Below are 1,153,433 nucleotides of genomic sequence, written 5' to 3' on the forward strand. Positions count from 1 at the left end.
CCACACACTCTTTATTGCAAATATGCAACCACCATTTTGGGCAAAATCAGTCATAGATGATATAGAAATGAACGAACATGTCTGTAATCTAAGATAACTAGTTATATACACTAAAATTTTAATTTCTTATAATTTTCATATAAAATTTTACTCTTTTATTGATTTTTTCAAACATTTTAAAACATAAAATTAACACAAAACATTATAAAAAAGGCTGGATTCTGCCTGTAGGTCATAATTAGTTAATTCTGATTTATAATGATCACAAAATTAAATCATATATATGGAAACATATACTATATAGGATGAATTTTAAATCTCTACCTTATTTAGTTCAACTAAAAAGGTTACAAGAGGTAATTGAAATTCATTCATTCCACAAATATAAGAGCTCATTAGTGAGCTCTTACTGGGTACCAAACACATAATACAGATAGATTCTCTGCCTCATGGAAGTTAGAGTCCAGTTTGTGAAAGAGGCATTGATTAATAACTCATGCAAATAAATTTATAATTCCCAGGAACTACAATGTCTGGTTTAAATAAAAATTAAATAAAACTATGGTTTTCAACATGTTTTTATTTATAAAATGAAGATTGTAATTGTCAATAAAATGTTCTGATATAGGAAGTTGAGCAAGCTGAATAACAAATATTTAGATTAATAACTCAAAGATAAAGACCAAACTAGATTCAGCCAATGGAAAAAGTACCTGATTACTCTGTTTTAATACCTTGACATTTTAATTGATTGAGTTTCAAAATGGTTTCATATTTGATCCCATAGTTCCTACAGATTACTGCAATTAAGATGCAAAGACACAGCCTCTCTAAGTCTTCTCAGGCTAGGCTAGTTTTTCTCTAAATTGGAAACTGGCAAATGACTTAGGAGTCATAAAATATTTTATATGTGCAAAACACCACTGATATAAAAAATGATAACAGTATGTAGGTGTATTTACCATATTCATTAAATACTGTGATAATTGCTTGACATATATTATCACATTTAATTCTCACAGAGCTGTGTGAATGAAATACTATTTTGCCTATTTCAAATTTGAGGTATAAAGTTTCAGAGGTAAAGGTGTGAATCCAGATCTTTGTAAGGCTCAAACATGAGCTCTACACCAATAATGGGTGCTTACCACATGTAAAAATAGAACAAATAATAGAGATATTGCCTGATCAGGCAGTGGTGCAGTGGCTAGAGCATCGGACTGGGACGCAGAGAACCCAGGTTTGAAATCCTAAGGTCGACACTTGGGCATGGTTGACATCTGGTTTAAGCACAGCTCACCAGCTTGAACTGAAGGTCACTGGCTTGAGCAAGGTCACTCGCTCTGCTGTAGCCCCCAGGTCAAGGCACATATGAGAAAGCAGTCACTGAATAACTAAAGTGCCTCAACAAAGAACTAAAGCTTCTCATCTGTCTGTCCCTCTCTCTGTCTCTCTCTGTCTCTGTCACACACACACACACACAAAATAATAGATATCAATTTTAATGAAAGAATAATGCTAATAGTAATAATGATATTAATAGTATGCAATATTTGCTGAACAGTGATGCTGTGCCAAACACTTTTTAAAGAGCTTTTCCCAAATTGTAAGATTTAGTCTCTAAATCTCTAATGAAGGCATTATTATTAACATCATTTTATAGACAAGAAATCTAAGGAAGACAAAAAATGAAATAACTTATCAAAATATAAACAACTGATAAGTAATAGCACCAGGATTGGAACCCAAGAAGCCTCTTTCCAGGGCTAACTTACATGTGTAAGTCAGGTCCACTGCCCAGGCCATACAGGTTATATGCTGCACACTCCTGAAAATGCCATTCATTGATTGCAATGGACTTCGCATAATATGGCGAAGACAGTAGCCATTACCTATAGGTACTGAAGAGCCATTGAAGGACTCTGTGGTTTGAAAAGAATATGTGTTTTGGGAGAAGATAGACTCCAGGAGCTTCTTACCAATATCATAGTCCTAATCACCAAAAAAAAAAAAAAAAAAAAAAAAGCAAAAGCCTGAACTGTGGAGGTAGCAGAAGTAGAAAGAAAATGGATTTTGACTTTATTAATCTGAATCTGAATAGGCAAATGGAAAGGAATATGCAGAATTGGGTGCATAGATGCACACGTGTCCCAGGGTAAGAGTTGAGGCTGGACAGACTGATATGTTTACCCAGAAGCAGGCAGTGACAGCGTGGCTTTTGGTAAATAATCCAGAAATGGCAAACAATGAAAAATACAAGTTTGAAGGTGGAAGCATGCAGAAGAGGTACAGTTTAGATGTAAGTAAAGGACGAGTTATTTTTTTATTGACTTTATTAGGGTGTCACTAATTAACAAAATTATACAAGTTTTAGGTACACAATTCTAAAGCACATCATCTATACACTACATTGTATTCACCACCCCTAATCAAGTCTCCGTTCATCATCATTTATCTCCTGTACTTCCCGTTCACCTAACCCCTCTCCCAGCAATCACCACACTGTTGTCCCTGTCTATGAATTTTTCTCTCCTTTTTTGTTCAATCCCTCCACCCCACCAGACAGTCCCACACCCCCACCAACACCTCCAACAGCTGTCAACCTGTCTCTACTTTGTTTGTTAGTTCATTTTTCTCATTAGATTTCACATATGAATGAGATTATATGGTGCTTGTCTTTCTCTGGCTGGCTTATTTCACTTGGCATAACGCTTTCTAGGTTCATCCATGCTATCTATTTTTTTTACAGCCAAGTAATATTCCACTGTGTAAATGTACTATAATTTTTTATCCATTTATCTTCTCATGGAAACGTGGCCTGCTTCCAAATATTGGCTATTGTAAATAACGCTGAAATGAACATGGGGTGCCACAGAAATCTTGAAAATGAAGAACAAAGTTGGGCGATCATGCTATCTGATATCAAACTATACTACAAGGCCATAGTAATCAAAACAGTATGGTACTGGCATGAAAACAGACATATAGCTCAATGGAACAGAATAGAGAGCCTGAAAATAAACCTACAACTTTACAGTCAATTAATATTTGACAAAGAGATAACATATAACAGGATAAAGATAGTTTGTCTAGTCAGTAAATGTATTGGGAAAGTTGGATGGATACATGCAAAAAGGATGAAACTAGACCTCCTTCTTACACCATACACAAGAATAAACTCTAAATAGGTCAAAGACTTAAATGTTAGACTTGAAACCATAAAAATTCTAGAAAAAAATAGGCAGCTAAATCTCAGACATTTCTCATAGCAATATTTTTTCTGACACATCTCAGGCAAGAGAAACAAACAACAACAAAAATAAGCAAATGGGACTCCATCAAATTAAAAAGTTTTGTACAGTAAAGGAAACTATCAGCAAAATAAAAAGACAACTCACCAAATGGGAAAACAATTAGCCACTGATACACTTGATAAGGGGTTAATATTCAAAATTTATAAGGAATTTATAAAACTCAACACCAAAAAACAAACAATCCAGTTAAAAAGTGGACAAAGGACTTAAATAGACACCTCTTCAAAGAGACATACAGATGTCCAATAGACATATGAAAATATGTTCAATGTCACTAGTCATCAGAAAAATGCAAGTTAAAACCACAATGTGATGTCACCTCACACCTGCCAAAATGGCTATCATCAATAAATCAACCAACAAGTGTTGTTGTGAGGATGTGGAGAAAAGGAAAAGGTCATGCATTGTTGGTGGGAATGCAGATTGGAGAAGCCACTGTGGAAAGCAGTATAGAGTACCTAAAAAAATTAAAAATGGAATTGTTTTCTGGCTCAGTAATTCTACTTCTGGGAATTTATCCAAAGAAATCTGAAACACTAATTTGAAAGAATATAGGAAAAGTTATCTTTGAAAGGACTAATAGATATAGTTATAGAGGTATAAAGAAAATCAAAACAAAATGATGACATGTAAAAATCAAAAACTGCACGGAAGGTATGTAAATCAGAGTAGAGCCACTCAAGAATGGGTCAGTGGGAGATAATTTAAGATTACAAGTCACAGAAGTTTTAGTGAAGTCAAACAATTACAGCCTAAATAAAAACATCAGTGCATTCCTTTTTTATTTTTTACCTTTTTTTTTTTTTTTTTAGTGAAAGAGACAGAGAGAGGGACAGATAGGGACAGACAGGATGGAAGAAAGATGAGAAGCATCAATTTTTTGTTGTAGCACCTTAGTTCTTCATTGATTGTTTTCTCATATGTGTCTTGACCAAGGGAGGGGGTTACAGCTTAGCCAGTAACCCTTGCTCAAGCAGGCAACCTTTGGCTCAACCTTTGGTTTCAAGCCAGTAACCTTTGGGTTCAAGCCAGTGACCACGAGGTCATGTCTATGATTTCATTCTCAAGTCAGCAACCATATACTCAAGTTGGTAAGCCTGCGCTCAAGACAATGACCTCAGGGTTTTGAACCTGGGTCCTCTGTGTTCCAGGCTAATGCTCTATCCACTGTGCCACCATCTGGTTAGGTCATCAGTGCATTCTTTAATAATGACATATATAAGATTCTCAGAGATGTCAACAAGTAGTTTTTGAGCATCCATAATCCTCCTGTCACTGTATTAGGTGTTACAGATATGACAGTAAAGAAATTCACAGTCTACTAGGAAAAATGGATGTGAAAAGGCATGTATTACCAGTATAAGTGCTATAGTAAGAGAAAACATGAGGTTTTTCTAGAGAATCCCATTTGAGGGACACATATCTTAGTCTGGTGTAGTAGGGTACAGGTGAGGGAATACATTCAGGGTGTTGGTGGTGAGTAATTTATGCACTGAAGATTACATTTCAGTTTCCCAAATGTCACACCAAAGATGTCCACATTCTATTAATCAGAACTGGTGAATATGTTTCCTTATATGACAAAAAGAATTTTGCAAAGATAAAATAAGAACTTTAGGATGGGAAGACTACCCTGGACTATTCAAGTTGGCCAAGTATAATCACAAGTGTCCTTATAAGAGAGGGTGGGCAGAGTAAGAAAAGTAGATCTTATGACAGTAGTAGCAGAGTCAGAGAAAGATCTGAAGACATAATTCTTCTAGCTTGAAAATAAAAAAAATAAAATAATGAGAGAGATCACAAGCAAAGCAGTATAAGCAGCCTCTAAAGGCTGTAACAGGTGTGAGAACAGATTCTTCCCTAGTGCCTCCAAAGAAATGCAGCTGTGATGACGCCACAATTTTAGCTCAGTAACATACATTTCAAACTTTTGACCTTCATGACCATAAGATAATAAGTGGGTGTTGTTCTAAGCCAGTAAATTTGTGATAATTTTTTATAGCAGCAATGGAAAACCAATGTACCAAAAATGAGGCAATAGGGTGAGGTAGTTCTGCACAAAGCAAATAATACCCACTAAAGAACAGAGGTGTGAGTTTACATTTAACATTCTGAGCAATAATTCTAAGTTTGGTTATAACATCATGGTATTTCCCAACCTGTGGACCAACACTGCTGAAATACTGTCTGAATCACTTTCCTGTCTAAATCCTCCTGCAGGAATTGTCCAAACTTGGTCACCTATAAATGTTGCCCACAGACCTAAAACTGTGGTAACACTAGAAAAAAACTGCATTATTCATGTAATCTACACTTAATTACTCCTTTTTGCCACTTTATGGTTATCTCCTTTTCTCTGGATGGACCCACTGTAAACCTTCAGTACACTGTATCTTCTACTCTGAGAGAGCATGTATTATATTGTGTGACAGAAAATTGAAACAAGCATAAACCCAAGTTTCTATAAGATTATTTGAAATATATAAACACAATCTTCACTCACTACTTTTTATTGATCTAACTTAACTCTTATTCTTAACCCAGTGGTTCTCAAAGTTTTTGAAGTTGGAGCACATTTAAAATCCTACTAATAACTGTTGGCACACTATATACAAATTTCTGAGAAATATGTTATAATAATTAAGTCAAATATTAAAGAAAAAATACAAAATCCAAGCGTTTTATGGTAATTAAATGAAATAAATACAACAAAATTAAATTTATTCTGAAATTAAAAACATTTTTATGTTACCATTTTTGAGTTATGCTTTTTAGAATTTGTAAAAAAGAGGGGTTAAATAAAAAGTAACATAAAAATTATCTTTTTATATATATAGCTACATTCTTAGTAAGATTTAGTAAATTTGGCAGGTCCCGACACGAATGTGTTAAGTTTTTTCATTCCTGTGTTTATGAGAAACATGAGCCTGATGTGTCCTAGCGATTTCTTCAATGTTTGGACATATATTTGAAAGGCAAACTCTCATTTCCTTGTCAACACATTGAAGAATTCCTCTCTTTTTACTCTTAATTGTGTTCAAGGTAGAAAAGCCTAATTCACATAAATAAGACGTTGAAAATTGTAGGAAAATGTTCAAAGCTTTTTAGATATTGCCACATATTCTTTTATAGAAATCCAAAAGGTTTCAAGAGACAATTTGTTATGTTTAATCATCAATCCAAGATCGGTGGATAAAGCTGCCAGTTCTTCTTCTTCTGTTAATGTTAAACCAAAATCACTTGAATGAGTTTCTAACCCAATCATATTGTTCAGTGTTAAGTGGTGGAAAATGCTATAAATTAAATTTTGCCCATCAACCCAGAATCAGATTCTTCAATATCACACTTCTTTTTGAGAAATCTATCCATTTTATTTTGGTGTATTTATCTAAAAATAATAGAATGATGTGTTAATAATAAATATAATAATGATGTGTTAACAAAAAGAGCAGTATTTTCATAGTGAAATGGTATAATAGAGTAACTATATATATTTTTATATCTGGGTACATGCCGTGAACCAGCACAGCTAGTAATTCCAGATCCCGAGTAGGAATAGTGCGGAATTAAGAAATTACAAGATCTGGAGGACCCTGTAATTGCTGCTAGCAAGAACAAAGCATACCCAAAAACTGCATCTTGCTTTATTTATAGGGCAAAGTGAGGCCATTAGCAAATCTTAACTTTACACCAAACAAAGGATAGAAGAAACTTGCCTCTAGTCTTTCTGGAGAACATGGGGGGTAGTGTAAACAATTCAGCACCACAATTTAACAGCCTTTTACAACCTAATCAGGCAAGTGAGGTGGGTGATTGGGCAGACTCAGCTTACAGCCAATTCCCCACACCTCTGTCCCCCAAAAATCTAAACTTCAAAAACTCTGTTGGTTTTTCGGTCCCCAACAGGCACATATTTCTCTGGAATACCATAGGGCGCACCTGGAAATCTTCTAGGGTACATTAGTGCGCCCTGGCACACACTTAACTAAAAAACTACTGACTTAACTAAATAAAAAAAAATACACTATTATATTGAACACATTATAAATATGCATTTATTTCCTCTTTTGTAAACAATTACTTCTATATCAAGATAAGCTGTTAACTCTCAGGTTGTTCACTGTAAAAAGGATGCTATGTGCACGTTTAATTACTAAATAACAGATAATTTATACAGATTGCTTTCAAACATTTTCCAAGTACAGTAGTGTGAAGGAAAAAAATAATCTTGTACTTATATAACTGTTCAGTGTACATTATGTTCAGGTTAAGTTTAAAATTGTTCAAAAGAAAGGGAAAGAATATTCCTTAAAAATGAGAGATTAGACATAAAAAAATCCATATTGGGATTATGTTGAAATAATAAGAGCAAGTACAAATTATATTAAGTTAAATAACTCTTACGATAGCTAAACTATGAAGAAAAGAGGTAATGAACTGTTCTCTCAAGCAATAAAGAGCATTTATAAGTAGAAAATTATGGAGAAAACATGTATTTGAGCATTTCTTAAAGTGTGTTTCACAGAACACATATCCCATACATAGTCCACACAACAAAGATATAAGTAGTTTTATTATAAATTATCACTTCTTAATACTTATAAATGCTCAGGTATATTATTTATAAAATACTAATATAGTATTTCCCTCTAATGTGCATTAGTACATTAATCACTCTGAAAAATCCTGCAGTAAGGAGAAAATTAAATTGGATTAACCTAATGTTTCCTTAACTATTTGACCTTTGACTAATCCCACCCATTAAAATCCTCTTTAACTATTGTCATATGGAAATATTTAGGGAAACCTTATACTAGAGCAAGGGTGAGTGAAGTTTTTCTGTAAAGGGTCAAATAGGAATAACTTTAGGCTTTGCAGCCCATATGGTCTCCGTAAAAATGAACTCAACTCTACTTTTGTGGCATGAAAATAGGCATAAATGTTATGTAAATGAAGGGGTGTAGCCATGACCCAATTTATTTACAAAAACACACCAGACTAGATTTAGTCCATAGGCTGAAGGTGAGCAATGCCTGAATTAGAGGCATAATCTTTCTCCCAGAAACAGAAGCTGAAAAGTCACCATCTTTATCTATTAGGGTTTTTCTTTTCTTTTAATATATTTTTTAAGATTTTATTTATTCATTTTAGAGAGGAGAGGAGAGAGAGAAAAGGTGGGAGGTGCCTTGACCAGGCAAGCCCATGATTTCAAATTGGCAACCTCAGCGTTTCAGGTCAACGTTTTATGAACCGAGCCACCACAGGTCAGGCAGGGTTTGCTTTATTATTATTATTATTACTACTATTATTATTATTATTATTATCATTATTATTATTATCATCATCAAGTGAAAGGTGGGGAGGCAAGGAAGCAGAGAGACAGACTCCAGCATGGACCCTGACCAGGATCCAGCTGGCAAGCCTCCTATGGGGCAATGCTCTGCCCACCTTGGGCTGTTCCTCTGTTGCTTGGCAACAGAGTTATTTTAGCACCTGAGGTGAGGCCATGGTACCATCCTCAGCGTTAGGGGCCAACTTGCCTGAATGAGTCGTGGCTGCAGAAGGGGGACCTTAAAGGGGGGGGGGGGGTAAGGGGTGTGCTGGAAAAGCAGATGGTCACTTCTTCTGTGTGCTCTGACTGGGAATTGAACCTGGGACTTCCATACACCGGGCTGACGCTCTACCACTGAGCCAAGCCACCAGGGCTGGGTTTGTTTTCAAGTGTCCTTCAGGGAGCAATGGTCATGAGGAATTTCTTTAATCTTTATTGTGATGTGAAAAGACATATCCAGTGATGGTCTGGTCTTAACATATAAAGGAAAGACACCTTATGTTTTAAACTCAAAATGAGTAGACATTTATTAAGTAAGCCGGGATAAGTGGACGGATTTAAAACAGCTATATGCTTGCAAGCCAATGCAAAGAATTAAGTTAAATATGTAACTCAAAAATTGAATTAAGGTTAAAAGACACTTCTTAGGGTTTTGACTTTATTTGGTTAGCAATTGCAAAATGTAAAGTTATTTTCATAAAGTAATATATTATTCTAGGCAATTGACTAAATATAAGAAGCAAAATGAAATTATCTCACTACATATATCTAGTGATAACTATCCTACCAAAATTCCCTTTAAGACAATATTATCATCTAAATAATTTCAGATTACTAATGCAACAAAAAGTGATGTAACATTTCATCTTTTTTTCCCATTACAGTCCTTTCCTTGCTCTCATTCTGTTATTTAGAAGCTCAAATAACCTATCAAATTAGTAAAAATATTAGCAAGTATATCCTAGCTCCCAACATTAGTTTTGATCATTAAGCTTATTTCTTCAATTTTCTGGAGGTTCAAAAGACCTTTGGCAGTTTCATTGAATAATCTTTTATTTTCCTCCATAAATGTTATTTCCCTAATCTAGTAATTAATTTTTTTTAAAAAAAAAAGGTTTCTCAGTGAATGTTGCTTGCTTTCTTTTTGTGTTGTGGTTCTACCATTTGCTGATTTTTACCCCCCAAAATGAGGTTATTATTATTAATAACTAACATTTAATTAGATTGTTTGATCTTTGGTTAAACAAGTTTGCAGATTTTCATTAACATACCTACAAAGATCAGCCTTACTATTTTAATGAATATTGATATCTTTATTTAATGACAAAGCTTTTATTCTCTGGCCACTGAATTACTAGGCAGTGATTACAAGAAAACATGTGATACACACTAAACAGAAATCCTTGATTTTTTACAGAAATTTAATTTCTGATAAAGGATTTAGGTCAATAGCTTGTATTGTGTGATCATAACTACATCAAGACAGAGCTTAATAAACAGAAGATTTTCTAATTACTCAGAGTTGAGGCATAAATGTTAATAGCTAAATTTATACAGAATTGATTTTTTAAGCTTTAATTTCCACAGAACTCAGTTTCCCAATGAACTGTTCATTGTCAACAGACTCTTTGTCTTGGCATGCAAGGCTTTCCTTAAAGGCCCAAATGTACCATTCTATTGCCAACCCTTCCCCTTATGCCCTCCACCCTCACCACCACTGCCGGTAAGCCATTTTATGGGAGAGTACCAACATGCCAACTAACTGATTGCTACTTACATATACCATCTGTTCATGTTTCTATGACATTGCAATGCTTTCACACTTACCTAATTGACCAATTCCACCTCATCTACAGTTAATGGCTATCCTTAATGATTCTGCCCAAGTTTTATTTCTTCTGTTCATTCATTTTTTCAAAAGCATACTGACCATCTCCTATGTGCCAGGTATAGCTTAAGAACTGAAGAAAAAATGGTAAACAAGACAGTGCCTACTTGCAGGAAGCTTACCTCTAGAAAAGGAAGCAGAATAAACTAATACATAAACAAGCAAGATAATTGTGAAAATAACCATGAAGGAAGTAAACAGGGTGATGTGAGGAGGATAAATGTGGAGAAGAGTAACTTCAGCTATATAATGGTAGGGGAAGGACTTTGAAGAAGTCACATCCCAACCGAGACTTGAGGATGAGATAAGACCAGGATGTGAATCCCAGGAACCAGAAGGCTCTTGGCATGTTCATGAATTAAAAGAAGACCAATGTGACTGGAGCATAAAACCATGGGCTAAGGTGACAGTGCATGAGCTCTCACCCCCAAATTTCTCTCTCCCATCCCCTTAAAGTCAGCAGATCGGAAGCCCCTTTCATACCAGAACATATTATGATGTTATTAGTATCTGCGTCCAAATCAGCTTTAAGTTCTTTGAGGTAAGTTACCATATATTAAACATCTTTATATTCCTACCACATACACATGCCAAGTACAAAGTATGTGTTCAACAAATATTTGCTCACTATTAATGTCTATACTTATATTCTTGATCCTCATCATTCTGAATGCCTGCAATGATTCATTTTTAGCATTTATTCATTCTTTTTTTTAAGTGAGAAGAAGGGAGATAGTGAGTCAGACTCTTGCATGTGCCCCCACCAGGATACATTCACCAACCACATCTGGGGCCAATGCTCTTATTTTTAGCACCTGAGACTGCCACACTCAGACCAGCCATGCTATCCTCAGTGCCTGGGACCACGCTTGAACCAATCAAGCCACTGGTTGTGGGAGGGGAAGAGGCAGAAAAGGGGAGGGAGAAGCAGATGTTCGTTTCTCATGTGTGCCCTAACCAGGAATCAAACCTGGGACATCCATATGCCAGATTGATGCTCCATCCACTGAGCCACCAGCCAGGGCCCATTTATCTATACTTATTCACACTGTTACCTACTTTTTTTTTTTTTTTTTTGTATTTTTCCGAAGCTAGAAGCGGGGAGAGACAGACAGACTCCCGCATACGCCCAACCGGGATCCACCCGGCACACCCACCAGGGGGTCACGCTCTGCCCACCAGGGGGCGATGCTCTGCCCCTCCAGGGCGTTGCTCTGCCGCAACCAGAGCCACTCTAGCGCCTGGGGCAGAGGCCGAGGAGCCATCCCCAGCGCCCGGGCCATCTTTGCTCCAATGGAGCCTCAGCTGCAGGAGGGGAAGAGAGAGACAGAGAGGAAGGAGAGGGGGAAGGGTGGAGAAGCAGATGGGTGCTTCTCCTGTGTGCCCTGGCCGGGAATCAAACCCGGGACTTCTGCACACCAGGCCAATGCTCTACCACTGAGCCAACCAGCCAGGGCCTTGTTACCTCCTTATTAACTCAATGTATGAATCACTTCATATCTTTCCAATACTTAAAAAAAAAAAAACTTTCAGCCCCATCACCCCTCTAGCCAGGACCTCACAGTTTACTTTATAAAAATTCCTTAAAAGAGGTATTCACTAGTTGTTTCTACTTCTTCATTTCCCCCTCTGCTCACTGTAATTTAGCTTTATTGTTTGGTTTTTTGTTTTGTTATGTTTTTTAGGTCTTCAGCACTGACAGAGCTGATTGATACGTGTATGAACTCAGGAGTCAAACTGTGCATTTGACTATTTTGAATATTTATTTTGTTTTATAATGTGGGGCAGGTAACTAAACCTCAGCAGTCTCCTTTGTAACAGTGGGTAATAATAACATCTGTTCCATGGTTTGTTACATGAATTAAATGAGCAACTACATGTAAAGTAGCTGGCAAAGTTGTCTTACCCTTTCCATTCATTGTTGGATTACTCACCATGCTGAGCCTTTCACAGCTCTCCCTGGGTCTTGAAATTATTCCTACCCATGGCTTCCCTATCACCCCTGTCTCAGTTTCATGAACCCCTTTCCTAAGCCTCTTCTAATGTCAATGCCCACCAGGGCTCTCTCCCTTTTTTACTCTATACACTTAATTTAAATCTGTCAGTTTCAGTTACTATCAAAATATTAATGAACCCTAAATCATTATCTTTTTTCTAAGTTTTAGACTTCCATATACTCCTCCTTCTAAATTGTCTCCATCTAACTTTTCAGCAGCATCCCCAATTCAATACCTATACCCTTGAAATCGGTTCTTCTCTTCCACTGCACCTCCTCTACCCCTGCTGCTAGGAATGGCATGTCGGTTCTCCAGGTAGTGTACCTAGTTCAGACACATTAGATGATTCCTAGGCTTTTCTCTTCCCCCTCTCTTTTTCCCTTTAACCCATCTTCTCTGGCCCCCTTCCAGGTCTCCCTGAATGTTTTCTCTGTTGCCCATTTCCACTACAGCATCTTAGAGCAGGTTCCTAGCAATCTCTCATCTGTACCAAACCTCCTAGCTGATCTCCACACCTTCAGGTTCACAAACTTCCCTTCATCTGTACACAGCAGCCAACAAGATCTTTTTATAACGCAAATCCGATCATGCCATTGCCCTGCTTAAACCCCTGCAATGACTCCCTAAAGCTTTCAGGATTCAGTTCAAGCTCGTCAGTTTAACTCAAAGCCCTCTGCCTGAGCCAGATCAGTGCCCTTAACAGCTCCCTCCCCGCCAGTTCAGGAGGCTGCTCTTGCCCTATCAAAATCTGCTGCAGCTGCATTCTGGCTGCTCAGGAAATTCTTCCAAGCTCCACATCCCACCCAGGTCACAGCTTTGAGCCTCTGTTCTCATGTGAGTTATTGGTTTAAGTCCCTGCCTCCCATCTGAACACTGCCTGGTTACCTCCTTAGTTGTCGGCTCTCCTGGCTTTCAATTTCTCATTTCCCTCCAGAATGTGGTCTTAATAGCCCCTTGTGTCCCACTGCACACTGTAGCCCAGAGGCAAGGGACATTCCAGTCCCTACCTGACTCAGGCTCCACTGACACGACCCTCTAGTCCATGGGTAGTCAACCTTTTTATACCTACCACCCACTTTTGTATCTCTGTTAGTAGTAAAATTTTTCTAACCACCCACCGGTTCCACAGTAATGATGATTTATAAAGTAGGGAAATAACTTTACTTTATAAAATTTATAAAGCAGAGTTATAGCAAGTTAAAGCATATAATAATAATTACTTACTTTATGTTGGATTTTCGCTAAATTTGGCAGAATAAATCTTTATAAAACAAATTTCCATAGTTAAATCTATCTTTTTATTTATACTTTGGTTGCTCCACTACCGCCTACCATGGAAGCTGGAATGCCCACTAGTGGGCGGTAGGGACCAGGTTGACTACCACTGCTCTAGTCTCACACAGCATTCAGATTCTACCTGCCTGGGGGAAGGCAATGGTCTATCTCTGCAAACACATTATCCCTATAATCCATCCACATGAAATATTCACTGGTCCCTAAATAGTTCACACTGTGGCACATCTTTGACCCTTCACACAAACTATATTCCCTCTGCCTGGACTACTCCCACTACCTACCCATGTCACATTGCCCAAAATATACACCCTCTAGCTTACTCAAGACAGCCCCAAAGACTCAAGACCAAGAGGACTTTGGTAATATCCACCCAGCTCTTAACTAAAAATCTCTCTTCTGTCCTCTAAATCTCTCTATACAAACCTAACAGTACCTGTTGTTTAAAAGTTCTATTTCCTTTTGTCCCCTATTAAACTGTCATCCCCTTGAGGTCAGGGAACTGGTATCAGTCTTTGTACCTCAGTGCCTAGTATAATGCTTAATATATTTGATATCTAATAAATTAACATTTTAATGAATGAATTAGCAAATTAATATTATAGTCCTGAATAAATCGAATAAATGTCATTTTGAAACATTTATTAAGGTGACCAACCATCCTCCTTTAGGAAGGACAGTCCTTCTTTTGTAAGTTCTGACCTCCCTCAAAATGTGTCCTCCTTTTTGATATTAGAAGACTAATCTGTAAATGTCCATATTCGATCGATGCAGAGTCGATCCATTGCGGGTGATGTGACGTATTTGTATTTGACATGATGATTAGTCAAGGATCAGTACAGTGCTGTGAGACACGATTATGAGACACATGTGGTCCACAGGAGAGACCTTGAGAGCACACGATATACCAAATGCACAAATGGCTTTGTGTACTTCTTACTGAAACATGGCACTGCACATATGGCATTGTAGACTCATGATTATTTTTTTCTCAGTGAATATTCAATCATAAACAGGTAGGCACAATTCACATTTTATTAATTCATTATCTATTTAATAATTTTCAAATATGTATAATTTTATTTATAAGTATTTTCCCAAAATTTGAGTTTTAAAGTGGAAAGTTAATCTCAAACCTCATACTATTCTTGCATTTTGATTAAATAGTTGCATAAAACAGACAATTTTTAATTAGAAAATTATAAATACACCCCAATATCACTCCAAATTAGTGTTTTGTTTGATATTTAGTTTTCTTAATTTAGCTTCTGGAAAATTCACCTACCATGATATAACATTTTCAGTTCCTGACGTGCTTGCATCATTCACATAGCTCTATATTTTATTTTTAATTTTAAATTTCATTTAAGGGATGAAAAAATCAAAAAAGAGAAAATGCCATTTCAATGATAAATTGAAAAGAAATTTCTATTCCACATATCAAAGAAAGATACCATTGTTTTCTGCAATATTCACAGTGGAGAATTTTGTATTGCAGTTGGGGCAGAGCAGCGATAACAAAACACTTGACCACCAACAAACATAAGCAATCATTAGATGCATCAGCTTCCAGTTGTAAAGTAACAAGTTTTTTTAAAACTTCAAATTATTCTGAAGATGAAAAACAGTTGACTGTAATGGAGGGAACATTTCCATTTCATACCATAATTCACAAAGTTTTTGTAGTATGGATTGTACAACTAAATTAATGAAAGTTTCACAATACAAAATTTTTATGTGCCAGGATAAATGTGAGGCTATTTTGAAATCAGTATTTAAAAATTACTGTCATGAAATATTTACAGAGGACTTGGAAACTGCAGCATTTGTAATAATTTTATCTGATGCATTAAATCATAATGAAATTACATTATATTCAATAACAGTGAGATATTTTAATGTTACCAAGGGCATTCAAGTAAATAATTTAAATTTAGAATTCATTGAGGACAAAATTTCTGAAATTTTGTCAAACCATCTATACAGAGTAATAAATAAAAACAATTTGAAATCCAAAGTTGTTGCACTAACGGCTGATAATACAAATACAAATTTTGGTGGGCAAAGACACAAAGGGGTGAATAATGTATATGTAAAATTACAAGAGTTACTCTAAAAAAATACTATGAATAGGTTGTAATGCACATATGTTGTCAAATGCAATCAACACAGCATCATGTGCCATGCTAATTGATGTAGAAAAAATAATAACTACATTTTATTTGCATTTTAGTCATTCTATTGTTCATGTTGCTATTTTAAAACAATTTTGTGACGAAGCAAATGTTGAATACAAAAAATTTTTATGATACTCAAAAGTTAGATGGCTTGCTCTAACACCTGCTATAAAGTGTGTTATACAATTATTTGAGCCTCTCCATTCATATTTTTTAAGTTTAGACAAATATCCTAAAATCTTGGAATTCTTTTTAATAATAAAATCTGAGATATTAATGTATTTTATACATAACAAGCATCTGTTTTTCACAAAACAATTAAAAAGATTGAAGGTGAACACATTTCAGCTATGGAAGTTAGTCTTATTTTGAGTGACTTTATCCCTCAATATAAATCTCATTTTAAAGAAAATTTTCTTCCTTTAATTATAAAAAGAAAATTGTCAGACATAGAGGAATCAAATCCAGGCATAACAGAAGAGTTTATCAAAGAAGTGCAGAATTTTTACCAGACACGTTTTCAATATATCAAAGAATGGTCTGAAACAAACATCACAGGAAATAACAGTTTTCAATGGTGTTTTTTTACTTAATTGCAAGTATATTGGACAAATATTGAATCTTGTCTTGAGTTTACTAAAGAAATGCCACACATCAAAATAGACCATTGTCTCTTTGAAGAAATTAAAAGACTGAATGTATATTTAAATTCTGAAAAATTCATACAATGGGAAAAAGAACACATCAAAATTGATAAAAGATGGGTGGAAATATTCAGCCATTTCAAAAATGAACATATTTCATGTGAAAATATATTTATTCTTGTTCAATTTACATTGTGATGCCCTGGAACTAATGCAGCAGTTGAAAGAGTTTTTTCAATTGCTAATGATTTTTGGACAAGTGAGAAATCGAGATTGAATGTTATACTCTAGCTGCAGCACTTGCCGTAAAATTTAATATGAAGGATATTTCTTTATTTTTTTTATAAATCTTTATTAATTTTAATGGGGTGACATCAATAAATCAGGGTACATATATTCAAAGAAAACATCTCCAGGTTATCTTGCCATTCAATTATGTTGTATGCACATCACCCAAAGTCAGATTGTCCTCCATCACCTTCTATCTGGTTTTCTTTGTGTCCCTCACCCTCCCTCTTCTCCTCTCCCTCCCTCTCCTCCCCACCCCCGTAACCACCACACTCTTGTCCATGTCTCTTAGTCTTGTTTTTATGTCTCACCTATGTATGGAATCATACAGTTCTTAGTTTTTTTAGATTTACTTATTTCACTCAGTATGTTATCAAGATCTCACCATTTTGTTGTAAATGATCCGATGTCATCATTTCTTATGGCTGAGTAGTATTCCATAGTGTATATATATTACATCTTCTTTATCCAGTCACCTATTGAAGGGATTTTTGGTTGTTTCCATGTCTTGGCCACTGTGATCCGATGTCATCATTTCTTATGGCTGAGTAGTATTCCATAGTGTATATGTGCCACATCTTCTTTATCCAGTCATCTACTGAAGGGCTTTTTGGTTGTTTCCATGTCTTGGCCACTGTGAACAATGCTGCAATGATCATGGGGCTGCATGTGTCTTTACGTATCAATGTCTCTGAGTTTTGAGGGTATATACCCAGTAGAGGGATTGCTGAGTCATATGGTAGTTCCATTTTCAGTTTTTTGAGGAACAACCATACTTTCTTCCATAATGGTTGTATTACTTTACATTCCCACCAACAATGAATGAGGGTTCCTTTTTTTCCACAACCTTTCCAATACTTGCTATTACCTGTCTAGTTGATAATAGCTAATCTAACAGGTGTGAGGTGGTATCTCATTGTAGTTTTGATTTGCATTTCTCTAATAACTAATGAAGATGAGCATCTTTTCATATATCTATTGGCCATTTGTATTTCTTCCTGGGAGAAGTGTCTGTTCATGTCCTCTTCCCATTTTTTTTATTGGATTGTTTGTTTCTTTGTTGTTGAGTTTTATGAGTTCTTTGTATATTTTGGATATTAGCCCTTATCTGAGCTGTTGTTTGAAAATATCATCTCCCATTTAGTTGGCTGTCTGTTTATTTTGTTGTCAGTTTCTCTTGCTGAGCAAAAACTTCTTAGTCTGATGTAGTCCCATTCATTTATCTTTGCCTTCACTTCTCTTGTCTTTGGAGTCAAATTCATGAAATGCTCTTTAAAACCAAGGTCCATGAGCTTAGTACCTATGTTTTCTTCTATGTAGAGTGTGTCCATAAAGTCATGGTGCACTTCTGACAGGTCACAGGAAAGCAACAAAAGACGATAGAAATGTGAAATCTGCACTAAATAAAAGAAAAATTATCCCAGTTTCATACCTATTCAGTGCAGTTCAATGTGGGTTCATGCACACATTTTTTAGGGCTCCTTTGGTAGCTATCCCGTATAGCCTCTACAGACTCGTCATTGACTGATGGCCTACCAGAATGGGGTTTCTCCACCAAACTGCCAGTTTCCTTCAACTGCTTATCCCACCGAGTAATGTTATTCCTATGTGGTGGCTCTTCATTATAAGCGTGCCAATATTCACGTTGCACTTTGGTCACAGATTCAAATTTAGCGAGCCACAGAACACACTGAACTTTCCTCTGTACCATCCACATTTCGACTGGCATGGCCATGGGCTGCTCCACTGTTTACACAGTGTTACATCATCATCTGTGCATGCACACATGCTGCTACATCATCCTACAGAAACTGGGAGGGTTTTCCTTTTATTTGGTGCAGATTTCACATTTCTATCGTCTTTTGTTGCTTTCCTATGACTGGTCAAAAGTGCACCACGACTTTACGGACACACTGTACTTTATTGTTTCAGGTCTTATATTTAGGTCTTTAATCCATTTTGAATTAATTTTAGTACAAGGGGACAAACTGTAGTCGAGTTTAGTTCTTTTGCATGTGCCTTTCCAGTTTTTCCAGCACCAGTTTTTCCAGTGTGTTTTTGGCCCCTTTATCGAAAATTCTTTGACCACGTATATGTGGTTTTATTTCTGGACTTTCTATTCTGTTCCATTGGTCTTAGTGTCTACTTTTCTGCCAATACCATGCTGTTTTGATTGTTGTGGCTCTATAATATAATTTGAAGTCAGATATTGTAATGCCCCCAGCTTCGTCTTTTTCCTTAGGATTGCTTTGGCTATTCAGGGTTTTATATCCATATAAATCTGATGATTTTTTGTTCCATTTCTTTAAAAAATGTCATTGAAATTTTGATGGGAATTGCATTAAATTTGTATATTACTTTGGGTAATATGGTCATTTTGATTATATTTATTCTTCCTAGCCAAGAACAAGGAATATTTTTCCATTTCATTGTATCTTTTTCAATTTCCCTTAACAATGCTTTGTACTTTTCGTTATATAGGTCCCTTACATTCTTTGTAAAGTTTATTCCTAGGTATTTTTGTTGCTGTTGTTGCAATCTTGAAGTGGATTTTTTTTTAGTTCGTTTTCTAATGTTTTGTTGTTGACATATAGAAAGGCTATGGACTTTTGTATATTAATTTTGTATCCTGCAACCTTACTGTATTGGCTTATTGTTTCTAGTAGTCTTTTTGTGGAGTCTTTGGGGGTTTCAATGTATAGGATCATATCATCTGCAAAAAGTGAAACTTTTACTTCTTCTTCTCTGATTTGGATGCCTTTTATTTCTTTATCTTGTCTGATGGCTCGGGCTAGAACTTCTAGCACCACGTTAAATGAGAGTGGAGAGAGTGGACAACCCTGTCTTGTTCCTGATTTAAGAGGGAAAGTCCTCAGTTTTATACCATTTAATATGACGTTAGCTGATGGTTTATCACATTGAAATATTTTCTTTCTATACCCATTTTGTTGAGTGTTTTAAACATAAAGTTGTGTTGTATTTTATCAAATGCTTTTTCTACATCTATTGATAAGATCATGTCGTTTTTGTTCTTTGTTTTGTTGATATGGTGTATTATGTTAACCATTTTACGTATGTTAAACCATCCTTGAAATTCTGGGATAAATCCCACTTGATCATGATGTATTATTTTTTTAATATGTTGTTGTATTCGATTTGCTAGTATTTTGTTTAGTATTTTAGCATCTGTATTCATTAGAGATATTGGTCTGTAGTTTTCTTTTTCTGTGCCATCCTTGCCAGGTTTTGATATGAGGGTTATGTTGGCCTCATAAAATGTGTTTGGAAGTATTGCTTCTTCTTCAATTTTTTGGAAGACTTTGAGTAGAATAGGAACCAAGTCTTCTTTGAATGTTTGATAGAATTCACTAGTGTAACCGTCTGGGCCTGGGCTTTTATTTTTGGGGAGGTTTTTAATAGTTTTTTCTATTTCTTCCCTGCTAATTGGTCTGTTCAGGCTTTCTGCTTCTTCATGACTCAGTCTAGGAAGGTTGTATTGTTCTAGGAATTTATCCATTTATTCTAGATTGTTGAATTTGGTGGCATATAGTTTTTCATAGTATTCTACAATAATTCTTTGAATATCTACAGTGTCTGTGGTGATTTCTCCTCTTTCATTTTGTATTTTGTTTATATGAGTCCTTTCTCTTTTTTCCATGGTGAGTCTTGCCAAGGGTTTGTCAATTTTGTTGATCTTTTCAAAGAACCAGCTCCTTGTTTTATTAATTTTTTCTATAGTTTTTCTGTTCTCTATTTCATTTATTTCTGTTCTAATTTTTATTATTTCTTTTCCTTGGCTGGTTTTGGGTTTTCTTTGTTCTTCTTTCTCTAGTTCCTTAAGGTGTTAAGTTAAGTGGTTTATTTGGGCTCCCTCTTGTTTGTTCATATAGGCCTGAAGTGATACGAACTTCCGTCTTATTACTGCTTTTGCTGCAACCCAGAGATTCTGATATGTCGTATTGTCAGTTTCATTTGTCTGTATATATCTTTTGATCTCTGCATTTATTTCTTCTTTGACACAATCATTTTTTAAAAGCATGTTGTTTAGTTTCCACATTTTTGTAGGGTTTTTTCCTCTTTCTTGCAGTTTAATTCTAGTTTCAAGGCTTTATGATCAGAAAATACAATTTCAATTTTTCTGAATTTGCTGAAGTTATTTTTGTGGCCCAACATATGCTCAATTTTGAGAATGTTCCATGTACACTAGAGAAAAATGTATACTCTGTCACTTTGGGATGAAATGTCCTGTAGATGTCTATCATATTCAATTGCTCTAGTGTTTTGTTTAAGGCCAATATTTCTTTATTGATTTTCTGATTGGATGAACAATCTAAAGCTGTCAGCAGTATATTGAGGTCTCCAAGTATGATTGTACATTTGTCAGTTTTTGTTTTTAGATCAATCAGTAGCTGTCTTATATATTTTGGTGCTCCTTGGTTTGGTGCATATATATTAAGAATTGTTATGTCTTCTTGATTCAGTGTCCCCTTAATCATTATGAAATGACCATTTTTGTCTCTGATTACTTTTGCTGTCTTGTAATCAGCTTTATTAGATATGAGTATTGCTACACCTGCTTTTTTTGGATGTTATTTGCTTGAAGTATTGTTTTCCAGCCTTTCACTTTGAATTTGTTTTTATCCTTGTTTAAATGTGTTTCTTCTAGGCAGCATACAGTTGGATTTTCTTTTTTAATCCATTCTGCTACTCTGTATCTCTTTATTGGTGAGGTTAATCCATTTACATTTAATGTAATTATTGACATTTTAGGGTTTCTTATTACCATTTTATAAATTGCTTTCTGTTAGTTTTGAATCTTGTTTGATTCTTCTCTTTTGTTTTTCTATCATTTGTTTTTGTTTGGTTGTAATCCATACTTCTTTCCTCTGTTATTACCTTTTTTAAGTCATGTGCTTCTGTGGTTTTTTCAGGGGTGGTTACCATTAAGCAATGAAAAAGTACCTACCATGTTCATTGTAGTACACTATGTTATGAGTACTTCTGTACTCCATCATCCTTTGCTACTGCTAATCTCTGTCCTCTCCCCTTTTTTTGTTGTTGTCACAGTTTAAATTTAGTTCTATTGTGTTCTTGGTGGAGCTTTTACATGTGGTTTTGTTTTGTTTTATTCTTTGTACCTGATTGGAAAACCCCCTTCAGTATTTCCTGAAGTGAGGGTTTTCTAATGATAAATTTCCTCATCTTTTCTGTATCTGTGAATGTTTTTATTTCTCCTTCATATTTGAAGGATAACTTTGATGGGTGTAGTATTCTTGGCTGGAAGTTTTTCTCTTTCAGAACTTTAAATATAGGGGTCCACTTTCTTCTAGCTTATAGTTTTTGCTGAGAAATCCTATGATAATCTAATAGTCCTTCCTTTATATGTTGTATTCTTTTTTTCCCTGGCTGCCTTGAGAATTTTTTCTTTGTCATTGGTTTGTGCCAATTTCATTATGATGTGGCTTCGAGTAGGTTTGTTGGGGTTAAGAAAACTTGGTGCTCTGTTTGCTTCTTGAATTTGAGGCTTTAGTTCTTTCCACAGGCTAGGGAAGTTCTCATCTATTATTTGTTTGAATATGTTCTCCATTCCATTTTCTCTCTTCTTCTTCTGATATACCTATTATTATTATGTTAGTCCTTTTGATGGAGTCAGACAATTCCTGTAGGGCTTTCTTTTTTTTTTTTTTAACTTTTTGAGTCTCTCTCTCTTCTTCTCTCTGTTGTGCCCCAAGTTGCTTGTCTTCTATGTCACTAATCCTATCTTCTATCTGGCCTATTCTATTAGCTAAGCTTGTTACCTCATTTTTCAGTTCATGAATTGAGTTTTTTATCTCTGTTTGTTTTCATAGTTTCAATTTCCTTGGTGATATATTCTTTGTGTTCATTGAGTTGTCTTTTGAGCTCCCTAAATTGCCTTTCTGTGTTTTCTTGTATATCTTTGAATATTTTTAGGATTTCTATTTAAAATTCTCTGTCATTTAACTCCAAGGTTTCCAATCTATTAAATTTTTTCCATAGACTTTTTTCTCATCTATCTGTGCTACATCTCTGTCTTTTGTATCCATGATATTTGATTTCCTTTTCCTTAATGGCATCTAAGAGTGGTTTTGTTAATAACACTAATGAAAATTAATAAAGAATAAAAAGTAAAAAATATATATAAAGTAAAAAAATTATTTTTTTCCTTTTTTCTCTTCCTCTTTGAGAAAATATCATGAAAAATTGTGAATTATATTGTGCTAAATGGAACAAAAACTACCTATAATGGAGGGCCTGAGTTGGGGAGAAGTAATAAAGGGGTAAAAAAGAATATAGGGACCCACAAAATGCAAAAAAGAAGAAAATTTGGATCAAGAATAAAATTACTTGCTTGTAAATGATGGTTGACTGAGAGATATAATGAAAGGGATAAGAGGGAAACAAGAAAAAAAATACTATTGTATTAAGTGGAACAAAAACTAGACAGAATGGAGAGTCAGGGTTGGGGGGAATCTATTGAGTTAAAACAAGAAGTAAAAAGCACTCAAAATGCCACAAAGAAAAAATTTGAGTCCCAAATAAAATAATTTGTCCGTGAGTGAGGATTGAGTGAGAGGAAAAGTAAAGAAAAAAAGAAGAAACTAAGAGAGAGGGAGGAAAAAGAAAAAGGGGAAAAAGAAAAAAAGAAAAAGAGAGTAAGGGTTTTGGAGTGTAACCCTCATATAGAGAAAGGAAGAAGAAAAGAAAAAAAGGGAAATGTAACACTTATGGGTAATGTAGTTCAAGATGAAGAGAAAAGAATAAGAGGAGCAGAGAAGAAAAGGACCAAGGTGGAAGAAAAATAAATAAATAAATAAAGATAAGAAGATGAAGGAAACAAAAAAAGTGGAAAAAGTTATAAAGTCTGTGGATTTTTCTTGACTTTGAGAGGTTATCTTCTTCCTCTTTCTTTCCTCTCCTTTTTCCTGGTTGGTGACTCTGTACCCCAGGCTCACTTAGGTAGAGATTTGCAGTTGATGAGTCTCTATGGCGATGTCATATATTAGGATTCAGTCTCATTGGTAGTCGGGTCTTGTTAGCATTTGCAGGCTCCAACAATGGGAGAGTCCGTTTTCCCAGAGCCTTTCTACTAGTCTCTCCTTCCTGAATTAGTAGCCTGATGATCCAGCTATGAGGTTGCTGCTGCCATTGCCTGGAGAGTACGACGCTCAAAGAGCTGGCAAATCCCCACTCTATCCCCACTCAGTGCAGGGCTCTGTGTAAAGCTCTGTGAGTCAGAGCCGCCAGTGTAATTAGGCAGGGCTGGGAGCCAATTGCTGTGAAAGTGTCTTTCTATGAGCCTACAGGCATGTCCAGTATGCCACAGCAACTCTGTGGGACCACTGTCCCCAGGCTTTTTGCACTTTGTAACCTGTTTTGGCTGGGAAGAAGATGCCCTAGTTGCTGCCTGCAGAACATGAGGTCTTAAAAGCTGCCAAGTCCCCCTTTATAACGTGCAGCCCTGAGTATGAAAGCTCTGCCAATCAGAGCCACCAGGTTAAGCAGGTAGGGGGCATGTTGACTTCTGTTCAGTTCCCCAGGTATATCTAGTTAAATTTGCCTTAGCGTTCATGGGGTTGTTTCCTGCATGCTTCTTCCTTGTTAAAAAGCCTACAGCCTAGCCTGTCTAACTTCTGAAGTGTTCTCTGAGGTTTGTTCCGTGGGAATGTGTTTTTCACCCTGTATCAGCTGATAGGAAGTTGCCCCTGCCCCTATGTGCAGAGCAAGAGGCACTAAAAAATATCATGTCTTTTGTCTTTAGATCACTGATCTGAGAGAGACCTTGTCAATTAGAGCTGCGTAAGTCAGTTGGGAGGTGAGCAGACTGTGGGTTAAGCTAATTTCAGTGATTGGATCCACAGATCTGCTCCAGCGACAGACTGCAAGCTGCTTGCACGCCCCACCCCCCAACACTTTCATATTTTTTCTTTCCCAGGAATGTGCTTTGTTAGCCTGGCGGAGGTGCCCCACCTGCGTGAAGAAGTTTGGGCGTAGGGAAGTTTGCTTTCATGCACTCCCCACATGCTGTTGGGGTAGCAGGGACCACACCGAGACTCTGGTTGTAGCCCACGCAGAGGCCTCTGTCTGACCCTGCCCTTCTGTCCAGGAACACAGGCGCCCACTTCCAGGGTGCTAGGAGGAACCTCTCACACAATATCCATGCTCACCAACCAGGGTATCAGCGGCAATGGCAACCGCCACTCGCCTGCCTTTGCCAGGGTCTAGCACGGGCATTAGCTCTCATGGGCTGAGTCACCACAGGCACACTCTTTCCTCGGCTTGGACGTCTGTGCCCCAGCCCGGTTTTCTCTGTGCTCCCAGCCCCCACTCTCTCTCAGTTCCAAGTGAAAGCAGCCTTTGCTCAGGTTAGTGAGGAAGGTGGAGTGTTTGGTTCACTGTCTTATTTCCTTCAAGGTTGATTATATATTTAGTCAATTTTTCGCTCGATCATACCTTTGTGTTCAGCGTGTGGGACTTCCAAATGCTCCAAGGATAGATTTTTTTCTGTCACTGGTTGTAGAACTTGTTGAAATTTTGGGGAGAGGTATCAGGAGCGCTCCTCACAGCACCATTTCTCTGATGTCACTCCATGAACAATACTTCTTTAGATATTTTCAATATATTGTTACAAGATGATACATTGACAAAACATTTATTCAATGGAAAAGTTTTTCTTTTTTCTTACAATTATTATAAAAATTAATAGGCATATAAGCACAATTACAATCTAAAATATTATAAATGTTTTTATTATGCATTTATATTATAGTATATTATTGTTGCAATAAATAAAATGTTTCTTTTATTTACATTGTTTATTTCAATTTATTTTTGTACTCCTTTTCATTTTAAAAAATTTCATCACCTTAATGTACTGGAAATTTCACATCACAATGATCTGTAAACAGTTCCAAGTTTGTGTTGATATTAGCATTTTTAAACTAGACATATTCCAAAATATCTCTAAGAACTACGTGACAGGCTTCTACTTTTAACATAGACTTCTAATGTATTGACTCCTTTAAAAAATAGATCAGTGCCCATCAATTTCTTTCTACAGAAGGTTTGCATGATGAGGAAGGGAGTCTCAGCAGAGGTTGCCTATGTACAAAGTTATGTCGTGTGTTTGATGTGGATAAATTCCCACCAGGGAATAAAATAAGATATCCTCATTCTTTCTCATTGTGCATTTGCATGGCTTTTAGGAAAGACATTTGCATTGCAACTTTCTGAGCAACTTAGCTCCTGTGGTGTTTTTAATTATGTCATTTATACCTGACACTATAATCCCTATGACTAAATGTGATATTACCAAACATAGATAGTTATTGGATATATTTTTTAAATTGGTAAAGACAAATGTGTTGTTGGGCAGATAAAATATATTATGCTCACTTGGTTAAAGATGGCACTGCCCACGAGGAGGCCGTCGCCCAGGTGATATTAATGTGTGTTGGGGGTGGGCTAAAGGCAGGCAGAATCCTTGTAGCCTGGGGCTTGGTTTTGGGATTAAGCCTTCCCCATCCTTTTTGATGTGGGCGGTACAATCCAATCATGCCTCAGAGAAGTGACTTTGTATTAGAGACTTCCCTATTTTGTATATTGGATTAAAGTTTATGAAGCTACACTATAAAATGGGGGCAAAACGGGAGCTTGCTCTCTTGGTTCCTGAGATTATCATTAGAGGAGAAAGCAGAGCAGAGAGAGGCCACGTGGAAGAGGCCAGGAGAAGCAGCCAAGATGGCGGAGTGTTGAATGAGGGGCCAGTTTGTGCAGAGTTTGTGCAGGGAGAAGGAAGGAGATGGGGAACAGAGGTGAATAAGTCTGGTGAGCTAGAAACCTTTGATTCTAGAAAACTCGGATAAGTCAGTAGCATTGTGAGCACTGAATATGAGTGGGTTTTGGAGCCCAGTGCATGTTTTTTACTTGCCCGCTGGGTGCAAGCTAGAATTAAAGATGGTGGCCCACCTGCTTTTGGCTCCGTTGTTTCTTTACCGACTGTCCGAATCCAATGCGAACCTGCATGGGCCAGGCTGCTGTGATAGTGGCTGTGGCTTCTGGCTTTACATGTGTGAAATATAGAATGCTGATATTATTTTGTGGATATAGCACTTCATTGTTCTAAGCTCTAATGCACACATACATGCACATCTTTAACTATATTTATATAGTATGTGATGTATAACATTAATAATAGCCAACATTACGAAGTGCTCACTATGAGACAGGAATTGCTCTGAGAACTTTATGTGCATTTTAACATTTAGACTATACAACAATCTTAAGGAACAGGTAATATTATTATCCCCTTTTTTCAGCTGAGGAAACGGAAACTGAAAAGGACAAACGGCCTGAAGTCATGCAGCTAGTGAGTCCTAAAACCAGAATAGAAATCCAGGCGGTCTAATTTCAGAGCTCTGCTTTTAATCTCTTTACTATCTTGTCTTTGTACAAAACATATCATAATGTACAACAAAGGTTTGCATGATTCTACCAAGAAAAGTGTTTAAAAAATGGAAATGATCTCCTTCCCATAAATGGAACTATATGTATGAAATAAAACTAAGTAGGATTCATGTACTTTAGATCATAACTACCAATTTATCTCTTCTCTCTCTCATCAAACAGTGATTAACCTTCTACCTCTAACATATAGTAAAGATCCTGGTGCCCCAAAAAATTGAATAATAGCAATAAGAATATATACTATATGACCAGTAACCACCATCATGGCCATTCACATGCAGGTTCTCATTAGATTCAGGTAGATGGTAAAGAAACAGTGGAGCCAAAAAATGGTGGGCCATTCCTTTATTCAAGTCTCACACAGGCCAGAGAGCAAACACACAGGGAAAAAACTTCCCTTTCATTTAGGGCTCCCAAAGCCACTGACACATTCTCCGGTTCCACAACCAGGAGACTCTTCTCTGGTTTCTCCTAGAATCAAAGGCCCCACCACTCTCAACAGAGCTCACAAAAGCCCCTCAGCTCTGGTTCTATACCTTCTTTCTTCTCTCTGCACAAACTGCAAAAAAGTGGCTTCTCTCTCCTCCAGCAAACATTAGCAATACAATGGCTCTTCCCAAGCAAGAAGGTAATTTGCAATTTCAGAGATCACATACCTGGCACTGTCCAGCACCATTTTTTTTATTAATTTATTGTGTTTACATAGATTCTAGTGTCCCCCCAAATTCTTTCTCCCCTCTCCCATGTTACCCAGGACATCTTCCCTGCCCCCTTCCCATAACGCCCTCCCCCCTTCCCTCCAGGATTTGCTTTTCTGCTCTCATCCCATCCTATCAACCTATCATCCCCTTTCCCTCTGTCCACTTTCATTCTGGATCTTTTGATCCCGCCTCTGTCTCTATTCCACTCCTCAGTTCATATTGTTTGTAGGATTCCTCAGATGAGTGAGGTCATATGATATTTTTCTTTCTCTGCCCGGCTTACTTCACTTAACATAATAGTTTCCAGGTCCATCCATGTTGTTGCAAAAAATAATATTTCCTTCTTTTTCATGGCTCCATAGTATTCCATAGTATATATGTACCACTGCTTTTTAATCCAATCGTCCACTGACGGCACTTGTGCTGTTTCCAGATCTCGGCTATTGTAAACAATACTGCCATATACATAGGGGTGCATTTCTCCTTTTGACTCGTTAATGTGGTGTTCTTGGGATATATTCCCAAAAGTGGGATGGTTGGGTCAAAAGGCAGTTACATTTTTTAATTTTTTGAGGAATCTCCATACTGTTTTACACAGTGGCTGGACCAGTCTGCATTTTCACCAGCAGTGCAGGAGGGTTCCCTTTTCTCCACATCCTCACCAGCACTTATTCTGTGTTGTTTTATTGATGAGTGCCATTCTGACTGGTGTGAGGTAATATCTCATTGTGGCTTTAATTTGCATTTCCTAATGATTAGTGACATTGTAAAGCCAGTAGCCACGGCAACCATCGCAGCCACCTGGGCCATGCAGGTTCACATTGGATTCAGACAGACGGTAATGAAACAACAGAGACAAGATCTGATGGGCCATTACCTTTAATCCTAGCTTGCACCTGGCGGGCAAGTAAAAACACACACTGGGCTCCAAAACCCACTCATTCAGTGCTCACAAAGCTATTGACTTATCCGAGTTTCCTAGAATCAAAGTTTCTATTTCACCAGCCTTATTCACCTCTGTTCCCCATCTCCTTCTCTCTGCACAAACTCTGCACAAACTGGCTTCTTCTTCAGCACTCTGCCATCTTGGCTGCTTCTCTTGGCCTCCTCCATGTGACCTTTCTCTGCTCTCCTCCAGCATGGGCTTCTCCTAGAATGTAATCACTCTTCTCCCCAGAACAACGTGATCTCTCTTCCTTTTAAAACCTTTTGGCGCAAAAGCCCTCTCCCACACATATTAACATAATCACGCCCATCCCAAGCAATCACCTAGGCGACGGGCTTTCACATGGGCAGCACCATCTTTAACAAAGTGAACATAATATATTTTATCTGCCCAACAGACATTGAGCATTTTTTCATAAGCCTATTGGCCATCTGTATGTCCTCTTTGGAGAAGCGTCTATTCATTTCTTTTGACCATTTCTTCATTGGATTGTTTGTCTTCCTGGTGTTGAGTTTTACAAGTTCTTTATAAATTTTGGTTATTAACCCCTTATCAGATGTATTGTCGAATATGTTCTCCCATTGTGTGGTTTGCCTTTTTATTTTGTTCATATTGTCTTTAGCTGTGCAAAAGCTTTTTAGTTTATTTGTTTATCCTGCCTTTTATTTCACTTGCCCAGCGCCATTTTTTAACACTAAAAGTGAGCAAACTCAAAAAATACAAATTTTACAAACTCATTTGCCCAACACATACCAATGAAGATAGGATTTGACCAATAAATGTTAAAACTACAGATTAAGGACTGCAATAAACGATTTATTTTCAGAATTTCATTTAAGCCTCGATAATTGTAGTATGAAGTAGAAAGTATCACTCCATTTTACCAAAGTATTCTGTGGTTCACAGAAGTGAAGTAACTTCCCCAAGGTAACGGAGTTGGTAGGTGATAAACCTCACATTCAAACCCAGGTCTGCATGACTACAAATCTCAGTGCTGTTGAGGTTTTAAGCACCTTGAACTATACATCTTATTACTAAAAACAGACCAAATATTGGGTTGGATTTGCCTGTTCTGTGTTGTCTGGGCACTTTGCGTTTTTATTAATCCTCTTTTTCTAGCTGCAGGATTATGAAACATCAGCAGTGTCAGCTATACATATCACCTGTACCAGGTAAACAAACTCAAGAACACTGTTTTGCTCCAAGTCTTCTTTTGTAGTGCCATTTTCTTTTTCAATTGCTAATGGATATCCTCACACGGGACAGGATATTGAACTCTAATGTTGCTATGGAAGAAGTAATTGCGAGTTAATCAAGTTTCAAGATGACCCTTGCAGAGCCCTAACATTTCTATTTCCATATGAGCAGTGCTACATACGAACTCAATGAAACAGGTTGAGTTTAACAGAATTTTAGAGAAGCCTATGGGTCAAATAAGTTTGCAAATATGATGTATATGTTTGCTCGCTAATAGTTTGCATTGGTGTGGGGGACAGGTTGTAAGCAGTCCGGGTTATTATAGCCTGAGGCTTAGTTTTAAGATTAAGCTTTTCCCCACACCCTTGACTGATTGCATGATAGGGGCTTGTGCATTTTCATGAGGAATCCCATTATGCCTCCGAGAAGTGACTTTGAATCAGAGACTTCCTTGTTTGTATATTGGATTAAAGGTTTTGATTTCTACACCATAAAATGGGGCAGAGGAGCCCATGCCGGAGCCGGAGCAGGGCAGAAGAAGGCGACGTAGAGAAAAGGAGAGGCAGCCAAGATGGCAGAGTGCTGAGGGAGAAGCCAGTTTGTGCAGAGAGAAGGAGATGGGAAACAGAGGTGAATAAGGCTAGTGAGGTAGAAATCTTTGATTCTAGGAAACTCGAATAAGTCAGTGGCTTTGGGAGCCCTGAATGGAAAGGGAAGTGTTTTCCCACTGTCCAAGCTAGGATTAAAGGTAATGGCCCACCAGTTCATGGCTTCCTTGTTTCATTACCGTCTGTCTGAATTAAATGTGAACCTGCATGGGCCAGGCGGCTATGATGGTGGCCGTAACTACTGGCCATACAAAGCCCAAACAAAATTAATGAGTCAATACATTTTTCAAAATAAAAGTTAAAAAATGAAAAGATATTGTGAAAAAAACTCCCAAAATATCTATATTTGATGCTAACATATAGCTAAAGACACATTTAATGAAGAGTAAGGAAAAAAATATATATTTTATATTGAGCAAAAAGTAAGGCTAGAAAGAGTAAAAAAAATAATCATATAACAAAGCACCTCACCATAGTAGGCACTCAATAAATATTTATTGAATAAATGAATGAGGTTTACATTTACATCTTTAAAATAGGCTACCTTCCACTACAGATAACTCTTGTGAAATGTTCTCAAACTTATTATAAATAACTATAAAATTTAGCTTATATCCTTAAAACATAAATTTTTTAAAAATACAAATTTTACTATATTAACAATAACATGGAGTTAATTTGAATTTCTTTTGGTACTTAAGTTACCATAGGTATTGATTGACACTGTATGAGGAAGAAAGTGTCATTGGTCAAAATGCCTTTCCTGCAGTTCCTTAGTAGTCACTCATACAGATTCATATTGATACAAATTAACTTCCTAATGCTGAAATTTTCAATTGAAATAACTTGGCCTTATTTCCAGATCTAAATGTATCTACTTGAAATATTTTTTGAATTCCTTTGCAATAACTGTCCTAAACAGAAATCTTAGTTTATTCTGGCTCTGAGTCAATCTTGCAAAATTTCATTTCTGTTTACTTGGGTTTTTGAGAAAGTTCCAAATTTGTCTCCAGTCTTCGAAAGGAGATGAATGAAACTAAAATTGCATTTACTGTTATTTTTTACTCTCATGTTCGTGCTCAAATACAACTCTAATTTCTCTGCTAATTTTCATTTAAAAATTACCAAATTAATTTATTTTATCACTTGCTAAAACAGGGTTTATTCACAGCCAACATAACATTATTCCCATCCTTTTATTAAACAATAAAATCATTATGAAAAGATAAGATTACTGTTTTCCCAGGTATAGCTATAAAAATCCTTGTGCATTCCCAAGCATTTTGGAATAACCTAAAAGTTAAATTCTTTTAAGAGTTGAAGAAATTGAGGCTGGGAACAGGTAGACTCATTCAAAAATATGTGGCTCACGAGTGCCCAACCTGGACTGAGAACCAAGTCCAGTCCCAGCTCTGATCTCTTCTCACGACTGTGAAGCCTGTAAGACTTTTCAGATTATTTTACTGCTGATCAGATCAGCAAAGTTTATATGGAATGCTGAAAAGTCAACTATTTAGCTCATTCTTTCTAATACTGTACACTATGATATCTCGATCTTTCTCAAAAGAGAAATAGGAGCAAATAAACCTCAAAAATCATTATGTGCCGTAAATATGGTGAAAAGTACAAACTGTATATCTTGAGAAAATACATAGCAAATAGAAGATAGGATGATAAGCTCTGTAGAAGTAGATGACAGACCCCGAAAGGGATAGATAAAAATTTGCCCACTATTACATTTTCAGTACATCACACTTAACTCCTCCAAAGTTTCTGTGTTCACAAGCAAAAGACTAAAGGCATCTGTGAATTTTTAGTAGTCTAGGCAAATACTTCACTTCAAAAATACAACATGTCAACTATTGTCCTACAAAGATATAAAATGCTTTAAATTACTTGAAAGAAGATGTTTCACACAAGACAAACTAAAGTTATAATAATTTGCTTATGCCCCCTATTCTTTCTGATTATTAGTTTATAAAGGCATGGTCATCTGCATGAGAAATAAATATGTACCTGGCGTAATGCAATAGCTATGTTTCAGAAAATTCATGAATGAAGCAAATTTTTGTAAATCATGTCTTATTTTAAAACGCATTGCAAGCTTCCTATTTAAAGGGAATCTGCAGTAACTCTTACAAAGAACAATACAGAGTAATCACCCTATTACAGAACTACCAAAGAGAAAAGCCATCTGGCTGTCTTAGGCAGGCCCTCAGAAGTAGCCAGCACTATGATGGAGTGAGCTCTCAGAGAGATCTGATCCTTATTTTGAAGGTCTAGAACAGTTCTTGGCCCGGGCTACACTTTATAATCAGTTGGACAGCTTACAAGAAATAACAGGGCTCAGGCAGGCTATATCTCAGACTAATTAAATAAAAACCTCGGGGCATCAGTATTGATAATAGTAACGAGAGCAGTTTCACTGGAATGCAACTACCAAGACATAAAAAAAAGTGGATTCACATAGAAAGGAAAATTAGATAGAGCAAATACAAGCAACTCTTTCAAGGGGTTTTGTCTAAAGGGAATAAATGAAGTAATCACAAGAAGTAGATTCACAAATAAGAAACAATTTTATTTGTTCGGGTATCAGAGAAAGAAGAGGCATTGCTGGTGGGCTTGCCTCAAATAAGCAAAAGAGAATCAGAGGCAGAGCAAGGAAAGAGGAGATGGACTTACATCGGAGTGGAACAACTCATCCCCAGGGGAGAGGCAGGCAGACTGTGAGAGCACAGTTGCAGAAAGAGGGCAAGTTCTGGAGGAACAAGCGCATGGAAGTTCCCTCTGATAGATTCTATTTTTCTCAGTGAAAAAGGAAATAAGGTTAACAAGTGAGAGGAAAGAATGAGGATGGAATTTTGCAGATCTGTAGTCAAGAGAGATGTAAAATAATCATGCAACTAAATGAATGAAATGCCTAGAGAAATGTCACCACATTGCTCTTTTATACCAGAAAATCAATGCCATTCAAAAATGAAATGCATTATGCTCACATGCTTTGATCTTAGTGAGTCCATATGAGGTCCTAATGACCATCACTTCCTCTTATAAAAGTGTGAAACCACCTTCCTCTGGTTCATTCTCATCTTGTCAGAGATCAATAAAACTTGCCACTCTAGTTTGCAAAACATTTCTTCCCCTTTTTAAAACTCAGAATGATATTTGCTTATCTCCAGTTTGCCGATTTCTAGTCCCTAGAATTGCTTAATAATAAAATCACTGGAAATTGCTCAGCAATTTCATTTCTGAACACTCTCAAGATTCCTCAGTATAATTCCATTTAATCAGTACATGTGAACTCATTTAAAAATACTAAGCATTCCATCTTTCCACCCTGAGCATAATTCAGCATGGTGAGAATTCCCTAACTTATTCTGTATTCTATTCTGTTGGCTTGGCCTGTTACATACCCAGTAAATTCTGTATACCCACTTATTTCTGATTACTTAACTTATCTGATAGTCTGCAAGCATTTGTAAGTATTTCTCAAAATTAAGTTAGACAAATGTATTCATATCAAATGAACGAAAAATAGGAGGTGACCTTTGAACTTCTGGTAAACTAGAAGCATTTTGGAGATTAAGAACCACTTAGGTTCAGGGGAAATAAAATCATATTATTCTTTTCCTCTAATAATACTGTCACTCCCTTAGTTCAGGATTCTTTTTTTTTTCTTTTTTTTTTTTTTTTCTGAAGCTGGAAACTGGGGAGAGACAGACAGACTCCCGCATGCGCCCGACCGGGATCCACCCCGCACGCCCACCAGGGGGCGATGCTCCGCCCACCAGGGGGCGATGCTCAGCCCCTCTGGGGCGTCGCTCTGCCATGACCAGAGCCACTCTAGCGCCTGGGGCAGAGGCCAAAGACATCCCCAGCGCCTGGGCCATCCCCGCTCCAATGGAGCCGCGGCTGCGGGAGGGGAAGAGAGAGACAGAGAGGAAGGAGAGGGGGAGGGGTGGAGAAGCAGATGGGTGCTTCTCCTGTGTGCCCTGGCTGGGAATTGAACCTGGGACTTCTGCATGCCAGGCCAACGCTCTACCACTGAGCCAACTGGCCAGGGCCTAGTTCAGGATTCTTATTCTCAGTTCTTGATTGATTTTACTAAATTTTCAAAAATTCCCATCATTTCTTATCTCTTTACTCTTCCAATTTAAGTATTGCTTCCAAACACCAGCTTTCACGAAGTACTGTTCTGTTGATTTCATGGTGATGTGAAAAGCTCATAACACTTGATCCCCCAGACCTTGGTTCGGGTCCTGCTCTGGGTTGTGGGTTAGTTGCATCTCTTTGAAGTATAACTATCCTTAACTATAAAGTGGAGATAATAAAAGGATTGCACACATAAAACTAGGCTGTCTCTCCCAAAGCTGAAAACATACTAAGTGTTCCAAAAATACTGTACGTAGTTTGTTTCTTTCTTTCTCTCTCCTGTTTGCAAGTGGCTTCACTTATCCAATAAGGCAAAGTTCAAATTAACATTTTTGACCTGTGGTGGCACAGTGGATAAAGCGTCGACCTGGAATGCTGAGGTCGCCGGTTCAAAACCCTGGGCTTGCCTGGTCAAGGCACATATGGGAGTTGATGCTTCCTGCTCCTCCCCCTGTTCTCTCTCTCTATCTCTCTCTCTCTCTCCCCTCTCTCTCTCTAATAAAAAAAAATGAATAAATAAACAAATTAACTTTTTTTTTTCTGGTAAATGCAAACAATGATTTATACCACTTTTGACTACTTTTCATATTCTACTCATGGGTACTTATGGGTGTATGTTACTTGTTCATATCATACTCTATTTTTTTAGTTATTTTACATATTAAGTTTTCATTAATTCCCAGATGAAGTTACAGAAATAGGAAAATATAAAGATAAGAGAGATAAAAATTTATAGATAAGGTTTAGGTATTTATATATATAGACACAGATATACATATGGGTTTATATATAGGACTTTTATATACAATTTTACATCTATATCCATACAATTTTATTTTATGTACAGCAGCTGGCTATAGAAGGCAAGAAAACAGAGTCTGTCAAACCAGACACACAGGACCTTAAGCCCTCAGTCAGGAGATTTCTAACTTTAAATTCTGTAAACCTTCATTTCTTTGCCTGAAAAATTCCCATGCAGATTTGTATTTAAGAAGAACACTATTTGCTAAATTCTGGACTTGACCAGGCTGTGGCGCAGTGGATAGAACATTGGACTGAGATGAGGAGGACCCAGGTTTGAGACCCTGAAGTCGCCAGTTTGAGCACAGGCTCAACTGGTTTGAGAAGGCTCATCAGCTTGAGCCCAAGGTCACTGGCTTGAGCAAGGGGTCACTCTGTCTGCTGTAGCCTCCCGGTCAAGGCACATAAGGGAAAGCAATCAATGAACAACTAAGGTTCTGCAACGAAGAATTGATGCTTCTCATCTCTCTCCCTTCCTGTCTGTCCCTCTCTCTGTCTCTGTCACACACACAAAAAAGTTTCCAGTAAATTCTTGTTTTCTTATTACTATTTGCACACCTTATTTTTTCTGCAATGCCAGACATTTTGAATAGCAACAATACATAAAGGCCTGCTCAGCTGGATATTGTGATGATTCCATCTTGTTAATAATAGTGACTAAATTGGCAGAGTTGATGTTTTCTCATTTTAAAAGATGCCATCTTTTGACCAAGTTTTATAACATCTGTGGTTTGGCTGCAAAAGGATTACACCAATGAATAAAAATTTTTTCTAACTCACACATCAAGTGAAATAGTACACAATACTATATTGCTGAAATAATCCATTGGCAACCCATGCAGAGAATTTGGTACTCCAACACATAAGTTATTGAGAAAAGTAAGAAGACTTCTGCACATAAAATCCAGCTTCTAGGACATAGGTCTTTATATTATTCTGTTCTCTCCTTCCTTCTCTCTCTTTCCGTTCACATACTAGCTCTGATTTGATGTATGTATATTTGCTGCTTCTATTTACAATGTATTACTATTACTATATACATAAGTATCTACTATTGCTCTTTAGATCATCAAATTTACCTTGGGAGACTTTCATGATAGATTTTCCTGTATTTTCTCCTTTTTTCTAAATGCAATATAGAGCAGAGCCTAATAAAATTTAGCAACTTCTTTTCTTTACATCTTCTGCTTTATCTTTTTATCAAGAATATTTTTGCTAAACCCAAATAATAGAAGTATATCTAATTCATGTCACTGAGGCTGACTGTGAAGGAATTTCAAGACCAGGAAAATAAAACAAAGATTATTGACCTGACAGAGAGACTAGAAGAATTAAAAGCTGCACTATCTCTAGAAAAATTACCTCTAAAATTGATTACTGGAAGTAAATCAATGCCCTAGCCTTTTTTACATGTTGGCATAATAATGAAAAGAAATCGGTTTATTTATTTATTTGAGTGATATTCAACCTAATAACATTTCAGTGAGTGAATAAAGAAAACTAAAGAAGAAAAGCCTAGCGTGTCTTAAAGGAAGTAGTTAAATTTTGGAAAAGGTGTTTTTTCCCTCTTTAGAGGAAGGTTTATATTCTCAAAATTGATAAAGAATTGTTTTCACATGTACCCTACTTACTCGCAGTTCACAATATTTTGGATCAATAAATATACTTAACCTAGAGTTTTCAGAAACTAGGAGTACATAGTTTTTGTTCTTGGTGTTTTTTCTTTTTAAAAAAAAATATTTGTGTTTTTCTTTAAATACAACTAAAAAGCCACTTTATGTAATATTTTAAAAAATCATATTTTGTATAATAGATACATCCCAGAATGCACAATTTTTACTTCTTGACCTCTGAAAAGATATTTCACCTCAACCAGTCTTAATTTTCTCATCAATAAAATAATAATTATAAAACCCACATTAGAGATTATTGTAAGATTTAAAATATGTATTTTATGAAAAGCACCTGATAAAAATTTTGAGAATAGACCATTAGTTTTGCACTTGGACTCCAAAGTAGTGTATTAATTTTCTTTCTTTTTGTGTGTATGCATGAATGTTTTCAAAATTATTTCCAAGAGCTTTTAAAGTTTTTCTTTTAAAAAATTTAACTCTTTCCTACCTAAGAACGTTTAAAAAGGGGGAGCAGGACTCATAATAGTTTTGCCTTTGAATAAAATGAACCATTTGCCTAATCCATGAAAATTCTAATGAAATATTGTCATATAAAGGGGAAAATGGAAACTCTAAAAATAATAATAACAACAAGCATGTGCTTGCTAAACCAAATGCTTCATTTGAATTATAGCATAAATGCTAGATACCCATTAAAGAATTGCTTTTTCAACCTTTTTTGTTGCAATTTTAAAACTTGCACGTATTATGAAATATACTTAATGTTTCCTTGTTAGTGATTAGCATTTCTGGTACTGAAACCAAAGCCCTGAGTCCAGGACCAAGCTCTTGACAACAGTGTTGTCAAGATCAACATGAGGAAGGTATAAATAACTCCTAAAAGTAATACTTCAAGTGGGCACAGCAAAAAGAAAAGAAGAGGAAAGCATTTCTTCCATAAACCTTTAAAAGAGAACACTATAACTTACACCTATTCACAGATTTTTTTCTACTTGTTTATACAACTAATCGTAAGTCCGCTCTGTTAACCAAAGGTCATTGGCACCAATTAAATGGCAACAATTTGGGATGCAGTGAAGAAGGAAACATTCAGTGCAAAACATCTCAACTATATATAATACAGCAAGGCTGTGAGGCGGCCCTGGGGCGAGGCCCCTCTCCAGCTACACAGTCTGCTCTGCTCCTTGCTGCTCTGCTTTGCACTGCGCTGGCCTGTTCTGCTAGGCTTTCGTCTGTTCTGTTCTGGGCCAGTCTGCTCTGGCCTGTGCTGATCTGCTCCATTCTGCTCCCCTGACACACCTTCAGTGTTTCAGCTCAGCCAGGGAGTGGTAGTCTTTGGGGAAAAGGGAAAGTGTGCTCCCAAAGCCAAATGGAAAGCTGGCTTATGTGGACAGAAATCTCTGCCTCCGGTCTCTCATTGGTCTGACCTTATGCAAATGAGAACTCTAAATCCTTGCTGTTTGATTCATCAGAATAAAGCCACTTTGGTTGGTCAGAGCTGTGCAGCTCCATTTAGATGGAGAAATTCTCAGTCCACTGGTTGAAATAAGATTTCAGGAACTCCTTCATATGGGCTAGCTCAGATGGCAGAAACACAGTGTGGGCAGGCAGTTCAATGCAGAGGCAGGTAGTTAGTACAAGCTTTTCTTAAAGTGCAGTTTGTATAAGAGATCTCTGTATAGACGTGTCTGCTAGTCTCTGGTTTTTTTAAATTTGAGCCTGGTTATTCACTGGGAGCCAATCTTAGTCAGTGTCTTCCTTCTCAGCATTCACACTTCCAACACCCATCTCTTTAACCAAAATTTTCTGCCCATGACCATGTATTCAGTCCTATGTAACCTCAGATTCAAAGAAGATATCAGATACCAAAATGACTATTTGATGATAAAAATTGGGAGAGGGATATACATTTCATATTCAATCTTTAACATAAAACTATTCCTCAGAATTTCAAATGCCCCACTATAGAAAGATGCAATTCTTTAAATGAAGATATCTAAATCTAAAATATTCTATTAAAGAGTAGTTGGGTTCAAAGGCTATTCAAACTCTATAGCCTGTGACATAAATTCAAATATAATGATTTTTCATGAATCAACACAATGATTATCAGCAAAATAAAATAAAAACTTTTATTAGTAAGGCCCTGGCCGGTTGGCTCAGCGGTAGAGCGTCAGCCTGGCGTGCGGGGGACCAGGGTTCGATTCCCGGCCAGGGCACATAGGAGAAGCGCCCATTTGTTTCTCCACCCCCCCTCCTTCCTCTCTGTCTCTCTCTTCCCCTCCCGCAGCCAAGGCTCCATTGGAGCAGGGATGGCTCAGGCGCTGGGGATGGCTCCTTGGCCTTTGCCCCAGGCGCTAGAGTGGCTCTCGTCGCGGTGGAGCGACCCCTGGGAGGGGCAGAGCATCGCCCCTGGTGGGCGTGCCAGGTGGATCCCAGTCGGGCGCATGCGGGAGTCTGTCTGACTGTCTCTCCCCGTTTCCAGCTTCAGAGAAATACAAAAAAAAAAAAATTTTATTAGTAAATAAAAAAGTATTAAATTTAGCACTATAAAATTAAAAGCAAAATAAACTTGAGAAATAAGCCATAGGCACTTTGTTTATTAAAATGTAAGCAGGGTAAAGAATGTTAAATAGTAAGCTTGCTAGAAAAGTGAGTTTTTATTTTGAACAACTCTAAACTTACAAACCATGGACACTTAAGTGACATCAGATAATATTTGAGCCTGTCTAGCTAAGCATGCAAATCAGTAAATTGTGTATATAATGGATGATTAGGTGAGTACAATTGGAGTCTGTGCTTGCAATCCAAATTTACATGCTTAATCATCATACTTGTATTGAGAATGGTTTTCACACACATATCTCAATTTTAAAGGTTTCATGCATATACATTTTTATGCCTCTTGTTTCTATTTCTGATACAAATAATCCCCTTGTATATGTTCCTTTGAAGCTAATCTCATTTTCTTATAATATACATCATATAAAACCATTAAGCTGCTGGATGGACTAAGCATTCATTGTCTGTCTTTTTCTTTTTCTTTTTTTTTCTCTTTTTTTTGGGGGGTGGGGGTTATGTCTAAGAACCCTGCATCAGATCTGGGACAACTGTAGAGGAGAGTGAGGAACACTATCACACTTTAAACCAGTGGTTTCAAACCTTTTGAAGTCGGGGCGCATTTAAAATCCTATGAATAATTGTAGGCACACTATATACAAATTTCTGAGAAATATGTTATAATAATTAAGTCAAATATTAAAGAAAAAATATAAAGTCCAAGCGTGCTTTTATGGTAATTAAATGAAATAAATATGACAAAATTAAATTTATTCTGATATTAAAAAACATTTTAATGTTACATTTCTGAGCTATACTTTTTAGAATTTGTTAAAAAGAGGGGTTAAAAATTTTTAAAAACAACAAAAAAGTTATCTTTTTATATATAGATAGATACATTCTTAGTAAGATTTAGTAAAGTTGGCAGGTCCCAGAGTGAATTTGTTAAGTTTTTTCATTCTTGTGTTTATGAGAAACATAAATAATATAATGATGTGTTAATAATAATTATAATAATGATGTGTTAACAAAAAGAGTGGTATTTTCATAATGGTATAATAGAATAACTATATTTATTTTTATATCTGGGCACATGCCGCGAACCAGTGCAACTAGTAATTCCAGGTCCCGAGTGAAAACAACTGAGGACTTAAGAAAATATGTGGAATTAAGAAAATACACTGAAAGAAGTAAAAGATAGGGTCGAAAGAGCCCTGTAATTGCTGCTGGCAAGAACAAAGCATGCCCAAAAACCACATCTTGCTTATTTATAGGGCAAAGTGAGCCATTAGCAAACCAATGGTCTCTGATTATGTTTCCAAGGCAACCTAAGAATTTTACCAAGTGCAGAAAACCCCCACCATACATATCATCTTAATTTTACACTAAACAAAGGATAGAAGAAACTTGCCTCTAGTATTTTCAGGGAACATGGGGGGTAGTGTAAACAATCGAGCACCACAGCTTAACAGCCTTTTGCAACCCAATCAGGCAAGTGAGGTGGGGCTTGGGCAGACTGTCAGCTTACAGCCAATTCCCCACACCTCTGTCCCCCAAAAATCTAAACTCCAAACACCCTGTTGGTTTTTTGGTCCACAACAGGCACATATTTCTCTGAAATACCATAGGGCACACCTGGAAATCTTCTAGGGCGCACCAGTGCGTCCTGACAAACACTTTGAGAACCACTGCTTTAAACTCTTACTTCAACACAGCTAATTCCTAAATTCACACATTGCATATCTATTTCCAGTTGGAACGTGGCCCATAAAAGTCATTCAACATCATTGTACAGAGGGGGAAACAGGTTCCATAAAGCTACATGTTTTTCAAAAGCCACTGCTTTCCCACAACTTTCAGATGTACCCTAAAGATGATATGCTTTGTTTATTCATACGAAAGATCTAACATGGATTTCAGTTCAGCCCTTTGCAAGCTTCAACCTGACTTCCACTCCTCTTGGTTGGACATTTCTATTTGGATGGCTCTCTTGTACTCAGCAAAATGCTTCCTCTTTTTTCTTAAAACTATTCACCACTCAGGAATGACTCTTCTCTTTGATAACCTCATCTGATTATCAGCAAGCCCTTTCCATTAATTCTTCTTTGCATCTGTCCCTCTTTTTAATCATTAGTTTCCTCCCATCATATCTAGCCCTTTGAACGTCCTATTAGATTTACTGTAAAAGCAACTCCCTAGTCTCATTGCCTCACATCCTGTCCTCTGCGATCCATCCATACAAACCACACCATATGATTCATTTGAAACTGTATTGATTATGAATCTGCATCTGTCCATTGCTTAACATACGATAAAATTAACCAAATAGCAAGCATCAAGGGTATAACATGGTGCCAGGTGCTCCGCTAAGTACTTCACATCACTTGCCTCATAAAAATCAGTTGGAGATATACCCCTGCTAACTTTATTTTATAAGTGAAGACATAAGTTTTGAAACATTGATTAATTTCCCCAAGTTCACATCATTAATGGATCTAGTAGTATTCATACACAAGAGATGTGATTTTAGAACTTAAACTATTAACTACTATCCTAAAGATATGCCAGAATGTCTCCTGTGAACCTTGGGTAGCAGAAGAGAAAGCCACTGGGAAGGGACAAGGAAAAAAGTGGGGACAACATGAAAAGGCATCTTCAATCCTCCAGAGTTCACATTTACAAGAGAAGTAACTGGAGAACCATGAGTTGTGTTAAGAGTTTTCTGTCTTTTACCTCTATATTTCCTTTCACTTAAATAAGCAATGGTTTCTAAGATCTGATATAATAGAAGCAGGATAATAGGTTTCCAAAGGAACAGCAGTTTGGCTTGTGAAAAATTTAACAAAATGTTATAATTAATAAATGGAGCCATCAAAGCACATACACACAAAAAGTTTGTTTCCTCTTCTTTTGTAAAAGACATCCAAATACAATGAAACAGACTTTTAATGGCTTTCTTTCTTGAATATTTTTTGTATACTTCATTTGGTAATCAGTCAAGGAAGGAACACAATTACTTTTAACTATGGACAGAAGGATAATGTAAAAATTGCATTTCATAATTCTATTTGGAGATGTAATTTGTGTCAAAACTAAAGCCCATCACATAGACTGATAGACTTTGGAAAATCTAAAGGAAGAGTAAAAACAGCATATAGAGATGTTTTAGTTTTATACTATGTATATTTGACACCAGCCAAGAAGTTTGAAACCTATGTGGTGCATGGTGAGCCATTGCAATCCTGAAAATGTCCCTGTATCCTCTCCACAGTTCATTCAAGACACTGGAGGGCTGGGTGATTAGGGTCAACAGTGGAATCCAAGAGCTCCCTACATAAATTTTATTGAAGGCAGGTTTAGAATCAACTCAGCATCAGTCAGGATCCAGACAGTTTTGGGCATCAAGGACACAGGACTACCTTGACTTCTTCAAGATACTGCGTAGGAGTGAGTGAACACTGTCTTCATATTCTTGTAAGCCCTACACACACACACACACACACACACACACACACACACACACACACACACAAATAATGTGATTGGAAAATGTCTATCAGTTGGCTATGGAAGTGTAGAGACCCTTATTCAAAGCTCCAGCAAGACTGCAGAGCTGATTGAGGTCATTCTTCAAAAAGAAATCAGGCCTGACCAGGTGGTGGTGCAGTGGATAGAGCATCAGACTGGGACACGGAAGACCCAGGTTCAAAACCCCAAGGTTGCCGGCTTGAGCATGGGCTCATCCGGCCTCAGCATGGGCTCACCAGCTTGAGCAAAGGGTTGCTGGCTTGAGCATGGGATCATAGACATGACCCCATAATTGCTGGCTTGAGCCCAAAGGCTCATTGGCTTGAAGCCTAAGATCGCTGGCTTGAACCCAAGGTTGCTGACTTGAGCAAGAGGTCACTCAATCTGCTGTAGCCCCCATCAAGGCACATATGAGAAAGCAATCACTGAACAACTAAGGAATTGCAACAGAGAATTGATGCTTCTTATCTCTCTCCCTTCCTGTCTATCTGTCCCTATCTGTCCCTCTCTCTGATTCTCTCTCTTTCTGTCAAAAAAGAAAAAAGAATTAGCCTGACCAGGTGGTGGTGCAGTGGATAGAACATCAAACTGGGACATAGAGGATCTAGGTTTGAAACTCTAAAGTCACCAGCTCGAGCGCAGGCTCATCTGGTTTGAGCAAAGTTTACCAGCTTGAGCCCAAGGTCACTGGCTTGAGCAAGGGGTCACTCAGTCTGCAGTAGCCCTCTGGTCAAGGCACATATGAGAAAGTAATTGATGAAGAACTAAGGTGCTGCAACAAAGAATTGATGCTTCTCATCCCTCTCCCTTCCTGTCTATCTGTCCCTATCTGTCCCTCTCTTTGTCTCTCTCTGTCTCTGGCAAACACACACACACACACACACACACACACACACACATCAGGGCACTGTTTGGAAAGGGGAATGACTGGTGGGCAGGAAAAAGCTCAATGGTGGCCGTGGATGGTTGGCTCAGTGGTAAAGGGTTGGCCCAGTATGTGGATGTCCTGATTCTTAGTCAGGGCACACAGAAAAATTGATCATCTGCTTCTCCATCCCCCTCCCTCCCTTTATCTCTCTCTCTCTCTCTCTCTATCTCTCTCTCTCTCTCTCTCTCTCTCCCCCTCCCACAGCCATGGCTTGATTGGTTGGAGTATGTTGACCCCTGGCACTGAGAGAAGCTTTATGGAACCTCCTCCTCAGGCACTAAAAATAGCTCAGTTGTGAGAGACCACAGATGGACAGAGTATCAGCCCCAGATGGGGGTTGCCTGTCCAGATGCATGCAGGAATCTATCTCTCTATTTCTACTTCTCTCACTCGGAAAAGGAAAAAAAAAACTCAAGGGTAAACTGATATAACAGAAGTTACAGAATTGTAAATTTATTCTTTTCAGAAGCAAGTATTTAAGATTATTTTATTTGGTAAGGAGAAAACCATGGAATCTTTTCATTACAGTTTTCCAACTATCCATACAATTGTTAAGAAGAGACTGATCAATTGTTCTCCATCTGAATAGGAGTTGAACAGAGTTCAGCTAAATGAACTCTGGTTCAGATTAAACAAAATATAAGCAAGATTATTTGCTCATCAGGCAAAATTCTATGGTGATAAGGAGGATAAACAATAAACAGGGCTAAGCTTAACTTTTTATCCACTGCATTTTTTAAATATGCAGAATCCAGATCTTGAAAGTCCACTGTAGATTACCTAAAACAAACTCATCATTTTATAGGTTAGGAAACTGAGATCCAGAGAATTATAATGACTTGCCCAAGGTCACATTACTACTCAAAAACACATCTACCACCCAGATTTTCTGATTCATTGTAAAATTACTATTCTTCACTCTTTTCTTAGACCTCATATGTCTTGTTTGATTTTACTGATTAAATATATTTCTAGAATTTGCTTTTGATTCTATTATCTATAATTTTATGATTTGCAGTAACTTTTTCCCCAACATGTCTGTTTTAAACTGCAATATTTCTGAAAATCATTTGCCATTAATCATAACATGCTCCTCTAAGAAATCAAACAAAATGCTGGCAATCAAACTAGGACACAATCCTTTCTTAGTACTTAGGATTTTTATTTTATACTTAGTGAAAGAGCTCTTGCAGACTCATTATACATGGGTTTTTATCATGCATTATTCTTGTTCACAGGTTAAAAGGAAAACATACACAGAATTTATTTTAATAGTTTTATAAATCTTCTGCAAAGAAAAAAATAAAAGCCCTGTTTGTTTGTCTCAATAACTAGAGCATTGACCCAGTATGCAGAAGTCCCAGGTTTGATCCTGGTCAGGGTACACATGAAAAGTGAAAATCTGTTTCTTTCCCCCTCCCTCACTCCCTTTCCGCTCTCACAGCCAGTGGTTCAACTGATTCAAGCGTCGGCCTCAGACAGGGATTACTGGGTAGATCCCAGTAGGGGCGCATGTGGGGTAATCTGTCTCTCTATCTCCCCTCCTCTCACCTAAAGATAAATAAATAAATAGTTAGATGATAGATAGATAGATAGATAGATAGATAGATAGATAGATAGATGATAGATAGATAGATAGATAGATAGATCACTACATATGTAGACTCCAACTTTCCTGAATTAACATTTCATCTCAGAGCCATTAATACCATATTACCCAATATCAACTTCCTTGCTTCAAGAGCACTGGTGATGCAGCATTTCTTAAAATTGTGCTTAGCCTCTTCTGTCATGCAACTGACATGTATTCTGCACTTACATTCCTTCCTCAAATAGTCCAGATGGGTGTTGGTCAAATAAGTTTGTAAATAATGATATATATGTTTGCTTGCTTATAGTTTGCATTGGATGTCAGGGGACAGGCTGTAAGCAGGTAGGATTCTTATAGCCTAAGGCTTAGTTTTAAGACTAAACTTTTCCCACCCTTTTTGACATGAGGTGGTTCACTCTCATGAGGAATCCCATTGTGCCTCAGATGGGTGACTTTGTATCAGAGACTTCCTTGTTTGTATATTGGATTAAAGGTTTTGATTTCTACACTATAAAATGGGGCAGACCGGGAGCTTGCTCTCTCTCAGTTCCTGAGATTAGCATTAGAGAGGAGAGAAGAGAAGGCCACGTGGAGGAGGCCAGGAGAAGCAGCCAAGATGGTAGAGTGCTGAGGGAGAAGCCAGTTTGTGCAGAGTTTGTGCAGAGAGAAGGAAGGAGATGGGGAACAGAGGTGAATAAGTCTGGTAAGCTAGAAACTTTTGATTCTAGGAAACTCGGATAAGTCGGTAGCTTTCTGAGCACTGAATGAGTGGGTTTTGGAGCCCAGTGTGTGTTTTTACTTGCCCGCTGGGTGCAAGCTAGGATTAAAGCTAATGGCCTACCAGTTCTTGGCTCCATTGTTTCATTTCCATCTGTCCAAATCTAATGTGAACCTGCACTGGCCAGGCGGCTGTGATGATGGCCGTGAATACTGGCCATACAATGGGTTATGACAAAAATGTCAAGAGGTAGCCATTGTCCAGCCATGCCACCAAGAATAACAATTTACTACACATGTACAAACAATGACACTGTTGTAAGGTACCAAAAAGCTGCAAAATTAATATTGCTATTCTAGGAGGAAAAGGTCAGGCTTTCCTGTCCTTTCTTTGAAAAATGGAGGAAAAAGAATGTAGAAGTCTCCTGATTTACAAGGACAACTAGGGTCATTTGGTTTTAAAGTTCTCTGAAAGGATTAAGGTTATCTTTAATCTTCCCTTTTGCTTTCAATAAGAGACAGAATTTACCTACCACCCTACACTGATCTTGGCTCTCTCTCCCTTCCTGGAATCTAAGATTAACATGTATCTCTAGGCAAAAGAGGAGAGATAGATACTAAAAGGATTTGTGAATGTCTTTGATTGTATTACCTTGAAAGTTCTAACATTCTTTGTAAATCCCCTAAACAAATGTTAATCTTGTTAATGATTGTGTCATGCTGTCATGCCCCCCCCCCAACCTGTATGTAGTCAAAGGGTATATAACTAGCTTCTGAAATATACTCAGGGCGCACAATTTGGGTCTGCTCTGCCTTGTGTCAGCCATGTGCGGCTGGCATATATAACAAATCTCTTTCTTCAATAAAACTCTTCAAACTACATCAGGACTTGGTGTTTCTACATACACCCAATGAAGGTACAGTGCCTTTCAGAATCTGGGGTACGGTACTTTATAACAACACCACCCTTACAACTGCCATCTGGTCAACAGCAATTGTAAAACTACATGGAGTACAGTATAACATATATTCTAATGTTAAATGTGAAGAAAAGGGCAGGGTCTGGAGAAGAGGTGGCATGTTGTTGGGCAGATAAAATATATTATGCTAACTTTGTTAAAGATGGCACTGCCCACGTGGAAGCCCGTCACCCAGGTGATATTAATGTGTGTTGGGCGCAGGCTATGGGCAGGCAGGATCATTGTAGCCTGGGGCTTGGTTTTAAGACTCAGTCTTTCCCACCCTTTTTGATGTGGGGTGGTGCAATCCTATTATGCCTCAAATAAGTGACTTTGTATCAGAGACTTCCTTGTATGTATATCAGATTAAAGGTTTTGGTTTCTGCACTGTAAAGTGGGGCAGATCAGGAGCTTGGTCTCTCTGTTCCTGAGATTAGCATTAGAGAGGAGAGCAGAGAAAGGCCACGTGGAGGAGGCCAGAAGAAGCAGCCAAGATGGTGGAGTGCTGAGTGAGAAGCCAGTTTGTGCAGAGTTTGTGCAGGGGAAGGAGATGGGGAACAGAGGTGAATAAGACTGGTGAGCTAGAAACCTTTGATTCTAGGAAACGCGGATAAGTCAGTAGCTTTGTGAGCGCTGAATGAGTGGGTTTTGGAGCCCAGTGTGTGTTTTTACTTGCCTGCCGGTTGCAAGCTAGGATAAAGATGATGGCCCACCAGTTCTTGGCTCTGTTGTTTCATTACCATCTGTCCAAATCTAATGCGAACCTGCATGGGCCAGGCAGCTGTGATGGTGACCATGGCTACAGGTTTTACACATGTGCTATATCTGTCCATAAAGGTAGCAAGAAGCCCCTGAAGTGGGTCAAGAAGCAAGCCAAGGATATGGATGAGGAAAATACAGCACCTGCGCAAAAGCAAAAAGACGGAAGAAACTGAAGGAGCTAAAAGCGAAGGCCAAGGGGAAGGGCCCCTGGCCAGGGTGGAATTAAGAAACTTGGCAAAAAGAGAGCTGTGCCTTGAGCCTGGAGCAATGGTGATCCTTACTTCCATTCCTGTTTTAATATCTGCACTCCTGTCATAACATCTGTTGCTACCTATAGCTAGAATAAAGTGTTGTCTCGGATCCTGTTGTTCACTTAAGAATAAGCTTTTGTAAAATAATAATAATTATGCAGTGGCTCATCTCTTTAGTTCTTCTCACTCAACCTTAACTGTGAGGTCAGGGTAAACCCAGCCCAGAATCCTGCCACAGTGTGTTTCAGTCTTTGTTCTAACCTAAACTCTGCACCACCTGGAATTAAACCAACTCATTTGAAATGTCCCCCCAAAAAGTAAAAAAGTATGTTCATTAGAACATGAATGTTACAATGATATTGTTGGGCAGATAATATGTATTATGCTCACTTTGTTAAAGTGGCACTGCCCACGTGGAGGCCGTTGTCCAGGTGATATTAATGTGTGTCTCTGGGCAGGCAGAATCCTTGTAGCCTGGGGCTTGGTTTTGGGATTAAGCCTTTCCCACCCTTTTTTGATGTGGGGTGGTACAATCCAATCATGCCTCAGAGAAGTGTCTCTATTAGAGAATTCCCTGTTTTGTATATTGGATTAGAGGTTGTGAAGCTACAATATAAAATGGGGGCGAACGAGAGCTTGGGCTCCTGGTTCCTGAGATTATCATTAGAGGAGAGCAGAAAGAGGCCATGTGGCCAGGAGAAGCAGCCAAGATGGCGGAGTATTGAGTGAAAGGCCAGTTTGTGTAGAGTTTGTATCTGGGATAAGGAAGGAGATGGGGAACTGAGGAGAATAAGGCTGGTGAGCTAGAAACCTTTGATTCTAGGAAACTCGGATAAACCAGTAGCTTTGTGAGCACTGAATGTGATTGGGTTTTGGAGCCCAGTGTGTGTTTTTACTTGCCTGCCGGGTGCAAGCTAGGATTAAAGACTATGGCCCACCAGTTTGTGGCTCCATTGTTTCTTTACCGACTGTCCGAATCCAATGCGAACCTGCATGAGCCGGGCTGCCGTGTTGGTGGCCCTGGCCATGGCTCCTGGCTTTACAGAAATATATATACTCTTTTTTGTATTTTAGTCCCTTAAATGAATATGAGGTGATAGCTTCCACATTATTATAAAATTTGCTAAGCTTTTTTATATCATTACATATCTGTAAATGATGTGTATTGAGCAGATAAAATATATTATGCTCACTTTGTTAAAGATGGCACTGCCCGTGTGGAAGCCTGTCACCCAGGTGATATTAATGTGTGTTGGGGGTGGGCTGTGGGCAGGCAGAATTCTTGTAGCCTGGGGCTTGGTTTTAGGACTAAGCCTTTCCCATCCTTTTTGATGTGGGGTGATGCAATCCCATCATGCCCCAGATAAGTGACTTTGTATTAGAGACTTCCCTATTTTGTATATTGGATTAAAGGTTTTGATTTCTACCCTATAAAATGGGGGCAGAACAGGAGCTTGCGCTCTGGGTTCCTGAGATTAGCATTAGAGAGCAGAGCAGAGAAAGCCACATGGAGGAGGCCTGGAGAAGCAGCCAAGATGGTGGAGTGCTGAGGGAGAAGCCAGTTTGTGCAGAGTTTGTGCAGGGAGAAGGGAGGAGATGGGGAACAGAGGTGAATAAGTCTGGTGAGCTAGAAACCTTTGATTTTAGGAAACTCGGATAAGTCAATAGCTTTGTGAGCTTTTGAATGTGAATGAGTTTTGGAGCCCAGTGTGTGTTTTTACTTGCCCGCTGGGTGCAAGCTAGGATTAAAGATGTTGGCCCACTAGTTTTTGGCTCTGTTGTTTCTTTACCGACTGTCCGAATCCAATGCGAACCAGCATGGGCCAGGCTGCTGTGATGGTAGCTTTGGATACTGGCTTTATAATGTGTTATTATGCAGGTAGAGTAAGCTTCCTCTGGTTACCTCGAGCTGACATTCATGAGGAGACTGGGCAGGTATCTGTGCTATTCTCACTTCTAGGCTGTGCCACGGGAGATGCTGTTATACATACACTAGCCTTGGCTGAAGTGGCTCAAAAAGTTGATTTCCAATTTTCTGAGAAATTTAGAATTTTCAAAATTAACTAATTTTCCTCTTCCTTTTTTTTTTTTGGCTCAAAAATTTTTATGGAGGTCATATTGAGAAATTAGCATTCTCTGGCAGAATGAACCTAGATTATTTGACAAACACAAATGAAGTTTAAGCCACAAGGATGAGCACAGTTCTGCCAGCTCCCTAAGAAAACCCTAGCATGTCCACAGTGTGGCCATGGAGCAGTGTGGGCAGCGTCACCTGGGAGATTGTTAGTAACGCAGACCCCCACTCACCCCAGACACACAGAACCAGAACCTTCATGTTACCAACATCCCTAGGGAGAACCAGGCACATCACGGTTCAAGAAGCAATGGCCTATAACACCAATTTTCAACCAGCATGCCATGGGACACTGTTGCGCCACAAGAACTTTTAAAACATGCAACTCTGGACGATTTAGCCAGGGACACTAACCAATTTTCCCTTAGATTGTCAAATTAAAAAAGAAATTACAACAACCAACACCACAATAGCCATGCAGTGTGAATGAATCAAAATTTTAACTTTTTTTTTTTTTTTTGGTCAGGTGGACAAAAAAAATACATTTTTTTGGTGTGCCACAGAATTTTAGTTCACGTCTGCCATGAGATGAAAAAGATTGAAAATCGCTGGCCTAAAAGATGGGCTGTCCAGTTAAAGCTGAGCACATACTTTCCAGGAACTTGGGTCACTATGAGCATTTTATTGCCACAGCTGATGGAAGCAGCTCCCAGGCATTTCAGTCTGACTGCTAGTTCCTAGCAGAGGCTGGTGTGACTGTCTAAACCAAGGATTCTTGAACAGGAGTTCAGGGATTGCTTTCAGGAGCCTATAAATCTAAGATGGTGTGTTTAAAAATTGCAGTATAGGTACGTATATTTTCATAGAGAAAAAAGAATCCATGCTCTTCCCAGAATTTGAAAAGGGATTTCAATGAATGAACAATCAATCAACCAACCAATAGTTAAGAACCACTAGTACTCTTAAGTACATCATTTCTATCCACCATCTATTATAAAGTTGTTGATATAAAATTTTTAGTAACAAAAATTATCTTATTCCACTACTCAGCCATAAGAAATGATGACATCGGAACATTTACAGCAAAATGGTGGGATCTTGATAACATGATACGAAGCGAAATAAGTAAATCAGAAAAAACCAGGAACTGCATTATTCCATACGTAGGTGGGACATAAAAGTGAAACTAAGAGACATTGATAAGAGTGTGGTGGTTGGGGGGGGGGAATGGGAGAGGGAAAGGGGGAGGGGGAGGGGCACAAAGAAAACAAGATAGAAGGTGACAGAGGACAATCTGACTTTGGGTGATGGGTATGCAACATAATTGAACGACAAGATAACCTGGACTTGTTATCTTTGAATATATGTATCCTGATTTATTGATGTCACCCCATTAAAAAAAATAAAATTATTATAAAAAAAAAGGGAACAAATACAATATTTAAAATAAAGAACAAGTAAATTGAAATCAAAAAAAAAATTATCTTATTCCACTCAGAAGTTGGCTCATTATATGATTACTAATTCCCTAAAACCAGTTTTGTGCTGTGACATAGCTTTTTGCAGAAAACAACAACAGAAAACACACAGATGAGATAAGATCATCTTACTTATCTGTAAGAGGAACTCACTCCCCTCTTGTTGTTCTCTATCCCTTCATCCTCTATGTCACTCTTCATTCTTTTTTTTTTTTTCAGAGACAGAGAGAGAGATAGATAGGAACATAAAGATAGGAACGAAAAGATGAGAAGCATCAATCATTAGTTTTTTGTTCTGCATTGCGACACCTTAGTTGTTCATTGATTGCTTTCTCATATGTGCCTTGACCGCAGGCCTTCAGTAGACTGAGTAACCTCTTGCTTGAGCCAGTGACCTTGGGTTTAAGCTGGTGAGTTTTTCCTCAAACCAGATAAACCCACGCTCAAGCTGGCGACCTTGGGGTCTCGAACCTGGGTCCTCCGCATCCCAGTCCAACGCTCCATCCACTGCGCCACCACCTGGTCAGGCTGTCACCCTTCATTCTTAAAGTACTATTGATGCTATTCCTCTCTCAGTGTTGGCTCCCCTGTGATCTTCCTGAAGTGTGTCAGGGCTACATTGTTCTGCATCTAACCTTTCCATTTTGTCCTCTGTCAATATCTAAATTTCATTCAAGAAACAGCAATGAGGCCTGACCAGGTGGTGGCGCAGTGGATAGAGCGTCGGACTGGGATGCGGAAGGACCCAGGTTTGAGACCCCGAGGTTGCCAGCTTGAGCGCAGGCTCATCTGGTTTGAGCAAAAGCTCACCAGCTTGGACTCAAGGTCACTGGCTCAAGCAAGGGGTTACTCGGTCTGCTGAAGGTCCATGGTCAAGGCACATATGAGAAAGCAATCAATGAACAATTAAGGTGTCACAACGAAAAACTGATGATTGATGCTTCTCATCTCTCTTCGTTCCCATCTGTCTGTCCCTATCTATGTATCTCTCTGACTCTCTCTGTCTCTGTAAAAAAAAAAAAAAAAAAAAAAAAGGAAAAGAAAAAAAGAAAGGTCAGGATTGGCTTTGGCTGGCTATCATAATGTGCATCATCCTCTACCCTTTGCTCAGGTACCCACAAAAGGGTTGGTATCCTTTAATACCTTTGAAATCATCAAAAGAAATCAAAGAAACCACTTCCAATCCTATCTTTATATCCAGAAGCCCATTGATCAGTGTAGGTAAAGAGATGGCACATCAAGGGGGAATGGCATTTAGAAAGCATGATTTGATCCATACAGCTGAGTAATCACAACCAGCTCAAATCCTATCTGAGCTGGGCAATCAATCTATAGTCCTGTCAGCTCTGAAACATCTCATTCATAAAGCAAAGGTAAGAAATCACCTCTAGTTGCCATTAATTATCAAGGGCATTTGCTTTAAGGAAGTACTTCACCTAAGCAGTGATCCATGTACAGAATTTTACAATTAAGAGAACAATATAGTTCCAGAAATTCTAAGCCATCCAATATCTAACAAGAAGGCTGAACTCTAGTTTTTCTACTAAATGGCTAGGAAATTTTGTCCCAAACTCTTTGCCATTTGAAATTCAGTTTCTTTATCTAAAAAATGAAAGAGTCACATTCATATTAGATTGGTCAAAATCCAGAACACCAACACTACCAAATACTGACAAGGATGTGAAGCAACAGAAACTCTCATTTATTGCTGGTGAAAATGTAAAATGGTGCCATTATTTCAGAAGACAGTTTGGCAATTTCTTTCAAAACTAAATATATTCTTAAAATCCAGTAATAATGTTCCTTGGAATTAAACAAAGGAATTGGGAAGCTTGTGGTCACAGAAAATTCTGTACATGTATGTTTATAGCAGCTTTATCATAATTACCAAAAGTTGGAAGCAACCAAGATGTCCTTCAGAAGGTGAATAGGTGAATCAACTGTGGTGCATCCAGATGACAATAGAACCATGAAAAGACACAGAGGAAACATAAAAGCGTATTTCTAAGTCAAAAAAGCCAATTTCAGAAGGATACATATAATTCCAACTATATGATGCTCTGGAAAATGGAAAACAATAAAGACAACTAAATAATCAGTGGTGGCCAGAGGTTAAGGGATGAGAAATGAATAGGCAAAGTGCAGAGGACTTTCAGGACAAAGACAACTCTCTGTATGGTGTCATAATAATGGATATATGTCATTATATTTTCCCCTAAACCCACAGAATGTCCAAGTCCAAGAGCGAATCCCAAGGTAAATTTTGGACTTTGGGTGGTTATGATGTACCAATAGAGTTTCGTCCTTCATACAAAATTCTGGTGAGTGATGTTGATAATTGTAAGGCCAGAACCCGCCATCGTGGCCATTCACATGCAGGTTTGCATTAAATTCGGACAGACGGTAATGAAACAACAGAGCCAAGAACTGGCGGGCCATCATCTTTATCCTAGCTTGCACCCGGCAGGAAAGTAATAGACACAGTGGAAAAACACTTTGCTTTCCATTCAGGGCTCCCAAAGCCACTGACTTATCCAAGTTTCCTAGAATCAAAGGTTTCTAGCTCACCAGACTTATTCACCTCTGTTCCCCATCAACTTCCTTCTCCCTGCACAAACTGCACAAACTGGCTTCTCCCTCAGCACTCTACCATCTTGGCTGCTTCTCCTGGCCTCCTCCACATGGCCTTTCTCTGCTCTCCTATCTAATACTAATCTCAGGAACCGAGAGAGCAAACTTCGGTCTGCTCCCAATTTATAGTGTGGAAATCAAAACCTTTAATCCAATATACAAATAAGGAAGCCTCTAATACAAAGTCACCCAACTGAGGCACAATGGGATTCCTCATGAGAGTGCACCACCCTACATCAAAAAGGGTGGGAAAGGCTTAGTCCTAAAACCAAGCCCCAAGCTACAAGGATCCTGCCTGCCCACAGCCCGCCCCCAAAACACATTAATAAATCACACCCATCCCAAGAAGGGCAACTAATATCACCTGGGCAACAGGCTTCCACATGGGCAGCACCATCTTTAACAAAGTGATTATATTTTATCTGCCCAACAATAATGGAGGAGGCTATGCAGATATGAGAGCATGGAGCATATGAGAAATCAATGTACCTTCCTTTCAATTTCATTGTAAACCTAAAACTTCTCTAAAAATATATATTTTTTAAAAAGGGTTCAGTGAGCTACTCTCAAAAGAAACAGGTTGGAGTAGAGGTTAAAATCTTGACCTCTGTGATCAGAGAGATTGGGTTCAAATTCAAACTCTGACACTCACCACCTCTTGAGCTTGATCAAACTACTCAACTACTCTAAGCCTCACTTTTTTCATTTGTACAATGGGGGTGATGATTGTTCTGATCTTAGGAGGTGTATATATATATATATATAATGTAATATAATTCAATAATAAGCTCATAATTTTAAAGAAATATTTTAGTTTCTAGTTATTGAAAAACATTTTCACTTACTCTGATAACTGTTCTCCCTACTTGTGTTACTATTAATATTAACTAAGATAATAGGTCAAAGTACTTTAGAAATTGTGCATTACTATATGGATATGTTATTGATATTATTTCGCCCCTCTTACTTTTAGAGATACAAAATAAAAACAATCCCAATAATAATGGTTTCATTCAAAATATCAAATTGAGTAATCTGAACTTAAAATAAACAAATACCCAAGCAAATTTGATTGTACAGACATTTTTCAAGTCTCTAAAAACCAATTTCTAAAAATAAGTACAATAATACCAGAAATGACCATTAAAATAGTAGAATGACTCATATATTTAAATTATGTTGGCCCAAAACACTATTAACTGACATGGAGCTTGTTTTCTATTTTCAGTAGTATTAAGATGAATCAAACTATTTTTATTAGGTGTAAATTTTAATCAGAGCTGCTAAATCACAGGTAAAATGATGCCAAACCAAATGAACTTTATCTCAATTCCAGGAAACCTGAATTGATTAACAATGAGGGGAAATAGAGCTAAAGAAATATCTCATCTTATGATATTTGCCCCCTTTTTCCTAATGATTGAGCTTCTTTCTCCCAGTTGTCTTGTACTTATCATTCTTTTATTTTTCCTCTTCAAGCATTTAGGTAATATACACATCAAAAAAAGGGGGTGTGGTGGGGCTGGTTGTTTAGAAAACAGCACATCAAACCAAACACCTGTATGAAGCTGCTGATTTCACCAAATCTACATATTATTTGATTGGTAATGCTTTACAGCTGCTGAAACTACCTCTTCCATGATTGAAATTTTTTTAAGTGATTCATTACAAATAGAAATTTATTAGGACAGTTGAAAATAACTTCTTTGTTTGGTGACATTTATATTCTCAAAAATCCTGTTGATAAGGCACGAGAAAAGGAGGATTGGTAAAAATAAGTTATACTTAAGTATTTTTTTAAACTACTAAAGAAGCACTTCACAAAAATGATGTTGACCTGTCACTTATACCTCCTTTTCTCTGTGGATATGCCTCCATTTTGCAGGGGAGATATACATATTGGCATGTATTGAAACAGTCTGAATCAAATTATCATCTAGTTGAAATGGGGATATAGCAAGGGAATGTCTCCATGACTCAAAATTCCACAGAGAGGAACCGCAGTGTCAAACTTGTGATGTGGTGTCAAAATGAAATATGCTTTGAATTTTATTAAAAGTAGGGAGCATATTTCACTGCTCATTCAAGTGTCATCCTAGAACTAGGTGAGTGTTGCCAATATAAGTAGATGGGGATCAACACTTTTTTGATACTCTTGCTACCAAGTGCCTATAAAATGTTTATACCTATAATTGTGTCAAATTATGCTAATTGAGTACTGAGAAGACACTATAAGTTGAAGTAGTCAAAAAGTCATTCCTCAGAATCTAATGGGCTCTCATGTTAGGCACTTGGAGGACCATTTTTCTCTTTACCAAGTAGCGTCAAAGTACAATGTCATAAAGTATCATTTGCTCTTAATTTAATTTTTAAAAGTAAGTATGAGGAAAGCAAATTCATTTAAACTCTTGGTTGTACAAATATAGGGTATTAAAGGCTTTAATTTCACTGGCCCAGTATACTAGTATCCATTATAAATATTTCTTTTATAGAGTGTTTTTATATAAAAGATACTTCAAATGCAGCTCGAGGTCTTTAATAACAACATCCTACTAGTAGATGTTAAAACATCAGATGTGACCCTGGCCAGTTGGCTCAATGGTAGAGTGTCAGCCTGGCGTGCAGGAGTTCCGGGTTCAATTCCCGGCCAGGGCACACAGGAGAAGCACCCATCTGCTTCTCCACCCCTCCCCCTCTCCTTCCTCTCTGTCTCTCTCTTCCCCTCCTGCAGCCGAGGCTCCATTGGAGCAAAGATGGCCCAGGCACTGAGGATGGCTCTGTGGCCTCTGCCTCAGGCGCTAGAATGACTCTGGATGCAACAGAGCGATGCCCCAGATGGGCAGAGCATCGCCCCCTGGTGGGCATGCCGGATGGATCCCGATAGGGCGCATGCGGGAGTCTGTCTGACTGCCTCCCTGTTTCCAGCTTCGGAAAAATGCAAAAAAGAAAAAAAATTTAGAAAAAAACAAAAACATCAGATGTGATTATGAGTCAGGAAGAAAATGAAATAAAATATTGGTTCCTAGGAGAGTTCACCCGCCAGCCCCCCGCCCCCCCCAACTCCTCTGAGGTCAAAACGAATAAGGATTTTTTCAAATGTCATTATAGGTGACACAATTTCAATGACTTCCCAATTTACTTTAGAATATTCTGCTTTCAGGAATACAGAGGACAATCCTTGAGTTCCCAAATTCTGACCATATTCTATTAAAATTGTTTTTCTACTCTTCTGTTAAACTGTATTTAATCCTTTGTGTCAATATGCTGAGGAAGATAGTACAGATACATCTGAACTTTGCCTGAAACTTCTTTAATCTTATTTTAAACTCTCGCTCATGTAACACAGCTTCAGTAATCTGATTTCAACACCCCATCTCCCAAAGAGAAAAAGCTAAGATTTCCAGGTTCAGAGACCAGTGTGAAACTGGTTCTCCTCAATTAAAATATATTTAATTCTAACTGCAGACTCTCTACAGTGCCTCCTGGAGGCCTTTCAAGTCCTTTGAATTTTAATGGTGGTAAAGAGGTCTTTTGTACTGGCTAAAGGGGTCCGAGAGCTGAGGGGATTGGTAATAGCATATGGCACAGGTGGTCACAGAGAATTTTCATCTGGTGTGGAAAACATCAACCCTCTTACAAGGCAGCGTATGCTGCAAAGAAACATTTGCCCAAAACCTTTGTTCCCTGGGCTGGCTATGCGTACAACTTAGCAACCAATTTAAAATGCTGTTGTATTTCCAAGGCCCTAATGATGTGGGATTCAGCTATGGGAGAAACCTACTGATAGTGCTTGTTCTGTCATATTCCCTGCACTTTTATACAGCACAAACGGAGGAATAAATCTCTCCAGAAATGTTTGTTTGCAGGCCTGAGAAGCTATTCCTAACTCTTGTCTTTTCTCACCCAGTTCCAAGAGCAGCACTCTCCAGTGTGAAGTAGTTCTGAACTATCCTGCCTGTAAACAAAAAACCCCACAGTTTTCCATCATTCTTCGCCATTTCCATTCAGGGTCCCTACTCTCAGTTAAAATAAAAGTCACTTTATCTCAGAGCCCTTTGGTGTACTCCTAATATTTGTGCATGAGAAATTATGACTTGCAACAGCAGCGATGTTTTCATGCCTAAGGAGATCTGCTGGCAGATGGAAAGCAAGTTGGAGCTCTGAAGGTCTGAACTGACAATTAAAACATCTAGCCCAGATTGATGGTGATTACTGTCTACCAGCTATCCAAAGGCTTTATGACCCAAGCTGACAGTGGCAGTCCATGTTATGGCAACAAAACCAAATCACAGTTGAAGTGCATACTTGATAAAAAGTCTTTCACAGTGTGGTGGGATTCAGATAATTTAACAACCAGTGCTCGGTCCTAATGACCATTTTAAGTATAAAATATATATGCCAAAAAGTAGTTTATTATTTCATGCATTTAATACTTAAATAAGAATAAAAGGGGTACACAAAACTAGATTATATGAGTTTTAAATTAATGAAAAACATTACTAATATCTGACAAAAAAACAATAAAATTGTTATTTAAGATTTCCATATTGCTTCTTTATCAGCATCCTCACTAGCAATTTTTTTTTCACCTGTGAACGGAATGAACATTACTACAGGCACTTAGAATACGCTGTTGCGCAGATGAATGTTAAAAAGAGTAAGTAATGTAAAGTTGTGATTTCTACATTGGACGGCTGCCGAGGCACCCACCTTAGAGAGCACCCTGAATACAAGTGCCATTTTAACAACCAGTTCGCCGAACTAAACAAAAAATTAAGTATCAGTTCTGCCAAATCAGTGCAAACTGGCTGAATCCCACCACTGGTCTTTCATTTATACAGAAAACTTCAGCAATTAGTTTCTTTGTAACAAAGAGTAAGAAATTGCATTGTACTAGTATCATCTGCAAAAAAAAAAAAAAGAAAAAAGAAAGTAGAATGATTTTTAAAATACCTTAGCCATCCAGAGCAAAAATAAAAATGATTATCATTATTATGCATAATATAGTGAATTGCTGAGGTACCCTATACAGAAGCTAAATTAAAAATATATCATTCATACTATATTTTTAAAAGTCATCAATTCATTCAATGTCTCAATATACCGTATTTTTTGCTCCATAAGATGCACCTGACCATAAGACACACGTAGGGTTTAAAGAAGGAAAATAAGAAAAAAAAAACATTCTGAACCAAATGGTGCATAAAATATTTAATAAAATACCATATTTTTTGCTCCATAAGAAGCACTTTTGGGGGGAAGAGGTGCATCTTATGGGGCAAAAGATACGGTAGGTTAGGGTCCCTTTTCCTGGAAACATTCTAGACAATGGAAGAGACCATTTGGCTATCAGTCTTACAAATCCTACTACTAGAACAGAGTCTCTATAGGGCAGCAACGGCCATCCTAGCCAACCCAGCCCTTTCTGCAATGCTCATCTTCTCCCTGTTAGAACCAGGCAGCAAAATATAATTGAAATAATTGGAGTTATTTTAGCAGATGGAAAACTTCGGCTGTGAACTGATCTTTCTATAAATTAATCTTTACAGCCATCTAGAAAGTAAAGAAACACTTTTTAAAAACTTAATGATGGGGTATTGTGTAGTACTCCAGTCTGCTGGGAACTACCAGTGTCACATGTAAAAACCTACTCAAAACACAAACTGATGTCAAGAGGAAGAGAAAGGGAGGCCTGCCAAGGGAGGCAAAGAGAGACCTCCTGAATCTCCTTCTTCCTCAGCTTTTATTGGTCAGAAGCAGAACAGAGGTGACAGGATTACAAGGGAGGGAGGCCAAGTGACAAGGGGAAAGAATGACTAATGGACTTTTTGCTGACATGGAGAAAGGGCTAATTTGGTCAGAACATTCTTTTTATTTTGCTAATTAACAAGCACAAAGGAAGAGCCAATCCAGAACCTCTAGGCTAATTTTTTAAAGCCCATTCACATGCATTCCTTTGTGTCTGCACAAAGGTCACTCATTCACACTTTCTTGGTGTTTGCATTCAAGAAACACTCACTCCAGGCTTTTAACTAAAGTTCCCCAATCCAAGTCATAGAGGGTTCAAGGTTAAATGGGTGATTCCCTACAGTATTGTAATGCTGCTGGCTTCTGCCAGGCAGGTCCACATTGGATCCTTGCAGACAGTAGAGGAACTGTGGAGCCAGAAAGCATTGGGCCATTTCCATTTAATAGAGTCTTGCATTGGCCAGAAGAGAAAACAGATAAGGAAATACCACTTCTCAGGTAAACAAATAGCAACAATGGCCCCTCACAGCGATGGACAGGCAACCCACAGTCCACCATTTGCAATCTGCCATGCCGACAGCAAGCACTCATAGCCTTACATAGACTATATGGGTCGCAGCGACCAGCATTACATCTGGCATAGTTGATAGGATGCTGCTCCTTCTTTGAAGCCCATTTTGGTTCCTGTGGTTGCCAGCTCTCAGCATGAAGCTGAATCTTGAGTTTCTGAACCTGCAGTTGTTTCTCTAACAATTGTCACTGCCAACATTCAGCTTCTAAGGCAAACTGCAACTCATGAACCCATAATTCTTTCTCTGGGGACCGTTCCAGTTCTAGGCACCACTGGTGTTCAGCATACATCTCACACTGCAGCTCTCAAAAACGGTCAGCCTCTTTTTCCAGCAACTGTTATAGTTCCTGCCACTTTCAGTGTTCAATCTACAGCTCATCCTGAAGGTCTTGAACTCAGGCAGCCTCTTGCATAGAGCTCACAGTTTCTGCTCACAGGGCTGTAAAAAACACCCAGCCCAAGCCCCCAAAAGAGCAACTGCGGGGAACAGCCACTCTTTTATCCCACCTTTCAAGGGTGTCAGTGGCTCCATAATAAGCTGATTCGAATCCTGCCAACTACACCAGGTGTCATACCAGTGGCTCTGCCTCATATGATCTATGTAAGGCTACTGGTGCTTGCCTGTGGCATTGCATTTTGCAGGTGGCAGATTGCAGATTGCCTTTATGCCACTGTGAAGGGCCATTTTTGTTGTTTGTTTACCTGAGAAGCAGTTTTCCCTGCCTGTTTGTTTGCCAGCCATTGTGAGACTCTATTAAACGAAAGTGGCCTGACACTTTCTGGCTCCACAGTTCCTCTACCGTCTGCTCAAATCCAATGTGGACCTGCCTGGCTGTGGCCACCAGCATTACATCTGAGATTGTACACACGTGGTGCTGCCCCACGCTCACACACTAATCAAGCAAAGTGCTTACAGCTGGTAAACCAGTGAGCAAGCCTAACAGAGCTGTTTTCCCAACAGGTACCTAAAAAAGAACACAGGAAAACCAATGGTCAAGTTAGAACAATTTGAACAACAACAAAAAATTATAAGTAACCAAAAAAAGAAAAGAAAAGGTCCAAGTCTTACTATCATCTTGCCTTGCCTAGGTCAGCAGACTGGGCCTCATCCTTCTGCTCAGCAAATCACTTCATTGTCTGCAAGGAGGTTGCAGCCACTCTAAGCTTTACCAGCCCAGATGATGTGGTTCAACAGAACAAAGAAAGAGGCAGCAGTAAGACAAAGAATAGAAATACTGTAATGCCGGTGGCCAGAGGCAGATTAAGGTCGGTTGAGGCCCCAGGCACAGAAGAAAATATTGGACCCCTTGTTGTTAGAAAAAAAGTGTAAAGTTGAGGTTTGTGGGGCCCTTCAGAAGTCAGGGCCCAGGGTGCACACCGGGTACTGTTAAATCCGCCTCTGCTGGTCGCCAAGGCCAGGCAGGTCCACATTGAATTCCGGCAGACAGTAGAGAAACTGCGGAGCTGGAAAGCGTTGGGCCATTCGGGCCATTCAGTTTAATAAAGCCTCACAATGGCGGACAAGCACACAGGCAGAGAAAAACCTCTTCTCAGACAAAAAAAACATCAAAGATGGCCCCTCACTGTGGCAGACAGGCAAGCTGCCATCTGCAATCCTCCATCCACACTCCCCTGAGCACCTATAGCCTTATACAGGCTATAAACACATGGCACAGCCACATACGTACCACTCAGGCAAAGGGTTTGCAGCCAGCAAACCAGCGATCAAGCCTACCACAGCTGCCCACACAGTGGAAGATGTGCATATACTCCACTGTCAGCACGTTGGTGATTCACAGGTGATTTGTATACACAGATACAACCAACATCGGATTGAAAACAGCATTTTTTTTTCAGTTACAGTTTACATACCAATATTATTTTGTATTAGTTTCAAGTGGACAGCATAGTGGCTAGACAATACTATATTTTACAAAGTTATAAAACAGTTTAATCCACAGTTAGTAATTGGAATAGAAAAATTATGGCTGAATATGTAAAAATACAATTGATTTTTTTAAAATTTGCATATAAATTGACCTGCACACTTCAAACCTATGTTATTCAATGGTCAACTATAAATTTTTTTAATTAAAAAGATACCAGATTATAACAGAAAGCATAAAATAAATATTCATTAGTTTATATTAATATAAATAAATGGTTGAATAAATAAACAAACAAATAAATATGGGAGAAGACACAAATCTCCATGTAGAAAAATTCCAAATAATTTGTGTAGCAACACCACCTTCAAGGAAATGTATGTAGCGTAACTCCCCACTTTGTAAGTGTGGGCTGCTCATAGTGACTTCCTTCCAAGGTACCGTGTGGAAAGGGTAAAAGAGAAGCTTGTAAACAGTACCTCTGCCAGGTGATCAAGGTCAACATCAACAGTGATAACCGCATGGATAGTATATACTCAATATCATGCGATGAAATGCCACTTTGCCTCCGTAGTGTTTCTCCCAAAAGCCCATAACCCCAGTCTAATCATGAGAAGACATCTGACAAATTCTTATTGAGGAGCATTCTGCAAACTACCTGATCAGTACTCCTCAAAATAGTCCAGATCATTAAAAACAAGGGAAATGTGAGAAACTGTCACAGCCAAAAGGAACCTAAGGAGACATCATGCCTAACTGTGGTGTGGCAACCTGATGGAATCCTGGAACAAAAAAAGGACATTAGGCCAAAACCTAAGAAAATATGAATCAAGTATGGACTTTAGTTAATAATGTATCAATATTTAATCATTAATTGCCATATTAAGGTAAAAATATAATGATAGGGGCCCCTGGGTGTAGGATCTATAAGAACTCTGTAATACCATCACAATTTTTCTGTATATCTAAAACTGTTCTGAAGTTTAATCTCTACATTCCATGGAATGTGTCTGTGGCTTACTTCCATCATAACTCTGACTCTGTCTCACCTAAGCCAGCTTGCTTTCTTAGCAGATTCATGCTCATACATACACATATACAGATATTACGCTCTCGGAGTCATTAGTACGGTGTACCATATTTCTCGTTCTGTCCCCTTTGAAACTAAGCATAATCCTATTATTCACTCTGTCTAGTAAAATGTGAGAGGAAGGCAAATCATCACTTTTAGGCACAAGATGTAATAGCTAGTATTAGATTCACTGCATTCCCTTCCTCCTGCCACAACAGTAGTAGAAACAGTTGAGATAGAAACTCCCTAACCTGGGTTGCTGAGTGACTACAGTGAACAGAGTTCCCTGCCACCTTGCATTGGGAGAGACGTGAACTTTGGTGTATTTAGCCACTGAAAATTCGAGATTGTTACTACAGCATAGCTTGGCCATCATAGCAGATACACATATAGACATGTTAGCTATCACTTGATAACCCAGCAACCCTCAAAAATTCACATCAAAAAGCTTATTCTGTTGAGTGTGTGCATTTATCACAATGTGCTTATATTATGTGAGGAAAACAGCATTTTTTTTGGCAGAATTAGAAGAGTGTTAGGAATGAGTCTCTTGTTATTGGCTTGCCACCAATTTAGAATTTTTAAAACTTTTTAGTAAATGTTTTACATCGTAACCATGGAGATTGATCTTCAGTTAAGACGAGGGAACGCTGTTCCTGTTGTAGTTGGTACTGGATTTCGCCAGTAGATTAAAGGTTAAATTCACTGTGTCTGGAGATAATTTGGGAATTCGCTCTCTTTTTCAAACCACTCTTAACCTTGGTTCTTTTTCCCTTAATAAGAAATGACAAGTAAAATGGCTAATATTTTCTAAGAGAAAATAAATGTTTCACAAAAAAGAAAAACGTAAAAATTTTGAAAACACATCCAGCAATAAAGCAGTGAGAAGATTCATTTTTATAACACAATTTTAAGAAAAACAATCTTACATGATTCTTATAAATAGTTACGTATTCCTTCCACAGTGAGCAACACTAAAAAAACTAAAAACTGTTGTAGGGAAACAGACTAATGATCCTCTCAAGGAGGGATAAAACCACCTTAATGCACTTGATTGTGCAGTACTCTGGGGTATCAAAAAAAGATAATTCCTTCATTTCCCCTCTCAGAGCTCAGTTTATGCAGGCGCTTTAGGGTTTTAAAACTTCAGGGCTCTTAACTATACGCCAGTCACAGCCATATGTTTTCACCTTCAATGATGTCTTCCGGTACCAAGTTCCAAAATTGAAATTTGTTTTGTTTAAAATACATTTGCTCATTTAGAGGCATTAACAGACTTCTCTATCTTCATAAGCATACAAACATCACCAGGCCTGGGGAGTTGAATCACTGTCATGCAAACTGCACTGTCTTAAAAATAGAATATAGGGTCTGCCATAATCCTTTCTAAAAGACTATTTTTTTGTTTTTGTTTGTTTGTTATATTTTTCAGAGACAGAGTCAGAGAGAGAGATAGATAGGGACAGACAGACAGGAACGAAGAGAGATGAGAAGCATCAATCATTAGTTTTTCGTTGGGACACCTTAGTTGTTCATTGATTGCTTTCTCATATGTGCCTTGACCGGGGGGCTACAGCAGACCAAGTCACCCCTTGCTTGAGCCAGCAACCTTGGGCTCATGCTGGTGAGTTTTACTCAAACCAGATGAGCCCGTGCTCAAGCTGGCGAGCTCGGGGTCTCGAACCTGGGTCCTCCACATCCCAGTCGGACGTTCTATCCACTCAGTCGGACGTTCTATCCACTGCGCCATCGCCTGGTCAGGCTCTAAAAGACTATTTAAAAAGACTTAAGTTTTCATGAACATGATCTATCTCAAAGGCCAAATCAAAAGGTACTACACATATGACAGCTTTTCCACAAAAATATGTTTTATAAAATGTTTTATACTTTATATATGTGTATTCATATATACTATTCTATATCACTCTACTTCACTCATCAACTTCATGTGAATGAGTCTTACAAGGTATTTTGGTTTGCCTCTATACCAGTAGATTTATCACCTAATATTTACTTGAAATAGTGGAAGAAACTGCGAAACTGTTTGTTTATCACAAATACTAGTTCTACCATATCATCATGTCTGATATTGGATAAAGATTGAAAATGGAACAGAAAATTTCCCGAGGGAAGAAGAAAATTTTCAATAGAGTCAGATAAAGAATTGATATCTTTAAAAAAATATATTACTTCTTAGTACATTTATACATAAACATACACAACACAAATAATTTTTAATAAAATTATAAAGAAAAGTGAACTTTGGATAGTGAGTTATGGAAATATGGTTTTTAATGCTTTAAAAAAAAGTCCTCTAAGGAAGAAGGTAAGTTAATGAACAATCGTAATAGAAGGAAAACATGTTGAAAATGTAATCAAAATACTCAAAAGTTTAATCATTTACAAATAAAATTTATTTTCTTCAGTATCTCTTTTAAAATAACCAAATAGTGTTTCTGTTTCTCCACAAAAATCCATTTTAAATTAAATGCATAACCTAAGAATCCCACTGAGCTCATCTCTGCTTTTGAAAACTGTCAAGTGTACTTTAAAGAGTTTGGGTCTTGATGCTGTCGTTTGGTTTATAATCTGCAACAACACACTTCTCTTTATTACTTACCGGAAAAGCATTTTCTGCAATGAGTCACTGACACTTATTCCTCTACTCATCATTTCTGCAGCATTCAGGTACAGACTCCATGGTGTCCTCTCCTCAGATGCCAACAGAATGGCAATGGGCCAGCCACATGAACTGATGAGAGGACTTCCAGAGAGCAGAGAGCAAGTTAACATGAAAAGATGGCTCATTGAAAATACAGGGCCACCCTGAGAAGAAATTAGAAACTAGGAAGTATCACTGTCTATAGACTCCAGATACCTAGCCTCTGGATTTTTGTAAAACAGAGCAAAACCTGTGTTAGCCTGTGAGATTCATGTAGAATGAGGAAGCAAATATCTTAACATTCATTGTCTCAATAATTACTGGTGTTACGGGAACCCTGTCATGCATTTTAATGTTTTAAGAAAAAATAAAATAAAAGGCCCTGGTCAGTTAGCTCCATCAGTTCAGAGGTGTCACAAAACAGGGTGCAGGTTTAATCCCCGGTCAGGGCACACACAGGAAAGCAACCAAAGAATGCACAAATGAGTGGAACAACAAATGAATGCTTCCCTTCCCCATTCCCTCTCTCTACCATCTTCTGCCTTTCTCTCTCTGTCTCTCTAAAAAAAAAAAAATTAAGCCCTGGCTGGATAGTTTGGTTGGTTGGAGCATCCTCTTCCTGGAGTGCAGAGGTTGCCGATTTGATTCCCAGTCAGGGCACATACAAGAGGAGCTTGTTGTTTCTGTCTCCCCCCCTCTCTCTCCTTGCTTCTCTCTCTCTGGAAAAAAAAAAATACCCTGAACAAACTATTGGAAATGAGTCCATAATTGTTAAAAATGTAATGCTTTCCAATACTTTAAGACTATACTGGCTAATTTTGTCAACCTGACTGGGCCTCAGACTGCCCAGGTCACTGTTCACACAGTCCTGGATGTGCCTGTGAAGGTGTTTTTGGATGAGACTAACATTTGAATTGGTAGACGGAGCAAAGCCGATTGCCCTCCCCAGTGTGGGTGGACCACATCTATCAGTTGAAGGCCTTAATAGAACAAACATGCTGACCCTTCCACTAGTAACAAAATTCTTTTTTGTTGCCTTCAGACTCAAACTAAACCATCAGCATTTCTTGAGTCTCAGACCTCCAACCATTGGAATAGAAGTACACCATTGGCTCTCTCACCTGAGTCACCAAAATGCCAACTTACCCTGCAGATCTTGGAACTTGCCAGCATTCATAATTGTGTAAACCAATTTCTTCTTTTTTTTTTTTTTTCCTGTATTTTTCTGAAGCTGGAAACGGGGAGAGACAGTCCGACAGACTCCCGCATGCGCCCGACCGGGATCCACCCGGCATGCCCACCAGGGGGCAACGCTCTGCCCACCAGGGGGCGATGCTCTGCCCCTCCGGGGCGTTGCTCTGTTGTGACCAGAGCCACTCTAGCACCTGGGGCAGAGGCCGAGGAGCCATCTCCAGCGCCAGGGCCATCCTTGCTCCAGTGGAGCTTTGGCTGCGGGAGGGTGAGAGAGAGACAGAGAGGAATAAGAGGGGGAAGGGTGGAGAAGCAGATGGGCGCTTCTCCTGTGTGCCCTGGCTGGGAATCGAACCCGGGACTTCTGCACGCCAGGCCGACGCTCTACCACTGAGCAAACCGGCCAGGGCCACCAATTTCTTATAATATGTATTACTGGTTCTGTTTCTCTGGGACTTCCTGACAGATACAGACACATTTGCATAGGAGAAAGGTTTGGCTTACTTTGTTTTGTAGATTTGTTGGGTAGTGTCTGCATGTAAATGGATATAATGTTGTTTGACTGAGTTGGCCAGGCAATTTAGAAAAAGGTAATCATCCACCACTTGGTTTTAGTCAATGGATTAGTCAGTTTAAAGGCCAAACAAGCTGTGCTCAGAGACAACCTCAGAAGATACGTTTTAATATACAAATTCTTGCAGAGATTTTAACACAGATTGAAAAGTTTCCAATTTCTCAATTTATATTTAACCAGTAATATTTATTACTGAGCTTCTTTTGTTTCACATCATGAGTTTATTAAGGGAATTTATATGAGGCTCATCTCAGTTTCTGAGCTTGTTATTCTTTTGAATTATCTATAAGTCTACAAAGAGTAACTTAGTAGCATTCCTGATAAAAGTGGATGACCATCAAGAAGAGAAATTAAACCATCCAAGAGTGACTAAAGGAGTAATTCTGTCTGGATGAACATGTTATTCCCAACATACATATAGTTATTCTAAGCTCTAATTAAGACATTGTTTTCCTGGACTCCTTGACCAGGCACAAGGAATCTTGAATTAGGCCCAGCCTTACAAACTCTATAAGCAATAATATTAAGAAAGCACACCTGAGAAGAGAGGAGAGGATTAACCATAAATAGTGTTTAAAATTTAATATAAGAACATACATTTATCAAAAGTTTTATTGAGGAAGATCTGAAGATTTCAAAAAATAAGAAAACCATGGGGAATAAAAAGTGATCAGAAAAACTGCATGTAGAATATTGTATACTTAGTATTTATAAAATAAGGAATTTCTAATAACTGAAGTACATGGAAATATTATGCGCTGCACAAAAGGACCATGAAAGGCAACGTTTAGGTACCTAAAGTTTCCTATACAGTGGAGCTGGCAGAATATCAGAGGCAAAAACGATCTGACACTTAATCTGTTAGCTGCTTTCAGAAGAATCTTTGTTCAGTGGCTAAATGGATTTTACCGATTGTTGGCCTCTGAGGATGTGAATAGCGCCATGTCAACAAAGAATACGTACACTTGCTGCAAAACAGGAAAGACCGAGGGGGGAGTGTCTTAGTACAAGAGGAAGAAAACCTTTTCTTATCCTGATAAATATAACTTAAATCATAATAATTATAGGATTCTACGGTTGTAACCTCCTTTGGGAATATTTCTACAAGTTTCCATAACTACCTGATGCAGGTCTTTAACATGGTTATAACTTTCTCTGAATTTATGATTTCTCAGAATATTTTCTACCCTTGACCTAGGGATTATCAATTGCAATAATATTAATTTCATAATGAGCCTCCTTCAGTTCCAGATTTTTCATAGTTGCAAAGTGGCCTGTGTACTTTAAAGAGACCAACATGACTCTTGAAAACTTTACAACCTCTACAAAGAATATTTAGTGTTTTTATTGCACTCATTTATTTTTTTATTTAAAAATATGAATAAAATTATTTGATGGGCTTTTACTTTCTCAATTAATAGTCCATTTCATCTATTCATAGCGACTTTTACTTCAGTTCTGATTTGCCATTCCAAGACTTCAAAGGCTATTGTTCAATAGAAAAACAGATAATAGAGGTATATGATGGTAAGAGAAAATCAGGAAGAGAATTGGGCTAGAGCAGCAGTTCTCAACCTGTGGGTCCCAACCCCAGCGGGGGTTGAACGGACCAAAACACAGGGGTCGCCTAAAGCCATTGGAAATACATATTTTATTTAAAAATGTATTGTATAATAAATATGTATTTTCCAATAGCTTTAGGCGACTCCTGTGTTTTGGTCACCTAAAGCCATCGGAAATACATAAATGTATAAATAAAAATGTATTGTATAATAAATATGTATTTTCCAATGGCTTTAGGCGACCCCTGTGTTTTGGTCGTTCGACCCCCGCCTGGGTCGCGACCCACAGGTGGAGAACCGCTGGGCTAGAGGGAACTTTATCATCAGTTTTCTTTGCCATAAGGATTAAATTAAAATTTTAAGAAGTGGGTAGGAAGGGTTAGGTTTAAAGAATAAAATTCTATCTCGGCCATCAAGTATGTAAATTACTAAGCCCTTCGATATCATAGTTTCAACATGTGAAAAATAGAGAGAATAGAACCAATCTTATATATTTTATGTAAAACGCTAAGCACAAGCTCCTACCATGTAATGATCCCTCAAAAACAAAACAGTAGAAAGAGGTCTTTGCTTCCTGGTATTATCTCCATGGCTCATAGTGTTAGTCTCCTCTATCCAGGCCCTCAGCAAATGTAGTAAACCTTCAAGATGTTTACACTCTATTTTCTGGAACCTGTGAATATGTTTACATTACATGATCAAAGGAGTATTGCAAAAGGAAAATAAGGTTATAGATCATATTGGTTTTCAGTCTGCAAACTCCTGGGGTTCACAGTCTAGTGAGAGAAACAGACACATAAAAAATTATATGTATTAGTAAAATAAACAAGTGATCTCAAGAATAGAGCTCAAATTATACTTCATATTATACTCATCTTCCTGGACCAATAACATCTGCCACTGTCCAGGGTTACAATTAACTTGCCTCCTTGTGCATTCCACAAGCTTGCACTGTTCTCATGCTACAGTATCATAGTTCTTGTCATAGGATCATAGTACCCAGGATGATTTTGCACCAAGTATTTGAGAATCTTCAATACTAACTGGATTGTAAAAATGCAGGTTGTTAAAAGGTGTTGTTTATTTAAATATGAAACTGAGAGGATGACTCCTCCTTGACATACACATACATACATATACCTCCTTGCAAAGACCTTAAAATTTGGAATGTTAAAATTACTGTAGCAGGAAAAATGGTAACTTTCTGATAGAGAAACCCAGCAGACACAATCTTAACCAAGTGATCCTGGTCAGCATCACTACTAATAAGACTTAGCTGTCTCTTGTACTGTCCATATGACTTACAGATCACATTCGTGGTATTCTTGCCAAAAATGCATAACTTTCATCTAATAATAAGACAACAGCCAAACCCAATTCCAGAGACATTTTACAAAATAGCTGACCAGTACCCTGGAAAAATGTCAAGGTATTGAAAGACAAGACTGAGACTCTGTCGCAGATTGGAAATAACTAAGAAGAAATAACTAAATGCAATGTATATTCTAGGATCGGATCCTGGGGGAAAAAACAAAAGACACCAAGGAAAAAAACTGATGAAATTTGAATACATTTGAGTTTGAGGAGATTTAAATAAACTGTAATTGATTTAATAGTATTATAGAAGTTTTAACTTCTACTTATGATAATTGTGCTAAGTTTTAATATTAAGAAAAGCTGGGTGAAATGTATGTGTGAGCTTCTGGTACAATTTTTTCAAATTTGTGTAAGTCTAAAATTGTTTCAAAATAAAATAAAAAATAAAAAATCATCTATCATAACAAGGGTTAGATACTCCCAGGTAGACTTCAATGCAAAGCTGTTCTCCCTTTTATCGTGATATTCATGTGAGAGCATCTTAAAAGCTTCCATCCTAAGTGGCCAACTCGGGACAAGTGAGAAGCTCAGTCATGAGGCTGGCAAAATGTTTTGATTGAGTGGACTGGAGAAAGCTGGGAACTGAATTGAGACAGGACTACTAATTGCACTCAGACCACCTGCCTGGTTCGGATACAAGCCAGTGACCTGAACATGACGGGCCATTACCAGCCCTCCGCTGGCATTCTGAAATGACTATAGAGGAGACAAGTTTTGGAGTGACGAGATTTTCAAATGGCATGAGAACAGCAGAGGAGTAATGACTTTTCATGAGCCTTCTGAGACACCTCACATACACACATATATAGAGTCACCAGGAGCTATGATGCATGAATTAACAGGGCCTACTGACCCAAAATAAAATAAAAAATTTCCCCTAAAAGTTGTGAGATGCAACACAATGTATTACAAAAAAAAACCCCAAAACTCTAAATAGAACTTTTCATCACATTTCTTAAGAGTATAGAAGAAAAAAATTTGGCCCTGGCCAGTTGGCTCAGTGGTAGAGCGTCGGCCTGGCGTGCAGGAGTCCCGGGTTTGATTCCCAGCCAGGGCACACAGGAGAAGCACCCATCTGCTTCTCCGCCCCTCCCCCTCTCCTTCCTCTCTGTCTCTCTCTTCCCCTCCCACAGCGAGGCTCCATTGGAGCAAGGATGGCCCGGGCGCTGGGGATGGCTCCTTGGCCTCTGCCCCAGGCGCTTAGAGTGGCTCTGGTTGCAACAGGGCTACCCCCGGAGGGGCAGAGCATCGCCCCCTGGTGGGCGTGCCGGGTGGATCCCGGTCGGGCGCATGCGGGAGTCTATCTCTCCCTGTTCCTGTTTCCAGTTTCAGAAAAATACGAAAAAAAAAAAAAAAGAAAAAAATTTTAATACAATTATTTCTTCATTTGCTCTTTTTCTGTCAAGTATGCAACTGGTTTTCCTTTCTTCTGAAGCAATCCGTACTATGACGAGTGAAAGCAGAGAAATGAACAGAGCTACGAGGGTGTCAGCCACAACTGAATACACACGTTTATTAAAATAACTCCCACCAGAAACCTTAGGAGCCTCACGAAGTCCCAGTCTTTTTATACACTAACTCTATTATGAACTGAAATGTCCTTTTCTTTTATTTTAAATTATTGTCATCGTCCCCTGGGCATGTGCCAGCCGGTGATTTGCACTGGGTCAGATGATAATACACTAGTCACTAGTAAATGTGGTGTTTTAATGGCTATAATAGCTATATAATAAAAAAAATTAAATCAAATGTCATATGCATAAGGTACATTTTTGGACGTGAATAATAATGAGTTATAGCAGGCTAAATATTATAAAGCGAAATGTATTCCTCCGCAGTTGAGAGCATTTGTGGGAACCAGTCAGATCAGCAGAGGAAGCTCTGGAGGCAGCGGGGGACAAGCAACGGTGCTGGTTTCCTCCAACAAACCCGGTCCTCTTCCCAGTTCTTCCTGCTCTGGGCTTTACAATGATTCATTCTAAATTTCACTCGGCAGATCAGCGGTTTTTACTGGGTGTGCCGCATGAACTTTTAAAACATATATTACCTTACTATTTAGTCAAGGGCACTGACTGACCTCATTTCCCTTAGATTGTAAAAAAAAAAAAAATGACAACAGCCAACAGAACAATAGTGGTGCAATGTGGATGAATCAAAATTATACCGATTTTTGTTGTCGGATCAGAAAAAAAAAAAAACAAAAAAAAAACCAAACAACATTTTTGGTGGGCTGCAGAATTGTAGTCATTAGTTTCTGTGCACCATGAGAGACAAAGGTTGAAAAGCGCTGCTGTGGAGCCTGGTGCTGTCCCTTTCCCCTCCTCCGGCCCAACCAAAACCCTAGACCCCAGACCCATAATATTAATACGCATGTGACTTCACACTGCTGGCTGAATATAACACACTGGGGTAAACAGCAGGGAGGGGCTAAACGGAAAACTCATTTGTTAGTCTTCCTACTTGGAGGTTGTTATTTTTTAAATTACTGATATTGGACACTGTAGGAGTGCCCTTTTTCATACACACTGAAGCACTCCACTGGCCCCAGGAGTCACTAAGACTAGTGGATTTTAATAGTTATAGATCCTAAATGGAAGGTTAGAAATTGTTTCTTTTCATTACAATTACAACAAGGAATTAACCCCAAGGGTATCCACTTAATTTCATAATATATAGACTGGAACGCTAATGTGGCTCTTCTACAGTGTAATAAAGAGGCAACTGGCCCTTCTCTCCCCAGGGTGGGTTTTTGTAAATGTATCACAGAAAAATGTAAAACGAAGAGGATTTGAAGTGAACAAGCTCCGTAGTGTCAGCAGCTCCCGCGCCGGCGAGCGGTCTCACAGGCACTGAGTGCGGCTTTCCGCTCCGGTTGGACCGCGGTCCCGGCCCTCGGAATCGCTTCACTGACACCAGGCAAATGGAAAAGGCGAAGAGGAATGATTTACAATTAAACCCAGAAAGTCACAAGGACGGGACAGCGCGGCGGGGGGGGGGGGGGGGGTAGGGGGGGACGGACAGTGGGGGGGAAACTTGGAGATGAACTCCGGTTCCGAGGTAGGGTGAGCCCGATTCCGGTAACGGCACTTTAACCCTCTGTTCTGCGGTGACCTCGGCTCCACTGTATGGGAACTCCCTCCCGACTTGCTGGAACCTGAAGCAACCCCAAGGGTTAGAATTTTTCATCTTCAGGCTCCAAGCATCTGAAGCCACTTCCCGGCTGAGATTTGAAATCTTGGATCCCTGCTGATTAGCCCTCGCAGTTAAAGGCAGTTTTATTCCCCCAACGTTTGCTTGTTTGCTCGTTTTATGATGTTTGACCACGGCTCTCTGAGGCGAATGGGAGGAAAACCACTACTTCAGAAAGAAGAGCTTTAAACGGAAGTGGGACAGAGACCGTGTGAGAGGCAAATGGCAATGCAATAAAAGCACAACCCAAGAGTGGAAAATGTTCTTCTCTTATTTTATGCATTTCTGAATGTATTGTCACAGTTGGCCCACTATGGGCTTCCAGCCAGCCATAACCTGGGACTCACTTCTCCCTTTCCCACTGAAAGTGTCAACTCCGTAGAAATCTGCAAATTTGTCAGCCAACTAGACATAAAAGGATAAGCCAGAGAGAAGAAACTGCAGATCACTCAACTCATTTGTTTACATCTATCATGCAGATCACATTTTCAGAGACAGATAAAAATGTCTAGGAAAGGGCCTCTGGTTTCAATGAAAAGCACCCCTTTACAAATCAAAATCCCCTGCTTCCCTCTTGAGACAAGAAAGGGAGCTTGAAGCAGATGTAAGAGATGCCAGGGGAGCCCCAGTGTTGAGAAGTCACTACAGAGGACCAAGGGAGGAGACACTGATCACAAGAGAAAGTTGAGCGACCTTGTGGCTGGCTCAGAGCTACAGAGACCATTTCTAGGCAAGTTCAGTATCATTCGAAAACCTACGAGGAGTAGAAAGAGGGGAGAGGAAGGCATGTTCCCTAGAAAGCAAACAGGGAGAATTCCACCAGAAAACCAAAGAGATAGTGTACATGGTTTCACAGGTGATTCTCAGTTGAGCCAAGCGGCCAAGACTTTGTAAATATAATGCTCACAGAAATCAGGGGATATTTCAAAATTAATATGAAGCTACAAAATATCCCCTAATTTTTATGAGCAGTATATAAACCATGGACTCAGTGTCAAGAATGATGTGAGTAATGCATATGTTGATCAGTGGTCACAAACTTTTCTATCCCCACATTTTCTCATTCTCCATTTATCTCCTTAAAACTGCGTCTCTATAGGCTGTTTCCTGGATATATCAAATGTTGACTTATTAAAAGAGTGCATCTCAAAATAGTTCCTTAAGCGGTTTTCCCCAATGACTTTAATTGTGTTTGTTCTGGGCTCATAAACTTGGGGAACTAGAAGCATTTAAAACACACACACAAGTGTGGTATTCAGATGTTTTGGTTTTTCTAAGCTCAATGCACTCTAATTGGCTCATTCCTTTTAAAAAATATTTAATTAAAAGGAATAAGCTCACCTATGTAGAAATTTCCCATTTCTTTATTTACCTTAAATCTTTCCATGCAAGAAACTTAGTGTTCTTTGTTTTGTTTTGTACTAGATAAAATTAGGATACAAAGCAATTCTCTAATTAGAATTACATGGGATATATGCCTTACAAGTTTGATTTTCTGAATTTCCCCTTGACATTTTCAAATTGAATATCATGTTCAATATCAATCTAACCAATAAAAAGCAATTTAATTTTTATAATGAACCAAGAGAATATCTAAATTTGGCATATCAGTCTTTGTCTCTTGAACTATTTCAAGAGAGACTTTAGTTAAAATGACTTACAATAATAAATTTCATATCCTTCAAGTAATATAAGACCATTGCCTGCTGATGTATTATAACTATTTAGAGTTAAAATTTATTCACATCAAATCACACCCAGTAAAGTATCTGAAGTACCTACTATGATTTGTTCTGTTTATAACACTGTTTGCTTTATAAGTGTTATCTTCTCAAAGATTATAAGCTTTTCAATATCAAATACAGCATTGTATTGATATTTCAATATCTATAACAATGTTAATGGTGATTTTGATTGCACAAATACTTTTTGGTAATATAATACTTTTTAAAGAATATAAATGCTTAGTATAACATAAACAAAATAGGCAAATTTATTTATAATAAATTGCCTCCCTCAACAACACAGGCTATTTCAAAAATAGAATCTAAACACACCAAAAAAGTAAGTAAAATCTTTCTTCTTGTCTATGTTTTAAAGATCACACCAGTAGATGTCCAACAGAAAACAAAAGTCATATCTCTGAAGCTGAACTGCTGTGAAAATCAGAAACATTCCCTCCAACTCTTTAATTCTGGCCCTAACCAACTTGAGCTTTTCCCCAAAATGACCAATGACCCTGGAGACAGTGGTCCAAAATGGAATGCTTTCATTTCTATCATAAAACTATTTTTTCTCCCATGTTTCCCCTTTTGGTGAAAGTGGTAAATAATTTTCTCAGACCACAGGGATTTGGGGGGCATGTTAAGTTGAAATGTTATTAGGCTTGCATTTGGATGTATCAGGCAACCATATAGATAAAAGGGTTTAGGCAACCAGAATGGAGAGATAAAGTAGGAAGTCACCAATATAGAGATGGGATTTATACCATGAAATGACCTATGCAGTGAATATAGATGCAGAAGAGAAGAAGTGTGAGAGCTCAGCTGCAGAACATTCCAAAATCTAGATAAGATGAGAGGAAGCTATCAAAGGGCATGAGAAGTTGCAAGCAGTGAGGTGGGCAGAAATCCTGACTGGTGTGGTATCCTGTATTTCTAGTGAAGCTGGTATTCCAGGAAGGAGAGCAGTCAGCTCTGTCAGCTGCTACTTATGGGTCAGGTTTAGATAGTTGACCACTGGCTCTGTGAACATTATGATTATCAGTGAACTGGATAGGAGCTGCTGCAGTGAATACTGAGGGTGAAAACATGATTGGAGTAGCTCCAAAAGTGAAGTGGCAAAGACAAAGAGAAAAAATTGTATAAAATGTCCAATGAAAGGGAGTGAGTAATTGAAAACATAACTGGAAAGTATTGTTTAAGATAGACAAAATAACAATATGCTTATATCAATATATCAATATGCAATGTATCTAACCATTAGAAAGTGACATTTAGGTTTTGCAGTAGAGCAAAAAAAATTACGATGTGATTGCCCTGAGTAGAAAAGAGTGAAATCCAGTTGACAAGTGAGGGAGACAAGCAGGGGGAGTTCATCGATAGAACCAGGAGGGAGGGCAGAGTCCATGAGGTGGATAGATGGGTGGCAGCAGATGGAAATTTCTCATCCGATGGTTTATGTTTTCATATTATTCTGCCACCACTCAACAAACCTTCCTTGACCACTCAATGTAAGTCACTTTCCTTTTCATAAGGTCCCATACAACCTTATTTTACTATTATTATAGCACTTAACTGCTTTCATTAACATTTTTTGTTGTATAATTTGTTTACCTGATTACATTTCCCAAATAAGAACATAAACTTTATTTCTCTTTTTAATTGCTATATTCTTAATTTACACAACTGAAAGGCAAAGAATACAAATAGAAGTTTAATATATAATTGCTGAATGAATAAATCAATTATAGTTTCAGAAACAAGCATTTCCTATGATCCAAATGATTTCAAGTGTCATATTACTAGTCCCAAGTATTTTTTCTAGACTTATTTATCTAGGTAGCAAAGTCTGTGGATACTTGTGCCTATACTACTTGCTCTATTGAAAATGTACACTACTGAGAATTTTGCAATAATGAATTAGATCACGCATGGGCACAGTATAAGTTGCAGACTAAGAGCATTATAGAAGAGCAGGTATCTCCAGCACAAAACTTTCAGCTGGTCTCACTGAGGCACTGACTGGACATGAAAGGAGGGTGTGGAAAAGAAAAAGATTGGTCAGAAAATAGAGAAAAGCCCAGGAACTCAAAACCATTAAATAGGAGAAAATTATCCCTAAATGTTTATCTAGCACTTGATATTTGCTTTCCATAATTTTTATTAGTACTCTACCAAATCACTTCAAGGTCAGTTAATATTTGTTGGACTCATTTTTATAGAGCTGTAAACTGAAACGCTGAGAGATTAAGTGCTCTGCACAAAGGAAGTTATCTGCAGTTACTGAAAAGAACTCACAAGCATGCTTCCTGCTTTTCTTAACCCGCTTAAGCCCACTATCTGTCCGAGAGCCATAGAGTGACAGGAGTCAATGGTTGGATGATCACTTGAAGCTAGCAGCACTAGTTGACCACTATATATATATTTTTTCTGATACTGATTTTACTTCTAGCAAAGCTGACTTGCATTGACCTGAATCGAGACGTTTTATGAGGAAAAAATAGTGTACCCATAAATACCACGTCTAAATCTTGCTCAGAGTGTGCATGCTCTGGTTGAGCAATGCCAAACAAAGCATTTAGACAGTGCTCAGCAGGCCCTGGTTCAACCCTGGTATTTATAATGATAAGCATAGAGAATCCATGAAATTATCCATGGCTAGGCACCTTGGATATTTTCCCAAGTTATTTTTCAAAGGTTAATTGGTCACCTTTGCCAAATAGAAATTTTAAAAGGTAGAAAAATTAAGGATTTGAGAAATAGGGACAGAGATATTCTGGGGGTGGGGGGAGAGAAAAGGAAAGTTTAATAGAACATGAGAGAGTTTTGATAAATGAAAAATGCAAGATGAAATTTAAGAGTTTGCCCTTTCTGTTTAGTTTTCTCTAATTTTTAAGAGTGGAAGAAGCTTTGTTTTGAAAAGTAGATCGTTCTTCTTCCAAAATTGTGTTTCCAAATGAGAAAGAACATTCCATTCTCTTCTAAGTCTCCAATGAAGGAGAATTTCACACCCCAGTTCCAAACCACATATTAGAATAATAATATTCTGCCTGAGGTGTAGAATGACTTCCATAATCCGCCTCTTTGTTCATCACACAGACTTTTGCAAATATAGAGTACAAAGTGATATTGTTTGATTATGTTCCCCCAAAATGAGGTAAGTGTCATTAGTTAAGCGGGAAGGAATGGAAGGCCAATGTACAAAACCCATATATGTGTAAGGAAAATCCAGGGTGTGTTCATTCTTTTGTACTTCCTTCCTCTCTTCCTTCCCTCTTTCTTTTTTTTTTAATTAATTTTTTTATGGTGTATACGAACAATCTTGAAACTTCTATAAGAATCAGATTGTGGCCTGACCAGGCGGTGGCGCAGTGGATAAAGCATCGGACTGGGATGCGGAAGGACCCAGGTTTGAGACCCCAAGGTTGCCAGCTTGAGCGCAGGCTCATCTGGTTTGAGCAAAAGCTCACCAGCTTGGACCCAAGGTCTCTGGCTCGAGCAAGGGGTTACTCAGTCTGCTGAAGGCCCGTGGTCAAGGTACATATGAGAAAGCAATCAATGAACAACTAAGGTGTCACAACAAAAAACTGATGATTGATGCTTCTGCTTCTCATCTCTCTTTGTTCCTGTCTGTCTGTCCCTATCTATCCCTCTCTCTGACTCTCTCTCTGTCCCTGTAAAAAAAAAAAAAAAAAAAAAAAAGAATCAGATTGTAAACTGGCCGCCCTCCAACTATTGTAGAGAAGAATGGGGTCTTTGTTGATAAATCATTGTCTCTCCAGGCTTGGTCTCTTCTGTGGCTGTGATCATCTTAACTGCTTTCTCTTGACCTAGGAAGCTACTTCATTTTCTATTTCTCGGGTTCTATCCTAAACTAGCATCCAAATTTTAGGAAAAAGTTGTAGACAAAGCTGTATCCAGTAAGCAATAATTTTTAGAAATAATAATCAGCAAAGCCTTCCAAATTAGAAGTATCAAGTAAATTTTCATTTATATTGTTTGAAATAATATACAACTATTTAATTTTAATTACAGAGGGTACTCAATACATGTGGGAATGCTTTGGATAGCCAACATTAAATGAAAAGAATAGGTTGCCAAATTGCATAATTATATAATTATAGTTACATAGAAATTAGAAAGTTTAAATACAATTGTTTACAAATTAATTGAAATAGTCATCTTCATTTGTTTTCTTTATATTTCAGATTTTCTGTGAATGTACACTGAATTTATATTTAAATTTTTAGCTTAAAAGAGATTTGTGATATATAAGTCCCCATATTTATTCAATTGTTTCCTTTTCTTTTAAGATATTTCTAGCTTTTTGGAATAGATATTTGTGGGTAAAAAATTGTTTTTGGATTAGGCCAAGTTTCTGTTCTCTGAGACAGTTGATAAGGGCAGGGGTTTAGGAGAAAGAGTTATATAATCAGTATTTTATTAAAACTGTCTGGGATTTTGTAGATTATCTGTTTGAAACTTCACACTTTATCATTTTAAAAACTGAGAAGAAAAAAGTTAGTAAAGTACAAAGAACAGATATGTGGGTGGGTTCCAATAAGCATGTTGTGAGTTTAATGAAACTTCTGTAGGCAAAATTATTTCAGAGGATCTGGAAACAACTAATATAGCTAGATAGTAGAATACTTCTGTCTTTTTAACTCACTCCCCTGCTCTATTCTGTTCTAGTGACTTCTGCACTTTACATTTTAAAAAGCTTATTTCTCTGGAGACTCTGCAAAGCAATGTTTATAAAACCCAGAGATAGTGCTGAAGATATTTATTGGAACTGCCGGAGCTCTAGGAACAATGTGTATAATCAGTGCTGTGGAACCCCCTCTGTGCTGAGGCTCCTCTTCCCCTATCATCTGGGTATGAGGACTGCTGGCTGTTTACTCCCAGTCCCGCTCTGTGAATTGCCCTTAACGAAAGCCACCCACTCAAGTTACACCCCCACCCACATATGGCAGCCTGCACCCAATGACTGGATATCAGGGTTATAAAGACGCTGTCATTTTGCCTTGATTTAAAACAATTCCAAAGGTCATTTCAGTTCCAGATCTCCCAACTGGATCAGACATGTCTCTCACAGGCGGTCACCTTCTCCCTGTCCCCAACTTGCTTCCTTCGCGCCTCAGTAAACCTCCTACTAGCAGATCTCAAAGTCTGTTTTGCAGGCAACACGACTGTTCCAGCTCAATGCAACCGTGCCAGCACAGTGCAGCTCTACACACACAATACAGCTATACAAGCGCCTAAGAAGTCCATCACAAAACTTTTAGTTCGTAGTTCATTCTGACTGGAATTCTGTTGTTTGCAACTTCTTGTTGATGCTAAACAAAAACAAGGGCGTAGTTTTGGATTTAGAAACCTTCTCCTCCCAATAGCAAAATTAGGTAGAGACATGAACAATTGTCTATTGAATTTGATCAATTTAGGCAACTTATCTTGCTTGACAAGTCCATTCCTTAAATAATAAGAACTCTTTACACTCATTAATTTTCTTATTTCTTTGTAGCAATTATAAGCCTATATGATAGGTAAATTAATCTGAGGGCCATTTTTATCTTTGCTGTTCTGAGTGTGATTACTGTACCAGCAGCACGGCATCACTGGAGGGCTCATTAGAAAGCAAAATGCCTGACCTGTGGTGGCACAGTGGATAAAGTGTTAACCTGGAACACTCAGGTTGCAGGTTTGAAACCCTGGGCTTGCCTGGTTAAGGCACATGTGGGAGTTGGTGCTTCCTGCTCCTACCTCCTTTTTCCTCTCTCTGTCTCTCCTCTCTAAAACGAATAAAGTCTTTTTTTGTGTGTGTGTGACAGAGACAGAGTCACAGAGAGGGACAGATAAGGACAGACAGACAGGAAGGGAGAGAGATGAGAAACATCAATTCTTTGTTGCGACACCTTAGTTCATTGATTGCTTTTGCATATGTGCCTTGACCTGGGGACTACAGCAGACCGAGTGACCCCTTGCTCAAGCCAGCGACCTTGGGTCCAAGCTGGTGAGCTTTGCTCAAACCAGATGAGCCCGCACTCAAGCTGGCGACTTCGAAGTCTCGAAACTGGGTCCTCACATCCCAGTCTGACGCTCTTTCCACTGCTCCACCGCCTGGTCAGGCTAAAATGAATAAAGTCTTTAAAAAAAAATCTCCAGTGTCACCGTGGACCTCCTGACTCAGAATCTGCATTTGCTCAGGATTGTCAAAACGACTTGTGTGCACATGAAAGATTGACAAGCTGTTCTCAAATTACATGGTTCATTACGACTGGGCATAGTCAGAGGGAAAACAGGCAGTGCAGTCAGAAGAATTCAGTGTGAGTTCCAGCTCTGCCTCCATCTTGCTGAGCATCTTGGGCATCTACTTGCTCTCCTTTAAAAGTCCTCCTGATAATATGTACCTTAGAGGATTTTTATTTACTTTTACTCAAATAACTTCAACTGAGCATCTGTATAATGGGCCAAAGACTGTTTAAAAGTCTTGACTATTATGAAAAACAAGACAGATTCAAGTCCTGCCTGTTAGACATTTCACAAGCATGTATTGAGCAAAGACCACATGCTAGAATTACAGCAATAAAAACAATAGATATTTCTGATAGCCCACAGTTGAAGACAGGACAAACACTGAGTTATCACACACAAAAATTGTCAGTATTACAATGGAGAAGTATAGCTGCAGTAAGACCTTATATAACCTTATATATGGGGAATTCATCTAGGTTAGGAGAGAAAGTTCTCAAAATCTCTCCATCTTCAGTTTACTTCCTGGCTAATGAGAGTGTACAGACAAATAAATATGCAATTCCAGCACCATGGTAGGAGGGAGGTCAACAGTGATGTGTGGGTACGCAGGAGCAGAGGATAGGGATGAGATGGGTGGAACTGAGGGGAGGTCTCCCAGAAAAATGTCATTTCCTGAGACAACATGTGAGTAGAATTGATTCTGAAAAACATGGAGATTAGAGTGACACAAAAAGGGAGAAGAGTGTGAACTAACTTAGGGTTTTAAAAAAGAGAAGTGCCATAATCAACAACACATTTCTAAAATCTCTCTTTTATATTAGTGATAAATTAGATTGATATTGAACTCTGTAAATGCCTGCCACCTGTTCTTTTAAGTCTCCCACTTGTTTCCTTTCTACCTGCTTCTGACTTCATCTCAGAGCCCCACTCTGGGCAAGACACTCACTTCAGTGTTAAGCATGTTTTTTATCCAGGTGTTTTGACATCTGGGGCTTGGCTGACTCCACAGGAACTGCCCCTCCCAGGGACTACCAATTTCTAGAGATCATAAACAATTCCTCTTTCATGTGCAAGAAAAGCATCTAGAGCCTATACCCCCACCACCTCCTTTATTAGGCTCTTTCATTCACTGCCCTACTGCCTTAGCCACCCAGGACCAGTACTACTAAAGGCAATTCCTATGCCCCAGAGCCTGCTGAAACTATTCATACGAGCCAATCCCAACCCTGCTTACCCTGTCTTGACCATTCCTTTCCACTAAGATAATAATGAAAGTTCTTGCCCACGTGTCCCCCTCATTTCCCCTGCCACCTGACTAACGCTGGTGCTTCCCAGTATAGCCCTATATGATGTGATGCACCTGCTCCTCTCAGGAACTGTGAGTGACAAACTATCTTTTCAATGACAATTGTCTCCTGATCTGTTGTCCCCATCACACATAAATACAAGTAAAACCTACATTTTAAAGGTTACCTCATTTAGCTGTTATAACATTCCTCTAAGGTAGAGTCCAACTTCCCCTTTTTTTAAAAAAAAAATTTTTTTTATTTATTCATTTTAGAGAGGAGAGAGAGAGAGAGAGAGAGAGAGAGAGACGGGGAGGAGCAGGAACCATCAACTCCCATATGTGCCTTGACCAGGCAAGCCCAGGGTTTCGAACTGGCGACCTCAGCATTTCCAGGTCAACGCTTTATCCACTGCGCCACCACAGGTCAGGCTTCCCCATTTTTTTTAAGATGACAAAGTTGAGACCTTTATATTGGTTAAGCCAATATAATGTGGTGGGAAGAATATAAGATTTCTAGTAAAATAGATTGACCATGATTCAAATCCCACCCAGTTTGAGTCTGGCAGTCATAAGCAACCTGGAGAATTGCAGTTGCTCTATACATAAAAGTTTATTGCCCATTCTCACAAACCCTCTGTGAGTCTAGACATTCTCCAGGGCAGTTCACTTCCCAGCAGTGAATCATGGACCCATCCAGGTCCTATTTTGTAGCTCTACCACCTGAATACATGACTTTCAGGGTCTCTAAGATAAGCAAAGAGAAAGCAGAAAGAATTCATAACTAATCATGAATATCCTATCTAGAGGTGACGCATGTCACATCTACCCCCAGGCCATTGACCACAACTCATCTACAAAATACAGGGGAGTAGGCCCTGGCCAGTTGGCTCAGCGGTAGAGCATCGGCCTGGCGTGCGGGGGACCCGGGTTCGACTCCCGGCCAGGGCACACAGGAGAAGCGCCCATTTGCTTCTCCACCCCCCCTCCTTCCTCTCTGTCTCTCTCTTCCCCTCCCGCAGCCAAGGTTCCATCGGAGCAAAGATGGCCCGGGCGCTGGGGATGGCTCCTTGGCCTCTGCCCCAGGCGCTATAGTGGCTCTGGTCGCTGCAGAGCGACGCCCCGGAGGGGCAGAGCATCGCCCCCTGGTGGGCAGAGCTTCGCCCCTGGTGGGTGTGCCGGGTGGATCCTGGTCAGGCGCATGCGGGAGTCTGTCTGACTGTCTCTCCCCATTTCCAGCTTCATAAAAATACAAAAAAAAAAAAAATACAGGGGAGTACATGGCTATTTGGTAAGTTTTACTGTCTGTAACACACACTTCCACCACTTTCAAACTTGAGCAATACCCTTACCTGCCATTAGCTTATTATGGTGTCCCAAATGCAGAGTCAATAGCTATTGTATTGAAAGATAAGTTGTGAATTATTTTTTTCATTTTAAACATGGATACAATCAGAGCTTAATATGTCATTCCCTTTATAGCCACTCAAGCACTCTAATATACTGTATTTTCATTGGTTCAATAACCTCCTTACTTTTTTATATTCACAATATAAATTAGTAAAATTAAAATATACTTTATTCCCATTACCACTTCCAAATTTGTTTTTTGGCTTCTTATATGCTTTTTATTTAGAATCATAATTTTTTCAAAGGTTTATGTTCTAGGATCAGAATCACACACAGAAATTTGCCTCAATATTCAAATTGGTCTAAGGGAACATAAAGTCTTTTGTTGGACACCACAGAAATTAAATTTACCTATTTTTTCATTTTTAACTATTTTATTTCCCTTTCTATCAGTTGCTCCTTCCTATTCCATTTTTAAAGTTTCTGTATATTTCAGGTGCCTCCTAGCAGATGATCTAATTGGCTTAGTTAATCATTTTCCAGCACTTGTTTGGGACTTAGTTGTCATATGAGTCCCTTTATAGATCACAACTAAGTCTATATATGGTTGCCTTGGTCAGACATATAGTCCTAATACAGTCTTCTATAGCTACAGATGCTGAAGGTCATATGACAGCAGGTGCTCTTTAACTCAGTATACTTCAAGGAGATAACTTTGGGTGAGGCAAAGTCTCACAATTTCATGGATTCTTCTCCAAAATAGCATTATAAATAATTTTTTTCATAAACAGAGCTACATTTATTATTCTCAGTTTACTCATTCTTCGTATTCTAGAGAGTAGGAAAACATTGAACCATAGGATTAGCCACCCATGACATAGTTAACATATGGGTTCTTCAAGACAAAGAAAAATATGTGAAAAACACATCTTCTAGTCGTTCTATTTCTGTCATGCATAGGATTTTTTTTAGTGGTACTGACAGCCTTCTACAGATTTTCACTGACTGTTGTAGTATTGGACTTTGTTAATTTACATTTTGAATTATTATAGAAATGGTACTGTTACCATGACAAAAATGCAAACTGAGTTGTTATCTCAAACACATAGGTCACCCAGTGAGCACAACAGAAAGCTATGATAATTGTAAATTTAAACAAGAAGAGAAAACAGATCAATTCTGAGCAAAGGGCATGACTAATCTATAAGTAACCTTTATACCATGGAGCATTATGTAAAATATTAAAGAATTTTTTACAGGGTAAAAAAGAATTGAAACAAAACTAAAATTTATCTCACAAATTCAATTTTTAATAAACATAACAAAGACCCATTAAAGAAGAAAACCTATCTGTTCATTGGGATTTGGACGCTTCCGTGCAGCATTAGTTGTGATTGGTGGGGGGAATATTGGAAGCAACCTGTGTCCATCAAGGAGAGAGTAGATAAATCAGATATACAACGTGGAGCATTTAGAAACACACATGTGGCAATTAGAAACAACAGATGAAATTCTACCATAGCAACATGGATGTATCCTTTTAAAAAGAAAAAAGAAAAACAGAATGAGATATACATCATCTGATCATTTACATAAGTTAAAAAAACAGCTATATACAGAACAATTAAACACTATATGAAAGAACATGTTGCACATCAAAATAACTGCCTGTGGTAATGGAACTAACACCCTTCAGTAAAATATCCAGGGACAAAAGAATTTTCTGAGTCTCATTCAAACCACCCCATGTGTCAGTTTTGAAGGCTCAGACCGTGGAAGGTAAGATTCTTAAACTAAGACTTTGGAACACCCACCATTCTGGCAGCCTCTGCTCTGAGGGGGAGGGGGGAATGGACAGGGTAGAGATAAAAGGAAATATAGAGTTGAAACAAACAAATAAGAGATAATCTTCCACACTGTACTGATGCCAATTTGTCTGCCAAGAACTAAGGAGTAGGATTAAACAGCATCTGAGATCCGAGAGAGTGAGAGACAAAAATAGTACTCTCTGGTCATGACAAAATGTTTAGCTTGACTATATATTTTTATTTTATATGAAGTTTTTGCTTTGTCTATAATAATAGCCCATCTGACCATCAATAGTTCCAAAAAATGTAGACCGAAGCACCTAGGGAAAGTACTACAGTTCAGAATCAAGCCTTAGCCATTAGCAGTTAGTTGTTTAACCCCTAGCACAAATCAATCAAAAAGCAATAGACTCAAAACTACTAAACATAGAGATGTGGATTAATCATCAACAGTACATCCATCACTTGGTTAGGTTTGGGATTCTGCAAGCCACAAAAATTATGTTCCAATGAGTAGGATATGACAAGTAGGCAGGAAAATAAAAGGCAGTGATGATACTGAGTATTACAGGTGTTCAAAAGTCAGGTCCCAAACCTTCACACAATTGAAAATAATATTCCCTTTCATAAAGGTTCAGGGCATTAGGTGCTGGTGAGCAACTTTTCTACAATAGCTAAGGGAAAGTTGTAAGGACCTAAGTAATAGGAAATAGCCAAGACTGATTTGGAAGCTTCCCATCATGTGTAACAAAGTACATTCTATTTTGGGGGATTGTCTCCAGGTGGAGCATTGGCTTATGAAGGTAAGCTCTACTTGACATGATTTATTGAATGGCCCACTGACACAATTCTGCACAATGGAACAATGGACAAGTTGCATGGCTTTCCAAAGGAGCCATATACGTACAAGATGAGAAATGGAAACAAGTCACAGCCTTCCTACAGTCACATATCCAATATTTAATCTCTAAATTATTATAACCAACATTTGCATTCCTGCAGAAAGAGTGACACATGGCTTAATGTTCCTCTTGCTTCCTAGGAATGGAGTTTCCCCAAGAGCTCAGTGAAAGGAGGCTTAGCTAGTCATATATCTGGAAACTCTCATTAATTCTGGCAGTATTGATGTGTATTACCATCCTACAGTGAAACTAGAAAAATTATGGGAAAAAATTTAGAAGTAAACCAATGACTATGTCTCAGTATATTCTCATTGAAGTAGTTCTGTTTTGGCATCATTCCTCTAAGACCAGGAGTGACATTCAACATTATAAAACAGCCAGTGTGACACAGACACAAACTTCCTAAAAGTCAACTAGAGGTATACCACGCCCACCGGCACAGCACAGCCAAAAGCCATACTGGGGTAACCCCCAAATACTAGAGACCATTTTTCTACTTTGTACTGGAGTAGGTCCAAAAAGCTAGTTTCAGCTGCCAGAAGCATCTCAAAAATGTGTTGAAGATCCCTATACAGTCCCTGCTGCAGTTCCATATTACAGGGATTCCCAAGCCTCTGCTCACCGTTGGCTATCAACATGCATAAGGGCAGAGCAGTCACTCAAATAACATCTTGCCTTTGGATTTATTCAGAGAGAGAGAGATACTCACTCCACCCCACACGTGAACAAGACACATGATCCAAGTGCTCACCCCAACCTAGTGCCCTTTTCCAATGATGCTGAGAGGCACTGGGGCAGAGACAGGCAGCCCTGCGCTGAGTTCCACCTTCATCAGGTCCTGGTTCCTTCTTCCTCCACCCAAAAGGCCCTACTCCATGAACAGAAAGCCAGGCTCTACCAGAATCATGGGAGATGTGGAAACCCAGAGCCACTTTCCAAGTATGAGGAAGCTTACGAAAGAAATTACAGAAGCATCTCTGGCCCCTGGCTGATCTCACTAGAACTTTCTACACCTGAAAGAACCAACAAGCCAACATCAACAAGTTCCCAGTAGTACTTTTTATTGCAAAGAAATATAGATGCCATTCTTTCCACATTGCTGAGCAACTCCTGTTATTTGTTGAAACACTGAACCAATACTTAAAGTATCCATCCACATTTATGAAATCATATGTACTGTACAGAGAATGCTATCCTGTCACTATTCACGAATATAAATTTTCTGACCACTTCTATATTTGAGGAAACTCTTATATATGCATTTAGAGACAGATATAGTATCTAGCTGTAAACACAGGCTCATATCCTGGCTGGTCCACTTAGTGAGTCAGTTTCTTAATCTCTTCAGCGTTCAGTCTCTTCATCAATAACATTAAGGCAACATTACAGGATTCTTAAGGGTATCAAATGATTTTTACATAAAAAATCCATAACAATAGAATATGTCTCCACAGTCTAACCAAATTGGTCAGACGATTCTGTTAACCAAAATCATCAGATTTTTCTAGAGTTCTACAGATAGTTGGGGGTTTTTTTAAATAAAATTTGAAATTTAACTTGTTATTGTGATTTATTCAACTGATATTTTTGTTGAGAGATAACTATGTGCCAGACCCCAGGCCGGCAATTGAGAATACAAAATAGAATGAGATAAAGTCTCTACAATCATAAAGATCACAAATAAGTGCAGGAGGCAAACGTACACACATAGTGCAATGCAAAGAGGGGTTTTATATGGGGAAGAAATAAAAAAGGGATTAATCCCTATCATGGAACCAAATTGATATATGCCCCACACACACCTCTGAATAGTAGTATTGTGGGGTCAAAACTTGTATGATATGTAACCAGACTCATCATACTTATAAGCCTTCATTCCAATGATGGCAGAAGCAAACACTGGATCTCCCTATTTCAAGGGAACTTAAACCTTTCTTTTTCAATCTCATTTGGATAGTTAAATTCCAGGGTTTTGCCAATATCCTTTTCCTACCCTAAGGGACTTATGAATTGTGCTGTCATTAGAGAAGGGACATCTGGCCCTTGCTTGGTGTCTGAACAGCAACCAGCGTTTCACTGCAGTGAAGTGTGTTATGCTGATACCTGTCTAAGGTCTGATTTCTTAGCATGGAGGTGGTGGCTTTCAGATAACTCAGTCTTCTCTGCCCATAGCCTCTAGCTTTCACCTTGGCACTAACATGCACAATGACACTTTGATTCAGCACCTACTTTGGGCTATCCAATCCATGGCTCCCAAGTGAAGCTGTGGCAACCACCTAGAGGATGTGCTATTTTGTAATTCTCAAATAACATTCCATGCTCCAATTTTTAGAACTTTAAGAATTTTCCTGGATTTCCTTTATGTATTTGAAGGAGACTTGGAGACTTGGGCTAGCTCAAAACTGGGTTCTTCTATAAACATAACACCATAACTTCTGCTTTATTGACGATGCTTCTTTTTAGGCAATTATCTCCATCCAGAGTTCTAGGCAAGACATGAGAACCAAGCTCCCTATGATCAGGGATTTCTAAAACCATCTGGGGCCCGGTTCCACCGAGGCCCGGAACCAGCCCCAGCTCGGGCCTCAGTAATCTTGCTTTTCTCTCACTTTCTCTCCAGGCTCCTCCTCACCGATTTTCTTCTTTCCAGTATATTAGAAAATTATCTTTGTGTTACAATCTTTATGTTCTGTAGTCTTTCTGTAGTCTGTGGCTTATAGTAAATCTTTCTTCCTTCAGCCCTCTAACTTCCTAATATTTTAAGTGAATAATTAATATTTAAAGCAAAGAGTTCTCTTTCTCTTCTAACAAATCTAGGTATTGCGAGTTAACATCTTGGTTTTTCAAAACTATTGTCTCTGAAATTAGCTTCAAGAGCATGTTTGGGAACTCTGAAACTGAACATTGTCTCCTTTGTTCTTGGCTGGGTTCTGCCCTTCTCCTGAAGGAGTAGGCGTCATGACTCAACAGGCAGGACGAGGGAGCCAATGAACTAACAAGAATAAAAATTCAGAAGAGAAAGTTTCCAAATTATGTCTTCTTTTCCCCAAATTTTAAGAAAATGAAATTAATTTCAAAAGTTTGGGTAACAATATACCATTGGGTACATCCATTCTCTAATATACCTTTGCCATCTCATGACCTACATCAAGTCCCAAAAATATAAGAGCAGAAATGTTCACAGACAGGTGAAACTGTATCAGTCTGACTCAGAGGGTGAGTGAACCTTCCAACTTCAAAAGAAAGCTTTGCTGCTGTCTGCAATAAACAAGATTGCTCTGTAGAGAGGTGAAAGGAAGGACAATGGCAAAAGCTGACATAAATGGCAGAAACTGTGGATTTAAAAAAATATTCCCATATGACAATTTATGAACTGAACATCCAAAATCACACAAGTACAGTTTCCACTATCAACTTTAGATGTTAAGAACCATTGTTCGAGCTTTCTACAATTAGCTTGTGTTTTTCTGTTCTCTTATTTGATCCTCTCCGTAAAATAAAGTCATAGCAACCCAGTTCCACTTGAGGCACCTAAAGCTCACTGACCTAAAGCCAAATTAGGGCAGTGATAAGAATTCAATTCAGACCTCCAAACTCCACTCCGGAAGGGCCATTTCCATTCTTCATCCTTATAAGAATTGCTCCTTAATTTCTTTATTTTCTTAAAATCACTTCTAATTTATATCCCATGGTTTATGATTATTTTCTTTTAATGTTTATTCTTCCCCAATATTGATAGACTACAATTATACTAACTCCTACAGGCTCCTCCCAGCATGGCTGTATATGACATGGCTTGCTTACCCTGAATGTCAAGGCACTAAGTTGTCTCACCTTTATGTTTGGTCTGTCCTCTGAGATCACTTGGAATTTTAAAGAACCTTCACTCTTTATAAGGTGCCTCAAGGGCTCTGCCTATTTTTTACCTAAAGAAGATTTTGCCTTTATCACTTTTCAACTCTCACTCGAAGGATCTAATGTCTCAAGTCTTCCACTGACAAGGTCATTCTTTCTAGGACGCTCCTTTCTAAAGAATGCAGTATGCATGGGTCAGATCACACCACCCATCTTCTTAGCAAAATATAGTATCAGCTGTTTGAACTTAGCAAATTAATAGTAACTTATCTATAATCATTAACTTCTGCTATACAATAACCCGAAATGTAATGGTTTAAAACAACAGTTTACTTAGCGCACAATACTGCAGGTCAGCAATTTGAGCTATGCATAGCTGGGTAGTTCTGGTCTTGGCTAGGTCTAATCAATGGACCTGTGGTCAGCTGCCAGGTCAGTTAGAAACCAGTTGGTCTAGGATGACCTCAGCTGGAATAGCTGTCTAGACTTGTTCACATAGCAATTGTTCAAAGTTTCAAGAGAGCAGAGGGAAGCTTGGAACTGGCACATTATCCTTTCTGTCACATTGTTTTGGCCAAAGCAAATTCTAAGTCCAGACAACATTCACAGGTTGGGTAAAGAAACTCCATCTCCTGATGGGAGATGCTGCAAACTCACATTGCAGCAATGAGCTGATTTTTATATCAATTACCAACATATCTAAGGCTAAAATTGGTGAAACAATAAATTTTATTAAGATTTTTGTTTTGTTTTGTTTTGTTTTTAGTGAAAGGAGGGGAAGCAGAGACAGACTTCTGCATGTGCCCCAACTGGGATTTGCCCATAAAGCCCACTAGAGGGTGATGCCCTGCCCATCTGGGGCCCTTCCTCCATTGCAACTGGAGACATTTTTTAATGCCTGAGGCAGAGGCCATGGAGCCATCCTCAGTGCCCAAGGCCAACGTGTGGTAATCGAACTATGGCTGCAGGAGGGGAAGAGAGAAAGAAGCAAGAGGGGGAAGGGTGGAGAAACAGATGGTCACTTCTCGTATTTGCCCTGACCAGGAATTGAACCTGGGACTTCCACACACTGGGCCAACACTATATGGCTGAGCTAACTGGCCAGAGCCTTATTAAGTTTTACTACATAACCCACTCTGCTAGGCACCCTTATATAAATAAATATTAAACCATTTCCCAATCAATGCATTTCCTTGGCAATATATATATATATATTATATATATATATATTTAATTCAAGTTAGTTTAATTCCATTAATTTTGTCAACACTACTCAGGTGCCTAATGGTAAGCACTGATCTAGTCATGGAGCTATATATAGGCACATGAAAAAATCACTAACATTAAGAAGCTTGCGGTACAGTGGAAGAAACAAATAGATAAATATATGCAATGATAGAGAGGGTACCATGAAGTATCTATCACTCTGAAAAATGATAGATATAGAGGGTACCATGAAGTATCTATCACTCCTGAAGAATCTTATGGAATGTCAGGTATCAGACAAATCCAGAAGGATGAGAACTACTGCATTCTGTGTGTGTGAGCAGATAACACTGAATTCATAGCTCCCAACCTTGTCAGAAGGTGAAGAAATACTTCACTGACGGACCTGGGTTTCTATGAATAGCATGTTTTTATAGCAGGGACTTTCAATAATGTGGCATTGAACTGGGTCAATCCACTAATCCCCTTCCATTACTTGGCATGTAATGAGTATAGGTAAATGTTGGTCTTTTATTCTGTGTCTGATTATCAGATAGTCAACATTGTTCTCTGTCTCCCCACCACTCCTCACCCTCACCACTCAATGTATGTTTAACATTCATGTTTCTATATTTTTAGCATTTAGCATCCTAAGGCTATTTCATCCTCAATACTGAGATGTAGATTCCACTTCAGTTGCCTCAGCAGTTAAATATTTGTCTTATATTTGATGTCCATTCATACATTCATTCACACAATGTGATTTACCAAGCACTGGCTATGGCCTAGAATTACTATACAATGGTCAACAAGATAATTACAGCCTCTATCCTCATAACTCTTATAATCTGTAAAGAGAGACTAATATTAAAGCAGAAATTACATAAATGATTTTTAATTATGTTTATATATCCTATAAAGAAAAATACAAGGCAGTATGAGAATAAAACAAACAAACAAAGGAAAAACCACACATTAATTAGTTACCTGACATGAGCAAGCACTGACCCCTAAAGGGAATGGAAGGGATGCAGGAGAAATGCCCCAGGCTGAGGACACAGGGTGCTCTGGGGCTGGGTGTGACAGAGCCTGGCATGTTGGAGAAGCAGACAGAGGCCAGAGTGGCCAGACCTGAGTGAAGAGGCAGCTCACAGGCAAGCGGGCAGAGGGGAGAAGTAGCCAGTCTGCAAGAACAGGTCTGGTACTCTGCATAAAGGTAATTTTCCAAAGCTGTGTCAAAGCTAGAATAAATGTGACTTCACAGTTAACCCAAATTCACAGTTTTCTATTTTATTTGCAGTTGATCATTCAAAGAATACCTAACTTCTTAATCCACAGGTTCACCTTCAATTCTGACTAGTCTTGGTTTCTTGAATATTTATGCAAAACAGAGTAGAATTAACTTTGATTCAACCAGTCAGGAACTAAGTAGAGTTTCTAGGATATAAAAAGTATTATAGGCTTCTAGGGACTGAAACAGCTCCCAGAGCACAAAATAAAGGGTGGCAGAAGCGCAGAGCTAGAACCTGGTTCACTCTGCTTTCTCCCTGAAGATGTTCAAGCTAAAAGTGATGCCTGATGTCCTTACCCCGAGGGTCTAAGGAGGTTAGGCTGGCCCTGGGCATTCCAAAGATTTCCCCCAATCCCCTTTTCTGTGTTACTTTCCAAAGCCTTTCTTTATCTCTAATATTCTGTTTTAAATTCTTCTGAAATTAGAAGTTGGAATAAATGTGCCTCATATGCAAATATTTGACTGTTTCTGTGTGCAAAATGTAGTTGAAAAGCAAAGCTATAAAAAGAAAAACTTAAAAACCCAAACTATGTGCCCACATTGATTGAAAAAAACGTATGGGACTATGAGTTTGGGGCCGCAGGAGAGTTGCTCACGAAAGGCAAATCTGAAGGGGAGATTAAACTACTTCTTCTCTGAAACTCACATTTTTAAACAGCTTGAGATTTATCTCTTTTTTTTCCAAAGAATTAGCATGCAACCATTGTCCTTTGCTGCATTTCTCCTGAGCTGCTCCTTCCCTAAACCAGCAGTACAACTATTCCATTTTAGACTCATGGCCATTGTGGCTTTCCCTACTACCATGACACCCAACCCAATCCTTTACATCAGTGGTCCCCAACCCCCGGGGCTGTGGACTGGTACTGGTCCGTGGGCCATTTGGTACCAGTCCACAGAGAAAAAAATAAATAACTTATATTATTTCTGTTTTCTTTATATTTAATTCTGAACGATGTTTTATTTTTTAAAATGACCAGATTCCCTCTGTTACATCCGTCTAAGACTCACTTTTGACGCTTGTCTCAGTCACGTGATACATTTATCCGTCCCACCCTAAAGGCCAGTCCTTGAAAATATTTTCTGACATTAAACAGGCCCGCGGCCCAAAAAAGGTTGGGGACCACTGCTTTACATAATTCAGCATCCTTTTTCTGTTCTTACTCAGTGTGTGACATTTTGTTCCACACTGTTCAACTCACCTGAGTTTAAAAAACACCAAACTCAACTTTGAGGTCAAAACATGTCAACACAATAAATTAAAAATTTTAAAAAAATTTTTTTTAAAGGAACACCTTCTGGTCTGGTGACACCGACTACATCACGCAAAGGAAAGTCACAAACATATCATAAAAGAAAAGTTTCTGGATCACTCTTGTTTCCAGAAAGTCCCTGCATCTGGGAGTGCGCATCAATTTTCAGAGTTGAAACATAATGTTGAATGAAAATTCTTTGCATTTTAGGAGCTCAGTTTCTACCCAGGGTTCTGTTATCTTAAAACTTTAGTTAAAAATTTCCCGGAGGTGACTGCATTTTCTTAGTCCCCGGGGAAGCTACTGCGAATGACTTCTCAGTGCCTTTTCTGAGAGAAGCCCAGTTCATTTTTTTGCAGCCTAAGTGTTGCACAGTTAAATGCATGCCAGGGGCACTCAGATTCAAAGAAAAAAAAAATCTAAATGGAGAGTTTTAAAATGAAGAGACAGAGAAAGTTTAACTTAAAGAGGTAAGAGTGAAAACAAAGCTTCGAGTTCCCATCTCACCCTAAGCAGTAGGACACTAGGTAAACCCTTCCGGTGTCCCACGCTAATACCACTCCTTGTCATTCTTTCGGAGATGAAATGAATTCGCTCATGTTCTGATTCTGTTTAATGAACTAATGGAGATTCATTGATTTATGCAGTCAATTATAAATGTGGGCAGCAGCCAAATAGACAAGTTACTTGAAGGGGGAAAAAACTCCTCAGGTCACTGAAATGGCAATTAGCAAGTATTGTGAGGAGAAGGAGGGGAGGAGGGGAGAGGAGGAGGGAAAAATCCTGAGGAGGCAAATTGCCTTTAATTATCCTTAAACATTTTCTTCTCTTCTTTTGATGCCATAAAACCCCCTGCAGTTCCAAAATAAAATAAGCCTGAGTTTTGTTTTGCTCTGTTAAATAGGAACATAATAGCCACTGTGCAAACATGTTCTTAATCAAAGGTATTAGACTCCTGGCTGCTCTCCTCCTTTTGAAATTGCCTAGGTTCATTATTATCAAGGGGAAGAGAAGTCTAGTCACCATTTAGTTCCCATCTTAGTAAATTAAAATATTAATTACAAAATACGTTATTTTTATCTTATATCTTAAGCTATTAGTTACTGTGGCTAGGAAAAAAAAAAAAGAGGACTCACTTTGTGCGGAGTAATTTTCCTAACAAAGCCTTCAATAGTTACTTTCTAGTTCCTGGAAATCAAATCAGTACATGAAATGCTGCGTTCTGAGAGCCGTCTGAATAAATTAGATAGCAATTTCATTTATTTATTTATTTATTTTGTCTCAGAGATAAGTGTGCAATTACAGTTGCCGTGTCCACACACTCAGGGCACGCTGCCGCTCAGACAAGGCCGTTTTGCGGCCAATCCCAGGCAGAGTGGAGAGGAGAAGAAAGAACATTTCCTTTTCATTTCTGCTGCACAATGCAGCAATCGATCTTATGCCCGTAGACACAAATGCTCAATCTCTGGGAAAGAGGCAAATAAAGCCACAGAATAGACATTAGAGCCTACTAAACCCTCTTTGTCTACCTCTTCAAAGACTCAAATTATTGGCAAAGTATTGAGGTGACAGTAGAAAATCCTAAGAAAACACAAGCCCGCGGCCAGCAAACCCACAAAGCGTATGCAGATTACCTGGTCCTGCAGTGCCTGAAGTCATCACAAAATAAACCAAAGCTGGGCCTCTTTTCCAGGTGAGAACTAGATACAGCATTCATGCTCTTCAGGGCTTATTTGGAGAGGATCTAAAGGCCACCATCCTCCTTGCAAAATATTTTCTCCTTTCCCTACTATCTGCATGGTTCCTGAGATTAGATTTCCCCCCTTACATTTGGGAGAATATTCTGTGTAAGAGGTCACAATTTAATTTCAGAAACAGCTGGAGAGATAAGACTTGACAGCCGATACCATTTATTAAGTGCCCACTATGTACTTAATACTTTACATATATTAGTTTCTTGAATTGTTACAATAATCTTAAATTGGAGACAGTTTTTATAGCACCATGTTCCTCAAGTGAAAACTGAGGCTTAGAAAGATTAAGTCACTTGAACAATTGGCAAGTGATACAAGGAAGATCTATATGCAGGTGCCTAGTTGTAAAGCCTTTGCTCTTACTGTGCTGGCCAGCTTCTGAAAGTATGTGTTGGGGTCCAAAAAACAGAGTGCTGGGCATTGAATAGCAAAAGGGATGCAGCAAAGGGAGGTGAAGGGGCATCAGAGAGAAGAGAGAACTAGCCCTACATATGCCCATTCAAGGAAGGGAGGGGCCCTTTTGCCAGATAGCCAGATGGAAGTGTTGATGCTCGGCCTGCTCTTCCCTCCCAATAAACAGCATCCAAACCAACCTACTTCGCGCATATGTCCCACTGAATTGCAGAAACCCACAGTCCCTTCGGGTGAGCCCAGCAGTTGTAATTCTTTCACAAATGCTTTTCTGTGTCCTTGGTCAATTTTAGTCATATGTCCCTCCTCTTGCAAAGGGGCAAGCTCACTCGTCTCAACACATCAAAGACACTGGGAAGCAGGAGAGTGAGCTCAGGACAGTGCAAGTAGTGGGGCAGGGCAGGGCTGTGTAGTTCAAGGCAAGTTACTTATTTCTCTGGCCCTAGATTTCTCATCAGAAACTTGGGGTCAATAATGGTTCCTCCTTTACAGGATCGCAGGGACTAGCAGATAGAAAATGTTGAATGGATGTTAGCTATTGATTGTAGTAAGTAATAAACCATCAATTGCTTTAACTGGGCAGGATAGCATTTCTCAACCACATACTGTAAAACAATTCCCGAGTGAAATGAGTTTGGAAAATATTAACTACTTAATCGGATCTTACAGATGCACAACGTAACTTGGCATATAAAAGACTCCCACTAAACTGCAGTCAGGAAACCTATTTCAATATGTTGAGCATGGTCATCCCTTGGAGTACACCTGAGAGATGAGCATAACAAAGGATTCTGTCTGGGAATATGAGCTTGGACAAAGTAATGTGAACACCAGTGCATTTAACTGCACCGGTTCTATTGTACTTGTTAAAGATTCATACTTGTAACCAAAACCACTTTTGGAGATTCAAAACTCAGCGTGCCACCAAGAAGTCTTGATCAATTTGCTCATCTCTTTAGTTCAATTTCTACATCCATGTTGATGAGTCTTTCTTACCAAAGATAGGGATCAGTTTTATTTGTTTTTGAATGTCTAACATCTATTTCAAAGCCCAAAACCTTGCTGGTGCTGAGAATATTTGTAGAATGAAAGAGTGAAGGCTCAACTTGGAACCAGACAGCACAAAATGGTGGATCCAGTGAAAACTTATCACCTACTGGATTTAATCCTATAAACTTTTATTGAGTCCAAATAGCAGAAAATCAAGCCCTAGTTTCCCCACTGGCCTTAGTCATTGGCTGGGGGCTGCCCCCAAAGAGCGGGACTTAAGGTCAAATGCTACAGCAAAGGCAAACCCCTAACAAAGTATCAGCTAACTCCTAATTCGCAGCTAAATGTTTCTTTTTTGAAGTGAGGATCAGCAGAGCACCTCTGTGGTTGCCACAATGATCCTCTTCCATGTGCCTAACTCAGAAGGCTCAGAGATAAACAAGGCTTAAGGTTTACATTAAACTGTAATGTGATAGGGAAATAAACCATTTACTTAAATTAGTCTAAGAACAGAAGTATGTGGATAGTTCTCTAAGAGAAAGAAAATCTGCTACAGGGTGATTGATTAACCATGTCTACGGTGGACAAAGAGGAAACAGTAAGTATCCAGACACACGTATTTTCCATCTCTGGCCTACCCCATCCCTCCTGTCAACTCAAATCTCCCTCAAGGTACAGCTGAAGTCTCATAGTTTCCATAACTATCTTGAATACATTTAAGTCCTCACTCAACATCTTCGATTGGTTCTTGGAAACAGACTTTAAGGGAATCAACATATAACAAAACCAATTTTACTATTGGCTAATTAATAAAGACAAGACTTAAAGTCTTGCCCTGGCCGGTTTGCTCAGCGGTAGAGCGTCGGCCTAGCGTGCGGAGGACCTGGGTTCGATTCCCGGCCAGGGCACACAGGAGAAGCGCCCATTTGCTTCTCCACCCCTCCGCCGTGCTTTCCTCTCTGTCTCTCTCTTCCCCTCCCGCAGCCAAGGCTCCATTGGAGCAAAGATGGCCCAGGCACTGGGGATGGCTCTGTGACCTCTGCCCCAGGCTCTAGAGTGGCTCTGGTTGCAACATGGCGACGCCCAGGATGGGCAGAGCATCACCCCCTGGTGGGCAGAGCGTGGCCCCCTGGTGGGCGTGCCGGGTGGATCCCGGTCGGGCGCATGCAGGAGTCTGACTGTCTCTCCCTGTTTCCAGCTTCAGAAAAATGGAAAAAAAAAAAAAGACTTAAAGTCCTACAACACATTTCTGGTCACAGAAACATCACCAAAAAAGACCCAAAACACTTCTAATACTAAATACTGACATAAATGTAAGCTATATGTACATTTAGGAAGGCTTAATGAAAACAAGTAAGATAATTCTTTTCCAATCGGCTTATTCCAGTTCAAGGTCCTGTGTGGCCAGAGTCTATCTTGGCAGCTCGGGGCACAAGGTGGAACCCCACCTTGGACAGGCCGCCCTTCCATCACAGGCTAGAAACCCACACTCAGCTGGGACTATATAGCTAATGCCAATTCACCCCACATGCTCATGTTTGGGCTAAGGGAGGAGACCAGAGTCCTCAAAGAAAACTCACACAGAATGGCGAGTACAAACAAACTCCCACAGACAGTGGCCGTGGTTGGGCACTGATGATTTTTTTCTCTTCAATATTAAAACAAAATGACCTTGAACCAAACAATGTTATTCGAGAATGTGCTATATACTTCCACCCATTAAAGATCTGTTCTTTTATAGCCAGCTACAACACCTACAACCTTCTTATAACTTATCACAAAATTTACATTTTCTGTATTATTATCCTCCAGTTGTTTCCTTCTTCTACACAGTTTGGCATCATATTTTCTTACGCTTCCCTTTTTTAATAACCCCACACTCCTTAACACACCGCAGAGAAATTAGTATTTGGTCAATGTTTATATTGGTATATGGATTAATTGGCTAGACTCACGGTTTGATAGGAAATCAGAAACCTTGTTGTACGAATCCACATGTATCATTTATTTCCTTTAGCTTTAAAGCTCCGAAGGAAAGAAGTGAGCGTCGTTCTCAGTTAGGATGTATCTGTGTTTATATCCTTATGTTTCTGCTGCATATATTCCTTTCATTGGCCCTAGCTCCCACTGGCAGATTATAGAGTGTCTAAGAGGGAAAGTGGGGGCTTCAGGAACATTTCGATAATCTCCATCAGTACCATTCCACCATCCTCTGAAGTGTCTTACTTTAATTTTATAATTTAATATAAATTTCTCTACAAGCACAACTTCAAACATTCTGGCCACCAATTCCATTTCCAGCAATGCTGTCAACCCTGAGCCTCACAAACCAAAATTCCAAAGCAGTTTCTGCTCTCTTTCCCTGAAATTCATGCAGCTAATAGAATATAACCTCAAATTCTATTTTCTCTTTCAAAATTCCCTAGGGACTGACATAGTCAGCCCTCACTCCTGTAAACTCTCCACTTCTGTTTTGGTTCCCATCTCTCGTTTCTCCAAGGGTCAACTTTCCCGTTCTCTATAGCAAGAAACAAAAAGGGAAAATACAGCATTGGGACGAGTCACATTTTTTTCTATAAAGCAGTTTGCTTTCTACACATCTGCCTTTATTTACCAGAGTGGCGGAGGGAGATATATGATTCTAACTTTACTTGAAGTTGACTTTACTCATTCAAATTATCTTTTTTATATTTTAGCTAACACTACCAGTTTGTCAGTTCATAACATACACAACATTTAAAGTAAACAGTCGCTTTCAGGGAAATCTCTTGAAACCCCAACCAAAAATTAGTCTTCTTCACATTCCATATGTTTACATGGTCACAATGACCATCCTTACTTTAAAGCTCACTTAAAGAATGTCAGAGGTAGGTGATTTGCCGGAGGTCACAGTGAATCCGGGTGAGTCAGGAATAGAAGCCAGCTGTTTGGACTAACTGCCCTGTGCTCTAATTACCTCAAGATCATTTAGTCCCACACACCCCATTATTATAGAGACACTTTTCCCAGAGCCCTGTCCAATTCATCTTTTAAAACAAAGCTGGCGCATGCTCAAATCACCCTTATTACTTCTCAGTTTGATTCTGACTCATTGCAAAGTCCTCTTACCAAAACCAAGTATAGCCAGTTGGTTATTTTCAGATGAAATAATCTATTTAGCAAATTGAGAGGTGATTTTCCTTTTTCAATATAAAATATCACTGTAAATGTTAAAGATTCTGCAAAATTACAGGTGCAGAAATTTTTCTCCACTTCATAACATGCTACTGTGAGCACAGTGAGTGTTCCCTATGTGCCAGGCACTGTGTTAACAAAAACACAGTTCCTGGCGGGAAGTTTACCATTTATTGTGGAAGACAAGCAACTAAGCAGGCAACACAGTGTAAGTCCCATCATGGAGGGAAGTACAAGTGCTAAAGAAGGTCATAGAGAGCGTGTTTCATCTCAGCCTGGAGGACCACGAGGACTGCTTCCTAGCTGAGTTCTTGGGACAGATGCTAGCCAGGAGGTACGAGTTGAATTGTGACCCCCTAAAAAAGATACATTGAAGTCTTAACTCCCAATACCTCAAAATGTGAACTTATTTGGTAATACAGTCCTTACAGAGATAATCAAATTAAAGTGAGGTCTTTAGGGTGGACCCTTACCCAGTGTGACTTATATCCCTATCAAATGGAAAACTCAGGCACAGCATCAGACTAGCAGAGAGGGAGGGATAGAAAGTCACACGAAAAGAACACCACGTGAGGTAGACAATTTCAGTGATGCATCTAGAAACCAAGAAATGCTGAAGATGTACAAAAAGCCACCAGAAGCCTCGAAGAGGTAAAGAATTCCCCTCCAGGTGTCAGAGGGAGCAGGGCCCTGCTAAAACCTTGATCTTAGACTTCTAGCCCCCAGAGCTGTGAGACAATAATACATCCTGTTTTTGTAAGCCTCCCAATTTGTAGTACTTTGTAATAGCAGCCCTACAAAACTAACATACCAGGACAAAAAGAAAACAAAGGGTCATTCTAGGTAAGGAAAATCTAGAAACAAATGCCTAGAGATAGAAACATTCCCGTGGCTGGTTTGAGCTCAGTATGGTGCAAACCCAACAGTGGGGGTGACAGGAGTCACGGAGCAGCCCTTGAATACTTCATGTAAATATTTAGTCTACCCTTTGCTCTCAAGGAACGTATGGAGGGAGAAGTTTTTGGATACTGTATGGTCTGTACATCTGCTGATAAGCCTTAAACCTTGCATTTCCTCTCCAGTCAGCAGCTTGAAGCATCAAAGCTTCTGTTTCAGCACCACATCAAAACTCAGGAAGCTTTAAAGTTCATCCAAACACCCAGCTCTCGCTGAAAGAAGACGCCGGGACTCTGGAGACAAGCAATGAACTGTCTCAAAGATTCCTCTGAAAATAAATATCTGTTAAGTGGACCTTTATTTACATCCTGGAATGGCTCTTCCTGTTCCAGGTCTGCTCCAGCCAGAAACACAAGAAGCTACGTCATTTTCATGGAAGGGTGGGCTGCACCCCACCCCAGGCCACATGACAAGCGAGGCAAAACCCTGGTGCTCAGGCCTCAGCCAGCCCTGCTGCCTTCTGCTCTGTAAAGAGGTGTCTTAGGTCACCATCCTGGGCCATGCAAACACATTCCCTTGGGAATGAGCTAAAATTAGCAGTTTCAATTCCTCTTTGAAATATCCCCACACTAAAGGTATTTTTAGCAGACATTTCATAGAGTCTAGTTTAATGCATTTCCTGCCAGACACTTGAACAGAAAAAAGTTCATATGATCCACAGGATTGGGGAAGTCTGGTCGGGGAGGCAAAGCTTAGAAGTGAGACAGCTCAATGGAACTGAGAAAAGGAATGGAAAGGAGGAGACGCCTTCAGGAAGGTGTGCAAACGGTCAAGGGCTTCCTTCTCTTCTTTGATGTAGTTGAATGTCACTTTAATGAGGGAGTTGCCTTGTGGAAACACAACAGAGAACGTATGCCAATAAAGCATCAAATGCCTGCATTTTACAGTTTGGTTACCGAGTCTGTGTTTAGAGTAGAAGTGTCCCATTTCAACCTCTTTGTGCAGATTAAATTCTCATGTGAGAGGTTTGAAGGCTGGAGGAGAAAGGGGTGGGGGCAGGAAACTGAGCTTTCCTCCCTCCACACACACGTTGGGTTTGAATTTTGACAGGTTTTGGTTGTAGTTGGTTGTGCTTGCTTTGTTTTCTCTGCATTGATGCTAAGGAAATTTAAATGCAGGTTCATTGGTAGGTAAAGTACCCAACTGTACAACATCCAAACAACAGAGCATTTTCCTTTAAGTATGACAATAATTTTTTAATCATAGTAACCTGCATTTACCTGCCCTAATACCTGGGAATAGGATGTTTTTTCCTTCCTTCCTTTTATGAGTCTTTGCCCATAATTTAGTAAAGAGCTTGGCTACCCCCACATTATTATAACTTAGTGTCATATCCTCCCCCAAGCTAACAACAGTGCCTTAATCATCTTTGAATTTCCAACTCCATAGAATAAATATACCATTAATTTTTCCCAAAGTAATGAATACCTTACATGTCGGACAAGCACAACACTGCAGAGCCAAATCTACATGCCAGCTATCACTGCATGTCCTGAGAGGTGTACCACACTCTGCATGTGACTGCTGAGGGCGCGAAGGGCACAGGTATGGCACCCACAGAGCGCTCCCCTGTAGTCCAGCCCCGGGCTTCCCACCTTGCACTCTCTGTAGGTCTTCCTCATGTGGAACCACTCCTTAGAACACAGAAAATAACTCATTAGATAGGCAATTTAGAAGATATTATTTTAAAACATTGGAGCTATTGCCCTGGCCGGATAGCTCGGTTGGTTAGAGCATTGTCTTAAAGCATAGAGGTTGCAGGTTTGATTCCTAGTCAGGGCATCTACAGGAACAGATCTATGCTCCTGTCTCTCTCTCTCTCTCATTAAAATCAATTAAAAAACAAACAAACACGGGAGCCACAACCCTATATTATTCTATATTATACAGATGTTGTATACATACACTTATATAAACTATGCGTGTTAAACATAATTTCTACTCATTTAAATTTGTTCTTTGCAAAATGCAGTAAACTCCTTTATAATTATAGTAGCTTGATTTAAAAGTTTGTCATAAAAATTCAAAGCATTAATTGACTTTCCCATCCACCCGCTTAAAACCCTCCTCATCTCTAGGAGATGGGAGGCAAGACATTGTCTTCATTGCCTGATGAGAAAAGAGAGCACGAGTCAATGGCTGGGTTTAAAAAGTAGTGCACTGGAACCACTTGGGAGTGAATATAGCAGGTTTCAGCACAAGGCTGGTCCATCTTGACTTTCATTCAAAAAGGGTTTTATTAGGGAAGTAGAGCAATACCTCTACTAATGAGGAAGCTATGCTCAAACAACACACTTTATCGTCAAAACCTTTTCGCCATAGCTTGAAATATATGAGGCATTAGGAATATATTCTAGTATGTCTGTAGGAGATCCAGTTATGATCTGATCATGTCATCAACACTAACTGAAATGATATTACATGTCTTTGAAAATAAAATAATGATGATTAAAGAAGGGAGTAAAATCTAGGTTTGGGGAGATCTGAAAACAGAAAAGTTGTAAAATAGGCATCCAGGTATTAGAAGAAACAAGCACAGAAAGTGAGTATATATATGGCCTAATATCCTCTCTGAAGACCTCCAGCCTTGACCTAGAATCTGGAAATGAGTCACCAATTCTTTCTAATGAGAGATTAAAAAGAAAGACTGAGTATATTTGATTAAGAATTAAAATAGAACTTCTATAAATTAAGAATACAACTAGTGCTAAGCCTTTTTATTTTTTTCCTTTAAAAGTTAGCAGTCATAGCCCATAGCAGTCAGCGCCCATCTGTTTCTCCACCCCTCCATCTCCTTCCTCTCTGTCTCTCTCTTCTCTTCCCACAGCCAAGGCTCCATTGGAGCAAAGTTGGCCCGGGGGCTGAAGATGGCTCCGTGACCTCTGCCTCAGGCGTAGAATGGCCTTAGTTGCAACAGAGGAACGCCCCAGATGGGCAGAGCATCACCCCCTGGTGGGCATGCCAGGTGGATCCCAGTTGGGCACATGCAGGAGTCTCTCTGACTGCCTCCCTGTTTCCAACTTCAGAAAAATACAAAAAAAAAAAGTTAGCAGTCATCAAAGGGGAGACATCATGAGGCAGGTTTGTTAAGCCCAGTTATTCAACAGAGACAGTGCGGGACAGTGGAAAAGAAAGACAGGTCTGGGCCCTGACGTGCCAGACTGAGAATCCCACTAACTGTGTAAACTTGGCTAAATTACCTCACCCACTAAAGTCTCAGTCATCTTCATCAATAAAATAAGTGCAATATATTTACCTAACCAGGTGGTTTGAAGATTTAAAATTATGTGAGTAAAATACTTAGCATGGTGCCAGGCACATACCAAGTGTTCAATAGAAAAGAGCTATTATTAGAGGTAAAATATTAAATTATGTTTACCATCAGCACAGCCTTGTAGAAAATGAGACTCAGTAGTATTCATGCCCAAAAGCAATTGGTCCCCTATTGAAAGAATTTCAAATGTCAGCAAACAAGAGAGGAGGAAGTCCTATTTTTATGTAACAGAAAAAGACATGTAAAGGTAAGTGACTGAAAGATTAAAACTACATTAAAATGTAATGTCATTCTATCACCAGATGTAAATATTGATACTAGACTCTTTCCAATTTTTTATTTTACAAGATAGCAAAAACAGGGAAACAATAGAAGTAAGGGGAAAAGAAATGGGAGGCAACAATTGTTACAACATTATAAAGACTGTATTCCAGTTTCTTAAAAGTTCATGATAATACAGCCACAATGCTAGATAAAATATAAGAGTTTTTTAATGTATTACTAAACAGACACGATATTAAGGTATTTGTGAAACTAAAAACAAAGTAACAGGACCCTAGAGTGAAATGGAATCCAAATTTGGCTTTTGTCGCAAGTTTCTGCCAAGCTTTGGAATTCTTAGGCTTATTGCTTGGCAGATGCAGTGTGAGCAGCAGGCAGAAGATAAAATAAGAGATAGTTCAAGGTGGAAGATCTAGAAAATGATGCCTGCACTGAATCCCAATGGTCTCAATCCTCAACACAAGAGTAAACTTGAAATAAAAATATGCCATTATAGTATTAGTTAGCAAAGGGAACTTCTTGCCATGACCTTTGTGCTGGGAGGAAACCAAAAATTTTTTCTGACAGTTTGTAAATGCAACTAGCCCACATAGAGATTACCAATCTAAATTTGTTACCTATATAATCATAAAACAAATAAATAAAAGTCAGTAATTTAATTTGATATAAAGTGATCCACAGTAGGTAGTTCCAACAGGAACAACCAGAAAAAATATATAAATTATTGCTAAAGGAATTAAAATTCAATCTGGTTCTTAAGGTATAAGGCATAAGGAAAATAGATCACTCACAGAAAACAAACAAAAGAAAAATCACAAAACATACCTGGAAAAAAGGTACCATGATTAGGAATCAGGAGAAACAACAAAAATAAGATATAATAGGCTCATAAGAGCTTCAGAGATTGACAGTCTTATACAGATATAAAATGAATAACATTGGTCCATTTGAATTTTAAAAAATGAAAATGGATTAGTGAATGAGAGATTAAAAATAATGATCAAGCATATTTAAAAAAAGAATCAAAATAGAATATCTATAAATAAAAAATACAAATATTTAAGTTAAAGGAACCAATGGATGGGTTAAGCAAAAGAATAGAGAACACTAAAGAGAGAGTTAGTGAACTGGAAAATAAAAAAAACAAATCTATCCAGAATGCACACTAAAGGAACAAAGTAATAAAAAATATAGACACAGATGGTCAGAAATGAACATGAAACAATTTAATCAAAGGTCCAGATGGAATTAATAAAGAAAATAGGAAAGAGATCATATTTGAAGAGACAATAACTGAGAAATTTCCAGAATTGATGAAGCAACACTAATGACCAGATACAGAAAGTTCAAAAAATCCCAAACAGAAAATTAAAAGGACATGACACCTAGATAGGTTAGAAAAACTGTACAGTCCAGAGTAAAAAAGAATAGTATAAATTCAGCCAGAGAAAAATGGCAGCTCATCTTCATAAAAACAAGGCAATTCAACTCATGGCTGACTTCTTTGTGTCACCCATAGAAGCCTGAGACAGTGAAATAATATCTTCAATGTTTTGAGAGAAAATAACTTTCAACATAGAGCTTTATCTATTTTACAGTATGGAAGCAATCCTTCAGGAACTGGGGAGCAGGGGAGAAAAATGTTATTAGAAAAACAAAAACTGATGCTTTCACTAAAAAAAGACCTTCACTAAGGGAAACTGCAAAGGATCATCTTCAGGCAAAAGGAAACTAGCCAAGAAGCAAGAAAAAATAAGGACTTGAACATTTCTTATGTGCCTCTTCAAATACTCTTGGTCCTACCTTTGATTTCAGGCACAGTGGCACCAGTCCATTGTAGGCAGACTTGAATCAGTCTCACAGCTCAGCCTGACTACACTGCACCTTCCGCTTCCTGCCCTAGCAGTTCTTGCTTATAATCAACCCAGGACTAGCAAGTAATTAATGCCTCAAAGGATACCAGAACTTTTAATCCAGGGGAACTGGGAACGAATGAATAATGCCCAGATCCCTACCCTTGCCACACAGACACACACACACTACATCTTACCCAAAGTGGACAGTCCGAGACTCATTTACTGCTATGGTCCTTACAGATTACACACACAATCACTTCTAATAGTGGTTAACTCAACAACTTATCTTTGTACTGACTTCCCTGTTTCACTCCACCAAACTTCAGGTAGCATATTCCCAGATAAACGACTTGCTTAAAACTTTGTCTTACACTGTGCTTTCTAAGGAACTCAGGCTAATACAACAATATCTAAAACAATGATAACGATTAATTTGCTGGAGGTGGGGACACCAAGGGACAAAGTAGGTTGAAAATATTTCAAAACAAAAGCATGTAAATTGGAATCTAGTTGAGAGTTCATCCTTTCTAAGGTCCTTTTGTTGCATGAGCAATGGGTAAAATAACTTTAGACTTAGCTAATTATACATTTTGAAATAACTGTGAAACCACTAAAGTATTAGACATAAACCATACAATTCTTAAAGAAGGAAGAAATATTGCAGGAAGGGAAGGAGGGTTGGAAACTCAGCTAATACAAAATAAGGCAAAAAAGGAGCAAGAAAAAATAACAAGTGGATACATGTCATTATATATTTGCCCAAAACGATAGAACGTATGATACCAAGAAGGAAAGGTAATATAAACTGTGGTTCTGGGGTGATTATGTTGTGCCAATGCAGGTTCATCAATTGTAGCAAATGCACCACTCAGGTTGGGGATTTTGGTAAGAAGAAGACCATGTCTGGTATATGGGGATAGAGAGTAAAGGGGAAATCTTATCTTCCTTTTGATTTTGCTATGAACCTAAATTGCTCAAAAAAATAATAAATTCTTAATTATTTGAAAGGAACATAAAAAAAGGATCAAATAGAAAGCACAAAATTAAAAAGTTGAAACAATTCAAACATATCCATATAAACTGCTTGAGCTTTCAAAATAAAAGAAAAATATTAGATGGATTAAAACAAAATCCAGAGATATTTTGCTTAACAAAAGATACCTTTAAAACATAAGGATACATAATGTAAACAGTTAATAAGGGAAATAAGAAAACCAAGTCTGGAATAAGCTAAATCATATGCTCAAAGTCACAGGTTTCTAGAGCTTTTTTTCTGATCCCGGCATCAAGTTGTTTTCCATTACCTCATGCCAATTACTGAGGATGCGGTCACTGTCTTACTCATCTTCATTGTAGCTACTATCGAGCATAGTAACAGAGCAACGTCTGCTGAATTCATGCAGTCAAAACTGTGCAAGTGTGAGTTTATCAGAAACATGTTGAATATTCTCAAAGAGAATGACGTTTCATGTAATGTATGAAGATTGATTTGTTCTGATACTTTTAATATAATAAATGAGCTGTATTTCTCCTTAGAGGAAAAAATCAAGGCATAGCTCAACCTAGGAAACATCTACATGTGTGGTCATTTGTAAGATGACAGGCATGACCATAACATTGGGCTTTTATTTATTTATTTATTCTATGTAAATGTAGTCATCTAATCTTGCAGATACTGAGTAGGCATATGGATACAATGACAAATAAAAGGAACAAAATTCTTGCCATTCGGGAAATTTCAGGCTAGTTGTATAGCAAAACTCCAAAGGGTTTTAAATTTTAGTTAAATGGTTTAAGTTTTTTTCCTTTTAGAAATTTCTTGACTGCAAAGTATTAGTCCAGCTAATCTTATTATTTGAATAATCTTAGGCACATCATCCACACGTAGAGAGCACTTGCTGCTCTGAGGCACATGTTTCTTATCTCAAAGTTTGAGACTAGTTCCAACTTCTCATTGTGGCAAGTATCTAAGATAATGTGCCAGGCATAGCGATGTTCAATAAATGCCAGTTTTCTCCAGAACCGACTCGTTACTGCCATGTCCCAGTTGAATATGTACCCTGTCCTCTTTGTATATATGAAGTATCATGCAGCCCAGGAATCAGGTTTCAAAAAAAAAAGGGAGCCATTTAGATGCAGCAAGACTATTATTTATTAGAAAGAGGTTTACTGAGACCCAAACAAGAATGTAATGTATGTATATTTATTCATACTTTGCATCTATTACACAGAAGATGGACTAGCAACACTGATTTGAATAATCTACTGGCATTTACTTGTAATAATGATCCCATTATGTTCTGATTAGTTAACACATATAATTTAGGGTATTGCCTTCCACCCCCCAAAAAAGCATATGATGTAATGAAAACTTAAAAGGCACTGTTTTTTACTGTAATCTCCAAGTTCACTCGTTAACCAAGCAGATAGAGTAATGCATTACTGGATATGCTGCATAAAGCAAAAGGCTCTGAAATTAATAGAGACCTGGTTGCCACAGAAGATGACTACACCTAATGGCCTATTAAAAAATGATTAATATACGTCCCAGGGGGCAGCAAAAAGAAGGGCCATGACTGTGCATAAAAATGAAGAATTATTTTGACCTATCATGGCGACGCAAAGGGCTAGTCCAAGTTGCATAGCATTGACTATGGGAAGAGGCTAGAAGCATTAGCTGGCTCTATGAGCTTCTAAAAAACAATATTTTATAAGGGAAAAAGGCAGAGTTTACTAGAACAAGCTTTACATTTAGTCTTGCTGCAGTGGCTCAATCTTTCAGTGTTAAGTGCTATTTTGCCTTTGATTTGCCAAGCCAGTGTGCTATAAGTCACGTGCACACTAGGAGCATTAAACAGGGCCTTTGGGAAAAATACCAAACTCCTGAGGATGTTGGGATGAAAGATGCTTTGTAATTGCAAGAATTTATTATTAATTATTATTATTCAAACTCTCATTTTCCAATATTTCCCATTTTAGATGAACAACATAAAGCCCCACTTCTGTCTTCTAAAAAACAAACTAAAGATGCTTGAAATATTATAAAGCTTTGTGTCTTTACTATTCTGTATTCAGGCCATATATGAATAGATTATTTTTTTCTTCTCAGCAGCTATAAGATGAGCCATTAAATCTCTCACATCGTTTGGATGCCTTAGTTGTTGAATAAAACATTTTTTAAAACTTAGATTCTTTTTTTTTCACTGTTTCTCTCAAAACACTCCCACTCTAGCTCCTGCCTGAGTATTACTTATTATTTCTTCTTATTACTGTTACCTGCTAAGTACTGTCAGTCAAATAATGAACATTTCCAGAAACCATATGCATTAGAAAAAGTTGTAGAAGTGACAAGAAAATTGATTATGACAATTATAAAATTTAAAAACATACCTGTTAAACATCTTCTTTGAAATAAATGACTAAAGACAGTTAAATAAATTAATTTCTAACTAAGCCATTTGGAGACAAATCTCATCTGTTTTAAGCATTAATGAGGTTGGGGAGGGAGAAAGAAACTTTCTTCCACCCTCAAGGTTCTTCTGGCTGGTCTAGTAATCAAATAGACATGAGATACATTAGCAAGAGAAAGAACCAAATTTAATATATATACATATGTATGGGGACCCCCGCATATATGAGAGAATCAGAGACCCCACACTCAAGAGAGGTTCAAATATAGAAAGGGAGGTTGAGATATATGAGACATTCTGAGCTAGGGATGAGGTCACACGCCTTGGGGGCTTCACAGGGTCTTTGCAGGATGATAAGACGAGCAGATGCTTCGGAAATAATAGTTTGCCCTGCCATTGAGGGGGGAGGCGTTTGAAAAGGTTGTTGCCGATAATCTTTTATTATGGGCAGAAGTTTCTCTTGAGCCTGTGGCTTATTACCTTTAGCTCAAAACAATCTGCATATCACAGAAGCACATCTTGGGGTGGCTTATTCTGAACCCTCGTGACAAAAAGTCACTAAATCCAAAGTTTATTCAATTACAAAAACATTGCACATAATCATGAGAAAATGGGAAGACTAAGACTGGGGATTTCTTGAAAAGACCAAAATGCCAGGTTTGTAGATGCTTCCTTCTACTGACTGACCCTGGTGATTTCTATCTTTGTCCGGCAAACAAAATTCGCATGTTTATGTCTTCACAGGGAAAAGAGGACTATACTTTACTTAGTGCTTACTATATGCTAGATACGTGATATATTTATCTAATTTAATCTTTACAACAATCTTAGAAAGCAGCTATTATTATTAGCCCCATTTCACAAATGCTCATAACAAAACTAAAAAACATTAGGTAATTCACCCAAAGTCACAGGGCTAATAAATGATAAAGTTGATTTCACAGACAGATGTGATTGAGGCCAAACTTAAGCTCTTTCCACTACTTTTTATTCATTTATTTATTTTGTTGAACACCTACTATGCTTCTGGTTGTATGCTGGGAATGCAAATCCTTCTAAGAGAATAGTGAGTGCCTTGGAGAGTACAGAGCTCCATCCTGAGAAGTCTGCTATCAGCACGGAGTATAGAGAGGGAGGGTTGGTCAGAACAGATGTCAGAAAATGTAACACCAAACCAGGTCTTTAAACAGGAGCAGGTGAAGCCAGAGAAGCCAAGAGGTAAAGGATTTACAGAGAGATAGAGCAGCGTGGGAAAAGACAGATTAGCCTGAAAATTCCAAATTAGGAGAAATTTCTAGAATACAAGGTTCAAAGAGGGTGTAAGGAGTTGGGAGAGAGTTTACAGGTTGGGTTAAGTTGGTGACCAAAAGTTATTTATTTTGTAAGATGGGAACATGAAAAAGTTCTCAATGTCTTTTCCACATAAAGAGGTAAATTTGGCAATCTGCACGAAAAAAGCAAATAAAATCAAAAGAAGAAAAGACACTAACAGAAGGGTAGTTTCCAGAGAGAAAAGGGGCTGGGGGCAGGATGAAGAGAGTAAAGGGGGTCAAATGCACGGAGACAGAGGGAGACCAGACTTTAGGTGGTGAGCACACAATAGAACGTACAGATGAAGTTTTATAGAATTGTGCACTCTAAACTCATATAAGGTTATTAACCAATGTCATTCTAATAACTTTAATAAATAAAATGGAGCACTATCTATACGTGGAGCATGGTGCACACTGATGTTCTCATAGTGAAACTGGGCCTACCTACTCTGCATTTACAGTCTGCACCCCTATTCTTGGTACCAGTGTACCCTGACATTTTAGCAAGGGTTGGGTTGTCTTTGGGGGAGTCACTTAGAACATATGACTACCTTCCTGGAACCAGGGCCTATACATACAGATGGTGCACAGTGTAGCATTCCTAGTTCTAGCTTCTAACTCACTTCCACTAAAGGGTGCATAGAGCAATTCCATCTCAGCGTAACACTAGCTACTCTGCAATATTCAGGGGTCCCCAAACTTTTTACACAGGGGGCCAGTTCACTGTCCCTCAGACCGTTGGAGGGCCGCCACATACAGTGCTCCTCTCACTGACCACCAATGAAAGAGATGCCCCTTCCGGAAGTGTGGCGGGGGCCGGATAAATGGCCTCAGGGGGCTGCATGCAGCCCGCGGACCTTAGTTTGGGGACCCCTGCGTCTAGATAGTCCAGAGTAGCCTGTGGGACTTCCTCCTTGTCGTTTGGTTTAACCTGTGCATTGGCAGGTGATGAGAGGAAAGGATGAGGTGAAGTATCTTAGTTAGGATGCTTTGAATGTAACCCTAGCTTGGACAAAACCACAGACAGATTGACCCAAGTTTCACCAGACTATACGGGATCCTCATGAGCAGCTTCACACATCATGACTGCCAGCCTCTGCCGAGATTCCCAGGAGCCTGACCAGGTGAGACAGGCGCTGGATAGATTTCATGTTAATGAGCTGCAGCCTCTGGTTTGAAAAAAGCACTGAGTAGTAAGCATCATTCTGGGGCTGGGTGGCAAGAAGATACAGAATTAGCTTTGTTTTCACTTTCCATTTTATTTTAGCATCTTCTGCTGTGCAGATAAATCCAAACGTGCAGATTAGCATCACAAATTGCCCCCACAATATAGTCATAATCATGTGACTATCAAAAATGGGACACCAGTCACATTCAATGCATGCTACCTAGGCAAGCAAGGATTGTGAAATGAAACTTGAAATAACCGTTAGACCCTCAGTGGCTCCCTGGGAAGACTTTTCCATTTCCTGTCTCTCTCCGTCTCCATCTCTACATCCTTTACCCCTCTCTGCCTACTCTCCCTTTCTCCCACACTGTCTTGTCTTTTCTCTGTCCCTTAACTCTCTCTCTCTCTCATTGTATGTCCTATTTCTCCAGAGTTCTGCAACAATCCTATAAGATGTATCAAAGTTTACATCATAGGAATAATGCCTCCATTTGCTAGATAGGTGTCAGTAGGTTCTTGATCAACTTAGGACACATGCTCTCAAAATTAAACTATTTATAACCATAGAATGAGCCTCAGACATAATTTCCTTTTAAGGCTTTCTAAGAAATCAAGGGAAATAATCTACTACAATGTATTTTGGTGTCTAAAGATAAGGATGTTGAAGACCAAATCAATTACAGAGCCTTTCCACTTCTCTCAAGAATCTTTCTTCATGCCCCATTCTCGTTTGCTTTCTTTGGAGCAGAGGAAGTTAACGAGCTGCCAAGTGCAGATACTGTTTCCCACACATGGCAGAGAACTTCCTGGAGCAGCACACATGCCATATTTTAAAAAATAATAATAAAATTTTTTCTGAAACTTGCCTCCTAAATTTATGAATGAACCTATTATATACATCTAATCCTGTACTTTCTTAAAAACTGATTTGTAATGCACTATTTTATTCCCCTTAAATAATTTAAAATCCCAAAGATACCGTTTTCAGCAAAGCCTTAGCATACACACATCAGTATGTGCTGTATATATTAGATTGCACTTACTTTTCATATTCAGTCACAGGTACATTTTGATATTTCGATCTTTTCTGCATTGGTTTAAGAGAGCTATTTGTTACCACAGAGTCATCTCACCAGTGAATACTTATAAGCAGTTTTATTTCTCATTTAGGATTTGAGCGTTGTCTCTTACAATACCTAAAAAAGGCGTTGTTGATTTGCTATTTTAGCTTTTGATAGAGAGCATGTTTATGGCATGGCTGTGGGAGGTTTTTCCTTTAATAATTTACAAAATTACCTGCAGTAAAATCTTCACCTGTTCTTTGTTTTCTTAGCACCACAAAATTGGAATTGCATATAAAACCTTTCCTCCAGCAGATTTATGTCTACCACAAAAAGAAAATCTCCACTTAAATTTTTATGAATCATCAAAATTACGGTCTCCTTTAGCAAAATAATACAAAGGAGACTTTTGCTGGGTGAAGAGAATTTCCAATATTTGAGGACATCATTCTTTATCTCTTGTTTAATCTTTATTTTCCTGTGGCAGCTTCTTCTCGGTTTCATCGATTCTCCTGTTTGTATGTGCAATGTGCTAATTTGTCTTTCATTACAGAAAGTTCCAAGTGCCAACCACAGAGGCTAACCCCAGCCAGAGGACCGGCTCCCAGGCGGCTGTGCTTTTCACAGTTTAATTTGAAGTTGTTCCATAACAGGGCTGATAGCTGGTTGTTTCTTGCTTTTTCCTGGGACTGACCACCCCCATCCTTGAAGAGGGCAGCAGTCCCCACCTGGTGGTCCTTGCACATGGAAACAAGGAAGTACAAATGCTATCCTTCGCTTGATTTGGACTCACATTTCTCTTTATTGAATTATGCAGTTTATTAAAAGGTTTATAAATCATCTACAGAGTAGTTATCAATTAATTACCAGCAGACATTTAGAGGATGTCACACAGTGGTAGCTGTTATACCCAGGGATGAGATATATGTCACATAAAAGAGGCAGCCTCCTTGAAATTATATTGTCAGGACTGCTTTTTTTCCTATAGAATATTATACATCTAATGCCATGGTTCTCAACCTTTCTAATGCCGTGACACCGCAATATAGTTCCTCATGTTGCGGTGACCCCAAACCAAAAAATAATTTTGGTGGCTACTTCATAACTGTAATTTTGCTACAGATATCATTCGGAATGTAAATACCTGATATGCATTATGTATTTTCCGATAGCTTTAGGTGACCCCGCCAGGGTCGCGACCCATAGGTTGAGAACCACTGTTCTAATGTAAAAATTGAGTTAAAAACTTATTAGGAGATAAGAATGATATGTTCCAAATGATGGAAGGTAGGCATATCCACATTTCCAGTAAGCTCAGGAGGAATTTTTGAGAATGTTAGCAACATTTCTTAAATTCTTAGGACACTTTAGCCTTAGGTGGGTTGGGGTTTTGTATTTCTGCGAGCAAATAGGTAGCTCATTTAAAGCTCTGACTCCATCTGATTCAACCCAGAGATTCATCCAGAGCCACCTGCAGGTCCTGCTCAGGCCAGGAGAGAGGATGTTTGTTCTGCCACATAGGAGCAGTCCGAAAGCAGAAAGTTTTGCACCTGCACACTGAACGCAGGGGCCAGAGAAGGCAGAGTAGAGTAGATAATGGGGAAAGATAAATGGTGACAGGGATCTAACATATGACTGATAGAGAAGAGAAGAAAGGAGATCTTCTGGGTCCCAAAACAGTATGAGCAACAATGAGGTGTGGCAGGCCGGTGGGAAAGAGAAGCAGAGAGATCACTCAGCTGGCCCTGGCGTGAGAAAGCTGCCCCAAGATTTTAAAAGATTACACTACTCTGTACTGGTCCTGAGGACTGCCAAGACTCAGCCTCCAAGGAAGTGCTCTATGCCTGGCATAGAGCATATTTTTGTTTGTTTGTCTATTTGTTTGTTTGTTTGAGAACATAAGGTGGTGGTTGTTGTTTGTTTGTCTTAACTTACCAGGGATAAGAACTATCTTCCTTCCTGGTTGAATATAATGAAGGAGTGGCAATAGCTAAAATTTTTATTGACTTTTAGAGAGAGAGGAAGGGGAAGAAAGAAGGATGTCACTTTGTTGTTCTACTTATTTATACAATCATTAGTTGATTCTTGTATGTGCCCTGATCAGGGTTCGAACCCACAACCTTGTCATATCAAGACGATGTTCATACCAACTGAGCTACCTGGCCAGGGCTACATTAGCTCTGTGTGTGTGTGTGTGTGTGTGTGTGTGTGTGTGTGTGTGTGTGTGTCAGGAACAGAAAGAGACAAAGAGAGGGACAGATAGGGACAGACAGACAGGAAGGGAGAGAGATGAGAAGCATCAATTCTTTGTTGCGGCACCTTAGTTGTTCATTGATTGCTTTCTCATATGTGCCTTGACCATGGGCCTTCAGCAGACAGAGTGACCCCTTGCTCAAGCCAGCGACCTTGGTATCAAGCTGGTGCTGGTGAGCCTTGCTCAAACCAGATGAGCCTGCACTCAAGCTGGCGACCTCAGGATTTCGAACCTGGGTCCTCCACGTCCCAGTCTGATGCTCTATCCACTGTGCCACTGCCTAGTCAGGCTGCATTAGCTATTTTTGGGCAATCTAAAATATCAGAAAACCAAAGTCATGACTTTAGGACATTGTTCTACGCTGATTTTTAGAAAAATTATTTCCAAATAGCAGAAGTTAGTGAAATATTTTCATTTAGCTATTCTTTAAATAAATTTAAACAAAGCCCAAGTCAAAATTGTACCCTAATACAATGCTGCCATAAATATAGAAGTTATTCTAGTCATGCTTTCAGCATTCAGTTTTGAGTTCATCCCTGGGGAGTCACGACCAGGAAGCATAAACAGAAAGCACAGCCCCTGCACTCAGAAGCTCCAGAGTAAAGAGAGAGGCAGGAATGAAAAGGAATAATTGAGATCCAGGTGATAAGTGATCTACCCAAGCAGCATAAGAAGTGATATGAACACCAAGAGGCACCAGTGCCTAGTTCCACAAGCCAAAACTTGGCAAGGAACAGAGTGTCACCACTGAGCTTTGACAGTTCGAAATGTAGAAAGAGTAGGAACACGACACCCCAGACACACAGGTCACATAGCATAGTAAACCCCCCAGGTCTATCCTCTTTTCCTGAAACCGGGATTGCGAAAGGCCCGTCCAATGACGAACTGAGTTGGTCTCCTCTGGCTCACATCTGAGGATGACTGGGACACTGAGGAGGTCCAGGCTTTCTCTTCTAAGGACCAAGATTTTCTCTGGAGAAAAAAAGAACAACCCTCACAGACTTTAGCTTAAGAGTAAATATTAAAAGTACTAGGGAAGTAAAAATACCATAGATTTTCCACAAAAAGCTTTTCATGCATGGCTTAATTCGCCCTATTAGAATTTTGGTCATTTGCTGATGTCAAAAATAGTTTAAATGAAAATTCAACTAGGTACTTATGATTATTTTTTAAATGAACCATGATTGACTTATTAAATACAAAAGATCAGTAAACGTGAGGATGAAGTCAATCCGCTGCACGGAGCGTTCCGAAGGTAAGGGCGGTAGGTGTGCAGTGCTCGGTTACACAGTCAGGTTAGGGGTCAAATGACAATAACCCCTGATATTCAAGTTGTCACATTTATTCTAGTCTTAGGGCCTTAAAAAGTCTTGGAAGATGGAAAGGTATGATGATGTACCCAAAGCGTCTGGATCATCAGTGACAAAATTCCCAAAGCGTCCATATTCCTAAATTTATCTATCATTTGAGCCTCTTTTCTGAGGTATAGCCACTGTCAAAAGATTATGCCAAGCTTTTCCTCCTGCAAAATTTTAAATATAATATTGACCTAAGAAATTTTTTTATACTGAGCAAAGACGAAGCTTATCCACTAACCTAATTTATTTTTTCTTCTGCATACAGTGTTTGACGTTTTTTGCCAATTGGATCCATAGCACGGAATTACCTGAAATAGGCCCTATTACTCAGAGCATGGCGCTGTTCCCTAGAAAAAAGCTCATAACCACTCACCTATAACATTAAACAAAGACTTGGAACATGGGAGGAAATTACTGCTTATGTTAGAATGGAAAAAATAATTGATCAAAGTATTAAATTAGAAGAAATCAGAAAAAGGCATAGCTCAAGTAGATAATGAATTGAAATTATTTGGGCAACCAAAATAACCCATAAATTCTTGGCAGCATTAATTATTCAGATTTATGTCTCACTTTGAGTTTTTTGAATAATTATCAAAATTGTACTTATTTTAGTTCATATATTTATGGTTAGTATTAATTATAAATACCAAAGCTTTAATTTTAACAAATTTTAAATATCATTTTTGGTTTCAAGGTTGAAAAGTAAACACATTATCAGTACATAAACAATCCCTACTTCTTTATTCGATACTTAAAAAACATATTTATTTTAGAATTAAATTCAAAGCCACTAAAGATTGTTTTTATCTCTAAGATATTATAAAGGTAACATCTTGTGTAGTACTAACTAAACAATGGAATTATTCTTCATGTTTGATTATTATGACTTTTCATTCTTAATAACACATTGTATTCTTTGCACTCTTTATAATGACTATAATCTGAAGAGTTAGTTGCTATCATTGAAATTTGTGAGAGCAAATTCATTAATATGCTTTACACTATAAGGAAAATATGTAAAAAAATCCCTTGTACACATGTAAAGTTATATGGTCCCTGTATTAGTTCCTAAGGCTGCCATAACAAATGAACACAAACTTTGTGGCTTAAAGTAACAGAAATTTATTCTCTTACAGTTCTAAAGTGCACAAGTCTGAAATCAAGGTGTCAGAATGCATGCACCCTTTGAAGGCTCTAGAGGAGAAAGAATCCTTCCTTGCCTCTTCCAGCTTCTGGTAGCTCTAGGCATTCCTTGGCTTGTGGGTGCATCACTCCAATATTTGCCCATAGCCTTTATCTCTGCACATCTCTCCTCTGTGTGCCCCTTAGAAGGACAATTATCATTGGATTTAGGGCCTATCCAGATACTCCTGGATGGTTTCATCTAGAGATCCTTTAACTTAATTATACCTGCAAAGACCCTTTTTCCAAATAAAATTATATTCACAGGTTTATGGGGTTAGAGCACAGACACATATTTTGGGAACCACTATTCAACCTGCTACAGTCACTTTCCAAAGTTTTCTACTCATACATTCACCTCCATTAAATGGTTATTCTGCACTGTTACTGCAGGACAGGGACAAGGACACACTTGAGATACTAATCCGATGTCAAAGTCCCAATTGCAGTAACCATGTGACTGGGAGGAAAGAGCTCCAGGAAAAACAAACTTATTGTAGAGTCCAAAAAGCAATGGACAGGCGCACTTAAGGTAAAGATGGGCACGTGTCAAGGAAGCTATAGAACCAGGATGTGACTACCCACCATGACTCGCTTTTACTTAGGAATTTTCATGTTCAGACCCCCCAATGTGGTTCTTTCAGTCTCTGAGTTTCTAGGGCCTGCCGTGCTGGCCTCCCCTGAGCTTGTCAGGTTTAGTATGTAACTTTTTTTTTTTTGGCCTGAGAGTTCAACAGTTTTCACTCGTGTAGATTACCACTAAAAGACTTTATTAAATTTATTTTATAGCCCAGCACACTTTGAAGAAGGCACTCATCTCTAAGGACTGACATCTAAGATGTAGAGCAGGGATGGGTAGCCCTGTATGCCCACATCATGCTACCAAAGATTTTACTTGATCTCTTTCCTCCTGAGCACTGAGCCAATCCCAGCTAAAGCTGACAGATCAGCAAGCTCCCCAACTCAAGAATTCATCCTGGTTCTAAAAAAACAAGTTTCAGTGTGCATGGGACAGGCGCCACATTGCCCCTCACCCTGTAGGCACAGCATCTGTCTCATCCCTATATCAACATAGGCTTAGTATTTATAAGAAATTTTAGACAGAGGTCCTCTGTGATAAAGAACTTGACCAGCTTTGTCTCTAGTTCCTGACAGGTTATCTCTAAATCCTTGGAATTCAGTGGTGGGCAAACTCATTAGTCAACAGAGCCAAATATCCATAGTACAAGGATTGAAATTTTTTGAGAGCCAAATTTTTTAAACTTAAACTATTTATATATAAGTAGGTATATTCCTTATTGAGGTAGCGCCCGCATGTGGTATTTTGTGGAAGAGCCACACTCAACAGGCCAAAGAGCTGCATGTGGCTCAGGAGCTGCAGTTTGCTGACCAGGGGTCTAAGTGATAAGAGGGTCTTTGTTATTCGTATGGACCTGACTACACTGAGTTTATGCAAATAAGATAGATGATTCTTGGTGGATCCTAGATAGTTTGTGCCTACAAGATGACTCAGGATGGGGCTGGCCATACCAGAAAGACCAACCATGTGATTAGAGGATTGTGGCTTTGAACCATGTGTTATTAGCCAAACCACTGGGGAGAGGAAGGCTACTGGAGGTTGAGTTCAACCACATAACCATTGATTTTTGTGTTTTGTAATGAGACCCTATTAGAAACTCTGGACACCAAAGTTTGAGTGACCTTCCCTGGTGGACAGTCGCTGCTATTGTCACACATGAATGTGCCAGGAGAGTAACGCACCCTGACTCTGCAGGGACAGGGGAGCAGGAGCTTCACATCTGGGGCCCTCCTAGACCTCCTGCTGTGCATCTGACCCTTTACCTGGTCCTGATTTCCATATCATAAAACTGCAATTGTATATGTACTGCTTTCCTGTGTTCTATGAATTCTTCTATCAAATTATCAAACTGAGGGGCTAGTGAGAAGCCCTTGAATTTGTAGAGAGTTGGTTAGTCCTCACTCAGCTTGCAGATAGAGGGCAGTCCTATGGTGACCCATGCCCCTAAGCTGTGAAGCTTGGCCCAACTCCAGGTAGTTTGTATCAGAGATCATTTTTGCCCCAAATTTGCTCCTTGTACCAAGGCTTTCATACATCGTGTTAGCTTCCTACTGCTGCTGCAAATTACCAAAAACACATATCATCATCTTAGCTTTGGAACATAGAAGATTGTCGTGCGTCACAGTTCCTCTGGAGGCTCCACGGAGTGACCAGTTTTGTTGTCCTTTCCAGCTTGTAGAGGATACCTGCATTCCTTGTCTCATGACACCACATAATGTTGCCATGCCTCTTGTTCTTCCTCTGCTTCTATTGTCACTTCACCTTCTTTCACTCTGACCTCTTACAAGACCCTTGTAATTACGTTGAGTCGACCCAGCTAATCCAAACTAACCTCTCCTTCTCAGGATCCTTACCTTCATCACACCTGCAACGTCTCCTTTGCTTTCATAGGTTTAGGGTATTAAGACATGGGCATATTTGGGGACCATTACTCTGTCTACTGACATAAGGCTTTTGGCAACAAAAGAAGACTCAAATCAATAGCCTCTACTGCGTATTTGTTCAAAGGTAAAGACACACTTTGAAATCGTTTCAAAAGGCACAGGTAAATTTTGCTAAATATAATTGGTTTCTGTCTGTCTACATGGGTCTTTCTTGTTAAAATTTAATTATTATCACCCTTAGGGTTGTCTTTCTTTAATTTTCTTTTTATTTCCTCTTACATACCTATTATTATTAACCCAGATGCCTTACACTAGAGTTTATATCTGAAAACGGATAATAAGATTCTAAATTCTATTGCTAAATTTATCATACTCCTTCTCAAAATGGTTTCTGACCCTAACGCTCTCATTTTTCTCAACAGCAGTATAGCAGATGAGCAATTGCAGGTTAGAGTAAGACAATGAGCAGAGGACGAATTGTGCCTGAGTTACAAGTATTAGCTTCCTCTTTAACTAGAATGTTTTTGGAGAAGGTTCTAGGTTCAGTTTCTTCATCTATATGATGGCAATAATAGCTTTGTTGAAATCATATTGGTAACTAGATTGCTGTAAAGATCACATCCAGCACCGTGCCATGCACAAAGTAGATTTTTAACAATCAATTGCCCTTCTTTGCTTTACCTCCACCACCTTCGCACACCTGAAGTGGGGCCACTGGTTCTTATGAGACTCAATTCACATGAGATCATGACCTTCCGCCTTAGCTGTATATTCTACATACTTACTTTGCTGAACTTCGGCAAGTAGGTCTACTCCCAGTGTCAACATTGACTTTTATATGCCACGTGGGTGTGTGTTACCTAGCTGGTGATAGGGGCAGGAACTATAATATGAGAGGACAGGAGTTTTCCTGACCTCCACTCTTTTCTTCCAACTTTATCTCCTCCTACTCTGCAGCCAGTATGACTTCCTGAAGGTCACCTGAAATCTCCACAAGAAAAGAAACAATGTCTGTCCTGCTGACCCATCTCCCCAGCACAAGGTGGAGAGTGGGGCACATACATCTCCCTCCATAAACACCTGATAAATTAATTGAGTGAACAAATGCCCTTTCCCTCTTATTTTTTCCTTTTACTCTGCCCTTCATTCTATAGTGCTATCACTCCTCTCTGGACTATGGTAATATCACTGGGGGACAAAATTTTTGTTGCATCCACAAAAACACTTGTTCTTATCTAATTCAAATGTGCTGATCTCAAATCTGAATTAGATTTTCTCTGTAAGCTACAGTGTTTTGGCAATTCAATATTTTAGGTTTTCATCTTATTATAAAATTTTTAACATTTAGTTTAACATAATGAAGTAGAATGTCTTCTTGGGCATCATCTTTGTGAAAATATAATAATTTATATAATGCAGTAAATACACTAATACACTAAACGATATGATTGCATCAAAATTTGTCTACAATTTCTAAATAGAACATATTAAAACACTTATTTAATCATAAAATTTGCACAAAACTTATTTAAATTCTACTCAGGCAAAAATTTGCGTTTGTAGCTCTTGCGTTTGTGTACTTGTTGAGGACAATCTCGTTTGATGCTCCAGCAATAGTCTGCTCATCAGTAACAGCTCCAAGAGTTTCGGGAAACTTATCAAGGTGACTGTTCAGGAAGTGAATCTTAACACTCATGTTACATCCAATGTCACAGAAAGCCAACAGCATCCTTTGAACCAGAAGTTCATAGTCTTCTGCTTTTTTGTTGCCAAGGAAATTCTTTGTAACTGCCACAGAAAACTGCCATACTGCTTTCTCCTCCTTATTCATCTTCCTGGAAAATTCTTCATCACATATGAGGGTTCGAATTTGAGGTCCATCGAACACACCTGCTTTTATCTTCTCAAAAGACAAGGAAGAAAAAGCAGAAATAATATGTTGAAAGCATTCACTTTCTCTATTCAAAGCCTGAACATACTGCTTCATTAAGCCAAGTTTGATGTGAAGTGGGGGAAAAATGATCCTGTCTCAATTAACAGGTTCTTTCACAATATTTTGCATCCCTACTTCCAGAGCTTCATGTTTTGGCCACTCCTTCTGTGTCCAGTGTTTCTCCCGAGCTCGGCTGTCCCACAAACCCAGAAAGCAAGGGTACTTCGTGAAACCTCTCTGTTGTCCTAGCAAGAAATTGACCATTTTAAGATCCACACAAATGATCCAGTTATGCTCCTCATACTTCAGAAAGTCGAGGACAATTTTTATGTCGTTATAATCTCACAGATGAGTTGAATAACCAATTGGAACCACTGCATAAACATTACCATTGTGTAGGAGAATACATTTCAGACTCCATTTAGAGCTGTCAAAGAGCCACCATTCTGATGGATTGTAAGTGGTAACACCTAGCTGGCTGAGAAGACTACTGGTATCATGACAGTAAACAAAGTGTTTGTCTTTGGAAAAAAGTTCACAAAAATTTGTTCACACTTCCTGAAATGGGATACTTTAGCTGACCTGTGAAGTACATTCTTTTCTTGAAGCCTGGAGGCTAATAATTCAGCTGCTTTCTCTGAGAGGCCCAAATCTCTTACTAAGTCATTCAATTTGCGTTCTCTAAGCTGCTGAGGGGTTAATGACTGCTTGGCATCAGAAGAAGACCCTTCAGATTCTATAACTGTTTCCTCATACATCTTATCAAAATACACTTGATCACCATGTTCACTTTCTTCGTCCTTAGAAAAAATAAAACCATTGAAAATTGGAACCGGGAGTGTCTCAGAGTGTGGGATAGGTCATATTGCTGAAGGAATATTAGGATATGTGATCATATGCTGTTTTTCCTTGCCAATGCCCTTTGTATGGATCAGACAGAAATAACAGTCACTGCTGTGGTACTTAGGTTCATGCCAAACCATGGGAATACCAAAAGGCATTCCTTTGCATTTTCCTTTTGTCCAGTCACGAAGCTTTCCTCACAATTATGACACACAATATGAGGAGCCCAATTCTTGCCTTGATCGCCAAGGGGAACTTGAAAATAGGCAATATACGCACGTGTCACAAATGATGAAATATTGCTCCTTTGACATTGAAGTGTGTAACAGCCACATATATAACGGAAGGTGTCAGGACTATTCTTACATATACACCTACTCAAAGAAGCCATGATTCAATATAAAACAAAATAAGAGGATGTTTTTATCAGATAATAATTTTTTACATTTAAAAACAACTACAGCCTGACCAGGTGGTGATGCAGTGGATAGAGCATCGGACTGGAATGCAGAGGACCCAGGTTAGAGACTAAGGTCACCAGCTTGAGCACAGGCACATCTGATTTGAGCAAAGCTCACCAGCTTGGACTCAAGGTCGCTGGCTCGAGCAAGGGGTTAATTGGTCTGCTGAAGGCCCACAGTCAAGGCACATATGAGAAAGCAATCAATGAACAACTAAGGTGTTGCAACGAAAAACTGATGATTGGTGCTTCTCATCTCTCTCCATTCCCGTCTGTCTGTCCCTATCTATCCCTCTTTCTGACTCTCTCTCTGTTTTTGTAAAAAACAAAAAACTACAATTATGTAAAAGTAATGTTTGTAAAACATTAACTGTCTTGTGGTTATGTTCAATCCAAGAGTCATTGCCCTTTAACTCCAATTTAAAAACCAATGCATGTCATTAATTGTAACAAAAAGAAATTAAAATTGCATAAAACCTGGAGCATGAACCAAAAAAGGAATTTCAGATTTGGAATCAGCAATGCAGAAATATATAGAAACAGTTCTAAAACCTCAGGCAACAGAAAATGAAAAAAAAAAATTAGTTCCCCAGTGTCATTTAAGGACCAGCCCAACTACAACCCAGATCTTGCTGTTGTCATAGGATTTCCTGACCACTCCACAATACCTGTTCTCACCTGCTTCTAAAGTATTCCAACATTCCCACTGATTTGGGACTTATATCTGGTACTATATTCTCCATAACGATTTCACCTCTATTAAATATTAATCAGAAGTCCTTTGAAAAGGGGGGTGAGTAGGTAGGGCAAAATGGGTGATGGTGATCAAAGACAAGGTGATGAATGGAAAGTACACTTTTGGTGATGAGCACGCTATAGTGTGTACAGATATTGACTTATAGTGCTGTACACCAGAAACATGCTATAATGTTATTACCCAATGTTTCCTCAAAACATAAAGAACAAAAGGTCTTTGAGGGAAAACAATGTATCCCATGCTTCTTCTACTAGTCCTTAGCCTCAATAAATAATGGGCATTTGATGAGTGCTTCTGGAACTGACCTTCCCTTGCTCCAATAAAACATGCTGCCCAAGAACCTTAAGAAATATACCCATGATTATGTTTATATTTACAGCTAGTTTTAATGAAATTGCTCTTTTAATCAATGTGGGGCATTGATATGCAGAACTGACTAAATAAAATTCAATTGCAACTAACCTTTGTAGTTTGCAACCATTGAATGATAGATGTTGGGGGCCACCATAAAGGTTGCTGGGCCACTGAAAACCCTGCCACCCCTCATTTTACAGCCGTTCCTGCCTTACACTTGGGGCTTCTCATTGTTTCCTTCATATAGTAATCACTCCGAGGTGCACGCAGGGACTGGATAGTTATAGCAAACAGCGAACAGTGTTAATGGGAGTCGTGAAGGAACTTCATTATTCTCCCAATTTCCAAAGGCAAAAGTGTATTACATTAATAGTTCTCCTTTGTTTTCATGCATGCTCATAGCTGAAAGTGAAGCGCTGCCCAGTCCCCAGTGTGTCCGCTCAGGTGTCACACGATATACCTCTCCACCTTTCCTACGGAAGAGCTATTTTCCCCCGAGGCTGCTTGTCTGTACAGACCGTGGCCAGAATGCCATGGACTGCAAAAACAGAATAGATCATGTGTTATTTCACATTTAGTCTTTTTTTTTTTTTTTTTTTTTACTTAGAGCATTTCCCTGAATAATTTCTATTCTGCTGGGCTGGTGGCTCTTGCTGAATTTTCTAAGGGTGTGACTTTTTTATTAGCATATTTTTATCAATTTTAGTAGTATTCTCAGAATCTCTGAAATTCTGAAAATAATACACCTGCAACTTTACAATACCATGACTGGGCAAATTAACATTGCATCATCAAAGAACGGAAATGGCTGGGTTGTTCGTCCTGCTAGGTGACTAGGGCCAGTGCCTCTGTGTCACTCACTACTTCCGCCGTGCGGGTAAGGAGTTGACAGCTACACTGCTGCTTCTCACTGTATGAGCCTGTGGAACCAGGTTCTCAGGCTGTCAGCTATGTGACCTTAGGCAAAACAAACTCTGAGTGTAGTTGGTGCAAGTGTCAAGTGGAACTCTGTTGTTAGAAATGTTTTGAGAATTACTAGAGGAAATTGCTAAAGTAATAGAAATTTATAGAAATAAAATTTTCCCTTAAATTCAAAATACTATCAAGAGTCATAATGTTGGCCCTGGCTAGTTCAGCAGTAGAGCATCCACGTGGCATGTGGAAGTCCCAGGTTTGATCCCCCGTCAGGGCACGCAGGAGAAGCAACCATCTGCTTCTCCACCCCTCCGCCCCCTCCATTCCCACAGCCATGGCTCAAGAATGGTTCAAGCAAAGTTGGCCCCAGGCACAGAGCTTGGTCCATGGCCTGTATCAGGCACTAAAATCACTAGGTTGCTGAGCTACAGAGCAGAAGCCCAGAAGGGCAGAGCATCACCTGGTAGAGGGCTACCAGGTGGATCCTGGTCAAGGAGCATGCAGGAGTCTGTCTCTGCCTACTCGCCTGCCTCTAACTTAATTAAAAAAGTCATAGTTAAGTATACAAAACCAGTTAAAAGCAAAATGTTTTTTATGGAAAAGAGAAAGAGAAGAAGGAAAGCTGAAAGGGAGGGAGAGGGAAGGATAAGAGAGAGGAAGAGACAAATGGAGAAAGAGGAAAATTAATTTTGAGATATTTTTTTTTTCTTTTGCATTTCCCTGAAGTTGGAAATGGGAGGCGGTCAGACAGACTCCCGCATGCGCCCGACCGGGATCCACCCAGCATGCCCACCAGTGGGCGATGCTCTGCCCATTTGGGGCATGGCTCTGCTTCAACCAGAGCCATTCTAGCGCCTGAGGCAGAGGCCATAGAGCCATCCCCAGCGCCCGGGCCATCTTTGCTCCAATGGAGCCTCGGCTGCGGGAGGGGAAGAGAGAGACAGAGAGGAAGGAGAGGGGGAGGGGTGGAGAAGCAGATGGGTGCTTCTCCTGTGTGCTCTGGCCAGGAATTGAACCCGGGACTCCCGCATGCCAGGCCGACACTCCACCACTAAGCCAACTGGCCAGGGCCTGAGACCTTTAAACAAAGTTAATTCTGGCTATTGAGAGTGTGTATCAATTGTTTTTATTTTTACTTCTCTCTGCTCATGTTTTTGTATAACAACATATATCTTATAAGCAAATATATATATGTATACAATACATATAGTATTGTATACATATATATACAATGGTTGGATATAAATAATTTAGCAACCAGTTCTCTGTCCTAATAACTGTTTTAAGTATAAAAAAATTAATATACTGAAAGGTAGTTTATTATTTTATGCATTTAATCCTTAAATAAGAACAAGAAAAGAAGTACAACAAAACTAGATTATAAGAGTTTTAAAATATTAATGAAAAAATATTAAATAATACCTGACAAAAATAATAAAACTATTTTTTGAGATATTTCTGTATTGCCTTTTGATTGGCTTCCCCACTTGCAATTTTTTTTTCACCTATGGATGGAATGAACATTACTACCAGCGCTTAGAATATGCTGCTGTGCAAATGAACATTAAAAAAGAGTAAGGAATGTAAATTTTTGATTTTCACATTGGGCGGCTGCCCAAGCGCCCACCTTAGAGAGTACCCTGATTCCAAGTGTCATTTTAACAACCAGCTCACCACACTCAACAAAAATTAGGTATTTTGTACCAGTTCTGCTGAAGTGGTACAAACCAACTAAACCCCACCACTGTGAGTGTGTATATATATTATATATGAGATCCTGGCCGGTTGGCTCAGTGGATAGAGTGTCAGCCTGGCATCTGGACATCCCTGGTTCAATTCACAGTCGAGGAGCACAAGAGAAGCGACCACCTGCTTCTCCCCATCCCTTCCCGCTTCTCTCTCTCTTCCCCTCTCACAGCCAGTGGCTCAGTTGGTTCAAGCGTCTGCCCCACACAGGGTTGCCGTTTGGATCCTGGTCAGGGTGCATGTGGGATTCTGTCTCACTATCTCCTCTCCTCTCACTTTAAAAAAAAAAAAAAGATTCTGTCTTCTTGAAATCCTGTCCTAAGAGAGAAAGCCATCAGAAAAGCATAGCGCTGATGGGGAACCACAGAATTGCAGGCAAAAGATGGTTGGGAGAGCATCACAAAAGATAAATTATATGTCAAGGAAATTTTTCTCAGATCACTATTTATTTGACATAAGTAATAATTAGCATCATGTTTATGTAAGATAATATTAAAGATTGAGAATAATAGCAAACAAATCCATAAAATACCAGAATCTTTTTATAAGTTATAGCAGGCTATACTTATGTACAATAACAAGCCATTAGAAAATCTCAGTTACCTAAAATACAAATTTTTGTAGCAACCAATTTATACTTCTTATGCCTTTCACTTTTTTTACCCAGTCCCCAAACCCTCTGGCAACCATCAGTCTGTTCTCTGTATATTTAAATCTGTTTTAATTTTCTTCATTTATTTGTTATATTCCACATGTAAGTGGAATATAAATCATATGACATTTCCTTTTTTATGACTGACTTACTTCATTTAGCATAATACCCTCTGGGTTCATCGATGCTATCACAAAAGCTAAGATTTCATTCTTTTTATGGCTGAGTAATATTCCATTGTACATATGTACTGCAGCTTTTGTATCTTCTCGTCTCTTGATGGAAACTTGGGATGTAAAGTACAGCTTAGAGAATGCAGTCAATAATACTGTAATAACTATGTATGGGGCCGGTGGGCACTGAAGATATCAGGGGGAACACTGTAAAGTATAGGATTATCTAACCACTATGCTATATACTCCTGAAACTAATGTAAAATAATACTGAATATAAACTGTATTTGAAAATAAAATTTAAAAATAAAAATCCAGAAAATAGTAAATATAATAATAAATTATTTTCTCCTTCAGATAATTCTCCTGAGCAGCCAATCATCCATGTGATGACCAAGTGAGCTAGGCTGTTTCAATCACAGGACTTACCCATCTCAACCCATTGCCTCCACTTTCAACAAAAACGAGAGAGGGAGGAGGAGGGAGAGAGAGCTAGAATACTCATGCAAATATTCACTGTCTCACTTCAGAAGGAACACACATGACTTTTAGTCATATGCCTTCACCCAACTGCAAGGAGCTGGTAAGAATAGTTTTCAGTGATCCTAGGAAGAGACTCTCCATTGAAAAACACTAGTAATGTCTACCGCAATCTACCATATGTATTTGTAATTTACAGACATAAGACAGCTACTGCTTGTTAATATTTTCCATTAAAAAATGTGTTTACCAGGAGTATAATAAAAGGAAAACCTGAAATGTTTACCAGAATCCATGACTGGTCCTTAAACCAGTAATCTGTCACAGGAATCAGATTTCTCAGTTTCTAAAGTTACTTAGCAAAGTCAACTCAACCTCATAGGCTTTGGTTTCTTAATTTTTAAATAGGGCATTGGAGTAGATAACATCAATAAATGGACCTTCTACATCTCCATTTCATAATTTTTGCCTCAGTGGTCCTGGGAACTGTAGAAGTCCTACAAAAGAGACAGCCCAAGGACTTTGTTCTATCCTTTACTGCCATCTCGCAGTCGGTCCTGCCAGCACCAGGCGTCCAGAATTGACCTGCAGGATGCTGCTTATTCTATTCCAGGACTGAAGATGCTGAGGTCACAGCTGCCTGGGTTTCTTGCTGAGCTACAGTAAGTGATTGAATGTCAAAGAAAAAGTTAGTGTCTGACTCCTAACACAGAAAATGGTGCACTAAATTTTGTCATTTTCCCCACTGTTTTATTATCCTTACCTGTTGAGAGAAAAGTGATTAAGCAGCGAGTGTTAGCTTTACTTGCAGAGTTAGGAGAAACAGTGCATGCTGGCGGAACGGCTCCTGCTCTATGATTAGCTAATGAAGCAGAGGGGAGAGTGTATGAGAAGAAATCATGACAGCAGCCTGAACCAAGGCATAGGGAGAGCTAATACATTCTTACAGGGAGGAGGGGCAGACTTACCATGGTAGAGTTTCATGAAACATGTAATTTACATCTTTTTTTTTTTCCTTTTTCTTGTTTGCAACCTCTGAACTCAAGGGTCAAACCTTGCACCATGAAACACAAATACACATAGCCTGACTGTGGCCATTCTGCACACTGCCTTAGTCTGATTTCCAGTAGCAGGGTTGCAAAGTGGGACCCACTGCAGGACTTATTAATAGTGCATCCAGCCTGACCTGTGGTGACACAGTGGGTAAAGCATAGACCTAGAATGCTGAGGTCACTGGTTCAAAACTCTGGGCTTGCCTGGTCAAAGCACATATGAGAGTTGATGCTTCCTGCTCCTCCCCCCTTCTCTCTCTCTCTCTCTCCCTCCCCCTTTTCTCTCTAAAAATGCATCAATAAGTTGAAAATATATATTGTAGGGCATTTAGTCTCATTGTGCTCTGCTTATGCTTTTCTAAGCGAGTTAAATAGATTCCATTCCCATGTCTACATGCCGACGTTTCAGACCACACTACATTAATGTGGTCAAAATAGAATGATCCAACCTGGGTGATATTAGAGCAAAAGCAAGCCCATTCTAAATAAGTATTACATTATGTTTTGAGTTCAGCAGTTGTGGTTTCTGTGGAGTGAGCAAGCAAGCACGTTAGTATATAGGAGAGATTCAATATCACACACACTTAGTTATGATGGGCCAGAGGGAGGAAGGAAAAATGAAAGAGAGCTTTGAAGGCTATAAGGGAAAGTATTTGGCAAATCCAGGAGGGGAAACACTCTAGACATAGGGAGAGGAAAGCATAAAGGCATGCAATTAGAAGAAAATTGAGGTGTCTCCAGAATGGAGGAGAGCAGGAACTTAATGAAGGGCAGAAAATTGAATTGAGTGGTAAGAAGATTAGTATGGGAGGAGAGTGAATAATGAGTGGAGAGATCAGGATGCCAAGAATAACCAGAATGACTGCAAGAGAGTGCAGAAGAGTCTTTCTGCTTTGCTCACACGATGGTTTGTGTGGTGTTACTTCCCAGCATGCACAGTTGGAAGTACTGGTTTTCAAATTTCTTCTCTTCCTGTTCTTTCTGGGAAGTTATAAGCATCTAAACACTGTGACTAGTGTTTTGTAACAGGTATTTTCGTCATTTGAACTTCTGATTAGACTTTAACAAGTTGCCAGGAATTCCTAAACTTGAGAAGCATTTGCCATCATGATCTGGGAAAGATGGTCAGGCTACCTGTTTGATTCATTTATTCAATTATTTACTGAGATAATCAATTTCATCAACTGCCTGGGTTGATTTGAACCTCTTTGCTTATTAGTCACAACTCCAAAAATGTGCTTGGCTTTGTTTATCATGTATTAAGAGACCCGGGTTTTTGGCAGGATATTTAACTTTGGAATAAACAAATAAACAACTTAAGAAAGTTAATGACCTGGATGATAAATGTATTTCTGAAAGTATGGTCAACTATGTACAGATAATATCCATGAAAAGCAACCTTACTTGTTTAATTAAATTAATAAAGAGAAAATATCTTCAACTTCTCTTTTCCTCTCTCAGAAACAGAATTAGCCAACAAGTCCTGTAATCCTTCCTCTGTAATCTCTCAAATAAGCCTGTCTTTTGATTCCTACTCATCTGACTCTTACCTAAGATCCAAACCACTTCAAAATCTCAAGACGAGAATCCTCACGTCCGGCACCCATGTGTCACTGGAATAAGGACTACACACCATGCTGGAAGCACATGTGTGGTGTGCCTCTTCTCAGAGACTCACAAAGGCCTACCTAGAATAGAACACAAGTCTTTCTCACAGTGTCCTAAGTATCCCACCATCTGCCCTCAGTCTCTTCACCAAACTGATTGTCCCCAGTCCCTTCACATCTCCCTGTTTCTCTCAACCATTCTGTGCCTTAGTTTCTTCATTTGAGAAAGGAATAATTAGTACCTCTTCACAGAGTTATCAAAAGATTAAATGTCTGGCACATGGTAAGCATTATCTGTACTAATATTGTAATTATTATTACTTATAGCCAAGTAATGTAAGACCAGCTTTTTTTTTTTTTTTTTTTTTTTGTTTGTTTTTTTTTTCATTTTTTTCTGAAGCTGGAAACAGGGAGAGACAGTCAGACAGACTCCCGCATGCGCCCCACCGGGATCCACCCGGCACGCCCACCAGGGGCGGTGCTCTGCCCCCCAGGGGGCGATGCTCTGCCCATCCTGGGCGTCGCCATATTGCGACCAGAGCCACTCTAGCGCCTGAGGCAGAGGCCACAGAGCCATGCCCAGCGCCCGGGCCATCTTTGCTCCAATGGAGCCTTGGCTGCGGGAGGGGAAGAGAGAGACAGAGAGGAAGGCGCGGTGGAGGGGTGGAGAAGCAAATGGGCGCTTCTCCTATGTGCCCTGGCCGGGAATCGAACCCGGGTCCTCCGCACGCTAGGCCGACGCTCTACCGCTGAGCCAACCGGCCAGGGCAAGACCAGCTTTGAATATGTGAAAATATTAATATATAGAGAATACATGTATTTCCCCACCCCAATTCTCAACTACATTTTCAGCTAGTGTTCCAAGCCTCATTTGCTGAGGTGTTTCCTATGACGGGGCTCTGGTTAGGCATTTTTCACATTGTTTTCTAATTTAACCCACTTCACATAAATCCCGAGAGAATATCTAGTTTTAATCAACCCCAAAGAGAATTCTTTTGGTGGAGCAAGTAACTTGCTCCATTCGCTTGATCTTGGAACAAATCAAGTACCATGAGTAAGTGGACTACATAGCGTTGGAGGAGTATTCTAGCCTAGGAGTTAGTTTTATCGAGCAATGCAATCTATTCAAAACATGCTCTTTTAAAGCTGTATCGCATGAAGTATGGATTTGGAATCACAGCTCCAAAGGGGTCCTCGAGAAGGTTTTTAGTAGAGCTTCTAATCTAAAACAGAAGCACCTGTGTAGAGGAAAATCTCTTCTGTTTTTAAATATCATCCAAAAAGATTTCAAACCATCTCTCATAACCCACTGCACGATTTGTGTCTCAGAATATCCAACATAGCTGCACTGTATCCTTCAAGGTATACTTCCTAGTTTTCTATTTTTCATAGAAATGAAACCCTGTAGCACCCTCTGATATAATACTAATTCTATGACTATTTTAAGCACCTGTTTTTCTTAGATTAAATAAATAACATTTTCTTTGGATTTGCCGCAATCTAACTATCTCTGTGCCTCCTCACTGAACTTGCCCAGAAATATCTTGCCTAAATTTGTGAAAGCCAAAACAAAGAACTCTGGTTTCACTATTGATAAATTTGATAAGAATAGCAACTCAGGTTCCTTAGACATTTTACTGTGACACTGAAATTGCCTATTTTACTGAGCAGTTCTCCCTGCTAATAATTTATATATGTTTGATATGAGTAAACTTGAATATATTTTAATAATCTAATTGGTTATTGTTTCATTCTTTTTTCATTATTTCTATGAATAGTTTTATGTTTTCACATGATCTAATAATATTTACACTGTCTTTTCCTTCATTGCTGTTCTGATAGCAAATTTTTCTATATCCAAATCTCATACTCTACACTTTTTAACTTTAAAAATTTGTTTCTATATTTAATGCTTTAATTTTAAAGATTTTGTTTTGTTTGTTTGCTTTGTTGGTTTATTGTATGTCATCTCAGAAGGGCTCAGTCTATTTTTCCCCCCCAAAAAAGTAAAAATATTTCCTTAATTTTACAACATTTAGTTTTATACATTAAAGGTATCATGTAGACCAAGGCTCAGCTTTAGGAAACCTGCTTTCACTTGGTTTCTGGGCCCATTTTATATTAGTTGTAGATAGGTTACATTAATGATTGATTTAACAAGTGATATTTTATTTGTGTTTAGTTCTCAAGAAATTTCAAAAAGTCTCATCACGTGTGGACTCTCATGAACAAATGAACTAGCAAGCAACAGAAACATACTCACACAGAGCAGGCTGACGGCTGGGGGAGGGTGTTGAGTGAGGGAGGTGGAGGGGACTGAAAAAGGACAGCAAGTCCTCATGGACACAGGCAACAGAGCGGGGGTGGCTGGGGTGGGCGAGGTGGAGGAGGGTGTAGGGGATAAATGGTGGGGACGAAGACTTGACTTGGGGGGGTGAACACACAATATGATGTACAGAAAATGTACTGAGGAATTGGACACCTAAAACCTGTATAATTATGTTAATCAGTGTCACATCAATGAAATTCAATTTTTTTAAAAAAAAGTTCTGAGTATTAGATAATAGAACCCCTGGGTATTCTGAGTGGTCTAGGGACACAGATTTAGGACATGTCAACTTTTTACTGTTTGTTCATATAAGCAGGCCCTCTCTAAAACAGAAGCAAACTAGAGATTTCCTAATGTCATTCGAGGTGTAAACCCACATGAGAGCCAGCCTGAGGTTACGACTCCTCAGAGAGACCCCTGTGACCTGTCTTCCGGTTCCCATGCTTTTACACCATGAAAACCCAAGGTCAGATTTCCCAGGGTCAGAAAAACCTCTTTTTTTTAAAGTGAGAGGAGGGGAGATAGTGAGATAGACTCCCGCATGTGGCCCGACCGGGATCCAACTGGCAACTCCCGTCTGAGGCCAATGCTCCAATCAACAGAGCTATCCTCAGTGCCCGGGCCCATGCTCAAACCAGTCAAGCCACTGGCTGTGAGAGGGGATGAAAGAGAGAAGGGGGAGAGAGAGGAAAGGAGAAGCAGAAGGGCATCTCTCCTGAGTGCCCTGACCGAGGATTGAACCCAGGACGTCTGCATGCTGGGCCAATCTACCGGCCCAGCCAGCGCCTCAGGAAAACCTCTTGAGGAAAGAGGGAACAGTTCTTTTCAGTGTTCTGCTTACCTTAGTTGCTCTCTAAAGTTTCTATCTTTCTCTTAGTTTTTCGGTTTATTTTCTGACTTTCTCATCCATGCATTTTAAAAGACATTTAAAAATATTGTGTTTAGCGTTTTTGAGTGTATTCAGTGGGAGGACCAGTCGGGATATCTAGGCCTCCATTGCCAGAAAAAGATGTTCATTACTTTATATGATCCATATATACAGATATTTAATGTGTATACATCAAGAACTGTGTATCTTGTATGTGTATGCATACTCTTAGAATGCATCAAGAACTCTGCTAGAAAGTAGGGATACTGTGAAGAAAATATCCATCAGATTGTAGATCATAGTGTCTAGAAGTCAGAGAATCTTCAGAGACAGGATGGTGGGCAGAATTCAGAGATATGAAGGCACAGGAAGGATGCGATTTAGAATGAGCCTCCGAGTGATCCTGCTGTACTAGATAGCCGAGGGAGGCAGGAGTAGGAAGCACATGGCAATAGCTTGACTTGGAGGGGCCAAATCATAGAGAACTTCAAGTGGCAAGAATGAAAATTTGATTTTGCTGTCAATGGGAAACAAAAGTATATTAAAAAAGGGAGCAAAATCTCAGAAAAAAAATACACCTGGTCTTAATACAGTAACTACTGGAGAGTGGAGTGAGGACCAGGACATTGGACGAGCAGGTCTGGTATCACAGAGCCTATGCTAAGGCAGTGGACACAGAAATGGAGAAGACAAGCTGTACTGAAAACATCACTTCAAATAATGTGTTTAAGGACCTAGCATAGTGCCTGGTAAATAATAGACACTGAATAATCACTAGTTTTACTTTTCTTTTCCTTCATGGAAAAGGAATTAAACAAAGACTCAGTGAATTGTTGCATATAGACAGTGAAGAATGGAAAGGGCAGTGGGACCTCTGTTTCAGTTGAATTCATTTTATTGTGAGTAGTTATTTTTCTATCCATCCCCCACAAATGATCAGCTTAGTTTTCCTTTTTTTTTTTTTTTTTTTTTTTTTTTTCCATTTTTCTGAAGCTGGAAACAGGGAGAGACAGTCAGACAGACTCCCGCATGCACCCGACCGGGATCCACCCGGCACGCCCACCAGGGGCTATGCTCTGCCCACCAGGGGGCGATGCTCTGCCCATCCTGGGCGTCGCCATGTTGCGACCAGAGCCACTCTAGAGCCTGAGGCAGAGGCCACAGAGCCATCCCCAGCGCCCGGGCCATCTTTGCTCCAATGGAGCCTTGGCTGTGGGAGGGGAAGAGAGAGACAGAGAGGAAAGCGCGGCGGAGGGGTAGAGAAGCAAATGGGCGCTTCTCCTGTGTGCCCTGGCCGGGAATCGAACCCGGGTCCTCCGCACGCTAGTTATTAACATTTTTTACTCCTAAAATTAGAGTCCATTACACAGCAATGATTATTGATTCTAATACAAAGGATCCTAAGATTTAAAATATTTTAAAAGTGCAAAACCAAACAAGGCCAAGAGAATAATATTTTGTAAATGCCTCAAATATTTGAATGTAGAGAGATCACAAAATCTATCAACAACTGACATAACTTAAATTTTTTTAAAAAAATTATTACTTATTTTAATTATACTGCTCACAAAATTAGGGGATATTTAAAAATAAATATGAAGCTATAAAATATTTCCTAATTTTTGTGAGCAGTCTAGTTTACTTCCAATATTTGTATTGGCTTCAGCTGTAAAACACAGAGGTCAGACAATTCTGCACTTCATAAAGTGCTCCCCGATATCTCCAGTACCCACCTGGCACCATACAATATTCCCCATGCTGTTCTTCACCTCCCTGTGCTATTCCGTACCTACTAAACTATGCTTCTTAATCCTTTTACCTCTTTCACGCAGTCCATTCTCTGTGTCAACCTGGCTGGGCCACGATGCCAAAATGTTGTCAAGTATTGTGGATGTTTCTGTGAGGGTGTATTTGGATGGGATTAACATTTAAATTAGTGGACTTTGAGTAAAACAAATTGCTCTCCATGATGTAGGTGGGCCTCATCCAATCAGTTGAAGGTCTGAATAGATCCAAAGATAGACCTTCTCTGAGAGGGATCACATTCCTCAGCCTGACAGTGCTCAGACTAAATTCATTGTCAGCTCTCCCGGATTTCCGGTTGTCGGCCTACCTTGCAGGTTTGGGACTTGCCATCCTCCATAACATTGTGAGCCATTCCTTAAAATAAATGTCTATCTATCTATATCTGTATCTGTATATGTATCTGTATCTGTATCTGTACACATCCTCTTGGCTCTGTGTCTGTGGAGAAAGTTGACTAATACAACAAATATCAAAGCGTTAAATTTATTTATGAAAATCTGCCCCTTACCTAGACCATTCGTTTAGGGCAAAGTTTATACTAGTTTTCTGATGATCAAACTCAACTCTGTGATAAAACAGCCTTCTCTCAGTTTTCATAGGTGATCAAAATCCTCGAGGATATTCTACTTCATTTTCAAACACCTCTTTTCACCTCATGAAAGTAAATCCTCCTTACAGAATTCTGCTCAACCCCGGCCCAGGAACATTTAAACTGCATCAACGTGTTACTGTTAAATATTCATATTTCCACTGCCATGCGGTACTGCATTTTAATACCGATCGCATTTTTCAAAAAGAGAAGAGTTTGAACTTGCCAAAGCAGACTGCATCCTTGAAACTTCCAAACTTCTGTCAAACTCCCCTCAGCTCTTTATTTTCTCTAGCACATTCTCAACTTTCTGCTCTCAAGGGCGCTGTTTGTATATATTATATATTCGTCAAGGTGCGTCAATATGAGCTCATTCAGTTTCACTTGAAGTTCAAAGACGGACTGATTAAATTTGAACTAAGTCTTTTTAAAATAGGTAACTCTTTTATTTCATAGAAGAAGAATTCTACTCTAGTGTTAGAAAGAATATAATTATCTTGTTCAAGATACTGAAGCTTTCAAAAACAATGCAATATTATCTTTGGTAGAAAGAGGGTAATCAGAAATTCAAAGCAGCTTTTTCTGATAGTTATTTACATTGTTAAGAAGTAACTGTACTTCCCTTGCACACAGACATTTGCCATGGCCACAGGACAGAGGACGTCCATGAAAGCTCCTGTTTGCCTCCTTTGATGGAAAAGAAACAAGGGAGAAAATATGATGTCTCTGTGCAGATGAGGGAAGGTGATGGGCAGTCTGAGCAGTAGATGCTGCTACAATAGCACAGCAACGACAGCGGCAAGCTATTGTCTCAAGAAGCTGCAAGTGGCAGAGAAGACTGACATCAGAGTCTCTCCAGCATGTGGGTCTAGTCACTTTAGTTGGGTTGGGTCCAAAAGGAGGATGATCTTTACCCAGAATTGGGCACAGTAGATAAGGACCCCTGGACTGTCAAATCCAGCTTTGCCTATTAGTAAGCTAATTCAAATTTACCTGAATTGAAGGGCTATCCAATTTCCTGTTGCACTATAACTTTAATTCGGCAGTTCCCCTTATCTTACAGCCAGCATCGATTAAGGAATCTGAATGTGAAAGTCAAAGTTGCGTTATATGCTGAGGCCGTGCATCAGTGCTGAAGTGACATCCCTATTCTCAGTGTGAGCTCGGAGCGAGCACTAATTAAAATTATAAGCTAGAGAGAACATGCATTGAAGAAAAGAAGCCGTCCCTAACCAATAATTCCAGGGCTAAATCACACTTGATTTGCTAACATATAGAAGTGTCCAGGAACTGTGATCTACAAATGTTTTGAATATGGTTCTAATCAGTCTGCAGAACAATAATCAAGGAGGCATATAATTAGAACAGGCTCCTCCAATGAGCAGCATATAACATTGTCTCACCTTGAAACAATGCGGAGCCTCCTGTCTCAAAAGTAAAAATTCAAACAGAGAGAGGTTTCTCATTTGCATGCACCTGAACGGACCTCTTATGTTCTGGGCAGTTCTGAAGTCCTGGACTTCAGACGTGTCCCAGTAAAGTTTCATTGAGCCTCCTGCTCTTTCTGCCTTCTTCTTTTACTCTGACCCTTGTCATATCTGCTACATACATGAGCGTGGGAAGGATTCTGGCCTGAGATGGCCTTCATGATAGCTCCAAACCCCAGTGGGCGATTTGCAATCAATAATAAAAAATAGCAGACATCGGGTAGGAATGGCATGGGAAAGCCTGAACAGAAAGAAACCCGTTTTGAACACTTGTCATTTGAGCTTTTCAATGGATCACTGCATTTATTCCAAAGAAGAGATCAATGCAGCTGACTCCAAAACAGCAATGTAGTACAAATATACCTAGTCTGTGTTGGTGATATTCCAACCTATCTCTCCATAGCTCCCAATCTGTTCCAAGCTAAGCCTTCCTTTCCCTCCACCATTCTCTTCTTTCCAACTGGAAACATGCCAAGTTCATCCCTGACCCAGAGCCCCTTTCCCTGCTGCTCTTGACGCTTGGGACGTTCTCCTGCAGGTCTTCCAACAAACACCTCTTCACTATTCAGGGCTCCAACTCAGACCGCTTTCTTCATGGAGGCTTTTCCCAACCTCCTAGACCAGCCCTGTCACTGCAATATTCGGGATATTTTCCCCTTCAGCATCGGAAGTAAACTGCCTGCAGTTGGTCCCTGCTCTCTATTTACCAACTGCAGGACAGGAGGCGGGATACTCTGCGTTTCCATCCTCATCAATAAAACAATGATCGTGAAGGCAGCTGTAGGATCTACCTCCTGGGTTTGTTCTGAGAATAACACAAAGCAATCTACATAAAGTACTTAGCACACAGCCTGCTACAAACTCAGGACTGTTTGTTACCATCTTCTTTACGGTATTTACTGGCGGCTGCAGTCACCTTTCTGTATGTATAAAGGTGTGTTAGGAGGCTATAAATCGTGTTTCTTACTATGCCTTCATCAGCTAAAAAGGTACCTGGCACTCCATAAATTACTGTTGACTAGAGATTGAGTGATTTAAAACCTCCTATTAATTATACTGCCCTTTCAGCTTTAGAAGAAACTAATACTGGATCAGCCTTAGTTCTGCTACTCTTAGCTCTGATATGAAACTAGTTATTTAACCTATGCAAGTTTTATTTGTGAGAGAGAAAAACTGCTCCAAGGCTGGATAAATAATTTATAATATAGTGAAAATGGAACATTATACAACAATGAAAAGGAATGAGTGACATCTGCCTATGCCTGCATGAATGAATTTCACAAGTATAATGTTGAAGAAAAGAAACACATAGAAAATATTACATATTGAAAACATTCCATTTTACACAGTTCAAAAATAGGCAAGGTTAAACTACAGTGTTAGAAGTCAAGTTGCGTTAGTCTTGGGGGTTTAGTGACTGGAGGAGGACAGACACAAGGGGCTCTATACTTATTTCCCCATTCTGCGGACAAGTGACATTGATATGATAATTTAGTGAAAATTCAGCAAACATTACCCTTATAATTTATATACTTCAAGAAAATTATAATAAAAAATAACTTCCTTGTATGGTTATAAGAATTAAATGAAATAATATAAATTAAGCACAGGCTAGTGTAAATAAGGCACTTAAGAAAAACTAAACACCAATTCCCTTTCCTTCTTCCAACATGAACTAAAAGCAGCCCGTGCTTCTAGAACACAAGGGGCACTCGCGGCCCCTCTCGGGCCTCAATCTGTCTCCCAGACTGCTGGTCCACCACACTGCAGCAGACACGCTGTTACTCCAGTCCCACTAAACTTCTCATTCACAGCACCTCCAGTCTCTTCATGCCTGTTTGCTTTTTGCAATTTTTTTTCCACCTAGATTCTGCTTCAGCACTTTGCTCTTCCAGCAAACTTCTTACCCTTCAGAACCTCACTCCAACACAACTCCTCAACACAGCCACAGTGTTCCTTTCAGTCAGCCACGCTCTCCTTCGTGATCTCACAAAGGTTAAGCCTTTAACTGATCAGGCTGCAGCTATCCTTTCCAATCGGTTTTGGTTTCAAGCCATGTCCATTTTATCATAACAATGTTTTTAGGAACTAAGGCTCCCAGTTCCCCGCTCACGGGAGTTTCAGCAAGTTACTTCGCCTTAAGTCTGTCTCCTGCCTCTGAAAGGCAGGTAATAATAGTTTTAATGCTATAGAATTGTTCCAAGACTTAGAATGTTTTCAATGTAATTATGTCCATGAAGGGTTTAAATACAGAACTTAGCAAATAGTAGGTAACATATGTTAGCCATTACCATTATTAAGTCAAGGGCAAGAACATCCTTTATTTCTGTGTTCCATCACCTACTTCTATATATAAAATACATAGTAGATAGTCAGCCAATATTTGTTTAAGAAAGATAAACAAACAAGTAAAGCAAGAGACTTGCCCACTGCTATTTAGGAAAGAACAAACAAGAGGGCAAAGAGGAAAAAAAAAAAAAGATAAAGTAGAGAAATGAAAAAACTAAGTGACACACTTCTCTGCATAAGATAGTTTTTAATTAGCTAAATTAATATTCCAAAGGAGACTCAGAGGCCTGCTCCCCTTTGCTCTCATTAACCTAGATCGCTGCAGGAAGCCGAGCCTTCCCCAGAGTCACCCATCCCTTCTAGGGGAGCCTGGCGGCTGTGGGCACATTCTTCCTAAGAGTTACTGATATATCCTATATCCGGGCCACATGGCTTGAGGCAGATAATGACAATCCACTTGAAGTCCTGATGACTGATTATTTTTCTGCAACTTCAAGTTACGAGATGTTTATGCCACTCAAAATATCTTCCTAAAGAAAAAAAGCCACCATCCATTGAGTGCCTATCACGTGCAACGCTGTGCTAAGGCACTTTACATACATTACTTCTAATCCGCACGGCAACCCTTGGCAAGGTAGGCTGATTCCAATTTTACGGAGGAGAAAATAATTTGAGAGAGGTTAAGTAATTGTCTGCAAGAGAGCAAAGGCTTAAACCTATGTCTATATGAACCTAAAGTTTCCATAATAAAACCTCTACTTCATTAAATTATTGATATGAGTATCTTTTATGAAATGAACATTAAAGTTGGGATAAATATATAAGAATTACAAGGAGGACTCAAATACTGGAGAATCTTTTTCAAAGTCACCATCATTTCTATGGCCATAACTCTTGTTGATCGTTGAAAAGAGAAAAAAATTTTAAAAGAAACAGAGGGATTTTTTTTTGTTTGATTCTTAAAGCATGTGAAGGGCAGAAGGAAATTCAAAAGTGGAATTAGGAAAGATTTAAATATAAACAAGCTTATATTCCAATAAAAATGAAAAGTTAGGACTAAAAAAAATTTTATGAGATACTTTTAAAAAGTGTACGAAGCCAGAAGACAATGAGATGAAAGAGGAAATCCAGGCTAAAATACAGGGTGGGGCGAAGTAGGCTTATAGTTCTGAGTGTGTGACACAGTTTATTCCCGTCTTTAGTGACAATTGTATTACTTTCCATATGAACAACTGTAAGCCTACCTTTGACCTGTCCTATATATACCCCAGGAAGAAAAAAAGACTCAAATCTATGAAATAAAAAATGATGACACATTCAAGTAGATATAATTAAGACCTAAAATGGCTTTTAAAAGTCAAATAATATTTTTTAAAAAGAAGTGAAAAGAAAAACAAAAAGGTTGAAGAGGGCCCTGGCCAGTTGGCTCAGTGGTAGAGCATCGGCCTGGCATGCAGCAGTCCTGGGTTCGATTCCCAGCCAGGGCACACAGGAGAAGCGCCCATCTGCTTCTCCACCCCTCCCCCTCTCCTTCCTCTCTGTCTCTCTCTTCCCCTCCTGCAGCGCAGGCTCCATTGGAGCAAAGATGGCCCGGGTGCTGAGGATGGTTCTGTGGCCTCTGTCTCAGGCGCTAGAATGGCTCTGGATGCAACAGAGCGACGCCCCAGAGGGGCAGAGCATCACCCCCTGGTGGGCATGCCGTGTGGATCCCAGTCGGGCGCATGCGGGAGTCTGTCTGACTGCCTCCCGTTTCCAGCTTCGGAAAAATGCAAAAAAAAAAAAAAAAGGTTGAAGAGGAAAGAAATGGAAGAGATGAAGAGGTTAAGGGAAGCAGGCAGGGGCCAAGACAGAGCACTTACAAGGCCTGACTCAGATGGTCCTCAGGAATCCTCAGGTGTGGTGGCCCGGAGAAGGGACGGTGTCCGTCTTGGGCAGCAGCCACCAGACAGACTCATATTCCTTATGTACTCTTCCTTTCCTCTGTGACCCCGGGGCTAGCTGCATAATGAGCAGTTCCCTCGAAAATCAGTGCATGTGGCTTTCTGATGCTGGCTGACTGCTGCAGAGCTCTTGGGGGGGGTTCAGGGGGGGTCTACTGGGCAGGCTGTCCCCGGAAACAGAATTATACAGTGCTCCAGTGCTTGGGGTCCAGCATGAAGCTACGTTACAACTACCAGCCACCACTTTGTAGCTGGCTAAGTGGGAGCACTTTGGTACAGATTCCTTACAATTCTGAGAATTAATGCAGTAAGTCACCTAAGTCAGAATAAGGCTTGCTTTAGTAGACTACATGTACAACAACTTAGCTCACAGGGAACCCTTAACCACCTTGCCTTTCCAAGCTCGCCCTTAACTCCAGGACTCTGTAGGTCTTTTTTTTGGAAAAAAACCAAAAAGCAATACTGTTGTAGTTAAAATCCTTGTTAATTCAAAGGAAATAGTCTCTAGACAAATGTTAAAGACAAGACTAGATTATGAACTTGAAAAGCCCTAAATACTGAAACCCACACACACATCATTTAAATTTAAAACAGTATTACCTTTTAAAGTAATTTAAGGAATCCAAATTTTTCAACTTTTCACATGACTTTTTCACTGTTCTTAGCTCAGTTGTGAAAAAACAAAAACGCGCACACCAGAAAATTGTTCATTATTTTGTGATTGTTGGTCACACTGCTGACTGGGTAAACCAGTTATTTGGTCAACTGACACTAGAAATTCAACATTCTGAATCAAAGTCTTTTTTTTCTCTCTCTGCTACAACTACCTCATGACAGACTACCTTTTGTTTATGTTCTTTCCAAATCAGTCACCATTAAACTTTACATTCCACTCCACCCAGCTAAATGGGCCACTTCTGCTAAGATCTGAGGTAAATAGATTAGCTTTACCAAAGGTGTCTTCTTCTGAAACAAATTGATTTCTTTAATAACTAGTTCTTGACTTGATTTTGCTTTAGAGCTCTATAGACTCAAAAACAAACAAACAAACCCTACCAGTCAAGAGCCCATGAAATACAGTACAGGGAATATTCTTGGAACTCCAAGTAAAACCAGAGGTGGCATATTGGTTAAATACTCAAATTCTGGAGCTAAACACACATCATGCTAGTGTGGGTCTAGCCACTCAACAGCTGTGAAACCTTGAGCAAATTATTATTTTTTGCCTGACCAGATGGTTGCACAGTGGATAGAGCGTTGGACTGGGATGCAGAGGACCTAGGTTTGAGACCCCAAGGTCACCAGCTTGAGCGCGGGCTCATCTAGTTTGAGCAAAGCTCACCAGCTTGGACCCAAGCGCACTGGCTCAAGCAAGAGGTTACTCAGTCTGCTGTAGCCCCACAGTCAAGGCACATATGAGAAAGCAAGCAATGAACAACTAAAGTGCTGCAATGAAAAACTGATGATTGATGCTTCTCATCTCTCCGTTCCTGTCTGTCTGTCCCTGTCTATCCATTTCTCTGACTCTGTCTCTGAAACACAATTTTTTTTCTAACTTTTTGCAACAGTGGATGAGCACCCCGCTGAGGGTACTGTTGAGAGGATCATGTGTAGTAGCGAACGTAAAATGTGGTAGAGCCTGGTACATGTGAAGCACCTGCTAAATGGTAAAGACCTAGCCCTTTTATTCTTGTTGCAATACGTAAAATTAGTAAATGGGACAAAATCATCTCGTCTGCACCATCTTTAAAGAATTACCTTGTGTAGCTCCTTTATTATAGTGTTAAAAACACTTACTGTTTGCTACTGCCATGTTTTGGTTTGAAAGCCATCTATTTATTACGATTGATATTTCAGCAGAAAAACATTTAATGAATCTTTCATCTAATCAGTATCTCTGATACACATCATTATTGTTCCTGGGTCGTCTGTGTAGTAGCTGTCAGCCTTTCTATGAGAGTGTCAAGAGATCAGTCATTTTTTTGGCCTAATAAAATTCAACAAGAAAGCCATGGTGCTGTGACTGCCAAAATGGTTTTTAAAAGCTCAGTTGTTCTGACATATAATTTAAAAATGCTTATGTAAAAACATTCAATAAACTATTCAAAAATTGATCATTCATCACTAGTTCCTATGTTCACTCAACACTGGTTTGCTTGAGATTATGTCTTTTAACATTTGTAAGAGATTTTGGTCATACAGTTTTGTGAGCACGTAATAGAGAAATATGTGAGAGATTCATGGGGCAGAAATTTTTTTTCTAGAGCAGGTAAAGATATTGTTGAGCTCAACTGTATTGGGTTACCTGTTTTGTTATTTCTTATTCCAAACAATGATCTATTAAGTTAAAACCCAGTATAACCAACAATGCATTAATTCAGAAAAATTTTACCAGTGAAAATGTGCTTTATAAATTGAACTGACTTCTGAAGACTTTTTTTCCCTGAGAAACTGCACACTTAGTAAACAATACCGTCAGGGGGTGGAAGAAGACTCCACAGATGCCTTAAGAGATGAGGGTGGTCCGCTGCCAATTTTTGAAAAACACTTACAGTACACTTAATTAGCCTAATTACATGGTGCACTTACAGCTTATTATTAATGCCCTTTGACAGTTATGTTACCCTGGCCTTGAAGCATGATGGCCACAGTGCCTTGAACTGAACTTGGATAATGTCCAGGAGTTTCCGTCAGTCCCATACAATAAAAAGCATCAGTGATATGCACAATGTGCCGTTTGGTTAAAAATGTGGTATCTTTAAACATTCACGTTTTTTTGTTTTTTTTTTTTTTTTTGCTTGGTGCATTTAGTTAACATAATGTTTCTATGATCATTGGGAGATTCAAAGTGACATAACAAAAAATTTCCACTCCCTACCATTCAAATGATAATGAAGGTAGTCCCGTAGTAATCTCCACACCCAGAACCATTCACTCACCCTTCAGCTCTGCTTTCACTTGCTATTTAAAGACTGTTTAAAATCAACTTGAAGCTCACTAGCAGGAAGTATGGGATAAGGCATTTTCACCAAAAAGCACCCTAATTTTATTATCTTGTGAACCAATCATCATCTATATTCAGCATGTCAGTTACCTTCTAATACTGATATCTGAGATTTAATGCAACAATTTCATGGAAAGAAATAATCTGGAACACAGGTAGTTTTATTTGTAAAACATTGCAGGAAAAACTGTCTTTAAAGAAAATTTCAGCATCAATGAAACACGAAGAGCTGTTGTCTTTACAAAAATTCAACTTGTATGCATTCTTTCAAGTTTTCTACTTAGATTATAACCACAATAAAATTTTTAGTGAGTAACGTTTGTTTTTTTTGTTGTTTTTTTACAAAACACTCTACCCATGAGAGCATCATAAAGATCAGTTTGAAGCCTGAGGTTCAAAGTTGATTTGATGGAAAAGTACATGTCTCCTTTTCATTTAAATACATACATAGAGTGGGCATTGTGAAAACACTGTTATAACAAGTGCACAGAAATATCTTTTGAAAGGCAATAAATTTGTGCATGATGCTTTTGTTTTGGAGGGGAGAATAGTGATGGTGATTTTGTCAAATAATTGTCCCTTTACTTTATAATCAGTTGTTGGACTGGTTAAAATACTATATGTAACTACTCTCAAATAAATGTGAGTTGGAGCTTACAGTATATTTAAGTAATTCAGAAGTTTGTCTGAATTCTCTTCCACATAAATGACTTTAAAACCCATAAAATGAATATATACAGATGATGCAAAAGTATACACTATACTTTTCTTTTGTAAATAGAACCAACACAAGCCCGTATGTTAAAATAAGTCCATCTGGACTAACCTGTATCAAGCTACATCTAAAACAAATGGAAATTAGCATTCCTTATTACTAACAGGCCAGTACAGTAACTGTTCCTGGGAAGAGGTACAATAAATGTGACTTTATAAAAGTTCACAGTTGTGTCTATCACAAAGAGAAACAATCAAGGATGTAGGAATTGTATATTCAGGTGAGTCTGTGAAGACCCAGAGGACCTACTGGGCTAGTAAGTAGGGTAATGCATCAGTCAGTAGACTAATAATGTTAAACTTAGAAATTAACTTGTACTAGAAGGAAGCCTAGATGGAATTTAGGCAACAGTTATAGATTTTGAAAAAGAAATCCATTTTAAAAACAATTTTTTCTTCTGGTGGCAAAGATGAATTTATTCCCTAATATAAAGACTCAGAATAAATTACTTTATCTAAAGAGAACATTAACCATTTAGGTACTATGTACTTGCTCGCATCACAGTTTTGAGAACTGCTTCAAGAGAAAGAACATTCATCAAAAAATCAACGCTTTTTTTTTTTTAACTCATTCATTACAAAACCAACCCAACACTACTTAGTTTGTATACTGGAAAGTACGTATCATGGCAACACCGTACAGTTACAGGCTTTGAAAGGGAAAAAAAAAGTTATAAACTAGAAAATTTAAATGTCTGATTACATAATATCCCCTTCTAGCAAATAAAATTTTGTAAGTGGCTGAAGAATTTTAGTCAAAGAAATATGAATACCTTTCTCAGATAATTAAATCTGCTTAAATATGAATATAATTTCTTATAGTCAATCTCTAACTTGTTAGGTTTTAGCTACATGTGAGTATGCTCCTCCATAGCTACCCTACTATTAAATACTGATACTATAGTATCTAGTGTCTACCTTACTATATCCACATTTAGATATATAAACATATGCTTGAAAATATTTTCTCGTTACTTTTAAAAAATTCAACAGGGATTACTAAGTATGTCCACATAAAATAAAGTTATCTCTAAGTTGGTGGAAACCACTAGGCTGAGAACAGTTTGGTATAAACGCTTATAATGCAGACAGGAAATATCTATTTGTTGAGATTCAATTTAATGAGTTTTGAACCTTTCCATGATAACAAATATTGTCATTTACAGCTCCCTATAGGGATACTTATAATCCTCAAACTGTAGAAGTTATGTTTGGGGAATTTCTTCTCAATATTGCTAAAAGATCAATTTTTTTAATGATGCTCATTTGATTGTAGAATTTCCAGCCCTTCTTCTTTTCATTGTTATTTTTTTAAGTTCCAGTGCAATCCAACGAACAAAAATACTTTCAATATTATTTCCTTGTTGAAACTTATCTGCCAAATTTTGAGCATAGGTAATCAGAATATAAATATATGATATTCCTTTTAGCATATAAAATTATTAGGCAACTTAACTGTATTCTTTCACAAAACCATGGGTTGTATTATGAAGGACCTAAATATATCTAAGAGGGAGGATTGAAAAAGACCAGTGTGTTAAAGCCAATTATGTATCATACATAAAAGTGCACATGTTCGCTACTTGAAAAAAATTCACATTTATTTACTGTCAAACCGTGTTAAACTTTACACTGGATATTAGTGATGGGCTCATTATTAACAGGTTTACACAAAGGGATGAGGGGGAAGCAGAATTTTGCTGAAACAATTTACATTTTCATTAGAACTTTATCATAAAATAAATTAATTACTAAATATAGGCAAAAGGAATATGGAAGAGTAATATCTGTTTTATTTTATTTTAAAAAAAGAAGAGGCACCTTTTGTTCACTAGAAAGCTTGTGAGAAGTGCCCAGTGTCCTCTCTGCCCTCTGTTCAAGAATAAACAGGGGTGACACAATCTTTTCTAGATTTCACCACGTTTGTGCAAGGCATGGTGTAACCGGCTTCAGAGAATTTCTCCCATCAAACATGTTCTTTTGGCAATAAGAAATTTAAATGTAAGAAAACTAACTTGTCAAAGCAGAACACTGTATGTAGTGGAAAATAAGTGAAAATGGGTAGAACTTACCATGACAAAGTGTAAGAAAACACATTTCATAACATGTGCAACCAAGAGCTTTCACAATATTTTCTTCAAACTCTTTAAAATTATTTTAAGGACAATTCTATTTCAGTTGGACACAAATGTATTTATTTTACCCTAGCAATAGAACAAAATAGAATTTCTTTAGCCATTTTTCATGAGAATAGTTCACTGTACAGTTGAGGAAACATACGAAATAAGGCCTGTGGCTTGATTGCTAGTGGTTAAACATGTTTTCAATCTTTGCCTTAATGTAAAAGATTTGCAGTGAACTGCAAACTGATGCAGAATATCTCTCCTGCTTTTCCAAGTCTTGTCAGGAACAGTAAGGTACAGTAAATTTGTCCCACAGGATTTTAAAGCCTACGTCTTGTATATAATACAATGCAGGCCTACAAAAATGGTGCAGCCATATTTACAAATTTAGTTCGCAAACTGCTGCAGTAAAATGGCTGGAAAGTTTTGTTTTGCTTGTTTCACAATTTCTCTAAACAGCAGCAGAATCTTAAAATACCTGGTTGGCATCTCTTTACTTTGTAACAAATAATTCATTTTAGTATACTCTGTGTATATACAAAGTTTTTTGTATGTTTTATAAAAATTCACAGAACTGCAAGGTTCAGTCATCTCTTGTACACTGGAGGAACCACAGGTCATCAGAGCCGTCCTTCGAGCAGAGTGTGAGGGAGCTGCATCGGGCCAATGGAGTCTCTCTGTATTAACACCTGCAGGCGGCCCTGGAATTCCTTAGCTGCACTGCACTATTAAAGACTTGTCACGAGCTGCATCTGTCCTTCTCTAACGTCTCCTTCGGGAATGCACCCCTCTTTGTTAATGGGGATTATGTACCCGTCACTGTTCCCCCTGCTGATCTGGTAGCACATCTGAAGCTGCCGGCCAGCTCCCAGATTCGGCATGCTCTTATAGTAAATGTCCTCGTTCTCGCTCCTCCTGGAGGGAGACAGGTCTTCTTCCATGTCGGGGCTGCTCTCCTGATACGGAGAGTCTCTAAGGTTGGGCATGCTTGTGTAAAGAGAGTCTCTGTTGGGGGACTGCAGGTGGTCTACCTCGGCTGTCAGCTGGGAGACATAGCTGTCAGTCCCCTCGGGCTTCACTTTCTTCTGGGGTTGGTACAGAAGGGAGTGAGTCCGCTGAGGAATGAGCGGGGCCTCGAGTTCTTTGTGGTGGAGCTCCAGCTCCAGCCCTGGGTTGTCACCGTGCATTAAAGATGACGCGTCAGCCACGATCGCGTCATCTTCACTGCTGCTCCCTCCGATCACAGGCTTGACTGGGAGTGTGAGCTCCAGGTTGTGAGTCTTGCTGCTGCCCCGGAGGTTGTTGTGCACTAGTTCTGAAATGATCATTTTCTCAAAAGCGGTATCATTCAGACTTAGTCCACAGTCCACGACTTGCACACTCTCGTTATAGTCCCCTTTGCGCAGTGAGTAGCTGTTGTTAAAGTTACCATTTAGCGGTAGAGTATCCATGGCACTTGTATCCCTGGCATTGTTCAGTGAATGTCCTGCAACAGAAAACGGGGTTTCCATTATTGCTTCAGTTCCTTCGGAAACAGTCATTCATTCTTTTGCACAAAACTTTTTAATGTCGTTCAGGACAAAGTTGTATTTGAAAGCTAACACTTGGAAAGTGCCAGGCTTTCCCGCATTCCCAACTGTAAACAGTTGCAGCCCCTTTGCTAATATGAAAAAGTGTGAAAGAATCATACTGTTTTCCAGGGAGGGAAGATGGCATCGGAATATTACTTGATCAATTTTGGGGAGACTTGTAGTTAATTGATTTTGGGTCAAATCTTTGACACTCTTACCAAAAAAGACTTCACTCCATGCCCTTGCATAGTTAATGCAAAGCAATTCATTACTGACAATTACATTTTAAAGTACGAGACTATGATTTATAAAAATAAAATTAACAGAATTTGTCCTAAACAACACTAAATTAAAAAAGGAATAAGTTCACATACAAAAACCAAAGGCAAATGTACAACATAAACCCACATAAGTGGCAAGCAACTTGTTAAACAACATCTAACATTTCCTTTTTCTGGAGATGGAATAAAATAAAAGAATGAAAATATGGACAGATACAAAGAATTCATGTTAAACAAAGACAGCCATCTCTCACACCGACTGGACCAGGGGCCACAAGCACCAGCCAACAACACGACAGACAGCAGGTGGAATGACTCACTTTGGACAACTCACATCATGTCTGTCTGCTCAGGCTATCTGGCCTAAGAGTAGCTGATATATAAAAGAAAGTAAAATGATTTATTGTAACATGATGAAGAATTTCTAAGCTTCTCAGCAAGTTAGTCAGAGCAAGGGTTCAACAAATTAGATTACCAGCAATAGCAGCCTTTTACTTTTTTTTCATTTAATGTTTTTTTGACATATTTTTTGATGCTAATACTCTCATAGCAATGGCCCCAGGCTCCTAATGGTCACAGTGTTTGCCTGCAGCCCTGCAGTCCGCATCAGTCACAGTGACAGCACCGAATGAACCAGCAGTCTACTGTACGAGACTGGCCCACAGATGCCATGGGCATGGAGGTTAAACGCAGAAATGTTAGAGATTTCTTAAGTATGGGTTACAGAAATTAAACCAAGGATAAATATTAACTATGAAATGGGAAAAGGGTGTCAGCCTTGGCTAATATATTTTTATCTCTAAAGAAATGAAAGATTGGATAAGTCTGCTGAAGATATGAAAAGAGGTTTAGGAAGAAAAAAATATGGTAACATGCTCTCTTTGAATCAGAGTTGTATTTTCTACAGACACATAAACATGTAAACTGAGACGTCACAGTGCTTTTCAAGCAAATGAAAAAAAATAAGAGAAAATTAAGTGGTCTGCACGATGGAAAGTTAGGTTATTCATTCTAAAATCCTAGGGGGGGGGATCACTTGTCTACAGAGAGGTCTGGAAAAAAAAGAATGAAATGATGTTATTGAAATGAAACTGACCACTGTGAGGCTGCTGCATTGTATGCAAGGCTTGGAGGAGTTTAGGAAAAAAATTTAATTCTTGGAAAAAAAGGAAATTTCCCTTTTTAGTGCTCACTCCACTCTTAAAACTGCAGATTATCCTAGAAAACTCAATTTCATGACCAATAAATATATGATAATTGTTTGATAAATTATCATTAGTAGAAAATGAGAAAATGGAGGGGTCATATTTGTTGGTCACTCATGTTATTTTTAAACCTCTGATCCAATGTCTACATTTGAAAAACTGACAATTCAATTAATATCATGCTCCACATATAAGAAAATGAAGTGATAATCGTTATTTGTGAGGCCTCATCAATTCGGATTGCACCACAATCTCCACTTGGAAGATCCACCACCAGAACACACTTGGTGTTTTAGGTTAAGGTGACACATGGGTCACTTGCTAGCATTTGTTTCCTCTGTAGAGGTTCAATCTTGTCTCCCCCTCCCCTTTTTTGTGTTTTGTTGCTTAACATCAAAATATATACTGGATAATCCAGAAGGTGTTTTCTATGATAGACTGCAGATTTAAGCACCTCTTTGACTGGTTTTGAAGAGGCAACTTTTTCTGCCCGAGTCCAGGTAATTCCCTTGAAGACTTTCCACAGCCTGTAGCAAGATTACTGTGGGAATGCAGAAATGATAAGTCAATTATTAAGCATTCTGGGTGACAGAACGTCAGGCTTTAAAGAGCAAATTATTTCAGCATTGCGTATACTTAAGTATGGACAGCCTTCGCTACAGACCTCTATCACTGACAAAAGGCAGTACGGATAGATGAACTGTTTGAATTTGGTAACATTCTAGTTGCAAATTGTGAACCACTTGCCCGCTGAGTCTACTTCATGACTGCTAGTTATGTTTTAATTGTGCCGGTTAAAAATCATGCTGAAAAAATTTACATTTGATAGGCAAAGTTAAGTTTTACTCCCATACTTGTCTCTCTGTAGGTTGCTAGAGGGAAGCATAAGGAAAGTAAGAAAAACAAGAGAATGAAAAGAGACGCTGCAGTTACATTAAAAAAGAATTTTAAGGAATAAAACACAAAGAAACAAAGTTCTGTGTTAAATTTGGTGGCAAATATCAATCACAAATATAGTTATATGCTAACAGTAATTAGGTGATAACTTTTACCAAAATCTTAAAAATTCTGCTAACTATATATGACTAAAAAACCCTAAGCTATTAGAACACAGCAATACAGGATTGGTTAGTGATAATCTCTCCCCCTCCCCCAATTAAGAAAAACAAAACTACAGGTATAAACTGACTAATATGAACTTATTTTTAAAGTTATTTTAAGAAAAGAAAACTACTATAAAAAGCTGCACTATACTATAGTTTGGTTACATTAATAATGCTTGATGCCGTTTTCTCTGCCTAGGCATCCAAATTATCTTTATTAGCTAATTCATTCCAAAAGTAAATTCTGCCGGCAAGCTTTAGAGTCAACTGAACAGTATATTACATAGATAGGATACCTCTAAATGATATAAATCTTGAAGATGGGCTCTCGGACCAGGTGATGTCAATCCTGTAATAATATATTAAGATTTATGCCACCTGTGTCAAAAACATGGATAATTATTGGTAAATACTATCACGACTGAATTTTTACTATAATATAGTGCAGTTTTAGAAGCCTGGCATGGTCAATACCATTCTTTTTTAATTGAGAGACTAAGGGTGTAATAATAAATACATGGCAACCTGAGTATTCTAGAAAAAGGGCAAAGATCAGAGCTCTGTTGAGCAGCAAAGAAAGGTAGTTTTATTGGTAAGTATAAGCACACCTGGTGAGTTAAACACAGGAGCTGAAGGGGCATTACACACAACTGTCTCAGCGAGCAATGTGTTATAGGGGTTGTTAGTGCCGTGGGGTCGGAGAAGAGGGTTTGTTAGTAGGTAATTGCCAGTCATTCCTAAAGCACAGAAGAAAAAAGAAAAAAGAAAAGAAAAGAAAAGAAAAGTCCATCAGTTATCTTATTTTAGTGTTACAGTTGCAGTACAGTACTTTTTGTATTCATCAAGGGTAGTGGGCAAGTTGGCAACGGAAACTCTGCTGAAATTTTCTGACTGTATTTGAACTACTAATTTGAAGGAGAAAGGGTAGAGGGAAGTTAAATTTCAGTAATTCACAGGTGCTTTCTAAGTCCCCCAAGTAAACACCTGCTGAGGATGACATTTACTAATTTATACAAAATCACTGTTAAACAAAAATGGCAATTAAATGCACAGAGATCAACATTATGTTTCAAGATGACACTACTTAATATTAAAAACCTAACCACTGAGGCCCAGAAGAGGGAATCTCAAACTTTCCAAATTTACAGGTGTGGGATTATCCCTCAAGACAACATCTGTGTTAATACCAACTTTGATACAAGCAGGAGGAAAAACAACTTCAAACAGATAAAAAGTATGACACATTGCACAAAGCTTCTCTTAGTAAATGCAAGAGCACACATGCTGAGGAAGAAAAAGCTGTCTATAATGAATTATTAGACATTCACAAATTTTACATAACAAAAATTTTATTTGCCAGGTTTCAAAAATGAATCATTGAATAATTTATTTTCTTTTTGATAATCATTGTAACAAAATTAGGTTAAATAACAGAGCGATGGAATAAACACACATATCACTTACTCTAACAGACAAATTACAAACCTTTCAATACCTATCAAACATATTTTGCATAGCAAATGTAATCTGACTAAAAATATTTGTAAATTCAACTTGGTTTTGACTCCTTTATTCATTTTAAATCAACTCCTATCAAAATAATGTCAACAATGAAAAATGTCATTGTGATAAAATATAATGTATTGCTAATCAGTACAACAAAACTGAAATTACCTGGATAAATGACCTTTCCACAGATACACACAATAACATGATTTTTCCATACCAAATTGAAATTTTAATAATCTTGCATTCAGAAATATGTGTACATGTACTTGTGTCTTTATCTTGCTAAAATATTGTATATGCCGCTTTTTGTAAGAAAGAATTATATTGATAATATGATAAATTTAAAGTTGTAATTGTAAAACATGAAAAACAGTAATTCAAAGAGAAAAAAATTATTTTAAAGTCTCATGTTTTTTTGTTTATGAAAATTTACTATAAATGTTTTTGACACTTTAAAAGAAAAATAAAACATTTTGAACGTAAGAATTTTCACTACAAAAGTGGCACTGTTTAAATGAGAATAAGTTATTCTAACTGTATTAATGTTTTAAGAAGAAAACTTTCATAAATATCTGTTAAAGGATAAATTTGTACTCACTAGGAAAACATTTTAATCTGTGGCAAAGCATATTTTCAGTCATTACTTTTTCTTGCCTTAGTCTTAATGTGGCGTTTATAATTATACTTTTTTGCATTACATTATTTTAAAAAAGGAATTTATATGTACTCTAATAAAAGATAAAAGTTGACTCAATAGGTTTAAGAGCTTGTGATATAAACCCATTTGAGAGAAAAATACCCCATTTTCTCTAGAATTATTGTCAATTGGCAAAAGGTACAAAATTTATATTGTAAACTCAAATTTTCCTAGTAACTGACCTTGATTAAGTGTTGAAGTGCTATTGATGTCACCTGAGATAAAAGAAGATTCAGATTGTTTTCTCACAGTGTCATTCCACATCCTTCTTATACGACTCTATCAACATAAAATAGCAAGACATATGTTATGTTAGTTTCCCCGAGCTTACCTTATTAAAGACACACAAAGATTTACCCTAACAATCTGTGTAGGCTTATTTGTTGGGCTTTTAAAAGAAAATGTGTGCTGATTCTGATCTAAGACTAAGAAAGTCTAGACTGCTCTGGTGCTTTTCTTCTAAGGGGTATTTAATCATCTACTCTTCAAAAGTTTTCTTTTATTGCCTTTTTGTTAAATGTGGAGATGACTGCTTATTCAATAAATGTTTAGAGTACTCACAATGAGTACTGTGCTGTATAAAAGTTTAGGATATAAAATGATTATGAAATACTTTTCAAAGAAGTATACTTCTCACAAATTGGACGTTCACACCTAAAAAAAAAAAAACACCTTGAAGAAATATTTAAATTAAAACCAGAATACTAAAAAAGCAAGTATGTGCTATCTAGACAATTAGTGTATCTGAACAGAACCTGTCTCCATAGGCTTTCTATAAAGAAGGTTAATTAAAGATGCTGTCAGCGTCTTTGTTACCTGCGTGCCAGAAGAATACCGAGCACTGGTTCTGGTGGTCGATGCCTTCACCGAACTGTGCGGGCTCTCGGTTGGGAGGCCGCCGCAGCAATACGAATGTCTGAAGCACTTGCCATATTCTTTTCGTACCTGCATTGAACAACCAGGAGGCCAAAGAATTAATATAAACATACTTACTTCTCCCGTTCTCTCACTAAATAAGCAGTGGAGACAACTGAGAAGTTTCTCATCTGTCCATGGAGAAAATAAACTGACCTTACAAAGTCAAGTTTAATTGAAACTGCTGTAATCAGAAAAATATCTCTGTCCACTGAACTGGCTAGTAAAATTTTGAAAATATGGTATATTATGTAGTAATGTTTTATAACCTATTATGCAAATGTTACTAATTCATTAGTAATATTTTAAAAGCCTTGTTTTACCTCTAAACTTAGTAACCCCAATTTTTATTTCATGCTAAGAAAATAGGACAAAAATTCTCTTGCGTAATTACATTTAACCATTCGTAATTCAGTCATTAAGTTTTAAATGCTTCATGTCCTTGTAGGTAGGTCAATACACAACTTTCTTTTTCTGGTTTGCGTAATTTTGTGGGTAACCTCTTTTTAATGATAAGATTATTTTGGCACAAGAATAAAGAAAAAAGTACTTTGATAATATGCCATTAATTAGGATGGAATGTTTTCTTCATTCTCTGATGTGTCTAGCTTTAACATTTAGTGTAGAGTCTAAGATGCCTATTCACTTCATTAGCACACAAGGGAACTATTTATGCAATTTTCATTCACATTAATGAGTTACCCATGTAATTTCCACTTTCCCTGAAGCTGGATATATGAATAGACAAAAATGTTATTAGACCTAAAAGAAAGTTTCAAGTAAATGACAAAAAGTGAAGTCCAAAGACTCACAAAATAATGGAGCACCTGGTGCGGTGGTAGAAGATTTTGAGGACTGGAGGAGAGTGCTGGAATCTCTGCAACTGCATTGGCATATAACCGTGATGGTGAAACTTTTTATAAAAGCAGCCCACTTTTGCAGTGCTAGTCAACTTGGGCGGGAGGGACCAGGTAGACCAGCACTGCAAAAGTGGGCGGTTTTTATAAAAAGGTTCACCATCACAGGCATGTAAACATGCACTGTTGTGGCTTAGAGCCAGACTTTGAAATTATAAGACACACAGGAGGAGATGTTGCATAAGAAATTATATTTTTGAGTAGGTGAGAAAAAACACTGAAAGGCTTCTCTTCCTCCTCCAGTTCTGTGCTCAGTACCTGCCCGCAAAAATCATGCTTTTGATATTATTCCTTAAAAAATTAGATCAAGTCACTAGATGACCTTTTAAATCTAAGTGCACTTGCATTTTCCTTCTCTTAGCTTTATTAAATTATACTTATTAGAATAAATAACAATGGGATTGATCTTCCAAAGCATTTTCTTTGCCTAATATGCTTACTGAAGTAGTTAGAACCATAATTTTAACTAAATTATTTTATACCATGTTCTTAAAATTCATCCTGACAGTACCCAATAGGATGTATCCAGATTAAGTAGAACATGTCCAAAAGAAGTGTTACATGATGTTTTAAAATGTAATTGTAATTAAAAAGCATAGCAAAATCTCTGTTCAATTAATATATATAACTATAAGAAAATAATGGCAAAATTTAGGTTTTATGCCAAAATGATTTCGCAGAAATGTTGACCATATACAGGTATACAAAATGCTCGTTTATAAAGTATGAAATATACAAAAACCAAAGTAATAGCTAAGGTTATACTGAATAATGTTTAGAAAGTTAAAATTCTGTATTTTTAAGTAACATGATACCTTACAAAAAAAGTCTGCACATTTAATGGCTATTAACAGCTCCAAAATGCTGTATGACCAAGACAACAGCAATCAGAATGGTATTTTATCCAAATAATACCCTCCGGTGTTGGTTTTGCCTAATGCCTATATTGCTGTGAATGTACATTATTTGTCAGTACCGCACATTCCACTGTCATTATCGCAAAATTACAGCTTATTCAAAACTGACGGAAGTAACAACACTATCATCTTGTCAAGGCTGAAAATATAATAGTTTTCACTTTCACAGTTCTATTTTTCTGTTCAATTTAAGTGACCAACTAGTAATAACAGAATAAAGAGACTATGTTGGGTATGCAGACAGAAAAAAGGATGATATCTAGTGAAAGGCTAGGGAATTTTAAACTTAAACGGTGCTAAACTATTCTCACTGGTTTATATAGTTAAAGTTTTTCATCTTCACACAAACATTAATTTTGAATCATTTTTGCTGACTCCACTTAATATAAAATTGGGACTAATAAAATGTGAAATATTAAATTATTAGATTTCAGATCTATTAAAATTACTCAAAAGGCAACATTAATATTAATTTTTTGTATGTCTGGTGCTTTTAAATTAAGGGCATTTTTCCTTAAACTCAATTTTGGACTACTACATTCCTTTAATCAGGCAAATAACAAGATTATTTAACCTTTTCTTTATCTTATATATCCTTTCTACAAAAGCACTTTTATAGACCCCCCCACTAGCAAAGAAGAAATTTTAATATAAATACCTAGTTTATAACATTCCCAAAGTGAGATCCAAAAATAATTGCTATTAATATCTTTTATATGAGATGCCTGAATTTCCAGACATATATTACAATTAATTTATAAATAATAATATAATGCTATTTAACAATATGCCAGTTGCAATTTAAAATCTTCTTTATTTTATCTATTCTTTCCAATAAAAGAACAAGCAAGCATAACCCCATAGTGCTTTCACTTACTTTCTTCTGGAGAGCACAGTGAAAGATGAAGATGAACACTCCCTGGAAAGCATTAAAGATGGTGAAGAGATAAGCCATCACAATCGTCTCCTCATTAATAAAAAGCAACCCAAATGACCAGGTGAGGCCAAGAAGACACAGAAGAGCGAAAGCACCAAGCACCCAAGACCTGAAAAAATAAAATGGATTTTATTAATAGGTTCCATGCAAAAAGAACACATTATCACACTTAATATCAACATATCAGTAGTAGCAGCTGACTTTCTCTATGTTCACATTCAAATTCAACAGCATTTTGGCTTTAACCTTTCACTGATTAAAGAAAGAATCATCGGCATTTAGTACTGCAGCCTCCAGTGAAAACAGCAACAGCAGGTAAGACCTTTTTTTTTTTTTACTCCAGAATAAACAAGGTATCAAGACTATATTAAAATACAAGGTGAAAACATTCCCAGGACTTTCTTGACTTTTATGTGCATTCTGATATAAGAAATTAGGAGTCTTTGATTAATTTACTCCTATATTTTTATTCCTGTGGTGCCCCCATGACACTGAATAATGTGACACATATAGAAAGGTTAAATGGCAGATAATCAGCACCTCAACTTCAGATTCTGATCAACTCATCTTAGGTGAACCTAAGGTTGTATTAACTAAAGCATGGAGAAGCTTGGCTGAAATGGGACAAAAACATGAGGACAACTTCAAAATGAAGTAATTTTGGAGAGATTTCATCATGAATAGCTTAAGGAGAAAAGAACTGTAGAAAATAAGACAGAATGAGAAGGATTTCAAGTCAGTGCATTCCATGTCTAACTAATGATCTTACTTGATAAATGGCTTATTATCTTCATAGCTAGAAAGCATTATAAGCAGAAAAGAGAAACAAAATTATTAGACAGAATTAAAATAGAAAGTAATAAGAAAGCATTTATATATTTTATAACTTAGTCAAAATTAAGAAAGTCAAAATGCAGAGGCAAGCAATTAAAAAATAAAGGCATATTATCATTTTAAAATACTATAGCAAATTAGGTATTCCAAAATAATTATAAAAATTAATGGCAATTCATGATACTGACAGATTTGTAAAAAAATATAAATCATGCCATAAATTTGTTAATGTAGGGTTCTACCTTACCCAGGTAAGTCCGTATTATAGTAGCCATCACAAACACGGTAATTACTGGTGTAGATGAGAAGACAGAAAGAGGAAAGGGAAGAAAAGAGAGAGATGCTAAAGATTAGCTCTCTCTCTTACCATGCAACATGCAATGAAGCTGGCACTAACCTATCTAACATCTAATTTTTTTAAAAAATTACCCTTACTATATAGATCTGCCATTTTTTACATTAAAATTATTTTTGCAACCCCATTTTAACCAACTTGCATACCTCATTAAAATTTAAAGTAATGCTCATATTAAAAAAATAATTGGAAATGCTTCTATAGGATGACTTATGAGTCAATAGCTATCAATTGTTTGTAAACTGGATAGCATCTGTCCATTGACAGGATATTGCAGTTTTTATTCAACGTTGAAATAAAATAAAATATTTAATTATCATGAAAACAACAGGTAATTCTCCAAGTTAACAACAGAAATAGAGCATATTCTCTTAGGAGAGCAAGATTAGAAGTAGAAACAGCTCAGGATCCTTAAATCAAAAAAGTCATTTAACAAAACAAACGTAATATAATCTTATCAGCCATGCAAACAGAAACATCATTTTGAACTGCATTTTAAATTCAAATGAAACTGCTACAGTGATATGGAATTTCCATAAAGCTACTGAAATAATTTCTTGGCTCTAGATCAAGACAGAAATTATTATCTAATTTTTGACCAATGTCTGTGACATGGTCACAGTGAGACTCAACCTTGATCAGTAAAACCTCATTCTGAATAATTTCTACAGCTGACAGAAGTTATTCATGTATTCCCTGTGGAGAATATCTTTCACTTAGTTTGTCAAGCACTAATATTAAAATATAAAATACTTACTTAATGTTTTCCAACCTGCTAGAATCGGGTTTCAAAGTATTTGAGTGCTTCACCATTTTGCACAGTGTGATCACCAGGAAAATAATATTTAGCTGTTATACCAAAAAGGAAAAAAAAAGAATCAGACCACTACAAGCAAAGAATAAAAAAGTTTTTGAAAATTTATTTAATGAGCAAATACAGTTAAATATCAATGACACTATATAGTAGGCGATAATTCAGTATTAGTTTATATATGCAATGATCAAGTTAAATCTAAATAATAAAATACTCTGGCTATGTATGATAGATTTTTTAATATATCTTTTGACATGAAATTGCAACCTCATTAAATCAGTATCATGTAGTGATGATTAAATAAATTAGACACCTAAATTAGTTTCTTTAGCTAGAGGTACTCCAGGGCCTAAAAGGCAGCTAACAGAAACACTGAAGTAAATTCCTTAGAAAAGGCATTTATATCATATGGTTTATAATGAAGGATTGCTGGATTTGAGACCCTAAGACTTAGCTGAGAGTCTAACTTTTGATTCTGGCTGAATACATGAGGTATCTGCACAATCTGTTTGTAAGGTAACTGTGAGGATCAAATGAAATAAAACATACAAAAAATGTTAGCTACCATATGTAAATTAAGGTAAACTTAAATACACACACACATATATTTGCCATTTAACTATTAAAAGCCATCAGTTTGGCCCTGGCCGGTTGGCTCAGTGGTAGAGCGTCGGCCTGGCGTGCAGGAGTCCTGGGTTCGATTCCCGGCCAGGGCACGCAGGAGAGGCGCCCATCTGCTTCTCCACCCCTCCCCCTCTCCTTCCTCTCTGTCTCTCTCTTCCCTTCCTGCAGCCGAGGCTCCATTGGAGCCAAGTTTGCCCGGGCGCTGAGGATGGCTCTGTGGCCTCTGCCTCAGGCTCTAGAATGGCTCTGATTGCGGCAGAGCATCGCCACCTGGTGAGCGTGCCGGGTGGATCCCGGTCGGGCACATGCGGGACTCTGTCTGACTGCCTCCCCGTTTCCAGCTTCAGAAAAATACAAAATAAATAAATAAATAAATGCCATCAGTTCTTTTTCCCCTAGTCTCTATGTTGTATGGAAATAAGTTACTTTCTGAAGAAAGACTGTTCTAAGTCCCTCTAAAACATTCAGCCATGCAAAACTTCAAGGAGCAGACCAAAGCAAACTGGGGAAGATGAACGCTGACAGGACAAGGTCTGGCAGATGAACAAGAATGAACCCAGAAGAAGAGTTCATGAGGAGAGGTGAGGGTTTGTCATTTACATTTGCTTCTATAGTCAACCCGGCAGAATGCTGGATCGAGGAAAGGCAGTTCCAGTTTTTGGAAGTAAAAATAGAACTAAATTAGACTGGTCCTGGATTTTTTGACATTCTATTTGCTTCGGATTATTACTTGAAAAAATGGAAAAACAAAATTATTTTGTGATCTTCATCTGATTTAAAGACAGTGCAAGCCCAACTGGTATATTCAGAAGACGATCCATTGAATGTGGGATGAAAGCAATGTTTCTTGATGGTAATCAACATAACTTTGTTACAATAACACGATCATTTTGACTGTCATAATATCATGTGACAAAATGATAACATTGTTTAGCCATTCATGACTACTTGATTTTATATTAGAAAAATGATATAAGCCAAAAAATATGTTTTCCAAGTCCTTCCCTAATGAGTTTAGGAATGCAGCAAAGGCTTAATCTGGGCTGTTTATCAATCACTCCCATTCACTGTGCCTTACTTCTCTTAGATGTAGAATTTCTTCTTAGGGGATAAAATGAGGTTAATGGGCATAATTTGTTAATGGGCATAATAAGTGCTGGCAGAAAGAAAGCATTCTATACTAATTACTTGAAAACAAAAGAAACTCTGTTTACAACAGTACTTAAAATACTGGTGTAGACAAATAGTAAATACATTTATAAAAACACTTTTCTAGTTTTACATTCTGAGAACACATTTGGTCAAAACAGAAATAAATGGTTACATTTTCCAGAATATTACACTGCGATACCTTTTATTCACAGATATTTACTTGACTGCTCCATACAAGAATGTGCTTACTGTATTGTGGGGAGGACACAATTTCTGCCTTTGAGAAACTAGAGAAATTCTTCTGGTAGGAGAATAAATATTCAATTTGGTTTTTAAAAAAATTACAACACAGCACCTCTAATTTTTTTAAAGTCAAAAGCAACAGTATTCTTATTATTTATTTTGTATAACAGTAACTCTTAACTAGTAAATTTAAGGAATGGCTAAAAACAAGAACTCTAAATATCCTAAAAATGAACAAAATAAAACCCATGTCAACAGAAAAAATGACAACACTCTTAGATAAAAAAAAAGGCTGCTTCATAGATTCAGTGTTAAAATTCTTTAAATCTCTTCACCCTTCTTTTTCAATGTCCTAATGGAACTATTTATTTCTTTTATTCCAAATTTATGAACCTAGCGTTGCCACCTGACCCTCCTCTCTCTTAAACAATTTCCTGAAGCACAGAAAGCCACAATTTGGTGTTCATTATTCTCTAAGCATATTAACTATCACCTGAGGAATAAAATAGTAATAGTAGTAGTAGTTCATCCCAGGAAAAAAAAGTTATTATACACTACAATGCATAAACTGTAACCAAACAAAGAACGTGATGCAGGCCCTGGTTGGGGGGGTCAGCTGGTTGGAGCACTGTTGTGACTCACCAAGGGTTTGATTCCCAGTCAGGACACACACGAAGAGCAACCAGTGAATGCATGGGTAAGTGGAAAACAGTTCTTTCTCTTCCCCTACCCACTTCCCCTCTCTTTCAAATCAGTAATTTTCTTTTTTAAAAAAGGATGTAAATGTGAAAAAATATGTGGATATATAAAGTATTATGCTGTGAAAAGAAAATAAGTAAAAAATATAAAATTTTGGAGGTGAACCCATCCAAGCGTATTTTTCAATGAAGAAAACCAGGTAAAAATCAGGAACTCATTTTCCAATAAAAATAAAATCTACTACATAAAAAGAGAATTAAAGTTATCAAGTATAATTCAAAGACATTTCCGTCTTGAGACTGAGGACTAAGCAAGTACAATGCCCCACAGAAAATGTATTTCATTTATTCTGTAAAAAGTAGACCGTTAGATATATTTTCCCTTCCTCTCTCTTTATCCTACTGAGATTAATATTATATACACGTGTTTAGTGTTTTTTTCCTAGTTATAAATACAATAGAGTCACAATACATAAAGTTCAGGAATTATGAGGGGTATAGCAATAGCAACCTATAGTCTCATCTCTAGAGCGAGTAGCAAGCAGTAGTTCCCCATACCCCTTCTATTCCTTTGTTGTTCTCTTAAAATATAACTGGCCTGTCATTTCATTAATCTGTGATGTTAAGTTATCTTGCCCAAGATTACTTAGCTACTATAATGTCAGTGCCGATATTCAGTGTACTGTGGTCTGGCTCCATAGACAATAGTCTTTCCACATAAAATTAACCAATTTATTCTGAGGGGGGGGGAAAAAAACAACTCAGCCTTCAAACAAAACAAAGATATATTAGTTTTATATTTTAAAAAGAATTTCACTGCTATAAAGAGTAATCCAATTTACAAATCACTCAGGCGATGAATAATAAATTAGTTAATGTATAAAATACAGCCTCAAAGAAATCCTAAATAACACAAGATATGGTTGTCAGATGGCTTCCACCTGATGGACTTGCTGAAATAACTAATTCTCCATTTCCTTTGTCAAACACGACCATCCCATTATCAGCTAATGGCTAGAAGGCCCACACACGTCTACTCCCACTAGCCAAATTATATGCTTAACAGTTAGCTGTGTTTTCTCAAACCGTTTGTGTTATATTCACATAGTTCAATATCACACAAAGCCATAAAAGCTGAGTGCAAATATAAGGGCTATTGTTTCTCACATATTTATTATCAAATCTTTCTAAAGAATATTTTAAAAGAGAGTCACTTTAAAACCAACTAAAAATAATACGAAAATAATCATAATGCCTCAGAAAGATATTTGACTCAGATGGTTTCAGTGTCTGTGAATTCTCCAATTTAAAGAAACTGTAGATAAAATTAAAGCCAATGCACTAATATTTGGGTACCAAGAAACATATAGTTAAATGCAACACTGTTAGCCTTTGAAATATGATTTAAAGATATAAAAATGTTGAGGTAATTGTATCTTTTATAGGACAAAATACCACCATTTTAAGTCAAAGTTATTATGAAAGAAGGCATGCTAAGACATATAATGTAAATAACACAAGGTGGCCAAAAAAAGGTAAGATAATTTTCCCAAACTCCACATTTAGGAAAACTTACATATTTGTCTTATTCAGACAAATGAAAAAATATTTATCATTTAAGTACTGAACATTTTAATATGTTATTACCAATTTATGTGACAGTAAAATATTTTCTGGAATTTAACAGAACATATACTGAAAGTGTAAACAAAGTGTAAACACAAAGTTTAAATGTTAATTTAGAGTGCTTTTATTTTTCCAATGCTTTAAAAATATAAATGCTAATTTTTATTTTCAAAGAATAAATATTGTTGCTATGATCTTTTCAGGAGATAATATACTCTAATAAGAATGATATTTTGTAGAGTAAAATATTTCAACAGATTCTCCCCTCCCTCTCTTCTAATCCTTTCTTGTTCTCTTAAAATTCAATTAAAAATCTGAACCAACAGACAAAAAAAGACATCTCTGATTAAATCAATCATCCAAAATACCCACTTGAAGACTAAATGTGTTCATTTCAAATAAGTACTGGCTGCAATTCTGAGTTCTCTCTCCTTTGCATTTTTCCCATGACATAAAGGCTCTTTTTAGCCATAGACTTTTGTGCTTTTGTTTCCCCCAGCTCAAGTAATTTCTTTATCCTCATTTTTATTTTGTCCAATTTATTTTCCTGCATTTGGTATGCATTTAAAAAATAAGCCACAACATCAAACAAGGACTCTTCCCCGTTTCTCTTCAATGCCAGTGCAGTCGCTTTTCACCCTCTTGTTCCTTTTTTTCTTTCTAACATAAATACTGAGTTTAAACACAGTATTTTGGGACAGGTTGAGAGGTGTTATACATCAGTGAGAAAGGAAAAAGATGAGTTATAGCTATGTACACAAAGATTTGTCTAAACTGGGTAGGTATGTGTCATTACTCAGTCATTCACATAGCCCCCAGGAAGTACTGGTTAAATAGGACTCTGTTACATGTTGTATGTCAACTCACCAGCCTAAATGCCCACAATGGTGATGGTGATTAATTTTGGAAATGAGGCAACTCATTCAGGAATTAATCAGTTTAACTCTGCTCTGTGTGTGTATATATGTGTATACGTGAACTTGCCTGTGCATGTGTACACAGGTAAACAAGTATATAAACTTCTCTGCAGAAGTCTATGTAAAAGAGTGACAGCATATTCAGAAGGAAAATATTTTCTTATTTACCTAAAAAAGAGTAAATCACAAAATGGGGAATCCTTTCTCTCCCAGTGACAAACAATACTCTTTGACCTCTCCCAAAATAACAACTTTATAAATACTGCTTAATCTTCCAGTATAATTTGCTGATAAAATTCATCATTACTTAATGATATGGTACAGCTAATCATCACCCATATTCATCATGAGAAATTCAAAAACAGGAAAAGGTGCCACAGATGATAGGAATGCACAGTCTGTGTTACAGTCATCAACCTGCTCAATTGAATCACATCCGCCTGAGCTTTAGCAGCTTAAAATTTATTCCACAGCTTGCAGTGCTGACATGGATATGATAAGACAGAAGAACAGAAACACCACTCTGAAGTAACCTAACTGAACTGCACATGTTCTGACCCTTTCTGTCCTCCCTGGAGCTTTTGCTACCTGGCAAATGCAACTCTAAAACTGCACTTGTATCTCCAGATCTTTGCTGTTAGCCAAGCAGAAACCGATTTCTCCCAGGGACTCACAGCCAGAGAGGTGTTCTCTGAAGAAGACTTCTAAATGAGTGTGTGAGCTGAACTCTTACTGAACTGAATTAATTATTAACGATGCAGATGGAGCTGTCCAAATGATAAGAATAGCTCCTGAGGTGTCATGATCCAAGCTTTCATTAAACCATTTCAGGCATACTAATGGTTTCCCACTGCTCATTACTTACAAGCACTTTTCTCATCGATATAATAACTCTAGTGGCCTGTAGGCGAGACATTCAATAGAAATACAGAAGTAGGAAGTTTTATCTTCTGTAGCATGTTATTTTTCTTCATAGGACATTATTAAAGATGCACACTTATTTAATACCACCAAGTTAAACGGTTTCAATTCAGAAAATTTGGAAATGAAAAACTTGTTCTAAGAGTATTCCTTAAAAAGTGTAGTTAGTATACTATAGAATTTATATTATTGAGATTTGTATTTGATTTGACTATTAAATATCCTGTATTACCAGGAGGATATATGCAGGTAAATATATTAATATTCAACAAACATGTATTCTACAATCGTATCATACATATCTCGATTTAGGTTATATGCAAGCTGATGTCTTATACTCTATTCCACTCTTTGGCTCTGTGCTGGGACGATTAGAGGGCAAAGCAATTGCAAGAAAGGAATTACTCTCAGGATCTTTACTGTTATTGCTACCTGCTGTTTTGTTTTGTTTTAAGTTGGGAACACTGTTCCCAAAAGCCCTCCACATCTCAACTTACATGATTTGGTAGAGGATAATGATGACAGTGTAAATGGGCACTATAATACAATGTCCTTTACCCTTTTCCTACTGGAAACTGAGCATATGTGAACATTAACTTCTTCTGCCAAATGAAATGTTTTTTAGTACTTTAAAGCCAGTATTTCTCTTTAGAGATAGAAAATAAAACTGCAGTACAAAAGAAGTAAACACATGATACTTTTATAGACCAAATAGCTCTAAAACGGCGTTTATAATTTTCAAAATTTCAGTATGTTTGACCAAGTGCTGAAGGGAAAAAAAAGCCTGTGGCTTTAAGGATCATACCCCTATTTGCCTTATAATTTGCGAAAGGCTCAGGCTGTGTTAACCAAGAACAAAAACTGGGACAATCACCGGGACTGAATAATTGCAGTGTGGAAGCAGCTTTCCTTGGAACACTTGAGAGTGTTTGACTGGTTTGATTCATACGGCATTCATCTCAAATTTTCATTTTGCTTTGTATAAGTATGTAAAAAAGTCATTTTCATGACAAACGTACATCTACTTAAAGTAGTTTTAAATTTCCTTGCACTACTGAAACCCATAATTTTGTGAAACACTAGTTAACCATAGAAATATCTTAATAGGCCAATTTGTGTCTATTTTTAAAGAGAAAAGAACACTTAAATAGTAATAAAAAGATGTAGGCAATACTTAAACTTGTTTATATTTCTCTTTCAATCTTATAACAATCAGCAACACCTATTTCTAACAACTTAAAGCTATAACAAAGTGAAAAATATATAAATACAAATATTTTAGGTACATATTTAAATTTTAACTATATTTCAAATATTTGACTAACAATTACAAAGTTTAAAAAATGACTTATTGTCAATATACTTACATCAAATTTATTTTAAAATAAGTTATTTGTTATTTTAAGCCTTAGAAAAGTAATTTTATTTCTAATGAGACTAAATATCTATGATTTATCATTCATTTATTAATCTAAGCTTAATATACATTACTGACAATGACATACCTTACAAAGTGGTCCTGCCGATATTTAAAGCACGTACCTGGCACTATACATACTTATTACAATATTACTGTCTATATTCCCTGTGCTGTAATTTATATCCCTGTGACTGTTCTGTAACTACCAGTCTGTACTTCTTAATCCCTTTACCTTTTTCATCCCCAAAGTCTCTCCCCTCTGGCAATCAATTTGTTCTTTGAAACTAATACAAAAGAATACTGAATGCAAAACACAATTTGAAAAAACAATTTTTTTAAATCTATCCTGAAAGAAACTTAGGGTATGCACATTTATTTAAAAGTACTAAATTACTGTGTGGGAATTAAGATACTAAATATTAAGTAATGTTCTTTTCACTTAATTCATAAATGCATACAGGATTGGTACAGTACTGATATTATAGATTATGGAGACATAACTTTTTGAATTAAAATTCTTAGCAAAAGAACTCAACTACTCAAAAACAAAATATGCTATACATGTCAGTTATTCCGTTCTCATTATCATACTCGTTTCAAAACATGCAATCCCAACATAACATATACGAGTAGATTTTCAGAGATTATGACATGATGTTTTTATTGAACTAAATTAAAAATGAGGAAAAGTACTTTTTAGAGAAGAATTTTCAGAAACAGTACTAATTAGCAGCAAGGGTATAAACTCTCAATAATAGCATAATACTTAAAATATACCACTTAATTTGACCCCATAAGCTAGACATGTTTATAACCTTTGAATAGATAACAATAAAACAAACTATCCCCTTTTTAATAGTACTGCTAAAGCAGCAAGCTAAAATGAAAGTAAAAAGAGTCTGCTACCAGAAGAGTCTGCTTACCAGAATAATGAAGGTAGCAGGTCCAATGAAACTCCATATAAAATAGTTATCAACATGAAGCCAGCAACTATTATGAAAAGAAAACAGTATGTATTAAAGTAGCTCCAATGGAGCCTCAATATCACAAGGAAAATAGAAATTTAAAATTTTAACAAACAAAACTATCTTTACATTTGCCTTTTAAAATTCATTCATCTTGGGCAAGAACAATTTTATTAATTCTGAATTGGCTTTGACTAAAAAAGTAGTAATTTATTTACTTCAACATACTGGTTTTCATTTCAGGTTTTAAGTTTGATAAAAACATAGTTATGTTTGTATGAGGGAATAATAAACCGATCACATCCCAATCCTTAGTTGTTATGGTCTCAGACTTGACTAAGAAAAACTTGAAACTCAATACTCCAAAATATCTCATGATTTAAAAATTTTTATCTTCAACTTTTGCTTTTCAAATATATCTGTGAACTAAAATGGTTAACCCTATGACACATAACTAACAAAAAAAAATGTTTATGTTATGACTGTTGCCAAACTGTATAGCATAAATCTAATACCTCCACTGGGAATGGATGAATACTAGAAAAATAAAATCAGGGCAGAGACTCATACATTATTAGAGTAAATGATGCATGAACTTATTAAGACAGATTTTACTTAGTGGTTCATATAACTCTGAATCCCTGCTGAATTTCTTTTATTTGTCTTTCATCATCTGTACAGTCAAAAGCTTTCTTTAGTCCAAAGAATCTTTATATAACTAATTTTATCAAAGGAAAAAAATAAACAGAATTGGATGGCAAATTCATGCCTCTAGCAAATAAAATCTTTAGAAACATGGCGGTGTCTACCTTCTGTCACTTTCCATAAATATCTGTATTTTTACAAATGAAAGACAGGGACTGATTTTAATCCTCTCAAACTGCCTGATAAAATATTATCAAAGTAAAAACATATGGGAAGGAATACACTAGTGTCACAATTCAGAATGAGAGCTAGCTAGAGGCTGGGCCTCACAAAGAGACCTAATGAAGCACTAGCTCAAAACTGAATAGTTAAACCTGTCAGATGCTTTAAGTTCAGATGAATTTTTACTTAATATCTTTCTAAGGCCAAAAAGTTATTTACTTTTTCAATTTGTTTCAGGTCAATCTTTTGTGTTAAAAAGAAAGTCTATAATTTAGAATCTGCCTCGCAGGAGTACAAATCCTCTGAACCTAGAAAATTATAAAAGACTTGATTGTAATTTGTGCACGGCATGCCCATTCTCTTACCAATAAAGCTTTCAGAGGCTATTTCAGTCTGTCAGGGAATGTCACTGACAGCTAACAAGCTTTAAAAAATTATTCACTTGAAAAACACTCAGGTCACTTGCAATTACTTACACTTTTTTGGTTCCATAGCTCTTGTAGTCAATAGCAGCTGAAACGCCAACCACTGTAGCAGGAAACAAGTAACCAGCAACATAGTAGTATTTCTTCCTTGAATATTCACTTTCAAAAACTTCAACTAACATTAGGTAGAGCTGCACACCTTCTAAGCACATCCAAGCAAAAGCAGCCAAGAAGAAGAAGTGTAGAAGTCCTGCAAATATTGGGCATGCAATCTATAAAGGAAAAAAGCAAAAAAAAACACAAAAGAGAACACATGAAATGTCAACAGCCCGCTCCAAAACTGTAAAAACAGTCACTGATGGTGCTCATTATTGTCTTTAAAACACACTATTATTTAAATACTGCTCTGTAAGAAATTGTTTGTTAAAAGAACTGCCGAATTTTAAGATTTTAATGCCTATAGTATAATGCCAGGTGTGGTAGAAAGTTCATCACTTTAAGACATTACTATTTGCAGTGAATTTTTTTTATTTCAAGAAATAAAACATATCTTAATTTCGCTTCTAGAATTATCCATCATGAAATCTGAATATTCTACTTGCACGTGATCTGTTTCATAAGTCTTTAGAACAGTTGTTTTCAAATATATTGTTTTTGTACCAGATTTTTAAAAATTTGCTTTAATAAGAAAAAAACCTCAACTCTAATTACCTAACATTATTGTCCTCTCCTACGTGGAGCATTCTTAAATTTATCACAGTGCAGATGAATACAGGGTGAAAAATTAACTAATTATTAAGTTCTGTTTCCAACACAGAAACTTCATGAATAAAGCATTCAGAATATGAAGAAATTACCATTGGTCTGAGTAACTATGTGAGAAAATTAAAATGTAAAAACAGGATCTTTCCATTTCAGTATCTCCAGCATTCTTTTTTTTTTTTAATTTTTATTTATTCATTTTTAGAGAAGAGAGGGAGAGACAGAGAGAGAGAGAGAGGAGAGACAGAGAGAGAGAGGGGGGAAGAGCTGGAAGCATCAACTCCCATATGTGCCTTGACCGGGCAAGCCCAGGGTTTCGAACCGGCAACCTCAACATTTCCAGGTCGACGCTTTATCCACTGCGCCACCACAGGTCAGGCCTCCAGCATTCTTCTAATCAAATTATGTGTCTGAAATAACAACTTAGAAAAATGCAACTGACCCTTAATACAAAAAATGAATTAACTCACAATTTTACTTAATGATTGGGCTATTACAAATTAGCTTGCAATATTGCCATGCCAATTAAATTGTTAAAAGGTCAAATATTAATATCAGCATATGAGTGGATTGACACTTGTTATAATAATTTTCAGCGGTCCAAGGTCAATAAACTGAAGGGGTGCTTACCTTGTACTCTGTCTTCTCAATGCCTATTAGATAAATAAATTCAGCAATGAAAAGGTTGATACAAAGATTCTTGTGAATAGTATTACGGTCACTCTGCAGACCACGGAAAAAGCAGAAGGTGAAGATGCAGACAGCCAGGCAAACAAGGGAAATGACAATTCCCACCCAGGTGATGACTGTAAGAAGTAATTCGTGAACTCCATCTTTGTACTGAAAATAGAAAACATATAAGGGACATTAATATTCCTGCATTATATCAACTAATGATAAGACAGCTTTCATGTATGATGGTTCATCTTTTAATACTAAACTCTCTGAATCTTCATGTGTGTTCAAACAAGGCTCAATAATAAACATAAATTTTGATCACAGAACAGTTCAATATTATCAATTTTTATAACCAAAGAATGAGCTATGGAAGTGGAAGATCTTACTAGAAAGTAATACAAGAGTCCAATTATTTCAAAATGACTGAAATACCTACATAAACATACAGAAAATATATAAAAGAATAAAGGATATTTAGTTATGATTAAAATAATTGGTATTTAAATGACTTTCCAGGCTAACACAGTCAAATTTTAAGTTTGAACTGTCTCTTTGGATTTTCATATTATATTTGTATAGTAAGAGTCAAGTACACAACAGATCTGAGAGCTTTTGTGCTGTTTCCTAAAATAGTTTTATGTACTGGCTACCATTCTCTGATTTACAAAAATAAATACTAAGAAACATTCTAGAAACCATTCTGACCTTTCAAAATCTGCAGTTTTCCAGCGTGCAAAATGATTAGGCAACTTAAGGTAAAAGTTGTAAAATGAGACTTGAATATTCAAGACGAGGAGGGTATATTCAACTTCAGATCTATTGCTAACCATCTCTGCCAAACACCTGCCCTAAAAGGAACTTGAACCAGGTCTGTATAGCTTATGATTTTGAGAAGTAACAATAAATACAGTGTCAAAGTGGCCTGAGTAGAAACAAATAGAGATCCATATTACATTGTTTGCTATTTAGTTACAATTAGCACCCAAAGAAGGGACTATTACACAAGGTGTTTTGAATCTCTGAGGTTTTTCTCTGCTACTAGTTAGAAATGCAAATACTTACTGCAGTTTCCCTGTGGGCCATGAGAATTGCAAAATTGGTCAGGTGGCTGCATGCACATGTTGTACGAGTTTTGTTAGTGTCAACGAGCTTGCAGCCCTGGGTAGACCAATATCCCATCATAGTTCTCTCTGAGTAGTTCCAGAAGGAGCAATTTGCATTGAAATAATTGTCAGGCTGGGAAATAAAATGACAAGATAAAATTAGGGTTTTATACTCTAAGATGGCAATAGCAATTGTTTAATATGTGTAAAAGGTAATTTGGATTAAACTTTGCATGTTTCAGACTATAAAGTTTTTTATCAGAAAAACTGTAGACTGTGTTAAACAAGGCAGATACCTAACTTAAAAGGGGCTTTGCAGTCCAAGACACTTTCAAGTGCACTCTAACTCACCAACGACCCATTTCACGCAATTATAATTTCCACAGCATGATTTCACATATTGATAGCACATTAGAATCATTTATTTTCCTTTCCTGACAAAATGAGACTCATGAATTTGTTCTAAGGAAATTCTACAGGGACCAAGTGTTTTACCATCCATTTCCCAGGTTGGTTCAGTTTTGTTCTCACTGACACGTTGGCAACATCAGAACTCTTAAAAGAGAATCAGCTGCAGCAGCTATAAGACAACACACAAATTTTGCCAATTCTTTTGCCAATTCTGGAGAACCACTTGGCTATTTGTGGACCCTTAATTACTTTATGCTTAACAGCCAAACTTCTGTAGTTTTCCACAACACAGTGTAAATCTTTAACTACCAAATTGCATGCTAAGTCATATCTCTAATCCCTGACATCTAAAAACACAATGCTTGATATCAACTGTGTCAACTATGATCAGTGAAACCAAAAAAGATCCGCCACACTAAAAAGGGAGAGTCCTAACAGTTAATACTTGGCTATTCTGCAGCTAAGGTAAGGTTAATTTTCATTCTAAAACAAATTATAGTCATTTGCATTTTCCTCTTGATTACTTTATTGGCTTTCTTTAAGAATACACTTAAGTTCTGCCCCAGCCAGTTGGTTCAGCAGTAGAGCGTCAGCCCAGCGTGTGGAAGTCCCGAGTTCGATTCCTCACCAGGGCACACAGGAAAAGCACCTGTCTGCTTCTCCACTCTTGCCCCTCTCCTTTCTATCTCTCTCTTGCCCTCCCACAGCCAAGGCTCCATAGGAGCAAAGTTGACCCAGGCACTGAGGATGGCTCCATGGCCTCCACCTCAGGCACTAGAATGGCTCTGGTTGCAGCAGAGCAACGCCTCAGATGGGCAGAGCATCACCTCCTTGTGGGCATGCCAGGTAGATCCCATTTGGGCACAGGTGGGAGTCTGTCTGTTGCCCCCCACTTCTCTCTTCGGGAAAAAAATAATAATACACTTAAGTTCTAATAATCTTCTAATAATTGCCTGGTCTGTGTTGTGCAGTGGATAAAGCGTCAACCTGGAACACTGAGGTCACCAGTTCGAAACCCTGGGCTTACCCAGTCAAGACACATATGGGAGTTGATGCTTCTTGCTCCTCTCCCTCCCCCTTCTCTCTCTCCTCTCTAAAATGAATCGATTTTTTAAAAATCTTAAAAAAATAAAATTAAATTTAAAAAGTTCTAATAATCACAACCTCACTGAATATAAAGTATGTTCAGAGTCTTAAAAACTTGTGCCTCTGACTTAGTCCAACATTTGAAATTCAAATGGAAAGATCCTTTCTTTCCATTCTGCCACCCCCATTCCCCTTTCCCTAGCCCTATCTCTAGCAAGTCAACTCTGCTTTCCTTCCTCACTGGTTTTATAACCCCCCACCACTTCATTAACACACATAACTCACATCAATGTGTGGCAGGGTAAAAAGCACAGGATCTGTCAAGTATACTCGGCTGGATTCTTTATTGATTGAAACTGAAATGACATGGGAATTCACGGCAATGGTGCTATTACGACCAATAAAGTCAGCACCCAGTTTTATGGTGGCATTTTCTGTGCTGAGGAACTGTCCCAGACTCCGGTAAATGATGAATACCAACTTTGCAAGCCCTAGGAAAGTAAAAATAGTCAAATGACTTTACAGGAACTATGTGTCTGAATAAAAAGAAAGATACATTAAAATAAGAATAAAAGGAAAAAGTCCTTATGAATCTTTATTTAAATTGAGTTTATTGGGCGAAAGTCAAGTATTACTATAAATCTGCTTTTAATGTTAAGCTGTATTTATTACATTAGGAGTCATATACTCAGCATTTTAGAACACAGGTTTAACTGAAAAAATGATTCCATCTTACCATTCCTGCTGTTCTGTTTGACAGTGTTTGCAGAGAGCTGGATTGAACTGCCTGCGCCTTTGATGCCTAGAGGAAATTTGAAGTCTTGGACCTGTCCTTCTGTACTGAGCACTGCAACTTCCAGAACTGGATGAGGCAAAGGAACAAAGGAGGAGGAATAAAAGGGCATTCATTCTTTAAACTACAAAGAGCAAATGATAATTGCATGAAAACCATTATTTCTTTTTATCTACTTAAAAAACTTCACTGTTAGATTTCAACAAAACATGAACTAAATTGCTCTAAGAAGTTCTTAAGCCTTAACCACTCTAAAAAAATTCATATAATCATTTTATATATTTCATATATACAGCATTATATAAACATTTTCTTTATAGCTTTATATTTTTGTCCTGAACTAATTCCAGACATTTAAACTATGTCTATGAAAGTGTATGAATTCGTAATTCAAAACTTTCAGTTTCATATAAGTCATTAAAAGGATTTCAAAATGATTTTTTTTGGCTCCTTATGTAAATAACTTTTCAGTGGCCATTTACTTGTCAATGGTAAAACTATGAAGAATAAATTTCAATGTCTTTATTGCATGTATACATCTATTTATATGTACACGATACATTTTACTATGTAAGACTACAAAGGTCAGTTTTGCAAGCAATAGATTTTTCTCTAATTTCTAAAAGTAGTAAGAACAGAACAGCTTATTTATGAGTAAATGCCTGGCATAATGTTAAAACTCCCCATTAATTCTCACTAGTAACCATCAATCTTTACATATTTAAGTTGGGCAAAATAGGCCCCATGTGCCAAATCTGGCCTGCCACCTGTTTTCGGAAATAAAGTTATATTGGAACACAGCCATGCTTACTTACTTACATATTGTCTTATGGCTGCTTTGGAGATATAATGCCAGTTAAATATTTGTAACTCAAACCACATGTACTGAAAAGACTAAAGTATATAACTATTTGGGGTTTGACAGTAAAAGTTAAATAGCTAACCAAGGGTAACACATACTCAATAATTCAATGGAGTATATCCTTGAATAGTTATTTGTATACTTAAACAAATATCAATATATGTTTGTGTGTGTGTGTGTGTGTACATGCATACACAACACAATTAATTCACCCACTTTCTTTTTACCAAAATGAGCTTATTTCATTATAGAAAAACGCTTGGATACTAACTTACTTTTTATCTTTCACAACTTTGTTTTGTAAAATACATATAAATTTTGTTGAAAATACGAAATCATAACACTGGGAGATATTTTTAAATTGATTTGAGAGAGATAGATAAACATCAATTTGTTGTTTGGTTTATTTAAACATTCACTGGTTGATGCCTGTATGTGCCCTGACCAGGAGTGGAACCCATAACCTTGGCATATCAGGACAAAACTCGAACTAACTGAACTAACCAGCCAGAGTAGTGATATTTTTATAAGCTAACAGATCACATGTCAAGCACCTAAAATACAAGTTTATAATGAAGAGTTATATAACTCCTAGAATTCCATAAGCTGCAGGCGCTGGTTGAGATACTTCTTTTATCAATCTGTGCTTAGAAAGATTAAGCTGGAGAATGCTCTCTTGTCCTCCTATCAGATTCCACGTGGGGAGGGGGAAAGAAGAGTGACAAAAATATGCATCTAATATATACCTCTCTCTTCTCTTCACTGAAAGGCACTCTAAATTATTATTAAAACAAGACGAAAGACAGGGTAAAAGAAAAAAATCCTTTGAGATTCATAAAATGTTCCAAATACAGATATACATGTACTAAGAGTTAATTTCATTCAAGACATATTTACTTATTTAGTAAAATCACATCTACTACATATATAAGTGTAAGAGTATTTAATAAAATATACACACTAAGTACAACATCCTAAACAAATTGAATTTAACTCAAAAAGGTTTACAGGAGTTAACAATGCATTACAAAATATACAGCTATAACTCACAAAATTAAGAAATTAAAGCAGAAAGAATTCAACAAGTTTCCATACCCATTCAATATAAGTAATAGACAAAATAATTTGAATAAAAAGAAAATTCCTTGCTCAGATAAAGGTCTAGTTAGATAAGGGTTATTTTTCCAAACTTACAGCAAAAAATAGTGAAAAACTCCAGAAGCATTCCTTGGAAAGTCAGGATGATTCCTATCATATATTTTATTTAGCATTATATTAAAAGACCAGTTAATACAGTAATTCAAGAAAAACAAGATATAAAGACTGGAAGGAAAAAGCAAACTGTTACTACTTGCAGAAAATATAATTAACAACACAGTGTCTTAAGGAAGACTCTATACTATGAGAAGTAAACAAATTTAGCGAGGCTACCATTAGCAAAGTCAATGGTGTTCCAATAGACCAACGAACAAACAATTAAAAAATGTAATTTTCACATGATGCAGTGTGTAGAATTACTGAGTTTCACGCCCAAACATATACCCCAATAAATTCAATTAAAAATAAATTAAAAATTAAGACTTTATAATTCAAAAGAATTAAGTTTAATAAAATTTAATTTTATTTACAATAAAAGCCAATAGTGTAAGTTATCAAGAAATAAACCTAATAAAGAAAGTACAAGCTATTATTGGGAAAAAAACTTTACTAATAAAAGTTTTTAATTAAATGGGAAGAACTTTATTAAAAGACCTAATAACAAACGGAGGATTATATTATGGTCTTATTTGAGAGAACACAACAAGTAAATCTGTGAGACACTTATTTTAAAATCAATCTATAAACTCAGTCTAACTGATTAAAAATTCCAACAAGATTTTTGAATATATTTAAGTTAATAAACAAATTTAAAAATTTATATGGGGGAAGACATGCCAAAAAACAGCCAAGGCAATTAATTCCTTAAGGAGCAGAACTGAAAGATCTCACCAGATATTATTATTACTGAAACAAAAGCAAGAAGGTATAACCCATACTCCTTACATGTACATAAACTTGATACATGACAGATGTCATTATAAACCACTGAGGAAAGGAAATTATTATGTAACTAATAGTACTGAACAACTAATTATTCTTATGGAAAAGAAAAATCAAATTAGTCCCCTCCCTCACATCATAAACTAAAATAAGTTCCAGGTAGATTAAAGACATAATTTAAAAATGGCAAAGTTTTATCATTGCCAAAAAAAAAAAAAAGATCTTTATAACTGCAAAGTAGAGAAAATTTTCTTGGGTAGGAACCAAGGAGGAAAAATACTTAAGTAAAATACCAAACGCACCATAAATTTTATTTCATTAGTCTACAAATCAAAAGATATTATAAACAGTAAAAGAGAGAAGGCACAAATAAAAAAAAAAAGCAAATTATATAATACTCAAGGATTGGTGTCCAGAATGTATTATCCATTGAGAAATACGTGAACAAGAAAAATTTGTAGACAACAAATTTACAGGAGATAAAACTAAACACCCAATAACTGTATTAAATTGTCAAAGAACTACAACTACAACAATAATGTGATCAAGTCAAACCCATTAAAATGACAAATTTATGTCAATTATAAAGTGTTAGCAAAGACAGTGACTGGAAATAATGTTATTACACGTGATACTGTAAAATGGTAAAAACAATATTAGAAAGGAATTTGGCAGTATTTAGCAAAGTTGAAGATAGGCATCCTCTGTCACTCAAAAATTCTATTTCTAAGTATGTGTGTGCATGTGTGTCAAGAAGCCATATATATATATATATGAACAAAAACTTTCACTGCACTTTTCTTTAGGGTATCAGAAAAACAAAAAGCATAAACCACTAAAATAACTATCATTGGCACAAATAAGTAACTGTGAAGTCTTCTTAGATCAGATGAATGAATTGGAGATGCACAATGTATAATTATGAACATCATCATGGTAGAGAAAAATTATACAATTACAGTTGTAGTGTGAAGTCATTAACTTTACAACATAAAAATTGTTAAATGTACATTACCTGTATAACAACAAAAAAATGTTTAAGCATACTAATGCTAACAAATAATTTAAGGATGATGGCTACTCTTGTCTTGATTTGACCAGGAAGGAGTCGTCCCAGGAGATTTATGCATTATCTAAAACTATTTCTTTCCCCCCAAGACTGAATGAATATGGTAAAATACTAAAATGAGGCTCAGCTGGGTAACTGGAGCACAGATGTTTATGATATCCTCAATTTCTGTATGCTTGAAATAATGCATGCCTTGTTCAATAGATTTCCTGAGAGTGAATACACTTGATTCATAGAAGAGCCACCCAGAGCCTCACTCACAGCCAAAGCTGTATATAGGATTTTAATATATTTCTCTGTCCTTCTATTTTTCAAATTCATCAGAGAGAACTTGCTGCAATGAGATGAAAGGGGAAGTAAAGTACAACATACAGGGAAAACTGTAACTTCTGCCAGGAGACTCACCACATTCTAGGCTCCGTCAACTTGAGTCCCAGAGTAAAAAGAAATTGGAGTCGAGACTGTGATGACAGGAAGCAGAGCCAAAGCCAAGCCTCAATGGTGATGCAGCATGAAGAAGTTTAAATCTTTGTTGTTGTGAGTTGCTGTGACTTTGGGGTATTTGTCACTACAACATAACTAAGCTTAAATGAATAGATACAATCATGTCTGACTGCTAAGCCTACTGGGAAAATAAATGATAGGGAATTTTATACTGGATGAATTAGGCAGATAATATCTAAACCTCCTAATCCAGGGGTCCCCAAACTACGGCCCGAGGGCCGCATGCGGCCCCCTGAGGCCATTTATCCGGCCCCCACCGCACTTCCGGAAGGGGCACCTCTTTCATTGGTGGTCAGTGAGAGGAGCATAGTTCCTATTGAAATACTGGTCAGTTTGTTTACTTGTTCTTTATTTTAAATATTGTATTTGTTCCCATTTTGTTTTTTTACTTTAAAATAAAATATGTGCAGTGTGCATAGGGATTTGTTCATAGTTTTTTTATAGTCCGGCCCTCCAGTGGTCTGAGGGACAGTGAACTGGCCCCCTGTGTAAAAAGTTTGGGGACCCCTGACCTAATCAATCATAAGCTCACAAAGAAAAACAACCAAACATATTCTTGAATATGATGCAATAAAAAGTTCTTAGGGGGAGAAAATGAAACCTGACCCGATCAAGCCTCCTGATCTAATTATCAGTATATATCAATCATGGTTAAATGATTATCATGACGATGAAATAAACCAAACAGAGAATGTGGGATATTCTACAATACAAATTATTCACTTAATTTCTTCAACAAAAATGAAAAAGATTTAAAAAAATAAGCTGTAGGGAGAAATGGCTTTTAATTAAGAGAGACTCAAACAATGTATCAATCAAAAGTATGACAAGAACTTGTTTGTGCCCTGCTTAGTTTTTAAAGTGTGACAATGACCTGTTTTTTTTAAATATAGTATATTTATTAAAGTATTCAGTAATAATAACACAATATTAGGATTTAAAATAATACAATGGCAAGAAGAGTAAGTGAAACAGAATTAGTTTAGATGTTGAAGCTGGGAAATAACTTATCAAAATTAAAAACTCCGCTGCTCTCAAGACATTGTTAAAAATTTTTTTTAAAAAGTTACACATTGATAGAGCATCAGCCCAGTGTGTGGGAAAAGCATTTGATAAAATACAGCACATATTTATGATCAAAACTTTCAGCAAAGTGGGAATACAGGGAACATACCTCAACATGATAAAGGCCATCTATGACAAACCCACAGCCAACATCATACTCATTGGGCAAAAATTAAAAGCAATCCCCTTAAGATCAGGAATAAGGCAGGGGTGCCCCCTTTCACCACTCTTATTCAACATAGTCCTGGAAGTCCTAGCCACAGCAATCGGACAAGAAGAAGAAATAAAAGGCATCCAAATTGGAAAAGAAGAAGTAAAACTCTCATTATTTGCAAATGATATGATACTGTATATAGAAAACCCTAAAGTCTCAGTCAAAAAACTACTGGACCTGATAAATTAATTCAGCAAGGTGGCAGGATATAAAATTAAACCTCAGAAATCAGAGGCATTTCTATACACCAACAATGATTGTCAGAAAGAGAAATTAAGGAAACAATCCTCTTCATTACTGCAACCAAAAAAATACAGTACCTAGGAGTAAATTTAACCAAGGAGATTAAAGATTTCTACTTGGAAACTATAAAACATTGATAAAAGAAATCAAGGAAGATACAAACAAGTGGAAGCATATACCGTGCTCATGGTTATAGGAAGAATAAACATCATTAAAATGTCTATATTGCCCAAAGCAATTTATAAATTCGATGTAATACCAATTAAAATACCAATGACTTACTTCAAAGATAAAGGAAAAATATTCCAAAAATTTATACGGAACCAAAAAAGAACATGAATAGCTTCAGCAATCCTGAAAAGGAAGAATAAAGTGGGAGGTATCACTTCCTGATATCAAGTTATACTACAAGGCCATTGTACTTAAAATAGCCTGGTACTGGCATAAGAACAGGCATATAGATCAATGGAACAGAACAGAGAACCCAGAAATAAACCCACAGCTCTATGGTCAACTGATATTTGACAAAGGAGGTAACAGCATACAATGGACCAAAGACAGCCTCTTTAATAAATGGTGTTGGGAAAATTGGACAGCTACCTGCAAAAAAATGAAACTAGACCACCAACTTACACCAATCACAAAAATAAACTCAAAATGGATAAAAGACTTAAATGTAAGCCATAAAACCATAAGCATCTTAGAAGAAACATAGGCAGTAAGCTCTTCAACAATATATTGGAGAGCAGCAATATTATTTGCTGATTTATCTCCATGGGGAAGTGAAACAAAAGACAGGATAAACAAATGGGACTATATCAAACTAAACTAAACTAAAAAGCTTTTGCACATCTAAAGACAATACGGACAGAATAAAAAGACAAACTACACAATGGGAGAACATATTCGCCAATATGTCTGATAGGGGTTAATAACCAAAATTTATAACTTGTAAAACTCAACACCAGGAAGACAAACAATCCAATCAAAAAATGGGAAAAAGAAATGAATAGACACTTCTCCAAAGAGGACATACAGATGGCCAATAGGCATATGAAAAAATGCTCAACATCACTAATCATTAGAGAAATGTAAATTAAAACCACAATGAAATATCACCTCACACCAGTCAGAATGGCGCTCATCAACAAAACAACACAGAATAAGTGCTGGCGAGGATGTGGAGAAAAGGGAACCCTCCTGCACTGCTGGTGGGAATGCAGACTGGTGCAGCCACTGTGGAAAACAGTATGGAGATTCCTCAAAAAATTAAAAATCGAACTGCCTTTTGACCCACCCATCCCACTTTTAGGAATATACCCCAAGAACACCATAGCATTGTTTCTTTTTTTTTTTTCTTTTTTTTCTTTTATTTATTTATTTATTTTCATTTTTCTGAAGCTGGAAACAGGGAGAGACAGTCCGACAGACTCCTGCATGCGCCCAACCGGGATCCACCCGGCACGCCCACCAGGGGCACGCTCTGCCCACCAGGGGGCGATGCTCTGCCCATCCTGGGTGTCACCATGTTGCGACCAGAGCCACTCTAGCGCCTGAGGCAGAGGCCACAGAGCCATCCCCAGCGCCCGGGCCATCTTTGCTCCAATGGAGCCTTGGCTGCGGGAGGGGAAGAGAGAGACAGAGAGGAAAGCGCGGCGGAGGGGTGGAGAAGCAAATGGGCGCTTCTCCTATGTGCCCTGGCCGGGAATCGAACCCGGGTCCTCCGCACGCTAGGCCGACGCTCTACTGCTGAGCCAACCGGCCAGGGCCTCCATAGCATTGTTTCAAAAGGAGAAATGCACCCCCATGTTTATGGCAGCATTGTTCATAATAGTGAAGATCTGGAAACAGCCCCAGTGTCCATCAGAGGATGAGTGGATTAAAAGCTTTGGTACATATATACTATGGAATACTACTCAGCCATAAGAAATGACGACATCGGATCATTTACAATAACATGGATGGACCTTGATAACATTATACTGAGTGAAATAAGTAAGTCAGAAAAAACTAAGAACTGTATGATTGCATACGTAGGTGGGACATAAAAGTGAGACTCAGAGACAGGGACAGGAGGGTGGTGATTATGGGGGGGGAGGGGGGCACAAAGAAAACCAGATAGAAGATGATGGAAGACAATTTGACTTTGGGTGATGGGTATGCCACATAATCAAACGTCAAAATAACCTGGAGATGTTTTCTCTGAACATATGTACCCTGATTTATCAATGTCACCCCGTTAAAATTAATTTTTTAAAAAAAGTTACATATTGATAGAGCACTGGCCCGGCGTGTGGAAGTCCCGGGTTCGATTCCCGGCCAGGGCACACAGGAGAAGTGCCCATCTGCTTCTCCTCCCTTCCCCCTCTCCTTCTCTCTATCTCTCTCTTCCCTTCCCACAGTCAAGGCTACACTGGAGCAAAGTTGGCCCAGGCGCTGAGGATGGCTCCACGGCCTCTGCCTCAGGTGTTAGAATGGCTCTGGCCACTATGGAGCATCGCCCAAGATGGGTAGACCATTGTCCCCTGGTGGGCACGCTGGCTGGATCCCTGTAGGGTGCATGCGGGAGTCTGTCTGACTGCCTCCCCACTTCTAACTTCGGAAAAAAGACAAGAAGTCACATCCTGAGGGAAAACAATCTGAGTACACATACTTGACAAAAGATTTTTCTCAGCAATCCTGTAACTTGTAACTAAAAAGACAAACAACCCAATTAAAGAATGGGCTAAATATATGAACCAGACACTTCAAAGATAGATATATGAAAAGTTAAACAGTTATCAACAAAATGTAACTTAGCGATCACACAAATGCAAAATAAAATAAAAAGATAAGCCACTATAAATCACTAGGATAAAATTAAAAAGACATTTGAGAAGACAATCCTAAATGTTAGTGAGAATGTGGTGGAGCAACTGAAACTCTCTTTGCTGTTAGAATGTAAAATGGTACAACCACCTGGAGAAAAATGTAGCTTTAATATCAAGTAAAAAACCGGAAACAATCTAAATGACTAATATGTGAGTTAACAGTGGTTATGTCCTTCTAATTGAATACTACTCTGCAATAAAAGGGATTAAACTACTGATGCTCACACAAATATGGATCAATTTCAAAAACATTGTTCTGAGTAAAACAATCAAGATAAAAAAAATGTATATATTGGCCCTGACCGGTTGGCTCAGTGGTAGAGCGTCGGCCTAGCGTGCGGAGGACCCGGGTTCGATTCCCAGCCAGGGCACACAGGAGAAGCACCCATTTGCTTCTCCACCCCTCCGCTGCGCTTTCCTCTCTGTCTCTCTCTTCCCCTCCCGCAGCCAAGGCTCCATTGGAGCAAAAGATGGCCTGGGCGCTGGGGATGGCTCTGTGGCCTCTGCCCCAGGTGCTAGAGTGGCTCTGGTCGCAACATGGCCATGCCCAGGATGGGCAGAGCATCGCCCCTTGGTGGGCGTGCCGGGTGGATCCCGGTCGGGCGCATGCGGGAGTCTGACTGTCTCTCCCTGTTTACAGCTTCAGAAAAAAAAAAAAAAAAGAAAAAAAAATGTATATATTATATGATTCCATTCAACTGAAGGTCTAGAAAAACAAAATTAAACTAGTGACAAAAAACAGAGCAATGGTTGCCTGGACCTGGGGGTACAAGAAGACTGCAAAGGAGTACATGGAATCTTTCTGAGGTGATAAGAGATGCTGATCATGTTATTGGTTATATGGGTGTACATTCACCAAAACTCATCAAACTGTACATTTACATCAGCTGTTCTGGCTGTACCAAAATTGTACCTCAAAGTTGATTTTTTGATGCTAAACCGGATATAATTATAGCAGATATAATTATACCATTTTTATGAGGTTATGCATAAGGGTAAACCATACAATAAAGGAAATTAAAGATACACGGAGAAATCACTAAAGCGAAACACCAAATTGCCCTAATAACTAAAACACATTGTAACCACATTCTAAATTTAAGTGCATCAAGAAAGTGAGGACATAAAAAAATAATGGGCCACTTTAGTTTCTCCATCTAAAATGGGAACAAGACTAGAAAAAAGTTGGTTGTATTTCTCAGACTAATCATGTATAATATATGTCACAAAATTGTTTACATCTGAGATAAAAAGATATGATCTATGTTAGAATATGTAAAATAACTTTCACATTGATAATTCTTGGATAATCAGCATATGCATGTGATAAGTTCAGGGCCTTATTTTTGAGAAGTTAATAAAAATGTGTTCATTCTACACTCTGTAAGAATCCTCACCCATAATGTTATTTTTGAAATTATAAATAAAAAAAGTTTAAAAAGTATGAAGAATAATCCTTTTGAACTCTAAAATATACAGGTATTGTGGAAAATATATTCCTGGACATTTAAATTTTCCATCTATGTCTCAAACTGAAATAAAAATATCTTGAATATATAATAAAAGTTGTTCTGCATAAAGTGAGGCTAATGGGAGCATAGACTATCAACCCGGCCTGTCAAATTTTCTTGGATTCTTGAACGGAGGATAAGAAAAAACTTTAGAGTTTTGTTGTTGTTGCTGTTATTGTTTAAAAAATAGCCTTTACCTGACTTAGATAATAAACTGAGGTCATAACATGCCACTTCAGATAACACTTTCTATGACTCATCCTCTAAGATGATCAAGTCTATACTACTTTATCCTTACAAGGCATATCACTGGAAACATGTAAGAACAGTTGTTTAAGGTCTGTCGTCTGTCTCAGGAATTTCATTAGACTACTGAGTACATTAACCTCAAAAAATAAAAGGATCAGACAGAAAGGGGAAGCTTTGTTCATTTACTACTACTAAGGCTACGGTAGAGTATCATATCCCTTATAACTTATCTCCCAGATCATGATAGGCCAAATTTTTTTGACTTCATTTAATTTGAAGTTATTGAGTTATTAATCATTCTAAAACTTTACTGTAAATAAAAACATGACTTTAATAATACTTTATTTCTTTGTAAAAAATCATTTATTTAAATAAAGCTTTACATTTAAATCCAAGTTTCATAATCTGATTGGCCTTTTCTTCTATATATCTTACTTTTTTATATTCTTAAATATAAAGTCCCATGATTTAGGCTGACACAATTAGATAATGAAGTATGGCAACCCACATAGCAAGACTTCATTCAGGATCTGCTGCTCTAGATGTATTCTTTTTGTGAGAATAGTAAACAATCCTGTCTGGGGTTTTTTTACATTTATTTTTGGAAAACTTTCTTACTTTATTAAGGGATACTATAAAACTTAATCTAAACTCAAACTCACTGAATAATTTGCAATTTTAAATCAGTCAAGACTAAATTAATATAATTTTTCTGTACTTAGTGTACTTCTTTCAAATATCATCACAAGTTAATTTCTGTCTCTTGTTGCCAGCCTAAAATTCTAACTTATGCTTCAAAACTATCGGCAGCTATTTCACAATCTATAAAGCATGGATATTCTGCATTATGAAAGATGTAGTTCACTGACCACATTTTCACCTGAAGGCAGTTGTGTCTAATATAAACATGTGGCTCAAATTCTGTGGGCCCAAAATATCTGACTGGGAGAACACATTCCAGAAAGTAATTTAAATTCATTAGGAACATATTATATCAAATGGAAAAGCATTTGCCATAGTTCAGAGCAAGCACTTTCATTACTTAAGCAATCTATATTCAGGCATTTAAGTACCCTAACACATTTTACCTTTAATGATTTTTTTAGTTGGAAAAAAACCCACATGAAACCAACTTTAAAAGATACAGGGTAGATTTTGTTTTCTGCATTAATGTTATGAAATGTGACCAATACTAACTCATTAACAAAATAATTCGACAAAAGAGAAGTTTGGCACTGGGAAATAATAGATTCAGAATGGAAACATCATTCTCTTAAACATCTATCTTTTAAATCAAAATTAAATTTGACAACAGATTTACTTACCAATATTTTCTGTGGGCATTGAAACTCTGGTTGGTTCTACCAGATTGTCAGCCAAAACAAAAGCTCCTTCTTCCAACGTATCCAATAACATTGTTGCAGTATGTGCTTGTTCCGAAGAATTCATGTGCTTCCATGATTCCAAAGCTTCAGGTCTCAGAAGGTTGTCCACTGTGTCAACAATTGCCTGCATCCATTAGAAAACCATCATTAGTTTTGACTGCTTCTAGTATCAAGGTGAATTTCAACTGCTGGTGAAAATTATGTTTATCTGTCTTGATGATTTACTCATAATTCAAGATGGAAGAACACCTGGACAACATATAGCTGGTCAACTTGTATTGTATCTGACCATTTCAAAGCAGGACTAACTGAAGGTTAGTAGACTACTATATATAATTACAAAGAGTAAGTGTGAAAAGATAGCTTTCCTGCTTATCTAATCATCTCCGTTGTTGAAAAGAAATACAACCAGCTTCAGATCTTAACCTGAAGTATTACTGTTCCATGCACACTCACTCCTACTTTCAGTCTCAAGTCTTGAATGTTCTAAATAGGTAACATGGATGCCCAAGGAGTAGCCTAATAGTTATGTTTGAAGAGTAAAACATTCTGTTTTTTGGAAAGTGAACCAAACTTTAATAACTAAAATTGTGCCTTATAACACTGTCTACTTATTACCACTGGGGAATAAAACCAAGATGATTTCAAACTTTATAAATTATCTTTGAACGTTTTCACTCTTTCAATTCCCTGTCCAGCTAAAAAGCATGTGAGAGTATACCTCAATTTATAAAGAATGATGTTTTTAAAGGAATCAAAAAAACAATCAAAATATTTAAAGCCTATACTAATAACTTAAAAACAAAGGCAGAATAAAGTCTTCATAAATATCCAAGTTGTAAATATTCACATATGTAGGTTTAATCTTATTATGCAAAATAACATTAAATAAAAATACAATGCAGTCAGTTAAGCAATTGAACGAGGCTCTTGCAATAATATGTAGATACTATAGCTGTATACTAACTATGGCTTATTAGATAGCTGAAGACACTAAGTTTATTTATTCTATCCCATTTACCTAGTCATAATGTGTCATTTCCCATGTCTAAATAAATGGTTTTGCTCCCATGTATAAATGGTAATCACAAAGAGAAGAACATACATTGTATAAAGAACAACAAAAATCGCTAGTTTGAGGTACTATATTAAAATGAGCAGGGGGGAAAAGCTGTTTGAGGCGACTGTCAGAATAAAATTAATTAGCTTAATTCATCCTAATATCCTCTTTCTGTCTACCTTGTGAGCCACCACGACCTTCCTGGCAGGTAAAGATACTTCCAAGTGGTGTTAAAGGCTTTTTTCTTTCTTTAATGGGAGACAGAATAGTCAAAATGCTCACACTGATGCTGCTGCAGCCATTAACTAGAGTGGAACAGAAATTGGTCTGTTGAGGCCAGATTCATTAGTCACCAAGAAATACAGACTGGAACCTCTAATCTAAGTAACAAATGGATCCTCTGTCACAAAGCAAGAAACTGCTTCATTTGCATAGTGCAAGCCAACTTCTGATTTTCATTTAAGGAGTTTTGTTAGTCTTATCTGAACAGAGAAACTCATTTGTGACCTACTGAACATGACTCTGGTCAGAAATTAAGGTCATAATGAAATTTACTATGTATACACATAACTCATTAATGATATGGCTTTATTAATTTGAAACACTCCTTATTTATTACCATCTATACTCTTCTAGTGGAATCAAAATAATCATTAGCCTAATCATATTGCTAAAGTAGTTTCTTTCCCAGTCAAAGGAAAAAAAAGGCTATTCTTTTTCCACTGAGATATATGTCCTGGGCAGCAAACCAATTATTACATTTCACACATTAACTATTAGCTTTAAGGTCAACTGAAAATATCAGTGTGACAAATTCTATACTCTTTGGCAGTTATTTCTTTGCCTCATTAGAAACGATAAAAAGGGACTTTCAGAATATTACCACATAAAATCAGACTTTCCCACCACTTTTTCTTGTAAAGTTCTGAGATCTCACAATAATCTATTACTAACTAGTGAGATGCCATTCTTTTTTCTAGACCTTGCCAACCAATATTGGTAAGCCACAGCTTTCAAATAAGCTCTGTTCTATAAAATCACTAAGTTCTTTTGTTGTTGTTTTTTTGTCACATGCATAAGAATTCTTCAAGGTTTAATTTACTAGTGAGATGGTCCCCAAATGAGTAAGATTAAAAAGTAACTAGCCCTCTAAAGAACGTTTAAAATTTAGACTGAAACAAAATGCAATGTGGTGTTATTGTTCTGACTTAGCACACAAAACTAGCACGGCATAATTCCACTGCTAGCCTCCCTCAGCATGCTTCCTATTATTTGGATATACCAGGGAGAAAAACCAGCTGGAACACATGAGGATTCTCAGCCTAATAGTGGTTTTCTGTTCTTATCAGACTGATAAAAACCAACATATAACATGTATCAATAAACTGTCACATTATTTACATTTCATTTCTAGTAACCCTTCTGTTTCTAGAAATGACTCCCAAAATTTTCATGAGAAAGCCTATTTTATTTAATAGTATACCACAGATAAGAAAGCAGTGACTTTTTCATGCATATACGTTATGACTATACAGTCTTTGATATGATAAACTGCCAAAGAAATATCATAGCTGTGTTACTCAAGTTGTTTTTTAATCCACATAGATGACAAGAGGAAACAAAGAGACTATAGGATTACTTTCCAATTCAGAGGATATTTCATTAAAATTCTTGTATGTTTGGATAAATGGAAAAACATCAAAAATTATAAAAATAAATTATTTGCTGATTCTGAGAGTAATATACCTGTGAAAAGCCAACATTTGTACAGCTGATATGGGGCACATTATATAATTATCAAAGACTGAAATACATTGGATCATGCAGCAAGATGACAGAGCGTGGCAGGTAGCTGAAGGAGGGAGAAAGCAGGGTGACAGCACAGGAGAGATACCTTAAGGTAAGCCCTGCATGTCTTCTCTCGTTTTTGGAGCTTTTTAGCAAAAGAAAAGAAAATCAGAAGTTAGATTTCATCTGTCGAAAATGAGGAACAAAGAAATCCTCAAAAATTACGCTCAGGTGTTCCTGAGCCCAGAGTTTATTAGGTATCGTACACGGTCCTCTGGATTTTCGTGGGTTTGCCCTGGCTGCCAAAATTGTGTATTTAGTTTTTAGCTCTATTTTGCTAAATATACTAATCCAAAGTACCTTGATAAAACTAAAGGCAAAAATATGGTCAAAAGGGGGGGGGTGCCTATTTTTTTCACTCTGTAAAAGCACATTAGCCACAGGTTTTGCATTCATGCTGAATCTCACCTGAGCACGTATTTTACAGCATGGTTAAACTAGCCACCAAGTATTCATCACAGTACAGAAACCTAACAGCAGTACTACACTACACTCCCTGAGGGGACACTTGTCCTTTTCACAAAACCTGTCATTAGAAACAGTATTTCAGTGACTGACACTCCTGTCTGCGTCAGAGTTGTGTTGAAACCCTAAGTGTTGGCTGTACTAGTGTACAAAGTATGAGCACTGCACAACACAATCTCTACACAGAATCTCTCCAAGTGCAGATAATGCATTCTAAAGTGAGACTAATGACCAAAACAGGCAGATGACCTCTGCCACCAACTAAAGTCACTCTCAGGCTTTAAACTTTTCTGTTGTTGTTGTTAAACCCATATTGCTTCTCTCCTCAACTGTACTTCTTTCTTGGGACAGGAATCCAAATAGAAGTTTTGTTTCTAAGTGTATGTCAGAGGGGCCAGAGGTTTGGCAGTCAACTGGTATTAGAAGCCAGAGCTGCTGTACAAAATGCCTCACTGAACAGAAAATTCCTACTTACCTTGTTATAACTCCGTCCAGCTGAATCCTTTTCACTAGGTTTCAGTTCCTGCAGCTGTGCATCAAGAATGTCCACCAACTGCTCCATCAATCTCACGGAAGAGCTCACGTCCCCGGCAAACACCGGCCCTTTGGTGTGCTTAGCCAGTTCATTGGCAAGACTAGCGGCGTTTTCTCCACTTCTGATCTGAAATGCCAAATTTATTATTATCTCAGTAACATTTCTTGTTCCGTTTTGTGGCATCTTGGTTTTCTCCTAAGTGTCTTTGTTGTGATGAAAAATACATTTGCAAATGTGTCAAAATCTGCAACTAATTGAGACCAGTAACTTTCTTTACATTGTAGATGATTAAAGGTTCTTAAATCCTCAACACACACAAGAAATTCTTAACCAGACATTTAAAACAAGGGGAGGGGGGGCAGAAATCCTTTGCAAAAGTTTTCAGACAGTTCTCTCATTCACTGTAACCATCCTAAAATGGTATTTAAAAATCCTGTTTATTTATTCCAATGATCCAGAAATTTAAATCAGAATGTAATCAGTATGATAACTGAGGGTTATTATCTACTGCTTGTACTTCAGAAAGGTAGATGAGAAAGGAGAAACCAAAATGTCACTGCATCCCACTGTACTATTAAATCTTTTTACTTGTATTCCACTGTAAATATTTTCACTTATTCTATCATAATCATATGTGATATAAACATCTGCTTGCGTTCTGTGGATTCAGTTGCAAACACAGTATTTGATTTATTAGGCCAATGCACTATTTGTCTTACAAACATCAAAAGAAACAGAACTAAATATGATTGAAATTAAGCAAGTATGTACTCATTAAAAAGCTTAACAAAGAAAACAGCATGCCCCAAAACATATGTAACTTTGAATAAATAGTTTACAGACAAAACTATGCATAATTTTTTTTAACTTTTATACTGAACAAAGAGTAATGAAGCTGGTTTTAACAAACAAAGCTGAATTATTTATGTTAGAAGTTAAAGCCCTTAATCACCAATGTGTATCACATTAAAAGGTTCCAACCAACCTTCTGAGCCAGCTGATTCACCCAGTGTGAGGTACAGTTGCTGAGATCGGGGCCCCTAGGGTTCCATGTTCCAGTGGAGACCATGCAGAGATACGAGGCAGTTCCTACAACAGATGTAGAAGACAGCAATGAAATTGAAACCGTTTTTCTGCCTGCACTCGGGAAATCAGCAATGATCATCCTAGCCTGCGTGTTAAATTTTGAATACAGGCTAATGGAAGCAGTGTGACAATCAATGACAAAAAGTAGGGTAAAATGCAGATTATGAACAGAAAATCTAAAGTCAGCATAGAAATAGAAGGCATAAAAACAAACAACAAAAGCCCTTACTGTAATTTATTCTTGGGACTCATCCAAAACAATACTTGTGATAAGAAAGAGGACTGGAAGGAAGGCTTACTAGAGCCCATGGGCAAAAACCTCAGGTGGAACCTAGGTCTCTAAGAGGACCTGACCTTAAGTGATTTTTACAATCCAAAAACCTTTAAATTGTCTCCAGATGTCGCATTACTGAAGCAACAAGAATAATAAAGTTTGTTATTGTAAATACCTCCTTCCTCAAGAAAATCAGTTCACTGTAATTCAGAATCCACCTGAAGTAAAATTTCAAATGTATATATAGTTTATTTTACAGAAAATACCTCTTGTTCCCTTGGGACATGGTCGTTCAACCATCATTCCCCCTTGTGTCTGAGGCCACTTTATCTCCCTCGTCTCTAATGCTTCGCAGAATCTCTCCGGCAGGGGGAAAATATTTGTCACAGGGGGGATTCTGGTTGTAGAAACTGCTGGAGGCGGTTTTGTCCCTTTACTTCCTTCCTGTGACCCAGCTACAGTTGTGCTCAGGGGGCCTTTCTGTGAAGGAGTGCTTGTGGTTGAGACCGTGGTTTTGAACAGCTCAGCTGAAGAAGTTATTGTCACAGCTGTGGTAGGCACTATGGAGAAAAGATGAGTATGTTCATCTCAAAAACACACTCTTGTTCACACACAGGCTCACACGTGAATGGGTACATGCACGCACGCACAAAAGCCCACCCTTCCAATTATCCCAAACCAACAAAATGAGCATGACTGAGAACATCAGTAGTTCTTAATTTTTGGGAGAAAAAATTAATCTCTTCAAGTATTTCATTTTATTCATATTGTTGGCAAAGAGAAGGCAATTTAGGCTTTATTATAGATTTTGCTGTATGACTTTGTGTTGGGTTTACATCTCAATGAAATAGTTGATAATATATAGTGTAAGTATAATTTCACCACAGTTTTGCGTAAAGTTTCAATGTGCAAACCGAATGCATTATGTCACTACCAAATAACTTAGAAAAATTTTCTTGTATAAATTCACATTCTATAAACCATCAAATTCAAAGTATCCACAAAAGTCTGAAGATTACATATAATTAGGACAATAGAAAATTTAAAGTCACCCACTCTGCAACCTGCAAGAAAATATATACTGTGACATCTTTGAACCCAGCAGCCATTCTTGCCTGAGAGCTTTTTGAGCATGCCTGACTAGATCCAAACAGAAGATAAGTTGGGCATGCTTGTGCTGTTTTAGTGAGAGAGCATCTGATGCTTCAGCTTCTTTACTTTTGAAAACAGAGGTATGGAAAAACAGCTAGTTCTGGTAAAAGGTTGTGATGCAATCTCTTATGAAGAGAACAGGTTAGATCAAATCATGCCTAATTCAAAAACAACCCTGACTGACCCTTAACAAAGTATAAAAGAAACTACAGTTACATATTTAAAAATAGAAATATACAAAGAAGTGTTTAAAAGGTTACTTTCTGAATTGCAACTTTACTTTTGGCTGTTAAATCCAGAGGATTAAATAATTAACAAGCTTTGTTTCCTTCAGTAATTACCATTTAATTAGTTTAAACAACAATAAAAAGTCTGTCAGTAAAACTTGAATACTATCATTTAAAATCTATTATATGATCACGCTCAAGTTTTATCAACATTTATAGTTACTGTCTCTTAAAACTTTATACATATGATGCCTTAAATTTAAATTAAGTAAAGATAATTAAAAATAATTTTTTGAATAATTTTATAAAAATTAATTTATTTCATTCTTTATCTATACAGCAGAAACAAACTAGATCATTAAAACTTATTAGAAAACCAGTTCCTATTATTAAGCTCAGTCCATTAACAGCTGTTTATACAATTCAGACACTACTGACAGAGTATACAAAGTTTATCAGAAAAACTGGTCTCCTGACCTTTAGTAGTGACAAACTTTCTTGTTATTGGTAAGTGCACTACAGATTTTCTACAACTCTTTCCTTTCTAAACCAAGAGAAACTTCTTAAACACGTGTTTTATTTCCAGGGCATAATTTATTGATCATATGAGAGATGCCTGTGTACATTAGTCAAACATCATGCCCAGCCAGCTGCTGCAGAAAGCTATTCAAAACCGTCTCTCTTTTCCTGTAAAGCATTCGCCTGACATCTTGTTAAACCTCTGTAATTTTCTTTTGATTACAATGCAGCCAGGCTTTCAGTGCTTTCTCAATTAACATTTGTCAAAAGCATCACAATCTTTTGCAGAAGTGTCAAATCACTGCTGCTGATTCCAGTTCTAAAGAGGATTGGAGAATTGGAGCAAAAAAAGAACAGGGCAGAGCAACGTGGTTTCGAGCTGCACTATCTTCCGCATCTCTTGACAGTGTACTGTACTAATTAGGCTGTATTTAGTCACTGAAAATTGCAGTAACAATACTACAATTAGTGATGTTAGGTAAGCATCAGTAAAGATTGATAACTGAGTGAAGGTAGGTAATAAAATGACCTCTATTAAATGTATACAATTTCATGCAACGTTCCAGCTTCCATGTGTTTTTTGATTAATTTTCATACCTTTTTACCTTTAGTTCATCAACAGAAGTTCAAAGGGAATCAACACATTATACAAAGACAAATCACTGAAATAATGGAACGTAAGGAAAACAAACATGAAAGTAAACTTTACGTGCAAAAATTAAATCTTTCTGGAGAACAACTATGATTCCTGGGATTTTGCAAGGCCGTAAGTTTAGCAACTTCAAGGAAAGCAATATTTTGTAAGATTAAAGTTAGAAATGTGAAGGCATTTCTAAAGATTAGTATTTCTTTCCATAGATGAAGACAGGGCATCTGATAATGAGAAAAGCTGACACTTACTCAGCATTGATGTACCAGACACTATGCCAGTCAGCACTGAAGGATCATCAGATCACCTTATTTAATACATACCACAGCCCTGGGAATTAACTCCCTTTTAAAGATGAGAAAACGGAACCATAAAGAAGGTTAAGCAATTGGTTCAAGGTCACTTGACCATACTCTTAAATGCTAAAATCTTACCTTTCTAGGTAAAAGAGTATCATAGACTCTGGAGAAGTATGGCACCCTACAAAACAACCTGCCCTTATTTTGGAGCATTTTACTGACATTGTTCTGTGTAAATGTCTAAAAGAAGAAAAGATGTGGGAAGGATAGTATAAGATACTAGAGCAATAAACTATTAAGTTTCATATTGAAATTTATGTGGCAAGAAGTTCAAAATCCTAGAATATTCTATAAATGGAAATAGAAAACAAGACAACCCACAGAAGAATTACATTCCAAATGTAAATCCTACGATACAGAGCTTTATCCCAGTTATCAGCATGCCATGTCAAGCACCTAGATTAACTGATTGAGCATTCTGTCTACTGTTATCACTAGAGTACAGAGACCTAGAAACCATGCTAATAAAATGCTAATAAACATATTTAACAGAACCCATAAAGATTTTGACAGACAGAATGGTTCAATTTACTATGGTAGTGTTTACTAATGACTTGCTATTTATTACCAGTTTTTTCCTGCCTGAAGAGATTTAAGGACAACATCCATCCATTTACACTAAGGGTAGTATTTCCATCAGGTTCAAGAACTAACCCATTATTCACTGAATGAACTCCAGCTAGACTCTCGCCTGGTAATGCAAAAGTGCATTTTTATTAAATTTATTCTTATTTAATGTTTAAAAATATTGGCCATCTATTATTGAGAGCATTCATTATTAGTGGGACAATGTTTCAAGAAATATGTATTCTATGTTAAAACACTTCCTAAAAAAATTAATGATTTTCATGATAAAAAACTTCCCTCATATTAGCAGAGTAACATACTTCATAATTAATTATTCAGGAGCTGTCAAAACCCAAGACATAATATTTTTTTCAATAACATTTGAAATATAAATTTACAGGCAGATTATGTAAACATAAAGCAATTCAGATTAAGAAACAGAAGAGTTAAAACAAGAATGAAATGGGTTTTTCCCAAACCCACTTTAGGGAGGAAGAAGGTGAAAGAAAAAACAGACCTAGTGTAGGGGAATGGAGCAAATGAACTATAAAGAATCACAAAAAACTAAAATTCAAAGAAAAAAATTATTTGAAAACCTTGATCAGGCAAAAAAAAATAATGTATTTGTGCTGCTAGAAATAAAAAGGCTTGGATTTATAAATGGGAAAAAGTATTGAAGCTAATACACTTTGAAGCAGCCCACAGTGAAAAGCAAAAGGAAAGAATAATTTTACAGCACAATGTACACCTTGGCAACACACAGGGTAGCAAATCCAGTACTTTAAGACTGTGAACTTCAGCCAACCTAGTCAATCACTGCTTTGTACAACAGGCAAAGACCTGATCTCTAACGCACTCTCCCGTCAGTTTCTTGGATCTTGCTTCGGGAAAGCTGACAGTGGCTTATTGGTTGGACCTAAATTTATGGGCCAGCACTGTTTTGCAAGGCCCCGTCTAGATATCAGCACACACCTTGGATGAGAGAAACTGGAGTCTCTCTAAAAGCACACAAGAAGATAAATTATGAGGAAAAAGACAAAGAGAATAGAATTCAAACAGCAGCAAGAAAAATTTAGGTCAGATACAAGTTTTTACCATGAAAGATTTAATAAAGGGCCAATATGAATTTTCACTTTCTGGGAATATTTAAGAATGGCTATTTTGGATTAGAAAACACAGTTGTAGGAATACAGTTACCAAATGTGTCTTAAATTTCTCATTTTCAAAGAGTAACTGTTCTTTCTAATAATCACCCAAATTACCAAAGACTTTTTCATCTAAAATGGATCAGATTATTCACTAGAATATAAGCCATATGTGGAAATAACATTACTCATCCTATGTTTACTGAGTACTGCTGTGAGAAGTAGATGGAGCAATAGGTCTTTATTCATAATTCTTTGGGTACTGCCTGATGATAAATTTGCATTAAAAAATTTTTTTTTCTTATTTTTTAATGAAGGGGAAGAGACTGACTACCATCCAAAAGAAATGGAACAGCTGTAAGCGTAATAGAAGTTACAAAAATGTTACCACAGGTATCGATACAATGTCATCAAATGTTGGTAATTTCTGACATTTGCCTTTTAATAAACCTATAAGATAAAGGAGAAGCATGGTACTAGCTTTTAGGAAAACAAATGAGATATAGAAAACATCCAAAATTGCTAGCTTCAAGGAAAAAAAAAAGAAATGTCTAAATTTAAAAATAAGCAATTCTTACACTATCAATAAAGATATTTATGCCCTAAAGGTAAAGACTTAATTGTTGAAAATGTAACAATAGGACATAACTGCCACAGATTTGAGCAAAAAAAATTCTAGAGGTACATGAATTAGAGAAAAAGGGGTCTTGCATTAAGACCAAGCCATTATTGCTCTTATGAACAAAAATCACATCACATTATTTTGGTGTTCTATGACTCAAATTAAAAATTCAACTACAAAAGGCTCTGACTTCTGCTTTTCATTGTGGGCTGCTTCAAAGTATATTATGAGGTTCCAATCCCAGGACAATATTCAGAGCTTAGTAACCGCATGGTGATTGCCAGGAGGGGAAGAGGTAGAGGGGAGTATGGGGCGTACAAGATGATGGACTTGACGTGGCGAGGGGAACACACAATATGGTGTACAGATGACGTGTTGTAGAATTGGGCAAGAGAAACCAGTATAATTATGTTAACTAGTGTCTCCCTAATAAATTCAATAAAATACACACATACACAAAAAATATATCTTAAAACATGTGGGTACATCTAGTTATGATTAAGTGTATGGACGTATACTGCTTTAATAGTAGGAAAAAAATATTCACTTCTGTTCTACCTTGTTGAAGAGATTGACTTAATCACTCCAAAGAACATTCTGGTTCCTAAAATATTGAAGTCACTCAATAATGCGAGAATCCCAATTAACTCAGTAAATTGAAATATTAATTCAGATCTTTAATACACAAATATGGATCAAATAGAGAGAAGATTTATAATTAGTGCCGGCTCTATAATAACATAATAGGTATTCTTTTATCATCTGTATGAGGTAATCTTGTTTTAATAAAATATTCATTTAATTTACCCTCCACAATTATTTCCCAAAGAATTAAATTCACCTAATAAACTAAAACATATTTCCAAAGATTTAGCATTAGTTCCTCAAGCATTAGTTCCTCAAGTAATGATCTTCCATAAAGTTACTTAAAAAGAACGCATGCTAAAAGAAAGAAGAAAGGAAAGGAACAGTCCAAGCTTAACAGTCACAGAGAAAAGGGAGGAAGGGAGGAAGGGAGGGAGGGAGGGAGGGAGGGAGGAAGGGGAGGGAGGGGAGGGAGGGAGGAAGGGGAGGGAGGGGAGGGAGAAGAAAGAAAGATGGAAGCAGATACATCTTCATAAACCATCACTAAGAATCACTTTAGTCCATGGATGACAGTTAAAGTCACAGAAATATTAACTTAAAACCATTACTAACTTATCAGGAAATAAAAATGTGTAGTTTCATATGATGATCTAGGGAAGATTTGGGTGACTACCTCCCAGGCACATGGAGCAGAAGCCAAAACTTCAAACTACTTATTACACCTGGTGATAAATATCAGGCCTTGCTATTCTCCTGGGACTTCCTACCACATATTCCTCTTACCACTGGCACCAAGAAGGTAAAAGAGTGCACATGGATTGTAATCAACTCAGAAGTCAGGTAGAATAAAAAAAATTTAAAAAAAAAAAAAGCTAACAGGTTGTAGCTGGTACAACAATGGTACAATTTCTGAAGCCAACATTTAAGTGAAGAAATTCAGGGGGGGGAATGGACTAACTTAAGCTAATATTATCCTTTGAGCTTTGACTATAAAAAGGGGAAGAAACTCAACAGGAAAACAAATTAGTAAGCCTTTTACAAGTATGCTGTTCACAAAAGACGTAACACATTTAGCAAGCAAACATTCTTACCTTGGGCAGGATCAGGTGGACCAAACTCCAGAGAGTACCGTAAAATGAAGTTATTGTTCCACACGTACAGCTGGTTATCTCTGGGGTTGTAATCCACTGCAGCAATATACTGGTACTTGTTGGGGAAGGGGACATCTACATATTCTCCTCGGTTTAATCGGGTATTGTAAATGTAATCAATTGTATTCTTGCCTGTTTCACTCTCATTGTCTTGATAAACTGACCTGACCACATAGAGGACTCCGCAGATCATAAAAGCATTTGATGCAGCACGTTTGTCATACACAGTCTCCCATGTTGCTTCAAATCGAAGAGTGTATGGATTCAGTTGGCTAATAACTATCATTCCATTGTTCTGCTCAGTGGCATAAATGACCCATAAGCCATTTTCATCAACTGCTAGGTCGATATCAGTCTTTCCTCCCCATCTGTACGGTGAGGTATCATGATAGTTGGCATAGTTAATTATGGCCTCTCCACTCTTAATTCTAGTCCTCAAGTCAAATTTCACAATATTCCTTGTTCTTTCTTTGTTAAAGAAGACAGCACCATCATATACCACAAATCCAGTACCATCTACTCGATTTGGAAGTTTATATGTTGTTGTTTGGCGACTGTTTTGGAAATCTTCTAAAGAAGCATATTCTATTAAAGTATCAGTACGATAGGGAGTCCAGGGCATGAAATAAATTTTATCTGCAGCCTGAAGAGGGTCCTTGCACCAAGCACCTGCCTTTTGCTCAGCTTCATATATACATGGTGAGTCCACAATTGCTTTCAAGGTCCCAGGGCACACAAAAACTAACAGTCACAGAGAAAAAAACAAGAATTAAGCCAAGTTAAAAACAAATTACATAGGTGAACACAAGTTTTAAGGATCATAAGTCAAAAAAGAAAAAAAATTATTTTATTAACATTCTATTTCACCAAAATTTACCCCTAATACTAATACTACACACTATCCCCCCATTCCTCAAGTTACCATAATCAACACACCAGCACACAAAGTGGGCTGGGGTTTTATTTTCACAAATATAAGCCTAAAAGTTTAAGATCTTTCATAATTGAGCTGAGAATTTACATCTTTGCTATGAGATTTTACCTGATAATTTGGTAATTTATGCTTTAAAACTTTGAGCATTGTGCATAACAGTGGACAAAGTATTTTCTTATAATCTAAACTTTGTAACCTCCCTTCCCTAGCCCACTTATGAGCCCCCAAAACCCAAAAGCAAAAGACCAAAATAAAGCAAAGAGAACAACAACAACCAAAAAAAACCCCCAATGTGAAGGCTTATTCAGAACTTTTACAGAAGCTAGACTGAAAACAAAGGAGCTTCAATTGGAGAAAACAATCAGAAAATGCAATTAGGAGCAGAGGAAAAGTAAATACAGGAAAGCAGGGATGAAGCGGCCGGGAGACCCTGGAACCAGGGCATGCTATGGAGAGGGTTCTGGAAACCAGGCAAGAGGACACTTTCATAGTAAAATATCCAAGGGTGTCGGAAAGAAGAGATAAAGGGTGAAAAAGAAACAGAGAAAGGACAGTTTCACCCCACCCCCTCCGCCGACTTCAGAATTTTTAGCCCATCACACCAGATTTAGCAGTCATATAATTTCAATGTCAACAGTCGACTTCTTTAGGAGGTGCATTTATGAGAGCCTGCTGGTTGTTTTAATGTAAGGAGTGTTGTGGGGGAGGGGAGGGAGGAGGTAACATCCATAAGGCACAGAACAGGGAGCTGGGGTTCAGACTGAACACGTTATTTACCTTTTTGCTCCACTTCTATTTTAAGCATCGGAAGAAAAATAAAAAGAGTGCAAGGAAAAAAGAAAAAAGATTAAAATAAATTGACTATTAGTCTAGACTGAATTCGTAATAGATGCTAAAATATAGGAAGAATAAGAGTTGTACTACTTTGGATCAAGAGAAACACACAACAGGAAAACCTAGCAGGAGAAAGATTCTAAAGTTACATAAAAAAAAAAACATGGATCAATCATTTTAATAAATTAAGGAGGCATGCTGGCATGTTGCTTCACTTAGTGTACCTAATAAATAACGACACTCTTTACGAATGCATGGTATACATACTCTTGACTTTCCAAAGTCACTCGGCATCGTTATCTAGTTCTACGTTATTTATTTATTTATGCTCTAGACACAAGTGCACGCACAGGTGTGTACCATCCCATTTATCTTATCGTATGAACTCATTATTACATTGACTAAAATTAGGTTAAGCATAACAGCAGCAAAATGTATTTATAAAAAGGAAAACTCTGTCTTGGAGCTTAGGTTAAATTTAATGAATATTAATATGGCAACATTTTAACATTTCTTCACATATGTTCATGTAACAAGAAATATATATAACTATGCATGTACATGTTTCAATTGTTTTCTCTTATTTTCTATTTCTACTAAAATGCATCTTAATCATTAAAAAATACAATGCCTCCTTCACAGGAATACATATATTTCCCCCACCTACCCCAATAGGGATTTTGAAGGGTGGAGTAAGGTAGTGCCTTTCTTCCCCACTAATAATTAGTAAATTTAAGTATAAAAATTATATATACTTTATAGTATAAAATTCTTATTAAACTATGACATATCTTAAGCTTGTAATAATATGATTATTTAAAAAAGTAAGCAAAAATACATACAAGGAAAAAGCAAGCACAGTAGGCAAGGAGAAAAAGGAAGAAAGAATTATGGTTAGCTTATTATGACATTGTCAACCATCATCAATTTACACAGAAAGCAAGCTAGCATGCAACAACATTCATACCAAGCATTCAAAGCAAATACCTTGACTCCACAGACCCCCAGAAAAGGTAAATGCTTTCATAAAACAAACCTGATGAGTACAAGTTACATGTGAAAAAAATCCTCCCTCCAAGAAGTTCAAAGACATGTATTATGTGGTTAAGGAAGGGTGCTACGTGAGATTCTCGCTGCTAAGTAGTATTCTAGTAATTACAAACCATAAAGCCCTATTTAAGATTGTACGTAGACTTTCAAGTATGTTGCCTGAATTTCATAAAGTGTCCAGATTAATGCCTATGCTGCTGCTTCTTTGCTTATTAAAATGCATTAGAGTGTGCTACTACTGTATCTCCAAACTGATTACTCAAAGATACTGTAGTTGCACATTTCATTAAAATATCTTGGCTTAATATTTTAAATTGTATAATAATTCATCAGGATTAAATACTGACCTCCTGAAATACCTTAGGGAGAAACATCACACAGATATTTTTTGCCATAAAAATAGCATGTTCTTTTCACACTGAGTCACCACCTCCCCCTATCCAACTTGATGTATTTAACTACTTTCAGGAAACATACTTGCTCTATAAGGTGTAATTCTGACTGCATCCGGTAAAAAGAAGAAATTAAGTGTTACTGACATGAAATAGTTTTTATAAACCACTAGTCCTAAAATTACTCCTAGTGAAGAGCAATATTATACCTGCTTAGAATCAATAACGGAAGGGCGTGGTGGGAAAATGAGGATAAGAGAAATCATTAGTGTTGTGATTGCTCAGACTCTATACAGAGCTATGTTCTTTTAGGAAATGATGATTGTATTGAAATAAAATCAATAAAACATAAAGGATGAGAATAATATACTTTAAAAGATGTTATATACTTAAAACAGAAATAAAAGAAATTCAATAAATGATGCAGAAAGTATATTTTGTTTTCCATTAATTGAAAGTAGCTGGGTTTTATCATTTGATAAATTAAAATGATAGTGCAGTTATTGAGCAAAATATTAAATAGGGAAGTCTTCATTTATGATTTGACTGGTAAACATACTAAAAAATAAACAAATAAAATTGTACCTAATTTATAATATTGATGAAAACTGAGAATATCTAAATATAAAGGTAAAAAAATAACTAAATAAAACCTTTGGTGATTAATAAATCAAATAATATATGGATATTTTAAACAAATGTCGTTACATTATGATTTTTATGAAAACCCAAAGGATAGGTATGTCAAATCAGCCAATTATAATTCCTCAACCCAGAAGAATATAAAGGCATAATAAAACTAATGAAATTAGCATTCTTCATCACATGCCAAATATATACTGCAACTTGTCCTAAGAGATTGTATGAATTAATTCATAGCAAAGTTTACAATTCCACAGACCAAACAAACATAAATGCATGACCCACTAACACCAGCAGAGGACTACACGGCTATGCAAGACAAGAAACTGACCCGAACAAATGAAAGCCTATATACTCTGTATCTGAAGTGACACACTATTTCATTTTGAATAATTTCATGTTTACTCATTAATAATGATATAATCAAACAGTAAGTTATTTTTATCAAATAACACTTGAAGCTAAAAGTATAATTTTTATAATTAAAGATAACTTAAAAATAGAGTACAAAAATCAAAACCAAATTCTGCCCATAGAATATAAATTTTCCATCTGATTTTTCTCCTTTATCCTACCAAATCCTTATGAAATCTTTTAAACATATGTATTCAACTACTAACACTTCCATTAGTGATAAAGGATGTCCTGTGTATGTGTGTATCATCTATCTATCTATCTATCTATCTATCTATCTATCTATCTATCTATCTATCTTTTTTGTACTTTTTCCTAAGAGAGAAGCAGGGGTTGGGGTGGGGTGGCAGGCAGACAGACTCCCGCATGAACCCGACCAGGATCCACCCGGCATGCCCACCAAGGGATGATGCTCTGTTCATCTGGGGCGTTGCTCCACTGCAATCAGAGCCACTCTAACATCTGAGGTGGAGGCCATGGAGCCATCCTCAACACTTGGGCCAACTTTGCTCCAAAGGAGCCTTGACTGCAGGAGAAGGAGGAGAGGGGGAAGGGTGGAGAAGCAGACGGGTGCTCCTCCTGTGTGCGTTGACCAGAAGTCAAACCTGAGACTTCCACATGCTAGGCCAATGCTCTATACAGCTGAGCCAACCAGCCAGGGCCATATCTATATTTTGACACAGACATTATTCTGGGAGAGAATATATGTTGGACTTAACACAAGTAAAACAAACAGCACTTCTAATGAACTCTGTTGAGTAAATTGATTATAAAATTTTTAGACATCATGAAAAATTTCTAAATATTTTTTAAAAGAGGAGAAGAGTTTGGGATATATAAGCTCCTAGAGAATTTGCTCTGGATAGAAACTGGCATAAAGCAAGATGGTAAGGGAAACATAGTAAGTATACTATTACCAGATGGTGACAATTTTTTATCAACTAAGTACAGTGTAAGGGGTATGCAAATATTACAAGTATAATAACACTATTAAAACAAGGGGAAAGTTAAAAGCTACGGGCTTAAAATAAAAGCAAGTGTTAAGGGATGGGTATTATTAACAGAACCATAAAAAACAAAAGAATTGGGGGAAAAAGGGAAAAGAGACAAAAAAAAAAAAAACCTAGCCCTATGTAAGATCAGAACATTCTAAAAAGATTCTTTGCGTTATATTTTAACATTAATAAAAATCGTGCAACTGATAGTGTGTCACTACTGAACAGTATACAGAAATTATAATTATGTCAATTCTTTAGCAAGAAGTAGTTAAAAAAAAAAAGCCAGACTTATTTCTGCCTTGTGCAAACATCTAGAAAGGTAACAGCAAATTAATTCCTGAGTTTTTTTTAAAGAACAAAAACTAAAAAGAACAAGATACTTCTCTGAGTATAGCTATTTGCAAGTTTAGTGCACAATGTACAATACTTCTGGAGAACTGAAAAAGTAAAAATTTTGAAAGTTAGACGTTCCAGAAGATATCCACATTTTCCTTTCTTAAACAGAGCAAGAAATAACTTAAGAGTCTGAAAATAATATTTGCTTAACACTGCTCTTGGTCTATAGACTAGTTCCAGGAACAGGCTCCAGAAAGACACAATTCTTGGCAGCTCTGACTGATTCCACTGTTGGGGAATGGATGCTGTATTCCTTTTCTAATTTGAGGACAGAAACCATGCTACATTCAAGTAAAAGTGACTTTATGGGACAAAATTTTGGTTAGCTCAAAAGAATACAATGTTCCTCTAGTGGCACAGGAGAATGAAAATCTAAGCCACCAACACTACACATGGGGAGAAGATATAAAGATCAGTGCACTCAGTAGGCTTCCAATCCTACAAATGGTATAGAAAATACTGAAAACATAAAGCATCCATTTCACAGTAACACAGGAACACAGAGCAGGAATGAAAAAAGAAAAGATCATCTGTGTTTGGCCTTTAACTGATATCCAACACAAAGCCAATTTCTCAAACTGTGGGCAGAAAAGAGAGAGACGGCACCTGCACACGATGTGTAAGAATGCATTACTACCGTATTGGACATAGTACATCCATTGGAATTTGGCCCTTTGGTCATTGAAATATTAATGGTTTGTGCATATGCATCTATCAGAACTAGTGATCTAGTTTTTGAGGTTCTGGAAAATATAATTTCATTATTTAGTTTGAATCCATTTTATTTTTTTAGGAGGGAAAAGTATCAAAATTATCTCAAATCAATAAAATTGCTGCTAAAGAACTTTTCTTTTGAATGCCTACAAACTGAGGTGACAGAACACATTTTATTTTCAAAAAAAGTAAAGAGACAAGAACATCACAAAACTAACTGGCTTATGAAAATTAAGTAATTATTTAGTTGTCTAAAATGTTCAGTGTAAGTACAGAATGCAGTTCAGAAGTGAGAATGTTGACATTAGGAGGGAAACGACACAGAACTCGAACAGGAGCTGAAGCCTGCTTCTGAAATTTCCAATTGAATTCTAAATAGCCCTTTATGGTTCTCACTCAAAATGGACATTAGGCCAAATTGAAAATAGAAATAAGTACAAGGTTTTGTTATGGCTATTTTATTCAGGGTTAAGATTCCATCACTGAAATCTGGTGGAGAAACAGTCCCTGGAGGACAAAGGAACGAAGGGGAGAGCCCTGGCCTCAGCTACTGCAATGGCAGCTTCTCCCAGGCACTCGAGTTACCACGGCAGCAGGTAGCCATTCAAGGAGCTCATGATCAAAAAACCAAAGTCAGTTCCTTCTTTACAAAACTGTGAGCCAAACCAATTTGTCAGCAACTGGTATCGGGCAAAAGTACAGATTTCTATCTGCCCTATTGAATAGCTAATTCAAGTTTGTTTTCTGGAAAAACACTAGCCTTAAAAGCCAAACACTTAAGAACACAGACAGACGCTTGGCCAGCATCACACCATGGCTTCCTTCCACACTTCATGAAGCTAATTGGAGGCCTGAGTCTGTCAGTGCTCTGCATGCATAATGGTTTGTAGGCCATAAACATATGCTTCTTTCACATGTGTAGTCTTTCAGCATCAACGAGGAATGCTGGAGAGAGTGAAAAATGTCAATTTCATACTTACTGTAAGGGACACATTCATACTGGACTTCAAGATATTTGTATGTTCCAGGACATGGATCAGGAAATACATCTGACCCAGTAACTACTATACACTGTGTTCGATTGTTGCACCTGGGGAAAAAAAATCAAAATTGTATGACGTTATAATTTATTTGCATGTTCCTACTAAATAAATGTAATAGAGAACAGACTCATTTTTTTCTCAAGCAATTAGTGCCACAAAACAAAAAAATTCAACTGAATATCAGGTTGCTCTTCATTATTAAAAAGTTACAAAAGGCATATTCTCTTTGTTTTATTTTAGGTTTTTTTGTATTGTAGGTTACCACATTTTAACTTGAAGTAGAAAGAAAACAGCTAACATTTTTAACTGGAATTTTTAACATATTTAACATGTACTGAAAGAAAAATAAAATTTAAGAATTAAAATTACAACAAAAAAATGGTGCCATGACTGAAGAGAAACATACAATCACAAATTGAATAGCTTGAAAGTATGGTTTGACAATATATTAAAACAAAGAAGGAGACAGGTTTTTAAGTTTATCCTCTAAATCTAGTTTTGTGTCAAGCTTTTTGTTGCAGGCACTTCCCATAGTCTTAAATCCCACATGCCATAGAACTTTTCCAGGCTAGGGCCTGCATAAATGATAGAACACTTTCAGACCATTTAGCACAGTGTCTGACACATATTAGCTAAACAGTGTTTTTACTCTTTCTATTTGATAGGTAAATGTGCTTATACTATTAATACGATATGACTGTGAACCGCAGTTCTTCCAAGTTAAGATTTCATGAAATACAACATTAAAAAGAATGTCACTGACATGATGCCTAGAATGTCGTATTTATCACTATTGGAAATATATTTGTGTTGTCAGTTATTAGAACTAAGTTAGAATTCTAGGTGAGATGATACTTGAAGTTGTATGAATTTATCCAAATGATCTTTTTTTATGCAAGCTTTGTACAGGCAAGAACTATCCTTTATAAGTAATTTTTTCAGGCTTTTATTACATTTTCCTGACAATGTATAAATTAAGAAGGCAAAGCCAATAGAACAAGAGTATTATAACAAAAGTTATTTAACAACTTGAATACCAGATATTCTATAGTGCATAAAATAACCGGATTGTACAATAGTTAATAACAAATGAAAAAGCAGCCCGGTTTTTAGCACAGCAATTAACTAAAGGGCAGTGGAAAGAGAGTTATGTCAGGCATCTTAGAGCCATTTCAGTGGACAAGGTATAATAAAAAACAAAACTCTTAAATATTAAATGAATTATAACTAATATTGTGTAAATACTAAACTAATGATGACTTCACATGAGTAAGCTCGAATAGTCTACGACCTAATTTTTAAAAACATACCATACAGAATAATTTCAATTAGCATGGGTGATGGAAATGGTGCCCTGTCGCATTCTTATACAACATCATGTTTTACTCATTGTTTTGTGTTTCACATAAATTGGTTCAATCACTTGAGGAAATTGCCAATGCTTCTCACTTTAGTGTAAATAAATTATTTTAACATGAGTCACAGAACCAATTTTATAAAACCGAAAATTCTGAACAGTCGAGCAGACAGGTTTAGGATTTCTCAGGTTAGTATCTAATGTTTCAATGAATGCTTTTCATCTTCTCCTTTGTTAAATTTTACAGCAAAAAGAGCTCATCGCTTTTTCGAAAGTTTCTTTATCACCCAGGAACTCTCAACAATTAACCTGTTCCCCATAAAATACTGAAGTTCTTTTACTGTCTTCCTTGTAACTAACTATTCATACCTACAAGGATCCTCCCTTTATATCACCCTCACACCTTTCAGAAACAAAGTAATTTAAACTCATGTAAGTTAGTTATCCCTTTTATATACTCAGTATACATTTTATAACCCAACAATGTTAACTCTGTCATACCGAAAATGGTTTTAAACATATCTAAAAGATATCCATGATAGAAATGCCATAAAATAATTCCATTTGTTAGTAAACTTTTCATATTCATCATCATCAGATGTGAAGGTGATCTGGCTGCGACATCTGTCTCCCCGTTGATCGCCAGGGTTGATTCGGCTGATGGACTGGCTAGGCGGGTGTCCCCTTCCTCCCTCACTGCTCCACCTGCGTCCCTCCCGAAGCTGCATGCTCAGTCGAAGAGGACGACCTTCCCGAAGAGAGGAGAGGACCGTTCTTTGGTCAAGAGTATACGAGTAGCTGTGCACCCCTGCTAGAACCTCCAAAGAAGTCTCATCATCACCATTCCCCTTGCCACAGAAGCCTTCTCTCAAACCATCAAACCAAGAACAAGGTGAGAGATAAAGGGAACTGTATTCAAGGTTGAAATGTACAAAAAGCATTAAGGACTTTGGACCAAGGGGAGGAAGGATGCAGCTCAAAAGATATGGGAATTTATATGTTTTTTCAAAAATAAAAGGTACACTGAAGACTACCCAATTTTTTCCCACTAGAAGTTCTGAAGAGTAACTATGGCTTTAATATTTCTTTTATTTTACATTTTTCAATGTCACACTATGTTTACAAGAAGTATACAAGGGATAAGATATTCCTGCTTTCATTATACTTTAAAAGACCGACACCATTTATATGAAAAAAATAATTGCTCGTTTATTTTCTGATCTTTGCAGCATTAGTAGTAACCTTACCAAATTACAGGTTCAAATAATGGTCAAAAGCAATTACCATAATTAATAATCACATTGCACAAAACACATTAAGACAGCAAATAATGGTAATTCTTCAATTATATTCTTAAGTAAAATTAAAGGTAAGGAAACTTACTAGGGTGGCTGCAAGTAAAATTATGTATACAGTATTTCTAGAATGCAATGCCTTTTAAGATGTCAAAAATGTTCATTTTATATAACATAAATTTAAAAAACTGATCTTGAGGAAAACAGAAGATACTCAGGAGCTATAATAGTAAAGGGTCAGTAAGAAATAAAATACATAAGTATATTAGATTTGATACCAGTACCTTGTACCATGGGAAAGAAAACCAAAAGCATTTAGAGGACCAAATAATAGAAATAAAAAATACAGGCTATGTACATTCAATTATGAATGAAAGGAAACACTCATGTGAGCTGTAAGAAGGAAAATCTGAAAACTTCTTAACCAATACACTGTTGATAAGGTTGTTAAATTGGAAACTATCATTTAAAAAGATAGGGGCCCTGGCCGGTTGGCTCAGCGGTAGAGCGTCAGCCTAGCGTGCGGAGGACCCGGGTTCGATTCCCGGCCAGGGCACACAGGAGAAGCGCCCATTTGCTTCTCCACCCCTCCGCCGCGCCCTCCTCTCTGTCTCTCTCTTCCCCTCCCGCAGCCAAGGCTCCACTGGAGCAAAGATGGCCCGGGCGCTGGGGATGGCTCTGTGGCCTCTGCCTCAGGCGCTAGAGTGGCTCTGGTCGCAACATGGCGACGCCCAGGATGAACAGAGCATCGCCCCCTGGTGGGCAGAGCGTCGCCCCTGGTGGGCATGCCGGGTGGTCCCGGTCGGGCGCATGCGGGAGTCTGTCTGACTGTCTCTCCCCGTTTCCAGCTTCAGAAAAATGAAAAATGAAAAATAAATAAATAAATAAATAAATAAAAAGATAGGGAAAGACCATGGCCTGTTTGCTCAGTGGTAGAGCATCGGCCTGGTGTGTGGAAGTCCTGGGTTCGATTCCTGGGCAGGGCACACAGGAGAAGCGCCCATCTGCTTCTCCACCCTTCCCTTTCTCCTTTCTTTTTCTCTCTCTCTCTCCTGCAGCCAAGGCTCCGCTGGAGCAAAGTTGGCCCAGGCACTGAAGATGGCTCCATGGCCACCGCCTCAGGTGCTAGAATTGCTCTGATTACAACTGAACAATGGCCCAGATGGGCAGAGCATCACCCCCTAATGGGCATGCCGGGTGGATCCTGGTCAGGCTCATGCAGGAGTCTTGTCTCTCCACCTCTGCGCTTCTTACTTAGGGGTAGGGGGTGGGGGGGAGAAGATAGGGAAAGAAAAAGCAATTACCTGCAAAAGCCAAGTAAATTCCCACCAACTGCTCTGTTTTAACTGTTCATTGTAACAAAAACAAAGAGGCACAACTAAGCCAATAAAGAAAGGCATTCATTTGTTTGTATTCTCAGCCATGGGCACAATTCCTGGCATACTTTTCTCCCTTTTTCCCCAAGAAAAAAGATATCTTTATTAGTAAAGCTATGGTTGTACTAACGAAGTATAGGTATATTTTAGTAATATCATGTGAATTATGTTGAAATCTATACTTTTCTCAAACGTTAAGCATTAAAAGTATGAATGAGAACAAGGCAGAAGAGAAAACAATAGTTTTAAACATAGGCAGCCCTTTTGATTAGGACTTGAAATACAATTATTGTTTATCATAAAGAAAATGAATTCTAGATATACTTCAAACACTACAACTTTTTAAAATATTGACCCTATTTGATATCATATTTGTAAAGATGCACGGATGAGTTAGGGTATGTAAGCACTGGTTCTGGAACTGTGGTTGGTCCTCAGAGCAGGAGCAGCAGCATAACTGGGAATTTGTTGGAAATGCATTCACAGGCCCAACTCAAGACCAACAGCCCCAGAATCGGGAGACTGTACCCAGAAATCTGCCTTTTAACTATATCTGCAGATGATTCTGATGAACAAAAACCACTGGGTTAGAGAAAGGTGTAGGCACATTAGTAAAGTATAAATATGTATAGAAACTCATACTTTTGCTCTACAAATTTTAATAAAATACAAGTGAAACACAATCATTAAGTGATAGATACAACTTATGCAGCAACTACATAATTAAGTTTACAATGTTAATATGACTTCTTCTATTTTAAAATCGTAAGAATCAAAGGTTTTAGTTTTTCTAATTTTGAGCAGGCAGTCTAGTTACTTATTAATTCCTAATGCAAGAGGTCTATCTATGTAAGTACAATTTCTAGGGGCATGCACATATCATATGGAAGTCCATTTCTTAACAACAGGGGGAAAATATAATCTTTTCCTAAAAATCTGCTGCCTAATCAAACTTTCTAACACTAAATAAACCTGGAAATAAATATTCATTGACAATCTGTAAAAATAAACTCTGTTCCCTGGGCAAACACTGTTAAAAATAACAATAACAAAAACAGATCACTATAGTCATTGCAAATTTTTTCTATATTTAACTTTTGACTTATTTAGTCAAATAAATTTAAACAGTGGCTCAACTATAGGAAGAAATAATATAATTGTTTTTCAGAAGAACTCAAGAGAAATAAGGGCAGCCCTTATAAATAATGTCCAAGCAACTTCTAGAGTTTAATGTATTATTTAACACCTAGTAAATAAATGTAAAAGTACATACATATTTAGTCTCCAATTCTAAGTATTTAATCATTCTTATATTCTAATCACATTTCAAAAACTGCTAAAAGTTGGCATATATAGACAAAAGGCTTATCATTATTTCATATCACTGGGTTAAGAGCACTATCAAAAATATCACCTACATATTATTTCTACACATTATTTTAGATTTCAACTTTCTATCATATTAAATACTTCCTCTTGTTACTAATCTGAAATATACAGAGTAAAACATTCATCCTGAGAATTCCATATGTAACTAAATTAAATCCAATAATAAATGCTTTGTGACCTTATCAAGTTAAAATACCAGAATAAAACTATTATTTCTGACATTAATATTCATAACTTACATTTTAATCATAAAACCCATCAACTACAACAAAGAAAATCCTTAATCCTGCTTTATAGGCCATAAAACTGTTTAAATAGTACAAAAAGACTGAATTTTTAAAATTACTTTTGAAATTCATTCCATAAGTCTTTCTACTCTAAATAAGAAAAAAAAAAAATTCCATCATGAAGGCAGATGTACATCTCAAAAACTGAAGAAAATATAACCAAACAATTTTGGAGATTAATAGTTACTAACTGACTTCCTATGCACAAAGGAATAGAAATATATTTACTTATTAGCAAAATTTAGAGTATGTTATTTAAAGTCAGTGATATTGTCCAGGTTTGTGCAAAATATATAAGGAAAAAGTACTTCAAGGAATATCTATGGAATCTCTCAATCATCACAATTAGGAGATGGTAAAAAGTTAAAATGTAATATTAAAATACTATACTGCAGTTTATCTTTCAGATATAATCAGTGTCCTCGGGTGTCAATATTAACTTTTAAGAAAGGCAACCACACATTTTATGAAAATAAGATAAATATTGCCAAGAAAAACATGTAATTAATGAAAAGACATTTTATAAATTTATAAAATCATTAATTTGCATATTCATATATGAAATTTACTTAGAAATTACCATGCATAGAGTAACAGCAGTACAGTATTTTAAAGGAACATTATTTTTATTTTGGGAACAGTAATGCTTCATCACTAATGAAATACATATTAATGCAAACAAACTTAATATGCTGCTTTTCCTTAACCTTTTAATACTCTAAGTGAAAGGAACAATGCACATGTTATTATTATCTGAGAATAAATTGTACAAAAATCAACAATGTAGCATATCACTTAACTGTACAGAAGCAAAACCATTTGCTAATTGGGAAGATTAGTTTTTAAAAGCAGAGGCTGTAGAATCAAAAAGAAATGGGCTTTAGAATCAGAAAGTTCCATCCAGCACGGCTGCTTACTTAATTGTGAGTCCATAGGAAATGTATCAAACCTTTCAACCTTAGCTTTCTCGTCTGTAAAACATAATACCTTCCCCTTCAGAAGTTTCTCGTTCAAGTTACATAGAATAATGCAGGCCAACTCTTTGCACAATCCCTTAACAGATATGAATTGTCAAAAATAAAAAATCAGTAATCACAATAACTACTCCTTTGTAGAAGATGGACACAGATTTGCAAACCTTAAAGGGGCAGAGTATTTTTATTCTCCTGTGGTTCCTACACTGTGCATGATTTCCTGTGCTCAACTTTAAAAACAGGCCGAACTATTAGTGTAAATATGTTTATTTTCCAACTTTAATCTTAAATTGTATGATACTCAACAAACTGATTTTACTTTTCTTTTGATTATCTTATGCTCATTATTACACTTTACTAAGTGCAAAGTATGGAGATGAGATTCCATGTGTAATCTTTTGTGAGAGGTGTTTTAATCAATAGTCTTGTTCTGCTGATTAAGCAGGGGCTTCTGTTCTGGCAAGATAACATTAGTTTCCCTAGTCATGCTCCGAAAACCAATGGGTATCTTCAGCAGATCATTAGATATGCTACAATAAAGCTTTGGTACATTCTCTTTTTTTCCTTAAATTACTTCTTCACTGTCCCATCACTCCTCGTCTCGACGGCACCACATTATTATTGCATCTCCCCTAAAACTGGCACTAAAGCTATGTCTTCAGGCCATAGGATGCCATTTTCAATTGAAGCTTCTGCTTGAAAATATAAATTAAGAAAATTTCATTATCTCCTGCCAGGGGCCATTATTCACCACAGTTCTAAGGAAGATTAAAAATTCAAAATCTACCAACTTGAACAAATACTACAGCATTCAACAGAAGAGCTCAGTATATATTCATGACAGAAACTAAAAATTAATGTTTGCTGAAATTTGGATTCATCGTCTAGAATTAGTCCAATTCTTTATTGAGTCTGTATGTTCAATGAAGACAGCTTCAATCATTTTAGTGGCATCTGTTATTTTTAAAAATCAATTATAAAGTGCTATCCATAATAAGTCTGTTTCTTTCCTGAGTTACATTCTGTCTTGGTTAAAACTCACCTTTTGGAGATGAAAGAAATGTTTTTCAAGGTACTTGGTTAGGGTATCATATGACGACACTCTTCCAAAGTGCCAAAAATAAGGCGGGACGGACATTGACAGGAGTGCCCTGAAAAGGTTTAAAGCACATCCACAGGGGAGTAATATCTTCTAACTGAACAGAACATGCATGGTTGAGTTACTGCACTACAAATCCATTCTTACCAATTATAGAGAAATGATATTCATTCTGAAGCCTCAATTAAAAAATTGTTATTAAAATTTCATTATTAAATAAATTGTTGTTAAAATGATAAGTAAATTTATTTTATTCAACTACACACTAAAAATTTTTAGGAACACTACCACAAAGAGTAAAAAAGAAAAAGAAAGAAAACACGGGTACTATAAATTCTTATCTAACATGATTACATGCATGACATGTAATCGGAATTCAGTAATTATCATTTAAATAAATGAAATAATAATGAAGAGTTAACTTGGTTATTTCTGCTTGTAAATAAGCACAATTAGTAGAAAATAAATATCAGACATCCAATTCTGCTTCAATCAGCTATACTTGATTCTCAGAGAATTCTGCCAATTTGGACATAGTTTGGTATCATGAAAGTTAATAATATAACACTTGGGAGGTAGATTTACTTAAGAACAAGAAGAAAAAGTATCACTGGCTTCCAACCACTTCTTTATAAAAACATTAGTGATTCCAAATGAACTAGGATCACAGTAGTGCAGGCATCAGAACTCGATTTTTTTTTTTGTTCAAATTAGAATAAATTTTTATACACATAGCAGATGACGTTAGAACATGAAAGTCCCAATCAAATTTGATTTACTTAAGCAAAGTAATCAAATAAACCAGGGGGATATGAAAATACAGGTAACAATTATCCCCACAGATTAAAGAGGAAAATTGAGTTGAATGTTAAATCAAACCTTTTTTTCATTGTTAATAAAAAAAGAGTATGGGATATTAAATGCCTTTTCTTTAAACTATCCAAACTTCTGTAGAGCTAAGGAAAGTAGAACCTGCTTCCTTTAAATATTTATTAATGATGTGTAAGCCTAATTGCAAGGTAAACATAACATTAGGAAGCTAAATGGTGTGTAATTAATATGGTAAAAAAAAGAAGAGTTCTATAGTAATGTTCCCATTTGTCATGTAACTATGCTCTCATAATTTATTTGAGAAAGTGTGTATTCTAGAAGATTTCTATCCATCATAAAGTATTTAATTCTGTAGGCATGTTAGGATATTGAACTCTCTAAGCATTACAGACTATTGTGTTATTTAAAGTATTTTAAAATAACTGAAATAAAGTTGAATTATTGAAATAAAGTTACCACTTTAGTATTATCTCTAGGAAAATACTACATCTCTAGAAAAATTTGTTTGAATATGGATACATGTATGGGTGTATAATTTGGAAAATATAATTTCTATTCCATTTCCTCTATACTGGTGTTCTTTAAAAATTTTAAATATAATCTTGGTTTCTAAAAATTAAAACTATAATTAAATCTTTGCAACTTTTTTTTAAAGGTATAGAAAAAGCTGATTTATTATTTAAATAACTATAAGCAAAATTATAAAATATCTTTCTGTACTATCAATATTAAACATAACCCTGTATGACTGAAAAAGCGTATACATAACAAATAGAAAGCCAAATAAATATAAGGTAACCTACAGCAAGTTAATAAGTGTTTAAGATTATGCCCAGAAGATTGTCATTCTGTTTTTCAATATGTTGAAAACAGGAGTAACATAAAAGTGACACCTTCCATAATCATTTGTGTCAGAATAAAATATTGTGTAAGGAATAATAACCACAAAGTGTGCATACTATAATATTTCTAGCTAAATTTGCATCTTAAAACTTAAAAATATCCTCAAAAATTCCACATTAATTACCAAAATAAGCATTTTGAAATGGCAATGCTGATCTGCTAAGGACAGTTTTCTATGTTTTAGAAACCTTTGAAATTTCTTGCCATTTTTAGTGGACCTGAGGGTCAGTTTAATGCAAATTAGGCTTAACTCACTCAGAGTCTTATTAATCCAGCACAAAATCTCTTATTTGCAAAAATGCACATTCAACATAAATGCACTTGCTTTTATTAGCAAAATAAGAACTATTTATTTACAAAGCATGCCACTGAGACTGTTTTATTTACAGGGTCATCAGGTCTAAATGCTTAAAGAAAGAAAAAAATAATAATTTAAGTGGGGAAGAAACTATAAAATATTGAAATACTTTAAAAATATCACTTGTGTCCAAATTTTTAAGAACTCTGCTTTTAATAATTTAAAAGAAATTATTCTGACCTGTATCAATTAGGAGCAATAATTTTAAAAAATGTTATCCTACTATAGTTTTCACTTGCAGAAACTATCACATTTTTAACAAGGGAAATAGGAAATCGCTATGGGATGCCCTAGTTAGATTAAATTAGCAAGAAACTTGTTACCAGAACATATAAAAGACATAGTGTAATAAGACATGACCTTGCAGAGTCTTGGAGCAATCTGTGATGTTTTTTGTTCCTCTAACCCTTGCTAATTATCTGCAAAGTAACAGACCCTTTTGTCGTGGGTTATTTTTCTTCAAATTGTGAGTGGATTTTTGGTTTCTAAATATTTAATTAATCTTGTTATGATATGAGAACTGTACACGCCAAGCATTTTGATTTTCACACTCTGTTCCTTCTAATTACTCTCAGATTTAGATTGGTCATTCCACATCTTTTCCTTTTGTAATTATTTACTTCTTAAAGATCATTTAGTGAAGAAATATTTTCACCTTTCTGGCTCTTCTTTTCCACAAATGACTGTTCTGGACCGTTCATTACCCGTTCAGAGGATTAGAGTTTGAAATAATGCAAAGAAGAGCCTATAACTAAAAGGAATTTTAGAGGGCAAAACGGAGTAAACTAGATTTTTGTTGCTGCTATTTTAAATTCACCTTACAGATTACTTCCTTGGTTTGGACATGACTTTGATAAACAGAAAAATTATGCCATAAATATTTTTTCTGCCCCACCAAGATGTGTAATGGGTGTCATTTCATAAGTATTATAAATCTCTGCATATTCACAACACAAATTTCTACTCTAATTGACAGCTAATATCATTTCTGCTTTTACAGACTGCACTTTGATTACATCACTACAACCCACGTTCACAGAACTTCCTATACAAATCAAACTGAAAGCATAGAAACAAAATCACTCAGACTTCTAGTAATATAGCTTTAAATTTTTTTCATCTATAAAATAACAAGAAAAAGTTTAACTCTTTGTTGAAATATTTGACTGGAGAAATTTTTACTTTTTATTAAAATGACTAAATTCTGTGCCTGTGTTCCTTCTTTTTTTTTTTAAACAAGAGATAAATAAGCCTATTTTTTTCTTTACCCAAAGTGAATTATTCTTATTGTAAGTTTTAGTTTAAAGTATTCTATTTTCCTCCTCCAACTTGTAAAATATTTTGGTAGTAAAATGTGACACAGTTTATAAACAAATGTATAAAGATGCCTTGGTAAAAGGAGATGCCAACAGGAAAGCAGTATTTTAATATGATGGATTAATAAGTTAATACCAGAAGACAGAGAAATGTGTACAAAATTTCTCCAAAGGCTCAAAGTGAAAACAAAGTGCTATGTAATCATTCTGAAAGTCAGAAATCTTTTGCTATTAATTATCTAGTTTTAATTTTGTGCCCTATAAAGAAGAGTTATTTATTGTTTCCGTTATTTTGTTCTTTCTAACCTAAAAAGATGCAAATGAACTAAATTCTCACAGAAATTGCTGTGTACACCTCCTGAACTACTTCTTCCTTAATACAAAGGGGCATCAGAAGGACCGTAAGTCTCTGAGGTGGAACACAGCAGAGGTCAGGACACTAAGGCTAACTGTGTGAGGAACGGCAGTTTCACAACTCATACTGGTGCTTCCTATGCAAGTCGCAGAGAAGCAACGCCTTGCTATGGACCTGGGTGTGAGGGAAGCGGGAAGCGCACGTTTGCCGGAAGCATCAGCTAAGGAAAATGAACAGGGAAAGGCAGCACATACACTATGCTGGACAAACAGTATTAAATTCTTCCCTGGTTATCCAAACCCGAAGTGATGTTTCTGTCCTTTCTCTATGGCAGTAACTGTAGATTTCTATGCTATATACACTTATTATAAATTACATATATAATTATTTTGACAATTACATATTGTCTTTGTATATTTTACATTTTAGTTATTTCATCAAGTATTTTCCATATTTAGAAGAAAGCTATAAACTCCATTTTCTTTCTATTCTTTTCCAAATATCCCCAAAGACTGCTGGTGTATGAGGATTCATTCCTACAATGCACTTAAATCTTTTTGTAATTAAAATAATTTTTAATTTGTATTTAATTTATTGGAGTGACATTAGCTAATAAAATTATACAGGTTTCAGATGCACAATTCCACAATACAATATTCTTAGCTGTTTCTAGGACTCTAGTTCTAACACTCCAGTTGAATACTGTTAGGCTTCTTTTAAAGCTTTTGGAATGCCTGGTCCTGTTTACAGCAAAAATTACTCTCTTAGTGAATACTTTCTAAATTGGACTTCTCATTCTTCTATACTTTATTAAGGTTTTATCATTGATAGAATAATTCAAAAGGTCCTGTTGATGCATACTAGTTGCAATTTCCCTAATAAAATTGCATATATATTATATAGATGTTTACCTAACTCTTCTGTAAGATAAGAAGTGAAAAATAATAAAGGCAAAAAGCGGGAACCACAGGCCGTTGGGATAGTTTTAGCAGAAAAGCAGATGTGGAAGGCTAAAAACAATCCTTAATACCCAGAATCTGAACATAAATAATCAAATCCGTCAGACTTATAAAGAGGTGGATACTTTGTGGATCATTCCTTTCAAAATTAATGGAGTCTCACCTGACCAAAAAATATATGGCAAATTTCACTAGCTTACTTCTGATAAATCAGAACTAATCTTTAATCATGACAAAATATTCATCATCTAATCCTTTTATCAAATTGACTATCACTGCAGGAGTCTCATGTGTTTGCACAATTAAAAACCTCATGTGAGCTGTATATAATAAGGCATTACATTTGATGCAAATCCTTTTCTATTGAAATAAGTGCCAGGCTGACAGCAGGAAGTAGCTGATAAGAAAGCAACAAGGCACTGCTGATGGCATTCTTGATAACTGAACACCTTCTCATAAGCATTCAGTCTACAGCATATTACTCAAAGTGCTCTTTAAAAAAAGTATAAAGCAGATCAAGGGAAGTGTCCTCTTGCTGCATCTCAGTCACAAAGGCAAGAAAAGAAATTATCTAAAAACAGATAGATGATAGATATGGAGAAAAAGAGGGAAGGAGGGAATAATTTATTATCCCTTCTGGCACTAGAAACAGTAATATAAGACATTATCAGTAATATAAGACATATCCTTGGTGTAGAAATACCTGGTTATGAAAGCAGAGTCATATTCTAATTATACCATATACAAACAATACCTATGCAGAAAGAAAAATAAAAAATGGATATAAAACTATGTATTACTATTCTCTGCTATAAAAAGAACTCCATATTGTTTTAGAGTTAATATAAAGGGCATAAAACCCTAGTGTTATTTTCCATATTGACATTATCCATTTAAAATCAATTTTGAACGTATATTTTATAGAATTAATCCATACTTTTAAGAAATATAAATAACACAATCTTTGAAAAATCTTTTCTTCCTTAGCCTAAGTACAAGAAGAGACTTCACAATGCCCCGGCAGAAGAAGAAAGCTGATGAGATGCTATGCGCAATAAAAAGTCTGAAAGGGTGAGGACAGAAGTGGAATAATTCCCTTATCAGACCTGTGCTCAGTATTTCCTCAACATGTAGCACATTTCGCATGAGGCCATTGCTTATCCTTTTCCCTTCTCCCATCAATTATTGCAAATTTATTGTGCGACCTCAGAGATCCGACATCATTAGTCTGTACATATCTCATATTTTTCACCAGTTTAAAATATCTTTGAGGGGTTAGCACCTGTTTTCAGCATCTCTGAGCCACATGCAGTGCATTATGCTGTACCTTACATAAAATGTATTAAGTCCATTAACATCAGTCTATAGACTTAAAATATTTTTATCAGTTGTTCATATAAGTAAGTGTAGAGTATTTGGCACATTAGTTTGTACATCTTACAACTCAATAATTATTTGGTAGCACAAACCAGCGAATAAAAAATAAAGATAAAGTTTTCAGAAGTTAAACAGAATTCCATAACAATAGTATATAAATCAAATCAAAACTCTTCCGATTCATGCAGTCTATGTGAGCTTTCTAAAAACTACAATGAAAGCAGAAAGCTTCTATTCCATATTATATTCCTAGCCTGAATTAGCTTCATATCAATAACTTGTCTGAAAGGCTCAGTTCACCATGACCTATAAAAGGTTAGACTCAAAGGCTTTAAATACCGCTAACACCATGTACAGGCTTGGAAGTGCAGGGCTTTGTGCTGTGAAGCAGCAACCCTGCTTTGCTGAAAGCTAACACGCAACACGCACTCTTAGGCTACGGACATAAACAGGGTAAGCATATTAAATAATGAATGGCTAGGAAAACATCTTTATCATTGCAGTTTAAAGATACAATACACACTTGATTACATTATATTATAATAAAATCTATTAAGCTACTTAAAAATCTTACAGGTCTTACAAAAGTCACAGCTAAATAGAGATTGTTGGAAGTGAATAAAATATTTGAAGTTACATATTTTATAGCTAGAGAGTTTTAGAAGTATTTTCATTTGCAAAAAGCATTCTATACTTCAAGTACTATATTTGCACATAAAATTACCTATTTTACGTTAGATAACACAGTAAATTTATTAACTATATTTGATAGGTCATTATGAAGAAAAAGAAACACTAGGAGATCTTGCTACCTCTTATCTCTGACCCTCAACTTTTCCATTTCAGCAACCTCATTAATGTCAAAATGCCATTAGAATGTCTGCCCACTTCGAAATCTCTACAGCCTGAGCAAAGCAAAATCTTTTTCAGGAATGCTTTCCTTTTTTTTACAGCTAAAAAGCTTACGAAGGCCACAAAGGTCAGAATATTGCCTTTATTAGAGAAAAAAGACTACATGACAAAGATAAACTTGAGGATGTAAAATACTATTTTTAGACCTGAATTGGGCATTTCTTTTTCCTTTAAAACTAATTTAAGGGTTAAAAATGTTTAAAATTGCCAGATTCTTGTAATGTATGTAACCAATACCACTGACAGAACCCTTTATAGTTAATAGTACTGTGTTCCTTAGCTTGGGTAAAGCGGGAAGTGGACTTTGATGCAAAAATCTCAAAAATCTCATCCACTGCTTTCAGTACTATCTGCGAAGCCATGAGAAAGCTGGATCGGGTACAGTGAGAGAGAAGTCCAATGTGGTTGCAACAAAGGCCCAGCAAATTCCTCAGGGAGAGAGTTCTCAAATTGGGAAAGCCCTTCAGAGAAGTCTCAAAAAGCAGCAAAGGATGCGGAGGCCAAGCCTTTGTACTCAGGCATTTGATGAGGGCTGCCTCTGGGGAGCAGAGTTTAAGATCTCTTCAGCCCCTGGCAGCCCCTGGGCGGGACCCACTGCGAGCCTATTAGCAGACAACTCCCTTGGCAGTTGGGGGAATGGGGATGAGTGGCCTGATCCGATCGAACGGGGAGATCTGAAGGGTATACCCCAACATCCACTGCACAGCACTGTAACAGTTCTTTTAGTACTACTACGCATTTTCATGATTTTTATTGTATTTTATCTTCTCGAACACACTGACACGTCAATCCTGTTTACTAAGCGATATTCAATGGGTTTCCTATCGAGCAAGCAACCTTAACAGGCAGCTTTTAATTGGCCCACATAGGAAACCACATTACTATTAATTCCACAGCTACAGCATAAAATAAAGCCATTGCTTCTCTAACTCTAGAGCAATTAGACCTCTGGGCTATTTGGCTAACTCTGCTTCATGATACCCAATGCAGTTAATTATATTTTTTGATGTTAATAGTCTCTGTCAGTCTCAAGCATAACTTCTCTTTGATGAATATTTAAATTATATTTGAATAAAAAATAATCTTGGTTACATTTCATATTCAGTAATCATCACAGCTTAATAAAGGTCTACTTGTCAAGAGTTGAAATAAATGGCAATGCACATATAAAGGTTCTAAATCAACTTATCAGATAATATATTTGTAATTACCATTATCTCTCGAACATATATGTTTATACATTTTAAAAGGTATCTTCTCATTCACATAAAAACTCATAATTAAATTTCAAAAGTTACTTATAAACATTCTTTACAATTACATATACAGAGTTCCATGAATTAACGATGAGAACATCTTAGCACTGGGTCATAAGATAATTTAAAGTAGAAAAAAAAGTTACCAAATTATAAAAGGTCCTAGAAAAATCAGCATACATTCTCTTGCCTCCTCCAACTATATTGCTTTGGCAAGCTCAAAGAGTAATAAGGAAAAAAAAACTTTGATGTACTAACAGATTTTTTTAATTTTAGATCTTTTAGAAACCAAACCCACTGATATCATTTCTAAAAAGAATATAAAATAGTATTTTTCTCCACAAGGATGATGATTCATGGGAGTTGGGAGTGAGGCTGAAAGAAACTTCTCAAAATGGAGAATGATAAAAATGAGAGGAAAGTATAAAAGCAAAACCCATTAGTATTTCTTAAAACTTTAACACCTCATTCAGTTTAAAACTCCTTTCATCTACTATAGCATAATAAGAAGGGTTCAAACCAAAAAACTATTTAACATAAACTGTGAAAATGATTTGTCTAGCTCAACTATATTATTGAATAAATGTTTTATTATCTTATCTACTTAATGCCCCTTAATTATATTAAATTTTAAATCATCAATCTTTCTTCTCCAAAATCTTCTAGATTTTTAGACTACGAAGGAGATACGATGAAATAAAATTTAAAAGATGTAATGAAGTGTCCTGAAATGCACACATTAACTTATGAATATCTATTAGAACACTGTGCCAATTTGCTGAAATTACTAAGTTTTCTGGGGTCAAAAACTTAAAATTTAGGGGTAATACTTTAAGGGAAAAAATGAGAAAATTACAAGTAGAAAATCAGATCCCAAAGTGAGTATTTTTTAGAAAAAATAGACAAATCACAACAAACAAAACATTTTTTAAAGCCTACAACTATCACAAGAAACAAAACCCAGAAACCTGAATTAATGTTTTAATAAATTTAATTGCCTGACATTCATTACACTATGTAATTTGTTTACATTTTTTTTACTCCATAATCTATGATTGTCTTTTCATCTAACAATTTTGTAGTGTCACTATCTATAATTTTGCTTTTCCTCTAGAAAATGTGTTTATCATTGATGTTTGGGATACACAAAACATGTCACAGGTGCTGATGTTTGTTGCCCTGCTGTGATAGTCATTAAACAGGGGAATGAGATGGTGCATTTATAATTCTGAGCACCACATTTGGGATGTTCTCTATGTATCTACTGAATGTACTCCACCAAGAACATACAGAAAAAAAACTTCTGTTTTGATTAGTTATCTATGAGAAACAAATGGCCATTTACTGTTTTACACATTTAATGACTGAAAGAATTTTTTACAGACCAGCTGCTGGCCTCATGCATTTCAAACATTATTTCTCCACATATTTCAGGTACCACAGGACACACTGATATTGTAATATGATACCTGGCCTTGCACAGTTAGGTCATGATCAGTAATGAGGTATAATGAGTAATAGGAGGATTTCTAGAGGCCATTTTTTTTTTCACCAGAATAGCTAGTAATAACTAAACTGTGCATGTGTTCCTGCAAACCACATAAAAATATCCCACTAAACTCAAAATGAGTTTACTACCAGCTGAACCTCCCCTTAACAGAACCCCAAAATGCCCTTGGTAACTCCTAGTGACCGACCATAAATGAGGGGAAGTGTAACAAAATAGAGGTCAAAGAATGAAATTAAAACTTTAAAAGATTGCTCTTACATATCACAATTCAACAAATTTTACAAAAGCACATTGTTAGGGACCTAACAATGCCTTGGATAGGGCCTACACAAGAGAAGGGCTCAGACATTTCAGATGTATTAGCTTCACGGAAAATCCATCTATAGAAACAGAGTAGTATTTTCACAAATTACGGTGAGTTTAATAACGATGATCCATCTGCAGTCTGGAAAAAAGAACAGGAAGACCAGTGCTGTAATCTCATGCCAATTTACATAGAATGACTCACTTCAGACACTCTTAAAGGCCATGAGTTTAGGTGAGTTCTAAAACTATCTTTATTGGCGGCATGTAACATGTGAAGAAATACTGGGAAAACTGTGACATATATTAGTCCAATGACATACTTCATTGATTTATGTGAAATAAACAAATATTAAGATTATAGAATCACTCTTTTGTATCTATTTTTCCTAGAAATATCTGAGAGATACTACCTCTAAAATTAACTGTAGAACAGCAAACAGTATTGAAAACTTTAACTACATGGCTATAAAATATTTTATAAAAACTACATAACAAATTAAACCAAACAGGTGTTAAAAATCTGTATGACAGATAAATATGTATTAGTAAAATGCTATTTAAAAAACGTAATTATCTACAATAATTTTATGAGGACGTATAAAAATTAGAGTATCAATACTGGTGTTTTGTTATTGTTGCTGTGGTTAATATGGTATAGGGCTGCACTATCATTATGTGATATATGAAAAAAATATTAAGCCCAAAATAAATGAAAGTTTAAGTTGTTTTTAAATAATTTAATGTTTTTTTCCTTCATTTAATAAAATTAGTTAGCAGGATACATTATAAACAATACTGACTCACAATTCTGCTTTTGATGTGGCAAACTGCTTTGCCTCTTAAATTTCAAGTAAGAAAATAAAATAAGGTTTGTAATAAATCAGTGACTAAGAAATCGGTGACTAAGGATATTTTCTCCACCAAATAACATAATTTTTTAACTTAGAAACGTTAATAAAATAAAATAAATAAATAAAGGTATTTTGTTAAGGGAAATAAGTCAGAGACAAATGCCATATGATTCTATATCTTTGTGAAATCTAAGTAACAAAAAAATAATGAAGAAACAAAGCTGAAATAGACCCATAGATACAAAGAACATATTGATGTTGCCGGTGGGGAGGGGGTTGGGAGGACTGCATGAAAAAAGTCCAAGAGATTAAGAAGTATTGATTGGTAGTTACAAAACAGTTACAGGGAGGTAAAGTACAACATAGGAAATCTAGTCAATAATACTATAATAACTCTGTATGATGCCAGGTGGGTACTTGAAATATTCGAGGATCACTATGTAAAGTATATGATTGTCTAACCATATACACTTAAAACTAATACAAGATAATACTGAATGTACACTGTAACTGAGAAATTAAAATTAAAAAAGGTAAGATTGGAAAATTCTCAACTTTACTCAAAATTATATATATATATATTTAGATTTTATTTATTTATTTTAGGGGGCAGGGGAGAGAAAGGGGAGGAGCAGGAAGCATCAACTCCCATATGTGCCTTGACCAGGCAAGCCTGGGGTTTTGAACCGGTGACTTCAGTGTTCCAGGTTGATGCTTTATCCCACTGCGCCACCACAAGTCAGGCTATTTTGTTATTATTTACTACATAGTGAAATATATTAAATAAATAGCATATTTCCAGATAGTGAGATTATACCAAAGCTTCAATGAATACATGTATTAATTAATATGACAAAATCAAGTTGCACTACAAATAAAAAATAATCCCGAATTCTTAAATGAACTTACAATTCATAATTTGTCCTTCATTTTTTTTTTATACTGTCAAAAGGTATGCATTATATTATATTTCAGTAGCATTTGGTTATAAGGATTTGGGGCAGGGGGAGAGAAGCAAAATCCAAAGGAAAAATAATGATATGCTTTGATTTAAATTTCTAAAATTTCACTTCTATTCTCTACAACTGTAATTAAACATGTGTTTATATTTGTTTGAAGTATAGTCTCTTTTAAAAACAGGACGATCGTAAGTCATATTTCTTTTCTTTATTATACAGGTTCCAGGTGCCTAATTTTATAACACATCTCTACACTGTATTGTGTGTTCAACCTCAGTTCAAGTCTTCGTCCATCACCATTTATGCCCTCCATGTCCTCCTCCATCTCTCCCCCACATGCCTCAGCCCTGCCACCCAAGCATTCCCCACACTGTTGTTTGTGGAAATGAGGGGTTTTTGTCCATTTTTTGCTCAAACCCTCCATCTGCTTTCACCCAGCCCTCTCCCCTGACAGCTATCCGTTTGCACTCTATGTATGAGTCTATTTTGCTTGTAAAGTTCATATTGTTCATTAGATTCCACATAGGAGTAAAATCAATGTTACTTGTCTTTCTTTGAGTGGGTATGCCCTGTTTCTACGCTGACAGTAGTGTAGTATAACATCAGAAAGCTGATGCGCACTAAAAATAAATCATATGTGGGCCCAAAACAAAACACTCAAATGAATATTTGAAATGAGTTTCCTGTAAACAGGCTTAATGTGTTTCTACTTATTTAACATTTGATTGTGTGATACATTTTAGTAATAAAACACTGAATTGGACTTTATTTCTGTCAAATAACATATTTAATTTAAATTTACTTTGTAAATAGAAAACAATATTTTGTGTGTAGTAGGGAATGTTCTAAGTGACTAAAAAACTACAAGGTATATGATAATATATGTACTATTGAAATATCATTGTAACACTCATCTCTCAAATGAGAAAACTAGAATAAATAAGACTAGGAAAACCACTAGAAAAGATTTTATTTTCATTTTAAAAGATTTAATTCTCATTTTAAAAGGAGAAACAAAGGCCCTGTAGGGCAGAATCTTTAATGTGACCTTATTTCTTTCTTCTACATTTGCTAATTTAAGCAGGGTTGTAAAGGCTATTTAGATGATTTGTCTTCTAATCCATTTTATAATTTATTAGTCTTTCTTGCACACTAAATGTGACTGTTTAATATGGTTCATGTTTATTATTGCCAGTAGGTCTCCCTTTCTATAATGAGTGCTTTATTTCAAACGTCCATCAGCAAGTGACATGCAAAGTATGTATCCAATTAGATATACTAATTAGAGCTTTAATGATCATTTATTACTGTACAAAGATTCTAGAGTCTATATCAGTAGCCTCCCAACACTAGGCTACAGAGAAATGCTTGTAATTCCAGTTAGTAGCCTTATAACAATTCAACCAAGAGTAAAAGAATTAGTGGAAATACATCACCTAACAGAAAATAACCTAAGTACATCACACAGAGATGATGAGATAGTAACATGTGAGTTATTCATTTTTCCCAAGATAAATTTCGTCTTCATTTACAAATGGTTGATAAACCTGACACCAAAGATAGATAAATGCACTTGGTGATATAGAGCATAAAGGCAGAAATGTAGTTTCTCCTAAATAGCAGGCCTATCTCCTATGAGAATGAATAGGTACAAGAAATAAATATTCTAAACAAGAGAGATGTATCCCTGACCAGTAAGCATTTGAATAAAATACTACAAAACATCAAATCAGGTGAAAATACAGATTAGTCAAATATTTTCTGCTTTAAGAAAAAGTCATTTGTAAGAAAGGAATGCAAACATCTTAGAAAGATAGGTCTGAAGTTTACTATAACCTATAAAAAAAATCAGAAAAAAAGTTAATTAAATTAAAAAAAAAAAAACCTCTTTCAGCTGTGACTGAAAACTCTTACAGCTCTGACTTGGATACAAAGCTTCTTTATGAAGAGTGAAAGACCAATATAAAATTTGAGAGGGCTGTATGTCAAGAAGAGCATACCCACACAGAAATCCATAATCATGAAGTCTGCCAGAAAGCACTGGCAGAACTGGGACTGCATTTTCATGGATTTTCATGGTTAAATTCTAAGAAGCTCCCAATATTCATCACCAAAAGGCTTTGTGTGTATGTATCTCCTTTCTTTAAATACTTTACATATTAGTATACTTAAAAATAACAGAAGTATATTTTAAAAACCTAGACAGCAATGTTTAACAATTATTATTTAAGAATAAATTTTCATACCACTAAGATATTAATTAATTAATTAATGAGGTTATAGATATGGACTGTCTGATGTTTAAGACCCTGTGTCAAATATTTCAACCTCTTTAATAAAGGTCCACAAAATAAAAAGAGGGATATCATGTTGCTACTCTTTCCCAAAGATTTTTTTAATGAGGACAAGCATACACAGTAGCCCCCACTTATATGCAGTTTCGCTTTCTGGGTTTCAGTTACCTGTTCTCAACCACAGTCCAAAAATAGTAAATGAAAAATTCCAGACATAAACAACTCTTCAGTTTTAAATTGTGTGCCATTCTGAGCAGCGTGATAAAATCTCCCACAGTCCCACTCGGCCCCATCCGGAAGAAGAACCATTCCTTTGCCCGAGTATCGATGCTGTACACACCTGTTAGTCATTTAGTATCTAGGCCAACTGCCATGGTATCACAGTGCTGTGCTTAGGTAACTATTACGTTAGTTAGTAATGGCCCCAAAGCACAAGAGTAGTGATGCTGGTGATTCAGATATGCCAGAGAGAAGCCATAAAGTGTTTCCTTTAAGTGAAGAGGTGAAAGCTCTTGACTTTTAATGAGAAGAGAAGGAAAAAATATCATATGCTGAGGTTGTTATGGTAAGAACAAATCTTCTATCTGTGAAATTATGAAGAAAGAAAAAAGAAATCTGTGACAGTTTTACTGTCACATCTCAAACTGCCAGAGTACAGCCACCGTGTGTGGTGAGTGCTCAGTTAAGATTAAATTTGCAGGTGGCAGACATGAACACAAAATGTATTCCAACGGATGGCAGGCAGCATGTTGCTCCAGGAAGCACTGAGCATTTATTCAGCAAGGGATCCCCTGAATGGAGCAACTGCAAGCTATTTCAAGTAAGGGGTTAGTATATAGAGATTCAGGAACAGGTATGGATTTTATCATCTCATTCATCCCAAGAAGAAGGCTGCATACAGTACAGTAAGATATTTTGAGAGAGAAGACCACATTCACTTTTATTACAGTATATTGCTATAACTGTTCTATTTTATTATGTTAGTTAATTTCTTATTGTGCCAAATTTATAAATTAGATGTTATCATAAGAATGTATAGGGGTAGACATGAGAAGGTTTACAGTTATTCATATAGAAAATAATAAATAATAATATAAGAATAAACTGTGTTTCATGTACTCACAACTGTAAACCAACTTCTGCCCACCCCTGTATGCAGAGGGAAAAACATACCACATACAGTACTCAGTACTATCTGCAGTTTCAGAGAACTGGGAACTCTGGAATGCATCCCTGTGAATCAGGGGAGACTACTGTATGTGCTGCAGTGTGAACAAAGTATACTAATTACAATGACAGTTGATTCCCCAAGTGTAATGAAAGGGAGTCCCAAGTTCCTCAGAAGCTTTGTTAATGTTATTTACTAATTCACTTACAACAGAAACCTCCGTTTTCCACCCTCCCCCATAAAGGGTCCCTAGTTATGTGACTTGCCTAGGAGGGCGGCATGAAGGGAGGCGGAGACGCAGAGGGAATGTTCATTCTGCTTATTCAAAACTAAGGCATGCATGATTCTTTCTGCCTTACTTCTAACTGCATGCTGGAGTACGCACTCCGTGTTCCAGTCTCACGCTCCGTCTATTGTAATATAAAGAACCACAGGAGAGAAGAAGTAATACACACACACCCCTATAGACAATAATGCATTTTTTCAAATTCTCATGCACACAGGAAACTGTAACCACTTGAGCTACTATTGGGTTAACAATGTAAAATAAAATAAAATAATTATATTTGGAGACAATAGGGTAGGACGTTGATAGATTTATAAATAGGAAATTCAAGGATAGAAAAGTTACTGAATATACTGAGTATAGGACGAGAACAGATTAATTTGGTTCCTATATATCGGAGCTCACCTCCATCATTCCAAACTTTGCAGAAAAGATCTAGGCTCTAAAGTTTTGGCACTTACTTAGCTTAATGTAACTAAATTGTATGCGAGTTCTAGAGGCTAGATTTAAAAATCCCTGAATTGTGCCCCTACTTTATAAATCTAGATGTATAATATATTTATCTATTCCCTGGTTCTGTGTGACTGTGAGACTCCCTAATTCTTCCAGTCTGTGCGAGGTTGACTGCAACTTCTTGATTTTTACCCTGAAAAACGGTGTCTTGAAAATTGGAACATATTTTTTTATTTGAGGTATCTCAGCAGAATAAAAATTTCTTCAAAATAAACAAAAGAAAAAAGAAATGTGTGTCTCTTATACTTTATTGCTGGCTTTTGAAACATTATTCTCCTGTGTCTATTTTCTGGATGGCAACTTCACCTTTGACCCCAAAAGCAGGTGTTCTCTAGAGCTATTGCATGCTCAAACAACATTACCTCTGTGGGTAGTATCTGTTCACCTGCAACTACCAACTCTACGTTTATGTTTGCTTCATCTATATGTCCTTCCACCACTCCTAAAGTGCTAAATCTGTAAAACAATGCCTTGATGAACTATTTTATATTTTATATGCCACCCTATTCCCAAATACACTTAGAGGAGCTTAATGGGTAGTATAGCAAACAAAAATAAATATACTCACTTTTATTAATAAGAACCCTAATATAGTTTCGCTATGAGGTTCTAGCCAGTTGCTGTCTATATGTGAGGAAAAAGAAAAAAGTTGGATAAAAGCGTTTAAGGAGCCAGGCTAGTTCTCTAAGTCTAAGACACTCCTTTATTTACCTTGGGCTATTTCAATACCAAATAAACAAACCTATCTTCAAATCACTTACACAAAATATACCTTTCCTACCAGAGAGAAAAACTGAGGTATGTATTCTTACTGTCTTCTTGAGAGCAATACATTCTCCTTTTAGAGCCTCTTTGTATTGACAGTATGAGTTAAAGCCTCTAACACTGAAACTGCCCCTGCACATTGAACTTACACTGAATGCTGAAAACAGAAATAAACATTTCCTTTCAGGTCTCTAGGCAAAAACACTAAAAACTTAAGGACACGCTATAGAGCAGTGTCTTAGACGGCAAACTACCTCGAAGAGAATGTACCTGTTCTGCGAGTGAAGAACACGAAGAAAAGGGACAGTTATAAGCAATGCCACATGAGGGTCTCAGGTCCACTTCAGCACATCACTGTCGGATACTGACTACATTGTACCCAAGCGCTGCAAAGAAACAGTATTGTAGGGCAATTCCTAACTTACTTATTTATCAAGCACCTCAGAGTCGTAGTCAGGTTATTTTTGTCTTTAATAAGTTGGCTCAGCGGTAGAGCGTGGGCCTGGCGTGAGGAGGACCCCGGTTCAATTCCCAGTCAGAGCACATAGGAGAAGCGCCCATTTGCTTCTCCACCCCCAACCCCTCCTTCCTCTGTCTCTCTCTTCCCCTCCCGCAGCCAAGGCTCCATTTGAGCAAAGATGGCCCGGGCGCTGGGGATGGCTCCTTGGCCTCTGCCCCAGGCGCTAGAGTGGCTCTGGTCGCGGCAGAGCGACGCCCTGGAGGGGCAGAGCATCGCCCGCTCCCTGGTGGGCAGAGCCTCCCTGGTGGGCGTGCCGGGTGGATCCGGGTCCGGCGCATGCGGGAGTCTGTCTGACTGTCTCTCCCCGTTTCCAGCTTCAGAAAAATACCCAAAAAAATAATAAATAAAAAAAAAATAAAAGTTCAAGCTGTTACAACAGTTCATATATTTTAAGTTATCCCACTACTATTGTCTTCAAAGAGTGCTAAAACATTAACTCTGATGGTGATTATTTTCTAAAGTATTATCATTTTAGAAAGGAATTTCATTTCTCACTTTTCAAATTGAGCCATTTGGTGTACTTAGAAGACAAGTACACTATCAGTTATTGGGAGAGCCTTGGTTTCATGCTTTGAATGATCAGGAAATAGAAAACGAAGAATGATTAACAATATGTGTACCATCACCACATTCAGAATTACAAGAGTATTTATTTACTTGCTTCTCAACTGTTGAAGTGATAGAAAATTCTGTGCCAATCTCTATCATTACAGGAAGAAAATGGGACTTTCAAACAATAGAAAAATTCTAGAGATTAAGTTTTCCACAGCTACATTTCCTACATTAAAAAAAAGTCTCTATTGGCACAATTGAATATCACAGTTTTGATGATTACAAGTGAAAAAATTTTCCAAATTATTAGAAGTTTGGTAAACATAACACTTTATTTATACTAAAAGCTTTTTATACATTAAAAAAGGAATAAGTATTGTACACTTAAAAATTATTCAGTAATAATTCAGCTGCAAAAATATTATCTACCTATTTTTCTCATAGCTATTTGTACTATTTGATAGTCAAATATGGCAGACAGCATTAAAGGTTTATATTCTACATACACAGAATGTAGTAATTATAAGCTACCATTATGAATCTCATTTTTTAGTCATCTTAACATTACCTTCCTTGTCAACAGTGTTCATGTGTAAATTGTCACTGTGGTGATTAAATAATTACAAGCCTCCAAGTATAATACAACAATATAACAATGGTGTTTCTATAGCCAGTTTTAGAATTAACCCCTTATGTACACTAATACATAAAAATTGTTAGAAATTTTGATAACAAAGGGATAGAAAACAATGGCATGTTTTCACAGAATTTAAGTACCTCAAAACTCTGGTTCCTTTTAAAAAATTATCAAAAATGCAACCCTGCTTTTATAACATAATGAAACAACACCAAAAAAACACTTGGTGCATCGGCCTGGCATGTGAAAGTCCCAGGTTCGATACCTGGTCAGGGCACACAGGAGAAGCACCCATCTGCTTCTCCACCCCTCCCCCTCTCCTTCCTCTCTGTCTCTCTCTTCCCCTCCAGCAGCCAAGGCTGGAGCAAAGTTGGCCCAGGCACTGAGGATGGCTCCATGTCCTTTGCCTCAGGCACTACAATGGCTCCGTTGCAAAGCCCTTGATGGGCAGAGCATCACCCCCATGGTGGGCATGCCGGGTGGATCCCAGTCAGGCGCATGTGGGACTATGTCTCTCTGCCTCCCCACTTCTCACTTCAGGAAAAAAAATTTTTTTTTAAAAACTTGGTATCCATCTTGCATATTTCCTATAATATATAATTATATTTATATGTACAAGTATGATAAGACTTAGGTGTTTTACTAGATACTCAAAGGTGTATTAAAACATATAACCATGCAGACAAAGGTAAATGACATACAATGTACAATTCCTCAAGGCCAATTCTTCTAAATTCATTTTTTCTTTCTACCAGCCCCCATAGCTTCTTGCTCGTTAGTCTTGTAAAAACAGGAAATTATACAGAATTCTTCAATACCTATTCTCTATGTACTACCTCTAAATGCTCAAATCCTATCACTTCCATTGAACTGTGAGATCAACATGTAAAGAATCAATAAATGGTTAATTATTAATGGTTGCCTTTATTGTCTCTCGAGCATGGGCAATTCCCAAATTTTGAAATAGTATGTGCAAATCATTCTATTATAATTTTACTGTAGGACCAAATCTATTTTCCAAAGAAGATAAGTTAATGTTTTATGGTTTGCTTCTCTGGCCAGATTTCAAATTGTCCATAAGGTACTTCAGTTTTAAAATTTAAAAACCTCTATAAAGTACCACTTATAAAAATAAGGTTTAGCCTTTTGTTTATTAGCTACCCTTTCAGAAATAAAAACAAAAACATTTGATGAAAATTCTTCACAAGTATTATACATGGTCTCTAGTTTCTTAAAAACACCTTGATCAGGCCCTGGCCAGTGTGCTCAGTGGTAGAGCATCAGCCTGGAGTGTGGGAAGTCCCGAGTTCAATTTCAGATCAGGGCACACAGGAGAGGACACCATCTGCTTCTCCACCCTTCCTCTCTCCCTTTTTTCTATCTCTCCCTTCTCCTCCTGTAGCCATGGCTCAATTGGAGCAAGTTGGCCCCAGAGCAAGTTGCCCCTGGGCACTGAGGATGGCTCCTAGGGTCTTGCCTCAGGCGCTAAAAGCAACAGAGCAACTGCCAAGCAACAGAGCAACTGCTCCACATGGGCAGAACATTGCCGCACAGGGGGCTTGCCAGATGGATCATGGTAAGGGTGCATACAGGAGTCTGTCTCTCTGCCTCCTACTTATCACTTAAAAAACAACAACAACAAAAAGAAACACCCTGATCAGTATCAACATTTAAAAGCTACTTACTATAATTGTACTATTGATAAAAAATATGCTAATACATACTTTCTGTGAAATTAAATTTTACAGCAATTCATTACCCATTCTTTAATGGCATGGATTTTTAAAAAATCATTTTTTCATTTTTCCTTCATTGCTTCTTAGAACCTTTTGATGTTTTAGGTGTTCCCACACTGACCAGACTTGTCTGAAAATTTTACTATTCTACTTTGGGGCAGACTAGTAAAAAAGCTAGAAAATTAGACAAAATATTGTATCCAGAGGGGAATAAGAAGCAGAAGAGAGTGAAGGCTTTCCACAGAGAGATGAAGGGTTTTCTGGCCCTGGCTGGTTATCTACATCAGTTAGCACAACCTCCCGAATCATCAAAGTTGTGGGTTTGATCCGTGGTCAAACCACATACGAGTAGCAACCAATGAATGCACAACTAAGTGAAACAACAAATGAATGCTTCTCTCCCCCAACCCCAATCAATCAATCAGTAAGTAAATAAAATTTAAAAAATAATGAACGGTTTTCCTAGTATAAAAAATAAAAGGCAATAATGTATAATAAATTCTGTGATACTTCATTTTTGGGGGGGGTCGGGGAGGAGGAAAGAGATAGGAAGGGAAAGAGATGAGAAGCATCAACTCGCTTCTTCAGTTGTTCATTGGTTGCTTCTTATAAGTGCCTTGACTGGGGGCCTCAAACCAATCCACTGACCTTTGGGCTCAAGCCAGCAACTGTGGGATCATGTCCACAATCCTGCATTCAAGCTGGGCTCAAGCCAATGACCTCAGTCCTTTGAACCTGGGACCTCAGCATCCCAAGTTGATTCTCTATCTACTGCACCACCACCAGTCAGGCAATTTTTTAAAAATATATATTTTTTTCATATTATTATTTTTTAAAAGATTTTACTCATTCATTTTAGAGAGGAAAGAGGAAAGAGAAAAGAGACAGGTGAAGAGAGTAGCAGGAAGCATCAACTCATAACTGCTTCTCGTCTGTGCCTTGACCGGGCAAGCCCATTGTTTAGAATTGGTGACCTCAGCATTCCAGGTCAATGCTCTATCCACTGTGCCACCACAGGTCAGGCTGTGATACTTAAGGTTTTCTTCAGAGAGTCTCTATATTCCAAATAACTGTGACTGCAGGATATCAACTGCACTATTCAATCAGAACTAACCATGATTTTAATACATATGAGAAAATTCTAATTAAAATGATAAGAGTACCAAATTTAGGTGGGAAAAAAAGATACCAAGAGTGCCAAAATTTAGGAAAAAAAATTCAAGAGTTAGAGAGTTAGATGCTCTCTGTTAAGGGAGAAGACAGACAACACCTGTTGTCAGCGGTTATTTGTATTCTCTCTCTATGAGAGACAGTTACTGTCAACTTAAGAGATATGATGTGTATAAAGTTTATTAGACACTTTCCAAAAAATGTTTAAAACACAAAATTAACCTATGGTTTATTATCCAAATAAATGTGTATACACTGTGTGTGTGTGTGTGTGTGTGTGTGTGTGTGTAGAGAGAGAGAATGTGCACATATTATATGCTTTCTTAACTTGCAATGTCGTTTTAATTTTCTTTTTGTTAATTTTTTTAAAGACTTTATTTATTTTTTAGATAGAGAAGATGGGGGGAGCAGGAAGCATCAACTCATAGTAGTTGCTTCTGGTATGTGCCTTGACTGAGCAAGCCCAGGCTTTAAAACCAGCAACCTTAGCATTACAGGTCAACATCTTATCCACTGCACCACCACAGGTCAGGACTCCATTTTTTTTAAAGCTAAAATAAGGAGAATGAACAGACAAGCCACAGACTGGGAAGAAATATTTTCAAAAACCTTACCTGATAAAGGATTGTTATCTAAAATATATAAAAAAACTCTTAAAATACAACAATAAGAAAACAAACCACCAATTAAAAATTGGGCAATAGACCTGAACAGACACCTCAACAATGAAGATATACAAATGTCACACAAGCATACAGAAAACTGCTCAACGTTGTATGACTTTAGGAGATTGGGAATTAAAACGAGATACCTTTACGAAACCAAATCTGAAACACTTGCAACAAATGCTGGTGAGGATGTGCAGTAACATAAACTCTCATTCTTTGCTAGCAGGCATGTAAACTAGGGCAGTAACTCAGAGAGGCAGTTTGGCAGTTTCTTACAAAACTAAATAAATTCTTACCATATAATCCAGTATTCATGCTCCCTGGTATTTACCCAAATGAAATGAAAATTTATGTGCACACAAAAACCTGACCAAATGTTAATGGTGGCTTTATTCATAATCACTAAAATTTTCAAGCAACCAAGATGTTCTTCAGTGTGTGAACAGACAAACTAGTACATCCGGACTATGGAATCTCATTTAATGCTAAAAAGAAATGAGCTATTAAGCCATGAAGAGACATGGAGGAAGCTTAAATGCTTATTCCTAAACAAAAGAAGCTGATCTGAAAAGGCTACATAGTATATGCTTCCAAATGTATGACATTCTAGAAAAGGCAAAACAATGAGACAATGTAAGTATCAGCGTCCTTGTCAGGTTAACAGGGAGGAGGGGATGAATAGGTAGGGTACAGAGAATTTTAGGCAGCGAAACTATTCTACATGTGATAGTAGACCCCCAACCTCGTCCACATTTCCACTTTCCACAGATTCAGTTTCCTGCAGTCAACTGTGGTCCAAAAACATTAAACAAAGAATTCCAAAAACAAACAATTGGTAAGTTTTAAACAAGTTTTAAACTCCATTCCACTCTGAGTAGTGTGATGAGTCTCATGCAGTCCTGCTCCACTCCACCCAGGACATGAGTCATCCTTTTTCTAGCATATACACACTGCATATACTACCTAACTTAGTAGCCTCTCAGCTATCAGATCGACTGCCATGGCATCTCAGGGCTTATGTTCCAATAACCCTTATTTTATTTACTAAAGCACAAGAGTAGTGATGCTGGCAATTCAGATACACCAAAAAAAGGTATAAAATGCCTTCTTTAGGCCCTGGCCGGTTGGCTCAGCGGTAGAACGTCGGCCTGGCATGCGGGGGGCCCGGGTTCAATTCCCGGCCAGGGCACATAGGAGAAGCGCCCATTTGCTTCTCCACCCCCCCCCTCCTTCCTCTCTGTCTCTCTCTTCCCCTCCCGCAGCCAAGGCTCCATTGGAGCAAAGATGGCCCGGGCGCTGGGGATGGCTCCTTGGCCTCTGCCCCAGGCGCTAGAGTGGCTCTGGTCGCGGCAGAGCTACGCCCCGGAGGGGCAGAGCATCGCCCCTTGGTGGGCAGAGCGTCGCCCCCTGGTGGGTGTGCCGGGTGGATCCCGGTCGGGCGCATGCGGGAGTCCGTCTGACTGTGTCTCCCCGTTTCCAGCTTCAGAAAAATACAAAAAAACAAACAAACAAACAAAATGCTTCCTTTAAATGAAAAGATAAAGATATATATATGGAAAAACATAGTACATATAAGGTTCAGTATTGTCCAGGTTTCAGGCATCCACTGGAAATCTTGGAAGGTATCCCTCTTGAATAAGGGGAAATACTGTACAACAATGGTGAATACATGTCATAAATTTGTCAAAACCAATCCTGTACAATACCTAGAGTGAACCCTAAGGTAAACTATGGATTTTGGGTGGTAATGATATGTCACTGTGGCTTCATCTATTTTAAAAAGAAACTACTGTGGTTTTTGTGTTGACAGTTGGGGAGGTTGTACACATGTAGGGATGGGATATGACAGTTCTGTACTCTCTGCTATTTTTGCTATAAATAATAAAGTTTACTAATTAAAAAAATTAAGGTACAATTATTATCAGACCTAGACATCTAAACATTCTTGATGTTACAAAAGTATTTCAAAATTCTGAAGACCTAAAAACCAAGATCACATCTGAAGTATCAGATGATGTTTTAAAATCAAAAGAGACCCTGGCTGGTTGGCTCAGCGGTAGAGTGTCGCAACAGCCTGTGGATGTCCCAGGTTCAATTCCTGGTCAGGGCACACAGGAGAGGTGACCATTTGCTTCTCAACCCATCCCCTTCTCTTTTCTCTCTTTCTCTCTCTTCTCCTCCCACAGTCATGGCTCGATTAAAGTGAGTTGGCCCTGGGTGCTAAGGATGGTTGTGTGGGCTCTGCCTCACGTGCTAAGAACAGCACAGTTGCTGAGCAACAGAGCAACACACCAGATGGGCAGAACTAGCCCAGATGGGGCTTGCTGGATGGATCCAGGTTAAGGCGCATGTGGGAGTCTGTCTCTGACTTCCTTCCCCTCAATGAATTTAAAAAAAGATATGTTATATATTCTCTCTGATATGTTAATTTCTATATGTGATAAATATTTAAATGCTAAAAACTTAAAGAGTAGAAATCAACATTAGTAGGTTAAACCCTAACTCAATTTAATAAACAGGCTGAAATATGGCCTGCTCCCATCCACACTGGAATAATAATTTTACCAATTTAGACATAATAGCTAAAACGGGACAGTAACACATGAATATTTACCTTTGAGTCATAATTTTGAAGGCATCTGGGAGGTAGCAGTCTGTATTCTCCATTTGAAATGGATCAGCATCACAAATCTTGTCATCTGTCCGACCATAGTTAGCGCTCTCGATCATGATGACATCACTGCCGGGACATCGCAGATCTATAGAATAACCTTCACAGGACAATTCTCGCCTAACTAACCCAAATGGTAAAGCTGCTCTGCTGAAACCTTTAGAAAAATAAAATAACATAACATAACATAAAATTAGCTTATTTATGAAGTATATTAAAGAAGGCATTTTCAAGTAATATAATTCAGGTCTATATTCGAGAGATGTCACACAAATTGTTTATTAAGTTATTGATTCATACATTTATTTAAATCCTTGGTTCTGTACTATGCGTTGAGAGTTTACTAGGTGTGTGTGTGTGTGTGTGTGTGTGTGTGTGTGTATACCTAGCTAAACTATTCACCTTTATATGACAATTTAAAATTACTGAGCAAAATACTTTCTGGATAATCTAGTCATAATCAAAAACAAAGTGGCTCTTTTTGAGCTAATTAAAGAAAACGACAAATTTAATCAATAGACATAAATATGGACAAGTTGTACAAATACAGACTGTAATAACTAATCAGGAAATTTTTCATTTATGCAATGGAATACTCTGCTGTACAATGGCCTTACATTGTCATTTAATGTAGATATATTAATTCCTGTTAGTAGCATTTTATCTTAAAAATACTTTCATCCTACCAGTTTCTCCCCAAATAGCTAAGACACTATGACAGTAACATACTGTGGCAACAATAACTTATTTCAATTTATACACACTTTACTTAAAGTAACTGACAAGAGTCAGCAGATGGGCATTCAAAGGAGCAAAAACTGTTCCAAGAAAGTCCAGCAAGATGAAACACCATGAAGGGTGAAAGTTCTCTAAAATTCAGTTCTGTCAATCTACAGAGTGGAGGTTAAAAAAGAAAAACCTGTGATGTTACTTTTCCTACCTGTGTGACTCTAACATGAGATAATGTACACGTAAGTGCTTAATTTAAACTCCTTTATGAATTTATGTAGATTATGCACTAAGCAGAGTATAGAGAACCACTGTTCATGAATACTATAAAAACCGATTCCCAAATGAAATAGAAGATTAAAATTTCAAGTTTAACCATTTTTAAACCATTAAGCACAGGAGGAAAGGGCAATGGCAGAAAACGTCGAGAACAGCCAAGAAGACCTTTGTGTAGGAGAAGCACACCTTCACTAGGCTGGTGTGCTTGCCTCCTCTAGGTTAACGACCACATCCGAAACTCCTACATTGTGTCTGAAATGCCTATATTGTCTCCATTTGTTTCACTTCAGTTGCTAACCTATTGCCATCTATAGCATTCCAGATACAAATTACTAGCAATAATTTCAGGATTTTTTTTCTTATCTCTATTCTTTAATTACTCTGCATCACAGGAATTATTCCTTATATTCCTTTTCATTGGAAAACACTGACCTTCAGAAGTAAACTGTTCTAAGATATAAATTTCCAAGTTGAAGAGGTGGGTTGTATCCAGGTCAATCCAAAGCCAAACTCATGTTCTCTGTAACTTTCACTGCAGAATGCCTCTCGCTAATTCAGTGAAATAGAAAGCCACCTGGATAAATGTGCATCCTCTTGCTAAGATGCAAATAATTCTCCAAAAGGATTACTGGGTTACACATTAGTATGATTTGAAAAATAAGCAATTCTCTAACTTGGCTGACCTCTCAATTTTATCTACCAGGGAAACTAAAGTTATAGTATAATTGGGGAAGGGGGGACACACTTTAGAGCACAAAACCTTAGGGGATTGTGGCAAACCCAGCTTTGGTAGATTTTCACTACGAAGTTTTACATCTTCAGGGATTATTAAAAGTATGTGGGGAGGTACACCATCAGCGAAGGACAAGTAAAGAAACTGAGCTGGGAAAATGTCGAGACAAACAGCAAAGAGGCCAACCTTTCAAATATATTACTGCTTTCTTCCATTTCCAGACAGTGAACTGTACTGCCTTTACAAATAATCTGCCTTAAATTAGAATTACTATATTTGCTTTGATTGAAATATTTTCAGAATTTCAGAAAGAACACTTATTTCTGTACCAAAAGCTGTGTGGAAATTCAAGCAAGTGACCTCATAGAAAACTTTGAAGCAAAGCATAGTTTAAATAAAAATATTGCAAGTAATATTAATTTTTAAAAATCAGTATCTCCACTAAGTAAATCTTATAAAAAAAAAAAAAGTAAAACAAATTTATTTACTCCTAAGCATTTATTTGCTCCCTTTTTGGTATACAGTAAAGATTTATAGTATACTATACTATGCTGAGTCACAGGGAAGAAATCATCACAAGTATGGCTACTAATTCCTAATCACACTTTCTTCCTTTGAACATGAAGTAATTCTTAAACATTTAAATTGGGTATTTTTAAGAACACTTTTTATAAACAACTTGCCAAGACTGCACGATTGATTCTAAAAGATAAGTTTGCATCAGAGTCATCTGGTAAGTGCTTTCAAAAAGACACATCTTCAAGCCCTAATTCAGACCTATTCAATCAGAATCTCTGGGTTAGATGAAGCTCAGATATCTGTGTTTGGGGAGGGAAAAGTGAATTTATTTGCAGCACACTGACATGTAACAGCTAAGATGTGCCAAGAATCTCCCCAAGCCCTTTATAAAATAGTTTTCATTTCTGTATTGAGATTATATAACCTATTTCCCCTTCATTCTCTAAGAGTTTTATTTTAATCTTTGGATATATTCTTAATAGCCACTCTGAAAGTTCCTCTGCTAAATCTGACATCTGCATGCACGTCAGAGGAAGTTTCTATCGAATGCTTCTTTCTCCTGAGTATGGGTCAACTTCCCTGTTTCTCGGCGTATCTTCTGGTGTTTTGTTGTTTAAAACAAGATACTTGAAATGATATATTGTTAGCAACACTTGATTCAGATCCCTTTCCCCTGAGAATTGCTGTTCTTGTGATATTTCTTTTTAAGTATAATGGCTGGGTTTAAATCTGCAGAAGTGATCTCCCCCACAGTGTGCAGCTCCTATATCTCTCCTTATTGTTGTTATCACTGCTGTTATTTTAATTCTTATTTTCTCGCGTGGCTTCTTAGGGCCCTCCCTGTCTCTGCATACCATAGTGATCAGTCAATGACTGAACAGAGATTTTTCACAAAAATCATGAATGCATAATAACGTCTCTAGCCTCTGCTGACTCATCTGAGTGTTTGTTAGGGAGAGGGTTCAGAATCCAAGACATTTTCAAGTCAGCCTGGGTTATCTTTCTCCTCGACATGTGCAGCTTCCAGTTCTCAAGAAGTAGAGAGAACTCTTGGCTTTTTCATTTCCAGTGTTTCCTAGTTATGTTTCCAACTGGCACTCTGGTCTCCTGACCTGGGACCACAACCTTAGGCGGAATTCTGAGTTCTCCTCATCTGTTGTTCACAGTACTTTTTACTGATGCACTGCTGGGCATGGGTTTCCACCCTCCACTCCAAATCAAGCCAGCCTTCCCTGGCAGCAAAGTCACTGAACTTCAAGGCCAGCCTTACCCTAGTGAAAGGATCAGATGATATAAATAGCCAGAGTTGGGGTGGGAGGGGGATAAGAGCAGCTCCAGGCTAAAAGGCTTTAAACTTTCATTGTTCACACCAGAACTTCTACCAACTTTTCATAATTAAATGCTTCCCATTTCTTAGCTGATTTCCAGAGCTCTAAAATGGTGGTTGTTGACAATTCTGTCCAGTTTTATACTTGTTTGGGAAGGAGAGGATCTGCCACTGTCATCTCCCCCTTTCACCAGAAATTCTTCGAAAGCCTTTACAAATAATGACTACAAATCCTCAAAACAACTGCAAGAGACAGGTATTGTTATTTCCACAATTTTACAAAGGAAGAAACTGAGGCACAGAAAAATTACACGTTCCATGATCACATATCCAATAAGAATGACACCGAGGTTTGAAACCCTGTAATTCAGTTCCGAGGTTCATGATCTTAAATGTTATTTTAATGCTTCTCCAAATGGTAATGACAATTAGCAGCAGCAGGTCTGGGGGCTCCTGTTGTAGAGCACACAGTTAGGGTGAACTCTGTGCTTCTGGTCTTAGTGGAAGAAAGACAGACTAGGAAATAAGGTGTCCCGTGGTCAAGTGTTTCAATGAAATTGCTCTGTCAACATAATGAACATAAAGAAATTTCTGAATTAAAAAGTCTTTGAATCACACTATTACTATGACATTTGTTCTAAGCTATATTTTCAACCTAGTTCTAGTTCAACAAAGAAAAAAAATAAGCATCCCAAAGTAAAATGTAATCCAATCCATCTTGCAACCCTGACAATCGAAGAAAAACTGGTGGGAGGCCCTGGGAGAAAAGAATCAATACTGCAGCCTTGTGCTGTGCACATGTGAATACTGTCAAATAGTGGTGCTTAGAACAAAATGGACTGTTTTGCTCCATTTTCTCCACTCTGAACAAATGATTTTGAAAACATTATTTTCCCCCATGCTATAAAATGCCAAGCAATCCCTCTCTGTGCTTTAGGCTAGTGATTGGAATAAATCCCTCCCAGCGTCGGGGGTAGTGACTGAGGACTGCGATCATTCACATTCAGGGAATCACTCCCTAATAAACAGACGCACTGCTACCAGATGGGAATTTGTGAGACCAGAACTGGAATGCTATCACTGGATTTTTGCATCATTTATGAGTATTTTTGTAAGGAAATGTGCAACTCGGCAATAAATAGTACATGCTGCTATTAGCTTAGACTTGTGATGCACTTAAAGCACTTGACTGGGAACATTTTGCTTTTCCAACATTATCTCCATTCAGTCTGTTTTTTGCACATTTTTGTAAAACTGTGTATTTCTACAAAAGTCTTATTAAGCTATAATGTAAAACCTTTAACTTTCCTGGTACTGCTTCTTAATTACTTTGAACTAAACCCTGTCATGGCTGCTACTGCTCATGCTATCTGGGGTTCCAGTAAGCACCCTGACTTCTGATTACCAGGGACCTCTATGGGACTGGGACTGTGACTTCAAGCTCTAATGAAACATTAACTCGGGCCAAAGTCTATTACCAGTGCTAGCATCTGAAATCTCGAACTTATTCCTGTTTATATATGTTAATGAGGTTTCTTCCTAAAATGGAAATTTTAAAAATTCTTAATAAGGAGGAGACATGATTTCAAACAAGCTGAATTCTAGCTTACAAGCTTCCAGAAAACTTGTTTCCATTTCATTATAATTTAGATAAAGAGAATATGAAAACAGGACATGAAAGATAAATTATTTCACTAATAGTTCAACTATTTAATTTATCTCTGAATATTCACGAGCTCAACAAAACAAATATTCTTTTAAAAAAAATCCAGGATGTATAATAAAACTTTTCATTGTATACCAAATTTTTCTTTGTATACAGCATGTTAAAACCTTACTTCCTGTAAGTTTATAGCTGTCCCGCTCCTGTTTTACTTCCTCTATTAGTCCATTTAAGAAATAACTTGGCCCTGGCCGGTTGGCTCAGTGGTGGAGTGTCGGCCTGGCGTGCAGGACTCCCAGGTTCGATTCCCAGCCAGGGCACACTGGAAAAGCGCCCATCTGCTTCTCCGCCCCTCCCCCTCTCCTTCCTCTCTGTCTCTCTCTTCCCCTCCCGCAGCTGGGGCTCCATTGGAGCAAAGATGGCCCGGGCACTGAGGATGGCTCTGTGGCCTCTGCCTCAGGTTTTAGGATGGCTCTGGATGCAACAGAGCAACGCCCCAGAGGGGCAGAGCATCGCCCCCTGGTGAGCATGCCGGGTGGATCCCGGTCGGGCGCATGCGGAAGTCTGTCTGACTGCCTCCCTGTTTCCAGCTTCGGAAAAATGGAAAAAAAAAAAAAAAAAAAAGGGAAATAACTTTATCAAACCTAAAACATCTAAACCTTTTTATTCATTAACATATAATCCTTTTAACCTGTCAGTATTATGTGAAGAGCCTAAATTATGACAGTAGAGGGAGGAGCTACTTTCACCTTTGAACTTGTTTTCATACCAAGAATGAAGATAAAAGAACGCGGTGTTATTTTCCAGCTTAAGCACACTGACCTTGAAAATGTAGGAGTCTGAGTGTGAGTAAACTTGGTTATGAGCATGACACACCAATCCAATACTTACAGAAATATAGAGTTCTTGTGAAAGAAAGTGTTCAATTTAAGCTCGTGTAACGACACAGTAATAAACTCACCATCTTTAAGTGATATGCTTTAGCTTCTGTGTCCTTTTGATTTTCAAGCTGTTTCTTTTTATTTTGGGATATTTTTTAAATTATGAAGCATTTCAAACAAATTGTTTTCTAAGAAGAATATTTAGCTTTAAGCAAAAGTCAATTTATATATGAAATACTGTTATTTAAATTGGAATACACCAAAAATTACTAATAAATGCTTGAAAAATGAATGCATAATTAAATCCAGTTACAGAAACTATAAGAGTTTTCTTTGAGACTCACTGAATAACAAAACACTGGACATATTTTACCACTCAAAAAGTAAAAAATTTCCTTTTAGAATGCCATTAGTAGTTAGGTTCAAATATTACTACTTCTGTAACCCCCTTGCTATTTTAAGGAGAAAATATACATTATGAGTCCTTCAAGACATTTTGAGATTAAATTCCTTATTAGAAAGAAATTAATCTGTCCACTACAGAACTGGTAAACTGGTTAATAATTTAAAAGTGCCATTAAAATAATTTAAAAGTTATAAATACAGAATACTTAATTCCGTCAACCTAAACAGAACAGTAAATTTTATATTAACCCACACTATCACCTTCACTACTCAGTAACTATATATATGTTTAAAGTGTTCCCTCTGCCCAGAATGTTTTACGCACTTTTCTCTTACATGATAATTACTCTCCAAAATCCAGGTCAAGGTTTCCCTAATAATGTGGAAAGTAGAACCTGAGCTCAGGTTTAAGCCATGTATTTTCTTCCGATAAATATTTATTGAGCACCTACTATGTGGCTGGAGGTACTATTCTAGACAGAGGGCATGAAGTAATATTAAATAAATGGATGGATGGATGAGTAACTTAGGTGTAACTTAATGAACTTAAGAGTAACAAGAGTAACTTAAGTGTAACTTAATGAACTTAAGTTCATTAACAACTATGATCCCCTCTATCAAAAAGACATGCTCTAACATTCTCTTCGCATATATTTCTCCCCTACTGAACTCTGAGCTGCTCAATAGAAAGAAATGAGTCCTATTTTACTTATGTATTCTTTGTTTTCAACACAATGCTTGGCACACAGTAGGTATGTAAATTTTACTTAATTTTATTTTATGCTTTATTTGATCCTTTAATTATGTAGACAAGCATTCATTTGTTGTTCCGGTTAGTTGTGCGTTCATTAGTTTTTTCTCGTATGTGCCCAGACTGAGGATCAAACCTGTAATCTTGGCATTTCAGGGAGACATTCCAACCAACTGACCTAACTGGCCAGGGCAAGAATACTCTTTATATGTATTGTTTTTTATAACTAGTTAAAACCAGTTTAACCTTAAGAGGATGCTATCAGAAATGCAATTTCTGCTTTATTCAGTTGGCTCAGTGGACCGCACTAACATGATGTGCCAGAGGCCGTGGGTTCCACCCTTGATCAGGGCACACAGGAGAAGCAATCAATGAGTACACAATTAAATGGAACTAAATGAAACGAGTTGATGCTTTTCTTTCTCTCTCTTTCTCTCTCTCTCAAATCCATGGAAACATTTTTTAAGAAAAAAATGAGAAATTTCAATTCAGTCACATTGTGCTATCAAATTAAAATTCTTAACTAATTCTGTATAATTTATTTACTGACAACAAAAAAACCCCTAGATTTTAATCACAAAGTAACAAAACAATTTTATCCTATCCTCAGGAATAACAATTTATTTCTACCTCCATGATGATCATTTAAAATAAACTCACAATTTTATTAAGGCCCTTCTGTTACCAGACATTCCATTAGCTCTCCTGACCACACCCAACCTGTTGATCTTTGGCTCTGCTGACTAATGAGTTTGCCAACCACTGACCTAAACAATGCTTAAAATGTTATTCTAAATAATGCTACATATATGAAAATTTTAACCTAAATCTAGGCTGTCACTACTAACATGTAAGACTCTTCCTTTACTGAAGGTTACTTTTTATCTCATGAACAGTTGTAAAGGTAAATTTCTAAAACATACACAGAACAACTCACCAAGTAAATAATATATTTTAAAAATTACTTTAGTGAACATTGTACTATGCTAACATTTCTCAATGGTCCTGGACCAAAAACTGTAAAGTGACAAACTGAGTGAAACCAAATACGGTGTGAACACATTTTGTGAATTTCACTTCAAAATAAGCAAAATCACCACCAAACAAAAAACAGTATTTCTAACGTTCTCTCTTACAAACATCTCTGGCAGCCCACCTAGATATTTACTGCTCTTTATTCATCCATTTGTATTTACATATTTAGCTCATTCTGATTTCTCCATCACTCTCTGAAGTAAGCCATGGAAACTAACAATCTTCAAGTTCAAGGCGATTCCACCACTTCCACAAACTCGAAAGCCCCTTCAGTGGAGAAAGCCCTCCCTGAAGCACAGTGGTGACTTATAAAAGCACTCTACTAACTGTAATACGATGAGTTAAAAACACAAACCACCTCCCAAAGTGATATAAAGGTTACCAAATAATTCCTTAAATGACAATATAGTGACTTTGACCTTTTCAAGTAGTTTTGGTGTTAACTATTTTTGTGTTCTGAGGTTTCAATATTTAATATTAAACACAAGGTTCTAAAGAACACACTCAACTATTTTCAAACCCATGTCGCCGGAACATTCAGGGAGAGAGGCAGGGAGGGATAGAGAGATCATTCAATGGGACACTGTAAAGTTATACAATGTTGCCTTATAAAAAGAAGTAATACTACTTTTCTTCAGATTTGAAATTATATCCTTTCTTGTATTTCACATCAAGCTGAACATCAAGGGAACTAAGGAGCAGCATGGTGGCAAATCCAGGTGCAAAAGCCCTACCTCTCCAGAGACACCCATTGTCATTCTACTTTTTCTGTACAGACACCGAGACTGCAGAGGCCACAGAGCAGTTCCAACTTCTGGTTTCAGACATTCTAACAATGACAGCCGACCCTTGAATAACACAGGTTTCAACTGCACAGGTCCACGTACATGTGGATGTCTTTTCAATACATGCTATAAAATATGTTTTTCTCTTCCTTATGATTGTCTTAATAACATTTTCTTTTCTCTAGCTTACTTTTTTAAGAATACCGTATATAATATATATAAATGCAAAATACATGTTAGCTGACTGCTTATGTTATTGGTAAGACTTTCAGTCAAGAGTAGGCTTTTAGTAGTTAAGTTTTGGGAGAGTCACAAGTTATATCGACTTTAGCCTGTGTGGGGATCACACATCTAACCCCCATGTTGTTCAAGGGTCAACTGTATAAGATGTAAGAAAAAGACTGGAAGGAACCCTATTTGAGCAGGTGTTGCAATGCCCTAGCATACTACTCTAGCGACCCTTCCCTGGTACTTCAAATTAAAATCTGCGTCAATATTTATATTGAGAAGACCAACACAATCTACATTAAAAATGTTTAAAAAGTAGAGCAGAAGTAGAGAAAATTTTACCCGAAATACAAGAAACTACAATCCTGGGATTCAGTTACTGTGTGATCAACTTCTTAGAGTACTCAGATGAGTTCAATTTAACTGTCATGTACCCTCAAATACTCCCCCCCCCCGAAGTGAGAAATGGGGAGGCAGTCAGACAGACTCCCACATGTACCTGACCAGGATCCACTCGGCATGCCCACCAGGGGGCAATGCTCTGCCCATCTGGGCCATTGCTCTGTTGCAACCAGAGCCATTCTAGCGCCTGAGGCGAGGCCATGGAGTCATCCTCAGTGCCCAGGCCAACTTTGCTCCAGTGGATCCTTGGCTACAGGAGGGGAAGAGAGAGAGAGAGGGAAAGGCGGGGGGTAAGGGTGGAAAAGCAGATGGGTGCTTCTCTTGGGTGCCCTGACCAAGAATCGAATCCGGGACTTCCACACACTGGGCTGATGCTCTACCACTGAGCCAACTGATGAAGGCCCAACCTTAAATACTTTTATCTTCACTTTTATAAAGCTGAATGTTACCAGATTTTTAAAGAAGCCTTTACTATTCAAAGCAAAATGAAATACAGAAGGATTGTCAAGAGTCTCAAAAATAAGCACTTCTTACATGAGAATAAAAGTTAAGGTGAATCGCATTGAAAATAACAACAGACATTTTTTAGTAAATTACATCTCCCAAAATAAATTGTCTAAACAAATAATATAAAGATTAAGTACTTTATTTGAGAACTGGCTACCAATCATGATAACAGTTTCAAAGTAGGTAAAGAAAAAGAACAGAAAAAGGAAATAAATATAAGTAGAAAATAAACATATACAAATTCTATTTAATTAGCAAGGACAAAAAAAAAAGCCAAAATTTAAGGCTTAGTGAAATGTTCTTCTATCAAATTACCAAAGATTTGTTTGTGTACTATAAAACAGACAGCCTTATACATTTCTGAGTCTACGAACTGGTACAATCTTTCTGAAAAGAACCTTACCAAATTCCTTTTATAAGAATATTTTTAAATAATCCAAAAATGTAAGTCTTTACTAAAAATATTAATAATTAAAAAATGAGACAAAGTGAAGGGCCAAGCTAGAAAATGTGTTTAAAAAACCAATACCGCCCTGGCCGGTTGGCTCAGCGGTAGAGCGTCGGCCTAGCGTGCGGAGGACCCGGGTTCAATTCCTGGCCAGGGCACACAGGAGAAGCGCCCATTTGCTTCTCCACCCCTCCGCCGCGCCTTCCTCTCTGTCTCTCTCTTCCCCTCCTGCAGCCAAGGCTCCATTGGAGCAAAGATGGCCCGGGCGCTGGGGATGGCTCTGTGGCCTCTGCCTCAGGCGCTAGAGTGGCTCTGGTCACAACATGGCGACACCCAGGATGGGCAGAGCTTCGCCCCTGGTGGGCGTGCTCAGTGGATCCCGGTCGGGCGCATGCGGGAGTCTGTCTGACTGTCTCTCCCTGTTTCCAGCTTCAGAAAAATGCAAAAAAAAACAAAAACAAAAACAAAAAAAACCCCAATACCATAGGATTTCACTTTTATGTGGAATTTAAAAATCAATATAAACAAATAAAACAGAAACAGATTCCTAGATATAGAGAACGGATGATTAGCAGAGGGGAGGCAGGTTGGTGGACTAGATGAAAAAAGTGAAGGTATTAAGAAGCATAGGTTGGTTGTTACAGAACAGTCATGGGGATGTAAAGTACAGAACAGATAACACAGTCAATAATAGCATAATAACTATGTATGGCACCAGGTATGTACTGGAAATAGCAGGGAGGACACTTTGTAAAGTATATGATCGTCTAATCACTATATATTTTATATACCTGAAACTAGTACAAAGTAATATTGAATGTAAACTGTAAATGAAAAAATAAATTGGTAATAGAGTATATGACATTAATAAAATTATATAGTAAATATAGTATTATAAACAATGTTGTAATAAATACTACTTAGTGATTTTGGTATATGTTTCCAGAAAATTATGCAAAATAATTATAAATGACTTTAATATACATATGAAAGGGGAAGGGAAGGGAAGGGAAGGGAAGGGAAGGGAAGGGAAGGGAAGGGAAAGGAAAAGAAAAAAGCCAGCCAGCTTGGAAGTGGAAACCCTTTGTGGCAGAGCAGTGGCCAGCTAATCAAAACCACTGGACTCAGAAATCAAGGATCAGGGAACTGATGAAAACTAGCCAGCATGAGGTACCTAGAGGCAGAACTTGGGTTAAAATGAGTGGTGAACAAAAAGGCACTCAACCTAGAGAATTAACAGAAATCCTGTTCCTCTTTATACAAACAATCTAAAAATATACCATCTTTCACCCTGAGAACTGAAGTGTTTCTTTTACCTGCTTGGTTCTAAGCAACTGGACTCTATACTGATAGGGAGATCCTGGTGGTATTTCCAAAGACTGCATATATTCCTATTCCCTACACCACAATTCATTCCCTTATTGCATCTGAGATATATTTTCCTTGGATAATCTGTGCCAAAACCCATACATTCAATAAAGAAGTATTTTGCTCAAACAGGGGTCTGTCTCCTACAAACTCAATCCAGGCTTCTTCCCAGTATATCCCATGGTTGCCACTTTGCTGACATTAATGTGTTAACCCTTATAAACTGAAAGGTCGATTAGTGATCTATTTTTAGGAAATTAACTATTCATATAAAAGAAGCAAATGGTACCTGTGATACCAAAGTGCTACGTAGAAAATTCCATTTATTTGCTCCCTATAATTCATTAAAATGTACCACATTAATCTGTTACACCATGGAATTGAGTCTTAAATAATTTATTCATAGTCTAAAACCTAGTATAGGTATTCCTGCCTTGGTAAGTTTCTTCATGCCATTCTCCTCATTCTGAATTCTCTCCATTATGCTCTGCTCCCTGACCCCGCTTCATTTAGAGGTCATGAGCTCCCTCCTCCTCTTAAAATCTTCAGTAGCAGAAGATACAGTGTAAAACTATTGGGAAGCTAACTTAAAAGGCAGGCTTGATTCAGAGATGAGACAGTAACTTTTGCACTTCCACAACTATGTGCCTAAGACAACCAAAAGCACAATAACAAATGTTAGGTTTTCAAAGAAAAGTATTAAAAGAGGGGTCACTGTGGGTTATGGTAGTGCCCGACATGTACTCTTACACTGACTCTAACTGAAAAGGCAAAGAGGAGACCAGCACGTCTATATTCCTAAGGATGCCCCAAGAATGTAGAAACAAAGAATCACTCCTATTTTTTAGTGAGATGTTCTCTCCATCTCTCTGGTCTTGAGACTTTTGGTTTCTAGTTTCTGTTCTACTCTGCAACAGTTTTCTGGCAAGCTTGTCAACAAAATTAACTTGCAGAAAAGTATCCACTTACTTCCCACAGGCTGGCTAATTTGCTTGCTTGCTTCCTGTGTGCTTTAAAACCTAGTTGTTGACTGCACATACATCTTGAAAGTCTTGGTCTTCTGGGACAAGAAGGCTATTTCTAGGAACTTCTGAACCATACGCTATTTTGCAAATGTACACTGTTCAGCACAGATCTAGATTTGAACTTAGGTACACCTCTGTTTCCCAGCTGAGTGATGTTGTTCAGAGTTAAAACTCTGAACCTCAGTTTCCCTATTTGTAAAATTGAAAAAATAATAACTTGTATATCTCATAAGAATTTGTAAGAATAAAAAACATTACTACATTGTAGTCTTCTAGGATAGTGCTTGGCAACGGTTAAGTGCTCAATTTTGTCAGCATGCTTTCCTTAACAAATGGTGCATGTGACAACTGGGTATTAGTTCTGGATTTCACCTCCAGGGAACTGAGGAAACAGCCTAACTGGTATATTACCAACCAGATATAGCTGAATAACTCATTATATGTAGATAATGTACAGATTATGAAACCATAACTGTAAGTCATTAGAAATCAGCTAGTCTCTATTGGTCCCTTCTCTCTTCCCTGTACTTTGAGGGCACAAAATACACTTGCCAACTGTGTGTGTGTCTATGTGCAAAAGGCAGGAATAAATATTTACTCTTTGTTTTTATACCCAGCTTCTAGTACAATACCTGGTTATAGTGAGCACTTAACTTGATGCTAATTTTACAGCTCAGAAAATGAAGGCTGTGGCGACTTATACAAGATCATATTGATAACAAAAGAATCAGAAGACAGGCTCTAATGCCCCTCTATATCACGGTACCCTGTCAAGTCCTAGCCGTAGTTAAGTTTTGAGATTCCAGGCCACTTCACTTCAACCCCCTTTCAGTCTATTTTACCATGCAATCCTAGGCATCTAAATTAAATCCATCAAATGCACATTTAAAGAGACAAATAGTTTTTTCATAGATTTGCAATAGGTTATATTAAAACTTATTTTGTAAACTATTATTTTTGAACATATAATTTTCTCATCTAGTTACACATTTGTGTATTATAAAAGGGGCAATTTTATTTGAAATTTGGATGGGCAAAATGTCAGTCACCCAAAAGTTAATTTAAAAAAAAACAACATTTTAATGATGAAAACCTCATTATATGTAACATTATTACAATTTTTTTCTCTGAACATTCAGATGTCAATATTTTTGATTACCCAAACCAAATGACCAAAGACTATAAAAACCTCTGCACATGTCAAAGGAAATAGACTACAAGGTTCTATATCTTGGTCATTTGCCTTGGCGACCTTTGCTTTCACTGTCTAGATAAAGTTAGTATGGTGAATAAATTAATCACCCAACTAAAATTCCATTTCATTATTTCTGACGAAAAAGCTTGCCTACACATTATTTTGTAATTAAGCATATATTGGACGTTTATATGGGTATGGCCTCTGCGGATATCAACAAACAAAACAACAAAAAAACCACATACACACAAAAGACAGATCATTCTACACAGAGAGTCACAGATAAAGTTTTCCTAAACCGTTGAAGCTTTAGAAGGACCCGTTGGGGTGTACTTGCTGAAAATGGAAAACAGCTGAGTATATTTTTATGTGGGGGTTGTCATTTTACCAAGGTCCCTTTATCTAAGTCTCACATTTCACTAACGATTTTACCTTAACCAAATAATCAGATGTACTCACTATTTCTAAATATTCTTACTATTCACTTTTTCACACTCAATGTGCTATATATGTTATACGGTCTGCAAAAATAAGAGACACTGTGGTATCAAAAATCTAGTAACTTCAATAACAAAAATAATGTAATTAGCGTTAATAAGCAACTCCACTATTATCTTAGGTACAACTGGGAATTCTTTTCATCATATCTTCCCGTTAACTATCATGCTATAATATGAACTCATGTGCTTTCTGACAAAAGATGAAAAAGGTAATCTGCATAAGGGTACACAGAGTTCTATTCTGTTCACAACTATAATCACAGCACCTAAAAAAATTGGGTACCTAATAAGTATACATTAACACACCAATACAACTTATCATATGTCCAAATGTTATTAAATCAAATTTTAATTACCTTACTTTTATTGCATTATTTCCATTGTCTAGTTCATTTATTTTTCTCACTGAAAGATTTATTGAATAGTCACCATGTGCTAAGCAAAACAGTATAATGGAATGAATTCTACAGTTTCAACTTTTCAGCAGCTCAGTCTTAAAAGTATGAAATGAGAGCACATCATATAGTGAGAGAAAGGTGAATAATCTCAAAAGAGATAGAACACTATCTTGACAGGAAAGATGTCAAGGAAGGCTTTTCAGGGAAGTCAACATTTTAAAACCTCCAGTATCGAGAATACGCAGACTCAAGCAGGTAAGGATCTGACCAGATATGAAATGACAGGACGACCTCAAGGTCATTTTTTAATCTACTGCCATTATTTCATTCTAAGAACTTACACTTTAAAAATATACTACAGCCTGGGCCAGATAGCTTGATTGGTTAGAGATCGTCCCGAAGCACAGAGGTTACCGGTTCTATCCTCAGTCAGGGCACAAACAAGAAGAGAAGTTTCTGTCTCTCCCTTGCTCTTTCCTTGCCTCTCTCTAAAATCAATAAAATAAACCTTTAAAAGTATATATAAATATATACTGCATTATATAAAATGCATATTTTTGAAAGTATTCTATGAAAATTTTTTCTCACTATAGTTTTTGTTTTATCAGCAAGGATAGCCTTAATTCAGTCACTCAGTATTTCATGTGTATTTAGTTGAGTACTTTGCAAAGGTATCAAAAGCTAGTCTAGTATTTCCAAAATACTAAAGTGAAATTTCATGGGCTAAGGAACTCAGTGAAACTCAATTATGAGCTATATAAAGACTGCCCAACTGCCTGACCTGTGGTGCTGCAGTGGACAAAGCACAGACGTGGAATGCTCAGGTTGCCAGTTCGAAACCCTGGGCTCACCCAGTCAAGGCACATAGGGGAGTTGATGCTTCCTGCTCCCTCCTCCTTCTTGCTTTCTCTCTCTCTAAAATGAATAGTCTTAAAAAATATTTTTTCTAAAAAAGGTGTCAAATTAATTTGTTTATAAAAAGATGAGTTTCTGACTCACTCTAACAGCCTCCACTCTCATCATTTTGTGAATGGCTTTTCTAGAATTCTCCCATAATTCACCATCTTCATACCTGGACTATGTCTTGTACTCGGGCTGAACAACCACTCTGTCACCTTTATCGTTCTCAAAACAGATCCAATCCTAGCAGACTTAATTAGTTTGACAGCTCTCCCTACCTAAGTATGGCAAAAAATGTCTCTTGACTTTCTAGCTACATCTAAGGTGTCCAGGCTCATTTCTCTCAATTCTGCATCCCAAATGAATCTAATCATACATAGCTCTCAAGAATATATTCTAATGTCATGAAGTATTTTCTAAGCCTGACAATCAGAATGAATCATTTGTTCTTGATGCTCTCACTACTTTTAAACAGGCCTAAATTATCACACTTAGTAATTAGAAATACTCACAATTTATATAGATACTATTCTCTCAGGATATCAAGACTTGAAGTATTCTTATTTATCTTTTTATTCCTTAAAGTACCTGTATGTGATCAATTTTTTTTAATCGCAATCTAAAAACAATCTAAGCAATTAAAATTTCATATGAAGCTACTGATGCTGGGAGAAACATGGAGTAAATCATCCTAGTATTTCTTTATATGTATTATTATATTAGGTATTTTTAACATCCCACAGGCATAATACTCTGTACCAAAACAAAGTATATCTATTATGTCCACATACAACTTTCATAAAATTATTGATATATATAATGTATTCTATTTGCTATTCTCTTTCATTTAAGTTCTGTTCATACTCACTAAATACTGCCTTCACAAACTGATATTGGGTGGCATCTACAATTTGAAAAGCACTGATCTAGTCAAAATCCTAAAATAAAGAAATGAGAATCCAGGATGATTATGGGAGTTCCCCAAAGTTCCTGAAGTAATGTCAGACTTCATATTATAAGTCACTGGTCATACCACATAGGCAACTTATTCTGCACAGTCTCAATATGCATTTTGCATATTCTTCCAAATGGTTCAGTATGAAATCAGAAGCTTTCCATGAATACTTCAAATGCTGCCCTGGACAAAGTCATGATTCTATTTCAATAATATTTAATATAACAATAATAATCCCTATTAAATAGCAACAATATATACTCAGAATGTCTAGCTTTGGCTAATTACACTAGAGGGCACTTTTCAATATCTCTAGACTTCAACACTAAGTGCATCTTTCTCAGAAAGTGTGTCACATTCCTGGAATTTCAGAGGTATGGTCTTTTAATCCATTACCAGTTTTCTACCAAGGGATTACTGTCTTGTTTTCCTCACATTAATTATATATAGAATCCTCGGGCAGAAATTCTGACAGAAAGAATGTAAACGAGCTAAGCAGATGCTATTTTAATTAAAACGAGTACAAATAATTCATCTTGAACAGAAATTCAGTTAAGGTTTAAAATTATTTTTATTTGTCAGTTTTTGTTGTTTAAATAAAAACTCCATGTTAAAAAGCTTGTTACATTTGATTATTAATAATACAGAATATGTAGGCAACTTAGAGCATCATCTGCAAAGTTAAGAAATATCTAAGCCTGACCAGGCAGTGGCACAGTGGATAAAGCATCGAACTGGGACACAGAGGGCCCAAGTTCGATACCCAAAGGTCACTGGCTTGGGCGCAGGCTCATCCAGCTTGAGCACGGGCTCACTAACAATACCCTACAGTTGCTAGCTTAAGCCCAAAGGCCACTGGCTTGAAGCCCAAGGTTGCTGGCTTAAGCCCAAGGTCTTGCCATGGAATCACAGACATGATCCCATGGTCGCTGGCTTGAGCAAGGGGTCACTTGCTTTCTGTAGCCCCCAGGGGTAAAGCAATCAATGGACAGCTAAGGAGCCACAACGAATAATTGATGCTTCTCATCTCTCTCCTTTACTGTCAGTCCCTCTATCTTGTCTCTCTCTTGGTCTCTGTCACAAAAATGTATCTAAGAAATAATTGGGGAGAGAAAACAGGAAATATAAATACAAAATTATCTGATGGTTTAACTCACTCTAAAATGCTGCACTTTTGATTTCTGGTAAAGAATTATCTGATCCGTACAAAATTTAAAAGACAATGTGGGTAATATAAAAGATAAAATTATGCAGATAATTGTTAAAAATATGCATTTTATATCTAAAATGATACATTGTGATACAAACTTTTAAATTGCTTTCAACAAAAAAGGGAAAATGCACTTGTTGCAGCCATGCTTCTCTGAAGATGCCCACAGGGTCAAAGCTAAGTGTTTTTACTAAGTGTTCAGTTCACTGTTACCTGAAATGACCTGCACTGACTTTCACAGAGCTAAGGGTAATCCTCACTTGTTCCTGTTTAAGCGTAACGTCTGGGTGGAACTGTTTCAGTGTACATCTCAGGGTATTGAAATGGGGGGGGGGGGGGTTACGGAAATCCCAATCCTTAATTAAATCACAGAATTAGGTTTTGAAGTAGTAAATAATAAATCACAATGAATCCTCAATCTGGTAGTCAAGGAAACTACTTTGCCTCTTCCATAATGGCTGTGATCCGCCATCCTGCCCTTTCTGAAACCACGCCTTCCCGTGCCTTCTAGTCAGAGACTGAGAGAGTAGCTTTTCTATTCCTCTCAGTCAATCATGTAACATGCATTGAGCTTGACTGAACAGGGCCATGCAGCCACACAAAGCTGAATTCAAGGTCTTTCTCTTTCTATCTGGAGACAGTAATTAACTAGCAAGCGGCAGTACGTTCCTATCAAGCTTCAGCTAAGAGAACCAAGGCACCTTGGCAGTCCTCAGCAGCTGTGTTTATAGGAAGTTTTTACTAATTAGAACCAGTAACCATTAACATCTCAACATAAAACCTCATTTTTAAAAAATCCCTTTTGAATATAAAGATGAAATGAAGTTTAAAAGAGATACAAAGACAAATATTTACATTAAAACATTAATTTAACATGTATAAACCAGTATTTTAAGTAAAACAGTACAATCAGTGCCAAAATATATTGTTATTGACTCCAAATGGTTTACTTAACTTTCCCCTCTTTCTTTAATTTTTTTTATATTGGTCATTTTACAATAATAACAATTATAAAATAAAATCCTGAAACAAATTGGTGACTTTGTCTCTAGTTCCATACACTGATTTCATTATGTTTTGTTATTTTGATTTCCTTAACTATATTCCACTAAAAATAAAATTCTGCTCTTTTAATTCTATGATTCAATATATTTATTCTTTTCTGTTTTATTCACTTGAACTCAATACTGGGATACACACTGGCCACGTTTCTCTAGAACTGATGACTTACCTAGTTATAAAGATAACACTGATTAATAAGAGTTTGAGTGTTGTATGAAATAACGTATACACAGTGTTTAGCTCTATTCAATACATACAGGGCAGGACAAAAGTAGGTATACAGTTTTGAGTACATAAAACAGAGTTTATTCTAGTATTACTTCTTAATTATTGTAAATTTTCTATATGAACTATAAATCTACATTACGTCCTAATAAGTCCATCATAAACTGAAAATATCCTAAGCCAACAATGCACTTCATACACATTACCTACTAAATGAACATCACAGCTTAGCCTACCCTACCTTATTCATGCTCAGAATGCTTCCATCTGCCTACAGTTGGCAGCACTATCTCACTGCCACTGCCCAGCCTCACAAGAGTGTACTGTACCACAGAGCTAGCCCAGGAAAAGAGCAAACTCAAAGTAGTTTCTACTGAATGTGAATTCTTTTCCCACCATTGTAAAGTCAAAAAATCCTAAATCAAATCATTTTAAGACATGGACTATTTTATTTTCGAAGTAGTAACTGCAACGTGTCCTTGAAAATGGGATGAGCAGAAGGATATTTACATTTCTTCAAAACATCTATGTCAAAGCTTCATTACTCATACAAATAGGTGTGAAAACAACAGGATCCCAAATGTTCCTATTGACCCCACTATGTTAATTTTTTTTGAAAAAAAATTTTTTTTTCTTCATTTTTCTGAAGCTGGAAACAGGAAGAGACAGTCAGACAGACTCCCGCATGCGCCCGACCGGGATCCATCCGGCACGCCCACCAGGGGCGATGCTCTGCCCACCAGGGGGCGATGCTCTGCCCACCAGGGGGTGGTGCTCTGCCCATCCTGGGCGTCGCCATGTTGCGACCAGAGCCACTCTAGCGCCTGGGGCAGAGGCCACAGAGCCATGCCCATCCTGGGCGTCGCCATGTTGCGACCAGAGCCACTCTAGCGCCTGGGGCAGAGGCCACAGAGCCATCCCCAGCACCCGGGCCATCTTTGCTCCAATGGAGCCTTGGCTGTGGGAGGGGAAGAGAGAGACAGAGAGGAAAGCGCGGCGGAGGGGTGGAGAAGCAAATGGGCGCTTCTCCTGTGTGCCCTGGCCGGGAATCAAACCCGGGTCCTCCGCACGCTAGGCTGACGCTCTACCGCTGAGCCAACCGGCCAGGGCCCCACTATGTTAATTTGACACTTCCAGTGAATATCTGTATCTAATTTTCTTGTCCAAACAATAACTCAAAAACAAAATTACCTGTTGTAGTACCTTAGTAATCAAGTAGTATTAGAATGTTATACTTTTTCTTTTTTTAATTCTCTGCTTAAGTTCTCATATAAAATACACCATCGGAAAATAAAATGGGTGAGTGCTCATGCTACAGCTATAAAAACCCTTTCTCTCCCAATGAAACACACTATACCTTAGCTGGGGAAGTTAATTATGTGCTTTGGTTTCACAAACCAACTGCTGTTGCCAGCTGCATTCCAAATAAGAGTAAACAGAGACAGTTTGAGCTGTCAACAGAAGACTGAAAGTAGAAAAAAACGCTGTCAATAAAATATAAGTACAACATTTAAAACTCTGAAAACTAAGAGAGGTGACAAGTTTTGGACTATATTGTATGGTCAATACATCTTTGCCACTAACAAATCATGTCAAATAAGAATAATCTACAAGAAGACAGCTCACAAAAAAAAAATGTATTTGTGGAGAAGTAACGTTTTATGTGACTGAAGGTTAAAACATGTTTTCTCAACACGGATTTCACCAAAGAATGTAAAGCCCTACATAAAATGGTTGAGGGTGATATCTTTCCAATTCTGTTAATCTATTCTAGATGCACTGGACAGGAGTTGAAGCGTTCCATGAAATAGATGTGGTAGGTCTTAATTATCCACCAGAACTAGGTGAAAGGTACTACACATACTAGAGCATTTTGTGAGATGTAAAAACAGACTCCATATTTTTCAGTCTAAAAGATGTCATGGAAACAAAAGGCATTTAGTCTCTCCTTCAGGGTTATCTTCTAACCATAAAGTTAACCGTTTTATGTTTATAGTGTTTCTAATTTTTAAACTATGTTCACGGTTACTATGTCATTATCCATATAAACAACTCTATTTGGACATACTTAGCAGAAAGCTTGATTTTATTACTAGGAAAAAATGTTTTTTACTGTAATATTATAGAAAAAATTAACTCTCACTGTGATAAATACCAAGAGCCACAGGGGTCCCCAAACTTTTTACACAGGAGGCCAGCTCACTGTCCCTCAGACCGTGGGAGGATCGCCACATATAGTGCTCCTCTCACTGATCACCAAGAAAGAGGTGCCCCCTTTCGCATGCAGGCCATAGTTTGGGGACGCCTGGCCCTAAAATCTATGGGGAACATTTTATTAGTAGTATATTTGGCTAAAATCCTTCAGTAAGTTTGCTAGAAAGCAGTACCTCTTAGTTGAATAGTAGTTGAAAGGAGTCAACTCTAGAAACCACCAAGGGTTACTGGGGTGGGGTTATCGCCCTGGCCTATTTAGCACCAACCTGGTTCCTGCATATTTAATCAACATTCTCATTCTAATGAGAACAACATGGCACAAATCATCACTTTTCCATCTTCACATTTTTCCTCAGATACCAAAATCAGAAAATACATTTTGCAAATTCTACATAACCTTGAATTGGCTTAAGCTCAGCAGTTCCTTCGAGTCAAGTTTACTTGCAAATTTTAAACAACCTAATAGCTTCTCCATCTACTTATGTATGGTGGCATACCAGAAATGCAGGGAAGTCAGTTAAAAGAAGAAAAGAGGGAGGGAGTAAATCTCTACGCAGTTTTTGCCTTAAAGGAAAGAAAATGGGTAGTGGAAAAAAAGAAACAAAAATGAGTCAATCAAACACTCACTGACCAGCACTTAGGTGATTTAGCAGAATCTGTGAAGCAGATATAGTACAGTACGAGATTAAGACAAAACACTGTCCACCCTGAATAGTTTTCCGGTCAGAAAAGAAAAGAAACAAGTTCATAAGAATATCTATAAATATAAATATATTTTATATATTTTATATATATTCTTATATATAAAATATATAAAATATATTTATATTTATATATGTGTGTGTGTTTATATTTAATTATGTGGCACTGATTATATGGTATAACAAATAGTTGTAAAGAAAGACGAATGAGAAATGAAGCTGGGGAAAAAGATGTTATGAAGAAGGGAAGACCTCAGATATACAACACAGAGAAGACAACCAAGAGGAACAGGTGGGTTCCTGTTCTAAAAGGTGGTCGTTTTCTCTCTCTCTCTCCCTCCCCCCCCTCTCTCTCTATATATATATACTGTATTTAATAGTTTCTAAAAGCACAAGTGATTTGAGAAAAAAATTGTAAATATTAACATAGGGTTGGTTAATAATAAAAAAAAGTACATAGAAATCAATGGCTTACCAAGAAAGTTCTTTCACTCATTACTTTCAGCCCTGGATCCATCAGATCCCCATACCAGTTCATTACAGTATTACAGTTTCACACTTTTAACTTATAAACCTAGTTATCCCATAAGATGCGAGTCATGGTATACTAGTATTTCAAATAAATATAAAAAAAAATGGTGTCAGAGGTTTGGAGTGGGGGTTGGGCGGTAATACCACTAAAATGTGAAAGACTGTAAAATGCTATTGTATTACTGGTTAAAGTAAAAATTTGAGGGGGTAAGACTAAGGTGTCTTAAAATTGTTTTCTACAAAACACTCTAAGTTAAGAAGGACTTAAGGCTGATTTAATTTTCCATCTCTGAACAAATTAGAGAAGGTAATTTCTTGTCTTTTAAGGATACAGGGAACATCAAACTACTTAACAAATTAACTCCCCTGGTGATATGTAATGCCTGAGTAACATGCTGGAAAGCATTCCAACGAGGGTGCCCATCAAATGATCACTCTTCAAAAGGGGCAAAACATCAGAGTATCCCTTTAGACACAGTGAGGTAACTTGAAGAATCATTTTTTCCTTTGTTAAAATTAGCAACCAAACAACTCTCAGCATATTTATAGGGCTTGTTTCTGTTACCATGCTAGTAATTAAAACTGGAAATCAAATTCAATTGTTTTATATTTGAGTTTCTCTAACACTTGATATTTTACCAGTTATGAAGAAGAGTCATTATAAGAACTCCCTTGTACTTCATTACAGATTTACGTTGGACAAATGCATTTTAAATATTTTATTCTAGCTTGAGTAATTAACCAGGTTACAAAGCTTTTAAAAAAGGACTTAGGAATATCTAATTCTCTGGATGAAGAAATGATAGCTCAGATCTAAGTGTCTGCCCAAGGATAAAACTTTGTGGCAGAGAAAGACTGAAACAAATTACTTACTTTCAACTGTGATGACTCTAAGTTTCTTAAAACCTTTACTCCTAAGGGTTTTTAGAATTTTCCAGTTTGCTCAATTATAACCCTGTGTTTTAAGAATAGTTCAGTTTCTTCATATAGTATGTTATAATCACACTGACTCTGAATCTGTTCACCTGCATGTGCATTTCTAATCTCACATTGCCACTTTCAGTCTGGTCCTGCACTGGAAATAGCTCAATAGTCTCAAAGCCAATCAGAGGGACTGATCACTCCTTGACGGGAGGAAGGCATAGGTAAAAGAGTGAAGTACAGATATTATTTTCATATTGACTTCATTGGTCGGCTAACATATTTGTTTTAATTAAATAGTTTTAAATGTGTCTTCTTTCAGAATGTATGTATATGTTTTCTATCTGCTAATTTTTTATATGAATTAAGTGTACCAGAATCCAATAGAATCAAAATGCTACCATGTTATATAATGTACACAGTTTTAAGAAAACAGCACTTCCTGGTGTGTTCAAAACACAGGACTATAAACCACATAGGCCTGTATTTATTTCAAGTTCCCGTTATGCTATTTACTCTAGCATTTAGCCATTTATGTAACATTGAGCTGTTTCATAATTATAAAGTAGTTGAAAAGGAAAACCTGTTAACTAAAAGGGACACATTACAACATCTTTCTCTGGTACTATCAAGTTTAAATTTCGTTTTTGAAGACAAACCAGTTCGAAAGTGACTATCTGCTAGTGTGTCAGTATTATTCCAGAAAAGTAATAAATACATGTCCTTTGCAGTGAGAAAAGGACCATCATAATGAAATTCAGAAAAGTATGAAGCTAACAGATTTATTTAGTGCCGTGTAAAAAAGATTTTTCATTATTTACAACTTTCCAAAAAAGCATAATTTTAAAATGCATGCTTTAATCAAAAGTATAAATCTTCTAAAAACTGTTTTTACACTAAATCAAGAAATGTTAAAGCAAATCACTTAAAAAAAATCAAACTTTCTATCAATTCCTCTTGTACTTCTTCAACATCCAATCATACATAGATAGGTTATGTCCACAACATAAATATCTTCCAAACATACAATGTAAATAACACATACATAGCAACATATTTCAAAGTTTGCTATATTTTTATCTCTTTTGAAACATTTTCCAAAAATTTTAAGTCATCGGTATTCAATGAATTGGGTAAAGTAACAGTTGTTTATTTACAAGTAAATTATTTTAAGAATGTCAAATAAATTAACAAACAGATTTCTAATCTCTGTTATAAGAATTTCTACATACATATAATGTGTGACCTATAACAAGTACATAAGCTGGGTACCTAACGAGAAACTCAATCTTGTTAGGTTATATTAGGAGGAAAAGCAAGGTAGGCATCATACTAGTTGTCATGTGCCTAAGTAATGGGCACTGAAAATAAATCTATTCACTGGGAAAACTATGACATCTCTAAATCTCTACAGAAACTTAACAGAGAATAAAACTCCCCCCAAAATTGCAGTACAATTTTAGGAACAGAAACTGAACATGCTTTTTCATTAAATCATACACGGCTCAAATACAGTAAACAAATGTAAAATAACAGAATTTTATAAATATTCTTAGTCTGCGTTTTAAATCTGTAAATACCATTTACAGAGATTTTTTTTCTTTCTTTCAAATATAACTGAACTGCCTTTGTCAAGCCTAACTCGTGACTAACAGCAGTTAAACATTTAAACAGCTTTGATTGCTGTTAAGCAGATAAGCCGTACTCAGTAACTTTAAAAGGACAAAGCCAGCAGCAAAACTTCTTTTAAGATCTATCCTAACCTTTTTCTCAAAAATGCCAAGTGTTTTTTTTTAAATGGTCTCAGTGCTTTGCAAATATTAATTTCTTTAATCTTCCAACAGTGCTATTATAATCTTCATTTTAAATAAAAGTAAAACACGGCATAAAGTGATTAAGAGACTCAAGGTCACAAACAGGAGAGCACTCTTGTTTAAGACTGAACAGGCCGAGATTCACACTCAACTTCTGACCCTAGCCTATGCTCTTAAGCACTATGTCATGCCACATTAGTCATCTCAATTGAAGCAATACATTTTGATAAAGAGAGATAACAGCAAACATTCGTTTAGTTTGAAAGCCAATCCGAAGAAAATATCCCACTTTATGTCATTTTAAAGTGGGAATATCTATCATAACAAAATGTTACTTTGCTGACTCTCAAAAAAAAAATAACTTACAGCAGATCTGCAAATAAACTTTCATTATAAAGTTGATGGGGAAAAAAATCAATTCCCTGCCTGGGCACTGTCTGTGTGGAGCTCGCACGTGCTCCCCAACTCTGTGGATTCTCTCTGGGCACTCTGGGTTCCTCCACATCTCAGAGACGTGCACGGAAGGTGGATCGGCGTGTCTACACTGTCCGGTCTGAGCGAGAGGGGGTGTAAGTGTGCCCAGCAATGGAAGGGCGTCCAGTGCAGGTCCTGTCCCTCCTACCACCCTGAGCTGCCAGTGACAGACCCCAGCCACCCACAGCCCTGAACTGGAATAAACATATTGGAAAGTAACTACTTGCTTTTATTCATCTTTCTTAAATGTATGTTTAGCTCACATTTATTTCAATGTTCAGTAGAAGTGTTTGGGGTTTTTACTGAGATGTTTGGTGATGTTTCTGTGCGGTGAAATATGCTATAGAACTTATTCATGTTTATATCAATTATTCTATGCTAAAATTGGTTTCATTAAATGCTTTCACTTAAAGTCACAATTTCCAAGTAGCTATTGAAGATGTTATTATTTACATTCAATATTGTATTTTAAAAATTACTATATTAAAAAGAGTGATTAGGGAGGCAGAAATAGTTAAGACTCACTACTGTAGTATGAGGTTAAGATGAGCACCCAGAGAACCTGTTTCAGAAAAGGAATCAATCTACTCTGAGTTCTACTACAGAAGAGACTGAGATGTTGAGAGAGATGATAGAGATAGATAGGTAGGTAGATAGATAGATACATACATACATACATACATACAGATAGATCTCCAGCATCAGTCCATAGCTTGGAAACTAAGGCTGAAAGTTTTTTAAGCTTAGCTTTATTAGTAGAGTTAGCCGTATAAAAACCAAAGGCAGGGGAAAACAGTAAAAATCAAGGATTGTTCTCAGTAAGAAAATTTGAGTTACCCTTACTCAGCCACATTTAGCCTAAGCAAACATCAAGTCATGAACAATTTCTCAAGTCAGTAATGAAGGAGTTGGATTAAATCATCTCCAAAGTCCTTTTAACTTATACGGTCTTTAACTTAGTCACTCAAATTCAACAAGCATTTATTTATACTCAGGTAACTCGACTTGTTATTACATGAATAGGTCTTTAAGACTAAATCAGGGATTTCGCTCATAGTCTGAAATGGTCTAACAGAATTAACGGGGAAAAGTAATTTTTTAAAAGTAATATTATATAGTACATTTCAATGAATGTAAAAGAGCACACATATTTTCCACTTTAGTATAATTAAGAGTTTTACAGTAAAAAAATGCATACTAAATAATAAAGACAGACAACCTTAAAAATAAATGTTGGCATTCTGAAATAGTATTTCATGGTAGGATATATACAAAGTTATGATAGAAGTAAATGAAAAAGATCAATATACAAGAATTTGCTTTAAAAATATTTTAGGAACATATTCAAAGCATAAGATAAAACCAAACTGAATCTCACTTTTGGCCAGGTATTAATTTTTTTTAATTGCACTTATATAAGTCAGATGTGGAAAGCATTTTGATAGGTTGGCTTTTTGTCAATACAATGACAATACAATGTCCTCAGGTTATGGTAGTCTCCACAAATGATGTTCTGAGCTTATAATGCTCACTCCCATAAAAACTGAAAAAAGTTGAGACGTGTTAGTATCATACTTACAGACTACGTTGGCAAACTAGTTTGTGCACGACGGAAGAACATGCAGTACAGTGCACAGTACATTTATGTCCTTTTTCTGTGGCTTAAGTTGTGTTTTTCTCTTTTAGATTATGATTTTACAACTGTGTTAGGATAGGTAAGAGAGTTAGGCTAGGGTGTTTCAACTACACCAAATTTCAGGTTATGTCAATGGCGAAGGAACAGAACTGGGTTGTAACCAAGGACCTCCTGTATTCAAAAACTTTGCTTAAATATGCCAACTTTTTTAAAATGTCAACTTTTTAAACAACCTTAACTGTTCCATTAAAGACACTCCCAAAATGTGGAAATGTCTCAAGGTCTAGATTCTTATTTAAATAAATAAAGACTATTCCATCAGAACCTAATATGCAGTATTCTCCTTTACGTACTTTAAAAAGTTGAATTACTGTAACAAATGCATAACTGATTTATGGAGAAAGAGTTCAAGTAAAGGACAAATTGTTAACTGTGCTCTTAAAAAAGGCAGGGTGGAGCCTGACCAGGTGGTGGCACAGTGAACAGAGCATGTAGGACTGGGATGCAGAGAAGACCCAGGTTTGAAACCCAGAGGTCACTGGCTTGAGCGCCGGCTCACCAGCTTGAGAAAGGGTCGCCCGCTTGAGCGTGGGGTCAGACATAAACCCATGTTTCCTTGCTTGAGCCCAAAGATCGCTGGCACCCAAGGTCTCTGGCTTGAGCAAGGGGTCACCTGCACTGCTGTAGACGCCCCCTCCCCCATCAAGGCACATGTGAGAAAGCAAATCAATGAAGAACTAAGGAGCCCCAACAAAGAATTGATGTTTCTCATCTCTCTCCCTTTCTGCCTCTCTGTCCCTATATGTCCCTCTCTCTGTCTCTATCTCACACACACACAAAAAATTTTTTTTAATTTAAAAAAAGGGAGGGTGGAAGAAAATGTTCCTTTAGAACTTTTTAAAAACCGTAATTTAAAATGCAAATGCTAGACACAGGCAATACTCTCTATTTCACATCAGCAGGCAAGTCACACAACAAACCATAAGTGCCCATCCAAAAAAAACAAACAAACAACAAAGGGCAGGCAAGTTATTTATCAAGCCACATATAAAAGGCAAACCTTTTTCCATGTAAACATGTAAGAGGGCTCTGCACTCAAATACTAGAGAATAAAATTTAACTGTTGTTCCAAGTTTACAAAGTACATCAAGAATCTAATAACACAGTGCAGTATTAAATAGATTCAAATATATCAAGGCTCAAATCCTACATAACAATGCAATTAAAAGTCTATTGAACATAACATATTCATAACATTTCCGTCACTCAAAAGCATTATAAAGATGCTTTAATAAACTTTACTTAATAATCCTGTATTTTGAAACATTAGCCCATACCTTTATAAATAGCCACTTACGCCAGCCAGTTTCTCAAACAAACTGCAGAAGGCACAAATTATTAGGGTGGTGGGCTGGCAGTTGGACTGTTGTTCACTCTGCCTGTCATATGCTTTAATGCAATTCTGATTTGCCTTTGTTCTGACAGTAGCAAACAGCTGCTTGTAAATGAGCTACCTTCCCTGGGCTACCTCACCTTATTCCTCACTTTTGTTAGAGGAAGTCACTTGCTGCAGGGATTTTAGGAAGACAGGTGTGCAGCCTATTGAATTAAGAGTTTATAACATAAGACAGCCAGGTATTTTTCTTTTGGTAGCATGAGCAAATCAAAACAAAAAGTTTTTACTCATTGAGCAAGTCAGATATTTCCCCTTTAATACTAATTTTGAAAGCCTAGACTGTATCACAAAAGCAAATGACTTTTCCATACAAATTCTCTTCTATAAATCTACATTGCAGTTGTATAAAAGACAAGATTTAATTACAAAATAATATTTATAAGCACATGTTAAATAAATATTTTATACTAAGAAGTGGCAAACTTGCTGTTCTACAATCAAAGAGTTCATATTTGGGAGACAGCAACTGGAGAAATGTTTTGGGAAAATTTAAGGATAACTTCTAGTTTTTTCTTGACTTGAAATTTCAAAAAAAATTTAGTTTAGAACTAATTTCATTAAGAGTAAAAAGGCAGGAATCTCCAGGATCAAAAATTGCACAATTTCATTCTATGTTGATTGTTACCTTTAATGAACCTTACCCAATATAAATCTAGACTGAAACTTATTATTAAAGTGTTTGATCAATATTCCACCATTGCTCCAAAAGGTATAATTGACACTATAAAGCATGGCTCACCTTTAATTTTCAGCCTGACCTATGATCTTCAGAAGGACTTAAAGCTACATTATGACAATCTCATACAATTAAGTTGTTTCCACAGAGAGGCATGCCCAAAGTGGAATGGCAAGTTTTCAATGCCATGGATGAACACAAAGAGGGCAAGTTGGAGCAGCTGCCCTTCCAAAATGAATCAGGATTCTGCAGTTTTGAAAGTTTATAAGTGAGAAAAGATCCAGGAAACAAACTCTTTACACATTGTTAGGACAAAACCACCGAAAGCTCAAACAGAAATCTACAGTTGATTATTCACAACTATAATTTCTCACTATATTCCATTTTTTTACCTACATCTAAAATTAGTGAGTTCTATACATTTTTCTCTTCTTCATATACAACCATAAAAGGAATGTGATCCTATAGTAAGTTTTATTAATGGATAACTAAAGCAAAACTGAAATTCTACTCAGTAACACTGGCACTTTCAGTGTGTTCATTGGTAAGAATTAGGTATTTCCATTATGGGGGTGGGGCAAATAATCATAATTATCTCAATTTTTCCTTCCCTACTCAAAGATCTCGATTTTAGTCATTGAATATAGTATCCAAGTTTTCAAATCTTTCTAGCCTCCTTCTATCTAATATACTCAGCATATTTTACCAGGTATTGCTTTTGCATGGAAGTCATTTGACGCCTCAGAATACTTTACTACTTGAAATAACCTCCTTTGTACCACTTGTAAAGGCTACTTCCCTTTTCTCTGATTTTTAGGCATAACTCTGATCTGCCATTTATGCTGTTCAATGGTTTTTTCTACATTTCAGTCTGAACAAGTCAAAGCACATACACGAAGTATCACATTTAGAGACATTAATGATTAAGTAATTTACCTGATTTATATATGATTATCCAGTATTAATGGGTATTCAGATAATAAAACTAAAAGAAGGCTAATGGTAATCCTTTTTAACAGCCTTCATTTTTGCAGAGATGTAAATACTTCAGTAATTCACTATTAAGAGCACAGGACAGATGATTTTCAGCTTCATTTATATTCAGAGGCAAGCAAATCACTAAAACTCTTCCATCCCGCCCCTTCCCTTCCAGCAAGTTAACAGCAGGTGGCCTGTTCTTACCATCTTTGAAATAGGTAGGTGGCTTAAAATGCCTTTATGTTTCAGTCAAGACCCTGTATTAAAAATAAACATGAGCTTTAACTTCATCATTTTCTCTATAATAGATACAGTAATACAGAACAAATACAGTACTTAGTGTGTTCCTTTTTTTAATCTACATTCCACATAATGATTTCACACCATAAATTTGCTCATTTTAATCCTGCACGTTCTCAAGTATTTAAGCTAATAAAGCCGACAAAATAATCTAGTAAAAATTTGTGCTTCTGATCTTACATTTTATCTATTTTTGCACAGTACAAACTTGTCAGCATTCCTTGATATGAGAAACACTAAAGCACATTTTTAACACCACCGTAGTAAGAAACCCTGAGTATGTTGGCTATGTACTAGCCCTAAGAAATCTAGAATATATCTAAGTATATACGTATAAAAATATCTTAGTGTCTTCAGTTGGCAATGACTTTACAGAAATAAAAGTACAAATTAAAATAATTTCCAAGGACATGTGATTCCTTGAATGAACATAGTTCAGTCAACACCAATATTTAATACAGTGTGAATAAAGGAGCCTTTGTGAGAGAAATATGTCAATATAAAAAGGTCAGAGAACATGCAAATAAATAATAGCACTACCAGAGCTTTCAAAAGAAAAATATAAAAAAATTTTAAATCACATACTTTAAAAGTAAGAATCTTGTGTGGGCAGGAAGGTGATTCTACCACTTACAGAAAGCTATGGCCTAACAAGTTTTTCATTAGTATTGTGGTTTTATTCATTTCCTTTGAGATTAGAAAATAGGTAGGGAGCAAACCAATCAACATCCTCATCTTAAAAAAAAAAAATCACCTGACCAGTGGTAGCACAGTGGATAAAGCATCAACCTGGAACTCTGAGGTCCCCGGTTCAAAATCCTGGGCTTGCCCAGTAAAGGCACATATGGGAGTTGATGCTTCCTGCTCCTCCCCCTTTCTCTCTTTCTTCTCTAAAATGAATAGTTTTAAAAACAGAGATTCAAAATTTAATTTCTAAACAATTTAAATTCATCAGTTCTAGTGACAAATTAATAAAGTCAATGAAAATGATGACCTATTAAACACTGACTTGAAAAAATACAGTTTTTTCATTTTCCACCAATGACATAGTCATTTATACATATTTACACTTAAGTTCCTAGTCCATCTGACCAGATTAAAAAAATATGTATTGTCTTAGAAAAAAAAACAGGGAATATTATCACCTACTAATGCTTTAACTAGAATAATACTTTTAACTAGGTAAAGGTGTAGTTTTTCTTAAATAGTTATCAATGAGTACCAACCAATATAAATGCAAAAATTTTCATGATCAGAAAAATGGGAAAAAATATATGTCTTTGTTTGTTTTGACTATGCTAAAATATAAATGAAAAAAAGTACAGCTACAAATCATTTTTTCTAAGTGAGAGTGAGCAAGAGAGAAACAGAGGAAGGGAGAGAGATGAGAAACATCAATTCACAGTTGTGGTGCCTTAGTTGCTTATTGATTGCATTATCATATGTGCCTTGACTGAGGGTGGATTGGGGGCTGGACCCTTGATGAAGCCAGCAACCTTGGGCTCAAGCCAGCGACCATGGATGGAATCATGTCTATGATCCCGCACTCAAGCCCGGTGAGCCCGCTCTAGAGCCGGATGAGCCCGCGCTCATGCCGGCGACCTCGGAGTTTTGAACCTAGGTCCTCTGCTTCCCAGGCTGAAGCTCTATCCACTGAGCCTCCACCTGGTCAGGCTACAAATCATTGTTTTAACTGTATTTACACCAATAAGAACCAGTACCTTGGTCATTTCATAATATTCACTGTATGTAAATAAATGTAAAAATGCTTTCTTAGTACCAGTTGTTTTGACAAATGAACCCTTTAAGTAGTGAGAGTTTTTTTCATGCTTGCTGACACCGGGAGTGAATTTTTTTCAAAAAATAAAATTAGTTCCAGTTACCATTTTATTAACTTAAAATCATGTTTGTTTGATAACCAATTTATGTAAACAAGAAGAACATACATTTGCCTTTTTTTAAAGTTGCCTTACACATGTACGATCGTATTCTGGATGGTCAGGAGGCACGAAGGACGTACATGAACGTTGGTACTACTCAAAGGGTTAATAGATAGTTTATATTTATATACTTGAAAATATTTTCGTGGCCCATGATTTTCAAATATGCTAAGATTAGATTAGCATTATGGGTACTTTTCAAAATGTGAAGCTATTATCTGAAATTGATTAAAAGTCTCCATTTCAACCTCTGTTTTATCTGAAAACAGATTCTTTTAATTAAAAATAATACCTTATGAAGTTTTATGTTGTGTTAATATATCCCAAACATATCAATATATAGTTCAAGAAAGAATAAGTGAGTATTTAGTTTTTCTTTTAGAGCATTTCAAGTATAAACAAGACACAACCACTGGCTATTACTTGTTTTCAGACAAGTAGATGTGTAAATAAGATCTAAGAAATCCAACTGTTTCAATTTAGATAATAGGTGTAAATAAAAGTTTTTGTACAAGTCTTCAGTTTCAACAAATGTTAAGTTATGAGAAAAATGTATTTTTAATAAATTAACCACATTTCATTCTCCTTTTATAAAGAGCCTCATGAATATGTATAAAAATTTTATGTGCAGATACACACACCAATATGTATGAAATTAACTCTGAATAATTGTCTGGCAAAAGCCAAGTCTTTCATTTTATACAAATCTTATGGAGCATTACTAATTTTCTGTGGTTGTCTCATTAGGAGAAATGTGCATTTCCTACTTGTTCAACTTTGACATGGTACAGCACCGAACAGTTTTCAAGATATGTAGCCATTAAACATAGTATTTGACAAGGTAGATAGATCAAATTACCACTAAGTTGTCGGACAGTGATAGAGATACTTAAGTGAATATGAAAGAATTCAAAATTTAATCTGACCTCATGAAGACTCAATTCAAATCTCCCTTGGGGAAAACAATCTAGATGTTTACCTGAATAAACTGCATCTGAATATTTTAATGGATGTTATCCAATTTTAAGTCACATTATTTTTACATTTTATAAACACTTAATAAATAAGTTTGATGATCAATTTGACATTTATCCGTCCTCTATACACAACAATGAGAAATTGTACTTCTTTATAAATTACAAAGAGTGTAGTTGAAGTATTCAAACTATACCTATACGTTAGTACTTTCTTATTATGATATTTTTATATGTATACTCAGGTATATTTAGCATGGCTGAAAGTCATTATACACAGTGATCTAATAACAGGGGTGGCCAATATTGTTGATTGTGTGGGAAAAGAAACAGCAAGATTATAGTCTCCATTAAAAAAATAATAAACTGCCTGACCTGTGGTGGCGCAGTGGATAAAGTGTTGACCTGGATCACTGAGGTCACCGGTTCAAAACCCTGCACTTTTCTGGTCAAGGCACATATAAGAGTTGATGCTTCCTGCTCCTCCCCCACCCCACCCCCTCTCCTCTCTAAAATGAATAAATCAAAAAATAAATAATAAAAAAATGATCTGTATGTATCCTTATACTGCAGTTTAAAGTAAGATAGTTCAATGGTCTTCCAATCTTTTTTTTTTTTCAATCAGAAAACTCTGATCAGGTCCTGGATTTTTCCATTTATCTACTATATTTGAAAATAGATGAAAACAATAGGTGATAAGGAAAGGGGGAAAACTGGGCACGTGGGAAAAAACGTAGTCCTCTTCTATCTCAGGCAAAAACACCAACATTCATCCATGTTGTACAAACCAGAAACTCAGGACAATACCAGCTTTCCCATCTCCAAGTCTGACTGTTTTTAATGTTTTAAGTATCTCGCTAATTCATTCCCTTTTCTCTGTCTCTACTTTTAACAAGATAATCTCCTTACTGACCCCGAATTCTACTACTCTCATTACACCCTTTGAGATCCCTCCTCATATGTTTTAGTTCTGCTCATCCCATTAGCAATCTCTTATCCTCACAGCCATCATGACCTTTCCAAAGGAGCTTTTCAGGCCAGCCTCCTGGTTACCACCAGCTCTTAGCATAAAGACGAAAATCCTGAACACAGACTACAGGGTACCATTTGCTTTGAACACAAGTTCTCTGGGCCCACCAGCTATATTTTACTTCCATTAGTCAAATATGCCAGGCACCCTTCAGATCTTTACACCAGGATATCCTAACCCATCATGTTTGGTCCAGTATCTCCCCATTATACACTGTTATACACTCCAACTCTTCTTTTTCTTGATTCAATGAGGTGCTGGTTAAACAAAAAAAGAATTCACAGCCACCTGTAACTAACATTCTAAGGCAAATGATAGGTTCCCACCTTTTCCAAAAAAGGATGTAAAATAAACAGATTCACATTACAGCAAGTACTGATGAGGAGATGAGAGAGAAGTTGAAGTGGTGTCCGCGTAGTTGTTGTGGGAGAGGGGGTTTTTAATTGGGCAGGTAGCTCCTCTGAGATAAGAACATTTACATTCTAACCTAAAAAAGAAAAAAGTAACTGTGAGGAGGGGATGAAAAAATGATTCTGAGCAATGAAACTCCTGATTTAAAGGTTCTCAGATGTTCACAGGAACTAAAATAAGATGAATACGCCTGAAGCCAAGGGAGCACAGAGCAGAGTGGCTGCACGGCAAGTTGGAGGGAATCTTACCAATTGAAGCCACCGAAGGGTTTTTAATAGAACAAGAAAGTAATCTGATTTCTATTCCACAGCCTGACCTGCGGTGGCGCAGTGGGGAAAGCACTGACCTGCAACACTAAGGTCACTGATTGGAAACCCTGGGCTTTCTCATCAAGGCACGTATGAGAGCTGATGCTTCCTGCTCCTCCCCCCTTCTCTCTCCCTTTCTCTCTCTCCTCTCTCTCTCCCTCTCTCTCTCTCTCTCCTAAAATGAATCAATAAAGTCTTTTAAAAATTTTTGTATTTTGCAGAGTTCACTGTTGCTAAGCTGTGGAGAGTAAACGAAGAAAGAGAGGAGACGAGGAGACGAGTGGCCACTGAAACCAGTGAACATTGCAGAACCCATCTCATGTGTAACTGACTTAGCTAGTGCATGGCTCCCCGCATTGCAACTAACTGTAAATTAGGCCTTGTCTGCTTTTTCTTCAACAATTTCACCAGTGTCTGAAATACAGCAGTGACGCAAATGAATATAATCAATGAAATCCTTAAAGTATAAAACAAACAAAAGCCAGTAAGCTTCTCTCTCTCTCTTATCTATCCAAAGAGAAATTTTATTTTTTAATAGTTTTTAAACTTTTCAATTACAGTTGAAATACAATATTACATTAGTTGCAGGTATACAACATAGTAATTAGACATTCATAACTTCCAAAGGGAAACTCCCATAAGTTTAGTACCCCTCTGACAACATGAGTAGTTATTACAATGTTATCGACTTTATTCCCTATGCTGTCTTTTACCATCCCCATGACAATGTTTATCACTGCCGATTTGTACTTAATCCCTTCTCACCCAGTCCATCCAAACCCCTCCTGTCTAGCAACCATCAATTTGTTCTCTATCTATGAGTTTGTTTCAGAGCTTTATTATTAAGCAAGTTTCAAGGGTATAATATTTTGTGTCTTTGTGAAATATCACGTTTATCTGGGAATTGTTACACAGCTTTTATCTGATTCTCCGAGGAAGACCACAGTGCTCCAAAATTTTAAGAACTGGTAAGGCCTCCACCTGACCATAAATCTAGAAGGTAGACTGTCATAGGACATAGAGATAACAATCTGAAGTACACAGAGAATAAAAGAACCTGAATTCTTCACAGATGGATAAGTTAACTCCTAATAGTCACTCCAATTAAATGATGTCATACATGTTAAAATTTTTAAAAACATTACTCATTCTTGACTTTGCAATTAAATATTTGGTTTTCCTTATAACTGTATTTCATTTAGGTGCTTAGCATTTAGCAATTCCAATGGAAGAAAAGCAGTGTACCCAATCATACTTTGTTTGTTTGTGGGTTAAGATTCTGCATTGATCAGATATTGTTTTGCACAATTATTTAAATAGTTTTCAAGTGTAGAATTAAATATAAAACTCACTCAGTAGCCTCAATGGTGATTTCTTACATGTAATAGAGCTGCCTCCTACTATCTCACTTAAGTAAGATACAAAAAAGCTTAGAGATAAAAAAGCTATCTCGCGCTGGTGGATGTGCATATAGGAAAGGAAATCAGAATACTCCAGGGAAGGAGTTTGGTTTGTTTTTATACCACCTAAAAAAAGCGCTCCTCTTTTCCTTGGGCTCAGGAAAAATGCTACCTTGTCCATCAGTAAAGCAAAACACCATTATATCCAGGCTATTTTGTTGTTGTTGTTATCTTTGGAAAGTAGACATTTTAAAAAACAGTGGGATCTTAGTAATCATCAACCACTAATCGTAATAGTCACTTATTGCCAAACCAAGGAAGAGACATAAGGATTTTGTCTTAAGGAGATATGAAAATACAGTAATTTGTAAAACAAAATCAACTGGCTACTACATATTAGATAACTGGAAATATTTTACAAGGTTATTTTTCTCTCCTCTATCCTCTCCAAAAGGAAGTTGCTACTTAAATTTACTTAAACAAAAAAAACTACTTAAATTAATGGAGTTTTTGTTGATAGCCAGTTTTAAAAGTAGCCACTATTCTTATGTAACAGATCTCAATTTCTTCTGCCTAGAAACATAATGCAGTTCTTAAGTAAGTTTGTGTAATTTATCTGTAACCATAAACAGCAATTTATATTCTAGCAATAAAAGTATTTTCTTGTCACTTATAATTCTGTATTATGAGCTCACCCTTCATTAATGTTTTTAAGACTCAAATAAAGCATTTTCTTGCCACGTATAATTCTGTATTATGAGCTCACCCTTGGTTAATGTTTAAGATTTCATTTCAAACTATACACAGGTCTTGAAAGCAACTATTGTCAGGCAAAATCCCAAATATCAGTAAGTTGTTATTTTCTTTTGTGTAAGATATGCAAGCAGGTTGATAACTCAATCAGGAAGATGTGCTCGCAGAAGTGGCCCTTAAGTGGGAAAAGGACGCAGGGGTACAGAATGTCACATCAACAAAGCATAGTTTTAGTAAGAACTTCTAATAATTTTCTTGAATATTAATAAGTAACCTACCATTTCTTTAAAATAACTTTTGAGTGCCATGGTAACAAGGGAAATTAAAACTGAAGTGCAGTCTTATTTCTTTAAAAAATGTTTTTGAAGAAATAGTACTTGTTTATCTCTACATACTTTAAAAAAAAAAAAGAGGAAGAAGCAGCAGCCAGGTATATAGTAAGTTGTATGCGTTCACTGACCCAATAGCCACTGAATACACTAACGTGTGCTGAGCGCTGTTCCATGAAACAAAACTTGAGGAAACAAAACAAAATGACAAGTCTCTGTCTTCACAGAGCTTACAATGGAGAGACATACAAATGAAGTGTTTACAGACGCTAAAACTGCTCAGAAAATAAATAGGATGATGTAACTCAGGAGATGCTTTCCATAAGATGGTTAGGAAAAGCCTCCCTGGGGGGTGACGTTAATTAGAGCCGAGACCAAAAGGATGAGAACAAAACCAGTGATGTGACGAGCTGAGGAATGAGTTCCAGACACGAGAAAATATCTGGCATGTTCCAGAAAGAGAAAGAAGGCACGTTCATAAAGCATTACCATTTCTTTCCTATTGCTCCAAGACCAGCATGCCTCCACAATAAGAACATGGACGCAGGAGCAAGGCAGTCTGGATGGACTCTCAGCTGGACTAACGTAAACACTATGTGATCTTGGCCGGTAAGTTACTAAAAACATGTTAACCCCTTTTTCCTCATGTACATAGTGAGCACTACTGTAAGAAATCTTTAGCAAACAAAATATACTCAATAAACTGATCCTTCCAAAACCAGTGTCATTTTTCTTTCGGAACTTTAATTAATACTAACTCTTTTTCTTCTAGATTTCACAATCTATATAGAACATTTAAATAAAATTCAAACAAAATATTCAATGTCCCTTAGAAAAATTAACTTTTCATGGAAAGGTGAGGAACTTCTCCCTGGGAGTCGTCAGCAGGGCACACAGCAAAGGATGCCTACAGAGACCACCTCAGGTTCCTGGTTTCTCTTTTTTTTTGGGGGGGGGGACGATCAAAAGCTCTTGACCCAAAAGTAGTAGTTAAAACTACCAATCCCACAACTGAGAAAATACAGCAAGTTAGGAATGATCAGATTACTTGCTAGACCAGGCAGGCTCCTCATGTACAGTGCTCAAAGGAAAGTGATCTCTGCACACTGGAGCGAGGAGGGAGGGAAAATCATAATCTTTAAAGTAGGAACTATATGGACGTTTCATATTCCCAAACAGAAGTAACCAAAACGCTGCAACACAGTAAAGCTGTTATAAGGCTTCCAGTTTTCATACTTCACATTTATCTTTGTATCAGTAGAAGTGTAATTAGAAAAATTAGATATCACTTCCTCACCAACTCTTAACTATTTCAATATATTTTTGCTAATAAAAACTGAAAGACTGGCATGGACATACCGAAAAAACTAATGACCAGTGTCACAACTGGTTTTGCTTTAAAGATTTTACTTATTGACTTTACAGAGAGAGGAGAGGGAGGGGAGGAGAGTGAGAAGTATCAATTTATAGCTGCTTCACTTCAGTTGTTCACTGATTGCTTGTCATCTGTGCCTTGACCAGGCAAGCCCAGGCTTGGAACCAGTGCCCTGAGCATTCTAGGTGGACGCTGTATCCACCGTGCCACCACAGGCCAGACACAACTGGTTTTGTCTATTAGTTAAAATTACATCTTACGAAAATAAATAATTTAAGGTCACGGTTTCAGAAATCTAGATGGGAAGCTGAAAGACAATGGAACACGTTAGCTAACTTAGTATCCCTTTTAAATAGTGAAGGCTGTCCATTGAGAGTGAACGGTGAACAGAGAAAAGGGGCGGGGCCGCTGGCACACAGGGCGAACCTGCTCTCTGTGAAGCAGTCCATGGGAGCTTCCACAGTTTTAGAAATCAAGTAAAACAGAAAACCAACTCCAAGGTGATGGGAAAACCCATTTTCCTACTTATCTTTAAATATACATTTTTATAATGATTGAAATTTTCATATTAACAAAGATGCAAAGGAGGCTGTCGAATTAAACAGAAACAGAATTATAATCTGTTTCTTAATTTTACCATTAAGTCATTGGTCAATTCACTGCTCAGTTCATTCTCTGCTGCAATATTCTGCATAAGTCGATGATTGCTATTTGGAGGAAAAAGACAAAGAATTCTATGCACTGTCTCAATGCTGTAGGAAACACATTCAATTTCTTCTGAATTAGAGGCAGGTCCTCACTAAACATGTACACATTTGCCAAGTGATATGCTGCCTTCAGATACATCCTTTGGCAATTTTTTTGCTTAGACAGTTCTGAGACTCACACAGAGGGTCTTATTGTTAGAAGGATATAGGCATTAAACCATCAAATATATGTGACAATTTGCCGTTTAGAAACGTTTATGACTGTTGCCATAACATTGTTAACCCATATCTATGGTAAGTAAGTATGTGGTAAAGTATAAAATTAAAAGACCAAAATGATGAAAATGTAAGTTTCTATAGTTTTTAGTGACTTATAATAAAGAAAAATTCAATACCAGCATTTTAGCTCTTCCTCCACAATATATTTTAATGTAATTATTTTTAACTTTCCTATAAATACTTAAAACTGTTGAAAAATAAAATATCTGCTGTTATCCAGATAAATTTAATTCATGGTACTAAGGAACTACAAGAGGCTAGGGGTGATTTAATACTTGTGACAGATAATTCAATATGTTTGGAACAAATGTATTGACTCCTAATCTTTTCAGACATCTTCATTATTTTATTTTACAACTGATGTACTATATATAACTCAACTATACATCTTTTTGGGTGAGAAAACATGCTCGTTGATTCTGTAGCAGGCTTGCAATGTATGTACGATACCTGGTTTCCTGGGTTTTCCCCCTTAATCACCCCAAATGTAAGCAATTAAATCTCACATGGCAATAAACCAAATTTAAATAACAGCAAGAGACTGAGGTTGCCCCGTCCCCTCCCTTAATCCATCTTTTAAGCTGCTCGCTACAACCCACTCAGAAAATTGGGAATTGTCACAGGAGAGCGTCCTGCTGTTTAGGGCAGTGTCACATGGCTCAGATTGGGGAGGGGTGGTGTAAGACAGTGAAGGAAAAAGATTGTCAAACCTGGTTTTGGTATAATTTTTCAATTTCTAGAGGAGACTCCCTTCCAGGACCATTATTTAAAACCTGAAGTTCCTCAGACAGCAGGCAACACTTAGGAGGCAACACAAAAATGCTATGACTGAGGAACTGGGTTCCACCCAATGTTTACTGTGGTTTGGTGACCCCAAAAGCTGACAATGCAACATGAAGGCCAACATGAGCGAATCCTTACACAGGATAAAGATGATCAATAGTCCGGAAAACAAACAAACTGATTTCTGATTTATGTTCTGACACCAGCAGCTCTAGCGGCTGATTACCAACAAATCATCTAAATCCCCTGCACTGCCTGACCAGGTAGTGGCGCGGTGGATAGAGTGTCGGAGTGAGATGTGGAGGACCCAGGTTTGAGAATCTGAGGTCGCCAGCTTGAACGAGGGCTCATCTAGTTTGAGCAAAGCTCACCAGCTTGAACCCAAGGTCACTGGCTCAAGCAAGGGGTCACTCGGTCTGCTGTAGCCGCCCCCCCCCCAGTCAAGGCACATATGAGAAAGCAGTCAATGAACAACTAAAGTACTGCAATGAAGAATTGATGCTTCTCATCTCTCTTCCTTTCTGTCTGTCTGTCCCTATTTGTCCCTCTCTCTGACTGTCACAAAAAATAAATAGATAAATAAACACCCTGCACTGCTGACCCCCAAAAGATGAAGAGTATTTTGCCTATGTAAAAGCTATACAGAATAACGTCTTTAAGAAAGTATTAACCTCACACTAAAGATCATATTCATAGCCTTCCAATGTTTACTCATTTTTCTTTGTGATTTAGTAAAGTACTTAGAAACCAGCATAATTTTATTTGGTTTCATGAGCAATTTTTTTTTCTAAATCAATGTCTGTCATTTTTTTTTTAACAATACTGTGAATAGGGTTCATTCATTTATTCATTCCTTTAATATTGAATACTTATATATTATTTCCTCTATGTCATATACACTGTTCTAGTTGCCTAAAATACATTGGTACATGTGAAAAAGAGGTGAAACTGCTCAGTCAAATATAAGGGTTACAAGAAGTTAATATTTCTCCTCTTTCTCTAGAGTTTATAAAAAGTAAATCCAGCTCTGGTCAACGCCCCCCACCCCCCAAAAAAAGGCCTACTCACTTTCCATCAATATACAGCAATCTGTTGCGAAACTCATATTAATTCATCTATTCAGCATTCATCAAATATTTATTCATTTAAAAATATAACTTGTGCCTTGTATCTTCCTGAGGTCTGGGAATAAATACTGGCAAAAAAACATGGTCCCTCCCCTCACGAAGCTACATAAAACTAGCTTTGAATCAAGATCTATTTGTTATATGAAAAGTAGTTACGGCCCTGTCCAGTTGGCTCAGTGGTAGAGCGTCGGCCTGGCATACAGGAGTCCCGGGTTCAATTCCCAGCCAGGGCACACAGGAGAAGCGCCCATCTGCTTCTCCACCCCTCCCCCTCTCCTTCCTCTCTTGTCTCTCTCTTCCCCTCCTGCAGCCGAGGCTCCATTGGAGCAAAGATGGCCCGGGTGCTGGGGATGGCTATATGGCCTCTGCCTCAGGCACTAGTATGGCTCTGGTTGCAACAGAGCAACTCCCCAGATGGGCAGAGCATCGCCCCCTGGTGGGCGTGCCGGGTGGATGCCGGTCGGGCGCATGCGGGAGTCTGTCTGCCTCCCCGTTTACAACTTCAGAAAAATACAAAAAAAAAAAAAGTAGTTACATAGTTACTGTCAGAAAAGACTACTGAAGTCCAGAGAAAGATAAATCAAGTGGATAGAGCACATTCAAAAATTAGCGGTAACAGATTAAAAAGGACACAAGAATTGCTAAAAGGTGTTGGATCTTTAAGGTCATTTGCCTTTATTTCCTGGCAAATTTATCAATAGAGATCATGTAAAAACCACACGTTTAAAAAGATACCTACTTTTCAAAATTGAAAAAGTGCTTTCACTCATCCATCTTAGCCTTTTTGTACTTTAAGTCCTTGATAAATAACAATATGACGAATCCACATTATTAATTTTTTTCTCTTAATTTATAAAGTCTGCTAGTTTTAACTTTGGCAAGTGAAATAAAATCCAGGGTAAATACAAGAACTTTTTAAAAATAAGTTATCTTCTATACTATGATGACAAAAAGTATATAGAAAATATACTTTTTATATTTCTGTATGTAAATATACATATAGACTGATGTAAGTCAAGCAAAAATGACTCATGATGGAAAACAATATTAAATATCAAGACATGGATGTGATACTAACAGAATCAATAAAAAATAAATTTCTCTGGGTATAATACTGCATAGTAATACCTCTTTTTTTGACAGAGAGAGGGACAGATAGGGACAGACAGGAAGGGAGAGAGATGAGAAAGATCCATTCTTCGTTGCAGCTCCTTAGTTATTCATTGATTGCTTTCTCATATGTGCCTTGACCGGGGTGGGGGGTGCCTAGAGCAGAGCAGAGTGACTCCTTGCTCAAGCCAGCGACTTTGGGGCTTTAAACCAGCGACCATAGGGTCATGTCTATGATCCCACACTCAAGCCAGTGACTCCCACACTCAAGCCAGATGAGCCTATGCTCAAGCCAGGGACCTCAGGGTTTCAAACCAGGGTCCTCTGAGTCCCAGTCCGATGCTCTGCGCCACCGTCTGGTCAGGCGCAACACCTTTAGTCAAACATACAGAACCTGCCCTGACAGTCTTACATTTATCAAGTGCTAAGTGAGTTCCTTAACCTGACTTGGTATTCCTGAAAAGAAGATAATCTTTGCAAAACCTGCTATGGTACTATATACAATACTTTGACACTTTATCATCCTACAAGTAAAATATGCACGTTTTAAAATTAATGAGGATATTTACTGAAAATGACTTCAGCAACTGGAAGACAACTGTATACTTAATAACAATCACCTATCACATGCTAAAATTGGTATTATAAGGCAAAATATAAAAATAATAGAATACAAAGTATAGTAAGGCAAGCAGATTTTTAAAGTTATAAATAAATAGTTGGCTCTCGTAAACAACTTTATTTCACAGGTTAGAATTTGCTCAGAGATTGGCCCCCTTCCAATCTAATGTCTTATCTGTTAAGATGAAGAAATTGGAGCAGAAAAATTAACTCGTCCAAGATCCAAAATATTAGTTGCCTAGATTTTTCCCCAAAGCACCTTTTGCATCACATTACCATAAGAAGTTTGTCCCAGTTAACATGGACCCTAAGTGACTGAAATCATACAGTATATGATTATAAAATTTGCTAGAGATATTGCATATTTAACACATTAATGTGTAAACCAAAAGTGTTTAAAATTAATAGCATGTTATTTGTTATTTAAAATATATAAAATCAAACAGGTGGGTATATATATATATATATATGTATGTATGTATTTTTAAAAATATCACTTGTGATGTTCTGAGAAAATGTTACTTTCTGGATGTCAGGGTTTCAAATCCTTTTTTGTTTTCTTCTTCCTAATTTTCTCTTACATTTGCTTAAGATTCAATAGTCATTGAATTCCTCTTACTTTTTAAAAGCGTTACACAGTATCAGAGCCTAAATGATCAAAATAATGTTAATTTTATTTTGTGACCATTTTATACTTATAATTAATTATGCAAAGATAAAACATTTCAAAAATATATAGCAGAAACAAAAATCCTGTTGAATTGACATAAATAACTTAAACACATTCCTTTTATAAAAATAAAAGAACATTTATACAATGATGTCAGAATTAAAGTGACCAGTGTTTTAAAATAATTTGATTCTCGTTACTGAAAAACTAAAATTCAGGTCACTATATTTTACTTTACTATCTAAAATGGTGTCCATAATTTACAACTTTATTGGGAGCATTTCTCAATCCTTACTAAAAATTTGAGTGTTTAAACATAATTGCTTAAACTTTGGAGAGTTAATTGCAGAGAAGAATATCTCAAAATTGTATTCAGTCCACATGTTCAAACATGTAGAAAAAATAAACAGTGATTCGTATCATATGACTATAATCACCATACCATGTCAAACTACAAACTCCATCCATAGCAGACTAAAAATAAGCCATATCCAATAAAATAGATGAATAAGCTCTTGATTTACAAACAGCACTTATCCATTACATTACATCTATGGGGAGGGGTGTTAAATGTGTCCACAGCTTAATTTCATGTGCTTTTAAAGTTTTATAAATTATTTTTTCAAGTCTTTGTACACTTGCCTATCATCTTTAAAGGGTACTAAAGTTTCACTGGTCTTTATCTAAATAATCATCCCCAATTTTGATCATGTCAGAAATAAGAACATTAAGTCAAATACGGACCCTCTTCCCATCTACAGAGGTGAGGATGTATTATGCTTTGGAAGACAACAGAGATTAAGGAATATACTGTTCTATGTCTTAGCCCTAAATATATTCATAGTACATACATTTGTTACTGCACTAAGACGAAGTTTAAGAAAATAGGTTAAATGATATTTTTTCTTAAGTTTTAGTTCATCCTACCAACCACAGACAAAAAAAAAATTCACATAGTAAGAACTCAATAAATATCACATTTGCTGAATGAAATAATGAATGACTACAAATAAATCAAGTCAAGAAGTGACTCAATGGTATTAATTGTATGTCCTAAGTGTTATTAGGTCTGGCTTTCTCCAATCCAAAGGGTCATTATATATAATTTCAAAGTTTCTACATGAGGCCTCATTTAAACCAACATCTCTATTATCCCAGGAGCATAATGGTAAATGTCAGTGGCTACGATAATTGCTTATTCCTCAGAAAGTTACAGTATTATAATATTTTAAGTGTCATCCCCTCTGATTTCCAGTTTCATCTCTCTAAATCCAATCTTTATCTTTATATTGCCTTATTGCCCCATCCCAAACTATTTTTTAATTTCTCTTTTGAGAGAAAATGTTTTACCATTCTGATACATTTTCAAGGGCCAGTCTCAAAATAGCAGCAACAGTAAAAATTTAGATGACAACAGTGAGAATGTAACAGATTAACTGCTGTATGAACACAGAAAAATTTTTCTCTAGTCCATACATCATTAGATTACTGGTCTTCATAGCCAATGATATTCTATCTGAAAATGTCAAAAAATGGTTCTTTCAAATTTTACTCATTAATTAACTTATTTAAATGCTGTCATATACCAAGTACCCTCAAATTTAAACTTTAACAATACAGTATATTCAAATCACAATATAATCTTCCAACAGTAAGTTTGGAGCAAACCCTCTCTGCATGGAAGCTGTCTGTCAATGGGTGATAAATTCAAGGGAAGGTTTCCATCAGAAGGAACCATGTGTGGGATGATAGAGGCTTTTCCACTCATTTGTGGACAAATGCTAAAACATGTAGTCAATGCAGCGAAAAAGTAAGGCTTGTAAGTTGTCTGGCACCAGACAAAAAGCATATATGGAACGCCTTATATATGGAAAGTGTATATCTTACACTTTCTCAACAGGTTGTCTGTTGTCAAACAGACATAGCCAAAGTGTGCATAGCACATGTACACTTATGAACCTTTTGTAAAGCCATTATCTTTTTACAAATGTGCATTGCTTAAATTATGGTTGGTTAAATCTTAGGCACCACAGTATGTCTAGAAATATTCAAAAACTAAAAATTAAAATGGATTTTCACTACTGTACAAGTTAAAGAGCACCAATAATGCTGTATCAATCATGAGGATAAATGAACCTCATTTCTGCATTTATTATTGATTGTGCTGAAGTTTTCTCAAGTACAAATTGAGAAAATAATACAAACCCTACTGAGCTGCTGGGGGCCTCACCCAAGTAGATAAACAGAAAACCTTGAGGACAGTCCTTGATATCTAGTATGGGTCTGACAAAATGCAGCCATTGTTTTTAGATTTAAATTAAAAGGACAAATTAGGGACCGACATTAAAAACTAGTTATTTCTGTACACTTACAATAAACATCTTCCAAACTTTATTCATGTTTTTGTTTAAAGATTATAAAGCAAGCCTTGTGTTAAATGCTGAGTAAGGCCATATGGAATATGAATATTAAATATCTAATTCTTAGATTTAAGAAAAAAACTCAGTAAGTATGCCCCACTGACAAGGTTGTCTAAGCCTAAGCTTTACTACCAGTTAACTGTTTTCAGTGATAATGATTTCATTAAATTGACCACATAATTATCCATCAAATCCATTCCTCTTTCTATTTTTCTCATCTTAGTAACTCATGATCCACTTTGACTCCCCACAGTCATTCACCATGTCTAATTACAAATCACCATTTCTGCTAGTACCAAGTTTATCCTAATTGAAAATGGTCTGTCTACACTACTGCCGAGAGGCAAAGCTAATCTGATCAGAAGCTCCTACCAGCAACCCAACTGAATGAAAGACATGGTTCTTCAAGTCAAGAGCAGCCAGTTCATGATCATGAGAGCAATGAATGATGTGACTCCACACAAAAAGAGGAGTAAGGCCTTGACTTTCTTTCTCTAGAACAGTGGTTCTCAAACTTTTTGAAGTTGGGGCGCATTTAAAATCCTACAAATAATTGTAGGCGCACAATATACAAACTTCTGAGAAATATGTTATAATAAGTCAAATGTTATAGAAAAAAATATAAAGTCCAAGCATGCTTTTATGGTAATTAAATGAAATAAATGACAAAATTAAACTTATTCTGACATTTAAAAAAATTTTTTATCTTATATTTTGTTATGCTTTTTAGAATTTGTAAAAAAGAGGGGTTAAAAAAATAAACTGACAAAAAGTTATCTTTATATATATATATATATATATATATATATATATTCTTAGTAAGATTAAGTAAATTTGGCAGGTCCTGGCACAAATGTTAAGTTTTTTCATTTTTGTGTTTATGAGAAACATGAGCCTGATGTATGCTAGCGATTTCTTCAATGTTTGTGCATATATTTGAAAGGCAAACTCTCATTTTCTCGTCAATACATTGAAGAATTCCTATCTTTTTACTCTTTAATTGTGTTGAGGGTAGAAAATCCTAATTCAAATAAATAGGATGTTGAAAATTGTAGTAAAATGTTTAAAGCTTTTTCAGATATTACCGCATATTCTTCTTTTATAGAAATCCGAAAGGCTTCAAGAGACAATTCCTTATGTTTAATCATCAATCCAAAACCCCCACCATACATATCATCTTAACTTTACACCAAACAAAGGATAGAAGAAACTTGCCTCCAGTCTTTCCGGGAACATGGGGGGCGGTGTAAACAATCCAGCACCCCAGTTTAACAGCCTTTTGCAACCTAATCAGGCAAGTGAGGTGAGGGATGGGCAGACTGTCAGTTACAGCCAATTCTCCACACCTCTGCCCCTCCCTCCAAATTTAAACTCCAAAACTCCTATTGGTTTTTTGGTCCCCAACAGACACATTTCTCTGGAATACTGTAGGGCGCAACTGGAAATCTTCTCGGGCGCACACTTTGAGAACCACTGCTCTAGAATATGAATTGGGAAACATGGTGTGATTCCAGAATTAGAGCAGGAGACGAAGCAGACAGCGTGGAACAAGGTTGGGTGGCGTACACTGGAAGTCATCCTCAGATAACACTGTGTGGGAGTAGAAATTCTGAGTAAGGCAAGGGGGAAAAGATAAAAAACAGAACAAACAGAGAAAAAGCCAGTTTCTTGAAGAAGAGCCGGCAGAGGAACCCATGGCAAGTACACAGAGTTCCAGAAACTCCTGCTACTCCAGATCTTGGATCTGTGCGGGATATGACCAGTTTCCCTCCATCTTCCAAACTCCACAAGGGCCAGCCAGGCACTATCACTGCCTCTGGATCCCGGGGAGAGTTCAGTTTATTGTATTCCTAAGTATTCACTCCCCTCCATTCCTCACCACCAACCAACTTCAAAATTCATTCTTTCCTTCATCAGTGATTTACCAAATTCCATCAATTCTACTTCTAAATTCTACTCCTCAAATCTCATTCATTCCTTCCTTTTTATGTAATCTCGCTGCAATTTTTTCCAGTCTCATTCTTTCTTACCTAGATTACTTCAATAATCTTATTTAAGAAAAAGGGTAGAAATGGGCAAACCACAAGATTAATTCAGCCCACAGGTAATATTCCATTTGCCCCCTCAGTATTTGAATTTGTTTTCTGAATTACTTGTCACCATTTCAAATTATGGAGATATAACATTCAAAGCCAATTTCTGACTTTTCTTGGGGAAAAATACATCAGATCAAATGAAAATGTACTCACATTAACAAAGTATCAAGATACTGACAAATTAATCCCCTGAAGTTGAGTAGCATCTGTCCACTTCAGACAGGCATGCATTTTCCAGTCCTGTTTCATTTCTTTACACTTTGCTTTATATGTTTTATGCCCATAGCTTGTCCCCACAGGAACTTCTTCCATGTTCTCTCTGCATTCAACACTATACCCTCCATTCAACCCAAATAAATACCTCTAGAATAAAGAATCTCTAGTCACCTTTGATTATTATTCAACGATGATCCCCTACATGATAAAACTTTAACTTTCACATGATCTGGCCCATACTCTCTAACCTGTGCTATCTCTTGTCCTTGCCTTGCAAAAATACTGAACCACTTGCAATTCACGTTTTCAGTGGAAATATTTTGCACACTCAAGTCTCTCTCCTAGAATGCTTTGTTCTTCGTTAGCTGGCCAATCCCTACCCACTCAGGTGTCTCTGGCAGAAAGCCTTCCTTCACATACCCAGTCTGAGCAGGGTGTGTCACTTCTGCAGCTCTCTCTACATTCCTTGTGTCATAAGATACTGTCATTATTGTAAATTCAGTTCATTAAAGGCGGGAACACTGGTTTTAGCACAAAGCATAATGCTGGCACACCAGACGTGTTCAATTATTACTGATAATTTAATCATTATTTAAATATCTCTTTTCTAAGCATCAACAGTTCTAATAGTAGGCATTTCTCCGACAGTATATGAAAATGCAGACTCAAGTTAAATAATTCACAAAAGTTCACCTAGCTGTTATGTAAGCATCAGAATCTAAACCAACAGACACTGGACCAAAACTTGTGGCCCCTGAATATAATCCCTTTCTCGCTCCCACGATAAATTCTGGTATAAATGTAGAGTAATTTCACTACAAGCTATGTCAGTGAAAGGAAACAGAGAACAGGTCAATACAAAAGACAGTAATATCTAATCCTAAATCAAAGCAGACAGGATAAAATTCTGTGAAACGTTCAGCAATATCACTGAAATATGATTGGCTGTTGAAATGCCATGACAACTTTCATAGTCCTACGCAAACTAGGAGAAACGCCATAAAAATCTTCATATTTTGACCACTTAACTCTCCATTATCTTAACATTCTGGAAAAAAATAATTAGAAAAAAAGAAAGAATAGAATAGAAAATTCAATGCTCACATAATAGGCAAAAGATAGATCATAATCTCTTTAAGAAAAATATTTATGTCCATGGCCATTTGGCTCAGCAGTAGAGCATCAGCCCAGCATGTAGAAAGTCCTGGGTTCGATTCCCTGGTCAGGGCACACAGGAGAAGTGCCCATCGGCTCTCTCCACCCTTCCCTCTCTCCTTCCTCTCTATCTCTTTCTTCCTCTCCCGCAACCAAGGCTCCATTGGATTAAAGTTGGCCCGGGTGCTGAGGATGGCTCCATGGCCTCTGCCTCAGATGCTAGAATGTCTCCAGCTGCAACTGAACAACGCCTCAGATGAGAAGAGCATTGCCCCCTGGTGGGCATGCTGGGTGGATCCTGGTCAGGCCTACACAGCAGTCTGTCCGACCTGCCCCCCCCCCCACTTCTAACTTCAGAAAAATACAAAAAAAAATGTATATGACACTCAAGGAAACATAATTAACAACTAATCAAAGAATAATTTTAATTCAAGTTACTAAATTTCAAGAAAAATAACTTATAAATGCTTCAAGCACAAATTAACTTAAGCAGTTCTTAACAACAGCTTGTGATATAAATTTGTAAAGCATAAAAATTTCTAAATTGTTTTCAAATATCACGGTACTGTATTACACAAGAATTTCTTTTAAAAAAGTAACAAGAAAAAACAATTATATTACATGGTGGTATATCTTTTCAGTAAGATCAAAAACCCTTTAGAAATAAAAAAGATTATCTTTAATATTCTTTTTTTTAATAAATTTTTATTATAATGGGGTGACATCAATAAATCAGGGTACATATATTCAAAGAAAACATTTCCAGGTTATCTTATCATTTAGTTCTGTTGCATACCCATCACCCAAAGAGAGATCGTCCTCCGTCACCCTCTATCCAGTTTTCTTTGTACCCCTCCCTCTCCCCTTCCCCTATCTTTAATATTCTTTTAACACTTGGTTAGCTTTCATTTTACATTCTTTGAAAACTTCACTGCTGATCCACATAGGTTGCAAGAGACTCAAACATAAAGCCTAATTAAATGTTCTTGCTGTCTTAAAAACACCAAACTCACTTTTTTGCCCTCAACCATTATCTCAGAGCCAACAAAATACTGACAAGTATTGTTTTCAGTACATTTGGGAGCAAAACCCTTGAGAGCAATAATCTTTTTCACACAGATGGATATAGATGTTTTCAGTGATCTGTATGGCATCTTCTTGCCACATAAGCACCTGCAGTGTTGCACTGTCCTGCTAGGCATTCCTAAAAACACTTGGGTAAGCTGTTTACTAAAAAAAACTAGACATTGGATGAGATGAGGGATAATTAACAAATAAAACTATTCCTGGCACTTTCTCGACATTAGAACAGAACCAAGCTCCAAGCCGGCACCTGGTGAAGGGAACTGCTAGATGTGATAATTCCAATTTACACATTCAGCACAACATTCTGTCTGCCTGTCAATTTGAAACAGTTTCCTATTCAGTGATAACAGATACCCCAAAAGAATGCAGTGTCAAAATGCTGACATGAATTTTTTATGCACCAACCAGACCCTCTCTCCTCTGGACCAGCTGCACCTGCCTTCTTCACTCCTGCAATGGACTGACAGCTGGGTACTTTCTCAAACTGTACCAACACCCACCAAAAAATAATCAAAATTATAGGAAAACTTAAAGTATCATATCCTCATACAGCATAAATACCAACAAAATTTTCTTAAGCACAGTTAAGGAAAGAAAAATCTAATGAACGTATAAAAAAGTTTACTGAATCAGTTGAATTTCATTTATATAGTCTGGCATTTCTCAGCTGCCAAAACCATTAGGTATACATAATTCTACTAAATACAGAATTTACTTATTTCTTTTTTCTAAATTGATAGAAATAGAGCTAGATAAAGCAAGAAAGAGAGGAATAGACACACAAACTTTAAAGCTATATTGTTTTATTATCCAGTACTTCCGTATGATCATATTTTGAAGACTGCTATAAAAAAGCAATTAAGTCCTAATGTTATATTCAGGAAATTATGAATTTTCTATTTCATTATTTTCTTCAAACTTAAATGACAAATATCTAAACCATACTTATAAAGTATTACTGTTATTTCTTCCACATATATACAAGATTATATTCATAAATATCTCTCCCTATAATAAACTATACCCTCTCCTTCGAAGGAGTCACCTGAATGATGATTCATTTGTTCTAATAACACAGCCATGGCTCAACCATTTCTGGAACTCTCCTCTTATATTTACTCTATGAAATTGCAATACATTCTTTTCAGTCATTTTCAGGGATGTCAAACTTTCATATCAAGAATGGACTGACTTCCTAAAATAAACATACATCATTCAGGAATGAAGTTGATGAAATAATGCTTCAATCTGAAACATCCTTGTTATAAAACAAGAGATTATGATGAAGTATTAAATGTGGGGCTCAGAAACTAGCACATTTGAAACCTCAAATCAAAGCTGGGCAAGTCAAGGAAAACTTAAATATATTAGTTTTTAACTCTTTGTCCTAAGTCAAACGCTTTCATCTTCAAACTTAATGAATGCAGGTTTCCTCCACTATCTGAAAGTAGAGCAGACCTATGAAACATTTCATAAGCCAAAATGGTGTAAAGGGAAGACACAGTTATTTATTTGGATCATTTTTTGACTGTTCCCAGACACAAAACTCACCGCACGCACAAAATCTTTATTTTGTTCATCACGATCAAAACATTTAATTATGGCCTGACCAGGCAGTGGCGCAGTGGATAGAGTGTCGGACTGGGATGAGGAGGACCCAGGTTTGAGACCCCGAGGTCGCCAGCTTGAGTGCAGGCTCATCTGGTTTGAGCAAAGCTCACCAGCTTGGACCCAAGGTCGCTGGTTTGAGCAAGGGGTAACTCAGTCTGCTGAAGGCCCACGGTGCAATCAATGAACAACTAAGTGCCACAACAAAAAAATGATGATTGATGCTTCTCATCTCTCTCTGTTCCTGTCTGTCTGTCCCTATCTATCCCTCTCTCTGACTCTCGCTCTGTCTCCGTAAAAAACAAACATTTAGTTATGTCCACATTATATTAAGCGAAACACCCTTATTCTTTAATAAGGTGTTTCCTTATTATTGTATTATTTCCTAATACAATACATTAGGACACCTCTTGCTAACAGATACACAAAATAGAACAAGGTAAAGTACAGATGCTCACAGACATATGATGCTGAGTGTAGTTCCCAGAAGGGGTCTGGTGAGGCCAGCATAAGCTGCCTGTAAATGGTGTGCTGCGAAACAAACACTAAACACTATTTTGTTTTTTCCTTTTTTTCCCAAAAAAGTGAAAATCCTTTGGGGATTTTTTTTAGTGAAAACCAGTACATACTAAGATAGGTCTTTTAGCCTGACCTGTGTTGGCACAGTGGATAAAGTGTGGACCTGGAACGCTGAGGTCGCAGGTTCAAAACCCAGCACTTGTCTGGTCAAGGCACATATGGGAGTTGATGCTTCCTGCTCCTCTCCCCTTTCTCTCTCTCTCTCTCTCTCTCTCTCTCACTCACTCTCTCTCTCTTCCTCTCTTTCTCTCTCCTCTTTAAAATGAAGTTTTTAAAAAAATTTAAGATAGGTCTTTTATAAAACCAAAGTGATGTAACGAGAACTTTCAAATAGCAAGGGATACCTGTATAAGAATATTTTCTCTAGTTGCACTGTGCATTTACCTTTATTTCTACTAAATATAGAATCTGTCAATACTTTTCTAAGAGAGGCAGACATAGCACGTTAAATCAGAATCCATTTGCAAATCCTAAGAAGAATAAAAAGTTTTGACTGCTGGTATATACATGGACACACATATACACATAGATAAATATATATATGTATATATACACACACATATGTGCATTCATAAATATGTACATATACAGACACATATACAATTAAAAGACATATGAAGATTCCCTAGCAAAGCCATCAATTTTTATATAAGTGCTTTGATGGGATAGCTCAATGGTAGAGCATCGGCTAGCCATGTTGATGTCCCGGGTTCGATTCCCAATCAGGGCACACAGGAGAAGCAACCATCTGCTTCTCCACCTCTACTCCTCTCCCTTCTCTCTATATATATCTCCTTTCTTCTCCCACAGTCATGGCTCAGCTGGAGCAAGTTGGCCCAGGGCACTGAGGATGGGTTCATGGCCTCACCTCAGGCGGTTAAATAGCCTGGTTGCTGAGCAACAGAGTAACGGCCCCAGATGGGCTTGCTGGGTGGACCCGGGCAGGTGCATGCGGGAAATCTGTCTCCCTGCCTCCCTGCTTCTCACTTAAGGAAAAATAATTTATATAAGCTATAAACATTTTAATACTAATAGTCATTAAGAATATATTAACCAGGCCCTGGTCGTTTGGCTCAGTGGTAGAGCATCGGCCTGGCGTGCAGAAGTCCCGGGTTTGATTCTCGGCCAGGGCACACAGGAGAAGCGCCCATCTGCTTCTCCACCCCTCCCCCTCTCCTTCCTCTCTGTCTCTCTCTTCCCCTCCCGCAGCTGAGGCTCCACAGGAGCAAAAATGGCCCAGGCGCTGGGGATGGCTCCTAGGCCTCTGCCCCAGGCGCTAGAGTGGTTCTGGTCGCAACAAAGCGATGCCCCGGAGGGGCAGAGCATCGCCCCCTGGTGGGCGTGCAACAAAGCGATGCCCCGGAGGGGCAGAGCATCGCCCCCTGGTGGGCGTGCCGGGTGGATCCCGGGCGGGCGCATGCGGAAGTCTATCTCTCCCCGTTTCCAGCTTCAGAAAAATACAGAAAAAAAAAAAAAAGAATATATTAACCAAAAAAGTAATATATTTTCAAAAGTAACATAAGTCTATGTAAAATACTGTTAAAAATAAAACTCCATTATCTATAAGGATAAAATTTCCTCTTCTTATAGCTAAGCTACAATCAGAGAATTCTCTATTAAAAGAAATTCCAAAGAATCTTCTAAATGATTAGACATGTTCATTACTCATATTTAACTAATGTCTTCATAATTACTTATCTTCTAAAATATGTCCTCAAAGCATAGAAAGCAAATGGCACCATCAACTGGGTTCATCATTGGATTTCAAAAAGGAAGCTCCATTAGGGAATAAAAGCCTACATGAGCTGACTTAGTTGTTGCCAGTTATCACTATCCAGACAATTAAAAGAACTCGAAATATCATTGCAAGAACTAGGGTTGCGGTCAGTAATTAGGGTTTGCTACCTCTAAGTCTTGAAATATACTTAAAGTCTACTCAGCTGTTAATCCCAGAGACTCCATTCCTATCAGGTGTCTACTTCACACACAGAGTCTGTTTTTGATATTCACAAACTTATCACATTGTTTTTAGGTAATCATCAGAGAAACTGCCACACCATCAATGAACATTTAAAATATTGCTTTGGTACCAACACTCCATGAATACATTTCTCAATTAATTAATATATTTTTCTGACTGCCAATGCACTATGAAAAATACAGAAAAAAGTAGAACACCATCGCTGACCACAAAGAATTCACTAAAACATATAAAGAAAGAAGAGGTGATCCCTCCACCAAAAAAAAAAAAAAAAGTGTTACATGAACAAAGAAAATTAACGAACTATTTTGTGACCATTATGGTAGCCACTAGCCACCTGTGAATACTTAAATTTAAATTAACATTAAATAAAATAATGTACTTTTTCAGTCACATTAGCCCTAGTTCAAGTGTTCAATAATCACTTGTGGCCAGTGATTTACTCTTTTGGACTGTGTTGCTATAAAAATGCAGAAGATTCCTGTTTATATGAGAAAAAGCCTCCTGAAAGTTCTTATTTTTGAAAAGTATACTAAAGAACAAATAGAACTGAGGTGGAATGATGAATTTTTATAAGGAACAATTAGTAAAATTGTCCTGCTTTGGCAGGAGTTATGGGAGGAACATCCCACTTCAAAGTCAAATTTCGGGTCATAGAATTTTGAGGATTTCGTTTTACTCAGTGAACAACTGGTCATAGAATTGACAAGATTAAAGGAAATAATGCATATATAAATATATAAAGACAATGACTGACATATAACAGATGTTCAAACACTTAAGAGGAGGGGTCAAGGGAGAGAAGGGAGGGAAAGAATGAAGAGAACTGGGGAGAAGAACGGAGGGGTGCTGAGGAGATAAGACAACAGAGCTGCTGGCTCTTAACTTCTTTCACTAAACTAGACTAGTATTAAAGAGCTATGAGACTCCAGTAAAATGTTATGGTTAAGTCTCACAACAGTCTATGGATGCCAGCAAAGACTTTTTATTTAATGCTTTACTCCTATACATAGGCAAGTAAGGCACCAATGTAGCATTTAGCACTAAGTCATAAAGTTGGCTTCAGTCTGGAAAAGGAGTTCAAAATTACTATGCGCCCTTATAGTGGGGAGAAAGAATATTTAGAAAGGGCCAATTAAATACTGCATTGTTTACCGACTATAGCACATCAACCACATCGTGTGTCCTTGCACTTCTTGGTATCTATTATTTCAAATCTCTAAATAAACCTCTAATCTGTGTTCAACAAAACACATTCCAAAATACAAAAGAGACGCTAGTCATTCAAGTTATTTGTATTTCTCCTCTAAGCATTTGTATCTGAAGCTGTCAAACTATACATAAAGTATTCTATGAAGTGATTAAAACATTATTTAGGCAGGTTTCGCTGTGATACATACCTTTATTGTTTTATTGTTTTCCTACAACATGCAATTTTAAAATACAATTCACATATTTGTATGTATCAGTAATACTATAGAAGTAATCTTTCCAAAGGACCAAAATATTATTTAAAATTAAACTTAATTTTTTTAAAAACAAAATTATTAGAGATATTTGCTTGGACCTTGTCAGAAGGGTTTCAATTTTACATCATTACATTTTAACTTGCCTAATCAGATGAACAAAGGTACTTTATGTAAAATGATTCTTTTAGTTGCCTTAGCTACAAATCCCTGCAGGATACTATAATTGAAATCTACTCACGTAAGTTAGGAATAATTAGGGCCCCAAATTAAGCCAAACACAAAGTTAATTCAAATAGTCAGCTGCTGTCATTTAAATGGTTACGGAGTTTTATTGTTGCTTAACATTTCTGAATGCTTTTAAATGTACTTTGTTCTTCTCATCTGTATTTAGTACTTTAGTACAAATAGAAATGAGATCAAGAAGCAACGATTCATCAGCCTTTAGAGTCTAAAGTTTAGACTGAAGTCACACCTATATCCAGTTTTTGTCACTCTAGGTTTTCCACTCAATCTTTGCTCCTAGTCAATTAACAGCACAGTTAAAAGAATGGAATGACAGCTCTCAAAGGCAAGCTTTCTGGTAAATAAAAGCAGGATCCCAGAACTGACACTGAGTGCCATTAATGCAACAAAAGTAAGAGCTTTTAAAAGCTAACAAGGATAGTCTCTATTTGCTTAAAGTCTAAAACAAAGCAAAGGATTAAAGGAGCTTCCCTTAGAAAGCAAACAGGGGGAAAGATAAGGTCTAGTTGAATTCATACCTGAAAAAGGGGCCATGAATGCATGCCTTTAGCTATTTTAATGATAGATGCTAACCAGTGTGAACTGATAAAAGTATCATAAAATTTAAAACTACTGTTGCAATATTTCATTTTTCAGTGTTCTGAGAGTAAATCACGCTGAGCATTGTTTGCACTCTTCAAAGAGAAATTGTAATTTTTTAAAAAAATATATGCTTATGGCTGTATAATATCTGAGTATTATTTGAAAGTTGCAGACTTAGCAAGATTGGTTTTATGTTTTATATATTTCAAAATAAAGTCAATCTTAATATAGTCTTTAATTTGAAATATAATGATGTTAAAAACTTTTAAATAAATGGGCTTTTTAAATCATCACCACCATTAAATTAAACAATAATAAGCAATATATTTTAAAGCATTATCGTAAATATTCTTGTATGGCAACCAGATGAGGCAGGAAAAGACACCAATGACCTGAGACTACAGATTCAGTCCTACAGAAAGAAAAATGGAGTGGCAGCAAGTTGAGCTGGACAGAGGGACAGTCTTTGCAGGCCTTAGTTTCTTGACCTGTAAATTTAAAACTTCTACATGACTAATCTCCAGGTTGTGATTCTCAGTCTAAAATTCTTCAATTCTACGAAAAATAAAAAATAATTTGACCTCTATGATATCTATACAGAATTCTCTTAACATTTTTTAAATGGGTTAAGGTTAACATAATATCCACTTTGCATTACATGATCTTATCATTTTACTTCAAAAATTAAAAAGATTGGTGTAAAATACTATTAAAAATAATGTTTCCATGTAACACAAAATAAAAGTAGGACAGATCAATAGGGAATATTAAGGAGAAGGGTCAGGCTGCACTGTTCCTCAGGGATTTTTCAAAACAAATCATCAGATAAATGGTCAAGAGAAAGCATATAAATTAGGATTAAGAGGGTAACAAACTATAAAAATGTGCAGTCAAGTTTCAAGGTAGCTTAGTTCCTTCTCAAAACAAATTAGAAAACTACATTTCAACTGTGTTCTTAAGGTTAGAAACAAACCTCGATTTGCAATGGTAAAAATCATTGCCATGCAACATTTAATATTCTGGACTGAATATTTTCCTAAGACAAACTCCTTGAATCAGATGTCCTCTCACAGACCAGCCACATCAGCATCACCCGGGAGCTTATTAGAAATGCGGGCTCTCAAGGCCCATCCTAGATCACTGAATCAGAATCTACACTTTAACAAGATTCCCAAGTGCATTATATGTGCATTAAATTTTAAGGAGCACTGTTCTAGATAAATAAGATTAAAAACATCCAGCATGACCTCCTATAAATTCCTTCTTCTGTACACATCTCTCTCTGAACTTCCTCTCCCAATATCCTAATTTCCATTCTCCTTTCCTCTACGTGACTTTCTCTCCTTTTACCAGATCATATTTCTTTTCTTTCTGCCTAGAAACAAATTATTTGGGTATCTGACATCTCTAGTACAAAAATAAAATAAAAAAGAAAACTATAGGAAATACTTTCCTTCAACAGAATACACTGACCCTCCACCACTTGTCTCCTTCATTTTACATACCAACTTCGGAATCATCCGCCACCATTACCTCATCACAGCCTTCTGCCATATAAAAGTATGTATTTTGAAATCCAACAGACAGTTCTCACCCCACCACCACCAGCAAAGCTCCTCCATCCATCCCTTCTATTTATTGTGTTTGACTAAAGTTTATGAAGTCCTGAATGCTTACTAACGTAGGCCTCTAATCAAGACCTCAATTTAGCATTAGACATATCTCCCTCCCGATTTAGATTTACTACAAAGAAAAAAAGATCAGAAAGGGAGAGAGAACTAATAATACAGACTCAACACCCACCAATTAGCTACAAAGAGACAAGTACAAAGCAGTGATAAAAAAATGCTCCATAAATAACCAGCAAAATAAATGTTAATCTGCTTCAGATTAAACCCATGTGCAAAACAAAACTGCTTTATCTGAATCCCTCTATTTTTCCCAGAAAATTTTTATGCCTCTCCCTCTCTAACTTTATTAAATACAAACTTTATTAAATAGAATTAATGCAAAAAAACACATTTAGTACAGACCACTATTACTGAAATCAGAAGAACAATGACATGTTTATTTATCATTCAAGCTGTATAGTTACAAATTGTGTTCACATCTTTTTCTTTCATTTTCTTTGTTTTAAACCACTGTCCACTATCCACTTTTTCTGGGTACATCATTAACTTACCTACTTTGTTAATTTTTCTTAAAATCTGATTCATACCCCAAAATTTAATATTAATCCACTTCATTTTAAATTTACTGAGACCTTCATTCTCACCTTTTAACAAAGTTAATTCACAATGGATTAAAAACATAAATGAAAACATGTTAGAGCTACAGGGAAATGCAAGTGAATAAATATTTAACAAATCTCAACATGGATTTTTAACCATAAAAATAATAAAAGATCTCACAAAAGAAAATAGCTATCCATCAAAAAGTATGGAAAGAATAAGGAGTAAATAAAGCAAATGAAAGCAAATATTGACAACTGTTAAACTTTGATTACTGTTATTTTACAAAATCCTCTTTTCTCTTTGAAATTTTCATTAAGAATTAAGCAGTATTAATGAAATGAAAAGAAAAATATATTTTGTTAATAAAAATGACCTAAGGATATCATCAGAGTTTTTAAAAGTAAGAAAAAGCTGTAACAACATAAACAGAAAAATTGGTAATGGTAGTTAACAAAAAATTCACATTAATATATATTATAACTGACCAATAAATAAATCCAAAAAAATTGGTTTTGGCCTCACAATTAGTCCCAAATTACAAATTTACTTTATAATCAGACACCTTTTTTCACATATAAAAGTGTCAGTTCTTTTGAAAATCAGAAATCAATGCTGGTCAGGTATACAGATTGATACTTGCACATCACACACTGGTAATCAAAATGAACATGGTCTAACCCTTCAGAAAAAACAGTTTGGAATCTGTACATGTGCCTGATATAACCAATGAGAATTCTAGAGTTCTAGTCTCAGGAAATACCAGATATAAAACAAGAGACTTATATTTATTCTACATATTCTTGAAAGAAATTAAGTTCAAATGGCCAATGAGAGAAGATTATATCATTTTTGAAATATCAATGCCAAGTTACAATGCAGTCTTCATTAAAATCAATTATCTAAATATATAATGACATGATAATACAACTTATGATAATTAATATGGAGTAATCAGAATATAAAAGTATATGGAGATGAACAACCCGATTTTGTTTTATACATCGTAATTGTATTTTATCCTTAGTATCAAGAATGTTATGCGAGAAACAAAAAAGAAAAGTTGTGGTTATATCAAGTTCCTAGAATTATGAACAACTTTAAATTCTCACCCTAATTTTTCTTATTTTTTTATCTTTTCTCATGAGAATGTTACACATTCAAAATCAAGGGGGGGGAGAGCTTTTAAGAAAAATAAGCCCTCAAAGCAAGAATAATGGCAGACATAAAAGTCAAACTCAGTCGAGTCCCATGCTGATAAGGAGGGATTATAACTGTTTTTGCTTCCTGCGCAAATATGGAATTCCCTTCTCAGCCTTACATTTTAGCCAAGAGATCCCAGGGCTGGAGCGAGGTATTCTCCTGGAATCACTTCTGTCAAGTTGACAAAAGGAGTTCAAGAACAGGGTTGAAAGATGTCCTGAGATATTCACTAATCCACACTGATGTCTAATACATGTAGACTGCATGGCTGTCAGATGTCATTCTCTGTCACACAGGAGGTGACAAGAAAATAAAAGAGTACCATAGGGTACCAGGCATGTGTTTCAGAACACTCCTTAATAATATGGCAGATCAGTCAGTTCTTCGAGACAAACTAGTTCAACATTAACACTCAGAGGTGCTCAATCTACTACCTTATTCTCTAATACCACTACCTAAATATCTAGTACATATAAAAGAGAAAATGTGTAAGAATTCAAAAAATTAAGCATGAGATCCACCAAATCTATAAATATTAAGTGAGTAATTAACACAATTATCGTTCAGTAAAATTAAGGTGCTTTACACACGCTTCCTACGCTTTTAATTAAGCTACTTTTATTACACTATTGATTCTTTCAAAATATAACAATGACTGTGATAAATGCCAATAGAGATGTAAAATCAATATTTCAAACATTTCTCTTGTATGGACAAGTTTATACTTCTTTTCGCAAATTATTTTTCATAGTGACAGATTTATTTATTAAAAATTTGATGTAGTCTTTTCTGGCAGAAAACAAAGGTTTACAAAAATTTAACAGTCAAACAACACAACGTTATTGAAGTCTGCTTGGTGACTGTGGCATGTGAGAACTCTGATTTACAACACTTTACCACCAGTCGTAGGCCTATTGGTGAATCAACTGAGATTGTGAATGAACAAACTCTTTTATCACTGGAAAAGCAGCATGAGAGGGTGAGATAAAATAGAAAGTGAAAGGAAAATGTAAAGGAAAGACACCAACAATCAGGCACTTAATCTTCATATTAAATATGGCATATTCTGACACTACATGTTGATAAAAAAAAAAAAAAAATGACCGAAGTTCCAAATTAACTTTTCAAAAAATGCCAGTATGTCCCATTTAGTCTTTTTTTTTTTCAATTTGATTCACATTCAGAAAAAATATACCTTGCTTTTGAATCCTGGTATTAGTAACACAAAGCATTTGGTATTTACAAAATAAGCAACATCATATAATTTGTAAATGGCAAATGTCATCACAACCTATGGAGAAGAAAGCTGCCGCAATCAAATGACATGCCACTCACATAATACAATATTTAAGTGTCCTAAGAGCAACATAGTTAGGTGTTCTCTTAAAGAAACCATCTAAGGCCCTCAGCAGTAGAGCATCAGCCCAGTGTGTGGAAGTCCTGGGTTTGATTCCTGGTCAGGGCACACAGGAGAAGCGCCCGTCAGTTTCTCCACCCCTCCCCCTCCCTTTCCTCTCTGTCTCTTCCCTCCCGCAGCCATGGCTCCATTGGAACAAAGTTGGCCCGGGCGCTGAGGATGGCTCCGTGGCCTCCGCCTCAGGTGCTAGAATGTCACAGACTGCAGCGGTGCAACTTCCCAGATGAGCAGAGCATCACCCCCTGGTGGGCATGCCGGGTGGACCCCAGTCAGGCACACGCAGGAGTCTGTCTCTCTGCCTCCCAGTTTCTCACTTAGGAAAAATACAAAAATACAAAAAAAAGAATATCTAACACTGATCTGCAATAAAAATATAAAGAAAATTACTTTTTAAAAATACATTGTTTTGCCTGCCCTGTGGTGGTGCAGTGGATAAAGCGCCGACCTGGAAAGCTGAGGTCGCTGGTTCCAAACCCTGGGCCTGCCTCGTCAAGGCACATATGAGAGTTAATGCTTCCTGCTCCTGCTTCTGCTCCTGCCCTCACCCTTGTCTCACTCTCTTTCTTTCTCTGTTTTTTTTTCCTTTATAAGTACACTATCGAAAAATAGTAACAAAATAATCCTTTTCTGAAGCCTAAAATTATACCCAAGGAGCTTCAACAGAGAAATAGAGCTACAGTATATGAAAAGGTATAGATAGTAACTCTCAGGGGACAACTTCTGAATCACAATGAATTAAACCATATCTTTTTTCAAAACAAAATTTTTTTTAAAAAATGCTGCTTTATATCCACACCCACACAACCCTAACACCTCACCCCATCTACCCATACTCACGTGATACTACAATGTTTCTTAACTACGAAGCTGAGTAACACCATTGTCATCCCAGAAATCTGTCAGAAATACAAACGCTTTGGGCCTGCCTCACACCCTCTAGGTCAGGAGTCTCAAACTCAACTCAGCATGTGGGCCGCAGAGCAAGATCACAGCCATTCGGCGGGCCTGCACTAGGTCTACAAAAGGCAACTGTTACGCAACACTTTTCTCACTGCAGTTGAAAACAAAAAAAAATCAGTACAAGCACAATCGTACATGCAGTTTACTCAGTGTCACAAAACGACCAGAAACTGTAGTTCACATCACAACTGCTGTTAACTAAGCTAATATCTAGCTAGGATGCTAGAGAAATGAAAAATACAAGTAGGCCCCTAGGCTTACTTAATTTTATCCAAAATATTTTGAACTTCGTGGATTAGTCTGCGGGCCGCACAAAATTGTCCGGCAGGCCGCGAGTTTGAGACCCCTGCTCTAGGTGGTGATTCTGCTACTCCTACGGTTTGACAACCACTGTAATCATTTAATTCATAACCATGCACTGCCATGCTCACCACTGTCTTTACTTGGCTTCTGCAGTTCCCATTGTGATTCAGTTCAAGCACCATCATCACTTCCTGACATACACCCACCCAACTCAACTACCCAAGGCACTTAACACCTTGTTTTTACAGTTGTTACAGTTCCTTCTCTAAGGACTATAATCACGACCTTCTTCAAAGATTTATGCTTTTTATATGATGAATAGAGATTGAATGCTTATACAGTACAAGCCAGACATTATTCTAGAAACTTGAACACATCGATTAACCAAAAAAAAAAAGAAAAAGAAAAAGAAAAAGATCCCCATGAAGCGGAAATGCTAACATACTGTGCATACTGTGTATGTGTGTGTAAATATGTATTTTGTATATTTCACTACATGTGTATTAATAAAAGAACGATAGAAAAAAGTATAACTGTATATAGATCTGAATTACTTTAATCCTTCTGAAGTTTAATCAGGGAGAACAAACCTATTCCTTCCACTGAATTATAGACCACTCTGAAGAAAATATTTATATGCCAAAAAGTATTTCTAATTCATATTTAAACCCTAGATCTACTTTTTTCTGCCACATGACTAGTGAAAATACTCCCACAATCAAACATCCTTTTTTAGTAAGATATCATTTACACAAAAGTCATTGTAAAATGTGCTTAGACTTTAAAAATACATTAAAACCTGGTATGAACTATTTCTACAGCTATGTTCTAAAATTGTCTTGTACATTAAATAAATATGTATAGCTGTACCTAGAACATCTGGCATTTATACCTGGCATAATATTTTTCTTTGAAATAAGAATAAGCAAAAATGTAATTTGAGTCAATTAACTATGATTTTGACTAAAGAAATCTAATTATATACACACTCCATAAAAAATTCAACCTGAAATCCGTATCCCTGACTTTGTTGAAGAATTGCTATTATTTGTAACTTGTCACTTGAGCAAGTCTTCATATGTCTGACTTATACTTTCCAGGGCTCTATTATATACCATAATTTAATTCTCTAGGACACAAAAATTCAATTTACTTTCCTACTTACTGATACATGATTCCACAGTGGGTTAGTATGCTTATAAAAATCAGCCAAAAGAATCAAAGCACACTAGTTTCTCAACAAAACTGATTTCTTAAGGGCTTGAGGTTAGTTCTCTAGGAATAAAATCAGTCCTAAGAAAAACTTACAAAATATTTTGAAGTCTGGTCTTTTATGATTTTTATTTGAAAATCCTAAACACAATTTTGAAAAATAAATAGGGAGGAGATACTATAAGAATAAATAAAATATTGTTCCTGTTTTTAAAAAATAAGTAAATTTTAGATTCCTAAATACTAATTTAAGCCTGGCCAGGTGGTAAGACAGTGGATAGAGCATTGGCCTGGGATGCTGAGGGCCCAGGTTTGAAATCCCAAAGTCGCCAGCTTGAGTGTGGGGTTGCTGGCTTAAGTGTGGGATCAGACATGACCCCATGGTCGCTGGCTTGAGCCCAAAGGTCACTGGCTTGAGCAAGGGGATCACTCACTCTACTGGAGCCCCCCAGTGAAGGCACATATGAGAAAGCAATCAATGAACAACTAAGATGAATCGATTCTTCTCATCTCTCTACCTTCCAGCCTGTCTGTCCCCCTCTCTGTCTTCTGTCTGTCTCTCTCACTTAAAAAAAAAAAAAATTTTTTTTAAAAGACAGAGAAAGAAATGAGCTAATTAAACCTTTATCCATGTAATCAGCATTTACCACAGCGGAACTTATAAAAACACTTAGTGATTTGCTCTTATCTGCACACAAACATGACATATTTCTAATGTTCAAGTGAATATAGAACAAGTAAGTCCTTCTTGCAAATGCTGAAATTTACCTCTCATGTTTAGATGTTAAAGCAAATCCAAAATTATGTTAAGCCTTTAAAATCATATACTGAAGTAAACATGGGAAAAGAAAGCTCTAAAAAGGCAGGCAAAGTTCACGGCCAAATACAATACAAGACTTTATTTTTTGTTTTATTTGGTAGTTTTAGAACTGACCACACTCACAAAGCAGATAAAACTAAAGATGAAGTGAAAGAGTTGGCACAAAATACCTTCAGTTTTACTAAAATAAATTTAGTTAGTAACTGTAAAACAACCAAAATAAAGCTTTCACTTATTTCTCTCAGGACTATTTTAAATAATCATATTTAAAATTTTATGTAAATTATAAAATCAGACCTCTAGCACTTTTTATACTATAGAGCTGGTTAATGAAAATAATTCATGATTTGATATAAAAAAATTTTGATTAATAGCTATTTCTTAAAAATCTAATGTCCGCTTTGCACTGCAAAGCCAGAAAACAGGCTAAACCAGGCTGAAACACATGGTAATGAGAGGTCCTCCCTACCCGCTGCAGACCCCAACTGGCCTGTGATACACTCAAGTTACTTTGCCTGCTTGGTCACAACAGGTATCTGTGGTTTCTACCACTACACATAAGACAATGAGCTCAAGAGTGCATTTTTGAATCCTAATAAGCACCTGGCTCAACTTAGTCAATCTGTAAATAAGGAGGGAGGAAATCACCTAGAAACCTTAATCTGAGCAAACCCCTAAAGGTCTAAGTCAGGGGTCCCCAAACTTTTTACACAAGGGGCCAATTCACTGTCCCTCAGACCATTGGAGGGCCGGACTATTAAAAAAACTATGAACAAATCCCTATGCACACTGCACATATCTTAAAGTAAAAAAACAAAACGGGAACAAATACAATATTTAAAATAAAGAACAAGTTAATTTAAATCAACAAACTGACCAGTATTTCAATGGGAACTATGCTCCTCTCACTGACCACCAATGAAAGAGGTGCCTTTTCCGGAAGTGCGGCGGGGGCGGATAAATGGCTAGAGGGGGCAGCATGCAGCCCACGGGCCATAGTTTGGGGACCCCTGGTCTAAGTAGTGATACAAAAGTGCTCATCTCCGTAAAAGATTTGAAAAGGTAACAATCATTGTAAGGGCCCTGAAGGTATTCTAGTGGTTGAATCATTAAATTTCTATCTTCTTTCCTGTGCTCTCACTCCTAACTTGGATTGGTTTTCTCTATAGGTGTTCACAGAGCATTACCTGCTTTCTGGCAATAAAGGGCTATCATGTCATGTAAAACTTTTCTAAGACAAACCATGTGATGCCGGATCAATGTTCAAACAGTGCATTAACGGCGCATACTCCCCAAAACTACGGCATGTGTCTGTCTGTCCCAGGTTCTTTTTACCCAGAGGAGGAAATGACTTCCAAAGTGACAACTCCTGGCCTGATGAGCCAAAAATGAAATTTCTCTTAAGAGCAGATATGAATCCTGACCTGATAGGTGACACCAGAAATAAAACTGCAGTATCTCATGAGAAAGTCTCTGTTTGCTTGCCCCCTGGTAAGCTACTGTGCCAGCAAACTTGTCTCTATCTTGATTGGAAAGTGTTTCATTATGTGGACTAATGGTCAACGGGGTTCACACAGGCAATCTTTCTTAAATGTATAAAACAACTCTGATATAACAGCAGGATTTCAGTTAGTTACACACACACACACACACACACACACAAACAAAGCAAAATTATAGATAACACAAGATTTTTGTAACGATCCAAGCCAGAGTCTTATTATTAAACTCAGTTTCTGCTATTGCTTATCATTACAGTAGTCTTCATTCAGACATATTATATTTTAATGTCAGACTTGATGTATTTTCAATTCTGACTCAAAGAGCAGTATCTTCTGAAAGTAAAATATTAATTCATTTGTAACTTTCTGGTGACTTATATCCAAGTAAACATTATTTACTTTATGAATATAGAAATTCTGCTTTTAAAATATTCCTAAAATGTGTTTGTGTGAACCGTTTTATTAAGTTATGTCAGCATATTGAAAGTAGAGAACTTTGAAGGCAAGGAGGAAATAATAAAACAATTCTGGAACAAGAAATTCAAATAAAATTATTTTGGTAAATTAAAATATTAACATTTTGAAGCATGTTACAAAGACACTGGAAAAGCAAGCTTGCTTCTTTCTATTAGGTCGCAATCTGCCTACTCTTTTTCTCCACCTATCATTTTATTAATAGGTATAAAGGTGGTCATTTAAAAATACATAAAGCCAAATTTAAAAGTCTAAAACATTTTCTTCAAGACTGTTTTACATGCATTTCTCAGAGATTTTGTATTCTTTACTGACTTTATGAAATTAATATATTTTCATGCCAAATACAACTACCACTATTAATTAGCTATAAACAATTATTAAGCCTCAACAGTGTGTGTAATTCTTTAAAAGTCAAGTCTGTCACCAGAAAAATATAGGTAACATTAAGATGGAAGCACTATCAAAAATGTTTCCAGAGGCTATGGAAAATTTTATTTGGTAGTTTTAGAACTATGACCACACTCAAGAAGCAGACAAAACTAAGGATGAAGTGAAACAGCTGCCACAAAATGCCTTCATTTTTACTAGAACAAATAGTAACTGTAAAACAGATAACTAAAAACAAAGCTTTTGTTTCTCTCAGTTTATTTAATCATATTTATAAATTTATATAAAATATAAATTCAGACTTCTAGCACTTTCTATAATATAGAGCTGGGAAAAGAAAATAATTCAACATTCAGAAAATCATTTTAACACCTATTTCTAAAATAATAAGATTAATACTCTCCAGCCACTTCCATGTAAGATTGCCTAGTTTCAGTCTCCTGAATATAAAAAAGAAAATGTAAATTGCTCCTTACCTTCTGTATTCGGTAAGAAGCTGATTATAATGATAAACCACAGACTTCGCATTCTGCAACCAGAAGACACCATTATTGATCCCTTTAAATATTTTCTTTGTATTCCTTAATGAATCTAGTTATAAATGCCCAGCTTCATCGAACCCAGGAGTCTGCGTCATTGATCCTCATATCTGAAAAACAAACAAATCCATCATTTACTCTATGGTCCTGGTACATTACAAACAAAATGCAGAAATAATAATAACAATAACTCTCCCTCCTCCCTTCTTCCCTCTCTCCCTTTCCAAAGTACAAAACATAAATTAAAAAAAGTATATATTTTGGTTCTATGTCTGATATGGAAACTGTGCCTATACGCTGAATAAGGGAGCCTCACATCTTAAAAATGATTAAAACCCAAATTATATTTACAGACAACCATAATATATGAACTCACATCATAGTTATATAAATTCCTACTGATGAATTTTTCTTTGAAAAGCTTAGAAAAAGTCACTCTAGAATAACTAATCCGTCACTCTATGCCAAATAATAATCTTTTTATCAAATTACAGTTTGACTCTTGAACAACACAAGTTTTTAACTGTGACAGTCCACTTAATATCAATAAATACCAGTACTGTTTTTGATCCGTGGGAGTCCACGGATACCAAGGTCCAACCAAATGCACAGATCTACGCCATTTTATACAGGGAACCTGAGACTCTTTAATTTTGGTATCCACATGTGGTAGAGGGGAGGTGTTCTGGAACTAAATCCCATAGACACCAAAGGAGAACTTTAAGTTTTGGGGAAGTCAAAGTTATATACAAATTTTTCAACTGTGTAGGCTGGTACCCCACCCCCACACTGTGCAAGGGTCACTTGTTATACCTTTAATACAGACAATCTCTAACACAATTTTAGAAATAAATGGTCTTCTTTGGTTTGTTTCTAGTAATGGTAACAGCACATTATCTCCCATTTCAACGGAGTCGAGATATAACAAAACAGTTTATTTTTTATACAAGGGTGCCCAGTTTCTAACATATGGCTGTACTTTATATAAATTATGCCATTTCATAAACACCACAATTCCAACACCACAGATCAAATTATTATTTCTCTGATTTCCATTATTCATAGAGAAAAGCAGTTTAATATAGTCTCTTAACTATTTCATTTTAAAGTTTAAGATATTCATACAATGGTTCTTCTTACAGCAAGGTACAACTTAAGATCAAACCTACATTTTTGAGTAGGTTGGTCCCTCCACTGGACCCAAACCATGATGATTTTTATCTCCAAGGTTGCATCTCTTTTTAAAAAAATGGGGGAGTGGTGGCAGAAATAAAAAACTCTGAGCCATATCTAATTTTGACCAGTACTTAAGGATCCAGTTCTTCAACTGGAGAAAACACAAAATTTCAGGCACATGGCCCTGGCTGGTTTGCTCAGTGGTAGAGCATCGGCCTGGCGTGTGGAAGTCCTGGGTTCGATTCCCAGTCAGGCATACAGAAGAAGAGACTATTTGCTTCTCTACACCCCTCCCTCCTCTCTTTTCCTCCCTCCTTCTCTCTCTTCTCCTCCCGCAGCCATGACTTTTTGAGCAAGTTGGTCCCAGGTGCTGAGGATGGCTCCATGGCCTCACCTAAGGCACTAAAAAGAGCTCTGTTGCCAAAAAACAAAGCAACTGCCCCAGATGAACAGAGCATCACCCTGTAGGGAGCTGGCCGGGTGGATCTCGGTCAGGGGTTACAAGAGTCTCTCAGCCTCCCTGACACCCCACTTCTCACTTAATTAAAAAAATTAGGTAAAAAATTTCAGGCATATGACTTAATCAGAATTTCCCGGTTGCTAGGATCACAAGACGAGATCATTTACTGGGTTCTACTTAAGTTCACTTCTAGGGTAAGCATGAGGAATCACTGAATAAATAACAGCCTTATAATACACATAAGATGCAGGCAGTTCCCAAATATATCCAGCTTCCTGGTCCAGCTTCTGCGAGTAAAGAAATCACTAATTTTTCTTGAAAGGAACATCTTAACTATTTCTTCATATTAACTTCCTATTATTTTCTTCTATGTAAATACTCTTTAGCAAGTTTTCTTAAACTGTTCTTAAACCATAGTAAATAAAAGTGTTTAAAAGTGGGGCAGTGAGGAAAATGACTCCCCATTCTAAGGGTGTGTCTATAATTCAAACAAAATGAAGTCTCACTTAACTTAGATGTTGTCACTAATGCATGAAGAAAATTTAGAAAACAAAATTTTCCCAGATAACTTTGAGTTCTCTATTTTACATCATCTGAGCTACTCTGCATCTGCTAGTTCCATGTATCATATAATGATTCTATTAGCAGTTTAGTACATTTTACTAGTTCCCTACAAGGTAACTTCGGTGGAAACGTAGTCAGTTTCTAAATGGTTTGGAACACTTACCACAATATAAGGTCACTATCTGGCTTTACCAACAAACACACAAAAAGAATGTAAGAAATTAATTTGAAGCTATTATCTAGTGTTTAAATATAAAGATCCATAAAATCACAGATAAAACTAAGATATTTCTGTACTGAGAAGTTTGTTTTATCATGCCTATAGTTTCAGAGATGAAACTACTTCCCCATATATGTCTCCATAATTCATGATCAAACCATTTGTTTTTAGCTCTCTGAAACCTCTGAAGAGAACTCAGTATCATGAAGAGGACAGTCAGAATTCGTATTACCCAGTTCTGAGACCACCTCAGATGCTTCTCTATCCAAAGGAGTAAGACAAAAACAAAGGAGAGAGCATGTTTCTACCTGTGAATGCCAAAAACACAAAGAACAGAATGATACATCAGAAATCCATGTGATGGAGACACACAGCACAGAACCCTGCCCAACGGGCTAGCTCACTCTCCCTATTTTTCGCTCTGAGCTTCCAAAGACTATTCAAAAGACAAAACCAACAGTAAACCTGCAGTTTGCAACTGCTATGGCAAAGTCCCTGCCTTAAACCTGCAAGCTCTTTTATGGAAAGCATAAACAGAAATGAGATAATTCCATGGCCTGTCACATCGAAAAGTCTCATCAGTGAACAATTTCTTATACCCTATAAACTGTTCGACGATCTGAGGAAGCCAGCAGAATTATTTTAATGTGTGAATGAGGTACTTTCATTACTATATGTAAAAGAACTGGTAAGTGAGGCCCTGGCCGGTTGGCTCAGCGGTAGAGCGTCTGCCTAGCGTGCGGAGGACCCGGGTTCGATTCCCGGCCAGGGCACACAGGAGAAGCGCCCATTTCCTTCTCCACCCCTCCGCCGCGCTTTCCTCTCTGTCTCTCTCTTCCCCTCCCGCAGCCAAGGCTCCATTGGAGCAAAGATGGCCCGGGCGCTGGGGATGGCTCTGTGGCCTCTACCTCAGGCGCTAGAGTGGCTCTGGTCGCAACATGGCGACGCCCAGGATGGGCAGAGCATCGCCCCCTGGTGGGCAGAGCGTCGCCCCTGGTGGGCGTGCCGGGTGGATCCCGGTCGGGCGCATGCGGGAGTCTGTCTGACTGTCTCTCCCTGTTTCCAGCTTCAGAAAAAAGAAAAAAAAAAAAAAAAAAAAAGAACTGGTAAGTGAGCCTTTGGAATGTGCTTGAATCAAGCAAAGAATTCTGACTGTCCAAGTTTTGGTTGTAATGGGTACTTTCATTTCAATGAACTAATGCATACAGGCTGCTGGCCCGCATGCACAACTCCTGAACACATTGCCACTTTCTTAAAGCTATCCAAGATCAGCCTGTCTTCAGTCATTTGCTCTTTGAAAGAGTCCTTGTTTGTGGGAAGAAAGGGAAGGAAGAAATCAGATACTGATGACTGCCTTGTAGGAAACAGCTGCCAAGATAGGAAACCTCTGTTAGTGAGGGAAAAAAGGAGGAGGAAACCACACAACCAATACCTCTTTCGCAGTCCCGGGCCAGGACAGAGTATTTTATGAACAGATTTTAGCTATATTAAAATTTCAGTGTATTCTTAAGGTTTGAATGTTAAACCTAATTTTAAAAGTATGCTCCAGACGATTATAAGATAGTATAAATGATTGTTTCTGACAGACAGAAACAGGTTCTGAAATGTTAAAAAAAAAAAAAAAAAATCATGGCTTCCTTTACACCAAGCTGAAGTCTGTCCAATACTAAAAAAAGAATATCAAATTTATTTTTCTCATTCTACAACCTATATCCAATCACTTTCACATCAAATAAATTATTTTCAAAAACTCACGTTTTAAATGCAATTTTGAAAACTAAGTCAAAAGATTTTACTGCTGTGACCCAAATTAAAAACAACCTTTCATTAAAAATGTTAATGAAAATTGAAATACTTAGCAAACCACAATCAACTGAGGATAAAGTGAATAAATAATCAACTATGGTGAAACTAATCCCCAAAAAAGCACTGCTCCTAAATCAACCCAGAGCCTAAGGACACTCCCAGGCACACAGGCAGCTGCGCTCTCCCTTCCAACACTGCAACTACGCAGAGAGAAATTCAGTAAAAGCTTCTCACAATGCAAAACAGAACAAGAAACAAAACCAAAGAGGGCTATTAAATTTTCTTTCAACAAACAGAAAAGATTAATTGAGTCCCCATATTAACAACCAGGTTGTCTTTAGATTTTTAGAAAACCTTTCTCCCCCCCCCCCCCAAGAACTAGAAACGGGAATGGGGAGTGCGAAGACACAGTGCATGGATGGAAACCTCCTAATGTTAAATAACAGTTCATTTCTTAGTAAAAACAGAAACAGAACATTTCTACTTAAACTATAAATATGATTTTTTTAAAAAAATCAAAGCCAATTCTAACGTGCAACCTCTTCCTACATTTTCTCTCATCTTGTTTCTCTCTAAACCACATGCCACTGTCGGTATACCAAACCTGCCAAGATTTTTTTGGGGGGTGGATATCCTATTACTCTGGCATGTGAAAAGTTAATTAATGCATCATTACTCCTAAACCTTCCAAAGCTAAACAGTGATTTCCAGGAATATGCCTCAGCACTGTTTATATCCTAATAGTTTTCAATGTTTTATACACTACTTACGATGTGTAGCTAGCCGCAGTCTTTCAGACAGTAGCCTGCTTATACCTAGGTGGACAAGAGTAGGTTTATAGTTGTATGTGAAACAGTTTATTCTTGTACTGTTTATTATTGTATTCTTTTCCAAATGAACAACTGTACGCCTATTTTTGCCCCACCCTGTGTGTATTAGCTGCATTAAAAAACCTGTACCTTACATTGTGCACAAAATTAGAAAAACACCACTAACAGTCCTGTATTTATGTGACATTACCAGAAAATCACATTTCACCTTGTATGTGATGCCTATTTAGCAAAAACAGAAGAAGAAAAAACCCATTTGCTGATAAGCATCAATGAAAGAAGTTGACTATAATGTTTCAAATTAGTAGGAGGAAAAGATAATTTTAAACTGTCTAAAACTGGTTAACTAAGGTTGATACTCTATTAAGAGCAAAGCCACTGTAGATCTTTATCTTTGATTTCTACTGGTAGACACTGAACTGCTGTGAACACTGCATAGTAAACACAAAACAACTAGAAGCCTGAGGAGAGCAGGTGAGGACCATGAACCTACCACAGTCAGCCCTCCTTGTTTTATGCACTAATGCAGTGTAAAATTTAACATTTATGTTTCAGGTAGGCCTAAAATTCTGTGCACTAAATGTATGTTGACTCTAAATGAAAGCTAAAGATAGATGTACAAAGTCAGTCTTTCTGATCTTATTTGTGCTATAAAATTATAATCATTATGGGACAAAATTTACTAGCAAAAGAAAGCTTCTTTTCTGTATTTCACCAAAACGAAAACAAAAACCAATCCCGCTCTACCCCTCCTCCCAAGCATTAGAAAAGTAAAAATAAATTAGTTACATTTCAATTTAGCTAACCCTCATTCCCTGTTCATTTTTCAGAAATAGCTATGTGCGGTCCTAAAAGGTTAGAATTTCTCCTCCTGGTTAACACCAGAGAAAACATCAACACCCTTGGGAGTTTTCTTTCAGTAGGTTGTCTAAGTAAAACCCTTGCTATCGCTAATCAGAAAGCCTTTCTTAGCTCCAGGCGTTCCACGTACTTGACGTTTATTTTCTTTCCCTCACAAGGATAAGGCTGGGGACAGAATGCTGATAGAGATTTTAAACCCACATGGCCAACCACTAGTTGCCACCCACTTTCTGTTTCATTTCAGTGGACCCTGGTAACCAAATCTAGAGTAATTTTAATTAAACTAGTTATGCTGAAGTCCTCTTAACATTCATCACTGATACTATCCTTCATTGAAATTTCTTCATTCTGAAGGAAGAAATTCTCCTATGACGGGGCTTAGAGGAGGCGCAGAAGGGAGTTCAGGAATGCTCCTAGGAAATGGCACCTGCTATCTGCAGTAGTATCTCTCTAGGAGTCATGCTGAGCACGCAGAGAGGCTTGCGGCTGTGGACACTTGGAGGCTCAGTGCAGGGCAGTCTGCCACTATCTTCATTAACGTCCTTCCAGTTGAAATAATAAAAACAAATGGCTGTCATTTTCAAACCAGTGTAGGTAATATTTTATGACTGAACACAAACTTGCACATGAAGTCTCCAAAAAAAAGAAAAAGCTACATATGCCCCATTCAAAATATTACCTTATATATCATGAAAATTTGATGGCTTTCCCAATTTTTCTAACCAAAAATTCATAAATCTATTTGTCACTTTATATTTATTGTTAAAATTATAACACATCCATAACATAAGAAGTTAGTCTTTCCCTGTGTGGGGGAAAGGGAGCTAAATGGCAGTTCTCTCCAACGTTAGTGCACACTGACCCTAACTCCACAGTCCAGAATTCTCAGGCAATTTTTTTTAGTTGAATAGAAATTATGGGCACTATGGCAAGATATACTTCCTCAGTACCTATTATGTGTGAAATGCTATATTAGACACATATAACTAATCCTTATTAGGTCAATAACCTAAAGGTCAGAAATATGAGGTTCAGAAACAAAAAGTAACACCACTAGTAGATGGCAGAGTTTGAATTCCAATCAAAGCTAATTATAGTAATCCCCTTTATCCAAGAGGGATATGTTCCAAGACCCCAGTGGGTACCCGACACTTGGATAGTACTGGACCCTAACAGACTACGTTTTTCCTATACAGAACATACATTCCTATGATAAAGCTTAATTTATAAATTATAAATTTATGTGAATGTGGTCTCTCAAAAAACTTCATTGTACTATCGTCACCCCTTTTCTTGTGATTATCTGATATGAAATAAAAATACATTATTCATCTCAGAACTTATTTCAACTAAGCACTGATTTCACCTAATGACTGAATTAATATTGGCTTAGGCAAATTAAAAAAAAAACAAACCAATGTTGTTCATGAGATGCAATCTTATGCTTGTTTCACTGCACTGAATCCTTCGTTCATAAATCATTGTTAGTAGCCATTCCCTGAATCGATATTCAGATTCCCTCTTGGTCTATATATATAACCACTAAATGAAATAATAATGACTCAGGATCTGTTGTATGTATTAGATCATCAATATGACCATCAGAGATTTCTTAGAAGTAATGAGGTAATCTGAGTAAAATGTCATACGATCTTAAAAATAAATATAAAAAATTAACTAAAAAAAAAACAGTAAGAAGTTGAAGAAATTTTAAGCATATAGCACATTGCCTTTTGTAATCAATATATGATATAATTCATATGCAAACTATGTCAACATACAATGTCATCTAAACTTGCAATTCCAACTTCTAAAATAAAGTAGATAATATTAACACTACAATTACATGTATGTCAATTTAAGTCAATGATTCCATCTTGAGTAATCTTAAGGAAGTAGCCCTAAAGGGGCTACAGCAATGTATCTCACTAAGGGCTTACCTCTTCTATCAAAATGTCTCTGTAGCCTGACCAGGCATTGGCACAGTGGATAGAGCATCGGACTGGGATGCGGAGGACCCAGGTTCGAGACCCCGAGGTCGCCAGCTTGAGCTTGGGCTCATCTGGTTTGAGCAAAAGCTCACCAGCTTGGACCCAAGGCCCCTGGCCCAAGCAAGGGGTTACTCGGTCTGCTGAAAGCCCACAGTCAAGGCACATATGAGAAAGCAATCAAAGCGTCGACCTGGAAATGCTGAGGTCGCCGGTTCAAAACCCTGGGCTTGCCTGGTCAAGGCACATATGGGAGTTGATGCTTCCAGCTCCTCCCCACCTTCTCTCTCTGTCTCTCCTCTCTCTCTCCCTCTCTGTCTCTCTCTCCCTTTCTCTCTCCTCTCTAAAATGAATTAAAAAAAAAAAGAAAGCAATCGTTAAACTAAGGTGTCGCAACAAAAAACTAATGATTGATGCTTTTCACCTCTCCATTCCTGTCTTGTCTGTCCCTCTCTCTGACTCTCTCTCTCTGTCAAAAAAAAAAGAAAAAGAAAAAGAATGTCTCTGCAACTATTCTAATAATTCCATTTTTTAAAGTACATCTAAAGAAGTTGCTACTTACAGATTATTACATTGGTAGCCATAATATAATGACCTGAGACTTGTATAGCTCACATATTTTCACTCTCTGCCTTTGTGGGAAAACTACACATGATCAAAAGCAAGATGACATCCAAAAAGATGACATCTTTTTCCAGAAAGAGCAAATTCCTGTGTCTTAGCCAGGGTTATTCTCCATCAAGGCCTACATTCCATATCATATATGTATCTGCATCTATAAGCAACACTCAAATAACAGCATTTTATTAAGTTGAAGAAAAGAGGAACATACAAATTATGTCTGAAAATTAGCTTAACTAACAACCTGAGAGAGAAAGATGCAGTCCTGGCCGTATAGCTCGGTTGGAGCATCATCCCAAAGCACAGAGGTGGTCAGTCGACTCCCAGTCAGCGCACAGCACACACAGGAACAGACTGATGTTCCTGTTTCTCTTTCCCCCACTTCCTCTCTCTCTATAATCAATAAAATAAACAATAAAAAAGAAATAAAGATGTAGTCTTAAGTGAATGGACAGAACAGACTCTACTACAAGTATTACACTGAGATTGTGTGTGGCTGGTGGGGCTGATTTTTCTAAAATGCATTAGGAGGTTTAGATTGGAAGGCAAGAGAAATATTTATGGACACAACTATAATAAATAGTAATGAACTAAGTCATTTTGAATGGCTGTTAAAAAAATTAAAAACAAAAACTTTTTAGTTCATTAAAAACTCAAAATATATCAAGTTTCACATGTTAGTGCTTCTTAACAACATAATCATGGAGTAGAGAGGTATGTGGTTTTTAGGAAAGAGGTTTTCAACTTTAAATTATAATTTTATAATCTCTATTAAAATTTCAATAACATTAAAGAATAAAAAAGTGATGTTTAATAAAAAGGTAAGTTATTACAAAGCTGAGGAAAACTAACTAGAAGCTTGAATTACTTGCCAAGACTCTTATTGGTAAAAGACTAATGCATTTTTTGCAATATTTCAACTTTTTTTTTTAATTTTCCAATTCAGAAAACTGAGGAAGATCTATCCCCTGTTGCTATTTTACATATAAACAAAAGCAAAAACTGTACTTTAAGAAGAATAACTACCAATAATAACTCCATGACTCTTAAGTCACTTAAGCTAAAAACAATTAGTATTCCATTATGATTGGAAAGATTAGAAGCAAAGAATTATGTTGATTAGTATTACAGAGCAGTAAATATTTTTCTACCAAGAACCAAATAGTAAATATTTTAGGCTTTAAGCACCACACAGTCTCTGTCACAACTATACAATCTGCCATTGTAATATGAAGTCCGCCATAGACCATGGGTAATGAATGAGCATGGCTGGGTGCCAATAAACTTTACTCCACAAACAGCCGGCCAGCCAGTTTGCCAACCCTGCTATAGATGAACAGGCACAAGATAAAGAGAAACTGAATGCAGTTCAGTCTAGTAATGAACTAACAAATAACTATCCATGTCTGCCAAAATAATCAAACCAACTTTAGTCAGTTATTTTAAGAAATTAATTTAAATGTTAATGTAAAGGTAAATTAACCATGCTGAAATGAGAAAAATAAAACAAAGCAGCATTATACTGACCAAAACAAATTAGTGTTTCAGTATGTGTGTAACAGAGAGCCATATGGACAGCGTACAGTGTTTGGGGAAAAACTCCAGAAAAGAAAATAAAGGACATTACCACAGTAACCTATCTTACTACTTTGTTTGGCAGGAGAGAATGTAAAACCAATCAAAACAGTGAGTAATGGGAGACTGAAAAGTAATGAGGTTTGGACAAGACTCCCTGAGGTATTTTACCATTAGTATGATGGTTTCAAATACCTGTTGGTAAAAGTGGCTTCAAACTCCAGAAATATCTGTCACCACTGCTACTCACCCATACGAAATACTGGATATATCCCAGTTCCACACTGTATTCAACAAAAAACCACTGACTTCTAATTTGTTGAATTGCTCTATAAAGCTAAAAATTCTACAACGCCCAAATCACCTAACTTATTCCAAAAATTGAAGTCACAATAAATGTACAAATTTCTTTTAGAACAAAAGTTATTTATAGAGCTTTCCAATTCTTTGTTGCTAGGCTCTCCCCAATCAAAATACTTTGTTACTATTATAGTATACATTTTTATCGTCTGAAATCTAATGTTTCTTAAAATTGAATAGTCATGCTGTAACATACCAAAGAATAACTCTTCTAAGGTATAATTTAATAGTTATCACCTTAGATTTCATGAAGGCTAAACTTTTCTGTTAATATTATACATAAGACCCAAGAGTAGAGAAGGCCACAAATTTTTAATAAGAGCATTATATTATTGTATTAATAATCTAAGTGTTTTACTGAAAGTGAAGTGGATTAGGGCAAATGAAATTTTAAAATGTCCTTTCCATTTTACAGATAACACAAAATGACTTTTTCATGTCTCTAGCGATAAGGATAAATTTGCCACACATATTTAAATGGTGCCTTCACACACATGCACACCCCCACCCCACTCATGAATTAATAATTCAGTGACATTAATACAAGAAGATAAATGATAAAAAGGTTAAAGCATATGAGCCAACCATAAACACATCCTTCTTTCAGCACAGTTAATATTTCTCTGCCAATTATAGCTAAAACTTTTTAACAGTTTTTAACTAGCAGTTTTATAATCTAAGTAGCAGCTTATGCACACACAATTTCACACAATTCAGGCTTAATAAATCTCCTACTGGTACTAAACAATCCTTCTAGAGGATTAAAGTGCAACATCTGTTAACATTAATAATATTTTATATAGCCTTATGTATTGAAGAAGACTCCACTCTATTACTAGTCTCCTAAAAAACCTTCTAGACCAATATACTGATTAAGTATAAATTATACATATATCCTTCAATTGATGGCTTAGAATAACGAAGAAACACATTAGTGTGAAATGATAAAAGAAAAAAAATCACATCTACTATAAAGGAACAGATTTTCTTCGAAACACACTTACTAAATGTGTATGAGTTTGCGTGCTGATATCAACACCCATAAATGAAATTAGCTCAGTGTCTAATAGTTTTTAAAACTAACAATCCCCTAGAGCATGATTTATTGTAAGTTTGGGTAAAATATAGCCCTGTTAATATAAAAGGAACTTCATTTTAAAGTGGTACAAATTCACTTGTTTTATTGACTTTTTTCTGAAAGGTCCTAATCTTCTCATTCCTTTCATTCCCTCTCCCTTGTCCTACACTCCTGCAAAAATCTCATAGCTAATTTCTCACCCTCCATCCAGCTTGCCAACCTCCGTTAGCCTAAATCTTCCTAATTGCACTCTAAAACCATAAAAATGTGTAAAACTGGAACCAATCCTAGAGATCATTTTATTTGTAAGACAAAAGAAACACTTGGGTTTGTGAGTTGAAAAAAGCAGATATCTGAACTGCTGATTTTAAAATGTTGCCCTAAGTATACTATTGTTATATCTCGCTGTAATTATCACAACAAATGTAGAACCTCTATTTTAACAATCAGGAAATTACAATGGGGGGAGCTGGAGGGGTATCAGTAAATGGAAAAAGTTTTAAAATGCAGTAAAAAGTAAAACTGGGGAAAGAATCCAAATAGATCCAACTTTTAAAATATTGACTCCAACCCTCTTGCTTCTGTCAAATATATTTGCTCTGAATATGCCTTGGAGATGAACTTTTAATCCAGACAGGTGTTTTTGCCCAGCCTTTCTACCTACCGAGAGTCTTGCCAGGTTTGAAACCACCCATGCTATATAGAGCTAGCCCGACCACTGAAGTGTGGACAGGGTAGGGAAAGCCCTCTCCCTCAGCAAACTTTTATGGTCATGACCTGTATCATTTGTCTGATAGTTGTTATTGGGTTATGACTCCTCAACTTAGTTTTTAAACATTTTAATTTCTTTGGTCAAAGTTGCAATATTTTTCTTCAAAACAAACAAAAAAAACTTCCACAATACACACTCTGTTTAAGGCACTGAGGTTGGTATTACAGGAAATACAAGGATGCAGAAGACAAGGAAATGAACCAACAGCACAAATAACTTTGCATATTATTTCAAGTGACTAAGAGAACAAGTGTTCCGTATGGACCATGACTTTTGTCCTTTGCTTCAATCTGGATTTTCATGAATAATGTAACATCATCCCAGTGAATAGACAATAAATCAACAAAATTTCTGGATGATTATTGTAATTTTTAATAAATTTTCAGATTACATCTAGACTTGAGAATGACCATCCTTTATTTCCTTTCCTTCCTCTGTACATACTCAGGTGTTTCGATATCATGACCATAAGAGGCTTCCCCTCACCTCTGTGGCTTTCTTGGCATAGTTATGCTGTTCCTTCTGCCTAAAATCCCCACTGCCACTTGTTCCTTGGCCAACTATGAATTCTTTTCCAAACCTCGTTTAGGCCCATCACTTGACTCTCTGTCTTACCCCCTTCCCTTTCCTAAATTTCCAACACACACACTGCCATTGTTCCAAAGGACAATGTGCCCACAACTATCAAAAAGTATCAGAAGTACCATTTTCAAATTATTGTTCGGTAAACTGAACACAGAACCCATGGCTTTCACATCCATAATCGCAGTGCCAGGCACCTCTGCTTGCCTAGCAAAACGCACATAGAAAATGTTTTTTGATAAAAAAGAAGGAAGGTTAAGTAAATAGGGAGGAGAGAGAGAGGAAAGGGTGAATGAATAGACTGAACGATGGAAAGTTACAAACATCAATAATGGAAAAATAAAGAAAAGTAAATCAAAGTCAAAAGACTGAAGTGTAAAAGTGTAAAACGAAAACAGACTTAGAGATCTCCTAAAACAGGATATTCAAGAAAATTTTTTTTGCCTATTTGGGATTACTTTTTAATTAAAAGCTTGATTAAATACAAAGAATGTCAACTTAAAAGGCAATATAAACAACCTGGGCTGGCTGACTCAGTAGTAGAGTGTTGGCCCAGCATGCAGAAGCCCCGTGTTAGATTCCCAGTCAGGGCTCACAGAAGCGCCCATCTGCCTTTCCACCCAACCCCTCTTGCTTTTCTCTCCCTCCCTCCCTCCCTCCTTCCCTCCCTCCCTCCCTCTCTCTCTCTCTCTCTCTCTCTCCCCCCCCCCCCAAAGCCATGGTTCGACTGGTTCAACTGGTTGATTGGTTCGAGCAAGCTGGGCTCCATGGCCTCCACATGAGGTACTAAGAAGAGTTTGGTTGCTGAGCAACAGAGCAACACCCCAGATGGGCAGGGCATAACACCCTAGTGGGGTCCTGGTCAGGCCATGTGGGAACCTATTTCTGCCTCCCCTTCTGTCACTGAAAATGAATGAATGAATGAATATATAGAAATGGTTATTTTTTTAGAAAGTTCATCAGTTGGGCATAAAATACCTTATTGTTTTTATCATTTATAGAAGTCAAATTAACTGCTCTCAAGGGAGTTTTAAAAACCACTGAGCATCAGCCCTGGCCAGTTGGCTCAGTGGTAAAGCATTTGCCCAGCATGTGGAAGTCCTGGGTTCAATTCCCAGCCAGGGCACACAGGAGAAGCACCCATCTGCTTCTCTACCCTTCCCCTCTCCTTCCTCTCTATCTCTCTGTCTCCTATAGCCAAGGCTCTATGGGAGCAAAATTGGCCCGGGTGCTGATGAAAGCTCCATGGCCTCTGCCTCAGGTGCCGGAATGGCTCCAGTTGCAGTGGAGCAATGGCCCAGATGGGTAGAGCATTGCCCCCTGGTGAGTGTGCCAGCTGGATCCCATTTGGGCACATGCGGGAATCTGCCTGCCTCCCCCGCTTCTAACTTTGGAAAAATACAAAAATAAATAATAAATAAAAACCACTGCACCTCCTCAGTGTTTCTGTAAGAGTGAAGCAGCAGAACTGAGTGGGCAAAGCAACCACAATAACTCAAGTCCAACCAAATTCTAGTAGAATAATCCCTTGATGAAGTTCTCCTTCAAAACACTTGAAAATTTACTAGTGTCTACAAAAACAATTTATAATTTAAAATAGTGAAAATAACTTAAAACTCAAGTATTATAAAATGTGAAATTATATATAACTTTAAACCTGATAAATGTGCTTTTAAATAAAAAACATGATGGGGAAAATAAACAAATTTGACATTTATTTTTAAAGTACACTAAAAATGCAAGACAATTTTTAAATTTTTATTGAATTTACTAAAGTGACAATGGTTAAAATTATATAGGCTGCAGGTGTACAATCCTAGAATACACCATCTCTATACTGCACTGCTTATTCACCATCCGCTACAAAAACTTTGCTAAGGTAGGCTTCCACATCTACACATCTTCCTAGCAATACTCTGAATTTGTATAAATACAATTTGCAATCGTGTCATCCCTTTTACAAGTGAAATATATTAAACAGAGGGCAATATTTGGGTGTAATACCCTTTTATCACCATTCAGAACAAAGAACTAAAAAATTAAAATCCACAATTCTTTTCTCCTCCAAAATAATGGGACTGACGTTAGCATTCCAGCGCCAATCTTGAGTTTGGGTCTCACCTGTATGTTAAAAAAAAGTAAATTTCACACTAGGGACAAAACTTCATCCATCTGATATTACCAATAATGCATGCAGCAAGGTAGGTATTGTAGTTTCATGGTGTGTGTGTGTGTGTGTGTGTGTGTGTGTGTGTGTGTGTGTCTTTAGTATTTATGACTTACTGAGGCTGTTGAAAAACCATTACTACGTCTAAATCCTAACTCTACCTTTCCTCAGACCAGCATTTGCAGCAATTTAATCAACTTTAATATACAAATTAAACAATGTAGACAATGAAACTAAGCAGCTTGTCTACAGAAAGATATCTGATTATTAAGCATAAAATTTAACAGGTTTAATAATTAGACTCTGTAAATGGTATAATATATGTGTCTGTCCTAATTTTGGAAGACACACTCCTCACGTAACACCTGTCAAACTAAATATAAGAAATTGTGCTAACATTTCACTAAATTAAAATCTTAAAACCCTATAGCTAGAATGTACACATTTAGATTTTATTAATACTTTAAATCAAATTTTAGTGTCACTAGAAAACATAAGGCAAATAACTACCTCACCTCACTAAGAAAACTATCATTTCATAATTAAAAGGTAAGAATAACCCACCTGTGGTATCTACCATTGAAGAATGGCTCCTTGCATATTAGAAAATGTCTCTGAGCTAAAATCTGGGCCACTTTTGCTACAAGTTTATATGAGATATTAAATGCTAGTGTTTCAATTTGCTAAGTTGACCTAGTAGTATTTGTTAAAATCTTTCACCAAAACTTGACACATTTTACCTGATGACCATTAAAAAATGTCTTTTTAAAACATTTTTACTATCTTTGCATGGTTTCCGTAACAAATAAAATAAAATTTGCACTACATCAACAACCAACCACATTTAGTTTAACCTCCCTTTATTTCCTGTTGATCACCTTATGCTAATCTATGTTTTATACATGACTGATCCACTGAGGGGGGGGGGGGGAGAAGTTAGCCTTCACACCAGGAAGTGTGTTACAGTCTCTTCTACTGACTTCTTTTTAAACCTGGTAATACATGAGAAGATTCTAGTCTTTGAGATGGTTTGGGGGCAGGGATATGGAGGTGCTATTGTAGGTCAGGGAGAAAAATTACAAAAAGAAAATAATACTTGCATGTGTTCCATATTGTAATTCAATCAGTAATCAAACTATAAAAGTAAAATGAGGAAAACTTTTCTTTTTACTTTATCACACAGTAAAAGAGGAAGCAGAATACAGACTTTTTCATGTGCATAGGTACACACCAATGCTTCCTGTTTTCAGTATCAGAGCATCATTTCTGACAAAGGCCAGTCAGGTCAGTCACTGATTTATCATCTAAAGACAGCAACAATGATAAAAAAAAAAAACAACCCTGTATTGGAAAAATAATATAGAAAATCCTTAGCATAATTGAGAACAGGAGAATAATCTCCCAATCAAAAATTATAAATAAAAATGAAGCAACCTTGAGTGAAAATGAATGACAAATGACATGTTCAGCTTAAATATGTAAACCAGTATGAGCCATATTTAATCCACATCAGTAATGGTAAGTAAGCATTTACTGAGAGCCTTCCATACGCAGCTCTATTAAGCAATATGGTAAGTGCATATTATACAGAAGCAAGAAAACTTTTGGAGTAGCATAGAAAATATCAGTACTAACTTCCATTATTACCTTTATCATTCCTACATTTACAGGAGGAATCTGAAATTGGTTCGACTCTAGCAAAAGTTATTGTGATCTTCATTATCAACAATAACTTTATTCAAAAATATACTGAGAACCTACTCTGAGTTAACCACTGATAATAGATACTAGATAGGTGCTTTTAGTTATTCTCAGCCTTGTCACCCATAATTAACTACACAGAAAGGATCACCTGCAAAACTCAAAAGTTATGCCCGGTCTAAACTGAAAAGCTGTTGAGAAATAATTTCATTGTTCTTACAATGAACATGAAGTAACGAGAAAATTTCTTATTACCAACAGAATAAATATGTAAGTTCATGACAGCAAGAGAGAAAACCACCATAAATTGCAATAATTTTTTTTGTCTTTGATGGCATCGACATGCCTAACCTTTTTGAAAACAGGCAGGCTGGTCTCTAAGGAAGTCTAAGAATATTAATTTAGTTGGTTAAGAAGGAGCTTTTAAGAATGTTACTAAAATGACCCCAAATACAGAAAATATATCTCAGTAGAACTAATCCTGACAAAGGTATTCTTTCACAAAATAAATATTTCTCCCTAACCAGAATATTATAACTGTTAGTCTTGATTAGCTTATACGAAACTTCAGATAAAATACAAAAAAGCAAATTCAAAACCTAAATCTTACAACCTGCCATGAAGTGTAGAGAAAAGGTTGTGGAAATACAAGGTCGATAGAGTGAATTCAAAACGAGTAGTATGGGAAATAAAGGGACCCCATATATGTAAACATCAAGGCAGAGGGAGATTCTGTCAGATGAAGGCTTTTCTGGAAGACAGGATAGAGAAGACACTGGGGGAAAAACGGCAGAAAATGGTGCCTTAAGAAGAAAGCGTGGAAGATAGGGATTGCACCTAATAAAATTTAATCAGCATTTGGAAAAAATATATACCATTTAAACATACACAGAATATTTTTAGAAACATCTATTAAACATCTATATTTTTTCCACAAATATCACATTAAAAATATCAACTTGAAGCAATTTTGGGCGCAGCTGTGTCTTCGGTCTTCTGATGTAACTAACGCATACAACTCAAAGTATGTCAGAAACACGGGCTCATCCCTCTTTTTCTTTCAAGCAGGCTAAGGGCAAGACTCAATGACTCGGCTGGAATCTGGCTCTCATTCCTAGTTCTTCTCTACCCCACACTCAGTCAGTTACTAAACTCTACCCCATCATCATAAAACCTTTCCCATCGGTTTGCTGCCAGAGTCTCTCACCTGGACTGTCCCCCAGGTCTCCTACGGAGGTTTCTATTTCCTCCAGAATTTCCCCACTCAAGTTCATTGGTGACACCACCTTGAGAGTTAGCAATGAAATACAACATTTTTTCAATAAAAAACATTAACATCTTTTAGGGCCTACATGATAAAATATAATCTTAGCAGAGCACTCTTTAATAACATATCCCAAACTAATACCCAAGTTTTATCTCCTTCGACCTTCTGTGCAATTCCTATCTTCCACGTTTTCTTCTTAAGGCACCATTTTCTGCCGTTTTTCCCCCAGTGTCTTCTCTATCCTGTCTTCCAGAAAAAGTCTTCATCTGACAAAATCTCCCTCTGCCTTGATGTTTACATATATGGGGTCCCTTTATTTCCCATACTACTCGTTTTGAATTCACTCTATTGACCTTGTATTTCCACAACCTTTTCTCTACACTTCATGGCAGGTCATTATAGTATCCCTTGTATTAAAAGTATTTGCCAAAATGTCTGTTTCCCTCAGGAGATTGTAAGTACCTAGAGAGCACAATACAATGGATGTTGATCTAAAATGACTACAATTAAAGCCCAGAAGTTAATGGAGAACTAGATGATATGTGCTTATAGATAAAACTGTTCTTGTAAAGGGTAAAATACAATATTTTAAAATACAGACTTCAATACCACCAATGCAAGCAAATGCATACTTTTGGTCAAGCAATTTTGGCAAACTCGGTGCTTGAAGTTCTGTCAATTTTCAAAAACCATATGTGCCGCCATAATAAGCTCTGTGGCATTGTAGGAAACCAAAATTAACATCTCTAAAGTAAAACTCAAAGCATCATACATGCTGTGAATTAGAAAAGTAAATAAATCCAAGCCCTCACCTGTCATTTATATACATGTGACATTGTTGGGAACGGCTGCTCTGAACTACAAAAGCATAATGTATTTTAAGAAGACGTACCCATGTATGAAATAACAGATTTTTTAAAAGGTAATTTGGGCATGACTTTTATTTTAATTAGACTCTCAAAAAAAATTCCTTTATATACTAAAATTCTCTAGTACTGTGCATCCTAATACAACTTAATTTATCCAAACTGGGAATGACAGGCAGGACAATGGCAAACATTGAACCCCTCTGGCTTACTGGTAACTTCAGGCCTTGAGAAAACTACAAACTGCGCAACACAGAAGGGTGACAAGACTGCCAAAAATTAAGATTTACTTCATGCATATACACCTTTGTGGTCTTAATTGTATCCTATAAATGTTCCTATAATGAAAAGCTGACTTGAGAAGTTTTAGTTGGGTTAATACATACTTGAATATAAGTTAAATCCAAAGATGGATCTGTCAGCTAAAAAAACAAACACACCATTAATTATTAGCACGATATTGTGAAAGATAAAGACAAAACTCTGATTACTATATTTAGAACTAAGAAGAATTTTCCATTTCGAAAATTTGTAATATACACACCAAAGACAGTGCTGTTCTAGATGTATTGACCAATTGATCTTCTATGCTTGGGTACACTCAATAAAATTCAAAGTCCATATAAAGACAGCTTACTACTATAAATGGAGCTTTTATCTTCCACTGAATTGTTAAAGTATTTTTCAATTTATCCATAAATCTTGCAGCAACAACAAAACATGGACTGAAGTCTTATCTTTACAGCTGTTTCTATACAATCCTAACAGGTCGTTTCAAAATGTTTTAACCTGGATATTAAACACTTCAATTTCATCAGTTTCTGACTACATGTTAAAATGTGAAAGAGTGAAGCTTTAATATGAAATTAACATTCAAAAAGATTAAGTGAAGCATTAAAAATTCATAGTATAGGGGTGATATTGTCTAAAAATTAACCTTTATAAATAGTGTTTGTGAAAATTTGAACAAGAAAAATTTATATACTGTTTCCTGAAATCCTTCCTAACGGTTTTAGTTTGATTTTCCAAGAACTACAATTATTGATACATGTTATACTTCTCTATCTATAAGCCTCTTCTCATATGGGTGCTTAGTCATTTTACTTTAAAAATCTTTTGTGCAATAAAAATAAATGCAAACAAATTAAAATAAACACCACAAAAGTTTGTCTTAGAGTCTAACAAAAAAAAAAGGAGCTAAGAAGAAAAAAAAAATCAATCGATACTTAAGTCCTATATATAATGCAATATTTGTAAGTGTAGGCAACAGAGCCTAATCTTCCACCAGAAAACTGAAATCAAGATAATAAAAGAACTAATACATATATTTGCCTTACCATGTTTTGGTTGAAACAAATCTAAATAAAACAAAGTAGGATGGCTGGCCAACCATAGGCATCGAGTGTTCTATGTAGTTGCCTATACAAATTACTTTTATGTAGAAATTAGCTTTTTCTATTAAAATCATGTTATTCATAACATCAATTTAATTATAGGATAGCAGTATATATACTATCCTCAATCTGCCATTTAAGATGCTTCAATAAAAAATTCTACATTTTACTTGAGAAAAAAGTACATAAAATAAAGTTTCTAGTTTTTAGGTTGGACTCAGGTATAAAAAGATCACTCATGCTACATGCTATAACAAATAATTGATTGTATTAAACATTAAAACCATCTTTTATAAAAGTTGAATAATGCTCAACATGAAGGTATGGCAAATAACCCTTTTTAAAAAAATTATGGAGAGCTTACTATATATTATGTCATATACAAACACTCTGAAGAACACCACCGTATGATTCCACATTCAATAAAAAACTATACATTGATAGTAAGACCTAAATTTATATCTTGGCTCCTTTTAGGTCAAACAGCAGCTTATTTGGTAAGTCAAACAAAAAATATGGCTTAATTCTTTTTAAAAAGAGAAATAAAGCCTCAGTCAGCAATTCAGAAATGAGTAATATCAAATTATTAAAATATCTGAAGAAAACATATTATCAGAGGAAATATTAAAAATTTTTAAACAATTTACAAAATACTGAAAAGGTGTTAAGAATCGCACAAACATCTGATATTATCAATTTAATAAATACATGAGTTTGTGATGACTTATTCTTTATAAACAGGCAAAATCAATTTTAATAAAGGTAACAAATTAAAGCTATATTTAAGTTTATTTTCAATTAAAAGTTAACGCTGTGATTTAATTACAACCTTGTGAATTTGCTCCTCTTGATTTTTACAGCATTAGCAGGCAATATAAAGCAATGAGGCTATTAAGTATATATAACCTTAAGAGGTTCTAATATCCTTAAAATACTTAAGCAATGGTTATATTACAGGCTACTCTATTTAGTATTGTTCTAACATGTTCTAATTCTTACTCTCCAATTTCTTTTAGGAGTGCTCTTAAACTATTAAGAATCAATTTTAAGTGTTTTAGAGAAGTACAACTCTAGAAAATGAGTTCTAAGATATTTAAGATTTGTTCCTGGATTTTTCAATCATGCAATAATATTAACAGACTAATAATTGTTTTAAAGGAAGCACTCTCATTTAATAAAACCAACTGTAGTTTTCCAGGCTGAAATGTCAGAAGAATATATGTACTTCCTCACATTTTAATAACACAATACAAGGAAATTAGTAAAAAAATCAAAACACATGGAGGTGTGAACAGTAACTACATTAAAATAGGCAAAGTACAGAAGTTATGTTTAACCACCAAGTTCAATATAATTGTCACTTTTATATTTTATAAGCAATGATCAACCCCAAATTTTTTATGAATACAAAGATAGAAAAGTGCTTTTAGAATGTATCCTTAAAATACCTTAATGTGTTGCAGCTCCTATCTGAATCCCACATGGCAAAGGGCTAAATTATAAATTTTCTTGAAGTGTAATTCAAATAACTTCAAATGTCCAGATATTTATATTTGCTTTAGCAAATAGATATCGTGGGCCAGTAATTACTACAGAGAGATAATTAAGCATTTGTCATGATGTTCTGACAAGTAGTAAAATGCTTGGTGCTAAGCCATTTCCTTGAACCTAAACTAATTTTTAATTTAAGGCCTGATACATAGTAACAACCTTTTTGCTTTGACTTTTGTCAAAACAAAAATGTCCCTTGAATCAATAATATGATTTAATAAGCATTAAAATTTTTTAAAAATATTCAATAATTAAATGGGTTCTATAACCCTTAAATCTAAATTTAAAAAAGCAGTGTTACTAATCATATTTACACTAAAATATAGAAACCATACAAATAAGATAAAACTGTAAGTAGACAGCATCAGTAGTATTATTTTCCATTTCAGATACAATTATATATAAACTATGGAAGAAATTTGTGATACCTTATAATTTATTATTTTTTTTAAATGAACAGAAATTTGTTACTCCTCAGTGCAGCTTGGAATTAGCATCATCATGTAAATGCCACAAAAATCACACTAAAATGTATGTAACAAAGTAGTCTTTTTAAACCTTTGTTGGATTTCAGTTTGAAGAATGAGACAGAAAGCTTATCTTTGAAGTATAAAAAACCCTAATATAACTTATCTATTTTTATAATGACAATGACAACATTAGTGGTAATAAGGCCATTTAAATCCTTTATATTCTGACATGCAGATTCACACTTTTGCTTCCCAGATTCTTCATATAGGTAGGTACACAGAAATTTCTGAATAAATGCTTTCCAGGCACATATTCTACCTTTCATTTAAAATACCATGTTAAAATATTAGACTCTTGATTCAAAGAGTATAAAATGTATCCAGTCTTTTTTATATTTTAATAGTAACTTCATTTTTATAAAATTTTTATTTAAAAAGATTATTTCAAATTTATATTCATAATACATTAACCCTATCTGAAAATAATTTTTCATATTATACTCAATTTCTTTTTTAATCTGCTCAAAGAGATGCAGGAACAACGAATGCATACGCATATACTGTTAATATAACAAATTAGTAGATACAGTTTTTCAAGAATATTCAATAAAAATTTAATTGAGAACACAAAGAATGTCAGGATTATTTTAAACTAAAAAGCAGTTGCCAATTACTTCCTTGTTATAAATATCCCCAATATAATAACAATATTTGTACAATAATTTAATTAGCTTTTCCATAACACATTTTCTTTGCAATGGATTTAGGTCTCACTAGTTTACAAACCACTCAGTAGTCCACCTTCAAATTTAAGAAAGAAGCAGCAGCACTTACCCTAGCTGTGCCTTTCCAAGAACCTCACAGAAGTTATGCACTCCGTGACAGTTCCTGTTCCTCACACAACAATTTTCCTGGAATGAGCTCTCCAGTAACCCTTACCTCACTGTGAAGAAAAGTGTGGTATTTGAGGAAAAGGGCAATGAACTGTAATACTGGATCCATTTCCTGGTGCCTTTTGTATTCAGCACCAACTACAAGAAACCTCTTTTTATATTAAGACAATGAAGTCAAGTTGGCAGCACATGATGCCTATCAAAAATTCTATGGAAAAGGAGCATTTATATACTTTTGTGAAACATACCATTACAATCCTATTGAAGTATAATTGCTGTTGCAAACATTCTTATACTGATATGAAAATGCTCTGCATAAACACAGCACAGACTTATTAAGATAATATACGACCATGCTGAGAGGGTAAGACTTCTATAAAAGCCCATGCCAGCACGGTCAATCTCTCTGTTATACAAGTTTCCTTAGAGGGTTATTCTGTACAACAATAACAAACTGTTCACATTAGCAAAGATTAGCTAATAAAATAGAAAGTCCACAACAAATTTCATTAAGAAATAAAAGCCTTTTAAAATACAAAAAATATATATATTTTGTCATATCATTCCTCAGTAAACTAAGGGAAAAATGAATCTTTTCATATTTGTATAGGTGGAAAAATCTTTTTTTCCAACAAGCAATTTCTGAAATAACATTATTATACCAATATGTAAGAACAAAAATTTAAAGATTAATTTTTATTAGAATTTAATCAAAGTCTATCCTTAAATTTCCCAGCACAATTAAGAATATGCATTTAATGTGAAAAAAATTGCTCATTACAAAGATACAAATTCTCCTAAAGGCGTTTTTTCGTTGGTTATCAGAGCACCTAATCGCAAAACTCTCTCCAGTATTTGATCATCCAGCTTATAATTTCTTAGAAATACAGTTGACACTGTGTTCATACACAGAATTCAGTTATTAATCAAGTACTGTCTATCATCCCTGCATTAGCCTTTTCTTCTGTTAGTCTGCAATTTTCTAAACCACTACATATTACTGCCAGTCTTTACTGGCAGTTTCCCTGTTTAAGTGTCGCTGCACTGATCAGTCCATATTGCAAGTAAAAGTCATTAATCCAAAGTGATCATTTTTATTTTGAGAAAAGAACATATGCAACTCATATAATTTGATCTACTAATTAAATGTAGAGGAATATAATTTACTACTTACTGTTTAGTGATCATTTTATAATGTTTTACATAATCTGGAAAATTATCTTTAAAATTTGGATCTCTCATAACAATTCTTAGATATTTAAGCAAGGCATGGTTCTGTGGCCACCCTCCCAGAGCTTCAGCTAATCATTAAAAAAAAAGAAGCAGAATCTCAAAATGAATCAGATTCATTACCTACCTTATCTTTCAAGTTATTTTTACTCATTAAGAAAAAAGTAAAATCCATATTTGTTAATCTGTGAATACGGGAAATGATAAATACCTGCCTTTAGTATACTGAATTTCACTTATAATTGGCTAATTGCAAAATGCTCTACATCCTTAGGATATTTTTTTCTCAAAAAAATAAAAAGTATGTTACTAAAACATTAATTTTCAAATGAGAAATTACCAATTTACACTGCCTGGATAATTTTATGTCGTATACAAGCTCCCTCTGCAGGTAATAACAAGGGTTAGCAAAAGTATCCGAAACACGCAGGCAGTTTCCTGCATAAAGTTGCAGGTCACTGTTGTATGAAAGTACTATTATCTAACACTGTCCCCTCCTCCTCACCAATTATCTGATTAAAATACCTGTGCCTGAGAAAGTGTGGTTCAAAATAACTGCTCTTGTCCTTCGTCTTGGTTCAGAATGCAGCTGCAGCCGGCAGAATACACAAACTTTTCAATCACCCAGGAGTTATTATCACAAGGTGTATTTCAAGGAAAAGAAAACATTGCCTTGCTTACACAGCAGCAACCTAAAATGATAGACCACCCAAAAAAAGCTGCCCAACCCGTTCATCTTATTCGTCTTCTGACTGCAAAGTGAACCATCAAAGGTGACGTATTAGGATTAATTTACAGTGAAAGACAAAAGACCAGTTTTAAATGAATGCAGTAACAACTTCATTTTATTATTTAGGATAATTTTAAAATTTAAAGCTAGAGATATTTATTTCTGAAAAGTAGATATATTTTCATTTATTCAAAAAAAATTTGATTGGGTTTGCAAAACGTTCTTTACCCACCATAATATTATTCTCAGAATCTTAATTTCTGTTCACACACTCTCCAGTGTCCTATTCCCTTCCCCAAGTATACAGCTATATACTGCTCGCAAATATTAGGTGATATTTCAAAATGATTATGAGGCAATAAAAATATCTCCTAATTTTTGTGAGAAGTGTAGTATTAGGTGCATCTCTGCCAAGGAAATAAAAATAAAATTATTAAGGATGACAAGGTCTGGAGCAATGTGTAACCAAAAATTGTTGCTGACAATGTTTGATGCCCCTCTCCCTTTTTTAAGATTTCCCCTTGCAGAAATTTAAGGCATATTCAATTTGACTTACCTATAAATGAACTGAATACAAAATAAGTAAAAAAACAAACCCTAATATCCTGATTAAAAAGATGAAAATCATAAAACATGCTAACTTTCATGCTAAAACAGAGAGAAACCATACAGAAATATCAGGTATATATTTTTTCACTTACAGAATAGTTAAGGGAAAAGGCAACTTAAACAAGCATTGTTCTTAGTGAGTTTTTTGCTTAGAAGAAAAAAAATGTTCACTTATATTTTTAAACAAGGCCTTCCCCTAGACCTAGTTTGAAATCAATAATATGAAAAGTGGCTTCCATCAAGAATTAGGGTTTCACACACAGTATTCACAGCAGAAAAACAAAGGGCGGGAAGCAATGCCCCTATTACAGATCGCAAGGAGGAGCACCCAATATCCAAATAGCATCTTTCTCATGACAAACAGAACTTTGAGAAGGACAAGAACAGTAATATTTCTTTAGTAAAAGTATGTCTAGGACATCATAATTTCAGTATAGTTTTTATTTGTTGATGCATACAAAGTAAATTAAAGTTTTAGAAGTATGTCCATCATTTTAAAGCTGGGAAACAAGATATATAACATGCATCAGTTCTGCATTTAATGCATTAAGCTGTTGTCTAATTCCATGAAAATATGTACAGTCCCTGGGATACAAATGCTTAAGCTTACATCACCACTCAAGTTAATGTTTCCCAGTCTTGGATGTTAACTACCAGAAAGCCAGAGATTTTATGAATGAAAACACACAACAAGCATCCTGAGATACATATTTTTTTAAAAAAGTGGATAAAATACTATACAAAAAATATGTTCCATAACTTCTAAGCCATAACCACAGTAATAACCAGTAAAAAATGGTAAGCTTTTAATGCAGAGGAATAAAATCTGCACGTGGATGCTACCAACGGAATCAAGAACTAATTCCTAATAGAAGTACACTGCTTCAAAGTAAAGACAAAGAATATCATTTCAACGTGATTTTTATATAAATTGTAAATGAGAACTAATTAAAGAAATATAATCTACATAAAACAAGTATCAACTAAAGACTACATCTAAAATCTTGTAATGATTCATTCATAAGAATGAGGACTGATATCACAGTATTTAATTTTAAAAACAAATGATTAAAACTAGAACTCATTATAAAACAAAACAGACCAAATTCTCTTTTGCTGTCTCTATAGATAGATACTATTTACTATCCTCTAGGGTGAGAAAGCATTAGTCAAAAGCAAGGTCACCTAGCCTGTCCCCAGCAGACAAGAGCCATTTTTGATAGTAACAGGGGTTAGATTATTTTGTCATCTAAATCCAGAGCAATCTATTTGAGGTGCGGACCAACGTAAAATAACTACAAAAGGATGCAAAGTGTGGGTAGAAAAGCATTTCACAGTCCAAAGGTAGGAAATACCTTTGAGAACAAAGAGTGATTAACTCATATCATTTGCAAAATCAGGTTAGAAACAGATATCTTAATCACACATATTTCACAGTTTAAACTTGCATTTGTACCAATTTTTAGCCAATAACTGTCAAAGATTGATACATACAAAGGAAGAGAATATAAATTGCATGCATACGTATGTACATGAGTCTATACATCTAATTTGACCAAGAAAGGAGTTAAAAAGTATTATGTAAAAACTTAAAAGAGGCATAACTAAACCTTATCTTAATTAGGAGCCTTATGAAGCATTCTTCTTCACTACTACAATGGCTGAAGTTATCCCCCCCCCCCCCGAAAAAGATAGAGGGTAGAATCTGGTTTTGTTCTAACAAAATAATCATGATTGAATTGATCTCATCTAAGGTTAACTGTCTTTCCAACTTCTCCCATCTCTCACAGCTAAGAATAGTTCATTATATGTTTCTTTTTTCTACTCTCAGACAAAAAACTATTTTTGAAGTTATTTAATGCACCTTCAAACAGAATTAAGATTTGGTCAGTGTTTCAGGAAGTTAACTTCTGTTTTTTAATATTAGAAAATAATTCTATATTTATTCAGGTACTGACTGTCCTATAAAAAAAAAAAAAAGTCTCCCAAAGATTTTTCCAGCTGTAAAAGTAGGCTTCTTTTAAGGCAACTAATTTCACTACTGAAATTCAGAGATTAAGATGTAATCCCAGTGTGTGAATTCTAATGTTTTTAATGTTCTCCTCAGATTGGAAAAATCAATGACAAACCAACAAGGGCTCGTTTTGCTCAGCATTCGTTTTCTTGTCAGGTAGTGATTAATGCTGTGTGCTCTGTAGAGGGAGACATCACATCCGGGCTAAAACAGACCTAAATTTTACCCTCAGGCAGAAATCTGATTTAAACATCTCTATTTAAAGTGACATTTGTCCTCCAGTTTCAACAGGTTTCCCCCAGAAATTCCAGGAAGTTGACTTCATGACCTAAAAACAGCCGGGTGGCTGTGAGCAAGAGTTGTGCCTGTTCTGCACTTCAGGAAATCTGGGTGCCAGGAGGAATCAAGGTGTAGGTAATAAAACAGGTGCCCAGCTATCTGCTATGATCAATCCCATGCCACTTTACTGCCACAGGAATTTAAGATTTAGAGTTCCATATATTTCGAGGGTCAATAGTAAAAATTTTTATGCGTTTTCCTGCTGATAACCTAGCTATCCCTACAGATGGATTAGGCTTCTTTTGATTCATAAAATCACATCTAATATTTCACTACACTGATTACAAATTCTAGAAATCCACAAAAGCAACTACTAGAAAACAAGCCTCTAAAACAAATGAGAATATGCAAGCGGAAATAATTTCTTCTACATCATGCCATAGATCCCATAAAAACAAAAATGGAAAAAGAAAAAAAAATGTGCACACACCTAAAGTCATCAGTTAATAGCACACATGGCGTATATTAAAACAAGCGCCAAAATCCTTACACTGTGAATCACAGTAACTTCTGATATTATTAAGCTATTTAGAAACTGCTAGCAAGTTCTTACTAAACAAGGTAATCTCATTTCTGTTGCATTTCAACTTAAATTGATTTTTTTTTTTAGCCATTCTGGTAATTGATGGGATGTTCCTTCCCACCACACAATCCTCTATGAAGACAAACTCTATGACTTCATAAAACTGCATTTTTGTTGTCATTAAACAAATTATATTTCAACTTGCTCTGTGCTTCCAAAGCAATCAATAGCATGGTGCTGTAAGCTGCACTTTGCTTGCAGGTGTTAAGCGCTTCACTCCTTCAACTAATCTACCTCTTTAAAAGATCATTTTTATTTGCAAAACATGGGAGGCTCTTTCCTAAGAAATAGCTTTTTAAAAAAAAGTTGGATAAAAATATATTGTAAAAAATCTGTAAATTATTGCCTACATTGAGTCCATCAGATAAATGAGTTAAATTTTTTTAAGTATCTTTTAAACGATTAGGACCTTTTTTTGACACAATGATCCACTTTAAAAAATTCCTACTTACACCAAAATAGCATTAGAAGATTTTCATAATTTATAATATATATTTATACTGAACTCAAAATACCACACTGAAGAGCTAAATAAAATTTAAGAATTACACACCCTAGTTACAGTTACTCCTTTAAAAATGATCACACTAGGGCAAGAAACATGATTATTTTAGGATTCTATTTCCCTAATTTCAATAATTAACTATCTTTAAGTTCAATAACCCATTTTCTTAACCTTTTTTAGAAGTATTAAAACAATAATAATCACTATTTGACCAATCCTTAGTAAAAGGATTTCAGAAAACAAGTCTCAATTTTTCTGATAACATCAGATCTAATTACAGTAATCTAGGTGATTAAATACTTTTCAACCTTTCAACCTTTAATCAAGAATTATTTGAAGAGATGAATATTTGGGTGGGGCTATAGACTAATTAGTGTTATATAAGAGAAGTTAAGCTTTGGTTTTAATCTGTCTTTAAAATAGAAATGTTTTAATCTTTCTTGAAAATAGTTACAAAACAGTTATCTATTCAGGTAATGTGAACTAATATTTATACAAATTACCTTAGGAACTGATTATGACCAAAACATAAACAGGATTTCAAGTCCTGAAGATCTACTAGCAGCTAAAGATGCTATTGTTAACCCTCAATCAAAATTATCAATTTGTACAGTTTTTAGATAGGCATTTTTGCAAATAACTAAAGGGATTTTACTTTATAATTATGCATTTTATTTCTAAAATGTACTAGCCTGAAAATAACCCCCCTCTAATTTTACTTAAACCTTTTCTGCAGAAAAGCAGACAGACGTTAAATGTGGATCTCTTCAAGACAAAAATCAGATACAGTGAACATCAAGAGGCAAAGTGTACAGTCTTTAAAGAAACTTTTTATGAAAATAGCAATCCTATCACAGTAAATTCTTCAAATTTCCAAAACAGTATTTCATTTCTACTCCAAGTACAATTGATCTGTGCTCTAAGTATCAGAAATTTGGCAAGTGGCATGGATTCTTATTAAAATAGAAACAGATTTCTCTTAGGTACAAGTGTGTTTAGCCCACACCTTAGAATAAATTGTAATGCTCTTTATCTCACACGACACCTGTCAATAAATTGTTATTTGAACATTTATTTGTAAAAGTCAGGTCAAATAAATATTGTGAAAGAAAATAGAGCAGTATTTTATTTCTATGATGTACAGATTGCTAACTACCTCCTGACCTTCCCAACATCTAAATCTTAGCTCCTATATTCCATATTACTTGACATTAAAATACTATATATTTTAAAGTGTTTTACAAAACACAGAAAGCTTCAATAATGATAAAATAGAGATATAACCCTAAGTAAACCTTGGTTTTAAAGCTCTCTTCTTGCTAATTTTAAGAAAGGAAACGCCCAGAAACTTGGTGTTAATGTTTCTGCTGATTGTGAAAATTGCAGCAATAAAAACTCCAACTGCTCGTCTTAAATTAAGACTTGTAGTACTCCATGTGAGATCTGTATGTTTATATTAGTTTTTATAACATTTGGAAGTTTTGTTGTCTGCTTTGATGTTAGTCCATTAATAAAAGAGTCAAAAGCCTGGAAAAAAAATAAATTTATTGGAAATTCTCAAGTCAAAACCTGAAGTAATTGGTTTGTTCCACCCCACATGATTCGATATTCTGATTTCCCCAACTACCTGCTCCCAGAGCTATCTGCATTTCTAAATTCGTTTTCTGTTGCCAACACATAGTAACCCACAGTGATTGAAAATGGCAGCTGGAGTGCTTCTAACAACACATTAATTTTTCTCTAAGTAGTCAAATTTTGTCATCTAAATGTTGAAAAACCTTCTTTTCACTGCATTTTACACCTTTAAAGATTTGCCGAACTCAGGATCACCATCATGTAGGATGAAGAACAGTGTTTTCAAGACAATTTTTAGATTATCACTAATAGCTCTGAAGGATAATGTGTTTTCTTTATAGCACTGCATTCAAACCAAACTAATTAAACAGCAACTTAAGTGCAATAATAGCAATGACATCAATGTAAGCTTTTTTACCTCGAATAGCCTTAGACAACTGAAAGGGCCAGATAAATAAACTGCCATGAAATGATTTCAGGGTAATAGTGTACAATTTGAATACCACTAAAAAAAAAATTTTTTTTTTATTTTCTTAATCTGAAAAATTATCATCCTATTAACCTGATGCTCCAAATTTTATGCAATTCATGTTTTTACTCAAAAATCTGTTTACTAGAGTTAACTTTCACTATTAAAATGAAAACAAGGAGTTCTGAACATTAATTTTAAGGAAGCCCTCCTCCAATTAAGGCATATCAATTCATGTTCGGTATCAACCATCAAAGGTAAAACTATAAAAAATATAAACTTACAAATTTTCAAAAACTTCCTTGAGATTCATTTTCATATTAACCAGGAATTAGGAAATCTTATGCTAAATAAATAAAACCATTACTTCCCCTAAAGCTGAAGGGGAAAAAAAAGTTCTCTCTTGAACCATCTGCTCGCCATAAAATGACCCAAGTACTTGTTCGTACTTGTTTCTTCACTTATGGATACTGAGTTGTTAAAAGAAATCCAAAGAATGAATCTTTCCACAAATTTAAAAAAGCATTAGCTAACACACTATAAATATTAAGAACAATAAACTAACTGTAAGATCAGTTTTAGCACTCACTCTGAAAAGTGCAAAATTTGAGACAAAATATTCACACAGAATTCTACTAAAGCAATTCACAAAATTTGAGTATTACTTAAATCCTTTTTCAAAGTTACATTTGCAATAGAAGTTGCATTACCGAAGTTCGTGTTGAGTTTATAATATTCAAAACCCTCCACTAATTTTTTCCCCATTAAGTGTATTAAAAATAAAGTTTTCTAGGTGAAAAATTAGTGTTTTTATCAGAGAATTTCTATTATTTTATACATAAAAAGCCTTTCCCCATTTTATTAATATAACAAAGTGTAAGTTGGAAGGAAAAAGTTTCTCTTCCACTGAAGAAACCCCAAAAGACGGGCAACAGTGACTATCATAAAATAAAAGGTCACCCTTTTTCTAGGAACAAACCATTTATCAATAGAAAATAATTGTCTTGCCATTTGCAAGGGCTCCACAGCAATGGACGACGTTTTTCGCTCACATAATTACAAAACAGTAAAAGTTCAGAAACACAGCCTGAATCCACCTCCCTATTTTTACCCTTTACAATTCTCATTGCCCTTTGGGCCTCTGCTTGGAAGCAAATGGAAGACAGGCTGAAGTTTTCTCAATTGAGCTGAAGCTAAGAAACCTTTGATATGCTAATAGTCCCCTTCAAACGGTAAGAATTCACACTTGCATTAATTCAAACAATTTGTGCAGAATGATGTGAAATGGCACCTCTTTTAGAGGCAAGCAACAAAAGGAGAGAATCAGAATGTCTGAAGAAACTAAACAACAGAACATTTGTTCTGCAGTATTCTATCATGCATAAATTTATTGGAAGGTGGAGAAAGGGACAACAAAAAGTTCCATAACACACCTGAAGAGATGTAGATTTTCTTTCTAAAGGGTTTCTCAAGTATGAGAGAGATAGTAAATTTAAAAGTTACAAAGTTACCTTTTACCTAGGACAAAAGAGTCCCATCACATGGAACGTTGCCAAAGACACCACACAAACCAATCTATTTTTCTGCTATGGATGCATATTGTCTCCTTAGTGCACATCTTCGAAGGGTCGCTCAAGATCAACCTTAATTTAGTAAAAGACATCCCAACAGGCAATTATTTACCAAACGGATGTGACTTTTCTTCATTGTGCAACTCGAGTTGAGCAAAGAGCACACTCGGTGGGACCCGTTCCAGACACAAACACTTACAAGGAAATGAATGAACCAACCACGTCCGTTAAAGCTACGTCTCTGGAAAGAGAAGAGAGAAGTGCACTTAGTGTAAAGACTGCAGAAGAAAATTTACGAATTTGGAGTGGGGGCGGGGAGGAGAGCGCCTCAGAACCTGGCCTTTGTAACGGGAACCATATGGTTGGTGGCTGCGGCTCAGACGCTCCCAGGCTACTTGGAGAAGCTGCTGAGCAGCCTGACACCTTTCAAGAAACAGGAGGAAAACATTTCCTCGGTCTGAATCCGAGACAACACAGTTTGCATCAGGAAAAACGGAATGAAGGGGCCAAGGGAGTGGGAAAGGATGAGGAAGTTGGTGTCCACAAAAGATGGGAAAGAAGCTGGACACCGCAGGATCTGTCCCTCCAACTACGCTTTTAGAGGACAGTGTGAAGAGGATGAAAAATTCACGAAAGACATACGTTCCTTAGTCTCCGCTCAGCGACACTTTGGCACAAAGTAAAACAATCAGAGATTTCTCCTAACCCAAGCCCCGTAGTTCGACGGAAAGAACAAACTTTGCTGATCCCAAGCGAAGAAGTCTTGCAAGCGTGTCTCCCCACTGCTGGGGCGCTTTTGTCGCTACGCTTGCCCTCACCTCTCCTCCAAAAGAGGGTCCGGTTGCCCCAGCCAATCAAGAAGCCCATGCTCGGTTAGCCCCGGGGTCTCCCCTCTCCTTGCGCTCCTCCCACGCCTCCTTCTCCCCGCCGCTCCCCATCCGGTACCCCCTCCTATCAGCCAGGCTTCCCGAGGCACCCAGTCGCACCGCCACCCCAGGAACCCGCCGCCCTTAACTTCTCCCACAGGCCCAGTGCGGCCCGCTGCTGCCCTCTCACTGCGGGTCCGGGAGGCTCTCTGCCCTCCCCAGCGCCCGCGGGTGCCCGGCCCCGTCACCCTCCCGCCCCGCGGGGCCGCCCCTAATCGTTGCCAGCTCCAGCGCCCGCCTGGCCACATCTGGCTGCGCTTTGCTGTCATCCTCGCCTCTCCACACCACCTAACCGCCAACAAGGAGAAACAACAATCCGAAACAACTCAGCATATCCCTCCCCCACCGTCCACTTCCCTGAACTCGTTCCCAGCGCTTGGCCTCCCGGCTCCACTTCCAGCCCGGGACGGGTCTCCAGGCGGGCGGGGAGGTGGGGGGCTGGGCGTGCACCCCGACCTGAGCAGCCCGACCTTGGGCGAGCCTCCTATCCCCCCCGACCCTGACGCGCTTTGTAAAGGTGAACAGAACCTTTCCACCCAAGCTTCCCGAAAATGAAAACATGCACAACGCAACCCTACTCCCCTCTCCCCTGGCGCCCCCAGCAACTAGACTGAAGAAGCCTGGAGAACGTTACGACAGTTCCCTGAAAAAAAAGAGAAGCAGGCTGGGCCGGACTGGGAGTTCTGTGTATCGATTTCCGAGGACAGGCGGCGGGTGAATGGGGAGGAGGCGGCGAGCAGCCCAAAAGCTCGGGTCACCCCTTCGGCCTGGTGGAACATAAACAGCGGAGCCCCACTCGCCCGCGTCTCCCCCTACCTCCAGCATGCACCCCCGGGCAGGACGCGCAAAGAAAACAGGTCTCCGAGGCCCCGCACAGAGGCACATTGTTCGCTCCTGCGGCTCTTACCTCGGTTTGCGAGCGCGCCCGGGGGCGGGCCGTCTGGTGCGGGGGCCGCGCGGGGAGAGGCGCAGAGCGCTACGGCGACCCCGGCCGGCCAGGACTGAGGCCGGCCGTGAGCGGGTCGCCGGCCGCGGAGACTGCAGCGCCGCCGCGGTTCGGAGCGTCCTCCTGCTCGGCCGCCGCCTCCTCCTCCAAGCAAGCAGCCAGCGCCGGGCGGCTCCAGGGGTTAGGTCAACATTTTCCCGCAGTTTCCCACACGCCGCTTCGCGAGAGGGGTCTCTGGCACACACGCACACACCCCTAGGTCGCACGCTCCCTTGGAAAAATAAAAAAAATCGGGAATCAGAGCGTAAGGGGTGGCGCAGGCGAGAGCCCGACAGAGGTGCGCAGACTTGGAAGTCCCCTCCGAGCGGCAGCCGCGGGAGGGGCTCGCAGACGCTGGCGGCGCTAGGCCAACTCAGTTTGTCCCGCGAAGCCCCTCAGCCCGCAGTCCGCGCCGGCCCCACTGGCATCCCTGGCGCCGACCCAGCGGCCTGGGGCGAGAGACAGCAGCTCCCTTTCTCACATTTCGGGTCTCCGGGCCGGGGCTGAGCAGTGGCCGCTGCCCCACGAAAGGTTGAAGGAGAGGACTTGGGCTCGGGGAAGCAGGGAGGTGCACGGAAGAGCCACGCCACGCACAGCAACGCAAGGGAGATGCCCCCCAACAATCCCAAGGAATTCTCTGGTAAGATCCCGATTTCGCTCCGGCACTCTGCGTGTGTGTAAGAGCGGAGAAAGAGGGAGAGAGGGAACGAGAGAGGGAGAGAGACGGGGGAGTGCGAAGTCCTGACACAGACTCTCTGCGAGGTCTGAACTGGAGTCACCTCCAGCTGCCTCCTCCTCCCCAAACCCCCACCTACACCCCCACCCTCAGTCCAGCCAGGCATATAAACATATTAGCGCGTACAGCGGCAAAGGACAAATCTCTCCCACCTGATTTTTCCAGCAAGGGGTTCAGGCAAACTCAAAAGAAGATTACAGGCAGCTAAGTACAAAACGTGGAGCAGATAATCTATAACTCATTGCCGCCCAATGGCCATTTTCCACTCCATTTGAGCAGCTGCGGCGGCGGTGCGCCCAAGCAGGGGGAGGGGAGCGAAAAGGGACACTTACGGGCTCGAGCTGTTCGGCTGGCGGTAGCCAAGCAGCCGCCCTGGAAGAGGCCGGCCCCGGCTCCGCCGGCTGGGCGGCCGCAGGGCTGTCCAGGCGGCGACGGCGGCGGCGAGGGACGCGCGAACACACGGCGGCGGTACGCGCCCCGGAGGCGGCCTGCGGTGGCCAGCGCCCCTCCCCTTTAGCTCGGCACACCCCCCACCCCCCACCTCAATCCCGGGGCGCCGCATTCAGCCTCCCCAACCCCGTCAACACACCCGATCGACCCCTGCTCCCCACCGCCACCTCCAAACTCCACTCACTGAGCGCTCGATCCTCCGCGCGCTCCGCCGCCGCGCGCTCTGCATCCTGTCCACACACACGCACTTTAAACATTTATTTTATTTCTGGAATGGGGTGAAGGATATTGGGGAGAGCACGGCAGAACCCGGCACTCTGACTTCGGAGGCGGGACGCTGGCAGGCGGCTCACCGCCCCCTCCCCTCTTTCCTCCAGGCCAGGAGATTTCTCCTTGCCTGAACTTGGAAAAGGCACCCAGGATGCGTCTTTTACCCACCCTGTCTCCAGGTTTTCTCTTTTCTCCACGCAGCGAGCCCGAGGCCCCGAAACTTTTAGTTTCCGCAGCCCTCCTTTTGTGTGACTGCTCCGAGGAGAAAGAACGTCTGTTTGCAGCGGCTGCCTCAGTCCGGCTGCGGCGCGCGGGGGACGCTCCAGGGTTAAAGTGTCTTTGATACCTGAGATTTCCGGCGCGCTCGTTAATGAAAGTTACATTTTTTAAAATTGCGATGACTTTTTCTTTGTAGTTACAGAGAGCTAGCCATAGTTTGAATTTATTGACTATATTTCACAAGAGCGTTTTGTTTGTTTTTGATTAAACTCACCAGGATAAGCAAAGGCAGGAAAGGGGACTACAAGGCTCTGTACTCGCAAGTGCATTCTTTCGTGCCGTTAGGTCTGTTTCCCTAACTTCCTCACAAGAAACTGCTTTTGCTCTTGTCCTCTGACCACACTTCCTTGCAATCTCTGTTGGTAGTGTCAGCAAGCAGCCGGGCAGCGCCAACGATGCATCCAAGGTGAAGAGAACAGACCAACGAGGCAAATAGTGCTTGAAACATATTTGAAAGCCAGTTAAGTGTCCTCTGCATCCGAGCAAAATCAAACCTGGATTTTTTTTTTAATTACAAAATTTCTGAGCTGAAAGTGACAGAGTTTTCAGATGTATTTCTGAATCACTGATAACATTAATGAAAGCAACCGTCAATTAAAAAAGCACGTTTGCACTGGTTTTCAAGAAAAACTGTATCTCCAAGATTTAAATCTCTAGTCAATAAGACGAAACTTGAGCTTCTTTTCTTTCAGACACAATATGTACTTTTTGTTGCTAAGGCTATGTTGCAGTCATCATACTTCAGAAATCATTTCAAACAACAGTGTTATTAAAATGTCAACAGCAGATTGTTCAAAACACATGAAGACTCTAAATACCTATCAGTATTTTGTCACAAAGCCAGATACTTGTAGTGCTAAAGTAAATCCAGCTACTGGTCGAGTTTTTTCTTAACTTGTCAAAAATCATAAGTTAAAAGTACATAAGTGCAAATAACTGAAGCATATTCTTTGGGTTGATTCATTATAATTCTCAAATTAAAACGAGAATCCTTGATCAAATTTCTTTCTACTTAATGTATTAACATTTTAATATTCTCACCATCTCAAATTTTAAGAGAAACCACTTAGAGTGTTTGTGCTATAAACTACATAAACACTTCCATTTGGAATTTCTTAGATAAATAATTGAAATCCTATAGATGCAGGATATAAACTAGTCTGGAAAAAAACCACACTTATGCAGAGCTGGTATGAAACATTATTATGTATTTAAGTTTTTTTACATCTGTCAAAATGTATACACACCACAGATCCACCTAGGAAAGTTAAATCAGGCTACTTCACTTGAACAAAAGGCAGAAATACAGTCTTCCCAAACCTCAGTGGTCATTTATATCATGGTCTCCTTTGGACTTTCAAATTGTTTTATTTAAGATTGTAAACAAAAATATGTCAAACTAATAATAATTTGCATTTACCAAAAGATTTTAGCCTTTTCCTTTGTTTATCTTTGAAGGTTTTTCACTCATCTGGGCGTGATACACAAGAAGCCCCAATGAGTGCATAGATCAGTCTAATCCTGCTTTCTTTGAGGAGGCAAAACTTGGTCTGAAGTTTTTATTTAGTGAGCTTAGTAAGTAATCAATAGAAATTTTTGCCTGAATTAAGCTGGCCATATGTTGGCTTATTTACTTATTTATTTAAGTCTCTCAGAAAGAATCTCTGGAAGAACCCACTGTCCACAATTCACAAGTCTGACATTTTTAATGCTCTGGACATGAGAGAGTCACTTTCCACTCTGTTTCTAAAGGGATTACATCACAAGAAAAGAAGGATGCATGGGAGGGGGAAGAAGTTGTCAGAAGTGGGTTAAAACTATTGGGATTGAAAAATGCCTCATACAAGTTTTTAATTTTAGTTCAATGGGATGTGTATTTTTTAGAGTTCAAAAGGTTCAACACCTTTTTCTAAGAATATAATAAGCTTGCTGAGTTTTTAAAATTACATCTAAATGTCTTCCTTCTCTAGGATAATGTTTTAAATATTAAAGAATTTTTAACTTTTTCCTTGTACTTTACACATAATAATGCTTCAACTTTCCTGTACCCACAAAGAACTGAAATAGAACTTTAATTGCATTGATATATTCAAGATTAAGCTGTTAGCCACAAACCTGCCATTACAAAGGAACACTTAAATGACATACATCCAGAAAACATAATTTGCCTGACATTTCATGACAATTCAAAACATAATTTATATCAATACAGGTGTTAAGGTAGAAAAAATAAAATGAGGAGCTTAATAATGTCTACAGATGTTAGTAAGTTAAGGGGAGTTGGAGTACATTATACATTCCCTACAATGCAATCAATTTAACTACTCAAACTATATTATTATTTAAGTAATGGTAAAATCATTGACTTATTCATAATACTTGCTAATTGTTTGTAAAAATAAATTCTATAAAGGACAAAGGAAACACCCATTTCCATTTGTTTTATGTTAAATCAACATCCAACCACTCATGGTGATTTCATTCAAAGAAAACAGAAGGAACTCATTAGTTTATGTGGTTAGAGAGATTGATGGGCTTCAAACATTTTAACCATACATGTTTTTTCCAACTGTAGTAACTCATGTTTTTAATTTAAGCAACTTTAAGAAACTGAAGATTATTTTATTCATTGGGTTCACATATTTCTGATACAGAAATTATGCTAATTTTTAAAGTTATATACCATTCAGGCATTTTTGTTTAGAGGAAAGTGATGAAGTACTTGTAAAAATCGTGTATGAACAAGTTTGGTTACCAAATTAAAGAATCTGAAGAAGTATGAAAGTGGGCCTGGTTATAAAATATTGGGATTATTAGAAGTAGGTAGTCACAATGAGTAACTTCCTCACTGTCCCACTCTGGTACTGGGGTGGACTGGAATGGGAGGGAGAGAAGATTCAGTACTTGATAGTGGGCCAGAACTTGCAAGAACTATCAGTGAAGGTAGGTTGTATTTATTATGGAGGATATGTTTTAGTCTGTGATGAGAGCTCTGTGAGAGTTTAAACTAAAACAACACGTGCAACTGTTCTAGCTTCTGATACAGAAATAAATATAAAATTAGCTAGATTTCACCCTAAATTTAATCAGTTGCCTCTTCTTCATCATTACTGTTCAGTGATGCTTAGTGCTGAAACTTCTTTTGCCTACTCTAGAAAATATTTTCAAGCTCTAGAGAAGATCAAAGCAATATGTGAATACCAAACTCAACCAGAACTGGTTGAAAGTTGCTAGCTTTGTTTTTCATTTTAGTTTTGCCATGCATGTAGGCTGTAAAGAAATCAAAACTCATTTTCCACGAGAGCAGAAACATATGAAAGCATTTGGCAAAGCCAATAAGTTTTTAACTATTCTTCTGGCTCTCCTCAGGCAGACTAAATCTTTGTCCAAGAAGGACAAACTCTTGCTAAAATATAGAGATGCAATCTTCAAAAATAATGATACTTTATGGTATAAAAATGATTATGGTGTACTGTGCTTAATGATATTAATTAGAAGTCTATCATCATATATCTATTTGTAAGTAGCTATCATCTTTATGATTAATACTTTATAAAAATATTCAGCTATAGCTTTAACTGTATAGCCAGGTGGTTAGAGCTTCGTCCTGAAGCATAAAGGTTGCGGGTTCAATCACCAGTGCAAGTGCATAGAGAACAGATCAATTTTCCTCTTTCTCTCTCTCCCTTCCTGTCTCGCTAAAACCAATAAACAAAATTTTTTATAAAATAAAAATATTCAGCTATATTCTGTGCATCTAAGTGTTTATATACATATATATAATACTATAATACATATATAAATATATACATGTATAAATATACATATATAAAATAAAGATATATACATATTATAAAAGATTATAAAATGTTTTAGAGTATTATTATTATGATACTCAAAAATAAGCAAAAATTATTTTAAATCTTTATAATCATTGTTACACTGAGTCTTATGCAACTCAGAGTTCATCTTTCTTTTGCATAGATTGTTCCCATAACTCCTGTTAATCTCTATACCTTGAGGATCTTCTATAATTGGGTCTTATAGATCATCTTCTGTCAATGTTTCTGTCAAACCAAGAAGTATAACTATAATAACACTTATTAAAATACTATCTATAACTTCTTATAATAATCATTTTATTCATCATAAATGCTCAAAACCAAGTGACTTATTAAAGTTCATAGTTCATTGTAGTACAGCAAAACTTGCAAAAGGTTTTTTAGAATCAAGAAACAAACTCACAAATGTCCTCTTTGTGGGTGAGGAAGTGAGTCAAAGATATAATTATATAACACTTCTAATATTCTCATTATAATACATAAAGTTTTTATAATGAGATAATATAAAAATAATTTAATATAAAATCTTAGTGTTTTCTAAAGAAAAAAAATGTTTTGTTTCAGTTTTGAAAATATTTTATAGTCTAACATTGTGTAACATGAGATGTTTTACCTTAAATATAGTTCATCCTGATTATATAATATAGCTGTTACTAACATTTTTTATTCTTTTCTATAATTAATATAATAGTTATTTTAATTCCACATATATGCTTTATTTTAAAAAGGCCTATACTTGTGTATATTTTAGTAAAAATAAATTTGTCTAAGCATGTGAAAAGAACAGCAATTTGCAAAGATTTTTCTTCTAAACCTAGCTCTCATCATAGTTTTCTCATAAGATAATAGAATGTTGCTATCCTTATTTTCAAGAATAATTTAAATCTTTATAATTTAGTTTGCAACATATTGTAACCCTTTATAATGCATTCTTAAGGTCACTATGAAATCAATCCCTTAGGTCCTAGACCAAACAATGATGTAATAGTGATATGTTTTTGTGATAAGTAAAAGTACTTTAGAAAAGAGTATGTTTTCTTGAAAATTAGCATATCCAAATTTAGAATCCTACTAAAATGTCATTTAAATTACAAAGAAGTACTAAAACGATTTGGTAATATAAATTTTGTTGGGTGATACCCAATAAAAAAAATTTTGCTTTAGGTTAAAAAATAAAAATATGTAAATAACCTCTCCAGCTATTCTACATTAAAAAATAGTTGTAGAACCATCACCTGGATAATCTGTTCTTTGAATGATTTTGTTTAAGTGATGGCGATCTGTTGCACTGAACCGTCCACCCTCTTATCCAACTGTCCTGGTTACGACAATTACGTAACTACACTATAACTACAAAGGGTTATTAATGCATTAAAAGAGTGCTCCCCTTCATTATGGGAATGTAATTTATGATACCAATTTAATTAGTACTATATCCTTACTACCTGAATTAATGACCCACATTCAAACCACATAGATTCCATTGTTCAGACAATGTAGAACATATTGAAAGAAAAATGAATTTCCTGTTTATTACCTGATGATAATTGAAACATATTTATTATAATACTGGGTCCCTGCTATATAAAAGGTGGCATGTCTCAAAGAAAGAGATCATGGAAATAACATGAAAAATATTTATAGTTTGTGAAAATAAAATTAGAGAAAAGTTGAATAAGAATGCTAGCTATACAATGTAAATGTTCAAGAAATCCAAGAATATAAACTATTTTTTACATAATATGTATCCTCAGTAGACTACCATTTATCATTTAAAAATATACATATGGATAATCAAATAAAGAATCTGAAAAATATTTTTAAAAGTGAACTTTGACATTTTCTATAATTACTCAATACTTTCCAGTGCCCTATTGCAAAATGATTTAAAATATGATATATATAAATCAAAAATATTTCATGCAGGTATAGATTTGAGATGATAATATTGACTTATTTGTTTATATTGAATATTTCTATATGTGGGAAATCATGTAATGTCAGAAATAGATACTAGGTTGAACATTTATAAAACTATCTTTAACTAGTTAGGTATATTTATAGCTTATCAAAATCTGGAGGTAAAATATGACACCTTATAACTGAGGGAAGTCTATCTTTGCTTCAATTTTCCAGTTAATGAAAGAAGTGTTTAAATACTCTGTAGTTAGATTATTAACTTCTACAAAACTGAAACAGATGTGAGTCTTAGTATGCCATTAAATTTATGATTTACATAGAACCCTTACATAGAGCTGAGCAGAGGCCAATGATTCTAATTTGCTCTAGATTTACAATAACCTGATCTGGTTTTTGTAAGTATTGAAACACTTTAAACAAAATTAGAAAGCAGTTGTGCTTTGTGTGATTAAAGATGCAATTCCCTTTGGAGTAATGAGAAAAGTTAGAACATGTTTCTTTCTTTATGGATGTTTCTATTATAAACACGAGTGCTACACATTATATATTTTTGTTATTATGATTTCCTTGTTTTTAATTATAAAATAAACCAATTGAATTTCACTAGAGTCTCAATTTGAAACTATGCCAAAATTTAGCTAAAGAATGTGTTGAGCTCCATAAAAATCCTTAAAATTTTTCCCAGGGTCTTAAGGTCTTGTTATAAAAATACTAGTTCACCGTAATTTTCTAGAGCAAAATATCTTTCTAATTAAGACCTACACTGCACAAAAGACTTGAGTGCTAAATACATTTCAAGCCATAGAAAACAATATATATAAAATTATTCAGGACTAATTATTATGGGTTTATATAAATTTCACATTGAAAAAATGTTTATTTTATTTCATTACACAAATAATAACATTTACAGCACTGTTATTTAAACCTCCTTCTACTTGGTTGGTGAATTATAACCCACTAGTTTCTAAAAATCAAATCTGTAAAAAGTCTTTATTTTTTTTAAACACTGAATCCTGTTTCAGTGTTTAAAATCGGTTCAAAATCAGTGTTTTAATCTGACCAATTAAAAATTGGTCAGAAATATTTATATAGATACTATTCTAAGCATTTGTGTGTAATTTACATATATGGAGAATAAGTACAAGCAAAAGTACTAATTCATTAAAAGTTTATCTCTCATAAAACCTTTATTAGCCCTTGAAGTCTTTGCCACTTCATATAAAATGATTTATCTTTTGAATAACAAGGTTCCATTAATCTGTTTGACAAAGGAATTTTTAAATGATTTAAATAATTTATTTGAATGAATTATTTAAATTATGTAAAATCTATATATATGCACATGTATATGTATATATCTGTGTCTATATATTTGCGTTCTGGCACAATATCACAGAAGAAATACAAAACAGAACTCAGAATACATTGTCCTTGACACCACCGGCAGGACTTGGTATTGCTGCTGATGTGTTCTTTGATCACCCACTGATTGTCCGGGACCCCTGTTAGAGAGCCATTAATGCTACTTTTGGCATAACAGGATGATTTAATGTCAAAGGAACGTGCACATTATTTTCTAAACTCATTTTTAATTTTGCATTTTTACTGAGATCGTAGGCTGAAATATTTTTCAAAATGTAAGGCTAATAAAGGCAATTATTCAGTCTCATAGGAAACCTGCTTTCCTCAATTCAGTGCTCTAGGTACTACTGGAAAATGGTAAACATATTTTCTCCCCAGATAAATAAATCGTCTGTGGAAACAAAGGGCAAATACACTTGGAAAATAAAAAATATGCACAAAAATTCATAAGCAAATACACAAAACTAATTAGGACATATAGATTTATACAATATGTTTAATATGCATGGCATTTGGAATTTTAACTATATATATATATTTATTTGCAGACTAGTTCTTTTCAAAATTTTCTCTCAAATAGGTCATATTGTTCTTCTTTTTCCCATGAAGATCCATTTTTATTTATAAAGACAATAAAAATGATTTTAAAATTCCCCAACTTTGATGAAATTACAGAATAAGTTTTGATTATGACAGATTGTCATCAATTTTCTTTTTAAACATGCTACATATTATATCTATGCATAGATGTGTGTGTGTATATATATACATACATATATATTAGTTTTTACCTTCTAGTTGCCTTTCTTTTGGAAACTAGATCCTACTTTTCCTTCAGGGTACTATTTCCCTCTCCATTATATATTGTATTTAGCTTTGGTGGGTTCATTCAGGTTCCTTTTTAATTTTGAGACTCATATTTTCAACAAATTCTTTTTAGCTTTAATTTTTCCAAGAAGGGTCTAATTTTATGCATATCAAAATTTCAATCTGTCTGTGGCATTTGCATTATACCATTTTATACCCATTACCCACAATATTCAAACTTTATTAAGGATGTATGAGAGGCCCTCAGCAATTTAGTACAACTTTTAAAAGTCCTTGATATACCAAAGTAGCATCATGAACTCTTGGGAAGACAATAGTCTTTAAAAAGATACCAAAAACTCCTTTCTGGAACTTTCTTTCTGGAAGCTCCTCCCTCCCTGGACACATTCTTGTATCTAAAAGTACAAATGGCCCCCCAAATACCTATAATTTGCATAATACAAGAAGTGATATTACACTGTTCCGAATGGAATGCACCAATGAGACAGAAAATTTTTGAAACGCTTCATCTTCTCTCAAAGTTTTGAAGAACGGAGACCTCTTTAATGCCTACAAAGGGCCTGAGCTATAGTTGGTTGTTCAAAAGTATTTATGGAAAAAATAAATTAGAATCTTACCATCATGAATACTATTAAAACGTAGTTCAATTATAAGGCTACCTGTTATCCAAATATTGTAACACTGTTTTGCTGGTACGGATATTACAAATCAAATAACCTAGAAATCTTATACAAATGTACTTAGCACAAGTGTACAAACACACACATAAATTGACTTATTAAATTTGTTTAGTCAAATTATTGAAATTTTTTCATAGGTTACATGTAAATATTTTAATATCCTCACAAATCAGTGATTACAATGAAACTTTGAGTGCTTTCCGAAATTAATTTAATAATGTTAGTGTATGTGTTTTTAAGTAACAAGAAATACAAATATAGACAAGTTGTTCAAGGAGTTTCTAAAACTATTACTTTATTGAGAGTGTGTATGTGTGTGCGTGTCAGGGAGATGGGAAATAGCTCAAGGAAGGCAGAAATTAATTTGAGTTTTTGAATTCAGAGAAATGGAAAAGTGACTGACCCATTTTACATAGAACAGCCCTTCTCCCTTCTTCTTTTCCTACCCCAACTTACATAAGATAAAGATGCGTCTAGGGAACCTCAGAAATTAGAATCAAGGGGGCACATGAAGCGTTTCAAGGGTTATATTTTGTACCCTGGTACTTTGGTTTTATTCAAAGGCAAAACATCTGACATTTTATACATTATGGTAAAAAGTATCATACTTTTCATCTTAGCTCATTTATCATTCACTAAGCACTCAAAGACTAGAACCCTACATCCAAGAGCCAGAAAGCATTTTAACCAAGTTTTTCCTGCCACATCACCAGCAAGTTTTAATTATATTTTCTTAAAGAGTAAATTAATCAAAATTTCCAAAGGAAGATGTTCTCATTTCTTCTTGATATCTTAAATGCTTTCTTTCGTTTGTTCCTTTTGTTTTTTATTAAAAAATTTTTTTTACAAAATATATTAGTATAGCACTTTACTATCTAAGGAAATCATATAAATATAATTTTGATGACATGGAATTTCTCCATGTTGAAGTACTATTAAATGAACATTGGTTATTATAACACTTATTACAAATCATTGTATGTATTGACTCATTCCTCCCCCACTAGACAATAAGCTCCTTAAAATCTCACTAAACATCATATGCCCTGCTCTTACCATAGGACACAACAGATGTCACAAACTGCTGGCCTGTATAAAATCTAGCCAACAAATGTAATTCACTGGCCCCATAGATGTTGGGTCACACAGGGTTTGGGGTTTTTTTTTTTTTAATTCAGTGTTTGTCAACTTTTAAAAATTAGGTTTCCATCAAAATTGAGGTTTCCAGATTCTGGGGAAATAAAGGAAAGATATGCAACATTTCGCATATATCACCTCATAACATCGTTCAGCAGGAGAGACATTTCCTTTTAAACAAAACATGCACTTTTGGACTCACCTACATTTGCCACCATGCCCTATTTATTACCTCTTCAAAACCAAGACAATTCATCTTATGTAATGAATCATCCAATTTGTGATGTTTCATGTTCCACGAAACAGTGGCATTAATAGAAAGTGAAATATATCTTTCCCTATATCTATTTAAGTGGGAAATTGGTAAATAAGAGGACTATGTAATTCACCCAACTCCCAATTGTCCTTCACTATTGTTTAAACCAGGCGTAGTCAACCTTTTTATACCTACTGCCCACTTTTGTATCTGTTAGTAGTAAAATATTCTAACTGCTCACCCGTTCCACAGTAATGGTGATTTATAAAGTAGGGAAGTAACTTTACTTTATAAAATTTATAAAGCAGAGTTACAGCAAGTTAAAGCATATAATAATAATTACTTACTAAGTACTTTATGTCGGATTTTTGCTGTTTGGCAGAATAAATCTTTATAAAACAACTTGCTATAGTTAAATCTATCTTTTTATTTATACTTTGGTTGCTCCACTACTGCCCACCATGAAAGTTGGAACGCCCACTGGTGGGCGGTAGGGACCAGGTTGACCACCACTGCTCTAGTGTATCTAAAAGACTCGAATATACTGTTCATTTTTGCACTTCCTACATAGCTCAATCATTAAGTTATAGTATCCCCCTTATTCTTAATGGCTTAGTCCTGTCTCTACGAACATTCACATTTACCAGCATTCCCTTTTTTGACACCACTTTCCACTGACATTTACTCTTTCACTTTCTTCTCTTTCTGTCAGTATCTCCTCATGGAAAGGAAACCTGACAGTAACGAATCATGATTTTGATTATGTATCATGTAATACATGATTTTGTATTTCTTAATATCCCATAAGTATAGTTCACCAAGGCAGGACAAAGAAAGGCTCAGTTTTTTTTCTGCCTAACAAACACCTTATTAAGGATGAATACATATAGTTTAAAAATGTGTTAGTTAAACAAATAGTTAAGACATGCTTATGTGGCAGAAACAGCTAAACACAAAATGTTTTAAGGCAAATAAGCCTTTACTAGAAATTACTAAAAGTCTCAGATATATTCAAAAATATCCTTTTTGTTTATTGTGGATTTTTTGCAGGAGAGAGACAGGAAGAGAAAGAAAGGAGAAGCATCAACTCTAGTTGTGTTACTTTAGTTGTTCATTGACTACTTCTCATTAAAAATATTCTTTGTTAAGATTATACTTTTTCTAAGTGAGAGGAAGGGAGACAGTGTATCCTGATTGGGATCCACCCAGCATCCCCTGTCTGGAGCCAATGCTTGGACCAGCTGAGCTATCCCCAGTGTGTGAGGCTGAGGCTTGGACCAATGAGCTATCCTCAGTGCCCGGGGCTGATGCTCGAATGCTGAAAACAATCAAGCCACTGGCTGCGAGAGGAAAAATGGGAGAGGAAGGGGAGCAAGAGGGGAGAGAAACAGATGGTCACTTCTCCTGTGTGCCCTGACAAGGGATCAAACACGGGATGTCTGCATGCCGGGCCAAGGATCTATTCACTGAGCCAAATGGGGCAAGATTATACTTTTCAAAGGGGAATATTTACTTAGAATTGAGATTATTGACTGAAACTGAGTTAGAAACTTTTCTTTTTTTTCTTTTTCTTTTTTTTTTTTTTTTACAGAGACAGAAAGAGAGTCAGAGAGAGGGATAGATAGGGACAGACAGACAGGAATGGAGAGAGATGAGAAGCTTCAATCATCAGTTTTTCATTGCGACACCCTAGTTGTTTATTGATTGCCCTCTCATATGTGCCTTGACTGCGGGCCTTCAGCAAACTGAGTAACCCCTTGCTTGAGCCAGTGACCTTGGGTCCAAGCTGATGAGCTTTGCTCAAACCAGATGAGCCTGCGCTCAAGCTGGTGGCCTCGGGGTCTCGAACCTGGGTCCTTCCGCATCCCAGTCCGACACCCTATCCACTGCACCACTGCCTGGTCAGGCCAGAAACTTTTTTTTTACTATCCCAAATTTATGTTACATTTCTTATTTGTATTATTATCATTATTTCCTTTATTTATTTATTTTATTCAGTGAAAGGAGGGAAGAGATAGACTCCCACATGTGCCCGGACCGGGATCCACCTGGCAAGCCCACTAGGGGGCAATGCTCTGTCTGGGGCATTGCTCCTTTCCTCAACAACTGAGCTCTTAGCACCTGAGGCCGAGGCTGGAGCCATCCTCAGTGCCTAGGGCCAATTTGCTCTAATTGAGCCATGGCTGTAGGAGGGTAAGAGAGAGAGAGAGAGAAGCAAGAGGGGGAGGGATGGAGAAGCAGATGTGTGCTTTTCCTGTGTGCTCTGATTGGGAATCTAACCTGGGACATCCACATGCTGGGCCGATGCTCTACAACTGAGCCAACTGGCCAGGGCCTTATTATTATTCTTAATTTGAGATATTTTATATTTTCATATACAAACTTTTAATATGATTATAGGTCAAAGTATTTTTTCATGGAAGAAAATCTATTTTATATAAACATGCCAAATAGATATATGATCATAATGAATTACTCCATAAAGTGAGAATCACCTATATTAAACATGCTAGTTTAAATATTTTTGTTATATTGTTTGAAAAATATCCTTTATATCAGTTAAAAATAATGAGTGATACATAATTTCTGAAAAGACAATTTGTGTTCATTGTAGTAGTCTTATTGAGATACTGCTCTCCTCTATTTAATAGTTTTATAAGACTTTCACTAACTGTTCTTTTCAGAACACACAAATATCTGCCTACCTTTTTATTAAAGAATTATCCAAGCAGCTTTACCATTAAAACTTTATTAGCAAATTATATCTGTCAACTGTTGGGATAGATTCTATTTAACAGAAAACATCACATAATTTCCTGTATAATTTATAAACTGATATTGGCATATATGATTGAATCCCCTTCAGATTAAAAGTTTTCCCTCCCTTCCTCCCTCCCTTCCTTTCCTTCTCTCCCTCCTTCCCTCTCTTCCTTTCCTTCCCTCCCTCCCTTCCCTCCCTCCCTCCCTCCCTCCCTCGCTCCCTTCCTCCCTTCCTTCCTTTTCTTTCTCCACTAAGCAAGGCTATTCTAAATGAAAAAATTAAAATTGAGATCCTAGACATCATAGTATTTATTTTTCAAAAGTAGTGCCTTTTCTTCCTTTGCACTTTTTCTGCCAAATTGTAAGATAAAAAAAATATATTGAATACATAAAAATGGATAATGCATTTGGCCAATTAAACTTAGTTTATGTCTATATAAAAATATGGAACATTTTTTCTATTATTTTTGTCTCCTCACAGAATATATGTATATTGAGAAGTAAAATGTCTTATCTTGATGCGTAATAAGCATCCAATGAAGCTATACCTAGCTGAAATCATTTATATTCACTTCTTACTTAAAATTCTGCAATTTGGTACCGTCAAGAATTTGGTAAATACCATTTTAAATCACTTTGCTCTGCAAAAGTTTTTGAAGCACCACCATTGAAGCACTTGAAATATTCTTTCAAAAAAGCCTCAACTGTTACTTTTTAAAAATTAAAATTATATTGAAGATTAATCTTTTATTTTTCCTTACCTTGAAAAAGATCTGTTGTAAAAGTCCTGAAAAGGCCCACATAAACCTGGATAAAGCATCGACCTGGAATGCTGAGCTCACCAGTTTGAAACCTTGGGCTTGCCCAGTCTAAGCTTAGACAAGAAGCAAGTACTATCTGCTCCTACCCCACCTTTCTCTCTCTCTCTCTCTCTCTCTCTCTCTCTCTCTCTCTCTCTCTCCTCTCTAAAATTAATAAATAAAACCATTTAAAAATAAAAAGATGCTTAATTTTTCCCCCCAGCATAGCAATACAACTTAAAAGCTTAGAATTTGGTCCAGACCACCTGAGTTTGGATCTAAACTCCACCATTTTTAAGCTGCGTGTCCTTAAGCAAGTTATGGAAGTTTATCTTTAAATTAACTGTTTCTTTCTTTCCTCATTTATAAAATGAGAATAATAATTACACTTATTTTAAAGTGTTGTGGTAAGGCTTATATGAACTAATACAGGTAGTAACTGGCATATAAGTCTTCAAATATTTGCTTTTATTTTGGTATCATTAATAAAACAGTTGATGATTTTTCAGAATGCTGTTACATAAATGCCCAATATTGCACAAGCTAATGTAGAATGATTCTGAATATTACTTATTGAAATTATTCAAAATTATACCAAAGAAATTTTGAATTACATTTTGAAATATATAGCTTTATATTGACTACATAAAAATTTACTATCACACGTGTGCCAGTGTTGTTGCTGGTATTTCTTAGTGTTTTATTTTAAGTTAGCAATTGGATGAAAGCATTCACTCTTAGTTATATTCATAGCTTATGATTTTCATTCTTTTTTTAGTCAAAAGTGCTTAGTTTTTCCCTGGCCAGATAACTCAGCGGTCAGAGAATCATCAAGATACACCAAGGTTGCAGGTTTGATCCTCTGTCAGGGCACATACAAGAGTCAACCAATGGATGCATAAATAAGTGGAACAACAAATGGATATTTCCCTCTCTCTTTATCCTGTCCTTTCCCTCTCTCTAAAATCAATAAGTAAAATTTTTTATTAAAAGTGCTTAGTTTTTTTTATGTCCATAGCATTAGAAGACTATCTGTAAAACTTATTACATTCTGAAAGAGCTAAACAATTAAAGACAGTTAACTTTTATTTATTAATTTTAACTCTTATTTAACTTTTCTTTATTATTTTTAACCCTTCATATTCCAAAGAGAATTTCAGGGGATTTACAAACAAATGGGAATAAAAGTAATAAGAGTTACTAAGAATGGCAAGACAAAGAGAAAAGGGCTGAAAATGGAAAAGCAGGGTAAATCCGTACTGGGAATGCATGCCAGCCTGTAGTCTGAGCAACACAAAGAGAAAGGCTATGAGGATCCCCAGTACCCAGCAAATGCATGAGCTAATGATGAGACCAGAGAGAACTCTGACTAAATAGTGAAGCTAGTCTGTTACTGTCCTCCAAGCCCTTCTCTCTTTGTGGTCTATTCTTTACCCTGTCTTCTCCGTTATTGAAGTTGATACAGTCCAGTTTTGCCTCTGGTACAAAAATATCCATGTTTCTCTTCTCGGAGGTTCTAACAACAAAACCTGCCCAAAAGCTAATTGAACATTTCTTCTAAGCTAAATGACTGGGGGGGGGGGTTCCATACATACTTCTAGTGACTCATTCTAGCAGATTCTTAATGGGAAAGAAGGCATCAAAATCTCTGGGAGGATTTGGGGTATTGTGGGGAAAGATCCAGGTGATTTTGGTAGAGTGTTCCCCATTTCCATTGCCAACTCCTAGAAAACAGTTCCTTAAAGAAAATGATACATTATAAGTCAATTTAATGATTTAACCTTTTTTGGCAGGGAAAAATATAACTTCAGAGGAGAGATAATGGCCTCCATGGGTATAATTAAGATATACTACTAGTTAGCTAATAGCTGGATTCCAACGCAGGGAATGGTTCACAATTTTTTTTTTCATTTTTCCGAAGCTGGAAATGGGGAGGCAGTCAGACAGACTCCCACATGCGCCCGACCGGGATCCACCCCGGCATGCCCACCAGGGGGCAATTGTTCTGCCCCTCTGGGGCATCTCTCTGTTGCATTCAGAGCCATTCTAGCGCCTGAGGCAGAGGCCACAGAGCCATCCCCAGTGCCCAGGCCATCTTTGCTCCAATGGAGCCTCGGTTGCAGGAGGGGAAGAGAGAGACAGAGAGGAAGGAGAGGGGGAGGGGTAGAGAAGCAGATGGGCGCTTCTCCTGTGTCCCCTGGCCGGGAATCGAACCCGGGACTCTTGCACGCCAGGCCGACGCTCTACCGCTAAGCCAACCGGCCAGGGCACACAATTTTTTTAACTATGGGGGTCGTCGGGTTACAACACAGTTCTATTCCTATGACAGTGACGTAACCTGAATTCTGGTGTAAGTCAAAACATGCCCTAGCCTAAGCCACTTACCTATCCTAACACAGTTGTAAAATCGTATTTTAGAACATAAAAACACAACTAAGCCACAAAAAAAGAATACTGCCTATTCTTCCACCAGGCACAAACTAATTCGCCCACATAGCCCATAAGTACGACAGTAACGGCATAAGCCGAAACACTCACGTCTCATTCTTTTAAAGTTTTTATGGGAGTGAGTGTCATAAATTCGAAACATGGTATGTGGAGACTGTCGTTACCCGAGGACCCCCTGAATATCCTTTTTATTGTAGACCACAGGATGAATTTTAGTGTCAGGAATTATTCCTCCATTAATATATTATACCAATGAAATAATAAAGTGGACTTCTCAGGTTATTTGGGGATAGGTCTTGGATTTGTGTATTTGTTTGTTTGTTTGTTTTTACTGGATTTTGTTCAAGAGGAAGAAGGAAGCAAGAGAGGGGATGAACACTAAGCCAGCATCATCTATGTATCAGATAGCATGAGGACATTTTAATATTACTTTATTTGAGGGTTGGCATTCAGCTGGCATGTCCTGGCAAGGCTTGCTGTTAATTTATGACCAGCATCTGTTCTGAACTATTGGTGCCCAAGCCCAACCATTTACACATTACTAAATATTTTTGTGTTACTCCTCCTATATTTTATCTTCAAAATAAACTTCCAGGGAGTTGAGAACGCTGGAAGCTGGAGGCAGAGACACTATTCAGAGACCTCTGGCCCTGACTTGGCCTGCTCCTCCTGATCCTGCCTACAGGAGGTATTTGTTTGGTTTTGTTTTGCTTGTGCTAATTTGGTTCCAGAACTGGGAAAGCCCAATGCGCATAGCATTTTTTTTTTCTTACATGGAAGTAACCAGGCCATATGTATAAATTTACCTAGAGTTTGAGTTTAAAAAACTGTGTTTTTCAACACTGGCAGTAGTGTCCCTGGCAGCTGTGTGACCCGTAGGGAACCAGAGAAAGAGAAAAGCCAAGCCAGGGTACACGGTGTCTGTATGCACCTGCTCCTTATACAAATGTCCACCTGGATCCAGACGGAATCCACTTTGCTATTCTTGGCTAAATGCACTGGGAAATGGCAGGTGTGTGTGGAATAGCTTCCTGCCCATCTATAACCAACTGAAATGCCTTACGTAAGTCCCCTGATAAGTGAGGAAATCGTGACAAAGACAGGTTAACTTGGGTAAGGTGCCTAATGGCACGAGAAGCATTAGAAGATGTGTCTTTGAGACTCTTAAACCTACATATCTTGTTTCAACTATCTTTTAGCTAAAACAAAACAAAACAAAACCTTAACCTCTGAAAACAATCTTAATGGCAGAACAATATATTAAAAAGAAATGTGTATATCTACTCTGATTACAGCAACATAAAGGCCAGGAGGAGTTCACTACTCACTACTTTTAGCAGCTCCTAAAAGTACCGCCAGAAAATTCAGTGTTGTGCTCCTCAGGGTAGCTCTGGAAAACACTGACTTACAAAATGCTGCCACCCTCAGACCCATTCTGTGTTGTTCACCTTGGTAAATAATTCATTCAACAAACATTCTGCGAAGCTGCTGCGTGCCAGACTCTAGGAATACATAGATAAACAACCAGTCTCTGCCATCAAGAGGCTCTGAGTCGGGGTGGGGGGTGGGGCGCAGAAGATAAATAAATCAAACCAAAAAACCCACTGATACTGAGACTTTTTGTAACAATTCTTACAACTGTAGGAGACAGGCATGTTTAGCCCTTTAAATAGATAAGGAAACTAGAGAAGGGATGTCATGCTTCTCTTGAGTGACAGACTACAGAAAGATTAGCATCTTGGTCTCAGGGATGCCAAAGCTCAGACTCTTTCTTCTGTGAGATGCAGCCTGCAATTTGTTTAAATCTTTGACAAAGTAAGCACATTTTTACCACAGATTTCAATTTAAAATGCAAATCACTTAAACAGGAAAGGGGGAAAAGCTCAGAGAAACCTACAGGTTAAATCGTTAAAATCATTATCATAATAATACCACCTTACACAGCCACTATTATTACACACCTATTATCTCTTCCCTTCTTACCACTTTGTGAGGAATTGAAGAGTAGATAGATAGTATTATTGGGATTTCACAGAAGGGAAAATATATCTTGGCTAATCATGGAAGGGGAGAAATTCATCAGCCTAAGGAAAAAAATAACCTTTTCTTGCAGTAACTATCCCTAATTAATTATGTGATACTGTGGCCAAGTCTGCTCACCTTCTCAGGCAACAATTTGCTCATTAGTAGTAGTTGAGGTTTTCAGAGCTTTTGTCCTCAAATTAAGTGTCTTGGTTTTGATGTGATCAATCTGCCAGCCAGTATTTAGCTTGGTCCGGAATAGAATCTACCCGCTATGGCATAGTTTTCTAGGATTTCACACTGCTCGTTGATAGTAAGCTGTGGGGAAACTTTCTAGTTTCATGGGCATAGAGTTCAGTCATGAAAACAAACAATTTAATTTTAAATCCAATCTATTTTTGAGTTATAATTAGGCTATGCCAATGAAAAGGTAGGTAAAGAGCCGTTGCTGGTTAGAAGCTATGAACATACATGTAGATTTGGAACCTGCAGTGGAGAAACCCTGGAGACAAAGCTGGATGGATGTGTTCTGAGAGACAAGTGAGCGCACCACAGGACTGCATTACAACGTTCCTGACAGAGGACTGCTTTTCCAGAGCGGGTCACAAAATTATCAGGGCAGCAACATATCTTAGTGCTGGGGACTTTCGTGTTGGAGTACCTGCAGAAACTTTCATTCCTCAAACGCAAACCACGGACAATTCCTTGACCGGCTTTGCTGATCATTTCATTTACCAGAAGGCAGAGTAAGCAGTTAAGGGCACTCCTAACCCTGGACCCAATTTTGACAGAAACCAGTAGGTAAAATGGTAATGATTGGAACCTGGGGGAAAAGCAACCATGCACTCTTAGAGTTTGATTTAAGCAGTGTTCTGCCTATGCAAACACAAATGATTCTAATGAGCAAGAAAATGTGGAGAAAACTAAAGAGACCAGTGTGCTGCGCAGGGACCTACCAATGGGCTCTGAATTTAAAGTGGCATGTGCGAAGGGCGGTAAAGGGGACGCACAATCAAGCTCCAATGCGGGAAGGTAGCACAGACCTAGAAAAATAACATCAGCAAGACAAAGGCACACGCTGAGGCTTGTGAAAGATGCTAAAGAGAACTGAAAATGATTTCCTTAGCATGAAATGAGGAAGAAGATCAATACAGAAATAGTCTCATTTTTTAAAGCAGAAGACATAAAATTCATTCACGAAAAAAAGAGAAAGCAAAGCATCTTTACTCCTTTGTTTCTTCCCTGTTGGTTCATTAATATAACTGCTCACACGTTATCCCTTCAGAGAAGACCCTATCCACCCTCTCTAAAGTAATTCTGACATTCTCTAATCCTTAAACTTTTCATTCTTCAAATCACTGACTGCCGTTATTTTATATACTTAAGATGTTCTTTTCCCTATATTAAGATATAAGCATTCTGAGTACAGGGAATTTTATTTGGTAGTGCATCTCTAGACCTTGTGTGCACCAATTGAATATTTGTTGAATGAATGAATGAAGTCAAGACCATTAGGCCTTGGTTAAAAATTGAAAGCCGCCCTGGCCGGTTGGCTCAGCGGTAGAGCGTTGGCCTAGCGTGCGGAGGACCCGGGTTCGATTCCTGGCCAGGGCACACAGGAGAAGCGCCCATTTGCTTCTCCACCCCTCCGCCGCGCTTTCCTCTCTGTCTCTCTCTTCCCCTCCCGCAGCCAAGGCTCCATTGGAGCAAAGATGGCCCGGGCGCTGGGGATGGCTCTGTGGCCTCTGCCCCAGGTGCTAGAGTGGCTCTGGTCGCAACATGGCGACGCCCAGGATGGGCAGAGCATCGCCCCCTGGTGGGCAGAGCTTCGCACCTGGTGGGCGTGCCGGGTGGATCCCGGTCGGGCGCATGCGGGAGTCTGTCTGACTGTCTCTCCCTGTTTCCAGCTTCAGAAAAATGAAAAAAAAAAAAAAAAATTGAAAGCCAAAATATGTCAATATAGGTAACAGTGAGGACCTAGTAGGTGTCATGCACTAAGTATTTATATGCATTCACTCAGTTAATCATCATAGCAACCCTATAAAGCATGCATTATTATCTGGTTAAATCATTTGTCCCAGATCATACAACTAGAGAAGTATAGAGCTAGGATTTTGGCCAGAATAGTTAAGTCCATAGTTTCAGCACTTCCCCTATATGCTAACCTGGGAGAACTGGACTGTTCTAGCTATCAATATATCTCTTGACCTCTATGAATTACTACCGGGGCATTCTAAATGTGACTGAAGTATATATGTCTGATTACCTTTGAAAAGTGGAGAAGAGAGGATACAAGAAGAACGATCTATGTTAAAAAACTAGGAGAGTCTGCAAAATCAGATCTATGAAACTGATGTTGCTTAAGGAGAAGGGGGATGCCTAATTATATTTATAAAAGACTACCTTGTACACATTTAAAAAAATGGTTATTAGAAAAAGTATAAGAACAATAAGAATAAACTATTCAACTCAATCTCATAGATTCTTTTCTATAAAGTTAATAAACCAGCATATCAGGGCAATAGATATGATATCTGGATTCTAGCAACTCATTTAATAAGATCTTTCTTTTTCACCTTAAGGGCCAGATGTAGAGATATAGGTTTAGGGACAATACTATTATGTGTTTTCATAACTGGCTGAATGATTGTATCTAATGGCAATTTTAATGATTCTATGTTAGCTTGAAGGAAGGTTTTTCAAGTGGCATACCACAGACCTTTGCCCTTGGCCCTGTGTGATGTGAACATATTTAGCAATGACTGATATATATTAACTCTAAGAAGGCATGCTTATCAAAATTGGTTACATGCTATAGGTGAGGAAATAAATATATTGGATTGTAAGTGTAAGGTTGGTGGATAATGGGGAAAGGTCATGTGGGTAACTCAGGCCCTGGGAACTTTGGCTAGGATCGCCCACAACCAAGCGTGCCAAAAGAAACTTCCCAGGAACCCTTTGGAAAAGAGCGACACCTTCGTCAGCCAGTGAGATTTCACCACGTCATATTAACTTGACCACCCTAGAAACCCTTTAAATATCCCCCACGTGGGTCACTCCTTGCGACTTCTCTGACCCCTGACCCCCGGGACCAGAGAACATCGTCTGGGCAGCGGGTACTCAATAAAGCCTTTACTATTCCACACTTTGTGGCTCCGGCCCCTTCCTTCTTTCTCACTGGGGAAAAATACCTTACATTTTGGTGCTGAAAACCCAGGAGGAGTTGAAGTCCACAAGGATCGCTCCTCTCCCTGTCGCCTCTGAGAAAGAACCAGGATCTCTGACCTTCCACCCACTTCGGCGCACCGTGCAGTAAATCCCCTGCCTCCAAACTCCCCTCAGTTCTTTCCGCTGAGACTCCCTGTCTGAAACTGTAGCTATGTCAGGGACCTCTTTCTTTTCTTTTCTTTTTTTTTTTAAACATTTTATTTTTATTTTTTTTAATTTTATTTATTCATTTTTAGAGAGGAGAGAGAGAGGGAGAGAGAGAGGGAGAGAGACAGAGAGAGAGAGACAGAGAGAAAGGAGGGGGGAGGAGCTAGAAGCATCAACTCCCATATGTGCCTTGACCAGGCAAGCCCAGGGTTTTGAACCGGTGACCTCAGCATTTCCAGGTCGACGCTTTATCCACTGCGCCACCACAGGTCAGGTCACAGGGACCTCTTTCCATCCGAGTGCGTATATGCCCGTGGAGATGTCCCGAGCACATCCACTTTACCTTATCCATCTGTGGCCAGAGCTTGAGTTTTGGGATGCCAGTTCTCAACTCTGACCACTCCGAGAACTGAGGGTGGCTGTGGGGGCACAGGAATCTCCCTCCCTAAAGAAGAAACTGTTCTTCTTCTACTCTGTGGCCAGGCCACAGAATCCACTGAATTAGCCTCCTGAAGGGACTTTCGATTTTAACACCCTCACCAATTTAACTATCGCCAAAAAGCTGGGAACTGATTGGAGACATTCATGGCTTCTAATTATTTGCACGCCTGTCTTTAATCTCTGTGCTGCCTATTCCACCATGCAGGCCCTTTTTTTGACCAGAGAAACCTCACCTAAAACCTCCATTCCTGATTTTTCCTTCTCTGCGGACTCCCAACTCTCTCCCCCTCCTGCCTGACCCCAGGGGGCGCCCCTCTCTCAGGACTTCTCTCTAGTCCCTCTGAGGACTCCTCCAAGAGCCTCCTCCCCTCCCTTCACAAGATCCTGTTTCTCATTCACCTGCAAATACCAGTCTCTCTTTCTCCTCCCCTGCTGGCCAGGGCCCCTCCCTTCTTCACTGTGTTCTTAAGTCCCTCCTCTGTCAGGCCATTCTACACCTACTATTGGCTGTTACAATGGTTTGCAGGATGCCCAACCTCAATTTTCTTACAGGAAGTTCTGGCCCTGTCCTGCCTCTAGCTCCAGCGTTTCCTACTGAATCTGGGTGCTGGGCTCCCCATGAGCCCCCCACCTCTTGTTCTCAACCCCCAAACCCCTAGTCGGCACCTGTTAACACAACATTTAAAGTTTTTAATAGTCCCAACTAGTAAAAACAGGCCAAGGCTGTTCGCCAGGACTGCATGCAACAGAAGGTAACTCTCCAAACCCAGACTCTTGTGACAGCCCTGAGGCTGGCAAAGCAACAGCGGCAAGACACAAGAGGTGCCCGACTCAAGTCCAAGCCACAAAAAACGATCTCCACTAGCAGCTTGCTTTAAGTGTGGCAAGCAGGACCACAGTGCCCGGCAGGGCCCTTGCCTTGGCTGCCCACTGAGCCCTGCCCTGACTGCAAACAGCCCGGTCACTGGCGGAGCGATTGCCCCTTTGGGCAGCAGGCTTTTCCTCAGCGCCTCTACGTGGAGGACAAGTTGCCCGAATGGTAGGCCAATCCAGCCAGGTGAGTGCATCATTCAAACTCCTAGGACACGGCCTGGACTTGGAGAACCCAGGGTATGCTGCAACGAGTGGGTAAGTCCATCTCATTTCTTGTGGACATGGAGGCTGCCTTTTCTGTTTTGCCATCACACTCTGGACCTCTAGTTCCGTCACAGGTCTCGGTTATGGGAATGGATGGGACCCTTTCCTTTCCCCTTTTTACAGCACTCCTGACATGCAGTTTTGCCTCAAGCTTGCCTCCTTACAGGACCACTGGCAGTTGGAACCACTGGACTCCATCCATCTCCAGCTCACCAAAAGGCTGGACCCTGCAGATCCCCCTATTACTTCTCTTTTTAAAAAAAATCCTTACAGGACCGCATCCGTGAAGTTTCTGTAGTCACGGCCAAACAGAGGTTCCTCCTGACACCCCTCAAAGCCACCACCTTCCAATCTCCCCCTCCCCACGACGCCCCTAATCAGCAGGAAGTCGCCAGACAAATAAACGGTGCCCCTTTTCTATTTAACACAAAAGGTCAGAATGTAAGGTTGGTGGATAATGGAGAAAGGTCACGTGGGTAACTCAGGCCCGTGAACTTTGGCTAGAACTGCCCACAACCAAGCGCGCCAAAAGAAACTTCCCAATAGCCCTTTGGAAAAGAGCAACACCTCCCAGCCAGTGAGATTTCACCACATCATATTAACTCAACCACCCTAGAGACCCTTTAAATATCCCCCACGTGGGTCACCCCTTGCAACTTCTCTGACCTCTGAACCCCAGGACCAGAGAACATCGTCTGGGCAGCGCAGTACTCAATAAAGCCTTTACTATTTCACACTTTGTGGGTCCGGCCCCTTCCTTCTTTCTCAGCAGGGAAAAATACGTTACAGTAAGATTGGGATCTAAGAGTGAAACATGGACAAAATCTTAACAATATATGATTAGGTTGGAACAATTGTGAGGTCCTGCCTTGGGACTGTAACACCAACTGCCTTCCTTGATTTGAGGGATGTGTGATGTAGCAACAGTACTCCTGGAAAAGATAAGTCACTTTATTTTGCAGTGAATCAGTGGTATGATATGGTTACAAGGAGGAGGAAGAGGAGGAGATGAGAAGCAGAAGAAGAATGAGGCAGAAATGTATGCAGGGATAGGAGAAGAAGGGCAGGCGAGGAAGGGAGAAGGAGCAGGGGGAGGGGGAGAAGGAGAGGGACCGGAAGAGGGTGCGAGAGAAGAAAAAATCATTTAGGTTGCATTGATATGTTTAGAATTGCACAGAGTAATGGAGGACATTATCTGACTCTATTTTGAATTGTTGTGTTACCATGTTCAGTTCTGAGAGCAACGTTTTAAGGAAGATATGAATGGGAAGATTACAAAGCTTTCAGTATTGAGCAGCCTGCAGGAGAAGGGAACTGAACACCCTCTCATATGAGAAAAGGCTGAAAGAGTTGAGGAACTTCAGCCAGAATGTTGTTATAATGAATAGCTATATCTGAATAGTATAAACATAATAATACTAATTTTAATTATTATTCAGTATTTACTATTTGTTAACAAGGTGTTAAACATTTTACATTAATTAATACTAGCCACAAATGCAAGAAGTGGGTTCTAGAGATCAGAAAATTGATGCTGAAAGAGATTAAGTAACATGTTCAAGGCAGTAAAAGCTGGCAAGTGATAATGCTTGACTTTGGGCTCAGGCCTGTCTTCTCCAGTGCCTGCCCAGATATCCCTTACAGCAGACTTCCCTCACTAGAAGTAAACAATTATGCTCTGTGTGTGTGTGTATGTTTGTTTTTAAGTGCGGTTACCTTGGGTACTGCGAATATGGCTATTTCCTTCTTTTACTTACTTCTTTCAACTTACCAAATCTTCTTGACTAAGACAATAAAAGTCTCATCTATATTTTCTGAAGTAAAAAAAGAAAAAAAAACCACTATGTGGAAAAGGAATCAGCTTTATTCCCAGTGGCCCAAAGACACTGAATTATGATGCTGCAGGGTATAAAGAGGCAGATTTCCATTTAAAAACAGAACCACTTGGAGTAGGAATTTTTCTCTCGGTAAAAGAAATATTGAGCTAGCTGTTCTGGGAGATGCTAGCCAAGTTTGGGAACACTTAAATTTTGTTGTTCTATGCGGTCAACATTATTATGTGAAGAATCCACGATGTTAGAAATATGAGCCAGGAAGAAATAACCCAAGGACTAGGTGATTGGTTAGCATATCACTTCGAACTGAGCCCTTTCAGTCTGCTTAAGGGCCTTCTTTTATAAGTACCTTTGATAAAAATATTTGTATAAAGAATACATGAATGTATACATTTAGAACGGAAAAGGAGACCATGGATACCATTTAGTTTTTGTAACAGCCTTTGTACAAAGTAAGCACAGATAGCAAAGACTGTACTGAAAGAGGTCATGCTCATTTGTTTATCCAAGTTTCAGGGTCCTGCTGGCTGTTGATATCTGAGCACAGGATAAGTGGTCCCTCTAGGAAGTGTCATTTGGGCAAGACCTCTACTCACACACTCTGCCTCGCTGCTTCCATTCCAGGCTTGTGGAAACATCCCACATTTTTAATGAAAACTGGGAGTTCTGTTGGCTAAACTGAAAACTCACAAAAAACAACAACAAAAAATCAGGAACCATGTCATCTTTTAATCTTCTTGTATTATATAATGCTTGATATAATATACACAAAACAAATATTTATTGAATCAATCAGTTTGGCAAGTTTTCTTTTGTTATCTACGTAGGTTGGAAAGAGTGCCTTTGATTTCAAAGCTAACAGCTGAGTTTATCTCTAAGGATAGCTATTATTTGTTATTGTTTTTCTAGAGTTAGGTTTCCTATCCATGAGTAGATACCTACTGCTTCAGGCTTGAATTCTTTTTCATTTAAAGTAAACATGGATGGACCTGGGAAGTATTTATGCTAAGTGAAATAAGCCAGGCAGAGAAAGAAAAATATCATATGACCTCACTCATTTGAGGAATCCAATGAACAATGTGAACTGAGGAACGGAATAGAGACTGAGGCGGGATCAAAGGGACCAGAGGGAAAGTGGATAGAGGGAAAAGGGGTAATAGGATGGGATAATCCTGAAGGAAAGGGTGGAGGGCATTGTAGGAAGCGGGTAAGGGGGATGTTGAGGGGAACACGGGGGAGGGAGGATACATTCGGGGGACACTAGAATCCATGTAAACACAATAAATTAAAATTAATAAAAAATTAAGAGCTGTATGATTTTTCTTTTCAGGGTGTAAAGACGTCAATATTTGCCAAGTGATAAGTACATAATTTGAGTTTATAATATGAAGGATTATAGTAGAATTTGAGACATTGTATCCTTCTCTTTTAAAGTGAGCTCTCAGTCCACTTTTCCCTGTGATCCTAACACAATATGTATCAATAGGAATAGGGCCAGCCCACACGATAACTACAGGAAGTGAATGTGTCTGCCAGTCCTTTCCCAGAGTGGGAGGCAGTATGAAGGGGACACCCTGGTGCTGAAACACTTGCCAGCTACACATGTAGTGAACAAACTGGATAGGCTTCCTTCATTTTTACTATTACAGCTATTAAAGAGTCTTATTTTTGTAGCTTCTCAGAAGACAGACATTGTAATATAAAATAGATATGGACTTTCAATAAGAAAATATTTAAAAGACATGGTCAAAGTAAAAAAATCACCACTTTATTTCAAAAATATATAATTAGATTTATTATTCATAAAATGCTGATATTGGACTGAAGAGTGAGAAATGAGAAATAGTAGACAAAAAGCTGAAATAAGATGTATCGGCTAAGCCAGGGGTCCCCAAACTACGGCCCGCGGGCCACATGCGGCCCCCTGAGGCCATTTATCCGGCCCCCTCCGCGCTTCTGGAAGGGGCACCTCTTTCATTGGTGGTCAGTGAGAGGAGCATAGTTCCTATTGAAATATTGGTCAGTTTGTTGATTTAAATTTACTTGTTCTTTATTTTAAATATTGTATTTGTTCCTGTTTTGTTTTTTTACTTTAAAATAAGATATATGCAGTGTGCATAGGAATTTGTTCATAGTTTTTTTTTATAGTCCGGCCCTCCAACGGTCTGAGGGACAGTGAACTAGCCCCCTGTGTAAAAAGTTTGGGGACCCCTGGGCTGAGCTGTCAAAACATGATCATTAATAAAAAAGATAGTCAAATAAAAATAAAACATGTCCATTGTTCTTAAGATCATCATAAGGACATATTAAAAATATCAACTTCAAAAAATATATATATCAACTTCTAGCCCACATTCCTGTAGATTCTTATTCAACAGATATTGTCTTGGACTTGAAAATCTGTTAATTTAAAAATGCAGCCCAAAAGTCTGACGCACAGCATGGTTGTGGAACCATGGACTATATACTAGGGGTAAGAAGAGAGTACAGAGTAGACTTTATTGTCAACAAATTCACAGTCAAGCGGCATGACTAGGAATGCTTGATTTCGAATGATGAAAGCTGATGGTTATTGGTATATTTTAAGCAAGAAAAGCAAAACCTAAACTAAGGTAGTGATAGTGGGAACAGAGATAAAGCAGATACTTGAGAGACATTTTATGGGTAGATTTGACAGATGGTATTGTTTCCTCTGAGAACTCTCTCCCTGGCTTGTAGATGGTGCTCCTCATCCTATATCTTTACACGGTCTTCCTCTGTGTGTCTGTCCTCATCTCTTTTCTTCTTCTAAAAAGTTTTTTTACTCCTTTTCAAATACAGTTTACATTCAGTATTATTTTGTGTTAGTTTCAGGTTGTCCTGATCTCTTCTTATGAGGTCACCAGTTATATTGGGATCACCACTATGACCTCATTTAACCTTAGTAACTTCTTTAAACACTATCTGCAACTAAGTCATATTCTGAGGTTTAGGAGGTTAGACTTCAACACAGGTGGTGGGGACTCAACTCAGCCCATAACACCTAACTACTAAATAAATTAAAATGGACCAGCCAGATCCTTAACATAGCATAAAATACTCCACAATTGCTATATTCTTCCTTTAAATTTCTGTGCCTTCCTCTTTAGTTCAGGTTATGGAAAATCACAGGTAGAAAGTAACTGGAAAATAATATTACATCCAGGAAAAACTTCTTGTTAGAATCCCTCTACATACCAGAAGTTTAATTGTCTAAATACTAGTGGTTCTAAACCTTGTCATAAGAAATAATTTCAGGTAATCCTTCTTACTTTGACCTGCCTCAGAAATAAATCAGAGGGTAGAGGTACATTCTGGGTAAGGCAGGGCTTGAAAAGAACTCACCCAGGGACTCTTTCCAATTCCCTTCCCTTGTGGGTGAAAAAGGTATTAAAGCTATTATTCATCCGTTGCCTTCTATAACTATCAGCATGCAGGGAAACCATCTCAGAATTTAATTTTCTTTATAAAAGTGTACTTATCAGGACTGTTTTGGTTGCAAGTTACAGAAGCAACTCAAATAAGCAAAGGCAATTTACTGGTTCATGGACCCTTAGAAAGTTTAATAACTAGAATTAAGGCTCAGAATCAGCCTTCCTTGGGATCCATCAACCAATAAATTCTCACTTTGCCTGAGAGTCTGTTCCGTAATTCCAGTTTTAAAATGACTAGGACAGACTATAATAGAAACTATGAGGTGTTTTTATTTCACATTTACAAAATAGATTTTAAAAACCCTGGAAGTATCTGACAATATTAAGTGCTAACAAGAATGCAGCACTACTGGAACATTTATCTTTATGCTCCTGGGAGGGGTGTAAAATTGATATTTTAAAGTATCACAGTTAGGGATTATCTGATAAATTTGAAATTTTTCATACTATATGACCCAGCATTTTGATTTTCAAGCATATATTCTAGAGCAGTTTCTCAAACTTACACAACTGACATTTTAGTTCAAATAATCCTTTATTGTGGGCTGCCCTGTGTCTTATATGATGTTCAGGACATCCCTGCCCTCTCCCAACTAGAAACCAGTAGCACTTCCCAAGTTATGAAACCAAAAACCTTTCCTCACATTGAGAAATATTTTGGCCTCATTTGAGGTTAAAAACCACTTGCCTCAGAGAAACTTCTATCCATATCAATTGATACATGTTCAAAATGTTCATAGCAGCATAGTATGTAATAGTAGAAAACAAAGACAAAAGACTGGAAGCAACCCCAATATCCATCAGTGTTAAAGAAGACAAATTATGTCAGAGAATGTAATACTATAAAACAGTGTAAACAAATGAATTATATTGATGTGCTGCAAATGGTTGAACTTCAGAACTTAATGTTGAATGAAAAAGTTACAAGTATATTTTCATTTACCTGTTATTGCAAACATGTAAACCAAATAATATGTGTAGAGATTCAAATACATGAGACAAAATTACAAGGAAAAGCAAGGGATAGAGAAAATTTAGGATATTTAGCTTTGATTAAAGAACGTTAAGGAATTTTAAAAGGATACCCAGAGAACTTGAAGGGTCACAGAGGATTAGGATGTTTATGATTTGTCATTTCTTACTATGTATTAGCAATTTTATTTTTAGCTACTAAATATTGAAAAACATTTTCCCTCTAAAAATGGGAAGCAGATATTTTAACTTTATAAATCATGTAAAGCGATTCAATAACACTTTTTATTTATTGCATCATTTTGATTTGCATATTTGAACTGATGTAAAATGGTAATAAATCATTTCAGAACCCACTTTGGATATTGCTTAGGAAAGTTTGGAGGTTAAAAAAAACAACCTATCAACCACTCTTCAAGAAAGACATCCTGTCTCTAATGCAACAGCTACTAACTGATAACATATTTGGCTGTTTTAAAAGCAGGACTTTTTTTTTAAACAGGATAATCTATTGGCAGTAATCAGTGCATTGAGTGAACTCCCTCTTGTAAAAAGCCCATCAACTGTTTTTTGCTAATTAAGATGAATATTATTGTTGTGAAATGAACCAAAAAGTTTGTTTGAAACCAGAAATCCCAAAAGAGGTCTATAATCTATAGGCATAATTGCATGCAAATTTAATTGAAGGAAAAGAAGAGGACTGTTTTTATCTTTGTTTTTCTCAAAATCTTCAAACTAATCAATCTGTTGGCCAATTAATAATGCTTTAATATTATATATTATCATCTAACCTAAAAATTGACATTGGATATATTGAAAAATGTTGAAGAACTTTAAAAGATAAGTGGCAAAATAACTATTGGTTTTTGTTAACTCCAATATGGATTTTTTGTCATTAATGAAATAAAACATTTTTATCAATGTTCTCAGAAATAAAATATAATGTTGATTGAAGACTAGATGCTGTGACTATTTATGGAAATTTGCATTCAATCTTTGTTCATTAAGTACAGCCAGAACTAGGAGTGAAATATCTATTTTGTTGAAATGCAGATTCATTACATTGAGAAATTTGCTTTATTTAAATAATTGACATTTATTACTAATCTATTTTAAAAACTTGGTAATGCTGAAAATTTATTGTTTTAAAGTTCAGCTTTAATAGATACATGTCAAAAAGTATATATCTACATTTCAATTCAGTTCACGTAGTAAATTCAAACTGGCTGCATACTTAAATTTGCACACTTACAAATCCAAAAGGAAAAGTTTGAACGAGCAGATGTTTTATTTACCCAATAATTTGGTATATTAATCTTGCTTATGGACAGGAGGTTAACTTTGTTTATTTGCTTTCTAAACTGTCATGATATGTTAGTTTTACCAAAGATGGTATAGAGTGGATAAAAAAATTATAAATTTTGATCCTCCAATATATCAGATTTGAATCCGGGCAGCATAAAATTATTAGAAATATACATTTTCATATACAAATACATGTAGGAATTTTGCTCCCCACTCTTTAAAAAGGCTGATGCTTGATTTTCTCTCACACATAATATACAGTATTATCTCATTCAAAGCAAAGTGAGAAAATTCAGGTTAAATTTTAAGGTACATTTTAAAAATAACAATATGGAAAGAATATTATCAAAATATATAATGCATATACAATCTGTTATGCAATATAATTTGGATGAGACTCGATATAAGTGAATTTGGCAAATGAGTGAAACTTACCCTTTTATTCATTAAAACCTTTTTCATGCTAACAACTCCAAATCTCACAGTATTAACTTCTTCTCTATATGGTAAGTTTAAGGGTATATCATTTTATTGCAAAATTCTAGAGCTACAAAGGAATTTAGATCTCATCAAAAATCATCCAGTATAACTGCATGATTTAACACATCAGGAATTTTAAACCCAAGTATATGAAATAGCTTACTCAAATCATACAGCTAGTCTTTGGTCCCTCAATTTTCACTTCTAGGGAAGAGGTGCAAATAGCTTTTAATGTTTTAGCGAATTCCTTTCTGGTTCCTCTAAGCTTTTATAGTGTCCCTTTTAGTTTGTGAGCTAGACAATCATACAACCAGTTCTGGGAGTGAAAATTTGGGAAGCATTAATATGAATAATAATAGATGCTCCACTTTTATTATAACAATACACCTTCTATCATGTGTTCGGTACTATCAAATATAGAAGGGTGCTTATTAGAGTCCGGGCCGGTATCTCAGTTACTTAGAGCATCGTCCAGATACGCCAAGGTGGTCAGTGTACACAAAAGAATTATCCAATGAATGTATAAAAAAGTGGAACAACAAATCGATGTTTCTCTCTCTATTTCTCTCTTTCCCTAAAATCAATAAATAAAATTAAAAAAAGAAAAGTGCTTGTTAGAGCACTTTCCCCATTCTCTGGGTATCTTCTAAAATTATCAGCTTGTTTTCCAGATTAGGTTGCTGAACACATGAGATATAAATACAATTTATACTTTTGTGATAAATCTTCACCCTTTAATAAATTATTCTTGAAAAGAAAACTTTAATCTCAAAAATGATCTATTAGTTGCACATTTATGTTTACTATTAACTTTTGGTTTATTAACATTATTTAATGATTTGTTAACATTATTTAAGTTAAAAGCAAGTCTTGAGCTAATGTTTCTTTATACTTGTCTAGTAGCCTATTATCCTTTAATTTCTTTTAATTTTGGATCTTAAAATAATTCTGCACATTAAAGTTACAAAGATGACAATTGTTTATAGATGGGTAAATTTTACAGTAAATGTTAGATCAAAGTTTTCTGTTATTATTGAGTAGCTTGATCTATGAATTTAAAGTGTGAGTTTATTTTTAAAGTTTTACCTTCATGCGTTATATAGACTTTATCTAGCTAGACCTTTTGTTCTTCTGAAAAAAATGTTTATAAATAACATATTCTTATATATTGAAAACCAATATGAAGTTGCAGCCTTTTTATTTTAGTTTTTAAAGGGTTTTTTTTCACAAGTATGCCCAAATTCTAGTAGTATTGGGGTAAAATTAATAAAAGTAGTTTCTTTACCCTCACTTTAAACTTTTCATTTTTTTAATCCAATTTTTATTTTATATTTTTAGTTTCTTCTGAGATTAGGTGAGTTTTTTTAAATTGTACAAGATCATTTTGATTATGAAATTGGTACAAAGAAGTATTTCTTCAATTTTTTATGTACATATTTCAATAATAAATATACTGTTTTAAAAAGCATATTACTAAAAAATGCTTTTGTTTTGATTATAAGATTAATACATATTTAGTATAAGAAATGTAGAAAGTGAAAAGGAGTGAAGGCTAGTAAATTACCTTTATTTCTAGTGTTTTTCTAAGCCCACCATATGATCCCAATACTCTGTTTCCTCAATACACAAGCACACATGCACACAACAAATGTCTGAATTCTGTGCCCTTGATTTTGCACTTAACATAGCACTTTTTGATGATTGGTTTATTTCAAAGTGATTTTTTTTTTACAGTGAAAAATTCCTTTTTATATATGGAATACAATAACTACATAAATATCACTGGGGGGAAAGGCTTCATAGGAGACAGTGATAACTTATAAACAATATCATTTCACATTGACTTTTCCCACTCAATTAGATTTTTACTGTTATTTGAGTTGTAAAAAGGTGAAGTATTAAAAACTAAAATTAAATATTACGTTTTTAAGTCATAAAGCATAAAGACAACAAAACTATGTGTTTAGATGAAATCATACAGTATAGGTAAATTGCCTAGAACTTATGATATATGTTCCTAATAAACAAATACTTTTAAATTCACAGAGGCTGCAAAGCCTTGGCCAAATATATACCTGATAAATTACAATCAGTTTTTATGTAACAGTAAAAATTCCAAAGGACTCTTATTCATGCACTCCCTCTCAGTATATATCAGAGATGTGTTTTTTCTTTCTGCTCATAGACTGTAAACCACATTTATTTCTATATATGTGTATATTTTAAAATAAATTATTCCAGGCAACAAAATGTTGAATACACTATGTTCAACTGCAATCCACCAGAGAAAGCAAAACCTTATATTCCCTCAGAAGAGCCTCTAGCATATTTGCTGAGAATTTTGAAATGCTTATAAAATTTAAATGTAACATCTATTTATTTCAAGAGTATAAGCTACCTTGTAATTATCAGATCATTCAACACATTTAATAATGATATTCCATTTTTATTATAACAATTTACTTTTTTCTCATTTGTGTTTAGTACTATCAAATATAGAAAGAGCTCTTTACTTACCATTCTGGGAAGGATGAAATTTGTCATTGTGCCATAAATACCCTGGAAAGCAAAGAAAATATCATTTATTATACCTCCATCCACAGGGATCCCAACTGCCAAATATAATATATCAGCAGCAAAACAAAAAGGAAATAAATCTATTGCAGAAAACACAAATTAGTGTTTACAAAATCTTGAATGTGTATTACATGCCTTTGGACAGAGCAACTTCAGGATTAAGCAATTGTTGTGATAAGTACTTTCAAGACTAAAACATTTTATTTTCTACAAAACAAATATAGAATTAAGAGAATATTGTCAATAGTTTTTTTCCCCTTTTCCCCTTTAGCTCTATTGACTTTTACTTTGATACACATGGGTCAGCTGTACAGAAGCAAAAAACTCAGAAGGAAAATTGAGGGGCAGTCTACTTTCCTGAAGTCAACATAATGACAATTACATCCATTGATGTGTAAGTAAATTTTCGGCTTGAAATCTTGAACTAAAATGATGTAAAAGTTGAGAAACAAAATCAGGAGTCCAAGCTCCCACGTTACCACACTAAATAAATAATAGTAAGGAACCATTTGTTTTCTTATTATTTACTGTTGATTATAAAAGTTTTTAATTGTATCACATGATAAGAATTAGAATAAAATTGTATTTTGAAATGGGATTTGTTATTGAACTATTTGTTTAAACATTTCCTAAATTAACATTTACTTTCACACTTAATAATTAGTACAAAATAAGCTCAATAGTTCTAATATAAAGAAACATTGTCAGAATGTAAGAAAATGTACTTATATTCTGATAGTTATTAAGTATTGTTCATTTTCTGTTTCTTTATTATTTTTTATGTATCATACATTTAATTTAGAAAAAAAGCACACTGATTTTATCTCCATCTGCCCAAATTAGATGATGGCTAACAAAATTCTAATAGACAACATATACAGAAAGGAAACTTTCTTGAATTTTTTTGGATGATGACATTTCAGATTCTTCAATATTATTTACAGTGAAGTATTTTGAATAAATATTATGTGTTAATATAACTTAAAATCATTATTTATAAAAAAGATAATATTTCTGCAAATGAAAAGTAACTAAAGTTTCAAACTACAAATATTGATGTTCACAAATTTACTGACTTTTGGCTGGAGAATAAAATTAAGATTTGAAGGATCTTCTACTTAAGATTTTCACATAAAGAATGTCTTATATTTTAGACATTTTACTCTTATAAAAACATTTGAATAGTAAATATGGAAGTCAGAAGTTCTGAACTAATTTAAGAAGTCTCTCCAAGAGCATAGTTTCTTTTAAGGAAACTTTTTCATAGTTAATCATAAATAGTATTATATTTTAAAGTTTTGTATTTATTGAAATTTCAATGAAACATTTTAATGAAAATAATTTAAACTCTGAAATATTTTATTGTATGTGGGTTTTATTCCTAAAGAATTATTAATACAACTTTTTATATTACAACTCATATTTATAATTTCTAAATGGCTAAAAAAGTTATCAAAGTATTTTTAAGCACCAGCTCCTGAAGAGGGCAGCACGTTCTAGATATTATTGAATTCCAAGCTATAATATGACAGCTTTGGCTTTAGTACACTTTTTAGAAAAAACTTGATGGAAAAAAATTGGATATTTTTTATAGGTGTCTACTCCCATGATACAATAAATGAGCAGAAATTCTAGGCAGCTACAGACCAAGGTCAAAACTGTATTTGATTATTAAAAGAGAACATTCAAATTAGACACCTAAAGCAATATATTTAGAAAGGTTACAACAAAATCCTAGTAAGATGACTTTCCATGAGGAATGTGTTTTATCTTAATACCATAGATAACTTTTCCTATTGGCAGTGCATTTACTGTGAAAACTATTAAGGGGGTAGATTTAATTATCTTACTTCTTGCACATTTCATCTCAATTGCTATGGCAACATTCAGTTGCCTCAGCAGCAATGCGCACTTTAGTCGGCTATTTCCCCCTCATTTCTCTATGAGCCAAAACTGTGTAGTCACATTTACAACCAAGTCCTGATGAATCTGATACACTTCTTATATTTTAATGGGAAATGTGCCTTCACCCACACATACAAATATTTTCAGAGAGGCTTGTAGCTATTGAACAAATGAAAGACTTGATAAGAATACGCATTTGGACTTGCCTACTTCATTGTTTTTTTTTTTCTTCCTTTGCTATTTCTGCCACCTTTCTTCTATGTTCTTCTATGAGAAGTTTTTTACTAATTCGAAACACACTCCAACAAATCATGACCATGGATCATCTGACCTCAGTTGGCAGGCCAATGAGTAAAAGAAACAACCCAGGACATTCAAATATCAACCCTCAATGAACCTAGTGAAGTTTTACCTTATATCTGAACATAGTTTGGGTTGGCACATCAAAAAGGCTTTTTCTATTTCTTGGAAGCAGTAAGAGAAAGAAGGATAATTGATATAGGAGGACTACTATAGAGTATCGAACTTAAATGGAGTGCTAGGCATGAACATAATTTGGCCACGCCTCAGTAATACAATTTTTATGAGAAAGGCACGATTCATTAAATTGTTGATGTCACTTGGGTGAATATTAACCATCTTCATTGTTGGACAAATGATCACTTTAGCATTTTTCAAAAGACCAGAGAAGCTTTTATGGGCATATAAGAAATATTTAAACTGTCTTTAGGTCTGATTTAAAATGTTAGCAAATTATATTATCATAAATGTTTGAAATTTTGCAAATAGTAACTATATTTTAATTTGGTCCTATATAATAAAAATTTTTTAAATTATAAGAAGCAGTGATCTAACTAACATTATCCTAACAATTTTAGTGTATATAATAAACATTTTATCCTGAAGTTGTATAATTCTCTGGTGAGAAATTTTACACCAGTGGTTGACAGTAATATTTGAGCATGTTCTTTCAATCATCATTTGGTAGTTCTAGTGAAATTTTCATTAATGTAGACAGCCTAAAAGGTGCCTTCTGCAGGTGGGTTTACCAGTATGATGCTTTAATAAGCAATTTCTAGATTGCATCTTATATATTACAAATGACTAAATAGAGCATTCAATCAAAATTTAACCAAGCATAAAATGATTATTTAAAATACAAGTCATATGTATTTTTTAACTTTAATTGAATCATGTATTATCAGACTATGTTCAAAATATGGTTATTGAGCCTTGGCTGTATAGCTCAGTTGGTTAGAGCATCATCCTGATACATAAATGTTGTGGGTTTGATCCCTGATCAGGACACATACAAGTACAGATCAATGCTTTTCTCTCTCTCTCTCTCATACTCTCTCCCTCCCTCTTTTTCTCTATAAAATCAATCAATATTAAAAATGTGGTTATTGAAAAGCTAATTTCTCATTAATGATGATGTTTGGAAGCCATATCCTTAGGAGTATTCTTATGTAAAGGAGACAGTAGTGTTTTAGAAAACCAAGACAAATGGTAGAAGTCCAGATAAGTGGATTCCAGCTCTATGTAAAGAAAAGCTTAAAACAATTTGAAGTGCTTAAACAATGGCACAAGTTAGAAAGCAGTAAGTTCCTTGTCTATGCTTATTCCACGAACGGTTTGCATATGAACTCTTTATTTTCTGTTGCTTGCATTCTGGGACATTATAGAAAATATAGTAGAACCACTCCACAAATTTAGATCTGGAAGTTAAGATGAGTCACTTCTTAATGAATTTTTCAAGTGCTTTATGTTGGGATGGGAACTTAGCCATGATCCGCCAACATCATATTAAACAGCAAGTTTGCAAATCCTATTCTGGAGAAACAGACTGAATGAGAAAACCAAACAGTTCTTAGTGAAGAGTTATCTAAAACCTCCAAGGAAACATGTAAATCGGTCCTAACTGGTATTCTTTCAAGAACCTCAGTAGATTCCAGGGAGTGACTAGAGGAGAGGAATGAGTTCCCCTTTCAGTCCTGACCTGGCTCTTCTACCTGGAGCCCGGATGTGGCCAGACAGCGCATGCACCAATGCCTCGCTCTCTGGATGAAGGGAAGATTTTGGCACTATCCTCAAACTCTGTATTCACTTAAGAAATATTAATTGCTCAATTAAGAGTCCAGAGTTTTTCTTCTGTACCCAGAGAAATTAAAAGCCAAAGGGAAAATTGCACATCATGTGGGAATGCTCATCTTCAGCAAGATTGCTAAGTAAGATAAAGGAAAGTCGTAACCAATTTGAAGATTATGTATATGTGTGAAAATTGCTGATTCTTCAGGCAAAGCAGTGTGCACTTTTTGTGTTCTAGTTTATGTTAGTTGGAAATAGTCTTTTTAGTTGTATGGTTTTGAAGTTTCCTTGTGTGGTTTCACTCTCGCTTTACATTGAAGGAATCAAGGGGCTCACAAAAGGTCTTGCATGATATCTACCCTTAATGTACTCCAGTGCTGTTCTGAGCATGTCTTTTGAAGAGTGGCTGTCTACCAAGAGCATCTGTTTCTATCTAAAGAACTGATGGTTTCACAATAACAGGAAAAACTAACCTTTACTTTTATTTTCAAAGAATAGGGGATGTTGTATATTTCCTTAAATATTTTATCTCCCCTGCCCCTTCAGGTTTACGTTAAATCAACCTTTACGTTAATTTATGTTGTTTAAAATTCCACCTGCTGAGATTTTGCTGGCAAATGGTCTTGAAACTTGTTTCCAAAACGCTCACCCACAAAAGCTTTTACTAGCCAGTTCCATTTGGCTGGCTGTGCTCCAACACGGTCTCTGGTGAACACAAACATTAGCTACAGAGAAACAGAAACTTCCATGGCACCCTGGAGGAACTTTTTGATCCAAAAGACACTACTAGTAAACTAAAGTGTCATTGCAAATTCATGAACGTTTCCTTATGTCATGAATAGCAGCCGTAGGAGGAAAGGGCTACATTTGTGCAATGGGTGTTCCATGTGTGCAAACCTAGTCCCCAACAAGAGATCAAAGACTGTCTTCAATCAATAAGTATTTATTCAGTGCCTACCATGTCTAAATGTAAGGAGTCAGAAAAGCACAAATAAGAGCTATTTTAAAATTCTGGTATTTGTTGAATCAATGAGGAAAGTCATTGCTGGTCTGTAAAAACACAATGCCTATATGATTATGAAATTGCCATGAAACAAAGCACAATATATCTTGTGTTTGTCTTGCTCTATCAGTTGAAATGTGCAATCCACTTTATGCCACAAAAGTTTTAATATGTTTTAATGTCACTTCCTTTAAGTATTTTAAAAACAACAACCAAAAAACCCACAAAACACAAATCACATAGCTTTATCCTATAATACTGTCCTGCACATCTACCCAGTTGCTCTTCTTGCCTGCTGACCTTAAGGTATCTCTACTGAAACATCGTTGCTCTGATTAGAGTTTAATGAAGGTAGGGAAAGTGTATTCTTGTTTGCATTCTGGCCAGTGCTACAGGGTCTGGTAAACAATTGTAAGCATTTGAAAATGATTATTCAATAAATATTGAATGAATAATAAATAAGAATGATATGTTATTGACCTAAATGCAAGGAGTATTCAGTAAGTTTATTGCAGCTTGGAATGGTCGTAGTTTGGTGGAAGATACGGGAATTTTCACTGAACTTGCAAGAATGAATGGGACTTAAATAGTAGGCAGGAAGGAAATATGTCTAGTGGAGTTAAGAACATGAGCAAAGTGATTGCTTTGGATGCAAAAATGTTAATGAAAAGATTTAATTCTTCTTGATAGAACTATAGTTTGCATTATGGGTGAGTGATTTTATTTGGTTTAGATTAATAGACACTGTAGAACAGTGTTTCTCAAACTTCAATTTGCATACTTGGGATCTTGTTAAACTGCAGACTCTTGAAGGTCTGGATTGAGTTGTGAGATTATCTATTTCTAATAAGTTCCCAGGTGATGTTGGTGCTCGTGTGATACTCTGAATTGCAAGACTGTAGGATCCTTAAGGCTGGACAAAGTAATTTGGCCTTGATACAGCAGGCATTTGAGGAGAACTTTATGTTCTCAGGCAGTTACAGATGATGAAAACTGCATTTGGGAAGATTAGTGTGTCAACCTTATGAAAAGTATACTAAAGAAGGATAATGTGGATATAGAAAAAACAGCTAGGAGGTTGTCTTACAATTTATCTGAATATTTCACCAACCTGATCTCAATTACTTGTTGATTGATTAGTTTGTGTAGACATGGTCAGTACTAAAGCACTTTCTCTGTGGAATAATTGTGGATCCAATGACTCTTTGAAAACAAGTCAAGTTTAGGTAAAACACATGGGAACCCACAAATGTTCTTCCCCTATTTTCCATCTGGAAAAACCATATTCATTTTTTCAAAGACTTGAAATGTTAACTCTTCTGTTCTTGTCTTACTATAGAATTGTAATTAGTATGCCTTCATCTCAAACTCTGATCTCATTAGATTATAATGTTAATAATAATAATAATTAGCAATAGTTGTATAACTTGTGTTTTTTGAGTGCTTATTAGTAGTGCCAGGCAAATTGCTAAGTTTTGTAATTAAATTCTTATAACAATGCTATGAAGAACACTGCTATTATCATCTCCATTTTCATAGATGAAAAAAAAAAGAATACTTGCATGCCCTAATATGGTGTTAGCTACATACCAATAAATATATTTATTCTGAGAATGATCAATCAAAATATGTTCTAAGCAATTGCTGATTTCTTAGTGTAGCTTCTATTTTTGCTTCAGATGTTGGTCTTTGTTTCTTGATTTCCCATAATTATAATAATAGCTAGGAATTATGAGTGTTTCCTATATCCCAGGTATGTACTACTTTAAGCAATTTACATGAGTTTTCTCATTTAATGCTGATGTAATACTATGATTTGAGTGTTATTACCATTATTTTACATATAAAGAAAATAAGCCACAAAGAGATAAAATAATTTGTCTGTGTTTTTATAGGTATAGAGCAGAATGTGTTACTTGTCTACCTTATCCTTAGTAATATGGAACTGTGAGTGTTTTCTCAAGTGGACACTATGAATTTCTTCAAATCATATTCGTGAAAAGCTAATTTCCTTGCAAATTAAGAAAGATTCCATAAAGTGTATGAAGACTCATTGTTATTTTTTTGCTTCTGTCAGCACACCACAATGCTTGACCAGCAGGAATTCCCTGTGGACTGGCAGACATTTAGACATGAAGCAGTCTTTCCAATGAAAGGCCAGCAAAGTTCAGCTGCCTTGGGCCCCCATATGCTTCATCTCTCCAGTTACAGTCCATTTCCTTCATACCACAACTTAATTTCCTAGAAGAATAGAGTCCCCCAAATGGAAAGGCATATCCAAAAGATAGTATCCTTTGAAATGTCTTTGCCTTTAGGAAAGATGGCCAGTTTCTGTGATCTTTTGCTAGCAAGAAGAATTATAATGATGATCTTCCAGATATTTTCAGTGCCAGATATAATAAAAATTATTTCTTGATTGACCAACTAAACTGGAGATCAAATACAGGTAAAATATTTTTATTTATTCCACTCTGTCAGTTTAATATCCTAACCTAAAATTTTAATATTTAAATTCCACATTGTCAAGCTTTATATTGAAATGTTATAATTTCTGAAATTATACACATTCATATTTTGTTTTAAAAATATTATCCAGTTTTTCGAAATACACTAATATACTTTTGGACAAATCACCTTGATAGCACATTCAAGCCTCACTCCATAATATTATTTGCTGTTCTAATGTTGGCTGTCTGTTGCACACCCAGACATCTATAACATTGAATAGACTCAGTGAGATCTCTAATGCCATTCTAGGATTCTCTTAATCTTGGTCTGCATGGCCTATGCTTGCTAGAATTCACTTTAAGTTCATGCAGCCAGGGTTACACTGTAATCTATTATTTGGCATGCTATTTGAAAGTAATTTTATTATATCGATGCAAGTAAACATAAAATGTTACTTGTGCACATACCAATTTTACTAAGTTTTTTTTTTTGTCCCTAGGGAAATACCATAATCTTCTGTTTAGATAATATTCATTGATATTTTAATACTTGTTATAGCTATTTGGCTTCTTCTTAATAAATTACATAAAAAGGCCATTAATTAAAAAAAAAAAAAAAAAAAAAAAACAAGCCAGAAAACTGTAGTACCAAATCTCTGAGAGGTCTTGTTTTTATTGTAACTTCCACAAAATATAATTGCTTTTTCTCATTATTATTCCACTTAATTTTAAAGGGGTTTAGGGAAGATATCTCTGCATTTTTGTACCATAGATTATATTATAAAAATTCATTAAGTATCAAAACCATTTTAATAAATTAATCTGCAAGCCATTTCCAGATTATTACAAAATTTCATGGAAGATACTAATTGAAAAATGTTTAATTATTTTCTTATTTTGAAACAATTTAAATCCCAAAAATATTGCAATTACAGCAAAAAATTATATTTTTCCGGAATTATTTGGGAGTAGTTTTCTAACATCATGTCCCATTACTCCTGAATATTCTAACATTTTTCCTACAAACAAGGACATTTTTCTTTATAACTAAAGTGCAACTATCAAAATCAGAAAATTGATTCATCACTACCATATAATCTTTAGACGACATTCAAATTTTGCTACTTGTTTCAAAAATGTCCTTTATGGCAAAAGATCTAGTTTAGAATCAAGCATTGGGTTTAGTTATGCCTCTTTTGTATCTTTCTGTCTGAAAGATTTCCTCGGTTTTCTCGTGATTTTCATGGATTTAACATTATTGAAGGTTACAAATTAATTATTTTGTAAGATGTTCTTTGTTTTAGATTTGTCTTCTACTTATTCATTCTTAGATTCAGGTTATCTGTCTTTGGCAGGAAAATAGTAAAAGTGATTCAGTGTTCATCTGAACGCATCCTATCTGTTGGACGTTACCTGTGATGTTAATAATGATCTCATAATCACTGTAAAATTGTTTGTTTTTTCCCTTTTTTTATAAGCATAGTGTGGGGAAGTACATTAACTTACAACTTATTTCTTCACTTATTCCAATATGGATTCATGAATATCTATTTTATCCAAAGAATACATTATTCACTTTGATGTTCAAGTAGTCTCAGATATGGCCAGAGTACTCCCCTTTCATCTGACTTTTTCTTTCTTTGACATATCCCTGGCACTGATTGAGTACTTCCATTCTTTTGGCACAATAAGATATTCTAGCTCATTTTGTATTTTTCATGCCTCAGCTCTGGAATGAGCTATTTTCCCAAGGAATCTAAGTTTTTTACTTGAGAATAGTATTTAGAAGCCAAAAATTGGGAGGCTAGTGTGCCCATTTTTTGGCAGTGTGGCACTGTGCTCAAGATCTGAAACCAAGAAATACATGTATGAAAACTTCATCTACCTCTTCACCTAATCAATAAAATATATACCTCTATCTCTATCATCTTTATAGATCTCTATATACCAGGAGTTCACAGGGATACTTTTATGTTCAAATCAATGCCACAGGATCCATTGTAATTTCTCTCTTTTCATATTTGTAACTACTTTCTCCAATAATAAAAATCTTATTTCCCAATTATCTTTAATATATTTACTTATTCGATCAATCTCCTTGGTATAACCAATGTCCTATTGCTGCTAAACACTCTAATCTCTCCACATGGATGTTCTTCTCATCCTCCTTGAACTCCATCACCACTCTATAAAGTCACCAAAGCCTTCCCATCCCACACCATCTATAGAGGCTTCCTTACTTGTTCCCACCTAATGGGTTAAGGCCTAAATTGTTCAGGAAAGATAATAAATAGGAAGAGGGAAAGGAAGATTAAAAAAATAGAAGAATAAGAGAATAAAAAGAACTTAAGATATTTTTAAAATAGCTTACTTGTCTGCTGTGTGTGGGTTTCAGTGTTTTACTGCCTTCATATTTAATTGAAAATTTCTTTTTATTTGAGAAACTAAAAGAAAATAATAAGTCTATTTTAACTAACTAGACTTCACATATTTGACAAATATTTATTGAGTGCCTAGTCTGTTCCATGTAATAAATTTTAGTAAAAACCCAATTAACTGCAGTTCTCAATTAATCAATATATTTTACTTACTTGCTTTTCAGGGAAATTGGCCAATTATAAGAAATCACATCCAAATTGAAGATTTATTCAAAACAGTGTCAGTCATAAAGCCTGTATGAATTTTACCATAACTCTCATGACTTATATATACTATATAATAAGAAATGATATTCAGAATTATGAGACTAAAAAAGAATATGAAACTCAATTACAATAGAAATATTTCCAAGCTCACTACAGACAATTTAGAAATCTCATTAACAAATATAGTTTTATTCAGTTATCCATAAAGTTATATTCCCCAAACATTTCCAGTTTATTTGTTTAACAAATATTTAACAATCCTCTATATGTGTCAAGTATTGTTTAAGAAAATAAAAATACATCAAATGAAGCTTACCATTTACTGAGGGGGAAAAAGATACAATAAATAGGCAACATGTGGTATGCCAGGTTATTATTAGCACTAATAAAAATAAAGAAAGGTGATAGTAGGTAATCTGTTTTAGACAAATAGTTTGTATATTTTCTTCTTGTCATCTATTTGTCATTTATCTAGTGAGAATCTCTTTCTCAGCATAAGAAATGTATTATTCTCATTTTTTTTCTGTTTATTTTTTTTAGTATGTTTCGGTCAAACTAATAAACTCTTAGCTGCAGCTAAATCATTTTCTAAAGACTGAAAAGATATCAACTGAGATGGTAAATTGAGGATGGGAGAAGGGGAAAAAGGAATTAGTTGGGAAAGGAGTTCAAGTAGATTTTAAAATTAAGAAAGAAACATATTGCTAGAGTCTTCTACATGAGTTACAGTAGCTTCATAATTTTTAAAACTGTTTTTATATAAACTATTTTCATAGTAGCTGCATTCTACTTCAAACATTATGCTGATAGAGCTCATATATCCTTGAACAAGAATGAATGGAAAGTGAAATGATTGAGATAGACAAAATCTATAAATCTTCCTATTGTTCATTAGCCACTTTCCAGATAAATGTTTCACTAACTCCACAAATGGTGATTCTATTTAAATAATTTAAATTGTGGATATGGTCCAAAAGTCTTCTAATATTCTGAAGCAAAATTTGGTATTTTATTCCTTAGCTCAATGGATATCTGTCTACTCTAATGATACCATTATAAATTTAAAGAATTGATATTATCAGTAAAAAGGAAAGAAGAATAAGAATATAAAAGTGGTAAATTCTAAGATAGATTAGTCAGTAATATCCATCTGAAAAAGAGTATTGGACAGGAATTTTAATACTTGGCTTGAAATCCTCCTAGTTATTGTTATACAACTTTAGGCAAAAAACTCTTCTTTTTTATCTTCCGTCTGGTAAAATGAAGATGATGATAGTCTGTGTCTAAAGTCACCATTTAAAAACAAGATCCTAAAATTAAGCAAAAAAAAACCCAATAAAAAAAATCTACCAGCCTTCTATGTTCTACATACACTCTTTGTCTCTCATTACATACACATGCACAGTATTAAAGGAAAAGTTGTTTTTCAGTCAAATAAGAAAACATGTTGCATATGCAACTATAAAAAGTCCTTTTCACTAAATTACCATGAAATAACTAAATTTCAATTCACAAATTTTAAGAAGAGTGGGAGAAATAGCTACAGTGCATTTCTCCTTTGATACTTATTATTTGGAAAGTGTTCACAAAAGAGAACTACATCTTAATCATTTAGATTGTGCATTTGTTTAAAAAGAACATTTTAAGTATTGAGGGGAACACTGTGTGAAGTATGTGATTGTTTAGCCAGTAAGCTGTACATCCAAAGCCAATACATTTTTAAAAAATGAATTAAAAGATCATTTTTATGAAGATATTGCTGGTAATTCTACATTATTTCTTAAATAAATAAGATTTAAAGTACAAATTTAAATTAGTTTACTCATTCCTAGCTAGAAGAGTAGCCAAAATAACGATTATACTTCTAAATTATTGGAAAAAATCAAACAATATCTTTTATTAACTATAATAATGCTTTTACTTTCATATAGTACATTTATTCAAGTAGAGAGGGCTTTACACAATAGCATATGGTTTTTCTAGTTTATTCTCAAAAGCATTTTATAAAATATAGATTAATTACTTGTTTCTTTTGCTCACTTTGTCTTCATAATATTTAGCATCTTATTTATTTATTTATTTTAGGGAGAGAGAGTGAGGGATAGACAGGGACAGACAGACAGGAAGGGAGAGAGATGAGAAGCATCAATTCTTCCTTGCAGGACCTTAGTTGTTCATTGATTGCTTCCTCATATGTTCCTTGATGGGGGGGATGGGGGGTTGCAGCAGAGTGACTGACCCCATGCTCAAGCCAGTGACCTTCAAGTCAGCAAACATGGGTCATGCCTATAATTCCATGCTCAAGCTCAAGCCAGAGACCTTGGTGTTTTGAACCTGGGTCCTCAATGTCCCAGGCTGATGCTCTATCTACTGTGCCACTGCCTGTTTAGGCTATTTAGCATCTTATACTTTCAACTTTTAAATATGCCGTTTTAATATACATATACCAATTTAGAATACATATTATACACATACTTGCAAAGGCACAATGTCCACTTACAGTTGATATTCTAGAAATCAAAATCAAAATGAAAAACTCTCCACAACATAATCAGAATATATAACAAGTAACTCTGAACTGTAGTATCACTATGCACTATATTATTATACAATAGGTTGCATTTTATTTCATCCTTACCAAGCAGTACCTGACTCTATTAAAAATTTTCTCTGACATACTGACATACTTTTATACCCCTCTTTTAACTGATGAGCATAGTAGTGTTCTTTTGGTCTAAGGCCATTTTATAAGGTAAACAAAGTCACACAAATATTTATTAAAACCTCAACTACAAAACTAGCCAAGCACGCTATAGATAGCAAATTTGAATATAAACAACTCAGGTTGTTTATAAACTCCCTGATACAATATACAAACCTGGTAGCCTAGAGACCACAAGACAAAGGATATACCACAGAGGTATTTGATGCCCAAGAAGAATCATTGTTGTTCCCATCTTACAATTAAGGAGGCTGATGCTTAAGAAAGAATAAATTACTTTTCTAAAATACACAGCTTTTGCTTTTAAGAGAGAGAGATCAAGAGAGATATGAATGTACACTTTAAGTACAATACATTTGCTTTAAAAATTTCCCTTCTTGGTTTCTCCTGGCTATATAGGTTATAGAGTATGGCGGATTAAAGAATGGAGGATTTTTAAGTCAGAAGTTAAAATCTGAGCCTAAACTACAGGATATAAGAAATGCCTATTTTATAAAGTCATAGTAGATTGCATATAAAAATCATTTTAAAAAATGGGAAAAGAGACAGAGATATGCTTATGGACTTGGTGAATTTTATATTGCTAAAAAAGTTGAACTATTTTTGTTAGTATTATAAAATATTCTTATCCTAGCCTCACACTGTCTTTTATTGCCCAATCATCAAGGATTACCAGGAAGTGATGCCTCTAGTTATTAAAAAAAAAAAAAAAGGCTTTCATATTTATTATCTTCTGCAATGCTTCTTTCCTCTCCACTCCTGGCAAAATGACTAAGGTACTGGAGTACGTTAGCTTGTTCTCAAATTATTTCCTGTGCTGTCCTTGGAACAGATGAGGTGCAATGGCTATTGGGGATAACATTTAAAAATTCATGAAATATTATCAACTCTCAAATAGCCCACAAAAATAACCTTCCACCATAATTTAATGAGCTTTGATTTGAACTAGAAGCATAGATAGTTTATTAAGAATACACAGCGGGGGTGGGGGTAGGGGAAGGAACCTAAATAGGGATCTTTGGTTGTCCCGTTATGCTCTTCTGCTCTAATTTTCCCATGTCGTAGATACTCCGTTGTATTAAGCTAAGCACCTTGAGACATGATCTTGGAGTGGCATTTGGTGCACTGCTGTAAGGCAAGAAGAGACCATCTTCAGCCCTGGAGTAGAGAACACTAAGCTCTTTCTTAGTTCCTTTGCATGTGCTGCCTTTTCAATAAGGTACTTAAATACAGTTGTTGGTTTCTTTGTAAAATTTTCACCCACAATAGTAACATTTTATCTTTATGGTTCTCCTGGACAGGGAGGGTTTAGTTGTTACAAGTTTTCAGGAGTCAATTTGGGTTCAAAACCAGACTCAATCTGTATTTGAAATCTCTGCCACTTAACCCCTGGGACTGGGCGAACTGCTTCAGATCTCTATCAGTTTCTCATTCAGAAGGGGGGTTTATGTTAGTTCCTATTTCGCCCAATTTAGAAGTATTTTAAAGGGATAACATAAACAGTGTTTAGAACATCACCAAACATGCTCAGTATTTTAATTGATATTGATTTCTCATGAAATTTTGAGCACATCTTAAATTAAGATTTAGAAACGCAATTGCTTTCATGTGTTCATAAACTGCTTAAACAGCCATCAGAATCTTAGGTTAATTTCCTTAAGAACCAATTCATCACACTCTCTTCATTGATCTTATTCCTACTTGATATCCTAAATATATCCTTAACTCCCCACTTCCTAACATGTATGTACCATCTCAGTTTTCCCAGAATAAACACACTCCATCGTCACTTACATCTATCTTCATCCTTTCCCTCCCCTCAGTGTTGTAATGTCTTTCATCATTTTCCATATCACTTACTGATAACTGCTATATTACCAAAAGAGACAGACATCAGTTGCTAACAGAGGAGCAATGCTGGGTGCTTTTCAAAGTACAGAGAAAGTCTGCCCTAAAATTAAAGCTGGCAAACTAGAGAGGCACATACAAAAACATCTACAGTACCACTCATACAGGGTTACAACAAAAAATTGCATGTGGATATTACACACGGAAGAGGGAAATTAGTGCTAGGAGAAAAAAAGTGAAATGTGAATTATAAGTCATTGTAGGTTAATAGACTGTTAGCTCTGATTTTCACTTTTTCTCATAGAACCTTTTAATTACTGCATTTCTAATGCACTTACATTTGCCAGTGGTTCCCTTTTTATTCTTCTAATAGTAGTTCCTAAGGTACATCTTATAAATTGCCCCTTTCCTTTTTCTCTGCCTCTTCTCTTTAAACAATTCTGAGAAAGAAAAAAAAGCAAACTGTAATTTTAAGTAACTCTTTTGGATTAGTTCATATGCTCCTTTAAAAAAAAAAGAAAGAAAGAAAGAAAAGAAAGAAAACCCTCCAACTGTCATTAGCACTGTGCTTTCCTGCCCCCATTCTTACACATGCCAATTTATCAGCAGTGGCCATTACATCTGGCTGCCTTTTTTCTATTAAGGAACCAACTCTAGACAAACAAGCCCTCTCCATTCATTCCCAACATTCTTTACTTCTTTAACTTGTTCTAATTCCAGGTTTCCTCTAAGGACCCTCGATTTCAAAACCCTTCATTAGGCTGGCCGAAGTACTTCAACCTTTCTGTTTCCTTGTACTCCGTAAAAGGCTAGCATTCTCCCCAAACTCATTTGTTCAGCTTTGTCTCTTAACTTCCATACCACTCACATCACTTTTTTTGGAAGGACAGCCTCCCGCCCTTTAAGTTCTCTAATTCCTCTCGCCCTTTTCTTTAAGTGCTTCTGGAAATCTCACCTATAGATTGAGTAGAAGAGATGTGTTACTACGGAACTTGCCAAACAATTTCAGAGATGACTATAAGTCTTACATTTGGTAATAAAAGGCAATAAATCACAATTCAGAAATTCTTGAAAAGTAGTTATTTTGGGGACAGACAAAAATAATCTGGTAAGAATGACTTCATGGCTAATAATTAGATGTAAGAAGAACAGATTTTTTTTTCCTGTAAAGATAGAAATATTCATTCATTCATTCATTTAATATCATAAATTTCTTCGGTCCCTCACTATGCTAAAACCTGGAATGATAATAACAATTCTTGAGGCAAAAAAATTCCTTTTGGGAAATGTTTATTTTTGAAATAGTTATATTTTGTTGCATTCTTTGCTTCTATTCTTTACATGATGCTATTTAAAGGTGAAAGGTACAAGTAAACATCAAACACTTTTTTGTTTTGTATTTTTTTCCCCAAAATTAGAAGTGGGGAGGCAGACAGACTCCTGCATGCGCTTGACCAGGATCCATCAGGCATGCCCACCAGGGGGCGATGCTCTGCCCATCTAGGGTGTTGCTCCTTTGCAGCTGGAGCCATTCTAGCGCCTGAGGCGGAGGTCATGGAAGCATCCTCAGCACCTGGGCCAACTTTGCTCCAATTGAGCCTTGGCTGCAGGAGGGGAAGAGAGAGACAGAGAGGAAGGAGAGGGGGAGGAGTGGAGAAGCAGATGGGCACTTCTCCTGTGTGCCCTGGCTGGGAATCAAACCCAGGACTTCCACATGCCAGGCCGACACTCTACAGCTGATCCAACCAGCCAGGTCCAGCATCAAACACTTTTAAGTGCTGAATTCAATGCTGTCTCCCTAAAGATCTTCAATCATAGTACTTTAAAGTATGATAAATAAAGAGATAGACTTGAAAAGTGAGCTGTTTTCATCTCTCTATTCTGTTCCCAGCTTTTCCACTAATAGTCGTGTGTTGGATAACAAACCTTTAATGAGTAATGTTGTTTATGATACCTAAGGTAACAAATTTTAAGTAACTAATTATGTTTCATATGTTTTTACAGATATGGTTAACATCAACATTTCTTTATTTTTTTTAGAGAAAGAGAGACAGACACAGATAGGAAGAGAGAGAGATGAGAAGCATCAATTCATAGTTGCATCACTTTTGTTGTTCATTGATTGCTTCTCATATGTGCCTTGACTGAGGGACTCCAGCTGAACCAGTGACCCCCTGCGCAAGCCAGCAACCATGGGCTTTAAGCCAGTGACCTACGGGCTCAAGCCAGAGACCATGGGGTCATGTCTATGATCCTGTGCTTAAGCTGGATGAGCCTGAACTCAAGTCGGTGACCTTAGGTTTCAAACCTGGGTCTTCCATGTCCCAGGTTGATGCTCTATCCACTGGGCCACCACCTAGTCAGGCAACATTTTTTTATACTCAATGAAATAGGTGGGGAAAATATTATTCCTAGTTTAATAGAAAAAAAAATAAAGAGCACAGCTGGTAGAAAAAGGGAAGAATGAAGTTAAAATACAGGTTTTCCAAATCCCAGCCCAATTTTTTTCATTATAATATATACTTTTGCCTTTGAAAAATGCACATGTTAATGTAAACCCCAAACAGTAAAGCATCAGTCTTTTGTCATACAAATAGTAAAATATAAATATATACCAACCACATTCACAGCTTAGCTTATGTTTTATATATTTAATAGATAATAAAATATATGTAAACAAATTAAATTTTTATCAAAATTCTTGGCAAAATTTGCACTTTCCTTTTTTTGTGTTCAAGTAATTTGATAAAATTTTAATATATATTTTATATTACAGTAGGAAAAGCATATATACTTATATTCCAAAGTGAAGTGAATTTTGAAATTCTGAAGCATGGCTTCAACATCAAAGATATTCAAATAATCACTACACTGATAACTTTAACTTGATTGAATATTGCAGCCCTCTTGGTTAGAAATATCTAAATGTTATCTTCAGTTGCTACCTCTTACTTAGAAAAATATAGCGTCTGAGGGGAATTTAGTCAGGGACTATTAGTATGGGAGCTTTTAGAGAAAAAGCGAATGAGTTTGTATAAAATTTACATGTACCTTTAAATTTTAAGTGCTAAAGATCCCAAGTCTTGTAAGAAGTAAAGGTGATAGTGAAATTTAATTGACTATATCTAATTACGTTGTTCCGAGTAGGATTATCACTGTGTGAAAGTTGATGTCAGGGTATGGATCCTGAAATATAACAACTACATCTCCCTGAACTAAGTTTCAGTATCTCAGACCCAAAAATCTGTTTTAAGAGTAAGATGAATCTAAATTCAAAAGAAAGCATAACATTATATTTGTATGCTTTCCTTTTCCTTATAATATACCTGGTTTTAAATTGCTGGTGCCTTTTTTTCCCATTTTGGAAAGCTATTTTGGCCTCATTCTTCAACTTCATTTTACTCTAATATTCTTGGCTCTTATTCTGTAACCTGTCACTTTTCTTAGAAGTCTCTTGTCTTGTCTTCACCTCAGATTAGCCTCTAGCCTATAATACACAAAAGAGGTGTAAGACTTTTCAGTGTAATAAAAACATAACACTCCAGTTTATAGTGTATACACACACACACACACACACACACACACACACACACACACAGAGTTTTCCATATGCAGCTTTTCTCTCTGTGGTAATAGAAACCTTTAACCACGTCTCTCTCCATTCTGTTTGGTAATCCATCACTCCGCTTTTCCACACTCAACGTGCAGGTTGTGACCCCCCTTCTCTATTACTCTCTTTGAGATCTAAACTTCTTTCATCTCCTTTGTTATATTGCATCCTTCTCTCCTCTCAAAAGCTCTCTCACTTCTGTTCATAGCACCTGATCTTCTAGATGTATCATCTAGGGAGGGGATATAGAGGAGAAAGCCCATCAAATGGTTTAACTTCCAAATATTAACTGTGAATTTCCACCAAAGCTCTAAGTGGCAAGTCTGTAGAGTACAAACAGTAAGCACTGTGGGGGCTTAAAACCTTTGAGTCACGTGTGTGTGTATGGCCAGACTCCATATCCATGTCTGAATAATCTTGCCCTTTTCTCCACTCTGTTAGGCTTTTTCTTCAATGCTATTGTTCAGGCCAAAAGGCACTGAAGCTGTAAGAGAAATATTGCCAAGCCAAAATGTTTGACTTAGCTTTACAAAGATAACCAAAAGTAAAAAGTTGGTTTTAAGCCATATTGGGTTAATAGCTACTACTCAACAGTCAAAGAGTAAGTTGCGGCCCTGGCTGGTTTGCTCAGTGGTAGAGCGTCGGCCTGGCGTGCAGGAGTCCCAGGTTCGATTCCCGACCAGGGCACACAGGAGAAGCGCCCATCTGCTTCTCCACCCCTCCCCCTCTCCTTCCTCTCTGTCTCTCTCTTCCCCTCCCGCAGCCGAGGCTCCACTGGAGCAAAGTTGGTCCAGGTGCTGAGGATGGCTCTGTGACCTCTGCCTCAGGTGCTAGAATGGCTCTGGTCTCAACAGAGCAACGCCCCGGATGGGCAGAGCATCGCCCCCTGGTGGGCGTGCCAGGTGGATCCCAGTCGGGCGCATGCGGGAGTCTGTCTGACTGCCTCCCTGTTTCTGGCTTCGGAAAAAAAATACACACACACAAAAAGAGTAAGTTGCTACTGCAGAGATGGCTACTAAAGAGACTAGAATTCGTATCTAAGAATGCCCAAAATGCGTTGTGCTTTTTTCTAATTCAAGCAAACCTTTCAAAATGAATATAGAGCCAGTAGGGCTATCTACTCAGCAGGCATTTAAAACCCCTGTTTAATGGATGGAAATAGAATAATAAGAATTTTGTCAGAGAATCATTTGGAAGAAAAACACACGAACTACCATATTTTTCACTCCATAAGATGCACTTTCCCCCCCAGAAGTACAGGGGGAAATACCTGTGCATCTTATGCAGCGAATGTTCATTTTTTTAAGCTGCTGTGGGTTCCCGGACACGTAGAAGAGCATTTGAACATTAAAGTCTCTTCTCACTTGTTAATAACAGTGCTAATGGTTGTTAATACTGTTGTTGAGTTTACATTGTTGAAATTATTGTGGTATATTTTTTTAAATATTTTAACACACTATTTGGTTCAGAAAAATTTTTTCTTATTTTCTTCCTTAAAACCCTAGGTGCATCTTATGGTCAGGTGTGTCTTATGGAGAGAAAAATATGGTAACACTCTTTTCTTTAAAGTAACTTCATCCAAGAGTTTAAAGTAACTTCATCCAAGAGTTCTCCTGTAGCATTGTAGAGATCTGTTTGGCATGCTATAGAGTGAGCCTAAGCTTGATACCTGTAGGGCCTCTTCCACGGTGAGTATCTCTGGCTTCATTGACCTTCTTTGTTTTTTAGTCAGTCAATATGTATCAATCATCATTAACAAGTTAGGGTCATTTTCTACTTTTCTCAGCCTTCCACATTGTAGTGCTGGGGTAGAAAGATTAGTTTTCATTATGTCCTGATATAAATAGTTAATAAAACTTTGTTCTGGCTCCTTCTCCCTGGTCCAGGTCAGGACATTTTCTTGAGTGAGTTGATGGCTTTGTATCTATGGTAGAGCAAATGGGTTGATGGGCTCTAGTAAACCATTAATAATTGATTGAGTACTTGTCACGCGCAAGCACTATTGAAGATGCTTACATGAATGATTTCATTTTTATCCCCCCAACACATCTATCTGTTTTTCAAAGGTGAAGAAACGAAGATATTCAGTTAACTAATTTGCTTACGGTCATGTAGCAAGTGGTGGAACCAGAGGCCTCCAATTTGACTTCAGAGGCTGCGCTCTAGACAGCCAAGGTTGCCCTAGGATAACTGAGTTAATTGAGTCACGTCTTGTTATGTGGGGTTGTGGTTTTGTTTTGTTTTGTTTTCTGTCTGCCAGGCTTGCTTCATTGGATTGGTTCATGCTGAATAGATTGCTTTGTCTACAGTTGTCAGCACAAAAGGTCTTTTTTCAAAGCTCTTTCTCTTGGCCTGATTATTCCCAAAGCAAAAGCACCAGCACTATCAGGAGGGCACCAGGCCACTGGTCCCTGGGGCAGCAGGCCTAGAGAAGCACCTGGTAGAATGAGTGACAACAGAAATGCCCAAGTCCTGCCAGCTAGTGCTCTAACACCAGGTTAATTGTTGCAAAATAGAGAAATATAGAGAAATGGTCACTTAGGTCAGCAGGTTAAGGGTCCCAGGTAAAGAGCACAAAGTTTAGGGCCTAAGGTGAGGCCAAAGAAAATGAGGTCAGAAACACAGGTGTCACAATGTCAGACTGCATCAGGAAAAGACAGGTAGAAAAATCACACCACATCTCAGGCTAACTGTGTAGAATGAGGAAAACTGAAATGTCCAGATCTGTCACAGAAAGACTCCACTGAACCAGGTGGGGTGTCTTCTGAGGCTATCCCTAACCACCAAGTCAACTGCTCTGTGCCTGGCCTATCTGCTTTTCTGTAAGGTCTTGATGGTGAATACCATGTGTTCTATCTCTCAGTTTTGGCTATAGGTGGATAAATCTCTAGACATTTGTGGAAAAGTTCCATTTCCCCCTCTGCTGATTCATTGACTTTCCTTGTGTTGCACTGTCCCTATTGATGGAGACTCAGATTGAGACTCAAGAGCTCTTCAATATTTTTTTAGTGTAATACTAGAAATTTCCATACTAGGATAAGGGTTAGCTCAGAGAATCTATCACTCTTTCAGTCCTGAGAATTAGGACCCAGGTATGGGTAACCCTGGCGGCTATATTGCTTATTAGTTAGCTCAACATTCAATCTTGACCTAAATCCAGGTCCAGCCAAATTGTGTCACACCATCAAGACATACTTGGGCAACGCTGATGCATTTTCCACACTGCAGGATGCACAGAGTTTATTTTTTTACATCATTATTTACCTAAATTTAGAGCTGGGGTTGCTGTGATCTTATTTACCAGATTGTTTCAAATTTTGCATTCTAACCTAGGTTTCAGTTGTTTTCAAGTCTTTAGTTATAGTCAATGTATCAAAGGATAGATTGATAATTTCAGCCATATTTTAATGGGTAAATATATATTGAGTTGGGGAATTTGGATGTCTTCTAGTTGTGCAACTAGAGATAGAGATAGAAACAGATATACATTGTTTTAACTTTGAAGGCCAGACCTTGCCAGGATGACTCTAGAGGCCCTATTGGTTGTTTAGTCCAATTAGTTAAGTTGTCTTTGTGTACCCAGATCACACTGACAGTATTATAAGGTTCTTGAGGAGCTGAAAAATGAGAGTATTCCATGAACTTGAAGTACATAAATATATGAATATATCTGAGCCACAGAAATATTTCCTCTTTCATGGTTCAGTTTTATAAGTTAGAAAAACTGGGCTCCATCAATAAGACAGAAGTTATCAGTTGGAGCCCTGGGGAGAGGTGAAATAGAGGGAGTCTTCCTAGGTCTATAAATATGATGAGGCAACCCTTAGAAGTGGGTGGGCAAGAATGTTCATATAAAACTCCAGCTGCTACTTCTATCTTTATTCCTGACCCACTTGTGCTCAGGGACCACTTATATAGTCTATTCATGATAACCAGAGTCCAGAATAGCAAAGAAGCAACTAGAAATCAAATTGAGGTTACATAGAAATCTGGACCTAAGAGAGAACCAAAGTTGCAAACTGAATATGGCCTGTTAGACCTATGTCAAGGAAGAGCACATTCTTGTCCAACGATGAGTTGTTGGTGACATTAGGTTCAGCAGAGCCTTGAGGAAGGAAATAAATCATAGGAATCCAATTGATAAGAATGGTACAAGAGAAGGGAGACCTCATTCCTTTATTGTAGATAAGGAATGATGCTAGTGCAAAGCATTCCATACTTACTACTGAGGGAAGATAACTCTTACCTGCCTCTTGCCCTTCTCTGCAACTGCCTCCATGAGTCATTGCCTAAGTTCAATAAGTTGAGCCCTTTCAGCACAAAATTTTTAATTCATCATAATCCCAAAATGCCCTTATCTGTCAATTTGGTGTGCATAGTGGAATGACCACAACATGGCGTCAAATTGGTATCAGTTCAGATCCTGGTTTTGACACTTAGTATCTCTTTTGCTTTCTAGGGCAGTTTACTCATTTCTTTGTAAACTTCAGTGTCTTTGTTGTAAAGTGAATAAAATGGAACCAATCTCACATAGATGATTAAAGAATTTAAGAGGTAATACATACCTACTATATTGTGTCACATGTGGAAGTCATCATTACATGGTAGCTGTGTTTATTATTTTCCTGGACCAATATCTGTATTAGTCTCTTGTGGCTGTTACAACAAACTATTATAAATTAGAGAAATTTATTCTCTCACAATTCTGAAAGTGATAAATCCAAATAATGGACTTACATATAAAAAAGGCAAGCTGTCAGTAGGGTCTAAAGAATCTGAAGGAGAATCTGTTTCCAGCCTCTCTCCTAGCTTCAGTAGCGCCAGCAACCTTGGTATTCCTTGATTTGTGGACACCTAACTACAATCTCTGTCTCTGCTTCATAGCCCTTCCCTTCTGTATCTCTGTTACTATTAAAAACATACGTCATCAGATTTAGGGATCACCCTAATTCAAAATGATCTATCAGGAGATCTTTAACTTAATTATATGCAAAGATCTTATTCTAAATAAGGTCACATTCAGAGGTTCCAAGTAGACCTACTTACTTGGGAAACATTGTTCAATCCACTACAAACCATGTGACTAGCTAAACTGTATCCCCCAAAATTCCTGTGTTGAAAAACTCAGAATGTTACTGTATTTAGATACAGGGTCTTTAAAGAGGTAATTAAATTAAAATAAGGCCATTGGTGTCAGCCCTAACCTAGTTTGATGTGTGTGTGTGTTTAATTTTTAAAAATGTTTATTTTATTGATTTTAGAGAGGGAAAAGGAGAGACAGGAACACTGATCTGATCCTGTCTGTGCCCTGACTGCTTTGAGTCAATGCTCTAACCAACTGAGCTATCCAACCAGGGCACTTGTGTGATTTTTGTAAAACAGAATTTCTTGGGGGGCCATTGGTTAATAAAATTATATAGGTTTCAAGGATGTAATTCTGTAATACGTACATCATATGTATATTGTATACATATGATGTGTTCCCCACACAAATCAGCTTTCCCTCCATCATCATTTATCCTCCACTTTATCCTCTCCTACCTCCCCCACCCCTTTTCCCTCTGGTAATCACCACACTGTTGTCTCTGAGATTTTCCCTTCACATTTTTTGCCCTGCCCTCCACCGTCTCCCTGACTAGTGTTTTTCAAGGAAGAGGAAATTTAGACACAAAGAAAGACACTAGGAATGGATATACTGTGTGAGTTTATAGTGAAAAAGTGACTATCTGCAGGCCATGGAGAGAGGCCTCAGAAGAAATCAAACCTGCCGACACTTTGATCTTGGACTTGCAGCCTCCAGACCTGAGAAAAATAAGTTTTTATTGTTTAAGCCTGTGGTAGTTTGTTATGGCCATGCTAGCAAAATAATACAATGCATATTACTGACTAGCTTTGCTGTCTTTAGCTTCCTTGGGTGTTGAACAGTTGGCGCATGGCATCCGGCTCCTCAGTGTGGTCATGAACCCCTGGCTTAAAGTGACCAAACACTGTGAAGAGGTTGCACTGTCCCTCCTGCTCAGATCTGCTTAGTACACCCACAGTGTCACTTCACTGAAACTGTTTGATTTTGTAGTTAAGTGAAATACAGTGAAATATTAGCATATGCCCGACAACTGAAATTCTAGTGTCTCAGACCATCATAACGAATATTATGGTTATATGACATCTAGATGGTAGAGGATATAGCTTCACAAGCACTAGAATTTTTTTCAAATAAAAATCCTTATAATATGCTTTTCTTATGATCTACCTTTTCATTTTGCAATCTACCCCATTTGAACTTAAGATCCATTCTGTTTTTTTTTTTGTTTTTTTTTTTTTTTTACAGAGACAGAGATAGACAGGGACAGACAGACAGGAACAGAGAGAGATGAGAAGCATCAATCATCAGTTTCTCGTTGCGCATTGCGACTTCTTAGTTGTTCATTGATTGCTTTCTCACATGTGCCTTGACCGTGGGCCTTCAGCAGACCGAGTAACCCCTTGCTGGAGCCAGCGACCTTGGGTCCAAGCTGGCAAGCTCTTTGCTCAAGCCAGCTGAGCCCGCGCGCGACCTCAGAGTCTCGAACCTGGGTACTTCCGCATCCCAGTCCGACGCTCTATCCACTGCGCCACCGCCTGGTCAGGCTGGAGATCCATTCTGTTTGTTAGTCACCTGTTTGACCACCCTCCATGAGCTAATGTTAAAAGATAGCTGTCCTAAGCATGGAACTTTGCACTTTTAATATCAGGGCTTCACAAAAACCTTAAACTCTTAAGTGTTCGCTTTTTAAACTAGTTTAAGATGAGCATAACTGTTATTTTAGTTCATTGTTTTATTGCTTTTGTAAAGAGCTCTGGGATTTTTATGAAGGGGTTAAGCTTATAGTGTAGTTTTAATCACCATTTTAGTTATTATTATCTCTGCTGTTAAAAATAGTATATCTGGGAGTGACATCAGAGAAATGGCACCGTGAGGACTGCTCCCAATAACTCTCCCCAAAATTTCAACAAGTTCTACAACCAGAGACAGAAGCATCTGGAAGTCCAACACACTGAACAAGAAGGTATGATTGAGCGAAAAGTTGGTTAAATATATAATCAACTCTGAAGGAAATAAGATGGAGAACGGAACACTCTGCCTTCCTCACTAACCTGAGCAAGGGCTGCTTTCACTTGGAACTGAGAGAGAGTGGGGGCTGCAGGCACAAAGGGAGCCGGGCTGGGCACAGCCGTTCAAGCTGAGAAAGTGTGCCAATGGCGACTCAGGCAACTAGAGCTAAGGCCCGCACTGGACCCGGCAAAGGCAGGCGATCAGTGGCTGCCATTACCCCCCCCCCCATATCCTGGTCAGCGAGCACAGATAGTGTGCGAGAGGTTCCTCCTAGCACCCCAGGCGTGGGCGTCTGTGTTCCTGGACAGAGGGGCAGGGTCATATATTTCTGTGTGGGCTGTGACCAGGGTTGCGGTGTGGTCTCTGCTCCCCCAGCAACAGTGTGCAGAGAGTGTGCGAAAGCGAACTTCCCTACACCTGGACTTCTTCGGGCGGGCGGGGTGCCTCACCCAGCCATTCAGGCTAACATCTCGGGGAAGAAAAAAATACGAAAGTGCTAGGGAGAGGGGCGTGCAGGCAGCTTGCAGAATGTTTCTGGAGCAGATCTGCAGATCCAATCGCTGAAATTAGCTTAACCCACAGTCTGATCACCGTCCAACTGGCTTACGCGGCTCTAGTTGACAAGGTCTCTCTCAGATCAGCCATCTAAGACAAGAGACATGATATTTTTTAGTGCCTCTTCCTCTGCATGTAGAGGTGGGGGCAACTTCCTGTCAGCTGATACAGGGTGAAAAACACATTGCCATGGAACAAACCTCAGAGAACACTGCAGAAGTTAGACAGGCTAGGCTGTAGGCTTTTTAACAAGCAAGAAGCCTGCAGAAAGCAACCCCATGGAACACTAAGGCAAATTTAACTAGATATACCTGGAGAACTGAACAGAAATTAACATGTCCCCCTACCTGCTTAAGCTGGTGGCTCTGATTGGCAGAGCTTTCATACTCAGGGCTTTGCACTAAAAAGAGGGACTTGGCAGCTTTTAAAACCTCCTGTTCTGCAGGCAGCAACTAGGGCATCTTTTTCACAGCCAATACAAGTTACAAAGTGTGAAAAGCCTAGGGAGAGTGGTCCCACAGAGTGCTGAGGCATACTGGACACGCCTGGAGGCTCACAGAAAGATACCTTCACAGCATTTGGCTCCCAGCCCTGCCTGATTACGCTGGCGGCTCTGACTGACAGAGCCTTACCCAGAGCCCTGAGCTGAATGGGGATAGAGTGGGGATCTGCCAGCTCTTTGAGCCTCTTAATCTCTAGGCAGTGGCAGCAGCAACCTCATAGCTGGATCATCAGGCTTCTAATTCAGGAAGGAGAGGCTAGGAGAGAGGCTCTGAGAAAACGGACTCTCCCATTGTTGGAGCCTGTAAATGCTAACAAGCCCAGACTACCAACAAGACTGAAGCCTAATATATGACATCGCCATAGAGACACATCAACTGCAAATCTCTACCTAAGTGTGCCACAGGAGCAGAGCCTGGAGTACAGAGCCACTGACCAGAAAGAGAGAGAAGAAAGAAAAAGAAAGAAGAGAACCTCTCAAAATCAAGAAAAATCCACAGTCTTTAACAGTCTTTATAATTTTTTTCACTTTTTTTGTTTCTTTCATCTTCTTATCTTTATTTATTTATTTTTTTCTTCTTCCACTTTGGTCCTTTTCTTCTCTGCTCATCTTATTCTTTTCTCTTCATCTTGAACTACATTACCCATAAGTGATACATTTCCCTTTTTTTTTCTTTTCTTTTTTCTTTCTCTCTATGAGGATTACACTCCAAAACCCTTAACACTCCTTTTTTTTTCTTTTTTCCCTTTTTCTTTTTTATCCCTCTCTCTTAGTTTCTCCTTTTCTCCTTTACTTTTCCTCTCATTGGATCCTCACTCACGAACAAATTATTTTATTTTGAAGTCAAATTTTTTCTTTGTGGCATTTTGCATGCTTTTCACTTCGCTTTTTAACTAATCAGCATTCTCTCCAACCCCGGCTCTTTATTCTATGTAGTTTCTGTTCCACTTAATACAATAGTATTTATTTTTCTTGTTTCCCTCTTATCCCTTTCACTATATCTCTCAGTCAACTATCATTTACAAGTAAATTACTTTATTCTTGATCCAAATTTTTTCCTTTTTTGCATTTTGTGGGTCCCTACCTCTTTTGCCCCTTTATCACTTCTCCCCAGCTCAGGCCCTCCATTATAGGTAATTTTTGTTCCATTTAGCACAATATAAGTCTCATTTTTTCATGGTATTTTCTCAAAGAGGGAAAGAAAAAAGGAAAAAAAAGATATAGTAATTTTTTAATTATTTTTTTATTGTCTTGTATTTTTTAACATTTTATTCTTTATTAATTCTCATTAGTCATATTAACAAAACCACCCTCAGAAGCCATTAAGGAAAAGGAAATAGAATATCATGGACACAAAAGACAGATATGGGCCTGACCTGTGGTGGCGCAGTGGATAAAGCGTCGACCTGGAAATGCTGAGGTTGCCGGTTTGAAACCCTGGGCTTGCCTGGTCAAGGCACATATGGGAGTTGATGCTTCCAGCTCCTCCCCCCTTCTCTCTCTCTGTCCTCTCTCTCTCTCTCTCTCTCTCTCCCTCTCCTCTCTAAAAATAAATAAATTTTAAAAAAACTTAAAAAAAAAATTAAAAAAAAAAAACAAAAAACAAAAGACAGATATGTAGCACAGATAGATGAGGAAAAATCTATTGAAAAAAATTTAACAGCCTGACCTGTGGTGGCGCAGTGGATAAAGCGTCGACCTGGAACACTGAGGTCGCCGGTTCGAAACCGTGGGCTTGCCCAGTCAAGGCACATATGGGAGTTGATGCTTCCTGCTCCTCCCCCTTCTCTCTCTCTGTCTCTCTCTCTCACTCCTCTCTCTCTAAAAAATCAATAAATAAAAAAAAATATTTAAATAAAAAAAAAAATTTAACAGATTGGAAACCTTGGAATTAAATGACAGAGAATTTAAAATACAAATCCTAAAAACACTCAGAGATATACAAAAAAACACAGAAAGGCAATTTAGGGAGCTCAAAAACAACTCAATGAACACAAAGAATATATTTCCAAGGAAACTGAAACTCTGAAAACAAATCAAACAGAGATGAAAAACTCAATTCATGAACTGAAAAATGAGGTGACAAGCTTATCTAATAGAACACGCTAGATAGAAGAAAGGATTAGTGACATAGAAGACAGGCAACTTGAGGCACAACAGAGAGAAGAAGAGAGAGACTCAAGAATTAAAAAAAATGAGAAAGCCCTACAGGAATTGTCTGACTCCATCAAAAAGAGTACCATAAGAATAATAGGTATATCAGAAGGAGAAGAGAGAGAAAATGGAATGGAGAACATATTCAAACAAATAATAGATGAGAACTTCCCAAGCCTGTGGAAAGAACTAAAGCCTCGAATTCAGGAAGCAAACAGAACACTAAGTTATCTTAACCTCAATAAACGTACTCGAAGGCACATCATAATAAAATTGGCACAAACCAATGACAAAGGAAAAATTCTCAAGGCAGCCAGGGAAAAGAAGAATACAACATATAAAGGAAGGCCTATTAGATTATCATCAGATTTCTCAGCAGAAACTCTATGAGCTAGAAGAGAGTGGACCCCAATATTTAAAGTTCTGAAAGAGAGGAACTTCCAGCCAAGGATACTATACTCATCAAAGCTATCCTTCAAATATGAAGGAGAAATAAAAACATTCACAGATACAGAAAAGATGAGAGAATTTATCATCAGAAAACCCCCACTTCAGGAAATACTAAAGGAGGTTTTCCAACCAGATAAAAAGAACAAAACAAAATAAAACTACAAGTAAAAGCTCCACCAAGAACACAATAAAACTGAATTTAAACTGTGACAACAAAAACAAAAAAAGGGGAGAGGATGAAGATTAACTGTAGCAAAGGACAATGGAGTGCAGAAGCACTCATAAGATAGTGTACTAAAATGAACATAGTAAATACCCTTTTATTACTTAATGGTAACCACCCCTGAAAAAACCACCACAGAAGCACAACTTAAAAAAAGTAGTAACAGAAGAAAGAAGTATGGTTAAAACCAAACAAAAACAAATGATAGAAAAACAAAAGAGAAGAATCAATCAAGATACAAAACTAATAGAAAGCAATATATAAAATGGCAATAGGGAACCCTCAAGTGTCAATAATTACACTAAATGTAAACAGATTAAACTCACCAATAAAAAGACACAGAGTAGCAGAATGAATTAAAAAAGAAAATCCAACTGTGTGCTGCCTACAAGAAATACATCTAAGCAACAAGTATAAAAACAAATTCAAAGTGAAAGGCTGGAAAACAATACTCCAAGCAAATAACATCCAAAGAAAGCAGGTATAGCAATACTCATATCTAACAATGCAGACTATAAGACAACAAAAGTAATCAGAGACAAAAATGGTCATTTCTTAATGATTAAGGGGACACTGAATCAGGAAGACATAACACTTCTTAATATACATGCACCAAACCAGGGAGCACCAAAATATACAAGACAGCTACTGACTGACCTAAAAACAAAAACTGACAAAAATACAATCATACTTGGAGACCTCAATACACTGCTGATGGCTCTAGATCGTTCATCCAAACAGAAAATCAGTAAAGAAATATTGGCTTTAAATGAAACACTAGAGCACCTGGATATAATAGATGTCTACAGGACACTTCATCCCAAAGCGACAGAGTATACATTTTTCTCTAGTGTACATGAACATTCTCAAGAATTGATCATATGTTGGGCCACAAAAATAACATCAGCAAATTCAGAAAAATTAAAATTATACCAAGCATATTTTCTGATCATAAAGCCTTGAAACTAGTATTCAACTGCAAAAAAGAGGTAAAAAAACCCCCACAAAAATGTGGAAATTAAACAACATACCTTTAAAAAATGAGTGGGTCAAAGAAGAAATAAGCACAGAGATCAAAAGATATATACAGACAAATGAAAATGACAATATGACATATCAGAATCTCTGAGGTGCAGCAAAAGCAGTAATAAGAGGGAAGTTTATATCACTTCAGGCCTATATGAACAAACAAGAGAGAGCCCAAGTAAACGACTTAACTTCACACCTTAAGGAACTAGAAAAAGAAGAACAAAGACAACCCAGAACCAGCCGAAGAAAGGAAATAATAAAAATCAGAGCAGGCCTGACCTGTGGTGGCGCAGTGGATAAAGCGTCGACCTGGAAATGCTGAGGTCGCCGGTTCGAAACCCTGGGCTTGCCTGGTCAAGGCACATATGGGAGTTGATGCTTCCAGCTCCTCCCCCCGTCTCTCTCTCCTCTCTCTCTCTCTCTCTCTCTCTCTCTCCTTCTCTCTCTCCTCTCTAAAATGAATAAAAAAAAAAAATCAGAGCAGAAATAAATGAAATGGAGAACAGAAAAACTAGAGAAAAATTAATAAAACAAGGAGCTGTTTCTTTGAAAAGATCAACAAAATTGACAAACACTTGGTAAGACTCACCAAGGAAAAAAGAGAAGGACTCATATAAACAAAATCCAAAATGAAAGAGGAGAAATCACCACAGATATCAAAGATATACAAAGAATTATTATAGAATACTATGAAAAACTATATGCCACCAAATTCAACAATCTAGAAGAAATGGATAAATTCCTAGAACAATATACAACCTTCCTAGACTGAGTCATGAAGAAGCAGAAAGCCTAAAGAGACCAATAAGCAGGGAATAAATAAGAAAAACTATTAAAAACTTCCCCAAAAATAAAAGTCCAGGCCCAGATGGCTATACTAGCAAATTCTATCAAACATTCAAAGAAGACTTGGTTCCTATTCTACTCAAAGTCTTCCAAAAAATTGAAGAAGAAGCAATACTTCCTTTTTTTTTTTTTTAAATAAATTTTTATTAATGGTAATGGGATGACATTAATAAATCAGGGTACATATATTCAAAGAAAACATGTCTAGGTTATTTTGTCATTAAATTATGTTGCGTACCCCTCGCCCAAAGTCAGATTGTCCTCCGCCACCCTCTATCTAGTTCTCTGTGCCCCTCCCCCTCCCCCTAACTCTCTCCCTCCCTCCCTCCCATGTCCTCCCTCCCCCCACCCCTGGTAACCACCACACTCTTGTCCATGTCTCTTAGTCTCATTTTTATGTTCCACCAATGTATGGAATCATGTAGTTCTTGTTTTTTTCTGATTTACTTATTTCACTCCTTATAATGTTATCAAGATCCCACCATTTTGCTGTAAATGATCTGATGTCATCATTTCTTATGGCTGAGTAGTATTCCATAGTGTATATGTGCCACATCTTCTTTATCCAGTCTTCTATTGAAGGGCTTTTGGGTTGTTTCCATGTCTTGGCCACTGTGAACAGTGCTTCAATGAACATGGGGCTACATGTGTCTTCACGTATCAATATTTCTGAGGTTTTGGGGTATATACCCAGTAGAGGGATTGCTGGGTCATAAGGTAGTTCTATTTGCAGTTTTTTGAGGAACCACCATACTTTCCTCCATAATGGTTGTACTACTTTACAGTCCCACCAACAGTGAATGAGGGTTCCTTTTTCTCCACAGCCTCTCCAACATTTGCTATTACCCGTCTTGTTGATAATAGCTAATCTAACAGGGGTGAGGTGGTATCTCATTGTAGTTTTGATTTGCATTTCTCTAATAACTAATGAAGCTGAGCATCTTTTCATATATCTGTTGGCCATTTGTATCTCTTCCTGGGAGAAGTGTCTGTTCATGTCCTCTTCCCATTTTTTTATGGGATTGTTTGTTTGTTGTTGAGTTTTATGAGTTCTTTGTAAATTTTGGATATTAGGCCCTTATCTGAGCTGTTGTTTGACAATATCATTTCCCATTTAGTTGGCTGTCTGTTTATTTTTATATCAGTTTCTCTTGCTGTGCAAAAACTTCTTAGTCTGATGTAGTCCCATTCATTTATGTTTGCCTTCACTTCTCTTGCCATTGGAGTCAAGTTCATAAAATGTTCTTTAAAACCCAGGTCCATGATTTTAGTACCTATGTCTTCTTATATGTACTTTATTGTTTCAGATCTTATATTTAGGTCTTTGATCCATTTTGAATTAATTTTAGTACACGGGGACAGGCTATAGTCGAGTTTCATTCTTTTGCATGTGGCTTTCCAGTTTTCCCAACACCATTTGTTGAAGAGGCTTTCTTTTCTCCATTGTATGTTGTTGGCCCCTTTATCAAAGATTATTTGACCATATATATGTGGTTTTATTTCTGGGCTTTCTATTCTGTTCCATTGGTCTGAGTGTCTATTTTTTTGCCAATACCATGCTGTTTTGATTATCGTGGCCCTATAATATAGTTTAAAGTCAGGTATTGTAATGCCCCCAGCTTCATTCTTTTTCCTTAGGATTGTTTTGGCTATTCGGGGTTTTTTATACTTCCATATAAATCTGATGATTTTTTGTTCCATTTCTTTAAAAAATCTCATAGGGATTTTGATGGGAATTGCATTAAATTTGTATATTGCTTTGGGTAATATGGCCATTTTAATTATATTTATTCTTCCTATCCAAGAACAAGGAATATTTTTCCATCTCATTGTATCTTTTTCGATTTCCCTTAACAATGCTTTGTAATTTTCATTATATAGGTCCTTTACATTCTTTGTTATGTTTATTCCTAGGTATTTTATTTTTTTTGTTGCAATCGTGAAGGGGATTATTTTTTTGAGTTCGTTTTCTAATATTTCATTGTTGGCATATAGAAAGGCTATGGACTTTTGTATGTTAATTTTGTATCCTGCGACCTTACTGTATTGGTTTACTGTTTCTAATAATCTTTTTGTGGAGTCCTTCGGGTTTTCGATGTATAGGATCATATCATCAGCAAAAAGTGATACCTTTACTTCTTCTTTTCCGTTATGGATGCCTTTTATTTCTTTGTCTTGTCTGATTGCTCTGGCCAGAACTTCTAGCACCACGTTAAATAAGAGTGGAGAGAGTGGACAACCCTGTCTTGTTCCTGATTTAAGGTAGAAAGTCCTCAGTTTTATGCCGTTTAATATGATGTTGGCTGAAGGTTTATCATATATGGCCTTTATCATGTTGAGATATTTTCCTTCTATACCCATTTTGTTGAGAGTCTTAAACATAAAATTGTGTTGTATTTTATCAAAAGCCTTTTCTGCATCTATTGATAAGATCATGTGGTTTTTGTTCTTTGTTTTGTTGATATGGTGTATTACGTTAACCGTTTTGCGTATGTTGAACCATCCTTGAGATTCTGGGATGAATCCCACTTGATCATGATGTATTATTTTTTTAATAAGTTGTTGTATTCGGTTTGCCAGTATTTTGTTTAGTATTTTAGCATCTGTATTCATTAGAGATATTGGTCTGTAGTTTTCTTTCTTTGTGCCATCCTTGCCAGGTTTTGGTATGAGGGTTATGTTGGCCTCATAAAATGTGTTTGGAAGTATTGCTTCTTCTTCAATTTTTTGGAAGACTTTGAGTAGAATAGGAACCAAGTCTTCTTTGAATGTTTGATAGAATTCACTAGTATAACCGTCTGGGCCTGGACTTTTATTTTTGGGGAGGTTTTTAATAGTTTTTTCTATTTCCTCCCTGCTGATTGATCTGTTTAGGCTTTCTGCTTCTTCATGACTCAGTCTAGGAAGGTTGTATTGTTCTAGGAATTTATCCATTTCTTCTAGATTGTTGTATTTGGTGGCATATAATTTTTCATAGTATTCTACAATAATTCTTTGTATATCTATGATGTCTGTGGTGATCTCTCCTCTTTCATTTTGGATTTTATTTATTTGAGTCCTGTGCCTTTTTTCTTTGGTGAGTCTTGCCAAGGGTTTGTCAATTTTGTTGATCTTTTCAAAGAACCAGCTCCTTGTTTTATTGATTTTTTCTATAGTTTTTCTGTTCTCTATTTCATTTATTTCTGCTCTGGTTTTTATTATCTCCTTTCTTTGGCTGGTTTTGGGTTGTCTTTGTTAGAAGCAATACTTCCAAACACATTTTATGAGGCCAACATAACCCTCATATCGAAACCGGCAAGGACAGCACAAAAAAAAAGAAAAATGCAGACCAATATCTCTAATGAATACAGATGCTAAAATACTAAACAAAATACTAGCAAATCGAATACAACAACATATTAAAAAAATAATATATCATGTCAAGTGGGATTCATCCCAGAATCTCAAGGATGGTTCAACATATGTAAAACAGTCAATGTAATATACCATATCAACAAAACAAAGAATAAATACCACATGATCCTATCAATAGATCCAGAAAAGGCATTTGATAAAATACAACACAATTATATGTTTAAAGCACTCAACATAATGGGGATAGAAGGAAAATATCTCAACATGATAAAGGCCATTTATGATAAACCATCAGCTAACATCATATTAAATGGCATAAAACTGAGGACTTTCCCCCTTAAATAAGAACAAGACAGGGTTTTCCACTCTCTCCACTCTTATTTCACATGGTGCTAGAAGTTCTAGCCTGAGCAATCAGACAAGATAAAGAAATAAAAGGCATCCATATCAGAAAAGAAGAAGTAAAGGTTTCACTTTTTGCAGATGATATGATCCTATACATTGAAAACCACAAAGACCCCACAAAAAGATTACTAGAAACAATAAACCAATACAGTAAGGTCGCAGGATACAAAATTAATATACAAAAATCCATAGCCTTTCTATATGCCAACAATGAAACATTAGAAAACAATGTTTCCTAATCCCCCCCAAAATAATCCCCTTCACGGTTGCAACAACAACAAAAATACCTAGGAATAAACATAACAAAGAATGTAAAGGACCTATATAATGAAAACTACAAAGCATTGTTAAGGGAAATCGAAAAAGATACAATAAAATGGAAAAAATATTCCTTGCTCTTGGATAGAAAGAATAAATATAATCAAAATGACCATATTACCCAAAGCAATATGCAAATTTAATGCAATTCCCATCAAAATTCCAATGACATTTTTTAAAGAAATGGAACTATAAAAAATCCCAAATAGGCCCTGGCCGGTTGGCTCAGTGGTAGAGCCTCGGGCCAGCGTGCAGAGGACCCGGGTTTGATTCCCGGCCAGGGCACATAGGAGAAGCGCCCATTTGCTTCTCCACCCCTCTGCCGCGCTTTCCTCTCTGTCTCTCTCTTCCCCTCCCGCAGCCAAGGCTCCATTGGAGCAAAGATGGCCCGGGCACTGGGGATGGCTCTGTGGCCTCTGCCTCAGGCGCTAGAGTGGCTCTGGTCGCAATATGGCGACGTCCAGGATGGGCAGAGCATCGCCCCCTGGTGGGCAGAGCGTCGCCCCATGGTGTGCGTGCCAGGTGGATCCCGGTCGGGCGCATGCGGGAGTCTGTCTGACTGTCTCTCCCCGTTTCCAGCTTCAGAAAAATGAAAAAACAAACAAACAAAAAAACAACAAATCCCAAATAGCCAAAGCAATCCTAAAGAAAAAGAATAAAGCTGGGGGTATTACAATACCTGACTTCAAATTATATTATAGAGCCACAACAATCAAAACAGCATGGTATTGGCAGAAAAATAGACACTGAGACCAATGGAACAGAATAGAAAGTCCAGAAATAAAACCACATATATATGGTCAAATAATTTTTGATAAAGGGGCCAACAACACACAATGGAGAAAAGAAAGCCTCTTCAACAAATGGTGCTGGGAAAACTGGAAAGCCACATTTAAAGAATAAAACTCGACTACAGTTCGTCCCCTTCTACTAAAATTAATTCACAATGGACCAAAGACCTAAATATAAGACCTGAAACAATAAAGTATATAGAAGAAAACATAGGTACTAAACTCATGGACCTTGGTTTTAAAGAGCATTTTATGAATTTGACTCCAAAGGCAAGATAAGTGAAGGCAAAGATAAATGAATGGGACCACATCAGACTAAAAAGTTTTTGCACAGCAAGAGAAACTGACAACAAAATAAACAGACAGCCAACTGAATAGGAAATGATATTTTCAAACAACAGCTCAGATAAGGGCCTAATATCCAAAATATACAAAGAACTCATAAAACTTAACAACAAACAAACAAACAATCCAATAAAAAATGGGAAGAGGACATTAACAGACACTTCTCCCAGGAAGAAATACAAATGGCCAATAGATATATGAAAGATGCTTATCTTCATTAGTTATTAGAGAAATGCAAATCAAAACTACAATGAGATACCACCTCACACCTGTTAGATTGGCTATTATCAACAAGACAGGTTATTACCAAGTGTTGGAGAAGCTGTGGAAAAAAAGGAACCCTCATCCACTGTTGATGGGAATGTAAAGTAATACAACCATTATGGAAGAAAGTATGGTTGTTCCTCAAAAACCTAAAAATAGAACTACCATATGACCCAGCAATCCCTCTTCTGTGTATATACCCCCACAGCTAAAAAACATTGGTACGTAAAGACACATGCAGCCCCATGTTCATTGCAGCATTATTCACAGTGGCCAAGACATGGAAACAACCAAAAAGCCCTTCAGTAGATGAATTGATAAAGATGTGGTACATATATACTATGGCATACTACTCAGCCATAAGAAATGATGACATTGGATCATTTACAACAAAATGGTGGGATCTTGATAACATTATACTGAGTGAAATAAGTAAATCTGAAAAAACTAAGAACTGCATGATTTTATACATAGGTGGGACATAAAAACGAGACTAAGAGACATGGACAAGAGTGTGGTGGTTACTGGGGGCAGGGGGGAGGTGAGAGAGGGAGAGAGGCGAGGGGAGGGGCACAAAGAATACTAGATAGAAGGTGACAGAGGACAATTTGACTTTGGGTGACTGGTATGCAACATGATTGAATGTCAAGATAACCTGGAGATGTTTTCTTTGAACACATGTACCCTGATTTATTAATGTCACCCCATTAAAATTAATAAAAATGTATAAAAAATTATAGTATATCTGTAAGCCTATGATGGCATTCATGTAATATACATAAGCAATTAACAATATATATTAATAATGATATTGGCAAACTCTAAGATAGAAAGCAAGAACGATAGAGTTAAAGAGCATATATAGTTCTCTCAAACTTTTCTCTGACAAGGATTATATATTTTAAATACATTTATTGCTGAGATATTTATCTGACGTATTTCTTATGACTGGCATATCTAGAGATTTTAGGGCGATACATCAACTAGTGCTCTGTGGGTGGATCTCACTTTGTTCTCTCTGAACAATAGTTGGCAGCAGGTAACATTCCTTTCCTCTGTTTCTACCCTGACTGGCTCCAAGATCAAGATAATGGATATGTGATCCACCATTCACTTCTTTTTGAAAAACACATGGATTTCTCACAGTTACTGTAATGACATGTTTCTTCACTATGTTAACAGCAATAACCAGTTTACTGAGAAAAGCAAGGCACACAGAGACTGGTAATATTCTAGTCTCTGGCTAACACATGAATACTGAAACAATTCTTGGTAGCATCATGATTTAAGTGCTTTGAACAGATTGTCTTGGTCTACAGACTGTAAGCTCCACAGGGGTTGAGTCTCTCTCTATTGCCATTGTAGCACAAGTGCTCAGCACAGTGCCAGGCACCCAGGAGGAGATCAGTTAATAATTTTAATGGGTAAATTAATGAATGAGCAAGCTGAACGTGTATCATTACTCTTCACTGGAAAAAATATATTTGCCGCTTAGTCAAGAGTGATAAATGGTACTGAACTCCATCTGGCAAAATTGAAACAAAACCAAAACACACATAGGTTGTTTCCTCAAGGCTCAAGCAAAGAATTATCAAGATGTAGAGAGAAAAGCAAACACACACATGCACATATCAGCAAAATAAGGAAGTAACAACAATTACTATATATATTACAAAGCATAAAGCAGTTCAAATGGAATATATAAGCATGGTATATATGCTGTATGAAAAAAAAAGGATAGGATTTTTGAAATCTTACTTAGGAAGTCTCTAGACTCGCAGGCGTCCCCAAACTACGGCCCGCCGCCGCGGGCCACATGCGACCCACCTGAGGCCATTTATCTGGCCCTCGCCGCACTTCCTGTACGGGCACCTCTTTTACTGGTGGTCAGTGAGAGAAGCACTGTATGTGGAGACCCTCCAACAGTCTGAGGGACAGTGAATTGGCTCCCTGTGTAAAAAGTTTGGGTACCCCTGCGAGAGGAAATGCAAAATCAAATGGAGTTTATTGTGAAAAGTCTTTGGAGAGAATAAGATTTGAAACAGATTTTGAAGAAGCTGAGAGTTCTTGTTTAGTAAAGAGAAGTGAGAAATTGATAAATTAGAATGCCACTGTAGGAACTTGAAGAGCCTAATGGAATTAAGGGACAAAATTATGTGAAAAAAAAAAACTTTAATGAATTCATGCAACCTAGAAACATTTAAACAGGAAAACTTGAAATAGTATATGTACAAATGTTCCAAGAATGTATTAAACATAATACTCTGGTTCGTTTCTGTAAATAATATCCTTGTGTCTTAGTTGGAGGGAGGCTGGTTCAGATAATGGCTTTCTGAAGTCAAATTGTTGTACTTGCCTACACAAGCCTAGTTAATAATCCTTCAAAATTAAACCACCTGTAAACAAGATGTTGAGGAAGTAGTAATGAATAAACTATTTTACTGCACCTCAGGGAAATACACTCATAATTTTACCCTACCTGAATCAAGGCAAGGTAATTGTGATACCTTTGACAGGTTTTCTATAAAATTACAGGCTTTGTCTGTATACAGTAGATGAAGTATAAAATCAAGTTGATCAATAATGTTGAGTAAAGAATAAAACAACAAAAGAAAACTTTTCCTTCAATTACCTGAATCATAAAGGTAAGAGTGGGTTTTATAAAGAGTACAATTTCTAGGTCAGTGGTTCTCTTTGTGTTTGAAGCAAAATAAGCAATATCTGTTGACTAAATAAATAGCATGTTTTGCACCAATTTCTTTGAATAAGTGTTATGAATATTAGTAAAGCAAAATTTAATTTACAAATATTTCTGACCGCCAATATAGCACAAATGGCCACCTCTGTAGATGTGGGATCAGTTTTCAAAGAAAAGAGGTTGGTTAAAGCACTGCAAAACATCTCAAAAAGTGTTTGTACAATGTGCCTGATTTGGGCTATTGTATGCTTTAAAAAAACAAACTAAAAGTGCAATTCTTTAACATTTTCTGGTATATATAGCTCTTCTAACTTGAAAAATTCAGCAACCACCGAGCTAGACAATTGCTTGGATCTGTGTGAACAGTTGTAACTTTCTAGGATCACAGGATTAAAGAGCATCACAGTGGATTTGACATCTCTGGCTGTCTTTGTGATTGATGCTCGTCCTGGACACCAAAGCACGGTGATACTATCCGCATCGGTCATTAAGGACAGCTGAAATTTCACACATATTGCCACAACTGGACAACATGTCTGAATAATAGTAGTAATGAAGCAGCAGCATGGCCATTAAGTTTAATCCTGTAAATTTAGCCATTTATCATATATTACAAAATCTAGAGTATATGGCTAGTATGATGGATATTAATGATGGCGCTGGCTTGATTTAAATACTTTATTGTTCAGAAGTGTAAATTAAGTGTGATTTATTTTCTTTTCCTCAAAATCACCTTAGTTAGGATAGGGAATATTAACTGTCATAAATTACTTAAGTGAGAAAAAAATTATTTAGCTTATGTCATAACATTTAAATTACAACAGAATTAAAGAGGGAAATATAAAAATTATAAATTGCAAAGAAAATAAAAATAAGAAAGAAATACACAGGTCATCAATTCACTAGTTCAGATGAATCATTTTCTTAGTTAGAAAGCACAGTTAACAAGGGATCATCTCTAAAAATGCTTGAAATGTGGCATCACAAGAGGTAGTTCTTTTCATTTATTTGATTTTTACACAGTCAGATAATTTTGAGATAAACAGTCCTGCAGAAAATACTAAATATGCTAGATACAGCATCTAAGTTAAAAATAACTAAAAATAGAAACCTATACTTGGCAGAACAAAAAAATTGTTTCTGTGACATTAAAGATCTCTGACAAATGGCAAAATAAGTTAAAAAATAAATACAGAGAAGCTTAGCCATAGGATTGAAACTAGTTAAAAAAACAACAACAAAATTCTGATTACCATAAGTGATTTCCAAAATAATGATGATTAGAAGATTTGTAAAAATTGTACAATCCAGCTCAATTAGTGAATTATTACATTATAGAAGCCACTTTTTGCTTACATTTGTTACCCAGCATCTAACAAATACAGACGCAATGCGACATATACCTTTTGGGATATTTACCAGTCTTAACCATTTTCATTGATGATTAGTCCCATACATAAAGTGGGTACTAGGTCTGGTAATTGAATGGGGTGAGCCTTTCCTATCATCATAGCAGATTAACTGAGGGCAGAAGAAGGAGAAATATTTGCCCCACAATAGATGGATATGATCCTATCTTTAGCAAATGCAGAACTGGAGTTAATTAAGTGCTGGAATAGGAAGGGGATGCAAAGCCAGTGCAGGGTCATATTTGGGCATGTGCATGTGCTGAAGCAGAGAAAGTGACTTGAGACAGAAAAAATGAGAGAAAGAGAGGGAGGAAGGGACAGGGAGAATAAGGGGTAAGAGCAAGGAAGGGAGGAGTGACAGCAAAAGAAAAATCAATGCCCAGCAAGAGACAGCCCCCATGAAATGTTCTTGTTCTATGTGAACTGGTTATGGCTCCACGTGAGGTTTAACGGGAGTTCCCAACCTTGATTGATATCTGTGAGTTTTCCCTCTAGTTTTAAATTTTTATTTATTTATTTTAGAGAGTGAGGAGAGAGGGGGAGAGAGAGAGAAAGAGAGAGAGAAGAGAGGAGGAGAAGGAAGCATCAACTCCCATATGTGCCTTGACCAGGCAAGCCCAGGGTTTCAAACTGGTGACCTCAGCATTCCAAGACAACACTTTATCCACTGCCCCACCACAGGCCAGGCCCTTCTAGTTTTTATAGTACACTTTTATTGTGCTTAAGTATTAGGCTGTTAAATATAGAACATGGAGTAAAGAAAAAATTCTGCAGAAATTAGGGGAAGAGTTCAATATTAAGACCCATAACATCTCTCTTCTTTTAGGTTTCTCTATTTGTTGATTTATTATAACAGGATACCTGCATTTATAGACTCTATATGTGTTGAGATGTAATAACGAGGTCAAGTGTACTGAGTAACTTCTTTTAAGTCATATGGTTTAAGAATATGATTTCCAAACACATACTCTTCCTACTAGGTTTGCTTAGTCAAAACTTAAAGATTTTGAGTCATTCAGCCAAAATCAGGCTACAAATTCCTTACTCTATAAAATGTGTTTTTGCCTAATGAGCATGATTTGATATAATTTGTACTTATGGTAGAAACAAAGAAGTTAAAACAAAAACTGTAATGACATACCATATTCTGTCTACAAAACTGAAAAATCTCAGAGTTGATGAGAGTTAGAAAAATGGGCCAACTTATACTTGGCTCTCTGAATTATAACTGGAAATATACTGATATTTATTCATTTAACAAATATTTGTTGAATGTATTCTAGATGTTCGATACTATTATGGGCACTGAAATTAAGCAGTGAACAGAACAGTCAAAAATATCTGCCTATCTTGAACTTACGTTTTTCAAAATACTTAAAAATGTACATATTCTTTTAGCTAGGTGTTGCGCTTTTTAGATATATGTATACATATTTTTTTCACACAATAGCATGTTATACAACCATTAAACAGAGTGTTTTTAAAGAATATGTTAGGTTAAAAATTGGGTTAGTCTGACCTGTGGTAGTACAGTGGATAAAGTATCGACCTGGAATGCTGAGGTCACCATTTTGAAACCCTGGGCTTGCCTAGTCAAGGCACATACAAGAATCAACTAGTATGAGTTGATGCTTCCTGCTCCTCCCCACCTACTTGCTCTCTCTCTCTCTAAAATCAATAAATAAAATCTGTTTAAAAATTAGGTTAGCCTGACGAGATGATGGCGCAGTGGATACACTGTCTGACTGGGACACAGAGGACCCAGGTTCGAAACTCTGAGGTTGCCGGTTTGAGTGTGGGCTCATCCAGCTTGAGCGCGGGCTCACCAGCTTGAGTGCATGGTTGCTGGCTTGAGTGTAGGATTATAGACATGACCCCATGGTTGCTGTCTTGAACCCATGCTTGCTGGCTTGAGCAAGGGTCACTCACTCTGCAGTAGTTTCCCCCCCACCCCATCAAGGCACATATGAGAAAGCAGTCAGTGAACAACTAAAGAGCTGCAACGAAAAATTGATGCTTCTCATCTCTCTCCCTTCCTGTTTGTCCCATCTGTCCCTCTCTCTGTCTCTGTCAAAAAAAAAAAAAAAAAAAAAAAAAAAAAAGAATTGGGCTAAAAAAGGAATAACTACAGTAGATTATCATCCTCATGAAAAATGCATAAATACCAACACACACATACAGTATATATATATATTTAAAGTCAAAAGACCTATATGCTAAAACATTAAAGGTAGTTACTACTGTGTGATGGGATAATAGCTTGCTTTTTTCTTATCTGTCTCCATATTTCTAAACTTTCTGTAATAAATCTGTATAATTTAGTATCTTTTGCTTCAAGTGTAAAATTCATGTTATTTCACATTTTCACATATTTAAAATTGAGAATTATAAGCTGAATGCATGGCAGGAACCTTGGAAACTCAGTGGAATCAGTAAATGTGTCAATGTCAAAAAGAAAATCCCCATACTTCAGGCAAAGGAGTACATTTTCGTGCAATTGTCACTCTGAATATTTGACATTAATGATGCCTAGAGGATAATTAACACTTTTGTTACTTCAGCGGAGTTATTTGTGTCAAAAATCCCACATGGATTTTAACTTAAATTTGGATTTCTATGTGTTGTTTAAGATGTCCTTTGAAAAAGGGAGCACAGTGTGCATAGAAAATAGTTCTATTTATGGCAGTGGATCCCTGACAATAGTTTTGAGATGCATCGACATTTAAGCCTGAATTCCTGTGTCCAAGGTTGGTACTATATGCATTTTCATTAAGGAAATAAAGTAATAAAGAATAGGAAAACTGAAAGTGTTTTGATACAGCCACACAATATGAAATTAAACTCTTAGTCCAAAAGGTGTTAATTAAAAAGTTCAAGTTTTAGGGTACAGTATATTAAACTTCTATTGTCTTTACCCCGTTGGTATCTATAGATCTCATTTCTGGTGAAACAGGACCTGCTCCTCTAAAAAAATTTTTTTCTTTCCTTGAGGAACCATTTCTCAGCCCATGTAATCTAAATAGGTTTGACCCACACACCAAATGCCAGAGCTTTGCTGTACAACACAGTAGTAGCTATTTATTTTAAATCTAAATTACCTAAAATAAAAGTTAGTTCCTCAGTTGCACCAGGCAGATTTCAAATGATCAAAAGCCACACACTTGACTTGTGGCTGCCATACTGGACAGTGCAGATTATAGAACATTTGCATCATCACAAGAAGTTCCCTTGAATTGTGCAGTGGTTTTTAGGTAACTTCATAAATTGCATGTGACCAGCCATGATGACAAGTCCAGGGAAGGACACATGACCCAATCAGGTTAGTGAGGGCCAGATCCAGGACTTCATAAGAGTTGAGGTTAAAAAAAAAAAAAAAAAAAAGAAGCCCTCACGAGTCTATTAAAATAGAAGAGAGGGTATGAAAACCAGAGCCACTGCAGTTTCTACAGGACAGCCTGCTGTCTATGGAGACTGCACGGAGGAGGAAGTGCCCTCAGATGGGGGAAACCTGATCATGGCGATGGTTTTCGAGTCCATGAACCAAGTGTGCCTGAGGACTTTGCAGATTTTTAAATTAGGAAAGTCAATAGTTTTCCTTTTTGCTCAGGATAAATTGGGCATGTTCTCTTGTTTAGCTGTTATAAGTACGGGGTGTTGACTGAACTATAGAAGTGAAGGTGAATTAACTGAAAAGCAGCGTGGTTGTCTCTTTGATGCCACCACAAAGACTCAAAAGTGACATCAAGGATATGAAAAATAAAAGATCTTGAGTCAAACTCAGCAATTCAAAGAAAAGAGTGATGTGTAATTATGTAGATAAATGAATGCTATTGTTATTTAGCAAAAAGAAATTGTGTGTGTAAATTTGATGTGGTTTATTTTCTAAAAAGCTGTTACCAAATAAGTGGGAGTACGTTGCTATAATTGATAGTCTCTTAGGATCTATGAGTATGATATATATATTTATGTTAATATATAAAACTTAGGGAGGACACTAAATGCTTTCCCATGTTCATCAGCTCATACAGTCTGCAGATTTGGTTTATGGATGCATAGGTTTTATGTGATCTTTTCTTATACTACTTGAAGTGGCTTGTGGTTGATTTTGGCATAGTCTACTTCCAACTTATAACTTATAATCTTTTTATATTGAATAAAGTACTCTTGATGATGATGTAGCTGAAAATTTATATAACTTAATACTAAAATTTTGGCATGGCATATTTAATTTTATATTTCTTTTCTCTTGTTTCCCATCCTCAATTTTGTAGCTACTATCAACTGTTTGGCAGGTCAGAGAAATGACTTAAAAAGGACTAGAATGAATAGGTGAAGATAATATAGAAACCTAGCTTGTTAACATTAAATAAAAAAATATTTAGCCCTGGCTAGATAGCATGGTTGGTTAGAACACTGTCCCAAAGCACAGAAGTTGCCAGTTCTCTCCCCGATCAGGGCACATACAGAAACAGATAGATGTTCTTTCTCTCTCTCCCTTCCTCTTTCTCTAATATCAATAAAATAAACATTTAAAAATATTTAAATTTCAGTGTAGTCCCTTTCAAATATTTTTTTTAAATGTCTGTAATACAGCTAGGACAATCTGCCCTAAGTTGAGTTCAGTTGACTTCTCCACTTTCACTCTGATAGCCCTAGCAGCAATTTGTTTGCCTACTCTTCCATTTCAGTTCCTAATAAAACATAGCTAACCAGAATGAAAATGCTGACAAAATAGATGAGTTTCTAAAAATGGCAGGGGGTGGGGTGGGGTAATTGGATGGTTTTCTAATGCAGTTCACAAATCATGTTTTTGTTTTTGTTTTACTTTATATTATATCCCTTAAATAGACTGTCTAGGAAGATAGCCTGGTTAGAAGAAGATAGCCCATTTTCAGAAAAGTTCCCTCAGGCCTCATCAGTGGGAAATGTTCAAAAAAAACACTCTGAGTCAACATGCTGACAATGATCAGAAAAAAAAGGCAAACTCCACTAGCCTTTGGGCTGTATACAAGGGACCATCACATCCCAGACTTAGGGTATGATATACGCTGCACCTGGAGAAGTACATTCAGGTTGGGTAACTCAATTCCAGATATATGTGGAAGATTGGAGAGAGAGTTAAGATTTAAAAAATAATAATAATGAAGTTACTAGGGAGGTGAAGTTAGGATGGGGCTTGGAAAGAAAGATTAAAAGCACCTAAGTAACTTTTAAGATTTGATAGAGTAAGAGCCAGCAAATATTTAAAAATAGCAAATATAGAGACAGAGAAATTATTAGGAGTGGTAAAAGACCACAGAAAAAGAAGCAAAACTGAGAAAGCCAAAATTCCGGCTATGTATATGGGAAAAGGAAAACAACCAGAAAATGGTAACTTTTGAAATATTCTCTAAAGGAGGCCATAGGGAAGCTCTAACTGATTGTAAATTTACTACTAAATGTAATGACAGCCCCGGGTGTTGGAAGAAGATGATTGTAGGAATGATGGTGAACCATATGACTGGAGATGTGCTTTTCTACTTAGTATTTATAGAAATCTATTATAATGTGAAAATCCAAATCTATGTTGAACAAGGGCATATTCCTTGTCATGCCATGAGGTTTAAACCCGACTTTTAAAGAACCCATTATTACACAGTTTGCCCCGGATCTCTGACTATCTTAGGGGAGAAAACAGTTTTTAATCTGCAGTTTTCCCAAAGCAATTCAATTAAAAATAATAAAAAATCTGAAATCCTGCCCACAAGGGTTAATAACTACAGAGGTGTCCAACAGATATTCAATCACAAAAATTTAAATGCTCTTTTCATTAAGCCTCTTGTGTCTTTTTCCACAGCTAAACCAAGATAATTGTTTTAGGCTAATTTCTGAGGCTATTTAATAACACTTCCTGCTAGACTTCTTGTGTAAACTCAGCAAGGGGAAGCATCCAGAGTAATAGAAAAATACTTGTGTTCATTTTACAGCTCAAATTCATACTTTTCTTTACAAAAGAGATCCTGCTGTTTGAGTTAGGCAACTGCTACACCAACTGCATTGGGGAAGATTGGATTAGGAGGCAAAGCTGACTACGCAGTAAAGTCGCCACTCTCTAGCAGGATTTTTATGTAAATTCCATTACAGTTCATACTTTTGCACATAATGAAAGGGATACAAAACATTTCAAGGTTTCCAAGTCAGCAAAATAATGAACAGGATAGCTTGTAAATATCCTTAATGCATTTTTAACATTTGGTCACCCTAAAAATGGGCATTGTATTTCTTCTTTCACATAGATATGATAGTTTAAATAGAGTCCATCACAATTCAAATTTCACTAAGTGGCAACTTTTGCATTTTGTTCCCTTAAGAAAATATGGACAATCTTTTTCTCCCAAAATGCCATTCCTTCAGATCGAAAAAGGAAGCACATATACCATATAGACTAAGGGTAGTGGTAGAGGAATATGCTTTTGCAATTAGCTAGCCACAAAATTAAAATTATGTAGATCGAGATATAATTATTCCTTTTTATAATTTGTGATGACATGTATGAGTAAAAATGTGTTTTCAAAAGGCTAGCCTCTAGAGACAATATGTTTTCAGATTTTCAAATGGATCTTTCTTAGCAATAGTCAATGACTATAACAGAAACAATTGAGAAAAATATTTTGTAGCACAGTATATAAAATGCATTCTTTATCTCCTTTCTGCTATTGTCATTTTAGTTTCACATACTATCCTGTGTTTGAAGATGGAATTCCCATTATAGTGTCAGTGGAGAATCCAGGCATCACATAAAGGAAACCCAAGACTTTGTCAAAAATGACACAATTCTCCAAGTGAAGAAGGAATGTGAACAAAGTATGCATTTCAAATATAAATATTCTGGTGATCCATTATCTCATTAGCATAGTTGAACTTTTCAGGAAGGTATGCTCATCTTTATTCTGGATGACTAATATACATGCAATATTCCCTTTGGTATAGTTAATAATTTCTGTCAAAATAGGCAGCCTATTGACATTTCTTCTCACTGCCAAAACAAACAAGATCAGTTATATAAACTGAGTCTCACTGGTAAACGAATTTTGATGGTGAAATGTCAAACATGATGCATGACCTTTGACTTGTGTTGGCTTTTTGGAAGCTATGCAGTGAGTGCCTCTCTCCAAAGGAGAGAAGCTCAGACTTGGGTTCCTATGGACCTATGTGGAATCATGTATGACTGGCTTGTGACATATTTTAGAATACGTCACTCTCATGAGCCCTCAAATGCACACAAGTGTTCTAGAAACAAGTACTCCAAGACTTGTTTTGGAAACTTCTGATGATTTAGAGAAATAACCTGATGAAAAAATGGACACAATGTTAACGACCAATGCTAAATAGAGGCAAAAAGCTCATATGTACTACTCAGATGTAACAATATTGAGTTCTTACTCAGGCTTATACTCATTGCTTTACATGCATTATCCCATATAAACTTCACACAATCTTATGAAGTAGGTCTACTATTGTCTCCAATTCACAGATGGGAAGACTGAGAATCAAAACAATTTTTTTCTGAAGATCAGATATTATGTAGTGGAGTTGGATTTGAAACTATGTTCAGCATTCTTAACTGTTTTAAATATATCCTCCCCTTCCATCTTTCCCATCACAACCACCACCACCACTAACAGCAACAAAAAGTAATTTGCCTTCTATATAGTGATATAAATTGATATGAGATATAACTGATTTTTTACTGAGTTATAATAGACATATAACATTATATTAGTTATAGGTATACAATATAATGATTCGATATCTGCATACTATGTGAAATGTTCATCCCAATAAATCTAGTTAACATCTATCAGCATACATAGCTATAAAATTTTTATTCTTGTAATGAGAAGCTTTAAGATCTACTCTCTGAGCAGCTTTCATTTATGCAATACAGTATTGTTAACAATAGGCACCATGTGGTACATTACATCACCATGACATTTATTTTATAACTGTAAGTTTTTATTTTTGACCCCTTTCACCTTTTATCTACTCTCTCCCAACCCTCTACATTGATTTTTGTGGCTTTATCTTGTTATGTTGCTTTTGATGGTTTTTAACCTGGTTTAATCTAATTTTGTCATAATCGGTGGTAGTGTGCAGCTTTTTGTGTGACCTAGACAATTCACAGTTAATTATCCTGGTTTATATTCCTCTAAGAGAGTTCTCTTCAAAAATGCTGATCATCCAGGGAAGAGAAGATAGAGATTTTCCTTACTTTATAGTTCTACACTTTTTTATTCCTCAAATAGGTATTCCTATATGATTTTGACAGTTACAAAATATACTTTCTGGGAATATAATTGTACTATTAATGACAGTAATATTAGCCAACTCATGTCAGACCCTGTGCTAAATACTTCAGGCATAGGATCCCATTCAGCACTCACAACACTGTGGAGTAAGGATTACTGTGACCATTTCAAGAAGAATGGAATGGAGCCCAAATAACCTAAGAAACTTGCTTAAGGTTATGCAAAGTCTATAATAGAACTGAGCTAACACAGATCTTTCTGCTTCCCAACCTTGCTCTTTCCTTCACCACACTGCCTGCCATACCCAGGAAAATGGACTGTTTCAAGCTACTTTCTTTAAGACTAGAATAACCTTTTAAAATGTGACTGTTAGAAGATCAAGAGTGAAGATCATTAGTATTAGATACAACAGCACAAATGCTCGTCTTTCTTTCTTTCTTTTCTTTTCTTTCTTTCTTTCTTTCTTTCTTTCTTTCTTTCTTTCTTTCTTTTTCTTTTTTCTTTCTTTCTTTCTCTTTCTTTTCCTTTATTTTCTTTTCTTCTTTCTTTCATATTTATTCCTATCACTTGCATCTATCTCTCTTCTGTCTGTTAATGTCCCATTTTCATGTGAAATGATGTTATACATTTCAATACCTTGAACAATAAGCAAAGAAAAGAAACGCAATGTCTCTAACTTTAGCACTGTCACACTTACAGGTGCCTGTGGGGACAGGAAACTTTGCCTTCCCTGACTAGTTTGGCATCATTACCTCAGCTATTAATTTTAACACCAGGTTCTACTAATGTGGACAGTGGACCAAAGAACTCTGCTTCCTTTGACTTCTGTTCCTCGTTATGTTCTGTGCTCTTGGTCTCATGAAGAGACAATGAAAGGGAAAGCAGGGAAGGGAGGAGATATTTCCCCCAGCACTTGGCAATTTAACATGTATGCAGATCTCTGTTTGTCTCCGTGTCCTTTGGAAGGTAAGCGGGTAGTAGCATGTGGAGAGTCGCATGCATATCATGTCACATTACATGCTCAGCCTACTCTTCCTCAATGTTTAACATAACTTTCATATTCATTCAAGAGAAAAACCTTCTTTTCTTATGTCCAGCCAACTGAAAAGATTCACAAGGATGATTTTAAAAGGTTGAAAGGCAACTTTAAGCACAAGATTTTACAAGATGCACACATAGAGAGCAACCCTCCCAGTGGTAAAACGCACTATTGGAGTTGTTGCTCTTTCTTTTGTTTAGATCTGATGTCTTGATAAAATGTTTGTTCAAAGCTCCTACATATTGTATCACTCAAGAATATATGTGTCTCTTTAGAATTAAAAAAAGAAAAACCCATCTGTTTGTGAACAAATCTGTACTTTTGAGTGGCCTGCTTGCTTGAAAATTTATAGTACTTATTTTACCAAAAAAAAAAAAAGATTTTACTAAATTAGCTTCCTCTAGAAAATAAATCTGGATATGATCAGGATATGATCAGGAGCAGCCAGAGCAAGAAGCAGTAAAATCCAAAAATAATATTACAAACAGCTTAAGTCACTTAACTTTATGTAAATCTACTGAGGAGGGAAAAAAAGAGAGTTGAGAAAAATAGACTGAACAAAGCAGGTTAAAAATTGGGAGGAGAGAACTCTTGCATCAAAGAAAAAGAAACAATAGGAATTATAAGCTATTCTTCTTTTACTGGAAAGAAATGATTAAGATTTATACCTATGATACATTAAGTAGTAGCAACTAGAAAAGAAAAACAAAACCTGCTCAAACCTGCACTTGGGTGGAGGTGGAGTAGCTAGCTACCTGCCACAATTATATAAAACAATTTCAAGTTATTGTTACAGGATTATTTCTGAAATAAGAAAATACTCAAGGATGCAACCTACTTCTTAGAATTTTTTCTCCTCAATCAATAAGTAGTAACATTTCAGAACATAGCAATTGCCACATTCATTAACTTCTAGTCTGAATTAGAATTTTCCAAAACCTCTTTGGAGTTTTATACCTGATTTCTGTTTCATACTGTATAAAAATGTAACAGAAATGATGCATATTTTTTACTCTACTATTACTTTTTAATTTCTAGGTAATAATTACTTCTCAGATCTCAAGCAAACACAAAGGTGTTTTACCCCGAAATTACAAAAATTTGCTTAAGGTGAAATGATTAGTAAATATTTAAAAACAAAGCAATATCTAAAGTCACTTATTTTTAAGAAGTTTGATACTACAGAATACTTATTTTACCTAATAATAAGTTAACCCTTTATCCCTTATTGTCTGAGATAATACCAATTTATGTCTCTTGCTCTGACACAATTATTAATAGCATCCCTTTTACTCTCTAAGGTACGCAAGCTAGGTAAAAACTATAGTTACTTCTGCGTAATATCAAGGCAGCACGGCATCAAAAGATCTGAGGCTTTTGAGAGAAGCGAGCTGGAGTCTGCATATTTCCATCACCTACTGTGTAAACGTGGGTAATTATTACCTGCTCCAGGACCAGTTTTGTCAGCAGCAGCATATGGACAATAATAGCTCAAGGACTTGTTGGGATAACATGAATGCAGTCGCATTATGTGTGAGTACATGCACAAACGAGGAGAATAAGATCACCTTATAAGATTGTTGTGCAGCTTACTGAAGATGATGAATTTATGCACAGTGTTGTCCAGCACACGGTAGATACATGAAAAGTCAAACTCATTATCATCATTATCATTCACCATTAGTGGCTGTTTGTAAATATTACAGTTAATTGCTTCTTTCCTGCTAGCCTCATCTGATGTCACCTCCATGGAAGATGTTGAGAACTTGGCCTTCTACCCATAATGATCAGGAATTATGAGCACTTTGCTAGCACTTGTAGTCTGTTTTGAACACTAGCTGGACAGCATTTGGTTCAGATACTGGGGAAACACACTGATTTTTTGATTTAAGAACAACTGTTTTGGACTGCATCTCCAATGTCTCCTCCACGCAGACAACTCTGGCTCTTGAACAATCTGGGGTGATCCCAGAATGTCCCCTCCTGAGAGGAAATTTCTTTGAAATCTCCATCTGATTCTTAAGAATTCAAGCGGTTTTCATTTTATTTCATTGTATATCTGTATTTGTTTTGAATTTTAAAATGCTTTAAGGTTCTGAGATGGGGAGTGTGTGTACTGGGGCTTATCTTCCTCTCGATACCCTCCCGCCAGCTTCCAGGCCACATATACCGGCTCCACTCTGAGAAAGAGCAGAGACATTCCAGCTAGATACAGCTGGCTTAGAAGCAAGTTTTGCATTTCATGTATGTACTTTGTGACCTTTGGCATATTACTTAATGCATCTGAACCTCAATCTTCTGGTCTTAAAAATGGAGAGACTACAAATACTACCAGATTGGTTCATAAAGTAACGTGATAATGTCTGTAAGACCACTATGTCACATATTAGGAATTTGTTCTGTGTCAGTTATTTTGCATATCATGTTAGTTGAAACCATCAGTGATATCTATTCAGATCACATTGCTGAGGACTAGCTTGCATTTATTTCTGTTGGGACACAGAGCCCAAAAACATATAAAATAGATGACATCTGGCTTACCACATAAAATTGTCTGTGCAATGCAACACATAATCTCATGCAACTTTCCAGGTTCTCTCTTCCAGGTTCCTATAGTAACTGAACCTTGAGTGACAATAGCTTATTAATGACCTGACTTGACTGGGCATACATGAGGTTTGGAATCCAGTTGCCATATAGGAACCACATGGTTGAAATCTCTTTGGCCTTTTGAAAGAGCTTTAGTGAAGTGAAAACACAAATAATATTCTGAGGCACAGGATTCAATCAGCCAAAGACTTCATTCTCTAGTTGGCTGACACGTAGGTGTCCTTCAGGATGTCACTCAGACATAACTTCTTTTGGGAAATGTTCCTAAAAGACACAGTGATTTCCTCTACCACAACACTTCTTTACAAACCACAGAAAATTCACATTCATTTATATACCTGCTTCTGTAACCTTTGAATCTCTAGAGTAGCAGTTCTCAAAGTAAAATAAGCAGACCTCTCAGGGTCCCTGAGACCCGCTTGTGGGATTTGCAAAGTCAAATCTATTTTCAAAATAACGCTAAGACATTATTTGTCTTTTTCACTCTGTTGACATTTGCACGGATGACGGAAAGCATTGGCGTATAAAACTGCTATCACCTTGAGTCTTGAAGGCACAGGCATAAAACCATATTGTAGTGTTGTAGTCATTATACTCTTAATCACCTCAGACTTTCAGTGAAACAAAAACAAAAAAAATACAAAACAAAGAACGAACAAAAATAACACCCTAATTTCAATTAAGAATGTCCTTTAAAAAACAATGAAAATTAGTATTCTTTTTATAAAATCCAAATCCCTGAATGCATGTCTTTAATATTCTGTGTGACAAAATGGGATGTAATTAAAAAGCACTTCCACTGTATACTAAAGTATAATTGTCTTGAAGAAAGGCACTTGTGAGATAAATGCTTGAGTTGCAAGCTGAAATAGCTGCTCTTTTTATGGAATACCATTTTTACTTTAAAAAGCAACTGACAAACTGTGGTTACTCAGACATGAGTATTTCACAGATAGTTTCAAAAAATGAATCAAAGAAAGCAAGTCTCTTCAAGGAAAACAACCAAGAGTGTGCATTGCCAGTGGAAAAATTCAAACATTCAGGCAACATTATCACCTAAAAACTAATTTGTATCTGCCACTGTGAGCTTGGCAACTTCCAACTTTAGAAGTTTTCCTGATAAGCTTGGTGGTGATATTAACAATGACAATTAAGAAAATGTGCATAATTCAGTGAAACAATATTTTCCAGATGACCAGTGTATTATGTTATAAGATCATGTAAGTAATGAAATGGAAGATTAAACTAATGTATTTTTTTTTGTATTTTTCTGAAGCTGGAAACGGGGAGGCAGTCAGAGAGACTCCCGCATGCGCCCGACTGGGATCCACCCGGCACGCCCACCAGGGGGTGATGCTCTGCCTCTCTGGGGCGTAGCTCTGTTGCAACCAGAGCCATTCTAGTGCCTGAGGCGGAGGCCATAGAACCATCCTCAGCACCTGGGCCAACTTTGCTCCAATGGAGCCTTGGCTGTGGGAGGGGAAGAGAGAGGCAGAGAGAAAGGAGAGGGAGAGGGGTGGAGAAGCAGATGGGTGCTTCTCCTGTGTGCCCTGGCCGGGAATCAAACCTGGGAGTCCTGTACGCCAGGCCGACGCTCTACCACTGAGCTAACCGGCCAGGGCCCCAATGTATTTTAATGCTACAATTTTTAAATGTCTTTGATATAATTTCAGATTTCACTTTGCAACTAACATTTAATAAAGTATTATTTGTTAAATTTGGTTTAGTATTACAGAAGAATATCACATTTATCTAAAAAAACTATTAAAATATTTATTTTTTCAACTAATATCTATGCAAAGTTGATTTTCTTTATATACTTCAAACAAAATTTATTGCAACATATTGATATAGAAGTAGATATGAAAATTCAGCTGTCCTCTCAATCCAGATATTATAAAAATTTGCAGAAAGTGTAAATAATATCACTTTTAAGACTATATTTTGTTTTCAAAAAATAGTTATTTTCATAAAAATATGTTTTTAGGCTAATATACAAAGGATTTATTATTTCTATTTTTAATTAAATAAATAATATTAACATTTAAAAAATTTTTAAGGTGATAAACACTGAGAGCTATTATCCACATAGATGAAAGCTTCTGGGATCCTCAATAATTTTTGAGAATGAAAAGGGGTCCTGAGACCAAGAATTTTAAGAACCACTGCTATGAATGGCAATGCCATTTTTCCTTCTAACTAGAGTGCCTGGTACTGACTAAATGCTTCATACATGTTTATTTAATAGATTGGTGGATAGTGTGTAACTGAATATTGTATATCAGAAGAATATTATGCTAGAATAGAAAATACTTTTATATGCAATATGTGAGGAATCAATTAAAACGTAATTTAATCTTTCCCCTTACCATTGTTTCTTGCTTCATAATGTCTACTCCAAATCTGAGATAAAGGATGGGAGAACTCTTTGGTCACAATTAATCTCTCAATTAAATCACTCCAGAAAAATCTGTTGGGAACATTCAACTTGTCAGGCACTAGGTGAGGTCTCAGTGGTGATAAGGGGAGCGGGAAATAGGCTATTTCTCTTAAAGTGTATTATCTGACAGCCAAATCAAATCATTTGCTTGTTTAATTATCAGTTTATATATTTTACAACAATTTGTTTGGGATAGGATAGTTTTAACACATTTTGAAGATTTTTACAGGTTTTGTTTGACTGTTTTTTCTTTTCAATCATTATGTTTAAAGGCATATTTAGTATCCACCTCTGTTCCAGTTTTCTGTAACAAAAGTTTGAATGCCCATTAGTCACAGAGGGATGTGGAGGGGAAATTGTGATAGGCAGAAAACAGGGACCTGAGGGGACAAAGTAAGTGGAGACCGAGAGAGTCTCAGTTTAATTTATAACTTAAAGTCTCATAAAAAGAAGAATCAAGTCATAAGTTTTAAAGTATTTCTAAACCTTAAGGTTTCTTCTATCTTTTTATATTTCTATTTTGCTTCTTTGGAGACCAAGTCAACTCTGTTCTCACCAAAGAAAAAAACAAAATAGGGTAAACACGTGAGTTGATGGATGTGTTAATTAACTTGGGCAGAATCCTTTCACAATGTAGATGAACCTTAAATCACCACATTAAATATCTTACAGCTTTATTTGTCAGTTATAACTCAATAAAGGTAAAGGAGACAAAGTTAACTCTTAAAAGATAGTATCCTCCATGAACAGACACTTCTCCCAGGAAGAAATACAAATGGCCAACAGATATATGAAAAGATGCTCATCTTCATTAGTTATTAGAGAAATGCAAATCAAAACTGCAATGAGATACCACCTCGCACCTGTTAGATTAGCTATTATTATTAACAAGACAGGTAATAGCAAATGTTGGAGAGGCTGTGGAGAAAAAGGAACCCTCATCCACTGTTGGTGAGAATGTAAAGTAGTACAACCATTATGGAGGAAAGTATGGTGGTTCCTCAAAAAACTGCAAATAGAACTACCTTATGACCCAGCAATCCCTCTACTGGGTATATACCCCAAAACCTCAGAAACATTGATACATAAAGACACATGCAGCCCCATGTTCATTGCAGCATTGTTCACAGTGGCCAGGACATGGAAACAACCAAAAAGCCCATCATTAGATGACTGGATAAAGAAGATATGGCACATATACACTATGGAATACTACTCAGCCATAAGAAATGATGACATCGGATCATTTACAGCAAAATGGTGGGATCTTGATAACATTATATGAAGTGAAATAAGTAAATCAGAAAAAACCAGGAACTGCATTATTCCATACTTAGGTGGGACATAAAAGTGAAACTAAGAGACATTGATAAGAGTGTGGTGGTTACGGGGGGAGGGGGGAGAGGGAGAGGGACAAAGAAAACTAGATAGAAGGTGACAGAGGACAATTTGACTTTGGGTGATGGGTATGCAACATAATTGAAAGACAAGATAACCTGGACTTGTTATCTTTGAATATATGTATCCTGATTTATTGATGTTGCCCCATTAAAAAAAATAAAATTATTAAAAAAAAAAGAATACTAACTGAATCAAAATGAAATAAAATATTATTCTAAAAAAAAAAGATAGTATCCTCTTGCTAACTCTGAATGAGGAAAGGTAGAAACAGTTTGGAATACATGGTACATTTTTTAGTACCACGAATGGAGGAGATAATAAATCTCTTGACAAGAAGGGAGCAGCTCCGAGTTCTGCTGATGTAGTTAATAAGCTGGACCCAAGAACTAAAGTTCCCTAAGTATCCATATATGCTGTTTTATCCATTGTGAAGAGGCCTTCCCCCAATTCATTTTAACATTTTTGAAATAGGGATGGATTGTTCAATCAAAGATGTATCATAACTTCATTAACAGTTTCACATTTTCTTTGTATTATATAAAATATTGGGGCTTCTTCTTATTAATAGTATCTTACAGTCAGTGGAATATGGTAACTGGGAAAAGAAATGAAACTTGATTCTACAGTTAGATGGTGATAGCATATTCAGGACAGTGGTCTCAAAAGCCTTGACTTGAATCAGCTCTATTTTTTATTTCAGACTTCTTGGAAAATAATAGACTCATCTAATGAGAAATAAACTGATTTCATTCAAGGCAAAGTAAGCAAGTTTAAGTTTACTTGTTTGCTAAGAACTTCAGAGTTGGTATAAAGTATAAACAAGTCCAATGAGGGGGAAACACGAGATGCTTACTTAATGTATAAATAAGGTGTGGCCACAAGACAGAGAGCTCTATATAAGGAGTGCATCCTAATTTTTATGCTTCGAAATATTAAATATTTCCTCAGTTTACAATCTAGTATCTTCTATCTATCTATCTATCTATCTATCTATCTATCTATCTATCTATCATCTATCTATCTATTTAAATGCAAACAACAGCATGTAATTTTCCTTTGCATTACTTCTCTCTTCTGAAGTGCTAAGGAAAATAAATGTGTGTAAAAACATTTATGTACACATCACTATCTATACATTGGTTAAACAACCAAAAGAACTGCAGAGGCCCATATGAAAATTAAGAGCATCCCCACTTCTTCAGTCAAGACAGTCATGCTGTTCTGGTTGTTCATACACATAAAGGAAACAAAATTGCTTTAAATAATCAAAATACACAAAGGCACATTTTTCTGAGTGATTGGAAATAACCCTGACAAATGCTCACATTTGGTAAATTATGAGCTAGCCAAGTTATGTTTGCATAAATATAATGTAAAACATTTTTTAAAAATTTAGTAAGCATATAAAGCAAGGCATTCTCTTGGCAATGAATTTCTTTGACAGATAAACCAACAAACATGCAGGGCAAGTTTATGAGGGTGCCTTCCTGAGTGCTCGAGAAAGGAGAGAGAGAGAGAGAGAGAGAGAGAGAGAACTTGTGTGTATATTTGATCTATCTGGATATATACACACATACATATAGACAAATAAAAATTCTGCACAGATGGAGATGTTCTTCCAACTAAAAAAAATTAGAAAACGTTAGACATATCACCTAGCTACTTATATGTTGAACATAAAAAACCCAGGCTATATGTAATTGAATGCTATGTTAATATGGCACACAAATAATTCATATTCCCCTATATAACTCTTTGGTCACACAGAGATTACTTATTAGGTAAACACATAATTATACTTCCATCCAACCATCTAGATACCACATCTCAGCTATGCACTTAGACATCTGTATGTAGTTGGGAGAGGATTTGTGGGTGGTTCATAAATAAAGTATTTGTATACGGCAAAAAAATAATTTTTACTCACAAGCAAATATAGCACTATTGGTTACCAGATTGCTTTGAATAGGTCTGAGCACTGAGCACTACAACATGTGGATACATCAAAGCAACAGCCAAGGAAAGATAGAATTCATTTAGAATTTTCTGGAAGAGCTTGCTTCTTAAGCTCAGCATAAGGTAGGGAGACAGACTTCACTGTGTTTGCTACCTGGATAGCAAAGCTTTCTGAAAAGTCTGTAGACTTTAAAAATCACCAGCAGTTGAAGAACTCTCCTTTTACACAACAGGGATGTTAACAGGACCTTTTCAAATGGGCCTGTAGCAAAAAAATAAAAAATAAAAATAAATAAATAATAATAATAATCACACACATCTCTGAGGGTAAATTGTATTCAAAAAGAGAAAATAGGGCCCTGGCCGGTTGGCTCAGTGGTAGAGCGTTGGCCTGGCGTGCAGAAGTCCCGGGTTCGATTCCCGGCCAGGGCACACAAGAGAAGTGCCCATCTGCTTCTCCACCCCTCCCCCTCTCCTTCCTCTCTATCTCTCTCTTCCCCTTCTGCAGCGAGGCTCCATTGGAGCAAGGATGGCCCGGGCGCTGGGGATGGCTCCTTGGCTTCTGCCCCAGGTGCTAGAGTGGCTCTGGTTGCGACAGAGCGAGGCCCCGGAGGGGCAGAGCATCCCCCCTGGTGGGCAGAGCGTCGCCCCTGGTGGGCGTGCCGGGTGGATCCCGGTCAGGCGCATGCGGGAGTCTGTCTGACTGTCTCTCCCTGTTTCCAGCTTCAGAAAAATACAACAACAACAACAACAACAACAACAAAAAAAAAAAAAAAAAAAAAGAGAGAGAGAGAGAGAGAAAATAGGCCAGGGACAGTGGGTCTAGTGGAGATGACTTTCCTAGGGGGAAATTCTTTTCATTTCTAAACATGAACTGTAAGAAGCACCTGTCTTTTATAGCCTTAGTCATCTTTGACCATCATCAACTTTTCCCCATTGTCTGCCACCCACCTTCTCTTGACATCAGGAAGGAAGAGCTTGAAAGAAACCAGAGTTACAACAGACCTCTGGTTGAGTAAAATGGGAGAGCAGACCAAGATAAACTGGAGCCGCTTGCCTCACTCTTTGAGGGGGTCCGTATTTCTTATTTTCTCTTCTTCTAGTTTAAAGGTAAACTAAAAAGCCTAATGCTTTTCTTTAACTTCAATATTCAAATACACTAGAAATATTTAAAAACTTACTACCTAGCAATATGATTTCCCTTCCCATCATTTTAATGATACCTGTCTCTTGAAGGTCACTGATGACTAATTAATTGTGAAATCCAATGTTTTCATGTTTTTTCTTCCTTGTCTGTGACTCTTCCTTGTCATCTGAGAAGGCCCTTCTTCCAGACACCCTCCACCCTTCCTCTAAGAACATACCCAGTTTTCCTTTTAACTCTGTGACAGTGATTTGTCTCCTTCCTCTCCATACTTCTCATACATGTGAGCTAAATATTTGTTCCTCAGCCTTCTTCCCTCCTTGTTTTCTCTTTTCCTTAACAACCTCATCTACTTTTTGGGTCTGGTTTTCAGGTGCCTCCAGAACTCTATCCTTGGCCCTGTCATGTCCTCACAGTGCTGGGTACGGGTTTCCACCCACAGAGGTCTGTTCTCTAAAAGAATGGGCTCTGGCACCTCAAAACACTCGTTATGTTCAAACTGAATTCTATTTCTTCCCTTTCAACTTTTCATCTCCTCCTCATGTTTCCTATTTATGTTTTAAATGTCACCATCAAGGTTTGAAACCATAAAGTCAAATATGACAGCTTCCTTGTCTGTTTCTACAATAGCTTGCAAACCCCTGTGAATACTTCCTCTGAGAAATCTCGGCCACTGGTACCCTCTTTTCATCCCCTCTCTTCTATAGACAGTCCAAGTAGCCTCCTAAATGCTCTTTAGGTTTTCTGCATCCAAACCTCTTTGTATATTGCTGCCAGAAAAATCTCTTTTAAACAGTTTGTTCATGTTTAAGTGCATTTCCATATCTAAATGCATTTGCTTCATCCATTTGCTTTGCCAATATTTTTCTTTTTCTACTGAAGAAATACCTCTCTCCTTGGTGACTCTATATCATCAAGTGTTCCAGGATAATAGATTTTTCCCCATTTCATGGGGTGCTCCATAACTAAAAGGCCTGATATATTTATCCTTAAATTCCCTACGTACACTGAAGTGACTGACATAAAGGAGACCTTCAGGAAATCTTTGACTTTTCAGTTAGGTGGAGTATCATAACTTTGTTTAAAAACCTTCAACATTTCCTCTTTTTACATGCTAAAAATTATTTCATCAGATCAACAGGACCCTAGGATTTGTGATTTGGGAAAGGCTGGGAAGTGAAGAGCAGGATGCAGGGAAAGAGGTCCAAGCAAAAGGGGAATTGAAGGAAGCAGCAAGTGGCCAGCTGGAAGCCGTCTGAGGCGATCTTCGTCTTGACTTTTTGCTGACTGAGGCCCACCTCATCCTTGGGGGCCCAGGCATCCACTTAGCACAACCACCAGTCTCTCCAGGAATCTCAGAATGCTCGGTGCCCCTGCTATCCCACACCCAGGCCTTCTGATACCAGGGACCGTCCCGTGTCCATTGGGAGCTGCACAATTACACATGTGCTAGGCTCTTGTCTTCTGGACAGAAAACTGAAATAGCCAGCTTAACCTAGGAATACACCTGCCCTAAAATGCTAATGGCAACTCCAAATATATTAAGCAATGGCTTAGACCTTTGGGGTTTTCTCTCTCTGCCAACTGACATATGAGCTCTGCATTTAACACTGGTTTTTAGGAGATGCTGCCTTGATACTGTGCCTAACCCAGAGAGTATGAGCCAACAGAAATCTGGGCTATGTAGAGGGAAGGCACTGTGATAAGGGAGACCTATGGCATCCCATACAGTTTTCTCTTCTGTTAAAGAAATACTTTGTCACCAGCAAAACTGTAGGTGAGCTGGGTCAAAAGAGAGCCCCAGAGGGATGGGAAGTTTTCCTCCAAAAACTAAGCTCTTTTGTGCATTAACTGTCTCCTTTACTTCATGTGTAGATGTCCTCCCCACAGTTCCTCCCTCACTGTGGAATACTAAAAGTGCTAAACAATAAACAATTACTTTAGCTGTGCAGACACTGGAGAATGTTCAATTTACCGATTGTTAGGTGTTACAAGTCCAGTCCCGTTACTCATTTGACCTTGGCATGAGTTAGTAGCTAAATGAAGCTTTTATAACAACCAGTTTCCATTTTGCCATTGTGCCTTGTTTCTTTTTTTAATTATATTTTTTATTTAGACAATTAAATTTAACAGGGTGACATTGGTCAATTTGTGCCTTTTTTCTTTACCTAATTTCATTGAAAATTATTTTGCTCTACCTTTTGTGTGTGTGTGTGTGTGAGAAAGTAAGGTCATTTTTTAATCTCTGTGTCATGTCTGCCTCTTCCTATGGCCTCCAGGAGGTGACCTCACCAGTGTCTTCACTGGGATCAAAGGCATCTTGCTCAGAAACTATCAACTTTCCTTATCTCCACCTCAGATTTCCCTCACCATCCCCCTTCATCTCCTTTCTTGGAGTGTTTTTTGTTTTTTAATCTCCTTAGTGATCATTGCTACCTGGAATGTCCCCAATTCCTGCCCGATTAAGATCACGTTTCCCATTACAACCTGCCATTGCTGCTGCTCCACTAGCTTTTTTCACTCCTACAAATATGGTCAAATGTCCAGTTTTCTAAAAATGTTTTTGTCTCACTTCTTCCCTTTTACTGTCCATTTCCAATTAGTCTCTCCTTCATTCTTCTGTTGCCTTGAAATACATATTCTGTACTCAGGAATCTGGAAACAGTTCCTGTTGACCTAACCATCACTGAATCATTCACCACTGCCAGCCCACCAAAGGTTCTCACTCTGGAGTATCGGCGTAGTTGAGCATTCTGAATCACCCTTGGTGCTGTGCTTCTGCCCTGGGATGCAAGCTTTCTCATGTCTGTGGCTGGAGCTTTTTCAGATTTCCTAAACACTTTCTGTCTACACAGTAAATCATCCCCCCCACCCCCCGGTTCTATACATTTACTCTCTTGCCTTCCCACCCTGTAATTGTTTCAGGAAATTACTTATATTATCCGTATATCACCACAACTCCACAGTAGAAGTCCTTTACTACAGACCAAATCCTTCAAGATTTTTGCTCTCCTTGATAAATATACTGATATATCCACACACCACACAATATTTGTTTAACGTTTTGGTCCTAGCCAGATGGAATTCTTAATGCATACAGTATTTTCCCATGTATAAGACGCACCTTAATTTTAGGGCCTGAAATTTCAAAAAAAAGAAAACAAGCATGAAAAAGTGGAAAAGGCAAGTAAAAACCCCCCTGCAACCACTGTATAAGATGCACCCAGTTTTTTTAGACCCCAAATTTTTCAAAAAAGTGCCTCTTATACATGGGGAAATACAGTCTACATTTTGGATATTTATTTATTTATTTATTTTCTGATCATGGGTGTCCAACCATGATAGAACTGAGAGGAAAAGTTGAGTACGGGCACCTGCAATTCATATAGTTAGCCCTGAAAAAATAAACACTGATTCCAAATTCCTGTGTTGTATATTATGGAGATACCCTTGAGGTTTTTTTACTATTCTGGATTTTCTCCTTTCTTCTTGCATATTTTTGATGAAGGGTGAGTGAATTCTGACCCCTCTGAAAGTGAAATGGGAGCTTAGGTGGAGTGTAGGAGTGTTTTTAGCTGTTCCTTTCCCCCTTTGGGCATACACATATCCCAATACCTATATGAGTCTTTGGCAGACGTGTGAACAGACCTTTTAGGAAGAAGGAGTCATGCTCTCTAGCCCGCCGGCTGTCACATCCTGAACTGACGGAGAAACTTAGGTAGAGGCTGTTTACTTTCGGTCAGACCAAATGTGTCCTATATTCATGTATGTCAAGTGTCCACCTTTTTTCCTTGAGAAATGACTATGCTTACAGATAAAGGCTTTCAGGGAATGGTATTGGCAGCCTTCCTCATCAGTGTATGCTTATAAAACTTTTGGGCTTGCCAGATGGACTGTCTCATGTATCCTTCGCAGTTTCCATTCAACCTTTGGGGCAGAAGCAGCTCCCTTCACCTCACATAGGAATGGAGCTGAAGAAATCCCAGAGAGGGAATTAGTCTCCCAGAAAGGCTATGAGACTTTGTTTATGAAAGCCATAGATTCAAGTTTCTTCAGTGTGGTGATAGCAACTAACAGTATGCATTTCCCAGGGAAACTGAGTCAGGCCCCTTCAACAACTCTGGAGAGAAAAGAGATGACAAGTGTCTATTTTGCTTACTATTGTATACCCTCTGCTTTGCAGTGTCTGACAGAAACAAACAATTCATCAAACTAAAAAGAAATAGGGGCTCCATAAACATTTATAGAATTGAAATGCATTAAAATGCATGGAATACATTGGTGGGCTGGTACCAGATTTTTGAGACTTGGGTAAATTCCTTATTTGCTTATACCATTTTCTGAAGAAAATATCAGATATTCCTAGGCTTATGATTTAGGAAGATTTTTACCTAGGGCATGGTCAAGGGAGTGGGGAACTTGGTTGAAGCTGATCTATGCTAAAAGATTCAGAGGTCAGACTGGAAAATCTCACCTTAGTACATTTCAAGATTAGGTGTTTTGTCAAAGAAATTGATCCTTTTATGAAGCCTCTGGACCTAGCTAATGCTGGACAAAGGAGACTAGATTTGATAGACAAGTAGGCTATTCAACTGTGACAATTGCATTATTCGTCATCAGATTAAATTATAAATTTACCTCTATTGAAGACAGTTTCACCAAATATAAAAAAAATGACCATTTTGGTTAATTACATGAAATGTCAAATATAAATGCCCGATAACTAGTATAAATGTTACTTACATCAAATAGTTATAAAGCTAGCATTATAACAACATTTAGTATGCCCACAACAGTTTTTAAAAACTCGAACTATTTCATTTTAATCAAGAAAACAAGGTATGTCACAGATGAAAATGACACATGTATTTTTGTGTATTATTCAAAGAAAGGAGAAACATCTGAAATCTGTTTGCTAACTACAGTAAAATACAAATTAGCCTGCAGGCACCGTGTGTGCTGTACCCTGTCTGCTTGCCAGCCCTGCTAAGTCCCAACGTATTAATGAGCAAGTGCAAGTATTTGAACAATCAGCATTTCTGCATTTGCATGCAAACTCTCATGCTGTGTAATTATACACAGAGCTGGCACTCAAATTAATTAAAGCTGATTTCTCTGTGACTGCAAACTGGTCATATCCTCAGCTTTGCCTTTCTATGAAGTCATCAGTCTATATTCAATGTGACACTTCTGTCCCTGGCTTTCTTACTAATGCTAATGTGCGACAATTGTTAATCCAGCAATATTTTAGATTGCAGCTGACAATGGCTGGGTATTCTGGTGCCTTTCCTCTCCTCCCTATTTCCTCCACTTTTGGTATATAGGACAGCTTTGAACACTTGCTTTGTAATTATCTCAAGTAATAATGCAAACAAACTACATATATTGTTTCAGATGATTCCCTCCCATCTTTTATGACTCCACCCACTTGATTAGTGCTTACAAACAATTCATCAAACTAAAAAGAATTAGTTTGTTTGATACTAGCAAACAATTCGTTTTGATGGTTTTAGACTTAATTTTGAAAAGGCTTTAACACATGCTGTTCTATTTTAATAGATAGGGATCTCATAATTCAAGATCAGGGAGATTAGGAGAGAAAGAAGCAGCAATGACTGCTAGATTTGATCAAGACTCTTTCTGAATCCTCATCAAACAGAGCAGTATTGCAACAGAGACTATTATTTGCAAAAAAGATCCATAAACATTAACATTTAGGGCAGAAGGCTTCCCACAGCTCTTCCACAATAAAGCCATCTCCGTTTGGTTTCTCAGTTCCTCCGAAGGAACTGTTTCTGTGACAATTCCTTTGACAAGACATTCTTAGAGCAATGAAGTTATCAGTATGATTTTCTTTTCATAAATCCAAATCTCTGAATACAGGTGGCTACTAAACACATCATCATGTAGGACCCTGGCAGATGAGCTGCTCTGACACATCCCTCTGAAACCATTCCTCGCCATTCACCCACAGCTCACCATCTTCCTCCTTTCTCTGTATCCCATTAGCCAGAAACTGCACAGATAGATATTGCAGGGGTCAAATATCTCTTTTTCAAGTGGACACCCAACAGTTCTATTCCTCAAGTTCAAGGACCTGAAACAGACTGCCAAGAAGATTGCCTCGGGAGTCTACATTTAAAAGTGACAATCCAGAAGGGAATCTCTTTATCATCTATCTCTAGCATCAAACCGAGAGACATAATTGCCCTTACCTTATCAGCAGTACTTCTGGGTCCACACAGAGTATCAGTTAGCAAGCTCCCTTCCAATTCTAATTGGCATACACATGAGAAAGGAGTAGTGAGCCTTCCCCTGAGAGGCTTCTGGGGCAATCACAGTCACAACACTAATATGATCCAAAGCTTGCTCTTCTGTTGTATCATGAATTTCCTATGCAGACAGGTGTCATATTGACATGAATTTTGTTGCCAAGTACATTTTAAGAGGTGGGCGTGGCTGTGATCATGTAGCCAGTTCCACCTGTCTCTAAACCTTTGTAACCTCCAATGCTCTCAATATTCTGCTCAGCTACCCAGTGACTTCATGAGTTACCCACGCACTGGGCCCGACTCACAGAGGTGTGGGAACAGTATCGAGTAAAGCAGCCCAGTCATTGTAGTACACAATGCTCATCCCTGCTGGCAAATACCTAATTGCTGAATCAGGATTGGACTGCACTGAGCAGGACCAGGCAGTTCTACCGCTTTCTGTTTGTTTGTTTCCTTTTCAGAAGGTATCATCTTCTAATTAACCAATGAGAAAAAAAAAACCCTTTTTTATATTCAATATTTTAAAATAGAGCTTTTTTTCAAGCAGAGAGAATTGCTACAGTTTAACTTTTTCTTTCTTTTAAGCAAGCACTTGTGAAACCAAAGGCAAAGGAAATTGGAGGTCCTCAAATAGTTAAAATGAACAGCACTGCATGTGTTGTACATTTTGGTCTTCAATTTTCTGATTGCAAACCAAATACATTTGTTAGTTCTGATCCTTTCGATTCTTCTTAAGAGAAAAGGATAACAGGACAGGTGTTTTTTTTAACTTTTTAAGAAAAAGGAATATTTTTCTTCTTAAGGAATATTAGTGGACAGCAGTCACTCAATTTTTTTTTTTATGGATAGTGGTATTAAAATATTTGACTGGGCCCTGGCTGGGTAGCTCAGCTGATTATTGTCCTGATAGGCCAAGGTTGGGGGTTTAATCCCAGTGGGGGTACATATAAGAATCAACTAATGAATGCAAAAGGAAATGGAACAACAAATTGATATTTCTCTCTTTCTCTGTCTCTCTCTCCCTCCCTCTTTCTCTCTCTAAAAAGCAATCAATAAATTTTTAACAATTAAAAATAAATAAATAATTGATATTTATTAATTATTTATAAATAAGTTTTATTTATTTATAAATGAACTGGCTATATATTTCTTTATAGAAATATGTGTAAATAGAATTCAGGTATGGAAGGGCCAAAATAAGATTTTAGAAACATTCAAAATTTATATGTTATTTATCATTGTAAGTATAACATGCGGTTCAATAGATGTAAGTGGCATGTCTGATTTACAGTTTCTACCCACTTTACCAATATGCTCTGGTAGCGGTGACCTCTTAATTTCTTAGTGATATTTAAGTCAAGCAAACTCTTTTTTTGCTTTAAGTTTTTGGATTGACTTAATCTCAAATATCAAGTTTGGTCAATATCCCACCCAAAGCAGAAGTATCATATATAATATTGCTTTTCATCCTTCTTTTTCAAATTGGCCATCAGCTAGCACCAAATTGATACGTAATGACATTCAATAAATGTTGCTAAGTAAATGTTCTGTGGTACATTTATAACTGTATATGTGGATGTTGTAAGTGATATAAATCAACTAACCTGAAAACTCTTGCAGGCTCCTTTCTGTACAAGGCTTGCTTATTGTGTACATAAATGTGAATAATAATCATTTTTTAAATAAACTGAAATTTAATAACTTTTGTTTTTGACAGAGAGAGAGAGTCAGAGAGAGGGACAGATAGGGACACACAGACAGGAAGGGAGAGAGATGAGAAGCATCAATTCTTCGTCGCAGCACTTTAGTTGTTCATTGTGCCTTGATCGTGGGGTTACAGCAGACTGAGTAACCCCTTGCTCAAACCAGCAACCTTGGGCTCAAGCTGGTGAGCTCTGCTCAAACCAGGTGAGCCTGCGCTCAAGCTGGTGACCTCTGGGTTTCGAACCTGGGTCCTCTGCATCCCAGTCCTACGCTCTATCCACTGCGCCACCACCTGGTCAGGCTTTAATAACTTTAATGACACTATATTACAAGTTTAAAACAATCCATTCTTATTTTAGCTAGAGATATTCCTTATTTTTGACCAATATCTCCATGAATTGCTTTTTCTTTGGTCTGAATTTTTTCCTGAAGCTTTGAGGATAAATTTAATCCCTATTCCACATGAAAGTTATTCAACTATTTGAAAAACGGCTATCATTTTCCCCTAAGTCTACTCTTTTTTTTTCCTTTTCCGGACTGAGCATTCCTTTAATCATTCTAATATTAGATAGCTTTTAAGGCCTCTCACCATATTGGATAAATTCCAGTTTGTCCATGTCTTTGTTAAATGTGGCAACAGAACTGAATGCATTACTTGCAATGTGGTCTAATTATGCAAAGTATATGGAGCCTGGATTTTATTTCTAATAACTTAGAATTTTAAGATGGCAGGACATGCATGCTGAGGAGGGGTTAGCATCATTGTCATATTCTTAGTTCTTGAATTTTTACAAAACTAAAATGTCTAAATCTTTTCCAGACCAAATTCTGTCTAATTAAATTTCTTGCATCTTGTTCTTGTTGTATTTGATGTTTTGGATGAAAATAGTGGACTTTGTATTCACCCCCCCACCCAGCTCATCTTAGGTACTGTCCCATTGTTCTAATTATTTGTGGCAATTTTGAATCCTGATTTTGCTACCCATAATCTTGGTTATTGGTTTTCATTTTGTGCCATTCTTTTAAACATATCTGAGTGAGTCAGGCATTACATCAGACAATGATGAGACCAAATGCAAGAAGATGCAGTCTCTTTCCTGAAGGAGCTCACAGCATAGCAGAGAGACTGCCAATATAATTTATATTTTTAGATTAGCAACAATCAATCAGCTTTAGTTAATGAGAATAAAATATAATGCCTATCATTTTAATTGAGCACTTATTTAAATATAGGTAAAAAGTACTTCATGGATATTTTTTGTTTGTGTTTAGAGAGAGAGAGAGAGACAGGAAGGGAAAGACAGAGGGAGGAGAGAAATGAGAGGCATCAATTCATAATTGCTTCACTTTAGTCGTTCATTGATTGCTTCTCATATGTGCCTTGACCAGGGGGCTCAAGCTGAGCCAGTGACCCCTGGCTCAGGCCAGTGACCTTGGGCTCATGTTGATGATCCCATACTTAAGCCAGCTACCCCAAGCTCAAGCTAGCAAGCCCGTGCTAAAGCAGGGGACCTTGGGGTTTTGAATTGGGGACTTCAGTGCTCCAGATTGATGTTCTATCTACTGAGCCACCGCTGGTCAGGCCATCATGGACATTTTGTCATTTAAGAAGCACACATCTTATGACACATACATAGTTTTAAACCCTCACTATAGTTAAGGGGACTAAGTTTCAGGAAGTTTATGGAACTTGCCCAAATTTGCACAGCTGGTGAGTTGCAGAACTTCAGTTTGAACTCCCAAGGCTCTGTGATTCTGAAGTTTATCCTTAATCACTCTTATTGAAGTAATTCTGCCACTTTTGGAAACTTCTAGCCATACTATAAACTATCTTTGATTTATCTTCTAGAAATGTATGATTATATTGATTAAAAAACTTGCCAAAATTACTATACTATCTTTTGAAGAATAAAAGTAAATTAATTTGCTTGATTTTTTTTAAGTGAAGGAAGGGAACATAGAGACAGACTCCTGCATGTACCTTGGCTGGGATCCACCCAGCAACCCCCATCTGGGGCCAACACTCATACCAATCAAGCCACTGGCTGTGAGAGGGAAAGAGGAGGGGGAGGGGAAGAGGGAGGGGGAGAGAAGCAGATGGTCACTTCTTATGTGTGCCCTGACCAGGGATCAAACCCAGGATGTCTGTACACCTGGCTGAACCTGTATCCACGGAGCCAACTAGCCAGGTCCCATACTGATTCTTAATAGTCACAGCCATCTTCTAAAGATGCTCACTCATAATTTCTTAAGAACTGATGTCCAATTCATTGTTTTGCTGTTCTCAGAATCTTTCTTTTCTTCCTAATAAAATCGGGTTAGCATCAACTCATCTCCAGTTTTCTTGGCTCTACTCCATTCTCAGTGATAGCTCAAATATAACTGGTGAGGTTTCTATGAACACATCTGAACTCCTTTCTTTTCTGAAGACACTAGAACATATTGATGAAGCCAGCTGCTTCACCTTTTTGGGGTTCACTTACCATAATGGGAATTATTGTAAGTTAAGTGAAGACTGAATTGTTCTGCAAAAAGTCATACATATGCAACACACTTAAAAAATATTTATTGAAAAAAATCTACACAGTGGAGAGGGGAAAAAAATCCTGCTTTATAAAAAAGAAAAAGACCACTAGTTTCTGCCTTCTCTGGAGAGCAGCACATATCACACATGAATGGTTCTTTTGTTAAGGAAAATAACTAGACAAATCTGGATGAGACATTCAAGTTGAGAAAGTCAAGGTCCTGGGCATAGCCTGATGAGCAGCACTGGATAAAAAAAGGGCTAAATTTCTCTCTAATAAATTATGAACAATTTGTCAGTCTGGGAAAGAAGACTTGGACACGGGAAGAAAGGAAGAGATATGAAGTGGTGTAAGGTGTTGCCCAAGAATGTGGCAGAAAGCCCAGAACACAACAAAGGAATAGAGCCAGGGAGAAATTCTGAAGCTACTCGCACTCAAATCTCAAAGCATAGCTGCCTCAGTGCTCGGCTAGCCCAAGAGATGATGCAGAAATAATAATATAAGACAGGGTCTTTTCCTTCAAGATAGAAATATAGTGCTAACCGTACTTTTGTAAAATAAAAAAATATCTTCAGATGGTCTCTATTTGGTAACTTTTATAATTCCAGTTTGAGTGGGTATTAGAAAATAATGAAACCCATATCTTCTTGTAATATTCTATTGATATAACCTTTCCATAATAATACCTTTATTAATATATTTTTAAGAGCTATATTAATTCTTTTGATAAAATAGTATATATTTTTATGACATAAAAATGCTTCAAATTATTTATGGTAGGTAATCATAGAACAAAAGAAAAATATGTTTTCAAAAGAATTGTAGGGTCCCCTAAATGTGAAAGAATTTTTAAAATGTTACTTTATCTAGGAAAAGACTAGAGCATCAGTTTCACATGAGTTTCATAGAAACAACCAAAAAATAGTGGAAAATAAAGTTGTTATGACACAATTTTTTTTTCTGGAAGAACATTGCATATATGCACATTGATTATGTTATCATCAATATTCCTAAAATATTCTTAATAAAAACTTTGTTTATTATTAAAAATAATCAATTCTGATGGAGAATATAAAATAATTTATATGGCATAATTAAAAGAGATGCATATATACCTGTATATGTGTGTGTCTCTAAAAGAAAATTTAAGATTCATGACTTTAATCAACGTTTGAAAGTAAAAATGTATTGCTGAGGACAGTTCCCGTTGCTAATATGCATTATTGGAAGTGTTGGCATAGTAGTCTTATGCTAACGCAGTATGGCTAGAAGATGAACCTCACTGAAAAATTCAAGAAACTGAAAACTGAACAGTTTGTTGCAGAAGGGCAATTATGGAACCTGGTCCGGTTCATTATCTGAGATGAGTGAGAATAAAATGCAAAACTGAAACATAAATGATGCAAGGCATATTAGGATGAGATTTCCTTTTTGTTTTAATTATCTACGTTTTATTAATAAGTGCATTGAAATATATGATTCTTTCTTCAATGCTGACTATTTCAAAGAAAAAAGTATATATGGACTCATACTACATTCTATTATAATAATTTTAACAGTTACCATTTTTATTACTATGTGCCAGGCATTATGCTAAACATTATATATATATATTATCTCATTTATACTACCACAATTTCATGAAATAGATAATATTATCATCTCCTTTTGACAGGAAGGGAAACTGAGGTACAGGGAAGTTAAACAACTTGTCTATTGTCTACAGTCAGAATGTTAGCAAATAATTGAGCCAGGACTGAAATTCAAGTAAGCATTTGGAGACTATATTTTTAATCATTTACTTTGCATATACTGAATGCTTTCCCTATGTGTCCACTATGTTCTTAAGCATTTTTTATACAATTTATGCCCTTATCAATTCACACTCTTATTAATGAAAAATCCATCTTCATAATTTATTTTGTAATGTTAAGTAGTCCTTAACATCTTATCCAAGAGTGAGTATAAAATATACTTGGATGTGTTAGGACTGAGCTGAAGGGTCAATTTATTTAGGGAACTTGTTTCGATTTTCTTGGCTGAGTGTCCTCATACTCTGTACAGATGCCTAAACACGCCCACAATATCCAGGGCACCTATTTATTTACATGTGTACTTATCCTCAGAGCCTAACTTGGTGTTGGAACACAGTAGGGGTTAAAGAACGTTAGTGGAATAAATCAGTAACTGGGGCTAGTCCTTATCTTTTCTGCATCATTTTTCGACACATAATTTTTCCTGCCAGGCACCAATTTATCTCCTGCTGGGAGAAAGCACAGTATTGCCTTCTCTAAACTTTGAATTAATGTTGTTGTTTTTTTCTGTTTACTAAGTTAAAATGGTAAAGAAACATGAGATTCTCTGCTCAAGCAAGGAGCATTTTTGATAAATACAGGGGTGGGCAAAAGTAGGTCTGCAGCTATAATGGAAATAAATAATGCAATAATTAATAATTATAATAATACAAGAATAAACTTTTTTTTGTGTGTACTCACAACCCTAAACATCCTCTCGCTCATCGTTGTAAATATGGTAAAAATATCGTTGACTCAAGCTTTGTGTCGGATCACCTCAAAGTTGCCCAAAGTTTGCCCACATTGCCTGTGATAAATATGGCTCAATGCTATTCACCTCAAAATCTTCATTATCAAGTAATCTGACCCATTGTTTAAAAAATATGTTTTCACCCTAACATAGACCTGGGAGAAGAGTAAGTCAAGTATAGACTGATATGGTGGCATGACTACTCCTTCCTTTCTTTATTCATTTACTTGACATTTATTGAATAAATGAGAGGCTGAATAAATGACAGCATGGGGAGAGGTGGGAAGCTGCAGGTGTACTCGGAGTTGGCTGCAGAGAGCTGGGAACTTTTGAGTGAAGCAGTAGGATTAAGGTTTAGTCAAGAGAGGGAAGAGTGGCAAGCTGACAGTAAGAAAAGCAGAAGGAAAAGTACCAACCATGTGGGAACATGGGAGCACATGATCTCTTGGGCAACTGTGAGAAGTTCAGAGGAGCAGGAGGTTACTGGAGTAGAGGAGAGGGGAGGGGAGGGGAGGGGAGGGGAGGGGAGGAGAGGAGAGGAGAGGAGAGGAGAGGAGAGGAGAGGAGAGGAGAGGAGAGGAGAGGAGAGGAGAGGAGAGGAGAGGAGAGGAGAGAGGAGAGGAGAGGAGAGGAGAGGAGAGGAGAGGAAAATCAAGTCACAGTCTTGTGTGAACACTGTATGATAAAAGAACGTAGCAGCAGAACTGTTCTTTGGGTTGACCTCTTTTAATAACCTCAAAGCATGGCTTTATGATACTCATTTTATACCAGGGGTGCAAAAATCAAATGCCTAATAAGATCAAGGAAGTAAAGATTAATAAGTGAAGAGACTGACAAGAGATAAGGCAATAGGAGATAGTGGCACAGGAGACATGGGCCCACTATTATCTAGTGACATCAGAACTTTCAACTTTTCTTTGTAAGTGAAATATTCAAGTTTTAAAGTATTGACCACTATTTTAACATTTTATTAAATATATATTATGTTGGTAAGAAAAATGCCTGTTGTCACTTGATAACACTCGATTTTCACTTTCTAATCTATGAAATGACTTGATAATAGTTGCTCTGTTTTCCTCAAAAGATTATGAGAAAGATCAAATCATCTTGCAGGCAGTTAGACAATCACAATGTGCTACAGCAATTGAAATATTATTTATATTATTTAATTCCACCAATACTCATTTTTTAACACGCTGAGTTTTGTCTCACTTATTTTTTCCATCTTTCTTTTTATCTAACAGTGATCCACAAAAGAGGATGGTGTACCACAGCATGACATCAAAAGAACTGGTCCGCCTGGCCTGTGGTGGTGCAGTGGATAAAGCGTCCACCTGGAATCTGAGGTTGTCGGTTCAAAACCCTGGGCTTGCCCTGTCAAGGCACATATGGGAGTTGATGCTTCCTGCTCCTCCCACTGTTCTCTCTCTCTCTTTCCTCTCTCTCTCTCTCTCTCTCTCTCTCTCTCTCTCCAATAAAAATGGATAAATAAAATCTTTAAAAAAAAATAAAGAACTGGTCCAACGCTGCTGACTGCCGGTGAAGATTGGTTGGCACTTCTGCTTCAAGTTATGTATTAGTTCTTATGGGTATAAATGCTTTTGAAATATATACTTTATCTAATTTGATTAAAAAAGATATATATAAACCATTTTGCTTCAGCCTACATAACTCTGGATAAAAAAGTCTAACAAAGAAACTCAAAGTAGACATTACCCAAACATATTGGTATGAGCTATCAAAATACTCTCTATTTTTAAATTATTATTTCTTTTCTATGAAGTAGAGATTCTCATGTACTTATGGAGTTTTTGGCCAAAGCTGTGTTTATTCTTACCCAATTTGTAGGCTAAAATAACAAGCAGAGCTGATACCAATAAATACTAAAGACGGATCCTAGAACCAAAGATAACAATTAGATATTGGCAGAGCTCCCCAATTAAAGTTGCGGAATCTTTTTCTTTTACTTGAGGTCTTTAAACAGGGTTTATCTTATTTGTCTGAGCTGATTTTAGTGTGGTCCTGCCAAATTGTGACCTCTCAAATTTTCTATGCATTTCTTTATGCTCCCTGAGAGGTCTGTACAAGTTTCATAGAAGGCACTCAGATTCTCTGTGGCATGTGTGCTCTTTTAAAAAACTAAAAACGCATAAGCATCCCATAAATTGTACCCTGCTGCTGACGGGAACTTCTTCAGAAGCAGCACCAGAACGACCAGTTCTTCTTTAAGTGCTTCTGTAAAGACTTATTTCAGCAGCTGTGGTGGAGGAGTCCACTGCAGGCAGCTCAATAAGGTTTAGATTAAAAACAAGAAATAATAATTCTACCTCTTGAAGTAGAATTCTGAATGTACCCACCAGCAAAAGTAAAATGAATCACATGTTTCCTGTAGGTGACATTTTACTCTATGACTTAAGGTATCTCAGCAGGAAAAGTATAGGTTTGCCTAGAGAGGAATGTAGGAAAAACTTACAAAGAAATGAAAAACCTAGAAATGAGGAAGGCAGTTTGCCAACTGTGATTTTGTTTTAAACTAGGAATATTCAGAAACTGAGCCTTTGGCAGAGAGAGTCAAAACAACCTTTTATTCTTTCCGGAAATAGGGCTGTGACGCCATTTCATCTTCTCCAAGATAGTCTTGGAATCATGATGCATAGAAGTTGGGTACTGAATTTTACATTGGGAGTGAGGAGGCTAAACGCAAAGTGAATACTGGAAAGATCAAATCTATGGCATCTGCTATTGGTAGTCTGAGTCATAATGAGAGAGAATTGGAAGAAGTCTGTCCCTGCTCCATGTCAACTTATTTCCCTTTGTCTTTGTCCTCCTATTCCTGTGAATAAATTGAAGTCCAAATTTTGGGAGAGAGTTAGAAGAGCCTCAGATATAGGGGAAGGAAGAAACACATAGATTGCCTCCAAAGATTGGGTCTTATCAGGAGACTCAAAGGGCATTGTAATTGTCAAAACTCCAGTAGAGCTATCTTTACAATTTGCAAAATCACAATCAGATGGTGCTTCAGGAAATCTGTAAGATCGAATCAGTAAAAATAGCCTAAGTCTCAAACTGGTTCTTTTTTGCCTTTCAATGACCTTTCCTCCTATTCCACTCTTGGGAGTCACATCTAAAATTCCATCCCTCCATTCTGTCACCCACATGGGCCCCGCTCTAGCCACATCTGCAGGTGGGTGGAACGGGATGACAGAACAAACAGGTTTGGGTGTGGTATCTTGTCATATTGTCAAAAGGTCACAGTCATTTGTTTTTAACTTTTACATTCATATCTCAAAATGAGGATGTGCAACATGTTTTGAAATTTTGATGCCTCACATAATGTGTTCCCCTTTTACAAATAGATCAATTAGTTGAGTTTCCTTTCCTAGTTGAGTGTGGCTGCCACAGGTATGGGAAATTCTTAAATAAAGAGACTGTGTTGTATATTTCTGAAATCCAGAAGTACTTCAACATAAAAGGTACTTAACAAATATAGGTTGAATAAAGTTAACAATTCTTAAAGATACACTATTCTCTTAGATGTTCATTTTAGCATAGTTACAGGTTGGAGATAATGAAAGAGTTATGAAATCCCATGGAAAGTAGGTGGAGTTACAAAGTAAACTCAATTCTAAGTCAGACTAAGATCACTCTATGATGAGGCTGACAAATACTGTATTTTAGTTAATCATTAGTCAAGGTAACCTACTGTATTGCCTTTATACTAAAGATAGTATTTGAATACATTCTGTATAAGGATGCAGTTAAGATTCTGGGGGTCATAAATCCTTTGGAATCCAAGGAAAGCTATGGCCTCTCTCCTGAGGAGAAAAAAAAAAGAGCATATTCACGTCTATTCAAAAACAAAACAAGACAAAAAAAAGGAAACTTTGTTCAATGAATGTGTAAAGCACATTTATGGACAAGCCTGTATCTCAGGTTAAGAACTTTCATAAAGGCAAAGCCCTTGATTGGTGACCTTCAAAGTCTAGGAGAGGGCTGTCAGAAAAAAGTTTGTTTCAAGATTCAGAGCAGTAGATTTCTATACAGCATAATCACAAATTCCATCCATTCCAAGAGACTGAATTGAAAGAAACAAAAATGCGTGTAGAGCTGCCCCCTCTCTGTGGAGGTAATGGAATTTTCATGCACACCGCACAGGGCAGAAGAATTCAAAGGCTCTTGTTTAAGCAAGATGACATGCTGCAGTATTATGCCATATCACACTGTCTTCACTCCAAAGAGACACAGTAGGTTCACAATGATGAAACATATTAACAGAGCAAAAGGATGAAGTTTGTGCCCTGGAAGCTTAAAGGCAAGCATAAAATATTTTCTAAACCAATTAAAAGAGAAATTACTGTCATAAATCACTCTCTGATTTGTTAAAATGGTTTTTCCTCGGACCTAACATTTAAGCTGATGACCACATTCCCTAAGATTCAAAGGCCAGGGAAGAACTTGTGAGAAAACAATGGGCACCTCAGTTGTCTTTTCTGACCCCTCATCTCCCCTCTTCCCAGCAACTGCTAATAGTTTCCTCCTTGCAAAGGCAGGAAAAAGAATATTGAACTTACTAACTGAGCCAACTTCAAATTGCCAAACTAGAAGCTGGAAGGTTGTGTTTTAAAATTCTTTTGTAGCCAACAGATGTATTTCTAAATTTTACTCCATTTCATTCACTGGTTTTTCCTCCACTATTTTTAGGATTCGTTACTCATTTTCTTATCAGTTTCCATTTCATTGCTTTTGTTTCCACATCTGAGTAACTGTAGGTCAAAGGTACTCCAGACTATTCTGTTAAAGACATGTGAAAATCAAATAGAAACTGTATGATTAATGATATGAATCATCTGTTTTTTACAAACAGGAAGGTAAACAAGTGCCTGGCAAAGCCCCACCTGCTTTGCTGCTGTTGTGGTGCTGTGTAGATCAGGAGGAAAACAATTCCCCCTTCTCAAGGCTGAACTAAAATTAGGCTCCACCTGCAAGATGTTAATGAAAACTTACACAGCTGCATTCCAGAAACTAGTTACCCAGATTGCTTTTGGAAAGCTCTGTGCAAAACCAAACGTGTTAGCTCTTTGCCTAATTCCCAAAATGTAGTATTGATTTGAATGGCAATTATTAGCACAATAACCAACTGACAAGTAATCTCAAAATAGATCCAATATTATCAAATAGGAACTGTACTGTAATTTTATCCACACATCCTGCTGTGTTTAAGCCCTTACTCATAAATGCATACTTCCTGTCTCTTTCTTGGAACTTGAGTTCAAACGGAAGACGTGAGAACAAGTGAAGTCACCAGCCTAGGCTGCGAGCAGTCCGCGTGTGTGCGGGGGAACTTCCCTATCCACATGCTGAATAATGGGAAGAACGGGGAGCACAGGCTTCCTCTGCCCTTGATTTCGTTTGCAGATTCCCCAGCTTTCTTTGGAAGAGAAGCCTCAACTCGAAACCAAATCCCATCAGACTCACATCCACCTTTTCCTGGCAGATTTAAGATACGTTGGCACTCCTAGATTCTCATCAGAGAAGGTGGTCTCCCCTGTTTTCATGACCTGGGCGGGTCTCCACAGCTGCATTCTGCGAGCCACAGGACTCAGTTTTGATCCCCTTCCCTTTTCAGATCATATGCCAGTGCTTATCTTTGGAGAGAAAGATGTGCTACAGCTTCATTATTTACTAAATTATGTCTGTCAAAAAAAAAAATTTAAGCTGCCATTTGGGGAGGGAGAATCGTCTTTTAAAAATCTCGGCCTTGAAGAAAAAAATCCCCTTCATCATTTCCTTGACTAGCTATTTAGTCTTATCAAAAGAGCAGGAAATGCCTAGGCTGTTCTGATTTGATCTATGTTCTGATGTTGTGTGTGTTGTATAGATTTTTAATATTTTCACAATTATGCCTTCTTAAAGGCTCTTTGAAACAATTTTTAAAAAAAAAAATTGTTTCGAAGTCAAATAGGCTCAATTAGATCTCAAGCAGCAAATCCAGTCTGTGTTAGAAATTAAATAATGAAGAAAACAGCAGCGCTAACTGACAAGTAGGAGGCTGCCGTTCATTACCCTCTCTGATTTCATTAACCTAATTCATGCTTATTAATTATTAGTCTGATGAGCTCATCAATGTAAGTATGCCAGCCTGATGATAGTTGCATTTGGGGACTATTCAGTCTTTTTCAAGACTTCTACACGGCCCTCAGCTGATATTCCCATTTCTTTTCCATTTCAGGTTGCTGCCCTCCTCAGTAAAGGTATCTGAACCGTCTCTGAAAGCAACCCTGCCAGAATAAACATTTTGTTTATTACATAGCTGTGTTTGCAACTGTCAACAAAGAAATATAAAAGGAGATTTAAGTTTTCATTCCTAGATAGTGAACTCCTGTGTGTTTCTACAATGCAGGTCGTTACAGATTGGGCCGCCCCCTGAGATCGACCAGTTCCTGCGTGCGCGGTAACAAAGGGCTGCGGCTCCGGCAGCGTGGGAGTGACTGGGCCACTTAGATAAGTTTCATTCACTGTGGGAGCCCCAGGGAACACTGCATCAAGGCAGCTGCACTGCTTTGGTTCATGGTATAACTTTACACTATTTTCCCTTTTAAGTTGCTACTAATCCCTTGGGTTCACATGTTTTTGGGGGGCTGCATGAGAGAAAAGCAGTGTGAAATTGCCAGAAAGCCTCGCACGATATAGACCAGCTCTGTTGATGAAAAGACTGAGAGAAATGCTCTTGAGGGCCCCAAAAACCGTTTTACAGGGCCCGCCCTGTGATTTTTTTTTTGTCTTTATGTAATGACTGCTAAAAAAAATTATTAACTAGGTTAAAATCTCACTGGCCCTAAATACAGTTGGAAATAGAGGCTTAGCATTAACATAAATCCTGTCTACATATTTACTAACCAGTATTGCTTGTTTAAATGTAATCTCTTTCTAGAAATCACCTTGCTCCTTTGACAAACAGAAGAAAGAGAAAGAAAAGAAATCTGGGACCTCAGAGACTGGAAACCTAGACCAAGATTCCCGGGACTCTGTATAGACTGTCTTGACTGTGTGTAAGACACCAGTGTGAGCCACTCCATGCTTCTTCTACGTAGGTCAGTTCTTTGAAGTATTATTATTCCATTTTTTTTTCTTTTTCTTTTTTTCTTTTTTTCTTTTTCTGAAGCTGGAAACGGGGAGAGACAGTCAGACAGACTCCCGCATGCGCCCGACCGGGATCCACCTGGCACGCCCACCAGGGGCGACGCTCTGCCCACCAGGGGCGACGCTCTGCCCACCAGGGGGCGATGCTCTGCCCCTCCGGGGCGTCGCTCTGCCGCGAACAGAGCCACTCTAGCGCCTGGGGCAGAGGCCAAGGAGCCATCCCCAGCGCCCGGGCCATCTTTGCTCCAATGGAGCCTCGGCTGCGGGAGGGGAAGAGAGAGACAGAGAGGAAGGAGGGGTTAGGGGTGGAGAAGCAGATGGGCCCTTCTCCTATGTGCCCTGGCCGGGAATTGAACCCGGGTCCCCCACACGCCAGGCCAACGCTCTACCGCTGAGCCAACCGGCCAGGGCCTTATTATTCCATTTTAAAGGTGTGGAAACTGAGGCTAGTAAATGGCAAAGCCATTCATTTAGCTTGGGAGTGCCTTAATTTAAAATATTCAAAATTTTCCTTCTTACTGCCAACCAGGGAAGCTAAGAAAGCACAAAGACATGGAGAGACAACAGAAAACCCTTGTTCCCTCCTCGTTTCCTCGGGTTCTCCATCATCACCAGAGGCTCTCTCAGGTTCACTCATACGCTTCTGGAAATCGGCTTGACCTTCTACCTTCTTCCTTTTATGAAAACACTGTTCCTCTCACACCTACCATTTCCTAACATTGTGTCCTGTCCACCTCGTTCTGTGCCCCCTTCAGTTTTCCTAGTCTGTAAACCCTCCTACAAACAGCCATTTGGAAACAATTTCGAGGTCCACCTATTTTCCTGTGCATCTGTCTTTTGTAATTTAGAGAATAGGGACTGTGTGTTTTCTACTTGTCATGTTTATGTCTCATACTCTGTGGGTACCTAATAAATGCTGAATAATAGCAGCTTTATGACAGTGCAAAACCAGAAATACAGGTTCTTACGTTTAGGATTTCATCACCAGCAAGGAACATTAATTCAATGTCAGCACTATGCTAGGCACTAAATGAAATTAATTACTGAAGCCGGGCTCCTACATTTGTCTACCAGCGTACTTTACTTTTCTCTCTTACTTTCCTGACAAACACACACACACACACCCCAATATCTATACTGAATATTCTCATTAAACCTACAGCGTTCTGAAGATAGAGGTTGGTACTTAGTTGAGGAAGGGGGTGCAGTACAGAGTGTGCTGAGAACTCTCCGTGAGTCATTCTGAAACCACATACAAAAGGCAGTTTGCTATTGCACAGTATCTAAAACTTGTGTTTTCTAAGTATAAGGAGAAAAAAAAAAACTTCTATGTCCATGCTGTGTCTAAACAAGCAGAATGAATTGAGACATTTAAACTTAATAATTTAGGCCAAAGATTCAATTGCTTATAATAGCAATATAATTGATTCAAAGGGTTGTAGGTTTCTTTCTTCTGTTTTGTTTTTCAACTTTCCTAAATAATGATCTCAGTTCCATTTCTTCAGCTCCCCTACAAATATACAGAGAAAATAAAAGGCCACTTGCAAATTTGGGACATTAATTCATGAACAGACCCATTGTAATCTCATTGGTTTGTTGTTGTTGTTCTCAATCATTAATTCAGTAAATATTTATCAAATTCTACCTACCACATTCTTGGCTGCATTCTACGCAGCGAAGGTCACAGTCCAGTGTGAAGACAGACATGTAAATAGGTAATTAATAAAATGTGGTGTACTGTAAAGGAAATAAGTCTTACAGGAATGACAAATTCTTCCTGTGTGCTCTGAGAAGGCAACTTGTGGGAGGTGACATTTCAGCTGTGTCTTAAAGATGAATAGTTGTTCACTGTCAGAGAGTAGGAAATACATCATAGGTGAAGGGAACAGCAAGTGCAAAAATAGAAATCCAGGGGAAAGGATAGTATAGTGTGTCCATTACCCAGGGTATATGATAAGAAATAGTAGAAGATGGAGTTGAATTATCTAGTGACAAAGGCCTTTTTGTATTACTCTAGGGAGATTAATGTATTTTATGGGCATCAGGAAGTCATGAAGAGTTTTAAGCAGAGGGATAATATGATTTTCTTTATTCACTAGAAAAAGAATTCAGCAGCATACAGAATGGTTTGGCAATAGTTGAGTTTGTAGACAGGGTGAATTACATGGCCATTACTTTAGTCAAGGCATAAGGAATGAGGGGGTTTCCTTGGAAAGTGTAAGAGGAAATGAATAGAATATGTGATTGAGAGATATGGAGGAGGTTGAACTGACAAGACTAACACAACATGGGTAGAGGCAAGTCAGCTTAAACAATTGTCTAGATGGTAGTGCTCTTAATGGGAAATAATAGTAACATTTATTTCCACTCCAAAATTTTCAAGAGGTCTATTGAGTTATTTTCATATGCTAAATTATTTATATCTCACAATAACAATGTGACCTACAGAACAGGTTGCTTGATCTCTATTTTATATGGAGCTCAGGAGTGGTGAGACTGGCTAGTTGCCCAGAGTCACAACTAGAAGACAATAGGGTCGGGTTTGGAACCTGAGTTTCTCAAGTCAGTATGTTCTTCATACATTTCCACCATCTTCAGATGGCATTAATGAAATTCTGTTTTAAAACCCTGATATGGATTTTAAATAAGAGTAAATCATAAATTTGATTAATGTGTTATGACAAATATTTTTGCTGCCGAACAACAACAAAATAGAAAATAAGTTTATACTTTTGTTAACCGCTTTATAGTAAAAAAAAAAAAAAAAGATTGACATCTCTTTGTTAAGGAAAAATTTTTACCATGGAGTCTGCTGGAAATGAATGAAGCCTCCTACATGGGTGGAATGACAGACGTTTTCGCATAACCAATCAATCATTTGATTTCAGCTCATTGGAGATTTGACTTTCAATTTTTCACAACAGTCCTGACTCAAAATACTTGGGAAAATATATTATTAAAGAAAAACATTTCTAAAGTTAGCTGAGCAAAAGTTTCTTTTTTTCCTAATAAGCACAGTGGGCTTTTATTACATAATCGGTTACTAGATGGGGTGGGACACAGAGAAAGCTCTGTTTTTCATGGTGAGGCCATTTAGTTTTTTGTTTGTTTGTTTGTTTTTTAATTTTTACTTCATTTAGATCATCCCCTCTTAGAATGGTGGATGCTGTGTTTTCTAGCATATTCTTTTGCTTTGTGGTGACTGGGGAGTTATTCATTTGCATGAACTACTCATCCTGGCCTGAAATCTGTGAAAGAGAAGAGGATGGGGAAAATAGTCGCATGGCCTTTAACTCTTTCTATTTCTTTCTTTCTCGTTTTATTTGATTTTTAAATGTTTAATATGAATCGCTTTCTTGCAATGATCTTCTGTATAGAGTTGAAGGATACTTTTGCTATGTAGATCAAGCAAAATGGTAAATACACAGCATTCTCTTTTCAAACACTCCCTTATTCTATGATGTGCCTATCCTGTCACTTTCTTGGATTCCCATGAAGCCTGGGCTTGGGTTTGTATTGTAACTTGGTATCTTTCCATTGTCCCTAACCACAAAAATGCCTTTTAAGAAACAACATTCAGAATTTAATCCATCAAGCTTTAGCTGCACTTTCTCCTCCTTCCTTCTGGAAGATTTAGTGACTAACTCTTTGCTTTGATTGTCTTTCTCTGACTTGGAGGATTCTCACTTTCTCTCCTAATTGCTACAATCTGGTGTCCCCTTTTGCCTGGGAGTAAACAAAAACAGAAACAACTGGTGAAGAGACACAGGGGCTCACAAGTTCACGTGCCTGACTAGCTGATGGATGGGAAGGTCTGGGTTCAGGAATGAGGTCTTTTTACCATACCATGCAGCCTCAGTTTCAGAATGGGCTCTATGCCAGGCACTGTGGTTAGGACTTGACATGCATTAGAATCCTCCAGCCAACCTAAAGGCAGGCCTTGATACCATGTCCATTGTTTCAGTTGAGGGGAACTTATCCAAAAAAAGATGAAATGTCTTTCTCAAGGTCATTCACCTAGTGAGTGATAGGACTAGTCACTAGACCCAAGTTTTTCTGACTTCAGTACCTGAATTTAAATAATGAATTTATATTTTTTCACTTGAAAGCTTCCTAATACCACTGTAAAACAGTTCTGTGGGATGGAGAGGTATGTTATCATTATATTATTTCTTTAGTTCTAATACTGCAGAGAGTATATTTCCTCTGATGCCTGTGGACTTATTAGCAATCTAAAAAGAGGGAAAATAGAAAATTTGCTAAAGTCGCTCATTAAAAGAAAAAGAAATGTGTATTTTATTGCAAAAAATTGTAAGTTAAAACTTGAGCTGGAAGATAAGCATTGTTTAATATTGGCTCTGATTCTCCATTGGCCTGTCTTATTTATTTTCCTGTAACAGCAAATAATAAACAGAAATAATCATTAGATGTGTTCTGTATTATTACTATTCATCAAAATACAAATATTATTTTGAATACTTATGGAAGTATCTTGACAGACCTGCAATACAAATCCTCTGAGCTATACATTAAGAATATATAATTTAAAAAAACATATAATTTTATTCATTTTCAAGGCAAGAGATGTAAATGCTACATGAAATTTTAAAAATAGGAAAAACACCACTAAAATGTAAAAGATTTCTGTATTAAAGAGAGATTCATGGCTTCTAGTCAAGATGGTGGCATAAGCAAAGGTAGTACTCACACCTTCCCACTAACATCAAAATCACAACTAAACTATGGAACACCATCATTCATAATCGCATGACTTCTAGCTGAATTGAAGTCCCACAACCAAGGATTTAAAGAAGCCACATTGAGATTGATAGGAGGGACAGAGATGCAGAAATGAGTGAGCTGGTCCCACACTACATATAGTAGTTAAAATTTGGAGGGATATCTTGGCTGCCGAGGTTCCTCCAAGGATTGAGAGGTACCAACTCCACATCAGACTGCACAGACCAGGGTTCCAATGCCAAGAAGAGAAATCCTTTTAAGGCCCTGGCTGTGTAGCTCAGTTGGTTAGACATTGGCCCGACATGACAAGGTTGCAGGTTCCATCCCCAGTCAGGGTACATAAAAAAATCAACCAATGATGATGTGAGTAAGTAGAACAACAAATCAATGTTTCCCTCTCTGTCTCTGTCACTCTCCCTTCCTTTCTCTCTCTTAAAAAAGAAAAAAGAAGTTCCCATTACTTCTGGCTGTGAAAACCAGTAGAGATTAAGGTTGAGTGAGACAGAGGGCTGCTGAAATCCTAGGTGGTTCTTCTTAAAGGGCCCACGCCCAGAGTTACTCAGACTCACTGGCTCTGAGCTCTAGTGCTGGGTTAGCAGCTCAAAACACACCAGAGACATACAGGGAGCAACAGGGTTGTCTGGCACCAGGGCAAGAACTGGAAGGGCAGCTTTTGCCCAGATAGAAGTGCCACAGAAGCCACTATTCCTTTTCTGAGCCCCCTCTCCGACTCCCCGCCACAAAGCTCACAGACAGGCACCATATCTAAGACTCTATCAACCAGGCTCATCCTGTATGCCCTACCCTGGTAATTTCTTGAGGCCTCACCCCACTCAAATTAGAGACCAACCCAAGCTGTTTCCAGTGTTTTGTTTTGTTTTTCATACGAAATGGCCTGTCTTGCCTCATGCTTCAGACTTTCCTAAAATCTTTCAAATAAGCAACATCAGGCTTCCGCACACCCTGTATCTCTCACTAAGTGGCCCCAATCCCAGCACTAGAAACAGCCAGCCTTGGTTCACAGCTTGATCTCTCCTGGGCACCTCCAGGTTCAGTACAAGTAACAACATCTGCAGATTGCTTTGTAGCTCATGTTATGTGGCCCCAAGCAGAACACAGGTGGCAGCTGACCTTGGCCTGCACCTTCTAGGGACCCTGGAGCCTGTGCACCCAATGGGCATCTTTAGACCATGTTGAAGCACAACCCAACCACCTTTACAAGTGACACACTAAAGGGGCAGACTCAGTGGGCATTGAGTTCTATTTGAATAAGTCCTATTTTGTGGGGTACGTTCCTGCACAGTGATCTTCCACAGTGGTTGGTGATCACAGCCAGTTCTTGCTGCTGATAGGCTTGGGGTAAAATTCCTCCTATTGATATGCCAACAACAATCAAGTTTCAACTACAAAAAGAGAGTTTACACAGTTCACACAGGGGTGCACTTTGAGTGTTGTCCAGCTTGGATGATCAGGGAAGCCATGCCACTGGGCCGTATAGGACCTCTATTACATCATGCCATTTTTCCAAGCCTGGGAGACATAGCAGCTCTACTAAACATATAGAAACAAACACAAGGAGGCTGCCAAAATGAGGAAACAAAGAAACATGTCCCAAATGAAAGAACATAATAAAACACTAGCAAAAGAACTAAACAAAATGTAGACAAGCAATCTTCTAGATGCAGAGTTCAAAACATTGGTTACAAGGTGAGAACATCAACAGCATAAAAAAGAACTAGTCAGAAATAAAAGATACCCTAATTTAAATGAAAAATAATTTACAAAGAATGAAGAGTAGAGTAGATTAGCAAAGAATAAAGTCAGTGATTTGGAAGATAAGCAAAAAACACCCAATCAGAAAAGCTAAAAGATTCTAAAAAAAAAATGAAAAACTAGCCTGACCTGTGGTGGCACAGTGGATAAAACGTCAACCTAGAACACTGAGGTCACTGATTTGAAACCCTGGGCTTGCCTGATCAAGGCACATAGGGGAGTTGATGCTTCCTGCTTCTTTACCCCTTCTCTCTCTCTTTCCTCTCTCTAAAATGAATAAATAAAATCTAAAAAAAATAATAATAAAAGAAAAAACCAGAATCTATGAGACAAAATCAAGCATACCAACATTAGCATCATGGTGGCACTGGAAGTAGAAGAGAGAAAGCAAGAAATTGGAAACGTATTTTAAAAATAATGACAGAAAACTTCCCTAATTTGGTGAAGGAAATAGGCTTATAGATCCAGGAAGCACAAAGAGTACCAAATAAGATGAACTCAAAGAAGTCCATGACAAAGATACATCATAATTAAAATGCAAAAGGTTAAAAACAAAGACAGAATCTTAAAAAGAGCAAGAGAAAAGCAGTTAGCTTCAAGGTAGCTCCAATAAGACAGTGTGCTAATTTTTCAACAGAAATTTTGCAGGCCATAAGGAATTGGCATGAACTATTCAAAGTGATAAAAAGCAAGGGCCTACTACCAAGATTACTCTATTTAACATAAATATCATTTAGAATTGAAGGACAAATAAAGAGCTTTCTAGACAAGAAAAAGCTAAAAGAGTTTTATCATCACCATACCAGAATTATATGAAATGTTAAAGGGTCTTTTTTTAATAAGGAGAAAAATATTGATAAAAAGTATCAACAATGAAATGGCAATAGGCTTAACCATGTGATAGCACAGTGGATAGAACATCGGACTGGGATGCAGAGGACCCAGGTTCAAAACCCTGAGGTTGCCAGCTTGAGCGTGGTGTTATCCAGCTTGAGTGGAGGCTTACCAGCTTGAGCAAGGGGTCGCTGGTTTGAGCTTGGTATCATAGACATGACCCCATGGTTGCTGGCTTAAGCAAGGGGTCACTCACTCTGCTGTAGCCCCCTCCTCCGCCCCCCTGTCAAGGCACATCTGAGAAAGCAATCAATGAATAACTAAGGTGCCTCAACGAAGATTCGATGCTTCTCATATCTCTCCCTTCCTGTCTGTCTGTCTGTCTGTCTGTCCCTATCTGTCTCTCTCTCTCACTCTGTCTCTGTCACACACAAAAAGGAAATGGCAGTAGATACATATTGAATTTATAAAGCAAAATAAATAAAATAAATGAACAAGTAGAATAGAAACAGGTTCGTAGATACAGAGAACATTTTGACAGTTGCCAAATGGGAGGGGGGTTGGGGAATGAGTGAAAGAGGTGAAGGAATTAAGAAGTACAAACTTGCTACAGAACAGTCATGGGGATGTAAAGTACAGTAAAGGGAAGATCGTCAATAATATTCTAATAACTGTGTGTGGAGTCAGATGGGTATGAGATTTATCGAAATGATCACTTAGTAAATTTTATAATGTCCAATTACTGGGGTGTACACCTGAAAGTAATAAAATATTGTATGTTAAGTATAATTGAAAAATAAAAAGTGATTTAAATAAGCATTGAAAATAAGACTAGTAACAAAAAGTAAAAAAGGAGAGATTTACTAGATACAAACATTTAAAAATATGACTTTATTTTATCCAAATTGTATTCAATGGTAAAATTTTGAAATATTGTCAAGCCTCTAATAATTTATAAAAATTATTTACGAGAATCATGTCTTTAAAGGTCAATATGATCTGGAAATGCTGAGGTCGCTGGTTCGAAACCCTGGGCTTGCCTGGTCAAGGCACATATGGGAGTTGATGCTTCCAGCTCCTCCCCTCCTCTCTCTTTCTCTCTGTCTCTCCCTCTCCTCTCTAAAATGAATAAAAAAAAAAAAAAAAAGATAATTTGGTGAGCTTAATGAATAAGTGGATCACCCTATAATGCATTCAGACACTGACAATTATATTCAATTCAAGCATTTTACACTACACCCTTATTATTAGAAAGCACTTGGTTATGCTCTTTTGGAATAAAAATAATAAACTATTTAAGTAAATATATTTAATTTAAATTTAAATAAATTAAAAGAAAAATAACTAATCAGTAATCATTTCGGTTCCACAGGAGCTCACCTTCTAGTAGTAAGCATATCTAGTTGCCTCCCATAAAGATTACACATGTGACATTAAATATGCATAAATTCTGTTGCCAATGTGCAGGGAGTAAGTAGAAAGTAATTGTAACTTGAAGAATACACATTTGAAGAGAAGGGATTTTACTGGGTCTTGAAAAATGGATAGGGTCTTGAGAGGTAGGTATGACTCTGAAGAAAAACATTCGTTACATTAAGACCAAATTGAATTCCTCCGTTTACGTTTTTTTTTTCTCATTAAAAAACAAAACAGATAACCTTTTTTGGAAAAGGTAGGTATTTGTGTCTTGAAATAAAAATGTTAAATGTGGATATTCTTTAAATGCCAGAAGATATTATTCTTTCTCATTGTGTGAAATAAATAAGTCTAGAAGCTGAATAATTATAAAAGTCACTGACAAAATGAGGCAAGCAAATAAATGCTTTGGAAAGGTCTCAACTCAGTGTGCTCTTTCCCTGAGGCTAGTTGGAATTGGTCGGCAGTCACAATTTCTCCATCATATGGGTGGCCAGTCAATGTGGTGCCAGCAATAAAATGTGTAATCAACTTTCACATGTTTTTAGACCTTCCCAAATCACTTTGATCATGACTAACAAAAAACTGCCATTTCAATTAATAATCTATAAATTCTCAGGGGGAAGATTGGTACAATACCCAGTAGAATATTTCACATTTTATTTTTAAAATGTAGACTAGCACAATCTAGAAATATAATCATCCTTAAAGCATCAGTCAGTTTTCCATTATGTAATCTTGGTTCAGTGTTAACATTTTAAATGATCATTTCCTGCAAGTCCAGGGACCTCAATTAATTGAGATAAAATTGCTTTTGAAAACACATATCCTTTAGATTACATTTCATCTAGGTAAAATGCACAGTGATAATACTTATGACCGCTTTCAAAACTGCTTTTAGCAGTGCCACCCATGACATCCTTGTCCTTCTTCATGTAGTTGAATTTTGCTCAATACAAGGAAAACTAGTTATTATGGCTGAGAAGAGATCAGAGCAAAATTATTCTAAGCTGAGTGCTTTTTTTAGCTAGTGAAGATGTTCTTAAATATGTATCAGTTCCATGCTACAGGACACAGTTAACATAAGTAGTTAGAAGGGCACCAACAGCAGCATCCATCCAAGCGACATATAAATGCTTGTTGAAAGCAGAAAGTGATTTAGAAAGGAAAATTTCAGAGATGACAGCTGTTTTAATTTAATCAAAACCTATTTTCTACACCAAGAGACGTTTAGTCTTCCATTGGCTCTAATATGTATCTTAGAAATCTATGCAGTTTTAGAGGTTTGTTAAGGCAACACTTGAGAGCTTAATTCAAAGGTAAGACATGCTGACATCACTCATAACGAATTAATATGGAGGAGGAATGGGTATGAGGGGCTGTGGTCTTGGTTACCATCTGAGATGAGAATCTTAAATAATGATGAATCTAAAACCTGCGCCTGTTAAACTGATGCTACCATGTGATTTTTCTGTTTACACACAGTATTTAAATTTTCCTTCCCAAAGTAACAGTGGGTACTCATATAAACACACCCATACTCAACTTAAATCAGTAATACTCACAAAGGCCTTGCTCTTCAAAATGTGGTCTATAATCAGGCATCACATCGGAGCAGGTTAGAAACATGGATTTGGGAGCCCTCACCCCCAGACGTACTGACTCAGCATCTGCATTTCAACAACCTTCCTGGATGATTCTCCTGCCCCCAAGTTTAACAAGCAGACATAAGTACAAGTTGCACAGCCTTCTCATCTTTAAAAGCCACATATGTGAATTTTCAAACCATTATAAATTTCCCCATTGTCTAAGGCAGTAAGTTTAGTGAGTGGCAAGTTGGTAAGAGCAAATGTTTCCAGAAATTCCTTATGCAAATGGCCTGAAGCCAACATCCAGAATCAACTCGAGCCTCTTGCTTGGAACAGTCCTCCTACAGGGGTGGCTGTCTGGGGTGGACAGCAGGCCAGAGATGGAGTAGGCATGCGGTTAGGCCCCTTGTCTTGCAGAATGGAACAGGGGGTGGGAAGGGAATAGCGCTCGTCCCAAGTTCAGGCCTCCATTTGTCATCTTGCCCAGGTTTTGCATATATTAGGGCATATGACAATTATTAAAAATCAACCTGTGGCTATAAAGTTGATGATTTTATAAAATGGAGCTCTAGTCTTAAACCAAATAATGCTTGCAATTCCTTCCAGCCCTCCTTTCTACTACCCTGGTTGGGTGGGTGGGTAAAGGGTCTGGTTCAGATGCCATGCTCTTTCTTTTCATCTACTGTATTTTCTCTGCTTCCATTCATACTTTTGCTGGGGTGGCACTGCCGAGAGCAGTGTTTCCTTAGAGACTCACATCTCCACTCGGGCTTCCAGGCTCAGTGCCAGAGAGTCTGACAGTGACAAGGAGGGCAGTGTACTCTCCTAGATACATAAGCATGTCTGCGACCGCCATCAGTGGGAGTGCTGCAATCAGACTGAGAGCAGAGTACGATCTAGAGTTGGAAATTTGTCCTCAAGGTAAGGCAGCATAAGTGGCCTGGTTACAGAAGAGTCACATTCCACAATTAAATAGCAAATGCATTGAGAATTTAGAGGAGAGTTTGTTCCTCCAATTTCTAGGAGAAGCAGGTGAAATTAAGTTGAACTACAGCCAGTCATCAAAGGAATTTTTTTAAATTCCTCATGGAAATTACATAGTAAGCTGCCCATTTACTAAGGGGGCTTTTTAAATTGGCCATTTCACCTAGTTAGACGATTCTGGAAATAAAGAATAATTCTCCAAACACTACACACTTACCTTATATGCTATTTTCTTTATCTGCCCCTCTAAAGTCAACCCCTCCTCCTGGTCTCAGTTTAAATGGAAAGTCTTCATAGATTAGTTTAGGTGCCCACTTTTAAATGTGCTTAGGGTATCCTGCATTACTTCTTCATAGCTAATGAAATGTTTTGGTACTCATGTGTTGTATATTTGTCCCTCCAGGTAAACTGTGAGCTTCATGAAGACAAGGGTCATGTCTGTCTGAAACACACTGGCCACTCTATAAGTACTTGTTCAATGAATTAACATTTAGTAATTAGAAATTACTAAATAGAAATAGAAACTCCAAAAGTCTTTTAACAAAGCACATCCACCAATGTGAAGCCAGTACACAAATGTGAGCAGCAGAACAGAAATGTATTATTTATTTACATTTGTAAATAAATAATTATTTATTATTTACTATAATTAATAAATAATAAATTATAAAATAATAAAAAAATGTATTATTTTACCCAGACCAATTTATTATTTAGACACAATCAAGTGGATTTATTTATTTGTTTTCCCAAATCTCAACAGACTCAAACAGTAAACTGAAAAGAGGAGAAGGGGTAAGGGTAAATAGGGATGAAAAAGGCCTCCTTGATTGACAGTTTTACAGAAAGAGAAGACAGAACACCACAGATGAAATAACTCAAAGGACCTAGCAGTGTGGAGCCACGATCAGGGGCAAAATATCACAGAAGGTACCTTTATAAAACCAGAATCCTGCAATTAATGTTGATAATTATAAATTTCAAGTAAAAAATTATGGGCAAATTTATATTCCATATGTGCTGCTTAAGGCAAGCAAGTATATATTTTGGAAAGTTTTTATATAAATTAGTTAAAGGAAAATTTGTAGCATAATAAAAATAACAGTATCTATTATGATACATGTTAAAGTATATAAAGCACTTTCCTATACTTTATTGCACTTGATTTTCATAAAATACAGAGGAGGGCAAGCTACAATTGTCAGGAAAATTTGCTTATGTAGAGAGAGCACTTCACTCTAGGGTGAAGCTGATGAATTAGATGCTATGGCAATTTTCTCACTTAATAGTATAAGAGTCCTTAGATTGATTTTTCTCAGAGAACTGTTGGAAGATTTGATTATGACTTCAAAAAGTTTTAAAATCCAATGTTTTTTTCAATAATAATTTACTGAGAGTTAGACATTATATTTAAATAAAGTCACCCAAATCTTACAATGGTGGTGCATAAATAATGTGGAATAGATCTTATAAATGTGCAGCAGATGCAAATTTTATTATTTATGATATTTTAAAGCAGATGTGTCCTGGACATTAACTTATAATTTTACATTAATTATGCCCCTATATTTTGACAGAGCACTTTATAGAATTCTGAATTTTATAAAAAACACACATACATAGATCCTCAAACTCACACTTACTTTAAGGTATATCAAGAATGCAATAATGTATTTTAAATTTTCAAATGTTGCTAGTATTCAGAATTGCATTTGCAATGGCAACATTAAATGCAAAATTGCATGTAAAAAGTACAAAGTCTGTCAGAAATGATAAGGAGAACTTGTTGATAGACAAAAGACAGTCCTGGGAAAGTTGTTTAGTCAATAGCAGCTGTTGCTTCACAATATAGAACCGTCTTTATATAAAAGGTTCATTTTATGGTTCCTTCTACAGGAAATCAAAAATTAACTATATTCAGGAATATAATTAAAGGATTAATGGCCAAAGCCAATCCACAAAGGGGGAGATTCCCGGGGAGGGGGGGAAGAAAAAGTATATATGGTGAAATGATCACCACAAAAAGTCTAGGGGACATCCATCACCATAAACAGTGACAGGGTTCCTACATCCACAGGGGTGGAACAGCCAGTGTTGACTCTGGCTACTCTTTCCAGTGACAAACAGACTTATATGAAAAATGGCCTTTTAAAACTAAAGTTGGGATTACTAATGCCTTCACGAGAATTCATTGTCTACATTGCTGAATAAGAGATAAAGTACATTTCACCTTAGATATTAATTTATTTAAAGAGAATGGTCAAAAGGATAAAATATTTTATACATATAGAAAACACGTAAGATTTCACTAATTAAAGGAAAATACTACTTATATACTAAGACACTTCCAATTTCAAGATACTTGTGGTCTTCATGTACCTCTTCCTGGAATGGGACTTATCAGAAGCATGTTTATTTGGCAAGCTCCACTACTTTTTAAAGATGTAGTTTATGCATCTATTGCTAAAGGTTATTTTTATTTTTATACAGTTCCATGTCAAGTTCATTTTGAATCACTTCTTCCTCTGTGTCATTGCTGTGCCTTGATCAACCCTTTCTTATTGTGTGAGACACACAGTATTTACCTTATTTCTTTATATTTCTTTCCCCTCTGACTATGCTATCCTTGTGGGAAGGCACAATGTCAGATTCATTTTTTATTATATTCTCAGCATCATGTTCAGTACCAGCTACAGCATAGCAACTTGATAAATACATATAAAATAAATGACTGTGACCTAAACACCACACATATTAAATCAGTTTTAGTCTAAAGTTCTACTGAGATAAATGTAATAAATAAATTAAATGAGTTTAGGCAGAGACATATATTTATAGGTATCCCAGGACTACAGAGGAACAGAGAGAAGAAAATGATAATGTAATACTATTATTCATAGACTAAAATAAAAGTAGTTCCTTAAGTTGTCTATTATCTGTGCCCTCAGAAAGTTTTTTATATTTTTTGGAGACTTAGTGTATGTTTTTTTTTTTCAATCACTCTGGTAAGCAAGGCAATCAACTGAGGAATTTCTTGAATTTATGCCTGGTTAGGGAAACTCGTGAGAATTGAAAGGAGCTGATTCACAAAAAAGTTTGGTACCATTCATGGAACGCATATTCTAATCAGTACATGCTAGGATTTCTTTTAAACAGCACTGAGAGTTTCAGAAGGAAACACATCGGTGTTATAGTGAAACCAGAGTAGCATTATGGGTTTCTTTCCTTGGATTTTTGTTTCTGCTTTTCTGAGAGGGGTGCACATATACATGCAGATTTTAATTTACCCTTGAATTATAAGAGCATGAGGAGAAATATTTTTATTAAAAATCTGAGATATAGTTTACCTTACTATATCATATACAGGTATTTTAGAAATCTTAAGATGTATGTTAAAATATAAATAAGTTATTCTTTCATTTGTTTATGTGATAAAATATTTCTTTGAATATTAGTTACAGGGCATTGTGTGGGCACTGGGGAAAATACAAAGATTTCCAAGATATAAACAATTTAGAAATGCAAATAAGAAACTAAAACGATTAGTAAAAAGAAAAAGACATTTAACATGCAATATTTTCTTTTGACAGTTTTAAAGATATTTTATAGCAGGTAGTTATCCTTAAGGGCAGCAGGATGTCAGTGTGTAGTGATTCTTCTAGCTTTGCGAATATAGAGAACCTAAATCAAAGATGGACATGCTTCCTGCCCCCTTCAAAAATCAATACTGTACTAACCAACATTTAGTCACCATATTTATTTGCCATACTTGAAAAAAATGTATGTATTATATATAGAAGTGCTATGAGAAAAAGGAGCCAATTTTTAAAATTAAGTATAATTGATAGACAAGATTATATATTAATTTCAGGTATTCAACATAATGATTCAATATTTGTATATATTGAAAAATGATCACCACAATAAATCTAGAGAACATTCATCACCACACAGCAATTGATTTTTTTTCTGGTGATTAGAACTTTTAACATTTACTCTCTTAGCAACTTTCAAACATGCAACACAGAATTATTAACTATAATCGCTATGCTGTACTTTACAACCCCATGACTTTTTATTTTATAACTGGAAGTTTATACCTTTTGACTAAGGAGCTAATTCTTAAATATTCTCTTCTGCTATCATGCTTCTAAACTTGTATTTAACAATTAATATAGCCAGCAAATGCCTGGACCCTACAAATGGAACATTGAACAGCAAGAGCAAATGGCCAAATGTTTACCACCTGCTCATCAATCAGTCAGGCCTAACTTAACAAACCAACCAAAAATGCAGTGATTAGTTAAGAACTGGAGCAGTATACTATTACCAAATGACACAGACATAATTTTATCAGCAATACTTGCAGAATGTTTAAGCAGACTATGCTCTCTATTTTCTCTACGTGTACTCTATCACAGTGAAGTAATACTTGTCTGGTAAGATTCAAAATTATTTACAATGAGAATATATGCAGTGTGGAATGAGGGTGGGTTAGAGAAGAATAATCCTGTTGTTTTCAACTCATTTGACCAGACTTTGGTGAATAACTAGGGTGGCTATTTAATTTATTGTTGAAACTGAGTGTTTTTCAAATGAAAGGAAAATGGGGAGATTATGACAGACAATTGATGTAAATTGGAACTATGCCAAGCCAACCTATGATTAACCTATGAATAATTAGCCATAACTAGAAAATTTGAAAGAGTTAAGAAAGATCAGTGAAGTTAGTTGCTGTATACAAGCTGTGTAAGGTAAAAAAAATAATAATAATGTTTGGACCACATAGTTGATTATGAGTTTTTAAAAATGATGTCATGGACTCAAAACAATTTACTCCCCTTCTACGGTTTAAGTGACATGCCTTTACATACTTCTTTCCCCAGAGAATAGTTCACGATTCTTCACCCTTATTTTTCTAAAAGCACTAATTATCTAAAATTCTTATAGTAATACAAGTTCTTGGGCAACCAAACACCTTTAATGATTAATGAACAAGATGCATAAGGCTTGAAACCAAACGAAGAAACCATCAGGAACCTGTAATATTGTTTTGACCCTAAAACTACTACCAAGTTCGACTTCCATTCACTCTGATTTAAGGTTTTAATTGCTACAAAGGTTATAGTAGCACTCCTTAATTTCCTAGGTAGGACTTATGGAAATACTTTAAACCCTTAAAATGTTTAAGTTTAAATATTTTATTTTCAGGACTTTTGTAGCAATAAAAAAGGTAAAAGAGGAGGCAAAAAGAGTTTGAGAATACATAGAATTAAACATAGTGTTTAAAATACTAGAAAGGGAAATATGTTTAAACAAAATGAATGGGAAATGGCCTGACCAGACAGTGGCATAGTGGATGAGTATTGCTTGGGATGCTGAGGGCTCAGGTTCCAAAGCCCCAGGCCGCCGGCTTGAGTGTGGGGTCGCTGGCTTGAGCATGGGATCATAGATAAGACCCCATGGTCACTAGCTTGAGCCCAAAGGCTGCTGGCTTGAAGCCCAAGGTCACTGGCTTGAGCCCAAGGTCACTGGCCTGAGCAAGGGGTCACTGGCTCTGCTATAGCCCCACCCCCCGTCAAGACACACATGAGAAAGCAATTAATAAACAGCTGAGGTGCTGCAACAACAAGGTGCTGTTTCTCATCTCTCTCTCCCTTCCTGTCTGCCTGTCCCTGTGTGTGTGTGTGTCTCTCTCTTACTAACAAAAAAAGGAAAACGAATCTTCCTGGGTGTCAGACCTTGAAGATCTGCTAACACTTTCAGAAAGTTTTCCCTGAATCTTGTAATTTCACTCTGACACTTAATCTTTATTTTTTTTATCTGTGTTCCCTCCTCAAATGCATGCCTTGTAAGACCTAAGTATGTTTTTAGCTATTATTAAATTGTACAGTGTCTGACCCAAAGTAGATACTCAATAAATATTTTAACCACATTTATTAATGTTGATGACAAATTTAGATAAACAGAATAAGACATCTCTATTTGTTTATTAACACTCTGTATTAAGTCTTTGCCAGATTCTCTTTTCCTTTGAATTTTATGTTTGAGCTTTTTCAAAGATCCCTTTTCCACTAACACCTGGAAAAGGAAGCTTAAAGAACTCCGGAAAGGGCCCTGGCCGGTTGGCTCAGCGGTAGAGCGTCGGCCTAGCGTGCGGAGGACCCGGGTTCGATTCCCGGCCAGGGCACATAGGAGAAGCGCCCATTTGCTTCTCCACCCCTCCGCCGTGCCTTCCTCTCTGTCTCTCTCTTCCCCTCCCGCAGCCAAGGCTCCATTGGAGCAAAAATGGCCCGGGCGCTGGGGTTGGCTCTGTGGCCTCTGCCTCAGACGCTAGAGTGGCTCTGGTCGCAACATGGCGATGCCCAGGATGGGCAGAGCATCGCCCCCTGGTGGGCAGAGCGTCGCCCCCTGGTGGGCGTGCCGGGTGGATCCCGGTCGGGCGCATGCGGGAGTCTGTCTGACTGTCTCTCCCTGTTTCCAGCTTCAGAAAAATGCAAAAAAAAAAAAAAAAAAAAAAAAAAAAAGAAGAAGAACTCCGGAAAGCTCTATGAGTTTTCACCATAGGACACCTCTCCACTGTGACACAGGAATAAATGGTTTGAAAATTGAATGTGAATGTGGCTCTGTGCAAATAATCTATTTACTTTTCAGAGGTGTCAGCTCAGCTGACAGCACTAATAAGGGGAAGGGTGCAGGTGTTATTAGCTTCAGCCAGAGAAACACTGCCCCAGAGTCACAGAGTGTACTTCCAAGCTCAGTGAGTTATCTTGGGTCACAAAGAGAGTGCAGGCTACTCAGTACAACCTATTAACAGTTTGGAAAAACAAGCCACTGATGGCTTGTCTAACACACAAAAGACAGCACCATTATTACTTTCCAGAGTGATAAAACAAGTTGAACTCATCAAACAAGCATAAACTTCAGAAGTATACTTTGGTCATCTGTCCCCTTTAGATCACAGCTCCAAAATGGGAGTACTTAATGAAGAAAACTTTAAATCCAAATTTTTAGAATATATCCAAATCAGTATTGGAATCTCTGCTTGGGAGGAAAAATATGTCCATGTGGTATTGGTAATAGAATGTCAAAAGGGTAAAAATCAATCTGAAAATCATCAGTAGTGATCACATTAGGCACTTGCAGGATGATAGATTCTAAAAATATTTATGTATTGAAATAATGGTTTTCTTCACAAAAAGATGTGTTTTCCTGCACACAAATAGTATTTCATTGTATGTGAAGCTCTGTTTTTCCAATAAACATTGATTCATGGCTCACTACCCAAATTAATGTCAGAGAAAGAAAGTAATTTAGAAATATTTTTGATGCATTCTGTGCAATTCAGTTATGAGACATCTGATTAGAATGTGGTAAACTAGTTGGAGCCACTAAAAAATAAATAAACAAAAAAGTGCACTAAAAAAAAAAGTGAGGGTGATGGTTACATATAATAACAATTTATAAATCATTTAGCAGTCATGAAATGACACTTATTAAGAGCCCCTCCATACATGGCAACATTCTAGTTTCATAAATGTTGCACATCCTCTATGGTCAGTCCCATTTATAAAATGAATGTACTCTCTGGGAAGGTTCATTAATAAAACCAATTACTACTTTGCCTGGGTTCTCAGATAAGAACAGAATCCAGATCTTAGAAATTGAAAACCTAGACAGGTTAATAAAACAACAACTTTTATTCAATTCTTTTGAAGATTAGTTCCCTTCTGTGCTCAAAGTATAATTCTTCCAACAGCACGCTTTTTTGGGGACAGGTGCAACAAATATCTATTATTGCCTTCCTTCTCAAACATGTAATGAGTAGGCATTCAATAAAGCAAGTTGCATACTGAAACAAGCATTTATCTTTTTAAAATATTTTTTTATTTATTGATTTTAGAGAGAGGAGAAAGAAAAAGGTTGGGGGGGGGCGGGAGAGGAGCAGGAAGCATCAGCCCTGGGTTTGGAACCAGTGACCTCATCATTCCAGGTAAATGCCTGATCCACTGCACCACCACAGGTCAATCAAAACAAGATTTTATTTTATTTTATTTTCCGTTTTTTTTTTATATAATTTTATTTTTTAATGGGGCGACATCAATAAATCAGGATACATATATTCAAAGATAACAAGTCCAGGTTATCTTGTCGTTCAATTATGTTGAATACCCATCACCCAAAGTCAGATTGTCCTCTGTCACCTTCTATCTAGTTTTCTTTGTGCCCCTCCCCCTCCCCCCTTTCCTCTCCCTTTCCCCCCTCCCCCCCATAACCACCACACTCTTATCAATGTCTCTTAGTTTCACTTTTATGTCCCACCTACGTATGGAATAATGCAGTTCTTGGTTTTTTCTGATTTACTTATTTTGCTTCGTATCATGTTATCAAGATCCCACCATTTTGCTGTAAATGATCCGATGTCATCATTTCTTATGGCTGAGTAGTATTCCATAGTGTATATGTGCCACATCTTCTTTATCCAGTCATCTATTGACGGGCTTTTTGTTTGTTTCCATGTCCTGGCCACTGTGAACAATGCTGCAATAAACATGGGCTGCATGTGTCTTTATGTATCAATGTTTCTGAGTTTTTGGGGTATATACCCAGTAGAGGGATTGCTGGGTCATAAGGTAGTTCTATTTTCAGTTTTTTGAGGAACCACCATACTTTCTTCCATAATGGTTGTACTACTTTATATTCCCACCAACAGTGGATGAGGGTTCCTTTTTCTCCACAGCCTTTCCAACATTTGCTATTACCTGTCTTGCTAATAATAGCTAATCGAACAGGTGTGAGGTGGTATCTCATTGCAGTTTTGATTTGCATTTCTCTAATAGCTAAAGAAGATGAGCATCTTTTCATATATCTGTTGGCCATTTGTATTTCTTCCTGTGAGAAGTGTCTGTTCATATCCTCTTCCCATTTTTTTATTGGATTGCAAAACAAGATTTTAAAAACAGACAATGTTGCCTGACCAGGCGGTGGCGCAGTGGATAGAGCGTCGAACTGGGATGTGGAGGACCCAGGTTCAAGACGCCGAGGTCGCCAGCTTGAGCATGGGCTCATCTGGTTTGAGTACGGCTCACCAGCTTGAGCCCAAGGTCACTGGCTCAAGCAAGGGGTTACTCGGTCTGCGGTAGCCCCCCCCCTCCCCCCCCCGCCCCCCGTCAAGGCACATATGAGAAATCAATCAACGAGCAACTAAGGAACCGAAACAAAGAGTTGATGTTTCTCATCTCTCTCCCTTCCTGTCTGTCTCTATCTGTCCCTCTCTCTTACTCTCTCTGTCTCTCTCACAAGAAAAAAACAAAACAAAACAAAAAACAAACAGACAATGGTATGGTATTCACCTCCTCCAATAACCACATTAAAATTACAGCAAACTACAGAACAACTGTTATTCAGAACCATCTGAAATCTGACTGAATAGAAATCTTACAACTAGGGAATTAAAGAAGTCACACTGAAGTTGGTAGGAGGGGTGCAGATGCGAAATGTGCTGGTCCCACACTGATGTGTGACAGATAAAAATCAAGAGGTTGTGACATTCCCCTCTGAGGAGCAATGGGTTCTAGCCTCACATCAGACCTCTTCGTACAGGGTTCCTGTGCCAGGAAGAGAAGTGCGCATAACTTCTAGCTGTAAAAACCAGCAGGGATTGAAGCTGATTATGATGAAGCTACAAGAGTCCCAGGCAGTTCTTCTTAAAGGGCCACTACATGGATTAACTCAGACTTACTTCCTCTGAGGTCCAGCATTATGGCAGCAGCTTGAAAGGCATCAGGGGTATATAGGGAAGAACTGAATTGTCAGGCATCAAAGTGAGAGCTAGGATGCAACTTTCTTCCAGATAGAAGTGCCGGCAGAAGCCATTGTCCCTTTTCTGATCCCTTCTCCCACAGAGCTAGCAGGTGGGCACATATCTGAGACTCTATCAACGTAGCTTACACTGTTCATTCCACCCTGGTGAGAACCTGAGATCCCCATCCCACCCAAATTAAGGACCTACTCAAACTGTTTCCGGTGGCTTTTCCATACAAATGACTTATCTTGGCTGATGCTTCAGACTTTCCTAAAATCTCTCAAACACAAAATAGCATCTGGTCTCAGGAACTCCATACTTCATGCTAAGTGGCCCCAGGCCTGGCACTGCAGCAGCTGGCCTTGGTTTAAAGCTTTGCCTCACTGGGGTACTTCCAAGCACAGCACAAGTAGCAGCTATCTACAGATTGCTTTATAGTTCATGCCAAGTGGCCACTGGACCCTATAGGACACATACTACATAAGGCAACTCTACCAAGCCTCAGAGATGCAACAGTTCCACCTAATACACAGAAACAAACACAGGGAGACTGCCAAAATGAGGAGACAAAGAAACATGTCTTACATAGAAGAACAAAACAAAACTCTAGGAAAAGAACTAAACAAAAAAGGAGACAGACAATCTACTAGATGCAGAGTTCAAAACACTGGTTACAAGGATGCTCAATGAACTTAGAACCTCAACAGCATAAAGCAGAGGTCTCAAACTCAACTCAGCATGTGGGCCGCAGAGCAAGATCACAGCCTTTCGGCGGGCCGCACTAGGTCTACAAAAGGCAACTGTTACGCAACACTTTTCTCACTGCAGTTGAAAACAAAAAAAAATCAGTACAACAAGCACAATCGTACATGCAGTTTACTCAGTGTCACAAACTGACCAGAAACTGTAGTTCGCATCACAACTGCTGTTAACTAAGCTAATATCTAGCTAGGATGCTAGAGAAATGAAAAATACAAGTAGGCCCCTAGGCTTACTTAATTTTATCCAAAATATTTTGAACTTCGTGGATTAGTCTGCGGGCCGCACAAAATTGTTCGGCGCGGGCTGCGAGTTTGAGACCCCTGGCATAAAGGGACTAGTCAGAAGTGAAGGACACACTAATTGAAATGGAAAAAAAATGTACAAGGAATCAATAGCAGAGTAGATGAAGCCAAGATTTGATTATGAATCAAATCAGAGATTTGAAAAATAAGGAAGCAAAAAACACCCAATCAAAACAGCAAAAAGAAAGAAGAATAAGAAAATATGATAGTCGAGGAGCTTCTGGGACAACTTCAAGTGTACCAACATTCATATCATGGGGGTACTAGAAAGAGAAGAGAGAGAGCAAGGAATTGAAAACTTATTTGAAAACACAATGACAGAAACCTTGTCTAATTTGGTGAAGGACACAGACACAAGTCCAGGAAGCAAAGAGAGTTCCAAACAAGATGAACCCAAAGAGGCCCACACCAAGATACATCATAATTAAAATGCAAAATGTTAAAGTCTAGGAGAGAATCTTAAAAGCAGCAAGACAAATGCAGTTAGTTACCTACAAGGGAGTTTCTGTAATAAGATTGTCAGCTGATTTCTCAACAGAAACTTTGCAGGCCAGAAGGGACTGGCAAGAAATATTCAAAGTGATGAAAAGCAAGGTCCTAAGCAAGATTACTGTACCAAGCAAAGCTATCATTTAGAATTGAGGACAGATAAAGAGCTTTCCACAAAAGAGAAGCTAAAGGGATTCATCACCACTAAACCAGTATTACATGAAATGTTAAAAGGGTCTTTAGAAACAAGGAGGAAACAAAAAGATAAAAAAATATGAACTATAAAATAGAAACAAATACAATTGTCCCTCATCATATCGTGGCTCACTTTTCACCGTCTCCCTGTTCCGCGGATTTTTAAATTGTGTATATCTAATTTTGTATTGCGGATTTTCCGTTATATCGCGGGATTTTGAGGTATATAGGTATTTTTATATATTTATTATTTTAATTATTTTTATGGTAAAATAAGCATTTTCTAGCCTAAAAAAATGAAAGCAATATTTAAAATATAAAAAAGATTAATTAAAGCATATTAAAAGAACATTAAATTGAAATAAAGCCTTAAAATATGTATATATAAATAATAATATAAATATAAGGTCACTACTTTGCAGATTTTCGCCTATTGTGGGAGGTTCTGTCAGAAGGGAGGGAGATTGGGGGGGATGGATGGAAAAAGGTGAAGGAATTAAGAAGTACAAACTGTTATAGGAGACCACGGGGCTGTAGAGTGCAGCAGAAGGAATATAGTTAATAATCTAATAACTATGTATAGTTAATAATCTAATAACTATGTATCAAGATTTATTAGGATGATCACTTACTAAGTTATGTAATATCTAAATCACTGGGGTGTAAACCTGAATTTAATATAATAACATTTTAATATAATTTAATATAATAACAATTTAATATAATAACATCAACTATAATTGAAAATAAAAAAATATTTAAAAAAGTAAAAACAGACAATGTTTACATATCCAAACAAATAATACAACATGATGCAACATCAATGAATGAACTATATGATAGTTGGTAAAACCACTTGGCAGTGAGTCTTCCAAGAACATTCCAGGAGCAGATAAACCTTTTGACTTGCCATTCTTTCTCTTTGAATGCTTTATAAATACCGGTCCTCACAACAGTGAAATAAGTACACACGCGCGCGCGCACACACACACACCGCGCACACACCAATGGACTCTGTTCCCCTTGGCAGGATAAGGAGAGTTGGAGACCTAGGGCCCTGATATAAATGAGTAAAAGTGCTATTTCTCTGAGGTTCATACTGGAACCTCGAATTGCTGTCTCTCGTGATAAAAATGGCATGGCTCTCAGAACATTTTAAAATCATTTAGGGTATGACCCTAAAGGTCTCTGAGTGCTGCTGCTCTTTAGTATCTGTTGCTAAAGAAGATACTTCGAGATTTCTCAGAAAAGGTTGTGGCAGACAGTAAAATGAAAATACAATTTGCCAACATTGGTTGAAAGCCAAACATCTGGCACACAGAGTCTAATTCTAAAAACAATGTTTAGATTTATGGTTATGCCTGTTGTAAAGACGAGATTCAGGAAACTTAAAAGACCTTGCCAAGATTACAGGGCTAGTTAGAGATAGACAGGGATTTGAATCTTGGTCCATTCAAAATCAGAACCCGAGCCAGACAAATCTAGCTTTGAATTCCCCTGTTTCTCACTAGCAGTGTAAACATGGGCTTACCTGACAGGTTGTCCAAAGGTTATGTATTTGAGGCAGGCTATGTTCAAGTGTTGAGCACAGGGTGGCTTCCTTCTGTGGACCTGCCTTGAATGAGCAGTAAGTCTGTGGAGGCCCTGAGCTAGTTGCTGCTAGAGATAGGCGATCTATAAGACTCTCTCCTCCCACAGGTGTTGGAGAAGTAGTGGGAGAGAGAAGACAATAACTTATTATAAGATGCCTGTAGACATTTGCCCCAATAGAGAAACAGATAAAAAGGGGACACTCTGTTTGAAGGGTGTGGCTGTGTGTAAGGAGGACACAGGTCCACCCACTCTGCCTCTGGCAGTCTGGACTGAGTCCTTTGAATCCAGAGCTTTGAAAACAGTGATTAGGCAAGATAACATCTGGCAGACTTTTAAACATAAAATCCTGGTTTCTATTGTAGATGCACAAATACCTCTAATAAAAGGCACAGATATGATAACAACCATACGTGTATGTCCACTCAGATAGAGATCACAGTTGCCTTTTCAAGGAGAAGGAAAGAAGAGGGTCAGTGATGCTATCACAGAGCAGGTGGTCCTGCACAGAAATGGGTAGGGTTTTAAGAGGCTGAGATCACCACTGAAAGGGTAGGAGAGGAATGAAATGCTTTTGAACAAAACTGTATCAGGTGGAAAGCAGACTATGGAAAGAAAGAAAAAGAGAGGAAAAAATACAAAGCATCTTGGATATGTGTGCGTAACGTGACTTAACTGGAGCGTCTAGTACCCACATATAGAAAGTAGGAGAGGTGGTCAGGAAGGGCTGTGGCAAGAGCATGGATTTTGCCATGGGACATACGTATCTGAGTTCCTGCTCTGACACCAGTTGTATGAACAGAGGCAACTAACTTAACATCTATGAGCCTCAAGGGAAATACTACTACTACTAATAATAATAGAGCATAGTAACATTTATTGAGTAGTTATTCTGTGCCAGGCATGGTTCTAAGCATTTTTAAGATGTTAACACAGTCTTCACAACAACTCTGCAAGGTGGATCCTCTCATCAGCACAAGTTTGCAGATGAGGGACTGAGACAAGAGAGTTGTTAACAAAGATGTCACGTAAGTCACTTGTCACATAGTTGATAAGAGGGATTGGAATCCTGGCATTCCGGTTTGGGAATCCCCCTCATTATTAGTTCTGTCCTGTACCTCATGCAATATGGTGAGGATTAAATGAGATAACACCCCTAATATGCCTAGTGATGGGGTTCAGAACATGCTATCCCCAAATATAGCATCTTGACATATTAAACACTTTAAGTCCAAGGAGTTTGAGAAAACGGCAGAAGCAGGTAGGTCAAATCCTCATGTGAGAGGAGGCTTCCCTGTGCCCAGAGGAAAGAAAAGCATTCTTATCTCAGGGGACAAAGGGATACCAAGAAGAATCCTACATGCAGGCATTGTTAAGTGTCACCCTCACCACCCTTCACTATGCTTTCCTCATTCTCCTTAACCTACCATATTTCTCCATGACTTCCTACTCTTCACCAAACCCAGCAGAAATATACTTAGGCCTAACTGTTTCTGTAGGTTTCCGTTTCCAAGGCAGTCTCCCATGTCACTTATACTTTGTGCTAAATACGTGTGAGCTTTCCCCTGATACACACTGTCTTTTTTAGTTTCTTTTTCAGACCCAGCCAGAGACCCTAAGAAGGTCCAAGAAAACCTTTTCATTCCCTCTAAGAGCAAAGTGCCAGGCATGGACTAAGGATTCAACTGAATAAATCTTCACATGGAAAAGCAGAGGAGAGTGGGGTAGAGAAAGTTGAAGCCAGATCATCTGAAGGCTGTTTATTTTTTTGTTGTTGTTGTGTTGTTTTTTTTAAATTCACCGAGAGAAGGGGAGGCAGAGAGACAGACTATCGCAGGTGCTCGGACTGGGACCCAACCCACTAGGGGGCGGTGCTCTGCCCATCTGGGGCATTGCTTCATTGCTCATCAAACAAGCACTTCTTAGCTCCTGAGGCAGAGGCCATAGAGCCATTCTCAGAGCTGGGGCCAACTCACTCCAATTGAACCTTGGCTGCAGTAAAGGAAGAGAGAGAGAGAGAGAGAGAGAGAGAGAGAGAGAGAGAGAAGCGAGGAGGGGTGGAGAAGCAGATGGGTGCTTCTCCTGTGTGCCCTGACCAGGAGCTGAACCTGGAACTGCTACCCACCAGGCCGACGCTCTACCACTGAGCCAACAGGCCAGGGCCTGAAGGCTCTTGAACACCACACTGAGGGGGTATTTTAACATGTTTCATTGGCATATTTTAATTATATGTGGGATTACAGCAGGCTTGAGTTGTGATTTAGAAAGATTCACCTTAGAGTCTCTATCAGTTTAAAAAGAGAGATGATGAATAGAGACCAGTAAACTTTCTATTGTAATAGTTATTAAATGGGCTGGAGAAAAGGTGGTGGCAGTGGTGATGGGAAGGAGGAAACACGTAAAAGCTGTTGCAGACACTGGGGTGAAAAGGGAAGCACCCAAAGGATGACTCAAGGTTTCGAGGGTGGGTGCCTGGGAGAATGCTGCTGATGCCATTAATAGAAACAGAAATCATGAGGGGGGGGAGGCTGGGCCTGGAGGGAAAAAATGATGACTGCATTTTTTCTGAGATTGAGTTTGAGATGATGACAAATCGTTTAGGTGGAGACACATGGTAGGCTATCTGCTTTGCAGGAACTCTGCTCCATATAACAAGTACACAATAATATCTATACTTTGTCAGAACAGCCTCTTGACTGAATAATTTGAGCATATACCCATTATATATATATATACACATATATATACACACACACATACATATATATTTATAAAGTGTATGTACATATAAAAGATTCACATAGAAAATAATCAGAGCCCTGGCCAGATATCTCAGTTGGTTAGAGTATCATCCCAATAAGCCAAGGTTGCAGGTTTGATCTCCACTCAGGTTACATACAAGAAACGACTAATGAATGCATAAATAAGTGGAATAACAAGTCAGTGTTTCTCTTTCTCTCTGTAAAATTAATTTTTAAAAGAAGAAAATAATCAGTAGAAATTCTATTTTTTTTCCTCTTCACCAGTGGATGTTTTGGAGTACTCTCTGGGAGGCACGCACCCCATTGTGGCGATGACTGCAATACTTTAGATTCCTTTCTAGTGTTAGGAAAAAGCTTAAGTGCATTCTATTGAAAAAAGTGACCTGCTAATACTTCTTCTCCTGTAAATAAACAGCTCCTCCTTTCAGAGTCTCTTAACAGGGCACATGAGAGAAAAAGGGCTAATGACTTCAATGTCCTACAAACTCTTACTTGTGCACACAAAGGTCTTTATATAGGATGTTCATATAGAATTGTTGATAAAGGTGAAAATACCCTTAAGTCTATCAAGAGGCAGAAGATAATACAAATTATAATTATAAATTATAATATATATTTTATAAGTGTAAGATATAATACATGTAATAAATTATAATAATCATTTTATGGAATAAAGAATTAAGGTAAACCTACTTGTACATGTAGAACTCTCCAGGACATGTTTCTAAGTAGCAAATTAAGTTGTAAAAGAGATAATATCTTGAGGAATACCCTATGATCTATGAAGTATTTTGAATAAAAACAAATTTATATTATATTATATTATATTATCACATATATGTGTATATATATATATTTGGCATGGCATTGAATCTGAATAAGCTTCTAGATCAGCTACCAGTTTAGAAGGAGGAACTGTTGAATAACACCAAAGGAATGCAATCAATAAAATCCATACTGATGAGATATGTTAAAGGCAGATGATCAAATGATTCAGTTATTCAACAAATTGCAATAATTATAAAAATGAGAGCCTGACCAGGTGGTGGTGCAGTGGATAAAGCATCGGACTGGGATATGGAAGACCCAGGTTCTGAAACCTGAGTTTGCTGGCTTGAGAGTGGGCTCATCTGGCTTGAGCATGGGCTCACAAGCTTGAACGCAGAGTCACTGGCTTGAGCACAGGATCATAGACATGACCCTATGGTTACTGGCTTGAGTCCAAGGTAGCTGGCTTGAGCAAGGGGTCTCTTGCTCTGCTGCAGCTCCTCAGTCAAGACACAGGTGAGGAAGCAATCAATGAACAACTAAGGTGCTACTACGAAGAATTGATGCTTCTCCTCTCTCTCCCTTCCGGCAGGCATGTCTGCTGTCCCTATCTGCCTGCCTCTCTCTCCCTCACTAAAAACAAAACAAAAACAATAAAAAAAAAAAACCCAAAACCAAAAAAATGAAAAAGAGCTGGAAGGGAACCATAATTAAAGAGACTTAAAAAATTAAAAACTGGCAAATCTATAGCATTTAAGGATGGCCACTTGAGTAATAAATTAAACCCTCTCATTTTATTCTATTTATGGTAATGTATTCAGGGGCTATTTGTATAATTAAGTATAACATTAAAAGAGAAAAGACAAAAACAGTATATATAAGGATGATTTGTTGGAATGAAAGTTCTAGGTGTACCTTAGAGTGAGAATGCCAATTATTAAAAAAGCTGAAGTTGAATTACATTTATAAGGATATTGTGCTCAGAGATACATAATTACAAAACCTTCTGATAGGAAACCTTAGAAATGTATTTTGTTGAAGAATGGGTGGAATGAATTAGTTTGAAAATCTGTTTTCTCTGAAATTTCTCAACATTCTTGCCTTCTTTCTGTTGTACTCTCAAGTAGCACAGACAATTTTTTTGTTATCTCTGACCCTTGGGGCTAGATTATAAGATAGTGTAACAAAATGGAGGTTAGTCATGTACAGGGAAGTTATTAACTACTGAGATGAAAATCTCCTAGATGATGACAGGAGTGTTCTGTTAGTCAAATTGATGCCTAAACATGACAAACTAATGTCAAAATATAATGAACATCCTGTTCTAAACGATGATTGAGCTCAAGTGTGGTGGAACCTGACAATTATAGAGAAAACTAATACTGTACTGATATTACACCCCCCCCCCCACACACACACACATTTACTTCAGGTCATTTTTCCAGAATCACATCTTTATTTGGTTGCTTTGTGTAAGTCTGCAGAAAATTTTGCTTACTGAACCACCATTCTAAACTAGTGCCATTGCTTTATTAAGCTTATTGGCCATAGGAGTATTTGGTTTGTGGGTAAGTACTTGTTAATCTGTTAGCAAGACTCTGCCCTCTGTCCCAATCCACATGTTAGAGGCTCTTTTCAACATAGTTTGGATTTGGTATTTAGATGCTAATAGAGATGATAGGAATTGTGCACTTTGATATTTTTCCTAATTCTTGTAACTAGTAGAGAACTCTAAACTGAAATGAGAAAGAAAAAAAACAATGTGCATCTTTCCTTTTCCACGACCAACAATTTCCATGCTACTTTGCAAATATAGGACATCTGCTTTATTGAGCTAAAAAAACACTACAAAAAGTAATGATAGTACTTTGGACTCTATTCTGATCTCCCTTAAACTCCACACAGCTTGGATTTTTCTGTAATTTTAATGAAAATGTGGCATGGCACATCTCTCTCATTTAAATTATGCACTGTCAGTATTTTCCTTCTTTGCAACTGAAGCACTTCGTGGGAAACATGCCAGGTAGCGGAGGGGAGGGTTAAAGCCGAATGTAGAAAATAGAGGTGAGGGTGGGGAAAGGACCTGAACTAAACAAACACACTCTCCAACATAGCCATATTTTTAAAGACTTGCAACTCACGGGGAAATGGGGGACAGAAGTTCAAGTAGGATTAAGGCAGCTTTAGCAAGCCTAAATGCAGCTACACGTAGGTCAAAATAGGACTACAAGTCAAACCCTAAGAACCCTACTGATTTGTTAAAAACTATGGCAAGATTTCATTCATTTTTATATAATATCAGAGTACCTTTTAGTACTACTTTGCTACTTAGGACTTGATAATCATGTGTGATAGTTAGTAGTGTTTCTTGACATGGTGACAATTTCTCAATTAACAAAACTTTCTTCCTTTTCCTGCTCTGACTCTCCTGTATATTCCAAGCCAATATCAATCATTTATTTATTTAACAAGTATTTGTTAAGAGCCTGAGTGAAGCACAAAACAGACAGAGTCCCAATTAACTGTCATTTGTGTCCATCTTTTGTAGAATTCTCGTATACACAGAACTAAAATTCCCTCGAGGAGAGGTGGCTTTTAAAAAAAAGAATAGGTATTATATTTATATCAGTGAGAAATAGCCATATAGATTCAGTACCATTTTATAAATTAGTTTCACATTTAATTCTCCTTTAGCCTGCCACAAAAAGTATTGTTATCAACCTGCTTTACTGATTAGGAAGGAATTTTAGAAAAGTTAAGGAGATTGGTGGTCATCATTGCCAAGCTGCGACATAAATTTGGGTCTTCTGGGAATTAGTGCTTTTCTCGTTATGGTGCAGCAGTTGAGAACATGTGTTCTGGAATCCATAGGATTTAGGTTTGACCACAGATTTGCTCCTTACCATGACCTTGGGCAAGATACTTAATCATTCTGAGCCTGTTTTCTCTAACATAGAGAGCATGATAGAATCTCTTCCAGAGGTTTGCACAAAGGAGTCAATAATACAAGACTTGTGCTTAGTACAAAGTCCAGACCTAGAAAGGGTTGCCTAGAATAGATTAACATCCTTCAAGCAGGATCAGAAACTCCCTGTCAGTGACTTATAAGAACTATTTTAAAATGAAGAAACTCCAGTTGGGTGAAGTAAGAGAAACAAGATGTCTAGGATGAATTCTTAGTGTATCTGACTGGTTAGGGCTAGTGTTGAAAGTAGGGAGTGTTCAAGAAAATCTAAAGCCCCAGCTCAACACAACTTTCCACATATTAAGAGATATCTTTAGGATAGATCAACAAATGCTTTAAAATGAAAATCTTTGGGGGTAGGAGGAGCAAAGTAATAGCATTTCTCAGAGATCTCCCAGTACAAATTATTTTAGTCAAATACTATCTTAGCTGAAATCTGCACAGCAGGAAGGAAGGGGCTTCTGGTACTCTTTAGGGTAGGAGAAGACTAGAAGATGGAATCCGGGGGAAGGGGAAATGCCTCTGGTCAACAGCGTGAAAGCCTGAGGGCCCTGCATGTTCAGGGGAGGAGAGGCAGGACATTCCACGAGAGGTCAGAAGATTCTGGAAAATATGGGAGAGCTCCAAAATAAACTTCTTTTATTTTGCAATTTTGGTTGGACTTGTTACCTGCCTGGTGCCAATAACAATCCTCTCCTGGCTCGCCTTTGGCACCACTGGCGTGGGGGTGCGCGGGGATGTCTGGTCAGGGCAAACCCCACAGGACAGCATGGCACTCTGGCTCCAGGTGTCCAAGGGCCTGAGCAGGGCCAGCACTTGTCCAGTAGGATGAGTCAGATCCCTGGGTGTGCCCAGCCTGGTTTTTTCCCTGAAAACTGCTTGCATTTATTACTTAACATATATTTTTAAATGTCTTCTTGGAAATATTTCAAGCTAGGAAGCCCAGGAACACCTCTTACTTTTTACTACTTAAAGGGTTGGTTAAAATGAGACGTGAGCCTGACCAGGCGGTGGCACAGTGGATAGAGTGTTGTTGGCCTATGACTCTGAAGGCCCAGGTTCGAGACTCCGAGGTCTCTGGCTTGAGTGTGGACTCATCATCCAGCTTGAGTGTGGGCTCACCAGTTTGAGTACGGGGTTGCCGGCTTGAACGTGGGATCATAGACATGACCCATGAACCCTGGCTTGAACCCAATGGTTGCTGGCTTGAGCCCAAGGTTGCTGGCTTGAGCAAGGGGTCACTGGCTTAACTGGAGCCCCCTGGGTTGAGGCACATATTAGAAAGCAATCAATGAACAGCTAAGGCTGTAACTGTAAGTTGATGTTTCTCATCTCTCTCCCTTCCTTTCTTCCTTTCTGTCTGTCTCTTGCAAAAAAAAAAAAAAAAGAATGAAACTCGAGGGAACATCACTGTGTAACATGTATCCTAAGAGCTGTGCAAAGCCCCCCAGGTAAGCCATCCTTCTTGGGGGTTCAGAAACTCAGTTGTCTTTGGAGCCTATTAACTCTTCAATCCCCTCTCTCCACCTACAGAAATCTGTCCTTGTGACATTACGTTTTAATGCAATTAAAATGGCATCTGCATATGATTTTGTGCCTGATATTCTGGGAGAAGGAAGAGGTATCTTTTCTAGGTTTCTCCTCAGTAAACAGAGAGAATTTATAAAGTGTTAGGCTCTGACATGTGGAGGCACTCAGCAGTGAGCAGCTGCAGCTGAAAGAGGTAGGTGGCCGAAGGCAGAGATCTGTGAATGGAGGAGCCTTGAGTTTTGAGTTTGAATCCCAGCTGTGTTTCTGTTTGGGCTGCAGTTTCCAAATCTATAAAATGAAGGAGGCAGATTTCATTGGTCTGTTGTTCCAGTCCTCTGAGTTGGCAGGATCCAGTCATCTTTGATATAAAGGTGGTTTTTAGTTTAGCTCTAAATTAGCAGCCATAGCCCCTTAGTTCTGATCTCACTGCTGGCTCCGGAATATAAGAGGCATTTGCTTTGAACTACCCTTTTTTCAGTCACTATAAGCAGAGAACCCCAAATGCTAGGTTATCGGTTATCCTATCATCCTCACATTTGGTTTCCTTTGCATTTGCCACCTAGTGACCCACATCTAAATAGGTGGAGGTTGCATGAAAAGGAAAAAAGGCAGAAAGTTACATTAGAGCTGAACTGTAGATCAATGGCTGAAATTTTACCCCAAAGCAGGGCTGTGCCCATGGAAGGACTAAGATTTATTGGTTTCAACACATGAAGATGTAAAATGTGCTGTTATCGCATCTCCCCAGAATGTGTACTGGCATCAGCCCGGGGAAACTGCATGCAATAGCAACTTCCTTGTGGCTCTGTCAGTCCTACCATGCATTTTGTGAGTCCAAATTCCAGCACATTACCCATATTACCAGCGGATAGATGTTGTCTTGTTGGGCATGAACCTTGAACTATTATGCATTATGAATGATATTGATATGATTGACACTATGGCTTAGATACTTACATAGTTAAATGAAGTGAAATCTCATGGCATTTAGATTTCTCCATTTCACACAGAACTGAGAAGCAATACAAATTGCTTTCTTCAGAGGCAGTATATTTACTAATGAAAATAAAAAATAAAAAAAAAGGACCTCCTGAGTGGTTGAAATGTCTGTCTCCTCTTATAAGCTTGGAGGAAGATATTTCTGACCAGTGATTATACAACCATGCCTCACTGGGGTTCTTGTTAATATAAATGAATTTTGTTGCAGAATTCTAGTATCTCATCTTCCCTCAACAGCCTTACCACCTTGCCTTTCAGAAGGGAGCTTGGTGTATTTGCTGTTTGAAGAATACTCTGATGTTGAGATGAACTGAGTAGCAATCAGCATAACAGGTGTTTTCCAACCAGAACATTATGATTTTCCACACGTCTATAAGTTATTCCTTGTGGATCATGACCAGGGCCTGTGACAGAGATTTTTGAAACTATGACAGTCTCTTAATCTAAGAAATAATTCTCCTTTTATATAATTCTTCAAATTGCTCTACATTCTTTTATTCTGCAATTACAGATAAAACATGAAATGCAATTGTTCATAAGAATAGTAGCAAACTGACTTATATTTGGACTAAGGCAAGTGATACCAGATTCTCTCCTGAGAAAAGATTTACTGGAAGGAAGAACAGCATGCAAACCCCTATAGATAGTTGGGAGGGATAGAGAGCAGAAACTGTGATAAGAAGGTCTAGTACAGAAAAGAATGATTGAAATTAAGGATGAGTGTAAGGCTGGTGGCTATGGCCATGCAGGTTCACACTGGATTCGGGCAGATGGGAAAGCAGGGGTGGGGAACCTTTTTGGCTAAGAGAGCCATGAACGCCACATATTTTAAAATGTAATTCCATGAGAGCCATACGTTATGCATTATCCAATAAAAATTTGGTGTTGTCCCGGAGGACAGCTGTTATTGGCTCCAGCCACCCGCAACCATGAGCATGAGCAGTAGGAAATAAATGGATTGTAATACATGAGAATAATTTATATATTTAATGTTATTATTATTTTTTTATTAAAGATTTGTCTGCGAGCCAGATGCTGCCATCAAAAGTGCCACATCTGGCTCGTGAGCCAAAAGACCTGATCCCTGAGGTAAAGGAACTGTGGAACCAAAAACTGGTGGGCCATTTCATTTATTAGAATCTCGTAACAGCAGATAAGCAAGCAGGTAGGGAAAACTACTTCTCCAGCAAACAACAGCAAAAATGATTCCTCCCAATGGCAGCAGGCAATCTGCAATTTACAATCAGCTGCCCTAAGGGCAAGCACCTACAGCCTTACATAGATTATACACACATGGTGCTGCCCTGTGTTCATGTACCAGTCAGGCAAAATACAAGCGAGCAAGCCTAACACACTTGTTTGTCTAACAGATTGTTGGTCAAATAAGTTTGTAAATAGGATATATATGTTTGCTCACTTATAGTTTGTATTGGGTGTGGGGGACAGGCTGTAAGCAGGCCGGGTCGTTATAGCCTAAGGCTTAGTTTTAAGATTAAGCTTTTCCCCACACCCTTGACTGATTGCATGATGTGGGGTGATGCGCTCTCATGAGGAATCCCATTATGCCTCAGATAAGTGACTTTGTATCAGAGACTTCCTTAGGTTTTGACTTCTACACTATAAAATAAGGGAGACCAGAAGCTTGCCCTCTCTTGGTTCCTGAGATTAGCATTAGAGAGGAAAGCAAAGAAAGGCCACATGGAGGAGGCCAGGAGAAGCAGCCAAGATGGTGGAGAGCTGAGGGAGAAGCCAGTTTGTGCAGAGAGAAGGAGATGGGGAACAGAGGTGAATAAGTCTGGTGAGGTAGAAACCTTTGATTCTAGGAAACTTGGATAAGTCAGTAGCTTTGTGAGCACTGAATGAGTGGGTTTTGGAGCCCAGTGTGTGTTTTTACTTGCCCGCCAGGTGCAAGCTAGGATTAAAGCTAATGGTCCACCAGTTCTTGGCTCCGTTGTTTCTTTACCGTCTGTCTGAATCCAATGCAAACCTGCATGGGCCAGGCGGCTGTGATGTTGGCTGTGGCTACTGGCTTTACATAGATGAGATAACATTTTTACCCCTTGGATTGACTTAAGTTGTTTGATGACGTTAAGTATTGGTTAAAGTGTAGAATTCTCTCATACTCTGCTCGTGGAAAGAGAGAATTGGTATGGTGACTTTGGCGGATAAACAGGAAGTATATTAACATTGAATTTCATGTCAATATCTAACCGAAGGAACATCATACATATGACCAAAGAGACACATGCTAGGATGTCCAGTGCATCATTCTTTATTATAAGAAAAGAGTAAAAGAAACAGACTAAATGTCCAGCAAAGGAAGAATAATCTCACAGAATAGAGCATGCTCAGATGATGATATAATAGCTATAAATTGAAGAGAATGAAGACAATGTATATTGATATGGAAATGTAAAACACAATATAATCAGGTATCAGAAGAATGGCCTTGCATTTCTCACTTCTCAAACCTTTGGAATGTTAAAACTGGGCAAAATAACCTTTGAACTAGGCCTAAAGCATCATTGTATTCCAAACAACCCTTTGCTATGACTACTGGACAGAAAATTAAAGACATTCTTTAAAATTAGCATCACTATGTTAGCTTATCTTCACCTATAGAAATTCCTTTCTTAGCTTTTTAACACCCACGGAAATTCCTTCCTTCTATTCATGTACTTTATTTTCTTGCTTTCTCATAAATACCCCATGCCTTCACCTCCTAATTGGAACACTATTTGGGTTTCTGCCTGAATCAGTGTTCCTCTTTTGGATCTCAAATGCTTGTTATTTCTTATTTTTGCATTTTACTTTTAGGTTAACAGATAGTTATACATATTGTGAAATTAATAAAAATAAGTGACACATCTCCCTTAAACCCTATAGTATATTAAGATATGTTTATATATGCGTGGAAAGGCATAGAAAAATTCTGGAAGGTACATACTCAAGATGGATAAAAGGATAAAAAATGATGGCCTCTAGGTCTGATATTGGGAAGTTGTAGTTGAAAGAGATCTTAGTACTATAGTGTTGGACTATTTTATTGAAATGTTCTTATAAATTTAAAAAAAAGAAAGAACCCACTGTACACGTATTCATACCTAACTGACAGGTACTCTAAAAATCAAAAGTGAATCATTGAGTGTGAGAGCTGCAAGGGTCTCAAAAGGTTTTAAGCACAAGCCACCCCTCTCGTCTTAATCATGGAGAGTTTGATGAAGGTCACAGTGCTTATTAGTGCTTCAAATGGCCTGCTATCCTTAACCTGACTTTTGCTCTCGCCTTCCCTCTGAGGGAAGGATAGTAAGAAGCTAGGAAAACTCCTTGGTCAGCAGAATGGGGAAACTGAGACAGGTAGCTGAACAAACTGACATCAGACCTTGCCTCCAGTGGGCCACATCTCCCCTCGCCTATTACTGGCCATGCAGTTTAGACCCTGTGATCTTTCTTATCTCTGGTCACACGGTTTAGAGCCCCCTGACCTTTCCTTCTGTAAAGCCAGTAGCCACGGCCACCATCACAGCCACCTGGCCCATGTAGGTTTGCATTGGATTCAGACAGACGGTAAAGAAACAACGGAGCCAAGAACTGGTGGGCCATTAGCTTTAATCCTAGCTTGCACCTGGCGGGCAAGTAAAAACACACACACTGGGCTCCAAAACCCACTCATTCAGTGCTCACAAAGCTACTGACTTATCCAAGTTTCCTAGAATCAAAGGTTTCTACCTCACCAGACTTATTCACCTCTGTTCCCCATCTCCTTCTCTCTGCACAAACTCTGCACAAACTGGCTTCTCCCTCAGTTCTCCACCATCTTGGCTGCTTCTCTTGGCCTCCTCCACATGGCCTTTCTCTGCTCTCTTCTCTGCTCTCTCCTCTAATGCTAATCTCAGAAACCAAGAGAGGACAAGCTCCCAGTCTGCCCCCATTTTATAGTATAGATATACAAAGTCACTTATCTGAGGCATAATGGGATTCCTCATGAGAATGCATCACCCCCTATCATGCAATCAGTCAAGGGTATGGGGAAAAGTTTAGTATTAAAACTAAGCCTTAGGCTATAACGACCCGGCCTGCTTACAGCCTGTCCCCCACACTGATGCAAACTATAAGCGAGCAAACATATATATCATATTTACAAACTTATTTGACCAACACCTTCCTAGAGTTAACATCTAAGTCTCAGTTGTATTTTAGCTCCAGGCCGAGAAAAGCAGCAAAGCCAGGCAGGTGATGCCATGACCATCGCAAATGCCTAGTGACCCCTGCCCTGGCGCTACCATTAATGGAGACCACACCCTCAAAGGGCACACCTGGAAATGCTGATGAATATTCTGTTGAGATCCTCCCTTAAGACCTTCCAAAACTTGCAGCCTTTAAAAATCCTCCAAGGGCCTGACCAGGCAGTCATACAGTAGATAGAGCATCGGACTGGGATGTGGAGGACCCAGGTTTGAGACCGTGAGGTCGCCAGTTTGAGTGTGGGCTCATTTGATTTGAGCAAAGCTCACCAGCCTGAGCCCATGGTCTCTGGCTTGAGCAAGGGATCACTCTGTCTGCTGCAGGGCCTCTTCCATCAAGGCACATATGAGAAAGCAATCAATGAACAACTAAGGTGCCACAATGAAGAATTGATGTTTCTCATCTCACTCCCTTCCTGCCTGTCTGTCCCTATCTGTCCTTCTCTGACTCTCTCTGTCTCTGTCACAAAAAAACAAAACAAAACAAAACCCTCCAGGCCTGACCTGTGGTGCCGCAGTGGCTAAAGCTTCGACCTGAAATGCTGATGTTGCTGGTTTGAAACCTCTGGCCTTGCCTGGTCAAGGCACATATGGGAGTTGATGCTTCCTGCTCCTTCCCCTTCTCTCTTTCTCTCTGTCTCCCTCTGTCCCTCTCCCCCTCCGCCTTCTCTAAAATGAATTAAAAAAAAAAATAAAAACCCTCCAAATGAAGGTCCCAGTGTACACTCTCCCTCCTGGGAGCACACCCCTGCCTTTTCCTTCCCACTCTCCTTCCCTGGCTGTTGTGCATCTTCTAAAACTCTAAGGGACCCATGAGACTTGCAACCAGGGGAACAATGGGCAGTGGCAGCTTGTCCTGGGCTTAACCCCCTGAGCCTGTCCCCAAGGTCTCCTTCTCTTCCGCTCTGCAGTGAGCTAACAGCAGCTCCACATTGGCTCACTTCTTTCCCGTATGTTTCTAGAGAGCCGAAGCAGCCTCACGAAGGCTCTCTCCTGTTGTATCCAGGTCCTTCCTTGTTTCACTGTTCCCAGCGGTAATAAACGTTCCCTCCAATCATCTGGACTTGTGCTGTGAAATCTTTCCTGCACAAAGTCAAGAACTCACACACTACAGGCCGGACCAGGCAGATCCACTCCAGTAACAACTCCACAATTTGGAGTTCACTCTTAGGATGCTAAAGTTCCTTGCTGTGCAAATGTAAGGTGTTATTATTCTTGTGGATGTGGGCATGGGGTTAGGACAGGGCAGCTTTTGACTTTGAGGACAAAAGACTGACTTCACTGGGTTCACATCTTACTTTGAGACTGGCTAGAAGTCTATAAAAAATTTCAACTGCAGGAGTAGAAACGACTGAGACGTGTGAAAGAATGGGCAAGAGAAGGACTCTTAGATGTGCTCTTTGTGAGTTTTACATTTCATAATATTCGTTGAAGCTCTGATAACAACAAAATGAAAATGGCTTTACAAAGAAAAATTATAACGTTTGTTTAATTAAACAACTAGAGGGCATTGGATTGTAGAGTAGTGGAAAGTGCGTTTCAGATAAGAAGATCTGGTTTATCTCAGTTTGCCCCACAAAAGTTGGGTGAAAAATCTGAATACAGGTGTATCTCATTTTATTGTGCTTTGGTTTACTGTGCTCCTAGGGTTTTTAATTTTACAAATTAATTTCAAGACCGTCTACTAGCAAAAAGGTTATAAGTCACTTCATTGCAATACTCGTTTTACTGTGGTGGTCTGGAACCACCCGCAATATCTCTGAGGTATGCTTGTGTAGTATGAGAAGCATGATACCTGCTTTTTCAGGTTGCTGGTAAAAATAAACATGATAAAATGTGTGATAAAAGCTGCCACATTGATAAAAGCGCACAATAAATTCTTGTTGAACTGAATTCTATTTTACTATGGGGGTTCAAAATGAGCGACTCTAAAATGTGCCTCTGTGGTATACAGATTGTTTTGAGCTAAAGGCAACTTTAGCCAAAGCCTCAAGAAAAACTTGTCCCTCCTTTACCTAAAGAACTTGAGTTAGTGGCCTTGCCTATAATAAGATATTATCAGAGATAACCTCTGTTGACCCACCTATAGGGCAGGACAAATTTCTGTTTACTAAGCATCTGCTCTTCTTATCATCTTGCAAAACCTTTTTGAAGCCCCCAGGTGCATGACCTAATTTCTACCTCAGGATGTCTTATATACCTCAATTCCCCTTTCTCTCTCTTGAATCATTCCTGTGTATGGGGTCTCTGATGCGCTCGTGTATGTGGGGTTCTCATACATATGTATGTACTATAAAGGTGGTTATGCTACTCTTGTTAATCTGTCTCATGTCTATTTGATTATTAGATTAGCCAGACGAACCCTGAGGGTAGAGGAAAGTTAGTCTCTCCCTCACAATACTATTGGTCAGTATGCTTATTCGAGAACTTTTGCAAATCAAAAACAAAGAGGAAGATGAGATGTAAAGGGAATAACAGAGATGTAGCATATCTTGGAGAACTGAGATAAAGAATCACAAAATTTTGTAACTTTTAGAAGTTTAGATACCTTTTTTAGTGATTCCAACGGCCTCATTTTACAAATAAGAAAACTAAGAGACAGAGAGGGTAAATGACTTGCCTAAAGTCACTCAGCAAGAGAGAGCCATATTGTTGGGCAGATAAAATATAATATAACATCTCTTTGTTAAAGATGGTGCTGCCCATGTGGAAGCCCGTCGTCCAGGAGATATTAATGTGTGTTGGGGGCAGGTTGTAGGCAGGCAGGATCCTTGTAGCCTGGGGCTTGGTTTTGTTTTTTTTTTCTTTCATTTTTCTGAAGCTGGAAACAGGGAGAGACAGTCAGACAGACTCCCGCATGCGCCCGACCGGGATCCACCCGGCACGCCCACCAGGGGCGAGGCTCTGCCCACCAGGGGGCGATGCTCTGCCCATCCTGGGCGTCGCCATGTTGCGACCAGAGCCACTCTAGCGCCTGGGGCAGAGGCCACAGAGCCATCCCCAGCGCCCGGGCCATCTTTGCTCCAATGGAGCCTTGGCTGCGGGAGGGGATGAGAGAGACAGAGAGGAAAGCGCGGCGGAGGGGTGGAGAAGCAAATGGGCGCTTCTCCTGTGTGCCCTGGCCGGGAATCGAACCCGGGTCCTCCGCACGGTAGGCCGACGCTCTACCGCTGAGCCAACCGGCCAGGGCCTGGGGCTTGGTTTTAGGACTAAGCCTTTCCCACCCTTTTTGATGTGGGGTGGTGCACTCTCATGAGGAATCCCATCATGCCTCAGATAAGTGACTTTGTATTAGAGACTTCACTATTTGTATATTGGATTAAAGGTTTGGATTTCTATACTATAAAGTGGGGCAGACCGGGAGCTTGCTCTTTCTCAGTTCCTGCTATCACCATTGCAGGGGCCTCCCTGATCCTTTACCCTTCATGGGAAAACCTGTTTTTCTGCTTTTCCCTTGTCTTCTCTTGTGGCTTGCCTGTCTTGGTGAGACACCAATAAACAGAATGGCCCACAATTCTCTGACTCCGCCATTTCTTTACTGTCTGCCCGAATTCAATGAGAACCTGCATGTGAATGGCCATGATGGTGGCTCCTGGCCTTACACATATCTTCATAGTTTCACTCAGTTGCTTTGTTTTCAGAAAGTTTAGTGATGGTTTCTTTGGAAGTAAGAATGCAGACATTCTATCTGCTTTCCTAAAGGATGGAAAACAATCACCTGTGGTACTTTATGTAAATGACTGCTCAGTGAGTGAGAGGATTGTACTGTTTATCCCAACAATGTGCTGTCAACTCCTCAGCCATTTGTTAGGTCATCAATTTGACCTATTGTTAATACAGGTGTGGGCTGGGAGTATACCTTCCTCTAGTTCTTCTGATGCAAATATATGAGTGGAAGAAAAAATTGGAAATGTGACTTTGGGCTTGTTAAGTGATGTTGCTTAACTTATTTGACCATCAGAAAACTGTTTTTTACCTTAAAATTTTTGTTTTTATTTCTCAGGTTTTTTTTCCAATAAAATTATTAGATGTTCAGTAACCAGCATTAGACAATCTTCAATTTTCACTGTCTGATACAATGAAAAAATAAAAAAAAAACAAAATAAAATAAAATAAAGAGACATGTGAAAATTAAAAATTGATTTAGTTTTTTTTTCTTGGTGACAGAGACGGAGAGAGACAGAGAGAGGAACAGATAGGAACAGACAGACAGGAAGGGAGGGAGATGAGATGCATCAATTCCTCATTGTGGCACCTTAGTTGTTCATTGATTGCTTTCTCATATGTGCCTTGACGGGGGGGGGGGTGGTGGTTACAGCAGACCAAGTGACCTTTAAGGCTCAAACCAGCGGCCTTGGGTTCAAGCTGGTGAGCCTTGCTCAAACCAGATGAGCCCACACTCAAGCTGGCGACCTCGGGGTTTCGAACTTAAGTCTTCCACATCCCACTCCGATGCTCTATCTGCACCACCGCCTGGTTAGGCAAATTATTTAGGTTTTGAAAAATTGTAATTAAATATGGATATATAATGTTAGAATTTATGACAGAGATCTGAGCCAAGAAAGGAACTGAGAGGGCCTGTGGGAGAAGCTCTTAACACCCATCTCTGTTGCTAAAGCCCTACAGGAGGAGCTCTATGTTTCCAGCAGAGCTCTGTGGTAGAAACAGCCCCTCCTCTTAACTCCTCCTCCCTCTGTAAAAAGAACTTCCGGCTGCTGCTTTTTCTGTGTATGTGTGCATGTGACCTGCCATGTCTACACATACCAATCTGTAGTCTTTTTTTTTTTTCTTAAGTAAATCCTTTTTGATGAGGGAAACCTAGTCAACTTTGATTTATGGTTAACAATGACAATAATAGTGTTATGTAGACAAATGTGGTACTTTTTTTTTTTTACAGAGACAGCGACAGAGAGTCAGCAGAGAGAAGGATAGACAGACAGGAATGGAGAGATGAGAAGCATCAATCATTAGTTTTTCGTTGCGCGTTGCAACACCTTAGTTGTTCATTGATTGCCCTCTCATATGTGCCCTGACCACAGGCCTTCAGCAGACTGAGTAACCCCTTGCTCGAGCCAGTGACCTTGGGCTCAAGCTGGTGAGCTTTTGCTCAAGCCAGATGAGCCCGTGCTCAAGCTGGCGACCTCGGGATCTCGAACCTGGGTCTTCCACATCCCAGTCCGATGCTCTATCCACTGCACCACTGCCTGGTCAGGCAGATGTGGTACTTTTTATAAGATACATTCTCAGGCCAACAAACAACGTTCAGTAGTTACAGTATATATTGGATTTTAAGTTAATATTTTCATAATTACTTAAGAAATATGAATGATTCCTCTCTTCAATGCTTCCATAAGCATTGAAGAAGCAATATTTTATAAGCAAAATATCAGCTGAAATAAGCAAAAAATGAAAAATATCACATCTCTATTCCACACACTCTCTCTCTGTCACACACACACACACATACACACACACACATACACACACACACAATGGAGGCTTAATCTGGTGTTTTCTAATGTTATTTGAATACAGATTCCCTTTAATTTCTAAAGAACATAAATGAATGGTTCTGGGGAACTCAGTACAGGGAAAACTGGGCCAGAAAATTGGGGAAGTGTGGGTAATGACTTTAAGGGGCAGGGATCCATTTTCAATGTATTAATCATGAGTGAACGGATTGTATACAATGAATTCCAACTGAAATTTGAGAGAATACTAAATAAAGCAATATTTTATAAGCAAAATATCAGCAGAAATAAGCAAAAACTGAAAAATATCACATCTCTATTCCACACCCCCCCTCCGCCATGTCCCTCCATCTTGATGAGAACATCTGAAAACACTAGTCTTTGGTTCAGCAGAAGCTCCTTCCCGCCTCTTCTCAGCTGTGCTAAGTAGGAGAATAGGACTCTGGGAACCAAACCAACATGGTTTCAAATTCTTTCTCCAAAGGGAACTCTCATCCACTGTTGGTGGGACTGTAAAGTAGTACAACCATTATGGAGGAAAGTATGGTGGTTCCTCAAAAAACTGAAAATAGAACTACCTTATGACCCAGCAATCCCTCTACTGGGTATATACCCCAAAACCTCAGAAACATTGATACGTAAAGACACATGTAGCCCCATGTTCATTGCAGCACTGTTCACAGTGGCCAAGACATGGAAACAACCCAAAAGCCCTTCAATAGAAGACTGGATAAAGAAGATGTGGCACATATACACTATGGAATACTACTCAGCCATAAGAAATGATGACATCAGATCATTTACAGCAAAATGGTGGGATCTTGATAACATTATACGGAGTGAAATAAGTAAATCAGAAAAAAACAAGAACTACATGATTCCATACATTGGTGGAACATAAAAATGAGACTAAGAGACATGGACAAGAGTGTGGTGGTTACCAGGGGTGGGGGGAGGGAGGACATGGGAGGGAGGGAGGGAGAGAGTTAGGGGGAGGGGGAGGGGCACAGAGAACTAGATAGAGGGTGGAGGAGGACAATCTGACTTTGGGTGAGGGGTATGCAACATAATTTAATGACAAAATAACCTAGACATGTTTTCTTTGAATATATGTACCCTGATTTATTAATGTCATCCCATTACCATTAATAAAAATTTATTAAAAAAAAAAATTCTTTCTCCACCACTTACTCTCTGGAAAACCTGGGTCAGATTATTTCATTTTTCAATTATCTCTTCAGAAAATGAAAATTTCTACCTTAACGGTCTTTTTTTTGAGGATTAAAGGAAATAATCACTTTTTTGCCTTACAGAGACACAGACCCCTAGGAAAAGCATCTTGCAGGATGCTTGAGCTGGAGATGTGCTCAGTATTTGGATTCCTATCCTCTTCCTCTTAGGTCAGCACAGCGTTCCCAACAGAGTTCTGTTTTCACAAATCTCACAAATAGATTTCAGGGTCAAATAAGTTTGGAAGCCTGACCAGGTGGTGGGGCAATGGATAGAGTGTCGGACTGGGACACGGAGGACCCAGGTTTGAAACCTTAGGTTGCCGGCTTGACCACGGGCTCATCTGGTTTGAGCAAGGCTCACCAGTTTGATCGCTGGCTTGAGCAAGGGTTCACCCAGTCTGTGGTAGCCCCCTGGTCGAGGCACATATGAGAAAGCAATCAATGAACAGCTAAGGTGTTGCAACGAATAGCTAATGATTGATGCTTCTCATCTCTCTCCATTCCTTTCTGTCTGTCCCTATCTATCCCTCTCTCTGACTCTCTCTCTGTCACACACACACACACACACACACACACACAATGGAGGCTTAATCTGGTGTTTTCTAATGTTATTTGAATACAGATTCCCTTTAATTTCTAAAGAACATAAATGAATGGTTCTGGGGAACTCAGTACAGGGAAAACTGGGCCAGAAAATTGGGGAAGTGTGGGTAATGACTTTAAGGCTCCTGAGAACAGGGAAAAAGCTTAGAAAAAAATATTAGGGACAGCTTATGTAGCTGTCCATTCCCATTAGAGTTTCCCCCTTTTTCCAATTAGAGTATGGGTCCCTTAGAGGAAAGCGTTCAGACTTCCCTATCTAAGTATCCCTAAAGCAAGGGACACTGAAACCTTATTTTATTACAAAAGCCCATGGGAACCTCCTATATTACTCCATAAGATATGTTTGTTTAAATAGAAAAACAAAAATTTTAATTATTGAAAAGTAAATAATTGAATACTTTCCTACACACACAGACACATGCACACACACTTTTTTTCCTGATCAAATTTATGTTCTTAAAAGATATGCTATATTTGATGCTTATTGGGCATATAAAGGCAGATTCTCTGGTATGATTCTGAATGGCCACAGGAAACTAGATATATGCCAGGGTAAGAAGCAAAGCCTAAGTCAGCCAGTCAACAAATAATGGCTGCCTCCTCTAGTCTGGGTACTATTTTAGAAGCTGAGCAAGAGGCAGAAAGAAGGTATATCCTTTAAGGAATTCTTATTATCTTGTGTCCCATAAATGTTTGTGTGTGTGTGTGTGTGTGTGTAGGGGGTACCCTGAATGTGTGGAGGGAAGAAGTGAAACAGCCAGTAAACATATGAAATGATAAATAAGCTAACATTTAGCACTGACTGATGCTATGAAGAAGATATGGAAGTGACTGATGCAAGTTACTTGAACTAGAGAGAGGGTCAGGGAGGCTCTCTGAGGATAAAACAGTCAGGTTGAAGCCCACTCCAAAGGAAGACACTATGCAAAAGTTTGATTGAAGAGCTTTCTAAGTCAAAGACAGAACACCACCAGAAGGGAAATGGCCTGGCATGTGTTTTAGTTTGGATTCTCATAACAGGCCCAGAAATAAGGACTGCAAGGACGGGGTTACAGGTAGTTTATTTAGGAGGTCACTCTGTGAAGCACCAGAGGAAGAAAAATGAAGACAGTGCACAAGGAGAGAAAAAAAAACCCAATAAAAATTCTGTTATAAATGAACAATTGCTATAGATAATGAGGGCTTATTTCCCCTGGGGTGGGGCCCCGTTGAGAAACCATTTGGAACTTCCCTCAGGATCTTCCTACTGGAAGTCTGGGAAGTTGGGTCTATATCTATCATCTCCTGTATTCTACTGGCTAAGTATTATTTTGAGCATTAACTCTCCTACACTTTTAAGTTGTCTCCGTGCAGGTCAAGCAAACTCCTGAAAAACTAAAGAAAGTCCTCAGGCAAAAAAGAAGAAAGACACAGGTAGTGAAGATAGAAAACTGTCAGTATGCTGAACACTCTTCAGCTGCAGGGGGGATAACGGCAGGGCATCAACAGAGGCTGTCTTCCACAGAATGTAACTCAAAGCTAACTCAGTGGGAGCGTTCAAGGGGGAATGTGGAGGGAAATGAGTTCAGAGAGATAGGCAGAAGCCAGATGATGTGTAACTTTATCTGTTTTAGACTATTTGCAATGAGTAGCTATTGGAGGTTTTAAAGTGGGAAAATGATTTGATATGATAAAGCTTTAGAAAGATAGCTACGGTTGTTTTTGTTTGTGTGTTTGTTTTGGTAGAAGATGGCTTTAAAAAAAAGACTTTTTTTATTCTATTTTTAGAGAGGAGAGAGAGAGAGGGAGAAAGAGAGGAGGGAGGAGGAACAGGAAACATCAACTCCTATATGTGCCTTGACCAGGCAAGCCCAGTGTTTTGAAATGGCGACCTCAGTGTTCCAGGGCGACGCTTTATTCCACTGAGCCACCACAGGTCAGCCTAGAAGATGGCTTTGAAAGAGGAAAAAAAAAAAAAAAAGAGGCAAGATGTTGGATTAAGAGGCTATTGGTATATTCCAGGCAAAAGATATAGTCAGTTGGGTTCAGTGGTAGATTATTAGTCTTCATTTTACTTATTCTATAAGCAGTATTTGACACAATTGATCACTTCTTTTTTCTACTGCATAATATCACTTATATGTGTTATCTAATTGAAAAATGAACTCATAGATAAGAGAACAGATTAGTGGTTGCCAGTGGTGGGGTGGGAGGTGGGTGAAATGTGAAAGGCTTCAAAATGTACAAACTTGCAGTTATAAGATAAATAAGTCCTGGGGCAGCACAGCATGGTGACTGTAGTTAGTGATACTGTATTGCATATTTGAGAGCTGGTAAGAGAGATCTTAAAAGTTCTCATCACAAGTAAATAAAATTTGTAACTATGAGGTGATGGATGTTAACTAGACTTATTGTGTAACACTTCCTTTTGAAATATTCTTGCCTTGGCTTCAGAAACACTACCTTTTCTTGATTTTCCTAATTCTCTCATACTTTTTACTCAGTCTCCTTCTGTGGAATGCTCAAGGGCTCAGTTCTGGGATAGTTTCTCTATCTTTACGCTCCTTAGATGATCTCTTATAGTCTTATGGCTTTAAATACCAGTGACAGCCATACTTTCTAAATGCGCATCTCTCTTGAACTCTAGAGTCATTTATGTCACTATCAAATTTATCACCATATGAAGGTCTGATTGACTTCTCAGATCTAACATGTCAAAAACTATACTCCTGGTCTCACACACTTGGGCAATGGTAGTAGTTAGTGATAAGGATGAAGGTTGTAGCAGTAGAGATGCTGAAATTGATTGATTCATGAGACATTTTGGAGGCAGAGCCAAGGACTTAATGATTGATTAGCTGTAAGGAACTGCAGGAATCCAAGATGGCAACTCAGTTTTGAGCTGAACAAGTGGATAAATTGTTGTGCTATTTACTGAAATAGGATTAAATTTGGCAGAGAAAAATCAATGGTTCTCTTTTGACTATATTAAGTTTGAGAGGCCTGTTATGTACCCAAATAGGATGTGTGAGGTATTTGAGTGCTTTATCTAAAGGAGAGATTCCCTCACCAATCTATATTTAAAAAGCCAAAATGAGTATTTACAAAGATGTAGCCCAGATAACAGCCCTCTGTTTCTCTCTGTGTTTTCTAACCACAGGGCTGAAGGACACTAGTCTAACCACCAAGCACTTGGCAAAGGGCAGAGGATGATATGGGCCAGTGAATAGCCCTTTGCAGGAAATTTTATGTTCACTGGCAACTTAGCAACTTTTAGGCAATCATTATCTAATAGATTTTGGTATAAAAAGTCTATTTACCCAAGTCAGCCTTTTAAAAATCCTCTCTTCAAATCCCTCCAAAAACTTCTCATTTCATTTAGGGTAAAAGTCCTGGCTATGTCTGGTTTGATTGGCTCTAATCCTGGCCCCTGCCTACTTATCTCCCTCTTCTCCTAACACAGCCCCCTTGCGTACCCAGGTCCACCCACAATGGCTCCGCACTCTACCTTAAACACTCCAAGCTGTCCATCAGAGCCTTTGCCATTGTTCTTTCCCTCTGTCTGGAACCTTCTTCCTCCAAGGTATATGTATGGCTTTTATTTTTTTAATATTTTATTTATTGATTTTTAGAGAAAGGGGAGAGAGAGAGAGAAAGGGGGAGGAACAGGAAGCATCAACTGCATATGTGCCTTGACCAGGCAAGCCCAAGGTTTCGAACTGGCAACCTCAGTGTTCCAGGTCGACGCTTTATCCCACTGTGCCACCACAGGTCAGGCTATGTATGGCTTTTTATGTAGCCTCATTCTGGTCTTGCTCAAATGTTTCTTATACAGGAGACCCTACTTAGACCATTCTATGTTACAGATGCTGCCACTGTTTATTCTTCATAATTTTTATCACTACTTGAGCTTTGCTTATACATTTATTTGCTTATCATCTGTATCTCTTATTAGCCTGTAAGCATCAATGGGTCAGGGCTTTGCTTGGTTTGTTTTGTTTGATGCTGTATCCTCAAATCCTAGAACATTGCTGGTCACACAAGAGAGGGTTGATAAGGATTTAATTGGATAAACGAACAAACAATTCCTTTAAAATTTATATCATCAAATATTTCTTATGTGGCTATAGAATTCATAGAATGCCACACAAATATTTGATGGGCAGGCAAAACCTGTTGTAATAGAAAATCTCAGAGTCTAGATGCAAAGATCTAGGAAGGCAGGGCCTATTATCAACACCAAGGAAATCTCTTGAAATTTAGTGGTTCCTCCCCAGCCATTGAGAGCTTTGGTGTTTCACTCAGCGGTTAGGGTTAAGGAAGGAGAAAGTTAGTAGGCAATAATCATATTGTGTAGATTATCAAGACTAGATTTGAAGCTAAATAGAATAATTTAAGGGACTAATTATTAGGACTAGGGTATATATTATACCAGTGTTTTTTAAACTTTGTTATACATTGGAATAAACAGGTGAGATTTTAACATTTTCCACGATGGGGTTGCACTTTATACAAATGAAGTCAGAATACCTCAGAATACCTGGGGAGGGGACCCGGGTATCAGTGAGTGATTCCAAAGTGCACATAAATTGTGTTGCTCAATGTGGTCCCCAGACTGGCAGAATTGCAGGTTCCATGCTCACCTATAGAATCAGAACCTGCATTTTAACAGGACCAGGGTGATTTGTATGCACATTGAAATTTGAGAAGCACTCATATGTACTACAAGGTTGGAGCGAGGTGGGAGAATAGGTCATTAATCCTCAATTCCCTGTGGTGAATTAGAGGATCATAAATCCACTATGTTCACTATGCTTTCTGATTTAGATCAGAGTGAGATCCAGAGCCTGAGAGTGGGGGTGGAAGTAGAGGCCTTGCAAAAGGACATATGTGCTTAGCTCTGAAATGAGGTCAGTTAATGGCACAGGAAACCATGCAGGGTTTAAGTCCGGTGTGTAGTAACTGGTTGGAGATAGGATTGAAATGATAGGTCAGTTCCTGACTGTAAATGGGTCATAGATGGAGATGATGTTAGAGCAGCTGAGTCACGTGATTAAATATATACTTGGGGCTCAAATTTATAAGGTAGAAATTCTTAATGCACTCCTAAAAAAAATAACAAAGTGAGAATGGTGCAAGCACAGGAATAAATGGAATTTTTTTCCACTATTCTTCAATATTAATGTATGTCCACAAGTCATAAAATTAGGTTGTGTAGCTTATTATTTTAATCATCCAAATAATAAGAACATCACCTAAAATCAGGAGAGCATGAGGAAGCCAACAGTAGATTAGAAATTGCTTTGCTTGGTTAGCTATGTTAAAATTCTGCTAAATTCTTTTCTTCAGAAATATAACTTTTTATTTCCATATCAATAGCATATTTGACATGATTTTTCTTGCCACTTCATATAACTTGTCTTACAATTGCAACTTTAAAGCTCTAACACATTTTATATATTTCAAGAAAGTATTGGTATATTCAAAAATTCCTCCAGGCTGCTAATCAAACCCAATATGCATACCTTCACATCTGTGTTACCTCATTTTAAATTCATGTGCTGGTTTCACTGTGAAGTGTTAAGAAAATGTAAGAAAACTAAGTGAAAGAAACTTGAGGGTGACCCAAGGAATCTGGTTCATGATGGAAACGGCCTCTTTTCCTATTATAAAGTATCCTATCATATGTACTCCACTGCAGTTGGGCTTTGACCTACTAAACTGTAATCTTTCTGAGGCAAGGTCAGGTTCCAGGGCATAATGCCTTTCTGGCCATGGAATAGGTGCTCAACCAGTATTACATGAATGAACAATTATCAGCATTTATTGTGGGAGGAGTCTGGCTTGTCACTGCCCCCCATTTCTCTGGAGAATGATTGTCCTTGGCTAATGGAAGCTGCCTTTCCTAGAGAGAGCTGGGAGGTACACTTCAGAAATGACAGCTTTGTCTTGCTTTCTCTCCACTGTCTTATTTTGCTCATCTCTCTCCATAGGTGTCTTCTGAAAACACTCTCAATATATCTCTTGCACAAGAACTCCTGTCTTAGACTCAGCATCTAGGAAACCTGACCTAAGACATTATATATGTATGTATGACTATTATATATATATATATATATATATATATATATATATATATATATGCATGTATGTGTATATACAAGCAAAACTTGCCAAAATTTTGTCCTACATTAAAAATTACAATTTGCACTTGATCAGTAAAAGAGTAGTAAGTATATACATACACTAATATATATGTACACACACATTTATTCATTTAACAACAAATGTTTATGTATTGCACATTATGTACCAAGCACTATTCTCTCTCTCATTTGTTATATAGCAGTGAATATGGAGTTTACACTTATAATACAAAACTTAACTTTACCATGTGTCATGCAGGCTGAAACTCTGTATTCTCTTCTCATATTTTCTTTTGGAATTTATTGTATTCTATTCCTTTCTTTAAAAATGCTGTTCATGACCACTAAATTGATTTATCAGCATGCTTGAGAGCTGTAACAACTGTTTAAAAATATTGCTTTATGTAGAGTTGATGCTGGACTTGGCCCTCCCTCTTCTCAGCCCCATGACTCCGACCGCGGGCCAGGAGGTAAAGGGCAGTAAACCTGTAACTAAGGTTTTACTGAGAAAAATGGAACGAAGTCACCAGATTTATATCAGAGAGGGACAATACAGAACAATATGTACCCTTTTCTTCTACTTTCTGCTCACTTGCTTGCTTGCACAGGGCTTAGCTATTTAAACTGCAACTCTACCTAGTGGGGCACGGAACTTTCACCGACTGGCCGCCATTGATGCCGCCCCGTATACAAGTAATAATGGCTACGTCCACTCCATCTGGTCCTCCTTGTGGTTTCTTTGGGATCTTACCACAACACCAGGTCCATTTTCCAGATCTGGACCTCCTGCATTACACCTTAATTAGTGTCATAACTGATTTTATGAGGTATAAGAAAGTTTCTGTTAATATTTTCAGGCATTCAATATGATATAATATTTACTGTAATACCAAGGAAAAATACCTGCACTGGCATATGCGTGATATTATTATCCTCTTCCTTGTAAGCTCATATGATTCAACCTTTATTTTTATTAATGTTTCTTTTCAAAATACCCTTTTCATCTTCTTCAACTAGAAGTCAATAAGGGATGCTTTTGCCCTATGTCTAAACTGTCAAGGCCTGTAAGAGAAAATGTGCTTTAAAGAAGTAGGAGTTGGCCCTGGCCGGTTGGCTCAGCGGTAGAGCGTCGGCCTAGCGTGTGGAGGACCCGGGTTCGATTCCCGGCCAGGGCACATAGGAGAAGCGCCCATTTGCTTCTCCACCCCCCCCCCTTCCTCTCTGTCTCTCTCTTCCCCTCCCGCAGCCAAGGCTCCATTGGAGCAAAAGATGGCCCGGGCGCTGGGGATGGCTCTGTGGCCTCTGCCCCAGGCGCTAGATTGGCTCTGGTCGCAACATGGCGACACCCAGGAGGGTCGCAACATGGCAACGCCCAGGATGGGCAGAGCATCGCCCCCTGGTGGGCAGAGCGTCGCCCCCTGGTGGGCGTGCCGGGTGGATCCCGGTCGGGCGCATGCGGGAGTCTGTCTGACTGTCTCTCCCTGTTTCCAGCTTCAGAAAAAAATGCAAAAAAAAAAAAAAAAAAAAAAAAAAAAAAAAAAAAGAAGTAGGAGTTAATGATTACTCCTGCACTATAAATTCTATTGGCAGATTCTCCACTAGCTGGTAGATAGAAGGATGACTTTCTCCTTGAAAACTCTAATGAGACTTGGGAATAATATACAATCTATAATTCAGGCACTATCCTCCAAATGTAAGAGCTTTTAGATAATTTTGAAACTTTACCTAAAATAAATCACATTATTTCTAGTTATCTCTTAGAGAAGTGAAGATATCTAGTAGCTTTAGAGCCTAAACATTCATTTTCTTCTTGAGAGAAAGTTATAGCATATGTTTGCCATTTGAATGCTTTAGAAGTGAAGAAGTACTGTTTTCTACTAGTAAACTTTCTGGAGAAGGCCAGGGGTAAATCAGTTGTGAATTGTGGAAAGAAAGCATTCTCCTAAGCATGACCTCGATTTAAATACTAATTTTACTAAAGAAATAGGTGCATATGGCTTGCTTATGAATTTCAGTTTTCTTTTCTGTAAAGGGAGATAATAATTTGAATTTCACAGGGTTGTTCTGAGAAAAAAACTGTGATAATACGCTGACTGACCAGTTCATTGTCACACAGTAGACATGCAGTAAATGTTCATTTATATCAGTTGAGACTCATTTAGCTAGCCTGGCAAGAGAAGCCATAGAACGTATTTTAAAAATTCTAATTGTTTAAAAGCCTGTTGGACCTGTATATCCAAACAGTAGGTCTGCGTGGCCTCATATGCAGACACATTGATGATGACCTCGCTCTGAACACCTTCGAAACTCTTCTTTGGGAACTACTCTCAGAACAAACCTTACTTTATAGTCACATTTAATGATTGATATTATTCCGTATTGACCCAGCTACATTCTCCACTTTTCTCCTGAGATTTAGATCTTGATGACCCATTCCCAAAGTCCAATTAACTTTTTAAGGTGGAACTTATGCAGGACATAAAGGCAACAATATCAAAAGAGGAACTCCAAAATCACTATGATTCCCAGCAACTAATGTGATTGGTAGACTATCATCCTGCTTGCTACCAAGCCGGGAAGATACAAACTACTGATGGTCTTATCACCTAGCGGAGGTTGCCTCCCAGCTGCTCAGAATCACACCTAGGCTGTGGGCCAGGAATGGGCCAGGAATCTTGTGGTGCCCTGAGGCCCAGAGCTTGGGGTCTGAGACCTGGGAGCTTGAGAAAATCTAGAGCTTCAGGGCATCTCTCAAAACTTCATAGCTGTTTTAGCTGGGATGTGGCTGGATGTATAGATCTGATCCAGCGCAAGCTGTTTTACACCCTTGCTTCTCAAAGTCTGCTTTTACTAAGGACCAGACCATTCCATGATGATCACAGGAAACATTATTTCACCTTTCTGAGCCTCAGACTTCTCATATGGAAAATGGAAGCAGTAATAGTATAAGGTCTACCGGAAAGTTCTGTCCATTTTTGGAATAAAACAAAACACAACTTTTTCTTACCATCAATAAACTTTATTAAATAATATAATTGCCATTATTATTAATGATTTCTTGCCAGTGTGAAGGCAATTTGTATATCCATTTTTTAAAAATGTTTTATCTTTTGATGCGAAAAATTGAACCAGTGCTTGTTTGATATCTTCTTCATTTTTGAATTTTTTGCCCTTCAAAAAATTTTGTAAGGACAAAAACAAGTGATAGTCGGAGGGTGCTAAGTCTGGGGAATAAGGTTGATGCGACAGACATGCTTCTGTAGCATTTCTTCCTTGTTGAAATTTGTAAATATTACAGCGGCATAAATGAACTTTATCAATAGCCATGGGTACACTATCGCTTCACACATAAGACTAACGTGAATCAACTCTGTTTTAGTTAATTTGCTATGTCAGTATGTTTACGTTAAGTGATAAAAATAGAGAGGAGATGACATCAGAGTAATGGCGGGGTAGGAAGCAATACTGATAAATCTCCCCCAAAACTCAACAAGATCTTCAACCAGAAACAGAAAAACCTATCCTTGGAGCCTCCAGATGTTTCGCAATACACCCGAAGGTATGGTCAAGTGAAAAATTAGCTAAATATATAACCAAACCCCGAAGGAAATAGGGAGTAAGAAATGCTCCGCCTTCCTCACTAACCTAAACAGGGCGGCTTTCACTGGAACTGTGAATATAGAAACTGAGGTGGGCAAAGGGGGTGAATAGATTCAGGCCGTGGCACAAATGGCCGAACCAGGCTGTGGCACGGAGATCCAAGCCAAGGAAAAACTGTTCCTGTGGCAACCTGGGCAATACAAGCTAACACTCGTGCCAAACCCAGACAAAGAAAGACAAGTGGGGAAGCCATTTTCCCCGATCCCCTGGTCGGCGCACACAGATAGTGGGCAAGAGGTTCCTTCCAAAGCCCCGTGAGTGAGCGCCCGTGTTATCCCACAGAGAGGTAGAGTCAGAGGCCTTTGTGTGGGCTGAAAGCGGAATCTCCAGGCAACCCCAGCGCCCTGGGAAAGCCATGCACGGGAGGGAGCGAGAACTAATTCCAACGGTGGAACTTTTCCGTGCTGGTGGGGGTTTCACTCAGAGGGAGACGCGGCCGGCCTGATATCCTGGTCTGCATGCGCAGATAGTGAGCGAGAGATTCCTCCAAGTGCCTCGGCAGTGCGCGCCCGTGTTATCGCACAGAGGGGCAGAGTCAGGGGCCTTTGTGTGGGCCAAAAGTGAAATCTAGGGCTGCCCCAGCACCTTGCAAAAGCCGTGCACGGGGACGGAGCAAGAGCCAATTCCAATGCTGGAACTTTTCCATGCAGTTGGGGGTTTCACTCAGAGTGTGAGACTGCCGGCCTGATATCCTGGTCTGAGCGCGCAGAGCGAGATTTTCCTCCAAGTGAGCGAGAGTTTCCTCCAAGTGCCCCGAGAGTGGGCGCCCGCCCATGTTACTGGACAGAGTGGCAGAGCCAGAGGTCTTTGAGTGGGCAGAAGCCCCGCCTGATTATGCTAGCAGCTCTGACTGACTGAGCCTTACCCAGAGCCCTGTGCTGAGTGGAAATAGAGAGGGGAGTTGACAGCTCTTTGAGCCTCTTACTATCCAGGCAGAGGCAGCAGCAACCCCATAGCTGGATTATCAGGCTACTAATTGAGGAAGGAAAGACTAGGAGAAAGGCTCCAGGAACAAGGACTCTCTCACTGTCGGAGCCTATAAATGCTAATGAGCCTTGACTGCCAACGAGACTAAAGCACAATACATGACATCGCCATAGAGACTTATCAACTGCAAACCTCTACCTGAGCGTGCCAAAGGGGCAGAACCTGGGGTACAGAGTCACCGGCCAGGAAGAGGGAGAGAAAAGAAAAAGCAAGAAGATAACCTCTCAAAATCAAGAATAATCTGCAGACTTTATAATCTATCCCATTTTATTATATTTGTTCATTTGTTTCTCTTATCTTCATTCTTGATATTTTTTTTTCCTCTTCCAATTTGGCCGATTAACTCACTGCCGGTCTTACTCTCTCCTCTCCTTGAACTACACTACCCATAAGTGTTACATCTCCCATTATCTTTTCTTTCCTCTTCCTTTCTCTCTATGAGGTTTGCACTCCAAAACCCTTAACTCTCTCTCTCTCTCTCTCCTCTTTTTTCTTTTTTCTTCTTTTAGTGGTTCCCTCTTTTATTCTCTCTCTCTCTTTCTTTTCTCCCTCTATATTAGTTTCTTCCTTTCTCCTTTACATCTCCTCTCATTCAAACCTCAATAACAAACAAATTATCTTATCTGGGACTCAAACTTATGTTTGTGGCATTTTGGGGGGTTTTTACTTCACCTTTTTAACTCACTAGCAGTGCTCCAATCCCTGGCTCTCCATTTTATCTAGTTCTTGTTCCACTAAATACAATAGTAATTTTTTAATTTGTCCCCCCATTTTCCTGTTTCCCTCTTATTCCTCTCATCATAACTCTTAGTCAACCAACACCTAAAAGCAAATCATTTTATTCTTCACCCAAATTTTTCCTTATTTGCTTTTTGTGGGTCCATCCCCCCTTCTTTTTTCTTTCTTTCTTTTTTTTTTGCCCCTTTATTACTTTTCCCCAATTCAGGCCCTCCATTACAGGCATTGTTTGTTATAATTCACAGTTCACCACAAGATTTTCTCAAGAAAGAGGGGAGAGGAGAGGAGAGGAAAAAAGGAGGGGGGGAATAATTTCCTTTTTTAAAAAATTTTAATTCTATTTTATTTTTCTTTATTTCATTATTAATTTTTTTAAAAAAAACAACTTTTTTTGATTTTTTATTTTTTTAACTTTTTATTCTTTATTAAATCTCATTAATACTATCAACAAAACCACCCTCAGATGCCATTAAGGAAGAGAAAATTGAATATCATGGATACAAAAGAAAGAGAGGTAACACAGCTAGATGAGGAAAAATCTATGGAGAAAAATTTTAATATATTGGAAACCTTGGAGCTAAATGACAGAGAATTCAAGATAGAAATCCTAAAAATCCTCTGAGATATACAAGAAAACACAGAAAGGCAATTTAGGGAGCTCAGAAAACAACTCAATGAACACAAAGAATATATTTCCAAGGAAATTGAAACTATAAAAACAAATCAAACAGAGATGAAAAACTCAATTCATGAGCAGAAAAACGAAGTAACAAATTAGCTAATAGAACAGGTCAGATAGAAGAGAGGATTAGTGAAATAGAAGACAAGCAACTTGAGGCACAACAGAGAGAAGAAGAAAGAGACTCAAAAATTTAAAAAAATGAGATAGCCCTACAAGAATTATCTGACTCCATCAAAAAGAATAACATAAGAATACTAGGTATATCAGAGGGAGAAGAGAGAGAAAATGGAATGGAGAACATACTCAAACAAATAATAGATGAGAACTTCCCAAGCCTGTGGAAAGAACTAAAGCCTCAAATTCAAGAAGCAAACAGAACTCCGTGTTTTCTTAACCCCAACAAACCTACTCCAAGGCATATCATAATGAAATCGGCACAAACCAACAGCAAAGAAAAAATTCTCAAGGCAGCCAGGGAAAAGAAGAATACAACATACAAAGGAAGGCCCATTAGATTATCATTAGATTTCTCAGCAGAAACTCTACAAGCTAGAAGAGAGTGGACCCCAATATTTAAAGTCCTGAAAGAGAGGAACTTTCAGCCATGAATACTATACCCATCAAAGCTATCCTTCAAATATGAAGGAGAAATAAAAACATTCACAGATACAGAAAAGATGAGGGAATTTATCATCAGAAAACCCCCACTCCAGGAATTACTAAAGGGGTTCTCCAATCAGATACAAAGAACAAAAAAAAAAAAAACAAAGCCACAAGTAAAAGCTCTAAGAAGAACACAATAAAACCAAATTTAAACTGTGACAACAACAAAAAGAAAGGGGGTGAGAGGATGGAGATTAACATAGCAAAGTACGATGGAGTGCAAAAGTACTCACAAAATAGTTCACTACAATGAACAGGGTAGGAACCCTTTTCATTCCTTAAAGGTAACCACCATTGAAAAAACCACCACAGAAGCACATGAGATAAAAAAGATAGCAACAGAGGAAACATGTATGGAATACAACCAAATAAAAACAAAAGATAGAAAAACAAAAGAGAAGGAACAAACAAGACACAAAACTAACAGAAAGCAATATATAAAATGGCAATAAGGAACTCACAAGTGTCAATAATTACACTAAATGTAAACGGATTAAACTCACCAATAAAAAGGCACAGAGTAGCAGAATGGATTAAAAAAGAAAATCCAACTGTATGCTGCTTACAGGAAACTCATCTAAGTAACAAGGATAAAAACAAATTCAAAGTGAAAGGCTGGAAAACAATACTCCAAGCAAATAACATCCAAAAAAAAGCAGGCGTAGCAATACTCATATCTGATAATGCTGACTACAAGACAGGAAAAGTACTCAGAGACAAAAATGGCCATTTCATAATGGCTAAGGGGACACTGAATCAAGAAGACATAACAATTCTTAATATATATGCACCAAACCAAGGAGCACCAAAATATATAAGACAGCTACTTATTGACCTTAAAACAAAAACTGACAAAAATACAATCATACTTGGAGACCTCAATACACTGCTGACAGCTCTAGATCGGTAATCCAAACAGAGAATCAACAAAGACATAGTGGCCTTAAACAAAACACTAGAGCACCTGGATATGATAGACATCTACAGGACATTTCATCCCAAAGTGACTGAGTATACTTTTTCTCCAGTGTACATGGATCATTCTCAAGAATTGACCATATGTTGGGCCACAAAAACAACATCAGCAAATTCAGAAAAATCGAAGTTGTACCAAGCATATTTTCTGATCATAAAGCCTTGAAACTAGAATTCAACTGCAAAAAAGAGGAAAAAAATCCCACAAAAATGTGGAAACTAAACAACATATTTTTAAAAAATGAATGGGTCAAAGAAGAAATAAGTGTAGAGATCACAAGATATATACAGACTAATGAAAATGACAATAAGACATATCAGAATCTATGGGATGCAGCAAAAGCAGTGATAAGAGGGAAGTTCATATCACTTCAGGCATATATGAACAAACAAGAGAGAGCTCAAGTGAACCACTTAACTTCACACCTTAAGGAACTAGAAAAAGAAGAACAAAGACAACCCAAAACCAGCCGAATAAAGGAGATAATAAATATCAGAGCAGAAATAAATGAAATAGAGAACAGAAAAACTATAGAAAAAATTAATAGAACAAGGAGCTGGTTCTTTGAAAAGATCAACAAAATTGACAAACCCTTGGCAAGACTTACCAAGGAAAAAAGAGAAAGAACTCATATAAACAAAATCCAAAATGAAAGAGGAGAAATCACCACGGACACCGTAGCTATACAAAGAATTATTGTAGAATACTATGAAAAACTTTATGCCACTAAATTCAACAACCTAGAAGAAATGGATAAATTCCTAGAACAATACAACCTTCCTAGACTGAGTCAAGAAGAAGCAGAAAGCCTAAATAGACCTATTAGTAGAGAAGAAATAGAAAAAACCATTAAAAACCTCCCCAAAAATAAAAGTCCAGGCCCTGACGGCTATACCAGCGAATTTTATCAAACATTCAAAGAAGACTTGGTTCCTATTCTACTCAAAGTCTTCCAAAAAATTGAAGAAGAAGCAATACTTCCAAACACATTTTATGAGGCCAACATAACCCTCATACCAAAACCAGGCAAGGATGGTACAAAAAAAGAAAACTACAGACCAATATCTCTAATGAATACAGATGCTAAAATACTAAACAAAATACTAGCAAATCGAATACAACAACATATTAAAAAAATAATACATCATGATCAAGTGGGATTCATCCCAGAATCTCAAGGATGGTTCAACATACGTAAAACGGTTAACGTAATATACCATATCAACAAAACAAAGAACAAAAACCACATGATCTTATCAATAGATGCAGAAAAGGCTTTTGATAAAATACAACACAATTTTATGTTTAAGACTCTCAACAAAATGGGTATAGAAGGAAAATGTCTCAACATGATAAAGGTCATATATGATAAACCATCAGCTAACATCATATTAAATGGCACTAAACTGAAGGCTTTCCCCCTTAAATCAAGAACAAGACAGGTTTGTCCACTCTTTCCACTCTTATTTAATGTGGTACTAGAGGTTTTAGCCAGAGCAATCAGACAAGACAAAGAAATAAAAGGCATTCATATCGGAAAAGAAGAAGTAAAGGTATCACTTTTTGCAGATGATATGATCCTATACATCGAAAACCCCAAAGAATCCACAAAAAGACTACTAGAAACAATAAGCCAATACAGTAAGTTCGCAGGATACAAAATTAACATACAGAAGTCAATAACCTTTCTATATGCCAACAATGAAACAATTGAGAACGAACTCAAAAGAATAATCCCCTTCACGATTGCAACAAAAAAAATAAAATACTTAGGAATAAACATAACAAAGAATGTAAAGGACTTATATAATGAAAACTATAAACCATTGTTAAGGGAAATCGAAAAAGATATAATGAGATGGAAGAATATGCCTTGTTCTTGGTTAGGAAGAATAAATATAATCAAGATGGCCATATTACCCAAAGGAATATACAAATTTAATGCAATTCCCATCAAAATTCCAATGACATTTTTTAAAGAAATAGAGCAAAAAATCATCAGATTTATATGGAACTATAAAAAACCCCGAATAGCCAAAGCAATCCTAAAGAAAAGAATGAAGCTGGGGGCATTACAATACCTGACTTCAAACTATATTATAGGGCCATGACAATCAAAACAGCATGGTATTGGCAGAAAAATAGACACTCAGACCAATGGAACAGAATAGAAAGTCCAGAAATAAAACCACATATATATAGTCAAATAATTTTTGATAAAGGGGCCAACAACACACAATGGAGAAAAGAAAGCCTCTTCAATAAATGGTGCTGGGAAAACTGGAAAGCCACATGCAAAAGAATGAAACTGGACTACAGTTTGTCCCCCTGTACTAAAATTAACTCAAAATGGATCAAAGATCTAAACATAAGACTTGAAACAATTAAGTACATAGAAGAAGACATAGGTACTCAACTCATGGACCTGGGTTTTAAAGAGCATTTTATGAATTTGACTCCACAGGCAAGAGAAGTGAAGGCAAAAATTAATGAATGGGACTACATCAGACTAAGAAGTTTTTGCTCAGCAAGAGAAACTGATAACAAAATAAACAGAAAGCCAACTAAATGGGAAATGATATTTTCAAACAACAGCTCAGATAAGGGCCTAATATCCAAAATATACAAAGAACTCATAAAACTCAACAACAAACAAACAATCCAATAAAAAAATGGGAAGAGGACATGAACAGACACTTCTCCCAGGAAGAAATACAAATGGCCAACAGATATATGAAAAGATGCTCATCTTTAGCTATTAGAGAAATGCAAATCAAAACTGCAATGAGATACCACCTCACACCTGTTAGATTAGCTATTATTAACAAGACAGGTAATAGCAAATGTTGGAGAGGCTGTGGAGAAAAAGGAACCCTCATGCACTGTTGGTGGGAATGTAAAGTAGTACAACCATTATGGAAGAAAGTATGGTGGTTCCTCAAAAAACTGCAAATAGAACTACCTTATGACCCAGCAATCCCTCTACTGGGTATATACCCCCAAAACTCAGAAACATTGATACGTAAAGACACATGCAGCCCCATGTTCATTGCAGCATTGTTCACAGTGGCCAGGACATGGAAACAACCAAAAAGCCCGTCAATAGATGACTGGATAAAGAAGATGTGGCACATATACACTATGGAATACTACTCAGCCATAAGAAATGATGACATGGGATCATTTACAGTAATCATTTACGTAGGTGGGACATAAAAGTGAAACTAAGAGACATTGATAAGAGTGTGGTGATTACGGGGGGAGGGGGAAAGGGAGGGGGAGGGACACAAAGAAAACTAGATAGAAGGTGACAGGATAATCTGACTTGGGGTGATGGGTATGCAACATAATTGAACGACAAGATAACCTGGATTTGTTATCTTTGAATATATGTATCCTGATTTATTGATGTTGCCCCATTAATAAAATAAAATTAATTAAAAAAATAGAGAGGCACACATGCGCCAAATAAACATGTGCTTACGTGTCAAAACTTGTTGTGATAGAAACGGACAGAACTTTCCAGCAGACCTTATATATTCTAGTAGGGTTGTTGTGCAATTACACAAAATAATGAAAATAAAGTGCTTAATGGGGCACCTGACACACAATAAACTCTCAGTAACTAGAGCTATTATTATTATTACTTATAGCAACTGAATACAGCCCACCATCTACCTCTATGCCCAACTTAATGCCTAGGAAACCCAGCTCAATTAGAGGCCTATCTGTCTTGGATTCACCGAGAGGGGATACTTGATAACAATTTTGGGGGTAGGGAATGCTTTATTAACTGTCTGGAGTTCAGATTATGGGAGAAGATAAAGCCATTCAAGGTACCAAGTTGGTTGGCTAAATTGAATACACTACATTCAAATATGTGTGATTTTTAAAAAATGGTCATATACCTTTATAGTCACATTTATTATAGAAATAAAAATGCAATGTTCATGTCTTCTGAACCCATGGTGTATTTCTAAAATAATAAAAATAGTAATAATAATAATAGCTAACATTTATTAATAATTACTCAGGATGCTACAACCACCTTTGTATGTCTGGGTGGGATGTATTGTATATCTGGTTGGCATCACTATAATGAATAGAATATCCACACAGAAAGAACAGAGCTATCTCCTTCTCTCAGCTGTCCCCACCTCCCCACCCACCCATGATCTTTACCATTTGAGTGTCTACCAGTGTGTTAAGGCATTATCAAACTGTATAACTGCCAATTTTCTCTTCCCCCTAATAAAGTATAGGGACAGTTGTATTTGTTTGTATGTCAGCAAATAGGTACTAAATGTCTGCTCTGAGGCCCTGGTCAATGGACTGAAGTAGAGCATTCCCTATGGACCACCTAGTCTAGAGCCCTTGAAATGTTTCAGGTGTCCTCTCCCTCACCCAGCTCACTATGTTATAGCAAAGAATCTTTTCAACTAAATTATCTATATGCCCGTTTTAACATGTTTTAAATGATAACACTTTTACCATCTGTTTACTGATTGGTAGCAACAATGCTACCTTGGTCCTCGGTGATGTTGGTTGGTCTTTGGTATTTACCAGGTAAGAGGTGGAAAAGAATGTAGCACTTGTAGGGAAGTGCAACTAGGAATCCAAGCTTGGAAGCTATCCATCACTGCTGGGACCTTCTAGCAGAATGTGTAAGCCTCTGTGTTTTGGGTCTCAAGTTCCTGCAGCCTAACCCAATTTCCAATCATTCAGAGGGTGTGTCACTTGGGATTGTTATTGTGTCATAGATAGTAAAAATATAGCTGAGATTGCTGCAGGCTAGTCACTCTTCAAAGGCAAATGAAAGAATGAAAAGTCCTTGCTGACAACTTTTTAAACAAAGAACTTTTAATTAAATGTAGTCCGCAATTCACCTGGTGCAAGGCATGCCATTATTTTCAAATATGATTGGCCCTGATGATGGTTACTGCCAATAGAAAGTATGGTTGCGGGTGGAGTGTTTGCTTTAATGCGAACTATTTGATGTTGGTTGTTGTTTTTTAACTTTTAGGTAATAGCACCCCAAAGAATGCAACTATAACATATAGAAAGGGTAAAATTTTTAATACTTTGTTAAAGCACATTGGGAATGTTTCTTTTGAAGGGATAAGACAGCTTAAAAATTGGCTTTCTCTAAAGAACAAAATGAGGCTCAACTCTCACGACATAGATTTGGCAGCTCTGTTGTTTCTTTCCCTAAGTAAAATACCACTGATAGCTGCTCCAGTCCTCAAAGACTGGAGAGAACTGACAGCTCTACTGAAAAGATAGAGTATCTAACATAACTATTCTTTATTCATTAACCAAAAGAAAAGAAAAACACTTAAAATAACCAGATAGAAAAATACCTATTTTCTTGATCACCCAACATGTCATTTATTTCTCTTTTGTTGAATGTCAAATATTCTGTAACCAAATCTATTTTTTACAAATAGGGCAAGGTAATTTAGAGGAGAGAGGGAGGACAGAGAAGAGAGAGGGAGGAGCAGAAAAGGAGGAGGAAGGGAGGGAGAGTGTGAAATTGTGATGCATTTCCCACCAGTATTTCTGTGCTTTTTATGTTGTCATTAGTTTTTCTCCTGATAAGCATTCTGCCTCATTCAGGCAATATATTACAGAGAAGAATCTTTTCCCTTTAACTCTCCTGTGTCTCAGTTTCTTTATCCTTTAAATGATGATAATGCCTGTTCTGTTTTATAGTAAAGGTGTTAGGATTGCTAGTATATTATAGATAAAAATATTTGAACTCCCCAGAAAGACACAATATAGAGTATTCCTATTGTCGTCATTATCACCAAAGATACTCTATACTGTCTTCTTAGCTTCCCAGCGTCTAGCCAAAAATAGTAGCTTAATGATGAATGTAAAATAATAGAGCTGCAAAAGAATGAAAAGATTGTCGAATTCAGCCTTTTCTTTTATTCAGATTAGATAATGGGGCTTAGAGACATTCAATGACTTCTTGGGTTACTTCCCTGCTCAGTTTCCACGACTGTGAGTGATTTTCAAGGCAATGCTGTCAATTCTTTTCTCTCTCTGCTTATTTTCTTAGTAGCTTAAACTATTTCCACTTGAACTACAGTCTCTACCCTAAAGTTTCTCAAATTGACACCTCGATCTCTGATAGGTGTGTTCTTCAATCTCATACTTCCATTTGTCTTCACAACTTTAACAACCAGATCCTTGTATTTGTTTCCTAAAATTGCCATAATAAATATGAATCTAATGTGGTTTGGAGCAAAACTGATACCTACTTAATATTTCCCTAAATTGTCAGAAATCTTTACAGTCCCTTCAATCTTAGCTCTATCCAGATTGATTAAATAAATTAAATCAAATATGTAAAATGGAATATTATATAAGGAACATAAAACTAAAAATGATGTCAAAGGTCATTAAATAACTTAGAAAAATATACATAGTATATTAATTTAAAAATGCTGGTTCAAAGAATACATGGTGCCAGCTTTTGAGTACACATTATAGAAAAGACTGCTACAATGTTGGACAATATTAACGATGGGCAATTTTCATGCTGTTGTTTTAGATGGCTCCTGTCATGATTTATTTACTGCAATGAACACTTATTATTGGTTCTGTAAAAAAGAGTATAGAAGGTATCATTAAAAATTTCTTATCTCGTCGACCTGGAACGCTGAGGTTGCCGGTTCAAAACCCTGGGCTTGCCCGGTCAAGGCACATATGGGAGTTGAGGCTTCCTGCTCCTCCCCCCCCTTCCCTCTCTCTCTCTCTCTCTCTCTCTCTCTTTCTCTCTCTCTCTCCCCTCTAAAAAATGAATAAATAAAAATAATTAAAAAAAATTCTTATCTATCAGCCTGACCTGTTTTGGTGCAGTGAATAGAGTGTCAACCGTGAATGATGCTAACTAAGGTCGCTGGTTAGAAACCCTGGGCTTGCCTGGTCAAGGCACAAGTGAGAAGCAACTACAAGTTGATGCTTCCTGCTCCCTTTCCCCCTTTCTCTCTCTCTCTCTCTCTCTCTCTCTCTCTCTCTCTCTCTCAGAATTAATAAATAAAATCTTTTTTTTTTTTTTTTTACAGTGACAGAGAGAGTCAGATAGGGACAGACAGACAGGAATGGAGAGAGATGAGAAGCATCAATCATCCGTTTTTCGTTGCGACACCTTAGTTGTTCGTTGATTGCTTTCTCATATGTGCCTTGACTAGGGGCCTTCAGCAGACTGTGTAACCCCTTGCTCGAGCCAGCGACCTTGGGTCCAAGCTGGTGAGCTTTTGCTCAAACCAGATGAGCCCGTGCTCAAGCTGGCGACCTCGGGGTCTCGAACCTGGGTCCTCTGCATCCCAGTCCGACACTCTATGCACTGTGCCACTGCCTGGTCAGGCATAAATAAAATCTTAAAATATTTTCTTATCTATCTAAATTCATGTCCTTCTACTTTTGAAGGCTTATTTGCATATTGGAAATAAGGTAGGATTTAAAATGGTACTTGAAGAGGGACAGATTTTCGACCTATGATAGAACCACTCATTCCTGAAAGTCATCAAGGAAAATTGTAAATGCAAGATAAACTACAACTAGTTGCAGAGGAGAGAGTGGGGATTCAAACTATGTCTTTGATCAGACACTAGTGCAGTTTAGCCCCTCCATTTGTGTAGGTTAAAGTCAGATGATTAATGTCCTATTGCTGTATAACACTCTGCCACAAAGTTTAAGGCTTAAAACAGTACTGACATATATTGTTTCATGTGACTACAAATTATCTGTAGATTTGGAAGTTCCGGCATCGCGTAGTAGGGTCTCTTTCTTAGGGTCTCACTGGGCTCTGATCTGCGTGTAGGCTAAGCTAAGTTCTCATATGGAGGCCCTACTAAAGAAAATCTACTTCCAGATTAATTTAAGTTGTTGGAAAAAGTCATATCCTTGCAGCTCTGTGACAGAGAGCCCTGGCTCCTCACTAGCTGTCAGCTGGATACCCTCAGGCCTCAGGAGCCACCTGCAGTTCCCACCACGTGGCTCTCTCCATGGGGAGTTCATACCCTGCCTGTTTGTTTCTTAGCTTATAGAAGAATTTCTTTTTCCAGTCTGCTAAGAGAGAATCTTAGAGAACAATGACCTGGCATCAGGTATACATATTTATTAGCTAGAGGCAAGTCAGAGTTCTGACAACACTCTAGGGCAGAGGCAGATCATACCACCTGGTCATGGAGATTGTGGGACCATCGTGGCATTCTGCCTACTACACAACCAAAGCACACTGAGGCGTCTCCACGGAACAGTCAGAAAAGGAGCAGGAAAGAGGGACTGGACCCTAAAGCCCAGCCTCTTTCCTCCTCTGGCCTTTTCAGGTGGGGCAGCTCTCCCAGGTAGCCAGAGAGAAAAAAGCTCTTCAGCCTCCAGAAAGCAGAAATTATCAGAGAAGGACAGCTATATATGCCACAAAATCACCAGGGTATAGGAAAAAAAAATACTTAATACCCTGTCTACTCATTCGGAGATTCTGATGTAATAGTCGGGAGTACAAACTTGGAATTTCAAACGTCAAAGTCCCATCGCTGATTCTGATGAGGTTCTCTGTGCTTCCCAACAAATGCAAGGCCTTTCCCTTTCCATTCACATATTCAATGAAACAGAATATAAGAAAAATCAAACTAAAACCTATACAAGCCCTGTTCTCCTTTCATGTTCACATGAAGCCTTTTCTGATTTTTCCAGTGAATGCTAATTTTTTCCTACACTGAACTTAGATAGATGAGTATTTACTCATAACATACTACCATGTGGGGTAGTGAGTTTTTGTCCTGTAAGGACAGTTCTTATATTTTTATTAAGTAGATTTCTGAGTATATCACAGGTATATAATTTAGTTTTATTAATTGATTAAACTCAGAAAGTTGAAATGGAATACAGGTACTTAATTCATTTCCATTCAGGTACTGAGCTTGGATTCAGAAAACTATTGTTTCAGATGAGAATAGTCTAGGAAGGCAGGAGTTATGGTGGAATTTTCCCAAATGTTACATATTCATGTACAAACTACTTAACTTTTTGGCCATATTTGTATTTTTGTACTATAATTTACCTAATATTTTTCTTTAAATTAAATTTTACTTGATCTCGACCTAAACAATACTACTTCATATACTAGTTATACATTCCTCGATTTCCCCTGAAAATATATCATAACAAAGTAATGCCTGTGTGCCGCCTCCAATTGTTTCCTGTAATGTCGATAGTGCTTATATAACTTGTTAGGACTTACCTACCCAGTGCAACAAGTTTCTAGTCTCAGAATCTGGTTCTGCTTCTTTCACACCTTGGCCCTCTGAGTCCCAAATATAGGATAAGGATAATAATAGTAACAACAAATGTTTATTATTAAGTACTATGTAGCTGGTAAATTTCAAAGTATTTCACATGTATTCATTTCTTAAACCTCCAAAACAATCCTATGTTATTATCTCCTTGCCCCCATGTTTTTTCTGACAAGGAAATTAAGGTTCAGAGAAGTGGGGCAACTGGCTCAAAGTCACACATCTGGTAAGCAAGGATCAGGATTCTAACTCAGACAGCCTGACTCCAGAGTCTGTCCCATTAACTACTTCATACGCTGCTTTCCCTGGTTTAATCCGGTATTATGAAGACTGAATGAAAACAAAACACACACACACACACACACACACACACACACACACACACCCCTCAGCTAGCACCAGACCTAATTTATAGAAAGAATTCAATACAACATAATGATCTTTCTAGAAGATATATTGCTATATTTTATTTCCTCCTCTCAGAGGGACCACATCATGGAGTTAGATGAGTCTTTAAGCCTCAGATTGGATAAATCTGATGGCTTCTCATTGAGGCGCTAAGGAAACTTCAGACAAGTTTCCAGTGGGGTTAGAGAGCATAAGTGCATCTGATCTGAGAAATTTTACATTGATCTCTGACACAACAAAGGTGGCTCACATTGACCTTCCTGAAAGTTTGCAGGTCATGAAGACCAATTAGTTGCTATGGTGTCAATAAGTGCAAATTGCTTTAGATTGTTGGTGAGTAGGGAAATCCCCACTGGGTCAGTGCCCAGGGCAATGAGGTACTAAAGGCACTGCAGGTGGTTTGAAGGCAGACATTTTAAAAAAATTCACAGCTGTGCTGGGCTTTGGCAAGGTTCACCCAGAAATGGTGATGTGTTCAGGCCTCTTTGGTGAGTGCAAATCAAGGTGCTATTCTCAGCCTATACATCATTATGTGATCTAAATTAATTTCATTTTAAGAATTGTGTTTTCTTTAGACATGGTACAGCAACTGGGATTAGACAGAGTTGCTTATTTTGCACAACTTTTGATTATCTGTAAAACATCAACATACGACTAATTAATAAGCCTCCCCCACCAAGCAGTCTTCATTTTAAGACTTCATTTATAGTTAACAGAAAATAAAATTTATAAATAAATGTCTGAGTTGAAATGTGAAAACCAAATGTTCAACCTTAAAAAAAAAACCAATTTAGAACTCAACCTAGACAAGCCATTATGTTACAGTAACAATAAAAAAAAAACCCTCCAAATTAATGATGCATATACTGTCACAATAAACAGAGTTAACAGAGATAATTAAAAGTATTTTTATTCAGTTAATAAGATAAAGTGTCACAGCTGAGAATGATTACTGTGAACTTCTGCAGATAGTGTGGACAGAGCACCTTGTCTTAGTAAAAACATAACTATATCCAACAATTGCAATATGTTTTATTCATATGGTGTTTATGTCTGGATATGTCCAAGTTATTTGCCAGGTGAACAGTCACACTTGATAGATCCAGGAGGGAATTTCTTGGTACAATGAACAAAAAGAGCTATTTTGTTCTTGTGCTACAACCTCAGACCAAGGGAAAAAAAACTGTCATAAAAATATGGTCACCTTTCTGCCTTTAAAACTATGCTGGTGCCTGGGGAAGAATTCTTAGAATGTAAAAAAAAATGGTGATATTACATGGGAAAATTTCTGTTTTTCTCCTTGTAATAGTCAATCTTGTTTAGACAGTAGCCTCTGAGTGGACTGGGAACAGTGCATTATGAGTGATGACATGGGATTCAGGGGCAAGGAAGCCAAGAAACTATTATACAATGACCAAGAACTGATGTTTCTATTAAAACTTTACTATTTAAGCTTTGTTTCTGATGCTCTGATATAGTGAAGTGTCTATGTTGAGCACCGTAATCCAAACTACCTATGATAAAAATAAATCACTTGATATAGCAATTTAATGTTCTTTTATTCTCCCTGCCTTGCCTAAGCTGCAAAGACAAAGATATACTCCTTATAATTGGAAGGGAAAAGAAGGAACAGTGGCCTTTAACAATAAAGCTTTTGTTATGTAGCTGTGAAAATTCAGCAATTGAAAATAAAAGGGCTATCACCAATGAGAAAGTCCATAACCAACTAAGGTTATGCCCTGCGGTGTTGCTTTGTCCGCATTTCAAGGGTAACATAGGTCACCAGCAGAAATAGGAGTGGGTGAATTTCTTTGTTGTTGTTGATTTTAGTTCCAATAACCCTGGCAAGGGGCTACTTGCCGAAGTATGTTTGTTTGTGGAGGTACCTCTATAGGGAATATTTTAGATTATGCTACAGGAATGGGGTACACAATGGAAAATCTCTTTTAAAGTAACATTGACATAGGTCTGAGCTCCGCTACCTTCCCAGTACAACTAAGAAGCCAAGTTTCTTGAAAAGGAAAGGGTTCCCTGGGTGGATTGTGTGCCCTTTATCAATGATGTTCTTGTAAATCTATGGTTGTTCACATTCCAGATGGAAAGCTAGTACTCAAAAGCAAAACAGAAATGAAAAATTAGGGCTGTACCCAAAAGCCGGAAAAGAAAGCTGCTCTGCTGACGATGTGGGACATTTGCAGTAGGTATCCCAAGTGCAGGATGCCACGAGCAGTCTGTTATCTTCTCAACAGCCTCATAGGCTGATGTTCAAGGAGCTTGTCTGTGAAAGTGAGTGCCTGGCTTCTTTGAAAACTAAAATTGAATACTAATGAGTTGAGTAGGTAGCCTCAGATGGAAAGTGAAAGGGTTCCCAGTGCTGAAGACTTGGAATCGGTACCTTTATAAAATAGAGAACATGCAGCACAGCAGCCTTTAGGAATGAACAATTAGATAAGTATGATTTCTCTGTCTTCACATTCCTGTCACTGAGAGGAATGTGAAGGGACATGACCTGAAAAGAGAAACTGAGCCCAAATAGGCAGACTTGACAAAATTCAAAATACAGTCGAGAAACTTGGATGATTAGACCTGCCTCTTGTTTAGGGCAACGCGGCAGCTTCCTGGAGTCCTGTGCTCGCTGTCTGGTGGAAGGGAGTGGGCTGGGGGAAGCATCGTACCTTATTCCCCTTTTCTGAACTTCATTAAAATTCATTTTCAAAGTTTCTGTCAGGGAGCCTGCAGGAGTTGTTTGCAGTGTGGCTTCCTCCTACATTTGAGGATTTGTGGTAGGCCCTGAACTGGTTGAGATGCTCAGGGTCCAAAGGCTTCCAGGGGCGTCTCTGACGGTGGCACTCATGAAGAAGGCTGACTCTGTTTTAGGCCTGGAGATGGCTGAGAGTGGGGAAATGTGACGTGTGGGCGTGCAGCGATGTGAGGCATGGGTCTGGTGGAGTGGCGGTGTATGCAGTCTCACCCTGTCTGCTTTTCAAACTTCCAACTTCATCAGCTGAAGACATGGCTATAACAGAACTACTCTCTGAGGTGCCATTTTGGATATGGGTGGGGGAATTAAACTCAAGCTTTAGATTACTTCCTCTCTGCATTCCTTCCAACTATAGTTTAGCTTCCTGAAGATAAAGACCAACAATTCTTCATTTAGATGGGGCTTCGAAATAGGTTTGTTGAAGAGATGAATGGAAAAGCACGATCTAGGAACCAAGAAAGGAATGGTCTGAGATATTCTGTGTTTATGTTTATCGCTGTTTAATTTACTGACAGCTGCTTTTAGAGTTGCCTCCTGCCATGGGGACAGCCTTTCCCCTTTCTGAGCACATGCCATTCCAGAATGCCCAGGAGCCCTGGTTAGGACTCCTGAAGAGCTGGGATCTGTTAGCAGAACTGGAGGTAGAGTTGAGAGAGAGACAGGGGTGACCTGACTGCTTAAGAAGGTGTCCTTGATTAACTTACGATTTCCAAATTTACATGAAAGATATTTGTACTACTGGCTTCTCTGTAAGGAAGACATTTTGATGCTGTGAAGTCTGGCCCTAGAAGCCCATTCTCCCCCCCCCCCCCAAACGCACACACACTTCCTTATGGAATGAAAATATTGACTAGGTCTATCCATTAAGATGTTTGTATCAAAGATCCCATTGATTTACAGGTACCTCATCAAGTAACATCTTTTTTGGACTGCATATCTGTGCACTGGTGAAGGATTATATCAAGATGGTCAAGGCTCACAGGACCAAGCTAGAGAGCCCTGGTCTTGCCTGGTTAAAGAAAAAACGCTTGTCCGTTTATCTTGTTCAGAGATACGGACTGGAGCGTAGGAAGAAGTTGCAAGGAGTTTAGAGGTATTATGCCAATAGCAATCAGCATAGTGATCTAGGTGGAAGTGCTCAGGGGGGAAAGTGCCAGAGGCAGTGATGGGTCTGGTTTTATTTAGCACATTTAATAATGATCTGGAAGAAAAAGAAATACATTAAAATCACAGATTGTACCAAATTGACAGGTGGTGTATACACAAATGGGGGCAAACAAAAGGATGAAAAGAATTTAGAACACAAATGAGTTTCCATCAGGAAAAAAAGGGCTTTCACATCTGTGCAAAGTCTCTTAAATCAGCGATGGAAATTGTTTTAAAAGTCATTTAGCTCAGAAAATGTTCACAGGCATCCCTCACATTTATAAATGCTAAAGCCTCCCCCCTCTAGCTCTTTGGATTCCAGGAGTATACTATTTGTTCTTCTTGTTTAAAAACACAAATTTGGCATGCCACTCTGCTACGTAAAATCTCTGAAGTTCCGGGTTTCGTTCAGGATGGGGTCCAAGCTCCTTCGCCTATAGGAGACACTCCCTTCCCTATTCATTTCCCCAGCCTCTTTCACAGGTCTGTCTGCTTAGCACTTTTCATTGCACCCAGGCTGAGTTATTTGTAGCTCCCTGATTGCATCCCACCTTGATGCTGACGGCACCATCTGCTCAGCCCATCACTCCTTTCTCTTCTCTGGGTCATGTCCATATGACCGTCAGGGTTTGGCTTCGGCCTCACCTCCTTCCCAGGCCTTTGTACACGGAAGTCATCCTCACCTGAGACTGGTGTGGGCCCTTCTTGATACTGCTCTCCTGTCCATGGCCCACCTCTAATATAACATGTTAACAATGGTAATGGCTTTGTTTATTGAACACTTAATTATGTTCCAGACTCTGTGCTATGTGTTTTCGTGCATCATCTCTGTAATCATTACAACCAGAGGAGGCAAGTCTAATGATGTCAATTCTATATATAAGGAAATTTCAATTAGGTTAAGTAACTTGTCCAAGATTGCACAGCCAGTAAGTGGCAGAGCTGTGATTCAAACTGCTTCCTGAGTACACTCTTTTAAAGTTTTACTATTAGAAGAATTTGTTTCCTTGTATGTCTCTCCTACTTATGAAAATTTCTTAATAGGGACAATGCCATGATCACCTAGTATTTATAGTATCTTGCATGATATACATAACTTAAAAATAACAACAACAAAGATAATTAATGCTTAACAAGTGCTAGTTACGTGCCAAGAAATTTGCATGTATTTTTGTGCGCATCACTCACAAAACATTGCAAAGTGGATAAAAACATTTTTTGTTTATACCGAAAAATCTGAGGCTTAAAGATTGAGAAACCTTTTCAAGATTTTATAGATCTGTTTCCAAAGCTTTCACTCTTATTGATACACCATTTTGCATTCTGCTATGACAGAAAACAGGCATAAAATAGCTGTAGGATTCCACAACAAACAATTGCCAAGAACCCCCATCTAAATACATGAGAGAGACCAAATACATACATAAGTACAGGCTCTCTGTCTAGTTTTTTTTTTTTTTAATTTATTCATTTTAGAGAGGAGAGAGAAAGGGGGAGAGAGAGACAGAGATGGAGAGAGAGAGGAGAGAGAGACAGAGAAGGTGGGGAGGAGCAGGAAGCATCAACTCCCATATGTGCCTTGACCAGGTAAGCCCAGGGTTTTGAACTGGCGACCTCAGCATTTCCAGGTCGATGCTTTATCCACTGCGCCACCACAGGTCAGGCTCTCTGTCTAGTTTTTGTTAGGCCTTCATGCTACTTTACTTGAGCCCATTCAGATTTGCTTTAAGGTTTAATTGCAAGGGTCCTTGCTTATTACTGTGATTAAATTGAACCTAGATCCACATACTATTTTTGGTATCAAAGTAGCTTGACTCTTACTGTTGTTCTTTTTCAAGTCTTTTTTATTTAGAAGGGTCAGTAAGACCCAGGCCCTGGTCACGGCCCATGAGATAAAATAGAAGGCAGGTTGGTCTAGATCGGAAAGAAGGCCCTCAATCCAGTTGTGCTACTGGGTTTGACACATTTTTTTTTCTGTGCATTTCAGTTTTCTCTTCTAAAAATCAGCTTTCTCGATGTTAAACTGTGGGCGAGCTACATCAACGTCATAAATATTGATTTTTGGGTTCCATTCTTGGAGATTCAGATTCTGCAGGTGTAGGGCAAGTGTTTTTGAAGTCTCCCCAGGTGATTTTGCTGCAGGAACGTTTGTATACCACCAGCCTAGATGATTGTGAGCTAATAGATGATGTCATTTGTTATCCAGGCTTACTTCTTGGAAGCTCAGGAGAACATATTTTTGTTAAAATTGATAATTTATACATACCAAAGGCTGATGAAGTGAAGGCCTTGCATGCAGTAGGCTCAGTGAGTGGGTTTCTCTTTTATTACATTCACAAGTGAGGCCTATGTTATCTGGATTTTTTTTAATATAGTAGTAAAAATAAGGGCTGACATTATATAGCCATTTAAACTTTTTCTGTCTTTATTCTGTGTTAACTTCATAGATTATTTTCCTTTTGCCAATAAGAAGGCTGAGGCTTTCAGACTTGTCTAAAGTCACCGTGCGGATCAAGAGCATAGCCTGCATTTCATCTTGTGTCATCTGAACCTGAAAGCCGCAATAATGACCTCGTCCCCCATGACTCTTACAGTTGGGCTTCTAGTCTTCATGTGAGAAGAAACTACTACCTTTTATTTTTACAAAGTTTTTAGATTCTTAAGATAAGAAGAATAAGCTTTTTGATTGTAAGACTGCTGAAAGGACTGCATGGCATAATGCTGCTAAAGGCTTTAGTGTGCCTTTAGAAATTTCTACCAATGTAAGAAAATACACTGCTCACAAAAATTAGGGGATATTTTATCGCTTCATATTCATTCTGAAATATCCCCTAATTTTTGTGAGCAGTATACAGCTGCTAGGCTTGGTGCAAGAAACTGACTTGAGAACCACTGGGTTAGCATTGATGGTCTTATAAGTAGATACTGATTACAAATAAATCTTACTCCCCAAAAGATTGTTTTTCTTTCTCAGTCCAAATCCACTTTAATAAATGGTACCACAAGCAACCTAGTTGCTCAAGCCCAAAACTAAGGTTTTGATTCCTTTTACCCTCTCTCTGCTTCCTAATTCCTATTCAGTCCATTTGGCTCTATGTCCAAATATATCTTAACAGTATCCATTTCTCTCCACCTTCCTCTCTCCATCTTCTCTAATAGCATCTTAAATTAGACTACCATAATCTCTTTTAAAACTGCAATAGCCTCCTAAGTGGTCTCACAGATTCCTCTCCTGCCCCTCTGCAATCCATTCTCTCACTCAACAGAGAGACCTCTTTCAAAATATAAAATCTCATGTCACTCCCCTACTTAAATCTCTGCCTCATTTATTCCATTTCACTTGAAATAAAATCCAAACTTCTTAGCCTGGCCTTCGGCGATTGAGTTTCTCTTCATCCCTGTGACCTCATCTCTCATTCTGAACAGTGTCTCATCGTGCTAGTCACAGCAGACTGGTGTCAGCACTATGAGTGTATCAAGCTTCCTTTTGGATCAGAACCTTTGCATTTTCTTTTACCTCTTCCAGGAATGCAGTTCCTCAAGATGTTCTTAATTTAAGTCTAGCTGCTCACTTCACTCAGACATCAGTTTGACTGTCTGCAGGTATCACCTGTCCCTGTCCTAGAGACCTTCTCAAATAAAATCCGTGTCACTAACCCATTTTGTTTTCTTCATAGACCTTAGAGAGGCCACACTATAATTTACATAGACTGTATTAGAACAGACCTTGTAATGTAAGGGTGAGTTAGTTGAAGTTACATCTAAATGCAGATGGCATTCTAATTAGGAATTCACTCCCCCACAGTAAGGTGGGTGGTTGTTAGCTTATACTTAGGCCGCACTCTAGAGGAGACTACTCCAGGCATTTCAGCTATCTTTGTCTCTGATAAACATGTTATGTTAATTAGCATAGTGGATGTCAGAAGTGGATTTTTATTGGTCAAATCAGTGCCCTGTTAATTAGCAAAATGAATGCTAGAAATGGACTCCAAACTAATAATAATAATATTAAAAGTGGATGTGTCTAAAATGTTTTCGTTATATTTGGCCTGAACAAAGTATGGAAAACTAGAAAACAATTTCTTTTTAGGACTGGAATATAAGCCTTTAACTCCATATTTCCCATGTCTAGACATTGGTTTAAAAGACTTTTGATGGCCTGATGCTGACCAGGAGGGTAGCAGAATATTTGTCACATCCATCTTATGGAAGAAAAAGAGGGAGAGGGGAGCCCACCAAAAGTAGCCTCACGGAATGATCTGATCATAAATTCCTAACTGGGAAGGCCATGGTGGGTAATCATACTCCAGACATATAGTTTCATCAGTAAAAGGTTTATCTTTGCCTTAAGCAAGCCCTGTCCATTGTTTCTGTGCATCTAGGTGAACACACTTTTGAAATGTCTCTTTACAGCTCCCCTTCTAAAGTGTAACCACCCTCAAAAGATCACATATCTTGTTAACTGTCCTGTAGTCTGATGCTTCTCTGCTTCTCTCAGCTTCAGAATTCCACATGTGTAAAAACAGCTGCAAACTGTCATTTCTTCTATTGAGATCTTGCTTTCAGTTGTGTCCTTCATTTGGTTCAAATTTTTATAAAAATTCTATAAAGGTTCAGATGTTCTTACATCAAAATCTTGGGGTAAACTTTCATGTAAGAAAGTGGGAATAGCTAAAAGAAAAGAGAGATGGCACTCCACCAAGCCACAGAACAGGTTTTATTAACTGTCTTGTACCTATTTGCTAATAAATGTTATTTAATAAAAGTTCTTATGTGTGGTAGAATTTGGTATGAGTCTTAGTTTCATGTATAACCTAAAAGCGAAGTTGTAGGGAGAAGTAGCTTACCCTCACCTATTCCAAATCTTGTGGTAGTCTGCATTGTTTACCAAAAAAGACCCCAAACTTGTGCAAACCAAATTCACTTCGGTTTACTTTACAAGAATTAGTAGATAACATGAACTTGTGTGTCTGTTTACTTGTTGAGTTCTCACTCACACCCACACTACACCTACCCTACACCCTCCCCAAAGTAAATTTCCCAAGAGCAAAGGTCTTGAGTGGTCTATGCCCAGAGCCTTGACCAGAACTGGACTGAGCAGGCATTATTTTAGTCACTCAATAGCTACTATTTTAAATTTCTGAAAGAGAATAAAGTGGGGGCAGGGAGAGAAAAAGGTAAGAAAAATAGAACAGGGAAACAAGGGTAAGGAAAACTGGGGAAAATAATAAAGAATAGATACACAAAGAAGAACAACAGAAGAGTCCTTGGTCTTTCACAGGCAATGAAGAATAGCAGTTATGCTTTCCAACATGTATTTCTTGAAATACTAGCCCTGTGAGATACTATGGAGAAAAACATATTTAGTGGTTAAATAAGATTAGTAGGAATTATATAAACTTCTCCCTTAAATGTCCACAATTCACAGACATATCAAAGGCTCTGAGAGGCATGTTAGGGGAACACACACAAAGCAAAATGCTTTGTTAACTTGGTTTTCCCCAGTATTTCCTAAACTTATTGGAGTGAGAATGGGACTCAATTTTTTCTCTGTAACACGTATTAACAAACTCTGAAAAAGGCTTTAGAAAAGCATAAAGGCTGTGGATAGGAAACTGGCAAAGAAAATATGAGTGCTTTCATTATCCTGTGAAGCTAGTTCTGGGGCAAGAGTTTAACCTTCTCTTCCCGTGAGCCTCGTGCACGGAGAGCAACTACAACTGGGTTCTAAAGCAGCCAGGGAATCAAGTCTCAGTCTGCTTCTACCTTCTGACCCACCCTTCACCCGGAGAAGGAAACATGGGCTGAACAGCTGAACCTTCCCAAAGCAGGAATACTGAGAGATATCTAGGAGCAATCATGCACTGAAAATCGAATATGAACGTGCTACCCAGCGTGGCAGAAAAAATGAACCCATGAGAGCTGCCAGTACAGTGAAACCCACTTACGACATCCTTTTAAACATCAGCCTAATGCTCACACAAGCTCGCTGCTTTCTTTCCTTGGCCCTGGGAGAAATATTATGAAGGTGTTTCACTTTAGTAAGGTTCATGAGTTTATGGCCTTGAAAATGCCCTTGAGAATAAACTCTAGGGACTGAGAGAGAAGAAAAGAAAAGCTCCTTTTAATGGATGTTGTCTCTGTCTCTTTTCCATAATACTGCAAGTAAAACACTGGAATTCATTAGATTTTTCTAAACTCAGTAAGTGCCAACGAGAGATGACTCTTTTCCTTCTTTTATTATGGCTAGTTAACTAGAAAATCAAATCATGTTGGAGTGTTAGGTAAATGCATTTTGGAATAAATTTCTAAAATATAAATACACTAAAATATGGACAATTGCACTGCTAAATGTCTGAGTAACACAAGAGAAATATGACCATATGCAAAGGTAAAAATAATAATAAAGAGAATGTGTTCTTTCATACCTCTTGAACTTCATATGTACTTTTCTCTTTCAACTAGGAACTGTTTGGCCTCATCTTTACCTCTCTAATTGTCATTCATCCTTCAGTCCTTAGTTTGGATGGCATTTATTTTGGCAAGTGCTTCTAGAAGAAACTAGTCAGGGCCCCATTGTAACTTCCTTTACCACACTTGGTTATGTATTTAATTGCCCATTTACCTATTAGATAATAAACTCCAGGAGGACAAGGACTATATATATCTCATTCATTAGTTAGTCCTCAGAGCTTAACAAATTGCTGGCAGAAAACTGATGCTTAATAAATTGGTTGGTTAATATAGTTTTGGTTTAACACAGATATAATCTACATTTTGATATCCAAAAGTTGCACTTGGGGAAATTTACATCAGTATAAATATTAATTCCATGTTCATATATAACTAACAGTCATAGTCACTCAGAGAAAGATATACTCCTGGGATTGGCTCCAGTGTGATGTAACCAGAATTCAAAGAAAAAGCTTTGCATTAAGAATTATAGCCCTGGCCAGATAGTTTGATTGGTTAGAAAATTGTCCCAAAGTACAGGGGTTGCTGGTTCGATCCCTGGTCAGGGCACATACAGGAACAGATTAATGTTCCTGTCTCTCTCTCCCTCTCTCTCTAAAATTAATACAATAAACATAAAAAAATTATAGAAATTAGAAATTAAAGACTTGCTCTGGGCAGTTAGCTCAGTTGGTTAAAGAATTGTTCCAGTACACCAAGGTTGCATGTTCGATTCCTGGTCAGGGCACATATGACAATCAACCCCTGAGTGCATAAATAAGTGGAACAACAAACTGATACTTCTCTCTTGCTCTGTCCACTCTCTCCCTTTCTCTCTGTCTCTAAAATCAATAAATAAAAATTTTAAAAAATAAAGACTTAAGAAAAGAACTTTCTGAAGTAATCTTGAGTTTTGCTAGTTTATAGAAATGATTCACTTCATGAAAGCATTGCTTTTGTTTATAGAGTCAAAGCATTTCATTGTTTAAGATGTTTGATTAATGGAAATGTACTAGTCACATGATTATAGAGGTCAAGTACTTACATGAAAGCCATAGATAGATAAGCAAGTAGATGAAAGACTTAGGCCACACACACACACACACACACACACACATTATTTTTTAGAGCCACTCATTTGTATGTGTGTTTATATAGCTACATTAGGATGTATGTGTGCGATAGACAGGGATGAGAGGAAAGAGAAAGAGACAAAAGATAAAAATAAAAAAGAGAAAAAAAATAGGCAGAGAGAGAAGAAACAGAGTTACTAGCCAAATTCTTAGGTTCCTATTATATATAAACTAACCAAAGGAAAACAAACAGATATTTGATTGATATAAGCTAAAGTGAAGCATGTGTGTGTTTGTAGGGATCATTTCTTGGTAGTCTACTATGTTCACTGGCCTATCCAGAAGTTGTATTTAGGTGTCTATAATCTTTGATAAAATTCTCCTCTATACAAATAAAGTAAATATATATTAAAGCAATTTGTTGACAAAAGTTTGGTCACAGACTGCGGCAAGGTCAAGTGAAAGGGAATGGTTTGGCATTTTTAGTGTAATTAGTTGCTGTAGGGCAAAGAAATCTTTACTGGCCAATCAAAATTATGCAAAATGGTTTCAAAATAGCAAAAAGCAAAAGTAAAATCAAGGGTACACAGGGTAGGAATTTTGAAAGATGGGCTCATGTGGAACATGGATGGCGCTGGGCAGCAGAGAAGGAACCCCAGCTACGCTGTGGGAGGGAACAGAATTGAGGGCAGGGGGAGGGTACACGGTTTGAAAGTCAAGTCTCAGCACGTTCCATTTGAGTTCCTTACAAACTACACTTTATTCTAAAAAAAGCTGCCTGAGCGTTTGGGGGGGTACAAAGAAGGAACAGAAAGATAGAGGGGCTCACAGTGAGCTATAAATCTTGATGCTTAAATTGAGTAGGGGCAGTTGAAACAGTACATACAGTGAGTACTTGTTAAAAAAAAAGTGACAAATGGTGTTTCGATTTGCGAAAGTCATATACAATCGGCCATTAATAAAAGGGGTGGTTTAGAGTGAGCCTTTTACAGAAATTTTAAAATTTCAGTCATCAGATTTAGTCTATTTCATTTCATTCCATTTAACAGCTTAGCATTTATTTCATTCAAATATGTATAAGGTCTCAAATGGAAAACATTTTGGTAATTTGCATGGCTATTTTCAAGACTGCAAAATCTAATTGTCACAGACAATAGAACCAGACTGTCAGCAATGGAAATAAGGGACAAAAAATGACTGATGTAAATCAGCACTTGAGAAGTTAGGTTTCTCCCAAGACAACCCAAATCAGCGCGATGTCCTTGCTCACAAAGTTCCTTTTCAGAGAAGTAGCTGATTCCACTCCGTGGACAGACTGCCAAGCTGCCTTGGGCCATGGGCTAGTCATGGCACACTGTCCCTCTGGGGCTGCCTTCTGAGGGAAGAAAATAAACATTTTCATCTTGATGGAGAAGGGACTCAACTTGCTTTATTACTTAGGGCTTAGTTTAAACTTCTTTCCTTTTTAATGTTGTTAGGGTGATTGCTAAGACTCCCTGCTCACTCGATAGCCTAGAGACCCACTGGGTACTATAATTATTATAATTGTGGGCCATAACTGCCTTGTTTTGGGGCCATCTGCTCTTCTCACTTGAATAATGTAGTTTGTTGTTGGGTGCACATAAATCACAGACAGGATAGTTTTTCCTCTTCCTGACTTGACAAACACCAAGCACATTAAGAATTCAGTCTTGTAATTAAGCTGGGCCCAATCTCCACGGGCAGGGCTGATACAAAAGGATTTGCAGCCTAGGGGAAGGACTCTTTGTGTTGACCTTGTATGCCAGATATTATAGCATTCAAAGAAATTGCTGCCCCTATGCTGTCCTCATCTGTGACTCTAAATCATATATCCCCAGGTTATGTGGTTAGTAGGACGCTGGACACTAAATTCGGAGTGAAACAGCCTGAGGCTCAGTTTCATCTGTAAAATTTCTCATTCTGAAGGCTGAAATGAGATTATGTGCCAGTGCTTTATCTGCTCTAAGGAAGAATTAATTGGTGATAAAAAATGAACAGATTGAGTTTTTCTCAAAGTGTGTGGGTGTGTCTCTGTATACCTGCCCTCTGTGTTGTGTTTTTCAACAGCAGTACCTTTTCATTGTCTCCTGCTCTTTCCCCTATCAAAGAACCTAGAGATCTCCAATGTCAACCACACATGGCTCAGCGAAATCCTAATGTGCGGTGTTCTCTATGTGAAAATGTCTTTGCAACTATTCTCTCAGCATTGAAAGAAACCATTTGACTTGTCACCTGGACTCTTATTAGTGGGTCCCCTTGGTGGGGTGACCAAACTGTCTTAATTTGCCACCGACTGTCCCAATTTTTACAATGAAAAATTATTATCCCCAAACTCCTCAGTCCTGGGCTTGATTGGTTCTCAGTTCTTAGTATTTGCTCACCAACTCAACAATTTGAAACGGTTGCTTGTTCTTGGCACTGTGCCCTGTTGCTCCATCAATTTGCTTTGACCTTTACCTATTTGTTTCTATTGGAGTGCAACTTGTGCTTACAGTTGTGCTATGCTCTAAACCCAAGGGCTTTTAGGCTGCACCTCACTAACTTCCAGGAGTCTATGGAGAGCCCTGCAGGGGAAGTTGGCAAGTTCCAGTTCTCCTCTCACCATTTCAACCATACTAGCTCCTCCGCATTCTGCTTATGATATTGGGTTTGATGTAAGATTAATCAGTGAAAAGATGTTCCTTTGTTAAACAATGTTCAAGAACCATTGCCCTAACCAAGTTACTAACTTAATACTTTAATACATAAGCCAGACTGCATTTAAGAAAAGGGGAGGAGAAGGACTAGCCTGTTATAGAACAGCCTTTGCTTTTTCTCTTTGTGGTTGGGGATAAAAAATGCCATACTAGTTGTTGGATGTTGATAGTTGTAAAATCTTTTCCCCCAGCTTTCTCTTGGAGCTTCTTTTCCATTTTCTTTGATAGAAATCACTACCATGTACTCGTCCACATGTGAACATTACTCAGAATGTTGGGGGTTGATTAATAGATGGAACTCTGAAATACTAGAAAACAGTGTTAAAAGCTTGCAGTGTCAAAAATTTTCTTAGTATATCAGAAATGTATGGTATTCTGTGGGCCAGCCTGGGCATTGGCATATAGACCTGCTGTTATTACAGGTTGATTTAGTTACGAAGGGGACTTATTTCATAGATATGCATCTATATTTTCTGGGATAAAAAAGAAAACAGTAATTACATGTTGTAATGCACATATTACACACACACACACACACACAACCAAAACAAAACAAAACAAAAATAAAGAAACTATCTTTGGGAGCAGCAAACCTTGAGCTAGAACCCGCAAAGGAAGAAGGATCAAGTCCCAAGTTCCAAGAACAAATGGCCAACTGAGATTGGTAAGAATTTCTTGGGTTTGGTCATGTGAGAAAGGCCTAAATTCAGGTTAGACTTGGAGAGAAGAACTAAATGTTTCAAGACAAAGGAAAAATGTTTTAATGAAAATTCAAAGTAGGAATAGCCATTGGAAACATGAAAGAGAGAAAGGGAGACCTAGTGTCAAGTCACTGATTCTCTTTATTTTCCATTCATTCATTTTCCTTCCACAATCACGTAAGATATTAACACTGGCCTTTCTGCCATCCAATTATCCCTGTACTCTCTCATTTTGCTGGTTTCTCCCTATGTCGGTCACTTCAATTTTAATCTCTGAAAATTTAATGCTTTACTTTTTATCCTTTGAAACACAAAAAGAGGTAGGTCTTTATTTATATGTGTGGCTTCCAGAATAAAGCTAAAAGTTGAGAATAGTGACTTGCTGATGCTCTGAGTCTCTTCAGTCCTGTCACTCTCTTTTCTCATAGCATCATCATTTCTTGAACTTTTTCCTCGCCCTGGCCAGTTGGCTCAGTGGTAGAGCGTCGGCCTGGTGTGTAGGAGTCCCGGATTCGCTTCCCGGCCAGGGCACACAGGAGAAGCGCCCATCTGCTTCTCCACCCCTCCCCCTCTCCTTCCTCTCTATCTCTCTCTTCCCCTCCCACAGCCAAGGCTCCATTGGAGCAAAGTTGTCCCAGGCACTGAAGATGGCTCTATGGCCTCTGCCTCAGGTGCTAGAATGGCTCTGGTTGCAACAGAGTAATGCCCCAGATGGGCAGAGAATTGCCCCCTGGTGGGCATGCCGGTGGATCCTGATCAAACGCATACGGGAGTCTGTCTGCCTCCCCATTTCCAACTTCAGAAAATAAATAAATAAATAAATAAATATTTAAAAAAAGAACTTTTTCCTCTTCCCTTTTGTCTTATTCTGCTTTGACTTTTTTTCGTGCATATGTTTTTGTTTTTTGTTTTTGGGAGTTGTTTTTTTTTTTGTTGTTGTTGTTCTGATGTTCACTAGGGTGTTATATGGCTCTTTCTTTCTAGAGTAGAAGCACAAGTAGGACAGTGAGGAATTATTCTTGAAATACGATAGGGTCACCAATATTATGTATTTGTGGAATAATGAGAAAACATCTGTGGGAATCTCTGAAGGACTTAGCTGGGAAGAGATTGGCCACCTTCCCAAAAAAATCTAGAATGTTTCGGTGGCTTTCCTGGTGTTTCATTTTGTCATTTTAAAAATGTTCTCGTTCTTCTATTTTAACTTTTTTCCTAGCATGCCTGAGGAGTAGTCCGTGGCAAAAATAAAACACCTTTGTTATATTATGCCTCCAAAAGGACATGGGGACAATTGTTATATGTGCTAATATGATTCTAAGTGCTTTTAAACGTTTGGGTTTGATTCTCCCTGTGGCATGTAATTCCTGAGGGACATGCACAAAATTGATCAGCTCAGTGCTAAAGTGAACTGTCTCTTCTAGTCCTCAGGAGCCTCTGACTAACCAAAGTGTCAAAATACAATTGTGCACCAGCAGTATTGCTCTCCTGTAGAAGAAACACTTCAGTACACTATTGACATCACAAGCAAATTAAAAGACTCACCAGAGTTAATATTCTCACATTATAACAACATCTCCTATAAATTATTAAAGGCCACGCAATTTATTACTCATGAGAGAAGGGGGAGAAAAAGCTAGTTGAATCATGAGCCATGCTACTTAATGATTTATTTTTTTGGTCCTCAATGTGTTGAGGTTTATAAATCATCCTGCTCAGCCCACAGAGAGAGCAGTTTCTAGTCATGCCCTTCTCTCACCAATGAGCACCTATGCACAGGGTGGACGCATACTCATTATTTTAGAATATATCAGCAGCCTTTGTGTTTCAAAAGGCTGTGCCTTTTCATTACTATAATGCTTAAGCATTCATTGAGTGAATATGATTTAAGGTTTTAGATGACAGATCTAAGCCTTTTCAGAACTAAATATTAACCTCATTATTTAGGCAAGGAGGCCAAACTGACTTGTATTCTTCTCAAGGCTTCTAAGTAAATCAAGGTTTATTTCAAAATCTTGTGCTCATAAGTCTGGTTTACCAGACTCACCACTAGTCTCTCTTGATTATGTTTCATATTTTTAAATGAATATATTTTATTCCACTCTGAGAGATATGTTTTATCTTTAACTTTGGCATTGACTTGGGCAAGTCATTTTTACTTTTCAGAGATTTGTTTCCTAATCTCTATCCAGTGAATGTATTTGTATGAAATACTCTCTAAATTTCTCTTCCAAATTTAAATTTTTGATAGTGATAGCATATAACTGCAAACAAGGGGTGACCTCTCTGGCCGGTGGTCTTTCTGAGAGACCTTGAATATTTGCCCAGGCATCTCCCTGCATTTGACCTAAACTAGCTCTAAGAGGCATGGGGTCTACGCAGGGTCGCTTCTTATCTCTGCTTGCTTCCTTCCCCTTTTTATCTCTGCTTGCTCTAGAGCAGGAGAAAGATTTCCAGAGGAAATGAGCTCCACTTGAAAAAGAATAAGAAGTTAGAGATGGGTTAGAACCACTGAGATTCTTCTAGAAATAATGAGCAAATGTTGTAAAACTCTAAATAGATCCTTGAGTTAATTCCTAATTCAAGGCCTTTGGTGACCATTTGGTCTGACTTCTTCACTTGTTTGCAGATGAATCCTTAACAAGGAGCCTCCTGTCTTGGTCCATCCCATCCCAGGCTGGAGTTCCCTGGGATACAAACACTGCTCTGTGCCATGGAACAGCCACTTGCACGTCAGATTTTGAAAACAGTGTCATGTTATATCACTGTCCTAAAGTTAGTGGTAAAATAAACACTCAAGTGTACACTAAAAAGGCATGTAAATACAAGTTGTTTTAATACAGTTTCTCTTGTAAAGGCAATTTGATACACATACTTCTTGGAATTAAAATAATAGACATCAATAATGCATGGACTACACATTTAATTTGCTTTGCAGAAGTAAACAAACATGCCTGTACCTTCTGCATGGAGTCGCAAAGCTTGGGAAACGCAGTTTGAATCTTCAAAGAGTGCTATTTTAGATTACATTTAATGAATTTGCATCAGCATCCCAGTTTCTGATGCCACCTGAATGGAATTCTGGTTTTCCTTCCACTTAAATAAACAACTTTGGGAACATCATTTAAGCTTAGTCATTCTATTTTCTCATCTAAGAAAATGAAGACAGTAATACTTAGTCATTGCATATGGCTGTGTGACAAAAAAGAGATCATGGATCTGTGAAAGTTCTTTTTTTTAAACAAGACTGTATAGAAAGAAAAATTCTTGTTTTAATTTTAATTAATATGATTAATGAGTAAGCCAATTGGAATTCTCCAATTCTACTCCAAGTAGAAAAGTGAAATTTTACTCATTTACTATGAACACCTTTTTAGAATGACATTTACTTATTCCTTTTCTTGCTAGAAGAGATCATGGAACAGTGGGGTGGAGGAGGGCACTCACAGTTATCTTCTGCCTCCCAGAAACTGTATCATGTTATAGAAATCTTAGAATACACAGTGGCCAAGTCTGATAGTTTTGCAACTTGCTTGTTGATTAAGTTCAATAAGCATTTATTGGTTTCCAACTATGTAGTAGGTCGCTGTGTGCAGTCAGATGGATGAGTGTAGGAAGATTTTATTACACATAAGAAAATTATTTTCTCGTGTAGGTATATTTCCCCCAAACATTTGAGTGCTAGTATGTGATGAGGATGGGTATACTTGGGAAAGTTAAGTTCAGGCATTGGTTGCCTAAGTTCTTTGTACAACCAGACATTTGAGTTATTGTAGAAGTTGAAGGATAATGCTCCATTGCAGAACAAAGGCTCCAGCAGCCTTTGCTAAAGTGTAAGGGCCACTCTGCTGATTAGATAGAATCATTGAACCTTATGCTACCCTATATATACAATGGAATCCATAAGCACCCTCCTAAGAAGGGAGGCATTTAGATGAGATCTTCAAGACTTAGGTATTGTGTACCATGAATGAACATGAAAGACTGGTTGGCATAAATAGCCATTCATTCTGTCAACAACATTAATTGAAAACTCAGGGGTGCATAAAGCCCCATTCTTATTTATTGAGTAAGCCACAAGAATACCTTCACATCTGTATGCAAATATTTCACAACTATGGAAACCTACTAATACTGATGATTGAGTGATGTTGACATGAAGAGGCTGTCAAGTGGTGACACATACATGTTGGCTGTGACTTTTCCACATAATGTTTGCCTAACCACTTCTTTGTCATATTTTTCCACAATCTACATGTTCTTTAAATGTATTATGGAATTTGTAAATATAAAAAATTTTTCCAGTGTCTTTGGCAAAATGCCTCCCATTGGACTGAAGACTTTGGCAATGTATGTATTTTGGCAGGGTATTAGTATGCTTGATTTGTACAGGACAATATATTGATATTTCTTTTCATTCTGTAAAAGCTGTAAGTTTTGAAAATTTTTATTATATGTATAAACTAAATAAATCTTTAATTACCATAAGCCCCTTTCAAAGAATACCTTTTTGTTTTAGTATATTCTCTCTTCTCTATTCTAACTTCCTAATTTATACTTAGAGCACAAGGCATGCCATCTATTTTTCCTATAACAGTGAATCTACCAAAGAATCAAGGGCCTAGTTCTCTTTCTGACCTTGACTTTGCTACCTGTATAACTGTGGATGGGGAAATTGCTTCACCTTGCTAAGCTTAGTTAGCAGAGTCTGTCTTGCCCCCGCCGACATTCCTGAAGCGTTTGCCTCTAAACCCTGAAGAATGCTTACTGTGAACACCTAGGACTAAAGACTTTTTTTCTGGCTTTGAGAATATGCTCAGCTTACAAAAAAGGAAAACCAAAGTACCTTAGAGTGGTTATCTATGGAGGCCAACTTCAACAGAAGATGGAGGGGAAGTTCATGGATAAGTATCCCAGCTTCTTCACCCCTTGGCTGGGGTAATACCATGCTGTGTTTTATACCAACCTTCTGAGTTCTCCAGCAGGACCGAACTCCAGGTGCCAAATTGGAAACTGCCTTGAAAGTACACTTTTTCATGGCTTTCTTCCATTCCCTGTCTCATTTCTCACTTCCTGTCAGTATTTTCTGGGATCAGCCTCATATAAATTAGTTACACTTGAATCCCTGTCTTAAGCTTCTGGGGAAACCCAATCAAAGTAGTTAAATTTCTCTTGTGTAAAATGAAAAATATACCACCTGTCCACACAGTTATGGGGAGGATCAAATAAGACAACATGTGCAAAGTGTTCTGAAATTTGTGAAACACTAAATGAATTCACATATTTTAATCATTATTATTAGCTATCGCTATTGTGTTTTTCAAAGTTTAAGTCGGGTGTAAAATATTTTCAAAGATGATTCTCTAGCTGTGAGTGAAGGAGAAAAATATCAGAAAGTAATAATGTAAGATAGAAAGTTATTGACCAAGGGTAGAGAATTAGCACCAGGAATGAGGGTAACTTTTCAAGTACTGTTGTAATACTACCCAACATCCACATAACCCTCTCCCCAAAATGACAGATGTAAAGACAAAGGATTAGAAAATTGACAATTGTTTCTTCCCTATTGTCACTACTTTTCTGGGGAAGAATATATTTCCATTTTTTCTTTGTTTGATAAGTCTCTTTCCATTATATTATAAATTCACAGGGCAGGAACTGTATTTAAATCTTTGTGTTGTAGGATGCTTTGAAAAGTTAATCATATTATTCAAATATTCAGAAAGGTAAGGCACAACCATCCCAATGACCAAAAACAGACAGGTGGGGGACAGACAGAGGGAAGGGTTTAAGCAGCAGTAGTCTTACACAGTCTGTCAAAGGGAAAGCTGAATGCTGAGGAGGCAAATTGAAAACACTTTCACCCTGTGTTACCTCCCTATAAAAGCAAAAGTGTGGGAAATTTTCAGGGAAAATTTTTTTTTTTTGCCAAGCCAGACATTTTTGTTACTTTAACGACCTTATTCAAAAATCTGTCTAGGAAAAAAAAATCTACACATTGTGGAAGCAAACTGGGAGGGTAGTTGATGGTATGTTTAGTAGCCTAAGGAGATAAGGTAGCAAATGCCAAAGCAATATATTCACATTGCAGGTTCATGTAATTATATCTTACTGACTAAATAAGTTTGATTAACTCAATGAAGAGCTGAGCATTTCACTTCAGTTTTGTCACACCATAATTTTCTTAGATATTAATCGATTGTGACCACAATTGCCTCAGAACTGAGAGTTCTACAGTGCAAATTTAGTTTTAGCATGTGGTGGATTGCCATGTTGAATAATGGTTATTTGTAATTGTTAATGATTTTAGCAGTTACAGGGATACTATTGCACAGAATGAGGTCTTTCATTAAAGTCACAACTTGGATCCCATCAAAATATTCTTGAGATGTTAAAATGGGCACATTGCTCACAATCTTGTGGTTCTCTAGAGATTTTTACTTTCATTTTTCCTAGGAAGCCACAGTTAAGAAATTTCCTCTATATTTGCTCCCATGAAGGCTTTTGCTAATCTTAATTCATATACTGACTAACTCTTTGTGATCCTTGGGTCTGAAAAAAATTCTTGTTGCATTTCTAACTTTTAAACCACATTTGGGCACTTTTTCCCCTGCTTCCACAATACTTAGCTTATGCTGCTAGTACAGCATTTGGCATACTGGATTGTAGATAGTTGCCGAGTGGCTGTTGTCTGCATAAATTAGACTATGAGTTCCCTGAAGGCAGTAACTACCAATTTGCTTTTGCATTCTTAGCACTTGTCACAGTCCCTGGCATTTAGTCAGTGCTCAGTAAGTGTCCAAGGATTGAATCAAATAGACACCGTGCAGTATGTTGATATTTAATGTGTTTTTTGATTCACATGACACCAGTTGTTCCTTATTATATTATACTTAAGTCCTTAATAAAAGAATGAGACTTTTTAAAAAATGAGCTTTTAAATCAGAAAGGCATGATCATATTTGGGTAAAAAATAATTTAGTTCTCCAGTTTAATTATCTTTCAAAAGCTGTATGCTGTCCAATAGTTTACTGATTTTAAATATTTTCTTTCTGAAGAGCAGGATTCCCAAAGGACTTCTAATCTTATTTATTTATTTATTTATTTATTTATTTATTTATTTATTTGAGGGGGGGGGGGCGGAAGAGAAGAGAAGCAGAAAGCATCAACTCCCATATGTGCCTTGACCAGGCAAGCCCGGGGTTTCAAACAGGCAACCTCAGCATTCTAGTTTGATGCTTTATCCACTGCACCACCACAGTGGATTAGAAGTTAGGCAACTTCTAATTTTTTAATCATGTTTTTACATTGCCAAGGAAAAGACAAAGTTGTTGTGACCAATCTTTCACTGATAAGCGTGAAAATCCCTACTATATTATGACCTGTTCAATTCAAGCCACTCATTTTAAATAAGAAAAAATATAGAATAAATGCTTTTAAAAGTCCCAACTGTTGAGAAGTGTGTAATATAAAATAAATATACTAACTTAACGTTTCTTTATGAAAAGGAAACTGGTAGGTTTAAATACCATCTGCAGAATAAATATTTATGGAGTATAATGACAACTTGACTTACCCAAAGCATTGGCATACATTTTCTTAGCTAGTGTTTGATGAAGCACTTCCACTGACAATTCTTCAGTGAACTAAAAGGAGAGTTTCATTAAGTATTTTTGAAAGATAATGAGGCCATGATCCCTTTCCAGATGTTTCACTCATCAAATAATTGTAATCTTCCCTCCAAATCTCCATGGTTGCTAGGTTCCTATTTTCTGGTTTTTTGAGCAGTGATTTATAAAGATGATGAGAAGCAGTAATTTATAAAGATGAAAAGAAAAATCAGAAACACTAGACTGACAATGGGGATCCAATATATTTCATGTGGGTCCAGGTATAGAATCTTGTACTCTCAGAATTATTATAAATTCAAAAGTAATTTTATAAATTGAAAAGTAGGAGAGTTATCTCCTGAAGCATTGTATATAAATATACAACCAATAATATTCTTTATGAGTTTCCATATACATTCTTGCAAATCTATCTATAAAAACTACCGAATATTTTTGAACTCTCTAAAGATTCCTGTTTATGGTCATCCAGACTACCAAACTTAACAAAAATAAGGCATAATTTTACTTTACCAAAAATTGGAGGCCCCCCCTTTTTTTGTAGAGAGAGAGACAGAGAGAGGGACAGACAGGCAGAAAGAGACAGAGATGAGAAGCATCAGCTCATAGTTGCATCACTTTTGTTGTTCATTGACTGCTTTCTCTCATCCAAGTACTAACCAGGCCTGACCCAGCTTAGCTTCTGAGATCAGGCAAGATTCAGCACATTGAGGGTGGTATGCCCATAGACAATTGATTGCTTTCTCATACGTACCTGAGGGGGAGGGGTACAGGCTCCAACTGAGCCAGGGACCCCTTGCCAGTGATCATGGGCTTCAAGCCAGTGACCTTTGGGCTCAAAACTGCAACTATGGGGTCATGTCTATGACCTCATGCTCAATCCGGCGGCCCTGCACTCGAGCAGGTGAACCTGAGCTCAACCCGGATGAGCCCGTGCTTAAACTGGCAACCTTGGGTTTTGAACCCAGGTCCTCAGAGTCCCCAGCCAGTGCTCTATCCACTGCACCACTGCCTAGTCCAGCAAAAAATTGGAGGCTCTTAAAGTTTCATTACTAAAGGATAATTGCCTTAGATGTGGAGGAAAAAAAAATTTCTTTCATGGTTTTTGCTTAGAAGTATATGTACACTTTCAACTTCTTCTCTATAGAAGGGGTTCAAGAATGTGACTCTGCATGATTTCCCTTGGGGTCTAGGAAGGAGACTTGGATTTGTGCTTGAGAGCAAACTATTTTCTAGTATTCTGAAGTGCAGGACTAAGAGTAAATTGAGCCCATAATACACAGTGAAATTAAGGCTACTTTGTATATAACAATAAAAGTATCAAATCACTGTTTTGTATACCTGAACAAGTATAACTAATATAATATTTTATCTATAATATCCTTAAAATAAAATAAATAAATTTACAAAGTAAAAATTGTTTCTTGGTAAAAAAAAAAAAAGCATATATTTATATAAAACAATAGGTTGATGATGATACTAAATGTTAAACCAACAACAATAACAATAAAGCTTACATTTACCAAGTGTGTACTATGTACCAAGCACTGTTGTACACATTTCCATGTGTTTATTTTCCCAGCAATAACCTTCTGGAGTAGATACTAATATTAGCTCCATTTTACAGATAGGAAATGAAGACACAAAAGTTTAGGTAACTTGCTCAGGTTCCCATAGCTGGTATGAAATAGAATGGGATAGAAACAGAAGCAGCAAGGCTCTGTGGTGATTCTATTATACTCTGTAACCGTGAGCACTAGATGATAGGAGAGCTTTGGGTTATTTGCTTTGCATCTTGGTACCACCCATGTTTCTGTTAATTGCTCCCCAGACTGTCATTCGATTTTATCCTCTTTAACTATGCTAATTTTAGTTATGACAAATGGACTAAGGAAGATGGTAATCAGCAACATCTATAAAGTATGTAACAAAGAATAACAGAAATTGTTTTGCATCGTTTTTGGCATCATTAATATTCTTTGTATTTTAACCACCCCATTTCTATCCCTTAGAAATGAGTGAAAATGCTTCCAGGCTCTTAACAAAAGTTTAATTGGGGTAAGAGTTTCGCCCCAGGGTAGCACTAGGGAAGCACCCATACCCCAGCTGCCAGGAGTTCTGGTTAACTAACAGCTGTCCTTTGCTTCTCTGAAGGGAAACTATCTTGTTTGGAGTGTTCTCCCCTGGGGTGGCCAGCAGCTAATGAGGAACTGATAGTAAAAAGTCCTCCCCTTTCAGCGCCCGACCTCTTGCACAAGCATGGATTGACTGCTGGCGATTCAGGTCCCTTGAATACAAATCCTCGCTTAGCTTCTTCCCTTGCCCTCTTGTCTCCTTCCTTCCACTTCTCCCAAAAGTACTCCCTCAATAAATCACTTTTACAAAAAGCTCTTCCTTAGGTTCTGTGTAAAGCCAGAAGCCAGGGCCAGAGCCACCATCAGAGCAGCCTTCCGGCCCATGCAGGTTCGCATTGGATTCGGACAGTCGGCAAAGAAACAGCGGAGCCAAAAACTGGTGGGCCATAGTCTTTAATTCTAGCTTTGCACCCGGTGGGCAAGTAAAAATACACACTGGGCTCCAAAACCCAGTCACATTCAGTGCTCACAAAGCTACTGACTTATCCGAGTATTTCTAGAATCAAAGGTTTCTAGCTCACCAGACTTATTCTCCTCAGTTCCCCATTTCCTTCCTTATCCCAGATACAAAGTCTACATAAACTGGCATCTCACTCAGCACTCCGCCATCTTGGCTGCTTCTCCTGGCCTCCTCCACGTGGCCTTTCTCTGTTCTCCTCTGCTCTCTCTTGCTAATCTCAGGAACCAAGAGACAAGTTCCCGTTCTACCCCTATTTTATAGTGTAGCTTTACAACCTCTAATCCAATATACAAAATAGGGAAGTCTCTAATACAAAGTCACTTATCTGAGGCATGATTGGATTGTACCACCCCTTATCAAAAAGGGTGGGAAAGGCTTAATCCCAAAACCAAGCCTCATGCTACAATTCTCAACACACATTAATATCACCTGGGCAACGGCCTCTTTAACAAAGTGAGCATAATACATTTTATCTGCCCAACATTCTGCTTTTGAGGAACCCCAACCAAGATGGATGGTACTGCACGTGGACCTAGGAAGCAGAGCCTAAGGTGGGATTCTGGAGAAGGATGGCAATGAGGAGCCTGTCACTGGTGTTAGGTACAGAATTGTTAGACCCGGTGTTGGTCAAATAAGTTTGTAAATATGATATATATGTTTGCTCGCTTATAGTTTGCATCAGTGTGGGGAACAGGCTGTAAGCAGGCAGAGTCATTATAGCCTAAGGCTTAGTTTTAAGACTAAGCTTTTCCCCACACCCTTGACTGTTGCATGATGTGGGGTGGTGCAGTCTCATGAGGAATCCTATTATGCCTCAGATAAGTGACTTTGTATCAGAGACTTCCTTATTTGCATATTGGATTAAAGGTTTTGACTTCTACACTATAAAATGGAGCAAAGGAGCCCATACAGGAGGAGAGCAGAGAAAGGCCATGTGGAGGAGAGGAGAAGCAGCCAAGATGGCGGAGTGCTAAAAGAGAAGCCATTTGTGCAGAGTTTGTGCAGAGAGAAGGAGATGGGGAACAGAGGTGAATAAGGCTGGTGAGGTAGACACCTTTGATTCTAGGAAACTCGGATAAGTCAGTGGCTTTGGGAGTCCTGAAAGGAAAGGGAATATTTTCCCCACTATGTGTACTTCTTGCCCGCCGGGTGCAAACTAGGATTAAAGCTAATGGCCCACCAGTTCTTGGCTTCATTGTTTCATGAAGCTTAAAAGTGGATATTTCCGTCTGTCCAAATCAAATGTGAACCTGCACTGGCCAGGTGGCTGTGATGGTGGCCATGGCTACTGGCTTTACACCCTGGCATTCCCAAACTGTGAGATTGTAAAGATCAGACATCAGTAGATTATGGCCTGTGGGCCAAATCCAGTTTACTGTTTTTTATGAATGAAGTTTTACTGGAACACATTCATTTATGTACTGTCAGACAGAGCTGAATATTTGAGACAGATACTGTTTGGCCTGCAAAGCCTAGAACAATAACTATCTGGCCTTTTACAGAAAAACTTTGCCAACTCTGGGCTAAAATATTCACCCATGGTGGTCAGCTGGGTTGAGATACAGATAGAAAGGGATAGCTTAGCTAGTGCAATGCCTCTGGCTTTGAGAGAAAGGAGAAGTTTGGAATTATAAGGACTGTGGATTTGGGTGATTATAACTAAGTACCATTGATACATGGAAGAAAGAACATGACATGGTCTGTTAGTTGCTACTACTGTATAATGAATTAGCACAGACTTAGCAGCTTAAACAAGTATAACTTACTCTCTTCCTGCTTCTTTGAATAAGGAATCTAAGATGGTGTAAAGCCAGTAACCATGGCCACCATCAAAGCCACCTGGTCAACGCAGGTTCAGGTTTAATTTGGACAGATGGTAAGGAATCAACAGAGCTGAAAACTGATGGTCCGTTTTCTTTTATTCTAGACTCACACTCGGCAAGCAAGTAAAAACACACACTGGGCTGCAAAACCCACTCATTCAGTGCTCACAAAGCTACTGACTCATCCAAGTTTTCCTAGAATCAAAGGCTTCCACCTCACCAGTCTTATTCACCTCTGTCCCCATCTCCTTCTCCTCCAGGAACTGGCTTCTCCTTCCCCATTCTGCCATTTTTGCTGCGTCCTTCACATGGCTTCCCTGCCCTGATCCAGCCTGGACTCCTTCTCCCTACAAGAATGTGGCCACTCTTTCCGGGAACAACATGGTCTCTCTCCCCAAATGGCCTCCTAGCTCCTCTTTTTAAAACCTTTTGGTGCGAAAGCCCCTGCCGCATCATGAAAGTCAATCAGCTGCCCCACGGGGGCAGGGGCCATCTTTAACACAGTGAACAAAATATATCTTATCTGACCTGTCAGATGGCTTAACTGAGTCCTCTGCTAGAGGGTTTTTTAGAAGGCTACAGTCAAGGTCTCATCCAGTACTGGGCTTTCACCTGAGGCATGACTAGGGAAATATCCACTTTCAAGCTCATGTGATGGTTGACAAGGTTCAGTTCCTTGTGAGCTGTTGGCTAATGACCATCCTCAATTCCTTGCCACACGGGTCTCTCTCCAATGTGGCAGATTAATTCATTAAAGCCAACAAGAGAGTGATTCTGCTGGCAAGAAGGAAGTGACAATCTTATATAGCCTAATCATGAAAGTGACATCCCATCACTTTTGTCATATTCTCTTGGGTAAAAGCAAATCAAGGTCCTGGCTAGTTGGCTCAGTGGTAGGGCATTGGCGTGGTGTGTGGAGATCCTGAGTTTGATTCTCTGTTGGGGCACACAGAAGAAGCAACCATCTGCTTTATCACCCTTCCCCCACTTCCTTCTCTCTCTTTCTCTCTCTCTCTCTTTTCCCCTCCCGCAGCTGTGGCTTGACTGGGTCTAGTGAATCACCTCGGGCACTGAGGATGACTCCCTGTAGCCTCCTGTCAGGCTCTAAAAATAGCTTGGTTGTGAGCATGACCCAGATGGGCAGAGCATTGGCCACAGATGGGGGTTGCCAGATGGATCGCAGTGTGTGCTCATGTGGGAGTATGGGAGTCTGTCTTTTTATCTCCCCTCCTCTCACTTGGAAAATAAGGAAAAATTAAATTAAATGAAAAGAAAAAAGTAAATCACTTAGCCAGCCCATACTCAAGACATTGGATTATACAATACTGTGAATGCTAAGGGTCATCGGGAGCTATCGAAGAGTCTGTCTGCCATGAAGGCTCAGATCGATTATTCAGAATTTAAAGCATACTGAGGGAGCCAGAAAGACTTTTTAAGAACAATTGAAGAGACACTCCTCTATTTTAGCTAGAGGGACGACAGATTTGAAGATCAGTTTCACATCATAATTGTAAAAGTGGCAGAACTTTAAAGAGGATTAAATTCTCAGCCTATACAACTCCAAATTCAGGGCCCTGAAAGACAAGGAGTAGGATCCTGAGGTTCGAGATGGAATGTCTGCGTAGCTGAGAACCTTAGATCTGCATATTCTCCTAAACAGTTTTGGTGTGCAGTAGTGGCTAGTAAGGCCCTTAGCTCGTTGGAAAAGAGAGATGTTTTCTTGAAGATTATCCAGAAGTCTCAGATGTGGCAGGTTTCTTATAAAGACAGTCCTCATGGGAGTCAGACGGATAATTTGGGCCATATCTTATCCTATCCAGATTAGGAAAATAATGGCCTACTTAGGGAGGAGATAAGTGATGTACCAAACAGAGTGCCAGGAATTGGCTGACACGTATGTCCACAGAGTTGCATGGGGAGCAGATCCTGAGGGTCCTGCATCCAGGTGGGCAGAATAGAAATATAGCATGTGGGCAGCTATATATTGATATGGTAGTACTCTGTTGTAACACAGAATTTAACACCCTTCCTGGGTCTATAAGAGCTGGGACAGCTCTTAGTTGCTTGGAAAAAGTGATGGCCCACATGAAATTGAGGAGAGATCCTAGCACTGTAATAATAGACTGTGGAGGAAGAAAAAAACAGATTTAAAAAATGGGCATTAAAAAAATAGGCCTGTTATGTAAGACTGAAAACTCTGTATGTGACTATGTTCTTCAGGAGATCCTGGAGAACATTCTGTTTATGAACGTGATGAGGAGTCTGCTCAGGAAGGGGAGTGTCCAGCAGCACAGCAGCCTGCTGCTTTTTAGGTCGGGAATAGTGGGTGATGCTGTTACAGGCCTAGGGGTCCTGTGGCAATGGGGATGGTAGGGTTACAGACTAACAGAGGCTGCTGGGCAGCCCGTAGCGGTCAGAAGCAAAGTTGGTACAGTCACCACAAAGGGAAGTAAGGTTGAAATGTCTGTTTTTCAGGTAGGTGGAGGTTGTCCCAAAATATCTATGGAAACGGAAAATGGCCACCTTATGTAAGAGCAAAACAGATGAGCAGCAGCCATAAAGGTTGTGTACTGGTATGCAGAATCAAGAGAGATTTAAAAACACAACAGATGAGAATAAAGGCTGAGGCTAGCTAATGTGATGGGAGGCTTAATCTCTTGCTCTGTCCTCAGACCTGAGCCAGTTTTCAGATGTAGAAGCCATTGACTGAAGGAGATGCTGGGTCCTCATGAGAAAAGAACAGCAACATTATGGCAAGTATGTGACTACCCAGTTCTCCCCAAAAGGATAAGAGCTATGTACTCAGGAAACTGTATACTAGGGAAAAGAAGTTACTCATATCTTTCTAGGACTGATAGATACAGGGTATCTATCAGATTTTATGCTAATAGTATCATTGTGGGCTCCTTGTTAGAGGTGATATTTAAATGTCAGGAAGTAAATGGAGTCCTGAATCAAATATATTTTATGACAGGTCTACTAGATTTACACACTCACCTAGTGTTCATATACCTAGTCCTTGAATGTATAATTGGAATAGACCTATTAGGAGTTGGTACTACCATTGTTTTCTTGGTTGGCTATTGTGAGTTATCAAAAGACAAATAAGAAACCTTAAAAGCATGTCCTCTGCCAAGTTAGTAAATTAAAATCAGTGATCACATCCTGAGGTAAATTGCACATATTAGTACCATTTTCAGAGACTTGAAAGAGTGTATGGAGGCCCTAGCCAGGTGGCTCAGAGGGTAAAGTATTCCACAGCTCCAAGGTCATGGGTTCAATCCCTAGTCATGGAACATATGAGAAGCAGTCAATGTGTGTACAACTGAATGGAACAATGAGTTGATGCTTCTTTTTCTCTTTCTTTCTCCCTCCCCCACCCATTCTCTCTCTCTCAAATAAATGAAAAAGTAAAAATAAAAATAAATAAAGGTTGTGGAGAAGGGTCCTCATTATACTCTCATGTGTAGTTCTCTAGTCTAGATGATACACAAACCAAATGGATCAAGGTGGATAACAGTGGACTACAGCCAATTTAACCAAGCTGTAATTGTGACTGCAGTTGCTATGCTCTGTGATATATGCACTAAGGCACGTTAAGTGGATATAAGGTAACAATAACATGGTTATTGTTTTGGCAAACATTTTTTTTCAATATCCATCAGGAAGAAGGATCAAGAAATGGCTTACATTCATACTATTGAACAACAGGGGTGTGGCCTTGTCTCAGTGCTACATTAATTCTCTAGCACAGCAAAATCCAGTCTGAAGGGACTGAGACTGTCTAAACGTTCTGCAGAACATCATTTTTGTACACTATATGAATAACATGTTAATTGGACCAAGGAATTCACTTTATGACAAAGGAGGTATGACAGTGGGCACATGACTCTGGGTTCACCAGTCCTATCATGCTCTGGTACATGAAAAATACCAGTTTAGAGATGACACACTATGAGGATGGGTACCATAAAGTGTATAATATACACTTTAAACCAATGGATATTATCTGGTGCTCTGTTCCCAACAGGTAGAATACATGAGCCCAGGAATCTAACGGTAAATATATACATGGACTGCACTCACCATCACTTCCAGTGACCCATTCCTGCAACTTTAGGTTTGGTCAGTCTAGAAGTTCTAGGTCCCAATGGAAGGAAACTTCTACCAGGGGATAAAGCCAGAGTTTCAGTAACTTTAAAGCTCTGGCTATTTCCAGATTACTTTGACTTCCTGGTACTAGTATACTAGCTGGCATAAAGAAGTTACTATTATATATGGGCAGGGAAACCGACCTGATTACCATGAAGAGAGAGCAATGCTGTCACTTATGAAGGGCAGGCAGCAATGTGTTTGTCCCTCAGGTGACCCACTGGGGCATATTTTGAATTCTCATGTGTTAACTATAAAGAGCAAGTACAGCAACCACAGCCTAATTAGGGCATTGTCATCAGATGCTCAGATGCTTTAGAGGTAATAGTTTGGTTTACCACTCTTGGCAATATACCCAGACCTGCAGAAATGTTTGTCCCTATAGGGAAACCTCTAAAAGAAGGATGGAGGAGGGGGATGATGACTATCCTGTGTTATGTCCTTGGGACAAACAGTAACAGGGGAAGCTACAGTTTGTTCTGCTAACTCTTCTCTTACATATTCTTACATAAAGGCCAGAGAAGATGACTGACCAGCATCCTGAAGCTGGATGGAGAAAATTTAATATGAGAGCATCGCGAGGGCCGGCCGGCCGTGGTGCTTGTTGGCTCCTCTCCCGTTCCCTCGCTGCAGCGCTTGGCTGCCAACAACTCATGGCTGCACTCCAGTCAAAGGTTCACCTCAGCAGAACAGTACCAGTTCACTTGAGAATTACTCTCCTGGGGGAAGAGGGGCTATCCTTGTAGCATCATTTGTGTTTCAGAGTTTCCCAAAGAACCAGGCCAAGTTAAAGCCCGTTTTCACCTGAGACCACATCTTTCTTGGCTATCGTCTTTGGCCTATTGTGCTCCGCATCTGCTGAGACCTCTCCCTCAATAAATCATTTTCAGAAAAATTTCAGTCTCAGGCTCACTTTAAGAGTTCTGACTTAAGAAACTATCTTCTACTATTAACTATACAGGAAAAATGTTTTTTTCCATGCATATCACTCTGATCCATAAACTGATAGTATGCACAAAAAGTTACATAGCTTGAGGTTGCCAATATTTAAAAAAAAAATTACCTCCTATATCTCTCTTTAATTTATGACTATAGGCAAGGCCCTCATTTTTAGTTCTCAGCTTCACTATAACTAATGCCATTATTTTATTCTTGTCACTTTCTAAGCCTTCTACTATTTCGATGCCAACCATCTTTGAAAACACAATTCTGATCATGTTACCCCCTGCGTAAACGTTTTGGTAACTTTTCACTGATTCCTACATGAAATCTCAACTCTTTGGCATAACATACAAGGCTTTGTTTATTGGGCTGCAACTTGAAATCTAATTACCGTAGACTCTTTCCCCGACCATACAGCCTGTACCCCATGTAACTGCAGTCAGGCTCCGCACTTCCTCCCTGAAGGAGACGTTCTCTGGTTTGAATCCGTGCTTTCCTTCTGCTTGTGAATACCTGCTTATACTTTAAGGCACAGCTTATTTATTAACTTTTCTGTGAAACTGCTATCGATCAACCCAGCACTTCCTTCCAAACTGGAGGGAGAGTTAATAATAGCCTTCTCTGTGCTCTTATAGCACTGAGTACACACCTGTGTTACAATGTTTGCCATGTTTTTCTTTCAGTGATTGTTTATTAACATGTCTTTCTCCCCCACATGACTTTAGATTTTTCAAGGACCATGTGATTCATCTTTGCATATTTAATAATTGTCACATGGCTTAGCGTATTGTTCTCAAATACAAATATATATATATATATGAACTTGGCTTATTTTCAGAGAGTTTCTCATCCTGACAAGTTGGTCAGTTCTATTCTAGTTCCTGCATTCAATCATTTTCTTCTTGTTGGGAATTTGGGAAGGGAAGAGAGTCTTTGGACACCTGTCTGTTCACTTACGTCAAATAGCTGCACATGCCTTCAGTACCTCATTGCATAAATTTATATAACTTTACTTCCTACACATTTACAGGCATTCATGCTCCCTGGGATTTGTAACAAACAAGGGCTGAATAATAAATTTCCAAGTGGCAGTAGCAAGCCTGAAGTTTAGCAAGATAATAAAAATGCAAGCTTATATTTTCTCTTCCCTTGAAGGTGGCAGCAAGCGAGGGAGAACTGAGAGAAACTGCTTTACAAGTAGGAAAGCCCACTTACTTCATAACGTCTCTGTTTCGTAGTATTCTGGAGGCCAGTTTAATTGGCCAGTGTTTCTGCCATCTAGACTTCCAGATAAGCAGAAAATAGAGCTTTTTAAAGTTGTCAGCTTTTTCTTAAATTATTTCTTTATATTTTTGAGGGGCTGGATTATGGATCTAGCCTTATGAAATTTAGAGAAATGCGCTTAAGAAAAAAAAAAACCCAGTATATTATTAGAAATCATATTAGTGATCTTGGAATAAACCAGAAAGTAAAAGCAATAATAAAGGCTCTGTATTTTAGGAAATCAATGGTTAATGTGGCATAAAGCCTGGTTATGAGAATCTGACCTGATAATAATATTCATTGTTTTTCTCCAGCCACATTCTCAGCCCTGGCTCCTCCAGCTCCCTTTGACTTCAAAGGAAACTCTGCATGAAGATGGAGGGCACACAATAGAAGAATCGGTCTGCTTATCCCTCTCTGCTTGGAAATGGATAAAGCTTATAGATATGTTTTCTTCTTTCTGTGCTTTGGACTATATAATGTCAATTACCTCAAGCAAAACCCCCTACCTAGACTAATGCACAGATTTGGATTATACCAAAATTGCATAAAATTGGAAACAAGATATTAATAATAATCCATAATGGACTACACGTTTATTTTCATTGGCTTTAGCTGGTACAATAAAAAAAGTAAATTAGTTTAGAGATTTAAGTTTTATATTTATTATACCTTGACCTTTTTTGCTCTTCCCTCACCATTTCATAATATGAATGAGGTAATTAAAAAGAATTTACTTCTTCCCTGTTCTACTATAGCACATCATTGCCTCTTTAAATGTGTTTGTGAGTGTGTGTGTATGTATTGATTATTTTAACCAATGTTTGGAAATAAAGTTGTAATGCTAAAGGCCAGAGGAATGAATTAACCTGACCTGGTGATTAAAAGACCATACATAGAGTATTAACCAGGAACCAAAGTTGGACTTTTCACCCTCAACCCAAAATGAAAAGGCAAGCATAATAATCCCACATCACCTCTGAAAATGATGTCAGGAAATGTTTTCTCCGAGTCAGCTACTGGTCAAGACTTACATCAAGTTAAACAAAATAATGAAGGATCAGGGATTCTGGAAGGGCCAAAAGTTTGACCAGAAGACCTTCAGCCTTTCTGCCTGAAATACATAATAATACTTCCTGTTTGTTTCATAAGTGCTTACCGTTCCCTGAAAGCAAAAACATTTAAAACTTCAATGTTAGGGACTAAATATTCTGGTTATACTCTTTCTTTTGAGGATTATTTCCCACAGAAATAAATCAATGCAATTTGAACTACCCAATAAAAATAACAAAATTCCCAATGAAATCTTTATTAAAGACTTACAGCTGTGCTCATTAAGCTTCCAGAATATGTGGGATTATCTGAACTACAGAAGAATTACATAAACTTGAATTTTATCAAGGTTGGTTTGCTTTTGAAATGTCTTTAATAAAGACTCCATATCCCTTATGAGAGTCTGAATTGACTATATGATTCCATATTAGCCAATCAAATCTTATAGTGATAATAATAACTGGAGAGTTGACCACAAAAATGCTTTAGTTTGAGCTGTTTCTGCTCACAAATATAGAAGATTGCAGGTAAGTAACATGAAGGTTTTTTTTCCCATTACAAAGCTAATTTAGGAATGTATAAAATATAAATAAATTTTATATGTACTGAATAGTTTAGTAAGGCCCCAGCGTTAGTGATTTTTCATTTTTTAGCCAATTTTTAGGCTTGAGTTACCCATGCCCCAAGAAAACAGAGCAAGAAACTTGAACGCAAACCTTTCCACCTGGTAACTCAATAGTTTATAAGTGGCAATGAATGATGTTTCCCCAGGAAAATCTTGGAAATTACCAGTGTCGCACGTTTTCTTAATCCACGTTCCACCCGAAGCCTAGAAACTAGCTCTCCTTCTTCCTGTCTTCAAAATTTCTATTACAAACTGTACTAGGTTGAAGTTTATATGACAGGCCATTTCAACACTTTTGTTTAGTTAAATGGAAGTGCATCACTTTTAAAGAAAAGCCCTATTGCCAAAAAATATAAACAGCCCTAACTTTGATTAATATAAATATTTAAAAATCAGAACATTCTGTTACATCTTACAAAAACAATCCTGATGTAGCGGATGGGAAAGAAAAAAAGTGCTTTCATACATTAGACGGATCCAACAAAATACAGCTGCAGAACAAAATTTTAAGTAAATACGAATCGTTTGCCTTTTCACAGGGCCAAGGCATTTACTTAAATGTAGTTATTTTAGAACACTTTATGTTTCATTAGTAAAAATGAAAGTTTTTTTTTAACAGTTTTAGTTCCGAAGTATTTAATTTAAATTTCAAAGTCCTCTAATTAAAAAATACCATTAAAGTTACTCCTCTTGCCCAGTTTAGGGTTTTTGTTAACAAGCCACTGGACAAGAGATGTGTGAAATGAATAGATGAAGAAAAACATTGACAGCCAAAGCAGGTCTGGGGGGTGAAGTTAGTTTATTAGGCCCTGTTTGTCACGAATGGCCCTGCTGCACATATAAAAGCAAATCCCTCTACCTTAGAAGATTAATTCTGAAGGAGGCACTCTTGGGTCAAAGTATACATAAGCGTGTGCCTAATCTCAGAGAAATCAGGCTATTTTCTCACAGCAATTAAGCAGAGGTCTGGGGTTTCACCCACAGTGTATTTAAACACAGGATACAATTAAACCCCAAAGTATTAATATCTTTGCTCTGCAAAATTGCCCAGGAAATAGATTTTGCCCTATTCCAAATGAAAAGCAAGGCAAATTAAGAGAATAACTTGATTCTTAGCTAAGTTGCTTAAAATAAGAATGTTGTATTTTCTTCTAATTGCAAATGTCTTATGTACATAAAGACAGTTCTTACTTTGCAATAGGGTAGGCATTATAAGCTTTCTAGTTCCTTTAATCTAAATAATAAATCTTAGAAGTTCGCATGAAAATACACTGTAATTAAATTTCTTATTCAGCATATGTTAAAAATCAACTCCTTATTAAAAACTGATAGCTCACTGTTTACCACCAACAAAATGTCACAACTAGGTAGCTTTGTAGCCTATGTAAAGAGTAACGTAAATTTAGAGATTAAGCAATCAAGTGTTCAGACAGATTGCTTTCTGCAGAAGTTTTCTTGAAGTCATTTTATTAATATACTAATTTCAAGCCAAAAGCTAATCTTCCAGTGAAAATATTGCCAGTTTAAAACACTGCTTCAAAAATGCTAAATATTTTTTTAAATAACTTATATTTGTTGGTCACTGGTTCCCTAAAGACAAAAATTTAATAGTATAAATGTTAAATTGAATGAACCACCACCTTTATACAAATCTTGAAAAAAAATCTAGTATTAAAAAATTTTTGCTCATATTACAATTATTGTTAACTCTGTTTTGTCTGGAGTATCAGATTAATATTCAATTTTATTGCCAAATCTAATTCTCTTTGACTTTTTCAGGGAAGACCAGTAGAGGGAAGTTGGTCTTAGAATTGAAAATGATAGCATAGTTTTTTGGGTTTTTTTTTTTGTTATTTATATAGCTGATTTAATATTTCATTCATGTAAGAGTTTCTAATAAGATGGTCGTTTGTGTATGATCCAGTGAGAAATCTTGTAATTCATGACAGGTACGCATGTTTTAGAAAGTAATAAAACTGAAAGAATGAAGCAAAATAGAATGAATCAGATGTGGGATGGTATGTATGTATGTGTGTACTAACATATTTTCTTACCTAACACCCACTGTTGCTTTTAAGAGGAGCTGATTACTTAAGATAGAGTATACACGGCAATGTCTACTTGAAGCCACACTATAAATAGCTTAGGCAGTTTTTTGATGTGTGTTGGGATATATGAGAAGGCATGCAATCTGAATTTTACGAAGGGCTGTTTTAATAGGACCACTGACTTTAATAGTGCTTCTTGCTGACATCACTGGCAAATCGGTGTACTCTGTAACCTTTAAAAGTGCAGCATATCCCAAATTGAGTTACTTATTAAACAAATGCTTTTTTTTTTTTTTTAGTGCAACTGACCTTTAAATGATTATTTCTCAGCACTTGCAACAAAGAGAATCTCACCTATCACCTTTACACTTTTGATGCTCCAGGGAGTAGATCCGTAACCTTTTCACAACACTTAATGTGCAGCACAACATGGAATTACAAACGTTAATGAGCACTTTTTCTTTTAAGGAGGAAGTCCTATACTTTATGAAACCGTTGCATTACACAGAACCTATGGAAAAGTATAACAATAAATCGTTACATTGATCAATCTGCAACTGTTTTAGAAAATATAATTCCAAAGCATCAAAGAGTAATTTACTGCTAATGAAAGTTTCTACTGAAAATTTCCCCCCTCAACTTCTAAGGAGTGTATATGTGGGTGTGTGCGTGTGGGGTGAGGGGGTTGATTTAAAGAATTGTATATGATTAGAAATAACATTGTCTTTAGGTTCAGGAACTTATACAATGTTTCCAGTCAATTTGAGCTACACCTACACTCAACCAGCCTGGTACTCCTTTTCCCTAATTGGGTGAAATAGCTTTTGAAACTACAGAATTATTGATAGAATACATTTCCTGCAATGTTAGCAATTTTAAGAATGTGCTTTCCTCAGAAACACTTTTTCTTGTAAAGATGTAATGGGTATAATCAAGTCGTGGTTTTCCTTAATTAAGCAGAGATGGTAATTATAAATTTTATTCTCAGGACTCAAACTCAATTCAGCACGTATTAGAAAGAGTTAATGCTTTCTGGGATCACTTTACTAATAAAAGGAGATCCACCTTATGTTAGGTCCCAATGGCCTTTACCTGGGCACAGAATCTAGTTAACACTTTAGTAGAGCTACTGAATGTGATAAAGGTTTCATTACCCTAAATATTTTCCCTCCTAAAGAAAAGCAATATATCAATTTTGGAAAATTCCATAAAACATTCCTCGATCTGAAAGATTCAAAGAAGCCAGTATGTCCATACTTTATATACTTGTATTGTAACATTAAGGTACGAATAACTGCTTATGTTCTCCATATATACTTTTTTCTTGCAAAGTTGATCTTATTTATAAAATGTAATTTCAGAAAGGTGTTAAACTCCTAAAATTTTTATAGTATCAGACCTCTAGAGAATAAAAAATCATTTTTCACCTGTGTTTTCCCTCTCCTCTTTTTTCCATATCTCTTGTAAAGTGAATATATTGGTATGAATTATCGAGAAATCTGAGAAAAATTTATCCTAAATACTGGAAAATAACTCTTTTCAAATATTGTTCACTTACAATTCTCTTTTCGGCTCTGACTTGGTAATATTTTGTCAAACATGAGTGGCAGCCACACGCCTTCATCAGAGGAATCAAAATTAATGTCCTTTGGAAACATTGGGCTCTAAAAGAAAAAACAACAACAACCAATAAAAACAGAGATGTGATTTATTTGGCTCCCTTTAATTCTGAGTTACAAAAAAGCAAATCAGTTATTTTATTGGCATGTAATCGCAAGGAAAAATACACAGACTTAAGACTAAACCGACTTATTGTCAAGACTTCCTGGGTCTTATTCATTAATTATCGTGGCTGCCGACAATCAACGGATGAAAATCAACAATGCTGGATAAAATAATCATCAAGGGCTTCTATGTCTGTAAACTATTTAAATTCTTGAAATTGAATATTTATGATGAGTGATGCTCCTTTAATGTATACCATATTTCCACCCGTTCTCAGCACTGACGGCATTCAGAAACCCCAGACGCTCCTGTACTTTTTTCACACCCACCTTTCCCCTGGCTAACAGCCCCCTCTGCTAACATCATGCCTGTTAGAAAACTGAACGCCTACTGTCACTTGCAGCTTCTCAAGTGCCCGCTCGTTTCGTGAAACCTCTCTCTGTCTTTGACAATGGTTCAGTTTCAAGACCCTCTCTGCCCTTTCAAAGGCAGCCCCCGTGAAACAGTGGTGAAAGTTTATTTTGCGCTTATCAATACAATTTAAACCAGCGTGTGCTTACCTCCTTGGGGTCAGGGAACCCACGTTGTCTGTGAGCACAGACAGCGCTTTGGCCACAGATGTGACTGGTTAACTGTACAAGCAAGGAGGATAAGTCCACATAACAATACTTCATTCACCACGGAAATCTGTACTGGATTACAGCTTCTCTATGGTTAAGTCTGGTCTTAATTTACTGCTTTTATTCAGTTTTCAACCACAAACGAGCCCCTTATGAGGCATTCACTATGCAGAATTGACAACTCTTTTTATCTACTTGAAAAATATTTTTGGATAATAATTTATGGTTACAAAATATTTTAAGCAGTTTGAATAGTTATATTATATTCTTTCAATGCTTAATGATGCAGGATCCCCTGTAAAAATGAAAATGTCAGGCAATCTGGTAATTTTACATACAGTATTCATAACAACAGAGCAATTTGACCATATAGAAACACAAATTTAAAAAAACTCCTGCACATTACATAGCAAGTCATTTAAAGCTCTTAAAATGTATCTCAGGAGCAAGTCAGAGTTCAGAACTAATGGCCCTATAATATGTGGAAAAAATAATTTTGGCAAGCATTGTATTTTATTTATGGATTATTATGTTTAAAATAGCATATTTTGAACAACCTTCAGGAGGAAAAAGAAACTGCAGGTCTCTCTGAGGACACAAGGGAGAGTTCATATGCTATTTATATTTTATACATGAAACCGAAATGTGTGGGTAGCTTTGTACTTTTTCACCATTCTTTTAATTTATCTTCTGAATTAATGCCATCTTCTTAAAAAATCCATCTGAAGGTGCTCATTATTATTGGGCAGAGTCATTTTCAAGGACTGATTGCCAGTAACTGGAATGGCTTTGGAAACCTCAAATAAGCTGGAAAGCATCGTATACCTTTAATAAGTGGCTAGTGCTAGTAACAGAGTTTGTCATTTTAGATGCACATCTTCTAGTATTGCCGACTAGTGACCCTGGAAACAGAACCCATGTAAATAAGATGGAATGTATTTCACAAAAGGAGACAATGGAAGTAGTGTGGTTGATGTTCTCTGAGACGATCAGAGTTCCTTTTGCTTTGCATTAGATTGATTTAAACCGTGGGTACACAAAGCTTTGTAACTTTCCTCTTGGCAGAATGTGAGCACTTTCAGACTCATTGATACTAAGGGATTCTTCACATTGCAGAGGGAACTTTTTGTAGATAAAGGAAAACATTCAACCGACGTATTTTCCTCATTAGTGGCTACACTGTCTTGAGCAGGGAATGAGTGCTTGGGGAGAAACACCTCGGCATTAATGCCGGTAATACCAACCATTACAAAAGCAAAGGACATTGCTATTACAAGGCAGAACACCTTATGGTTTTCTAAAACATCTCTCTTCAAGTGCCATATGTAAATCATCTTTTATCAAACCCCAAAGTATGTGTGTGCTGCAGGGAGAAAACTACATAAACGTGCAATAGAGAAATAATGAATGGAATCTCTTTGGTTAGTTAAGCAATTATTGCTTCTTTATAGATTCAAATGTTGTTTGGTTTTCAACATGAAAACAGGTGGGGGTTGCTTTGCTTTATTGTTGTTGTTTTATAATTTTCTCAAAAGAATGTTTTATGCTTTCATTCTTGTTATTTTAGAACTTGTCATATTCTGCCTTTAATTTGGTGGCTAGGTTTCATCACCTTCATAGATGTTTTAATGAAGGTATAAAAGAAAAGGTTAGAAAGGTGATAAATTAGACACAGAAACACCAGAATTGCACGCCACTTAATATAATTCCCAAATCATTTGTATTAGAATAGTTTCATTAATAATAGCACAGCTACCTTCTGTTTATTTCAAACATATTAACATATAGATGAGAGCAACTTCTGTAACAGAGTATAGAGGTTTGGAATTATGACAACAGCAATGAACTAGGCTGCTAGTCCAGGTAAAGATAGTTTCTAATCATCAGTCATGGGCCAATGCACACAAGATTTCCGGGAAGATTTGGTGCATTCTCTGATCCACAGGTACACAGACTCATAATGTTCTGCACCATGTCCATTACACCCTGTGTACCCGGATGCTAGTCTCATTTCTTTCTCCTTTTATATGTGAAGTGAGAGTGGGAGGGTCATTTAACAATGAATTTTCCCATTGTATAACACTACAAAGTTATCTAGGCTAAATAACTTGTTGTTTTTTAAGTCACTGTGCAATTTCAAGGTTTTAATGGTCCTTAAAAAATAATACCCTGTGTCATTTATTTCCTGAAATGAAAGCTAGTGCCAGCCTTTGGAATTCATGTAAAACAAGTGGTTCAATATGGTTTGAAGAGAGAATGAAAATTTGAGAAGCAATTAATCTAACCTGAATGTGCTCCTAATGGTTTGCGCCTTTTCTTACTGATGAAAAGAAAAGTTGACATTTAATCAAAAGAAAATCAAATAAAACATATATCCATATCTTTTTATAGAGCATTGGTTAATGTGAAACCTACTTACAATGGGGCAGGAAAGGCTGAACATTTAAATGATTTAAAATAAAGGTGTTTCTGGTTGAATAGTAGAAACTATTCCTGTGCCTCAAAGTATACGAGAAGGGGAAAATTTCTAGTAGTAAACTGGGTAAATGAGCATAGAGAAGGGGCTAATTTCCTAACAGCATAATCCTACAAGTGACACCTGGTTAGGAAAAAAAAAAAAAGCTGTAGATTGACTGCTGACTTGCAGAGGCCCAAACTTAGGAATTAAGGAAGGCCAGAGATGCCACTGGCACTCAAGACTTAGCTACAAGACAGAGCTGAGTCTGGCTGATGTGTCTGTCTGGAAGCCAGTGCCTTTCCGAGGAGCCTGCCGAGAACATAGGTAAGAGTTGCCAGTAAAGTCACGTTGTCTTTGAGAGACACTTACAGCCAGAGGTTGCTGCTGTCAGAGGACCATGTGCAACATGCAGATCGAAGACCTGGAAGTCCAAGAGTAGAACAGAACGCAACTCAGTAGTTAGTGTGGCCAAGAGAACTAGCACTAGGCACAAATCCATGCAGGGCGTCAATATGCGAGGGCTGCCGATGAAAAGACCATGACTTTATTCAATAAAAATTATGTGATTCTCCCTTGATGGAGTGATGCAGGGCAGAAATGGCAAATCTGAAGATAAGGAAATCAATGACCCCTGAAGAGTTACCAGAGCACAATGAACAGGAATAGCAACAAAGTCAGAGACCTTGCTCTTGAGTAAATGTCAAAGGAGTCTCAGGAGCTGCAGCAGGCTAGGATGCTTCAAGAGATATTCCTTGTAGAAAAATAATAACCATGACTGATGGGACAAGCATGGCATCCAACAAGATGAAGTGTATATCCAAGACTCCGACTGAGATGGAGACCAGGGCTCCCTATTTCTTAGTGGCGAAGAACTGGAGGTAAAATAACTTGAAATCATACTTATTGCATAAGGAGCATAATTACATATATACATATACCTAAATTAACTGCTTGGTAAACATATATAGCCTTTGCCCAAATTGTTAGTTAATCAGGAACAAGAACAGTGGTTGCCAAAGTCCCAAGGCGTGGAACACTTATCCTGTTGCCAAGTAGAAACACCCAAAATGTGGGTGTGCCAAACTAAGCATTCTATCATATTTTGGCGCCTATCAAAGACCGGCCTCCATTGAATCTGTGGCACACTCTGTAACCAGATGGATACCACATGCCTATCATCTGAACGGGGTTAGTCTCTGATTGGCATATTGCCAAGTAACCCAATTTTAGAATAGCACAAATTTTAATTATATGTTTCATTTAACTGGCACCTGTCCTTGGAGGCTGTCATTAAAATCTAACAAGCTATGATGTGGGAGCTATTATTATCCATGTTTTATAGAGAGGTGAAAATAAATAAGGAAGGAAAGAAAGAAAGGCTGAGAGGTTTAGAGGAGTGGTAGAACTGGAAGACGAGAGACTCCACTGGTGAAAAAGTATACCATATCAATTCCCTAAAAATGAAACCCAGATCACTGAATTTCTGGTGTTTCAGGTATGATTTTACTAAATATCCACTTCATCCATAATTTTATGTTGTGGGTATAGTCTATAGTACATCACTTTTCCTGGGTAAACTGGAAAAAATACTTCCTAAGTAACAGGCTTAATCCCGAATACACAGCCGTTTTAAAAGTAACTTCTACCAATTTTTAAATGTCATACTATGCATCTTCTCCATTTAGTCTGCTCAAGGGAAACAGTGTAATGAGGGAAGGGGTTGCGGTACAGATGAAACAGGATAGGTAATATGTTGGTAATCACTGAATTTGGGCAGTGGGTATATGGGGGCTGTTATACTATTCTGTTTACTTCAGTGTAAACTTGGAATTTTCCATAATAAAAAGCTAAAAGAAATTCAATTTAAAAAAACATTTAGATACTTGTACAATTTTATTTGGGAAAACTCATACATTTTATATTGCAAGATTTGGCCATAAATAGGAGAACAGATCATCTTATATTAATTATATTACTAGGCTTATGTTAATGATCCCACTGTAACTATACCAAGTCCTCATAAAAATGCAAACCAAGAAATCTGTATATATTTTTCTAATCTCTACATTCACAAGGCATCTTTTTATAACAGCCCTAGGTTTCTGGACTGAATGCCAATTGTTCTTCCCGTTTAGATAAAATTTAGCTTTAACTAAAATAATTAGCCCTCAGTCCTAATTTTAATGGAAACGTTAGGCTTTAACTATTCAGTGATAGTAGCACTATTAGATACTGCTGCTAACAGTGATCTATATGAAATAATTAGCGGACTATTTCTATTATGGATACATACAGAATTTGTCCTAAACCAAAGATGAAACAATAATAAAAACTGCCTTTTAACCTTTCCATGAATTTAAATAAAAAATGTCTACTGGAACTGCACATTAATAAGGTCTGTTAAGCATGGAAGAATATTTCACATTCATCTGTAGTTCATCAGACAGGTTCACGACCTCAGTAGAATTGCTCTAGCTCCTGCAGTTCTTAAACTGGCATGGGAGAGGACACAAAATATTACTTTTACAATCAGGAAATTTTACTAAAATTGACAGAAATAAGAAAACATATTCTGATATTGAGTATATGCTCTGAAATTAGCACGTATAAAACTAAAGATGTTGGAGGGATAGACTTTTATTTCTCTAGGAACCATACACAAAAGCAAATACAATGTTGCAGTTTTATTCTTAACGAAAGAAATTTAAGAGTTAGCCTCTACTTTGTGTCTGGAGGAACGCACAAAGGGGGACCTCAGCCTCATTTCACATTTTTCTAAGTTATATGCTGATGACATACATGTATATATGTATTAATATTTCTTATTTTCGTTGTTTTTCTTTTCTCACTAAACCATACCTGGTTTGGAAGCATCCTAGCATTCATTGTTATCCCGCATTCCCCCCCCCCCCCATTTCCTGTTGAAGGACATTGTGTGAAAGCTATTCCCCATTCAGGGTATTGCTGCTAGCAGAGGTCCCACTAAAGTGGTGAAATCAGTCCAGTTTCATCTCCATCAATCAGCCTGAGAAAATTTCATCCACAGAGCTGATTCGTGCTACTTCTTTGGCTCTGCCAGTGGCAGCACAATAAGGGATGAATGAAATAAGCACTCAGCAGCTGAATGCCCTTAAAGACCACTTGGGAACTTTATTTGGTGCCAAATAAAGTGACCTGCCAGTGTCAGCTGCGGGAAGCATATTGTACTGGGCTCTGTGGTCTGTCCCAGTTGCCCATTCATTTCTGAGGAAATTTTCAGGTATTGAATTTTAATCCATGATGTCCAATTATAATTTGGGACCCTTTTACATTAGAGACTGGGCTTCACCCCATTTGGCAATTAAGTCAGAACTGCCTAATACACGATTTTAATTTCCGGAAAGCAGGTGCTTCCTTTGGTGTCACCAATCTCCGATTTTCCTTCCTTTTTAGCTTAAACCATTTTCATTTTCTACCTCTCCCCCGCCCCCGCCCCCTTCTATAAGTATTCACTGCATGTGAGATGATCTTCCTGCTCAAGCATGCAGGGATTCCCATAGGCTTCTTTTAAAAGTACTTGTGAATTTAAAAAATATATTTGTTTCGTAGGTATCCATTTGATCTCTGCTTTGTAATAACTTACTCTACTGTTTTTTAGAGTTATCTGAATAAAGACTTGTTTACAACATTATCTAACACCTACAATTATGAAGCAGGACTCTCCAGAAATAATTATTGTCTGCATTAACTTTCTTTGTCTTCTATTCTACCAATTCCATGAGAGACTTCTCTTAACAATTCAAAAACTATTGTTTGAATTTGTTCAAGGCCATGTGCCTTGTCCAAACTGTACTTTACTGTTCAAAGTATTTGAGAACGCTTCTAACTCAGCTCTTATCTACAAAGAATTTCCCCTTCATGCACATGCACTAAGATGATGCAGTCTTATCTTCCCAAACTCTTCTGAGTGAGATTGAGTTAGTACAGTAGAGCCAGTAGAGAGGAGATTATGAAACTGGATGTCAGTTTGTGCTGACGATGACAGCTTTTTAATTCATTCAATCGCTATGAATGACCAGCCTATTTCACTATTTTTATTCCCACACATAATTATAAGATATTGTTGAAATATTGTTGCTATGATGGTCATCACTAGGGGAAAATTTTAATCTTTGGTGGTCACAGACAAGACTAAGTCATTGTTAAGGGAGGTGAGTAAAAGGAAAGGGAAGCAAAAACAAAACAAAAGCAACAACAAAACAGAGTAGAAATATGAAAGAATAAGGAGAGAAGTTGGAAGAAGGAAAAGAAAATTTGGCAACACAATTTGGTGCTACTATCAATTAGATTGAACCATTCATCCTTGTCTGACCTCTGTAAACTGAGACCACAGATGCCTCTGCTACCCAGCTGGATTCCAGTAAACAGTCACATAATTAGCAGGTGATTAGAAAACTTGATAGTATGCTTGCCTGTTTATTTTGGTTTGTAGATTTAATTGTTGATAGATATGTATTTATCATTTTATTGTTCATATTTTTAATTTTTTTTCTTCTTCTTAAAGAAAACCCTTTAATATTTCATATAATACTGGTTTGGTGGTGTTGAAATCCATTAACTTTTTCTTGTCTGGGAAGCTCTTTATATGTCCTTGATTCTAAATGATAGCTTTACTGGGTAGAGTAATCTTGGTTGTAGGTCTTTGCTTTTCATCACTTTAAATATTTCTTGCCATGCCCTTCTGGCCTGCAAAGTTTTTGTTGAGAAATCAGTTGACAGTATCATGGGAGCTCCCTTGTAGGTAACTAACTGCTTTTCTCTTGCTGCTTTTAAAATTTTCTCTTTGTCTTTAACCTTTTGTATTTCAATTATGATGTACCTTGGTGTGGGCCTCTTTGAGTTCATCATGTTTGGGACTCTCTGTGCTTCCTGGACTTGTAGTGTATTTGCTTCACCAAGTTAGGCAAGTTTTCTGTCATTTTAAAAACAGGTTTTCAAATTCTTCCCCTCTCTCTTCTCCTTCTGGCACTTCCTCCATGATGTAAATGTTGATATGCTTGAAGCTGTCCTAGAAGCTCCTTACGCTATTCTCATTTTTTTTATATCTTTTTTCTTCTTGCTGTTCTGACTGGGTGTTTTTGCTTCCTTATGCTTCAAATCACTGATTTGATTCTTGGCTTTATCTACTCGACTGTTGATTCCTTGTAAATTATTCTTCACTTCAGTTAGCACATCTTTCATTTCTGACTGGTCTTTTTTTTTATGTTGCTGTGCTGTGAATGTTCACTGAGCATCCTTATAATCAATGTCTTGAACTCTGTATCTAGTAGATTGCTTGTCTACAATTTGTTTAGTTCTTTTTCTGGGGTTTTGTTCTGTTCTTTCATTTGGGACATATTTCTTTGTCTCTTGATTTTGGTAGCCTCCTTGTGTTTGATTTTATGTATTAGGTAGAGCTGCTATGTCTCACAGTCTTAGTAGAGTCGCCTAATATAGTAAGTGTCCTGTAGACATCGCTTCCCCCATCACCCAAGCTGGGCACTTGAGCTGCACCCTGTCTGGACTGTGTACACCTTCCTGTTGTAGTTGAGCCTTGAGCCTTGGTTATTGTTGGCATTACAATGGGAGGGATTAACCCCCAGGCTGAGTGGCTGCAAGGACCGCCTGCAACCACTGACCACCAACCTTTGACCACTGTGGAGGATTAGCTATGCAGAGACACCCCACAGAGCAGGACTTACTTCAGCAGCATTTTGGTGCCAGCTGAGTGGGCTCCTTGAGTGTGTCACTTATGGTGATGGTTAAATGGTGGTGTTTGGACATGATCTGAAGCTTTCCACTGGGTGCACTGGTTCTGGTGCCTCCTAGAAGGTGCAGGCCAAGGTCAGCTGCCACCAGTGTTCAGTCTGGGGCCATCCAGTGTAAGCTACAAAGTAATGTGGAGATGGTTGCTACTTGTGTGGGCCTTGGAGGTGCCCTGGTGAGGTCATGCTGTGAACTAAGGTCACCTGCTGCTAGTGCCAAGCTTGGAGCCACATAGTGAGAGGTAAGGGGCATGCTGTGGCCTGGTGCTGCTTGTTTGAGATATTTTAGGAAAATTTGAAGCATGAGCCAAGACAGACCATTCATATGGAAAAGCCACTGGAAACAACTTGGGTGGGCCTGAAAGTTGGGTGGGTTGAGGCCCCAGGGAATCACCAAGGTGGGGCAAGGAGTGTGAGTCAGATTGATGGAGTCTCAGCTACGGTGCCTGCTTGTCAGCATTGTGGGGGGAGGGCTTATCAAAGGAACAATGGCCTCTACCAGCTCTTCTGTCTGGAGAAAGCTGCCTCCCAGCTCTTGTCCTGATGCCAGACAATTCAATTCTTCCCTGTATGTCTATGGAGACCTTCAAGTTGGTGCGGCAGCACTGTAGCTCACAGCCAGTAAATTCAAGTAAGTCTGTGCATGGCCCCTTTAAGAGCAAATGCCTGGGACACCAGCAGCCCTCTGTTTCCCTCAGTCACAATCTCTGCTGGTTTTTACAGCCAGAAGTCATGAGCACTTCTCTTTCTGGCACTGGAACCCTGGGTTGGGGTCCTGGTGTGGGACTAGAATCCCTTACTACTCAGGGGGAACCTCTGAAGCCAAGATATCTCTTCCAATTTTTATGCACCATAAGTAGGTGTGGGACCAGCCCGTTCTGTGACTACACCACTACTACCAGTCTTGAGGTGGCTTCTTCTTCAATTCTCTAGTTGTAGGACTTCCATTCAGCTTGATTTCAAGCAGTTCTGAATGTTAGTTTTTCTTAGTTGAGTTGTAATTTTGATGTGGTTGTGGGAGGCTCTCAGTACTGTGTTTACGACTACCATTGACAAATCTTCCCTTTAAAAAGAGCAAAGCAGGCCCTGGCCAGTTGGCTCAGTGGTAGAGCACTGGCCTGGTATGTAGAAATCCAGGGCACACAGGAGAAGCACCCATCTGCTTCTCCACCCTTTCCCCTGTCCTTTCTCTCCCTCTCTTCCCCTCCTGTAGCCAAGGCTCCACTGGAGCAAAGTTGGCCCGGGTGCTGAGGATGGTTCCATGGCCTCCACCTCAGGCTCTAGAATGGCTCCAGCTGCAGCGATGGCACCCCGCAGATGGGCCGAGCATCGCCCCCTGGTGGGCATGCTGGGTAGATCCCGGTCGGGTGCATGTGGGAATCTTTTTGACTTGCTGCCTCTCGCTTCTCACTTTGGAAAAATTAAAAAAAAAAAAAAAAAAAAAAAAAGGGCAAAGCAACCAAGTTCTGGATTTGAAAGATGCAAACCAGAATATTAAAGTTTAATACATCTTTTTAAATGCAGTTCATTAAGTAGATATAATATAAACCTCACACCTTATGAAGTTGTTCATCTTTACCATGCTTGTTTACTTCTTTGAATCCACATCAGTCTCTAAGTACATTAAGGGCAGGGTCCTTGTTTTGTTTTCCATTGTATTTTTGAGAAATTGCATAGTGCTAGCATATTGTAAGTACTCAATAAATGTTTGTTTGTATGAATGAATTAACACTGTAGTAGACATCTTTTTAAGCTATAGGTACAACCACATTACAATGTGAGTTAAAAAAAATAATTGTTTTCTAAAAAAATTTATTGTTTGTTTTTAGAGAGAGAGAAAAATCAATATGTTCCAGTATGTGCCCTGACTGGGAATCAAACCCACAACCTTCGCATGTTGGGTGGATGCTCTAACCGACTGAGCTATCGGGCCAGGGCAAAAAAAAAAGTCTTAGCTTGAAGATAAAAATAACAGAAGTGAAAGTGAGAATGACTCAATTGAACTGGTCTTTAATAGTTTCATCAGAGGCCAAAAATTCCTCACCAATTATTCTATTGTCTGATGCTTAATTGCTCCTATTAGCTGATCTGTTTGAAGTCAATGTTCATCCTATTCTATAATTTTCTAATTTGTTTTTAAGTCTTTATATCTTCAATTCTCTTCCAATAGCTATTTCTTACTTGCCCTTCACTTTTTGTTGAATGACTTCTTAAAAGTAAAACTAACAGTAAACTTCATATGCTCTGACACACTTAGTGAAAGGACACAAAGAGGCAGCAAAGCCCCACGGCTGAAGAGAGTGTGGCACAGAAGAAGTAAAAGAGGTAAGATGTTTGGTTAATTCAACAAGTATTTATTGAGTGCTTATCCTATTTTGGACACAGTGCATAGACTATTCAAAGTCATCCAAATATATAAAATATTCAACAGACAGATATCAACAGAATTAAGAATTATCAAAATTTCATTCCCCCAAATCAGTTTAATACTCTAAATGAGTTAATATATTTTGAGCAATGATTATGTATAAATTGTTTGTTTTATCTATTATGCTCTGTTGTTACAGAGATTCATCTTTTCTATCTTTAAAATGTTGCCAATTTTCTTAAAGTTGAACAATATTATGTGGGTCAGGACAAAACCATGTAATAAGACTGTCACATAAAATTTAATGTAATTTTAGTTACCATAAATCAAAGTAATTACTATTTAAAGTCCACCCAAGAATGGTTTTCATCAAGAGTTGTTAAACTGTGTCCTGCCTACGGATCAAATCTGATCTACCATGTGTTTTTGTAAATAAAGTTTTATTGGAACACAGATTTGCCCACTCCCTTCCATATTATCTATGACTGCTTTCATGCTCCAACGGCAAAGGTGAATAGTTGCAATAGTAACTATACAGTCTCCAAAGCTGAAAATGTTTGTTATCTGGCCCTCCATAAAGGTAGCATATCTGTAAGTATAGCTAAGAAAAACTGGAATATCTAAATTTTGTAGTAATATATACATACTATGTTGGGACTATAGAGCTTGTTTCAAGAGGTAGTATACTATGTAGACTACAAGATCCACTTCTTTGTGTATTTGCATCTACACAAAGGACTGATTTGTGCAATCAGTAGGACAGTGCAGAAATTATGTAGTGTGACTTCTGACTCTAGGACACAAAATACATTGGGATTTCTGTCTTTTTTTGAAAGAATCAGTTATTATGTCAAGAGGAAACTCAAGCAGCTCTTTGGAAAGGTCCATGTGAGAAGGGACTGAGCCATCTGATAATAGCTAAAGAGGTTTTGAAGCATCCTACAAACACCCATGAGTGAGCCATCTTAGCAGCACACCCAAGCCCCAGGCAAGCCTTTAGATGACTGGAGCTCTTTCTGACATCTTGATGATAACCCCTTAGAGACCTGGAGCCAGAACCACCCAGCTAAGTCACTCCTGAATTCTTGACCCTCAGAATCTATGAGATGATAAATGTTTACTTTTTTAAGCCACTAATTTTTAGTGCAATTTGTTATGCAACAATAGACATGGATATGATATATGAGAGTGAGTGGGGGCTCTGGTGTCATGCAACTTGTGTTTGAATCCGGTATCTACCACTTGATAGAAGTGTGAATTTGGGCTGATTACTTAAGTGTGTTATATTTCTCATCTGCAAAAAATGTGGATATAATTACTCATATCTCATATAATTTTTTGAGGATATCAGTGAGCTAACATAAGGAAAGACTGCCTGGTATGTACTAATGTTAAATAAATATGAATAATTATTTGCTTTTAATTATTATTAGATTTGATTTCAAGTATACATCTAAGAATTTCTTCAAAATTCTTTTTTTTTTTTTTGTCAACTAAATGAAGCCATAGAATTTTAAATAACTTATATCCTACATGCTAGAGTTTGTACAACTTGAAATATCTAGGATGAATGTGGTAAGTCAGTAAAGCAAGTAGTTTAGAGAAGAGGCTATTGTCAATATCCCTGAAAGCAAGATATATATTACTACTGTATAATATTGCATATAAACAATAGAGGATAGAGAATGAAGAACAGGCTGCTACCCAAGAACATAGGTAAAACTATATACAGTCTAACCCTAGCCACAAATTTAAAAAAACAAAATGACAAATGTAAATTTTGGTTTAATTTCTAAAGTCTAAAACATACACATTGTTTTTTGGTAAAAATAAAAGGTAAATTGCAAAATAATAAGATTCTTTGCAGATTGTTTGAGTTATCTAACCCTTCTTTAATCCAAGGGATTACTGAATAAAACCAATGTTCATTCAGAAACACTTACAAAATCTGTTGTGGATTACCAATATCATCAGTTAAATCTGTTTTAAATTTATTGCTTTCATTCAGGTTAAATAATAAAAGGGTCCATTTGTCCCACTACATGTATATACATGAATTTAGCTTTCATCATTCTCTACAAATTTAATCCAGTGATTAATGTTTTTTAATGTATATTCAGGGAATCTGTTGAAAAAACCCATCCAGACGGACAGAGGAGCTAGGTGGCATTAATAAAATACGTGAAGAATTTAAAACTGGTTGGTTTAGCTCAGAGTAAGTTAAAAAAAGAAAAAGAATATAACACTGTAACCCTCCTTAAGGTTCTAATCATTTTAATGACTTTAGCAAAAGAGAGCAGGCTAAGGTCAAGAAAGTTCAGAGAGTGATCTCAGTTTCTGTAAGTACATTATATGGAAGAAAAGCCATTGCTTCTGCTTTTCTTTTCTTTTTCAGCAGTGAAAAACATCACTATATTTTCTTTGAGAAAAATCTACCTTCTATTTGAATCATCGTATTAATGATTTAATTTGAGGTTTCAGAATTCGTGATTTTCTTGGTGAAGCCATTGTATTTCACTTAACACTGGAACTAGCAGTAAAAACTAGGAAAACATGTGGTCAGCTGACTTCTTTCTTTATTTTTTAAAAAATATTTTCCAGCAATGAAATATATTAATTTGAGATCCTCAAATAGCAAGTTCTCAGATGCAAAAAAAAATCCCTATAACTTATTTTGATGACTTTGAATATTTAAACACGTTCAGTTTAAGTATTGCAAGAACAAAATATTGTAATATGTGGAGGAAGAGTGCTGTTTTCCCAGGAGAGTGAAGCCCATTCTGCTCTATCAGGTATTTTATTGAAGTGATATTCTAATCATGATACATACACATCAAGAACTTCCTATCATAATTTGTTTTGTTTGGTGTAAAAACTATTTTAACAAATAAGCTCTTGTCCATTAACTTCTGTTCAAACACAGAGGATGAATAAAGTGTTGGAAAGCATATTTTGGTGCTTTGCTGAATCCAATATGTGATTCTAAGTATCTCTAACCCTCATTTTGTTGCAACTTCCATAGTAGAATGGAGTGGGCCAGGAAGTATTTTGTATTCGTTAACTTTTAAAGAGGAAGAGAAATGTTATCTAATTATCAGCATTTGGGACAGAATATCAATGCTCCACATATTTTTCTGAGTCTACCCATGACATAACCATGCAAATGACATGGCACACGGAGACTTCAGTGCTGTCATTAGAGGTATGTGATATACTAGCCCTGTGCTGCCCTAACCTGTAAACAGCGCTACATGTGGCTATTAAACACTTGAAATGTGGTTAATGCAACTGAGGGACTGAGTTTTTAATTTTACTTACTTTAATTTGCTTAAATTTAAATTGCCACATGTTGCTTATAGCTACCATACTGAATAGCACAGGACTATGTAATTTATGGCCATATTTTTCAAAAAGACCAACTTATTTCACAACAATTGCTTATCCTAATCTCTAGCTTCTGACACTCTAATTCCCACATTGATAAAGTCTAAAAAAGATCACACTTTGGGTTATTTTTAAATGCTATAGAATTAAATTTATTCGAGAAAGTCTGCCCTTAGAAATATTTTGCATATACAGACAGTATGAGATTTATTTTACTACTTACAGCAAAAAATTGAGTTGCTTAGATGAAACTTAAATTTAGTTGTTTCAAATTTATGATTTATTAATATGATTGATACCATGATTACTTTGAATTTCTTGAAACAAGAAGTATTTTCAGAATAAATGTTATCAGATTATAATTTTCTACTTATATGAAAAAGTAAAATATTTGTCTCAGCTTTGTCTGAGGCAAAATATGCCTGAAGATATCTAATATCATATTATTTTAAATGTTGCTTATGTGATGATTTGAGTTCAAGTAACTTTATGGAGTGAAAGTGCATAATGAATGGGAAATTTTCAACAGACTCTTGCATTTTCATAATTGGCTGGGGTTTGACTTATTATGTTAATATACATTTTATCCTTATTACTTCAGTGGTGTAATTCTTAAATCATTTTATCTTTCTCTAGTCTCATCAGGATGTATTATAAAATTATGGGAAAGTCATTTAGATTCAGGTTTTTTGTTTGATTCCAGTTAAATGGTAATGCCATTATTATCTGTTGGTAAGGTATTTTATAACAACTTAACCAAATTAACTAAGAATAATCTTAGTTATTAATGGCAATCAATACATATCTAGGGGAATGAGAATATTTTCAAAGTTCATAGGAACACCTTGAAATCTATTTCCTCCTATAACTCTCTGTATGCAAAAATTTTTGTTTGTTTGTTTGAATTTATATACATTACTAAAACCACAAAGTATGCAGTATTTCAGTACTAAATTCATTATTTTTTTTCCTCAATTTGGATTTCCACAGAATAATGCTATCCGTATACCTCAGAAAGAGCTGCACTATAACAAATCCAGCCCCCAATCTCTTCTGCACTGCCTGTCAATCACATCACCTTCCAAGGTATTTCACTGCACACAAATCACGTTTGAGTCAAGTCTACTTCTAATCGATAGATCCTTATAGATTGTTTAGTATACCTAAATCACTTCCCAGAAAATATCTTGCCATCTCATTTCTAATGGGAAAACATTAGATGAGATTTCAATCTGGGCCACTAAAGAAGAAAGGCTAATGCACTCTTCTGGCCCATGAGAGGCCTGGACTCCATGTAGTTCTTTCATGAAATGGGAAAATGTTTCCTCTCAAGTCAAAGACACACACAATGGGAATATTTTAACTGGGGGCAGCGTGGAATGAAGGCAAACGGCGGAAGGAAGTGCACGCTGTCAGACTGCTTGAGCACTGTAGAAAGATTACGCACTGCCTTGAAACCTCTGCAGCGGGCCAAGGCAGCCAGTTCTGAAAACCCAAGTGTCTCTTTGAAACAAACTGCCTGAGAATCTTTGTTTTTTCTTTCATAAAAAAACAGCAAATGTGGCTACTAGTAGTGCTTGGAATGACATAAAAACAGTCCGTTTATTATCTTCAAAGATATTGTTCTGATAAGATAAATAATATACTAAGCAGCTGTTTTTTAACAATATATCCTGTTCTTTAGCTAAAAGGAGTGCTGGGAAATTTTGTATTTATATGTTACACCTTCTAGTTAACAAAATACTTTCATACAGATCATTTTATTTAATCTTTATAGTAGCACAGTGAGATGATGGTTGATGTGTAAGAAGTTACCTGTGTTCAAATTGCTGGTACGTTTGAGATATATCTTTAAACTTGGTCAGAAAACTCTAGAAGCTGCTTTCTTTTCATTATATTATACAAAAATGGGTTACTTATATCCACTATTCTGCTTTTCTGATATTTTATTTTTATTATTTTTATTTATTTATTTTAGAGAAGAGAGACAGAGAGAGAGAAAGAGAGAGAGAGGGAGATAGAGAGAGAGAGAGAGAGAGAGAGAGAAGGGAGGAGGAGCAGGAAACATCAACTCCCATATGTGCCTTGACCAGGCAAGCCCAGGGTTTCGAACCTGCGACCTCAGTGTTCCAGGTCGATGCTTTATCCACTGCACCACCACAGGTCAGTCTGCTTTTCTGATATTTTAGATGAAAATTTAGTTCTAAAAAGAAAGAAATTTTGGTCTAGGTGACTCCTGGGCATGTTAATCCTGGTTCTCAGACCATGCTGGAAGCTGGCCTGAGAACCATGCTGCACTCTGGATGATATTAAACTCTGCCTGAATTAAGATGAAGGCTCCTGAAGGACATTCACTCAGGGGTTTTGCTAGAGACTGATATAGACCAGAGTCAGCTAAGCATCCATGCCTCAATAGCCTCTGAGAACCTTTTCTGACTGTAGTGGGCAGCTTCTAAGGTAGCTCTCAGAGTCCCTGGTTTTCATGTGAAATCCCCGCCTTTGAGTATGGGATGAACCTAGTGACTTGCTTCTCAAGAAAAAAATATGGCAAATGAGGCAATGTGTTACATCTGATTAGATTACAAAAAGACTGGCTTCTGTGTTGCCCACACTCTGTTGCTTTCTTGCTTGCACAGTCTGATGGAAACCAGCTGCCATTCTCTGGTCTGCCCTACTGGGAGGCCCGTGTTGCAAAGAACGGAGTGAGGCTCGAGCTAACAGCTATGAAGACCAGAGGTCTTTGGTCCCACAGCCCATGAGGAACTGACTCTTATAAACAACTATTTGAGTCAGTGTCAGAGTGAATTCTCTTCCCGTCTAACCTTGAGGAGACTGCAGCTCTGGTGATCACTTTGACTGAAGTCAGGTGAGGACCTCATCCAAAGGACCCAGTTAAGCTGTGTCTAAATTCCTGATCCACAGAAACTGTGAGGTAAAATAAATATTTGTTGCTTTAAACTGCTGTTTTGGAAGTAATTTGTTACAAAACAATATGTAATTAATTCATTGACTTTAACAGAATTCATTTTCCCTATCCTTTATAAACACAATATTCTACCCACTATCCAGGCTTACTTTTGGAAAAGGATTTGATATCAGTAATTGTAAAAACTGCTTAGTAGGTAAGATCATTGCTTTGAGATTAGAAAGATTTGGGCTGTATCTGGATTTGCCATTTACTACCTCTAAGACATTGGGGAAGTTATTTCTTTTCTTTTATTTTTTTGTATTTTTCTGAAGTGAGAAGTGGGGAGGCAGAGAGACAGACTCCCACATACGCCCGACCGGGATCCACCGGCATGCCCACCAGGGGGCAATGCTCTGCCCATCTGGGCTGTTGCTCCATTGCAACCGGGGCCATTCTAGTGCCTGAGGCAGAGGCCATGGAGCCATCCTCAGCAACCAAGCCAACCTTGTTCCAATGGAGCCATGGCTGCGGGAGGGAAAGAGAGAGATAGAGAGATAGTAGAGGAGGAGGGGTGGAGAAGCAGATGGGTGCTTCTTCTGCATGCCTTGACTGGGAATCGAACCCAGGACATCCACACCCTGGGCTGACACTCTACCGCTAAGCCTATCAGTCAGGGCTGGGGAAGTTATTTAATATCTTCAATCCCCCCTTTTGTCATCTGTAAAACAATCTACACAACCTACCTCATAAATGTGTATATGTTTTTTTCTTTTTTGTGTGAGATCATGAAAACAACACACCAAAAGTGGATGGTGGCTTCCCTTATTTTGACATTACTTACTGCTAGAATATATGGTCAGGTTAGTGGTGATAAAAAAACAAAAACATATTATTTTTCATACCTTAAACTCTGCTTTATTTATTACAACTATGAGTATTTGGGTGTACTGTAATTTTTGCATATGCAAATACATTGTATAGTATGAAAAATTTGCTACTTATATTTATATATAATGTACTTATTTTGAGATTAGTTTCTTATAGGCAGAATGAAGATTTATTAGGAGACATAGAAAAATGTTAGCATTAGTGTAAAATTTATTTTCTCTTTAGTTCTTAGTTTCCTCATTGAAAGAAAATGGGAGTTTTTAGCTATAAAATTCTGTTATTTGTCTACCTTGTAAGTCACTGAAGTACCTAGAAAATAATGCTATCTATATCATGTATAACATGAATAAGACAAACAAAATAAGCCAATTATATAGTCACCATGACTTGAGCTTCTCTCTTTTTATCTACTCTCTTTCTTCTTCTTTCAGGTAATATTTTCTGACAAAAGAGTTTGGCAATTAACCCCAAACCATATTGTCCTAATCCTTAAGCAATCAAATTCCCGCTAAAAAAGGAAATAACAGTGACCTGAACATCAGGAGAATGAACAGCAATAAAAACCATTCTAAAGTATTTTGTAAGACACAAAATAATCTAAGTGCATGATAATAACTGGTGTGTACAATATTGTCTTAAAATAGAAGCCAAGTAACAATGATTTTCATTAGATTCTTCTCAAATCCTATGGGTGACATGAGCCCATTTCCTCTGTCACATTTTTGAAGAGATAATTGCAGGAAATATTGTAAACAATTTAACATTCATAGGTCATATTGAGAAATGATTATAGATATTGACAGCTAAATACAATGTATCATAGCACCCAGCACAATGTGGCATCTGCCTAACAATGAGACTCAACAAGTCAAAGTAAAAAAGTCAAGCTTTGGTTTAGTACTAAAGAATAAGAAAAATATTTGTTGAATGGGAATGAATGAATAAATTAATAAAATGCTTTACCAAATTATATGTTTGTATGAAATATTATAGAAATAATATTAATAAAAATTAATTTTTCTTTTACAATATTTAAATTAACCCCTTAGACTTAGAAATTAAGCAAAATTAACCCAAAATAAGAAAAGCAGTTTCCTAAAGACTTTACTATGAAGACAGTAAATATGAAAAAAATATTTTCTAATATTCATGGAATGTTGGTATTAAATGTTTTTTTTTTAAAAAAAACTGGAATAATTTATTTAGTTTACAAAATTTAAATTTGCTAAAATCTTAAATAATAGAAATATCTACCAGGAAATAGCAGCAAATAAACTAATTCTCTATGTAAATTATATTTTACAGCTGAAAATTCAAAATTTAATATTTGAGGATAAGTAGATACAATTTATTTATATTTATTGGGCATAAATATTTAAATGTAGACATAGAGAAATGTAGTTTGCATTAAGACAAAAGGGTCAATGTTTGTTTGTTAGTTATCAGGACATTAAACATACACAGTCTTAGTGTTATTTATTACTTCTTAGTCTTTAAATGAAAATATGTGTGGGTGGAGTGGACATATGTACACACATTTGAAAATTTATATACAGAACAAAGTTACTGGTGCTTCCAGTTGAAATACTCTTCCCATCTGCATCAAAAAGTTTTAAATTATTGTGTATTTTATTTGTGTACTCTCTTTGTCAAGGGCCTCTTTTCTGCACAATTTGGTTTCCCCTCTCTATTTGTATTTTCCTCTTTTCTCTTCAATATGTATTAAATTGTACTTTTCTTTACAACCAGAAATACATATTATTAATGACTGTGAATGTTGATTGAGTTCCCTGGAAAGCCATTTGAGCATTTGTTTTTGTACCTTAAAACTTACAATTTTAAAATGTTTTAGCTTCTTCAAGAAAGATTGGAATCAGGTATTTTTATATAAATGATGTAAACTTTTTAATTTTGTAATTTTCCAGGATAGGCATGAAGTTTTGGCTGAGCATAACAAAACAAAACAAATAAAAATCTTGCACTTCTAAGCTCTGTATGGTCTGGGCTCATATTAGAACTAAAATAGAGAATGTTAATCGTTTCATGCAAATCTAATAACCAAAGTAGTATCTGTGCAAAATGAAAACAATGTAATGGATTTACACAGAAAGAAAGAACAATGGTAAAAGAGAAAAATGATTTAAGAACTAAGAATTCTTACAACTAATATTTATTTAGCACCTACTATGGGGTCAGGTACTATACTATTCTAGGTCCTTTGGTTATATGAGTGAATAAAGTCACCAATGAACTCTACCCTCTTGAGGCTTATATTCTAGTTCAAGAAGGGGCATTTGGGTGAAGGGAGAGAGAATGTAAATAACAATCATGATAAATGAATGGATGAATTTATAATATGGATGAAGATGATATGTGGCAAAATAAAAGAATAAGTACAGTAAGGTAGGGAAAATTGAGAATGTGTGGAGATAGGGTGAGGGTATTGTTGATATACGTGGTATATAGAAGGGCAATAATAACATGTCTCACTCAGAAAGTGACACTTGAGCAAAGACTTGAAGAAAGTAAAGAAAGTATCCCAGGAAATAATTGAGGAAAAATAATTTGAGGCAGAAGGAATAACTTCAATAAAAACCTTAAATCAAGAGAGTGTCTGATACATTCAAGGAACAGCAAGAAGATAAATGTGGGTGGAACAGAAATAGCAAAGAGGGACTAAAGGAAGATAGGTTGGTGGATAATGTATTTGGGACTGGAGTGGTTTTATAGATCATTTAGGGACTTTTAATTCATTGTGGAGACTTTGACTTTTGTCCTTTCTTCTTCCTTCTCTTCCTTGTCTTCCTCCACCTCCTCTTCTTTCTCCTCTTCTTTCTTCCACTCACTCCTCTTTTTCCTTCTTCACCATGGTCACCTTCATTGGTGTCTACTGAATACTTACCTTGATGTGAACAATAAGATTCTAAGGTTTTAGGAGTATTTCCATATTTTCTCATTCTTATAATTTCTGTAGAGCCCCCCAAAATGTGTTAAACTACTAATATGTGCAAAACTGGGTTAGGCACATTTAAAAAATAGAGACTGTAGTTTATGACACTGACTATAGAATATCTAGACAGCTCTTGGACGGGTCACAAAACTAAGTGTTTTGAATGTATTAGCTCAGTTTGTCTTCTCAAAAACCCTCTAAATTGGATGCTATTATTTTTTGTACTTTAAAGGTGAGGAAAATAAAGTACAGAAAGTTTACACAACTCATCCAAGATACACAGACAGTAGCCATAGCACTAAAACTTGAATTCAGGTATCTTTGACTCCAGAGTTATGTCCTTGGCCATTCACAATACTGCCTTCTATTGTTACGTCCTTTACCCATACTCTTTAAAATATTTTGTTTATTCATTAAATATTTATTAAATCTTACTTCTCAGCTCTGTTACGCAATGTGGAAATAGGGCAGCTGCATGCTTCTATGGTTTTTTTGTTCAAATTAAAAAAAAAGAGTCTCTTTCTCAGGGCATTTTGCTTTCTTCTATTAGAAAATTACTATAACATTCTGATCTTTTAAGAATAAGATATTTAACTACCATTGCTGGAAAACTGTCATAATAGATATACAAATGTATTGGTAGGTCAAACATAGAATATATATAAAAGCCAAAATATCAAAGGTGTTTATGATGTAAATGATGTCCTTTAGATATGATCCCCTTGTGAAGTACACAACCTTAAGTGCTGCTCGTGATGCCCTGTATGATTCAAAGAAAAGAAAAGAAAACATTGCTCCCTAGAGATAAAAAATGAAACACCCATAGTAGATCAGAAAATGATTTCTTTTCTACAAGACTTTTTGGGGCTTTATTGGACAACTTTATCAAAATCTTCCTATTGGGCAAATAAGTTTGTAAAATTTGTGTTATATGATTCTGCTCACTTTTCTTGTTAAAAATGGCTGCTGCCAAGGTGAATGGCTGCTGCCAGGTGAAACAGCTAATTACCTTTCTGCTTGGGAAATGGCTTTGTTATGCTAATGTGTGCTGGAGGAGGAGTTTCACACCAAAAAGGTTTAAAGAGAAGAAGAAGGAGGAAGTGGAGGCCATGTTTTTGCAGAGAAGCAGCCAAGATGGTGGAGTGCTGAAGGAGAAGCCAGTTTGTGCAGAGATGAGAAGGGAGAAGGTGTGCAGATGGAGAAAAAGAGGTGACTGAGGCTAGTGGGGCCTTTGATTCTAGGAAAAACCAGAAAGATTCTCCCGGTTGTGGAACCGGAGAACATGAGTGGGGTTTGGTGCCTCATGTGTTTGTGTTTACTCACCAGCCGGTAGCGAGGCTAGAATAAAGGCATGGCACACCAGTTTTCCGGCTCTGCTGTTTCTTTACCATCAGCCTGAATCTAATGGGAACCTGCACGTGCCTGGTGGCTGTGGTGGCTGTGATTACTGGGTCTACACTTCCCAAATGAATTCAGATAACTCAGCAATGTTAAATATTATTATTTGAACAGTAATAAGAGAGCAAAACTTTAGGAATATATCTCTGCCATTCTCTCTGAATTGCCTCTTATTTTTGACAATTCTATTCAGTTAGAAAATTCCTGTTGAATTTTGAACAAGTGCAAAACTGTGTGGTCAATATTTTAAAAATATGGACCATAGCATATGGGCACAGATACATACCAGCATGCTATTGAACTGTACATGATACCAGGAACACCGATCTGTTCCTGAATGTGCCCTGACTGGGAAATCCAACTGGCAACCTCTACACTCAGGACAATGCTTCAACCAACCAAGCTATCAGGCCAAGGCTTAATTTCTTTTGTTTTTGTTTGAGACACAGAGAGGAAGGTAGAGAGAGGGGAGGGGGAAGGGAAACAGCCATTTGTTGTTCCACTCAGTTGCACATTCATTGGTTGCTTCCAGTTTGTGCCCTGACCGGAGAGGGAAACTGCAACCTTATTGCTGGGATGATTCTCTGAACTGACTGAGCTAACTGGCCAGGGTCTCTTCTTAGTATTTCTATCCATCCTAACTAGCATTAATCAGTTACCTACGCAGAAGATATTTTCTCTCATCAAGGTCAGAGAACACCTCTGTCATTACTTTAACAGTAATTAACACTTGTCCTTAAGAGCTTTTAAAATATGACTTGTTACTAATTAATTTAGTCTTCACAAATAAAGAAAAGAAGGTTCAGGGAGGCTAATGATGGGGCCAGGTTCAAATTCAGGAATTCCTGACCCAAACCCATCATGCTAGGCTGCCTCTCAGTACATGGTTCCTGGCTGACCAACACTCAAACCCCTTGCAGGTTGATAGACAAGTAAGGAGTAAAGGTTATCGAAGAAAGAGAGAGCACACAGCCAGAATGGCTAGTGAAGATCCCCCCTGTGCCAGACTCCAGCTCGTGTACACCGGCCCAGACCAGGAGCAGCTCCTAGTGCTCAGTGGCCAATTCCAGTGACTGAACTTTGAGCTATAATTTTAAATGCATGAAATAGTCGCAGAATTTGCTGCCAGGTTCATTATATCACTTTTCTTCTCCATCTGTACTTTTTATGGTTTAGATACAGTGCTTTTGAAAGGGTGATTTAAAGATATCATGGGGTATAAAATGGGAATAACAAAAACATACTGAAAGTTAACTAGGGGCCAGGTACTATTATAAGCACTTTATTATGCACACTTTAACTCAGTTAAAAAGTGAGAATCAGCCTGACCTGTGGTGGCGCAGTGGATAAAGTGTCTACCTGGAAATGCTGATGCTGCCGGTTCAAAACCCTGGGCTTGCCTGGTCAAGGCACATATGGGAGTTGATGCTTCCAGCTCCTCCCCCCTTTTCTCTTTCTGTCTCTCTCTCCTCTCTAAAAATGAATAAATGAAAATAAATAAATAAATAAAAAAGTGAGAATCAGGCTTTTTTTTTTCTTGCTTTTTCCCCCCCAAGAATATATTTTAAGAGCTTTGGCCAAACTTGAAAACATATCTGGAGCTGAAAGGGTGGGTAAAAGAATGAATATAAAGGAGTCTTTGCACCTAAAACTCTCCCACATAGCAATGTGGCCCTGAAGGCATTGTCAACAAACCAGTGGGTGACATTTCAGCCACAGAAATGAGTAAAAACATGCTTGTGAAAGAAGTTTTGACTTAATCTAATTTCTTCATTCAAATGGCCATTTACTTTTTACTTATTTGTGTAGTCTATAAATGACTAATTTGAGAAATAATCATTTGGGGGCATTATCATGAAGAAATTAAGCCATTCTCGTATCTGCTAAAAATAATTTTTATAAAAATTTTTCTTACTTCCTCTCTTTTTCTTAAAAAAAAAAAGTAATCTATGTCTTTGTTCTGGTTTCCTTACACTACTGTAAATTCCTCAAGAACAGAAGCTAAAGTTTATACCTCTTTGAGGTCTTTTTTGCTTACCCTTTTACTATGCACATGAAAGACTTTATTCATTTATTTATTGGTGACTTTTTTTTTGTACACTTATTATGTGCCAGGCATTGGGTTGGGCAAGGGAGTACAATGGCAAATAAAACACAGTCCCTACTACAATTGTCATTGTTATAGAAAAGCCAGAAAATAAAAAGGCAACTTCATTAAGTATAAATACAATGTAGGCAATATAGTGGTGCTCATCAGAATACAGGGGTACTGAACCCAATGGAAGTGATCAGGGAGGGCTTCCCAGAGAAGGTGACAGATATTCTTAGATCATAAAGAAAATAATAGTTAAGCAGGGAAAGGGCAGTACAGGTGAAATGGGATTACAGGAGCCAAAGCCTTAAACTCACCAGCAAGAGCTGTCTTTTCTGGGAACTTTAAATATTTCATTATGGCTAGAGAAATAGCGAGATCTTGCTTGGTGAGACAAGACAGCCAAGCAGGAGACAGCTTACAAATGGGACGTCACCAGTATTTGTTTTTGATGTTCCCGAGGCCCATGGTAGGTGACATGATTATAGCTAGAATCCCTACAGGTGTGGCTGAAACACGGTGTCTACACAGACCAGTCATTATGACAAACACCAAGTGTCTCTCACGAAAGAGAAAACAATAGGCATCAGGGTGTTCTCTTCACAAGTAAATCCAGGGATCAGTGAAAAATGGGTGAAGAATCCTGGTGTCATCCATTTCTTGACTTGCGTGCTGTAATTGTTAGAATATTAGAAGGAAGGGAATCTGGTCATTAGATGAATACTTTTCCTAATTTCTAGACTTGTTTCAATATCCAGGTGTCATCTGTTTCTTAACTACTAGTATGCTATAATTGTTAGAGTACTGCGGAATCTGGTCAGTAGATGAATACTATTATATTATTTCTCAAATTTGTTTGGATATTATCTATGTGACCTTTAGATAAAGGTAACCTGAATCTTATAAACTACCTATCCGTACATAAGCAAAATAACTTTTATTCTATTTGCATTTTGCAAATTAAGCATCATCAGCATATCCTGTGGCAAGCAGCTTTTGCTTCTCCCCATCTTTCCGGCCCTAACAGCGTTTCTCCAATACAAGCTAGGTACTGAACTTTGAAGAAGAGTCTACTGTAATAATAGTAAAGTTTAATGATGCATAACTTTGAAAGACTGACAAATTTCCAGCCAAAGTATTGATTCTTTCAGAATTTATGAAGCACATGCTGTATTCTGTGTCATTATGGTCCATTTTTGGCTGAAAGAATCATGTAAAATAGATTTTTAAATGAGTGGTAATAGCCAGACATAAAGAAGGTATTGATGTGTGTCATGAAGGGTGAAATAGCATGCCAGATTAAAGCTTATAACAAATCAAAAACAACAGCACCCTCTACTACTACAAATATAAATTTGCTTTTCCTTTTAATCACCCTTTGTATTTACCACTTTACACATTTACAATTTCCTTTCTTATAGACCTCCTCTGACGAGCATTAAAAATGTGTGAAATTTTTGCATAGTTGCATACATGCTTTGGGGGATGCTAAGCATTCAGAAACTGGTTGCTTCAATGTGGCAAAGTCATTTGCTTTTATATGTAGATAATGCCCTTTGCAAGTAATGCTGAAATCTTATACTCTAATCTTTATTACCTGCATATAAATGGCATATTTAGGGGATCAATGTTTAAATATATTTATGACTCAACAATTTTAAAGTAATACTGGAAATTTGTGTTTGTTTTTCTGAAGCATAACATTTTATTCTTCCTTTATAACTTCCATCTAGGCTCTCTTCTGTCCCCAAATGATCTCATGGAAGATGTTTTTACATTTTACTTGTTTTTAAAAAGTATAGAATTTAGTCCTCTGGCCCTCTGCTCTGTGTTTTTGCCTTGTTCATCGAAATGCCTGTTATGAATTAGTTTCTCAAGAAACAATAGAAATGTCAGTCTTTTTTTCCCCAATCGACATTTTGTTTTGACACACTAGGGAAAAATGCAGCTTTCAAAAATAGTAATTTAAACTTTGATTTTATGCTTCACTTTGGAATACTGTACATGTTTATTATTAAATGCGTATCTCACCCACAGAGTGATCAATACAGATTCTGTAGTACATTAAGAGGAAACCATGTCTGAGATTATTTGAAAAATTAAATGCTTTTTGTTTTGCTTACTTGAGCAATATGTGAAAATTAACAGTTTTCAACCCTTTCAGGCATCTGACTAGACTTAGCCTTAGTCAGAACTCATGGTATTATGACTAGGCTCTTTTTCTCTTCTCTTTTCTCTGGTTTTCTTTTCTTTACATTCCCTTCTCCTCCCCTAAACCCTTCCTTCTCTTCTTCTGCTTCTTCCCCTCCCTCTCTTCCTCCTCTGGTCTCCTACCTCTCTCCTCCCCTTCCTTTGCTTTCTCCCTTCCCCCACCATTCCCCTTTCTCTTCTTTCTCTCCGGAAACAGTCATTTACCCTATTTAGTTAGCATTCACCCAGTGAACACCAAATTACCTGAAATCCTAATTTTAAAAACTAACATTTATAGAGATACCCTCATTGGAATGGGAGGCAAGAAGGCAAAGGAAAATGAGTGGCTATGGCTTTCTCTGAAAAGTAGTGCTGTATTTCCATCACATTCCAGACCCCTTTGTAAAGCTAGGTAGAGAGGTCACTAGGTATAACAGTGCAAGGGACCAAGGCATCGCAGGCACAAACCTATCTCCCCCACATGCAGAAACCCCAAGAGAACAAGTTAAGTCTGTTTCAAACGGCTACTTTTCAACAATTCAGGAGTTTATCAGCCTCATAAAAAAAAATAACTTGGCAGGAAGAAAAAGGCTGAGACTCTCAATAGGCTCTTCTCGGGCCCAGGGAAGCCTGAAGAACTCTTCAAGGTCCTCGTCACCAGTGTACAGAGGAGTCTGAACTAGCATGCTCATCTACACCACTAGTGAGCTGCTGAGAGACCAGAGGGAGGTCAGTCTTTCCCAAGCTAAATGCAGGCAAATTCAAATAAAACAGGCCAAGTCCTAGATGGAACATTAGAACAAAAGCTCAGGGAACAAAAAACCGAGTCTTTATCTCCTATATATCATATGAGCAGTGCACATTTACACACTACAGTTGACCTAGGGGCATTTTAATTCATGGTGTCTTTTTTCATAGGTTTTTCAATGGAGCTTTTTTTTTAAGAACAATTTTTTTAGTTCTATTTGTGTTAGAAGAATTAAAATTTTAGAAAGTTATGAATTTTAGAAGAATTAAAATTAAATGTAGCTATATTCAAAGACATTTGAAATGCAGAGGATGTTACTCATATTTGGATCTTACTCTCCTGTGTTTTTTTTTTCCTAACCAGACATTCATTAGACACTATGGACAGACTATACACAATGTATACACAAGTGTACATAATTTTAGCATTTGGTTGTGACAAACTAGTTTTACTAAAGTGGAAGATTGAATAGATGAAACGAAGATATATGTCAATGGATTACGATAGCATGTTAGATTTTGCAAATTAACTCTTACTAAGGCAACATGAATTGATTTGCTTTTATATTTCCACAATTGTTTACTCATTTGAAAACTAATAATCAGAATCCATCTTTGATCTTGGAGGACTCCTACAAATCAAAGTATGATAAATCCTTGAGTTCTTGACCTGTGAACTATGCAGACCCACCACCAGACCTGCTGTGGGGTTAGCTTTGGGCACAGTTGGGGAGAGGGCCAGCTGTCTTCAGGGCGTTAAACGTTTCTTTGCAGTGCACTTCCTGTCAAGTGTCAGGGACTCCCTCAAAATTTTAGTTATCATTTATTAACTAGAATTTATTATGTGTCATACATTTACATGTATTATTTCTGACCCTTACATCAATTCTTTTTTTTTCCTCCCCATTTCAGATATAAAAATGAGTCTAAATACTTCTAAGGGACATATCTGGGTTTCAACCCCAGGTCTGACTTCAAAGCCCCTCCTCAACTTTATGACATCATTCACTATGTCTCATCCTGAGACTGTGGATTCCCTGTGGAGTTCACACCCAAACTTGCTGTTCTGGTTTGACTCTAGATTCCCTTTGGCTTTGAGGCTTTGGAATACTGGCAGCAATAAATAGTTTTTATGTGTCTGTGTGTGTGTGTGTGGGGGGGAGATAGAGAAATGGAAGGCATACATAGTTCTACTTCTATTATGTTTATTTAATTTTCATTTTACTATTTTATTTAATTTTCATTATTATAATTCTACTTACTTTCTGACATAAGCCTTTTGGAAATGATACCTTCAACCTAAGGAGTTGTAACAGGGATGAATTTAAGCAGTATGGCATATTGTTGATCAGGCAGACAACATGACTGCCAATTTAGCGTACTGTTAAGATTAGCCATTTGTGTTGGCTCGATGCTGTTGTGAAAACTCTTGTTAGCTTCTTGGAACCACAAAACATGTGATGAGAAATTTTTATTATTTTGCTTTGTGAATATCTACCATGTGATTTTCACTTTAAAACATGAACTGACATCTCTTGGGCTTGAAACAGAAAATTTCCATTGAGAATAAACCTGCTCAAACTCACTTGGTTGGTAAAGCCGCCCAATATTTGTTAAAAATCACTAGAAATCAGTATTTTTATTAAAAGCTTCTCTCTGATTCACTGCATAACTTTGTGCATCCACTTAACCTCCCCATACCTTCAAATATAAAATGGTAATCATGAGGTTCAAGTGAGATAGTATCTATACAAAAGGGCTTTACAAATTGTTAAGTATTATATAAATGTAAAGGGAATTCCTGGGCATCATTCTTAATCTGACTCATTCCTTTCTGAGAAGCCATCCCACAATGTATGGCACTGACTTGAGCCTCCCATCTGTGATATCCTTTTGACCCTACCCTATAAACTAAAACTCCTAGACATCTCTCTGATTTACCTCGGCTCTGCCAATAATCAATATGTCATGAGCCCTCAACATTTTCTTTTTGGATTTCCTAATCCTGACTAAATGGCAAATTCTAAAGTTATTAGGTAGCAAGGGATCATTTGTCAAATCCTTAGAAAGAAGCTTGTCTTTTTGGATGTTTTCCCCTCTCCCATCAGTTAGTAGTTTATCTTTTCTAATCACTGATTGCTGTCTAAGGCTGTCCACTTGAGATAGAAGGCAGAGAGTAACAGAACCACACGAAGAATGATAAATGAAGGTATCTCCCTATCCCTCTTTTCCCACTCCCCCTTACATTTGGGGTTACAGGTACCTTGAGTCCATTAATCCGATTCTTTCTCTAAAAGTACCTCAGTGCCCCCTGCAGGTGATAGGAATTGTTCCTCCTACAATCTTGTTTACACTTTTTTTTAACCCTTTCCTGAAACCACTAGAGCTAGGTTTTCCTTAAGGGCACTGGAAAACAGAAAAATTGTTTATTCATAGTTTTCTCTGAAGTGTGCTATCTAATGCAGGTGTTGAGACAAATGACCCTGAAATGATGAGTTCCATATTATGTGCAATTTAAGGGTAATAATTGATCCCAAATATTTGGCATAACATTGATAGTTATGAGGCCATTATAGGTGATAAGCTTAGGAGACATTAATAGGTGAGAAATAGGAACGTTAAAATGGTTAAGGAACTTCGTAAGGCTTTCCAAAACAATCGTGCCATGGTTACAGGACTACAACTTAGATCTCCTAACTTCTACTCAGCACCCTCCTTTCTACTGTATTTTGAACAGTTTTTCCCCCATATTTTTAAAAGCATCTATTTTGTCCTCCGGTTCCGAATCTCCAAAATCTAACTCTAAGAGCTACTGATGTCATCCATTCGGCTTCAGTAGGTAACTGATGGTTTAGGGCTTCCAGCATGCCAAAGGATCTACTTGGCAATACTAATCCAATTTGTAACCACATCCTGGTGCTATTGCAAATGTCTCAGAGGTCAATGGTGTAATTTAGTGAGAATTAGAAAGAGTGTAATAAACATGGGAGAGGGCTCATTTTTTGATTTACTTGAAATTTGCCTAAAGCAGAGTACTTCAACACACTACCTTGTAATGACCCTTGGGCTGAAAAGGCAGAAATCTATTGGCTTTTTCTAGGTTTTTATGATCTTGATATTCTTGAACATTTTCTGAACCATCTGGTTCCTAAAATGTCACTTATTCAAAAATTATTAATTGACATAATCAATCCTGGGTTTCTCTTGCCTATTCGAATGTCCACTGATTCAAATCCCTTATGATCCAAGAATTTGGAGCTCAGGATAGCCTTTTCTTTTGAAGCTAGAAATTTAGAATATAATTTTGAAGGAAGCAATGATGTATTTTAATCTAAATCCTTGGGGAAAAATTAAAATCCTGAGATATAAGTCCTGAAGATCAAACTTGAGGGTGAACATCTCTAGATATATGTTCTCGGAGGCTACAAATGAAGACTGTACAACGGCAAGTCTTTAAACCACAAATCTATGTTCGTTCAATTTTTGGAGTTCCTCTTGCTAAGTAGCCTTAAAGCTTCTTGACAGTATTTAGGTGACATTGTACTCACTGTTTTACTTGCTTCAAGTCTTTCATACTCAGGCTCTCGTAATTGCAACTTGTGCATGAAAAATTACCTTAGCCTTATTTCCAAATGGCTAACTAGTTTGATAAACCTTCTGTTAGAATTCCATGACATTGATACTGCAGGTGCTGGTGCAGTGTTTGTCAACTGTCAATTATGACCCTGTATTTAGTAGGCTGTGAAATCAATTTAGTTGGTTGTGGCCAGTATTAAAAAGGAAAAAAGAAAAAGTAATAGAATCGTACGGAATATAAGATAATAATAGATGTTAAGTATTTCTTTGTGAAACTCTTTCTCTAGTTATGTGTGTATCTGGATTCTGATGTAAATTGTATTTCTTATGTGAATTACAGTCAAACTGAGAAACAATATTCCAGACTGCAGTGGATAAAAGCAAGAGCGCCTTACTAACTGTGGGAGTCATTCTAGGTCTTGGTTTTTCTCTCTGAAAATATGTGTAATAAGATTTTCATAATTGGGTTGTTGTAAGACATGTAAAAAATATTGTTGGCACACAGTATCTGTCATACTAAAAACCAAATATTGTTATTTTAGTGGGAGTTATAATGAGAATTGTTTGAAATCTTCCTTGAAATAATATTTGAATCATTTGAAATAATAAATCAAAGTACTTACACTTCTCTCTTAAATAAAGTTCCCTTGTAAACTTTTACCTCCTGAGCATATAGCCTCAGGGAAGAAGCTGGGCATTCCCAAGGTTAAAACAAAGAAGCCATTGATCAGTTTTGGATCTCATAAGCTGACTCTTTTGAGACAATACAGTAGTTATAAAATTTAGGCTGTAAGAAAGAAAAAGATTTTGTAAATTTCATTATTTCATCTTCAACATATTGAGAAGCTGTCCAGACAAACATAACCAGAGAGGCAAAAGAGAGGGAAGCAGAGTAGGTTAGGAAGAAGATGGGAAATGCCTGGCTTCTCAGTTCCCACTGGATTCTGAATGGAAGAAGGCGAGGAGGTAGGTGAGCTCCAGTTCTCTTCTCTTCCAAACTTCCTGGAGGTGAGGGTTCAGTGGGAGAGAAGAGTAGAGATGCTGTTGTGAGCTGGGGGGAATGCTAAAGAGAGAGGCTTCCGCCCTCCAAGAGGATATTGGGAGTTACTGTCTTACAGGCTTCTGCTTAAACAAGGGGGATGTTACAACAAGTTAAATTCAGTGGTTTAACATGATTTTGTACAGAAAGGTCTGTGTTTAAGCCCCTCAGCATCTCCCTTAGCTTCTCTGGGAGCTATCCAGAAGTTCTTGAGCATCCTGTGGAATAAACTAGAAGGATCTGGCTTAGTTGAATGACCTGCCTGGCAACTTTACCAAATGAGGTTGCCTAAGGGGAATGAAGCCATCTAGCTTAGACCAAGGTCCAATAGGCAGTCACACATGTGTCAGGGACTATATAACGTCTGCAAAAGTGGAGATGGGGACCAGTCAGCAAGGGGAAGTGGTGCCCCAGACTCAGAGCATTGTCAGAGTGAAATGAGCAAAACACTAATGATAATCAGTAAGGGAAGTTTCTAGCAATAGGGGTATCAGAATGTCCTGGTTATGACAAGTCACTTGTGAGATGTCAACAGCTCTGGGAGTAGGCCAAACCAGGAATGCTTAGAGAACACTCATGTGTTCCAGGACTCCACCTCCCCTGAGATTACATTCACCTCACCCATCCCACGTCTTTCCGGGTGGAGAGGGAAGAACTCTGATGAGCATTTCCTTGACTCATTTAAGCAGAAATTAGGTTACATAAAGAAATGAGCTGAATTACCAAATAAGACTGAATTAACAATTTGACCAAAATAACTTTTCTATGCTACCTGGTGGGTGTAGGATTGTGAAAAAAGCCCGATAAGTTAAAAAGAAATAAAGAAACCCCATTCTTTACCCCTCTGAACATAATGTAAATATATTTATGATGTTTCTGAATTATTATTATTGTCATAACATCATATCTATGGGAATTAAATTTTTTCAAAGTCTTTATTTACACTAATCTTTATATCGTTGAGTATTTTGAATAATTACCATATTTTTTTGCTCCATAAGATGCACTTTTTTTCCCCAAAAGTGGAGGGGAAAATGTCCGTGAGTCTTATGGAGTGAATGTTCTTTTTTTTTTAGCTGCTGCGGGTTCCCGGACAACTAGAAGAGTATTTGACCATTAAAGTGTCTTCTCATTTGTTAATAACAGTGCTAATGGTTGTTAATACTGCTGTTGAGTTTACATTGTTGAAATATTATTGTGGTATATTTTATTAAATATTTTAACACACCATTTGGTTCAGAATATTTTTTTCTTATTTTCCTCCTTAAAACTCTAGGTGCATCTTATGGTCAGGTACGTCTTATGGAGAGAAAAATACGGTACTCCTTTGGTACTAATTAATAACTATCTAATTTAGATGCTTCCTACTGAAAACCTCAACTACAGAATCAATGCCAGATGATTATTAAGTAAGGGCAAAAGGGAGAAGCCGGTCTCTGGTTTTCCAAATAAAACGCTACCAAACCCCCGTGCAAACCACAGTGCTGAACAGGAAAACAATGGTAAGAATTTAAAGTTTAGAGAGGACTTTTCTGCTTTGATAGTCAGTTGAAATTCAACTATGATTTTTGTATGTTAACTTTAGGTTTTTTTCTGTTCCCCTCAATGGTAGGGAAAGGTGTTGGTGTTGTGGTGGAAAGGATATAAAGTATTCAAATGAAACTGGAAAAGATATGATAAAAAGGACCTTTTATTTTCAGGGCACTGATCTGCTCAGAGCTGTTCCTTCTCCCCGACAAACACTGGCAGGATAAATGGCTGTTTCAGGTATGTGGACAGCCTGGAGAGCAGAGGGCTTACTGATAACCAAGGCTGACAGACCATCTTGTAGTGAAGGTCAGGGCCAGGCCAGTATGTGTCCTTGTGGCTCTTGCTTGCTCTACCACAGGAGGCAAGATGACATATTGGAAAGCACTGGAGTATGTTGATAATATGGGGTTGAAGCCTCTCACTCCAGTTGAATAAAATGGGTGCTAGTTCTCTGCATCCCAGTCCGACGCTCTATCCACTGTGCCACCACCTGGTCGTAGTTCTAGAACTACCATATCCTAGCTGTTAGAACCCAGGCCAATTATCAATACTTAATTCTCTCTCTCTCTCTTTTTTTTTTTTTTTTTTTTTTGTATTTTTCTGAAGCTGGAAACGGGGAGAGACAGTCAGACAGACTCCCGCATGCGCCCGACCGGGATCTACCCGGCACACCCACCAGGGGGCGATGCTCTGCCCCTCAGGGGCGTTGCTCTGTCGTGACCAGAGCCACTCTAGCGCCTGGGGCAGAGGCCAAGGAGCCATCCCCAGCGCCCGGGCCATCTTTGCTCTAATAGAGCCTCGCTGCGGAAGGGGAAGAGAGAGACAGAGAGGAAGGAGAGGGGGAGGGGTGGAGAAGCAGATGGGCACTTCTCCTGTGTGCCCTGGCCGGCAATCAAACCCGGGACTTCTGCACGCCAGGCCGATGCTCTACCACTGAGCCAACCGGCCAGGGCCAATACTTAAACTTCTTAACTTGAGTCTCCTGTTCTATAAAATAGTGATGAGAATAGAAGTTTCTCATAAGGTTTTGGAATTTAAATGAGATTATTCATGTAAAGTATTCATCTCACTATCTAGAATTTAGAATGGGATCATTACAAGTCAGCCAATCTTATTCTGTGTTTTTTTGTTTAGTTTGTTTTTGCACGAGAGAGAGAGAGAGAGAGAGAGAGAGAGAGAGAGAGAGAGAAACAGAGACAGAAGACAGACGGGAAGGGAGAGAGATGAGAGGCATCAACTCATAGTTGTGGCACTTTAGTTGTTCATTGATTGCTTTCTCATATGTGCCTTGACTGGGGGACTCCAGACAAGCCAGTGACCCCTTGCTCAAGCAGCCAGCTTGGGTTTCAAGCCAGAGAGTTTCTCAAGCTAGCAACCCCAAGCTCAAGCCACTGAGCTTGCTCTCAAGCTGGGGACCATGCGCTTGACCTGTTAAGTCTGCAATCAAGCAGAATGAGCCCATGCTCAAGCCAGTGACCTCATGGTTTTGAGCCTGGTTCCTCAGCATCTCAGGCCAACACTCTATCCACTGTGACACCACCTGGTCAGGCCAATCTTATTCTTTTATCCTGCTGATTGGCTTTTGAGTTGAACCTTACTACCATGTGGAATTCAGTAAAGTACACAAGCATTTATTGAACTGAGTTTCTTTCATTTAAAAAATGGCACTGACTCACATTATATGAGAGTGTTCAGAGATAGTGATAAGAAACACATGTCAAGCTCTCGCTTGCTCCCTTATGTCCCTTGTCCGTTTTCTGGTCAGGCTGGGCAAGAAGCCTGGAAAGCTGTTGGGGAGATGGGTCAAGTTTGTCTTTGAACCTGTGTCTTTGTTGCAAATACAAACTGTCTTGGAAAATGAGCAGGTCTGAGATGTGAGTAGGTGGCCAAAGAGAAAGCAAATGAGAAACTGATGACAAAGGCATCACAAGAAGGGAAATCAAAAGTCAGTGCAGAAATAGGAATAAGAACCATGCTGACCTCCAGGCCATTTTCTACATCATTGTTAGAGTTATCTTTCTAAAATTTCTATTCTTGCTTAAAACAATGCAATGGCTCACCATTGCCTCCCACAGAAAGTCTAATTGCATCGATGGCCATCTATGATAAGGTTCTGGTCTCCTCTCCAGGATTATCACCAGCCATGCCCCACCATGTGCTCTTCCTAGTGAAAAAAAAGGGAAGGAAATTAATGAGGAAGTTATTTCTCAAATAGATTTGGCAGGGCTTGGCAACTTGACAAAACTTAATTTCAGGTCGAAGAATGGGAATGATGAAATTAGAGAAAGAAAATGATATTAAAATCTTTCTTTTTTATCAGATATTAAGTTAACTCTGGCAGTAGTGAGTTCAGAAAAATGCAAGTGACCCCTGATGTATATATTTCCTAGATTCAAAGACATAACTCACCATAACATACATCATAAATTCTATAAAAGGAGAAAAATAAACATATCATTTATATGAGTTTAAAAACATATAAAAATATTTTCTCTTTTTTATGGTCAAAAGTATTTATTGAAAACCTAATTTATAATCAGCTCTGTCCTAGGAACTGGAGATGCAGCAAAGAAAAATAGAAGTAAAAATGACTTCTTTCTTGAAATTTACATTCTAGTGGAAGGAATCAGAATATAAACATAATAAGTTAGTTTTATAGATAATAAATGCAACGGATAAAAGTTAAAGCAGGATAAAGGGAGTTAGAATTGCCAAATGGGTGAGGGTAGTGGTTGGCATTTTAAGCAGGTTAGTGAGAATACCTATTGAGAAAGTGCCATTTGAGCAAATGACAGGGTGAGCCCTATGGTTTTCAAGGGAGACCCTTCCAAGCAGAGGGAATAACCAGTGTTATCATGTGTTGTTTATGATAATATATCTTTCAGGGTTCCATAGTCACAAGAATTTGGGAAATTAAGTCTTATCTACTATATCCCTTTTCTTGGAGGTCAAAATAAGCATTAGAATATCAAGGTACTATGAAAACAAAATAAAATGCTTTTTAACTTTATTCAACCCAGCTTATCTCAAACTTGCTAGATAACATAAATTGTTGATGGACATCTCTTAAGATCTTTAAGGACACCCGTTTTTCATTGAACAGTGGAAGAAATGTTGAGTTAGAGAAATATGTTTTCTACAACCAGTATTATTTGCTGAGAAATGTCTGTAAAATCTAAATAATACACTGCTGAATTATAAATATCCTTTATATTTCCTTTAAGCTTTGGAGTATTATTGTGGGATTATTAACTAGGCATTAAGAAGCAATAATGTCATGATGCTATTTATTGAATTGATAATCAAAATAATAGGCCACTATATTCTTGGATTTTATGCCTCTTCCAATGTTATACACGTGTTATTGATCATACTATTTTGAAAATGTCTTGCAAATTAGGGCTTAAATGTTTAAATTACATCCTTACCCTTACACAGATTTGAAAAGTTGGCTCTAGATGAGAACACACTTTCACTCACCGCTGAAGCAATGTGTGCTGGCTGTAACCATGCCTCGCCTAACAGCAAAAGAATGTTCAGAAGCATGTCTGGCTAATTGAAACTACAGGGTGCATTTAAGTAGGCAAAGTGTTATTACTCGGCTTAAAAGGATTCCAGGATTTCAGAATCACTGTTCCCTGCTCCTGCAAAAGGCACTCTCCGAATGGGAGTGGCTTCAAGTGTCAGGTCTCTGGCTTTTTTTATTTTGTGATTCCAGTTCTTTACATACTCAGATGACCATCCACATTACCACCCACAAGAACTGGGGTTGCTGTTACAAATGTGAAAGGCTAGCCATTTCTAAACCCATGGTATGGAGGGAAAACCCTATGCCATCCACATGAAGCTATCACTCGAAGTTCTCCAATGTCAAATAACTTTTGAAAATCTGCCTTCAAGAGTAATTTAAGCAGCAAGAGTGCAGTCCCTTTCATCTAGAACTTTAAATCTGAGGCAAGTTACTTTCAGTGTATTCCAAGATATTGCTTTGAAAAGGTATTTTTACTCAGAAACATTGATACATAAAGACACATGCAGCCCCATGTTTATTGAAGCATTGTTCACAGTGGCCAGGACATGGAAACAATCAAAAAGCCTGTCAATAGATGACTGGATAAAGAAGATGTGGCACATATACACTATGGAATACTACTCAGCCATAAGAAATGATGACATCAGATCATTTACAGCAAAATGGTGGGATCTTGATAACATGATACGAAGCGAAATAAGTAAATCAGAAAAAACCAGGAACTGCATTATTCCATACGTAGGTGGGACATAAAAGTGAAACTAAGAGACATTGATAAGAGTGTGGTGGTTACGGGGGGGGGGGGGGAGAGGGAAAGGGGGAGGGGGAGGGGCACAAAGAAAACTAGATAGAAGGTGACAGAGGACAATCTGACTTTGGGTGATGGGTATGCAACATAATTGAATAACCTGGACTTGTTATCTTTGAATATATGTATCCTGATTTATTGATGTTGCCCCATTAAAAAAATAAAATTATATAAAAAAGGTATTTTTAATACAGTTTACTTATTATTTTAAATGAGATCATTTGCTACATTTGATCTTCTTTTCTTCTTTGAAATTAAATGAGTACCTTATAATTTCTAGAAAGCAAACAGCCTATGTAGGCCATCTGTGAGTTTGTCTCTATTTTAAGCAGAAGTGTTTGCAAAAGTAGATCTGTGAAGGGGCTAGAGTTCAGGATCTCTGTGGGCCGGTGTGAGTGACAGCTGGGACTATGCTGACAAAGTCTAAATCAGTGGTAGTCAACCTGGTCCCTACCGCCCACTAGTGGGCGCTCCAGCTTTCATGGTGGGCGGTAGTGGAGCAACCAAAGTATAAATAAAAAGATTTAACTATAGTAAGTTGTTTTATAAAGATTTATTCTGGCCCTGGCCGGTTGGCTCAGTGGTAGAGCGTTGGCCTGGTGTGCGGGGGGGACCCGGGTTCGATTCCTGGCCAGGGTACACAGGAGAAGTGCCCATTTGCTTCTCCACCCCCCCTTCCTCTCTGTCTCTCTCTTCTGCTCCCACAGCCAAGGCTCCATTGGAGCAAAGATGGCCTGGGCTCTGGGGATGGCTCCTTGGCCTCTGCCCCAGGTGCTAGAGTGGCTCTGGTTGCGGGAGAGCGACGCCCCGGAGGGGCAGAGCATCGCCCCCTGGTGGGCAGAGCGTAGCCCCTGGTGGGCGTGCAGGGTGGATCCCGGTCGGGCGCATGCGGGAGTCTGTCTGACTGTCTCTCCCCGTTTCCAGCTTCAGAAAAATACAAAAAAAAAAAAAGAAAAAAAAAGATTTATTCTGCCAGACTTAGCAAAAATCTGACATAAAGTACTTGGTAAGTAATTATTATTATATGCTTTAACTTGCTGTAACTCTGCTTTATAAATTTTATAAAGTAAAGTTACTTCCCTACTTTATAAATCACCATTACTATGGAACCGGTGGGTGGTTAGAAAGTTTTACTACTATCAGAGATACAAAAGTGGGCGGTAGGTATGAAAAGGTTGACTACCCCTGGTCTAAACTGAGTGTTCTTTTTGTCTTCCCACTACCTTGTACAATCTGCTACCTACTCCATGTCAAAGACCTGGCCTAAATAAGGAAAAGTATATTATGGGAAAAAGAATTAAATACTTGTTTGGACACTGATCAGATCTTGATTACTAGCACAGGAAAACCAGCTTATAAATAGAATAAGAAACAACAATGGTACAAAAATATTATCTTAAGATTTCTACATATTTTTCCTGTAAATCCAAAATGATGATCATTTATAAGGTATTTGAGAGGTTCTATGAGATTATTTGCACAGTTTACTATACATTAGTTGTTCTTCCTAATAAATTATAAATTCCTAGAGGTCAGAGACAATGCATCACGCATCTTTACACTCTCATGTAAAGACAAAATGTAAGGATATATGGTAGGACCAAAAAATGTGATTGTTCATTGGTTGATCTTATATGGTATTAGGTATAATTAAAACTTTAAAATTTTACTTTGCAAGGGTTGTTTTTTTTTTGTCTTTTATTGCTACCCTTCCTTCTTAACTACTACCATTTCTCCTTGGATTACTTACTGTTTTCTATTTTATTTCCTTCCACCAAATACAAAGTTGGTGTAAAACTGAAATTGATTTATATAATTCTCCCATTTGAACCATTGAAATATTAACCTTTCCCTGAAAATAAAGTAGAATATATGCAAATTTCTTACCAGGGCCTCTCAGTATCTGTATGACCTGCTCCCTGTTTATTTGTCCATTTTCTTTTTGGGTCACTTTCCCTCTCTGTCACTCCACACTATTATCTAGCTTCACTGGTCCTTCTTCTCCTATCTGCAATCCCCCTTCTCAAGTCTTATAAACTTTCTCCAGGCTGTTCCCCTGCCTGGAATGCTCTCTCTATCCCCACAATTTGCATGACCATCTCATTCTCTTATACAAGTCTCTGGTCTTTTGTGATTGCCCTGTGTAAATGTATAAAGATCTAAACAAGAGATTAGCCCGGTCACCTCTGCTAGTCTCTTGTTTAGACATTTATAATTTCCTTCATAGCACTTGCTATGTTTGCATAGCACTTGCAAAAAAATGCAATTGTTTTCTTTCTATTTATTTGTCTAAGGGAAGAAATTGTGCCAACATTGCTCAGAATTATATCTCCAGTACATAATTCAGTGTCTGGCATGTGGTCAGTGTTCAATACATATTTGTTTAAAAGAATTATGACAAAGACATCCTTTTTCTCATTAAGTTTTTCTTTCCATTAATCAACCTATGCATATATGGTCAATTAATTTATAACTGAGAAGCCAAGGCCAAGAATATATAATGGGGAAAGAACATTTCTTCAATAAATGGTGTTGGGAAAACTAGACAGCCACATGCAGAAGAATAAAAATGGACCACTATCTTATACCATACACAAAAATTAATTCAAAATGGATTAAAGACTTAAAAGTAGGACTTGAAACTATAAAACTCCCAGAAACAAACATAGCTGGTAGGTTCCTTGGTATAGATCTTGACAATGACACCAAAAAAACAAAAGCAACTAAGTAAGTGGGCCTACATCAGACTCAAGAGCTTCTGCACAGCAAAGGCAACCATCAATAAAATGAAAAGACAACCCACTAAATGTCAGAACATATTTGCACATATATAGCTGACAGGGGGTTAATATCCAAAATATATAAAGAACTCATACAACTCAATAGCAACAAACAAAAAAAACCTTAATCAAATTTTAAAAATAAGCAAAAGCTCTGGATAAACATTCTCCAAAGAAGACACATAAATGGTCAACAGGTACACAAAAAGGTGATCAAAATTATTAGTCATTAGTGAAATAAAATCAAAACAACAATGAGCACACCTACTAAAATGTTTATAATCAAAAAGAGAAGAAATATTGTGTTGGCAAGGATATGGAGAAAGGGAACTTGTGCGCCTATGGTGGGAGTGTAGATTGCTACAGCCACCATGGAAAACACCATTAAGGGTCCTCAAAAAATTAAAAACAGAGCTAACTTCTGATCCAGCAATTCCACTTCTGGATATTTATACAAAGACAATTAAAACACTAGCCTAGAAGATGAACACACCCATGTTCATTGGAGCACTATTTACAATAGCCAAGGTATAGAAACCACCTAAGTGCCCATGGATGGGTGAATGAATAATGAAATTGTGGCACACACAAACACAAACACACACTGGAATATTTTTTGTTTGTTTTGTGATAGAGACAGAGAGAGAGACAGGAAGGAAGAGAGATGAGAAGCATCAACTCTTTGTTGCGGCACCTTAGTTTTTCACTGATTGTTTTCTCATATGTGCCTTAATTGGGGGCTACAGCAGATTGAGTGACCCCTTGCTCAATCCAGCAACCTTGGGCTCAAGCTAGTGGGCCTTGCTCAAAACAGATGAGCCTGCACTCAAGCCTGTGATCTCGGGGTTTTGAACCTGGGTCCTCCGTGTCCCAGTTCGATGCTCTGCTGTGCCACTGCCTGGTCAGGCCACACTGGAATATTACTCAGCCATGAACGAGAATAAACTTTTGTCATTTGTGACATGTGGATGGACCTCAAGGGCATTATGATAAGTAAAATAAAGTCATACAGAGAAAGACTAATACTGCGAGATCTCTCATATGTGAAATCTAAACATATAAACACACACATACACAAAACTTAAGTTTATTGAAACAGAGAAAAAAATTGGTGGTTGCCACAGGCTGGGGTGGGTGGGGGGCGGGAGAACTGTGTGAAGGGGGTAAAAATATTTAATAAAAGATTCCGTGGCTACTTTGTGGAGTATGAATTAGAGAGGGCCAGAGGTAGTAGCAGGAAATCATGTAAGAGATTAATGCAGTAGTTCAGGAAATAGACACTGTTCATTACAATTAGTATAAATGTTGAAGAGTGAAGTGATTAGAATTGGAAACAGGTAAAAACAAACAAATGAACCAAAAAGCAAATGGCCACCTAGTGGAAACAGATAATAATTATATGATACAAAGCTCTCAAGACATTAAAGTATATTTAGTAACCACTCCAGCATAATACTTACAAATCAAAATGGGCTTGGGCAGTTGTCATAAAAAGAAAAATCTGTGTTTCTCATGATTTATAAAACTGGAATTACTTCTGGACATAAAAATTAATAATATACAATTAACTGACAATTTTTTTTAGAAAATAATGTTTTAAGATTAAGTCTGTCATAAGGATGTCTTAGGCATTATCATATACTCTAGAATTTGGAAATTTGAAATAACCTATTCACTGCTCTTCTGTCATTCTGCAAATTTCTAAAATCATAGAAATTAAATGACTTGCATGGAATCTTGAAGCTAGTTAGCAGCACAGCTAAAATTAGAATTTCTAGTTTGAGGTTTTAGTGTTTTTTTTTTCATTATGCCACGTGTCTGGTAGAAAGATATCTACTAGATGTTTAGTTATCAACAATGTGTAGTTTTACAACCTTGAAAATAAAAATACTAAGTTCTGGAGAAAGCAATGCAAGGGAAAGTCTGTGTAGATGTGGGCATTTGCCTTTAGAGGAAAGGATTATGCCTTTTTCTTTGACCTGTTTGTTCCCCCTTCACTGTTGGAATACAGATGTAATAGAGCTAGAGCAGCCAGCTTGGATCCATGAAATGAAAACCATACATGCTGAGAATGGCAGGACAAAAGGAAAGAAGCAGCCAGGGTCCTCAAATAATCAATCTTCCACATCAGTCCTGGGATTCCTAGAAAAACTTTTACATAAAAAAGAAATAAGCATTAGGGTTGCTTTATATAGCAGTCTACACTCACAACCAGTACATGACTCAGTACCCTTAAGTGATGCACTGGCCTGAAAAAGAACCTTGAATGTGTAGCATTGGTTGGTAGGTGGCAATGCTACAGATATTAACGATTAAAAATTTGATGATGCTTCATTAGACCATTGCAAAATATTTGGTAAAATGCTTATCTGTGATGTGTTGAAAGTTAGCCAGATGCCAAAAGATATTGTAGTTCTAGAGTTGTCTATATGAGTTGTACTGTTCCTGGACAACATTTTGGAAATTTGTGGGGCTCTTTGGGTTGTTATAATAATTATAGGACAAAATTTTGTGGTCAGGAACAGAGATGGTAAATGCCTTGCAAGAAAGAGGGAAGTCCCAAGAACAAAAATTTTTTATATCTCTCATGAATTTTAAACATTATTAGACATTTCTTTTTTTTTTTTTTTGTATTTTTCTGAAGCTGGAAACGGGGAGAGACAGACAGACTCCCGCATGCGCCAGACCGGGATCCACCCAGCACGCCCACCAGGGGCGACACTCTGCCCACCAGGGGGCGATGCTCTGCCCCTCCGGGGCGTCGCTCTCCCGCGATCAGAGCCACTCTAGCACCTGGGGCAGAGGCCAAGGAGCCATCCCCAGCTCCCGGGCCATCTTTGCTCCAATGGAGCCTTGGCTGCGGGAGGGGAAGAGAGAGACAGAGAGGAAGGCGGGGGTGGAGAAGCAAATGGGCACTTCTCCTATGTGCCCTGGCTGGGAATCGAACCCGGGTCCCCCTCACGCCAGGCCGACACTCTACCGCTGAGCCAACTGGCCAGGGCCTAGACATTTCTTTAAGTTAAAAACATGTTTATAATTATCCAAGATTGGAACCTAAATTCTATTTTACATGCTATACAAAATTTAAAAAAAATTTTTTTAGAGATACAGACAGGAAGGGAGAAAAAGAAGGAGGAGAAAAGTGAAAGCATCAATTCATAGTTGCTTTACTATAATTGTTCATTGATTGCTTCTCTTTCTGTGCATTGATGTGGTAGGGGGATTTAAGCCAAGCCAGTGACCCCTTACTCAAGCCAGTGACCTTTGGGCTAAGACCAGTGACCTTGGGATCATGTTGATGATCCAATGCTCAAGCCAGTGACCTCTTGTTCAAGTTGGTGAGCCTGCACTCAAGCCAGATAAGTCCGTACTCAGGCCAGCCTCCTTGGGGTTCAAACTTGAAACCTCAGCATCCTGGTTTGATGCTCTATCCTCTGTGCCACACCAGTCAGGCCATATATATATATATATATATATATATATATATATATGTATATATATGTATATATATTTTTTAAATCTTACATTGTTTTAACATACTCATTATTCATTAAAGCAAAGACCATGTAAATTGAAGGATGCTTTTATGTTGTCTTATTCCAAACTTTACTGAGTTATATACCACTTCAGAAAATCACCCACAGTAATGCTGCTTCTACATAACATGACAATTAAATTTACAGTGATTCTGTGTATAGGTGCAAACATCCTATTATTTCACTATGTATTCTAGTGGGCTTGGATCTGAACATCTATGGTGAATCAGTTAAAGAAGTTATGTGTGAAAGTTTCAGATTATGCTCTCAAAAGAAAGAAATATACATTTCTTTACCACCTTCCTTTTGGATGAAAGCAAACATGATGACTGGAGCTGGAGCAGCCATTTTGGGTCAGGAGACAGAAGCTACAGTTGAGGATGGCAGAACAATTAGACAGAGGGAGCCTGTGTCCCTAACACTCTTTTGCTGCTACACACTAACAGTCCTGCCCATCTAACCTGCGAGAGAGAATAAACTTTTATCTTGTTTGAGGCTATGTGTTTCAAGGTTTCTTTGCCATAAAAGCTTAACTAGATTCCCATATAATATATAGGTGAAGAGGAAAATATAAATAAAATCTAACAGAATTCCTTGTTAAATATCTAGTCCTAAAATAATTTTCAATGATAAAATGAAAAAACAGTATAAATGTAAACCCAACAATTTGAAGGACATTTTATTTATTTATTTTATCTTTCACTATAACCAAGAAGATGGAACTGGCAAAAAAAAAAAAAAGTCTGAGAACACAAAAAAATAGGTTCACTTCTGATCAAAATATAAATTAGAAATATTATTACTGTGAGTTCTAATTCATAATTTAAAAAGCACAGATGGGTGTGTTTCTGGCATAAGCATGATGCTTTTTTTTCTATTTATATATATATGTAGATATACTAAGTAAGTATATCAAATTTCCAAATGTATACAATACTGTGCCAAGTTTCCAAATGTATACAATGAACATATTCTACAAATGTAAAAACAGTAATTTGAAAACAGAATAAATACAGGTTCAGGAATTTGAAATTGTTTATGTGTTTGACAAGTATTTTTCAAAACCAAAGTATTTCTTTGTATTTAAAGTGTAAGGCAATCTTTTAAAAAAAATTATTATCCTTAATTTGTATAGTATGGCCTACTGAGAAGTTTACATTTCCACATAATGACCCTTTCATAATTATGTTGTGATTAAAGCACCAACTATAGCTATGCAGTGCCTAGCTCAGTGCCTTGCACACAGTTAGCTCTTATTAAATGAAAACTTTGACTGCATGAATGTTGAATGATTATATTCCTGAATGGTGTGCAATTGTATTGGCTCCCATTTTATCTATATATTGTGTTTATAGCTCAGACCAATGAATTATCCCAACAAATGACTTCAAAGAATTCTTTCTATAAGTTTGATCATGTTTGTTAAAAAACAAAACAACGACCAAAGGAAACCAAGAAAGAAAGAAATGAAAACACAAGGATCATATTAATCAAGTGAGTCTCTAAGAGTCAGTGCAAAATCCTGAAGGTAAAGATGAGAGCAGAAGTCATGCCAGCTGGTTCCCCGTTTCCGCGCTTTGTTTTAGCTGACCACACTTCCTCCCTCCTTAGAGAAAATCGATGCACAATGAAATTATCTCTACGCAGCTCTGCTAAATAAATAGCAGAAATCTTTCTTGTTTCAAGACATCATTGTGAGACAAGTGTTCACATGAAGAATTTGGCTTGTTTTTCTCAACAGCTCTTCGATTTTCCATGTTGCCAGTTTTTTGTTTTTTTTTAAAGTAAAACATTTTCATATAATGAGCAAACAGCAACTACAGTGATGAAATACAAAATGAAAGATTTAAAGGACATTTCACTCAAATATATCTTGACATGCATTCTTCAGAAACAACAAATGTTTGCATGCTTATTCAAACTTGTGATATAAAAAGATATTTGGAAGGAATTAAAAATGTAAGGAAGATGAGCAATAAAAACAGTAATTTTCAGGTGGATGCCTATATGTAACAGCTAAACAAATCACCCTTAAATTGCACATGTGAGATCCATGTGCTTACATCTGTGCCCACATCAAATCTGTGTAAAAGACTATTTACACATGTTTGTATGTGCAGTTAGGAAATTTTACAAATTATGTCTGAAAGTACACTGAGAATGCCCACGATGACATTTTTACATGTGTAGAATGTTAGGCTTTTTCTGGGTGTTTTATACCCTGCCTCTCTAATTTGTATTTAGATTTCAAACCTACTCTGCAGGAACTGTATCTAATTCATTGTTCTTTGTACATCAGTTATACTATCTGTACTAAATAACTGTATGTCATCATTGAGTTCCTTAAAGTAAACACAACACAATTTCATCTGCTAGAATCCTGCTATGCATTTATATGTTGCTGTTAAAACCATATAACCCCAACTAAATCACTTAACGTGGTGTGCTATACAATTTCAGTCGGCTGTCTGTTTCTTCTTCCTTATTATTTTTCCAGTGTTACTTTTATTTCCACATCCCCGTCCATCTTTATTTCTAGATCAAATAATTTTTACAACAAATTCAATTCTTTGAAAAGATAAGAAATTCTTGTCTGTGATAAGCCTCCACCATTCAGAGAAAAGGCTGAAAGAAAAGAGCACACTCTCTCACACACACTCACACACACACACACACAATAAAAAAGGGTCATATCATTACAGAACAACATCCCAAAGATAGCAGCATTTAACTATGGAATGGTTAACAACAGAACTTTAATTTGAAAAAGATTGGAAAGCCAAAGAGATATTTAAAATATTTTTAAATCACTCTCACATCTTTCTTTGTTGCTTCTTTTCACTTCTATCAAAGAAACTTGACAGCTCTGAGAAAAAACCCTTGAACAATTCTTGAAGCTTAGAGTCTCCGTCCTCAGAAAGGAACTCTTTCTACACTGTACGCACTTAGACCAGACTTGGACTAAAGTACTAAACAGCAGCAATTTCAAATCACTATGATTTAACCACAGATGCCAAAAAACTTAGAACCAGCAAGCACTATTTATGAGTTTTAAAAAAGGGAGGGAGAAAGAGAAAGAGGGAGAGAGACAGGAAAGCTTCTTAAATGTATGTCCTTGTTGTTGAAATAAAAACCCTCTACAATTGTCACCCAGTATCTGAATTAATAAAGCATTTTTAAAAATAACTTACATTTGATTCTGTGACCTTTGAAAAAACTTTAAAGAACAGTGGCATTTTTCTGCTCTTACCAGACACCAAATACTCTTAGGCATTAAACCATGTAAAATATCTCTAAGATGGAACACAATTTTTAGAATTTTATATTAATAGAATTGGAGCAGTCAGGAGAGTGTAGTCAGAAAATTAGGAGTTCAAAAACCAGAAGACTTGCTAGGCATTTGCCTCTAACACTAAATCTAAGTTGGATAAGCTATTTAATCTCCAAGTCTCAATTCCCTTATCTGAAAAAGGGGAATATTATTATTTGTCTTGTTTTAGCTCAAAGATTTTGTATAAACCAAATGAAAAATTATAAGTGAAAATGCTTTGACTCTGGTAAAGCCTGCTGCAGATAAAATGTATTATCTTTTAATACAAGTCTGATCAGCAGATGGGCTAAATGAAGCACATTATGGTTAGGTGATATGCACATTAAAATTTTTTTTTATTTATTTATTTTTTTTTTATTTTACAGAAGCAGAGATAGACAGGGACAGACAGACAGGAACGGAGAGAGATGAGAAGCATCAATCATCAGTTTCTCGTTGCGTGTTGCGACTTCTTAGTTGTTCATTGATTGCTTTCTCATATGTGCCTTGACCGTGGGCCTTCAGCAGACCGAGTAACCCCTTGCTGGAGCCAGCGACCTTGGGTCCAAGCTGGTGAGCTTTTTGCTCAAGCCAGATGAGCCCGCGCTCAAGCTGGCGACCTCGGGGTCTCGAACCTGGGTCCTTACGCATCCCAGTCCGACGCTCTATCCACTGCGCCACCACCTGGTCAGGCAAAATTTTTTTTGATTTAAAAATTTTTATTGAATTTATTGGGGTGACATTGGTTAGTGAAATTCTATAGGTTTCAGGGTGTACAATTCTGTAACACATCGTCTGTACGTTGTATTGCGTGTTCACCACCCCACGTCAAGACTCCTTCCATCACCATTTACCCCCCATGCCTTCTTCTCGCTCCCTCTACTCCCTTCCTCTTTGTGATCGCCATGCTGTTGTCCATGTCTATGATTTTTTTGTTTGTTTTTGTTTTTTTCTTTAATACACATTTCCATGGAGACAAGACCAGAACTAGAACTTGGATTTACCATGGTCTGTAAAAGGAGACCTTTTTTTTTTCAGATTTTCATGATGAGGCTTTGCTTGAAGTGGACCCATTGGTTCCCCTTCTTTTATGAATTCATGTGATGATTTTCTCTGAGGCTAGGGAGTCCCGGAAAGAGCAAAGGCAGATTCTGCTGAACTCTGAAGACTAAAACAATGATTGCCAGTTGGTGGTCCTTAGGCTCCTAAGGTGAAGTTAGGGTGGGAGGAAGGATTGGACATGAAGCTATTTCCAGAAGAATGTGCATCAAGCCCTGTAATAGAATATATATTTTACATACATTTGGATTCTTATGTTTACAGTTTATGTAGCTGCTATTGAGATTTTTCAGATAAAATTTATCTGAAAGCATTATTGAGTTCAAAGTAGCACTCTATAGTTTTTTTGTGTTTAATTAAGGGATACTTTAAGCACATACAACTAGTAGGAAAAAGACCCCCGAGACCTTAAAAAATTGAAAAATTTTAGCTTAATCCATTTGTTCCTATACTAAAAAGCAAGTTAGGAAAACATTATAGGAAAACAAATTAAAGGGCAAAAGTATGTGAGAGCGCCCCAACCCCTAGTGTATCACTATTTCATTGTGATCGTTGTGATACAAATTATGCTTTTATTCATTGATTTTCATAATTTATTTGCATTTCCAGGTGATAAGAATGACCACTAAATTATTTTCTGAATTTATTTTTTTCAACCTAAAAAATTTCTTGGAATAACTTTTGTGAAATGGTTATTCAGCAGGCCAGAGTAGTATTTATAAAAGTCTAGTGCTTAAATTTACACTTATACTCAATAAATGTTAAGATTATAAAAATTTTAAAAAAGAATATATATTTTTTGAATTTGGTACATAACTCTTGCATATGAACATGTCCAGAATGACTTGAAAAGTAAAGGAAAGGTTATGGTAATCTTATATAATGTCCTTCTGTGGATTTATAACAATGTCAATTATGTATAAAATTTTAAATGTAAAATGGAGGAAAATGTGAATAAGAATCACTGGACTAATTAATAATAATAATAAAGCTATAATTTATTGAATTCCTATGCATATTTAAACCTTGAAATAACCCTGAAGAGTAGTTACGGTACTAGTATTCCCATTTTGTAGAGGAAATTAGAAATATCAGACAGAAGTCATGGAGCTTATAAGTGGCAAAACCGGAATTCAAACTCAATGCTAACTCAATCCAAAGTTCAGGATATAAACTTTGGTTATCTGGTATGTAAAAATGGCAGTAGAGAAATTCAAATACTTAGTTTTGTGCACCAGCTCGACCTAATGTATGGCTAGTGGGTCAGAGATGGGTCCAGGTTTTGTGGTGTCTAAAGCTTACAAAAATTTAAGAAATTAAAAAAAATTATATAGGTAGTGAGGAGTCCATTAACCTTTCTGATAAATTTATATTGGAGTTGGTTTCAGGAATCCACCTAATACTTAACCCAGGTCCTTCATTTTAGATGTGTTAGTCCTAACTTTAAAGAAAGAATGTCACTAGGCATTTGTACTAGGCATTAAGGCAGTGATTCCCAAACTCTGTTTTTTGTGTGTATGTTTGTTTTGTTTTGTTTATTTTGTTTTATTTTTTTTTTACTTTTTCCTGCTCTAACTTATAAAATGATATAATAAAGTCCCTTCCATAACTGTGGTTCACTAAGACATGAATTTTTGGCAGTTAATGCCATTAGTCTGAGTTGAGACAGATCTTCAGGATACAAAAATTTGTTGTTGTTGTTTTTTAAATAGATTGTTTCTTTAATACCCTAATTACTTATTGTCTGTCCACTATGTATTATGTATTCTGCTAGTTCCTCGATTACAACAGTGAACCAGAGAGATAATCCCTACTCTAAGAAAGCTTCGAATTTTTGGAATATGACCTCATCTAATTTTATATAAAGGGTATATAAGGTTTAAAAACTTGGTGTAGTCTATGACATTTTCTTTCCTTCTTCACATATCCAACCTATTATTTTGATCCTCCCCCCCCCCGTGAATTGTCTTTTGAGTTATTCCTAATTCTCCTTTTCTATAAGCACAAGTATTCTCCTCAAACTTGCATTATTATAATACCTTCCTTGAAGTTTCTTTTTTTCAACAAATTTTTATTGAACACAGTTATACATTCGATAGAGCACCAGATGCTTATCATTCTAAACTCTGTTCTTTTTCTTCTTTAGCCTGTCCTCTATACTAAAAACATTACTCTCATGTCACACAGAGTCTCTAGAGATTTTGTGCCACTCTAATAAGACTGATGTCTATGACGCTGAGTGTAATGAGGAAGAGCTCTGGGATGTTTTTGAGTTCATGCCTTCCTGAAAAAGAAGCGGCTTGAATAGATCTGAGATAAGATGCCTGCCTGCCTGGAGTGCATCCCGGGCCTGAGCTGGTATGAAGAAAGAGCTGAAGCCTCGGCAATGTGAGGGGAAGCTCCATTTATCCTGAACTCCCGGACCTGCCACTACTGGAAAAAATGACAGGTGATCAGTAAGCATTAATGCACTGATTCCCATGTGTACTGAGCCATCTTCCGGCCCAGATTTATACCTTCTCCCTTCTCCCCTCCATTATTCACCGTCATGCTGATATCCCTAACTTTTTGGGCACATTATATTTATTCTTCCCTGTGTAACTGCTTATGCAACTTCTTTTGTAAGACCCATCTCTTTCTTTCCTGACTTAAAACAAAATTTATGATACCATAAGTGCTGTTGCTCAATAATATTTAGTCTTTGATCATCTATTGGTGAGTTCTATACATGTCAGTCATGTATTGTGTAGTGGTGAAATTGTAGATTTTGGTGTCACATGGCTGGAATTTATTTCCGGATCTACTATTAATTGGCTTTGCTACACTGAGCAAATTATTAACCACTGTAAAACTCAGTTTCTGTGTAAGTAAATGGAGAATAAATTGTAGTTCCTTCCACATAAAGTTGTTGAGAAGATTAAAGAAGACACTCTGTTAATGTAGCTGGTTACTATTATTGGCTTAATACACATTGCTCTTAGTATTCTTAATATTTATTTTAATCAATATCTTGAGGATTTCTATCACTGACTTACTTCTCTATTCTCCATTGCATCTAGTACAGACTGGACAAAGAGTAAGTATTCAATAAATAATTTTTAAAATTTTTATTGATTTGAGATAGAGAGAAATAGAAACATCAATTTGTTTGACTTATTTATGCATTCATTAGCTGATTCTTTTATGTGCCCTGACCAGAAATTGAACCCACAACTTTGGCATATTGGGACAATGCTCTAACCAACTGAGCTACTTAGCCAAGATGCATTCAGTTAATTCTTAATTGTGCCTAATATATATTAGATGGTTCATCGTAACAACTAATGCAATTATTCTCAAAAGAATGCCACAGGGCATTCTGAAACATGCTGTGCAGTCTCACAACAGTCTATTATTAGCACCAACTTTATCCTATATTTTTGGCCTCTTATCCTCATGTTTCATATTGAAAGTCACTAAATGCTCTGGATTCTTACTTGAGCATTTCTCCCAGATCTTTCCCCCCCTGTTGTTTCCATTGCTCTTCACCTCTACACCAGCTGTTTCACTGTATCAACCTCCCCTTGTGGGGCCCACAGCTCAAACTTCCTTCTTTGGATTCTATTCCTCCACCACTGCCAGGTTAACTCCCTAAAACAGCATTTTTCATCATGTCTTTCCTCCACTGCTCATTTTTTTACCTAATAAAGTCCACACTCCTCCGCTGGTTTTTAAGGCTCTTCGTAAATCTTTTTCACCTTCCCTAGCAACATTGAGATTTGGCTCCATGTGCTCTCAGTTCTAGTCTGGCAATCTTATTCATTGTCCTCTTAAAACATTCTTCTCATTTCCTCTCCAGAGGGTGGCTTCTCCTAATTTCCCCACTTTTAATATCCTTTTTCTTATTCTCATCAATACAAATCTGGCCGATCCTTTATAATGGACTTAAAATTCTATTTTATTCATTAGATTTTTTTTTCTATATCAGCCGACAATGACCGCCTGATCAACCTAATCCTGAAATGGATGTTTATGGAGTGCTCTTTTTATTCCAAACACCCTGCAAGGTGTTTAGATTACCAATGTGAATACGTGTGTGTTTGTATTCTAAAGCAGTGGTCCCCAACCTTTTTTGGGCCACGGACTGGTTTAATGTCAGAAAATATTTTCACGGATTGGCCTTTAGGGTGGGACGATAAATGTATCACGTGACCGAGACAAGTGTCAAGAGCGAGTCTTAGATGGATGTAACAGACGGAAGCTGGTCACTTTTTAAAAATAAAATATCATTCAGACTTAAATATAAATAAAACGGAAATAATGTAAGTTATTTATTCTTTCTCTGTGGACCAATACCAAATGGCCCATGGACTGTTACTGGTCTGCAGCTGGGGGGTTGGGGACCACTATTCTAAAGCATCTCAGTTGCTCCCTTTCTAATTCTTGTAGCACTCATTGGATTGCCAATTTTAGTACCAAATGCAAATTAGTGCTTATTGTAGTACTACTGACATCACTTTGAGATGAGGAAACTGAAGTTTAGGAAGGCTATATGACTTGCTCAGGTTCATACAGCTGATAAATCATCTTCATTGTCTTTCAAGTTCCTAATGGGAGATCCATGTTGGCATTTTATTTTATTTTATTTTATTTTTTAGTGATACTAATAGTACCTAGCAGATTAAATGCTCAATTTGAATTTATTGAATCAAAACATTTTGATTATCATATATCAATTTTACTTTTTTGCTTTTACAACTTTTACTATTTACTACTAGAATAATTTAAAGACCTTTTGGAATTAGATATTTAATAACCACACACAGATCCATTAACCTGATAGCCATAGAAGTGCCAGAACCAGATGTGACAAATGATGAACGTAACTCTTTCAAGTCAAGTAAATAGATGCATTGCAACAATGTAAGTAGGTAGGTGTGCTCTGTTAGCAAACTTACTTGAGAGTTTTAATAACAAATAGACAAAAACTTCCAACTTAATTTTTAACATGGAGAGTCTATATATTTGAAATAGACTCCCCTTTAGGCAGTACTGACACAGGTACTTAGGAAAGTGTATTTACTTAAGGAGAAGCTGTTTTTGAAGCAGAAAAAATACACTCTCCCCAAACAAAATCTTCTCCCACTTGGAAAAAGTTATTTCAGAGAAAAAAAAACTTAAGAGAGCCCTAATTGGGCCTTATAAATTAAAAAAATTTTTAATTTTATTTTAGTGAGAGGAAGGGAGACAGTGAAACATACTCCTGTATATGTGTCAACCAAAATCCACCCAGCAAGACCACTAGGGGGCGATGCTCTGCCCGTCTGGGGCCTTTGCTCCATTGCAACCAGAGCCATTTTTTAGCGCCTGAGGTGGAGGTCAACTCGCTCAAGCCAATTGAGCCATGGCTGCGGGAGAGGAAGAGAGGAAGAGAGAGGAAGAGAGAATGGGGAGGGATGGAGAAACAGATGGTTACTTCTCTTGTGTGCTCTGACTGGGAATTGAATCTGGGAATTCCATACACTAGTTGATGCTCTACCACTGAGCCAACCAGCCAGAGCCTGAAATTTTAACATGGAATGCTGAGAAACATAACATTTCCTTTTTTACACAATCAAAGTAATTTTCCTTTGAAGATGCATCACATTTTACTTTTCCTTTCATCTTATTTATTTTTAAAAAGTTAATTTTATTTTATGGCCACATATCTATTTAGAAGTAGTTTGCTACTTATCAAGCTATTATATCTAGATGAATTTGTTGTACAAATTCCATGTGAAGGGGCTGTATTCTTGTAAGGAAAATATCTACAGTACATAGTTAAAGTACAAAATAGCTGACTAGGGTTTTTTTTTTGTTGTGGTTCTTTGTTTTTTGTGACAGAGACAGAGAGAGGGACAGATAGGGACAGACAGACAGGAAGGGAGAGAGATGAGAAGCATCAATTTTTTGTTGCAGCAACTTAGTTTCTCATTGATTTCTTTCTCATATGTGCCCTGACTGGGGGGCTACAACAGACTGAGTGAACCTTTTCTCTAGCCAGCGACCTTGGGCTCAAGCTGGTGAGCCTTGTTCAAACCAGATGAGCCCACACTCAAGTTGGCAACCTTGAGGTTTCGAACCTGGGTCCTCCACATTCCAGTCTGATGCTCTATCCATTGTGCCACTGCCTGATCAGGCTGACTAGGATTTTTATTGTCATAACTTTTATCATTTCTGGACCACTGTCACTAGACACTAGTGCGCATAGACTCAAAGTTATTCTGCATGCCTATGTGTGGTTAGGTTGCTTTCAGATAAGCAAGCAAATATTAAATTAAATGTATTAGATGATACAAGAAAACACAATAAGCTTGCAAATATGCTTAATTTTATTTCTCTAGCTTTTATGTAATTGTTTTAAAATGAGACATAGAAAATGCAGCAAGTGGCATCTCCATGCTCATCCTTTTCAATGAGTGCCATTTGTTGTATATCAGAATGAGGATATATTTTTAATTATTAGTACTCAATTTGCATTATGCTTATCTTCCTTTATTACACATCTCTCATTAGCTTCACTGTCAGGTAAATATCAAACCATGGATTAGGAAAAGATGTCAAGCAATTTGAAAGTCTCAAAGAAAATTATGTCAAGAGTTAGAACATTTGAGCCAACACCATTCTGGGAAATGTCTAAACACTGGCTTTCCCCTTCCCTAGCTCTAATAAAACCCTGATTTGTAGTGTTTGCTGATTTCCTTGGGGTAAATACTCCAACCAGAGTTGATTTCAAGCTACCAATACAATGTTACTGAACATAGACTGGGAAAGACGTTTTACAAATGATATTAGAAAGCACACTAAGGATGTCTACCTTGACTTTATTTATTTATTTTATTTTTTAATTTTTTAAATATTTTTCTGAAGTTGGAAATGGGGAGGCAGTCAGACAGACTCCCGCATGTGCCCGACCGGGATCCACCTGGCATGCCCACCAGGGGGCGATGCTCCACCCATCTGGAGTGTTGCTCTGTTGCAACCAGAGCCATTCTAGTGCCTGGGGCAGAGGCCTTAGAGCCATCCTCAGCGCCCGGGCCAACTTTGCTCCAATGAAGCCTTGGCTGGGGGAGGGGAAGAGAGAGACAGAGAGGAAGAAGAGGGGGAGGGGTGGAGAAGCAGATGGGCGCTTCTCCTGTGTGTCCTGGCCGTGAATCGAACCTGGGACTCCTGCGCGCCAGGCCAACGCTCTACCACTGAGCCAACTGGCCAGGGCCACTTTTTTTATAATATTTTTTAAGTGAGAAGAGGGGAGATAGACAAACTCCTGCATGTTTCTGGACTGGGACCTAGCAACCCCCATCTGGGGCCTATGTTCAGACCACCCGAGCTATCCTCAGTGCCCAGGGCCAATGCTTAAACCAATTGAGCCACTGGCTGTAAGAGGAAGAGGGAGAGAAGGGGAGAAGGGGAGAGGTAGAGAAGCAGATGGTTGCTTCTCACATGTGCCCTGACTGGGAATCAATCCTAGGATGTCAGTGACACGGGTCTGACACTCTGTCCACTAAGCCAACCAGCCAGGGCCAACATATTTATATTTGTAGAATGTTAGGCTCACTGTGGGTGTTTTTTTTTTTTTTTTTTTTTATTACCCTGCCTCTCTAACTTCTATTTGAATTTCAAGCCTACTTGTTTGAAGGAAGCTGGTTCCAGCACACCACTGAGCCAGTTCCCCTTTAATTAGAAAATATATGCCTGATTCTGGTCACACTTGTCAGGTATGACTGTTAGTCATAAGCTCAGGTGTTTAAAGTTTATTGTTGAACTTATTATTTTTTTTCTTTTTTTTGTATTTTTCAGAAGCTGGAAATGAGGAGAGACAGTCAGACTGACTCCCGCATGCGCCCGACCAGGATCCACCCGGCACGCCCACCAGGGGGCGACGCTCTGCCCACCAGGGGGCGATGCTCTGCCCCTCCCGGGCGTCACTCTTTTGCGACCAGAGCCACTCTAGCGCCTGGGGCAGAGGCCAAGGAACCATCCCCAGCGCCCGGGCCATCTTTTTGCTCCAAGGGAGCCTCGCTGCAGGAGGGGAAGAGAGAGACAGAGAGGAAGGAGAGGGGGAGGGGTGGAGAAGCAGATGGGCGCTTCTCCTGTGTGCCCTGGCCAGGAATCGAACCCGGGACTTCTGCACGCCAGGCCGACGCTCTACCACTGAGAACTTATTTTTGATTATTAATATACTCCAAATATTCTAATACAAAGACACAAAAAATGTGAGCAATCTCCCCATCACCCCTCTATTCTAGCCACAATGTTTTATTCCCTGGAGAGAGACAATGTTGTTAGTTTCTCATGTATTTATACAAAAATATTCTATGCAAATGTGTATATCTTATCCCTTCATTTTAAAAACACAGTTGGTAGCATACTATACATACTGTTTTACATCTTATTTGTTATTGCTGTTAATAGATATTGACAAATTTTTTATATTTATATATGAAGAGCTTCCTCATTCTCTTTTACACCCAAAATAAATATTATATGTATGGTTGCACCATTACGTCTTTGAACTCTCACTGATGTGAACCCAGTTAGATTATTCCCTATCTTTTGTTTTTATATACACCAAGTTCTAATTGTGGCATTCTGTATGTGTGGTTTTGCATCTATATGTATGTCTAGTCTTAGCTACATTCTCTAATTCCTAGAGGTATAATTTTAGTTTCAAACTTTCCTATGTTTGTATGCTTTATTTTATTTTATTTTTGTTTTTGCCACATTGTTTTCCATAGAGGTAGAAGAGAAGCAGTTGCTCCATGTTTCACCAACATAGTGTATTATCAAGTTTTTGGGTCTTTGCCAATCTTATACATGAAAAAAAAATCTCTGGATGATTTTGATTTTTAGTTGTCAGATTATAGTAAGATTGACCACCTTTTGTTTTATTTAAAAGTATTTGCTTTTCTGTGAGATTTCTGTATATTTCCTTTACCCATGTTTTATTGACTATTTTTTATCTTAATCTATGATGTGGATAGATTATGAATCTGTTATTTCTTTTCATATGAGTACCCTACCTTTTTAATTTTCTTTATTAACTAATTAATCTTTTTCCCACTGATCTGATATGCTATTTTACATATTAAATTTGCTTATATTTATCTTTCTAGACTTTTTAATTATTCAGTTCATGTTTGTGAATGTTCATGTGTGTATATGTATGCATGTGCATACCAACATTATACTATTTTAATTATCAAAGTATTATAAGACATTTTAATAACTAGAAGGGCTAGTTCCTCACATGACCACTTTTAAAAAGAATTTTTATGGTTTTATTTGATTGTTTATTTTTTTCATATGAACTTTGGCATCAACTTATTCAAAATATACCTGGATCAATATTTTATATTAGGATCACACAATATTTTTAGGTGAAGTTAGAATAATGGGCATCCTTATGATGTGTGACTTCTTATTCAAGAAAATTGTATGCTTTTCTATCTATATAAGTCATTTTTATTTTTTAGTAGCTTCTATAGTTTCATCTTATAGTTTTCTTATTTGGGGAGGAGGTTAAATTTATTCCCTGATGTTGCTCTTGAGAAACCAAAATTTTTATTATATTTCAATTTACAGCTCTTGAATGTTGGGAAATTAAAAAGTAGGACATCTCAGGACATATTCAAAGATGGAATTTATATTGAACCTTTGAATGTAAATAAAATACTAGACATGAGTTATAGACTTTGTTGAATAAGAATAAGATATACTCAATTTATTGGACTAAAAAATGGATACAAACCAAAAAAGAGTTAGCTTTATTATTCTTACTTACAATTTAAGAAATAAAATATAGTTTTTATATTTTGTTATAATTACATGTTAGTGCATTGGTTTAAATTATTTTAAATGTTAAGCTTTTGTTCCTTTTTCCCTTAAAAAGTCAGCAAGAAAGCAAATATAAAAGTCACCAGAAGTATAGCTTAAACTACATACACTTGTAATTTCTTAATTTATACATCACTTACATTACAGGGAAATCCCAGGATTCTGTTCCTTCCTGATATGTGCTGCTGGCCACTTCTTCTACCATTTACATAACTTATGCATGTATACTCATTGAATGGTGATGATCTCTTGCACCATTACATTCATAATGTTCCTCCAATCATGTTTCTTCTGACCTCTATCTCAACTTACTCTTTAATCAAAATAATAGCAATTTTAAACATTGGCTTTATTAAATTATTACATAGCTTTTGTTTTTTTTTAAATAAAGTATGTATCTCTTTTGGATGCCAATGACAATGTCTTCTCAACACTCCCCATAGCAGATAGAGGTTAACACAGTAAGGGGATAGGACACTAAATTGTACTGTGTATTTTGTATACTTAGCCAAGAAAAGAATTTAATTCCTCCACATCTTTTCCCATGTCTCAGTAGCTTGACACCTTCCTCAGTCACCTAACTAATGTGTGGAAAGAATAAAAACTCTTTGAGAAATCAGTGACCCAGAAAGTTACAAACCAAAAATTATAAAGCATCAAATGACATGCTATTTATCATTTTTCTGCTTCATAAAATCCACCACTTGCAGACTCTGCTTAGTGGTTCTATATAAAAAGGTTCTCTCTGACTCTGTGGTTCATATAATTTTAATATAGTATATATACATAAGTGTAATATATTTTTATTATAAAATTATTACTTATTAAGGAAGCCTTAATATTGAGAAATGCAGGAACAAATTTCTGATTCATTCATGTTTCTAAATTTAAACACAACCTTGCCTTAAAATTTTATGAAGCATATTTTTGCCCATTTTTATATATTATACAATTTTATCCTACATAGCATATTAAAATTTTTTCTTTTAATATATTAAAATTGTGAAAGGATTTAAAAATAAAATAGAGAAAACACTATAGAAGACTTCTCCCATTATTATATAGCCAAATTATCTACAAGAGACAGTAGAATATAACATTAAGTTCATGGCTTTGAAATCAGACAGTTGTGTGTTCATCATCTGTATGTGTCTCCCTCTATATGTTCTTTATTGTTTTCCTACTGATTGTATTGCTGATTTTTAGCTGAGTATATAACCTCCCAGAATCTAGATGACATCTCCTTACTTTCTTGCGACTAGCAGTACTATCCAATGGGATATGCACAAAATAGTGTATAAAATTTCTTGGCTTTACTTTAAAGTGAGGAACATATTCTTCCCTGACCCTTCTTGCTTTCAGCGGGCTGGAATGCACTACACAGACTGGAGGTCAAGCAGCCCTCATGGTCCCAGCTGCACAGACACGCTTCCGGGGTGGAGCAGTGGGAAACTGGACAAGCTTGAGTCTCTGAGGACTTCATGAAACGCCGTTATCTGCCCCAGACTGCCTGTCATGGGCTTTTATGAGAGAGTCTTTTATATGTGTTTACGTATTTAGGTTGCTGCAGTTCTAAAGCACTTACAGCTTTATCTAATTCTAACTAATACAATTGCTTTCAGTACCAAACAATAGATAAAACAGTGGTTTACACCAAAAGGATATGTATTATTTCCGTTGAAACAAAACAAAATAAAACAAACCCCCCAAACCAAACTAACCTTCAGAAGCAGGCAATCCCAGAATACTTTGGCAGCTCACTATGATTGTCAGGGACCTAGATTATTTTCCTGTTTACTTCATCGTTCTCATCATATTGCTCTAATCCCTTCGTGATCCCAAATGGCTGCTTCAGCCTTCAGCATTATCTACTTACACAAAAATGTTCAAAGGTGAAAAGGGAGCAGGAAAAGAAAGAAAAGTAAAAAGGTCAGGGGAAGCTACTTTTAAAAAGCCCCCAGCAAGTTTATTAAGTCTCATTGACCAGAATTATATCACACACCCATCCCTGGATTTACTACTCACAAAAGAGATTGTACATTGGTTTAAATTATTTTAAATGTTAAGTTTTTGTTCCTTTTTCCCTTAAAATGTCAGCAAGAAAGCAAATATAAAAGTCACCAGAAATATAGCTTAAATTACATATACTTATAGTTTCTTAATTTATATATCACTTACAGTTTAGATTATTAATCTAAACTGATAATTTAATCAGTTCAGATTATTCTCGATTCTCTTCTTGGGACTGTTTGCCTTTTTTTCTCAAACAAAACCAGTGCTCCATTAGCAATAATAATCTGAGTGGTCAAAGATGAGTCATTAGCTATATCTGTCTTGCTAGCCATATGACCTTGGGTTTACGGTATTATTTATATAATGAGGTGACAATGATGACCAACTTTTAGGAAGTCACAGAAATGCTATTTAGAAGGACTAAGTAAAATGCATTGCTCAGTGCATACTCAATGAATTCATAGTAGTTATTATGAATATCATTATTTCTTTCAATTTTTGTTTCTTAGTTTATTTAATTAACCTATGTCAAAGATACTTAGGTTATTTTTTGCTTTTTTGGCTATTATATATAAATCTAAATTTAATATCCTTCTTTTTCAAAAAATTTCCATTGATTTGAGAGAGAAAGGGCTAGAGAGAGAGAAAGAGAGAGAGAGAAGCATCAACTTGTTTTTCTACTGAGTTGTTCCATTTAGTTGTATACTCATTGGTTGCTTCTCATATGTGACCTGACTGGGGATCAAACCCTTGACTTTGGAGCACCAGGATGATGCTCTATCTACTGAGCAACCCTACTAGGGCTTAATATCCTTCTTATAGAATATTTTTTCTCTCTCTGTTTAGGATTATTCTTTTGGGTATACTCCTCAAAGTGTAATTACTGTGTCATTCAATATTAGGAAAAGAAATTGTGACCCTTTTAGAATAGTGCAGAAATTACATAGAAATCAAAAGTCAAATACTTATACCTTCCTAGGCAAGTATACTGAGTTACACATAAAGGAAGGCCGGGCTTCTATGCAAATAGAATTAATCCTGAAATATTCATCTAGCCATGGTTCTAAACCTTTTTCTTCCAAATAGAAATCAATGTAGCATAACAGAAAGTTCACTGAACTTGTCTTCAAGTTTTTGGGTTGAAATTCTTTGTCACTATCTATGTATCCTGGGGCATGAGCATAATCTCTGACTCCATTCACTCATCTGTAAAATAGAAATAATAAAAATGTCCTATCTACCTGAAATGAGTAAATACATCGGAGAACAATTTAGAAATGGTTAAGGACTCTAGACATACAGGTGATTATTAGGTAAGGAAAATTTTTGAGATGGAAAAAAAACTAATGCTTTCAACTTAATAAAGCAACTATTTCTGTGTTCCAGACATAGTTCTTAGTACATAAGTTCCTGACCTCATTTACTCTTCACAGTTAATTTAAGAGATAAATACCATGATTATGGTCCTTTTACAGATGAAACTGAGGTGCAGATGAGTGCAATACCTTTCCCATGGTCACTGGATCTGAACCCAGGTAGTATGGTTCCAGAAAGCCTATTGAATCCCAACACTATACTCTTTCTTTTGTGTTAAAGTAAATAAAAATTAAGATGCATACCTCATTCTAATATACTGCTCACAAAAATTAGGGGATATTTTATCACTTTTATTCATTTTGAAAATATCCCCTAATTTTTTTTTTCCAGAGACAGAGAGAGTCAGAGAGAGGGATAGACAGGGACAGACAGACAGGAACGGAGAGATGAGAAGCATCAATCATCAGTTTTTCGTTGCACGTTGCAACACCTTAGTTGTTCATTGATTTCTTTCTCATACGTGCCTTGACTGCGGGCCTTCAGCAGATCGAGTAACCCCTTGCTCAAGCCAGCAAACTTGGGTCCAAGCTGGTGAGCTTTTTGCTCAAACCAGATGAGCCCACGCTCAAGCTGGTGACCTAGGGGTCTCAAACCTGGGTCCTCAGCATCCTAGTCCAACGCTCTATCCACTGCATCACCGCCTGGTCAGGATACCCTAATTTTTGTGAGCAGTATACATCTCTTAACATCAAATAAGAAGACTTTCACCTGAGCAGCAGCCTGTGTAGCCAACACTTCCCGTTCCTCTGGTTAGGGGGTCCTGAGTGTAGCAACATTGAGCACTGCTTAATGTGAAATTTGAAACAGGATCTGACAGGATATCAGACACAAATTGGGCTGATTTTTCTTTGTTTGCTTGTTTGTTTGATGTGTTATATGTATCAATATAAATTTCTATGTACAATCAGACATTATTCACAATTGGTAAGACCAAAGAGCAAAGAGTAATCAAGCTATTTCTTGGACAAATTGTCAAGAAGGTGGCATTTGTTATTGCTGTGCTTATCTAATATTTAATAAGACCTTCTACTGTCTGTCTTCATGTCGCCCTTCTTGTTCTTCATTCCTGTCACCCACGTCTGTGCCTGCTGAGCTGGCGGCTGTCATTCAGAACTGAGCTCCCCGTCCTCCGTTACTCAGAACTGAGCTCTGCTTCAGCTCCCGTATAGGGATCTGATCGTCAAACTTACTGGTTATCGATGGTGTTAACAGAAACGAAGCAATGTGCTAACTTTTCAAAGATAAAGGCATTTTAATAAAAAGAAGTGATCGCTTAATTTGCTGAAGGTAAAATTTTAGGCATTCATGAAAATAAGTGGGTGAGGAAAAATTGTTGGGTGAGATTTGAAACACCCTTCAAATCATGCCAACTGCGCCTGCTCCGTCTCAGACGGGAAGCAGGCAAGAGAAAGAGGTTCTGTTAGAGAAGGGAAAAGACTCCCGTGGCAGGCAGATGATGCCTCCGGTTTTCTTATAATCTTTTTTTTTTTAGATTTTTTATTTATTTATTTTTTAGAGAGAGGAGAGAGAGAGAGAGAGAGAGAAGGTGGGGAGAGGGACAGAAAGCATCAACTCCCATATGTGCCTTGATCAGGCAAGCCCGGGGTTTCGAACCGGCCACCTCAGCATTCCAGGTTGACGCTTTTACCCATTGTGCCACCGCAGGTTGGGCGCCTCCGGTTTTCTTTAGGAAGTCAAGTGCCAGCTCTGCAAACCTCCCTTGCAGTGACCAGAGAGGAAGTCACAGTCTGCTCTGGATTTCTCATGTGGACCCTACAGCTCCCTCCCGGGCACTTCCTCTTTTTTTCCTAACATGAGGATGGGGTCTAAAGCAGCAGCTACGGTGGCGGCAGCAGCAGCGGTGGCAGAAGCAGCCATGTGCTGCTGGCTGAGGGAAAAGGCTAAAATCATCCTAAGCAGCTTGGTTCCAACATCTTTAAGCCATTAATTAACAGCCCCCAGGCCTACCTCTGAGTGCAGAGGTATTATGTGAGAAAAATAAGTTCCTTATTTGTTTAAGTTACTATTTTTCTATTACTTGTAGCACAATTCTTAATCAATAGGACCTCAGGCCAAAATGGGCTAAGGGCATTTAAAATGACCTTCAGGTGCAGCCACTGTGGAAAGTATTATAAAATTTCCTCAAAAAATTAAAAATGGAATTGCCTATTCATCCAGAGATCCCACTTCTGAGAATATAGCCTAATTTGAAACACTAATTCAAAAGAATATCTGCACCTCTATTTTCATTGCAGCATAACTTACGATAGCCAAGATCTGGAAACAGCTCAAGTGCCCATCAGCAGATGAGTGGATAAAAAGGCTGTGGCACATTTAACAATGGAACATTAGGCAACTGTAAAAAAGAAGGAAAATTTTACCTTTTGTGACAACATGGTTAGGCCTAGAGATTATTATGTTAAGTGAAATAAACCAGTCAGAAGAAGACAAGCACCATGTGTTCTCATTTATATGTGGAATCTAATTAACAACATAAACTGATGAACAAAATAGAAACAGGCGTGGATAGATGGAACAGACTGACAGCTGTCAGAGGGAGGGAGGCTGGAGGACTAGATGAGAGAAGGTGAAGGGATTAAGCAAAACACATACATAGACACATATATAACACAGAGACACAGACAACAGCCCGGGAATAGCCAGAGGGAAAGGAGCTGGGGAGGTGGAGATGGACGAAGGGAGGAAAATAGGGACAGAAAGAGACTTTGTTTTGGGTGACGGACAAACTTGTGTGCAGATGATGTTTTATTGAGTTGTGCATGTGAAACCCATATGGTTTTGCGAACCAATGTCACCTCAATACATTCAATTAAAAAAATTAAAATGGCCTTCAGTGAGTATCCTGCATCTTCCCTAAGTATATCTAAAGCATCTACTATTTATTAAGCACCCATGGCATACAAGATGTTTTGCCATTACCACTGACTTCTTGTATGATGACATGAAGATGATATCATTAGTGTTTGGAAAGAGGATGCTGAAATTTAGAGAGCTTGATCCTTTTGCTTACAGTCACACAGTGAGTTAACAGAGGGTTGCATATATTGATAAATGCTGGAGCTTTTTCTGAAAGGTACATATATATTTTTTCACTTAGTTCTCCTGTTTTCTTTTTTCCTTCGAAAGAGAGAGGAAGAGAGATAGACAGGAAGACAAGAAGGGAGAGAGATGAGAAGCATCAATTCATAGTTGTAGCACTTTAGTTGTTCATTGATTGCTTTCTCATATATGCCTTGATGGTTGTGGGAGGGGGTGCTCCAGCGAAGCCAGTGACCTTGGGCTCAAGCCAGTGACCTTGGACTGAAGCCAGTGACCTTTGGGCTCAAGCCAGTGAGCATTGGGTTATGTCTATGATCCCATGCTCAAGCCAGCAACCCCGTGCTCAAGCTGGTGAGCTCGTGCTCAAGCCAGTGACCTTGGGTTCAAACCTAGGTCTGCAGAATCCCAGGTCAATGCTCTACCCACTGCACCACTACCTGGTCAGGCTAGTTCTCCTGTCTTGTTCCCTAAGCAGGGACAGAATTACTGCATTTTCTAATCACTTCACTTCTTTTCATACACAGAATGATTATGCCTCCAAATAGAAGTTGGTTAATGCTGGACTTATAAGAACTTTCATGAATACTGCAAGCATTTCTTACAATTAAATATTATTTTATAAAACTATCAGGGTTTACTATAAAATGATCTGTATACATGGAAAACATATGGCGCTTAAGAGTAGTCTTAAAATATACCTTAAAGATCAGGTAATAACTGTGGAGGATGAAAGGGTCTTGAATAGATGCAGGAATATAATAATGTAGGAAGATGCAGGAAGGAAATAAAGGAATCGAAATAGCAAGATGGGGTCTTGGAACAGCACGTGTGTTTTAGCCACTTTGGACTCTCAGTCTATGGCCATATACCACATGGTACATCCCCAATTTCCCGGCCTTCTTGCAAAGGTGGGCCATTGGTCCTGACAAGGCTCAGAGGAAGCCACGGAGAGACAGCCATACATCCATTCTCGTTTTGAAAGAAAAAAAAATATTATGAAGTGCATACTATGTTTGTAAATATCCTTTAAAAGCCTTAACATTTTGACTATTCATTTCAGTTCTGGACACTTACCTTAAGTAAATAGTTATTGACATAGGCAAAAATTTAAAGTAAAGATAATATTTGTAGTATTGTTTATATAACCAATATATTGAAACAATCTTAAAATTAAAACTTGGAATTACTAAATTTGAATACTTATAGTTGGATATTTGGATGATTAAATAGTTCATTCCAACACTGCAACACCAGACAGCTATTTAAAATGTAATCTAATATTCTATTGCTCTGTACTGCCAGTAGGTAAGGTATTTTGGGCTGTATGATCTCATTTTTTAAAGAAAAATATATACAGCCTGTCCTGTAGTGGCACAGTGGATCAAGCATCAACCTGGAACTCTGAGGTCGCTGGTTCAAAACTCTGGGCTTGCCTAGTCAAGGCATATATGGGAGTTTATGCTTCCTGCTCCTACCCCTTCTCTCTCCCCCCCCCATCTAGCTCTCTTCTCTAAAATACAAAAAAGAAAAATATATACATATATATGACAAGTGCAAATGACAATTACCTTTGAGAATAGAGGTATCAAGAACTTTTAATTTTCTTCTGGTTGCATACATTTTTAATCTTTCAACATGGAAAGATTATTTTTCTACATATCATTTTTGTTCTAAGAGAAGAAACATTGAAAGTAAAACAGTAGTAACAACTTCTTTTTTATTTTTTTAATTAATTAATTAATTTATTTTAGAGATGAGAGAGAGAGAGAGAGAGAGAGAGAAGAAGGGGAGGAGCAGGAAGCATCAACTCCCATATGTGCCTTGACCAGGCAAGCCCAGGGTTTTGAACCAGCGACCTCAGCGTTCCAGGTCGATGCTTGATCCACTGCACCACCAGTCAGGCGTAAAAACTTCTAAAGAGGTTGCATATGCAGATTACACAACAAAGTCCATGGCCCACTCCTACACTGTCATAAAGATGCCAGAACATTGTTACATATTTATTTTGTGCTATCAGAAAACATTTTTTTCCCTGATGTGCTTGGCTCCTTAGGAATATAATGCCTCTCTCTGAACTGATTCTGGTTAGAAGGACCAATTGTCATGTTCTGGGCTGAGAACAACCAATATATTAACTTTGAATAAAGAGGAGTAGTCATTTTAGAATCCCTTAAAATAGTATTAATAGCAACAGATACAGATTTTTTATACCACCCGCTCTAAAACATTAATGCTGCAGTTTAAACTATTGATTTTCATTCTTGTCTGTCCTCCTCCACTGTTATCTGTCTGCAAGGTGACGAAGAGGGACACCACTGACCAGAAAATATATCATCTCCTGCACACACTGGCAAGAGATGAAGAGCTCAAGTGCCAACCAGAGGCTGGAGGATGTAAGAAAATTAGATATAGATTGTCACTGCACATTTCTTTCACATGAAATTATTACTGTTAATCCTTAAATCAGGAAGGAGGATCAGAATTTAAAAAAAATTAACCCTGTTTCTTTTTCATTGTCTCGTTTTCACTATGTCAGTATCAAAAGTATGTCTGTGCACACCGTATTGCCAGGAATATGTCTATCTGCAAGTGCACAGCATTGGAGCGATGGCAGGACACATGCTTTATTAAATTTTATGCCTGATACAGAATTTTAAATTTGTTGTCTTCAACCCAAATTTAATATCTTGGGGTTTCGGTACATATAAGCTTGACAAATCAACTTTCTGTACTTGAGTTAAAGACAAATCGAAAGCGTTCAGAAAACTTCATGAACATCAAATGTCAATTGCAACACAAGATTTTGATAGAACTCAAACTAAATCTAAAACATGTGGATTGAATTTTCCTTGCAATATTCTAGTGTTTGGAAGGAAAATCTGTGCAAAAATGTGTTGTGGGTTTTCTGAAACCCCCAAAGTTGAAAAAACACTTTGATTTATTTAGATTTAGAAATGGGATAACCATTTTGCACCCCGGGAAACCTAATTACGTACCAAATTCAGTTCAGCACTGCATGGCACAGTGGTCTGAATGAGTGAATTCTCCTTTTCAGTCGAATTAAACTGTTTTAACACATTTTAATTATGGCACCTAATCAGTGGAGGAGCCAAAAGGTTTCCTCTGGGGATCTATCTACTCCATATAAATTCCATCAGCTTCCCCTCAAGTCACTCAAATAAACATATAATAAATAAACAATAAACAAACACAATATGCAAACCCAAACCACCATACCACTTAAGTAAAAGCTGTGAGGTTGTTATACGAATTAAACCTCCAGACAAGCTCCCCATCCTACAGAAATTCTTGAGTCTCCACCGAGTTAAGTACATAGAAACTCTGCTGGACCTCCCTGCTTGCTTTGTTAGTTTGGATCTTATCTTATACCTTTGCCCTTTAGCTTGATTTGACTGGACTACTTCCCAACCCTCAGTAAATTCCATCAGGAAAACCCCAGTTCCAGCAGTTCGCACCTGCCTTTTACTTCTACTTTCCTGGGTTGTGGGAGTCACAAAAGATGACTGAAAGGAGGAGGAACAAGCTAAAATAACCTCAGCTGCATTGCTATGGGCCATTCCACCCTTATCAGATTATGGTTGCCATCTACTGGGTTGTCCTTCAAATTTGCAGCGCATTTTAGAAATGTCTGCCCTTCTAGGTTAGGAGTTTTTTCCAAATTAGAAATTCAGTAAATAGAATTGATGCAGGGCTTTATTTTCTTGCCTTTGAAGAAATGTGAAATCATTACATATAAACACAAAAACAAAAAAAGTGTAAGCTCTTGATTCAGGCAAGTTTGGGATCACGTTTTATTTAAGAGATTTATAAACTAGACTAAGTACTTAAGTTCTGAAACTTGTTTTCCTTCTTTGCAAATATGGAGACACTAGTGCCTCAATTACTGAGCCATTTCAAAAATTAAGATAGCATTGTTTGCTTGGTAATATTTTGCACATAGTAGAAGCTCAATTAATGTTACTTTATCCTCCTCATTTTTTGTAATATTCAAATTACATTTTTTGGTATTTTGTATAACTCATTAACAAGTCATTGTTTAAAGCAAAGTAAAAATCAAACAAATAATCAAACAGTACTTATTGTTAGAAATTTCTTTAATTTTTGTAGCCCGGTAATACAGAGATGTTACAGAACATCCACTTCAAAACCATGACCAATTTTCTAAATTTGTCCTCAACAAACTGAGAAGCTGTTGAGGAGTAGTTAGAAAATGAAAAAATCTTTCTCTTTCTAAATCCAAAAAGCATTGAAAAGACTAAAAAATAAATCCAATTAGAAAATTTTAAAGTATGTAGATATCTTAATTTTTCACACACTATATATTAAAATATGTTTCCCCCAAGACCACAATAACATTACAAAATTTAAAGATTCATGCTTTTTACCTTTAGCCAGTATCAAATACTGGCTTGAAAGATATTTGCTATTAGCAGGCATTAGGGATTAACTAGGTAAAAAAAAAAAAAAAAAAAAAGCCAAGAGAAAGCAATGATTCTGATTAAGTAAATTCCATTGAACTCTTTCTAGTAAGCATTATTCAGGTCATGAATGCTAATTTGTCCTGCAGGGGGCTGTGGGTAATTACCCAGAAAAACTATCAGCTTTATTGAGTTGCTACGAAACTGTATTACTGAATGGTATACTGTAAAGGAAGACAACCTTGATATGTACTCACAAAAGAGGGTTTTTTTTCCCCTACTGGGAAGATTTTATAGCCTAGATAGAAATGATAATAAATGGCATTTTGCTGAGAAAAATAAAGCTACGTCAGTATCACTTCCTGTTTAATAGCCAAATAAAATCCCTGACGTGAACAGACATGGATCTGAGAAGTACCGCCAATGAATGTACCCTAACAACTTGAGCTTCCTGCGTATTTTTAAATGTGTGGAATCAGAACCGTCTTAAAAAAATGAAGCAAATATGGCACACATTGGCCGCATTCCAGCAACTGCACAGAACTGCTGACATGACTAAAATCTAGATAATTTAGTCCCATATGGGAATCCATACCACAGTTATATTGTCCTGCTCTGACACAGCCCTGATTTTGCACTTCTGTAAGCCTGGCTTGTTATAATTTTAAATCCCTTCACCGATACAGCAATTTGCATTCACATAGGCTTTCTGCCTAAGAAAGAAAGAAGTCTGTTACATGACCGTGGTCTCTTTACAGCTGATTACCAGGAAACAAACTCTTCAACTAACCCATTCTTTCATCTTTTTTTAATTGATGTGAAACATTACACTATAAACTGTTAAAAACTCTGCACAGCAGGCTAGAGGCTCATATATGAAAATGTAGATGTGGCTAAAATCACTTGGCTTGCTCATTTAGCATGGTGAGGTAAACTACTCAGTCCACACAGACATACATCATGAACAGACACTTAGATATTAAGAAGTAGCATTTCCCTACAAAAACATGAAAAGAGCTATTACAGAATGTTGAGGTTTAAGAAGTTGTTTTTACAATTCCCCATCCTTTACTGCAATAATTTGAAAAATGTGCTTGTTTGAGTCACTAAGGCCTAGCCTGACAATTCATAAGTTAAATAAAATATAATGATTTCCACTGCATTGTTTTCTCTGTAATTTGGTGCAAATAATGTCAAAGTCAAATATTCACATGAAATACGCCTTTCTTTTTGACTTGCCTTGCCTTAAAAGAAAAAGCAACACAGGAGAAACTTGTGGAAAGTATGATCACATCAAACAATTACATTTGGATAGAAAAAGGGAGGTTGCTAATTTCAAAATCCTTTGGCCACCTTCTTCCCCATACACAAAGAAAAGAAAGGCTCAAGTCATCTATAATTATAAATGGCAATCCTTTTCGAGGACTGAAATACTAAAGAAGCAATTCGAAAGCTACCCTGTCATCAGTGTATTGAAAAGTCTGTGGTCTTCTTTAGTTGTGGTTTTAGTTGAAAGGCAGACAACATCCCTTAAGGTACCAAGAGCATTCTGATTGTCTATGATTGCTGATTTTAGAAGAATTTTATGCCACATTCAAAGTGCTCGAGTGACAGTCTCTGACTGTAGTACCTAAACTATTTTATATTGTTTAGCTACAATACAGATTTTACTTTAAGAAGTAGGGATAGATTTTATTTGTTAAAATATTTGTCCAAGATTAAGAGATATTTCCATATAGTCTGCTTATCATTCACACTCAGTACTGAGATGGAGTTAAAATTTGAAGCTTTGATTGTATTCAGAGTATTAATGTGATTAAGCTTGCTGGGCATGCTTGTCATTTACTTGCCTGTGAAAACTTGTGCGAACTTGTATATGCTCTCATGTCAAGCCAAGAAAGCTATTTTTTCCTTGTCAAATAGTTTTTTAAAAGGAGCCTGAAAAAGGCACGAACTATGAAAAAAGACAAGCCAATAATGGAGAGTTCAAACTGTTCATATGTACTAATAATGAAATACACCAAAGTATTTTTCATTCTTTCTACACCTTGACAATGACAAAAAGGAGCCAACATCATTTCTCTCCCCCAGGGGATTCAAAGCAGCTCTCAGTTTTCACTGTAACTATAACCTGTGTCTAATAACCGCCTTTCAGTAGAATTTTTTTTAAAAAAATCAATATTATCACCAATGCATATCTTTACTAGTTCTAGCTTTGAGAATATAAAATTGTTTTTTTAAATTTTTTTATCATGGCTCATTTTAAGGGAAAATGAGTACCATATGTATTTCGTACATTGTATTAAAGAGTTTGAATGAGTGTGTTTGTCAGGTTAACACTTCTGGTTCTAATAAGGAATTTTGTTTTTCAACCCTCTTTTCAATACTCACCTAGGACCTAATCTACCATCCTTATTCTGAAAAAAATTCCTTTCAGTCCTCAAAATTAGGCCACTTGGGTATCTGCATATTCCTGTCGAATTTGCGTTAAACAGAAGGATATGCACCTGAGAAACATTATTATATCTAGCTTTTACATTATCATTATCACTTCTAACACAGCTAGCTCTGTAAGTAATAATTATTAACATGAATGTTCGTTCGGTCTAATTTAGTTCATTAACAGGATAACCGCTCTGATTTCTAGAGAGGCAGCTTGCCCCTTTCATCAGTGGGTAGTAGCTGTTTATTACCACCACTCATTTCACTTTTCCTCCTAACAGTGGTGTTTGTTGGGTGAGCAGGAATGGAATATATAACAAAGCTCCACAAACTCTCTTTTCTGGACTTGACTCTATGCCAGGGGAGACCAGAAACTTCCTTCATCTGTCACCCAGGAATTCCCTCTGTCGGGCAGACTTGCAAGGATTAAGAAAGCTGTCCTGAGCATGTATTTCACTAAATCCTCACATAACATTCAGAGTGGCTGCTGCCTGAACAAGTTCCTCCTGTTTGCACACAAGAAATGTCTGGTACAAACAATTCAATAGAGAGCCTGCCTGGCACAGTGTGTCAGGGTGTCAGTTCAGTTTCGTGCCAGTTGTTAATCCATTAGCTTTACATTAAAGATGGAAAATAGGCTTTGTTACTTGAACTAGTTCTTCGGGGTCTGTGTAAAGTGTTTTTTTTGTTCATTCATGTTTTTAAAACAATTTCTAAAATTGCAATGCTTCTAGTTAGAATTCTGGTAATATGATTGCTACCACAATACAAGCAGGCACTAGGTTTACAGTAAATCCATATGAATTGTCTGTCAAAATGCTGTCTATTCCTCATCAGTTACAGAGCACAGATCTGAGTAGGGCAGAAAGGCCAAGGCAATGCAGGATGGCAGATAGGACATCGTAGATGGTGAGAGGACAATGCCGGGAAGCAGCTTTTTGTTTCTGTACTAATCTAGGCAGATTATTATTATTTATTTATTTTTTTATTTTTTTGCTGTGTCACTTACATATTTTTTTCTAAGTGGTTTCCCATGAAAGAAAGACCATGCACTTTGAGTGGAACAAGGGCAATGTTGTCCCAAAGAGAAGAAGCATAGGCCCCCGGACCCTGAGATGTAGTTAATAGGGTGTCAGACTGACTAGCATGCTTACTGGCTTCATGTGTTTTTTGTGCATTGATCTCCAGTTCATTTTGGCAGTTGAGGTACTCCGTCACTCTAGATTAATTGTTCTGAAAGACAGGGATTTGATACACAAGAAATGTGGTAATGGTTGAAAGAAAGAAGGAAGCAATGGGCAACATTAATCAAAATGTGATTTTTAGCTTGAGAAGTGGGAAAGAGGAGCTATGCTATTGCATACATTAAAAGATGGCTGAACAGTTTCATTAGTGGTTTAAAAGTTTCCTGAATTGAGCCTAAAGAGAAAGGGTACACGGGTTGGGTGCTTTTTGTGCTTAGTTGTTCGAACGAAGTTCTGAAGCTATTTTTAAACTTATATGTAATATACATTTTGGGGGAATATTTCATCTTTTAAAGCTCATGTCAGAGGTGTTACTGGAAAATAGATGAAGAGCATTGACGGTATTACTCGTGAGAGGGCAATGCCCACATCTGTGGCTCCCACACTGCTGACTGGAGCGTGCCGGCTAAGGGTGGGGGCCAGCTGATGGGTGTACAACCCGGGCGCAGGGCTCACGCCACCTGGCACCGGCTAAGGGTGGGGGGCCAGCTGATGGGTGTACAACCGGGCGCAGGGCTCACGCCACCTGGCACCGGCTAAGGGTGGGGGGCCAGCTGATGGGTGTACAACCCGGGCGCTGGGCTCACGCCACCTGGCACCGGCTAAGGGTGGGGGGCCAGCCTGATGGGTGTACAACCGGGCGCAGGGCTCACGCCACCTGGCACCGGCTAAGGGTGGGGGGCCAGCCTGATGGGTGTACAACCGGGCGCAGGGTTCACACCACCTGGCACCGGCTAAGGGTGGGGGACCAGCTGATGGGTGTACAACCCGGGCGCAGGGCTCACTTGCTTTCATGTTCTGCTGTCACAAACTTGACATTCTTCTTTTTTTGTTATAGGGAATGCTTTATTATGTCCAGTGTAATCAGATTAATATAATATGGCATCGGTCAGTGAATGTATTATTTTGAAATAATTCGTAGAAATCAATTTTTATCCATTTCTTTAATCCTAACCTGATGCTATTAAGAATTCCATTATTTAAATTTCCTATTAATTGGAGTTGCTTTTTAAAAGGCTCCTTCTGTAACTTTTATTTGTTACCCAGTTTTATTGGGACAGAATTGACATAGAACATTGCTTAAGTTTAAGGTGTAAATGTGATGCTATGATACACAAATATATTGGAAATGAGTACCACAGTAAGGTTAGTTTAACACATCTATCACCTCCTATAATTACTTTTTTTTCATGAAGAGAACATTTAAGTCCAGTCTCGCAGCAACTCCCAAGTACATAATACAGTATTGTTAACTGTACTCACTGCACTGAATATTAGATCCCTGGGACTTATTCATCTTATAAGTGGAAGTTTATACCCTTGACTGACATTTCCCCATTTCCTTCAACCCCCAGTCCCTGGCAACAACCATTCTACTCTCTGTTACTATAAATGTCTTAAAAAAATTTTTTTTCACATGTAAGTGAAATCATACAGTATTTGTCTTTCTCTGCCTGACTTATTTCACTGAACATAATGCCCTCCAAGGTCTATCCATGTTATCACAAACGGCAAGATTTCTTTCTTTTTCACCGTTGAATGATACTCCATGATATATAAATGTGATATAATATATATCACATCTCCTTTATCCATAGACACTTAGCTTATTTTCATGCTGTGATTGTTATAAATAATGCTGCAATGACATAAGGATGCCGAAATCTGTTTGAGAGAGTGCTTTTATTGCCTTTGGACCTATACCCAGAAGTGGAATTATTAGATCATACAGTGGCTCCATTTTTATTTTTTTGAGAAACCTCCTCGTTGTTTTGTATAATAAATGCACCAATTAACATTTCCACCAATACTGTACAACAGTTCCCTTTTCTCCACATAGCAGTGAGCATGTGCTATACTTGCCTCTTCTATAATAACCATTCTAACAGGCGGGAGGTGATGTATTCTGATTTTAATTTGCATTTCCCTAATGATTAGTGATGTTGAGCATCTTTTCACGTATTTGTTGGGCATCTGTATGCTTTTTTTTGAAAAATGCCTAGTCAGGTCCTCTGCCCATTTTAAAAATCAGATTATTATTTTTGCAATGAAATTGTATGAGTTCCTTAGCTATTTTAAATATCAACCCCTTATCTGATTTATGGTTTGCAAATATTTTCTCCCATTCCATAGCCTTCTTACTCTGTTGGGTTTTTTTTTTTTTTTTTTTTTTTTTTTTGCTGTGCAGAAACTTTTTAGTTTGATGTGTGAAATTCTTAATAATTTTATCTTTGAAATCGTATTGTAAAGTGAAGTCCAATAAGACAATGGAGCGTGCACATACACAATGGAGAAATACACAATATATGTGTCTATCATCCTTTGCCTCTCCATTCACACTGAACACAAAATTTTGGTGGACCCATTATATGTGGGAATTCAGTGAGTCTCAAAATCAGTACAAGAAAAGTGTGTGGCATGTCACTGAGGTGGTGTTGATGATGATGGTGTAGAAGGGCACTAAAATGTAGGGCACTGCTTAGACTGTTTTCCTGCTCCTAACTCTGCAGTAAGATAGGAGTGATGGCACAACGTGCACGTATAAAGAAGTAAAACGAAAAGAGTTGAGTTCATTTTGCATAGTGTCCCCACTTCTCTGATAAGAATTAAACATATAGACATATCCAAGTTATAAAATATAAATAGTGTAATTTCAGCAATTCTATGTGACTTAAAAGCTCTTAAATTTGCATTTAAAATAGGCACTGTACAATATAAAAAGTGCATGATAAAGTTTATGATAATAATTTAAAATGTTAAATTAAGTAGCAAATAAACACTAATAGAAGTCAAGAGAAGGAGACCATGGAGGAAAGAAAAAATTTTTCCTGGTTTTTGAACAACTGGTCCTACATTTCAATTTTGCTCTGAACCTCACAAACTACTATGTTGTTGGCTCTGAAAGCAGAAAATAGTTCTACCAGGGAAATAAAAAATGTTATGCGTCCCCAAGTAGCCAGAGGTAAACTTTCCTCCCTTTCTAAACTATTTTATCTTTGAAGGAATGTCATCCGATCTCGATTAGAATAGTAATTGGAACCCCTTCTTAAGGAATCAAGAATCCACTCAGGCAGCACACATATCAGTCCCCTATCATTGCTCCACTCAAGTCAGCTCAGCGACTTGAAGGCTATCTTTCTGGTTATGACAAATGATGTATGACCAATTACTCCCACGTGCAGCCTCCCTCCCAAGGAGCAAGATAAATGGCCTCCATATAATGTGAAATGAAGGACTTGAGAGTAGCATACTTCCAAAACATGCGGTCACCAAGGAAATGTCACTAATTAGAAGCCAAGGAGCAAACAATTTGGAAATGAATTAGTAAATGAACAATACCCTGGGGGTCCCGAAGACTTAATTTGCTTTGTGAAGATGTGCAATTTACTCATCCACACTGGTAAAATCAATCTCTTATTAGAATTGCCTAACGCTGGTGCGCCCATGTAGAACTTTCCTATCAATATTGTCTCCTTTTGTCAGGGAGAAGGTGCCGAGGGGGCTCCCTCCCTGAGAGAGTGTTAGTTCACAGATTTCTCTGGGGGCTCCATTGGGGCCCTGCAACTGATAAAATCAGCACATCTCACCTGTGCTTCAAGTGTCATCTTATCCCTGACCACCTTCTCAAAAACAGGAATCCTTTCTTGTTTCTATTGTTTCAAAATTTTCCTCTGTTGCACTTAACTCTTTCTGACACATTTTATACTTGATTTACTTATTATGGTCTGTCTCCTCCTAATAATGTAGTCTGTCAAGGGAAAGATTTTGCATTTCTCACTATTGTATCCCCAGGGCCTGGAGAGCAGGTCCTCCAAAGACGTTTGTTAGATAAATGAATGTGTGTGAGGGGGAGGAGGAGTGGAGAAAGTGTTAAAGGTCAAGCAAGTTTGAGAAAGACTGGATTAAACAAAACTCAACTTTCTTCTTTATTGTAGGACTCAACAAAGCCTTTGATAACTCAATGTTCATTGTCAATCGCCAACAGAGATATAGCATGCAAGCCAATTAGAGTAGGGGACTCTTCCTCCCCACCCCCACCCCTATTTATTGATAGAATAAGTATTTCTTGGAACACATTTTTTTGGAAATGTCATCTTAAGTGGCAATTTATTGACCTCACAGAGTTTTAAATGAACTTTTATCAGAATAAATCTACCCCTTTCCTTCAAGTTCTCAGTATTTTATGAGGCAGCCTTTCATGGGCTGACGAGAAAGGGGCTACCAACTAGGTCCTGCCCTTTCCAGGCTCATCATCTTATTGGATTTATTACAAAAATAAGCTTACTTTTGACCTATATTTGATGCAAATGTCACAGTTTTGTTTACTCTGCCCTTTCTCTCTGCATTTCCTGTAATTCTGCATGCTCCCCAATGTCTCTCTCAGAATATGAACAGAAACTCCTTCAGGACAAATAAAAGAACCCCAAATACATGTAAGGATCTTTGCACATTATTGAGGCCTATCAGGTGTATAATGTGGTGTTTTCCAAATGATTTTAGTGAAAATGGTCTAATGATATCAATCCATTTTAAAGAACAAAACCTGAGGTAGATATAAGAAAGTAAAAATCAAAGTATACCTCAGATTTTATTAGGTTTTATAACACTGATATTTTAGTTGTTAGCCTAGGAACAAGGAGACATGCTCTGTACCTTGATAGGTGAGCCAAACTACAAACTTTATAAAGATCCAGAACACTTCCAGAAGAGTATGAACTATTATGAGAGCAGGACTTCAAGTTACAGCAGCCCGAAGCAGAAGTAACCTGCATTATACTCTCCACAAACACCGGAGTTGACGCAGAGAGCTAGGAAAATCACAGAGCAGAAATTGTGCAGACAGCATATCTATGAGTTATTGAGAAGTACCTCTGGACCAATGTTCAGAAATTCTTGGTAAAACCATAAAAATTTACTCACAGCTTTTGCACTAAATTGTTACATTGCGTAGAGAACAAGAATGGGTTTTATAAATAAAAATACTTTCACACTTGCATTTCTCTAATATGGGCATCAAATCTATCCTTAAACAATTACCATTGCAACAGCAGTGAACTTTGCCTCTGAAACTTAGAGGGTCTTAATGAGCTCTTGTGTTCTTTAGGAGAAGGGGCTGCATCCAATACCTAGAAATGTCCAACCTAGCTTGCAAATATTATTATCAGTTTGAGATATACAACTTTGAGATTTCATCTTAAAGTTTCTAAATTTATATTAGCTCCCTTTCAATAGAGTTAAATTATTAGTTCAGTATATCAAATAGTTTTGAGAGGAAGAGTCCTATTTTTCTTTAAGAAGCTTATTTTTGGCTCAGTGGTAGAGCGTCGGCCTGGTGTGCAGGAGTCCCGGGTTCAATTCCTGGCCAGGGCACACAGGAGAAGCGCCCATCTGCTTCTCCACCCCTCCCCCTCTCCTTCCTCTCTGTCTCTCTCTTCCCCTCCTGCAGCCAAGGCTCCACCGGAGCAAAGTTTCCCCGGGCGCTGAGGATGGCTCTGTGGCCTCTGCCTCAGGTGCTAGAATGGCTCTGGTTGCGGCAGAGCAACGCCCCAAGATAGGCAGAGCATCGCCCCCTGGTGGGCATGCCGGGTGGATCGATCCCAGTTGGGTGCATGTGGGAGTTTGTCTGACTGCCTCCCCGTTTCCAGCTTCGGAAAAATAAAATAAATAAATTTTAAAAAAGCTTATTTTTTATTGTGGCAAAAAAAAAAATAAGTATACAGTAGTACCATGAGATACGAACAGACCAATGTACAATTTTTTAAAGTACGAGCTACAACTTGGGCCATATTTTTGTTCGAGATCTGAGCGAAATTCTGAGATACGCGTTGTGACTCGGGAAGCTGCCGCTAGTTGGTGTGTTGGCCCACGGGTCCAGTATCAGCAGTTTGATATACAAGTTGACTGACTTACGAGCTCAGTTACAGAATGAATTAAATTCATATCTCAAGGTACCACTGTATGTACATATATATATATATACACACACACACACACACACACATACACATATACACACACACACACTAATACTTACCATTTTAACTATTTTTAAGTGTACAGGTCAGTGACATTAAGTACATTGTGCAACCATTGCCACAAACCATCTCAGGAGATTTTTCATCTTCCCAAACTGAAACTCTGTACCCATTAAACAGTAATTCCTCATTCACTCCTCTCCCAAGTCTCAGGTAACCACTATTCTACTTTTTGTGTCTATGAACTTGACTATTCCAGGTACCTTATATAAGTAGAATCATGTCTGCCTTATTTCACTTAATATAATGTCTTCAAGTTTCATTGATGTTATAGTATATATAAGAATTTTATTACTTTTGTAGGCTGAATAATATTTATATATATAATATATACATATTTGGGGTGTATATATTTTCCAAAGGGGGGTGGAAAACAGCAGTAGTGGTGGAGATGTGGAGAAATTAAAACCTTGCACATTGCTGGTAGAAATGTAATATGGTATAACCTCTATGGAAACAGTAAGGTGGTCCTCAAAAAGTTAAACTTACAATATATAAATACACAAAATAGAGCATTATCATATAACATACCATATATACACAAAACTGTGGTGTATATATGCATTAAAAAAATATATATATATATCACATTTTGTTTACCCATTTATCCATAGATGAACATTTGGGTTGTTTCAACATTTTTGTCTATTGTGAATAATGCTAATGTGAACACTGGTGTACAAATATGTGTTCAAGTGCTTACTTTTAATTCTTTTGAGTATAATCTGAGAAGCAGAATTGCTGGGTCATATGATAATTGCAAGTTTAACTTCTGGAGGCCCATCACGGTTTCCATAGTGGCTGTACTATTTGACATTTTACATTTCTACGAGCAATATGCAAGGTTCTAATTTCTATCTTCTTCACTACTTTTTTATTAAGTCATTTTAGTATGGAAATTGCTTTATTTTTATGTTTCATAAATATTTTTCCTCTTCATTTTGTGTAAAACTCTGATAATATGTTGTGTAAAAAGTGACTGACATTAGTTTTTCTATTAGTTTTGTTCAAGAGAGCATAGAAATACTTTATTTGTTTCTAATTTAAGATTATGTATATATATGCATGTATATCTTTATCTACAGCTATATTTGTATTGTATCTATATCCTATATTTCCACCTATATATAATCTGTTATTATTACCCTATTTGTTTTTGATATATTATCAATACCTACTGCCATTAGAATAATGAAAGTGAATAGAAAACTGCTATCAGAAGTGTAAAAATATTAGGCCAAATATTTATTTTGACACATCATTTTATACAGATTCACATCATGCTGCCTCACATAAGCTTTGTAAACACGGAGGATTCTTGCCTGCGAGGTTCTCACAAGGACAGCATAGTTTCTAGGCTCCAATGATGAAGCATTACCTTTCTTTTTTTTTTTTTTCTGAAGTTGGAAATGGGAGGCAGTCAGACAGACTCCCGCATGCGCCCGACCGGGATCCACCCGCACCCCCACCGGCACCCTCACCAGGGGGCGATGCCCTGCCCATCCGGGGCGCAGCTCTGCCACAATCAGTGCCATTCTAGCACCCGAGGCAGAGGCCACAAAGCCATCCCCAAGCGCCCAGGCAAACCCTGCTCCAATGGAGCATCGGCTGCGGGAGGGGAAGAGAGAGACAGAGAGGAAGGAGAGGGGGAGGGGTAGAGAAGCAGATGGGCACTTCTCCTGTGTGCCCTGGCTGGGAATCGAACCCGGGACTCCTGCACGCCAGGCCAACGCTCTACCACTGAGCCAACTGTCCAGGAAAAGGATTACCTTTCTTGAAATCAACACCAGTGAAGAAGCTCCTATTAAAAAATACAAACAGGTGGTTCAATATTTTGTGAAAATTTTTACAATCTGATTCGAGTCCCATTCCCTTGTTTAAATTAAGGACAAGGAGATCTATCACCTTGACCAATAACTTTCATGAGAGGTTGTGCAGACCTGACCATGTAGGCTCCTGAGATCATGTGTGTGAATCATAGCATTTATGCTGCCTAGGGCAGCCGCATATGAAAGCACAGCCTAGACCCAGCTGATTAAGCTGTAGCATAAAACAACACTTCAGTAGTCAGAAGCGTGACAGCCCACAATGGTTTATTGGACCAAAGAGTATAACACTGTAATTTACTTCTCTAATACATGTCATGTTCTCTCTTATTGTTTCCCCTTATGGAGTGAAATATGTAGGTAAGAGATTGCTGTACAAGCTTCATGTGTTATGCCCCTCCGAAATTAGAGGGTAACAAACTGTCTTTATTATCCTGTGCCTTTGGTAAGCTGCCACAAATCACAGAAACCAGTGCAGGTAAGCATCTAGCGGTTTAAAAAGTCAAGGCAAACTAAAAGACTTCATGTCTCTGCCTGAAGCTATTTTTGAACTACAGCACAGCTAGACACAATTAATATACTTCCTGGCCCTTACTTTTTATTGTACGTTCCTAACCATTTTTTTTCTTTCGTATTGACAGGAAACTAGGCTTTATAAAGTCTGGCTCAATGCAAATATTTAAAGACTTAATTTTTTCCCTCTCTCCAAAACATAACAATATAAGTTGAATAGTGTTTCAGTGAGTTTATTTTTCTTTCTCAACTGGAATTCATGGCTGTTCAGCTGAAAATGGCACTAGTCACAGATAATTTAAAGAGAATAGCTTGCTTGTTTGTCAAGCAAACATGTGTAATCTGATGAAATTATTAATGTCATAGTGTTAACTCTCTTCTCATAAATACAGTTAACAGTGCTGACACTGCAATTATACTCAAATGTTCCGGCTCTTTGCTTATTCGCTCAGTCTGTCAGTCCAGTGCACGGGAGACAAATTGTGGTGGGCACTTGACAATGCACAGAAGAGATATAAACCTCTTCTGATTAAACCTTGATGAAAGATTAAATGGTTTTGAATGCTTGCCAGATTCTTATGATATGACATTTTCAACCAGTGGTAATAAAAAGTTCTATTCAATAGAGGTTTTTAAGAAAAAGATGATAAAGATGACATATATATATATATATGTACATAGGCATATGTTAGCTAGAGGAAGAAGGATCACAGTCACCTCTTACTCTGAATTTAAACTTTATAAACAAGATGATATCAGTCATGATACTGACCAGATTTTTTACAGTTTCATTTTTTTTTCTGAGAAAAAACAGCACATCCTTGAACATTACCAACATTATTGTCCTCTATTGTCTTCAGTCTCCCACTGAAATAGTTGTTCATAGGATCCCATTCATAACAAGTGGTCACTACTTTCATTTTGCAAAATTCTGATTCAAAGTGTTACCATACCTAGTATGTTAGCAATCATGAATGAGTACAGGTTTAGTGTATGCATGAGTCTTTTCATTTTTGGCATTAGATCAAATAAAAACAGATCAATTCCTAACAATGGCTAATAATTGCATAGCACTTACTATGTCCATATAAAATCTAGGCACTTTATATACCTCAAGTAATTTAATCCTTACACAAAGTAACTACTAGTATTTTACTCCTTTTGGAGATGAGGAAGCAGGCACAGAAATGTCAAAAAAACTTGCTTAAAGTTACACAGCTAATAACAAGTAGAGCTAGGATTTGAATCTAGATATATTCAATATTACAACACAAACTTGCAATAAATCTATAGATTAAGAATTTATAACTGTCCTTTCCTTTTAGATGGATAATTATTAATATTATAAAGCTTTTCTTGTTTCACAAGATTAAATTTAGTCTCTCAAATTTCCCACCCTGAATAAAGAAATCCTTTAATGAACATCAAAAAATCATTATAGTATATATTTTAAAAACCTATAGCATCATGGACTGGTCATTATTAGTGTACATATTAAGGAATACACTACACTGAAAAGTTTCTTTAAATAAAGAACAAAGAAACCGCTTGCATTTCAGTACTCAGTGCCTGGAGCAAATGCATCCATTAAATGTGGAAAGAAATGGAGAGCGCAGATCAGGCGAACCTGGCTACCTACCTAGACCTTTTTGCTGGCTTACTTGGAGCGGATAAATTGAAATAATAAAGAAAACTGGCAGCTTTCCATACAGTGTTATTGCTGAAACCTTGTTACAAATTCAGAAGGAAGCTATACAAGTCATTCCTGGCCCTTTTCTTCTGTATATATTTGGTTACAGAAATTGTGTAGTTTTATTCTTTCTTTTCCGCTATTCACAATATTCTGCAAAACTTGAGTGAGGAAAGATCATTTTAGGAGAATGGAGGGGGTTTAAAAATAGCCAATGGAGGGAAAAAAATAATCAGGGAGAAAGGTGAGAATAAAGCAAATTCACCAAAGAGGGGGAAAAATTGTTTTCTTTTTAAATTGTGTTAAACAGTTGTTTTTCACTCTGAAAGTTCTTTATTTGTCATCAAGGCAATTGATCTGCACTCATTATTAAATCTGTTGTTTGCTTTCTGATGAAAGGATTCATTAAGATCATTTTAAATCTCTGCCTTTTAAATTCAATAAGCACTATAAATTTCCTTGTATGGGAATTCGAAGATCTTTTTTTTTTTCTTCAACAGCTTGAATTCCTGTATTCTGATTAAGATAGATGAAGTATTTGCATTCTATCCATATTCATAATCCTCTTTCAGAGTCAACCTAAAATATCACATTTGTTGCCCAGACAGACACAGGCAATGTGTTCAGACTCCTCTGAAGCTTTTTGTTTAGATGGATAAGGACCTACACCTTTTCAAATTCAACAGAAGAGGTGGTCACTAGGTGAAATCTGGCTGTTAAGAAACCAGAACAATCACTGTGTCGTTTGTATGTGACAGAAATTGTAATTAATGATTCCCTCCTTTTTTTTGCTAAAGAAAAAAAGAAAGATGTTCAGTTGACAGACATTTTATTAATAGTTTCTGCCAAGTTGCCATGCATAAAAGGTTTTATTGGTTGCAATGCCAGTGTAAGAAAAAGTTCTTTTTAATGAAATGCTCAAGATGGTTGTTTTATGGATGAAAAATGAAGGCAATCTGTCTACCGCCACTGAAAGTTTGGGTTTCAATAATAAGATTAAAACTATTGTGACATTTCCTATTGTGTTATTTAGCGATCTGCCTCCTGCTGGTCCAATCAATGATGACATTACGTAGGTCCTCTCTATTTAACAAGAAGCTCTGCCAATATTGGGTCTCATGGTTAATTTATGATAGAGATTTATTATTGATAAAAATGTTTGCATATTTGGTGACTGCTGTTCCTCCTGTAAAGGGAGAATTCTTTCGTCTCATGCTTGAGGGTTATTCAGCTTGACAAACAACAATGAATGTTTGTATCTCCTAGAAATCTAGAAACTGTGCAAGAAAGCAATGACCAATATATACCAATGACAAGCTTTCATCAGGTGTGTAAGGTATAACTTTAAGTAAGCGTCTACTATTTTCTTTTTTTTAATTTATGTTATTAATTTATTGTGTTTACATAATAGATTCAGGTGTGCCACCAAATATATCTTTCCCCACCCCCATGTTCCCCTCAGCCCCCCCTTTGCCCCTTCCCCCCCATACCTTCCCCCCTCCCTCCAGGATTTGCTGTCCTGTTCTCTATAAGCATCTACTATTTTCTTGCTTAGAGTTTAATTAAAAGCACACCTACCAAAATGCTTTCTCAATATTGGCATGCTAAATTCATAGTTACCTGAATTGGAATTTTCCCCCTTTTAAAATTGTTTTATGCAAGTTTTCTTTATAATGGATGAGTGGTTTTAATGATTTCTGCACATCAATTAAGAGGGGAGAAATGCTTTTTACCACATTTATTTGCGAGAAAGCAGTGAAGGTACTTCACTTAATCCTACAATACAAAGTGGTGAAGAGAAAAGCCATATTCAATATTTTAATAAGTCTTTGGACTCTGTGGCAGCCCAAGTGGAATTTAATTAAGAAAGGTGAAACAGAAGGTACTAAAGCATTGTAGTCATTGACAAAATTGCAAATACATATAACCAATTTATTTTGCTTAGAATCATCATCATTATTAATCTAAACAACCCTCAGTATTTACCCGTATCTTTTACAAACTGCAATTTTTTTTAAAGCCTTAAATAGTTCACATTGTGGGAGAAGGTAGGCAGCTGGAAACATCCTGTGCACATTGATCTTTAAGCAGTTGTTCATTTTCTCTGGGAATTTTTATGTAAGCTACCTTATTGGGAATATGCTAATGACATCTGCCATGATTACCGATATTCTTTGAATCCTTTATTCCTCTGTGGACAACACAATCAGAAAGGGAGAACAGGAGATTTCCTTCTTTATCTGCCTTCTTCAACCATCTGCTCTATCCTGATTCATTTGAATAAGATGGGCAGTTTTGAAGTTCTTTACTCTGACATCCTAAGGTACTTAGAAGCTTAAAAGAAGTTAATAGTTATCTATGTCACTAGTATCATTCTCTCAAGAGTGCTGAGTGCAACCCCTATCCAGAGTTTACATGGGCAGATGAATTTTGCTAAGGAAAAAACGGTAATGTAGGTTAGCAGCTTCATTATTTGGAATGTGTCAGTTCTGCTATTAATGGCCTTGAGCACAGGCATTGCAAAAAACAACAACAAAAAAGTAAACGATGTATTAAAAAAAGTACTTCAAGAAAATAATTATTTATTATAAATCTCCCAAGGTGTAAAAATTAAAACTGAAGCACTGGAGAGAGAGAGAATTTGTGAAGGAGAAAAAAGTTGATATATACTTTCTGGAGGGAACATTTGTATGTATTCTGAGAATACTGGACTGGGAATCAAGACTTCTGGGCGTTAGCCCGTAACATGCCACCAACTGGTTGTATATACTTAAGAAAGTTACTTCATTTCTCTGAGTTTATGTTTTCTCTGTGGTGACATGAAATGAATGTCACAGGTGATATGAAAGGTTTTCTCCACCAGTAAAAATGTGTAACTGTATCATTTATTTCCATAAAATACAGTGCAAATGATGGAAAGTTACTTTATGGTTTGGTTTTAGCATGTGCATTCAATCCTGCTCAGGGAAAAACCAATTCATAATAAACTATACATTTTTGGAAGAAGGATTCAGAGCCTTCTGCTTACACTTTTTAAAATGATGAGTATAGACTAAATTTTAAAAACGGGACACCATATCTTGCTTCAGTTCACAGAATGGATAAATTGCTAAGAATGTCGCTGATTGATAGAAGCACATCTTCTACTTCATTGAGTGAAAATCAGCAAGATTCTGACACTCTTAGCAAGACAGAGCTAACTTAATATGCAGAATTGGCATTTAGGCGAGAGCGTTTGCAAAACTCAGAGCTATTAAGTCAGTGAACATTGTCAAAACATGAAGGAGACATAAGTTTGTGAATGTTGACACTTTTTGGGTATTCAAATAATTTAAAAGTGAAGAGAGCTATTAAAGTAAAATTGTTTTCTCCGCCCTTGCCGGTTAACTCTGTGAAGAGTGTCGGACGTGCATCACAGTTGCCGTTCTGATCACCGGTCAGGGCACACACAGGAACAGCTCGCTGTTCCTGACTCTCTCTCTCTCTCTCTCTCTCTCCCCCTCTCCCCCCCCCATTCCCCTTCCTCCTCTCTCTCACTAAAATCAATAAACCTGGTGTGAATGAGTTAACATTAGAAAAAAAAAATAAAGTAAAATTGTTTTCGAAAGTGTCTTGATCTTGTCCTACTCACACAACAACTCTATTTCTCCACATAAACAGTCAGACAGAGAACAATCCAGTGGCCCCATGTATGGGAGTTTTGAACAGGTGCATAACATCTACTGACCTAAATTTCCGATGAGGTTGCTGGCTTGTCCTGTGAATGACCAATGACCACTCCCTCCAACCTAATAAATGTAATTCTTCTGGTGTTTTCTCTGGCAACCATCCGAATTCCTGTTTGATAGTTCTGGCTTATTACAAACCAAGTGGCAGAGCCAAGACTTAAAACAGAAATTACTTCACTGTTAGTTTCAGTTGACCAGAGATAAACTTGTGCCCAAAATAACCTCCACTCCCTTCCTTCCACATATCCCAACAAAGGGAAGAAACACACAGCCTCTGTCTTCTTTTCTGGTATATTAGACAAACAGAATACTTTGGAGAAATATAACTAAAAATAGGAGAGCATGTCATATCTTAATATATATCTCATAGGATAAAATTTCAAGGGTCTGAAATGAAAGATAAGCAGGTAGCCAGTCATACAGGGAAAGATATACTTATTGTAATCATTGGTTTGATGGACATCGAATATTCTTTCACTAGGTATTTAGCTTTTGGCTACTGTAGTATACTGTCTTGTAATTAGACGTGCAGGGAACCCTGATACTGCACATGCTCAGCTATCATGCTATTGCATATACTTGTTTTTATAATTTTGATTTTTCATTTGCTTCTGAAATATATTTCACAGCTCTACCTGAGGTTGAAAACTTTGCCTCTTATAATGGCTACTGTTTTATAGTATTTAAATGTGGGTACTGCTCACTAATATTAGGATTACACACACACACAATTTTTATTTCATTTCCTTTTATATTTGTTTATTTTGGGGTATAAAAATATACATTACATATTTGATGTCAGAAGAGGTCATAATCAAAATCATTTTTTACAACTCACATACTCTACCCCAAACAAATAAATTTCCTGTTCTGTTTCTGGATGAGAAAGAACTCCAGAAAGGAAGTATATTTATCAGTTCCTATGTAAGCAAATTTCCGAACAACGTCAGTACACACTCTGCACCAGCAAACAAGAACTGTATCTGGGTGGCAATACTAAATGCCTTGCTGTTTAAAACATTTTTCTGAACCCTTTGACGACTCAACATTCTGTGTAATTTTGAGGATGATTTTATTCACATGAAATCAGTTTTTTCGCCTGACCTGTGGTGGCGCAGGGGATAAAGCGTCGACCTGGAAATGCTGAGGTCGCCGGTTCGAAACCCTGGGCTTGCCTGGTCAAGGTACATATGGGAGTTGATGCTTCCAGCTCCTCGCCCCTTCTCTCTCTCTGTCTCTCTCCCTCTCTCTTTCCTCTCTAAAAATTAATAAATAAAAAAAGACAAATCAGTTTTTTCAAGTGTTGAAATGAAATATTCTTAGTTTAAGTTTAGATTTTGCACAGTGATAATAATTTTCAATGATTAGAAACCCATTTGTACTATAACATCTCTAGGCCCACGTAGTTCTCGTTTACAACACATTTTTTTTCTAGCAATCATATAAGTATTTTGTTTTATTATATTTCTTATTCCCATGTGACCTTGGTCAATAGACTATTGTTATCAGAATAAAGTTCCTCACATTTAACTGAATTTTCAACTTATGAAACATATACAAATCTACTTGAAAACTGATATTAAAAGAGAGAATAGAATTTAAAGTGTTCTTCACTCCTTTGATCATTTTATAAAAATACTTAAGTAAAAGTTTCTCCTTTGTATTTACCTCTTACTTTTCTTCTCTTTTATTAATTCAAATTACATATGCAATCACAAGAATTTTCAAACATATTCAGTAAGGACAATAAAAATATGAGAGTAAAAAAAAAGAGAAAGAAATATCACTAGAGATCAATTTTATTCTTCATTAGAAACAAACAAAAATTTAATTAAGTCATATACTCTTTACTATATATATATATATTTTAACAGAGACAGAGAGACAGTCAGAGAGGATAGACAGGGACAGACAGACAGGAACAGAGAGATGAGAAGCATCAATCATTATTTTTTTGTTGCGCATTGCGACACCTTAGTTGTTCATTGATTGCTTTCTCATATGTGCCTTGACCACTGACCTTCAGCAGACCGAGTAACTCCTTGTTCAAGCCAACGACCTTGGGTCTAAGCGGGTGAGCTTTTTATTTTTGCTCAAGCCAGATGAGCCCGCACTCAAGCTGGCAACCTCGGGGTCTCGAACCTGGGTCCTCTGCATCCCAGTCCGACGCCCTATTCACTGTGCCACTGCCTGGTCAGGCTACTCTTTACTATATTATTTCAAGGAGTTGAATAAGTATATTACTACATGTAGCAAAGAGACCAGCAGTTTCTAAGAATTTGTGAGACAATGTATTTTAGACTGACATATACACATATTTTTCAACATCCCTCTTCATCCTGCCTATTTTTCAAACTCTAGAGCAGCAATTTTCAACCACTATGCTGCATAAATTTTAAAAACATGCAATACCTATTTAGTCAGGGCTACTGACCTCTTTTCCCTAAGATTGTCAAATAAAAAAAATGACTAGAGCCAACACATCAATAGTAGTCCAGTGTGAATACATCAAATTGATACCTAGTTTTCTTGTCAGATTGGCCAAAAATATATTTTTTTATGTCTCATAGAATTTTAGTAATTAGTATATATGTGTCATTAGAAGAAAAAATTTGAAAATTGTTGTTCTAGAGTATGGCCTTGAAGTGGTTACATAGGTTGACAGTGTTGTTTAATATACGTTAGCTCTTTTATATTTCAGCAATATCCCTCATTTTCTAAAATATTTTGAAATGTGTTTGTACTGCTTAAACTTCTGGTATGATTAGGCCTCTTTCATATATTTTTGTTTTAAATTTGTACAACAATTAGCTTGCCCATTATTTTCATCTGGTAGTCTCATAACTTCCTGCTACATTTCCTCTAGCCTTAGACACTTTCAAACAGAGGCACATTTTGCTGAAGTTACTTTTTCCCTGTTGAATTAATAATCACCAACTAGAATTAGAAGTGAAAATACTCAATCATTTGGAAATCAGCCCAACATGATGAAGGTTTTCTGATTCATATACCTAAAGCATGGACATGCATATCCCTATGTTTGGCTGAATGTATTGTACAAAGGGCACAGGGGAGTATTTCAGTAACTCTGGAAGTGAGAAATAAATTCATTATCTATTTATTGCACTCTTAGAGAAAAACAGAAATAATGATATACCTTAACATAGATACCCTGAATTGATCTGTAAATAATTGGAGTTAGCTCTTAAAATCTCAGAATGTGTATTTTTTCTCTCAAATAGTTAACGCTGATTACAAAGATGATGATATTTTAACATTCTCCTTTGGATTGCTTTCAGAGACAACTTAGAAAATACAGCCTTTTTTTCAACCAGTGGGGAATATGTTAGGAGATGAAATAAAAAGGTAACAATAGGTTAGTTTCTGTTCTTGAGGAGCTTCCAGTAGAGTGGTAAGATCAGCCTTGTAAACATGATGTCAGTAAAATTCAGCAAGAGCCTGAGAGAACGATGCACCTACGTGGGTTTTGAACCACACTTGCATTGATTGGTCTGTTCCCTCATCTAACTCACTAAACAAAGCTACAAATAACTCTTGCCTGTTTTCAAAACCAAACTCTTCTCAGAAACTACAATCTCCTGATGAAGATGTTCAAAGGAAATATTTAGGCAAGTTTCACAAAAACACTAGCACGATGGTTTATATATAGAAAGCATTTGAAAAGAACTGTTGAAATTATACATGCACACAAAGCATAAGGGTGTTGTACATAAAGCAGAGGTGTTAGCTTGGTAGGTGTCTAATTATGTGAAGGTTAACTCTTAGTCTTTCACGTGCTGATGGTCTTTGATCTTCAGTCCTTTACTTGATTCATCATTTATACATGATTCATTGATAGGTGAGTCAGGCTAGACTGCTAATCAGTGTTTACTTGAGTGGGTCCAGTTCTCTTTTTCCCAAATGTTTGTGGAGGCAGGGGCAACCTTCCTGATATAGTAGTTCACAAGATTGGTACCTGTTGATATCTGTGTGTACTCTACAGCAGTGATGTCTAAAAAGTTATTATTTCCCTAGAACATCTGTTTATTGCTCTTGTGGCATCCTAGGAACAAATCTATTAAAATAAAATATTGCATGTAAACCAAGGCACAGAAATGCCATTTAGACCATATAAAGAAACATTTTGTTGTTCATGTTTTTATTCTGCTTCACTATCAAATACACTTCAAAGTATACCATTTTAATATGTGTCAGAAAAATTTTATCATAAATGTATTCCTAACATTGTTTGAAATCTTAAAATAGGACAATGTGGAGACTCCAAGCTTTGTCTTTGAGTTAATTAGACCTTTGCAGAAAAACTCTTATAGCCCTTTACATTTTCCCCTCTGGATTCTTCTGATCTTGAAAATCTCTTAGTGATGTTGATTTCTTTTCCCAGTTTCTGATTTTTTATTTTCACTCTTCAAGCACATTTTACCCTGTTTCAGTTTCTTGGGTTTCTTCTTTAGACTCAATTTCCCAGTCTAAGCTGAACTAATAATGTTCTATTGAAGGACATTTAAATAGTATAGTTTGTAATAGCATTCAAGGCATACTGTCTATTTATCACCATATGAAGCTTTTAGTTTTTCTTCTGAATTTGTCCCCTGGATTTGGTTTCTGGATTAATTACTAAAAAAACAAAAACAAAACTGGGTATTTCAGACATTTTATGGGTAGAATCCATCATTTCCTTATATATACTAATGTCACTCAAATTTCCCTTAAGGGAAAGCTATCTGACAAATGCAAACTTCTAGTTTTAAAGAAGAACAAAGAAATGATTTGGGGGCATTTCAAAATTGTTTTCTTAGCACAATGCATGGGAAGTGTAAAAAAAAAACCCAAACTATTGTAACAGAACACATTTCTCCTTTCCAGATGAATATTATTTCCTTTTGAGAGGTCATGCTTTGTGCCAAAGTATCCTGTTCATGAAGCAAAGAACTAAAATGCTACCAACATTGTGTACAAGATAAGCTACTATATCTAGCTCATAACTGGAATAAAATTTAACTACATCATAGTTTAAGGAAGAAAACTAAAAATGGCTCTCCCTGCTACTGGTTTTACTCAATACTAACGAGAAATTCTTGCAAGTGTTATTTACACAGTACGAAATCCTTGTAAAGTCAGAGTGGAACGAGTCTGCTATCTGACCCAGCCTTTAGGGCTCCTTAAACACCTGTGGATTTATGGAATTCAGATGTCCACAGGGTTCTGTGTAGAAGTTCATTCAGAAACCTGGAGCCCAGCTAAAATGACCCATTGACATGGGCAAGTTGTTTTCATCCTCTATAGTCCAATCAGATTTTTGAACTAGCAAAGAGCTGAAGACTTAAGAATGTACTCTACATAATTAGATATAATAAGAAAATATTGTACTTAAAAAAATCTACATGTGCAATTTTGATAAATTAATCTTTGAATTTTGTTCTTAAATTTGATGTTTAAAAACCAGATCAACAGGGAATTTCTTTCCCCATATTATATATGTGTGCATGAGTCGTCTCTCACAGATACACACACATCTGGTGAGGGCAGCTGGCCCTTTTATACTGAAGTTGTACACAATTTAAAACATGAAAACTTATACCCTTTAAAAACTTATAGCCTTTAAAAATGATCAAATATAGCCACTGAGTTGTCTTAATTAACTTCATCACAATTGCTTTCTTTTGAGGATTTGATCTGATCTTTTAAAAATCAGAGACACCATGATTTAGAGAATATTCAGTCTTATAGTAGAGAGTTTCAAAGGAGCTTATCTTATAATTGTTAAACACGTGTCTTCCATTTCCATCTGAAAAGTTTTATGAAAGGAAATATGCTTGAAAACACCTTGTTTTAGCTCAAACATCAAGTCACATCCAATGTAAAAAATAACCTGGCCAACATCTGTCCTATTTTTATCCTCTAATCATTTTGTGACTGACAGTATGTGTGACAATGTGGGTAAGACCTCATTATGCTTGCCTTCCTGATTCTGTTTACAGAATTGGTAGGTTTCTTTTTTGTTTCTGAAAAAGAATATATATTCCTATGGAGTTCTCAGTTTTATGTACTGTTATCACTGAAAGAATTAATTACGCTGAAATATAAATGATGGTTTATCAGATGACAGGCTCAGACATGCACTATTATGCTCCCCCCTTTTTTATTTACCCCATGAATATGCTGTTCTTTGACAATACATTTCTATGCTTCCAAATGCACAAAGGTGCCAGAGCGTTCCATTCAGCTCAGCAGCTTCGTATTCTTCTTGCCTGATTCATCTATCTTACTTTGCTAGGATATAACAACCATGAATCTGTTTTAAATGGGTTAAGTAAGAAGCAATAATAAAAGACACTTATTACTTCTAACTTGAACTTACAAGTCTAAAGAGTAGAGGCTACATAAGACAGGCATACTTTTACAGAAACAAAACTATGACATTCACAATAGATCTGGGTTTAGGTTTTACAAAATGCCTGATGAAGAGTTGTTTTAATGGTGAGTCCCAGTCCTGAGGATGACAGTTTTTTACCCTTTGTGTTGTCACATGGTAGTCAACTTTCTATAGTAAGTTTGGAGATCACTCAAATTAGAAAAGTAAGCCTCAAAACTTGGTAAACTCATACATAAATATATTGGTGAGAACAGGAGGAGTCAAGGTGGAGACAGTGACAAATTTAAATAAAAATAGAGTGGTGCATAAGATGTCTCCATGTGCTTAATGTAAAATGTAGGAATGTGCATAATGCAGGTGGCAGGCTTAAAATGATACTTTATAAGAAGGAATTACTTATATCACATCTACAAACAAAACTCTAGCTAATATCTACTGTGTTCATAAACATAAAATAAAGATGTATTCATGCTGCGATTTATTTTAACAGTCTTATAATTACTATTATTATACCAGCATAAAGCACTGATAGTAATGAAAACAGTTAAAACTAAAGGAAAAATATTCAGCGAATTCTTATAAAGCAAAGTGGAAATTTAGGGAGACTTATCTATGTGGCTAATGTAGGCATTTTGACTTCAGCTTCAGAATCACATAGACAAAACAAAAAGTATAAATGGCTATTTGCCTTATTTCTTTATAATAATTTACATGTATAGCTCAGAACAAGAAAAATGATAGTGGTTATAGATATCTTTTAAATTAAAAAATTTCTTCAATATATTACTTGGGTAGTAAAAGCATAATATAAATTTTTAAGGAGATGAGGAAAATAATTTTCCATTAGCACTTTTCCAAGGGAAAACAATGCAGAAGCATATGATACTTTATTCAATCTTTTTTTTTTTTGACAGGGTTTTTTTTTTTCACAAACTATTTTCTATTCTTTACATCAGAAATAAACAGTATCTGTTTCTACTAAAGTTCAAATAATTGATTAACACAGTCATAGCAGTGCTAAAATATTGAACAGTTTGATATTTTAAAATAATGTAAGTAGTTGGTGGATTTCATTTTACTTTTCAAGGCAACGTTTAACATTGTATAGATAGAGTCCTTTTCAAGCTGAAACAGAGGTGGGTGACAAGACAAAGAGCTGTTAAAAACAGACATTGTGGACACGTGTGTGGAGCCATCAATGAGATGCATAGATATGGGTGGGAAGGTCCTAAGGATTTGCTGGTAAATGGCTTGAAAAGATGGGAAGAGGATCTGTGTGAGATGGAGGGGAAGAAACAGGGAAGACTAATTATTTAGGAGGGAAGGATTAAAGAGTAGGAAAACAAAGACACTACATAGGTGTAGCTACAAGTGGTTGGTTGTAATCTGCCATTTTCAAAGTGTTTTCTGATCCTTTGTGAAAACCAGCCCATACTGTAAATGGGGCCAGAAGTGGGTTAGGGAACACTGTAACCTCATTTCACCTTATTTAGCTATGTGCCAGAGATCTCAGCAGGTAGTTCAATTAACTTCCACTAGTTAAATGAGAAGAAAATGAGGTTACCCACATGAACAAAACACAAATCTTGGTTTTCCTCCAAATCAGAGGGAGAAAGGCTGCCGGCTGCTCTTAGTTGGTCGAGGCCCCGGCAACTGCACATTAGCTCAAGGGCTTCTGAGCTAAGGTCCGCCATTCCTCCTTGTAGCTTCATCAGAGATGGTGGCAACAACGTGGAAGGACACGAAAACATGAAAAGTGGTGTTTAACATTGCATTCTTCTAGTTTCTTTCTCTTGCCTTATGGAATTAATACATATCTCCAGTGGAGGAAATATTTCCCATATGATTTTACATTTGAAAGAATCTGAACAGGAAAGTTTTGTTTCTTCTTATACTTCAATTTTGTGGGATTATTTTATTGTCATTTAATATAGTTTATTGGGTTTTCTATTTTAGAATCTTAATTAGCTCCTCTATCATTTTCACAAATAATTTTCTAATATCTACAGTATTTTATTTTAATTTTATTTATTTTTGAGTGAGAGGAGGGGAGATAGTGAGACAGACTCTCATATGCCTCCTGACTGGGACCCCCCCAGCAACTCCTGTCCGAGGCCAGTGCTTGAATCAACCGAGGTATCCTCATCAGCTGGCATGATGCTTGAACCAATGAAGTCACTGGCTGTGGGAGTGAAAGAGAGTAGGGGGGGGGAGCACAAGGTCACTTCTCATGTGTGTCTTGACCAGGAACGGAACTCGGGACATCCATACACCGGCTGACATCCTACCCCCTGAGCCAGCTGGCCAGGCCCTGCAGTTATTTTTACTATGTTTAAAATAATTGTCATTAGACTCTATAGAAATAGCCAGAAAACACTTAATAAACAAATATTTTAGTGTTATCCAAAGTCTAAATTAAATTTCTTGAATTTATATCTATTTTTAATTTTAATGAGTAGCTTTATTGACAATGATTGATTTTAACAAGTAAAAAATGACAAACACTTAAATATGTTCATGTTTTAATTTAAAAATATGAAAATTCAGGGTATTTCCTCATGAGTGTAATATACATGTTGATAAAATTATTTCTACTAGTAGTAGTTAATTTATTTTAAGGCATCATAGTGATGGTTGAACATGGGCACTGTCATGAAACTGACTGGCATAAATTCCTACACTGATGTCCTTGCTTTTTGTTGCTTAGTTTCCTTATCTACAAAATAAGTTTTAAAAAAACTATACATCAAATTAATTTTTTGTGAGGATAAAATGTTTATAAAAACAATGTAGTAGTTGAATAATGAATGTTGGCTATCACTATAGTGTATTATTATTATAAATCAAGTAAAGTTTTAAAAAATGTGTACTTCTTTTTCTTAATATGTTTACCTATACTTTCTGCTATTTAAAAAAATTTTCCCATCTGGTCTATAAGTTTTTTTAAAATCAAACATACTTGAACTATTACTCTGCTTTAGGACAAATTGTGAAGATAGACATCATGTAGTTTTTATCTGACCAATTGAAAACATTTCAGTTTTGGCACTGGCCGATTGGCTCAGTGGTGGAGCATTGGCCTAGCATGTAGATGTCTCAGGGATCAATTCTTTGTCAGAGCACACAGGAGAAGTGACCATCTGCTCCTCTATTCCTCCCTCTACCCCTTCTTTTTCTCTCTCTCCTCCTTCCACAGCCATGGCTCAATTGATTCAAGTGCATTGGCTCCAGGCGCTGAGGATGGCTCCATGCCTCAGGCACTAAGGATAGTTAGGTTGTGAGCATGGCCCTAGATGAGCAGAGTATTGGCTCCAGAAGGGGGTTGCTGGGTATATCCCGGTCAGATTGCAGACAGGAATCTGTCTATCTCCCCTCCTCTCACTTGGAAAAGAAGAAATAAACTTAAAAAAATATAAAATGAAATATTGCAGTTTCATCTGGTAATACTAGATTAGCTAGCCGCCTATAATTTTTATATAAAAGATAAATGAAAGTAATTAATATTTACTGTACTAAATATTTGATATTATCTAGTCTTCAAAAACAGTTATGTGAGCTTTTTAAATGGTTTTGTGTATTTTACAAATGATAAAACTTGGCTTTGATAAATTCATTTGCAAGGGCTCAGTAATGTGGTTCATAATGTCTGTGGCCCTTATAATAATGCCTAAGATCTCCTAGTTGCCTTTATTTGTTGTTACTAGGTCAGAGATTCTAGTCGAAGGTAGGTAGTTCAGTCTAGCTCAGTAAGTTTGCAGCTTTGTGTTATATAACAGGAACTAGGCTTTAGATCTGCCACTCAGTCATCAGCTTGGTGATCCCAGCCAATTATTTGACTTGTCTGAATTTCAGTTTCCTTACTTATAAAACAGAGAACTGTCATGAGAACCAAATCATACAATGCTCAGAAAACACTCCGCATACAATTTAAGGTAGTGTGATGACTTATAATTACAATTTTAAAGAGTGATCTTGAAATTGAATGACCAAATGAATACATCTGGTAGATTGTTTAGAACATAACATTTAAAAAAAGTAATTTTTTTTTTCTTTTCATTTTTCTGAAGCTGGAAACAGGGAGAGACAGTCAGACAGACTCCCGCATGCGCCCGACCGGGATCCACCCAGCACGCCCACCAGGGGCGACGCTCTGCCCACCAGGGGGCGATGCTCTGCCCATCCTGGGCGTCGCCATGTTGCGACCAGAGCTACTCTAGTGCCTGAGGCAGAGGCCACAGAGCCATCCCCAGCGCCCGGGCCATCTTTGCTCCAATGGAGCCTTGGCTGCGGAAGGGGAAGAGAGAGACAGAGAGGAAAGCACAGCGGAGGGGTGGAGAAGCAAATGGGCGCTTCTCCTGTGTGCCCTGGCTGGAATCGAACCCGGGTCCTCCGCACACTAGGCCGACTTAAAAAAGTAATTTTAATGAGCTATTAATTTTCCTGTTCCAAATCTTATGTACCTGATACAGAGAAATCAAAATAATTGCAAATGTTTTAATCAACAACGCTTATCTTGGGAACAAAAGCAGTAGGCATACAAATTGATCATAAAATAGATAAAAATGTTATTAATATAACAGCTCCCAAGCACAACACACACCAAGATAATTTATAAAGAAATTAGTTAAATACTGATGAACAAAACTACAGAAAAACAGAAGACATTGTGTTCTCGCATGTAGCTCACTGTGTAGTCTTGGATATTAGTATCTGTGTTAATGAAGAGCTGCAATAAAATGAATGCATCTAGTAAGCATCCCATGTTGTCCCACTGAAACAAGAAAGAAACCTCAAATAAATGCATGCAGATGCTGGTATTTTCCTGATAATTTGCACTGATCAGCAAGCACCACCAAAAATGCTAAAAGCAATCAACACAAACATTGAACCGTAGAGAAAGTGATGCTTGTGTAGAGACTTCTTTGGGATGCGTATCACTAAGGAGAATCTGAATGCTGCTACTTATTAATAAAACTACAAACTGTAGCAGATCAAACAGGAAGGAACCTTGAATGTATTTGCTGGGAATTGCTTAAGGCTTAAACACCAGGGACTTGAAACAAACTGTTCTTATCACCTTTTTCCAAACAGAGATTTAAATTTACAATGAAAGTGCCAGCACCAACTGTACTTAAAGAAAGCACCACATGTCTCAATGAGATCCAAGATAATGGAATGGAGTCCAGTTCAAGCCCGAGGTGCTGGCTTCTTGCTCTAGCCAGCTGGGTGACAACAAGCTGAAAGTGATGTAATAATTAAAGTAGATGAACAGATTCTCATTGGAGGCACTTGTCAGGTGGCCTCTGCAGAATCAACTAGAGCCTTGCGCATCCTTCTCTGGTACCTTACATTTCAGATTTTCCCTATTATGGTATCAAGTTGGTGATGACTCTCTTGCCCTTTGCTCTTATTTACCCATTCTCCGGAGGAATAATTATCACATGATGCACAGCATTGAGCACAGACCCTTTCTGAAAGCAGGAATTAAAGCAACAACAAAAACAAAAACCAGACTAAAATTTATATTAAGAAAGAACAACAAATGAATAAAAAATCAAGTGGCATAAAAATGCAAAAAAAATCACACACAAAAATACAAGAAATGTTCTCTTCAGTTGAGCAACAGTGTCAGATTTGTTGCATTCACACATTTCACTCCTCTTTTTATTGAAATCACACAAGATGATGCTAGAGCCAGAACTACATTATATCATATAATGACAGGTCATTTAGAGATACCTGCAGCAGTCATGGTAGCTGCTGTTCAAAACAGAGAACATGACATGACCTAAAGCAGTTGAAACATTAAAATAAAAACAACAACACTTTTTTTTCTGTTTAAAATCGTAACTTTAGATTACCAAAGTTTTCATGACTTTAGATTGTTGAATACACAGTACATTGGTTATCCAATAGGCAGTATATTTCTTAAATGCTCATGTACATCTGATTAGTTTTTTATGACTAGTAAGCAGACTACTGGATTGATTATCCAAATGAGGTACTGCCAGGAAATGGTATTCTGCTGTGATATTTAGGAGTGTGTGTGGTCTAAATTTCTTCTCCATCCAAAAGGTTTCCCTGCAACATTCCTGGGTTTGAAGCCATTCCTTTTCCAGGAAACTTGTTTCTTTGCTCTAGAACTTCTTAAGAAGTTCCTTGATAAATTGACGGAAATCTATATTCAGTCAATGCAGAAACATAATTTTTATTCACTATTTCAGTTCTATCCTCTGTAGAAACAGAATAAACCCATCTGGCTCTATACATGTTTCCTTCAGGTTGATGTGAAAATGTTCTTATCTCTCAGCATAGTCAGATGTCATAGGAATCCCTGATCCACAGATGATTAACTTAGTGTTCTTTTGGGCAAGTTATTTAACTCATTTAATGCCTCTATTTCTTCATCTGTAAAATGGGTATAATATCCATCTCAAGGGGTTGTTGTATGCATTATATGACATGACACATGTAAGCTACACAAAAGTGCATGGTAGGTACAGAATATTGGTCAAAAATAAGTTGCCAGCAATGGTCAACCACTCTGGAGAACAACAACAACAAAAAAAACAGGTTTGTGAATAGAGAAGGTAACTTTTATTTTGGGCAAATTGAACTGAGAAATGTGTAAGATAAGCCTGGACTAAGCAGATAGACTCAGGCTTCACTGATATAAAAATAAACAATTAGCCTTTGGTCGTCACTAACATTTCCAGGGCAGCCACTTGAAATGAGAAAGCTGAGGACAGTGTGGAAGCGAATACTTATATTCAGAGTAGGAGGGGTCAGATGAGGAGTTTGAGAAAGAGGTAGGACATAGGGTCTTGTACGTTAAAATAACACAGTGATATCTGAAAGAAGGTATAATAAAAGATGTTTAATGATGCAGTGCAAACGGGACATTTAGCAATTTTTTGGATAGGGACTTTGTGAGATCCGAGCAGAATGAAATGGAATCTGTTACAAGGAGTTGATAGGTCAATGGCAGAAGGAAAATGGAAAGTAACTAAGCATAACATTCTTTCAATAAATCTGTCTAGTAAGAGAAAGAGGAAAGCTCTTGGCATGAGGAGAGAGAGCATAGGTGGAGATTTTCACTTTGGAATGGAAGAAGGTCATTGTTTCTATGTAAATACAATCCATTTTTTTCTATACTTTTTGAGCATGGAAAGACTAGTTGCCTTAAACTTTTTGCACCCTTCATAATTCTTGTAATTTTACTTGGAATGGCTCATCAATCATATACTCGAGTTCTCTCCGTATTTTCTTTTTTTATTAAATGAGAAGCAGAGAGAGGGAGAGACAGATTCCAGCATGTGCCCTGACTGAGATCCACCCAGCAAGCCTCTATGGGGCGGTGCTCTGCCCATTCAGGGCCATTGCTCCATTGCTCTACAACCAAGCTATTTCAGCACTTGAGGGGAGGCAATGGAACCAGGGAGCCAGCCTCTGCGCCTGGGCCAACTTGCTCCAACTGAGCCATGGCTGCGGGAGAGGAAGATGGAGAGAAAGAGAGAGAGAGAGAGAGAGAGAGAGAGAGAGAGATACGGGAGGGGGGGTGGAGAAGCAAATGTTCGCCTTTTCTAAGTGCCCTGACCATAGATCCCCAGGACACCCACACATTGGTCTGATGCTTCACCTCTGAGCCAACAGGTCAGGGCTCTCTTGGTAATTTAAGATATAATAATGGAGACCTCAAAGATATAACTCAGTCTGAAATAGTCAATTTTATTTTCTTTTTTACTCCCTCTCTTTTTGGTTTATGTTCCTTCCAAACCACATATTTATTTTAAATTTAAATGTCTAATATGAAGACTTTTTTTCTCAGTGGAAAAAACTTCAGAAATAGTTTTTCAATCTTGACATCGCTAAGATTCTCTGACACTGACGGTGACTGACTCCTTAGAACACTCATTGGCTCCCTTGTTGTGTCAGAGAACTTTACCTGCTAGAATAGGAATAAAAATACATGGCTTTTGTGACCCAACTCGCCCTTCCTGCACTGTGATTACAACACTCTTTTCTACACAGATTGTAATAGCCTTAAATTTTTTCTAAATAACCTACTCTAGGAAAGTGACTATTAACCCGAATTGACACATGAGTTGGCAACAATTTGAAAGCTCTGCTCTGTTCCTTTTATGTTTGATTTACTTGTCCCAATCTTGGTCCTTCCCTGCTTTCCATGTTTCTTGTACTTCTCTGCCCATCTCCTATTACAGAATGCTCCTTCATATTCATTCTTGTCTCTTTAAGGAAGGTGAAAAGGTAACATTCTTTTCCACCACCCATAAAATAATAGAAAATAGCCTAAAATTGCCCAATTTTTATTTTAAGAAATACAAAACTAAAGATCCCCAATTCCCTTTCATAAAATATGCATAAATGATTTTAAAATTTTTTGATAAAAGTCTCATCTATATGGCCTAAAGGTTAGCTGGTGCCTTTGAACAGAGATGTCAGGCAGTGGACAGAGAGGAAGGGTTGTTGGTACATGGAACAAAGTAACGAAAACTGTGATGATTAATCTGTTCTTGGGGGACAGGCTGATTATGCTCGCATCTTTTTAGCTAAGTTCACATACCCAGATAAAATAATCATCACCGTCTTATACTTTGAAATACAATGATCATGAATATACCATGAGTATATTTTTATGCACATAAGTATATTTCTCAAAAGTATTCAGGCACAAACTTTTTGAAACCAGAAGTTTAACATTTTATCATAATCTTATTAACTTTGAAATACAAAACTGATGTCAGTGAGTTCCAAACACTAAGGAAACAGAACATTAAAGCCTTGGAAACTAATCATGCTGACTGAATGCTTTTAGGCCCTGGATCCTCAGTGCAGCTATCACGTAGTGCCTAACAAAGTATTTTGTTAGAAAAGGTTAGAATCTGTCCAGGTGGCAGCACATATCTTTGCAAAGTTATCGTCATTCTCACTCTTACTTGAATCTACATAAAACACTGAGGCAAAGTACTCTTCACACTCAAAACCCAACCTTAGACAAAACCATCAGTAATTGAAAAAACAAAGGTAATTGGCCATGAGTGATGGAAGAAATTTCACTAAAGATTGTACTGACTGAAAGAGATTCAATAACTAAAACACTAAATATTTTAAGCACCACAAGCTGAATATGAAACTATTGTCAAGGAAAATTTAAGAGTTCTTGATAGAATAGCATCATATAGTGATTTGACTGTTCTCTATAATTTCTAAAATGGACTACATTTGCTGAACTGACCAGAAATCCCTCCTTTTATCTACTAGCCACTTTACACTCATGAAGTGACATTGGCATTGCTTTTCTTAACATGTGGCGAGTTTATTGAACATGCTAGGCTTTAAAGGTACAAAAGGAAGCATTTTCTACTTCAGTGACTGCATTCAACCATATTATATCAGATTCACTTATTCATCTATTCAATCAATATTTATTGCATACCTACTATGTGCCAACTACTATTTTAGGCTCCTTAGAATATGCAAGTGAAAACTAAACAAAACCTATAAAACAATCCTGCCTTCCTGGAAGTCAAATTATAATGGGGAGACAATATATATATATAATAGACTTTTTTCCTGCCCATGAACTCAGGCATATTCCACAGTTTTCTGTCTTTTTTATGTAAGAAGTGTCACTCCTAGCCTGACCTGTGGTGGCACAGTGGGTAAAGCATCAACCTGGAAATGCTGAGGTTGCCGGTTCGAAACCCTGGGCTTGCCTGGTCAAGGCACATATGGGAGTTGATGCTTCCTGCTCCTCCTCTGTTCTCTCTATCTCTTTCCTCTCTCTCTCTCTCTCCTCTCTCTCTAATAATAAAAATGAATAAATAAAATTTAAAAAAAAGAAAAGCTCTTTAAAAAAAAAAAAGAAGTGTCACTCCTAGTTATTAAAAAGTCCTGTCCTATCAAAAAAAATGCTCAGTTCCCATCCAATTCAATGGTCCTTTCTCTCCCCCAGCTGCAGCCTGACCACATTAGGTACCTCCACTAGGGAGAGGGGAAGTGGTTTTCTCGAACCCCTTGTTCTCCCTTCTTGCCTTTTCACTAACTCCTGTTTCTGACTCCCCACAACTATAAGAAGCTCAGGTCAAGTTTTTCTGAGAACTCTCTTACAACCTTCAGTTCCGTGTACCAGAAGAAGGGGTCACCTAAGAGTTTCTCCAACCCTACCAGTATCTATATAGCATAAAGTGTCAGGCTCCTTTTTGGATCTATATCTCAATCTGAACAAATGGTTCTCACTCTCTCTTTAAACTTATTAATTTTAGAGAGAGTGGAAGGGTGAGAGCGAGACAGAACATTAATCTGTCCCTGTATGTGCCTTGACCAGGCATCTAACCGGCAACCTCTGTGCATCTGGATGACGCTTTAACCAATGAGATGTTTGGCCAGGGCACAGATGGTTCTCTTTTGAAGTTCCTCTTCCTGGGCTTGAAGTGAGCAGAAAGTACATCCTTTGTCCAACAGAAGGAAGATGCTTCAGTACTACTCTTGAGGGGCCTATACTTCTCCTTCAGAAAGCATTCCACTCTCTAATTAATCTCACAATATTAAGCTGGGGACGGGTAAGAGCATAGGAGTCACAGAACAATTTTTGTTATCTGTTATCAAGGCTGATAACTTCTGGCTGGTGTAGTAAGTCCTTCCTGTCCAACAGAATTTTCATGTAATCCAATATGTACTTAAAAATCTCTGGCAGCCACATTTAAAAAGTCAAAAGAAAAAGTAAAATTAATTTCAATAATAATTTTATTTTTATAAGTTAATCCAGAGTTTATTATTTTAAGATAGAATTAATATGAAAATATTTCATATGCTTTTTCATATTGTGTCTTTGAAAGCTGGTGTTTATTATTTAACACAGCACATCTTAGTTCAGCTAGCCACACACCGGGGGCTCGATAGGCACAGGTATCTAGTTCCTATTATGTAGGACGGCTCAGGGCTAGTCTTCCCTCTGAAGTGGGGTAACAATTACTTTTTATTCTCACTTTTTGAATCTAAACTGAAACTGGATAACTGGAGTCAATTTAATGTTCTAAACCTACACAAATCTTTCTTGCCTGTCATAGCATCCCCTCTGTCATTCCTATCCACCTTCCATCACCACCATCTCCTTCTCCTGCCTCCCAGGTCTGACTTGCTTCCACTGATCCATCCAGTTGCATAAGAGACATGGGAGTCCTAACGGTGAAGTGGATTTCCCAGATGACTGGAAAATTAATGAATAGGTCCTTAAATAGACACTCGTGCCCTTAGTTTTTTCTTTATCTTCCCCTGCTTTTATTCTCTTTCTTCCTAAAATGTTTAAAATATTAAGTTATAATCTTATATAAAACATTGGCAACTTGCAGTGTGGATGCAGAAAGATGAGAAAAGAATATAAGAAACTTTCTAAGATAGTATTAAAATTTCTTTTCCTGTCATAATTTTCTTACAGTGTTGTTTATTTAGGGCTGAGGTCTAGCAATATAGGACACTATTATACTAGGGCACATAATAAGTGATATTCAAACTAAAGATTTCTTTTAGGTTTGTGGATTTTCCAAGTTCTTTTATTAATTTTTTTTGTCTGAAATGAGCAGATAGGCTATATGACATATTCAGAGAGTTGATATTGAGGAAAAAACACATTTAATAACTTCCTTATAGGAAGTTATGATAGATAACTCACAAGATAGAAATAGTTCTTTTCTTTGTTTATTTGATTTTTATTTGTTTTGAGGTCCTTTTCTCTCTATTTTACATGTATGTCATGACACCTAATATCAAAGAAAAGTTGATTTGAATTATATTTCTCTATATCAGTATGGGGCTTCAAAAATAATACAGCTATTTAGTATGTTCAGGAAAAGGTTATGACTTGTAATTTTAGGGTTAAAGATTGAAGAGTAAATACTCAAATTTCTAAAGCTGAGTTTTGACAGGAATTTAAAGTATCTTTAGCCAGATCACTAATAAAATAGCCAGTATCTTGAAGGAAATAATTTTAGGAATACCGCATATTATTTCTTCTCTCAGTTTTAGTATTGTAAATGTGGAAAGGTAAGATGTTACTTTTTAAAAAATATAAGACGTAGGTCTTATCCAGTTATAAATAATAAAGGTGTCATGTTTTTACAAGTACCCACAAAAATTCCTATAGGGTAATTATATATATGCTGTCTTTATATATTTTTTCTAAGCAATTTTAATTTGATTCAGGTTTAAAACTCTGGTTTCTATTCAACAACTGTTTACACTTAGATAAGGTGAATCATTTCAGTTGTTAGTGGCGTGAATTCCATGCATATTACAGTAAAATGCTTTGAACCCCTTCAATACTAAAACACCTTGCAAAGGGAATACATTATTTAATCATTAAATAGGATACTAATGAGTCGTTATTAAACCTTTTAGATAAACATTGTATTGACATCTAGTGGCTATAGAGGCTGATAACAGATATGCTACATTGAAAGAACACAGAATATTTTAATATGTTTTCATTTAAAATTCTCTTGAATAAAAAATGAGTAAAGTATACAAAATACTGAATAATGCTAAGATATTGATAAGAAAGTATAAAACTTTTTTGAATTAATATGTTTGAAACCAGGGATAGATTTGGGGTGATCTGAAGAGAATCTTATCAGAGCTGTCTAAGACATATAGGGAAAACACTTAGCTATTTGGTAATGGTTTACTAAGGCCTGTCAATACCAGGGTCAACTCCCGTTTACTGGGTTCCTCCTATGGACCTGCCCTACCATGTACTGAACAGATCTTTTCTCATTTAAAGCTTGAAAATACCCTCAAAATGAAATACTTTTTACGCCTGTATGTTACCAATGAAGAAGCCATGCAAGGTTAAACTACTAGCTGAGGGTATGCAACTAGCAAACCACAATCAGGATTTGAAACAGACCTGTTCAATTTCCAAGTCCAAACTCAGAGAGAAACCACTCTTCACATTATCAATGCATAAATAAGTCTAGATGTTGACTTCAGTTAAAGGTAACAAATTAAAATAACTGTATTTGTCGGTTAATTCACCTTTAAAAACTCACTTTGTGATATTTTAAACTCACTTTGTGACAGCCAAATCTTGCTTTTAGATTATGAAGCAGTTATTTTATTCTCTCCTTGCATGTTACTTTGTGATCATTTCTATACCCAGGACCTGACATATATAATCACATGACACGTACACATTAAATAGTTGATAAATTCAATACATCCAGAAAGAAGATTGGGCTCTCTCATTGGTGTCTATTTATCTGACTTGAAAACATGTTTTTTGTTTGCTGTTTGTTTCCTTTGAAAGGAGGCCGGCTTGAAAAGCTATCTTAGAAAAGTGTCATGGCAAGAAACAAATTTATAAGAGTGACTTGAAAACATTCCAGGTGATGGCCTGGTGAATGAGAATCCAGAACGTAAAAGAGGTTAATGGAGCCAAGGTAGAGGGAAGGCTGGAAGCTGCCAGGTGTAGAAGCTGATGAGAAGGGAGATGGTAGGGGAGCATGGGGGAATGGAGTCAGGAATGGTCCTGATTCAGTGTTAGCTGGATAGGTCTGGGTGAAATAAGTCAAGGAAAGGAAATAGAACACTGTAAGAACCAATACGCTTCTAAGGCCTATAGTAATTCCAGGAAATCTAGAGGCTTGTGGCCGTACACGCTGTGAAACAGCGGTCGGCATGCCCCTCCTTGGTGCGTCAGCGTTTATTAAGTATTATTATCAATTCCCAGCAGACTGTCATTTGGACCTATAACCTAAGTTTAGTGTGGGACCGGGGGAGCCTCTGGGAAAGAGAATAGGGAGATGAATTGGATAGGATGAGTTTAAAAACATACTGATGGGGCGTCCATAAGAAGCAGGAGAAATGACAAGAAGTCTGACAGTAGCATTTTCTTTTTTACAGGAAAGCAATGAGTCTATTGGGAGCAGACAGGTAGAAAACTAGATCTGAAACAGAGAAGTCCACTATAATGAGATAAAAAAAATCACTAAGGGTCTTAGCTCTTGGATGAAGATTGAAGAAAGGAATAGATTCTCTGCCTGTGGGTTTTGGATAAAAAGAAAGACATAGGTAACATTGAAAAGAAACGTTTTCCATGCTTAAACTGGCAGTGAGGTACCAAAGATAGCTAAAGATAGGAACTCGAATAAGAGCTGAAAACTCAGAGGGATAACAGTTGATCTGTAGTAACTTAGGGGATAAGAGAGTATAAAAAGAAAAATAAGAAAGAAATTGAGAATGGATGAGGGGCTGTATGCAAGTTCGGCAGAGAGTCACTGAGCACGAGGATGTGATTCTTTTTAGAAAAGACAGCAGCTCAAGGAGCTGTATGTTTGAACTCACTGCAAGTGGAGAAGCATTTCTCTTTACAGATGTACATGAGAGACCACAGGTGTCTTTTTGACCAAATTAGAGAGAAATGCAGCAGAAAATGTATAGAGCCATGTTTATCAATTATTTTTTTTATTTTTATTTTTTTGTATTTTTCTGAAGCTGGAAACGGGGAGAGACAGTCAGACAGACTCTCGTATGTGCTCGACCGGCATCCACCCGGCACGCCCACCAGGGGCGATGCTCTGCCCACCAGGGGATGATGCTCTGCCTCTCAGGGGCGTCGCTCTGCCATGACCAGAGCCACTCTAGTGCCTGGGGCAGAGGCCAAGGAGCCATCCCCAGCGCCCGGGCCATCTCCGCTCCAATGGAGCCTTGGCTGTGGGAGGGGAAGAGAGAGACAGAGAGAAAGGAGGGGGGGGTGGAGAAGCAAATGGGTGCTTCTCCTATATGCCCTGGCCGGGAATCGAACCCGGGTCCCCCGCACGCCAGGCCGACACTCTACCGCTGAGACAACCAGCCAGGTCCTGTTTATCAAATTTTGATGCACATTAGAAACTTCTGGAAAGCTTAGAAAAATCTCTTGAGGCCTGACCTGTGTGGCGCAGTGGATAAAGTGTTGACCTGGAACACTGAGGTCGATGGTTCGAAACCCTGGGCTTGCCTGGTCAAGGCACATATGGGAGTTGATGATTCCTGTTTCTCTCCCCCCATTCTTCCCCTTTTCTCTCTCTCATTCTTTCTCTCTATCCTCTCTAAAACAAATATAAAAAATCACTTGATATTCCAGTGATTCCAATTCTCTGTAAAGTGTGAGAACCACTCACAGAGCATGCCTTGAAATGTTAGAGGGAAATGGAAGGGCAGGTGATGGATAGATTGGTCAATAAAGGACAGAAATCACCTCTTGATATGGAAGTGTGGATTATTAATGTCCCCATAAATGCTGACATTACCACTTACTGAGCTTGTTTTCTTGACCTCTGACTTCCACAGAGGCACCCTGACAGTTTATTTCTGTTATTGTGATGCACTGAATTTTCTCTTACTGTCTCAGTATATTAACACACTAAGCACACAAATTACAGAATGTTGTATGTCAATTGAAAAATTAAAAAAAAAACAACGCTAGGTTGAATGAAAGTTGGCATAAATTAGCCACAATATATATTTTTTTCTTTTTCTTTCTTTTTTTTCTGAAGCTGGAAACGGGGAGAGACAGTCAGACAGACTCCCGCATACGCCCGACTGGGATCCACCCGGCACGCCCACCAGGGGCGAGGCTCTGCCCACCAGGGGGCGATGCTCTGCCCCTCAGGGGCGTTGCTCTGCCGCGACCAGAGCCACTCTAGCGCCTGGGGCAGAGGCCAAGGAGCCATCCCCAGCGCCCGGGCCATCTCCGTTCCAATGGAGCCTTGGCTGCGGGAGGGGAAGAGAGAGACAGGGGGGGGGGGTGGAGAAGCAAATGGGCGCTTCTCCCATGTGCCATGGCCAGGAATCGAACCTGGGTCCCCTGCACGCCAGGCCGACACTCTACCGTTGAGCCAACCGGCCAGGGCTAGCCACAATATATTTTTTAAATGCAGCTTTTTTTTTTTAATGGTGAGCTACACACGGGATATGCATAAAAATCTGATGTGGTGATCATTTCATGTACAGGGTACTGGATTTATTCTATTGTCCCTTACATATGAACAACTATGGAGGGAGTGAAAATGTTTCCATTCAAATTTGTGAGGTTACTTGCAGTCACACATTTGCTCTGCTTAGCTTTTTCTTTTTTTTTTAACCTTGTTTGTATGCATTGTTGTCACAGAAAACTTTTTTTCTTAGAAGTCAACTCTTACCAAAGCTTCCTGAAAAAATGATAGTGTGCATCTTATTTTTCTTCTTTGATTAGGTTTGTTTAATTCTGTATTATCTGCCTTTGCTTGGATGCCAAACAAGATTAAATTTGCAAATACAGTATGCTAAATTTATAATGTGAATTTAAAACAAAATTACTTATAAGAAACCAACATCAGCACCTAGAGATAAGGCTAAACTATTAGCATAATTTATACCAGTAAAGATATTCTACTCAAATTATTTGTGGCCAATTATCAATTTCTGGTCAGTGCTAGTATCAGTCAACATAATTATTTCCCTAAGGAATGTTCCTTGGATATAATGGAGAACTTTATCATATTTCTTTTCTTAGAGAAATAATACTTTTTAAAATAAGATTTTTAATCTAGGAGAATACAAAAAAATCTATGAGAAAACCAAATCTAAACCTTTACTACTAAGGATTTCTCTAAGATCTTAAATATTCAGGTCTTAAATATCCACAGCCAACATGATAAACTTCTAGAAAGAATGTCTAAAATATTGCTATCTCATCTTATTTTTGATTAATTTCAACTCTGAAAAATTTTTGGATATTAAAAAGATCAATTTATACTTCATCAGTTAACTTTTTAAGTATTAATTTCTTTTTTCTTACATATATGTTTCTTTTCAATCAAAATCAGTTGCAAAGCCTGCAAACACTACCCTTGCATTTAAATTCCTAATGACTCCTCCCATTGTCTCATTTCTGTTTGACCTGTCAATCAGTGGTGAAAAGTGCTAATCACTCCCAGAAACTCCCATCTTGCTCACAAAAGTACCAGTCAAAGAAAAAATAATACCGATTGGTCATGGATGGGCAGGAAATCTCACTAGGGATCTAACCACACAATGGAGTTTATTAAGTCCATTTCGCTCAAGTCCTGCTTTCCCTGCATGCAAGCGTTTGGAACTTTAATTTCAAAGTCAGCTAAAACCAGCTAAGGTAACTTATATTCATTAGCCCAGCCTGACTGAAGCGCTATGAAATCTCTTGGTTAGTGCTTTAGGTTCTCGATAATAGCAGCAACATTTATTTTTACTCGTAACTTTTTTTCTCTCTCCTTTTTAAGAGGGGAAAGACATTTAGTTAGATGCTACTTGTTTTAAATTCTTAATTGGTCCATGTTCTTTCTCAGCTGCTTATTATTTTCGAACTACATTCTTTTACGTGACTAAACATCCACAAGAAAGATCATTCTCATTAATTCTCCTGAGGCAGCAGTGCCCCCTCTCAAAGCCGTGGCCGCATTTATTACCGAAAAACAGTTATGATGTGTCTGTACAGCATGGGCCATACAGAACTGTAGCCTCAGGTCACACAAAGGGATGAAGGTCAGCTGTATTATTGTCCACATTATGCAGAACGCCAACTTTCTTTCAGTCTTATTTTTTTAAAAAACTGCAGTTTATTTGCTTTCTGTAAGGTGGCAGCTGCAGGGTGCTGGCATGAAGAAGAGGAAGATGGTACCATCATTAAAGAATAAACAGTAATTACCTTGTAGAATTCTCTAGAGTGATTGATTACCTCTCTAGCTTATAAGAACAGGCCTGGGAATATACAGTAATTGATTTTTATTACTTATGTGTGTTTTCCTTTTAACTTTACAAAGAAGCAACGTAGTTTAATTGACTTTAATTTCAGATTATGTATTTTTATGACTTCTTCTGCAGTTGTCTAGGAATTAGAATAAACAGAGTTGCTAGCCCCATGAGCCATATAATACAATCGAAAGTAGGAAGATACAGTCTATGTGCATACACATATGTGTGTGGCATGTTATATGTCATCACCTATCAGGACCTTATCATTGGATGGCTTTTGTCTTAATGTTGTTAGGTTTAGGTTGGTTTAGAGGAATTCCAGGGCTTATCAAAATTTGAGCATTAGCAGTGGTTCTAGCAAGGTCTGGCATAAATACAATGAGAACGAAACCTCTTCAAGACAAGCCTGGCAGGTAAGTGTCGGACAGTCCTTCAAGAAGGGTCAAGCTGGGCACCATTAGACATCACATTGTGCTGTCCTTACTGTGATGCCATGGGTCCTGTTAGCATCCTGTGGAATTGCAGGGGATTGAATTTATTTAACCTACATCTCCAGTCTATACTTTGACATAATAACAATCAGACATGTTTTGGAATAACTGTTTGCCTTTAGCTGGTTGAGAAATTGAGTCATGCATTGTTACATAATGCATCCAGGAGAAAAAGAATCACATTATAGCCAGACACTTGTGCTAGATAATGCTGAGAGTGGCATGGGCTAGATAACATTTTTGCTAGAATGTGACAAAGTAAAAAGGTCTTCTCTGAAGAGTTCTGTCTCTGGCTTCCTGCATATTACTTTTGGAATGCTTCTCTGTCACTCTACAAGTTTTTGTACACCATATTCACACACACACACTCTCCCTGATTTATAATGTTTAGACTTAAATTTTCCGGTAATAATAGTACTTCAAAATTTGAATTTTGATTGTTTTTCTCAGGCTGGTGACAGGTATGCTACCCTCTCATGATGTTGGCCAGCAAGAGACAGCCATGCAACCATGTAGGTCAACAGCCAGTACTGTGTTGCCAGCATTTCCGTATATTGTGTTGTGAACACATTTAAGGTAGGCTAGGCTAAATTACAATACTCAGTACTTTTGGTGTATTAAATGCATTTTCGACTTAATGATAGTTTCAATTTACAATGGGTTTATCTGGAGGTAACCTAGTATCCTAGTACATTTTCACATCAAGTTATAAATATTGGTTACTTGATTTTTCTTCCCGTTTTTGAAAATAATTTCTCCCTTTTCAAATTTTTATTTCCATTGTTTAGCCTAGTGCCTGGTACATTTTAGATGACTGAAATGTTTTCCAAGTCTATAATAACTGATCCCTGAGGGATTGATTATATTATTCTGGCAGATGCTGAGATGTCCTGTGATTAGGATATTATTTATATACTTTGGTACTCTTAACAAAGCAATGTCACAAAATAACAAAAGATAACAGAACTAAACAATTCCTGGAACATCTCTCTAATTCCAGTGATATAAAGGAGCTAAAGATGCCAACACAGGGTTCTAAACTTCCCTAGGAGCTGGTGCTCTGATACTTGGGGGACCTAGAAATGTTCTTTATTTTTTTTACAGAGACAGAGAGAGAGTCAGAGAGAGGGATAGATAGGGACAGACAGACAGGAACAGAGAGAGATGAGAAGCATCAATTATTAGTTTTTCGTTGTGATACCTTAGTTGTTCATTGATTGCTTTCTCATATGTGCCTTGACCATGGGCCTTCAGCAAACCGAGTAACCCCTTGCTCGAGCCAGCGACCTTGGGTCCAAGCTGGTGAGCTTTTTGCTCAAACCAGATGAGCCCGCGCTTAACCTGGTGACCTTAGGGTCTTGAGCCTGGGTCCTCAGCATCCCAGTCTGATGCTTTATCCACTGTGCCACTGCCTGGTCAGGCAAGAAAGGTTTTTTAGTTCTTAATTTTGTGAAGCAAGATTCCATTAATGAAAAAAAATCTATAAGATTAGCAAGAATCATGTTATTAGCATCTACCAGTTAAAAGCTTGAGGATTTTTCTGAGAGAACATTTTTCTCCCTCCTAAATAAACATGGAGCAAAATTAATTTTTTAAATGCAACATATATACAAAATAGGAGTAAATTTGTATCTTATTTATACTTTGTCTAATAGAAATAAAATCATGTGCCAAATATCCAAAATACTAATTACTTTCTGATATCTAATTTATGCATTTCCCTAAAAATAATATAAAAGCATTTTCAAAATTCAATTCTAAAGATCCCAGTTCAGTAAATTCTCATTGAGTTGACAACTGCTGAATAGCTTTCTGTTAAAGGAATTACTACTTTTATATTGTGTAAAATATTTGCAACTCTAGGAAATCAGATTGTATTATTTGAAGCTGTCACCTTAATAGTGAATGATTTCACAAACAATACAGTGGTTCCAAACAATGTAGCTGAAACATGTGACCACAGACATCAGGGTATCACTTGGACAATGCAACCAATAGAATGAGTGACACTTGATGGTAGAACAGTGGGCAACTGCTACTTAGTGGTCTTGTGCTTTGTCAAGTATTCCTTTTCTTTCCTCTCCCTGTTGGCTGTTTGTCATTCTTGGAAGACTAGAGACTTCCCTTCCCCTGGACCTTTTTGAACTCTGCTGTCTTCGAACATCATGGATATTGCAAAAGAAACTATTTACTAGGCAGTAATTATATGCCACCCTTCATGGAAAGGTAAATGATAATGAGGTATGTGTGAAGAATAGGCAGCCCTGTCAAAGGGGGAAAGGGTGGCTTTTAAAACTTAGAGCCATACAAAATGCCTTATAGACTTGTTCTGGAGTAACTGTATCAATTAACCACGCTAAAAGCTCTAGCTCAGATGGGCACTGCACACAGCATGTCTACTAGTGTTTTATAATCAAGTCCATTATGATGCGTTCTTGTCCTAGACAAAAGGAGAACAGAAAAAGAATTCAGGCTGACAAATTAGTCTTGAAATCAGTTTCATTTACATAACGACTGGAAGTTCATTAATAACAGAGTTTTAATTATTCATGCTCTTGTTTCACTAGATACAGCAGTTTCCCCCCTGCTGGGCGGGATGTCTGGATTAGCTAAAATGAACCTCAGCAAACTGATAGGCTGCCTGGTTCGGATCCTCAGATGATTCTCTGTTTTCACACCACTAGAGATGGGGGTGGGGGAGAGGGAGAATGGAGTGTGTGTACAGATTGGGGCTGGGTAATGAGGAGAGGAAGGGAGACAAGGGGAAGGCATTGAATAGAGAAAAAGAAGCTGGCTAACAGGATTCCTTTCAGTTTATATTACATGTTTGCAGAAAATAAAGGGAAGGAAAAAAATGCAACTGTTGGAACTTTGTTCTTGAGGGGAACTTCTACCTGAGATGCTAACACTTTGAATATCAATCATTTCAAGATTTTCTGATGGTACATACTACTAATATGAGTGTGTGTGTGTTTGTGTGATTCTTTTTGTTGTTTGCATTTGAGAGAGAGAGAGACAGAGAGAGAGAGAGAGAGAGAAAGGAAAGAAGAAAAGAAACTTTCTCTTCTCAGGATATATCTGAGAAACAGCTTTAAAGTTGTCTTCAATACAATGTTCTTTATTGAGAAGAGTGGTGTTATTTCCATTCTTCCTGGAGATAAATAATGACACACTAGGATACGTTCCTGTAAAGATCTGAAGCTGTTTCCACACACATCAGTCTCCCAATACAACCTCAGCAACACCTCATGAGGTAAGCAGTTCAGGGCCAAGGGGACAGAGGATTACGGCTTTTCTGGTTCATTTGCTGTCTATATATTTTACTGACTAATTTAGGTAACTGTCTCGCAAAAAAGAGAACCTATGACAAATAAAAACAAGACTCAATCGTTTCCAACACTTTTATAGTTCAGTGAGATGGAGAAAGAGGCCAGAGAAGCATCTTTTCTCATTTTGAAATCAGACAACAGCTGCAGGCCTGGGTTTTCCGGGCTGCCTTTAACCCAGGCCACCTTTAGTACAGCTTTGTAACAAAAGTTCTTAGTTTGAGGAATCATCCTTTAAAAAAACAATAGAAATATTTTGACCCTGGCTGGGTTGCTCAGTTGGTTAGAGTGTCGTCCTGACATGCTGAGGTTGTGGGTTTGATCCCCAGTCAGGGCACACACAGAATCAACCAATGATGACATGAATGAGTGTGGAACAGCGAGTTGAAGTTTCTCTCTCTCTGTATCTGCCTCCCTTCCTCGCTCTCTAAAAATACCAATAAAAAAAATATTTTGAAGAAAAAAATTTAATAAGGAGAAATGACATTTAACAAGAGCTGACCAAATACCGAATACTTTGTCTATGTTCTTCTGCTTGATTAAACTTCTCAAACATTATCATATCCGTTTTACTGAGGAGGAAGTTGAGCTTCGGAGAGACCAGAAGTGCAGCTAGTAGAGGAGAGGACTAGAATTCGGCCCAAGTCTCTCTGACACCAGCTCTCTCCCTGCTCCATACACACTTGAAGACTATATTTTTTATACAAAGTTTATACAATGTGTTTTATTTTTCTATGTTCATTATTTTTTTACCATCCCCCCACTGATAGTTCTTTTGTTTTTACAAAATAGACACAACGGCTTGTTTTTTTCAGAATATAGATAGCTTTCTTAGATCTTGACTAACTAGAATGTCATAGAAATCAAATATTGAAAGAGTTAATAATACAGGAGCAAGGTGTTAATACAAACAAGGCCTGTCTCTAGCAACAGAATAATTGAGTAAGAATTAGATTATGCTATCTGGAAACTTGAAGTCAAATACCACATCTGTAGATCTCCTAGGAAAAATATTCATCTCCAGAAGCTATCATTTTTCATTAAGTTTGCTTCTAAGTGGACATTTTTATCCATGTACTGTGAATGACAATCATGGGCTAATAAAACTCTTTTTTTTCTTTTTCTTTCCTCTCTCTTTTTTCCCTTCCTTTCTCTCTCCCTCCTTCTTATCTTTTTTTGTTGGGTTATCAGCTATTTATATCTGCTTTAAAGGTTTCATGTTCACTGGCTAGTTCTATTTCACTCCTTTGTTCCTTCATTTCTGGCCAGATCCTTCGCTTAACCCTGTTTTGTTCTGTTTTATAAAATTACCTTTATATGATTAATTTCAGAGTGATCAGAGCTCTCAACCCATTTATAACATTTGATCTTGTTACTTATCTACAGTATATATGTATAAATAGATGTTAAAGTACAAAGAAGTTATGTGACATGCCCAAGGGGGAAATAAGTGTTTTGAAAAGATCAGATAAGATCCTTTACTAAGGAGCTACCTCAAGCAACCCACTTGATCTCAGCGTAACACACAATAAAAGGACAGTACTATGTAAAAGTCAGAATCAGTGCAAATGCCTGGGACATTAGTGACACTTTTCGACATCTGAGATGGCACTTTCTCAAAACATTGAGAAACATCTTAGTCAATCTGAAAATTCAGCCATGAAAGACAATCTATTAAATCTTAAACCAAAGATCACTATAAAAGTCTGATATACATATTTTAAATAATGAAAACAAAACCTTTTAAAAGACTATAAGTAACTCTTTTAAAAAGCTTTAACTGCTCAATGGGTGATGTGTTTGTTCTACTTTAAAAACATATTTAAATTCTATTTCCTGGGCTCCTTTACTTCTTTGAAAACTTAGAAATATTGCCACAGGACAAAGAAAACAATGGAAAGTTGTATGGGAAAGAGCTGGAGGTGAGGAGACATCTGGATTGCGTTTGATCCGGCAGTGTTTCCCTGTCCCATTAGGTGGACGCTGCCCTAGGCAAATATCTGCCTGTGCTGATATTTGATTTCCAGGTGCAAGTATTCACTCATCTAAATCCTGACCATATGCTGCCATACATCTGCATTAGTACTGCTGTTTCTTATCCTGGATGCATAAAGTACACCTGACTGAGGCATGCGAGATAGATGGTCCTGAAGTGACAAAAATTCCAGCAATTTTTCAGGGAAGTCTTAGGGCACAGAATGTTGCCTACAGCCTGTTTCTGGAGTTTTCTTTTTCCTAGTTGGAAGTGGCATTCTGAGGCAAGTCAGTCGGAGCCAGGAGATAAAAATTTTCTAATCCTGTTTCTGATCATTTTGTTTATCATTGATAAAGTACAAGGGGTGACGAAGGGTAATGCTGCTAACCCTAGTGCAATAACCAATCTGTGGGGGGAGCCATGTTTAATCCACAAATTCTACCGCCTCATTTTTAGTCATACAAGATGAATAAATTATAGAGATCTACTGTGCAACACTACGCCTATAGTTACCCATACAATATCGTACAGTTAAAAATATGTTAAGAGGCTAGATCTTGTGCTCAATGTTCTTCCTAGAGTAAATAAAACAAAACGAAACAAAAACTTTTACTAACCATTGGCAAACTGATATTGGCCAAATGGAACAGAAAGTGTAGGTGGAATAACTATAGATTTGTACACTTGGGCAATATTATTGTTGTTGAGTTTTTATTTTTTAATCTGATTCTCAGGTTTCCCATCTGTATAATAAAGATAATAATATTTCTCATATTGGGTCCTTCTAAGAGTTGAAGATACTACAAGTTAAAGCAGTATCGTTGTTGAAGACATGGCAGTTAATATTATCTGAATGAAAGTTAGGATGCCAGTTTAGTCCACTGGGCATTCAACTTGTAACCTAAAGTTACTTAAGTTCCATAGAGGCAGATTGAAAGGCCTCCATGATTTGCTCTCAAGGACAGGATCAATAATGACCGCAGAGGTGACGCTCTCTGTGGAATGCTATGGGGCCTCCATCGGGAGGATTGAACAACTCTGAGCAGAAGGAGAAAGCCTTGAAAAAAGAATGGTTTGAAAATATCAAAATTTTTCGATTCCCGGCCAGGGCACACAGGAGAAGCGCCCATTTGCTTCTCCACCCCTCCCCCTCTCCTTCCTCTCTGTCTCTCTATTCCCCTCCCGCAGCCAAGGCTCCATTGGAGCAAAGATGGCCCGGGCGCTGGGGATGGCTCCTTGGCCTGTGCCCCAGGCGCTAGAGTGGCTCTGGTCGCAACAGAGCGAGGCCCGGAGGGGCAGAGCATCACCCCCTGGTGGGCAGAGCGTCGCCCCTGGTGGGCGTGCCGGGTGGATCCCGGTCGGGCGCATGCGGGAGTCTGTCTGACTGTCTATCCAGGTTTCTAGCTTCAGAAAAATACAAAAAATAAAAAAAAGAAAGAAAATATCAAAATTCTCATATTTCATGTCTTGGCCATTTTATATATAAACCCAATATATTTTAACAATTATTTGGTTGGGATATATCTGTTAACTCTCACTTTTATAGTTTTTACAGTTATTAAAGAGAAATTTAATAAAAAGGACAATTAAATGCATATAATTTTGTTAGTGAAATTTTAGTATACTCTACTCCTTTGCTCATTGGTCCATAATCAAATATTATTAATAGTAATATTGTACTAATAAGTAAAAACTTCATTCCCTGGCAGTGGTAAAGAACAGATAATACTAAAAAAAATAAAAAGAAAGAAAGAAAAAGTTTTCAGAAACAATAAACTGATTAGTACTAAATGTCTAACATTTTTCCTAGTACATTGAGTCATGATTTATAATTTTTTAGTATTTTAACCTTTTTGAAAATAAAAAATTAATGTTCACATTCCATATTAACTTACTATTGAGCAAAAGTATCTTTTTCTATATTGCAAATACAGAGAACTTTAATAGTTTCTGTTATATTAGAGAATAAAAAAGGTAAAGGTTAAGGACAAAAAATTTTTTCAGCACTTAAAAAGTTATTTTTACTGTATTTTATAGCATCTGCATTTAGTAGAAATTATGTTCCTTTTATGTCCTAATCCTTTCTTATAATAGATGGATAATGAATTTAGCACCATACTAGGGGACTCCTTGGATTGTTATATAAAATATCAAAAGGATAAATAACATTTGACATGAATTACAATTCTTTGCATTGGGTTTCACTTTAGGTAGTAACATGATAAAGATAAGAAGAAAGAATGAAGAGAGGAGACTGGAAAGTGAAAGAGAGAAAACCTAGAATAGGATCCAAAAATGTCAACAACAACAACAACAACAAAACCCCCAAAACAACAAAAAAGGGAGGAAGAAAGCAAAGGAGAAAGAATAAAATGCAGGGGAGGTGGCAGGGAAGTACGGCAAATTCTTGAGAAATTGTAATATCAGGACCTGTTTTGTGGGACGGCAGCTCCAAAGGTAGACAGACAATGATGGAATAAAAACAGTGAAATTGTTGAAAATGTTTTACTCTCTGAGGTTGAAAGCTGTAATCTGTTTAGGAAAGAGGATGCAATAAAAGTCAAATTAAATTTCATCAACAAGCGGGTTTTCATAGACCAGACACATGACAAAATTCTGTGAAACAAATAACTATGCAACAGGAATAATGACTTTAATAGAAAAATAATTTGTACCATAGAGGTGTTTGCTATGTCTTTAAATATTGTAGTGTAAGTAAGTTATTTGACATTCACACTTTCTTTTTGTAAATATAACCGTTTGAAGATAATCTAAACAATAAACTCTATGAGTGCATTGATAATTAAATTAATTGGATAGACCCTTACATCTTTATTATTTTGTTTATGAAATTATTACATTACATTTTAAAATGAGAATTTTTAAACTTTGCAACTATAATTTGTAGTGATTTAAAAATTATTTGAATCATAATATTTAAGTACCTAAATGCTAAATATCAAGAACTTGCCATGACCTTTATTTTATTATAGCCTCCATCCCTGATTCATCCCTTCATCTTTCCAGTTTTTCTAAAGTTTCACTCTGATTCCAAATGTCTTAAAAATTCCAAATTCTTTGCTTGACCTGTGGTGGTACAGTAGCATTGACCTGGAATGTTGAGGTTGTAGGTTTGAAAACCTGGGCTTGCCTGGTCAAGGCACATGCGAGAAGCAACTACTAAGAGTTTGTGCTTCCCACTCTCCCCTTCACCCCTTTTCTCTCCTGTCTCTAAAAAAAAAATCAATAAATAAGATCTTTTAAAAAAATTTCAAATTTCTTTTGAGTGTTTTATGCCACATCTATAATGCTGAATTAACACATTTGTTTAGCTCTTTGTAATAAGCTTTGCCCAAAAAACCATATATATACATTTTTTGTTGCTTCCTCTTTACCACCTTCACTTAAAAGATATCTTCAACTTTTACAGGGAGAAAAACATACACACATATTGTTTCCTCCTTTATTGTCTTCTAATAGGGAACGACGTCTTTATGATGCATAAATAACATGTCCAATACTCAGTATTGCATGCATTGCAACATTTTATTATCACCAGGAAGAAATTTTAATTAATTAATTAATTGATTAATTAATTTTTAAAGTGAGAGGCAGGAAGGCTGAGAGACAGACTCCTGCATGCGCCCTGACTGGGAACCACCTGGCAATCCTCCTACAGGGCTGTGCTCTGCCCATTTGGGGCTGCTGTTCCGTTGCTTTGCAACCGAGTTATTTTAGTGCCTGAGGTAAGCCCATGGGCCATCCTCAGCACCCAGGGCCAACTTGCTCGACCATTTGAGCCATGCTGCAGGAGGAAAAGAGAGAAAGAGAGAGAGAGAGAGAGAGAAAGAGAGAGAATATGGGGAGGGCAAGGGGTGAAGAAGCAGATGGGCGCTTCTCCTGTGTGCCCTGACCAGGAATCAAACCTGGGACTTCCACATGCCAAGCTGATGCTCTACCACTGAGCCAATCAGCTAGGACCAGGTGGAAATTTTTAAATGATACCATTTTTTTCAGCGTGGCAGGTCTCTACCAAGTGCCACCCAGCAGCTTAATGTTAGAGGTGGAAAAAATTAAGGTTCAACCTGTTAATTTTAAAATAAAAGGGTTTTTCAGAGTAAGAGGCAAAAGAAAGTGTTTATTTGTGATCATGAAGAATAGCTATTTGGGAATCATTAATTCAGGCTGAAGCCTAAATAATGTTCCAATTAGGAGACAAAGGCGATGGGTATTTATGAGAAGGGGAAGGGGAATAATTGCATCTGTTGTAAGGAAAGCATTTCTACTGGTAAAGATAACAAAATAATAATGTTAATTCTAAACAATGTTTTTCATTTTTAGTCCAGCAGTCATCAGTCCAGTAATCTTAATATCTGCTTTCTTGTTACCTTTGCAAACAGATTTTTGGGATACTAGGTTGCCTTAGTCTTAGTTAAAGGTTATTTTGGCCTGTTTTAACTTTCCAAAGGTTTGAAGCATAAGATAGTTCCTCTAGTATGGCAAATCTAGCTCCATTTTGAAGTGGCTCTAAATATAATATTATTTATGGGCTAATTCCAAAGCCCACATCCTCGTACATCCTGCCTTCCAGTCAGTTATCAAATATGCCCCAGTCTCCTTTCCATCTTCTATCTGTAGGCTTCTGAAAGTAAGGCTCTTCCAGGAAGGTATCAGATTATGCTCCTCTGTGCTTTGATACAGTGATTGGTACAAAGTAGATTTACAAAATTTTTTTGAAAAGGATACTCTAAGTCCAAGTTCAGACTTCATAATCAAGTTACTCTTAAACTTTGCACAAAGTATCTCATTCTCCCTTTTGGTTAGGTTTTCAACGACCTAAAGCAGATCTGCATATCCAATGAATGGGGTGCTAGAAGGAAGTTAGAATGTGATATTCCTGGTCGTACACTGGGTCTCCTGACTTGCTGGTCCTACATCAGCAGTCCTAAATTTGTTGTTTAAAGTCATTTACACAAGCAGGCTGATCATTCTATGTTTCTGCAGAGGAATCCCTTCCATTGTTAGATTGGGATTTATCAAATCCCAAGGTGGCACACGTTTTAGAATTATGGGGATTTTTCTTTCACAGTTTTGGTTCTGAAACTCATAAGCAAACCTGACTTGGTGGAGCCAGAAGTGATAGAAAGGGAAAGCAAGGGGCATTCCAGGGGTGCAGGTTCCAGATAAAAGGATTGCTCTTATTTTCTGAATGCTTGTTCAGTGATATTTGCATGTGTGTAGTCCATGTTGCGATGTTCATGCATACTCTCACTGGATGTTTTTCTTTACTTTCTTTCTTTCTTTCTCTCTTTTTTTTTAAAGTGAGAGGTGAGGAGGCAGAGAGACAGACTCCTGCATACACCCTGTCTAGGATCCACTCAGCAAGTCCTCTATGGAGTGATGCTCTGCTCATCTGGGGCCATTGCTCCATTGCTCAGCAACTGAATATTTTAGCACCTGAGGCAAACCATTGTGCCATTCTCAGTGCCCAGGGCCAAGTTGCTCGAATGAGCCATGGCTGTGGGAGGGGAGGGGAAAGAAAGACAGAGAAAGACAGGGGAAGGGGAGGAATGGAGAAGCAGATGGTCACGTCTCTTGTGTGCCTTTACCGGGAATCGAACCTGGGACTTCCACAGCTGGGCCAATGTTCTACCACTGAGCCAACTGGCCAGGGCCTCACCAGGTGTTTTTCAACGAAACATTAAACTTTTCCTTGTCTACTCCAAGAGGAAACCTTCAGGTAGGTTTAATGCAGAAAATTAAGACTGCATTAAGATTAAGTCTGAAATGTTCTGCTACCAATTAGCCCTCTAGTATTTCTGTAAGCCTTGAATTTTTGATGCGATCAATGACACCAGTGGAGCCATCTTCTGTGGAGTGGTTATTAAAGATATAAAAATCAATACAAAGATGATACTTGGAAATCTATATCACAAGATAATGAATCACCATGAGAGCCAACTAAGAAGAATGTCAGCAAACCAAACAGAAGGTTTGTGCAAACAAAGTATTTCGTGCCAGTAGAATTTGAACTAAATTTTGCATGAGACCAGTCTTCAGGCTACACTTGTGATATATTTGCATGTCAAGGTTTAAATAGGATGAAGACACAAGCCCAGCCAGGCATAGGTCTCTTATTGCAGGTGGGAAAAAAAAGGAAAAGGAAAAAAAGGGAGAGTGAGGATTGAGATGTTCATGACTGAGCCAATAATGGCATGATTTAACTTTAATGACAAAATAGCATCAAAACTTTCTCTGTCAGTAATTCTCATTCAATTTCTTTTAAACGAAAGATTATTTGTCTGCACATTAAGTCCGTAAGTACTGATTGTTATTGGTACTGTGTATTGAAGCTTCACAGAGTAGTCAAAATTTAATTTGAACTGGGGATTGATTTTATTTCCTTCAAAGGGAGATTTTTTTTTTTCCTTCCAAAATTGAGCTGGCGCATGACTTCGCAAGTTCATTTTGGTTTTCGCCTTGACACAATTGTAAGTGACAGGAGAACATTTCTGTGTTTTGTCCTGAAGGGATATCACCACGTTGCTAATGATGCCACAAATGAGTGGAAGCTATTCTTTGGTTTTAGAGATATGGATTCCCTATGAATTCATATCATTTGCTGCCAGGAAAAGCAAAAATCAGCAAGCCTGTCACAATCACCAGTCCCTAACCATTGCATATTTAATAGATGTAGAGTTGTATGCCTGAGATTTCCCAATTTACAACTACATAAAGTTTTATAGACAGGGATTAGATGAGGGTGTGTTTTTGTGTATATTGGGTGGTAAAAAATCATAGATGTTTCTATTTCCTTCTTTCTCTAAGCACATATATGAGTCCCTACTTGGAACTCTTAAGTGGCTGCCTTTATGGAGGGTCATGCTCATAATCACAGTGCATCAAGTTCTTAACATCAAAGCCTGGCTCTTCATTAATCAGTAAACTTAACTGATTGACAGAAAGGTCTTTGTTATTCTTGGAGTTTTTTTTCATCTACTTATCCTGGTTCCAACACAGTTTCCAGAAAATGAAACAATGACTGGTTTATGCCATTGCATATTAAGTTAGGTTTTCTCTGTGTTTTTATTGCATGTTTCAAAGGTTGACTTAATCAGCTGTGAGTTGTTATGGAGTAAGTCAGGGTAGAATTCCCACAGACTTTTTTTCTCCCAACATATCATATAACAATAAGAGAGAGCTAGACACACCTTCTGTAGTTTTAACAAGTCTTTGCAATTTTGAGTTTCCCTCTCCTTTACCCTCTGGGGCTCCCAAAGCAAATGAACCATTCCGTAGCATAAAACATGGGGAACTAGGTTAGACTCCAATAAGACACAGACCCCTTGCTGCCACTTCACGATTACCCTCTTGAACCCCCTCTTGCTGGGGGAGCCTCAACACTCACAGCTGTTCAGTTGTTAGGCTCATCTTCAACGTGCTGATATTTCTTTATCTTTATCTGAAAATCTACCCTACAAATATACGAATATACTTTCCAGTAGCTCTGGACTCAGGGTTTAACTTGGATAGTCTCTGATATCTCTTTTCGGTGGCATGTGAGAAAATAAAGCGTATGAGAAATATTCATCTGTTAGGCAAGGGGTTCATAGGTAGCATTTAAGGACATATATTTTTGAGAAAGAAAAGGTTTTTGTGTCTCTTCCGAGCTATGAAAATCTTTGGCCCTCAGAAATTGTCATCCTGTTTGCTTGGGGATGGGTTTTGATGCCAAGAAGAAATTATTTATTCATCTACAAGTAGCCAATGATAATATGCTATGTGCTGGGTGCTGAGACCACACTGTATCAGGGGAATTGTGAGAAAGGTATTCAGGAAGACTATAAAGCTTCTCTTATGAGGTTACATTTTAATACTTTATTGGTGAAAAGTTTGTATGTTTAAAAGTTTGATTAGCAAAGAGAGCTAAACTGGATAAATGTCTAAACCTGGGTAGAATAACAATGTGTAGTAATTATCTACGAGCAAAGTCCTTCCTATTAGAATAAATGATAAAGACTTGAACCCTAAATTGGTCAGAATAGTTATGAGGAGAAAGTTAAGTTTTCAGACAATGTATGTTCACCAGATAAAACTGATGAGTTCTTGATAAAATGGGCCGGGGGATAAAAGGGTGAGATATCTAAACTGTGCATGTTGAACAAGATAACTTCTCCTTCCATGCAGTTAGGATGACCTCACAAAAGGGGGAGAAAAAACCCCAGGGAGCATTTACATTATAGGGACTTAAAATTGTTTTTTAGATATATAATTTAATTTGGAAAATAAGAAGAAAGATATATTATAATACCATTTTATGTAACCTAATATTAATATGTGTTTCTACCTTCTATAAAATAAAAGAGTGGTCTTAATTGATAGAAAATTAAAACATGATGGAAGCAGAGAGAATTACCCAGGAGTTGTAGGAGCTAAATCTTTATAAACAAGTCCAGAAATAAGAATACTTCTAGACTTCTATGAGTCGATGCTTCACCAACCTATTAATGATCAACCCCTCTATTGGCTTCTTGACTTGTATAATTCTAGAAAATTGGGTGAATCTAAATCTTCAAATTTTAGAAAAAACAGAGCAAAATAAAAATATATTAAGGCAGGAAAAGTTTAAGTTAAAACACAACTACATGTGTTTAAAAAGAACTGGAAAAATATAACAAAATATCAACAATGGTTTTCTTAAGGTGTCTTTTATTTTCTTGTTTGTTTTGATATTTATAAATCTTCTACAATAGCATTTTTGCTCTATCAGGAAGAAAAATCAATAAAAAGTACAATCTCACCATTGAAACTCTGCTATGTACAAAATAAATACATTTTACCACTGGTAATGCCTTTGGCTAGAAAGGAAAGATAATTTCCATAGGATTACAATGTTTTATATTTAATTAATTAGGAAAGCTTTGGGCAAAATCAGAACTACAGATTCTGGGTGCTGAATACAGTGAAGATTTGATAGACATAAGGAAGAAAAGGTAAGATCAATGGAACATCTCCCAGACAGTCAAAACAGTATTACAGAGTAAGAACATAAAGAATGTGAAAACAAGGGAACGTGAAACTTATAGTAAAGTGAATAATTAATAAGAAGAGATTAGAAAGTAAACTGGCTTTGAATCTAAAAGTAAAGAGACATGACAGGATTCTATATTTTGAATGTCAAAATTAAGAAACCACTGGGAAATAAGTTTATGGAATGAACAGAACCTTAGAGTCAGAGTGATTTTTACTTTAGGGGGACTCTAAGTCATTACAATTGGAACTGTTTTATTAACACTATAGCTTTAACTTTCCTTCCAAGAAAAAGCTCATATAATGCTTTTACTCTTCATAATTCACTTGCTTAGTCAAATATTCATTGATTTCTTTGAATCTGTAGCCCATCTGCTTGCAAAACATTCATTGACTACATGTGACTAAATAATAACTATTGGTTGATGTTAATGTACATACATGCAATAAAACTGTCAACTCAGTCATCTTTCTGGTATACCTGACTATATAAGGAAAGTATCATTAGACAGTAGAGGCAGCACTTTCTGAAATAGTGTACATAATAGAAAAAGCATGGCCTTTGGCCTCAGAAAAACATGAGTTCAAATCCTGGCCCTGGCACTTGTTACTAGTTAATTTTGATCCTCATTTATTTATCTTTAAACTGTTTAAACTGTGGATAATACCTTCTTCCTAATTTAATTCTGTAAGGATTAAATAAGATACCCATACATTAAAGTATATAACAGAAAGCCAAATATACAATAACTCTTAATAAATGGTAGCTATGATTATCATTGTCATTAGCATACTCACAGTTTACTGTCCATACCATGCAACTTGGAGTTTCAAGAACAATATATAATTTTAGTTTTCTTTGTGTGAGTCAAGTTTAGGATTGTTAACATAAGAATGATCTCATTTTTTTTTCTCAGATAGGAAATGATTAATTCATAGAACAAAGTATGGAATGGACTCATCTACATTCTCAAATTTTTCTCCATGGTACCAATTTCTCTTTCTTAACTGGTTCAGTTTTGGGCTAATCATAAACTCAAAGATGGTTGATGGGCTAGCAAAAGAGCTAAGGAGACTGAGTCCTCAGGGAGAGAATACTTATGCTTCATGAACCTCTGAGACTTTGAGTTTCTATTTCAGATACAAAGAGTTAGTAACCTTTATATCTAAACCCAACATTTGGGTCTTAACTCAGCTACAATCACTGTCATTCTCCCTAAGGGAAACAGATTCTTTCTGTCTACCCTGCAATTCTGACAGTTGCAATGTAAGGGGAGAATCTTATTCTCCAGTTGAGTTTAGGATTTTAGTGGGATTTGCACGTTCATTGGACACTGAAGAGGGAAAGGCTGGTTTGCTGAGATTTACCTAGCTTTTATGGCGAAATAGCAAACCTTTCGATTACTCCTTTGCTTTGTTGGTCAAACAGCTCATTACCTAGACCTTGGATAATGTAAATACCTGTATAGGACAACTGGTTATTTATCTCAGAGAAGCATTATTTATCCCAAGCTCTATTCATTATTAAAATACATCTCGAATCTCACCTTTTCCATCAGAACTTCAACAAAATTCATAATTTATAATACTGAGATGAGTACATACATATATTCTTACTGATGTTAATATTTATTTTCTATACATTGACTTTGCCTCTATAAACTACAGAGAGTAGGAGCAGGGACCAATTTTTACATTTTTTTATACTGCTTTTTTTGTCGAGCAGTTTTGGACATAATATAAAGTCCCCAATAAAATTGTTTAAATTATATATTTTTTTAAAAGGTCTTCAAACATCTAGTTGGTGAGACTAAATATTCAAATTTCATTTGTACTTTCTTGTAATCTTAAAGTTTCAAGTGACAATAAAGAGGATCCATTTAAAGCTAATCCTTTCATTCTTGAAATGGTGGGATCAATGGGGCAGATGGGTGCCAGGAAAGATTGACACAGAAAGTACGTTTAGTGCATGCTAGGATCTGTTGCTGAAAGTTTTTCCTAAAGAATCAGCCTTCATATTTGAGGCTCCTTTACTTCTTCAGATGGATGCTAATTGCTTAAGATCACTCAGGAAATTCAGATGCAGATTTGGGACTAGAACCCAAAAATGCTATTCCAGCCATGTATTTATAACAGTGACACTTTCCTGTTACAGGAATAGGCATTACCCATTCATGTTTCTAACATTACCATGGCAAAGTTTATTTATAGTGTAAAGATACCAGAAAAATTATGCTGAGCTATTTTAACATAAAATAGCTTAAAATTTCACTAAAACACTGTCTTAACTAGCATTTTCTTTTCCACCATAGATACTACTTGTTTTGATTATAGTGGTGTGATAATCAAGATTGTATTTATGAAGACAGTATTATTGGTGTAATTATAATTCAAAATTACATTAAGATATACTATATTTACTGAATTATATTTAAAAAATAAAAATATGAAAGAATATTCATATTGAAATTTGGGTAAGAATTAATATGGAAAATGGTAAATATGAAAATCTTTCTCTTCCAATAAAAAAACTATTATAAATACCTATTTTTTAGAAGATACATCATTTTGTGTGTGTGTGTGTGTGTGTGTGTGTGTGTGTGTGTATTTTTCCAAAGTTGGAAACGGGGAGGCAGTCAGACAGACTCCCGCATGTGCCCAACCGGGATCCACCCGGAATGCCCACCAGGGGGCGACACTCCGCCCTTCTGGGGCGCCGCTCCCCTGTAACCAGAGCCACCCCAGCGCCTGAGGCAGAGGCCATGGAGCCATCCCCAGCACCCGGGCCAACCTTACTCCAATGGAGCCTCGGCTGCAGGAGGGGAAGAGAGAGACAGAGAGGAAGGAGAAGGGGAGGGGTGGAGAAGCAGATGGGCGCCTCTCCTGTGTGCTCTGGCCGGGAATCAAACCTGGGACTCCTGCACGCCAGGCCGACGCTCTACCACTGAGCCAACCAGCCAGGGCCAAAGATACATCATTTTTTAATGTGGAAATTAAATTTAATGGGGTGACATTGATCAATAAGAGTACATAGGTTTCAGGTGAACATCTCTGTAGCATTTGAACTGTTGATTGCATTGTGTGCCTACCACCCAACATCAAATCATTTTCTGTCACCATACATTTCTCCCTCTTTACACCCCTCAACACCCCCCCCCTTTTTTTTACTTTGCCAAATTTTGCCTCTTTTAATGTTTTTAACACTAAATATCACTGTTGACTCAATAGTATAATAGTATGATTAATTAAAAAATATTCTAACTTCAGTTTTGGTTTTACTCCTTATTCAAATTCATAGTCTTTAAATGGCTTAGCAGATAACTTGTTTAAACCTTATAATACCATTTTCTGCATTTGGGTTATCCAAATAAAAATATAGCCATAATCACTGATAGCATTTCAACAAATATCTAAATTAAGTAAAATAAACCATATCCTTTAACATGTATTAAAAGATTGCTTTCATATACTTTTATCTTAAAAGTTAACTTAGGAAATATTACAGTGACAAATTACATTTTGGAGATGAGAAAACAAAATTAGAGAGTAGTTAATGAGTTCTTCCGGACTGAACCCAGGTGATGCCGAATTCTGTGAATCCTACACTGGTGCCTGACAGGAAACAGGGGTTGGTAGATTTGAGCAATATACTTTTGCTAATGGAGGAGGGGAAAATCCAATGACTTGCTCTGAGCAATGAGCACCATGGTTTTACTTTTGCAAAGTGGAGGATGGATGTGAGTGAAAATACGGACTATTTGCAAATCTACCAGAGAGATGAGAAGTCATTTTCTCTCCATATATAGGCTTATTAAGTTCTAATGGTAATCATAATCATCCGTTTGTGATTTGGAAGCATGCTGCCTCCATCCCCTTGAAAAGCTTTTTGTTTTGTAGGTTCCTTTTTACTCTGCTTCCTGAAACTCTATGCCAGTTGATGTTTGCATGTTTCTGAAATGGCGAGGAGCCTTCTAATTGCATCTCCCAGTACACAGTGCTTCGATCTGGCAGACGCCCTGCTCTCGGGTCACTTTACTGGGCACACCACCTAGGGCTAACCAGGGGCCCATTCAAAGGGCAATGGGGTGCCAATTATTTTCCTTCCTGGCATTTACATGAAAGGTATAATATATCTCCTTTAGGAGTGAGACTGCTAAAACGGTCTTGGGAGTTTGGATCCCTTAGTAATTCCCACAACCACAGAGTTTCTGGACAAAAGAGGAGTTGAAAAACTGAAACAATGGGAAGAGGTAGAATAGAAGCACTTGAGTTATTCAGTAAATTCAGCACTTATTAGGTGCCAGGCAATGTTTTAAATGCTTTACTTCTGTTCATTTGTCTCTACTGTGCCACAGCTCTTGGAAGTGGGTATTGTTATTTCTCCTACTTTGTAGATGAAAAAATTGAAGCCCACAGTGTTGCAGGTAGTAAACGGCAGAACCACAATGTGAATTTAGGTTGGCTCTGAACCTAGGTTGTTAGTCATTTTGGTATGGTGAGATTAAAGATCTCATACTAGTCCACCTTAATGTAGAATCAACAGCTTCAGGAATAAACAGTGATTTAACAAGCAGAAATGCAAATGATCACCACAATTCAGAGAACTAGAAATATGAAGCCATTCTCTATGAAACCCTTTATTCCATACTTCCTCATCTGACATCACCTGTGGCAGAAGTAGCCTCCATGTGATGTTTTGTACCTCTTCCTACATCTAAAGAGAAATACATCCTAATCAATTCAGGCTCCATTTACGACAGATCTAATTGCTCTCCACTTGACTATGTGATTTGTGATGTCTTGACATAATTCACAGTAGGAGCCTCCTAAGATCACGGGAATAATTTTGTAAGAAATCTAGGTAGGTAGTCTTGTGTAACATACAAAAGACAGCCTGATGCTGAAGAGAGGGAACCCACAGGTGTAGTCTGTTCTTGCTTCAGCATTATCCAGAACTCATGATTCTCTCCTCTTCTAAAGGATTCCCGGTATCATACCTTAGAAAATTCCCAATAGGTAAAGAACAACACATTTACTCCATACTGGAATCATACTACAGTTGAATCCATCATGCCTTATTTTGAAATTTATCATTTACCTTAGAAGCTATGTAGGCTCCATACTCTTCAGAATTAGTTGTGCTGTTTAGAGTAAGGGGTCTGCGACCTAGAGAAGACAAACAAACCACAGTTCAAAATCAGCATGGAAAGAATACCAATAGGATTGAAAATACACTCATACATATGTTAAATATTATTTTGAATCAGACTCAAATGATAGAGGCATTTACCAGTTTGGCAGTTCAGAAAGGAGGATTTCGATGAGACAGGATATCCGTGTTTGTGCTCCTGAGCTTTAAGTATCAGCTCAGACAAAAAAGCGAAAGGGTCCAAAATGATTCCTGGAACTGAACAATGTAACTGAACCCAGGAGGGAGGAGCAGGCTGCTCCCGGGGAACTGGGTTAATAAAAAGATCAATTGAACTCTTATCTTGTTAGCCATTAGACAGCCCATTGATGCCACCTGCTTACTTTAAATGTAAACGTAAGGCCGGCATTGGAAAGCTGCCACCATCACTTCGGTACCCCTTTCTTTCTGCTCTAGTGATAGGAGGGACAAGGCCAGACTCTGACCCTTGGAAGCAGAGCATCTGTTCTCTGGTAAACGCAGATGTGAGGGCAAATCAGAAAGCAAGTTTTTACCCAGAGAGAAGGAAGGGCGTATGATTCCCTCTCCGATGAATATATCAGAAAACGAGGAGTTGATCATGTTAATATTCATGTGAACGCCTGAGACATTTTAAACGTAAAAAGTAAAATGGCTCAGAGGATTTTATTTCTTCTCAGGTAATTGTTTTTCTCAGATCTGAAGTAGCCATGTATTAAACATACAACAAATTATTACAAACATTTTGTTTGCATTAATGGTGTTTGAGAATCACTCTTTTTTAGTTGTCAACTGTTTCCCCCAAAAGCGTTAAAAAAAAGGTTTACCTGTCTTAGTTTAGTATCAGCTGGCAATGATTAAAGGTTCAAAAGCAACATTATATATTTTCTAAAGCAAAGCGAATGCCTGCTCACCACTTGTAGACAGGAAGAAAAAAATTATTGTTAATTGGTAATATCTTTTTCCTCAGATGCTATTTTCTACTTCTTTCAGCTTCTGCAAGCTCCAGCTGTAAGTGGGCCTCTCAACTTTTTTTCTGACCCTGATGTCATCCTTAGCCCAGCATCAGATGTGTGATGGGACGACTCCTGATCATCCTACCTTTGTAACATGTAAATGTTCACTTCTCTTCTAATTAGATTAGTATATGTAATTTATGTTGTTTATTTTTGATGGATTGCATATTTATTACTTATAGATTATGACTATTTAAGCAGCTAGTGTTTATTTGATTACCAAAGAATAGCTTTCTGTCTGTGTTGAGCATTCCTATTCCAGTCAGAAACATTTTTCAAGCAGTGAAATGCTAATTTAGGAGAGGAATGGGGAAATATAGCAGATACTTAGAATTTCTCAAAGCAGTGAGACCACGAAGCTAACTCATGACCTGTTAACTAATTACTGCTCTCTCTTCTGCTCCTGTTAGTATCTAAAAGACAAAGTATTGTAAGTAAGTTTTGAATACTTAGAACTCATTCTTACTTAAGCAGTAAGTAGATGGACAGATTTTCCATCAAGTGATTATTGTACCTGCAAGAGAACATCAAGCACTGTCTCTCATTAAAAGGGACATGAAACCTGACCAGGCACTGGTGCAGTGAATGAATGGATAGAGCATTGGCTTGGGATGCTGTGAACCCAGACTCAAAACCCTGAGGTCGCCAGCTTGAGTGCAGAGTCTCCAGCTTGAGCGTGGGATCATAGACATGACCCCATGGTCACTGGCTTGAACCCAAAGGTCTCTGCCTTGAACCCAAGGTCACTGGCTTGAGCAAGGGGTCACTGGCTTGGCTATAGCCCCTTGGTCAAGGCACACAGGAGAAAGCAATTGATGAACAACTAAGGAGCCGCAATAAGTTGATGCCTCTCGTCTTTCCCTCTTTCTATCTGTCCTTGCTTGTCTCTCCCTACCCTCTTAAAAAAGTGAAACAAACAAGCAAACAACTAAAGTGCCACAACAACAAGTAGAAGCTTCTCATTTCTTTCCCTTCCTGGCTGTCTGTCCCTGTCTGCTCTTCTCTGTCTTAAAAAAAAAAAAGTCTAAGGGACATAAAGTTTATCAAGAAAGCTGACCTAAAAAATGACTGCTATTAAAAAATATTATATAGTAAGTTTTTATATCATTGAATTCCAAGAAGACAATTAGGGAACATTTATACACTTTGAAGGCATAAATTAGTTGTTAGTTATTTCTTGAATTTAAAGGGGTTGGTAAATATCACTTCAATATCCTTGATGGAAGCATACTGCTCTCTTGCACTTTTACCTGTGTACATTACTGGTGACAGAGCAAGAGACTAAGTTTTTGGAGACCAGCTATTCTTCGTTTTTCAACATACTGTAAATTTGACATGAAATGGAGCAGCATAAAAAAGCACTTCATGAATATGAAGGCTAATATCAGACTGCTGAATGAGACCACAGAACTTGACCTTATAATGGTAATTGAAGTGTGGACATATATCCTTCCAACATGTGACTTGGCATCAAAATGACAATCTTTGGATGCTGTCCAAACAAATCTAATACTGAATTTTGATCCCTAACACTGTGTTTTATGGTGAGAGTCTAACATTGTTGTAAAAGTTCTATGATGAGTAACAAAAACTTGTTAGACAGATTCATCTCTAGATTTCACACTGCCCCCTGGTTAAGTTTAGTTATAAATGGGCATAATATACTATTGTTGAAAATACTAAAAAAAAAAGTAGCACTTAAAAGTTTTTTTTCTGCAATTTCTTCATTTCATAGTGAAGGTAATAGACATGAGATTAACATATAAATGATGGACATTTGAATATCTAATTTTTTGAAAGAGGTGTATTTTCATCTGTAATAAAAACTCATCTTTGTAGGATGAATTAACATTGGCTATCAAACTATACCATCTTTAAGAGGACAAGGTACTTGATTCATTGTTGATATTTCTAATAATGAGTGTAGCTTTTAAACTAATAGCCAGGCTTCTTTTTTTTTTTTTTTTTTTTTTTTTTTTTCATTTTTCCTGGAAACAGGGAGAGACAGTCAGACAGACTCCCGCATGCGCCCGACCGGGATCCACCCGGCACGCCCACCAGGGGCGGTGCTCTGCCCCCCAGGGGGCGATGCTCTGCCCATCCTGGGCGTCGCCATATTGCGACCAGAGCCACTCTAGCCCCTGAGGCAGAGGCCACAGAGCCATGCCCAGCGCCCGGGCCATCTTTGCTCCAATGGAGCCTTGGCTGCGGGAGGGGAAGAGAGAGACAGAGAGGAAAGCGCGGCGGAGGGGTGGAGAAGCAAATGGGCGCTTCTCCTATGTGCCCTGGCCGGGAATCGAACCCAGGTCCTCCGCACGCTAGGCCGACGCTCTACCGCTGAGCCAACCGGCCAGGGCTGGGCTTCTATTTTTTAAATAGGCATTTATATTTGCAAATTCAGGATTCAAGGAATTTTCAACATTTTCTTGAGAGTTCACTGAAAAGATCCAATGAACACCATATTGTATAATTTAGATGTAACAGAAATAGAATTGATTTATATTTGTGTGTTTTGTATATAGGATACATTCCAAGACACCCAGTGGATGCCTAAAACTGCAGAGAGTACTGAACCTTACATGTCCTATGCTTTTTCCTATACATATGTATCTATAATAAAGTTTAATTTATAAATAGGGTAAGAGATTAACAATAACTAATAATAAAATAGAACAATCACAATAACATATTGAAATAGAAATTATGTAAATAAGATCTTTCTATCTAAAATATCTTATTTTATTGCATAGTGTAGATAAGCCAGACAGGTGATTCATGGCCAGGGTTGGGAGAACAAAGGAGCTGGACAAGCCAGATTTTATCACACTACTCAGAGCAGCACACACATTAAAAGTTATGAACTGTTTGTTTCTGAAATTTTCATTTAGTAATTTTAGACCACTACCAGCCATAGATAACAAAATTCTTCAGAAAGCAAGACTTCTAATAAGGGAGAACTATTGTATTAATATTGTGGGTAAACTTAATGAGGGTATCATTAACCCAGTGTAGCCAAATGTACAAAAAGTGTTATTTTTGCTAAAGCTTAAAATGCCCTGTTCTTCAGAACTCAGCTTACTAGTCAGATGTTTGAATAACTATTATTGCTCATGTAGTGGTAGTGACAGTATTAAAAAATGCAAACTCAGAACGTAAAAAGTCAAAAAAAAGAAAAAGTCAATTTTTTTTTTTTTTGAGTGAGAGGAGATAGACTCCAACATGTGCCCTGACTGGGATCCGCCCCACAAGCCACATGTGGGGCCAATGCTTGTGCCAACAGAGCTATTCTCAGCTCTTGGGGTCAACACTCAAACCAACTGAGCCACTAGTTGTGAGAGGTAAAGAGAGAGAAGGGGGAGAGGGATGGGAAGAGTCACAGATGGTTGCTTCTCATGTGTGCTCTGATCGGGAATCAAACCCGGGATATCTGCACACCAGGTTGTCGCTATATCCACTGAGCCAACTGGCCAGGGCCTAAGAAATCAATTAAGAAAGTATTTTTTTTTTATTGAAGTATAATTAACTTACAATATCTCAGTTTCAGGTATATAATATAATGATTCAATATTTATATACATTATGAAGTGATCATTATAATAAGTTTAGTTACCTTTGTTGCCATACAAAATTATCACTGTATTATTGACTATATAGTCTTCATACTTTTATCACATCCCCATGATTTGTTTATTTTGTAACTGGAAGTTTTTGCCCTTTAATCTCCTTCACTTATTTCACTCATCACTCCACCCCTGTCTCTCTGGCAAACTCCATTTTGTTCTCTGTATCTATGATTCTGATTCTGTTATTTTTTGCTTGTTTGTTTATTTTGTATTTTAGATTCTGCACATAAGCAAAATCCTATAGTATTTATCTTTCTCTGCCTGACTTATTTCACTAAGCATAATGCTCTTCTTGTTGATCCATGCTGTCACAAATGGCAAGATTTTATTCTTTTTTTATAACTAAGTAATATACCATTGGCTGGAATATTATTCATTCATCTATCAGTGGGCACAAAGGTTGCTACCATATCTTGATTATGGTAAATAGTGCGGTAATGAACAACAGTGGTACATATGTTGCTTTTTTGTTTTAGGTTAATGGTTTCATTTTCTTCAGATAAATATGCAACAGTGGAATTGCTGGGTTGTATGGTAGTTTTAGTTTTAATTTTTTGAGGAACTTTGATACTGTTTTCCGTAGTGGCTGCACCATTTTACTAAAAGCATACAAGTTTTCATTTTCTCCACATTCTTGTCAACACTTATTATTTTTTTCTCTTTTTTAACAATAGCTGTTCTGACAGGTATAAGATAGTATCTCATTGTAATTTTGATTTGCATTTTCTTGATGATTAGTGATGCTGAGCATCTTTTCATGTGCCTTCTGGAGAAAGAATATTCTTTAAACTGTAATTCAGGAGGAAAAATCTATGATATTCAAGAAAAAATAAGTTACAAGTAATATAAAAGCAACATTTTAATCAAGATAAAAAGGAAAGAAGTGTAATACTCAGTATATACTGAGGAAAGAGTATATAATTTAATAGGAGAAAAAGCTCAAGAATGAAAAGGAACCAGTTTAGAGAACAAGTACATTCAGAGACATCTCACCTAGAGAAAAATAAAATGAATTTAAGTACAGGCACATAACAGTATCATCTAATGTAATCTTTTACATCTACAAGAGAAGAAAAAAATTATTTTGATAAGTTTTGAGAAAACTTCACAGCCTTAATATTTTTATTACTTAAAAATTCTCCTTTCTTTTCCCTGACTAGTATTCTCAGGCCTGAACTATGAGGATAAACTCCTGAGTAACTGCACCTTCTAATTCAGAAGCCTATATAATTAATAAGGAAAGGTATTTCTGCTTTCCTGCATGTTATAGCCTGTGGAAGCTTTTGAAATCACAACTAATACTGTCTCTTCTCTAGTTAAAACAGCATCAAATCTGAATATTCTGAGTGGAATGGAGCTTTCACAGAGGTAAGTCTGGCCTCCAAACTGGAGCCTCATGTTACAGCACAGGAGCTCAGACAGTAGGCAATCAATTTGGAAGGGCTTATGATGTTTGAGCAGGGGAGTGAATTAACCACAAAGTCAATTTGAGTACCTAAAGTGTGTGTATTATAGATCAGAATAGGACAGAAAATAGATTTATTCAATAATTAACCCTACTGCTGGACAATTGGCTCAGCAGTAGAGCCTCGGCCCAGTGAGTGGAAGTCCCGGGTTCGATTCCCAGCCAGGGCACACAGGAGAAGTGCCCATCTGCTTCTCCATCCTTCCCCCTCTCCTTCCTCTCTATCTCTCACTTCCCCTCCCTCAGCCAAGGCTCCATTGGAGCAAAGTTGGCCCAGGTGCTGAGGATGGCTCCATGGCCTCTGCCTCAGGTGCTAGAATGGCTCCAGCAACAATGGAGCAATGCCCCAGATGGGCAGAGCATCACCCCCTGGTGGACGTGCTGGGTGGATCCTGGTCGGGTGCATGCGGGAGTCTGACTGCCTCCCCGCTTCTAATTTCAGAAAAATACACACACAAAAAAATTTAACCCAACAAATAATTATAGCAATACTTAAAATTTAATAGCAGTATCTTAAAATAATAAACTATGTTAATAATGTAGCATACTGATATTATAGTAATATTTAATAATAACAGTACTAAATTGAACAGTAAATAGTCTTTTTTAGTACTCTCAAGTACTGAAGTTACAGTGGTGAACTAGCTGTTTCAGGCATCCACTTTCACAGACCAAAGACAGACATAAAACATCACACGCTGGATAGAGAGCGAGAGGCAGGGAGGGAGAGAAACATGTATTAAAAAAGAATCTAATTCTAGAAGAATGTTTCTTGTTACGTTAAGCTGAGTCTAAAGCTGTGAAGGTTGTATATTAGGTTACTGTTATAGTCTAGACAAGAAGGAGATTAATGAGAGCCTAGACTAGGTGGGAGCAGTGGGAATTAAAAGGAAGAAAAGGATGTAAGAGGTATTTCAGAGACAATCAATAGAAATTGGCAACTGCTGAGATGCGCAGGAAGGGAGAGGAAAGAGACAGATTAGAAAAGTTAGAGCCTCATTGAGGAGACTGGGATGCTAGTAACAGACAGAAATATGGATGTCAAAAAACAAACTAGTTTGATGGGGCAATGATGAATTTAGGTGTGGTACATTGTGTTTGGTGTGTCAAAAAGTCTCATGGAGGTGAGAATAAGTAGCTGGAAGTATAGATTATAAATCAGGGGAGAAATGATAGCTAGAGATTTAGGTGTCCTTCTGGTGGACAAGATAGTTCAAGCTGTGGGATTGTTTATCATCATTAAAGGTAAGGGCAAATGGGAATCGCCACAGAAGCAGGTGTTCTGAGAAATGATGTAATTAGAGGAAAGCATACCTAGAGTTAAAGCAAGTACGAATAATAGCAAACAGTTAAATACTGATGCCTACGTGATCAACTCTTGTCTAAGGACTTCACAGGAGTTTGTCATTTTCACAACTCCTATAAAGTAGATTTTGTTATTAACTTTATACATTAAGAAATGGGGCCCTGGCCGGTTGGCTCAGTGGTAGAGCGTCAGCCTGGCGTGCGGGGAACCCGGGTTCGATTCCCGGCCAGGGCACATAGGAGAAGCGCCCATTTGCTTCTCCCCCCCCCTCTTCCTCTCTGTCTCTCTCTTCCCCTCCTGCAGCCAGGGCTCCATTGGAGCAAAGATGGCCCGGGCGCTGGGGATGGCTCCTTGGCCTCTGCCTCAGGCGCTGGAGTGGCTCTGGTCGCGGGCCCCGGAGGGGCAGAGCGTAGCACCCTGGTGGGCAGAGCATCGCCCCCTGGTGGGCGTGCCGGGTGGATCCCGGTCAGGCGCATGCGGGAGTCTGTCTGACTGTCTCTCCCCATTTAAAAAAAAAAAAAAAAAGAAATGGAGGCACCGAGAGATTGCTACGTCCATGCAGCTCATGCACAGTCGAGTCAAGATTCCAACCCAGGGAACTTAGCCCAGAGCCTCTGTCCTCAACCACAAAGCTGTAGTACGTCCAGGGCACAGTGATTTTGAAAAGTGGCTCGTTCTTATTAAAATAGAAATCTTACAGATTAAATTTAAGTAGATGGGTTAGCAAAGCAGACATCCAAGGGTTTAAGGCTGAATTTGACAGTGGTAGTAACATGAATGAGAAACACAGGCCAAAGAGTGGGTTTTGATACTAAGCAAATGGCCACTTATAAAATAATTTTGTTACTCTTTTGAGAAATGTTATGAAAGAAAGTTTAGGAATCTATGGAAATCTATATTAAAGGTCTTAACACTTATATAGTGTAAAATTAAGGTGACCAATTGTCCTCCTTTAGAGAGGACAGTCTTTTTGTAAGTTCCATCCTCCCTTGGAAAGTGTCTTTCTAGTGTCCTCCTTTTTGATATTGGAAAACTAATCTGTAAATGTCCGTATTTGATCTATGCAGAGTCGATCCATTGCGTGTGATGTGACGTATCTGTATTTGACATGACGATTCATCAAGGATCAGGGCAGTGCAGTGAGACACAATTATGAGACACCTGCGTTCCACAAAGGAGACCCTGAGAGAGCACGTGATAGACGGAGCGCTCAAATGGCTTTGTGCACTTCTTACTGAAACACCACATGGCACATATGACATTGTAGACTCACGGTTCTTTCTCAGTGAATATTCAATCATAGAAAGGTAAGCACAATTCACGTTTTATTAATTCATTATCTATTTAATAATTTCCAAACACATATAATTTTATTTACAAGTATTTTCCTGAAATTCGAGTTTTAAAGTGGAAATCTAACCTTAAACCATATCTATTAATAACTCATTTTGATTAAATAGTTGCATAAAACAGACATTTTTAAATTAGAAAATGATAAATACACCCGAATATCACTCCAAATTAGTGGTTTTGTTTGATATTTAGTTTTGTTAATTTAGCTTCCAGAAAATTTGCCTACCATAATGTAACATTTTCAGTTCCTAATGTGCTTGCATCATTCGTGCAGCTCTATATTTTATTTTTAATTTTAAATTTCATTTAAAGGATGGAAAATAAAAAAAGAGAAAATGCCATTTCAATGATAAATTGAAAAAGGAATTTCCATCCCTCATATCGAAGAAAAACACCATTGTTTTCTGCAATATTTGCAGCAGAGAATTTTGTATTGCAGTTGGGGGCGGAGCAGCGATAATGAAACACTTGACCACCAACAAACATAAGCAATCATTAGATGCATCAGCTTCCAGTTGTAAAGTAACAAGTTTTTTTAAAACTTCAAATTATTCTGAAGATGAAAACCAGTTGGCTGCAATGGAGGGAACATTTGCATTTCATACCATAACTCACAATCAAAGTTTTTGTAATATGGATTGTTTCACAATGCAAAATTTTCACGTGCCAGGACAAAATGTGAGGCTATTTTGAAATCAGTATTTAAAAATTACTGTCACAGCCTGACCAGGCGGTGGCGCAGTGGATAGAGCATCGGACTGGGATGCAGAGGACCCAGGTTCGAGACCCCGAGGTTGTCAGCTTGAGCGCAGGCTCATCTGGTTTGAGCAAAAGCCCACCAGCTTGAACCCAAGGTTGCTGGCTTAAGCAAGGGGTTACTCGGTCTACTGAAGGCCCGTGGTCAAGGCACGTATGAGAGAGCAATCAATGAACAACTAAGGTGTTGCAACGCGCAATGAAAAACTAATGATTGATGCTTCTCATCTCTCTCCGTTCCTGTCTGTCTGTCCCTGTCTATCCCTCTCTCTGACTCACTCTCTGTCTCTGTAAAAAAAAAAAAAAAAAAATTAAAAATTACTGTCACAAAATACTTACAGAGGTTTTGAAAACTGCAGCATTTGTAACAATTTTATCTGGTGCATCAAATCATAATGAAATTAAATTGTATCCAATAATATTAAGATATTTTAATGTTACCAAGGGCATTCAAGTAAAATGTTTTTTTAATATTTATTTATTTATTTTGTATTTTTCTGAAGCTGGAAACCGGGAGGCAGTCAGACAGACTCCCGCATGTGCCCGACCAGAATCCACCCGGCATGCCCACCAGGGGGCGATGCTCAGCCCATCCGGGGCGTCGCTCTGTCTTGACCAGAGCCACTCTAGCGCCTGGGGCAGAGGCCAAGGAGCCATCCCCAGCGCCCGGGCCATCTTTTGCTCCAATGGAGCCTTGGCTGCGGAAGTGGAAGAGAGAGACAGAGAGGAAGGAGAGGGGGAGGGGAGGAGAAGCAGATAGGCGCTTCTCCTGTGTGCCCTGGCTGGGAATCGAACCCGGGACTCCTGCACGCCAGGCCGACGCTCTACCACTGAGCCAATCGGCCAGGGCCTAAGTAAAAATTTTAAATTTAGAATCCATGGAGGGCGAAACTTCTGAAATTTTGTCAAACCATCTATACAGAGTAATAAATGAAAACACTTTGAAATCCAAAATTGTTGCACTAATGGTTGATAATACAACTACTAATTTTGGTGGGCGAAGATGCAAAGGGGTGAATAATGTGTATGTTAAATTACAAGAGTTACTCCAAAAGAAAATACTAGGAATAGGTTGTAATGCACATATTTTGTCAGATGCAGTCAACACAGCATCATGTGCCATGCCGATTGATGTAGAAATAATAACTACAATTTATTTGCATTTTAGTCGTTTTACCATTCGTGTTGCTACTTTAAAACAATTTTGTGAAGAAGCAAATGTTGAATACGAAAAACTTTTAGGGTATTCAAAAGTTAGATGACTTGCTCTAACACCTGCTATAGAGCATGTTCTACAATTATTTGAGCCTCTCCATTCATATTTTTTAAGTTTAGACAAATGCCCTCAAATCCTGAAATCATTTTTTAATAAAATTGCTGAGATATTAATGTATTTTGTACATAATCAAGCATCTATTTTTTAATTAATTTTAATGGGTTGACATTAATAAATCAGGGCACATATGTTTAGAGAAAACATCTCCTGGTTATTTTGACATTTAATTATGTTGCATACCCATCACCCAAAGTCAAATTGTCCTCTGTCACCTTCTATCTGGTTTTCTTTGTGCCCTTTTCCCCCCTCTTCCTCCCTCTCCTCCCTCACCCCCTCCCTGTAACCACCACACTCTTGGCCATGTCTCTTAGTCTCGTTTTATTTTATTTTATTTTATTTTTTTTATTTATTCATTATAGAGAGAAGGGAGAGAGAGAGAGAGAGAGAGAAGGGGGGAGGAGCAGGAAGCATCAACTCCCATATGTGCCTTGACCAGGCAAGCCCAGGGTTTTGAACCGGCAACCTCAGCATTTCCAGGTTGACGCTTTATCCACTGCGCCACCACAGGTCAGGCTCTTAGTCTCATTTTTATGTCCCACCTATGTATGGAATCATGCAGTTCTTAGTTTTTTCTAATTTACTTATTTCACTCCATATAATGTTATCAAGATCCATCCATGTTGTTGTAAATGATCCGATGTCATTATTTCTTATGGCTGAGTAGTATTCCATAGTATATATGTACCACATCTTCTTTATCCACTCATCTATTGAAGGGCTTTTTGGTAGTTTCCATGTCTTAACCACTGTGAACAATGCTGCAGTGAACATGGGGCTACATGTGTCTTTACGTACCAATGTTTCTGAGTTTTAGGGGTATATACCCAGTAGAGGGATTGCTGGGTCATATGGTAGTTCTATTTTCAGTTTTTTGAGGAACCACTATACTTTCTTCCATAATGGTTGTACTACTTTACATTCTCACCAACAGTGGATGAGGGTTTTTATTTCTCCACAGCCTCTCCAACACTTGCTATTACCTGTCTTGTTGATAATAGCTAATCTAACAGGTATGAGGTGGTATCTCATTGTAGTTTTGATTTGCATTTCTCTAATAACTAAAGAAGATGAGCATCTTTTCATATATCTATTGGCCATTTGTATTTCTTCCTGGGAGAAGTGTCTGTTCATGTCCTCTTCCCATTTTTTTATTGGATTGTTTGTTTGTTTGTTTCTTGTTGAGTTTTATGAATTCTTTGTATATTTTGGATATTAGGCCCTTATCTGAGCTGTTGTTTGAAAATATCATCTCCCATTTAGTTGGCTGTCTGTTTGTTTTGCTGTCAGTTTCTCTTGCTGTGCAAAAGCTACTTAGTCTGATGTAGTCCCATTCATTTATCTTTGCCTTCACTTCCCTTGCCTTTGGAGTCAAATTCATAAAACAAGCATCTATTTTTCACAAAACAATTCAAATGATTGAAGGTGAACACATTTCAGCTACAGAAGTTAGTCTTATTTTGAATGACTTTATCCTTCAATATAAATCTAATTTTGAAGAAAAATTTCTTCCTTTAATTACAAAAATAAAATTGTCAGACTTAGTGGAATAAAATCTGGGTATAACAGAAAAGTTTATCAAAGAAGTGCAGAATTATTACCAGACATGTTTTCAATATATCAAAGAATGGTCTGAAACAAACATCATGGGAAATAACAATTTCTATGGGTGTTGACTTCATCACAAGTATATTGGACAGATATTGAATATTTTCTTGAGTTTTTATCTAAAGAAATGCCAGACATCAAAATAGATGACAATTGTCCCTTTGAAGAAATTAGAAGACTGAATGTATATTTAAATTCTGAAAAAATTAATACAACAGGAAAAAGAACACATTAAAATTGATAAAAGATGGGTGGAAATATTCAGTCATTTCAAAAATGAACATATTCCATGTGAAAATTTATTTATTCTTGTTCAATTTACATTGTGCTGACCTGGAACTAATGCAGCAGTTGAAAAATTTTTTTCAATTGCTAATGATTTTTGAACAAGTGAGAAATCGAGATTGAAGGTTATACTCTAGCTGCAGCACTTGCCGTAAAATTCAATATGAAGAATATTTCTTGTTCAGATATTTTCAATATATTGTTATATGATACATTGACAAAAAATATCCATTCAGTGGAAAAGTACTTTGTTCTTACAATTATTATTAAAAATTAATAGGCATATAAGCATAATTACAATATAAAATATTATAAATGTTTTTATTATGCATTTATATTATAGTGTTTATTGTTGCAATGAATAAAATGTTTCTTTTATTTATGATATTGTTTTCTTCAATTTACTTTTGTCCTTTTCATTGTAAAAAAGTTGGTCACCTTAGTAAAATCATTATTATAGGAGGTGTACAGGGTTGCTGTCAGGGAAGACTTCCTTGAGAAAGTGACATTTCCATGGAGACCTAAATTATGGCTAGGGGTTAGCAGTACAGAGAGGGAAAGAAGACACTCCAGATTCAAGGGCCCTTAGGCAGAAGGAACTTCTCAGATTTAAGGAGTAGAGAAATCTGGGCAGCCATGGGCAGATGGCTCGATTGGTTAGAGTGTCGTCCTGAGGTTCATGGGTTGCTGGTTCAGTCTCTGGGTGGGCACGTGCAGGAGCAGAGTGATGTTCCTGTTTGTCTATTTCTCCCTTCCTCTCTCACTGAAATACAGTAAGTAAATTAAAGAAAGAAAAAAAGAGAGAGAGAAAGAAAACAATGAAGGAAGACAGGAAAGAAAGAAGTAAGGAAGAAAGGAAAGGAAAGGGAAGAGAAGGAAAGGAAAGGAAAGAAAAGAAAAAAGAAGAGAAAAAGGAAAGGAAAGGAATCTGGGGCAAGGATAAGGAGGAAAGGGCATTAAGGACTTTGGACTTTATCCTAAGAGTAATGGGAAGATATGTAAGGGAGTGAGTGACAAAATTAAGGCTCAGAGAGTTTAAGTAAATTGTCCAAGATCATACAGCTACTAATTCACTAAGCCAAAAGAAAACTGCAGTCATTGCAGCTCCAATGTCTTTTCTCTCAAAAACTATGTTACCATCCAGGGCTGCGCTGACAAATGCGTAACACTCAGCTCTCTGGGGGAGAAACAATGATTAGAAGAAGTTTCTGATATCAGTGGTGTAAATACCATTGCAGATTTCTAGCTACTGATAAGTTACCGAATGCAGAGTTGGAAGATGTTCTGTGCCACAGGAGGATGTGGTATTTCTAATACTCAGAAACAATAGGTAAAAATATCCTCAAGAACACAGAAGACAGTGCAATGTGCAGCAATAATTAGGACGTGATGAGTTCTGTGTGTTTATTACCTTTCTTTTTAATACAATGTATTCACTCACAACTTACACAATTAATTTTCACTAGCGTCTCTCTGAGAAAACAAAGAGCTTGCCAAATTGGTGAAAATTGAATAATAGAGACTCCTGAGCAGGTACCAGGGGCACCAGCATGCCCTGGGTACCACCTCAAAGAACCATTTCTTGGGGGCGCGTTTTTATTTTCCTGATTTATTTTGAGGAGACTGTTCCAAGAATCTTAGATAAAAGCTGGGTTACGTCTTTGCACTTATCTTATTATGTAAATCATTAGAGCATATTCAGTGTTCTTTCCCCCCAACCTGCCCGCACAAAGAGGCCAAAAGTGGAGGAAGAGGGCTCCTGGGAGGCAGGGTGTGCGATGTCCTCCCTGGAAAGCCGGTAGGCTATTAACAATCATTTCCGCTGACTTTCAGACAGTCAGGGGAGCAAGTTTCTGATTTCAAACACAAACTTGTAACTCTTGAATTGATTCTGAACTTACATTCTCTGTATTCATCATCATTCCATTTTGTTGGGCAACCTCCTCTTAGGAAAACTCTTGGGCCCTAAAATAAAATGTTCAGAAACATGCAAATGAAATAGCTTAAGTCTGACTTTGGCAGTGTGACTTGAGTTGATGTGGCCTCAGAAGGGACAATCATAATATTTTTTCTGGCTGTCTTGTCTTGATTTATAATTTGAATCTCCATAAAGTAGAGAGGGCAATTATCAAAGAAATAGAAAGAGCAATTATCATTAAATTGAACACACATCACACATCCAACAGGATGAATGACTGAGCTAAAAACAGATTTTGTGGATCTTGTAACTGTTCCAAAGGAACTTAATGGAAGCAACTTCATCTCCCCACCTCCTCCAATTAACCAGATGAATATGGATATATTTTCTTTTTTTTTCCTTAGATGATAAAACAAGGTTTGCTGATCTACTCTGCCTGAATACTGACACTACATAGAATATGTAAATTTATGTGAATAAACCAGTTGCTGTTTGCCCAGTGTTAAAAAAAATTTTTTTTGTAAAAATAGTAGAGAAAAATTAGTTCTGTTGTTTGTATGTTTGTAATTTCAAGAGACTGTAGATACTTGTCTCATCTGTTCTTAATTCTAGCAATGAATCTTTTAAAGTGAGTGAACATGGTGTTTTTGTTCATGAAGTTAAATAATAGACTGGACACTGAAATTCCCCTAAAGGGCTTTTGTCTTGGTTTGATGAATTGAACGAATTAAAAGTCAAACTATACGGCATTTGTTATTATTACTACAAATAAGGAAGTAAAAGGTAAATGTTTATAAATGCCTTTTTTGGGGAATTCTTAACATTTGGATTTGTTATTTTAAGGAATAGAATATAGACATTCTCTCAAAAGGGTAAAGTCTGGAAGAAGGAAAATCCCCAAATATGATTTTGTTAGTATATCTGTATAGTGAAAATAGCTGTGACATCAATGTCAATACCTGCTTATATGAAGACTTATATAATCTGATCCAGTGGATTCTGATAAGGAATAATAAAGGTTTCCCTTTATTGTGTTAAGTGGGGTTCATGATGAGATAGGCTTTGTAATATATGGATCATGAAGAAATGAAATATAGAATGATGGAAATGCTCAGATGAATTTAATTTATATTTATTTCATCTGGCCTCTGCTTTCCCCACTCTGCTCCTTGACAGAGCCACTCACCTGTCACTGGTTAATGTTTAACAAGGTTACATTTGTTTATTTGAAAATAAAGATCCGAGAACCATAAGGTGACCCCAGCATACTCTTAGTTACAGAGCACAAACAATAGAGTAATGGACTAAAAACTGAGAACAAATAATTCAAAAGAAAGAGGGAAAGGAAACTAATATTTACCAATTACCTAGTATTTTTCAGGTACATTAAATGTATACAATGTTAATGTTGCTGCTGTCTGGCATCAAACCTGTTAGTGAGTCCTGTTTTTGTGGGTCCTCTCCTGCCCAAACAAAAACACATCAATTAAAATTTACCAACTTTTGCTGCGACCTCTGCAAGCACATTCTCCTTCATGTCTGAGCCTGAGCTGTGCCCGCCATGTGCCAGTTCTGGTGCTTTGCTGCTCGGGGGAAAGAAGAGATGTGGTACTGTCTAGGCGCCAGTGATATTCAACCTAAGTGCTGCATATTTTCCTTTTAAAGACACAGGATTCTCTATTGTGTCACCTTTTTTCCTAGCTTGCATCTTCCACATGTTCTAGAGCAATCCTGCAATGGAGAAATATTTGGCAGCTTTGTCAGTGTGACTGGGGTTCCACTCCATAAATACATGTTCTGAGGAAATAAATTGTTAGATTTATCAGTTTCATCATGGTCAGTAAATTTATTTTGAAATACTAAACTCTACAAAACAAGATGTGGTTTCCTTTAAACATTCCCCATAGTTCTGAGTATTTTGAATTTGTTGATATCTCAACAATCACCATCTGTTGATTAAGTAATTTACTTTTGGATATCCTCACTAAAAGGGGTTGGCGCTGGGGAAATTCCTCTTGAATTCTAGGAAGTTATTCTTTGGATATGATGTGTACTTCCTTTGATGTCACAATTTCTCTTGATAAATTTAAGGATTTATTTTTAACAGGGTTGTTAAAATTATTTCGTACTCTGTTTCAGTTTCTGTGTCAAATACTATTGGAAAAATATGGTCAATTCATGAATCAAGATACTCATTTCTTGAATGTTGAGTTAGTAATGATGTAAACTGAATATTATTTTAATATTTTTTTAGTGTGCTTGCAAACATGAGAGGAGTTTTTGAACAAAAAAAATTAAAAATCTATCTATGCTAATATAAAGTATAAATATAATAACTTCATGTCAATAAAGATTCCTTATCATTCATGTTTTTGAGGATGGGTACATTTTTATCAGTTGTCCAGTTCTTTTAAAACTCACAGGAATCCAATGAGGTACACTTGTCATCCTATTTCACAGATTTTAAAACTAAGAGAAGTTAAAAACTATCATGTCAAGAACCAAGCAAACAGCAGAGCCAGAGTGAGGACTTGAAGACAGACCTCTGATCCTAAGGTCCGTGGGGGGCAAAATGCAGGTTTGTCTTTATGTTCCCGCCTGTGGTTAGCTACTCTGGAAGCAAAGTAGGCCTTGCTCAAAAGCTTTGTGCTTCTAGAACAGGTTTAGTTAAAAATTGCTCCAGATGAGAGATGATATCCTAATTTTATTTATTGATTTATTGTTTTTATCTTAATTTGTAATATATTTTTTTTCTTAAGTGAGAAGTGGGGAGGCAGAGAGATAAACTGCCGCATGTGTTCCAACTGGGATCCACCCAGCATGCCCCCTATAAGGGGCTCAGCACCTGAGGCAGAGGCCATGGAGCCATCCTCAGCGTCCAGGGCCAACTTGCTCCAACTGAGCCATGGCTGCAGGAGGGGAAGAGAGAGAGATAGAGAGAGAGAGAAGGCAGAAAGGGAGGGTTGGAAAAGCAGATGGTTGCTTCTCCTATGTGCCCTGACAAGGAATCGAACCTGAGATATCCACACACTGGGCCGATGCTTTACCACTGAGCCAACTGGCCAGGGCCTGTAATACATTAAAAAAAATCAGAATGTCAATCTCTTTACTCATTATCTTCCCCTAACCCCAATCACACTCCCATTTTCTTCAACCAAAAATCCAAAAATGTTTGTTTTTTTCTAGTTCTGTATTCAAGAAGTGTTCATTTACCTATTCATTCATTAATTCAACACACATTTGTGGCACCCTCATTATATAGCAAATATTTTTCTAGGCCCTAGAAATACACAAAGCCTCCAAGGCTGTGAAGTTTATATTTGGATGGGAAGCGGAGAAAATAAAGACACATATACATATATGCAAACAGAATTTAGAAGGTCAAATAATGATAAATGCAATGAAGAAAAATTAAATGGGTAAGAATCTAGAAAATACTGCTAATGATTAACTTTTATTGAAAATATTACTATTGATAGCCACTGGTCTAAATACATTATACACATTAATTCTCTTATTCTCATAAAACTTTATGTGGAAACTATTGTATTTGAGGTAAATTAAAGATGGCAACAAATTATTAACCAGTTAATTCATTAGTACAGTTTAATTCATCTCCTCTTGAATCTGGATCGGCTTTAGTGACTTGCTTGATGAGTAGAATGGGTCTGAGCCTAGCATTTAAGTTGCCTTTTTCTTTTGGAGCCCTGAGTTGTCAGGTAAGAAGTCAGGCTGAGGCTACCATGCTGTGAGACCACAGAAGCCACAGAGAGGTCAGGTGTAAACTTACCCTCAAGGGAGCTCCCAGTGTAAAATCAACCTATGAATAAACCATGTTAGATGGCCAGCCCTCTCATGCCTTCAAATGACCCCAATTCCTGCTGCTATCTGTCTGTACCAGAATGACAAACTCCAAGTGAGAAAAACCCAGTTGTACTTAGTGAAGGGGTTCAGAATGAGCCTCCCCAAAACATGCCTCTTTGGCATGTGGACTAGTTTGAGCTCAAGTCAATGAAGACCTAGCAGATGCAAGGCAAATTTTTACCTCTCCCTTAACTGCCTAAATAAGTTTAGACAGAGGGCCTGGTCACTAGCAATAACTATAAAGAAAATGGGTTAGGCCTGATAAGCTGAGGGGAGCCTGCAGGGCCTGTTTGTTCAAAGAACTTTCTGTGTTCAACTGTGTCTACATGGCATGACAAACAGTTGTTCTTCCTTTCTTTCCTTAACTTGTCTTCCTTCCCTTTGGAGCTCCAGATCCCTAACCCCTTCTTCTTAACTCAGGATGGCGTATGAACCTTAACTACCAGACTGTTGGGAGCCTTCCCTGCCTTAGTTGGGCTCCCATGCATACATAATTTGTTTTTCTCTCGTTAATCTGTTTTATGTCAATTTAATTATTAGACCAGCCAAAAGAACCTGGAAGGATAGTACAATTTTTTTCCCCTCCCATATACTAGTTAATCCATAGGAAACAGAGAGACAATAATGGTTGTCTTTAACCACTAAGTTTTGGGCTGTTTTGTTACACAGAAATGAGTAATGGAACAATTATAATCTTTCTTTATAGATGAGAAAACCAAAGGAAAACAAGATTAAGTAATCTGCTCACCAAAAGGTGGAATCTGGATTCAAACCTGGGGAGACTGACGCCCCAAGCACTATTTCAAATCCTACCCTACATAACCTTATCCCTAGAGTGAGATCAGCATTCTCAGGGTGCCTCTGACTAAACTCGGCAGTTGCCAACTATTTTACATTTCATTTTCTTCATTGAATCACAGTGGTTAAAATGCAGGGCACACTTCCATTGGAATATGATTGCCCAGGCCAGGTACATTTGCAAAGGGACCTTGTCGTGTCCTTGGACTGGAAGTATTATGTTGTCTGTGACCTTATGTGAATTGGAATTTTAAGAAAAATTAGAAGGATAAGGAGGAGACTGACCTGTGTTAATCTATAATCTTTTCATTGTGTTGTAAAATTATGAGAATTATTCAAGAGAAATAGGAAATTGCATGGCATTTTGATTAAAGAAAAAAGACAATGAAGTAGGTTTATTAAATTAAAAGGCCAAAAACTGTCACCAAATCACATCTCCTGGCATACAAATATGTCACATCTCTTGTCTAACACACAGAACTGATACTTGGACGAGCAAGGAGTAACCGGATGTCTGTAGCATGACAGCACTAACCAAGAAGTCGCTGAGCCAGATGTTCCTTCCTGAGCCAGGAAGGACAATCACAGTGCAATGTGCCAAGCGAGCCCATGGTAGGACTCCAAAGACATTTTCCTTAGGTCATTTACAGTTTATTTTAGCTGTTTCCATCCTGGAGACGTCACATACACACAATAGAACAGCTCCCGTGAACTCAGAGAGGAGAAATTTGTAGATGCGGCACAATCCCCCCCTCCTGGAGCTTTCCAGGGGAAACTCCCGGTTCTCTTGAAACTTTCCTGTCAGACTACTATTCAATCCAGTGCCTTTTCCCAGCAGGAAGTATGATGTTCCAAAGACAACTTGACCTCCAGATTGAAAATGGGGGAGGGGAAGTGAGGTGGGGGAGGCAAAACAGGCGAGGTCTAACTACACTTAATTCATACACCCTCTCACAAAAAAATACAAACAAGTTAATTTTGTTAAGAATGCTCAATAACATTTTACTTAAGACAAAATCCCAATCATTTATTCTCCTCTGGAGTACTTCTTATGAATCCTTGAGTTTTTAAAAGTTCAAGTGTTGCATAAAAAATCAACATAATTACAGAAAGCAGTCCTTACACAAGAATATCCTGTTTTGTTTCCTGCGTACTCACTAGGGTGGCTCCTCTGAATCCTTGACAACATCCAAATCCAAGGAGATAACATCAGGACTTGCTTGCTGATCTTGGTTTTTACATACGGCTCCTCAGCAGTAGGGCTGTTGTCCCCAATGTGTAAGCTGACAATCGCCCTATTGTTTATTTTCCAGTCAGAAAAGCAACACTGCTTTTCTTCACTCTGTATGGTCTCCATAATCCTAACAGTCTTGTTCACTCAGCAGTAAACCCAAATATATGTTTCCCAGGGGAGTTTCAAATACATGAGATACATTAGCATCTCCTTGGCTTGATGCAATCTGTGACAGATTCAACAGTAATAAACATTTTAAAGTGTGGTCAGTATTAAATGATTTGCTGAAAAACAATTTTGTTCCCTAGATAGAAAAAAGTTAGCAACGACTTTTGGGTAATAAATACACTGGTTGAGGGATAATACAACACCCTGAATCTCTTGCCCTCTTGGCATCTCATTCTGTGTAAAGAGAAGAAAAAAGCCCAATTGTGTGCTGATGAATTAGAAAACTTCATGAACATTCAAGAAATACACATGCCACTACAAATTAACCATTAGCAGGGAAAGGTATTCATCCTTTCTGTCAGAGTCTGTGGGAAGTATGCCTTATTAGCATCAAAGCCTGAAGAAGTAATATTGTCTTACCAAAAAAAAAAAAAAAAAAAAAAAAAGGAAGGAAAGAAAGAAAGAAAGAAAGAAAGAAAGAAAGAAAGAAAGAAAGAAAGAAAGAAAGAAAGAAAGAAAGAACAGGCAATCTCAGATCTGGAAAAATCAATAACGTAGTTCTTCCCATCCCCACTTCAATCCTAAAATTGAAAATCACCAAATGATATTCTACTTCCTCTCAGCTTCCAGCTTGTCTCTCTGTTTACAATGGAATGTGGTTTTGCATTTTAAATCAGCTCCATCATAGCCCTGTAAGTGATCACAGGGCTGCTAATTCTGTCTCCAGTTTTCACCCCTCCCCCACTTTACAACTTTGAATTTGAATGGGACCAGAAGAGTCTCTGGGGGCCACATTTGTGGCCCGCGCAGCGCAGCAGCCTCTCGACTGCGTTCAGCTGGTTTCCTGGCATGTTTCATGGGGATTTGTGGTGAGTGGCAGCTCTGGAATCACTTTTCATTCTGTCAGGTTGTGGTTAGGCTTAGTGGGGTTTCTTTGTTAGACTGGCCACTACTAGTCAATTCCCTTGAAAATATCTGGTTTTCTCTTTTTCTCTTAAAAAAAAATAAAAGCTCCAGACTCCCTCCCCACCTCACCCCTAAAACACAAACACGCACGAAACAAACATGATATAAATCCGGGGGCGTGCTGGGGGTTGGGTGAGGGGAGCCGGGGACGAGGGAGCGGTCCTGTTGCTCTCAATGTCCTAATTTAATTTTAATGTCAGACTATAAAAGATCTTGGGAGGGCCCCATTTCCCGAACCCGTTCTGCTAACATGCTGTTTTATGAAAGAATCAGGGACACCTTTTACTATCAGTTTTTCATGTTAAAACAAAATAAAATAAGCCAAACTTATAAAATGTGAATTTGGGGAACACAGCGTTTCTTTTCTTTTAGACTAACCCTAGGAAATCAGAAGAAAGTACCAAAATTATTAAAACAAGAGGAACACTTCGGAGTGGGTTAAGATGGAGTTTTCCACAGACGAGAGAAGAGATTTGGCACGCCCAGCGCATGTCCTTTTAAGCCAGCGAGCGCTTAACAGGGTTTTGTATTTCATGAATTATTTGGGGGGGGGGGGGGGGAGGCAGCGAAGAGAAAACATAAGGTTGCCAACATTTTATATTGCCAAGTCAGGCTATTACAAAAACACAACTAACACTGAACTCTTACATCATTTCTTAAAAGCAAGGCCATGTTAACATCAGTGGGGACTGGGAGGGAGGGGAAAGCCATGGAATAAAAGGCAGCCTTAGCAAGAATGAAGAGTTGGCAACTTTCACACCAACATGCCACAAAGGTCTGCTGATGCAGCCAGTTTCTGCACCATGCCCAGCCCCTTTCCACCTGATCCCTTCGCACTAGTCAGTCTTCTCACTGGAAATCTAGTCCCTGAAATCTAGCTCTGCCCTCAGATCTACCCACAGGAGGCAGGGCGTCTCTAACCACGCTGTTTACAACCCCTCTCCTCAGACCCCAGGCCGACATTCCCCCTTCCCCACTTCATTCCCCTCCATCCCCACCCCTCTTCTTATCCTTACTTTGCTTTATTTTTTCCCCCCTCAAGTACTGGGAATATTACCTGTTTGCTTATTATCTGTTTTCTCTATGTCAATACAAAGTTTATGAGGTCATGGGCCTCATTATCATCTGTTTGCCTTTTATCCTCCAGTACCCAAAAAATTGCCTTGTACTTTGAGGTATTCAGTACATATTTGTTTCGTTTATACATGTTTATAATTTTATAGTCCTTTTTTTCACCTTTTATTGTGGACAAGAAAAAAATGTATGTGGATCCTGCACTGTTTGGTACGTGGACACCATTGTTTTAAGAGATCGGAGAGTCCCTGGTGGCACAGATTAGGGCAGCGCTGAAGGAAGGAGACATTCGGAGTTTGCGTTCTTTACTGCAACTGACTTTGAATAGCAAGAGTGAGAGTCATGTTTCTTAGGTCCTCTGGTAGGTTGAAATTGTGCCCAACGACTGAGTTAGGGGTAAGACATATTCCTTAGACAGTGAGGCTGTATTTATTATACCCTGGTCCTTCCTCTCCAGATTACTGAATTATGTAGATTAGCCATGGCTTTTGAGCCTTCCTGGCTCTTCACACCTCCTGAATAGTGTATGCACTTAAAAAAAAAAAACAATAAAAAGAGAATGTTTTCTGATTATTAGAGTGCAACCATTTATTGGATTTAAAAAAGTAATGGTAGCCTTCAGGTGACAGCACAATGAGCTATTATCTCTCACAATTATTCACTGTGAAATAGTGGAAACTGGGAAGTCAGGTTCACAGACAGGCCTCACTACCAAGAAGAATGGTCTTTGTAGAAAAAGTTATTTTTGTAAAGCATTATATAATATACAGCTCACACATAGAGAGAGGAGGTTTTAAAAGTGTATATTCCAAATTTTTGTGCCATCTGGAGTTGTGGATAGTTGGTTAAAAAGTTTTCCTGAAAAAGATCACTTTTAGGCACGAGGGGCTCATTTAGGTATATTCTCACCTCCCTTGCCCACTGACAAGTGGGAAATGAACACGAGAGTGCCCAATGCAAGTTTTGCACTGATTTTTTTGTCTTTAAATCTGGGCCCAATACCTGCTTTTGCATACTTTTGAGTAGCAGTAACACTAATAACATGGTACACAAATAAGTGAAATCTGGCAATTGGTAAAGAAAAATGAAAGTTTAGAGTACATAAACACATGCATGTGTGTGTTATGTATGTGTACGCATGACTATGCGTTTGTGTAGTGTACGTACATGATAGGATCAACATATGCTGGTTATTATATTAATGATGATGAAATTAATGTAAAGTGAAAGTACGGATCATTTAAAGTTTCCTTCATTCTCTCTCTCATTCTCTGCCTTTTTCTTTCTCATTCTTTTGTGTTACACAATTGAATAGGGCTGGGGAATTCAGAAAGCCTTTGTTGATTAATCCATCATATTTTGACAACTAAATTCCCAGAAACAGGGTATTAGACTTTTGCACAAAGTGACATTTTGACTGGAATCTTTCAAGTCCAAGCCTATGAAGTATTAATAAAGGACCGCCCTGTATTTGGTCCTCAAATCCTGGCAGCTTCCAGGATTGTAATTAATTGCTTCTACTAAAAAAAACAAGGAGTTCAATGTCCAACCAGCCAATCCCATCATCTCAATACTATCTCAACTGCTATGTCAGAGAATATTTTGTAAGAACTAAAGGCTGATATCAGGCAGTCAGGAAAGGAAGACTCTTACACTGAAGAGTAAGAATCAAAATGTTAAGTGTTTTTTAAAAAAAATCAGGGAAGTGAGATTTGGAGCCATCACCCACCTGATGAACTTGTCTTATTTTATGATTTTGTAGCATGAATATTAAAAATAAAGCCAAAGCTTAACTTTATTGCTATTTGAAATAAAAAAAAATGTTCATTTACTTTTCAAAACTGCCTTGGGACAAGAACAGAGGTAGATGTATTCGTTAAAAGTGTATTGTGAACAGAGTTGCTGGTGAAAATACTCCTAAGTATTCACGTAGGACAAAAGCCGTCCTGGCATTAAGAAGTTTCTATTGTCTTTTCAGCTGCACTGCGGTTTACTGTGTGCTTTAAATCTGCTCTAAGAGGACACTACATACCATTGTATCTGTTAGAAAATCATTACGGTGCAATTAACAGCAATGTTGTTTTATAGATGGACATGGAATTTTCCCATGTCTGGTGGCTGCGCATTTCTTTCGTGCCTCGATTATCTACACTTGCGATGGTCAAAAGAGACAGCTGTCAGAAAACCACTCAACAGATGGCAGTTGCGCATGATGCTTCATACTTTTCTTGGTTGTTTTCTGACATCCGAGCTTGGGACTTCCATAAATGCTGGTGTGCAACTGACTTTTTTTTTCCAAGCAACATGGGTCTGGAATGTTCAGTGACAAAATTCATCTTCCTCCAGAAAGGAAGAGAAATTGAACTGTCCTTAAGAAATCAAATGTGCACTATAACCCTAAAATGTATTGTCCTTGGGAACTTTTTAACTACAGTGTTATAGATAAGAACGATGATCTATCTAGAAAGTGATGCATTGTAGATAGATAAATCACTTTTTCTTCAGGAGGAGAGTGAGGAAAGATCAATCAGTATTTTATTTTTGTAAAAGCACTTTAAAGATTGTCTTTATATTTTTTCAAAAGAGCAATTTATTTGGGTAGTAGGCACACGATGCAATATGCTGATCATCTACCATAGAAATCTACCCTTGAAACCAATATAATCTTAATGACCAATGTCACCTAGTTAATTTAATAAAAAATAAAATATAAAAGAAATAAAGTTTGTCTAAGAGAAATAATTTAACCTTGGTCTTAATACTGTGAATTATTGAATGACATAATCTGTGATGAAATTAATCAAAGTGGATTAAGAATTAAGCAGTTTATTTTAACATTTCTGGTAGCATTTTAACATGAAACACTTAAACTTCTATCTTTATTTATACAGTACATATATGCATGTAAATTATTATGGGAATAAGAAAATAAGAGAAAGTTGTTTGACAAATATGCAGAACAATGAATGCCTCAACAATGCTTGTAACTGTGTTAGATTTTTCAGTATTTGGCATCAGAATTACAGATCCCATAGGGCTGATTGATGCTTCTTCCTCTGTTATGCAAACCCTTTCAGGTTGTAGAGACTCAGTTCTTTCCAGTGAGCATTCTGGGCTATCTGGATGTATATATTTTAACAACATTGCATGACAGTATTGAATAGGCATATGTCTTGCTTCTGTGTTCTAGACAGTGTCCCTGCCATCCTGCCAGTCCGCTCAGTCTGCCCTCCAATGCAGTTAAATAATTTTCAGCTATCTTTAGTTTGACCTGAATATTAATACAGGTCTAACAGAAACTTAAAAGCAGCTATCTTGAGGATAGCTATGTCATACAGAGTTAAGTTTAATTTTATCAAAATCTTTTTCATGTTAGCAAAATCATGTCCAACAGCTCACCAAAATTTATATTTCTTTTAAAACATGGCACTGTCTGGAAAAAAATAGTGAAGGAATTAAGCAAAGAAAAAATAAAAACCTAGACACAGACAAAAGTATGGTGACTCCAAGAGGAACGGAGTCACAGAGGGAGGTGGAAAATGGTAAAGGAAAGGTAAATGAGGGAGGGGGATTTGACTTGGTGTACTGACACTCTGTACAATACACTGACGGCATAGTAGGGAACTGTATACCTAAAACTTATATAACTGCATTAACCAATTGCCACCCCAATTAATTCAATAAAAAATTTAGAAACAAAACCAAAAACATGACACTCTGACATTTTCCATTTGTCTATTCATGTCCCACAAGCGGCAGCCACATGGTTTTTGATAATATATTTGTAAATTAGTTTCGCTGGTTGATTTTTGAAAGAATATCAATGGACAAAATACATGGAATGAGAAGCTGTAAAAAGGTGTCTTTTAGGTAAATGCATAGCAGGGCAGAGGTCAGAGCAAAGATGATAAACTATACCATAGTTTAAAGCAGGCTATACAGAACAAGGTAGCATCTTGGGACAAAAACATTTCATTTACTTTAAAAGCTTAAATATGGGCCAGGAATTATGATAAGTACCTTACTGTATCATTTTATTCTCACACATGTGTGAGATTGGCACTATTATTTGCCTTAGACTAATGAGGAAATGGTGGCACAAAGCTGAAAAATAATTTGCTTAAGAGTACACAGTAAGCCCTGGCCGGTTGGCCCAGCGGTAGAGCGTCGGCCTAGCGTGCGGAGGACCCGGGTTCGATTCCCGGCCAGGGCACACAGGAGAAGCGCCCATTTGCTTCTCCACCCCTCCGCCACGCTTTCCTCTCTGTCTCTCTCTTCCCCTCCCGCAGCCAAGGCTCCATTGGAGCAAAGATGGCCTGGGCGCTGGGGCTGGCTCTGTGGCCTCTGCCTCAGGCGCTAGAGTGGCTCTGGTCGCAACATGACGACGCCCAGGATGGGCAGAGCATCGCCCCCTGGTGGGCAGAGCGTCGCCCCTGGTGGGCGTGCCGAGTGGACCCGGGTCGGGCGCATGCGGGAGTCTGTCTGACTGTCTCTCCCTGTTTCCAGCTTCAGAAAAATGGGGGGGGGGGAGAGTATAGAGTAAGATGGTTTTTCAGATTTTGTCATTTCTTATAAGAGTATATAATTATTTCTTCCCTAAACATTAGTATGACTTTCTGCATATAAACTGTCCCATAATATTCCCACTGGATGTAGGTCCTAATTAATAAAGCAATGAACAAATAGATTTGTTTTTCTAATAAAATGCATCTTTATAGCTTTTAAAATAATATAATTCCTTAAAAAATAAGTTGGATGATACAAAAATATGTATTTTCTTCAGAAGAAAAAGCTCTGAAGAATTTGGGCTTTTTGTACTAAGTAGAGTGCCAGCGAACAATCTTTTTCTCAATATTTCATTGTTTTATCATTTATCTAAAGATCATTTTATGATTTCCTTTAATAGAAATGAAAAGAAAATTCTTCACTGGTTGATTGAAATGAGCCCATAGTAAAACTAAGAAATTTTTAGAGCCCTCTTTCATTTGTCTACAGAAGGTGATGTGTTCATAGTTGAGACAAGTGTGAGGTTGACATGACAGAATACACTTTCTTTTTTTTTTTTTTTTTTTTTTTTTGTATTTTTCTGAAGCTGGAAACGGGGAGAGACAGTCAGACAGACTCCCGCATGCGCCCGACCGGGATCCACCTGGCACGCCCACCAGGGGCGACGCTCTGTCCACCAGGGGGCGATGCTCTGCCCCTCCGGGGCGTCGCTCTGCGCGACCAGAGCCACTCTAGCTCCTGGGGCAGAGGCCAAGGAGCCATCCCCAGCGCCTGGACCATCTTTGCTCCAATGGAGCCTTGGCTGCGGGAGGGGAAGAGAGAGACAGAGAGGAAGGAGGGGGTGGGGGTGGAGAAGCAAATGGGCGCTTCTCCTGTGTACCCTGGCCGGGAATCGAACCCGGGTCCCCCGCACGCCAGGCCGACGCTCTACCGCTGAGCCCACCGGCCAGGGCCCAGAATACACTTTCAAAATAAACATACCATACAAGTGATTGGTAGACCATGTTCTATGCAATTGACCTTTATGTTTTCTCCCCCAATTTTAAAGTAGCAACCTCTAAAGTCTGTCTTACACTGTAGAGAGATGACTAATTGAAAATCAAAAAGTGAATCCCAGATTTTTATTTTTATTTTTAAAATTTTTAGAACTCTATATTCATATGAGGTAAAAAAAAAAATAGTTGGGATGCTCTAAGTTATCTCTGGTATCTTTCTACAACACTTGCATCTATTGTAGAATGACCTCATAATGACAACTCAGATGCTTATGTGGACAAAACAAACCCACAGAGGAGCAAAGCACCACACAAAGTACATGCAGCATGAGGTGAAAGAAAGACCACTGTCTGTGGTAACGGCTTGCTGTTGTGAGTGTACTGCTATCAATCTAGGTCAGGCAGGGAGTAGAATATTCAAGCTATAATCGCCATTTGAGAGTATTCTGCTGTCCAATTCAAGTAACCGAGAAGGCTCTAATTTTTGTAACAGTTCTAGAGCCTTACTTTGTGGTATCCGTTATTATCCAATTGAAGCTTGAAATCAGCATGAGCTTTACCTCCAGTTATAAGGCTCACATCCCCATATGTAAGAGGAAGATCAATAGTATAAGTAAACCAGCAAATTGTAGGCTTTACAATAAATCTAAGGTATTAGATGGACATAATTTAAACAGTTGTTTATCCTTTCCTGAAGAATAAACACATAATAGGAGAAAAAGTGAGGCTCTAAAGGGATTATGCATTCCTAAATATTCTATAGCTGTGCTAAATGCAAGGCTGTGCTTTAGTCCCACCACTGAATGTTTATGGATGATCATTATTTACTCACCAACAGAAAACCAAAAAGATGCTACTGGAGTATTTTTTTGTGTGGTTTCAGCCTTGGCCCTCTGCCCAATCAATTAGGAAGAGCAACTTTTTGCATGTGGGAAGGGAGATGCTGGTCATGTACGCAGGGAGATGCACCATAGTGCTTTTACTCAGCCGGTATTTAATGATTTACCATTTAATATAGTTCATCTTTCATAACCCTGAGTTCAAACATAAGCAATCTGCTATTAGGGATGCAATAATATTGAACTTCCCACCAATGACCTAAGAGTTTTTGGTAGTTTTAGCTACTGGACCCGCTAGCCTTTTCCCTAAGCATGACTACCGAAGGAGAGAAACAGTTTACTTCTTCTTGTCAATGGAATCCTGCACAGAATGTATAATTATGCCAGCTAAAAATTTTCAAATCAAAACTCCATGGGTTAACATCATTCCACAATGTTGAAGAACAAAATTGTGTACTTTATCTCATTATCAAAAGAACACTGAGAAAACTCAGTTAACAAATGGAAAATCATGCCGAGCTAAAGTCAATTAAAAGGGTAGAGGTCTGCCTGGTTTCAACCTGGAAGATAAACTCATTGTCTTATATTTTCTATTTGCTTTTATTTGTGTGGGAGTTTTTTGGTAAGACATTCACAAAGGCTTTTTTTTTCTCTACTATTTGAAGATAACTACATAGGTGTAGATAGTCAGGTAGATGGATAGATTGTTAGAAAAACAGGCAGAGACAGACAAAGTGCATCAAACAAAAAAAGCCTTTCTAAAAACTAGAGCACAAGAGCTAGACATTTAATGAGACTGAAGTCCTTTGAGGAGCCATGATATGCAATATGCTAATGAGAATTATAGTATGAATGTTAACAAATAGAATGCTTTAAATACATTTTAGTATACAAAACATTACCTACCATATTTTTCTCTCCATAAGATGCACTTTTTCCCCCCCAAAAGAGGGGAAAATGCCCGTGCGCCTTGATGGAGCGAAAAATATGGTATTTTATTAAATCTTTTAACACATCATTTGGTTCAGAATATTTTTTTTCTTATTTTCCTCCTTAAAACCCTAGGTGTGTCTTATGGTCAGGTGCGTCTTATGGAGCGAAAAATGTGGTAATTTAATAATGTATCTTCACTTTGACATTATTGGTAAGCAATTGAAAGGTAGATTATAGGCTAGGCTGCCTCCCCCCTCCCCCGTTTTTCTTTCCTTATCTGGGCAAAATTCTAACATCTGTAAATTAGGGTTTATGAGGAAAGAAAAAGATTATGAACTTTTATTACAATTACAGGTCTACCCTGACCGCTTATGGTAGACCAAGAATGTTTTCCTTTTCCAACAATATATTCCTAAAGACAGTTAAGCCAGTTGTCCCTTCACTGTGAGGTGTGTTCACCGTGGGAAACACGCTTCAGTGTTGTCTACTCTGATGGGATTCGATGGACTAAACTACTGTATGCCTCCTCTCTACCTCACTACTGTCATTTTTATTCATAAAGCGAGTCAGCCCTTTCCTTAAGGGATTTTCCTAAAAATCTTTTTAAACTAACTTTGTCTATGGTTCAAAAGCATTTCTAGTTCAAATGCAACATTTGAAAATACTGTGTCCTAGAGATATTTACGCATTTTCCAAAGTTTGATGATGCTTAGTATTTTGGATTTGTCATTTGACAAATAAATAGATAATTTGCATAACACTTATAATTATGCAATAATGACATTTAAAGAAAATAAAGAAGACTTTCTGTATAAGGTTGCTCAAAAGGAAATAGTCAAAAGTGTAGATGTGCTCTACCTTATACTTTACCATTGTAAAGTTGTTGATAGAAAGTTTCTTTGTCCTCTTTTGAGGCCTGGTCTTCAGTTGGTCTAGTACACAGGCATCCTAGATTCTCAGCCTCATCATTATGTGTGGAGAAAACCTTTCAATTGCTTATTTATTTGTAGCACCTAAGAAAACTCCATGTGGGGAAGTGGATACATTAATGCAGGGAATTGGGCCAAAGTTATCATGATTTTGTTTAAAAAGGAATGATCAAAGTATATTTTCTTTTCTTTTTTTTTTTTTTTTATTGGTTCTTTTTTTTTTTTTAATTTTTTTTAAATTTTTTTTTTTTATTTATTCATTTTAGAGAGGAGAGGGAGAGACAGAGAGAGGAGAGATAGAGAGAGAGAAGGGGGGAGGAGCAGGAAGCATCAACTCCCATATGTGCCTTGACCAGGCAAGCCCAGGGTTTCGAACCGGCGACCTCAGCATTTCCAGGTTGACGCTTTATCCACTGCGCCACCACAGGTCAGGCGATCAAAGTATATTTTCTATTTTAACTTGGAACTGTTTAGATAAATTGCCACAGATTCAAAAGCAGGTATAAATGTATCAACCTCAAACAAGTTATAAAGTTTGGTTTGGAATCCTATCCAAACTCATTCTTTCAGCCTGAATACACACAGGTATTTTATGAGATTTTTATTTCCCTATTTGTTCAATTCCAAGATTTATAGGAATTCTAATTTGAACCATGGCAGAAATGCCACCACAGAAACAGTGGGAGTTTTTCCCACAAAATTTTATTATAATTGTTTCCAGGTCCCGGGGCATGTTATCATGTAGAAGTATATATTTTAAACAGGTTTTCAAATTTATTTTGCCTTTTAAACTTTCAAAATAAAAATCTACTTCTTTTTTGTTTGTTTTTAGAAGGGAAGATATTCTGGTTCATTATATTTTGGTTAGCCCTAGCATATTCACCAGATAGCTATTGTGGGACATTCTGTTTTCACAAGTAGCTACAACAGATTCCAGTCTTTAGTGAGCTGGGCTATTCAGGTGAATGCAGTTAAAGCATTCACTGAAACTGAACATTTCACCATTGTCTATTACTACAAACTGTTTCCAAATAAGCCTCTTCAAATAAGTATTCTAAAAAAATTAAAAAGGAAGAAAAAAGTGATGTTGTAATGCAAAGAAAGTGTCTAAATGGTGACACATTTGACTGGATGTGGCTTTTAGAGTTAATAGCAACCAAATCTAATGCAGCTTGGGGATTGCTGACTTACTTTTTAAAAACGTCAGATCATAAAGCAACAATATTCTGGTCTTCTGAAAGAAATGATCTGTCCCTCTTAAAAGCAAGAAAACCACTTGACCAGATAGTGATGAAGTGGAAAGAGCATTGGCCTGGGATCCTGACGAACCGGATTCAAAACCCCAAGGTTGTCAGCTTGAGCGCAGGTTCAGCTCAAACACAGGGTTGCTGGCTTGAGCATGGGATCATAGACATGACCCTGTGGTCACTGGCTAGAGTCCAGGGTTGCTGGCTTGAGCAAGGGGTCATTGGATTAGCTGGATCCCCTGGTCAAGGCACATATGAGAAAGCAATCAATGAATAACTAAGATGCTGCAATTATGAGTTGATGCTTCTAATCTCTCTCCTTTCCTATCTGTCTGTCCCTCCATTTCTCCCTCTCTCTTCTCAGCCTTGAACTCAAGTTATGAAATAATAACTCAACATTTCTGTGGGAGAATGGCAGACCCTGATATAACAAGTAGAAGCTTGTCACAGATTTTTCATCTAACCTAACCTTCAATAATGTCACTGTGTTCACAACCCATGACATGATGCCACATTACTGTAGGACTTGTAGAGAGAAGTTATCCATTCAAAGAGGTTAAAGTAAGGTGTTTTTGATATAGTAAGGGAAATAGATCTCACTTATCTTATTTACTGTCTTCTGAACATAGGGAAAATGTGTAATGGAACCTAATGGAATATTTTAAGAGAAAATTAGAAAAGCATTAAAGAAAAACACCTAGTATAAACTTCTGAAAATTATGTTTTAAAATGATGGCCAAAGTCCATATTCAAAAATTTATGATTTTCATTATAATTCACTACAAGTTTAGATTTGAACATGGCAATTAAAATATTTTTCTTATCAAAATGTGAAATCTTAAAAGACCACATTTACTTTTCCTTATTTACATTCTTACTCCTGTTAAAGGGACAAAAAATATCCTATAATATGCCTCCTGGGTCACAAAAGATTTCTGTCATAATTGTAAAATGCAATTTGGGAACATTAAATTGTATTTTATAGAAAAAAAATAACGAGGAAGTTAAAGAAGATGTTTGTTGTACTTAGAATAAAGAATGGCCTGAAAAGAAAACTCTCTTGAATTCTCAAGGCAGTAATTCTTAATGCATGCTCTGAGTATCACTTGTCTGAGAATTTCCTGGGAAACTTGTTAGAAATGCTGCAGATTCCTAGGCTCTCTGCCAGATCTACCGAGCCTGACTCCAGGAGGATGACATTCAGAACCTGCTTTACTATATACATGGTCACAGATGCTTCTTAAGTACGGACAACTTTCAGAATCACTCCCTCAAAAGCAAATCTTTAGCCTGTATGATTATTTAGGATAACTGCCCAAATGAAAGCAAACCAATGTAATTAACTCTCCAATGTGTGGAATAAAGAGAAGTGGAATACTGCTGTTGCATCCTTGCATTTGGTAGATTATCTTGCATATGGAAAGCAATCAACCAATATATGGTAATTACATGGAAAAATGGTATTTTATCTATTACACAAAGATAGATATTTTGATATAAAATATACATGTTAGAATAGAAAGTCACAATTAGGAATTTCTAAAGGAAATTATTTTGTCTACTACATGTATGTGATAATATTTACAACAGAAAATAAATAAATAAGCTACAGAGGAGATAACAAGAAGGGCAGGGGGACAAGTTATGTATAGTTATAAACTCATTAGTAAGTCCTGCTAATATACCAGAGATGTTGAATTTGCTAGCCATTACTTTCTTTTTTTTAAACTTCTAATATTTTTAAGCAGTAAGGTTGTTTTGAGTAAGCACAGGATAGTTTCTGTATTAGAGATAAAATTATTACACTTAAAAAAATTAAGAACATCACTGTTCTTATTTTTATATATATTTGCTGAAGGTAAGATTACCTCTATTTTAGCAATGAGGAAAATGGGAAACTTGTTATGCATTCATTCATTTATTCAGCAAATACATATTGACTGCCTCCTTTGTTTATAGTTAAATAAGTTATGGTGGTCCCAGCCATGAAAAACTCATAGCTTAAAATATTGAGAACAAAGGCTAATTTACATTACAAAGGGATAAAGGCAAGTGTAGGTCTATAAATATATGTATCGCACTTTATCAGTGATCGGTAGTGTATCAGACTCTACAATTTTCTTTCTTAAACTTCTATCATGAGTCTGTCAGGAGACCACATATTTTAACAGGAAAATATGTACTTGAAGGTGAAGGTCAAGGACTAGCTGCAGGAATTCTTCCTCCATTGGTATTTCAGTTGTAGTCTAGAAAAAAAATTCTCTTTTTTATCACAGATGGTTACCCACTGAAAGTCAGATGCTCTGATTTGGGTCATACTCATTGGGAGTATTTGTGAGCAAAAGGCATTAGCATTTACATCTAATTCTCTCTTTGTGGAAGTGAGCTGTCATAAGCTTAATAAACATGTATTCAAGTGTTTACAGACCATCATTAAGAGCAGTAGTATTTCCCTTTCCTCCTTCAAATCTTTGTTAGGACACCTCCTTCCCCACTATTGTTAAACTGGGCGGTATACATCCTGCTTCTTTTGTAATAATCTGTTGAACCTTTTTAATAGTTTTGTCTACTTAATTAATGGACTTGTCCCTAACTATTGAGGCCAAAATTGCATAATTTTAACAAAGAGATCATATAAACACAGACACTGGTGTCTCTTAATTAAGAATGTGACAGGTAGATGAAGGTATTTGGCAATAATTGAAATAAGTAAGTCATTAAAAATTTTTCCCTGTACTACTAATTTGTTTGTAATAGCCTTCTAATTGCAACATTATGCACAGACAAATGTGGATTGCACTGCATGTAAAGTATCACTCTTGTCTTTTCTGGTTAAAACACTTGTAATTTCTACTTCTGGTACAGTTAAAATAAGGGTAGAAAGCTGTATCTAGTGCCTTTGGCTGACAAGCTTCTAATGTTCAGGAGCCTTTTTTGAAAGGTGGTCTTCCTTTACAAAATGTTTGTTTTCAGTTGGTAGCATTGTTTAGTCTAGGAGAAATCACAGAGATGCAGGTGCCTTATGAATAACCAGATGGGAAATGAAAGATGATCAAACTTCCTCCTAGGCCCAATGAGTCAAACAGGAATGACAAAAAATTTTCCTTTGAAACAGTAAGGAGAGTGAAACTGAATTTTAAAACGTCTTGTACAGTTAGACAAATGACAATGTCTTATATAACTATTAAAGATACAAAACCTAGAGCTTTTCCCATCAACAAAATACAGCCAGTCTGCGATTAAACTCAGCAGCAGTTTAACAGTGCCAGAAACACCTACAAACTTCCAAAACATTTCCTTCAAACAAAATAATAACCTCCAAAGAGCACTCCCCGTTCATTCACCGCTGACTCAGAGAGAAGAGTGCCACCTATTGAGTCATGGACTCAGTATTCACAGCACTTGATAGGTCTTCTCTGGCTTCCCCCACCCCACCCTCCTCCCGATAATGAGCACATCCTGTTTCCCTCAGAGAGCTGGATATAATAACATTGTGAGGTGGTCTGATGTTCACATGTAAGTGTGCTTATATCACGCTCTATAATTTGAGGAAAACACCTGAATTTTAATCAGTTTTTAAAACAAACCAGGTCTCTCTTCTCATTTACTAGAATGAAAAAAAAATCACTTTTATTACCTTAAAGATGCCAAACAGTGCCATTTTATTACTGTGGGAAGCTGGAAGTAATTTCCGAACTCTTTTGGCAAGGGTGCTATGTAGAGCATCCAATTCAGTCCTGTAACTGTCTTCTGAGAACCACTACACAAACTGTGATTTACTGTCTCCAGGAGTTGAAGGGACCCTTTCTACCCTGAAACTGCAGAAAGAAAGGTGAAGTGTGTTAAAGAAGCATCTCGCGAGACTTGCAAGAATAAGAGCCAGCACAGAGAGAGCCAGACGTTAAGAATTTTTTGATAACCTACAGTTTTCAACTTGAATTTTTAATTGTTTTCAAAGATTACAATGGGAATCTTTAAAAGTTGTGATGATTTTTGTATATTAATCGATTGGTTGCTTCTCAGGCCACTTTCACAAACTTTTTATATGTAGTGTCTATGTGGGTCTGTCTTTCTACCTTTCTGTTTGCATTCGAAATAGGTTTTGGTACTTCTGCAGTAAATACTTTATTATAGTTAAATATGAATATATATTAATATATATTTACACACACACACACATATATATATATACACTCAGTTATACATGCACACACTCACATACTGTGGTGATATTGAATTTTATAAGCACATATTTGACTGATTAGGCAAAAATTAGAATGAGAATCAATGGAGATTTTGCATATTTTCTGTTACACAACCTGACAATGGCAAGACTCAATCACTCTTCCTTTCATTGAGTAGCAACAAGCAATAATTTGAATTTATGTGTTCTTTAGCGGACTTACATTTCCAATAGTTTAACGTTGTGCAAGCTGGGGACTACTGTAGTGATCAATTAAAATAGACACACACACACACACACACATATATTTTGCCCCCTATTTACTGGCAAATTTGTGTAGTCATAGACACTAGGCCATTAGAGACAAAAACACAGTGAAAAACAAGATATTTAACCACCAGTGAGAAAATAAATAATACTGTAGTGCCTCACATATGGCCAGGTCTTTACCCATATCTGAAGAAATAATGAAGGAATAAATTATACCACTGTGGGAAATAATTAATCTATCACATCCAAAATGAGAAGTTGTCTGACAGTATAAAAGGTAATCCAGTAAACTTTTTAAAAAATTTATCTATTAATTTTAGAGAGAGAGTAAGGGAGAAGGACAGCAACATTGCTCTGTTCCTGCATGTGCTCTGACCGTGAAGTGAACCAAATAACCTCTGTGTATCAGGATGATGCTCTAACCAACAGAGACAAAAATCAGTCAACTACTGACTTCAAGTAAAACGCCGATCTTTAGTTGCCTTGATATTTTTAAACTTTGACGAGTAATTGTTCAATGCAACTCTCAAAGTAGTGGATTATTTCTCTCTGGTTATAAACATCCTGTAGTCGTTCGTGGCTGTCATTGCTGCCAGGCAGGTGCAGGTTCACATTAGATTTGGGCAGATGGTAAAGAAACAGTGAAGCCAAAAAGTGGTGGGCCATTCCTTTATTCTAGCCTTGCAACTGGCTGGTCAGTAAACACACAGCGGAAAAACACTTCCCTTTCCATTCAGGCTTCCAAAGCCACTGACTTATCGGGTTTTTCCTTGAATTAAAGGCTTCCACTAGTCTCAGCCACCTCTGGTCCCCCATCTGCCAACATGGCTCTGCAAAACTGGCTTCTCTCACCTTCCCTTCCATTTTGCCTCTTCTTCTTCTTCTTCTCCTTCTTCCTCCTTCTAAAAAACTACTTGGGCCCACAAAGACCCCTCCTCCAGCACACATTAGCATAACAATGACCCTTCCCAAGCAGGAAAGTAATTAGCCATTTCAAGTGGGCAGTGCTATTTTTAACAATAAAAGTGAGCCAACTCAGAAAATACAGATTTTACAAATTCATTTACCTAATACAACCTCAAATATTTCATGGAGTAATATCTCCAGTAATTACATTCTTAACAAAGTATTATATTCATAAATTGTATCATAAAGGCAGCATCATGGTAGCCTGTGTTTTCCATGTCTTTCTTTTTTTTTTAAGGTAAAATTAATTTGTTTCCAATGTTGTGGAAATGAGGAAAAGATTATTATTTTTTCCTGGTAGGTAAATATAATTTGATACTTGGAGTGATGTAATGTTAAAATATTGAAAATACTATGTTGTCTGTTCCTTGTTAGGACCAGGATGATATATCTGTTCTGAAAAAGAAGATTCACACTTGGCAATAGTTTTAGAATTTCACTGCTAAATCTACTAAGGGCAACAGAGGCCAAATCTTTAAGCAGTACCTGCCAGACAAATGATGGTGCGAAGTGGACGGCTTCAGCCAGACGGCTTGGGAATGCAATGCAGCTCCTCCATCCAAAAGGTATCTAGTATGTCTGACTTAAAAGGAGTAAAATCACAATTAAAAGCTTTGCTATTTACATGACAGAAAAAGTAGCGATAATATCCAAGAGTAAATTTGTCACTAACTTTGCTGAGTCTTCATTAATGGCTAATAAAGGAAACAATGGAAAAAGGAATGGCATTTAAAGATAAGGTAGAAAAATTCATCAGTTTCAGAAAATGTTTCTTATTTTTAGAAATATATTCAAGAAGCTTTGATCATTTAAAGCTGCACATATGTTGGGATGACTGATACGTTTTCTATATGTATATGTCACTTATTCTTTTATATTTCCATTCATCCATCTATCTGTCATCCATCCTTCATCCAATCATCCATCTATCCCATCTAACAAAATACTTGTTTCTTCATCCATTCACAAACCTGACCCGTTCTGGGTGCCTGCTACCTGGCTAACGCTATTATTAGTAATATACAGACATAGAAGATGGTGTCTCTTTCCTCAAGGAGCTTAGAGTCCACCTGGAGAGAAAATTTAGAATCTCAACATTAGACACTGTGTCAGATGCTATGATAGCATGACTTTATGAGGATAGAATGGCTTGTAAGTCAGACTGGTGGATCTGAGAATGCTAACATTGAAGCTGAATTTTTAAACATAAGAAGAATTAGGTAGATTGCAAATAAGAAAGGTAATGCTAGACAAAAGGCATGACACGTACAAAACATGTCCTTAGTAATTGGTATTCATTTATATTTACAACATACTCATTCACCAAAACTCTATTCTTTTACACACAAGATATAGCGATTCAATTAACTGACCTGAAGAGGCAGTAGAGCTTAGTGGTTACATGTATTGGCTCTAGAATTAGACTTCCAGGAACTAAATCCTGACTCTACTCCTTTCTAAGCTGATAACTTGGGGAAATTAATCAATAGCTCTCTGACTTAATTTCCCTTTCTTCAATTGGGGATAATATTATATTTCTTAGAGTACATTAAATTAATTTATACATTTATGTATATCTGGCATGAAATAATCTCTCAATATATGTTAGCTAGTATATTTTTCTTTTGTTCAAATCAACTTATTGATAATAATAATGATATCAATAGGTTGAAGGGATGTCTGAGAGCTATCATAAGCTGAGATGAACTGCATTCAAAAGCTATAAAGGCCTGACTGGTATTGATGCAGTGGATAAATTGTCGACCAGGAATCTTGAGGTCGCCAGTTCAAAACCTTGGGTTTACCTGGTCAAGGCACATATGGGAGTTGATGCTTTCTAATCCTCCCTTGCTTCTCTCTCTCTCTCTCTCTCTCTCTCCCCCCCTCTCTAAAATGAATAAATAAAAAAATCTTAAAAAATATATATATATATAAATTGCTTAAAAAATGCTATAAAGAGTTAAAAAAAAACTTAAAACTGTTTTCAGTAAGATAGAACAAGCACTAGAGCTTCATTTACATGCCTTGATTCAAATCTTGTCTCTTCTACCCTCCAAGTCTGAGGCCTAGGCAAAGTTGCTTAATGTTTTTGCCTGACATTAGCATCTCCCTCATAGGGCTTCTGGGAGGATTAAACGGAACAGAACGGATGACTTGTAAATGTGACTAGCATCACCCAAAGACATGTTTAGTCGCCCCCCACCAAAAAAAACCAAAAAAACACCCTTTAAAATGCTTAGAGAATACATAAAGGCTAATCTAAGGAATGTAAAAAAAATCTTTCCCAAAATACTTTCTATAATTTGAGAGATCACATCTAAATAGTCTCATCTGCATTCGCTAACTCTGGAAAACACTCTTGAATGTTATTGCTGACTTTGATAGGCTGCCTTTGTATCTTTGCCAAAACTTGCTCTGAGTTGCAGCTATTCATAGAATGCCCTTGAATAATGTGATAGGTTCAATTTGAAATACTCCTCCAATCATTTTGGAGGCAGTAATAATGGCAACTAACATGGTCATCTAAAGAATGAACTAAGCAGGAACGCTTTCTAATAAAACACATCTCCCTTTTCCTTTGTCCTTAAAAAAAAAAATCCAAAAGAGGATAATGAAATGCTATTTGAGTAAATAAACATTAACCATGCTAACATAAAATGAACTTCCTCTAGATAGAAAATATATGTTTTAAAAGACCACTAATCTCAGATGGAATACAAATACAAAATGGTCTTTAAAAACCCCTTAATTATAGGAAAACAGATATTGCACTGTCTCTTTCCTGGAATTATTTTTACTTGCAAATATTTTTTAAAGGCTGAGAACCTATCCTATTTAAGAGAATATATAGATTAGCTTGGAAGAAATTCAGCATATTATCAAGTTGCTAATACTATTAAAATCTTTGGTGTCTCAAACATCTTTTCTGCTTTTTCCCCACATACCAATTACTTAATACTGTTACATCTGAGGTCAGGGCTCCTGACTCTGCCTGGAGGAGTATGGAAGTTCCAGGCTGGCATAGCTCCTATTTTATTAAGCATTTTTTTTCTTGCCTGCAACCTGATTTCTTCTGGGTCTGACCTAAATCCTTTGATGCCTCTGGCTTGGAGGCCTGCACTAATCTGCATCCTGGATGTGTAGAGGAAAAATGAGACAATTGAAAGAATGACAGTGGGTGAGAGTGCTCTTCAAAATCAAAATACTCATTGGAAAGCAGGACATTTTCGCTCTACCTCATCCTTTAAAGAGGAACCTGAATTCAATACATGGCTTTAAATAAATGACCCTGTCTCTAATTCTTTGCTTTTTTTTTTTTTAAGCTGGCTAGTAAAACGTTTTGTGGCGAGGACAGAAAAAGCAACGGGAAAATGCTAAGCAATTGTTAGCATCGTATAGTAAATTCCAATGTAAAACAAAAATACCTGTTTATGAAAAATAAGTTATGTTCTAGAAGTCATAATGAGAGAAAATGTTCGTGCTGCCTTTGATGTAGAGATCGTGCAATAGTCTAGGCTTTGTTACTAAGCTTTGGAACGTGCTGACTTTAGAGTTTTTCAGACCTGTCCACTAACTTATTGTTCCTCTGGGTCTGTTCCCAGTTTCTTCTTCCCTTTGGGAAGCAGGTTCTTCTTACTGCTCAAATATGCATTCAACATCTTGTAGTCATTAATATACCAAAGGCAGGAGGTAAAAGGGGCATAATTTCAAAGTGTGTCCACTTGCTCGATTTTGGAGTACAGTGAATCCTGGAGAAGTGGGTGAAATTTATCCCTTCTCTGTAACAGATCACAGCATTCTTTCATTGAGAGATTAAGTTGTGATTTTCTTTGCAAGTATTTACCATCCATTTGTGATTTGATTAATAAAGATTCACAAACCCATCAGTACACCTGCTCCCATCAGAAGAGAGGCACTTTATGCAAAGCAAGAAAATGATCAGTACCAATACAATAATTGTTTTCAACACAGCAACATGCCTTAGTTCAGATTTTTTCAGTATTTTTCACACTGATAAAAAAAAATTTGCAGTACAATGTGAACATTATTCCTAATAGAGTTGCAAAAGCCATTTTAAAACATCAAACACATCCACATCATTTCCTAATTGATTCAAATAAACAGAAAGTCATATAGTGGCATAAGATGGTGCTACTTTATTTCATTGGCCCCTTCCACATAAACTAATGAACATCTAAGAGCAGAAAATCCAGCTATAATTTAAGACCCCAAATCGTGCATTATAGTTTTCTTCTGTCAGAACTATCTAAAAGAACTTCATAGTTAGTAGTTGATATTGTTCTATTTTGAAATACATCATAGTTGAGCATTGGGCAGGTAAGAGATTAATTTGCTTTTGTAAAATTGCACACCCTTGAGGGTAGCTGTATTTCACGAACAGGTAAACAAATTTTTTTTGCAGCAAAGTTATGGAGCTCACGTTTTCAGTGCCTTCTACTTTTATTTTTAAAGCACAAGTCTAAGCACATGAACAACAGATTCCCAACTTTAAACTCATCTTTTTGTTTAATGTTATAATTTATGTGGGTTATAAACCAACATTAGCTGTAAACGTTATAAAGACACACACACACACACATATTCTTTCCTCAGACACAAAATTTTTTTATCAACTATAGTAAAGGATTAATTTATTTCTACTTTAATTAATACATATGACCTATTTCATAAAGGATGCTACCTATTACTCTGAAGTAAGAAGAAAAAATGAGCATTGTCACACAGCACCTGTAGGAGAGATTGGCTATTTTCTTGCTCTATTTTTGCAAAAATGAAAAATTATGATGAATATCGATTAGACCGGCTATGTATAATATTTACTTTGTCAAAATTCCCTGGCATACAATTTTATTTTTACAAAATTCTGATGAGCAATGTGTGGTGCTGATATCCTCAAGCAAGCTATTCTGAACATTAATAATAACGATCACAATTACAAACAAAGTAGATATACATCAGCCTCAAATGAGATCTATACTCCTTAGAAAGGGAAGACTGGGCCTCTTCCTTTTTTGCATATCTGTCTTGTGCAACAGCCACGTTGTCTATCACGAATAAACATGTAAAGAGGTGAATTTGTAATACAATATATATATAATATAATGAGACAGAAACCAAATTGCTAGCATTTTACTTGCCCTGTTTATCTTTTTCTCAGTGACCTTGGCAGCTTTGCATTTCTCTAATTTTGTTAACGTCTCACAGACATAAAAATGTGCACCCCCAACCCTCAGCCTCATTCCCCTCCCTGCTTGTAGTCTTCATGTTGTTTCATCACATTTTCTTATGTGCATACCACCAAGTCCTCTTGGACACATAATGAGATTTGGGCCAGACTATGTTTCTTGGCTTTACTGGTTAGTTAGCTTTCCAGAATACACATGCTGCTTTATACATGCTTGTATTACTGACATCATGAGAATGCATCTCTCCTATGTTTACAATTGGGTGTTCACCCTTAAATAAAAGCAATGAGATCAGGTTGTTTAAGAGAATCTTTAAAAAGCAGAATAAAAACAGCTGTTATCTGCTTGAACCATTTCATTTTCTTTCATGATCCGAATGATAATGATGTGTAGCAGTGGGCAGCCTCCAGCTCTCGTTATACCCCACACATCAGAGAGCCTCTTTCAGGTTGGAACTGGGTCTCTGTCTCAGAGTTCCAACAGGATTGTTTCAACCTCTTCTAACAGGTGCCAGTGTTTGCAGGAGGGGCTGAGGGAGGATAAAAACACCTTTGCTTGTTCTCCCACTAACCTCCCTGGATTCAGCAGGCTGGTTTTCATTGGCAGCACGGGTTTGAAAGTCAAACCAGGTCCTTGCTGAAATCTCTCTCACCAGGAACAGATTACAAATATTTCCACATGTCAAACAAATGAACAATAGGGTGGTCCTTATTAATCAAAGGTCTCCTAAACCAAGTACAGATGGTAGCAATGAACTTCTCTTCCATGAAGATTTCTTGAAAACGGGAGGAAGTATATCTCACAGGAGTGCTCATGTCTTCGAGTGACACCAGACAGGGGATCAGGAGCTTAAATCAAATGTATCCAAAACACAAAACACAGCAAAACAATAATAAATAAATAAACTGAAAAATCCCAGTGTTTTCACTCATCCAAACCGGAAGGCTGATTGAGCTTATTTCCATTCAACACTCCCTCCTCACAGACTGTTTCTGAAGATTCTGTGGCATTTGCCTAGAGACTGACAAGCTTAAATTGGTTTTAACCTCCAGGGTCCTGTTTCACATCGCAGATGTTGCTGACTGGGAGCCGAATTCTGCTTTCCCTAAAGTCCGTGATTTTCAGGCTCTGGTGGCATCTACCATGGAGAACACAACTCCTCTCAGACAACAATGCCGTGTGTTATTTTTAATTAACAGAAAAATGTCTATAGGAATGGTTGAAATTGCACTGTAGTCAAAACTCGAGAGTGAGGACAGTCAGCGAAGCAACGCTATTTAAAGAAGAGCCCAGAGGCTGGACCCATGGTTGCCTTTCGTTTCCCGCAGTCGAGCGGTATTACACAAGCCTCTCGGGGAGCGGAAAACTGGGTTGGGGGATCTCCCGGGAACAAAGACTCCTTGGGACTTTCTGTATGACCAGATGTTACTATTTAGGAAGAGTATATTTCAGATGGTTTAGCAAAATTGGTTCCACTCAAGATTGGTGCTATTATAGTCCCGTGTAGTCCTTCAAGGTGAGGGATCAAAAGACGCTAAAATGTCATTCAGTTCACGCCTTATCTCAAAACAGTGTTAAACCTAAATTGTATTTGAAAGGTGAAAATTCTATTGTGAAGCCCTTAACGCAGAGGGGCTGTGATGTCCACTGATAAAAAAAAAATCCATGATGTAAACACTACCAGAGGCCATTTCCCTCTCAAACCTAAATCTTTTAATACTGCTACTAAAAGTTTACTATATTACCTTTTGGTCTGTTCTCAGTAAAACAGAGCAATATTCAAAATTGTTTAATGTATGGGGAAAGATTTTTAAAAGTCTCCTCTCCAACTTTTTAAAGATAATTACAGTCAAGTTGGGCAATTTTTCTGCTAATAGATTAAATATGTGTCTGAAACCTCAGATTAATTATAGTATTTTTCAAGAGGACTAAAGTTTTATAACTTTTCAGGAGTAGATAACATTTTGTTGGATTTTAAAAGGAAATGAAATAAAAGTATTATATATAAGAACAATTCCCTTGTGTGCCATAATCATTTCTCTGCAATTACTTTTTGTGGGGAAAGAAGAGTACCCAAATAATTAACTTATTGGAAAGTTGCAAAAATTCTATGAAAACAGCCTTTATTATTATTTTGAGAATGTGAGATATTATTTAAAGGATGACACATATAATTCTGTGTCTCAAATATTTCTGTAAATTTGTGGAAGTAGATTGGAACTTAGGTCTTATCTCATCCAAAATAGATCATCCAATTCTAACAACACAGAATCGTTGGCAAAAGCCAGAGAAAGGCTTAATTCTTCCAATTTTTTCATAGTGTTGAATAAGTGATAATATGTCAGTGAAATTTAGTTTTGAGGAAGCATGTTCTCCCTCACAGATTGGGCATTCCTTAGAAAATAATTGCATATGCTTTTAGGCTTGTTACTGAACCATCATAAAAATTCAGGGCAATTTGTGTACTCTGCAGCATAAACTAACATACTGATTTCTACATTGAGAAGACAATAGCCAATTAGAAAAAGTATTGAAGTCTCAATACAATTGAGGAGTGACTGAAAACTGAGAATATAAAAATGACTTTTAGAATCTTTATTGAAATACATGTTTATATTTAATTCAGGTATTATACAAGTCTATAATTATATATTTTATAGTGTTTTTTCTACTAACATTATAATTTAAAATGAGAGCACATACCTGTCCATTACAGGGAATTAATTACTAAGAGTGCATAAAAGAAAGAAAAGACAGAGAGAGAATGATAATTTTGATGGAAGAATAAGAGGAAGAAATAAAGGAAAAGGAAGAAGAGACATCATTCTTCACCTAGAAAATAGTATTTATTAGTCAAGGGAAAGTTGGAACAATTACTCATGGATATGTAGATGGTGGCACAGGGCAGTAATTAACATTTTTAAACAATATTTTAGGCATTTCATCTAGTGCTTTCTTTATGAGTATTCAGAACCTCTGAGTGAAATGGCTGGGAGTATAAATTCTGGGTTTGAATCTGAACTTGCCTCTTACTAATTTTATGACCTTGGCCGGGTCACATGTAATTACAGAGATGAGCAAAAGTAGGCTTACAGTTGTTCGTATGGGAAAAGTCATGCAGGTTATGATTACAATAGCTTTATTAACCCAAAAGAATGTCACAATGGTACAGAACACTTGGGTACAATCTTATAAGTGCTCCAATTGGCGGCCTTCATGATTAACACATTCTTGTAGTCTACCTGATATACTCAAGCACACCTTGGCACAGAGAACCCTCCTTATAGGTTTGTTATGAAGATTTATCCAATAAATATTGGGGAATTCTTGAAGCATTGTCTGGGATACATTAAGCATTATATAAATGTTGATAAAAACATATTCTCATCTAATTCTTATAATAACTCTCTATTATAAAAACATCTTTTCATGTTAAAGCAAAGATAACTAAAGTCACAAGAGTTTATGTGATTTGCCTAAGATCACACATCTAATAGGTGGTGGTGAAGAGGATGGGATTCTGTATATCTGATTCCAGGGGTCACAGGCTTCCCTGTGCTGTAGAGTGAGCTAACAGCACATGAGGTCTGTTCATGAAGTTTTAACTACCAAAAAAGATACTATGATCTGGTATGATAAAAACCAAAGACACTGACTTTCTCTGTTTATAATCTCTGTCATTTTAGAAGGAATGGTAGATAAATGCCCAAAATATAGAAACATATAACATACTGACAGTGTATGTAAAAGTGTTTATAATTTGTTTTTCTGGAAAATTTAATTTTAAGCCCATCTCCCCCTTACAAGAATACCTGCATAGTAAATGTTTTGATGATAACACCAATTTTGATATGGGAACCTACCGGTATTATCATTGAAGAAAAGTGTTATGTAGATTCCAATGCATAGTTCATTTTTTATTATTTCTATTATAGAATTAATTGCTTGTTACCAAGGTCAACTCAACAAGGACATCTTCCCAGATTTCACTGAGTAGATCAGACTTGTTGGTTAGATAATTTCTTAGCTGAACAAACCTTTTCTGACACATACTTGTCATAATTTTTATTACACACTTAAAAAATGATTGTTTCTAAAATGAGTGTCTTCTACTCCACTGAAAGCTTCGTGAACATAGCATTATTTCTGGTTTGCTCAGTCTTCTATCTCTGACACCTAGAATGGTATCCAGCATCAAGTGGGATAACAGGTCAATAATAAAATGTTTGCCAAATAAATAAACAGAAGTCATTGGCCTCTGACAAGGTTGGTTGGGGGTGTGAGTTGTGAGTAGTTTAAATAAAGACTGGTTGCATACCAGTGCACATTGGGAACTGTATGAATAAGAATGTTCCATGTACAATGCCATTTCATTTTTATTTCAAGAAATTGAAGTAAATATTGAAAAATAATACTAAAAAACTGAAAAAATAGAGAAAACAAGACTAACTTAAAAGGAAAAACATGAGTTATCATTTGTTGCAGAAGAGGATAGGAAATTTAAGAGGAAATTAAAAAAAATTTTGCTGTATTTTTTAGTTTTGAGTTAAGACCCTTTCTGTTATCTTATTAAAACAAGCCGGCTGTGGTTAGAACCTGTAGGTTAGAACAATGTATACCAAAAGGATTGATGGGAGCAGCAGTATCACCTTTATGTTGTGGATTCTCTTGCTATGTATCAAGGAATCATCACCCGGTGACCTCTGGGTGCAGGAACTCGTATGTGATTAATCAAGGAAGCACTTTCTTTGTTGAACTCTGGAGAGAAATTTCAGTCCCCAGCAGGTGAAATAACACACGAGGAAGCTTGGCAGGCAGAGTGGCATATTCTCTCCTGACCTCAATTTCCCAAAGACACTGTGTTGTCTGTTTGTGGATGGCACACTCCATGGGGAAAACCCCAGGCTGAGAAAACAGCAAGGATCCTATCATAACCCCATGGACTGGAGCGATAGTCATCTTCTCATTTAGCCAAGAAAAGAGGCTAGATTTCATTGATATTTGAGGAGAAAAAAAGATAGACTAATTTGGTTACCTGTTTTGAAAGAAGGTGTGTCATGTACTAAGTCTTTCCTTACTAAATCATATCTATTTAGTTATTAATCTTGGAATTGCAAAAAAAAAAAAAAAAAAACAACACCTGCTTTCAATCCTTCAGAGGGAAAGACTAGTTATTATTTTATTTTTTCTCTATGATTGAACCAGTCATTATCTTCAAGAGGAGGATGTTTCTAGGGATTTAAGCATTATATACATTTGGGTTGATTTTATTTTAAATGTAAAAGTTAAAAGTGGAACGCAATTATGTGATTTTTATTCCCCTAAATAGACAATCCATTAATGCACAGTGAATTTGAGCAGGTAGCTGAAAATGATGCTACTTAATTATGTCATAGATGACTAAGACATTTCTTGAAGTTGATTAAAAAATTTTTCTCAGAAATCAAGTACTCTCATAAACACTCTCAAAATGAGGACCTTGGTAATAGCATATAAGTGTTCAATTATTAATTGGATTATTGATGTGTATGTATTATATGGGGTAGAATCCCTACTTATTTATCTTATGCATCCATTTGTTATAGCTCTACTCAATATTAACCTTTGGCTAGGTTATTGTGTAAGTATCTTACATGATAAAGGTGGATAATAGGGAATATCTTCCTACCTGTTCAATCTCATAAGCTTCTTATTGATATTTCTTCCTCACTGATACATAAAAAGAAATAATAACCTCAAGTAATTAAAAAGGGAGAAGCAACTTCTTGTCAAAAGTTGAACAGGTGCAGATTTCACTTAGAGAGCAATAGGAACCCGGACTGCTCAGCTGTCGAAGGCCTCACCTGTGAAAAAGTTAGTGCTTATTTTATAAATGTTCTGAACTTCAAGAGACTGCCCTTCCCGAATTTCTACATATGTATCATGATTTTTCTGGGTCATGGAGTTTTTGTGTTTTATCTGAACTTTTTGTATAACCAGGTTGTAATCACTGATCACCTCCTTACCCCAAAAGACAACTAGGAAATTTTAATTTTGTTTGCTGAGCAAATATTTCTGATTTGTTAAAATATAATTGCTAATAGAATTTTACCATACAATTTATCTTCTCTGTAAGGAGAATCTAGGGAACTAGTCATATATATATATTTTTTTTCTTCCTCTTTTCTTCTGTAATGTTAGATCTTCATTGGAGAGAAAAGGACTAACAGCTGGGACTTATAACTATTTGGAAACATCAACAATGTTGAAATTTACACTCCCACGTACAGATGTTATCAGACAATCAAAAAAAAATGTGTACAAACAACAAAAGAGAAAAGCAATTTTATCGAAGCATGGTTTGACTGGCTAGGGCACAAAAAGCTACACTTGCCTGTTTTCAGAAAAACATTGTGAATCAATAAAACGAACTGGATTATATTAGAGCAGGATTCTGCAAAGGATTTTCTAACTCAGTGACAGTTATGGTCTCTACTAGATGACTAACTTTAGAAAACATGGATGGTTTTACCCTTACCACATTATATAAGCAAGAGAAGCCGAACTAGTAAAACTCTCTCTCTCTCTCTCTCTCTCTCTCTCTCTCTATCAAAACTGCCAGTTGGTACTCTTTCCCACCGGACTTCAAGATTGTGATCTAACACGTATTTCCCTAATACTATTGGGCATGGTCTCTTAGTGATATGCTTCCAGCAAAGAGAATGGATGAAGTCTTTCTTGCTAATTTATATCCTGCTTATCTAAGTGAGATTGGCTAATCCCAATATGGCATTTTAGGATGTGGAATTAGACTACTACTACTCTAATATAGATATTTTTGCTTCCTTGGGGCTTTATCTGTCAAGCTGGCTTCTTTGTTAGCATTAGCTTGCTCTTCCAGTATAATTTTGTAGAAATTGGTAAAAATAGATGAGACTTTAGTATCCATTAAACCTTAAGGCTGCAAATTTACATGGGAAAATAGATATAAAACTTGAATATCTCAAATATATTCAAAACCTTTCTCCTGAAGAAAAATTTATTTTTACTCCTTGCATGGAGGCAGGCAGTTTCTTCTTAAGTCCAGGAAATGTTGCTTTTCTATGTGTGGGTGGGTGGGTTGGGGTGAAGGGTGAGGAATGTTTTAGGTGCTTTCACACAGGATTTAGATATATCAATACTATCCAGACTTGAAAATCACCTTTAATTATGGAGGCATTGTGCAATGGTTGGAAGCATGGACAATAACATTAGACAGATCTGGATTTAAATTTTGGCTCTGTAGTATGCAAGTTGTAGGACTCTCTGTGTTAAACTTTCCTCCTATGCCTCATGCTTCTCATTAGTAAGTTGGAAATAGTAATTGCTATGAAAATTAAATAAGATAATACATGCAAAGTGCTTAGTACAGTAAATATAGCACTTATCACAGTGGTAAGGATTGAACATATGGTAGCTATTATTATTATTGATGCATTCCAAATCTTCATTGACCAGAGTTAAATAATTGTTGCTAGATAGTCTCTATTTTTCCTTTCCAGAAAAGGAATCCAAATAGGAATTTTTTGATCAGTAAAAAGACACTAAATAGTATTCAGTGTGGCATAGATTTGGACAGAGAGTGAGGTATAAATGGCTAAATTGTCAAATGTTAGTCTAATTTCCCATAGACAAATTTCTGTAAGGTTAAACTTCTGATGCATCCAAACAGCACATAAAGAAAAATAAAAAAGCAGAGGAGTTGGTAGAGAGGTAACAGTAGAAAAACAAACCCTTCCTTTATTTTAGAGAGAAAATGTGTGAGCCACAGATAGGAAATGATTGCAAAGTACATAAAAACTGAAGCTTGTTTGCCATATTCACTGTTTTTCCTTTTCCTTCTGCAAAAAACATTGAACAGTTACTTAAAACGCCTGAAGAATGACTGCCTACGCACATTGGTAGGGACAGCAGAGCTCTAGTCCATCCTTTCCTCTGTTTAGATTAAAATAGCAAAACCGCAAGGCAGCTCCTCCACGTAGCATTTACTGTACTGTATTGCAATTTATCTTAATGTGACTATCTTTGCCACAAGTGCTACAAGCAAAGCGCCATTTTTTATTTAGGTACCACCAATCCTGAGCACAGAATAAGTGCTCAAAAAATGAGTTTGCTGCATCAATGAATCAATGTCAGTGAGTCCCAGATAAGGGCATTCACTTACCTCGTTTGATAACAAACTTGATTGCCTGATATACTTCAAAACAACATATGCTAAACTAAGGCTTAAAATTAATTTATAACTCAGTAGTTACCAAATGATTTTAGCAGGAAGGTTTCCTTTAAGTGTCAAAAATTGTCATGAGTATTTGTACTTGAATTATCCCTTGATTGAGAAAAATACAAGGCACAGCAGCTGCCAAATGCAGCTCCCACATCTATTCAAAACTGATCATCTAAAGGATGTTTGCAGCAGCATCTGTGGGAGAACAAAACCACTGAAGATAGGTCATGAAGACATCACAATAAATGCTCCCTCATAGTGGATTGGTTAATAAATTATGCGACATGCATATAATGAAATACTTCATAGTACTAAAAAAGAAGATGGTAGGTGAATATGTATTAGTATAAAAAATATCTAAGCTATATTAAGAGAGAAGTTCAATTTGCAACACGGATTGTACATGTCTGTGTGTGTGTAAGAAAGTATACAACTCCATTGGGAGGAGTATGGAAAAATGCTGGAAGAAAATACAATAAATTGAAATGAGTGTGATAGGGACGTCATTTACTTTAAATATTATGGCCTATTATACTGTTGGAATTTTTCCCTTATGAGCATGAATTATTTTCATTTAAGAAAAATCAAAATAGGCCTGACCAGGTGGTGGTACAGTGGATAGATAGAGCACTGGCCTGGGACGCTGAGTACCCAGGTTTGAAAACTCGAGGTCACTGGCTTGAGCGCAGGCTCACCAGCTTAAGCGTGGGGTCACCGGCATTAGCATGGAATCATACACATGACCACATTGTCACTGGCTTGAGCCCAAGGTCACTGACATGAGCAAGTGGTCACTGGCTCGGCTGCAGCCCCCTGGTCAAGGCACACATGAGAAAGCAATCAATGTACAATTAAGGTGCCACAACTATGAGTTGATGCTTCTCATGTCTCTCTCATCCTGTCTGTCAGTCTCTCTCTCTCTCTTGAAAAAAAAAGAAAAATCAAAATAGTATATTTACTTATGTATCATCTCCTTTTCTCTATAGGTTATATACATACATATGACTATATATTATATATTAACTATATATTATATGTAAGTATTATTATATTTTATATGTATGTGTGTGTGTATAATCCCCAGCCAAGGTCACTTCAGACCTACATGTTCTGCCCAATGGCTAGTGTTGGGTATTTGCTTCTATGTGAACATCCTTTGTGGTAATTTTCCAGCTCTCCTATAGCTCTTTCATCACCAAAACAAAAACCAGTCTCACAGTCTTAACTTTTATCTTTCTCAACAAACAAATAAATAATCAAACCAGCAAGTGCTCAAATGTCTGTTAACTGCACCATTCTTTGCCCATTCAAATATTGTTACAGAAGATGTTACAGGAAAGCCTAAGGTTAGAATGGATAAAAGCAGAGGTCCTCTGATACCAGAATATAGTCTCAGATCTGCCCTGTTTCCCTATTCTGGGACAGCTGAAAGTGGGAGTGAGGGTGAGAGGAGTGAGCAGGATGTTCACACTGAATGTTCCAGGGAACCCAATGTGAAAACTACTACCAGATTCACACTATCAGATCACTTGGCTGACTCAAGGCTAAACAATCTACAGAGTTCAGGTTAGAATCCATATTAGCAGGTGTGAAATTACATACATACACTTTCTTTTTAGCCTTATATTAGCTCCATATTGCAGGAAGTATAGGAACTATGCTTTTCCCACTTTCATGTGCACTTTCTCTGACCATTCTTATCCAGTGTTGAGCAGAATGACTTGTATTTATAGATAACCAAAAAATGGTGCAGTGAATTCGTGGTTGAAGTATATATACTGAATAGGTTAGATGACTTTCCCAAGGTCACTCAGCAGGTAAATGATACAAGGGATCAATTCCTAAAACCCCATTCCCAATTTAGGTGTCTTCCTTTTATACCCAAAATCATACTTAGCCTAAGTCATTTGTCACAAGGCATTTAACTTCTATATAATCTTAAATTTCTATGTTATTGTTAATTTTTCAATTTCTTTAAATTTAAAAAAAATAATAGGCTATTATGTAATGTTACCCTCCTCTGTATTCCACCATTAATATCTATTTCAGCCCATTGTCTATTTTTTCATTGTTCTTACCATAATTCACAATCACTTTGTCCTTTTACTCTTTTTTCGCACGATTCTGACTAGAATGAAATCTCTGTTAGGAAAAAGACCTTGTACCTGTTATTTATAGGGCCTACCTTCTCACTAATGGCTACATTATTGAATGTTGAATGGTTCAATAAAGGTTATATTTTTCAGAGAAATCTTTTTGCTGAAAAAAAAATCTTAAAAAGATTTTTAAAAAAGCATCTGAGAGGTAACAGGATAGTAAGGTCTGCAAGACAAAACTGAAGAAACAATGGGGATCTGGAGAAGCAGGAGGAGCACAGAGTATTTAAGTTGCCTTTGTCCCTAGAGTATTTTTGTATTCTGTCAAAATAGAGCTATATTTTGGCAGCACCTTTGACAGTTTCCAAATAAGGAAGCATAAAAGCACATCTTATGAGCTGGGGCCCCCAAAGGCCCCAGTCTCAGAAAACAAGGAACTAGAAGTAACTATGTCCTTTCCTTTTCATCCTCTGTTCCTAGGGCATCTCAATGAGGGTTGACCTGGCATGTCCAGGAACAAGTGAGAGAAGGAAAGAAAAAAAAACAAACTGTCCTTAAGAAGTTGTTGCCAATAGTTTTATCGGTTTTCAGTCTACACTATGCATTGCTTTGTGGTCTCTACAATCTGAGAACTTGATTTGAGATGGTTCCAGACAATTAGTGCCTGTAGGTGTCTGTCTGAAGTCAGCATATATTTGTCTGGAGGAAAATACCTTCAGGCTAGACCTCAAGGAATCCCTATGCCTAAATAAAAAGGAAACAAGGCACTGTGTAAGAGTACCAAGAGAAAATCACTCAGAATGGACAGGTCTACAGACTTCAGATATTGGAATTATCTGTCAGAGTCTCAAAGTATTATTGCCACAATGAAGGAATTAAAAGACAAGTTTGAAAATAGCTCCCAAGGAACAGGAGCTATAAAAAGTGACAGAGATGATTTGAAAAATCTTCCCTTAAAATTTTTTAGAAAGGAAAACTTCAAAAACAAAGATTAAGATCCAATGGAAAGATTTAACAGGACACAAAACACTGATGATAGATCAGAAGAATTATTTAGAAAAAAAGCACGGAGATATAAGATGGAAGACACAGAAGCAAAGGTAAAGACATATAGCATAGAATGAATGATTCTAGTATATGGGAGAGTCCCAGAGGAGAGCTGAGAGAGGATGAGACAGGCATTATTCTTAGAAAAAAGCACTGAATTTTTTCTCAGTTGAAGACAGATAAAATCCACAGACTCAAGAAACACTCCCTGTTCTCAGGCAAGGCAAAATGGATGAAGGGCATAATACCTATATCACCGTGAAATTGCAGAGTACAAAAAACACAGTGTCTGGAATACAGCAGTTGGTTAACAAATAACTTTGGATAAATGATCTAATTTGTCCTTAAGGCTGAGGGCTTGGAGGTTAGACTGTCATATGAAGTGGTTTAGTCATCCAACATAGGCCAAGTTACTCTGTCTTTGAGCTTTGGGCTCCTCTTCTATTAAAGAAGTTAATAGTATTATATTTACTTCATATGATTATGGAACGGATTAAATAAGTATTTAAAGCTTGTGATATAGTGCTTTGTATGGGAAAATGAACATAAATGTAAACTACCTTTGTCATTATAATACAAAACGTTAAATGACTATTTGCATGATTTAGAATTTATATATGAAAGATTTCTTAGTTGATTTTTATTATCCTTTAAAAGTTTATCTCGGCCTGACCTGTGGTGGCGCAGTGGGATAAAGCATCGACCTGGAACACTGAGGTCGCCGGTTCGAAACCTTGGGCTTGCCTGGTCAAGGCACATATGGGAGTTGATGCTTCCTGCTCCTCCCCCTTCTCTCTCTCTCTGTCTCTCTCTCTCACTCCTCTCTCTCTAAAAAAATCAATAAATAAAATATTAAAAAAAAAGTTTATCTCAACAACAGACACAATTTACTGGGATAATCTGCTTGTGTATGATTTTGACTTATTTTAGAAAAATATTGGTGAATCATATATTCTACAAGATTTGACACCAACTCAAAAAAGCTTAATAACAATTAATATTGGTATACTATTTTGCAAGTTCAAAATACTTTAACATACACCATTCCATGACCAACTTTGCCAGTATTACCAGCATCTGGAGAATGGGTAACATTTATGGAATCTTAAATCACTAGCAGTACTAGCTGAAGTTAATTCTGACAATAAGAATCAGCTTCCATTAAAGTTAGGACTATACTAAAATAAATTTTAAAAACCCATGATTGTCTAATATTGTGACATATTGACCAACCCCTGCTCAAAGTAATGGCAAAACACTGGTCTCAGTTATCCTTATACGATATAGATTAAATATTGAGAGACATCAGAATAGAAAAAGACACTGTCAGGAGAGTAGAGATGGTGGAAGATCTAACAGTGTGTAATTTAAAAGTGTACTTCTACTCATGCGAGGGTAGCAATAGCCATATTTCATCATAACCAATGACTCAATAAACATCTTTGTAGCACCAATTTTGTATACCAAACTGGTCAAAGATCTTTTAAACTCGGTCTACACATATGACATTATTTCTTTTAAGATGTTTTTATGAGCCTAGTTTATATTCTTTGCAAGATGTGACCACCAGAACAATAGGGTGCCCGCACAAAGTCAGTATATACTTCTAGAGTGTTTCTCTGACACCAGGGAAAATCATGATGAGTAACAGTATATATTCAGCAGACCTTTGTTGGAGGCCTGCTATCATGTGATTATTAAGAAAAACGTATCTTGAGGATGTTTTGGTGCACAATGCAAAAAACACTGCGAGAGAAGGCTTTATGAGGGTAGCAAACAAAAACAGTTCAATTACCACCTTCTCATACACCAAAGACTGCTGGTCACCTTTGAAACCAAGGCCAAATCAACTAGGCTAAATGAAATGTTTTCCTGCTTACTAGATTTATTCTATTAGATTCTTTAAAAAGGGCCTGTGTCTGTTTTATTTCATTTAGATAGAAGAATAGTCAGACATATCATTAGATTACCTTTGAATTTGACCTTGTACTTGTCATTTTTATGGTAAAGAATAGGACTTTTTTCAGGAAAAAGAAATAAAATTTTTTCAAGTCAGAGACATGGAAACCTAATAGATTGTGCTATTTAAACAGAAAACATATTAAGATTGCTCTGGAGCCATTTCTTTTTTTGTAATTAGCCATAAGTTCCTAAAGGACATTAGACAATTATAGAAACATATTGAGCTATGTGGTCTAAGACTTCAAGTTAACACTTATTTTCCTGGTTTCTGAAGACCTTTCATTTTCTTTAGCAATTATTTTAGGGATCTTCCTTTTTGCTTCTAAGCAAATTTTTTTATATTAAATTAGCAGCAAATCTAGATGAGATAAATAGAATTGTCTCTTTAACTTTCTTTCAGGGAACCACTTTGTTATAGATATTGCAGATCCTATTTAGTTTTTATTTAGTTATTGATTAAATAGAACACATACTTTGTTAACACATTTTTAATTTATTTTCTAATTATCCTAAATGATTCCATAACTTTCTTTAATTCCAGAGCAGGCATTCCAGCTTCATTGAATAATTTTTAAGAATTACTTCCTTGCCACTTTCTCCAAAACAATGCTTAATAGCCTTATGTATCAGAAAATACTTTTGTTTTATCTAAATCACTCTTGTGTTTATTTTTTCTCATTTATATAATGCTTCATCTGCCTTTCCCTTTTGATTTAATTTAGTTGGCACAAACCGGTTATTATGAGTAGATCAAATTTTCATGTTTCACCAACATAGTAACATGACGTCTTTCAAACTCTCATTTCCTGTAGCCTTTGGAATAGATTTCAATTCAGGGAAGTAAAGCCAGTTTAAAAACTGTATTTTCATGCTAGACTTATATTCACAAGGCTTGATGATTTTTTAGTACCCATCCATGCTCCAACAGCCATATCTCACTAAAGAAAAGTAGTGGGTTTTAAAATTAATTCATAAAATCATCACTTTTATATAGTCAAATAATAAAAAAATGTGAAAATAGTATTGATAAAATTTAAGTATTCTCTTCAAGTGTAGCAGAAGAACAAAGAAACAGTATATCATGTCCCCTTTTTATATACGTATCATATCAAAGACTATCTGACTTCTGCCAACATATATATAGAATTGAGTACAAATTGCTATAATGTTGCACAATTTTGGAGGTTATGGTAGCAACTAGTTTATGGTGTTCAAAGTAAATAGAAGGAAAATAAAGTCATTTTGTTTCATGAGCATTACCAATTGGTAGAGAGCAGTGGTGGGATTCAGCCTGTTCGCACTGGTTTGGCAGAACTGATTCCTAATTTTTTGTTGAGTTTGGGGAGCCGGTTGTTAAAATGGCACTTGTAATCAGGGTTCTCTCTAAGGTGGGCGCCTGGACAGCTGCCCAATTAGAAACCACAAATTTATATTCCTTACTTTTAACGTTCATCTGCGCAACACATATTCTAAGCACCCATAATAATGTTCATTCCAACCATAGGTGAAAACAATTTGATGGAACTATGCTTGTAACATTTATTTATTCATTTTAAAGAACTCATCATACCTTTGATGAAATACTACATTTTAATTCTTTCACATTTGTTACTTCAATAGACATACATGTAATGTAAAAAGAAAAAATGCCCAACAACCAGAGGGTGACAAGCTGTCATTGGAAATATCTTAACAGTTTTATTGTTTTTTGCCAGATATTATTTAATATTTTTTATTAATATTGTAAAACTCTTTCTTATGATATAATCTAGTTTTGTGTACCTCTTTTATTGTTCTCATTTAAGTATTAAATGAATGAAATAATAAACCATATTTCTGTATATAGTTTTTTTTAATACTTAAAATGGTCATTAAGGCAGAGAATTGGTTGTTAAATTAATTGAATCCCACCACTGGTAGAGAATATTATATGTATGTATGTATGTATGTATGTATCTGCCTACCATGAAAATTATTTTTAAAATCTCCTGTATTTAAAGTGAGTTTGATAAAATTGATAACTTGGCTGTTTCTTTTACCCTAATCTATTATCAGGTATATTATTAAATAGCCCTTCTAAGCCATATTTTCAAACATATTGATTATCTTTGATAAATGTCACTTAAACTGTTTTAAGTGTTCAGAAGGTATGTAGGCTGAATTATATCTGCTCCCCTCATTCATATGTTGAAGCCCTAACCTTCTATATAACTGTATTTGGACATAGGATCTTTAAGAGGTAATTAGGGTTAAATAAGGTCATAATGGTAGGGTCCTAATTAAATAGGACAGATGTCCTTATAAGAAGAGGAGGAGGTACCAGACAGAGATCTCTCTCTTCCTGTCAGAGAGTAGAAAGATCCTGTGAGCACACAGGGACAATGCAGCCACCAACAAGCCAGGAAGAGAAGTCTCAACAGAAATCAATCCTATTGGTTATTGGTACCCTGATCTTGGACTGCTGGCTGGCTGTTGTTTAAGCTACCCAGTCTGTGATATTTTGTTATGACAGGATGAGCAGATTAATAAAAAGTATTCAAATGTATCAAATCACATAACAAAAAAAGTAAAAAAAAAAATACATAGAACTATAGTGACAGAGGCAGAAATAGTACGTTCTGATTTCACATATGTTATAAACTTACTTTTTATAACTCAGAAAGGAAAATGAATGATTCATTATTTAAAGATTAATTTAAAATGCTAAAAAAATTAAACAATAGAGAAAGAGGCATGAATTGCAAAGTAGTATAAATTTCCTTTCCTACCTCCTTAGATTTACCTATCATCCCTAGTTGTCAGGTAACCTGTTTTCTGGTAATTTTATATTCATTCACACACACACACACACACACACACACACACATCTCTTTTTCTATGTAAATGATATTGTACTATCTTTTAGCCACCTATTTTAAGTCAATTTTAAAGACATTATTACACAACATATAATACATGTAGATATTTTTCATTTGCAAAGTCTCCATAATGTATCTTGGCATAAATATACTCTAATTTAGATATTAAGCAGTCACCACCTGACAGGCATTTAGATTGTTTCTATAATAAACAAGCCACAATGTACATTGTTGCCTAAATTTTTGCACACTTATATAAAATTTTTTTATAAAAAAGAATTCATAGAAATAAAATGAGTGAAAAGGTTTGTGCATTTTTAGTTTATTTTTAGTTCTGATACAGTGTTAAATTTCCCTTCACTAATGTTAAGCCAGATTAATTTCCCACAGAGTCCAGAAAGACTCTGCTTTCTTAAGCCTTGGTTGAGATTTAGTAACATAAAAGACTTTAGATTTTTATAAAGTGTGTTTTATAGTTGTTTTTAATTTGCATTTCTTTAATTATCATAGAAGCTGATCATCTTTGACAAATTCTTCTCTGGAGGACATTCTGTTGTTGTTAAATAATGAAGAACATATGGCCACCCGTGGTGGCTAGAGTAACTACACACACACACACACACACACACACACACACACACACACTCTCTCTCTCTTTCTCTCTCTCTCTCTCTCTCTTTCTTCCCTCTCTCACCCACTGTTATGGACACATTCAAAATCCTTTTTTACTTTAAGTGAGATTTCAATGGCATAGGATCAGGTGGATCTCTTTGATATACAACTAAATTCAATTTAAAAGAAATATTTAAAGAGGTTTTTTTTTTTAAAGCAAGAAGAGGCAAGATAGTGAGATAGACTCTTGCATGTCTCCTGACCAGAATCCAGAATCCAACTGGCAACCCCTGTCTGGGGCCAATGCTTGAATTAACTGAGCTATTTTTAGTGCCTGACACTGATGCGCTTGGACCGACCAAGCTATCCTCAGAAAACAGGGCCAATGCTCTAACCAATCAAGCCACTGGCTGCAGGAAGGGAAGAAGGAGGGAAGGGGGTGAGGGAGAGAAGCAGATGGTTGTTTCTCTTGTGTGCTTTGATTGGGAATCAGCCAGTATGTCCATACACTGGGATGATGCTATATCTACTGAGCCAACTGGCCAGGACCAGAGTTCAGTTTTCAATTCAAAATAACTCTGAAGCTTGAGGACTTCTCTGCACTGGTGTGTGCTGTGTTCTAGGACAGTGCCTGACTTTTACATGCTCAAGACAGATAGGCTGAATGAATATGTGGACAATTGTAAATGCCCAACACAAACATAAAGTAAGTAGGAAGTTACATTGGAGGAAGAATCTTAGAAATTTTCTTTGATAAATAGAAACACCCCTGGCTATATGTTAGTTGAGAACCTTAAAGAAAGATTCAGGGTTCATAATCACCAAACTAACAGAATAGGCTCTCTCAACACACTTTATAAAATATATTTCCTATTTCCTATTTCTGCAAGTAATTCTAGGATCTTAGATAAGAACAATTATTAAATATATCAACCCAATGTTTGAGTTTTCAGTGTTTCTTTAAATGCAATTTGTTTTTGATCAAATGAATTTCCTACTTGTTTTTTCTAGTGCCTCATAATTTCTCTCAATATTAAAGTAAATGTTAAAGTTGCTTTTAAAAAGCAAGTAAAAATGTCATGATACTGAAAATAGTCTATTTTTATCTCAGGCATGTATGAGTTACTAGGCATACAGTATGCTTAACAAATAGCTCAGTGCAACTAACCCTATAGTATGTTAATCCTTAATGAACATCCAGATTGATATTTTGTACTAAAATAGAAATAGTAGTCTCAATAATAATGAGATATTAAAAAATCCCATATGTTAAATCTGGTGCTTTTTAAATTTTAATCAGGACAAGGAAACAAAGACTATTTATAGCTATAAATCTTGATATGATTTGGTGTGAGAGCAGGGGAACTGCTAACTGTTGATGAACAGCAGAATAACTCCCTTAGGAAAATACTGTATAACGATGATTATATAATGTATGGCATGCTATATGCTAAGACTTATTTAGAAACTTAAAGCACAGAAGGGCCCAGTGAGGCCAGTACCTGGGAAGATTATCTACAAAATTATTTTATGTCAATAATTAGTAAAACATAAAAATAAATATTAAGAGAGGAAAAATAAACTACTGTTGAACAAAGGAATCATGACCAATAAAGGGCATGACCTCCCTCAGCACAAATCAAGTCAACCAAGCTTAATTGTTTTTTTTCTTATAGGATTACCAAATTGGTGAATAAAGAAAGGCAAGTGGGGTTATACGATCAGGACTTTAGGGAAATGTCTGATTCAACAATTATTATTTGTTTAGATTCTTGGGTTATATTTCTATTATAAGGGTGTTGTAAAGAATAATAACCAGAACCACATGAGATTTGATTTCAGGAGAGAAAGCATGATTTAGTATCATAAATTTTATTCATAAAGAATAGCAAATTGATATATAAAAAAGAAAAGATATTTATATCAAAAGGTACTGAAAGGGAGACTGAAAGTGTCTACATTCTTCATGAAAATACTAAAAAAAATAGAATGTTTTGGGAACATGATAAAGAGTAATTATTTTAAACCAACAGCGAGTATTTATTTAATGGTAAAACCTAGGAATATGGTAAGGATTCCCACTACCATCATTATTTTTTCTATTATTTTGGGATTTCTGATCAACCAATGTAATGAAAAAGCAAAAATGAAGCATTAATCTTGAGTAGCTATACTCCACAAAGAATGATATAAAATAAATTTTGTGAACATAACTTCAAATATAATTCTATTTACTATAAATTAGAAATATGGTTAAAAGAAGTCAGTCAAAATATCAATAAAAGATATCAGTAACCCAGAATTATCTTTAAAAAATTCTCTAAATCATAGATAAAAATTTACAAATATAGATGCTATCTATCTATATAAAATATATGATCAAAATTAAAAATTTTATTGAGAGCTCTAAGAATAAAACATGATTCTGAATGAAATGATTGAACCTCATTTATTTATATGTGTAATATATTTTATATATTTTTTACATATTTCATATGTAAATAAAACAAGTTTTGGATAAAATTAAAACATGTTTTCTATCATAATATTCATTTTAAAAGAATAAATAAGCAAGACTGTCAAAGTAAATTTGAAACTATTTTCCTACTACAACTACAAAACACATTGCAAAATTATGTTAAGTAAATCTGTGGTTTTGGCATAATAGCTAAATGAAAAAGAATAAATAGCCCAGAAATAATTCTTCCTCATGCAAATGTCTTGTATAATAAAGTGATTGTAAATCAATAAAATGAGGAAGAGAAGGCATAGTCAAAAAAGGTAAAGGATAGTTAGCAATTTGGTAAAAGTCATGTATTTCTTTAACTCACATTTTATTCCAAAGTAAGTTCTAAATGGATTAAATGTTAAAATAAAAAAAACCAAAACCATTGTTAAGGTAAAAAAAAATAGTAAATAAATCATTAGAATTTTGGATAGAAGACTATGAATTTATATATATTTAAAACATAAGGGAAAAAATGCCTATAAATTTAATTTTACAAATGTAAAATATTTCATAAAAATACCTCACTCTATATTTGATAGAGAGTTAATAACTTTGTAATTAGAAAAAAGTTCACACAAACTCGTAAGTACTGGGTAGATGACATGAACAGACAATTCACCACAGAGGAAATACAAGTAGTAAACAAACATATGGGAAAACATTCACTACATAGTAGTCAAAAAATGCAAACTAAGTTAAAAATTTGAAAAAACAAGTTATAATTTGTTTTTGTAGCTTAATCTCCTGAAAAAAGGAGGATAGAAGCTACTTGAGTTGGGATTTCTGTGTGTTAGGAAAAGTGTGAGATGTGGTCCAAAAGAAGAAAACTGTGTTCTAACTAGTCTGTGTACTGCAGCTCTCTGACTGATTTGTCCTGGGTGAAGATGGCTGGGTGGTGGGGCAAGCGTGGATTAGGAAGTCTGGCCAGCATGACATATTTATTTGCTTTAGTTAAGTTGAAGTAAGAATTTTAATAAACATCTAAAGGTGATATTAACAGACATAAAATATGACATTACTTTTCAATGACATCAGCAAAAAACTTAAAAGAGTATTCATTGATAGGAAGGGTGGAGTAAACCTATAATTTTGCTACCTATAACATTATTTATAATATTGCATTATTATTAAAAACCAGTTAGAGAATGTTAAAACAATAGGAACTACCTTCAAACACTAAAATGCACGTTTATTGAGTACTATATTCTGGGTCCGGCAGGAAAACCTATGTACATCATAACATAGATTTGATGTCAGTGAAAAATGGTGTTCTTCCACCGAGTAAGGAAAGAACTCCAGAGACTCACATATGGTGGGAGGATAAGGATTTTGTAGTAAGATTTATTTGGAGTTGAAATAGAAGGCTGGCCACAGTTTCCCAATGTTTCATCTTTGCCTGTTGCACCCTAGAAAAAGTCTAGTCCTGTGGGTGGAGCGCAGAGCGCATTCCTAGCAGCTGTGGCTGATGCAATGCTGTGAGCATACTCCAGCTCCCAGAAACCCCCTGGGCATACACAGGAAGGAAGCTCACCCGCAATAAGGAAGTGACTTAGTGTCAACCACGCAACTCCCTGATCTCTTCAGCCATTGGCTTTGAGGAACACGCTGTAACAACCTATAGGCTGAACCCATGTATATAAGCTAGTTTACTTCCTGAATAAAGTGGATCTGCATCACTGAACCTGGTCCCTGGAGTCAGGTCTTTGCATTTCCGTTGTCCTCACCCCTGGCAGGACTTGTCCACATAGTCCAGTCACCATCGGCCCAGGAGAAAGACCAATGTCCAGACATTCCATGCCATAGTTTAGTCCATGACAAAATTTAGTCCCGGTGCCCCGTTGCTGTATCCAGGTTACACCTAGAGACTGCACTTGGAAGACTATGCCGAGCTGCCCACCCACGTAGCTCCAAGGGTCGCATGGCTGCTTGGAGACATGCAAACAGTGGGGCAAGCACATAGTTCCAAGTGAGAGAAGAGGAGAGAGAGCTTCTTTGTTAAACGTGGGTTTATATTATCTCAGATTAGAAAATAATAGCTTTTCTTCAAACCAACCAATCAGCTTCTTAATCTTTCACAGACTTTTATTGGTCCCTCTTCCTAACCAAAGATCCTTTCTCCGGCCCGACTAACAGGCCTCTATGGCCACCATCTTGGTTTCTACTGCACATGAACCCAGTGGAGGAGTCTCTCTTGCTGTTTTTATTCCTTTCCCCCATAGTCTGGAGATGGATCTGTTGTACTCTGGGGAGATTGAGAAACTGGTCCTTTCTCCCTACTTGGGGGAGGGAAGGGTATTAATTCTCTTAGCAGAGCAAGGTTGAAATCTCCTGGGGTGTCTGAAACTGTAAATGCTATAGCTTCCTAGTAAATGGTATGCTGTACTTACCTACTGGACCAGGCTTCCCAATATTATTAATCTTAATATTTGATTCTTTCTTCCCTAGTTTATTATGCTCAATGCCTTATTGTTTCCTCGCCTTATTAATATTTAGTCACCTATGGTAACGGGTTCTAATTTAGTTCTTACACTGAGGAATATGTTGTATTGTTATTGTTATCTCCTTTTACATAAGGAGAAATTGAGTCTCAGGGAGGTTTTAAGACTTATAAAAATTACCTTGATAATAGAAAACAGAACTATAATTGAAACCTGGACAGTCTGATGACAAAATCTACTCTTAATCACTAAAATATATTTAATGTGAAACACCTTGGTATGCACATTATTGGTATGACTCTATAAAGTGCATACAAATTCAAAATGAAATGCGTAAAAATGCTGAGAAATGTGGTTATTAAGGTGGTAAGATGGATAATATATAATTTTCTCTTTTTTTAAAATTTTCTCTTTTTGAAGTTTTAAAAAATTAAGGCATAATACTTTAACATAAGGTATTTTCTGTATGAATAACAATTGTCAGGCAATTAAAAATGTGTACACATTGCGCCATCACAAATCTGTCACACTGATGGAAAACCTAACAATCGACCTGGACATGCGGATGATGAATGTAACATGTTCCCTCTCAGGACCCTCAGAGGTATTAAAAGCCTCAATAAATTTGAGAATTTTCTAGTCTAAACTGCCTCTTGGATAATACTTTTCATGCTACCTTTGTGTGAGTATATATCAAGCAATATCCACGCAGTATCTAGATACGGTTTTAACAAAGTTGACCCTAATTTCAGGTTTTGTGATTTTTGTTACTAACAATAAGTAAAAGATGAGGAAGGTAATAATGATGATGATGTGAATTGTATTAAACAATGTACTGAGTACTTTTCTTGCTCTCAGAGTAACCTCACAATATTATCTTTATTTTATATATTTGCCAATGAATGATTGATTATCCCCCTGAAAATACTATTTACTTCTGTGCTCTGGTTTGGTTGATTTTGATAAAAATAAAAAGACATGTGTTTACCTTCTTGACCAAGCACTATGCTGTTAGTGTTGACAATCCTGTCTGAATTCATTATACCTCCAATAGTCACAGCCCATATTCAGTCTGATGGGGTCTCAATGAAGGTGCTGGCAAATTCGTATAGGGCTCATCTTCTGTCATGCACAAATAACATGGCCTGCATGCCAAACTGCCAAATGTCGAGTGCTGGATAATTGATAGGCGATATGGAAGAGAGGGAATAAAGAAAGAAGAGAAAGGTAGGGAAGAAAGGGAAGAGGAAGGTGGAAAAGAAAGGAAGAAGAGAGGAAGAAAAAAAAGAAAGGGAAGAAAGAAAGGAAGGAAAGAAGGAAGGAAGAAAGGGAGGGAGGGAAGGAGGGAGGGAGGGAGGGAGGGAGGAAAAGGAAGGAAGGAAAAAAGAAGGAAGGAAAGAAGGAAGGAAGGAAGGAAGGAAGGAAGGAAGGAAGGAAGGAAAAAGGAAGGAAGGAAGGAGAAAAGGAAGAAAGGAAAGAAAGTGGTGAGGCTCTTTATTAACAAGGTTGTAACGTAAAATTTTGTGAAATTATTATAGGCTTAGTCAACCCAGTCAGCATTTTGAGAACACTGTGGTGTTTGGGCTGCTTCCACAGAGCAGGCTGGAAAAAGTCCCAGACTACCGAGCTATTAGGCAATGTTTTCTGGTTGGCAGTATTCTGCTGTTCCCTTCTCAGTGCTGGAAAAGTGTGAGAAGTAAGTTAGCCTACAGGCAGCTGGAATAGGTTAGCAATAAACTAGTTAGTATGTCAAACTTTAGACTTCACAATTTTGAACTGAACAAAATGGAATTTTTAAAAGTTTGTGAATTGACTTGTGAAGAAAGGCAAAGTATTATATATCTAAATTATTTAGTCTAATAAAAGGAAGAGTGAACAAGGCTAATGCCAGATGTGGCAGAGGACAGTCCACCACAGAGTAGAAGCTGGTGTTTATTGCTATCTTGATAATAAAGTTATTATAACAGAATTTTTAAAAAAATGAATTTATTTATTTTATTGATCATGGTAAGCATAGGACCCAATATGGGTCACTTTGTTTTTATGAACAGAGTCAAAGGGTATATTCCTGTTTTTAAAAACATGGTGTACATGAGAAGAAAGGCATTTTTGTCGTCCCAGATACTGTATGCATATTGTATTTCTTTGATGTGCTCCATAAGTAACATTGCTAAGAAAAAAAATGCTGCCAGTCAGCTTTTGTTTGTCCTTAATGAATTTATAAGATTCTCTTGATTGAAACTTCTCTTTAGTAATATATTTTGAATCTTGTCAAGGATTTATGTGAAGTTCATTTGTCTATCATTGGGAACACCAAAGACTGAAACATTGTTTCATCCACTTAAAGGTTTTCAGCTCAGACCCAGGTTCATTCTACTTAGCCAGTTTTTCAAAAGCTAGTATTTTGATAAGTAGGATTAGGAACCATTCATTTTTTCCTCCTCGAAGAACTAAACCAGGTACAATTATTCATTCATTTATTCAATATTTACATCATTTATTGAGAACTTCCTAAAAGGTTCTGTACAGAGGTAAGACTTGGTTACTACCATTAAGGTATTTACCAAGATAGAATAGTGGTTCTCAAAGTCAAGTTTCCAAATTAGCAGCATCAAAATCACATGGGACTTGTTTAGAAAAACAAATTCTAGACATACTGAATCAAAATTCTTGGAAGCTATGTTATAACAAACCTTGAATAATTATGATAATGCATATTAAAGTTTAAGAACTATTGGAATAAACCACACATGTAAGGAAATACAGTATTTTACTACCATTGTTGTCACCATGCTTCTGGAGAATAGAGGCATGACTGACCAGAATAAAATGGGAGTGCATCATCAATCAGTGCCTTAGTCCTTCACATGGGCGGACAAGGGCAGTTTGGTTTCAAGGGTTCCCTTACGGAAACAAAACCCATTCCCCATAAGCCTGATTATGTGTATTATTTAAACATGGGCCACGTTTATAATTAATCATCATAAAATTAGTCACCTCAAAAACATTTTTGACACAAGATGGGGTAACAAACAGCAATTTCATCAAGTGATTAATGAATGAAAAAGCCATAAGCATAGGAAACCAAAATCTGATGAGGTTATGTATTGAAACTTACACTAAATTATAATCAGCCAGTACAGCAACAGATAAACTTACCAGGTTATGTGGGTGTTAGCAAATGGAGACAAGCAGGGTTCAGAGAAGCCTGGCTGCACTGATTGTTTCTCCCACGTAACTGACCGTTTGGACCTCCTTACATAAAGTTTGGCCTCGCCAAACACCTTTATATCTTAGAGAAACATGATTGCTGAGCTCTATAATACACAAACATTCTTTGAATTTAATTTATGAAGATTTTTGCTCACTTTTTATGTCTAAACAGTTTGACTTTATTCATCCTTATTCTCAGATGATTCATTAATTTAACTATCGCTGTAATAATTTTCCAGTCTTTTTTTGATTTTTGTTTTTTTAGTTGATTGATACAGAGTGAATAAGGTCTTACTGACACTGCAGATTTAAGAATGACCTGCGATTTCACATAAACAATAGACAGGCTGTTTGTTTCACATGGGTGTGTGTTATCTAAGATCTTTATGCTACAGCTTACTTACTGGGGGAGACAGAGGCCTCAGTGTTCCAGGTCTCCTATGCTCACCCTTCTCACATGACTGCCCTTCAGCTATACCTGGAGCACAGCTTGTTTCAGCAGCTACTCCTTTGTTCTTTATCTGTTTATATATCTGTTACCGCTATTGGAATTTGAGCACACTGGGTTTTCTGTCTTCTTCTATGTGCCCAGCAGTTAATACAGTGTTTGAGAGATGATTTGCTAGTATTTATTGAATACATGAATGAATGGTTATATGATAAAGTGCATGATTTTTCTTGTTCAAAATTATGGCACACTGTCTGAAAAATAGCCTCTATATTTCCTAGTAGGCAATTACTGTAGAAAATATCACAGAGATTGAAGGCAATACCTTTACATTGTACCAAGTATTAGGTCAATTCTTGCATATGATAGAACATTTCATGTAGAAAAAACAAAAGTGATTAATTATGGAATACATAGCTTATGTTGTGCTAGATGCTTTACATTTCTCACCATACTTTGTATTGAAAACAGGCAAGTATTTACAAGTGAGAGTATCAGCAGACATTTTAAATATTTTTAATGGAAACAGTTTGGAAAATCAGGTTTAATTCATTTTAATTTTTACTTTTCCTTCAACATTATTCTACTCACCTCTTTTAAAAACCTATCTTCAGCTCTAGTTCATTTCTCTGCCATATATTGAAATAACCTGGTATATAAAAGTAGAATTTTAGGAAATAGCTGCCCCATATTGTGCAGAACCCTAAGGTTTTATCCCCATGGCTGTCATCCAAGGAGGCATGACTGAGAGAGGTGGTTGGTTCTAGTAGCTTTAGTTCTCTTAATAGTTCTGTGAGTGGCAGAGACCCCGAAGATGGTGCCTTTTCACTCAAGGCCAATATTAATGAACTATAGAAGATGAGAACTTACTCTGCTTTCCAGTAACATCTGCCTCGCTTGGGTACAAATGGCCCAAATAGATTTTTAAAAGCATTTTATTAGCATACTGAAAATTCCCATTAAATGCTAGACAAGAACTCACTAAGTCACACACTATATTGAAAACTGTCCTTCAGGAGACTTCAAAGGATAGACCTAATACATTTTTCTTATCTCTAATATCAATGATTCTATTATACTTTGTGTAACTTAATTCTTTTGGTATTTTTTAAATGAAAATTTATTACATAAAATGAAATTTGTAAAAGCACAAGGGGGTAAAATCATATTTAATGAGAAGTGAGATGATTTTAAGTGCAACCGTGTGTTCCTAAAAGGATTGGAATCATTCTGCTTTAAGTATTCTGGGTGGTAAGATGAGTTTTAACTGTCTTCAGAGCTTACTATGTAGAAACTTGTTTTGCAGGGAGGGTTTTCTGAGAATGAAATCAGTAAGTATCTTTAGGATGCCTATATTTAGTTGTACAAATAATGTTGTGAATATAATAATTTCCATGGAGAATCAATAGTAATTATTTAAGTGGATTTTTAAAATATACAATAAGCTCTAAATGAGTCACCTTGTTTAAAACTTTGTCTCAGATAAAACAGACAAAAGCATTAACTCAGATAAAATTAGGATTATTTTCAGTTAACAATAAGCATTGTGCTATTTTGAGAAAGGCAAAAAAGAAAAAAGAAAACCCTTTAGCAATGAATGGACAGTTTTGTCCTTCATAAAATTCTGTATTTTTTCTTTGAAATTCTGAGTCAAGGCTGAAGTTCAGTTTCTGTTATACCAGTTGTATTCCATAAAAAAGGTAAAAATCAATTAAAGTCATATACTCTAGAAAAGCACCTAAATGCATGGAAACATTATTAAGTCAAAGCCTTCTTGTTTTGTTGTTAATTCTGGCAGTTCTCCTTCACATTATGTCCCAATGACTTTGTTTCACTGTAAAACAAAGGAATCCGTGTATTTTCCTTTCTTGGCTGGTGAAGGTAGGACTAACACAAAAAGGAACTTCTTTGGTCATTCGTGGGGTGCTACTAATACCAACTAACTGATAACGTCCCCTGTAGAGAAGCAGCTCTCTAGGTTATTTCACTAGCTGTGGAAATCAGTACAAGCCACTGTCCAGTTTACAGCACCTCAGTGCCAACAGCTTGGTCATAATACAAAATTAATAAGTAAAAACACTTAATCCCAATACCAAAAGAAGTCTGGTGCTTCCTGTAAGATTACAAGTGCTTCATGCAAATTAATGTTCAAGTTCAATGATGTCTTATTTTATGTGATTTGTTTTTCTGCCATAGCTTTTCTGAACCAAAGAGTTTTTGTCATATTCATGGGAAATATAAATTGATTTAGTCTAGCTTTCCTTTGCACATGGAAAAAAAGAAAGTATACATGGCCTTTCAAGTGAGCCAATCCATTCAGAATAAGGTCATCCATTCATCTGAAGCAAGATTGCTTTTAGAAGCAGAACAATAACCCTGTATAGGAAGGCATGCATTTTTCCAGAAGTAGACTACATCTGAGTGCTTTGTGCAAAATCCTTTAACCTTAACTCAAACAAAAAACAACCCTGGAAATGTTGCATTGTACCAAGAGGCTGGTTACCAGTCCCAGACAACTAATGTGTGTGTATGTTTACATATATATGTATGTATTTATATATATGTAATGTATACATAGGTACACATATGAATATATATATACACACACACAAGCACATGTTCTTTTTAAATCTCTGATATATCTGGTTTGGTGGAAGAATAAACATACCTTTCTATCACTATATTTTAGAGGTCATTTGTCAAAAATGCATACAGTTAAACATACTGTGTAGCATTTGCTTGAAGGGGATAATACGTTTTTAAAAAGATATGCTAATTAAGCAAGACAAAAAATACATTAATATCCTTATACTACTGTTGATTAGAAATATTTAGAGATTTTTTTTGATAAATTCTTAGGTGGAATTGTTTCCAGAGGAAGTAATAGCCTAAACTACAAATGTTTTAATTATAATTTTATTCTTGGTGCCAAATATGAAATTTATTGAGTTCCCAAATATATACTTGTGTATTTTCTCTGTCTTTCTGTCTCCATTTTTTTTGTTCTCTTTATTACTGTTTTTATTTGTCACACACATATTCACATACTCATACTCACATGTGCACATGCACACACACACACATATGCCTATCAACATTAGTTTTCTTCCATTATTCTTTTTCACTTTATTCAGAGCAAGGGCCAACATTTGTCATCTGGGTTCTTACAAAACACAACCACACACAATGTAAACATGGAAATATATAGAAGATTCAGATTTGGGCAGGTGGAAGAGGAAATTGTTTTGCAAGGCTTTTTGTGATGATAGAGAAGGTTTTGTAAGGGAGTTATGCCTTGAAAGAGGCAGAATAATAAGAATGTGTTCCCCAAGTGGATGGGCATGTGGAGATGTCAATGTGCACATTTTATGTATCAGTATACAGTTTGCATATTCACCAGAATAAAGGAATGTAGAACAGTGGTGCACTGAAAAAATGGGGTATAGAAGTAGTGGAACAGACTGGTAGCAGTTTGGTACTGTAGGAATATAAAGTGTGAAGAAGAGACATTAAATGTAGATGTTGAACCATTAGGGATCAAATGATAATGGTCTTTGTATGCCATTGTTGTAGTTTTGGATTTATCTTATAGCTGGCAAAGAATCATTAAAAGATTTTAAACAACAGATTGATATATGCAGCTATACATTTGGATAAATCACTCTATCAGATGTGTAGTGAATAGAGAGAAATGGGACAAGAAGAAATAAGGAGCTTTAACTAAGGAATGGCCAGTGGAGGTCGAGATAGTCAACCTTTTGAGAGATTTTAAGGAGAGAAAATTGAGGACTTGGCAAAGGATTACACAAGGAGAAGGGAAAAACAAGTTAAGGATACTACCTGGTTACAGATTTGTTCAAATGTACGGAAACTGGTGACACTGGGAAAAGAGAAAAGAACAGACTAGGCAAGAAAGTTGCTAGGCATTTTGAATCTGTGAGCCTGTAAGGTAACAAGTTGGCTATATGAGTCTAGAATTAGGGAGAAAGTTAATGATGGAAGAATTTATAAATTATAAGTATTCAGAGGGTCATCAAGATAATCTCAGGAAAATATGTGACATAAAAGGTATAGAATTATTGATAAACCACTGAGTGTATAACATTTAATGATAGATAGGAAAAGAGGAGAGATAGGAACGATGAAGGACGTAGAAGAATGAAAAGAGTCTTAAGTCATAGAATTTAGTGAATGGGAAGCTTTCAATATTATGGATTTGAAAAGAAGCAACTAAAATTCATTAGAGAACCTGGAAAGATATATAAAGCTAAACTTTAAATTTTGAGGCATTTCATGTTGTTTTATTTCAAAGGAAGGTTAGTTGACTCCATAGTCCTAATGTGAATTTCAGGTTAGTACAAAATATTTTTTTTTAATAAATTTTTATTAATGTTAATGGGATGATATTAATAATTCAGGGTACATATATTCAAAGAAAACATGTCTAGGTTATCTTCTCATTAAATTATGTTGCATACCCCTCGCCCAGAGTCAGATTGTCCTCTGTCACCCTCTATCTAGTTTTCTCTGTGCCCCTCCCCCTCCCCCTAAATCTCTCCCTCCCTCCCTCCTGCGTCCTCCCTCCCCCCACCCCTGGTAACCACCACACTCTTGTCCATGTCTCTTAGTCTCGTTTTTATGTTCCACCAATGTATGGAATAATGTAGTTCTTGTTTTTTTCTGATTTACTTATTTCACTCCGTATAATGTTATCAAGATCCCACCATTTTGCTATAAATGATCTAATGTCATCATTTCTTATGGCTGAGTAGTATTCCATAGTGTATATGTGCCACATCTTCTTTATCCAATCTTCTATTGAAGGGCTTTTTGGTTGTTTCCATGTCTTGGCCACTGTGAACAGTGCTGCTATGAACATGGGGCTACATGTGTCTTTACGTATCAATCATTCTGAGGTTTGGGGTATATACCCAGTAGAGGGATTGCTGGGTCATAAGGTAGTTCTATTTGCAGTTTTTTGAGGAACCACCATACTTTCCTCCACAGTGGTTGTACTACTTTACATTCCCACCAACAGTGTATGAGGGTTCTTTTTTCTCCACAGCCTCTCCAACATTTGTTATTACCCGTCTTGTTGATAATAGCTAATCTAACAGGGGTGAGGTGGTATCTCATTGTAGTCTTGATCTGCATTTCTCTAATAACTAATGAAGCTGAGCATCTTTTCATATATCTGTTGGCCATTTGTATTTCTTCCTGGGAGAAGTGTCTGTTCATGTCCTCTTCCCATTTTTTTTATTGGATTGTTTGTTTGTTTGTTGTTGAGTTTTATGAGTTCTTTGTAAATTTTGGATATTAGGCCCTTATCTGAGCTGTCGTTTGAAAATATCAGTTCCCATTTAGTTGGCTGTCTGTTTATTTTGATATCAGTTTCTCTTGCTGAGCAAAAACTTTTAATTCTGATGTAGTCCCATTCATTTATCTTTGCCTTCACTTCTCTTGCCATTGGAGTCAAGTTCATAAAATGTTCTTTAAAACCCAGATCCATGAGTTTAGTACCTATGTCTTCTTCTATGTACTTTATTGTTTCAGATCTTATATTTAGGTCAGTACAAAATATTTTCATGTCAAATCAGAGGCCAGAGAACTTAACAGATTGACAGAGAAATATTTTCTTGGTGTATATTAAAGTATATATTCTGCACAGCAAAGGAAATCATCAACAAGATGAAAGACAACCTACTGAATGGGAAAAATATTTGCAAATCACATATCTGATAATGGGCTAGTATCTAAATATATAAAGAATTTATATAACTCAATAGCAAAAAACCCCACAAATCCAATCAATCTGATTACAAATGGGCAGAGGATCTATCTGAACTGACATTTTTCCAAATTTTCAACTAACCTTCCTTTGAACGATATACAAATGGCCAACAGGTACATGAAAAGATGCTCACCATCACTAATCACCAGAGGAATGCAAATTAAAACCACAATAAGATATCCTCTCATACATTTTAGAATGGCTATATCAAAAAATACATGAAATAGCAAGTATTGCTGAATATGTGAAGGAAAGAAAACCGTTGTGCACTATTGGTGAGAATGCAAACTGATGTAGCCACTATGGAAAACAGTATGGAGGTTGCTCAAAAAATTAAAAATAGGACTATGACCCAGCAATTACACAAAAACACTAATTTGGAAATATATATGCACCACCGTTTTCATTGCAGCATTACTTCCAAAGTCAAGATATGGAAACAACCTAAGTGTCCACTAATGGGTGAATGCATAAAGAAGATGTGGCATATATACACAACAGAACACTATTCAGCCATAAATAAGAATGCAACTTTGCCATTTGTGATGACACGACTGAACCTCAAGGGCATTATGCTAAGTGATGTTAAGTCAGGCAGAGAAAGCAAATACACTATAGTCTCACATGTGGAATTTAAAACAAAACAAAACAAAATCACAGATACAGAGAACATATCAGTGTTTGCCAGAGGTGGGAGTTGAGTAATAGACAAAATGAGTAAAGAGGGTCAAAAAGTACAACCTTCCATTTATAAAGTAAGTTATAAGGATATAATGAACTGTGTGATGATTATAATTAATGATACTGTATTGCATATTTGAAAATTACTAAGAGTAAATCTTAAAATCCTCATTAAAAAAAAAGTCTGTAATCCTGGTCTAATGAAAAGCATAAAGACAGCAACAGTAAGGTAAAAAAAAAGGAAGGAAGGAAGGAATGAAGGAAGGAAGGAAGGAAGGAAAGAAAGAAAAAGAAAGAAAGAAAGAAAGAAAGAAGGAAAGAAGGAAAGAAGGAAAGAAGGAAAAAAAGAAAAACTAGGCAGAAAACCTAGAATATGTATACAACATGTACTGCATCTCATTTTACAACCTGATTTACTACTCTTTGGTGACAGTGGTTTTGTAGGGTTTCTGGCGTGTTACTATAAATATTTGTGCATTGAACCTGCTTCTTTGAATAAATGTGATTTAAAAAAAGAACACATCTTGCTGAATTGGATTTACTATTTTCCCCCTTTTTTACATATCTAGGTGAGTTCTCTAGTAAAGAGCTCATGAACATGAGAGGGATGCATGAGATTTGTTCTACCTATGTGACTTATTCTTAAACATTACTGCTGTAACCATTCCCCTTGTTATTCAAAAACAGGGAAACAACAGGAAATTTAGGAAAACTAAAAGAGCCAGTCTTTAAAGATTTTTATAGATTATCTTCAAGAGGAAAATGTAAGAGTATCTGTTGAGACTCCAGAGTACACAGAAACTCTATTTTTTAGAACACATGGGGAATCACTCCTTTCACTAATAGTGTTCATATAAGTTAATAGATGCATTCAGCCATTAAAACAGTTCTTTCAGATATTTTACCCCATTCGCCATTGAAAAAAAATCAAACCTTGGAAAAATCAAGTAATGTGTTGAAAATCAGATAGCTAGTCATCAGTAATAGAAAGGTCATTCAAAGTTAAATGACCCAAAAGTCAATGGTATTGTTTAAAATCCAACAGATTTCAACTACATTTGAATAAATGCAAAAGTTGAATCACAGTAGTAAAATATAGATGTCATTCCAATTATGTATATGGGTATTGCAGTCATCACATAAAGTTCTCCATTACTGATCCCAACCAATGTTATTAGATAATTCAATGCCATGAAGAGAGAAGTCTTTTATGTCACAAAGCAGGAATCTTCCATTTCTTTTGTTTCAAGAAAAAATAAAAACATTTGATTTTTTTAGTCTTGATAGAAATAAACATAAAACAAATCGGAATAATCATGATATAAAGAGGGACGGTAGCATATATACCCAATCATTTATATCTAATTTGAAAAAGTGTAAGATACTTATTATATATGAATGGAAGTATGACAAAAGATTAGTGTCTATAAATTTCATTTATTACTTTCTCTATAATTTGACAACTTTATACCTCATGTCTACTACCTCGGTTTAGATGGACTTGTCTAAACCCCCATTTCATCTTCCAATTCATGATTTGCTGCTTCCTTTCTGGCTTGACCCAGTTCAACTGGCCTCATACTAATGGACTATTTGTTAAAATTTCTTACCCTTTTTTGGTAGAATTCACCAGGTTCAGGTGGATCAGATGTCAGATAAAATGAGGAAGTAAATAAAAGCAAAGAAATGCCAAGAACAAGTTCTTACCCCAATCCAAGTTACAGATGAGTCACAAATTTAAACTATTCATTACCAGTATCCTATTGTTCCAGAATCCTAAAAGATATTGATGACTGTAAAAGATTCTGGTGACTTATTACAAAAAGCACTGCTTAGAATTTTGTTGTTCTCACTATTGTTTCATTCTTCTTCCTCTTTTCTCTCTCTCTTTTTACAATAACAGATAATAGAAGGTTCAGATTTTTTTGTTTTTGTTGTTTGTTTTTTTAAAGTGAGAGGAGGGTAGATAGTGAGACAAGACTCCCGCATGCACCCTGACCAGGATGCAACACCCATCTGGGGCTGATTCGCTTGAGGCAGATGCTTGGACCAACTGAGTATCCTCAGTGCCTGGGGTCAATGCTCAAACCAATTGAGCCACTGGGGCTGTGAGGGGGTGGGAAGAGAAAAAGAGGAGAGGAAGGGGAAGAGAAGCAGATGGTTGCTTCTTCTGTGTGCCCCGATGGGAATTGAACTTGGAACGTCCATACACTGGGCCAATGATCTATCCACTGAGAAAACCGGTCAGGGCCAAAAGCTCCAGTTATAATCTTTTGAGTACTGAATTATTTTACAAATTGGGTTCATCAGGCTAAAAATGATCAATATTCTACTTTTTAAATATTTTTACTCCCCATATTTTAAATCATGGAGTGAATATGAAGGTTAATTTCTTGACTGCAGAGAAGACCATGAAGAACTAACTGTATGTACTTTAACATGGGAATAGGTACAAATTCAGATGGTGGGTTTTCATTCTGGTTTCAATAAAGAAAATAAAAAGCATGACTCTGGACCAAGGCAAAATTATTAAAAAATTAAAAATAATAAACTTCAGAGCTCATCTTTTCCTTATCCTAGGCAAATGTTCATCTCCACATATTTTTCCTCAGTCCGGCTTTCTGTTGGTGTTTAGAGTGGTAGGAAGCAAAGGATGATGCAGAGAAAAATAAGAGCTGTAATAATAGATAATTTAAAATAAAAACAGCAAGACAAAAGCTGAGAAATTACTTAAGTTCTCTACAGATACAGAATGTAAAAATGATTCACCCTCACAAAAAAGAAGTCTGTCAATTAAATGCTCTCAGAAAAGTTGTGTGCAATGGGGTTTATTTAAAAGTATATTTCATATTAGAAATAGGAATGCATTAATAAATTATTAGATATTTACAGAAGAAAATATAATGGTATTTATAAGCTTCTATTATTGGTGATTGTTTCCTTAGTATAGTATAAAGAAAAATTAATTATCTCCCATGGGCAACTCATAAAAACTCTTAACTTGCAAGTAAGAAAGTTGCTTCTCTGAATTGGAAAAAAAAACAAACCACAACCTTTTACACCGTTATTGCCAAACAGAGATAACATTTAAATGAGATGATTGGTTAGCAATATACTAAATGACTTTTTACTTCTTTGACCAAATGAACCAATTGCTTAGGTGCAGCGTAAACATATCTTTAAGCTTTCTGATGACTACTCTTATGTGAGAATTTTACCCACTTGATAGTTCTGTTGTCCCTCCAAGGGAGGGTAATTCTGCACCAGTTTTCCTTTCCTTAATTGTCAAACTTTAGGAAAAATTTGTTATGTGTAGACATCTCTAGAGAAAAAATTATTCAGCTGGATTACCATAGGATCGACTCATTAATAGCCTAATTTGAATAATGACTAAGTTACCCTTTAGCATGCTTGACTGTAACAAGGGGATTATTGAAATATCACAGAAAGCCTCCTTTTCCAACATTAAATCAATGTTTCTTACTCTTGATCTTTAAGGCTGTCAGGAATAGCACATATTACTATATTTCATCTTCTTATTGTAATGCATATTTTTTAATGTCAGTTATTACATACAAAAACTTAAATGGCTTAATATTCATTTTGCTTAATAAATCTCTGCTAGTACACGAATACATACAGCAACTACATAAATGCTGCTAAATGAAAGAAAGTCCATTGTGGTAAATATAATAAAGTAATAGATATGTATGTCTGAAATAATCTAACAGAAAGTGATAGAAAGTCCTATGGGCTAATAATCCCAAAACATAACAGGGTTACAATGATTAAAAAACAGAAAACAGCCTGACCAGGTGGTGGCGCAGTGGATAGAGCGTCGGACTGGGATGAGAAAGGACCCAGGATCGGGATCCCAAGGTCGCTGGCTTGAGTGCGGGCTCATCTGGTTTGAGCAAAAGCTCACCAGCTTGGACCCAAGGTCTCTGGCTTGAGCAAGGGGTTATTCGGTCTGCTGAAGGCCCCAGGTCAAGGCACATATGAGAAAGCAATCAATGAACAACTGTCGCAATGCACAACAAAAAACTAATGATTGATGCTTCTCATCTCTCTCCATTCCTGTCTGTCTGTCCCTGTCTCTCTCTCTCTCTGTCTCTGTTAAAAACAAAAACAAAAACAAAAACAAAAAACCAAAAAACAGAAAACAACCTGCAAATTAAGGTGTTAGGATAGGTTAAGTAAATTAGATATATCCACATAATAATAATAATAATGGAATATTACTTAGTCATTTGAGAAAATAGTTTAATATCATGAGAAAGGTTTTACATTTAAACAAATTATAAGAAACTATAATAAAATATTAGCCATATGTAATAATTTAAGTGGTAGTCAACCTGGTCCCTACTGCCCACTAATGGGCATTCCAGCTTTTATGGTGGGTGGTAGTGGAACAACCAAAGTATAAATAAAAAGATAGATTTAACTATAGTAAGTTGTGTTTTAAAGATTTATTCTGCCAAACTTAGCAAAAATCCAACATAAAGTACTTGGTAAGTAATTATTATTATATGCTTTAACTTGCTGTAACTCTGCTTTATAAATTTTATAAAGCAAAGTTATTTCCCTACTTTATAAATCACCATTACTGTGGAACTGATGGGCGGTTAGAAAATTTTACTACTAACAGAGATACAAAAGTGGGCAGTAGGTATAAAAAGGTTGACTACCCCTGTTTTAAGTGATCAAGAAATGGGCGTTCCTCCCCCCTTCTCATGCTTAAAAAATGGTAAGGATAAGTGCAAAGGAATAGAAATTCTGTCTATACTGATCACTTGCTCTCTATGCCCCGCAAAGAGTAAAAAAATATACCTTGTATATATTTTAAAATTAGCTTTTATTAAATAAATTTACATATAAATTTGAAGGCCTCTATTTCCTCATCTCTTGTGGAGAAGTTAGAATAATAAATAGTGAACAATGTAATTCCATTAAGGACTAAACTTTGATTGTATTTCCAACTCTAAGCTTTCTGATAGTAAAAAAAAAAAAAAAAAAAAAAAAAAAAAATCAAAAGGCAGCTGCAGAATTTATAAGATTAACCTTGAATATAATGAAACAAATTCTTTGGGAGAAGCAGGAGTTATCCAGCTCTTAGTTTTGAAAAATCTTTTTATGTGACACTTCATAGAAAGAGTAGGCACAGAGTAATACAATGAAAAAAAAGCATGCTGAAAAAACTTCCCTATGCTGAATAGTGAGGTGAAATTTCTATACTGTGTTACTGTAAGAATACCTAATGAAAGCCTAGGATACCATACTGAAGTATCTTGGAAGATGCAATCTTATTGAGGACCAAAAGAGGATCATTTAATGTTTAGCTTCTTGGAATGTCTTAATACAGACACAGTGTCTATCTATTAAAGCCTAAAGAAAGAATAAGCTCTATATTCTTAATTAAAAATAAATCAGGTCTAACCTGTGGTGGTTCAGTGGATAAAGCATCTACCTGGAATGATGAGGCCACTGGCTCAATACCCCAGGTTTACCTGATCAAGGCACATATCGGAGTTGATGCTTCCTGCTTCTCCCTACCTTCTCTTTCTCTCCTCTCTAAAATAAATAAAAAAAAATATTTTAAAAATAAAGTAAATCAGGAGGGCCTGACCAGTGGTGGTACAGTGGATAGAGTGTCAACCTGGGACTACCCTGAGGTCACCAGCTTAAGAGTGGTCTCATGTGGCTTGAGCATGGGCTCATGTGGCTTGAGCATAAGCTCACCAGCTTGAATGCAGGGTTGCCAGCTTGAGTGTGTGATCATCAACATGATCCCATGATCACTGGCTTGAGCCCAAAGTTGCTGGCTTGAGCAATGGGTCACTGGCTTAGCTGGAGTCCCCCCTTCCTCAGTCAAGACATATATGAGATGCAATGAATGAACAACTAAAAGTGCTTCAACTATGAGTTGATGTGTGGGAATATAGTATGAAAATATGCAGAGTTAGGATGACAATCAGAGATGGTGAGATGCTTTAGGGTGAAAGCCCTGAGCAGATGAGAGTCCAGGGGCCTCTCTGACCCATACGGGAAAAAAAGAGTGTGCTGGAAACAGCAAAATAGCAGGATAAGATTCAGAAACAGAGATTAGAAGTTAGCATGTTCCTTATCCTTTACTTTACCCCCTGAAAACTTCTGCTGTCTGCTTCCTTGAGTTACTGGCTAATAAATATCTGAGTAAGGCTGGGGATGGGGCTTCAGTCCTTCGGTCTGATGACTGGGACTGTTGCTCCCCTTGTCCTTAGGGAGCACTTGTCCATGGTCTTCTTCAAGGCTTTGAGCCACCCTTTGTAGAATCAATAAAGTCTTGGGCAAGAATTCTGATATAATTTGTCAAATTAAAAGTGCTGAAAATAAAGCATAAAGCATCTGGACTCTGAGTAGTTCATTATTGCTGTGACATTGATATTTCTCATCTCTCTCTTTTTCTCTCTTTCTTCCTCTCTCTCACACAAAAAAAGAAAGAAAGAAGAAAAGAAAGGAAAAATGGAAGGAAGGAAGGAAAGAAGGAAGGAAGGAAGGAAGGAAGGAAGGAAGGAAGGAAGGAAGGAAGGAAGGAAGGAAAGAAGAAGGAAGGAAAGAAGACCAAGAGCTTTTGAGGAACAAAGGACAGATCCCATAGATAATTTGTTTTTGAAAAATATTGTGCACTCTACTAGAGCACGAAATTATTGTAGGAGAAGCAGGGAGAAATTTTAAAGATAGGTATGGGTCTTCATGGGGTTGTCTTACAATAGACTTTTTTTTAGGGCAGATTTTTAAATTACTTTGTATTCATTCTAATGCCTTTTATACAATAAGTGGTTAATAAATACTGTATAGAAAAATTTAAAAAGTGTTTATACATTTTTGGACATCTAAAGGAAGTTTCTATTCCATTCTTAGATACCTGAAGTAGAAAATTAGATTGACAAGGCAAATTGTTCATTTTTCTTACTAAAAATGTAGATATTAACATTAATTCATTTATTCAATCATTTATTTATTCAATAAACATTTAAGTGCTTCTAATGCACCTGTCACCTTTGTGATACAGTGATTTATAACATAGAACCCTTGTCCTTAGGGAGCACTTGCCCATGGTCTTCTTCAAGGCTTTGAGCCACCCTTTGTAGAATCAATAAAGTCTTGGGCAAGAATTCTGATATAATTTGTCAAATTAAAAGTGCTGAAAATAAAGCATAAGAGCCAGGAGAGCCATCTTTTCTCAGTAAGAATGTAGCCCAAACCTCCATCAGGGTAAGTTTAAATATTACTGAGAGACTAATTTTCTAAAAAGCACATTAGAGTATCCCAAATGGCATTATACTATTTGCATGCAGCAGTTTTCAAAATGGCAGCTTAGAGGCTTTGAAATCAATGGAGCCCTGCACAGAGGGAATAATACACACCGTGAGAATGTAGCCCAGTGCATCATCTAATGAATGATGCCCAATAGAATAAACATGCATTTGCGTTGTCATGGTGGTGTGTTGTTTTTCTTTTTCTTTGATTAATAAAATGTAAGGGGAAACAAGATAATGCAACTGACATTGCTCAACAGTGCAAACCTAGATCTTTCTTTTTTTCTATATCTCTTATTTGCATTCCTCTTCTACCCACAGATTTACTACTAAATTTTTCCACATAGATATTAAGTAAGTAGACTTTCTCCCCAGGGTGCATTAAACTGTTTTTGGAATGCTTTGGGGAAAATATTTTTATCCTCCTATCATATCTGGAGTGAAGAGTAAATGTGAGCAATAGAGTGCCAACTTGTTTTTATGAACATATCAGCTGTTTATTTTCTGTGTTCCTTTTTTTGTTGTCTTTGTTCCTTCCTTTTTTCTTCCTTTCTTCATTGCTTTCTCTTTTCTTTTATTAAATACTTACAGATCACTTAATAAGGTAATGGAAACATAGACATAAAAAAGATAGATATGATTCTTATTCTTACGTATTTATACTTTATTTGGAAAAGACAGAAAGTAAGCACATATATGAAAAGATAGTAAAATTAATGCAGAAAATGAAAATAGGTAAAATACTAGAGAATAACTTGGATGAAAAAGATACTACATCACATCTGTGGTTGAGAAAATTATCTTTGATAAAATATATTAAAACTGAGAATCAAATGACACGGTCAAGCAAAGATCTTGGAGACAGAGAGGTTAAGCAAAGAGACTAGTAAATTCAAATGCCCTCTTTATATTGTTCAAGAAATACTAAAACAGCCTGCGTGACTGAAGCTTATAGCAAATAAAAGAAAGCATGGTATATGATGAAGTGGGCAAATTAGGCAAAGTGTACATCATATAAAGTCTTGGGAGGCCTTGTCAAATGTCCAGATTTTATACAAACAGAAAATAATAGGAGAATTGTATGTTAAGAAGTGCACAATTTGATCATTACTATAAGATGATCACTCTGGCTGCTGTATAGAGGCTTATTCTCTACTACAGTGGTGACAGAAGGCTGTGAAGACAGAGTCTGGATAAATTTTGGAGGTAGAGCTTAAAACACTTGCTGATGGATTAGATGTTGGAAGGAAAAGGAATCCAGGATGATTTATAAGGTTTTGGCTGGAAAAATAGAATGGCGGATTCTCTCCTTGACTGTGGAAGACAAAGAGGAAAACAGGTTTCAAGTATGTGGTGGTGTGGGTAAATAGAAAGTTCTGCTTTGAGCTATGTCAAGTTGGAGGTGCCTACTGGATATTTAGGTAGAGATGTCAACTATGCAGTTGGAGATACAATGCTGGAGTTCAGGGGTAAAATCAAGGCTAGCAGTATAAATTTAACTATAAGTTCAGGAAGCTAGCTAGACACATCCCCTCGCCCCCCGCCCATATGCCACTTCGGGTGGTGATATGCATGCACTCTCTTATGATTAGTGATGGAAGATTGGAGAAAGCATTTGGAATAAAGCCTAAAACTTCATTGCGAAACAATGCGATCAGCCCTTTCCAATGACAATGACTTGATGAGTGTCATGTTATTAATAAATTGATCAAGCTATATTCAGAACAGAAACCCCTTGTGAATTTCCCAAGGAGTTCCTCTTAGACCTACTTTGAACTTATTCCCAGATCTCTATAGACAATTTTAATTTAGTAGAAAAAGAATGATCCAGGAGCAAATTTCATCTAAAACATTGAGCTTCCTAACTCACTGTAAGGCCAGTTGCCACCGCCATGTGCCACTGCCATGGCCTTGTAGGTTCTCATTGGATTCAGGCCAACGGCGGATTAATGGTGGGCGCACCGGGTGTGCGCCCTGGGCCCCGACTTCTGAAGGGCCCTGCAAAACCCCAACTTTACACTTTTTTCTAATGACACCAAGTTCGGCTTCATATGTGCAATTTTAACATTAATAATACATAATATTTTTTATTTATTTAAAAATATGGTTAACACATATTTTTATTTTCCCTATCTCTCTCTCTCTTTTTTTTGTTTGTTTTTTTGTTTTTCTGAAGCTGGAAACAGGGAGAGACAGTCAGACAGACTCCTGCATGCGCCTGACCGGGATCCACCCGGCACGCCCACCGGGGGGGGGGGGGCGACGCTCTGCCCACCAGGGGGCGATGCTCTGCCCCTCCGGGGCGTTGCTCTGCCGTGACCAGAGCCACTCTAGCGCCTGGGGCAGAGGCCAAGGAGCCATCCCCAGCGCCCGGGCCATCTTTGCTCCAATGGAGCCTTGGCTGCGGGAGGGGAAGAGAGAGAGAGAGGAAGGGAGGGGGTGGGGGGTGGAGAAGCAAATGGGCGCTTCTCCTATGTGCCCTGGCCGGGAATCCAACCCGGGTCCCCCGCACGCCCGGCCGACGCTCTACCGCTGAGCCAACCAGCCAGGGCCTCTCTCTTTTTTTAAGGGGCCCAATATTTTCTTTTTTCCCCGGGGCCTCAACCAACCTTAATTCGACTCTGATTCAGGCAGACTTTAAAGGAACAGTGGAGCCAGAAAATGATGGGTTATTCTGTTTATTAAAGTCTCCTAATGGCAGATGAGGAAACAGGTAGGGAAGACTGCTTCCCTTCCACTCAGAGCTCCCAAAGCCCTGACTCATTCTCTGACTCTCCCTCTGGACTCCTAGACCCCCGCCAGTCTCAGAACCCTCTTTCTCTCTCTCTTTCTTCCTCTGGATTCTCTCTGCATTCCTCTGCCCTGCAAAACAGGCTGGGAGAAAAAAAACCCTTCTCCAGCAAAGGACAGCAAGCAACTGCCCCTCCTAAGCAGGAAGACAACCCGCAATTTGCAATCTGCCGCCCTTAGGGCAAGCATCCGCAGCCTTCCGTAGACACCACACACAGGGCCCTGCCCCAATACAAGCCAGCAAACTTAAAAGTCATTTGTTTACCAAACACTCACCCTTTCTCCCACATACATACATTTGGCTAATAAAAATATACTTCAGGCCCTGGCCAGTTGGTTCAGTGGTAGAGCGTCGGTCTGGCGTGCAGGAGCCCCGGGTTCGATTTCCGGCCAGGGCACAAAGGAGAAGTGTCCATCTGTTTCTCCACCCCTTCCCCTCTCCTTCCTCTCTGTCTCTCTCTTCCCCTCCCGCAGCGAGGCTCCATTGGAGCAAAAAGATGGCTTGGGCGTGGAAGTTGGCTCCTTGGCCTCTGCCCCAGGCGCTAGAGTGGCTCTGGTCGCGACAGAGCGACGCCCCGGATGGGCAGAGCATCGCCCCCTGGTGGGCATGCCGGGTGGATCCCGGTCGGGCGCATGTGGGAGTCTGACTGTCTCTCCCCATTTCCAGCTTCAGGAAAAAAAAAAAAAATAAAAAAAAAAAAAAATAAAAAAAAAAAAAAATATATATATATATATTTATTTATTTCAGTTAATTAGAATTTTGTTTATGAACTGGTCCATGTAGTAGAATATTCTATATAGACAGTTTGTGGAGCTTTTTTAAAAAAGTGTAACCAGACAGTTTGTGGAGCTTTTTAAAAAAAGTGTAACCAGAATGGAGGAGACAAAATGAATGAATGAATGAATGAATGAATGAATGAATGAGATGTAATATCTAAATGTCTACTATTGAGATTATGATTTGCCCTGGCTGGATAGCTCAGATGATTAGATCATTGTCCTGAAGCACAGAGGTTGCCATTGATCCCTGGTCAGGACACATAAAAGAACAGAACTATGTTCCTCTCTTTCTCTCTCTCTCTCTCCTTCCTCTCTCACTGAAATCAATCAATAAATTAAAAAAAAAAGAAGTTTAACATTTAAATCAAAACTTGGATTTATTTCCTCATTTGAAGAACTATGTCACCGACGGTGGATTGAAACTATAGACTGTAAACTTTCTGTGGACAGAAACCATTTCTGTCTTGTTTACTGCTCTATTCTAGGTGCCCTTGCAACACAGTGCTTCAGATGGCAGATGCTCAATAAATATACCAGAATGAAGCAATCAGGTGTAAGCATTGAACTAGTCATTTTTAAAGCCTATTTATTTATTGTTTATAGTTGAGAAAGTGTCTATACTTAAGAATGATCTGGTCTCCATTTATATACGTCATGCCCTACACCATTCCCACGAACACAGATTTGTTTTTAATCTTTTTGGGAGAAAAGGCCCTTCCATATCAGGGTTTTTAAATATGCTATTTTTTCCCCTGAATTATTTTTTTTTATCTTCCTTTTCTTTTATCTTCTTCCTCGAATTAACTCCTGCCCATTTACCGAATTTTAACTCAAGTATTACTTTTTCAGGGGACTCTCTTTGATCCCAACTGAGGAGATCTCTCTCTTATCACCTGGTAATTCTCCTGTAGAGCACTTACTAAAATTCTCAACTGTTTAATTGTTTGATTAACATCTTGTTTTCCGGCCTGACCTGTGGTGGCGCAGCGGATAAAGCGTCGACCTGGAACACTGAGGTCGCCGGGGTTTGAAACCCCGGGCTTGCCTGGTCAAGGCACATATGGGAGTTGATGCTTCCTGCTCCTCCCCCTTTCTCTCTCTCTCCTCTCTATAATGAATAAATAAAATCTTTAAAAAAAAACAAAAAAAAAACATCTTGTTTTCCCATTATAATTTAAACTGGTATGTTTCTCTCACCATTTTATCTAGTCAAGGACACAGTAGGTGTTTAATATAATTATCTTCATGATACCCAAAGGGATGTAATTCCAAAAAGTTATGGAAACTCTAACAAAACAAAACAAAAAAATCCAAGCCTGTTTTATTTATTCTGGTTGATTTTTAACTGTACCAATGAAAATTAATAAAAAATTTAACAAAATTTTCACCAGAAAAAAATCTGTATGTAGTATATTTTTGAACTAAACACAAAACAGTTTTCACTGCACACAAATCTGCTTTTGAATTGGAATTATTCAGATTCAGACGGCATTGACTATCATAAAAATCTAGGACACCATCGTCTGTGAGAAAATGTGGATTCTTTGCTTGTACTTCACTCTGAGCACACAGGGCATGCAATGGCATCTCTGACTCAGTCATCGAGGCACATTCATGTCAAAAGAGGTGAGGCCACTGCTTTCTCTCAGTGCACTTTATTCATATGATGTGGGAAAAATATTCTCATACCTGTTTATGAAAAATCTGTCTTCCCTCATTGCTTTGGAAATTCACCCTCTGTCACACAGCTTTAAAAGTGTAAAATTTACCCTGTTTCCATAAATTAGCTTTCATGATTATTTTTTAAAATTATGTTGACAAGAGAATTAGAGGTCTAATTTTCACACTGGAGGGCTTCATTCTTCTAAGTAAAAAAGGCTAATATTAATAAGTGCCTTTTAGTTTAATATGTGCAATAACTTATAACAAAATGATTGTTACTCAGCATTTGCTAATTTACTTTATTATTACCCCATATTTCTATAACATTCTAATGTCCATCAAGCCCTTTTACTTATTTCATTTTCATAAGAGCATTTTGAACTACACAGAGATTAATATCCTCATTTTGTAAATGAATGAATTTAGGCTTAAGGAGTTTAAATAACTTGAGAGGCACAATAGTTTAGTGAAAAGGGCACACATGTTCAAGTCAGGAGAGCTTGATTTGTACGTGGATTTTATTAGCTATTGGCAGTAGGACCTTAGGCAACTTATTAACCTTTCTACCCTTTACCCTTCATCCCCACCATACCGCCTTCCAACCTTCATTTATTTGACCTGTAAAGTATTATTTATCTTATATCTCTGTTGTAAAGATTAACAAGACATATCTGAATTTTTTAAAAAAATTTCAAAATGGTAGTAAGAGTTTTTACTAAGCTCAATATTTTTTCCATAATGTCATGCTATAAAATGATAAAGGGGTTAAAGAAATTGAGTTATCTACCAATAAAATGCTGAAAACTTTGAAAGAAACATCTGACACTGAGTGTCCTATGAGTCTGATTAAATTTAGTTCTAAATCTCAGCTATAGAAACAATCTCTCTCTCTCTCTCTCTCTCTCTGTCATTACCTCTCAGAGACCTAGCCATTCCCCCAATAATGAGCAACCCCCGAGGCTGCAGAAGACAGTAGCCTGGTCCTGACTAATGGTCACAGAGCCTGAACCCCTGGTGAGCTACAGGTAATGTCTTGATATGTTTCAGTTTCTGAGCCTAAGGCAAAACAACCTTCTGGCTACTTTCCCATGAGAGCAGACAGAGGGACACCAAAAAGATCTCAGAACTGTCCTCAAGATCTGAAAAAATTATTTATTACTTTTACCTCATATCTGACTAATCAGCTTCAAGCATGACCCTAAATCCCTGACCCACGCTGTCTTATGATTTTGCCCTATATAATCTGTAACCTACACACCATTGGGGAGTTGGGGCTTTTGAGCATTAGCTTTTAGTTCTCCTGGTGGCACCATTCATCAATAAAATAGCCAATGTTTCTCCACTGCAATTCTCGGTGTTTAGGATTTGGCTCTGCTAGTGCTGGTGGACAAACTCTTTCTGTTCTGTAAAACATCTAGTACAAGAGTTCAAATATATGACTTCAGTAAATATAAGGCTTAACAAAGTAATCAACTGAATGTAAAGGAACCTAGAATAAAAACTTACTGGCTTGGCGGAACAGGTGTTATATTTTCAAATGTAGGGTGTTTACAAACTAAAAACAAGAGAGAGGAAAGTTGAGAGCCTGATCAGAAAATATTTGTCTTCCAAAGCCTCTGAACACAAATCATGAGACAAAGGATAGGGCAAACCATGAACAATACCCAAAGACAGTGTTCTTCTTTCAGGGTTTGTCTCTGCAGGCTGAAGGGGAGGGCCAACCCAGGAAGGAACGCTCGCTCTGCCTATTCTCTTTCTCGGAAGGTCTTTGGGTATGAGTAGCCATTATCTAGCCATCTCCTGGACAGATGAGTTTTAAGTACATAGTACCTTAGATGAAAGGAAATCTGTGACTCTTAATGGGCTTCAAAAAGAAACTTTCTTAATGTTCCCTTGAAGACGGATAATGCTCCCCTGAAGACAGAAGCATTCCACTGAGAAGCTGTTTCGAAGGTGTCTGTCTGAAGAGACTCCAGTACACATCATTCCATAATGCTGAGAAAATAACCAGGGATTCCTTCACAAAAAACTGGATATGACCCTCGTACTTCTTTCTTGTTACTCCTTCTCATTTTCTATATTTTAAGTCCTCCTTACAACAAAAATTAGTTTCAAGATTAGTAATGTGGCAAGGTCATGCAGTAAGCAGAGGAGACAGAAGATGAATCCATGCTTGGCAAAAATCCTATATTAGTTTCACTGATCCTCACCTTTTTTTGGATGTGATTTGAGGATTTCTTTTCCTCCCTGAAAGGAGTGATATCATTTTGCAACTTAGAAACTAAATCTCAGTGAAATGTTAGGTTGAATTTAGCATGCTTAATTTTTTTTTTAACATTCCTGTTAGAGATGACACCATTTCCCTTAGTTCATTTTAAATCTAATTGAGGAGAATTGTATAAATATTAGGGGTGGGAATGAGGGAGGCATTTGAGAATTGTCCTGGAGTGCTATCTTAGGTCCTTTAATTTCTACCCACTGGCAAATCATTACCCAATAGAATAATTTCATGTCAATTGGTAAGCATTTGGTTAAGATTCCTAAAGCAAACAGTGTTCATATCCTACCCACGATGAAAAGAATAATAGCAGGAGGGAAAAAATTATGTTGGCAATAAGAAAATATTTTTCTTAATTTTGCACAAGATGAGGCTCTACACAGCTCTCAGTGTTATCTGCAGTCAAATGCAAAACAATGGTTTATTCTAGGGGTTACAAAGACAGTGACACTGCCAGACTGAAAGGGAGTAGGTCACCATTAATCAGGTAATGATAGATAAAAAGTGGCCCTTACTGGCCCCAATACATCTGTAAGAATTCAGAAACTGCTATGTGTGTGAGAACAGGCAAAGCTGTGGGCTCAGAGTGATCCTGCTTCTAATCACCTCGTCTTCCCGTGGAAGGTTCTGTATATTGATTTCTGCAGTACACTTTCTGGGTTCTGAGACTGCAATGGTTTCTTTCCCAGATGTAAGCAAACATTACATTCCCTTCATGAACAATTAGACCCCTTTGCTTTTATGTTATCCAATGAGGCACCTGAAGTACTTGGTAATTCACATTTGTGCCATATATTCAAGCAGGGTTATAGATTAAGAGAATGTATATATGGAAATATTTTAAACTCTGAAAAGTATGTGCTAAGTTTCAACTAAATATAATATAACTTGAAATGCATAAGACTTAAAAGCTATGAAAATTGGGATTTATGAAAGTATAGAAAAAGCCTGCCTGCTGTGATGATAAGTAGCAAAGAACATTACAGAGACTAACTGTGAATGTCTGGCACATAATTTTTCCCCATGCAATTGCTTTCCCTAAAATCTATTTTTTACATCCTTTAGAATTTTTCTGAAAACCAATGAATGGAGGATCATGATATTTGTGATGCAGTCATGGGTTAAGTGACATTTAATATTCTGATTTTAACCACTTCAATCAATCAGCAAACAATAACTAAGGTCTGTCTGGTAAAAGGCATGGAGCTAGTTGATCTGAGGAATACAGAAGTACACAAATGTTCTTGCAAAGTTTGCAGCCTGATTTTGAAGCAAGGTATAAGAATCCAAAAAGGGAATTGATTATACAAAACAAGGAAGAATAAGTTTTAGGTAAGTGGTCCCGACAAAAGTATGAGCACAGGAGAAGGAAGCCAGTCTTTGGATGGAGCTTTATGATGTAAATGTGAGGCTGGTGGTGGACTGGTTTTAAATAAGGTTAATGGAAAGGCATTCTGGGAAAGGACTCCATAATAAGAGAAAAAATAATAGTTAAACTTCAACCTTGTTCTTCCTTTCCTTCCATCAATGTTAATTAAGGAATCACTCCATTTCTGGTAGTGGATTAAGTACAAGGAAATGCAATATTCAACAAGGTATACATGCCCTTACATTTGAAGGATGGATTTACAGAGGTAGTATGGCATGTGTTTAGTTTAGGGTCTGGAGAAGAAGTGGAATCCAAGTTTCATCATTAACTAGTTAAGTGATGTTGAATATCTTCCTAACACTCTATGATTTATTTCTTCTATCAGTGAAATGAGACTGGTAATTACAGTTTACTTGTAGGGTTATTTGGGAGGATTAAATAAAATAACACATATAAAGTACTTACATAGTGCTTAGCTTATTGTAATTACCCAATAAATCTGAATAGAGGTCTGCTGGACTTCAAAGTCCATATTTGTTGCCATCATGTTACCTCACTCCCACAATCTCATACCATACTTCTTTTATGCTATTTCTCTGCCTTTCCAACCTTACAACTTTGCCAGTACTCCTCAAATTCCTCATCTGATTCTCACCCACTGAATGCTACACTTCTCAGGGGTTCATGCTTGATGCTCTTCTCATTTTATTCTAGAAAACACTTTGAATTGAACAGAATAGGACATGTTCCTTTTACATGGTTTCTTTCTTTTTTTTTTTTTTATATGCTCAGCTTTTTTTTTTTTATTGTATTTATTTTTAATGGGGTGACATCAGTAAATCAAGATACATATATTCAAAGATAATATGTCTAGGTTATCTTAAAGTTCAATCATGTTGCATACCCATCACCCAAAGTCAGATTGTCCTGTCACCCTCTATCTAGTTCTCTTTGTGCCCCTCCCCCTCCCCCTTCCCTCTCCCTCTCCCTCCTCCCCCCATAACCACCACACTCTTATCAATGTCTCTTGGTCTCACTTTTATGTCCCACCTACGTATGGAAAAATGCAGTTCCTGGTTTTTTCTGATTTACTTATTTCACTCCGTATAATGTTGTCAAGATCCCACCATTTTGCTATAAATGATCTGATGTCATCATTTCTTATGGCTGAGTAGTATTCCATAGTGTATATGTGTCACATCTTCTTTATCCAGTCATCTATTGATGGGCTTTTTGGTTGTTTCCATGTCCTGGCCACTGTGAACAATGCTGCAATGAACATGGGGCTGCATGTGTCTTTACAAGTCAATGTTTTTGAGTTTTGGGGGTATATACCCAGTAGAAGGATTGCTGGGTCATAAGGTAGTTCTATTTTCAGTTTTTTGAGGAACCACCATACTTTCTTCCATAATGGTTGTACTACTTTACATTCCCACTAACAGTGGATGAGGGTTCCTTTTTCTCCACAACCTCTCCAACATTTGCTATTACCTGTCTTGTTAATAATAGCTAGTCTAACAGGTGTGAGGTGGTATCTCATTGCAGTTTTGATTTGCATTTCTCTAATAACTAAAGAAGATGAGCATCTTTTCATATATCTGTTGGCCATTTGTATTTCTTCCTGGGAGAAGTGTCTGTTCATATCCTCTTCCCATTTTTTTATTGGATTGTTTGTTTGTCGTTGAGTTTTATGAGTTCTTTGTATATTTTGGATATTAGGCCCTTATCTGAGCAGGTGTTTAAAAATATCATTTCCCAATTAGTTGGCTGTCTGTTTATCTTACCAACCGCTAATCTGTAACTTTACCCAAGTTATTTTTTGTGATCTGCACAGCATCCTTGAAATGTCCACATTATCACCTCAAAGCCACCTGAAATGCAACACATTCACCTTTGTCTCCCTTTGGGTACTCTCATTTTTTGGAAGACATTGCTCTCCAATCAGCCTCCAGGCACCAATCTTGAAAACAGCCTAGACTTTTTTACTTCTTCATCTTTCTACCTTCAGTCAAACATCATGTTCTGTAAAGTCTTCTTTATGTATTTCTCTTCAAATTCAATCCCCTTTCTCCAATATTCTTGCTGTTTCACTTATTAAAATTCTTATCATCTCTCAAATTCTTGTTTTCAGAGATGGAGTGAAGCCCCCACATCTGCATCTTTCTGAGCTCAGGTGTGTTTGGAGGCTCATATTCTAGAGACTATGGTCACTTTCCTTCCAAGTTTTGTCCTTGATTTGGGTAACAAGCAAGTTGGATTGTGACATTCACCTGCTCAAACATCTTCAAAAGCTCCCGAATAGCTCTAGAGTAAAAGGACCCAGTTTGAACTAACATAACATGTAAGACTTTTGGTGTTTCCATCCTTCCCAGTCAGTCCAGTCTTGCTTACTGCCACTGGCAGTATGGGTGTTATCTAAGTGCCAAGATCTGGTAGCAAGATTCCCTGGGTTCAAATCCTGGCAAGTAAAGGGAGATTAATAACACCCAGCTACTGGGTTCTTGTGATGACTAACCGACTAATATATACAAAAATGCATAATATTGCCCACTATTTAGCAGGTATTCATTACATGTTAGCTATCATTACTTCTAGCCTTTCTTCTTTTTTGTGACAGAGACAGAGGGGGGGGGACAGAGAGACAGGAAGAGAGAGAGATGAGAAGCATCAATTCTTTGTTGCGACACCTTAGTTGTTCATTGATTGCTTTCTCATATGTGCCTTGACCGGGGGGCTACAGCAGACCAAGTGACCCCTTGCTCAATTCAGTGACCTAGGGCTCAAGCTGATGAGCCCTGCTCAAACCAGATGAGCTTGTGCTCAAGATGGCAACCTTGGAGTTTTGAACCTGGGTCTTCTGCGCCCCGTCCAATACTCTATCCACTGTGCCACCGCCTGTTCAGGCTACTTCTAGCCTTTGTTGAAACCCCTAATATTCAATCTATGTTCCAGCATTATCACCATCTGAATATTTTTAAAATATTATTTTTTATCCAATTTCTTAACCTGACTTGTTTACCTCCCTAAATCCTATTTCTATTTCATAAAAACTAGTTTAAAAGTCTTATTTTTGAAGCCTTTGTTTTAAACTAAAAAAATCACATTAACACTCTTTTCCCTTTACTTCCATTGCTACTGCTTTAATTCTAATCAACTGTTCATATGTAGTTTTGCTTTTTACACTAAAAGTGTCTACATGACTAAAAAAAAATGGCTATGATCTAAACTGGTGCACAAGGTTCACCAAAGGAGCTTTTAAAAATACCACTTTCCTTTCTCACATGGCACATCTTAAATTGGGGGGGGGAGGGACAAACAATATTAACATCATCGCTATTTAACCACTATTGACTTTAAGAATTTAAAGTAGAACTTCGAGGTACAACGGATTTTCTCAAATTTCCCATGATGGTCTTGTTTGCCCAACTCCCACTGGGGATTCCAGTATTATTCCCGAGCAAACTGCCTAACTTATGCCTTCAGCTATTCTTTATACCATTCAAGGCTATTCAAAATCAACCTTTTATGGGTACAGCTTAAACTTGTTCAAAGCTATATTTCAATTATATTGGATTGGGGAGGAGAAATATTTACTTTCACGTAATTTTTCCAGATTTTGCGTCATTCTAATTGCTATGCTGCAGGTATATGTAAATTGCAAAACGATTTTTGAAACTAAAACTCAGGTATGGTCCATCAGAATGTCCACTAGCATCTTGAGACTTTGCCCATCAAATATTTGGGATGATGCAAATTCTGCTCCATTGCCAGCAACTACACATTGGCACCCAGGCTCAAGAACTCACATAACAATGGCAATCAGTGTGGGTAAGTTGGGGCAAGCCAGAACCTAGAACATGTGCATGCACCTAGTACAGATCGTTGTGCAGATCCCTGAGACTCTTTTGTCTGTGCAACCTATTGAGGCTGTGCCTTTAAGATTGAAGCAGCGCAACCTTTGGAAAGCATCTGCTGCGTTCTTCGGCTTCCGTGTTTTGGCTACCTGCCACTGAAATGAGGGGCTTTCAAATTGCTTGAAAAGTGAAATGGCACTTTTGTATAATTTTAGAACAGGGGAACCACTCAATCTTTTTAAACTGACTTAGACACTTGTCAGTTATTTCAAGGGGTTTATAACTTTGTCACCTATGTGGTAATTCAAGTTTTAACAAAGCAAGTACACTCAGTAGCAGGAATATTTTTTATTGGCCAAAAAGGTAAGCACTAATCTTATTATTTAGCTTTACCTTGATTCTGAACATCCAGCATCATCCCTGTGAGACGCGCATGCAGGTTTTACGTGCTGAATAATGGACACCTAAGACTCGTTCATAATTCATCTGGAGCTATTTTTTGGGGGGGAAATTTGTCGAACACTTTGTCTATTCAATAGGATTTCTTAATTTAGTCTAGTATCTTCAGATTGCCTCTTTCTTATTGGTATTTGAAATTCATTTTTGTTTATTATCCTCGTCATAATAAATATAACAATCTGGACTCGGGTAGACTTATTTTCATCATGGAGTGGGGAGCAACTCCCTGCATAGTATCATATTTTTAAATGAAAATATTTATACCTCTGGTGCAGAAAAATAGGAAGCTTAAAGTTTTTAGTTTTAGTATCCTTTTAAAGTTACCAGCAGTTCTAGAAACAAGTTAGTGAAATAGAAAAGTAAGGGTTAAAAAAAATCTCACACAAATAAATAAAAAACATCTGGCCTGACAACTTGTATAAGTTCCAGACTCCTGCTACTTTAAACTGCCAGGAGTTAAACCTCTGAAAGTCGAGATTTGTAATGGAAATGCTAAGTGACCCTTAAAAGGCTTAGAAGGACACTGTCAAATAATTTAGGGTCAAATTTTGACCAAGTTTTAAATTGTAATAACCTGGTGGGAAATATGTTCCAGATTTTAAATATTTTTATTTTTATAACTTTGCATTTATTCATGAAAACATAATTGACATTGCTAATTTAGAACCAGCCTTTTGAGTTATATGTCATTAAAAATGAGCAAAATTTTTCTATAGTCAGATATGTTTATAGAAAACCGTGTTATTGCTACAAAATTAACATTTAAGTCAGTTGTCTAATGCTGCATCACAGTTAAGTTACACATTTATATGTGTAAACAAATACCTACATGTGAAAAAACTAAAATTTTTAAATTGTGATATCAAACAATAAACTTGTCAAATATCCTCATCCTGCTTTAGTATTAAAATCTGCCACCGGAAGAACTTACTTTGGTAGACAGTGTCTCTGTGCTCTCTTTCTATTTCCATGCAACCTGGCCCTCAAGCTCTGTAATGAAGTCCAAACTATTTTTTTTTAAAGATTTTATTTATTCATTATAGAGAGGGGAGAGAGAGGGGGGGGGGGTGTGGAGCTGGAAGCATCAACTCCCATATGTGCCTTGACCAGGCAAGCCCAGGGTTTTGAACCGGCAACCTCAGCATTTCCAGGTTGACGCTTTATCCACTGCGCCACCACAGGTCAAGTCCAAACTATTTTATAGTGAGGAAAGAAATTCTATATTCACATATTTTCAATTGATTAATATACTACCTTCTTCACTGATTATTCTTGAGATTCAAATCTTGTCAATTCTTTTTAAATTGCCTCCGTATAACTTTAGGTACTTTTTCCTAAAATCCTTGAAGTTCCAATTTAATCTTGGTTTATAAGACTTTTTTTTTTTTAAGTGAGAGGAGGGAACATAGATAGACTGCCTCATGGACCCCTACCAGAATCTACCAGGCACCCCCCCCCCAATCTGGAGCTGATGCTTGAATCAATTGAGCTATCCTCAGTGCCTGAGGCTGATGCTCAAACCAATCGAGGCACTGGCTGCAAGAGGAGAGGAGAGAGAGAAGGGGGAGAGTGAGGGGGAGAGAAGCAGATGGTCACTTCTGTGTGTTCTAACTGGAGATTGAACCCAGAATGTCTGCATGCTGAGCCAATGCTCTATCCACTGAGCAAACAAGCCAGGGCCTTAAAGTTTTACAAATATTAGCTTTATAATCTCAAACCATTGCATATACTGTTCTGTGAAAAGATATGCTAGCAAGAAGCACATGATTTATTGTTAGAAAAATCTCAGGTAAGGTGAATCATTTAATACAACACAGTATATGGAGAAAGTGGAGTTGCATAGTCATCGCTATGATTAGTGAAATCAAAGAGAGTTGTCATTTAGTATTTTTTTACTTAAATTTATTTCTAAGTCACAGTAAATATTTTAATAGCGGCAAATCTCAAGAAAAATGAAAGAAAGGTGAATAATAAATTGTAAGGTTGCTAAAATATCTCACAGAATACTCCAATGGCATTTGCAGTAATTATTTTAATTTTGAATTAGCATAGGAAAGTGCAGGAGCAAACATAAAGATAAAAAAGCATGAGAACAGAAGATTGTGAAGTGCTATCCTGACCGAAGAATGACTATTTAATGCATGTGTAAAGAAAGTATTTTCTCTTTGTTTGATTTCCCTATTCTCCCCCTCAATCCTATGAAGCATTAGAAACTGGTCACTCCCAGAGACAAGGTACAGAAATAGATAAATGTGTGGGCTGATCTGATATGGCAAATTGGCTGTTCCCGTATTTTTCTTATATTTGCTTCCAGTCAAGCATGGACGAGCTGATGAGAGAATGCTGGATTTACTGAATGAATGAATGCTGATGTGTGTGTGTTTGTGCACAGCTGGCAAAACAGGTCTCTTTTTGACATCTTTTTCTTTGGATTTTTGGAGATATTGGTATGAGCTGAGAGAGAGAGAGAGAAAGAGAAAGAGAGAGAAAGAAGGAAGCTTTTCAAAGAGTTCAAAATACAGAGGACTAACACTTCCTACATTCCTGACATTCTTGTCATTAGTTACTCTTAAATTGCTATTTTTCTTCTTCTCCCATTAGCTTGTGTGCTAAGGTCTTTGGCTCCCAGCTTAAAAAGAAATGAAAGCAAACAAGGAAGTTTATGCCACAAGACATGAATAGAAAGATTGGCTTGTGACTACACACCACATAAACAAAGAAATACCCTAGTAAGAATAACCACCTGCCACTTAGCATTTGTCCAGCAGCAACTGGTTACAAGCAGACACCTCCTTAGTGGCTGTGGAGTGAGGCCTGCAGAAGGGCCCACTGCCAAGACCCCCACTGCAGTTAATGGCTTTGCTTGCATTGATTTAAGCCTAACCCTAGCTCATGGGAGGCAGTTTTGCGCGGGTGCCATGATTCTTTCCAAAACAATCAATAGTTATGAATACACAATCATAAAACCTTTTCAATGAAGAAAAAAAAGTATGGTTTAAAGTGTAATCAAAAACCAATGTGACCGTTTGAATCTCTTAGAGTATTACTGCGTATTATATGCATTGGTGCAGCAAAAGGTTGTGCAGTTATATATTCTCTTAACATCAGTGAACACATAATAGTTTCTGCTACTCCAAATAAGAATCATTAAACAAATTCATAAATCAATGAAGCATACAGCTGCATTACTTTAATTATAATTTCTGCTCAGATGGTTGTTTTATAGAATATAATTGTTTACTGTTTCCCAGTATTGCACTAGAAAGGCTTGGTTGGGCCACCTCATAATTTTATACTGTACTAATTTAAACACCATTTTCATTTTTTTAATGACAGTAAGAGGAAGTGGTGTTTGAAAGCAATTCATTGCAGACTTTTTCTTGTGGTTTATTGTTGGGTTTTGTTTTCATTTACTTTTTGACATTTAAAAAATCTGGCTCTCAAATTCAATAATTTGCATCACAATGTATATTTCTTTTAGCCAAGCTTAAGAAAATCATCCCAAGTTTTTTAACAAAGTCTTCTTTGGTCCCCCTTCTCCTGCTGCAGCCCTAACATAATCATTGAGCCTTTTATCGTCAATGGAGTGAAATAGTTATAAAAGATTTGAGTGATTTTTAAGGAGTTAGATTCTGCATAGCACTAAGAAACATTACAATACCAGAGAATTGCTTTTGTCATATAATTTTAAAACACCAGGAATAGCTGAGTTAAATTAGCGGTATGTGTGTTTCGTTGCGGTGCTAGCAGGGATGTGTTTAGAATTTTAGCTATAGAGGTTAAAATTCAGTAGATCTTAGGACTCCGATCCCTTTTAATTCTATGCTCTGCTCTCCAGGCCTAATGAGGTGGCAGTGTCACCTCAAGACACCCCCTAAGATCTGTGCTGGGTGTGGCAGCCTGGATGACATCTGAATGCTTTAAGGTCATTTCTCCCTTTTCTTAAGAAATAGCACATGTTTGCAGTCAAAAAGCTCCATGGTCTGGCCTTACATATTCAAAGAAGTCCAATAGTCTTCCTTCTGTCTTTTCTCTGTTCTCTTTATTTCAAACTGCAGTGTCTCTGCTGGGATGCTTTCTCTGTTCCTGGCTTCTGCTGAGAGGAACAATTAAGTCCTGATGCTACACCCATGAGCTCTTATCAAATGGTTGTTCATTCACACACTTCTTGTTCTTCAACACCAAGTGAGAAAGAACAATGAGAAAAGTGAGAAAAATGAGTACAAATTTTCTTATTTTTGCAATATAAATAATGCTGAGAATTTTCTGTATCTCCTAAGTTCTGTTTTTTTTTTTTTTTTTTTTATCAATTCCTTCTAAAATTCATCTTTTCCTCTTGCATTGGACTACAAGCAGTAAGGAGGACCAGACTGCATCCTCAGTACCTGCTTAGCAATCTCCCCTCTGCTAAGTATCCAATTTTATTGCTCTTAAGTTCTACCTTTCATAAAACACTAACACATAATTCAATCAAGTTATTTGCCATTTTATAACAAGGGTTGCTTTTCCAAAAACCAACAATTCAGTTTCCAGTAACCTGTTCCTCATTTCCATTTGAGACCTCATGAAAATGACCTTTAATATCTATATTTCTACCAATATTCTGTTCCTGATTATGTATGTACTCCCCTATGAAAATGGAAGCTTCTCTCCAGTTCTCTTTTCCTTCTGAACCCTCATCAAAATCACCTTTAATGTCCATATTTCTACCAACAGTTCTTTCTTAGCAACTCTTCCTGGCATGCACCTCAAACTCTTTCAGCATCTTCTCATCACCCCTTTCAATGCCACTTCCATATTTGTATGTTACAACAGCACACCACTTCTCCATACCAACATCAGTCTTTTTCAGCTCACATTTTCATAACAGAATACCACAGATTGGGCAGCTGAAAGAACAAACATTTCTCATAGTCTCAGAGGCTGAAAAGTCTAAGCTCAATACTAGTCATTTTGGTTTCTGGTTAGACCTCTTTCTGGCTTATAGATGACTGTCTTCTCATTATGAGCTTACAGTGGGGAATGAGAGAAAGCCATGGAGTTAGAGAGATGGAGAAAAAGACACAGCAAGAGCTATATCTTCTTATAACTGGTCTTAGTCCCATTGGATTAGAATCCTTTATGACCTCATTTAACCTTAATCACCACCGAAAGACTCCATCACCTTATATGGTCACATTGGGGATTAGAGAATTAGCATATACATTTGGGAGCAGTGGGGACAAAATTCAGTACTGAGTAGTTTTTAATGGTGCTATAATCAAATATGGAATGTGAAGTATGTAGAGTTTGAATAATGAGCCATCCTTGAGTTAAAAATATATTCCCAAATTGTTCCTTCTAAATATGAGATTATAATACCAGAAAGGTAGTGTTTATATTAGTCAAAAAATTATAACAATTTCAAAAACTATGACTGTGACCCATTTGTACATACGAATAATGGATAACTTAACATTTTGAAAATATGTTGCAAGCCTGTGTAGGAAGCATTGTGGCCCCAGCTGAGTATTCCCCCATCCATACCTTTTTACCTACCTCTCCCCACCCAAATACCTGTTATTAATTCTCAGCATGCAGTTTAGCTTTGGAAGAACAGACAATACTTTTATAAACTTGCTGCTGAAACTGTTATGTGAAAGCAAAGTGTTACTGTTGCTATATTATATCTTGTGACAGAAAAATCAAATGTGAAACAATAGAGACTAGAAACACAAAAAAGTTATTTATTCATAAAATTCAAAATTCAAGAACAGATCCAACAAAAGCTCAAATCTTTTGAAAAGGTACTTAAGAAAGTGAATAGAATATATAATGAATATTCTAAACTTCATCATCTCAATTGAATGTCTAGATATTTTACTAACAAATTTTAGATTATGATTTAAAAATACATTAAATACATCAGTATACATAGTTTCTTCATTCCTGTCTTCTTTTCTACCCCCACCTCATAGCCCTACCTTGCATTTTTCATTAAATAATTCTAAATCTGGGACAGTTATGGCTAGTAAGCAAAAGTATTTCACCTGAATTTTCCAGGTGCTGTAGAAATTCTGTGGCATTACTTTTTATAAAGATAAAATTGTTCTATATATGTTTTTTTTTAATCTGGGTATTAACAGATTTAGTTATCACTTCTTTTTCTAACATTTTAGCAAAAATGCTATTAATCTCCAATTACTTTCAGGAAATCATTTTGTGGGGATAAGAATAGATGTGACAACAAGGATGCATGACTTTCTAAACCTATCTGATTGGTATGGTTTTGTCAAAACTATTATATATTGGAATAGTGGCAGCTGTTCTTGAGATATTCATCACTTTGGATAAGGGTAGGGGAGAGAGAGAGAGAGTTTGATTTTCCCTTCCTTGAATGTTGCCCTACCTCAGTGATTTAGTCCATTGAGGCTACTATAACAAAAATACTATAAAATGGGTATTTTATAAACAACAGAAAATTATCTTTCACACTTCTGGAAGCTAAGAAGTCCAAGGTCAAGGCACAAGGGGAATTGGTATTCTGGTAAAGCAGAGTTTCTTGGTTCATAGATGGCCATCTTCTCACTGTAACCTCAACGAGCAAGGGAACCTTTCTTATAATGCTCCATCCAGCCTGTTTGTAATATTCACTCTCTGACCTAAATGCTCCCAAAGGCTTACCCTCCTAATACTCTCATACTAGGGATCAAGGTTTCAATATATAATTTTGGGGGGAGACACAAACAATCAATAGTAGTGACATCTAACTAAGCATTTTTTGAGAGCAGCCTTATATCTAGATTTTGTTCAAGAAAGAGAGAAGATGCTCTGTGAGTTCTAAGGCTAAGTCGTGGAAAAGGTGTAATTTTCATCTGGCTCTTCCTCTCTTGGTTTGTTCATTCTGGGGGAAGCCCAGATGTCATGTTGAGGAGCCCTTTGGAGACTCCTGCCTAGGCAGGAACTGAAATCTCTTATCCTCAATCAGCACCATCTTCCAGTCCCTCTGTGAGCCACACTGGAAGGTCAGTCAGCTCACTGGTAGGCTGGTAAATGTTTTTCTGTTCTCTGAAAAAGAATGCATGTTTCCCCATATCTGCACATGCGTATACACTCACATTAGTTAGTATGCAAATTTTGTAGTGTAAATTTTACCAATAAAATATATGTATCATATTCTTAATTATAATTTCAATATACTTGTACTTCAGAGTGACTTATTTCTTGCAAAATTCATGTCAGTTTTTGTAATTTATTGTCAATAATCATCACAAAATCAGATTTTGAATAAATGCTTACGTTCACTTCAGCAAAGAACTCATTCATGTCACTGATAAACGAGTGAAGTTTTGTGATGAGTGCTGGTTAATATTTTTTTACATTAATAAATAAAAGTGAAAAAACAAACACAAGCTGAAACTTCACTTGTTTATCAATAGCACAAATAATTTCTCTGTTAAATTGGAAAATAGTTTTAAAATACTGGAAAAATATTTCAAATTTTTATGGTATTGACAAGGTGACAGCTATGGCCATAACACACTTATAGACATGCTCTGTATTATTACCATTTTTTGCATCACTTTCTTAAGTTTAGGGAATGAACAAAACATTAAACCAAGCCCTAGTTTCTAGTGTTTGTCCATTTCTATGGTATAGTACTCTCACTATTACCACTTTTAATCTAGTATTTATGCCACAGAATGTCGAGTTGGGAAAAAATGTATAGGAGCACACAGCTCTATTTCCACTACACAGACACAAGAAAGTATTACTTCAAAGCAACGATTGCAATAAACCAGTGAAACTTTTACAGTTTTGAGCATTACTTTTGATTTTAATATAATTTGTTTATATATAATTTATTATAATTTTTATATAACAATTTGAAAAATGACTATATTTAACAGCTAGCTTGTAAAATTCCTGAAAATTTAAGAATCATCTCTTGTTAGGCATGTGAGCAGGCTAGCTCTACCACAGCACTGTCGTGGCCTGGCCAGGCTTTCTGATGACTATTACCTCATCTAACATCTTAAATATAAATCCATGAGACTCTGGAGTCTAGATTCCTGACTTATAAACACTGAGAGAGAAACATGTTTATTGTTGTTTTTGTTTTGTTATTGTTGTCTTCATATAATTTGTTTTGTAGCAATAGGAAACTAATACACATACATACTTCATATTAAGCCCCAAACACTCAGTAAAGCATGAAAGCAAAACCATTTTATTTTCTTAAAAAATAAATCAACAAATCTGATTGGATAAAAAAAATATAATTAATTTTCCATTTTGGGAAAAATTTACATGCAAGGAAAATGATCTTTTATAAATGAGAAAATAATTATAAACATTTTTTAGCTGTTTGAAATGAGTACAGAGTGTTAAGAAGAAGAAGACCACTAATTACATGATCTACATAGTGAATTTTACTTCAAACATAACTGTTTCATGTGGAATAATTGCTTTATGATTTTTAAGAACTTAAAAGGCTATACTGGCCGATCGTCATTTTGAAATGTTCCAAATTTGCTTATTTGACTCATACACAATACTTATTTTGTTTAAAATATTCTATCACCAGAGATTCATGGGGAAATTTTATGTTGTATAGGAAAGGAAAACATTAACAGTAAAAAATACTAATTGAAGTTGTAAGATAAAATATGTAACATAGTCCAGAAATTAATGTAGAGCTTAGTTGGTAAAGGCTACCAAAACTTTACTATGAGGATAATACACCATCCTTTTGTAAATCAGATGAGCCTTTGGGAAGTAATTAGATTTAGATGAGGTCATGAGGAACAGTCTCCATGATGAAATTAGCACAATGATAAGAAGAGAAAGAGATACCAGAGCTCATTCTGACCACGACAGGAGGATACAGAGAGAGGGTGACATCTGCAAGCCAGGAAGAGCACCCTTATCAAGAACCCAAACTGCCAGCACCTTCATCTTTGACTTTCTAGCCTCCAGAACTGTAAAAAATTGATGTTTGTTGTTTAAGCTACCCAGTCTATGCTATTTTGTGATAGCAGCCTGAGTGGACTAAGACATGAGAAAACCATGGCTCTGATTTTGTGTTAATTTTTTATTGGCCTGAGAAAATATTTTATTGTACACACTTATAAATATAACAAATAATTTACTGTTAAAGGGAGATCACTGCATATAATTATGTTAGCATATTTATTTTCTTTACATGTACATCAAAATTCTTATTTTTAAAAGAATATGTTACTTGCATTTTTTCATAGAATACTTATAAACTTCTCAACTCTAGTACAATTTGAAAAACACTGTTGTTGTGATAAAAAAACAGATTTTGAAAACATGAAAGGCTGAGCTCAAATCTAAATTCTATAACTTACTATCTACTAGAAGAAAAGTTCGCTAACATTTGGTGACCTTCCTTTTTTAGATCTATAGATAAGGGACAGAAATACTGCCCTCATTAAGCTATTATAAAGATGAAATATTAAATGTAAAATACTTAATAAGTATATTAGAGAATCAATTAAAAAAACAGGGTTACTTAATGGAAAATTCAAATTTGTTAGTGTAAGGTTGATGCTGAACATGGCCCTTCCCTCTCCCCAGCCACATGGTACTGTGGGCATGGATCCTGACCATGGGCCATGAGATAAAGGGCAGTAAAACTTTGACTATGGTTTTAATAAAGAAAACTGGAACTGAGTCACCAGATACATATAAAAGAGGGAAAATACAGAACAGCACATACCCTTCCCCTACTCCCTGCTTACCCGCTTGCTTGCAAGTAGACAAAAAGTTTCACTTGAGTAGCTGCCCAGGGCTTAGCTATCTAAACCGCAACCCCATCCAGTGCGGTATAGAACTTGCACTGATCAGCCACCATTCCGTGCTGTCCCTGTATGTAAGTAATAAAGGCGATGTCTGCTCCATCTGGTCCTTTTTGTGGTTTCTTTGGGATCTTGCAACAACACCAGATCCATTTTCCTGGTCTGGACCTTCTGTATTACAGTTAGATTACATGGATTATAGTTTACCCTACTGAAATGGTTGGCCCAAGAAAATGTGAATTCCACTGACATTGACTTAAAATTATATCCAAACTGCCATATGGGATCTTTTTCCAGTTATCATTTGTTGTAAAGTGGGGAAGTGACCCATGAATCATAGTGAAGGCATATTGTGTTATCATTTAGTAGCATAGCCAAATTCAGACAAGGCCAATTTCTTCCAAAATCATTATAAAATGAATAGAAAATTATCAAATATCATGTGATATAAGTGAAATATAGGTCTAATTGGGTTTCATCAATCCCAATGTAATTTGGATTCTTCAATATTTGTTGTAATTTCTCTGAATTCTTAATATAGGATCTAAAACATATGGACATCTAAGTAAAATTTAGAATAGATTTACCAGAGTGTTTATAAATAAGGATTTTTACCAAGGGGAAAAATTCCTGCAGGAAATTTGGTTGTTACTAAAAGTCCAGCCCTGTAGCTTAGTCTAAAGCAATCTTTATTTTGCAGGTTTGATGCCCAGAAAATCTGACTGTCACTAATTTAGAAAGTCTTGCTCCACTCACAGAGACAGTCTACTACACAACTGGAATTCAACATATTTGCCTGAACAACATTAACATTTCTACTCATCTCCTATTTTTCTTCTCCAGGAAATATTTAGTTTTCATAAATTTCACATGTCCTAAAAGAAAATATAAAAACTTAAAATGTGAATGTATATTTATTTCAAATTTTTATCTGACATAGATAAAATTATTAACATTTACTACAATAACTGACCCTAATTCTCCGTTAATGTTGATGGGTTTTAGCAGATAGTTACATAGATGAATATATAAATGTATATAACTCTCAGTGGGCTCCACAAATACATTTTTATGGAAATATGAAATCAATTTAGAAGTGTGATCACATGAATGTAACATAAGTATCACTTTCATTAAAATGCTTAAAAATCAGAATAAAATAAATAATAAAGTGTTACTTGAAACTTACTTCCTTTTTGCAGTTGATTTCTCAATTCAAAGCACTGTGGTCAGAGAATATTTTTGGTATGATTACTGTTACTTGAAACTTAAGAAAAATCTACTTTTATAAAAAGACTATAAATACTAAGTTAAGAAAACTGGTAGTTGAGTAAATTTAAGTGTTTAAATGCCAGGCAATAAAAGTATAAAATTAGGCTTATTTAAGTACAATCCCAGTTTTCTAAAAGGCAAATAGCTCAGCTGATAAATCTTTTTTTTTTTCTGTCTGCCCTGTGTGAAGAGGCCAAAGAGATGACATGTTTTTTAAATAAATCAGTATGTTTTTCTCCTTTGACCTATCTTTGCTGCTATATTTATTTCAGGAATTGAAATAGTTCCATGGCCTTTCCAAAAACATGTTTTTACTAACAATCAATTTGAGTTCCTTTTAAATCTAACATTTTAATTTTATTTCCTCTATAGGCAGAAGTTTCAGCACAATTTTAAAACCAGACTCTATAATTTTGAAATGTCTTAAAGCATGCATTTTACCTCAACTCCATGTTATTTGACAGGTACATTATCAAGAAATTATAATCTTTTCCACTACTCGTTGACCACCTATTACCTCAGAAAATGCACACAGGTTTCAAATATATGAGTGGGACTAGGGTAAAATAAAATTACGCCCAACAATACATGCTTATTGACAATGTGAAGAATGAGCTTGTTTTTTAGTTTTCTCCTTTAAGACATTTAGAGTTCTATTTAAAAAGACCTATGCTCCTTAAAAACTTCCCATGAGAGAATACCTGGGTGAATTGAACTTAGTGGGCACAAACCCAAATAAGGTTTGTTCCAGCATGAAGTTGTGTATAGATGATGTCACATCCGGACACACATCTCCCTGGTATGAACTCAGAACTCTAAAACACCACTGAGACAACCACTTACTTATCTAGGGTGCCACAGACTTTTCCCATCAATTTAATTTGGTCCTCACATTTTTATTGTCATAGAAGTGCAGACAAATTGCCCCTAGTTTCTTACTTTTAATTTTAATCAGAAATGAATGTCAGAGATGGTTTTGACCATAGATAATATGTGAATGCTTCTTAGAATGAGTAATTTTCTTTGACACTGCAATTTAATTCCCTTCCTATTCATCCAGGACCATGGAAAGTCCAATCAGATGACCCTGCTACCCTAGTAGAGAGAAAAAATTGCTCTGTACTACTAGAAGCATTGATGTGGACTCATGACCCAGGGCAAGTACAAGTTGGGCCAAGGATTTTTGACACTTCAAAAAGCAGAGGCTTGGATATTAGTGATAAGGTTAATGTGACCTTCTATTTTTAATCATATATTGAAAAAGCATGAAAAAGACAGAATAAAATAAAATCTTACATTAAGTCTATATTTTGAAATAAAAGTTAACATGCTATTTGTGGCAATGTCTTCAAACTACTTTCATTATAAAATGACAGAACACTAACACAAAATTCCCAATAAAAAGGATCCTCTTGTAAATATGGTATTATTCAAAATATGTTCTTTGGATTTTCTTATTCATACATTTACTAAGTCATTTTTGAGCACATTTTGTGAGATACACTCTTCCAGGCATTGAGATGCTGAAATGAAGATATCATAGTTCTTTTCCATAGTCTCTTAGGGGGAAGGGATATGGATAAACATATCATTGTCACACATGCAATTCAAAAGTCCTACTAACATAGAAACATGGATGAAAAAACACAGAAGGGAGAACACAGGAACCCAACAAAGCTTATGATTAAGCTGACTTAGAGTTGGCATGTCAGAGAAAGACATTCCAGTCAGAAGGATCAGGTGTATAACGGTAGGGAGAAGGACACATTTCAGCAGACATCAGTACTGGTGTTTTGAAAATTTTAAGTATACAGTTGGAGGCAAATACCATAGCAAGTGAATCTTACCTAGAGTGAGAAGACTAAGAACAGAATGTTAGGTGAAGAACTAAAGGGGAAAAAACAGAGGGAACTCATGAAAAGAATCAGAAAAGCAGTAGTTAAAATTTCAAGCTATAGGTACTTGCTAGGTCCTGTGGTAGGAACTGGAGTAGAAATCAAGTAAATCATGGCTCTGCCTCTCAAGGTGCTGTCGGTGAAAGTGAGAAACATATAGAGCAAGTACTACAATTATAACTGTGTGTGTGGGTTGGAGTGTGTGTCCAGTGCATGTGCAAAACATAAGGATATGGTGCTTGAAGGCAGGGCATCTGAAATCAGATTGTCTGAGTCTGTATCCTTGCTTTCTCAGTTACCATTAATTGATTATTATTTTATTTTTTTTTTGTATTTTTCTGAAGCTTGAAACGGGGATAGGCAGTCAGACAGACTCCCGCATGCACCCAACCGGGATCCACCCAGCACGCCCACCAGGGGGCGACGCTCTGCCCATCAGGGGGCTATGCTCTGCCCCTCCAGGGCGTCGCTCAGTCGCAAACAGAGCCACTCTAGCGCCTGGGGCAGAGGTCAAGGAGCCATCCCCAGCACCCGGGCCAACTTTGCTCCAATGGAGCCTTGGCTGCGGGAGGGGAAGAGAGAGACAGAGAGGAAGGAGGGGATGTGGAGAAGCAGATGGGCGCTTCTCCTGTGTGCCCTGGCCGGGAATCGAACCCGGGACTTCTGCACGCCAGGCCGACGCTCTACCACTGAGCCAACCGGTCAGGCCCTAATTGATTAATTTTAAGTCGATTTCTTAATTATCATTATGCTTCAATATTCTTTCATTGAAATGGAGTGCTTTCCCTATAGGGTTGCTGCAAAGATAAGACAAAATAATTCATGGAAAGGCATTAATGCTCGGCACATATTAATGCTCAATAAATATTAGTTATTATATATACCTACATACACAAGGCACTATGGAAACATATAAGAGGTACATCTTTTAAATTAAATTATACTAAATATTTATAGGGTAGTTTTTGAGATTCAATAAATTGAGTTTTGTAGGATGAGTGGGAGTTAGTGCTACACACACACACACACACACACACACACACACACAATGATGGAGGAGGAGCATTCCTGGCATTAGAATTATGCAATGAGTGGGAGAATAAGAAAAAATTAACACTCTCAAAACAAGTGGGTGAAGAGGGCATTTTACGACCCAGAGGTCAAGAGCAGAATTCCATGGAAGGCTGTATCATGTGCTTATTGGAAGCATGGACACTGCAGTCAGACAGTCCGTGTTCCATTTCGAGCTCTGCCATTTGGAGATTGTCTGAATTTAGTCAAGTGACAAAATCTCTCAGTGCTCAATTTCCTCATCTGCAAAAGAAGGACACCCATATTTCCTATGGGTGGCGGAAGAGGGTACTTAGAACATTATCTGACACATGGTGAATGCAATGGAATTGTTAACCACTGTTATTATATTTCCAGGTTTGTGGTAGTTAGTCTAAAGTAATATTTGCAATTGTGAAGGAACTTCTCGGAGCCCTGAGCATTTTTTCCCTTTCTTAGTTAAGTCATTTAATTTTTATTACTCTGAACTCAAAGTTAGCCAGCATGCTGTCATTGATCCTTGTACTATCAGTTAATAACTTAGCGCCTGGTCCAGCTCAGATGCCATTAAAACATTTGTTGACCATATGTTAAGAGGAGTGTTAATTGCGATACATCAACACCACCTTCAGGGTAGACAGTTTTTAAAATAATTATATAAATAAATATATACATAATTTTTCCTACTTAGAGAAGGTTATTGAAAAAAAATATGAATTAAAATTTGAGAATCATGTTTCACAGAGCCATGTACTCTCATTCTATTTCAATCTCCATTTGCAAAATATCTGACTGAACTCTTTCACCAAATCACAGAATTCATAATGCACATAACAGAACCTCAGATGACAAGAACTAACCATTTCATACAACCCATGTTTTAAGAATCACTTTGAACAAAAAAATATGCCGATGTCTAAAAGTGTATGTTAACTCTTGCAATCTTTTTTTGTTTTTTTTTTTTACTAAATCCTGTGGACTAATGGAAATCTTGAGAGAAAGTAAAACTGAGCAGTAGAATAACTTGGCGATGAACTTGAAAGATGATCATATATTAGCAGCCATGGAAACATAAGGAAGACTTGATCTCCTCTAGTTTAAAGCAAATGGTGTTTCTCCGAGAGATTTCATAATATTAGGATGACACATGCAAAAGTTTATGACTATTTCAGGAGGATGATCAGATCATGCAGACACACGAAGTGAGGTGAATCATCTCCCACTCACGTGGATTATGGTATTAACATAATAACCTTGTGTATCAACAGCCATAGATATATAGGCCCAGCTGCACTTCACATTATCAGCCCTCAGGGACTTGGGCCATGAGCACAAGTAAATTACCAAGGCAATGAACAAGTATTCCCTCAGCTGGGAGTCAGGGAGATGGACACAATTACCTGGCTCCAACAAAATTTACAGTCTCACTTAGTTCTGTCTGGCTAATGTTTGAAACTACAAAGTTATATATTTCTAATCAACATGAAGAATGAAACGAGAAATTGCAATACACTACTGTAGAACTAACTATTCCCTTTTCTAATCCATGATCAGTATCACAGTCAGTCATATTTACATTTTTATAAGTATATTTATAAAAGGCAACATTATTATATAATAGCTTGCACAAACAACTTTCAGAAATCCTGGAACTCAAAGGTGCAGGCGAGAAAGGGAGGCGAAGCAGGTCTGGAAGTGGCAGATTGGCATAGTAGAGGAGAACTCTGACAAGGCCACCCAACATTAATCAGGAATGAAAGGAGTGAGAAGTGAAGGTCATCACAATGAGACTCTGATAATCTCTCTTGTCTCACAAACAGCTACCCTTAAAACAGCCTTGCACTTAAAACAGGAGCTTGAAGAGAGGGAATGTTAGGAAATTTAGGGATCTGGACTCCAACTAATTTTAATATTCACTAAACAAAAAGTTTTCCACTAAGGCAGTTGGAATCACACAGGTCAATTATATTTAATACTCTATTTGCTTATCTGCACTAAGGAAAGGATCTTAGTTTTGTTTTGTTTTGTTTTGCTTTTTGTGTATCCAAATTTTGTTTCTCACACTAAATTGTGTATTTTTGTAAATAAAAATCACAGTTTTTGGTTTTGGGTGAGGGATTGTATCATGTAAATTCTTCTCGATATTTTTTGTGTGTGCCATCAATTAATGAATGATACTAGTGTGCTGCACTGGAGAGACACTGGATTGAGTCAGAAATTGTGGGTTCAAGATCCAGCTCTGGATAGGAGATTTTAAATTAGCTGTACGCACTGAGCTTTGAAGTTTCATCTGAAAAATGGAACAATGATATCAACATGTTTTCTTTCTTTTCTTTCCTTTTTTTTTTTTTTTTTTTTTTTGAGAGAGTTAGATAAAATGATTCACAAATAGTATTTTCTTTTTTTTAGGTGAGAGGAGTGGAGATAGAGAGACAGACTACCCCATGTGACCTGACCTGGATCTAACCAGATACCCCATCCCGGGCCAATGCTCAAGTACCAAACTATTTTTAGCACCGGAGGCAGATGGGCTCCAAGAGGACAGTCCTCAGCACCCAGGGCCAATGCTCAAACCAACTGAGTCACTGACTGCGGAGAGGAAGAGAGCGAGAAGGGAGAGAGAGGGGGGGAAAAAATCAGATGGTAGGTTCTCATGTGTGCCCTGGCCAGGAACCTGGGGTATCCATATGCTTGGCCAATACTCTACCCACTGAGCCACCGGCCAGGGCCACAAATAGCTTAAAAAAAGTGGTGAATCATATGCAAATTTTTAAAAACATTTTTATCTTTTTGTTATCATGGCATTAATAAGGCTTTGGATTTAAACCAATGTGGTTTCATGTTTTAGCTCTTCCATTAATGAGACCTCGGGCAATTCATTTAATCTCCTCATTTCTAAAAGAAGGAATTTGTGATGGTTAGTCACGAGTGAGAAAGGTTTATTAGCAATACAAGAATGCACTGTAAGCCAAAGAACAAGTTAACTCCATGACATACTCTGCTTCATTTAATCCTCACCCTAGATGTCCTTCTTTTCCCTTTCCCTAGAACACTTTCTCCAGCCCCTCAGCTTCCACTTTTCTCCTCATGGCCATCCTGGGAGGATTCTCACTGTCTCCGACTGGCAACTAATCCCTCTAAGATGCTGACTGATAATCAATGTGTGATAATAACTTTGGGCAGAGGTGAGCAACCATCTTTTACAAGTGCCAATTGTGGAAATATAAATGTGTTAATAGGCCATATAAAAATAATACAGTAAAACTCACTTGAAATCCTACTACTCTAATGAAATGATATCAAACTATTTTATTTTTACACTTTTTTTTTTGTTAAGGCTTTGGAGAAAAATATATTCATGTAACATCAATATATTGGCTGGAAAACCATAACTATAAAAGTGGCATTCCTAGGAGCTACTAAAATGGGAATGCCTGTATATATTTGAGGGGGTTGCAACATGGAAATCACTTTTCAAATTTTCATCCTAAAATTAGAAAACTATTTAAAAGGAGTAAAACTTGTTTGGTAGAGCTATTCATTTATGAGTCACATAGTATTAGTTAATAATAGCTAATATTTTTGAGAATTTATTTTATGTAAAAAAACTATAATATATACTTTACATGCATTGTCTCACAAGATTGCCAAGATCTAGGTATTGTTTTTAGAGATAAGGAAACCAAGATACAGGGAAAATGAGCAGTTTGCACAGGTTCATAGCCAACAGGTGGTGGAGCCAGATCGAAACCTATGCTGGAAGGACCCAGGCACCGTTTTGGGAATTCTGGAAAAGGTCCCAGACCAGCTGTTTCTTCAATCCCATCCTTAAAGTTGGGTCTGGAGGCTCAGATTGCAAACCAATTCATATTCAAGCAAAATTGGATGGGGCTACTAATAATGTATTGTGTATTCTTGTAATTACCAAATTGAAGAGAAGTGAATTATTTTTCATATTTTAATGTATAGAGATAATTAAATCATTTTGTAGTTTGGTTCAATTACCATACAAATTTTGCCTTCTTTCAGTAGAAGATAACTTAGACAGAAAGATAGAAAACTGGAACTCATCACCACTGCCACCACCACGATTATGATGGCATTGTCACAACAAGAATGATACTGATATATTACTGTAATTGTTGAGTGTTGATTGTGTGTGAGGTGCTCTGTTAGCTCGTTACACTCAATATCTTGTTCAGCACTCACCGACTCATGAGAAGTAGTTAGTATGATTCCCATTCTACTGACTAAAGTTGAAATGAAGCCTAGAAGGTTGAGTGACTTGCCCAAGGTCTCACAGTTAGGAAGGAAAAGAGAAGAGATTTGAAGTGAAATGTGCTCAAATGTGGTTTGGCTCCTTTGTTAAATTGAGTTCTCCTCTTTTCTCTACCTCTCATTTACGCTTCAATTGAGCAGGCACCCAAGTCTCTGACCTCATGATAATACCTTCTCTCTGAACACAGCCATGGGATCCTCTTTCTGTTCTCCAAGTGCTCTTTCTGTTGCTGTTCCTCTGAGTGGAATGATTTTTCCTGAGATCTTCCTGTATCTGCTCTTCCTTGTCAATGAGATCTCAGTTCAAAATAACCTACTCCGAGAGGCCGTCCTGATCACCTGAAGTCACACCCGATCCTTTCTAGTCACTCCTTATCACATTACTCTTTAAACTTCTTCTTTTAAACATTATCCAATGTTAAGTGGCATATTTTTTTTCCTTTTTTATTGAATGTCTTCCCTAACTGGAATGTCTGTTAGGACAAAGTATTGTTCACTGCCCCATTGTAAATATCACAGTAAATATTTTCTGCATGAATAAAGAAATGGTGGATGAATGAATGCTGGAAACTCATGTGTTTTTCAGAGTGTGCCTATATTCCTGAGTTTATGACTGGCCAGATTCCTCACACAGCAGTGATTCTTGCAAACCATTACGACTAAGGAAGATAGTAAGGTCAGCTATAGCCACCCTCCTCACATGACTTGTGAGGGAAATAGGGACCTTATTCACTTACTGTCCTTACTTATATTAAATGTCTATATTGAACAAGGCACTGTGCCGGTGCTTGCCAAGGCCAGAAATTTAACTAATATCTATTTGGTACCAAATGCATAATGCATCCCAAACCAAGATTGTATTTTCATCTACTTAAAGAAAAATAAAATGCCCTATTTTATGTAGACTTTAGGCCAGGTGTCCCCAAACTTTTTACACAGGAGGCCAGTTCACTGTCCCTCAGACCGTTGGAGGGCCGGACTATAAAAAAAAACTATGAACAAATCCCTATGCACACTGCACATATCTTATTTTAAAGTAAAAAAACCAAAATGGGAACAAATACAATATTTAAAATAAAGAACAAGTAAATTTAAATCAACAAACTGACCAGTATTTCAATGGGAACTATGCTCCTCTCACTGACCACCAATGAAAGAGGTGCCCCTTCTGGAAGTGTGGTAGGGGCCAGATACATGGCCTCAGGGGGCCGCATGCGCCCGTGGGCTGTAGTTTGAGGAGCCCTGCTTTAGGCTCTGCTTCAGGAAGTGTCAAATAAATAAAAGAAACTGTCACTTTTTTTTTTCTTTTTTAACAGAAATAAGGAGGAAGAATGCCACAATGGGTAGGACAGGAAACAGTGTAGTGTTAAAGAATATAGATTATGGAGTCAAGTCTGCATGGGGTTATAGAAGATCCGAGAGGAAAGTCTTATATGATCGGCAAGTCATAAATGGGGAAAGTGAGGCTGAGTGAAATCAAGCAGAGTTACACAGTTAATACAGGGTAAAGCAGAGACAAGAGCACAGGATGATTTTAGAGCAGTGTATGTAGTTAATCTGCTCTAATTTTGAAGTGCTTAAAGAAGCCACTGAGTTGTAAATATTAAGCAACTCTTACCCATACTTACATTGCTTAAAATTGTGCTCTGGCTCACAAAGTAGACAGAAAGATTTCTTATAGGTTTCAGAGTCAAACTGATCCAAGGGAATTGACTACCACAGAACAATATCCTGTCTACCACTTTCCATTATGATTAGAAATGACTTTTTTTTTGGGGGGGGGTGCCGGTGGTGTGTGTGTGTGAGGTGACATGGAAAACCCTTAGCTCCGGACGGCTTAAGAAGGTAAGAGAGGTGCCTGGGGTCAAGGCAGCTAAAGCACTGGGTCCTCTGCCTTGATGCTGGCTTAGGCACTAAAAATAAAACAAGAAATGTACTCTTGCATTCTTGTTTTCTCTTTTTTTTCGGCCTACTTTCTCTAAGTAGGAAAGCAGACTCAGGAGAGGAGCTCTGGTTGGTAATAAAAACTATGCAATTGGACTAGCTGTCTTTGAGTCCTCTGCTGGTAGATGCTAAGCAAAAGCCTGCCTTAGTAAATGCCTTACATGATCTATTCTAACTTCCTCTCTTTATAACATCATGAGCAATGTCTACAAGGTCTAGAGAGGTTTCATTACTTGCCCAAAGCTATACAATTGAATGATGGTAGAGTTTACTTCAGAAATTAGTTTCTTAATTCTCGGGCCACAGTTCTTTCCAATGTATGACCTCTAAGCTCACTTGATGGTGAAATATTACAATCTCCTGATGATTAATTTTTCTCTGCTGAAAACAAAACAAAGCAATACTAGAGACAGTTTTTAAAAAAGAAATAAAAACTATTCAACTCAGTGGTCAAATGTAATAGAAAATCTATTTCCCACCCTCTTTTTAAAACCAGCTTTTTTGCTTTGATGTATTACTAGAGAAAACAATGTAAATGACACATATGTTACAGATATTTGGTTCAATTTCATATAAAGTATTATTGCTATACATTTAAATAAATATTTCCTCAGAGGAGTCCAACATTCTGGGTATATTTCAAGCTTGTGTGAGATTCAAAGGCCATGTAATCACTCAGGTAATGGCAAACAAGAACATTTACATGGAATTAAACTGAATTTCCATAGTGAGATCTGAATTTAACATTTCTGAGACTCTTGGAACATGGAAATCACTAAATTTGATGACTATAAATCAATCTGGCCCCATGAGGCACTTATCCAACTGTCATATGAAAGACTACAAAAACAAAAACTCTTGTTTATTTTTAAATTTCCCAATCTTTGCAAAATTATTTCTTTTACTGATCAAACATACTAATAATTAAATGGAAGATAATTAAGGCATGAATTGTGTTGTTTATCAGGATAAAAAATGAAGTTGCAAGAGCAATTATTCTAGAACTTTGAATGCATATATTTATTTGACTTCTCACATGATAGTTCTAAATATAAAATCTACAGTGTGATTTTTCATTTAAATGAAAGGTGTGGGGTTGGACAAATTTTTTTCTTTTCATTTCAGCTAAAAAGCTACTGCCACAATATATATAGTAGTTAGCACCCTTGTGAACTGTAGAATTTAATCTGTCACTTCAAAGTATCTAGTACAACTTAGGCCCATGGAACATTTATGTTGGTGTACATGTGGATATAATATGGATTTAACTTGTACCTAGGTCAACAGATACAACTACTCTGACAGAAATGACTTAGTTGATTTATTTTTGTGTATTTTCTGAAACTGAATATCCTGTTTAACTTATATTCCAAACTGATGTCCAGTCAATTGGTGAATTTACTCTGGTTAAAAATGTTCTCATATAATCTTCAGGGAGGTAATATTAGGTTTTTCATCATAATGCATACTAAGCACGTGTACTTTCAACTCTTTTTTATATTCAGTAAATGTCAATAAATCTATGGCATGTAAAAGGGCACTGCTAACATGGCCGCTATTTGATTTCTATACTTTGTCAAATATATGTACCTCTTAATTCAATAATCCTTAAAGGCAATGCTCATTGTGGTTTCCCATTCATGATACCTGACCTTTCCTTAATGTCAAACATCATTTTCCACTGGCAAGGGAATAAAGCGTATTATTTATATAAAGCTAATAATTATTTGGGGAAAATAAATATAACATAGAGGTAATCATTGTGAAAAAGTTGAGCACTTATTCATTGATCTATCTTGTCTGTGACTTCATATATTATTGTCTATATTTCTACTGCCTGAATACCACAGTTCCAAAATATAAAGAAAAAATAATATACCCACAAAAGGTCAAAATTTACCTAATCATTATTTCTTAGCCTAACTACTATCATAAATTAATTCCCAAATCATTCATTTTACTTGCAAATGTGAAATCTCTCTAAGTTATCTATTGTCTTCAGCCTTCTTGCACATTTCTTGTTTTAGGGCAGTCCCATGTTACTTGATTGATTTTTTTCAAGAAAGAAATGAAATAAGGTATGAGTATAAGGCAGTAAAGGGATCTAAAAAAAACTCCACTTTTTATTTAATATTTTAGTTTGATGTAGATGTAAAGTAAAACATTTATTGACATCAAATATATACTGAGAACATACAATTTACCAGGTGTTACGCCAGGCACGACAGGACAGGCAAATAAGTTTAAGACTTGGTTCAAGTGCTCATAAAACATATGAATAAATCATGCATGTACTTACTAACCAGACTTATCTAGGTTGCTAAACTTTAAAATATTCACATCAATAGTTACTAATATGTGTTCTGAGTTCCTGAAGAATATCCTCTGAGCAATCCTTATATGTTTTCTCAAATGCACATAACAGGCAATAATAAATGCAAACCTTAAACCCTTCTTTGCACTTCTACATGGTGTAGATGTCAGCCTCCAAAGGTGTGAAACAGTTCTTTCCAGGACACTATTAGAATACATTTGTTGTGACTGATACATCTGTTGGTAGTCGGTAGTGATGATGATCAGGTGTGTCATGTGTTAACAGCTTTTGTGTACTTAGATGATAACGGCATGGCATAATACAAAAGATCCATTAATTTGACTGAATTTTAACTATATTCTAGTGTAAACTAATAATTTCTGACCTAAGCACATCCAAACTCTCCAGATAACTAACCCCTGCAGTGTTCTTTGATCAAGTGAGATACCTTAGGTATTTTTGCATTGAAACTATATAGATAAACTGGTCCTGGCTGGTTGGCTCAGTGGTAGAGTGTCGGCCTGGCATGTGGAAGTCCCGGGTTCAATTCCCGGCCAGGGCACACAGGAGAAGCGCCCATCTGCTTCTCCACCCCTCCCCCTTTCCTTCCTCTTTGTCTCTCTCTTCCCCTCCTGCAGCCGAGGCTCCATTGGAGCAGGGATGGCCCGGGCGCTGGGGATGGCTCCTTGGCCTCTGCCCCAGGCTCTAGAGTGGCTCTGGTTGCAACAGAGTGACGCCCTGGAGGGGCAGAGCATCGCCCCCTGGTGGGCAGAGCGTCGCCCCCTGGTGGGCGTGCTGGGTGGATCCCAGTCTGGCGCATGAGGGAGTCTGTCTGTCTCTCCCCATTTCCAGCTTCAGAAAAAAAAAACACAAACAAACAAAAAAAGAAACTAGATAAACTAAAGTTGCATTTTCTGTATGTCACCCAGCAGTAGAATATTCTCCAAGGAAGTGTGTGCACATGTTAATATGAAAATGTGTGACTTCTTTTTGCTTTAATCAGCTATAACCTACAGATGTCATGAACCAGGCAGTGTATCACATGTGCTCCATTCAGTGGCATGTGGCAGTTTTGAAAATCTGTTTGAATTAATCCCCATTGGGTCAGTATTTGAGATTATCTTCTGACCCTATTTTTCTGTAAAACATTAGCATATTTCAGATATATTTGGTCATCCTCATCATGATGATGAGATACTAAACAGGGTCTGGAAAACTCATATTTTAATAATCCTTAATCTCATGATGTTGGGGTTTACCTTATGGCAAATACCAGCCAGAAACTAAAAAGCTTTTTAGATAACCAAAAATGTTGCCATTTACTTAAGAGCAATTTAATCAAAATGACAATTTTCTTTCTATATCACCTTGACTCAAATTAAAAACTGATTATCAGAAATGGGAAAGCAAAAGAAGAAAACTACACTAGCAGAATTTTCAGATGACAATTCATCTGAAAGATCACAGTTTCTACAGCACTATAGTAATTTGTTAGTAACAACAACGTTTCAGGCAAAACAGAACAGGAATATTTTATAGTGTGAAAGCCAACAATATTTCTCTTAATCTCAAACTCTGAAATAACAGTTGCTTAAAACATAGATTCCTATCACTTCAGAGTTTCAGAAGTTAACAAATTGGCACCTAAAAAAAGTAGGTGATTTGAACAATTTTAATTATGTGAAATTATTTTAAAATTCCACTTTACATCTAGAGCGTTTACTTTGAAAATATGATGCTGGCATGTGAAGCCAAAAAGATCTTTGCTAATAGAATTTCCATTTAGCTTCTTTTTTTTTTTTTTTCTGAAGCTGGAAACGGGGAGAGACAGACAGACTCCCGCATGCGCCCGACCAGGATCCACTCGACACGCCCACCAGGGGCAATGCTCTGCCCACCAGGGGGCGATGTTCTGCCCCTCCGGGGGGTCGCTCTGCCGCGACCAGAGCCACTCTAGCGCCTGGGGCAGAGGCCAAGGAGCCATCCCCAGCGCCCGGGCCATCCTTGCTCCAATGGAGCCTTGGCTGTGGGAGGGGAAGAGAGAGACAGAGAGGAAGGGAGGGGGGTGGAGAAGCAAATGGGCGCTTCTCCTATGTGCCCTGGCCGGGAATCAAACCCGGGTCCCCCGCACGCCAGGCCGACGCTCTACCGCTGAGCCAACCAGCCAGGGCCTCCATTTAGCTTTTGAAGAAATATTTTGCATTAAAGTTGAGGGTACAAGTTCTCCAAATAAGCCATCTTGGAAACATATTTAAGAAAATATAAATATTGAATGGCAGAGACTATTAACTGCCCATCTGACACATATTTCCCTTCCTTCAAAAGTAAGAGTAGCCCTACATTGCTGCAAACAATATGTCTGTCTATAAAAATCTCTCTCAGTCTCTTTTCAAAACAAGAGGTGGATTTTGAGATATAAATATGAGTGTGGAAATGCAGCAGTGGTAGTATTTGGAGAAGAATGAAATAGGATCATTCTGCAGAGCCTTTTCCCCTTTTCCTCTCTGATGTTTGGAAAAATAACATAATCACTAGAATGTTACTACTATCTTACAAACATGAGAGAAACTTAAAAGAAAACGAAGCCAGGACTCAGTATGGCTGAGCAGAAAGACAGCCGGAGCATGGATGACTCCTAACTATGGAGTCACCTTACTACTCCTCTGCAGGTGACCTCCAGACTTCTTTTGCAGGAAAAAAAAAAAATTGCTGTTTTAAGCAACTGGGTTTTACACAAGCAACTAGACCCAATTCTAATATAGATCGATAGATCTTCCATAGATCATGTAACATATAATTTACTAGCAGGTCAAAGTAAATGAAACCTTATTTAAGTAGTCCAGATAAAGGGCAGATTATAAAATGATAATTAAATACAATGTGCTTTCTGATATTTTGAGTCAATGTCGTGTCAAATCGCATTTTTCTGTGTGTGCGAGGGAGGGGACAGTAGCTAGAGATGGCTTGTTGTTGAATTGAATGGGTGTAGATATTAGAATTAAGTTATTCCTGGGTAGTTAGCCATGTTAAAAAATTGGAATATTTTCTCTGTACTTTATTCAAGTGGAAGGATGCTATGTTTACTTTGGCTAGCTACTCAATTATCTTTTAAGGTATGCCCAATCAGTAGTTTCAATATTATGAATTCATTTCATAATAAGTTTTTTAGAATAGTTGAGAAACATTTTTTACATAGAAACTATCATTCAAGAAACTGGGCATTACGAGGGTGGAGTAGAGACAGAAAAGGAGACTTATCCATTGCTTTCAATCTAGCACTGAGGATTCAGTTTTTGACATTGTTTTTGGAGGGGATGGGAAATTGGCTTGACTTTTATGTTTACAAATGTCTGAGATTTAGGATGAAATCAGGTTTCTTTTTTAGGGGATAACAAATTTTGATGTTTCTTTCATGCTCTACTGATAGAATTCTCTTGGCATCAATAAAGATCTTAACTTTTGACTTTCTCAGAAGTCTTTCTTCCAATTAACAATATAAATTTCCTTTTCTTTGGATTAAGATTATAGCCACCTAAAAGGAATTCATTAGAGGTGTATTTGGTAGGAGTCTTGTTTTTGAAGCTAGCTATAAAGAAATGTTTGTGCTAGGTCTCTTCTGAAAAAGAAAGGTTTAAAATTCATGGTATCCTATAAATGCTCCTTAGTGTATTTGCAATGAAACGTAGTAGTCTTGTTCTTCTCTGGGACACAACTTCCTAAAAGCCTTTTTGTTTTTTTTATAAAGCCTGTAGATTGCTTTGAAAAAGTGATTTTAATCACTATGGTGCAGGGTTAGTTGGGGGTTGTCAAACCACTTCCCTAGGTTGTTCAAATCTAACACTGAGCAAGATAATAGCTCCTGAAGCAAGTAATGGGCTATGTCCACAGCACCAAGATCATGTATCAAGATGACCCTTACATTTTAAACAGTCTTTGTATTGATTCACAACTCTTTCAAAGTTTAAAATAGGGCTAGGTTGTATACAAGAGCAAACTCATAGAACAATGATTGTTTAATGTACAGACGGGATGGTATTTGATTATACCTAAGCTTCTTCAAATGCCAAGAAGAATACAGAGAAAGAGATTTGATATTGACTTTTAAAAAGTCCACATAGATAAAATTAATAAATCTTATTAAAGTTTATTTTAGGGATATTGATTTTAAAGTAGAAATGCACCCACAAAGATGGTCCCATGATAAAGGCTAATGTGTAAATTCCTTTAAAACCCGTAGTTACTGTAATTGTACGGAGCATTTTACAAGCAACTGGGGACTTTTTTGGATAGATGACTGAAATTTAATCAGTTTCTGGCACAGGCTGCCTTTCTTTCCCACCTCACATATCCAAAGCACTATTTCTAGGGCAGACCTGTTCAGATAGTGAACCTTTATTATCACATCTGATTTGTCTTTGAGCACTTTCCAAAAGGAGAGCTCCCACAGATCTCCTGAAAGATAAAGGAAAGGGCTGATTTTTCTCAACAGACATGTTCTCCCTCCCGTCCCGTTCCATTCTCAGCGAAGTTAATTCAGCTCCACAGTCTGGATTTTATAATCACATGGAACATTATGTATGAAATGCATAAAACATGGATGTGCTAATGCTGCCACTGGAGACTATCAGATAAGAAGTAGGCATAGCCCTTGTACTCTCAGGACATAACTCCTTGCCCTAAACCTTAAAAACACACACACACACACACAAAAACCCACCTCATTTTATTTTTAAGTATGTTGGGTTTTATTTGTATTAAGTGGCCTGGCCTACCCGTGTTGGAAGGGAAATCTGAGTTTGATCTAGTTTTTTAGGCAAGGAAGAACGGGAAAAATAATCACAAATGAGGAGTGCGAAAATAAAGCAACATTTAGAGTTTGTTTTACATGGATGAAATCGATCAGTTTATCTCTCAGCTGGGTTAAAACCTATTTGATTATTTTTGACGGTTCAAGATGTAATGGTCTGAAAGTCTAAATATAATTCTTAGACATACCTTTATTAAAGCTTGAAGATCTGAAGATATAACAGGATTGATTACTATATTTCTGTTATGGAGAAAAATAACAGCCCGAGTCACTGCTTGTTGTTCACATCTTCATTAATGTGCTTAATAAATTTCTGTCCCTCGAGCAAATTTACGGGGTTTTTTTTTTCACTTCTTTTGTATTGTAGTTCCCTTTGTAGAGCCTTTGAACAGAGCTGGATTGCAGTGTGACATTTGAGTCTTAGAGATCAATTGATAGTCGTTAAAGATCATGAAGAATGGCCCATTAAAACAGTTAGTATATGACAAATAACAACGTTTGTGTTTAGTGTAGAAATTTATCAACTAGACAGAGCACTTATTCCTTAGACCTGAATGAAAGTCTACTTGAACCAACTTATTAATCAGTCAGTGCCCTAGTCTTAACAGAGTGTCTTATTAAAAAGCTCTAGATACATTAAAATTGAACTCCAATGTGATAGGTGCTGTCCTGGAACCACAGTCACAAAGCATACAATTATAACTGAAGACTTAATCTATGAGAAAGAAAAATAAACTCCCCCGCGTCCCTGCGGACGGGGGTATTTAGCCTCCAATCTCTGGTTCTGATTAGGTACAGTGTCTGCCATGGGATGCCTGGCTATGCAGTCAAGTTTTTCTCCTACTTTCCATTCAAGGCAGGGTCGCACACCAAGATATTCTAACAAACTTAAAGACACAGTAATCTTCCCACCTACACATATTTATATAGGCCACACTGCAGAATCTTCTTCAATTTACAAAGCTTTTTTAGAGGAAGAACATTAAACACTATCAAGGAGGAAAAAAATTACAATGTTTTAGCTGACAAGTGGTATTAATTCTCAGTAAGATCCTCTAGGCGTGGGAGAAATCATCATAGCTTCTCATCCCCTGTGGAGTCTGGGAGGGTAGACACCCGTAAGCGCTGTGAGTCAAGGGGCTGAGCACTTATGACAACTGGCTTGAATATCATCTCAAATGACAATGCCAATCAGTGCGTACTGATAGTCTGGGAGTGCTGGTTTAAGCACAGCAAGAAAGCAAGCTGTAATAAATTAGTGACATTCATAAGAGGAGAGTTTGGGGTCATAACTGAAGAGAACTCTCAGCTTCTAAACTTTGCAGCCCAATTCTGGCATGGTGATCATCTTCACTTACCCAGAGAGGGTAAGTGTGCACATTTCAGTAAACAGACAATAGCTGCTTGATGCAATCAATAACCTTTCTGGTGGAAAGCTACCAGGTATCTGCCCAGTAGCAATAGGCAATTAAATAGTTTACCAAACACTTGTGGTGACTTATTTGTTTTCTCATCAAGGTTTTAAAATATGACATCTGAAATTGAACATGAAAGTACTGAAAGAGATTCAAGTCTGGTCTTCCACAATCTGCGAAATCTTTTATAAAACATCTCCTGTAGCTTTTGGTCTCTGATGACATAACTTCTGTGAGGGGAAACTTACCCCCTTTTAGAGAAGTCCTCATTTTCTGAATAGTCTAGTTCTTAAAATTAGGTCTTCTGTGTACTGAGTTGAAATTGACCTTCTAGCAAATTTGATACGTGGTCGTGGATCTGTTCTTTTGAAGAAAGCAAAAACAATTCGGCACTCACTTCTCTCTGACACTTCAACAAATATTCACCCAAATAATATAAAAACTGTCTTTACATGGTTTTTTTGTTTGTTTGTTTTTGTAATGGTGGTTGTTTTAAACAATTGATCTTGTTCTTCCAACTTGTTGTGGCCAAAACAAGGCAGTTGAATTTTTGATTTAACTTTTTAACTCTTTCTCAGTAATTCATCTAGTTATTCAAGCTAGAAAGTGGGGGTTTTGCATGGAACCATAGTTTCATCCCCACAACCACAATTCATCATCAAATGCTCTTGATAGTACTTCTACCATGTCTTTGGGTCTCTCTTTTTTATTCAGCCTCTATCTTCTCCTCTTGAGGCCAAATGGCCTCTTATCTTCTGCCTCTTTTGCAGTGGCCTCTGAAATAGATCCTTCAACACTTCTAGCCCCTTCCGAATACATTAGTCACAAAGCCAGAGTGATCACTGTAAAAGCAAACCCCCTTTCTTACTCGGGTGCTTAAATTCTTCCATAGCTTTTCCTGGCACTTAGAATACAAGGCTTAAAGTGGCTCCAAAGGGCTACAACAATCTGGCCCCAATCTCCTCTCACACCATTCGTCCTTACTCATTGATATCCACTAATCATCCTCTCTTCCCTTTTTTCAACTTAAACTCTTTCCCACCATAAAGGTCTTGATTGTGAGACTTTACATATGCTGTTATCATTGCTTGAAATAATGCTTGCCCTCATCTTTATTTATATAATTTGAATATTGACTCTTCAGAGAGTCTTCTCTGACAATACAGCTTTTCCTTTCCTTTTTTAACACCACTTGTTATCAAATGTTAATTTTATAATTATTTAAAGTCTCATCTCCTCTTTTTTACTTTAAAGTTTTTAACAAAGGAGTAATTTTTTTATGTTATTTATTAATTTTAAAGAGAGAGAGAGAGAAACATCTATCTGTTCCTGTATGTGCGCCGACTGGGGATAGAACGCGCAACCTTTGTTTTATTGGGACAATGGTCTAATGCAGTGGTTCTCAACGTGTGGGTCGCGACCCCGGTGGGGGTCGAACGACCAAAACACAGGGGTGGCTTAAAGCCATTGGAAAATAAATATTTATTATACAATACATTTTTATTTATACATTTATGTATTTCCGATGGCTTTAGGCGACCCCTGTGTTTTGGTTGTTCGACCCCTGCCAGGGTCGCGACCCACAGGTTGAGAACCGCTGGTCTAATGGTTCGAGTCTGACCAACTGAGCTATCCGGCCAGGGTGACAAAGGAATTCAAGATCAGTTTCTTTCTTATTTTCTTTTATTTTCTCTCTTTATCTCATACTTAAGCACAATGCTTGCCACAGGGTGTCAATAAATATTTCTTGAAAGATAGCCATATCAATTATTTATTTTATCTCCCCTTAGTCTTTTTTTTTTCTCTAGGCCAAACACTTTGATTCTTTTACTATCCCTCAGATGACATAGTTTTTAACCCCTTTTCAACTTGGCCACATATTTTTTGACACACTCTATTTCAATGTTCTCCTTTAAATATAGAGCTAATTTTAACATGCTAAATGTGATCTAATAATTAAACACTCTAATGGGACTGTTCTTTCCAATGTCCTTCTAACAATGTCTTTTAATTTTGCCTAAGGTGACAGTATGCTTTTGTAGCAGCTGGATCTCACCACTGGTGCATATTAAACTTATGATTAACTAAAACCTATAAATCTTTTTCTCTCTCAGTTTCCTAGCCAGAAAGCCCCATTCCCACATAAAGTTGTGAATGTAATGTTTTTAACTGATCTATAGAATTATTTAAGTTATGTTTATTAGCTAAGATATATTTTTATTGCTTATTGTCATATATGTTATTTATAATCTTTTTCAGGTTTGTTTTATGTGCAGTTTGGATAAGCGTATTTTCTTTGTTCACATTTAATGTAGAAAATGCAAAGGCCAAAGATAGAGCTCTATATTTTCCCCTTATTCATCTCAGGTAGGTGTTCAGGATCCACACTATTTGGTCGATAATGTGAAATAATTATATAATTCATGTATATTTTAATAAGCTGATTTTATATTTCTAAAAATTTTCAGCATTTTCAAATATGTTGGTAAAAGCTGCAGCACTATGTTGGTTGAGCAGCAGCTCTATGATCAGCATTGCTGAAATGCTATTCTCTTGCCCTGGCCAGAAAGCTCAGTTGGTTAGAATGGCGTCTTGATATGCCAAAGTTGTGGGTTAAATCCCAGTCAGGGCAAATACAAGACTCAACCAGTGAGTGCATATACAAGTAGAACAACAAATCAATGTTTCTCTTTCTCCTTTCCTCTCTCTCTAAAATCAAACAATTAAGAAAAATTTATAATTATTAATAATAAAAAAAAGAAGTGTTATCTCAAAGGTGCATCAGCACATTGGTCTGTTGGGATCAGTGGAGGAGAAATAGGTGAGAGTTTACCAGTCTGATGAAAAATTTATATATTTCACAACCTTTGCTATTTATATGTATCCTGATTAAAAAATAATAATAATTTGTTTTTTTTTAGCCCTGGCCAGCTGGCTCAGCAGTAGAGCATTGGCCCAGCATGTGGAAGTCCTGGGTTCTTTTCCTGGCCAGGGCACACAGGAGAAACATCCATCTGCTTCTTCACCCTTCCTGCTCTCTTTTCTCTCTTCTCTCCTCTCCCGCAGCCAAGGCTCCATTGGAGCAAAGTTGGCCCGAGTGCTGAGGATGGCTACATGGCCTCCATCTCAGGTGCTAGAATGGCTCTGGTTGCAACGAAGTAAGGCCACAGATGGGCAAAGCATCGCCCCCTAGTGGGCATGCCGGGTTCGTCTCGGTCAGGTGCATGTGGGAGTCTGTGTCTCTGCCTCCTCGCTTCTCACTTCAGAAAAATACAAAAAAAATATGGTTTTTGTGTTTATGATTACGTTGTTTTGGTGAGCTATGGCAGGACATGGCAGAAAACCACTGCTGGGTTTACTAAAGAGTATCTTTCAAATGAGCTTGCAAACAACATCATAAAATTGATGGGGTAAATGAATGTTACATGTAACAGAAAAATGGAAGTAGGACAAAAAAGATAGGATTAGAGTAGTTAAATGCAGGAGTGCTGCTGAACATTATGATTTCAGTATGAAGAAAACATATAAGAGAATTTCTTCTGTAAAAATTTTTCCAATATAAATACAACTTTAAGTTACAGGAATATTATTAGGTAGATTTCTCAGATTATAGAAACCCTGGATGATATTTTCCTTCTACTGTTATTGCTCCTAATATGGCAACTTCTGCAACCACTATATTATTAATAGACACCACTTATTGCACTAACTTTTGTGTCTATGAGTGCATAAAACATTCTTTTTTATATAATTTTATTTATCTCTACAACAACCATGTGAAGTAGGTGTTAGTAGATGGTAGTGCCGTACCCATTTTATAGATTAATGTGAGGCTTAGGGATTAATTTGCATGAAGTCTTTTGACTTCAAAATAGCAAAGAAAGAAATGGAATATAAATCTTTTTTTAAGCTCTATTGAAGTCAAGTGTTTGTTATTTAGCCAAATTAGCCACTTACACTGATATTTACTCAGAAACATGCCAGATTTTGACTTTACCCTTTCTCTTTCTGTAATTATTAGTAACACTGTATTGCCAAAATGCAGAGTTAACAATATTATTGTTGAAATTATAACAATTAATGGAAAAGGTAGTCTTGAGCCATCACTGATTAATACCAATTAGTAAGTTAACTAATCACTTATTATTCAATTATGAAAATCTGATACCATTATTGACCATTTTCATAACCTAAAACACAGAGATCAAGAAAATATAGAATATATAAATAATAGTGATTTCATTAAAGGAATCCATGTTCTTTAGAGGTGGAGTGTATTTCCTTATTTTATTGCATATTACATATAAAGAATCATTAGAGTTTGGAAAATTCAATGATGTAAATGTGAAAATATGCTTCATTTAGGTATGTGTATATATTCATGATATTATCTTGGAGTGTCTTCATTAAAACATATACCTTATTGGAAAATATATATAGAAACATGCAATCATTTCATAAACACTTGATTATGTCTTAAAACACATCCAGCTATATATACAGACATAAATAAATATGCAGGCAGACCCCCTACTCACAAGTGTCTATGTCTTAATGTCTTAACTTTTTGTTGTTGTTATAAAACAGCTATGCTTTTAGGCCAGCAACTACAATTTATACTAAATTCATAATGCCTGAAGTAGTATCATAAGTATTATTTAAGCTAAACCCAAACATCCTTCTAGAGATTAGCTTGATTTTATTCAACAACAAATCTCAATAGGATAGTTATGTTCTACAAACTATGTTATATGTTAGTAATATAATTGTTCATACGGAAAATAATATAATAAATAATAATACAATAAACCCTATTTTGTATACTCACAACTGTAAGCTTATTATTGTCACATCCTGTACAAAGTACAATATTCAGGAGATTTAAAGTTTAGTATGGGATATAGAGGAAGCAGATTAGAATGCAGAGGGATACAGTGGTGTGGTAACACAAAGGGTGTCATCCTAATCAGATGCCAAACCAGCAGTTCTCAGAATGAGATGACAAGTGCCCTGATGGTTCTGAGGCACGACAAGAAATTAGCCAGATGCAGGTCAGGATGATGTGGAACTGGGGTGTGGGAAGAGTGGTACTATTGACTTGAGACACAAAATGAAAAAAACATTTCCTCTTTTTTGTAAGAGAGGATTTGTTATCATCTGAGCTGCTGACATTTGGGGCAGGAAAGCTCCTTGTTGTGGAGGCTGTCTTGTGTGTTTAGCGATATTCCTGACCTCTACCCACTAGATGTCAGTAGTACCAACACCCGTTATGCCCCCCCATCCTCAACCAAAAATGTGTCCAGATATTACCAAATGTTCTTTGAAAAGCAAAATCAACCTTAATTGACAATTATTTCTGTAAGGAACAACAACAGCAACAACAACAAAGATAGCTATCTTCCGGCACTAGATTAACTTGCTAATTGCACATTAACAACAAAAACATGGTACAAGTAAATCATAGTTGCGTTCTCCCAAGTTTGTATTCTCTCCAAGTTTCTCCCTACATGTCCTAAATGGGGTGGGTGAGGGATAGCCATGTGGTTTCCTTATGTACTACCCAACTATCTGAGATCTAGTATTTGTAATTTAGTGATTGTCTATTTATAGGTATGAATATTGCTACACACACATACGTACACTACAGAAATGTAAATCAGAACATCTTTAATTTGGCCATAATATTTAATGACTACCTAGCTTTTTTATTCTTATGTCTTTTCAGGAAAAATATCATGAACTTACCAGACAGAATACAATGTATGTCTTCTAGCAGAAATAAGACATGAATCAACCATATAAATACCATGATACAGCATGAATTTCAAGAGTCTCCTTAAATGGTACATCTGTTTAGTGAAATTTCATTAAACAAAGAATAAACTATGGAAATGATAAAATATGATTGGCTTAAAACACAATATATCCAACTTTAATCATTTTCTAAATCCAAAGTTATTTTTAGATGAAAGCAAAGGAGGTCATTTCCAAATCACTTTGTGAAACTTAAGCCTACCCAGAGGAAAGGTAATTTTGTTTGATCCTGAACATCAAGTGAATTTGTTCACCAAACCATTTATTCCAAAAGGTAATTAAAATAATGTAAAATTGATCCAATATATGTTTAACAAAATTAACTAATTATAATCTGCTTAAACCATTTAACCTTTATAGTTCCTGTAAAAATGTTTGATTTTCTATGGAAAAATAAACAATGCACTTTAAAAAGGTGGTGCCCCCTTGCCTATCTTTTCTTTCCTTCCCCCCCTCCCTTTTTTGGTGGGTGATCCTAAGCTATGATGCCAACAGAGTAGACAAACAATCAAGGGGAGAAAGTAAGATTTCCCCTTAAGTCAAGAGCATATGTAAAAAGGAAAAGAAATATTGTAAGATGAAGGAATAAGACTCTCTGCCTGACCAGGCAGTGGCACAGTAGATAGAGTGTTGGCCTGGGATGCCAAAGTCCCAAGCTTGAAACCCCAAGGTCTCTGACTTGAGCCCAAAGGTTGCTGCCTTGACCCAAGGTCACTGGCTTGAGCAAGGGATCACTGGCGTGGCTGGAGTCCCCAGGTCAAGGCATATATGAGAAAGCAATCAATGAACAGCTCAGGGGCTGCAACGAAGAACTGATGCTTCTCATCTCTCTCTCTTCCTCTCTGTCTGTCCCTGTCTGTCCCTCTGCTTTCTATCTTGCTATAAGAAAAAGAAAAAAAAAAAAGAAAGAAAGACATAAGGCTATACTTTTGGTAGTAACGTGATTTCTGTTACAATAAGCATTTGTTAACATCTCAGGACTTACCTCAAACCTTTGAACAAAAATAAAAGGTCTCAGAATTATCTTCATTCAGGTGTTTAGACTGATTTATGAACAAAATAAATATACACTGAAACTTAGCATTTGTTTGTTCCCAACTGCTTTCCATTTACTCAAGTCACTGTCAAATATACCTTGAAAGTTCAACAAATCAAAAAAGCCTAATTGTCTGCCCCACATTACATTTCTTTTATTTAATCCTAATCACAGACAGCAATACTGAGCATACGTCAAGATTTGGAAGGGTTTACAAGGGCTCTTAAGTGTCCGTGATTGGTATGAAATAGTTATATAAGAGAAGAAATGTGCAGTGACAGTTCCATTCTTTAAAAAGAGTAGAAGAGCTAGGAACTACCTCAGGGAAAAAAACAGTAGAAATAACTGTTGGTCCTCGGGGACTTTCTATTCCATGTCAGTCTATTATTAATTCATTATAACTTACTACATTATTTTGGAGATAAAATTGTCATTTATGTCACTCCTAAAACCAAATGACATTATAAAAGACACATAGTGGTATAAGTATTAACCAAAGTAACTGTCACTACTACATAGAGACAAACAAGTTATACATTGGGGAAAAAAAATCTGAATATTTTCAATCACAGTGAAGCAATTCACCCATTATACTGAGGTTAGTTTGTTGACTCATGATTTCCACTTATCCAATGATACTGAATCATATGAACAAACCTCTACATCTAATCAGGTTTTTTTTTTTATTGAATTGTGACCTTTAATCCACCTTCTTCTTGATTATGAATGACAGTGACCTTTATCTAATTTAAAACAGACACTCTGATGCAAAAATATGCAAACTACACATGTAAATTCTGAATCAAACTGAAGATGTGCATAATCTACTGGGGAGAAATTATTTTCAGAAGACATTTATATTAAGGCCGAATGAGGTATTTGAGAGTAAGTGAATTAGTCAGCAAACGAACGGTTGGTCAGAGAGTTGCAAAGACCAAATGCTGCTTATATTTCTCAGTTTCTATTTAGAAAACTGATATGTTGATGTGCATACTGATTTTTATTACTCTACTCAGCACTCCGTGGCATTCAGGAAATGATCACAATGTAATAAAGCTAGACAAAATTATTTTTCAGAAGGGTTGGCAAACTGTGCCTGAATATTCATTTTCACTTTGATTCATTTTCTGCTGCACAAAATCCAGGTGAGATGCAGCCACTGCACGTGTAGGTTGCACGGTGACTTCCTGATAACTGTTTTATTTCATTAAAGAGGAACTTCTTGCCCAATAGCAGCTGGCAGTCAGTTGTGCTTCTAAGATATATTTAGCTACTACTAGCTCAAAGAGTAAAAGAATAAAAAGAGCCTGTCTGCACTGAGAATGGATGAACGAACATCCTGTACCAGACCTACCTCTCCTGATTCCTCTTCTTTGCACTGGCTCTTTCTTTTTTCTGTGGATTAATACAAATGGTTCTGAGTTTACATTAGTGAGGAAAACCCCTGCTCCAGGCTCAAACCCAAATGCATCCTAATCCTGTAATCCACTCTCCTCTTTTTTTCAGGTCATTCCATTCAATGCAGAGCTACTAATGCAAACTGGACATTGGTACTTCTTACATTACACTGTTTTCTATATGTACGAAACCTCCAAAGTATAAGTATACAATGTATGCCTAAAACACGAGTCACATGCCTGCATTTTATTATATACACATGTATATGGGTCTATATATGATAATGATCATGTCATAGCAGGAGGCCATTTAAAGCATTTCGCTGTCAGAGCCCCACCAAACTGTACTTGGCACAAGCTTGTACTTTTCAGATTAGCACCAGGGGGTTGTCAGATTGCTATCTCTGAAATAAACAGATTTACCCTGACAGATAATCAGCATTTCGCACTACCTAATACATGTTTATCTCCCACTATTGACGTAATTACACTAAAAGTGCACTTAATATAATCTTTCATAGGAAATTAAATAGGTTTTAATGATATACTTATAATGGATTGGGGACGGAGTTGAGGGAGAAAAATATCACTACTAGACGTTTTGGGAGAACACATACATGAGCAATGACAACGGAATCAATGAACATAAAAAAAAATCAATTGCAGTCTGTGTTTAAGAAATTCATTTACATAGCTTCCAGAAAAATCAGGAAAATCCTACAAAGCTGTGAACAGCCCCTGATTTCTTCATGTCCTGATTCTTCTTTTCTTCTGACGAAAAAGCTAAAAACAAAAGAATCCTCTTAGATGGACTTCATATTTGACAACTCCTCTAAAAGTTCTTAGTCTAGTTTCTGAACTTGGATTTTGGAAACCCACAGTGGCCTGAACAGATCCTCCCAGGAAAAATATTCAGCAAACTCTGTAGCTAGCACCTGTCACCTCTGTCTGTGCCTGGGAGCACTGACAGGCATGCCACCTTAAGAGCCACAGAAATGAACACATGTTGGTTATTAGGCATCAGACCTTAAGGATATTAATTAAAGGCCTGATAAGAAGAGGTAGGTAATAATGTTAACTTCAGTCAAAATTATAATCCTGGCATAGGAAACATTTTTTTTAAAGGATTTAAAATTCACAGCTATGATCTGCTTCACTGCCGTGTGAGAAGACCTAACAATCTTAAGTCTGACTGTCCTCAGACGCAATGTTAGTAACAGGATCAGTGCCTTGTTGTCCCATGAATCTCTTTTCTTTTCTTAGCTACAGATTAAAATGAAGTCATGGAACATTTAAGTACATATGTCTATGAGTGGGATCCAGGGTAATGTAAATTTGATTTTGAACAGAAAACAAAGTGAATATGGGGAAGTACTGTGAAGCATCTTTTATGAGCTCAGTTCAGCCTTGTTTGGGCATATAACATATTATTTCATTTTTTATTATAAAACTAAGAATTGGGCATTTTTATTTCCATTGTCCAGATGAGGTAGCTGAAACTCAGAGAGATGGAAAAATATGTGTCCCTATGGCTGGGATTCCAACTCAGGTTTGTCTGTCTGAAGCTAGTGCTGTTCCATTATGCATCCTCCATATGTTCAGTTCACATGACTTTAAATGCCTTTGATTCTTGTTTTCCAATCATGGATGCAGACTTTAATCCATAGCCCTATATAGTTTTCATCAATTGGAAATATACATTCACAGTCACCTGCAGGCTGCTCTGTCTCTCTCCTAATCTAACAAAATCCCAGTAGCCGGTATGCAATGGATTTTTACACGCTAGCCAGAAGGATTTCACAAGTAGTCTTTATCATCTACACAGTGAAGGGCCAAAAAAATAAAAGATTGAGACCACACAATTTCTCTAGCATGAGGCCGGGGTACTCAGGAGCCTCACTGGGGAGGGGCAGCCACATGTTTAGTGTCTTTATCCTAAATCTTCAAAGAAACTGGGAGACTTTTGTTTCTCCTGGGCCCTGGCACCCAGAAGGGAATAGATGAACAGCCCTGCTTTCTGCCCAGGTTGATGAACCCTAAACTGCTTTTCCTGTTTCCCTCCTGGCTGCACTGCTCCTGAAGCCTGCATCTTATTCCATGCATCTTAGGTTTTTGCAGGAGTGTGTTGGCTGACAGTCTACCTTCGAAGCTGCTCTGAAACCCATGTCTCTGACAGGCTGCACCTCCACCCTGCTTAGGTGTTATCTGCTGGGGTCAAACTGGATGTGCCAAACCCTTTTTAGAATTTGATTTATGATTGCAAGCTCTCTCTGTGGGATTTCTTATTGGATGGACTATAGTTTGCTTTAAAAGACACCTTATATCCTCTTTGCTTTTATACTTACTTAGGACCCCAACCCCACTTAGTGTATTTATTCCCAGGCAACCAAAGTTGCAGGCTAAAAAATAGTTTCTCCTGAGATTAATTACTATTTCTAGTCCGTTTATAGGGTATGAAGACTTAACAACAGAAGTTAAAAAAACTGTAAACTGTGGTTAAGAAGAAATGCCAAAATCTGAAATCTTGAAAGTCTTCTAAACCCTTTTCTCCTCATCTCTCAAGATATCTCTCTTCCGAATTCTTCCATCATCTTCTAAATGGCTTTATTTTCTTGGTGTCTTATTTCTCTCTTGATTTTATTCACCTTGGTTCTTTTAACAGCTGCCTCTCCCTTTAACTTCCAAAATGAGAAATCATATATATATATATATATATATATATATATATATATATCCACACACACATAATTTTACCTACTGGATTAATCTCTTCTGTTGCCATTTTTAAAATTGAACACGTGTATATTTTCATATGCTGTCTGAGCCTAGGCCCGGTGTCTGCAGTATAAGTATATGATATAAGCTAAACTAACTAGATTTTTAAAAATCACTTAATCATTCAAATATTAATCAAGAATAGTCTCTGGACTTCATCCTGGGCCAATGTCTGTGAAGGACACAAAGTAAGTATTACTGACTTTAACCCATAAATAGTTTACAAGTTAATTGGCATACAACAATTTGACCCATAAAATAACTAGGCAAATATGAGAAAAGAACAGTTAGTGACGGAGTTGTGTGGAATTAACTGTAGGTTCTGTGAAAATATAAGGAAGAGATCTCAGTGACTGTGGGAAGGGCACTTTTGGAAGAGAATAACACATATCAATAGCCATAAAAACAAATAAGCAAACAGACTTTCTAATCCTGGTTTAAGCCTTTTTACAAATTTTGGCTTTACTTTCCAAACTGTGGGACTTATTAGCTAGTGAAGGTTTATTTCTGAGCTCAAATGTGTTGACAACTGTCCAGTATGAACCAAGTGCTAATACATTTGAGGAATTAAGTTATTTGAATATTTTTTGCTCCTATTACAAGCTTTCCACAGTAAATCTTTTTCGTTTTTTCTTTTCATGAAACTGACATTTCAGTTAGGAAATGCAGTTATGCAGTTGAAGAATTTAGCAATGAGGGACACATTTTTCAAATGTTTTTAGGTCAGCCTTAACTCTTTTCAATGTTTGTATCAACACAGCGCATAACCACCATTCCTTGCTCTCTTCCCTTCCCCTTTTATTTATTTCAAGGTAGGAATATCAACAAAGTAATGGAGAAGTCAAATCTGAAAGGAATGTCTCACAGGCTAAAGAACTCATTCAGCAAGAGATGATGGAAGGGTAAGCTCCAATTTAAATGAATTCCCAACCTTGCCTGCATCAATGACTGATGTCTAACTTAGCTAATCTGGGCACAACTGGTATATTAAAATAACTTTAAAGATGGGTTCTTGGGCTTTCTGTTTGCCAGCAGATAGGGGTTCTGGCTATATAGGGCAGTCCATCTGCTTGATGCTTCAAATAAGATCGACAAAGAATGCTAGTATCACAGAATGACATCAAAATTGTTTTTCATTACTCAAGAAATGTGTAGCTTGCTCAATTGCTACTGACCCATGTCCCCCACATTTCTGCCACTTGATTATGTGTTAAATGCTGTTCAGATTTTTGTTTGCATTACATATTTGATATTCAAAGGTCAGATGAACACAGTCTTTGAATCAGATTCCCGTGAGTTACATGCACAGTAGCTCATCTTTTCAGACTGGGAGGAAAAAACAGCGTGAGACAGTTGAAGCTATCCCAAATAAACAGACAGAAGTAAAGGCACCAATGTTTCTCTATGTAGACCTGTTCTTGCTCATTTCTACGTAAGGAGATAACACCTTCTGACACAGGGACAGATAGCTATGCTCAGTGTTTCAGTCTCACTGCTTACAGGTGCATTTTCACTATCTGTTTTCTTTATCTGCTTTTCCAATGTGCTGGTTTATTTCAACTGGGGAAATTTCATTCAGATGAACCCAATGGAAAAAAAGGCAAGGAAAAGGCTTCCTGTCACAACCCAGGAGATTTAGAAAAAAGATATGACAAAAGAATATATATATATATATTTCTGATAGGAACACTTGTTTGCATGAAAATTTTAATTGTTGCCAGAACTTCAAGGGAGTTGCAAGGCAAGGTAGTCAGATAAAGCCTCAGGTTAATTTCCATCATTACCAAGCACTTTACGCCACTGAAAAATTCCAAACATATAAAGAGATGTCAATCTTGTTCTTTAGACAGAATAAAAAAAAAAAAGAAGAAAGGTGTGTGGAAGGTGGGGGCAGTGCTTCAAAGGCTGTCAGTAGACAAGGCAGTAAATTACAGATCTGATTTAATTTTAACTCCTTGAGGTAAAAGACAAATGTTCTGCAAGAGTAACCATTCCTAGATGCATTAAATGGAACAACTTAAAAAAAACACAACTCTGCTGTAATGGTAATACAGATAGAAATGAAGAGCTATGAAAACAGTTGAGGAAGCAGAATCAGATATTTGTATCAAGACTATAAATGGATACATAGGAATGTTTTTGCTTTAGGGGGTGGTGTTATTATAATATTTAGTTATCTGAGCTAATTAGCCAGAAAGACAGTTGTGTGATGTTTTGAAACCAGTATCAAAATAAATGGATTCAGATCCCAATCGCGTGGCCTTGACTAAGTTCCTGAACCCCTCTATCCTCGATGTCATTATGAAAAAGGAATGATGTTCCCATGGACCTCATAGTGTTATGCAGATTAAATGAACACAGATAAAGCAATTAGTCTGCTGAGGTTTCACTTAATATTATGATCAGTCCATACACAGCAAAGAGGTTCAAGATTTTGAAAGCATATCCGATATGATACAACCCTTCCTGAGAAATTTTGCATGTCTACAGATGATAGAGGCATTGAATGTCTGCTGATGAAGCACATCACCTCCCCTCCAGCATCCTTGCACGTTTATCTGACCCCACTGAGCACTTCTGAAGTTACAGAGAACTTATTAACATCCTCTAAAGCATCCTTTTAAGATGATAATTCATCCTTATCAGTGTACTCAGTAAAACCAGCATTCAAGAGTCAGGTGGGAATAGCAACCTGAAAGTATATACAGCTGCAAGGTTTACCAGTTCTAGAGGGCCTGCTGCAAAGCGCGTGAAAATGGAGTAAACTAGTTTTTCTTGAAGAGTTGCTTAAGTGAGTTACTAGAGGAACAGCAATTTTACAGAGAAGCGAAAGAAACCCAGGGAGTTGAAGGCTGTGGCCATTTAATTTAGGATGCATAGTACAACGAACATAACTTAAGCCATACAATTTAGGTCTTGGGAGAGTTTCCTAGGAAGTTTGCAAACAAATGTGAAAGTCTATAATAAATATTTGCTTTTGAATTACCTCTGAAATGATGGATAGAGATTCCGTGGAGGAATGCCATCAGACCTATCAAATACTGGTAATTTGGTTGAAAAGCGAATGCCTAGTTGTTTGCACTTCCTCTGTCCCCAAAAGATCTCCCTGGCCACTTTTTGTATCTATCCTCAGCTTGACTGCTGACAGTATTGCATGGCGTTCCTTTGTTCTGAAAGGGCATCCTTTAGTTTCACACTAGTCTCAAGTTCACACAGTCGGGCAATCCCACACACCTTTCCGTCTGTTAAGGTTTTCCTGTGTCAGGTGCTCTTCTCAAACTCATTTTAAATAGGAAAAGAATCACCCTCTATTATTAGCAATGAATCCTTTTCTTCCTCTGTAATGCTGAAGATGTGAGGAGAATCCTCCAGTGACAGTGTCTGGGAAAAAGATATTCATGGGCAACTGCAGGATTCAAACAGATACATTGAATTAGCCCTTGCTGGGAAGCCTCAGTTTACTTTTCTAGTCAGTATTTCAAAGAGTTTTAAGAAATTCTAATTACTATATAAGAAATAAGTCAAATTCCTCTTCTCTCACTGTGAAGGGCTTTTATTACCCACTGCTATGAAACATATATCTTTTTTTTCTTCCTCTGTTGCTATCCCGGCAGAGTAGCCTGCATACCAATAGGTTCACTAAAATGCCACGAAGCAGAACATATTTGTCTGTTAAATTCTATGTACAGTAACTTAACAAATGCCAGAGCCAGAAGGATTGCCCTCTGCACAGTAATACTCGTGTAGATGTCTTCTTTCTGCTAACAATGACAGGGCTTCATACCTTGTACTGTACTAAAATATCAGAGTGCCTTTTTTTTTTTACAGTAAAAAACTGTATCAAAAAGAAAAAGAACTGCACATTTTTGGCACTGAAACATTTTATGTGGATAATAAATTTTTCCCCTCAAACTCCACTAACTACAAGTATCTGCCCAGAAGATGAAATCTGAGATTTATGTCATCAAAACTATTCAGTAGACCAGAGGATAATTTTTTCTTCTTTTCAGGACTGTCAACTTTGTTTACTGTTTATGTTCAATTCTATACTGTACAAGAGATTAAAGAGTCTTGTCATAGTCATATGTCAAACCTTCTTAGAAAAATCAGGTAATAAATGTAAAATTATATTAAGAAGGGGTGTTTTGGAAGACATTACATTTATTGAAATTGAAATTGTAACTGGAATATTATAATTATATTTGCACTAAAAGATATTTATTGAGTCTGTAATTTTATGACATTTAGTATGTTAATAAATTTAAATGACTAAGGAATGATTAAAATATTACTACAAGTAACTTCAAAAAAACACATATAAAGTAATGTAAAGCCAGGAATTGCCCTCAAATCAGCATGTGCAAATTTGAAAACAATATCAAACAATGTGATACAAACATCAGCTTTTTGTTTTGCTTACTAAACTTTTTTTATAATGTAAAGTTTAATCAATCTCAAGGCAATAAATAATAGCATGTATTATGACAGTAACTGAATTCTAACTAATTTTAGTACTTCTGCCCAACCTAGTAACAATTTATAAACTGTGAAGAATAAATCTATTAAACAGACCATTTAGCAATAAGGCCTTCAGTTTCTTACTTTGTAGTAGAAGGAAGTAAAATCTCTATCCTTTTCTTGCTGTTGTTAAAAAACGTTTCAACAGTTAGTTCTTTTTCACAGAAAACAGTGCAGGAAGGTTCCAGGTTAAAAAAAAATCATGTCTGTATTTTACACTTGGCTATTATTGGCTAGAGGACACGATAAGTTAAAACATACTGAGAAATTATTATTTTTTTAAGAGGAAAAACTTGATTGGGGACTGTATTTCTCGATTAGCGAGTGGACACTATAATCTTTCTGGCATTGTAACACTGGAGCTGGCTGCAGAAAAAATAAACATTACGTACAATACCCGGCACTTAAACAATTGTACCTATACCGTTAAGTAACAAAAGCGTGAGACACCTGAAATCACAGCATTTGTGCCTAATGCCAGCAACAATATAAAGCATTCAAGTGACATTTGATAATGAGCAGACAGTGGAGGCATTACATGCGTCTTTAGAAGAATCAGGCGTCCTACCTTGAAAAGACAGATGGAGGTAAGTTCCTTTACAAAAAAAAAAAAAAAAAAAGTTGTAAGTCAACCCAGGCAGCAGTTGCAGTAAATTGAGTCCTTTCAGTCACTGTATACATACAGCAGCTCTGCAACGAGGGGAAAAAATATAATGGGAGGAGCGGCTTGTGAACGAGTGACCTCCTCAAGCTGAGTCCTCTCTGTGAACCAAGCTTTGAAAGCCTCCGCTCCTGATTTGCATGGATTATCTCCACTTGAACAGCTACAGAGCAGATACATTTAAATTGAGCTGGCACAATGGCAAAAAGATGGGAGAGTGAATGAATGAGGGACAGCGCAAGGGAGGGAAAGAGAAAGAGAAACAGACACGAGATCGGGGAGTGTGGATAAGCTGGTTTTTGCAGAACTGTGTCTCAGAAGAGCTACAGCTCCCTCTTCATGTCACAGTTGTAAGATAAGAAATGTTGTCATTAAGAACTGGTTAATCATAGGGAAATATACCCAGATTAGTTGATGCGCCATCTGATCTGATTTTTATGACATTTCTGACTCTGTCTTGTCATCAGGATTGTATATGGTATACTGAAAATCTTTTTATTAGTAGATGGGTAAACAAATTTGGATAAAATCCTAATTTTGAATGAAATCAGAGCTTGACTTGATTGCCATACATGTTAGTGAAGGAAACCAGCTATTCTGTTAAGTAGAATATTAATTTTGAAAGAAAATTAACCCCTGTTAACTTTTTGGTATACTGAAACGTAAAAAAAAATCTAAATCTTTATCAGTGATTAGTTAGCTGAAAGAACTCAAGTGTACAACTAAAAGGAGCTTTTAAAAAATCTCTTTAAGTTGTTAGTTGGCTTTTTTTCCTTTATTTTGTCTCTTGCTGGCATTTCAAAACAGAAGATGCTCCTCTTTCTATAAAATATAGATGTATCTTTAAATATACAATTATTATTTGCTTTTCCAGTTAGCTTCTGCAGAACTTTATATCATATATTTGTATTCTCATTTTAAAAATGAGAAAGAGGACAGGGCGATATGATTGTAACTCATGCCAACAATCACTCAATAAGTCTGTGGCAGATCTCAAAAGAAAAGAATAACCCTCCTTCAGCAAGTTAACATGAAGCCTGCTCTCTCTCTGAGTAGAGGTGTTTGCAGATGACCAAACAGCTAGGCAATTAGGTCAATTTAGAGGAAAAATCAGTCAAAACAGCTGGTTGAATGTATTAATCATAGCCTTGGGGAAACCAGTATTAACTTGGTGTGGACCAAATGACATCATTTAAATACAGTTCAACAAATGACATTAAAACTTTTACCATAAACATGTGAGCCATATTTGTAGAGAGTAGTAACAAGAACAGTTAGATTTTTGCTGCTGTTGGGAATCCACAACTTGTCAGTAAAGATAAAGAATTTAAACACACTATACTTACAGGAACTCTGACGTGATGGACGGAAGTGATACTTTAAAAGAAATCTCAAGGAAAATGCCAACACACATTCCCATGTGACTTAGTAAAGATCTGGAATTTCTGAAGTGTGCAGACTTAGTGACTACAACAGTGTTTAGGAAACAATTGCTTGGAAATAAAAGGGTGAAGACAATAGTTATTTGATGTTTGTGATATCCAATAGTCTGTTCTCTGAGTGGGTAGCTTTTGATATCAGTTCAGGTGCACCATGTCCACAGGTCGCAGTTGGAATGTTAAAGAGTTCTTAAAATTACTTTTTAGGTTGTAAATTCTTTGGAGTTGGGAACCATATAATATCCTTTAAAAGACTGCCCAAATATTTTGAAGGTTTATTTATTTATTTTTTACATATTTTAAATGTCTCATAAATGTTTGTAGAAAAGATTAGAAATAATGGCAACACATTTAATATTTTCTGTGTCAGTTTAATCTCTTCTTTACTTTTATGAAATAAAAGGAAACAGAATAACTATAATGTGAATATCTTGCCATATATAGGATCACAGTAAGAGTAGCAATAGCGTTAGTTTGTAAACTGAGATATAAGCTTAATTATTAAGTTCTCCTTTCCTTCTAACAGGGGGTCACATCCAGAAGGTATTTTTAGGATTTGAGTCACAACTTTCTGGTCATTGGTGTTGACTAGGACAATTATCAGCTTTGTGACCCGGAGCAGGTTATTTAACTTGTTTGTAAAATGGAGATAATAAAATGACTTTTTTATATGATTGGTATAAGGGATAAAGGAAAGAATTCAGCACCTAGGTAAACACTAAATCAGGGTAAGTCATTTTATAATTATTATAAATCTGTTTCCATTGAGCTTAATTGTCTCTCTGAACTTGGAAATTATTATTTCAGTATCTATTGGATGTAGAAAAAGGCAACTTCTTTCTCTGTTCTTGGCTTTTTCTGGCCATCGTATGAGGAGGGCTCCTTCCAGGTCCCTGACAACCAAAAGGACTGGTGCTTCTACCTTTTTATAAAAGTCAGAAATAGAAATACTATTCTCAGGAGAGCTAGAGAGTTGCAGCACAGATCCAACCTTCTGTACAGAAATAGGAAATGGCTTGTGTGGTACAATGTGAAGGGCACCCAGAAGCTCCCAGCCCAGAAATATTTTCCCATCTGTTCTTTCCTATTTCCTGAAATGCCACCATTAGGGGTTCATTTCTATGTTTTACTGGCTTCCCATTCTCTTTTTGATCCACATACTACTGGCAGAACTAACAAATTAACAAGTTTATACTTAGAGTAACGCATGGATTCATAGTAGTTTTAATCATTCCATCGGAGATACTTTCTTCTACTAACTAGCTGAAGATCAGCAATGCCAAAGAAAGGCCAGATTTTAATAAAGGCACAGAGAAAGCTCATTTGGTGTACAACAGCATGTGGGGATGAAGTCCTCACAGGCCTAACAGGGACGAGGCTATGCACGTGCTTGTGTCACCTCTATCTGCCAGTATGTAAAAGAGCCTGCCATAGGCACTCAGAGTAATGTGGAGGCGCTGGCCCTGATGCACTGGGATAAAGAACAAGAATTCATTCATTCACTCATTCATTTGTTTGTTTGTTTGTTCATTTGTTCATTGGTTTGCTCCAACAAAAATGCATTGACTGTTTTGTTACAAAAACCTGGGCTACATATATGAAAATATCAATAGGTGGTCCTTGCTCTAATTTCTAGTGGAGACGATGGAAACAGATATGTAAGCAAATTGATTGTAACACTGGACATCTGTACAAAAAAATGTACAAAGGAAAGAAGGCAATGAAGGTAAAGTATAGTCGGGCTAATTAAGGAAAACTTTACTAACTGGGCAATGTGTGATGTAACTCTTGAAGGCAGTGAGTGGGAGCTGTCGGGGCAGTAAAAGGGGTGAAGGAGAAGGCAGCCGGTGTGTTCCGGATTTGAGTGAACACAAGTCTAGAGGCAGGGTGACATGAGACGGAGAACCACCTCGGACAGTCATTTGAGTATGTTTTGAGCACAGAGTAGACAATGAGTGGGAAATGGAGAGATGTGACTGGAACATGAGGAAGAATTGAGGAGCAGGCACAGGGCACCAGCTGCACAGATCTATGAACCTCACCTTGGACCTTTGTCCCTCCTCCGCCTCTGTATGCCTCGTGCACATGCTCATGAAGCTCTCCAGCTCCATGTCACATACACAGGACAATGTTCAAATGAAACAGTGCTGTCTTCAGTGAGGAAAGGGGATGTATTGTGAATTAGATCAGAGATTTAAGTCTTTAGGGAGGTGAAATATTCCAGAATTGTTTGTGAGAGTCGAGTCTGACACCCCATTCCAACCTAAAGAGCTGTATGGCATATTCACATATGAATTAAAATTAATTGTGTTTGGAGATTTTGGGATGTAGCAAATCAAGGTAGGAATTACTGCTGGAACCCTGAAACTCATTTAGCATATAAAAAATACAGCATTTTGAAATCCTTAGTGAGACAGATTACCAGCATCAATGCCATTAATACTAATGATGGTTAGTAATTGGAAAATCATATTTATAAAAATAATAATAACAATCAAATCAGATGTCAAACCTCCTGCCTCTCATATATAAAATGCTGTATTATAAGCTTCCTATTTTTTCTATTACTTTAATCTTAGCTATTTTGACATATTTACCCAGAAAATATTGAAGTTTCCATACTTAACCCAGGAATGACAAATTGCTTCTTGTAAATATTACACTTACAGTAAAATTCACTGTAAGATAAATGGTTAGATAGATATTGGACCCAGTAGTGAGAAATATATTTGAATTCTAATAAGGACTGGTTCAAGCTTAAAAACAATTAATAACTGTCAATTTCCCATAAACACAATGACATGTAAAACCTCCAAAAAGGGCACCCAAACCACAAATGATTAAAAAGTTATGCTGATTAATAAAATGACTGAATACATTAGGATTCTTCTAAATTATCCTTTGATTGCGGCCCTCCCCTACTTTTTCCCTGTGGACATGGACATGGACATGCAGCTTAGTTATATATTCAACTTTTTTCCTAATATTTATTTTGAAACTACTTAAAGTTCTGTGGCAGCTAAAGCGGTGTGCCACCTGGGTCTCCCTTCCAGAGAAACCTTGTGGTTTTACAGTAAAGAGTGAAGTGAGCTGGCAGCCACTGGCTCTCGACACCTTTGCCATTCACCTCCCAGGCCTCCAACAGTGACTAAGCACACTGGGGCTTTTAAGGCCTGTCCATTTCTGCCCATTTCAGGAATCCTCGGAGGCTTTCCCTGCCCAACTCGGCCTCTGTCATCATTTGACTATCATAGGCTTGGGTTCCCGCCCCTAACACCCCTCAGTGTCTGCCCTAAACACACAGGTTTCTAACAGTCAGTAATGTTTATCTAATGTGGAACCAACTTTTTCTTATTGTTTCTTATACCTTCCCTTCAGTTTCAAAGGAACTGAGCTCTTACTCTGCATATATCCATAGAACTCCTAGATAGCTAGCTCCTGGCTGGGTCTCTGCTTCCCAGATGTTCCTGTTCTTGGAAAAAGAAAAGATTCCTGGTGAGCTAAAGGTGCTCCAGGAGTTGCTGTCACTGAATGGCTTCTCAGATTACGACTTTGTTTCCATACCTCTGGTGTACTCAGTACAAAACATAGGCACACTACCAAACAGAATTGAATAGTCCAGTAGACTTAATAGACTAACTGCAACACAGATAAGCAGCACAAACAACATGTTGAAGTACTTAGATCAATAAGGATCTGGAAGACATTCAGGCTCAGTGCCGAACAAAGTTCACATTAAGCAGGGTTTGAAAGATGTAAGAGTCTAAAAGGAGCTTACTGGTAGGTAGTATAAATTCTTCATGGTACAAGGAGTAGCAGAGAAAAATGAGTGAAGCTTTAGGAATGAAGTCATTAGTGAAAACGATCGGGCACAGGGATTTCTAATTCAATCCTTATCTCTATCACCAAGACACTTAAATGTTTCCACTGCAAAAAAAGAGTAACAACTTGCCACTGTATTTCATTTGTAAAACACTCAGTTTCCCAAACAATGGCATTGTTTAATAATAAATGCATATCACCATTAATGAGTTCTTCCCCTTTCAGATTCTAAGATGGACATCAGTAAGGAGGAAAAGAATATTTTTAAAAAAATGTGGTTTCTGCAAGACATTTGAAAAGAGACCTAAGTGACTTATGCAAAAAAGAGATTTACCTGAACGCTGAACCTTAAAGAAAATTGAGTCTACATAATACTGGCTACAATGCAAGAAGCAAGTGTATTGTTAACTTGTATATACAAACACAACTATTTTAAAGAAAATGAAAATAACTCATTATTCCAGGCTAATATAAAGCAAAAGAGTATTTAACTCCCTTAAAAAGTTATCTCTAATATTTCTAATGCTTAAAAAATTTAAGAAATAATGCTTATTTTAAACCACTTATGCCCACATGAATTTGGATGTAGGCAATAATTTACCCCACTTGCAAATACAGGTTATAGGTACTGAGTGTACGAAGATTCTGATGTATAACTCAAGAGAATGGAGGCCAAATAAGTGATTGTGACATTAGGATTCAGTTACATTTTGATTTGTCTATTGCTTGACCAGGCGGTGGCACAGTGGATAGAGCATCAGATTGGGATGCAGAGGACCCAGGTACAAAACCCCAAGGTCGCTGGCTTGAGTGTGGGATCATAGACATGACCTCATGGTCACTGGTTTGAAGCCCAAGATTGCTGGCTTAAGCCTAAGGTTGCTGGCTTGATTGAGCAAGGGGTCACTCGCTCTGCTGTAGTCCCTCAGTCAAGACACATACGGGAAAGCAATCAATGAACAACTAAGGTGCCATAACGAAAAACTGATGCTTCTCATCTCTCTTCCTTTCTGTCTGTCTGTCTGTCTCTATCTGTCCTTCTCTCTGTCTCTGTCACACAAAAAAGACACTTTGATTTGTCTATCAATTCATTCATTCATTCACTCACTCATCCATCCATTCATTCATTTTTTAAACTTACATATATTCAGTGTCTACTGTGTGGGCCTATAATCATGAATAAAGAGAAGTTTCTTTCCTTGTTTGTGAGGTAGTTCGCAGGAAAGAGAGACATCAAAATAAGCAATTATATTAAATGATGCTGCAGATTGCAAAAATTACAATACTTAGTAACTTCTCTAATAGACAAGTGTGTCTATTTCCTATTTCATTGATTCTGGGCTGGTTTTGTGATTTGCTTTGACTAGTAGAATTTGATGGAAATGAAACTGTGTTAGTTCTGAGCCTAGGAACTACCTTCTGCTCTCACACTCCTGGATCCCTTTGACTGCAAGGTAAACAAGCTGAGGCCAGGCCAGCTTGTGGAGAATGAGAGATCCCATGGAAACAGTCTCCACTCATTTCAGCCATTTCACCTGAGGCCATTAGGGCTCACCAGCTAGTTGCAGATTCGTGACCACGTACAGCCAAGATCAGTGGTCCATGACCCAGACCAGAAGAAAAGCCAAATTAAGCCACTTGTCAATCTACAAAACCATGAGCTAAATACATGGTCTCCTTTTTGCTATTTGTTTATTGAATACACTCACTTTTGGGATGGTTTGCAAAAGCAAACAAAGCCAACTGACAAAAAAGGGGTATGATAAGAACAGCCTCAGGGTATAGATCATAGAGAAATGTTAATGCAATCTATTGAAGTCTAAGAAGGCTGCCAGAAGGAAATGACATTTAACCTGAGACCTGATGTTAGAGGAAGAGCAGCTAGTTAATGACCTTGACCCTAGAATATAAAAGCTTTCTAGGAAAGGAGGCATTTCTGCTGTATACATCAAAAGTACTCATAGCTATTCAGGCCCAAAAGCTGATTTCAGCTGTAATTCTACTCTTTTACATTTCACATAAAATCTTCTGTAAATTCTTTCATCTCTACCTTTAAAATATATCTAGAATTCAACCACTTCTCACTAACTCCATTACTACATCAGGTACAGGCTACATAGTCACCTGAATTGTTGTTTGTATTCCATGTTCTTTTGGATGCTGTTCTGTAGTCTTCCTGTTTTCCTGCTGTCTCCTTTCACACAGAAACTATATAGAATAAACCTGCTAACACAGAAGGCAGATCTTGTCACTTCATTGCTTAAAACTCTGTAATAACTAAATGGCGGCCACCCCAAAACATATGTCTATACGCTAATGTCTAGCACCTGTGAATGTGACCATAGTTAATAAAAGAAAAGAGGGGGGTCTTTGTAGATATAATTAAGTGAAGGATCTCGAGATAAGATCACCCTAGATCAGGCATGGCCAACAGTTTTTGCCCCTGGGCCAGATTAGAAAGAAAACTCTTTTCACCGGTTGGACAAAATATTAAAATTAAAAAATGTTAAATACAAAAACAATTTGTTTAAGTAAACAAAATTTTATTATGTAATTTGTTTATGAATAAATGTGAGTAAAAAAATTTAATCTACAATATTATTTTAATAAAATATAATTACATACTGTTTAAATATCCAAACTGTATTGCAATCAATCGAAACAATATTTAATTAATAGAATGAGCTTGAAGGAGTTATATCGCAAATAAAACAATTATTTCATTTTACAAACAGTCTGGACACGTTTTCAGTTATCAACTGCAGCTATTGTCTATGCTACGATGCCACTGGATTCAGCACACTTGACCACAAACATAACAAATTGTTTGACCTTGGGTGCGCACTGGCAAACTCCGCCTAAAAGAATGTGGGTTTCACATCGCTGCTAAACGTCAAACAGTTCATATCGAGTACAGACGAGTATAAAAGTTGTAAATCTTTATAATGGAATTTTTTTTAAAAGATAGAGAAGAATTGCGAATCCATTTGATCAATTATTAGAAGTTAACCCTAGATTAGTCACACGTGGAATTCTTTTCCACATATCACTATCTTCTTAAATATCTCGATTTCCAATCATCAAAGGTGCTTTCGCTTCTGAGTAGCTGAGATTTTAAAATAGCGGAGAATATTAAAAATTTAATTGTGCGCAGCATAAACTCATTACTCGGGCTGGATCCGGCCCGCGGGCTGTATGTTGGCCGTGCCTGCCCTAGATTGTCTGCATAGCCTCTAATCCAATGACAAGAGACAGAGAGGAAAAGACATAGTAACACAGAGAAGCCATGTGAATAGGGAGGCGAGATGGAAGTGGTGTAGTCCCAAACTAAGGGATGCCTAGAGCCACCAAAAGCAGGAAGAGGCAAGGAAAGAGACTGCTTGAGTCTTCGGAGGAAGCATGGCCTTGCTGACACCTTGATTTTGGACTTCTGACCTCCAGAACTAGGAGAGACTAAATATCTGCTGTTTTAAGTTATTTAGTTTGTGGCAATTTGTTAAAGGCAGGCTTAGGAAACTAATATATGGCCAATGGCTTCTTATCTCAGTCAGAAGAAACCATAACTGCCAGAGTCTCTACAAGGCTTGGCCTGGCCTCCCTTCCTGCTACTCCTGACCCCTCTGATATCACATCCTACACATCCACTTGAGCCTCTCTGGCCTTCTTGCTATGCCTCTGACACATAAGGCATGCACCCTCTTCAGGGTCTTTGCATTCACTGTTCCCTCGCCCAGCCCTGTACTTCTCTCTACAGCATTTGTCTCAGAGCTAATATCTGCTGTATGTATGCGGGTGCTTGGTATTTGTCTTCCCACCCAAAATGTGAGCTTCATAAGAGGCACTTTTGACTTTTCCAAATGTTTTAGGTCTAGCATTTAGGAGATGTCCAATAAATAATTGTTCAATTTAATAAATGGTATGTTCATGATTTGGCGAAAGTATTTATGTGGGGTATCTGGGAACTCCCTACTTCCAGCTACTTCTGAGGAGTGCTTCCCAATTTCTCCTGAATTGCCTTTAGCTGTTGAACAGAATTCATGCTGTGAATCCTCTGGAGTAGAAGAGCATAGATGTTCTAATTTTACAGGACAATGACACTATTCTGTTATGGCAAGAAGACCATGTCCAATTTGTACTTGTCACTTTACATTTGACTTCATACTAGGCTCCAGAACACCAAGTGATATAGTAATGAGGGACTAGCAGCCATACTAACATCAGGTAATGCAAGTTGAAATTTAAGGGCTTACAAGAGGTGGACACACAGGTAAAGTGGTCTTAGGAGGAGGGACAGAGAACATGTGTCCTTAGCTGGTTTTTTGATGGGATATCAAAGAATTTAGGACATATTCTTACCAACTGATAGTTTTGATATATAAACCCATTTAATGTTTGCTCTAATCTTATAGTGCTATGATGGTGTGCGCGCACACACACACACGCCATTCCTTTTTTTTTTTTTTGTATTTTTCTGAAGTTGGAAATGGGGAGGCAGTCAGAGAGACTCCTGCATGCGCCTGACTGGGATCCACCTGGCATGCCCACCAGGGGGCGATGCTCTGCCCATCTGGGGTGTTGCTCTGTTGCATCCAGAGCCATTCTAGCACCTGAGGCAGAGGCCACAGAGCCATCTCCAGCGCCCAGGCCAACTTTGCTCCAATGGAGCCTTGGCTGCGGGAGGGGAAGAGAGAGACAGAGAGGAAGGAGAGGGGGAGGAGTGGAGTAGCAGATGGGCACTTCTCCTGTGTGCTCTGGCTGGGAATCGAACCCAGGACTCCTGTACGCCAGGCTGACACTCTACCACTGAGCCAACCGGCCAGGGCAACACATGCCATTCTTACTCACCAGAGGAAGAGAAATGAATAAAACAGAAAGCTCCAGAGGCTCCTGTCACCATATCTGTCTTATTTGTCTGTAGTAATTTTGTTTTTTTTTAATGTAACTCCAGAGATGTCTGCATAGCAACAAGAAGTGGGACAATAGTCTATCTTTTGTAAAGCAATGGGAGAGCTAAAATAAAATTACAAGCAATGAGCAGAGACATAAATGAAAGGTTGTATTCCAGAAATGGAATTAGTTCAACTAAACCAATGCCTAACAGTCAAGGAGTTAACAATGTTGTGGTATTTTAATTAGGGTTGGAGTTTGGGTTTGATTCAGATAGAAATCCTCAACTGCTTAACCCCAGCATACCAGGACTGCCCAAACATCTTCGTCTGCAAAATTAGGCTGGGAATAGTGCCCAAACAAGATTTCTGAAAAGATTTTGGGACTTTCTTCTTTGAGACTTGAAATTCTGCAAGGATTTTAAGAGCAGTCTTTTTAAATGTCTTGGCTAGAAACTGGGAGTGAAATAACACAAGAAAAATGTTTATGTGCTCTTGCAGTGAAAAGCTACCTACACTGCTTCATATATTGAAACAAGGGTTTGAGTACAATTTTTGTTTTTTAAAATTTTGCTCAAGACACAAACAATAGAGAACAAACTTAACCATCTGCTTCGTTTAAGTGACAGAGGGTAATAAATGGATATTCATTAAAATAGAAATTCTAATAAATCTAGAAATTGGTCCTATATAAGAATATGAGCCTGGCCTGTGGTGGTGCAGTGGATAAAGCATCAACGTGGAACACTGAGGTTGCCGGTTTGAAACCCCGGGCTTGCCTGGTCAAGGCACATATGGGAGTTGATGCTTCCTGCTCTTTCCACCTTTCTCTCTCTCTCTCTCTCTCTCTCTCTCTCTCTCTCTCTCTCTCTCTCCTCTCTAAAATGAATAAATAAAGTCTTTTACAAAAAAGAATATGAAAAATTCAGTAGTCAGTGGGAGTTAAAAAACACATTGTAGTATTAGAAAATATCCTGCAATATTGTCTTCTTAGTGCGTTGCAGTGAAAAGGTGGATGGAATGTTATTTCTTCCATTCTTGTTCACACGTGGTAGAAAGTGTTCAGCTGAGGGAATTTTTAGGGATCTTATGTAAAACAACTTAGGAACTATACAAAGTAGTTACACAAATTCAAAGAAAAGTGATGGAAAAAGAGGAAGATATTTCATTCATACAACAAAAACTGATTGAACATTTTCTTTTTTTTTAGAGAGAGGAGAGAGAGAGAGGAAGGAATGGGGGACCAGAGCGCATCAACTCATAGTAATTGTTTCTCATATGTGCCTTGACAGGGCAAGCCCAGGGTTTCAGACTGGTGACCTCAGCATTCCAGGTAGACACTTCATCTACTGTGCCACCACAGGTCAGGCCTGATTGAGCATTTTAATGTTAAGGATACATTGGTCACAATAGACCCCATCTGGTGGTTGCAGTATAATGGTCTAATGGTGGAGACAAACATTAAACATGTAAGTGATAGTCATTTGGTCTATTGATTATCTATCTATCATCTATCTATCTATTTATCTATCTATCTATCATCTATCTATCATCTATGTAATTACAGGATACAATATGTTTTATAAAGGATGTGAATTAGGTACTACGATATAAATAAGTAGAGGACCAGAGTATTCAAGGGAGATTTCAGATTTAAGAAGAAAACAGAGGAGTAAGAAAAAATAATCACCATACGAGGGATGGGGAAAAGAACATTGCAGGGAGGGGGAACATCATGTGCCGCACCTTGGCTGGTATGGGGAAAATATTTGACACCTTTCAGTACAAAAAGAGCTTGGGTGAAACTTGGAGTGAAGGACAACGGGCCAGAGAGAGCCAGAACATTCTGGGACTTAAAGCCACAGTGAGGATTCTGACTTTATTCTAAGTATAATATGAAGACTGGAGAGGTTTGCATGGTGCCTCAGCATGGGATAGTTTCCATTTTAAGATCATCCTGGCTGCTGTAGAAGATGGCCTGGAGCAAGGCACAAGTAAGTGGACAGAGGGAAAGCAAGGAGTAGGTCATTGCCATAGGAAAGATACTGCACGAAGGTGGCTGGGACTAGGGTGGTATATGGAAAAAAAAATAGCAATGGACAGATCCAAACTAAAACCTGGAAGTAGGAAAATAAAGGGAGAAGATAGGGATACAAAAAAGACTCAAGAATTACTTCTATATTTCTGGCTTTAGCAGTGAATAGATTGTTATGTCGTTCACTGTCTTTGATGAAAAAGATTTTGAGAAGAATCAGATTGGAAGGCAACAAAGAATTCTGAATATGTTATGTTTGCAAGACCCATGATCCCTTCAAGTGGAGACATAAAGAATGTGGGCTGTTTGATATATGAATCACATGCTCAGAATAGAGACCTAGTCTAGGCCTATAAATGAAGAATGTATTTACTTATAAGCATCTTCCCTACTTAAACATTCCCAGTGGATTCCCATTGCTATCCCCTATAGTTCTATATCTTTAAGATGTTGTTGAAGCCCATCTACTATCTTGCTTTTATAACCTTATAGGATTAGTGATACATGAATTTATTTTTCCTGGATTCTAGTAGGAGTTAAAATGTCAAGTGACAGGTAAAAAGTGAGGTGCTCACTTCTGCACGTGATCTTCTTCCTTCAGCAAGATAGTGTCCTCAATGTATTCACTTTATTTCTTCCTCAGTTATAACACTTAATAGACTACATCACCATTTTCCTATTAATAGTTCAGGCTACTCTACTAGAACATGCATTCATCAAGGACAGAATAGTTACTATTCTTGCCATACTCAAACCTCAATATCCAGAGCCCAGAGTGCTTGACATAGTACATGCTTAGTAAATCTAATGGGTAATGCATATTAAACAGAACAAATAATAATTAAATTTGCTTGGGAAATTTTATAAACTCTATTAGTTCAATTCTAGACTATTGTTGAGCCAGTTCTGGTAATTTTTAAGAGGGTAAACAATGTCAAAATATAACATTTGATCTTGCATGCAATGTTAATAAATTGGGGTTTGTAATAGGTACTCTGTTCGGGAGTGATGGTTCTCCAAATTCCTGCCATGCTTCGTACCCAGGGAGGCAGCTGGAGGGAAGGGGCACTTTGAGAAAAGGAAATCTGAGGTCCAACTTTCCCCTCAAATTTAGTTCATACACATGCCATTACAAAAACAAATGGGAACCATTTTTTTCTACTTCTAAATGTGTTTATAGACTATTCCTTGAATATTTCTTTACCTCTTCAAGTCTGTCTTGGAAGTGAATTTTCAACTTATTCTATATTTGTGACAATGCATTTTGGAACATTTTATGATGCATTGTGGCTGCCCTCCTCATTTTCTAAGGGTGACTTTGTCCTATTCCTATTCTGCCTGGTTCTTCTTCAAAAGAAGTTGGTACTATCTCTAGAACCAACCTGATTTCCAAATGGCAACAAGCTTAAGACCTCTGGAGTATCTGGGTTTTTAGGCACAAGCTATTGTTAATGCTGCAGCAAGTGCCAGAACACTACAAGTTTTAGAATGGCTTTACAATTCAGAATGTGAATATGTCAATGTCTGGGACACCTGGCCCATCAACAGAAAACCTGAAACATGAAGGGCTTCTGTTTTTTTTCTTTCTTGTATTTTCTTTCTTTCTTTCTTTCTTTCTTTCTTTCTTTCTTTCTTTCTTTCTTTCTTTCTTTCTTTCTTTCTTTCTTTCTTTCTTTCTTTCTTCTTTTTATGTTTTCTGAAGTGAGAAGCAGGGAGGCAGAGAGACAGACTCCCACATGTGCCCAACAGGAATCTAACCAGCAAGCCCACTGGGGGGCGATGCTCTGCCCATCTGGGGCATTGCACTGTTGCAACCAGAGCCATTCTAGCACCTGAGGTAGAGGCCTAGAAGCTATCCTCAGCACCTGGGCCAACTTTGCTCCAATGGAGCCTTGGCTCTGGGAGGAGAAAAGAGAGATAGAGAGAAAGGAGAGGGGGAAAGGTGGAGAAGCAGATGGGCATTTCTCTTGTGTGACCTGGTTGGGAATCGAACCTGGGACTTTCACATGCCAGGCTGATGCTCTACCACTGAGCCAATCGACCAAGGCCTGAAGGGTTTATGTTTTAAGAGTGTTTTCTTATTGTGCGGTAAAAAGCAGAAATGATAAGAGTTTGGAATAAGGGCTACAAATTCAAGTGCCATCAGGGACCAAGAAGGTAAAGTGAATGAGTGAAGCAGACCTAGTGTTAAGCAACAGAGTGTAGTGAAATACATTCAATTGTATGGTGCCTACCCTGCCCAACCTCAAAACATACACAGTAATTAAGGAAACAAGACATGAGAAAGTGAGCCTTTAGGGATGGATATCAGATTGTGCTACTTCTCTGCTCAGAACAGTGTTTTTCACCTTGTTCATCTGAATGAACTGCGATGAAGAAATCATGATGGCGTCCTCACTCTTTCCATAGCTTAGCGTTCCATTCGTCCCACTCCTGCTCTTCCCCAAGTCAGAGTGAGGGAAGGAATGATAGAAGTATGAGTTGAAGGTGCTGCAACCGGTGTTCTCTTGGTGTGGCAGTTACCCTAATATTGACTACTAGTTTTAGAAAGAAGTTTTGTGGAGTCTTTAGAAATCTCTCCTGTTGGACTATTCTTTGGTTCTGACTGAATGCCTAAAGTCAGCCATCTGGTTTTCCATTCAGTGCACAAGTCTACTTTCTCCTGAAATCATTCTCAAACTGACTTGAGACCAGCTACTCTTGGCCCAGAGGAGAGAATTCTTATTTTCTTGCCATTCACCGTCCTTCGCTCACCTTTTCTGGTAGGAGTGGGAGAGGAGCAGCCTCCCTCTGAGGGCACTGTTCCTCTATCTGCTCTGCTTAGCCAACAGCTTTCCTTTGGACTTCTCCCCATGCTCACTCTCAGACTCCAGGAGACATATGTCAGGCATTCTGAATAGCTTTCAAGAAATTCCTTCATTTGATCTCATCTACACACGTACAACTACCTTCAAAGAAATCCTTTTTCTCTCAATCTCCTGACTTGTTTGTATATACCCTCAAGGTACAGTTGCTAAACTAGTTTCACAACCTTTTAACATGCTCTACATACATGTTCTAGCATCTGTAGATCTTAGCTTTTGGAACCTCAGACAAAACTCTAAAGAAAAAGGAAATGTTATACTTAATATTCCACAACACATATAATAAATGTATAATTCATATCACTTTAAAAGGTAGGCTTTCTTTTCTTTTTGGTGTCACACAAGCCCCACAACTCAAACAAAAGCAATTGGATCATTAATCCTGAAAATTTATATGCTAAAAATAATGTAATTATGTAAAATATACACATATATTTTAAAAATGTTTATATCTTATACTTACATGATTACAACATATAGAATTAATAATTACTGAACATGAAGAATGATCAAAGGCAAAATCTGCTAATATATTTGAAATTTCATTATAATGAGAGCATTATTTCAAGAGAAAAATACAGTGGAATGAGTTTAAGATATTTGAGAAAAAATTATCAGCAAATCTCAACAATTTGTGCGAAACAATAGAATTGATAAACAATATAAAAGACAATAAAAGAGTCTCTAGATTTCTGCAAAAAATAACCTTTTCCTTTTCCCTTCTTCTTTAAAAATAAAAAGAAAACATTTTAGGGAGAATGATGGTGAAGCATTATGAAAGTAATAGAACATGCTAAGGAACTATTTCTCTTTCATGATCTATCTTCAGTATCCTAGACTTGCTTAGACAGTGAACCACTACCAAACATAGCAGCAGTCAACTCTCTGGAGGAGACACCTTGACTGCACTGTCTGCTTGTGCAACATGGAACGAACGGACGCTGATGGATGCCCAGAGAGTATGAGTCCCTGACCCAAATGAGCCACAGGGCTAGTGATGGAGTTCTTAAAGAATCTTGCCTTTAAACAATTGAAACTTGAATTTGACCAGTTTTTTGACAATAGAATTAAAACTCTCATCCTCAAACAAAGCCTGGCAAAATCAAATCTGGGGCACTGAAATATGTAAATAACATTAAGCTATAAAATAATACAGAGTTTTTGTTTCCTTTTGAATGTCACTCCTACATAAGAAAGCAGTGTTCCTCAGAAATTTTGTGCTATCTGAATCATCCAGATCTTCTTCATCTTTTCAAATTGTATTCAGGCGTTGAGAAGAGAAGGCTGTAGGTTAAAATTTCCCAATGCCTCATCTTTAGAGTAACACTAACTAGTTGCTGAAGAGTGTAAAAGGACTAACTCTGCTGTCCCCAAATTGGGACTTGGTTTCCATGATCAAAACATTATAATGGGCTGAAGCCATTAATGAGTTGTAATAATTTGGAACAGATTTAAACTCTCACAATATGAAAGTGACCCTAGAAGGAAGAAGAAACACATATATATATTCACATATCATGTAGATTATTAATAATAAATCAGTTTTTTCTGATTTGGGTGTTCTTTATAAATTAGAGTATGATATTACTGAAAAAATCCAAATTCCACACTTAATCACTGTCAGTAGTTACATGTCTTATATTCAGAAAACCTCATGCTAAAGTCAAATCTCTAAACTCAGTGTGAATTATCAGTCATTGAATCAAATATCCAAAGAAATGAAGACAAATATTACCTTTGCTTTCATTCTCTCCATAGCTTTTTTTTTTAAATGTATCATAGATGCAGAAAAGGCTTTTGATAAAATACAACACAATTTTATGTTTAAGACTCTCAACAAAATGGGTATAGAAGGAAAATATCCATAGCTTTAAACAAAGTACTGGGTACTGTACACCAAGCTAGAACACATGGCGGTTCATGAGAGCCCAAGGACAGATATCAATGAACATTTAGACTTGTTGCAACAGCAAATCAGAAGCTATAAGGACAGAAAACCACTATCTCAGGGCTACATGTATGTGTGTATGTTGTGTGTATATACCCTCCCCACATATATAGATTCCCATTCTATAACTGAATCATTAAGTATAGTCCAAAAGAATTAAGCTTTGGTTCTGTCTTTATTTTATACCTATGTGATAAGAGGAATTTAATTAATCTCTCCAAATTTCAGATTTTTCTTCAGTTATACAAGGATAATAGTAGCATCTATTCGCAGGGTTAACAGTGATGGAATAGTGAAAGATAAACATTTAGCACAGTGTCTAGCACACAGAGTGTATTCATCATAATTTGCCATTGTTACCTTTCCTTTTCTGTCATTAATGTTTAGCTTATAACAACTTACCCAGTTTTAGAAATTATGTAACTTTTAAGCCTAATTCTTCACCACTAACTGAGCTTTACTGTCCATGTAGCAGGGATTGTTAGGAAAGCAGTTTTCTTTAGGATGCATTTGTAGGTTGAGAAAGCAGTGACAAAGGTCCCTAGTAAATGTGGTCTACTATTTTAATGATAAAATATAGATGCCATCTCAGTATTGGCATATCTTGCCGATAGTTTAGGTCTTCAAATCTAGTTTAAAGATTTTCTGAATTTTTCGGTTTCTACAATTGACCAAGAGTGTTGGATGATTTCCATCTCTTCCATTTTCTCTGATGACACGAGGTAGAATCTGTATCTAAATATGAGAAATAAGTGGCTGTGAATGTGACTGAACTGGTCAGCACTGTTTGTCACAGCAGGTCCTCACAATCAATCCAGAAGTGCCACAATCAGGATTGATTATTATGAAATCCAGCTGTGGCTCATCTATTTCATTGCAGATGGCCATAGTCTCTGATTCCATTGAGAAAAGTAATTTGTCACCAAAATCTCATATGCCGCCTTCACAGTATTTTACCTTCAAAGACATAGGGAGGATAAATGACCACATGGAAGTGAGTGTGGGTTGGTCAAACCTGTTACTGAGAGTCTTTCGTGAGTGTGTGTGCTGCAAGTGGTGAAATAGTGATTGTTGGTTCCTGGTTCTAAGGTTCCTTTGCATAAACAAATTTCATTGAGCTCAACTGGACATAAGTTTTGGTCCTCTGCTTTGGACAGATGTGACATATCTGGGTTTGCAGCTTAAGGAATTCATGTAACTCCCCATAAAAAGACATCTGTATCGCTCTAGTCATAATAGTATAATATAATAATATATGAAGCTTCTAACAAATGGTTTTATTGTTATACTTACTGCTTCTAATTTTGATAAGTCTTTAAGTTTCCATACAAAATTACTTTATTCATTTCAGTAATAAAGAAAGAAATAGATGAAATAGAACTTTGATTTAAAAGTCTGTTTTGCTAAAGATAAGCTGGTAAAAACACTTTTGTTGAAGTTACAAAGGGGTGATTTTCAAAAGCTCACTGCTAATTTGTACCCTATCAAAGGAACACACATATGTGCACCCATTTTTCAGTATATATCAGGAAATATGAATAATTGAAGTGCTTTTGTGCTCTAAATTTTCATTACATAGAACTCAAATGCTGATGTCATGCCTCAGTCATGTGACAGGTTTACTTTAGTAAAATAAATTAGAGAAATAATAGACTAAATAAATAAAGCTTTCTATCAGAAAATACTCATACTCTGAGTAAAGAAATGTTTCAGGAAAGTAATGAATCTTTCAGATTCCTATAAATGTATTATTTTATTATTAAGAGTATATTATTTTGGTCATTTAAAGAGCTGATATTTACTGCCTAAATTAAATCAGATTGCTATCCAAAGTAAAAAACTCTCCCCCAAAAAGAAAGATGTGTGTCAGGGCAGAATCTGGAAAATCTTGCTTAATAAACTGCTGCTAAAACTTGAAATGGAAAATATAAAATAAAATAAATGGTATTAGATCTTATTTTCAGCATGCAATTTGATAATTTTTAAAGCATATGTAAGTTATAAGTTACAATGCTGCATAAAATATGTATGTTATGTTATTGTACCCATTTTACATTTTTATTTAAAGGAGCATATTATCAACTTGGATTTTATAGATAAGCTGAAATATAAGCTTTTAGGATAATATGAGGAATTTATGTGGGTAGACAACCTTGGGTTCTGAATCTTTTTATAACCATGTCCAGTCATCAGCTATCTAGAGGTTTGCTTTATTGCTTTGTCCTTCACCTACAAAATAAAAAAAAGAAGTAGATGATGTTTATCAGGAAATCTCATAGCGGATGACAGAGCAGTAAAGATCAATAGGTTAATATTTATAAACCAGAATTCAGGTGATAAAAAAGTCTGTAGATACATAAAATAAACATTCTGCTAATGACAGATTATTGATCATAAAAAAGTGACTTTGCTCCAGGGTAACATCTTTCATGAGTTCTGTAGGTTGTATGTATGTCAGTCTCAGAGATATTAACTAACAGTAATAATCATCATTTAATAATTCCAAGACTGATGTGGAGAGCAGAGGTCTCAATATGCTTTTTACAATGATTTTTAAAATTATTACCAAAGTTTTATACCTGAGACATAAAATAATAAAAACCTTTCATAATGCTTTGTCAGATAAAACAAAGCATATACTAAGATGGCATGCTACATTCTATTGTTTTAGCTTTGCACTTAGAAACCTTATAAATAAAAATGATTTTGAAAATAATTTATAGTTTGTGTAATTTTTAAAAACTTTTTCTAAGGCTTCTTTATATTTCTATAATTCTATTTTATTTATTGCAAATGACAAACAAAATATGTGGATATGTAAAAAAGTCAGAGAGGAATTATTATTCCTCATCATAATTGATGATATTAGCACCTTTTAGTCATCCAGATTCATAATTTCAGTAGAATCTTTGTTTTTTCTCCTTGCTTAGTAGCCACTTGTCAGTTCTGTATATTTCTAGACCATAATATCACTTACACTCATCTGTTACTTTGCATTCCCACGGCCACTAGCTTGTCTCATTTATTTTCATCTGTATCATTGTCATCATTTTTAAATCCATTCTTTACTTTGAAGATCCACTTTGCTACTCTCTCTGCTCCAAACCTTCTGTCGTTCCCTATTGAACCTACATTAAGTACAAATTCAGAATTCTGATTTCACTTTTCAGTGCTAAATTCTGGCTAAATAAACAAACTTTGGAATTGGAATGAAGTGAGTCTAATTCTTGGTTGTAACTCTTGCTCTTTGTAGAACCTAGAAAATATTATTTGAGATTGTGGAGCACATCATAGGACTTGTGTAAGGCATAAATGACAAAACTGATTAATTAATTAGATATATACTTATTAAATATCTATTATGAACCAGGCATTGTTCTAAGATTGATAATAAACCAGTGAATGAGAGTTTCAATGGAGAACAGTAATCAAACAGTTGACACACACACACACACACACACACACACGCATGCATTTTTGTTAAACATTTTGTTTTTAAATGATCTTAGATATATAGAAAAATTATAAAAACAGTACACAGAGCTCTTTCACACCCAGTTTCTCCTATTATTAACATCTCACATTGATACATTATTAATTTTAAATTTATAGTTTATTCAGATTTCCTTAATTTTTACCTAATGTTCTAAGATCCTATTCAAGATTCCCCATTATGTTTAGCTGTCATGTCTTCTTAGGGAACCCTTGGCTATGACATTTTTTCAGATGTTCCTTGCTTTTGATGATCTTCACAGTTATTTTAATGTTGTGTAGAGACAAAGAATAAAGAGAAAACTAGACCAAATAAATAGAGAATAAGGAGGACTGTCAATTCAAATAGCATGGTTAGACAAGTCAACTTTGGAAAAGACAGTTGAACTGAAATTGCAATGCATCAAGGGATCAAGCAATAGAACTATCTATGGAAAAAACTTTTATACTCCTGAAATAGCAGCATAGATACCCTGAAGTGAGGTCTAGGTGGGTTGAACAAGTACCAAGAAAGCTAGGATGGATGGAATTAAGTGGATAAGAGAGAAAAAGAATGGTAGTTACTGAGTTCAGTGAGGCAGCCATGGAAATCATGTAAATGGGGTCTTGGATTTATTCTGAATGAAATGGAAAGTCCTTAAAGCATTTTAAGCAGGGAACTAGCATAATGTGATATACATGTTTTAAAATAACAAGTATATAATTTTGTATTGTATTACTATCATAATGTTTTTTTAATTATTTTTTAAATTTATTTATTCATTTTAGAGAGGAGAGACAGAGCAAGAGAGAGAAGGGGGGCGGAGTAGCAGGAAGCATCAACTCCCATATGTCCCTTGATCAGGCAAGCCCAGGGTTTCAAACTGGCAACCTCAGCATTCCAGGTTGTCCCTTTATACACTGCACCACCACAGGTCAGGCTTATAATGTTTTTTTTTTATTACTTTTTATTCCCTAGAACCTATAGCTGACTTGAATTATTATTTTCCAAATCCTACTCCAAGTTCCCCAGTTTCTGGCCTGTACTATTCCCTTTGCTGGACATAATTGTTTTATCTCTATTTTACAATCTTATCTATTATCAAGACCTATCTTAAACATTACTAGTTTTAGGAAATCTTTTCCAATTCTTCTCTCTAGAATATATTCTTTATCATGATACCCTGGCAAACATAATTATGTGGAAATATTATAAGATTTTGAATTGAGCAGGCTTTTGTTAGACTTCTAGGACTGATTTATAAATTATTAGGTGCAGGGAATCATCCATCCAATCTTGGACTCTCTCTAACCTGAATTAAGAAACTTTAGTTAAAAAGCCAAGTGTGATTGGTGATAAATAGGTTTCTTAGATGCAAACACTAAGAAGTTGTGTGACTGAGTGACCTTTGTGCAAACACAAAGAAATACATGTGAATGGGCTTTAGGAAAATTAGCTTAGAGGTTTATAGATTGCCCCTCCCTTTGTGTTTGTTAATCCCTTTATCACCTGATCTCCCTCCCTTGTTACCTTTCTGCTTCTGATCAATAAAAGCTCTGAGAGCAGGGGATTCAGGAGGTTAGTCTCTCTTGACTGCTTCTCCCTCTTCTCTTGACAACAGTTTGTGTCTTGAGTGTTTTTTTCACACGACACTGGTGGTTCCCAGCAGGCTGGAGGACTACAATTAGGTTACTCTGAGTCTGAATTCCTTAGTTAAAACACGGGAATGCTTAGTTGTCTTATGAGGTTGCCTTCCGAGATAACACAGTAGAAACTTATTAAATGTTAGTTATGCAGAGTAAATTCTTTAAAATTTTCATATGACATTTGCCTGATCCCTCCTGTGATAATAGCTATTAATATTTTTATATACTTAGGTTTTATCTAGGACAGACTATTTGTAACTGCTTTGTTAAATACTAAAAGTACAAATAGGAGATAAAAAATGAAAAAATTTAAGAGTCCCTGTACTCAAAGGAACTTTTACTTGAGTGGAGAAAAAATATGCACACATTTATTACAAAGGAGTGAATGAAATGAGAAGAAATGTGCAAAAAATGGATTGAGCATAAAAGGAAACATCCTCAAGATTCCAAAAATAGAACACTAGCACTAGGTTCTGTCAAAGGCATCCTGAAATCACTGTCTACCCCCTGAGTAGTTTCTTGATTGTAGTAGCTGAATAAGAAATTTAGTTGAAGTAGATTTCTTCTTTCATAGGTGAGAACACAGGCATACCCAGGTATGCCCAAACTCACAGGGCCATTTAGAAGAGTTAGGGCTAGAAGCAAACTTTGCTGAGCCCTGCCTGCACTGTACACTCAGACTCACCAGGCAGAAAGACAAGAGCTCCCTTTAGTTGCAAATTTACTAAGATTCCTTTAGCAGAAAGTTAATTGAACCTGTGGGTTCTAAGAATTCCTTTATTAAGCAATGACATAAAAGTAAGGATTAAATTTGGCTGTGAGAAACTTAGATTAGGTCTGGATATATAGTTCTATTTTCTTAAATCTTAATACACAATGTAAAAAGAAGGTATTGAAAGTGATATTTGGTGATGATCTGGCTTTATAACAACTAAAAACGTCCTCCAAATTTCTGGCCTAATTGCCATAAACGTCAACCAGTTAATTACTGGGCAGTCATTAAGTGAGTGCCTGTGCTTCTTTCTAAAGCACTTTTATTCTTTAAAATACTTATTTAGATTATGATGGTGTTTTTGCTTGCCTGAAATAAAGTATTTACAAAAAATTGTCACCTTATCAATAAATGCCTTGACAAAGTCCTTTATGGAGCATGACCTGTCATTACCAGAGCTAATCATAGGGTTAGTGACATCTCGCCTACAAAATGCTTTTGTACCGATTCCTTAATTTGTTCCTTACAATAGCTTTGAAGTAACTTTTCTTATTAATGTTAGTTTTATGAATAAGAAAACCAGCCCCAGTGAGTTTTCAAAGACAGTTCATTTTATAGGTGGTTTACACAGGATTTAATCCTAGATATACTGACACCAAAGTCCATTCTTTTTTTTTTTTTTTTTTTTTATAAATTTATTTATTTATTTTTTAGAGAGGAGAGGGAGAGACAGAGAGAGAGAAGGGGGGGAGGAGCTGGAAGCATCAACTCCCATATATGCCTTGACCAGGCAAGCCCAGGGTTTCGAACCGGCGACCTCAGCATTTCCAGGTCGACGCTTTATCCACTGCGCCACCACAGGTCAGCAAAGTCCATTCTTTATAATAAGTTAATGATATTAAAATGAAATAACAGACATTGGTATACTGATACATGGAATAGATATGTTTCTAAATAAATATTATATATACATAGATATATGTATACAATTTAGTTATATAATATATATTAATATATACACACACAGGTCACCCATGATCATGATAGGACTGGAAAAAAAGTTCTTGTGATCTTTACTGCCTACAGTGCAATTAGGTTAGAGACCTTAAAAAAAAGACTAAAGGACCATAACTCCTCATGGTCTTATTTTTTGAAGGCACATTGAGATCGCTTAGCCATAAATGTTTTGAGATGGCTCAAATGCAGTCAGTCCTATGATCATTGGTGGGGAAATGTGGTCAAATGGAAAACAAGAAAAGGTTTGACTTCAACAGTATTGTTTTCCTCTCACATTCTAGAGAAGTGCCTCTTTATCTTATCTTTAACTTCAGAAGCTCAAGATGACCAGCTTCTCTGGAGTCTTTCACTCAGCTCTGGCCTGCAATCAAAATGCTTAAAATACTTTCATCTTTTTATTTCTTCATCAAAGCAGCCCCTTGATGCTGCTCATCCTGGCACGGTCTTAGGGGAAAGCAAGCTCACGGACCAATCCAGGAATGACTGTTCATTTTTATTGTATACCAAGTGAAATATCCTAGAGGAGATTCTCCTCCCCATTCATTAATTCATTCATTGTTTCACTCAATGACTATATAGTTAGTGGCCAGCTATGTACCAGGCACTGTACTAATTTCTGTAGATAAAATAATAAACAAGGAGACATAGATTTTGCCTTCATATTTTTTTCCTACCAGCAAATACTGCTGTGAAAAATTAATTACAATTATAATTAAAACATTTCAAGATGTTATGAATATTGAAAACCTTTCTGAGTCTGGGATGTTAAGTAAACTTTTTTTGAAGAAATGATTTATACACTGAGATTTTAAGATGAATAAAATTTGTAAGATAAAATAAATGTTGACTATATGATAAGAAAGTATATATATAAATAGACTTAGGAACTCACAGACAAAATAGATCCCAATTCTGCAACCAAAGAATTTTAAATATAAAAGGTAAGATTAGAATTATTGATATAGTAGAAGACAGAAAATGCATAGAATTTCTATCAAAGTCCAATGTGAGTTCAGAGAAAAAAATGAGAATATTTTCATCATAGAAGGACAAAGATGTAATTTGAGGCAGGGTTTCAGAGATGGCGTAGTGAATGCTGTGTTGTATCACCCAAATCATGTTTTATGATCAAGAGACTCGTATAAAGCAAGAGTAGAGAGAACTTTTTTGGATACCTTTGACAATTTGATATAGAGTCACTGTCAGCCATGGCACTTATGTCAAGTGCTATGTGAAGACTGAGGTAATGGGATGTAAGCGAGCACCCTTAGGAGGGTCCCAAAATGCCCCAAACCAAAAGTCTGGACACTGGATAAAGACTCTATCTGGGCACTGAAACAAGTAGAACTCCACCTATTGTGGGCTATAAGAATTCAGAGCTCTGTGATGAGGGAGGCTTAATTTGGGGTGGTGAACACAATACGAAAAAAGGAATCTCAGAGCTCCAATCACCCAATGTTCACGCCTGGATGTTCCATGAGTCACACTCAGAGCCCTACCAAATATCCACTCCACCAGACAAATGCCACCACTGCAGTCACTTGGCTTGAGAGCAACAGCCATGTCTGTACCTGAGGACACAGTCAGTGACTGAGACTTCCCGTGGGACACTTGCTCTGCTGCCTTCTAGCTCCCCCTCTCTATGAGTAACCTATGTGTGACTCTGTTGGCTTATCGGGGAAGTCTTCCCTAATCAATTTGGCACTGTGTAAAGACACAAACATGTGTGCATAACTCTCTTCTGGGATGCTCCCTTGCTCTCCACAATACTCATTTTTCTATGAGTAGTGGGTGGTGATAGCTCATAGTCATGTTCTTTTGCAGTAATTGCTTTTGACTAACAGACATGCCATTCCCAAGTTCATACCTTTTCCCAGGGGAGCCCACAACCAGGGACTAGGTAATGTGGCATTACAAAGATATAGAATCCTTGTCTGGAATGAAGTCATCTCATCTCAGTTTCAGAGCTTCCAAGGGGATCAGCTGAAACCACACCTACAATTATATCACATTTCAATTTCTTCTTTCGGCTTAATGCGGCTTCCCTTTCTCCTCCCTCACAGTTGTTCTCAGTAGCACCATCCAATAAACCTTTGGGCATGAATCTCAGAACCTCAGCTTCTGTTTCCTGAAGAACCCAATTTGAATCAGTTCATACTGGGAGTGACGTTAGAAAGTGAACAATGAAATGGAATTTTCAGAATTGGTGTATGGATAGCTCTGGCTATGCTATAACAGAGAAATTGTCAAAACTCTCATCTGTGTTGAATTAGACTTGGGTTAGGGTATTCTTGAAAGGAGATGCACTAGTGGGAGCAATATCTCAGGTGTTTGAGAGATTTGAGGGAAATTGTGATTGTAAGTCCATGGCATTAGTTTGCTGTTGCTAAGGGAAATCTATACATTGAAGTTAGCCAATGGAAGGCAGAGAGTAATCACCATTAATAAGCTAAGTGTGAAAGTTGGACAGCCTCCCTGCACAGCACAAAAAAGACTCTCAGCTGTGGTTGGAAGGCTGAAGGCATTGAGAGTCAGGCCAGAGTTTAATTATAAGAGTAAGAAATTTCCAGAGGAAGTTAAATATAGGTATATTAGCAAATTTGTTATGCCAAGGTAAGAAATGGGCTAAGGACATTTGAATTTCTGTTATAAGATTCTTGAATCCTTAGGTTCTCTGAACTCTCTCGGACTATAGAACTGGTCGACTGCTCCCACCTGAGGGCTACTGGTTGAGGACTATGCAGAAATCTCTGCTTTGCAAAACACCATACTTATCCTCTGAATCTAAACCCAACTTTCCTCCTGGCCACGAGACCAATTTATAGGATCAAATCACAATAATACCGGATAATTGCTGAGTTTGCTACATGGGGAAAAGAACTATATACTCTGACTAAAATGGGGATGGCATGATCTTAAAATGATGGGTACTTTAAAAGCAAGATAGGATGTGAAGCAAACAAGATTAGAGTGCTAACCAGGATGTGGTGAGATCTTGATTCACTGAGAGTAATAAAGATTAATAGAACATGTTGTTTCTAGGTAAATGGGCATTCATCTAAACTACTCTATGCATATTTCTTTTAAAATTGATAACCAAGAGGACAAGGGAAGCTGTCACAAATAAATCATATCCCTTGCTCAATGTCTATAACTGAGCCCAATTTCAGATCTGGACTCATTGACTGAAGATGATCCTAGGAAGAAAGACCCTACAATAATACTACAGCAAGTATATATAATAATGAATATCCCAGTTCTCACCACTACCTAAAGTACCAATGTCATTGCACACTGGGAAAAGAGGATCATTCAGACATTTTGAGGACTGTTGGATACAGGTTTTGGTTGGTCTTAATTTTCAGGGTATCTGTTAGAGGGTATGAGGTCCAGGAAGAACTATATGTGGTAGCTGGCTGAATCCTCACATTGATTCCCTCACCCTTTTTGAATAAAAGCCACTGAAACTGCTCCCTCAAAATCCAAGTCAATACAGTTGATTAAAGCCTAACTAGGTGGTGGCGCAGTGGATAGTGCAGAGCACCCAGGTTCGAAACTCTGAGGTCGCCAGCTTGAGCGTGGGCTCATCTGGTTTGAGCAGAGCTCACCAGCTTGAACCCAAGGTTGCTGGCTTGAGCAAGGGGTTACTCAGTCTGCTGTAGCCCCACGGTCAAGGCACATATCAGAAAGCAATCAATGACCAACTAAGGTGCCACAACAAAGAATTGATGCTTCTCATCTCTCTCCCTTCCTGTCTGTCTGTCCCTATCTGTCCCTTTCTGTCTGTGTCACAAAAACAAAACAAAACAAAAAAATCCAAATCAAAAACCAATACTGCATTCTGGAAAGAACTGTAGATATTAGTGCCACTATTAAAGACTTCAAGGATGTATGGATGATGGTTCTCATAAAATCTTCCATTTAATTCACCAGCCTAGTTTCTATGGAAACACAGATGGAGCCTAGAAGATGAGAACAGACTTCATCAGACTCAACCAAGTAGTAACACCAATTGAAGCTGTTATGCAAATGTGCTATCTTTACTAGAAAGATTAATATGCCCTCAAGCACATGTTATATTACCATTGAATGGGAGCATGTTCTCTTTTCCATCTCCATCAAGAATAAGGACCAGAAACCAATTGAATTCTTATATATTGGACAAAAGTATTTATTTACTGTCTTGTCCCATATCTTGTGCTCTCTATCAAAATATAATCAGAAAGAACCTAGACCATCTATATATGTCACATTATATCTCACTGGAGTACTAATTTATGACATCATATTAATCAAATTAATTGAGCAAAGACTGGTAAGTACATTGAAGGTTTTAGTAAGTATGTGCTGTATGAAGGATAGGACATAAACTTATAAAGATTCAGGGAACTAACTTATTGGTGACATTTTTAGGGTTCCAGTGGATGCTAAGACATCCCTTTTATTTTTTTTATTATTTTTTATTCATTTTAGAAAGGAGAGAGAGAGAGGGAGAGAGAGAGAGAAGGGCAGAGGAGCAGGAAGCATCAACTCCCATATGTGCCTTGACCAGGCAAGCCCAGGGTTTCGAACCAGCGACCTCAGCATTTCCAGGTCGATGCTTTATCCACTGCGCCACCAGAGGTCAGGCCTAGGACATCCCTTTTAAACTAAATACAAATGATTGCATCTTATACTCTTACCATTAAGGAGGAAATATGGTGTCTAGTAGGCTTCTTCAGGTTCTGGAGGCAGCATATTCCACATTCAGAATTACTGCTCCTATACACTTACTGAGTGACATGGAAGGCTGCCAACTTTTAAGAAATATGCTCTGTGCAATGCGTGCTGAAATTCAAACAGCCGGGCTGCTTGGGCTATCCAATCTGGCCTGTCCTCTGGTATTATAAGTATCTGTGGTGGGTAAAACTCCAAAATAGAATCACATTATAGACATACACTAATCTAGAGCCAGTCATGCCATCTGCAGCATAGAGTGCTACACTATTCAAATAAATAGCTCCGTGTGTGCTACTGAGTTCTGATAGACATGGGAAATTTGACCATTAAATGTTCCTGGCACCAGAGATATAAGGTTGGGCAGGCCCAGCGACAGACCATTCGAAGATGAAAGTGATTCATCTGGGATGCAGTTTGAGAAAAGACATGGGATATAAGAATCTTGACAGGCTGCCCAGAACCTCATGTTATCTACCACAGTTGTATTGTTACCCTTTCCTTAGTTCACTCCTATGGCCATATCAAGAAATGCCCCTTAGGATGAAGTGATGGAAGAGAAAAATGGCTGAAAGTGTTTCACAGTTCGGTTGGCTTGAAATATGGGTACAAGCACATTAGAGCTCCACTCATGGATGGTCCCAACAGAGTGTATTAAGAGGAAATTCTCCCATTAAGTACAGTTTGGTCATAAAGTGCTAGTTAAGCACTTTATGTGGAAATAGAAGTAGAAACAGCTAATATACATGGGCTCGTGGACAGTATCATATAGCTCACTCAACTCATTGGTTAGGTGGCTGGAAAAGAGAAAGAAAATAATATTCAGAATAAAGAGGTTTAGAGAAGGGGCATGTGACTAGACATATGTGGATGGACACAAAGTGTGGTGATATTTTGCATTACACATTATATAATTTCCATTAGAGAGCATCCACTATGGGAAAGCCACTAAAGAACCAAATATGCAGCATTGTTCAGTTGAGATCAATCAGCCTCCCAAGTACTGCCAAAATGAACTCATAAACAAAGCAGCTAGCATGGAAAGGGTGGAGCTCCAATATATGGGGATCTACTTTCCAAGAATGATCCAGCTAATGTTATTTAGAATTTAGCGTGTTTGTAACAGAAACCAATGATGAGTCCCTGATAAGGCACCAGTCCTTGAGAGGTTCACCCACCAACTTAATGGCAAGTTGATTGCACAAAATTTTTATTCCAGAAGGGACTGTGATTGACAGTACCTGAAATCATAATATATTCCTGGTACGGGTTTCCACTTCAAGTTTGCAGAACCCCAACTGGCACCATTACCTGAGAATGTTTTGCGCCCAATATAGAATCCTGCCTAACATTTTCCTGGATCAAAGAAGCTACAACAATGAAGGTGTAACAATGGGCACACTGACATAAGGCACAGTGGTCTTATCACATATTGCCAATTTGCTGATGATACTGGTATACAACATGGAATACAATATTTAATTAAATACATGAACTTTATAGAGTATAATGTTCCCAATAGGTGGAATACATAAGTCTGGGAAACAAGGGGTGGAAATAGAAGTAGTCTCACTTCTCATCTTTCTCAATCACATACTTGGGAAATTCATGCTTTCCACATCCGTAATTTCAAAGCTCTGTATGTCTAGTAATTCTTCTTGTTAGAGGGGAAACACTTACCCCAGGGGATATCTCATGAGTTTCCTTAATTTTTTTCTTTTTTTTTTTTTTCATTTTTCCGAAGCTGGAAACAGGGAGGCAGTCAGACAGACTCCCGCATGCGCCTGACCGGGATCCACCCGGCATGCCCACCAGGGGGCGATGCTTTGTCCCTCTGGGGCGTCGCTCTGTTGCATCCAGAGCCATTCTAGCGCCTGAGGCAGAAGCCACAGAGCCATCCCCAGCGCCCGGGCCATCTTTGCTCCAATGGAGCCTCGCTGCGGGAGGGGAAGAGAGAGACAGAGAGGAAGGAGAGGGGGAGGGGTGGAGAAGCAAATGGGTGCCTCTCCAGTGTGCCCTGGCCGGGAATCGAACCCGGGACTCCTGCATGCCGGGCCGATGCTCTACCGCTGAGCTGAGCCAACTGGCCAGGGTCTTTTTTGATTTTTTAAAATTACAGTTGATTACAATATTATATTAGTTTCAAGTCTATAACCCTGTGATTAGACATTTATATAACTTATGAAGGAATCACCCCAATGAATCTAGTACCCATCTGACATCATGCTCTTACCCAGTCACATCAGATTCTTTTTGCCAAGAGACCAACAGGCAAGGAGAGCTACTGTGACCTTTACAGGTTAACTGATCCTTATAATCAGGAGAACGTAAAGCCGCTATTATACAACAGGAGTAAAGAAGAATAGAGTAGGAACCCAGGTGCTACACTGGGACATTTTTGGTACTTTCTTACAAAATTTTATGCTAAAGGGAAAAAGTGGAGCAGCCATGGTCTGAGAAATTAGGCATTAGGATTTCGTTCATCCTGCCTGGTAAACTATTGTTATTTAAACCAGCAGAGAGCTGGTTAGACTAGGAAGGACAAGTACAAGACAGTCTTGGTTTCTACTTTGTCTGGCTAACCTTCCTCTTCTGAGTACCCCAAGGAACGAGACCAACTGGAATTCTGGAATATTTTTCTAGGTAGGGTGACCTGTTATATGAAGGAAGTATGTCTCAGTGGCACAAGGAGTCAGCTGAAATGAATGTGTTGTGCTGTAAAGGTCTGCTTTTAGGATATGTGTGATTTGGGTTTCTTATTGTTCACAGCTAGCTATATTCCTTTTTTCCCCCCACCAGTTGAAGAAAGCTGCAAAAGTTATGTCCCCTTTCTAGGGCAGCCTGCATTTAATGACTGGTCAATAGATAGCTCCAAAGGCTTTCCTGGCTTCTCTACCTAGACGGTAGAAATCTCTGGACGGCTTTCTAAGCTTCTGAGTTCTCAGTAGAATTAGCTAACTTCACCATTTTATCCAAGTTCAACATTAACCTCTGCCTCAAAAGCCTTGTTTCTTGCTCTTTTACAGGTACCATTGCAGAGAGCCCACTCCAATTAAACACCTGTGGATTCATTTCAAAGTCTCAGAGTCGGAGAAGAGAATATTTCATTTTAACTGAACAGCTTGTACGAATTCACAGAGGAGGGAAAGTCATAGGTATGAACACCAGAAGCAGATTAAGGTCAGTTGAGGCCCCAGGCACAGAAGAAAATATTGGGCCCCTTAAAAAAAAGAGACACGGAAAATAAAAATACATGTTAACCATATTTTTAAATAAATAAAAATATTATGTACTATTAATGTTAAAATTGTACATATGAAACTAAACTTGGTGTCATTAGAAAAAAATGTAAAGTTGGGGTTTTGCAAGGCCCTTCAGAAGTCAGGGCCGGGGTGCACACCAGGTGCATCCGCTGTTAAATCCACCTTTGATGAACACTTATTAACTTACTGTTGAAGTTTAGGAAGCACAGTGGACTCTTGAACAACACGGGGTTAACGCGCAGACTCCTTTGCAGTAGAAAATTCACATATAACTTCTGACTCTCCAAAGACTTGAGTACAGTCAACTAGTCACATTCCAGGATTCAACTAGCTGTGGATAGAAAATAGTATTTTCAGATTCGCAGTTGGGAATCTGCAGTTGTGAAAGTGCTTTTGGGAATGCAAAAATATTGTTTTGACTCTGAGGTTGGTTGATTTTTCAGCTTCCAAGCCCCTAAATACAAAGGGCTGACAGTATTTATTGGAAAAAAAAGAAAAGTCCTCATGTAAGTGGACCCATTTAGTTTAAACCTATGCTTATTGAGGATTATTGGCAAATATACTTAGGAGAGAGATTGAAGCCAAATTATAAAAGTCTTTAGAATTTTGGGCCTATTCCAGTGCATGCTCAATTTAATAGCAATGTGAAACATTTATAGATTTTGGAGTAGAGGACTAAACTAATCTAAACTTTTTAGTGGGAGTATTGAACAGTGTATAAAATGCATTGAAATGGAAGATGAGTTCACATGGAAGAAATGTTGGAGGAATTACCTTCAGGTTCCTAAAAAAGACCTCATAGTTTTTGGCAATGGTTAAACAATGGAAGTGATGAGGCGAGTTCTGATGCAAGTGTGTACACGTAAACTGGGCTTGGTATTTGATTTGAAGTGAGGACAAGTGAGAACTGGCAATATGCAATCTTTCTGGAAGTTTGAGAAAGATGTTTTGGGGCTTTTACACAACGTTTTAGAAGAATTAGGAGGTGCCAGTTGCCTGGGTTTCCTTGGAGATAATATTCTGGAAATCTTCAAAGGGAATAGTGAAGCTTTTTGTTCAGCAGTTCCCTACAATAACCCCTCACAGCTGAGTAGAGAAATGTTTCCTAATCTCCATGCCCATTTTCTCACTAGGTTCAGCCTGCTCCATTCATTTTATGGGTTTGTTCTTTTGAGGATAAGCTGTGACAAACTGTGGCTGGATGAAATAACTGCTTCTCTGCACCAAAAACTAGGGCCCTATTGTATAGGCCCTGTTCAAGACCAATACTTCTTAATGGCCCTAAGCTTTGACTTAACTATGCTTCTTATAGTATTACTTAAACAAGTTTAAACATAAAAATAAGTAGCTTTTCAGCTCTATGTATAAGAAAAACTATTTTACAAGTTCAAGTCACTATACAGTGTAAAACTAATATAATTTAAATTAAGATCATTAATTTAATGGACAGAAGAAGAAGTTTTTGTAGAAATAAAATTGCTGCTCACAACCTAAGTGACAATCAGGCTCTTTTGAGTTTGGAATGCCAATGCTCTCTTGTCATTTGTTACAAAATAATTCTGTCACTGTTTTGTATACTCAAACAATAGGAAAATCTTTATCAGGCTTCAAATGACATTGGTTGGCTTTTACTGAACAGGTACCTTCTATGTATCTATGATGTAACCTTCTTACTAGCGTTAGTCAATTAAAGGGATGCAGCTTGAAACAGTGACATCCTAAGCACAAATGTGTATTTGGCAGCTAAAATCTGGTTATTTGGTTATAGAGTTGTCATGCAAATGATCTATGATATTATTATTGATGAGTTTTTAGGTTAGCATATCAAACATACACTTAATGTTTTAGGAGGTCAAGACTCGAGCAGATTTTAAAAAAAATTAAGTTCTGGCCCCGGCCGGTTGGCTCAGTGGTAGAGCGTCGGCCTGGCGTGCAGAAATCTTGGGTTCGATTCCCGGCCAGGGCACACAGGAGAAGCGCCCATCTGCTTCTCCACCCCTCCCCCTCTCCTTCCTCTCTCTCTTTTCCCCTCCTGCAGCCGAGGCTCCATTGGAGCAAAGATGGCCCGGGCACTGGGGATGGTTCCTTGGCCTCTGCCCCAGGCGCTAGAATGGCTCTGGTTGCAACAGAGCATCGCCCCCTGGTGGGCAGAGCGTCGCCCCCTGGTGGGCGTGCGGGGTGGATCCCGGTCGGGCGCATGCAGGAGTCTGTCTGACTGTCTCTCCCCATTTCTAGCTTCAGAAAAATACAACCCCCCCCAAAACAAAACAAAACAAAACAAAAAATTAAGTTCTTTGGCCCATTGATGGGCTATGAACTGCAGCAGTGATGATGTTCATTTCTTTTTTTGTTCTTTTGAAACAAGGACAAGTACATTACAATTAAAGTCTAGTTAACACTAAAATACTATGTACTTTACTGAGGGTTACAACGACTTAGTGTTTATAAGTCAAAATTTGTGTAATTCTAGATTTGCTGAGTTTCTTTTTTTCCCTGCTAAATGCTTTGGCTGCCACACAGGACTTGGTGATTATGTCAAACCTCTAGTAATGAATGGCATTTCACCATCTTCAGGAAGGCTGCTGGATTGAACACTGTGAAGCCTTTCTTTTGTTGGTGATGTTTTTCAATATTTTGCCTTTTTTTAGTAAATAAGTTAGTTTGTTTTGTTTTGTGTTTTTGAGAAAGAGAGTCACAAAGAGGGACAGATAGGGACAGATGAAAAGAAAGAAAGAGAGATGAGAAGCATTAATTTTTTGTTGCAGCTTCTTGGTTGTTCATTGATTGCTTTCTCATATGTGTCTTGACCAGGAGCTATAGCAGAGTAAGTGACCCCTTGCACAAGCCAGCAATCTTGGGCTCAAGCCAGCGACCTTGGGCTCAAGCCAGCAATCTTGGGCTTCAAGCCTGCGACCTTTGGGCTCAAGCCAGCTACCATGGGGTCATGTCTATGATCCCATGCTCAAGCCAACAACTATGCGCTCAGGCTGGTGAGCCCACGTTCAAGTCAAATGAGCCTGCACTCAAGCCAGTGACCTTGGGATTTCAAACCTGGGTCCTTCACGTCCCAGACTGAAGCTCTATCCATTGTACCACTACCTGTTCAGGATAAACTAGTTTTGTTTCTTTTTTAAAAAAATGTTTATTGATTTTTTTTTTTTAAGGAAGGAGAGAGAGAGAAAGAAAGATTGATCTGTTTCTGCAATTTCCCTGACTGGGAATCGAACCTGCAACCTTTGCATTTTGGGACAGCATTCCAATCAACTTAACTATCCAACCAAAGCTGTTTTATTTACAAATGACTTCCAGTATGGCTTCATTATGATTCACTATGTTGTGTATTCTTTATTTAACTCTATAGTGGGTAGAAAAGCATAATTTTACCATAATTTTATGTTCTCTAATCTTATAAAGACTTGACTCTTAGATAGGTATTGTAAAGTATCTATGAATCATTCATATTAACTAACCCTAATCTCCTCCATAAAATTTGTTGTATAATGAGTGACATTTCCTTGCTATCATGAAGTAATGGAAATTAAGAACAGGCAAGGTAAGTGAATTTCAGGGACTTTTTCCATGTTGAAATGGGTGCAAGTTAAAATAATTTGAGAGCTACTATTCTAATAAGCAGGAGAACCAAATCTAAGTTATTTGTCTTTGTCCCTGGCTTTCCTCTAGCAAAGTCACTCCTAATAATGTGTTCTTGAATTAAATTATCTTTATGTAAGCTTAGTTTTCATAGTTTGTTGCTTAAAATACTTGGATGACTGCTCTCAATTTAAATAAGAAAGAATATAGAATAGACACTTAGTGTAATTCTAGCCAGAATAGGTCAGATTTGGTATAAAACTAGTACATGTTGGATCAAATCCAGATGGGTTTATTAGTAAATGAACCAGAAGGATTTAATTATAACACTTTCACATTGAACATGGTCTCATAGAATAGATTTCAAGGGTAGCATAGTGAGAATGTACTGCAAATGAAAACGAGATGGATAGTTCTTTTGATGGATGAGGGATGTAGGTAAAATAAAGAATAGAAGAAATGTCTGGGGGAACACAAATGAGGATGATATAGGGAACCTGAGTCTGGAGTTATTTTAAGCATTGGCCTTGGGGTATGAAAGGCAAATGAAACAAAAAGCAAAGTCTATGAAATTTAGTTGAATGTTAGAGAAGTCTCTGACTGAAAACATTTAAAACTAAAATCAGTTCAATATGTCCAGTATTATTATTTTTATAACTAATTTATTTATTTTAATACTATTGAGCACTGTTATAAACCACACTTCTCAAAATTTTTTCTGGCACCTTTATGAAATAGGGCCCCATATATTTTCTGCTTGGTGGGTTATTTAAAGCATTCAGTTGTCTACTAATTTCCCTAGGTGTCTTAAATGCAAAAATATGAATTTAAGACAGTAAGGGAAAATCCTAATTTTTTTTAAAAGAAAGTTGCTGAGAGTTATGGATAACCTAGTAGAACTTTGTTGTATCATATTTTATTTTATATTTTCATTGTGTTTCTTTATATTTACCTATAATTAAAGGTCTTGCTTATGAGATAAATTTTTTTTTTTTTGATTTTTTAATTGATTTTTAGAGAGAGGGGAGAGAGAGAGAAGGGGGAGGAGCAGGAAGCATCAACTCCCATATGTGCCTTGACCAGGCAAGCCCAGGGTTTCGAACCGGCAACCTCAGTGTTCCAGGTCGACGCTTTATCCCACTGCGCCACCACAGGTCAGGCGCTTATGAGATAAATTTATAACAGACTTTGGTTAAGTACAAATAAATGGCAGTACTTTTGGAAGAATGCTTGGTGGTTAGTTGACGGTGGAAAGATTTGCAGAAACTGGTTTTTGAAAGATGGCTTTTATTGTTCGGCTCTTTCCACAGAGTGAAAGAAATGACATGGGTAGTGACCTATTTAATCCCAACACTCTTCCTTGGAAAAAAAAGAATTACAAGCCTAGTCTGTCTATACAAATTTATTTCTGAGTCTACTTTCTTAAATCCTCTTGAAGACATAACTGATGAGTTTTTCTTTGGCTATTTTTCTGTGTAAACCGTCATGTGAATAAACATTATAAAGTGAATAGCCAGAGTTGCATTAAGATAGTTTTTGATTCTATGATCTTAACCAAACCTTTATTTCTTTTTTCTTTTTTTGTATTTTTCTGAAGCTGGAAACCGGGAGGCAGTCAGACAGACTCCCGCATGCGCCTGACCAGGGGGTGATGCTCTGCCCATCTGGGGTGTTGCTCTGTTGCAACCAGAGCCATTCTAGGGCCTGAGGCAGAGGCCACAGAGCCATCCCCAGCACCAGGGCCAACTTTGCTTCAATGGAGCCTTGGCTGCGGGAGGGGAAGAGAGAGACAGAGAGGAAGGAAGGAAGGGGGGGGGGGTGGAGAAGCAGATGGGCACTTCTCCTAAGTGCCCTGGCCGGGAATTGAAGCTGAGACTCCTGCACGCCAGGTCGACGCTCTACCACTGAGCCAACAGGCCAGGGCCTCTTTATTTTTTATCTTCCTAAGAATATGCATCTGAAATGATGTTTTCTTAAACTCATAATACTAGTTACTAAGCAAAAAGCTTTCTGATTGATTTAGTGAATGAAACTCATACTCTGCTTTACCTGTGCACTTTTTCAAAGCAGCATTGCAAAAGTTATGTCTAGAATATTGAAATTCCAAGACACCAGGAAAAATACATGTGTGGATTTTAGATCTGGGTGCTAGATGTGGTCTGGTTTCAATACCGTTCATATTCTCCAAGTTTGTAAAATCCCTATATACTTCATGACTAGCTGCTCTTACACATGTTTTGCCACTGAGGTCTTTTCTGTTTATGACCTGTCAACTTTATCTTCTACTGCTTGCCAATGTATCCTCCTATTGGTCTATTTTTCCACTAGAAGACATTTTCTGGTCTCTTTCAGTGGCTATATACATGGAAGGAAAAAAGACAATTTACACAAAAATGTACTTATACTTTTTCCTCTGGAAATTAGAAAAAAATTAATATCCCCCAGACTTAAATTTCTTCAAGTCACATATATTAACAAAATATTATAGAACTTCATTATCTTTATGCATGTATATAACATCCTAGAACTTATCCAGGTGTTCTACAAATACAGTAATTCATTGATTGTGTCTACAATGACCAAACATCCTGCTGGAAAATTTAGTCAAGTTATTCAGTTGTTTGGATGAGCAGACAACGAACATTTGAATATTTTTTAGTCAAAAGATATCAAAATGTTTCTTAATAGTTGGATGAATGGTTATTGTTAGATAATTATACATATATGTATTTTCATGTAGTTATTTTGGTTTCAGTAGACACTTTATGGGTACTATTAACACTAAAATGTAATTTATGCACTGTGAGTTAATTACTGATATTTTCCTACTATCAGATTGATTCAAATAAAAAATATTAGTTTCATTTTATCACAGAGGTTCATTTTTAGTCTGTATTTCACATTATCAATATATATATATGTATATATAGTAATGCAGATAATTCTTAGAATTCAGATTTAGCAAATAAAAATTTTATTTTATTATGCAGAAATATATCAAAATAGTAACTGAAAATTTTATTATTTCTCTTATAAAATGTATAGAATAAAGGATTTAGACCAAAGGGGGAAGGATAAAAGAATTTATCTTATATTGGTGTGAAAATAAGAATTCTTTATCAAGAAAAGTTATATTTATGACATCATTGGTATTGACACACTTTTTAAAAAAATAAATATTTATTTATTTGTTTAATCAATTTTTAAATTTTCTTCTTTCCTTTTTAACTTTCTAAGTAAGTTGCAGTCCTTAACTTGAGCAGACATTTTACACTAAATTTACCTGGAAATTTATCCATTACATTGTGAATTTTATTTCTATTTTATTTCTTTAAGATACTATTTCTATAAATTCCTGAATATGTGTTTACAAGCACACATACTATAGTATACAGAATAAAAAAGACTATCAAATCAAACAATTATTTGGTTTCATTTAACTAGGTCATTCTGATGAAATAATGGAATTTCATGATCATAATAAATGACTTATTTATTAAAGGAGGGAAGGTTCACGTAGTCAAAGATCTATTAATTTAAAAATACAGAAATAATATTTATCCTTTTTGTTTTTGTGATATGGTTGTACTTCTAAATTCAGTCTTACCTTTATGCTTTTTGAGATAAATTTTTGATGTAAATCAAATTTGTTGAAAATTTAAAATTTGAAAATAATTAATGGCTAATAGCTCTTGTCTAGATATCTCAAATATCTTAAATTTGTGATTTAAATAAAATAAGATTTAAAAGGTTTGATGACCTAAAAATCACACAATTCATTAAAATATCTACTCCACATATAAATTATTTTGCTTACATAAAGCAAAATTTAATAGTTTGAACATTTATATTACTTTCTCTAAAAAATGTATCTTTACTTTCTATTTCTTGACCATATTATGTGCAGATCACAATATTGTATAGTCACTTTATTAATTTACACTAAATTTTTATGACATTTTTATAAATTTGTTTATTTCATAGTGTCAGAAAACTTTATTAATTATGAAAATGTAATTTTTATAACTGTATAGTTTCAGCAATATACAATATAATTTACTGTAATTGTGACAATCTTTGAAAGTAGAGTAAAAATTGCAGGGAATATAGAGGATACACTATATAACAATGATTAATTCACAGAACACTTATTTAAGAGCTTGATTTATCTTTACCCATGACATTATATGTAAAAATATTTATATGTCATTTATATACACACATGGACTGACACATATATACTTGTATATAAGTACTTAACATTTTTAGTCATTTTAATTGCTTAAACAACAAAAACAAAGTGAAAGAATACATTCTCAAAATTTTATGGAAATAATTTTCTCATGTAATATTTTTACAGTAATAAAATAACAATGAAAATATAACTGTGGTCAATAACACACAAAATCACCTTGTTTCTGTGGCAAAAATAACAAGATAATCATTTCTTAATGAAAGGAGAAAAAGATAAATAGTATGAAATATCTAACAAAAGCAAATGCTTAAATGAGCACAAGTAGATTAATAAAAATGAACTGAAGAATTCACCCCCCACAAAATCATTATTACTGACAAAGAGGAATATTAGATGACCTTCCATTGTTAAGCTTCAGTCAGAATGAACTTGAACTTGGCTTTCCACTGTCAGTGCTAAAAAGATTAATGCTATAATTGTTTTTGAATGTGATGTCCTTCTAAAAAAGAGCTGAATATAAAATGCAAATCAGAATTTATTGAATCTTATATGACATAGTGAAAGAACGAAAGAACTCTGGTTTATCTTGAGAAGGAAGGAATGATAACTAGACAAGAGCTATGTTTTGAGCAAAGTAACAAAACAAAATAAGCAATACAATCAGATTTTAGGGAGTTTTATTTAAATATATAAGCAGATATTTTTACTAATATGAGACAATCAAAATTATTTTATAAACCACCTTATAAACATCTAATCATTTAACTACCTTCTCTTCAACCAAGTCATTTAATGAAATCAAATTAAATTTACATATCAATCTTAAATACTTGAAACTCCTGTTGTTGTAAATGAGATTTGCATGTATATAAACATTATGACCAATGGTTGTAACCCTTACCTGTGTCAGTCATAGTGGACATATCTCTTTTCTTTTCAGAAAAATGGAATGAGCCTGACAGATATATCCAAAAATCTGTATTATATTTTGAAATACAACATCAAGACATATAGCCTGTTTTGAAAACTCTATACAATCCTGGACTTTGTTGGACTCAATCTAAAGTGTTTTAGTATGTAAGAATGTGTTTTATAACCTAAAGGTACATATGGAATCACCATTAATGAAACAGGAGTTATTTTATAAGCTAAACAAACAAAACAAAAAAAAACTAAACAAAAAGAACAATACCTCTGTTGAAATAATATGGTTGTCCAACTCGAACAGAAAAAAATCAAAATGCAACAAACAGGCACTTTTTTTTTTTTTTTGTATTTTTCTGAAGCTGGAAACGGGGAGAGACAGTCAGACAGACTCCCGCATGCGCCTGACCGGGATCCACCCGGCACGCCCACCAGGGGGGCGATGCTCTGCCCCTCCGGGGGGTCGCTCTGCCGCAACCAGAGCCACTCTAGCGCCTGGGGCAGAGGCCAAGGAGTCATTCCCAGCGCCGGGCCATCCTTGCTCCAGTGGAGCCTCGGCTGCAGGAGGGGAAGAGAGAGACAGAGAGGAAGGAGAGGGGGAGGGGTGGAGAGGCAGACGGGCGCCTCTCCTGTGTGCCCTGGCCGGGAATCAAACCGGGACTCCTGCACGCCAGGCTGACACTCTACCACTGAGCCAACCGGCCAGGGCCACAGACACTTGTTAATTCTTTGGAATCTGTGTACAGTAATTGTGATATGTTTGTAGAGTATGTATTACATGTCAAATATAGGCACAAAAAATAAAGTGTTGCCTTCTTAAAGCAAAATGTATTTACCTTTTTTGCTGTGTATATAAGAAATGTTTAGATAACACATTTTCCACTGTGATTTGAGATAGAGTTAATATGTGTCCCAAGAAGAGAAAGATCACCTTAGACTGATGCTCAGCTTAGCCATTGATGAAAGTATTAAATTTACAAAGATAAGACAGAAAGAAGAGATCATTTCAGGAAAAGAATATAATATGTTAAAAGTGAAAAGTTTGAATAACAATATTAGGTTGAAAGATAATTAGAAATGCAGCAAACATTTATTGATTACTTGTGTGAGACTCTTGTTCTAAGCACTTTACATCTATTACTTGAATGTATCATCAATCTTTGTCTTTTAAACGAAGAAATAAGAATCACAGAAAGATATGTGACTTCTCTGGAGAGCAGACGAGATTCAGACTCTGGTAATTTTGGAACCAGTTTACTTTCTTGGTTGAAATGATCTTATGTAAAGTCAGTTGACTTGGAAACAAATCAACATAGTGCTGACTCAGTATAGACATCTTAGATGGTTTTGTTAATTAATGTTAAGTAAGATATACTCTATTTAAAAATTAGGTTATTGGATTTCTCTATCTTCAGCTATAGGAAGCTTCAATTTCTAATATTTGTGAAAATAATGTACAGGTCATATGGCCAAAATTGAATAGTACCTGGCCAAAATGAAACATTATTCTGTTGTAATTTCTAGCCCAATTGCCTATTTTAACTGAGTTAATTTTACTTCCTTAAAGCAAATTAAGTTGAACTCAGAAAAAAAAATCACATAAGATAAAATGTGAAAAGACCAGTGTTTTAACTAGAAAAATGGAGGTTGTCTCAATGTGTGGACACAATCTAAATTGGAAAAACCATTAAACCCTAAAACTGGAGGCAAACTTACACATTCTCTTCCTAAATTAAAATCCAAATTAATATTACAAAGTCATTACACTATAGAGATGGATATAAATGTAATTAATTGATGTTAGAAATATCATACGATTTAATAGAATTATTTTGCTAATAGATTTTCAATTGAGATTTTTGAGTATAAAATAAGTCATTTTGATGGACTTTTTTTGAGAATCCTAATAGACACAAATTAAAATACATTATTTATTCTCAGAAATGGTTTTTATTATTCACATGTACCCAAAGGCTTTAGCAATGGGCAAGGATTTTAAAAATATTAATTAAAAGAATAAATAAGTTAAATAAAAATAAAGCCACGTGTTTCTTTTCTTGGGGGTGGTGATAAAGAGGCATATTTATGTGACGGGTGGCTACTCCATATGCTAAGCTTGTGTCTGGTTTCAGGTAATCTTCTGATTAAAGGCCTATTCCCTAAATAGTCTCCAGTGACATGCAGAGAAGGCAATGGATGAAGACTTAAGTCCCGCAGATCCTCAAGAATCTTAAAGACTCCATGCAGTCCTTGATATCCTGTGAGGAATTCAGCAGTTTAAAGGGACATATTCTCTTGGGTAGTAAATTTGGAGAGGTGTTCAATATAATATTAGATAGTTTAGATCCTTATACAGGGTGATTTGTGAAACAATCCGAAACCTAAAAAAAATATATGGACCAAACAGAATTCTCATCTTTTCCATGAGATAGTCTGCAAAAGAGATCAGGACAAACAATGTACTTCTGTATCTATCTTTCTCTTGATCATATAACTAAGGGAAGAAGGGAGATAGAACATGTCTGGAATGCAATGTGAAATTTATTTTTTTTAAATCTGCTATTATGGATTTACTTCCAATCATTCCTTGACTATATGATTATGTATTATGACAATGTCATAATACCAGTTTTTGATGGAATGTCAGAAACATTTTACAAGTCTGTGGTTCCCTGAAAACTGAAGTGCTTTTATAACTCCATAAAGTTACTATAATAGGCTTTATTGTTTCTTTTAAATGACTGTCAAAGGGACCTACCATTATCCTGACACTTACGCTTGAGAAACTTTTGCTTGAGCTTTTATGTACCTTCATGGCAACGCTCAATGTCTAGGCTCTTTTGTGGCTTCCTCTTTCTGAATCTCATTATGTCTAACAAGTTGACTGTTTTGTCTGTTTTGATTAGCAAGGTGAGGAGAAGTGAGCTGAATTCTGAACATTTTTTTGCTGTGTTTTTTAGTTCTGCTTAAGAAATATTTATGAATGTTCTGGGCCCATAAATATGAAATTGATTTTGAGATTTTATTGCTGTAATGAAAGAAGAAGCAATACCCATTGTTACTCTATCCAAAATATTCAGAAGTAGAAACAGAAAAATATGTCTCTACATCAAAATTTAATATGAAATCATGGTCTTCTGTCATACAGAATATTTGTTATATAGACTCATAGAAAGCAGGCTGACAGCTGTTGGGTAGGGGTGGGTGAGGATGGTAGAGGGATTGAGCAAAAAAGGAAAAACAGAGAAAAAATTTATGGACACAGACAACAATGCTGTGATTGCGAAAAGGGGTGGGGGAGGTGGAGGAATGTATAGGATGGATAAGTGGTGATGGATGGAGACCTGACTTGGTGTGGTGAACACACACAATACGGTGTACAGATATGTCTTGGAGAATTGTGCACCTGAAACGTGTATAATTTTGTTAACCAGCGTCACCCCAATAAATTCACTAAAAAAGAAAAAAAAGAAAATTTGTCATAAATTTTTTTCTGCAATAAGAGCTATGTCAGTGGTGTCACATGATACATTTGTAAAGATTAGAGATTTTTTTAACCCTCATTTGTGACCAGAATTATAATAGTAAATAACGCACTGAAGCACCGACAGCAGATTATTAAGGATGTAAAATTTTTCTGCAGACATCAATACAAAATAGCAAATGAATTCACACAGCGGGGTCATTTTGACTAATGTCCTTGAAATGATGAATTTATTACATAAGTAAAAAGTATATGATTACAAATTCCATCAATCTCATGTCCTTGTCATGGTCTTGTGTTTTTAAAGTCCAGAGAGATTATGCTGTTGTATTGGTTAAACTCTCACAAAGGCCTGTGAAAACATAACAGCCACATTACTTTAATGACTTCCTTTTTGAAATGTGCATTGTTACAAACCATGCATAATGAACAGTGAATTCTCAGAAATATAGCTTTTACTTAAATGCATTTCAACTTCCAAAGATTTATACAATACTCTATTATTAAATTCTGCTAATTAGAAAAACAAATAGAGAAGTAAATATTTGTAATTGGATTAACTATTACATAGAGAATTAAAGATGCTGACATTCACTTTTATGAAATTGTAATACCTCTGTTTTCTTTCTATTTATATTTTTTTGGTGTGACTTTCTGGAGACAATTTACTTTCTCCTTTAATTGCACATTATATTTTTATACTAAGTGGTGAATTTCAGACACTTCTTTCTCAAGTCCTTTAGCAATTGCCAAGCAGTGACATATATTTAAATAACTATTCTCAGAATTGATTTACAAGAAAACTATAAAAAGAACTAACTAGAAAAATGAAATGCAGTTTTATATATTTTTTTCATTGGATGTACACAAGAAACTAATACAAGTTTTATTTCAAAAAAAAGTAAAACTTTATTTTATTTTATTTTTGGTATTACCAGACAGTGGAATTGTCCCAGCAACTCAATACCTTTTTTAAGGCTCACACTAGCTTCTGGTCATTTCATTCTGATGTGTGGAATGTATGTTGAATACAAGATGATTTAATTTAGTTGGTTTAATCCACAGTTTCAACCTTTGCCTTTTCCTTTAAAACAAGTTTCATAAAAGCATCTGCAGAAGCCTTGTTTTGATTACCCTTTATCCTTCAGCCTTAGATCAGTATCAGAATTTTCCTCTTGCTCATAATCCATTATAGAAAATAATGTAGATTTCTACAGCACGACCAAAACTCCACATTATGCTTGCAATTTTACGTAAGATTTGTATACTATAAAGTAAAAATGTTTGCCTTAAGAGACATCTGCTCTAAATAAAATGACAGTGTAAATTTTCAAGAGAGCTGCAATGACTGTAGAGGTTAAAAACATGAGCCTTTTAGAGTTGGTTCCAGCACTTAGTGATTTTCCAGTGGGTCAACGTTGTTCACCTCAGTGTTCTTGAACCCCCACCAAACTCCTGGTTTTCCCAGTCTCCCTCCTAGCCGCCGAAACTGCAGTGAAATCAGTCTGTAATGTTTTCAACGCCCTTGAAGATCAGCTTTCATTCTCAGGAATACATATGAATGGCATTAAAATATGCTTCGCACTCTCACAAAATATTTCCTCAAAATACTTTAGAAACTTAAACCAGTTACTTCATATTCTGATAGTATCTTTATTGAGTAGCATCAGTCAGCTTGAAAGGGCCAGCCATTCCGGTCAATGACATATATTGTTTAAGAAGTTTCCAGAAGTCCTCATTAAAGCTTTGCCTCAGGAGAAATTTGTTAGGGAGAACAGAGACTAGACTGGTATTTCTTCTTCCCCAGTTTCCTGTTAGTGTTCTTTAAAAACAGAGTTCTTCCTCATAATGTGCTTTTACTGAATGACAGAACTTTTTATGTTTCCTAAAAGGAAGATATCCATAATGGTTGTGGTCAGAAACGGAGTTGAGAAATCAAATGAGCAAGGAGGAGCAAAAGACACAATAAAGTTCAGAGGAAGGCAGAGTCACTTTATTAAAAATGGCCATTGAAGTATATTAAATACCTCTTCCTTGATGCCACCTTATATATTTTAATATAGAAAATGAAATGAGAGCAACAAATAGTACTTTTTATTCAAAATATAAAACTCTGTAGAAAAGCAAATATATTATATTCAAACTTTGACCTTAATAAGGGCTTCAGGGGTTGATGCAGAAAAATGTAAATTAAGGCTCATTATTTTCAGATAACAAGGAAAACAGTAACAACTCATGTGACTAGTTCTTCATTTGTTTACTGCGTGTCTAGCGTGAAAATACTTTTTGGTGTTTATTAGAAATATACTTTAAATTGCTTTTTCATTATAATACCTCAAAGGCAAAATTATTTTATTGGAAAATTGATTTGCTATCAAATAAAATAAAGATAAGAGTTTAAAACGTCTAAACTATTCAAATGACAGACATTTAGCTCACAAACGTTACCGAATGTTGTGTTACAATGGTTTTGTAAATTTCCCATTATTATTGTTCTCAGAAACGACTTTTTATAGCAATTGGGGAGATGTTAGGTTGCCACTTTTATAGACAGCAAGTGCCTAACAAACACACAAATTGGATAAATTGTTATGACTATCAAGACCAATTGCTATTTCTTTTTACAAAACATTTTCCCTTCTTATAAATGGTTTAATTTCCCCTTATCTCCTTGTGTCCTTTATCTTTTCCACTGTTCTATCTTGCAATGTACGTAAAATTTTATCAAAAGCTTTCTGATATTACCATAAATTACTGTGTAAGCATAGCTATTGCTTATCTGTCAAGGAGACTTTTTTTCCCTTTCTTTAGCAATTTTCTTCATTTCTATATGAGTGAAAGGTTTTTCCTGCTATTTCTTACTAAGGTCTGTACCTTAAAGGCTTTGGCTTTTTTAAAGGGGATACAGTAGAAACCTGTTCCTAGGATAACATTGTGACACTACAAAAGGACAAAAAAAACCCTTTTGTTTTATCTGTTATTTCTTGAACAAGTATTTGGCAAGAATAATTTTTATACGGTGAGATATATTCCTATGTTAAATACAGAAAATGCATGTATTTATTGTGTTTAATATATATTTTACCCTTTTAGTTCATTTGGTTGTATATTTTGCATGTAATGACTATTTTCCCACTTATTTATTTTTATATCTCTTACATTATGTTTCATTAGTGCAACATGATAAGTGTTAATATTTTTATAGAATTATTTTACGGAGTTCTGTTGTACCTGGTGAGTCATACTTTTTGACAATACATAATTATCTTATCTACTGTGAGTTTTCTTAAAACACATTCAAGGTTATTTGGATGGATATTTTACTTTGGAAAAAAGTTTTGATGATATTCATTTTTTTAGTGTATGTTAAAATATAAGGTCTACCAGAAAGTTCTGTCCGATTTTGGAATAAAACAAAATACAAATTTTTCTTACCATCAATAAACTTTATTAATATAATTGCCATTATTATTAATGATTTCTTGCCAGCATGAGGGCAATTTGTATATCCCATTTTTGAAAAATGTTTTATCTTTTGATGTGAAAAATTGAACCAGTGCTTGTTTGATATCTTCTCCATTTTTGAATTTTTTGCCCTTCAAAAAATTTTGTAAGGACAAAAACAAGTGATAGTCGGAGGGTGCTAAGTCCGGGGAATATGGTGGATGTGACAGACATGCTTCAGTAGCATTTCTTCCTTGTTGAAATTTGTAAAATTACAGTGGTGTAAATGAACTTTATCAGTGGCCATGGGTACACTATCTTATTGCTTCACACATAAGACTAACGTGAATCAACTTTGTTTTAGTTAATTTGCTATGTCAGTATGTATACATTAAGTGATAAAAATAGAGAGGCACACTTGCGCCAAATAAACATGTGCTTACGTGTTGAAACTTGTAATAGAAACGAACAGAACTTTCCAGTAGACCTTATATTTATTTTTATTAATTAATTTTAATTTATTGTGTTTACATAGATTCAAATGTCCCACCGAATATAACCCCCTCACCCCCGTGTTCCCCTCAACATCCTCCTTGCCCCCCCTCTCCAATGCCCTCCCTCCTTCCCTCCAGGATTCGCTTTCCTGTTCTCTATAACACTGTGTTATGTATATATAATTTCACCAATCTCTATCCCTTCTCTGCTCCCATCCTCTCATCCCCTTTCCCCTGTTCGCTTTCCCTCTGGATCCTTTGATCCTGCCTCTGCCTCTATTCTGTTCCTCAGTTCACATTGTTTCTTGGATTCCTCAAATGAATGAGGTCATATGATATTTTTCTTTCTCTGCCTGGCTTATTTCACTTAGCATAATAGTTTCCAGGTCCATCCATGTTGTCACAAAAAGTAAGATTTAAATCATGAAATCATAATCATCTTAGAAGAAAACATAGGCAGTAAGTTCTCCAGCATCTCTCGCAGCAATATATTTGCTGATTTATCTCCACGGGCAAGTGAAATAAAGGACAGGATGAACAAATGGGACTTTATCAAACTAAAAAGCTTTTGCACAGCTAAAAACAATATGAACAAAATAAAAAGACAAACCACACAATGGGAGAATATATTTGACAATACATCTGATATGGGGTCAATAGCCAATATTTATAAAGAACTTGTAAAACTCAACACCAGGAAGATAAACAATCCAATCTAAAATGGGCAAAAGAAATGAATAGACACTTCTCCAAAGAGGACATACAGATGGCCAATAGGCAGATGAAAAAATGTTCAACATCACTAATCATTACAGAAATGCAAATTAAAACCACAATGAGATACCAACTCACACCAGTCAGAATGGCACTCATTAACAAAACAACATATAATAAGTGCTGGCGAGGATGTTGAGAAGAGGGAACCCTCCTGCACTGCTGGTGCAGCCACTGTGGAAAAACAGTATGGAGATTCCTCAAAAAATTAAAAATGGATCTGCCTTTTGACCCAGCCATCCCACTTTTAGGAATATATCTCAAGAATACCAAATCACTGATTCAAAAGAAGAAATGCACTCCCATGTTTATGGCAGCATTGTTTACAATAGTCAAGATCTGTAAATAGCCCATGTGTCTGTCAGTGGACAAGTGGATTAAAAGGCAGTGGTACATATACACAATGGAATACTATGCAGCTATAAAAAAAGAAAGTTTGATGATATTCTACTGTAGACTATATAATCTGGAAAGAGGGTGAATATTAAAGTTGTTTTATTACTCCCAAAGGCAGAAATGGAGTGAGATATCTAGTTTGGACACTGGAGAAAAGTCATTCTGAAGATCCAGACCTTGAGAACGATTATATTTATAAAAGAATATCTAGAAACTTCTTTAAAAAAGAAAACCATAAAGTCCTGTGGATGTGCCTGGGGGTGCTCATCAGTTGCTAGAATGAGCTATTTCACACTCAGTGAGTTGTCTTGCCATATCTCTAGTTTTATGTAAATGCCACTGCGGGTATATTTAAAAATCTTTTACAAAAATTAGACAATTCACTCTTTCCTCTATAGCACACACATAGTAGCCTCAAAAATAGATTATAAATCGCCCTGGCCAGTTGGCTCAGTGGTAGAGTGTCAGCCTGGCGTGCAGGAGTCCTGGGTTCGATTCCCAGCCAGGGCACACAGGAGAAGCGCCCATCTGCTTCTCCATCCCTCCCCCTCTCCTTCCTCTCTGCCTCTCTCTTCCCCTCCCACAGCCAAGGCTCCATTGGAGCAAAGTTTTCCTGGGCGCTGAGGATGGCTCTATGGCCTCTGCCTCAGGCGCTAGAATGGCCCTGGTTGCAACAGAGCAATGCCCCAGATGGGCAGAGCATCACCCCCTGGTGGGCATGCCAGGTGGACCCCGGTCGAGCGGATCCCGGTCGGGCACATGCGGGAGTCTGTCTGACTGCCTCCCTGTTTCCAACTTCAGAAAAATATAGAAAAAAAAAGATTATAAAGTGAAATAGAAAATGATGTGTCTCTAAATCTAACCATATTGAGACCTATGCAATACTGCAGGATATATTCATGTTTATCACAAAAAGACTATGTATGTCAGTGATCAAATTGTTTTCAAAGGCAATAGCAAATATAATAACCAATGACAACAAACAGAACCCTCAAACTATCAGATGTTCTTCTTGAACAGTAATTACTTTCTCAGCACACTACAACATACAGTTGCCTCTCTTCTCTGACCACAAGGCAAGGGGCACCTCTGCATCCGTGATAGGAACTACTTAGGCTTGCATGTCATATTATAGCTATGCTTCTCTCACTGTGTTTCCTTTGTATATTTAACATCTTTGGTGAGAACAAAGTTGAGATTGCGCTTTTTGTGAGGATGACCCATTCTGGGCTCTACGCCTACAGGTCCTAACAATTAGTTGTATGAGCTTGGACAATAGTCACATATCTTGGGTAAGTCAGTTTTCCATCTTCAAAATGGAGATAAGAACAACAACGACGTGAGAATGATTTTGTGAGGATTGGAAAGTTTAATATACTTACCTATTACCCAGTGTCTCTTATTATTAGTATCTTGCATTAGGGTGGTATGTTTGTTATTTTAAACATTATTGGTAACTAAAATTCATAGTCTACACAAGAATTCACTTTTTGCATTACATAGTTCTATGAGCTCTGACAAATGCATGATATCATGTATTTACCGATAAGTATCACATAGGATAGTTTCACTGTCTTAAAAATTCCCTGTGCTTCACTTATTCATCCTGCCTTCCCTATCCCAAAGCCACTGATCCATAGTTTTTCCTTCTCCAGAATGTCAAACAGCTGGAATCAAATGGCATGCAGCCTTTTCAGACTTGTTTCTTTGACTAGCAACATATATTTAAGGTTGCCACATGACTTTTTGTGACCTGATAACTCACTTCTTTTAATCACTGAATGATATCCCATTGTATGGATATACTGCAGCTGGTTTCTTCACTCACCTATTGAAGAATATCTTGGTTGCTTCTAGATTTTAGGGATCATGACAAAAGCTGCTAAGTCCATTCATGTGTAGGTTTTGTGTGGACGTGTTTTCAACTCATTGAGTAAAAGCAGAACTGATGGATCGTATGGTATGGTTGTGGTTAGCTTTATAAGAAAGTGCCAAACTGTCTTCTAAAGCAGATATGCCATTTGCATTCTCATAAACAATAAATGACAATTGTTGTTTCACATTTATATCAACATTTGGTGTTATCATGTCAATGTTTTGGATTTTATCTATCCAAAGTAGTAGTAATGGTATCTCATTACTATTTAATGTATTTATTTTTAAAGCAAATATTTATTGGATTTTATATACTAGGTATTGTTCTAATGACTAGGATTACAGGTGTGAATAAACTAAACCAAAAAATTTAAGAAAAGAAAGAAGGAAAAGGGCCCAGTAGAGTTTATATTCTATTCTAGTGAGTAAAGGCTGGAAACAAGTTAGTGGGTAATTAGGTATAAAATGTTATTTGGTGATAAGTATTATTATGGAAGAAACTTGAGGAAAATAGACTGTTGGATGGAGGACTACAATTTTAAGTTGTATGGTAGAAAAGTTGTCACTAAAAAGATGACATTTGAGCAAAGACCTGAAGGAGGAAAAGTGAGCGGTCATGCAGAAATCTGGGGGTGTAGCCCAGGAGAGGGGATATCCAGTGAACAACCCCAGAGGAAGGAACCTGTGTAAATGGTTTAAGGAGCAACATGAGAGTCAAGTCTTAATGCCCTTTTGTAGGACCTTGTAGGACATGGTAAGTGCTTTATTCTAACATAGGTGGGAAGCCATCAGAGAATTTTGAGCAGAAAAGTGATATGGCATGACTTAGTCTTCAAAGCATCATTGGTCAGCTTTACTGAAAGATTTTTAAGAATCAAGGGTGGTAGCAGATAGACCAGGTAGGAAGCTATGCAATAGACAATGCTGCCTGCCTCAGATTTTAATAGTCATTATAAAGTGTTTGTATCATTACCAGTCAAATTGTTTTATAATTAATATTATTTTCATTACTGATATAAAAATATAAAATATTTTTTATGCATCACGCTTCCAATTACATCCTATTCGGCTCTTTTCAGTATAATTAAATTGTAGTTATAGATCTTTTAAAAAATCCAACCTTTTCTAATTTGAAAAGTTGAAGAAGTTCTTATTGGACTAAATTTGCATGATATTCCCAGGATATGTCTTTTACTATTTTTTCCTATTGAAATATATTTAGCTCATTTAAAATATAATTCATTTCCAATTTGAAATTCTTCTAGCTAGCAAGTCAAAGTGTCATTTGAAAAAAAAATGCAGAGGGTTGTTAAAGTTTGAAGAGATTAAACATTTCTCTCTCTCTTTTTTTTCCAAACAAAAGACTAAATCTAGAATGTTAAATGTCCAGCTAGCTGTGAATGGGAGAAACTGAAATCTACTCTGCTTTCATCTTCATTTGAAATATGGTTATTGAGTCTCTGGGAACTTATGAAAACCTCAAGCATACCACAAATGAATACAAATTCTAGAGAAACTTACCAGTAATTTGCTGCCTCAATGTGGCAGTAGGACACTTTCTTAAATTGATTCCAACAATGATCTAAGTGTAGACATAACTATAGACATTTGTTCTGAAATACATATGCTCTGTGTATGAGGAACTATTTCAGAAACTGAAGTTGCAGAGACAAATAAAATAAAATGTCCCTGCCTCATATAACTTATATTATAGTGGGAGAGATAGTCAATTGATATTTAAACAGTTAAGTATATAATATAACCTTTTGTGGTGATAAAGGCTAGGCAGAAATACATGAAGCAGGGTAAAGGGAGAAAGAAAGCATACATTTTTGATAGGCTTTTTATGAAAGAGATCTCTGAGGAAGTGACATAACAATAAGACACAAATGCAGCAAAGATACAAGCCATGTAAATATTGCTGGGGAAAGGATTGTAGGCAGAGAAAATTCTACATGCAAAGGTACTGAGGCAGGAACATTTCTGGCTTCTAGGAACAGCAAGTAGGCTGTGTGACTACCTACCCTGAGGGAGAGAGGAGAGGAGGGTTAAGAGATGAGGCTGATGTGAAGGAAGTTGGGTTTCTATGTCTTGGGAAGGTGTGAGAGGTAGTGACAACATCAAAGCATAGGTCTTGATTTTCATTTTGGAAAGAGAGCTCTGTAGACAGAGAGAGTAGGGAAACACAAATAGAAATGGAAGGTCCAATCATGCAGTTATCACAGGGACCTGGGGACAGCAGGACTTGAGCTAACTTGATATTGAAAAATTCTGAGATACATTTGCAGATAAGAGTGTTCGCTCAAGTAGAAGAAAAAAGCAGTTGGATATATTAATAGTCATATGAATGAGGATATTTTAACAAATAAGGAATGCAAAATTGGGAGAGAGAAGTTAGGGTACAAGATACAGTTTTTCAAAGTTAGAAAGCTATCTTATCTCCTCGTGTTCATCATATAGCACACAATAGTTCTGAGGAATAAAACAATTTCTATTGTTTTAAAAAATGTATAATTTCACTTTCTTCAAGATAAGCATAAATATTTTCTACAACAGTGATTCTTGAAGAATTTTCTCTGCCACATTGGGGCTTTAAAAGAGAGACCTTCTGAAGAGCTTCAAACTGATTGAAATGTACACAGGTGGTCTTTTTCATTCTTAAGAAAAAATCAGGCTTATTTCATAGACCTCTCATTATTTTTTGTAACTGGGAGTTTTCTGTTCTGTTCTGTTTTACTAAGAATGTATGAAAATAACATCTGGTATTTGTACACCAAAAATATTAATTAGCTAGAGCTTATTAAAGACTAATTCAGTTTTATATTTAGAAGTATTGACAAGGCTTGAAAATATCTCTTCAGTTTTAGGGAAGAACAGTTTGTTGTAGATGAACCAGAAATGTTGTCTTGCATTGGCTAGGATGTTAATTGCTGCTATCCTTGCTTTTAATTATAAATTAATTTTTAGTTTAGTTTTAATTTTAATTTTAGTTTCTTATGGGATGTTCTACTAAGCTTGCAGAGTATATATTTGATCTAACAGTATTTTTAGGTTGTAATATCCCAAAAGCATTGAATCCCAATGTACTATGATTTGAATATGAATTATCTTTACCCCCCATTGCTAAAACATCTGTCTACATAATTCCCCTCCTTCATCCTTCAATTTGCTTAGGTAGTGACACTTTATTGTGATCACTGAACAATTTGCCTCTAGAAGAAATAACCAGGTAAGGTATGCAGATTATGCAGTCTTTGCTATGATCAAATAGTTTAACAGTTTAACTGTAGACACACAAATCTTTATGTCTTCTCATTTTTCCTTTTTATCATAAAACACTTTAGTGATGAGTTTCACATATTTTTCTTCTGCAAGTTACCAGATAAACAAATACAAGTAAACAAAAAAGATATTCAACATTTGGGACTCTTCAATATGCTTTATTTAGAGTCAGAAGTTCTGCAACTAAGTTCTGTCTGTGCTAATTACTAGTTGTTTGATTATTGACAAGTTGTCTAACTTCATAGCTTCAATCTTTTTGTCTGTAAATGGAAGTCATATTTTCAACTATTGTGGTGATTTGGTGAGATAATATTAATGATGGAATATATGGACTTCATTAAAAGTCAGGCACTATTTAAAGTGCTTTGCAAACACATCAATTTGAAGATGATAATATTAGTCAATATTTATAGCACAATTATTGGAAAAATAAGTAATGTTAAAATTATTCTGGTCAAATGCTAACAGAATAATTTAGTGAGTTTAAAAGATTGTATTTTGTATTTTGTGTTTAAAAGCATCACTTTGGGATGCAAAGAATGAATGGAGAATTATCTGATGAAGAAAAAATTTTTTAGAGTAACTTTCCATTATATAAAACTAAATGCAGAAACTCCTTTACTATGAATAAATGTATTTGAAGCTAGAGTTGAGGCTTTGCATCAAGAATGTATGTATTAAAAAAAAAAGAATGTATCTATTTAAAGGAGTAAAATCTACACCCTTCTGGCGATATAAATGGTTAAGGCTATATGAATTTGCCGGTATATTCTCTTCAGATTGACCCAAATGGTTATTTTTCCTTTTTTTAAGCATAAGACAAATCAATTTTGACAGATCTGGCAAGTATCTGATGTCTACTAACTTATTTTGTTAAAAACTATCCAATAGCTGACCGGGTAATGGCACAGTGGATAGAGCATTGAACTGGGATGCGGAGGACCCAGGTTCGAGACTCTGAGGTCGCCAGTTTGAGCGCGGGCTCATCTGTTTTGAGCAAAGCTTACCAGCTTGGACCCAAGGTCGCTGGCTCGAACAAGGTGTTACTTGGTCTGCTGTAGCCCCACGGTCAAGGCACATATGAGAAAGCACTCCATGAACAACTAAGGTGTCGCAACAAAAAACTGATGATTGATGCTTCTCATCTTTCTTTATTCCTGCCTGTCTGTCTCTATCTGTCCCTCTCTCTAACTCTCTCTCTGTCTCTGTAAAACAAAAAACAAAAACAAAAAAAACAATCAAACCAAAAAACCGCACAACTATCCAATAGCAAGAAATTTTGATTATCAGAAATCTTGTCTGGAAAAAAAAAAGCCTAATTCCAAGCACTAAAGGAACTGTGATGATAATCTGGGAACCAAATTTTACTCCAAGAATAAAAGAACAATGTATAAATGTCTGAAGAAATTTAGGGCTAAATTGAAAATAAAATGTCCCAAGAAAGATAAGGTGAACTGGTAAAGCATATGGAAGAAAAAAAATGACAATGAGAACAGAGGTTTTTTTCCCCTAGGTCCTTGTGTGTAAGACTGATTACTATTGTCATTTGCACAATACTTTCATATTTTCTAGGTACATACAACATAACAATGAATTTTAAAGTGGAACTAGGAGGGAAGAGGTAAGGGAAGAAACCCAGTGGCATTTCGGTGTCTTAACTCTTACTAATGCCAGGTTCAAGATTTCTCCAATTCCCACAGTACTGCTAAATACTCTCAAAAGAAAATTGGACCATGGCTTTCTCCTATTTTTCTTATTCTGTGCCCTTGACAGTCACACACCCTTCACACCTCCTCTCCCCCCCAAATGGCTTACTGAGGTCAGTATGAATAATAATGTGATAGTAATAGAAAATGCCAATGGTTATGCCTGAACACTGGTCTCATTAACTAAAAAGCCTGAAAATGTGAACAAAGTTTTCAATAATATACACTATTAATTAATATTTATGCATGAGTGAAGAGCCTATATCAAGAGTTGTCAACATGCCATATAAAGCAGTTCTCATATGGGGGCTTATTTATTCATTGATAAAACAATTCTCTTTGGTGGTGAAACTGGACAGCTAATAAAAAGTTATCCTATTTTAAGGAGTCTTAAAAGTGCTCTAGGTATTATAGAATTTCAGTGGAAAATGAAGTTTTTTGGGTTTTCAGAAGTGATTGTATCCGGAACCAATGCTAGGTGTTGGGAGGCTAGTTGTAAAATGCATCTAAGAATCATGAACTGGAAGTTGTAGATGAAACCAACCCAGCGACACAGAGTCTAGCTTTGATGGAATGTTTTAAGATGCTTAGCCACTTGTATAGAAAACGCCATTTTCTTTTCTCCGGCCTTTGCTTCAGTGAAGAAAACATACAAGAGTCTTAGGAGACTGAGTTCCTACAGCTGTGATAAGGTAGTCACACTTAGGAAAAATGAGTTTCAGCAATACCTAAATTGGTTGGTTTCATAATGTTCCTTGAGACTGTCTTATCTGGTGAAGGTTTAGAAAATGGTCTGTATTCTAATGCAGCTCATAGTGGGTCAGCAAGGGCACCTCTTGAGCCCTGGCTTCTATGTTCTTGAAACTTTGCCTGAGTCCTGACCCCACCCTAATGCCTACCCTAGGAATACAATAGGTCTAAAAGAACACTGGAAGCAGCTAAATTTACATAGTTCCTTTTTTCTTACTTTAACCACTGCTCATTGCTTATGACTTTTTCATATCAGGTACCTTTGTTGCTTTTTATAGTAATGTTTCATATGCCACTTGTTACCTATTTTTTCTCTATTGAAGAGACAACCTAACAGATAGCCTAAAAGTACTTACTTACCTGAGGACAACTACCCTAAAAGAAAAACGTTAATGAAGGGCCAAACATTTCATTTCCCCAAAATCATGATATCACGAAGTGCTGATAATGAGAAGGGTCTCATGACAATGAGGTCGCGAATTGAGAGAGGGGAAGGAAGCTACCACTCTGATTGCCCGGGGAATCCCGGTGTGCCACTACAGCGAGGGAGGCGGAGCATAAAGAAGCCTGTCACACTGCCAAATATTTCTAATGGTTTGAGAATTTTCGAAATCAGATAAATTACCCACCATTTAAGCTAACAAAATTGCATCTAAGCCAATGTGTTGTTTTGACACACTTTTATATCGATAGTTAGAATGGCTATGTTTAAGTTTCTGCTGCCTTTACTAGCTGTGTGACATTTGGCAAGTTATTTAATTGCTCTATGTCTCAGTCTCTTTATCTGTAAAATAAAGACCATAATGAAATCAACCAAATAAGGTAGATTATATTAATCAATAGATCAACAGAGTTAGAAAAGTGCTTAGTGCCTCAAATTGGTAAATACTAGGTAAACATTAGCTTTATTGTGTTGACTAGTTATTTAAGACTAGATCTTAAGTTCTACTAGGTCAGTTTTCACCTGAAAATTACTAACTTGTCTGTCCATCTAAGGCCAGCCTTTTGTAAAATATGAGAAAAATAAGGCCTAAAACATTGGCTTAGTGTGAAAGGGATACATATAAATAAAATCCAAATAGGTATTTGTTGGTTCTATTTTTGTCATTATTTTGCTACGATCTCAAAGCATGCTACCTACTGTTTTTTTTTCCTTTTAGAAATATAAAAAGAGTTACTATTTTAATTCTTCAGTATCATTTAAAGAATTCACACATTTTCTTAATATGGAAAGTGTGTGTTTACTAAAATATATGGATGTTTACTGTCAATGCTTCATTCCTAGGTTCCGCTTTCACATGTGCATATCAGGCAAATGGTAGTATTTTATCCCTGGTAAAGTAATGCATGCTGTATAAATGTGTATAATGTTCTTCACAAGATCATCCTCATGTAAATTATTTGACTAAATTGCAAATATTTAATTGAATGTAAAAATTAATCATATTATATATAATATATATGCTCTCTCTTCAGTGTAAATGCAGTATGATAACTATGAGCATAGTTTCAATGACTTCTCTGAAGAAGACTTCACAGTCACCTAAAGTAATAGCCAGCAGCCATAATTATGGAAAACCACCTAAAGGAGCTTGTGAAATCTTGGGAGGATTTCTTAAATCTTACGAAGAAAAGAAAGAAGGAAAGTAAAAGAAGATTTCTTTTTGAAAAGGAAACTGAAAATATAGTGATAGAAACCAAGGAGTTCTTAATCTATTGATAGAACTCTCACTATCATGATTTCATTGTTCATTTTATATTATTATGTGTCTCACTTCAGCACTACTTAAAAATTGCTGCATATTAGTAAGTCATGAAAACAGGTGCAAATTGAGATGGAAAATTTTTTCACTTTAAAAGTAATTGCGAGTGACGTCACGGAAATGGCGCCGTGAGCAGCGCGTCCGACAGCTCTCCCCTAAATCACAACAAATTTATCAACTAGAAACAGAAAAATTTATCCTCGGAGCATTCCGGAGTTCCACACAAACTGATAGCGAAAGGACTGTTATCACTTGAATCTGAGAGACGAGGGTGTGGAGGAATCGACCACAGGGATGTTCTTTCAAACCGCAAGGAAGTGCGCCTGTGGTGAGTCAGCCCATATACTTGGGAACCGCGAGCCGCCGCGAGCGGCCGACGCGAGGTTGGCCGCCACCGTGAGCCGCTGCGAGCCCCCGCGAGCGGCCGCCGCGAACCGCCACCGCGAGCGGCTGCCACGAGCAGCCGCGCGAGCCGCCGCGAGCAGCCACGCTGTCCGGTTGAGCACCGCTGATGTTCCCAGCGGCCCCGCACACTGCGAGTGGGGGTCGCCGGCCACCGGTGCCCGGAGCGCCCCATTCACGCGCGTGCCTTGGGCATTCCATGCGCCCAGGGCGCCCTGCTGGCCCGCACACCCAGGGGGCTCCATTATCCTGCGCCTGGTGCGGTCCAGGCGCCAGCAGCGGGGCAAGCGGGAGAGGCTTGGGAGATTCTCTCCGTGGGCGGGGCACCTCACCCAGCCATTCAAGCTAACAATCAAGCATTGGGGGAGGGGCGCGCGCAGGCAGCCTAAAATACCTTCGGAAGCACAGCTGCGACCCAATCACTGAAATTAGCTTAACCCATAAAATCTGCGCACCCTCGGTTCTAATTGATAAGATCTCTCTCAGTTCAGCGATCCAAGACAAGAGGCGTGATATTTTTTAGTGCCTCTCGCTAAAGGGGCGGGGGCAACTTCTGATTGATAGAGCCTCCATATTCAGGGATAAATGCTAACAAGAAGGACTTGGCAGATAATAAGGTCTATACTACACTAGTCGTAAGCAGAGACTAGTGCCTCTTCTTCCCTGCAAAAACAGGCTACAAAGTGTGGAAAGCCTGGGTTGAGAGGTCCAACTAAATGATAGGCGCTGAACAGTCACCTTGACAACAATTGACTCCCACCCCCGCCTGATTACACTGGAGGCCCTGACTGTCAGAGCCTTTCCCAAAGCCTGGCACTGAGTGGGGATAGAGTGGGGATTTCCCAGCTCTTTGAGCCTCTTACTCCCCAGGCAGAAGCAGTTGCAGCCTTATAGCTGGATCACCAGGCTGCTAATTCAGAAAGGGGGGACTAGGAGAGAGAATCCAGGAAAGCAAACTCTCTCATCGTTGGACCCTGCAAACGCCAACAAGCCTTTACTTCCAGCAAGACTAAAGCCAATTATATGACATTGCCATAGAATCCCATCAACTGCAAATCCCTACCTAAGAGTGACACAGGGGCAGAGCCTGGGGTACAGAGTCACCGACCAGGAAGAGGGAGAGAAAAGAAAAAGGAAGAAGTTAACCTCTCAAAATCAAGAAAAACCCACAGACTTTACAACTTGATCCACTAATTTTTTTTGTTGTTGTTGTTGTTTGTTTCTTCTATCTTTTTGCCTTTATTTCCTCCACCTCGGTCCTTCTATTCCCTGCCCATCTTATGCTTCCCCTTTCTTGAACTACACTACCCATGAGTGTTGCATTTTATTTTTCTTCTTCATCCTCACCCTCCTTTAAGGTTATACCCCAAAACACTTAACCATCACTCTCTCCTCTTTTGTTTTTTTTTTTTGTCTTGCTTTATTTTGTTTTTTTCTCTTCCTATTTTATTTCTTCCTTCGTTTTTCTCTTTTTCTTATTTTTTCCTTTCTATTTGTTTTTTCTTTTCTCATTTTACTTTCCTCCTATATAATCCTCAATCACGAACAAATTAGTTAATTTGGGACTCAAGGCATTTTTTTGGCTTTATTTCTCTTTTTTGCTTTTGTTTTTATTTTTTTTCTTGTTTGTTTATTTTTGTGGCATTTTGGGTCCTCCCAAGCCAAGGTCTCCATTGTATTTAGTCTTCGCTCCACTTAATACAACAGATTTTTACTTATTATTTTTATTTTTTCTTCTTTATTATTCTTTTTTGGTCCTTTTTTCTGGTTCCCTCTTATCCCTCTCATTATATCTCTTAGTTGACCATCACTTACAAGCAAATCATCTTATGCTTGTCAAAGATTTTCTTCCTTTTTTTTTTTTTTTTTGCATTTAGTAGGTCCCTACTCCCTTTTTTTGCCCCTTGAACTCTTCACCCCAAATCAGGCCCTCCATTATAGGCACGATATTTCCCTGAGGAGGGGAGAGGAGGGAAAGAGAAGAGAGAAAAAAAGGGGGAAATAATAAATTATTTTTGTTTTTTTTTTGTGGGGTGTTTTACCTTTTTTTTTTTTTTTTTTTTTTACTTTTTACTCTTTATTAATTCTAATTAGTGCTATCAATAAGACCACCCTCAGATGCCGATAAGAAAGAGGAAATCGAATATTATGGATACAAAAGAAAGAGAGGTAACACAAATAGATGTGGAAAAATCTATGGAGAAAAGACTTAACATATTGGAAGCCTTGGAGCTAAATGACAGAGAATTTAAACTAGAAATCTTAAAAATACTCAGAGATATACAAGAAAACACAGAAAGGCAATATAGGGAGATCAGAAAACAACTCAATGAACACAAAGAATATATTACCAAGGAAATTGAAACTATAAAAACAAATCTAACAGAAATGAAAAACTCAATTCACGAGCTGAAAAACGAGGTAACAAGCTTAGCTAACAGAACAGCCCAGATTGAAGATAGGATTAGTGAAATAGAAGACAAACAACTTGAGGCACAACAGAGAGAAGAAGAAAGAGACTCAAAAATAATAAAAAACGAGAAAGCCCTACAGGAATTGTCTGACTCCATCAGAAAGAATAACATAAGAATAATAGGTATATCAGAGGGAGAAGAGAAAGAAAATGGAATGGAGAATATACTCAAACAAATAATAGACGAGAACTTCCCAAGCCTGTGGAAGGAACTAAAGCCTCAAATTCAAGAAGCAAACAGAACACCAAGTTTTCTTAACCCCAACAAACCCACTCCAAGGCACATCATAATAAAGATGACACAAACCAATGACAAAGAAAAAATTCTCAAGGCAGCCAGGGAAAAGAAGAGTACAACATATAAAGGAAGGCCTATTAGATTATCATCAGATTTCTCAGCAGAAACTCTACAAGCTAGAAGAGAGTGGACCCCAATATTTAAAGCCCTGAAAGAGAGGAACTTTCAGCCAAGAATACTATACCCATCAAAGCTATCCTTCAAGTATGAAGGAGATATAAAAACATTCACAAATACAGAAAAGATGAGAGAATTTATCAACAGAAAGCCCCCACTCCAGGAAATACTAAGGGGGGTTTTCCAACCAGATTCAAAGAACAAAAGAAAACAACACCACAAGTAACAGCTCCACCAAGAACACAATAAAACCAAACTTAAACTGTGACAACAAAGGAAAAAAAGGGGGGAGAGGATGGAGATTAACAGTAGCAAAGGATGATGAAGTGCAGAAATACTTATAAGATAGGGTACTACAATGAATATGGTAGGTACCCTTTTCATTACTTAATGGTAACCACCCTTAAAAAAACCACCACAAAAACACTTGACTTAAAAAAGGTAGCAACAGAGGAAAGAAGTATGGAACACAAACAAACAAAAACAAATGATAGAAAAACAAAAGAGAAGAATCAAACTAGATACAAAACTAACAGAAAGCAATTTATAAAATGGCAGTAGGGAACCCACAAGTGTCAATAATTACACTAAATGTAAATGGATTAAACTTACCAATAAAAAGACACAGAGTAGCAGAATGGATTAAAAAAGAAAATCCAACTATATGCTGTCTACAAGAAACACATCTAAGCAACAAGGATAAAAAGAAATTCAAAGTGAAAGGCTGGAAAACAATACTCCAAGGAAACAACACCCCAAAAAAAGCAGGCGTAGCAATACTCATATCTAATAATGCTGACTACAAGACAGAAAAAGTACTCAGAGACAAAAATGGTCATTTCATAATGATTAAGGGGAAGTTGAATCAAGAAGACATAACAATCCTTAATATATATGCACCAAACCAAGGAGCACCAAAATATATAAGACAGCTACTTATTGACCTTAAAACAAAAACTAACAAAAATACAATCATACTTGGAGACCTCAATACACCGCTGACGGCTCTAGATCGGTCATCCAAACAGAGAATCAATAAAGATATAGTGGCCTTAAACGAAATACTAGAACACCTGGATATGATAGACATCTACAGGACACTTCATCCCAAAGCGACAGAGTATACATTTTTCTCTAGTGTACATGGAACATTCTCAAGAATTGACCATATGTTGGGCCACAAAGACAATATCAGCAAATTTAGAAAAATTGAAATTGTTCCAAGCATATTTTCTGATCATAAAGCCTTGAAACTAGAATTCAACTGCAAAAAAGAGGGGGAAAAACCCACAAAAATGTGGAAACTAAACAACATACTTCTAAAAAATGAATGGGTCAAAGAAGAAATAAGCGCAGACATCAAAAGATATATACAGACAAATGAAAATGAAAATACGACATATCAGAATCTCTGGGATGCAGCAAAAGCAGTAATAAGAGGAAAGTTCATATCACTTCAGGCCTATATGAACAAACAAGAGAGAGCCGAAGTAAACCACTTAACTTCACACCTTAAGGAACTAGAAAAAGAAGAACAAAGACAACCCAAAACCAGCCGAAGAAAGGAGATAATAAAAATCAGAGCAGAAATAAATGAAATAGAGAACAGAAAAACTATAGAAAAAATCAATAAAACAAGGAGCTGGTTCTTTGAAAAGATCAACAAAATTGACAAACCCTTGGCAAGACTCACCAAGGAAAAAAGGCACAGGACTCAAATAAATAAAATCCAAAATGAAAGAGGAGAGATCACCACAGACATCATAGATATACAAAGAATTATTGTAGAATACTATGAAAAATTATATGCCACCAAATACAACAATCTAGAAGAAATGGATAAATTCCTAGAACAATACAACCTTCCTAGACTGAGTCATGAAGAAGCAGAAAGCCTAAACAGACCAATTAGCAGGGAGTTAATAGAAAAAACTATTAAAAATCTCCCCAAAAATAAAAGTCCAGGCCCAGACGGTTATACTAGTGAATTCTATCAAACATTCAAAGAAGACTTGGTTCCTATTCTACTCAAAGTCTTCCAAAAATTTGAAGAAGAAGCAATACTTCCAAACACATTTTATGAGGCCAACATAACCCTATACCAAAACCTGGCAAGGATGGCACAAAGAAAGAAAACTACAGACCAATATCTCTAATGAATACAGATGCTAAAATACTAAACAAAATACTGGCAAACCGAATACAACAACATATTAAAAAAATAATACATCATGATCAAGTGGGATTCATCCCAGAATCTCAAGGATGGTTCAACATACGCAAAACAGTTAACGTAATACACCATATCAACAAAACAAAGAACAAAAACCACATGATCTTATCAATAGATGCAGAAAAGGCTTTTGATAAAATACAACACAATTTTATGTTTAAGATTCTCAACAAAATGGGTATAGAAGGAAAATATCTCAACATGATAAAGGCCATATATGATAAACCATCAGCCAACATCCTATTAAACGGCATAAAACTGAGGACTTTCTACCTTAAATCAGGAACAAGACAGGGTTGTCCACTCTCTCCACTCTTATTCAACGTGGTGCTAGAAGTTCTGGCCAGAGCAATCAGACAAGACAAAGAAATAAAAGGCATCCATATCGGAAAAGAAGAAGTAAAGCTATCACTTTTTGCTGATGATATGATCCTATACATCGAAAACCCAAAGGACTCCACAAAAAGATTATTAGAAACAATAAACCAATACAGTAAGGTCGCAGGATACAAAATTAACATACAAAAGTCCATAGCCTTTCTATATGCCAACAATGAAATATTAGAAAACGAACTCAAAAAAATAATCCCCTTCACGATTGCAACAAAAAAAATAAAATACCTAGGAATAAACATAACAAAGAACGTAAAGGACCTATATAATGAAAATTACAAAGCATTGTTAAGGGAAATCGAAAAAGATACAATGAGATGGAAAAATATTCCTTGTTCTTGGATAGGAAGAATAAATATAATCAAAATGGCCATATTACCCAAAGCAATATACAAATTTAATGCAATTCCCATCAAAATCCCTATGAGATTTTTTAAAGAAATGGAACAAAAAATCATCAGATTTATATGGAACTATAAAAAACCCCAAATAGCCAAAACAATCCTAAGGAAAAAGAATGAAGCTGGGGGCATTACAATACCTGACTTTAAACTATATTATAGGGCCACGATAATCAAAACAGCATGGTATTGGCAAAAAAATAGACACTCAGACCAATGGAACAGAATAGAAAGCCCAGAAATAAAACCACATATATATGGTCAAATAATCTTTGATAAAGGGGCCAACAACACACAATGGAGAAAAGAAAGCCTCTTCAACAAATGGTGTTGGGAAAACTGGAAAGCCACATGCAAAAGAATGAAACTCGACTACAGCCTGTCCCCATGTACTAAAATTAATTCAAAATGGATCAAAGACCTAAATATAAGACCTGAAACAATAAAGTACATAGAAGAAGACATAGGTACTAAAATCATGGACCTGGGTTTTAAAGAACATTTTATGAACTTGACTCCAATGGCAAGAGAAGTGAAGGCAAAGATAAATGAATGGGACTACATCAGAATTAAAAGTTTTTGCTCAGCAAGAGGAACTGATATCAAAATAAACAGACAGCCAACTATATGGGAACTGATATTTTCAAACGACAGCTCCGATAAGGGCCTAATATCCAAAATTTACAAAGAACTCATAAAACTCAGCAACAAACAAACAAGCAATCCAATAAAAAAATGGGAAGAGGACATGAACAGACACTTCTCCCAGGAAGAGATACAAATGGCCAACAGATATATGAAAAGATGCTCAGCTTCATTAGTTATTAGAGAAATGCAAATCAAAACTACAATGAGATACCACCTCACTCCTGTTAGATTAGCTATTATCAACAAGATGGGTAATAGCAAATGTTGGAGAGGCTGTGGAGAAAAAGGAACCCTCACTCACTGTTGGTGGGACTGTAAAGTAGTACAACCATTATGGAGGAAAGTATGGTGGTTCCTCAAAAAACTGCAAATAGAACTACCTTATGACCCAGCAATCCCTCTACTGGGTATATACCCCAAAACCTCAGAAACATTGATACGTGAAGACACATGTAGCCCCATGTTCATTGAAGCACTGTTCACAGTGGCCAAGACATGGAAACAACCAAAAAGCCCTTCAATAGAAGACTGGATAAAGAAGATGTGGCACATATACACTATGGAATACTACTCAGCCATAAGAAATGATGACATCGGATCATTTACAGCAAAATGGTGGGATCTTGATAACATTATAAGGAGTGAAATAAGTAAATCAGAAAAAAACAAGAACTACATGATTCCATACATTGGTGGAACATAAAAATGAGACTAAGAGACATGGACAAGAGTGTGGTGGTTACCAAGGGTGGGGGGGGGAGGGAGGACATGGGAGGGAGGGAGGGAGAGAGTTAGGGGTAGGGGGAGGGGCACAGAGAACTAGATGGAGGGTGACGGAGGACAATCTGACTTTGGGCGAGGGGTTTGCAACATAATTTGATGACAAAATAACCTAGACATGTTTTCTTCGAATATATGTACCCTGATTTATTAATGTCATCCCATTACCATTAATAAAAATTTATTAAAAAAAAAATAAAATAAAAGTAATTGCAAATTGTTTCATTAAAGGTATCCTACACTATCAAGGGATAAAATAAATGCTTTAAATGGGCTACAATTTGGTGTGGTTCACTATTGGAAAATATAAGAAAGTTTACTTGATTTTATTTTTATCAAATTGAGTCTTGAAAACTTCACTGATTCTATATCTCTTCTTTTCATATTATTGTTTAGAGGATAGAAGACAGAAGTACTGATGAAAAATAAATGGACCAGGACAGGTTTTGTGAACCCCAGAATTTGTTGTTAGTATTTTTATAAACAATGCGTGAATGTTACAATCCGCCAATTGTTTTTTTGCCCTCTTTAGGATAACATAAGCCAAAGTATTTTACATAAAGTGCACTTTTTTCCCACTTGCCTTGTTTTTCTGTTTTGTTATCTTCAAGTTATACTGTGTTTTTGACATTATAGAAACTTGGAGTTTACATCACTAAATTTGACTCTATAAAAACCGTCTCTGATAGAGTAGTTTGTTACATTTATGTTTTTAAAATATAAAAGCAATATGCCCTTGAGGATAAACAAAAACTCAGAATAGCACAATATCAACTCATTTGCAATGTGACTTGTTCAACATTACACATAGTGCATTTAGATCACTGATAAAAAAGAATATTTACATTATTTTTTATTACCCCTAAAATCCCAAAAATAATTAACATATTTTCATTGCATCTTAAGAAAATATGTAGTTTTAATGGCCACCTAACCTAATCTGAGATTTTTGTTTTAATTTTTAAACTTCTGGACAAAAACAAGAGAACAAAGATGACTTAAAGAGAAGTTATTTACATGTGACTCCATTATTTTTTATTTTTTATTTTTTGAGGAGTAGCCTATAAAAACATATATCTATGAGAATGAGCAGAAAACATATTTATAAACTTTCCTACAATAACTTTTATTAGCAATTTTCACTTAAAAGATCTCTTTTAAATTTTTTTCTTATATCCTATTTTGAACTCCTTCAATGAGTTTTAGTTATTCCTATATCTAATATTAAATTATACATACAGCCCCACAAACACACACTTTCACAAACAAAGCAAACTGAGAAACATGATGAAATTAATGAGTTGCAGTATGTTTTGAAAAATGTCCGAAAGGTAAAGGAAACTAGAAAAAGAATATTAACACAACTGTAAATGACCTCTCCATATTTGCCATGGACTCTACTTCCATCAATATTTAGCAAAAGCTAGAAACAGTTATTCCATAAAATCTGCTTAATATCTAATGAAACAATTTTCTGATTGTCTCATGTGAATCTCAATAGTACTTTCTCTCTCTCTCCTTTTTTGGTGTTCAGAAAGTGAGTTCTACTTGTGGTGTTGCCTAACTTGATGTGTAATTTTATGCAAGCCACTTAACTTCTCTGAACTGTTGTTTCTTAAAGTGAAAATCTGGATAAAAATATTAGAATATATCTCAAAGGGTTGTTTTGAGTAATGAAGTTTACATAAACTATAAACCTGCATATATAGTTTATATCAGCAATATTTAACTAGACACATAGTATTTAACCTAAATAACCCAGGGCTCTTCAGCTTTTATATAATAGATACTTACTTTTATTTTGTTTACTTATTCTGCAAGCCCTTATTAAACAGGGACCCAATACAGAGTGATGAAAGTATGGTTGAGGTATTCACAGGCAATGTTTTAGGTGAAATTTCTGGAAAAATGAGGTATCTGGGTCTCACTGTCTGTATTAGCCCTCACTGTTGAACTGCTTAGGACCTAATCAAGGACCTAATTATGTAGGAGTGCAAGGGGTGTTGATGGCACCTGAATGAGAGCGGGATAAAATCCAGCCTCCGCTCTGCTCTTCAGGCCATCTGCTCTGGCAAGGAAGGTGCTGTGTTTGCTTTTACTGGGGGATCCTTTTGCCAGTTTCCAAAAAGCCTGAGTGTGGAATGACCCTGAGTCTCTTCTTTGGTATCACCACCACTCTCATCCTTTCAGGTGGAATCGGATCACTCTTAGCCTTCTAAGAAATGCCAGAATCTAAGACACATTTTAGATAGTTTTTCTCAAGATCTTAACCATTTATCAGACAATAATTTAGAAAATTTTACTGATCATATTTTTATAACACCCCCACAAATTCCACATACCTTTGAATTGTACTGGAGATAGAACTTTATCAACAAGACAGCATCGTACCTGTAGAAGATCTATGTCATTCATCTTTTTGTAGGCACTGACCTTAAGCTCAAAAGATTACACACATCTAAAAATTTTCTGCCCTCATTGGTTTAGTTCCATTATATAATATTTGAGTTGAAAGTTTCAGCTATCTTTACTACCTTCAAGATAATTAGTCTTCTGAAAATGGGTTGTTGATATGGTTCAGAAAATTTTAAATCTTGGCTTGTATACAGAGAAAAAAATTTAAATACAAATGTTCAATTAATCTATGAAGGGATCTTAAATATTTTCATATAATCTGTCCTTGAAAATTTTTATTTTCTATTCATGTAAAAGTTATTACATAATCCAAGAATATAGACTTATTAAAGCATATAAAGTCTCAAACTTTTGTCTTGTTTCTGGAAATAATTATATTTGATTGAGGCACTGAATTTGAAGAATGTTTTTCAGTTGCTGCAGGGGAAAACTATTAGGCTCCTTAAATCTAAATTGAGTGACTGAGGGAAAAAAAAGTCTATAAGGCTATGAATACCTATTCTACTAAAGGATGCAAAAATTTCAATAAAGAAATAATTGGTAATCTTGAATTCAGTGACAGAAAATCATAAATCTGTCTCTTATGAAGTCTCTTATGTGAAATATGGATGAATTGAGGTCATAAAAAGGATGTTTACCAGCAGGAGCCTAAATCAACAGCTTTGAATATGATAGTTCAGAAAGTAACAGGGAGCCATGGTTCCTGACATAGACCACACTGACATTATTTAATTTTTTTACTTTCCCACTGCATCCATTTCTTCTCCTGCCCTGCCTCTCTCTACCTTTGTCCTTGGTTAAAATAAACCATCATAGCATTAAATCTGTCTACTACAGTTAATTACTTCAGCTATGTGCTAAAGTATTTAGTTGTACCACCTGCTCTCTATGGTTTAATATTAGTTCGTATGGTGGTTGCTGTACATCTCCAAACCATAAAGGCCATGTCAAGTGCTCCAAGGGATCATGAAATATTAATTTCGAGACAAAAAATTAAGTGGCTTAGAAAAGAAGTTGTTGTCTATTCCATGAGTGGCTTTTAAGACACTGATATCTATGCTTTGAACATATCTAGTCTTAGCCATTCAAACCACATGTAATGAGCACTAAGTAACCGTCTGCCTTCAAGTGTGTAGCACAGAGATTGAAACCGCCAATTCCTTTCTGTGTCAGAGCACAGCAATGGAAGAAGAAGCTCCCATTTTTATCCACAGGTTTGTGTGTATGTGTGTGTGTGTGTGTGACAACATTATGTCAATATAAGTCTTGTTACTGTCTTGTAAACACTGGAGAAAATAAATCTAATGTGTAAAGAAATAGTAGCACCCAAGTACTTTATGGTATGTATACATATGGATTTGGTTATGCTTTTCCACACTTATTTTATTTAAAACTTTATTTGTACAAAGAAAATTCCAGATGCGAAGTGGAAATATTTTCCTCATTTAGTTATATAATAAATGTTTTGAGTATATTTTTGTGTGTTAGGGTTGATATATAAGTGACATTATTTATCCAAAAGTTAAAAATGATTAAGATAAAAATGATAGAAATAAGTTAGTGCTAAAAATGAATTAAATACCACTGACAATAAATACTGAGTGATGATAAAGTAGTATCAGAACATAAAATAGAAATAACAGCTTATTTTTGACTCTATATTGTTCACCTTAAAATTGAAAGCTCCATTCATGTGTTTTAATCAGTTGTTGATGGCATCAGCTTTTCTAATTCACTGCCTATTTTTCTGCAAAGCAGGAGTCCTGTGAATGCTTAAGTGATTCTAAAATAATGTTTTTTAGTAAAAGGTTTGTGGGACTAAGGTATGGTGAAAAGGGGTGCAGAGGCAAAGTATTAGGGGAAATCTCATTAAGGACCAACTGCAGCTTTAGGACAGTTCTTCAAGCGAGAAGATGCTGCTGTAAAAACTGAGTGGATACATGAACTAGCAACCACTTAGCAAAGCCTCAAAACAACTAGCTAAGAGGATGGTGGAGAAATATCATTTAAAGACTAAAGGCTTAAGGGATCCTTTTTCTCGTCGATAATTTTATAAAATATACATGGCCCATGTGGATTATATGCACACATTATGTTGACTGACATGATATCATGAGAATCTCTTTTCTGTTAATGTTCCCAGAACTCCATGAAAGAATCAATACTCACAGTCCTGATTCATTAAAAAATACATCTGTCTCCAATATAATAAAAGCTTATGGAACCCAGGTTTTTAAGGCTTTTCTATTTAATATTCAAGACCTGGGTGACCAAACAGGATAGACATCCTACTGACTCATGGGCTTTGCAAGCTACTACAGCCTATATTTAATGTTCAGAGTAGGTATTCATACTGTACTTGCTATTAGAAAGCTCCACCATTTGACTTCACAGACAAAGCATGTTTAGAATCTTATAACAGCCTGAAAAAACTCAGGCTATCCAAGAATGTATTATTTCTAATTACCATCAGGTTCAGATGACTGTCTGCTCCTAAGTCTCCGCTCTTTATTTTTTTGTTCTTGTATATTGGGATTTGTTTTGTTTAAAAACGAGTTTATTTCTTCTTAAGATGATATGACAACTTCTTTTTTAATTTCTCTGTAGAGCTTCAATTTTCATAGTCCCGCTAGGAAGTGGGTTGAGGAAGCAGGGCTTGAGTGTTGAATAATTACATCTGGAATTTTGTCCACCCACAGGTAGAAGCAACTGCCAATAGCAGAAAAATGAGAAGTCTCAGTGATGGCTGCACTACATCCCCAGTGTAATCTCTAGTGAGGAATTTGCCAATTTACATCTACAAACCAAACAGGGCTTCTATTGACACCTTTTCTGAGTTGTTACTTTTAGCATCCCTTCTGTGCCATGCCTTGAACACAATGTGGCCTCAGTAACTCACTTAGCCTCATGAATTTAGCAGCACTCAGAGTATCATTTATCTTCTGGAATAATGGAACTCAGCGAGGCTGGAAACTGAGCTAAAAATGGGATGTTTTTTACACAGTGTGTCAACGGATTCCACACCTGAGAGTTGTCCCTTTTCACTAACAAATAGAAAAGTAAATTGAAAGAAATGTACCACTCTGGTGTGTGATGTTAATAGTGGGGGAGGCTGTGCATTTGTGGGGGTAGAAAGCATATGTGAGTTCTCCATATTTCCTGTTCAATTTTGTTATGAACCTAACACTGCTCTGAAAAATAAAGTCTATACAATAATGGTTGGGGGAACATACTCCATTTATACAAATGGAAATTCACGTTGATTTTGTATTTGCTATCACTCACTTTTTACTGTGTAGCATACTTATTAGTCAATTTAAAAATCGTAAGCCACATATTCTATTGTTTTCTGAATGCAGCTTTTTCCTCAGTTGTAACCTCATGTAAGAAATTGGAAGAACATTACACATTGTTATTTTCACCTATGCCAGGAATACATGATGACAATTGGCAAAATTTTGAATTATGAAAGTGTCAATGTAGAAATATAAGATTCTTGCTTTTGATGTTTTTATACATGTACTATGATATGGAAAGAAAATGCATGGAAGAGAAAAGTATATAAGAAAAGACATTGAAATAAATGAGAGATGAACCTTATTGAAAAACAAACAAAACATTGAAGACTGTTGATTATTTTTCTTTTTCTTATGTGTTCATTTTTTCATCCCTGTATCTTATTCACCATTTTGTTAATTAACACATTATCTTTTTTGGACCTACCTTGATCAAGAAGACACCAACTAAATCAGAAACTAAATGTAGTAGCATTAGGTAGGTATAATATTGGATATATATTATATAACATGTAAATAAAACAATTTAACTCGCTCATCATAAAAAATAATGACTGTGGATATATTTGAGTAGCATTCACTAAGTAAAGCACATGCTTTAGAAGGAGTCAGAACAGATACAGACAGAATCCTTTTAATCTCTGTCCCACATGTATATTGCATGCAACCACTCAGGATTTAGAAACCAGAAAAACAGAATTCACGATGTGAGACTTGCTGTTCCGAATGTTGAACAAAGAATCTGACACTGTTCTTTGCCTCACAAACAGAATTTTCAGAATCCCAGACAGCCAAAGTCTCGTACTCTGCACAGAATGATATGCTTGGAGTTGAGAGAAGAAATTCAACAGCACTAACGCAGTCTATCTGGATGTGATAGAGTCCCACACTCTATCAAAAAAAAAATCCATAATTTTTTTCCCAAAAGAAAGTTTAATTCATTTTTTCAAACTCTGACTTCTTTTGTCCATACTTGAAATATACAGTTTATTTTATCTTATTTTTTTTGTATCTGGTTTTTATTTTAGGGTGAGTGATTGAACTATTCATGGACTTTTTGTCAGCTAGAGCTGTTTGATGGTATCGAAATGCTGGGAGGTACTAACTAGACCCTGTGCAGTCCAAGATTCACAGAGAAAATTAGATTTCCCTCAATTAGGGCAAATTACACAACTAAAGTATGGAGCACTCCCCCTTTCTCATTTCTCCCCAGCTCCTTTTGAAATAAGTTAGTAGCAGAGTTGCACAGAAAAGAAAAAAAACTAAATTGACAGCTAATGCAGACTGTGCTGGGATATTCAGAACACTGTAGAGACCACCTGATTTCCTTCATATTTTCAATAAAAGAGAAATGTTAAAAATAATTCAAAATATAAAAGAAAAAAAAGGTCTTCTATAGATTTGAAACTGGCTGCCCATTACTGCAGAAGAGAACAAAGCATGAGGATGCTTAGACACACACAAATGGACACAGATGACCCTAGTCAAAGACAGCAAACTAAACCACAAAGAAGCAGAAAAGGAGATAAAGCAAGAATCAATATTTAGCAGTGCAAAAAGAAAAGTTTAGATCTTAATCTCAGCTGCTAAATACTGGATGAGCAGTTTCATTGTTCACTTGAAAAAAAATGCTACTTCAGCATTTAAAGTGAGAATAGGCTTTGACTATTTTCACACTATTTCATTAAAACGTACGGTTGCATACTAATGAAAGTAAACATGAAGGAGGGGGAAAAGGCAGTGAATGGAGAACTTGGGGGGATTCAGAAAGAGAAACAAAGAGGTAGGGAGAAGTATGAAAAGAAACAAATCTCTGGATTACTAAATACATGTTTCCCTTTTCCAAAAACAGTTTAGGATTTAGAGCATCTGAAAAGCAGGGTCCTCAAACCACTAAAGAAGCCACTGTTATTGTCTTACAATTTTAATAGCAGTAGTAGTCCTACAAGAAATCTATTGACAGTTTAACTGGGAACTAAGATAGAGAAAAAAAGAAAGAAAAAACAACTGTAAAACAAAGCCAAAATAAATATGCTAAATTGGCCAATCAAGGTGAGTTTGTCTGAATTATCCCAACCTCTTTACAAAGTTTCTCACTACAGCTAGTTTGCTCAACTGCCTGTGTCATTCTTTTAAAACTTTAATTTTCCAGTCAGAGGCCAAGCATACCTGGGATCACATACGATGAGCATAATTAGCTGTGCTTGTTAGACATCATAACCACGGGGTCTTCATTGCAACAAGAAATTAAACTTTAAAAAGTCATTATAATTTACAACTATATAAATTCTCAAAACGTAGTAATAAAGAGTCTAACATGATGAAACCTGACAGGATGTTAAGCTTTTTGCACAAGTGTGGACAGCTGAAGAGGCAAGAAATAATACAGTTGTCACTGGGCTGTGTCACCTCAACACAGAGCAAACAAAAAGAGCGTTGTTAATCAGTTCAACTTTTCAGCTGGATAATCCTAAACTAGTAACCGACAAATGGGAAAACCATACGGTCTCAACTCTGTAATTCATAAAACACATGAATATTCATACCATCTTGTTTGGTCAAGAGCCCCTTCTACATGCTTCTAAGGCTGGGGCAGGCTTGAAAAGAGGAATACAAATAGTTTCTTGCTCAGCAGTATAATACTGCTTCCCTCTTACGGCCTATTTTCTCCTATTAAAAGTGAAGTTTAGCAATACACAGAGGACAGTAAACACAGTAAATGTAGGTAAATGACAAATGGTTCCGCAGGAAGTGCTGTACTTCAGCTTTTTTGTACAGCAACATTTGGAAAAATATTAAATCTTTAAAGAAATACTTATACTACCAGGGAAAGTGTTTTCATCTTGGAAATACTTACTCAATCTCTGCATTTATAAGAATAATTTATTTTTGAATGCCTTAACATCTGTGTTTCTGATATGCTTGATACAAATAGTCTAGCTATTTTGATATAGACTACAGAAGCTATTTCTTAATAAAATCTGTAAAAGTTTACAGTATTTGTATCAATTAATTTTACCTTTAAATATATATATATAAATTATAGGAAAATAAACTCATTATACAGATTAACAGAAATTTATGCACTAAGATAGCATTTAAAATGCTATAAATACAAGCATACTTTAAACACACCTGTAGTCAGTGACTTTATGGGAAACCATTCGTTTTAAATGAAGAATTTGTTCAGTTATACCTCTTGTAGAAATTGATTTTCATATGTGGCTTTTTCTTAAATCAAGCATCTGTTGCTATACCTCATTTATAATGTAAATATCATCTATTTTCCATGATCTCAAAAATAAAGCCAAGAAAAAACCAAAAATTGGAAAAAAATGTTTTTATACTATATAAAAATATCAAAATATTCATTATAAGAATATTCTTCAACATCACTGAAAATACAAATTAAATTTTGACCAAACATGACCATCTACAAAATAAGGAATGATGAAATAAAATAAAATGTACATATACTGAAACTCCAAGCAGCAGTTATAAGTAATAGCTTGAAGAATAATTAATGATATGTCAAGTTTTCATGTTATATTTATAAAAATGGGTTAAAGTTGTTTATACAGTATGATCCATATATATATAGACTCTAAATGTATTGGGGGATTGTTCAAACCCCAGACTCTCCCCTCTAGTTTTTCTCAAATATATTAATTCTACTTGATTACTTAAGTCCCAGTCTTTGAATTTCTTTTTAATGAGAGGTTGGTTTTAAATTGTCTTTTCTTTCATTATGTTAGTTTTGTCTCTCTAAGTAAATCATGTGTAATTTGAAGATAGGAGGAGATTTAATATATAATATATCTTTTTCTATGCTTCCAACACTGTATTTCACATAATAGAGTATCAACATACTCCATTTTGATTGTTCTTTGACTTCTCTTATTTGCAACCCAACAAAATTTAAGAATTTCTCTAGCACAATGCACGGGGAAAAGGACCTCTCCAATGAGGGACATAGTCCTTTCACTCTTCATCAAAAAGATACAGAATTTTAAAGTAGTCCTGTGATCAGTTTTCTGTTTTGTTGATCATTTTTTCTGTAAGTCTTATTTTACAGCTCAAATGAAGTAACATTTCCTAACAGATAACAAAAGCTTTTGCAAAAAATGTGTATAAACAATTCAGAAGAACTGAAAGTTTCTTATTAATTCCTAGCCTTCACAGCAACAATCACTGTTAGTAGTTTGATGTATAATTTTAAGACTGTACATGTATTAAAAGGTCCTACCAATCAACATTTTATTATAAAAAATTTCAAACACATAGAAAAGTTGAAAATATTGTTATAACGAAAACACATATACCCACTTAATTCTATAATTAAATTTTAGTAAATTATATCTTGTTCTTTACATGTAAAAACATCATGCTTTTTATTTCTTAATCATTAAATTACTTTTATTTTACAGATACATAAAAATATGTGATGAAAAGAAATCCTTCCACAAGAACAGTGTCATGAATATTTCTTCCTGGTATTCTGAGGATGTTAAACTTAGAGTGAAAAAGAGGCTTGGAGTGAAACAATGAAAGCTTGACAGGAAGTGAAATATGTGTCCTGTCCACTGAAAAATACCCAAACCCAAAGAAACAGATGTTAGTTGATTACTGACTGCCTTCATTTCCATAAATGTTGCCAACATGTACTTTTAGCTTCTAAATTCAGCATTGAAATATGGGCTTGTAAGTGCTGCAAACTTTATATCCAGTTTGATCACATTCAGGGTCCAAAAGAAGAAGTTGTTTTACAATGCTTATTTATGTATTTGCTGCTCTAGGTGTGTCTTCAAGTTATGTAATAAATCTCCGAAACTCCAGGACAAATATTCTAGAATTGTTGGAGAAAAGACTTAAAAGCTCTTAATTCAGCCAATGATAGTTTGTTAAAAAAGTGAGAAGAGAAATGGCAAATAAAAAAAAAAGTTTGTGTTTCTAGAGCAGCCTAATTTAAGTAAAAAATAACCATTAACGTTCAGTTTTTTTGTTTTAAATCTACAAAATGAGGTTAATACAGTATCCAATCCAAATATATTTTCAGGTCAAAATGAGATAACATTTAAAGCCTGTAATATAGTGACTGATGACTGTTTTAATAAATTATCAATACAAATTAGTATCATCTTCCAAAAGTAGTTCTTATTTATATTATATTTATTATAGCAAGTTAAAGTGATAATTTTCTATCATTATAATGTTTTTATAAAATAAAAAAGCTAACTCATTGGTTACTATATACATCTACAAATGTATATTTAAATTATTTCATTAAATATATAAATATAATGTCCAGTGAGCCTATAACTATTACAAGAAATCTATACAGTGGTTAGAAGTAGCATATATAATGAGAATGCAAGGTCATAAATTGGTTGTATTCGTTTGGGACAGAGAAAGGAAGGAAGACCCGTGTACATAAAAAAAAAAATGTATTATCCCTTCAGAAAGCAAGAAGAAAAGATGCTCCATTTCTATCTCCTAAGGCACTATGTGTGGCAGGTTTATGATCAGGGTAAGATGCCACAAATGTGAGAATTTATTATGTATCATCAGAGTTGTAGTCTACCTTTCAGAGTTGTCAGGACTTAGTGAAGTTAGGACAAGATCTTCAGAGGAAATGTTATATATATAGGCTTACTTAAAAACATGAGTTTTAGTACTATTTCACATTTTGGTTCAAATATTATTGCCTTTCAGTGTGTAACAACAATTTTTCTTTAAATAACTTTCCCCTTAACAATCACTTTAACTGTCCATTTTAAATTAAAGCAATAACATATAGTAAAAGACAACTTAAGTTTTTTTTGGTTTTAACCCCTTGAATATTTAAGTTTGAATTATGCTTATTCTTCTTAATTTAATAGGTTTAGGAGTGAACATGACCCCCTGATGTTTAAGAAAATTACAAAGACTCTTCCAACAATGCTTATGAATCCATTGAGACAATGCTTAACTTTTAGTAATGAGGATTTAAGTAAGTCTGGAAAAAGATTTAGCTATATAACTGGAAGAAGGCTATAATGTGAATTTTCAGACATTTACTTACTAACATTATAACAGACATAATTAACTGACATTTAATGTGAATAACTGGGCAGATCCAGACTCAACTATTTTTGTCCGTCAACACTTTGCTGACAGGTTGAATGGACACCTCTGTAAATTATTTTAACGGGTATTAAAAATACCGATCCTTAAGCCTCTTCAAGCTTTATCCCACAGATTGACTCTTAATAGATTAACTGAGTTCAGCAGACAAGAGCTGCCAAAGCATTAGCATTTCTTTACATTTCAGTTCTGGCTTTATACTCAGATATCAATGTTTACTTTAAAACTAAATCCAATCTCTAACAAATATTTATAGTCCATGTGCCAGTGATGTCTCACACTATGGCACAGGGAATTATAACTAATGTAAATCGGCAGTGATAAACTTGCTTTATAATAATTTCAGAGATGCTAGCAGTACACGGAACACATGCTTTTTCAATCGTTATTAAAAACATCTGATACATCGGTGAGACCTGGAGTCCCCCCTCCCTCCCTACCCCCGCCCCACCAACACTCCCAGTATTCTGAATACTGGGATTAGTTACAACTACAACATTTTAAGAGGCTGATTTTTTTTTTTTTAAATCTTCACACACAAAACCATGAAAGAAGCTTTTACAGGAAGTAACAAATACTCCTAAATGACATTTCATTAAAAATGTGTTCCCTTGGAAAGCGGACAGAACTAAAAGCCATGCTTTTACTTGGCAGAAAAATGTGGTACAGAAGGCAATGTGAAGCTAAGGAGCACCAGCACCTACTTTGCCATGAATGTGATCAGCATTCTGACCTAGAAAATAAAAAGCCAAAAGAAAGCCATGCACTTCGATATCTTCTAACTAAAATTTTTGTAGAATTCTCTTTAAAGTCAAACAACAAACAGAAAATGCAGGCAATTGTATAAAATATGTTAGTACAAATCTACTAGATATATTTTTTGTTTCATTTTTTAAATCGTACATTGTGATAATAAAAACTAAGTGTTTTTTTCTTTTTTATTTTTAAAGAAAAACTTGTTTGGTTAGGCATCTACACTACATATGTCAATTGTCAACTCGATAGATCAATATTATGTGAGACTTTTCCTTATATATACTTTCTTCTTCATTTAAATTTTTATTTAATTTTATTTCTGGGGTCAAATCAGATTTGTTAAAGCTCCAGATCATATTAACTGGTTCTGTGATTCATTGGAAAATAATAAGAAAAAATGTAAATTTCTAAGCACAATGGCCAAAATAATACTTTACAGCGGTCATTCTTGCTTAAGACATCTACTTTTAGCGATTTTAACCCCGAGGACAAATGATTAATCTGAATTACTGTCTTCTCTTCTAGATAGAAGAGCATACCCAAGTTTTCTTCCTCTTTCCTCTTCTAAGTCCTATAAAAGGAGATTAAAATTGTCATTGAAAAACCTTTTGTCTGTGACAAGCTATAACATACTCAGTAAAAGAGTTTGCAAAGCAAAGTTAAAACCCTACTGGGAGTATCATTGCCAAATTGTTTTTCAAGGTTACTTTTCTCTTCATTCAAAAACTTTGGAAAATAATAATAAAGAAGAAACTGCTTCCCATTAAGACAAGAATAAGATAACTTGTTTTCAACTGCTCCCCCACTCGAACTTCCTCTTGGTTCTAGAGCAATGCCATGGATGCTTTATCTGTAAGAATTCGTTGCTGTAAACAGAATTCACTGTAAACAGAAAAGAACCATAGTTATGCTACATTTGATCTATATCAAAACTACTGATCCATGTGTCGATTTACATAAAATAAAGCACATAAAACAATTTTGCTTTTCACCCTTACTCCACTACTTTCTAAGGAAAGTTTCATTTTGCATACTTCATTTGAATACAAAACCCTCCTGTTGAAATTTGTGATGTTAAACAAACCATACCAGTCATTCAACTTTTTAATTAAGGATTCAATGTTCCATCCCTTTTCAGACATTAAAATTCAGGTGCAGTCATTAATCTTTCTAAACGAATTCACCTGTGGCTAATACTGATGTATTTTCTATGAGGCTTGTCATGGGCTGCATGCTGCATGCAGAACCACTCTACAGTTAATTACACAGGGGATTATCGTTAGTGTCATAAAGATAAAGCCTTGCTAGCAGCATTGGAGAGAAGGTTCTTTTTCTTTCTCCATCCTCCCCTTATTTGGAGCAATGCCCTATTTCATTTTAACATCCACATAAGTATTTGACAATAATACATCGTGTTTACCTCAGTGGTAGGCTGAAGTCTGGGAAAAATGTTAGACAGTAGGCATGGAAGGATACCTATTTTAAAGTTTTGCTATAATGAACAATTTGCAAGATATGGCCCAAATCCTAAAGAACTGAGAATAATATAAATAAAATGTATCTTTTCAGTTTTAGGCACCTTAATTACCTATATGAGGCAGATTTTTTTCTGATTTTGTGAGTTGAATGATTTGTTACATGGCCTGTATTCACAAACCCAAAAGGAAAAACTTTGCCAGTTTTAGTAACAGACTCCTTTGAGTTATATAATGAGCAAAATTGACAGAAAAAAATATTTTTAACATAAAGTCGTTTTATAGGCTAAGTTAACAACAATAACAACAAATAGAAAAGAGAAACAAAAAATAGCACAGAAATTTAAATGAACATATTTTACTTTAACCATTTAGACCATATATAACAAGCTGATATAGTATCAATAAAATATAAAAATCAGAATGTTTTTATAATCACCTATTAAACTTTAAATATATGATATATACTCTAATTGTAACTAACTGATAATTTTCTTTAAATTTGTTATTCACAGTGTAGTACATTCTCAGAAAATAGAGAAAACATGTAAATATAAAACACAGAGGAGATTAAATAAAAATATAAGAGGTACATACATCATTTAAGGACAGTTTGTAATTACCTTAATAAACAAGAAGTTAAAGAGTCTGAAATGCCATTCAGTACATTAAAATAAGGAAAAAGTAAAAAAAAGAAACTTAAAAATCAAGTTTCTATTTAAAGAATAGAAATGTAGTTTTTAAAAATTTGTTTAAATGTGGAAAATGCAATCTTTAATATACCTTTTTATGATACCATTATATTTAGAAATAAAAACTAATTATTCCTGTCAGAAATGTAGGTATGTCCAAAATGTAGGTAGTTGCCTGATTATTTGTTTTTATAATTGGCAGCAAGTAGGTAAAGCCACCTTGTTTCTTTAGTTTTGAATAATGAAATAAAACATCTATTTTTTAATCACCTAGGAGATGATCAATTGACTATTTTTTCAGCAAATAGTGTCTTTTGTTTCAAGTAGATATCAACTGACTGCGAAAATTAAAAAGATCAATTTATAATATTTTCCTATTCCTTCAAATTAAAAATTTAAAGTGCTAAAGGGATGATTTTGATTTTTCAAATTGATACCTAATCACCTAATCACTAGCTGTCAAGACATTTCTATAACAAGTTGTAGATCACTAGATTGATGCATTTCATATGGTTTAAATGGATTATAACAATAATGGAGTAATGCTATGGCAGACACTGAGCCTGGCAGTGGACTATCTTTTACTAACATCATTCACAGCCTTTGTCATAAATGATCTGAAATGAAAACAAATTCTTCATAGGCCATATATGTCTCACCTAAGGGTTTGGTTACAAAGGGACGTCAGTGCCCTGTGCTGTTCTCTTCTCTACGTGGATGTGATTGTGAACCACCAGGCCCTCTAGGATATGATTGTGGTTCCTCGTTCTTTTGATTAGAGACATAGTGGTAAGTGAATTCTATTCTATGACTTCCCTAATGTTTTATATTCCTATGTTCTGAACAATGTTGGGTGTTTTCATTCTTAGTGCATAAAACAGAAACAAAATTAATAATATACAAGCCACTATGCACATACAAAATCTTTGGTATAAACAAAATTATGTTTACTCACTCAACTTTTAAAGAGCCTTAAAACTTAAAAATTATGGGAACTGTTTTTTAAAATTTCTATCCAAGTTATGAAAGTATATTCCTAAAGCTCTGATATAACTTTTAAAATTATTCTTAACCTGGTAGGTATTTAATAACTTTGAAATGTTAATTAACTTTATGCCAGTTGCTGTCATCATGTTTCCTTTTATAAGAAATAGTTTTCCTTGAAGCAATCTTTACAAAAGAGAAGGTTTTGCTTTTCATCCTGAAACTTTTATATAAGAGTTACTACTCTGAATGGACATTAAATTTGAATTAATCTGTTGAGAGAAATAGAGTGAGTATAAGACAATAAACGTGTTTTAAGAGTAAGGCTTCAGATTTTGTGATATTTTATTGTTTTCTTACCCCTATTAGATTTAATACTGATTGCAGCCATACGGTTAAAACATTGATTTTCTTTTTGCTTTAATTGTTGTGCTTTTAAAATATTGAGACTTTATAATACCATGCTTCATTTACAAAATTGTTTTGAATTTTTAATGCCGCCTATCCTCACTCTGTCCGCTTAAGCCTGTTTTTTTGTGAGTCTTTATATATATTATTTCTCTCCTTCAAAACTGTTAAGGATATAACAAACAAGTAAATTAGAATGTATAGCTGAGAATGTTTTATTTTCAACACACTATTCTGTATAAGATACACTGCAGTTCAACTAGTGTGACTATTATCTAGGAATGCATTCTGAGGTTTCTGGAATTCTTAGGTAAAGCAGAGTTAATAGCTGGGTTAATCAGGATTAATCATATACTGACTTTCTTTAGGTGTGTTATAATATTTGGAGCTTAAAATGATGCCAAATTATATGTGTTAAGTGCAATAGTAAATATATTTTGGGAATTTTGAAAACTTTTATGGTCTTTGTAAGTTTGACAGATGATGGGAAAATACTAAGTTCATGGACAATTAAAATGATATTTTTTGTCGAACATCTAGGTCAATATATGTCATATTCAACTACAATACTGCACAACATTGGAAAGTTTTGAATACTTTCTTATGCATAAGATGGCCAACTTGGACCTACAGTGATTTCTTTGGAAATGTTGACAAATATCTGCTATTTGTCAATTAAGTTAAGACTTTTAGAAATGTTAGGAAATAATATTTACTCAATTTTGGTTTGGATTTATTAACCACAATTTTTACATAAAGACTCATAACATTAAATATATATTTGTATGTATACATGTATATAATAGAATGTAGAAATGTGACTTCAAAACAAAGGCAAAATGTAATGAGGTAAAATCAGTGGAAATAATACTTAAAGAACATCCTACAAATTGATTTCAAAATTATTAGAAAGTAAACTACTGACTTAAGCTCTCTTCCTTTTTAGTAAAAAATATCTTAATTCTCAGTACTTTTGATTAAATGAATAATAGCTAAATTAAACAGCACTGTGTTAAAAAATACATTCTGTATACATGCATTTTTTTCATGTAAATCTCACCCAATTACCTTCATTAAAGAATCAGAAAAGAGTCTTATTTTAAAAAATATCATTTATTAGGTTAGAATCCCTAATTACAATAAAAGGTATAAATTCCAGGAAGTTATTTTCAAGCAATATTTTAAGATAATTTTCTGGCCATGAACATCTTTTTCTTTCTTTTTCTTAAATACCAGATACTGGATTAATCTCTGCTTGGAATTGGCTTCCAGTTATTATTTTTAAAACCATTTAATAGAAACTTAGACCTGTATTCTGAAAACAATATTCTGAAGGACGAAGACAAAGCTCAGCATTGTGAATTGAAAAGATTGCCACTGACCTCATGGTGTTCTCCTTAATCATAGTATTCTTTTCCAGTTTTTTACTTATGATGCATTCTCTTAATCTTATACTTTAGGATCTAAAATTTTCTGGTTCATCAATATCTACTCAAACTGAAAACATATTTCTTAACTTATGCAAGAAAAGAACATTCCATCCACCTTTCGTGCAGGTTACACATAGTAGACATATGCTGCACCCCTAATAGGTCCATACCATGACTACAGTTTTATGGCAGACAGCTTGCAAACCTACTGACAGGATACAATATAAACACACCAGGCTTTATGGAATTAGTTGATGCACTTGCAAGGTTAATGTAGCATCTGTGATGCAAATCTGTGACCACTCTAATAGCTCTATTGGTATACCGATGCCATTTCTCAGATCTGCTCTTGAGTTCCATTAAGCAGTTTTCTAGTCCTCGTAACTTCAAGTATCATTTATGCAGTAAATATATGAACCTATGGAAAGAAATACCAGAAGTGCAGCCTATTTACACACCACAGGACGCTGTTCAATTTCAGAAGCACCAACTGCATTTAAAATGTCCTGGACTGACAGCACATTCTGAAGCTTCACTTTGCATTTTTGGACACATGCTCAATTTCTGCTCATGGGTAAGCTGGTCACTGGGCCAATGCATTTGCTATGAAAGGCTTCATGTCTCTCATTTAGAGGTTCAGCAACATGTCTTGCCTAGGATATTTACAAGATGTCATATTCCAACAAGCACAGGATAGATTCAAGTCAGGAGCAAATTTCACACAGGACAAGCTTCCTCTTTTTATCTGAGAACACTAGGGCTAAGAGCCCAGCAGGATTCATCTAGTCCACAAAAGCTCTTCCAGCCTGCACACAGTGTGTGCTTAGCCAGAACACCCACATGTCATGCTTTCTTACCAAATGACATTTTCTGGCTGCTCACTTCATATTTGTCACTTGTATACAAAGCGTAATGTTCTAAAGAAAGCATGATCAGCCTGTGCATCACTAATCTCATTACTGTAATAGCTCTGAAAACATGCAACAAAAAAGTGACGGGTAAGCTACTACACATACACATGCCATGCTCAGCATGCACCTCATTGAAACATGTAATTCACTGGCTGCTATGAAAGGCAGCAGTCAGCAGTGCCAATTTGACTCCTCACTCCCTGCTGCAAATGAAGAATGACTCCTCAGGCCTGAATGAAAGGAGTGCTGACAGGCCTATCTACCTTAAGGAGCTATCAAGTACAAGAGTACAGCGGAAAACCCACTAACCTTTCAAATCCTTTTTTTTTTTTGGAAACTGGAGCAGGGGAGCTCTGTCTGTCCAATTAAAGTTTTCTTATTGTCATTTATTCTTCCTTTTATTAGATTATGACTCCTTAGACTTCAATCTGAGGTCTGTTGAGACTCAGATTATATCATTACTGTTATGTGGTATGTTACACACTAATCATAGCCATTACCACTTACAAGTCTACAGCTTCATTCAATTAGCTGTCTGACATGAATTTCTCAGTTAGTTCATGATGAAGGTCAGCAGTGGTCAGACTGGCAGGTGCATTCTGCTGCCTTTTTAAATGCCAATTATCAGTCTTGGGTAATTAGAGTGACTCTGATATAAAAGTTAATTAGAGATATCAAAACCTAAGATATTTGGCTTATGGAACTGTCCAATACTATTAGACAGATATAAATATTTAAATAAATATCTTTATTTAAAATTAAAATATATTTTTATGCTTACCTCCTTCATTCTTATTATGAAAGAAAATGTTTGTATTATGAATATATGGGTATATACAATATTCTTAATGTATATAATTGACTTTGATAGGCAATAATAATCATAATATGTAAGTTTTTTAATATATTGTTAATAGTAATTTCAAATATTTTCTGTATAAAGTTTGTGGCTAAATCATATTCATAGTTTGACTCCTCTACTCCTTCCAAAGTTGTCTTTCTTAAAAGTTATAAACTTTTTCTGATTATTAGAATTATCTGTTGTATGAATTTTTTTGTGTTGTGGTTACCAGAAAGTTTAGAACTAATTATTGTGCTTATTTAAAGTATCTATTTTAGCCACATTTTTAGCATATTGCTTTCTTTTCTGATTCATGAACTTCAATTATTTTGAATATCTTCCAGGGAAGCAATCCTAAAAATATATGTCATATATTTAATAGTTTAATATATTATTATATGTATTTTTTGGATAGCTTAATCCTGCCTCAAATGCATGTGTGTTTGTTCTTGATTACCCACACATACATACTTAAATAACTTTAAAAGAATAAATACTATAAGTCAATCACTAATTAAAAGCTGATTAGTCACCACAAACTGTTTTGAATATTAATTATATCAACAACATATTTTGTAGGATGTTCCTACTGAAAATGTAAGGCTCTAAATTCATAAACTCGGACATTAGGCTGGCTAAGCAATAGGCATAAGTAATGACAGAGACAGATTTGGTCCAACCCGCCATTGAGGTTAGAGTCCAGGAGTAATACAGATAATATACAGTCAGTTCAAATAGAGTGTGATACAAAGGGACAAGGAGATGAGAAAGGGAAGAATACAGAGAATGAGGGAAAGAAAGTTGGGATCAAAATAAGTACAAACAGGGTGTCCCCTCATTACTAGAACCCCTTTCTGCATGGCTTTTAAGGCAGACCCCATGCTCATCTTCCACTGTCGGCCTACCCAACCCCTCTCTAATGTGGTTTTCTCTAAAATGTTAAGCATCTCAAGTCCCTTCCTCAATGACTGTTATTTAAAATGCAAAGATTCATTTACAAAAAAAGCTCAGAACATAGAAATAACCAATATCCCTGAAAATGCCCAGAAAAAGAAAACATAAAATAAGAAAAAAACAACAATAGGGTATGATAAAGACCATGCTATAACAAATGGCAGAATGATAACTGTTTACCTAGTTGAGAGTTACATAAAGGTTTATTATACTATTCTCTATATTTTGATATATTTGGAGGGGACTCAACCCAATTTTTTTAAAGGTCAATGTGCTTTAGTGGAGAGGGTACCTTATCAGCTTAAAGAAAGTGTGGTGGAATAAGCCAAGTGAAGATGTGTGTGAGGAAATGAGTGAGGTGTGATAGGTCTGTCTGATATTGAGACTGTTGCATTCTCAAACACTGGAAGGGAGGAGGCACATGGTACCTTCTAGGCAATGAACAGAATATGTAATTCAAGATGAACTCATAAGAAATGAGCCTAAACAGAAAAGCAAAATCCTAATCACCAAGGTTTCTAAATTGCATTTGGACTTAAGCCTAAAAATAACTTGTCTAAGACCAAAGTTTGTAAATTACTATATATTATAAGTGGTAGTGTATTTTAATAATAACCTTTATGTTTTCAAGAAGTTAAAGCAATGCTTTGGGAACAATTGGTGTGTGTGTGTGTGTGTGTGTGTGAGAGAGAGAGAGAGAGAGAGAGAGAGAGAGAGAGAGAGAGAGAGAAAGACAGAAAACATGATATAAGAACACAAAAAGTACCTGACCACCAGGTGGTGGTGCATTGCATAGAGCATTGTCCTGGGACGCTGAGGACCCAGATTAAAAACCCTGAGGTCACCGGCTTGAGCATGGGATCATAGACATGACCCCATGGTCACTGGCTTGAATCCAAGGTTGCTGGCTTGAACCCAAGGTCACTGGTTTGAGCAAGGGGTCACTGGCTTGGCTGAATTCCACACCCCCACCCCATCAAAGCATATATGAGAAAGAAGTCAATGAACAACTAAGGTACTGCAACTATGACTTGATGCTTTTTATCTCTCCTTTCCTGTCTCTCTGTCTCTCTCACTTTCTCTAAAAAAGAAAAAGATTACAAAAAGTTGAACACCTTATGGGAAACTTGGACTAGCAGATTAAACTGGTTTTTCTAAATACTTACTTTTAAAGCCAACATTTTAATTCTGAATTTAGAAAGGAAAGTCATATTACAATAGAAAGTAATATCTCAGAAACATTTATTGAAATGTGGAGGTAAAAGTTTACATTCTGGAACAGTCTTTTGTAAACACAGCTATAGTGAAAGACCATCAGCTATTCAATAGGTCTTATTTGCTTGAGCTCCTTCTAGACATAAAGTAAAAATGATCATGAAAGAACGAGATAAAAAGTATGTTAGTTAATAAAGGCAACCAACACTTAGTTTGTGTAGTCTTTCAACATCACAGAATTTTATTTGTTGTTCATACCAGTCGTTGCTTTTTTGTTGATTTTTACATTTCTTTTGGTTTGTATCATTATTCTTCAATCCCAAGTTTCCTAAAATAGTTCATCTAAATGGTGGCAATGAAAACCCAATGCCATTCATTAAAATAACTAACTCTACAATTGTTTATTTATACCTTTATTCCAAAATATATTGGCAAGTGGTCACCTGGAGAAGTCAATTTGCATGCTGGTCTTTCTTTTTCTTTGACATTGTTACTGTCAGCATTGACTACTTTGGAAAACTTAACAACTTAGAAAGTAACAATATCCCTAGGAAAATACCGATATTTAAATTTATAAAGAGGGTATGAAAAAAGACAAATCTAATGTCTGGATTAAGTCAAAGACTCAATATGAAAACAGAAATTTTTCCTGACTTTCATGTCTTTTGCATTAAGAAAATAACATCCTAATCATTATGGGACAGATATAAGTATGAAAATTTAAATTCATAAAAACCAGATGATTGTAGAAATATGACTCTGAAAGGATTGCCTTGATTTACTTCTTCTTTTGTAAAATAATACACGTTATTTATTATGATTGGGTATCTTCTTCATTTGAAAGTATAAATCACTCATCAAATGTCAAGGACAATATGTCACTATTATATTGATAGTATCATGGGTACTTTTAAATATTGTTAGAGAACCTTTATTATTTTATTTTTATTGGGAGAAGTTGTGTATAGTTTAGTAATCATAACATTGTGAAAATTATCATTATGTTTACTTGTAAATGTATTGTTATTTTACAAAAATTTTAAAAGCTCAATGTACTGTTAATTGTCAGAACTTTAAAAAACAAATAAAAATTCTGAAAAATACTCTAAGACACACTGAGAAAGGAAAGAAATGATATCTTTGAGAAACTGTGTAGAAAATGATCTGAAGCAAAACTAGTGATTACTTCCTATAGAATGAAAAACTTTAAATCCATTCATTAATTAGCATCTTACTTTTGAAAGATAATTTGGTGGGTTTGTGATTAGAAACTTACAGGTGGAATTTGTGATTCAACTACAAAGTGCTAGATGCACATAATTTAAATAGAGATTTGTTATATAGAAAATAACTGGCCCTGGCCAGTTGGCTCAGTGGTAGAACATGGGCGGGCTTATAGATGTCTCAGATTCGATTTCCAATCAGAATACAGGAGAAGGAACCATCTGCTTCTCCACCCCTCCCCCCGTTTTGTTTTTCTCTCTCTCTTCCCCTCCTGTAGCCATGGCTTGATTCTTTCAAGTGTGAGGGCCAGTTGCTGAGTATGACTCAGTGGACCCCTGCCTCAGGTGCTAAAAAATAGCTCCATTGCAAGCATGGCCCCAGATGGGCAAAGCATTGACCCCAGATGGGAGTTGCCACATGGATCCCTGTTGGGGCACATGCAAGAGGAGTCTGTCTCTTTATTTCCCCTACTCTCACTTGGAAAAGAAGAAAAAAAATCATAATTTATTCAAAGATACATGAAGAATACATGTTCACAGGTTTTTTTTAAAAGGGGGTGGATAAAGTTAGCAATACAAACCAAATTCTAGAAGTATGAACTTTCCCCAGCTCAAAACATCAGCTCCTTTTTGTTTTTTACATAATACTGTCTGTATTAAATCAAAGACTTAATATGAAACATAGATAATTATGCCTAGCTTTATGTCTTTGGTAATAAAAAGTGACCGTCCTATTCAGCAACAAGGCTTATTATACAAGTACAGAGATTCAGGTTACAAATGTCTAAGAATTAAAAAAATTATATGTTAAAAGATTATATAGATTCTAAATATATATTGATTTTTATTATGGAATAAAAATGAGAATTTATTAATTGACTTTTGGCATTTCTTGAGAAAATATTGTACACAATAAAGTAATAGTGAATAACATTTCATAAATTTAAGAAAGGAGAAAATGTGAGTGCTAATGGAATATAATACTCAGAATTATGTATTTAACTTTTATGAATAGCGATTACCTTGAGAATTATTCTCTGATGTCTTTCATAGAAAATAATTTAGTTTAAACTTAGCTACAAAGGCTCTGAACTTCTTGAAACATTAGTGTTGTTCCTAACTGATATGTTAATTATTTGAGAAGTTTTAAATGAGAATCTTATTAGGAAACATTAGTTACTTGCTTCACTTCTAAAATTTTGCCATTTAGTTTTCAAACTATACTTAGGTTTACACTAGAAGCAACAGTGTCATCCTACCTACAGATTTTTCTGTGCATCTAGGTTCCAATAAAATTAATATTTACATGAAATATTTATTTAATACATATTTATTATGTACTTACTATAAATGAGGCACTGTGGGAGGTATAAGAATATAAGAATAAAAGTTTATACTTGATAAAGATTTTTGTATCACATTTGACAATTTTCAAATAAAAAGCTATTTATTTAATTTTTAAAATTTTACTTATTTTATTTTTTAATATGGCAGAAATATGTATGTACAGTGGTTAGAAATAAAAATGAAAAGCTTTACTTATGATCTATTTGATCTTTGGAACTCATGAGTGAAGGTCAGTAAATTACAAAATTTTTGAAAAGTGGAAGTCAATAGGAGCTGTAACATTTTATGATGGCTAGGTATTAACTGAACAACCTCAAGTTAATGCTGAAAACTAAACCAGTGATGTGAAGGTTACCAAAAGTAATCCCACAAAGATTACATTTGCAGTGTTACAGATAAAATCTTCTTCTTTCCTACCAAACTAAAAATAACTTTAAATGCATTTTGATTGTTTTTTAGAATATTTTAAAAATCTTTTTCTGACACTTGGAGACAACATATATTGCCAGTAAGGATGCCTAATGGCCAATTGTTTATTATAATTAAAAGATTAGTGATAAAATCTATTTAATTATGACCATATGCATAACCTTCTTTGCATCATGAATGTATATGTGATATGTATCAAACATACATGTTTAATAGTTAACATATAGTTTATATAATATATAAAAATAGTTAATAGTTAATACAGTTTAATAGTTAAAATATAGAAATCAAACTATCTAGTTTTAATGCATAACTATACATAGTATTTATACATTTGTTTGAATCTTAAATAAATAATCTGTATTACATAGGATGAAATATTACAAAGGTGTGTGTGTGTATATAAAATCAACAATAAGACTATAACTGAGATACTTTCATGAATTGCTTCATGCTGGTTTGTATGCTGCACAACTAACTTACATTAAAAATGCAAAAAAAGAATAGGTTTCATATGATTTTTTAAGTTTTATTTAATAACCTTAAATATAAAACTTCTTCAAAATAGATACTAATGCATTAGACTTTAATATTTTTGAGCTATACACAGCATAAGTTCCCCTATAATTTATCAATGCCTGTTTTACCTCTAAGTAACAGTTTCCATATCGTGCTTTCACTTAAATATTATGTAAGTTTGACATTTTGCCTGATTGTGTGACAAAGAGCAAATGCCAAGTTTATAGAGAAATCCTTCAATTTACTTATAACAACTTAATAATTTTGTTTACTCATATTTTTGATTTTGAAATAAGCAGAAAACAAAGAACATTAAAAATAAAATAAAAATTTATCTGTTAATCACAAAGAATTATATTCTGTAGAGGAAAGCAATAGAGTCAAGAGGCTCAAACAATTACTAGTTGTGCCCTCTTGGACAACATTACTTCTCTTTGCCTCTTTTTTCTTCATTTGTAAAGTGAGAAAGTTATAACAGAACCCATTCTAAAAGATACAAGAAGGATAAATTCAATAATCCACAGGATATGCTGATAAGTAGGAAGAAATTGGTAAATATGATAAATACAAGCATCATGATCTGGTGTTACTCATTTTTAGTACATGTGCATATTTTTCATCATCATAGTCTTTTACTTGATTTTTTTAGGTTGGAGATATTTTGGACAAAGAAAAGTAGATGAACAATGGATGTTCTTTAACTCACACTTTCTTTAAAAACTGTTATCTTGTTTTTTGGTCCAAGTTGCCATATTTGAATATTACTAATGATTAAAAAATAGTAATATCCCCCAAACATGCAAATTATACTAGAGAGACAAAAACAGAAGGACAAGGCAGCAAGCTTGTTTTTCTCTTCTCTTAACTAGATCCTATAAAATAAAAGGGTGTAACCAAGTAATTTTTTAATCTCCAAAAAATTATTTTATTAACTTTTTATGATATACTAAAATTATTTAATTAACATTAAATTCAATAATCAAGCATTTAATTTATACTTGGGAAATAGAAGCATAAAATGCCATCATAATTTAAAAAGACATATATTAGGTAATCTGTATTCTTGATATATTACTAAGTGTTTTTTCATTGCAAAATTAAACTATTATCTTTAAAAGCATAGAAACGCAGGCAACACTGATGATACAAATTTTAAAGGACTTAGAAACAACTGAAAAAACAAGAAACTAATACCAGGGAAATAAGGTACTTATTTGAAGTTCTTATTTGGTGGGATTAGTCCTTATTTACTCTGAGAACTATGATTGTATTACCTGCAGAATTGGGGTGGAGGATATTATTGTATGCTTTGTATACTAGCAAGGTTCAAAAGTTCACCACCCTCTTTTTACATAGGGTTATGTCTGCCTGTTTGGATTTCCTCCAAGCTCCTTTTACCCTCATCCTGTGTGTGCTCCTGGGAACACACACACACCTTGCAGTTTCTGTGTAAACTGTTCTTTACTTATCTTCCCAGATCTGTACTTGGGTTTTACCTCTGGTAAAATAGTTTAGCTGTGACCCTCAGCCCAGTTATCTAAACTTCATGATCCTCTGTTAACTGAGTTCATTCATTCATTATAATGGTAACTGATTCATATGATTTTTGTTAATGATATGCTCAATAAGTAGAAAAATATTTAAGTTAATTTTTAGGGTTACATCTGTACTTTGAAATAACTTCTATTATTCCAATGAACCTAGATATTCCTACAGAAAATGTTCAGGTTAAAGGATGTCTATGAAATCCCCCAATTGTGAGACTGTCGAAAAATTTGTTTTACAAATACATGTTTTAAAATGCCTCTACTGTTAGAAAAATACTGCTTTGAAAGAAAACTCTGAAGTCAGTAAGGATTTGATTAGAGCCAACTTCTTTGGGAAAAACTACCTGGTTTGCAGAGGTGACATTAATTTTCTTCCTACTCTCAGAAATTTGACAATACCACTTAAATATCTTATTTTCTTCCTATTTCTCTGAACTCTCTTGGCTCATCCTCTATATGTATTTTTTTGTCCTGTTATCTCACTAGACAACAAAGCCCCTGTGCCTGAAAATTCTTTCCCTTTGGAACTGCCAAATCAAAGCCTTCTGCAAATTCTCTCTTTACTCCTGTTTTTCTGAAGTTTGCAATGTGCACTAGATAGAATATCAGTGGAACAACAATAGGCACCTTAGAAATAGACTGATAAATAATAGATGGGCAGACAGAGAGATGGTAAAGATATTAACTCTTTTCTTCCCTCGTTAAAAATGAGAGAAAAATGAGCAGAAAAAATGAATTGGGAATGGAATCAAAATTAGCTAAACTTTTATCTATTGGGCCTTTATTTATAATTCAGTAATATACATATCACAAATAATAGCCAAGAAATATATTTTATTATGTGGAATAAATATATTAACTAAGACTAACATTATTAAATGGCTTAAGTTTCAACAACTGTGCATAAATAGTAACTTAATCAGATCTATGTATGAAGTAATAACTTAATTAGATGTTAATATTTATCACTTATAAAGACCAATGACGCCAGGTAAAATAGCCAATGTTTATACAGAGTGTACCATCTCCTAAACAAACTGGCAAACTCTACATAGATTAATTTATTCAAAAAAAAAAAGTATGAAAAAAGATTCTATTACTGAAGTTCAAGAAGGTTAGAGAAGGCCCTGGACAGTTGGCTCAGCGGTAGAGCGTCGGCCTGGAGTGCAGGGGACCCGGGTTCGATTCCCGGCCAGGGCACATAGGAGAAGCGCCCATTTGCTTCTCCACTCCGCCCCCCACTCCTTCCTCTCTGTCTCTCTCTTCCCCTCCCGCAGCCAAGGCTCCATTGGAGCAAAGATGGCCCGGGCGCTGGGGATGGCTCCTTGGCCTCTGCCCCAGGCGCTAGAGTGGCTCTGGTCACAGCAGAGCGATGCCCCGGAGGGGCAGAGCGTTGCCCCCTGGTGGGGTGCCAGAGCGTCGCCCCTGGTGGGCGTGCCGGGTGGATCCCGGTCGGGCACATGCGGGAGTCTGTCTGACTGTCTCTCCTCATTTCCAGCTTCAGAAAAATACAAAAAAAAAAAAAAAAAAAAGAAGGTTAGAGAACTTTATGATAGGATAAAACCTTTATCTGAGTTTATTCAGTTTAGAAGCAGAAGATTCCAGGAATGAATGCTGATTACTTGACACCTCTAGAGCTTCTGTGCCAAAGAACCTAACCAACAAACAGAGCTGGCATGAACAGCAGGGTATATTTTTAAAAAGACAGAAAATATTTTGATTTGAATGGCATTGTTTTATGTCAGAACATGATTAGCCAAATATAATGTTGTGTTGAATTTTCCTGAGTCAGATACATATTTTTTTATGGTTAGAATAGGTTTTAATAGAAACTATTTTTTGTTGGTATGCAGATAATTTAAAACACAAATATATTTTGTATAGTCTGTTAATAAATATTTCAGCAGAACATTTTGTTTCATGTATGTCCAGCAACATTTATCTCACTTTTGAAAAGAAAGGCAAAGGTTTAAAAATATTTGACTAAGAAATAGTTTTTGAAATTTTTCTTAATCTCACTGTACTTGCATTCATATGTACTCTTCAAATATATTCCTTTCTGGATTGTCAACTCAACAGGGGAAGATTTTTTTTCCATGTTCATCTTTGTATCTCCCTTCAGTACATTGTATTTTTTCATCATGTAGGTAGGAAATAATTATTTTGTGATTTTAGTGTTTTAAAATATAGAGAAAACTGATTTTATATGAACTTTATGAGAAGTAATTTTATTCTTTACATGTAGGTAATTGGGGCAAAATTAAGTAATGTTTTATTGTAGCTATAAGACATAGGAAGTCATTTTTTTAATAAAGCAGAGTCTCAGTTTTTTCACCTCAAAATAACAGATTGTGTTTTGCAAACTGATATTTTAATAACATGTAGTATTATTTTTTCTATATATTTAGGAAAAATCATTCTTTTTGTTTTGTGACAGAAACAGAGAGAGAGGGACAGATAGGGACAGAGAAGAAGGAAAGAGATGAGAAGCATCAATTCTTTGTTGTGGCATCTTAATTGTTCATTGATTGCTTTCTCATATGTGCCTTGATGGGGGGGGCTACAGCAGAGTGAGTGACCCCTTGCTTAAGCCACCCACCATGTGGGTGTCTATGATCCCATGCTCAAGCCAGCGACCCGCAGACCCTGCACTCGCGTAGGTGAGCCTGCAGTCAACCGGATGAGCCCACACTCAAGCCAGAGGCCTCAGAGTTTTGAACCTGGGTCCTCTGTCTCCCAGTCCAATGCTCTATCCACTAGGCCACCCCTTGGTCAGGCAGAAATATCATTCTTAACAAACTTAAGATCGCTATTGCATATATGTATACATATATTATATGTAAGATTTTTTTTCAGTTCTTGGTTTCATTGATATTTTGTACTGTTTTAAACTATTGTTGCCTGACCAGGCAGTGGCACAGTGAATAGAACATCATACTGGGGTGCAGAGGATCCAGATTAGAAACCCTGAGGTTGCTGACTTGAGTGTGGGCTCATCCAGCTTGAGTGCGGGGTTGCTGGCTTGAGCATGGGATCATAGAAATGACCCCATGGTCGCTAGCTTGAGCCCAAGGTCTCTGGCTTGAACAAGTGGTCACTCGCTCTGCTGTAGTTCCCCAGTCAAGGCACAGATGAGAAAGCAGTCAATGAACTAAGCAGCCGCTACAAAGAGTTGATGGTTCTCATCTCTCTTTTTTGCTATCTGTCTGTCTCTATCTGTCCCTCTTTCTGTCTCTCTCTCTCTCTCTTCACACATACACAAAATAAAATACTCTATTGTTTATTTTCACACTAATCTTTATTATTTTCTCTCTTCTACTTACTTTAGATTTTGTTTATTGCTCTTTTTCTAGTTCACTTAAAAGCATGTTTAGATTGTTTATGTGATCTTTTTCTTGTTTCTTTTGGTAGACTTGTATTGCTATGAATTTACATCTTAGGACTGCATAAAATTTTAATACTATTATAAGTCTAAACTAAGATGAATTCCAGTAGATATTGAGTGTTAAGATAGAAATGATCTGAGTTTAAATTTCCTGTTCAGGTTGAAGGAAATTATGATGCTCAAAACAGTATATTCAAAGAGAAAATTTTGGAAGTTTATTCTGAGGAGAAAGATGTTTCATTTATGTGACATATACTCCAATATTATTAGTACTACTGTGTAGATATAAGAATATTTTCATTACATCAAGGAATTAGAAAAGAAAGAAGAAACTGAACTCAAAGTTAGCAGAAGGAGATAACAAGATCAGAGCATAAATAACTAAAAGACCAGAGAGACAATACAAAAGGTGAGCAAAACTAAGAGTTGCCTTTTTGAAAAAAAAAGCAAAATGGGGAAAAATTTAGCTTGACGAAGAAATAAAGAAAGATCACACAGTCATAAAATTGTAAACAAAAGAGGAGATATTACAACTTATCTCACAGAAATACAAAGGCTCATAAGAGACTACTATAACCAATTACTCCAACAAATTAGATAACTTAGAAGAAATGAATAAATTCCTAGAAACACACAATGGAATCATGAAGTAATTGAAAGTCTGAACAGTGCAATAATGAACAAGGAAATTGAATCAGTAATTAAACTTCTCCCAGCAAATAAAAGTTCAGGACCAAATGGCTTCATAGGTGAATTTTACCAAAATTAAGTTCTTCTAAAAGATAAAAAAGAAACACTTTCAAACTCATTTAAGAGGCCGGCACTACTTTGATATTAATACCAGACAAGGATATCACAAGAGAAAAAAAAATTTCAGGCCAATATCCCTGATGAACATAGACAAAATAATTCTTTTTCTTTTCTTTTTTCCAGAGTCTGTATAGAGTTTATTTCGAACCTTGTCAAGTATAAACTCCTTTAAATTGACTTGGTTAAATGTGATCAGGCCAAACTCGAAAGTAAGGCATACAAGGCCTCTTCCACTACCTTTTTAAAATTTAATTAATTGTGTTTACATAGATTCTAGGGTCACCCCGAATGCCTTCCCCCTCCCCCCTATTCCCCTCAACATCTCCCTTGCCCCCCTCCCTACAGCACCCTCCCTCCTTCCCTTCAGGTTTATAATTCTTAACCAAATACTTGCAAACTAAATTCAAGAGCATGTTAATAGGATCACATATCACGAACAAGTGGAATTCACTTCTGGGATAAAAGGAGGGTTCAACATCACAAAATCAATAATGAGATCAATCACATTAACAAAATGTGTCTGACAAAGTTCAACATTGATAAAAAATCTTAACTAATTAGGTTTAGACAGAATATTCCTCAACATAGTAAAGGGTATATTTTGTAAATTTATCACTAATATCATACTGAAATATAAAAAGTTAGAGCTTTTTCTTAAGACCAATAAAGAACCAGACAAAGATACCCACATTTTACCATTTCTATTCAACATAATTCTAAAAGTCTTGGCCAGAGCAATTATAAATACATAAATGAACATTCAAATTGGAAACATTCAAATTATGTCTGTTTGAGGATGGCATAGTTTTACATACTGAAAATCCTGAACACTTACCCCAAAATCTGTTAGAACTAATTAGTAAATTCAGACAAGTTGCAATATACAAAAATCCACATACAGAAACCAGTTGCATTTTATACACTAATAATCAATTTACAAAAGATAAATTAAGACAGCAATATTGTTTACAATAATATCAATAATAATAAAATACTTATGAATAATTTGATGAAGGAGGTAAAAGACCTGTCTGTACACTGGAAACTATGAGACACTGACTAAAGAGATTAAAGAAGACACAAATAAGTGCAAAGATATTGCATGTTCTTGGATTGAAAGAATTTACATGGTTAATTCTATACTATTGAAAGCAATCTACAGATTCAATGCAATTCTTATCAAAATTTCCATGGCATATATCACAGAAATAGAAAAATCTGTCTTAAAATTCATTTGAAACCAGAAAAAAAATGCCGAATAGCAACAACAATTCAGAAAGAGAAGAATGAGCCTGGAGGCAACACACTTCTGGGTTCTAAGCTGTATCCCAAAGCTTCAGTCATCGAAGCAGTACCGAACTAACATAAAACAGGCACATAAACTACTGGAACAGAATAGAGAACCCAGACATAAACAGACATAAACCCACACATAAATGATCAACTGATTTTTTTTTTGACAGAGACAGAGAGAGTCAGAGAGAGGGACAGATAGGGACAGACTGACAGGAAAGGATCAATTTTTTCATTGCAGCACCTTAGATATTCACTGATTGCTTTCTCATATGTGCCTTGACCAAGGGGCTACAGCAGAGCAAGTGACCCCCTTGCTCAAGCCAGCCAACTTGGGCTCAAGGCAGAGACCTTGGGCTTCAAGCGAACGACCATGGTTCATGTCTATAATTTCATGCTCAAGTCAGTGACTCCTCGCTCAAGCTGGATGAGCCCACGCTCAAGCTGAAAACCTTGAGATTTCGAACCTGGGTCCTCCGCGTCCCAATCTGATGCTCTATCCACTGTGCCACTGCCTGGTCAAACAAATGCAACTAATTTTTGACAAAGGTTTCAAGAGTGCACACTAGGGAAAGGATCATCTTCTCAATAAATAAATTGGAAAACTGGATATCTATATACAAATTGTACCCCTGTCTTACACGAGCACAAAAATTATCTCAAAATGGACCAAACAATTGAATGTAAGACCAGAAACTATACTGCTCACAAACATTAAGGGAAATTTCAAAATGAACATGGAGCAATTAAATATCCCCTAATTTTTGTGAGCAGAATATAAAAGTCCTAATCAAAACAAAAGGGAAAATCCTTGACATTGGTTTTGGCAAAGATTTCTTGTGTTAGACACCAAAAGCTTAGACAAAAAATGCCAGACAGAAAACAAAACAAAACAGAAAACATAGTTTATAAAGTTCTTTTGCACTTCAAAAGATAATCAATAAATTGAAAAGGCAACCTCAGAATGGAAGAAAATATTTGCAAACCATATAACTAATAAGTGGTTATTATCCAAAACATACAAAGAACTCATACAACTCAATTAGAAAAAAGAAAATAATCCAATTAAAAAGTGAGCAATGAACTTAAATAGATTTTTTCCCCCCAAAAAAAGACATACAAATGGCCAACAGGTACATAAAAAGGTGATTAATATCACCTCTCATTAGGGAAATGAAAGTAGAATCACAGTGAGATTTTACTTCACACCTGTCAAGAGATAAATGTTGGCAAATAGATGAAAAATAAGGAATGCTTCTACACTGTTGGTGGAAATATAACCATAATGGTACAGCCATTATGGAAAACAACATGGCAGTTTCTCAAAAAATTAAAAATTGAATTACCATAGTATCCAGCAATTTTAATCTTGGGCATACTGCTGGGAGAATCTAAATCAGTATCTTGAAGATATATCTATATATCCATGTTCATTGCAGCATTATTCACGAAACAAGGAATGGACACAATCTAATTGTTCTTCAAGGAATGAATAGATGTAGAATGTAAGAAAACCCTGCTTTTGTGAAATGAATGAAACTGGAGGATATTAAGCTAAGTGAAATAAGTCAGAGAAAGAAAAGTACAATATGATATCACTTATATGTGAAATGTAAGAAAAAATATCTATTTTATAGGAGCAGAGTGAAATGGTGTTTGACAGGGGTATGGGGTGGTGTTAGAGGGTACCAAGTTTCTGTTATATTAAGAATAAGTTCTGAAGATCTAAATGTGTAGCACAATGACTATATTTAATAGCATTGTACTGTATACTGGAAAGTTGCTGAGAGTATATTTTAAGCATTCTCAGCACATACACAGCAAAGCTATATGAGGTGATGGATATGTTAATTATCTTGATTTTGGTAATCACTGTGTATGTACATCAAATCATCACACTATACAATTTATTTATTTTTAAACTATTTTAAATTAATTTTTAAAATTTATTATTTTAACATGGTTTGAAGTGTCCTAATCAATATAACATACTCACCCCCAACAATGTGTCTGCCATTACACCTCCTTTGCCACCTTTGCCTGACTTCCTCACCCCCTTCTCTCTGGGATTTGCTGTCCTGTTATCTGTATCTATGAGTTGTGTGTATATAATTTCACTAATTCCTTCACCTTCTCGGATCCCATCTCTTCATCTACCTTCTCTCTGACAGCTGTCCCTCTGCTTTCTGTGCCCCTGCTTCTGCCTCTATTGCATTCCTCAGTCCACTTTGTTCATTTGATTCCTCGTATAATTGATATCATATGGGATTTGTTTTTCTCTGCCTGCCTTATTTCACTTAGCATAATAAACTCCAGATCCCATTCATGCCACCGAAAAAGTAAGATTTCCTTCTTTTTCATGGCCATGTAATATTCCATTGTGTATATGTAACAAAATTTTTTATTCATTTGTCCACTGATGGACACTTGGGCTGATTTCATAACTTGGTTATTGAAAACAATACTACAATAAACATGAGGGTGCATATCTTCTTTTGAATCATGTTTTGGGATTGTTAGGCTATATTCCTAAAATTGGGAAAGGCAGTTCTATTTTTTAATTTTTTGAGGAAATGCCATACTGTTTTCCACAGTGGTTGCACCAGTCTGTATTCCCACCAGCAGTGCAGGAGGGTTCCCTTTTCTCCACATCCTTACCAGAACTTATTGTGTGTTCGTTTGTTAATGAGCACCATTTTGACAGGTGTGAGGTGGTATCTCATTATGGTTTTAATTTGCATTTTACTAATTAGTGACATTGAACTGTTTTTCATATGCCTACTGACCATCTGTATGTCCTTTTTAGAGAAGTATTTATTCAGTCCTTTGGCCTATTTTTAAATTGGATTGTTTTGTCTGACCTGTGGTGGCGCAGTGGGATAAAGCATCGACCTGGAACACTGAGGTCGCTGGTTCAAAACCTTGGGCTTGCCTGGTCAAAGCACATATGGGAGTTGATGCTTCCTGCTCCTCCCCCCTTCTCTCTCTCTCTCTCTCTCTCTCTCTCTTTCCTCTCTCTCTAAAAATCAATAAATAAAAATATTAAAAAAAATAAATTGGATTGTTTATCTTCCTGGTATTGAGTTTTAGAAGTTCTTTAACAACTATGTTCTCCCACTGTGTGGGTTGTCTTTTTATATTGTTAATGGTGTCTTTTGCTGTGCAGAAGCTTTTTATTTTGATATAGTCCCATTTATTTATTTTGTCCTTTATTTCACTTGCCCTTGGATATATATCAGTAAAAATATTGCTATGAGATACTAGAGAGTTTACTGCCTATGTTTTCTTCCAAGATTTTTATAAGTTTGAGACTTACATTTAAGTCTTTTACCCATTTTGAGTTTATTTCTGTGAATGGTGTAAGTTGGTGGTCTAGTTTAATTTATTTTTGCATTGTACTAGTCTAATTTTCCCAACACCATTTATTAAAGAGACTGTCTTTACTCCATTGTATACTCTTACCTCCTTTGTCAAATATCAGTTGACCAGAAATATGTGGGTTTATTTCTGGGATTTCTGTTCTGTTTCATTGTTCTGCATGCCTGCTCATATGCCAATACAAAGCTGTTTTGATTAAAATGGCCTTGTGGCATAACTTGATATCAGGAACTGTGATACATTCCATGTTGTTCTTCATTTTCAAGATTGCTGAAGCTAGTAGGGTGTTTTTAAATTTGGTTCTATATATATTTTTGAAATATTGTTTCTAGATCTGTGAAATATACTATTGGTATTTTAATAGGAATTGCATTGAATCTATAGATTGCTTTAGGTAGTACATTTTGATGATGTTGATTCTTCCTACCCATGAAAGCAGTATATACTTCCACTTGTTTGTATTTTTCTTTTTTTCTTTTTCTTTTTTTTTTCTGAAGCTGGAAACGGGGAGAGACAGACAGACTCCCGCATGCGCCCAACCAGGATCCACCCGGCATGCCCACCAGGGGCGACGCTCTGCCCACCAGGGGGCAATGCTCTGCCCCTCCGGGGCGTCACTCTGCCGCGACCAGAGCCACTCTAGCGCCTGGGGCAGAGGCCGAGGAGCCATCCCCAGCGCCCGGGCCATCTCTGCTCCAATGGAGCCTTGGCTGCGGGAGGGGAAGAGAGAGACAGAGAGGAAGGGGGGGGGTGAAGAAGCAAATGGGCGCTTCTCCTATGTGCCCTGGCCGGGAATCGAACCCGGGTCCCCCGCACGCCAGGCCGACGCTCTACTGCTGAGCCAACCGGCCAGGGCCTTGTTTGTATTTTTTTTTATTTCTTTTTTCAGTGTCTTAAAATTTTCCGAGTACATGTCTTTTACCACCTTTGTTAAATTTACTCCTAGATACTTTATACATATTTTTTTGCAATAGTGAAGGGGATTATTTCCTTAATTTCTTTTTCAGACAGTTTTTTTTGTGTGTGTGTGTGTGTGTGAATTTGAGAATATCTTATTTTTGTGTAATTACAAGAGGATTTCGAAGGCCCATTCTTTCAGACAATATATTGTTGGTTTATAAAAATGCACTTGATTTTCGACTTGATTTTATATCCTGCCAACTTGCCAAATTCATTTATCAGGTCTAATAGTTTTTTGACTGAGACTTTAGGGTTTTCTATGTACAGTATCATGTCATCAGGAAATAATGACAGTTTTACTTCTTTTCCAATTTGGATGCCTTTTATTTATTTTTGTCTAATTTCTGTGACTAAGACTTCCAGTACAATGTTGAATAATAGTGGTGAAATGGGGCATCCCTCTCTTGGGTGATCTGAGGGGTATTTCTTTTAATTTTTGCCCATTCAGTATGACGTTGGCTGCTGGTTTGTCATGGATGACCTTTATTAAGTTCAGATGTGTTCCCTGTATTTCCACTTTGCTCAGAGTTTTCATCATAAATGGGTGCTGGATTTTATTAAATCCTTTTGTGCATCTATTGATATAATCATATGACTTTTATTCTTCATTTTGCTTATGTGATGAACCACATTTATTGATTTGTGAATATTGTGCCAACCTTGCCTCCAAGGAATAAATCCCACTTGAGTATAATGTATGATCTTTTAATGTATTTCTGGATTCAGTTTGCTAATATTTTGTTGAGAATTTAGCACTTCTGTTCATCAAGGATACTGGCCTATAGTTTTCATTCTTTGTAATGTCTTTACTTGATTTTGGATTGAGGATAATGCTTGCCTCATAAAATGAGTTTGGAAGTCTTCCTTCCTCTTAAATTTTTTGGAATAGCTTAAAAATGGTAGGTGGTTGTTCTTCAAATGTTTGGTAAAATTAGCCTGTGAAGCCATCTGGTCCAAGACTTTTGTTTGCTGGAAGTTTTTTTGTAACTTTCAATTTCATTTGTTGTAATAGTTCTAATTCTTCCAGATTGAGCTTTGGAAGATTGTATGTTTCTAGGAATTTTCCATTTCACCTCGGTTGTCCAATTTTTGGCATACAGATCTTCATAGTATTTTCTTACAATCCTTTGTATTTCTGTGGTGTCAGTTGTTACTTCTCCACTTTCATTTCTAATTTTATTTGAGTCCTCTCTCTCTCTCTTTGATGAATCTAATTAAAGGTTCATGGATCTTGTTTACCTTTTCAAAGAACCACCTCTTGGTTTCTTGATCTTTTGTATTGCTCTTTTAGCCTCTATGTCATTTATTTCCACTTTGGTCTTCATTATTTCCTTTCTTCAACCTTTCTGGGCTTTATTATTCTTTTTCTAGTTCTTTTATGGTATAGAGTTAGGTTGTTTATTTGAGGGTTTTTTTTTTTTTTTTTTTTGGCTTCTTATGGTATGCCTGTAATGCTCTTAGGACTGCTTTTTCTGTGTTCCATAGATTCGGGGTTGTTTTATGTTCATTTTCATTTGTTTCTAGAAAACTTTTTATTTTTTCTCGATCTCATTGTTAACCCATTCATTACTTAATAACATGTTATTTAGCCTCCAAGTATGTGAATGTTTTTCAGTTTTTCTATTGTAATTGATTTCTAGTTTCATGCCATTGTGATCAGAAAATATGCTTGGTATGATTTCAAGCCTCTTAAATTCATTGAGACTTATTTTGTGTCCTAACATGTGGTCTATCCTAGAGAATGTACCATGAGCACTTGAAAATAATTTAGATTCTGCTGCTTTGGGGTGAAAAATTCTGAAGATATCAATTAAATCCAGTTGATCTAGTGTGTTATTTAAGGCCATTGTTTTTTTGTTAAATTTCTGTCTGGAGGATCTATTTATTGATGTTAATGAGGTATTAAACCCCCCTACTATTATAGTATTGTTGTCAATTTTATCCTTTATGGTCATCAAAATTTTCTTTATATGATTAGGTGTCTCTATATTAGATACATAAATATTTACAATGGTGCCTGACCTGCGGTGATGCAGTGGATAAAGCATGGACCTGGAATGCTGAGGTCGCCGGTTTGAAACCCTGCACTTGTCTGGTTAAGGCACATGTGGAAGTTGATGCTTCCTGCTCCTCTCCCCCCCTCTCTTTCTCTTTCACTCTCTCTCCTCTCTAAAATGAATAAATAAAAAATATTAAAAAAATATTTACAATGGTTATATTCTCTGCTGGATTATACCCTTATCATTAGGTTGTGACTTTCTTTATCCCTTACTACAGCTTTTGTTTTAAAGGCTATTTTGTCAGATAATAGTATTGTTACCCCAGCTTTTTTTTTTTTTTTACTTTCATTACATGAAATAGTTTTTCCATCTCTTCACTTTCAGTCTGTATGTATCTTTCACTCTAAATTGGGTCTCTTGTGGACAGCGTATATACAGATCCTGTTTTCTTATCCATGCAGCTACCCTATGTCTGTTGATTGGAGCATTTAATCCACTTACAGTTAAGGTTACTATTGATATGTACTTATGTATTTCCATTTTGTTTTTAATCCTACATTCCTTTTTCTCTCAATTTCTTTTTTCCTTTGCTCTTTTTAAAGCAGCCTTCTTAACATTTCTTGTAGTATTTGTGTGGTTATAATGAATTCCTTAACTATTTTTTTTGGTCTGGGACTTTTTATTTTTCTTTCAATTTTAAATGATAGCCTTGCTGGATAATCTTGGTTGTAGGTTCTTGTTTTGCATCACTTTGAATATTTCTTGCCAATCCCTTCTAGCCTCAAGTGTTTCCGCTGAGAAGTCAGATGTCATCCTTACGGGGGTTCCTCTGTAGGTAATCATCGTAACTGCTTTTTTCTTGAAGCTTTTAGTATTCTTTCTTTGTCTCTTAACTTTGGCATTTTAATTATGATGTATCTTGGTGTAGGTCTCCTTGAGTTCATCTTTAATGCTTCATCTTTAATGAGACTCTCTTCTTCTTGCACTTCTGTGACTTTTTTCTTCAATTTAGGGGAATTTTCAGTGATGATTTCTTTAAACAGGTTCTCTATACCTTGTTTGTTCTCTTCTCCTTCAGGAACCCCTATGATGGAAATGTTGTTTTTCTTCATGTTGTCACAGAGGTTTCTTAGAATTTCTTCAGTCTTTTGAGCCTCTTTTCATTTTGCTGCACTGCTTCTGTGCTTACATTTATCTTGTCCTCTAAGTTCCTGATTTGATCCTTAGCTACATCCAGCATGCTGTTGATTCCTTCTAGTGCAGACTTCATTTCTAATATTGTATTTGTCATTTCTGACTGGTTCTTTTTTATGATTTCAATGTTCTTTTGATGCTTGCTATCTCTTTAAATATCATATGACCATCCATTGTTGTTCTAAGATAGTTGAGCATCCTAAAAATTATTATTTTAAACTCTGCAATGGGTAGTTTGGTTACTACATTTCATTTAGTTATTTTGGGGGGGATTTCTCTTGTTGATTCATTTGGGCCGTATTTCTTTTTCTGCCTGTTTTGTCTTTACATTAGGTAGTGCTGTCTGACTTTGAAATTTTTCATGGTGTCCTTACAAGGAAGATGGGCTCAGTGGTACTGACCTCCAGGCCACCTGATTTTCTTGCTCTAAGAATGCTTCTTATTTTTTTTTCTGAAGTTGGAAACAGGGAGGCAGTCAGACAGACTCCCACATGTGCCCAACCGAGATCCACCTGGCATGCCCACCAGGGGGTGATGCTCTGCCCATCTGGGGCGTTGCTCTGCTGTGACCAGAGCCACTCTAGCACCTGAGGCAGAGGCCATGGAGCCATCCTCAGCGCCTGGGCCAACTTTGCTCCAATGGAACCTTGGCTGCAGGAGGGGAAGAGAGAGACAGAGAGGAAGGAGAGGGGGAGGGGTGGAGAAGCAGATGGGCACCTCTCCTGTATGCCCTGGCTTGGAATTGAACCCAGGACTCCTGCACGCCAGGCTGATGCTCTACCACTGAGCCAACCAGCCAGGGCAAGAATGCTTCTTGAAAGTAGTATTTACCTTCCTATTATATGTGAGTATTTAATGCAGTTGGTTCTTTCATGGTTGTGGTTATCTCATAAGGATGGCTATCTTTAATAGTCAATCTTGAGCATGTCTATTAGACTATATGTAGTGTCTGTCTTGTTATTCTCCACAGTCTTGGTGTCTGCTGGACTCCTCTTTTGGGCATGCTGCTTGTGTAGCTAGCTGAGTCTAACATTGGTGCTGTCTGCCATCCACTACTAGTTGTATTGGTTCTGGGTCATCTTGGGTTGGCATCAGCTGTTGTTTGTAACCTGCCATTGACTACCTGTCTGGAGCTACAGCTCTGTTTGCTGTAGGTGCATTTTCTGTGCCTGGGTAGTATGGGAGGGGCCAACCTGCATATAAGAATCAGCTTCCTCCTGCTTAGAGATGATTGTATCTCTGTAAAAGTCCCAAGTTCTGTAAGATTTGCCTCTGCTATTCAGCTGCTCCACCTCTTCTTATAGCTGTGTGGTCTTCCTATAAAGTCTTCTGTAGAAAGAATATGTTGTGGGCTCAGACTGGCTTCACCCCACTACCCCTCTACATGTTGCAAGCTTGATAAGTTAAGGCAGCTAAGGTTGGGAATACAACATTAGTGGGAACCCCTACTTCAGGGGTCTCTTGTCTGGAGGTCATTAAGGAAAAAGTGGCCCCTACTCCAGATCCTAATTCCTCAGACACTGCTGGATACTCCAATTCTATTTCTTCCCAGTGAGGAGAACATCAGGTTTAGATTGGGTGGGGCCAACAGCCCCCTTTGCCGAACTTATTCTTAGCTAGTAAGCCTCAGTCTCAGGAAGGAAGACTGACAGAGTCCTCCCCTGGGCTGACTGTGCCCCTCCCCCAGAAATCAACTAAGTCCCTTGATCAGATGCAAAAATAGGCTTGCAGAGACCCACACTTTAAATGTCCAATCTTTAAGCCTCTCTTTTTTCCCCCTGTGAAACCTAGACCAGGGGAGAAGGATATATAACACCCAGGCTGACTCCACCCTGTCCAATGAGCATGAGCTGCCGTGCTGGTGCTGATTACAGAAAACAGAACTCGCCTCAGCTGGATCCAGTGTCTGAAGTGTCCTCCCTTAGGACACACCTCCAGAAGGGTCATTAGATCCTGAACCAATGCTTTCTGCATCTAGCCACTGGATGTGTCTGCCCTGGGTATCCCTGGTGGGTACCTGGTGCAGACCAGATGGGGACAATGCCCATGACTGGCCCTTAGTAACCTTCTTGGACCTATAAGCAATCCAGAGTTTGTGGCTGCCTTTGCTGGGCCCAGGTGCACATGGAAATACCAAGCTGCACACCTAGGCTGGTTGTATCCTCCCTGAGCTTGGAGGAAGGCCTGCAGAAGGCCAAGGTTTCCTGAGCTCCACCTCCTATAGCCTTAGTCTGCTGGTGGCTTATTGGGCTTGACCACTGAAAAAAACTGGTAGAGTCTAGAGCAGTGTTTCCCAACCTTTTTTATGCCATGCCCCACCTTAACCTTTCTAAAATTTTTATGTCCCCCCCTATATTACATACATAATTTTTAACATTAAAAATTGATTTGTTCACTTAATAAACATAAATGATAGGTTCTAGGAAGAAATCACTATGAAATTGTTAACAAAACACAGTAAGTAAAATTTCAAAACATATAATGAAAAACAGAAATTTAAATTCCAAATAATTTTAATACAGATTTTTCTATATTAATTTATTATTTTAATTTAGTGTGATCCTTGCGCTTGATGCTTGCTGCACAGAGATTTTATATTAGGTTCCAATTTGGTTAGCTTTAGTCTCAAGTCTCCACGTTGTGTTATATCCAGCTGATTTCTTTTTTTTACCAGTAAATCATTTACAGCACTAAATCCACATTCAGCTAAAAATGAAGATGGAAACGGTAGCAATAGTTTTCTTGTACATTTGGTTGAATTTGGATATTTGATTTCTGTTTCCTCACAAAGCCATGCCATCGTTCCTTTGATATTAAATAAAGCTTTAACTGACTCATCATTTTGCAATTCTGCGAGTTCTTCTTGATACTGCATATTTGATATATCAGACAAATCCACTAACATTGGCTGCATCATCCATGTTGGGAAATCAATTTGTTTTAAATCAGAAAATCTTTCTTTTAAATCAGCCAATAGAATATTCAAATGATTGACAATAACAAGTAAAGCAGTATCAGTTACTTCACATTTTTGGAGCCAATGAAACTGTTTAAAGTTTTTGTTGTTAATATGTTTCTGACATAACTCAATATTGGTAATGAAACCAAATATCTTTGCTTTTGCATCGACAAGAGTTTTATTTGTTCCTTGAAGTTGCTTATTTAATATATTTAGTTTTTCAAAGATATCGGCTAAATAACTCACAAATGCTTTACCATCTATTGTTAACAGATACTTCATTTCAGGTTTGTTGCTTAAAAAATCACTAAGAGTATCAAACAGTTCCATAAATCTTTTCAAACAGTTTCCTTTAGATAGCCATCTGACTTCAGTATGAAGTAAAAGTCTCACATGGTCTTCATTTTGTTCTTCACAAAATAGCTTGAAAAGATGCTCACATTTGGCACTAGCTTTAATAACATTAACACACTTTATTACTGTATTTAATACTTCATTCAGAACAGGCGAGATGTTTTTAGCTACCAAGTTTTCCCTATGAATAACACAATGCACAAGAATCATTTCTGGATTCGCATCTTTCATCAATTTTAAGCAGCCATTTTTCTTGCCCATCATATTGGGAGCACCATCTGCAGCACAAGATGTTATATTTTTCATTGGTATACCATTGACATCTAAGTAGTTTTTTAGCTTATTATATATATCTTTGGAGGTAGTGGTGCTTTCTAGTCTTTTACAGAACAACATTTCTTCAGCAAAATGTCCTTTATCAATATATCTTATGTAAGTTATCAATACTGCCTCACTGTCTCTCAAAGTTGATTCACCCATTTGCAAGGAGAATTTTCTTGTTTTCAGCTTTTCAATAAGTTGTTTTTCAATATCCTCACTCATTTCGTCTATTCTTCTGCTAACAGTATTGTCACTGAGTGGCACAGCTTTTACATCTTTGTCATCTTTTTCAAGACTGTTTTAAGAGATGCTGATATTGACGGTTTTATTAAATTCTCTCCTATAGTGTGATTTTCTCCAGTTTTAGCGATGAATAAAGAAATTTGATAACTAGCCTCAAGAACACGATTATTAGTTGAAGTATGAGCAGTAAATAGAGACTTCAATGTTGTTCTTTTTTCAAAAATTTTCTTTAAAGTTTTAAAGTAACTCAAATCTGAATTAATATGAGCACTATGTTTCGCCTTCAAATGCGCCTCAAGACGACCTCGTTTCATTGATTCGTTGGTCAAGCATTGCTGGCATAAAAGACAAAAAGGAATCCGCTCATCGTGAACAGCGGGTATGAACCCAAATTTTAAATATTCCTCTGAATATTGATGAGTTTTTTTTCTTGCTTGCACCACTCATTTTACTATGGGCTATAAGAAATAAAAATAAGATCAATTAAAAACTAATATTAAAATATGTGTTAAAATATATTCAATGTGACATGGAGTAAACATATACTAAAAATTCATATTTATTTAAATGTATATAACACATTTACTACACTACCACCGCAAATCAAAAGGTATCTATATTTTTTCCACTTGACAAAATTTTCTGGAAAGTTATGTTTCTAAAATTAAAATTGTCTTGCATGCACTATTATAGCCCCAATAATATTTATAAAATATTAGTGCTTTCTAGCCCCGATGCAAGAAGTACTTAATAAAGAGTTTAATATTGATAAAAATAAAATCAAATACTTACCAATTATATCTATACAATATATATATGTATATTTATTAAATCAACGAGCTTTTACAACAGTTTTGACTGATACTTATTTCAAATTAACACCATCTGAATGATGTGAAACGCTACAGAAGTTGCGATGGGCCAATTAGGTGAGAATAACTGCGTTGTTTAGCGAGTTTTTAAAACGTCCGGAGTTCCCCGCGGCAGACGGCAAGCTCCGCGGTGAACCCACAACAAAGTTTACTTGACGACACCAATCACCCAGTTGATATTTTGGTCTCATCAAACGAAATTATACTTAATAATTGTTTACGCAATTATTTAAGAATTGCTTTTTTTTTTTTTAAATTTGGCACCAATATCTAGCATTGCATTTAAATGGCCTGGGGCGAAAGAGTTAAAGTTGTGTCGAGTCCATTTTCAAATTGCCCCCCTTAACTATCGAATTGCCCCCCTGTGGGGCATGGGCCCCACATTGGGAAACACCGGTCTAGAGCCTGGGACAATTCAGGGATTAAGAAGGGTGGAGGGTATGGCTTCATCCCTTGGCCCCAAATGTCAGTCTGTCCAGACTTTTTTCATGGACCTCAGTAGGGTGTTGACCCAGGAGTCTGGTAGATGTGGCCTCTGAGACCCAGAGGTGTGGTCTGCATGCAGTCTGGACAGTTTCTACTTAGTCTCCCATGAGGCAGAATTACCAGTCTTAGAGTCAGGAGCATGTGGAAGAAAACTCCAGTCTCAATGCTAGAAAACTCACTGAGATGCCCCCTGCTTCCTGACTGACTTCTCAGAAAGGCCTGTTCACCATAGAGTGGGGCAAGAGAGATTCCTGAGGGTGGAGCATTTGCTTTCCCCCAGGCTGATGCTGCATGGAGGGGCCTGTTTCACCCAAGAAAGATGGCAACTGCAGTATAAGGGTTCTGTTGGCCCTCCCCAACAGTGTCTCTTCCTGGGCCACCAAGTTCACAGGCTTCTTACACAGCTCCAGTCCTCTCAGTTCTTCTCTGCTGCCGCCCTGGGTAAGAGGCTGTGAATGAGATTTTCTGAGCTGGCCCTTTAAGATAGAACCTGTGTCTCTGAGAGCTCTGTTTCTTTCTTGCAGACAGAAACCTTGGCTCCTTTCACCACCAAATGCTGTGTGGGCACCTCTTCTAGGCTCTGGGGCTCTAGGCTGGAATGCCCAGCCTGGGGCTTGGGACTTCCCCTTTCAAGGTGAACCTCCCAGCAGTGAGAGTCCTTCAGGACCCCCAACTGCTACTTGCTCCTGAGAGGGGGGTAGTCCTTTCCAAATTTTCACCCTCCCCACCAGTCTTGGTGTGGCTTCTTCTGTGATCCTTGGTTATGACCTCCTCTTTATTTAGTCCAAAGTTGGTTATCCAAGATGATTGTTCTTAAATTAAGTTGTAATCCAATTTGGTCCTGGGAGGTGGCAGTTGGAACATCAGCCTACTCCATTGTCATCTTGGAATTTCCTCTATACACTTTAAATATATACAATTATATTTGTTAATAATTTCCCAGTAAAGTTAAAAAAAATTGCAATTAACTTTTAAAATCTGATTGTGGTGTCCTGGTTGGATAGCTCTGTTGTTCAGATCATTGTCCCAAAGCACAGAGGTTGCCAGTTCAATTCCTTGCCAGGGAACATACAGGAACAGATCAATGTTCCTATTTGCATCTTTTTCTTTTTTTAATTCTTTTCTCTTTCCAAAATTAATAAATAAAAATGCTTTAAAAATATGGTTTTGGGAGAAAAGAGGGTAGCTTTATTGCTTGCTCTTTTCAAAATGTTTAATTGGTAACCTAACTCCCTTTCCTGACACATACACACATTTATGCATACTTTAAAACATATTCCAGTGTCAATCTGAAAACGATTGTGTATTTTAAAATAATTTATAATTTATCAAAAACTACAAGCAATTAGAGTTCTCTCATGAATGCTACCTGGTATGCTTAATATGCAAAAAAAAAAAAAATGTCATGCTTGTCAAATTCCACTACAAAAACACAGTTTTCCAATCTCTAAAGTCTCTTTTGGAGTCCTTAACCAAAGCTGAATCTGAGATATGAAGAATATTAGTCTCCAAAGGATATGCCCTGCTGACTTCTTTTCCTGTTCACAGTATTAAATCAACTTTGAACAGAAACCCTTTATAGTTTATCATAGCCTGGCAGCCCAAAGATACAGGTTTCTTTTATTTGTGGTCATTCAGGTGGGGCACCTCAAGTCATTGATATACATCCATTCTTATAATGTATTAAAAAGAAAAGATTATTTGTTTCCTTTTTTAATTTTTTGGGTTGCTCTTCATGTAATATATTTACTTCCCTGCTTTCATTCCAGCCCACTCTCTCTCAACCTCCAAAATTCTCAGACAACCTGAAAACCAAAAACTAAAATAAAAAAACAACACAAAACAATAAAACAACAAAGAAACCTAAAAATTAAAACCACCAAAAACAACAACAACAAAAAACCAGGAAACATTTTTTTTTTAAATAAAAGAAGTGCAAATTAGAAGATAGCTTCAGAATGCTTTAATTTCCTTCCCACATTGCATAATCATTATCACCAAATTGTATTGTCTGTGATATAGAGATCTATTAGTGTTAGGCAGGTAGTTCCTGTAATATGCTAGACCTACAACAACTTCTACATAAAAAGAGAATTTCTATTTCATAGTCAAACTAGTGAAGTCTCACGTACTGTTTGTTAAATCCCTTCACTGTGTACAAGAGGAGGTCAGTTCAAGTTATTTCAAGCTTCAAACTAATCTAAATCAAATATGTCAATCACTTGCATTTGTTTTTTCAAAATAGGCAAAGAATCCAGAGAAAATTGTAATTTTACAATTTTGGTGACCAACCAACTATCAGATAACTATAAAACTGTGGGATACAATAAAAGAATACAAAACTTATACTTTTACTGGGAAAATACCTTACATTAATTTAACAGTAAATAAAATTAAGTGAAATCTTTCAAAGTGTGGGAGAATTGTTCAATAATTTAAAAGTTTTCATTGGTTAAGTGTAGTTACTCATGACTTTGTTAAACAGCAAATTAAAATTTAATTTTGCTGCTGTATATACTATAGATGCATATAAACTAAGTAGCCAAAAGGAAGAGTACAAAAAACAAGAAACATTTTGTCAATGTAATGAGAAAAAAATATATCTGATATGAATTAATAAAACTAACAATTTCTAAATATAAAAATGTGGAATATTTGCTTATTCTTTTTCTGAGTTATTTACATTTCAAAATCAATAATGAAATAAGGTAGAATATTCTTTTGGGCAAGAATAAAATAAAATTTTTAGTGTGAGAGACTTAATTTTTGAAACTAGTGAAGCTAAAACAATAGTGTTCCTTATTATTACTAAAAGACTCGTTACCTCTTTTGAAATTAACCAATCATCTGCACTATAATCTGAAAAGAACTAGTTTGAAATTAAATTTTCTGCCCCTATTCATATTTTATCTACAAATATATACATTGTTAATTTTTAATTTATTCATTAGAACAACTAAAAATAGAGATTTAAGTAAAATACAAATTATTTTCAGATTCTAAAAGTCATATATAAATAAACAGACTGAAGTTCAAATTTTTCTGAGCCACTTCTAGCATTGTGTAAATCTAGGCAAATTCATCAAACTCTCTGAATGTCACTTTTTACATGTTTAAAATGGAGAAATTAACCCATCTCATAAGATAGTTGTAATGATTAAATAAGACTCTTTTTATGTAAAAGGCCTAATTTGGGATCTGAATCATTCATAAATAGTAACAGTGGTAGTATATGAAAAGACAAGAATGTCAAAATTACACAGATACGCAATTTGCAGCTGCAAGCAAAAAGAAACACAGTGATATATAAAACAGGGTAAGATTCTTCTCTTCCTCCTCATCTTCCCAATCTCCTTCCCCTACATCATCCCTCCTGGCTCTCTTTCTCTTCTTCCTTCCCCCTCCTCCTTCCCATCTTTACATGATCTTCTCTTTTCTTTTCCTCCTTCCCCTTTTCTTCCTCCTCCATGCTTTTTTTCTTCTCTTCTTCCTATACCTCTTGACTCACTTTTTCTCCTTATTTCTCTTTCCATCTTCTTTTTCCTCTTCTTTATCTTCTTTTTCATTGTCTTCTTCACCTGCTCCTCCCTTCCAGATGCTTAATCGTATCAAACATAGTGTTTAGTTCATTCATTCTATCAAATTTGAACCTTAGCAATCTTATGAAATACCTATTATAATAGCACAGTTGTAAAAAAGTATAATTTTTTTGTACAAATAGCACATTTGTAAAAAAGTGTCCAAACGCTTTTGGTGAGTTGAGTAGATTTATACTTTTTTTCTTTTTAAATTTCTCTGTTCATGTAAACAACCTTCATTCTAGGTAAACAGGTCACTATTTTTTCTGAAGTTTTTCTTTAAATCATGCTAACAATTATATCATGTTTTTTTGCTTTTTCTGATGATAAAGCAATATATAATCATTGTAAAAATAAGAAAATAGGGAAAAGCAAAATGAAATGAAATACAATTATGACAACCAGGATAACTGATGTGTGTAAACTTTCTTTGATCTTACAGGTACAGATGAGGGATAATAAGGATATAAGTAGTTTACCTTCAAAACAGCCTGACCAGGCAGTGGTGCAGGGGACAGTGACTGTTGGCCTGGGATGCTGAGGACCCAGGTTTAAAACCCTGAGGTCGCTGGCTTAGGCACAAGCTCATCCAGCTTGAGTACGAGGTTTCTGGCTTGAACGCAGGATCATAGGCATGACCCCATGCTCGCTGGCTTGAGCTCAAGGTCGGTGGCTTGTGTAAGGGGTCACTAGCTTGGCTGAAGTCCTCAGGTCAAGGCACATATGAGAAAGCAATCAATGAACAACTAAGGTGCTGCAACAAAGAATTGATGATTCTCATCTCTCTCCCTTCCTGTCTGTCTGTCCTTGTCTGTCCCTCTCTTTCTCTAAAAAAGTATTAACATTGTCCACTTCCTATGTATATGATTAATTTTATTATTTTTTTATTCAACTTATATTTATAAGAGCACCTACACTGTATCATATACTGGCTTAGTCATTGAGGATAAAACATTGAACAAGTTAACATGGTTTCTCCATTCAAAGAAGTCTTCAATCTAGTTACAACTGCTGAATAAATGATACTTCATGGTAAAATTTTTTTAGTGGATGTATTTTAAAAAGATTTTAATCGAGACATATAAATTAGGATATAGTGAGAAATATTTATAAAATATTGTGTGTTGAATTTCTGTTTATGTGGTGTTAAGAGAGATGCTTACATGTCTCACAGGGTCAACATTTGGGAGGGAGAGAAAACACTAGAAACAGGTCATATTTATACAAATAATAATCCATCATGAAAGAACAAAACAATAACCTCATAATTATAAGCCTTTGACAAGACAAAGTTGTCATTTTTAAGATTTAAAATTTTTTATTACTATTTAATCTTTTATTATATACCCTTGTATGTAATTAATCTCATTTTTTGGGTGTCAATAGAGTAGAAATTACATACATTTAAAATCACACACAGTATTTTGATTTATTTTTCAAGAAATTACACATGAATCTTTGATTTATTACTAATATTTAAAGGTAGAGCTTTCTATACTTTCCTCCCTTAAATTGATTTAATGGATTTCTTGCTATTTGATTAAAATTAATAAACACACCATATATTTATACTGTGATTTTTATACATTGTGTCCGTAAAGTCATGGTGCACTTTTGACGGGTCACAGGAAAGCAACAAAAGACAATAGAAATGTGAAATCTGCACCAAAGAAAGGGAAAACCCTCCCAGTTTCTGTAGGATGATGTGGCAGCATGTGCGCATGCGCAGATGATGACGTAACACTGTATACAGCGGAGCAGCCCACGGCCATGCCAGTCAAGATGTGGATGGTACAGAGGAAAGTTCAGAGTGTTCTGTGGCTCACTAAATTCGAATCCATGACCAAAGTGCAATGTGAATATCGGCGCATTTATAACAAAGCGCCACGACATTAATCACTTAAAACAGAGAATCATAGGCGTTATTCACTCTGTTACACCAGATGTCCTTACCCGTGTGTGGCAAGAACTTCACTATTGTTTGGATGTGTGTAGGGCAACAAATGGAGCCCACATCGAACTGCACTGAATAGGTATGAAACTGGGAGAGTTTTCCTTTTATTTGGTGCAGATTTCACATTTCTATCATCTTTTGTTGCTTTCCTGTGACCGGTCAAAAGTACACCATGACTTCACGGACACACTGTATAGTAGAGCCAAGAAAACAATTTTAAAAATAGTGTTAAGATTTGGGCCAGTTTGAAATTTTCCACTTATAGCCTACATCTGCAAAAATTGAAATAAAAGAGGGAACACACTTAACCGCAAGGATTATAAAGGATCACTAAAGCATGTATTTTGGTTCCGATTACATATATTTTTTTCTAATAGGATAAAAGAATTTTTTCCAAATATTTCTTTCTTTTTCTGTTTTGCAGTCACAATACAATTATCTCTCACTTGAAAGAAGAACTTAAACTACAGTCATTAGCAATAAAACTGCAATCGCAAGAAAAAAACAAAAGCATGGAACTATGTTTGCATTTCTACCGTATGTCTGATCACATCAAAACTTAAATATTCTAAGGTTTTTAGATTATGTGTAATGGTATACCTGAAGATCCTGCTATGGTCTACTGTCCCTTTTCTAATATTAACATGGTTAGGACATCCAGGGTCATTGAACATTCTGAACAATGCACCCAGAAGCCTCAGTAAGTCAGCAAGTCTCAAAGGTTGTAGCATGTAAAAGTCAAGTAATTAAACACTGATTACTTACTCTTCAGGAAAAAAAAAAAAAAAAGACGGCTGGGAAAAGTTGGATTCCAAGGTTTAATTTCACATGGAAGATTTCAGTGAAAATTAAGCCTTTAAATATATTCTGCTTGACTTGATTTGAAAGAAAAGGATAAGGAAAAAAAAAAAGATTAGAAAAGCTATTCAGTACTGTCTTTTTGTGGCAGAGCTTTGGGAAGTGACAAACAGCCACTGGTAATTCATTTAGTCATCTTTTCCCTAAACAGCATTTAGATCCCCTTCAAAATTTGGCTGCAACTCTTTGGCTTCATTATTCTTGGAAAATACAAAGACTCCTCCCCTCTGCACTCTTGGCTCCAATTGAAATGTTTTAGCTCCCTAGAAACAGCTAATTTCTAATAAAATTTGCAAACATAGCAAAGTCCATTTCACCTGATGCTGTTTTGTTTTTCCTACATGAAAAACAAAAACAAAGCTAGCCCTATATCAGAGTTTTGAATTGGACCTAAATTTAACTCTAATTTTTCCAGTCAGGATGATTAGAATTTAAAATATACATCCCATTCGCTATCATTCATCTTGTTATAAGAGGACATTATTTAACATTTAATGCATAAAATTGAGGATTATTTCACAGAAATCATTACATGGCTTCGTAAACTGACTTAATTTGTTTCTTGAAAATATCACCAACTATCTGTTCTTAAGAACATATAAAATTGTTTATTTTCTTATTGGTCTAGAATTAGCTGTGCCAAACTTATCAAGTATTTTCTTGCTCAAATTTCCACAAGAAAGAATGCCTACTTTCATTGAGAGTAAGACGAGGAACACAAATATACTAAGTATGCGAGCCTATTTGTTCCCACTATGGCATAAACATTTCAGTCGGTTAAATACCATGAATACTATTGCAGAAACTTTTTGTAGTAAGAACTAAAGAGCAAAAGAGAGTTTCAAAACATGTATTACGTACTTAATAACTAAACATCTTTGAAGATACCATTGGTGAATTCTCTTGTAAAAAGGAAAATTTATCCCTAATTAGGTTATATTAAAATGTAAAGCATTTTTCTCTCAGATACCTTCCTTCATGGTGCTGCTACTTTTTTTAAAATTGGTTTTATTTATATAAGAGAAATACTGACAATAGTATTGGAGTCAAAATGATTTTCATTGATCTTGGCAGCCATACCAGAATTTGTGTACTAAAAATAAAATCATAAATATGTAATTATAAAGTAATATGTTAAGTGATACTTTTAATGAGAAAAATATTTTAAATGCTGTTTTATGTAACCATAAACATAAGTTAAAAGTTCACCCAGTGTTTCCATTTTCTTCTTTTGTGGTAAGCTTTTTTCTTCCAGGCAAAGAAACCATTGTTCAATGGTGAACTCCCACCTAGAAGACAAACGGTTTTCCAGGAACATTTGTATAGTCAGAAGCAAAATATGTTCTTTTGTGAAGAACAAAGATGGCAAAAAAGGGATATTTAAATGGGTTTCAAGAAGTACTAGTGGAAATATGCTCTGTACCAATAGGCACTTAAGTCAGGTTCTTTTTGAAGCATTTGGATCTAACATCTGAACATTTCCAGAGATCTTGGATTTTCAGCACTGCCATGGGTGTTACACGACAAGGGAGAATAGAGGTTGCTTTTGTGATGGACAAACTGAAAAAAGTCAACATTAATGTCCCTTATGAAGAAAAACAACCTGTACATTTTGCCAAGAACAACAATATGGCTGTAGATTAATTCATATTAGAGAGAATTGCACTAGAAATCTTTTGCTGGAATGACCTTCAGAAAAACACTAAGGCAGGGGTCCCCAAACTTTTTACACAAGGGCCAGTTCACTGTCCCTCAGGCCATTGGAGGACGAGACTATAAAAAAAAAACAACTATGAACAAATCCCTATGCACACTGTACATATCTTATTTTAAAGTAAAAAACCAAAATACAATATTTAAAATGAAGAACAAATAAATTTAAATCAACAAACTGACCAGTATTTCAATGGGAACTCTGGGCCTGCTTTTGGCTAATGAGATGGTCAATGTGCTCCTCTCACTGACTACCAATGAAAGAGGTGCCCCTTCCAGAAGTGTGGTGGGGGCTGGATAAACGGCTTCAGGGGGCTGCATGGGCCCGCGGGCCGTAGTTTGGGGACCCCTGCACTAAGGCAATCAAAGTGGATAGGATCTTTGCCACTTTTCCTACCGAAAGAATGGAACAAGAAGTAGAATTCAGAAATACTTCATTTATTATAGGATCTTAGTCTAATCTCCATTCTGACAGCATCTCTTTTTGTTTGTTAAAATAAATATGGTTATTTTCAAATTTTGTATAGTTCAAAGGGACTGTGTCAAAATGAGGACATATCCTTGCTTTGTGTTTGTAAGCTTTGATCTATCCATAAAAGCACAAAATCTCTTAATTATTGTATTCATTAGGTTAGCATAAACTAACTTGATAACAAAACCCAGTAGTAATTCATAGGACACATGTACCGTAGGAACTTTTCATTATTAATGCCAATAATAATAGTTTACTACTTACTAAAATTCCTTTTAAAAGCATGCTTGCAAAATATTTCAGACTTGAATGCTTGTTAAAGATTATTCAAAAGCTAAAAAAACTCAAATGCAAATAACTTTGTTTTGATACGTCACAGTTGAATTTTGCCAAGCTTGTTTTTTGAATATGAAATTATGTAGTATAAAAGGGAAATATAATTGACCTGAGAGGTGTGTGCTCTTTCACCACCAACATATTTGTGAGAGCTAATTTATATCTAATTACAACACTAACTTTTTCAACTTAAAAATCTTTTTTTAATTTTTTTTAACAATTAGCAAATAACATATTTTAACACAAAAGTGTTCAAATTACTCAGTAATCTAAGAATTTTGGGAACAGTATTAAATATTTTTCATTTTTTATTAATTTTAATTTATTGTGTTAACATGGATTCAAGTGTTCCATTCAATGTAACTCCCTCACCTCCACCCCCTTGTCCCCCATTCCCCTCTATCTGCCCCCTTACCCCTAACTCCCTCCCCCCTTCCCTTTGGGATTTGCTGTTCTGTTATCTGTATCTATATGTTATGTATATATAATTTTACTAATTCCTTCACCTTCTCTTATCCCATCCACTCATCCCCCTTCCCTCTGACAGCTGTCCCTCTGCTCCCTGTGACCCCACCTCTGCCTCTATTCCATTCCTCAGTTCACTTTATTCATTAGATTCCACATATAAATGAGATCATATGATATTTGTCTTTCTCTTCCTGGCTTATTTCACTTAGCATAATAATCTCCAGGTCCATCCATGCCATTGCAAAAGGTAAGATTTCCTTCTTTTTCATGGCCGCATAGTATCCCATTGTGTATATGTACCACAGCTTTTAAATTCTCTCATCCACTGATGGACACTTAGGCTGTTTCCAGATCTTGGCTATTGTAAACAATGCTGCAATAAACATGGGAATGCGTATCTTCTTTTGAATCAGTGATTTGGTGTTCTTAGGGTATATTCCTAAAAGTGGTATAGCTGGGTCAAAAGGCAGCACCATTTTTAATTTTTTGAGGAAACTCTAGACTGTTTCTAGTGTAGCTGCACAAGTCTGCATTCCCACCAGCAGTGCAGGAGGGCTTCCTTTTCTTCACACTCTCATCAACACTTGTTGTATGTTGACTTGTTAATGAGCACCATTCTGACAGGTGTGAGGTGGTATGTTATTGTGGTTGTAATTTGCATTTCTCTGATGATTAATGATGATGAATAATTTTTCATAAGCCTATTGGTCATCTGTATGTTCTCTTCAGAAAAGTGTCTATTCAGTTCTTTGGCTCATTTTTTAATTGGATTGTTTATCTTCCTGGTGTTGAGTTTTAGAAGTTCTTTATAAATTTTGGTTATTAATCCCTTATTACAGTGGTCCCCAACCTTTTTTGGGCCACGAACCGGTTTAATGTCAGAAAATATTTTCACGACCGGCCTTTAGGGTGGGACAGATAAATGTATCAAATGACTGAGACAAGCGTTAAGAGTGAGTCTTACTAAGAGACATTGATAAGAGTGTGGTGGTTACGGGGGGAGGGGCACAAAGAAAACTAGATAGAAGGTGACAGAGGAAAATCTGACTTTGAGTGATGGGTAAGCAACATAAGTGATTGACAAGATAACCTGGACATGTTTTCTTTGAACATATGTACTCTGATTTATTGATGTCACCCTAGTAAAATTAATAAAATATTTTTAAAAAGACTGAGTCTTAGACGGATGTAACAGAGGGAATCTAGTCATTTTTTAAAAATAAAACATCATTCAGACTTAAATATAAATAAAACGGAAATAATGTAAGTTATTTATTCTTTCTCTGCGGACCGGTACCAAATGGCCCAGGAACCGGTACCGGTCTGTGGCCCGGGTGTTGGGAACCACTGCCTTATTAGATGTATTGGCAAATATGTACTCCCGTTGTGTGGGTTGTCTTTTTATTTTGTTTATGGTGTCTTTTGTTGTGCAAAAGCTTTTTAGTTTGATATAGTCCCATTTGTTTATTTTGTCCTTTATTTCACTTGTCCATGGAGATAAATTGGCAAAAATACTTCTATGAGAGATATCAGAGAGTTTACTGCCTGTGTTTTCTTCCAAGATGTTTATGGTTTTATGGCTTATATTTAAGTCTTTTATTCATTTTGAGTTTATTTTTGTGAATGGTGTTAGTGGTCTAGTTTCATTTTTTTTGCATGTACCAGTCCAATTTTCCCAACACCACTTATTAAAGAGACTGTCTTTACTCCACTGTATGCTCTTACCTCCTTTGTCAAATATTAATTGACTATAAAGGCGTGGGTTTATTTCTGGGTTCTTTGTTCTGTTCCATTGATCTATATGCCTGTTCTTATGCCAGTACCAGGCTGTTTTGATTACTATGGCCTTGTAGTATAACTTGATATCAGGAAGTGTGATACCTCCCATTTGATTCTTCATTTTTAAGATTGCTGGAATATTAGTGTTCTTTTTGGTTCCATATAAATTTTTGGAATATTTGTTCTATATTGTTGAAGTATGCCATTGGTATTTAAATAGGAATTACATCGAATCTATAGATTGATTTGTGAAATATAGACATTTTAATAATGTTTATTCTTCCTATGTATGAACACAGTATTTGCTTCCACTTGTTTGCATCTTCCTTCATTTCTTTTTTCAATGTCTTATAGTTTTCTGAAAACAAGTCTCTTACCTTTTTGGTTAAATTTACTCCTAGAGACTTTATTTTTGTTCTTGCAATAGTGAAGGGGATTGTTTCCTTACTTTTTTACAGGTAGTTTATTGTTGGTGTATAAAAATGCCATTGATTTCTGAATATTAATTGGTATCCTGCCACTTTGCCAAATTCCTTTATCAGGTCAAGTAGTTTTTTGACTGAGACTTTAGGGTTTTCTATGTACAGTATCATGTCATCAGCAAATAATGATAGTTTTACTTCTTCTTTTCCAATTTGGATGCCTTTTATTTCTTCTTCTTGTCTGATTGCTGTGGCTAGGACTTCCAGAACTATGTTGAATAAGAGTGGTGAAAGGGGGCACCCCTGCTGTTTTCCTGATCTTAAGGGGATTGCTTTTAATTTTTGCCCATTGAATATGATGTTGGCTGTGGGTTTCTCATAAATGGCCTTTATCATGTTGAGGTATGATCCCTGTATTCCCACTTTGCTGAGAGTTTTGATCATGAATGGGTACTGGATTTTATCAATGCTTTTTTGCATCTATTAAAATTATCATGTGGTTTTTCTCCTTCCTTTTGTTTGTGTGATGAATCACATTGATTGATTTGTGAATATTGTACCAGTATTGCCTCCTCAGAATTAATCCTACTTGATCATGATGTATGACTGTACGTGTGTGTGTGTGTGTGTGTGTGAGTGTGTGAGACAGAGAGGGACAGAGAGAGGGACAGATAAGGACAGACAGACAGGATGGAAGAGAGATGAGAAGTATCAATTCTTTGTTGTGGCACCTTAGTTCATTGATTGCCTTCTCATATTTGCCTTGTCTTGGGGGCTACAGCAAAGCAAGTAACCTCTTGCTTAAGCCAGTGACCTTGGGATCAAGTTAGTGAGCTCTGCTCAAACCAGATGAGCCTACGCTCAAGCTGGCGACCTCAGGGTTTCAAATCTGAATCCTCTGCATCCCAGTCTGATGCTCTATCCACTGAACCACTGCCTGGTCAGGCAATACGACTTTTTTATTGTATTGTTGGATCCAGTTTGCCGATATTTTGTTGAGAATTTTAGCATCTATATTCATCAGGGATATTGATCTATAGTTTTTCTTAGTAGTATCTTTACCTGGTTTTGGAATGAGGATTATGCTTGCCTCATAAAAGGAGCTTGGAAGTCTTCCTTTCTCAGGAATTTTTTGAAATAGCTTGAGAAAGATAGGTGTTAGTTATTTGAATATTTGTTAAAATTTGTGAAGCCATCTTTTCCAGGACTATTGTTTGTTGGGAGTTTTTCATTTTTCTTTTTCTTTTTAAAATTAATTTTAATGGGGTGACATTAATAAATCAGGGTACATATGTTCAGAGAAAACATCTCCAGGTTATTTTGACATTTAATTATGTTGCATACCCATCACCCAAAGTCACATTGTCTTCCGTCACCTTCTATCTAGTTTTCTTTGTGCCCCTTCCCCTCCGCCCTCTCCCTCCCAATCCTCCCGCCCCCCAGTAATCACCACAATCTTGTCCATGTCTCTTAGTCTCATTTTTATGTCCCACCTATGTATGGAATCATGTAGTTCTTAGTTTTTTCTGATTTACTTATTTCACTCTTATAATCTTCTCGAGATCCATCCATGTTGTTGTAAATAATCTGATGTCATAATTTCTTATGGCTGAGTAGTATTCCATAGTGTATATGTGCCACATCTTCTTAATCCAGTCATCTATTGAAGGGCTTTTTGGTTGTTTCCATGTATTGGCCACTGTGAACAATGCTGCAATGAACATGGGGCTGCATGTGTCTTTATGTACCAGTGTTTTTTAGTTTTGGGGGTATATACCCAGTAGAGGGATTGCTGTTTCAATTTCATTTGTTGTAATTTTTCTGTTTAGATTTTGTGATTCTTCCAGATTGTGTCTTGAAAGATTGTATGTTTCTAGGAATTTATCCATTTCATTTAGGTTTTCCAATTTTTTGGTATAGAGATCTCCATAGTATTTTCTTATAATCCTTTGTATTTCTGCCGTATCAGTTGTTACTTCTCCACTTTCATTTCTAATTTTATTTATTTGAGTTCTCTCTCTTTTTTTCTTGATGAGTCTTGTTAAGGTTTATTGGCCCTGGCCGGTTGGCTCAGCAGTGGAGCCTCGGCCTGGCGTGCGGGGGACCCGGGTTCGATTCCCGGACAGGGCACATGGGAGAGGCGCCCATTTGCTTCTCCACCCCCACCCCTTTCCTCTCTGTCTCTCTCTTCCCCTCCCGCAGCCGAGGCTCCATTGGAGCAGGGAGGGCCCGGGCACTGGGGATGGCTTCTTGGCCTCTGCCCCAGGCGCTGGGGTGGCTCTGGTCACGGCGGGGCGACGCCCCGGAGGGGCAGAGCACCCCCCCCCCCGGTGGGCAGAGCTTCGCCCCTGGTGGGCATGCCGGGTGGATCCCGGTAGGGCGCATGCGGGAGTCTGTCTGACTGTCTCTCCCCGTTTCCAGCTTCAGGAAAATGCAAAAAAATAAAATAAAATAAAAAAATAAAAGGTTTATCAATGTTGTTTACCCTTTTAAAGAATCAGCTCTTGGTTTCATTGATCTTTTGTATTTATTTTTAGCATCTTTTTTATTATTAAATATAATAATCTTTATTATTTCCTTTTCTCTACTTACTCTGAACTTTTTTTTTGTTGTTCTTTTTCCAGTTTTTTTAGATGCTGGGTTAAGTTGTTTATTTGAGCTTTTTCTTGCTTCTTAAGGTATGCTTGTAATGCTATAAACTTCCCTCTCAGGACTGCTTTTTCTGTGTCCCATAGGTTTTGAGTTGTTTTATGTTCACTTTCATTTTTTTCAAGGAAATTTTTTATTTCTTCCTTGATCTCATTGCTAACTCATTTGTTATTTAATAACATGCTTATTAGCCTCCAGGTGAGTGAATGTTTTTTAGTTTTTCTATTGTAGTTGTTCTAGTTTCATGCCATTGTGATCAGAGAAGATGCTTGATATGATTTCAATCTTCTTAAATTTATTGAAACTAGTTTTGTGTCCTAACATGTTGTCTATCTTAGAGAATGTACCATGTGCACTTGAAAAGAATGTACATTCTGCTTCTTTGTGTGAAAGTTTCTGAAGAAATCTATTAAATCCAGTTGATCTAGTTTGTCATTGAAGGCCACTGTTTCTTTGTTAATTTTCTGTCTGGAGGATCTATCCACTGATATTAGAGGGGTATTAAAATTCCCTATTATTATAGTATTGCTGTCAACCTTATCCTTTATGTCCATCAAAATCTGCTTTATATGTTTAGTTGCCCCTATATTAGGTGGATAGATACTTACAATGGTTGTATTCTTTGCTGGACTATACCCTTTATCATAAGGTGTGACCTTCTTTATCTCTTATTGTAGCCTTTGTTTTAAAGACTTTTTAAAAGCAGATATCAGTATTGCTGTCCCAGCTTTTTTTTACTTCCATTGCATAAAATACTTTTTTCAATCCCTTCACTTTCAGTCTGTATCTTTTGTTCTGAGGTGGGTCTCTTATAGACAGGGTATATAAAGGTCTTGTTTTCTTATCCATAAAGCTACCTTATGTCAGTTGATTAGAGCACTTAATCCATTTACATCTAATATTATTATTGTATCATTATTGAGTCTTGTTAAGGTTTATCAATGTTGTTTACCCTTTTAAAGAATCAGCTCTTGGTTTCATTGATCTTTTGTATTTATTTTTAGCATCTTTTTTATTTATTATTAAATATAATGATCTTTATTATTTCCTTTTCTCTACTACTCTGTCATTTTTTGTTGTTCTTTTTCCAATTCTTATTTATTGCCATTTTGTTTTTTAATACTGTAATCCTCTTTCTCTTTATTTCTTTTTTTTTTCCTCTTTTTATAGCAGGTTCCTTAACATTTCTTGCAGTACTAGATTGGTTATAATGAATTCCTTAACTCTTTTTTTGTTTGAGATGCTTTTTATTTCTTCTTCAATTTTAAATGATAGCCTTGCAGGATATAGTAATCTTGGTTGCAGGTTCTTGTTTTGCATCACTATGAATGTTTCTTGTCAATCCCTTCTAGTCTCAAGTGTTTCTGCTGAGAATTCAGATGCCATCCTTATGGGGGCTCCTCCGCAGGTAATCACCATAACTGCTTTTCTCTTGAAGCTTTTAGTACCTTTGTCTCTTAACTTATGCATTTTAATTATGATGTATCTTGATGTAGGCCTCTTTGGATTTATCTTTAATGGGACTCTGTACTTCTTGATTGTATGTGACTTTTTCCTTCATCAATTTAGAGGAATTTTAGCAATGATTTCTTTAAACAGGTTCTTTATTCCTCATTTGTTCTCTTCTCCTTCAGAAACCCCTATGATGCAGATGTTGTTTCTCTTCATGTTGTCACAGAGGTCTCTTAGAGTTTCTTTGGTCTTTTGAACCTCTTTTCTTTTTGCTGCCCTGGTTCTCTGCTTACGTTTATCTTGTCCTCTAAATTTCTGATTTAATTGTCTGCTTCATCCAGACTTCTGCTGATTTATTCTTGTGCAGTCTTTATTTTCATTATTATATTTGTCATTTCTGACTGGTTCTTTTTTATAATATCAAATTTTTTTTTTGGTATTTTTTCTGAATCTGGAAACAGGGAGAGACAGTCAGACAGACTCCCACATGCACCCAACCGGGATCCACCTGGCACGCCCACCAGGAGCGATGCTCTGCCCCTCCGGCGCATTGCTCTGCCGCGACCAGAGCCACTCTAGCTCCTGGGGCATAGGCCAAGGAGCCATCCCCAGCACCTGGGCCATCTTTGCTCCAATGGAGCTTCGCTGCGGGAGGAGAAGAGAGAGACAGAGAGGAAGGAGAGGGGGAGGGGTGGAGAGGCAGATGGGCGCCTCTCCTGTGTGCCCTGGCCAGGAATCGAACCCAGGACCTCTGCACGCCAGGCCAACGCTCTATCACTGAGCCAACCAGCCAGGGCCAAGTTTTTTTTTTTAATGCTTGCTATCTTTTATTTAGGTGCTCATTATGGCCATTCATTTTTGCTCTAATATCCTTGAGCATCTTAAAAATCATTATGTTAAACTCTGCATCTGGTAGTTTGGTTCAATACATCTCATTTAGTTCTTTTTCTGGGGATTTCTCTTGTTGATTCATTTGGGTTGCATTTCTCTGCCTGCTCAATTTCTCTGTGTATTAGATCATGCTGTCTGACTTTGAAATTTCTCTGGTGTCTTTATGAAGAAGATGGGATCGGTGGTATTGACCTCCAGGCCACCTGTTTTCCTTGTTCTAGGAATGCTTCTTGAGGGTACTATTTTTTCTCTTGTTGTATGTCAGTATTGACTGCTGTTGGTCCTTTTGTGGGTACAGTTACCCCTTTAGGCAGGCTGGCTCTAAGAATCAACCTTGATCATGTGTATTACACACTGTGCAATGTCTGTCCTGTTGGGCATATTTATTCTACACTGTGTCTGTTGCTTGCTAGACTCAACCTTTGGGCATGCTGTTTGTATAAGTAGCTTAAGTCTAGGGTCAGTGCTGTATGCCGCCCACTACCAGTTGTGCTGGCTCTAGATCTTCTTGGGTTGGTGTTAGCTGTTGTTTGTAACCCGCTGTGGGCTACCTGTTTGCAGCTACTGCACTATTTGCTGTTTTAGTCTGTGTTTTCTGTGCCTGGGTAGTGTGGGAAGGGCCAACCTTTGTATAAGAATCAGCTTCCTCCTGCTGATGACAGCAGCTCCATAAAAGCCCCAAGCTCTGTAAGATTTGTCTTTATTGTTCAGCTTCTCCTCCTCTTGCAGCTGCTTGGTCTTCTTACAGAGTCTTCTGTAGAAAGACTCTAGTGTGGTCCCAGACTTGCCTCACCCAACCAACCCCTCTGCAGGTTGCACACTTGGTGGATTAGAGCAGCTGAGGTTGTGAATACATCATTAGTGGAAACCCGTACTTCAGAAGTCTCTTTGTCAGGAGCTCAGTACGGGGAAATGTGGCCCCTACTCCAGAGCTTAATCTCTCAGCCACTACTGGATTCTCAAATTTCATTTCTCCCCAACAAGATGAGCAGCAGGTTCTGACCAAGTGTGGCTGACAGTCCCTTCTGCAGAAGTATTTTCAGCAGGTGAGACCCCAGTCTCAGGGAGGAAGACAGAGAGTTTTCTCTTAGGGCTGACTGTGCCCCCCTAAAGGTGACTGAGCCCCTCAATCAGATTCAACAATATACTCACAGGGATCCACACATTAAATGTCCATGCTCCAAGCCTCTCTCCCTTTACAATATGGAATCTAGCCCAGCAGGGTAGGATATCCAACACCCAGGCTGCTGACTGTGAAGCTCCACCTTATCAAATACACATGAGCCACTGGAATGGTGCTTATCACAGAGAGTGGAACTCACCTCACCTGTACTAGGTGTGAGGAGACTTTCCTTAGGATACCACTCTAGTAAGGGTTGTTAGGTCCTTATTTGATGCTTGCTGCAACTGGCCCATGGATGTGCCAGCCCTGGGTCTCTTTGGCAGGAACCTGGTGCAGACCAGTGGGAGATACTGCCCATGACTAGTCCTCAGCAACCTTCTTGGATCTACAAGCAATCCAGAGTTTGTGGCTGCCTCTGCTGGGCCCAGGTGTACATGGAAATACCAAGTTGCATAGCTAGGCTGGCTTTTACCCATACCAGTCCTGGTGGAAGGTCTGCTTAAAAGGCTGAGTTTCTCTGAGTGCTGCCTCCTGCAGCCTCTGTCTGCTGGCTGCTTGTTGGGCTTAGCCACTGAAAAAACCTTTGCTAGAGTCTAGTGCAGGGGTCAGGAAACTTCTTGGCCGAGAGAGCCATGAACGCCACATATTTTAAAATGTAATTTCAGGAGAGCCATACAACGACCCATGTATGTTATGCATTATCCAATAAAAATTTGGTGTTGTCCCGGAGGACAGCTGTGATTGGCTCCAGTCACCTGCAACCATGAACATGAGCGGTAGGAAATGAATGGATTGTAATACATAGGAATGTTTTATATTTCAACATTATTATTATTTTTTTATTAAAGATTTGTCTGAGAGCCAGATGCAGCCATCAAAAGAGCCACATCTGGCTTGCGAGCCATAGGTTCCCAACCCCTGGTCTAGTGTCTGCAGCAATACAGGGATTAGGCAGGGTAGTGCATGTGGCTCCACCCCTTGGCTCCAGGTGTCAGTCAGTCCAGACTTATTTCAGACCTCAGTTGGGAGTGGTCTCAGGAGTCTGGTGGGTGTGGCCTCTGAGACCCAGAGGTGTTGTCTGCCTATACTCCGGACAGTTTCTACTGAGTCTCCCGTGAGGTGGAAGTACCAGTTTTAGAGTCAGAGTGTGTAGGGGAAAGCTCAAGTCTCAACACCAGAAAACTGAGTCCCTGACTCGCCCCCTGCTTCCTGGCCTCTCAGAGCAACCCGTCGCCATGATAGGGTAGGAGAGTCTCCTGAGAGCAGAGAAGCTGCGTTTCCCCATGCTGATCCTGCTCAGAGGGAACTGCTTTACCCTAGACAGATGGCAACTGCAGTACTGGAGAATGGCTCAGCACAGGGGTTCCAGTGGCTGTCCCCCACAGTGTCTCTCTCTGGGCCTCCAACTTGACACTCTCTTCACACAACTCCAGTCCTCTCAGTTCTCCCTCCACTTGAGCCCTGGGTAAGTGGCTATGAATGAGATTTTCTGCATGGGTCCTTTAAGATGGAGCTTGCGTCTCTTTCTCACAGACTGAAACCCAGCTCTTTTCATTGCCAAATGCTGTTTGGGTGCCTCTACTAGGCTGTGTGGCTCTAGGATGGGGCTCTGGGCCTGGGGCTGAGCACCTACATCTCTCAGGGTGACCCTCCCCACAGTGAAAGTCCCTTCAGACCCTCAGCTGCCCCTTGCTCCTGGGAGTGGGCAGCCCTTTCTGCGTCTCCACCTTTTCTACCTTTCTCAGTGTGGCTTCTTCTGTGATCCTTGGTTATAGACCGCTCTTTGTTTAGTCCAAAGTTGGTTTTCAAGACGATTATTCTTAAATTAGGTTGTAATCCAATTTGGTCCTGGTAGATGGCAGTTGGAATGTCCACTCACTCTGTTGTCATCTTGGAATCTCCAGTATTAAATGTCTCAATATGTTTTTCACAGCCTGATCAGGCAGTGGTGCAGTGGATAGAGCATGGCACAGGGACGCAGAGGACCCAGGTTTGAAACCCTGAGGTTGCTGGCTTGAGCGCGGGCTCATCCAGCTTGAGCAGGGGCTCACCAGCTTGTGCGCTAGGTCACTGGCTTGAGCGTGGGTGAGATCATAGACATGACCCCACGGTCACTGGCCTGAGCCCAAAGGTTGCTGGCTTGAAGCCCAAGATCGTTGACTTAATCCCAAAATCACTGGCTTGAGCAAGGGGTCACTCAGTCTACTGTAGCCCCTGGGTCAAGGCACATATGAGAAAGCAGTTAGTGAACAACTAAAGTGCTGCAACAAAGAATTGATGCTTCTCATCTCTCTCTCCCTTCCAGTCTGTCTGTCCCTATTTTTTCCTCTGTCTGTCTCTGTAAAAAATATATGTATATATATATATATTTTTTCCCCCCACAAAAATAAAAAAATCATAGTAATGTTGAAATTGTACTTGATGTATTGGATCAAAGAGAAAGTATTTTGGTTAAAAGAAACAAAAAATCTGAGCAGTAGTGGCTGAAACAAATTGAGGTCTATCTACCTTTCTTCCATGTCAAGAGTTTCAAAATTGCCATTGGTGGAGTAACTAAGTGATATTAAGACCAACGTTAGACTTTCTGTCTTGGTTTGTAAATAGAAGCTCCAGTTTTGACATGAGTTCTCTATTCAAAATTGGAAAAATAAGTGAGGGAGGAAGGAATGAAGGACTACCAATAGCCATCTATCATTTTTAGTAGGAAAGCACAAGTTTCCTCAGGAATATCCCAGGAGACATCTGCTTTGTTCTCACTGTCCAGACCATTGTGTGGCCATGGCTCTCTGTTGAGAAGTTGAGAGGCAAGGTTTGTTGTGTTTGGCTCTTGCAGTCTCCAGAGTGAAGGCAAACAAGAAAGAATGAGTTGGAAATGGGTGTTAGGTTAACTTCACTTAGTGCTGTCCTCATTTATTTTATTCTTTCCTCTTTTAAAAATATATAAAAGAAAACATTGCCAAAAGGTGGCAAATGGAATGTAAAAACATCTTGCATTTCTGTATTTAACAAAACAATTATCATTTTATTTACCTCATTCTAAGTTTCTATATCACATGTTTTTAAATTGAGTTATCATTATACTATTCTATAATAAGATAGTCTCCTTTTCTTTTACAATGTATCATAAAGCTTTTTAACATTTGTAAATAGTCATTTTAAACAATATTTTAATGGTTATCTAGGAGATAGTTTATTCATGTTTTCCTAGAAATCCCACATAGCCAATGTAGGGTATCTTTACACTCTTCATATTCAGGTAGCTAACAATTCAGACTGTTAACAAAATTTCAATTTAAAACCTATTAGTGACTTGCTGAGCATTAGCTCATAGATGTCAGTGAGTGAAGATGGCACAGAGCCAAGGGAAGTGTAGTTAAACTAATGCAGGGTGCACCTCAGTTAAATACTGGGAAGGATTTCTGAAAAAAAGAAAAAGGGCTGTAAACCATTGAAGTATAATATCATGGATGGTATATGTGTCATCTTTACTGAATGTTCTCTAGAAAACAGTTGTAGTAAATGATTTAGTTTTTGTTCAGATTGAATTGGAAGAATAAACTGACTGGTCTCTCAAAGCTCCTTTAAAACCTATTGGTCTGCCTGACCTGTGGTGGCGCAGTGGATAAAACGTCGACCTGGAAATGCTGAGGTCGCCGGTTCGAAATCCTGGGCTTGCCTGGTCAAGGCACATATGGGAGTTGATGCTTCCTGCTCCTCCCCCCTCTCTCTCTCTGTTTCTCTCTCTCCCTCCCTCTCTCTCTCCTTTCTAAAATGAATAAATAAAAAAAATACACACAAAAAACCCTATTGGTCTATGGTTATGTTTTACTTATTTGTGATCCTTGTTCATAAGTAATGAGTATCTTTTAGAGATAGTGATTCTCCTATATTTAAGGGTCCTTAGAAGATTATGATTTAATGTGGCTTTTATGTTAAAATAAATGTGGTTTTTCAACATCTTTAAAAATTTGCTATGTGATATTGGTTAAAAAATTATATAGGTTTCAGGTGTACAGTTCTGTAATACATCATCTGTATATTGTATTGTGTGTTCAGCACCTTAAATCAAGTCTCCTTTCATTACCATTTACTCTTCCTTTTCCTTCTGCAATCTTGCTACACCCCTTTTCCCTCTGGTAATCACCATACTGTTGTGTCTATGAGATGGTTTTTTTTCTCTCCTTTCTTTTCCCTTTTTCTTTTTTTCTTTTTGCATAATCCCTTTACATTTTTCACCAAGTCCCACCCTCCAAATTGTGTTTGTTTGTTTGTTTTGAAAGATTTCTTTTGAGTTTTAAATTATGGAAGAAAATAAACTATCATCTATGTCTACACTTATAAAGCATTGATTAAAAGAGGAGTAATGAGACATTATTAAATGATACATATTGAAATTAAACAAGGTTTTTCTAAGACTATATGCCAAAGGATTTCACTAGTTTGAGAGTAACAAAAGAGCAGTCATGAATAGAATGTAACAACTTGATAGTATTTAAAGTAATTCCCACTTTAAATAATAGGTTAGATGAGACCTTCAAAAGGCATTGTACACTACCCAGTAGGAAGGTTTTCTGTAATTCAGTTCTAAGATTAGATATACTGTAAATTGAGCTATTACCATGGTAACTATTTTTGATAATAGTAAAAGTGTAACAAATATGGACTAAAAAACACCTACAACACCCCCACTAGACAGTAAGTTTTTCCTTTATCATAGAATAGCCATTGAAAAAAGTAAAAACCTGCAGACATACAGACTCCTTTGTTGTGTAGAGAACACTTGTTTTCAGCTGGTTTCTTCTTTTTTTGTGTGTGGAAAGTGAAGCTTCCTTTAGAGTAAAAAGTGAGATTTATCCTGACGCATAAAGGGAGGAAAGGGTTTAGTGAACGTGAAATCTGTGGAATGCACATACTTTTAAAATATGGTTTCCTTCCTCACCTAAGCAAAAATTATAGTTTACAAACAAGTTGTATTGTTCCCTTCTTTCTCTTAAAGCAGACATGACTATAATGTAGTATTGGTAATTTATATTTATTTGGGAAGAAAAAGTCTTTTGTAGTTTCTTTTATTTTTTTTCCCCCTGGAAGTTTCTTGGCAAAAAAATTTTATGTCTTTTTTATTTTAGGAGGTAAACTGTATTTTATTTATGATGCCCTTTAAATATTAGTGCTAATTTTTAAATACAGTTTAAAAGGAGTATGAAGCAGGATTTGCAATGGAAGGCAAATTTTATAAGTAAAAAATATTTTAATCTCAGTCCATTGGATTAATACTTCGTATCTGTTTAGAAGTACTACTGATTAAATATTGTTTTACAAAGTGGAATGTAATATTCTGATTAAGGCAAGAAGAATAAAGGCTAAATATAAGATAATGCATTTCTGATTCATTAATAGACCATTTCTCAAAAATTAAGCAAAGAATCCACTGAGCCAGAGTAGTCTCCTTCCTTTAGTACTGCTGGTGAATTGCCAGGGTCACAGACACTAACACCTGGTTTCTTAGACATTTTCATTAGTGTCCTAGTATTTCTCTGCTTTGCTGTAAAAGTTTCTCAGCACTAAGTAGGTGGTGCTTGACTAGGCAACTCCGAGCAATAGACACTATAATTCAGTTTAAAACGGAGCTGGCTCTTGTGGAGTATGAATAATCACTGGGTAATCCAAGCACAGTAGGCAAAAGAAACACAAAGATCTTGATAGCACACCTTCAAGCACTGTGGGATTGGTCCACAATACCTGGAAATTATTTCAATTAGGGCAATCTGATTTATAATAAACAAAGATATGGGATCATTAATTTTAGCCAAAAATAATGAAGTGAAGGGCCTATCTAGTGGCAGAAGCTGTGTAATAACAGAATTATGGAAAAGAAAATGAACTCAGATTGTGTGCTTTGTTTTAATATTACTTACAAAAAAATGCTAGATTGTCATCAGTGGCATCACATTCATTCACAGATACTTGTTAGCCATCCAGTATTCCGGGTACTGTGTGTGCACTGTACTCACAGTGGTGAGTTATGAAAAGTCTCTGCCCTCACAGGGTGTACAATCTGCTGTAATTTTGTGAAAATACCTCATGCATCCCATGTTAGGCACTGAATAAAGAGATTACTACCTGCTGTTTCATTTAATCATAACAAACTTATGAGTTTCCTTAGGCTGCTATAACAAAGTCCCATTGACAGTGTACCATAAACAACAGAAATTTACTTCTCACAATATAGGAGGCTGGCAGTTCAAGATCAGGGAGCTAACATGGTCAAGTTCTGGTGACAGCCAACTTCTCCTTGAGTCCTCACATGGCCGAAAGCAAAGAGCAATAAGCTCTCTCCTGACTCTTATAAGGGCATTAATCCCATTTATGAGGGCTCCCCTCTCATGATCTCATCTAATCCTAATTACTTCTCAAAGGCCTCACCTCCTAATACTATCACATTGGGGGTGGGATTTTATTTTATTTATTTATTTTTGTATTTTTCTGAAGTTGGAAATGGGGAGGCAGTCAGACAGACTCCCACATGTGCCTGACTGGGATCCACCTGGCATGCCCACCAGGGGGCAATGCTCTGCCCATCTGGGGCATCGCTCTGTTGCAATCAGAGCCATTCTAGTGCCTGAGGCAGAGGCCATAGAGCCATCCTCAGTGCCCGGGCCAACTTTGCTCCAATGGAGCCTTGGCTGTGAGAGGGGAAGAGAGAGATAGAGAGGAAGGAGAGGGGGAGGGGTGGAGAAGCAGATGGGCACCTCTCCTGTGTGCCCTGGCCGGGAATCGAACCTGGGACTCCTGCACACCAGGCCTACGCTCTACCACTGAGCAAACCGGCCACAGCAGAGGGTGGGATTTTAAATTCAAATCTGGGGGAGGGTTTGACACAAACATTCAGTCTATAACAAAGATAATATTGATATTTCCATTTTACAAATAAGTAAAATGAGACTCCAAGAGAATGAACCACTTAGGTAGCAACTTGTGGAAAACAGAGTTAGATTTTGAACTTAATTTTACACAATTCTAGAGATTTATACCATCTTTCTGTCTCTCATGTATCACTTTTTGTCAATAATTATCAATACTTCTTTAATTTTAATGCTAATTCACAAAAACAAAAGATCATCATGTAATTACTATATTAATGACTTTAAGTATAAGTTATTATGCTTCAGATATAAGAGATTTATACAGAAAGAGTCTCCTAAGTGGGCTAGAAAAGTAAAAAATTTTTTATAAAGAGATAATTGGGAAATTTTTATTACTATCACCTCTTAGATCTTCCTCATAAGTTATAGTATCTTCACAATAATTTTGAAATCAAAAGCAGAGAATAGACTCAATATTTTCATGGTTCTTAGATGGTCAAACAAACAAAATTTAAAGCCCTGCCTTCGATTTTACATAAAAACTTTTTAATCAGGTTATTATTTTTGTGTACTTACTGTGGATAGACACTACTAGCCTACTGACTTCGATTTTACATAAAAAGTTTTTATCAGGTCATTATTTCTGTATTCTTACTGTGGATAGACACTAGCCTATTTGACATTGACTCCTAATAATCAAATGAGGTGAGTATAATTATTTACCCCTTTTTACATATTTAGGAACATAAGCTTCATATAAATAAGGTAACTTGGCTGAGGTCACACAGATAATAAGCACAGGAGCTGAGGTATCCATCTGGATCTGTTTACCCGTAGTTTAGCCTCCTCATGCTTCACTTACCAGCTATACTGCTTCACAACCAAAACAGTTCAGCATGTAATTCATGACATGGGAGAGAGTTACACATATTTTTGACTAAACTTATGGTTTGGAAAAAATACAGCCTTGTCCTTTTCATTTTAGACTTGCTTTCCTCACAGAGGCAAGAAAAAGTCTCCTCCCACTGGACACACTAACTACCTTTTTCCTTTATGTAGAGACTGCAAATTTCCCTCCAGCCCCCATTCCCACCCCTTCCTCCACCACAGCAATCAGCCACTGGGTCAATTAGGGAGTGGAAGTAGGGTAAAAGGACAACTTCTATATAGTATATTCTAAATATCCTGATTGGAAAGGATATAAAGTTGAAAATATTTCCCTTCTGTTAAGGGAAAAGAAATTACAAATTTTAAATACTTGGATAGACCAGAATACGGATTACATTTTCCAACAGCCTTTGAAATGAGATGTGGGCTTGTGTTTAAGTTCTGCACAGGATCATAGTACGTGTAAGGTATGCTACTATACTACTTCTGGTTTTTGCCCTCAGAGAGAAAGAGCATGCACACCCTTGCCCCATCCTCTTTTTCCTACTTGCTAGAATGTGATTATGAGGCATTTAAAGTGTAGACCAAATCAAGCTTAAAATAGTTGAGGAATAAATCAACAAAGAGGCTGTGATCCTGACTCTGTGATCCCAATATCCTAGTTGTGATCTGTTTTTCACCTTTGCAGTTACATGAAAGAGAAGTAAAATTTCATCACTTAAAAGTAACTGTTAATTGGAATTTTTTAAAATATAAAGCTTATAGATATCCAGTCCCACCGATTCAAGCACATAACTCGAGTAATCCTTTTGTTGTTGTTGTAGCGTTAACTTTTTAGTCTCTCCTGAAATTTTCTCATCATTATACAAACATGCTGTTACGCAGTGGTGGAATTCAAATAATTTAACAACCAGTTCTCTGCCCTAATGACAGTTTTAAGTATAAGAAAGGAGTTTATTATTTCATGCATTTAATACTTAGATAAGAATAATAAAAGAGGTAGATAAAACTAGATTATAAGAGTTTTAAAATATTAATGAAAAAATATTAAATAATACCTGATGAAAAACAGTAAGACTGTTATTTAAGATATCTGCATATTGCTTCTTGATTGGCATCCTCACTTGCAATTTTTTTCACCTATGGCCAGAATGAACATTACAACAGGTGCTTAGAATACACTGTTGTGCAGTTGAATGTTAAAAAAGAGTAAAAAATGTAAATTTGTGATTTCCACATTGGGCAGCTACCCAAGTGCCTGTCTTAGAGAGAACTCTGATTACAAGGGCCATTTTAATAATTGGTTCGCCAAACTCAACAAAAAATCGGTATCGGTTTTACCAATTGGGAGCAAATCAACTGAATCCTACCAATACTGTTATTCCTACTGTCTTTAAAAAATATTTTCATGAATCGCCTGACCAGGCAGTGGTGCAGTGGATAGAGCATCAAACTGGGATGCAGAGGACCCAGGTTCGAGACCTCGAGGTCGCCAGCTTGAGCGTGGGCTCATCTGGCTTGAGCAAAAAGCTCATCAGCTTGGACCCAAGGTCACTGGCTTAAGCAAGGGGTTACTCCATCTGCTGAAGGCCCACGGTCAAGGCACTTATGAGAAAGCATTCAATAAACAACTAAAGTGTCGCAATGAAAAACTGATGATTGATACTTCTCATCTCTCTCCATTCTTGTCTGTCTGTCCCTATCTATCTCTCCCTCTGACTATCTCTCTGTCTCTGTAAAAAAAATAATAAAAAATATTTTCACAAATCCCCGTTTTCCTCCAACTCTCATTTCTTGGCTGCCTTTTATAGATATTATCTCTACTTCATGTCTCCATTTCAGTCAGGATTACTTCTATCAATCGACTGTGATTATTCTTGTCGAGGTTACCAATGACTGCCATGTTGCTAAATCTGAGTCATTTTATGCTTCTGCTTGAAGACATTTGCTTTTGACTTTTCTTCCTGCTTGGAACAGTATAAATCACCTCCTGTCCCAATTATCATTAAGTAACTTATACTTTTCAGTCTTTTCTCCAATGTCACCTTTCTTATCAAGCTTGGCTTAACTGCCTAATTTAAAGTCCTCACCCTCACCACAAACTCTATCCTACTTAATCTCTTATTTTTCTTTATAGCACTTATTACCATAAATTACATTATATATATTGCATTATTTAGCTCCATTCTCAACAAGAAAATAAGCTCCACAAGCGCAGTATGTTATCTGCCATGTTCCGTATTGTATGCCTACATCCTAGACACTGCCTACCACCTAGTAGGTGTTGAACGATTGAAAGAACAAGTACTCATTGAGAATATATTAAGTGGCATTCACCACGCTAGAAACTGCAATTACAAAGTGAACAAGATAGATGGAACTTTCTCCTATGATCTAGATCAGGGGTAGTCAACTTTGTATACCTACCGCCCACTTTTGTATCTCTGTTAGTAGTAAAATTTTCTAACTGCCCACTGGTCCCACAGTAATGGTGATTTATAAAGTAGGGAAGTAACTTTACTTTATAAAATTTATAAAGCAGAGTTACAGCAAGTTAAAGCATATAATAATAATTACTTACCAAGTACTTTATGTTGGATTTTCGCTAAGTTTGGCAGAATAAATCTTTATAACACAACTTACTATAGTTAAATCTATCTTTTTATTTATACTTTGGTTGCTTCGCTACCACCCACCATGAAGGCTGGAAAGTCCACTAGTGGGCAGTATGGACCAGGTTGACTACCACTGATCTAGATTGAAAGAGAGACATTAATTCATTCAATTTCTTTACAACAGTAAAAATGCTATTAGAGCTGTATAATGGGAAATTGAAGAATAAATAGTGAACCCAAAATCAAGGCATAAAAGATGACAGCAGTATAAAACAAGGAAGAGAATGATATCAGTATTAGGGCCTTAAACATAAGAACTTATCCTTGTGAGGTGAATGAGTGGAAAGAAGTCTAAGTTCAGAGAGAGAAAAATTGGGATCAAATGAGAATGTTATTTTGAGAGAACATTACGAAGTTCAATATCCAATGGAGCACGGAGTGTAAAATAAAAGTGATAAGAGTTGGAGTTATATATAGTGATAAGATTGGGGGCTCAAAAGACAGACTGCTTGAATTTGAAGCTTCACTGGGCCATTTATTCATTACTGCCCTGAGGCAAGTTGCTTAATATATCTGTGCTTCAATTTACCTGTGAAATGAAGAAATAGTATCTCACGTGGTATTTTGCAAAATCAGTGAGAGTGAATTTAAGGAATGTGACACAGAATCTGATAAACAATAAGTTTTCAATAAATGCTAGTTGCTGCTGTCTTTTTGTTGCTGCTGTTGTTTGACTAGTGAGATAAAAGTGAAGAAATCACCTGGATTGCTGCAAGGCATGTCAGGGAACTAGATCCCCCATCCACTCCTGACAGCCTTTGAGACATTATGCATTATTAGTTTAACCCTTTTATAATTTATTCTTATTACTATTACAATAAATACTTTTTCTTTTTCCCAGAATCATTTCCCTTGTTTTGAGTTGAAAATTGATGCTCTGGTCTTCCGTTAGTTCAAGGAGAAGTGGGTGTGGGGAATTGTGCACGATCTTAATTAAAGTATGATTCATTTTACTCACAGAGGCACCTTTTAAACATTTTAAGAGTATGTTTGTGGTAAAACATACAATAAAATAATAAATTGCAGGCAATTAAAATAATACAAATCATGGCCAGAATGATAAATAAGCATATTTTATTATTTGTACATAAAATTTTATTGAAATATATATATTTTAAATGGTAACCTGAGTTTTGTTAAAATAAAATTCTGGGACAGTGTTTCATATGTGTCTCCCACTTACCCTCCTAGTAGCCTCTCCCTGTTCTAGGAAGGAGACAATCTGAGATTTAGTGCAGATGCCTTGGAACGTGGAATAATTACCTTAATTCTTTGATAAAAGAAAGCAATCTTAGGATAAATCTTTGATTGACATGGGTCTGCATTTTAGCAAAAAGCAGAGAAAGGAGATATTTAGTGTAATTATTGACTTCCACTGCATGACACACTATGAGGTGGGGAGGGCCCATCTCCTGGAGCTTTAGGATGCCTTATTGCAAACTCTTTTTTTGGTCATTTAGAAGGCAATCTTCACTTACTATTAATTAAATGTCAACTGTGCAAGTATAATCAGCAGTGAAATTGAGCATCTATTTCTAAGAGGGTGAGAAGAGTTATTTTTAAGCTTCATTAAGTCCTTTGTGCTTTCTCTTGTTCATTTGTTGCATTGTCTGCTTTTGGCACAAAAGTGTCAACAGGTGTAACAAAGTTTAAATGGATGCATCATGCCAACTGCTTCTCTATCTTTGGCATGAGAAAGGACCTCCTGTAAGAAGAGCTGCCTCCTGAAGCATTTTGTTAGCTGTCATTGGCTGGAACTCATGGCATAGTACAAGAGGCCAGCCAACTTGTAAGTAGGCAATATGCCATCTAAACAGATGGGTATGGGTTTGGCAGCCAAAAGGCCAAGTATATACAACAAATGTAGGTACCAAGCTTCATTTCTGACTGAGATCACTGAGATATCTGTCCTGATATTTTTTCAGCTGCTGTGATGAGTTTAATCTGTTTTTTAAGGCACAAATGATATTTTGTATTATTCTAATAAACATTTCAATACTTTTGATTTGACTGAATAGTAAGAGCTTATTAATAAAAGTGAAGAATTAAACTGGGAAAGAAGCATTTTAGAATTATAATCTATAAAATTAGTTTATTTACTGATAAGCTATATGTTCATGCAATGAAGGTGAAACTTTTGTTTATCTTTATATCACCCTTCTTAGAGCACAACTACTCTGAGAGCAAGAAGAATTTTGAAGGTATGTTTGTGATAAACACACAATAAAATTTAATAATTTACAAGCAGTTAAAACAATACAAATAATGCATATTACTCTAATTAAAACTATGAAAGAACAAACCTTGTAAGTCTTAATGTTTCTACTTTTCTCAGTGCTTATCAAGTGCTCAATAAATGGTTGTGGAATAAATGTATAGTTAATATAATTTTCTGGTTACTATGTAACACTTGTTTTTCATGCTTCAAGTAATTTCAATTTAATATAATATTAAAACATTAGATAAGTGACTTAATTGAATCTCTGATGACTCAGAAGGTGTTTAAAAAAACTCAGTCTAAATGTATAGATACAGTAGTCCTCGGGTAATGTCGTCAATAAGTTTTATAACTAAGTGAAGTGACAGATAATGAAAACAATTTTATCATAGGCTAATTAACATAAATAAGTGTGAACTTTCTGAGGCATCTCATCAACATTATAACAAAATGACATTGAACCAAATGTTATTTGAGCACCTGCTGTATATGAATAAATCTATGTTGACTTAGAATATACATTTTGAAAGTTTGTCAGTGTCAAATATGTCAGATTAGATTCATGTTTATTTTACATATATACAGACAGATAGATAGAGAAATAATTATATCCACAGGTTAATATGGACACATATTAGATAGAGAAATAATTATATCTACAGTTTAGTATGGATGCATATATTTCTGGGCTCTGCCTCCTGAGATGTACACGAAGCAGTGGCACCTACTAACAATAAGCACACCTAACACACAAATCTTGGTTTCTAAGTACCACTTTTCAATAAAAGGAGATAGGGTTCCTTAGAGAGAGAACTAATTTTAAGGCCAAGGGAGGAAATAAAAATGAGCCTGGAGCAGTATGAATGGGATCATATCAAAAAGAAAAATAGAGCCAATGAAAGAGAGACCCCAATGGCCAAAGCTGAAACATTTTGACCAATAAAATAAATAATGATAGTATTGAGTTTTAAGGCAAGAATAAAATAAACATGCATGAATCTACACTGATATAAATAAATGATTACTGAACAAATAAATAAAGAACAACTCTTTTTTTTTTTTTTTTCTTTTTTTTTTTCTTTTTTCTGAAGCTGGAAACAGGGAGAGACAGACAGACTCCCGCATGCGCCCGACCGGGATCCACCCGGCACGCCCACCAGGGGCGACGCTCTGCCCACCAGGGGGCGATGCTCTGCCCATCCTGGGCGTTGCCATATTGCGACCAGAGCCACTCTAGCGCCTGAGGCAGAGGCCACAGAGCCATGCCCAGCGCCCGGGCCATCTTTGCTCCAATGGAGCCTTGGCTGCGGGAGGGGAAGAGAGAGACAGAGAGGAAAGTGCGGCGGAGGGGTGGAGAAGCAAATGGGCACTTCTCCTATGTGCCCTGGCCGGGAATCGAACCCGGGTCCTCCGCACGCTAGGCCGACGCTCTACCACTGAGCCAACCGGCCAGGGCTTAGAACAACTCTTCCTCACAGAATTCTAAGAAATAAATGTGCAAGAAATGAGGACAATAAAAAATCCCAATTAGAATGCCATAGCAATAATTGCAGTATGATGAATGCTAAAATTAGTGGGTAAAACTTTAAGGAGAAACAGGATACTGTATTTGCATAACCTCAAAGACCCTCTCTCAATCTTTATTGATTATTACAAATTGTTTGCTACGCCTTCCTTGGGGTGGGAGGCTAAGTATAGATTTGACTTAGTAACTTGCTTCTAAAAAATAGTGTGTGGAAATTAGAAAATAATGGAGAAACCTGGCAGATACCACCTTAGCTAAGTGATAAAAGTGAGCATCACCAGAAATGTTACGTTGATATGTACATTTTGACATAATGTTTGGAAAGGACACTTCACCTCTGTGATGCTCTTCTTCAAATCTGTAGTTCGATTTAATCATGAGATAAAAACAAACAAATGCAAATAGAAGGACAGTGTAAAAACCTTGATCAGCACTCTTTAGAAGTGTCAAGGTAACAAACAACAACATTGATGTAGAATGGTTTAAGAGGCATAATCACTAAATACAGCATGACATTATGGGTTGGCTCTGTGAACAGACCATGCTATTAGGGGAAAACCTGGCAATGTCTGAATAAAGTCTCTGGCTTTGTTAATAGTATTGTACCACTGATGATTTCTTAGCTCTAAAGAATGCTCCATGGTTATGTAAAATAGTCTATTAATTAACATTAGGAGAAACTGGGTAAAGTGTATTGAGAACTTTTTTACTTTTAAGTTTTTTTTGTAAATCTAAATTTATTTTAAAATTAGAAGTTAAAAAATTTAGATTAAAAACTTCATATCAATTTCCATACTAATCATTTGATGTGGATTTAGAAACAGAGGGTAGAATGTAAAAACAACTCTGTTTGCTTTTTTTAAAAACAAAACCAAAAATTCTTTATTCTATTACTACCATTATGAAATCATTTAAAGTATTTTGTTAATAACGTTTTTAAAAAAAAACGTTCAGGTATGTATCAAAAGCCAGTATATCAGTATTATATTCAGATCATGCTGTAACAATAGAAACCTGCCTACTTTATATATATATATATATATATATATATATAAAATATATATATTACTTTTTAAGAATAATCAACTTCTCAGACTTCTGTTTTACTCACAAACTTTTAGAGATGATCACTAACAGTCACTGTTTTCTTCCCTGAATACAAATCACACAAAAATCTGAAATGGATATCAAAACTAATTTAATCTTGAAAAGTCTCTCTAATATTAACTTCAGAAATAAGTGTACAAGGTGAAATATCTTTTTACAGCTAATGAAAACTAAGTGGCTTTAAAAATGATTTTAAGTAGCATAGCAAAATCCTCCTAAAATGCTCTCCAGTTTCCATGTGTGAACCTACTTGGAATAGAGCATCTGAAGACTAAATATACTGCTCACAAAAATAAGAGGATATTTTATAGCTTCATATTCATTTTTGAAATATCCTCTAATTTTTGTGAGCAGTATACATTGCTATAGATACTTAAAAACTTACAAACCTCAGAACAAACCACTTTATAAAAGTTGAGTTTCTTATATTTGTTTAGAAATTAAAAGTTGTACTGGGTTTTTTGATTAGTAGGGGTTTGGTGATGATTACATTCAAAGTCTGGACATGGTGTTAGTTTATATTACTGTATTTGTAAGTATCTTGAGAGTTACTTACTGATTAATAAAATCCCCCAATTCAGATTGTATTCAGAAAGAGCAAAAGCATGAAAAGACTTGCTATAACTTTTTTGAACTATGTTTTCTCCATTTTATTACATTTCACTAAATTAGAAATTTGGGTCAAGTTAGAGATTTAGCATATATGTTTATATTTTGAGGTATGAGTTGATTGATGGATAGAAGATCGATAAGAAGAAAATTTCACTGGTCTGATTTCAAACATCTTAGTGTAATAGCCAAACACCATTTTGTCTGACCCAAGTTTATTTTTCAAGTCATTTAGTTCAGGAAGTATTTGATTGCAAGGAAAATAGGACTGCTTAAATCAGCTCAGTGAAACAAACAAGCAAACAAACACACAGACACTGTGGGAGGAAAGATAATTTAATTTTTAATAACTTAAGGACCCATATTTTAAAAATATAGGCAGGACTGGAAAAGATGGTGTTTTAATAATAATGATGATAATAATTGACATTGCTTACTATATGCCTGGTACTGTTCTAGGTACTTCCTGTATATTATTTAATTCTCACAATAGCTTAAAGATACTAATTTCTCTTTCTCCTATATCTTATTTTATAGAAAGGCTTGGTAACTTTTCTAATATCAACATGCTTGTTATCAGAAGAGCTGAGATTAACTTCTCGTGGACTAATCCCAGAGACCATAAATTTAGACATTCTACCCTGTGTTTCTCTGTATGTTTGGCTTTGTTTCCTCTTCATTCATTTCTCTTTTGCTTCCCCATAATAACTATAGTTTGCATGTAATTGAAGTTTGCCATAGCACTTACTTCGCTTCCATGATCTTGAAGTTTTGCTTCCTAGAGCTAAATGACTCAGTTTCACAATGTTCTTGTTCAAAATTTTTGGAAAAGATAATCGATTCATCCAGCCTGTGTGAGGTCTCTCACCCTGATGCAATGAGGTGAGGGAAGGGAGGAAAAGAGTGAGAAGGGCCAGTTTGGGTCATCATAAACAAACATTCTAGTTCTAGTCTTTTAGATTCTAGATTTCCTTAGAAGGGTGTGAGAATGATGATACAATGGCTAGCCTCTTCTTTTACCTACTTTCTTATTCTTATTTTTTATATCTGCTTTTTAAATCTTTTGTAGTGCTCAGCCAGATACATCCATTAGTCTCTAAACACATCTAATGCATTCCTATGTCAGTGCTTGTTCGCTCTATTTTTCTGGCCTGGAATTTATTTATCCTTATGTCTCAACCTCTCTGATTGTTACCAGTGCTTCAAGGACCAAATCATGTAGTATTTCCCAGCTCTGAACTCCTACATAGTTTGTCTTATTACAACCTTAGTGCTTTGTCAGATGCTCTCTTGCATTGTTATTTATATTTTTATTAGTATGTTTTTTCTTCCTGTGTTAATCAAAACATAAGTTTCTTGAGATCACCACCTATGTATTTAAATTTGTATTCCAACCACAACTGTAAGTAATGTTATACATTGATTGAAAGAAAGAAAGCAAGAAGATCCAAACACAATTAAAACAGAAATTGCAGATAGTTGGACTGAGGGGAAAAAAAGATTTTTAATTAGCATTTTAATTTTATTTTACCTCATTTTAAAAATCCTTTATAAGAAATAGAACATAATTTAAATTCCTGGCAAAGCATGGTTTTTCTCTCACTTCTCAGGCTTCCTCTCGTTCCAAGTAAATGTTGGCTGTTGATTAATATTCCAAAGTCTAACCCATGAATAAGTTAAGTATTAAGTTCTTTTAAGTGTTCCAATGTCAATTATACACCTACTAAAATTTTAATTTTTAATTTCAGATTATAATGTAAAACACAAAATATATCAATTATACATTTTAAACTGAAATTATGTTTTTATATGTGACTCTAATATGCCAAATCTTCTTTAAAGTTATGAACACTTAAACTATATTTATTTCATTATTTTCATTTATACTTCATATACTTCATTATTTCACTGATTAATATTTTAAAGCAGTTTTAAATAATTTAAAATTGTTTCCCTAACTCAATTTCTCTATTGGTCTGGTGCCTCTCTCACATGAGAATGGTGAAGACAGAGACATGGGGCTGTAGATATCGAGGGCAATTTGTCTCACACTGCTGTTGATTAATTTGTTCTATTGGTCACTTAGAGTCAGTTTTCTGTTTCATTTGAAGCACTACAAATTTTAGGCAAAATATATTCCTTCAGTTATTCAACAAAAACGTACTGATGACCTGCTTTGTGTCATCATTCTAGGTTTGGCCCAGAATAAAACTGCCACATCAGTGGTGCTTATCATTAGCCGTCCCTCTTTCTCTGTCTTTACTTTGAATCTGCTCCTCATGTCTCCTGCTGTGTCCCTACAGACCTACATCCACAATATAGTACCTCTTTTTCATCTGCTCTCCCTAGGCTGTGCTTGGTAACATTCTTCTTGGTTAGGCAACATACTTATTTTTTTGTAAGATGTTTCCAAAAATATAATACTTTATTGTAGTAAGATTTTTAAACTTGAAGCACCTCAACTAAGAGGAAGACTATATTTTATATTGTGACTTAATAAATACATGTGTGTATCTGTAATGAATGTGTTTTTGTTGTTTTTTTTTTGTATTTTTCTGAAGTTGGAAACAGGGAGGCGGTCAAACAGACTCCCGCATGTGCCGAACCGGGATCCACCTGGCATGCCCACCAGGGGGCGAAGCTCTGCCCATCTGGGGCGTTGCTCTGTTGCAACCAGAGTCATTCTAGCGCCTGAGGCAGAGACCATAGAGCCATCCTCAGCGCCCGGGTCATCTTTGCTCCAATGGAGCCTTGGCTGCGGTAGGGGAAGAGAGAGACAGAGAGGAAGGAGAGGGGGAGGGGTTGAGAAGCAGATGGGCACCTCTTCTGTGTGCCCAGGCCAGGAATCGAACCCGGGATTCCTGCATGCCAGGCCAATGCTCTACCACTGAGCCAACCAGCCAGGGCCTGTAGTGAATGTTTTATGCAACAATAGGTACTCTAAAAAATGCAAAAAAAATCAGTTAGTATGACTATGATTGTATTAATATTAGTAATGAAGTGCAACATTGTCTTTTATTTCACTTTCTTTTGTTTTTTATTTTATTTAGACAATTAAATTTAACAGGGTGATATTGGTCAACCAGAGTACATAGATTTAGAGAAAACATCTCCACATCATTTGGACAGTCGATTATGCTGCATACCCATCATCTAAAGTCAAATCACTTCTGTCACCCTATATTTTGTTTCTCTTTAAGCCCCTCCACTTCTCCCACCCCCTCCTTCTCCTCCCTTCCCCTCCGCCTGGTAACCCCTGCACTTTTATCTATGTCCATAAGTCTAAATTTTGTGCCCCACCTATGTATGGAATCATACAGTTCTTAGCTTTTTCTGATTTACTTCTTTCACTCAGTATAATGTTATCAAGGTCTATCCATGTTGTCATAAATGATACTATGTCATCACTTCTTAAAGCTGAGTAGTATTCTATAGTATATATGTACCACATCTTCTTTATCCAGTCATCTATTGAAGGGCTTTTTGGTTGTTTCCATGTCTTGGCCACTGTGAAAAATGGCTGCAATGAACATGGGGCTGCATGTGTCTTTACGTACCCATGTTTTCGAGTTTTGGGGGTATATGCCCAGTAGAGGGATTGCTGGGCCATATGGTATTCTACTCTTTTAAAAAAATTTTATTAATTTTAATCAGATGACAATAATAAATTAGGGTATATATGTTCAAAGAAAACATTTCCAGGTTATCTTGTCATTCAATATGTTGCATACCCTTCACCCAAAGTCAAATTGTCCTCTGTCACCTTCTATCTGGTTTTTTTTGTGCCCCTCCCCCACCCCTCCCGCCTCTCCCTTCCTCTCCTCCCTCCCCCCCTCCAGTAACCACCACACTCTTGGCCATGTCTCTTAGTCTCGTTTTTATGTCCCACCTATGTATGGAATCATGAAGTTCTTAGTTTTTTCTGATTTACTTATTTCACTCTTATAATGTTATCATGATCCATCCATTTTGTTGTAAATGATCCGATGTCATAATTTCCTATGGCTGAGTAGTATTCCATAGTGTATATGTGCCACATCTTCTTTATCCAGTCATCTACTGAAGGATTTTTTTGGTTGTTTCCATGTCTTGGCCACGGTGAACAATGCTGCAATGAACATGGGGCTGCATGTGTCTTTACGTACCAATGTTTTTTTAGTTTTGGTGGTATATACACAGTAGAGGGATTGCTGGGTCATATGGTAGTTCTATTTTTAGTTTTTTGAGGAACAACCATACTTTCTTCCATAATGGTTGTATTACTTTACATTCCTACCAACAAGTGGATGAGGGTTTTTATTTCTCCACAGCCTCTCCAACACTTGCTATTACCTGTCTTGTTGATAATAGCTAATCTAACAGGTGTGAGGTGGTATCTCAGTTTTGATTTGCATTTCTCTAATAACTAATAAAGATGAGCATCTTTTCATATATTTGTTGGCCATTTGTATTTCTTCCTGGGAGAATTGTCTGTTCATGACCTTTTCCCATTTTTTTATTGGATTGTTTGTTGGTTTGTTGTTGAGTTTTATGAGTTCTTTGTATATTTTGGATATTAGGCCCTTGTCTGAGCTGTTGTTTGAAAAATCTTCTCCCATTAGGTTGGCTGTCTGTTTATTTTGTTGTCAGTTTCTCTTGCTGAGCAAAAACTTCTTAGTCTGATGTAGTCCCATTCATTTATCTTTGCCTTCACTTCTCTTGTCTTTGGAGTCAAATTCATGAAATGCTCTTTAAAACCAAGGTCCATGAGTTTAGTACCTATGTTTTCCTCTATGTACTTTATTGTTTCAGGTCTTATATTTAGGTCTTTTATCCATTTTGAATTAATTTTAATACAAGGGGAAAAACTGTAGTCGAGTTTTATTCTTTTGCATGTGGCCTTCCAGTTTTCCCAGCACCATTTGTTGAAGAGGCTTTCTTTTCTTCATTGTGTGTGCCCCTTTATCGAAAATTATTTGACCATATATATGTGATTTTATTTCTGGGCTTTCTATTCTGTTTCATTGATCTGAGTGTCTATTTTTCTGCCAATTCCATGTTTGTCTTGGCTTTATAATATAATTTAAAGTCAGACATTGTAATGCCGCCAGCTTCATTCTTTTTCCTTAGGATTGCTTTGGCTATTCGGGGCTTTTTATAGTTCCATATAAATCTAATGATTTGTTGTTCCATTTCTTTAAAAAATGTCATTGGAATTTTGATGGGAATGGCATTAAATTTTATATTGCTTTAGGTAATATGGTCATTTTGATTATATTTATTCTTTCTATCCAAGAAGAAGAAAAATTTTTTCATCTCATTGTATCTTTTTCGATTTCCCTTAACAATACTTTGTAGTTTTCATTATAAAAATCCTTTACATTCTTTGTTATGTTTATGCCTAGGTATTTTATTTTTTTGTTGCAACCATAAAGGGAATAATTTTTTTGAGTTTGTTTTCTAATGTTTTGTTGTTGGCATATAGAAAGGCTTTGGACTTTTGTATATTAATTTTTTATCCTGTGACCTTACTATATTGGTTTATTGTTTCTAGTAATCTTTTTGTGGAGTCTTTGGGGTTTTCAATGTATAGGATTATATCAGATGCAAAAAATAAAACCTTTACTTCTTCTTTTCCGATATGGATGCTTTTTATTTCTTTATCTTGTCTGATTGCTCGGGCTAGAACTTCTAGCAACACGTTAAATAAGAGTGGTCAGAGTGGACAACCCTGTCTTGTTTCTGATTTAAGGAGGAAAGTCCTCAGTTTTATACCATTTAATATGATGTTAGCTGATGGTTTATCATAAATGGCCTTCATCATGTTGAGATATTTTCCTTCTATATCCATTTTGTTGAGAGTTTTAAACATAAAATTGTGTAGTATTTTATCAAATGTCTTTTCTGCATCTATTCATAGGATCATGTGGTTTTTGTTCTTCATTTTGTTGATATGGTGTATTACATTAACCGTTCTACGTATGTTGAACCATCCTTGAGATTCTGGGATGAATCCCACTTGATCATGATGTATTATTTTTTTAAATATGTTGTTGTATTTGATCTGCTAGAATTTTGTTTAGTATTTTAGCATCTGTATTCATTAGAGATATTGGTCTGTAGTTCCGTAGTTTTCTTTTTTTGTGCCATCCTTGCCAGGTTTTGGTATGAGGGTTATGTTGGCCCCATAAAATGTGTTTGGAAGTATTGCTTCTTCTTCAATTTTTTTGGAAGACTTTGAGTAGAATAGGAACCAAGTCTTCTTTGAATGTTTGATAGAATTCACCAGTATAGCTGTCTGGGTCTGGACTTTTATTTTTGGGGAAATTTTAATAGTTTTTTCTATTTCCTCTCTGCTTATTGGTCTGTTTAGACTTTCTGCTTTTTCACGACTCAGTCTAGGAAGGTTGTATTGTTCTAGGAATTTATCCATGTCTTCTAGATTGTTGAATTTGGTGACATATAGTTTTTCATAGTATTCTACAATATTTCTTTGTATATCTTTGATATCTGTGGTGATTTCTCCTCTTTCATTTTGGACTTTGTTTATATGAGTTCTTTCTCTTTTTTCCTTGGTAAGTCTTGCCAAGGGTTTGTCAATTTTGTTGATCTTTTCAAAGAACCAGCTCCTTGTTTTATTAATTTTTTCTATAGTTTTTCTGTTCTCTATTTCATTTATTTCTGTTCCGATTTTTATTGTTTTCTTTCTTTGGCTGGTTTTGGGTTGTCTTTTTTCTTCTTTTTCTAGTTCCGTAAGGTGTGAAGTTAAGTGGTTTACTTTGGCTCTCCCTTGTTTGTTCATATAGGTCTTAAGTGATATGAACTTCCCTATTATTACTGCTTTTGCTGCATTCCAGAGATTCTGATATGTCGTATTGTCATTCTCATTTGTCTGTATATATCTTTTGATCTCTGCACTTATTTCTTCTTTGACCCAGTCATTTTTTAAAAGTATGTTGCTTAGTTTCCACATTTTTGTGGGGTTTTTCCTTCTTTTTTTGAAGCTGAATTCTAGTTTCAAGGCTTTATGATCAGAAAATATGCTTGGTACAATTTCAATTTTTCAGAATTTGCTGATGTTATTTTTGTGGCCCAACATATGGTCAATTCTTGAGAATGTTTCATGTGCACTAGAGAAAAATGTGTACTCTTGCACTTTGGGATGAAATGTCCTGTAGATGTCTATCATATCCAATTGAGATAGTGGTTCTTTTAAGGCCAATATTTCTTTATTGATTTTCTGTTTGGAAGAACCATCTAGAGCTGTCAGCAGCATATTGAGGTCTCGAAGTATGATTGTATTTTCGTGAGTTTTGTTTTTAGGTCATTCAATAGCTGCCTTATATATTTTGATGCTCCTTGGGTTGGTACATATATATTAAGAAGTGTTATGTCTTTTTGATTCAGTGTCCCCTTAACCATTATGAAATGACCATTTTTGTCTCTGATACTTTTGCTGTCTTGTAGTCAGCATTGTTAGATATGAGTATTGCTACACCTGCTTTTTTTTGGATGTTATTTGCTTGGAGTATTGTTTTCCGGCCTTTCACTTTAAATATGTTTTTATCCTTGTTGCTTAGATGTGTTTCTTGTAGGCAGCATACAGTTGGGTTTTCTTTTTTAATCCATTCTGCTACTCTGTGTCTTTTTATTGGTGAGTTTAATCTGTTTACATTTAGTGTAATTATTGACAAATTATTATGGGTTCTCTATTTCCTTTTTATATATTGCTTTCTGTTAGTTTTGTATTTTGTTTGATTCTTCTCTTTTGTTTTTCTATCCTTTGTTTTTGTTTGGTTGTAATCCATAGTTCCTTCCTCTGTTACTACCTTTTTTAAGTCATATGCTTCTGTGGTGGTTTTTTCAGGGGTGTTTACCATTAAGTAATGAAAAGGGTACCTACCATGTTCATTGTAGTACATTATCTTATGAGTGCTTCTGCACTCCATCATCCTTTGCTACTGTTAATCTTCGTCCTCTCCCCTTTTTTGTTTTTGTTGTCACATTTTAATTTTGGTTTTATTGTGTTCTTGGTGGAGCTTTTACTTGTGGTTTTGTTTTGTATTGTTCTTTGTATCTGGATGGAAAACCCCCTTTACTATTTCCTGAATTGGGGGTTTTCTGATGATAAATTCCCTCATCTTTTCTGTATCTGTGAATTTTTTTATTTCTCCTTCATATTTGAAGTATAGCTTTGATGGGAATAGTATTCTGGGCTGGAAGTTCCTCTCTCATAACTTTAAATATTGGGGTCTACTTTCTTCTAGCTTGTAGAGTTTCGGCTGAGAAATCCAATGATAATCTAATAGGCCTTCCTTTATATGTTATATTCTTCTTTTCTCTGGCTGCCTTGAGAATTTTTTCTTTGTCATTGGTTTGTGCCAATTTCGTTATGATGTGCCTTGGAGTAGGTTTGTTGGGGTTAAGATAACTCGATGTTCTGTTTGCTTCTTGAATTTGAGGCTTTAGTTCTTTCCACATCCTTGGGAAGTTCTCATCTACTATTTGTTTGAATATGTTCTCCATTCCATTTTCTCTCTCTTCTCCTTCTGATATACCTATTTTTCTTATGGTACTCTTTTTGATGGAGTCAGACAATTCCTGTAGGGCTTTCTCATTTTTTTAAAATTCTTGAGTCTCTCTTTTTCTCTCTGTTGTGCCTCAAGTTGTCTGTCTTCTATGTCACTAATCCTCTCTTTTATCTGGCCTGTTCTATTAGCTAAGCTTGTTATGTCGTTTTTCAGTTCATGAATTGAGTTTTTCATTTCTGTTTGATTTGTTTTCATAGTTTCAGTTTCTGTATTCTTTGTGTTCGTTGAGTTGTTTTTTGAGCTCCCTAAATTACCTTTCTGTGTTTTCTTGTATATCTCTGAGTATTTTTAGGATTTGTATTTTAAATTCTGTTATTTAACTCCAAGTTTTCCAATTTATTAAATTTCCTTTCTATAGATTTTTTCTCATCTATCTGTGTCTTTTGTATACATGATATTTGATTTCCTTTTCCTTAATGTCATCTGAGGGTGATTTTGTTAATACCACTAATGAGAATTAATAAATAAGAAAAAGAGAAAAAAAGGACAATAAAAATAATTTAAAAAATATTATTATTTCTTTTTTTCCTTTTTTATTTTCTTTGAGAAAATACCATGAAAGACTGAGAATTATATTGTGCTAAATGGATCAAAAACTACCTCTAACGGAGGGCCTGAGTTGAGGAGAAGTGATAAAGTGGCAAAAAGGAGGTAGGGACCCACAAAATGCAAAGAAGAAAAAAATTTGGATCAAGAATAAAATAATTTGCTTGTAAATGATGGTTGACTGAGAGATATAATGAAAGGGATAAGAGGGAAACAAGAAAAAGAAAAAAAAATTCTATTGTATTAAGTGGAACAAAAACTACAAAGTATGGAAAGCTGGGGTTGGAGGGAATGCTAATGAGTTAAAAAGTGAAGTAAAAAGCACACAAAATGCCACAAAGAAAAAATTTGAATCTAAAATTAAATAATTTGTTTATGAGTTTGGATCAAATGAGAGGAAAAGTAAAGGAGAAAAGAAGAAACTAAGAGATAGGGAGAAAAAAGAAAAAGAAAAAAGAGAGAGAGAAAAAGGGAGAGAGTTAAGGGTTTTGGCGTGTAACCTCCATAGAGAGAAAGAAAAAAGAAAATAAAAGAAAATGGGAAATGTAACACTTGTTGGTAATGTAGTTCAAGATAAAGAGAAAAGAATAAGATGAACAGAGGATAGAAAGACCAAGGTGGAAGGAGAAAAAGAAATAAAGATAAGAAAGTGAAAGAAACAAAAAAAAAGTGGAAAAAGTTATAAAGATTGTTAAAGACTATGGATTTTCCTTGATCTTGAGAGGTTCTCTTTTTCCTTTTTCTTTCCTCTCCCTCTTCCTGTTTGGTGTCTCTGTACCCCAGGTTCTGCCCCTGTGGCACACTTAGGTAGAGATTTACAGTAGAGTGTCTCTATGGCGATGTCGTATATTAGACCTCAGTCTCGTTGGTAGTCGAGGCTAGTTAGCACTTGCAGGCTCCAACAATGGGAGAGTTCATTTTCTCAGAGCTTCTCTCCTAATCTCTCCTTCCTGAATTAGAAGCCTGATGATCCAGCTATGAGGTTGCAGCTGCTACTGCCTGGAGAGTAAGAGGCTCAAAGATCTGGCAAATCCCCACTCTATCCCCACTCAGCACAGGGTTTGGGGTAAGGCTCTGTCAGTCAGAGCCACCAGCGTAATCAGGCAGGGCTGGGAGCCAATTGCTGTGAAGGTGTCTTTCTGTGAGCCTCCAGGCGTGTCCAGTATGCCTCAGCACTCTTTGGCACCACTCTCCCCAGGCTTTTTGCACTTTGTAACTGTGTTGGCTGGGAAGAAGATGCCCTAGTTGCTGCCTGCAGCACAGGAGGTCTTAAAAGCTGCCAAGTTTCTCTTTTTAGTGCAGAACTCTGAGTATGAAAGCTCTGCCAATCAGAGCCACCAGCTTAAGCAGGTAGGGGGGCATGTTGACTTCTGTTCAGTTCCCCAGGTATCTCTAGTTAAATTTGCCTTAGCATTCCATGGTATTGCTTTCTGTAGGCTTCCTCTTTGTTAAAAAACCTACAGCCTATCCTGTCTAACTTCTGCAGTGTTCTCTGAGTTTGTTCCATGGGATTGTGTTTTTCTCCCTGTATCGGCTGACAGGGAGTTGCCCCAGCCCCTACGTGCAGAGCAAGAGCACTAAAAAATATCACTTCTCTTGTGTTAGACCACTGATCTGAGAGAAACTTTGTCAACTAGAACCGCATAAGCCATTTGGGTGGTGAGCAGACTGTGGGTTAAGCTAATTCAGCGATTGGATCCACAGATCTGCTCCAGAGACATTCTGCAAGCTGCCTATGTGCCCCTCCCACTAGCGCTTCCGTATTTATTTTTTCTTCCTGGGGATGTTAGCCTGAATGGCTGGGTGAGGCGCCCCACCCGCCTGGAGAAGTCCGGGTGTAGGAATGTGCACTTTAGTGCACTCCCTGTGCGTTGGGGAGCAGGGATTACACTGAGACTCTGGTCGCAGCCCATGCAGAAGTCTCTGACCCTGCCCCTCTGTCCCGGAACATGGGCACCTACCCTGGGGCGCTAGGAGGAACCTCTCTCACACTGTCCGCGCTCACCAACCAGGATATCGGGATTAATGGTGGCTGGGTTCTTCTATTCTTAATTTTTTGAGGAACCACCATACTTTCTTCCATAACAGTTATACTAATTTACATTCCCACCAACAGTGAATGAGGGTTTCTTTTTCTCCACAATCTCTCCAGCACTTTTTATTACCTGTCTTGTTGGTAATAGCCAATTTAACAGGAGTGAGGTGGTATCTCATTGTAATTTTGATTTACATTTCTAGAATAGTTAGTGATGATGAGCATCTTTTCATATATCTGTTGGCCATTTGTATTTCTTCTTGGAAGAAGTGTCTGTTCATGTCCTCTTCCTACTTTTTTATTGGATTGTTTATTTGTTTGTTGCTGAGTTTTGTGAGTTATTTATATATTTTGGACATTAGCCACTTATCTGAGCCGATGTTTCAAAATATCATCTCCCATTTAGTTGGCTGTTTGTTTTGTTGACAGTTTCTTTAGCTGTGCAGAAGCTTCTTAGTTTGATATAATCCCATTCATTTATCTTTGCCTTCACTTCCCTTGCCTTTGGAGTCCAATTCATAAAATGTTCTTTCCAGCCAAGGTCCATAAGTTTAGTACCTATGTTTTCTTCTATGTAATTTATTATTTCAGATCTTATATTTAGGTCTTTGATCCATTTTGAATTAATTTTTGTGCAAGGAGATAAAATACAATATCCTTTTATGTTTAAAACATTCAACAAAATGGGTATAAAAGAAAAATACCTCAACATAATAAAGGCCATTTATGACAAACCATCAGCTAACATCATACTAAATGGTAAAAAACTGAAAACTTTTTCTCTAAAATCAGAAAACAGACAAGACTTCCCACTCTCTCCACTCCTATTCAACATAATTCTGGAAGTTCTAGCCAGAGCAATCAGATAAGAGAAGGCATTCATATTGGGAAAGAAGAAGTAAAAGTTTCACTTTTTTTCAGATGACATTATCCTGTATATAAAAGACCCCAAAGACTCCACAGAAAAACTATTAGAAACAATAAACCAGTACATTAAGGTCGCAGGATACAAAATTAATATACAGAAGTCTATTGCTTTCTTATATGCCAATAATAGAACCTCAGAAAAAGAACTAAAAAAATAATCCCTTTTATAGTAGCAACAACAACAACAAAAATCTAGGAATAAACATAACAAAGAACATAAAGGACCAAAATACTGAAAACTACAAAGCATTATTAAAGGAAATTAAAAAAGACATAGTAAAATGGAAAAATATTTCTTGTTTGTGGATAAGAAGAATAAATATAGTTAAAATGGCCATATTACCCAAAGGAATATAGAAATTTAATGCAAGTCTCATCAAATTTCCAATGTTATTTTTTAAAGAAATTGAACAAAAAATTATCAGGTTTATATGGAATCATAAAGAACCTCAAATAACCAAAGTAATCCTAAGGAAAAAAACAAAGCTGGAGGCATTATAATACCTGACTTTAAAGTATACTACAGAGTCATGATAATCAAAACAGCATGGTATTGGCAGAAAAATAGACACACAGACAAATGGAACAGAATAGAGAGTCCAGAAATAAAACTACATATATATGATCAAATCATTTTTGATAAAGGAGCCAAAAAACATACAATAGAGAAAAGAAAGCCTCTTCAATAAATGGTGCTGGGAAAATTGGAAAGCAATATGCAAAAGAATGAAATTTGACTAGAGTTTATTTCCTTGCACAAAAATTATTTCATTTTTTTAAACTACCTATCCGAACCTATTAGATTTACCTCAAGCTTTACTGAACAGTTATAAACAAGAGTTCCTTTACTGGTGGGTCTTTCTGGCTTGAAAGTAGCTTTTATACACACTTCTGATTATGCCAAGTGTGGGCCTGCTATCCCATAATATTCACCCTCATTTTCCAAGCATTTCTACTTTGTTGTAAGTAAGGACCACTTTTTGTTGGGCAAAGTGAAAGAGCTAGTGGAGATAAGCCTACATCTTTAGAGTCCTTCCAGTCTTTCCCCCCCCCAATCATTTAGACTCCTCAAGATCCTTGGAGAAGTTTTCTCTGAACAACAACTGAGATATTCATCTGTATATTCAAATTTGGAAAAGTGATGAATATTCAATTTTGCCTTTAGACATCACTCTAGTCTTCTTCCTCCAGCCACATGCAGGTACACTTTTCGAGTAAGTATTTCCCACATGTTTTCAAGTTAGGTTTATGTAAGCATCATGACACAACAGTTATTTTTTCCATGCTCGAGAGGATTGTATAACATTTGATGTGATCAGACTCCTCACTGAGTAATGAATATGGAAATTAGATAATTGATCTAGAGTAAAAGGTTAAAATAAACTCCAAGAATCTAAATGAATAAAGCTGAAGGATGTGGGTAACCCTGTGTGTCTACGAGGGAGAGTGTGTGGTAATAGTTGCTGCAGAGTACACTTTTTTGTTTGTTTTTTTAGTAATTCTAAAAATAATTGTTTCAACCTCAGAATTGAATACTACTATTAACAACTTCTAACAAAATGACCCAAAAAATAAACTGGATTTTTATAAAAAATGATTCTGCATTTTACTTAGAAATCTTAAGTAGTTATATTTCTAATTTAGGAAAATGGTTTTGGAGAAATGTATGTTAAAAACCAGGGAATAAAACAGAGGGCCTGCCAAGTTATTTTATGTTCTAAGATTAAGTTATTTTAATGTTGATCCACTGAACCGCTAGGCCAAGCTAAAGGTGAATACAAATTGTCCTGCTATGAGCATTTCTCTTACCCTCTTTTCTTCTGTCCACCTTGATTCCTTATTATTTTAACTTTGTGCACATGGTCATCTTTGATTTGGTTACGTAAGTGACAACAGCTGGGTCAATAGATACTTTACTTACCTTTTTCATTATATAGTAATTTCTTAAAGAACAGGTTTAAATCTTCTAACTCTTTCACAATGATCTATAGCCTCAAGTGTTCTGTTTATAAATGTGCTTAATAAATACTGTTTATGTGCAGACTAGCTGCCCATAGATGGACTATGTTATAGATTCTTCTCTGGATAAGAGATCAAGATGATCAAAGCAGATCAAATCAGCTGTCCTACAAAATCATCCTGATAAAACCCAAATTTGAATTCCAATTCAAATAAGATGCTCAGCGGTAGAAAGTGGTCTTGTTGATGTCATTATGCAAGACACCAGTCAAAGCCACTGTACTTGTATATCAAACATTTGCGGTTAGTATCTATATTAAGTTGATTAGTACATGTGCAGAAAACTTAGTTCAGATGTTATGTTGCATTAAGAAACAGATTCAGAGTTAGTTTCAAACTGGCAGAAGGTACAGCATAAAAGTTTTTGTGGTCTGATAAGTCTAAGTGCATGTATAAGGATACACACACACACACACAATGAGAGAGAGAGAAAAAGACATATACCAAATTAATAGACTACTTAAAATATAAGCTATGTTTATGTACTTCAATAGCTAAGTTTAATTTTTAATTTCTAAACCAGTGATTTTCAACCGGTGTGTCATGGCAGACACACTGGTGTCCCACAAGAATTTTTAAAACATGCAATACCTGACTATTTAGTTAGGGGCACTGACCTCTTTTCTGTAGAGTGTCAAATAAAAATAAATGGCAATAGTAAACACAAAATTAGCCTTCTGGTGTGAATGAATCAAAATTATAACTATTTTTTTGTCATATCTACAAAGATACAATATAATTTTTAGTGTGCTGCAGAATTTTAGTAATTAGTTTATATGTGCCATGCGATGAAAACGGTTGAAAATTGCTGTTCTAAAGGAACAAAAATAAAGTGAAATGCAAGCAAGCAACACACACACAATCTGTAAAATATTCTCCTCCTGAGCAGTTAAAAAAAATAAGACTTATTCCTTGGCGTTCACTTGATAACTAGGCTAACAATCTCTCTTTATTTTCCTTTTCGTAATTGGGTAGCTCTAAAACAGATAGCCTTAACTTTTTTAAAAAAGCAAAAAGAACACACTATTTTTTATTTTACTTGAAAACAAAGTCATTATACCAGTAATGTCCCACATTCCACTGCAACCCACCTTCCCAAGCATCTTCCCTCGTGGGCAGTCAGTACTTCCTGAGGCCAAAGGAGAGGCTTCTGCATAAGCTCTCTTTATGTGAGCTCACTAGGGAAAATGCCTCTCATTCTTTCAGCCCCAAATGGGAGAAATAGTTGTTCAGTTTATTTGAGAAAACAATAAATAATTGAAATAAGAATAATTGAATTAGAGTAACAGAGTAAAAAATGATGCTGCTATTCTGTACACTAATTCTATCTACCCATGGATTCAAACCTGGAAATTGTCCTTTATACCCACTTCTTCCTCAGCTATGATACCTCACTAAGATCTTGTATTTTCCCTTCAGAATGAATGCCTAATCTATACTTTTCTTTCCATCTTCATTGCCAACATTTCTCCCAGGCTAAGCCATCACTATTCTTCATTTGAAATATAGCCTAATAATATAGCTTTTTACCTCTACTCTTGCTCCCTTTTAATCCATTATTGACATAACAGACAGTGATCTTTGAAGAGGCTCTGTCAAATTGTGCCAGATTGTGGGTTTCTCTTGCATTTGGAAGCAAACAAATTAAAATGCTCGCTCTTGTTTTCCAAATTCATCTCACTCCACTGTCTTCCCATCCATCACACTGGTGGTTTCCAATTCCCTGAACTCACCAATCCTTAGTCCTTGCATGGGCTGGACTAACTTCCTGCATTTCTGTCCTGCAATTTTTCATTTGATTGAATTCTTATATTTTAGATTTCAGGTTTATTTTCGCCCCAGCAAAATATTCCTAGATCAGCCCATCGAGGAAGTGGAACTAAGTCTTCCTTATATTCCCTCCCACTGAGTTTTATCCTTTTTTCTTCACTTACAAAAATTTGTATTTGCACAGGTTTGTTTGCCTGCCTCATCGAACTGTTCACTCCGAGAGAGAGCAAAGATCCTGTCCTAGCATTGTATTCAATACCCAGCAGAGTGCACAAAGCCTAATCGGAAGTTATACAGTAGCTATGGAATGAATGAACTAATTAGTTGTTATACTAATAAACAACTTAACTCATTAGATCATATTCAGAAATGATAGCATATGGTCCAGATATAAATTTTTAAGTCTTTTTACTTAATGAATTGGATAGGACCTTAAGCATGTTTATAGAATAGCTTGGCTTATTCTTCTTCCAATTGCTAAAAAATGTCTGGTGGCCTTACTTATTAACCCTCAAATGATTTTGTGTCTTTTAAATTCTGGTGTTCTGCTTTGTCTGATCTACAGTGACCAGTAAGTAGTCTTCATTTTCTCATTACTGCAGAAGGGTATTTCAATATAAAATTATTAAACAGCCACTCCTTCAGCTTCAGCAGCTCAGGACGCTAAGAATAATCTATTTTAACTCTAACACTCTCAATGTCCTAACCAGCATCAGACCTGGCCAGAGCCTGATGCAAACAACTGCTTGGCCTCTTACTCATGTCCTGCCCTGTCAATACTGTTTAGTACAAGAGGTACAATCCTTCAAATTGACTGAGTGATTCCTGAAGCATCTTTTCAATCCATGTAACTGGGATCATTTAACAACAAACTGGCAAATGAAGTTCCTTCTCTGGTTCTTAGAACAATCTTCTTCCCAGGGAGAGGAAATTTATGTTCTGTAGTCTAATGATAGAGGAGTGAGCCAAAGGCAGTTTGCTGTTTGTCTGCCTTTGATATTGGATCTCCTTTCTGGATTTTGTCTTCATCCTTATGACCAATCTCCTGAATCCAGATCCACTCTCCAGGGATTTGAGAATTGCTTTATGCCTTGGAATCTCAATTTAAAAAATTTTTTTCCCTACCAGGGACTCTTTTCCCAAAACATAGTTTTTCGTAGCCTTGGCTTTGGGGCCAGCCAAATCAGAGTGTATAATCTCAGTGCATTAATACTGTGAATTTTTTGGAGAAGTTATAACTCAATTCTCTAAATCTTAATTTTCTTATCTATATAGATAATGTAATAATATTTTCCTCACAGGAATGTTATGGGAATTGTGACGAGGCCCCTAGTATATTTAGGACTGCTTTGAAGGTAGTGAAACTTCTGTCGCTAGAAGTGGCTAGTGGTTCCTGCTATATTAGCTTTAGACTGCAGAGACCATTCCTGTGTCAGGAGACAAAACTCTTGAAATTCCCATCTTCCTGAACCTCTCTTTCCCCATTGTGTTCAGTTAATGGAACTCTCACCTACCAAACTGATCAGGTCCAAGTCTCAGCTATTTTTGTGTCTTCTCTTTCTCTCACTTTTTATACACAATTTGTCAACAAGACCTTTGAGCTCCATCTCAAAGCATTTCCTGAATTATAGTACTTCTCATTATTTTCACTGTTACCGCTCAACTTCAGGGACTATCATCTCTTATATAGACTGTTGTAGTAGCTTCCTGACCTTCCTTTAACCTCATGTTCCTAAAGTGTCATTTTCACATAGTAATAAATGGATATTTTAAATATATATATTCTACCATAGCACTCCTTTGTTTAAAATCATGCACAGGCTTTTGATTTTATGTTAGAATTAAATGGAATCTTCTAATCTTGCTAGGTCCACCTAATCTGGCCACCAATTGACTTTGACCTTGCCTTTCTTAATACACTTTATTTATTTATTTATTTATTTATTTATTTATTTTTAATGGGATGACATCAGTAAATCAAGATACATATATACAAAGATAACAAGTCCAGGTTATCTTGTCGTTCAATTATGTTGCATACCCATCACCCAAAGTCAGATTGTCCTCTGTCACCTTCTATCTAGTTCTCTTTGTGCCCCTCCCCCTCCCCCTTCCCTCTTCCTCTCCCCCCTCCCCCCATAACCACCACACTCTTATCAATGTCTCTTGGTCTCAGTTTTATGTCCCATCTACGTATGGAATAATGCAGTTCCTGGTTTTTTCTGATTTACTTATTTCTCTCCGTATAATGTTGTCAAGATCCCACCATTTTGCTATAAATGATCCGATGTCATCATTTCTTATGGATGAGTAGTATTCCATAGTGTATATGTGCCATATCTTCTTTATCTAGTCATCTATTGACGGGCTTTTTGGTTGTTTCCATGTCCTGGCCACTGTGAACAATGCTGCAATGAACATGGGGCTACATGTGTCTTCACGAGTCAATATTTCTGAGTTTTGGGGGTATATACCCAGTAGAGGGATTGCTGGGTCATAAGGTAGTTCTATTTTTAGTTTTTTGAGGAACCACCATACTTTCTTCCATAATGGTTGTACTACTTTACATTCCCACCAACAGTGGATGAGGGTTCCTTTTTCTCCACAACCTCTCCAACATTTGCTATTACCTGTCTTGTTAATAATAGCTAATCTAACAGGTGTGAGGTGGTATCTCATTGCAGTTTTGATTTGCATTTCTCTAATAACTAAAGAAGATGAGCATCTTTTCATATATCTGTTGGCCATTTGTATTTCTTCCTGGGAGAAGTGTCTATTCATATCCTCTTCCCATTTTTTTATTGGATTGTTTGTTTGTTGTTGAGTTTTATGAGTTCTTTGTATATTTTGGATATTAGGCCCTTATCTGAGCAGGTGTTTAAAAATATCATTTCCCAATTAGTTGGCTGTCTGTTTATCTTGTTATCAGTTTCTCTTGCTGAGCAAAATCTTCTTAGTCTGATGTAGTCCCATTCATTAATTTTTGCTTTCACTTCTCTTGCCTGTGGAGTCAAATTCATAAAATGCTCTTTAAAGCCCAGGTCCATGAGTTTAGTACCTATGTCTTCTTCTGTGTACTTTATTGTTTCAGGTCTTATGTTTAGATCTTTTATTCATTTTGAGTTAATTTTAGTACAGGGGGACAAACTGTAGTCCAGCTTCATTCTTTTGCATGTGGCTTTCCAGTTTTCCCAGCACCATTTGTTGAAGAGGCTTTCTTTTCTCCATTGTGTGTTGTTGGCCCCTTTATCAAAAATTATTTGACTATATATATGTGGTTTTATTTCTGGGCTTTCTATTCTGTTCCATTGGTCTGAGTGTCTATTTTTCTGCCAATACCATGCTGTTTTGATTGTCGTGGCCCTATAATAGAGTTTGAAGTCAGGTATTGTAATGCTCCCAGCTTCATTCCTTTTCTTTAGGATTGCTTTGGCTATTCGGGGCTTTTTATAGTTCCATATAAATCTAATTATTTTTTGCTCCATTTCTTTAAAAAATGTCATTGGAATTTTGATGAGAATTGCATTAAATTTGTATATTGCTTTGGGTAATATGGCCATCTTGATTATATTTATTCTACCTAACCAAGAACAAGGAATATTCTTCCATCTCATTATATCTTTTTCGATTTCCCTTAACAATGGTTTATAGTTTTCATTGTATAAGTCCTTTACATTCTTTGTTATGTTTATTCCTAGGTATTTTATTTTTTTTGTTGCAATCGTGAAGGGGATTATTCTTTTGAGTTCATTCTCAAATGTTTCATTGTTGGCATATAGAAAGGCTATTGAATTCTGTATGTTAATTTTGTATCCTGTGACCTTACTGTATTGGCTTATTGTTTCTAGTAGTCTTTTTGTGGATTCTTTGGGGTTTTCGATGTATAGGATCATATCATCTGCAAAAAGTGATACCTTTTCTTCTTCTTTTCCAATATGGATGCCTTTTATTTCTTTGTCTTGTCTGATTGCTCTGGCTAGAACCTCTAGTACCACATTAAATAAGAGTGGAGAGAGTGGACAACCTTGTCTTGTTCCTGATTTAAGGGGGAAAGCCTTCAGTTTTGTGCCATTTAATATGATGTTAGCTGATGGTTTATCATATATGGCCTTTATCATGTTGAGATATTTTCCTTCTATACCCATTTTGTTGAGAGTCTTAAACATAAAATTGTGTTGTATTTTATCAAAAGCCTTTTCTGCATCTATTGATAAGATCATGTGGTTTTTGTTCTTTGTTTTGTTGATATGGTGTATTACGTTAACCGTTTTGCGTATGTTGAACCATCCTTGAGATTCTGGGATGAATCCCACTTGATCATGATGTATTATTTTTTTAATATGTTGTTTTATTCAATTTGCTAGTATTTTATTTAGAATTTTAGCATCTGTATTTATTAGAGATATTGGTCTGTAGTTTTCTTTTTTTGTGCCATCTTTGCCTGGTTTTGGTATAAGGGTTATGTTTGCCTCATAAAATGTGTTTGGAAGTATTGCTTCTTCTTCAATTTTTTGGAAGACTTTCTGTAGAATAGGAACAAAGTCTTCTTTGAAGGTTTGATAAAATTTGCTGGTATAGCCGTCTGGGCCTGGACTTTTATTTTTGGGGAGGTTTTTAACGGTTTTTTCTATTTCTTCTCTACTAATAGGTCTGTTTAGGCTTTCTGCTTCTTCTTGACTCAATCTAGGAAGATTGTATTGTTCTAGGAATTTATCCATTTCTTCTAGGTTGTTTAATTTAGTGGCATATAGTTTTTCATATTATTCTACAATATTTTTTTGTATATCTACGATGTCCATGGTGATTTCTCCTCTTTCATTTTGGATTTTGTTTATATGAGTCCTTTCTCTTTTTTCCTTGGTAAGTCTTGCCAAGGGTTTGTCAATTTTGTTGATCTTTTCAAAGAACCAGCTCCTTGTTCTATTAATTTTTTCTATAGTTTTTCTATTCTCTATTTCATTTATTTCTGCTCTGATTTTTATTATCTCCTTTCTTCGGCTGGTTTTGGGTTGTCTTTGTTCTTCTTTTTCTAGTTCCTTAAGGTGTGAAGTTAAGTGGTTCACTTGGGCTCTCTCTTGTTTGTTCATATATGCCTGAAGTGATATGAACTTCCCTCTTATCACTGCTTTTGCTGCATCCCATAGATTCTGATATGTCGTGTTGTCATTTTCATTTGTCTGTATATATCTTTTGATCTCTGCACTTATTTCTTCCTTGACCCATTCATTGTTTAAAAGTATGTTGTTTAGTTTCCACATTTTTGTGGGATTTTTTCCTCTTTTTTGCAGTTGAATTCTAGTTTCAAGGCTTTATGATCAGAAAATATGCTTGGAACAACTTTGATTTTTCTGAATTTGCTGATGTTTTTTGTGGCCAAACATATGGTCAATTCTTGAGAATGATCCATGTACATTGGAGAAAAATGTATACTCAGTCACTTTGGGATGGAATGTCCTGTAGATGTCTATCATATCCAGATGCGCTAGTGTTTCGTTTAAGGCCACTATATCTTTGTTGATTCTCTGTTTGGATGACCGATCTAGAGCCGTCAGCGGTGTATTGAGGTCTCCAAGTATGATTGTATTTTTGTCAGTTTTTGTTTTAAGGTCAATATGTAGCTGTCTTATATATTTTGGTGCTCCTTGGTTTGGTGCATATATATTAAGAATTGTTATGTCTTCTTGATTCAGTGTCCCCTTAGCCATTATGAAATGCCCATTTTTGTCTCTGAGTACTTTTGCTGTCTTCTAGTCAGCATTATCAGATATGAGTATTGCTACGCCTGCTTTTTTGTGGATGTTATTTGCTTAGAGTATTGTTTTCCAGCCTTTCACTTTGGATTTGTTTTTATCCTTGTTACTTAGATGCGTTTCCTGTAGGCAGCATACAGTTGGATTTTCTTTTTTGATCCATTCTGCTACTCTGTGCCTTTTTATTGGTGAGTTTAATCAGTTTACATTTAGTGTAATTATTGACACTTGTGAGTTCCCTATTGCCATTTTATAGATTGCTTTCTGTTAGTTTTGTGTCTTGTTTGATCCTTCTCTTTCATCTTTCTATCTTTTGTTTTTATTTGGTTGTGTTTCATACATCTTTTCTCTGTTGCTATCTTTTTAAAATCATGTGCTTCTGTGGTGTTTTTTTCTATGGTGGTTACCGTTAAGTAATGAAAAGGGTTCCTACCCTGTTCCTTGTAGTGCACTATTTTGTGAGTACTTTTGCACTCCATCGCCCTTTGCTACTGTTAATTGCCATCTTCTCCCCTCCTTTCTTTTTATTGTCACAGTTTAAAGTTGGTTTTGTTATGTTCTTCTTGGAGCTTTTACTTGTGGCTTTGTTTTTTTTTTTTATTATTCTTTGTATCTGATTGGAGAACCCCCTTTAGTATTTCCTGGCGTGGGGGATTTCTGGTGATAAATTCTCTCATCTTTTCTGTATCTGTGAATGTTTTTATTTCTCCTTCATATTTGAAGGATAGCTTTGATGGGTATAGTATTCGTGGCTGAAAGTTCCTCTCTTTCAAGACTTTAAATATTGGGGTCCACTCTCTTCTAGCTTGTAGAGTTTCTGTTGAGAAATCTGATGATAATCTAATGGGCCTTCTTTTATATGTTGTATTCTTCTTTTCCCTGGCTGCCTTGAGAATTTTATCTTTGCAGTTGGTTTGTGCCAATTTCATTATGATGTGCCTTGAAGTAGGCTTGTTGGGGTTAAGAAAACTTGGAGTTCTGTTTGCTTCTAGAATTTGAGGTTTTAGTTCTATCCATAGGCTTGGGAAGTTCTCATCTATTATTTGTTTGAGTATGTTCTCCATTCCATTTTCTCTCTCTTCTCCCTCTGATATACCTATTATTCTTATGTTATTCTTTTTGATGGAGTCAGATAATTCCTGTAGGGCTATCTCATTTTTTTAAAATTTTGAGTCTCTTTCTTCTTCTCTTTGTTGTGCCTCAAGTTGCTTGTCTTCTATTTTGCTAATCCTCTCCTCTATCTGGCCTGTTCTATTAGCTAAGCTTGTTACCTCGTTTTTCAGCTCGTGAATTGAGTTTTTCATCTCTGTTTGATTTGTTTTTATAGTTTCAATTTCCTTGGAGATATACTCTTTGTGTTCATCGAGTTGTTTTCTGAGCTCCCTAAATTGCCTTTCTGTGTTTTCTTGTATATCTCTGAGTATTTTTAGGATTTCTATTTTAAATTCTCTGTCATGTAACTCCAAGGTTTCCAGTTTCTTAAATTTTTTCTCCATAGATTTTTCCTCATCTCTCTGTGTTACTTCTCTTTCTTTTGTATCCATGATATTCAATTTTCTCTTCTTTAATGGCATCTGAGGGTGGTTTTGTTGATAGTATTAATGAGATTTTATAAGGAATAAAAAGTTAAAAAAATAAAAATAAAAAATTGAGGTTTTTTTTAAAAAAATTAATCATTAAATAAAGAAAAATAAAATAAGATAAAAATTTGAGAAAAAAGGGAATTATTCCTTCCCCTCCTTTTTTCCTCTCCTCTCCTCTCCCCTCTTTCTTGGGAAAATCTTGTGATGAACTGTGAATTATATTGTACTAAATAGAACAAACAATACCTGTAGTGGAGGGCCTGAATTGGGGAGAAGTAATAAAAGGGTAAAGGAAAAAGAAAAATAAATAAATAAAAGAAAAATATATATATATATATAAAAGGGTGGTGGTGGTATAGATCCACAAAAAGCAAATAAGGAAAAAATTTGGGTCAAGAATAAAATGATTTGTTTTTAAGTGTTGGCTGACTAAGAGTTATGATGAGAGGAATAAGAGGGAAACAGGAAAAAGGGGTGGAAAATTAAAAAATTACTATTGTATTTAGTGGAACAAGAACTAGATAAAATGGAGAGCCAGGGATGGGAGCACTGCTAATGAGTTAAAAAGGTGAAGTAAAAAACCCCCAAAATGCCACTAACTTGAGTTTGAGTCCCAGATAAGATAATTTGTTCATTATTGCGGTTTGAATGAGAGAAGATGTAAAGGAGAAAGGAAGAGACTAATATAGAGGGAGGAGAGAGAGAGAGAGAGAGAGAGAGAAAAGATGGAACCACTAAAAGAAGAAAAAAGAAAAAGGAGGAGAGAGAGAGAGTTAGGGGTTTAGGATTGCAACCCTCATAGAGAGAAAGGAGGAGGAAAGAAAAGATAATGGAAGATGTAACACTTATGGGTAGTGTAGTTCAAAGAGAGGCGAGAGTAAGACTGAGAGAGAATTAAATGACCAAATTGGAATAGAAAAAAACCCCCCAAAAAACCAAGAATGAAGAAAAGAGACACAAACGAACAAATATAATAGAATGGGATAGGTTATAAAGTCTGCAGATTATTCTTGATTTTGAGAGGTTATTGTCTTGCTTTTTCTTTTCTATCTCTCTTCCTGGTCAGTGACTTTGTACCCCGGGTTCTGCCCCTAAGGCATGCTCTGGAAGAGGTTTGCAGTTGATAATTCTCTATGGCGATGTCATGTATTAGGCTTCAGTCTCGTTGGCAGTCCAGGCTCATTAGCATTTATAGGCTCCAACAGTGAGAGGGTCTCTCACTGTGAGAGTGTTCCTGGAGCCTCTCTCCTAGTCTTTCCTTCCACAATTAGAAGCCTGATAATCCAGCTATGGGGTTGCTGCTGCCTCTGCCTGGATAGTAAGAGGCTCAAAGAGCTGGCAGTTCCCCACTCTATTCCCACTCAGCACAGGGCTCTGAGTAAGGCTCAGTCAGTCAGAGCTGCTGACTGACTGAGCATAATCAGGCGGGGCTTCCGCCCACTCAAAGACCTCTGGCTCTGCCCCTCTGTGGGATAACACGGGTGCCCACTCCTGAGGCGTTCGGAGGAATCTCTTGCCCACTCTCCGTGCGCGCCCACCAAGATGTCAGACCAGCCGCATCACACTTTGAGTGAAATCCCTACCCGCACGGAAAAGATCCAGCGTTGGAATTGGCTCTCGCTCTCTCCCTGTGCGAGGGCCCCTCAGGGTGCTGGGCGGCTCGGAGATTCCACTCCTGGCCCGCTCACAGGCCTCTGACTCTGCTCCTCTGTGGGAAAACACGGGTGCTCACCCCTGAGGAGTTCGGAGGAATCTCTTGCCCATTCTCCGTGCGCGCCGACCTGGATATCAGGCCAGTCGGAATCAGGCTTTCTCTCACTCCGAGAAAGTCCTCCACCCACATGGAAAAGTTCCGGCGTTGGAATTGGCTTTCGCTCCGTCCCCGTGTGGATTTCCCAGGGCGCTGGGGCAGCCAGGAGATTCCGCTCCTGGCCCGCTCACAGGCCTCTGACTCTGCCCCTCTGTGGGAAAACACGGGCTCCACCCCTGAGGAGTTCGGAGGAATCTCCTGCCCACTCTCCGTGCCCGCTGACCAGGATTCAGGCAGGACGCCTCTCACTCCGAGAAAGCCCTCCTCCCGCATAGAAAAGTTCCACCATTGGAGTTGGCTCCAGCTCCCTCCCCGTGCCCGGTCCCCTCAGGGCGCTGGGGCTCCTAGGAGATTCTGCTTTTTGCCCACACAGTGGCCTCTGACTCTGCCTCTCTGTGGGTTAGCACGGGCGGCGCCCACCCCTGAAGTGTTTGTAGGAATCTCTCGCCCACTATCCACGCACGCCGACCAGGAGATGCGGAAAATGGCTGCCCCACTTGTCTTTCTTTGTCTGGGTTTGGCACACGTGTTAGCTTGAATTGCCCAGGTTTTTCCTCGGCTTGGATCTCCGTGTCACAGCCTGGTTTGGCTGTTTATGCCACGGCCTGGATCTATTCACTCCCTATGCCCACCTTAGTTTCTATATTCTCAGTTCTCAGTGAAAGCCGTCTTGTTTGGGTTAGAGAGGAAGGCGGAGCATTTCTTACTCCCTATTTCCCCCGGGGTTTGACCATATATCTAGCCAATCTTTCGCTCGATCATACCTTTGGGTGTGTTGTGAAGCATCTGAAGGCTCCAAGGATAGGCTTTTCTGTTTCTGGTTGAAGAACTTGTTGAGTTTATGGGGAGATTTATCGGTATCGCTTCCTACCGCGCCATCACTCTGACGTCATCCAATACACTTTTTAAAGTAGGACTCCCTCCAACCCAATCACTTTCCATTCCAATCCTGACATCTATTTTCTCCATAGCAATGATCACTATTTAAAATAATTCCTTTTCATATCACCTTCCCATGCCCCCAAATTATATATTCTAATCTTACAAGAAGCCTCATTCTACGTTGTACATTGTATTTCAATCTCTAGAACAGTGAAAACACATGGTAGATGCTTAAGAAACATTTGGTATATCTTAATGAATAAGTATTGTGAGCTTGTGCTTTGCTCTGCTAATTGGTGCTAGAACAATATGAAGAAAGAAAGCATAAAAAGAAAGAACCATTTTATAAGACTTGTGCTACCTTTTTAACAATTAGAGCCACAAAAAATGACAGGCTTTAAAGACCTGACCTTTTTAAGGTGCGCCTACAGCTGAAAGGTCATACTTAATTTTGTTCCTACCACATCTGCATACTTCATAAAACAATAGTTGGCAACATGAGCAGCACTTCAAAAAACAAAAGTAAAAAAAAATACCAACAAAAAAAACAAAACAAGAATAGTTCCTTTGACATTTCTTCATTTTTAGAATTGTTACCAATCTATTTTTCTTTCCTTTGAAAAACAAAATTCTCAGAGAGGATTTAATAATTAAAAAAGATAATATATATGCTAGCAGTAAATACAAGATGAGTTCCCTCTGAATCTCCACTTTCTCTTTTTAAGGTTTACATCTCAAATTAATGACTTCATTTGCACAATGAAAGAAGATTTGGGGTTATTATAGTTTAGGTATTTTTCCCCCAAGACCAGGAAGCTGTTCACTGGATTGTTCTATGTTATTGTCAATAAACATTTTGATATTCACCATAGAGAAAAATGATACTACAGGTCAGTTAGAAACTGTGCACAATGGTGTCTAGTTAAATCTCACTTCAAGGTATATAATCCCCAAGGTCTGAAACATCCATTTTTGAATAGCTAAGGAAGTCAGACATTATTGATTACAAACAAGACTGAAGAGTGCATACAAATATGACCCTTAACTTTTGAACATACAAAATTTTAGGTTTGGGTAGACAAACAGAGCATAAAAATGACACTGACTAATGAATGCAGGCAATGTGGACTCTGCAGTTTGTCTTAAAACATTTGATTTTTTCAAAAGCAAAATTTTTAAATCTCTGCCTATGTTTCTGTCATTGTGTCCAGATAATCTGACAATAGTAGGCTAATAAAAGAGATTTTATTATCTGTTTGAAAGTAAGTATATTTACATATATACATTTTTACGATCTCAAAGTAACTAAGCAAAGATAGATGAAAAGATTTAGAGAACAAACTTAAAACAAAACAAGAAAAAATGGAAGCAGATATCAAATTCATTTATTAACTTAGGACTGACTTTTTTTTTATTCCAAATATAAGTGATACCTTGTAGTATTTGTTTTTTTCTTTTCTGTTTTGCTAACTGTACTTAGCATAATGTCCTTCACTTTTATTGATGATGTCACAAATGGCAGAACTTTGACAATCTTGTTTGGCAATTATACCTCAATAAAGTTAAAAAAATAATAAGAATACAAAGAGACCTTACATTCCCTTAAAAAAAAAGACTTTTATTTTATTTATTTATTTTTTTTCTGAAGCTAGAAACAGGGAGAGACAGTCAGACAGACTCCCCATGCGCCCGACTGGGATCCACCTGGCACGCCCACCAGGGGGCGATGCTCTGCCCCTCCGGGGCGTCGCTCTGTCACAACCAGAGCCCTCTAGCGCCTGGGGCAGAGGCCAAGGAGCCATCCCCAGCGCCCGGGCCATCTTTGCTCCAATGGAGCCTCAACTGCGAGAGGGAGAGAGAGAGAGACAGAGAGGAAGGAGAGGGGGAGGGGTGGAGAAGCAGATGGGCACTTCCCCTGTGTGCCCTGGCCGGGAATTGAACCCGGAACTTCTGCAGGCCAGGCCGACGCTCTACCACTGAGCCAACCGGCCAGGGCAAAAAAAAACTTTTAGTAAATAAATAAAACCCATGCTTAGAAATTGATTATATATATATATATATATATATGCAAATGTGTAGATTTTTTATATATGAATCAGTATATTTACATAGATACATGGTTGTCATTACAAAGTAACACAAAAATTGGAAGTATAAATTACCAACCAATACTCACTTTCCAGTGGTATGATTCTAATGCAGGGGAATGGTGAAGAGAAGTTTGTGAATTTGATTTAAATAAAATGTTTGGTATCTTTAGGCCCTGGGCATTGCTGATTTTCCCAGCTACCTAAAATATGTTTAATGATTTCCACATGCATATTCCCACTCTTTGTTTTTTGGAAAGCATATGGGGCAGGCAGTTTCTGAGATGGCGTTAGCATCAGCAATGAGGAGAGAGGTGAGTGATTCCTGAAAGCTACTCTGTGGTTGAGTGGGGACTTGGAAAAGTAGAATGTCCCAGAAGGCTAAAGTCGTTTTAAAGTAGCATTGTGAAGATTGAAAGTAACCAATATGCATTAAATAATCAATATATTAGAATATGACAATAAAATATAATTGTTTAGAAGAGACTCAATTTGTAATCTTGATATTGACAGAAGCATTGTCAAACTGAAACATCTTTAATTCTCCAAATTAGATGTAAAAGGAATCTGGACACTAAAGCTTTTTTGTCTACTATTAAAAAAAAAGTCCCTTAAGTTCTGACACAGAGATTATGTAATCTTTAAACACACACACACACACACAATTTGGACAATATATACTTTTTAGTTTCCATTTAATATAATATTATAGAAGATTAAAAATGGCCCTCATAGAAAGCGGTTAGAGATGAATTTAATGACCTGTGAACCATGTGACTTAGACAGTAAGGGGAAATCAGAAAGATCAGAAAGGTTTACCAAGGGACTCAAATTACTCTTTGAGCTAAAACTTGAATTTTGGACCCATTTAGTACATGGTCATACAATGTTTCATAATTCTTTGCAAATAAATATAGGTATGTATGTATTTAAAACACATTTCAATTCAATAAAATTTAAGTTCTTCAAGGCAAGGACTGAGTTTTCACTTATATCCCCATTTTGAGTATAGTAACTGGCACATAATAAAAGCTAAATAAAATCCTTGCTGTTTGCTGACTGAGTTTATCTTTTAAACTCTTGAGACAATATATTTTCTTTGTATATATATCTTTTATCTAATTATTGATTCCCTAATACTTAGAACACTTGAATAAAATTCTTCATGTTGATTGCACAGTTGTCAGTAATAAAATATATTGTTAATAAAATTCAACATGGCTGAGCATCTACATTGTAGGTTCAGAAAGAAGATACACCTATGGCTTGAATATACAGTAATTTGTTGTGTGACCTTGGACAATTCATTTAACCTCTCTATGACACATATTTCCCAGCTGTGAAATGAGAATGAAACTACCTACCTCCTGCTTTCTTCACAAGGACAGTATGTCCACATCTGAGATAATGGCTGTACATTATTTTGAAAGCTTTGGAGAAAAGCACTGTTTAATTACAATTGTTACTATTTCTTAGAGTGAATGATAATGAGAAGAAGAGGTATGAACCAAGTTATGTTTAAATGCACCTTGGGTAGGGGCAAAAAAGAAAAAAAGGAAAAAGAAAGGGGAAAGAAAGAACATAACTCAATTTCCTGCCAAAGTAAAATAAACTGAATTATTTTTCCTTTGTGTTACCAAAAATTAGAATATTTTCAACTATAGTGGCAATGAAAAAATGGTAACATAAAAAAGGGAGAGTAACAAATAGAATTTCGATAATTCTGATAGAACGTGGGTAAAGAATAAAATAAACGAAAAATTAGTAAGAAAGAAAAGTTTTAATAAGGATTCTAGTTCACTTTTCAGAAACAAGTGCCTCTTGGTTATGTGTTTGTGGCTCATCCGTCTTCAGTGCTATCTGGGTTAAACCTGCACCCCTGGGCAGGCCTCTCCCTCAGCTGCATGTTTCTGGGTCAAGTCCCTTTTCCTGTGCCCTCTCCCCGAGGCAGTTTTTATGTCAAGGAATGCAAACCGATTTTAATATTAGGCTAAGGTAAACTTAATTAGAAGGGTAAAATTTTGCCGGACAAGGTAAATCACCATGTATTTCAAAGTCAAATGTAATTCTTGGAAAAAACAAACAAACAACAAAACAGAAACAAAAAACAAGCAAAACAAAACTTGTCTTTTACATCTCGAGAGTATAATCATATCAAATAAGCCCAGGGTTCGATATCATCCATAATTACCACTTTTTCAAAGAAGAGAATATTCTTGAAAATATTTTTTAAAAGTCTCTAAGCCTGTACTTTCCTTCAAATTATTCCATGAATCTCCTCTAACTTATCAACAAATTACAACAGCACAGAAAAATATATAGAAACTTAAAACTATTTGCTATCTACAAAACGCATTCCGGGTAACTGAAAATTAGAAAGTAATATAAAGGAAATATGAGAAAAGGTAAATAGAAGAAATAATATTCACTTAACAGTGGGGTGATTTCATGAATAGAAATACAAAATTGGTCATTGAAAGTATAGGGATAGCTACTGAGGACAAGAACTTGTTTGCCTTTGCCATCATTACATGCTCCCAGCAAATAGAGGGAAGGCTTACTTAGTGAATCACTGTAGAATGGAGGGTAGCACAGTGTAGGCAAGAAATAAAGCAAGCCTGAAATCAATTCAAAAAATAAGAAAGGTAATGTCCTGGCAGACAAAAAAACAAATTTCATTTAACTTTTTTTAAAAAGTTGATTTCTTGAGCCCTTGTAGGTAAATTTTCAGGTTATTATAATTTTCATGTTTTTTTTTTTTTTAGTTCTTCTATTTTCTAGTGTTTCTAGTAAAAGTAGTTCTATCTGATGTGTTCCCCTGCAATTCACAGTCTTGTACATGTTTAAGTCTGGAAGAGATGAATAATTTAGCAACCAAAGAATCACCAACCCAGACGGCAGCTAGGTTCTTAATAACAGCCTTACCAATCAAGGACAGTTTGATTCTTAAACTCAAGGCTGAAAGGCCCTCTTTTGCACGATGCCCTGGTGTACCAGAGGAAGCTAGACTCCTGAGCCAGGAGATGATAACCCTGAAACAGAGTACATTCACTGGACGACAAGAGTGGATAAATTTTATACACATCTTAAAGTGATTCTAGTCTATAGCTCCTCCCATTGGTGTTGGCTTTTTCTAGTATGTAGCTTTGAAACTTAAGCCTCAGTCATATCACTGGTTAATGCTAAAGTATTTATAGTACAAATTTTACTTGCTCTCCTTTCCTTAAATTTGACAAACTCTAATCTAACTTCCTCCACTGATTTAATTCTAAGAGCTTTCCAAGGCAACCTGAGAAGAAAGTCAATAATACAGAACAATTGCATGTTCACTTTCAGAGCTCACAATCCACTTGTCTGATGAGATAGACAAATTTCAGTGGTTTAGTTTTGCCCAGTGCTCTTTTTAACAAAATGCTTTGATTAAAACAAAACAAAACAAACAAATTACCCATTTCAGAGAAGAGCTCAGGTGTTTCAGTGACTTGAAGTAGCAAAGCAAGTAAAACAGGATGATGCGCACCTCAGAAGTCCCCTGATAGTCCCTTCTAGACCATAACCCCCTGACAGGTGACCTCTGCTCTGATCCCTAAGGGCATCTAAATGGAACCGCAGAGCAATGGTATAGCCCAACTTTCTGAGAAGAGTCCCTTTCTGTGGAGCAGCACAGCCACACTTCAGCTCTAGAGCCAGTCTCTGGTGCTTCCCTGGGGGCACAGAGTCAATTGCAGAAGCACTTTCTGGGGGAACAAATGATGACCACAGCCAGAAAGTAAAAAATAAAGAAAGAAACGGCAATAAAAGTAGGTAGACGCTCCTGTGCGAGAATTCAGTAATGGACCCTCTGACCTCAGTCTTTTTATATGAATGGATCTGAAATGGTAATGGGGGTTTTATGGATATTAGGCATGGAAAGGAAACAGAACTGCACAGTGAATTGAGGGAATAAGTTGCACTTCTTTAGAGTCTTTGAAGACAAGAAAAATTTGTCAACAGTCTGATCTTGCCCATCTATGATTATTAATGGTGTTCAGAATTGGCAGTATACTGTTCTCAACATTTCTAATTTTCCTGTCTCTGTTTAATTCTCCCTGGTAGGTAGATACACACATTCCACTTTAAATGAGGAGCTTTTCTTAAGAGATTGCTGCAAAAGTTTCTATTTATGCACACAGACTTAACGTAAGAGGTATCCTAAGTGTTAATTATAAATTACTACCTAAGCTTTAAGGAGTTTGAGGAGGGTAGAAAAAGCAATGAGAAGGAGGGTATCATGCTGATTTCTTTTTTTCAGGTGACAAAATCTTGAGGTGGATGTAACAGGGGTTGTTTGACTTTAAAATTCGTAGGCTGAAAGCTCCTGTGAAAAAAAGATCACGCAGGTCACGCTGCCAAGGATGAACAATCATTCTTAGGTCCTTTGTTCGAGGCCACAGTGAAACTTAATCCCCAAGGTGTTTCTGTCTGTCCATGAATGCAAGTGGATCTCGACATTCCTCTCGTCTTGCTGCTTGCTTTCAAGCACAGAGCTCCTGACGGGAAGGCATTTGATTTCTGGTAATTAATCAGCTCACCATACATGCTGTGTTTCTCCCCCAGGTCCAGCTCATGTGAATGATCCAAATCTGGCTTCAGGGAAAAAAAGCATTTATGCTCTGAGGGCGCAGAATCAAATGCTGATAAACAGTTCAGGGTAAAACACTGAATTTAAATGGCATTATTTTCCTTTTCAAGCCATAAGTCATCTGAAAAAATACACATAGCAGAAAACCAAAACCAAAACAAAAGCCAAACAGAAATATGTTGGATGCCCTTTAAACAGAGAGCATCCAACAGAGAGCATTTTGTTCTAATAAAAAGTGTTATCAAGATTTGCTGATGTTTGTGAGTCTGTTGCTGTAACCTCTTTTAATGTTAGCCTGGAACATTAATGTTCGTTTTTTAAACACCTAGTTTGAAAATTTATTGACAGTACTTTATCTCAGAGTTTTTTCTTATAGAATGTCTGTAATAACCAGGTTACTACTAATTTTATCACTTCTTGTGAACAATCTGAACTTGTATTAGGAATTCTTCATGTCTAGGGATTTGGCAACTTTCATTCTTTTCAACTACTTGTCTGTTCAACAGGCATTTGTAAAGTCAGGTTTTCCTATTATAACTGAGAACACCCTCATATAGTTGTCTTGCAGGTAATTTTGAGTCCTCTTGCTACTATAAATAACATAGTCCTATAATGGGTTTCTTTTTCTTGCCAGTTATCCTGCTCAAAGCTGAGATTAATCAATCAATCAGTTGTCAAAAGCATTTCTGAATTGGCTGTATTTGATTTATAGAATCTAGAACATGAACGTAAAGCAGTGGGAAACATGGCATACTGCAACTACAATAAACCTTCATGATTGTGAAGGCAGCATGAATTTCAAGTAATCCCAAGCCCACATCATTTTCTTCAAGTCTGATAATATGATTCATTATCAGGATGTAATAATCATACCTTAACAAACTATTTCTTTTAAACATCTGACTATTCTGCGATGATAGGTTTCATCAGAGGTTTTTCAAGATTTTGTTTCCTAGGAGACATTTGACAATTCTGAAGGCATTGTTGATTGTCACAACTGGTGAGGAAAAAATACTGGAATCTAATATATAGAGGTTAGAAATTCTATACATCTTACAATGCACCAGACAAACCCTCTTCTCAAAGAATTATGAAGTCCAAAATATCAATAATTAAGAGATCTTGTGTTACTTGTATATATTTATTTTTATTTAAGTAGGGGAAACACAGAAAGTATATTATAAATACAGAACTTTAATAGATTCCATAAAATTGAATACAAACACACAATAACAAGATCAAGTAAGTTAAGATGATTAGCACCCCAGATGCCCCCTCATACTTTCTTCTATCCCATACCCTCTGAAAGGTAATCACTCTTCTCATTTCTAAGGGCATCTAAATGAAATCACAGAGTAAGTTACATATATATATTACAGAAACTATATAGACACACCTCTTTCTTTCCATTTGAATCCTAAAATCCACTGAATCCCACAAACTAGAAATAAGTTTTATTCTGATTCAGGGAAAATTGAGGAACTTTGAGTTTACAATGAATCTATCAAAGGTCGCTATTTATTATTACTTAAGCCCTGAAAGAGTAGTTATTTCCAGTGCATATCTGTTTACACACCTTCACTCTGCCTCGTTTCATTGTTTTGGAGCTTCCTGTTTCCAGGTGATGGGAAGAACTGGTCTCTGGTCAAAGTCAGAAGCTTTAGTAACCATGATGGAGAAGGGGAAGACCTGGATTCATAAAAGAAAGCAGACAAGCACTGGTCACTAAAATAAAATGAAGATGTGTTCTCTGAGCTTTTGTTTGTTTTACTTCAAAAGAACTCACATACAAAGAGAGAGCTCATGAGGCCACAGTAAACGATGCAGACTCCTAGCCAAATGGGAAAAAGTGCTTTATATGTCATGTCTTGTACCCTTGTGCTGTTTCCAATTGTTTCCTACTTCTTAGTTCTACACAAGTAAAATAAACCCCATTGGCCTAGAGCTTAAGTTAAATATCAAAATTACTGCATACTGACCGTGAAAACTCTCTCATGCTGAACATTTGTGGGTTATCAGTATCAAAGGAGACTTCGATATTTATCAAAAAATTCAACCTACCATGATTTAGCCTTCATTAACCTGGTAGATATTTGAAGAATTCAATAGAGTCAATGCAGGTCAAACCTGAACTGACTTTTTTTTAAACTTTGGCAAACAGTTATCCTATTGAAGAGATATATATCAGTTTTTAAATATTGAGAAATGGCAGAATAACATAAGGTTGACACATGCTATTTGGTTGTCTGATGCAATGAGATCTATAGGAATGCGTTATGCTCTGTATATGAAAAGACATAAGAAGAATTTGTCTTTTATACAGTGCTTCTAATACTGATTTGAAGTTCTATGGTAAATCATTCTGAGTCTAAACAATACTTTAGCCTGACCTGTGGTGGCACAGTGGATAAAGCGTCAACCTGGAAATGCTGAGGTCGCTGGTTCGAAACCCTGGGCTTGCCTGGTCAAGGCACATATGGGAGTTGATGCTTCCAGCTCCTTCCCCCTTCTCTCTCTCTGTCTCTCTCTGTCTTCTCTCTCCCTCTCTGTCTCTCTCTCCTCTCTAAAAATGAATAAATAAATAAAAAAATACTTTAAAAAATTTGTCTAAACTTACTTTAAAAGAGGACAATCTTAGTTGCAAAATCACCAGTTTCTACAGACATCAGAATAAGCAGAGAAACTGTCCAACAATTTGACTTACAAAGCTATTCCCCACCAAAAAAGCCTGATGGTGAGGTGATCTCTCCTGACTTGGAGACGAAGTTGTTTACCTTTAAAATAAGAGCTTTTGTTGATGGCATCATTTCTTTGCTGCATACAAAGTGGTAAGCCCATTGTTTTCTTTAAAAATTTTAATATTGGCCCTGGCCGGTTGGCTCAGCGGTGGAGCGTTGGCCTGGCTTGCAGGAGTCCCGGGTTCTATTCCTGGCCAGGGCACACAGGAGAAGCGCCCATCTGCTTCTCCATCCCTCCCCCTCTCCTTCCTCTCTGTCTCTCTCTTCCCCTCTCGCAGCCAGGGCTCCATTGGAACAGGGATTGCCCCGGCTCTGAGGATGGCTCTGTGGCCTCTGCCTCAGGCGCTAGAATGGCTCTGGAGGCAGCACAGTGACGCCCCAGAGGGGCAGAGCGTCACCCCCTGGTGGGCGTGCCAGGTGGATCCCGGTGGGGCGCATGCGGGAGTCTGTCTGACTGCCTTCCCGTTTCCAGGTTCGGAAAAATGAAAAAAAAAATTTAATATTATAATCACTGCTGTGTTTATTCCCATTTTTTGTTTCAGTGTATTTCTTACTCTGAAGCAGGAATATTTTATTCATTGTAGCTGTTGGGGAATAGTTCTGCTGATGGTGAGGGTTAGGGAGAAGGTGAAGCGGAGATCAAAAAGTAAAAATGCCATTTAAATCCAAAAGATAAATTGATTTTTCAGATAATTACCTTGTCTAAAGGAAATGCTTCAAATCAGAAAAGGATAAATAGAGACAGAAGGAGAAATTCACAAATTTAAATCAAGAATCAAAAACTTTTCCAGACAAATATTTAGCATATCACCACAGATATTACATGATTTTAAATGTCATTTTATTTAACATAGACGTATAACATAATAAAACATTTTTCTAAAAATGCATGCTTTAAAAATTATTTGCTTTTATAGTAGACTTTACTTCTTTTATTAAACAATCATCATTTTTACAACAAAAATAGAAATTTGTCATTTTCCCTTTAGATATAGTTATAATTCTGTGCTGCATTACTTTCAAGGTCAGTTTTCTTTTTTACACCTCTAAAAAACACAGTTTTTGGTAATAGAGTTGCTCGTGCCTAATAAGTGTACAATGCTATGGTTATTTTGAGAATATCACTTACTTTTTGTGTGTATAGAATAATGATGAAATCACAATTTTAATGTCATACAAGTTTCCCCTCTTTTTTCTATTAGTACAAGGTATTTCTTGCAAATAAAGGTATACATAGCTGCAAACATTCACAGGATTCAGTTGGTGAGAAGGTCTAACCTCCATCTTAAAATTTCTGAGTGTGGTCTGGGGATTACCTGTTTAAAATTCCTTGGGAAGCAGAGGATGTTTGATGAAACATAAAAACATCTCTGATTTGCACTGTAATTTTATTAAATCAGAATACTAGAGGGTTGTGTGTAGTAAAATGCATTTGAATATGTTTGTGAGTAAATCTCAGGCAAAGTGTGGGACTCACTGCTCTAGAAAAGACTGATGTACTTAAATAATGTTCAAAACTACAGTTTCTCCAAAGAAATGAGGTATATTTTTAAAAATTCTATTTAGAAGGCATTCAAAGAGAAACAAATACTTTGGTAAAAAATATGTAGATGTGAAATCATTTCAGGCATAAAATTTTGTTTCTTTTTTATAATGTTGAAGTATTAATCTTAACACATAAACAGATATCTGAATTTTTAAAATATATTTTTATTAATATAGCTAACCTGACATCTACTATACACTTAAGTTAACCTTGAAGTAAGTTCTATCATTATTTTATAATTGAGGAAACCTAGGCTCCTCAGGGATGAGGAGATGTTGTAACTTATTCAAGGTCACATAAATAGTAAATTGTACATCTGTCATTTCTTTTTTTTTTTTTTTTTTGTATTTTTCCGAAGTGAAAAGAGGGTAGGCAGGCAGACAGACAGACTCCTGCATGCGCCCAACCAGGATCCACCTGGCATGCCCACCGGAGGGCAATACTCTTCCCATCTAGGCCATTGCTCTGTTGCAATGGGAACCATTCCAATGCCTGAGCTGGAGGCTATGGACCCATCTTCATGCCCAGGCCAACTTTGCTCCAATGAAACCTTGGCTGCAGGAGGAGAAGAGAGAGCTAAGAGAAAGGATAGGGGGAGGGGTGGAGAAGCAGATGGGCGCCTCTCCTGTGGGTCCTGACTGGGAATAGAACCAAGGACTTCTACACGCTGGGCTGACACTCTACCACTAAGCCAATTAGCCATGGGTACATATGTCATTTTTAACAAGTAATTTGATGTTATTTTATATAGTTTCTTTTGTCTTTTTTAATTTAAATATTATAGATGTTGAATCTGATTATTCTTTACTTAAAATCAAAGCTGAAAATAAAATAAAATGCTATGTAACACTCTATTCTAAACTCAGACTGCACTACCACTCTCTGGCAAGAAAGGATGCCGGTGCTTGAATGTCCTTTGAGTAGGAACATCAAGGCACGTAATTTAGCAAAGGCGGCATTGCTATTTCCCCACATAAGGCAGACCAACCCATGCAGGAAGTGGAGATCCCATTAGCTCCTGTTTAGGGGCTGAAGGGTTGAGCTGAAGCCTAAGCCTAAGCCTAAGCCTAGTATTAAAGAAGCCCCACTGGGCCAAACTCAAATCCCATAAAGGCCAGCCTTCAGACAGTGATGACATAGGGCTCTGCTAGTTGGTACCAGCCAAAGTGAAGAGCAACATTTGCCCTGTTACAAAACAAGATATTCACCCTCTTCCCCTCATCTCTCTTCCCTAGCTCAACACCATAAATGAAGGGGGGAGGAGGTGTGTAAAGGGCAAGGGAAGCTCTGTTTCCACTTTGCCCAAAAGCTCAGTTTCTGTTTGGAGAGGAAGAGCTTCAGATGCAAGACTGGAGTTTTAAACCAAATTGAACTGAGTTTTCATTCTCAGAAAGCATCCAGGACTTTGTGGTATCTCCTGACCTCATTAATGGTTGAGGAACTGAAATTTAATATAGTATGACTAACCGTAATTGAGGAATGACTAACAGTGATTGAGGAAAAATCATATTTATACTACCCTCCCCCCAATTAAGACTTCTTGATAAGCTGTTTATGTAAACTATATATTTCAAGTAGAATTTTTTTCGTATCACCTCCAAACTTGCACTGAGATATTTTCTAAAGGATAGGCTCAAGTACATATGTGGGCATATTTAGGGACACACATTGGTGTAAGAATCTGAAGACACTGCTTTGACCTTAAACCTGGAACAACTATTTATAGACTTAAAAAATTAGAACATTTAGATGTCATCATCTTTGATCACGTGTGTGTGTGTGTGTGTGTGTGTCTGTCTGTCTGTCTGTGAGTTATATAATTATTTGCTTTAGGAGATAGGTCCTAAAACCAAATCCTCTTAATGGCAGCCTTATTTATTTTAGTCTAGTAATACACTCTTTGTACCAAGCCAAGGGGGTCAAGATTATAATCCTTTTTGTTGTTGTTGTCATATAGCTAGTAATTCATATCCACTGACAAGGTTAATGTAGAACTGCCCACACAGAAGAGGAACAGTGCCAAATGTTCTATTAATAACCAGAAGTGAGGGCACCATAGCTTCAGAACCATTTATATTAGTGTTTCTCACAGAATGCTTTTATACTTTGACTATTCCTGCCTGTCTGTCTTGTAGCTTTCTCCAAAAGCTTCGGGTTGTTACTGTAAGAACATGAAGATGGGTGTATACATGGTTCCACATGAGATGGCAAAGATGAAAAGTATACAGTGAATCATTCAGGCTAGGAATGAGAACACAGCACAGTTTTTCTGTGTCAATGTTGCCACTTTATTCAGTTGCTAGTGGGGTATGTTGGTACCATTCATGCCCATAGCTGACTCACATTTTAATACTCTAGGAAAAAAAGGGGGACTACCCTCTAACTCTATGAAATATGCAGAGAATAGAAATGTTTAATATAAAGCCAGTTGAAGAGTCTCTGATTTATGTCACCATAAATACTTTATACAGGTATATAGCTAAACTGCAGCTTACATATCATTCCCAGCATAGAGCAGAGTTCCGGAATGAAGAACTAGCAGGCCACCTGTCTTTATTGAAAATGACACATTGGAACGTATTTGCAGTTGTTTGAATTGGGAGAGTGAGCCAAATTATTTTAGCAGAAATCCTTTCTTTAGGATGGAATGTTTGCATGTGTATATTGTTACAGCGTTCAGGGATTGATAGAACACTTTGCTATTGTTGGGGACCTGTCTCATCATTCAAGGAATGTGTCTGGCCCACCACCTGGGACATCTCATCACTTTATGGAAGACTTATTTCAAATGAAACAACAGGTTTTAGTTAGACCTTGTTTATTCACTTCACCTCTTGTTAGCTTAGTTTCCTCTGGTATATTTCATCTAAGAAGTCAGTAGACACAATTGTTTGCTTAGAAGTTTAGGTGGGAGTGCAGTTTTGACCCGCAGGCTGTTGATCACCTACAATGTGTTATCAAGATGTGAATGCCAGAAGATAGAACACAATGGAGTCATGTACCATTAAGACTCAGAATCATTTGTCTATTAATGGATGAGAAATGGAAATGTATTCATGGAGGTTTTTTTGTAAGATATCCTATACTTAAATACTGTGCAATTGTTGAATAATAGGGCATTGATTCAAACCACTGCATAGACGTGCATTATTATTAATGCATTTGGTAAACTTGGTAAGAAGTTATGATACTTTGTATAACATCAAAGCCCCCAAATATCTAAATATTTTTTCATTTACTTAAAATTCCCATTATAAATAAGTCACACCACAAATGTATTTTTTAAAAGTTTTCAAAACCATTTATATACAAGGTCTTTATCTTTCATTTGAATGTTGGGGAACTCAAAGACATTTCTACAGCAAAGCTTCAGAATCCATCTCATATCAGACTCTTCCTTTCTTTCTTGCTTCACGCTGGCAAGATTCCGCCTGTTTTTCTCTCTTTTTGATAACCACTGTCGCCCACTCTATCTTCTGGGGTTTTGTTATCCACCAAGAAGGAAGGCAGAGGCTTGTGAAGTCTGGCCAGTTTGACCCTCTATTTACCTATCTTTGACAAATTACACAGACTTCTTTTGTTTGGAGAATTTTACTGCTAATTCCTCTAGGGAAAACATTGAAGAGATAAAAATAACAAACGTGGGAAAGTGATAAAGGTTACAGATGTTTGCAAAGTTCTTAGGCTTATTCCCTTGGTGTTGGTTCTTGACTCTCTTCTGAAGGCAAGGATTAGAAATCTCCCTTTGAATTCTGTCCTGTGATTTTACTTCTAACAGTGGAACTAATTCAAATGTCACTTCTCCTCTGCTCAATCTACGGAGTAGGTAACGTGTACTTAATTTTTCTCCTTATGGGAAAAAGGCTTGAGGCAGATACAAATTTTTAGTCTTTCTTCTATTAAACTGTTTTTTTATTTAGCCAGGTGTTACACTTTCAGTCGCTTTCTCACAATATATTATGTTCTACTGTCTAAAGTCTTGATTCCTGCAACAAATAATGCGTGCTTATTTTCAAACTTCAAGGTGTGTTTCCTTGTTCTAGGCTTTCATATTTCAACCAAAGCCCCACTTGGTCTTAATTATCTCCATTTTTTTCTCATATGTATACTTCTATCTTAATTTTTTATTTTCTTAGCGATTTTCTTGCAGTGTGACATCTAGGCATACACATAATCACATTTTAGTACAAGGTCAGATTCCTCCATTTAGCAAATATATTTATCAGCTAATGAGTGTCACAGCTCTTATAGGCATTGGGTCACAAGGCAAAAATCTTTGCCTTCATGAAGACTGCGTTATAGTGGGTATGGCAGTCAGTAAACCAAGAAGTTAAGCACATATTGTCTTAAAGGGCAATAAGGTCCGTAGAGAGAGTAGTAAGGAGTAAATATTGTTGGCTTGTAGGGGAGTTTACTATTTTAGGTGGTATGGCAGTGAATTCTTTATAGAAAAGAAATATTTGAGTAAAAGCTTTAAAAATTTTTGGAAAAGAACCATGTGGATACCTAGAAGAACAAAAATTAAAATCATTATCAATCCAGCTATCTACTATGCCCAAAGGTAAGAATGTGTCTGGAATATTCTTGGAAGAACAAAACTTTTAGTGAGGGTAGTTAGAGCAAGTGAAGGGCAGAAAACCTAAGTCAGAAAAATCAGAGAAATAATACTTTATCCCTCCTGTGATTATTGTTCTTCCTCACATAATCAATGTTTGTAAGACATTTTGGCAATTACTCATACTGTGAAATGTCTTTAAGGATATCTGAAAGGATATTAATCTAGAGATTTCTTATTACCTAGTCTTTGGTTAACAAAAGTACTATATCTAATTGAACCATCCCAATAAATTATAAAAATGGCTAGACATTTGTCCAATCTTGGATTTCTTCTTGGCAATTATACCAAAAAACATAACAACACAATAAAACAAGCATAATAAAATAAAGAGTCCCAAACTAATAACATTGGCAGATCAGCTAAGCAATAGACCTTTTGAGGCCAAGTAGTTGAGTACTAATGAGATCCAGAGAGTTTAAAATCTATGCCAAGAACATTTGGGACTGAGGGCAACTCATTCTGCTACTGCATTCTTATGGTTTTTAAAGGTAAGAACTTCAGATCACATTCACTTTAGAAACTTAGGGTAATCACAAATCTGTTATTTCTAAGAAAACAAAACCTAAATCCAACTGGCTTAAATAGTAAAAAGGAATTTATTGATTTGCCTATAACTGAAAGGACTAGAGGACTCAAATTTCAGGGGTGGCTTAGTATAGCAATTTAATGATAGCATCAAAGATTATTTATTTTTTTTCCATCTGAACACTCTGGCATCTACGGGGTTGCTTTCATCCTAAGGTTAGCTGTCCTCAAGATGAAAATTTGTCTGTTAAAGGCTCTGAGGACTTCATATTCACATGTTGCCACCTAGTGTGAGAAAACAAATGTTTTTGTTTTAGGAATCACAGCAAAGTCTTGAAGTTCAATCAGATTGGTAAAATGAATTGACGTACCAATCTCGAAACAAATCATTTTAGCCAGAGGAATGTCATATGATGGAAGCCAGGAAAAAATACTCGGTTCTACTGAAGCTTGTAAACTGAGTAAGAGGACTATTTCCCTAAACCCAATTGAGAGAATCTTGCTCCACGATGGAAGAAGATGCCAGGAAGTAAGAAATACAAATGTTCCCGTAGTGATGCAATACAAATTGTCCTTGTATTTTCACGGCTCTGTACTCTTTGGTATACAGTAGGTGCTTATGTCAATCGACTTAATGAATAAATGTTTATGGAATGAATAAATATTCCTGATTAAGAATATAAATGACAAAAAAGTCATAATAATTCTTGCTTCTGTACATTTTGTAGGAGAGCTTGTATTCTAAAATCCATGTTGAAATCTGTGTATCTCAGCTATATACTATTTCTAAGGAATGACCTTACCTTCTGACTTTACTTTCAAAACTATCAATAGAATATTTTGGAGGATAAAACATGAATCTGGTTTGGAATAAAATTAAGATACTCTAACAGGGAAGAATAATTTCACATCTAGAGAAGTATAATAAAATTCAGGTAAATGTACTTCACATCTTAAAAAATGGAACAAATTTTCATTGCCTTTTCCTTTAAGTCAAAAATCAAATTTCGCTTTTGAGTAAACACTTTTGCAAATGTCTCAGTTCATCAGGGAATCAGAGGGTAATTAGAAGTTATGGCTTCACACGTTGCTAAATAGCTTATATATGTTATTTCATTTAATTCTTATGAAAGTCTCACAAGGCAGTGTAGAATTGAAGTGACAGATTCAGATATTGAAATCAGACTGCCTGAGATCTGATCCTGGCAACTTCACTTACTAGCTGTGTGATCTTGAGCAGCCTTTTAATTCTCATGACTCAATTCTCATCTGTAAAATAGTGAGATAATGTTTTCCTCTCATGTTTGTTATAAGGAGGAACTGAGTTAAAATACACAAAGTACTGAAGAGCATGCGTAGGACCTAGTAAGTATTCAATAAGTATTATCTATTGTGATAATGCTGCTGCTTCTTCTTTTTACATAAGGGAAACTGAGGCTCTGTGATTCTCCTACAGTCCCCTCCTACAGTCCCAAAGTTGAAATGTCAGAGAACTTGATTTAAATTCAGGTGCATTTAACTTTGACTCCATAGCTTTTTATGCTATATGCTTGTGTTTCTACTGACATGCATATACAAATTTCTTAATATTAAATGGTCATCTGGATGAAATCAGGACTTTGAGTATTCATAAATACCACAGTCAAAACTTCCTCACACAGCATTTGACACACTGTGGGAGCTCAGTACATACTGCTAATGTGTTCAGAGGCATCCTGCAGAGAATCCTTGCTCCAGGTTGGCATTAGGAAAGACACCAGTGCTAGAAGGTCTCTTTGAAAATGTACATCTTTTCCTGGGAGAATGGGACCCATTAGCCTTCCTCATTAGCTTTCTCAAATATCATGGAGTTCATAAAGCAGTTTGTCAGATCAATTGTTTGTTAATTAGGCAAATTGGAAAGGCACAGAAAATCAGATTAGCAGGGTTTAAAAAAAAAAAGGAAATTTATTGGTTCACATATAACTGAAAAGATGAGAGGGTTCAAATTTCAGAAGAGGCTTACTACAGCAATTTAACTATAGTGTCCAGATAGCTTTTGTTGCAATTTATTTTTCCATCTGAGAACTTAACAGGGTAAGATGAAAAATGAAATGGTAGTATATGTGAACAGGGACCACAATAGCCAGTTCTGGTTAAAGATGGTTTGGAGATAAGGGGCAATCTATAGAGAAGCACCAAAACTTGTGCTGTGAGATCTGATGCTTCTTCATCTAAATTAGGATTATAACTCTTCTATCTACTATTTGCATGTTCAGAAAAATTATAAATGAAGTCATAAAGAAAAACTGTTTTGGAATGTAATTGCTGGAATAAACCCCCCCAAATGTCAATAGTGATGGGGTGGAATTTTAGCTATATTTTGTTTATTTTTCTCTTTTTTTCTGTATCTTTTGTAATGTAGGTATTTGTTTATACTAAAACAAAAATTTTAAAAAGAAGCATGGTACTATTGGACTTTATATCCAACATGAATTGGCTAGACTAATGTTTAAAATTTTCAACTTAAGAATTTATATTTATCTTGGTCTATGTTGAATTAATGATAGTTTCTGAAGAGTTGCATTGGGAGAAAGTTGCCTAAAAAATGTCGTTCTATAATAAATAGAAACAGTTCCCAAGTACTGTAAGATGCATACTCAATGGGGAGATAGAATGTACACACAAAAACATGTGCACACCACAAACACACACACTCCATAAGCACCAAAGACATCATAATCATAAAAACCAAAAATTCAATGAACTCAAATATTCAGATATTTTCCAAATAAACTAATTATATCAATTTATTGTACCTATTACAAAAAAAGATTTCCAGGGCAATTGAGTCATTTGACAGATAAATATAACATGTTATAAATATTACTATAATTTCAGTCTTAAGAGGGTATTTTTTTATGAGAAGAAAAGGTTATTATTCTCTGTGTGTGTGTACACCTTTAGGTGATTTGTGCATTATCCAAAGTACATTTAACAACATGATACAAGACTGAGAGCTTATTACATTCAGAGAGAACATTTGATCACCCAGTCCACATGTTTTCACTCTCCAATATTTAGAAGGAAGTTTAAAGACAAAGACATGTCCAAAGATGCTACTTGTCTGTGAGTAATTGTTAGAGGAATCCTGAAATTTAGTGGGACCTAGGATGTTTTGCAGTAAATGATCTAAAAGGAGAAAACCGGAATTGTCTGATTTCTCACTGTGGTAAGAATGATCAAATTAGGCTGCATAACTAACCCGGAATAGCTAGCAAGGGAGATAAATGGACAGCAGGGTAAAAAGTCAGAAAAGAATAAAAGAATCTCCACAAGAAAAAAAATGACCTTTTGTCTTTGGAAATAGAGATCCTGCCAAAAGAGGAGACTGCTTTTGAGTAGAATCTAATTCAGAGCATTGAGCCCCATAAAAATCTCTTTATCAGCATTTTAGTACTCTATATATTTTGTCTATAAACAAAAGAGAAAAAAAAACAGTATAATGCTTCCCCTCTCTTCCAATGTGTAAGCATGATTTTTACTTATTTTTATTTTGGAAATAATTAATATACCGAAAAAAATGATTTAAAAACCTTAAGCAGAACAATGTGGTTTAAATCTATTTTCCTTTTTCTTCTGCATTCATAGATATATAACAATTCTATTTTCATCCTTTGGAACTTTGGTCCATGGTGCATGGCTCTTAGAATTCTCATGCTCTAGTTTTTCTTCAGTTTGTATAAATCTTTCTTTAATTCAACTGAGAACAATGAAATATATTGATATTTAGAAATGCTAGGTTTAACCAGACAATACGAACAACAGAGGCTATGAGAGAGAAGTCCCCCACGTGGAGCTGTGTATCCCAGACTTCCTTATGGCTCTTAGCATAAACTCTGGGGACCGATTCTGGTTTTTTAGCTGCTGGAGAGCCCAGGAAATGGGGGGTTCAGAACACACAAAAATGAAATGGGTTCCAGTCATTGTCAAAGTTAGCTCATTTTGTACTCTAAAGAAATTTTGAAAAACACAGCAATAGATATTATTTTGAGCCAAATTTCACTTTCTATTTTGCTTCCTTGAGTGAAGTCACAACCATGAAGATACTCCAAACAGAGTCCTTAGAACACTGGGCCACTTGAGCTGCCCAAATTATGAATGTGTTCTGCTGCTGAGTACTATGAAAGAACTCAGGTCTGAACTAAGGTCTTACAAACTACCACACTCGTCTGATATTTAGAGATATGAATACCATTTTGTCTCATGTATATTGAAGTATCTAGACACTCTGTGTGTCTCTATTGCCTTGAGCCTGGGTTGCTATCACCATCTGACAAGTTTTGCTAAAATGATGTGGAGACAATTATACACTAACATGATAATGATAGTCATGACCGCCCTTTTTTTTTTTTGAACTGGTTAAAAATGTGAAACAAACAACAAATAAGATAGGCAGCCTACGTGAACTAGAATACCAAATCAATATTTAGTGCTTGCAACTCTCTTATCTATTTAGTTCTCAGTTTTGTGTTTCTTCTTTGCATTGTTATAGCTTTATTTATTTAGTTAGTTGTTCACAGATACTTTATCTTCAAAATTTTCTTATTCAAGACAAATTGCATTTAAATGTACTCAGCTAATCACTAAATGTACTTGATGGAAAAGAAAGCCCAAGCAGGGCACATCTGAGGCAGTGACAGCAGAACAATCCAATCATTTATTTAAATAAATTAACCTAAATGTTTTATTCATAAAAAGTTCAATAAGTTATAAATCTCAAGAAGTTAGCCTGTATTTATCAGAATTTTAAAAGCCTTTTATCTTTTGCAAAATATTTCTATCTAAACCATGGTCATGACTTTTCATTTAAAATAAAAGGAAGGTTCTGAAAAAGCCCCACAATTTTCTTATTTATAATCAGGAATAATGATTAACATAAGTTCAGTTCTCTGTGACAGTGTAATACAATGATAAGATAAAGCTTCAATATCAAGGTTGAAATAATATGGCTTAATTCTCTGTGTGTTTTCTTCACCTTGAACAGTTTATTTTTAACTGGAGTATTTATGTTCCAAGTAATTAAGATGCTGCAACTCTCTTTGAAGCCCCAAGAATCTAATCACTTATACAAAAAAAGGTTTTATTTTCGTAAGTTAACTGCTGGCAATTGCACATGTTTTTGAGCAACCTGACATTCCAGAATTCTGCCATGCCTCTTGACTAAAGAAAGGGATAAATGCTGCTCCTTAGTATCATCCACAGATTTATAAAAGAAAACTAATTCACTTTTAACTTCACCTAGATTTTAGTTACTTTCACCAAAACACTATATAATAAAATAATTTTCATTAATATATTTTTTAATATTTTTATAGAATCCAAAGCTTTCTAAACATCAAGTTCCGTTTTCTTTTTCATCCCACGTAGATTGAACTCTTTCTCCATTCACACTTTTTTTCCAAATCCTTTAACAGACAAGTTGCAAAGCAGAAGTCCATAAGTATTTTTTCTGTAAAATTCTGCAATATCTTTTTGATATATTTATTCAAGCAAATGCCATTTCTTTTATTTATTTTTGGCAGAAAAATACATTTTTGTTTCATAAACTTTATACAGTGGAGGCATTTTCATTTGTGATGAATGGATAGTACCAATTAACAACCAAACAGAGTAGAGAATGATTAAAAAGCTATTTTAGTTGACACCTGAGGTGACTTGAGAGCAAGGTGGCAGTAAATTTTATAATACATATGACTATATCTTTCACACATTCCAGAAATAGCTTAGAGAATACTTTGAGGTAGACCTTGAGGATCATCTGACATCATGCAGGAGAGAACTGCCCAAGTCAACAGATTGTGAAATACAATCTTATATCAAAACAGGTGTTACTCTTGTAGGCAATATAAACAGTATATTTATGGCCATATTGAGACCATTTGATCTTTGGCCATGGCTTGACACTAGAGAGTTTGAAAAAACTTGTCCTACTACCCTTCAAAAACACATATTGGTACTTAACAGATTTGTGTTTGAGAGCAAAAGCAGATGGCAGAAGATACAAAATCAAAGTGTGGTGTGGGGGAGGAAAACTACTTTTCTCTCTGTCCTTTTAGATTCTTGGCAGAGACATCCCCTAACAAAAAGACAGATTAACAGAAGAAGATAAACAGAAGTTTAATAACATATATACCTTGTGTATACATGGGAGATATTCAAGAAAACTGAGTAACGCTCTGAAATGGCTCAAGACATCACCTCAAATACCATCTCCAGATAAAGACAAAAGATGTTGGGGGTAGGAGTAGCCAGTATGTATTGAAAAGTCACAGTGAACAAAGGTAAGATCGTTATGTAGATTTAGGCCTTGCCTTCTCCACCGATAAATTTCTAGAGATTTACTCAATTTTCTTGGTATAGAGAGATACTTTTACAAATGGAGATTTCCCTTAGACATGTAAATGTCCCTTACAAAAAATAATGTCTACTCTGTAGAGTTTTTTCTGTGTCTTTTGTTTTTTAAAAATAATCAGCCTAAAATAATCCCTCTACCAAAGAGCTATATTTGGGTGATAAATTCTCCTCCCCTTCGGTGCTCATATTTAATGTGTTATTGCAATGAATATATTACAAAATACTATCAGTAATTTGTTGACCTGAAAAACACTGAGCTCAAAAGTGAAATAGTGTGTTTTTAATAATATCCATTTGCAATAGCCCTCTGGTATGTTATTATAGTGACAAGCAAATAAAGAAAGGCAAGTCAAATTGAAAACAATTGTTATAGAAGTAAGATTTAGAATTCAAAACACCTGAAAAAATTTTAAATTTCTAAAAATTACAGTAATTTTATCAGTTAGCTCTGATTATCTACAATCTAAAGTAGCAGACAAAATAAGAAACACAAGCTTGTAATGAAAATTCAACCTCCTGATGGAACAAAAGCCTCTTCTGTTACTGTAAGAGATGAATGTGTAATGTATTTGTTGAATGCAAATACATGTTGACTGAATGCATGAGTGACTGAATGAACAAATTTGATATCTTACTCATATTCCTATGAACATTATCTGCACTATTCAATCAAGGACATTCTATTATTCTCAAGTGGGAAATCAGAACAATGTTGCCCCCAAACTTTGAGTGGCTAAGCTCTTATGAAATGACTATGTATATATTATATTATATTTATTCGATTTGAAGAACCCCCACAGAAGCCTGTGAAAGCTTTCCTAACTTCTACATAAAAAGAGTTGAAAAATTAAATTTGAGGACTATTCTTTTTCATTTCTGTAACTATATCCAGGTGAAAGTAAACTTCCTGATTTTACCAATCCTGGAAACCACTACATTTCACTTGTTCTTTGATCTTCGTTCTTATATGCATGGCTCAATTGCCTGCATGTTCTCAAAGACAAAAGGCTTCAGTGAGTTAACAGAGCAGAAGTCAAAAAAGATAATAACTGGCAACTAGAACACTGTCTGAAAGAGTTTTAATAAATACCATCTTATAAAAGCAAAAGTGGAGCAAGTATAATTCAAGAGAGAAAATAGGGAAGGTAAGTAGGGAATTTTACTTCAAGTTATGAGTATTTCTGACACCTGAACAAAACTAAGTCCATATTTTATCAGAAGAATCTTGAGAAAACATTGAGAAAAAAATCTATATTTTCAATAATGATCTATGCAGTTGACTGAAAATTATATTCCAAAATTTATTAGAATTATTAATTACCACACTATTGATCATGGGCTCATGATTATGAACTTGCTAGCTGAAAGATGAGCTGGGCATGTGGGATATGATACTGCTTTAGCTGATGATCTCCATGAGAAGTCCATGTGGAAGCGAAAGTGTACAATTTGCATCTGCTAGTATGTCCGTGAATAGCTTGGCTTTGGCACTGGAGGTTTGACAAACAATCTCAGATTGCTTTTCTGCATAATTAGAAATATCTTCCAGACTTCGAACATTATGGGGCATTAAGTTGCTGAAAGAAGTTGGCCAAATATCACCTGAGCTGGCAAAAAAAGATTCACCCAAAGTAAAGGTAAAATAAACATAAAAATTTAGCTTATAAAATTTTGTACTGATTTCCTCTCAGCTCAGGGAACATTACAGATGTTTTGGCATAAGCCCTAATACACCCCCCAATATGGCTCCTGTCAAGTATTGACAGGGGAAAACCTTATTTCCTTCATTTATTATGTTGAAATTCTAATATCTCTCTCAGCTTGCCTAATAACTTAGATCATAGGCGCCATAGAAATAATTAGACGAGTAGATGGAAAATAGATTGAGTTAAGAGTTCACCAAGTTGCATGTCTCTTATTGTTGAGGATCCATTAACTATCAGTTCTCTACTTAAGCTTTTTCATTGTGCTAAAAGCCTTTTTTATTTTTTATTTTTGTGAATGGCTATCATCTTCCCAAGACATTACTATTTCAACTAGAAGACAGTAGAACATTTCTGAGCAAAAGAAACAGTGAAACAGTGGAGACTCCCATGTAATGGACCCCTATTTATTTTTAAAGTAATCAATAGTTGTTTGCAAGTAATTGCACAGTATAACTGTAAGTAAGGTAAGACTGTAAATACATGTCTGAGTTATGAGATTGTCTAATCTGTTCAAATTAGGGGGCAATTTACAGATAATCCTGTGACATCTAGTTTTGGTAAATCATCCTTGTGATTCTTGCAAGTCTGGGTTTGTACTATACATTCCTTACAAATTTTAAAGGAAAAGTGAACTTTATTGAAGTACTGAACCTCTATACTGATTGAAGTTAAATACTGCATTTCTATAGATATCAATGAAGCTAATCACACAAGCACAGTTTGTTTCCCATTCAGCAGTCTTTAAAAATACTTGAATATCATAATTGGTCTGCAGCTGAGCTCATTTTGGTCTTCAAATCCAAGAGGGATAAAGTATCCTTCTCAATTCACCATACAATTGAATAATAAAAGATTTAAACCACAGAGTGTTGTTGTTGTTAAAAAAGACTACTCTTGAAATGGTTGCAGAGTCCTAAAATCTCTTGTCCCCATTCTTTTGAAAATGAGTGGTAGCGAGCACTGCAGACATGCTAATTATTTCCAGGAAAACAATGCATTTAAAACTAGAGCTTTATCTTTCAGGGAAGAAATATCTTTTATCAGTCAAAGGAATTTAGGAATCATTACTAACGGTTTCAGATGACATCATAGGTTAAGACATTGTGGTACACACTTAACCCAGCATGTGCTCTGAAACAATAGTTATCTTATGGGAAGGTATTATTGTTGTATGCATTTTGAAATGAAAAAAACTGTGACTTAAGCCATCTATCCAAATGTACAGTCAGATCTGTCTGGATCTTATAGTCCTGAGTTTAAACAAGTAATTCCTACTCTATACTAGCCAAATGAAATGACAGGTTTGTCAAGTGTTTTGTTTTTAAGAGGGCATTGTCTTCTGCATTGCCACATATGGCTAAAGTATGTGCATAAGGTGTGGGGGGCAAAGAAGAAAACACTGATTTAGTCAGAACCCAGGTCACAGTTATACCTCTCATTACTGTTATCCTTCTAAATATGAGCAAATCTTTCAATGTTCTCCCTTTTCTTTGTTTCAATCTACAAAGTCAATATAATATTTATCTCTTATGTATGTTACAAGAATATTGAAGATATGTCTTGCGCTTAGAGCACATATTCATTTAATTTAGAGCTTTGATGATATTGAAAAAGTTGTTTCTCAAATGGAATGCCCAATGCTTCTACCTGGGCAGTTTTTCAAGAATGACATCAAGATGTCATGAGAGATAAAAAAGGAAGGACAGTGTAATACTTCTTATAGAATACAAGCAAGCCCCATGACCACAATAGCTCAAAGCAATGCTCGAGTTACAGCTATAAAAATGGAATATTTGGGAGTCCCACTGTAACACACACACACACACACACACACCCCACAAACACCAGTTCCACTTTTTGTCTGTACACTTAGGGAAAGAAAGGCTATACCCTACTTATGATATTGGGCTTTCTGTCCATAACCAAAGTTCAGTGAGAACATTTTTCACAGCTTGTGAAGGCTACCACAAAGCAACTAAATTGACCTTTTTAAAAATATAATGTATAGTTACAAGCATAAGAAGTGTTTGCTTTAATATACTTCCTGCTGACTCCTATTATCTCTACAAATCAACTCCTTCCAGACTTGCCTAACTTCTATAGTGGCATTTCTACCTTCCATTCACTAAGTGTCAGCAAACTAATTCATCTGTCAACAAATATTTATTTGAATGTCCTTGTCTCTCCCCACTCACTTCACCCACAGATACAATCAATTGCCCTACAGTCACCTCAGTTGTTGTTTTTTTTTAATTAATTAGGTATAAATAAATTGCAAAACAGATAATATCAAATTAACCTTATTGAGTCACCCTCTCCAACCATTCTGAGACCCTGTTACTTTCAAGTTCTACGTACTGTATAAAAGTTTCCTAGAAAAATCCTTCCTTATAGTTCTCAATAAACCTCTCAGTAAATTTTCCCCCTCATCCTAATTATCATATAACTTTGCTGATCTCTTCCCATGTCTATGAATATTAAGACATCATTGTTTTTATGAAGCTTTCTTCAATTTCAAAACAGGCCATTCTACCTTTTGCTAAATGTAATAATCTCTATCTTTTGATATATTTGCTTTTCTCCTTGCAAGGAATTATGCAATTGCCTTACTATTGACCTATAAGATTCTTAAGGGCAATTTTTCTAGAGATCCCAGAGATTACCATCTACAACAATGATTTCCAATTGGTGTTCCACCGCATACTGATATGTAATGAACAATTTTAAAATATACTACCTGACTATTTGGTCAAGGGCACTATTTTCCCTTAGATTTTCAACTAAAAATGTGACAACAGCTAACACAATAATAGCGTCTGGTGTGAATGAATTAAAATTATACCTATTGTTTTTGTCAGTCATCCAAAAATATATTTTTTGGTGTGCCGTAGAATTTTAGTACTTAGTTTATGTGTGTCATGAGATGAAAAAGGTTGGAAATTGCTGTACTGCAATTGCTGGTATAGCATAGTAAAATTTTAATAAATATTTAATTAAATTAACCCTTACATTTAACAATTTTATATTAAAACTGAAAAGAAAGTAAATTCCAACTAATATGTAAGTGATTTATAAATTTTATTTATTTATCGATTTTTTTTTTGTATTTTTCCAAAGTGAGAAGTGGGGAGGCAGACAGACTTCTATGTGTGCCCGATTGAGATCCACCCAGCATGCCCACCAGGGGGCGATGCACTGCCCATTGGAAGCGTTGCTCTGTTGTGACCAGAGACATTCTAATGCCTGAGATGGAGGCCAACTTTGCTCCAATGGAGCCTTGGCTATGGGAGGTTAAGAGAAAGATAGAGAGAAAAGAGAGGTGGAAGAGTGGATAAGCAGATGAGTGCTTCTTCTGTGTGCCCTGACCAGGACTCGAACCTGGGACTTCCACATGCCAGGTCAACGCTCTACCAAAAGAGCCAACCGGCCAGGGCTGATTTACAAATTTTAATTCTCCCAGAGGTGCTTGCATTTTACAGATGCAGTGGACATTTGTTATGTGGCTTTAAAGCATGTGTTTTTACTCTTGACGTAATGGCATCTAAGTTTTCTTGGGAAAAATCTCAGTACTCTATAATTATTTTTTTTTTTGAGGGGAGCTCATTTCTATTCCTTCAGTTCCAGGGGTGGGGCATAATGCATATATCTGATAAGTGGGACTGTTTTATTCCTTTGTTCTTAATGACTAGGTCAGAGTTGGGCATGTGAACAACTTAGAGCCAATAGTACTTACTGAAGCTTTTGGGGGGCTTGCTAGAGGCAGGTGGTCTTTACCAACTGACTCAAATCTGGGCAGATGGTAAGCTGGGCTATTGAAACCATTTCCCATCCTACTTGAGAATTCAGCCAAGACAATAAATGGAAAAGCAGAGAACTGTACTGAGTTATGTTGAGTTCTATGAGCTCCTGGATCTACCCTATCTAAAGTCACAATTCTGACTGACTGTTTCTGTTGTGTCAGCCAATAAATACTCGTCACAGCTCAGTGTAATAAGCCAATAATTGATTAAAATTCATTGCAAGAAATAAAAACCACAAAAATTTTAAGCAGAAAAAAATTTAAAATAGTGAATTAAATGCTTACAAAATAATTGAAAAGCCCAGAGGATTTGGCCTCTAGAATAGATTTCCAAAGTACTGCAGAATTATTCTGCCAGAAAATCTCTAACCTTGACTACATCTATGGTGTGGAGTGAGGTGAATTGTTAGTTTAAGACCACAATCGAGGACTGACAAATCTGGGAGCAGGAACCAGCATCAGTAAGTCCGTTATTTCAGAATCGTATTTTGACATCATAAACATAGAAGCCTGCCCACTGTAATATGTACCTGGATGTCTATTCTGTCACAACTGCCATCCTATACTTCTGGTCTAGAAGTGACACAATGGAATGTTGATGCAAAAATATTTTACTTCTAACCTTGCTAACAGCAAAAGTAGCAAGCAGTAATAGCACATGTTTTCTGCATACATTCTATCATTTATATATATATTATATAAATGTATTGTATTTTTTCTGAAGCTGGAAACGGGGAGAGACAGACTCCCGCATGCGCCCGACCGGGATCCACCTGGCACGCCCACCAGGGGGCGACGCTCTGTCCACCAGGGGGCGATGCTCTGCCCCTCTGGGCCGTCGCTCTGTTGCGACCAGAGCCACTCCAGCGCCTGGGGCAGAGGCCAAGGAGCCTTCCCCAGAGCCCGGGCCATCTTTGCTCCAATGGAGCCTCGCTGTGGGAGGAGAAGAGAGAGTCAGAGAGGTAGGAGAGGGGGAGGGGTGGAGAAGCAGATGGGCGCTTCTCCTGTGTGCCCTGGCCGGAAATCGAACCCGGGACTTCTGCACACCAGGCCGACGCTATACCACTGAGCCAACCGGCCAGGGCTCATTTTATGGTATTTTTTAGTGAGTATAATTGGTAGAACTTCTTTTTTATACATAAGCCAAACTTCAAGGCAGTTAGGGAAATGTAGTGTTGGGCTCTTCAACCATTACTGAAGAAGAAGGTGCACTAGAAAGTTGTGGGATAAAATTAGAGTGTCAGTTTATCCCAGCAAGTTTAAAGGGGATTTCATTATGTGAAATAAAAACATGCGTGTTTAATATAGAAAGCTCTGTTTTTTAAATGATGAAATTTTAAGCAGTATAACCCAGTGCAAATACTCTTGCAAATTAGAAAAGAAATAAAAAATTACCTGGCATTAATTCTCTAACATGCAGTATCAGGCACATCATAAGCCCTTGGGTAAATATTGCTGAGAATTTTCAATGAATGAAGGCACTCTTGTTTCTTTCGATGATATCTCTTTTTCCTCTAGTTATAAATTTACCATTTTTCAAAGTTTTGTGTTTCTTTCTTTTTACTAAGTCTACTAAGTCAAAAAAGGTAATTTGGGCCCTGGCTGGTTGGCTCAGTGGTAGAGCGTCGGCCTGGCGTGTGGGGGACCCGGGTTCGATTCCCGGCCAGGGCACATAGGAGAAGCTCCCATTTGCTTCTCCACCCCCCCCCTCCTTCCTCTCTGTCTCTCTCTTCCCCTCCCGCAGCCAAGGCTCCATTGGAGCAAAGATGGCCCAGGCGCTGGGGATGGCTCCTTGGCCTCTGCCCCAGGTGCTAGAGTGGCTCTGGTCGCGGCAGAGCGACACCCCGGAGGGGCAGAGCATCACCCTCTGGTGGGCAGAGCATCGCCCCTGGTGGGCGTGCCGGGTGGATCCTGGTCGGGCGCATGCGGGAGTCTGTCTGACTGTCTCTCCCCATTTCCAGCTTCAGAACTGCTAAATAAAGTTGATATCCTGGGATAGTTCCTTAGTGAAATTTTAAAACTGCAATTATATAGTGATGATACATTATTTCCCCCACTCTTCTTGAAAATGTATTTTAACCTTTTGAGTAGTGAGTTTTTTACATGCTCGCTGACCTCTGGGAGTGAATTTTTTTTCAAAAAATGAAATTAGTTCCAGTTCCAGTTTTATTAACTTAAAATCATGTATGTTTGATAACCAATTTATGGAAACAAGAACATACATTTACCTTTTTAAATGTTGCCTTATACATTTTTAAAATGTGTACTCGCCTGACCAGGCAGTGACACAGTGGATAGAGTGTCAGACTGGGAAATGGAGGACCCAGGTTCGAAACCCAAGCTTGCCAACTTGAGCATGGGCTCACGCTCATTGGGTTTGAGCAAAGCTCACCATCTTGAACCCAAGGTTGCTGGCTTGAGCAAGGGATCACTCGCTCAAGCAAGTAGCCACCCCCCACCCCTAGGTCAAGGCACATATGATAAAGCAATCAGCCAACAACTAAGGTGCCACAAGGAAGAATTGATGCTTCTCATCTCTCTTCCTTCCTGTCTGTCTATCTCTATTTGTCCCTTTCTCTGTTTCTCTCTGTCTCTGTCACACACACACATACACACACACACACACACACATTAAAATATGTATTCTAGATAGTCAGGAGGCATGAGGACGTACATGAACATTCATACTACTCAAAGGTTTAATATGACTATAATTTGTTTAATTTCTTATTTTTATGTTTTATGGTATTTCAATATTATAAATTGAAAATGCAAACCACTTGTCACTTATAATCATGTTTGGTGAGCAGACATAATCATGTATGACATAACAATTTAAAATTGTCTTTCATTATGTTAATGTTTTACATAATAAAATAATAAAGTGGAAAAACAACATTTATTTCATTAGATCTTATTTTCAATGGAAAGTGGATCCATGAAACATGCATAAATATAAAATTCACCCTAGATAAATAGCATGTTAGAATCTGTGGAAATAAAATTTGTGAGAGAGATTGCATAGAGAAACTGAAGTTTCCAGTAATGTACCACTCACATGATTGCATTTTAAACTTCCTCTCCGTGTATCATTTGAATACCATCACATTGATTTTTATTGGTGGGAAAGTTTCACCTTGGTGTCATAGCAGATTCTGAAGGTTTAATTCATTTTCTTTCAAAATCATACTGATTTTTTTCTTGTAGAGATACATACATTCAAGATTCTTGAGATACATGGACTCTATTTACAGGCATGGGACCAATGATGAGTAATGCATGTTAATTTATGTCATAATGAAAACATAAGTAAATCACAAAAGGTACTTGGGTTTCAGGGTCTGGTTAAGAGACTTATTTTCCCACACTTGAATTCTAAACAAGTTGAAAAATAGGAGAAAAGAGGAAGGCAAATGAGAAACAAATGTATCAGTTTTATTATTGATACTGTTCTTATTGGCCAATGTGGCTTATTACTGATGATAATATTAGCTACCTGATATTGGAACTCAAATATGGTGGAATTATGAGCAGTCAAGAGCTTATGGTGTGAGGGCAAGGTTTTCATGGCCAAAGTGACTATTTGTTCATAGCAATTAAGAACATGAATTTTTTGTGAGTAGATCCGCTCTTGAAAGAGCAAGAAAAAAACAACAACTCAGTATAGCAGGAGCAGTCTTTATTCCAAACTCTCATATTTGATTAAAAACTTGTACATGATGAAAAGTGAATGGGAAAGTGGAAAGGCCAGGAATTTGCACAAATAGATCTTGCTTCACATAAAAAACAAAAACAAAAACAAATAAAAACAAGAAAGCTTCAAGGTGGGAGAGAAAGTGTTTTTTCCCAACTAAGGATACTGAAATAATTTTACACCAAAAATCTAAATAATCATCTAATCTTAAAATAGGGTATGGATAGATGTTTTTTCATGGTTGACTCTCTCTTAAAAACAAACATGTGAAAACTCAAGTCATTCATATGTGTAGTTCACATCTTTCTTAAATGATAACTGTGCGTCAGACACTGGAGGTACAAAAATTAAATTTGTTTTCTGTCTTATTTATATTTCAGTAGGAAACTAAAGAAATGTAATGTTGTCAAAATCAAAATATGTACAATATAAAGTTGAGACTTCAAAGAGATAATTGCTTAGTCTGAATTGCAAAATCAGGGAAGTCCTCTCAGAGAAAACAGCGTTTGAGTTGAGACCTGAAAAGTAAGTAGGAATTTGCTGTTTGAACAAGTTAGGAAAAAGTATTTTATAGAGAAGAATTTGATATTTAGAGGCACAAATTCATGAGAGAGAGGTTAGAAAGGTTTGTGGAAATGTAAGTAGTTGAACTATAAACTAACTAATGTTAATAAAAGTAACAATGACCCAAAACTTGATTTATGCCAAATAGTTTGTTTAGTGTTTCATGTGGACATTTTATCTATATTCATAACAACTTTAAGGGTTAGTTAATATTTTTAGCTCCATGTCACTGATGGGGAATGTGAGACTTAAAAAAATTAATGTGACAAAGGGATTCAATCACAGTTAGCTTGCCTCCAGAGTATGTGGTATAGCTATTGTGCTTTTTGCCTCTGAAATGGGGAGTGATAAGAAATGAATGTCTACATGCAGACAGATACTATGTCCTAAAATGACTTGTAGCTCATCATTAGGAATTCAGATTTTATTTAGTGATTGACATAGATGAAGATAGAGGGCAAAAGTAGATTTACAGTTGTTTGTATGGAAAATAATACAATAATTAATAAATAATAAATACAAGAATAAACCCTTGCATACTCACAACTGTAAAGTTACTTTTGCTATGCCTTGTATATGCCATTATGATGGACAAAATCTTTACAGAAGAGAAAAGCTTATCCTATGAAGATATTTTTCTCTTATTAAATATGTCTATTTTAAAAAACAAAGACTCTGTCCTGTTGCCTCAGTGGATAGAGTGTTGGTCTTGTGTGCAGATATCCTGGATTCGATTCCCAGTCAGGGCACACATAAGAAATGACTGTCTCTGCTTCTATTCCTTTTCCTCTCCCCCTTTTCTCTCTCTCCCCCTGTTGCCACTAGTAGCTTGATTGGTTCAAGAATTAGCCTCAGGCACTGACGATAGCTCAGTTCGTCTGAGCATCAACCCCAGATGGGGGTTGCTGGGTGGATCCCAGTTGGGGCACATGTAGGAGTCTGTTTATCTCCCCTCCTCTCACTTAAACAAAACAAATCAAATCAAATGAAAACAAAACAAAGAAAGAAAAACCAAGCAAAATAAGAACTTGTTCAGAGAAAAAGTAAACTACAATTTCTAACTGCCTATTCAGGTCAAAGTGTATTTCACCTCCTAAAGCAAATGACACTGTTCTTGGATTGATTTTTTTAAAAAATGCCACAGCTATAGAAACTATCTGTATTCCAATTCTAAATAATTAAATAAAAATGTTAATGGCCTTTAGTTAAGAAATTCTGAATTATTTAAACAATAACATGCTAAGCTAAATCATTAACTTAATATCAAATATTTATTGAGTAGCTAATATGTTTCAAGCACTATTCTAAGGACTGGGAATAAAATATAATACTAAATAAAACAACAAAAATCCCTGCTTTTATGGAGCTTACATTCTAACAGAACAAGGCAATGAATACACATAAATATATAAAACATGTAGGAAATAATAAGTTACATGGAGAAAATAAAGTGGATGAGGTAGATAAGAAAGACAGGATGGTTATATTTTAAATATATTGGTCAGAAAAGACCTGGTAGAGAAGGTGTCATTTGAGCAGAGTTCTGAAGAAGATGAGGGAGTGAGCCATGTGAACCATGTGACATACATTCTAAGCAAGGGGAAGAGCAAGTTTGACAGTCATATGGAAGATACAAAGAAGATGAGCTGTAATAACTGTCCTTGGGGACTTCATGAGACTAACACATATTAATAATTAATTAAAGAGAGAGAAAATAGTGATGGAGTACTTGGATATTACAACTCCCACCTCAAAGAACCAAAGTGATTTACAACTTAATTTAGGAACTATCATCTTGAAAAAACAACTTTGGACAAAACTAAGAGGAATCTATACCAAGCACCACCGAAGAAACCACACTGAGATTGGTAGGAAGGGTGGAGATGCAGAAAGGGCTACCCTGCTCCCAGGAGCAAGAGGTGGCCTGGAAGATCTTTCATGATGGGGTGGGTTGCCCAGAGAGTTGTAGGTTCTCAGTCCCAGGACTGGAGCCCCAGCAAGTAGTCTCAGAGACTAGAGGAGGCATACAGAAAGTATTTAGCTGAAAAAAGAGCAGGGTTACTGTTTGCGAGAGGGAGACAGAACTCTCAGACTCAGGCTCAGTCTTAAAGGAAACCCACAGGAAACCCCGTTCCCAGCCACTTATCGGGGGCTCTGGGAGCAGGGAATGCTGAAAGGACGAGTTTTGAGAGGAGACTGTAGTCTCAGGGGCACAGGGAGAGATTGTGGGGGACAGCCACCCTGACCCCTGTAGGGTCACTGCCCAAACCTAAAGTGGCCATTTTTCCTGGGAGAACCAATGCCAGCAAAGGGAAGCAATAACCCCATCCACCAGAGGCTCTCCTGCTCCAGGCAGTGCAAAGACTCTTAGAAGCAGGAGGCACATCAGGGATACAGGTTTTGAATGCTGAGGTCTAGGCTGCACTGCCACCCCCAAACTACTGAGTACCCTCCAAAGGGTAGGAGGGCACAGCTATGGCAGTGGTCGCAGTGCTCAGCCCTCACAGCAATGGGGGGTGGGTCATGACAAGGCAGCCTGCTAGGTGGTAGGGGGCAGGGCATGGCGAAACAAGGTGTTCAGGGGTGGAGCCCAGCAAGGCGAGGCTCTCCTGCTCCGGTGGAAGACGGGGCCTGGCGAGATGGCCTGTGAGCCTGCATACCCGGCAATGTTGTGCCCGGGTGCCCAAACGGGTGGCGGTGGTGGCAGGTGGGTGGAAGGAAGACACATCAGGAATAGAGAGGCCACACACATTGGCCAAGAGTAGATAAAAGCCAGTCTTAGAGTGCAGCTGATATTTCCAATGGCATCTAGTCCAGCAGAGGCAGCCACAAATTCTGGATAACCTGTAGCTCCAAGAAGGTTGCTAATTGCCAGACATGAGGAGTGACCTCCACAGGTCTGTGCCAGGCTCCAGCCTGGGAGGTCTAGAACTGGCACATCCAGTGGCTAGATATAGAGAGCATCAGCTCAGGATCTAACAACCCTAGCTTGAGTGATATATTAAGGAAAGGCTCCTCACACCAGTCACACCAGCTAAAGCATAGAAAAAGCTGACACACAGAGCAAAAAGAGAAGTAGCAGCAGACAAGTAGACCACAGAGGATTACAAACAACAGCTGAGGCCAACCCAAGAATATCTAGAAACAACACAACTGAAAGTAGGAAGCAGACAACACCAACCCTATACTCAGCTAGCTACACAAACAGCACATCCAAATAAGCAGTCTATACAGACAAAATGGGAAGACAGAGAAATGCAATCCAAATGAATCAACAAGAGAAATACCCCAAAAAAGAACTGAATGAGATGGAAATAACCAAGATACCAGATGCAGAGTTTAGAATAATGATTGTTAGGATGCTCAAGGATTTTAGAGCTACAATGGACAGACAAAATAAGCATCTAAATAAAGAGATAGCAAGTATCAAAAAGGACATTGAAATCATAAAAAAAAGAATCAGACAGAAATAACAAAAACAATATCAGAAATGAAGACTACATGAGAAGGATTTAAAAGGAGGTTGGATGAAGCAGAGGATCAAATCAATGATTTAGAGGACAAAATCAACAAAAGCTCAGAAGCAGAACAGCAAAAAGGAAAGAGGCTCAAAAAGTCTGAGGAAACTCTAAGAGAGCTCTGTGACAACATGAAGAGAAACAACATCCACATCATAGAGGTTTCTGAAGAAGAGAAAGAACAAGAGATAGAGAATCTGACTGAAGAAATTATAGCTGAAAACTTCCCTAAATTGAGGAAGGAAAAGGTCACACAAGTTCAAGAAGCAAAGAGTATCCTATTAAAGAGGAACCCAAAGAGACCTACACCAAGACACATCATAATTAAAATACCAAAGCTAAAATGTAAAGAAAGAGTACTAAAAGCTGCAAGAGAAAAGCAGTCTATCACCTACAAAAGAGCCCCCAAAATGATGACATCGGACTTTTCAACAGAAATACTTGAGGTCAGAAGGGAATGGCAGGAAATATTCAAAGTAATGTAAAACAAGATCCTACAATCAAGACTTCTTTATCCAGCAAGGATATCATTTAAAATTGAAGGAGAAATAAAAAGCTTCCCAGACAAAAAAACAAAAACAAAAACAAATACATAAAACTCAAGGAATTCATTACAACTAAACTGGCACTGCAAAAATGTTAGAGTCTGTTGTAAACAGAACAAAAGGAAAAGATCTAGTAAAAGAGTAATGTAGATTTAAAGAATAAAATGGCAATAAATAACTACATATCAATAATAACCTTAAATGTAAATGGATTAAATTATCCAATCAAAGGACAAGGTAGCTACATGACTAAGAAAACAGGACCTGTACATATACTGTCTTCAAGAGACCCACCACAAAGCAAAAGAGACATACAGACTGAAAGTGAGTGATGAAAATAATATTTCATGAAAATGGAAATGAATAAAAAGCTGGAGTAGCAATACTTATATCTGACAAAATCGACATTAAAACAAAGGCTATAGTAGGGATAAAAAAGGTCACTGCATAATGATGAAGGGATCAATCCAACAGGAAGATATAACCATTATCAATATCTATGTGACTAATGTAGGAGCACCTTAATATATAAAGCAGATAATGATGGACATAAAGAGTGAGATCAGCAGCAATACTTTAATTGTAAGGGATTTCAATACCCCACTAACATCACTGAACAGATCCTTAAGAAAGAAAATTAACAAAGAAACAGCAGCCTTAAAGGACACACTAGATCAATTGGATTTAATAAATATCTTCAGAACCTTTCACCCTAATTCAGGAAAATATACATTCTAATCAAGTGTTCATAGTATATTCTCTAGGATAGACCACATGTTAGAACACAAAATGAGTCTCAACAAATTTAAGAAGACTGAAATCATATCAAGCATCTTCTCTGACCACAATGGCATGAAACTAAAAATCAACTACAATAGAAAAACTGAAAAACACTTGAATACTTGGAAACTAAACACCATGTTATTAAATAACAAATGGGTCAATATGAGATCAGGGAAGAAATAAAAATTTCCTTGAAACAAATGAAAATGAACATAAAACTACTCAAAATTTATGGAACACAGCAAAAGCAGTCCTGAGAGGGAAGTTCATTGCATTGCAGGAATACCTTAAGAAGCAAGTAAAATCTCAAATATACAGCTTATCCCTGCACCTAAAAGAACAGCAAGTGAAGCCCAGAGGAAGTAGAAGGAAGAAAATAATAAAGATCAGAGTGGAAATAAATGACATGGAGGCTAAAAAACAATACAGAAGATCAATGTAACCAAAAGCTGGTTCTTTAAAAAGGTAAACAAGATTGATGAACCTTTAACCAGACTCACCAAGAAAAAAAAAGAGAGAGGACTCAAATAAAATTAGAAATAAGAGTGGATAAGTAACAACTGACACAGAAGAAATACAAAGGATTGTAAGAAGATACTATGAGGAACTGTATGCCCTCAAATTAGACAACCTAGGTGAAAATTGGACAAATTTTTTGAAACATACACTCTTCCAAAAATTTATCTGGAAGAATCAGAAAACCTAAACAGACTGATTACAACAAATGAGATAGAAACAGTTATCAAAAACTCACAACAAACATAAGCCCTGGGCTAGATGGCTTCACAGGCGAATTTTACCAAATATTCAAAGAAGAGCTAACTCCTATCCTTCTCAAGCAAAGACAATACCAAAAAATAAAATTATAGACCAATATGTCTGATGAATTTAGATGCTAACATTCTCAACAAAATATTAGCAAACCAGATACAGCAATACATAAAAAAAATCATACATCATGATCAAGTGGAATTTATTCTGGGGAGGCAAGGCTGGTACAATATTCACAAATCAATCAATGTGATTAATCACATAAACAAAAAGAAGGAGAAAAATAACATGATAATATCAATAGATGCAGAAAAAGCATTTGATAAAACCCAGCACCCATTTATGATCAAACCTCTCAGCAAAGTAGGAATACATGGACATACCTCAACATAATAAAGGTCTTCTATGACAAACCAACAGCCAACATCATAATCAATGGGCAAAAATTAAAAGCAATCCCTTTATTATTAGGAACCAGGCAAGGGAGCCCCTTCTCAGCACTCTTATTCAACATAGGTCTGGAAGTCCTAACAACAGCAATTAGATAAGAATGAAAAATAAAAGGCATCCAAATTGGAAAAGAAGAAGTAAAACTATCATTATTTGCTGATGATATGATACTTTACGTAGAAAACTCTAAAGTCTCTTCAAAAAACTACTGAACCTAATAAATAATTTCAGCAAAGTGGCAGGATATAAAATTAATATTCAGAAATCACAGGCATTTTTATACACTAACAATGAACTCTCTAAAAGAGAAATTAAAAAAACAATCCCCTTCGCTATTGTAACAAAGAAAATAAAGTACCTAGGAGTATATTTGATGAGGGAGGTTAAAGACTTAAAATTGGAAAATTATAAAACATTGATAAAAGAAATCAAGGAAGATACAAAGAAGCCGAAACATATTCCGTGGTCATGGATAGAAAGAATAAACATCATGAAAATGTCTATATTACCCTAAGCAGTCTATAATTTCAATGCAATTCCAATTAAGATACCAATGACATACTTGAAAGATATAGAACAAATACTCCAAAAATTTATACAGAACCAAAAAAGAACATAAATAACCTCAGCAATCTTGAGAATGAAGAATAAAATGGGTGGTATCACACTTCCTGATATCATGTTATACTACAAGGCTATTTTACTCAAAACAACTTGGTACTGGCATAAGAATAGGCATATAGAACAATGGAACGAACAGAGAACCCAGAAATAAACCTGCACCTTTGTGGAAAATTGATATTTGACAAAGGAGGTGAGGGCATACAATGGAGGAAAGACAGTCTCTTCAACAAATGGTGTTGGAAAAGTTGGACAGCTACCTGCAAAAAAATGAAACTAGACCACCAACTTACACCATTCACAAAAATAAACTCAAAATGGATAAAAGACTTAAATGTAAGTCATGAAGCCATAAACATCTTGGAAGAAAACATAGGCAGTAAACTCTCCGATATCTCTCGTAGCAATATTTTTGCTGATTTATCTTCATAGGCAAGTGTAATAAAGGACAGGGTGAACAAGTGGGACTATATCAAACTAAAAAGCTTTTGCACAGCTAGAGACAATATGAACAAAATAAAAAGACAAACCACACTATGGGAGAACATATTCGACAATACGTCTAAGGGGTTAGTTAATAACCAACATTTATAAAGAACTTGTAAAACTCAACACCAGAAAGATAAACAATCCAATCAAAAAATTAGCAAAATAAGTGAATAGACACTTCTCCAAATAGGACATACAGATGGCAAATAGGCAGATGAATAAATGTTCAACATCAGTAATCATTACAGAAATGCAAATTAAAGCCACAATGATATACCACCTCATACCAGTCAGAATGGCGCTCATTATCAAAACAACACATGATAAGTTCTGGCATGGATGTGGAGAAAAGGGAACCCTCCTGCTCTGCTGGTGGGAATGCATACTCGTGCAGCCACTGTGGAAAACAGTATGAAGATTAATCAAAAAATTATAAGTGGATCTGCCTTTTGACCCAACCATCCCACTTTTAGGAATATATCCTAAGAATACTAAATCACTGATTTAAAAGTAGAAATGCACCCCCATATTTATTGTAGCATTGTTCACAATAGCGAAGATCTGGAAACAGCCCATGTGTCCGTCAGTGGACAAGTAGATTAAAAAGCTGTGGTTCATATACACAATGGAATACTATGCAGCTGTAAAAAATGTAGGAAATCTTAACTTTTGCAACAACATGGATGGACCTGGAAAGTATAATGCTAAGTGGAAATAAGCCAGGCAGAGAAAGAAAATATTGTATAACCTCACTCATTTGAGGAATCTAATGTACAATGTGAGCTGTGGAGTGGAATAGAGGCAGAGGTGGGATCAAGGGGACCAGAGTGAAAGGGCATGAGAAGATAGGATCAGAGAAGGTAAAGAGATTGGTGAAAGCAAATCCTAGAGGGAAGGAGGGAAGGTATTGGGGGGGAGGAATCAAGGGGGATGTTGAGGGAAACATGGGGGTAAGGGGTGATAATACAGTGTGTCCGTAAAGTCATGGTGCACTTTTGACTGGTCACAGGAAAGCAACAAAAGACGATAGAAATGTGAAATCTGTACCAAATAAAAGGAAACCTCTCCCAGTTTCATACCTATTCAGTGCAGTTTGATGTGGGCTCACGCACAGATATTTTAGGACTCCTTAGGTAGCTATCCCGTATAGCCTCTACAGACTCGTCACTGACTGATGGCCTACCAGAACGGGGTTTCTCCACCAAACTGTTGGTTTCCTTCAACTGCTTATCCCACGGAGTAATGTTATTCCTATGTGGTGGCACTTCGTTATAAATGCACCGATATTCACGTTGCATTTTGGTCACGGATTTGAATTTAGAGAGCCACAGAACACACTGAACTTTCCTCTGTACCATCCACATCTCAACTGGCATGGCCGTGGGCTGCTCTGCTGTATACACCATGTTACATCATCATCTGCGCATGTGTACATGCTGCCACATCATCCTACAGAAACTGGGAGGGTTTTCCTTTTATTTGGTGCAGATTTCACATTTCTATCGTCTTTTGTTGCTTTCCTGTGACCGGTCAAAAGTGCACCATGGCTTTACGGACACACTGTATTTGGGGGCACACTTTAGTCTATGTAAACACAATAAATTAAAATCAATAAAAAATAATTAATTACAATACAAAATGATAGGCAGTGAAATGCAATATATTGAAAGTAGGCTCTGGTGCCCGGTTACCTTATTTTGAGTTCCAGTTCTTTTTTGTATCCAATTTTTTCTTAACTTGGACAAATTGTGAAGCCTTTTTGCTTTCTTGTTTGTATAATGTGAATAATAACGACAATTATAATGTTGTTATGAGTTAGGCAGAACAGTGCCTGACATATTATAAGTGCACATGAAATGCTAATTTTTTAGAAGAAAATTGTCATCACATTTATATTTAATAAGTACTTCATTATTTTCAAAGTACTTTTCAGACATTTCCTTATATGATATTGAAATGGAGTTATGGAAGGCAGTTTTTATTAAGCCTATATTACAAATGAGAAAACAGAGGGCAAGAAGGTTAAGTGACTCATTTAAGGTAATATTATTGCTATGTGTTAGCACGAGAACTAAAACTCAGTCCTTCCCAGTTTCGGGACTGTGTCTGCCGTCTACTCCAGCAACAAAACATTTACCAGGGACTCTACTATTTTCATGATCTGTGCACGGGAAGAAAAACCCTCCCATAGCAAGTGGGTGCAGGGAAGTGGCCAGAGAAAGGCAGATGGAAAGGGGAAGGCTGTCAATTTTAAGCAAAAAAAAAAAAAAAAAAGTCGTATGCAGAAAACTCATTAAATTTGTCATTGAGGGCTGTGGAAATTTTTAATAGGAGAGCAGCCACCATTTTAAGTAGAATTATATTTAAATATACAAGAACTAGGCAGATACCATAGGCAAGTTGAGGCCAGATGGTAGAGAACTTTAAATGTCAAGCCAAGGCATTTGAGCTTAATTTTTTTGGCACTGAGGAAACCATTGATGGTTTTAAGTAAAGGAGTGATATGGAAAATAAAAGAAAGAACATTGTAAGGAAGAGAATCTGATAGAATGAATGAGAATTTGGAAGAAAATAGAGAAATGCAGATCAGTTCAAGGAATATTCATATTAACCCACAGGAAAAATGAACTATTTAGAAGGCCATTATTAGGATAAATTAATCCAGCTAAAATTAAATTAATTTTACACAGAACCTGCCTTGTCTGTTAATGCACTCAGTGCTATTTGGTGCGTGAAAGTTTAGTTATTTCCATATGCTTCAGGTAGGACATGTGCACACAGTATATTCTTCCTGAACATTTGCCTGTGTGTTACTCTCTGTTTCAGATGGTGACAGTTTGAGTGTGATATGTTGCACATGCTTCTTTGAAAACATATGAAGAAACATTAAATGCATGTGTCATACTATGCATAACTTATGATAAGACTCTTTTTCTTCTGCTTAGCAGCTGCAGTTAACACTTTTTGGAGTTTGGACCCCCACCCCCCACCTCTCTTCTGGGTTCAGTAGCAGCAGCTCCAGGAAAGTACCATAGCAGCTTAATGTTTAATTTCCAGGGTGCATCTGAGGAATACAGAGCTTTTTAATGGACGAGGAATGGTTCTTTGTAAGCAAAGCATAGGTGAGGAGAGAACCAAAGGCAATATGGCCTGTGACATCCAGGATTTATCTCATCCCTCTCTGCCTCTCTCTCTCTCTTTTGTTAGTAATTTAAAACAAAACAAAAAACAAAGGAATCACATATTTGTGGTCAACACAGTAGACCCACGACCTATCCCTGATTATGTCTTGGTATGTATGTCACAGTGCCAAATAATTGAATGAGGCATTGTCTATAATGGTAACTAGAGAAATGAATGATTATTTGACTGCACTCATGAAAAAAACCCAAAAAAGCAACACCAAAACTTTAATTAACATGGAGAAAAAAAAAACCCAGTCTTTTTCCAGGCCTGTAGCCATTTCTTGTCAGCTTGGAATCTTATTAGTTCTCACGAGCCAAGCAGGGTCCAGCACAGCCGGGGAAAACCCAGAGACTTCCTCGTGCAGTATTGGTGATCAGTGTGTTAGTTTTGCTGGCTGTATGATAAGGGACTATGAATCGCTGAAGGTACCAGTGTGGCCCCTTTCATAATGACATTATACCGAGGTAAATATAAGCCTCAAACCTCTGTGCACATATTCTATTACTTTTTAACACAATAAAATCTTTATATTATGGGTAGATAAATATTTTCTGTCCTGTCTGAGTTTTCTTAAAGACATGAAAATTTGACTCAAGTTCATGGTAAGATGTTCAAGTTCATTTGAAACTGAATAGAATTAGGTCGCCGGTTCAAAATCCTAGGCTTGCCTGGTCAAGGCACATATGGGAGTTGATGCTTCCTGCTCCTCCCCCATTCTCTCTCTCTCTCTTTCTCTCTCTCTCTCTCTCTCTCTCTCTCTCTCTGTCTTTCTTCTATAAAATGAATAAATTAAAAAAAGAAACTGAATAGAATTTATTTTCCCTTAATAAACATAAGGAATTTCAAAATCTCAGAAGCCACTCCATTCTGAGATTAATCACAAGTGGGTAAGGCTATGAAGAAATCATGTTTAACAAAATTTTTCCATAGCCCAGTGGACAAATGTGAATTTTTCTGATTGGCTTATTTTTAAAGGTTTTATTTATTGATTTTAGAGACAGAATATATATAGAGAAAGGCAGGGGTGAAGAGTAGGAAGCACTGATGCATACTAATTGCTTCTCATATGTGCCTTGACCAGGCAAGCCCAGGGTTTCAAACCAGTGACCTCAGAATTCTAGGTCAATGCTTTACCCACTGCGCCACCACAGGTAGGCAGTGTATTTACTTTTTGGAGTAAGGAAAAAAAAGAAAGAAGAAAACATCTAGTAAGGAGAAAGAAGGGAGAGGAGAGATATAACCAAAGGAAAAAAAATAAAAAACAAAAAAATATATTTAAAGAGCTAGGACACAAGAGTCATGAGAAAAAAAACAGAAGAAAGTCAAGGAAAAAAGGCTTTGGCCAGGTGGAAATACTGTGTAGTGTCCTAGCCTAGCTGACGCAATTTTCCTATTCTTAGAGATTAAGTAGCTGCATGGCTTTTCTCTTATAATATCTAGAGAACAACAAATGGTCACTAAGGTTTATTTATTCTGGATAGCAGAAATCATTTGGCACTCCACTGGAGATGATTCAGAACTAGTGGGATGGCAGGTTAGAGTGTTTTCATTTGCTTTGATGAATTATTTATAAATAAGGGAGAACACACAAGTTGAATGAAACTCTGCAAAATTTACTTCTATTCCTTTCAAAAAGGTCTCCTCAGTGATTTCCTGGGACGAATATAAACCCTCATTGGAATTTCTTTCTCTGACTATCCAAGTCATCAGAACATCACATCAGGGTGCCTGAAATAGAACTCTGTAGGTCAAATTGTACTTCAGTCCACTCCAGTCATTCGTGGTGCTGTCGCGGTCAATGGAACTGTCCTCAGAATGACAGCCAGAGAACTTGCCCAGGCCAAGATAAATGCATTAGAAAGCAAAAGAGGAATGCAGCTCAATGGGCAGTGAAAATCAATGGGAACAAATTGGTCCATTTTTGCCTCACTGACTTGTACTTGTCCATTAAGCCCTATTTGCTGGTTCATGGTTGCTCACTTCATTTACTTTCTAATCCTTCTTTTGCCAGCTTGGCACATCTCCAGGTTAGTGCAATCCTGTTAATTGCCATTGCCTGCTACTGACTCACTGTGACACAGGCCTTATCACCTCATTACAGGGACTGGACATGAAAGTCTACGCGTGAAACCCAGCATGAGGCCTGCTTTGTTTAGGATTGGGACTTAAATCAGACATGATCTCACAGCTTCCTGGGAATGGAGATTTTTCCATGTCCTCATACCTCCAAAGGAGCTGGGAATTGCTTTCACTGACTTGACTTTTAAGGTCCCTTTGACACTGTGATCCTGCAGTGACCACAGACAAGAAAATGAAAAAAGTGGCATATTCAATGATGAGATGAGGCTTTTAAAATTTTCTTTCCATGTGAAATCCAGGCCCCCTAAGCACTAGGTACAAGGCTGCATTAGAGATTTGATTAGCCTGGGTTGAAACTGCAAGTCTGCCTTTTCTTTAGAGAGTGAGCTTCTCAAGGGCAAGAAAGTGACTTATTTATTTTGTTCCCAGCAGCTAGCCCAATGCTGGACAGCATTAGGGGAGCGCCTGCAACCAGGGGCTCATTCTCTAAAAAAGCACTGTTATTTCTATAATCTTCATTATGGAAATAAAAGTAAAGTGGTTAAATTGTATGTCTGTGATTGGCAAAGCCAGAATGCAAGCTCGGCTTTCCCTGCTTTACAGTCCTTAGCTCCCCCCCCTAACTTATATTAGAGAGTCTAAATAAATTTTAGTTCATAATGAGACCACTAGAAGTGAATATATCAAAGTGTCTTCTGGTAAACTGAAGACAAATTACAAAGTTTTTGTCTTCATTAAGTTACTAAATGTGTTGAAAATTTGAAAAACCCATATATATCTTATTTTATAACATCACATTTTAATTGAAGTATAATGGAAAATAGAAAAAAAAAAACCCTGCTCTTCTGAGAACATTTTATTTTAATCTTTTTTGTTTCTCCCCCTCATATATATAGCGTGCTTAGTTATTCAAAAAGATATCAGCTTGGGCTGAACTCAATATTCAGTAACAGAATCTAATCTCTCAAAAAATATCTAATGATTTTGTTTTATGAATGGTGATCACTATTATATGACTCTTTTTAATTACTAACTAGTGATTAAAACTATATAATCATGGCTACCTAATAATGTTGAGGTCAACATCGGACCACATCTATGATGGTTGTCCCATAAGATTATATGGAGCTGAAAAATTCCTCTCTTAGTAATGTCATTGCTGTAGTAACACAATGTAATATATATAAGGTCTACTGGAAAGTTCTGTTCGTTTCTATCACAACAAGTTTCGACACGTAAGCACATGTTTATTTGGTGCATGTGTGCCTCTGTATTTTTATCACTTCATGTATACATACTGACGTAGCAAATTAACTAAAACAAAGTTGATTCACGTTAGTCTTAAGTGTGAAGCCATAGTGTACCCATGACTACTGGTAAAGTTCATTTACGCCACTGTAATTTTTACAAATTTCAACAAGGAAGAAATGCTACAGAAGCATTTCTGTCACATCCACCATATTCCCCGGACTTAGCACCCTCCGACTATCACTTGTTTTTGTCCTTACAAAATTTTTTGAAGGGCAAAAAATTCAAAAATGAAGAAGATATCAAACAAGCACTGGTTCAATTTTTTGCATCAAAAGATAAAACATTTTTCAAAAATGGGATATACAAATTGCCCTCACGCTGGCAAGAAATCATTAATAATAATGGCAATTATATTATTTAAAAAAGTTTATTGACGGTAAGAAAAATTTGTATTTTGTTTTATTCCAAAAACGGACAGAACTTTCTGGTAGACCTTATACTACTTGTATGTTTGTGGCAATGCTGGTGTAATCGAGCCTACTGCACTGCCACTCATATAAAAGTATAGCACACAAGTATATACAGTACTTAGTACTGATAATGATAATAAACGAGTATGTTTCTGGTTTAGGTATTTACTATTCTATATTTTTTATTGTTACTTTAAAGTGTACTCTTTGTACTCATAAAAATATGCTGTAAGACAGTATGCCTGGTTACACAGGCAGAAGCTTCATATATCATGTTTTCATGTCTCTTGATAGCACCATTTTCTCTTGTACTTGACTTAATCTCGTTTTGTCTTGTACAGTAACACGCTGTACAGGATTGCCGCCTAGGAGCAATAGGCTATGCCTTATAGCCTAAGTGTGTAGTAGGCTATACAATCTAGGTTTGTGTCAGTACACTCTATGATGCTTGCAGAATGATGAAATTGCCTAATGATGCATTTCTCAGAATGTATTTCCACCATTAAGCTTGGCTCATGACTGTATTAATCTATCATTTAGTTTTTGAGACAAAATATAATAGCCTTCACAATCACTTTCTAATATGGGATTACACAATATGTTGGCCTTCCATAAGTGCTTATATGTGTCTATGACTCTATGATTCCACACAATGGCTCTGTGTATATTTTCCTCAAACTCTACACCTGAATAACATGGCTTCTGTTCCAGCTTCAGTATTCCAGATACACTCAGGTTTGAGCATTTACCTTTGGTCACCTCAATTCCTTCTACAGTGTCTAACTGGATGCATTCTTCTTCTACACTTTGTGTTTTAAACTCCTGCATAGTGTTATTTTACAGTGTTGGACATTTTTATGTGACATTATTTCTCAACTTAAATAACTAAATAACCATGTTTTTCATCTCATAACTGTGAAGTGTTAAATTTCAAAAAGACAACCAGTACTGTATCTTTTTTCATGTTTGCACAAGCTTTGTGCACCAAATTTATATGATTATAATCACTTTCCATTTTTTTTAATTTTCACCTTCCTGTAAACACACTCTAATATATTGTCTTACCCATCATTCACTCACTACACATCAAATTCCCAATTATGAGTATATTTCTTTTTCCCATTAATTTAATTTAATTTATTTTTAATTGATATTATTGGGGTGACAATGGTTAGCACAACTGTACAGGTTTTAGGTGCCCAACTCCACAACATATCTCTGTACATTGCACTGTGTTTTGTGTTCACCCCCCTAAGTCAAGTCTTCGTCTAACACCATTTACCCTCCCATACCTTCCTCTACCTCTCCCAGGCAATCACCTGTTTTTCTTGTCTATGACCTTTTTTCTTTTTTCTTTTCTCAATATCTTCATACCCTCTCCCAGCACACACCCCACAGACAGCTATCAGCCTGTTCTTCATATATGAGTCTGTCTCTATTTGCTTGTTAGTTCCTTTTTTTCATTGGATGCCCCAGGTGAGTGAAATCATGTAGTACTTGTCTATCTCTGACTGGCTTATTTCATTTACCATAATGCTCTCCAGATCTATCCATGCTGTGGTAGAAGGTAAGATTTCCTTCTTTTTTATACGACTGCTCAGTATTTCTTTGTGTAAACTAGTAGTAGTCAACCTGGTCCCTCCCGCCCACTAGTGGGCATTCCAGCTTTCATGGTGGGCGGTAGCAGAGCAACCAAAGTATAAATAAAAAGATAGATTTAACTATAGTAAGTTGTTTTATAAAGATTTATTCTGTCAAACAGCAAAAATCAGACATAAAGTACTTGGTAAGTAATTATTATTATATGCTTTAACTTGCTGTAACTCTGCTTTATAAATTTTATAAAGTAAAGTTACTTCCCTACTTTATAAATCACCATTCCTGTGGAACCGGTGGGCAGTTAGGAAATTTTACTACTAACAAAGATACAAAAGTGGGTGGTAGGTATAAAAAGATTGACTACTCCTGGTATAAATGAACCACAACTTTTTTGTCCACTTCTCTACTGATGGGCACTTGGGCTGCTTCCAAATTTTGGCTATTACAAATAATGTTGCAATAAATATAGAGGTATGTTTATTCTTTTACATTAGTGTTTTGGGTTTCTTCAAATAAATTTCCAGAAGTGGAATCACTGGGAATAAAACAGTTCCATTTTTAATTTTTGGAAGTAATTCCATATCACTTTTCATGGTGGCTGCACCAGTCTGTATTCCCACCAAATATGTATGAGGGTTGCCCTTTCTCCACATCCTTCCCAAACTTTGTTGACTTATTGACAACAGCCATTCTGACAGGTGTGAGGTGACATCTCATTGTGGTTTAATTTATGTTTCTGTGATGATTAGTGATATTGAACATCTCTTTATATGTCTATTGATCATCTGTAGGTCCTCTTAGAAAAGTGTATATTCAGGTTCTTACCATATTTTTTAATTGGATTTTTGTTTTTGAATTATAAATTTTTTTTTTGTATTTTTCTGAAGTTGGAAACGGGGAGGCAGTTAGACAGACTCCCACATGTGCCCTACCGGGATCCACCCGGCATGCCCACCAGGGGGCGATGCTATGCCCATCTGAGGCGTTGCTCTGTTGCAACCAGAGCCATTCTAGCGCCTGAGGCAGAGGCCATGGAGCCATCCTCAGTGCCCGGGCCAACTTTTGCTCCAATGGAGCCTTGGCTGAGGGAGGGAAAGAGAGAGAGAGAGGAAGGAGAGGGAGAGGGGTGGAGAAGCAGATGAGTGCTTCTCCTGTGTGCCCTGGCTGGGAATCGAACCTGGGACTCCTGCATGCCAGGCTGACGCTCTACCACTGAGCCAACTGGCCAGGGCCTGTATTATAAACCTTTTTTTTATATAGATTTTGAATATTAACCCCTTATCAGATGTATCATTGGCAAATATATTCTCCCATTTAGTGGATTGTCTTTTCCTTTTGTTGATGGCTACCTTTGCTGTACAAAAAATTCTTTATTTTGATGTAGTCCTTTCTTTCTTACCCTTGCTCAAAAAGATATATTAGAAAAAATATTGCTGTGAGGAATTTCCAAGATTCTACTATATTTTCTTCTATGCCTATGTTTTCTTCTAGGATTTTAATGGTTCCGAATCTAATATGTAGTCTTTAATCCACTTTGAGTTTATTTTTGTGTATGGTGTAAGAAGGTGATCTAGTTTCATTTTTCTGCACATATCTGTCTAATTTTCCCAACACCATTTATTAAATTGTCTGTATCTCATCTCATTGTATGTTCTTGCCTCCTTTGTGAAATATTAATTGACCATATAGGTGTGGGTTAATTGTTGAACTCCCCATTTTGTTCCATTGGTCCATGTGTCTGTTTTTATGCCAGTGTTGCACTGTTTTGATTACTATTGCCTTGTAGTATAGATTGATATCATTTAGCATAATTCCTCTGACTTTGTTCTTTCTCAAGATTACTGTAGCTGTTTGGGGTCTTTGTGGTTCTATATAAATTTCTGAAGTATTTGTTCTAGTTCTTTGAAATACACCATTGATATCTTGATAGAAGTTGTGTTAAATCTGTAGATTGCTTTGGATAGTATAGAAATTTTAATGATGTTAATTTTTCTTATCCATGAACATGTTATATGCTCCCACTTATTTGCATCTTATTAAATTTCTTTCTTCAGTGTCATAATTTCCTAAGCACAGGTCTTTTAGAACCTTGGTTAAATTTATTCAGAGATATTTCATTCTTTTTGAAACTATTGTGAATGATATTGTTTTCTTAGTTTCCCTTACTGATAGTTCATTATTGGTGTATTAAAATGCAACTAATTTCTGGATACTTATTTTGTATCCTGTTACTTTAGTAAATTCATTTATCAGATCTAGTGGGGTTTTTTTTGTGGACTCTTTAGGGTATCATGTCATCTGCAAATAATGATAGTTTTATTTCTTCCTTTCAATTTTTGATGCCTTTTATTTCTTCTTGTGTGATTGTTGTGGCTAGGACTTCTAGTACTATATTAAATAAGGGTGGTGAAAGCTGATATTCCTGTCTTATTCTAGATAATAAGGGAAATGCATGTCCCTTCATCATGATATTGGCTGTGAATTTGTCACATACGGCCTTTATTATCTTGAGGTTTGTTCACTCTATTCCCAGTATGTAGAGAGTTTTTAACATAAATGGATGTTGAATTGTACCACATGCTTTTTCTTCATCTACTGATATAATCATGTGGTTTTTATCCTTAATTTTGTTTATGTAATGTATCATGTTTATTGATTTAATAATATAGTACCAACTCTACATCCCTGGAATAAGTTTCCCTTGATCAAGGTGTATGAATGATCTTTTCAGTGTATTGCTGGATCTGGTTTGCTAACATTTTGTTTAGAATTTTAGCATCTATGTTACCAGGGATACTAAACTATAATTTTTTTTTGTAGTATCTTTTTCTGGTTTTGTTATTAGGATAATGCTGGCCTCATAAAATCTGTTTGGGAGTTTTACTTTTCCTTATACTTTTTGGAATACTGTAGTTTGAAAAGTGTAGGTGTTATTTCTTCTTTGAATGTTTAGTGAAATTCACAGATAAAATCATCTGGTCCAGGACATTTTTGTTAGGAGTTTTTTTATTACTGTTTCAATTTCACTGGTTGTAATCTATATATTCAGATTCTCTGGGTCTTCTTGACTTAGTTTTGGAAAATTTTATGTTTCTAGAATATATTCATTTCATACAGATTGCCCACTTTATTTGCATATAGTTTCTGTAATATTTTCTTACAATTCTTTGTATTTCCTTGATGTCTGTTGTACTTTTCCTCTTTCACCTTTGATTTTATTTATTTGGGTCCTCTTTTTTCTTTCTTTTTCTTTTCCTTTCCTTTTTTTTTTGAGTCTGTTTAATGGTTAGTCAAATTGTTTATCTTTTCAATGAACCAGGTCTTGGTTTCATTGATCTTTGGTATTGACTTTTTTAGTCTTTTTTTTTTTTTATCTCTGCTCTGATCTTTATTATTTTCTTCCTCCTTTGTTTGTCATATTTTTAAGTTCCTTAAGTTGAAGTTAGATTGTTCATTTAATATTTTTCTTGTTTCTTGAGATAAGCCTGTAATGCTATAAATTTCTGCTTAGGATTGCTTTTGCTGTGTCTTGTGTATTTTGGGTTGTTATATCCTCATATTTGTTTCAAGGTATTTTGATTTCTTCATTGTTCTCATTGTTAACCCATTCATTGTTTAGTAACATGTTATTTAGCCTCCATGTCTTTGTGCATGTTTGTGTGTGTGTGTGTTTGTGTGTGTGTGTGATTGATTTCTAGTTTCATATTATTATAGTTGGAGAAGATGCTTAATATGATTTTAATCTTCTTAAATTTACTGAGACTTGTTTTATATCCTAACAAGAGGTCCATCTTAGAAAATGTTACATTGGCACTTAAAAAGAATGTATATTCTGCTGCTTTAGGGTAAAATGCCTTGAAGATATCAATTAGATTCAGCTGATCTAATGTGTCATTTAAGGCTACTATTTCCTTCTTGATTTTCTCTCTGTAGGATCAATCCATTGATGGCAATGTGATGTTAAAATACTATAGTATACTATAAAGGAGATGTTGATATCTCCTTTAATGTCTATCAAGATTTGCTTTACATATTTAGGTGCTCTTACATTCAGTGTATAAATGTTTACAAGGTTTATATCCTCTTGTTGTATTGCTCCCTTTATCATTATATAGCGTCCTTCTTCATCTCTTATTGTAGCCTTTGTTTTAAAGTCTATTTTGTCAGATATAAGTATTGCTACCCTAGATTTATTTCGATTTCTATTTGCATAAATAGCTCTTTCTATCCCTTTATTTTTAGTCTTTGTATATCTTTAGTTCTGAGGTGGGTATCTTTAGACAACATATATATGAGTCTTGCTTTCTTATCCATTCAGCTACCCTATGTCTTCCCCCCCCCCTTCGAACAGTTTTGGCAGGATATTTTAACATAGGAGATTTCACAAAGTATGTTTTATGCATTGTTTTTGGATTTCAGTGGCCTGTGTTTTCCCTGGCCCAGTCCTCAGAGCTGATTGAAAATGGGTGTTGCTGCAGGGCCACAGGCACTCAGAAAGGCAGACTATGTTTTTTGAATGAAGCATTTAAGCCATTTACATGATTATTGATAGGTACATGTTTACTGCCATTTTATTCTTTTAAGATGTCCCTCTGTTTTTCTTCTTCTTTCTCTTCTTCTTAAAGCAGACTCTTTAACATTTTATAATACTGGTTTTGTGGTAACAAACTCCTTTAGCTTTTTTTTTTTTTTTTTTTTCCTGAGAAGCTCTTCATTTCTCCTTCATTTTAAAAGATAGCCTTACTGGGTAAAGTACTGTTGGTTATATGTCCATGATTTCTAATCATTTTAAATATTTCTTCCTAATCCATTCTATCCTGAAAAGTTTCTCTTGAGAATTTAGCTTAGAGTCCTTTGGAAGCTCCCCTGTAACTAACTTGCTAACTACTAATCTCTTGCTGCTTTTAAGATTGTCTCTTTGTCTTTAACTTTTGCCACTTTAATTGTAATGTGTCGTGATGTGGGCCTCTTTGGTCCCTCTTGTTTAGGACTCTGTGTGCTTCGTAGACTTGTGTGTTTCGATCTTTCACTAGGTTAGGAAAATTTTCAGTCTTTATTTTTGCACATAGGTTCTTGATCCCTTACTCTCTTCTCCTTCTGGTCTCCCGATGATACAAATGTTCTTAGGCTTTATGTTGTCCTAAAGGTCCCTTAAACTATCTTCATTCTTTTTAATCCTTTTATTTTTGCTGTTCTGGTTCAGTGGTTATTTTCTACCTTGTCTTCTAAATCACTTATTTGACCATCTGCTTCCAACTTACTGTTTATTCCTTCTAGTGTATTCTTGATGTTGGATATTGTCTTCTTCACTTTTGACTGGTTCTTTATTATAGTTTTTATATCCTTTTTTATGCTTGCTAACTCTCTATTAAACTTCTCACTTTGTTACTTGAGTATCTATAAAATCTTTACTTTTAACTTTGCATCTGATAAATTGCTAATCTCTATTTTAGTTAGATCTTTTTTGGGGATTTTTCCTGTTCTGTCATTTGGGGCCAGTTCCTCCCCCCCCCCCATTTTGGCTGCCTCTTTGTGTTTATTTCTATGTGTTCAATAGACCTGCTATGTTTCCCAGTCTTCCTGGGTGGCCTTATATAGTATGTGTTCTGTTGAGTCGCAGTGGTTCAGTTTTCTAGATCACTTGAGCTGGGTGCTTCAAATGTGTCCCCTGTGTGGATTATGTGGGCCTTCTGTGTTAACTGTGTCTTAATTGCTATTGGCCCTTTGTGCATGGGATCAAGCCTCAGGCTGGCTCTATGTCAACCAAAGCATGCAAGCTGCTATTTAGGTTCTGACTCCAGAAAGCAGTATTTTCCTCAGCTGTGTTTGGTGCTTGACAAGATCTCCCCTTGGATATGCTGCTTGAAAGCTAATTTGATCCTGCCATAATATTGTCTGAAGTTTGCTACTCAGTGTTTTGATTCTGGAGATTTTGGGATAGAATCTGGTGCAGGTCAATGTAAAACACTACCTCTCACTGGCTCTCAGCCACCTGTTTGGTGCTACAAACAATCCACAGTTTGTGGCAGCCATTGTTGTGCCTAGGTACATGTGGGAAGTACCAAGCTGCATACCAAGGACAGATTTCACGAGTGCCTGGCTGAGGGGCAGGTCAGCAAAAGTTTCCAGGAACCCCAAGATCCACCTCCAGATGCTATGCCTGCTGGTTGCCTGTTAGGCTCTGTCACTGCAAGAGCCTTTGATGGAGGAGGGAGAATGGGGCCATTGGACCTTTTTTGAGGAGTGTTATCATTCAGGCCTCCAAGAAGGTGATGGATGTGGCCCCCACCACAGTTACAGGTCTCAGTCTGTTCCAGAGCTCAGTAGGGCAAAGCCATTAGGAATGGGGCAGGTGGGGCTTTGGAGCCTGAAGTGTGGGTCTGCTGGAAGCCAAGAAGGTTCCATTGAATGTCCCATGAGGGGGGAAGTTCCAGTCAGACTCATGTGATAGTGGGGGTATTGGCTCCTTCCTCAAAGCCAGACAACTGAGTCACAGTCCCTTTCTCAGTCTGTCCAGACCTTTATTCCATGGCCAAGGCATCTGATCTTCAGCAGGGCATAGTCTCTGCAGGGTGGGGCATATTTCTTTATCTAAGGCTGATGTTACAAGTAGAGGAATGCTCTACCCAAGAATGATGGCAACAGTGGTGTGGGAGAATGACTCAGCACGGGATATTAGTAGCTGTCTCCTGGTGTCTCTCCCCAGAGCCACAAACTGGAGACAAACCTTCCTGGACTCTAGCCCACTCAGCCCTCCTTCCGCCAGAGCTGGGGTAAGTGGCTATGACAAGATTTGCATTGGCCCTTTGAGAGGTTGTCTGCGTTTCTGCAGACTCCTATATTTTTCTGGCATACAGAAATCTCGCTGCTTTTCACAGAGAATACTATGTGGGTGCATCTTTCTGGCTCTGATGCTCTGGGCTGGAGAGCCTGGCTTGGGCTCCTCCTTTCCCAGTGGGCTTTCTCCCTGCAGCTGAGATATCCTTCTGGAACCTAAGCTGACACTCGTAGGAGTGAGAATAGGCCTATTTGCATCTCTGTCCTTCTTATCAGTCTTGATGTGACTTCTTCTGTGAATACTTGGTTATAAGAATCCTCTTCACTTACTTTTGAGTTGGTTTTCCACAGTGATTATTCTTAGATTTTGTTGTTACTCCAGTTTGGTCCAGGGAGAAGGTGAGTATAACATTCACCTAATCTGTTGCCTTCTTGGACCTCTCTTGAGAAAATTCTTGTTATTTTTTAAAATGCCATTATTCTTCATTTTTATTGTTTCTGGCTACCTGTAAGCTAGTTATTCAAAGTTATGTAAGATCTCTCTCTCTCTCTCTCTCTCTCTGTCTCATTGGTAAAGGTCAAGCTCAAGCTTCCCAGTGGCAAGATAACAGTTGGCAATATTTATTTTGTAAATCTCTACTTTCCATCAGACTTCCACGATCATTTTCATTTTTATTTTTGTAGCACAGATATCAATTGAGAATTTTTGAACAATTTTTTTTCCTTTTACAAAAGAATCACTGCTCTGTACTAAGTTGCACATCAAAATCTCTGGTAATTTTTAACACCTCTGCCTTTATACAACCAGAAGTTGTGTAAGCCTGCCGTTTCCCTCTTCCTTGACAGACCTATGCATCTCTCAGTGCTGTGTGATTCTCACAGTGAGGATATGAAAAGGGAACAGTGACAAAACAACCTGTGTAAATCAAATTCTCCTTGCTTTGACCTTGAGTGTTTATTTGCCAGTTTATTCAAAATACTTATTGAGCATCTACAGATGCCAGCCTCTCCCCCGGGATTTCTTGGCAAACATTACATTTTCAGATCACTGATGTCTGATTTTTGAGTTAATAACTCATTATTTGGTCTAGCCTTAGTTACCTTCTGAGCTAAACCTGAATTTCAGAAGGCTATTTTTCTGAAAACTCCTTTGACTTTTCCTAAAGACTCCAGTTTTTATAGTCAAATGGTAGAATTATTTTTATCTGAACATAACACAAAAGAATCGTTTCAATGATATCTGTACTATCTGATACAGTGGTCTGAGCTCAGATAGCCCAGTTTTGCAAGCATTCTTGCAATTTGAAGTCATACATCTGTAATAACTTTACATTCAGCCAACATACATATATAATGTTTAAACTAAATCAGGCCTTCTAAAATAAAAGAGAATCAAGTTTTGTTGCTAAGCAAATGCTATACTATCAACCATGGAAACAGCTATTATTAAAACCAAATGAAAAGTTTAATTTCTATTTAAACTGTACATTGAGTTAGAGAATTCCAAACTTGCATTCTTTTTTTTTTTTTAATAAATTTTTATTAATGGTAATGGGATGACATTAATAAATCAGGGTACATATATTCAAAGAAAACATGTCTAGGTTATTTTGTCATTAAATTATGTTGCGTACCCCTCGCCCAAAGTCAGATTGCATTCTAAATACATGATTTTATGTTGTACTAAACAAAACTATTCTAGTTAAGTGAGCAACTAGTGAACTGTGGTATTAATATAAAAGTACTGTATATGCACATTTAAATGGCATAAGAAGAGATACAGATATGGCTTAAATCTTTAAAATATAATATTTATAAACAAATGCTATTAATTATTATCCTCATAGGCAGAATAGTCCTTAGAGTTACATATGAATAAAATAGTTATGAAAAGCAGATTCAGAGAGATCCTCAAGGGAAACACTACTATTTGTAATATATTTTAGCTCTCAAAGATGTTTAAATAAAAATATAGGGTAGGGCAAATTAGTTTTACACTTGTTTGTACAGAAAAAAATATAATTATATATAATACAGGATTAAATTCTGTGTTTTACATGATCACAACTATAAACCTTCCCACTTTTGTCCCACCCTTTAATGTTTATGATTGCAGTAAATTTCAAAATAACTTATAAATCAATATTATACTTTGATTGAGAGAAATATTTATTGCTTATTTGATTCTATTTCAGATGACACACACACAATATTAGAAAGAGTAAAAGAAAATAAGAGAACTTAATAAATAATTTTCCCTTATTGTTTCTGGGAAAAATTAAGAAAATGTTGTTGGTGTGACCAGACTTGGATACTTTAACATATATTTTGCACTGTTTCATTTCATTTTAATGCCAATATCAGAATTCTAGTTTTTTTTTTTAAGAATTAACACTAAAACTTAAGAAGTAAGGAATGTCTTACCCATATCAAAACTTGTGCCACAAAAAACCTAATATTATCAAACTAGAAAATTTTTACTTAAATAGTACCCAAAAAATGAAGAATAAAAGAAAGATACAAAGACATGGAACTTTCAAGAGTTTTTAATTTTTTTTGCAACTTTATGGTTAATGAAGTCAAGAATTCTAAACACATGCCACTATAATTTGTATAAATGTGCTTATGAATACATTTACTGCTTTATTTACACACATAATAACACATAAACAGGTTGTTAAATACTTTAAGTTCAGTAAATCCAAGAATTAATATTACAGTTTAAAGCTGCTTCATAATAATTGAAATGGTTGAATTTAGATATTTTTTCACATTGTAATCTTCAAGTAAAAAACTTTTAGATATTTTAAAATTAATTTTTTGTAATTACTGATTGTTGAATATAGTGAATTTAACGATTAATATTTTTGGTATTTTAAAAAATGTGTGCATCAAAAGAACCATTTATTTAAAAGTCTAACTATAGACTATAGTTAGACTTTCAGTAGGCATCAGAAAGTTAGGACAAATGAACTTGATATTTTGTGACATTTCAATAAGATTTTTTTCCTGTTTCTAAGTAGTTTTTGTATACTTAGCAATTTTCTGCCAACTTGTGATCAACTAGTGACTAATTTCCCTTATTATCTCCTTATTCAATAAATGTGAAATGTCTTTGTGTCATAACTGGATATGGTTGTTTAATAATCCTCTTGCATTACTGGGCAAAAAAGTAGAACAAAGATACCTCGAATAAATAGGTCTAAGTATTTGTGAAGCAATATTTTGTGGGATGACACTAAAGCTAAGGGGTCACATATATACTATCTCCAAGTAAAGGGGATTCAATTCCACGAAGTTTAAGACTCTTCTTGACAATAATGTCACTAAAAATTTATCTTAAAATTTAAATAAATTATGCTTCAGATTTTAGAGCTGTTGGTCAAAACTTAAGTATGTAAAATATATAGAGAACCATTGGCAGCTTGTGAAATCACATCTGTATCTTAATTGGTCAAGGCTAATATCTATTATTTTGTTACAGTGGCATCAAGCTACATATATTGAGGGTTTTTCTTTCCATTTGATCCCATGTATGCTAGCAGTCATTTTTGTAATGCCTTGTACAATATAAGCATTTGAGAAATATAAGCATTTCATAACTGTTTAGTTTATCATGGTTGAATTAAAGAATCATTTATTTTCTTGATTACTTTTCAGTTTTTTAAGGAGAACATAAAAGATGGTGTTGAGGGGGGAAGGTCAAGTATAAGAATAATACTAAAACTTGAAATTTAGGTTTCTGGTGGAATATTAAAGCTTTGCTAAAAACCACAACTGAGTCAGTGTAAATAAAGTAGATGATTCCAAATTGAGTAAAGCAGATTGGTGCCGCTCTCACTGTGAAGCTCAAATTATTTGGATCAAGGCTGATAATCTACTACTACACATCTGTCTTGGTCTGGCACATATTTTAAACTCCCTAGTGATAAAGTGGAGCCCTGTTTTGATTGGTCAGGTTTGGTGCTCTGTTAAATGTTAAATATATTTTGAAGATCAGTTCTGTATGTAAGGGATTAGATGGACAAGACATTCAATGTCTGTAGAGAGCAAGAAAAATGATTAGAGGCAGGAAGGGAAAGGAAAATGACATTTGTCCTATAATATTTCTGTTGCCAGTTAGGACTTTTATATTTTTACAGAATCTTCCTTATAAGGAGATAAAATTGAAGCTCAGAGTTTGAGATAACAAAAGCAAAGTGTGTAGATGAACCTATCTGCTATCCATACCTATTCACAGTGTTTTAACAGATTCATAAACCAGTGCTTCCTGAAGTGGAATCTGTTGTTATTTACAAATCCTTCAAACTAAATTTTGGTTAAAACCAAATCAGTAAATGTCAGTGATTTACACATATAAATGGTTCTATCACTTATAGGATTCACTTTTTTTAGAGGGAAATGACATATTATAGAAAGTCACTTCCTTTCAAAAGTAGGAAGTTAGATTTTTATTACATTATATAGCATTTTGGCTTCCCAGAAACTGTGAAGTCATGTAACTGAGAAATTATGACTTTACCTGTCCTAGTATTGGCAAAGTCAGAATTACAAAATGAATCTACCGAAGCCTGTTCTTTATCTTTACACTATTCCATATTGCTACCAACTTGGAATATTGTAAACTACTTGAAACTGAGACTATGTCTTCCATTTCCTTGTCATTAACTCTACAAACTATATTTTCAGCATAAATATAGCATTTGATTACTGTTTGGTTTACTATTTTATTCCTCACCAAATATTTTAAAACTTTTTATATGCCAGATTTGTGTTGGAAAAATGGAAATGCTTTTTCTTGAGACTACATAGTATCAGATGAGATAGTCTAGGGGAGAAGTTCTTAATTAGACTGTGCACAATTGTAGCAGTGAGAGGGCACATTTGAGCTAACAGTAGAAAGACTAGATTTAAATTTTTGTTTTGTGCATGTTAAATGTATGACTTGAACTAGTTACTCTATCTTTCTCAGTGTCTGTTTTCTCATCTGTAAAACATAGATACTCCTTGATAAGTTGTTAGGATTTTGGTCCTTACAAGGCACACAGGACCTGATGTTATCATCAAATACATTGTTTTTGTTATTATTTTTATTTTATATACAAAGTGCTATCATATTGCCTAAGTGAATCAGGAAAGACACTATTAAAGTAAACATTTTAGAGGGATTTTGAAGTATAAGTAAGAATGTATTAAATGAACAAGTATTATAAGCACAGTGAATGGCCAGTACAAATGTTGGCTCATTATTAAGCTTGAAATAGTTAAACTAAACTTTTAGGTGGGTGACAGGTTTTATTATAGTTCTGTACTGAAAGTGGCTTAAACTCAATGAATCACTCATGGACTAACCCTGAGAAGAGGAAGGTGTGTGTGTGTGTGTGTGTGTGTGTGTGTGTGTGTGTGTGTGTGATTGAGCTGTGAACTTGTTTGAGCTTGGTCTTCTTCAGGAAACAAGGAAGAATGTTCTTTGCATCCTTTCACATGTATATTACAAATGAAGGTACGCCAGTCTTAGGTAACAGGCAGCTACAGCTGACATTTTGTTGCATTGCACCAAAAAAATCAAACTTTAAGTCGTAACATTTCATGGGTATCTTGAGTAAAATTAGAAAAATCCCTGGAGCCAGAGTAATTACGTTAATACACCTTCATACCTAAAGTTGATATTTGATAATGTACAGATAGACACGGTGAACTTTTTACTGTAACAATGTCAGCTTTGATTCAGATCAGAGTACATTCAGAGACACACTAGCATAGTACATGTATGGGAATCACTAGATTTAGGGAAACTAAACAATAAAGATCTGGCCAGACTAGAACTAGTCATATCACGGTACAGGGAAGTTACTATAATCATCTCTACTTTACAGACTAAGGAAATGAGACAGAGACATTAAGTAACTTGCTCAACATCACAACTAATTAAGTGAAAAAATTAAGCTCCAGTGGGCATGTTCTTAATCACCCCTTAGTGAAGATAAGATCAGTTGGAGTACATTGCATTTATTATCTAGATATAGGTGTCTGGGTATATTGATATAAATGGCATTGGAAATTTGGCTTTGGAAATCATAAAAATAAATGTCTGGAAGGTTTTACCTTTGGCCAAAATAAGAAACACTAGAGAAGAAACATGGGTCATTAATATACAGCTGGCACCTGTGGGAGACAGATTAGCCCAGGAAGATAACCAAGTATAGAAGATTAAAGTTGAGCAGTCAGGTTGAGATGGAAATTTGGTTATAACAAAAATGAAATGAGGTCTTCAAAGAGTCCATTGAGATTGAATAATTAATTGTCATTTGTAAATTTGGGTGAAGTGGAAAAGATGGAGGTCTGATTAGTATTGATTGAAGAGTTGAAATTAAGTGAGTAAATATAGTAAATAAAATTAGATTCTATTCACCTAGTTGGTGAATTTATAATATCACTCCTGACATATCTCAATTGCTTATTTCTATATTAAGGCAAAACTTTAATGTAAGCCTGATAAGTTCTGACTCCGAAGGAGCTACCTGGGTACATTTAAGTAGAATCTAAGGTGTTCCCCAATTTTTGTTCTCTCATATCGTTATCTAAATATTCCAAACACATCAATGGAGAATGCTTACCTGGAAAGAAGGAATAGACAGCTCTGAGTTTGAATATAGCCTTGTGACTTAAAAATTGTGACCATAGGCAGTTACTTAAGCTCTTGAAGTCTCAGGCTCTGACATACAAGAAAGAGGTATTGATAGTGCTTTTCTCACAAATAGTTCAGATGATCAAATGAGTTATTGCAAGCAAGTATTTATCATTGTGTTTCACATCATTAAGTACTTAATAAATGGTAACTACTTTAATTATTATTTATTCTTATTATCATCTGTATTTTAAATCCTTGTGATTATGCGTTGTAATTTGTCATCTGAGAAACTGCCTGACTTCTTTTATGAATATAATCCAGCTATAAATATAGATGGCTATTGTCACTCAGCGGAAACACACACACACACATACAAGGGTTACATTAATTGTAAGAGCGTGGAATTTGGAATAAGATGATAAAACTTTAAGTCTGGTTACATGGCTTTCTAGCTGCATCCTTCCTGGAAAATATCTTATTCTCCCTGATTTGTAATGTTCTCATCTATAAAATTGGAAAAATAATATGTATCTTGTAGGATCATTGTACAAATTGAATGAGACATTTAATAGTCTGTACCAGCATTTATCAAGGTCAATACAAATGTTTGCATTCATTTATTTTAATGATTAAACATAAAAAATGAAGCCTTAGGTGGATTCTTTTTTTCTTCAGTTGATACTTTTTGGTTAAAGATACTTTGCTCTACATTTTTTTCTTCTTGTGGAAGTCTCCTGTTAGACCCAGGGTCAGTATCTGTTAAAGCCAGCCTGTCTCATGAAAATTTAAAGGTGCAAAATCACTTTTGAGAAGCTTTTATGTTGGGCAAGGGAAAAGATAACAACTCTAACTAGATGAACCATTTGCTCACCATCAGGGCTGGCACTGCCGCTGGGATCTCACTGGTCTGGTATATTCAACATGTTGTTACGTTTTGCTCTTATCCTCACACTCTTTCTTTAATCGAGAAGCAAATTTCCACTTAAATCTCTTGATAATTTCACTTAACTTGTGGAGCAACTAACTGCTATATACCCATGTGGTGAGATTCCCTTCGATAATCCTTTTTATTAATCTCTCTGACACTTTCTAGACTTTAACTTTTAAATAAAATGGTTAAAAATTCTTCTGCTGTATTAAGATGTTTCAAAGTATTTTTTTCAATCTGGTTTAATCTATGTTTTATTTAATATATTAAATCTTAATTTAATATCTTATACTTTAAGATAACATATTTAAAATGCATTACATCTTAATTGTATACATTCAATTACAGTTTAATAAAGTTCTATTTTAACATCTTTTTAACATCTTGATTAAAAGAACTGTTGCACATTAGTTATGCCTTCTAATTAAACTACAAGCACAATTGTTTTAGTATTACATCAAGGTCTAGAAGCCTCAAGTCCAAATAAGAAGAAAAAACATTAGTAGAAAAATATAGAAACCTTAATATTGACATAATTTTCTGACCCTAATGACTTCTGTATTGGTAAGAGCCATTCTAGTTGTTATAACAGGCAAATTCCCAAATGTCAGTGGCTTAAAACAATGAAAGTTATTCACATAATCTATCAAACTGGTATTCCTGGCACATGACTGGTTCTCTTCCAAAGGTTGATTCTAGAACACAGTCTTGTTCTATCCTGTTGATCTACCACCTTCAACATTTGTCTCAAGATCATCTAGAAAATGAAAGAAAATGAGGTATCTCATGGAATGGGTTTTTATGAGCCAAATATGCAAATGGTGTATGTTTATTCCTGATTAGTGACATGATCAGACCTAATTCCAAGAGCTGATTGGGACTGTAGTGAGCTATGTACAAGGGAGAGAGAAGGAACATGCTTGTTATTATTTGTATCCCAAAGTGCATAAACATTAGTTATATGTTTTATTTCCAGAATCACTTCTTTGCACCTAGCATAAAAATTTTATATCTGAAGAAATCAAAGATCTCTAACTAAAAAATCCCCCAAAATATTGAAAAAGAAAGCCAATAAAGTCCATGAAAAATGTTATTACTACTTCTATATGTCTGAGAACTATGAATTGCATCCAATCAGTAAACTCTGAGTATCAAAGTAAACAAACAAAAAGTAACAAACCTTTACAAACACCAACAATACTTTGAAGGAATCACTCAAGACTTTCTGTTTTTAATAACTGTACTTTTAAAAAAAATAACTTTTTGTTTTTTAATTAGCTGATGTACAATATTATATTAATTTCAGGTATATATAACCCAGTGATTTTATATATATATATATAATTCATAGTTATTACAATATTATTGGCTATATTCCCTCTGCTATAATTAACATCTCGATGACCATTTTGTAACTGCTAACTTGTAGTTCTTAATCCCTTCACCCTTTTTAGCCAGTACCCAATCTCCCTTCCATCTGTTAGCTGGCAAAATATTCTCTGTATCTATGATTCTGTTCCTATTCCACTAATTCATTTCTTTTCTTTTTTAGGCTCCACATTTAAGTGAAATCATGTGGTAGTTGTCTTTCTCTGTCTGACTTCTTTCACTCAGCACAATACCTCTAGGTTCATCCATGTTGTTGCAGATAGTAATATTTCATTCTTTCTTATGACTGAGTCATATTTTATTGTAATAGATACACTACTTTATCTGTTAATTTATTGATGGACTTTTCGATTTCTTTCATATCTTGGCTATTGTAAATAATACTGCAATAAACATATGGATGATAGATATGTACTTACTGACATTTTATTATTTATATTTTCTACCTCTTTTTTTCTTATTATTCTTAAAAAAAGACCCTTTAATATCTCTTGTGATACAAGTTTGGTGGTGGTGACTTCCTCTAGCTATTTTTAGTCTGGGAAGCTCTTTATCTGTCCTTTGATTCTAAATGACTGCTTTGCTGGGTAATTGTGATTGCAGGTCCTTATTTTTCATCACTTTGAATATTTTGTGTCCATCTTTTCTGACCTGCAAAGTTTCTTCTCAGAAATCATTTGACAGTCTTATGGGAGATCCTTTGCAGGTAACTGACTGCTTTTCTCTTCTTGTTTTTAAGATCCTCTCTTTGTCTTTAACTTTTGGCATTTTAATTATGACGTGTCTTGGTGGAGGTCTTTTTGGTTCATCTTGTTTGGGACTGTGCTTCTTGAATTTGTATATTTATTTCCTTCAGCAGATTAGGAAAGTTTTCTATAATTATTTTTAAATAGGTTTTATATTTATTTTAAAATTTTTCCATTGATTTGTGAGAGTGAGAGAGAGACAAGAAGGGAGAGATAAAGAAAGAGCAAGTGATCCTTAGGAAGAGAGGAAGAAAGAGAAAGAGAAAAACATCAACTTGTTCCACTTAGTTTTTCCATTTAGCTGTGTACTCATTGGTTGCTTCTCATAGGTGCCCAAACTGGTGACTGAACCTGCAACTTCAATACTCTATCCACTGAGCCACCTGGCCAGGGCCTACATAGGCTTTCAATTTCTTGCTCTCTCTTTTCTCCAGCATCCCCATGATGTGAATGTTGGTATGCTTAAAGTTGTCCCAGAGGCTACTTAAACTATAATCATATTTTTAAATTCTTTTTCCCCCCTGCTGTTCTGAATAGATGTTTTCTGCTTCCTTATCTTTTAAATTGTTTGTTTGATTTTTCTGCTTCACGTACTTCTATTGATTCATTACAGAATACATACTGTAATGTAGTCTTCATTTTAGTTAATGTATTTTTTATTTCTGACTGGTTCTCTTATGTTTTTTCTGTCTCCATTGTTGTGTTTTCTATTTCTTTATTGAAGTTCTCACTGAGATCATTGAGCATCCGTATAACAGTGTTTTGAACTCTAAATCTGAGAGAATGCTTATCTGTGTTTCATTTGGTTCTTTTTTGGGAGCTTTTTTCTGAGCTTTCATTAGGGACATGTTTCTTTGGCTCTTAATCTTGGCAGCCTCCCTGTATTTGTTTCTATGTATTAGGTAGAGCTGCTACATCTCTTGACCTTGGTAGAGTGACTGGCCTTATGTAGTAAGTACCCGCTAGGGCCCAGTGGCACAGCCTCCCTAATCACCTGAACTGGGCACTTCAGATGTGCCCTCTAGGCAGACTGTGTACACACTCCTTTTGCAGTCAAGCCTTGATTGTTATCAATGGAAGGGATTTACCCTCAGGCCAATCAGCTGCAAGGACTGGCAGAAACCACAGCAGAAGACCTGCTGTGCAGGAGCTGACTCCAAGGAGCAGGACTGGCTTCAAAGGGGCTCTAATGCCCACTGAATCTGCCTTTTGAGTGTGTCAATAGTGAAGGTGGTTGGGTGATGCTTCAGCAGAGTCTGAGGTTGTCTACTGGGTGCACTGGTCTGGGGCCTCCCAGGAGATGCAGGCCAAGCTTAACTGCTACTTGCGCTCTGCCTAGGGCCACCTGGCATGAGCTACAATGAGATCTGCAGATGGTTGCTACTTGTGCTGGACTTGGAGGGGCCCAAGAGAGGCCCAGCTGTACAGCAAGGTGGGTCACCACTGGTGCCAGGCCTGCGGCTACTGAACAGGAGGCGCAGAGCATGCTGAGGCCAGATGCTGCTTATTGTGGTACTGTATATGAACGTTGGAGAGATTTTAGGAGAGTCTGCAGCATGAACCAAGACAGATGGTTTGTACAAAAAAGCCACGGGAAATGGCAAGTTGAACAGGGTAGAGTCTCAGGGAATCCCTGGGCAGAGTGAACAGTGCCAACCAGATTGATGGAGACTCAGATATAGTGCCTGCTTGCAGGCTTGGGGGGGGGAGGACTAAAGAGAGGTTCAGTGGCCTCTGCCAGCACTTCTGTCTGGGAGAAAGCTGCCTCTACAGCCCTGGTCCTGAAGACCACAGTTTGGTTCTCCCTGTATGTCCTTAGAACTTTTTGAACTGTTGTGCTAACACTAGAGCTCAAAGCAAATCTGAATGAGTCTGATTAAGTCCGTGCTGGCCCTTTAAGAGGAACTACCTGGGACCCCAGCAGCCTTCTTCCCTTTCAGTAACTATCTTGCTAGTTTTCACATTCAGAAATTTGGGGGACTTTTCTTTCTAGCTCTGGAACCTTGGGCTGAGAGGTCTGGTGTGGGACCCTTTCCGCCTCAGGATGGGGGTGGGATCTCCTGATTTTTCTCCTCCGCATTAAATGTGAGATGAACTGTTTCCATGTCTCCACCCCTCCTACCAGTCTCAATTTGGCTTCTTTTGTGTATCTTTTGTTACAGGACTTCTGTTTAGCTGGGTTTCAGAAAGTTTTGAATGTTGGTTGTTCTGTAGTTTAGTTATAATTTTGATATGGTTGTGGGAGATTTCAAGTACTCATTTACCTACCCTGCCATTTTGACCCTGAATAACTGTATTTTTGAAAAAATCAAACAGAAGAGTGTACTAGGTTTTAACCATTCAATACAGAGGCAAGTACTAATGATAAGAAACAGAAGATAAAGATATCTTTACCCTCCCCTAAAATATGGAGAAGGAGAGCTACAGATATTCATTATAGATATTGTACTGAAATTTTGCAAACATATTTTGAGTGTTTTTCTTAAAAACTTATGATATGTGAATAACAAATAAGCACATGAACAAGCTATCAACATTAGTCCTTAGGGAAATATGAACTAAAACCACAATGAGATACTACCATGCACCTTTTAGAATGGATGGTTAACATGAAAAGGTCTGAGCCTACCAAGTGTTGGTGAGGAAGTGAAAAAATTAGATCTATCATCAATGCTGGTAGATGTAAAATGGCATGACCACATTAAAAACTATTTGGCAATTTCTTGAAGAGTTAAACATATACCTACCATATAATCCAGCAATTTCATGCCAATGTATTTTCCCAAGAGAAATTAAAACATATGTCCACACAATGATATGTGCATGAATATTCATAATAGCTTTATTTGTACTAGCTAAAAACTGGAAACAACTCATCAAATGCCAACAACTGTGGTATGTCATGCAATAGAATAGTCTTTGAAAATAAAGAGGCATAAATATTGATACATGCTACAACATAGATGGATCTCAAAATAATTATGCCAGTGAAAGAAGCCAAACAAAATATAGTGCATATTGTATGATTTTATTTGCATAAAGTTTTAGAAAACACAAACTAATCTACAGTGACCAAACGCTTATCATTTGTTGTCTGGTGATAGGAAAGGAGAGTTAGCGGGAGGAATACCGAGGAACTTTAGGATGCTATTGGGAGAGTTATAGATAGGTTCTTCATCTTGACTGTGATATGGCACATACATAAATAAAATCTTATCAATTTGTATGCTTTAAACAGAGCAGGTTATTATTTGTCAAGTATAGCATAATAAAGTTGTTTTGTTTAAAAAAATAATATTCAATGAGAAGAGTTCAGCATTAATTCTGAATATTCTTATAAAAAATGCACAACCAGTGTTTGAAACTGAACTGGAGAACATTCTACAAAATAACTGATCTTTAAAAGTGTCAGGTTCTAAAAGTTTAAGAAAGAATGAAAAAACGTTGCAAACTAAAGTAAACTAGTGACATAACAATTATATAAAATGTGATTTTGAGCTGGTTTTTATGTTTACTGGAACTTCACTGGGGTTCTAAGGTTTTTTTGCTTTTTGTGGGAGAGACAGAGAGAGTCAGAGAGAAGGACAGACAGGGACAGGCAGACAGGAAGGGAGAAAGATGAGAAACATCAATTCTTCATTGTGGCTCCTTAGTTGCTCATTGATTGATTTCTCATATGTACCTTAACCGTGGGGCTACAGCAGACCGAGTACCCCTTGCTTGAGCCAGCGACCTTGTGCTCAAGCTGGTGAGCCTTGCTCAAACAGATAAGCTTGCGCTCAACCCGGTCACCTTGGGGTCTTGAACCTGGGTCCTCTGCATCCCATCTGATGCTCTATTCACTGCACCACTGCCTGGTCAGGCAGTTCTGAGTATTAAACATGAATAAATGTTAATTTTCTGAATCTGGTGGTAATATTGACCCAAGAGAAATGAAAGCATATATTTATACAAAGACCTGTACAGATAGTGATAAAAGATTTATTAGTAACATTAAAAACCTGGAAACAACTCACATGTTCATCAACCTGTGAATGTATAAACAGATGGTGACATACCCATGCAATAGAGGACTACTCAGTAATAAAAAGAATCAACACTAATACATACAAAGACATCGATCAAGCTCAGTATCATTATGCTGAGTGAAAGAAGACATTTTAAAAAAGTGTGTACTCTATAATTTTCTTAATATAAAATTCTAGCAAATATGAGCTGATCTTTAGTGCAGAAAGTAAATTATTCATCACTTGAGGATGAGAGAAGGAGGGAGCCGGGGAAGAGATAAAAAAGGGGCACCAGGAAACTTTTGGGGGTTGATGGATATGTTCCTCTGTTATTGTATTGATGGTTTCACTGGTGCTTATGTAAGTCAAATCACATCCAATTGAACATTTTAAGTATGTGTAATTTTATTAAATGTACATTATACCTCAGCAAAGTTGTTAAACAAAGCGACGTCAGAAAGAAAAGGCTTAGCTGAGTTCTTAATTTGAAGTAGCAATGAGTGCAAGTTTATATCCCTGGTGACTGCCTGGACTGCACCAGTTCAGTGTTAGCAGCCGAAGGTAGACATGTCTGCATAATAGACAGTGAAGTTGAGATTCTGGTTAACATTATTTTGTGTGTGTGAAATGTGAGGAAGCTAACAAAATCTTTGAGAGTGGGCCAAGGGAAATCCTTTGAGCAAAGCCAAGGCACGACTTAGAATTTTTTTTTTTTCAATCTGCTCTACCTTCCAAATGGAGGATTATTAATAGTTTTTGATTTCCTGGTGTGAAAGTATTTCACAGAGAAGCAGAAGTCCAACGATGCCAGGAAAGTGCCAAAGAGACTCAGTTCTCCCTCGGGAAATCTTGGAGACATCATGTAAGTAAATACTTTGTCTCCACCAACATCAGGATATGTGCTGGGGCAAGTGAGTTCATGGAGTTGCTATTGTTCAAGTTTCAGGGAGGAGACTAACATCAACACTAGTAACAGCAACACTAGCTTTTATTTTCTAAGTAACCAGAATCCAAAGCAGAAAGGCAGGTACGATTCCTTTCCCTCATTCTCCTTGGCTCAGCAGCCTTTTCTCTTCTAGCCTTCCCTCAATGACCGATTCCTCAGGCTAAGTTACTAGAAAGAAACCATGTACAGTATACAGTATTTGAAACACAATAGAACAGTTCACAAAAAGACTTTGGAAGGCCAATGGTGGAGTGCTATAGTACTCATTAAAATGTTTTTTGTTTTCTTTCCTTTAGGACATGTGTAGAATCATACTTGGCCAGTTGGCCCTGTGTGTGGATGTCCCTGGTATGATTCCGGTCAGGGCACACAGGAGAAGTGACCTTCTGCTTCTCCACCCTTCCTACTCCACTTTTTCTCTCTCTCTTCCCTTCCTGCATCCATGGCTTGATTGGTTCAGTGCATCGGCCCTGGGTGCTGAAAATGGATCAGTGAAGCCTCCACCCCAGGCACTAAAAATAGCTGGATTGCCAGCAGCCCCAGGTGGGCAATGCATTAGCCCCAGATGGAGGTTGCTGGGTGAATCCCAGCTGGGGTGGATATGGGATTCTGTCTCTCAATCTCCCCTCCACTTACTTGGAAAAGAAGAAGAAAAAAATATATATTTCTTGCAATTGGCACATGACCATTCCTTTCTTCCTGCCCCTTGGAGCCACATGACTGTTTCTGACCAGTAAGCTGTGAGTGTGTCATTTTGGGGCTAGAAAATTTCAATTACTTCCTGGAAAGCTCTTTTTCCTTTGGCTCAAAAATGGGCACTACTGGAAATGGTGGCTTTGTATTCAGCCTGATATCATATCGAGTATAATAAACCAAATACCCCTTGTTTATTTTCAGTGGTCAAGGTGTGTGAGCAAGAAAGAGTTTTTATTTTTAAACCACAGCACAATCCTCACTATCCTGGCTTATTGTTGTAAAAGAACTTACATTTGATAAGTTACAGATACTGATTTTCTTCCCATAATATCATCTGTAGTAAGACATGGAGTAAAGTAGAATTAATGGTAGACAGAAGCAAATTGATCCTGGGTGCACAATCAGCATGCAAGATTCTCCACTGTATTAATTAATTTGGTACATGGGAAACTATTTCATTAATACATGGTATAGTTATCTTATTAGATTATTTGCATTAAGTTCTATATCTTCAGTGAAAGGAGCCGTGGGTCACATGAAATGGGTAGCAGCAAAACAGTGTGGGCTGCTGAGGATTACACATGCCAGGTTTACATCTGATTCACAGCCTGACATGTACTGGATTTCCACTGGTTACATTTAGAACAAAGGTAGTACCTCCTGGAAAAGATCAAGTGAATGCTTGTTTATCTGGACTTAATCTAATAAATAAGGTAGCTGTCTTCAGAAAGAAAAAAAAACTACTGTCACAGAAACCCAGACAAATCTCGACACATCTTTTAAATTTTATTGTTTATGGCATTGGCCCACCCAAATGCAGTAGTTAAATCTAAACACACAGAATCTTTCAGAAAGATAGCCTGAGATTATCTTTTTCTTCTATTGCTCACTGAGACACAATGTTACAAATGCTCCTTTCAATAATTTGATAGATTCAAGCTCTGAGCCAGAGAGAACATCTGTTAAAAAACACGGCAATATTTTCCCTATTTATGGCCTTTTCAATCTAAACCACAAACTCATTTCTGTTGTGAATACCCATCCACCAAAAGCACAAAAGTCACAATGATGAGATGCTGAAAGGAATTGTGGAAATCACCCAACACCTCCCAGCATGGTAAATACTTCTCTCTACCCACTAAATCGAGAGACTTTTTAATAAAAAGTCAGTGGAATTGGTCCCTGTCATGGCTTCACCAGTGCAGGAGCCTGAGACACCCAGTCAGAAATGAAATTAAAGAGCACACAGGAGCCATTGCATTTAAAGAACATTTTAATACCAGAGAAGTTATTGTCTGTGTTCTACCAAACCACTGTGTTCTACCTCAGGAAGATTAATAACTGACTTCAAAAGTGATGTTCCAGAAATTAGACTAAACATGTATGATAAGGACAGAAAACAAAACAGAAGACCATGAATGTTTTTAATCCTCTTAATGTTAGTCAACTACCAGCATCCAGTAAATTGGGGAGGGGAAATCAGGAAAACAAAACAAAACCAATCCTCTTTTTGCTTTCTCATAAATTAGTTTCCATGTTCATAAAGTTGGCTTTCTGATCAATTATAGTTTAAGAACTTATATCGATTAAGCCAGAAAGACACAAAAATAAAATATTTTGCCAATTATTTAAAATTACTGGATCATAGTTATGCTTATGCATAGTTAGGCACTTCTGGGAAGTAGTTGGTTGCTTCTGTAAATTCTGTCATCCATCTGGACATCAGTGTTTGGAAACTCTAAGGGCAATTACTGTGTACTGTGGTGTCTTTTTTAGAAGGAGAATTCTGCACATAACTTTGCACGTAAAGTCAGAAATAGACCTGAGTGTTTGCAGTAAATGATACTGTGTGAAATAACTCAGATAAAGAGGAAAAGAGACAAAGGAAAAAGGGGACCACAAATTATGAATCCAGATAAAAGGCCAGAAAAAGAGTGATGAATATACAGTTTGAAAAATGTCATATTTTTCTATATGGCAAGACCCAAAGTCAGAGAAATCGAGCCATAGGCCATAATGATGTCCTGGCTTTTTGTTTTTCCTCTTGCCTACACTATCATCTGCTATCTCATACCCTGGCCCCACATTCATTCTACACTCAGCAACCAAAGTAATCTCCTGAAAATATACATTATATCACATTATGTGTCAGCTAAAAATACTCAAAGACTTACTACTGAAATATGATAAAATATAATGTACAGTAATAGCACCCTAGTATACTGCAATTAATATGTCACACCCTCAAGCATCCCTGTGTGGTCCTTCTTCATTTTTTATCAATCTTTTCTTTGTTTATTATGCTCCCACTATGGTGACTTTTTTTTTCTAATTCTAAAACATAACTAACTGGTCCCTTTCCTGGGCTTTTTTCCTTCAGGTTCACTCTGATAGCTGAGAGTCTCTCTAAGTATTCACATGTACTGCTTTTTCTGTCTCATGAGTAAGTTCTTAGCTCAAATTTTATCTCTTCAGAAAAGGTTTTATGCAGGCCATGTGCCCCCAATAATTTTCTGTCACATGAACCTTTTTTTTTTTTAATTTTCTTGGTGATTACATCATTGCCTATTTAATCTGCCCTCACTTCAGCTTGAAAATGAAAGTTTTGTGACATTGGAAATCTGAAAGGATTGCCTCTTACCATTACCCAGCGCTTAAAAAGGGCTCCTCACACCATGAATGCACAATATTTTTTTTTTGAATTAATCTAAACGTCTTTTGTTTAAGTTGTATTCAGGGAAAACTATGAAAATCTGGATCAGCATAAAATGAAGTTGGGAAATTAATGAAACAGCAAACTAAGGAAATAGAACATTTCATTAGGGAAAAGTAATTGTCTTTCTTGTTTTAGTTTGGTTACATGTGAGATTTTGTTTCATGTTTTAGTCGTTTGAGAATCAAAAATTTAAATACACAGAAGATAAAACAAATTGGCATTAAAAAAAATCTTTGTAGTGAGCAACAAGCTAAAAAACAACAACAACAAAACTTGATATTTTGAAACCAAGCAGAATTGTAGTTCATGTGTCATAACTCACATTTGTAAAACATTCCCACATTGTATTTTCCTAAGGAAGGTTTGCCAGCCTACTCAGTAATGTCACTTGATTATTTAAGCAAGTGGTCTTAGGCAATAGTATTAGAAACAGAGAAATTGAAGTTTGGGTACTTGTGAGGCCGCAGTTGGAGTCTCATTTAATTTTACTTAGAGCAAAACTTCTCTGTCTTGGCCATAGTCACAGACCTTGAATTTTGGCCAGTGATGTACAAAAGGAATCACTGTTCTCCTGAGCAGACATCATGCCAAGGGAGGCAGATAAGTGTCCGATGATCCATCACACTTCAGCCATCCTGCTGGTAAATATCTATTACATCCTTAAACAAAAGTCAAAATTTGTGTAGAGCTATTTGCAAAGACAAATAGATATTACTTTACACAGTAGATACACAGGTCTTAGAAGAGTACACACTTTTGTAATAATGCTGTCTTTTAAAAGTATTAAAGGAAATAACTATTTATAAGAGAATTTTAGGGAATTCTTTTCCTAAAGGAATAATTGTGTAAAATAAACAGAAGATTCTTAAAATACTCTCCACTGGATCATCTTTATTCAAAAATCAGGTGATAGTGGAATCAGCACCCATAAATAAACAGAAATGAGAAAAGTGTATACACTTAAAACATCATCTTTTAGAATCTTTTTTTATGACTAGGTTCTATTCCTGACATAAAAATATGCGAACATTACTTGGATACAGATGTAAATTGCACTTGAATGCTCTAATGTGTATTTGAGTTAGCACCTTTAGTTCACAGGTGATGCTTCCCTTATCCCAGGCGCATTTTTTAAGAAATAGGTTCATAGAATGTCATAATTTAAAATATTTAGACAGATGATGGGAGCCTCCATTTTTATTTTTGCCTCATGCTCTGCATATGTTAGGAGGAAGCCTGTTAGAGTGTCTGCTATGTTTGGAGCTGTATTAGACATGGAGCTTTAATACTGTGTGGAGACCTAATATTAAAAGGCTGTGTACCTCTGTAAACACTGGAACTGGGCTCTGTTTTGAGTGCAGCTAGGTGTAACAGAGGGCTGTCACCCAGTGTCCTGCTCATCTCACGTGGCAACACATGTGAAAAGTGTATGTGTCTGCCTCAGAGGAATACAATTATGCCAGAAAATGATCTGGGGATACTCAAAGAAACCTTGTGTGTTGAGGTAGATTACATTAATTTCTAAAAAATTGGCTATTTCTCTCTGGCAAAAGATTATAGTTACCTCCTTACCCTTCTGAAAAATCAAACTTGGCCATGTGACTTCCCCTCGTCAATGTGATATAAGCAGAAGTGATATAAGCAGTTTCTAGCAGAAGCTTTATGCTCCATTACGTGGTCTCTGTAGTCCTTATAAGTCACTGTGATTTGGGTATTATTTTTCACTATAGCATAACTAAGCCGATCAATAGAAGTAAGCATAATGAAGACACACTACGTAAACTACTCAATCAGGAGACACATGGATGTCAGCACTAGATGCTAGTGCACAAAGATCAGTATGAGAATTAACATGTTATACAACTGTGAAGAGCAGCAAAGAGAGAGGGTAATATGTGGGCATGTGAACCAAAAATTCCTGACTTGAGGCTTGACTATACTTAAGCACCAAAGATGAGGGAACAGGTGTGACAACTTTCATTAACTGAGTCAAAATTCTGAATTGAACTCATTTCAAAATCAGAAGTGACTGTTACCTTGGAAAGGAATTTGCCAATAGCTGTAATCAAGGCTGCAGAAATATGCTAATTTTACTTTCTCAAGGAAATAAATATGACATTTTTGTTAATCCAACTTGCAGACTAAAAATTTGAAATCATTCCTATAATTATCTGTAGCTAATATTTCTGAACCTTTAGTAGTCAAAATGATTCATAGAGTGGTTCTATCATCATCTGTTTCATTGAAGAGTAAACAAAGGCACATTGCAAGTATATACCTCTCCCAGTCTCAGAACTCATGCTTAAAAACATAATATAATGCTTCATAGGTACACTTAAAGTCCAAGCCCTAAATGACCAACTTTTAAGCACATTTCATTTGAGGCCCAGCAATTGGCCTATAATGTCTCTACCATGCAGTTGGCTGAATTTTTACATGGTAATAAAAGATAGATGTAGATGTAGTACATAATAATCACTCCTTACATCTCAATAGAGTTTTAGTTTTGTCCAGTAATAATGCACATTTTTGAGGGGGGTAAAGTAGAGATTACTACTCATATATTTTTTATATAAATTAAGAAAGAGGTTAAATAACCTATTGAGAACCTATTCTACTGTGATGAGAATTGGAGTTCAGAACATGTTGTTAAGAATTATTAATCCTTGAGAGGGAAAATGGTGATGGAGTAGACGGACATTACAACTCCCACCTCCCAGAACCAAAGTGGATTACAACTTAACTTAGGAACAATCATCTTAAAAAACCAACTTTGGACTAAACTAAGAGAAATCTATAATTAAGTATCATCAAAGAAACCACACTGAGCTTGTAGGAAGGGCGGAGATGTGAAAAGGGCTGCCCTGCTCCCTGGAGCAAGAGGAGGTTCAGAGGGTCTCTCACAGTGGGGTGGGTTACCTGGAGCATTGTAGGTCCTCAGCCCCAGGACCAGAACCCCAGCCTGGAGCCCCAAAGTCTAAAGGAGGTGTACAGACAGTATTTAGCTGAAAGAAGAGCTGGGTTACTGTTTGCAAGCAGGAAACAATTCTCAGACCCAAGCTCTGTCTTAAAGGGAACCCACAGAAAACCTCGTTCACAGCCACTTACCCGGGGCTCTGGGATCAGGGAGCACTGAGAGCACTGGAGTAGTGAGAGGACAGTGTAGTTGGGGGCATAGGCAGAGAACAGCCACTGGGCCCCTGTGCTGGGTCACTCCCCAAACTTAAAGTGACCATTTTTTCCTGGGAGAACCAACACCAGTAAAGGGAAGCAATTACCCTTCCCACCAGAAGCTCTCCTGCTCTAGTCAGTGCAAAGAGATGCTTAGAAGCAGGGGGCACTTCAGGGACACAGGTTTTGAGTACTGATGTCTGGGCTGCACCGCCACCCCCAAACTACTGAGTACCCTCCCAAAGACAGAGGGCCCGGTTGTGGAAGCAGCCACGGTGCTTGGCCCACTTGGTGGTGGGGTGCAGAGCCCAACAAGGCAGCCCACAAGCCCACACATCTGGCAGTACCAGTGCCCAAGTGTCCGAGGAGGTTGTGGCAGCAGGGGGCTGATGAAAAGACCACACCTCAGAAACGGAGAATCCACACACACTGGCTGAGAGTATATAAAAGCCAGCCTAGGAGTGCAGCTGATATTTACAATGGCATCAGGGCCCAGGAGAGGCAGCCACAAATTCTGGATCGCCTGTAGCTCTAAGAAGGTTGCTAAAGGCCAGTCATAAGCAGTGACCAACACTGGTCTGCACCAGGTTCCGGCCAGGGAGGTTCAGGGCTGGTACATCCAGTAGCAAGATATAGAGAACATCAGCTCAGGACCTAACAACCTTAGTTAGTGTGGTATCTTTTTTTTTTAAAGATTTTTTTTTATTTACTTATTCATTTTAGAGAGGAGAGAGAGAGAGAGAAGGGGGGAGGAGCAGGAAGCATCAACTTCCATATGTGCCTTGACCAGGCAAGCCCAGGGTTTTGAACCTGCGACCTCAGTGTTCCAGGTCAACGCTTTATCCACTGCGCCACCAGAGGTCAGGCACTTAGTGTGGTATCTTAAGGAAAGTTTCCTCACACCTGACCCAGCTAAGGCATAGAAAACGCTGACACAAATAGCAATAAAGAGCAGTAGCAGCAGACAAGTAGACAAACAACAGCTGAGGCCAACACAAAAAGATACAAAAACAACACAGCTGAAAGCTGGAGGCAGAGAACATGTCCCTATACTCAGCTGGCTACACAAACAGCACATCCAAAGAAGCTGTCTTTACAGAGACAAAATGGGAAGACAGAAATGCAATCCAAATGAATCAACAAGAGAAATTCTCTGAAAATAAACTTAATGAGATGGAAATAACCAAGATACTAGATGCAGAGTTTAGAATAATGATTGTTAGAATGCTCAACGATCTTAGAGAATTAATAGATGGACATACTGAGCACCCAAACAAAGAGATAACAAGCATCAAAAAGGACACAAATAAAAAAAAAGAATCAGACAGAAATGACAAACACAATTTTAGAAAATAAAGACTACAGTAGAAAATAAAAGCAGGCTGGATTAAAAAGAGGATTGAATCAGTGATTTAGAGGACAAGATAAACAAAAGCATGTAAGCAGAACAGCAAAAGGAAAAGAGGATCAAAAAGTCTGAGGAAATTCTAAGAGAACTCTGTGACAAAATGAAGAGAAACAACATCTGCATAATAGGGTTCCTGAAGGAGAAGAGAAAGAACAAGGGATAGAATACCTGATTGAAGAAATCATAGCAGAAAGTATCCCTAAATTGATGAAGGAAAGAGTCACACAAGTTCAAGAAGCACAGAGAATCCCATTAACGAGGAACCCAAAGAGACCCACACCAAGACACATTATAATTAAAATACCAAAGCTAACAGTAAAGAAAGAATACTAAGAGCTCCAGAGAAAAGCAGTTAATCACCTACAAAGGAGCCCCCATAAGGATGACATTCAACTTTTCAACAGAAACACTGGAGACCAGAAAAGAATGGCAAGAAATATTCAAAGTAATCCAAAACAAGAGCCTACAACCAAGATTTTTTTATCCAGCAAGGTTATCATGTAAAATTGAAGAAATAAAAAGCTTCTCAGACCAAAAAAACCCAAAAAACAAAAAACAAACAAATAAACACTCAAGGAATTCATTACAACCAAACCAATGCTGCAAGAAATGTTAAGAGGCCTGTTGTAAACAGAACAAAGGAGAAAAAAAATCTAGTAAAAGAGGAATGTAGATTTAAAGAATAAAATGACAATAAACAACTACATATCAATAATAACTTTAAATGTAAATGGATTAAATGCTCCAATCAAAAGACATAGGGTAGCTGTGTGGATAAGAAAACAGGACCCATACATATGCTGTCTACAAGAGACCCATCTCAAAACAAAAGATGCACATAAACTGAAAGTAAAGAAATAGAATAAAATATTTCATGCAAATGGAAATGAAAAAAAAAGCTGAGGTAGCTATATTTATATCTGACAAAATCGACTTTAAAACAAAGTAAGGAATAAAGAAGGTCACTACATAATGATAAAGGGAGCAATCCAACAGGAAGATATAACCATCATAAACATCTATGCACCTAATATAGGAACACCTAAATATATAAAGCAGATTTGATGGATATAAAGGGTGAGATCAACAGCAATACTATAATAGTAAGGGATTTTAATATCCCACTAACATCACTGGATAGATCCTCAAGAAAGAAAATTAACAAAGAAACAGCAGTCTTAAACAACACACGAGATCAATTGGATTTAACAGATATTTTTAGAACCTTTCACCCTAAAGCAGCAGAAAATACATTCATTTCAAGTGCTTATGGTACATTCTCTAGGATAGACCACATGTTAGGACACGAAATGAGTGTCAATAAATTTAAGAAGATTAAAATCATATAAAGCATCTTCTCTGATCTCAATGGCATGAAACTAGAAATGAACTACAATAAAATTTAAGAAACATTTAAACAGTTGGAAACGAAATAGCATGTTATTAAGTAATTAATAGGTTAACAATGAAATCAAAGAAGAAATAAAAAATTTCCTTGAAACAAATGAAAATGAACATACAACAGCTCAAAATTTATGGGACACAGCAAAAGCAGTCCTGAGAGGGAAGTTCATAACATTATAGGCATACTTTGAGGAAAAAAAAAAAAGCTCAAATAAACAGCTTAACCCTACATCTAAAACAACTAGAAACTAGAACAACAAATAAAGCCTGAGGAAGTAGAAGGAAGGAAATAACAAAGATCAGAGTGGAAATAAATGACATAGAGACTAAAAAAGACAATATGGAGGATCAATGAAACCAAGAGCTGGTTCTTTGAAAAGGTAAACAAGGTTGATGAACCTTTAACCAGACTCACCAAGAAAACAAGAGACAGAACTTAAATAAATAAAATTAGAAATGAGAGTGAAGAAGTAACAACTGACACAGCAGAAATAGAAAGGATTGTAAGAAAAGAAAATATTATAAAGAAATGTACACCATAAAATTAGAAAACCTAAGTGAAATGGACAAATTCCTTGAAACATAATCTTTTAAAAATCAATCAGGAGGAATCAGAAATCTTAAACAGACCAATTAAAACAAATGAGATAGAAAGTGTTATAAAAAAACTCTCAACAAACAAAAGCCCTGGGTCAGATGACTTCACAGGCAAATTCTACCAAATATTCAAAGAAGTACTAACTTCTATCCTTAAGGTATTTCAAAAAATTCAAGAGGAGGGAAGACTTTCAAGCTCCTTTAATGAGGCGAGAATAATTCTCATTCCAAAACCAGGTAAAGGCAATACAAAGAAAGAAATATATAGGCCAATATCCCTGATGAATTTAGATGCTAAAATTCTCAACAAAATATTAGCAAACTAGATTCAGCAATACATGAAAAAAAATCCTATATCATGATCAAATGGGATTTATTCTAGGGAGGCAAGGTTGGTACACTATTCACAAATAAATCAATGTGATTCATCATATAAACAAAAGAAAGTATAAAAACCACATGATAATATCAATAAATGCAGAAAAAGCATTTGATAAAATCCAGCACCCATTTATGATCAAATTATTCAGCAAAGTGGGAATATAGGGAACATACTTCAACATGATAAAGGCCATCATGACAAACCCACAGCCAACATCATACTCAATGGGCAAAAATTAAAAGCAATCCCCTTAAGATCAGGAACAAGGCATGGGTGCCCCCTTTCACCACTCTTATTCAACATAGTTCTGGAAGTCCTAGCTATAGCAATCAGACAAGAAGAAATAAAAGGCATCCAAATTGGAAAAGAAGGAGTAAAATTTCATTATTTGTTGATGATACGATACTATACATAGATAACCCTAAATTTTCAGTCAAAAAACTACTGAAACTAATAAATGATATCAGCAAGGTAGCAGATAGAAAATTAATATTCAGAAAACACAGACATTTTTATATACCAACAACGAACTCTCTGAAAGAGAAATGAAGAAAACAATCCCCTTCTCTATTGCAACAAAGAAAATAAAGTACCCAGGAGTATATTTAATGAGGGAGGTTAAAGACTTATACTCAGAAACTTATAAAACATTGATAAAAGAAATCAAGGAAGATACAAACAAGTGGAAGCATATACTGTGTTCATGGATAGGAAGAATAAGCATCATTAAAATGTTTATATAACCCCCAAAAATTTATAAATTCAATGCAATTCCTATTAAAATACCAATGACATACTTGAAAGATATAGAACAAATATTCCAAAAATTCATATGGAACCAAAAAAGAACACAAATAGCCTCAGCAATCTTGAAAAAGAAGAATAAAGTGGGTGTTATCACACTTTCTGATATCAAGTTATATAACAAGGCCATTGTAGTCAAAACAGCTTGGTACTGGCATAAGAACAGGCATACATATCAATGGAACAGAACAGAGAACCCAGAAATAAACCCAAAACTTTATGGACTATTGATATTTGATGAAGGAGGTAAGAGAATACAATGGAGTAAAGACAGTCTCTTTAACAAATGGTGTTGGGAAAACTGGACAGCTAATGCAAATAAATGAAATTTGACCACCAACTTACACCATTCATAAAAATAAACTCAAGATGGATAAAAGACTTAAATGTAAGTTGTGAAACCATAATCAACCTGGAAGAAAACATAGTCAGTAATCTCTTCTACATCTCTCACAGCAATATATTTGCTGATTTATCTTCATAGGCAAGTGTAAAAGGACAGAATGAACAAAAGGGACTATATCAAACTAAAAAGCTTTTGCACAGCTAAAGACAATATGAACAAAATAAAAAGACAAACCACACAATGGGGAGAACATATTCGACAATACATCTGATATGGGGTCAATAACCAAAATTTATAAAGAACTTGTAAAACTCAACACCAGGAAGATAAACAATCCAATCAAAAAATGGGCAAAAGAAATGAATAGACACTTCTCGAAAGAAGACATACAGATGGCAAATAGGCAGGTGAAAAAATGCTCAACATCACTAATCATTAGAGAAATGCAAATTAAAACCACAATGAGATACCATCTCACACCAGTCAGAATGGCGCTCATTAACAAAACAACACATAATAAGTGCTGGTGAGGATGTGGAGAAACAGGAACGAACTCTCCTGCACTGCTGGTGGGAATGCAGAGTGGTACAGTATGGAGGAATACAGTATGGATGTTCCTGAAAAAATTAAAAATGGATCTGCTGTTTGACCCAGCCATCCCATTTTTAGGAATATATCTTGAGAACACCAAGTCACTGAATTAAAAGAACTGCACACCTATGTTTATGGCAGCATTGTTCACAATAGCCAAGATCTGGAAACAGCCCAAGTGTCCATCAGTGGATGAGGGATAATACTGCTGAGTTACATATACACAATGGAATACTACATGACCATGAAAAAGAAGGAAATCTTACCTTTTATGATAACATGGATGGACCTGGGAAGTATTATGCTAAGTGAATTAAGCCAGGCAGAGAAAGAAAAATATCATATGACCTCACTCATTTGAGGAATCTAATGAACAATATGAACTGAGGAACAGCATAGAGGCAGAAGCAGGATCAAAGGGATCAGAGGGAAAGCAGACAGAGGGAAAGGAAATGAGAGGATGGGATCAGAGGAGGGATAGAGATTGGTGAAATTATATATATATATATAATAAAACAGCATTATAGAGAGCAGGAAAGTAAATCCAGGAGGGAAGGGGAGAAGGCGTTGGGGAGAGGGCGACAAGAGGGATTGAGGGGAACTTGGGGGTGGGTGGAGTTGTATTCGGTGGGACACTTGAATCTATGTAAACACAATAAATTAAAAGAAAAAGAAAAAGACTGGAGAGTAGTTCATTGATAATTGTTTTGTTTTTTTTTTTTGTATTTTTCTGAAGCTGGAAACAGGGAAAGACAGTCAGATAGACTCCCACATGCGCCCGACTGGGATCCACCCAGCACGCCCACCAGGGGCGAAGCTCTGCCCACCAGGGGGCAATGCTCTGCCCCTCCAGGGGGTCACTCTGCCATGACCAGAGCCACTGTAGCACCTGGGGCAGAGGCCAAGGAGCCATCCCAGTGCCCGGGCCATTTTGCTCCAATGGAGCCTTGGCTGCGGGAGGGGAAGAGAGAGACAGAGAGGAAGGAGGGGGGGTGGAGAAGCAAATGGGCGCTTCTCCTATGTGCCCTGGCCGGGAATTGAACCTGGGTCCCCCGCACGCCAGGCCAACACTCTACCACTGAGTCAACCGGCCAGGGCTGATAATTGGTTTTTATCAATTACATGTTGCAGTGACACCATATTGGATATATTGGATGAAATAAAAAATATGAAAATTAAAGAGAATTGTCGAAGATGACGCTGGAGTAGGCAGACATACCAACATCTACCTCCCAGAACCAAAGTGAATTACAAACTAATTTTAAGAACTAGCATCTGAAAAAACCAACTTTGGACTAAACTAAGAGGACTCTTCAACCAAGGAACACTGAAGAAGCCACACTGAGACTGGTAGGAAAAGCAGAAATGCGGAAAGGGCTGCCTAGCTCCCTGGAGTGAATGGCAGCAGGGAGAGACTTGCGTGGCGGGAAGTGAGTGTAGCAGAGGGGGAAGGGTCCTGAGCCCCAGGAACAAAGCCCCAGCCTGCAGCCCCAGAGCCCAGAAGAGGTGTAAGGACAGTATTTAGCTGGAAACAAGTCAGGATACTGTTTGTGAGAAAGTCTGATTTCTCAGACCCAGGATCCTTCTTAAAGGAACTGCACAGAACTCTCTCACAACCACTCACCCGGGACTTCTGGGGACAGGGAGAGAGGAGAGGACCAGAGTAACAGGAAGAGAGTGTAATCTAGGAGGCACAGGGAGAAACATTTTGGGAGATAGTCACCCTAACCCCTGGGATGAGTTACTCCCCAAAGCTGAAGTGAATATTTTCCCCAGAAACAGCAATACCAGCAAAGGGAAGCAGGAGAGCAGCCAAACAAGTTCCCCCGCGGCACTCAGAGCAGAGTCGCATAGAAGGAGGGAGCTTTTGGGTCTATAGTAGTGAGTCTTAGGGTCTGAGCTGCAACGCCCCCACCCACACGGCTGAGGGCTCACCAGAGGGCGGGTGGCAGCGGGAGACAAAAGTGTGGTTCTGCTGGCAGGGGCAGAAGCCAGCTGGCCACCACTGGGCTCAGGTGTGAGCTCAATCTTGCCCGGCTGGGGAGAAGGGGGCGTGCAAAAGTGATCAAGCTCAGCTGCCAGCAGCCTGTTATCCAGCCTGCAGGAGAAGGGCGGGAACCCCAGAAAGGGTGGAGACCAGCCCCTGAGCAAGGGCACAGGAGCACAGCCTTGCCCTGCCCATGCATCCCAGGCTTGCGGTCTGACTTGGTAGCTGGCTACTCCCACGGGGGTGGAGCCAAAAGCCCAGAAGAGGTGGAGTTCCGCTACTGAGCTGAGCTTGGGCACGCAGTCCTGCTCGGCGGTAGAGCCAAGGCTAGCAGCCGTCCCTCGAACGGGCTCCTCCTGCAAGGGCAGGGCAAAAGCCCAGAAACAGGCAGAGAACCGCAGCTGAGCAAAGGTGCTCGCCGGTGCCCTCAGGACAGCATAACGTCACACATGGGGGCGGGGCAAAGGCCAAGGCCACCAATGTTTGTACACCCGAGCGCGTGATCACAGCAACTCTCGAGAAGAGAAAATGCAGAGGCAGAGAAATACAACACAAATAAACCAAGAGAAATCCACAGAAAAGGACCTAAGTGAATCAGATATAACCAAATTACCAGATGCAGAGTTTAAAATAACGATTATTAGGATGCTCAAAGATATTAGAACAACCATAGATGGCCATTATGAAAACCTAAATAAAGAGATAACAAATATAAAAAAAATTGAAATAATAAAAAAGAATCAGTCAGAAATGACAAATACAATATCTGAAATAAAGAATACAATGGAAGGAATTAAAAGCAGAATGGGTGAAGCAGAGAATTGAATCAGCGAGTTAGAGGACATGATAAATAAAGGCACGGAAGCAGAGCAGAAAAAAGAAAAGAGACTCAAAAAGTCTGAGGAAACTCTAAGAGAGCTCTGTGACAACATGAAGAGAAATAACATCTGCATCATAGGGGTTCCTGAAGAAGAAGAGAAAGAACAAGGGATAGAGACTTTGTTCAGACATATCATAGCGGAAAACTTCCCCCAATTAAGGCAGGAAAACATTTCACATGTTCATGAAGCACAGAGAACTCCATTAAGGAGAAACCCAAAGAAACCAAAACCAAGACACATCATAATTAAAATACCAAAGCTAAATGATAAAGAGAAGATATTAAAAGCTCCTAGAGAAAATAAGACTATCACCTACAAAGGAGCCCCCATAAGAATGACTTCTGACTTTTCAACAGAAACACTTGAGGCCAGAAGGGAATGGCAAGAAATATTCAAAGTAATACAGAACAAGAACCTACAACCAAGACTACTTTATCCAGCAAGGCTATCATTTAAAATTGAAGGAGAAATAAAAAGCTTTACAGACAAAAAAAAACAAAACTCAAGGTATTCACTGCAACCAAACCAAGGCTGCAAGAAATGCTAAGGGACCTGTTGTAAACAGATCAAAGGAAAAAAAGAATATAGCAAAAGAGGAAAACAGTTTTAAAGAAAAAAATGGCAATAAACAATTACATATCAGTAATAACCTTAAATGTTAATGGATTAAATGATCCAATCAAGAGACATAGGGTAGCTGTGTGGATAAGAAAACAGGACCCATACATATGCTGTCTACAGGAGACATACCTTAAATCAAAAGATGCACACAGACTGAAGATAAAAGGATGGAAAAAAAATATTTCACGCAAATGGAAATGAAAAAAAAGCTGGGGTAGCAATACTTATATCAGACAAAATGGACTTTAAAACAAAGACCATAGTTAGATATAAAGAAGGTCACTACATAATGATAAAGGGAGCAATCCAAAAGGAAGATATAACCATTGTAAATATCTACACACCTAATATAGGAGCACCTGAATATATAAAGCAGACTTTGATGGACTTAAAGGGTGAGATCAACAGCAATACTATAATAGTAGGGGATTTCAATACCCCATTAACATCATTAGATAGATCCTCAAGAAAGAAAATTAACAAAGAAACAGCAGACTTAAAGGACATATTAGATCAACTCGATTAATAGATATCTTCAGAACCTTTCACCCTAAAACAGCAGAATATACATTCTTTTCAAGCACTCATGGTACATTCTCTAGAATAGACCACATGTTAGGGCACAAAAGCGGTCTAAACAAATTTAAGAATATTGAAATCATATCGAGCCCTTTCTCTGATCACAATGGCATTAAACTAGAAATCAACCACAATAGAAAAATTGAAAAACATTCAAACACTTGGAAACTAAATAGCATGTTATTAAATAACAAATGGGTTAACATTGAGATCAAAGAAGAAATTAAAAAATTCCTAGAAACAAACAATAATGAGCATACATCAACTCAAAATTTATGGGACACAGCAAAAGCAGTCCTGAGAGGGAAGTTTATAGCATTACAGGCATACCTCAAGAAGCTAGAAAAAGCTCAAATAAACAACTTAACCCTGCATATAAAAGAACTAGAAAAAGAACAGCAAATAAAGCCCAGAGCTAGTAGAAAGAAGGAAATAATAAAGATTAGAGCAGAAATAAATGACATAGAGGCTAAAGAAATAATACAGAAGATCAATGAAACCAGGAGCTGGTTCTTCGAAAAGGTAAACAAGATCGATGAACCTTTAATGAGACTCACCAAGAAAAAAAGAGAGAGGACTCAAATAAATAAAATTAGAAATTAGAGTGGAGAAATAACAACTGACACAACAGAAATACAAAATATTGTAAGAAAATACTATGAAGAACTGTATGCCAAAAAACTAGACAACCTAGATGAAATGGAAAAATTCCTTGAATAATATAATCTTCCAAAAATCAATCTGGAAGAATCAGAAAACCTAAACAGACCAATTACAACAAATGAGATTGAAACAGCCATCAAAAACTCCCAAAAAAGAAAAGTCCTGCCTGTGGTGGCGCAGTGGATAAAGTGTCTACCTGGAAATGCTGAGGTTTCCGGTTCGAAACCCTGGGCTTGCCTGGTCAAGGCATATATGGGAGTTGATGCTTCCAGCTCCTGCCCCCTTCTCTCTCTCTCTCTGTCTCTCTCTCCTCTCTCTCCCTCTCTGTCTCTCTCCTCTCTAAAAATGAATAAATAAATAAATAAATAAAAAAGAAAAATAAAAGTCCTGGGCCTGATGGCTTCACAAGTGAATTCTACCAAATATTCAAAGAAGAACTAACTCGTATCCTTCTCAAGCTATTTCAAAAAATTCAAGAGGAGGGAAGACTTCCAAACTCTTTTTTATGAGGCGAGCATAATTCTGATTCCAAAACCAGGCAAAGACAACACAAAAAAAGAAAATTATAGGCCAATATCCCTGATGAATTTAGATGCAAAAATCCTCAACAAAATATTAGCAAACCGGATCCAGCAATATATGAAAAAAATCATACAACATGATCAAGTGGGATTTATTCTTGGGAGGCAAGGCTGGTACAATATTCACAAATCAATCAATGTGATTCATCACATAAACAAAAGAAAGGAGAAAAACCACATGATAATTTCAATAGATGCAGAAAAAGCATTTGATAAAATCCAGCACCCATTCATGATCAAAACTCTCAGCAAAGTGGGAATATAGGGAACATACCTCAACATGATAAAGGCCATCTATGACAAACCCACAGCCAACATCATACTCAATGGGCAAAAATTAAAAGCAATCCCCTAAGATCAGGAACAAGGCAGGGGTGCCCCCTTTCACCACTCTTATTCAACATTGTTCTGTAAGTCCTAGCCACAGCAATCAGACAAGAAAAAGAAATAAAAGGCATCCAAATTGGAAAAGAAGAAGTAAAACTATCATTATTTGCAGATGACATGATATTGTATATAGAAAACTCTAAAATCTCAGTCAAAAAACTACTAGATCTGATAAATGAATTCGGCAAGGTGGCAGGATATAAAATCAATAGTCAGAAATCAGAGGCATTTTTATACACTAATAATGAACTGTCAGAAAGAGAAATCAAGGAATCAATCCCCTTTACTACTGCAACCAAAAGAATAACGTACCTAGGAATAAATCTAACCAAGGAGATTAAAGACTTGTACTTGGAAAATTATAAAACATTGATAAAAGAAATCAGGGAAGATACGAATAACTGGAGGTATATACCGTGCTCATGGTTAGGAAGAATAAACATCATTAAAATGTCTATATTATTACCCAAAACAATTTATAAATTCAATGCAATACCGATTAAAATACCAATGACTTACTTCAAAGATATAGAACACATATTCCCAAAATTTATATAGAACCAAAAGAGAACACGAATAGCCTCAGCAATTTTGAAAGGAAGAATAAAGCAGGAGGTATCACACTTCTGGATATCAAGTTATATTATAAGGCCATTGTACTCAAAACAGCATGGTACTGGCATAAGAACAGGCACATAGATCAATGGAACAGAACAGAGAACCCAGAAATAAACCCCCAGCTCTATGGACAACTAATATTTGACAAAGGAGGTAAGGAAATACAATGGAGTAAAGACAGCCTCTTCAACAAATGGTGTTGGGAAAATTGGACAGCTACCTGCAAAAAAATGAAACTAGACCACCAACTTACACCACTCACAAAAATAAACTCAAAATGGATAAAAGACTTAAATGTAAGCTGTGAAACCATAAGCATCTTAGAAGAAAACATAGGCAGTAAGCTCTCTGACATCTCTCGCAGCAATATATTTGCTGATTTGTCTCCACAGGCAAGTGAAATAAAAGACAGGATAAACAAATGGGACTTTATCAAACTAAAAAGCTTTTGCACAGCTAAAGACAATAAGAACAGAGTAAAAAGACAAACTACACAATGGGAGAATATATTTGACATTGCATCTGATAAGGGGTTAATAACCAAAATTTATAAAGAACTGGTAAAACTTAATACCAGGAAGACAAACAATCCAATCCAAAAATGGGCAAAAGAAATGAATAGACACTTTTCCAAAGAGGACACCCAGATGGCCAATAGGCATATGAAAAAAAATTTTAACTTCACTAATGATTAGAGAAATGCAAATTAAAACCACAATGAGATATCACCTCACACCAGTCAGAATGGTGCTCATCAATAAAACAACACAGAATAAGTGCTGGCGAGGATGTGGAGAAAAGGGAATCCTCCTGCACTGCTGGTGGGAATACAGACTGGTGCAGCCACTGTGGAAAACAGTATGGAGATTCCTCAAGAAAATAAAAATCGAACTGCCTTTTGACCCAGCTATACCACTGTTAGGAATATACCCCAAGAACACCATAGCAATGTTTGAAAAGCAGAAATGCACCCCCATGTTTATGGCAGCATTGTTCACAACAGCAAAGATCTGGAAACAGCCCAAGTGTACATCAGAGGAGCAGTGGATTAAAAAGCTTTGGTATATATATATATATATATATATATATATATATATATATATATATACACACTATGGAATACTACTCAGCCATAAGAAATGATGACATAGGATCCTTTACAACAACATGGATGGGCCTGGATAACATATACTGAGCGAAAGAAGTAAATCAGAAAAAACTAAGAACTATAGGATTCCATACATAGGTGGGACATAAAGATGAGACTCAGAGACATGGACAACAGTGTTGGGGGTACAGGGTGGGGGGAGGAGAGGGAGAGGTTTGGGGGAGGGGAGGGGCACAAAGATCATGGCTTTTCAGCATTTGCCATATTCCCCCTTTTATGTATAGACAGACAGCAAATATTTACTTATGGTGTTTCCACTATAAAGACTGCTATCTTAGGGACAAATGCTGAGGAAATATTTCAGCAGTTCCTCCTTCTTCAAAGACTTATATGTCAACATAGAGCTCCATGTTTCATAGGACACACTCAAGCTCACTTCATGTTCCCACAAGGGAATGCCCCCTCCTTTTTTTTTCTCTTTTCTTTATTTTTTTTATTGTTGTATTTTAATATATAGTGTTTCTTTTATCCCTCCTACCTCAATGCCCCACTCATATTTAAGGCTGGGACCTACTCCTAATTTAGAACTCTCTTTCCCCCTTTTGCCAACGTCTGTTATGAATCTACCTTTGCCACCCAGTTTAGTGTATCTCAAGGTTCTCTTTACCATGCCACAGTCGCAGAGCTCCAGGGAAAAGCAACCTGGTCTCATCTCTCCAGGCAGAGGAGAACAGAAGCTCCATATCCACGCATGCTGCAAATGGATTTTCCAGTCTACCTGAATCATAACCAGCTAGAAGCAGCGGTCATTGGGACTTGGACATGAGCTGCAAAGTATAGAATGGTGACAACTCCAGTGCCATGTGGACTTTTCCTGGATGTGGACTTTTCCTAGACTCCTGCTCCCTGTGACAGCGTCTAACAGACTGAACTGTGGTTGGGTTGCATTTTTCAGGGATTTGGCATGGTGATGGGGCCAACTTGGACTTGGTGAACTTGTTAAGGACACTACTCTTTTATGGATTCTTGCTGTATTGGCCAAGAGTTTGCTTAAAGGCTTTTAATCACTGTAAAAAAAATAGAAGACTGGATAAAGAAGAGGGGGCACATATACAATATGTATATGTATTCTATTCAGCTAGAAGAAATGATGACATCGGATCACTTACAGCAGAATAGTGGAATCTTGATAACATTATGCGGAGTGAAATAAGTGAATCAAAAAAAAAACAAGAACTGCAGGATTCCATACATTGGTGGGACATAAAAACAAGACTAAGAGACATGGACAGGAGTGTGGTGGTTACGGGGGGTTGGGGGAGGGAAGGAGAGAGAGGGGGAGGGGGAGGGGTACAAAGAAAACTGATAGAGGGTGACAGAGGATGATCTCTTTTTGGGTGATGGGTATGCAACAGAACTAAATGACAAGATAACCTGGAAATGTTTTCTTTGAATATATGTACCCTGATTTATTGATGTCACCCCATTAAAATAAAAATTTATTTATAAAAAAATATGAAAATTAAAGAAAAAAGAGTTATGTAATCCCTGAAGCTTTAAGTGACTTGAGAGTGGGGCTGTATTTTCTCTATATTTTTAAATCACAAAGATATTAAAATAGTTAGTTTACCAAGTAAGTTTATTTAATTTCAATTTTAAGTAGCAGTTAAAAACCTACCAAAAATGTATGGGCAACTCTTTAATAAATTTATTGCGGAGGGAGTTTTATAAAATACTAAATATCTACTTGACATTTAGTAGGTGGGTATAGATTGAAAGGCCCATTTTTAAGATGACTCCTGAATCCAACAGTTAGCCTTCATCTCTCTGTAGAGCTTCAGGTTTGCATTTCCAAGTTTTCTCTGCATTACCTGGATACCTTGTCAGCCCTTCAAATCAACTTGGCCCATTTCTTCCCACAACCTACAATGCTTCTGAATTCCTAGGTTGGTCATCTCAGCAGAATTCTCTGTTACACACCATCAGTGCCTCAGGGTAATCTTTAAATCTTCATTCTATATTGCCTTAAAACATTTAGGTACTTGTCTTTACATTCTAACCTCTTTCATTTCAAAAAAAAAAAAATCATTCCTTCTTTCTAATCTCACTGACACAAGACTAGTTTAAGCCTTCATTAATTCTCTTCTGGATATGAAAATAATGATCTTGACATCTATACTTCGTCACTCTGTAAAAGCACATTCACTATTTATTGGGCTAATTTTGTTTATAACTACAACTCAAACTCTACCATGGCTCTGTTCAAATCTAATAAGATTCCCATTGTCTATGAAATTAAATACCATTTTCTGTTTCCAAATTCTAATTCAAGAATGAAAACAATATTTGTTTACCATAATGTCAATCTTTTTCATTCTGAATTGATTCACTGCATGTATTATCATTCTAGTTAGTAATAGTGAATTTTATATGTTCGTAGGTAATAAAGAGTGGTGGGCTTCAGCCAGTTTGCTCCGGTTTGGTAGAACTAATACCTAATTTTTGGTTGAGTTCAGTGAACTGGTTGTTAAAATGTCACTTTTAATCAAGAATCTCTCTAAGGTGGGCTCCTGGGCCGCCGCCCAATGTGGAAATCACAAATTTACATTCCTTACTCTTTTTTAACGTTCACCTGCGCAACAACGTATTCTAAGTGCCCATAGTAATGTTCATAGGTGAAAAAAATTGTGAGAATGGCAGTCAAGAAGCAATATAAATATGGAAATATCTTTTTTTTTTTTTTGTATTTTTTTTTCTGAAGTTGGAAACGGGGAGGCAGTAAGACAGACTCCCGCATGCGCCCGACTGGGATCCACCCAGCATGCCCACCAGGGGGCCATGCTCTGCCCATCTGGGGCATCATTCTGTTGTAACCAGAACCATTCTAGCGCCTGAGGCAGAGGCCAAAGAGCCATCCTCAGTGCCCGGCCAACTTTGCTCCAATGAAGCCCCGTATGTGGGAGGAGAAGAGAGAGACAGAGAGGAAGGAGAGGGGGAGGGGTGGAGAAGCAGATGAGCGCTTCTCCTGTGTGCCCTGGCCAGAAATAGAACCCGGGACTCCTGCACACCAGGCTGAAGCTCTACCACTGAGACAACTGGCCAGGGCAAATATGGAAATATCTTAATGAACAGTTTTATTGTTTTTTGTCCAGTATTATTTAATATTTTCTCATTAATATTTTTAAACTCTTTCTCATACCACAACTCAGTTTTGTGGACCTTTTTTATTGTAATGATTTAAGTATTAAATGAATGAAATAATAAACTACCTTTTGGTGTATTTTTTTTTTATACTTAAAGTGGTCGTTACATCAGAGTACTGGTTGTTAAATTATTTTATGATTGCTTATAATTATTCATTTTATAAGATGCCTTATACTTTCCCACTTTTATTCCTTTTGTTCTTACTATTTTTTCCATATTTGGAAATTCTTTCTTCATGTTTACCCTAAATGACTGCACTTTCATCAGGTCATTTTTCTTCTTAGGAAGATTAAATATCTTCATTTTATCATGAAAGACTGTATCTTCATAAATCATCATTGATATAATCACAATTGATATTATCTTTATATAGTCATAACTGATGGATAATAGGAAATTTAATTTTAAATTAAGCATATGAAATATAGGGATAAATACTGACAGTATTCTTTTTGACTTTACTCCACTGCCTAGGCCAAAAGTCTACAGAATGTTGTTAGGTCCTAGAGCAGAGAGATGGTTTTCATTCACCATTTTATTCTATGTATTGTATTATACCTAGATTATGTAGAAGAGATGCTTAAAAACTCTTTAGTGAGATAAATTAAAAAAACATTAACCTAAAATTATATACTTGTACCCAGTGCCAGTAAGCAAACAAATCAAACAAACAAACCATGATGTCAGAGACTAGAACTACTGAGGAATAAAATTGCACTATTTTATTATTTTAGAAATATATATTTTGCATTAATAATGAAAGACAATATGGATTTTAGATAGAATCATATAAGAAGGATGATTAAGAATTACAGAAATCTAGTTCCTTTTGGTTTATTATGAGTCTCATGAAAATTTGAAATTGTGTTTTATTTTTCTCAGTTTATTTGTTGAAGCCTATATAGCACCAAGATCAATGTCTCTTTTTCTAGTAAATTAGAATCCAAGTATTTATATCATAAATTTACAAGTTTATGGAAGCATTAGCCATGAAATAATCTGTCATCTGGTCTTTGCAGTTCAACACTGCAAAACTTAAACTGGGTAAAAAACAAACAAACGTTGAGTTAGGCTATCAGAAAATTTACCTATGAAGGACATTTAAAATACATTTGGCCTTTGGATATATTTATAGATTGATCTGTAATAGTCCACAAAACTCTGTTTAAGAAAGCAGGATATTTCTTAGGTTATATCTTAGTTCAAAGAACACAGTATTTAAGGAATATATTGTCAAAATTGATCAATGTTTAAAATGTTCTTATCCTGCATCTGAAAATAAAGAGTATTATGGGAATAAGCCGGCAATCAGAAGGGTATACTTGCATAGAAATCAGAGGTTTATGTGGGTTATGGAAGATAGGAAGAAGTATAAAAATCCAATGGCTGCCTCCTGATGATGTTAAAGAGCAAGTAGGTAAATGACACTTCTAAGACCTGAAACTGAAGTCCAAGCTGGGGAATGGTGACCTGGTCAACAAAGCTGCTGGTTCTGGTTGGGGAGTGTGGTGACCGTACTGCATGATAAGCATAGCTGGCTTGTTTACTATTCTTTAAATCTTTTACTTTCTGATAAAAAAAAAATCTACTGAAAATTCTAGAATTGCAAAAGATTCCATTAACCAAAATTATAAAGAAATACTGCCTTGGATATTAATATAACTGTCAGTAAAATTTTTCATAATCAGGTTTTAAATTACTGCGAAGAGTCTATAGACTTAATTCTGTTAGTTTTCTAGATTGGCCTTTGACCACAGATTAAAAACTATGCTTAAAGAAAAACTTGGTATAGACATAAAATCTTTTCACGTGCTTTTATATTTCTTGTATTCAACAATCAAAATATTTTCTTTCACAGAAAAAGTGATATTTTTTTTCAGAAATTTGTAATTTGAAAATACTTATTTTGTAATAAAAAGAAATGTTTTATTTAGTATCAAGAAAATTAAGATTTACAAAAAGTTTTAACTGTACAGCTTTTTCAAAAAAATAATTGAGTGCTTCTTAGTAAAAAATATCTTAAAATTGATATTTTGATGTTAACAATTGTTTAACAATAAGCGGTGAGAGTCTTTGGAAATGCTGATGGAAACGTATGGAGAATGAAGACATATATAAAACACTTGATGCATAATACATATGCTAAAATCTTGTAATAAAAGATTAATAGCCCTGGCCGGTTGGCTCAGCGGTAGAGCGTCGGCCTAGCGTGCGGAGGACCCGGGTTCGATTCCCGGCCAGAGCACACAGGAGAAGCGCCCATTTGCTTCTCCACTCTTCCGCCGCGCTTTCCTCTCTGTCTCTCTCTTCCCCTCCCGCAGCCAAGGCTCCATTGGAGCAAAGATGGCCCGGGCGCTGGGGATGGCTCTGTGGCCTCTGCCTCAGGCGCTAGAGTGGCTCTGGTCGCAACATGGCGACGCCCAGGATGGGCAGAGCATCGCCCCCTGGTGAGCAGAGCGTCGCCCCATGGTGGGCGTGCCGGGTGGATCCCGGTCGGGCGCATGCGGGAGTCTGTCTGACTGTCTCTCCCTGTTTCCAGCTTCAGAAAAATGAAAAAATATATATATATATATTAATGACTGTAATTTTGATTAAATATTATTTGATTATCACCTTCTTTTGATTTTAGAGATTTTTTTACTTTAGATCTGTACTCCCACCTAAGATGTGCCTAAAAATAACATTGTTTTAGAATAATTATTTCACCTTGTCACCCTTATTCTTTTTTTATCAATGTGTGGTCTAAACATATAAATTGTTCTTTTCTTCAAAATTATCTCTGAGAGAAGTTGGTAAATGTTAACATAAGTGTGTGTGTGTTTACACTTATTCCAAAATATGCATTTTACACCATTATTTAGTACAAACACCAAAATATTAACAATGGTTAACCCTGAGAGAAAAGATAAAATGATTTATTCTGTTTTGTTTTTTTTGCATTTTGTTAATATTCCACATATTTATTATAATCTTAGAATTCTTCCATAATATAAATAAAATGTTACATCTTAGGAGAAAGTATTTGTTGTTGAATCCATCGATTATTCAATTTAAAATCTTCAAAAACGTAGACAGGACTGCAAGGCTCAATCAACATCAAAAGGAAGAATAGGTTTTCAAATACTTAATTTCCCTTATTACATTTCTCTCATATTATGCATTTTTAAAAGCATTTTGGAAAAGAATATATTTTTTGAACCACACTTCATTTTATTGGCAATGTCTGTGTATGAATGAGACAGGTAATTTGCTTGCTTTGTTTTGTTTACTCATGGACTGAGATTGTTTTTAAACTTATTCATAACACGCCCACATGTCATCACTTTGACAATGTAACACTCAAGTTTATTTAGGATAGATTACTATTTTTTCACTTTCACAATTTTTATGCTGCTGCCAGAAGTCTTGTCGGCATTTGCTTTGAATTCTCTCTTCAGTGCACCTCTCACTGTTCGCACAGATCTGGGAATCTCAGGTGTAGGTGAGCCATTATGCCATCAGCTTATGGCAAGAGTGGAACTGGAGCCTGTCCAGTTGAATCATGAGGACATGGGTGATATCAGCTCAGCCTGCAGCCCAGCTTGGGAAATGATAGGTTTAGCTGCACTAATACCCGAATGTATGAAATAAAGGATATAAAGAACTGGAGGATATTAGTATGTTAACTTCATGTTATACTTAATTATTTAATATTAATAATAAACTCCATTTGCTTCATAAGCATACTACCAGTTGAGCCAAAAGATCTAGTTTGTTTGAAAAGTAATTCACATTTTATCCTCTCCATTTTAGTATTTCAATATTTGGTGATGGATAAGAAATTAGGCATAATTCCTTCGTAGACAATTTCCTGATATAATAGAGAGTCTCCAGTCTGTTTATCAGCCAGCCCACTTGTACATTAATTCTCTGGGGGAACTATATATGTTCCATTTACTCTTATGTACCTATCAACTGGTACATGCAAGGTGTATGGTACCCACTGAATAGAATGGGAGTTTCCACACGCTGGCTTTCCTGATGTGTGCCCATCAAAACCTGCTCCATCCATTCAGTCATCCACATGTCAGATAGCATCACCATCCTTCTGTAGTCTTTGGGCTAAAACTTGTGGATTTACCTTTAACTGTGATCTTACTCTCACACCCCACATACTATCCATTATAGGATACTATTATCTCTGTATCCCAAATATATCCAGAGTCCAACTCCTTATTATTTCATTATTATGGTCCAAGCCTCAACCACTCTCACCTGGATTATCACAATAGCCTCTTGACTTTCCACATCCATTCCTGTCCTACTGCATTAGGAGAGTCAGAGAGAGGGATAGACAGGGACAGACAGACAGGAATGGAGAGAGATGAGAAGCATCAATCATCAGTTTTTCGTTGTGGCACCTTAGTTATTCATTGATTGCTTTCTCATATGTGCCTTGACTGTGGGGCTACAGCAGACTGAGTAAACCCTTGCTCGAGCCAGCGACCTTGGGTCCAAGCTGATGAGCTTTGCTCACACCAGATGAGCCCGTGCTCAAGCTGGCAACCTCGGGGTCTCGAACCTGGGTCCTCCGCATCTCAGTCCGACGCTCCATCTACTGAGCCACCGCCTGGTCAGGCTGCATTCTCTTAAAATAAAAATTGTTAACAAACTCCTTTTTCAGAACCATAACAGCTTTTGTTTCTTTCAAGTAAAAAGCCAATGGTACACAAAGTTCTCCCTGATCTTGTCCCATATCTCTCTGACTTTTCTACCTACTACTGTTCCCAACTCCCTCCTCTTCAGGTATTCTGCCTCCTTATTCTTGGTGAGTGCTACAGGAGCCACAGGGCTTTTGCATTCTGTCTGAATATCCCTATGGCTACATTTCTCACTCTGTTAAGGAGTGTATTCACATATCACCTTCTCAATAGAGTTTGTCACCCTATTCAAAATTTCAACCTCCACCTCCTTGTTTATCTTCCTGGTTGTTTCCCTTTGATATATACGTGTATAGTCAATCTCAGCTATTAAAATATAAACTCTAAATTAGGAATTTTTTTATTATTACCCTACTTATTTATGTCAAGTGTCTAATATGGTGCCTACAAGATATTTATTGAATGAATAAATAAATTATATTCTCTTGACTGTGTAAAGTATTCTTTATTACTAGTAGTTTTAGTATATATTTTTAATCAAGGTGTAATTTCCACCTTATTTTGTATATGCCTGTACTTAATTCCATTTTAGTGCAAGCTGTCATTAACCTTATTAATTTAGTGAATATTTATGCAGCCACTTTGTATCTTTGTTTCATAATAAAGAATATACTGGTAGGGAGGAATATGAATGTTGAGGAGAAACCCATACTAGCAACAGCAATCTTTGAATATGCTCTAAAAATAGTTCTGAAAGCAATGTGTTTAATGATATAATGACTGTCTAATTCACAAAATGAGATTCTAAGTTCTTAGTATTTTATTGAAAGAGACAGCTTTTAACATTAATTAGATAAGAATTAAACTCTTTTAAATTCACCTTTATCTATATTAAAAAGCCTTCAAACAGTCTACCACAAATATAAACTGTATTATTTTCAAAATTAATTAAATTAGTACATATGACCCTAAACAAGATAAATATTTATAGCAGTTGACCTGTATAAACACATAAAATACCAAATAAATATTTTTATATAAACAACACTCTCATGTTTGATTGGGATAGCACTTACTTTTCTTGACTATAACAGAGATGTTATATATTTATGTTTACTAATTCTAATACAAAGTATAGTGTAGGTGTTAATCAATTTTCAGGGAAGGAAATTAAGGATTTCTGTCTATACTCTAATTATTGATAAGGTAAAATATGCATATCTTCTTCTCCACCTTCATTCTCTCAAAATTTTCAATATCTTTCAACAACTCTCTTTTAATATCACACCTTTCTCATGAAATCATCTTTTTATTTTTAATATTTTCTGATTTCTCAGTTGTCATATTATTTGATTTGATGACTTTAATTTTCACAGTAGCAAAATTTTTCTTTTCTAGTCCAGACCTTGTCATGCTCTCTACAATTATAACACTTAAGTTAATAATTAAAAAACATTTTAAATATAGTTTCTTTTTCTTATTATAGTTTTATTGAAGTATAGTTGATACACATTTGAAAATACATATGTAAAAGCACATACACACACACACACACACATATATATATATATACACTTGTGAAACCATCGCTGCAATTAAGATAAATATATTTATCAACCTCAAAAGATTCCATGTACTCCTCTCTTTTCCAACCTACCTAATCCAAAATAAACATTGATATGTAACTACGGAATTTTTATTTTCTAAAGCATTATATAAATTAAATTATGTAATATTGAATTTTTTCAGCCTGTTTTTTTCACTCAGCATATAATTACTTTGAGATTCACCTATGCTGTGGCATGCATCAATAGTTCATTCCATTTATTGTTGAGAATTACTTCAGTGTACGGATTCAGGATAATCTGTTTCCCATTCACCTGTTAATGGACATTTGGTTGCTTTCAATATTAGCTATTACAAATGAAGCTGCTATGAGCATTCATAGATTTTTGTAAAAATATATGATTTTTTTTTTTGGTAAATACTTAGCTGGGTAGTAGGTAAGGTATGTCTCATATTTAAAGAAATTGCTAAACTGTTTTCCCAAGTGTTTGTGTTATTTTACATTTCAACTAGCATGAGAGTTTTAGTTGCACTATTTTGTATAGTTAGACTTTTAAGTGTTAGCCATGCAATGAATGACATTTAACAGTAGTTTACACTTATATTTCCCTAATGACAATAATGCTTTCATTTCATATATTATTTGTTATTTGTACATATTTTTTGGTGAAGTTTCTGCTCAACAATTTTGCTCATTTTTTATTGTGTTGTCTAGTTATTGAATTGTAAGAGTTTTAAAATATATTCTTGTTGCAAATCTTCTGTTGGGTATATGTTTTGCAAATATTTCTAGCTTTTGTCTTGTCCTTTCCTTTATTAGTCTTGTCTCACCTATTATTAGGTGAGAGGCAGAGAGGCAGAGACAGACTCCTGCATGCTCCCCAAACAGGATCCACCCAGCAAGCCCCCTGCCAGGCAATGCTTTGCCTGTCTGACTGCTGCTCTATTGCTGGGCAACCAAGCTACACAGCTCACAAAAAATAGGGCATCAGAGAACATGCAGATACTCTAGTACTTCCAACCTTTTGTGTAGTGCATTTTCATCAGTGAAATAAAAGTTAATTTTGCATCTCATTTGCATAGTTGAACAACTTTCTTTGACTTGTCTTTTGCTTTTCTGATGTTCTTGTTTAATAAAAAAAATCAAGTGCTTCTTTTTTTTAATCGCTTCATATTCATTTTGAAATATCCCTTAATTTTTGTGAGCAGTATATTTTAGCGCTTGAAGAGAGGCCATGAAGCTATTCTCAGCACCTGGGGCCAACTTTGCTCGAACCATTCTCGAACCATGGCTGTAGGAGGGGAAGAGAGAGAATAAGAGAGAGAAAGAGAGAGAGAGAGAGAGAGAGATGGAGGGGGGAGGGGTGGAGAAATAGATGGTGGCTTCTCCTGTGTGCCCTGACCAGGAATCAAACCTGGGACTTCCACACACTGGGCCAATGCCCTACTACTTAGCCAACTGGCCAGGGCATCTTTTCCTTTTCTTAACAATGTCTTTTAAATAGTGAAAGCATTTAATTTTGAAGAAATCCTATTTACTGATTTCTTTCTTTCATAGTAAAGGTTTTGGTATCATATTTAGAAAATCTTTACCATCTTTACATCATTAAGACTTTTTCCCTTTATTTTGTTTAAGAAGTTTTATAATTTTAGTTTATATTTTTTCTATGACTATTTCATGTTAATATTCTGCATAGGGCATAAAGCCATTGTCAATGTATTTTGATTTTTGTTTTTGCATATATCTCCCCAATTGTTCCGACATCATTTCTTTAAAATATTATCTTTTCACACTGAATTCTTTGGATGTCTTTTTCAAAAATCATTTGAATGCACATACATCTGTGTCTACTTCTGGACTCTTCATTCTGTTCTATTTACAGACTTATCTATCTATATGCCAATACTATACTTTCTTGATTACTGTTAAAATCTGTGTTGAAATCAGGTATTGCTTGTCCTTCAACTTTGGAAACTGATTCTTTTGAAGCTTGCATTTTAACCTAGGATAGTTAAAACATAGTAATTTTTACACTATGGCAAATTTCTAGGGCAGTCTCCTGAATATATGACCCTATACTCCATGAATTATGATGTTTTCCACAGTAGTTGGTAAAAATGCAAACTCTTCCCAACACTCTGTGATTTCTACAGATTATTTCCTCCCCTCCTTTAAGGTAGTTAGTTGTTCTTTTACATGCCTAAGTGAATCATGCTCAGCTGAAGGCTCGAGAGGAACAGCCTGCAGATGTCTAGAACTCTTTTTTAATTTTACTTTCTGTGCAGCAACCTCCTCTCTGGTACTGTGCTTCATGAGGCCAGCTGCCCTGGACTCTCAGCCTCCTCATCTGTCTCTTTAACACAGAATGACTGCTGGGCTATGACTGGATTCTCCATCAGTGCTTTGCAACCAGGATACTCACCATAATCACAAGTCAGTGGTGAGATTCAAATAATTTAACAACTGGTTCTCTGCCCTAATGACCATTTTAAGTATAAAAAAAACAATATACCAAAAGGTAGTTTATTATTTCGTGCATTTAATTTTTAAATAAGAACAATAAAAAAGGTACATAAAGGTAGATTGTGAGTTTTACAATATTAATGAAAAAAACAATAAAACTGTTATTTAAGATATTTCCATATTGCTTCTTGATTGGCATCCTCACTTGCAATTTTATTTGCTTTTACCCGAGCATCCTCAGCTGTGTGATACATCCTACATCATCTTTTCACTGTAGGAATAGGATCCCATTCCTTTACCTATGGATGGAATGAACATTACAATGGATGCTCAGAACACATTGTTGCACAGATGAACCTTAAAAACAAGCAAAAAATGTAAAATTGTGATTTCCACATTGGGCGGCTGCCCAATTAGAAAAAAAAACCTTAATTACAAGTGCCATTTTAACAATTGATTTGCTGAACTCAACAAAAAATTAGGTATGAGTTCTGCCAAACTGGTGCAAACCAGCTGAATACCAGCACTGTAATTGTAGAGTTCATTTCAGTGGATTTTCTCCTTACAGATCACTGTTCTACACCGTCTACTGTACAATATCTCAAAAAACTTGGTTGAATATATTTAACCCGGCGGGCCCCCCCCCATCTCATTATAAGTACTAGGGTAAATCTGCTTCAAATTACTCTATCTTGATTGGAAATAGTTTTTTTTTTGTTGTTGTTTTTTTACAGGGACACAGAGAGAGAAAGTCAGAGAGTCATAGAAACAGAGAGATGAGAAGCCTCAATCATCAGTTTCTCGATTGATTGCTTTCTCATATGTGCCTTGACCATGGGCCTTCAGCAGGCCGAGTGACCCCTTGCTTGAGCCAGCAACCTTGGGTCCAAGCTGGTGAGCTTTTTGCTCAAACCAGATGAGCCCGCGCTCAAGCTGGCGACCTCGGGGTCTCAAACCTGGGTCCTCCGCATCCCAGTCCGTCACTCTATCCACTGCGCCACCACCTGGTCAGGCCCTCCACAGAGTTTTTTAATGACCTCAAACCCAAAGAACTTTAATTATACCACTGATTCATGAGCTGAAAAGACCTTAGTCTCATTTGGAATCAACCTGTCACTCATAACTCATCTTATACTCTACTTCTTCATTTTGCTACCCTATTTAAATGTACCCTCTCAGTCTTATGCATTTCTGTGTATTTGTACCTGGGTATTATTCAGCTAATCTCTCATAATTTTTGGTTGGTTGTGTTTCTAATTTTAAACACTAAGACTTACTAAAGATTCCTAGAAAATTCTTGATTTTTATAGTTGATGTATGTAAAATAAAGCTACATAAATTTTAAAAAGATTGAACTAATAAAAAATATCTTCTTCAAATACAATGGAATGAAGAAGAAAATCAATAAGAGAAATAAAACTGAAAAATTTCAGAAGTATGTGAAAATTAAACATATTCTTAAAGAACTAGTGGAAAAGTCCAAAGGAAATTATAAAATACTTTGTGATGAATTCTGCCCAATTATCTTTCCCTCAAAGAATTGCAATTGTCTGCCAAGTTTCCATATATTTGATTCTCTTTCAGTATATTATGCCTCATTTATTGTTTCTTTATTTCTATGTAAATATGACATTGTTTTATTATATAGTTTTGTATAAATCTTTATAGCAGATACTAAAAATCTTCTCTCATATATATTTTTGCATATTTTATGGCTATTCTTGACATTTTACTTTTATATGATTTTTAGAATTCATTTTTCAAATTTCACAAAAAGAAATCTACAGTGGATTTCTATGGGAACTGCAGGAAATCCATAGGTGAAATTTGTAAAATTTGACATATTTTTGATGTTATGTCTTTCCCTCCACAAATATGATATACCTCTTCATGTATTCAAATATTTCTTAGTTTTCTTTGGAAATATTTAAATGTTTGTCCTTAAAGGTTGCAAATATTCCATCAGGTTTATACCCAGGTATCATAGTTTTTGTTGTACTTGAATATAATCTTTTTGACTAAATAGATAGTTAATATGAATAAATAAAAATGTTCTGATATTTCTACATCAATTTTTTTTCAAAAACTAGGATGTGATTCTATTACTTATAAGCTTTGTTTATAGATTCTATCAGATTTTATATATAAAATTATGCATAAAGATAATGACAATTTCTTTGTATATACTTCTTATTAACTTGAATTAATTTTTCTTGTGTAAGTTCTCTGAATAAGAATATTAGGAAAATATTAAATTAACTAATTAATATTTGTCATCTTTTTTTTTTTTTTTTTTTTTTTTTTTTTTTTTTTTTTTTTTTTTTTTAGAAAAACAAGGAGAGATAGGAACATTGAGCTGCTCCTATATTTGACTGGGTAATTGAACTGGCAACCTCTGTACTCCCAGAGAGCTTGCTTAATTAATTATTTTTTTTTACTCTTAGAGAGACAGAGAGAGTAAGGGAGAGAGCGGGAGGGGAATAGGAAGCATTCATCTGTTATTCCACTCAGTTGTGCACTTACTGGCTTCTTTCCATTTGTGCCCTGGCTGGGTATCGAACCCACAACCTTGATGACACTTATAACTGGCCAGAGCATGTTGTTGCATATCTTAAAAAGAATGCTACTAGAGTTTTCTATTAAGAGTGACAAAGTCTGGTTTTGTGGCTTAAATAATATTCTTTTATTCCTGGTTTTCTAACAGTTATTTTCTGCCATTAATCAGTTAATTTTTAAATTTTGTATCTATTCTTTAAAGGTAAATTGCTTGAATACATTTACATGGTTTAAATGTTCTTTCAATTCTGGGATAATCCCTATTTGGTGAATAGTCAATATTATTATTTTCCCTTTTCAATTTTTAATTTTATTTGCTAAATTTTATTTAGAATTTTAAAACTATATTTATAAGTGTGGTTAGTTTATTGTTTTAATATTATCTTTCAAATTTATTTCAAGTTTCAAATTTATCGTTACTTAATGGATTGGTTGATTTTCCTATTTTTCTTTCTTTTGAAAGAGTTTCACAAGCTAACAAATCTGTTCCTTGGATTCAACCACGCTTTTTTTAAAGGCAGTTTAAACTTTATTGTTGTTGTTTGATTAGAAATATTTGATTACTATAAAATATCTTTAGTGGTTAATGGTTTATACTGGTGTTCTACTATTTTCTGTCAATTTTAAATTAATATATCCTATAAAATTGTGCAGTTCATCCTTGTTTTCATTTTTAGCATAGGCATAAATGCAGTCTTTTTGTGATGTGATGTATTTGTGGTTATATTTCTTCCTGTTTCTCAATAATGCTATTTGTGCTTTCTCTCTGTTTTACAAAACTAGTTTTTCTAGTTCTTCTATTTTATGGTTGCTCTGGGAATTAGCCTTTGGTTTTCCTGATCGTTTTTTTTTTTCTGTTTTCTATTTAATTTAATTTTTATTTATCTTTATTATTTTATATTTTCACCTTTCACGGATCGACTTTATTGTACTTTTCTTAATTTTGAAGTTGAGTACTTGTTTATTTTTGAACTATTTTGGGGTGAAGAGAAACAAGTGAAAGCTCTGAAGTTTTTATATCATCTTTACTTCATCCTTCAAGTTTTAGTATATAAGACATTTTGTGTTGCTCACATCCCAATACTATATAATTTCCAGTATATGGTTTACTTAGACTACCTTTTTTGTGACAGGGACAGAGAGAGGGACAGACAGACAGGAAGGGAGAGAGATAAGAAGCATCAATACTTCATTACGGCACCTTAGTTGTTCATTGATTTCTTTCTCATATGTGTCTTGACCTGGGGGCTACAGCAGACCGAGTGACCCCTTGCTCAAGCCCGCGACTTTGGGCTCAAGCTGGTGAGCCTGTGCTCAAACCAGATGAGCCAGCACTAAAGCCGGCAACCTTGGGGTTTTGAAACTGCATCCACCACATTCCAGTCTGACACTCTATCCACTGTGCCACTGCCTGGTCAGGCTGGACTACCTTTTAATTCTTAATTTCAACTTTAATTTTGTAAATATTTTATTGGTGCTTATAATATCTGCTTGTTAGATTAGTTTTTGGTACAGTTTTGTTAGTCTCAAAGTTCAAATCCAATGATGTGTTGTCAATTTTTATTTTTAAATCACAAAATTTTTATATTGCTTTCTTAAAGACTATCATTTTTATGAATATTCAAGTTTATAATTGTTTTTCCTTGATGATGAATTAGTGGAGTTTTTAATATTTAGCATCCCATTTTATTTCTGTCAGTACTACTTTTACTCTTAAATTAGGTTTTGTCTAAAAGTAACACTGAAGTGTAAACAAGTTTTTCTCTGATTAAGAATCATATCGAGAATTTTCCAGGTTCTTATTTTTTGTTGCTTTAATGCAGAATATAACTTGATTAAACGCACACCCACCCACACACATGCACACCAAACAAGCCTCTCTTTAATGTAAAAAATTATATATTTACTGTGGTTACTAAGTTCTATTATCTTATTTAGTATTTCTTAATTTGCTTGTTTGAGCTTTGTTTGCTTCTTTTCTTTGATTTTGTTACTCATATTTTATTCTCATTTTTTTCTATTTGTCTAGAAAAAGAATTACTCTTGTAACATAGGTATCTATATAAAATTTTAATAAACTCAAAAGTGGAAATGATTATTCTCTTATTTTCCTTGTTAGTATAATGTGGATTGATAGATTGTTTTTTAATCAGCTAAAAGTCACGTTTTTCTATCAACGATTTCATTTAACAAATCTTTTACTTAAACCTTAACCCATACACTCCAGTTTTTTTCTATCTACAATAGACATATCCATTTTTTTCTACTGCTTAAATTCAATGGGGTAATGTATTTTTGTTAGCTATTAGAAGTTTGCAATTAGTTCAATCACAATTTATTTTTAGAAAATATGTAATATTTTTGATAGCTTTAAATTTACATTAATTAACTGGTCAAAATTTGAAATGCTATTTAATTTGAATGTATTTATTTCTATAGTTCTAACAATGTCTTAGCCTTTATATTTCAAATATTACTGGTTTGTCATTCTATTTATATTCTATTTCTAAAACTGCCATGAAAATAGTATATGTTGTTTACTCAATGCTTAATATTTGCCAGAAATTTCTCTAAGAATTTTGACTATATTTACTAACTTAGTCTCACAATAACCCTTTAAAGTAGGAACTATTATTATCACCATTTTACACCTAGAGAAACTTTGGTACAGATTCCTAAAATACAGATAACAAGAAGCAAAACTTGGTTCCAAATCTGTGATCTTAACTGTTACCCTATTAGATTCATTGTAGAAACTGTCAATCTATCATCTGCTTGGTTTCACCTTCTTTTTTATATTTTATGATCTCTGTGCTTCATCCTGTGGTTATTCCTTCACATTTCATTCCATTTTAGGCCCTTACCTTGGCACAGTGGATAGAGTATCAGCCTGGCTTGTAGATGTCCCTGGTTGGATTTCTGGTTAGGGCACACAGGGAAAGCAACCATCTGCTTCTCCACCCTTCCCTCTCTCCCTTCTCTCTCTCTTTCTCTCCCACAGCCGGTGGCTTGATTAGTTGGAATGTGGCCTCAGGCACTGAGGATAGTTTGGTTGGTTCAAGCTGGTCAACCTCAGGTGCTAAAAATAGCTCAATACTCGAGCATTAGCCTCAGACTGAGTTGCCAGGTGGATCCTGGTTGGAGAGCACATGGGAATCTGCCTTACTATCTTCCCTCCTCTTACATAAAAACAAAAAAACAAACCAAAAAACCAAAAAACAAAAACAATTCACTTTACTTATTTTCTCTTTAGCTACATCTGTGTAAACTTGACTAACTTTTCTTTTACATATTATTTATTTTTCTCACTTTCTAGGTTTTAATTAGTTTCTTCTTATACCCGTCTATTTTTTTTTAATAATTTTTTATTAATGTTAATGGGATGACATTAATAATTCAGGGTACATATATTCAAAGAAAACATGTCTAGGTTATCTTGTCATTAAATTATGTTGCATACCCCTCGCCCAGAGTCAGACTGTCCTCTGTCACCCTCTATCTGGTTTTCTCTGTGCCCCTCCCCCTCCCCCTAAATCTCTCCCTCCCTCCCTCCTGCGTCCTCCCTCCCCCCACCCCTGGTAACCACCACACTCTTGTCCATGTCTCTTAGTCTCGTTTTTATGTTCCACCAATGTATGGAATCATGTAGTTCTTGTTTTTTTCTGATTTACTTATTTCACTCCGTATAATGTTATCAAGATCCCACCATTTTGCTATAAATGATCTAATGTCATCATTTCTTATGGCTGAGTAGTATTCCATAGTGTATATGTGCCACATCTTCTTTATCCAATCTTCTATTGAAGGGCTTTTTGGTTGTTTCCATGTCTTGGCCACTGTGAACAGTGCTGCTATGAACATGGGGCTACATGTGTCTTTACGTATCAATGATTCTGAGGTTTTGGGGTATATACCCAGTAGAGGGATTGCTGGGTCATAAGGTAGTTCTATTTGCAGTTTTTTGAGGAACCACCATACTTTCCTCCATAGTGGTTGTACTACTTTACATTCCCACCAACAGTATATGAGGGTTCCTTTTTCTCCACAGCCTCTCCAACATTTGTTATTACCCGTCTTGTTGATAATAGCTAATCTAACAGGGGTGAGGTGGTATCTCATTGTAGTCTTGATCTGCATTTCTCTAATAACTAATGAAGCTGAGCATCTTTTCATATATCTGTTGGCCATTTGTATTTCTTCCTGGGAGAAGTGTCTGTTCATGTCCTCTTCCCATTTTTTTATTGGATTGTTTGTTTGTTTGTTGTTGAGTTTTATGAGTTCTTTGTAAATTTTGGATATTAGGCCCTTATCTGAGCTGTTGTTTGAAAATATCAGTTCCCATTTAGTTGGCTGTCTGTTTATTTTGATATCAGTTTCTCTTGCTGAGAGAAAACTTTTTATTCTGATGTAGTCCCATTCATTTATCTTTGCCTTCACCTCTCTTGCCATTGGAGTCAAGTTCATAAAATGTTCTTTAAAACCCAGATCCATGAGTTAAGTACCTATGTGTTCTTCTATGTACTTTATTGTTTCAGATCTTATATTTAGGTCTTTGAGCCATTTTGAATTAATTTTTTTTTTTTTTTTTTTTTTTTTTTTACATAGGCAGAGATAGACAGGGACAGACAGACAGGAACGGAGAGAGAGATGAGAAGCATCAATCATTAGTTTTTCGTTGTGCGTTGCGACTTCTTAGTTGTTCATTGATTGCTTTCTCACATGTGCCTTGACCGCGAGCCTTCAGCAGACCGAGCAACCCCTTGCTGGAGCTAGTGACCTTGGGTCCAAGCTGGTGAGCTCTTTGCTCAAGCTGGTGACCTCGGGGTCTCGAACCTGGGTCCTTCTGCATCCCAGTCCGATGCTCTATCCACTGCGCCACCACCTGGTCAGGCCATTTTGAATTAATTTTAGTACACGGGGACAAGCTGTAGTCGAGTTTCATTCTTTTGCATGTGGCTTTCCAGTTTTCCCAACACCATTTGTTGAAGAGGCTTTCTTTTCTCCATTGTGTGTTGTTGGCCCCTTTATCAAAGATTATTTGACCATATATATGTGGTTTTATTTCTGGGCTTTCTATTCTGTTCCATTGGTCTAAGTGTCTATTTTTCTGCCAATACCATGCAGTTTTGATTATTGTGGCCCTATAATATAGTTTAAAGTCAGGTATTGTAATGCCCCCAGCTTCATTCTTTTTCCTTAGGATTGCTTTGGCTATTCGGGGTTTTTTATAGTTCCATATAAATCTGATGATTTTTTGTTCCATTTCTTTAAAAAATGTCATAGGAATTTTGATGGGAATTGCATTAAATTTATATATTACTTTGGGTAATATGGCCATTTTAATTATATTTATTCTTCCTATCCAAGAACAAGTAATATTTTTCCACCTCATTGTGTCTTTTTCTATTTCTCTTAGCAATGCCTTGTAGTTTTCTTTATATAGGTCCTTTACATTCTTTGTTATGTTTATTCCTAGGTATTTTATTTTTTTTGTTGCAATCGTGAAGGGGATTATTTTTTTGAGTTCATTTTCTAATATTTCATTGTTGGCATATAGAAAGGCTATGGACTTCTGTATGTTAATTTTGTATCCTGTGACCTTACTGTATTGGTTTATTGTTTCTGGTAATCTTTTTGTGGAGTCCTTTGGGTTTTTGATGTATAGGATCATATCATCAGCAAAAAGTGATACCTTTACTTCTTCTTTTCCAATATGGATGCCTTTTATTTCTTTGTCTTGTCTGATTGCTCTGGCCAGAACTTCTAGCACCACGTTAAATAAGAGTGGATAGAGTGGACACCCCTGTTGTGTTCCTGATTTAAGGTGGAAAGTCCTCAGTTTTACGCCATTTAATATGATGTTGGCTGATGGTTTATCATATATGGCCTTTATTATGTTGAAATATTTTCCTTCTATACCCATTTTGTTGAGAGTCTTAAACATAAAATTGTGTTGTATTTTATCGAAAGCCTTTTCTGCATCTATTGGTAAGATCATGTGGTTTTTGTTCTTTGTTTTATTGATATGGTGTATTACATTAACTGTTTTACGTATGTTGAACCATCCTTGAGATTCTGGGATGAATCCCACTTGATCATGATGTATTATTTTTTTAATATGTTGTTGTATTCGATTTGCCAGTATTTTGTTTAGTATTTTAGCATCTGTATTCATTAGAGATATTGGTCTGTAGTTTTCTTTCTTTGTGCCATCTTTGCCAGGTTTTGGTATGAGGGTTATGTTGGCCTCATAAAATGTGTTTGGAAGTATTGCTTCTTCTTCAATTTTTTGGAAGACTTTGAGTAGAATAGGAACCAAGTCTTCTTTGAATGTTTGATAGAATTCACTAGTATAACCATCTGGGCCTGGACTTTTATTTTTGGGGAGGTTTTTAATAGTTTTTTCTATTTCCTCCCTGCTAATTGGTCTGTTTAGGCTTTCTGCTTCTTCATGACTCAGTCTAGGAAGGTTGTATTGTTCTAGGAATTTATCCATTTCTTCTAGATTATTGTATTTGGTGGCATATAGTTTTTCATAGTATTCTACAATAATTCTTTGTATATCTATGATGTCTGTGGTGATCTCTCCTCTTTCATTTTGGATTTTATTTATTTGAGTCCTGTGTCTTTTTTCCTTGGTGAGTCTTGCCAAGGGTTTGTCAATTTTGTTGATCTTTTCAAAGAACCAGCTCCTTGTTTTATTGATTTTTTCTATGGTTTTTCTGTTCTCTATTTCGTTTATTTCTGCTCTGATTTTTATTATCTCCTTTCTTCGGCTGGTTTTGGGTTGTCTTTGTTCTTCTTTTTCTAGTTCCTTAAGGTGTGAAGTTAAGTGGTTTACTTCGGCTCTCTCTTGCTTGTTCATATAGGCCTGAAGTGATATGAACTTTCCTCTTATTACTGCTTTTGCTGCATCCCAGAGATTCTGATATGTCGTATTTTCATTTTCATTTGTCTGTATATATCTTTTGATCTCTGCGCTTATTTCTTCTTTGACCCATTCATTTTTTAGAAGTATGTTGTTTAGTTTCCACATTTTTGTGGGTTTTTCCCCCTCTTTTTTACAGTTGAATTCTAGTTTCAAGGCTTTATGATCAGAGAATATGCTTGGCACAATTTCAATTTTTCTAAATTTGCTGATATTGTCTTTGTGGCCCAACATATGGTCAATTCTTGAGAATGTTCCATGTACACTAGAGAAAAATGCATACTCTGTCGCTTTGGGATGAAGTGTCCTGTAGATGTCTATCATATCCTGTTGTTCTAGTATTTCATTTAAGGCCACTATATCTTTATTGATTCTCTGTTTGGATGACCGATCTAGAGCCGTCAGTGGTGTATTGAGGTCTCCAAGTATGATTGTATTTTTGTCAGTTTTTGTTTTAACGTCAATAAGTAGCTGTCTTATATATTTTGGTGCTCCTTGGTTTGGTGCATATATATTAAGGATTGTTATGTCTTCTTGATTCATTGTCCCCTTAATCATTATGAAATGGCCATTTTTGTCTCTGAGTACTTTTTCTGTCTTGTAGTCAGCATTATTAGATATGAGTATTGCTACACCTGCTTTTTTTTGGGTGTTGTTTGCTTGGAGTATTGTTTTCCAGCTTTTCACTTTGAATTTGTTTTTATCCTTGTTGCTTAGATTAGTTTCTTGTAGGCAGCATATAGTTGGATTTTCTTTTTAATCCATTCTGCTACTCTGTGTCTTTTTATTGGTAAGTTTAATGCATTTACATTTAGTGTAATTATTGACATTTGTGGGTTCCCTATTGCCATTTTATATATTGCTTTCTGTTAGTTTTGTATCTTGTTTGATTCTTCTCTTTTGTTTTTCTATCATTTGTTTTTGTTTTTTTGTATTCCATACTTCTTTCCTACCCGTCTATTTTTGATTCATGTCTTCTTGTTTGTAATTTCATTTTTATTTGGTCTACTTTTGCAGTTGTAGTTTTTTGAGAATATTGAGTATACTCAATAATTTTTTAATAATTGAAGTTTATTATACATGATAAAAAGCAAACATTTTAATAAACAAATTAGTTTTGTCATACACACACATAACTCATAACTCCAATCAAAACACAGATTATTTTTTATCACTTCTAAGGATTCCTTTCTCTGTTCAAACTTTCTGTTATTCTAATTTCTATTGTTATGGATTAATTTTTTCTGGCATTAACTTTATATATGTTTATAGTATGTATTGCTTATGTTACTTTTTTTAATCAAAATAATACTTTTGCATTATATTATGTTTTTGCATATATCAGTTCATTGTTTACTGTATTAACATACCACACCACAGTTATTTATTTTCTTAATGATCAATATCAGGGTTGTTTATTTTTTTACTTTATTAATGAAGATACTATAAATAAACTTGTGAAAATAATTTTTGTGGACATACACTCTCCTTTCTCTTAAGTATTTACTTAAGAATAGAATTATAAATTATATGATAAAAAGTATTTATTGTACTAGAAACAGTCAAAGTCTTTTACAAAGTGGTTTTACCATTTTATAGTACTACCAGAAAGCATAGAGAAGTTTAAAATGTTCTGTGTGCTAACATAATATTCTTAGTTACTTTAATTACTGTCATTGTGGTTTTAGTTTGCATTTTCTTCTCTTTATACACTTGTGTTATAAGAAATACATTTTTAGTATATTTAAATTAAAAAGTTAAAAGATTTTCAAAGAAAAAATTAAAAATAATATTTTATATTTTTACATATTTTCCATTTCTGTAGTTCTTATTTCCTTCTTAATAATTTGGGAATTAATAATACAGAATAATAATTTTAATATGAAATTATTTTCCCTTTAATATAAATGTCCTTTAACATTTAGTGAACAGTTCTTCTGGTTACAAATTTTTTATGTTTGTATTTGTCTAAAAATTATTTTATTCACCTTCATATATAAAAACCAGTTTTCTAGATATTTATTTCTAGTTATTAGGTTGGTAGTTTTTTTTATTCTCTCCTTCAACATTTTATCCATATCCATTCCTTTCAGGCTTTCCTTATTTTTCATAAGTCAGTTTTCATTTGTATTGCTTCCTTGAAAGTGACAGGTGTTTTTCTTTGAATTTTTACTTCTAAGACTCCTTTTTTCACTTCTATTTTCAACAGTTTGACAATCATTTGTATTGGGATCTTCTTTGTATCTCACATTCTCTGAATTTCCAGGAACTGTAGTTTAATATCTCTCATTAATTTTAAAAAATTTTAGCCATTCACCCTTAAAATATGTTCTTCCACATCATTTTCTCTCCTCTTGTTCTGAGTCTTAAATCAAATGAATGTTTAATAATTTTTTGTTAATGTAAAATTCTGATACCATATTTTTTTCATTACTTTTTCCTCTAGCTTCTGTATGGATATAATCTTTGCCCTATTTGAAAGTACACTGTTTTTTTTCTGCTATGCTCTACAAGACACATGATGCTACACTAAAGAAAATTTCTATCTAATCTCATTGTACCTCTTTTTCAGTGCATCTATATTAGTTTTTAGCTCAAATATAAATATTGACATCTAACTAATACAAGGTATCCACCAACCATGCAAACATTAATGCATTACTTTTCTTTCTTTTTTTTTTAAAGATTTTATTTATTCATTTTAGAGAGGAGAGAGGGAGGGAGACAGAGAGAGAGAGAAAGAGAGAGAGAGAGAGAGAGACAGAGAGAGAAGGGAAGAGCAGGAAGCTTCAACTCCCATATGTGCCTTGACCAGGCAAGCCCAGGGTTTTGAACCGGGGACCTCAGCATTCCAGGTCGACGCTTTATCCACTGCGCCACCACAGGTCAGGCTCTTTCTTTCTTTCTTTTTTTTTTTTAAGATTAGATTTATTCATTTTAGAGAGGAGAGAGAGAGAGCAGTAAGCATCAACTCCCATATGTGCTTTGACCAGGCAAGCCCAGGGTTATAAACAGGAGATCTCAGCATTCCAGGACAATGTTTTATCCACTGTGACACCACAGGTCAGGCTACTCTTTCTGATGAATAGTTTACTTCATGCTATTATTCTCTTGTCCCAACCCTTCGCTGAGTTTCTATCACTCATACACCAAATTATGTATCAATTCCTTAACCTTGTGTTGAATATCCTTCACAATCTGTATCCACTTTACAATATCCTGAATTATCTATTATTTATTTATTTATTTATTGAGTGTCTAGTAAATATTTGTTAGGCACTGAGAAGCAAAAATAAATAAAACAAATATTGTCTCTCCTGAAAAATGGCATACCTTCTGGTGATTGGACTACATATTATTATAATCACCATATAAAACAATCATAAAATAACTAATGTGTTGTTAGCAGCAGAATATCATGGTACAATGAAATAATAGATTTTGTCTAAATTAAGAGGGCTGAAAAATCTTCTCTCATAAAGTCATGATTCATTACAAGAAATAAAAATGAGCATAAGGTTAACTAAATAAAGAGAAGGAGAAAGTTTTCATTCAAATAAAAAAAAAGAACATTTTTGAAATCTCTGTGGAAGGGTGCAGGATGAATCATGTTAAAAATCAAAACAAAACATTGCTGCTTAAAAGCAGATTATGAAGTGTACAATGTGACATGAATTAGGTAAGAATATTGGAAACCAGGTATTCAGTGCCTTAGAGGATTTTGAACTTTACTTCTAGATCAATAAAAATTAACTGAAGGATGTTAAGTAGACATGTGACATGATCAGGATTGTATTTAGGAAAAAAATCATTATAGCTGCTATGTAATACAGATTTGAAAGAACAATAATGGATTGTGTAGAGTGGTGCAGTTAGAAAGCTACTGTAGCTTAGAGATAGAGAAGATAAGTTTGTACTAGAGTAGTTGCTATGGTTATGAAGTTGCTATGGTTATAAAGAGAAATAAATAGACTTGAGAAATATATAGATAAAATAAAAAAGTCTTGTTAATAGATTTGATATGGTGGGAGAGTTATGCAAAAATCATGATTGATTCTTAGGGTTTTTGCTTTCTTTCTTTTTTTTTCTTTTTTTTTTTTTTTTTTTTTTTATTTTTCTGAAGTTGGAAACGGGGAGGCAAGTCAGACAGACTCCCGCATGCGCCTGACCGGGATCCACCCGGCATGCCCACCAAGGGGCGATGCTCTGCAGATCTTGGGGCATCACTCTGCCGCAATCAGAGCCACTCTAGCGCCTGAGGCAGAGGCCACAGAGCCATCCCCAGTGCCTGGGCCAACTTTGCTCCAATGGAGACCCAGCTGTGGGAGGGGAAGAGAGAGACAGAGAGGAAGGAGAGGGGGAGGGGTGGAGAAGCAGATGAGCGCTTCTCCTGTGTGCCCTGGCTGGGAATCGAACCCAGGACTCCTGCACACCAGGCCGACTGAACTAACTGGTTAGGGCCTGGGTTTTTGCTTTATTAATTTAATGGAAGATGAGCCATAAATTGCAGTGATGAATACGGCAGAAAAAGTCCATCTTTAGCATTATTTTGTAAATAGGGATTTTAAAATGCCCTTGCTTTATCTAAACAGAGATTGTAAGAATATGGTTGGAGGTATAGATCTACCATTCAAAGTGGAGGTCTATGTTGGAGATATAAATATTGGAGTCATCTAAATATATATATATATAATAATATATATATATTAAGAAAAAGTAAGCATTGTTTCCTCTCAGTGGGACTATAAACTGGCATAGCCACCAAGAAAAATAGTATGGTAGTTCCTTAAAAAAATTAAGAATACAGTTACCCTGTGACTTAGCAACCTCTCTTCTGTACATCTATCCAAAAAACTCAGAAACATTTCTTTTCAAAGATATATGATACTATGTTCATTGCAACATTGTTCACAGTGGCCAAGACATGAAAACAACCAAAGTGCCTCTTGTTAGAGGATTGGATAAAGAAAATGTGATACATATATACAATAGAATACTACTCAGCCATAAGAAAAGATGAAATATTACCATTTGTGACAACATGGATAAACCTTGAGGATATTGTGCTAAGCAAAATAATTCAGTCATAAAAAGCTAGGAACTACATGATTTCACTTATATGTGAGATATAAAACTGAGACTCATAGACATAGACAATAGTATGGTGGTTACCAGAGGGAAGTGGGTTGGCAGGTGGTGGGTGGTTAAAGGGACCAAATATACAGTGTCGGAGAATGGTTTGACTTTGGATGATGGGCACACAATGCAGTGTGCAGACCACGTATCATAAAGATGTACACCTGAAACCTATAGAATCCTATGAACTAATGATATTTTATTTAATTTAATAAAAATAAAGTAAAATAAATAAATATAAGTGATTTGTTAAGATAAGTGTATATGAGATCATGTAGGAAGAGTATATGGAATAAGGAAAGACCGAGGAAAAGTCTCAAGTTTTCTCTAGATTATATTACTGGATGTAGAAAGCCAGCCTGAAAAGATAGATAAACAAGACAGATATGGCAGAAAAAATGCTAAGAAAGTACAATATTCAGGAAGTTATAGTTTTTCAGGATGTTAAAGTTATTGTATTCTTATTTAAAACTATCTCAGTAGAATAATGGTGGTATGTGTCAGATTGAAGTAAGTTGTAAGTCTCTGAAGAAGGTCCCAATGAAAAATGTCACATATTTATATAAGAAGTTCATGAGAGTTTTATTTTTAATAAAAAAAGAATTGTATGTATGTAACACAGGAATGTAACATCTTACTGAGGTTAGATCTAAACGGGGATATACCTTAAAATAGCATCTAGGTTTAAAAGATTAAAAAGGTTTTTTTAAGCAAACAGGACAAAATATCATAACTTGTTTTGTGCCTAACACAATCAAAATTAAAGTAAAACCTGCATACTAAAATATACAAAACATTTATGTGTACTATTTGATAGTTTTTGATAAGTGCATATCCTAGAAATCACTGACCCAATCAAGATATAGAATATTACCACCTAAAATTTTCTGATGTCTCTATCCAGTTATTATGATCTACAATAATCACTTTTCTTATTTCTATCACCATACAACAATCCATGTAATGGGATTACAAAGCATATACAATTTTGTGGCAGGTTTTTTCCACTCAACATAATATTTTAGAGATTTATCCATATTATAGTATTGCTGAGTGGCATTACATGGTATGACTATATCAAATTAACTTATTGGCTTTTCTGTTGTCAAGTGAACACAAGTCACTTTTTTTTTGGTAAATCAATATCTTTAATGTCAATTACTGCAAGTACCTTATTTAATTTAAGAAATAAGTGCCCAACAAAACTTATGCTAGTATATGTTTTAAAAAAATAGGTAAATTTTTTATTGTGGTAACATATATATTGAAATCCACCATTTTAACCATTTTTTAAGGGGATAGTTTAGTGTTATTTAGTACATTCTCATTCTTATGCAGTCATCACTACCGTTCATTTCCAGAACTTTTTAATCTTGCAAATTGAAACTATGTACCAACTTAAATTATAACTCCCTATTTACCCTTTCTCCCACCCCTGACGATCTTTATTCTACTATTTATCTCTATGATTTTAACTACCCTAGGTAACTCATACAAGTGGAATTTTAGAGTACTGTATGTTTTCTTTTGTTATTGGTTTATTTCACTTAGCTTAAAGTCTTTAGTTTTTACCCATGTTGTAGCATGTGTCAAAACATCCTTTTTAAGACTAAATAGATCCCATTGTATATATTTATAGTATATATTTTTTCATTATCTGTTCATGAACACTTGGGTTGCTTCTATCTTTTGGCTATTGTGAATAACATTGCTATAATAATGGTTATATACATATTTGTTTGATTTTTGGCTTTGAATTATTTAAGGAATATGCCTGATATAGGATTGCTGAACCATACTGTAATTCTATTTTTTTTTTTGAGACACCACCATATTGTTTTTTCTAGCAGCTGCACATTTCACATTCCAAGGGTTCCAATTTCCCCACCTCCTTGTACACACTTGTTATTTTCTGTTGCTTTGTTTGTTTTTAGATTTAAGCATCCTATAGTATGGAGTGGCATCCATTGTGGTTTTGATTTTCATTTCCTTGATGACTAGTGATGTTGAACATCTTTTTTGTGCTTATTGGCCATCTGTATATATATTTTGAAGAAACAGCTACTTAAATGTTTTGCCCATTTTTAATAAGGCTGTGTTTTTATTGATTTGCATAAGTTCTTTATATATTAGCAGTATTTCTCCCTTTTTAGATATGTAATTTGCAAATATTTATCAACTAACTTTTAAGAATAAAAAATCATGTTGACTTGATATATATATACTTTTTAGGTGAGAGAAGGGAAGATAGTGGGCAGACTATCCTATATGTGCTACACCTGGGATCCACTTGGCAATTTTATCTTGGGCTGATGCTTGAGTAATGAGTTATTTTTAGTGCCTGAGGCTGTCACACTCCAGTGAAGCTATCCTCAGTGCCCAGGGCCATGTTCAAACCAATCAAGCCACTGGCTGCAGGAGGGGAAGAGGATAGAAAGAGGGAAATGGAGGTGGGAGAAGCAGCTAATCACTTCCTCTGTGTGCCCTGACTGGGAATTGAACCCAGAATATCCATATGCCAGGTAATGATCCATCCACTGAGCCACCAGCCAGGGCCTGGTAAGCACAGAATATAGTTAATTGTAGAACTCAGATTAAAACAAGTGTGGACATTAGAATAAAAAATGAAGTTAGAAACGATATAAGGTAGCCTGACCAGGTGATGGTGCAGTGGATAGAGTGTCAAACTGGGATGCAGAGGCTCTAGTTTTGAAACCCCGAGGTCACCAGCTTGAACACGGGCTCATCTGGTTTGAGCACAGCTCACCAGCTTGAACCCAAGGTATCTGGCATGAGCAAGGGCTCACTCGGTCTGCTGTAGCCCCCGGGTCAAGGCACATATAAGAAGGTAATCAGTGAATAACTAAGGTGCCGCAAAGAGGAATTGATTCTCATCTCTTTCCCTTTCTGTCAGTCTGTCCATATCTGTCCTTCTCTCTGTCTCTCTCTCTGTCTCTGTCACACACACACACACACACACACACACACACACACACACACGAAGCAATATAAAGTAGAACCAATTCAAGATGGAAATGATATAACATAATAAATTAAACTTTATTGGGAAAATAGTGAGAAAGAGAATAGTCACATTGATGACATTATTTGTAAGACTCAATAGCCAAAGGACATAATTTTAGGTTGACAAATAAGGTTTAAAAAAGCGTAAACACATTTAATTGTACAAAAATAAGCAATAAAAAAGTTAAGACTTTTAGAGGAGTGCTTTAAATTGATTAACATTTTTTTAAGGTGAGAGGAGGGGAGACAGTAAGGCACACACACTCCCACATGTGCCCTGACTGGGATCTACCTGGCAACCCCATCTTGAGCCAATTCTTTAGTACCAAGGTATTTTTATTGCCTGAGGCTGATGTGCTCCAACAGAGCTATCCTCGGCGCCTGAGACTACACTCAAACCAAACGAACTACTGGCTGCAGGAGAGGAAGAGGAAGAGAGTGGGAGGGAGAGCAGATGGTCACTTCCCCTGTGTGTCATGACTAGGAATCTAACCAAGCATGTCCATACTCTAGGTTGACGGTTTAGCCATTGAGCCACTGGCCAAGGCCTGATTAACACTTTAATATGCATTGTGTGCTTGCTTAGATGGAACATCAACCTCTATGTTAAAAGTAGGAATGCAGAAATGGCTAGAAAAGGAAAAAAACCCCATACAGGCATTAAGAATAAATAACACCAACAAAACAATATCTAGCATGCAAGTGGATTTGGTGGTAAAACGTTGGGAAGAAAAAAAAATTATTCTGAGGGCTTTGCTTGGAAAATTAATGTAAGAATAATAATGCTTTCTGAGTTAAGTTAGCATTAGAGTGCTGAAAGAAAAGGTGAACATTTCTGTTTTTCGAGGTTGATGTTGATTTAGCTGGATTATCACCCTACTGGCTATTTGAATGTCAATTCCAATTTGAAGTGACTCAGAGGAACTGCAGTGCTCAATTGAAAGGACAAATTCTAGGGGCAGATATTGATCAATTTTGTCTTCTGTTTACTCATAAAAAGGAACAATGTAGATAAGCCTTTCAGAAAATAAAGACAACTACAAGAAATCCAGGACAATGTGGTACATGGGAGATGTGGATAGAATTAACAAATGTCAGGAGGGTGAAAGAAGGCTAATTAGGTGAAACTGAGTCCTGACTATTCTATTTCTGAAAACCTAGCAGAAATTGGAGCTGCAAGGGGGGCTTCATTTGCCTATGAAGAAACATAGATGCTCTCTCTTTTCAACATTAAAATGAAGAATATATCCAAAAGAAATATATCACAATACATCAAGGAATAGTTTTAAGCTATGAGAATGAAATTAATCAAGCTAATGATATGTTGTAAAATAAATCTGAAATGATATAAGAAAACATGTTTGAGAAATGTAGAAATAAAATAAGAGTTGCTAATAACATTTTCTCAAACTGAAGTGTATATGACATAAGATTAAGCAGGAATGTGTATACAAATAATTCTTAATATATAATGGCAACCACTTACACATGATGAAAAAAAACAGATATTAACTGATTTCAGAAATTTTATTAAATAGGAACAGTGCATTCAGACTTACGTAATTGTTATTGGAGCTATTATGAAGATAGACAAATTTTAAAAAGACAAGTAGCTCTTTATGAGACAAGGATAAACAGGATTTTGAGAAAAGAGGACTAGCTTACAGAGGATAAAAACTACTGGCAAAACAATGAGTAGCCGTTCTCTTTATTTACTGAGAACAAAACAAGAGGAAATAGGCTTACCTCATACACAAAAGATTTCAAGTTTTGTGTAAGTTAAAATTTACTTGCTAAAATGGTTTTGAGATGCTGTTTGGATATCATTTTTTGGTTTTGTTTTGTAAGTTAGGTATAAATCAGACTCCTTTTAAGTTTTCAGCAATGCCAGATTATATAAGGTGAAACTCTGCCTGAGCTTTCTGTCACATTTTTAGTGTTGCTGTTTAAGTATATAAAGTTTTCCATGTCAAGAAAACTGACCCCTCATCTTTTCAGTTTGAAACAGGAGAGCAAATGATCTTTAATTGTATCAGAAGAATTTAATTAACTGCAGAGAAAAATTTCCGGTTGGAGACGGTGAAGCTCAGAAATGAAATCCTTTGGGACCAGATGGTGATGAGTTAAAACACAAGGAGATGCCGTCCATTTGGACAGTGAATGAGTAGAAATTTCACTGCTGAGTCTGTCAGCCAGATTCTGGTTCAAATACCAATAACTACTGACATGGAGGGTAAATAAGAGAGAGGTCACTTGTGATATTAGAACCATGAGAGAATAGTTTGGTGATCATTTCAAATCTTTTGAGTCTACTCTCCTTTGAACCACCAGTTAAGGGCTAATGCCATTATGTTCACTTTGTACAAATCTTCCAAATGAAAGACTTCTAGGACAGATGAATATGGAGTGATATCTACTTACTATCAACATCATTGTTAAGTTCTAGGTACTTTTCTAACAACTTTACATACGTTATCATATTTAATCGTTGAAAGAACCTGATGAGAAAAATGAAGAAGATATTAAGACTTTGGAAATGAGGACTTTAGTCAATTTCCATAGCAAGTAAAGCATTTCAGTCTGACTCTAGAGAGCATATTCTCAGTCATTACTCTATACTGATTCAATTGTATTTTTAAAATGTAGCAGATTTCAGTAAGTATAAATCAAAGAAGAGTAAACTATTAGACTATGTTAATTAGCTGAGATTGATTTATTTTGAAAATTATAAATATTTAGAAAAATATAATTTATTAATAAATTATTATGTGAAGTTACTGATAAACATTTAATTTTTTTATGTTATGCTAATTTCAGATTTTTAAAACCTTGTTAAAATGCATCAATATATGCTAGAGTTAAAAGATTAGTCATTCCCCCTTAAGCATGAGAAAATGGAATAATCTTTGTTTCTGACAACTTTGGGGAAACTCTGCTCTGGAGGAAAAACAAATTTCATTGATGTAAGATTTGCTTTTCAAAACAAGTTTATGTCCTTTATTTGGTCTTGAGTAAAATATGATTATGTTGGATAACATTTCTTTAGCTATATAAAAATTAGACATATTGCACAATGGCTAAGAATTACTTACCTAATGTTTCATAGTAGCTAGAATTAATTGAAATTCTTTAGGGTATAGAAGGCCAGAAGTGTGTTGTATTCATGGTATAGTAGGAAATAATTAGATATATAGTGAGGAGACACTCCCAATTAAATCTTTATGGAAAAATGATTCTGAAATTAGCTTTAAGGAAATTGAATGGAAGCAGATTACAGGCAAAATGTAATACACATGCATAGTATTAACAACTATATTTTATGTCTGTGCATGAAACTATGTTATCTTCCTTAGAGCTGGGATACAATTTACATGACATATCAGAGAAAGGGCTATACCATATAAACTAAAAAGAGCATTAAAAACATTTCTTTTGTCACAATAAGGAGTAATGTTTATAGCAACAGTCAATGACTTATTTATAGTCATTAAATTCATATATAAACCTTAATAGAAGGAAACATGAATGCAAGTTAATATGCTATAGTTTATATAAGACAGTTACAGATTGATACAGAGACTGCTTTTTTATTTTAGTTTTATTGAGATATAATTGTCATACAGCACTGTATAAATTTAAGGTGTAAGCATAATGAGTTACTTACATATATTGTATAGTGAAATGATTGCTGCAATAGTGTACTTAACTCAGAAAATATTAATAATTAGATTTAGAAAACTGTTTCCAAATCTTTATGTAATCTATTTAAATAATATATAGTTTACTGGACCATGTGGAAAACACTATTTAAGATCCTATGGTTCTAAGCTTATTGATGAGATTTACAGAATAAAACTGTCTTGAATTTATAAGAAACAGTATACATTTTAAAATATCTGAATTAAGTACAGATATGTAGGAGAAAGCCCCAATTCTCATTTTATTGCCTTGATCTTAGAAGTTTTATTTTTTTTTCTTTTATTATTTTCAGCATTTAAATAATATAGTTCAAATTATGACCTATCTTTTAAACTCAATTTAATTGAAGCATTTTAGATTTAGAATGGAATTCTCAATTTTATAAACAAGGAAATTAGATTCAGAGAGGTTAAATAACTGGCCAAATTCGCAAAGTCTGGTTGCTAGTGATACCTTTAGAAATAAATGTGAATTCATTCCTTCCAATCTTAAATTTCCTGTTTGTACATGGAACCAAAATGCTTCTAGTGGGTAGCTACTTGTCTGTATTCATCTGTCCTTGGATGAAAAAGTTCAGTGTACAATGAATAGAAACACATTTTAAGAGTGAAAGTTGAGGGTATTGATACTCATACTGAGATTCAGCTTCCAATGTTTTCCTGGATCATTATTGGCATTTGATTTTCTTGTGGAAAATTGTGGTCTCCAGGTTTTTGGCATAATATTACAATTATAGTTTACATAGTGCTTCTAGTGTTTGGCAAGAAGGAGACCGCAGTGTTATTCATATGCAGAATTTCAGTCTTTGATGAGTAAGCTATTATGCATAAAGGGAAGCATTTTAAGCAAATTGATTTTCTGTGTAGAGAGCTTTAGCCCAAAGGACTTCTCTGTAGAAAAATCAAGATCAATAGTTCTAAACAAAGCTAGGTTGAATAATGTCACTGCTTCAATTTTATAATAGTTTTATTGTAACATAAATACTAAAGTTGCTTTGGAATCTTTTTTGTTGGTTGTCCTAATTTCAATAATAATCAGTGCATATTCCATTATACCACTTGCTGTTGACACCAGCAACATAAGTAGAATTTACAGTGGGGGAGGCATATGTTATGCTTGTCAACTAAAGGCAACGTGACAGTCATGCTTTGTCATCTGTTTAACCAAAACACTAGTAATACTCAATCTTATTATGATGATTAAACTCTAAATTATGATTGTCACAGGAAAGAATGAAAATAAAGAAATTAATTTTTGCTACTATGGGAGAGTTGGAGATAATATATGGGTAGCTTTATGTTAGTGCATTAAATTATGACTAATAATAATATTTTTTAATGTAGGAGATGCATTTCCAAAGACAAAGTGCTAGTAAGGAATTTTGATAATTATTCTGACAATTTGACCTTAAAATGTACATTTATTCCAATAACAGAAATATTTGGGTAGAGACTAACTAGCTGGAAGAAAGAAAGGTACATACCCTCTGTGGGGGAGGCAGCCTCGACATGTTATTCTACATAGTCCCCAAACTAATAAAACCAGTATTTTTAAACTCCACAGTACTGAGAATCAGATATATAATGTTGGGCAGGAAAGATATAGTTTATGCCATCACAGAGCATATAATCATTTGCAATGGGAATTTAGTAACCCCAAATTATGATTAAGAACACAAGAACTCAGAGAAGTGAAATACCTTGTTTGAAGTCACACTTTTGGGAGATGGAGAAGGAAGGCTCAATCCAGGTCTGTCTGCTTTCACAGCCTAATGTGTTTCATGCCACAGTGCTGTGAACAAAGTCGGGGGAAGAGTGAGCACGTGACCAAATATATAGTAATGAACACGCCGACATCTATTTATTTGACAAACCCCTAGTTCCTTGGATTGGATGGATTTAAAAAAAAGTGCATTTTTTAAATCTTGTGAGGTGTTTATGTCTGAGCCTGAGTACATTTCATTATATTTCATTGTCACACATAAAAGTTTTTTTTTTTTTACTGGAATTTGCACATATTTTAAAAAAATTAATTTCATAAAATATTCAGTGAAAACAAAAATTAATTACTCCATGTTTGTCAGCCAACATAAGCAAGTGATGACTGTGGTTTTCTTCTTTGAAACAGTTGTTACATAGACACAAATTATGATACATTTTTGGAAGCAGATAGTTCCTACATTCATATTAACTGCTTCATAAATCATATGTGCAACTGAAAAATTTATGAAAACACTCTAACAGGTAGGTGTGTATAAAACTAGGCAAATCCAAGGCTAAAAAATACAACTCTCAAGTTTTTTACTTCTTTAGAAATTCTTTAAGTCCACTATTGATCTCAGTAGAAAATGAATTTTTTGTAAGAACTTCCTGAAATATTTGGTATTATTTAGTCATAGGGAGTTGTACAATGATCTCCTTTAAAAAAAAACTAATTTGAAAATATCTAAGCACATAGAAATACTTGAAATATTTAGCCCATTTTAGTCATACTAAATTGTACAATTAAATCTCCCATTTTAAAGCATTCAGATTACATTGAATTTAGGTTTGGGAAGTTACTGTTATATGGATATTTGAGTGACACTAACTATACAAGTTTCCCAAGCATTTTAAGTGCAAAGATAAATTTCCTCCCTGTAGCACTTGAACCAGATTAACATATTTATACAACCATATCTTGACCTTTCTAATGTACCAGGCATTATTTTAGGTACTTAAGACACAGCAGTGAACAAACAGGAAAAACAAAATAACAAACCCTTCTCTCATGATGCTTACTTACATACCCGTCTTCTTCCCAGGTTGCTGCAATTTAATTTACTCTTTCCTAATTTCCTCTTATTCCCCTTTCTGCAAACATTCTTTCTATGCTAATGATTTCTGAGCCTCTGTTAACTTTCCTCTCTCTTATATTTATACTATATTATATACCTGTATAATATTCTTGGTTTCAACTATCTCCTGCATGATAATGTTACTCTGAAATTTTTGCCTTGCTACCTTTGTATTCCAGTTCTGTGAGTGTAAGTGCTTACACAAGTCTATCTGGAAATCTCAGTGTCACCTCACACATAACATGTCCTGAATTAGAAGAAAAAGAGACCTTTTCTCCCCTTAGTGCCCCTTTCTTCCCTTTTAACATCATCACTGACCAAGAAGTCACTAATGTAAATGTTTATAGTCTAAGTGATTAATAGCTCAGATTTCTAGACTCAGGAAGCCTGTGTTTCTATTCCAATTTTGCCAATAATTAGCTTAGTAATATCGGCAACTGACTTAACCTATTGGAGCCATAATTTGCTTATCTGTAACCTGGGGTTCAAAGGTGCTGAAAAGATCGACAGAGGTGATGTGATTAAGGATTCAGCACCTGGTAAGATATAAATAAAAGTAGCTTTTGGTATTAGTTTTATTTTTATTATCATGTTTTTATAATTACTGCTATTTATTTCGAAGTGTACTTAGCAAAGTCCTTGGAGGCTAGGGTGCTTCTTCTGGCTTTGAGTGAGACTGAGCACCATGACTTATAATTGCTATCTAAGGTTACTTCAGCCAGAGTGTCTCTGGTGTCAGGTGATTTATTTAATAAAGTTCACTTTTCAGTTTTGATTGAAATGGGCTCTACTGTTGAATACAATTTTACAAGCCAGTGATGTTCTCCTAAGGATGTTTCTTTATTTTTCTATTCAGATATATTTTCAAATTCTATACTTGAGGCACCAAACTTTTCACTTGGCACTGAATTTTCCCTTAGTTGAATCCTTTAAGTGTGTGCATTTGGCTCAGAACCACAACCCTGAAATTAATTCTCCTGAGAAAATATTAAGAAAACTAGACATGCTGTGAAATGTAAGGCGGGTGACATTGCTGGCTCTTCCTGATACTGCCTTAGTTAGATGAAGTTAGAGCAATGCCATTAATTAAAAGGAAGCTCTTCATCTTTAATGTATCACACTCATTGGCAAAGTGACTAGTCTCCATCTGCAAAGTATACTCCAAAACAAAAAACAACAACAACAACAACAAAAAAAAACTCAAACCCCAAAATACTGGCTGTGTGAAAAACCAACCAAGAATAATAATTAGCTTTTTGACATATCAGTTTGTAATGAATACATTGGTTATTTTGAGATACCAGTGGAATGTCTGTTAACCTCTAATTTTGTTGCAGCATGCTTGTAATATTTCTCTGTGTAAAAATAATGTATATAGAGCCAGATTTACAAACCACATTGAAGATGTGTTTAGAGACTGATAAGTTTAAAGTTAAAATGAGTTATAGACAGTAACTGATTTTCATATATTAAGTACAAATTTTAGTCAAAAATATCGATGTGAATAATTGAACTTTTATTGTGTTTCTATTACTAAATGTAATTTATAAATTGAACTGCATTCCCAATTTGCCCAAGTTTCTACCAAGTAAACTCAAATTATTGTTAGTCATTTCTGATTTTTAGTAATAAGAGATGTTCTTCTCTGACCTGTCCTCAGGTTATAACCAAATTAGAAAGTCTAGATGTGATGCACAAGATTTGGATGAGGCATGGATGGTGAGAATGCGCACACCTTCTTGACTATAGCAACCTTTACCTTCTCAACTCTGCAGAGATGTAAATGAGGATGGCAGGTTTTCAATTATTGGTCATATTTCTTACAGCACCAACTACTTTAATCCAGACTTGGCCTTGGTCCTAGCTTCAATAACCCATGCCACATATACTGACAGTGTCCACTTAGTCACCACAAAGAGACTTTGTCTTGTCTGGTATCCTTCTCTCAAATACAGTATTTTGGTCTCATCTGGCTTACTAGAATGCCTGGAAAACATTCAGAAAAACTATAGATGCTGTTTTGGAACCATGGAAGACTTTGGGAATTGTCTTCTTTTCCTATACACATTCTCTCTCATTGTCCTTTTGCTGAGGATTCATGTTGGTACAGGAACCTTTGCTCTTTCTCTCCTTGGCTTTCTGATGCTCTCACCCTTAATATCCCTCAGGTGCGGAGAGAGGGTTTGTTGCTCTCTAGCCCATGGCACATAGTCAACGGTCCATGAAAGTATGGATAATTTATTTTTCTCTTCTATCTTATTTCACATTCCTATTTCCTCCTCTTAATAGGAGCCTATTAACTGCATTGATATGTAACCTTATATATATATCTATCCTGATAAGATATTGTAAGGCGAGTGGCCGAGGCCAGGAGGTTCACATTGGATTCGGGCAGATGGTAGAGAAACTGTGGGGCCGGAAATTGTTGGGCCATTCCTATTTATTGAAAGCTTGCAAAGACAGGTGAGCAAATAAACAACACAAGGGAAGAAAGAGCTAATAAACAAAAGAAAACCTGCTATTCGCAGTAAGGGCAAGGGAGCAAGGAAAAAGCACACCTCATGGTGGCGGGAGAACAATTTGGGAGAATCACTGCCCAGCGGAAGCACCCGTAGCCATACATAGGCTGTGCACATGTGCCTCTGCCATGTGCTCATGCACTAATCAAGCAAAGTGCTTGCAGCTGGTACACCCGCAAGCAAGCCTAACACAGCTGCCCCACAGACATGTACTGTATTCTTGAGTATGTTTTTAATTTATATAAATGGCACTATGCTGGAAATGTGTTCTTGCATCTATATACATTAAGGTATATCTCTGTTGCTGTAGGAAGGTCCAGCTTGCTTTATTCTATTTTATCATATATATCTACCACATTGTAATAGATTGAACTGTATAAGGCTGATGTTTTCTTATAGTAAAAAATGGTCAAATATTAGCAATTTCAAATGGTTCTAGTTAAACTTATCCATCCCCTCAGTGAAAGACAAGTAGGCGGTGGCCAGTTTTCTGCCACCACAAACAATGAATTGATTAGCATGCTTGGGTATCTGGTATATAAAGTGAGTCTGCTGGGTAGTGCTTACTCAATTTCACTAAGAACTGCCAGAATGTTTTCCAGAGGCCTTCTCTGGAAGTCATAGGGACATCTACCTCTGCAAGTCAATTTGGTATTTACCTTTCCTCTAATCAGGGCTCAGTCAAAAAGAAAGGCGCTCTGGTTCTCTGTTGGTGGCAGGAGACATGTAGACTGGCAACAACAAAATGGTGATGGAAGGAGATTTGACTTGGGTTGGTGAACAGGCAGTGCAATGTACAGATGGTGAGTTACAGAACGGTATACCTGAAATGTATATAATTTTATTAACCAATAATTTCAATTAAAAATATATATGTAACTTGGAATAACGTCTTATACACAGAAAGTGCTCAATAAATGTTAGCCATTATTAGCTATTCTTGGTTTCTGTAATGCTGGTGGCTGCAGCCAGGCAGGTTCACACTGAATTTGGGCATATGGTAGAGAAATTGAGGAGCTGAAAGGATCAGGCCATAAGGCTTATTGGAGGCTGGAAGAGATGGGCAAGCAAATAAGCAAAGGAAAACTGCTTTTCCCAGTGGAGGGTCAGGGATCACGAAGATTGACCCTCACAGTAGTAGCTGAAAGAATCAGAAAACTGTACCTCCCAGTGGCTGGAGAGTGATCTGGGAGAACTGCCCTGCCAGGGAGAGAAAGCTCCTATAGCTTTCCATAGAGACACGTGGCTTTCTGCAGCTTGCTCACACGCTAATCATTGTGCAATGAGCTTGCAGCCAGGAAACCAGCAAGCAAGCTTTAACACAGCTAGCTGTTCTCCCCACAGTTTCCTAGTGTAGTCAGGATATGTGTTTAATTTTATTTACTGTTCTAGTTGGTAAATGTTGCTGTGAAGACTATTAATAGATTAGCACTCTTCACAAATTAGAATGTAATCAATGAGATTCAATTTCAAGACCCTGCTGGTCATACATCCACTGACTTTGGGGGCAAAAGGCACATTAGAGAATGACTGAATCAACACCTTTAGTTCATGGCTGAAGACCCCAAGGCACTGGGTATGCAATCCCTTGCTGTGAGCCACCGCACACAGAAAACTGCCAGGATGTGGTGGCTTTCCAGGATGCCTACTTCAGACCCTTGGTGGGGGCGCTGCAGCAAAGCTTCCACAGAGGGCAATACCTACCATGGCACCGATTAGCCTGCTATGGAGAATCCTGTGCAGTCAGAATGAGGGAGAAAAGCTTTTGCATATTTGCAACTGTCAATAAATGAAGTAAATGTTTTTGGTAACTAAACTGGCTTTGCTTTCTCCCTCATGCTATTGCTTACTGTACTGATATTTTAAACATGCTTGCAATTGGGGCATTTCTATGTATGTCCATTTCAAATATACCTTGAAAGACATCACTTAGTTAAAACTATAATAAAAACAGTCTGAAGTATGGGAACTAGAAAGGCTTGCTGCCCGCCCTGCACCCTGTCTGTTCCATGGGAACAGTTCGCAGGCGATGCACAGACAGGACACACTATAGATAAGCAAACTTTTATTTAAAATTATAATACAGTTAAATTAAACAATATATAAATTCCTTGAAAAAATAAAACCTTGATTAATATTTCTAACAAACTATTTTAGTCATAAAGGTACTGTTAAATAGCCAAACCACAGAGAGCATAAATGCATTTGGAACTAAAAAGAATTTGGGGCTCAAGCTGTAACAAGACTTTTCCTTCTCTAGTCTCACGTTAGCTACTTTTCTTCACGTTAGTTTAATTCACTCTTGCTGTAGACCAGATTTTCCACGTAGTGGGAAACACAGTGGTTGGCTTCTAAATTTTATCCCATATGGTTTTTGCCACCTGAGAGAGATTACCTTATTTTGAAAAATCCTATAGGAGTTCCCTGATGTTCCTGACTTGGATCTGTGGGTTTATGCATGGCCATGTTATTTTAAGGGGGTCATATGAGAAAGGAAAGAAGTTTCAGGAGAGAGGATAGACAGACCCTTAGCCCCCTTAGATGCTGAAGGGCAATGAGTGGTGTAAGGGGTATATCATGTGCCCCCACATTATTGGGGAAACACTCACTAAACCATCACTCCTGGAATAACAATTCTACCAATACAATTCTTTTGCTCTATGCTCCTCTTATTTCACCTAACAGGACTCTGGACTTCTTGGCGAAAGCTTTCTGGAATCTCTCTTAACACTGAATGTCTAAATAAATTCAAGTCCAGCCAGAAAAGGGGCCTATGTTTCTTTTGACCTTGATGCTTCACTAACAATTGTTGTTAAAACAAAGATCCATGGAAAAAGTTTATATCACTGAGCTTCCGGAAGAGTTAATATGAGAACTTTGCAGTTCAGAAATTGTTGGCTTCAGACTATCAGGGGTTATCTATTTTCTGATCAACAGATTTAGAAGAGTGTAAAGGGCATAAAGGGGGATAGATAGTGATGGAAGGAGACTTGACTTGGGGTGCTGAATGTATGGTGTAATATACAGATGATGTGTAATGGAATGGTACATCTGAAACCTATGTAATTTTATTAACCACTGTCACCTCAATAAATTCAATTAAGAAAAAAAATAAATTAACTTTAAAACTGGATAGATCCTGCCCACGAGGTTAGCACCTTCAGGCCACTTTGGGCAAATCTGAATCAGGCCACATATCCGTTAGGCAGGACTGTTCAGGACAATCTGCCTCACATGGATTTAAATTGCTGTTGCATGAGAGTGTCTTAATTACCTTGGCTTCCTGTCATTGGAATACAAGTAAGAGCCTTAATATTACCTTCTACTTACAAATGTTTGAGGATAATCATTGCCTTTAGGATAAAGTCCAAAATGGAATGAAAATGAGAGATTTCTATATGTACTAGCAGCAAGAAATCTATCACTCAGTTGTTGTTATAGATTTATTTATTCTCTCCTTCATGAATGATTTATTTAAAACCTCCACCTCCCAGATGATAATAATGATGATGACAATGATAAAAAAATGAGAGGGAATCAATTAAATAAAGTAACAGTGTCTTGGCAAAATCTAAAATTAAAAATAATTTTTCTGATATTTGGTTGCAAGGCAAAATATATATATATATATATTTTAAGGAAAGAAAACTGGATAGATCCTTTTAATCCTGATATAAGATGTACTAATTCTTAGACAGATTTGGGAGGAAAGAAAATTAGGATGATGAGGCAAGCATCAACCATCAATGGCTACACAGGTTCCCACTTGTAGTTAATAGCACAGGTGTATAAAAAATTTTTCTATTTTCTGTCTTTCTCTCTTTCTCTGGCTCCCCTTTGATGTGGCTCATAATAATATCTTGTGGCCAATTGTGAGTTGAAGATAATTAGCCCTTAATTATCACCAGTTACATTTTCACCTGTTCCACTTGCAAATCCCCAGAACTTCTAGTTTTCCAATTAGCGTATTCATCTTCCAACAAGCAAGTGGAGGGAAACAGCCTTTCCCTTTGGGAACCAACCCCTTCCTCACTATCCTTTCAAGTTATGTTTTAGCTAGTGTAAGAACACCCTTGAGGTGATTGACTTCTTTTTATTTGCAATATCTATCTGCAGAATCTCAGATCAAATGTGTGCACCCCGTGCAGTAGTTTAATCCAGGTAGATGTTGGGAATACCGTCTCTGGAGAGAACAGAATAGTGACTATTACTCAAGAGAGGAACGTAAGAATTAAAATTCACTCAAATACGCAAAACCTAATTTGCAATCTAAAGAAGAGTTTGCTTTTCTGTTCTTTCTTTTTGAGCCACATATGAATAAAAACTCAAATGCAAAACATTGGAGTGAGAAAAGAACTCTGACTTAGAATTTTTTTACCTTCTATCAGGGGACTGAATTTTTATGTCATTTGAACAACAGTTAGAAAAGACCTTTGTCTCACATTAAGGAAGGTGACTGCAGCATGAGCCTGGGAGACGTAAAATTAAAGTAAATAAATAAGTATATAAATAAGTGAAAAATCCCATAGAGTTAGGGGGACTCATTAGCAACAACTTGGAAATTTAAACTAGAACATTCACTTATCTTTCAAAAGCACATTGCAAAGAAAAAAAGGGATAATTTATTTCACAAAGCTTTGAGGTTCTACATCTTTCTATCACATGGTATCATATATAACTGATAGGAAAACTATAGAGAAATCTTTGGAAAGACTCTTTTGGGAATACATGCTCATTAGCATGCAAATCATTTATCAGGATGCAAATAAGTTAGCAATAATGCAGCCTGGGTCCCCAGAGTAAATGATTTCCATTTTCATTACTGTATATAATACAAATACCCATAACATTTTCTTCGAAAATTATACTACTTATGTAGTCCACTTTGATCTGACTACAAATTTTATCTCATTAGTTCTTATTTTAAAGCAAGTAAATGCAAGAGGTTATTTCACCAACTCACAGATGAAGAATTAGAAGACAAAGGGTCAGCCTGATCATAGAATGAGTTTAATACATATTGGTATCCAGGGTTTCTAAGCTATTGATTCAACTTAGCTCTTCTTCATGTGAATTTTAATCAACTTGTCACACTTCATTCTAACTGTAGAAAATTGCAAAAACAGTTAATGTGTTATTTGGCCCAGTATCAAATAGTGTAGTTTAAAAATTCAATATTATAATTTATTATCTTTTCGTAAAAATTCATTTTAGAGAGGGGAGAGAGAGTGAGGGAAGAGAGGGAGGAGCAAGAAGCATCAACTCCCATATGTGCCTTGACCAGGCAAGCCCAGGGTTTTGAACCAGTGACCTCAGTGTTCCAGGTCAATATTTTATCCACTGTGCCACCACAGATGAGGCCTCAATATTATAATTTAATAAATCTGAACCTTTCAGTATGCAAGTCATTGAGACAACTGTCTTGAGAAACGTGGGTGTGCAAAGAGTTATGTGTGACAGTCCTTTTTAAGTGCCAAGATTTCCAAGTTACACAAAGCAAGTTCACTGCAATAGTTTAATCCTCCAGTTGTCAGCATTTTTATTTCTAAATTATGGGGAAGAAATAATATTACAGAGAGATAGAAGGAATGTCAGAACTGAAAGGACCAAAAGACAAAAAGAAATAAAGAATTAAATGACGCCTATTTTTAGGTACTTGAATTTCTTGCTATGTCCATATAACCTACTGATTTTAAGTGAGATAGTAACTTGACTATCTAAGGAAATTAGAAAGTGAAGGGTAATATGGAGTTTTATTATTTGTATTTAAAATTTTGCAAAGGGGATTGAACTTTGTAGGCCTGAATGTGTCTTTGTTTTCTATAGTACTTCCCACATGGGCTATATAGGTACTTCTGACGTGGCTGAGAAAAGGTTTGCTGTTGATAATCACCCTGCATCATTGATACTACTTTGGGCTTCATTGCTTACCCATTACCTTCTCACACAAAAAAGGACCAATCTTTTTCTCACTGCTGCATATTCTCTTAGTTAGGCGTCTTGGTGATTTTGGTTCATAGAAACAGATAACTTGACTGTCTCACACAATATTTTAAACTAGTCATTGAAGCAGTGGTTCTTGACTTCTTTGGAACTGGTCTAATTTATCTCTTATTGCATTGTTAAATGCCTTGAAGTTCTCTAAGAAAATAGTGACCTTGACAAGTAGAGATATGTTTCTCTATATCTCATGCCTTCACTGAAGTAGACCTTCAGTTCACATTAAATATCCAGTATGTGACCTTGAACCCTTTCGGGTGAGATAGACTGTTACTTCCTGGAGTCATTAAAGTTGATGCATTTGGACAACTGAGACTGCTTGTCCAGTTGCAACAGTAAGAATTTAGCTCGGAAAAACAAAGGCTTGACCTCCAGCTTTTGATGCTGGAAAATGCCCATCAGTTGAGAAAGAGATTGGTCATCAAGCTTAAATGCAACAAACCGAGTTTTAAGGGACCATTATTCACTGAATGAAAAGTGGATAGGGTCCCTGGGTTTGTATCATACTAGGGTAACCCACACTTAAATTTAATTGTGAAGGGCACAAACAGGGTAAGTGATCATTAAAGCACCATTAGAAATTTTGGGAGAATAATCTAGGAAGGAAATAATTGCAGAACTGCAAGTCAAATAATGAGATAGTAAATCCTTGAGTATGGGCTCATCGAAATTAAGAAATATTCATTACATTCATACACTTTTGTAACTTGAGCCTCCAACATGTGTTAGGAAAACAGGAGACACTTATGAATATGCAATTCTGATGAAATTCTAAATGGTGAATCAGATTAGGGTAATAGTATCTTTGTCCTATTGTATTTTGATTTGCCATATTAGATCTTATCTACCAGCAGTTGCTTTTACTTTTACATTGATATGTATCTGTATATGTTTGGGTGTGGAGTGAAATCCATCAAGTATTATGCTCCTATTTGATGCTATATATTGTCCATGATACAGAAAAACAAGGAACAAATTCTTTCTTATTCTCAGAAGGATTGTTTGTTTATACAGAAACATTCCTGAAAGTAGATAAAAGTTGATGAGAATTACACCACTATAATATGTCCAAGCTATTGCTCACCTATTATATACCAGCTAGTGGCACTTATTATATATTTACATGCAATATCTTTTTTATGATCACAACATCCCTGAAGGTTAGGGCTGTGATTCTCAAATAGTGCATCATTCCAAACATAGATAGGCAAAGGGAGATGATTCTCAATGGAACTACAGTGACATCAGTTGGTAACTATAAAAATCAGTATCTCAAGATAGCTCACAGTTTGACATTAGATGGCTACAAGGACCTCATATCTTTCATTGACGTCATATCTTTAAGAAGCTGAATTTTCAGTGAATACAAGGGAAGAAAAGCTACAGAAAATTTATGTGGAACAGGTAATGATGGTGACAGTATCTACAATCTTTGGAATCAAACTTTAATTTCAAATTTTGAGAATTTGTTCTGACCAGGCAGTGGTGCAGTGGGTAGAGCATCAGACTGGGATGTAGAGGACCCAGGTTCGAAACCCTGAGGTTGCCTGCTTGAGCACAGGCTCATCCGGCATGAGCATGGGCTTACAACTTGAGTGCGGGGTTTCTGGCTTGAGCCCAAAGGTTGCTGGCTTGAAGCCCAACGTCACTGGTTTGACCCCAAGGTTGCTAGGTTGAGCAAGGGGTCACTCACTCTGCGAGTGTCCTCAAAGCACATATGTGAAAGCAATCAAGGAATAACTAAATAGACTAAGGAGCCACAGCAAAAATTGATGCTTCTCATCTCCCTTCCAGTCTGTCTGTCCCTATCTGTCTCTCTCTGTCTCTGTCACCAAAAAAAATTTTTTTTGAGAAGTTCAGCTATTATCAATACATACAAAGTTGTTAGGATATAAATATATATTATTTTGGGGGGCTTACATTGTTAATAAATAGAACCTATTAGATGTTTCTTTTGGTGTAAGGGGGCTGTGAAAACATTTCTAAGATGTTAAGTATGCTTTGAATGGAGAATATTTAGGTTAGTATGTCAGTTAAGAGAGTTTTGGTTAATAGGAACTGACTATGAATTTTGGTCATTAAATAATAAAGGGTTGTTTTTTTCTCATCTAACTTGAAGTTTGAAAGTGAGCAGTTCAGAGCTTTTGTGGCAGGTCAATAGGAAAATAGATGCTGTCTGTTTCTGTTGCTCTGTTTTGCCATTCTCCTTCCTATACTATCTCATGATCTCATGGTCAAAATATGGCTACTTTTACCCAGGTATTGCATCCATACTCAAGGCAAGAATAAAGGGGAGCAGAGCTGGCCAGTGATGTCTGCCTCCAAGATAAGGGAAACAAAAGCATTTCCATGAGCTTCCAAGCAGATTTTTATTGACATCTGACTGACCACAACTATTTGCATGGCCACTCCTTGCTGCAAAGTGGTCTGGGAAAGAGAGTGTTTAACATTTCTAGTAGCCTACCATGGAAACAGAGAAGGGGTTTGGGAAGAATGGTTACTTAGTCTACCTCATTTAAGTACTGTCATTGCCAGGGTTATCACGTTGTCTTTAGAAGGGATGAACCCTACTAAATGGTTGACCTTTGGGATAAAGCTCAAATTCTCCTGCTTTCTAAATGCATGCTTTTTCTAATTATGGTTAGGTACCACATTTACTTCTTTTTGAATTTTCCTTCCATATTAGCTTCCTCGGCCTAAAACCCATTACCTCTAAGTTAGGGATACTGAAGAGTTTCATCGGGGTGAGGAAAGCATTATCTGAGCATGTAACATGAGGTAAGAGCATAGGAGCTCCAAAAGAGAAACAGAGGAATTTTGCTTTTGTATGACAGGAAAAAGGAAGATGTTTTCTCAAGTGGAAACTGGTGTGGTACAGTCAGTGCGCAAAAAAAGTCAGACTGGCAACCATTTGAGTGTTGTTATAAACATGCAGACATCATTGCTTTGAAGCTATTTCTTGGTTTATAGCTGACTGTGCCTGGATTCCTCTAATGCTTTGTGACTTTGCCGGCAGAAATGTAAGATTAGTATAATGAATTTTTGTTTTCTTTTCTCTGTCATTAGGACACAAAACATTTCTCAAAATGTCATCTATGATTTAAAAGCATAACGACAAAATATGTTTTAGGGCTCAGGGCTTTTTCTTAATAGATACGTCTAACCTGGTTACTCACAGGAAAGGCATGATATGGAAATGGAAAATGATTCTCCTCAGAGTCTTCCCTTATGAATCTGAGACATGTTATTTGCAAGAAATGAGGGAGAAGAGAAACAGTTGAGACCTGTTAAAAACAAAAACATTTCTGTTACCAACTTTTGAGCAACTTTTCATTCCAAATATAGTGACATTAGACTCACATCATGTGTAGGATGTGGAACTGCACTTGCTCAAGTATTTCATTTGGCAGCAGCACAGGAGAAAGTATAATTTGCCAAAAAATGCTTCATTCTGTCTCTCTTAGTAAATGGAGAATTCACTATCAATAAGAAGCTAAACAGGAGGGCTATTCACTTGCTTACCTTAGGCATCTGCCTAGTTTTTTGTTATATGTTCCTCTTTCTCCAGACTTTAAATTTCAGTATGAAAATTAGATAAACTATAAAAATTGAAAAAACAAAGATGTTCTGTCTTACATATCAGTAACTTGAAATGGCTGGCATTTTTATAGTGAAGAATAAAGGGTCTTGTGGATTAGAATTCTTTCTGCTTTGAGGAAACACATTCCATGACAAGTGGTGGTTTGCAATATATGTTTCGTATGTAGAGGAGAATTCCATTACTGTTAATCCTTCAGCTTGATTAGTACATTATTTTCATAAAATTTTCCATTTAGGTTATACTGTGTGGTAATTTGTCAATTGATTATACTTATAAAATGCATAAAAATATACTTCATTTATGAAACAAAAGAAAGACAATGATATTTTAAAATGCAAAACATAAGGATTAAGCATAGCCATGCTGCTTTTGGAAAATGCAAATTTATTGCTTTCAAATTTATAGTTGGTGACAGTTTTGGTCATAGAATTATACTGCCCAGCAGCACCTTGCAATACAGCTCATTATTCTTTTGTGTGGGAAAAGCTCTACGTATAAACAGTAACTAGTGGAAGGATCTATGGGTAAAAGTACGTCTTCTGTAAGAGACACAGACCAGCATTGCATATTCAATATTGCCATTTTGATGAGTGGTACCAAAGACACATAGAATCTTATATTTCAAGAATTGTAGGGGCCCTGGACAGTTAGCTCAGTGGTAGAGCGTCGTCTTGGTGTGTGGAAGTCTCCGGTTCTCTTCCGGGTCAGGGCACACAGTAGAAGCGCCCATCTACTTTTCCACCTCTCTACCCTCTCACCTCTTTCTCTCTCTCTTCCCTTCCTGCAGCCGTGGCTAAGTTGGAGCAATTTGGCCTGGGGCATTGAGGATGGCTCCATGGCCTCTCCTCAGGCACTGAAGTGGCTAGGTTTCAGAGCAATGGAGCACTGGCTCAGATGGGCAGAGCATCACTTGGGAGGGGGCTTGCTGAGTGGATCACGGTCAAGGTGCATGTTGGAGTCTGTCTGTCTTCCTCCCTGCCTCTCACTTAATGAAAAAAAAAAAAAGGAAATTGAAGGCAAGAATTTAAATAAAGTTTACTCATAATATTAAATTATTTAAAAATTCATCAGCAGTTTCAGGTAGCACATGAGATATGAATTATTTTCCAAAATGACAAAACCTTATAATTTATTCATTCAATTAAAATTATTATGTTCTTACTTTGAGTTAAATATTGTGCAGCTTGCTTTATAGACCACAATGAAGGTCAGCGCAATATCAGCCATGGACTCTGAATATTGTAAGGGGAATGGAATGTAAAAAATATTACAAGAAGAAGCATGGACAAGTTGGGTAACATAAGAGATAGTAAGGTAGTCTGCAGGGATTCGTGGGACAGTGCAATCTGAGGACTAAAACAGAAACCTGAATTTGGAGTTAACCAACTGAAGTGTGTGTGTGTGTGTGTGTGTGTGTGTGTGTGTATGTGTATGAGTGTGTAGGGTAAGGCGATGTGAATAGAAGTGGGAGAAGAGAGAGTGCATGTTGAGCCATAAACACTGCTGAGACTGATGACTGGGTAGAGAGAACATTAGCTGGCTTTTGAGATAATTGATGGTAGAGATAGAGAAGACCTGATATATGGTAAGGGCCAGAAAGACATTCTGATATATTAGATGTAAAAAGTAAGAGGAGGACATCATAAAACCTCACATTGTGACTCAGCTTACTGAGTGGCGCCCATTAGTGAGATGGAGGGCAAGGGAAGCGTAGGTTGGCGAAGTGAGTCAGATGGCTATGTTCAATTTGTGTTTGTTAAATTAAACAAACCTCAAAGATTTCTAAGTAGAAAGATGTCTGGTGAAGGTTTTATGTTTCTGAAGCTCAGAATAGGCATTTAAGATGGACGTTCACATTTGGAAGTTATCAACACCTGGAGCAGCAAATGTGTGAAGATTCTGCGCACACAGATTGGATCTTTCAGAGAGGTTGTGTGGATTAAGTAAAGGAGAAGTCCCAGCATGTAACCTGAATAAATATTGACATTTAAAAGATGTAGTAAGAAAATAAAACCTAGTAAGGAGACTAATTTGTAAAAGCTAAATAGATAATTTAATAAAAGTGACATAAAATATAACAGAACTTGACAATTTTTTCCTGACAAATGTAAGACAATGAATATTTTAAACTCTGTGAGTGATAAGGTATTTGTCCCAACTATTCAACTCCACCATAGACTCTAAAAGCAGCCATAGACAACGCATAAACAAATAAATATCATTGTGTTTCAATAAGACTTTATTTACAAAGACAGGTGATGGACTACATTTAGCCTGTGCACCATACTTTGTCAACTCATGAAATATACTATCAGGAAGGCAACTAAAAGACGTTATTGAAACAAAGACAGAGCAGTCCATGCTGTCAAATGGTGTCAAGGAATGAAGTAGGATGAGAATGAGAAATGTCCACACAATTTGGCATAAACCTGTCAGTGGTGATTTTGATGGGAGCATACACACTGCGGAGTGTGGGGGAGTGTTGCAGTATTTGTGCGTGTGACGAGGAGGTGCAGAAGAAATTGCAGCAAGTAGATGAGAACTATGCGAAATTATTTATAGGAGAGGAGAATTGTAGCTGGTGGAGCTTGAAGTCAAGTCAGATTTTTATTTGTTTTGTTGTTTTTAAGATGACATTGTTTTCAGTATATATGGAAATCAAAGGATAGAAACCAATAGAATGAGAGAAGGAATTCAGTTTTCTGAGAAGGCAAGAAGGGTGGGTATTGATGCAAATATAGAGAGTTTATCTTTCAGTGCAAGGGAGGACATGGCCTATTTTGTAATAGAAGTGAAAGAAGAGAAAAAAAGTTTTGCAGTTTGGTAATGAAAATGATTTCTGTGAGTAGGACTTTATCTTTCAGAATGAGCGCCAAGATTGTGGGCCCAAATATTTCGGGAGAATGGAGAAGATTCAAGTTGAAGAATATAAGAAAGGAAGGCCTATAAGAGTCTGGAGACAATGTAATTAGGATGGTACCAACCAGCTGGATTGTGTAATTCCTGGGCCTCCTCACTTCTCAGCCCTCAGTATCACAGACGAATGGATGGAGAGTTGGATTAAAACAGGGCAGGTGTTTTCCAGACAAATGTGATAAAATTTCCTGAGACATGAGGAAAAGAATGAAAAATATTGGAAAAGAATTAAAGAAATGTTGAAGAGATGGAACAAGAAATCTAGATAGAGTATAAGAGAGAACTGATGGATCATAAATTAGATACACACAGAAATATATATTATGATTATAATGTAGAAAAGTGCCTCACCTCTAAGGATTCAAAATAAATATATACAATAGTTAAAAGCAGTGAACTTTCCCCTCAAACCTTTATCCCATTCTTCACCAATTCTATCCAGTTAATGATGATGCACATAATATACTGCTCACAAAAATTAGGAGATAAGTATAGTTCATCCATTTTATAATGAATAATGAAATGAACTCTGGGGAATTTCTGTGACCTGATTGGAGCAGCAGGCACTGAAAAGGACAGAGACAAAGGGGAAAGCCACAAAACTAGTTATAAAAGAAATGTAGAATATACTGAGAGTAATTGTCACTACCTATGAAAATGCTGCAGAGCAATTACATTTACTCTTGAAAGAGACACCAGATACATAGGTATGAAAAAGACATATCCCAAATATGTGTTCTGTGGCATATCTGAAAGACTTAAAGCAATACTTATGAAAAATCAATGTCGAGCATTTCAGGAAATTAAGGAAATTAAGCATGAGGTAAAAACACAAGAATATATAAATGTAAATACTATCAAGGAATATTTTTAAAGAACTAATATAAAGTCATTGGCTAAACTTCTACTACTAATGTTCATTTGAATTGTTCCCTTTCTTTATGTAGGTAACTCAGTTCTTTTTATTATTTTCATTAAGAGTATTATATTGCCTTTTTGACTCTCTTAATACCGTATCTTGTAATTATTTTATTCCCAGGCATTGAAGGAGTATTAACAGAGTGTAGAAAAGGGTCACTCCAAAATGTGTAGAAGTCATTAATATTTGTAGGATTTCATATTAAGAAAAAAAATGTATCCGGCTATATCTCCTTCTTAAATCACACAAGCAAGGGATTTGTTTTATATATTTAAAAATTTTAAAATATTTGTCCTCTGCTAGAAAAGGATTATGCTTTTACTGAGTCCTAGTTCACCTTAGCTCACTTTTCTTTCTTTTCCTTTTCACTCATTTTGAATTTATAGTATAATTTAATTCTAAGTCACAATGGAATAAGTTAATGGGAATTATTTGAGAACAGATAACCAAGTCCTTTTAAAAAGAGTTAATATAAATTCAGAACATCGAAATATGCAACTTGGATTTTTAAGAAGTGTCATTTCCATCAGACATTTCACTTTCAAAACAGTGACATCAAGGGGTGCTGTAGTTGTCCTCATCACATCTATGTTGATTGATATGGTGACTTAGTTCAGGACACGAGAAGGACAATTTACTGGCTGACAAAATGTTCAGCTATGTATTTATATTTCCTTAATATGAAAAGCAGCCAGAGCACCTAGGGTTTTTTTTTCTAGTTTACTTAACCTGCTGAATTTCACATGAAAATATTTTCAATTACCACTTATTTGTGATAACATGCAGTCTTCTTTTAAGAACAAAGTTTAATTGCTTTTAGTACAACTTCATCACCTAGATGTTATTTAAAATACAAGCTTCTATGTTAATTTGGGATATGGTCTGGTTTTTTATTTAATTATTTAAGGTACAATTACAAACCTACGTTAACAGTTTATGTCTTTCCAACAAACTCCAAAAGTGTACTTATTTTGAATGAGTGAATGAGGAAAGTACATTAATGTTGAAAGCAATAATTAAGCTGCCTTTATTCTATTTACAAGCTCAGCCTCATTATAAATAAGGACAAACAAGTGCAACATAAAGAACACTTATTTCTTTTTTAATGAGCTTTTAAGTTAGTTTCTCACGTAGTTGATGAATGTAATAAAATGAAATTAAATGAAAGAAAATGCCAACAAGAAAACAAATTTAAAAATTAACAAAGCCCACAATAAATTTGCTATTATATGTCCATTAAAGGTTTTAAAGGGGGTTAATCTTGGCAAAAAAGAAAAAAAAAAAGGACACTATCAGAGCTTTAGCAGAAACAATTATTATCATTGCAAATTGCTGAAACTATTAAGCTGAAAATAATTCAGAAATATCATTACTAGTCAAATTACTGAAAAAACTTGCTCTCTTTCCCCCTTTGTTTAATTTAAACTTAATGTCTGCTTATTCTCACACAAGCAGAAAATGCTGATAAATAATTCCAGAGCATGCCTAAACATCTCCCTTCACAGCCAGCTTCTAATTTGATCTCTGGAGACCTTTCTTGGTAGCTGAATAAAATATTTTCATTTATTCTAGGAGAGCCTCTACCACCATACGTTTCTAATCTCGAGCTGCTTGGTAATGCCTCTAGATGAGGTCCTCAGCAAATCATTAAACTTGTTCAATAACAAACGTGACAAAACACGGGAGATTTTCCGTTAGTGAAACAAAGAAGTTTTTCCAATGGGGAAAAAAACTTTAATAAGTCAACTTGAATTTCAAGGGCAAATTTGAGAGATTATTTAATGTT

General features: G+C 36.8%; 1 protein-coding gene, 1 long non-coding RNA gene and 1 other non-coding gene across 13 annotated transcripts; 1 reads left to right on the forward strand and 2 right to left on the reverse strand.

Moving 5' to 3' along the window:
* Positions 1-150,234: 150,234 nt before the first annotated feature.
* ADGRL2 (adhesion G protein-coupled receptor L2) lies at positions 150,235-700,017 on the reverse strand. 11 transcript variants are annotated; one of them, XM_066268807.1, is made up of 26 exons: positions 700,000-700,017; positions 699,808-699,875; positions 568,386-568,491; positions 381,427-381,468; positions 311,319-311,491; positions 241,791-242,004; positions 209,135-209,244; positions 201,721-202,521; positions 195,071-195,364; positions 194,430-194,533; positions 193,385-193,570; positions 192,491-192,529; positions 189,477-189,660; positions 177,468-177,593; positions 177,017-177,222; positions 175,194-175,367; positions 174,084-174,293; positions 172,743-172,963; positions 171,358-171,424; positions 162,777-162,868; positions 160,771-160,939; positions 157,961-158,089; positions 157,327-157,423; positions 155,547-155,675; positions 154,290-154,376; positions 150,235-152,264 (listed from the first exon to the last, which is right to left on the reverse strand). In XM_066268807.1, exons 5-26 carry the CDS (start codon positions 311,389-311,391, stop codon positions 151,507-151,509), a joined length of 4,470 nt encoding a protein of 1,489 aa, XP_066124904.1. In that variant the 5' UTR covers positions 311,392-311,491; positions 381,427-381,468; positions 568,386-568,491; positions 699,808-699,875; positions 700,000-700,017; the 3' UTR covers positions 150,235-151,506. The 11 variants fall into 11 exon arrangements, with proteins under 11 accessions (XP_066124904.1, XP_066124905.1, XP_066124907.1 ...); XM_066268814.1 differs by lacking the exons at positions 154,290-154,376; positions 381,427-381,468; positions 568,386-568,491; positions 699,808-699,875; positions 700,000-700,017 and adding exons at positions 152,951-153,003; positions 346,042-346,824 and having other exon boundaries at positions 152,199-152,264; XM_066268808.1 differs by lacking the exons at positions 154,290-154,376; positions 381,427-381,468; positions 568,386-568,491; positions 699,808-699,875; positions 700,000-700,017 and adding an exon at positions 346,042-346,824.
* LOC136331020 (uncharacterized) lies at positions 346,632-455,608 on the forward strand. Its single transcript, XR_010730429.1, has 2 exons — positions 346,632-346,759; positions 455,358-455,608. It is a non-coding gene; the product is annotated as an uncharacterized lncRNA (long non-coding RNA).
* On the reverse strand, positions 502,115-502,190 carry TRNAG-ACC (transfer RNA glycine (anticodon ACC)). Its single transcript has one exon. It is a non-coding gene; the product is annotated as a tRNA-Gly (tRNA).
* Positions 700,018-1,153,433: the final 453,416 nt, after the last annotated feature.

Source organism: Saccopteryx bilineata, chromosome 3 (assembly GCF_036850765.1).
Source record: "Saccopteryx bilineata isolate mSacBil1 chromosome 3, mSacBil1_pri_phased_curated, whole genome shotgun sequence".
NCBI lineage: Eukaryota > Metazoa > Chordata > Mammalia > Chiroptera > Emballonuridae > Saccopteryx > Saccopteryx bilineata.

Excerpts from the sequence above, each read along its gene's own strand:
- ADGRL2 (XM_066268807.1), bottom strand. The coding sequence starts at position 311,391 with ATGGTGTCTTCTGGTTGCAGAATGCGAAGTCTGTGGTTTATCATTATA. Across the intron at positions 158,090-160,770 it reads ACTGTGCTCTCCAGAAGAAA|GTACGAAAAGAATATGGCAA; the intron begins GTAAGTGAAAGC and ends TGTTCAATGCAG. Across the intron at positions 154,377-155,546 it reads TCCTGTGTTTAACTCACCAG|TAATCTTGCTACAGGCTGTG; the intron begins GTGTGCTTATAC and ends GCATTCCCACAG.